The following is a 1,153,433-nucleotide window of genomic DNA, read 5'->3' as shown; positions in this document are numbered from 1 at the left end:
AATTTTGCACCTTGGCACTCAGCCAACAGGGACGTAACAAGTTTGTTCATATAAAGAATAAACAGAAGTGGGGGCAAGAACACAGCATTGCCACACCCCTGTGTTAACGGGGAACTGCCTCGTGGTCTCTCCTGCCGGTCCCCATCTCACCACAGCAGTGTTACAAGAGTATAATTTGGCAGTCATTTCCGCCAGATGATATGACACCCCTGCCAAAGTAATTCCCCAGGCACATTATCAAAAGGCGTCTGAAGATCAGTAAATACTGTGGACACTCTCATCTTTTTTAGGATACAGTATTTCTGAAGGACCATATGCAGATGGAAACACTGGTCCACTGTGCTCATCTTGAGTGGAACCCAGCTTGAAGGTGGGAAATCAAGCCATTTGATTCGACACACTCCAGCAATTACTGGAGGATAACCTTGGCAAAGAGTTTCCCTAATGCATCAAGAAGCGAGAGGGACCTATAATTACATGGTTGGTCCCGTCCCCCCTTCTTACATAAGGGAATGATCTCTGCACTTAGCCATGAGACAGGGACCCTATGAGGGTTGTTTCTTGTGCCTAGAAACACTTGTGTACAGGCGTGTTATCATATTACTGATTGAAAGAGCTTGGTTAATACTGGTAAACAAATATCTGGCTCGTCTTTCCAGACATCGATCAGTACCCTATCGGGTCCAGGGGCCTTTTAGCCCTTCGAGCTCATGAAGGCACTTCTCACTGCAGACATGGTAATATTAATGGCTGTGCCCCATTTTGGTCTCCATCACAACCACTAGGTCCATCTCAACCTCCAATGCTGGTCTACGTGGACTGTCAAAAGGCACCACATCCTCATACAACCCACCAAAGTGGACAAACCGCTCTTCATCGTTTATCATACAGAGCAGTTTATTGTCCTTGGATTCTTTCTGCTCAGAAATCAGTGACCAAAAGGCCTTACTGTCCTTAGCGATGGCAGTTTTTCTCAATTTGTCTCATTTGCCCCAGAGGTATTCAGACTTCTTTGATTTACAAGACCTGCTTACAACTATTCCTCAGGTGGTGTAAACCTTCTTTGGAACTCACCCATGGGATACTCAGGAGTGACAAATGCCTCTGTGGCCTGTCTACAGTCAGAGTCAAACCAGGGCAAAGACTGCAGTAGCTTCTGCTTAGCAGGATGTGGCTTGGAGAACCATGGGTTAAGCTTAGAGGATAATCCAAAACATTCAGAATGAATCTCCCTATTTCCACCAATGGACCATAAAAAAGCCAGATGGTTAATGCACACCTAGGTGTATGATATGAAGACATGTCACAGGGCAGATAGCTCCAAAACAGCAGAAAGATGGGCATCTTGATTTAGTAAAGGTATACCGGTCATATAGCAGGTGGCAGCTTAGCTTGAGCACAGTCACGTGAATGGTCCAAAACTCGGGACATAAAACACTGTTACTACGTCAGTAGTATATGAGCTTAAAGGGTCACAGAAAAGGAGGGGGATTAGTGGGGGTAGTTATCATGAAAGTCGGGTGCGACAACCACCCAAATAATATAAACTGTGTTTTTATAATAGCCAAAACAAAATAAAATATGCAATTAATCACCAGTGAAATATATCACATCCATGTGTTTTTCATCTGTATTTGTTGATATGCTGAAAAGCTGAATGTAACGGACATGGCCTCTGGGTGTAACAAGCATGGGTTGGATTAATAAAGTGTGACATGTCCACAGAGGTTCCAGTGAAAGGCATAGTCAGATGACAGAGAGATTGTGTTACCATTATACATTTGACTACCATGATGTGGGATGTTTTAACCCACTCACCCCAGCCCTGCCACATCACTAGGCATTGCTGTCAGCGGAAACATCATAATGGCCGCTGGAAAGCATGCTGCTGGCCAGAAATCACCAGAAAGTGCACAGTGAAAACATGGAAAATAGGCTGCCATCCACTTTTGTCTATGTTAGTGAGCACAGGAGATCACTGCCAAAAACCACCATTGAGCTACCCATCAAGTAGCCTGAAGCCACTTGGAAAAAGCAATGCAAAATCAGTGCAAAGGAATACAGAGCTGTTCAAAAATCTGTTTTATTTGGTGTCAAATTTGCTAAAATCATGGCTCAAAAAACCACCAAAATGATCCAACCTTCTTTTTGGGTGTTCCACATTACTCTACTGCAAGAATCCACATCAGTACAATATCAGCAAGAATCATATGCTATCAATCAAAATCCACTTTAAAGATGCTTGCTGGAAGACAGCTGTCAAAAAGGGGTGCAGTACCGTTGCTCGCCTCCGACAGGGGCTGGAGATTTCTAATTCCTGACAGGTGAGCTGTATTTCAGAAACTAAATATGCCAAAGAAGAGAATTCTATCAAAATGTCATATAGAGTGCCACACAGTGATTTCATGTTGAAAGAGACTTGATTTAAAGACATGTTGCTTATTGTGAGTTTAGAAAATGTATTTTTTTTACAAGGAACTAAGTTGCAATTGACTAGAAGGCAACCTAATGCAGTTCAAAAGGTTTGCTTTTCATGAGAACCCTTCACACCTGGGGCCTTCCTGCCAACAGGAGAGCATATCGCATGGACATGTTAATTGGAGGGAGGAGATTTTCCCTGCAGCCTGGAGGAAGGAACAATGGGGGCTTTGGGACTGAATAGAATATGCTGATTTGGGTGTGACTGGCCCACAGCTGCCCTAGCAGGAAATAAGACATGTGACATCTGACTCACCCAGCTCTGCGGGGGCAGACCAGACTGAGATGTGAATTCAATTGAGAGCAAATGTATGTTTTATAAAATTGCTTATAACAAATTTTACCAAGCTGACAAAAATGTACAACTTTGGGATTCTTAATATGAAAAATGCACTCACAGTTTGAGACTAAGCTGAAATCCGTACGATGTTCTGAGACCAAACCCCGGTATTTATTAATATTGTAGGTACAGTGTTAATGCTAGAAACATGAAAACTTACAGTCATATGCTCAGAGAGGGTGTGTATCTCTGTGTAAATTGTATTTGGTGTAGAGCCCATATTGGAAAACCTACCAAAAAACGAAAATAAGTAGTCATTTTTGACCTAAGCTCGTAGAAACATGTGACTTGAACCGAACTGTACCTTAAGCAATCTGTCATGCAATTTAGGTAATATTAACAATTTGTGTATATTGTAAATATGTGTTTTATGAAAAAGAAGACATGCTGTACAGACACAAAGGGGAGTGTTGTTTCCTTAAACCATAAACATGACACCTGATGACACAGAATGACTCACCACTCCTTTCTCCAGTCAGGTCACAGGGAATCCTCTAACCTATCAAATCCTTAGTGGGTTGGGCATGAAGAGTCAGCCTCCACACCCACTTTGAAAACACATGAAAAGAGACTGCTTTGGACAGGCAGGGACACTCACTTTCCACTTCAACTGATTCCTGCGCAGCACTCTGCCCAACCAGATCCAGACAATATCCAGAAGGACTACAGGCTCCAGAACTGACTCCAGATAGATCCAGAACCAAGCTCTAGAACCCAAACTCTAGTACCTGAAGCAGAGGCCTAATCCACAAGTTGAACTCTTCCCAGCAGGCTTCAGAATCTAGCAACCTGATTCTAACCCCTAAACTTCAATCGGCTCTCACCTTCAACAGCCGGGCTGTGCTGTTTGATTCTAGCCAGGAACCCTGTGCTAGAACCAGGACTCCAGACCCAGAAAGCAGAGCTGTATCCAGAACCCATCAGATCCTGTTCCAGAGGCCGCAGACCACCTTGCAGTGCTGAACGCAGAACCTAGAGGGCTTAAAACCTGTCCGGTGGTGAGAGAACCGCAGCCAAACCCTTCGACCAGATCTTTGACGAGGCACATTCTATTCCAAAACTAGCAGTGAGTATCGAGTCTAGAACTGTGCATAGTCATCTCTTAGTCTAAAGTAATCTTATCCCATTCATTTCAACCTGTCCAGAACTGCATTTAGAATTGTGTGTCCATCCTATGATTTCAAATCTGTAAAAGCGCCATTTGTCATTCTGAAATCTTGACTTTATTTCTGAAAATCTACCTCCACAAAAAAACGTCTGTATATTTTGAAACGTATGTCCTAGAAGCGGAATGTAACTGTCATTTTAAGGCTAAGATCCTCAGCTTTCCAACAAACCTAAAATGACATTTCAATTCCTTATAGTTTTTCCATAATCGTGATTTACGCACGTGGAAAAAGTGCCGCAAATTGCAATTTAGCTCAATCTCACCACATGTGAAAAATCGCTGCTTCTTGCTTTCCGCTGCTGAAATTCGGTTTTCAATCTGATAATCATTCATGAATCATTGCTAATGTTGACCTGAACCAATCTAAAGTAACTATTACTCCTCCTGAATCTTCTTTAGTGAATTAAAATCATTTTAGCATATGTTTCACATTCCCTGCAACCACCTTAAAAAGTATTTTTGCCTGTTTAAAATCATACGGGTTTTCTCTAAACTTGCTGGGGGAAACTGGAATTGAACTGCATTTTTAATTGTATTCCTGAAACCTGTGTGCTCTCCTTTCCATCTCTTCATATTGCATAGCGGGGGGGGGGGCAGGGAGTTGTCACCAGGGAAAAAGTGAACATCTTATCTCTTGTTGAAACCATATCAAGTTTATTTCTGTGTTGCTTTCTTTCCCACCATTGCATTTCCTTGAACCATAAAAGTATTCTCTGCTACCTTATCCTTCCTATTCCAACTCCTCAGTGATTAAAGAGAGTGTGCTGTTGTAATATTACCCATTGTTGATCACTACTATACTCATAAGTGTGCTATCAAATATTATTTTATTCATAAAAGTGTGATATATATTGTTTAATTCTCCAAATAAATCTTTTAAATTGCAAAACAAACCTACTTCTTGGCGAAGTGAGGTCAGTGGGATTCAAAGAGAGGGGCGTAATATAAGGGTTCATCGTCCAGATTTAAGAACTTTGACATAAAAACATATAAATAAAGGCTTCCATTGGGCATCCCAAAATAGGCATTGACTTAGTTGTCGTATCGCATTGAAGTCACTTACAATGACCCTATCTAAAAGATGGTGATAAGGCCTGGGGTGCAGTTTTTCCAGGAAGGGTCAAAGATAGGGAAGTCAAATCATCAAAATCCTATCATTGAATTTTTGGGTAACGTATAAGGTGGAGGAAACAAGCACTGCGAGTTATGACAACAACATTACATTCGAAAATGATATAGCAAGCAAGCATATTTCCAATAAAGGGACCTCCTAGATCATGAGATGAGGGTCTGTGACTGGAGCAGGGGGCCCAGGCATAACATTGGAAATGAAAGAGTCATCAACGTGATAGTGAATGCCTGGAAAAGCCATATGGTAGAAGTTGTGGGGTACATTTAAGGCGGTACATTGAAGGCCATTGCCGAAATACCCTTAAAACAAAAGCTGCATGGAAATAATGTGGAAAAACAGCAGCGCTTTTCTTTCCATGCCGCATATGTATGGCGAGCGCTAAAAACAAGAATGCCACCAAAAGAAGTGCCCTGCATTGTTTTACCTCCGTTTGAACTCATGTGAGAATGACCTACATGCTGAATGGCACCATATTTGCTGTTCTATTTTCTGAATACCTGCACACATGACATCCAAGAAGGCTCTGCAATTTGCTCTTGATTTCATTTTTAAACATCACAAAGTTGTGCCCTTTATGGAAACCCACCCTGGCATGCTTTACTTCTGCTGAGTACCAAGATGGGTGGCAATACATTTCCAGAACAGCTGATGTACTAGGAAATCACTTGAAAGGCAAAGAATTTGGTTTTCCATTTAAGCACGGCTTGTGTTTCCTTTTCCTCTAAACCATCATGCACAAACTGCAGTAAAGGAAAGAAATGATGCAGTGTTTCTTTTTCTCAAGTCAATTTCAAAGAAATGCTTGGCAGTGAATCTCTCTGTGTCCAGAAACTGACCATATATTTAAAAGCACTCCAGAAGGTTAATTAACAAGAAACTGTGTGCATTGGTAAACTCAAAATGAACTGAAATAAACACACGTGTGAATTTGCTCTTCTGAAAATCAGGAAAATGCTGTTTAAAAGTAAGATGACAAATGACAGTGTTGCTTGCACAGAAACAGTATTGTATATGTGGGTGTTTGCAGTGACATGGCTACCTAAATGTACATTATATTTATTCCCAAAAAGACTTGGTTTCTGTTGAAAGAAAGAAAATAAAATCTTTGAAACCAGCAGGGAGTTTGCAGCCACATCAGACTGGCCGGCATCCCTACCCAAAGGAACAAAGAACCCAAATAGAACTAGCATTCTCACCAAGAAGTGTGATTTCCTTTGACACCCCTCTCCAGCCCCACTGTCTGGCTTCAAAGGACGTCATGGAAACCCTTTGTTCAAACTGACCCAGGGGAAGACAATTTGGCTGTGGGTGTTGGAAAGACTGCCCACACTTGTGACTAATCTAGCCCGTTGACTTTAAAGAACTTTTTTATATTAAGACATTTCTCTCAATGCCCTGAGTCAGAAGAAATGTTACATAATGCCAGCATTTTATGTGAGTTATGGACAAACCCAAAGAGACCAGGCATATTTTCCTAGCACCTGGGGAACTGGAATGGCAGGAAAAAAATGTTTTCTGGGTGAAGTATAAATGATACCGATATAAAACTTGGTGAAGATATGCAAAATAGTTGTGGGCATATGTGAGCCATTTTTAATATTATGTTTCTCCTAAAAATGACAAAATTGTGCCAAAGAGCTATACAACATCACACAGAGTTGGCAATTGGACTGTCCGATTCCCTGTGAAATATGGAATCTGCATATATGTTTCTTATGCTGGTGACTAGGATGGATTTGAAGTTTTGCTCCATAACATATTTTGGTAAAAAGTAACTGTAGTGAGACAAAGGAAGTCATAAATGCACACACATAAAATGATGTAATTTCCCCTGAACCAACCAGCCCGGAGGGAGGAGGGAACACCAGTAGCCTGGCCTATCCCAGTCGAAGGGTAAGTCCAGTGTACTTCCGCCCAGCTTGTAAACTTCTCTGAATCAACTTTGCCTATATAAGCAGGAGACAGGGAAACCCTAAGGACAAGCAACTGAAAACCAGATGCCAAGATCCAGGAAAGCAAAGATACATCCCACTATATTCAAGGATTAAAAAACTCAAAAATCAGATCCAGAGGCAGCTGATCCCATACAGGACCATCCAGGCAGAACCACCCCCAAACTGAAGCTTACCTTGTAAGTATCACCTCTAAAAGTCCCAAAATCCTGCATCTCCCTCTCTTTTAATTTTGTATCCTACAGAAATTCCTGTTTACCATATTGCATACCACTCTCTTTTGAATCCTGCATCTCCTATTCAAATCCTACTGCAAATCCCAGATTTCCAGTATCATCTGTTCACCTTTTCCCTGGAAGAATCTGTGTTAGCCTATTTCTGTTAGCGTATTCCTTTTTATAATTTCTCCAGTTATCTGCGTAAATCCTTAGTAACATTTTGAAGTAAATTAATGAATTCCCCTACAAGGAGGTTCACAGTGCAAGCTGGTTAAAATTCGAAATTAAACCCCTTGTGTGCAGTGTCTTTCTTTCATAAATATAGCCATTAAAATATAGCCTCAGTAGAACTAGTCACTGTGCTAGCAAAACCGAATTTGCATGTGTATTTTGCTTTTCTCTCAATTCCGATTTACACTTTTCCCATAAAAAAAAACAAACATAATCCCATTAAGAAGAGTACCTTTCCTCAGAATCATGTCTGTTATGTGCTTTTGTTTTTTGGGCCAATAAAACAGTAAATAAAATTCAAATCCATGTGCATCACGCACAGAGCTATACACAATCAAGGCGCAGAATTCCTGAGAGATAAATTACGCCTACACCAGCTGACAAGAACGCTCAGATCAAGCAATGACAACCGCCTATAACCGAAACCCTGTAACAAAAGAAAACTTGGATGATTCTCGTTCTCTCAACAGACACCAAAAACTTGGAATGACCTACCAAAGAATATACAGAACACAAGAAACCACACAGTATTCAGGAAACTGCTCAAATCTTGGCTCTTCACTGTGTAACAAGAAGACCCCCCACAAGAACGCCCACACTGCTAAACATCGATGAATAAAGAAAATGACATTGGTCCCCACCTAACAATCGAACACAAACAGAATCCAAGGAATGCACCCCACGGCATACCATAAGACATCTTGAGAGATAGCCACAAGAGGAGGACACTAAAGACTGAACACATAGTCAGACCAAGACAAAATCACTTAGACGACTCATCCACAGCATCCCAGCCTATACCACACCCAAAGTTCAAGCAGACATATTCACATAGATGGTAGGGTAGACCACTACTCCTGCTCCGACACCCAAGGAGGAGAATAGACACTCCAACCTCACTATACATAGTTCATTAGAATACATTAGGGAATGCGTCACGCCAAAACCGAAATTTCTGTCAGGCATGAGCCTCTATCTCACTTTGCAGGAATCTAGATTCTTAGGACTGTACAGAATTATTCAATTGTTTCTCAAATCCAGCGAAGTATGGTACTATACTCAATTGCTCTGTTGGGCGTGGGCCTCTCCCCCACTATACAGGACTCAAGTCTAGCCGTTTTCGCATCAGGCAGGATTTGCGAAATCTAGGCATTCAGCCATACTGTGATTAGCTGCAAAACATATAACCCACTAACCAAAAAAAGTTCATAACTTTCTATATACTTAACTCGCTACAAAAACGAACACAACCACCTCTCGCACCGCAAGCCACATGCACTTCACCACACTGCTACAACACATAAAGCACACCAACAGCACACGAGGACTGACATCGCTCCGATACTCGCACCAAAAGCTCAGCACACGGTGTATACTGAGTTCAAGCTGCCAAAAGAACACCACTTCTCTCACTATCCTACTCCCTCTTCCCCCTACTAACCCATCTACCTTCTCGTTTGCAGATCCGCCAGAGCGCCTGGGGATTAACTCCGTTGGTGACGGTGCGCGGTACAAATTCCTTTAACATTTAACATTTAACATTTCACATCCCAAAATCCGATTTCCGATTTTGACAGTTAAGCCCCTATTCTTAGCTGCTTGTCATTTTAAAGCCAGTGTAAAATAAGAAGTTGCAATTCTGCTGCATGTGTTTTTTTCCTGCATTATTTTCCTCCCAAAACCGATTTTCTTACCTGTGTCACGTTGCTTTGGTGCCCTGTTCAGTAGTCTGTAAACCTCCTAATAACTTAAGTGCAGCCACAGGAATTTCTCTCCTAGCTATCCTACCGCAATTGTAAACTGATCTATAAGTAACGAGTAAAATCTGAGGATGCCATTTTGCTCCTTTGAGGGTTTTCATTTTCGTTTCTGGTCTCCATTTGGGGTGGTGGGCTGAATCTTAAATCTGATTTTTCCCTTTTCTTTCTGACTCCTTGCCACTGCTTAACAACAACAAAGAATTTAGCCAGCAGGTGTTTGGGGGAAGTATTGCAGGGGGAGGGCTTAACCTGTGATTGTGAAGAAAATTGATTTTGCTTCCATTTCTATTAAAGGTGTATGTATCTTATGGTAGAAGTTGAATTACCTGTGTTATAAGATTTTGCATTTGTATTGCCACACCTAGATTTTGTTTTGCTCTGATTTTTCCATTGAATTCTAAAAATAAATAAATATTTCATTGTTACACACCGGCCTGGTTCATGGTCCATTGCAACACGGGGTATTTGTCAAGGTGGGTGTGAGACGGGTTGGGGCCTGCTCAAGCCCAGAATCCAGGAATCAAATAACAATTAAAAAAACATTCTTATAGTGCCCCACTTTCAGTTTCAGTGGAAGAGGTCCCTGGCTGGAGTGTGCCATCTTATAAAACCGCTACAAAGTGATGAAGACATGATACAGTGAAAACATTGCAAGCACCCTAAAAACTAAGCACGAGTGACACGGGATAATGTTGTTCTTAATGTGTGCATGTATGTATGTTTTGTGGGTCAAGTGTATTCAATAAAATGTAATGTGCCGGACGCCCGGTTTATGATTCTAAATGCATCACTTACTATCGACTCCTCAAATAGTAGAAGGTTTGACAATTTCTAAAGGCAAAGCTAGGGGGGATAACTGTCCCTCCCCACACCTAAACCCCTGAGCAGGAGCATGCTGGCTGGATGCTAGAGCTGTAAAATAAAGCCAGGAGCCTAGATTATATGGTGGCTAGTAGCTTCTTCAAGAGCCATGGGCCAAAGGATCAGGGGGAGAGAACCCCATCATGTACAGAAAGGTAAGTAAGAGGAAAGTATGTGTGTGCATGTGTGCCTGTTGTTAAGGCAGAGCGAGAGAAAGAGAGAGAGAGAGAGAGAGAGAGAGAAAGAGAAAGAGAGAGAGAGAGAGAGAGAGAGAGAGAGTGTGTGTGTGTGTGTGTGTGTGTGTGTGTGTGTGTGTGTGTGTGTGTGTGCGTGTGTGTGTGTGTGTGTGTATGTGCTGCCAGTATAATGTGGCAGGATGCAATAGTATGGACACATTATACAGGTGGAATCAAAAATGTTTCATGGGACAACATTGGCACAAATTAGGGAAAGGCAACACAAAAATGTTCATGTTGTTTCATGTTTTCATTTTCAGCACAAATAGCATGAAAATGTGCTCTTATAGTTGCAGTACCTGCATTTATTGTGCATAACCAGCATGAATGCGTGTCATTACAGTGACAATACTGGCATTTATTGAGCACACTCAGCAGGAAAATGTTGCATAATGCAGCCCTAGCATGTATTTGGCAATGTATGCATGAAAGTATGCTCTTACAGTGGGAATCCTAGAATATTTAGTGCAATATTGGACACAGCCAACATGAAAGTTAATACAGATCAATGGCAGTGCTAATGTTGGCATATATTGTGGTCAATAGCAGATTAGTGAAAATATTGGCATATGTTGTAGGCACATCATCTTGGCTGTTTTTATTGTAACAGTACTGCCATATATTATGGACAGATTGGTCTTAGAAGTGTGTTTTACAGTGGCAAGACTGGCTTATATTGTGGTACATGCATGGTATAGGTTGTTGGTGACCTGGTAACAATTTGGATTGTTTTCAAGCCACTGCAAAGAAAAAAAATGTAAGTTTCATGTATGTTAACACAATTCTTCTCCTAGATCGGATACCTTTGGAAGTGCAGGAGCCCTCCTACACTGCAGGAGCAGTGCCCGATGCCTCGGAGAAGTCCTGGGGGCAACATCCAGCCCAAAGGTAGGCCTTGAGGCTTACTCAGCTGCTCATTTCATAATTCCAATTTGTAATTCGACTGCGCAATTATCCTTATGTGCGCTCGTAGCCCTAACGAGATTACACTTTGGCTCAAAATGAAGATTTCTCAATTTAATTAGCATTCTGGTGTGCAACGCCATTGCTTGCCATGAGGTTATGGTATTTCAAAATGGATGTCCCTTTTCACACACTCCAATCTGCTGCCTAACTTCCTCCCTTCCTCAGTCAAGTGACATGATTGGGAAATCTGCCCTTCTAAGGAGCCTATCCGGAGCCGGCAGGCCAACTCCGGCCCACCAGTGAAGTCACTCCTGCTAAGGCACATAGCCTGTCGTGTGCCTGTCTGGTGCCTTTCGTGCCTAGGGCCACAAATCTTGCACTTTGCCCTTGCACATCCCCCAGCCCCTTACCCTAAAGGATTACCACCCATGTAGGGCAAGATCCGCTTGCTGCTGTTGTTATCAACATGAACGTGGGAACTCGGTAAGCACATCCGCTGACCACATTTGAGACTGTGAACTCTTAATACTGCATACTGTCTGCATGTGCATATTACCTTCAGCCATGATTACAACGGCCCCAATGTACTTATCCAGCCCGATATTAGTCACTGTGCCACACTATACCAGCCCTGCCTCATGCTGGTTGCTATGCCCTACTAGTGTTGTTGTTATTGTATTAGCCCTGCCTTGTATTAGTCCTACTGCACTAGCCTTTCCTGATGCTAGTCGCTGTGTCTTGCCTGATGCTAGTCGCTGTGCCTTACTCTTGCTGTTGTTATGGTATTAGGCCTGCCTCATATTAGTCCTATTGCACTAGCCTTACCTTATGTTAGTCGCTGTGCCCTACGACAATAGCCTGCTCCCTGCGTGCTTATATGCCTTTAATGGAATAGCCTGGCCCCATGTTATTGGCTACAATCTATTGCATTAGCATGTTATTGGCTATAATCTACTGCATTAGCACCAGCTGTGCCACATTGTACTAGCCTAGCCCTTGTTTGCTGTTGGACCCTACTACATCTGCCTGCCCTTACACTCTCTGATGTGCCCCACTTTATTAGTCTAGCCTTATGTTAGTTGTTGTGCCTTGCCGCACTAGCCTAGACCTACGCCAACCTCACTAACTGTGCCCTATGGTGACTATAAATAGCTCTGCCGACTGTGTACTCTTGTACCTGCAAGCTTTACTCTGCATTCCTCTGCGCCTGCCCCTGAATCAGTCAGCCTTCGGGCCTAACCAGGACTGTTCACAACCTTTTGCCATTATGTACCCTCATTGTCCCTTTCGACTCCTAACAGGTGCCTTATCTAAGACAGCATGGTTAACGCTTCACATTGTCCTCTCCATCATCTTAGCATCACAAATCAGTAGCCTGTTCACTAACACTCATATTATTATGTTCATTTGTACTACATCCCTAAACAACAGTCATACCTGCCCCACAATGATAGACACTACTGCAGACAAAACTAACCTGCAACAAGAACACTCTATTACACAGGCTCCATGCAGCACTGCTGATAGAAATCTAAGATTGCGCGCACACCTATCTAAATTGCATGATCTACCAGCAAAAAAAGTAGAGCAACTAAATTATCTAAAAAAGTGCCTACCTCAAAAAGTAGCTACAGAGCCTATTACAAGCTTCACCAATTATAAAAGGCCCAAACCTAACCCTCCTAGGCAGACAACTATAGACATTCCTAGTGCCATCTCTCCACATACATCAGAAAGCCACCCACCGAATCTTAAAGGTGCTCCTATAAATGCAAGGTCTTTAGACGCACATGCATCTGAAATATCTGACACTATCCTAACAGATAACCTTGATTTCCTGGCCATCTCAGTATCTTGGTTACATGATGCTGCAGGCCCTGCCCTTTCTCTGGCAGTCCCTGATAATTACACCATCCTGCGAGCAGACAGACACATCTCTCGAGGTGGAGGAATAGCAATTATTGTCAAAACTAACCTAGATATGAGAATAGTTACAACACCCACTATGAAATCTTGCGAGTGCCTCACGATCAAAGTACCCACAGACAACTCCCAAACGTTGAATATCTTTCTTATCTATAGACCACCAGGTCCTGTCGGAGCCTTCCATAAGACATATCTATGGCCCTATCCAATAATTCGAAAAACACCTCCCAAACCCTAGTGCTAGGTGATTTTAACTTAAGTTATAATGATGTCAAGGATACCCATTCTACCGTCATGGCTACTATTTTGAAAGAATTAGGCATCACTCAGAAAGTGAACCTACCCACGCATGACAAAGGTCGAACTGTCGACTGGATTGCAGAGCACAACTGCGATGTGACTATCACGTCTATTGCTCCCCAGATCTGGACTAACCATTATCTCCTAGCATTTACATTGGCAACTAAATTAGCCACAGCTCAGTCCTCCCCGCCTGCCCCACCTACCCTCACGAGGAACAAAAGAAAATGACAGTTGACAAATTGCTGCCCCACATATTACCTAATCTCAACTCCCTACCCTACAACTTGGACTCTAACTCTCTAGTTGAACATTACAACAAAGTCATGAACACGGCCCTTGATAATATTGCACCTCTCAAACTAAGGAAGAGTAAACCGAAAAAAACATCTCACCACCTGCTTCACCCCTCACTTGAAAAACATTAGACTACTCAAAAGAAAACTTGAAACTGCGTGGAGTCTCTCACCCCCCGCAGAAAATAAACTAAACTTTACTAATATCTCAACCCAATATAAGAAAGATATTCTCCTAGCCAAACAGGAGACATATAACAACAGAATATCACAATCCAAATCTAGCATCAAAGAACTGTTCACTATTCTAAAAGAACTGGAAACACCCATCGTACCACAAGAAAATTGTACTAAAGATAAAACGTGGTGCTCCAGCATCCAGCACACATTAACTAACAAAGTTTCTAACCTACAAACCAAAATCGCCCATAAGAAAGTCTCACTTGCACCTCAAATTACTCCTAGTATAGTACCTCTGCCGCATGGCACACAAAAAGCACGCTTCAGTTTCTCAAATGTCTCTGTCATTGAGGTGGAGATGGTCATATTGGGACTCAAACCGTCCAACTGTAAGGGTGACCAATGCCCTACACAACCTATTAAGGACGCTGTGAGAGATCTTGCGCCTTTCATAACCAAACTTATTAATTCCTCATTCACAACAGGTACTGTCCAAAACAATTTTAAAGAATCTTGGGTACTCCCACTACCCAAAAAGCAAACCCCTGACCCCACCATACCCACAAACTACAGACCTATCACGACTGTGCCATTTCTCTTAAAAATTCTAGATAAAGTGGACTACATTCAAATACGGAACTTCTTGGAATCTAACCTCCTATTAGGTTCTCACCAATCTGGATTCCGCCCCCAACATGGGACGGAGACAGCCCTGATTGATCTTAAGACCCAAAAAGATGAACTTAGAGATAAGGGCCAATTAGCCCTCCTCCTCCTACTAGACCTCTCCGCTGCATTTGACTTGGTTGAACAAGCCTTATGCAGCCACCTAGACTCTGCAGCACACTTCTCAAAGGAGGCTATAATATGGATTGAGTCCTTTTTGAGCAACAGGACTATGAGAGTCTTCTTACCATCGGCATCGGCAGACCCCATCCCAATAACCTGTGGTGTATTTTCCAAGCCCCTCTTTGACGAAATGGACCATTTGGGTATCGCCTAACCGAACTATGCAGACGATACCCAAATCCTCCTACCTCTCACCAGAGATTACGTCGTGGATTTGGCTTTGGTGAATAGAATTTATGGCATCATTCAGGCATGGATGGCCACACATGCACTATGCCTGAACGATGAAAAAAACGGAGCTTATCATTTTTGGCACCACGGCTCACCTATCTAAATTAAGCACAGATTATGCCAAATTCTCCATTGATGGTAATGACATAAAAGTAGCTAAGGAAGTGAAGACCTTAGGTTTCAACATAGACGCCACCTTGAACTTCACTAAACAAGTCAACTCTCTAGCCTCTGCTACGGCATATACGTGCAAATTAATTAGAGCAATCAAACAATTCCTCTCCACTGATAGCTGTCTAATTCTCCCAAGAGCCCTCATAATCTCCAAATTGGATTATTGTAATGCGCTCTACATTGGTCCGAACAAACAGATTATCCAAAAATACAGGTACTTCAGAATAATGCCCTGAGCGCAGCACTCAAGATTAATAGAAATTAACACATTTCTTCCACCAAGAGAAACTACAAATGGTTATCCACCTTTGACAAAATCTGACTTAAAATTGCCTCCCTTACTTACAAATGCCTTAATAACAGATCACCGCCATACCTCACTGACAGGGTTAGTAGAAAAACCGACCTTAGACCGACCAGATCAGCCAACTCCAACTGCCTCCTAGTACCGGGCTTCAAACTCTCCACTATTGATGGACATAGCTTCCCAGGCAAGGCAGCTCAACTGTGGAATTCCCTGCCTCCCGGCCTTAGAGAATACCAATCATTCACCAAATTTAGACAGAACATGACTGACTGGCTGAAAGAAAATGACAATATCCTGATAACCACTCACTTAACTGTATATATTCCTCTTCATTGTATATTGCACTGTTTATTGATTCGCTTAGTATGTGTTAGTCCACATTGGACACTTGCTCTGTGCTGTACCATGATCACTTTGTATTTAGCCGCTTATGTTACTTACACTGTATCTGTATCTATTCCTTTGTATCTTATGTACCTATGTAACTACGCTGAACGCATCCTTTATATCCTGTGCCCTGTTGCCCCTGGGTCTGGTGCGCATTAGAAGTAAAAAAAAAACACCTTTAGAGAGTGTCCACTGACCTTGCTAGGCCAATCACTCCCATTAATTCAAGGAAAATATTAACTGACTTTCATGGAAAAAAAATCAGAATCCACTGTTCATATTTAGAGTCGCTCATCCCCCACACCACCAAATCCTGCCTCCGCCAATCGATAAGCCAGAGTCCTGGAATATGTGTATTGTAAAAGTGAAATACGCTCCATTCAAGCAATATCTGCTTTCCACAAGCTGTCATGTCCTGACCAGGCCAAATGCAATTTTGGGAAAATCCTTTAAACTCCCAGGGACGGAGGTGAATAGTTGCAAACGGAGCTGCCCGAATCTTTACTATGAAATAATAGGACGTGCTTATGAGGAATGTGGACATTCATGTTCTGCACTAAAGTGGAATGGAATTCACTCAGATGTTCAGAAATTGTTTTGCAACTGAAAATGGCACATGGACGCAAAACCTTTTTTTTTATGGTACTATTATTACAAAAACAGCTATATAAGTCCCGGTAGTATAGCTCAGTGACAACGTGCTCGCCTTCGAAACAAGACGACAGTCCGCGATAAGAAGCGTGCTATAAATACGCAACTAAGAGACATATTCCTGTAACAGCGCCTCGATGCACCTGGGCTGTGTGAGCGCTTTAAAAATGCTAAATATGGAACAAACTATCTTAATACAAACTGAGGTTTTTATGTACATTATTTTAGAAGAGTTTAGAAAAGTTAGAGGTGGAAGTTGGTGGGAAGTCCCATTACTTTTCAGGTAAATCCACCATTGCTCCCTTACCTTTTGTAACCGAAGAATCAATCCTGGATTTGAGGAAGGGGCACCTTTGTTTTGCTCTCCCCCTTCCCGAGCATCGAACCTGGGTCCTGGTGGCAACACTCTAGCCACACATGGTGCTGGGTATCTCGTAGGTGAAGTGGTCGAAGTGGGCAGGAGCGGTGCTCCTCTACTTTTTTAAATTAAGTGTTACTGTTCCTATACTTTAATTTTAAAAAGAAACCGTTCTGGGATGGTTTTGTTTTAAAATAAAAGTGTCGGAAGCAGCTGAAACTTGCACGTCAGTGCACTGCACTGACCAATCCCTTAAGCATCAAGCGAATTTGTTTGGGGTTTTGAATTGTGCGTGTAAGGGGATGTGGCGATGGGGTTTGTGGGGAGGGGGGCAGGTCAGTACGGAACATAGGTCCACAACTTCTTTTCATGCACTTCGACTACTGCGTAGGTGCTGGTTTGCTTGTGTTCATTTGAATAGCCCTGAACTGCAGTGGTTCATTTTTGACTTCTGCAATTAAGCACCATTAACGTGACATTGCTTGGGCACGGTTGTGTGTGTAGGTAATGGGTGTCATAGTCCAGGCATGTCATTTGAGGTGCGAATGTTGGGTGATTGGAATGGTGGGGTGCATCAAGCTCTATGCTGTGGGAGAAAATGGTAATGGTAGTCGTTTAATGGTAATTTCTTCACTGTTTCTGTGTTGATAGCAAAGTTGGAAAACCCAGTGTTGGTGGTGGAATAACGGGAATTCAGGGCCCAGGTATCATGTGTGTGGTGGGCGGAGTGAGGGCAAGGCAGAGGGGAACATAGTTCCACTCCTTTGTTTGTACACGGAGGAAAATAAATCGATTTGTGTTCTATGGAGAGGTGCTCACTTGATCTCTATTAACAGTAAACTGACTGCGGGTAAATAATGTGGTTGCCTTTGGCCGTCGTAGCATAAATGTCCACTAGAGGACACCCCAGACATAAAAATAAGATGTCCGTGGCTGAAGAAATAGTTTTAATAACAAAAGAAAAGTCGATAGTTAGATCAAACAGAAAACCATGATTTAAAGATATGCAGTTAAATCAGTGCTGAAATTGGTCTGGATTTACCGTATTCAGATTGTGATCAAAACGGTCTCCAGAGATTCCGAAAACACAAGGAAACAAAAAGGCCCCTGCCAAGCGCCGTCAAACCCTGCACCTACAGTGATGAAACAGCTGTTCCCAGTGCTTGGACACATTCAGAACACAAAAGAGCGCTGGACCACTCCTCTTATTTTTAGTTTGTTTTGCTTTGAACTTCAGCACATTAGAACGCGGTCAACATTAGATGTCTGCAGACACAGCAATAAGAAGTAGCTTGTGAACGTTAACGTGTCCAAGTGGTAGATGGTTTCAAATGGGTGAGGTGCATAAAGCTGTATGCCGTGCATTACAATCATTACAATCAGTTGCGTTTCTTCTTTTGCTGGGGTACCGGAACAAGGTGATTTTTTTTAGACTTGCATTACGCTGCATGCTGGGAGTTGTAGGTTCTCACTCAGGATGGGGTAAAACACATGAATCATACACGTTTTGCTCAAACTGTTCTTTATGTTATTTGGATATGTTTCAAGTCAACTCATCTCTGTCAAACATAGGGCCAGTGGGCCTCATTACGAGTTTGGAGGTATCCGTGCCGTTTTTACCAGCATGGCTACCCCCAAACTCGGGTCCGGGTCCAGCAAAATGGCAATTGCTGCGCCATTCTGACCTTTGCGGGCCCGGTAATTCCCATTTGCGGGACCCAGACCCAGTACGTCCCTATTCCCATTTGGGCCCCCAACAGGTTCATTGGAAAGCTTTGGATGTTAGCTTCACGTAGACACTTACATTTTGTTTCTAGCATAAAGTGTGAAGAAGTTGTGAACGTTTTCGTGGAGGTCGTTTTTTAGAAAGAGGCAAAATGTAAAACAAGAATGCGCTTTTTAAAATACAAACAAGGTTTCTTTACACTAGGGAATTACTATGAAGATACAAACTACACGACAGCACAGCCACCCGCCCGAGGATATCTCTGGGTGATTTTGCCTGCCGAGACGCTCGCCTTCTTCAGAAAATATATCAGCGCAAACTAGTACAGAAGATAATAGGGATGAGATGGAGAATTCAGGCAAGACAAAAATATTCTAACAATGCAGTTCTGGATATAATATGGGATGGATTTGGATATGGATGACTTATGGACAGTACAACAGTACATATTCTAGTGACAGTCCTATACTAAGGATACTCACTATATGGTTTGGACAGAACCGTCAGGGATTCAGGTCAGTCAAGATTTCTGGGACAGACTACTAGGCACACTGGACTGCACGGGTCAGCAAGGCCCTCTGGACGCTGCACGGCAGGACCGGACTGGATCTCACGGGCTATGGTTCACAGCTATCTGGTCACAGCACGGCTCTACTGGGTTGGATCTTTGGATTCTGGCAATAATTCTTAGCAGGAAAGCAGATATAGCACAGCCAGGCTGTTCTTTGGTTCCCCTTAGAGGTCTGGGGTTAATTCTGGTTTCTGGATTTTTAAAGGCCAAGCTGAGAATGGTTCCGCTTTGGAAATGGGCCTTTCTGCTTTCAAAGTTTCTGGAGTCTGGAGTCTGGAATATGGATGGATCTCTTGCAAAATGCTCAGCCAGCAATCGGTTGGTGGGTGAATGTGTGTGTCTGTGTGAGCCCTCAGCTGTCTCTATTTATGCATTTACTAAAGGGGTGGGTATGCTGAATTATCCTAGGCGCACCCCCTAGGTAGTCTATTGGCTAGGGTCGTTCCTCTCCCTTGATTGGAGAAGAAATCAGAGTGTTATCATGACAATGTGGTTTATGAGGCAGGAAAACCCTCCCCTTTGTTTTTGCACATGTAATTTACTTTTCATATAATACATATTTACAATTTTACAAACTTGATAGCAATAGCATATCTAGATCACATATTTTGTGCAGCAAGTATTCATCCAAGCCCCATCTCTTTAGGATCTTGGGTCTGGTTTGACAGATTTTCGCACTTTCTGTCCGGGTTACGATATCTATTTTGTCCAAACTTTGTACACATGTGCGCATTGCATAGGGGCATAAGTGTGTAAAGATTCATATTTCTGACATCAATGCATTTGCTATAAAACCACAATTTCTACAGTTATGTCCCAGAACATAGCACAGAGTTCTGGCACCTCTTAAAATGTGCACCCAATATTTAGATTCAGAAGTCCGGGGTTTTTATATTTTTAACAATTGTCCACAATAAATTATCAGTCTTATTAGAAATCTGCTTTTTGTCCATTTGTGAATCAACAAAACGGTCTATCTCCGCCTCCAAAGGTTTCTTGTAGCTCAAGAGCAATCCCTGCCTTCTTCCTATGGCAGAGAGCACTGTTGACACTTGCAATCTGCATATCCTTTCAGCCCAGGAAGGTCCTTTGTCTCTCCCAGGAGCAGCAGCCCAATTCTCCTCCCCTCTTAATCAACACCTGAATGGGAGTTCCTGCCCTTTTGGTGGGAAGCAGAAGGGAGGTGTCTTTCCCAGTGGGGGAAGTTTCTTTGTAGTTTTGGCTGAATCAGGCTTACTTTAAAAGTAAATTTGTTACATTTTTCTTTGTCGAAAATAAACTTAAAAATTTTAAAACAAACATCTAGAACACTGATTCTAGGCTCTAAATCATGGAGTTTAAACATTGACAACCTAGTTTGCTCTGGATAACAAGTCACTTAGATTTGAGACATTAGATCTTAATGGTACAACTTTTACAGTTTTAAAACAGGCTTTTGAAACAGTCACAGGCGGCCGCTGGTACTGCACACAGATTTTGAAAGCTTTCCCAGGCAGGCAAACTGGCTGTGGATGTTTTTGTGACCAATTCAACTTTCCTAGATATTGCAAATGCACAATAATTCCTTGTATTCCAAAGCATGGGACACCCAACAAGAAGATTGAATGTTTGTGGGTGTTTGGGACCAGCATTCTGTATTTTTTAGCAACCAAGAAAAAATGTAAAAGCAGATTTCGGATTTCTTTCAGCAAGCACTGCTTTTCATCTGTGTTCCATTTTTTACATGTTGGACAGCCCAATGACATGTTTCAGAAGTGCGGTCTCCATTTCACCACTGACAACATGCATGGTAGGTTTGGCAGCCATCTTTTTGTGCTTGGTGGAGCGCAATTTCCTTAGGTTTTGGCGCATGGGATTTTCGCAGTCATTTTGCTGATTCTGGTGCCACCAGCACACAGTGATGCCGAATGGCAGAGCCTAGTGGGTCAAAACATCCCACAAAGCCCCCCCTCGCGATTTGACTTTTGACTGCCCGTCAAGGGGAAGTCGTGAGATTGGGATGTTCAGTTTTCTTTTCGGTCCAAGAGGAAAAAACTTTTGCTGCTTCTCCCATCAGTGGTGGATCGACAGGTTCTCCCCACGGTTCCAGATGGAAATGTACGGAGCGATACCCTGGGCCCCTTGGATCATTCCTCCTGGTCCCCGAGTGGTCCTCCTTGGTTTTAGGATCCATGGTTTTAGTCCTAGGATGACAAAACAGAGCATATTTGTAGACATTTCCGCACCACTATTCATGTAGTGGGGTAGACACATACATTTGACATATCCTGACAATCTTTTCTATTCACAATTTATTACTCATTTTCACAGGTGGAATAGTTTTATGGTTGGAATTTCTAGGGAGCTGGAGTGACCCCCTCTGGGTTTCCAGATGAATTCTCTAGTTGTGTGAGTACAAAAATAGGGATACCCCTGGTGCTAATGTGGATAGGGGGGTAAAGTACTGTTAACAAAAAAGAGGAAAATCCACATGGAGACCAATATTCATTTCATTGTCATAAATTCACAAAGAAAGTAAGAAATGTAATGAGAAGGATTTGAAACAGTGCCGTATAGGTCACTAGAGAAAAACAACAAAATACAGGTACACTCTGGTGGCTTTGCAGTTCTAGTATATTTAAATCATTAATATAACAACCAAGGGTACATAACAAAAAATTCAAAGAACATACAAAGAATAATTACAAATATGTGCAAACAAAGAATACATATACATTTTCATAGTTAGTTTCCTGAGTCAAAACAGAAATAGTACATAATAAAGAAGCGATAGTCAAACTGAAATCATAGTTCCAGTCATCTACACAGTAACAGACTTGTGTTTAGGCAAAAAAAAAAGGGGGGGGGAATCAGAATATTTTTCTGTGTAAAGCACACAAGACTGTAATTGTTTTACAGGACTGTGGACCTATTAACTATTTGAGTAGGTCTACAAATTTGTTAATTTGTAGACCTACTCAAATAGTTAATTATTCTTTGTATGTTCTTTGAATTATTTGTCCAACAAGGCCGAAACATGTCTGGGGTTGCTTGGTTTTCTGTGCAGAGGGGACTTGGCCTAGCAGTTCGGGCTGGGCTGCTACCTTCGGTGGCGGCAGCTGCTGACTGATTTGCACATGGCTGGTCCCCTTTTGCAATGGCGCAGACGGGCTAAAAAACGGTGGTGTGGAAGGTTGGCCCAGAGCAATTGCCAGTGGTTTAAATTCATTCGAAACCTTCCACCCATCACTTTTGTGGTCAGTTTGTTTCTCCTTGTGAGAGAGGGTATGCCCAGACGTGGGTCCCTTGCTCGCTGCGCCACAGGGAACCAGGCTGCACCTCACTGATGAGGTCCAACAAGGCCGAAACATGTCTGGGGTTGCTTGGTTTTCTGTGCAGAGGGGACTTGGCCTAGCAGTTCGGGCTGGGCTGCTACCTTCGGTGGCGGCAGCTGCTGACTGATTTTCACATGGCTGGTCCCCTTTTGCAATGGCGCAGACGGGCTAAAAAACGGTGGTGTGGAAGGTTGGCCCAGAGCAATTGCCAGTGGTTTAGATTCATTCGAAACCTTCCACCCATCACTTTTGTGGTCAGTTTGTTTCTCCTTGTGAGAGAGGGTATGCCCAGGCGTGGGTCCCTTGCTCGCTGCGCCACAGGGATCCAGATTGCACCTCACTGAGGAGGTCCAACAAGGCCGAAACATGTCTGGGGTTGCTTGGTTTTCTGTGCAGAGGGGACTTGGCCTAGCAGTTCGGGCTGGGCTGCTACCTTCGGTGGCGGCAGCTGCTGACTGATTTGCACATGGCTGGTCCCCTTTTACAATGGTGCAGACGGGCTAAAAAACGGTGGTGTGGAAGGTTGGCCCAGAGCAATTGCCAGTGGTTTAGATTCATTCGAAACCTTCCACCCACCACTTTTGTGGTCAGTTTGTTTCTCCTTGTGAGAGAGGGTATGCCCAGACATGGGTCCCTTGCTCGCTGCGCCACAGGGAACCAGGCTGCACCTCACTGAGGAGGTCCAACAAGGCCGAAACATGTCTGGGGTTGCTTGGTTTTCTGTGCAGAGGGGACTTGGCCTAGCAGTTCGGGCTGGGCTGCTACCTTCGGTGGCGGCAGCTGCTGACTGATTTGCACATGGCTAGTCCCCTTTTGCAATGGAGCAGACGGGCTAAAACATGGTGGTGTGGAAGGTTGGCCCAGAGCAATTGCCAGTGGTTTAGATTCATTCGAAACCTTCCACCCATCACTTTTGTGGTCAGTTTGTTTCTCCTTGTGAGAGAGGGTATGCCCAGGAGTGGGTCCCTTGCTCGCTGCGCCACAGGGATCCAGGTTGCACCTCACTGAGGAGGTCCAACAAGGCCGAAACATGTCTGGGGTTGCTTGGTTTTCTGTGCAGAGGGGACTTGGCCTAGCAGTTCGGGCTGGGCTGCTACCTTCGGTGGCGGCAGCTGCTGACTGATTTGCACATGGCTGGTCCCCTTTTGCAATGGCGCAGACGGGCTAAAAAATGGTGGTATGAAAGGTTGGCCCAGAGCAATTGCCAGTGGTTTAGATTCATTCGAAACCTTCCACCCATCACTTTTGTGGTCAGTTTGTTTCTCCTTGTGAGAGAGGGTATGCCCAGACGTGGGTCCCTTGCTCGCTGCGCCACAGGGAACCAGGCTGCACCTCACTGAGGAGGTCCAACAAGGCCGAAACATGTCTGGGGTTGCTTGGTTTTCTGTGCAGAGGGGACTTAGCCTAGCAGTTCGGGCTGGGCTGCTACCTTCGGTGGTGGCAGCTGCTGACTGATTTGCACATGGCTGATCCCCTTTTGCAATGGAGCAGACGGGCTAAAAAACGGTGGTGTGGAAGGTTGGCCCAGAGCAATTGCCAGTGGTTTAAATTCATTCGAAACCTTCCACCCATCACTTTTGTGGTCAGTTTGTTTCTCCTTGTGAGAGAGGGTATGCCCAGACGTGGGTCCCTTGCTCGCTGCGCCACAGGGAACCAGGCTGCACCTCACTGAGGAGGTCCAACAAGGCCGAAACATGTCTGGGGTTGCTTGGTTTTCTGTGCAGAGGGGACTTGGCCTAGCAGTTCGGGCTGGGCTGCTACCTTCGGTGGCGGCAGCTGCTGACTGATTTGCACATGGCTGGTCCCCTTTTGCAATGGCGCAGACGGGCTAAAAAACGGTGGTGTGGAAGGTTGGCCCAGAGCAATTGCCAGTGGTTTAGATTCATTCGAAACCTTCCACCCATCACTTTTGTGGTCAGTTTGTTTCTCCTTGTGAGAGAGGGTATGCCCAGGCATGGGTCCCTTGCTCGCTGCGCCACAGGGATCCAGGTTGCACCTCACTGAGGAGGTCCAACAAGGCCGAAACATGTCTGGGGTTGCTTGGTTTTCTGTGCAGAGGGGACTTGGCCTAGCAGTTCGGGCTGGGCTGCTACCTTCGGTGGCGGCAGCTGCTGACTGATTTGCACATGGCTGGTCCCCTTTTACAATGGTGCAGACGGGCTAAAAAACGGTGGTGTGGAAGGTTGGCCCAGAGCAATTGCCAGTGGTTTAGATTCATTCGAAACCTTCCACCCACCACTTTTGTGGTCAGTTTGTTTCTCCTTGTGAGCGAGGGTATGCCCAGACATGGGTCCCTTGCTCGCTGCGCCACAGGGAACCAGGCTGCACCTCACTGAGGAGGTCCAACAAGGCCGAAACATGTCTGGGGTTGCTTGGTTTTCGGTGCAGAGGGGACTTGGCCTAGCAGTTCAGGCTGGGCTGGTACCTTCGGTGGCAGCAGCTGCCGACTGATTTGCACATGGCTGGTCCCCTTTTGCAATGGCGCAGACGGGCTAAAAAACAGTGGTGTGGAAGGTTGGCTCAGAGCAATTGCCAGTGGTTTAGATTCATTCGAAACCTTCCACCCATCACTTTTGTGGTCAGTTTGTTTCTCCTTGTGAGAGAGGGTATGCCCAGACGTGGGTCCCTTGCTCGCTGCGCCACAGGGAACCAGGCTGCACCTCACTGAGGAGGTCCAACAAGGCCGAAACATGTCTGGGGTTGCTTGGTTTTCTGTGCAGAGGGGACTTGGCCTAGCAGTTCGGGCTGGGCTGCTACCTTCGGTGGCGGCAGCTGCTGACTGATTTGCACATGGCTGGTCCCCTTTTGCAATGGCGCAGACGGGCTAAAAAACGGTGGTGTGGAAGGTTGGCCCAGAGCAATTGCCAGTGGTTTAGATTCATTCGAAACCTTCCACCCATCACTTTTGTGGTCAGTTTGTTTCTCCTTGTGAGAGAGGGTATGCCCAGACGTGGGTCCCTTGCTCGCTGCGCCACAGGGAACCAGGATGCACCTCACTGAGGAGGTCCAACAAGGCCGAAACATTTCTGGGGTTGCTTGGTTTTCTGTGCAGAGGGGACTTGGCCTAGCAGTTCGGGCTGGGCTGCTACCTTCGGTGGCGGCAGCTGCTGACTGATTTGCACATGGCTGGTCCCCTTTTGCAATGGCGCAGACGGGCTAAAAAACGGTGGTGTGGAAGGTTGGCCCAGAGCAATTGCCAGTGGTTTAGATTCATTCGAAACCTTCCACCCATCACTTTTGTGGTCACAATGTAGGGAAGTGACCATCGGGAAGTATGGACCCGTTTGTTGAGCTCCCTTAGGTTGGCGCAGAGTCTCCACTGGCCGTTTGGCTTCAAAATCCCCAGCACCGGATTATTGCTGTAGGCTGGACGGATTATCCCACGGGACTCAAGATTCTTAATTATTTCAGTTAGGGACTCCATTGATGCGAGAGGCAAACAATATTGCTTCACAAACACTGGAGTCATGCCAGGATCCGTTGGAATTGTTGTTGTGTGGATGTCAGTGCGACCACAGTCATATGAGTCCACCGCAAAGAGATCTTGAAAATCTAAGAAAACTTGTTTCAATTGTTGCCTTTGCTCCAGAGTCTCACAGGCATCAGCTAGGTTGACTCTCTCTTCAACCATCTGCCTGAAACCTGGAAAGACTTCCGGTTTTGCTATCTCGGCGGCCTCCTCCAGCTGGGTGGAGAAGTCCCTGGTCAAAGTGCTGATTTGAACTGGCGGCTTCAGGTGGGGAAGGCAGCCCTCATGGACCTGGAAAGTCCCCTGATCCCTCCTGAAGACACAGGTCATATCTTCCTTGCCATAAGGGCAGGAAGTGTACACCAGGATATTTCCCCCATGCCTGGTGAAGATCCTGTCTGGTGTTGTGTCATTATCACTATCACTGTCAAAACAGTCCTTGGGGACTGGTCCTAACAGTTCATTACCTAAATCTATGGAAAAATGTCGGTCATCAACCGCCATTCCAATAATGGTGCCTGCGGCTAGAGTGATACTATATAAGTCGCTGTTATCCACGTTTATTGGTGTACTATGTTGACTAGTGGTGTTGAAATGCCACCTTAAACTGGAAGTAAGGTTGATTTTAAGCAATAGAGAGGACCCCCCATCACCAGTTTGTTGCCCTACTGCAATTACTGTCATGTCTGGGATTTGATTATTCCAGAAGTGAAATTCTATTTCATCAGGTTTTTGTTCAACCATGTGGCATGTGCCGTTTAAACTAACATGGTTGAAACTCTGTTTCCATTTTATGATCGGCTAGTCTGGGTCCAGAGGACCTTGTTTACACAATCTATTAGGGGGGACAACCTTCGCAGGATGTCATTCCCTAGTAAACAAAGGGTGCCCTCTGGAGTCACAACTATGACCGGGTGCTTCACCTTGTGTCGCCAAATTTTAAAGTCCAAATCCGCAGTCCCCTCGATGGGAATTTCCATCCCGTCAAAGTTCTGAAGTTGTCCAGGAAGGGGGTGAGAGGAATTTGGTATTTCTCACCCCTTCCTGAATTCAGTTGATCAAAGGCCCTTTTTTACAGAATGGTGGCTTGGGATCCAGTGTCCACCAGTGCCAAAATTATACACTGCCCCTGTACCTGGACCGGGGCATAGAATCTTCCCTCCTTCTCCTCAAGGGGGTAAAGATAATGTACATTTTCGGACAACTGGTGGGTTAGTTTCTTGGGTTTGGACATTGATAGAAAGGTGATTTGGGCAGAATTCTGTTTGGAGTCTTGGGAATCTGAAAGAAAAAGGTGACAGCTAGATATGGGGGAAGTTTTGGGTTCCCCTGGTTCTGGTTCTGTGCTGCCCCCGCCCCCTTTTCGGAAGCAGTCACCAGGATGGTTTTGAACCAGGGGATTTTCATGCTGATGATTCTGGGGTTTGATGATGGACAGTGCTAACTCAGTCCCCACATCTACCCAGTCTGGATTTGAATCCTTTGGGACCCATTTTTCTTTGGGAGGAGTTCCCCCATCTCTGAAGGAGAAGATCCTTTTCACAGGATCCTCTGAGGATCCCTCTCCTTCAAACTGGAAGATTTGTACCTCTTCATTAAAATGGGTCTTTTTGGGCTCTTTATTTCTCCTACCCCCCTCTGCTCCTTGGGTTGCAGACTTTCAGGGGCAGGAGATTTTGGTTCCGGTTCCTGGGTTTCCAGGGGCTTTCTACAAGTTGGGAAGGAAGCTTCCTCCAAGACTTTAAACCCGCCTTCCCCTTGTACCTCCTCCCTGGGAACCGGTGGGTTGTCGGGGTTCTTCCTCCGTCATTGCTCTGGAGCACCAAGTCCTGGATTTGAGGCATTCTGCACCGCCATGCTCATCTGAGGGTTCTGTTGAGCCCTCAGAATGCGACCCAGATCCTGTGCCATGTTTTGGACCTGGCGCTCTAGTTGTGACACCCGCTCTGACTAGTACGGGGCCCTCATTCTCCCCTGGGTTGATCCCGGGAAGGGTAGCTATCCCTTCTCACAAAATACCCTGGGTTAGGGAAGTTTGGGTACCCCTCCACCCTTGGCCTCCTCTCTCCTGGATTGGGCTGTCTGGGCACAGGAAATTGGGGAAAGAAGGATGGATTGTTTTGGGGGTTGAAGTTTTGCGGGTACCTTGGGAAAAAGTTCTGTCCAGTATTTGGGGGATTACTGCCCTCCTGGGGGAAGTGAGGAGGGAAGTTGCCTGGGTTAGCTGCTGTCAGGTTGGATCCCCCCTTGGGCTGGAGGAGTCCACACATAACCCAGGATGGGTCTATTGCCCTTGTAGAGTGGGCTTATGTAGTATGGGGAGTTTGGGGTCCCATTGGTGGGGTTGCCTCCCTTGCTCCCTGTTTGTGATTGGCCCGAGGGCCTTCTGGGTTTGGGGTTGTTTTTATTCTGTGCAGGCAGGTTTTTAGGCCTCCCCATCTCCAAATCTGAAATGGGGCAACCTTCACCTCCGCCACTTTAGCAGCAGCAAGGGTGTTGGTTGTTTTGGGGCTTTTGGGATTATTTTTATTTTCCACTGGCTTTTGCACCTCATAAATGCGCGTGGCTTGTTCGATGAACCTGTCTAGTGATCTTTTCTCGTGAAAGTCTCTCACTAGCTGGGTCATGATGTACTTGGGGAGAGCATGGAAGAAAGTATTTACAAACTCTTTGCTGTCAGTGCGCACCCTCCTAGTGGTCTGCGCAAAGGCACGTTTTAGCTCTTGCACAAATTCTTGTGGGGCCTGATGTTCCCCACATTGCAAGTTATAGGCCGCCTTGCGAGCCTCCTGCGGATTCCTGTGCACAGAAAAATGTTTCAAGATGGCCGCCCTATAGGTGGACCACCTGGAATGATTCTGGTCCTCCAGCCCCGCAAAGAAGCTGGAGTACTCGGGAGAGAAGGTCCACTTTACATATTGAATACAGCTTTAGCTGTCCTTCAAATGGAAAGTCTCCATCATTTGTTCAAAGAGCTCATGGTGCTCCCAAACTGAATATTTTGCGTTCTTATGATAGGGTGTGATGACGCTCCTAATGGCCTTTATTTGTTTTAGGGGATCCTTGAGCAAGGCCCTCTTGACCGTTTTGGCTTTCTTGGTTCGGGTGACCCTGGTCCACTCATCCTCTGACTCAGAGGCACTGCTACCAGAGGTGCCTGTCTGGTCTTCTAGGCTCTCCTGGATTCTGCGAGCTAGGGAATGGCTGGCAGAATGTGGGGGCCTAGTTTCTTGAGTCCTGTGGCGCTCAGAGGAGTCTTCTGATTCCACCTTGCTCACAGGATTTGCTGAGCCCCCCCCCCCCCACTGTCCTAGCTGGGCAGAGGTTTTCAGGATGCCCTTAGTGGGCCTACTCTCATGGAGTTCCCCACTAAATTGTACCATCTCGTCTCTGGGTAACTTATACTTTTGACGATCCATTTCTCTGACCCTCCCCTCATTGGAGTCTCCCTTATCAGAGAATGATGGCCTTGGTACTTGGGAGAAAATTTGGTAGAGGAGGTGCACTCTGAGTTTATATTTTCTTTATGTTAATCTAATTCTCTGTGAGAATTAATTTGAATACTTAGGTGCAATCCGTTAAGCCTGTGCTACCAGACTAAAAAACTGAGTGAATTGTATATGGTTAACCGTTGTATCGGAAAACATAACAGATGCACACTTTTGTGCTGCACTATGACAGCCAAATATTGTTCAATAAACTTCACGTGTATGACAACTTGCTTATGTAAAAAACACAAACTTGTGTGTGTGTTTATTTCTTTCGTAACAAAGATTTTCTGTTATCTCATTCAGTATATCATAGGCACATTGCATATTATATTGTCATATACAAACTTGTTCGTGTATGCCTGTTTCAATAATAATTTTTTTACCAATTACAGTTTTAATCACATCATGATTCTTCAACAAACAATACTTCATTCATTTGTAGTCAAATTGTTCCAAAATGTCTTGATATCCTTGGTTTATTGTCCCAGTTTTACACAAGGCCTCTTTCAGGCTTTTAGGATTCTAACCTATGGGTTCCACTACGCGTTTCGGGCAATGTGTTTGCCCTTCTTCAGGTGGGGATATCAATTTTTTCTGTCTTTTTTCTGCAAAACTCGTCCACTGATCCGTTCCAGATTCCAAACAGGTCATCTATGAACCTCACTAGGCATTTAAGTTTGTTCTTCCATCTCGGGTTTTGTAGTACAAATCTTTCTTTGAAAGAAGCAATGTTAGTATGATTCCCCACAGAATACATGACTGAATCCAGGCTTTTAACTTTATCTCCTATAGTGGTGGAACTCTGAAAATAAGAAGTTGTACAAAAGAGAAACTAAGAGACACACAGTCACCACACAGAAGTGTGCAGAGTATTGCCACATACCGGTTCACCGGGACCAAGGTTAGTCAAGTGTTAACTGTCAGACGTATACATAGAATGATTGTAGAAAGTAATAGAAACTAATGCAGATATCTGTACACATTGATTTTGCAGAAAAAAGACAGAAAAAATTGATATCCCCACCTGAAGAAGGGAGAACACATTGCCCGAAATGCGTAGTGGAACCCATAGGTTAGAATCCTAAAAGCCTGCAAGAGGGCTTGTGTAAAACTGGGACAATAAACCAAGGATATCAAGACATTTTGGAACAATTTGACTACAAATGAATCAAGTATTGTTTGTTGAAGAATCATGATGTGATTAAAACTGTAATTGGTAAAAAAAAATATTATTGAAACAGGCATACACAAACAAGTTTGGATATGACAATATAATATGCAATGTGCCTATGATATACTGAATGAGATAACAGAAAATCTTTGTTACGAAAGAAATAAACACACACAAGTTTGTGTTTTTTACATAAGCAAATTGTCATACACGTGAAGTTTATTGAACAATATTTGGCTGTCGTAGTGCAGCACAAAAGTGTGCATCTGTTATGTCTTCCGATACAACGGTTAACCATATACAATTCACTCTGTTTTTTATTCTGGTAGCACAGGCTTAACGGATTGCACCTAAGTATTCAAATTAATTCTCACAGAGACTAAGATTAACATAAAGAAAATATAAACTCAGAGTGCACCTCCTCTACCAAATTTTCTCGATAAACTCTTGTTGCTACACCAATTGGGAGGTTGCACCAGGACATTTAATAATTTGTCATTCTCTAAAATTGAATCACTAACAAAAAATAGAGCTGAAACGCTAGCATTCTCCCAAGAGAAAGCTATTAAAATTCTCAAATTAATTAAAGATACTGAACAGGACTTTAACACTGACTCAAACCCTGAGGAACTAGTAAACCAGTTGGAGCGACTAATACGGAGAGAGATAAGCCAAAGATTACATGCTACAACATTGGCACAATACTTTAAAGTACAGAGGATACCAAGGGGCCTAAGGATAGATTTGGAGCCAACCCTATGTAAAGAAAGCCCAGAATTTGTCAAACGGTGGAGACTCATACTGAACAAGTGTTCCCTAGATCTAATCTTTTTAACAATAGAAGAATTATCAAAATCCTTAACATCTATTAAACTGGATCTAGAACAAACCAAAAAATCTTTAGCTGGATTGATTACCAGAGACGAGTTGTCAGCATTATTAGAAGAAATAAATAACACATTGGATAATTATAAAAAGGAAATTGAATCCAAAAAAATACGAAAATTCAGGAGGGACACTCTAGACTACAAATTGAACATAGTGTACACGTGGAAAGAATATTACCAACAAAAAGATAACACCAGAGGGACAAGACCTGGGTGGAACGATAGGAGGAGAAGAGATCCTAATCCAAACACTCAATCATCGGACGCATCTAGTGGTGAGACGGAACATCAAGAAACCGCCGGGAGGAATGAACAAACAGAGAGTGAAGAAAATAGAGGAAATAGCCAAGTACCTACAACTTCAAAGCAAACGGCTGAAAACACAATACCTGTGTATTCTTTTTTAGACCGGGTTCGTGCCGAAGAGGGAAAAAGAAAAAATCCATCAAGAACAGCCAACTTACAACAGAAGAAAACCTAGTTATAAATATATCCAACTATCAGCTTACAAATTTTGAGAAAAAAACATTACAGAAGGGTATTTCATTTGTCCCTACGTACAACTCCTCATTACTCAAAGAGAAGATAGATTTTTTCAAATTGACCCGGAAGATGAAACTAAAAATTTTCTTTGACTCTATTGAGATGCAAGAAGTAACACCACCTAATGAAAATTTGGAAATGAAACCTAACAGTACATTTAACCCCTAAATACAAAATCCAGTGATGGAAGCATTCCAAAAAGTTGTATTAAAGGACTTACAGACAGTAAGATTCAAAAGCAAAAGGAACTCTAATCTAACGAATAGAGAAAGACAAGTACTAACTAATTTGTGGCAAAATCCCGATATTATCCTGAAACCAGCAGACAAAGGTGGTGCTCTTGTGATTATGGACATCAATTGATATAAAGCAGAGGTGGAACGACAACTAAATGACTAGGATGCATACCTGGAAGTGTTCCAGGACCCGACAGAAAAAATAAGGGAGATAATAAAGACAACACTGGAAGAAGCAGAAATAGATGAGATCATAACAAACAAAACCAAGATGTTTCTAATGAATACCCATCCAATCATGCCGGTCATATATATATTACCGAAAATTCACAAGAACCTCGAGGACCCACCAGGAAGACCCATCATTGCAGCTAAAAACAGCCTATTAGAGCCACTGGCACAATATGTGGATAAATTAATTCAACCTTTAACACAGAAAGCGACTACCTATATCAAAGACACAAATCACTTCTTGGCAATATTGAAGTCTATCAAATTTGAAGAATCCACAGACATTCTATTCACAATGGATGTGGCGAGCCTCTATACGAACATCAATCATCAGAGAGGACTCGAAGCCATGGAATGGCTTTTACTAAATACAAGAGAAACAGTCAGGTGTGATTGTGTATTCATATTGAAATTACTGAAGATCATATTGAACAATAACTACTTTATGTTCGAAGATCGGTACTTTATTCAGATCTCAGGAACATCTATGGGGGCTGCCATGGCCCCAAGTTACACAAACACCTATATGACATATTTAGAAGAAAGATTTGTACTACAAAACCCGAGATGGAAGAACAAACCTAAATGCCTAGTGAGGTTCATAGATGACCTGTTTGGATTATGGAACAGATCAGTGGACGAGTTAAATGAATTCTTCACATACATGAATACGATCACACCAAAAATTAAATTTACACACAAATTCAGTCAAACATCAATTGAATTTCTGGATGTGAAGGTTTACCTAAAGGACAACAAACTGGAGACAACAATCTTTACGAAAACCACCGATAGAAACAGTTTATTACTGGCATCAAGTTTCCATCCCAAGAAAACAATAGAAAGCATTCCCTTAAGTCAGTTTTTGAGATACAGAAGAATTATATCAAATGAGGAAGAGTATGAGATCAAAGCAAGAGATCTCAAGAAAAACTTCTTGGAAAGGGGGTACAGTTCAGACACAGTATCTAGACATGCAGCCAAAGTCAAAGGAACATCAAGGACAGAAGCAATGCTACCTAGAATAAAGAATACAGCTACTGAACTGGTCTATGTAACCACATACTCACAACAGAGCAATTCGATTAAAAGAATCATCACAAAAAATTGGAAATTGTTGTAACTAGATCCCAAACTGGCAGAACTGTTTCCTAAACCACCAATATTTGCGTATGCTAAAAGCCCATCTATACGAGATCATCTAATAAAATCAGACATTGGACACAAAAAGAAAAATGAAACAATATACAAAGGAACCATTTCATGTAACAATTGCAATTGCTGTAATAACCTAATCAAAGGAAATGAGATTAGCCATCCCCATAATGGAAAAAGAATCCAACTCCATCACACTTCAACGTGTGATACCAGCAATGTAATTTATGGAATCAAATGTCCATGTGGACATTATTATGTGGGACTTACAGGACGGAAAGCAAAGACGCGATGGTGTGAGCATAAATCTAACATCAGACAGAAATCAGAAAAATCCCCAGTGGCCCAACATTTTGTGAAAGAAAAGCACACAATTGCACAAATTAAGTTTGTCATACTGGAACATGTGATATTACCCAGGAGGGGAGGTAATCTAAACAAAATGCTCCAACAAAGAGAAATATTCTGGATAGAAAAACTTGATAGCATGTACCCAAGGGGAATGAACATGGAATGGGACCTAAATTGTTTCTTGTGAATTCATCACAAGGCATATCTACCCTGTAAAAAGTTAGAAAGGCCATAAATGATGAGGGAAACTGCCTCAGTACGAACTATCAATCCTTGGATAGATTGGACAATGTGGGTGAAACTAACAATGTGAATAAAAGAAACCTAGAGTCATTAATTCTATGCAAACTGTATTAAAACATATTCACAAATGTACTGATCAGGACTTACAACATCCATGAATGAAATGCACGTGGTGATCTGTTATTTAACCATCAGAAAGGTTGAAGATATTGTATTATAATAATTGTCATATATAAGATGTACCAAAATATATTTTGTATGGTAACAACAATTGGTTAAAGGGTAAATATACCATTGGTTACAACAGTTATGTATAATCAAGAAAAATTGTAAGTGACACTTCTCAAAAGGATTTATATCAAATGTATTCAATTGGTGGTACATCTGCATATACTGCAATGGATGCTAATGGGCTTAGTTTATGTTGAAAATTATCTGAATGTAAAAGGGAAAGTATTCAGAATTAACAATGCCAGTAATCTTCATTAAACATACCGACCGCACATGGCGAATATGAAAAAGGCCCCAGAATAGACAATATAGCAGACACAACATGTAGGCAATGAGCAAGAACTCATTACATGAAAGACAGTGCAGCAAGTACATTATTTCCACATGGCGCCTTTAATTACGCCATGAACCAAAACAGGCAAGTCAGTAGACACACAGCCATAGAGTGGTTGCTTAGCAACCCTCCAATGTAGGACCCAGCATACGGCAACACCATCATTACGGGGAAAAGAACACAGGAATCAAACAGCGGTGAAAACGCGAATGCGAGTGAAACGAAAGTACTCCGTACCGCGAGGGACTCCTTTTGCCCTCGAACATTCATCCACAGTAGGATGCTCCGCGTCCACCGTGTAGGACGAGTGTCCTTTAGCCCACGAGCCACATGAACAGAGCGAAGGAATCTCCGGAGGGATCTTAACCCAGGAACGCTTATAACATTGGACACAGCACACCGCAACCGCATATACATGAGACAGGTCCCACACCTAACGGTGAGTCTTTTAAACAGCAAAGGTCTTACTTGTTTACAATATTGATCACAGAGTGGGACTCAGAGCTGAATTTAGCGACTGATCCCACTCGTGATCTTACTACTTTTCAACAAACAAAGAATGAATGAAAGAAGCAATATCTGTAATACGGATCACATAGTGGGACTCAGCGCTGATTTTAGCGACTGATCCCCTTTGTGATCTGACTACTTTTCACCCAAAGCGCAAATGAAAGAAGCAATGTTAGTATGATTCCCCACAGAATACATGACTGAATCCAGGCTTTTAACTTTATCTCCTATAGTTGTGGAACTCTGAAAATAAGAAGTTGTACAAAAGAGAAACTAAGAGACACACAGTCACCACACAGAAGTGTGCAGAGTATTGCCACATACTGGTTCACCGGGACCAAGGTTAGTCAAGTGATAACTGTCAGACGTATACATAGAATGATTGTAGAAAGTAATAGAAACTAATGCAGATATCTGTACACATTGATTTTGCAGAAAAAAGACAGAAAAAACCTGAAGAAGAAGGGCGAACACATTGCCCGAAACGCATAGTGGAAACCATAGGTTAGAATCCTAAAAGTCTGCAAGAGGGCGTGTGTAAAACTGGGACAATAAACCAAGGATATCAAGACATTTTGGAACAATTTGACTACAAATGAATGAAGTATTGTTTGTTGAAGAATCATGATGTGATTAAAACTGTAATTGGTAAAAAAATTATTATTGAAACAGTCATACACGAACAGGTTTGTATATGACAATATAATATGCAATGTGCCTATGATATACTGAATGAGATAACAGAAAATCTTTGTTACGAAAGAAATAAACACACACACAAGTTTGTGTTTTTTACATAAGCAAGTTGTCATACATGTGAAGTTTATTGAACAATATTTGGCTGTCGTAGTGCAGCACAAAAGTGTGCATCTGTTATGTTTTCCGATACAACGGTTAACCATATACAATTCACTTGGTACTTGGGAGCCCATACCCAGATGCCCGCCCATCCATTCCTGGGAGGTGCTGATCTATGAGTCCCAATTTCCTCATTGGATTGAAGTCTGCCAAACCCCGTGGCCCTGGGCTAATATGCGCCAGTGGTCATGGGGATGGCAGAGTCCATGGGGTTGAAAAGATGAAAGCCTCTGGTACTAGGGTTCCTGAGGTCATGCTCAGGTGTTTCCCTTTCCCAGCAGACCTCATCTCTCAAAGCCTCTGCTCCCTGTTGCCATGCATGAACCTGACCTTTCTGTTCCTCTATCAAGGCCTTGCTAGTCTCTATCAGTTGTTCTTGAATAGCTACCTGTGTAGCCTGTCATTTTTCTCACAGAGAGCCTCATTGTCTCTCTGTGCTTCCTGTGTCATTTTAGAGTACTGGGCCAGTTTTTGCTGCAGGAGGGTTACCTCCTGAGTCCTGTCCTTGCTGGCCTGGTCACTCTTTGACAGAGCATCTTCCATCCTCCTGGAGTGCTCTAACAGTTTTGTATAATCTTTTTGGTGCTCACCCAATCCCTGGAGGGCCAGGTGATTTTCTTCCATCTTATCTTTTAGATAACTGACCTCCTGGCCTAAGGTATCCCTTTCATGAATAAGAGTACCCCTCTGGGCAGCCAGGTTGCCCCTTTGTTTTTGGAGCGCACCAGCTTTCTGGCGCTCTCCATCAAATTCTGTCTGGGTGTCAAGGTCTTTCAGGATTAATGTATTATTCTCTTCTTTTTCTTGGTCTAGGCGGTTTTGCAGGGTGACTACCCGCTCTGCGCATGCCCTGTTAAAATGTATTTGCTGTTACAGCTTTTTCTGGCTCTGTAGTAAAGTCCAAACTTTCTTGGCACTCCTGATGCAGGGCCAGTACTTTGGTATCCTGCTTTACCTTTTCCTGCTGCAGGATATCCATATCTTCTTTTATGTTTATCAGGTACTGCCTGGTTTCATTTTTTGATTCATGGCTCCTTTGTAGCCTTTGCTCTGCAGAGTCCAGATCAGTTTGGGCTTTTTCTAATGCTTGTAGTTGCTTGTTTGCCAGGTCTAGGTTTTTCGGCATATTTGTCCTGTATTGCTCCAATGTGGAGGTACAGATATGCTGCTATTTTGGCAATCTGACTTTGCTCTTCTTTTACCTTAGGGGCCATATACAGTTCACTCAGCACCATATGTAATGGACCCTGATCTTGCCATATATTTAATCCTGTTGCAGTGGCCGGTTATTTAATTCCCTGCAACCACACATTCTGATCCTGCTCTGTCCATTCACCCCTTACAAATAATTTGTGCAGTAGGTGTTCTTTTGCCATATTGATTTCTACCAAGGTCGCCATTCCGGAAATATTAATTTCCTTTCTGACTTACAGGAGTTTATTTTATTTTTGCAAAACAGACCAAATTCCATAGAGCGTTCCTATTGAAGGGTGCTTTTCACAGTGTAGCACAGTGTGGTAGCCCAACAGGGTTTATGTACCCCGTTAGTTAGCACGCTGTATTAAGCTGTCGCAAGTGGTATGTCTAATTCAGAAACCCCGGCATCGAGCCCCCAATCTTGTAAGTGATTTCAACCCGGCATTTCACCTAAGTCAATGCCTAGCGTGTAATGCACAGCTGAAACCCTTAATTAATTATTTGTGTCTATAAGTTATTTTATTTCAGAACGATGTACCACTTATATCACGCCCCTCTCTTTGAATCCACCCCGATCACACTGAACCAGGAAGCAGGCTGGTTTGCAAAGTTAAAATATTTATTATGTATTGCACAATATATATCACACTATTTTTAATGGTTATACAATAATCACCAATGGGGTGATGTCACACTAAACAATCTCTTTAATCATAAGGAGCAATGATGGGAAAAATAATGCAGCACAGAAATAATACTTTTGTGGGTTTGTTCAAATCAATAGCAATGTGGTTACTCTTTCCCCCTGCACACCCTTCAATCCCCCAATATGCAATATAAAGAGATAGAAAGAGAGAGACCAGGTTTCAGAAATGCAGAATTTAGTAACTGTATCAATCCCACTTTCCCCCAGCAAACACAGAGAAACAGGAATGATTGCAAACTTGTCAAAATGGTTTTAAAGTTGGCTTTGTATGAATGAGTAAAAACACTGAAAATTGTTTAATTCATTGAAATTATTGAACTTCTAATAGGAGCCACTTTGTATGGGTTCAGACAAACACTAGCAATGATTAGAGAGCAATGAGAAGTTGAAAACTTAATTTTGAGGTCGGGTGCAATTGGAAAGCTTTGGATGTTAGCTTCACATAGACACTTAAATTTCGTTTCTAGCATAAAGTATGAAGAAGTTGTGAACGTTTTCGTGGAGGTCGTTTTTTAGAAAGAGGCAAAATGTAAAACAAGAATGTGCTTTTTAAAATACAAACAAGGTTTCTTTACACTAGGGATAGACTATGAAGATGCAAACTACACAACAGCATAGCCACCAGCCCGGGATATCTCTGGATGATTTTGCCTGCCGAGACGCTCGCCTTCTTTTGAAAATATATCAGCGCAAACTAGTACAGAAGATAATAGGGATGAGATGGAGAGTTCAGGCAAGACAAAAATATTCTAACAATGCATTTCTGGATATAATATGGGATGGATTTGGATATGGATGACTTATGGACAGTACATATTCTAATGACAGTCTTATACTAAGGATACTCACTATATGGTTTGGACAGAACCGTCAGGGATTCAGGTCAGTCAAGATTTCTGGGACAGACTGCTGGGCACACCGGACTGGATGGGTCAGCAATCAGCAAGGACCTCTGGACGCCGCACGGCAGGACTGGACTGGATCTCACAGACTCTGGTTCACAGCTATCTGGTCACAGCACGGCTCTACTGGGTTGGATCTTTGGATTCTGGCAATAATTCTTAGCAGGAAAGCAGATATAGCACAGCTAGGCTGTTCTTTGGTTCCCCTTAGAGGTCTGGGGTAAATTCTGGTTTCTGGATTTTTAAAGGCCAAGTTGAGAATGGTACAGCTTTGGAAATGGGCCTTTCTGCTTTCAAAGTTTCTGGAGTCTGGAATATGGATGGATCTCTTGCAAAATGCTCAGCCAGCAATCGGTTGGTGGGTGAATGTGTGTGTCTGTGTGAGCCCTCAGCTGTCTCTATTTATGTATTTACTAAAGGGGTGGGTATGCTGAATTATCCTAGGCGCACCCCCCAGGTATTCTATTGGCTAGGGCCTTTCCTCTCCCTTGATTGGAGAAGAAATCAGAGTGTCATCATGACGATGTGGTTTATGAGGCAGGAAAACCCTCCCCTTTGTTTTTGCACATGAAATCTACTTTTAATATAATACATATTTACAATTTTACAAACTTGATAGCAATAGCATATCTAGATCACATATTTTGTGGAGCAAGTATTCATCCAAGCCCTGTCTCTGTAGGATCTTGGGTCTGGGTTCGACAGATTTCACACTTTTTGTCCGGGATACAATGTCTCTTTTGTCCAAACTTGGTACACATGTGCGCATTGCATAGGGGCATAAGTGTGTGAAGTTTCATATTTCTGACATCAATGCATTTGCTATAAAACCACAATTTCTACAGTTATGTCCCAGAACATAGCACAGAGTTCGGGCACCTCTTAAAATGTGCACCCAAAATTTAGATTCAGAAGTCCAGGGTTTCTATATTTTTAAAAATTGTCCACAATAAATTATCAGTCTTATTAGGAATCTGCTTTTTGTCCATTTGTGAATCAACAAAACGGTCTATATCCGCCTCCAAAGGTTTCTTGTAGCTCAAGAGCAAACCCTGCCTTCTTCCTCTGGCAGAGAGCACTGTTGACACTTGCAATCTGCATATCCTTTCAGCTCAGGAAGGTCCTTTGTCTCTCCCATGAGCAGCAGCCCAATTCTCCTCCCCTCTTAATCAACACATGAATGGGAGTTCCTGCCCTTTTGGTGGGAAGCAGAAGGGAGGGGTCTTTCCAAGTGGGGGAAGTTTCTTTGTAGTTTTGGCTGAATCAGGCTTACTTTAAAAGTACATTTGTTACATTTTTCTTTGTTGAAAATAAACTTACAATTTTAAAACAAACATCTATAACACTGATTCTAGGCTCTAAATCAGTTTAAATAGTGACAACCTAGTTTGCTCTTGATAACAAGTCACTTAGATTTGAGACATTAGATCTTAATGGTACAACTTTTACAGTTTTAAAACCGGCTTTTGAAACAGTCACAGGCGGCTGCTGGTACTGCGCCCAGATTTTGACAGCTTTCCCAGGCAGGCAAACTGGCTGTGGATGTTTTTGTGACCAATTCAACTTTCCTGGATATTGCAAATGCACAATAATTCCTTGTATTGCATAGCATGGGACACCCAACAAGAAGATTGGATGTTTGCGGGTGTTTGGGACCAGCATTCTTTATTTTTTAGCAACCAAGAAAAGATTTAAAAGCAGATTTCGGATTTCTTTCAGCAAGCACTGCTTTTCATCTGTGCTCCATTTTTACATGTTGGACAGCCCAATGACATGTTTCAGAAGTGCGGTCTCTATTTCACCACTGACAAAATACATGCTAGGTTTGGCAGCCATCTTTTTGTGCTTGGTGGAGCGCAATTTCCTTAGGTTTTGACGCACATGGGATTTTCGTGACCATTTTGCTGATTCCGGTGCCACCAGCACACAGTGATGCCACAGGGCAGAGCCTAGTGGGTCAAAACATCCCACAGACCTGACTTTTTTGGGACTTTGTAGAGCTTGTCACTTGCCTGCCATGACTCTAGCCACAGCCCATCGTCATCCACGCCCCACCACCATACCCATGAAATTCCACAGTACTTTTTCCTTTTCCTCTACTAAGTTAAATAACACTGTGCAGTAGCATGTCCGAATCCGTTATAGTATGATAATGCACACTTGATGATCAGCTTTGACAGCTTTGACAAGAAAAGCATCAAACATCTACTTTTCACATGGCTGGCCTTACTGGACTCATGCCCAAGTCAGGAGCCTCAGCTTTACCAATGATATCAAACCCATCTTTGAACCTAAGCTAAACAACTGATCAGAAAATGCCAGTTCATCTACATATGCTCAAAACATCTACCTGTCCTTCAATTTACTCGTAAGGTGGAAGTCTTTCAGGACCTACTCCTATTCTATCCAAACTGGACCGTGTAAACAGTGCACTCTGCAAACAAGAGATTCAATGATTGCAAGTGATAAACAATCAGAGCTGTACAAACTAGACAAATAAGACAATTTCTGCAAAGTCTTCAAATGACTACATTGGCTGTGGATTGTAAGGAAGGCATGGTATCAAAGAGTAAGACAGACACATGTGATTGATCTCAGTTCAAGGATGTATATTAAACTTCGATCGGGTTTGAAAACCGCCTATCTAATCCTAAATGTAAAGATGGGAGCAGGCTAGGACCATCAAATAATAAGACAGTCCTAGTGGTGTGTCTATCAAAATAAAAGGGCCTATACTAATAAACCTATTGCCAATCCTTACTTCTAAATACAAATACTGTGGGAAACAATGTTATGCAAAAGAAAAGTGTTCAAGAAATGATATGTCGGGATATTCAAGCCAGTGGTTTCCCTTCCCCACGTTTTCAGCATGGGACAAGGCGGCACACTCGAGTTTAGCACAGTCTCTGGCTTCTCTAGCACGAGGGTGCAGTTCAAAACTTCAACATCATGGCCTGCTGTGCCAAAGTCTCTTTGCCATTCAAAGTCTCTTTTGCCTGATGCAACATGACAAAATATCAAAGTTCCTTTCTTCTTAGGATTTCACACGTACAAATTCTGGCATCATTTTCTGTCACCCGGGTCACCCTCTGCCGGGCTCAGACCCACTTTAACACAAAACCTTCTTGGGTGATTTTCACTTCACGCCGGGTTCCCCTCTGCCGGGCTCAAACCCACTTTAACACAAAGCTTTGTTCTCCCTCTGCCAGGCTAGGATCAACTTTATCTATTTTACCACAAACTTTCTTTACTGTATTAACATCAACGACTTTCGATTGTGCGCGGGAGTTCACTTGACCCGTCGCAGGACCGCTTCTTCGATTCACAATTCTCTAAAACTCTTTCACTTTTCAGCTGGATACCCTACAGAGACCTTTGATTGAGCACAGATTCAGTCCGCACCACTCTGTCAGAGGTATCGTATCTTGGTTTCAAAGTTCAATCACTCATCAGCAGTTCAACTTTAGCGTCTTTTATCACACATATTTCAAATAATGTTAATTCCATAGCTCGCCATACAATGTTGTCCCTCGCAACCTTGGCTGCAACACAGACGGATCTTGTATCTGTCTCCCCAACTCCCCGGCTGGGTTGATTTCAATGATGCTGCTTTGTTCTTGGAGCCAAGGAAAGTACCACGGTGGCTGATAATTCTCCCCACCTTGATTATTGACGCTGGAGGGCCCCGGGTATCTCCGACACACAATGCAGGATTCTTCCGCCTGTTTTCCTGGTCTTACGCTTTCCAATCTTGAGGGCACATGAAAGCAACAGTTCCTTGTCAAAAACCTCAAAGGAACTTCTCTCCTTGTAATCCCCTTCTGTTTTGCCGTCTTTCTCCTCTCGTTAAACTGCCATCTTGGACCTGCTGTTTTCTCGTGTGCTTTGCCTCACTTCGAGTGTGCTCTCATGCTCCGTCTTTTATCCGCGTGGGGAAGTGGGAATGGAAGTCAGGTGTGAGTGTTTGACGATAATTGCCTGACCTTGCCTGACCATAGTATTAGGACATGTCAGGTATACGGCGCGGGTGTTAGTTACTTTTCTCTCATAGCGGGTTATCCATGAAAAAGTGTTTGTGTTGTAAAGGGGTGGGGGTAGAGTTCCTAAATATCCTACTTGGCAGGATGGGGTAAAGATGCCATAGGGAAGGGGATACCACGTCTCACCATCTGTTGTCCCGTTCCCACTCCCATTCCTCGATCCAAAAGTGATGGCAGTGTCCTGGCCACCTGGATGACAGATCCCCGGGGACTAACGGGTGAGACACCTTCTGGTTTCTCACCGGATCCAATGGCTAACCAACTTCAAGGCTCTATGCCTCACCCACAAAGCATACCCGGGCAGAGATCCGAAATGACTCACCACTTCAAGTACTACAAGTACTACAGTCCAGCTGCAATATGAAGACCTACCTCATGGATAAAAAGACTCATCAGGAGATGATTTGTCTACAAATGTCGCAAACTAAGACTATCTCCAACTTGAATAAAGGCTGGAAGTGACATGGATTTTCAGTTTTTGCCATGTTTAGTCACGTTTACGGCATGGTATTTTGAGCAAATATTCCAAGCCATGAACGCTGCATGCAAGTACATAGTTAGGTTCCCTAAATGTAGGCACTATATTCAAATGCATTTGATACATTCACGGAGGAGTAGGATTCACAACTAACTGCAGAACATAATGTTGGTTTGGATTTCCGGGCTACACACCAGACCATCATCTTTGTCATGGTTCCTGCGGGTACATCATGTAAACCAAGGCAAAGAACTGCTGAGAACTACAGAAGAGAACATCCTGTGAAGTTTGGAGCTGCTGAGTGGCTTGTATGAGTGGGAGGAAGGTGTAGTAGCTGCATGAGCCTTGCTCTCAACATAAACATGCTTTTTACTTCCCTAAAAAGATGCTTTACACTGATACTAGACCAGTGAGCTAAACCGCTTTTTGGGACTCAACCGCTTTTTTTCTTCTGTTAGATATGTGTGCTAATAAAAGGAGTTGACAGTTTCAGCCCGAATAGCATAAAAGAGAGATATTGGAAAGGCAGGGGAGGAGATGAACTGTTGGCGGGGCACACAGTAGGCAGAAAGACAGGTGGAAGGACCAAGCAAGAGGGAGAAGGACTGAGCCCATTGCTCACTATGCAGAGGGGAGGGGTTGAAGTCGCTCTTTTTTTCCTGGCTGGTTTTAAAAGCCACTACATTGGATTATTGTGATTTTCAGGCATTTGGGCCCACAAAGGACTCTGTTCATTGACATTTGGGACAAACTATTGATTTATTTTGAGCTGGATGAAGATTATTTTGTACATTACATTTCCACCGAAGGCAACTCAGCCCACCACCTATGAACAGATGTTATTCTTAATTTGCTGAAAGCTGACAGCATGGTTACTCCCAATTCACTTGAACTCTCTTTGAAGCATTTTTTCTTTTTGTCCTTGATTTTTTTTTTACACAGTGCATCTGTAGTTTACAGGCATTACAAACAAGAAAGATCATCTGTTCACTTTCTGCCTATGCAACACTGTGGAGGGTTTTGACCCATGTGGAATCATTAGACGGGGTAAAGATGGGGATTAAGCTGTCGCTGCCCATCATTTTGCCCCAGAACAAAAATAAATAATTGGAGTGGGTAAAGATGGGGATGCGCTGTCGCCGCCCATCATTTCATCCCAGAATCCAGGAGAGCTGCGCAGTTGTGCGCACACCAAAATGGTTACCTAACTTGCCACCCACCAGTGTAAAGAAAGGTCTTTGTTAACAAAATCCACTGTTACTGATGTCAAAAAGTTGCTGAAATCGTGACTCATTGGACCACTTTAAAGATTCAACCCTTTTTGTGGGGTTCCACATAACCATCTTACTATAAGGAGCCCCATCAAAACAATGTTAAGCAAGGATTTACTACCATGTAAGAACCATTCCTGTTTAGAATGCATTAATCCAAGAAAATCCCAAAGTTGCATGCAGTGCCAACAAAATCCCGATGGTGGCGCTAGCGGTCTAAACTCTGACAGGAGAGCTGTTTTGCAAGATTGTCTAAATGCAAAGAAAAGGGGTCTTATTTCATCAAAGGTTCAAAGGGGTTGCCTGTCTGGGAACTATTGACACTTCAGAACTCAACACAAGAAGCCAGGAAATAACAGGGTTCTGTTAATTAAATGCAAAGTGGCCCCCTGGCCTCCTGATGTGAGCTTGCCGGACACCACACAAAGGACCCTTTCCTCTGAAAGGAATATGTTAATTCTGAAATGTTTGCTGTCAACAAAGATCTGCCAGCCAGCAGAGATCTGTGACTGACCCACCCAAGTCTTGGAGGCGGACCTCAACACTCTGAGGACTGAATTGAAAGGAAAATATATATTTTACAAAAACACTGATAACTCTTTGTAATCAAATGACAGAAATGTATAACTTTGAGAGCTTTAATTTAAAAAATGTACCTTTAATTCAAGGCCAAACTCGAATTTGTGTGATGTTCTGGGGCAAAACCCCATTGTTTATTAATATTACAGACTCCCTGTTTCAGCTAGACAAACGAAAATGCATTGGCATGTGGGTAGATATGTGAGGAACAGTTGTATAAAATTTAATGAAGATCCAATGTTGTTTAGCACATTAAAAAGTGCTAGAAGTTGCCATTTGTGAATGCAAGCTCCTAGAAACAGCAGATTTGGGACAGAGTATACCTCATGTGATAGGTGACATGGGTATGTAATTTCAAACAACTGTGTAACTCTGAAGTATGTATTTTGATCATATATAGATTTGGGTGCACAGATGATAAGGGAGGTTCTTCAAGAGATCATAAATGGCTGACATCACTCTGACACAACTTAGTTCGCCAATCAGGGGACGAATGAAAGCTTGACCAATGACAAGTGAGAGGGGCGAGTTTAGTTATGACCAAACACACACGCCCACTTGCAGAACATATAAATGGACCACTGAAACTTAGGTAGAGACCTTCAACTCCATTTGCTGCAACGCACTCTGCCGGACCATACAACATCCAGAGATCCATACTTTACCTCCATCAAACCTCCAAAGAGACCAGACCAGAGAGAAAGCAGTGCTGTACTAAGAGACCAGACCAGAGAGACCCAGACCAGCAGAGAGAGTGACCTGAGCCCAGTCTAAAACCCTGACCAGATCCGTGATGAGGCCCATTTAATTCAAGAATATAGTGTGAGTACCCAGCAGAACTGTGTAGAACCAATCTCTTAGTTTAAATTCATCTAATTCAATCTATTTAACCTAAGTAGAACTGCCTCCTAGCTGTCACCTGTCATTTCTAGTTGCAAGCTGCACTTGTCATTTTGAGCTTTTAAAATTTGCAAAACCAAAAACGACCTTTATTAAATCGCTCATATCTCCGCGACCGTTTGGGCTAGAGACTTGCAGTAACTTTCCTCTGATAGCTTAGAATCGTAGCTTTGAATCGCACCAAGAAACGCATTCCTACCCCTTATAGTTTTACCGCAATCGCGGAACACGCATTCGCGAATTTTACCGCGATTTGCAAATTTCTTCACATGTAAAAACTGCTGCTGCTTGCCTTCCATTTGCCAGAAATTCGTTTAACCTGCTAACTATCCCTGCATCATTGCTAGTGTGAGCCTGGACTAATATTAACTAGATACCACTCACCCTGAACCTCTGAAAGGGAATTAAAAGCGTTTCCAGCATATTTCTCATTCATTGCCAGCACATATCAAAGCAATTTGGGCCTGTGATTTCAAAACTCCTATCTGTTTTCTGTTGTCTAAGCTTGCTGGATTGAACTGATTACATTGATTGCATTTCTGAGAACTGTGTGCTTTCCTCCCATTTCCTTGCATTGCATAAAGAGGGGGGGAGTGAATAGCCAGAGAAAAGTGATTACATTGTTTGGTTGAAATCATATTGAGTATTTTCTGTACTGCATTCATTGAATATTGCATCCACCTGAGCTTACATAAAGCATCCTCTACCACATTATACTTTTGTTCCTATTTACCAGTGTGCTATCTTATCCATTTCATCTCAACTCCTTAGTAATTATAAAGAAGTGTGCTAGTGCCAGATTCTCTGTTGTCAATCTTTATCATATCAGATTAAGTGTGCTATTCAATTATTAATTTATTATAAAGCGTGATATAATATATATTGTAAATTATCAAATAAACCTTTTAAACTTGCAAAACAGAACTACTTCTTGGCTCAGTGGGGTCAGGGGGATTCCAAGAGAGGGGTGTTATATAGGGGTAGTCATCCAGAACGCATGAACTGGACCTAAAGATATATCAATAAGGGTTTTCATTCAGTATTATAGACTAGGCGTTGACTTAGCTGTAGTGTTGAATTGAATCCTCTTACAAATTGGGGGCTCGAGCCGAGACGTTGGGTTAGATTTACCACTTGTGCAGCTTAATACAGTGTGCGAACTGACGGGATACATACATCCGGTCGGATCACCACGCTGCATTACGCTGTGAAGCATTCCTCAAAAGGGACACTCCAAGAAAAGTTCTGTTCTGCAAAAATAAAATACAAACTTCGGTAAGTCAGGACAGAGACCAATCTCTAGAATGACGACCTTGGTAGATATGAAAATAGCCAGAGAGCACCTCTTGCATAAGCTATTTGTGAGAGGTGAATGGACCGAACAGGGCCAGGATGTGTGGTTGCAGGCCATTACACAACAGGTCACTGAAACAGGGTCAGATATATATAGAGATCAGGGTCCCTTACATGTGGCCCTGAGTGAACTATATATGGCTCCTAAAGCCAAAGAGGAACACAATAAGATTGCCAGGATAGCAGCATACCTGTACCTATATATGGGAGACATGCAGGATAGATGTGCTGAAAGCCAAAATCTGGCAAATAGGCAACAGATGGCATTACAGAAGGTCCAATCTGACCTGGTCTCTTCTGAGCAAAGGCTGCACAGAAGCCAGGAGTCAGAAAATGAGACCAGACAGTACATCACTAAAATAAAGGAGGATATGGATGTGCTGCAAAAGGAAAAGTCAGAACAGGATACCAGATTTCTGGCCTTGCAGAAGGAACACCAAGAAGGTTTGAACTCCCTACTGCAAAGCCAGAAAAAGCTGGAGCAACAGCTAGACTTCAATAGGGCATGTGCTGAGCAGGTAGTCACCCTGCAAGGCCACCTAGATAGAGTGAAGGAGGAGAGCAATAAACTGATTCTGAAAGACCTGGATACCCAGGCAGAGTTTGATCAGGAGCGCCAGAAAGCTGGTGCCTTCCAAAGGCAAAGGGACGACCTGGCGGCACAAATGCAGGCTCTTAGTCAGGAAAGAGACGCCTTAGGCCAGGAAGTCTGCCATTTAAAAAGAAAAATGGAAGAAAATCACCGGGCCCACCAGGGGCTGGGTGATCTCCAAAAAGAAAACCAGAACTTGGTAGAGCACACCAGAAGGGTGGAAGATGCTCTAGCAAGAAAGGAGCAGGCCAATAGGGACATTGCCCAGGAGGTAAATCTCCTGCAGCAAAGACTGGCCCAGTTCTCCAGGACCAACCAGGAAGCACAGAGGGAGAATGAGGCCCTCTGTCAACACAATGATAGGCTCCAGCAACAGGTAGCGATGCAGGAGAAACTGATAGAGTCGAGTAAGGCCTTAACAGAGGAACTGAAAGCACAAATGCAGGCTCTTGCATTGCAACAGGGAGCAGGGGCGGATAGAGATGAGGTCCGCTGGGAAAGAGAGATTCCTGACCATAACCGCAGGAGCCCTAACACCAGGGGCCTTCAGCTCCCCCAGTCCCTGGACTCTACCACCCCCATGTCCCCTGGCGCACATGAGCACAGGGCCGCAGGGATGGCAGATCACTATCCAGCTAAGAGTATGGGGCTCATAGGCCAGTACCACTCAGGAATGGAGGGGTGGGCATCCGGGTATGGGCACCCAAGTACAGTACAGTTCAATGGGGAACCCCAGGAGAGTAGGCCCATTAAGGGCATCCTGAAAACCTCTGCCCAGTTAGGTCAGTGGAGGGGGTACCCATCAAATCCTGGCAGCAAGGAGGAATCTGAAGACTCCTCTGAACTGCGCAGGACACAGGAGACCAGGTCCCCACATTCTGCCAGCCATTCCCAGGCTCGCAGAATCCGGGAAAACCTGGAAGAACAGACGGGAACCTCTGGGAGCAGTGCCTCTGAGTCCGAGGAAGAATGGACAAGGGTTACCCGAACCAAAAAGGCCAATAAGGCAAAAAGGGCCTTGCTTAAGGACCCCTTAAAGCAGATTAAGGCGATCAGGAGCGTCATCACGCCTTACCATAAGAACGCTAAGTATTCTGTTTGGGAGCACTTAGAGTTGTTTGAACAAATGATGGAGACTTTCCATTTGAAGGACAGCCAAAGCTGCATTCAATATGCAAAGTGGACCTTCTCCCCGGAATACTCCAGTTTCTTTGCGGGGCTGGAGGACCAGAATCATTTAAGATGGTCCACCTATAAGGCGGCCATCCTGAAACATTTTTCTGTTCACAGAAATCCTCAAGAGGCTCGCAAGGCAGCCTACAATTTGCAATGTGGGGAGGATCAGGCCCCACAAGAATTTGTGCAGGAGTTAAAGCGTGCTTTTGCACAGACCACAAGAAGGGTGCGCACAGATAGTAGAGAGTTTGTCAATACATTTTTCCATGCCTTGCCCAAATATATAATGACCCAGCTCGTGAGGGATTTTCATGAGAAAAGATCTTTAGACTGGGTCATTGAACAGGCTACCCGGATCTATGAGGTGCAGAAGCCCATAGAAAATAAAAGCAATGCCCAGAAAAACCCCAAAGCCAACAGCACCCCTGCTGCTGTCAAGGTGGCAGAGGTAAAGGTCACCCCCGTTTTGGATCTGGAGATGGGGGGGCCTAAAAACCTACCTGCACCTAATAATGCTAGGCCCAGAAGGTCCTCGGGCCAGTCACAGACAGGGAGCCAGGGAGGCAGCCCCACAAATGGGGTCCCTCGCTCTCCTGATTATGTAAGTCCCCGTTACAAGGGAAATCGACCCATCCTGGGTTATGTGTGGACTCCTCCAGCCCAAGGGGGGGGATCCAGACAAGCACCTAACCCAGGGAACTTCCCTCCAAACTTCCCACAGGAGGGCAGAAATTTACCAAACCCTGGGCAGAACTTTTTCCCCAGATATCCACCCGACTCTCAGCCCCAAAACCATCCTTCCTTCTTTCCCCAATTCCCTGAGCCCAGACCACTGAATCCGGGAGAGGGGAGGCCAAGGGTGGAGGGGTACCCAAATCTTCCCAACCCGGGGTATTACCAGAGGAGGGATAGCTACCCTTCCCGGGATCAGCCCAGGGGAGAAAACAGGGCCCCGTATCAGCCTGAGCGGGTTTCCCAGTTAGAGCGCCAGGTTCAAAACATGGCGCGGGATATGGGTCACATACTGAGGGCTCAGCAGAACCCTCAGATCAGCATGCCGGCGCAGAACGCACCCAACTCTGGACCTGGTGCTCCAGAACAATGACGGGGGCAGCACCCCGATAACTCACCGGTTCCCAGGGAGGAGGCACAAGGGGAAGGGGGGTGTAAAGCCTTGGAGGAAGCTTCCTTCCTCACTTGTAAACAGCCCCTAGAAACCCAGGAACCGGAAACAAAATCTCTTGCCCCTGAAAGTCTGCCTCCTAAGGAGCAGAGGGGGGGTAGGAGAAACAAAAGACCCAAACAGACTCAGTTTGAGGAGGAGGTACAGATCTTCCAATTTGAGGGAGAGGGATCCTCAGAGGATCCTGGGGAAAGGATCTTCTCCTTCAGAGAGGGGGGAACTCCTCCCAAAGAAAAATGGGTCCCTAGGGATGCAAATCCAGACTGGGGAGATGTGGAGACTGAGCTACCGCCGCCCACCATCTCATCCCAGAACCAACAGCAAGAAAATCCCCTGGTTCAAACCCATCCTGGGGACTGCCTCCAAAAAGGGGGGGGCGGCCCAGAACCGGAACCAGGGGAACCCACAATGGCTCTGATCTCCAGTTGCCAACTTTTTCTTTCAGATTCCCAAGGCTCTCCACAGAATTCTGCCCAAAATTCTTTTCTCGCGATGTCCAAAACCAGAAAATTAGCCCACCAGTTGTCCAAAAATGTACACTATCTGTGCCCCCTTGAGGAGAAGGAGGGAAGATATTATGCCCCGGTACAAGTACAGGGGCAGGGTACAATCTCGGCACTGGTGGACACTGGATCTCAAGCTACCCTTCTGTCCAGAAGGGCCTTTGATGAACTGAATGCAGGAAGGGGAGAGAATTACCAAATTCCTCTCACCTCACTTCCTGGACAACTCCAGAACTTTGACGGGAAGGAAATTCCCGTTGAGGGGACTGCAGATTTGGACATTAAGATCGGGCGACACAAGTTGAAACACCCGGTCATAGTTGTGACCCCAGAGGGCACCCCTTGTTTACTAGGGAATGACCTCCCGAGAAGGTTGTCACCCCTAATAGATTGCGTAAACAAGGTCCTCTGGACCCAGACTAGCCGACCAATAAAATTAAAACAGAGTGTCAACCATGTTAGTTTAAACAGCACATGCCACATGGTTGAACAAAAATCTGACCAAGTAGAATTTCACTTCCAGAATAGCCAAATTCCAGACGTGACAGTAATAGCAGTAGGACAACAGACTGGTGATGGGGGGTCCTCTCTATTTCTGAAAATCAACCTTCCTTCCAGTCTAAAGTGGTATTCCACGCTGGAAGGAAACACTCTGAAATTCTATACCAATCCACAATCTGAAACTCCCACTCCTACAGTCCAGAAAGATGTGAAATCAGCTCAGAGCCTGGCTGATATTCAGCAAATTGGAGAGCAGTTGTTCATCCCTGTTCAGTTAAATGATGGGAAGGACTCTGTTCTTGCTCGAGTGTGTGTGAACAACGGTAAGAGCTTCATCAGCGAAGCCATGTTTCGCCAACTTCCAAAAGATCCAGCCATTCCCACCTTCAAACTGATAGACAAATGGGAAATGGACCTGGAAGCACCTAATTCCAAACATCTCCTGCCAAGCAGGTGTATGCTCAAAATCTCCATTGGCAACAAGAGCATTGTCCATAATTGTTGGGTCGTGCGAGACGTCCCTGCCGCCTTTTACTTAGGCAGTGACATTCTCAATCGCTTTGCCATTAGTTTGGACCTAATAAACTTCAAAGCTTGGTCCCGATTAGCGGATAATCCCATGGGCTTTGATGATCCAGAAAAAGCATTTAGGTCAGCTCAATTGCTACCTTATGCAGTTGAAATTCAGATTAAAGAGGAAGTCACCATCCCAGAAAGGACCCGACAATTCTCCCTGGAAGTGAAAGTTAAAAGGGGACAAGAGTTGAAAAACCCTGATGCTTACATACATCTAAATGCTTCTCTCCAACAGCAAGGGTTGGGGGTAAACCCAACACCATTAGTCAACATAGAACATGACACCATTCCAATAGAGGTGGATAACAGCGACTTAAAGAGTATTACTCTAGCCGCAGGCACCATTATTGGAATGGCGGTTGATGACCGACATTTTTTCATTGATTTAGGTAATGAACTGTTAGGACCAATCCCCAAGGACTGTTTTGACAGTGACAGTGAGGACCATACAACACCAGACAGGATTTTTACCCGGCATGGGGGGAACTTCCTGGTGTACACTTCCTGCCCCTATGGTAAGGAAGATGTGACTTGTGACTTCAGGAGGGATGAGGTGATTTTCCAGGTCCATGAGGGCTGCCTTTCCCACCTGAAGCCTCCAGTCCAAATCAGCACTCTGACCAGGGACTTCTCCACCCAGCTGGAGGAGGCCGCTGAAATAGCCAAACCAGAAGTCTTTCCAGGCTTCAGGCAGATGGTGGAAGAGAGAGTCGACCTAGCTGATGCCTGTGTGACTCTGGAACAAAAGCAAAAGTTGAAACAAGTTTTCTTGGATTTCCAAGATCTCTTTGCGGTAGACTCATATGACTGTGGTCGCACCGACATCCACACAACAACAATCCCCACGGACCCTGGCATGACTCCAGTGTTTGTGAAGCAATATCGTTTGCCTCTCGCATCCATGGAGTCCCTTACGGAAATAATTAAGAACCTTGAGTCCCGGGGAATAATCCGTCCCGTCCACAGCACCTTCAATAATCCGGTGCTGGGAATATTGAAGCCAAACGGCCAGTGGAGACTCTGCGCCGACCTTAGGGAGCTCAACAAACGGGTCCATACTTCCCGATGGCCTCTGCCCTACATTGACCAAGGGCTGGCCCAGATCCAGGGGTCACAGGTATTCACTGCAATAGACCTGACCAATGGATACTGGACTGTGCCTGTCAGTAGGGAGGACCAATACAAGCTGGCTTTTACCTTTGGGGGCCAGCAGTACACCTGGACCCGGACTCCCTTCGGATACCTCAACTCCGGCAATGAATTCAACATTTTTCTACACAAGGCCATGCCCGACTTGGGTGCAAGGGGTAACTTGGCTTATGTAGATGATGTCCTCATCAAAAGTTCATCTGTGGAGGAACACATAGCGGAGATCCGTTATGTTCTGACACAGTTGAGGGCCGCCGGAGCAAAACTTTCCTTTCAGAAAGCACAGTGGTGTAGAACCCGTGTTAATTTCTTGGGGCATGAGATTACTCCTCAGGGTCTTTGTCCCCAGGAAAAGAAAGTGGAAGCACTTCAGAAACTGAAAGACCCCACAACTCTGCGGGAACTAAGGAGCCTCCTTGGACTGACTAATTACAGCAGAAAGTTCATTGAGGGCTACGCAGAGATCACCAGACCCCTGATTCATCTCCTGAAGGGGGGGGGTCAAGTGGGAATGGGGTCCAGAACAATCCGAGGCAGTAAAACAACTCAAAAGAAGCCTCTCACAAGCGCCCTGCCTAGCTTACCCTGTCAGAAACAAGGAGTTCTTCCTGGAGACGGGGTTCTCTAATACGTGCTTGACGGCAGTATTATATCAAAAGCATGACAAGGTCAATAAAGTAATCTCCTATGCGAGCAAAACTTTATCCTCTGTGGAGGAAAAATTCAACGATTGTGAGAAGGCACTCCTGGCAACGGTGTGGGCATTGAAGAATTACCGCCCGTTTATCCAGGGGGAACACATCATAGTGGAGACTCCACACCTGCCTCTGCAATATCTCCAAAGTGACAGAATCCGGGCCGGAAATGTGAGTAATTCCCGAATTACTTCCTGGATTCTGTCAATGCAAGGCTTTCCTGTGGAGGTCCGATATGGCCAAAACAAGAAGAGTCCCCTCGCGCAAGTTCTGGCTGACTTGCATGATTGTGCCAGAGAAAACTGTCTCGAGGACGAAAGTCTAAAAATAAAGGACAACATGGAGGCATACCTTAATTCCCCACACAAAGTCTTTGAAGAAGACAAGTGTGAGGGAATGCCCACTGTCTATGTGGATGGATGCTCTTACCATGTTGACAACGACGGGGAGAAAGAACTGGTGGCTGGCATAGGGAATGCATGGGTGAATGAGTCCCCAGAACCCTCCGCTGGATACAAAATTGGTCCCCGAAGTAGTCAGGTGGCAGAATTGATGGCTGTGCATCAGGCCATCCTCACTGCTGTCCAGCATCAACTCCACGAACTGGTCATAATCACAGATTCGGATTATGTACGGAACGGGTTCGTGGAGCACCTGGTTAATTGGAAAACCAGAGGCATGTTATGTGCTAACAACAAACCCTTGAAACATGGGAAGTTGATCCAAAACATTGATGATCTGGTAACCTCGAATGAGATGACCATCTATTGGAAAAAGATCAAGGGTCATTCCAAAGTAGAGGGACCAGACAAAACTGGAAATGACTTAGCTGATCAGCTGGCCAAAACCGGGGCCATCCAAGGGGATCTAATTGAGATTGAGTCCCTGTTGGGGGAAATCCAGGTCACTGCTATCACTAGGTCCCAGACAAATGCTCACAACGACCTTTCAATTGCACAATGGAGTAAGGAGACCCCTGATGATGATTTGATTACTGCTCAGAAGGGGGATCCAATTATTGGTAAATTTTACCAGCACCTTGAGGACCCTGAGAACTTTCCCCTGACGGATACCGATTACATTGGGAAAGAGGACCTAAGAGTGTTGATGAAATGTCCAAAAATGTTCCGAATCCAAGACGGTTTGTTGGTAAGGAAATCCAAAGCTGGCCACGACCAGTGGGTGGTTCCTACCTCATTCCGAAGCCTGATGTTAAGTCACGCCCATGATGCGGCCACCGCCGGTCATAGGGGGTTTCACACAACATTGGAAATCTTAAGAGAGGTTGCATACTGGCCACACATGGGGCAGGACCTCAACCAATATTTGAAGGGGTGTCTTGTGTGTGCACAATTTCAGCCATCATCCCTCACGCACCGGGCGCCTTTACAAAAGAGGGGAATGACACTGCCATGGTCAGATTTACAAATCGACTTTGTAGGCCCTGTGATTCGCTCGGCTAGGGGGAATAAGTACATGTTGACTGTGACATGCTTGTTTACCAAGTGGGTGGAATGTCTCCCAGCCCCAAACTGCAAGGCAGAAACTGCAGCTGCCTTGATGATTAACCACATCTTTTCCCGTTTTGGTCTACCTCAAAGGATTGAGTCAGACAGAGGTAGCCACTTCACCAGTGAAGTAATGACAAAGATGTGGGAGATACTGGGGGTCAAGAGAAAGCTGCATATTGCTTATAGACCAGCTTCTTCTGGGGCAGTAGAGAGATATAACCGGACAATTGTGAGCATATTAAAGAAGTTTGTGGCAGATTCTGGGCCAAGTTGGGATATCCGATTACCTCTGGTCCTAATGGCTATCAGATCTACCCCTTCATCTGCAACCAAAATGTCACCATTTGAGTTGATGACTGGGCGCAAGATGGTGCTTCCTCAGCATTTGCTCTACAGGACCCAAGAGCAGACACTGATAAATGCCTCCACTACTCATGAGTATGTAGAGAATTTAAGGAAACACCTCCAACATGCTTTTGCTTATGCTCAGCGGAATCTAGAAAGATCGGCTGATAGCATGAAGACCCATTATGACCTGAAAACTTCCAGGAAGGAATATCAGGTGGGAGACCGGGTCTATCTATACAACTTCCAAAGGAACCAGGCCAAGCAGCGCAAATTTTTGCCTACATGGAAGGGACCCTTTGAGATCGTCGATAAGATCTCCCCTGTGGCCTACAAGATCCGCATCCCCAAAGGCGGTTCGGCAGAGGGGGAAGACAAGTGGGTCCACATAAACCAGTTGAAGTGTTGCCATCCCAGGCACACTCTGCAACAACTGGAGGAATCCTCTGGAATCCTAGCGGGTACTGTATCAGACTAATTCAGTTCCAATCATAAAACGTACCACATCTAGTCTCTAACATACTGTGATTTGCATGAAACTGTCTCTTAGTTATACTGTTTTTTATCAAAATAAGAATGTAATGTTTCGTTATGATGAAATGCATATGCCGCCCCACTATCTCAACAGTGGTGGAAAGACGTCTATGAGTAGGTATTGCCGCTCTTCCTTTGTCGTCCTAGGAGAAAGAAAACCGGGAGACGGGCCAAGGAGGACGATCCGGAGACCGGGAGCAGAGACGCAACGGGCCCGGGGTACCGCCCAATCTTCCCATCAGGACCGGCGAGGAGAACTGATCGATCTGACCGGATGGAGAGGAAGATGCTGAACTGTGCCATCTACAGAATTGGAAGAAGATAATGTGGACATACCAGCGCCAGGGTTCAAAACCTCCCTTGCAACCGACTCCCCCTCGACTCAAGTCAAAGCGCAGTCGGGCGGGGGGGTTTGTGGAGGGTTTTGACCCATGTGGAATCATTAGACGGGGTAAAGATGGGGATTAAGCTGTCGCTGCCCATCATTTTGCCCCAGAACAAAAATAAATAATTGGAGTGGGTAAAGATGGGGATGCGCTGTCGCCGCCCATCATTTCATCCCAGAATCCAGGAGAGCTGCGCAGTTGTGCGCACACCAAAATGGTTACCTAACTTGCCACCCACCAGTGTAAAGAAAGGTCTTTGTTAACAAAATCCACTGTTACTGATGTCAAAAAGTTGCTGAAATCGTGACTCATTGGACCACTTTAAAGATTCAACCCTTTTTGTGGGGTTCCACATAACCATCTTACTATAAGAAGCCCCATCAAAACAATGTTAAGCAAGGATTTACTACCATGTAAGAACCATTCCTGTTTAGAATGCATTAATCCAAGAAAATCCCAAAGTTGCATGCAGTGCCAACAAAATCCCGATGGTGGCGCTAGCGGTCTAAACTCTGACAGGAGAGCTGTTTTGCAAGATTGTCTAAATGCAAAGAAAAGGGGTCTTATTTCATCAAAGGTTCAAAGGGGTTGCCTGTCTGGGAACTATTGACACTTCAGAACTCAACACAAGAAGCCAGGAAATAACAGGGTTCTGTTAATTAAATGCAAAGTGGCCCCCTGGCCTCCTGATGTGAGCTTGCCGGACACCACACAAAGGACCCTTTCCTCTGAAAGGAATATGTTAATTCTGAAATGTTTGCTGTCAACAAAGATCTGCCAGCCAGCAGAGATCTGTGACTGACCCACCCAAGTCTTGGAGGCGGACCTCAACACTCTGAGGACTGAATTGAAAGGAAAATATATATTTTACAAAAACACTGATAACTCTTTGTAATCAAATGACAGAAATGTATAACTTTGAGAGCTTTAATTTAAAAAATGTACCTTTAATTCAAGGCCAAACTCGAATTTGTGTGATGTTCTGGGGCAAAACCCCATTGTTTATTAATATTACAGACTCCCTGTTTCAGCTAGACAAACGAAAATGCATTGGTATGTGGGTAGATATGTGAGGAACAGTTGTATAAAATTTAATGAAGATCCAATGTTGTTTAGCACATTAAAAAGTGCTAGAAGTTGCCATTTGTGAATGCAAGCTCCTAGAAACAGCAGATTTGGGACAGAGTATACCTCATGTGATAGGTGACATGGGTATGTAATTTCAAACAACTGTGTAACTCTGAAGTATGTATTTTGATCATATATAGATTTGGGTGCACAGATGATAAGGGAGGTTCTTCAAGAGATCATAAATGGCTGACATCACTCTGACACAACTTAGTTCGCCAATCAGGGGACGAATGAAAGCTTGACCAATGACAAGTGAGAGGGGCGAGTTTAGTTATGACCAAACACACACGCCCACTTGCAGAACATATAAATGGACCACTGAAACTTAGGTAGAGACCTTCAACTCCATTTGCTGCAACGCACTCTGCCGGACCATACAACATCCAGAGATCCATACTTTACCTCCATCAAACCTCCAAAGAGACCAGACCAGAGAGAAAGCAGTGCTGTACTAAGAGACCAGACCAGAGAGACCCAGACCAGCAGAGAGAGTGACCTGAGCCCAGTCTAAAACCCTGACCAGATCCGTGATGAGGCCCATTTAATTCAAGAATATAGTGTGAGTACCCAGCAGAACTGTGTAGAACCAATCTCTTAGTTTAAATTCATCTAATTCAATCTATTTAAGTAGTAGAACTGCCTCCTAGCTGTCACCTGTCATTTCTAGTTGCAAGCTGCACTTGTCATTTTGAGCTTTTAAAATTTGCAAAACCAAAAACGACCTTTATTAAATTGCTCATATCTCCGCGACCGTTTGGGCTAGAGACTTGCAGTAACTTTCCTCTGATAGCTTAGAATCGTAGCTTTGAATCGCACCAAGAAACGCATTCCTACCCCTTATAGTTTTACCGCAATCGCGGAACACGCATTCGCGAATTTTACCGCGATTTGCAAATTTCTTCACATGTAAAAACTGCTGCTGCTTGCCTTCCATTTGCCAGAAATTCGTTTAACCTGCTAACTATCCCTGCATCATTGCTAGTGTGAGCCTGGACTAATATTAACTAGATACCACTCACCCTGAACCTCTGAAAGGGAATTAAAAGCGTTTCCAGCATATTTCTCATTCATTGCCAGCACATATCAAAGCAATTTGGGCCTGTGATTTCAAAACTCCTATCTGTTTTCTGTTGTCTAAGCTTGCTGGATTGAACTGATTACATTGATTGCATTTCTGAGAACTGTGTGCTTTCCTCCCATTTCCTTGCATTGCATAAAGAGGGGGGGAGTGAATAGCCAGAGAAAAGTGATTACATTGTTTGGTTGAAATCATATTGAGTATTTTCTGTACTGCATTCATTGAATATTGCATCCACCTGAGCTTACATAAAGCATCCTCTACCACATTATACTTTTGTTCCTATTTACCAGTGTGCTATCTTATCCATTTCATCTCAACTCCTTAGTAATTATAAAGAAGTGTGCTAGTGCCAGATTCTCTGTTGTCAATCTTTATCATATCAGATTAAGTGTGCTATTCAATTATTAATTTATTATAAAGCGTGATATAATATATATTGTAAATTATCAAATAAACCTTTTAAACTTGCAAAACAGAACTACTTCTTGGCTCAGTGGGGTCAGGGGGATTCCAAGAGAGGGGTGTTATATAGGGGTAGTCATCCAGAACGCATGAACTGGACCTAAAGATATATCAATAAGGGTTTTCATTCAGTATTATAGACTAGGCGTTGACTTAGCTGTAGTGTTGAATTGAATCCTCTTACAACACCTTCTACATTCTGGCTCTATGCGGGCCGTTTTTCACTCTCCGTCTGCTTTGAAAGTGTGCCATTTGTTTCTTCTTTCTATCACCCTCTCCCTCTCTCTCCTTTTCTCTCGCATTTCCCTATTCAGCCCTTTAATTCTTGGTGCTTAGAAGCAACATTATTGCTGCGGGTGGCGCTCATAAAACCCACAAACAACTGAATTAAATAAATATGTTAATTGTCGGTAATTTCCCCCCTGTTTTTGTGCCACCCTCTCTTCAACTGACCCAGAGCGCTTAAAGGCATAGGCTTGGCTGCCTGGTTGACTGGACCCAAATGTTCTCCTTCAAACAGGATATGCAGTCTCACGAGTTTGGGGGTGAAGTACATTGTCGGCTGTAATTTAGTAATGCCATTTTTTTGTTGGTAACAGAATTACCAGCAGTTTTACCGCTCTGCTGAATTCAGAGTTTGACTTTGAAGTGGAGAATTACTTGTCCCCTTCAGTGCTAAAGAGTGGCAGATTTGCTAAGGCCAGAATCACTGCAAGTGGTAAATCTGGCAAATGCCCAGGGGAGTACTATGGACTCCAAAAATGGGAATTAACACTACCATGCTCGCACTCAGAATCCAGTGGTAAATGCATTAGACAGATTGGCGGTAACAATAAAAGACTTTGGTGGCATTCCTGATCAAATATGATGGATATACTGCCAAACTTGGAATGAGGCGCTTCAGAGATAATGGGTTAACATATAATGGTGGGAGTTGCATGAAAAGGGGGCAAGTCCCCTTAAATCTCTGATCTGCTCCTGTTCTACTTAGTTTCTGAGCTCAGCATGTTATTAAGCCGCAGCGGAACAGATCTCTAATATTGGCCTGGAGGCCTCTATTGTTGCCGGGCAGCAGCAGCGAGAGTGGTTGTTTTTGGGTAATTGTTCCTATGATTTTCTTTTTTACTCTGGATCTTTATTGCTGTGCAGTTCCTTGCTCATTGTGTGGATGCTAAAACATTTTTATGAACATAGCATCTTGAATCCCACCAGTCTCGGCCAAAGCACATATTTTTCAGAGCTCTTAAATAGTTATGTGTCATGTGTTAGCAGCTCATGTAATCCTTGTTTAAGTTGTTCCCTGCCCTGTGTTCCCAGCTCATCCAGACATGTTTTACATTGTACTGTGCTATGTGTTCCCAGCTCATCCAGACCTGTTTTACATTGTACTGTGCTATGTGTTCCCAGCTCACCCAGACCTGTTTTACATTGTACTGTGCTATGTGTTCCCAGCTCATCCAGACCTGTTTTACATTGTACTGTGCTATGTGTTCCCAGCTCATCCAGACCTGTTTTACATTGCACAGTGCTATGTGTTCCCAGCTCATACAGCCCTGTTTTACATTGTACTGTGCTTTGTGTTTCCTGCTCATCCAGTCCTGGTATTACCTCTTAGACTTTTCTAACTGTAACTTTGCATTCTACGTTATAAACCCTGGACTATATGTCCAAGAAAGCAAAGGAAGATGCTAATGGCTAGATATGCACACGCTTGATGTTGGCCAACATTGAAACTCTACTTTTGTGCACATTAACCCCATAAGAGTTGTTAGGCGGAAACCTGTGCAGTTCCCTCTGGGACCACTGCAAAACATTTAGGACTACAGGTGTTTGGCAGTAAACCCACTTGGTAGCAGTCTGTACCACACAGATTCACTTGGTAGCTGTGGCTGAGCAGTCAGACTTCCCTCAAGAAGAGTCAAGCAGTATGTGGAGTATACAATATAGGGCAATTCTTCACAGTAAGACAAGCAAACACGCAACGAGGCTCAGTGTAAAGATATTAAGGTATTTATTTATAACGGAACATCTATGGAAAACACTATGGCACTATCACGGCAAACACTTCAATCACAATTACTCTACGAAGAAGAAACAATCAATCCCCCTAACAATATTTCGACAAGTCTAGGTTCTACCAGCATCACTTATTTACAGAAAGAGGTGTATGCCTCAACCTAGATGGCACTCTAATATCAGTTAGGACGGGAGAGAAAAATAAGCAGGTTATGAAATCAACACAGTTCAATACTTCACGGGACAAATGCAAGGCAAGAAGGCAAGAACCACAATAGATCACAAAGTTCAGAGGCCAGGCCCACTCGGAGAGAGGAAAGGCGATATGTCCCAAAAAGTCTCTTAGTGGCAATGCGTTCGAGTCTTTATAGCAAATGGTTATCGGCAGATTGAACCAGTTCAGAACGATACGTGAGAAAGCTTGGAGGCGACCCAACGGAAAGGAGAGGATTAAGACACCTCACTCGAACCGATCGAAAGGGAAGCCAGGCGGACACGGTACCTTGTTTGTGGAGAGACAGCTCCTGCGGGGGCAGTTGTTCCTGGTGATGGATGCAAGTCGGGTCTTTGCCAAGAGTAGAGATGATCTCGTCGTCGAAGAAAAGTGAAGTCCCGTGCACCACCAGGGAAGAGACCAGCCGCGGAGTGCTCCATCACAAGGCACCACCTTTTGGTCGCGGTACAGGGGTAGTGGCTATCCAGTTGCCGAGGTGCTCTGCACGGCCAATTCGACCACTGCGTCCTGAGGCGAAGAAAAAGGCAAAGGGGACTGGTTGTTCCCACCAGTCAGGGGAAGAGACTCTCCGGCAGGGAGATCTCCTCTGTCGTCGGTAAGTGGTGAGTCGGTTCCACAGGGCTCCACCGGGAGTGTCGTCGTGCAGGTCGGCTCAGCGTTACCCTCGTCGATTCTTAGGTCCTGTAGCGACTTCTGAAGATCCAGTCCCAAAAGCCCTGCTTTTATGCAGAAAACCCCCATTCATTCAGCCTAGCTGTCAATCAACACACGCTAAGTGGTGAGCGGGGAGGCTCACCACTTGGGCCAATCACACCAGAGTGCGACCGGAGTTGACAAGGCAACTCGGTCCAGGGTGCCTAAACCCCCTCCCACACCCCTGTGGTAACCCAGACAGAATGGCACCACTTTGGAGGGTCTCTGTACAGAGGCCCGCCAAAAGTGGAACAAAGGGCTCAACCTTTGGTTTAGGAGTCACAGAGACGAACACAGACGCCATTTTAAAAACCGAGTTCCGGCAGAAAATACCATCCGATAAACTTATTTAAGATAAGTAGACCGGTGGTATGTTAGAGATTAACGAGGAAAAGTATCAATCTCCAACAATGGGACGAATCCCATAGGGTTATGTTCGGGGTCGAGCATAACAAGTAGTTTCCACTGCCACCAGATAAAACTCGACGAGGGGGGACGAGACAGTGCCCCCTCGAGCAACAGATCTAGGAGTAATCAAATGACCCCTACTCCACAATAAGATGGTTTGTACTAGTTCTGTTAGTAAATTTAGGTCTAGTAAAGCCAATGGTGACTTTACATGCCCGGGGAGACAGTAGTCAGTCCCCGGGTATGGAATCTATGGTGGAGGTCCGCTAGGACGCCCCAGTGTTACGGCACGTAGGGTGCGGTGTAACACACCTAGAAAAACATATGAGACCCTATGGAGTAAAAGACCCCATAGCCCATAGAACACATTGACATTCAAAGGAATTACACACATTCATGTCCAAGAGTGGGAGGAAAAGAGTCTCACTCTTGGCAGGATGGAAAAAAACAAACTCCAGAAATCCAGCAAAGCTGCTGGGGGACTCACTAGGTTAGGAAATTCAGCCTAAACAGAGAATTCTCCCTAACACCCCCCCCCCCAGACTAAGGGACAGGAGGATTTAATCCACTCCTGGATGAATCTCATACCTCTAGTTGATGACATACATCCTAGAGAGACCATCAGCATTTTGGTGGTGACATCTTGACCTATGTTCAATGGGTTTCCAGGTTCTCCTTTGTAAGCTGTATGACCTACAAAGCTTCCTAGGAACATCAGTCTTTTTAAGTTTATAGGGGATCTGGTTGATCAGTCCCTCAGAAGTTGTTACAACTCTGAACCTGTGTTAGGCTTTTTCAAGGGGTCCTTCTAAAGGATTCCCTTAGATCAAGAGGGGCCTCCAGAGGTCTTCCCTACCTCTCTGTATAAAGAAGGTTGAGTTTTAGGCCTCTTGGTTGGAGTGGATGGAGATAAGCAAGGTACATGCTTCTCCTTCCTCTGAGATCTTACCGTACCTACTTTAGGAGTTTCCCCCTTAAGTCTAGGAATTGGGTTGGAGTCTTCTGTTGAAGGTCCAACAGTCTGAAGGTTTTTGGCCTTAGACTTTTCTTTTCTGGTTTTCCACCAGCACCAAGAATTACCAGTTCTCTTAGGCCTAGTTAGGGTTCCAGTAGGTCTATCCACCTCTTCCTTAGAAGCAGGGGGAGTCACAGACTCTATAACTGGGGGAACAATGATGGAGCTTGGTTGGGGCTCCCATTTCCCTAACATGTTAGCCTGAAATTTGCCTGGGTCAGAGGTCAATTTACCAACACCAGGGCTTGTAGTGGGGTTCTCAGTAGAGGGTCCCACAGGCTTAGAGTGGTTCCTTAAGGTGGCCTCTCTAGCCAATTTGGTTTGGTTCTGGGTCTCCATACTGGGAGGCCTGGGGGTACTGGATACTACTCCTAGAGTTTTTAGATCATTCCCCAACAGGACTCTCCCAGGCACCTCAGTCTGAACACTGACAGGAATCAACACTGTCATGTCATTACACTGTATGAGGGCTGGTAGAATTGGAACTATTTGGACAGGGCCTCCAGACATCTTAGCGGGACCTTTGGGTGCCTTAGCAACATCCTCAGGCCTGAAAAAGCTTTTGTCCACTACTGTTCTGCTGGCCCCAGAGTCTCGCCTGGCAGGAGTATCCTGGCCGTTGACAAGAACACTGTCCACATAATAACATTTAGAGTTTTCTGGTATAGAGTCATACACACTCCTATTCGGATTACTCACCAGATCCATTGACTCTACCGATACACTTGCTTGAAGAACCCAAGGTTCTTCAGCAAAGACTTCAAAGTGAGCACTAGTCATTTGGACTTCCTCCTCAGGAGTGAAGGCTAAGAAGACTGTGCTGATCCCAGTAGGTTTACCCTTACATTTTGGATCTCCTTTGATATGGTCAGTTGCCCCACAGAGATAGCATGTTCCAAATGCTCTCTGGAATGGTGGCTTGTTCTGACCTCCTTCTGGTTTGTGGCCAGAAGGGACACTATTCTGTTGCGGTTTTCCCTGGGGTCTACCCTGGTTATTTTGTTGTTTGGGGCCCTCTTTGGGTTGGGAGGTATTATAATTCTCTTTTGAGTCTTTGTTAGGCTGTTTTCCCTCATCCTTTTTCTGAGTTGCCCCAGAATCCTTATGAGTAGCCCTGTTGGCAACCCATATGTCAGCAGCCTTAGCTAGTGTCCGGGAATCCAATTCCTTCGAATCAGCCAAGTGCTGTCTGAGCTCAGGAGAACAGGCATCATAAATCGACTCCAACATAAAAAGATTCTTCATACCCTCATAAGTGTTCACCTTGCAACCCTTAATCCATCCCTCTAAGTTTTTCAACCCTTCACTCACCCAGGTAGCCCAATGGGGTACCATCATGCTTTTTGAGGGTTCTAAACCTCTTAAGATACTGGGAAGGGGTCTTCCCGAATCTAGCTATTAAAGCTAGTTTCACACTTTCGTAATCCGTCTTATCCGCCTCCCCCAACTCCATTACCACATCGGTCGCAACAGGAGGGAGCCTAGAGAACAACCAGGGAAGTAAATCATTCCCGGTGATGTCCTGGAGCCCATGATTGTACTCAAACAGTTTTAACCAATCCAACACATCCAATCTCGGTTCATACATACCCACTAATTCCTTCGGCATCCGGGGTCTTTTGGGACTGGAATTCCTAGAGGAACAAGAGGAGAGAGAAGCATTTTCTATAGACAACTTTTTCATCTCTAACTCGTGATTAAGTTCTATTTCTCTGAGTCTTAACTCAGCTTGCTTCTACTCAGCCTGGGCATTCATCCGTCTGAACTCGAGCTCTTGGTTTCGTTCAGATTGATCCAAGAACCGTTTGTATTCTAATTCGAGCTTCATTTTTTCAAGTTCAAAATAAGCAGGGTTACATGTGGGACCTGGTATGGGCCCCGTAGACACGGCTGGTAAGGCAGGTAGAGGAGCAGGGGAGACAGTTTCGTTAGCCTCTCCGTGTTCGTCAGCCTCTTCATCGCTATCATCAGAATTACGATTTAGATCAACACCATCACTGTTATCTACAGTTGCTGGAGAACTTGGTTCCTCTGAACCAGTACCCAGACTTTGGTTCGCCAGCAATCTCTCTATTAGTTCTAACTTCTTGCCTCTTACAGAAAGATTCTCTTGCCTACAGAGAGCTCGCAAACTCTCAGTATTTTCACCTGACAAGGATTCTTGACTGTAAGTTTCCATCGTAGACATGTTTTTGAAATTTGCTTTTTAGTGCTAAGCTTCGTGGTTAGTTATCCTAAAGTGTCGAAAAGCACTCTAAACTGTATACTCGATACAAATCCCACCGCTGTACACCAGTGTTAGGCGGAAACCTGTGCAGTTCCCTCTGGGACCACTGCAAAAGATTTAGGACTACAGGTGTTTGGCAGTAAACCCACTTGGTAGCAGTCTGTACCACACAGATTCACTTGGTAGCTGTGGCTGAGCAGTCAGACTTCCCTCAAGAAGAGTCAAGCAGTATGTGGAGTATACAATATAGGGCAATTCTTCACAGTAAGACATGCAAACACGCAACGAGGCTCAGTGTAAAGATATTAAGGTATTTATTTATAACGGAAAATCTATGGAAAACACTATGGCACTATCACGGCAAACACTTCAATCACAATTACTCTATGAAGAAGAAACGATCAATCCCCCTTACAATATTTCGACAAGTCTAGGTTCTACCAGCATCACTTATTTACAGACAGAGGTGTATGCCTCAACCTAGATGGCACTCTAATATCAGTTAGGACGGGAGAGAAAAATAAGCAGGTTACGAAATCAACACAGTTCAATACTTCACGGGAAAAATGCAAGGCAAGAAGGCAAGAACCACAATAGATCACAAAGTTCAGAGGCCAGGCCCACTCGGAGAGAGGCAAGGCGATATGTCCCAAAAAGTCTCTTAGTGGAAATGCGTTTGAGTCTTTATAGCAAATTGTTATCGGCAGATTGAACCAGTTCAGAACAATACGTGAGAAAGCTTGGAGGCGACCCAACAGAAAGGAGAGGTTTAAGACACCTCACTCGAACCGATCGAAAGGGAAGCCAGGCGGACACGGTACCTTGTTTGTGGAGAGACAGCTCCTGCGGGGGCAGTTGTTCCTGGTGGTGGATGCACGTCGGGTCTTTGCCAAGAGTAGAGATGATCTCGTCGTCGAAGAAAAGTGAAGTCCGGTGCACCACCAGGGAAGAGACCAGCCACGGAGTGCTCCGTCACAAGGCACCACCTTTTGGTCGCGGTACAGGGGTAGTGGCTATCCGGTTGCCGAGGTGCTCTGCACGGCCAATTCGACCACTGCGTCCTGAGGTGAAGAAAAAGGCAAAGGGGACTGGTTGTTCCCACCAGTCAGGGGAAGAGACTCTCCGGCAGGGAGATCTCCTCTGTCGTCGGGAAGTGGTGAGTCGGTTCTGCAGGGCTCCACCGGGAGTGTCGTCGTGCAGGTCGGCTCAGCGTTACCCTCGTCGGATTCTTAGGTCCTGTGGCGACTTCTGAAGATCCAGTCCCAAAAGCCCTGCTTTTATGCAGAAAACCCCCATTCATTCAGCCTAGCTGTCAATCAACACACGCTAAGTGGTGAGCGGGGAGGCTCACCACTTGGGCCAATCACACCAGAGTGCGACCGGAGTTGGCAAGGCAACTCGGTCCAGGGTGCCTAAACCCCCTCCCACACCCCTGTGGTAACCCAGACAGAATGACACCACTTTGGAGGGTCTCTGTACAGAGGCCCGCCAAAAGTGGAACAAAGGGCTCAACCTTTGTTTTAGGAGTCACAGAGACGAACACAGACGCCATTTTAAAAACCGAGTTCCGAAAGAAAATACCATCCGATAAACTTATTTAAGATAAGTAGACCGGTGGTATGTTAGAGATTAACGAGGAAAAGTATCAATCTCCAACAATGGGACGAATCCCATAGGGTTATGTTCGGGGTCGAGCATAACAAGTAGTTTCCACTGCCACCAGCCAAAACTCGACGAGGGGGGACGGGACAGTGCCCCCTCGAGTAACAGATCTAGGAGTAATCAAATTACCCCTACTAGCACGTCCACAATAAGATGGTTTGTACTAGTTCTGTTAGTAAATTTAGGTCTAGTAAAGCCAATGGTGACTTTACATGCCCGGGGAGACAGTAGTCAGTCCACGGGTATGGAGTCTATGGTGGAGGTCCGCTAGGACACCCAGTGTTACGGCACGTAGGGTGCGGTGTAACACACCTAGAAAAACATATGAGACCCTATGGAGTAAAAGACCCCATAGCCCATAGAACACATTGACATTCAAAGGAATTACACACATTCATGTCCAAGAGTGGGAGGAAAAGAGTCTCACTCTTGGCAGGATGGAAAAAAACAAACTCCAGAAATCCAGCAAAGCTGCTGGGGGACTCACTAGGTTAGGAAATTCAGCCTAAACAGAGAATTCTCCCTAACAAGAGTTGCAACTCTCCTTGTTTCATTATGCCATCTATTGTGGTGAGGAAGTGCTTTTTTATTTTGGCAGTTGAATTAAAATGCTCCTCTAAAACTGCTAAATCAGTCATGATTATTTGACAGATTTTCACGTTTTTAACATACCTAAAATATGATAAGCATAGAACTTGTAGCCACAGCACTGCGGCTAGGGCTGGTGAAAGGCAAGGGTGGTCTGTGCAGCTGCATTTAACCACATGAACATTGAGGCCTCACAGCCCGGCATCACCACCAGAGTTACTCTGGTAACAATGCGACCAGCATCGTACTGTGATACACATGGGAAGCCCAGACAAATTGACTGGGTTATTGTAGTGATCATTGTCTGGGACAAGATCCCCTAATAAGTGTGAATGCTTGCTAATGTGTATGTAATATGTGTAGTATTTATAAAGTACCAACCTAACCAGTAAGCAACAGCGTGCTCTACATAGGAGACATAACCAGAGAGTTACATATCGGCCACATGAGTAGCAAAGGTTGCCAGGAAGGATATCCTTAGCAGGGGAGGGCAAGATCTGGGTCGGGAGAAGAAGGGTTGGGTGGAGTAATCAGGGATTGGTGAGATGGTTTTTGAAGAGTAGAGTCTTCAAGTCCTTCCTGAAGAACAGGAAGGACCGGGCCAGTCGGATCTGCATTGGCAAATTGTTTCAGACCCGGTGGTTAGCATGAAAAAGCCTGATTCTTAGGGTTCTTAGTTGTGCTGTTCTTTTTGTTTCAAGTCTGGTGATGTCCTTACTTCTGGTGTGCATTGGACTACAGGGATGAGGGGTTATGAGCCAGTTCTGTCATGCGGCAACCAGGGTCGGATTGGCCCGTGGCCGGGCCGAAATCATCCCTGGGGGCTGGGGGCCCGTTTCTGGGCACTCCTGGGCCGGTTTGGAAAAAAAATATGGGATTTTCTTTTTTTGAAAAGATTTTTTTTTTTTTTTTAAACCTGCAACATGCAATGTGGATCTATATGCACAACTATTAATGATACATATGGTGATCCATTCTTGTATGAAATGTATATCACATTAGTGAAATCATAACCATATTTCTCATAGTGTACTTAGGAACAATGGTATTTGATGTCACTTCCTGTTTTGTCAAGGGGTGAAAGGTTGTGTTTCATCGCTTCCCGGGATGTCACTTTGTGGTGGGGTCAAATGACATCACTTCCGGTGATGTCATCAGAGGTCAAGGGTTGTGAGGGGTGGGCCACTTGTTTGAGGCGAGGGGTGGGCCACCTTTTTTTGGGTGTCTGGGACTCTTTCTTGTCCCAATCCGTCCCTGGCGGCAACTGCTTTGTAAGTGATGCAGGCTGTCATGAAGGTGTAGCCAAGGCAACTTGTTAAGGTTGTGGCTGAAATGAATTAATTGTTTAGCCCTGTACAGAGGTATACTGCAGTATGCTGGATGCCTTTTAGAGGAGCAACAATGGCACCCTGGACTCCTGTGAGTATGGAATTGCCACTGTGTAGGTCGGATAGAGATTACTAGGGTTTGCACAACTGTCTAAAACCTGGCTAAAGATTAAGGTGTTCAAGTTGCAGACAAGTGTGGGTTGATACCAGGTTGCTTGTATCTTCTTTATGGGCTTATATGCATTTGAAACCACCCACACATCTTGAGTTTCATGTGCCTTCTCTCAAGACAGAGTCACACGAAAAACCTTTTCAAAATGGCATATTTATACTCATGTTGTCTTCTCATTTAACGCACACACAAAATCATTTGTATTTTGTGAAATTTTACATTTCCTTGGCCTGCTGTATAATAACAAACTGCACGTCTGTGTCAAACACTGACTACAAGTTGGTGAATTTATCACACAGTATGTTTTGTTGTGTGTTTATGAGTATTCTAGGTACAACTCTGAAGACGATACACAAATCCTCTTACCACTCTTTGGCAATTACACAGATGACTCAAACACCCTTGACCACGCATACAACACCATCCAATCATGGATGGCAGCCAACAAACTCTGCCTAAATGGGGATAAAACGGAAATCTTGTTAATTGGTCTTCACACAACGCTCAACAAGCGTTCCCACCAATGCACAGCCTTCAAAATTCACGGAAACCATGATGCTCTATGACGTGGCAAGTGAACGAAATTGCCTCCTCTGCAGCCTACACTTCTAAGCTGATAAATGCTTCCAGACCCTTCCTATCCACTGACAGTTGCTTCACCATAGCGAGAGCTGTCTTTGGTGCAAGGCTGGACTGCTGTAATGTGCTATTCGCAGGAACGTCATCCCAAAACATTCTAAAGCTTCAAATCATTCGAAATAACACACTCCAAGCAGCCCTCAACATTCCCAAATGGGCTCACATCTCTGCAGCCAGGAAAGCAGCCCACTGGCTGCCTATCCACAAACGGATCATATTCAAGACCATGTTCATCACTCACAAATGCCTGGCAAACACAGCACCCCCTACCTCAGTCGGAAATTCAGAAAAACACAGCTCTCAAGGCCCACGAGATCGAAGTACACTAATCGCCTCCAACAGCCCAAAGTAAGACGCATGAAAGCAGGAGGCTCCAGCTTCCCATTCATCACAGTCGGTCAATGGAACTCCCTGCCTCCTTCCCTGAGAGCGCAGCCCTCCTACTTGGCTTTCCGGAATTACTTGAAAACCTGTTTGTTTACTTAAACCATCCCATCACACATTACTCTGCTTTGCACTGCCCTACCTACTAAAAGCTTGTTATTCTATGTTTTTTCCCATGTATCTACAAGTAACTGGTTCACGGTAACACCGCCTGGAGGCCTACGGGTTGCTGCGTGCTCTATAAATAAAATAAATAAAATAACTAAATAAATAAGTTTCAGACTGGGCTTAAATCCCCGGGTCAACACTTGTGACCCTGGGAAAATCATTTTTATCTTGCTGTGCCTCATGTACCAAACATGGGAGTCCGGAAAAGTGACTTAGTGAATAGTATACAAATATTCAAAAACATCTCTACTTATGCTTCAATAGTTCATAGTGTTGCACCATATACAATAGTAACCATTTTTATATTCGACATAACAATCATGTGTCTCTTGGCACACCAATGGTAACTTCTTTTAATGTTCATTCTATGAAGCCCTTGACTTAATGTACACTATTGCATTTGATAAGCCTGATGTGGCTTGGTGTCGTTCCCTCTCTTTCTTAAAATGACATCATAGATCAAGTTTAACTAATGTGTCTGATAGGCCTTATGTAAGCTTGTCTAGCTCTCCCTCTTCCTCAGATTTACTCCACGGGACAAGCTTTGCAGAATCCACACTTTGTGTTTGATAGGCTTGATTTAAGTATGCCTCTAATTTTTCCTTAGATTTACTCCACAGGACAAGCTTTAGAAAAATCACATCACGTGTCTGATAGGCTTGATTCAAGCTTGCCTCAGTCTCCCTCTTCATTAGATTGACGCCACAGGACAAGCTTTGCAAAATCCACATTGCGTGTCAGCTAGGCTTCATGCAAGCTTGCCTTAATGTCCTTCTTCCTTAGATTTAGCTGGTAAAATGGCTCAGCTGGTTAAAAGCTAGTTGCTGTGATCTGTGTTTGATCTGCAGGTCGCAGATTGGAATCCCAGCAAGGCCAACTCAACCTTTCATCCTTCCGAGGTTGATAAACTAGTACCAATTTCGATTGGGTGATAATAGCAATGTAAGTAAATATGTCCTATGTAAAGTGCTTTACATTAAAGCATTATATACAAAACAAATTATTATTATTGACTTCAGAGAACAAACTTTGCAAAATCCACACTGTGTGTATGATAGACTCAATGCAAGCTTCCATCAATCTCCCTCTTCCTTAGAACGACTCCAGAGGACAAGCTTTGCAAAATCCACACCGTGTGTCTGATAGACTCAATGCAAGCTTGCGTCAATCTCCCTCTTCCTTAGAACGCCTCCAGCGGACAAGCTTTGCAAAATCCACACTGTGTGTCTGATATGCTAGAACTAGAAATCTCAGTCGCCTTCTTTGTTGTGAAAGCTGAAGTCATGGCTTCAAACGATGTGGATTGGGATTGTATGGCACCATCACAACTTTCTCGAATTCCAAAGATGACGCAATAATCTCACAAGACCCTAGACTCCCTTTCATACTGTGTGTCTACCAGATTGTCACTTGTAATCTGTGCCTCTAGCCCAATGTTCTGCAACTCTAAGAAGTCTTCCATGTTAGGCTTGCATACTGCCTAAAATAATATTGTATCCTACCCCCCACCATATATCTATTCTGTTGTTACCTCTGAAAAGCGCTGCGTTATGTATCTGTATTGTTGTATACCTCTGTAAAGCGCTCTGTTGCTTCTGGAAGCTAGTAAATACAATAATAAAATTAATTCTTATGAACTGTAGCCTCCTAGAAAATTATCCAATAGTCTTGATCAAAAAGTGGTAGTAAGTTCTCTATTTTGGCAACAATCATGCTCTAGCCGTTCCCGGAAACCATGTTTTTCCCGAGAACCACACTATGTTTGCTGTTTTGAATGCATTGGATGCCCTCAGTATCTAATGTGGTTTGACTTTGGGACAGTACATTAATTATGCGCAGGACCGTATTCAGTTTGTATTTGGACCATGGGGATATGCCTTTGGAAAGATGTTTGGTTTGCTTGTGGGAATTTATTTAAAAGGTTGTATTTGGCACCATATGTAGTTTATCCTCTCAAGTTCTAAATATCTATTGTGGGCCAAACAAGTTGGCTCTGCTTCCGTAGGGAAGACCACTCTTCGCAATTAATGGGCTTCACATACAGGGATCTGTTATTTAAGCAACACTGACTCAGCTGAGGACATGTCAGACGGGTTCCAGCCACTGAGATGTTACAAGTGAAAACAAGTCTGCTAGGGAGATAACTTGTAAAAAGAAACACAAACAAACGAACCTTATGGCCAGGTTTTCTTCTCCTGTGGTACATCCAGGTAATTGTAGTCCTTCCTTAGTCTTCACATGAACATTTAATAAAGACTGAAAATGGACTACAGGATTCATGCAGGGCAGAAGAAAAAATGAGTAATTTAAGTGTTCGTCTTGAGCGCCGATATACGTAGAGATGGGGGAGGCCAGTGGGGTGGGGGCGCAGACAGCCAGCAGGGAATGTGGCTGGGCCTGCACCATTGAATGCAGTCTGCGTTCTTAGCGTCGTGATTGCCTGGCGCCTCCTCCCCGGGTGCTAATTTTATATGTTGGCAAGGAAGATTGTGACAACACACATAGCGGTTTCTTGCTAAACTGGAATTAAGCTCATCATACATTCCTTTAAGCACTCGTCGGAATGATATTAACTGGAGGAGTACATTAAATCTGGCTAAAAGGGAAATTCAGCTGCAAAATCGTGCAACGTTTGGACTCAGTTTGTGATCCTACAGTGACTGACACCCAAGGTATTAGCACTTGCTTGCATTCGGCCTCTGGTCTTGCAATTGTGGTCAGCACTGGGAAGAGATAGCCATTATTAGAACAGCAAAATATAAAATGCCAAACTTTTTGCAAAACCAAATCAGTGATCCTTGCGTGTGTTTCATATATAGAAACAAGTCATAAAATCGCACATTTTCAAAAAGCTAAGGAGCAGATTTTTTATTGTAACGTATTGTAGACATTTTTTGTTTGCTTTTGTAATCCAAATTCAAAGCACTTCATACCCGACCCTTGAAAAGTGCAGCACGCATGCCGAAGCTAAGGGGCGTGGCTTGTACATGCAACGGAGGTCTTCATAAGAGAGATGGGATAGAGAGGGCGATTCACAATGGGAACTTCATTCACAAAAAGGGAACTTTGTGTACCAATGACGTTTCTGAGTGTGAGTCTAAGTGCGAGCACCGAGGATTTTGCTGTCCTACGTGAAAATGTCCCCCCCATAGGCCTCTAAACTCCTTAGCACACAGTCACAGGTGGGAGAGGAGCCAGGAATGCAGAACCACTGGCCCAGCCTAATTCCTGCGTCAGCCTGTTTCATTCCTTTTTTCTATTTCTCTCTGTTGCTCATGATATGATAGGTTATTTATAACACACTTAACACCCAGAGGTTTCTAAGCCCAGACCCTGGGATTCGAACCTGTGTTGCTCCGTGTCACTTTGCTTCCAAGGCGAGCACGTTGCCCCTAAGATATCCTCCGGAGACTCTCTTGTGCTTTTGATTTCTCCACCCTCCTTCCTTAGATCTCTTACCTCCTTTATTCCAATGTCCCTCTCTTCTTCTTTCTATCTTATCTGTTTCCTTCTTTCCTTTCTTCCATACATCTTTCCTCCAATGCCCCTTTTCCTAGTTCTTCGGTCCATCCGCCTCGTCTCACCTTTCCTTTCCTTCACAACTGGTAGCGCCTGGTGAATTTTTTAACTGGAGGGGGGCAAATGCACGTGTCTAATATGCGGGAGTGGCCGCAAATTAGATGCAAGTCATCAACAGTATACAGCATCATTTTTCGAACGCATTTTAATTTTGCCTTTGCCCACAACATATACCAGAATATAGAACATTTTCATGCAGCCTCTGCCCATACATGTCCATGCATACTGCACCAGTATATGCCAGTATTACCATATACGGACTCCCAAACAGTAAAAAAATGCCATGCCACAGAAAAATAGTATATCCAGACTGTCTATACTGAGATAGGCCAGTGTACCAAGTAATTCCACTTATGTTTGCTTTTACCCTTGATGCAAAGTACAAAAATGCCATGACACACAAAGAATATGTAGTAACACTTATGTTTGCTTTTGCTTTGATGCAAAGTAAAAAATGCCACAACACATTAAGAAAATATTTCACACATGCGCACACAAACACTTTCACACATTGAAACATAATTCATACAACTCCTTACATGCACGCCTTCATAAAAAGAAACATCAACATATTTGCATACATACATATTTATTTTTTTATTGGACATTTGTATTGCACCTATAAACATGTGTTTCCAGATGCCACAAGACATGAAAGAGGGGTGGGGGTAAGGGATATCATAAGAAAACAACAAGAACAAAGAAACAGTTATATTGGCCTTGTGACAATCCTACCATGCGAGTGCATGACAAAGTGATACGTGCAGGGGTTTTGGGGGTAGAGGTAGAAGTGTAAGAGTGGGGGAACTCCATAAATAGGACTGGGCAAGTGCTATTCAGGCCAAGACTGATTGTGCCAGGGGAAAGAGGGGTTGGGGGGAGAGAAAAAGTGCAACAGAACAGACAGGAGGACTGGGTTGGGATAGTCCGGGAAAGGGAGACTGAGGGCAAGTACTGGCAAAGGATTCTGGGAGGTACTGGTAGGTACTGGTAGGTGGGTGGTCTGGTCCCTATATGACTCTCAAGGGTCCAGGCCCCGATTACAGTGGCAGGTGAAGAGTTTAGCACAGGACTGGGAGAATGAAGGAAGCAGAGAAAAGGAGGATCTTGGGAAGTTTCCGGAACTAAAGATGATCCGGCTCAAGTCTGAGGGGGGAAGGAGGCTGTTCCAGAGGGAGATGCCAACTGAGGAGAGGGATCTATCTCCTACTCTCTGCTTCGATAAACGTTTGACTTGCAGAGAGCTGGATCCAGAAGCCCAGAGGATTCTGGCTGGGCGGTATTTAGGAAAGGAAAGCTGGATGTAGAGAGGTCCCAGGCCCCAGACAGCCTTGTGGATGATGCAAGGGGTTTTGAATTTGATCCTTGCAGTCACTGGGAGCCAGTGGAGAGATTTTAGGGCTGGAGAGATGTGGTCCATGGGCTTGAGGCCAAGGATAAGTCTTGCAGTCCTATTCTGGATTAGTTGGAGGGGGCAAAGGGAGGAACGAGGACAGTTGAGTAAGTGACTATGCAGTCAAGCCTAGAGAGAACCAGGGATCTGGAGACATTGATCTTATGGGGGAAGGCGAGGAAAGGTAGAATGTCCCAGAGGAGATGAAGTTGAAAATGTGACTTCTTAGCAAGGCCCATCATGCGTGGAGACAAGGAGAGAGAGGAGTCAAAGATGATCCCAAGTTTTTTTGCCTCACAAGTAGGTGATGGGAGGAGACCCAAGGTGTCTGGCCAGAGAGTGAGGGGGAAACTAGCAGCAGGTGTCCCAATGAGAAGGATTATTGTCAGAGCACCATACCTGAATAGCAGTCAGCCAGTCAGGTATAAGGCATGAAGAGGTGGAGTAGGAGGGGGTAGAGGAAGGCAGCAGGAAAGAGAGCTGTGTGTCATCTGCATAACACTGGAAGTGAGGAGAGTAGGTGAAGATCAGGTGGGCCACACGGGCCAGGCAGATATTGAAGAGGCATGGCGAGAGGATAGAACCCTGAGGGCCGCCACAGGTAGAGCGTGAGGTGGAAGAGAGAAAAGGACCTATTTGAACATGCATGAATATATACATACACATTACAAAAAAGACGTACCTTCATGCGTCTACCATGCCCCTCCCCACTCCACTACATAAACACACTGACTGACAGGAGAGCAGTCAGTGTGTCTACGCTAATAGCCTAATAATGAGAGGTGGTGCCCTGCCACCTCTCATTAATATGCACTACAATTGATGCAGAGCCCAAAGGGCTCTGAATCAAACAAAATAAAACAAAAAAGCAAACCAGGGTTGTGCTCCTGCTCAGAGGCAGGCAGCACAGCCCCCATGCAAATAGAGCACGCAGGGGAATGTGCTGCCTGCCATTCAGAAGAGGGGAGGCATGCCACACAGGCGAGGGGGTGGCAGGCCCCACTTTTTGTGGCGGGTTGCCACTGGTCACAACTGATCTTCATCTTTATTCTTCCCACCCTCTCAACTCCCTTTTCCTTCTGAACACTCTTTCCCCTGTCTTCCCTCGGTTCCCTCTATCTTTCAGCTTTTCTTGTGCTTCCATTCTCTCATTTTATCCCCAATATCATTCCTCTTTCATTTGCGTTTCTGTGTCCTTTCTCCTGCTCTATCTTCTTTGGCCCCTTTAATGTTTTTCTTTAATCCTATCAATTTCACTCTCACCCTCTCTCTTTTTCTTTCTTGTTCTCTCTTTTCCTGTGTCTCTATCTCTTCTGCATTCTTATGGTTTCTCTCTCATCCTTTATCTCACACTCACTCTCTCTCTGTATTTGTCTCTGTCTCTCAATTGCTCGGTGTCTCTCATGCACACAAAGACTATCTGTCTTTCTCGCTTTCTGAGTCCTGTTCTCCCTTCCTATTGACTGTAGCAGGTTGGTAATGTATGACCAAACGTAAAGCCTGTGATTCTGCCGTCATAATTAAAGTGTATTTCAGTTGATGTTTTTCACCATACATTGTCCAAGGATATATGTGTTTCGTGATTTACAGACATATTTCTGTTAGGTTAAGTATTTTGACAAATTAGATGAGCAGAGAGCCCAGTGTGCAGTGCATGTGCAGAAGGGTTTTGCGCTTGAATCACTAACACAGGCAGATGGTAAATATAAAATTGTGTGGTCGTTCTTATGTTCCCAAAATGCTTTTTATACTTTACTTTACTTTACTTTAATGTATTTATAACGCGCACCAGGCGGCCCGAAGGCATATGGGCAAACATAAATGACAAAAACAGTCAACAAACCAGCAACAGACACACCAAAGACCGTAACTAGGGGGGGTTCAATGGGCCATGGGCATCTTATATAAATAGAAATGTTTTAAGCTTCTTCTTAGACGCAATTGTGGAACCTGTCTCTCTCAGTTCCGGAGGTAACGGCATTCCAGGCTTTTGCCGCAGCCGCAAAAAATGAGCAGCTTCTAACCTGAGTGAGCTTACATCTTGGTACCATCAACTGACCGGTGTTGCCGTATCTCAGTGCTCTCACAATCGGCTTGCTTTCTTTGTAGGGTCTACACCAGATATGCTGGGCTAGAAACTGCCAGGCATTTGTGAGTGATCAAGAGTAACTGATATTTCATCCTGGCCTCTGTGGGTGAGCCAGTGCAGTTCTCGTCTAGCATCGGAAATATGGTCTCTCTTTTTTTGGCCTGATATAATCCCTACTGCACTCTTTTGCACCACTTGTTGTCTGGCAATGTTCTTTTTACAAATCCCAGTTAAGAAACTGCTGCGATTAACTATTTTAGAGCTAATAATGGCCCTAGCTACCATCTCACAATTAGCTTTTGTGAGAAAGGGCCTTATCTGAGCTAGCAGCTTAGTATAATAAAAGGATGCAAAGACCAGACTACTCAACTGAGCCCGCATGTTGAGGTTCTGATCTAGGCAGATTCCTAGAGTTTTCCCTTTTGTTTAGTGGCAATTTTGCATCCGGCCACTTGAAAAAACAAGTAGTCTGCTCCAAAGGTATCAATTTTATTTTCTGTGCCTACAACCATCAGATTGTTTATTTCATCATTGAGTGCTACTCCACTGTTGACCCTCCAAGCCTGTATCAAACCATAGTCATTGTTGACATTCTTGCCGTCCTCCTCATAGCTAAGACAAAGAGGGGCAGCCCTAGAAAGGGGAGGACAAACAGGCTGAAAAGACACTGAAACTGGGGGCTGGTCCTCCCCTGTGGAATTTAAATCTATGCAATGATTAGATGCAAGTAGGTTCAAACCCTAATGAACACACATTTAAATGGGGCTTAAGGCATTTTTCCATTTAGCAAGCTACTTGTGAAAACACATATATTTTCAGATGAATTGACACAGCTTTTTATTATTTAGCTGGATATTCAAAATTTTTTAACAAATCAACAAATCAACAAATAAACAGTAGTGCTCAATGGGCAATCCACAAACATAATAATGTCAAGGCATTATGACTGAGCATAAGCATATAAACAACACAACTCTTCAATAAGTGGGAGCATCATAAAAAACTATTCGATGCACTCAGAGTTTAAATGAGTTTTGTGAATGGGAGATTTAGGTTCAAGATCTCCTATGCCCGGCTGAAATGTGACCCCCCAGCTCTAGAGTGACTTGACTCTCATGGCCCCAGAAGAAGGCTTCCATCATCTTAGCCGAAACATCCGCAACACCGATGCCCACCCCCTTGGGCACTTATAAACGGCTGTACCGATATCTCTAAAATAACATCTAGACGTAGACCTATCACGAGGTCATATTCGACCAAGCACGAGGTCACACTTCAGCCGGGCACAAGAGAAATCCTGGCCATTGGATATGTGCATCAGCCATGGTGCGTGAACAGCCCTTGAGTTTTAGCAGCAAAAGTGTGACATGGGCCGCCCTCCTGAAGGAGCAGTCCTGCCATATGCACGCAGCAGCTATGCCACGTTGAGTAGCAGCCAGCCCAAGAAGACACTGGAATGGGGCAACGTTCACTTTACAAATACTGCTTACAATAACTTTTAAAATATCCGAATAAAAACATCTGCTCTTCCATGTGTAGTCATTCTTCTAAATACAACCACAGAATCTCATCACATCTATACACAGGCACACCATCTCTCTCACACACACACACACACCTCTCCAGCAACATTCCCTTCCCCCTCACACAAACAGGATGTATATATATATATATATATATATATATATATATATATATATATATATATAACGTATGAATTATTTGAAGCCATAATGGTACTTGGAATAATGTAATCTTGCTTGGAAATCACACAAGTGGCAGCATAAGGATGAGATTTTATTTATTTATTTATGCATTTGTATAGCGCACATACAGCCCAAAGGCATAGCGGCACTGTTACTTGTGGCATTCTTAGTTACAAAGGGGTTACATACATGGGAAGATAACATAATCCAGGTATACAGAAGTACACTTAAGGATTACAGAACATTATAACTTTGTATAGACTCATTTAGATGCAAATTTCAGCTTAAAACATTTTGTACAGGGGTCTAGGTATGCTCATTCTCGGTGGCTCTTTCTCGGTGCGAGAACAGATGGAGTACCCGTCTTGGGTGAGTTTTAGTTAAAGAGCATAGTTTTCATTGCTTTACGGAATGCTAGGTGGGAGACTTCTGCTGGCAAGGGTGCTGGTAGGACATTCCATTGTAGCGCTTCTAGGTATGGGAAGCTGACCCCACCTGCTCTGGCTCTCTTGACTCTAGGGATCGTGAGCATGTTTGCATATGGGGTTCTAGTCTGTCTGGTGGATCTTACCTTATCACTTACCTTATCACTCAGATTAAAACCATTACTCAAGTAGTTTACGTAAAACATTACACTGATTATATGTATTTCCTGCCTTCTGAAACAAGTGGATGGTGCTTAATCAAGATGCCTTTCTAAGTGTATTATTGTTTTGAGTGATGTCTGGACCTGAAGAAGCGCGCTCGTCAATTTATTTGCCTTTACAATTGAGCAGTGTGAAACACATGTTACCTAAGACCATTTTTTGTTATTGATATTTACATGATGTATTGATTTTTGGTTACATGTGGTATTCGTGCAACAGGCAATATGTTATGCCTCTGCAGGTGGCCAAATAGACTGTTGTAAATCGAATATATGATTTCTGTCTTTAAGGACTTAAGAATTAAAAGATTCTAAGCTGTGATATGCGGGTATGCTAGGTAACCTGATGCGATGTTGGCTCTGGTGCTTGGTATGATGTGAATTGCACACCAGTGTGCAATGGATGTATGCACTGCGCGTTCTTATGCATAGTGGGCTATAGTCCACTTACCCAATAAATGGGCAACCTCGCTACTAGGCCTTATCAAGGGAAGATGAGATCTTTACAAATTATATGGAACAGACTCAGTGCGCTATGCTATGCATAGTCGCTTTGCTCGCTATGCATGGAGAAAGTATATGCTTTTCTTTGGGGTGATGGGTTTACTAGCAAAAATAAGGAAACGGTTACAAAGTAGTGCAACATCTCCCTGAAAACGACATTGCTTTTTGTAGTCCATTTCGAAAATAGCAAATAAATAAATAAACAGGTAGGGCGCAGGTGTATGTGTTCATGGGCCGGGTAGGAAGTGGAAATCTAAGGTGGGGGGAGAGTATTGGGGAAGCCCACATAAATACAAGACATATAAATACATAGGGTTGGTGTTTAAAAGTAGAAAAAATAGCAGCAATTCTGAAATGTAATGAGTTGATCTGTAGCAAGCACCTAGATCCATCTTGTTGTGGAATGCTACGTTGTTATACCATTTCCTGTCATGCTGGTAATGCTTTCCTATACTATTCTATACTATGGAATGCAATGCTATATTATGTTGTACCAAGATATATATTTTTTTTCTTTTTCTGAAGGGCTACCTGCACAAATAGACCTCCCTCTGCACTAAGCCAACATGGACATATCGTCTAATCACATAATAAAGCTACTGAGCAAAAAACAATGTTTTAGGAGTTTGATTACTGAGCCTATTCATAAATAACACTTTTCAACTTGTGCCCTGACATAGCATTCTGGTTCCTTGTTACATGTCTTGCCTTTGATTTAAGATATGGTAAAGGGACAAGGCACCAGAACGCAGTATCTCTGGAATGTCAGACCAATACAATGGTTTCCTGTTAGTGATAACACACATCCGAGAACAAAGGGAGTAGCAAGGTACCATTTGAATGGACACTTGGTTTCTGTTTCTCTACTATCTATTCACCACAAATCTACACATTTAATCAGCCCAGAAGAGAAGAAGGCTTCAGCTGGAATTCGTGTTTTTTGTGCAATGGGTAAGTTTCCAGGTGTGTATATGGTGAAAGGACGAATATAAATGCTCTCGTGCTAGCCTCTCTACTCCATTTAGATACAATTAAATGGTCTGATGTCTTGCTTTTGTACCCAATAGTATGACCCGCTGACCCCCTCACCCTCAAACTACCACACCTGCACAAGCACATGCATTTGGTAGAGGTCATGCCCTTGCAGAATGTCATTCAAATCTCGAACCACAACCCAATTTCCCCTCTAGCCAGAAGTGTGACCCAACTGCAGCCCAAGTAGAGAAGGGTGAAAAGGTTGGATTCTGCATGTAGCTCCCAGACAAGGCCGGCGAAGACCAAGGGGGATACAACCCCCCACAATCCTATTGGCGCCCGTTTAAAGACTTAGAAGTCTTCAGGAACGTCCAAGCAGCCGGGTCCATTTCATTACTCCCAGGCTAGCCACAGTTATAAGCCTGCCCTCATTTAAGAGTACCCAAATGTCCATACATCTTTGCTGCCATGAGAAAAAGGCTAGATTAAGCAGATCAGCCCCAGAAGTGCCATACCTCCAACAATACTATGGTCATTTCCATGATGCTCCTAGCAGGCCTAAAAAACCACCCGGCATTCATGTGTTGGCCACTTCTCTCAGAGGTCCATAGATGAAAGCGTTCCTTTTATAAAGTGTGAGATTAGTCACATCCAGCATTTCAGGGCTCAGTGAGTACGTAGGATGCTATTTCCTGGGCACTGCCTGAGCTGAGGGCATCACATTTTCAATGACTTGTCCTGATTTGCCCTGAGCTGAGCTGTTGTGAGGCACCTCATGGTGAGGTTACGAGAGCCCTGGCATTGCTTCTTTCTGCTCGGATCAGCCACGCCCTAGGTGTAACTGCCTCTAGTTTTTGCAGACAGGAGAACCAAAGCTTAGCTTATGTCTCACAGCAGGCCGTGTAGGGATTACTCCATCCTCATCTAAGAAACCGGGCCCCACCAATCACAAAGAGCTCAGCCGGTCATACTCGTTCAAATGCCAGGTGAAATCTTCCATTAGACAATCATCTGGTCAGACTTCCACTTTGACAAACGCAAGTGCTTAGATGTGGCCCCGAGAAGCATTAGCACTCTACAAAACACCAAAATAAACAATATGCATAACTAACCTGTCATATTATACCATCTTGGTATATGGCGACAGAAACTCCAATGTTATTTCTTTTTAATGACCAGAAATTGTGAAAGATTTCCACAGGAAACGTGAAGTATATTGCATGTCCTGGCACAGAATAAAGATGAAGATCTTTCTCCATCTGTAATATGAAAAAATAAACGATTGATATAGAAAGTGTATTTAGAACATTGGTGTGGGGATACATGTATATCAGTAGCATGACCAGTAGACAATTCTCTGTGTTGTCAAAGCCTTTGTCACATGAAGGTGATTTAAAACAAAAATTAGATATGTTGTACAGGATGAATCAACAAACTAAATGTGAGACCTAGTTTTTGGAGAACAAAGATACATCCCTGCAAAAACTGCATGCAGGGGCACAAAAAGTACAAAGTACAATCTTGCTTTAATTTCATACACAAAATAAAAAAAGTGATCAATCAAAAAACATTAAAACACAAAATAAATACAACAAACGCAAGAACATATTGGGCCTCATTACGAGGCTTGCGCTGACGGAATGAAGGGGGCCAGTACGGGACCGGCCCCCTTCATTCCATCAGGGCTGATTACAAGCTTACCATTGCGGGACCCGGATCGGACGCCACTTATAATGTGCCCATTACCTCCTTCCCAGTCCCATTGAGCCCTATGGGGGCTCAAATGGGAATGGGGAATGGTTCCTGCAAGGAGGACTTACCGGGTCCTCCTATGTCGAATGACCCGGTAAGTCCCCATTGCAGGAACCCGGAAAAGGAGCCCGGTTTGGAGGCAGCCATGGAGCTAATAGCTCCATGGCTGCCTCTAAACACGTAATGAGGCCCATTATCGTAAGAATAAAGGAACAATCTTAAATATATGAATCATTAATTATCACACAAAATTACAATGAATCCAGAGTATGGACAACATACAATAAATAAAAAAATGTTCATCACAAAAACTACATCAAATATGTAACGAAACACAAATGTCAAATAGTTGGGATGACACACCTACTTTTTTTAGGCATACAACATAACTAATACTTTATGTCCCATCCTCCGCGTGACAGACTAATCACAATAGTAAGCACTGGTAAGCACCATAATGCTCAAAATAGAGATGCCGGTCAGTTGTTCTTTTATTCAGTATTTAAAACTGTATCTGGAAGACATTCAATAAAGGAGGCAACTCCTCTCCTGTAAAAACAATTAATGGAATTAATGAATACACCACTCATAACAACATATACTAATAACAAAGAAATGTCTGAGTGAACACACAATGAAACGCTTATAAATGTAGGGTGTCAGACCGACACAACCCAATTACTCTCAAAGCCTCAATTTAATGGTATGGAGAAACAGAAACAGAAGAAATAAAATCCCTAATCCAAAATCAAGCCAATAATGGTTTCTACGTGCCAAAACTCAAAAAATACCTCTTCTTAAAGAAAGTCCCTTCCGCAAAAATCTGCAATGCGTTAGGCTCATAGCTGAATTTTCATGGTTCACATCATATTAATCCGAGCAATCTAAAGCAAGAACATAAATAGCGCAGGTGTAAGAAAGCTCTCTGTTTGATTCAGTAATTGAGGGGAATTTTAGAATGGCAATCTCTCACATATCAAAACACCTGAGAAAAAAAATCATTTGGGAGACCTAATGAGTAAGCAATAAGCTACATTTATTCAAGAAACAAAATAATAATTGTTCAACCACAGGAAGGTATCAAATTTAAATTAGAATGCCCTTGTGTATGTCTGCTACTCTGTGAGCCTTTTGTCCTTAGTATTATCCTATTTATATCATCTTCTTAATATTGTCCTTAATATTGTCCTCTTTATATTCTCTTTAATCCTTTTGATACTATAGTTAATATAGTCCTCTTTATTTTTTAACAGGCTATATCAAAAGGATTAAAGAGGATATAAAGAGGACAAAATTAATAAGAGTATATAAAGAGGATAAAACTAAGAACAAAAGGCTCACAGATGAGCAGACATACACAGGGACATTCTAATAAAAATGTGATACCTTCCTGTGGTTGAACTATTTTTTCCTTGAATAAATATAACTTTTTGCGTTCTTCTTGTTCTCAGGCCCTTTGATATGTAAGAGATTGGCATTCTAAAATGTACTTTCACTCTTGGGCAAACACAGGAGTAAATCTCTTCAAAAAGCGATATGATCATCCCAAAGCATTAAGGAGATCACCCAGACAAAGAGTGATTGTTTGCACAATAATGTACGATCAGTTTTTATTTGCTAGCTATCTCTCTTTCACAAACATTCCTGTACTCCTCCAATGAAATGCGCCAATTGACTTTCTGCCATCATAACTCCACGTCACTGGTGAAACTACATATCCATATTGCAGATGTATCAACATATAGGGCCTCATTACGAGATGGGTGGTAGCCATGGTACTATTAGCACCATGGCTGCCTGCCATACCATGCCCGTGCCCGGTCTCGTTCAATGGGGACTTACCGGTGTAGTCCGACCTTGGCAAGACCGGTAAATCCCCATTGAACATGCCTTCCCCATTCCCCTTTGAGCCCCCATAGGGCTCAAAGGGGAATGGGGAGGGCGCTAATAACGGGCTCACGAATGGCAAGCCCGTTATTAGCGCCCTGGTCCCTTAGCGTGACCCGTAAGGGACGTGTGGTCAGACCACACGTTCCTTACGGTTCCCTACAAGGGACCTCGGAATCGGGCGGTAAGGGATCACCGGCACCGGTCTCCTTACCGTTGCCTGGTATCCCTTAACACCCGACTCGTAATGACCCCCAAAGTCCCTTAACTGTGGACCTCTTGCTATTCTCTGCAATGTAAATGGCATAGCACCCAGACAGAAAACAGTAAACCAATATTCAAAACCTTCCACTTCAGTAAAGCAATATGTATTAAAATAATTGTATGCAAAAATCGGGCCAAAATTTGGCCACCTAGATGCACCTTAAAAAGAAAAGCAGCTTTAAAATAACGTTGGCCAATCTGCTTTAATGGAAACCCCCCTGTCGCCTATGAGTGGAAACAAATGTATCGAGAGGCATGCAGCTAATTGTCCAATATACATTATTTGATCTGAAAGTAAGTGTGTGATCAAACACACCATACCGCATAACTATCTTTCAGGCCCTCCTTACATGTATTAAGATGATACACCCAAAACAATTCTCCTTCTGAGAAGAAACAGGCCACATTTGTACCACGCTCCTCTAGGTGAGACTTTTCAATTACCCATGATCTAATGTCTCCCAGCGTATGTTTCAAATGCAAGGAGTGCTTCACCATTGGCGCTGATAATGTGACAGCAAGAATTCCTGACCTCTGCTCCTTGATTCTTAAATGTACAGGCCTCAATGTTGTACACACATATGTTCTGTCACATTGGAAACATACGCCACAAATCACATTTCAGCTATTACAACTGCTGTGCCACACTTTATTATTAAACGTAAATGACTGCAAAAAGACAAACATCTTCCACAAGCCCAATGCCCTCCAACTGGCGCTAACTGCCTCAGTGGATGTACTCTGGCTATTAAAGGGTTTTTGTTCACTCTTCGAGCAGCAAGAACAAGAGATTGTTTCAGACTCTCCACTTTTTTTTGTAGACTGTATTTATTCAATGTGACATCACATCAACAAAAAGAATACAAAATACATCTTACAATTTCAGGATAATAGTACTACAACACAAGAAGAAATGAAAAAGAAACTGACTGAGTACATACATTCAAATACATTCACAATGCTCCACAATACAATGGGGTAATCACAATATGGCCATAATTTCCAGGTCCAACCAGTAACACTATATCATCTGATTACATCCAGGGTGATCGTGTGATTCAGTCGGTGACATGTACGAGCATTACCCGTCTCGGTCTGTGTTATTTGAATCCCCCTCGGCAAGGTAACATCTAAGATAGCACCAGACATCTCCAGGTCTAGGAGCTATATGAGACATATCACAGTAGATCTCTTCCATCTCATTAGCTTTTACCAATTCCTGAAACCTCTTGCTAACCACTTTATCCATCCATTGGATTGCTATGCATTTTCAAGCCACTAGTAGAGCTAGTACAATACAAGACTCTGCACTTTTTTTTAAAGGCAACTATGGGAATGTCTTAAACTAGAATAATTCACTTGTAGAATGTGCCAAATCTGTAAAATCACTTTCCTGATTTTGTCACTCGGTTTTAAAAATCTAGTCACACGTATTATTTGATCAGGCTCTTTAGAATTATTGGACTGCTGAAGTATTTTTTTACGATCTGACCAATGTGTCCTTTTGACTGATGGCAGAGTAAAGATTTAGGATATCCGTTATTGGACATCTGATTTTGGAAAATCTCAGACTGTATCCAAAACTCCCTTAGAGAAGTACAGTTTTGGCATATATAAAGAAAAGTCTATGGGCCTCATTACAAGTGAGGCGGAATGGGTTAACGAGCTCCACTAATGGTGACAGGCCCGTTAACGCCATTCCGCCTCATTACGAGGTCCCCTTGCGCGACCCAGTAAGGACGCCTAGTAAAAGCGTCCCGGGAGGATAGCACAGCGGCAGCGTGCGCGTCTTGGAAGCAAGACGACACAAAGCAACAACAGGTTCGATCCCCGGGTCCGCGCTTAGAAACCTCCGAGTGTTTAAGCGCGTTATAAATACGTAACTAAGACAAAGAAAAAAATCTAATCTTAATCTGTGTTTCCTCTGTAACAGCGCCTCGATGCCTCATGGGCTGCAAGTGCGCTTAACAAATGCAAATAAATAAATAAAATAAATAAAAGCAGGCGTCGTTACCGGGTCCCGCGAGGGGAAGAGGGAGCTAACAACGGGCCGGTCGTAAGCGACCCATTGTTAGCTCCCTCTCCCATTCCCATAGAGCCCTATGGGGGCTCAGATGGGAATGGGGAAGGTCCGGGCCCGGGTTCCCAGAGGGAGGAATTATTGGACCCTCCGAACTCAGAATGGCCCGGTAATTCCCCATTCTGGGAACCGGGTAAAAGAGCCCGGTTTGGCGGCAGCCATGGAGCTAATTGCTCCATGGCTGCCGCCAAAATTGTAATGAGGCCCTATAAGTCATTCTCTTCCAGAGGAATTTGGTATGAAAACTAGAAAAATGCAAAAATTCTTATCTGTTGGTTTTCAAAAAGTGTTACAACCAAATGATGATGTTCCACTTTTATTGCAGGAGCCAAAAAGGAAACATCAAAAGCCCCCATCGTAGCTGTAAATTTAAGATTGTGATCTAAACTGTCCATCTTGTGTGTGATTCCTTATATTCGAAATGATTAAATGAATATTTCCCTTGTATAGCAACATTGCTGAAAAAAATGGATTTGTTTGATCAAAAATAGGCAATTCCTCAGATTAATTTCTATATAAATTGGTTAACCTATTGATTTTCCTTAAATTTGTAAAAAGAAATTGGGCCTCATTCCGAGTTGGGCGATAAGGGTTTACCGGCACCGGTAAGGATGCCGGTGCTGGTAAACCCTTAGCGCCCTATTCCAAGGTCCCTTAGCGGGACCCGCAAAGGACGTCTGGTCTGACCACACGTCCTTTGCGGGTCCCGCTAAGGGACCAGGGTGCTAATAACGGGCCTGCTATTTGCAGGCCCGTAATTAGCGCCTTTCCCATTTCCATTGAGCCCTATGGAAGCTCAAATGGGGAATGGTTTACTGAATGGGGTCTTACCGGGTCCTCCAAGGTCGGAATGACCCGGTAAATCCCCATTCAGCCAGAACGGACCCGGGTTTGGAGGCAGCCATGCTGCTAATAGCACCATGGCTGCCTCCAAACTCGGATTGACCCACATTGTCTTTAAGTATAAATAAATTCCTACTCAAGTTCAATTCAGCCAGTTCCACTATATCTTTATCAATTGGAGTAAAAGGAATTATGATGTACAAGATTTTCTCACTTAGTTAAAAGGTTTAGATCACAATCTTAAATGTACAGCTTTCATAAGGGCTTTAGATATCCCATTTTGGATCTCGTGATAAAAGTATAAGATGGCTATTTGATGGTGAACTCTGTGAGAAACCTGAAGGTGTCTCCCTGGCTAGTCCCCAGGGATCTGTCATCCAGGTGGCCAGGACACGGGCATCGCTATTGGATCCAGTTCCTGGGGATGGACTGGTAAGGGAGGCTCACCTGGATGAGAGGTCCTTGGGAAGTGGGAGTGGGACACCGACAGGTGAGACGCGGTATCCCGCTTCTTTCAACACCTTTTCCCCACCCTACTACGTAAGATATTCAAAAACACTGCCCCTCCCCTTTCCCGACATGCACACTTTCTCACAACATGGAAGCCAATGGACTAACACCAGAACCGTTTACCTGACATGTCCCAATACAAGGGTCAGGCAAAGTCAGGCAATTGACCAGAATCACACACACCTTATGGCACTTTCCCTTTCCCACAGGGATAAAAGGTGGAGCACAAAAGCACACGATGAGCACGGCAGACCGTACAACGTCTCAGCACAGCAGTTCAAGAGGAGGAGAAAGATGGCGTAGATCGAGAGTGTTACAAGGAGAGAAGTGACCTTGCCCTTTCCAACCAAGGCCTGTGAAACCTCCACAGAGTAAATTAGAAGTCAGAGAACAATAGCCAAAGTGTGTTGCAGCAGATGTCTATGGTACATGAGACCCTCCTCTGCTAATAACCAAGCCGGGGTGAGATGCGGGTATCTATGGCACCAACCTTGACTTGAAGGAGAAAAAAGCCAAGCAGCTCATCACAGCCGGTGAGTCGAGGGAAGATTTGATAAGAAACCAAACTGTGATTTGGCGATGAATAGCCAATGGCTAATTTGAACTTTTGAGAAGCTTAAAGATACAATTGACGATTGAGGGAAAACCAGCAACAGAGGCGTCTGGCAACACGTGGGTTTTCAAGCAGGAAACTCTGGCCAGTTACACAATGGTAAGAAACTACTGTAACTAGAAGCCCTTGGGAAGAGGCGAAAAGAAGTCAATACAGGGGTCTTGTAAAAACCTCTGTACTGTCGAAAGTCTTTGACCAACAGATGATTATGAAGCTAAGTGAAGTTAATGCTGCTTGGTGAAATCAGTATATGAACAGTGTGTTTCGTAAAAGGTTGACAAGAGTGAACCCGGTGGAGGGATGCTAACAAAAATGGTTGTTGTCCAAAGTCCCGAAGAACAGTGAACTGTTTGTAGAATATGATGAAAGTGAATGCGGCAGAGGCAAGCAGACAACCAAAATAGTGTGTTGAGCGAAGTGAACCACACTATTCTGGGTGTCCACAGTGAACTGTCTGTAAAGGTTGGCGAGAGTGAACCTGGAAGAGGGAAACAGACAATCAGGGACGAAGCCTGAATTACTGTTTAAAAAGACAAGTAAGAGGTATTGGAAGACCACGGGAAGGGAATTGTTCCCCTTGTCAAGTGGGTCAGAGCCGAGGGAGATCCAGGGGTGAAAAGTCATCACCCAAAGTTCTTTGAGAATGTAACTGTTCAATTGATTGGTTGAATACGATACGTGAGTGGTTGGTGCCCGGAAGAGGGGGACCCATGGGTGAGGCCATCACCCAATCTGAACTGTGGAAAATAACATTTTGTTTGTTTTTTTGTTGTGGAATACATCAGGCCCTTGACGGCAAGAGACTTTTTAATGAAAAGAGACTTTACCATCAAAGAACCTGATCGCTGGAACGGAACTGTCAGCATATGCGGATAAAGCTCAAGCGTGTGCTGTGCTCCAAGGTCCCACCATGTCCTGTGCTGAAAACGTGGAGAAGGGAGACACTTGGCAATCACATCCTGACTTATTATTTTGAACACTTTTTTTCTTTATTGAAACCCTATGAAACACACTATAATTAGTTGTAAGGAATTAGCAATAGGTTTTTATCAGTATAGGTCCTTTTATTTGACACAACGCCACTAGGACTGCCTTATTTTTCATTTGATGGTCGACGCTTGCTCCCATCTTAGATTTAGGTGTAGATTAGGCGTTTTTCCAACCTGCAATAATTGTTCAATAAACACCCTTGAACTGTGATCACTTGTGTCTGTCTTTACTGTTGCCACTCAGAGTTCCTTACACACTCTTTACAAAGCAAATGGATAAGAATTTGGTTTTGCATTTTTGCAGTTCCCATCCCAAACCCCGCAAACAGAATATTCCTTATAGACAATTCTTGAGATATGCCGAAAATGTTCTTCGGCAAAGGATTTTCGTATTCAGTTTGAGATTCTCTCAAATCAATTGTCCAATAGAGGATATCCTAAATCATTAGTATGACAATCATTCAAAAGTGTGCTTTGGTCAGATTGTGAAGAGTGACATCAGTAGTCCAAAAACAGTAAAGAAGCTGATCAATTAGTATGTGTGACTATATTTGGCAGATTAACGAAATCAGGAAGGCAATTTGAAACATTTGGCACATTCTACAAGTGAATGGTGCTAGTTACAGTTTAAAAAAAGTGAAAAGTCTGAACTAGTCTCTTGTTTGTGCTGCTATAGCAGTGAAAACACCTTTAATATCTAGAGTATATTGTTGCAGTTTCCACCGTGGGTAGGCCGCTCGTCTTGTGGAACATCTTATGGAACAACATCTTGTGGGTAATTGTCTAGCATTTTCATTGTTTTACATCTAAAATGCAGTCAGATGTAATAATGAAGTGTTTCAATGGCAATTATAAAGCCACATCAATTGTAGTTGCAATGCGATTCATGCCATATGGTGTCCATGTGATAAGACATATGTGGGTAAACTTTGGGACCTGTACATTTAATGATCGACATACATAGCCCAACAATGTGTACTGCCACATTTTCAGTGCCATCGGCAGAACACTTCTTGCAGTTGAAACATACGCTGGAAGACCTTGGGTGTTGGCTAATCAAAAATGATGAGCCAGGCTGCCTGGTACAAATGCGGCACACCGCTTGGCAAAAAGATAATTGTTTTCGATTTATCATCTTAATACATATAAGGAGGGCATGCATGATCAGTTAGGCTTGCATGCATTTGGATGTTTTTGATCATCCAATAACATGTGTCTCTATGCACATTTTTGTTCCACTTAAATGTGATAGAAATTCTTCCTTTAAAACAAATTTGCCAATGTTATTTTAAGGCTGTTTTTCTTTTATTTGGTGCATCTAGGTGCCTTATTTTGGCTGCGTTTTTGCATACAACTATTTTAGTAAATATTGTTTTTTTTCTGTTTTATGTCTGGTTGGGACTCCATTAACATAACAGGGAATAACGAAAAGGCTGCAGTTAAACTATGTTAGATTGGCACATCCGCAATACGCATATTTAGTTATGCCAGTGACGTGGTGTTATGATACCCCGTTTAGGATTTTTCCCCTTAGGAAGATGTATATTTTGAGTTTTGAATTAGGAAAATATGTATTTACTTGATTTTGCAATAGGGACTGTTTATTCTGTTTCTGGTTCTAGATATTAATAAGTTGACACTCAGGGCCTAATTCAGAGAATATTTTGAGCGCTGCAAAGGCACTTTGCGCCTCAAAAGTGCACTTTGCGGCATGCAAAACTAATTTTCCCAATTTATGGCACAGACTTTGCGTGACTTTACGCGGGTCCGTCACAACTTTGCATGGTGCCGAGCGATTTGCGTGACACACTGCGCAAAGTGTGGGACGGACCTGCACAAAGAAAGAAATAGGGGGAGGAGCATGCATATTCCACATTTTCACTGCAAAATAAGGAACAACGAGGAATAACGTGGCCGTGTTGAAGGACGCACCACACAAATAAATTACACGCCCAGTCAAGCTCAAACATAACCCAATTCATGGATTACAACGCACAACTTCATGTCGGGAAAAGTGACACGCAAACCTTGTGATCTTACCATCACATTATTTAAGACGCAACGTGCAAAGCGCAAGGTAAAAATGTATATAACACATGCAATGCACACCATTTAAACGTTGCTCTACCAGAATGAATCCAGCTATAGTGACAGCCATTGTATATGTCCATGGAAGAAGGAGGAGACAGGATTTTCCACCCGCGTACAATGCTTTTTGGGATGACAGACAATGAGGTGTATGCAAGGTACAGATACCCTCCCCATGTCAACCTACACCGGGTCAGGGAGTGGGAGGAAGTCCTTGCATCACCCACCATCTGCTCCCATACCCTCGCACCCATGAAGAAGGTGCTAGCCCTACATTTCCTATCCACAGGCTCTTTCCAGCACTGCTCTACCACTGTTGGAGGCCTATCGCAGGCCACGTAATCCTGGTGCCTACACCAGGTATTGTGCTGGATCACATTACGTGTGTGTGTAGGCACATATGCATGCCACCCACACCACAGATACAGACAAGTCAGAGAGTGTGCCAGGAGTTTAATGCCATAGCACACTTCCCACGGGTAGTAGGAGCCATTGATTTCACACATGTTGCGCTACATCCCCCCCTCCCCCAAGTGACCGAGCAAATTTACTGCAACCAGAAGCATTGGCTTTCAATTAATGTCCAGGTCACCAGGTCAATGCAAATTTCCCATGAAGAACACATGACAGCTTCATTTACCGCTGGTCACTATACCGGCACTGGCATCAGGAACTTTTGGCAACACCTGGCTCATCAGTGAGTATGAACTATCACACACATGAAGGCAGTCATGTGACACACAGAAAACTAGACCATGACAGTCAATGTGAACAACAACCATTTACACATTTGCAGGAGACAGTGACTACCCACTCTTACCATTCCTGCTCACGCCATTCCAGAATCCTGCCACACCAGCTGAGGTAAGGTACAACGCAGCAAACATAGCCACTAGGCACATAGTCAAGTGCACATTCAGGGGGGTTCAAATCACGTTTCCACTCCCTTGACCGCTCTGGCTGCATATTTCTATATGCCCCACGCGTATAAAGCAAAATCATTGTGGAATGCTTGTGTCCTGCACAATGTTGCAACATGGCATGGAATACTAGTAGTGATGCAGGAGGGGCATCACCCTCATTCACAGGCACAACCAGGCAGGTCAAAGGGCACAGGGCCAGGATGCACACAATCAGTTTGTGCATATGAATACCAGCTCCTGTGTAGCACACACAGTGAAGCCACGTCTCTGGTGCCCTTCAGTGATGAATCTGGGCTTTTTCACCTTGCCCTTAACAACACCCTGAGAATGTGTGTCTGGGAGAGGCAACTGTGAGTGTCCATAGCCATAAAACCAACTGCACCAACCACTGACACAGTCATAGCAAGTAGAAACAACAGTATACATGTTGTTCACACTAAAGCACACAACACAATACATTAAATCTCCTACCACTGTCACATGCTCAGCAACGACAATTGTGCACTCAGACCCGCAACAACACACAGGAGAACACAAGCAGGAAGGCACAGTATATATTGGAAGCTGCAACTAACACTTGAGGATTGCCCTGGCCACCCTGGGCATGTCTCACAATAATATGCAGGAGGAGTGGCTACAACCTGACAACAATTTATCTTACAATACACATCTACGTATAACTATTAATACAGACTGAGAAAATTGCAAGTTCAGTTCAAGAAATATGCCCATCAAACCCCACATCTTTTCCCTTGCAAGCCTGCTCCAGCAGTACCCAGTCATGTATTCATGCCCCCCTCTATAGGCATCCAAACCAGCCTAAACTGCCGAGGTGTCACTTGCAGGCATTCCACTGCCTTGTGTCCTTGCAGAGCAGCAACCATCTACCCTAGCAGAATAAATCAGAAGAAGAAAAACACAAGGTAATACACTTCAAGGTACCCAATGACACTGCACCTTGTGCCCCACTGAGTGCAATGCAACAACTGCAAGCAATGACTCGCCAGCCTCCCATTACCATGTCACTCCTGCACCCATGGGCCTGGACCTGCTCACCTCAAGTCAATGCAATGAAAACAACCCACACAGTGACAGCATCCCCACCCACAAAACCACCACCCTGTTCCCCGTAGGGTGCCATGCAACAACTACAAGCAATGGTTTACCAGCCTCCCATCACCATGTCACCCCTGCACCCATGCAGAAAGGCCTGCTCACCTCAGGCCAACGCAATGAAAAACACCACACACAGGGACAGCATCCCCACCCACAAAACCACCACCCTGTGCCCCCCTGAGTGCCATGGAACAACTGCAAGCAATGACTCGCCAGGCTCCTTTCACCATGTTGCCCCCGCACCCATGGACCCAGACCTGGTCACCTCAGGCCAACACAATGAAAAACACCCCACACAGCGACAGCATCCCTGCCACCAATGGCACCATACTCTGTGTCCCTCTGAGTGCCCTGAGCATAACTACACAAGGTACACACCTGGTTGGTTCACATCCACAGCATGTCACCAGAAATCACATTCTCAGCTTGCAAAGACATGCAGTGCATGAAAGTAAATAAACAGGACATCTTAGAGGTGCCCCTTATGGAACAAGGATACATGACAGTCATGGTACACCCAGTGTCAACAATGGGAAGTTCACATCAAAGACTGCGAGCACCAATGAATCAACAAAATCTAAACTCATTGATAGAGTCATCACCGGAACTGAAGCAAACAAATTGCCACAAGAGCACATGATGCACTCTGAACACAGGTGCTAGTCTGTCCTGTGATGCGGGCACAAGCTGGGACATGGATTGCATGCATACAAGTCCCGCACATCCACCGTCAGATTTCCTGGGTGCCTTTGGGGTACGTGTGGATGCAGGGGAGATTAAGGGACACAAAGGGAGGAGTGGAAAGTCTGGGGAGTTGAAGTACCAGTGGTGGAGCTAATGGGAAGGATAACAGAGGGCAAAAAGTCGAGAAGAGACAAAGTGAAGAATGCGCAGCTAGGGAGCGGAGAGAGGTAGAGAGAGAGAGAATGGGAGTTGGGAGAAAGTAGGAGTTTGGTTAGTGGGTAGATGAGGAGAGACGGGGGATGTTAGAGTGGGTGAGGGCTGACAGAAGGGGGGCAGAGAGGAAGATACAGACAGAATGATTGGAAAAAAAGGAAGCAGGGCAGCAAGCCCAGGAGGCACACAGATGAAAAAATAGCAGAGGTCGTGGGGGAAGAAGGACAATAGGGGATGAGGGTGAAGGGCAGACTGGGAAACAAAGTCCACCTGCTAATGGGCAGTACTCAGTTTCTCATCACAAAAATAACATGGTCAACCCAGAAAGAGACCCATCCTTTCAATATCTTTACAAATGAGGCTGTGTCATCTCCACTCCAGACTTCAGCCCACCCACCTACCGCCCCAGTTGGACACCACAGTTCATGGACAGGTCATGACTCACCATCTGGTGCTTCCCCCTCAAACAGATCACACACCATGGATTAGCCCTTCCCAGGAAGGGGGTTGGGATCATAGGGTGTAGTGCAAGCACTTGCAGGGACAACAGATGAACAGAAGCTGTTGGGAGGGGATAATGTTCCACATGCATGTGCCCACAATGCACAGGCGCATACAGTGCAGTCACTCACAGTGCTGGATTTGAATAAGTTATGGAAAGAAAAGTCATGCAATACATTAAAGATGAGAGAACATACATTAAAACAATACTAAACAACAGGTGGCTTGTATGGGGAACACTTGTAAAGGTTGTCAGGGGTCCACATGTGCAAACCAGTACACACTTAGATGGTCCAAGTGCACTAATCCGGTCCTGTGGATTGCCAGGAGACATACGGCCAGAATGCCCTGCCATCTTTGTTCAAGTAAGCTGATGTACACCTCTTGGCCAGGCACCCTGCTGACCTAAATAAGCCAGACTCCTGAAAACCAACACAGCCATGACATGCAGTGCAGCAGTCCCATGGGCTGGCAGGGTGCCCTGAGCAGGGTAATCTTGCCTGGGACATTGAATGGGATGTGGCCTATGTCCTGCATGGGGAAGGAAAGAGCCAGGTTCCATGTGCCTCAAAGAATGAAAGGTGGCCCAACACTTGGCCAAGGCTGAGTGGGAGGGAGTATCAGAGTGTGTGCGCCTTGACGGAGAAAGGGGCATGTCAAGTTGAATAGAGGGAAGGGATTACAGGGAGTAGGGCAGAGCCGGATGTGAGGTATCTGTAGTGTCGTCAGGCTGCGAGTCAGTGTTTGGTGAATTCAAGGCACATCTCATGGAGGGCCCAGTTGGTGATGCAAATGGACATGAGGTGGTGCTCCGGACAATGGAAAGCCAGTGGAGCACAAGGAGGGCATGAGGCATGTGTACCCTGGTGGTGAGTGCAAGGATGAGGGAGGCTGCATTGTTCAGGATCTGTTGTATCTTACTGAGATGAAAAGCAGGGCTGTACACATACATGGAAAAAGAGCAATCTAGGTGGGAGAGGATAATTGCCAACATTGATGTAACTCTGTGAGGGTAGGATAGCCAAGGGAAGGAACATTCAATGATGTGGAGGTTTAGATGACAGGATCTACGAGCAGTATCCATGTGGTGACAGAGTGTTCAGTCATAATCTATGGTGCATCACAGTTACTTCACTGAGCTAGATGACGTGGATTGTGGACTAGGGAGCACAGCCACGAGGTGGCTTGGTGCACTGTCACTGATTCTGCTCCGAACAGTATTCATGGGGAGGTGGGTAGCTGCCAGGCAGTGTTTGGAAATGTGCATGTCCCGAGGAGAGGTCACGCTGGGGAGCAACTGAGGTCTTGGTGATCTGTGAATGGATGTGTGTGTGATATATGTAGTTGTAGCAGGACAGGTCATGTGAGTGGATACATTTGGGGAGTAGGCTCAGGCACAGGTTGAAGCGTAGGATGGATATGGAGTACACCTGCAGGACCCCGTAGGAGACATGGGGGGGAGGAGAAGGGTAGTAGGAAGAAGACTTGAGAATGGTCACCAAGGCAAGAGGTGAGCAATCAGAATGCAGACTGTATGATGCCCAGAGAGTGGCATCTGTTGATGAGCATTGTTAGGGGTCAGTAATGCGAGGTGAACAAATGTTTCATGATTTATCACTATATTCCATTTAATTCTTAAAGAAAATATGATCAAATGCCTCACTCTCCCTACTCTGCTGAGGATTCCCTGCCTAACCAAAGCTAAGGGCAAACACTCTAACACAGGATAACTGCCCCTCTCACTAAGCAACAAATACACAAAGAAAATATATGGTAATACAACATGACATGAACACCATTCACAGTAATTTTCCTTCCCTTGGATTCAATGACAATTCTGCTAATTGTCAACCAAAGAAAGAAATGCCTCCAATCAGTTCTTGATGTGTCAAAGTAAAAGTATGTTAACCAAAGTTCAAATGATAGCAAATATCTTCTCCTTGGTGAAATATCCACTTTTCGGTTCCACCAAATTGCACCAATGCTAATCGCAGCCACAATGTTTTGTTACCTCTTCAAGAAGACTTGCCACAGTTCAATAGAAATGCTGTATCCACAACTCCCAGTGATACACAGTTCTTGGTTAACAGGTAGCATTTTCTGAGTTACAGTTATAGAATTCAAATGGTATATTTGTCAGGAAGACTTCTTAGTGCTGCTGCTTCCACTTCAACAATGTCAGTTCTACTTGATTTACTATGAGAAAAGTAATTTTTGTCTCACAGTGCTCCACTTGGTTTATACTACTAAAATGTTGCATCCAGTGACAACCAGATATACCCCCACAGCTTCAGTACTTTGGACTACTACCACAGCTTCAGTTATTTGTACTTCTAGACAGGCTTCAACAACATAAACTTCACAAAAATTTCAAGTAGGCAAGGCACTCTTCCTCTGTATGTCTCACGTCAAAGGGGGCAGCCTCTTTGCCTCTCTTGTCTGTCTGCCACAATAACAAACTGGGTTTGCCTTTAAGACTCATTTCTCTTTGTCTTCCACAGTCTCTGGCAATACAGGTTGTGTCAACCTCAGAATAGTTTTTACAAGCAGCCAGTTTCCTTTCCCCAACTTTACCTGCACCTTTCTGCCAGTTATCAGCCCAAGTGATTACCCAGAAGCCTTGGTGCCACTGTCGTAGCTTCAGGTAATGCTTGCACACTTGTATCCTAGGCCAATTGATCTGTTATCAACTTCACAGTACAGTCAGATTGCTTTCCAAATGTGAGAAAGGCTGATTTCACTGTTAGTTTGGGGGGACTATTGGCTTGGACAATGATGTTCTCTTCTTCAATAGAAAAAACTCTTTAACTAACTTCTTATTAATGAAAGGTATGCCACATTAAAGGAAAGGATAGCGTTCAGTCTTTCTTTAGGAATAACAATTAGGCACACACAACCATTCCTTGATGTACTTTTCAAGGTTTAAAGATTTCAAAAAGTGTATTGTCAAGTTTAGGTATTTGGTAATGCTCTTCTCAGTGGTCACTCTTCTCAATTAGTGACACGCAACCACTCCTTTATATAGTAATGTTTTTTTAAAGATTGAACAATGGATTTAAGAGGTGTTAAATGACTGTAACTTAATATGCGAGTGCTGCATTTCCATTGTTCAGGTTTTTCTGCTTTACCTCTACTCAATTTAAATCTTACATGAGTTAACAGGGAACTAGATACTGTTGCCAGCAATGCTCACACAAGGTGTTAAAAAGCAGTACTTCACTCACTGGCTTCTTTGACACTTGTTCTGCAGGCCACACTGCTTTCCCGACTTCTGCCACAACTTCTACTGCTTCTGGCTTCGTAGGAAGCCACAACCCTCCTCTACAAAGGTGTCTTCCATCCGGCCACACATTTATGGAGCCCCTCTCGCTCTAGAGACTCACCGCTTGACAACTGCTCCTCACCTCAATCGCAAGCATGTTCTCTGCATGGCAACCAATCAGGGTCACATGGGGAAAACCAGCTCTCCTGCACATCTTCCGCAGCGCAGACTCTGCACTTCAGGGTTTGGGTGAACAGGGCCCTTTCAGAATAAGCAGGTGAAATCTGTCTCCACGTTCCGGCGTCCCTCTTGTTCTCTCACCCCTTCTTATTGCCTGCACATGAGGGGGCTTTTATGCCTTCCAGGTTCCTTCAGGTGTGAGCTTATAGGCTTAATTGCCTGACTACTGCAACTGCATGGCTCTCAGCCCTCTTCCTCATCCCAGTACTTGTGGGATTATGGGACTTGTAGTCCCATTCAGCAAATGTGTTTCTTTTAACAATTGAGTTAATTTTAAGGGCAGATTTACTTCCCTTAAACTCATTAAAAGATGGACTGTCATTGGTTGTTACAGAGAAAAACATTTGATTTAAGGCATTTTCACTAGACCCTTTTATATTATACCTTAGGGAGTAAGGAGGGTATGTATTCTTAAAGATATTTCTTTTGACATGGTTTGTTCAGATTTAACAGATCTTGTACCCCTGGTCATAGATCGTATATGTGGGACAGAGACAGTATAATGATAATATGCCATTTCCTGTGTTGGGAACCCAGAAAGGCACTTCCTTTCAGAGGACAAATACTGTGTCTCATCAGACAGGATCTCCTCACTACCGTGGGCCCTGTCTCCTCCCATGTTATACTACCACAGTACACCACCCCCAAAGTCAGGATCAGGTAGCATCTGTCTTTCCCTGGCCACCTGGGACGAGACTTTAGGCAGGGGTTCAGTGAGGGATCCGTAGGATTCTTCACAGGATGCTGTCAGTGAATGGGTCAAAGACTGCCAATGGTTCAAGGGGGATACGTGCTGCACAGCGTCCTGGGTATGCTGTCCTTTGCGGAAGTGCAATCGGAAACCCAAAACACATTCATGAATGATCAAGGGCACACACACACAGAAATGTTGACATGCAGGCCGCAAATATCACTATGGAGATGCTCCTGGAACGTCCTCTGACTGCCAAGAAAAAAATGAGAGAATGGCTCTGGATCGTCAACTTAGAAAAATATCAAGGTCTAAAGACCACCCTGCATATGAACCTAATCTTGAACAAAATGGACTAATTGCCGAAGTACTTGAGTAAATTTCCGTCTAGATATCATAGAGACGCTTTCTTACGACTAAGAACAAACATCTATAAGACCAGGCAAGCCTGCTTTGTCCGCCACATTGAAAATGTAAAAGACCCTAAATGTAGGTTCTGCGCTAATAACCTGGAAACAACAAAACACATACTTACTGAATGTCAGCTGCTTAAAGACGTAAGAAGCCTATACCTGCTGAAGTTCGCCCCACCAACTGACAACATGGACGACTTGTGGACGCGAATTTTAAGTGGGTCCTCAATTCACCTGACTTGTGCAGTAATAAACTTTTTGGAAAAAAAATGCTAAATTAAAAGCTTTCAGTCTATGAAATTAATAAGGAAGAAGAAGCGAAACGAAGAAATCCATGAGGAAAGTTGACAAGTGTAATAAAAGTTTGTAAAAAAAAAAAAACTAGAAATTACAAAAAAAAAAAAAAAAAAAAAAAAAAAAATGTTGACAATCTCACATCTGCACTGACATTCATCATCCCAAAATCACCTGACCCATGCAAACCCTACGTGTGCCACCGCATGCCAATATTGTGGTGCACACTTAATCAGCCATTAACATGATATACAGTGCACAAACGTACCTGCCGGCAAAGCTGTCATGATGTGATTAACTCACCCTCTCCACATAACACTGTACCTCTGCATTGGGGAATGGAGGACCAGTGTCCAGCAGAGGGTATGGGGAATAGGTAGTTAAAGGATGCTGTTGGACCTCTCATGGAGTACAGTTACTAGATGAGGCAGGAGCCCTGCAACGACATGTGACATTGGGTTTCACCAGCTATAGCAGTAATTCATGCAGACTGCACAGGTGAACATCAATGTTTAGTGTGAACTGCACCTGTATGTGTGATTCTGTTGCAGTCAAGTGAACCCTGCCAGTTGACACCACTGCACATGGCTGCATGTCCAGTCCTTCACGCATAAAATCCTTGAGAAGGCAACAACACATCTCTCAAAGTTCAAATAAAAAATAAATTAAATGTGTCCATCCCGGACAGGGGTGAAAGAAAAGTAAAACATGTCCATCCTGGACATGGTTAAAAGAAAGTGTCCATCTTGGACAGGGAGAAAATAAAATGTCTACCCTGGAGGGGGTTCGGGGTGGAGTGGAGGATATGTGTCCATGTCCACATTGGGGGCATAGAAAAGAGTCAACACCAAATCCAAAAACAAAAGAACCTCCATGGGCCCATGGACATTAGGGCACAGATGGTAGAGGTGGCATGGGTGGACTGGGAGTGCCATCCTGTGATGGATCCTCAGGTGGTGGAGGGGATGGCAGTGCATCATGTCCCTGCAGTATCAAAGCCTAGTCTTCATTGGCTAGAACCACCCGTGATACAGATGCATTCACCAGCATTCCAATGGCAGAGAGGTTTGTATGAACTTTCTCCCGAGTGGCCATAGAGTCTGAATGTGTGCACAGTCATGACGGATGAATTTTCTGGGATAGCATATGCCTCAAGGCGTCCATCTCCTTCTGGAGCTGGAACCTTGTAGCCGAATGTTCCTTATGCAGTGAATTCCTCAAACTCTCCATCTCACAGTGATTGGAGTCTCTATATGCCAACATCTCCTGATTCAGTGCTTCTCCATGTGCCACGCCATGTTGATGCAGAGAGCCCTGCAGAGGTGGCAGATCAGTCCGTCAGGCTTTGAGGTTGGCCTCCACACCCAGTTTGTGGGAGAGCCTTGAGGATCACATCTCAGCCTGCAGTGTCTTTGCCAGGCTGGCCATCAGTTGCTACTGATGTTGCTGTGAGGTCAAATGCTATGCATCCTGGGCAGCTGGTGAGGGGCTGTCTTCAGCCAGATAATTAATGTCCCCGGCATCTTGCGCATGATCTCTCCATGTTGGGAGGTCTTAAACAGCATCAGCTGCATCCACTCTGACTCTCCGGCATACACACATCCACCCTGTGTGTGGACCGACGGCAGTGGCATGCCATGTCCCAGGCCCGTCACAGTGGGACCTTGTCCCTGGATGCAGATCTGCAACCCTCCATTGGACATCAGTCCCTGAACCTGATCCCAACACAGGTGAAGGCGATCTTGCAGCTGTAACCACCATGGACGTGGGGCTTACCACTGACTATACCTATGACTCCTGCCTCACCTCCTCAGAGTCAACAGCCGCATCCGGACTGCCCAATGGGGCACCCTCCCTCCATGTCCCTCACTGTGTCTTCCACATCTAATTCAGCATCTTTACTTGAAGAGTTCAAAGAGTCAGAAGAGTCAGAAACCCGACTGAGGAGTGCCTGCAGCACCTGTGAATTCTCATGGGGCAAGACACCCCGGCCTCAACTGGTGGATTGTTGTACGACTGTCTCCTCTTCCTCCTCCACCTCTGTATCCATTACATCATCACCTGCACAGAGACAGACAACCACATTTCGAGGCATGAACACCTTGCAGAACATGCATATGTGCATAACAATGCATACAGACACCAAATGGCCGGACACACATGCATCACACATTGTGACTAGGCACACTTTGAGATGTAAGCCACAGATGAATGGCATTCACTGACATGCGCAGTCATGGCTGGCCATATCAACATGGCATGGTCTGGGGGATCAAAGGTACATACATACACCCATACTTGAGTGACAGTGACACCGATCAGTGGAAGGATGGAGGTCTATGCATCATCAGTGATCCCATATCATACTCGGACATTTTCTTGTTGCAACATGTGGAAGTTTGACCTGCACATCTGATGACCCAAAATTTCATGCAGGCATATGTGTTGCCATGATATCCCGAACCACCATTGCAACATTGCCCCAAGCACGATATGTGGCTGGTCACAAACATGTGTGAAGAGACTGCGACATGGAACTGACAAAGGCAAGCTTGCACGCCCACTGCTCCATTGACACTCCATATGTAGAATGTAGTACACTGAGACAACTATTGGCCATCCACATCTCATCCCGTCTGGAAGACGGCCTCATGCCTGTATGCACAGACATTGTTGCTCATCAATGTCCACCAGCTGCCAGGGCCAGGTAATGGGTGACAGTGACATCATGCACACAATGCTGTGATCCTGCATCAGTCATGATTGTCACAACCAATAGATGATACACATGCAAGACATTGTGAATGTGTACAATTACATGTGTGTTGCATGCCATTGTCACACATACAAGCAGCACCATTTCCTGGGCCAGGTGGAAGGGGCAACTTCCCCTGGAGAAGAGCTCAAGATGCACAGGGGTGGACACAGGAAGGGTCAAACCCAAACAGCTGACACTGAGTATGCCGCGGGTAAAAAGTAAAGCATTCCTTTGCATCAAATGAAGGAGTGCACTTGCGACATACACCCTCCTGCTCACACACCCGCCTCAGTGTCCAGCTCATGCTCTTTGTGTTGACAGAGCCTTTAAATTGGGGCAATTCATGACTGATGGCTCATTGAAGTTTATAAAACACTGGATAAGAACTGAACATGGGGCATTTCCATTTTGAAGGCCAGCACAAAGCATCAGTTAGCATACCACATCTACACATACTGCAAAGACAATAAACATGAACCCAGGAAAAACTCAAAACAATGTTTCTTGATCTGCATGTCTTGGTATTTCACACAGAAAAACTTAGAATGCAAGTTCGTTTTCAGATACATAGGGTGCATGTCTGAGAAGTCGAGCTATCATTTTCTTGCCAAAGTGCTCTAGTGTTCTAGTGTCTGCTTTGGGACATGGGCTTAATGCATCCCCTCAGCATCAATGTACTCTTCATTATCTCAACGTGCCAACCACTACCAGTTGGTTCCTCAATGTGACTTGGCACCTTTATGAGGACACCAGGGTCCATTGTGTCACCATGCAGACCGCAGCACATGTAAAATCATTCCAGTTACATGTGTGCAGCAATGATTTGTGCGCTGCCCAAGTCACCACCCTGTTCATCAATGCTTCCATGTGCTGTTACTTTGTAACGGCACATATGACTGTTTTTGTCTTTTGTGTCTCATCAGTGCCAGCACTAGGTCCACAAGCACCCGGTGTGCAATTTTGCTGGTGTGCAAAACCCCTGCTGTTTGCCCTGCGTGATTCTTGAATATGCAGTGTCACTTTACATTGTGTGAACTGCTAGCGCACTTTACATGACACTGTGATGTAAAATTTCAGTCAATGACTATCTATAAGTGAGTGACTGACAGTCATTGACTGACACTTTACATGACAATATTATGTAAAGGGCGCTGCCAGCTAACACAATGTAAGGTGACACTTTACATTGTGTTAGCTGGCAGCGCCCTATATTTGTGTTGGCCCTGTGTGAGCGCACCACTTGATTGTCCCTTGAGCCGGATCTGTGTCACATGTCCATACAAAGCGCACTGGAAATGTCAGCATATGCAGCATACTGTGCCATACTTAAACACATAAATCAATCACAGTAGTTCACACAAATTGAACCTGCACTGGGCTAATTACCCCTACTACACCACCACACCATGATATCCAATAGCTGCAGGCTAGAACTAATAAAATATGCTAATGCCAGCTCAGTCAGAGAAAGCATGGCCCTGCACTTTTGTGTTGGAATAATCCTGAGATCTGCGCAATGGTGCATAGGTCTTGGCTGAGGAAATGTGGACCCTACACCACGTACCAGAAGCTGGTTTTGATTAAAACGCTTCATTAGCCCATTACTGGTCAAACTAAGGTTTGTAAAGAGTACAATCCTTCTGTACATTTGATCATCCTTTTTGGGTCCCTCTTATAGGGCATCCTTCCCTGTGTATCATTATTATTCACTAGATATGTTTCTGTATTGGTGACTGGTCATGTTCAGACTAAGAACCAGTCTATCCTCATCTGAAATGCTCATGAAACAAGGAGCGAATGAGCCCTTATTCCACATCTGAGTGGCTGATGCTGCTGCCAATTTATCCCATGATACGAGTAATGAATGTGTGAATAAAGTATGTAAGATTCATAGTAACAAACATTTCATTGTTACAGTGAGTGTTGTGAAAAGTGATGTCAGGACCAATGCATGTGTCTGTCATGTATGGACTGATTCACACATACAACCTTTTCATCTTAGACTTGTAAATCAAATATCAGGCTCTCTGGTCATTGATCCAATTCCAAAATGCTTGTTGATTTAATCCAATGCAGACAGGAACAATCATTGGTGCTATTCATCCCATCCCATTATCCTCTCTAATAGGAATATTTGTAGATAGTAGAATAGGAGTCTACCAGACTGTCCACAGTGGAATGATAACTCTATATCAGCAAATATATCCTATGGTTGATACAGTGTCACCCCTTGCGATATAAAAGTGAGGTTGTTTGAACAGAATGCCTGCAACAGATGGCAGTGGTCCGTGGGCACTCAGACCCTGGCAGGCTGGTCACACCACAGTGTGTCAGTACATGCACCTTGTAAGTGAATTCAGGCAAGGCCTTCCCTAAGAGCAGGTGACAGAAGAACTATGCACTTGAGCAGCTACAGCTGTGTTTCCACATCAGACATAATTTGTAAAGTACCTGGATTAGAATGCAATGAGAGTGGTTTCATTTCTTCAGCAATATTTTATTGATGATGAGGATGTTTTTCTGCATGACACAGATGTGTTCCTTGGGATTGATGTGTGCCAGTCAGTGGGGCACATTCTATGATTTTGAACTGGGCACCAAGTTGGCTATAAACTGCCCTGAATACAAGTACTGGCACATCTGTGAATGCCAGCAGACCGTGATGTGTACTGTGAAGTCAACATGTACCACACATAGAAACCACACTACTACCTCCATGAATGCAGGTCATGTGATGGAAGTGTATACGGTAGCAAATGTGCAGTGCCCATGGATGGCTGCCAACTGCAGCCAACTGTACTACAACACATATATGAGCATGTCATTCATAATCATCTACACATACAATACACACAAATACCACTTACCAGATGTGTTCACATATGCATCCATGCCTCCCACGCCTTGCACCTGCTCACTGCTGATGAGTCCACTTGCAATCTCTTTGAATGGGTTCAGCTCTTCCTCCTCTGGTGGACACCCGCCAGTGGGCTGGCAGAGACCAGGTTGTCACTCAGCTTCTGCTTAGTACTTCGAATGAGGTTGCCCATGCGCTTGTGGACCTTTATAGCAGTGCTCCTCTCCACACAACAGGCATTTATGAGGTCTGTGACCTCCTACCACATTCCTATTCGCTCGGTGGGAGTGCGGGTCCTGTAGGGGTACAGATCTCCACAGTGTTCCATCACATATGCCGTGAGGATTTCAAGCTCCTCATCAGTGAAGCAATTCTTCCTCAACATCCCCTTCTTCTTCACCTGTGCCTGATCATGGAGGGTGCCTCTTCCTGCTCTACAGGGCGTCCCCTCTTGGCTCTAGTGGCTCTTGGTGGTGCTGGGCCACCTCTAGGTCTCCCACCATGTCCATGTCCAGGTGCCTGGTCACCTGTGGGCTGAGGCTAAACACATCTTCAACCTGGGGCTGGGGCACATGTCTCCTCACCACATCTCTGTCTTCTCTCCTTCCCATTTGGATTATTTCCACTCATGGTGCAGTCAAAAATAAAAGCACCTAAAAAAGATATCACACCAAAGAAAACAGCCTACAAAATGGACTACATAGATGAGTGGTCCTGCAGTGCTCCAAGGCACCACAAAAACAAAGAAAGATCTATGTGATAAGCAGATACACTGCAAAACCCCAAAGAGCGGTGCACGATACACAGAGGTGCCCCAAAACAAAAGAAATTAGTATGCGATACTCAGAAACTTCCAAAAACAGTATGCAGAAAGACTCCCAAAAGCAAATAAAATGCATAAGCAAATAAATGTGTATGCGATACGGTAAGTGCACCTCAAACCCCAAGAATATAGCACACGATACGTAGAAGTCATCCCAATAAAAAGAAAATGCATATGTGATACTGTACCGGCACCCCAAAAGTAAAAAAAGCAGTATGTGATATGCAGATGCACACCAAAAACTGCATACACGATAGACACCCCCAAAGAAACAAATGTGGTACGCATAGCGTGAAGGCAATGGCTTGCAAAGTACTCCCAAATAAGTGTCTGTGATAGCATATCCTCTGTCTCCTCTTCTCGTGCATAACTTATAATGCGTGTCGCACCTCTTAATTATCCCTGTCACTGCCATGTGCCTCATTGGCATACTGCGTGCAGCGCGTACCATTTCACATACGCGCTAGGGCCTTTTACTATGATATCTGCTGCCTCCACTACGATACACAACACAACCCTTCTCTTGCCTCTGAGCCATTGCATTTGCCTCCTCCTACCCTGTACTGCCTCACACCTTGCCATTGAATTGAAATTGAAATGTATTTGTACCGCGCTCCAGAGACCCTGAGGCTTAAGGGTGCCGACATACAGACAAATACAGCAAGAAATATTAAAGCAAAGCATATACATAGCAGAATACAAAACAGATAAAACAGTTACAAATAGACAGGCCTTAATCAAAGTCAGCTACTATAGACGACAACTTAGGAAACAGAACCACATCAATTCATAACAATTCTTAAGTTAGTCATTGAGGAAGAGGCTTGTAATTTTACAACCCTGTTCAAGTACATAGGGAAATTGCTAAACCCACAGCCTACAATGATACACCAGTAGTCAATCGTAATTCTGCGCAGGAATTTCAGGTCCAATTGGGTCCCATTTTTTTATTGAGCCAGGCTAACATTTTGTTCTTCAAAGAGTCCCTGGATTCCGGATGACTCAGCTTGTTAAACCATAATCATATAGTGCCTCCTTATTATGAATATTGGCCAAAGCCCATTTGCGTTACGCAGAAAACTGCGTTTGCAAAGTTACGATTTTGGGTTAACTTTGCCGTCATTTTAAGAATCATCTGCTTTTTTGATTTCAACTCATGTTCTAAAAGGGTGGACTGTATTTTTGACCTGCAGTCGAGCTGAATAACCTTTGAGTTTCATTAATGTTTAGGCTGACCAAGAGCAGACTGTTTAACTTATGCAAAGAAACCTTGCGCTTCATAAGAACTGTCAATTAAGTGTTGTCTGCACTCACAAGCCTCATCCTCGTATAAACACCAAGACAATGGAAAGTAAACTCTGGTCGTAAGCTTTGGCTGAACTGCATTGTAGCGACTCTTGGAATAAGGCTTACCGTGGATCCGAGAACCTACAGCCTCATTGTATTTTCATGTACATGTAAACTTGTTTAATCCTTTGTATAGCATTGTAACATCTGTCATGTGAACTAGGCACACACTCTAGAATTATTAACTTGGAGAGAGGCTGGACAATATTGCTAAAATTGTATAAATGTGTCTGTATTTAGATGTCCAGCACTCTCACCCCTCATTGTGTCTGCTGGTACACACTGCGAGGTGTTGGGAGCCAGAGAGCTATCTGTTTTGCTTTGACTGAACAGAAATAAAAGATACTTGTATCTTTTCAGCCCATGATTGGTGTATTTCATTTGTGGTACTAAGCCTCGATATTTCGTTGATCTTTCAGGCTTGGCAACGTTGGTAATAATCACGTTTCTCGGATACAGAACAAAACTCTGTAAATCTGGGTCCAAGATCCTAGCCATAGTTCCCTTTCTTTGACAGATATCCTTAGGCAGAAAGAGGGCCGGTAGAACAGCCATTTTAGAGGGGGGCAAGAAACCTTCCAATAAAAACTTGCCCGCTGGGCATGGTGTAGGGAAAGCTGCCTCTACCTGAGCATCCGGCATAGCTTCAGATGTCTCTATGGGGTCTGTTTGACAGTCCGCTTGAGACCTCTTCTGAGCGGAGGTTTGAGATGCCGTTTCCAGTCTTTCAGGTACCAATTGACTAGTCTTCTGGAAGATTGATTGAGGCTAGGGGGGAGCTTTTCGGCCCAAAGAAGCCATCCATGACTGAAATTCCCCCAAATTAGCACATGCAGCGAGATCCCACAGCATCTGATTTTTAAGTGTTTGCCAGTTTTCTAATGTTCTGGGGTCTACCAACAGTCTATCCAATCTTTCTACCAATTCTTCTCCTACACTTTCCCTCTCGGTGCTTGTCTGTAGTAGCTGGGTTTGAGTCCCCACAGGAACATTAATTTCTTGCAACACCTCAATTATTCCTTCGTTGGCCAAGTGAGAATCTGGTACCTTAGGCGGTAATTGCAGGGAGATAGAGGAATCAGGGCAAACAACATTCTTGAGGTCTGTGTTTATTGACAGGAGATTGGAAAGCAGGAGCTGCTCCTTTTGAAGTTCTTGCCTCCTTTTGGCACTCAATGCCAAAACTTCAAATACGCAGCTACCACTTATGTGGCTGCTCAGTGAGGGTGAATGTGGGAAACGATCAACCCCACCCAAACCATCCTGCTCTATGCAGGCAGTCCTTGCCCTGGATCCAGAGGCATTTTCAGGGGTAGTAGGCACATCTGTGCCTTTATCCCTGCTGTGCATAGTATGCAACATAGTACCAGCAAAACAAACAAAGAAGAAAACAGGAGAGCAAGAAAGAAAAAGAATAATAAAGGGCACTTAGTACCCGTAGTTGCACTCCAATCGTCCATCCACAGGCAAGACAATGCTGCCAAAGCAGAGGCATGCCCCTTGAATGCGGGTTGCAAGCAACACAGTGCTGCCAAAGCAGAGGCAAGCCCCTTAAATGCGGCTTGCAGAACTTTGGTAACCTAGGCGTTTGTGCTGTTCTCCAACACCAGCACTAGAGGTGACGCCGGCAGAATGGAGAACTACTATGGGTCAGAGAAGGGAAGAGGGGGTGAGAGGTGGGTGCAGGCGGGACTTCATGGCGTGAGAGGTGGGCGCAGCGAGACTCACCGGCGTGGCCAAGGTGTACAGCCCGCAACCCGCAGCCCACAGTAGTCTCACCGTGAAGTCATATGTGCCATCCTGGAAGGCCCTCCAACCTCGCATCTGCCATCTGTTGCTCCCTGGTCATGTGTAAGTGCCTGCTGCCCACCAGCACTGCCTTGGAGTGCCTGCTGTCCCCCCATTGCCTATGCTCCTGTGGCTGAACTGTAAGGCCCTGTGACCACCTCATCTCCTGGTTTGTGACTTGCACCTCGCAACTCCACCACCACAGCTCCACAGTCCATTTCCAGGACCCAGTTAGCCCACCCACACCTGCTTCGAGGGTTGCCATGTCTGCTCCATCCTCCTCACCACCGTGCAACAACCCCATGGCAGTGAGGTAGTGGGCTGCCAACTTCACCAACAGTGAGTTGGCATCCTGGTGGATCGGTTCCTGGTTAATTATGATTCCCTCTTCAAAGCAGCTATACAGCTGGGGCCCAAAGGACATCACCAGATTTGGGCACACATCATTGATGCCATCAACATGGAGGGGTGGGGCAGTCCATTCTGAGAAGACCGTGCGTAAGCACTGGGAGAGCCTCAAGACCCAGAGCTACACCAAGGTGGTAGGAGCCCTCATAGCAGGTGCCACCGTGGAGGTGCATCGGTTGGGCTGCTACAAGATGTCACCTGTCCAGCTGCAGGTCCTCGAGAAATCCTACTCAGCCTTCTATCTGTGAGACCCAACAACGCCTGGAAGCTGCTTGTGAGTACCCATGTGGTGAACTGCTCTACAGTGTATGTGTGTTGTGCATGGGCATGCATGATTGCAGGTACTTCCTTATGTGTTCAGCATTTGTGTTGCAGTGTTCCACAGTGGCATGCAGCCTCCTGACAATGCTAGACATCTGTGATGGCAGACATATGTTGATTGGACATGCATTGGTATGTGCACTGTTGGTTCTTGGTGACTTGGGGCACTCATGCACATGCAATTTGAGTTAATGGGACAATGTGCTCGGACAGTACGGATGTCAGATTACTAATTTTGTAGCCATGTGAGGAGCATGCATGCAGGACACCTCTATGTGTTGCACATTTTCAGTTGAGGACATCGACTGTCATTTGAAAGTGACACATGTGTATGGATATCAGTAAATGTCATGTTGGTGCATTGACCTCTCAGAGACAGTGATGTGATCTGTCATCCCAATGCATGTGAAGAGTTGACGTGTGACCATGACATATGTTTGTGCTGTGGTTGACAGCATACACGCTTGTACCTTTGCAATGTGTGCCTGTATGTGTTACATGCTTACACGTCAAGCTGTCAGGGTGGCATATTGCTACATGTAATTGGGTGGACAGGTGCCCAGGCAGGTGTTTGCATGGCCATGCTGCGTCTAGTCAAATCATGACTAAAAAAATATCATATCATGACATGATAGATAAAATATCATATCATGACTGGCATGTGGGATCTAACATACAACTGGGTACCTTGAAACCAATGTGTTCCCAGCGGTACCCCAGGCCTGCTATGCTTCCATGTGTTCAGTGGTTGGCCACTCTACCAAGGGACTCACTGCCCACACCTTTGCCACTGTGTTCTGACTCCCGGGGCCATGCTGCAAGGGGAGTGGGCTTTGCCATGGGGCCTGGTCCTTGGTCCATGTGTTTGTGGACACACATCATTGTGTTGTGTTGACATGTGCATGTGTTCTGACTGTGGCTCATTATTATCCCTACATTTGTGTGTCAGTATTCATGGAAATTGCAAGGCTGTGTGTGTGTGTGTGTGTGTGTGTGTGAGAGACTGTTGCTGGTTGACCCCTGCTTACTTAACGTTACTGTTTATGTTGTATGTGCCACACATGCTTTGACACTGTTGATTAATGTCAATGTTCTTTGTCCATTTTCCCACCATTGCTGCAGCTGGCAAAGAGGGCGGAAGCTGTGCTGTCGAGTGGAGATGAAGGGAACAGCCCTCCAAACCAAGGCCCAGACCCAAGCCACGCACAGATAACACCTCCTCATCTGAGAACGATGTGGCTATGTAGCACCTATAACATCGGGCGAGGCTGCTGACGGTAAGTCCCAGGAGGTGATTGTGGCGTTAGACACCTCAGCAGCGGTGGAACAGGGTGATACCACACAGGGGCCATCCAGGGGGAAGACACTCTTGAGTCATCCGGGTAGATGGAGTTGGAGGTGGAGGGGGATGCCGCTGCAGCCCAGGCCATGGGTTCAGGTGGGGGCATCGAGGAGGGTGTTCAGGCAGCACCCCTGGCCCAGGGACATGAGGATGTGAAGTCCACTGTGGAGGGTTCGCTGCAGGCTCCTGTCCCTGGGCCATCTGCAGCAGCAGTGACCAACTTCATGGATGCCTGCGCCATGACCTTTGCAGCGCTTCCAGCTGATGTGTCCATCCGCGATCCTGTGTTGCCCCTGCTGGCTGATGTCACGAGGTGGACTGCATACATTTATGATGCTGTATAATATTCTCCCCAGGAGCTTGTAAAGCATCACAATGAGATGTGACCCTTCCTAAACCAGCTGGCAATGGCACTGCTCTTGGGTGGGCTCTCTGGACTGGCAGGTGCAATGGCCCCTTCCTCCAATTCCTCCTCTATTTCCTAGTCATCCTCCAGGGAGCCTTCCAGGCCATATATCACAACAGCCCCGTGTGCACCAGCCCCACCATCACCCTTTCTGGTTGTGTCTCTGTCCATTATCAAGGTAGAAGTGTCTGTGAAAGCAGATGAGGTTGTCACTGTGTTTAGCCAGGCACCAACACAGGCACAGGCAGTGGAGGGACAGCAGGCACCTCAGTGCAGTTCAGATGTCACATGCCCCCAACGATGGTCATCAGGTCGGAGGGCGTACTTCTGCAGTTTGCACTATGCCTGGCATCAGCAGATGGTGACTGTGAGGAGGAAGAGTTTATAAGGAGTTACAACCCTGAGGCAGCATTTGGCACCAGTTAGGCCACAGCAACAAAAGGGGCCCTGCAGGCATTGTCATCTGTGTTCAGTCACTACCAGAGGCAGCTGGTGGTAGAGAAGCAGCGGGCAAAGGAAGCTGCTGTAATGGTGGCCAGGACTGAGCTGGCACTAAGGTGGGCACTGAGGCAGGGTGCCATCCTGGAGGATACTTGCAAGTCAGTAGAGGACGTGGAGAGGCAGGTAGTGACCACCCTGCAAGCCCTCCAGGCAACAACAGAGGCCCGCCTAAAGGATGTGACTCAGCCCTGTTGGAGATAGAGAGGACTAGCCAGCTGCCTATGTATATAGTTCATTAGGATTAGGTTTCATTTTTTACATTTTATTGTAATCCCTGAACACTTTCACCCTTCCCATGACTGTATTATACATAGTTGTATTTTCATTCAGTTAATTCCACGCTTCTTGCAGTCTCTTTGTCTGTGTGCATATTTGCATTTTTCATGTTCTTCCACTGCATATGGGCATATGTTCGGTGTTGGTCATGTGGATTGCGGTATCACTGTGTGTGTCATGGTGTTACTGTGTTACTGTGATGTTTGCTGGGGAAGGTGTGCACATGCGCTTGAAATGTAAGGTTGGGGCATCAGACAGCTTGAGGGGGTACTGCATGATTATCTGATTCAATTCCATGTGCAGGAGTACTGTGTTTGGTGTCACGGTGTTAGTGTTGTTGGAGTGAAGGCTTTTGTTGTGTGTGTAATGGTGCACATACGGGTAGGGTTGTGGTGATGTGCGAGATGTCTCGTGCGGGTGTTTGTAGTCTCTTGTTGGGGATGGATACTCACTTGCTCATGTGTATTTTCACATGTTGCACTTGTTTTTGTTGTGTGTTGTTTCTGGTGTCATCTCCTTTTCCTCTGCGCATTTGCTAGGTGAGGTGGAATTTATTGTACGTTGATTTAATTTGTGGTCCACTGATGTTTTGGTGTTCCTTTTGCACTTGTTTGACACTGTGCATGTGCCCACACTTCATTCACTGTTGTCGATATTTGGCTTTGTGGTTGTTTACGCTGAGATGTGGCCTCACTGTGGATGGGTGTGCTGGACACATCACTTGTGCAGTGGATGGTGGATTGTGGTGTCACTCCCACATTATGGACACCCACACGAGCACATCTGCAATCACCCACTAACTGCTCTCATGTCATGCATCATCTCCGCCACTGGAATGCAGCCGATCCCATGATTGATGTGTCAGTCTAGCAGCACACGTTTCCTGTCTTCCTGAGTCACACACTCTCTGACAGGCTTCACATCACCCATACACAAGCCTGTTCTGCTTTGGTCACTGGCAAGGACTTTGCCAGCCCTACCTGTCTGCCTACATTTGCACAGGGTGAATGCACCCAGGCATTGTTTGTGATTTTGCACAGTATGTGTTTCCTTGTACGTCTGTCCTCCAAGGGCATTCACTTGCAGTGCTTTGAGGCCATTGCAATGGCACAACGGCACTATACATATGCCACTTTGCATTGCATTACCATGTCACATGTACATGGGTTAGATACAGTGTAGGTGGTCCAACAGTGTGCTGTTCTGTTGATGTGCAGCCGAGTGTGGTAAACCAGGGATTAATGGAAGATGCTTCAGGCCTGGATTCGACAGCAGTGCTCCCAGATGATCGTGTTGGAGGATGATATGTGGCAGGCATACTTCATGGTTGAGGCATGCCAGACGAGTTAAGGTGAGTTGAAGCTCCACATTGGACTGGTAAGGGGGCAGACTAGTAGGGGGCTGCCTAGGGGTAATGGGCGGAGGTGAGTGGGGGTGGTGTCAGGACTTGAGGGGGTGTGGCACAGGTGGATCAGAGTGGTGTCAGGATTTGAGGGGGCTGCCTGGTGGTTGTGGCAGCGGTGGGTGGGGTGGTGGTGGGGTGGTGTAAGGACTTGAGAGGGCTGCCTGGGGGTTGTTTTCGAGGTGGGGATGGTATCAGGAATTTAAGGGGTTGAGGCAGAGGTGGGTTGTGGTGCGGGTGGTGTCAGAACTTAAGGGGGCTGCCTGGGGGTTGTGACAAAGCTGGGTGAGGGGGTTTCAAAACTTGAGGGGGCTGCCTGGGGGTTGTGGTTGAGGCGGATAGGGGTGGTGTTAGGGATAGAGTGGGCTGCCTGGGGCTTGTGGCAAAAGTGGGTGGGGGTGATGTCAGGACTTGAGGGGGCTGCCTGGGGGTTGTGGTGAAGGTTGGTGAGGGTGGTGTCCGGACTTGAATGGCCTGTTTGGGAGTTGTGGTTGAGGTGGATGGGGATGGAGTCAGGGCTTGTGGGGGCTTCCTGGGGGTTGTGGTGGGGGTGGGTGAGGGTGGCGTCAGGGCTTGAGAGTGCTGCCTGATGGTTGTGGTGGAGGTGGGTGGGGGTAGTGTCAGGGCTTGAGGGGGCTGCCTGGTGGTTGTGGCAGAGGTGGGTGGAGTGGTGGTGGGCTGGTGTAAGGACTTGAGAGGGCTGCCTGGGGGTTGTTATTGAGGTGGGGATGGTATCAGGACTTGAAGGGGCTGCTGGGGGGTTGTGGCAAAGGTGGGTTGTGGTGCGGGTGGTGTCAGGACTTGAGGGGGTTGTCTGGGGTTGTGGGAGAGATGGGTGGGGGTGATGTCAGAACTTGAGGGGGCTGCCTGGGGGTTGTGACAAAGCTGGGTGGGGGTTGTGTCAAGACTTGAGGGGGCTGCCTGGGTGTTGTGGTTGAGGTGGATAGGGGTGGTGTCAGGGATTGAGTGGGCTGCCTGGGGATTGTGGCAAAAGTGGGTGGGGTGATGTCAGGACTTGAGGGGGCTGCCTGGGGTTTGTGGTGAAGATGGGTGAGGGTGGTGTCTGGACTTGAGGGGCCTGTTTGGGGGTTGTGGTTGAGGTGGATGGGGATGGTGTCCGGGCTTGAGGGGGGTTCCTGGGGGTTGTGGTGGGGCTGGGTGAGGGTGGCTTCAGGGCTTGAGAGGGCTCCCTGATGGTTGTGATTGAGATGGGTAGGGGTAATGTCAGGACTTGAGGGGGCTGCTATGTGTTAGGGGTGTATGCCTGCAATATAGGTGCCTTGGAACTAGGGGTGACGGTCGTAGTATCACCAGGGAATTGCCTAGAGTTACGGGAAACAGTATGCAGATTCGGCAGGGTGCCGATTGACGGTCCACTGTTTCACAGTGGCGCTGCCTTGAGTTATGGGGATCATACGCAGTATCGTCAGAGTGCTGCCTTGAGTTGCTGGGGTCAGTATGCAGTTTTGCTGGGGTGCCGCTTGGAGTTAGGGGTTACGGTCTACAGTTTTCCAGGAGTGCTGCATTGAGTTACCGGGGATCACATGCAGTATCGCTGGGGTGCTGCCTTGAGTTACAGGGGACAGTATGCAGTTTCACCTGGGTGCCACTTGACGGGCCATAGTTTCACTGGGGTGCTGCCTTGAGCTATGGGTGATCGTATGCAGTATCGTAGGGGTGATGCCTTGAGTTACGGGGGATCGTATGCAGTATCACTGTGGTGCTACCTTGAGTTACGGGGAACAGTATGCAGTGTTGCCGGGGTGCAGGATGCTGGTGCAATGGCTGGTGCAAAGGTTGTTTGTTGTTGATGGCTTTTGTTTGCATTGGGGCATGTTGTTGGTGTTCCAGGTGCAACTCGTTTTTCTTTGCGCCGCGGGTTACTTTGCATTTTTGGATCAATTAATATGCACAACGTGCAAACATTTTGAAATGCGCAAGTAGGTGCAAAGCTGTTTATGGCGCTATGTAGTTTTCTGGTACTTAGTGCTTTTTCTATGGATTTGGCACTTAGTGAGTACTTAGATTATGCTTGACTGTATATTCATTCTGAAATTTCGTGATTATTAATATATATTTTTATGCGTGGTTTTATTAATTATTTACGTTCATATTTTTTACAGGAGAGAAGTTGCCTCCTTTAATGAATGTCTTCGATATTACAATAACTGGCAGCTTTCTTATATGCATTATGGCACTAAGTAGGGTAATTAATCAGTCCTGCAAAAGATGAGCCATAAAGTATTTGTCATGTCTGAAAACTAGATATGTTGTGAGTGAGGCATGCCTAAAATGAATGGGTTTGGCGTCTCAGTTAGTTGAACATGCATGTTTTATTACATATTTATTACATATTTAATGTAGTGATTGAGGTGCTCATTTGTCCCTTTATTGTACGTTTGCCATACTCTGGATTTGTTTCCATTTTCCTGTGATCATTGATTTTACATATGCATATATGTTTTCTGTTCTTTATATTTTTATTATTATAGCTTCTTCTTTTATTCTTTTATTATTTTTTTATTATTTTTAGTTTTATTTTATTGTTTGATTCTTAAAGATCTTAAAGAATCTTTACAAGTTTAAAACGTTTGAATTTTACATTTTTTTGCAATTTTACAACTTTCACAACTTTTACAACTTTTAACTACAGCTCAAACCAAACGAATTCAATCTAAAATCTGAAATAATGATACAATAAATACTCTAAAATACTCTATAATTCTGGTCCACCACTTGTGTTTTTTGAGTGCTTGTATGCATTTATTTGCAGAGATATTTGTCCTAGAAAAACTAGGTCTTGAATCTAGTTTGTTGATCTTTCCTATATAAACTACCGTATTCATGTTTGTATTATGTTCTTGTTTCATGGTAACCCCACATTTGCTATGTGATTTAAAACAGCAATTTCTGCATGCAAAATCATTTGTCTGAAAGGTAATGGGTTAGGTGCAGCTATCAAGCAGGTGCAATACAAACTTCATTATCAAGGGTTATTTCAACCAATTGATTGCTAATCAATATATCCCTACCAACCCACCACGCATCCTTGAATTCAAATAATTAGCTTGTGTATTGAAAAGGTAAAGACTGCTATTAAGATGCTAATCATGTTATTGCGATGGTTGGCAGAACATCTTAATGTATAAAAGTTGGACTATAAGAAATATATTAATAGGGGCACGTGTCTGCATATAGAAAAGACCAAACTGTTTGCTTTCGCAATTCTAGTTTCTGTTGCGGCACAATATAGATATTGGGTTTTTTTTTTTTTGGTGCCTATCCAATTTTCATACCGAGTACACATTTATGTGAATGGTACTTTAGCAAACTATGAAATAGTCTGTCAATTCACAATCCCCAATTCAAACTTCCTTTAAACCCTATGATGCTCTGGCTGATATGTTTAGAATATGTGCGATGACATGCATAGTTTAGCTTGATTTTGTGTACAAATTATCAGATGGCAGCACGATTAAAAACCACCCCCTGCCGTGCATATCTTCATATCCCTTTCTCTGCCCAGTCCCTCTATGGAGGCAGATGGCTGTGATCCCTTGCTCAATGCAATATGTCGCTGCTATTAGAAGCTTGTAAAGGGTTGTTTGTGCTTCCATTCTGTCTCTGGGGCTGTGATGAGTATGTGGCCGAATTCACAAAGACTGACGAAAACACGTAATCTTGATTTCTTGGCCATGATCATTCCCATGTATGACTTATAGGCTGGTACTGATAAAGTGAATTTAACTGAACCACAAGTACCAGAATGCAAATCGCTGCTGGCCGAAAAGTCAGGATTGCCTGAAAGTGTATCACACATAAGAAGAAGCCATTTGGCACATCCACAAATATGTATAGTCTACCATTTTTTTAAGTGTTGTTTCTAAACTGTCCATGCAGGTAGGCGGGCAGCTCTATGTGGAACTCCCTGGGGCATTAAGGATTTGAGTGTGGCACTCGGTGAATCGAGGGTTTGCTACTGTTGGCAACATTACATCCATCTAGTATATATCCAGCCACAAATGGAGCATTTTCACGTGCCAAGCCTCACATGCTCCTTCCCAAATTACAATATCGATGTACACACACACGTGAGTGTGTCAGTGATGTATTTGTTTTTGCATTTGCAAACAGCTATGTGACCTAGTGTCTCGCAGTCGTGCGTGGAGTACTGCTGATCATGTGGTCCTGTTTGTCTCCTCTCGACCAGAGAGATCAGGGACAAACCCACTGCAGCGGGCACGGATGACTCTGAATCGACTCCTAGAAACACATGGAACCTCGAAAGTAAACACAATCACGACCTGCGAGCTGGGTAAAATAATATTGCCCACAACATTGCCTTGGCCTGTCCGATACCAAAAGGCGGCAGACTCTAGAAATTCCTGTGGGCATTCATAGCAACATTTCACAGTCATGTGACCGGACAGCCCCATGTGCTTTACATCAGTGGGGACTGGCTGTAATTATAATAATTATACTCAGCTGGGCACGGTATGTTACAAAACATATCCTCGAGTCTTGCTTCACACTTTTTACTGATAACATGTCAACAATTGTCCAGGCCTTAGAGGGGAAAATGCAGTGCTCTAGGAAAGCAGTTGGGAAAATGGGAGAATGCTGTAATTTCAGATCCATCTTGAATTCCAGAAGTGTCCACATTCATCCTGGCTCAGGCGGTGCATGCATGGCTTGCCAGCATGGGTAGGTTTATTATTTACCGCTGTAATGTTCGGTATGAATGTAATAGTCGTTAGTAACACTTTCTAGCAAACGACGCCTCTGCCCCCAATGTGGCCATTTTCTTGCCAGTGACCACATATCACTCTCTGCCCGGGCCCAATCCTCAAAACCCGTCACCACGATGTGGCACTGCCCAACGCAGAAGGGCCAGGCAAGTCCTATTCTATGTCCTTGCTATCAGTTTGTAAATTGTAATGAAATGACTGCTACAAACGGAGAAATGCAAAGTCCACAATTCAGTAAGCAATTACCCGGGCACCAGGCACTCTACAGTCCACCTGCTGCTTGCAGTTTGTGTGCATCGACACCTAACTTCTCGCTCGTCTTGCGCGTCATTTCAAACCCTCATGCAACCAATGCCAACCACAGGGAGAAAGAAGATCACAACCCAACACCAATTCCTTCTAATCTGTTGATTGATCTAGTTTTCGGCCGCGAAGTCTGGGGTCATTATGGCCGTTAACAAGAAGAACAATACTGGTGGTCTTTTAAATGGGCTCCAGGAACAGGCTGTAGGAGCCTCACAGGACTCTGTGGCCTCCCCTGACCAACAGAGACCATGTTTCGGAGGTCTTGGCACTCAGTACTCGCAGGAGACTGAGATTTCGTGATATACCCCCTGATACAATAATGCCTCAAACTAAAAATCATGCCTATCCGCTTAAAAGATCTAGTCAGGAACCGTAGAGTCCCCCTTTGAAGTCTGGTCCCCTAGAATCTGTACTCCCTGACAGTTTACAAAAATCTGGCACCGCTGAGACCATGGTGCCAGTACTAACCTCAGTTAAATCCCCATGCCCGGAAAAATGCCTGGAAAAATCCATGAATCACGCTGAGAGTAATCTATCCCTTTTAACCTCAACATTCCATGTCCCCCAAGGTCGGGCTAGGCCTAATTTAGCTCAATTTGAGCACATCGACCCCCTTCAATGGTCTGCTCTTATGGCCAGTATAGCCAAAGAGTTACTTTTATGTAAGGATCCTTTTGACCTCAGTCTTCTGGCTGATGCCCTAAATGATTGGGTGGCGGACATGCGACCGCCTAAAGTGAACACTGCCTCACAGAGAGACGGGCTGCCCAGTCATTCCACCCTACCACAGATATTGAAGATCAGCAACGCCTGTCAAGTGCTTATTTCAAAGGAGACAAGAGATCAATCTCTACAAACTAGCGCCTGGAGCGAGGCACCACCTAACTTTACTATGCTAATATTGGACAGCAGGGAGAAAATTACAATTCCCATTGTGGTCTCCAATAGCCTAATACAGGAAATATCGCTCCCTCATTGATTACTGAACAGAAATCTGACCATCAAACGGTCAAACCTCTCATAATGATGAAGGCTACATGTGAGACTTCACGCACATGGAATGCTCGCCTGAAAAAGGTACAAATGCCAACAATAAAGGATTCGAATATGCATGACTTCATCATGGACCAAAGAAACTTTGTTATAACCAATATTCGGAAAACAGATGGAATAGAGACTAGAGAAGGTCTGCGCAATAAGGTCCTTGCCTGGTTGCGGCAGAGACGGGACCTGGTGTGGTTAGAAGCACTGATTTAAAAATCCTGCCCAGAATGGACCAGAGTAACTGGTGTTCACAACCTAACAGGGATTGTGTTTTAGTGGGTTGTGGGGACAGTACCTTACCCGCGTTTCTCAATTGTTGCAAATATTTCCCCAGAGGGCCCTCGATATGTAATGTGATCCTTTGATGTACGTTAGGATGCACCTCCATGTTCTCCTTACCTATTTTCCAAAGATATGGACTTTTTGATTCTCTGTTATTGAGTTTCTTGAAATTTTCTAGACCAATTCAGAATTACCTATATTGAATGTACTACTTTTCGTTTCAGGCTCTTGAATGTATTAATGTTTTTTGTTTTGTAAGCGCCCTTATGCCTTTGGGTCCCCATGGTGCGCTATATAAATTAAATAAAGTAAATAAAGTTAAATAAAGTAGACCATTGCTAAACTTGCCGGCTTGCCTAAGGACTGCCTTTTCGTATTCGTATTTACTAGGTCATTGTAAATGCAATCTATGGTATAGCTCAGACTATGGTTGTGTGCAGCAGTTTGGGATGAACTTTTCTGAGTGGCAGACCAAGGGGAAGTAACACTACTTTTTTTATTTTTTTATTTATTTTTAGTATACAGGAAACTGTTGTGAAGTACTTGTTCTGTATGGATGGAATGCTGATTTGAGGTAATGGAATGTTTGGGGTTGAATGTAGTGTCAGGGATCCAGTTTAGGTCAATTGAGCCTGGGTGATGCGATACAGTGGTTCTGTGTTTAACAGCTTGATGTAACCCGTACTAAAGCCTATGTAAGAAGCTACAGAAGACAACAGAGTTACATCATTTCACTGACGATGAGGATTACTGAAACTAAGAACCTGCAACCAAGAAGAAGAAGAAGGCTGCTCAGGAGGGAGCAGCAGAAGAAGAAGAGGAACCACTGCCCATCAGAGAACAAGAAGTAAGTCCCATCACCCAGGGGTGCAGAGCGCAGGGGGTTGCGAAGTAAAGAAAGCCCAGCACAGGCCCAGGGCACAAGTAAAGAAGAAAGGTCAGACAGTGCAGTGTCCAGGGGGTTGCAAAGTAAAGAAAGCCTCAGCACAGGCCACACGGGGCAGTGTGAAGAAGAGAAGCTCCTGCGCAGAGACATGGGGCAAGGATCTTGAAGTACAGTCAGAAGCAAACTGAATGGGTAAATCTAGTGAAGCCCCAGAAGTGAAGTGAAGCCCCATGAGTGAAGCCCCAAAAGTAGAAGCTTGAAGCAGTGGCAAAACGCCCCAAGAGAGAAGCTGGCCGCAAAAGTAGAAGTTTGAAGAAGAGGCAAAAAGCCCCAAGAGTGAAGCAGCCTCCCAAAGGCAGAAGTTTTGAAAAAGAGGCAAACCTTAGTCTATAAAGTGAAACCAGAGAAGATATGGTGCCCGTGAGTTGGAGGGGGACCATACAATGAGAAGTAAAGTTCCCAGAGATAATGCCAGAGCAACTCTAGTGACAGAGACAAGATCAGTAATTGCGCTGATACAGGGGCAAAGAAGATTGAAGGGGAACTAGTCAGTCTCAGTGCCTCGTAAAAAGGAAAGGAAGTTGGCTCCCGAGAGTCGTTTCCCAAAGAACTGTGAGATTTGTTGATGTTGGAAATATGCACGTGTTAGAAGATAGAAGTGTCAGTGTCAGAAAATGTAAGCTTTGCGGACGGACGATTCGTGAAGTACAGTTCGTTTAAAATCACCTGGTATAAAATGATGACTGTAACCGATGGGTGAATGAAACGTCCTGATAGCCGGGTGACGGTTAGTAGCAGGAGCTCTGCTATGCTCCGGAGCTCCATAGAGAATGATGACGTCATACAGAGAACGGTCTGTGATGGCGAAGCATGATACGTCTGTGCAGATCATGCTCAAATGGCCTTTTGTCCCAAGACAGTGTCACAGAACTTTTGGTGCATTTTAATTGGAAAAGAGCAGCTGCATATTACGTGATCTGTGACGGAAAGTCAGGGTCTGAGGAATGGACCCATCTACGTTTCTCAACTTGCACCGAAAGCAGGAAGAAAAGGAGTTCTAAGTGACAGAAGTAAAGCTGGTACGCAATAAAACCCCAGCCCATCTCATAGAGAGAAAGGATCCTGTGATGGGAACTAGTCGCGGGGCTCTGACCGGAAGTGAGGTGCTCACTCCTCATGTGAGCGGATAGAGATTGCGAGAGGAGACACTCAGAGAAGGCGGACCCAGGCAGGGCGGAGTGGTGACTGGGTGGAGGGTGCTGGGCTCGAGGAGGAGGAGCGGACTCTCGAGACGGATGCAAGGAGCGAGTGTGCTTGGAGGAGGTGGTAAGAATGGGTAAGGGGAAAGGGAAAGATGGAAAGAAGGGGGGGGTGGAGGAAGAGGCAAAGAGGGGGAGGAAGCCGACAGTTAAACCTATTCCTGTGGAGGGGGGGAGGAGGGAAGTAAGGGGCAGCATCGCAGCAGGTCTCCACTGAGGGATGATGGAGGGGGGTTGGTCCGAGGCAATTCTGGGTCGGGGATTCAGGGAAAGTGCGCTTTGGAGGGGCTGGAAGCCTCGGGGAGCGGTGTGTCTGAGGAAGAGAGGATGCAGTGTGACAGTGTGTGGAAGGTGGTGTTGAAGCCTGAGAGTCGAGAGAAGACGTTTCTGGGGGTGAATCCGTTGGAAATTGCTAGTTGGGTGGAGGCGGGGGATGTTACTCGGGTGCTAGTGGTGGCTGGGGGCCGGTTGTTGGTGGAGGGGACGGATGCTGGTAGTAAGGCTAAGATTCTGGAGGTGCGTTGTCTGGGTAGGCATGCGGTGTGAGTGATTGACCAAAGTGGTGTGTCGTGTAAGGGAGTGCTGTATGGAGTGCCAGTGTCTGTGAATATGTCTGAGGTGGAAAAGGAATTGGCGGATGTGGGGGTGGTGGAAGCATGGAGGATGGGGAGGAGAGATGCACATGGGATGTGGTGTCTACGACTGTGGCAGTGAGGTTTGCAAGGACGGAGTGTCCGTAAGTGGTGGAGTTGGGATATCAGAGGTTCCGTGTGAAAGTTTATGTAACGTTGCCTTTGAGATGTTATAAATGTCAGCAGTTTGGTCATGTGGCGAGTGCATGCAGGAATGAGAGACACTGTGGGAGGTGTGGTGGAGATCATGATATTAAGGAATGTAAGATGGAGACCCCGGAGAAGTGTGTGAATTGTGGGGGGGGCATTCTTCCGCGTATAGGGGGTGTGAGAGTCACAGGGTGGCGAGAGAGGTGGTTCAGGTGAGGGCGGCGGAAGGTTTGTCTTATGCGGAGGCTGTAGCAAAGGTGAAACCGGCACAGGTAGTGAGTGAGGTGAGTGCGAAAGAGTTGGTGGTGGATGAGGCTGTGGGAAGGAAGAAAGTGGTGGGTGAGGTGAAAGGCGTAGAAATGGTGATTGTCCCGAAAACTGAGTTTATGTGCTTCATAGTGAGTGTGCTGGAGTTGGTTCAGGGGAATGTGTCTATCAGTGTGTCGGATCTTACGAAAGGAGTGGTGGAAGCGGGAAGGAGGTATTTGAGTGTTTTGGATGTGGTGGAAGAGGATGTGTTTAAGATGGTTGCTAAAATGCGGAAGCAGAGTGGGGTCCCGGCATGAGAATTTTGCAGTGGAACGCGAGGAGTTTGTTGAGGAATGGACAGGAGTTGAAAGCGGTGTTGTGTGGGGAACTGAATGTTGACGTGGTTTGTATTCAGGAGACGTGGTTGAGGGGTGATCTGAGGTTTGTGATTCCGGGTTTTGAGTTGTTTCGTAAGGATAGGTTGGAGGGGAGGGGGGGTGTGGCTCTAGCGGTTCGAAAGGGGTTGGTTGCAAGGGAGATTGTGGTGGATGGAGCAGTAGAGGTGATTGGGGCGGGGCTTCGGGTAGGAGGATCGGAAGTATTGGTGCTGAATTATTATAATCCGTGTGAGGTGGTGGAAGTGGGTGTGCTGTCTGGAGTGATAAGGGGACATGAGGGACTTTGTGTTTTGTGTGGCGATTTTAACAGTGCCAACACGTTGTGGGGTAGTGATCGAACAGATACGAATGGGGAACTGTTGGAGGACATGGCGGATGAATTGAGTCTGGTATTGCTGAATGATGGTTCGGGTACGCGGTTGGATGTGAGGACTGGGAAGTTGTCGTGCTTGGATTTGACCTGGGTGACTGCTGCAATAGCGGGTGAATGTGATTGGGAGGGGTGTGTGTGGATGGGGACATGGGGAGTGATCATTCTGCTATTTTGGTGACTGTGAGGGGTGAGGTAGGGATCAGGTCACGTATGTCTGGGAGACGGTTGAATTTTAGGAAGGCTGATTGGGAGGTGTATAAGGGAGTGTGTCGGGATTTGATTGTTCCATGGAGAAGAGATGGGGGGGTGGATGATTGGAATGAGCATCTGGTGCAGGGAATGAGAGCAGCGTCTGTGGCAGCAATTCCAGAGATTGAGAAGGGGAAGGGTGGGAAGATCGAGGTTCCATGGTGGTCGGTGGAATGTTCAAGAGCATTGGCGGCACGGAAGAAGGCTAGGGAGAGGGCGGTGAGAACGGGAATGTTGGTGGATCTGATGGCATACAAGAAGGCTAAGGCGGTGGTGCAGAGAGTGATTAGGGAAAGAAAGGGATGATATTGGAGGGGCTATTGTGGGACCCTGGGGAGTGATTCTGGTGTGGGTGAGGTTTGGAAACAGTTCAAGAGGATGTCCGGATTGATGAGGCCGCAGGGTGGTATGTCTGTGTTGTTGAAAGGAGAAGAGGTAATTAGTGAGGATGGGGATAAGGCGAATTTGTTGGGGGAGTATTTTGCGGGGGTGCACAGTTCGGGGAACTTTCCAGAAGCAGTGAGGCTACGAATGGGTGTGGTAGAGGAGGAGATGCGGGAGGTGTTGGCGAATGTTGGGCCTTGGGAGGAGCAATATGAGGTTCTGTTTTCAATGGTGGAGTTGGATGGAGCGATTTGGAAGGGGAAGTGGTCTAGCCCAGGGGTAGATGAAGTTATGTATGTATTTTTGGAGAAGTTGCCTGTAGAATGTAAGTCAGAGGTATTAGCGCTGTTCAATGAGATCTGGAAGAGTGGGGTTTTGCCGAAGTTGTGGAAAAGAGCGATTGTGGTGGCGATTTTGAAGGGTGGCAAGGTTTCTACGGAGTGTAAGTCGTATAGGCCGATTGCGTTGACTGTTGTGTTGTGTAAGGTTATGGAACGGATGGTGGTTGAGCGATTGGGGTTTTATTTGGAGTCGAATGGATGTTTGAGTGACTTTCAGAGTGGGTTCAGGAGGAATCGGTCGGTGGCTGATCCTGTAGTGAGATTAGTGACTGGGGTGGAGGAGGCATTATGTGATGGAGAGTTGGTGGGAGCGTTCTTTTTGGATTTGGCGAAGGCGTATGATATGGTGTGGAAGAATGGGTTGTTGGTGAGATTGTTGGAGATGGGTGTGAAGGGGAGAACGTTTCGGTGGATTAGTGCATTTTTGGCGGAGAGGGCCTTTCAGATGAGAGTGAGGGGGTGCTGTCTGAAGTATGGAAGATGGAAAATGGGACGCCGCAGGGAAGTGTGATTAGTTCAATGCTGTTTAATGCGATGGTGGATGGGTTGATTCGGGCTTTGGCGGGAATCGGGTGTCAGGTGGATTTCTTCGCAGATGATGGTGTGGTATGGGTAAGAGGGCGGAATTTGTTGTTGGTGCAGAGTAGGTTGCAAGCTGCGATAGTACACATGGAAGAGTGGTGTCGGAAATGGGGCTTTTCGGTGTCTGTGTATAAAAGCGTGAGTATGGTGTTCTCGAGGAGAAGAGTGCAGCAGGAGTTGAACTTGGTTTTGAAAGGTGTGAGGGTGAAGAGCGTGGAGGAATTTCGGTACTTGGGGTTGATTCTGGATAGAAAGTTGAATTTGAATGTGCAAGTGGACGGTGTGGTGGATAAGTGTAAACGCAGGCTGAATTTGTTGCGGGCGGTGACTGGGAAAGAGTGGGGTGCGCAACAGAAGTGTTTACAAATGTTGTATAAGGGGTTGATTTTGAGTGTGTTAGATTTTGGATGTCAAGTGGCAGTCGGTTTCACAGTGAGTCAGAAGTTGCGATTGGATAGGGTGCAGGCAAGGGCATTGAGGGTGTGTTCGGGTGTGATGAGGTCCTCTCCAGTGAATGCGGTTCAGGTACTTGTGGGGGAGATGCCGTTGGGGTTGAGGAGAGATGTGTTGAATATGAGGTGGTGGGTGAAGTGCAGTGCGAAGAGTGTGGCTCATCCGGTGCGTGAATGTTTGCTGTATAATTGGAGGTTTGACTATTATGGGGACCGGTGGAGGAGGAAAGGGGGCACTTTGGGTTTCACATGTGGGAGAAGAGGGTAAAGTGGGAAGTGGGCGAGTTGATGGCTGTGACGGATATGGATTTGGTGAGATGTCCGATGTGGATGATGGGGTCTCCTAAGGTGTGTTTGGAGTTGGCGAGTGTGGTGTCAAAGAAGCGGGGATTGCGGGGTGAGATCAAAGCTTTGGGTCAGGCGTTTGTGGCAGGGAAGGAAGGATGCAGGGTGTTCACGGATGGTTTAAAGGATCTGGGAGAGTGGGTATAGCGTATTATTTGGAAAGCACTGGGGAGTGTAAAGTGGGGCGTCTGACGAACGATGTGTCAATTTGTACGGCTGAGTCGGTGGCGATTGCATTGGCGATTGATAGGGTGTGCAAGTTGAGGTTTGAGAAGGTAGTGGTGTTTTCAGATTCATTGAGTGGGTTGCAGGCGATTGTGGCAGGGGATGGTGATAGGAAGGATGTGAGGAGTAAAGCTGGCGATCATGTGAGGTAAAGAAGATTGCGAATGAACATGTGTGCCACATTGAGCCAGTGCGGGTTGGAACGGCAGAGATTGGAAAATGATATGCCGGCGGGTATACGAGAATTGAAGAGGCCTGGCTGCAGAGACTGCGATGAAGTATTTCAGCGAGGATTCAAGAAGTGGAGATGCCCGACGGCGGAGTGAGCAATGCAATTATGCCCGAGCCAGGGGAAATGTATCCTTTTACATATGTAACAGCCTTCAAGAAGAAGGGAAGCTTCATTGGTTTGATGTGAGCTCATGTATGTGAAGCAGTCTAAATGTAAGCAGGAAAATGGCAAAGGTAGTCATTGGAATGTGTGAAGTGGATAAATGCACATGTTAGAGTATGGGAGGTCAGTGCATTTGTGGAATTTTAAGTGCTATAAGGAAGTTAAGTGTAACCCTTTTTTGAGGAATTGCAGGTACATATGGACTTTTGGACATTATAAGAATACAGTTATCGTTTTAAGCGCAACGATAAGAACTGCATGAAGTATATCTGGTTTGGCATGAAGTAAGAGCATGTATGTTAGTGGGCTAGTTATAACTTTTTGAGGCATTGCAGGGTTAGGTTGTCAAAAACAACATGGACTTATAGCTATGACAATTTGAAGCATTTTTTCTGTGTTGTGTGGGTTATTCTGTGAGAAGTTAAGGACAACGCATGAACAGTTTCAGAACTTAGTCACCGATGTTGAATGTTGGTATGAGGTGCAGATATGTCAGAAGTGTGATAAGAGTAAGAAGAGTGAGAGCGTCCTCTCAAAGTTCTTATAGTTGAAGTTAAGTGTAGGGATACCGTCCCAATAGAGGAAGTTAGCGCCTTCCCAGTGTAGTGAAGTCTGAAGTTAAGTGTACGGATACCGTCCCAATAGAGGAGGGTAGCGCCTTCCCTGTGTAGTGAAGTCTGAAGTTAAGTGCAGGGATACCATCCCAATGGAGAAAGGTAGCGCCTCCCCACTGTAGTTAAGCCTGAAGTTAAGTGTAGGGATAGCATCCCATTCAAGGTGAATTGAAGTGTATGGATTGCGTCCCATTCAAGGTGAATTGAAGTGTAGGCATAGCGTCCCATCCAAGGTGAAGTGAAGTTGGTTTTGAGGATCTTGATGTATGGCTAGACATGTTGTAGATCTCCAGGGAGGAGTGCTAGTTGGTGGAAGGTACGACAATGGCGTGTACGAGGATGAAGACATATGGCTTCCACTTGCCTTTGTTGTCTTGCATGGAGGTTGGAACTGCCCGAACTCCTTTCACAAGTTGGTGTGAGGCTGATATGCATAGTGGTGCATGTGTGTGATGGATGTTTGCTGTATGTGCTTTAAGTGTATTTCACGTGATTGTGGTGCTGTTGGAAAGGTGGGAGATGTGTTATGATGTGCTTCATGTGTTTGTGGTGTGGTTGGAAAGGAGGGAGATGTGTTGTGAAGTACTTGTTCTGTATGGATGGAATGCTGATGTGAGATAGTGGAATGTTTGGTGTTGAATGTAGTGTCAGGGTTCAAGTTTAGGTCCGTTGAGCTTGGGTGATGGGACCCAGTGGTTCTGTGTTCAACAGCTTGATCTAACCTGCAATAAATCCTAGGTAAGAAGCTACAGAAGACTACAGAGCACCATCATTTTTAGAAACCTTACACAAAAACAACAATTTAATTTTATTCATTAATCAAGATAGCAATATGTACAGTACAAAACAAGTATTTCACACATTAATGAAGATTAAATTACAAAAAATGATTTCACACATTAAAAAAGATTAAGATCTATACAGTACAAAAGAAGAACTATTACTACTAGCATAGTTGGACATCTCTGCAGTATTCGATCGAGTGGATCACTGCATTCTTATTAATCAACGGAGGGAGATAAGAAAGGTTTCTGCTAGTGTCAACAAATGGTTTATTTCTTTTCTGTCAGGGTGGCAACAACACGTGAGGTCTGGAGGTTATCTGTCAGACTCTCTCCCTCAGGATTGTGGAGTTCCCCAGAGGTCTTCCCTTTCCCTTTTATTTTTCAATGTACATATACGTCCTTCAATAGGCATATTGCGGAAACATAAGGTTCCGTCACATGGGGATGACACACAGGCATTCATTAGGTTGGACGATGTAGAGGACGGTAAGCCTCCCTCTGGAGGAAGTCAGCAGTTGGATGTCCACTAACTGGTTCCACTTAACCCCAAACAAAATAGAGGGCGTTCTGTTTGGACCAAAACATCTGCTTGGTGGGGACAGACATCATCATCCTCCATGTCTTTTAGGATCCAAACTGAAGTATGCCTCTAGCATTAAAAATCTTGGCTCATATGGTAGAATGATTTTAGCAGCGATGGCCAAATTGGGACCAAAGTGCAGGCTGTTTTTTATACCTTGCGTCTGTTATGGCATGCCCTGCCCTTCGTTCATGAGAAGGACCATGCTATAGTGGTGGGAGCCCTGGTAAATTCACAATTGTATTACTGTAACAGCCTTCTAGTGGGGGCTCTTGCTAAAGAAATACATAGATTGCAGAAGGCACAAAATGCGGTGGTCAGACTGGTGTTTGGAGTAAGTCATCACCCATCTCAGGGCTACGTCGTTCCATTCACTGGCTAGGACAGGATTAAGTATAATATTGGGTGTATTATCTACAAATGTTTGAATAACCTAGACCCTTTATTTTTGGCAGTAAAGTTAAGTCCCTACCAACCAACTCGGATCCTACGATTAGGGGGCCAGCTGCTTCTGGCCATCCCTACTTCCTCCTGTGTCATAGAGGAGATCGCAGATTTTCTGTATATGGACCGGAACTGTGGAACAGAATGCCATTGGAGATTAGGGTAGTCGAGTCCTTTTTTTGTTCCGCAAAGAGTTAAAATATTATCTTTTCAAATAGGTCAACGGGATGCTGGTTATAATCATTTAGCAAGTATCTCCAGATTTGGTACCTTCTCACTGTTCGCTATATAACATCTGCACCTAGATGCGATTTGGTTTGTCCCTGCCACGCTATACAAAACTCTCCATCAATCAATCAATGTACTAGTGACCGGCACTCATCACTATACTGCCACAACATTAGCAGTTTAGAGATTGACAAATCCTCAATAACAGTATTATATGATCAGTAGCTATACAATCCCAGTGTGCGGAGTGCCCCCTTTGCATGCCAGTGTCTGTTTGTGCCACATGAGCTTTGAGCCAATATTGCCTATCATTCTTTTGCTAATTTCTCAAGTGTGACAGTGTGTACAGATGAGAGAGCCTGAGAGGGAAGAGAGGCGATGTGTGCACTCTGATGGGCTATGCCGTGATCTCCTGAGACATGCCCATTGATGGGTCTTTATCTCCCCTAACTCCCTCTTTTCTGCTTGTTCCTCGAGGAGCAAGACTATTTGGGATCAAGCTGTTTACACCACCTGACCAATGAGGGAGTCAGTCCAGGGGCATGCCTAGCTGCAGACATCCCTTAAAACCCTTCTTATTTGTCCACAAGCCACATTCGTCATGGGCATCCGCTGTTCTCTAGCATGACTCTAGCACCGCACCAGTGCTAGGACAGGCGCGTTATCCGCAGTGGAGCTGGACTGGTGAGGAGAGTTGATGGCACCATGCATCTCTCCTAAGGTCTCACGCCACATAGAGTGGCGGTCCATGGTTCCCATCACTTCCTTTGAGGTGAAAGCACATGCAGTGATAACTTTGTACTGAGCAGCATTACACTTGAAATGTACCTCTCTTTTCTTGGGGGGTGTATACATTGTTAGTGTTCCATTATGTTCAGCAAATTGTGACAGATGGAAATATTGATTTCATTATAAGCACTGGGGATTCCTCTGGGCAGCTTCCATTCCATAGCTTTTATATCTTCTTTGCAATTAGAGAAGAGAGCAAATCGTCTGCAAACCAGTGTACCCCAAATGTAAAGCCACCCTTTCTGCATGAGAACGCAGGCAACCATTGGACATGTTGCAGGCGTATTGGGTCTCATCAGCGAGGTTCACCTTCATTTCCCTAGTCAGAGTGAGCAATGTACATACATCTGCATCCCCCATTGGTCCCCAAGATAGGAAGACAGACGTTAAACAGACAAACACAAAGGTTGAAAAGCACCCCACTCATGAGACTCGATCGGGATGGAAACATGTCTTGTGCTACTATTTATCCCACGCTGAGGGGAGATGGGTTACTGTATTCATGCAAGGCCCTATTGTATTCGCTTTGTCCCGTTACGTAATGCCACAGACATGTGAAACATGATGGAAAGGGGATTTGCCCAGTGGGATTTCCAGTGATTTTGATTAATTCAGATGTTACCATCTCCTTTTGGGCATTCGTAGTGCTCTTTGGTGACAGTAGATGGGGAGAGTAGAACTAATCCTACGGCTTGATTCAGAGTGAGATAATTTCAGCATCACAGGAGAAGTAGAAGGAGGGCTGAACCAGTAAAGGAGAACCAGGGGCAAGCTCTAACTAACTAAAATGCCTTAGGAAGGCTTCCATGGCAACCAAGAGCTAGATTGACTCCTCAAAGTATGAGCATCAAACCTCTGCATCTGAATTAGTGAATGGTTAGACCTTTTACCCAGCCAAACAGACAGCAGTATGCCTAATTTCAAAAGGATGGAAGTTGTGCAACTCAATGTCCCCATTTAAAGAAACAGTTTGTTCCTCCCCTATGTGCAGAAAATGCCAATCTTGGTGTGACTAATTACATCAAATAAACGTTTTCTTTTTTTAATGAAAGATCATTCAAATTGTGGTTCATGTATTTGCATATATTTGTAGTCTTATTATTCATTGCTTTATGTTGAATGAACAATATAAGCCGACACATGTTTTGTGCCCATGGCACTTTTTCAAGGCTCAATATTTATAGATTTGTAATCGCACAAGCCAGTACTGGGAGGTTTTTCTGAAATTGTAAGGCAGCAAATTGCTGGGTTTCATAAACGAGTTAGTGCTCATTACAAGTTCGATGTTGTGGGAAAAACTGCCCGTAATTCCATTAGCAAATTTTTTTTGGTGGTAACAGAACTACTGCAGAGTTTACCGCCTGACCTACTACAGGTCTGACCTTAAAATTGAGACTTTTCATTCAGCATTTTCCTGAAAGAAAATCCTCCACTTTAAGGGAAATAAATCGGTGGAATTACTGTGACGGAATCACCACTTGCAGTAATTCCACTAAAATCCTGATGGAGCCCTACAGACTCCGAAAATGAGTACTAACACTGGATTTCCACCACCTTTAATCCCGTGGTTAACCCACGGAACCAGTAGCTGTAAAGGTAAACGAGTTTGGTGGTAAATCAGATATAGTAATGAATTACCACCAAACTCAAAATAAAGCACTCCAAATTAAATACTATTTTCACTGAAATAGTTTGTTTGCATTGTTAATAAGCCATGTATTCTTGTCTCTCACATGATCCTTGTTTGTAAAATCCGAACCTACATTTCCTCTGGAAATTATCAATTTCCTGCTGTGATTCTCTGAAGTATTCCTCCAGCCCTTCCCAGTGCATTTTAATGGAATGTTCGATAATGACCAGCATTAAAATGTCGGTGGTAAATTACGAGTACAAAAATACACGCAGGTACACGCGGTTCACAACATCAGACTGGAGAGATCAGCTAGTTAGGTATTTGCAATCGAGCACAGAGTTTGACCAAAAAGTCTCACAATTCAAAACAAGCCAGGTGGACTCAGCCTTTCATCCCCCATTTCGTGTAGTATGCGGGTGAAAAGTCCTAGCTTTCATGTTTTTCAGATGCTTTCAGAGTCGGTAAATCGTACACAGACACCATCTCTTTTGCTCCTGCTTCACAAACATGTATCTTTATTTACCAGCATTTCATAGTTTTGGCGCTTTCAACACTTTAATAAATCTATTACGAAGGCATTTATAGGGCACAAAAAATTATATCTTTGGAGGAATTATTTGTCACTCTAATCCAGGATGCGCTTCAAAGAAGAAATATAAATGTATTCTACATTTATGAAAAGTGTTGATGAAACACTTTTTCAAATGTAGGATGGCAGTATTTAGTGCAGTGGTGTGGTTGAGGTAGCAACAAATGGCTGAAAAGTAAATAGTCCCAAACACACCAAACGCTAAACAGCGAACTATTTTCAGGAGCCAGCCTGCATGCAGTTGCCTAGAACAGCTGTCAGAAAGCAGGCGCCCATGTGCTAAATATGTTTACCTCCTGTATGCAGACATGGGTGTGCTTTTTTGAAAAAATGTTTCAATGGTGGAGTGTGGACGGATTTTCAATAAACTGACTTTATTTCGGGAAAATGGTGGCGTTCAGAACCACACAAATTAGAGGCACATGCTTTCAGCACACTACACAATGAAACAGTGAAGGGAAAGTTTTTTGTTAGTAACCTGTTTTTGTGACCTCTCACTCATTCTCCATCAAAAACTAGGCATGGATTTTCATGTCGGACCTTCCTGAATTCTCACTCTTGTCAATTGCTTTTAAGTGGTAATATATTAACGTCCAATATAATACATATTAACCTGCATCTCAATTATGGATCAATGTCATGAGAAAATACTCACAACATATGGGTCTGAATACATTACTGAATGAAATGTCACCTTCTCTGCACACTTAACCGGGAGCTATCCGCTTCCTAAAACCTTCACATTAACAATGCAAACAGAATTGTAAACCATAATGTATTTTATTGCAAATAATCACTGTACAGCATTATCATCCTTCCATGGCAAATATATGCATAGACAAACTTCATATATAGATCTCAATAACCTAAACTTACATTCACACTCAAAATGAAAATTAGATATTCAAAATAATTCATAGAAGGTTCTAAAAGAATGCAATCTTCTGAAATGGCATGTATTCAACTTGGAGAGGAATATTTGGGTAGTAAGAGAAATAAATAATTTTCTATTCTGAGTAATCTGCATGTTTCAAGTCTTCTGGAGCCTCTTCATCAGGGGAAAATGTCATCTATCTTTCTCAGCCAAAAGATCTCCACATGTAAGAAAACAAAATCCACTGTTGAATATGAGCCAAGATATCAAAACTATTTTGTTTGGATTTTTCAAGTAAATCCCTACTGAGGGTATCCAAAGTATCTTCTGCTGTGTTGAATATTAGAACATTATTCATATGTTCAGATTGCATCTGGAGGCCCTGGAGGATCATTGCGAAGGCTTGTAGTTATGTTGGATAATCTATGTGCCAAGTACTGATCCTTGTATAATAAATGTGTGAGATTGCTAACTTCTTAAATTGATAGATTTGATATCTCTTCCCTTTTGTATTTTTATAATTAAAAAAAAAATGTGTATATGATATGACATTCAGTGTCGCCACAGTTTTAATGAATATGCATTTAGATGGATTTAGGAATGAATTTGTGTATGATATACTTGTGTTTATTGTGTTTTATATGTTGTCATTCTGTTTCATGTCATCTGTGTTATCATAGGGCTCAATGGGAATGGGCAGGGAGCTAACGGGCCCGTTGTTAGCTCCCTGGTCCCCTCGCAGGACCCAGAAAGGACGTCTGGTCTGACCAGATGTCCTTTCAGGGTCCCGCGAGGGAACCTCGTAATAGGGCGGAGTGGGTTAAATGGCACCGGCACCATTACCGTTGCCATTAAACCCATTCCGCCAGCCTCGTAATGAAGCCCTTTGTCTTTTAAGGACATTAGTGAATTGTGCAAAGATGTATTATTGCTACCATAGCAATCATGTTAAACATTTGGATACCTGAATGCTAACCACACTGAATGCGTACACTCGACATATACTTTAAAATTCTGCCTCCCATTCTACCACATTAATTGCATAAGTACTTGGCATTCTTCATTCATGGACGACTATAACCATAGTCTTTGACAACACCAAACAATTTCATACTCATTACCAAGTGTGAGTATACTCTTCACTAAAAATTACGCGCTATTAAATCATATTTTAGAAGCATTTTTATTAATACGCATAAGCACAATCAAAAACTAAACATCAATTAGGACATACACGCTACAAATGCCCATTCAGAATGGCTGACACGCGACAACGTCGACACGATAATTACATATCATGTGAACGCGTCAGCACGTAGTCATAAATATGGTGACCATCTTTGATTAGCAATCGGGTTAACATGCCAAGAAGTGCAAAAATGAAATAAGATGGCCAAATTGAAAAAGAAGCTTAATCAACACTGGTAAGCCTATTTCTGTTACCAAAGGAATCTCGTTTATCTTATTATCGAACTGCTGCCCAGACTATTCGCTTTACACACCAATAGATTACAAAACGTAATTTTTACTTTGTCGCAAGTTTACAACCAGACATATATTATGGTCACCATTACGTTGGGACTGTCAACATTAAGCTTGAAACATCACTCAGTTTCCAATACCTTACAGATCATGTAAGTCAACCATTTTTTCTTATACTATTTGTCCATGAGTAAAGACTGCCAACTAATCTGAATCTAATAGAATATAAGTATGACCAGCAGTATATTTTGTTTTGTTTATTTTTAGAGCTCTACAACAAACTTTGTTAATGCTCCTGAAGAACCGCTGTAATATCCAGCGGGGAAACACATGTTGAGGACTCTAAACAAATTTCATTTGATGAGTACTTTAAACAAACTTTATTTGATAAAAGGAATACACATCTTCTATGAAAGTAAATAGAAGGTTTAAGTTCAACAAATCTAAAGAGGACCGTTCACAACTCTAATTGACTAAAGGACAGCATATCTTTTATGAAAACCAATAGAAGGTCTCAAAGGTCTACTTTCTCAATATAGCTATCCTATAAATAAACACTAACTTGGCGCAACAACATAAATCTCCATGTTTTTCTACATATGATTGCTTAGATACTGGTAAGCCTTAGTATAAGGAGATCAGAGTGCAGCCTTGACTACTAGATGAACCAATAATTCTTATGAACTTAATCGCTACATGTTGCTAAATAGGCTGAAATGTATTTAAATAGTTTATGTATCTTGTTGTTTGTTTACATAATGTTTCATTTACATTTATGGGTTTCTATTTATATGTACCATTGTCTGCATCCTTTTGTCTCTGTTCAATTTCACTATTTTCTTCCGTACTAAAACAAATACTGTGTTACAGGGGGATGCTGGTACTTCGACTACAATAACATCATCCTTTGGAGTTGGTCCAGAGTATAAGGTATGCATACTGACAGTTCCCTTGAATGAAAGAAAGTAAATCCTACATCGGATACTATTAGACAGTGATATTCATATAAACGTGGAGTGTTTGAAACTCTTATCATTTCAGTTCTAATGTTACAACTTCTACTCTAATGCAGAATACAATGCAAAATGCTTGAGTGCAACATTACAATCAGTAGGTTTTGCACGGTGATCTGATCGAGTAGACTTGCCATCAATCAACTGAAATTCGAAATATCTATTTTGAATAAATGATGTACACTGTTTACGAGTGTATGTATGTAAGCGATGTGTGCAATGAAAGACTTTGAGTTCAAACATCATAGACTTTTGTTTTTTTATGAATATTCTATTCAAGGAATGTATACAAGGTCGGAAGTAGAAGAGGAGGCACATGGATCAGAGGTGGTGGATCAGTTTGCTGGTGCGGTCGTTACAGTGAAGAGCACGGTTTCACTGAAAATCAAGAAAACAAGGGTAACTTCCAAACAATTTCATTTACTAGGTGTTGTCTTCATAACATGTTTTTTTTTAATGTAAAGTGCTATATACTGTATGTTGGATTTACATTGAACATGTTTTTACAACCCATATCCTAGAGGCCCAGAAGGAAAAGAAGTATAAAGACACAGGGGGTCATTCCGAGGTTGGCGGTAAGGTAAGAATGATGCGGGTAAAGGATTACCACCATCATTTACCGCTACGGGCCATTCTGACCAACCTGACTGCTAATTACGGCATCGTACTTAACAATGCCGTAAAAATAGTGGTCCAGGCGCACGCGCCACACAACATGCCGGCATTACCGCTATGCCATAAACAGGACCTGATCACAAGCCATGCGGACATGCAAATAACGGCCTACTGAAGGCCGAAAAGTACCTTACTGGCATGGAGTAAATACCGGCATCTCCGAGAAGGTGTTAGGAACCCTGAGCAGTGTTGCCAAGTGCCACAGGTGCACACAATCAGCACAGGTGGAGGCAATGGAGTCTGGCACAGCACAAAAGGAGCACACACCACACCCCCTCCCACACTAAGATGATACCAATAGTAGTAGCATTACTGGAGCTGTAGCCCCTGCTTGCAAGGCAGCAACAACAACAACAACAGCAACAACAACAACCACAGCCCACAGAGGATACATAGGAGGAGAAGGAGGGTGAGACAGGCCCACCATGCTCCACTGGTGCAGGCACCATTACCACGCCGGCAGGCCCCAATCCCTCGCATCAGAGTCACCCCCTTCAACCTAACACCAGAGCAGATCCACACCCTGTACATGGCATATCACAACCCTTATTTTCCTGGATACTGACCCAAGTGATGGATGCCCTCCTCAAGCACACAAGGGACTACATATCCCTACCACAGACTCCCCAGAAGATAATCGATACAAAAGTTGCCTTCCATGCACTGGCATGCATGCCAAATTGCATAGGTGCCCTCGACTGCACCCACATGGAGTTGGTGGTCCCGCATGCCATGGAGGTGACGTATCGCAACCGCAAGCAATACCACTCCGACAACGTGCAGATGGTATGTAATGCCAGTAAGATCATCACACATTGCTGTGCCCGATATCCAGGATCAACTCATGACTCCTTGGTCCTGTGGAACTCCACGCTACCACGCTATATGGAGCGACATGCTGGACGACGTGCCTGGCTACTTGGTGAGTTGCCTGACTGGGCCATGGCAGTGCATCGGGTTTGCATACTCCACCTGGGTGGGAAGGGGGGGGGGATGCATACTACACCTGAGTGGGAAGGGGGGAGATGCATACTCCACCTGGGTGGGAAGGGGGGGAGATGCATACTCCATCTGAGTGGGAAGGGGGGGAGATGCATTCTCCACCTGGGTAGGAAGGGGGGAAATGCATACTCCACCTGGGTGGGAAGGGGGGATGCATACTCCACCTGGGTGGGAAGGGGGGGAGATGCATACTCCACCTGGGTGGGAATGTTGACGCCAATGCACAATGTGCACCTCACCGAACACTGTGCCCCAAAGCAAGTGATACGGCACATGACTACAAAATCACACAGTGATGAAATAGAGCCGACACCTAACACTACATGACTAACAGGTAACCAGGCCACATCCCACAACACATGTGCCACTCATCAGCGGCACTCACACACCGTAAGGGCATCCTGCACTATGCACTGCATATGCACTATGTTGCAGCCTCCTGCATATCACCACACAGGACAGTCATCCCTGGGAGTGCATTGAAGTGAGCCTAACAGGGATACCACAGCGTGTCACTGGTTCCGCACACCCATAGGAGTACTGCAAGTCACCATGGTACTAATCAGTGCAGAATGACGAATATGCTACTGACTACAGCCAACACTCCCTGCCACCAAATCTCACAGAACACAACACATCAATTAATTTAGTGCAACACTGCTGCATGCATATACGATGCACGTGCAACAACATGTGAGTGCAGACCATAACCCATTTTGAAGAAGCTACCCTCTCCATCATTCCATTGCACAGGACACATAGGGGGGCCAGAAATGGAATCAATGCATCCAGGGACATGTGTGTATGGGCAGAAATCACCTGCTACCATGTTAGACTAGTACAGTTGTCCACCATGAATGTACGAACACTTACCTTCATTCCCCTCTCATGCAGGTGATGGTGGCTATCCCTTGAAGCCGTGCCTCATGACCCCTGTCCGAAAATCACAGAACAGGCACGAGGAGGACTACAATCATTCCCATACCCGTACACGTGTGGTGATTGAGCAGACGTTTGGCCTGTTGAAGGCACGATTTCATTGCCTCAGCCGGTCGGGTGGGGCACCCATCTACAGCCATGCGAAGGTGTCCAAGATCACCATGGCAGTGTAATGCTGCACAATATGTGCATCCGTCGGAACATGCTCCTGCCCCCTGACATGGAACTGCTACCACCTGATGATGATGAAGAGGAAGAAGTGGCAGGACAGCATCACGGTGCCGATGCACAGGAGGGACGTGCCGTGCGGCAATCATTGATTGGACAATATTTCTGACACACAAGTCAGCATAGGGTGTGAGGATGTCAGGACATCGGGCACTGGGTGTAGGGATACATGTACACTATGCACTGTGCAATATTAAATGCACATGCATGCGCAATGATGAATGTCCACTCTGTTTTTTTTAGATGAACAACCAGTGTATTAAAATTGAAGGTTTAAACGTGAAAAACAAACCCTCCCCCGCCCCCTCCCACCAAAACTCCCATACACACCCTCACCCCTCTCCCCCTCCCACTAGAACTCCCAAACACACCCTCAACCCCCTCCCACCACAACAACCCTATACTAGTCCCATAAGGACCACATAGGCCACATGTGGATGGCAGCATTGTCACTGTGCGCTCCCAGAGCTAGGGGGAGGCATGCCCTGGCAGCGCATCGTATGGAGGGACCGACGGAGCGGGGCTGGTCTGGGTGGAGGAGAATGCAGAAGGTGTGTCCTCATGCTGGGGCTGTTGTGCAGGATGTGCAGCCTCCAGAGCATCTGCTATCCGGCCAAGGACCTCACAGAGCCAGTTGGTGCTGTCCGTAATGGCCCAGTGCCCTCAGTTCATCCCACCACTCCTCCCTGGCCTGCCGATTGTCCTGCATGAAGTCATTGATCAGGCCTGTGAGCTGCTCAGCCCGCTCTGCATCAATGGCTGATGTTGTGGCCCTGCTGGGGTTCGGACTCACATGTGTTCCGGTACTTCCGAAAGGGAACTGGCCACAGGACTGGCATGTCCCTGTGTTGCTCCTTGCTCAGTAAGCTCAGGTGTGTCACTCTCACCCAAGTCAATATAGGAGACATGGGGGTTGGTTTGGGCATCAGGGGTGTGGACGACTTCAAATGTGTCCTCCTCAGTCGCTGCGCATATGGATGTGGGGCTGTCGGCAACATCGAGGGGGGCCGTGGCTGCAACCTCCCCAGCCACACTCGACTCCTCAGAGCGCGGCGTAGGGCATGTGTCTGCCGCCAGTGCAGGGTGGGGTGGGAGTGGGGGTGGAGGTGGTGCACCCTCCACGGGCCTTGCTGGAGCCGGTGGTGTGCCTCCAGGTGTTCTCTTACTCGCAGGGAGACGGCAGCCCCTCCCATGGCCCCTGGAGGTGCTGGGCCGGTTGCTCTCCTGCTCCTCGCTGTCATGCTCACTGCCTGTGGGGGTGGAAGAGAGGGACGGCATGAGTGATGATTTGAGAGCCAGCATTTGGACATGGCTACAATATCACAATCAGATATTAGTGGGTTATCAGCATTTGGGTGGAGAATGGCACATGTTTCTATACTTGGGTGGTAAATGCATGCATATGTCTGTGTCACTCATGTTGGCCGGGTACTGTGCTGGCTCACATGCACACTGTTTCCATCGACTGCCCTGTGTGCCTCACGGAATGGGCCACTTTGTGTGGTATGTTTCATATAAGTTATGGCCTTGCACCTGGCACTAGCCTGGGTCTCACTTGTTTCGGCATAATTTGAAGGGGGGGGTGTGGCCGACCATGCCGTGACTCCTTGGCCAGACCTTAGCAGTGACTTTCATAACATTGGCGTTGGCAGTATTGACTTTGGACACTCACCTCCATCAGCGGATGACGTTGCCCGCACTCCATTTCTCCAACCCCTTTGATGGCTTTGTGGCCTATCATGGCCGCACATGTCTCCTCCCACGGCAATAATTTCATGGGCGAACCTGGGCCTCCTCCTGTCTCCAGGGCCTGGCTTCTATTACCAGAGTTTATTTATTTATTTATTTATTCAAATTTTTAGAGTGCGCAATCAGCCCGGGGGCATCGTAGCGCTGTTACAAAGAAACATATGGCTGGTTACAGAAAAGAAGGTTAAACAGAATGAAGGCATTTTGATTTACAGTATAAGCATACAAGGTATCATGTTTTTGCAAGGCATTATGTTTTACAGTAGCGTTCTTTTGTTACATTACAGACATCAGAGCGTTTGAGGTACAGAACTGGTAGGGGGGGAGTGCGCAGGTTAGGTAAAAAGCGTTGTTTTGAGGGATTTACGAAAGGAGAGCAAGGATGGTTCCGCTCTGAGAGAGTTGGGGAGGTCATTCCAGAGCTTGGGAGCTATGTGTGGGAAGCCTATGCCTCCAGCTTTAGCTCTTCTTACGGTGGGAACTTGGAGTTGGTTGTCATATTGGCTTCTTATCGGACGGAGCGAGGATTTCATGTTTATGGTTTCCGATAAGTATGACGGAGTGGTGTGATTGATGCATTTGTGTGTAAGGGTGATTATTTTGAAATTGATTCTTTCCTTGACTGGGAGCCAGTGAGCATTTCTTCGGGCCTGTGATACGTGTTCAGATTTGGGGATGTGCAGAGCAGCGCAGAGCACATTGTTTTGCACTATTTGGAGCTTTTTTAGATTTCAGTCTGGCTCCTATGGTGGCTCTAGCGATGGAGAGGCAGTTGGGCGTGGTGAGGTAGGGTTTTATAGCAAAGATGAGTTTGGTGGTCAGTGCAGATGAAGAGGAGATGGCACTGACTTGTCTGGTCATGGATAGTGTGGCGTCCAGGTAGACTCCTAGGGTCTTAACGGCAGAGGAGACCGGTATGCTGAGGTTGTCCAGGGTCATGTGTGAGTAGTCTTGGCTAAGCTTGGATAGAATTTTGCTGGGTGCCAGGATGATGATCTCTGTTTTGTCGCCGTTAAGGCAGAGACCATTGACAGCCATCCAGGTTTGGATTGTGGAGTAGATGTTGAGGAGAGCTTCTGTGTCTTTGGCGTGGTCTCCAGTGAGTGGGAGGAGGACTTGCGTGTCATCGGCATAGTTGGTGTAGGCTATGCCGAGAGCGTCCAGTAAGTCAAAGAGGGGTTTAGTGAAGAGATTGTAGAGGGTCGGAGCAGTGCAAGAACCTTGTGGGACTCCACAGTTGATGGTGGTAGGGGGAGCGTTGGCATGGTCAGAGTAGACTTTCATGGCTCTGCCTTCTAGAAAGGAGATGATCCATGTGGTTGCTTTGTGAGAGAAGTGGGCTGCATTGGAGAGGTGAGATGTGAGGATGTCATGGTCAACTAGGTCGAATGCTGCGGATAGATTGAGTAGAAGGAGGAGAGCAGGTTTGCCTGTGTCCATTATTTTGGTGATTTGATTCTTCAAATCTAGGAGGGCAGTTTCAGTCTCATGCCCTTTGCGGAATCCCGATTGTCTTCTGCCTAGGATAGCATTGGTTTCAAGGTACTGCTGGATTTGGTTATGGGCGGCTTTATCTAGGATTTTGAGGAGGAAGGGGACGGTGGTGATGGGACGATAGTTGTTAGGGGAGGTTGGGTCTAAGGAGGGTTTTTTTAAGAGCGGGCGGACCCAGGCTTATTTTAGGCATTGGGGTACGGTTCCTGAGGAGAAGTAGGCATTGATGAATGCTGTGATGATAGGGGTGAGGGCTTTTGAACACTATTTAATGATGGTGGGCGGGCAGATGTCTCCTTTGCAGGTTGAAGGTTTGATGTTTTTGAGTCGGGTGGAGACTTCTAACTCTGTGACTTCTCAAGAGGGGTATTTCCGGGTTGGGGTTAAGGGGGGTAGAGAGAGGGGCATGGGGATGGTGTTGAGTGCTTTACGTTGGGATGCAATTTTGTCTTGGAGCGTTTTGACTTTGTTAAGGAGGGCTGTTTGGATGCCTGTGCACCAAGCTTCATCCTTAATGATTTCGTCAGAGCTGGACTCAGGGGTAGTGAGTTCTTTGAATATAGAGAATATTTCTCTAGATTTGGAGCTGGCTTTGGTAATTCTCTGATTATATGATTCAGATTTGGCTTTGAATATGGCATTTTTGTAGGTCCGTGCTATTTCTTTGAACTCGTTGAGGGAGGATTGATTGGGTGTCGATTGCCAGTTGGATAGGGCTTTTCATTTTTTGATTCGCAGGGCAGATAGTTCTTCTGAGAACCAGGAGTTTGAATGCATAGATTTTTTGGCTTTTTTGTCTTCCGGTGGTGGAATAGAATCAATGGCTTGGGCGAGGGCATTGTTGTAGATGTTGGCGAGAGAGGTAGGATCTTGATTAAACGGGTGCTTGAGTTCGGGGATATCCAGAAGCGGGGCGAGGTTGGTGGCAATTCGTTTTTTGGAGCTTCTGACTTTAGCGGGGGGGCATGAGTGAAGGTTTTACGAGTGGGTGTGGTAGGGATGGTGAATTGGATGAGATAGTGGTCCGTCCAAGGAAGGGCTGAAATAGAAGTGATGGTCGATGAGCAGTTGTGATCTGCTATCCAGTCGATGGACCGTCCTTTGCAGTGAGTCGGGCTGGTGATTTTTTGTTTGAACCCCATGTGGGAGAGATCCTTGGCTTAGTGTGCGGCAGTCTTATCCTTAGGATTATCTAGGCCAAGGTTAAGGTCACCAAGTAAAATGGTTTTGGTGAAGTGTTTCAAATTGTTGCCTTTGATTTGGAGGATTTGCTTTTGGTAGTCTGGGGGGAGCCTGGTGGTCTATATGTGACTAAGAGGTTAATGGTGCAGTTAGGGGAGAGAGCTAGTTTGGCATAAAGAAGGTCGGCATTGCTGTCCCATTGTTGGTCACACAACCTAATGGAGAGTGAGTTTTTGTAGATCAGGGCAATGCCCCCACCTATGGAGGTTTTGCGGTCCTGACTGCGGATGGTGTAGTCCTGGGGGAGGGCGAGATGTATGGATGGGTTGGAGGCCTCATGGAGCCATGTTTCAGATATGGCTAGTATGTCTAGTGTGTGGCTGGTGATGAGGTCATTGGTCTCAATAGCATGGGCATGAATGGAGCATGCATTAATGAGTGCGCATTTTAGGGTAAGATTGGCTGGTGGAGGATCATGATTGCTGGTGTTCATGAAGGGCGAGGTGGTGGTGGCACGAGTTAGTGAGGGTGGTTGTGGTGTGAGTTTGGGTGGGGGGAGGTGGGGGGTAGTCCGTGCGTGGACAGGTGGGTGTGTGAGTGAGGAAGTGGTATGGGTGCGATAGCTAAGCTTCAAGTTCCTGCCGTGAATGGATGGTGGAGAGTTGCGGAGTGAAAGGGATGGCTTGGTGCGGCTTCTTAGTCTGTACCTCCTAAGGAGGAGTCCAGGCGGGTTAGGTGCGCTGTGGAGAAGTCTGTTGTGTGGTATTGTGGTGTAGTGTTGTGGATGAGGTGGAATGCATAATGAGTGGTGGTGGTGTGGGGTCTGGGTGAATAGGGAGCAAGCTGAAAGTGGCGCAGAGAGAGAGAGAGAAGAGGAATAGGTAGAAAGGGAAGAGGAAAGGTGGAGGTGCTGTAAGGTGGGTGACTGGAGAATGCATTTGAGGACAAATGCTGTTTGGTGCTTGTGTGTGATTCGTTGGGCAGGTCTGATAGGGCAGGCAATGCTCACACAATCAGGGTGGCAGGCAGTGCTAACACAATAAGGGTGGCAGGCAATGCTAACATAATCAGGGTGCCGCTAGGGCATGCAATGCTAACACAATCAGGGTGGCAGGCAATGCTAACACAATCAGGGTGCAGCTAGGGCATGCAATGCTAACACAATCAGGGTGGCAGGCAATGCTAACACAATCAGGTTGCCGCTAGGGCAGTCGATGCTAACACAATCAGGGTGGCAGGCAGTGCTAACACAATCAGGGTGGGGGGCAATGCTAACACAATCAGGGTGGCAGGTAATGCTAACACAATCAGGGTGCCGCTAGGGAAGGCAGTGCTGACACAATCAGGGTGGCAGGCAGTGCTAACACAATCAGGGTGCTGCTAGGGCAGGCAGTGCTGACACAATCAGGGTGGCAGGCAGTCATTATTTTTACAGTCACTGATATATGCATAGGCTATGGGGATGGCCTGAAGTGGTATAGCGTGTAGGTTAGGCCGTGATAGTTCATTATAGATCCATGGGGCAGGCGTACTGATGGGCTGGGATCGGGGAGTAAGTCGTGCAGGGTTCCTGGTCGACGGTCTGTACGGCATTAGACAGGCGCAGACAGGCCCTTTTGTTGGCCCTTCGGTTGTGGACTTCCTGCCCACGGCTTCCGTCTGTCGGTTGAAGCTGGATACTGATAGGCTGCTCTACAGCCAATCAGAGGCTGTGATTCAGGAGGCTGGGCCCTGCAGGCACGGAGCTATTGGAATGTTGCTGGCGCGCCGGCCATTGACCGCATTGTATTCAATGGCGGTCTAAGGGTGGGTGGATTCAGATGGTGCCAGTATGCACATCCAGGCCCGCAGGGTGTTGTAGGCTCTCAGGACAGTGAAGGCAATAATTGGCAGTACTCGTAGCAATTGTGGGTCGATGGGCAGTCGGGAGTATCGATGTGGGGCGTCACTGCTGAAAGGGGCTCTTACCCTAGATGAGAGCAGACGGAGCGGAGTGTAGGGCTCCTGCCCTATGTAGACGCTGATGTTCCCGCACCCTCAGCCGCAGGTCATACCACCTTGTTCTGCAATCCTTTGTGGTGCGGGGGGTGTTGCCCACGGCGCTCACCTTCTGCGCCACTAGAGCCCAGATCCCTTTTTTTTTATCACTGCCACGCTCCGCATGTCATTGCAGAAAACAGTGTCAGCATACTCGTGGAAGGTATCCACCAGCATTTGGAGTTCATCAGGGATGAACCGCTCCTTTCGGAGGTGGGCAGCTCCCTTTTTTGGTGCTTTTTTGGCATTCCTCCTTGATGATGGTATCTTCCCGGTATGTCGAAAGTGTGTCAGGGGTACTGTCTGGTGAGGATAGCAATGGATTGTGTTTTCACAAATGGCCACCGTGCTCCTTCCAGTTCCTGCACGATGACGCTGTTTCCGGTTCCGCAATTTAACGGTGACCGTAATAGTGTGCTTTTAGCGGTCTATTGCCAGCTCGGACACGCTATTTGCGCCATGCCGGTAATGGATGAAACTTACCTCCTATCTCGGAATGAGGGCCACAGACAACAAATGAAACCAAAGATGCTGCTTGCCAAACAGATTTCACCATGGAGCAACGATTATTTGAGGCGCTGCATGGTCCAGTCAATAAGCAGGCTTGAGATGCTTATGCCCAATGGCCAGAAAATGAATTGAATGTGACCGGCGAAGCAAGCAAAGTGCTGTTGGACCGTTGCTATAATGTGAGAATTTGACAAGATGAAGATGAAACTGAATATAAGGAACATGCTTTTAAATTACTCACTGACCACTTCACACAATCTACACCCGCAAAAAAATGGCCACCCAATAAGCAATCGACATTGATGGTTTCTCCAATTCATGTGCAAATAACTCAAGTGGAACTAACAGAGAATTAAGCTACTACACAATTGACTGAGGAACTTGCCAAAGATTTTGACTACAGTGTGCCCAGTTTGGCCGATATGTCCACAACAGTTGACTCACAACCACATTCATGCAGGATGATAGTCTAATAAAGGAGCACAAATACATTGTACTCGACAGCTGCCTGGTAGAGATTATACTGATACTGCAATCTGTCCATCCAGTGAGGGGGAAAATATGTGGGGAGCCATTGGTGAATGAGACTCATGTATTACATGGCACTAACCTGAAACTCCAAGCCACCTGTGCCCAGCTCCATGGTATATTTTCATGGTCCGCTCAACTGATGCTTGTCAAAGTGCCATCTGGAAATTTACTGTGTGCAGCAGCTTTACTTTTCAGTGGCTCTATTTTTAGTAAGTTGTCCAGTTTCTGTCAATTTGTTGGACTTCAGTTCCTTTCTAAAATGCAGTACTACAAATATCAAAGAGAATTTTTATTCCCCGATTAGTCAAGCCTGGAAAATTGAACAAATGTCTATTGAAAGTACATTCTCTGGCAAATGCTTCAGGCTAGCTGGAGATGGACAGTGTGACAGCCCTGGATTTTCAGCAAAGTACTGGACATACCACTTTCAGGACATGGAAACTAAAAAAATTGTGAGTTCGGTGGTTGTGCAGGTGTCTGAATGTAAATCCTCAGTGGCCATGGAGAAACATGGTTTTATACAATCCCTGGAAGATCTCCAATCAAGGGGAATGCAAATAGACCTCATAGCCACCAATAGACATGTCTCAATAGCCAAGGCCATGCGAGAGCAGTTTCCAAACATTCACCATCAATTTGATGTATGGCAAGGGGGGGGGGGGCTATCGTTGTAATGAACAAACGTGACTATGAAGGGATGGTAAATACTCTGATCGAGGACCGTACCACATACCGAAGATTAGGGAGCGATCCCACAGTGGGACACAGGAACCTGATCAATCCAATTATAGAGGAGGCAGAAGGACACATCAGTGCCAAGGAAGCTGCTTTCCTGCGCACACAACATCCAAGATGTCCTGCGTTTTACACACTCCCAAAAATTCATAAAGGGGTCTCCCCACCTCCAGGGCGACCCATTGTTTCAGGTATTGGTTCCATTCTGGAACCCCTATCTCAGTTCACAGACTTCTTCTTACAGAATGAAGTTACTAGAATGCGATCATACACTAAGGACACCACGGCAGTGTTAATATATTTGGAAAATCTTACTTTGAACAATCCGGACACTTTGATAGTAACCATGGATATAGAATCCCTATATTCTAGGATCCTTCAAAGGGAAACTTTGAAAGTTCTGGAAAATGTTTTACAGGACAAAACAGAAACCTTGGAAATGCCTATCTCATTTATTTTACAGCTGGCAGAGATAGCATTGACCAAAAATGACTTCCTCAAAGAAGAAAGCTATTATGAACAGATAGCTGGAACTGCGATGGGTGCGACTTTTGCCCCGACATTGGCCAATCTATATGTCGCAGATTTCGAGGAGAAATATATCTACCCTTGAGACTAATCCCTTCTTTACTAACATCTTGAGTTGGCGTCATTACATCGACGATATCCTAATGATTTTCGAAGGAGATATAGCTACACTGGATAAATTCCTCAATTGGGCCAACAACCAGAACCCCTTCCTGAAGTTCACACATGAGGCAAGTAAGACCGAGGCCACCCTCTTAGATTTGAAAATCACCAGGACTGGACAAACATTTGAAACCACAGTGCATCAGAAGAAGACAGATAGGAATTCCCTCCTAGAATATTCTAGCTTTCACCAAATGTCCCTAAAAGATAATCTTCCTTTCGGACAATTCCTCCGTTTCAGACCTAACTGCACAACAAGAACTGAATATGACAGACAGGCAGAGAGATTAACCACCAACCTGAAGGAAAGGAACTACCCGAATAAAATAATTAAACAAGCAAGAAAGATGGCACGAAATATACCCAGAGAGGTAACACTCACTCAACCTGGGAAGAAAAGCAGAGGAGAGGATGGCATCACGGCAGTTTTCAGTCATTCGCCAATCATCAATCGTCTAAAAAAGAAATCAAGAAGGCGTGGCCACTACTCAATGTAGAAGGTAATTTACCAACACCTCTGTTTGCCATCAAACGAAGAAGAAATTTAAGGGACAACTTGGTTCATACATATAAAGAAACCAAAACTAAAGAAACAACAATGTTGTGGAATACACCTAGGCCACTGGGTCATACACCATGTAACAATTGTTCTGTCTGCAAATTTACGAAACGGACCACTAGCATTGATATCGGTTGGGAGTATCCATGGGAACAGCGGAATCTCACGAATTATAATACTACCAATGTAGTTTATCAGATCCAATGCCCATGCAATAAAAGATACATTGGGATGACAACCAGGGCCATTAGAACGCGGATTTGTGAACACAGATCCACCATCAGGACAAAAAAACGCACAGCCCCACTTGTAGAACATTACATCACAATGGGTCATTCAGAAAACGATCTGGCATGGACAACACTCGAAAAAGTATTAATACCCAGAAGAGGTGGTAATACATCAGCACTCTTACTGAAGAGAGAACAGATGTGGATCTTCCGATTACAAAGCCATAAAACCGGCCTAAATGAAGAAATCTGCTGGCAGGCTCTAGCAGTGCAATGAGTAGTCATTGCATATTCAGTACTGTAAGACAAGTTGTTGCCCAGTATCAATAGCTGGACATATTCTTGTGGAGCTAATTTTATCTCTGGCATCACATTTTTATCTCTGGCGTCACCTTTTAAAAATTCTTTTGCAAAAAATGTAGAATTCAAACTGTACCAAGTGTACCCTCAAGGACCTGAGCATACGCGCCGCGTTTGCATAAAAGTTTACTGAGGGGTAATACAAGTGGACTCACAAGATAAAACAGCAAGCTCAGGATTGTGGGCCACTAGTAGAATAACAAGCAATAGGTATAACATCAGGTACCTAATTGCCCCTGCGCACTGGGAGCCTCCATACAGTGTATTTCACTACTGTTGTCTGTTGCCAACAAGATAAACAACAGAAATCGCTATTGCGACCCCTATGTACATTCTGGAAGTTACATCTCAGTATGATATTAATGGCAACAGACAGGCAGGACTGGATAACCACATATGCATAAATTGGCACACACGGAATGTGGTCACAAAAGGCATGCTACATATTACTGTGAAGGGAGACGAAGTGATCATGATGACCCCAGAGCCAATTGATATGGCACATAGTAACCACAACACTTATGCAGCCGTTATTCATGGTGCCAAGATTGGCTAAAACGAGACAGAGGGGAACGAGAAAGAAACAGACACTCCACCTTACCATGTAATCTCGAGGTAGATTAGAACCACAACTCCCATTATTACTTGGGAACCGGTAGTTCGGCGCGATATTATTTGTGAAGAGAGGGAGAGGACAACTGCACACATAAGACATTGCACACATAGATTGCAGCCAAAAGCTACATATTAGTGCCGATTTGAGTCCTGGAAAACCCGGGAGGGATAGATGAAAACTACCAATCCCATGAGCACCTGGGAATAAGCCATGCCTCAAACAGCCGAGATCGGCAACATCGAGATACATAATAGGAATAAAAATAAAAATACATCTGACCTCTAGTAACAGGTTTAGCCTAAGTTCGGAACAGTCAGTGATTAAAAGTTACAGGTTTTTACAAGCGAGCAGTATCATGTGATGGCAGCACGTGATCATAAATAGGGAAGTCCCACAAGACGGCTTCCACAACCAAGAATCAGGAGACGAACGCGAACGTGACAACAGTGAGATCGGAGGTAAGAACTGGGGAAGAATCTAGCTTTAACTGATTGCAGGGAGCCTTGAGCACCATGCATAAAGAATAGTTGAACAACTTGACCGCTTCACAATAGTATGGAACTGTTGGACTGCTGTAACCTGTAAATTACTGCTCATAAATGCAATGGGGATCGAGTACAGTATAGACTGCAGTTTGATACATGGCCACCATAAGTGACCTTTTGAATACTTACTGTAGATACCCAGACTAACCAGATGAATGGACATGAGTGTGAGACACACTAGCAAACATCCTGACACCGGGATGTGTCTTCTAGGGTTACCAGACACCCATTGAAGAAGACAATCCTGGAACGTGAAAGATTGACTACAACTTCACAGTAAAGGTTAAAAAAAAAAGGCCTCTAGGCCTCTATTGATATTAATATGACCCAATAAATAGCAAAACAGGGGTATGATTACAAGCATTTTTTCCATTATCTATTTAGCCATCTTACCTGAGTGAGATCCTGGAATATACCCAATACCAGGATATAAAGTCCACATCTGATCGTCGACAGATGCATTGATAATGAGACATAGGTCACCACAGGTAAGGATATGAGCTCTAAAACACTGCCTTGCCTGTTCTGATCCAGCACTTTGAAACTGATGATGCCCCATCTGTCTTTTTAACCCTATAGGGCCTGGAAATGTATCCAACATGCCCGTCTGGAAAACCGAAGATTTCCTCAAGACATCCTTAAAAAGGAGCACTGTAAAGAAATCACAGATCTTGCGCAGAATATAACAAGATCATACGTGTCCTGAAGAAAGCGGCAACTAACTGCGACCTCTGAAACCAGTTGATTTCCATAAAGTAGTCTTCGGCTGATGACCCTGACTCCAAGACCCAATATACTTGTGATAATAGGGCTTGATTAATTAAATAAATGAATATATAGAGTGCATCCAAGTGACCCATTTAGCAACTACAAAAGGGACACTTACAGTTTTTAGTTATGGTTCGACCATTTTTGTTGAAATTATATTTTATATTTTTTATTGATAAGACACAGACATTGGAGGAGGGAATATTAAAGCCAAAAACCGACCACCAATGTATGCGCACTTTACCTTTTTTAGTATAGGAAAGTAGTGAGTGAGGAAAGGGAAAGGACCTCTACATTCCATTTGTAGTCGTCACAGCAGTGAACCCTAGGGCGCATGTGACAGCTACATATGTAGAATAGCGACACAGGGCAAACAAGCTATTGCAAAGGGATTTAGACAGAGGAATAACTCCCCACAAAATAAAAACTTCTGTCAAATATGTGTTATGGACTTTTGGGTATAGACAGGAGGTGACAGCCCCTCAACTCTATTTGTATCTATTCACCATTGCCAAATCAATCAATAAATAAATCTCAGCTGCTGGTAAAAGAAAGTGTTCTGAAAATATTTTACAGTGGTCCCAGTCTTTCAGCAACCATCTTTTGTGGAGTTCCAAAACTTGTGATGGGTCTGTGGAAATTCTACTTGAAAAATGGTGCTCATTGATGCACCACTGTTCCAACGTTCACTCATGGACCGAAAACCTACATTTTCACCAAGGTGCACATGGACCTTTATCGGAGGAACAGGAACGCAAGAAGAAGTGGTTGGTTCCATCTTCACCTCCACACAAAGCTCTTGGGAAGATTGTGTTTGATAAATCTCTTTCAAGAGACTTGAAGGGACTCACAGAATTCTGTCACACCAGACATTTAGAGGTGTTCCACAATATGTACTTAAAGTACAGGCCCAAGAGATTGCATTTCAGCATAGACAGGATGCAATATCGAACATTAGTACCCGGCACGCACTGCGCACCGGGAATACAGTGCGTGGATTGGCTCTTTTCCGAGACATACAACACGGTATTCCCGTGTACGCTGTGCGTGCCGGGTACTCTGTTCCCGGCGAGGGGCGTGGCAGCCCCTTAGCCAATGAGGAGGCTCGAAACGGGGCAATCCCCGCTCCGAGCCTCCCCATGGCTGGAGGCTGCCTTCGTCCCCCGCCGGGGACTCAGGTAAGTTTTTTTTTCCTCCACTCCTCCCCCCTCGCAAACTATACCCTCCCCACCCTCCCAACCCCACTTACCTTCTTTTTTCTTCTTTTCTTGGAGCAAACGCGCTGGAAACACTTCTGTTGTCCGCTCCCGATGGCCAGCAGCGTTTCGTAACAGAAAAAAATGCCATTAGTGCCCCGGTCTAACGGTCCGGGGTACTAATGGCTATAAGACCCTCAGTGGCGGGCCCGATGGCCGGCAGCATTTCAAAACAGAAAAAAATGCCATTAGTGCCCCGGTCTAACAGGCTGGGGTACTAATGGCTATAAGACCCTCGGTGCCAATACCGCCCACGGGGCATTACCTGGGGCGGTATTGGCCCGCCGCCTCGGGTCTTATTGCCACATTAATAGCGACATTAGCGCATAACGAGAACATAGGGAGACAACAATCGAGAACTGTGGGAAACTTTGGGATTCTTTGTTACAAAATGGCCTTTGCAAAAAGAAGCAAAAAATGGGTGGTCAAGCCAATATACCAGGAAATGGAATTCGATTTTGTGAAAGATCTCACTTTGACTGTGTTGGACATACATACTCATGAAATCAAACATTGCAAACATGTTCTGTCCATGTTTGCAATGTTCGTAGAACAGTTCACTTCCCAGAACAAATGATTAGCAGTGATTTATAAGTTCAACAATGTTTATACATTGTACATGACCAATGGACATCTATTTAACTTGAATTTCAAAGCTATTAAAAGTATGAAGAAGTATTAAGCATCCAAATTGTATTTTCAAATGTATCCTCTTTGTCAATTTATTTAGCAAGAAGTGCCTGTTGGAGGATGCCATAGAGTGTAACTCTGCTTTCCCCCTTCCCGCTTTCAGGAAGCTCTTGTGCGTCCTTCACTGATCGGGGGAGGGTCAGATCGATATCAGCATGAAAGCAACTTCAGGTTCTGCAGTTGCCTTAGCAAGCACGTGTCCAAATAGCTGAATAAATATGCGTCCCACTAAGGAATGAGACCTCGGAGAGTTTAACAAACTTATTATGCAAGAACTACTGACTGTAAGCAAAACAAAGCATGAAAGGCAGCTGTTGGTGTGAAATAGATGCATTCTGACCTATATTTTTAGGAGGCATGTGTTAGGGGGTCGTTGCTATCGGATGACTTATCAGATGGGCTGATCTTTGATTTGTGGCCTCTGGAGTCGTACGATTTCAAACACATTTGAGATAGGTGTTAGTGTTATCAAAATATATGACCACTCCTGATTAGGTATATGGGAGGTGAATTTGAGGTGGTGCAGGGTCTGGGGACCAGATGCGTTCAAAGGGATCAGGGTCAATGGTTCAGGGGACTGCGGCCTGGCAGGGAGGGGTTGGAGAGTGCATGAGTCAATCAGCACAGACGGATTGTGCACTAAGGTTGGAGCAGGGCTTGGTCTGACATTCTCGTACAAGCACATTTTGTCAGGGCTAGAGACTTGGTTCTTGCAAAAATTGATAGCTGCATTACCATTAGAACATGAGACGGGCTGAGCTGACAGACGTGGTGGGGGCTGGCTGTGTGCGGCGCTGGGAGCATGAGCAGATGGGCAGAGGGCATCAAAAAAGAAGGCATCTGAAAGTAAACAAAATGAGGTTCAAAGAACACACATTAGCACAGCGTTAATACACTTATATGAAGCATGGGTGATGCAAATAGGTACAGGAGGGGTGGCGGTGTCTCCCACCTTAGCTTACACGTCATTTGACCGGTACGAGAATGGTTCAGGGGGGCGGGATATACCGCCTCTGCTCCAACATTTGTTAGTGTGCGGGAAGTTCAGTGGAGATGGAAGGGCACATGTATTTATGACTTGCGAGTGTCTCGCATAATCATCAGCAGAGCACATTCCTCCTCGAAAACAGGGTTCACGCAGGTGTGACAATGGGCAGGATACTAACTGGAACTGTTTTCAGAAAATAAGTAAAGCACTATACATTTAGAAGAGTAAAAAAGTATTCAAAATCGCGTGGCATTGGTTTTCGAAATATTTTCAAAATATTTTCTAAAAACAAACAATTTGTTTGTTTTTCGAAAATATTCCAAATGCCACGTTGGTCTGTAGGGCTAATCACTCCCATGGAAGTGAAGGTCGCCGCGTTTGATTTTTGCTTGTGAGCTGTGCACACTCACGCATCCTACACAGTATGTTTTTGATTTGTGGCTTTTCTTCACCAAAAGCAAACTTAGCATATGCACTCCACAGAAGGTTCGATTGTTTTTTGTCCTTGGAAGAAAGGGAGGATTCGGAATGGAATGAATGAAGAGAAGTGTGTAATACTGTCAAATATGATAGGGTTCACCATTCCAAAAGTGGATAAAGGAACATGTAATTTCGTTTTATGAAAATTCGTTGATCTGAACAGACACTCTGTGTTACGCTGAGAGAATGGAAAGCCTGAATATTCTGAAAGTTTTACTGTAGACGAGTTTATAGACAAACGAGTCAAGGTTTCATTTTGTGACCGGTATTGCTGGCTTACATTGCAATGGGTTGTTGTTTGTGGCATATTGCAATAACACGCAAAAACAACCTGTGTGTACTTGTCTTTGTTCTGGGCACATGGGCAGTCCAGCACCAAAATGCATGCAGTCCACGTCTGGGCTCCCCCAGGTTCGACCAATGCCGAATTCTACGCTAATATTCTGTTAAAATGCCATCTATGTTTTCTTCAAATTCTTCCGTCAGTTTTCGCATCTGCATCCCATTGCGAGCTAAACATGCTCCATAGCACTAACCTCTCAAGCACATCGTAGACTCCAACTTTCCACAATGTTTTCTCTGTGTTTCCATTGTTTCACGTTTGTGTTGATCATTAGTTTTCACACAGTGCAGAATTAATGGATAAAGAACGGCTACTGAGACACATTTCTGTTATGTTTTCTACCCAGCTACATCCTGCCATTCTGCGAATGTCATTGTTTGCAGATACCAATTGATGGCTTCTTCAGCAGGCAGTTGCAGATACACCTAAATGGCTGGCTTTCTATCACGCTTTTGTGGGCCGATCGCACCAGGCTGAGATGCCCTTTTGCGGTGTCAGTGACAAGGAGCAACCTGACTTTGTTTACAGTGGTCTAGCAACAAGCTGAGGCCGAAGCCTTGCGATTCACGGTGCATCCAATGTGCTTCTTATACCCAAGGAACACCTTGTGACTCACGATAAAGATTTTTGGATCGAAACAAAGAAAGAAATTTCAAATTTGGGTGAGTAAGGAAATCAGCGGATGTTCTTGGAGCGTTTATTGTGAAATAAAAGCACATTATAAATTGCAGAGTATTGCGGTTTCCTTCAAAAATAGTGTTTTGTATTCAGAAATGGGATGCGCTGTGCTCTGAGAGGATGTGTGTTGATATTCAGGGTTATGTGTCAATTGACGTCAAGACGTAGGTGATGACTGAGCGTGTTTGTCTACGCTGCACAGTAACGTCATGGAGATCGGCGAAGAATATCGCTAGGAATGGTGATGTCAGCTTCAGGGGCGGGGGATATGATTTAGTACCACAGGGGCACTTGAATTTAGGGCGATGGATAAACGGATCAGATTAGCACAAGATGGCCACGCCCGGCTGCCTGATTTTGCACGTGTAAAAGTGAGGAAGACTAAGGTACGGTGCATAGGAAATGTTTTTACAATCGATCAACATATGCTTAAAACCGCATGCCAACTCTTCCACCAAGAGATCCATGGTAGCTAGAAAATTCAGAAGGTCCAACATTGATATTCTGTTTCTGCAAGAAACGCGATATCAGAGAGGCGAGGAGAGGGCGATCCCTAGAGGTAATATAGGGCACACCGTTTGGAGCTCAGGGATCTCAAAAAAGACGGGAGTGGGGGTCCTGATTCGTAAAGGTCTTCGCATGACAATCCTGAAACTCTGGACTGACACAGAGGGAAGAGCTCTGCTGGTAGTGGGGACTATTCGGGACACAACTCTCACCCTGGCCACGATCTATGCACCCAATCAGGGACAAAAAAGGTTTATCCACAAAACTACTGAAGTTTTTAACATGTCGAAGGGACACATATCCCTGGGGGGCGATTTCAATACATGGATGAACAGTTCCCTAGATAGGCAAACAAGAGATGGCACAGGGAACCCACCACAGGCGCATGCAGAAGCTGAAATTAAAACGACCCTTGATCTATATGGCCTTAGCAATAGTTGGAGACACTTACACCCACTAGGCAAAGGCTTCACCTTTCGCTCCATTCCGCATGACACTCTCACACTAATTGATTACATATTCATCTCAGCGGGACTGTTGAGAATACTAGGCGCTGCAAAAATTCACCCCATTGCATGGTCGGATCATGACATGGTCGTACTGGACTTGGATGGCCTTGCACCTCGAAACACTAAATGGAGATGCAACAAATCTCTATGGTCTGACGTGGTCTTCAGGGAACAGTTAGAGAAAGAAAATAAACAGTTCTTTATTAGCAATGATACGGGTGAGGTAGCGAGGGTGACCATATGGGAAGCAGCCAAAGCAACATGGAGAGGGCTCCTCATCAGGAAGGGGGCCTGGAAGAAAAGGGAGCATATTCTCTTGGAAAAAAACTCACGGGGGATAATAAACATAGGAGAAAGGCTTGCACAGACATCCCCACAAGACAGGTCTAAACACTTATCTGAGGCCAAAGAGTTTAGGGAGGAACTGAAAGTGCTCGAGGTAGGTAAGGAAACACAGACCTTACAGTTCCTGAAACAAAAATAATATGAAAAGGGGGACAAGGCGGATGCCATTTTGGCTTCCCGCCTGCGTGCACAGAGGTCCGAAAGGTGGGTGGACACTATAGACAAGACATATAGCACGCTCACAGCCACGGCGGAATACTCCCCAGAATGGATACAAGAAGCATTTGCCGCCTTCTATGAGGAACTATACACTAACGATCCACCTTCCCCCTCAGAGAGTGTTGACACCTATCTCAAGGAGTCTTGCCTCCCCACACTAACAAACACAGATGCTGAAGTCCTAGGTGCACCCGTCACAGGGGAGGAGGTCCTGAATGCTATCAAACATCTTAAGGTGGGAAAAGCCCCAGACGAGGACGGCTTCAACCCAGGTTTCTTTAAAACATTTTTCACGCTCCTCACCCTTTTTCTGGTCTCCCTGTTCAATGATATTTTTGAGTCGGGCCAGACACCCCCCACTTTTGCACAGGCCCTCCTAACGGTAATCCCAAAAGAGGGCAGAGATCCAAAGCTCTGTGGATCTTATCGCCCTATCTCGCTCCTCAACATTGACCCCAAAATGTATGCGAGAATCATTGCGGCATGATTGGAGCTACATCTGCCGTGAGTGATACCCTCTTATCAAGTTGGTTTAGTAATGGGGAGACAGGGCGTGGACACGATGAGGAAGACGCTCCATCTGATAGACATGGCATAGGGGAAGGAAGGCGACACAACACTTTTGTCACTAGACGCTGAGAAGGCTTTCGACAGGGTGGCCTGGGATTTCTTGGAAAGGGTACTCGTATGGATAGGCCTGGGACCGCGACTCTGTCGAGCCATTAAGGCATTGTACTCAAACCCGAGGACCTCGTGGCGGTAAATGGTGGCTACTCGAGGTGGTTTGAACTGAAAAAGGGAACGAGACAGGGCTGCCCGCTGCCTACAATCCTGTTTGTTTTGTCGCTCGAACCGCTAGCCCAGAATCTGAGGCTTGATAAAAGGGTGGAGGGGATCACAATTGGGGAGCGCGAATACAACCTAGGCCTGTATGCCAACGATATTCTCCTAAACTTGTCCAGTCCCTTGAGATCTATCCCTGCCGCAATTGAGATAATATAAGAGTACGGTCGACTAGCAGGTCTCAAGATTAACACGGGCAAATCAGTCATCCTCCCAATCGACAAGAGTAGAATTCGGAGGCAGAACGATTTGTGCCCCTAGGGATGAAGACCAGCCTAACCACACTTTGGTATCTAGGTATCAATGTTACGCGAGAATTGGAAGATTTATATGAAGCTAACTTCCGCTCGCTGTCACTGGCTGTGGAAAGGGACAGAGAGAGATGGTCGAAGCTCACCATCTCTTCGATGGGCCGCCTGAATACCATCAAAATGGTAATCCTGCCAAAGATACTTTATCTGTTTCAGATGCTTCCCATTCGCATGCTCACCACCACCAGAAAGGCCCTCCTTAGTTTCCTATGGCAAAATAAGAAGACCAGGGTCCCCAGAGCGCTACTCCATCTCCAGAAAGACAGTGGAGGGGTGGGCCTTCCGGATCTGGAGTTATATTACAGGGCCGCCCAACTGCGAGTATTAATCCCACATCTCATACAGCAGGTAGACCTGCAGTGGGTGGGCTTGGACAACCACTATCTCCGCCCATTTACCGTTGGGGAGTGGCTTTGGGTGCCCAGTCCTAAATTATTGAATAGAATTAAAAATCATCCCATCCTGGGGACTATATGGGCGGTGTGGAAACCGGGCAAAGGTATGGAAGGGATTACGACCTGGCCTTCACCCCTGGGACCCTTATGGGTGCCTGGGATTTCGGACGACATACCGGACCCGGCGGGATTCCAGACTTGGCATGAGGCTGGGTTGGAAAGGGCTGGACTGTTGTGGAGGAACAAGAAATTCATCTCCATCCAGGAGCTCAAAGAAACTCCTTCTATAGGCACACTCTCGGTTTTCCAGTATCTGAAACTAAAAGGTGTAATGACCCGTGAGATATGGAAATATAAATTGCAAAGGGAACTCACCCCATTTGAAAAAATCCTCAACACTTGCATGGGCTCCAGAGGTCTTATAACACCATGTACACAGCCTTAGTGGAGGTCAACAAAGCCCCATCCATCAACTTGAAAGGCAAATGGGAAATGGATCTGGGTAGGCACCTCTCTCAGAGGATGTGGCTCCAAATATGTAGGAGAACAGCGAAAACATCCATATCCTGCCAATACAAATGTCACGGCATTAAACTATTGTACAGATGGCAATATGATCTGGTGAAACTTGCCAGGATGTACCAAGACGCTAGTCCAAAATGCTGGCGGGGAGGTGGTAATAAAGCAGACTACTGGCATATGTGGTGGGATTGCAAGGCGGCACAGACATACTGGGATGAGTTGCTCAGCTGGATCAAAGAGTTAGACGGGGAAGAAAGGGAGAAACAGCCGCTCCTGATTTTATTTAGTCTGGTGGAGATGGAGGGCACTGTTTCCAAAGTACCAAAGATGATACATGGCCTACTGCTGACAGCGAGAGCTTGTCCCACAACAGTATGAAAGATGAACACCCTCCCCACGAAAGCGGAGTGGATCAATGTCTCCCGGAATATATACATGATGGACAGCCTGACTGCCGCCCTCCATTGGGACCGTACTTCCATCGCTAATTAATGGTCTGAATTTTGCTCTAAATATATCACATGAAATGACGTGTGCTTAACATATATCAGTATACACGTTGTTCTGCTGATTTTCTAACAATGCCTGATACAAGCTTTGACGTGAGGCTCTGCACATCTGTGGAAGGTAATGGCATGCCTGAGTGACTGTTCTGTTGGACTATATGACACCTGTCTTCACCTGCTGTGATAGGGGGAAGGGTGGGGGGTGGGAAGCGTGGGATTCAAGTATTTGGCTGTGTCAATGTAACATTTTTTTTATGGTTAACAACATACAATGCAATCTCAGTCTTTTCAATACTAATGTTATGTTTCACTGATTTTTTTGGTATCAGAATTTGATGTACCAATTTGGAAAATCAATAAAAACTCAATAAAAAAAAAAACACATGCCCAAACACTCGGGACAATAATATTTTTGAGCACACTATTCTTTTAAAAATTCGCTATTTTCAGCCTCATTGTTTTTGTGTTCGTTTTTTAGGCAGAATACCTGGAACATGCTGTTTCTAGCTATTGTTTAATCCAGAAATCTCCAAGCGGTCATCACATCAAATCAGAGGGAAACTTGGTTTAGAAGTTACTCCCATCAGACTGACCCCTTCATTAATTTGCCCAATGACTACCGAAATCCATATGTCGGTATAATATAGAGAGGAAATAATCCTGAGGGGAGAAATACTATAAAGGAAAATATATATAAACCCTGGTTCCTGTTATTTACCCCTCAGTAGTTACAAATAACAGGGCCAGGATGTAATCTAATTCCCATTATAGTATCACTCCCCTCAGGATGATTTCCCCTTTAGATCATACTCACATATGAATTTCTTTTGGCTTTATCACAGACGGGTGGGCACCCTCTTACAGACTGGTTCAATTATCTCCTCTAGGAACAGGTGGGCATTAGTCAGCAACATGGGATCAGCTTTCCTCCACAGCCTGCCAGAAGCTTTCTACAGGTTTGTGTCAGAGACCTGGCAGTGATAAGGTCTTTGAAGTTCGAAGCCCTCAGGACTTTAGATCGTTTGTTGCTGGCCCCCTTGGGCAGTTGCCGGGTCTGTAGATTTTCAGATTAACCTCTGCCTTTCCAGGTACTTTTATTTTTCTGCATTCATGAGGGTTCCGAAGATGGAAACATCAGATTAGGCACTACAGATCCACTGAACCCCCATTAGTTCATTATTTTAGGCCCCCCATTAGTTATTTATCTTAAGCCTATCATACACAGATGCAACCCATAAAACCACCGGCCTAGGATTTATATCAGATCCAGCCTCCCTGTGACTAAGTTGCAGGCCAGTTGTTATCTTTATGGCTCAGCCTACACCAGTTCACCTCCGTGAGAAAGCATAGGTTCTGTTTCCACATCTCATTTTGGGGGAGGTGGCATAGGCAGAACACAGATGTCAAAGCTCAAACCTATAACTGATACCTGATTCAAGTTGCTTTCTCCCCATAGCCAATTTTAAAGTCAATTTTTCTGTGCCCGTAGATGTTACATTTTCCATATTATATTTTCCATTAATGCAGTTTATCCATTTTGATAAGAGTTGCAGGATGCTTTCTGATATTTGGACAACTTGATCTCAGGTCTTATTAATTATAGTTTTATTTGAGTGACTGCAAAGCATTGCACATGTGTTTTCACGTGTGTATTTGAAATGCTGTGTGGAGGTCACAGCCTATGTGTTGTTTTTAAAATTATGCCTTGCTCTGCATCTTTTCTCATGAGTTTGACTTCCCTACAGTGCACCCTGTGTTTGTTTCTTGTCCAGAAAGGGGAGAGACACTGTAGGGAATCAATACTGTTAAATTAGCGGTGCCAGATTCATAAAAAACTCCATGAAATACAGGAAAATTGTGTGTGCCTGGTTTTGGGTGGGTGGAAAGTTCCTGTGAATTAGATGTCGCCCAATTACAGCATCCTACAAAACTAGATGTTGCAGTGAGATTTGATTTCTGGGATTGCTAGTGTCATAGCAAGATAGACCTTTTTAACTTCAATGGTGCAGAACCCGTGAATGTACTCGGAAGCTTTGTGTTGCATTGAATTACATGGTATTTATACCGTAAGTCATAGGTTTTGTTACTAGGCGTTGGCTCCCAGGAGCCACACCATGTATTTCTATAGGAGCCAGCAAATTGCGACACCAAGGCAACCCAGGTTAGTGATTGTGCCCCTGAGATCCTCCTGGTAACTTGGTAATTTGTGTAAAATTGTTTTTAGCCCCCACCAGCCCTCGTGCTGGCACTCTCTTCCCCGGTCCATTTAATGAGCTCCGTTTGCCTTTTCCACCCTTTGTCCGCCTGCCAGCCCTTGTACCTCCCCTGATTGTTTTTTTTTTCCTTCCGTGTTTGTTTGGTTCCTGACGCTACCTGCGTGTGCCTTCTTTCACCCAGGAAACCCAGGTTAGTGATTGTGCCCCCGAGATCCTCCTGGTCACTTGGTAATTTGTGTAAAATTGGTATTTAACCCCCAGCAGCCCTTGTGCAGGCCCTCTCTTCCCCGAACCCATTTTCTATGGTCCATTTGCCTTTCCCACCCTCCTCCCGCCTCCCAGCCCTCCCACCTCCCCTAATTGACTTGTTTATTCCTTCCGTGTTTGTTTGGTTCCCAACGCTACCTGCATGTGCCTTCTTTCGCCCAGGCAACCCAGGTTAGTGATTGTGCTCCTGAGATCCTCCTGGTAACTTGATAATTTGTGTAAAATTGGTATTTAATCCCCACCAGCCCTCGTGCAGGCCCGCTCTTCCGCGACCCTTTTTCCGCACTCTATTTGCCTTTCCCACCCTCCTCTTGCCTCCCAGCCTTCCCACTTCCCCTGATTGGCTTGTTTTTTGCTTCTGTTTTTGTTTGGTTCTCGACGCTACCTGCATGTGCCTTCTTTCGCCCAGGCAACCCAGGTTAGTGATTGTGCCCCCGAGATCCTCCTGGTAACTTGGTAATTTGTGTAAAATCGGTATTTAGCTACCACCAGCTCTCGTGCAGGCCCGCTCTTCCCTGACCTATTTTCAGTGCCCCATTCGCTGTTCCTGTTAGCCTGTCTCGCATCTAGCTAGTGGGCACAAGAAATGACTGTTGTTTTCTTCCTGTCACACACACTTAGAAATTGTTTCTGTTAGCCTGTCTCAAATCTAGATAGTGCGCCTTAGATACTACTGTGTTGTATTCTGCCAATCTCAAACACTTTGAAATTGTTCCTGTTAGCCTGTCTCGCATCTAGATGCTTCACGCTAGATACTACTGTGTTGTATTCTGCCAATCTCAAACACTTAGAAATTGCTCCTGTTAGCCTGTCTAGCATCTAGATCAGGGGTCTCCAACCTTTACGTTGGCGTGAGCTACTTTCAGTTGGGGGCCAACAGCGAGAGCTACTTGCGGGCGATATCAGCGGTCGGGGTTGTTCATAAACATTGGAACTTTTTTTTTTAGCTGTAATTTTCCCTTCATAAATATAGGGAATGACATATCCCTTCACGTTTATGTTAATAAGTTCAAAAATCACTTTATTGCATTCTTTTTTATTAGAGGTTCTCATAAAAAGACTTTCACATTGTAGGAAAATTAGACATTCAGTGTGAAGGTTGACACTGCATGCCATCCACCAGTGCTCTGTAGTCGGGTGTATAACTTGATACAGCAACTCGGATGGAGTCACTAAAATGCTCATCTGTCAGGCGGGTTCGAAATTTAGATTTGATGAAGTTCATATCTGAAAACGCAGATTCACAGAGATAGGTGGAACCAAACAGAGAAGTCACTTTTAATGCTGCTGTGCAAATGTTACTGTACTCCTTGTGATCAACAAGGCTCCAGAAATTGGTGGGAGATTGTCTGCTTTTCAACTGAATGTCCCCTTGTAGGCTGACAATCTCCATTTCCATAGCACAACTGTTCAGGTTAAACAGCTCACCCATTTGTTCTGTAAGTTCACAAACATTGACTTCCATGAAGGGGTTTGCAATGAACATCACACACGGTTCAATCCTTTCGAAATCCCTGAACCGGTCACTGAACTCTTCCTTAAGCCTGCTCAGGAGACTGCTGTATTTAACTATGTTCAGGAGTTCAGGACTAGCTGTATGCTCTGTCAGCATTTACATTACAGAAGGGAAATGATGCATTTTCCTTTCCACCACTTGTTCAGTGAAAAGGTTAAGTTTTGACTTAAATGTCTTTACTGCGCTTATCATGTCAGCAATGGTTTTACCCCTTTCCTTTTAGTTCACAGTTCAGGGTATTTAATTTCTCAGTAACATCTGCCAGAAATGCCAAATCAAGTAGCCAAGAAATGCTGCATAATTGGCCGATGTCTTCATTTCTTGACCTCATGAAGTCTTTGATTTCTGGCAAAAGTGAAAGAAAGTGACGTAGTATTTTTCCCCTGCTAAGCCATCGGATTTCCGTGTGTAGCAACAGATCACTATGTGCGGCAGATAGTTCTTCACCATTCGAGCAAACAGTGCTAGCTGGGCAGTATCACTTGCATCAACCGATTCATCACACTAAATGGAGAAAAAACTGCATATGCTCAAATCTTTTTCTAATTGCCCCATCACATTGGCAGATAGTGCAGATACCCTCCTTGCCATTGTGTTTGCACCTAACTGCACATCTGAAATGGCAGACATAATGTCAGGGCAGTTTTTAAAATCTTTTAAAACTGACTCAGCCACGAGAACCATCGCACCTTTCACAACTGCACCATCTGTAAAAGTGCATTTGTGTTTTGCCAAATAATGTGCAACTTTGAAGGATGCCTCTGTTGCAGCATTTGCTTTCTTTGCAGGTTGGGTGAAAAATGATTGTTGCGTCTGCAGGGCAGCTTTTAGTTCAGCTATTCCTTGAGATCGCAGACGGCTTCCTTTAGGAAAGTTCTTTTCATATTGTGTATGCATTGTGCCAAAATGCCTCTCGACATTACTCTTTTTTCCCACTGCAACTTTGGCACTGCAGATTAAACACACACACTTCCCTTTTACGCTTGCGAAAAAGAAATCGGTCTCCCACTCTTGATGAAAATGATACGTCTTCTGCCTTTTGTTGGATGATCCGCCTACTTCTGCATCCATGATTTCAACAAGTGTCGTTTCGTTTGTACGTTTCTTTTGGGACTGCACGTGTAATGTAATCTGAGGAGGATTTGAATGTGTTATGGTTTTAAAAATAATTGAGCACACAAAATTCTGCTTAGTCCAAAAATAAAAACCAGTGCCATTTAGCACATTCGCAATTTCTCAAAATATTAACTTTGTGGCATGCACCTATGCCAAGTCACCGAATCTAGCCAAGGATAATGAAGGTCAAAGCCTACTTTGTTGAATGTCCTTAAAAGTCATAATTATTGATAAAAAAAATGATCACAGCAGAATAGTTATGTTGGCCCTGATACAGCCTGTCCTCTATGCAACAAAAATCAGGTATAAATGGATGGTGAGACTAAATGGCTCTCAAATCAAGGGAACATGGGACTACAAGGGGGCCAGTGCAACAATAAACCAATTTTAGCCTTTAGTTTGCTGTGAAAGGAGATGCACGAGTATTTGTTGCATTTACTAGGAAGGATCGCGGCTGGTATGTGCGCCTCTATCACCCCACATTCGTCATAGCTGCACTAGTGGTAGTCATTAAACAGGAATGCATACCAAAAATCCACGCTGCATAGGGAAAGAGTTAGAGACAGCCACCATCCCTACAGTGTTGGCTGTGCTCTGAGCAGTAGTCTTGTGAAGTTCAAACCACCTAGCATCACATTTATGAACAATAGCCCTTAGTTGACAGTAATCTGGCACTTCTACCTTCGCTAATCCTGTAAATTGAAACAGGGCACTAATGTTACCCCAATATTACACCAGCCCATGTGCACCTGGAGAAAAAAAATTGGCACTACCACATTACTGCCACATTGGAACGATAGAGGCCTTTTCCTGCGTATTAGCCCTCACTTCTCGCTAAGAAGCCTATAAGTTTTGACATCAATGATTGGATGTAATAAATGTGCGTCATTTGCAATGAGTCCACTGTGGAAAACCCATAAGCACATTGGTCCCGAGGGGGCTTGCTCGCCAGAGCCCTGCCCAGGGGTGGACTGGGAACTAAAAGAAGCCCTGGAAATAATTACTGGGGACCAAAAGAGGCCTCGGAAATAATTGTCAAAGTGGCCCCATATGACACATTTTCAGCAAGCCCAATGCTTTTCCTATGTGAACATTTGGAAATGCCACACAAAAGAGGCCTAGGGTGCAGAGGCCCACCGGGAAATCTCCAGAGTTCCCTATAGGCCAGTCCACCCATGGGCCCCTGCCTTCGAAAAATAGCTGAAAAGGGGGTGGACTGGGAACTAAAAGAGGCCCTGGAAATACTTACTTGGGACCAAAAGAGGCCCTGGAAATTCTTTTCAAAGTGGCGCCACATGACACATTTTCAGCAAGCCACATGACACATTTTCAGCAAGCCCAATGCTTTTCCTATGCCAACATTTGGAAATGCCACACAAAAGAGGCCCGGGGTGCAGAGGCCCATTGGGAAATCTCCAGAGTTCCCTATAGGCCAGTCCACCCCTGGAAAAGACTCAAAATGAGCCCAGGGTCGAAACGGAGGCATGAAGCTATCATGCTGCATGTCTCCCCTCGCCCTGGGCTGATTTCAGTTATGTGAGGTACTATTAGAAACGCAGGGCTCTGGCGAGGAAATCCCGAGGGGGCTTCCTCGTCAGAGCCCTGCCTTCTAAAAATAGCTCAGATGATTGCAAACGAGCCCGGGGTCGAAACGGAGGCATGAAGCTATCATGCTGCATGTCTCCGCTCGCCCTGGGCTGATTTCAGTTATGTGAGGTACTATTAGAAACGCAGGGCTCTGGCGAGGAAGTCCCGAGGGGGCTTCCTCGCCAGAGCCCCTGCCTTCTAAAAATATCTCACATGATTGCAAACGAGCCCGGGGTCGAAACAGAGGCATGAAGCTATGATGCTGCATGTCTCCGCTCGCCCTGGGCTGATTTCAGTTATGTGAGGTACTATTAGAAACGCAGGGCTCTGGCGAGGAAGTCCCGAGGGGGCTTCCTCGCCAGAGCCCTGCCTTCTAAAAATAGCTCACATGATCACAAACGAACCCGGGGTGAAGCAGAGACATTAAGCATCATAGCTAAATGTCTCCATTTCACCCCGGGCTTCGTTCTGAAAGATTAACTTCCCCCATCCTCCCAACCCGACCCAACTTACCTTCACAAAAGAAGTTTTCCTGCCAGTTTCAGCTCGCTCCTGGAATCCAAGCCCCAGCCCCAGCATCAGCCACTGTTGCTCCCAGCAAGGAACGTGCTCTGGCCAATCACAAGGTGCAATCTATATGCTATAGAGAATTGCAGGCCTGTGATTGGTCAGAGCACTTCCTGGCATCATTTTCATTTTTTTTTTTCTGAAACTCGAGCGCGAGCTACTTCAAAGGCTCTGGTGAGCTACTGGTAGCTCGCGATCGACTGTTTGGAGACCACTGATCTAGATAGTGCAACTTATATACTACTGTGTTCTATTCACATCTAGATGGTGCGCCTTAGATACTACTGTGTTGTTTTCTGCCTGTCACACACCCTTAGAAATTGTTCCTGTTACCCTGTCTCACATCTAGATAGTGAGCCTTAGATACTACTGTGTTGTATTTTGGCAGTCTCAAACACTTAGAAACTGTTCCTGTTAGCCTGTCTCGCATCTAGATAGTGCGCCTTAGATACTACTGTGTTGTATTCTGGCAGTCTCAAACACTTAGAAATGGTTCCTGTCAGCCAGTTTTGCATCTAGATAGTGCGCCTAAGATACTGTGGGTGTCACTGGGTTGTATTCTACCAGTCTCAAACCCTTATAAATTGTTCCTGTTAGCCTGTTAGTCTCAAACACTTGTAAATTGTTCATGTTGGCCTGTTTCACATCTAGATAGTGCACCTAAGATGTTGCTGGTTTAGTGTACCTGTCCCACAGGCTTAGAATTGTTCTTGACAGTGTGTTTTGCATCTAGATAGTTCGCCTTACATCCCAAGATATTACTTGTGCTCAGCCAGTCTCTAACACTTAGAAATTGTTCCTACTAACCTGTCTCGCATCTAGACAGCACACCCATGACTCTACTGTGTTGTTTTCTGCCTACCCCAAACACTTAGAATTTTCCTGTTAGCCTGTCTCGCATCTAGATAGTGTGCAGCAAGAAATGACTGTGTTATCTCTCGCCTGTCTCACACACACACTTAGAATTGTTCCTGCTAGACTGTCTCGCATCTAGATAGTGCGCACAAGAGATTACTGTGATGTTGTCTGCCTGTCACACACACTTAGAATTGTTCCTGTTAGCCTGTCTCGCATCTATATAGTGCAAGAGATTATTGTGTTGTTTTCTGCCTGTCATACACACTTAAAAATGGTTCCTGTTAGCCTGTTTCGCTTGTACATCATGCACCAAGATTCGGCTATGATATATTCTGCCGGTCTCAATGACTGAGAAATTATTCTGGTAGCCTGTTTCACATCTAGATATTGGACCTAGATCATTAGATATTACTATGTTATATTCTCCCAGTCCCAAACACCGAGAATTATTCGAGATTAGCCTGCTTCATTTACTCTGTTTCTGATCCTGAAAACACCCCCTGAGGTGGCACTGTGATTTACTTACCGACACTACAGAATTAAATTGCTTTCACTCGTTCCCCCTACTACTACAAGTGCCGCCTGACATAGTACTGTAATTTACTTGCTTAATGTTCTAGACGCCGCCTCTTCATCTAGACCTCCACCCTACCCCAGACTCTTTAACCCTCTCCCACTGCCATGGTGTCCACATCGTAGTCTCGGGTTGTACATCCAGGACCACAAAATCTAACACAACTAGTTCTTCATTTCCTAGCTATCCGACACCGGATGGAGTCCCCAGCCCACAAGAATCCCCCTCTCCCACCCATCCCGATCCCCAGCCCCCCCCTTCGCTCCCCCTCTCATTGCTCACCCCGTACGGCACCTAGGCCGCGCTCTTGCACCCACTTTAACGACCCCCCGGGCTCCCCCCCTTCACTTCATTACACCCCGACGCAGCTCGCCCACTCTCCTACCACCACCCTGCATCCAACTCTAAGATCAGAGATGTACTCTGGCGCACCAATCACCTTCCTCCTCGGAAGCCTATGCCCCACCCCCCTTCCCACCCTAACTCACCGTCTTCCACTCTCCCTCTGACACTGAATGAGAACTCCCTGATACCCCACGCCAAGACACGCCGCCTCCTATCGAACTCCCAAGCCAGGAGAGCCCTCTGGTACTCCAAACAGCGTGAATCCACCTCTTCCTCCACACCTTCCTTACACCTTCCAAGGAACATCCCTCCCTCTCTCCTGTTCCCCCTTGCTCCCCTGTCCCTCCCCCTTAACCATCAGAGAATTCACCACCCTCTCACCCACCCCCCACCGCACCCTCCCCCTTAACTGCTTCTCGAACCCCGCCAACAAACCACTCCCTTCATATCCCTTCCCCTCACTGAAAGCAGCACGTCTCCCCCTCACAAGAATGGTAGCTTCATCCCACTCCCCCTCTCTCCCACCCCCAAAGCACCAAAACCCACGAAATAAAAAGAAAACGAAACTGGTCCTCTTCCACGACTCTCTACTCCTCACCACTTCTACCTCAACCCGTCCTCCCAATTGCTCCTTCCCCTACCCTCTCATACTCACCCCTGCCATTGCCCTCCTTCCATCCCCTCTCTCTTGACTTCTCACCCTGCACACCAGAACCTCTGACTCCTTCCAGACTCACTACAATTCCTAACCCCTAAACCCCCTCACACCCACTGACCATCTCTCCGCTCGCCCGTACCTCCTCGACTCTACCCACACCCCTCACATATCCTCCTCCGCCCGCCTACTCTTCCCAGCCTCCACCGACGTAACCCCATCTCCTGCCATTCAAAATCCTCTGGCACCCTGCCCCCTCCCTAACACACCTCACCCTGTCACAGTGACCCAGAATGTTCCACCCTCACCCTCCTCCCCTCCAATCTCCTAAGCTCATCATGCTCCCACTCCGATGACCTCCACTAAGACCACATCCCCTCTCAAAGTTAACTGCATCCTTTTTAATGCCCGCTCCGTAGCATGAAACAGACACAGCATCTTCGACCCCCTGTCCTCTGACACACCCGACCTCATCTGTATCATCGAAACCTGGTTCTCCAACAACTTTGCCTCTGTTGCACATGAAGCCTCCCCCCCCCGGCTACTCGCTCATCCCCCAGAATAGACCCTCCAGAGGAGGTGGAATGGCAGTCCTCTTCAATTCTAATTTCTCTGTCTCACTCGTCGAATTTTAGACATGCATTCCCGCTTGTGAATCCCTTCTAGTTAAACTCTCGCTACCTCCGACTTTCTCCCACAGCTTCCTACTCATCTACAGACCCCCTGGTTACGACAGACATTTCACCAACAACCTATGTGATTCTGTAGCCACCATTCAAGTAAATCACCCCTCTCAAACTCTCCTTGGAGATTTCAATATCTGGTTGGACATTCCCACCAACCCTATTTCCCATTCACTGGTTGCCAGTCTTGATGCGCTCACCTTCTCCCTCAATATGACTGGTCCAACCCACTCAAGGGGGCACACCTTTGATGCAGTTTTCAGCTCCCATGACCTGATTTATGTATCCCGCCCCAAACCACTCATTTGGACCGACCACTTTATCATCCCCTTCTCCATCCTCACCCTGCAGCCCCCCCCCCAGAGCCTCCCTGGCCTTCTCCCCAAGACCTCAAATGCTGGAACAAAGTGAAGATCTTTCCTGACCTTGCCGAAGCCCTACTTCTTAGATCCCCTACAACGCCCCACCCCACCCCCAGACAGAGCCTTAACCATCGATTCTTTTTCGACTCTTGGCTCAATGACTCACTAATTCCTCTCACCCCCTCGGACCCTGCTTCCTCACGCAATGGACCATTCCCCAAATAGTTCACATCCCACCTGAGGAACGCCAAAAAAAATTACTCTCTGGAACACAAATGGGGAGCATCTAAAACCGATCTCAGCAGATCCATGTTCGCCTTGCTCCATTGTAACTACAAAGCTGAAATCCGAAAGGCCAAAAAAGCCTATTACAACAAACAAATTCTCAACTGTGGCAACCACAGCAAAGACCTCCACAGAATCATATCAGAATTTGTCAAACCCACTTGCACCTCTACCCAATCCACTCCATCTCAGTCACTCAGCGACCCCCTCTCCCTACATTTCTACACCACCGCTCTTGACAGGACGACCTCCCTTAACAACAAACTGTCCCTCCTCTCCCCCTCCCACAACCAACTAATCCAACACCCCCTCCTCACCCCATCTCCCCAATCCCCAATTCCCCCACCTTTGACTCCTTCAAACCCATCTGCAGAGACAAGTTTCTTGACCTACTATCTGCAAGCAAAACATCTGGGACCACCCTCGACCCCTGCCCCACTTCTGTCCTAAAATAAATATTCTCGTAGACCTGCACAGGAGAACATGCAAGAGCCATACTATATGATTCCCTCACCTCTGGCATCTTCCCCGATGCCTTCAAAATTGCGCATGTCAAGACTCTTCTTAAAAAGCCATCCCTCGATCCCCTTGACCCCAAAAACTACAGACCCATCTCGAACACCAGGATGATCTTAAGGTCACTGCAGACTCATATGGCTGCACTAATTATCCTCGATCTCTCTGTAGCCTACATGGTCAAACACTCAATCCTCCTTGACCGCCTCCACTCCCTTAGAATCCGTGGCACTGCTCTCAAGTGGATCGCCTTCTTCCTCAATGCTCAATGAAACTCATTAATTTGGATATTAAGCAACCGCATGCCTGAAATGATGAATAATGATCTCCTTAGATCATAACTCCAAGCAATTCCCTCTCCCTACTATCCACATATCCTTGCCAGTATCCTTGCTGCCTCTTCACCATACTAGACCCACAGCAAAGCCTTCATCAACTCCCTGTCCTCATCAGGTATGCTTCCTGCCCTTGCAATGTCGTTATGTACCCCAACCTCTCTCCTTCCCTGTGTTGTCACTGAGTACCCCCATCGCCCTCAACTTCCCCGTGATGTTGCGATATGCCCCAGCCACTTCAGTCCCCTGTGTCATCACTGTGTGCACCCAAGCCTCCTCTTATCCCCCATGTTGTCGCTGTGTACCCCTGCCCTCTGGTTGGCTATGGTGTCGCTGTGTACCCCTCTGGTCCCCCATCCTGTCAATGTATGCCAAGCCCCCTCTAGTCCCTGTGATTTCACTGTGTGCCCTGCATGCCCCCAGCCCATTTGGTCCCCTGTGTTGTCGTTGTGTACCCCCTGCCCTCTGGCTCCCTGTGTTGTTGCTGTGTACCCCTCTGGTCCCCTGTGCTGCGACTGTATCCACAGCCCCCTCTAGTCCCTGTGATGTCACTGTGTGCCCTGCGTGCCCCCAGCTCCTTTGGTCCCCTGTGTTGTCGTTGTGTACCCCTCTGGTCCCCTGTGCTGCGACTGTATCCACAGCCCCCTCTAGTCCCTGTGATGTTGTAGTGTGCCCCTTTGGTCCCCTGTGTTGTCGCTGTGTACCCCCTGCCCTCTGGCTCCACGTGATGTTGCTGTGTACCCCTCTAGTCCCTGTGATGTCCCTGTGTGCCCCTACCCCTCCAGTTCCCTGTGTTGTTGCTGCGTACCCCAACCTTCTCTGGTCCCCCATGATGTTACTGTTTGACCCCAGCCCCTTGTTTCCCCTTGATGTCGCTGTGGACCCACAACCCCTCAGGTCTCCATGTTTCACAGTATGCCCAGACCCTCTAGTACCCATCTCGACACTACCCACTAATCTCCCCTAGACCTCTGCAATGTCACTGTGTGATATCACTGTCATTGTGATGTCACTCTATGACATTGCGCCCCCAGCTTCCCTGATCCCCTGTGCTGTCGTTTGTGCCCTGTGCCCCTCTCGTGTCCTGTGTTGTTGCTGTGTGCCCCCAACCCCTCTGCTCCCCCTTGATATCGCTGTATACCCCCAGCCCCTCTACTTCCTGTGATGTCTCTCTGTGCCCCCAGGCCCCTCTAACCCATCCATGCTGTTGCTGTATGCCATAAAACCCCCTGGTCCCCTGCGATATCACTGCTTACTCTCTACTCTACTAAACAAAAGAGTGTACCCTTACTAATTCTGTTAAAAACCACAGAGATTTAGGGTGGACAGATACTGTAGTCTCTGGAGCTGTCCACTAGTACATTTACAATGAAGTTAGGTTTCTTTATTCTTGAAATCATGCTGATGAATCAGCCGCTAAATGCAGATTACCACCCACTTAGTGAATGTACACCATGATTCTAAAACATATATCTGTTGTTGTAATTACTTAGAAGATAAGTAAAAGTAAAAAATAATAAATGTCAAGATGGGAAAAACTATAAATCAACAGATAATTGTAAAAGAGTGTAATCTTATATTTTCAACAGTTAGCATGTCAAACAATAAACATAATGCATATTAATTGGGTACAATTTACAATAGTGTACAAACATACAAATTAATTTTTTAGAAAGCACATATATAACAAAAAGCAAAAAAAGGCAATGCTTGTTAGTTAAATCACTATCAAAGCACTATTCTTAAAGAGGGACTCGAATGCATGTAAAAAGTCCAATTGGTCCATTACATCCTTGGTCCCAAAGTTGGGAACTTTTAGTTATCCCTAATATAACAGAGTAATTTTCAAAAAGCAATGAATGCTGCAGGGTCATTGAGTACAAGATATCTTATTCTTGACAACATGACAGTTGTTGGTTAGACAAAAGAATCCAATAACAGGGGTACAGATGTTCAGGTGTTCCCTGTGTTCTTCACGTTTCGGCAGTGATAAACTGTGGTAAGTCTGCCTTCATCAGGGCTCCTAATCGGGGACTCTGTAGGGGGTCCATAGATATCTAGTGAGTGGGGTTATGCTGCTGGTGCCCGTATTACTGGGGCACTGTATTTGTGTGAATCTTTTCTCTCAGCACCGGTCAGGAAGCTTACCTGCCGATGCTTCAGATCCCAAGTGCTCAGATTCAACCCACGCAGGACTGGTGCCAGACACCTGGACCAGTTATGTAGATAACAGAAAATTGCGAGGATTCGCAGTCAAGTTCACGGGAGGGTGTTTCTACGAAAATTCAAAAGAATTAGGCTACATGAGATGAGTGCCAGTATCTCATGTGGTAGTGTGCAAAGATTACCATAACTTAAGGCAAAAAGATTCAACCATAGGCACATAGTTGGGAGAAAACAAATGGCAAGTTGTCTTGTACCTGTATAGGTCTGGATGCAATTTCATCAGGCCATGGACATCAAGTGTTGGCTGTTAGCCGATTTCAATATAGGTGATTGGAGTTGACTCCCAGACAAGGGGCAAAAACAAGGTGCCAGACCCTAATTTAGGTGAGGTTGATAGTGCTATCCCGCATTAAAACAGCTGTATGGGCTACATTAGTTATTCGAAAAAAGCGGGAAAGAAAGGGGTAAATAAACCTGTGTCATAGGATTATTGAGGTGTATTTAAAGAGTTTAGTTAATTTGCAAAACTAGGTATTGAAAAAGGTTGAAATGCCACTAAGCTCTCACTGAGCACAGAGGGTGCTGGGATGCATGATTGCAGCATTTGGAGCAGGGGTGGCCATGGCATATGTTGATACGTGAGGGTGCCAGGGCTATTCTATTGCCCCTCACATTACGGCGTGTATGTAGTGCCTAAAAAAATATATAATATATGTGCAGCAGCTTGAGTACTGCATTAGAGCGATTAGCCGCATGAGTCGGCTGAAAAGCTTGCAGGTGAGAAGGGAAAAGCGCATTGTCTCGTCCATGCAGCTCGGACCAGAGGTATGCGCGCGCGGTGTCCTCTCTGCTCTACACCATCACACAATTAGAGTGCAGCTACATCCCTTGATCAATTCAGCCTAGCTGCTCACATACGAACAGTATCCCATGAACTCCTCATCATTCTAATAAAACGCAGCTATAACCCACGAAAAAAATGGCGTTGCTGCCCACATAAGCATCTCACAGGCCCAACGCAGCCAGAAGTCAGTCTTTATGTCCACCTGCCAGACTGCACACATTGAACCGATACTAATACCACCACACCTAATGCTAGAATGCAGCCACCATCGAGCAATTACATCAGCTGCTCACTTAACTAGTGCACCCAAGCACCCTTCAACACCCTACTCTTTCAACTGACCTGGACTACGGTCCCCGAGGAAGTTCAACCTACCAGCGCTTTGAGGTCATAGCATTGATATATAGAGCGCTATATAAATGCCAAATAGCATAACATAACATGTGCACTGTTTGCCTTGGTTCCCTTCAGAGCCTCGCAAATTAATTCACAGGGCTCCAACAACCAGCGGGTAACATCTGAGTAAATTCAAGGCCGGCGGATGGAAATAGAGATCATACTTTTCCTGAGTGTTCCTTCCTACTAAATAGGATGGATTACCCACTTCAGTGCCGTTTGTAGGTACCACACACCAACCAATATGTTTTTGTAGCCCCTGACGAAAATCGCTTCATCCATCTTGTAGGATTGAAACATGTAGGCCTAATTTGGAACGTCCTCAATTAGAACTTTATGAATTCTTAGTAAATTCTTTGTTATAAGAACAAGTTGAAGAAGTAATTGTCACTACGAGGAACATTTATGGGTGTTTTGGAATATTTAGCAACTAAGCACTTTAGTTCATATGTTTTGCAAAAAAGATAATAGATTTATTGTTTCTTTACCATTTTTTGTGTATGTACTGTGTTACATTGTGTGTGTGTGTACATTATATGTGGACGTGATTTTATATATTGTAATAAAGAGTGTTAATATTTTGTGTCGGATCCAGTTAACAACAGGATTCAGTGTTGATAGGCATTTGTGTCACCCTTCCACTGCCAAGGGATGATTGCTGCTTCTGACATAGTGTTGTTTTGGTCTATACACAGTTGATATTCCCCTGTTTCAACCCACTCAGAATAATTTAGGGGGGCTATCCTGTTTATTTCTATTAGTACTGCAGCCTCATAAGGTGTGCAAAGAAGTCTAAGGGTTTGAATTTGGAGTTGTAATTGACTGAGTGACAGTGAAAAAATAGGAGTAAGAAAAGGTATGCATTGCTGTTTAGCAAGTAATTTGGAGGCAGATTGCTACATTGTAAACTGAGAGCTGTCTGACATTGCAAGCCTGTGGTGCAAGCCCATGCTCTTTCAAAATTATATTTGAAATGGGATTGGACAGCCACAGATACTGATATATGGAAGACAAAAATGGTGGAGAGAATAGTCTCTATGGGTTCTGACATTTGAGATGAATGAATCAATAAATAATTATTAAATGGTCAATAAATCAGTCCCTAAAGAGGCTATATATGACTTATACAGACAAAGAAGAAAACATTAAGCTGATATGCCTTTCAGAAGACCTGTATGTTCTCCTCCAATTGGTGAAGGGCAGATTAGCTAACAGGGATGCTCAGATTAAACAGTGCCAAAAGCATCCTAGAAATGTTCTGAAGAGCGCCAAGCAACTGTGTAATGACAAACTGTAAGATATTTTGAGGTTGCAAGAAACACTGAAAGTTAGATTTACATATTGCAGCACAATGTCATGAATAAAATGCAAACTGAAATGAAGACATATTGTGATGAGCTGCATAACAAAGAGACGCTGTTTCTGCAAATAAGCTACAGGGAAAATCTAATGACCAATATGCATTAAATAATACATTATTAGACAACATTGTGACACTCAAACTACATGTTGCAGAATTAAAACAAGAAAATAACAACCTAAGGGCCATATTATGAGTTTGGCAGTGTGGCCATAAATGGTGGCAATGCAGTGGTAAACACCTCCAGTGAGCAAGGATCATTGGGTAATTCTGACAATCTTTGCTTGGAAATAAATGTCAAACCATGTTAATTTGCTAGGGTACTGAAAATATTGAACAGTTGGCAGCTGTGCACTGCAGAGTCTGTGTGAGGGTCCATGGTTGCTGTGATGTCCTTGAAGACCCAACATTCCTACAAACAACCTCAACTAATGGCAGGGTAGCTAGGTGGTCCTGGGGGCAGACACAGGAGAGGGTTATTCTCTATTTTTATTATTTTTTTTTTTTATTTTATTTTTTTGTATTTAATCAACAGATTTTTACAAAATGACATTTTGTCATAAAACTCGCATAAAACTGATGGTGTCGCTAAAATGTGTCGTCCTCGCGGACTATGTCCGTGGCAGATTTAGTGATTCTAATATTTTATACGTAGCTATCTGCCATTTTGTCTTGTCTCCTCCCATTAAGCGAGCCCAACAAGTATCTTCGTCAGCTATAGTAAAGTCCGAAAAAATAGGTCTCAAGTAACGGCTTCTTACTTGTTGGTTTGCGGCACATTTTAGCAGTAAGTGGCGTATTGACTCTGTTTCTTGTATGTTGCAAAAACGACAGAAATTGGATTCAGTTTTGTCTCTTATTGCCAAGATCTCGTTTGTTGGCAGAAGATTGAGGCGAGCACGTAGTAACATGTCTCTCCCCTTCCTACAAGGGAATTTTTTAATGAATTCTTGTAGTTCATTTAGTCTTTTAACATTTGGTGGCAGATGTGCGGTTAACTTATTTTTTCCTGCAATTTCCAGAGTTCGTATCCAATCGTATTCTCGTAGTTTTTTGAGGACTAGTTTCGGATTAGTGGTTAGTGTTTCTTCGTTCTCCTGAATTTGTTCCAACACATGGATGTTATCATTTTTCCATTTCGTTAGGCTTCCAGTAGTGGTTCGTTCGAGTTCCTGATTTATCAAATTATAAATTGATGGAGGCTCCGCCATCCGGCATTTCCTATAAAGCATCAATTTTGCCTGTTCTACGGAGCTTTTGAGGGACGGCAAGCTGAGCTCTTTACGAATCGAGGCACCCGATGTTGAGTTAGGCAGCATGAGGACTTTCCTCCAAAACTTTGACTCCATTTTTGTCCAGATGTCTAAAGGCAAGTTTATCATGGCATCGCCTCCATATGATAGAGTTGGCATAACTTTTTTCTTATAAAATTCTCGCACTGGTATCAGCGAGTATCTGCCAAACTTTCTATCTATTGCCCTGGCTTGGGCTGCCATTTGGTTTACTTTCGTTGTTAGCGCTATTTGCATAGCTTTGTCTTGTTTTGTACTGTCTAATGTGACTCCTAGGTATTTAAAGACCAAGACTGTTTCAATTGGTTTGTCCTCAAGGTTTAAGCTCGGTCCTTTGCTTTTTCTAGTCGACTTCTCGAATCTCAGCAATTTGGTTTTTTTGATGTTGATTTCTAGCCGGTTTTCTTGCATATAATTCTGCAGACTTGCCATTTGTCTCTGTAATCCCACGGGAGTATAGTCCAAAAGTACTAGGTCGTCCGCATATAGGAGCCTCGTTATTGGTGTTTTGCAAATTTTCGGTGGGAAAGATCGTATTGTTGTGTCCGAGCCATTTATATCGCCAATAAATGCTAAGAACAAGGCCGGGGCCAGTGGACACCCCTGTTTCACACCTCTAGCTGTTGATATCGGGTTTGATAATAAACCGTTTTGGTCCAAGCGGATCCGCATATTGGTGTCTGTGTATAATGCCTTGATTGGGTTTAGCAAGGTGGCAGGGCAGTCCCATGCCTCCAGTTTAGACCAGAGCCTAGCCCTGTCTATACGATCAAAGGCCTGGGTCAGGTCGATGAATGCCACAAAGATGTTTGGGCCCCCTTCCAGGACTTTATTTTTCAGGACGGAAAGGAGTAGAATATTGGCCGTCGTGCCCATATTTTTCTTAAATCCCGTTTGAAATGGGTCTTCACAAGGGGCTTTTGCTGCCCATAGCTTAAAGTGATCTAGCAACATTGCTCCAAACACTTTCCCTATGACATCGAGTAGCGCAATTGGTCTATAGTTTCTTGGGTCCTTTTTATCACCTTTTTTGAAAATGGGTACCACTGTTGCTGATTTCCAAGACGGCGGTATAGTTCTCAAATCCGAACATTTTCTGAAGATTTTACTCAGTAGGCTTGCCCACTCTTCAGGATTTGTTTTTAAGTCCACATTTGTGACCCCGTCGGGCCCCGGGGCTCTTGAGTTCTTTAGACTTGATATCTTTAGTCGGATCTCCTCGGAGTCGTCCACTTTTAGCCATGGGCCTTGCTCATATCCAACGAGTTCGCTAGAGGGTTTCGTTGGAGCCAAATACATTGTTTCAAAGTGTTTTATCCATGTTGTTTCGCCCACCTCACTTATTAATGATTTTTCTTGTACATCCATCGTGGCTCTCAAGGTACTCCAAAATTCTCTTGTGTTTCTCCCACTTATCATTTTTAAGATGTTTTCCGAGTCTTGTTGGTAGAGTTTTAACCTGTGTCCTCTAACCCAGGATTTGTAGTGCTTTGCTGCAGCCACTGCTTCTTCGTATGCTGCTGGTGTATCTTTAATTTTTGCTCTACGTTGGATTTTGCGAAGGATACGGAGTTTCTCCACCAGAGGTTTATCGAACACATGTTTTGGTGGGTTTCCACCAAACTTTTTTACAAATGTAGTTTTTTTGTACTTTGTTAGAAGTGGGATATAGTTGGTTTTATTCTCCTCCGCTATTTCCGTCATGGAATTAAATCGATTTTCTAGTTCCACAATGTGCTCCTTTAATAGTTTTAGTCGGTTACCTTGTCCGTTGATTATGATGTCGACTTTCATGTAGTCGTTCGGGGGGCTTGATGCCTCCCAAGAAGTTGAGAGCAGATTATGATCGCTGGACCTTGTTCTAATTATTCCAAAGTCTTTTGTTATAGCCAAGATCGGTTCTGTGACAAACATGTAATCTATTGTTGCCTTTGAGTTATTTCTTTCCCATGTTGGCAGACGCTTTGGGTCTGGGAAGGCTTCATGTAAATTATGCAAATTTCTTGATTTCATCAGAAGGGTCCATAATTTTCCGCGCTGTTCTCCCCGCTGTCTATTTACTTGACTGCTTCCTTTCTCTGGATCTGTAGAGCATATTGCATTTAGGTCTCCACAGATCATGAAGTGATTTACTAAGTGATCCGCCAGGGCTATATCCAATGCTTCTTCGACTTTCTCCAGGAAGGTAGTTGATTCTGTGGCTGCTGGATTCCAATAGACGTTTGCTATTATTAATGGTGTTTTTCCATAGCCCTCTTTGTTATTTGTCTTGCGAGTCCATGAGGCTTTCACCATCAGTATTTCCAGGTTACTGATCAATGTCTTGTCTAGTTTAATCCCACTTCCGTTTTTACAGGCGATCAGAAGCCCTGAAGATGGTCTTCCCAAACGGCCCTTATTTGCGGGTGCCAAGATTAAATCAAATCCTCTCATAGAGGGTGGTTCACACAGCCAGGTCTCTTGAAGGCATATTAAATCATATGCTCCCAAAGTCATGTCGCTAGCGGATAGGAGGTGAAGGTGTCCTCTCGTGTTCCACGAGCACATTTTTATTGACTGCTTCTGTTCTCCTCCCTTGCATTTCCCTCGTTGAATGTGCTCGACTCCAGGAAACTGCTATTTTTGCTTCTTTTCTGTTAATGCTTTTGGCAGCCAGGACCATATTCCTTTCATTGGGGCACATTTTAGTGAAAGTTCGCTCTCAGTTTTGTTTTGTTGTTGCTCCTGATTCTGTTCCCTGCGAGCTGCTGTTTCCCTGGCTCTGTGAATATTTCTTGGATCTTCTTGTTTTCGTTCCTGTTTTCGCGAGGATGTTTCCATGCCACTGTAGATATGTCTCTTGTCTTCTGTCTCGTTTCTTCCGTACTGGATGTTTTCCTTCAACTTCAATGATTTTTGACCTTCTCGCTTTTTCATTTCTTGCGTCTTTTCCTTAACTCCGGGACTTGTGTAACTTTTCTTTGTTTGTGAGTTGGAATTACTCTGTTTATTCAAGTTTTTATCTGGAGATTCTTTCCTCTTCCTTTCTTTGCTGTCGTATTTTTGCTCTGTCTGCGTCACTTGGTACACTCTTAAGTCGTATCCCATATTTTCTAGTTCTCTTTTATTTTCAAGGAGGGTGTTTTTTAACTTCGTTGACGCTATATGCAAGTAAGTTCTGGCCTTGGTGTTTCTATGACTTGGTTCTACCACTAATAAATCTTCTGATTTGATATATTTTAGGTTTCGGATGTATTTGAACAACTTTAATACCGAATTTCTGTTTAGTGTTACCTTGTCCTCGTTTTCTTCCACTTGCGTTAATTTGATCTGCCATTTCACTTGGTCCCATTTCCTAGGTTTTTGATTGGGCCATTTGGTCCTAGCTCTGTGCTTTGGACTCAGTTCTCCATAGCCACGTGATGAAGTTGTGGTGATCTTTTCATTTTTTCCGCGTTTGTCATGTTTATATTTCGTGTCCTTGCTCATTGGCGTATATCCTCTTGAGCTTTTGCTTTTGCTCTCTTGCTCGTCTTGGCGATACTGAAAATCATCTCGCTGTGTTCGATTTGAGCGTTCACCCTCACGGGCCTCTTGTCTTACGCGGGAATGGTGATCTACCTTCTTTAAGGTTCTGCTGCTCCGTTGTTCTGGTGTTCTTGATCTCGCCCTTTCTCTCTCCTTTTTTGTTTCCATCATTTGTTTCAGAATTTTTTGTCTCAATGTTTCAGTAACCTCGATTTCGTTTTTGTCTCGGCTACGGGTTTTCACCATTTTTTGTTTTTGACGTTGTTCGGTCCATTGTGAGTTTACCTCTATGTTATTGTCTGCTTTATTGATTTTACCGATCGATTGTGAATACAGAGTTTTGGAGGTTTTCTTTGGGATCGTGTCTGAAGTAGAGTCTTCCGACGCATATTGACTCAGGTTCATTAGTTCATCGTTTTCCAGAAAATCATAAGTCGTCTTCGGTGGTGATGTCTTATTCGTTTCCGAATTTTCCTGTTTTTTCATGGGTTCTGTATTTACATCCAAGCTCTCCTCCATACGTACTTTATCTTTGTGATTTGCTGGCCGCTTAAAAACTTGGAAAATCGCCTCTACTGATTCTGTACGTGGCTTAGGCAGCTTAGGTAACGATTGTTTTGTTCCCTTTTTTTTTTGGACGATTTCTCGTCCCTGAAGTTGATCTCTAGATACTTCAATTGCGATTTCTGGTTTGTTTGAGTTCGGTGTAAACTCTAATTGTCCTAGACGGGTATTCGTCTCAACTACTTTAGTGGCTTTTTCTGTGGATGATTTGCTCGCTGTTAAGTCTATCGTGGTAATTGTTTGAGTTTCTATTGTTTTTGTCGTCGCTGCCTGAGCCTCATCTTTCCCACATGTTTGGTTAGGCGTGGCTGATGAATCGTGGTTCGCTTCTTGGTTGTTTTTTTTCCTGGCTTCTAAGGCCATGATATAGGCTTCTACAAAGATGACTTTGCTGTACATCATTGCTTGAATACTGGTGTGATCCTTCAATGAGTCAGCAATGGCTTCGTAGAGCTTCATGAATGGGGCAAGTGCTATATTTACCGATGACATGATGGAAAGTAAGTCAGTCTTTTTATTTAAGTGTTCCGCTGAACTCGAAGAGTGTTGCTGCGTTGAAGATCTCCTTAGTGGGGCATCAGTTATAATTGTTGTCTTGTTTCCCCCCAGATTTTGTGATGGTGCGACAGTGTCAAGTAAGCGGCTTCGATATTCCATCGTATCAGGTCGAGGACTAAGTGGTTCATGGCCCCACAGGTTTTGATGGTGGTTCTGCCCATGTTTCTTCGTTTGGGCCTGAACTGGTGTTGACACCTTGGACGGGATTGGTTGATCAACTGAGTGTGTGTTTTCCTCCATTTTGCTCAGATGTCGTTCCCGTCTAGTCTCATCGTTTACTATCGGGTCGGGCTCCTGAAGTGGATTTGTGGATGTTATGTTATCTGATTCAGACGTATCTCCTTTGTCCAAATTCGAAACAAGTGCTGTATCTACTTCCCGCAGTATTTTATTTGTCTTATCCATCCCTGTTTGTGTACCACCAGAGGCTTCTTCTTTCTCACCGGTATCTGGTTTTTCAAATAGACTTTCCATTTCCTGTTGGTTTTTTGGTTTCTCCTGCTCCCTGGCCCTTAAGTTGTCCCGTTTCTCCCCTTCTTCTATTGTTTCTGTATCGATTTGTAGATGCAGATCGTCATTGGGTGTCTCTGTTTCTTTCAAGGTCGTTGGGGGGAGAAGTATCTTGAGTGTCTCGGGCTCTTCACTTTCTCTTTCATCTGACTGGTTCAATGATCCCTCTTTCTCCTCCAATGTTAAAACGTCCTTGGCTCTTAGCTTTCCACTCTTTTTACAGTCTAGCCTTCGTAGTTTGAAAGGGGGTAAGCATTCATTTAAAGCATCGAGTATCTCCATGTCTGATAGCTCCATGTGATGTCTATTTACCACTTTTGTATTAACTCGAGACGTGAAGTAGTTTGTCACTGAATTTTTTTCATTTGTTGATGACCTATTCTTGTTGAAATGTTTACCACCCTTATTTCTTTTTGTGGTGATTTTAACCATTTGCCTTTGCCTTTTTTTGTTGTTAGGTGTTTTACTGCCTTCACTGGCCGTAAGGACTTCTTCCATATCTATTTGATTGTCCTTGTCGTCTATGCTGCCTTCTGCCTCCGCGTGGATTGCCGCCTCCACTTGGATTTGGCCCGACGTCAACTCCCCCTGATGGGCCATGCTAAGAGGTGTTCGGCTCGACTTGCCGGGTGGTGCGTGTTTTATGATCTCCACGGCGTCCTCTCCTCCCCCTCCTCCCTGGCCGTTCCCCACCCCACTCGTAACTGAGGAGCCGACTCTATGAGCCCGCGGTATCCCAGCCGAGGAGTCCCCGCACTGGTCAACCAGGTCCATCGAGACCGGCTCCACAACGGGGTCAGGATCGGGCTCAGGTAATAATTGCAATGGTGGCGATGGCTGCGGTTGTAGTTTTTTCGTTGCATTTTGCGAACTCGCCCCTGTTGGAGTCAGTAACGTTTTTGAGGGATCTGTTTGTTGTATTAGCACGATTTGTTCTGATTGCAGAGCCAAAATCTGATGTAAAGTCTGTTGGCCACCCTTATCTTGCAGACCCCATTCACTAGTTCTATCATTTTCGTTTCTCTTGGGACTATGTGTCGGTATTATCTCATGACTCTTTGAGGTGATTCCCTGTTGTTTTTGGGTCATTTTCATACTTCTCAAGCACCTACCTTCTTCATCTTCTGGGGGGGATTCAATGACCTCAGTTTTTCTATTTATTCTTACTGCCCTTGCGGTCATGTCTTTATGAGGGATCACAGTCTCCCGGCTTGATGGGGCTCCAACTGCGCCAAACAGCCGCGAAACAGTCGTCGCCCTTCACCCCTGCCGGGCTTAACGCCGCAAGGGTGGTAGCCTGTGTCCTTTAGCTGCTCCCAAGGTCACGTGATCCAAGCACGTGCCGTGCGTAGCCCCGCCTCCTCCAGGAGGCGTATGGTAAGGTTGTAGAACAGCAAGAGTCGAGGAGCGACTCGCAGTGCAATTTTTGATGAAAGTACTGCGCACCGTGCAGGGTGCAGCCTGGTCCTTTAGCTGCTCCCAAGGTCACGTGATCCAAGCACGTGCCGTGCGTAGCCCCGCCTCCTCCAGGAAGCGTATGGTAAGGTTGTAGAACAGCAAGAGTCGAGGAGCGACTCGCAGTGCGATTTTTGATGAAAGTACTGCTATTTGTAAGATTCCAACTGAGTGTCTAGTGTGCTGCATGCACCCCCAACAGCATGACTGACATCTCTTTTTGACTCTGGTTCAAAGACGCAAGAAGGACAATTTCCAAAAGAGTTTCATCAAAGAACCTACAAAACAAATATAAGCATTCAAATGTTGTATGACTCCTTATCACAAAAATGCTAAATATTCTGTGTGGGAGCATTTAGACTTTTATGAGCAAATGATATCATCATTTGGAATAGGGAATGGTTGCAATAACATGGAGTATGCAAATTGGTCATACATTCCTGTGTTGTCCAGCTTCCTTGGTGGGCTGGAGGAACACATCCACCATATATGGTCTACTTATTAGGCAGCCGTGAGGTTCAATCTCCATGGTGGCTTCTTCCCTATTTTGACCAAACACTGGCACTGATCCAAGCCTCAAAAATGTAGCCAGCCCTTGCCTTGGCAAAAGGTTATTGGATAGTACCCATGAATAGTGAATATCAGTATAAGCTTGCCTTTACCTTCGCGGGGAAACAATTAATTGGAACCGTATGCCTTTCAGATACATAAATTCAGGAAATGAGTTCACATTCTTCCTTCACAAGGCCATGCGTAATCTGAGAGAAAGAGGAAACTTGGTCTATGTAGATGATCTGTTAATAAAAAGCTCAACGGTGGAAGAACATCTGGCAGAAATCGGGCATGTTCTTGCCCAGTTGCAAATAATGTGCAAATGTATCAAGAAAGGACAATGGTGCAAAACCAGAGTGAATTTTCTGGGACATGAAATCACAGCTGAGGGTGTGGAAGTGGAAGGCAGACCAAAATGGGGAAGACCGTGTCGGAGACCCCAGGAAGAGCCACAGTTTGGGGACAGGGAATTAACAGACCCTAGTGAGGGTGCGTTGTGTTGTGCAGATGGACTGAACAGGAGCAGATTTATTACAGGTAGAGAAGTAGACTCATTACAAGCAGAGTAAGTTAGGCACACGGGACACAGATGATATTCTGCACCGGATGCCGGCACAACGCGAGGCATTGATGGCAATCATACTAGCTAGGTACACCCAATGACATGGGAACCGGGGGCCTGGCCAGTACCCTTGGATGCAGGGGGAGAATGACCCCCAAGGAAAGAAGAGAAGGGTTGGAGAGGGAGAAGTCAAAGTGGGGAGGCCACTGGAAGGATGAGAGAGGGAGAGAGAGACTGTGGTGAGGGGAGAGAGAAGAAAGAATGGGCAGCAGGGGAGCAGTGAGAGGTGGAGAGTGGAAAGCAAGGAGGAAAATAACTGGTGGGGAGATAGTGGTAGAAGGGAGAGAAAATAGCTGGTAGAGAGGGGAGGACTGAGAGAAGGAGGAAAGGAAGAGAAAGGAATCAAGAGATGCAGAAAGAGAGAGATGGGGAGAAAGACAGAGAGGGGTAAAGAGAAAAGGAGATAGAAGGGGAGAGGGAAAGAGAGAGAAAGATAAAGCAAGGGAAAGAGAGAGTAAGAGAGGCCAGGAGAGAGCAGGGGCAGAGAGGCCAGGAGAGATCTGGGGCAGAGAGGGCAGGAGAAAGATGCAAAGGGAAGCAGAGGAAGAGAGACTAGGAGAAAGAAACATGGGGAAGCAGGGACAGAGGGGCCAGGAGAAAGGAGCAGGGGGCGCGGGGCAGCAAGGCCAGGATTCCAACTGGTGGAAAAGTAGAGCAAGTTGGGTGAGGAAAGAGAGAGGAAGGATCGATAAGGGAAGACAGAGAACCTATTGAAGGGGCCTCCTGAGCTCTTCTCCCCCCATCAGCACACCACTGCCAGCAACTAAGAAAGGGACTGAGCCCAGGTCCTCTGGCTACTTCTAAAGATGTTGCTCCTCAGGGCCTACCCACACCCAGGAACACAACAGGGCAAATACTTTTTTGTAAGATTCCCAGGTGAGGGGAAATGGAAAATATAGAGTACAGGGCAGGTGGGCACACATGGGAGGTTAATTACAGGGCGAAGTCAAGTGTGGGACAAAAGATGACTGGGGAATGGAGGAGGTTCCCAGAAAGGAATGCAAGGTTCCAGAGGGCCAGCTTGGTGCCCTGGCAGAGGGGAGTATAATTACAGGTTGTGGGACAAGTGAACAGATAGGCAGGGTCAATAGATGACTGAGGAATGGAGGAGGTTCCCAAGAAGGTATGCAAAAGGTCAGGGGGCTAGTTTGCTGACCTGGCAGAGGGGAGGTGTGAGACAGGTGGCCTACCGGGACCCACACCACCCCGTCCATGATGGACACAACAAATAGAACTAGTTTTGCAGGGCTCAGGGAGGCTTGGTGCCAGGACAAATGGGGAGATAGAAGTTATAAGGTGAGGGGCAGGCAGGAGGAAGAGTTGAAAGGGGCCACTCCCAGGCTGCAGCTGAACAACAGGTAGAACGGGTTCCTGGAGGGAGCATGGCTTGGGTTCGACAATCCCCCACACAGTGCAGGGGACACAGACAAAATATATTTGGAAAAATAAAAGTCACAAAATACTTTGGTGAAATGGAAAATGCTGAAATACAACAGTAACCAACGAGTGACATATAGGTGAAACAAACACAGGTAGAGGATGTTCGGGGTCCACACGTGAAGACTGTCATTTACACAAGGGTCTCAATCCCCAGAAAAAGACAGTTGTTTGAGTCCTTACTCAAATTAAAGAAAACACAACTCTCTGTGTGGTATGGGAAGCCTCCTTGGACTGACTAATTAGAGTCAAAAATACATTGAGGATTATGCAGAAATCACTCAACCTTTGGTCCACTTGTTGAAGGCGGGATAAAGAGGGAGTGGGGTGAAGCACAATCTGAAGCAGTGAAGCAATTGAACAGAAGCCTGTCACAAGCTCCTACCCCATCAAAAATAAGGAGTTTTTCTTAGAGACCATTTTCTCAGACACCCACTTAACAGCGTTGTTATATCAAAAACATGACAAAGTCAACAAGGTAATCTCCTACACTAGCAAAACATTATCCTCCTTTGAACAAATATTCATTGATTGTGAAAATGCACTTCTAACAGCGGTGTGGAGGCTGAAAGACTACCGCATGTTTATAATAATAATAATAATAATAATAATTTTCGCATTTATATACTGCTACAAACCCTCAGGTATCTGAGCGCTGCTTATTATTACCCACGGTGTGTTGTGCTCATTTATCGACCTCGGAAGGATGAGTTTGGCCCTGCCGGGATTCGAACCTGCGCTAGCAGGCTCTGCACGGATGTCAAAGCAAGCGGATGTCAAAGCAAGCGCTCTACTCGCTGTGCCACTTGACTCCAGGGGAGCATATCATAGTAGAGATCTCCCACCAACTATTACAATATCTACAAAATGATCGAAAAGTGGGCTGGAAATGTTTCTAATTCAAGAATCACTTCATGGATTCTGTCAATGCGGGGATTTCCTGTGGAGGTCAGGTACGGCAAAAATAAGAAGAGCCCTCAAGCTCAAGGATTGGCAGACTTACATGATTGTGATGAAGAACACTGTCTTTAGGATGAAAGTCTAATCACCCATAATAATATGGTGGCCTACTTGGTGTCCCTGAACTAGGTATATGATGAATACACTGTAAGGGCATACCCTCATTTTATGTCTATGGGTTTTCCTACCATATTATTAAAGATAGAGAGAAATCATTTTTTGATAGCATTGGAAATGCTTGGGTAAATGATCTTCCCAAACACTCTGCTGGTAACAAAATAGGTCTGCGAAGTAGTCTTGTGGCAGAGCTGATGGCAATTTATCAAGCCACCCTCATTCCTGTAAACCATCAATTCACAGAACTGGTGATTATCATCAATTCTGATTTTGTGCAAAATGGGTTTGTGGTACACCTGATTAATTGAAAAAACAGAAGCATACTTTGTGCAAATAATAAGCCGTTAAAACATGGTAGATTGATCCAGACTATTGATGATATGGTGATGTCTAATGAAATGACCATCTATTTGAAAACAATGATTCTAGCCACATATGGACCAAGATTTCAATACATATTTAAGGGGATGTCTTGGGTGTGCTCAGTTCCATCCGAGTTCTCTGACACACACAGCTCCTCTACAGAAAAGAGAAATGATGTTACCATGGTTTAATTTGCAAATAGACTTCATTGGATCAGTAACCTTTTCTTCCAGAGGAAACAAACACATGTTGATGTTGACATGCCTCTTCAGAAAGTGGATTAATTGCCTTTCTGCCCCCAATTGAAAGGCAGCAACAGCCGCCACTTTGATGATTAAACACATTGTTTCTCATTTCAGTCTTTCACAAAGGAATGAGTGTGAAAGAGGTAGTCATTTTACCAGTGAGGAGATGGCTAAGATGTGGGAACTTTTAGGAGTGAAAAGAAAACTCAACATCACCTAACTCCCAGCATTGCGCAGGGTTGGGTGGAGATACAACAAAACATGAGTATCTTGAAGTTTGTGGTTGATCCTGGACCAAGTTGGTTCATCCAATTGCCGATTGGCCTGATGGCCATTAGATCTACACCTTCTTCAGTTACCAAAGTGTCTCCATTTAATTAATGACTGGACGTAAAATGGTATTACTTCAACATCTGCTTTACCCAGATCAGGAGCAGATGTTTATAAATGCCTGAACTACTCATGGATACAAGCAGAATTTTAGGAAACACCTACAACATTTTTTTGCATATGCCCAGAGCAATCTGGAGAAGTTTGCTGAAGGGATGAGGATGTATTTTAAATTGCAGAACAACATAACGTGAGGGTGTATCTCTATAATGTTCAAAGAAGCCAAGAAGACTTTGTGGCAAGGTGATTCAGTGATCATCGATAAGATCTTTCCTGTCACCTATGGGATCTGTATCGCAAAAGGAGTTCTGATTAAGGAAAAATTGGTCTATATCAATCAACTCAAAAGCTATCAATCTCGACCAGCTATGAGAATGATAGAGGAGCCATCCGAAGTTAGGGCTGAAGAAAATGTTGAAGAATAAAAACTTAAGACACAACAGGAAAATGAAGAACAAGAAAATTAATTGGTAAGTAGCAAAATGAGTAACAAGGAAAATCAACTTGTACGTAATCAAATTAAAGCGCATGAAAAATATCAGTATAAATTAGTGAAGTTAATGTAGAAATTGCATGATTGGATGTATTATTTTCATAAAACTGTATGTCTCTATGGGCCTCATTATAGGTTGGCCGGTACGGAAATAAAGTGCTGGTCATAAAGTGTACCAACGCTTTACCGGACCGGCCAATTATACGTTTGCTGGTAGGGTGGAGGACATCCTTCACCCTAATGGCAAAAAACTGCCAATATTACAAGCGCGGTAACATCAGTGCAAGTAATACTGGCAAATCCCCCCATGGAGTCCCATGGGACTCCATGAAATGGGGATTTACTGGCATTTCCACCACCTGGAATCTGCCAGTAATTCCAGCAAACCAAGTGGTGGAAACGGTACTACAGTTTGCCGGTGTCCCACCAGTAATACCGGAGCAATATCGGCAAACTTGTAATGAGGGGCTATGTGCTACTAAACCAACCAGCCATTACACGCTTTTCTCTTGTTCACTAATTGAATAATTCTTTCCAGGACCTGTTTAACGGGGAAGGGTACTTCCAGGAAGAAAAAACAAAGAGTGAAGAAGATACTTTTTGAAAACAAGATTTCCATCAATTCTCAAACAGAAGGTGATGGGGAAGGACTCATCAAATGTTGACTAGAAGTGAAAAAATAGTCTAGATAAACTCCCTTGTCCCCCTTTTTTATTGTTTTATTAGTGTTTTGGTTTTAAATTAAACCTTTGCACTAAAAGAAACAAATAATAAGTAAAGACATAGATATCAAAATTACATAAGGACAAAAAAAGATTAAAAAACAAAAGAAAAAATCAAATTACAAAAAAGAGAATTATTTTACGTACAAAAGAATAAACATCTATTATACAGACCACTCAATTGTAAGAATAAAACCCTTAAAATAGTTCTCATTCAAGTGATATTAAAATACAATGTGCCACTTTATATTGCAACATTCAAACTTTGAAACACCTCTAATATCATCTAGTAAAGATGGAGAACTTTTGACATACTATCACCTCGCATTATTTCAAACCACAGACCTTTCACGCCCTCCAGGGTTCTACAATCAAGGAGCAATCAATCGGAAGTGGCAATGCTTTATATGGGTATTTACATCACAGTACAGAATACAATGTTTTATAGTTTCTACGGAATTAGGATTCTTGCATAATCTGCATATTTTGTTCTGTGGCATGTGAGGCATCAGTAATGTGAGGCTCACAACTGAGTTTAGTTTTCTCAAGATTTGACTAATACGTAAACCCTAACTAAACCTACTCTACCAGGGGACTCCATAGCTAGTCTAAGATCTAAGGGTAAACCTCATAGCATACACAAAACAAACCCTTACACTAAACAAAAAAACATTCAAAGTAAAGCATAAACAACATAAATAAAAGATTACCAAATAACCAATGTCTTGGATGACTTCTACTTGTTCTGTGCAGATTCTGCTGCCCCAGAAATGTCCAAAGTCAATTACCCTCAAGGAAAAATAAAGTCTTAAATAAATTCTTGAAAAGTTACAAAGAAAGAAAAAGTCACTCAAACAAATAAATCCACAGGAAACAGTTTCTTCTTTGCTGGATGAAAAGCTTCCCTTTCTAAGTTCCACAAAGAAAATAGCACCAATAGTTTTCTTGACTAATGCTCAAAACAAATAATACCACTTCCACTTTGATAACTTTACTTTTGTAACTTCTGCAGCATCTTGAATGCAATTTGTTTCTTAAAGGAGTTTCTCTCTCCGTGGCAACACTGCAAAAGCAAGCTTCTTTGCCTCACAGACTGCTTCTACTTCAACGACATCAAAATACAAATGTTCAGACAAAATTCTAGACAGCCACAGTTCTACTTCTTCTGCTGCGACTTGAAATTGTAGAAATGTGTTAGGCATCTTTCACAAAACTCTTCAACCTCTACAGGTTAACAAGACACTCTTCCTTCCACTATTACAACTTCCAACTGCCAGAGTTTCAGCTTCACAGAATCTTGATTAGTTCTTGCTACAAGCCTCAGCTTCAGGTGCACCTTCTTGTCTCCAGGGTCTACCCCAAAACTGCAATGACACTATCCCTGTTTTATGTACTTTTTTTACCCTTGTAGCAGAGGACTTTGAGGTTGTATCAGCTTCAACAACTTCAAGACAACGAGGTTCAGTTCTTAATTGTGCTGGTTTCCCTGAGTACTTTAGCTATTGCAGTTTAAGCATGTGATACATTTCCCTTTGTTCAACAAGACTTCTCATAACAACGAAGAGTTTCACTCGTTTTACCTTCTGCGCAAGTGAGTTTCAGCTGGTTACAGGTACTGGCAAGGAGTTGCTGATGCTTTGGAATACAGCACTTCATTTACCGGCTCCAGAATTACAGCGGCTGCGGGCTGCTTCCACTTCCTGACTTCTCTTTCTCTGCTAATACTACCACACGCACTGTCAGGAACCACACCCCTCTTCAGCATGGGTGTCTTGGATCTGGTCTCGTTAATGGAGAGTCTTCCTTTCTCCAGCTTCCCTCGACTTGCTTCTGCACCCGTGCCTCGGGTAAAACACAACACTTTAGCTCTGCATTCACTGCAATTAGGCACACCTGGAAAGACTGCCAGCTTCTCACATTCTCTTCCAATGCAACCACAGCCAAACAGAGTTTGTGAGCAGTGGCGTCGCTACGGGGGGAGGTTGGGGGGCCGGCCCCCCCCTGCGAAACCCTGTCCCTCCCCATGTGCCCCCCCTACCTACGACGAGCAGTGACCATGTTCTCCCCTTACTTTTGTCTGTGCCCCCCTACTTTTGTCTTTGGCCCCCTCTGTACCCCTCCTAAATTTGATTCCTGGCGACGCCACAGTTTGTGAGCAAAGGTGAAATCTGCTTTTCCTCCACTCCGACGCCCCTTCTTTGGTCACACTTCTTAGTGAACAGCCAGCCTTGTCCTTTGCTTCTTTGTCTGCTACTGCTGTCGACCTTCCAGCTCCTGTTCCAGCTTCTTTCTACTACCCCTTGCAGCTGCAACCTTTTATGCCTCTCAGGTGAGGCAAATGGTTCAGGTGGAGGCCCTTAGAGTTAATTGCCTGACCCTGTCAAATGCTATTAGGCCTGCCTACCTGTCCTTCACCCCTGCATGCCTCCTCAGCCCTCTTCTTCGTCAAGGTCCCGGAAGGATACTGGGACATGTGTTCTTTTTAGGGGAAGTTGGTTTTCCTAATTCCACATTATTGTTAAAAAGAATTTGACTTCCCCTGAAATTGTTGGAAGAGAGATTGTGGGATTTAATCTTTTTAGAAACAGATGGGACAGAAAAGACGACATTTCCATCATCCCTTTTGGTATACCTTCAGGGGCGTAGGACATGGGGTGAATGGGGGGGACAAATACCCCCCACAATTTTAAGTGGGGGGATATATTGGCTTTTATCCCCCCCAGAATGTGTGTCTCTAGCGCCTTCACCTCAATGCCACGTGTGGGTGTTTCATTCCTGCGGCAGGGTTGGGTTAACCCCACGGCCTCTTGGCCCATGGCTGTGTCGAAATCGTCCCTGGTGAGTGGGGGCCGGTTTCTGGCATGCGTGGGCCTGTTTGAAAAAAAAAAGTCAAATAAAAAAAAAGATTTGAAAAAAAACAATTATTTTGCAGATGAACTTAACTGGTCTACTGTTAAATCTCACTTACCAGTTTAATGGTATCCACTACAGAATAATTGTTCATTTTGCTATAGCCGATATGATAGCTCAGTGTGGTGAGCGCTCGCGGCTGAGATGTGTGTGTGATATGCAGGTTCGAATCCCAGCAAGGCCATTTCAGCCTTTCATCCTTCTTAGGTCGATAAATGAGCACCGACACAGGTTGGGTGGTATTGTATGCATATTTGTTCTTTAAAAAAGAGTTAAGCATAAGTTCTATACAATAACATATTATCATTTGGCCTTGGACGTCTGCTTGCATTCACAGTAATTTGAAAATATGGATGTATACACACAGATATTAATGATAGATATGGTGATCCATTCTTCTATGAAATGTATATCACAACCTTGTCATAACCATATTTTTCATAGTGTACTTAATAACAATGCTATTTGATGGCACTTCCTGTTTTGTCAAGGGGTATCAAGGCGTGAAAGGTTGTGTTCCATCGCTTCCCGGGATGTCACTTTGAGATGGGGTCAAATTACATCACTTCTGGTGATGTCATCAGAGTTCAAGGGTCGTGAGGCGAGGGGTAGAACAATTTTCTGAGGCAAGGTGTGGGCGACTTTTTTTTGGGTGTCCGGGCCTATTTCTTGTTCCAGTCCAACCCTGTGCTGACATAAAACACCTCACTGGGTGCAGGACCAGAACTCCCCCGCCCCTCACCCACAGTGACAGAGCATGCCGGGTGTTCTCTCTGCTGCCCAGTACACACAGTGCCAGAGCATGCACACCTTTTTATCCAGTGTCTTTGACGCTGTCGTCCTGGGTTAAGGGCTGTGGCGAGAAAGAGGGGGCTGGATTGCTGACTGCGCCTGTTCACAATCGCTCTATCTTCCTTGCTCGCATGCAATGGCAGACCACACCATATTTTTACCACTGCATTCAGTGCCCCACCAAAACCCACCTTTCTTCCCCCAATGCATGCATTGTTAGATCACCCGCACTCCCCAACATATTGCATGCAACGCCTAAAGAAAGCACCCCAGAACACACGCACCCTAGCTCCCTTTAAACTTCAATGCAGTGACGAAACACAGCCCATCTATATCACTGCACCCCCACTACAAGCACTGTGTGAAGACACACCCTTTCTCTCCCCCATCAAGCGCATGTAATGCCAGAACATAGACCCCTCTGACTCCTTTCACCCTAATGCCGCAATGCCTCCATGCCGGACCTGCCTCCTCCCTTCACTCCTTGGCCACAATGCATGCACTGCCACACAAGGTGTCTCACCCACTGCTCCCCGCTGTATGCAGTGCCACAGCAAAACCTGTGCGCTGTTAAGTGGCTTCACTTCAACACTACAGCTACGTCAATGCCTAGTCTGGGATGCTGAGGGAAACCCTTATTGATATATTTTTAGGTCCAGTTCATGTACTCTGGATGACAACCCTTATATAACACCCCTCTCTTAGAATCCCTCTGACTCCACTGAGCCAAGAAGTAGGTCTGTTTTGCAAATTTAAAAGGTTTATTTGGAAAATTAAACAATATATATATCACACTTCTATAAATAAATTGATAATGGATAGTACACTTGTGAATATGAGCAGTAATCAGCAATAGGTAATCCTACAGTAGCACAGTTCTTTACAATCAATGAGGAGTTAGTATAGGATGGATAAGGTAGCAAAATACTTTTATGGTTTCAAGGGAAAAGCAATGAGGAATAAAATGCAGTACAGAAATACTTGATATGATTTTAGCACAAGATAAGATAATCACTTTTTCTCTGGCAATTCAACCCCCCCCCTATGCAATGTAAGAAATGGAAGGAGATGGAAAGAGGAGCACACAGTTCTCAGGAATGCAATTAAATACAATACGAAATTCAGTTCCCCCCCAGCAAGCTTAGAGGAAACAGGTAGAAGTTTGAAACACAGGCCCAAAATGCTTTTAAATGTGATGGCAATGGATGGGAAAATGTGCTAACTGATTTTAATTCCCTCTAGAGATTCAGGGTGAGTGAGAGATGCTTGTTGGTATTAGTTCAGGCTCACTTTAGCAATGTTCTATGAGTTATTACCAGGTTGCAAACGGATTTTAACAAAGGAAAGACTGGAGCTGCTATTTTGACAAGTGGAGAAATTGAGCCAAAATCGCAAATCGCGGTAAATTTCGCGAGTGCGTAAATCGCGATTGCGGCAAAAGTGTAGGAAGTCGGTTCTAGGGTCGTCGGAAAGCCTAGAATCACAGCTTTAAAATGAAAGTTAAACCACGTTCCTAGGACAAACGGTTCCGGAGATACAGACGATTTAATAAAGGTAGATTTTCGGATTTAAAGTAAAACTCAAAATGACAGGTGACAGCTTGCAGCTGCAGAATTGACAGGTGACAGTTGTGCAGCTTTAAAAATGACAGATGACACGATTTCTAGGAGGCAGTTCTACTTAGGTTAAAATAGCTTGAATTAGATTATTTTAACTAAGAGATTGGTTCTGCACAGTTCTGCTAGGTACTCACAATATAAATTTGAACTAAGCCTCGTCACGGATCTGGTCAACACGTCCGGCGGCGGTTTTGTCTGCTCGGCGGGTCAATCAGGCACCGGTTCTGCTCACAGCGATCCGGATCTCTGGTTCTGCTCACAGCGGTCTGGGTCAGCTCTGCTCTGCTGGTCTAGCCTCTCTGTACACAGCGGCCTCTGGTTCTGAATACTGCTCTGCTTTCCGGTCCGGATCAAGTGGATTCTGGATGTAACACTGCTTTCTGGGTACTGGCAAAAGTTCTTAGCAAAAGAATTCAGACAGCTCGCCCGGCTGTGGAATAGTTTGCAAATGATTTTAAGGATGCTGAGGCCTGCTGAGAAGAGTTCTCAGTTTGTGGGTTTAGGCCCTTGCTTTAAGTTCTGAAGTAAATTTCTGGTCTCTGAAGATTGATGGATGTGAAGTCTGGAGTCTCCCGGCAGAGCGTCCCGTAGAAGATGGAATTGAATGTCTCTACATGTCCCAGCAGTCTCTTTTTATGTGTTTTGGAGGTGGGTGTGTGAGTGGCATAACTGAGCCTGCCCCTCTCTACTTGTCATTGGCCCAATTCTCCCCTCTCCCATGATTGGGGGAAGGAAATGGATTGTCATCATGATGAGGTCTGTTTATGGGTCAGAGGATCCTCCCCTGGTCAATTTTCCCACAAATCTATATTTGATTCAAAAACATATTTCCCAGATACACGATTTGTTGAAATTACATGTACACATAATATATTCCTTATGGTCCATGCTTGTCCGCCTCTGATCTTCCTGGGGGCTTGCATTCAAAAATGACAACATTTTGCGCTTTTTGACTGGTTTACCAATATCGGACATTTACCAAAAATTACACACATGTGCGCAAGGAGTATGGACATTAATTGATGAAGTGTCAAATTTTTAGCATGCAGACATTTGGAGTAAGACCCTAGTTTCTGCTAGCAACCCCCCAGAATACACCACCGGGTCCTAACGCCTCTTAAAACGTGCACAGAAAAATCACAAGAATAATGACATTACTTATATAATTTCGACCAGTCCGCACCTTGAGTTATCTATCTTTTTAACTTATGCCCTGGTCAAAAAGGGGTGTGGCTTCCAACATCACATGGTGGAAGAACTGGTTTATCCACTTCCCCCAAGCTCAGCTAGCTCTCACAGGCACTTCTCCTCCCACTTCTCCCAAGAGGAAGCCACTTTACGACCCCCCCAATATAACATTTGCCTGAGTCCATTGTTCAGTTTCCTGCAGTCCCCAGGTAATTCAATCAGAGAGGTGTCACCTCCTTTTTGTGGGGGCAGCAGAATGCAGCCAGGCCTGGGAACACAGCTGTTGATCCAGTTTCAACTCCTGTCGGGGGTAGTTGTCAGGCAGAATCCAGTTTCATTAAGCCAAGTTTCAGATAAATGTCACTTTTTGTTCCCAGTTTTCTACATTCAAATCAAACTGACAATTTTTACACATGCAGCTAGAATGCTGATTCTAAGTTCAAAACTATGACATTTCAACAGTTGCAAACTATGTGACACTCCAAAGTAGGTCCCTCATTTAATTTAAACATTTCGATTTTAGTGGTTTTCCGTTCAGTTTAACTTAAGCTGCTGACCTCCACAGCTCAGCCAGTTTTGTTATGAACATTGTTTTGGGCTCTTTTTCTTTCCAGATTTTGTATGCACACAAAACTTCATTCTGCCGAATGTCTGCTGGTGTTCAGTGAGATTTTTGAATATCCTGCAATGTTTCAAATAGGCATTTTGAGCTTGCATTCATTTTTAAGCTAACAGGCACTGCTGTTTTTCCTTTGGCACACATTCCACTCATGGCACCCCTGGCCCATCACGCTCGCATTGGTTGGTGGAAGGTTAGGCGACCATTTTGGTGTGCGCACAAACTGCGCGGTTCTCCTGGATTCCTGCGCACATGTGGGCTTTTTGGCCATCTTGGATTTTCTAAGCCCACAGCACCAAATGTTGCAGCTTAATGACTCAAATGTGGGTCAATACACCTGACAAAGCCCCCCCACCTGACTGCACTTTGAATTTGAGTCGAGGGGGAGTCGGGTGCGAAGAATGTTTTGACCCATGCACTGGTATGTCCGCATCATCTTCTTCCAATTCCGCAAATGGCACAGTTCAGCATCTTTTCCTCCATCCGGTTGGATCAATCGGTTCTCCTCGCCGGTCCTGATGGGAATATTGGGCGGTACCCCGGGCCCCTCGGATCTTTGCCCCCAGTCTCCGGATCGTCCTCCTTGGCCAGTCTACAGGTTTTCTTTCTCCTAGGACGACAAAGGAAAGCGGCAATACCTATTCGTAGACATTTCTTCCCCACCATTGATATAGTGGGGTGGCATATACATTTTATAGTCAAAACATTTACGTTCTTATTTTAACAAAAAACAAGATACAATTATAAGACATTTCTTTTTTCCAAATCATAATATTTTTTTAGACTATATGTGGGATATTTTAGGGTTGGAATTGAATTACTCTGGAGCGGTCCCCTCTGGTATTGCAGAGGACTCCTCCAGTTGTTGCAGAGTGTGCCTGGGATGGCAACACTTTAGCTGATTTATATGGACCCACTTATCTTCCCCCTCTGCCAAACTGCCTTTGGGGATGCAGATCTTATAGGCAACAGGGGAGATCTGGTCTATAATTTCAAACAGTCCCTTCCATGTAGGCAAGAATTTTCGCTGTTTGGCCTGGTTCCTTTGGAAATTGTATAGATAGACCCGATCACCCACCTTATATTCCTTTCGGGTAGTTTTTAAATCATAGTGGGTCTTCATGCTCTCGGCTGATCTTTCTAGATTCTGCTGAGCATAGGCAAAAGCATGCTGAAGGTGTTTCCTTAAATTCTCCACATACTCATGAGTTGTGGAGGCATTTATCAGTGTCTGCTCTTGGGTCCTGTAGAGCAAATGCTGGGGAAGCACCATCTTGCGTCCGGTCATCAACTCAAATGGTGACATTTTAGTTGCAGATGAAGGGGTAGATCTGATGGCCATTAGGACCAGAGGTAATCGGATATCCCAACTTGGCCCAGAATCTGCCACAAACTTTTTTAATATGCTCACAATGGTTCGGTTGTATCTCTCCACTGCTCCAGAAGAAGCTGGCCTGTAAGCAATGTGGAGCTTCCTTTTAACCACCAGTATCTCCCACATCTTTGTCATTACTTCAATGGTGAAGTGGCTACCTCTGTCTGACTCAATCCTTTGAGGTAGACCAAAACGGGAAAAGATGTGGTTAATCATCAGGGCAGCTGCTGTTTCTGCCTTGCAGTTTGGGGCCGGGGGACATTCCACCCACTTGGTAAACAAGCATGTAACGGTCAACATGTACTTGTTTCCTCTAGACGAGCGAATTACAGGGCCTACAAAGTCGATTTGCAAATCTGACCATGGCAGTGTCATCCCCCTCTTTTGGAGAGGCGCACAGTGTGTGAGGGATGATCTCTGAAATTGTGCACACACAAGACACCCCTTCAAGTATTGGTCGAGGTCCTGCCCCAAGTGTGGCCAGTATGCAACCTCTCTTAAGATTTCAAGTGTTGTATGAAACCCCCTATGACTTAACATCAGGCTTCGGAATGAGGTAGGAACCACCCACTGATCATGGCCAGCTTGGGATTTCCTTACCAACAAACCGTCTTGGATTCGGAACATTTTTGGACATTTCATCAACACTCTTAGGTCCTCTTTCCCAATGTAATCGGTATCCGTCAGGGGAAAGTTCTCAGGGTCCTCAAGGTGTTGGTAAAACTTACCAATTATTGGATCCCCCTTCTGAGCTGTAATCAAATCAGCATCAGGGGTCTCCTTACTCCATTGTGCAGTTGAAAGATCATTGTGAGCATTTTTTCTGGGACCTAGTGATAGCAGTGACCTGGATTTCCCCCAACAGGGACTCTATTTTGATTAGATCCCCTTGGATGGCCCCGGTTTTGGCCAGCTGATCAGCGAAATCATTTCCAGTTTTGTCTGGTCCCTCTACTTTGGAATGACCCTTGATCTTTTTCCAGTAGATGGTCATCCCATTCGATGTGACCAGATCATCAATATTTTGGATTAGCTTCCCATGTTTCAGGGGTTTGTTATTAGCACATAACATGCCTCTGGTTTTCCAATTAACCAGGTGCTCCACGAACCTGTTCCGTACATAATCCGAATCTGTGATTATGACCAGTTTGTGGAGTTGCTGTTGGACAGCAGTAAGGATGGCCTGATGCACAGCCATCAACTCTGCCACCTGACTACTTCGGGGACCAATTTTGTATCCAGCAGAGGGTTCTGGGGACTCATTCACCCATGCGTTCCCTACGCCGGCCACCAGTTCTTTCTCCCCGTTGTTGTCAACATGGTAAGAGCATCCATCCACATAGACAGTGGGCATTCACTCACACTTGTCTTCTTCAAAGACTGTGTGTGGGGAATTAAGGTATGCCTCCATGTTGTCCTTGATTTTTAGACTTTCATCCTCGAGACAGTTTTCTCTGGCACAATCATGCAAGTCAGCCAGACCTTGCGCAAGGGGACTCTTCTTGTTTTGGCCATATCTGACCTCTACAGGAAAGCCTTGCATTGACAGAATCCAGGAAGTAATTCGGGAATTACTCACATTTACGGCCCGGATTCTGTCACTCTGGAGATATTGCAGAGGCTGGTGTGGAGTCTCCACTATGATGTGTTCCCCCTGGATAAACAGCCTGTAATTCTTCAATGCCTACACCGTTGCCAGGAGTGCCTTCTCACAATCGTTGAATTTTTCCTCCACAGAGGATAAAGTTTTGCTCGCATAGGAGATTACTTTATTGACCTTGTCATGCTTTTGGTATAATACTGCCGTCAAGCACGTATTAGAGAACCCTGTCTCCATGAAGAACTTCTTGTTTATGACAGGGTAAGCTAGGCAAGGCGCTTGTGAGAGGCTTCTTTTGAGTTGTCTTACTGCCTTGTATTGTTCTGGACCCCATTCCCACTTGACCCCCCCCTTCAAGAGATGAATCAGGGGTCTAGTGATCTCTGCGTAGCCTTCAATGAACTTTCTGCTGTAATTAGTCAGTCCAAGGAAGCTCCTTAGTTCCCGCAGAGTTGTGGGGTCTTTCAGCTTCTGAAGTGCTTCCACTTTCTTTTCTTGGGGACAGAGACCCTGAGGAGTAATCTCATGCCCCAAGAAATTAACACGGATTCTACACCACTGTGCTTTCTGGAAGGAAAGTTTTGCTCCGGCGGCCCTCAACTGTGTCAGAACATAACGGATCTCCGCTATGTGTTCCTCCACAGATGAACTTTTGATGAGGACATCATCTACATAAGCCAGGTTACCCCTCGCACCCAGGTCGGGCATGGCCTTATCTAGGAAAATGTTGAATTCATTGCCGGAGTTGAGGTATCCGAAGGGAGCCCGGGTCCATGTGTGCTGCTGGCCCCCAGAGGTAAAAGCCAGTTTGTATTGGTCCTCCCTACTGACAGGCACGGTCCAGTAGCCATTGGTCAGGTCTATTGCAGTGAATACCTGTGACCCCTGGATCTGGGCCAGCCCTTGGTCAATGTAGGGCAGAGGCCATCGGGAAGTATGGACCCGTTTGTTGAGCTCCCTAAGGTCAGCGCAAAGTCTCCACTTGCCGTTTGGCTTCAATATTCCCATCATCGGATTATTGAAAGTGCTGTGGACTGGACGGATTATTCCCCGGGACTCAAGGTTCTTAATTATTTCAGTAAGGGACTCCATGGATGCGAGAGGCAAACGATATTGCTTCACAAACACTGGAGTCATTCCAGGGTCTGTGGGAATTGTTGTTGTGTCGATGTCGGTGCGACCACAGTCATATAAGTCTACCGCAAAGAGATCTTGGAAATCCAAGAAAACTTGTTTCAACTTTTGCTTCTGTTCCAGAGTCACACAGGCATCCGCTAGGTTGACTCTCTCTTCCACCATCTGCCTGAAGCCTGGAAATACTTCTGGTTTGGCTATCTCAGCGGCCTCCTCCAGCTGGGTGGAGAAGTCCCTGGTCAGAGTGCTGATTTGGACTGGAGGCTTCAGGTGGGAAAGGCAGCCCTCATGGACCTGGAAGATCACCTCATCCCTCCTGAAGTCACAAGTCACATCTTCCTTACCATAAGGGCAAGAAGTGTACACCAGGAAGTTCCCCCCATGCCGGGTTAAAATCCTGTCTGGTGTTGTGTTGTCATCACTGTCACTGTCAAAACTGTCCTTAGGGATTGGTCCTAACAGTTAATTTCCTAGATCAATGGAGAAATGTCAGTCATCAACTGCCATTCCAATAATGGTGCCTACGGCTAGAGTAATACTCTTTAAGTCGCTGTTATCCACCTCTACTGGAATGGTGTCATGTTCTATGTTGACTAATGGAGTTGGGTTTACCCCCAACCCTTGCTGTTGGAGAGAAGCATTTAGATGTATGTAAGCATCAGGGTTTTTCAATTTTTGTCCTCTTTTAACTTTCACTTCCAGGGAGAATTGTCGGGTCCTTTCTGGGATGGTGACTTCCTCTTTAATCTGAATTTCAACTGCATAAGGTAGCAATTGAGCCGACCTAAATGCTTTTTCTGGATCATCAAAGCCCATGGGATTATCTGCTAATCGGGACCAAGCTTTGAAGTTTATTAGGTCCAAACTAATCGCAAAGCGATTGAGAATGTCACTGCCTAAGTAAAAGGCGGCAGAGACGTCTCGCACGACCCAACAATTATGGACTATGCTCTTGTTGCCAATGGAGATTTTGAGCATACACCTGCTTGGCAGGAGATGTTTGGAATTAGGTGCTTCCAGGTCCATTTCCCATTTGTCTATCAGTTTGAATGTGGGAATGGCTGGATCTTTTGGGAGTTGGCGGAACATGGCTTCGCTGATGAAGCTCTTACCGTTGTTCACACACACTCGAGCGAGAACAGAGTCCTTCCCATCATTTAACTGAACAGGGATGAACAACTGCTCTCCAATTTGCTGAATATCAGCCAGGCTCTGAGCTGATTTCACATCTTTCTGGACTATAGGAGTGGGAGTGTCTGATTGTGGATTGGTAAAGAATTTCAGAGTGTTTCCTTCCAGTGTGGAATACCACCTTAAACTGGAACGAAGGTTGATTTTCAGAAATAGAGAGGACCCCCCATCACCAGTCTGTTGTCCTACTGCTGTTACTGTCACGTCTGGAATTTGGTTGTTCTGGAAGTGAAATTCTACTTGGTCCGATTTTTGTTCAACCATGTGGCAGGTGCCGTTTAAACTAACATGGTTGACACTCTGTTTTAATTTTATTGGTCGGCTAGTCTGGGTCCAGAGGACCTTGTTTACGCAATCTATTAGGGGTGACAACCTTCTCAGGAGGTCATTCCCTAGTAAACAAGGGGTGCCCTCTGGAGTCACTACTATGACCGGGTGTTTCACCTTGTGTCGCCCAATTTTGATGTCCAAATCTGCAGTCCCCTCGACAGGAATTTCCTTCCCGTCAAAGTTCTGCAGTTGTCCAGGAAGAGAAGTGAGAGGAATATGGTAATTCTCCCCCCTTCCTGCATTTAGTTCATCAAAGGCCCTTTTGGACAGAAGGGTAGCTTGGGATCCAGTGTCCACCAGTGCCGAAATTGTACCCTGCCCCTGTACTTGTACCGGGGCATAATATCTTCCCTCCTTCTCCTCAAGGGGGCACAGATAATGCACATTTTTGGACAACTGGTGGGCTAACTTTCTGGTTTTGGACATTGCTAGCGAAGAGATTTGGGCAGAATTCTGTGGAGAGCCTGGGGAATCTGAAAGAAAAAGTTGGCAACTGGAAATGGTTTTGGGTTCTGGGCCGCCCCCCCCTTTTTGGAGGCAGTCATCAGGATGGGTTTGACCCATGGGATTTTGGTATTGTCGGTTCTGGGATGAGATGATGGGCGGCGGTAGCTCAGTCTCCACATCTCCCCAGTCTGAATCGGCATCCCTTGGGACCCATTTTTCCTTGGGAGGAGTTCCCCCATCTCTGAAGGAGAAGATCCTTTCCCCAGGATCCTCTTGGGATCCTTCTCCCTCAAATTGGAAGACCTGTACCTCCTCCACAAAGTGAGTCTGTTTGGGTCCTTTGTTTTTCCTACCCCCCCTCTGCTCCTTCGGTGGCAGACTTTCAGGGGCAGGAGATTTTGTTTCCGGTTCCTGGTTTTCCAGGGGCTGTTTACAAGTTGGGAAGGAAGCTTCCTCCAAGGCTTTAAACCCCACTTCCCCTTGTGCCTCCTCCCTGGGAACTGGTGGGTTATCGGGGTGCTGCCCCCGTCATTGTTCTGGAGCACCAGGTCCAGAGTTTGAGGCATTCTGCGGTGGCATGCTCATCTGAGGGTTCTGTTGAGCCCTCAGTATGTGACCCAGATCTCGTGCCATATTTTGGACCTGGCGCTCAAGTTGTGAAACCCGCTCAGGCTGATACGGGGCTCTATTTTCTCCCCTGGGCTGATCCCGGGAAGGGTAGCTATCCCTTCTCTGGTAATACCCCGGATTGGGAAGATTTGGGTACCCCTCCACCCTTGGCCTCCCCTCTCCTGGATTAGGTGGTCTGGGCTCAGGGAATTGGGGAAAGAAGGATGGATGATTTTGGGGCTGGAAATTGGGTGGATACCTGGGGAAAAGGTTCTGCCCAGGATTTGGTGAATTTCTGCCCTCCTGGGGGACGTTAGGAGGGAAGTTCCCTGGGTCAAGTGCTTGGCTGGATCCCCCCCTTGGGCTGGAGGAGTCCACACATAACACAGGATGGGTCGGTTTCCCTTGTAGCTGGGACTTACATAATCTGGGGAGCGAGGGACCCCATTTGTGGGACTACCTCCTCGACTACCTGTCTGTGACTGGCCCGAGGGCCTTCTGGGCTGTGAATTATTTGGTGCAGGCAGGTTTTTAGGCCCCCCCATCTCCAAATATAAAACGGGGGCAACCTTTACCTCTGCCACCTTGGCAGCAGCAGGGGTGCTGTTGGTTTTGGGGGTTTTCTGCGCATTATTTTTATTTTCGATGGGCTTCTGCACCTCATAGATCCGGGTAGCCTGTTCAATGACCCAGTCTAAAGATCTTTTCTCATGAAAATCTCTCACGAGCTGGGTCATTATGTATTTGGGTAAGGCATGGAAAAACGTATTGATAAATTCTCTGCTATCCGTGCGCACCCTTCTGGTGGTCTGCGCAAAAGCACACTTTAATTCTTGCACAAACTTTTGTGGGGCCTGATCCTCCCCACATTGCAAATTGTAGGCTGCCTTGCGAGCCTCTTGAGGATTTCTGTGCACAGAAAAATGTTTCAAGATGGCCGCCCTGTAGGTGGACCACCTTGAATGGTTTTGATCCTCCAGCCCTGCAAAGAAACTGTTGTATTCTGGTGAGAAGGTCCATTTGACATACTGGATGCAGCTACTGCTGTCCTTCAAATGGAAAGTCTCCATCATTTGCTCATAGAGCTCCAAGTGTTCCCAAACAGAATACTTGGCGTTCTTATGATAAGGCGTGATGACACTCCTTATTGCCTTTATTTGTTTCAATGGGTCCTTAAGCAAAGCCCTTTTTGCCTTATTGGCCTTTTTGGTTCGGGTAACCCTGGTCCATTCATCCTCTGACTCAGAAGCACTGCTCCCAGAGGTGCCCGTCTGATCTTCCAGGTTTTCCCGGATTCTGCGAGCCTGGGAATGGCTGGCAGAATGTGGGGACCTGGTCTCCTGTGTCCTGTAATGCTCAGAGGAGTCTTCAGATCCCTCCTTGCTGCCAGGATTTGATGGGTACCCCCCACTGACCTAACTGGGCAGAGGTTTTCAGGATGCCCTTAATGGGCCTACTCTCCTGAGGTTCCCCACTAAATTGCACTGTGCTTGGGTGCCCATACCCGGATGCCCGCCCATCCATTCCTGGGAGGTACTGCCTATGAGCCCCATACTTCTAGCTGGATAGTAATCTGCCATCCCCGTGGCCCTGGGCTCATGTGCGCGAGGGGACATGGGGGTGGCAGAGTCCAGGGACTGGGAGAGATGAAGGCCTCTGGTACTAGGGCTCCTGAGGTTATGCTCAGGAGTTTCTCTTTCCCAGCGAACCTCATCTCTATCCGCCCCTGCTTCCTGTTGCAATGCAAGAGCCTGCGCTTTCAATTCCTCAGTTAAGGACTTACTAGACTCTATCAGTCTCTCCTGCATCGCTACCTGTTGCTGGAGCCTATCATTGTGCTGGCAGAGAGCCTCATTCTCTCTCTGTGCCTCCTGATTGGTCCTGGAGTACTGGGCCAGTCTTTGCTGCAGGAGGGTTACCTCCTGAGCTGTGTCCCTATTGGCCTGCTCCTTTCTTGCCAGAGCATCCTCCACCCTCCTGGTGTGCTCTAACAAGTTCTGGTGTTCTTTTTGGAGGTCACCCAGTCCCTGGAGGGCCAGGTGATTTTCTTCCATTTTCCTTTTTAAGTGGCAGACTTCCTGGCCTAAGGTATCCCTTTCCTGACTAAGAGCCTGCATCTGTGCCGCCAGGTCGTCCCTTTGCCTTTGGAAGGCACCAGCTTTCTGGCGCTCCTGGTCAAACTCTGCCTGGGTATCCAGGTCTTTCAAAATCAGTTTATTGCTTTCCTCTTTTTCCTTTTCTAGGTGGCTTTGCAGGGTGACTACCTGCTCAGCACATGCCCTTTTGAAGTCTAACTGTTGCTCCAGCTTTTTCTGGCTCTGCAGTAGGGAGTCCAAACCTTCTTGGTACTCCTTCTGCAAGGCCAGAAATCTGGTATCCTGGTCAGACTTTTCCTGTTGCAGGATACACATGTCCTCTTTGATTTTAATGAGATACTGTCTGCTCTCATTTTCGGACTCCTGGCTTCCGTGCATCCTCTGCTCAGAAGAGACCAGGTCAGATTGGGCCTTCTCTAACGCGATCTGTTGCCTATTTGCTAGATCTTGGCCTTCAGCACATTTGTCCTGCATGGCTCCCATATATAGATACAAATATAGATACAAATATGCCGCTATCCTAACCATCTTGTCGTGTTCATCTTTAGCTTTAGGAGCCATGTATAGTTCACTCAGGGCCATATGTAAGGGACCCTGATCTCTCCATATATCTCCATATATCTGACCCTGTTTCAGTGACCTGTTGCGCGATAGACTGCAACCAGACCGTTTGGTCCTGATGAGTCCACTCACCTCTCACAAATAGCTTATGTAAGAAGTGCTCTCTGGCTATTTTGATGTCTACCAGTGTCGTCATTCTGGAATTTGAGTTCCTTCCTGACTTACAGAAGTTTGTATTTTATTTTGCAAAACAGACCTTCTCCTTAGATCGTTCCTTTGAGGGGTGCTTTCACAGTGTATTAAGCTGCACAAATGGTAAATCTAACCCAGAATATCCCGGCTCCGAGCCCCCACTTTGTTAAGCGGCTTCACTTCAACGCTACAGCTAAGTCAATGCCTAGTCTGGGATGCTGAGGGAAACCCTTATTGATATATTTTTAGGTCCAGTTCATGTACTCTGGATGACAACCCTTATATAACACCCCTCTCTTAGAATCCCCCTGACCCCACTGAGCCAAGAAGTAGGTCTGTTTTGCAAATTTAAAAGGTTTATTTGGAAAATTAAACAATATATATATCACACTTCAATAAATAAATTGATAATGGATAGTACACTTGTGAATATGAGCAGTAATCAGCAATAGGTAATCCTACAGTAGCACAGTTCTTTACAATCAATGAGGAGTTAGTATAGAATGGATAAGGTAGCAAAATACTTTTATGGTTTCAAGGGAAAAGCAATGAGGAATAAAATGCAGTACAGAAATACTTGATATGATTTTAGCACAAGATAAGATAATCACTTTTTCTCTGGCAATTCACCCCCCCCCCTATGCAATGTAAGAAATGGAAGGAGATGAAAAGAGGAGCACACAGTTCTCAGGAATGCAATCAAATACAATCCGAAATTCAGTTCCCCCCCAGCAAGCTTAGAGGATTTTAACAAAGGAAAGAATGGAGCTGCTATTTTGACAAGTGGAGAAAATTGAGCCAAAATCGCAAATCGCGGTAAATTTCTCGAGTGTGTAAATCGCGATTGACGAAAGGGTGTAGGAAGTCGGTTCTAGGTTCCTCGGAAAGCCTAGAATCACAGCTTTAAAATGAAAGTTAAACCACGTTCCTAGGACAAACGGTTCCGGAGATACAGACGATTTAATAAAGGTAGATTTTCGGATTTCAAGTAAAACTCAAAATGACAGGTGACAGCTTGCAGCTGCAGAATTGACAGGTGACAGTTGTGCAGCTTTAAAAATGACAGATGACACGATTTCTAGGAGGCAGTTCTACTTAGGTTAAAATAGCTTGAATTAGATTATTTTAACTAAGAGATTGGTTCTGCACAGTTCTGCTAGGTACTCACAATATAAATTTGAACTAGGCCTCGTCACGGATCTGGTCAACACGTCCGGCGGCGGTTTTGTCTGCTCGGCGGGTCAATCAGGCACCGGTTCTGCTCACAGCGATCCGGATCTCTGGTTCTGCTCACAGCGGTCTGGGTCAGCTCTGCTCTGCTGGTCTAGCCTCTCTGGACACAGCGGCCTCTGGTTCTGGATACTGCTCTGCTTTCCGGTCCGGATCAAGTGGATTCTGGATGTAACACTGCTTTCTGGGTACTGGCAAAAGTTCTTGGCAAAAGAATTCAGACAGCTTGCCCGGCTGTGGAATAGTTTGCAAATGATTTTAAGGATGCTGAGGCCTGCTGAGACGAGTTCTCAGTTTGTGGGTTTAGGCCCTTGCTTTAAGTTCTGACGTAAATTTCTGGTCTCTGAAGATTGATGGATGTGAAGTCTGGAGTCTCCCGGCAGAGCGTCCCGCAGAAAATGGAATTGAATGTCTCTACCTGTCCCAGCAGTCTCTTTTTATGTGTTTTGGAGGTGGGTGTGTGCGTGGCATAACTGAGCCTGCCCCTCCCTACTTGTCATTGGCCCAATTCTCCCCTCTCTCATGATTGGGGGAAGGAAATGGATTGTCATCATGACGAGGTCTGTTTATGGGTCAGAGGATCCTCCCCTGGTCAATTTGCCCACAAATCTATATTTGATTCAAATACATATTTCCCAGATACACAATTTGTTGAAATTACATGTACACATTATATATTCCTTATGGTCCATGCTTGTCCGCCTCTGATCTTCCTGGGGGCTTGCATTCAAAAATGACAACATTTTGCGCTTTTTGACTGGTTTACCAATATCGGACATTTACCAAAAATTACACACATGTTCGCAAGGAGTATGGACATTAATTGATGAAGTGTCAGATTTTTAACATGCAGACATTTGGAGTAAGACCCTATTTTCCGCTAGCAACCCCCCAGAATACACCACCGGGTCCTAACGCCTCTTAAAACGTGCACAGAAAAATCACAAGAATAATGATATTACTTATATAATTTTGACCAGTCCGCACTATGAGTTATCTATCTTTTTAACTTATGCCCTGGTCAAAAAGGGGTGTGGCTTCCCACATCACATGGTGGAAGAACTGGTTTATCCACTTCCCCCAAGCTCAGCTGGCTCTCACAGGCACTTCTCCTCCCACTTCTCCCAAGAGGAAGCCACTTTAGGGCCCCCCAATATAACATTTGCCTGAGTCCATTGTTCAGTTTCCTGCAGTCCCCAGGTAATTCAAACAGAGAGGTGTCACCTCCTTTTTGTGGGGGCAGCAGAATGCAGCCAGGCCTGGGAACACAGCTGTTGATCCAGTTTCAACTCCTGTCAGGGGTAGTTGTCAGGCAGAATCCAGTTTCATTAAGCCAGGTTTCAGCTAAATGTCACTTTTTGTTCCCAGTTTTCTACATTCAAATCAAACTGACAATTTTTACACATGCAGCTAGAATGCTGATTCTAAGTTCAAAACTATGACATTTCAACAGTTACAAACTATGTGACACTCCAAAGTAGGTCCCTCATTTAATTTAAACATTTCGATTTTAGTGGTTTTCCGTTCAGTTTAACTTAAGCTGCTGACCTCCACAGCTCAGCCAGTTTTGTTATGAACATTGTTTTGGGCTCTTTTTCTTTCCAGATTTTGTATGCACACAAAACTTCATTCTGCCAAATGTCTGCTGGTGTTCAGTGAGATTTTTGAATATCCTGCAATGTTTCAAATAGGCATTTTGAGCTTGCATTCAGAGAAACCAAGGTGATTTCAAAGCGCTTTTTAAGCGAACAGGCACTGCTGTTTTTCCTTTGGCACACATTCCACTCATGGCACCCCTGGCCCATCACGCTCGCACTGGCGGGTGGAAGGTTAGGCGACCATTTTGGTGTGCGCACAAACTGCGCGGTTCTCCTGGATTCTGGTGCACATGTGGGCTTTTTGGCCATCTTGGATTTTCTAAGCCCACAGCACCAAATGTTGCAGCTTAATGACTCAAACGTGGGTCAATACACCTGACAGCGCCCTCCACTGCCCTTCCACTGCAGTGGTGCCACCCTTGGCCCTCCCTGGGCGCTCCATCACCTCTTCATGGAGAGCTGCGTGTGCCACTGCCACGGATGCCCCCACTCCCTTGGCCGGTCAATGCCAGGGTGCGCTTTTGTTGCCAGGCCGCTGTGTCAGTGTTGCTGTCCCTTCTTGGCCACATCAGTCGGCATGCCGACACTCTGTGTCGCCGCCTGTGAGATATTTTTGGAAGCATTTTGATAACAAATTATTCACCTTGAAAGACGAGCCTAGTCCCAAAAGAAAAAATGTTTCTCTTGTGGAGATATTGTAGCGCTTTTGTATATTCCTGGCACTATACAATACTCACATAGTCCAATATTTGGAGAACCAGCATACGCTGCCTCGTACAAACAGGGGGCGATACACAGCCAGGAGAGAGAAGGGGGAGGGGATAATGGAACTGCAGCACAACAATGATAGGTGGAGGGGGGTTGTTTAGTATTGAAATGCGTGCATTTCTTATGCTGTCGTTGAAAGGCTGAGCTGGGGGAGTAGAGGCAGTCGCGTGTCAGGTCAGGTGGATCGGGTGCGTCCATGTATCTTTCTGCGGGCAATAAAAGAAAAACTGATTTAATAATATTCCAGAAGTATTAAAGATGCAGGTACTTCCAAGACTGTGCTAAGGCTGAGGCAGTTACATGTTCGGTGTGCCTACATAACCTTCTGTTCTTCTGACGGCCATCAAATGTCTGCCATGGAATTGTGTAATGTATAAATGAATGGGTTTTATAAAGCATAATCCTATGTGGAAAGCAGCCCCTGTACATAGGTGATGCACCCAGGTGGCCATTATTAAACACAGGTCCCTCTTAAAGACCAGTAGATAAGAGGAGGAGTCAATCACATGTCACATGCGCCCAATGGAGCCCTTTATCGCGCTTAGAACAGTAAAATGAGAGACATTGAAATGGGAAAGATTAACATGTGCAGGCTTCCTACAAGGTAGTACTTAAGGCCATTCTCAAATGGTGCCAACTAGAATGGCTTCATTGCGCCCCTGACAAACTGGCCAAAATATAATAAAGATTTCTCCAAAATGTGTTTATGCAAAGCGCAAAATGTAAGAACCATACCTCTCACATCAACCTTGTTTGAGAGGTGCCACTCAGACTCTGAGTCCAACTGCGACTCGACCTCCACCTGAGACCTCAGCTACCGTAAGGTAAGTCAAGTGGCGTGGCCCCCGTATCCTAGGTGCAGGGCAGCATGGGGAGGATTTATTAAAGGCAATGTGCCACTGCCAACGTCAGATAAACAGTTTCTAAACACATGTGGCATGTTGCAAAACTGATGGGAATCCTGGCCTCTTAATGTTTCATGATGAAACTTTAAGAGGCCAGGATTCCCTGATCAGTTTGCAATGAACTGTGCATGTTTAGAAACTGCATATCTGACGTTGGCACACTTTCATGAATTGAAAAACCTGAGGCCCTGCCGCCCTCAGGTTTTTCAATTCATGAAAGGGTGTCCCTGCCAAAGAGCAACATCACATTGGAACAGCTCTTTGTTTGTTCCTTACTGTTGGGCAGCCAGGGCTCACATTTAAGCTCCAAGCATTGGCCAACACGGGCTTGCAAGGCCGCACAAACAAAATACGAGGCCATTCACCGATACAGCGGAGGATCAAGGGTGCACAATAGGAGCTGGTATTTGTTAGGATGGATTTCTGAACTCTGACCTGGTGGGCAGAGGTTCAGGAGGCCAACCTAGTTTCTTAGAACAGGGTAACCTTCTGGATAAGCCAGACAAATCAAGGTAGCTTGGCGGCGGTCAAGACTAGGTCTCAGGAGGGGTGAGGGTGACTGAAAGACCTCAATGAGCACACAGAGGTAAAGGACACTTACAAATTACTCCCAGTCAGGTGTAGATATATTAAAAATACATATACATGTATTTAAAGGCCTTTGAGTTTCAAACACACAATCAAATCACAGTAATACTATTTAGACCAACACAATACTATCAAAATACATATATACAAGACCAATGGGGTGTAAAGGGGTAAAGCACGAAATGGGTCCACAACCTAAAGGGGAAGGAAACAGGCAGTGCAAATAGTCTTTAGCCCCTTCTACATCCAACACACTCCTAACTAACAGGCAGTCCGATCCCTAAGAAGAGAGGAGTCTAATGCTCAAAAGTACAGGCAATGCAAGTGCACACGGTAGTTCCAATGGGCAAAATGGGGTCTCTTCAAGGGTCTCTAACAGCTTGGAAGATGGGTGAGGTAATGAAGAATAGGATCCCACTATTCGAGGATGGTCTCCACTTGAGGGCAGAGTAGATTCCAAGAGTTGGGAATAGTTTGCTAGTTGGCACTAGCAGTGGAAAGGAGAGGGGCCCCCAGGAGCCACTTGTGCGTAAAAATGGATGAAGGCGCTAGGGGCCACCAGTTAGGGTTGTGATTACTCACCGTCCCCCGGCGCACTCTGGGCCAAACTTCGGCAGTCAAGTCCACTTCGGTTGCAGGTTCAAGTGCAGCAATTTGGCGGCTCTGCCGCTTTCAGCGACGAAGATACAGCGATGATTCCCAAATGGGATGGTGGTGATTTCTCCGCTCGTGGTGGATGGATCAGTCCAGTTTCACTGCAGCAGGCTTCAGGGGCAAGAGGGGCACAAATGCAGCACACCTGAAAAGATCGTCACCACGGCAGGGTGACACAGTAACCGTGTATGCTCTGGTTCTGGCACACTCGTCTCACTTCAGACCTGGGAATGGCAAGTGTACGAAATTTGGCGTGACGGTGTCGTTTGCACAGAGCTAGCAGTATACTAAACGGCGACGGAGACAGAGCAAAGGTCCTGCGTAAGTTGGTCAGCCCATGGGTTGGCCCAGGGACACTTCCGAGAAGGCTTACTTGCAGGTTTTGGTGAAGGTGCCGAGAATAGTTGGTCCCATTATTCCAATAGGTCGAAGCTTCTTTGCAGACCTTCTAGGACAACCAGATGCAGAGGGGTCCCATGGGACGACGGCGGGCTCAGGGTGCCAAACCTTCCAGTGGGTCACCTGCGGTTCCTCGACTCAGCTTCTTAGATTCAGGATACTTGGATCCTATCCTTCGTTCAGTGAGAACTCCAGAGATCGACAAGGTATGGCTGTTTGGGGGCTTCTCTTATCCAGAATCCCCTTCGCGCCAAAACAAAGAGGACCCAATGGGAGATCTGCTCACATTCATGCATACCATATGTGGACCAATGACGGACCACAGTGGTCCCAGGCATTCACAGCACTCCAGACTCTCTGGCACCGAGGATGTGTATTGGGGACAGACACCCCAGCCTACATACTGGAGGTACTCACACAAGACATGCAGAAGCCTGCGAAATCTTGGCGTTTCACGAGAAAATGCATGCCCAAATAAGGACTGAGCTGGGCAAGATGACCAAAGGACAGGACAAAGAACCTTGTGGAATGGCCATTTTGGAGCCAGGCCACCTATTCGTGCCAAACGCGGTTTACCTGGCAGAAAAAGGTTAAAATTATATGAAAAGATAAGCTGCCATCAGCCCTGTCCGTGACACATCTGCACATCTCCTAATAAATCCTTCGAGAGTATCTAGGGCCTTTGGAAATGACTAAGACACCCAAGTGCACTGTATTGGAAGGTACATTGTGCACTTGTTACATGTTGCAGAAAAGTTGCAACAAGTCAGACTATGGTGTTAAACAGCAGCAAAATGTTGGGGGGGTACACAACTGGAGGGAAAATTACCCATAAATCGAAATCTTTCCTAACAGTATTGACATGTACATGCAGTTTCTATAGAAATTCCAGGCAGAACACTGTTTAATATATTATGCATTGCCTTTTTTAAGGAGAAGGGCGTGACAATGATTTTTGCTGCTTACACTAGTGTCCCTAAACTGTCAGGTTACTTTTATTTCCTTAGAGTTGGATCTGCACCTGACATGTTTCTCTGCAAAAAAACATTACAAATTCTATGAATTTATCTATAACGGCTTCCCAAAATGAGACCCGGTCCCCCAGCTGGAGGTGACATCTATTGCTGTGACACTTTGTCCCTCTTCGCACTCACTCAACATGCTTAGCATACATGGAGCAACAAGAAAGTCTGTTAGAACATTTACGATTGAGGCATTTCGTTATAGTGTACACTGCCAACTGAGTCACTTCTAGGTGATCCCAAGAAAACCTATAGAGAAAATAATGCACAGTGGGGGTCACACAATTCGCCCAGGATCACACAATCTGGCAAAGACTGGATTTTCTCCAGGATGTTCCTGTACCCCAAGCCTGGCTTGCAAAGTGCAGACACTGCCTGAGATATCAGCCTGACATTGTATACGAAATCCTCATGAAACCATATAAAGTAAAAGGAGGATGAGCCAATCTCAAGAAGGGCCGCTATGTGGGATGTGTGCTCTTTTCCATAGTGGTGTCTAAGGTAGGCAAGGGAAAACACTTGATGTATACTCTAATATCAGTAGGATTTAAAGCACACCCCTCCACCTCTTACCAACAACTCACACCTGCTTGAGGTTTGGATGGTACCACACCTAAAGCTTGGTCTCTGACATGAATGCTACCTGCATTTCTCTAGTTCAAACCCAGCAGCAGTCCACTTAACCTTTCATAAATTCAGTACCGTTCAAATGAGGGTAATAATACCTGCTATTACATTGCCTAGAAGCTGAAAGCATCTAGCATAAAGCGCTATGACCAAAGTGTTATTATATTCCATAAAACAAACTATTATCAGCCCAGACCTGAACTCTGTCCCTGCCCAAAATACACCTTTTGTTGGTGCCCATCCTGCGCATCTCTCAAAACAAATCAAGCACTAATCTTCTGTAGGTCTTGGCTAAGCTTCACCCTGTTTTATTGCGCCTGGCTGTTTCTGTCAGCATACTTGAGTGGTTGCAGTGTGATCAGATTTTCGGGGTAGAGCCACGGCAGTACGTAGATTTAGTGACTTCTGTGTCTGTCCCCCCTTCCAAATATCCATGCTCCTGACTATTTCTTAAGAGTTAATGCTTGAAGGTATCAATGGGCCCTTTTAAGGTCATGGATCTGGCATGCCTGTTCCAGCTTATTCTGAGAAGCATTATGTCATGCAAGGCGGGCAAGAGAAACCTGTGAAATGTAAGCCAGGATATCGAGGGTGCTCTGAAGACTGAGGAGAAAGTGCTGAGTAAGTGTACAGATGAGAGTTGTGTGGGGTGCTGGCCATGGGGGAATGGGAAGCGAGGGACTGGGGTACAGGAAAGTGTGGGACTGCAAAGTGAAAAAGGGTAGAAAGGGTGCAGAGGACAGAAAAAGAGAGGAGCAAGGGAGGGGAGACACGTGAACAAGAACAGAGTGCAGATGGTGGCCAGTATGTGCTGGGGATAGAGCGGTGCAGGAAAGACCAGAACACAGGTAGAGTGGATAGGGGCAGAAATGGCAAAGGAGGTGCTTCAGGTTTTGCAAATGAGAGCAAAGTAAAGACAAGTGAGAAAGTGCAGAGGCCAGTGTGTCAGAGGAGTGACTTGGTGTGGGGTGCAGGGAAGGGACTTGGGAGAAAAGGGTGTACAGCAGACAAGAATGTGGAGTAGAGAAGTGTACAGAGGGGAGATTTGTACAAGGAAGAATGGTGGCTTGCCTCATTTTCCCAGATAAAGGGTGCAGTCATGAATGCGTCTTCTTCTAACGCTTGATCCATGCTCACGAGGCCTGCACAAGGACCATTAGAAGTCGTTTGATGACATAATTGCAGATATATACACTACACCATATCTGTCTGCGCATTGATTGGGCCTGATAATACATAAAGTGGCCCCTCTCTCCCAGGTGCTGGCCAGCATGGGGAGGATTTATTAAAGGGAATGTGGGAACTGGGGCTCAGCGTCTCCCACTGCCCCAGTGTCATCTGCACTCCTGTCTGGTTCCTCTCCAGGAAGAGACATTCACAGCAGGCTTTCCTGCATCAACTCCCTTTTCACTCAATCCTACCTGCAGCCTAAGTCTGAAGTAAGGACTAACCTTAAATGAGGCATATATTTACCTCTGACCTGTCCAGTAGTTTGAGGTGGTGCCAGGGTGCGGCATCTTGCTATGCGACACAGCATCATGTTATTTGGGCTATCTTAGCAACCTTCATGGGTTTTTGGTGGATGGATGCCACGCAAGCCGCAGACTCATTTTACGCCATAACCTATTCCTTTAAAGAAACTATAGAATTATCTATATATGGCACATAAAGTGCCAGTTCTGGTTTAGATAAAGCCACTGACTTAGGGATGTTTACTACAAAGCCCTGTGTAGTTAATAACTTAATTGGAGCTGGGAACATACTACTGGTGTAATAATAATGTCTTATCCAGGGATGCCTTCAGCCACTCTATTAGCACTTTGCATTTCCTTCACTGAAGTCCTGCTAAAAACCAGCAATGGTAAGCGTTTGCTTGTGTATACGTATTGGGCATTTGCCAGGCACTTCTATTAAATGTCCAGATACTTGCACCATTTTGCAGCTGCCACCATCAGTGTGTACCTAATACCACTATGGCGGTGCTTGGCAAGTGCCTACCTACATTAAAGCCGAAACGGTTATCGTTGCCAAAGCTTGTTTTAAAAATAGGGATGCAACTGCATTTTTGGTACCCACCACCAGCTAAATGATGAGTTTTAGACACATTTTAATAGAGGCCACCATAAGCCTTGTGGATGTCCCAGAAAAAGATAAAGCAGAGCCTCGAGATTCATAACAGTACTTTTTCTGCTATCCATGTAAATCTAGTGAATACCCTGGTGCCGAGGTATGATTGCAGCCCATACACTGCTATAAAGGGGCACACTCATGTTCCATCATTTAGGGTTCAAGTGGAATAGGATAGGATGGGTTGGCCAAACTCCATAAAGCATCTGCACTTAAAGCGCAGGTGAGAGTATTATAAAAGATCTCTCTAAATGTCCATCGCTGGGAGGATTTTATACTCTGAACTGCTTTTCTTATTCTTAATTTTCTTCTGTTTTCTTTACTTCTTTCCTCGTTTTATACAGTGATGATATATGTAATTTAATACATACTGCTATGTTAATGTTGTGAAAAGTCGAGTTATTTTACAAAAACACAATAAATAAATAAATAAATAAATAAATAAATAAATAAATAAATAAATAAATAAATAAATAAAGCAAAGACCCCAATGTGTCCCCTGTCCCGCCCAGATTGTATGGGTCTCCTATGCCCTTGTATACCTTTGGCACTGGGGAGGATATATATTTTTAGGGAATGCAACAGACTTGCTCTTCAAATATGGTACTTTGCAAGGGTTTATAGTCATAATCTCGAATACAAATATGTCGAAAGTCATAATGTCGAAAAAATAAAGTCGAAAACAAAAATGTCGAATTTCTTTTTTTTGTTGATTTTTATTCGAAATGGGGGGGTTCCCCCCCCCAACCCCCCTTTTTTAATTTTTTTTTTATGTTTTACCCCTTTTTTTTACCACCGGAACCCCAAAAAAACATGTACATTAAAAAAAAAACAATTCGACATTTTTGTTTTCGACATTATTGTTTCGACATTATTGTAATTCGACATTTTGTTTTCGAGATAATGACTGGACACCCTTTGCAAGATTATACCATGGGAGTTTATCTTTTCATCTTTAGCAGGAAGTTGAGAGATTGTAAATTGACAATAAGCCAATGCCTCCTTTAATTCAGTGGCAAGCATATCCTTCCCCAAGGTGAAATATTGTGTCTCATCCTGTGAAATCACATCCCGCTCTTGCCCGTGTCTCCACCCAGGTGATCCTCACACAGTACACCACCCCAAGGATTGGGATCAGGAAGTGTCTGACCTCTCCTGGCCACCTGGGAGGAGGCCTTAGGCAGAGTTCTAGTGGGGGATCCACAGGATTCTCCACAGACGACAGCTGTATTCTTGGGCCCATAGTTTCTAATGTCAAAGCAAATTAAATCTAAATCTCATGTACACTGATCCTGCTTTGTAGCATGGAAACAGAGATATATATTTCTCCAGGCCCCTTCTTTTCCTTGAAAAGCACCTGTACTCTTTGTACAGCGAATAGGCAGCCAGTCCATCGATAGTCAAACACTAATCTGTACTAAAGAGTTTGTTCTTCACCATATACAGAGTTTCAATTAGATTTATTTCCTTCGGACGTAACCTCCCCAGAATGAACACACACTATCTTTTAAGCTGGGCTATGAAGGTATTTCACTTAATTTGCAGGTTCTCCTCAATAGCGCTCTGGGTTCCTTGCAGGCTAATTTGAAACCCAGATAGCGCATAGAGGTAGTTGTTGTAAGGCAAGCCTTCCTAGCTCCCCAACCCATCACTTTAGGTTTATGCCTTTTAGAGAAGATAACTATTCTCGACTTGCTAGCATTGATGGTCAAATTGCTCTCCACTGGATAGTTGTAAAAAGCTGTCAATTTACGTTGAAGCCCTACAGGTCAAGTCAAGAACAACAGGTCGTCAGAAAAGGCCAACCAATTACTTTTCAGGGAACCAGGTCTGATGGGATTAGATTTAATTGTGTCCCATAGTTTGTCAATATCAGATAGATAAATGTTGAAAAAAAAGGGGAGCGAGAAAACATCCCTGTCTCAAGCCCAGCGTGGTGAAAATAGGTTAGGGCAGGTGACCTTCTTTTGTCAGCCTAATCTGCACTGATGTATTTAAGTGCAGTAAAGATATCAGTTTTACCAGAGGGGGAGGCACCCTCTTCTTTAACAGCTCATGCCATAGAATGTGCCTACTAACTGTGCTGAAGGCGCTAGAGAAGTTTAGCGAGGACATATATACCATACCGATAGACCCCCTCAGCGACTGCAGCCCGAATGTTGGAGAGAATAGTTCCACTCAAGGTGGTACCCACATTCTTCCTGAAGCCAGTCTGACTCTGTACTAAGATACAAGGTTTGGTGACCATACCGATAGACCCCCTCAGCGACTGCAGCCCGAATGTTGGAGAGAATAGTTCCACTCAAGGTGGTACCCACATTCTTCCTGAAGCCAGTCTGACTCTGTACTAAGATACAAGGTTTGGTGACCAACAACTCAAGCTCTTTCGGGATCATGGCTGCAAAGATTTTTTTGTGGCATGTACAAGGGTGATGGGTTGATAGTTGGCCGGATTAGACACAGCACCCTTTTTTTGTAATTGGGAAGAATATATGCCACTCTGTATGAGGGAGCCATCACTCCCATTGTCAGAAATGCTCTAAAAAGAACTGATAAAACAGATGCCCAGATGACCGTATCTTGCTATAATGTAATTTGGGCTAAATTGTCTGGGCCAGGGGTCTTGGACCCGTACTCTGCTTTGGAGAAATTCAATGTCAGCAGGGTCTTGTGCCGTCCATGATATAGCCTGCAATATACTGGCAGGCAACTTGGGCATCTCCCCCCGCCCTAGACCTTTGAAGGTAGCAGCATAATATGTTACCCAGGTGTCCTCACTTATTGAGGAAACATCTTCCACCACCTCCTTCTTGACAGCTTTTTTTAGTAAGTTTCCAAAATTGCATTACTTTCTGTTTTAACAGATGCCTAACTGCCAACTGGCCATTTTTAACAGGCAATTGGAATTTCATAGTTTTTAAATCATTTCTATGTCGCTGCTTAATTTTCTGTTTAGTAAGTATCTCATCTTTGATAAATTATAATGCACAAAGTTGCCAACCTGGAGATGTTTGATTTTTTTCTTTTGCCACACTTAAATCATAACGATCTACATGATTAGTATGCCTGAGTATCTGACTTCTCTGTAACACACAGTTCAGACATTTCACTACTACATTCCTAAAATTCCAACATGAGAAGGCATTCCTCCCCAAGATACTTTTGCAACCTTTCTTATCTGATGGGCAAATCTGTTAAGTAATCAGGTATTCCATCTTACCCTTTCTAGAAATTGAAACCAGGGTTGAGATTTTCATTTTTTTAAGTACAAAATCCTACTTTATTGAGATGGATCGGTGGTCACTGGAATAAACCTCAAGGATAGTTACTTCCAACCAATAGGAAGCAAAGGACGAGGATACAAAGATATGGTCTTTCCATGAGGTAACTGTTCCTCTAGACCAAGTATAGTGTCATTTCCAAACCTCCTCCTCATTTGGCACCACTAAAGAAAGATCCCATATTGTGAAAAGGTCACACCAAGATTCTCCTGTTAGCCTGGAGCGCAAATTTGATTTGATTTTTTTACCCTTTGGGCTTTAAGGTTGTATGTCTCAGCTGCACACTGAGCATTAAGGTCCCCCCTACTAAAATATTAGGGTCATGGCCTGAACCCAACCAACCATCCAGTATAGAAAACATATTTCATTAATATTTATTAAGTGACAACTTGGTCCAATTCAAGTATAAATTAATCAACAGAATTTCTGTATTGGATTAAGGTATTTTAATTTCATTAGCCAGAATCCCGAAAAAGCTGTCACTATACAAAAAGGCCTCTGGCCCAAACTAATGTCAATAAATGTCAATAAATGTTGACAAGCCCCCATTGGGTCTCCAAAGGCTGTTTTATTTTGCTAACTGAGTAAAACCCTAAAAGCCATTTACCACAATAGGCAAGGGGGTCATCGTCTCCTGCAACATATAAATATCATAACTGTAAATGGTGGATCCTGTATTGAGTAATTCAGTAATTCATGCAAATTGTTAAACCCACAACAGTTCCAGGATGCACCTTTTAGAGGCTGACAGTTAAAGATTATTTTGCATTCCATGTGGCTTTATATTCTTGCAGATAGCCTCCAGTAACCAAGACCATTCTCCCATAGACTATTCGTGTGGCCAACAAGCCCACCACCCATAGAAAGCCAGACCCTCGCCCACTTTCTGGACTTTCAGATGTTTAGTAGATTCAATACCTTTTGGGTCATTCCTTTCTAGATCAAAGTTAGCCATTTTTGTTTGGTTTCAAAAATGAATCAGGTCAAATCCCATTGTTCTCAATGTATCAACAGGGTCCCAAATTAATTTTGCCACCAATCTTGAAAAAAAGTACAGTTAGTATGTTCAGACCTGAGAATGGATTTGAAATTAAATCAATATCACCAGAAGGGAGAGATTTAACTGCTGGAATATCTGCAAAGATGTCTAAGAGCTTGGCTCAATTTAAAAATAGAGCCCATTAATTTGAATAATGTTCTCCGACACGAGAGTGCGAGAGTCATAGTCCAGAGATTCTTTGTAGGGCCTAGGAGCTCCCTCTGTTTGTTTCACCAGATCATCCCTTGCACCATATTATGATATAAAAGCGTATCTCTCATTTTTTTTGTCAGGCCCAATGAATGGCCCTCAATAAGCTCTTATATATCACTATTAGGGATATGAGGCTGATCTTGGCAGTCTCCTACGGACTCATTTCTTTCCCTTGATTATGTATATTTAATCTCCTTACGTGATGAGTTGGAAATGGGAAAGAAATCAGTATTTTATTTGTTGAGTCAACTGCACTGATTTTTTCTTGAGCAATTTATTTTTAGACTTTTTGGACAATTGTTTGGTTGCACCCTCCCGTTCTGGTATGTTGTTAGGTTGGGCCCATTCGATGTCTTGAGTATTGTCCTGTATTTATAACAATGATCTCAGGAACTTTCTTTAAGATTCTTTCTTAAGCCTTTGTTCTCAGGCAGATTTTTTGATTTACGAATTTGCTATGTAACTTGAATGATGCCCTTCAAGGAGGACACCGGCTGTGAGTCTATAAACACACATGCATTGTCCCTTGCTTCTATATGGCAATAGATTGGTGGTGGCTCCTCATGTTAGGTCTCGAACAACTCAGGAGAGGCACTTAATCAAGAATGATTCTCTTGCCGAGTTTCACTAACAAATTTAGAAGCCATATTGAGAAGGTCCTCTTCCGTTGTCTCAAGGTCTAGAATTCTTGTGGGAGAGGACACATTCCTATCCCTCCCGTCTGCTGCCTTTTTCTGTGGCGCTTTCCTGTCCCCGATTCTTTTTAGAAGGTCGGAATTATTAGAGACTGACTCTTTGATGTTATCATATATCCTCACGATGGATTCAAGTACCAGATGGAGCGCAGCAACCGATGAGGGCCCCAGGGTATTAACATTCGAAAAATGAATCCAAATTCCTTATGGGCCTTGCTGTTGATAGGGTAATGAAGATTTCTATTTCTTAATATGTGCAGCCTTTTTGTTCATGCTACTTGGCATTTTTGATCTCCCCTGTGTGGTGCCCCTATTTCCAATATCGCATGACAAAGGATGATCACTCATTTCTTGGCAAAGACACAGGAAAGAGGCAGGCAACATGATGGAATCTGATAGATCAATGTATAGGGAATTAGATACACCCTCTGTAGGAGTAGTTGGTTTGGTAGGATGCATGTTATCTGTCGGCATGCAAAAGTCAATAATTTTTCCTTGCCTTGTTCCAGAGGCTGGCTTGGACATAGTGAGTAAGTTTGAATGACTAGCACCCAACAACTAAGCCTCTGATTGTCCAGCATGGTCACCTGGCATTTCCTGCAGCTCCCTAGCCATTAAGGCTCCATCTTATTTAGTTGTGGTGTATGGAAACGGAACACTATGTAAATTCTAGTGTGACATTGCCATATTTAAACTCTCTATTCAAATCCCACAAGACTACACAGCAAATATAGGGCCCAGTGCCAGGATGTAGAGCCAATCCTGGACAGATAGCTTTACTTAAGCCACTTCCCCATGGCAGTCCCGTTATCTTAAGTGTTCATGGCAACAGAAAAAAGACAAAAGAAGATCTTACCAGCATTAGGCTGTTTTTACATGATGCTCTTCTTTTATTAGAACAGCCACGTCTTCCAGCTCCTCCAAAAATCTCTGTGTGCTATTCTTTATCGCTGAAATCTAAGTATGGCGTGAGAAATCTGTTTGAATCAGGATAATTTTCCAGGCACTGTTGCACATCTGCACACAGTGGACTTCAGACTGCAAACACTTTGCAGTCATACTTCTTGTTCCGCTTCGCGGATCCCACAGGTTTTGAGGTTGTTGGAGGCGGATGCTTACTCGCTTCCTCGCTGATACACTGGGAAATGGTTCCAAAACAGAGCTTCCGTCTGCAAACCCTGTGCAGTCACACCTCGCTGCCGCACTGAGTTTGAGCAAGGGGGGTTTGTAGGGAAATGTATCCGGAAGAAAGGCATTCTGAAAAGTGCCATTATAAAAACATATATGTGACCGGTGGCCTGCGCACAAAATCAGAATAACACATGTGCAAGGAAAATGGATGATGTGTGTAGCCCCTCTCAAATTAAAATATAATTGCCAAGGCCTGAGATAAATATAACCAAGTACCAGAAATGATCCTGCAACTTTTAGAAAAATTGAAAACTACTCAATCTAAGATTGAAAGCAAAGAATTAACGATATGTCTTGGACTGAACTTTGATCAGCAAATGTAATGTTATAGTATTGTTCTATTTTAAAGAGACTTTTGCCACATGGAGAATAAAAAGAGTTGTATGTGATGCATTTCTGAATCAAGCACCAGATATAGGTTTGAACTGCCATATGATATCCTTCCTTACCGGAGCCCCAGCAACAAGACGGAAAGGGAGATGCTTTACTGTCTCAGGAAAAAGAAACACTTTTGAAACTGAGCACTAAAAAGTGTCAGGAAACCTGACCTGACAATAAAGCCCAAGTTTCCTATTCATGGCATTCATCTGTCTACATGTTTGTGCTTAAAATCTTAAATCTGCACTGAATTCAGCTTGGCCAGTGGGTCCCTCTTATCTAATGCGATAGTTCAATCAGCCAATACTTTCCTCAATGATGAAATGTAAATCTTTTTGAGACTGAATTGCTCATCTAATGCCGGCCAGACCCTGGGACCTATCTCAGGTCAGGGAGCAAGACTGAAGTCATAGATGGCCCCAGCAGCTTTAACTACAAAGGACTTTAACATGGCGACAGACCTCCTGGTCATGGATACTCCATCTCTGAATTAACAGCATGGACAGCAGATGTATTGGTTACTGAGCAGAAATGCTAAAGGTTGTCATATAAAATTGCGATTGATTATGTTGCTAACTTTCCAACACCTCATAGAGAGCTAATTTTTTAAAGAATTGTTCAGCTAGAAATACCTTATTAGATGGACCGAAAATAAAAATGTTGTGGTGTTATCTTTCTTATGTAGATAAGGTGAATGTGTCTCTCATTGTGCAGAAATAGTGCATTCCAGTGATTCATATTTCCTAGCATCGTTATTGGCAAGCCCATTCATTTGAGATGGAAAAATATTTTTGGCGTAAACAGCCAAACTCTGTAAGTCATCCACCATAATTGGTATCGAGATCAAAATTCCATCATTTAATTTGCAGCAGAGACAGCAATCTGGTGAATCTGTTGGTAAGATGATTACATGTATGGGACATGCTGTTTCAGAAAGTTACTATTGTTTAATCCAGAAATCTCCAACATGGCATTACATCAAATGGGAGAGAAAGTTGTTTTAGAAGTTACCCCCATCAGACTTACCCCTTCATTTATATGCCCAATGACCAGAGGGTGGTAGGTTTAATGTATTGTGAATTTTGGACCAGTGTGCAATCACATGAATTGATCAATTAAATTAGAGAAATAATACACACCTAAAAGGGGAGTGGTTTCTGTTCTATAAAATTGGGGATCCCAGATTCATACAAACAACTTTATCAAATACAGGAACATTGGGCACGCCTGTTTTGCAGTGGCTGGAAAGTTCCCCTGAATGAGATGTCGTTGATTAAAACATCCTACTATACCTGTGCATTCCTCAACCGCAGTGATGATCTGGATGACCCTTTTTACAAAAATGGACCTGTAGTACCACAGCAAACATGTCCCATTTGTCATGCAAGTCCCGGAAATTGAAATGTCCCCAACCTTACATTACCACTAGGTATGTGTGCTGGGATACTCCAAGCAAAAGGCATCCGAAAACCCGCTGGCCCAGGAGCACTTGCTCAGTTCCTTTTTGCAGCTGAGAGAGAGCTCATGTTTCCCTTGGCCAACACTTTTCAGACTCTTCCAAAATTGTCAGTCAATCCCTGTATTTCTTGTAATTAAGGCGTGCTCAAGTGGCCGCAGTCGTTAGGGCTGGGTTCCATCTCAGGGCTGTCAGAGTTTTACTGCCTTTCTGTATTCTTATGACCTGAAATCATGGACCTATGCCTTTATCTCTATGCCTTTTGACTACTGGAAAGTGCTGTATGTAAAGTTAGCTGAATGATTAACATCAAATCTACAGCTGGGCCAGGATGTGGCTGCTTGAATCCTGCTAAGGGTTTTGTGCATTCTGCGTATTACACCAAATTTGCATGGACTACACCTTCCTGTAGTTTCTGTGTGAAGTTCAAGTTGGTTATTTTGGCATTTAAAGCTTTGTGGAGAGTGGCACCTATGATATGTAGGCACAAGAGGTCCATCCGAGATTGACTACAAAAAACCTTAGGCCCATAGTGAGAGAGCACCGCTTTCTTCCAAGGTAGTTGTATTCAACGCTGGGTGGTTGAGCATTCTCTAGTGTGATTGCTTGGATTTGTTCTTCACTAAGATGCTTCCTTTAAGACAACTCAAATTTGAATACAAAAACAAATTTCAAATTGTATCCTTTTTTATTCAAGCATGCTTATCTGACATGCCAAAAAACATTTTTTTGCAGCACGTCCCATTTTCTTCACATTATATATGCTGCATATTTGTGAAAAAACAATCACTACAGCCAGGTGCCCTTATCACACAGTATCATTTGTTGTGTCTCTATGTCTTAAAAGTACATTTACAAAACCTAGAGCACATTTTAGCCTTTCACTGAATTTTGAAGTCTTCCATTCAAGATGGGAAAATAGCCCTACAATCAAATTCTTACAACCGATTTCAATAAAGATTTATACATTTGTCCACGAGATTTATTATAATTTGTGTGCTTTTCAAAGTTTCTCAAAGCAACATTATTCTCTAAAACACAGTATTCTTCTTCAAGTACATATTTCTGCCAGCTAGATCTAGGAAAATATGTGGCCACGTGCATAAATTGAAGACTGGTCTCAAATTCTGGCTTCACCATTTAAATAGTGATCCTGGTCCAATAATGTTATCTCATCATGACTCATGTGCATACAACTCGCTAATGGTATTGCTCCTAACACAAAATAATAATAATAATAATAATAATAATAATAATAATAATAATAATAATAATAATAATAATAATAATAATAATAATAATAATTGAGAAGCTATAAACTGTACATACCAAAGTTTATTTCCCTTTATATTTATTTATTTATTTTATTTATTTATTTTGGCACAAAAACGTTTACAGAATTTACCATTGATTACAGAGTGGACAACATGGGTCCTTTAAAATAGGGTGAGAGACTGTGGCTTCTAGACCAGATGTTGCAGCGGAAGGTGGAAACAAAAACCAGGCACGAGGAAAGGACACAATGACATAGGGACAGGATGGTGGAGAAAGTGCTGAATTAAGGAGGGAGGGGTGAAAGAAAAGTGCTTCATGGTTGTCCATGAAGGGTAGGGAGAGAGGAAAATAGGATGATGCAGTAGTCTAGAGTGCTAGGAAACAGGTTCTCCAAAATGAAGGGGAGCTTTTAGGTTGGATTTAAACAGTGGTAGTGTTGGAGTAGTACGCAGAGAGAGGAAGAGCATTCTAGAGTAGGGGGGCGAGGAGATAGAGAGAGAGAGCGGAAAAAAGAGGGCAGGGCAGGCCCGAGGCATGGGCAGTGTGTGCCGCCGCCCCGGGCCATGCGTTCTTGGGGGACCCGCAGCCACCACCTGCAGAGAGTATATGAAATAAAGTAAATTGCTTTAAACAGGGGCTGCGTGTCTGCTTCCAGGCAAAGGGCTCCCATGTTAGAGAGGCCGTGCTTTCAGCTCCACCACCCCTGTGACTCTCTTTGAGAGACCAATACCCTGCCCTGCTCCCCAGCAGCCCATCAGACCCTGTGCGGCCTCACAGTTAAGATGCATAACGCTCTTTGTTTTATCAGAGCGTTTAAAGCGGAAGTTTTTTTTACAAGTAATGGTCGATTTAAAAACAATTGTTTTGGAAAAAGGCGTTCAAAATGGCTATTTTATTTTGAAAGAACTCACATAAAACGTTTGTTGCTCAAATCTGTCTTGTTTGAAAACAATTAAAATATGTTAACAAAACAGTGGTAACTTTGTCTTGCTAGTTTTCATGTGTATGCTTTTTGGTGTGCCAAACAGGTTTATTTTTTTGTAGAATGTTGCATTTCGCAACATATGAAGCATGCCATTGTCAAACCACGTAAAACACTCAGGTTACCTTTTCCCATTATCTTTTGTTAGGAGTCTTTTAGTCTACAAAGAAACCCTACAGTCATCTTGTATACTTTTGCTGAATTGCATTATGGTATTTATAGTCTACAAGATGGTGGAAATAGCGCGACAGTAGTATTCTTTCTGGTTAACATTTCTATAAGGATTCCTAAGTTTCTGGAGTACTTTAATGATGATGTGTGTACTTTTCAAGTCCTCTTTATAAAAGGAAGAGACTTGTTGAAAGCCAAGCATTGGTCTGAGGAGGGGAAAGGAGCAGAGGGCAAACTGGTTGTGATGATTTACCAGGTTCATCAATGAAGAGACTGAAGAGGTTGTTCTCCCTGGTCCTTTGCAGACTTTCAGGGTACAAGCTGATGGTACATGTGGGTTGACAGAGTCCTCCCACTCTTTTCACTGTGTGGCCGCCCCCCCCCCTCGGGTGTTTTTAAGGCAGGAGTGCAAAATAAGCTTGTTTGCTCAAGTGCTCAAGTGTTCGTCCACAAGGATTTGAACCCAGGTCCTCAAGTTCTCTGGGCACACAGTTATGGCACCCAGTCTATTTACTGAAAATAATTCAGAGTGGTACATTTCACCAAAATATATAGGGTAGTGCGGTAAGGGGTTAAAATGGGTTGGGACGAGGTTGGGGTGGAGTTATAAGGATAGAAATTCGGGGGGTTTGGGGAGGAAACCCCCAAATAAAAATAAAAAAAGTAATCAGTATTTTTCGGTAAATTTGGTCGCAATGAAATGTACCACTCTGAATTGTCCATTGGTAAAATCACATATAACCCATGCATACCCACAAGACCACATCAAAGTGTCTTCAAAGCACATGTCTTTTATTGATATTTTGCTTTCAATATATATTTTTGGCCTTAAAAGGGGCACACCTTTTATATTTTACCAGCAGCATTATAGGAACATCTCTTCTATCTGCTTATTTTTTGGTTATTATTTTTTGAAAGATGATGCTCATTTGTATTGTGAATTTTCTTCTACCAGGGAAGGCCAGTTGAATTAAATTTGTGTATTTCACTTTTAGATACGTTAAGTCAACTTTTTTTGGACAAGTGCCCTATTGATAACATTTGAGAACCTGAGGAATTGCTTATTCTGACTGCTTTAATACATTACCGGTAAATAGGTTTTGCTTTGATTGCTTTGATAAGTTCTATTAGCAGTTAACATTCATACACTAATCGTCAGTTTATTTGATTCCCACGGATATTAAAAACTAATTTTGTGACATCATTTTCTGAGATTCAAATAAGCGGGCCCACACATATTTTGCTGCCATGGTCACGCAAATCCTAGTGCCGGCCCTTCGAGAGGGGGTAAAGGGGCTTGAGTGGTGGCAAGGAGTTGAGCTGAGGATGATCTTAACGAGTGAGGAGGAGAGTAGGGAGTGAGATGAGCAGATAGGTAGGGTGGGACAAGTCCATGGACATTTCTGAAGATGATGAGAAGTTTAAACTCTGCGCATTGTTTCATAGATAGCCAGCCAATCTGGCGATGGGCAGAGGAGGTAGAGGTAAATTGAGAAAGGTTGTAAAGTGTGCGGGCTGCAAAGTTGAGGATTTTGTCCAGATAGAAAAAGCATAGTTGAGAAGGTCATAGATTAGACTGGCACAGTAGCCAGATCTTCAACGGTCTAATGAGGAGATTAGCTGTTAAGATGTATTGAAAGGAAGAAGATGATGGATTTTTCTGACATTGAGAAGGTTAAGTCTGGCTGCAATGGCAGATTTGGAGATGAAGAGCGAGAAGTTGTGTGATGGGTCAAAGATGACACCAAGGTTATGAGCGGACAGAGAGTAAGAAAGGTAGTCAGAAGAGGAGGAGCAGAAGAGAAAGCCTGTTCGGCTGTGAAGTAGAGAACTTCAGTCTTAGTGGAGTTGATCACAGGGGTGGACTGGGAACTAAAAGAAGCCCAGGAAAAAGTTTTTTCAAAGTTGCCCCATATTACACATTTTCATCAAACCAAACCCTTTTCCTGTGCGAAAATGTGGTAATAAAATAGGTTAACACACAAAAGAAGCCCAGTGTGGAGTGACCTACCTGGACATCTCCAGATTTTCCTGTAGGCCAGACCACTCCTGGTTGATCATGAGCGAGTGAGACGTCATCCAATATTTGATGGCGGAGAGACAGTTTTTAATTTTTGACATCTTGTCAGATAAGTAGTGAAAGGAGAAGAAGATCTGAGTGTCGTCAGCGAAGTGTTGATAGGAGAAGCTGTGAGAGGAAGCCAGGGCACCAAGAGCTGAGGTATATAGAGAGAAGAGAAGTGGACCAAGGACACAAGGACAGACCCTTGGGGAACTCCAACAGTAAGGGGGACGAGTGGGGAGGTAAGGCCTCCTGAAAGTATCTGGGGCACAGTATGAAGCAAAACAAGCATGGCTAAAGTCGAGGGTACACGCCGGTGGACAGAGTCCACCCACTTTTTTCAGAGGGTGGACTCAGTCCCACCCAGCTAAAATGAGAAACATTGAATGTCCTCTTTGAATTCATGAATTCATGGCGACCTCTGCGATCGAACCACACTCGTCAGGTTTGCAGGTCGGACACTTCACCACAGCACTATATAACATAATGATTAATAATAACAAAAAACTTAAGGTGAAATGTCTCATTTCGGTACTACAAGTCCTAGGGAAAACATTTGCATTGGTTCTTGGAGTTTAAAACATGCACACCTTTTAACGTTTTCAAAAACACTATTAGAAGAAAATATCCTCTCTTAATTGTGTGTGTGTTAATTTTATGAAAGGAAAATGCCATTCGTGCTCTGCAATTTGGGTAGTTATGCAAAGCCAATTTAATGAAATGTGCATAGTTCACCTTGGTATGCTAATTTCCAGCAATGTCACATCCCATTGTGTTTGTTGATGAGTCCCCCCACTTCAATTTTTAGGACTTGACCCCTGAAACCAAGTGAGGGCCTTATCTATGATGCAAAGGAGAGATAACAGAGAGAGAAAGTCAGAATGGTCGACAGTATTGAAGGTGGCAGAGAGGGTGAGAAGAATAAGAATAGATGAAAGGTTTGCATGTCGAGTGGAAGAGACGAAGTTGCTGACATTGAGGAGAGCTGTCTGGGCAGAAGCCAGATTGAAGAGGGTCCCCGATGTTGTATCAAGGAACACAGTGAGTTGATTGCATACTCCTCACTCTAGGATTTCGGATTTTGGAATAGTGTGGCAGAAGAGAGACAGGGCAAACGTTGGCATGACAGATAGGATCTAGACCAGGTTTCCTAAGGAGAGGGATGAAAGAAGCTGTCTTATAGGATGAGGGAACAGTAGCATTGTCAAGGGAAGAGCTGATGAGTGAAATAAGATGTAAAACAACACTGGGCGATAAGTGCTTCACAGTGTGCGGGTACAGTGGGGGCACAGGATGGATTAGCCTTGAGTAGTAGGCCAATAATCTCATCAGGGTTGGTGGGGCAAAGGAAGACATAGTAGCGGGAGAGGGGGTAGGAGTGGTGGAGAAAGGTGAGCAGGAGGGGATAGAAAGTTCTCATTGCCACTTCATGTAATGTTTCTATTATATGATGTCATTTTCTGTGATATCACAGTGCTGTTAATAGGTATAGAAACGAACGTGCCTCCCACATCTTTTGCTGCATAGGGCTTTGCTAATCCAAGTACTGCCCTGACGGTGCCCACACGCCTGTTGGGGGTCGCCGGCCATGTCCATTCGGCAGGCGCCCCCGGGGTGCTGCTTCCTCACAGCACCAAACAGGCCCAGCGCCTGTGGGAGTTTGGGGCCTGCCATGTCCATCCGGCAGGCCCCGTGGCACTATGTGACACCAGCGCCATCGGGGTGGGGGCACAGCCTGCCAGGCTCCTGACCATGCGGACCTAGGCCACCGTCCTGGCGAAGGGGTCCCATGGCAACAGGACCTGCAGGCCTGTGCCTCCACGTGTAGGCCTGCAGCCTACATCAGTAATGAGACACAGACTCAGACCAACCTCTTATGGAGTCTGCAGCCGTTCTGTCTCACGTGCCTGCAGGGGCTCCTTTTATTAGCTTGGGCCATGACGCAGTCATGGCCCATCTTAAAAGGGCGATACACATACAGAGAAACACATCCCCTTAAAAGGGGCAACGCACACACGAGGGTCCCACCTCACACTCCTCCTTTTTCATAATAAACAACAAACAGTGCTGAAACATACAGGCATCCCGCCTGGTACACAACAATAACATGCCAGTCGGTTGAGAGCTTGTGGGGTAGGCAACTAATACGATATGCCCCAGCCACGTAATGGTGCACCCACGAAGAAGGACCTAACATATCAGCCCAGTTCCAAACACACTCAACAGATGACATTCGGTGCAGTTGAGCCGCCAGAGGAGTACAGGCAGTTCCACCACAGTTTGCAAAAACCCTTTATTAACCTGGGGCTCGGAACGATAACTCATACAAACAAACGCCATGGGCGGCGGCCGGCATTACATGCACACCCCGCGACTGCGGGATCATAGCCTCACCCGAGACCACTTAAAACATGTAGTTACTATGCAGGTTCACAGCATCAAGACACAAGATTACTGAGTCCTTTTTTTTTTTTTTTTTTAAGCAATCGCGGGGCAGCAGGGAACCAGTCCATCTCCCACCAGCGTCCACCCAGGAGTCACTTCCCGAGTCCAGATCCCTTGATGATATAGTTCACAGCCGGCAAAGCCGCACCTAGCGGGTACCAGGGGCCACATCGGCTTAGTTACTCGATGTTCAGAGCCGAGTAGTGAGACGCCGGTCACAGGGCATCGTGGCTGCTCCATGTGCTGTCGACAGGTCACGGTGTCATTGATCGAGCACAGGGTGACATGGGATCACTGACCCATTTTTGTTGACGATGCTCCCCCAATCTGGCACATCTTTCTCCTCCCGGGGCACAAAGGGGCGCACAAGCATTCCTGATGAGCTGCAACCCCTTTCTCGACTGACGCACTGATTCTTGGTTTTAGGGCCCAAGGCTGCCTGGTCAATTGGCCACATCCAAGGTGTCGACTGAACTCAGGGGTCCGGCAGGTATCTCCCCCAAGTCCCATTGAGCTTGTCCCTTCTATGGCATCGCGTGCCCGGTGTCATTAGTGCCAGGCGGTTTGGGCGACCACCAGGGCCGGCAGTAAGGCCTGTGTGCCGATGGGGCCCGTGCCAGGAGAGGCCTGATTCTGTGGTGGTAGGCCTTCTCTTTGCTGTTACAGAACACCAGCCCTTGGCTGACTGGTAATACCGGGCCGGATTGGCGTCCCCAGTGCGTGGCGGGCGTCACCCCCTCGGATCACCTGGCCGTGCCCAGCGCTGCCTCCTTGGCGTTGGGGCCACTCACTTTATTCAGCCCTGCGCAGGCAGCACCACTTTCACATCCGTTTTGGTGGGGTGAGCATCACATAGAGTGCAAAAGTGCTGATGGCGGTGAACCTTGAGAGGAATGAGGGCGAGGGTCCCACGTCGGCCGCGGTGATCCCGTTGTCGGTGCCGGGTCACTGCCATACCACAACTTCAGAGGGCAGTCTTTGGTGTGCAGAGTCATTGTCCATCGCGTGCAGCATGGTGGGCAGTGTACTGGTAATGATGTGTAGATGCGCAGAGTGCAGTGCGCTCCGGTACCCTGGTCTTGGAGTTGTGATATGGTGCATTGACTCTGCACTGTGGCATGTGTTGACGTGGAATAGGTGGTTGCTTATATCCCTTGGATGGATCGGATTCATCCCAACCTGCCCTCCCTGTTGGTGCCTGTGGATCACACTTGCTCTCGCTGTACTGCTCCCGACTGGAGCACGTCATCACTTTCTAGGCGAGTGGCAGGTAGGGCGATTGCAGTGGATCGGTGGTGGGGGTCACGTAATAAAGCAGGCAGTCAGGGTGGCTGTCCCCGTGGCACCGTGGTGGGTCACTTGTGAGAAAAAGTGCCCAGGCGGGCATTGGTTTGTCCAGGATGCGTGTGGTAGTGGAGCACTGCTGCCCAACCAATGAGACCCCCTCGATGTCTCCCCTCGCCCCCAGGCAGGGGAGGGCACACCTCTGCCCTTTGCTCGGAGCACGTCCCTAGGTGGCCTGCCCCCCATGGCCTGGCTTGCTTTCAGAGGGCCATACTTTCTTCATTGCCACTACAGCAGGGAGCACGCTTCTTTCATTCTTACTGCTCCAGCCGGAGCACCTCTCTTGATATCACTGCCGGGCCTGGGGATCTTTGCGGGGCTCCGGCAGTGGCACAATAGCAAACACTGCTGCCGCCTGCAAGGGCGGGGGCACCCTTGGCTGCCGGGGTTTGCATGCAGTCTGCCTCCCAGGCCCCACACGCCCCCCTCAATGCCGGGGTCTGCAGCCAGGCAGGCCTGCAAGCGAGCTTTACTCTTTTCGCGGCGGATGCCGCTCACCAACTCTCTTTTCTGCCGGCGGCATCGGCCGCTCAATTACTCCACCCCCGGGCAGCACAAGACTTCCACTCCGGCAGGAGGTCCCATGTTCTTTCATGGGGCAGCGGGCAATCCGGTTCTTCTGGGGGGCACAGCCCATCTCTTCGCGGCGGATGCCGCTCGGCATGACTCCATTGGGAAAAGGGGGGGCAACAGTTCTTTAATGGTAGTGGGCGTGCTCCTGGAAAGCCTGACACCATCCGCGGCTGCAGCCGCTCATCTCGTTCCCCTTGGTAGCACAGTATCCTTTACTGTGGTGGGGGGCAGGCATGCTCCACCCCCAGCCGCACGAGCACCCTCCTTTCAGAGGGCCTCGGCCGGGGCTGAGGCATGCAGGGCACATCCACCCATTTCGGCGGATGCCGCTCCTTCCCTCCTGGGAGCCGCACCTCTCTCGATCCCGGACGGGGGAGGGGCAGCGCCTCCCCTTCGCGGCCGACGCCGCGGGCACTTCTGCTCCCCACGGGGCCAGCTTTAGGCGGGGGTGGGTGGGGGTTGGTGGCAGTCACTCCCCTCCATGTTTCAGGCCTCAGTTGGGACGGGCGCACTGCTTCTCTTCTTGTTCCCCACGGGGGCATCTCTCTTTCTATTCGCAGTCCCGGTGGATGCTGCATCGGGGCTATGGGCAGTTGTCATCCGGCCGCACGAGCACCCCTTTCAGAGGGCCACGGCCGGGGAACAATCACGGACATGGCAGGCTCTGCTCCTGGAAGCGCCGATGCCGCTCCTTCTTCTTCGTGGCGAACACGCCACTTGGGTGCCTCGGTGCAGTGTTGACTGCCGGCACTTTCTTCTTCCTGGGGGAGGGGCGGCATACCTCCTCCCTTTGCGGGTGATGACCCGCGTATTCCAGTTTCGGCAGAGACCGCGGGGCAGTCTCTACAGATCTGGTGGGGGGACGGGAAACACACGCGGCCTCTCCATGACGCCGCCTCCATCAATGTGCGGCCGATACCGCACTTCACACATAGGGGCCCTTCCTCCTTCGTTTTGCGGCGGATGCCGCAGGGGTAAACGGAAGCATCACTTTCTCCCCCGAAGAGCCGACACTCTCTTTGCGGCTGTGGCCGCTCCACTTCTTTCCTCCTTTTCGGCAGGGCACCGCAGGATGCACCCCAGCGCAGGGTGGCCCGGGCCATCACCGTAATAGGTGCGGTGGGGCGCGGGTCAATCCTGACTGCGGTGGGGGCCGGGTGCTGTGCTCCGGAGGAACGTCAAGATTGCTGGCACTTAGTGGGCTCGTAGTCCTCTCTCTCTCACCTTTTCAGAGAGACGACTTCCTCGTCGCCAATGTTGGGGGTCGCCGGCCATGTCCATCCGGCAGGCGCCCCCGGGGTGCTGCTTCCTCACAGCACCAAACAGGCCCAGCGCCTGTGGGAGTTTGGGGCCTGCCATGTCCATCCGGCAGGCCCCGTGGCACTATGTGACACCAGCGCCATCGGGGTGGGGGCACAGCCTGCCAGGCTCCTGACCATGCGGACCTAGGCCACCGTCCTGGCGAAGGGGTCCCATGGCAACAGGACCTGCAGGCCTGTGCCTCCACGTGTAGGCCTGCAGCCTACATCAGTAATGAGACACGGACTCAGACCAACCTCTTATGGAGTCTGCAGCCGTTCTGTCTCACGTGCCTGCAGGGGCTCCTTTTATTAGCTTGGGCCATGACGCAGTCATGGCCCATCTTAAAAGGGCGATACACATACAGAGAAACACATCCCCTTAAAAGGGGCAACGCACACACGAGGGTCCCACCTCACAACGCCTATACTGCCCCCGGTACGAGCAAACTGCAAGACTTTTCCATTCGGCTTTTCCTGAGAAATGAGGATTATGAGGTCTTGTGTTGCATACTTTGAACTCTGTCTACAGAGTGTTTTGTCTGCCCATTAACTGCTATAACGCGAACTACTTGCGGCACGGCATAGTATAGAAAACAGGGGCTTTAGGCGCTGGTTAAGCTGAAAACATTAAATACATTATGTAGTATTCGTGTGTTACATGTACAGTACACGTACACGGGGCTCCTTTCTTCGCGCTCTCTCGGCCCTCGCATGCAGCATGGCCCTTTAAGAGTCTCCCTCCCCCACTCGCCTGCCCTCCCTCCCCCCCTCGTCTCCCTCCAGCAGGAAAGAGAGGGATGTGATGCAGAAAACATCATCACTCTGGGAAAGTTTGGAGAAGTTTCGGATTGTTGCTGAGAGGGCTGGAGCCAAGAGCGCAGACAAAGGCTCCGGATCTAACCAGGAAATTCAGATCCCAGCCAAGAAGGGGCCTAGAACGGGGGACACCGCCCCCCTGGACCCTCCAAGTGACTCCGCGGGCCCCGCCAGCCCCAGGGACACCCCACACGCCCGCAGGGAGGCAGAGGGACAGACAGACCTCCTCGCTGAGGAGCGCCCCCGGCTCTTTGAGATGCGGTTTACTTCGGGGGCTGCTGTGCGCTTCAAACTTTTGCAAAGCGCCAGGACTCGATCTCGGGAAATCAACTGATAGGTGAGGTCCGGGCGCTTTCACGTGGCACTTGGGGTTTTATTTGGGTTTCAGACGTTTCCACCTTAGGGTGAAGCTTGTCACGGTCTTCCCGTGTGTTCTTAACTGTCGCCTGGTCTCCTTTTTTAAGAGGAGTTGTTCTGTTATGTGCTGCACCGCTTCGGGCCGTGTCATCTGTTTAATGCTCGGAAAACGTCACTGCAACTTTATGGCGCTGCATGCAGACACGTTTCTTGCGTACTCCAGTGCAGTGCGTCCAAAGCGTGATCGGTGCGTTAGGAAGTCCCACATGTTCCCTGCAGTACAGTATGTGCTTGATATGCTGCACTGCAGCGTCCAAGGAGCAGAGCCAACTTTACTGTTGAGTGTTTAGTGCCTTATGCACTTCACTGGATTGTTAGCACTGCGGTGAATTCTGCCCAGGTGTGAATTCCGTGTTGAATGTACTTCACTGCGCCATGTTCACTGCCTGATGAATTTTTAATACGCACTGTTGAATATGGTTACATCTCTTTGCTGGAATGGGAGCAGTGTTCATTGCAGTATGTTCAGTTCCGGTGTAATTCGCTGCAGTGTTGTCCGCTAGGCATTCCACTGGATTGTTTGTGTTTCTGTCTGCTTCCCTGCGGAGTCCCCGTGATTAATGTGTTTGGCTGCAGGGTGCCCCGTGCCTCATACACTGCACTGCAGTGCACACAGATGGGTTCCTGGTACAGTTCCTCGTATTGTTCCCGCTGCATGCTGCATTGGCCGGGCTCGCAGTGCGTCCAGTGCTTACTCTCCTTCACTGCGCTGTGATGGCTGCAATGTGCCTTACACGGGATTGTACTCTCCTGCAGTGCATGCAGCGCAAGGTACATTTCGCTGTATTGCTACTGTTGCCTGATGAGCACCACTGGATTGTTTTCTGTGCAGTGTGAACTTCCTTGCAGCGAGTGTCGTGGCGGCTGCACTTCCCCGCAGTGCGTTCAGTACCTGGTCTGCTTCACTGGATTACGTTTGGTGGTTTATATATATGCGCACTGCCCTGCAGTGTGTTCAGCGCCCGATGCACTTTGCTGTGCTATTCAGCTGGCTGGGCTTGCTGAAGTGATTTGCTCTGCAGGTTCGAATCCGGACATTGTCGACTCAGCCTTTCATCTTCCAGAGGTCGATAAAATGAGTAACAATTTCGATTAGATAATAATAATTGTTGATAACAAATATGAGTAAAGCTATATAAATGACAAGTTATTGTTATTGTTATCTAATAAACTCCGCTGGATTTTTGTTCTGTGCATTGTGAACTTCCTTGCAGTGACTTTCATGACAGTTGCACTTCCACGACGTGTGTTCAGTGTCGGGCCGGCTTCACTGGATTGAGTTTAGTGCATTATGTTCACTATCTGATGCACTTTACTGCAGCGCCTTAAATGTCTGATGCACTTTACTGCAGCGTATGCAGTGCATACACTCTACCAGATTACTTTTCGTGGCAGCTGTACTTCTTTGTGGTTTTCTCATTGCCTGATCTGCTTGACTCCTGTGTGTCCAGTGCCTGTTGTATATCATTGGTTGTATGCAACTGGAGAGTGTTTAGTGCTTGGTGTATTTAACTGGATTATTTCAGCGCCTATGAACTACACTGCAGCATCCTCAATAGGTATTGCCAACACCCCCCACCCTCACAATGGATTCTGTCCAGTGGCTGATGTACTTAATTGGATTGAGCTCAGTGCCTGTTGTACTTGTAGTGTGTTCAGTGTCTGATGTGCTTTACTGAATTGTGTTCATTGGCCGGCATTGCTCCTTGAAGTATGTTTGCTATATGATGTATATTGAAGCAGTGTGGACAATGTCTGATGCACTAGAGTGTGTTCAGTGGCTGATGTTCTCCAAGGGAGTGTGTTATGTACTTGATGTACTCTAATTGAGTGAGTTCGGTGCTTGATGTACTCTGATGTAGTGTGTTCTGGACCCAATGTATTTTACTGGGTTATGTTGAGTTCCTGATGTAATTTATTGGATTGCGGCACTGCCTGACGTATGCTACAAAAGCACGTGGCACGCCTCATCCACCTTGATGGAATATCTTCAGAATCGATGTGCTTCACTGAGCTGCTGTCTTGAGGGCTTTACGTGCTTCATTTTGTAATACTCAAGGTTCTGTTTTTTTCTTTAGGTTTTCTTCAGCACCAGATATGCTTTAATGGGTAGTTTTCAATACTCGTTGTCCTTTATTGTGTTGTCTTCAACTAAATTGTCTTCTGGGCTTGTTGAGCTTCGCTCGATCATCTTCAGGTCATGATGCGCTTCATTGGATTGTCTTTCGGACTTGATGTGCTTCACCGAATTGTCTTCAGGCCTTGAAATGCCTCACTGGATTGCCTTCATATCTTGATGTGTTTCACTGGATTCTCTATAGGCCTTGACATTGAAATGCTTCATTGGATAGTCTTCAGGTCTTGATGTGCGTCAGTGGATTGTCTTTAGGCCTTGAAGTAGTTTACTGGATTGTCTTCAGGGCTTGATGCTCTTCACTGGATTTTCTTAACGGCGTTGCACACTTCACTGGATTGTCTTTAGGCCTAGATGCACTTTCCTGGATTGGATTCACGGTTTGATGCACTTCACAGGATCATGTTCAGGGCTTGATGCATGTCACTGGATTTTCTTTAGGCCTAGCTGCCCTTCACTCAATTATCTTCTGAGCTTCATGTGCTTCATTGGATTGTTGTTAGGCCAAGATGCGCTTCACTCAATTGTCGTCCAAGCTTGATGCGCTTTGCTGAATCGTCTAAAGGGCTTTATGTGCTTCACTGGATTGTGTTCAGAGCTTGAGGTTCACTGGATTGTCTCCTGGGCCTCATGCGCTTCAATGGATCATCTTCAGGGCTTCAGGTGCTTCACTGGATTGTCTTTAATGCTTGATGTGCATCACTGAATTGTCTTTAGGCCTTGATATGCTTCACTTGATTGCCTTTGGGTTGTGTTGTGCTTTAATGGATTGTCTATAGGCCTTGATTTGCTTCATTGTATAGTCTTTAGGCCTTGATGTGCTTCACTGGATGTTCTTAAGGGCTTTGTGCGCCCTTCATTGGATCATCTTTTGACCTAGATGCACTGCCTTGGATCATCTTCAGGGCTTCATTCACTTCACTGGATTGTCTTCAGGACTTGATGTGCTTCACTGAATTGTCTTTTGGCTTTGATGTGCTTCACTTGATTGGATTCAGAGCGTAATGCGCTTTACTGGATCGTCTTCAGGGCTTGTTGTGCTTTACTGAATTGTCTTTAGACCTTGATGTATTTCACCGGATTGTTTTCAGGGCTTGATGCGCTTCAGCGGATTTTCTTCAGTGATTGATGTGCTTCACTGGATCTTCAGTGCTTGATGCGTTTTACTGAGTTGTCTAAAGGGCTTTATTTGCTTCACTGTATTGTCGTCAGGTCTGGATGTGCTTCACTGAATTGTCTTTAGGCCATGATGCATTTCACTGGATTTTTGTAGGGCTTTATGCACGTCATTCGGATTGTCTTTAGGCCAAATGCCTTTCACTTAATTGTCTTCAGGGCTTGATGAGTTCCACTGGATTGTCTTTAGGCCTTTATGTGCTTTACTGAATTGTCTTTAGGCCTTGATGTGCTTCACTGAATAGTCTCCAGGGCTTGATGCGCTTCACTGGATTGTCTTCAGGTCTGAATGTTCTTTACTGGATTGTATTTAGGCCATGATGTCCTTCACTAGATTTTTTTAAGGGCTTTGTGCGCTTCACTGGATTATTAAGACTTGATGCGTGGCACTGGATTTTCTTAAGGGCTTTATGTGCTTCATTGGATTGTGTTCAGAGCTTGATGAGCTTCGTTGGATTGTCTTTCAGGCTTTATGCGCTTCAATTGATCATCTTTAGGGCTTCAGGTGCTGCACTGGATTGTCTTTAGGGCTTGATGTGCTTCACTGAATTGTCTTTAGGCCTTGATATGCTTCACTTGATTGCCTTTCGGTTGTGATGTGCCTAAATGGATTGTCTTTAGGCCTTGATGAGCTTCACTGGATTTTCTTAAGGGCTTTGTGTGCCCTTCATTGGATCATCTTTAGACCCCGATGCACTGCCTTGGATCGTCTTCAGGGCTTCATTCGCTTCGCTGGATTGTCTTCAGGACTTGATGTGCTTCACTGAATTGTCTTGGCTTTGATGCATTTCACTTGATTGCATTCAGGGCTTTATGTGCTTTACTGGATCATCTTCAGGGCTTGTTGTGCTTCACTGAATTGTCTTTAGACCTTGATGTGCTTCACTGGATTGTCTTCAGGGCTTGACGCGCTTCACTGGATTTTCTTCATTGATTGATGCGCTTCACTGGATTTTCTTCAGTGATTGATGAGCTTCTCTGGATTGTCTAAAGGGCTTTATTTGCTTCACTGGATCGTCTTTGGGTCTGGATGTGCTTCAGTGGATTGTCTTCAGGTCTTGATGTACTTCACTGGATTTTCTTAGGGTTTTATGCACATCACTGGATCGACTTTAGGCTAGATGCCTTTCACTTAATTGTCTTGAGGGCTTGATGCGCTTCACTGGATTGTCTTCAGTGCTTGAGGCACTTCACAAGATTGTCTTCAGGTTTGAATGTTCTTTACTGGATTGTGTTTAGGCCATGATGTGCTTCACTAGATTTTTTTAAGGGCTTTGTGCGCTTCACTGGATTGTTCTTAGGACTTGATGCGTGGCACTGGATTTTCTTAAGAGCTTCATTCACTTCACTGGATTGTCTTTAGGCCTAGATGCACTTCACTTAATTATCTTCAGAGCTTGTTGAGCCTTACTTGATCATCTTCAGGGCTTGATGTGCTGCACTGGATTGTCTTTAGGCCTTGATGTGCTGGATTGGTTGGTATTTTATTCTTGGTGTGCATCACTGGATTGTCTTCAGGGTTTGTTGAGCCTTACTGGATCATCTGCAGGGCTTTTTGTGCTTCACTGGATTGCCTTTAGGCCTGAATGTGCTTCACTGGATTGTCTTTAGGCCTTGATGTGCTGCATTGGTGGGTATTTTAGTCTTGATGTGCTTCACTGGATTGTCTTCAGGGTTTGTTGAGCCTTACTGGATTGTATTTTAGTCTTTGTGTGCTTCACTGGATTGTCTTTAGGCCTTGATGTGCTGCATTGGATTGTATTTTAGTTTTGATGTGCTTCACTGGATTGTCTTCAGGGTTTGTTGAGCCTTACTGGATCATCTGCACAGCTTTTTGTGCTTCACTGGATTGCCTTTATGTCTTGATGTGCTTCAATGGATTGTATTTTAGTCTTGATGTGCTTCAATTGATTGTCTGCAGGGCTTGTTGAGCCTTACTGGATCATCTTCAGGGCTTGATTTGCTTCACTGGATTGCCTTTATGTCTTGATGTGCTTCAATGGATTGTATTTTAGTCTTGATGTGCTTCAATTGATTGTCTTCAGGGTTTGTTGAGCCTTACTGGATCATCTGCAGGGCTTTTTGTGCTTCACTGGATTGCCTTTAGGCCTGAATGTGCTTCACTGGATTGTATTTTAGTCTTGACGTGCTTCACTGGATTGTCTTTAGGCCTTGATGTGCTGCATTGGTGGGTATTTTAGTCTTGATGTGCTTCACTGGATTGTCTTCAGGGTTTGTTGAGCCTTACTGGATCATCTGCACAGCTTTTTGTGCTTCACTGGATTGCCTTTAGGTCTTGATGTGCTTCAATGGATTGTATTTTAGTCTTGATGTGCTTCAATTGATTGTCTGCAGGGCTTGTTGAGCCTTACTGGATCATCTTCAGGGCTTGATTTGCTTCACTGGATTGTCTTTAGGCCTTGATGTGCTTCACTGGATTGTATTTTAGTCTTGACGTGCTTCACTGGATTGTCTTTAGGCCTTGATGTGCTGCATTGGTGGGTATTTTAGTCTTGATGTGCTTCACTGGATTGTCTTCAGGGTTTGTTGAGCCTTACTGGATTGTATTTGTCTTTGTGTGCTTCACTGCATTGTCTTTAGGCCTTGATGTGCTGCATTGGATTGTATTTTAGTTTTGATGTGCTTCACTGGATTGTCTTCAGGGTTTGTTGAGCCTTACTGGATCATCTGCACAGCTTTTTGTGCTTCACTGGATTGTCTTTAGGCCTTGATGTGCTTCACCTGATTGTATTTTAGTCTTGATGTGCTTCACTGGATTGTCTTTAGGTCTGGATTTGCTTCATCAGGACTCTGATGCCCCACGCTCTGTGATGTTCAGGGTCTGATTTGCTTTTTTGCAATTGTATTCACTTCATGATATACCTCAAATAGTTTTGTTTGGGGGTCTGATCAGTGATTGGTCCGACCCTGGTCCAGATCCCTGAGTCTTTTCAGTGCCTGATGTCGTCAATGGAATCGTTCTTGTGTTCCTTGCCCTGTGGATAATCCAAGGCGGTTAACAATCGAACGATAAGTGCAATATTATTCTAACATCCTGTACAATCTGCAACTCTTAAACACGCACCAGCTGCACGCCCCTTAGGACTCCCCTTAGAAGGTGTAGCAAAAGAGGCACATACAGGGAAGGGTGGGGCGGGACATAAAGGTTGTTTTGTTTATTTTAGTTAATTTAATAGCAGATGTTTGTATAGTGCTTTATGGCAAATTCCTCCGCTTCTAAGCACTTTAAAAATAGCTTGTATAATGAACCTATATAATGATACTTATTTTAATGATCTCGGAATGAGGGCACTTCCGGGATCTGTGCCCGTGCGTGAGGCCAGGTCTGATACTAACTTATTATTCAGTGAAGTCCTCGCCATCTTTTCAGTTCACTTGGTCTAATGACGATATCCGGCCCTGCAATGTGCTAAGACCCATGGCTCGCTTAGGGGGGCTTGCAGCTGGATGTTGCTCAACACGACTTGACCATCCATTTCTGTATCTTTAATTTGTTTGGAGGACTTTGGCGCTTAGACAGACAGTCTCGTGATATCATGAGAGTATCTGACTGCAAACGGTGTCCATCCGATGATATGTGACCCTCACTTGGTGCAGGACGTATCTTTGATGCCAGATAACCCCATTTCTGAATTCGCCCGAATTTATACCGAGTTGCCCCCTGATCCTCCCGCCGCCATAATACAATTTTGGCATCAAATGATAAAATGGCTGTCTTGGTAATTACCTGAAGCACTCCAGCACACGTTTGATCCTGTGAAAGTGAGTATTTGAAGGGAAGTTATTGCCTTCGAAATGTCCACGAACAGGACATTTCTGCCTGCAAGGCATTTGAGGCACTGGAATGCCAAGGGGTGAAATTAGAGGCGTAGACAGGGTAGGGTCTGAGCGGGCAAGGCCCATGCAAAACCTGTAAATGCCCACTCGGCAGCACTGTGTGGGCATTTGCAGATGCCAATGTCGCTGAGGTGCGCCCAACTACATTATCTTCAGACCCCACTTGTTAGAGAATCCTAGCTACACCGCTGACGCCTTGGCATCTCTTCCCAAGCCACAGATGGCTGCGGGAAAAGTGCTGCTGTAGTGGCTTCCTGGGACCTACCTTACTGTTTAGGTCACTTCAGGATGCAAACCGCAAAATGCAAACAACTTCCGTGTTTTGGGAATAATGTAGACAAAGTCTGAGGAATGGAAAGGAGATTTGCGCCATCCCACCACCCCACCATTGCCTAAAGGGCTTTTCATTTATATGTGTCCCAAAAGTGCAAACGATCACAACCTCATAGGCATATCTATTTCCTACTGTTTTACTGAATATACAGTAAGATACATCGGCATTCACATCAAGCGCCCACATACAAGAAGAAGAAATATAGATTCTAATTGGGCTCGTGCAGGGCATAAACAATACTATCTCACAGTGCAGATCTACAAAGGAATGTAAAATGCCTCTTAAAAATACATCAGTGACTGTCCGCATGCACCATTTAACCCCGAGTCCTGGGGCCTTTCTGTTACTCTCGGTTCTTCCGGGGCCAGAGGTGGGCAGTCCTTGGCGGGCTTCCGCGAGTGAAAGTGAATCCCATATTCAAGATTCAGCACCCAGGACTCATCAGCATTCCTGACTTGAATCCAAATTCGCACACTCTTCTAGTTATGTTATGCGATGTTTGCAGAGCACCTAACTGTAATTGGCATGGCCTCAAAGCACTTAAGGTAGTTTGACCGTCTGCACGCAGCGTGTGGAGGAGGAACTACAGTTCCAGAATAATACATGGGACCCGAGCAGAGTGCTCCCTTTTCTAGAGGCATAGACAGGATTGTAACAAGTCGAGCCTGAAGCTAATGTAGTTGGGCCCACCACAGTGACATTAACATCTGTCAATTCCCACACAGGGCTGCTGAGTGGGCATTTACAGATTGTGGGCGGGCCTTGCCTGCTCAGGCCCTGCCCTGTCTACGCCTCTAATATGTGCTCAGGCCGGCTTACCATTGAGGCTATGTATACACCTATAGAATCCCTCTGCTCCTTGGAAGTACGGATAATTCTATGTACTGATTAACTAATTTACCGGTTGATGCCTAATGGAGGCGGTCTGATAAAAACGCGAAACTTGTTGCAAGGAGTCTCCATTACAAACTGACTCGCTAGCAACAGCCCTGGGTGCCAGATCCGTTCCTTGTCATATCACCCACTAATTGTTGGATCACCATGCCCTGGTCGAAGGCTCAACTTTAACCCTTTAACTGCCAGGCTATTATGCAAGTCTATGCAAAAAGAACGAGCATACTCGTCCTTGGCAATGAACACCTCAAAAAGCCGAAGCTCGAGTTGGCATCTGACGAAAACCCTGTCTACCACCCGAACCTCTCTGGACTACCGTTGCAGAGGCGAACAAACCCATATCATTTGGTTTTTAATGTACATAGACCCGTACCACTCATTGGGGCTAGTACTGCCCTTTCTGTCTTTATCTAGAGTGTGGGCCTTTGATTCAGTTACAATGTATATGCGATGTAGTTTATGCTTTTGCAGTGTTTACTCTCATTGTTTGTTGGCACTTTTTGGTGACAGTCCTGCACTGGGGATATGCACTTTTGAGTTGGTCTCACATGAGATTTAAATGTGTTACTCGTAGATAGCATTTATGTTGTCTAGGTATGTTGATGTCCCCACGAATTTCCTTTGAAATATTGTTATGAAATAAGCTTTATACTTTGATATACCTTTCTTATTGAACGTTTACATATTTTGCAGATATGCTGCATTGTTGTTTCTTTTTATAGTTGATGTAAATACAGGATTTGCTGTCAATTGCTTTGCAGGAAAAAGACAGTACATGATGCTATCCTTTTTTGGCTGGAGGTGAATTACAATTTTAGCAGAGGTGAATAGTACTGTAACAATCTATTTATCAGATTATTATATTAGGTCTGAGTGCTGTGTAATGCTCTATGTCAGAGAATATATGCCTGATGTTATGAGGATGGAATTTAGTGTGGGACTCGGTCCACTACCATATGGATGTTGCACTAAAGAGATGAAGCAAACAGCGGGACTATACAGGACTATTTATCTCTAGAGCTACTGACTGCAGTTGAGGGCCCTGCAATTACATGTTAGACATTACTTTACATGACATACATATTTAGTAAACATTACATGTCAAATGATACATTGTATTATGTCATACTTGAGATTCCAGGCAAATGACAATTTCTGGCAGCAGCATGGCTTTTGCGGTGCCAGTCATGTGCAGCAATTTAAGGTAATCTCCTGCTTCCAGTCAACTCTGGTATTTTCTCACACCTAGTAGTCCCTGCCAACAAATTACACATGTGTATGACATACAAGGTGGTAATAGGATTCTCTCATTAGGAGTTACAAAAAGGGGGCTATACATGTTGCACACTCAATTTCAGACACTAAATGCAGTGCTTCCTTCAACAAACACTGAGGATTTAAAAAAAAGAATCAATCTAATCTTTTTCAATGTTCAACCTTTTCCTCAATTAAATCCTGTTTGAATGTTCTACCTCTCACTGAGCTACACAAGCAACTTCAGGCCTGTAACTATAAGACTGACCTAATATACTCATACTCCATTTGGGTGCGCATTATATAACCTGAAGGGCCAAAAGCTCCTGAAAATTTAAGGAAGTTTCCGAAAGTTTGATCTAGCCAAATCCCTAGCAATGTGGGTGATTTAGAGTTTATTTCAGTAAGTTTGCCCAGACATAGTGGTGGGAAAAACAGAATCGTATGATGCAGCAACTAGCAAGGTCTTGCGTCGGTTTCATTTGTCCTCAGGATCTAAAGCAAGGATGATCCTGGGATAGATTCACAGATTAAACATGAAACGGAAGAGTTTTAAAAGTGTGAAATATGTTGCTATAAAAGATGCAGGCAGTCAATGAAACACACACACACACACACACACACACACACACACACACACACGTTTGATATTTGATTGCATTACACAATGGTGTTTTTTTAGCAGACTTCACTTTTCTTTTTCTATCATGTGTACATTATTTGAATGGTTTGATTACGGACAAGCCTGCCTTACTCCTCGCTCTTGCCCAAAAGCAGCAGAGTCAAGGCAGAGATTAGGCCGGACATTGTCTGGACCCATTCATTGCTGGCTCACCTCTAGAACCCCCCTGCCGCCAGTATCTGGGTGCCACCATCTGTGCGTGTGGCCTTGGGTTCTCAGCCCTCATGCCTGTGCACGGTGACTCTCAGCAGTAGGCATGGAGCAGGAGAAGGAACCACTCTCTAGCAGCTGACTACTTTCTGCAGAGATCTGTTATGTGACGTCATGATACTTTGGTACTGCATAGAATCACCACCCTGGCAGTATCAGGAGATTCCGTCCATGTATGGATTAGAAATCTAAGGAGTTGATCTACCTAATAAGAATGATACGAACACAGGCTTGAACTGGGTTCCTACTGCACCACGGCCCAATTTTTTTAAACCACTGCCAGCCTCAGTCCCCTGCAGTTCCTGTCCCCCCACCGACTTCACACACACACCTTCGCTTCCCTCCCACCCACATACATGCTAACAATCAGAGGCACATGGGAGGGAGATTTGCTCTGAGAAATCGAGAGACATAACATTTTCCATAGGAATGAATTGGGGCTAGAATTATTTTAGTCGGGGGATGAAAAATAGCAATATTTTTCACTGCAAAATCGTGACTAGTTGGCATGTATGCACCCATTACTGCTCCTTTCCAGTGCAGCTCTATACGGTTTTGCGCATTCTGCTCCCTTGCCGTCAGGAAAATAGAGAAAGGACAATGGGCCTTTTCTGTTTCCCGGTGGCCATCTTTATTTCTAGATTCTTTTTTATGGGTGATCAGCAAGGTAAGACACACAAGGCTGATTTATCATCAAATAACAGAAACGATTATTCGCACCCACTTTGCTTTAAGGAATCTCTTTTTGTCTGCCAGTCACAGAAAGGCGAGTATATCTGTAAGCACCGTCGCAATGTCCCCAGACACTAAGGCCTGCAATCATTCATTACACTGGCTGCTGAGCGATGCTTCATGCATCAGCCGAGTGGGATGCAACAAAACCATCTTCTTAGATCGCCGTCAAGAGTGGAGGAATTCACGAGTTTGGTGCGGGTATAAAATAAAGGATACCGTCTTATTATTCACACAAATATATGCTTTTAGAAAGTAAAATAGAACTTGACAGATTCTTACAGGAATAACAAAAAAAGAGACTACGTGGGATGTGCGCTGCCAACAACTATAGACTTTTCAGCATCTGCTACAAGTTTTCATTAAAAAAAAAATGGTTTTATAGAATTGAGTTTTGTGCTAGGCTGGTACGCCCTATACTAGTTAAGATGCACTGGTGTAGTTACTGTCATTCAATTACCATATTAATTCCTTTTTTGTGCGCTTAGCACCTTAGCGGTGCACACTCATTTTATATTGACCATTTAAAAAATGTGAGTATTAAAACATGTTTTTGAAGAAGTAGCAACAACATGCTACATTTGTGGGTTACCACATTCAAAATGATGGGCGATTCCACCCACACACACACATGAGAATTATGGGAAATCCCATTGCCTGCCACTGTTACCCCTATGCTTCATATCTCTCTTCGTGATTCAGGTGACTTCAGGCATGTCCCGATAGAGGGTGTCAAAGTCTAGAATGGTGGAATGGGAGTGAATGCAGCATGTCTCAGAATAATGAAACCAGGCAGTCGGGTAGTCTGGTGGGTCTACGCGCACGTTCCCACAGTTGATTGGTATCTTTCAGGTTACCAGTCCAAATCAAGAATAACAGGACTCACTTATGCTTTTTTTCGAGCAATTTGGTAAGCAGAGATGATTAGAGAATGACCAAAAGAATTTTGACGGAGCAAAGGTGGCTTCTTGCTTTTTACTTCAACATAAAACTGGCATGCTCTCCGAAGCCCCCAGATGATATTTTTCTCTAAGAGATCATATAATGTAATTTTTTAAAAAGAGTTCACTGTAGTCTGTGCCTTGCTCCAAGGAGCAGCCGAGAACCTGTGCTTGCAGAAACCTCTTGAGCATGAGATGCTGCATATTCAGCCAGTGAGGCACACTAAGATTAAGGATTTTGTCAAAAATACCACAACATTGAAATACCCACGGGAGAGAAATGGGCCACCTGCCAGTACGTGAAATCATTTCATATGATAACCCCTGGTGCATCGGCCTATAATTAAATCTCAAGAAAAGTTTGCTGAGCTTCCTGTGGTGGATTCAATGAAGGAAATCGTGGGGATCAAATATACGCGCCTAATTGCCTTAAAGCTATACACACCTCTATTGTACCCAAGGTCATTTAAGTCACTGGTTCCCAAATGCACCAGCGAGTGTTTCTCGTGGCAGACAAATGAGTGGACATTTAAAACATGTTTATTACTTTTTCAGAAATTGAGAGATATTGGTCTGTGGTCTAGGATTGAATATAAAGAGTTATTGGCTTTAAGGCCAACAGGGTAATGATTATTTTTGGTAGAACCGCGACTTTCAGTAAAGACACGCATCCTGGTAGCACGGATTTGGAAGAAATCACCTCCTTCAAACAGTGACAAAATCAGGTCGGGACATTCCACACTGAGAAATTAACAATGACAATACAAGCATGCAGGCACTTTTAGCAGGAACGTCTAAGAACATGTTGAGGAATAGGTGTACATTTCTTGTTATGTTATGTTACATTATGTGACAGCATTTCTAAAGTGCACACTCGTCACAATGGTTTCTTGGCACTGTGATGTTCCACAAGCATCCCATGTTCCAGATGCCAGACTCACAACCAAAGTATCTTAAGTTTAGACTTACACCTGAAGAGAGATGGGATTTGTCTGCTTGAAAGGTGAAGAGAGCCAAAGGCAAGGGTTAAAGAAGCTGAAATATCTGGTCAAACGATTCGAAATATGTTTCCACCTGAGAGGTTGAGGACTTGAAGAGCATTTTAGCAATGTAAGGAAGGGTAGAAAAAGGATGATCATTTGTTTGGTAGTCATTGTCATTATTGACTTTTTTTTTTAGCAGCGGAGTGACTAAGGCAGACATCATGGAATGGTGGAATTGGAGCCTGGTATGGTGAGGAATGAATACACTGGCATACAGGGATTCTCAGCATATACACCCTTGGACCAGCTACAGGAATTCTTCTGCGTCAAGTGGACTAAAATGGGACAATTGGTTTGGGGAAAAAAGTGCAAGTTTTACAAGCAGCTTCTATAGTTCCTCCTGAGTACTACCAGACTATGAGTATTATAATTGCAATTGTGTTCTATCTAAAAAGTTTCTTATATTGGGAAACACAAGGCAATAAAGTAGTTGTATTAGTTGGCTCATTAGAGGATCTCCAGATTCACTCTAATCAGCGTTTCGTACACTTTGTGCTTGCTTGAGTGAACCATATGGCAACACATTTTTTTATATGGAGGAGCAAAAAAATTGCTTGCCATCAATTGGTCACGGCAGCCCTCTAGCCAAGTGTAAAGTTGTTTTAGTGCATTAGAAGATAAAGCCTCCGAGTTAGATGAGCGAAGATTTAGCCAAGAAAATTAGCAATCTGCTCAAGTGAAATAGATTTCCAAGGTCGAACACTTAATCCCGGGTGTGGTTCATTTCTTAGATCTAATAGGAATAGCATTAATAGCCAATGATATAGCAACATGATCTATTGGTGTTGAGGGACAAAGAGATTAATTGCTTGAAAAGATAATAGACAAGTTGTTACTCCTGATGTTTGTGGGGCTAACAATGACTTGTTCAAATTCTAACATACTAAGGTAGCTGCTGAGCAGGAAGGCAGTCGAGTTGATAAACCCACATATTTATTGATTATTCCTTGCCGATATTGGCAAGAGTATCCGCAAGATCTCCTACAAATGTTAATGGTGATGAAGGGGGTCAATACCGCAACAGAAAAGGAACGGGTGTCTGTGAGCGACATGTGTCACTGTATAAGTAAAGCTTTGTAGTTAGGTATTACTGTATAAGTAAAGATGTGTAGTTAGGTATTCAAGTGAAAGAAATAGGGTCTTTGTATATCAGATACATTCTGCCGCCCTTGAGGACTTTTGCCGATTCTGATATATTATTTTATTTGCTGGTGCACTCTGATCAGAAAACCATGTTTCAGTAACAAGAAAAGGTCAAGGGAGTGCTTGATTATCAAATCAATGATCGCTGCTCTGTGCTTAGGTGATGTACGACCAATAATTGCCATACACTGATACTTTGACATCGCAGAGGCTTTTCTGCTCCTGCTGTCACATGGATTTGAAATTGGGTGAACTGTAAGAGTATTCAGTAAAGATGCACGTGAGTGATACTTAATAAACCTAGGTCATTTCATTTTAAATTTACTGCTGATGTGAAATTAAATCTCGCATTCCAAAATCTGTGCAGTTCCTGTGAGGAGTAGGTATGCATTGCAGTTGAATCTGTGCAGTTCCTGTGAGGAGTAGGTATGCATTGCAGTTGAATCTGTGCAGTTCCTGTGAGGAGTAGGTATGCATTGCAGTTGAATCTGTGCAGTTCCTGTGAGGAGTAGGTATGCATTGCAGTTGAATCTGTGCAGTTCCTGTGAGGAGTAGGTATGCACTGCAGTTGAATCTGTGCAGTTCCTGTGAGGAGTAGGTATGCATTGCAGTTGCTATTAGGCTATCTTGATCTTCCGCCTGGCTCTGGACTTCTGCAGAGAGGCTTTAAATTAGAAATAATGATGGACTGCCACGATAGGATCCAGAGAATACATTTACAGGGTAATTCATAGAATTCAGCGCACAAGTAGCGCACGCGGCTGGCGCACAGCGTGCGCGTGCGATAGTCTGCGCCAGCCGCGTGCGCCAAAACCGAATCCGGCGCACAGCGTATTCATGGATTTTAGCTTCCCCAGGCAGCCGTGGCGCACAGTGGCGCAGCGACTCGCTGCAGCGCCAGTTACGCCCCCAGGAACGCCCCTTGCGCTGGGAAATCTCATAAAAATCACAAACCAGCGCAAGGGGCTGCGCTAACCCTGGACCATCACGGCAAGCGGCCCATGCGATTTTCAAGGGTGCGCGGGAAGTTTCACACGTCAAATCCCAGGCTACGTCCATTTCAGGGGTGCGCGGGAAGTTTCACACGCGAAAAGCTAGGCTACGGGAATTGCAGGGGTGCGCGGGAAGTCCCACACGCGAAAAGCCAGGGTACGTCCATTACAGGGGTGCGCGGGAAGTTTCACACGCGAAAAGCTAGGCTACGGGAATTCCAGGGGTGCGCGGGAAGTCCCACACGCGAAAAGCCAGGGTACGTCCATTACAGGGGTGCGCGGGAATTTCCACACGCGAATAGCCTGGGCGCGTGTATTTCAGGGGTGCGCGGGAATTTCCACACGCGAATAGCCTGGGCGCGTGTATTTCAGGGGTGCGCGGGAATTATCACACGCGAATAGGCTGTGCGCGTGTATTACAGGGGTGCGCGGCAAGTCCCACACGCGATTACAGCAGGGCGCGTGTATTTCAGGGGTGCGCGGGAATTTCCACACGCGAATAGCCTGGGCGCGTGTATTTCAGGGGTGCGCGGGAATTTCCACACGCGAATAGCCTGGGCGCGTGTATTTCAGGGGTGCGCGGGAATTATCACACGCGAATAGCCTGGGCGCGTGTATTTCAGGGGTGCGCGGGAATTTCCACACGCGAATAGCCTGGGCGCGTGTATTTCAGGGGTGCGCGGGAATTTCCACACGCGAATAGGCTGGGCGCGTGTATTACAGGGGTGCGCGGGAAGTCCCACACGCGATTACAGCAGGGTACGTGTATTTCAGGGGTGCGCGGGAATTTCCACACGCGAATAGCCTGGGCGCGTGTATTTCAGGGGTGCGCGGGAATTTCCACACGCGAATAGCCTGGGCGCGTGTATTTCAGGGGTGCGCGGGAATTATCACACGCGAATAGGCTGGGCGCGTGTATTACAGGGGTGCACGGGAAGTCCCACACGCGATTACAGCAGGGCGCGTGTATTTCAGGGGTGCGCGGGAATTTCCACACGCGAATAGCCTGGGCGCGTGTATTTCAGGGGTGCGCGGGAATTTCCACACGCGAATAGCCTGGGCGCGTGTATTTCAGGGGTGCGCGGGAATTATCACACGCGAATAGCCTGGGCGCGTGTATTTCAGGGGTGCGCGGGAATTTCCACACGCGAATAGCCTGGGCGCGTGTATTTCAGGGGTGCGCGGGAATTATCACACGCGAATAGCCTGGGCGCGTGTATTTCAGGGGTGCGCGGGAATTATCACACGCGATTTGGCTTGGTAAGGTGTATTACAGGGGTGCGTGCGAAGTTACACACGCGATTAGGCTGGGTGGGTCCTGTCACCCTCGACGGCCCCTGCAGGCAGCCCACAAAACAGGGGACTACCCTGCACACCTGCTCATGTCTCCCACCACCCCCACCCCCCCAGTCACCAGGGGTACCCTCCACCAGGCCCCCACTCATGTCTCCCACCACCCCCACCCCCCCAGTCACCAGGGGCACCCTCCACCAGGCCCCCAACCATGTCTCCCACCACCCCCACCCCCCACCATCCAGGGGCACCCTCCACCAGGCCCCCAACCATGTCTCCCACCACCCCCACCCCCCCAGTCACCAGGGGCACCCTCCACCAGGCCCCCACTCATGTCACCCACCACCCCCACCCCCCCAGTCACCAGGGGCACCCTCCACCAGGCCCCCACTCATGTCACCCACCACCCCCACCCCCCCAGTCACCAGGGGCACCCTCCTCCAGGCCCCCACTCATGTCTCCCACCACCCCCACCCCCCACCATCCAGGGGCACCCTCCACCAGGCCCCCACTCATGTCACCCACCACCCCCACCCCCCCAGTCACCAGGGGCACCCTCCACCAGGCCCCCACTCATGTCACCCACCACCCCCACCCCCCCAGTCACCAGGGGCACCCTCCACCAGGCCCCCACTCATGTCACCCACCACCCCCACACCCCCAGTCACCAGGGGCACCCTCCACCAGGCCCCCACTCATGTCTCCCACCACCCCCACCCCCCACCATCCAGGGGCAGCCTCCACCAGGCCCCCACCCATGTCTCCCACCACCCCCACCCCCCAGCAGTGCAGGGGCAGCCTCCACCAGGCCCCCACTCATGTCCCCTATCACCCCCACCCCCCCGCCACCAGGGGCACCCTCCACCAGGCCCCCACTCATGTCACCCACCACCCCCACCCCCCCAGTCACCAGGGGCACCCTCCACCAGGCCCCCACTCATGTCTCCCACCACCCCCACCCCCCCAGTCACCAGGGGTACCCTCCACCAGGCCCCCACACATGTCCCCCTGGCCCCAGGTCCTGACGATACACAATCATGGCAGTAATGGCCAGCATACCCAGCACAAACACCCAGGCAAGGATTGCATCCACCCACATAGTGAATGCAATCACATGACACAACCCCAATGCCAAGTATGCAAAAGAACACATGTCTGTCACACACACATACACAATGGGTGCAAGTGAATGTCAAAACCCATATCATGACATGTAACAAACCAATGAGAAAATAACACAAGTGTAAGAAAATATAAAAAATGTATTAAATACCAAAAATAAGTGAACTTTTCAAACATACAACGATGTGGCTAAGTAAATAAATGGCCCATGTCCGAGAACAAAAGTGATAAACAAAAAAACAAAGGAATAAAAAATTAAAATGATTTTGTCCAAAGCAATATCATGTCATAGGAAATTAATGAAAAACCATTACGTCATGGTGAAAACAATAAGAAATTAAAAAAATGTATCTCCCAAAAAAACAAACTATATACAGGAATGTTCCAGGGTCCATGAGCCCAACACCAAAAATGAAACCTACCACTAACTAATGAAAAATATATGTACAAAAAAGTGGCCATAATAAAAATAAATAAAGGAAACCTAGCACTAACTAACTAAATAACTATATACAAAGGCAGCGGGCAAGTCCTGCGGCTCACTTGGTGATGTTGCTGGCCAGGGCATCATCGAACTCCATGTCGATGTCCTGGAGGCGGGACTCTGTCCTGGCCCCGAGGTCTCGCAGGGACAACCCCATGTCCACCTCAAACTCCCTGCGAGCTTCCTCGAGGCACTCAGCCCGCCTCAATGCCCGACGCATGGAGAACTCCGCCCTGACCATGGCGAGCCGCTCCTCTTCCGCCCGCTGCCGCTCCGCACCTATCCGCTGGCCAAACTCCTCCCACACGGAACACACCACCATCCCAGGGTTGCCCTGCCCTCCGGCCGATGCCTGCCCCTCTGATCTTGATGGCCCCGAGCCATGATGCCTCCCACGTCGAGCCCGCTGCTGCCTCCGACGCCACTGCCTCTGCCAGCACGACGGCATCCAGGCTGATGGAAACCACCGACGCCGTCGTGCACGTGCCCTGCCCGATGATGCCGTCACATCTTCCATCTGCTGGGGTCCACTTGCTGTGTTGTCCACCCCTGCTGGACCTCCGACTCCCAACTGTGGCAGGGATGGGATCCCCACCGAGCTGGCTGCATTGGTCGGGGCAGGTCCACAGGGGGCCCTGGTGGCATCTGGGCCGTAAGACGGCAAGGAGAACGACCGGTGGATAGCCTGCACAGAGGAGGAGAGGGCCGTCAGATTGGCCAACACATGCAGGAAACCCCCGAACATGGGCGATCCCAATTGGGCCACGTCGGCACGGTGCACTTCGTGATGACGTGCGTGCTCCTCCCGGGAAGCACGCACGTCATCACGAATCACAGCCGTGCGCATCGCGACCCCAATCAGGACCTTCTCCACGCGGCCAGGGGTTACCACGTCCGCAGGTGGAGGGGAGTCAGGTGACATGGACATCCCCTCTACCTGCGGACGGGCCTGGGACGGGGCATCCCTGCTGGTGCATGGTGGTGCACTCACAGGGTCAGGGACAGTGACATGCACAGGCCCCTCCACGGTGACCTGTGCTGCCTCCTGCCCCTGGCCCTGGACTGCACCACTTGCACCAGCAGGGATGCTCCCACCAGGCCCCATGTGTGCACCAGTGTCGTCCTCCTCCTCCTCTGTGCAAACCACCAACCTGGATGGCTCCTCACCGTCTCCCGCCGTAGCAGGCCCCTGTGGGGGCTCACCCACCCCTTCCGCTGCAGCCGTGGGGGCATCCCCGCTGCCTTGCTCCACAGCGCCGTCTCCGCCCTCTTCTTCACTAGCCGCTGCGTAGAGGGAGACAAAGGACACAAGCATCAGGCTACTGTACAATGGTCCCCTAGACAGGAAGCAATAGCAGATGAGCACCACTGTCAAAGTACACTTCCATCATGTCCCTCCACAACACATGGGTCAGTCCAGGCAAAACACACACAGTAACAGGCATGGTGCATGCCATGGACATTTCCATGCATGTCCAATGGACTCTAGAAACATTCAATGATATGTAACTCACATGCATCATGGCTCATGCATATCACATGCACACACTTCACCTCAGTCACATCCATCTGGCCCCAAACACACCGAACACAGGCGAAACAAGGGTAAGTTGGGTGCGTCACTGAATCTGTGCATTGTCACACACATGTGTCATGCATCCATGGCATGCACAAGTCACAGACACGCAGGTCAGGCACACAGACATGGCTACCATATATGTACCTGGCATCAGCACCCATCCTTCACCCCCATCCATGTCCAGGTACAGAGACTGGCATGCTCTCATGTCCAAAATCTGCATAGGGCTCCCCATGCCGCATTTCAACACATGCAACAACCATGTGGGTCACACATCACTGGTCGCACATGCATTACCATGATGTCCCTGCACACATACATGCATACATGGCCCATGGCACACATACAGGCAAGTATCATAGAACCAGCACACCGCAACATGCCCTGTCTCACACAGTAATGCTTGGACACATACCGCTCAACTCCAGACGGGCCTCCCTCTCAAGGACCTGGGCGTGGAGCGCTGGGCGTACGCGTTCCAGGACCCCCTTCTGGATGGAACTCATGCGGCCCCGGCCCCCCTCCACGAGGCGCCGGGCCTTCACAAGGGTCCTGGACCTCAAGTCCTCCCAGCGCTTCTTGATCTTCTGGACGTTGCGGGTTGCCACCCCCTCCGCGTTGATGGCAACCACACAGTCGGCCCAGATCCTCTCCCGTCCTTCCTTGCTGGCGCGGGACGATCCAAAGAGGGCATCATACTGCCCCAGGACATGCTCCACCAGGACACCAACTTCGGTGGCAGTGAAGCTGGTGCCCCTCTGCCCCTCTGGCCTGGGGTTGCCACTGGTGCCAGATGTGGAAGTGCCCGACATGGCAACCCCAGAGGCAGGTGTGGGTGGGCAACTGGGTCCTGGGGCTGGGCTGTGGAGCGATGTAATCCCAGTCGGGAGTCTTCAGTTCCAGCAGGGGTGGACACAGCAACTGGACCCCTGCAGATGGCTGATGTGCAGGCACCAAATGGCAGGGCACGGTGGCAGCAGGCAGGCAGGCAGCAGCAGATAGCACGTGGGAGGCTGCTCGGGGCACTGGGGGGCAGTAACTCGGCCTTCTGGGCAGGAGCGTGGTGTTCTGTGTGTTTTCGGGTGGCCAGCTTGATACGGAGTGATTTGGCACGTGAAAATCGAAATCCGAGGAAAGGCCCTTAGCGCGTAAGCGCGTCAGCACGCATACGCGATTCTATTGGACCAGAGTCCCTCAGCGCGTAAGCGCGTCTGACGTGACCCGCACGGGCGTTCCCCACTCAGCACGTGATGACGGAACACACGTGGAAATACTGCACGTCAGAGTGTCATCCCGTGATTGGCCTATGTACGTGTATTTCATTGCGTGTAATTGGACAAAAGTGCGCGTACACGCGATTGGCCTATGTACGTGTATTTGAGGGGTGCGCGGGCACTTACACACGCAAGTACGTCAGCGCACCTGTATGGCTGCTGCGTGGGAATTTCCACACGCTATTGGAGTGGGAACTAGATTCCAGGGGTGCGCGGGTCACACGCTCGCCTAGAACACGCGCAAAGCATTAATTTGCGCACTTTTCAAATAACAAGCCAGATGCCAGGATGAACATACCGTTCCTAGCAGCAGTGGCAGTGGGCTACCAAAGGAGGAGGAGGAGGAGAGTCAGGGCCAGAATATTCACACCCAGAACCAGCCTTTTCGGGATGCCTGATGACCAGGTGTATGGAAGGTACAGGTTTCCACCACACATAATACTGGACCTGGTGAGTGAGTGGGAGGATGACCTCACATCACCCACCCTGTGCTCTCAAGCACTCAGCCCCCTGGAGAAGGTCCTCAATGTACTGCACTTCTTAGCCACTGGATCATTTCAGCGGACAAGTGCCATAGTGGGTGGGGTGTCACAGGCCACCCAGTCACGCTGCCTACACCAGGTCTTGGACATCATCACTGCACGCCCATCAGTCCGCAGGCACATATACCTGCCCAGAACACCTGCTGAAAGGCATGCTGCCGCCCTGGATTTTTACGGAGTGGCACGATTCCCCAAAGTGCTAGGTGCCATCGACTGCACCCATGTGGCTCTACGTCCCCCCAGGGCATCAGAGCACATCTATAGGAACCGCAAGCACTGGCATTCCATCAACGTGCAGGTAGTATGTAATGCCAAGGGAATCATCACCTCAGTATATGCCAACTATCCCGGGTCCACCCACGACAGCTTCATTTACCGAATGTCCACCCTATGCCGGGACATAGATGCTGGGCGGCATGGCGATACATGGCTTCTCGGTGAGTATGTATGCCACTGCACATGCAAGCATGTTGGATACTGAGCAAGGTCACAACCCCACCAATGATACCAATCACCACCTCCACAGGGGACAGTGCCTACCCTCTCAGCCCCCACATGATGACGCCAATTCGGAACCCCACCACGCCACCCCAGGTAAGATATAACACAGCCCACATTACAACCCGGGGCATAGTGGAGCGCACATTCGGAGTGCTAAAGTCACGCTTTCGCTCCCTTGACCGTTCTGGCGGGCAGCTGTTATACGCTCCCCCAGTAGTGTGCAGGATCATAGTGGCAGCATGTGTCCTGCACAACGTTGCAACACGCCGGGGCCTGCCCGTGGACATGGTGGTGGCCCCACATCCCCAACCACATGCACAGCCGCTGCGCATGGGAGGGGAAAGGGCACGAGGGGAGGCAGCCCGTACACAGCTAGTGGCTAATTACTTCACATAGTATTCACTCCCCTGTGGAGTGCACACTGGCCTGGCACATTCCATCTGACAATCAATGATGACTCAACCTGACACTGATCCTGAATGTCTGGAGATTCAACCGTGAAAAGCATATCAGCCTGAGATTGTTCACCTGGAAGTGTTACAATGTGTGCATCCCTACCCACACACAACACCAATGCAGTTTTGTGAAGGAACACATTCAAGCAGCCAAAATTAATACCCACTTGCTAAATGCAACAAGAGGACAGTGCCATGTCACCCAACCCATCCCCAGCACCGCCACACAACACACCGTGCCATGTCATGCTATGTGCAGGTAAACAAAGTAATCCCCACAACGTGACAAGTGTAACGATGTACAGTGTCCCCAATTGAAACTTCCTACACCTGAAATGCTCACTGTAATGCAGGACAAACAACATACTTGAGCACGTACTACCATAAACATGACTTCAGTAATGTAATAAATCAGTTGTCTCACCACCTGGATATGCCTGCACTCCCACCACTTCCAACTGAACAGTGTTGGTGCCATGTAGAGTTGTAGGTGCACTGCTGCCAACAAGGACCCCATCTCCAGACTAGAGGGCCTTGTGTAGACATGAGGAAGGGACCTGCAAATTGGGAGGCAGACACAGATGATGAGTTACACATCAATGCAACATGCAGTGAACAACACAACAGCAATATGCACTAGGAATGTATACACAGTATTGACTAGACTACCCACACATGTAGTGGGAGTCCAATGTCACCATGTACTTCAATGTCACTTGGGCACACCCTTTGCAAGCCCATGGAAACGGGAAGCTGGAGGGGTGTGTGTGACTCAAACCCAGGCATCTGAACCTAATACATGACAAGCCTGCATGTGCCCAGCCACAATGCAGCGTATGCCCACAGGAACCACGGAAGCCAACAATGTGTCCCCAAAAAATTGGGAAAAATATTAAAATAAAAATAAAAATGAAAATTTAAAAAATATAAAAATAAAAAGAAAATCAAAAATGACCATTAAAGGGCCCGGGGGGGTTGGGGAGGCCACCCAGGAGGTCCGAGGTCAGGGTGCACACCAGAAACCACCTGTGTGGATCCTGGGAAAAAAAAACACCTCCATAGGCTCATGGCCCACACGGCTACCCTATTGTGGGAGTATCACTGCTGTCGCTATTATCACCCTGTGCAGCTGCATCCGGAGGTGGTTGCACTATGGGAGGCAGCCCACGCAAGGCCCTACTCTGTTCCTCCATGGCTGCAAGCATGCGGGTGTGGTAGGTCTCGTTCTGGAGGATGAGGGTGCGGAGGTCCCCATGCAACAACTCACGGGATGCCCGGACCTCCGCCCTCGTTGCTTGCATCTCAGCTGAGAGCGTACGGGTGAGACGCTCCAGCTGCTGTTCTGTCCTTTGGTGTGTTGAAGCCTCTAGCTCAACAAGAGTCGTCCTGAGTTGATGTAGCTCCTGCCTCAGGGCTTCCCTGTGGCCCTGGGACTCTATGGAGATGGCCTCCTGCAGAGTCGCCAGTGCCGCCCGCCTGTCCCTGTTGGACGCCAACATGTCCTCCCTGTGTGACTGGCAGATGGAGTCGGTTGCCTGCTCTAGTCGCTCCATCAGCCTTTCAGGGGGGACAATGGGAGTGGCCACCCTATCCATGGCCTGAGCCATCATCTCGGACGATGCTGCCTGTTGGGTAGCCATACCGTAAATGGATTGCTCCCATACGGTATTGCCAGGTGGCGTACGGCCACCACGTCGGCGGGCACCACACCTGTCTGGGGCAAGGCGGACTGCGCCTTGCTGTGCCGGCACTGCCTGAGGCTGCAGGACTGCATTCCCCCTCTGATCTGCTGGCCCAGGAACAGGATCAGATGTCGCAGAGTGTGACCCTGCATCCGTAACCACCAAAGGCCTAGCTGCCAACACTGACATCCCCATTGAGGGTTCTGACCCTGGTGCAGGTGGGTGGGACAGAACAGATTCCCTCCCTGGAACACTCACCTGCGACGGCACGTAGGTCTCATCATCCGAGTCAACAGCTGAGTACAGCTCGGGGGAGGTGCAGCCAGAGACACCCCTTGAGAGCACGACCTGCAGCACTTGTGGGTTTTCACCCACCAGCACACCACGTCCCTCACTGGTGGTTGGTCGGCCCTCGGACCCCTCCTGGCTCTGCACCATCTCCACAACCCCAGCAGTATCAGGTGCGTCTTCCCCTGCAATGACATAATGACAAAGAAATGGAAACCCGCATTAGCACCATGGCACACAATGAGGGCTGTGAAACAAGAGAACCAGTACTTGATTGACACATGTCCCACATGACTAAGACCCTCCCATGCATGCACCCTCACTGCGTATGAAGGGCAGGCAAATGGCACACACTCATTACACAAAGATGGAAGATGAACACATTTCATGCATGCTGCCTGGCAGTGGCATCACACATTGCCCTGTGATTGCCAGGTGACACACACATGCCATCACACAGATGGCATGTGCCATTGCTTTTGAGTGTAGATGGAGAGGAGGGCAGCACTTATTCATTCTGTCCAGTTCCCACATGCAATAGCTTTTCTAATTCTGACAGGTCTGCTTTATCACCTGGAGCTGGCAGTCCAATATGGTCCAATTGCACAGGGACATGTGTGAACATATGATATCCAGGTAACAAAGTAACTCCACTTTACCATGGCCATGCCATACATGTGACTAGAGGACTGAGGAATGCCTAGTATAAGTGGTGGAATGCATACAATCTGTCTGATTGAACATAGGAAAATAATCAACAATGTAGTGGCAAGGTGACACTTCAAGGCCAACTTGGGTGCTGTTGGGCTAGATGTCTACTGTTGGCAGAAGGGATACTGCAATGGCGAAATGCAGCTGCCCAGGATGTCTTGCATGAAGCACATGGCTGACCCATTCGACTCAGGCGCACACACTCTCACCTGGCACACAAACAGATGCCCTCACACACACACCATGCACATGGATGACACACACATGCATGTGCACTCACCGGACAATGCCTCGTAATCAGGCAGATCTCCCACGCCTTGGATCTGTTCCTCCGTGACGTAGGTCCCAGCGACTGACTCATGTGGAGTGAGTTCCATGTCTTCTACTGGAGACCCACCTCCAGTCACTAGAGTTGCGGCATAACTTGAGGCCAGCTTCTTCTTTGCCCTGCGCTTTAGGTCATTCCAGCGCTTGTAGCAATCATTGGCTGTGCGCCTCACGATTCCAAGGGCACTTACGATGTCCGCAATGGTCTGCCAGTGTGCCTGGCGTTGTGCAGGTGTGGTCTTGGATCCTGCAACAATGACCATCTCGTTATCATGTCCGGACACATACTCGACAAGTGCATTCAGTTCCACATCCGTGAAGCTGGGCTTCCTCGACGGACCGGACTGTGTAGCCGTGTCGGGGGCATCAGCCTGTGCCGGACGAGCACTCTTCCTCTTCCGCTTGGAAGGTGGTGGTGATCCTGAGTGTCCTGCGCCGCTCTGGACACTAGGGGCAGGAGCCCTGGTGGGCTCTGTATCAGGTGTGTGGGATTGCACACTCAGCATGGGAGTTGGTGCAGGCATTGGCTCAAGTGTAATGGTGTCATGGGGAATGTCAGCAGAATGGACTAGGACGGACACTGTCCTGGCTGGGTGTGTGAGAGCTGGGGTGGATGGAGCTGCAGCTGCCCCTGCAGCCTCTCCGCCCTGCCTACTTGGGGCAGCAGATGACCTTGCTGCCCCAGATCCACGTGGCATGATAGCATCAACGTGCACCAGCGCACGTGTCGTAGCCCTGCTGACCTGGAAGTCAGCCATGGAGTCAGCCAGGTCTGGTGCCACAATGGGCTGGTCCAACAAGGGCTGAGCATGGATGGTGTCAGCCACTTCAGCCTCAACGGGAGGGGGGGGGATGATGGGTGCCCTTGACTGGTCCTCCACACATGGGGGGACAGGCTCACCCTGCAAGTTACGACCACGTCCCCTACCGGATCCACCACGGCCACCACTTGTGGCTCTTCCACCTTTGCCACCCTTACGGAATCCTCGCCTCCCAGCCATGGCACTGATATTAATGTGCGTATGGGAGTGGCTGTAGACAATTGTCCTGGGCAATTGGGGGTCAAAGGGGTTGGGTACCAGATGGTAATTGTACCCTAGTGCTCTAGCACGGCTGATTGTAACCCCTGGGGAAAGATGACGGGTCACGCTACGCACAGGAGGCCCAAAAAAGTGAGATGACGTGCACGCAACCCCTCCTAGACCACGTGTGCAGAAAGAAAAACCTGCACTACGCTGTGGCACCCAGTAACACAAGAATGAACGTATGCGTGTCACACGCAGCCTAGAATGACCTCTGAAGGGGTAGGCTACACACGGGGCAAGCACAGAAGTTGGATACGTGCGTGACTCACCGTCTGCCAGGTAAAAGAGCGTGAAAAATGAGCGCGTTTGGCTGGCTAAACCCCCGCCAAAAGAAGATGTGTACGCTGTCTGAGAAGACAGGACAACAGTAGAAGGGGACACTGTTTGAGGGAACAGGCCCAGGTAAACCAGTACAAGAGGAAAAATAGAGAAAAAGCTGTCAGAGGTAACAGGGAGTACGAACTGGAAACGCCGTGAAGTAAATCGCGTGTGAAACGACAAGAAGTACAGAATTCACCCACTCGCTCTCCACGAAAAGCACGTACAAGGAAATGGTGTTCTACATGTACCTTATATACAGGCCCACACGTACAGCGTCACTTACGCGGCGTGTACGTTCACCAATCACACGCTTCGTCACTCCTGCGTGTAGATCCATTTTCACCAATCACACGCTTTGTCACTTCTGCGTGTAGATCCATTTTCACCAATCACACGCTTTGTCACTTCTGCGTGTAGATCCATTTTCACCAATCACACGCTTTGACACTGGGACGTGTCACGCAACAATTTCCTGCACGTGCAGGTGACTATAGGCGCGCATATGCTGTTGACGGGTTTACGCGCTAAGGGCCTTTCCTCGATTCACACGCTGACGTGTGGGATTTCACTCCCTATCAGGCTGTCCACGCGTTCACACACGAGAGACCACGCTCCTGGCCAGGAGGCCAAATTACTGCCCCCCAGAGCCCTGAGCACGCTCCCACCTGCCATCTGCTGCTGCCTGACTGCCTGCTGGCCACGTGCCCCACAGTGCTGGTGGGTGGGGGTGTTGGGAGACATGGGTGGGGGCCTGGTGGAGGCTGCCCCTGGTGGTGGGGGGGTGGGGGTGGTGGGGGGCATGGGTGGGGGCCTGGTGGAGGCTGCCCCTGGTGGCGGGGGGTGGGTGGGGGTGGTGGGAGACATGGGTGGGGGCCTGGTGGAGGGTGCCCCTGGTGGCGGGGGGGTGGGGGTGGTGGGAGGCATGGGTGGGGGCCTGGTGGAGGCTGCCCCTGCACTGCTGGGGGTTGGGGGTGGTGGGAGGCATGGGTGGGGGCCTGGTGGAGGCTGCCCCTGCACTGCTGGGGGTTGGGGGTGTTGGGAGACATGGGTGGGGGCCTGGTGGAGGCTGCCCCTGGTGGCGGGGGGGTGGGGGTGGTGGGGGGCATGAGTGGGGGCCTGGTGGAGGCTGCCCCTGGTGGCGGGGGGGTGGGGGTGGTGGGGGGCATGGGTGGGGGCCTGGTGGAGGCTGCCCCTGGTGGCGGGGGGGTGGGGGTGGTGGGAGACATGGGTGGGGGCCTGGTGGAGGCTGCCCCTGCACTGCTGGGGGTTGGGGGTGGTGGGAGGCATGGGTGGGGGCCTGGTGGAGGCTGCCCCTGCACTGCTGGGGGTTGGGGGTGGTGGGAGGCATGGGTGGGGGCCTGGTGGAGGCTGCCCCTGCACTGCTGGGGGTTGGGGGTGGTGGGAGGCATGGGTGGGGGCCTGGTGGAGGCTGCCCCTGCACTGCTGGGGGTTGGGGGTGGTGGGAGGCATGGGTGGGGGCCTGGTGGAGGCTGCCCCTGGTGGCGGGGGGGTGGGGGTGGTGGGGGGCATGAGTGGGGGCCTGGTGGAGGCTGCCCCTGGTGGCGGGGGGGTGGGGGTGGTGGGGGGCATGGGTGGGGGCCTGGTGGAGGCTGCCCCTGGTGGCGGGGGGGTGGAGGTGGTAGGAGACATGGGTGGGGGCCTGGTGGAGGCTGCCCCTGCACTGCTGGGGGTTGGGGGTGGTGGGAGGCATGGGTGGGGGCCTGGTGGAGGCTGCCCCTGCACTGCTGGGGGTTGGGGGTGGTGGGAGGCATGGGTGGGGGCCTGGTGGAGGCTGCCCCTGCACTGCTGGGGGTTGGGGGTGGTGGGAGGCATGGGTGGGGGCCTGGTGGAGGCTGCCCCTGGTGGCGGGAGGGTGGGGGTGGTGGGAGACATGAGTGGGGGCCTGGTGGAGGCTGCCCCTGGTGGCGGGGGGGTGGGGGTGGTGGTAGACATGGGTGGGGGCCTTCTGGCAGGTGCCCCTGACTGCTGGGGGGGTGGGGGTGGTGGTAGACATGGGTGGGGGCCTGCTGGAAGGTGCCCCTGACTGCTGGGGGGGTGGGGGTGGTGGTAGACATGGGTGGGGGCCTGCTGGAAGGTGCCCCTGACTGCTGGGGGGGTGGGGGTGGTGGTAGACATGGGTGGGGGCCTTCTGGCAGGTGCCCCTGACTGCTGGGGGGGTGGGGGTGGTGGTAGACATGGGTGGGGGCCTGCTGGAAGGTGCCCCTGACTGCTGGGGGGGTGGGGGTGGTGGTAGACATGGGTGGGGGCCTGCTGGAAGGTGCCCCTGACTGCTGGGGGGGTGGGGGTGGTGGTAGACATGGGTGGGGGCCTGCTGGAAGGTGCCCCTGACTGCGGGGGGGGGTGGGGGTGGTGGTAGACATGGGTGGGGGCCTTCTGGCAGGTGCCCCTGACTGCTGGGGGGGTGGGGGTGGTGGTAGACATGGGTGGGGGCCTGCTGGAAGGTGCCCCTGACTGCTGGGGGTTGGGGGTGGTGGGAGGCATGGGTGGGGGCCTGGTGGAGGCTGCCCCTGGTGGCGGGGGGGTGGGGGTGGTGGGGGGCATGAGTGGGGGCCTGGTGGAGGCTGCCCCTGGTGGCGGGGGGGTGGGGGTGGTGGGGGGCATGGGTGGGGGCCTGGTGGAGGCTGCCCCTGGTGGCGGGGGTGTGGGGGTGGTGGGAGACATGGGTGGGGGCCTGGTGGAGGCTGCCCCTGCACTGCTGGGGGTTGGGGGTGGTGGGAGGCATGGGTGGGGGCCTGGTGGAGGCTGCCCCTGCACTGCTGGGGGTTGGGGGTGGTGGGAGGCATGGGTGGGGGCCTGGTGGAGGCTGCCCCTGGTGGCGGGAGGGTGGGGGTGGTGGGAGACATGAGTGGGGGCCTGGTGGAAGGTGCCCCTGACTGCTGGGGGGGTGGGGGTGGTGGTAGACATGGGTGGGGGCCTTCTGGCAGGTGCCCCTGACTGCTGGGGGGGTGGGGGTGGTGGTAGACATGGGTGGGGGCCTGCTGGAAGGTGCCCCTGACTGCTGGGGGGGTGGGGGTGGTGGTAGACATGGGTGGGGGCCTGCTGGAAGGTGCCCCTGACTGCTGGGGGGGTGGGGGTGGTGGTAGACATGGGTGGGGGCCTTCTGGCAGGTGCCCCTGACTGCTGGGGGGGTGGGGGTGGTGGTAGACATGGGTGGGGGCCTGCTGGAAGGTGCCCCTGACTGCTGGGGGGGTGGGGGTGGTGGTAGACATGGGTGGGGGCCTGCTGGAAGGTGCCCCTGACTGCTGGGGGGGTGGGGGTGGTGGTAGACATGGGTGGGGGCCTTCTGGCAGGTGCCCCTGACTGCTGGGGGGGTGGGGGTGGTGGTAGACATGGGTGGGGGCCTGCTGGAAGGTGCCCCTGACTGCTGGGGGGGTGGGGGTGGTGGTAGACATGGGTGGGGGCCTGCTGGAAGGTGCCCCTGACTGCTGGGGGGGTGGGGGTGGTGGTAGACATGGGTGGGGGCCTGCTGGAAGGTGCCCCTGACTGCGGGGGGGGTGGGGGTGGTGGTAGACATGGGTGGGGGCCTTCTGGCAGGTGCCCCTGACTGCTGGGGGGGTGGGGGTGGTGGTAGACATGGGTGGGGGCCTGCTGGAAGGTGCCCCTGACTGCTGGGGGTTGGGGGTGGTGGGAGGCATGGGTGGGGGCCTGGTGGAGGCTGCCCCTGGTGGCGGGGGGGTGGGGGTGGTGGGGGGCATGAGTGGGGGCCTGGTGGAGGCTGCCCCTGGTGGCGGGGGGGTGGGGGTGGTGGGGGGCATGGGTGGGGGCCTGGTGGAGGCTGCCCCTGGTGGCGGGGGTGTGGGGGTGGTGGGAGACATGGGTGGGGGCCTGGTGGAGGCTGCCCCTGCACTGCTGGGGGTTGGGGGTGGTGGGAGGCATGGGTGGGGGCCTGGTGGAGGCTGCCCCTGCACTGCTGGGGGTTGGGGGTGGTGGGAGGCATGGGTGGGGGCCTGGTGGAGGCTGCCCCTGCACTGCTGGGGGTTGGGGGTGGTGGGAGGCATGGGTGGGGGCCTGGTGGAGGCTGCCCCTGGTGGCGGGAGGGTGGGGGTGGTGGGAGACATGAGTGGGGGCCTGGTGGAAGGTGCCCCTGACTGCTGGGGGGGTGGGGGTGGTGGTAGACATGGGTGGGGGCCTTCTGGCAGGTGCCCCTGACTGCTGGGGGGGTGGGGGTGGTGGTAGACATGGGTGGGGGCCTGCTGGAAGGTGCCCCTGACTGCTGGGGGGGTGGGGGTGGTGGTAGACATGGGTGGGGGCCTGCTGGAAGGTGCCCCTGACTGCTGGGGGGGTGGGGGTGGTGGTAGACATGGGTGGGGGCCTTCTGGCAGGTGCCCCTGACTGCTGGGGGGGTGGGGGTGGTGGTAGACATGGGTGGGGGCCTGCTGGAAGGTGCCCCTGACTGCTGGGGGGGTGGGGGTGGTGGTAGACATGGGTGGGGGCCTGCTGGAAGGTGCCCCTGACTGCTGGGGGGGTGGGGGTGGTGGTAGACATGGGTGGGGGCCTGCTGGAAGGTGCCCCTGACTGCGGGGGGGGTGGGGGTGGTGGTAGACATGGGTGGGGGCCTTCTGGCAGGTGCCCCTGACTGCGGGGGGGGTGGGGGTGGTGGGAGGCATGAGCAGGTGTGCAGGGTAGTCCCCTGTGGTGTGGGTTGCATGCAGGGGACGTGGAGGGTGTGAATGGAACACCTGTGAGGACCCACCCAGCAGAGCCGCGTGTGAAACTTCCCGCGCACCCCTGTAAATGACGTACCCTAGTTTTTCGCGTGTAGGATTTCACGCGCACCCCTGGAATTCCCGTAGCCTAGCTTTTCGCGTGTGAAACTTCCCGCGCACCCCTGTAATTGACGTACCCTGGCTTTTCGCGTGTGGGACTTCCCCGCACCCCGGGATACACGTACCCAGGGCAATCGCGCGAGTGACTTCTCGCGCAACCCGTTGTACACACACGCGCGAATTTTTGAACAGTGGGTGTCCGTGTTAATGGCGTACACCTTTGCACCTCATTTGTCCTTTGGGGTCACGGTATGGCCCATTGCTGTATGTGGGTGGTATTTGTTGGCGCAGGTTTTGGCGCACTTTCGTTAAGTGCGTCGGGACGCTACCGCCTGCTTACTTGTGGCGTACGTTTTTGGGCCTGTGCGCTGGTTTGATCGAGCGCTGTTTTGCCCTGTTCGAATCCATGAATACGTGTTGCCGGAGAGCGTGTGGGCGTTCCGCGCACTTGCCTCCTGTACTTCCCCGTGCCGCCCACATTCTTCCCCATTCCGAGTGTTGTGCCCCATTTTATTCCCCATTCCGAGTGTCCCGCCCTGTGTTCCGCCTACTTTAGAGCTGTGCACTGCGCTCGGAGTGATAGCGCAGTGGCCGTGGCGCACGCCGTTGGTTGACCTGTGCGCCGGCGTGCGCCGCGCACTTTTTCAGCGCACGTCCTATGCTTTTCTTACGCACGGACTTCCATGAATCGACGTGCGCTGGTTTCCCTGCGCTTTTCGCTATTTTTCGGCGCAGCGCACGTATAGGCCCCTCTGCGCCGGAATTTTCGGCGCACATTTATTCCATGAATCGGCCTGTTAATGTTTTGTGTTCATGTTACAGAATTCCTGTATCCCCTCCTCAGAGGCTGGAGCCACTTCAGACAGGATTTACGACTGAACTTTGAGATCGAGGGTCTGATTTGCACAGCAAGTTTCAATGACATTGCGCCATTGTAAAAGGCTTTTGTAAATCAGGAGTGTAACATAAGGGGGGATACCGCCCAAAATCAGTTGGTCATACTTCTACTTTGGTATACATTTTTACTTTTAGAGTGCTTTGTCATAAATAAATCGCCATTCAGACCCATCCACCGTCTGAGATCAGGTAAGGTTACAGGCAAAGTAAGCTATGACTCATGTGTTTAGGAAGAAGCCTTATTCAATTGGCTATGCCATTGGCTTTTATTCCTTGTTTTTCAGTGGCAATTGTACAAACCAATAGCTTCTATTTTAGCTTTAGTCTCTTATGAACAATGAACAACATATATAGACAAACATAAAATCACAACCCCACAACTGAATACTTAGTTGTTAAACCGGAGTGCAGTGGAACACATTATTTAACAAGATTACAAACAACAACAAATAAATATTTCAGTAAGTAATATCACAAGAAAAAAGTAATTCTTTTAAAAGATGTGTGTCCTCAAAAAAGCCATAATCAGGGTCTGGCTGCATTCAAATGGTGACCAATCCAAGGGCTACATCCGTATTTGGGTTCCCTACGTGTAGTGTGGACTAGCTAGAGAAGAGCAAGGTCCTTAGACGTTTCGAATCCGATTTGTGGCGCCTTCTTCCGGGACGTGGATTGTGTCTCCCTGTAAGTAAGAGCACACATAGGAAGGGCTGTTTAAAAACTGAGACCTCAAAAAGGGTTCTAGGTGGGTGGATAAAATCAACAATGAAAAGAGGAAGACTGGCTTCCTGCATCAGTAACACTAACCTTGTGTACGGGTCCTGGGACTGGTTAGGGAGCCTGTAGGTGCAGAGTAGGAAGGCAGAGGTGGCAGCCAATTGCGTCTATGATGGTCTTCATGCCTGTGTGGATATGGCTAGACAGGGTGCGCAGTTTGGGCCCAGCAGACAGAGTCAATCTGTGGGTAAGGATGGCAAGAGTTAGATGTGCCACAATGTGGTCATTGAGGGGTAGGGATGAAGGGGTGTTGTGTGAGGAAACGACCTGTATAAGGAGACAGGCTTACCTCAGGGCGTACGTGGCTGAGCGTGTGGTGGCTCAAAGAAGTTCTGGTGCCAGAACGTAAATAAAGGCACGGAAGGAAAAGAAATAGAGGAGCTACGATTAATGCTTGTAGCGTCAGAAAGGAAATTGTGTCTGCGGCTGGTATTACTGGCATCGTGGCAGGCTGGAGGAGCACTTACCTGCAAGGTCTATGGTGACAGGCTGTGCAATGTACGCTGGCTGTAAGCGTGCAGCTCTCGGGCAGTGGATCTGCTGCTGAAGGCAAAGGTTGCATGCGCGTCGAATCAGTGGAAAAATATGCCGTGCCTGTGCGCATGCACACAGGGGAGAAGTGTCCTTGCAGACTGCTTGTGGACGTTAGTATGATATCAAAGGCCTGATGCCCATAATAAAGGATTTGATCGACGGAAGTCGATAAGTTGAGCGCACTGTGTCTGACGTGTGACAGGAGCATGGGGGACGGTCTGTGAGAATAATAGTTTACAGAGACCCCCTAGAGGTAGCTGACAGTAGTACCCAGTAAGCTCCTATCAGTATAGAAGTGGGGGCGTGGCACTATGCAGAACGGCATACAAGGGCGTATCGCTAGACAGCATATATCCACCCGGAGTAGAGCTGGCAGTGACTATAAAGTAAACGCAATGAATCACTGTGTTCCGACAAACCGACCAAGCCCACTGGTTAAGTGTGGATATGTTTGGAAATGCAAAACTAAGTAGGGATAAGGTCATGTGGGGTGGGAGCAGACAGCTGGGAGTTGGAAAGAAACCACTGATTACAATCGGTGGCATGGGAGGGCCCCAAGGGCAACAACTGGTGGTAGAGAGATGGAGCTTGGTGTCATTTGGTTTCAGAAATACTGGCCCACCGGTGTGGCTTTATTCAGCTGAGATTTGGAAAGAAGCCATTTATTGCATTCGGTGGCATGTGAGGGCCCCAGGGGCAACTACTGGTGAATCGAGCTCGGTGTCATTTGGTTTCAGCAATATGGGCCTACAGGTTTGGCTTCATTCAGGCCCATTGAGAGGGATTGCAGTTTAAACATCCACCAAGCTTCCTTGAAGTTCAGAGCATTGCTAGCGTTGGAGTTGTCTTGTACTTCGTCCAGAACCCATTATTTCAGATCGTCTTGGCTATGTTGATATTCAATAAAGTGAGGTACCAATGGGGCAGTGAGGTTTCTGCAACGAATCCTGGAACGATACGCTCCAATATGTTTATTGACTGCTCTCTTGGTCTGACCCACAAACTGATTTTGTAAATCAGGGCCATAGTCTTAACGGATGTGCAGGCATATGCTTTGATTATTTGATTTTGGTGTACGCTTGTACGGTCATTATTGGATTGTGTTTTGTGTCTATAGGCACCCCTATGCTCATGGGCCTTTGGGCGTGTAACAAATAAATACAAATAAATAAAATACAGTTTAGGTGACACAATGCTTGGACACTTTTCGCTAGACCGAGCGAGCGAGCCTCCACATTGGCATATTCCAACACCACAATCGCAGTTCATCACTGGGGGACACTTTGTTGAACACAGAAATGATGTGTAGGCGATCAGCAATGGGGAGTCGTGTTGTCATCTCTGAGATTAACTATTTATGTGTTCTGTTATGCGTATTAATTTTTGTGTATTAAAAATAGGTTTATATTTTCTTCTATTGAAATAGATTTTTTCCTTTTGTAAATGTTGGTTGACAATGCAATAAAAAAAACACAGCCCCCAGCATGTTGGTCAAGTGCCACAGCGGGGATTAAAGGCCAGTCTGCAGATTCCAAGACAAATAATTAAGCTCCCAAATCACACCTCTTTATAGCTAGGAACATTGCAATCTCTTCAACAGAGGATACATCACTGACCGACTCGTTTTTCACAGTATTCATTGGAGCTCTTCCCAGGTTAAGATTATTAATGAATAGAGCATGCGGTTAGTAGCAATCCATTGCTCGCTAAACCTGCACACGTCACTGGGGCCCACGGAGGGGCGAGTAACGTGGGGAGAGTGATGAGACCCTGTCTGTTGAAGGCAGAGATCCTTCCCCTAGGGACAGGGTTTAACGCGGCGCAGAATCAAGAACTCAAAATGAGTTTCCTAGAAAAGCATGAGGTCACATGATGATAAGGCCCCAGGGTGTGCAGAGATATGGAACGGTATTATTCACTCCCAGAGCATGTGCTGGCCCAGCTGACACTCTGTGTACAGGAACGTGCGCCAAGAATTGGAAGAGATTGATGAAATAATCGCTGTACTTGGCGGGAGCGCCTGATTCAATTCTCTTGGTATCTGTGGAATCCAGGCCCGATTGTTTACCAGAACATTGAAGGGGCGTCACCTTAAAGAAGATTCTTGTGTTTGGAAGGCCTTGTCATACACCGAACAACCTTGTAATATATATAAGCAGATGTTTTGAGCTTTCTGTTTTCCCTCTTCGTTTGAGAATTGAAGATTAGTTCTCACCACCTTCAAGATGGTAGTATTTGTGGGGTGGTACAAACCATGCCCACTCCTCCCCACCTCCCCATCTCTAACCACCTGCACCTCATTTCCGTGGTATACAAGATTCTGCCATATCCTCTAGTGATGAACTGCGATTGTGGCGTCACTCTCTAAGAATAGTCAGGAGTGTTGACGTCTGTTGGTGCCTAAAATGCACGACTATATCTCAAAGTTCAGCCGTAAATCCCACCTTAAGTGGTTCTAAACTCCAGGGTGGCTCAAACTTCCAAAGATGGAGGTAACTTGAAAATGAAAAATGTTGATGCATTCTCTGAAAGTGACCGCGATTTTAGCAGTCCACATTTTCTAATTTCCATATAAACAACCTCCCAAGATCCCCTCCGTGGCATCTCAGCTAACTGCAATCACTGCAGATGGGGAGTACGGTACTATTGATGTCATCCCCCATGGCTTGTATTCTGCCATCTTTGCTGGCTTTGGGAAAAGATGGAGCTGATGGGAAGTCACCCACTCGAGTGTGCCCTCTTCATCTCCTAGAGGTTGCCAGAATCCCTCTAATGTCACCAGTCTGGCGCGATATCCTGCCCTACTCTAGTTCTGATGTAGGCACGTATTTAATGCCATTAGGTCGGTGTTGGTAGCAGGAGTAGACTACCCCACTGTGATGCCATCGGCTTGCCCTTTTGTCATTACTTACCCTCTGGCTGGTATCCACATATGTATATGCTCAAATGGTGTTCCTTTTCAAATACTTATCTGAAATAACTGAATAGAAAGGTTTCTCAAGAAATTAGCGTAATGCTGTAAGGTCTGCTTACAGATATTTCTGCAACTTACTTTTGTCATGTTTGTTATTTGTGCACATTTTTGTGTTTTTCTTTATAATTGATGCATTTTCTTGTTCAGATTGTTGGTGATTGGGTTTGTTTTAAACATATTTGATATGAGTGGATGCATGTACACAACACCTAACATCATTATATTTCTGATGTATATTATAATTCTGCTACATGCATAGTTGATCATAATACGCCATTTTATAATAAAAATAACTATTTTTGATAAATAATTTGGTGATTGGGCTTTGTGTCTACTGCAGAAGGGTAATGTAATATAAATGATTACATCCTAGGAATGTTCTGCTTGTAAATTGTTATTCAGTGTAATCCAGGCCCCTGTGAGGTCATCAGCCTGAGTGTTTGTCAACATCTGTTTTGAGGAGTATCAGATGGAAATTGTGACACTTTGATGACATCAGCTTGCACCTGTGTGCTGAAAACCAGGGCTTCTATGGTGTCCTCCTTCCAGAAGGTCTTCTTTCCAAATGCCCCAGAGATTACAGGGCATTCTGGATGAGTGTGTGACACAATCAGATCCCTAACAACTTGTTTGTGACAAGTGCGGGCAGCTAAAGGGGGCATCGTAAAAGTTTGTGGGGGCTGTCATTATACTAGTGGTGACGTTCCACCCCACGCCCCTTGCGTTAATTTTGTATTTGTATTGTGTTTATTTATTTGTATAGCGCTTAGCGCCAAAGCTCTGGACAGAATAAAGGAAAAAATGGTACAAAGAAATTCATTCCAGGAAAAAACGGAAAATATAGCAGATAATTGAGAAAGGTGGTAGGTCTTCAGATTAGTTTGTAAGGTACAGAGAGAGGTAGAGAAACGAATAGATAGGGAGAGAATGCAAATGCTTAGGGGCCAGCAATACAAAGGACTGAAAATGTGAAGAAGCGCAGGGGGGCTTGGGGACAGAAAGGAGGAATTGGTGCTGGAAGCGTAAAGCTTGGCAAGTGGAGTAGAGCACGATTAATGAAGAGAGGTAGAGAGGGGTGAGACCATGGATACACTTGAAAACAATAGAGAGAAAATGGAAGAATAGACGAGATTGAAAGGGAAGAAGAGACCTGGAACGTAGAGAGGAAGAGACAGAAGAACTGTCCCTGCCCCTCGCAGACTTGACTCGGACCTCCTCAAATTCAGGAAATTAATCAAAACTCACCCCCACTGCCGCTGTGACTGGTGGCCAGATCTTCATGTAGCTCATGGGATTCCAGGCCTTTCTGCCCAGTCGATACCAGGACATCCTCCCCAACCCCCCACTGCACTCCCCTTGCGGGCGCCTGCCTTGGCGCTCAGCATCCCACTCTTGGCAGTCCCCTGCACTAGCACTTAGCCTGAGGCTCTACCCCTTGGCTCCCCTTAGCACTTCCCTCCTGGGCCCCCACCAGCGCGTGCCACTCCTCTGCTTCACCCCCCTCCCTCCCTATCTCCTGCACTTCTCCGCACTGCACTTGCAAGTCCGAATGCCTAATAGGACCATGATTGTATTTTACTGTTTTTGCTATTGTTATTTTTCCCCAGTTCCCTTCCCATTTTGCCTTGTGGCGCTTTGGAACACTATTCAGTTGTATGAAGCGCCTAACAAATGCTCACTAAAATAAAAGTAAAATAAAGAACGAGGAGGAGGGGGAAAGGAAGACAAAAGAGAAGTTATGCACAGATCGAAGAGAGGTAAGGTGAGAAGCAGGGGGGCCAAGAAGAAGATTATGATGATGATACTTTACTTTATTTCAGTATTAAACCCTAAAAAGTACATACAACCAAGTAAAGCCAAACAACTGCTCAAGTCCCATAAAAAATACTTAACTTCAATATTACTTATGCAGGAGTTACTCTTGAGGATAATAACATTCCTCGACATTTCCTTAAACTAGTTAAACACAAAGGTTATACAAATCATTGGTATTGCTGCAATGGCATCTTAATATCCAGTACCCTGGATACCTTCTAATAACTAATACATACAAATCCATTGCTCTGTCTCCAGGCCATAGCTATGCAGTTGGAGACAGCAAATATTACATCGAGTGAGTTAGTCCTAAAATACCTCTATTAGATAACATTTTTCAAATTTCTGCTTCCAATATCATTATATAGGGGCCACAAGAATAGAACATGTTGCAGGGTTTCGACTTTATCAGGACAGAAAACACATGTGCTCAGACATTTCGAATTCCACATGGATTTGATTATGGCCAGGGGTAGTCTCATTTTTAAAACCAGGGCTCTCGTCATCAGGTTTTCAATGACACAGGTAATCCTCAATGGTGAACAATTGTTTCACAGACAGGTATTCATACCCCATAGACAAATGCAGACATTTAGTGACATATTGATCAATTACAAATTCCCTATGTGCATGAATGATAATCTGACTGGAGTTATCATTGATACCCTCTGGCTCAAACCAATACTGGTCCAACTTAAGATGATGTAAATACATGTTGATGTATTTTAACCATTTGAGAGATTGTGGCCGCTGGTATGCAAGGATATCTTTTAAATCCTCCCTAAATTTGGCCAGGGAGTGGGAAACCCAAATCTGCACCCAATACAATGTAGGTTTGATGGCTATCTGGTCACCTATACATAGCAGGCCAAGTTCCATATGCAGCAGCATATTTGGAGTATTCTTTGATACCCACAGCAACCTTTCTGCCACATGCCTTTGTATGGCCCCACACTTCAGCTCCATACCCAGCTGGTGCCACTGCCTGTGCTCTATAAATCCCCAGAGTTGGAACTAACAAGTTTTTCCCAAAAGATTTGGAGACACTTAAAATTGTAGGATATGTTGTATTATTGGGCTAAATTCGGGATTTGGCGGTATTTTCTTACTGTAAAAATATTGGCAGGTATTTGGCGGTATATTAGTCTTACACTTAGAGTGGGCATGTTATCATACTATTTTAGTGACCCTACCAAGTTAGCTTGTATTGGTGGTAATTTTAGTGGTATCTTGCTTTGCAGTATTTTCAGATTTATCTTAGTCCTGTGGTATGGTGGTGAGCATGGTTCTTTTTTTTATTATACTATAACCCCATTATAAAAACAAACATTTCCTTTCCATTAGAATATTTTCTATTTGCCTGTAGAGAGCCCCAGACTTAGCACATCTCATAGAACCCAATGAATCTATGAATAGCACCACCTGCAGTTTTTGGCTGGTGTTACTGGCTTATGTAAATCCAGTAACCTATGTGTACAATTAGACATCCCCTTCCCATCAGCATGCAAGGAAGGACTCGCTCATCACAAAGCACACAACCCTCTTCGTCACAAAGCACACAACCCTCTACTTTGTAGCTGTTTACTACTTTCTCTTGTTTGTTATTTTAGTTACAGTGTTAAATTGGTAAATGCACCACTGCACTGATATGAACCTCCCCTTTGTACTTCACTTATATAAATAATTCACAGATGCATGAATGACACAAGTCTCAAATGTTTTTACATATGCTTTGTATTACATATCCTTTACAAGTCACCAGATCTTACCATGTGTTATTTACAGCATCATCTGCAATATAAAAGAACAAACAAAACAAGCAGGTATCCTGCAAACGTGAATTAATGTTCCCACACTTTGAATATAGAGAGAAATAAACATGCAATGATTTCTAACTTCTCTGCACTGCAATATTCCTAGCCACACACATAAACGCCATACAAATTATTCCTCACTTGGCACAAATCTCTTACCAAGGCTAGTAATCTGATTCCTGCACGACTTTGCTGTCTTTTGCAGTCCCAGTGTCAGCGCAAAACTCCTCCGTAAACTTGTGTGGGGGAGCACCAACTGATTAGATTCAGTCAGAGCTCGACCCCCTTTAGACAGCCCCGTCCGTCTATCTCCTGAACCCAGCATGAACTAACTGCTCTTTTCATTTCTTTTTCTTAGGAAAACGTTTACCCATCCCTTTATTGACATGGCTTGTCTGCCTACATTTTCTACCAATCAGGGTAAACATAATGTGCCCTGTTCCAGCCTTCGTTTTCAAAAGCAATGAAAGCTTCTGGTCCAGAGTAACTGTTTCATTTTGCTTCCTGCATCTTGTATATTTTCTGTTCTCCACGAGCTGAGTAAAACGCTAGTGTGAATTTAAAAATGAATTCTAAATAGTGCAACCAAAACACGGATTTCACCTCATTTTGCATAGAAGACTACATTATCATGTTAAAAGTTAGCACTTAGTACTTGAGTTGGATTGGTAATGTTAGTCAGTTATGTATTCTAATGTAGTCTTCATACATGAAGCATCCAAAATACAAGGTGCACCTCATTAGTTTCACCTGGCAGCACACTTAAGTTTTTTTTTAATGTGTGCTCTGAATATCTGAAGTTTCAAACTGGGCCTGGCTGTCTACTTTGTATGCTAGCAATAACGCTATATATTATACTGGCAAAAAAATGCTATATTACATACTGGCAAAATGCTACTATCTGCTGGCAAAATGCTATTATATGCTGGCAAAAATGCTATGCATGTTCTTACATACCCTCCTTTTTCCGACAATTCCGGCTAATCAAACCCACAATTGGAGGAAACCCAAATTGTTCTTCTTTCTTTTTCCATCATATAAAGCACAATTGAAATAATAGCAACTCAATAAAATGAACATTGAAATATTTCATAATAAACCACTGCTCTGTCATAACAAAAGTAAAACAGATCCCAAACGGGTCCATAAATCCTCATAGAAATATTGTACAAGTTTCTTTCCAACCGAAGTGTCCATGTATGTTGGGATGTTTTTATAATCATATTCTTTATATAGTAGTTATGACAACAAAATAATAAAATAATATGAATAAAACAAATAACTAACATAATTAATCAAAACAATTAAATAAAATAATAAAGTTGTGAGACTCCATCACCCTCACTTCCAGTCACAAAGGATGATATTATGCTCCACCTGCAACGCTGCAGAATTAAGTTCAATTTACTTAATGACATTCACCATCTTTATGACTGCACCTCTGGGATGTCCTGATCATCAACTTTTCATCATCTGGTTCATTCGGTGAAACTCTTTCTTCTTGGCGCTCTTGGGTGCTTTTCCATAGAAATCATCTCTTTGGGCATTCCAGTCGCTTTGTCTTCACCTCCATACTTTGGTTTGGAGGCTTTACTTGGGCTTCATCCCATGGACTCCAGGACTCCATCATCTCTTGCGCCCTCCGGTCCTGTGACCTCCGACCCCATCCAAATGTCAGTTAGTTGTCTAAATTAAATAGAAAAGGGACAGATTAAGTACATAGCACAATACCAATTTCACCCTTTCTACCACTTCGCAAAAACAAAATGTAGTTCAAAACATTCCGATTGACCCTTCCGATATCTGCAACTAAGCACATGTTAGAGAGAAAACAATAATATACATATGACATCATTATACATCAAAACAAAATTATGTTAAACTTTTCAGCATTATACCATAGTAAGTCAACCTGATTCAGCACCTTCTATCAATTTTTATTACCACACCTTTCTTAAATGTGGTATTTTCATCTGCATTTATCTCCACAATAAACATCATATATTTTTTTATGGCGTGTGACACTATGAAAATAGTCACTGTGTCTTTCTCTCCATGTACCCAGGGCACTTAAACTGTCTCTACTTGCTCAAGCCTCCTGATTTCATGTTTGGGGTGACAGGGTTTAATTTGATTAACATGAACAAATTGTTCTGTCACCATTTCACCCTCTGTCTTTAATATCTTGTAAATTACTGGGGACACCTTATCCACTATCTGAAATTGCCCTTAACAGGCCACAAGAAATTTAGAATTTTCATGTTTACCTTTTCCAAAATGAAACTTATATACCTGATCCCCTACATTATATTCTTTCACAGACGTCTTTTTATCATAATATGACTTTGCACTGTCAGCAGCTCTTTCCAAATTTTGCTGCACAAATGCAAATGCATGTTGCAAATGCTTCCTCAGTTCTTCCACATATTTGTGAACTGTAAATGCACTCACCAGTGTCTGCTCATGTGTCCTATATAATAAATGTTGTGGCAGTACCATTTTCCTTCCTGTTAACACCTCATGAGGACTGATACCTGTCGCTTTAGCAGGAGTCGATCTAATTGCCATCAATACCAGTGGCAATCGTAAGTCCAAACGGGAACTTGCCTCCGCTACAAACTTCTTTAATATCTCCACAGCAGGCCTGTTGCAACGTTCAATATTTCCAGAAGAGGCGGGCCGGTATGCAATATGCAGTCTCCTTTTCACCCCTAACTGCCCCACCTTACTCATTAAGGTGCTTGTGAAATTACTTCCTCTGTCTGACTCTATTCTTTGTGGTAATCCAAATCTTGAAAATATATGATTTACCAGTAATGTAGCTGCTGTTTGCGTACTGCAATCTGGTGCAGGGATACACTCTACCCATTTCGACATCAAACAAACCATGGTCAAAAGATAACTGTTTCCCCTACTCAACCTCTTTACAGGTCTTACATAGTCAATTTGCAAATCTGACCATGGAAAGGTTAAGCCTCTTTTCATCAGTGGAGCTCTATGCATTGGTGAAGCGGGTTTACATTGGACACATACCAGGCACCCCCTGGAATATAATTCCACATCTTGGGACATGTGTGGCCAGAAAGCATAATTTTTCAGTATCTCTAAAGTTCTTTGTGAACCTCTGTGTCCTGCATTTATTGCATCATGTGCATGGTGTAGCATTAGCCCTCTAAATGAAAGGGGTACTACCCACTGTAGTTGTCCTGTTATGCATTCCCTGATAATAAGTCCATCCTGTAGTCTAATCTGTTGTTTATTCTTTAATAACACCCATAACTCTTCTTTTCCTGTACAATCATTTTCAGTTAAAGGATTTTGTTTGGGATCCATCAAATAATTATAATATATCCCCAATATTGGATTATCTTTTTGCACCTTAATCAGATCTTGGTCTGGTGTATCATAACTCCATTGCACTACTGGTTGTTCTACCTCTTTTGGAGCTTTAGAGCGTGTAACTGCATCTATTTGTATTTCACAAATCAAGTGTTCAATGGGCAACAACTCTCGCATAACAGCCCCAACCTTAGCCAACTGATCTGCTTTATCATTTCCCTCCTTATCTTCTCCTGGAGTTTTCCAATGTCCACATATTTTCCTCCAATATACTGTTAAATCATTCTCTGACACTAATTTGTCTATAGCTTGCATTATTTCCCCATGCTTGAGGAGCTTTTTTATTATATTTGATCATGCCTCTTGCTTTCCAGCCAGGCAAATATTCTACAAAGCTATTTTGTGAATAATCAGAATCAGTCACCAGGACAATTTCACTGAATGTGTTATCAACTGCAGTAGTAATTGCTCTATAAATGGCTGCATCGAAAGATAAATCCTGCAGACTCTGTGGAGATTCCCAATCCACAGAAACAATCAAACATCTTTTGATGACTTGTCCTTCAATTGACCACGAAAGAGAGGCCTTTCTCGGCCCTATGTTAAAATCTTCATATTTCATCGACAACAATGTCTGGTGGAATCGTTTGATCACGGGAGCTAAAACTAGATGGCTAATAGTGGCTTCTAAGCTAATAGGCATTGCTTTGGAGAAAATCCTGCAAAAAAATTCAGCAATCGAAACCCTCAATCAACCAGCGGTATGAGCATGCCAGTGTACACAGGAAACGGTAGACTTCTTTTTTTCTCTTCAGTTAACAACAAAGAAAGACTTTTCTTCTTCTTTTGTAAAAATCTAATTTTGATTAAATACAAATAAAATAAATAAATAAATAAATGGCTGCTAACTCTGCTACCTGGCTACCCCTAGCCCCAATTCTCATTCCTATACTAGGAATGTCCTCACATTTCAACCAGAAATTTCCTATCCCTGATACCAACTGTTTATTGCTGTCATTTTCAATGTGAAAGGCACATCCGTCAACATATACAGTTGGTAAATTCTTGCATGTATTTTCATCAAATGCTTTGTGTGGTGACTGTTCAAACTCCTGCAAACTAGACTCCACCTCTACTTCGTCTGATACACATTCAGCTGCACAGTCATGTAAATCTGCCAATCCTTGAGCAACTGGGCTCTTTTTATTCTGGCCATACCTCACTTATACAGGAAAGCCTTGCAGTGCCAATGTCCATGAAGTAATTCTGGACTGTGCTAGATTGCCTGACTTAATTTTTTTACTTGGTAAAAACTGCAATGATTGTTGATTTGTCTCAATGATTACTTTCTCCCCCTGAACAATTGGGCACAAATGTTGCAACGCCCACATAGTGGTCAAAAGCGCCTTTTCACATTCCCTGAATTTAATTTCAACTTCAGAAAATGCCTTACTTGCATAAGCAATAGTTTTGTGGTTCAAATCATGTTTTTGAGAAAACACTGCTGACATACAATGTTTAGTGAAACCTATTTCTATAAAGAAATCTCTGTTTTTTTATGGGATACGCTAAGCATAGTGCCTTTGTGAGACATTCTTTCAATTTAGCAACTGCCTCAGATTTCTCCTTTCCCATTTCCAGGGCGTATTCAGCTTTAATAATTTAGTTTTATTTAAGCTTTTTAAACCTTTTCATGTTTCTAGGATCTTTCAATTTCTGTATGGCCTCGACCTTTTTCTTTTGTGGATTTAACCCATGTTCAGTTACCTCATGGCCTAGGAAAATCACCTTTTTCTTGCACTATTGGGCTTTCTGTAAAGATGCTTTGGCACCCGCCTTTTGCAATTGGTCAAGCACATGTCTAATTTCACCAAAAATACTTTTTACATTTTCATTTTTTATCAGGACATCATCTACATAAACTATAGTTCCTCTTTCCGCTGCATCTGGCAAAGCCTTTCTCAAAAATATGCCAAATTCGCTCCCACTATTGACATACCCAAATGGTGTTCTAGCCCACGCGTATTGCGTTTTATCAAATGAAAATGAAAATAAATTCTGAATGTCCTGTGCCAGTGGCACACACCAATATCCAGATGTAAGATCTAATGTGGTAAACACCTTTGATCCATGCACTTGAGCAAGGTCTTGATCAATGAATGGCAGCGCCCATCTAGATACTGGCACTTTTTTATTTAATTCTCTCAGGTCTGCACACAGATGCCATTGACCATTTGGCTTTAACACACCCAAAACAGGAGTGTTGGAGGCACTATGACTGGGTCTGATAATTCCCCTAGATTCCAAGTTCTTAATTATCTCTGCCAATGACTCTAAGCATGCCATTGGCAATCGATATTGGCACACAAATACTGGATTTCTACCACACTGCTCTGGTAAGGTAGCAACATGTAAATTAGTTAGACTGCAATCATATGCCTCTTTGGCAAATACTTCTTTAAATTCCATGAATATTTTTCTCAACGCATTCTTATCCTCTTCGCTATCACATGCATCTGCTAACAGAATCTGCTCCTCTACCATTTTTGAAAATTCTGGGAACTCCTCCAGTGGAGAAACTTCTGTGCTCTCTTCTAACTGTGTGGCTGTATCTCTCTGCAAAGCTGCCACTTGTAAATACTTTGGCACATCAACCTCCATTTCAATGTGCTGACCCTTTGTTTCATTTTCATTTAAGTCACATACTATACAATTCTCCTGATGACAGCACACTGTCTCATTGGAATCATAAGGGTAAACAGATTGAATTTTGAAGATCCCTTTGGGCTGACACTCCAGATACTCTGGCAACACACCCTGTGCATCTACATATCTCTCAGGGATATTTCCAATCACCATGTTATTCAAATCTGCAGTATAATGTGATTTTTGTATGGCCATTCCTAATAAAGAATTCTCTTCTAAATGAATATCCTGACATCCTTTATTATTCACCATAATTTTGAGGGACCCCTCCCCAACATCTACCAATGGGGTATATTCATAATCCAGGCCTTGCTGTTTCATGGATTCATTCAGGCACACAAATGCATCAGAATCTTTCATTTGTTGTCCATTCTTGCACTTTAGTGTTATAGCAACCTGCTTGGTGAATGCAGGGATAGTAACATCCTTCTTCACCTGTAATTCAGTCGCATATGGAACCAATTGTGCACAATGATAAGCCTTTCTTTCATCTTCAAATTCGGGCGCAGGCCCACCTAGTCGGGACCATATTTTTTGGTTAAGGAAATCTAACACCATGCACATTCTGTGCATGATATCATTGCCCATATAAAAGTCATTTTGTGTTCCACTCACTATCCACACATTGTGGTAGATGGTTTTTTGTCCAATATTAATCTTTAGCATGCACCTTCCTGCAATTCGATTTTCAAAATCTGGATTATCCAAACCAGAGACATATTGGTTTTAATTCTAAATTTTGGGATCTCCTCATTATCAGAAGCCACCCGGTCACTACTATGGCCTTCTGCCCCCTCCATTATTCTCTGTAGTAGTTTAAAACTCCTTTCTTGTTCAAGCACCAATGTGGCTTTTATCATTTTACAATGGCCATTTATACCAATGTGAATCCATGGCTGCTCATCTTCCATGTGTATTTCAGCAAGGGTGGTGATGTGCGTTTCTGTGTCCGCTTTAGGAATGGTGTCCTGTTTGCACTTCTCTTCTTTTAAATAATAGCGCAATGTGTGTTCATCTATTTCAGTTTGACATTTCTTCCTAGGGTCCAAATAAATCTGCATAGATTGTTTTTCTTTTTCACTTTGCATTTTGTCCTGACACATCAAAATGACAGTGACACTAGGCACACAGCTATTCTGTAGGTACACCTCCACTGCATCATTTGATTTGGCAACAGTATGGCATTCATTTTCACTGCTGTTTTGTGACTTTATTTTCTTAGGCCTTAATGTTTGTATTGTTAAAGACCACAGTACCCCATTTACCCCATCTATGAGAGGAGACAATCTTTTCAGGCAATCTGTCCCCATCAAAAATGGAATTTCACAAATAGATGTGATCAATACTTCCTGTTTCATTCAGTGTTTTCCTATCTTTATGTCAACTTCGGTGACACCCTCGATAGGCACCTCCCCACCGTTAAAGGTATGTACTGGGCCTTCACTCTTCCTCACTGTGATCTGATTCTGTGGAGATCTCCCTTCATTGATAATTTTTTACCAATTCTTTGGACATCATTGTGGCCTGGGCCCCTGTGTCAGTCATGGCAAATGTATTGCACTTCTCTTCCACAGTAATGGGAGCATAATATCTGTCTTCAGCTTCTTCTAACACACATAAAAAGTGTGAATTCTTACTGATTTCAGGATTCACCTTTCTCGGACCCTTCTCACTTTTGGCTAAGCACATCGGTAAATGAAATGACATTTTTCCCTCATTTCTGTCCATTTCCATTTGAGAAACCTTACTTATCTCCCCATATTCAGAGGTCCTTTGGAGTGTGGCCACTGTTCGCCCTTCCATCCGGGGATCATCAGAGTTTGTTTGTTTGTTTGTTTGTTTATTTATTTATATTGCGCACCAGACCCTTAGGTTACCGGGCGCAGCAACAAGTATATGCGAAGCTTACAATGTTACAATGTTATATAAATGAATTTACAATATTACACCATATTGCACTAATTACAAGAATGTACAGATAAAGATTTGCCGTATTTACATGAATGTACAGTTAGCAACATACAGGATTTGCGGTAATAAGCATAAAGGTTGATGTCACGTCAGGGTGCATTGGGTCGGACTACACTTGTGAGTGTTCGGGTGTTAAGTCGTTGTTGGCGATAATGTGTTTGATAAGGTTCCTTCTGAAATGGGGGAAGGGTTGGTCAGCTCTTAGGTTAGGTGGCAGGGCGTTCCACAGGTTAGCAGCTTTCACAGGGAAGCAGGCGCCACCAATTTTGGCGAGTCTGAATCTAGGTACTGCCAAACAATTGGAATTGGCGATTCTCATGGGTCTATTAGAAGTTTTTCTTTTTATTTTGTCCATTAAGTAGCTGGGAGCTGCATTATTTAAGGCCTTATGGGTTAATGAGATCATTTTTAGCTGGATTTTATTCTCCGTAGAGAGCCATTTATGTTGCCGCCTAGTCGAGGAGATATGCTCCCTCTTTTTTATTCCTAATGCAGCTCTGAGAGCATTATTTTGTAGAATTTGAAGTCTTAGGGTAGTGGCTTTATTGGCGCTACTGTATAGGGCATTACAGTAGTCTAGTCGGGAAAGAATTAAGGCTCTAGCCAGGATTAAGCAGCTGGTATTGGACAGGAAGGGCTTGCCTGCTCTGATCAATTTACAAGTGTAGGCAGTAGTGGAGGCTAGGGAGTTTACCTGTTTAGTGAAGGACAGGGTAGAGTCGAGATAGAAACCAAGTGTTTTTACTTCCCTCGAGACTTTAATGGCATTTCCGTCTATGCTGAAGGCTGAGTAATCCGGGCCCAATTTGTTAATATTAGCTTGTGTGCCCAGAATGATCAACTCTGTCTTATCATCATTCAGGCAAAGACCGTGAGTGGCCATCCATGCCTGAATGATGAGATACACTCTATTCACCAACTCCCCATCCCTGCTGTGATCCCCAGAAAGTGGGAAGAGAATCTGTGTATCATCTGCATAGTTAGTGTAGGTGATACCGAGATTGTCCAGATCGTCGAACAGAGGTTTGGTGAATATATTGTAGAGGGTCGGAGAGACGCAGGATCCCTGAGGGACTCCACAAGTAATAGGTATAGGGTCAGCTGCTGCCGAAGGGGAAAAGACTCTCATAGTTCTCTCACTTAGAAAGGATTCTATCCAACTGATGGCTTGGGTGGAGAAGTGAGCGGCAACGTCCAGGTGTTTGCAGAGGACTTTGTGGTCCACAAGATCAAACGCAGCTGAGAGATCTAGTAGGAGGAGGAGGGCTGTCTTGCCCTGATCTCTCAGTTCGTCTATTTGGGCCTTTAAGTCAATCAGGGCTGTTTCCGTTCCGTGTAGTGGGCGGAAGCCAGATTGTCTAGTTCCTAGTAGTTTGTGCAGTTCAAGGTAGTTTTGAATCTGTATATAGGCCACTTTGTCCAGGATCTTTAGCAGAAACGGAACTGTAGTGATTGGGCGGTAATTGGTGGGGATAAGAGGATCTAGAGTTTGCTTTTTAAGCAACGGGAGCACCCAGGATTGTTTTAGATTAGCTGGGATGATGCCTGTAGAGAAGGATGCATTGACCAGTTTGGAGATAAATGGTGATAGGTCTCTGGCAGCGTCTTTTATTAGCTGTGCTGGGCAGATGTCACCTTTGCAGTTGGATGGTTTGAGGGTGAGGATAATTTTTTCAATCTCAAGTGTGGAAGTTTTGGTGAAGGAAAATTTGGTATGTTGAGGCATGTGGATCGCCTTAGGTGGTGACAGTGTAGGGAGTTTAAGCGAGTCTTTTTTCAGTTGAATTTTGTTTTGGAGGGTAGTGATTTTATTAGATAGAGCATATTGGATGTCAGAACACCAGGTCTGATCTTTAGTGCAAGTGTCTGGTATGGCAATAGGTGACTCAAGTTCCTTTAGGATGGAGAAGAGTTCCTTCGTGCTTGATTTAGAATTGGCGATACGATCGTTGTATGAGTTTTTCTTAGCCAGACAGACTGCGTTTTTGTATTGACGGGAGATAGATATTAGGTTAGCCTTGTTCTCAGCAGTTGCACATATTTTCCAGTTGGATTCATATTTTCTCTTGGTGAGGCGTAAGGCCTTGAGTTCGGGCGTGAACCATTTATTTAGATGGGCTTTGGGTTTACTTGTGCGCATTTTAAGTGGGGCAATTTTGTCCAAGGTATCAGTCATAATTTTGTTATACTCGTGAACTAAAGTGCCGGGGTCTAGATTGTCAGGCAAGGCGTTTAAGGTTGGAAGAATAGCAGGTATGACATTATCTATTGTCATAATCTTTTTGTTTCTTGTGGGGCATGAAGGTGCCATGGGGACGACTGTAGCGGATGGTTGGGAGGTTAGGAGGTCAAAGGACACTAATGAGTGGTCAGACCATGATAAAGCCGAGATAGAGGAGATGACTGTAGTACAGTTGGAGTCAGCGATCCAGTCTAATATTCTACCTTTCGTATGGGTAGGATTGTTGACTTTTTGGGAGAAGCCTAGGGAATTAATAGCTTGGGCGATGGTCGCGGCATGCACATCTGTTTTGTCGTTAAATCCTAAGTTAAAATCCCCTAATACCAGCAATTGAGAGGTGGTTTTAGCATTGAGGGTTAGTAACTTGTGTAGATCCTCTTCGAAGGTCCCAAGCGGGCCTGGAGGTCTATAGATTAGGTGAATAGTTAGGGATTGATTATTATTTATAAGGAGTTTAGCAGTGAGGGCTTCACAGGATTGTAGCGTTAGTGCAGGGGCTAGTCTTAGTGAGAGGCTTGATTTAGAGATAATGGCAATTACGCCTCCGCGGGTGCCCTCTCGGTCTTGTCTGCATATAGTGTAGCCGTCAGGTATGGCTAACATAAGTGATGGGCCTGCTGCCTGGTGTAGCCAGGTTTCAGTTATAGCAATGAAGTCCAGGTTATTCTCAGTGATTAGATCAGCTATCTCAAGGGCATGTGCAACTAGTGACCTGGCATTGAGAAGTGCTCCTTTATAGGAATGGTCCTTAGTTTCCTCTTTGGTAAGTGTAGGATTAGGAGTGTTTTTAGCACTGGATTTAGTCATGGGCACAGGTATTTGGGTGAGCGTTGAAGCTCGGGTGCGGTTGGAGGCGTAGCCTGTATTGCCAATTTGGTGTTTCATATCAGAATTTGTAAGAAGGAGGAGTCGTCTGGGTGTATCATGGAGTTTGTTAAGTCTAGCGCGTAGTTTGCTATTTCTATCGCGGGTGGAGCTAGGCTTGGAAGTGTAAGCTAGAGGTTCTGGCAGAGCTTGGTGTTTGGAGTCAGTATATGCATACGTGTTAGTCATAATATCTGGTGATATATGTAATAGAGGTGCATGTGAGTGTAGTGGGGTCTCTGTGTAGCTGCCCAGCTTGCTGGTAGCAGGAAGTGTAGCAATAGCCATGATGCAGTAGAAGCTTAGTAGGCTGGACATTGTGCGTAGCTAGTACTTGGTTTGGTGGGTAGGTGGTTTACAACACAATGGTCTCTGGGCGACCATAAGGCACTACACAGTATCACAGTGGTCGCTGGGTGACCATAAGGCACTACACAGTAATAAAATGGTCTCTGGGCGACCATAAGGAGCTACATAATATCACAAAGGTCTCTGGGCGACCATAAGGCACTACACAGTATTACAGGGGTCTCTGGGTGACCATAAGGCACTACACAGTATTACAGGGGTCTCTAGGCGACCATAAGGCACTACACAGTATTACAGGGGTCTCTAGGCGACCATAAGGCACTACACAGTATCACAGTGGTCGCTGGGTGACCATAAGGCACTACACAGTAATACAATGGTCTCTGGGCGACCATAAGGCACTACACAAAATTACGATGGTCTCTGGGTGACCATAAGGCACTACACAGTAATACAGTGGTCTCTAGGCGACCATAAGGCACTACACAAAATTACAGTGGTCTCTAGGCGACCATAAGGCACTACACAGTGGATTGTGCATTAAATGTTTCGTTGCAGTTCAGGAGCACAACGGTGCATGTGAGACCTTGGGCGTAGCAATGTAGGGAGGTGCTAGGTCAGGGCTCTAGCTCGATGGTCGGGAGTGGATATTGGAAGAGGGGGGCAGTATGCTTACCCTGTAGGTGGACGGCAGGGGTCCTGGCTCTAGGCTCGACGGTGCACTCCGCCTGGAGCAGCACGGGCAGAGTTTGTGGCCCCTGGCTCCAGATGCTCCAAACAGGCTCTCAACAGGCCTTAGGGTGGCCTTTGCGCTGGCCGCCGGCGTGATCCGCCTGCCGGCGGTTACAGCTGATTCTAACGAGGCTCAGCCTCGGTTTCAGCCCGCGCTGCGCCCGGCATGCGTGAGTCAGGCGGCGTGTGGGGACAGGGTCAGGCAGGCCCTGTCCGTGTTCCTCGTGGTCTCGTGGTTTCTCTGCTGGGCTGGGGTGCTGGGGGGGCTCCTGCCCTCGCCCCACGGTGATGAAGAGTGAATGAGGGGGTGAGCAGGCTCTCAACAGGCCTTAGGGTGGCCTTTGCGCTGGCCGCCGGCGTGATCCGCCTGCCGGCGGTTACAGCTGATTCTAACGAGGCTCAGCCTCGGTTTCAGCCCGCGCTGCGCCCGGCATGCGTGAGTCAGGCGGCGTGTGGGGACAGGGTCAGGCAGGCCCTGTCCGTGTTCCTCGTGGTCTCGTGGTTTCTCTGCTGGGCTGGGGTGCTGGGGGGGCTCCTGCCCTCGCCCCACGGTGATGAAGAGTGAATGAGGGGGTGAGCAGGCTCTCAACAGGCCTTAGGGTGGCCTTTGCGCTGGCCGCCGGCGTGATCCGCCTGCCGGCGGTTACAGCTGATTCTAACGAGGCTCAGCCTCGGTTTCAGCCCGCGCTGCGCCCGGCATGCGTGAGTCAGGCGGCGTGTGGGGACAGGGTCAGGCAGGCCCTGTCCGTGTTCCTCGTGGTCTCGTGGTTTCTCTGCTGGGCTGGGGTGCTGGGGGGGCTCCTGCCCTCGCCCCACGGTGATGAAGAGTTCACACTACAATCTTCCAACTGAATATGCATATAAACATCGCATGATAAGCTGTCATTTTCTAATTTTGGACATTGGTGGGTATTTGCATGGTACCAATCTTTTTAACTTCCTCAAATATTTGTAGCTCAAAGAACTCTTCAGGTGACTGATCTGTACCCTCCTTCTGAGTACTTATTCTTCCTGCCTGTATTTTATTAGCATCTTGATTGTCTAGGGAGGACGTTTTAACGTCCACACCTACTCCCAGTTCAATTATTTTACCCATGCATGAGTTGTCTTTCTTAAATCTGTCTATTTGTTCTTTTGGAATTATGTTTTTCTTTTCCTTTTCCATTTGTGCAACTTTCCAACGTTTGATTTAACTCCAGGTTAAACCAAACCTCTTTTTTAGATGTATTTGCAATTTCTGCCTCATGTTCATTTGCCAGTATTTTCATTTTTAAATCATTAAGCATCTCAGAGTCATTATACAAAACCAGATCAGGGAAATCTGTCTTTTTATCATTGCAGGTGTCATGAATATTTAGTCACTTATTATCAGAAGCCACCCGGTCACTACTATGGCCTTCTGCCCCCTCCTTTGATTACTTTTTTTGGGCCGTACAGAGCTTTCCTATTTGTTCAGCCAACATTTTCACCTGGGCCTCAAGACACTGGAATCTTTCCATCTCTCTAGAATCTTCTCTCTGCGGCCTATGCCGATATTGGTTCCTCTCCCCCTGGTTAAATCTATTCTGATATCTCTCAGGAGAATGATTCCTATTGGAGTTGTTTCTGATCTCTTGATTCATGCGGGGCGGGGAGCGAGGTGCACCTACCCTTTGGTTGTAATCCCTTGGTGGCGGTGATTGATTGTATTGAAGTGGGGCGTAATTAATACTCTGCCTCATGTCCTGTCTCTCATTTTGTGAGTATTGTCCCTTATGCTGATTCACATTTTCAGCAAATCGATCCACATACCCGGATCTATCCTGTTTGCCATATATCATGGTGTTGTGGTCAAATCTGCTCTGTGTCCCCAATGTCTGGTAGGGACCAATTACTTCTTTGATCCTGGTTTTGTCTCTGATTATTGTTCATACCTGACATATCAGGCCAATATCCTGCCCGGGGCCTGTCTCCTAAGAATCTAGGGCTAATGTAGCTCTCCCTATTACTAGGATCATGTGACTGAAACATTGGTACAGAGGGCGGCAACCTCTGTTGATTACCCCTCTGTTCGGGTGTCACAGTATTTTTGCCTGGACTTTGATCGGACTCAAGTGACATTATAGCTGACGTGATCTCCATTACTGTTGCCGAGGATTCTTTAGATTTTGATCTGGTATCTTTCATTTTATCACTCTCTCTACCCTGACAGTATAGCACTTCATATAGTATTGTACTTTGATGCACAATCCACTCGAGGGACTTCTCACGATCAAATTCGCAAACTTACTGTGATATAATGTCTTTCTGCAACCCATAGAAATAGGCAGTTTTAAACTCATTGGAATTGGGATCAAAAGATACATCAAAGCGAGAAAAAGCTCTTTTTAAGTCTTGCAAAAATTGGCGAGGGGATGTATTTGGCCCAGCCGTAATCGTGTATGCAACTTTCTTTGCCTCCTGTAATGACTGGGATGGAGAAAAATGACGTCTAATCTCTTTTTCAAACTCTGACCATGTCATGTTTTGCTGTTCATTTAATCCTCTGATAATGCTGGCTGTTGGGAGCGTCCAGAGTTAAGTGGAAGTATTTTCTATATTGTTCCTTAGGTATATGGAGAGCTTTAAATATATTGTGCACTGCTTCTAAGGGGTCCTCTATACAGCACTCCCCTCCTTGTTTGAATGGTTTGATCAGAGCGTCGATTGATTTCATTATCAACTTTGTGATTCAACCCATGTTTCAGGCGTATTGGATTGGTGGAGGCCCCCAATGGGTGTGTCAAACCCCCCAAGGGCACTACAACCAAGTTCAGACACCGGCACAGCCACTGGGGCACTATCTCTCTCGTAGAAATAGAATTCACCTCAATTCCATTGAATGTGGTGCCCTGTTGTTTGTCCTGGGACCTGGAAGTGCATATTTGCTGTTCCAAATCCTTACACTTTTTAAGGAGCCAATCTGCCTCCTTACGCAAGTAATTGTTCTCCACACCCATCTTATTAATCACATTTTGCATATCGCTGATTTGCATTTGGCATTCATTAAACTCTTTGTCTCTCTTGTCTCTCTTGTCTCTTTCTTGAAACATTTTAGCTATCTCTTGTTCAACATTCTGAAGCTCACATTCTTTCTAGAAATGTTCTTTTGTAAAATGTGCATCTCCAAAATAACCTCGTCTTTATCTTGTCTAATATGATCCACCAATCCTTTTAAGTGTTTTAATTCTTGCTCACTATCCTCAAACTGTTTCTTCCTTTGGGACAATTGATTGTCGAGTTCTTTACACTTTGACTGCATGTCCTTTTGACATACCTCCAGTTCTGCTCTTAACTTTTCCTCCTGTTTCCTAGCTCCATCTAGTTCAACTTTTAATCTGCTAATCTGCTTGGCATCATTTTCTTGCATTCGCAGAGACCTATTTAAAATGAACCAGGTCTTGGCGCATAGCCGTATCAGACAATCTTTCTCTGCATGTTTATCAGCAGCATTTAATAATCTCAGAAGACAGACCTGAATTATGCTACCTTCTGTAAAAATGTTATCCAATGGTTCTTTCTGCACTCCCCCATAGATACGGTCATGCCACTCTGTGGTGTTATTTGATGATCATGTCCCATGTGCATATAATTTTGCCTCCAGATATTGTACCAACTTTGGGAATGTGGCCTCCATTTGAGACATTCTGAGATTCACCTCCGATTTCACAATGCTCTTATAAAATGAGTTCCCTTTAATGCACGTATGGTAGTGTGGAACACACTTGCCACGCCCAGTAGATGCTCTACAGTCCCTTTCCCAGCTAACACACCATTATTGTAGGATATTTTGTCTTATTGGGGTACATTTGGGATTTGGCGGTATTTTCTTTCCGTAAAAATATTGGCAGTAATTTGGCGGTATATTAGTCTTACATTTAGGGTGGGCCTGGTATCATAATATTTAAGTGACCATACCTAGTTAACCTGTATTGGTGGTAATTTTAGTGGTATCTTGCTTTGCAGTATTTTCAGAATTATCTTATTCCTGTGGTATTGTGGTGAGCATGGTTCTTTTTTTATACTATAGCCCCATTATAAAAACAAACCTTTCCTTTCCATTAGAATATTTTCTATTTGCCTGTAGAGAGCCCCAGACTTAGCACATCTCATATAACCCAATGAATCTATGCATAGCACCACCTGCAGTTTTTGGCTGGTGTTACTGGCTTGTGTAAATCCAGTAACCTATGTGTCAAATTAGACACCCCCTTCCCATCAGCATGCAAGGAAGGACTCACTCATCCCAAAGCACACAACCCTCTACTTTGTAGCTGTTTACTACTAACTTTCTCTTGTTTGTTATTTTAGTTCAGTGGTAAATTGGTAAATGCACCACTGCACTGATATGAACCTCCCCTTTGTACTTCACTTATATAAATAATTCACAGATGCATGAATGACATAAAAGTCTCAATTGTTTTTACATATGCTTTGTATTACATATCATTTACAAGTCACCAGATCTTACCATGTGTTATTTACAGCATCATCTGCAATATAAAAGAACAAACAAAACAAGCAGGTATTTTGCAAACATGAATTAATGTTGCCACACTTTGAATATAGAGAGAAATAAACATGCAATGATTTCTAACTTCTCTGCACTGCAAAAATCCTAGCCACACACACACAGCATACACATTATTCCTCACTTGGCACAAATATCTTACCAAGGCCAGTAATCTGATTCCCGCACAACTTCGATGTCTTTTGCAGTCCCAGTGTCAGCGCAAAACTCCTCCGTAAACTTGTGTGGGGGAGCACCAACTGATTAGATTCAGTGAGAGCTCGACCCCCTTTAGACAGCCCGTCTGTCTATCTCCTGAACCCAGCATGAACTAACTGCTCTCTTCATTTCTTTTTCTTAGGAAAACTTTTACCCATCCCTTTATTGACGTGGCTTGTCTGCCTACATTTTCTACCTATCAGGGTAAAAAGAATGTGCCCTGTGCCAGCCTTCGTTTTCAAAACAATGAAAGCTTCAGGTCCAGAGTAACTGTTTCATTTTGCTTCCTGCATCTTGTATATTTTCTGTTCTCCACAAGCTGAATAAAATGCTAGTGTGCATTTAAAAATTAATTTTAAATAGTGCAACCAAAACATGGATTTCACCTCATTTTGCATAGAAGACTACATTCTCATGTTAAAAGTTAGCACTGAGTACTTAAGTTTTATTTATTTTTTATGTGTGCTCTGAATATCTGCAGTTTCAAACTGGGCCTGGCTGTGTACTTTGTATGCTAGCAATAACCCTATATATTATACTGGCAAAAAAATGCTATATTACATACTGGCAAAATGCTATTATCTGCTGGCAAAATGCTATTATATGCTGGCAAAAATGCTATACATGTCCTTAAAAAAAAATACTGTTGCATTTTCTTCCTATTGTCAAGTTAGCCTTAGTGACATGGTCCCACCAAGTATCATCACATGTGATTATGATTCCCAAGTAGTCAAAAAAAGGGACCTCTTCTATCTTTTGGTTATCTTTAGTGAATTCTTGTGTGTGAGCCCTTATGTTTTCCACATTTATGTCTTTTTAGAATTCATTTCTAACCCTTGTTCCAGACAAAATTTGATGAAATTATCATTTAGTTTGTTAAGTTCTGATGGTGATCGAGACACGATTATCACGCTATCGGCACGTAACAAATACCTATTTGCACCCTGCTGATGGCAGGCACGCCCACTGTATCACAGATGAGTTACTCCCAATACCCTGTCAAAAATACGTTATTTAAAAATAAAATGTAGGCACTTACACAACTGAATTGTGTTTCAAAGCGCCACGGGGCAAAAAGGGAAGGGAACAAGGGAGAAATAACTTTGCAAAAACAGTAAAATAAAGTCATGGCCCTACTGGAGCTTGTGGCATTCAGGCGTGCAAGTGCAGTGAGGAGAAGTACAGTAGATAGTCAGGGACGCGGAGGAGTGGGCAGGTGCTGGTGGATGGCCCAGGAGGGACGTGCTAAGGGGAGCCAAGGAGGAGGAGCTCGGGCTAAGTTCTAATGCAGGCAACTTCCAGTGTGGGAAGCAGAGCTGCCAAACAGGGGCCTGCAGGGGCGCAAGGGCAGTGCATTAGGGGGGATGTACAAACTGGGAACAAGGGACTGGAATCATGTGAGATTCATGAGGATCAGGCCACTGGTCACGGTGGCAGTGGGGGTGATTAGCGGGGAAGGGAAAGAGGGAAAGAGGTAGAGAACAGCAGAGTTTTGAGCAGTTTCTGGAACTTAAGGAGGTCTGTCTCAAGTCTGAGAGGGGCTGGTAGGCTGGTCCAAAGGGAGACACCAGCCAAGGAGAGAGGCCTACCCCCCACTCTCTGCTTGGAGAAGCGTTTGACAGTCAAAGAGGTGGAATTAGAGCAGCATAGGGCTCTAGCAGGTGTGTGTTTACGGAGGGGAAGTTGTAGATAGAATGGTCCCAGGCCCCAGAAGGCCTTGTGAATGATGAAGACGGTCTTGAATTTGATCCTTGCAGCCACCGGGGGCCAGTGGAGAGATTTTAGGGCTAGAGGCCAAGGATATGTCTTGAAGCCCTAATCTGGATTAGCTGGAGGGGGTGTAAGCAGGAAAGTGGGAGACTGAGAAAGCGGCTGTTGCATTAGTCAAGCCTGGAGAGGACCAGAGCTCTGGAGACATTCAGTTTCTGAGGGAAGGTGAGGAAAGGAAGAATGGCTCTGAGGAGGAGGAGCTGGAAATGCGACTTCTTATTAAGGTTCATGATGTGGGGTATGAAGGAGAGAGCGGAATCGAAGATGACTCTTAGGACTTTGGCATCACAGGACGGTGGGGGTAGAAGGCCCAGAGAGGGTGGCCAGAAGTTGGAGGGAAAGAGGTCCAGGTGCCCCAATGAGAAGGATCTCTGTCTTACTGGCATTAAGGCAGAGATCATTAGCTGCACACCATGCTTGAATTGTGGACAGTCAGGAATCAGAGAGGAGGAAGTGGAGGGAAGTTGGCAGGAAAGCTGTGTGTCATCAGCATAAGATTGGAAATGAGGAGAGAAGGAGGAATTCAAGTGAGCAAGAGTGGCAAGATAGATATTTAAGTGCCATGGTGATAGCATAGAGCCCTGCGGGATGACACAGGTAGAGAGTGAGGTGGTGGATGAGAAAGAACCCATTTTCAACTGGGAAGGGCAGTTACTGAGAGAAGTGGTCAGCCAATCCAGTGCCCGGTCAGTGATGCCTAGGGTGTCTCCGAGTCATTTTATGAGGATGGAATGGTTGACCATGTCAAAGGCAGAGGAGAGATCAAGGAGAATGAGAACAGCAGGAGAGTTGCAGTCGAGCTTTGGAAACAAGGTTTCACTGGTGTTCAGCAGAGCAGTTTCTGTGCCTCTGGAGGCCTGGAATCCAGATTGGTGGTCATGAAGACAACCAACAAGATCAGTGTGGAGGGTCAGTTGGGGGAGAACCAGCTTCTCCAAGAGTCTACACAGGAAGGGGTTAGTGGAAACAGGGCGATAGTAAGCCAGGCAGGAGGGATCAGCAGATGGCTTTTTTAAGAGAGGGTACACAAGGGAGTGCTTGAGGGATAGAGGACAAGAGCCAGTGGCGAAGGAGTGGTTACAAAAGTCAGCAACAGCCATGGTGAGAGAGGAGATGTTTTCCTTAATGGTTCTGGAGAAGGGGGCACCTGTTTGGAGGAGACCTCCGTAGAGTGGACCACTTTAGAAACCTCATCCTGTGCTATGGGCAGGAAGGAGGAGAGTGGGGGGCGGAACGAGAGTAGCCAAGGGAAGCAGGGAAGCAGTCACAGGAGTGGAAGAGATTGAGGAAAAGAGGTCCTGAGGTTTTGATGTGAAATCAGGGGCCGACAGGGTGCAGAGAGCAAAGAGAAGGTTGACCAGAATACATACTTGTTTTACTCCTTTGGTGACAGGGAATGTATTATTTGTATTTGGTTTATTTATAAAGCGCAACCAGGCCCAGGGGCATACGGGCACGTACGTTTTTTGATCATGTTACATAAGAGTACAGTTACATTAGCAAGCAGTAGGCAACAGTTACAATAGTTGCGGTTACAAATAAATACATACATTTGTATTACAGGTACAAGCATACATGTTGCATTTAAGGCGGTGGGCCGAAGGTGAGACAGATAGTAATATTATTTACAATATGTACAGTGGGTAGGCAGTAAATCTAAGCTCTAAGATGTTAAGCTGCCAATGTATCCAGGTCATGAAGCCAACGTTTGGTGTTGCGTTTAAATAGTTTGAAGGAGGTTACAGACCTGATTGGAACAGGTAGAGTGTTCCATAGCTTTGAGGCTTGTACAGGGAAACTAACTCCTCCCGAGTTATGGAGTTTGAATCTTGTTATAGACATAGTGTTAACTTGAGCTGTTCTAAGTTGTCTTGTAGATGTGTGTGGGGTAAGTTGGTTAGAGATGTAGGATGGTGCAAGGTTAGCCCTGGCTTTGTGGGTAAGGGCAAGAGCTTTGAGGGATATTCTGTGCTCTATAGGGAGCCAATGCAGATTACGTCTAGTCTCAGAGATATGCGACTTCTTAGGGATGTTGAGGGCTGCCCTAATGGCGTTATTTTGAGTTACTTGTAGTTTGTGAATATTTTGCCGCTAGTACCTAAGTAGAGGGCATTACAATAATCTACTTTGGACAAGACTAACGTTCTAGCAAGAGTAATGCAGTTGGGAGTGGAGATAAACGTCCTACATGCGGTAATAAGTTTACATGTGTAGGCGACTGAAGACGCTACTGCATTGGTTTGTTTGGTGAAGGATAATGTGGCATCGGGGTAGATACCAAGGGTTTTAGTATTATTAGAGACAGGGATGGGGTTACCATCAATAGTCAACGATTTGAAAGCAGCATTTAGTTTTTTTAGTTTAGCGTGAGTACCAAGGATAATCAACTCAGTTTTTTTGTCATTGAGACAAAGTCCATGGTGTGCCATCCATGCTTGTATTACTGCGTATATTTCATTGAGGGTTTTGCTATCAGTTTCATAGTCGCCAGAGATAGAAATGAGTATCTGGGTGTCATCCGCATAATTAGTATACGTGACACCCAGATAGTCAAGGATATCGAAAATGGGCTTTGTTAATACATTATAGAGCATTGGGGACACGCAAGAGCCTTGCGGGACACCACACGGGTCTGGTGAGCGTTCGGCGAGTCAGTAGGAGAAAAGACCCTCATGGTTCTGTGAGCCAAGAAGGAGCTGATCCAGGCAGTGGCTGCGTCGGAAAAGTGAGCTGCAGATTTCAGGTGGTGGCAAAGCGTTTGGTGGTTGACCAAGTCAAAAGCTGCTCACAGATCAAGCAGTAAGAGCAGTGCTAGTTTGCTATTGTCTTTTAAAATTTGAATCTATCTGAGTAGTGAGATCTATAAGGGCAGTTTCCGTGCCATGTCTAGGTCGGAAGCCGGATTGCCTTAGTCCCAGAACATTGTTTGTTTCTAGATAAGCCTGTATTTGCAGGTAGGCTGCTCTATCTAGTATCTTTAGTAAGAAGGGTACAGTTGTTATCGGCCTATAGTTAGACGGGTTGGCTGGGTCAAGAGTGGGTTTTTTGATTAGTGGGATGACCCAGGCGTCTTTTAGGTTATCAGGCACTACTCCCGTTTTGAAGGAGGCGTTGATAAGGTTAGTATGTGCCAGTTCATGAGCTGCTGCTTTGATAATCGGAGCAGGACAAGCGTCGCCTTGGCAATTCGATGGTTTAAGTTTCCTAATGATGTTTTATACTTCCCAAATTGAGAGGAGTGAGAGACTAAATGGTTTACAGGTTGGCTCAAAGGTAGGTAACTTGTTAGGAAGTTGTTTGTGATCAGGGTCAGCGAGTAACAGGTCTTTTTTCGCATTGATTTTCGATTGTAAACGGGCTATTTTATCTAGAAGTGCCTTCTGGATGTTGCTGCACCATAGTGCATCTGTGACATATTTATCAATAGGGGCAATCGGGGATTCTAATTCTTTTAGAATCTTAAAAAGTTCTTTTGTGTTAGATTCCGCTTGTTCGATCCTTTTGTTATAGGTGTCTTTTTTGGCAAGTATAATAGCTTGTTTATAGCTAGAGGTTGCTAGAATTAGTTCATTTTTATTATTTATTGAAGGGCACTTTTTCCAATGTGCTTCTGCAGTTCTCTTAGTTTTACGTAGTTCTCTAAGATGCGGCGTGAACCATGTATTCAGGTGACGTTGTGGTATAGGTTTCCGCAATTTTAGGGGGGCGATGGTATTCAAGGCTTTCAGTATTGCCCGATTGTAAATGTCTACTAAGACTGTGGGGTCGGAGGTGGCCATGTTGTCAAGAAGGGGAAGTAATAGCGGTAGGAGTTTATCTGGTGTAATGGCTTTCTTATTTCTAGTGCGGGTGGCTGGAGCGATGATAGGAGCAGGGTGTTGTGTGTTGGCTTTGATGGAAAAGGTTATTTTATGATGATCCGACCAAATACATGGATCATTGGATAGAAGATCGATCGAGCAGTTAAGGTTGGTGAGCCAGTCCAATGTTCTTCCTTTGATATGTGTGGGCTCATGAATAATATGGGTATGATAGGGCGTTAGCTAGATCATGGGCATTATTATTCGTGGGGTCATTAAAATCAAGTTTGAAGTCCCCTAGTAGGATAGTTTGTGAATTAGGTTTAGTGTCGGTGAATACAAGGGATATAATATCCTCTATGAATGAGGAAATGGGTCCTGTTGCACTGTTGCTGTGTGGTTAGGTGATAGTGGCAGTTTGATGGACAGGGATTCGGCAGAGGGAATTTGAGCATCCTGAATGACTCTAGTGTCGTAGGCGTTTCTGAAGATGAGGGCAAGTCCGCCTCCCTTCACTTGGTTGGTGTTTCTATCACATTTTATGATAGCATAGTCATTTGGTATAGCAAAGGCCAGAGATGGTCCAGAGGCTGCATTAAGCCAGGTTTCCGTAACTGTGAGGAGATCAAGCTTTTCATGAGTTATGAAGTCAGCAATGTCCAGTGCGTGGGCTGATAGGGACCTAGCATTCATCAAGGCTGCTTTGATGAATGTGTCTTTTGCAGGAGTTTTTTGCGATGGTAGAGATGGGCCATGTATGGTGACGGGGGCTAGCTTGCTGGCTAAATCAGTGGCCAGATTAGCTAGAGTATTGTTACTGCGCCGAAGTTTGTTGCTCTTGTGGGCGTGTGGTTTGGGGTTTTTGAATTGCAATCGTGCTCCTAGTCTGAAGTTTCTAATTGAGATGCTTGGGTGGTAAGAGCATGGTAAGGTTTGGGCGTAGTTGTTAGTGATATTGTTATAGGATAGGGATGAGCTATTATAAAGCTTCAAGTATGGACGTTGTTTTAGTGGGGTGGTTCTAGAATTGAGTCTGAGGTTTCTATTAGTAATAGCGCAAGGTTGATTGGGAGTTGGTCTGGTAGCAAAGTGGCGTATCCAGAGTGCTGGATCATCCAAGTAAGGGTTGGCAGTGTCCATAGTAGTAGTCCACAAGGTGTGGGTAATAGCTAACTTAGGTGTGCTAGTGTGTGTGTGTTGGTTAGTATGTAGGTAGGGCTGGCCTGTCCAACGTCTAGTGTAAATGTACATTAGGTGGAGGAGTGTGGTCAGGCACCAATACATAGTGGAAGTAAGCTAAGCCAGTGGCAGGGATGGAGGACTCAGAGTGTGTAGTGAGTACTATGTCTGAATGCAAGGCTAGTGGCACAGGCATTACATAAGTTCAATTGAGAACACGTAGTTCAGGTTAGGCAGACTGGCAGGTGTGATGGCTAACCTTAATTCATTTAAATACAAGAGGTGACACGAACGTGGCCGTATGTAATATGTAACATCAGGTGACAACAGTTGGCTACCAATACATAGAACGGTACATGAGTTATGTTAGATGTAAGTTGGCAGAGAGTGTGAGTGCGGCTAAGCATAGAGGCAGCGAGCATATAGGCAATGATGCCAAAGTATTGCAGTAATTAAGCATAGCGCATGGAGACGGTTCAGGCAGTTACTGGCGCTTAGTGGATTAATCTACAGAATGCGGTCGAGTAGATGAAGTGGAGCATGGGTGCCGTGAGTGCTGGGCGAGAAGGGGAGTCGCAAGAACAAACAGTCACATGCTTCTATGTCCCCAATGTAATCAACAGTTATGTGCACAGCCAGCAAGCAAGAGCAGTGAGGGTGCGCATGTAATGGAGACAAAAGTGAGGACAGGGTCTGGCGGGATACATATAATTGTCGCGCATAAGTAATTACCAGCTATCAGTCATCGCTATCTTCGGGACGGCGGCAGAGCTGATGCGAGAGGTTGGCTAGAGGTTGGCGCTCAGGCGATGAGCAGTATCAGGGTGCCCAGAAGCTAGGAAGGCGCAGATGTGCAGGGCAATTGGGTGTTGGTAGATGCGCATAGATTGGAGCGAGGGGGAGCGGGCAATTACAGTAGGGTGCTTTCATCAAGCACAGATACATCGTGCAGTGAGGCGCGGGTGCACAATAATGGCAATATGAAACTTACGGCGACATAGTCTTATCAAAAGTCATTTGCAGTTCGTTTACTCACGGGCCCCCTGAGAGAGGCTGAGTTCACCATTGTAATGGGTCAGGAATCCGGCAGGGGGTCTGGGCGAACGCCGAGGAAGGCTGAGGACAGGCGAAGACAGGAATTGGCCTTATTGTCCTGGGCCTTGATGGGAGTGGGCCGGCTTCACCTACCGGCTGGCGATAGGCTCTAGAAGAGGGCTCAATGGCCAATCGGAGCTGAGAACAGTTAGCTATGCCCAGTTAGGCACTGGGGCTCATGAGGTATGGCGGGCGGCCATCTTGGAGGTGCAAAAACCTTGTGCTAGCTAATGGTGGCAGTGGCAATCAAGCAGCTGTTGGCATCAATATTACAGCATGCAGGCTGTGTGGGTATTCTTGCAGCCTGGCAAATCGGTAGGTGCAATTAGCAGCAGTGAAAAACGATTCTTGCACGGGGAGAGGTGCTTACCGGAATTCGAGGGCAATTCAGGTTGACTCCAACAAGGGGGACCACTGCTCCTGCATGGTCCGGGGGAGCTCCTGCTCCTCTGGTGTGGAAGGGGGGTCTGTTCCATGCTTGGGACAGGCGAAGACAGGAATTGGCCTATTAGTACTCTCTCCTTGCAGGCCGCATCTTACTCCAGCTAATGTTTTGTCATATAGCTGAAAAATTGCCATAAACAAAGCTACTGGAACAGTTTTGTTATAAAGTGCTTTCCATATTACAGTCCTGGGTATACTATGAAACGCTGTCTTTAAATCAACAAATAAAAGATACAAATCACTTTCCTTAATATTGGTATACTTATCAAGGATCATGGTTAACCTGAATACCTGGTCAATGGTACTCACCCGTTTAGTGAACCCTGCCTGTAGGTGACTGAGCGCATTGGTTTCTATAACCCAGACTTCAGTTTAGTTTGTCCATATGTTTTGCCGCTCAAATCCAGGAGTGAAAAATAGGCCTATCATTTTCCAGCAATAGGGAGTTCCCTTTTTAAAAAAAATAGGAAATATCTTTGCTATATGCCAGTATGGTGTTTAAAAGGTAGTTGGAAATATATCCTAGGTTCACCCATAAAAAAATCAGGACTCAGGGCCTTTCCTCGTGATTGACTTGCGATTAGCTTCGGATACTTCTTGTGAGGTTAGTTATAAAGGAGTTCTATTTGTGTTACACTGATTGAAAATAACCTGGCCGTGCAACCTTTATTTATTTATTTTATTGTGTTTTTTTTATATCACGCCTAACACCTTAGCTGAGTTTGGTTCTAAGTGCGGATCCGGGATTCGACCCTCTGCTACTCCGCGTGGTCCTGCTTCCAAGACCAGGGCCTTGCCCCTGTCCTATCCAACCTCAGCATTGTTGCCTGGTATGCTGGGTTTAAGTGCCCTCAATAACTTGGTCCTTGCGGCGCTAAGTTCCCCGTCATTCCAAGTATCTCTAACCATCTGGTATTCTGCGACTTGTTTCATTGGTTTCGTAAAAAAAAGGTGTGATTGCCACTGAGATGAGGGTGGCTGAGTTTTAGATAATCTTCTCATCCATCAGATCAGATGAGCATTGAATGTTGTCTCTATGAGTGGGATCATTTCTTGGTAAGCCCCCGGTAGATTTAATATTAGATTTGGATTCTCACATTTTAATCTTATCCTATTGTTGGTAGGTTGTATACCACAGTTTTCTTTCAATGACATTTTCCCCACAGATTGTATACTGAGTGTCACACATACTATTTTGGGACCGCTTTCACTTCTTATGAGCACTTCAAGTGATTTTGCCTTTTCCCAGCTTGCCAGATGAATTCACATATAATCAATATAGCTATATTTATTTCCAATACAAAATGCTGGTGCTCGTGGTATATCTTGCTGCAGTCAGCCATTACAGGGACGAACCCCAAGTCTGAAGAATAGTTCTGTAGATGCTACAGCATGTTTGTAAAACAAAATCTGTATAGGTCCAGGTAAGTATGGGATTTACCAAATGTCTTGCTTCTTCTCCACTATTTCTTTAAATTCAGTCAGTGGTCCAATTTGAAGGTTTACATCCTCAAGTATGAACAAAGTTGGGGCCAATTTCCATTTCCGCTATCTCTTCCAGCCTGTTTAGGGTCACCAAAGCATCATGGCCATAACAATTGTTATGTACATTACATACTAGAAGTATGGGTTTATCTGGTAGTTCAATTAGCAGCCTTGCACGTCTGGGGATTTAGTATCCATAGATTTAATCTTAGTATTAAGGTTTGTCTTAATCCAGGCACTTAACCCACCACTTGATCACCCCATCTTACTTAACTGATGAACTTAGGGAGGCCAAGAAGAAGAGCAGAACAGTAGTCAATGAGAGAAAAGACCAAGCAGAAAACAAGAAGCTTAGTAGCGTGAAAGGAGAGGTAAGGATGGGCACGCAGGATGTTGAAGAGAGCATAGCGGCAGGAATGAGCAACAGAAGTAATGTGAAAACGAGAGTGAGGGGTCAAAGATGACACCAAGGTTACAGGCAGATGGGGGAAAAAGGGAGCGAGGAAAGGAAAGAGAGAGGAGGGAAGGGGGAATAGAATTAGCAGGGAAGAAAAGAACCTTCGTTTTTGAGGCATTACGATGAAGGAAATGGGACGAAATTCAAGAGTGGACTGCAGACAGACAGCAACAGTAGAGTGTAATGTACTAGAAAAGGAGGAAAGGAGAAGAAGATTTGGGTGTCAGCAGCATAAAGATGGAACAAGAGATTATAAGTGGAAAATAAGGGAAGAAATCGGGATGGTGTAGAGAGAGATAAAAGTAGAGGACCTAAGACCGACACTTGAGGGACTCCGAAGAGGAAGGGACAAGATGCCCAGGTAACAGAGCAAGAACGGTTCGAGAGATACGAGTGGGACCACTTGAGAACAGATCCAGAAAAGCAGAGAGAAGAGAGTGTGGGAAGAAGAAGTGTGTGATCAACGGTATCAAATGCTGCAGAAAGACCGAGGAGAATGAGAACAGAGGAAACCTTAGAGTGCCACGTGGTTAGAAGAGGATTGGAAACATGTGGAAGTGCTGTATCTGTGGAGTCCGAGGGATGGAAACCAGATTGAAGTGGAGGCAGAAGGGAGTGAAAGTTAAGATGTGTAGAGACCTCTAAGTATACAGCATGCTCTAGGGGTTCAGACAGAAAAGGAAAAAGAGAAAGAGGGCAGAAATTTGCTGGTGAAGAAGGATTAGGGAAGGTTTTTTTCAAGATGGGAAGAATAAGTGCATGTTTGAAAAGGGATGGAAGGCAAGAATTATCGAGAGAAGAATTGATAAGGGAAGTTAGATAAAGGATACAGTGAGGATAGATTTGTAGAATTGGAGCATAGGGGAGAGGGTCAGAAGGGGAAGCAGTTGGATGGGCATGTACAGGCAGGGCAGAGGGCAGTCAGAAAGAGAGATGAAGGAAGATAATGAGTGGGGGCAAAGTGGAGGACTAGAATGTGCATGGATAACAGTAGGACTGAAAGAGGAGCAAAGGGCGACAACTTTAGAACTACAGTAATCAGATGACGAGAGAGATGAGGCAAGAGCAGGGTCGGACAGTCTAGGTGATAGAATTGTGTGCAGGAGCTGAAAGAGACAATGGGGGTGTTCGGAAAGGAAGATCGTGAGTTCAGAGTAGTAGTCCTTTTTAGCAATGAGCAAAGCTTGGTCATAGGAGAGAGCAGAAAGGTCAGACTGGGACTGGGACTTTTTCCAACGCCGTCAGCCCTGCAGAGACTAGAGCAGAGGGAGGTGAGAGCAGGAGTAAGTCAAGGCTGGGGGCGTCTGCGGCAAGGGGAGAATGGGCCAGAGCGATGACTAGAATCAAGAGTAAATGAGAGAGAAGAATGAAGGGAATTTGCAGCATCATCTGGAGAAAGAGATGAAAAAACAGGAATAGAGGGAAGAGAAGAATAGAAAGAAGATAAAGTGGAAGAGTTGAAGGAACGAAGATTCAGACGACTGAAAGTAGGGGTAGGAAACAAGGAGTGGGGTGGCAAAGGGAAAGTAAACAGTGATTAGATTAATGAATGGGATAGGCAGTAATAGTTCCAGGGAAAGAAGTGAAGAGAAGAGAAGATAAGGTCAAGGCTCAGATCAGTGAGTGGAGGGAGAAGGAAGAAGATTCAAATTGGTAAGAATCAATAAGGGAGATGAGAGGAGACTGGGTAGAAGCAGTAAGAAGAGTAAGTCACCAAGAAGAAAAAGCAAAAAGGGGAAGGAAGAAGAAAGGAGAGCAGAGAGTCATGGTGGTCAGCAAAATCAGTCGAATAAATCGTAAGAAGGGAAACGGGAAAAGGTTTGGAAAAAGAAAAGAGATGAAACACAAAGGATGACAAACTAAGAAGATCAGAAGGAGGGGGAGTCAGAGTCCAAGTGGAATTATACAGAAATCCTGTACCACCACCAGGACCGGAGGAACGAGGGGTGCAGGAAAAGTTAGTAGAGCAAGTAACGAAAGAAGGAGGAGTGGAGGTATTTCCAGGAGTGATCCATGTCTCAGTAAGACAGAGGAAATGGAGGTTTAAGCAAAAAAAGAAGTCAAGAACAGATTGGGACTTATTGCAAACAGAACGAGTATTAAGAAGACCAAGGTTAATAGAGAGGCAATTGTCAGAGAGAACAGAGGTGTAGGAGAGATTTGAAATGTTACAGGTACACTTGGAGGGAGGGGGAAAGAAACGAGCGGAAAGTCGAATAGGAATGGGGGAAGGCATGATAGCTATTAGAAAAGGAAAGAAAGAGGTTTGATAAAGTAGATAACTGATGGATATGGTGCACATGATCAGGCATGCACAGGGGCAAACCGGGAAAGATAGTGCCCTGAGAGGGTCACCCTTTGAATGGGACACACAAACTACTCAGGGATAATGATTATTTGTTTTTTCACCTCAAATGGGGATTTTTGATCTTCCTATTAAATACAGTTCACAATATCACACAAAACAAAGGACAGGTACAGAGTCAATTTTCACACTTGATTTTGTTACATCTGTTACCTAGGGCAGGGACATCCAGTAGGCAGGCTAGAACACATGATCAGGCATGTGAGACTTCAGAAGTAGTGCTGGTTGGGAGGGAGCACGGGAGGTCCTGGAAGCAGATGCCGCAATGGTCTGGGGGCCTCAGTCACCAACCCTCGTCCTGGGCGGGTTGTCAGCAGCAAGGCACACCAGCAGGTATCCTGAGAGGCGATGGCCTCGGCGTTCAGGGGTGTATCCTCTAGGTAGTGATGCAGATTAATGTGCCAATTCTGTGTGATATAGGACCTGCCCCATGCATGGGCGACTCAGCGTTCAGCATATGCTGACGACTAAGCTGTATACAAGGCATGCCTCTCCAGGCTGCCAACGGAACTGGGCTAAGCTGTGAGCATCCCTTCTGGGGTTGTACTTAGGACCCCTGTATCTTCTATCTAGCACACCTCTATTCTTACCAGTACTGAGTTTATCAGCTTTACCAAACCGATATGCTATTATCACACCCCAGCAATTCCTTCTCCACTGCGCTTAATGTTTTAGTCTTGCAACACTCGGCTTTGGTAGATTCTTAGTTCGCCTGAGTGATAGACCAGTCTCAGAACGGCCTTAATGACTGACTAGAGTGTGTGTGTTGGGACACATACTCTCATGCCGGGTGCGTTTTATAGCAATTCTGGGTGCGTTTTATAGCAATTTTGTAACTGGAAATGTGCCTACATCATATATTGGTTGATCTGAGTATCCATTTCTTTATAGTTCTACCAACCTATAAATCCAGGGGAGAGAGGGGATGGCGCTGACTGTAGTCGGAACCCATGGGATACGGTAGCAATGGCTTCAACATGTTATGGTACGGAAAAGGAAATATTACACCACAAATCTATGCAGATTGTGGCATTGATTTTCAATTGGAATGTTGATGTGTTGCGACTACATTTTCAAAATTCCATCGCTGATGTTCATATCACGCACCATACGATCCAACCATGCAACATGTCACGTTTTAATCAGATCTATGTGATCACTGCGACCCCCAGAATTTCGACAGCCCAAAAAGACCCCTTTACACCACATACATAGCAGGGGGACCCCTGCATCCCCCCATACTACCATTATATCCTATACTCCACCCCACATATAAGTGGTTTAAGGTCAGAATTTCGGGAGTTGGAATTCTGAGGGTGGTGACATTTCGGGCCATTACCATTTTAATCTACTAGCCATTCTTCGTTTCTGAATGCCATTTCTTCACAAGCACCTTTTCCTTACGATTAAGTCATTCTCATCCGACAATGGCAGGTTGCAGACTGCCAATTTAATGGCCTACAATGATGTTGTATTCGAAATTGAAAACCCCAAATTGTGATTTCCAACTGCGCTGCAAGACTTTCAAATGCCACCAAACGGGTGCAAAAAGTAACATTTTACCTATTTGCTACTTATTGAAATGAGTCTGAAGGACAGGTCCCTTTCTGATACCTGGTGACCACAGCGCCATTGTACCTCGCCCCACGTACTGCCTTTTTAGAATTTCTTACCACAGGGAGGCACGGGGTAGGACTGGCCTATAGGAAACTCAGGAGATTTCGTGGTAGGCCTCTGCACCCTGGCCCTCTTTTGTGTGGTAACCTATTTTATTTCTAAATTTTCTCATAGGAAAATGGTCGGGCTTGCTGAAAATGTGTAATATGGGGCCACTTTGAAAATGATTTCCAGGCCCTCTTTTGGTTCCCATTTCACCCCCGGGGAGGCGAGGTGACTGTGATGTGAATCGCCCTGCTTTCACGCGCGGAATGTGTCATTCTGACGTCATTAGAGTGGGCCTTCGATCTGCTCCCCTCTACTGCTGCTCTTGGCTGGAGGCGGTGTTCCTGCCCTGATGGGGATTATCTTTTCCAGGGAAATTAGATGTCATTCTGTGCATTGCTCACAGCTATGGTTTGGCTCCATCCATTTATGGAATGTTTGAGTCTAAAATTATAATCAGCGTGATTGCAAGGCAGTCCAAAGCGGCGCCCACGAGCTCATTAAGATTCGGGCGGCTTTCAATCGTTCACCAAATGCTATACTTTGCACATAAGCTTCTAGCAAATGATGGAATTATCCCAGAACTTCCGGATATGTGTATATGCACGTTGGGGAGCGAGGGGATGATTATATCACATGTACAATGCAGCCACGTCAAGAGTCGGCACGGATGTCGGGGATAAACAAAATTCCCCCTTCCCAAACGCCTGACTTCTCCCCATATCGAACTATTTTGGATTTGAAAAAAGGCTCTTCTCCTTGAACTGAAAATAAGATTTTTTCAAGCCTTCAGGGCCCCAGAGAAACCATCCCGTCCAACGCCCCCCACTCCCTAGCCCTGGCCTTCCACGGTGCTGGCTGTTCCTAGCCATGTTCTAAGCCAGCCCGCTTCTTAAGGCCTCCGCTGTCTGCCCTCTGAAGGACAGGGACGGTGGTCCCCGTGAAGTTGCGTTTGCTGAGTCAGCTGCGACGCTTGTCGCCGTAGCGCTCATGTTTCTGGGCAGAGGAGGCGTTGTGTGATGTGGTTTGTGGTTAGCGGTTACAGGCAGCAGAACTCTGCGATCACAAGCTGCCATAATCCCGTTTGCTGTAATTTAATCTGGTGAAAATCCCACAGCCAGCCGAGCTCATAAATGTTAACATGGACGGGACAGTTTGACTGGCATGCCAAATACGCCAAAGCAGACTGAGAGAACGGTCCCTAAAACACAGCCCGCATGGCATGAATACAGTGCAACCCGAGCTGGCAAGCAACGTAGGTAGTGAAGGCACTGGTGGCGCACTCATGACTGATCACAAAGGCAAGCAACCCCTCACCAAACTGCAATTGGATCGACTCGGGCATTATCTCAGTTCACACCTGCCTTATTCTTTCTAAGGGTTTCCTTTCCTCAAGTAACATCCGGTTCATTACAGCATCTCTTAATTCGCCGCTCGCCCCACTTTTGTCAACTCTGCTGCTTTCGAGTGGCGGTGGGTACATCTTTATCATGGCAGCTTCCCTGCTTATTTCTCGTTCTGGCCTGTGCTATTTCCCTGACTATCCCATGGGAGATTTGGGGTGCACCCCTCCTGGTGAACCACACTGGCAAGTTATCTGCATCTCATCTTGTGCCGCCGGCCTTTCACAAGAGCTTCAAAAGGCTGGCCTTCCCCAAAATTGTCAGTCACCATCATAGTGCCGATTCGTCCTAGTGTACGGCGGGCAGCCCTGATTCTGTTAGAGGCGAGTACTATGCACTTCTCATTTCTCTCATGAAGAAAAGAAAACTGCTTCCACATTCCCCCTCTGTGCCGCCACCTCCTAATCACTGCACAGTCTTTGTGGGGATAAAAGTGTCCCCACTCCTCCGCTGTGGCTGGAAACTTTGGGCACGTTGACATTATTCTTGAAAGGGTCTACGGCTGCTGTGTCTGCCAGTCCAGGCTTGGCCTACCCTAGGTCCCCTAGATGGCTGGCCCCGCCAGAGGTCTGGGGCTGAAACATCCTTCTAAGCGAGGTCTGGGCTTTGTCACGGAATGTAAATGTCGCCACACATGTACCAATCTCCTTGATGGAGCACTCAGCAAATAGGACTGTTCGGAGTCCACTGAGATAGAGGTCTCTGCTAGTCCCCTCGGTTCAGAATTGACTTTCGTCAGGACGCCTTTACAGTGTTCCTGAATCAGAGAGGCATTAGTAACCCCTATGAAACACTATGTCCTCTGGGCACACCCTGATATCACTCCGGTGTCCAGGTGGACTGGCCCTGTCAGCACCTTTTTGATACGTTTTTTCCTTATGGGGAGAAAAAGATAGCCACATTGGGGACAATGCATTGTACCATGTGCTCTTTGCCTGCCATAGAAGGTTTTGGACATTTACCACTCATTTTGCTCCTGGAGCCATAGTCCAATTTCTTACCCAGGAAGAAACAGGAAAACCTCCCAACATGTGGTAAGATGTACCAGTCCAAGGTATTAGGGTGTGTTAACCCAAAAGGGCTAATCATGGGCTCGCCCATGGGGTGTGTCACTCCTGAAGTAGAGAGGGGCCATCCTCCGTCAAATCAACCCATTCTGCTGAAGGGTGTATTGAGAAAATCAATCAATGGGGGGGATCACAGTCATCCCACTCCGGGAGCCACTCGTTCCCCTTTGTCAACGAGCCCAGCAAATCTAGCCCTCTTCATTGGAAATTGGTTGCCCCCTCTGCCAGGGGGACCCAAAAGGTGAACCTGAGCCACCCACCAAAGGCGATCTCGTCAGTGCAAAAGTCCTGGGAATGCTGTACTGCCTAGACATACCCATGTAGGGCAGAGAAGGCTTTCCTGACCTGTTCGCCAATATTACGGTCACAGTCTTGGGCCACCGACACGTTAAAAAAGGTCAACTTGTTTTGTCATTCCAGAAAGCATTCTAGCTCTGACTGCCAGGAAGGCTTAGTAGTTTTCCTTTTTTCCCAGCCATATTACAGGAATACAAGAATACTGGGGCTCATTACGAGTTTGCCGGTAAACCGGTGGTGTGACCAGTGGAATCACTGCTGCATTACACCCTGCGCGGGTGGGGGGGACGCGCACCACCCCGTCGGTAACAGTCGTACCTGCAAACTGGTATGACCTGCAAACATTTTAAACATGTTGCAGCACCATGGCACAGCAGAAATGCAGGACATTTTATTAATTTTATTTTATGTTTTGGGTATTTATAATGCGCCTATACACAATATGTTTCAAGACGCAACAAGACACGGGATGACAAAAACAAAAACGGTACTCCACCTCTGCAACACTCACTGAGGGTTCCAAACATACAGAAAAGCCATGCGGTTTGGTTTTTAGAGTGTAGAATACCTCAGTCATTCATTCGCTTTGGTATAGTATTGCCCAATTTAAAGAACTGGATTAGAGCTTTATTTGTTAATGTTTGTAGGATATACAATGCAATAGAAAAAGTAATTTCATCTCACTGAAGTTAGGTTTGCTGCATCCTATGTCTACTCCCTATGAGCTCGTTCTTCTCCAAATGTAGCTCTTGCTCTATGGGTGATGCCCTGTGCCCCGTCCCTCTGCCCCCTTCTCTCTATCTCTGCATCTTTCCCTCTCTCTCTTTCGCTCATATACATAAAGGTGTACCTTCTTATAAGCGCGCGCTCTTCCTCCGCACTTGTGCGCCACACACACCAGTGTATGTCCGCAACGTGAGAATATAGTGACCGCTAAGTGGAATATGCTCTGCCCTCGCCAACTCCTGGGCAGGGCTGGGGCACCACTCGTAGGCTGCTCATAATGTTAATGTTACAGGATATTTGTACCGCACACTATCAGCACCGGAGTGGTCCCCTGGCGGAAACATCAAGGCTCCTAGTTTCCTGAAGTCGGGTGGGGATTTTCGGGTTTGTATAATATGTAAAACCAATATCTCTACAAGTAATCTTTCTTGGGGATTAACACAGTCACCCAAAGTTCTATGGTGTGGTACTGTGTTTGCGTCTGCGTGTGATATCATGCAAGAACCCACTTACTTTTAATGGTCTTCATTTACATGTACTTGGAAATACGTGAGTTATGTTGTAAAGTGTCCTCAAAAGACCTGTCCAGTTTATCCTAAGGAGACCTCGGGTAAAATAAAATAATTTAACTTTTTTAAAAAATGTAAGAAATTGCTCTATTTAATACCATCTTTGATGACTTTGAATTAAAAGAAACGAATGGAAATCCTTTGCTTGTAAATTGGACGCTCAGATTGGCGCATGCGCGCTTCTGATTGCGCGGGAATGGCCTTGCGCTAATTACAAGGTGTACAAGGACACGCCGCCGGAATAAAGGCGGCTGCAATTGGATCCATGAGCCCCAGAAGGATTTAATTACGACGTTTTACTAACTGCAGTGCAATTACAGGCATGTAACGGAATGTACCCTTACCTCTACGTAAACAGCGAGTACATTTGTTTGTTCTTCCTAAACCACAACAAAGTCCGGCGGCGAGGCAAGAGCGATCGCAGGCCACTGTCGGAAGGACAGCGTTCCACAGCATGGTCACTGTGACATGCCGCCCTCGGCGCCTCAGGTTGCTCTGCAGCTTGAGGGTCTGCTGGGGACACACCTCAAATCATGCACGTGTCACAGGCGCTTCTTTATAGCGCACTGTATCTAGCAAAGGAGTGCTCCCAGAATCCCATGGTCAGGAAAGGGGCGTGGCCCCTGAGATCTTCTACTTGCTCGTGCACATAGTCACCTGGCGCTGTGGGGTCAAGACTCTGCTACTCAATACAATGCACGCTGCACCGCAGCTCCTTCGTCCAATGTGTCAGTTAACAATAATTTATTAAATAAACAATATCTTCACATTCCTACCAACCCAAGAGTTGTAATCAGCATGCATTGAGTGGGTAGATGGGGAGTGGCTTGTTACAGTGAGGGACTAGGCAGTAGTTGGGATAAGATGTGGCACTAGGAAGTATATGGTACTCGTATCACCCCTTATGACAACCCTTTAATTCTCTGACTACTCCATTTCCGGTTGAACTACAATCAGCTACTTTCACCACTGGATACCCGGATGTTGGGTCACCCATCAGTACCACTGGACACGACTTGCATGAGACTCCGGTACAGTAGTGTCTTGGACCTCTGACTCTGGAATCTCTCTCTCTCTCTCTCTCTCTCTCTCTCTCTCCTCCTGGATCTTCTCACATTTTACCATTGTGGAGCTGTATCAGATCCGCAGATGGCTGGCTGCCTGTCCTACATGTTGGCCATATTCATGGCCATCGGCTGCCCCATTCCGTGGTCTTTATCTTTCCCCTAGAACCTTTCAGCTCCACCGGGCCTACCCTGACTCTTCCATGCCCCATCAGTCCTGTGCCTCTTCTGAGGAACAGGCCACATCCTGTCCTGTGTTACCACCATTCGCTCCTTCCTAGCATGCCCACCACACCTCCAGGCTGCACTCCAAGTAGCAGTGCAGATATTCAGTCACTAGTAGCTTTGGGGTAAGTTTCTAAACTGAGATGCTGGAATTTGGCAGAAGTGTACAATTCTTATAGAGGCGACCATGCAAGGGGACTCCTCTGAGTTATACTGGAAAATGTACACTCCCCTATCATTTATGAAAAAGTGTACATATGTAGATTGAGGGCATACAGTGCATGACAACCTTAGGTTGCTGTATCCTCTGTCTAGTTCAAAGTACCTCTGCATGTTTACACTGTGCATTAGAATTGGCACATGCACGAGAGTAGATCACCTAGACGGTATGCTATTAACAGAACACCGCGAGCTGAGCACCAGCTGCTGAGATGGGTTCCATGTGTTAATATCCCCGCAAAAATATTGCCATACAAAAATATCGCCATATTTTTGCGGTGATATTAAGGCATGGAACCTGCGGGGGACACCTCCACAATCCTGCATTATTTTGAAAGGAGCCAAAATCCCCAAAAATGTTCCCCCCAAAAAATATCGCCTATGGCCGTTCCAGACGACCATAGATACGGCGATATTTTTGGTGTGGATAATATGTAGTGATACCCTCAGATGTTAGTATGCAAACAGCAGCGGTGCCCAGACTACATCTCAGCATCATAACTGCACTTGATGGTCACAGACTTGAATTCCCAGAGTGAAAACTCCACCTTTTTTGAGGATGAAGAAAATGAGTAACATTGTGTTGAGTACTAAGAATTATTTTAGCATAAAAAAGACATATATGTGAGGAGAGGTGCCATAAAATGTCAGCACAATTCACAAATGGCATCTGAAAGAGTGCATCTTAGATGCCCCCATTCAGATTCTCTTTTCCCCCCCTTTGTGTACATAAGAGGGTGTTTCTGGCCATTTTAAAGCACACTCCGAATTCACAAACTGGATTCACTTTAAAATGCCCAGTAATGAGGGTCTTCAGGGCCTTTTATTGGACCTTCTCTCCCCAAACTGAATCAGTTTGTTCAGGCCTTTGCACAGCTTCAGCGTGGGAATTGGGTGTCCTGGTACCTTGCAGCTATTGCTTTAGTTCAGTAGCATATATTTCAGTTGGTTTCTGGCTCGCAAAGGTCTTGATGCACTCCCAAACAAATCTCTGTGTGACCTCCCCTTCCCTCTCCAACATCCAGTAGGGGAGGGGGAATCTAGAAACTTTGCTGACGGAGCCGACATATAGTTGCAAGTAGATATCCTCTACATGTTTTCTTCATGGAATTATTGTAGTGTAACATAGCATGTTTATGAGTCGAGTGTTCATTTTAACAATCTATCCGGCAACAACTTTGAGCCTAGCAAGTGAGAATCTTCTCTATCACCAAGCCAACCATCTCCTCAAGAAGGCTGCTTTTTGAATCTATGATGCTGTTCTTAAGTTATTTGAGTTGCCCATCCGTTGTGAATGAAAACAATGGCCTTTTAGTCTGTGGTTGCCCATTAGACTGTAGTTGGGTATTCTTGTGTGCACCTGGTAAAACTTTCAGTTACAATCTGGATACTCATCGAACTCTTATTGGTTTTTCTTTGAAAACGGACACACTCTCGACAAATCCTTCAGCTATCTGCATGTAACAGAAGTGTGATTTGAAAGCCATCTGTGAATTTGTACAAGCCTTAGCTTTTTAGCAATAAAATGATGTAGGTTATTCTGTTTCTGAAAGCAGTTCCTGCAAATCCAGCACCACTTACCAGTCTCTGAAAATTCTCAAAAATCCCACTAGACGTGCAGGGTGAGTTCCTTAGTTTACATACTCGAACCTAAGAGAAATGCACTCCTCCAGTGATAACAGGTGGCACAATATTTACCAGTGCTTTCAGTAAAATGGTGCATGTCACCATAAGCACACTTCACCTTTGGCGCAATGCTGCACCCAACAGCCAGCATGCACAATGAAACCTTTATTTGGCATTAACTGCAAACAAGGTTTGCAGTATATGTCAATTAAACATTTGAAAAATCCCCATACTAGCCACCAAGGTTGAGTACCATGCAAATGGTACTCACCCTCCATAAAATCTCGCCAATGCGAGTGGGCTAGTAGATTTTGCAAGCACTGTGGTCCATGCCAAAAAGCATAATTCAGCCATGCTCCCTCCTGTGACAGTCTGCTGACATCTCCAGCAGCTCCCATGGATTGGCAAAAGGGCTTGGTTGTCATTTCTTGGTGTATACATTTTATTACCTTTGGTGCTTTTAAGTCAATATTTTTGGATTTGGTTCCTTTTCAGATGTGTCTTTGTATCCATGGAATTTTAACAAGTACAGTGAACAGAGACGATTATTGGAACTGGTTTGTACAATTTGAAAATAGGTATGTCTATGAATTGTAATTTGTGCGATTTCCCATGGGATGTGTCCAGTGGGGTTTATTTATTTTCTTATGTTTGCTTTGAAGTTGTCTGAAGACAGTAGCACTCATTGTGGTTGTCGAAACTAGTTGCTTTTCTGGGGAGCTCAACATTTGTGTTATATCTTTAGCCTCTGGATAGAGTCTTCTTCTAGAACGAGTACTCTTCTGTTACCATTGAACACTAGTTGGCCCTGTGTGTTTCTGATGCACGGTCTAGTGCCCTTTAGGTGTACAGTGTTTGGATGGATTGCGTCATCACACGATTGCGCCTTCTTACTGGCCACTTGAGTTTTTTTCTTTGATGCATTATGAGTCAATGTATGCACTTTAAAGCTATTTGCACATATTTTCGGCATATTTGAACCTTTATAAATGTATGTATGGCAAAGAATAGAATATAAATAAATATATATGTATATATATATTGAATGTATTTGATTAGATTTTTGTCTCTATGATGCCTGACTTGAGTGTTTTTATTGTCTTTGTGATTGAATACATATCCCCTTCTTCCATTCTATTGGGACATTTATTTTCTAAAATAATTAGAGGGTCTTCACCCTGGTTTGTAATAGATTATATTCCATTTATTAGGGTACTCTATGAAGACATTTGCGTTATATACCTGGAGTGGCAACAGGGCAGGTTCAAACGTCACGTGTGCAACCCTAAACAGCAGTCAAAGTTCCAAAAGGGAGAGGTGTCTTTTTAGTCATCTGCACTTCTGAGTTAAAATTTGTATAAATGTGTATGCCAGCCACCTGCTTGCGCATTCATCTGTAAATATAAGCCATGCCTGCTTATGACATTGTAGCCACTGGGATAACACAATTGTAAACCCACAAGCATTTCGTTGTCATATTAGTGTCGGTTTGTTTAGGTGGCACTTTCCTGGCAGGGGTGGTGTGTATTAGCTGTCCATCCTGGATGTTCCCACAACAACCATGTGGGACCCTGCCCAGTAAGCTTCGCTTTGACTCCCCCGAGCACGGTTGACACCTTTCTCTTTCCCTCCCCCGGACACTTCTCCTCTCCCTCCCCCATGCACTTGCACGATCTGAATGACACAAAGCCTAGTAAGATTGTTTGTTTTGTTCCCGTCTTTCCCTTCCTTGCCTTGTCGCATCTTGAAACACCTGTGTACAGGTCCGTTATAAATGACTTATCATATCATATCCTACTTGTTGGGCTGTACCTGTTTTACCTTTTTGATTAGGATCATTACTGGTTTAGTAGTAGTGTGAGGCTGAGTAGGCACTACAGCCATTACTCCTCCCTCTACACATGCAGAGCTCTAGTCCTTTTGTCACCAAAATGATGAATACTTCTTGATATAAGGTTTCAGGCAATTCACCAGCAGACATTATGCAGAATATTTCAATGTAATGTTTACATACTACAAATACACTGTTGGACACCCTAACGTGTTATTTTCTGCTTTTAAATGACTATCCTCATCATGTTGCAGGGATTGAAATTGGGAGTTGTTGGCCAGGAGCAAAAAGCATCTCATGGGTATGGGGCATAACCAGTTAGACAGGAACTACCTCTGGGAAACCAGGAGCAAGTACATAGTACACAGCAAATCTAACTTTGCAGAAAAGGCAACTCTAACCTTTTGGCAATTTTATATTCACCAGTGCTCAAAATGTCCCTTAGGTGTGTTCTTTATTCTCCATTAAATACATTCTCAAAAATACACAGTTAATATCACATAGCTATGTTTGTATGGCACCACTTGCCACAGGAGTCAAAAGTAGCTCCTGTAGCTGTTGTTTCCAAGCTAACCAGACTCCCGGTCGCTATAAGCAGGAGCTAAATAGCTCCCAGGTCCTGACGATTTCAAACCCTGCGTTGGAGGCACAGCTTGGTTACGCCGAACAGCACAAGCAGAACAGGTTAAGTCTCTCTAACATCTGCGGTATGCAGATCACCATCTTGATGTTGATGGAAGTGCAGACAACCAGAGCTAATGTCTCCCACTTGTTTGGTCACGTGTTCAAAGTAGTGCCTCGGCCACTGATTCCAGTTTGAAAGAAATGCTAATCCAAACATCTGTGAGACACAGTATGTTAATAACATCATTTTCAACAGCTGAGCATGCCGCAGAAAGGTGGATGTCTTGAGTACTCTCTGTGGATTCCACAAAATGATGGTGCTGTTTCTGAGTAATAGCAGAATATCTGTCAACATTCCATTAGGCAGTTCATTCTGCTTAACGTCAGAGATATTTTAACTGGGAGAGGTGGTTCTATTGCAATAGAAATCTTCCTCTCGGGCTTTCACCTTCTTCCCTTGTAGGTCATTTATATGTTATGCTATGTTATGTTAAAGGTACTTATATAGCTCCCGTCACCAACGGAATTGGTCCCCAGGCGCTCTGGCGGATCTGTAAACAGGAAGGACGGGTAGGGTTAGTCGGGAGGAGGGGAGCAAGAGAGAGGGAGAAGTGATGTGCTGTTGGCAGCTTCAGCTCGGTATACACCGAGTGCTGGGCTTTGGTGCTGTCATCGGATCGGGCAAGACCTCGAGTGTTGTAGGTGATGTTTATGTGTTGTTGATGCGGTGTGGTAAAGTGCGTGCGGATTGCTGTGAGAGAGATGGTTGTGTGGCTTTTTTGTGGTTTAAGTATGCAGAAGATTGAGGGTTTGGTTAGTGGGGTCTGTGTCCTGATTCAGGTACTTGTGATTCTGTTAGAGTTGTATCCCTGTGGGTTGGGTTGATGCTGGTTCCTCATGGGCCGCCTCGCTTTGTTGGTGCTGCGCTGACCCCGCTATATCATAGTGAGTAATTCTTTGGATTGATAGGAGCGCCTGACCATTTCTTTGGGTGTGGGACTTGGTTGGTAATATCTCTATTCTCTTGTTATCTAGTGTGACACTGGTCAGTTGAGGTTTTGAAAGGATCAGGGTCAGAATGGTGTTGATGTGGCGTTCTAGTGCTTCCGTCTTGGTGAGCCTGTGTATTCAGTCATTCGTTTCCTCCTGTCATGACTGTCTTTCTGTTGGTTCTTTCCTTTCTGTTGGGTGAACGTCCTTGGGGATGTTGTTTGGTTGTAGTTTTTGTGTGATGGGGCATTGTGCTTCCCGCTGTGTAGCAGGTGGACAGTGTGTAATGATGAAACAGGTCTGTTTGGAATGGTTATGGTTTAAGGTCATGATCCTCTTGATGATTCGTCCTAGGTTTTCTGTCTTTGTCTTGCTATGCATATGGTCTTTGGTCGTATTGCGGCTGTCTCCCGGTTAGTCGTTTAGTATGTCATGGGAGATTTTCCTGAGAGTATTTCCCATTGATTGCTTGGTGTGGATCCGGGTGTCTCGCTATGTTCATAGATGTTTTAGTTGTGTACGTGCCCCTGTGGCTGGTCTTTCTAGTTACAACGTGAAGAGCCAGGTTTTGACTAGTTTCCTGAATAGTAGGTGGTTTCTTGTGTTACGTATGTACTTTGGAAGGTCATTCCAGGTTTTCGGGGCTTGGTGAGAGAAGGAGGATCCTCCAAGTTTTCTTTTGTTGTAGGGTTTCGGTTCCAGGTGGATGTCAATGCTTGATCTAAGCGTTCTTGTTGGTTGATGATGATGCAGTTTGTCTCTCAGGAACTCGGCGCCTTCGTTGTGTACCGCTCTGTGCGTGATGCACATTGTTTTGAATTTTATTTGTTGTTTTATTGGTAGCCAATGTAGTGTTTTCAGCGCTGGTGTGGTGTGTTCTCTTCGTGGTAGTTTCAGAAGCAGTCTGGCTGCCGCGTTTTGAATGCATTGTAGTTTTTATAAAAGTCATTCCGGCATGTCTAAGTATAGGCTGTTGGCGTAGTCTACTTTGGACATGACGAGGGCGGTGATGGTGGTTGTTTTGTTGGCGAACGATAGGAACGGTAAGATCTTCTTTGCCGCTCGCAGGAGGAAGAAGCATTTCTTGAGGAGAGCGTTTACTTGTGGCTCTAGCGTGAGAATATTGTCCATCAGAACCCCCAGGTTTTTTACAATCGGCGAGGGTGGTGGGGTTGTCCCGAGTTCCCTTGGCCAAGGGATGAATTGGTTTACTCCTCCATTTTTTGTGACGATCATTATTTCAGTTTTGCCTGGGTTGATTTTGAGGGAGTTGGAGTTCCTCCAGAAGATTACATCGCAGAGGCAGTTTTCTAGCGTTCAGTTTATTTCCGGGTTGTCTTGTATTTTGAAGATTATTTGTGTATCGTCAGCATAGTTGTAGCAGGTTAGGCCGTGGCTTTTGATGATTCTGATAAGTAGATGCAGGTAGATGTTGAATAGTAGAGGGGAGAAGGAGGATCCTTGTGGTACTCCAAAAGTGGAGTCTCTCGGGCTAGATTTGAAGGGTTTCATCCATACGGTTTCCGTTCTATTTGTTAGGAAAGATATGATCCATACTAAGGCAGTGTCTGTTATTCCCAGTCTTTGTAATCTCGTTATGAGGGTGTCATGGTTAACTGTGTCGAATGCTGCTGATAGGTCTAGCAGTATCAAGGCAGTGCTGTTGTCCGAGTCTGAGTTCATTTTTAGGTCGTCCCATATTGAGAGTAGAGCTGATTCCGTTCCTCTCATTGGTCTGAAGCCAACTTGTGCATGGTCTAGTAGGGTGTGCTCTTCTATGAAGTCTTGGGTCGTTCTGTATATGTAGGTTTCACGCAGTTTGGCTGTGCACGGGATGCTGGAGATGGGTCCGTAGTTGGAGAGGTCCTCTACGTTTCCCGCTGTATCGTTGAGTAGTGGCCTGATTTATGCAGTTTTGAAGGCTTGTGACACTTTCCCAGTTGCGATGGAACGGTTGAGGACTTTTGTGTGATATTCCAGGGCGTTCCTTGTTTAAGAATCGATTTGTATATATCTGGTGGGCATGGGTCTTCGGGATACCCTGAGTTATTGCCTTCATTCACCAGTTTGACGAATGTCTCCACTGATATTTCTGGAAAGCTTTGTAGTTTGTTTGGGTGTTCCTCCTGGGTGTAGGAAGGGGTTGTGGTCAGATCAGGCAGTCTGCTTTCTATGGTTTGTTGGATGCTGGTGATTTTGTTTTTGAAATGGTCAGCAAGGTCATTGCATAGTTTCGTGGATGGAATTGGTGTGTTATTACATCCTGGAGGGTTTTTGAATTCGTTTATGATTTTGAAGAGTTCTTTTTGGGCGTTTGGTGCTTCGAAGATTCGGTTGTCGTAGTGTTTCCCCTTTTCTTTTTGTATTTCCTTTTTGTATGCGCCGTTGTGTTGTAAGAATTTCAGTTTTTTCGCATCGTCGTTTTGTTTTCTCCAAGCAAGTTCTAGTCTTCGGTTTTTCCTTTTCATGGTGCTAAGTAGTGGGGTGCCATTGCCCGTTTATGAGAAGGAGTGAAGGGTTTTTCTTTGGCAATGGCCTTCCCGGGCTTATGAAACAGCAAGGTACCTTAAAATACACCGCAATTCAACTGGTTGCTTTCTTTTCTGTATTTCCACCACATAGTGCTGACATGCCAACCTCGGTTTGCTTCTGAGCGCTTTGAGACATTGTTTCAGCTTTGTTGTTAGAAATAGGCAATAGGTTCAGAAGCCACAATAAAGCTAGCGGCCATCAGTACTCCGCTGGATACTGACTCCCATGGCACAAGGCCCCCAAGATGTGCCTAAACCCCAATTTCCTTGTTCTGCAGGAGGGAGAACTCTGAGGACAGCCTCCACCAGGCTTCAGTGTGTACGTTCCCAGCTACATCTAGTGCTCTGCACCTCTCTCCAAGCAAGACTCGCCTCCTGCCTCTTCCGTTAAGGGGTTGCAGTTGCGTTGTGTGCACAGCACCCATTTAAGCAGAAAATGGATTGTTGCAGAGTATATTCACACCACAGCCCTGACTTACATCCGCATCAGAGGAACACCTTCCATCAACTTCCTTAAATGCCACCCGCCGGACGTTGGAGTAAGATTTTAGATATTTATTTTTACCCAAAAAATGTGATATTGTTATTTTTTCTTTCTAAAATATTCCACTTAAACATGTGGTATTTTTAGATTTGTCTTTCTAAAAAGAAGTGCTCAAAGAAGGTTGTATAGCAAAATCTGTGTTTTAATGTTTCCCAAATGTTGGCTTGCATGCTCCTCTCTGATCGGGAGTTTGTGCCCACAGGCCACTCTTTCGAGGATTACCCCGGATATTTTACGCTCAGAGCGCCTGCGCATGCTTCCACCTGTGCACGCACCACACGCGCTCCACCCCTTCCAGCCTGAAAGGGCAGCATGTAATCAACCCGCCTCGGCCCATTTCACTGTGATCCAATCTGATGATCACTTGCACCCGTGCTGTAGCGAGAGTTTCAATGCTCCGATGCACAGTTTTTGGGAGCACTGCAAGTGCTGCTTCTGTTGTCAGGGCCAATGTGCCAGTGGTTCTCGCTTCTGCAATAGCTCAAATCGGAAGCTTCTCCCCACTTGGCAGGCAAGCCTCAGGACTAGAGTAACTAACATAAAAGTAGGACGCCAATGTGACAAGTCTCAGGATAAGGGTAACCAACATAAAAGTAGGACTCCAATGTGACGTGGCCACCCTTACTACACTTCGGTACTGGGAAAACGGGAGTGTGGCAAATCCAGACATTCCCCATGCTATAAAGTCTGTGATTTGGCTGTGACTGCAGGCGTGTTAAAAACAAAAAAGCTTTTCAGCTGTTGAGATTTGAGGCCTTGCTATGAAACTATATCCCAGGCAGGCCCTGTGGTGCAATCATCTAATACAGGTGGCTGATTAATGAAAGGGTGGAGGTTCGAGCCTACCCAGGGGATGGTAGAGATCTTAAGTGTTAGTGTAAAGTTAATACATTTAAACTTTATTTGGTTGATAACTTATTTTTTATGTTTTTATTTATTTGCTTATACCGCGCCAATAGCCTGCGGGCATCAGGGTGCCACAAAACACACCAAGACGAACAGGTAGGACGAGACAATGGATTTAGATTAAGTGAAACCACATTGTAGCTTTAGTGGGAGAGAACCGAGAGGGAAAAAATTACACAAAAAGATGTGTTGTCAGTGCTTTCTTGAATATCCGTACATTATCCACAGCTCGGATATTCACTGGTAGTGTATTCCAAAGGGAAGCAGCAATGGCCAGAAAACATCTGCCCAGACCTCTAGATCTTGAGTACCTGTTGAATTGAGAATTGTGCCTGGAGGTGTGAAAATGTATACCTTGCTGTTACAGCTGGGATTCTGCCAGTCTCCTCCAAAGGTGAGACTGGGTTTTTAAACAAAAGGCGCCTCGGGACCGGGGGATGCATGGTCCAACTACAGATATTCCCAGCAAAACTGGGAAATCTGGTCACCATACGTAGAACTAAGTGAAATTGTACACTTTCGTATTCAGCCTTGCACACCACAGACATCACAAGGGCAGTTTTATGTTGTGCAGGGGTGAATTCGCTTTGCAGGACGGGTGTGCACAATCGTTCTGGGGGCCGAGGAGATTGACAGTGCCTCTGTATTGAAACAAAGGGGGTGGCGTCCTGCCACATATATTTATGTCAATTACTCTTTACATTTTCATTTGCTGAAAAGATTATAACATTTCGCATGCTAAGTATCAGAGGAGCTGTGTACTTATAGTTAGTAAGTAACTTTTTTTTATTTTTATTTTTTTCGAACACTTGTGTTGTTCGAAAAAACTATTAAACACTATGGGAAACTAAACCCAGATCCTTTGTGACATCAGCTGATTAAATAAGCTAATAGTCACCAGTGATATTCTTTTTTGTATTCTTGCACTTACTAACTATAAGTACACAGCTCCTCTGATACTTAACATGCAAAATGTCATAATCTTTGCAGCAAAAGAAAATGTAAAGAGTAATTGACATAAATATATGTGGCAGGACGCCACCCCCTTTGTTTCAATACCTTACAGCTCTAAAGTCCTACCACTTTCTTTGAGCAGTCCCTCCAGTTACGTGACAGTGCCTCTGTAGCAAACACATTAGCCCATTGATCTATCTTAACAGGGTCGGAAGCCTGTAACCAGCAGGCTACATACTGATCTCTGCAGCAGGCACCTTAACATGCAGAGCAATGTGACTTGGATAGTCATTTTGAACTGCCGAGCTATCGCACAGCTCACTTCATGTGATGTTCATAAAATGCACAGGTAGCCAGCCATGTTTTGGTAGTGCTTAAGGGCTACTGGTTACCAGAATACTCTGCAGCACTTTATAGAAGTGTTGTGTAGTCGGATGCAATATTATTTGTGAAGTACATTTGAGCTGACTTCTTGCGGCTGTTGCCAACAGTGCTAATAGCCTCTAGAATGGCACTCATTTACCACCCTGAATAGGGTGAAAGTCTGTTGTGAGCCCCAGGGGATGAGATCTGTGAGAGGTTTGCAAACAACAAACAAACATAAATAAAAGCTGGAGAATAGGAGTGCATACAGTAGCCCAGCTGACAAGGCAAAGTCATAGTTGACTATCAAGCCCTCTTCTGCAGACCTCTTTTTGTTGTTGTTTTGTAATGAAGGGTGACCCCTGTCTGTTTGGTACTTACTCGTGTTCACTGGCTCGTGCTTCATGAGACACGCATGATAACTCACTGCCATGAGTACCTCCCAACATAGCAACTCCTCGTAGCATGATCAGCTATGGTGCTGTGAAGCTTCAAGGAAGTACTGCAAAAACCAAGAAAACAGCCTAGCCGTCCAATAATCTCATTAACTCTTTGTAGACTGTATCTGACAGTTACTCTAAACCAATGGCCAGGAGGAACAAATGGGTGCACTGAATGGAAATTCAGGGACATTCCTCGGGGCGGGCAAAGTGAACAGTAGCCCCTGGATGCAGGTACCTTACTTTGAGGGGCGCAGGATCAGCTGTTCCAAGTCAGTAGGCCAAGACTAATTTAGATCCCAGTTCCTGTACATCTGTGTTTTCTTTGCTTTGCATCTCAAGTACAAAGAAATAAACAGGAAAACACAAAGTCTGTCAAGTACACTTTAAAGATGTCTGTTGTCAGTAGAGCAATCTGGTTAGGGGAAGGATTGGAATATCATGGTTACGGGTGCTGTTGCGGATTGTTGAGAGGAGGTTTAGTAAATTAAGCCTGATAAAAAACCGATGTAAGCTCTATAATGTCTGAAGAGGAGCTACTGGCTCGAGTCCTACATTTCATTGAGAGAAAAAAACATCACACAAATATATTACACAACAGAAATAGACACTTTTGCAACAGCAAATTCTCGGAAATCATGCTTTAGACAGTGAATGTATAATTCAAGTGAATTATTTTTTGCAATTGCAATGTTTTTGTATTTCTTGCCTTGCTATTTCTATTTCAATTACAAGTTAATAAAAAAAACCTTGTACTTATTTTGTGTTCATGTTATAATATTTCAGCGTTTGGTTTCCTGTGTAGGTGTGCAGTCTAGTGTTTCACTCTGGGTGCTGTGTTGTTTAGAAACTGCCCTGCAGACGTTTCTCCCAGAGCCTGCCCCTCTTTTTTCATGGTTTGGTGCTATTGTGAACAACAGCGAAATATATAGCTGGTTAAAGGATCCCCAACTTTCACTCTTACAGACAGTTCTTGAATAAAACGTGACCTGTGTTGCTTCCATGCTAGCTTACTTTCAATGCCACTCAAACTAAATGGATTGAATTTTTACCACTGAAAACATAACAAAAGTCTGCCCTTATTAAAGAGCAATTTTTCATGGCAGAGAAAGGCCTTCTTGATAATAAGACTTTTGGGAATGCAGCATAGTAGGTAGTGACTGGTAGTCAGATAACTTGAATGATGACAGACTACTCCCTGTTCGTACATAATAGGCACAGCAGAGCGGGGGGTCTAACTATCCTCCACACACAACACCTCTCAGTAATATCCATCGGGAAGCTACCTTGTGACACCAAATGCAAATCTATTCTCGCCAAGTTCCACCCCAGTCCTTCTGTCACCCACAGTCTCCCCCTCCTCCTATAGAGGCCTCCCTGCTCCGACCGTTGCACTTGAAAGACATCATACCATCACCACAAAACTAGCTTGGATTCTGCCATCTACATCCATGCCTTTCTCAATACAGAATGTTTCCTCAGCCTCCCTACTAACTTTCTCTTCATTCACACTCTTTCCCAGGCCGATTTCTGCAACCTACTAGCACTTTTCCAACCTTTGGGCTCGCCTGGAGATCCTTGCCAACCACTCCTTCTAAAAAATATCCTTATCTCCACCTGTGCTGGGAGCATAGCCCACTCCATCTTAAACAAATCCCTCTCATCTTGCACCTTCCCAGAGGCTTTCAAAACCTCTCATGTCAAACCGCTACTAAAGTAAAACCAGCCTCGACCCACTCTCCCCATCAAACTACCACCCAATCTCCAACACCCACTACATCGCCAAACTAATTGACCGTGCAGCACATAAGAAACTTGGCCTTTTCACAGAAGCCAATAAAATCCTTAACCCAGTCTAATCGGGGGTTCCAACCCCTCTGTGCAATGGAATCCTCGCTGGTCTCTATCTTGGATGACCTAAAAAGAACTGTCGATTCAGAAGGGTGTGCAGCACTCATCTTCCTGAATCTATATGCAGCCTTTGATACCATTGACCACACAATGCTCTTGAACAGGCTCCTCCCACCTAGGCATCAGAAACTCCACCTTTAATTGGATCACCTCTTTTATTTCCAATTGCTCGCAAATCATTCTCCTCCCACCTTTCTCCTTCTCTCCACATCTCGTCACAAAAGGGGTGCCAAAATGAGCCTCCCTTTCACCCAGCCTCTTCCCTAACTTTTACCTTGGCCAATAGCCCTGGGAGGCCCACCTGCCACCTCCACCTCCATTAAAAATCTTGGCTGCACCTTAGACGCAGACCTATCCCTTTCCAAACAGACCCTGCCACTTCCACTTACCCATCTTAAAACAAATCTTTCCCTACTTCTCCGATCCTTAAAAGTGTATCCACAATACTGGCCATGATCATCTCCCGCCTAGACTATGCCAACTCCCTCTATCTCGGCGTCCCAGCACGCCAGCTTAGGAAACTTCATTGAGACCAAAACCCAGGAGCCAGACTGCTCCTTGCCCTCTTGCCCAGAGAGCATATCACACCTGCACTCAGAGTACTACACTGGCTCTCAGTTTGCCTAAGAGCAGCCCTCAAAGCCATGTGCATCACACAGCAAGCCCTCCATAATACAGAACAGGAGTTCCTTCAGAACAAAATCATCCACTTCAACCCCCCAGAAACCTACCATCAGGCTCAGCTCTCCTCGCCATTCCCCCTTACCACACCACCAAAGTTGGTGGCTCGGCCTTTATCATAGCTCTCACCATCTGGAACACTCTTCCTCTGCACATCCGCTGCACCGAGAACTACCATTCCTTCAAAAGCGTCCTCAAAACCTGGCTATTTGCCACATTATCCTGAAACCCCTCCCTAAATCTTCCAATTCTCAATCCGAAGGTAGGAACACTCAGCACCAGGTGGCACCGGCCGTAATCACGCCGGCCCGACATCTCAGCACCTGGAAGCGCCGGCTGTTATCGCGCAAGCCCAGACCACACACACTATCATACACCAATCATGACCCTGGTTACCCACAAGCACCACTAGCTGAAACACAGCCCTCATATATGAAATGTCACAAGATTGATTAGTCACTACAACTGGCATGTACGGGAAAAAAGGCAAATCACACTCAAAGTTGTTGTGATATAATCACCACCAAAGCAATCAGACAGATTGGGATGTTCTGCAGGGAGATGTCATGGAAGGAATTGTGCCATGGCATTGTCTCGCATTGGAAGGCTAGGTGGGGGTTTCTTGTGCATTACTGCAGGAGGGCAATCAAGAACTACCTCTGGAATCGCACTGGAAAGACTTGTAGGATGGGCAGGTATTGTGCATGTATGAACAATAGGATGGGCCACCCACGGTAAAGATAAGGTTCAGTAAGCGCACAATATCTGGGTAGACTGGCCACGTTATCTGCCTAGAAGAACCTGGAAGTACAATCTGTGCTACTCTTCTTGCAAATAGTTGGAGCATAGACTGTCGTTAACCGTTTTATCGCAGCCTCAAGAATCGACAGAAGAAGCTAATACCGGGCGTACAAACAGCAAATCACCACCGAATCTGCTAGGTACGTATAACGCACCACTCCGGTCGACACTTGCCATAGGCATTGCTACCTGCATACATCAGAATACAGCAAGACTATGACAAAATGTGGTTGTGCTGTACACATAATTCTCCGATGCCTCAACACTTATGACATCAGAATGCAGCTAATACCTACGATCTATGACAAATGCAGGCATGCAGAACACATAGCGAGTCTCTAGCACACATGCCATCTCCTGACTCCTCTCAGCACCTAGCCACATGCCTGAAGACCTGGGTTTCTCTCTACCGGAGCCTGGCTAGCCAGGCTAAGCCTTATTTGGGCAAATGTACACATGCATTCTAATCTTACTCCATGACCTCCAACACTCTGGACTTCAGTCCACAGAGGACATTCCCACTACCAGCGCATTGAGACTATAACAATGGTAAAAAGGCGCTATATACATGACAAGTACAATACAATACAGAGCATGGTGCATGCTGCTAGGGAACAGACCTGCAAGTTTGCTGTCCGTCCATCCCATTTCAATGCAAAGTACAAAAAGCAAATAGAGCTTCCGTTACAAAATTTGATTTGCCCTTTCGTATTTGTGATATAAAGCAAGGATATCTTGTGTAGTACAATGTATAGTATTTTTGGGGCCTCTTGTCTCTTGCTCCTAGAGCTCCACATTAAGGAAAATGCTCATTATTTATGCAGCAAAGCTGTGTGCTACAGAGCATGTCAGCAGACATGGCGCTAGTCGTTTAGTTCACGAGAAGACATGTATTAAACTGATTATGGTTTTAAATGTGCACTTAGGCATGTCTCACAAATGTGTGTCTGCAATAAAAAATGATAGCCAAAGTTGTGAAAGGCAGATTGGTTTTCCGGCTCTGATATTGTTGCAGGGCCCTTGGGCACAGTGTCTAATCTAAGCTTCTCCCCATGGTGCTCAGTTAGATGGCCAGCCATTGAGGGGCTCCATACATAAGCTGCATTAAACCTGATTGGTTGGCTCCCACGGCCACCACTTCCGCCTAGCATGGTTTTAACTAGGCACACTATTTAATGGTGGTCAATTTCGATTTCCTAAATATGTACCTTCTGACATCGTCAAACGTGTTGCCTACTTTCAAATTCAGTGGCATGAAATGGGAAGACTCCCTGCAGGATTTTTTGTTTCTCCATATAGAACTCTGATTTCTATACAGTTTAAGGAATAGTGTTACAAGGTCTGACATTGATCCAGCTCTCCCTCTGTCTCTGTGTATGGGCCTCATTCCGAGTTTGGAGGGCACCACGCCGCTATTTGCGGCATGGCTGCCTCCAAACTCGTTCCGATTCCGCCCTGGTGAATGGAGCAATTACCGGCCCATTCCAAGGTTGGCGGGACCGGTAATTCACCATTCACCAGGGCCCTTCCCCGTTCCCATTTGAGCCCCCATAGGGCTCAATGGGAATGGGGAAGGCGCTAATAACGGTACCGTAAATTGCGGTACCGTTATTAGCTCTTAAGTCCCTTTGCGGGTCCTGCCCTTAACGTCTGCTAAAGGAAGGACCCGCAAAGGGAACTCGTATTAGGGCGGTAAGGGTTTAACGGCACTGGTCTCGTTACCGGTGACCGTTAACCCTTACCGCCCTACTTGTAATGAGGCCCTATGTCTCTCTCTCTCCACTCTCTAATCTCACTATTGCCCTCTTTGTCTCGCTCTGTGGGCGAGAGATCCTTTTTCAGACATGCTCTTTCTGTTCTCTCTGTGAGTGAAGTCTGGTACACTCTCACAGTGTCTTCCAGTGTGGTCTATGTATCGCTCTGTTCTGTGCTGGTGTGATCGGACTCTATCTTTTCCTCTGGTAGATTGGTTTTGCTGGCTCTGTCTGTCTTGAAAGTCTGGCACATGCATGCTCTCTCTGTGTCATTATGATGGGCTTTCCTGTCGCATAACCCCTTCCCTCTAGCTCCACCTCTATATCGCTCCCTCTCCTGTGAGTGTGTGTATCTCTGTCCATTTCTCCCTTGCTCTCTCACTCTATTCTTAATTAAACATTGCCTTGGTGCTCTTAGAAGATCATTGTCCCTTTCCCAGAAAGAGACCAAATGTGGTCTATTCCATGCAAAAGAAGCTATTAATATAGAAAAAATGATTTAATTGTACTGAACTTTTAAAATTATACACTGCACATTTCTAATTATCATTTCGAATATATACTGTAGTTAAAATATGAATTTTGCACTCGTTTTACTGAGCAAAGCACATCATCAAAACCTAATAATAATAAACATACCATTATCTCCCAATACACCTTTTTGAAAAAGCCTTTGAGAAACGCCAAGGGGTCAAATAGCAATTAGGGTTCCTAGCTGATTTACATGAAATCAAAGAGCACATTGTGAACATAAGAATGACCACAGATCTTTATATGTTGCAAACACGTATGTGATAAAAGGGTTGTATGATTGAATCACCAACTAAAAAATGTGCAATGGGCTTGGTACACATTGCACTTTTCTCATCATTCACCCTAACATTAAAGCATTTGAAAGCTTGAACCATATACACTGATTCGCACGTGAGAATAAAATAGCGGCAATCTCAGCCAGTCCATTGGGCACCAAGGGGCGTCTGCCTCCTCCCCCCATGCTATATTTTTGTAAAATGAGGGCCTGAGAGGAGAATCATAGTCTTGGCTTAAGGATTTGGATGTGTACATGCCCAGTCCACACTGCACAGATATTAGTAGAGAATTGTATTTATAGGCTAGAGTTGGGACTATCATTTAAATGCGAGTTGTCGCTTCTCTATGTTTTTGTATGTCCCTGCACAGAAAATGAGGCGAGACACCCGGCATAATCTGGACAGCAAGAATATTTCTCATCAGAAATCACGTCAAGTAGTCTTTGTGTTCAGACACTCTACAGACTCCCTCAGATGGCAAATGAAAGGTTTATTGTAGTAACAAAAACGAAATAATGGCACAGTTGTAGTCTCCTTATTGTAGGGACTATGCTGTTAAGAGTGTAGTTAGTTCCATTTGCAGTCCGTGCTACCTCATCCAGTAGTTGATCACTTACTGATTAAAGCTCTTATTCTGTTCTGGAGAATTTGATTCTATGGTACCAAATGTTTTCCCAATAATATTGACTATAAAATGTTAAATTAACTGATAGAAGCCATTATAACCTGTATTAGTGAATGGGAATAGGGTTGAAATAAATTAGACACTTTACCCACGTTCCACCTGTTCCCCTTAATTTAAAGACCTGTTCGGCACATCTTCGTTCATTGAACTGCCCACCTCTGTACGAATAGATCCCCTGATGAAGACCAGGCCTTTAAAGTAATATATGGTCTGCTCTGATCGAACCCCCACACTCCTTCTAGTTGGGAGAAGGTAAAAAAGTAGAACCCTGGAATCGTGCAAATGAAGATGCCAAGCTAATGGTTTAGGTGAACTGCTAATGTTGGGGATTTACTTAATCATTGAACATTATTCTCCAACTCTGATCAACAATGACAGATTAGAGGATTAGAACAGTGTGTCATTTGCGTTTTGTCTGATTGTAAGAGATATTTTGACCAGTGAAGTATCTGTTTTGAGGGCGCAGTGCATTTTTGCTTTATTAATTGAGGGAACATATGGTTATATGAAATATTTGCAAATATACATTCTATTTCTTCCCATTTCTCTTATTGCATGCTACTAGAATATTCACTTCCATGGGAGTACATCTCATTTTGGCAACAGTGATTATAGGTTCCGTTCACAGGCCCTTTTACAGAATGCTCACGCCCGTAAATTGTGAAATGGACGCTCCTTCCCTGCTCTTAGACAGGTTGGCTGATCTTTGCCTTCCCGCTGATTCCCTTCGTTGCTATGGTGTTGATGAAAATGTGGGGTGACAGCACACATTTGTTTGGGTTCCCATTGATGAGTTGGGAAAAGGTATCTTCTCCATCTGCTTTGTGGTAGTAAAAGGGAATTGGCAATTTCCCATTCATCAAAGATCTGAAGCGGATCAACACTTTTGACAGACATTATCCAGTCGGAATGGAATCTATCCTGATTAGCTGTTCTACCAGAGGGGTTACTGTAAACCTACGTCCAATTTATCTATGGCAGTCTTCCCACCAGTTGCCAGAGGTTTGGAATATCTGCATTATTAGCAAATAATTAATTCAAGAATTGCTCGTGTGCAAATCTTTACCCTTAGTGCAGAAGGACCAGAGGTACCAGAGGGATGCAGTGACCAGTGCAGTGGTGGCTGGTTAGTCTGACCTACATTTGATACCTGTGGTGCTTCATTGGCACCCCATTGGTCGAGTTTGAGGTCCATTGATTCCAGTTAACTAGGACATTCATAAAATGATTTCCTTGTTGAGAGATGGGAACCTACCTCTGGCCTCAAATTTAAATGATACTGAAGATCTGGTGGTGCACGGCCACAAGGCTTGCAGCAAATGGGGTGATTGGTCAGCTTGAAATTGACACACTCATATGTTTTGGGGAAATGTAAGCTATCAACAACGCTGTTCACGTGTTTCCCCAACCGGTTGAGGAGTCCGCCAGTTTGGCTACAGACAGATAGTGAAGTGAATGTGGCCTACGGGAGCTGTCTTTGTGGATCTTGACCTTGGTAGCTGCCAGAGCAGCCACAATGACTTGTTTGCTTGTAAGAGAAAAATCTGCTTTCTGACAGCAGTGTACATGCCGGGCAAGGCAAATGCTTTGGTCTCCCACATAAACTGCATGCTTTCTTCCCATTTCTCTTATTGCATGCTACTTGAATAGTCACTTCCATGGGGGTACATCCCATTTTGGCCACAATGATTGTAGGTTCCCGTTCCCAGGCCATTTTACAGAATGCTCACGCCCGTAACTTGTGAAATGGATGCCCCTTCTCTGCTCTTAGACAGGTTGGCTGATCTTTGCCTTCCCGCTGATTACCTTTGTTGCTATGATGTTGAGGAAAATATGGAGTGACAGAACTGATTTGTTTAGTGATCCCAAATTTTATTCAGAAATCATGGTAACAATAATAATCATAGTGATCATTTTTTTAATACATATGCCTAGTTCCTGTCTCTGCTTCCCCTGTGTTTGGAGCCAGCTCGAGGTCTACTATATCATCAGTTTCCTATTTCATTGATTTGGCTCTAATCCGCCACCTGTCACCTTAGAAATTTAGCCAGAGGGCGTTGTCTATTTCATGTGTAAATAGATTTCTTCTCCGCAGTCCAATATAGACAGCATTAGTACTCTATTACACCTGTGTTATCGCTATCATAAGGAACACAGCTAGAGGTTGGGATCTAAGATGATCAAAGTGTTGAACGGTACACGTCTGCTGCATTCACGCCACCAGCCGAGCTTACTTTGCAGCTAAAACTATTGTGGCTTAACTGCTTATTGTTACAAAATCACTTCGCTTCTTTTACTTTTTCGCTGAGTCCTAATCATCACACCTGACTTCTTTATCAAAATTATTTTTGTGCCAGCAGCCCAGCTGTTAACACATTATGTAATTTGTCACAAAGCGAAGGACCAGATCACGCAATAAATACCATTCTCAAAATTGCTACTACAAATATTCTATTCAACATTATATCAGAGATTAATTTAAGAGACGAATGGGGTACAATAAAATAAATGGCGTGCTTGGCAGTTTATCATAGATGGTGGCCCAGTATTAGCTCTCCATCTCTCTAGTCCTCGCTTGGCCTTCCTAGGTCAGAGTATTGGGCTGGGGTACACTCCTATTCTTCTTCGGACTGAGCATCTGGGTTGTTGGAATTCCTACTGGATATAGAGACAATACAAACATGAGAGAGTCTAATGTAACAGTGTCAGGATGGTGGTGTATCTAAATCTGGTGTAGGGCGTCTAGTCTCAAGGACCTAGTGTCCTGATTCACAGCAGACATCCCATATGTGCCCACAGAGGACTCTGACTTGACGCCCCATTAAACGTATCCTTCAGTTATTCACCTGCAGTCTGGGGGAGTTTAAAGCGCCCCCTGCAGGCTTCTAGGTTGGCTTTGGCAATTGGTTTTTACAGATGTGGCACTCTTCTGGAGTTTGTAGCTTTGAATCCAACAATCTCCTACTAGGGCAAGTGTTTCCAACCCCCTTTGCCCTGCAGACACTCCACTTGCGACCATAGCAAGACCTGATGTTTTCCCCTTCCTATTGCTCCGGGGTCCCATCAATGGGTATGGCAGCATTACCTTTCCCCCAGACTAGGTGCTTTTTATGTTGCAATAATGATAACTCCCCCGTCAAGTGTCACTCTCCACAGGCGAGACCACTAAAGGCTCTTTCCCAGCTTTTAGACATCTCTAGTGCCTCCTGTCGAGCCCCACAGTCAGCCGGATGTCAACTCTGCAATGTCTCCTTCTTCCCAACTTTCATTCGCATGCCCCACAAGGATCTAGGCTAACGCCGCCTGGAGGCTAATTAAGGTACTCCTTGTCATTAGTCTCTGGCCTTTGCCATCTCCTGGGTTACAGCCCCATGCAGGATTTGTGTACGTCTCTCTCCATACTCCTTGAAGGTCTGGGCTATTTAGCTTAATCATCCCTATGTTCTCCTTCAACTGCACTTGCTACTAACACCAACTCTCTGGAATGCCACCCTGACTCCCACTCCCCTGGCCTTATTCTGTCTTTCCTTAAGGGCTATTATAACCCAAAACTATTGCCTTAGAGTACAGCTAACGAGACATGGCATTTGAGGAGGGACACACAGCTTGTTGGTGTTGTTTGGTTATTTGCCAACACATTTACTGCCCATAGCCATGCTAATCCCTATGGCCATTCCCACCCAGCTCCTGCCCCTCCCAACCCAAAACACGACCTCATGGGAAATCTTTGAGCTCGCTTTAATCAAGCTTTGCCATCCATTAATCAAACAAAGCTTTATTTAAGTTTCCAGCATTTATTATTTATTTATTTTAAATTGTTTCCATTTATTTCAGTGCACCAAGCCCTGAGGCATCTAAACGCTAGTTACAGAGAGTGCATAATACATTAGTGAAGTGCAGGAAAACGCATATGGTTGCAGAGAGTGTGAGTATACAGCTTGGCAAAGCCATGCTTCATGTTACGAGCGCCTACATCAAGTATGTAGTACTGGTGCCTCCTGTTACGAGGGGCTACATCGAGTATGTAGTCCCCGTAAGCAAAAGTTACAGTAGGTAAGGTAGCACAGCTTGGCAAAGCCACGCCTCATGTAACTGGGGCTACATCAAGTATGTAGCACAGGTAAGCAAAGGAGACGGTAGCACAGCTTGGCAAAGTCACGCCTCATGTTACGGTGGGGGAGGGGGCTACATCAAGTATGTAGTACAGGTGAGCATATGCAGCAAAAGATTTTTAAACACAGCTTGATTCGATTTTTAGGCAATCCTGTAAAAATGCACAACTTTGCGAAGCATAAGTACAATATAACAAGTAAGCTAAGGAAAATGTGCAATCAAACAAATAAATTAGTTAAAATATCAATGCAAATATTAAAATGAGATAAAATAATAGTTATAGATCAGAATTCATGCTAGGTTTTTCAAGACACTTAGTCATAATTATAGCTATATGTCTCATAAGCAAACCATAATAAAAACAATTCTATTCCATCATGTATAATTCATAGGTTAATACAGAACATATTTATACACATGTTCCCTGATAAATTCCCTAGAAGGCTGCATCAAAAGTAAACTTTAGAAGAGCATTTAATAAACGGTGTTGGGGAATTATCCTCCAATCACAAATTCTTCCTCATATAAAAAGCGTTACTTAAAAGGGAGAATACTGCAAAGGACATTGGAAGGGCTGGGTTAGATTTCGTTAGTTTGACAGCATCACTTCTAGTTCTAATACAGTACTGGTTAAGAATTAGCCTCAGCTACTTGCCTCTAGGACCTTCATATAAAGGGCACATGAGTCAAAAATTCATTGCCTCTTCATTCTCTAGCTTGCAAAGTGGACATTTAGCCGCTCCCCAATGGGCAGTGAACATAGCAAGAGGCAGAATACCTGGGCGTAATTTCATATATAAAACTTTAATTTTGTGCTGGTCAGGGAAGCCAAGATTAAGGTTCAGTGCCTAAACACATTTGAACTGAAATACAGTTTGTAGATAGGGGGCGAGAAAAACCAAAGTCTAATTTATCTTTCAAGATCCAGTCATTAAAATAATTCCTTAAAACCCTTTTTGACCAAGTGCCAAATGATGTTGTTTCATCCCACATAGCTTTGCGCCCTAACTCCCTGAACATGTGCTCAACATGTCTGAACCAGGGAAGTGATGTACCACCATTAGATTGCAGAACATCACAGAGGCCCTGTCTGAATGCAATCAACATGTTTGAGTTCCATATTTGTAACGGTTCTACGTTATTTCGCCGAATTAATTTTCATCGTGGGACATTTCATCGCCGATTTTTTCATCGCCAAAAACCCTGTTTTTTTTTAAATTTTATTTCTGTATACCCCCAGCAATCACGCTCGGATCAGAGCTGTGGGGACATATAACCTGTCCCAAAATTCAGAACATAGAAAATAAATTCATGAAACACCTGATGGGTGTACCTTGTAGTGCACCTTATGTACCAGTAGCTTCATAGCTAGCTCCAACTGAGGCCACGTATGAGACGCTGCTAAAACTGCTGATATACTGGTTACAAATGGTATACACGCATTTCGCCGAATGGATTTTCATCGTGGGACATTTCGTTGCTGAATTTTTCATCGCCGAAAACCTTTTTTTAAAAAAATATTTTTTGGCGGGTGTTTTTTAGGGGTTGGGGTATGATTATTAAAGTAGGGGGGTGGTGTGGGGGGGAAACCCCCCCCCCAGAATTATTTTTTTTTTAAAAACCAAGGTTTTTTGCGATGAAAAATCGGCGATGAAATGTCCCACGATGAAAATTAATTTGGTGAAATAACGTAGAACCATTGCTGGGATAGGTTTCTCTTTGTAGCCCTTCAAATCAAGTGGGGGCTGATGCCCTCCAAAACAGGAAACAGAGTTAGTGTCGGCACCACCCTGTCTAGCGGCTGTTATGTTGCTCTTATCAGTCTGATTGGCCCAGTTCAATTTGTTAGAAAAAGTAATTGGTAGGTGTTGTATGCTGTCAACAGAGTCTAATAGGCGATTATTTAGAAATGATGATGCTAGAGCATGCCCAGTGCAGCCCTTGGGGGGCATGTCTTGATTTCATAGGATACATTGTAAAGCCTTTATTCCTGCATGTAGTCGCAAAAGCAGAGAGCTGATGCTGTAATCCCACGTGACCTTTAGCATCATCCGCAAAAAAACATAAAACTCCATTTGATTTGACCTAGGAACGCAGCATCCACCACTGATGCGTTCATTGAGGTGGCTATGTCATTTGTGTAGAATAGAAATAGCAGAGGGGAAGCTTTACCATCAAACTCTGCACTCAAGGGCCTGCCACTGTTTTTTCAAAGCAGTCTTCTGAGAGGTAATGACTTAATTAGAGCTGTTGACTCCCCGACTGGTCTGATAAAAATGTCTTAAACAGGTCTGCCCTCAGCCACTCGATTTATAAGCACTTTTCTGAAGTCCTGTTTAAAAACAAAACAAAAACAAAAACATTGGCAAAGGCAACAATTTTGGCCTGTGTATAAGTATTGAGCATTTGCCAGGCGCTGCTATTAGATGCTCAGGTACCCACACCATTTTGCACTTGCTACCATCAATGGCCATTTAATACCACTTTTGCAGTGGCTGATTAGTGCCTTTCCCATGCCTCCACAAAAGGTCAAACTATAGGCATTACCAATGCTTGTTATACTGTGGTGTGCAGACCAATTGTCTCAGAAGTGGCAGTGATATCTGCAGTATTCTACTATAAATGTGTCTTCATGTTATTGTCAGTTTCGCCTTTGACATACCTGCTTCTTTGGTGTTTCCCCATTTCCCAAGACCGCCCACCACCCACCTTTGAGTTACGCATACCCAATATGGACGGCCGTCAGTCCAAAGCGTGGGGTCACAACTGTCTCCATTCGCCATCTACTCCCTTTACTGCACTGTGTGCTTTCCCTAGGCAGAGCTCCCTGTGTTGGCAAGTGCTTGTCTTCATCTGGGCTACGCTCCGGGGCCTCTTCACCTCCAGGGTGCCTGGTGCAATGTGTGTCCGCTCTGTGCTGACGGGGCCCAAAGGAAGCACTGTGTGCTGCTGCGCAGCTCTCATATCCTTCCTCTTGTGCTTGGGTTCTATGTGTTTTTTGAGCCTCAGTTACTTTCCCCCTTTCTACTCCTTGGCATTTGGCATTTCCTCAACAGCTACAAGCCATATTTGATCGTGGGTCATAATGGGTGGGCTTCCCTGATGCAGTGTCGACAAGCCATGCCACTGGGGTACTGGCAAGAACATGAGGGTTCTCCCATATGCCACCTGCAGTATATGCATAACTGACCGGGCAGCTTCCCCTCTTCACAAGTGACTTTGCCAACATATGTGGAAAGCTATCTCTCAATGGGCTGTCTCTCAAGCTTCCTCACACTGCCTGCCATTTTGAGGTATGGGGCCTAAGGGATATGTGTTGTTTTGTTGGAGTTGCACAAATATGGTTTCTCCAGAGCAGCTGACTTTTCCATAATGGTTGAGGGCGATTTGCTGTACATTGGTGTATAATGGGCTTGTCAACCTACGAATACACTCAGCTTCTGCAAACTTTGAGCTTGTGGACCCATGAATATTTTACTGCTAATGTATACACGAGAATACTCTGTGTGAGAATACTGGGATTGCCAAACTGAGAGTAGAGTGAAAGTGTGCAAATTAGAAACATTCTGGCATTTTTGAAATAGGCCCTATTCTGGAAATGTGTATCAGTGAAGTAGAAATATACTAGAATTCTACCATAGTAAACAGTAGGAATGTGATCAAATTATACATGCCTGCGTATGTCAGATATACATGGTTTTGTCAAACTAGGAAGTTACTGCAATTGTGAACTTGATAATATACTTGCATTGTGCAAACTGATTTGCGTATACACTGTCAAATAGCATACTGGAGTTGCCAAACAGCATGCATAGTGGAATTGCAAAACTGGCCGTGTACTGAGACTAGTGAATTGTACCAACTGGTAATATACCGCCATTGTATACTTGGAAGCCAACTGCGATTTTGCAAAATTGCCATATGTCAAAACTGGATCATACAGGGTTTATACAGACCAGCAATATAATGGGATTGTGCAAATTGGGTGTACACTGAAATTATGACACTAAACGGAGAGCATTGTTGTGGAGGCCTCAACCCCCACCCCTCAAGCATACCACCAAGATGGCAGATGCCACTCACTGAAGCAGCCCCACAGACCATAACTGTATGATATCACCAAAGTGGTCATGAAATTGAGACATGGCTGAACACACATACATAGATGCATTAGACATGGATTACACACATACTGCAATTTTGCAACCAGGAAAACTAGTTCTCAACCTACTCTATGCCATGATGTCATTTGCATCATAAAGGTGTGCGTTATAACTGGCACAAAGCATAACATGGCATAACTGGACTTGTAAAAACAAGGCTCATTGTTGCCTCAGAGCCTGTTGTGTGATTGTGTAAAGTAGAAGTGTACTGGGACTTTGAAAACCGGGAGTATGCTGGGGTTGTAAAAATCGGGATCATAGACTGGAAGTGTACTAATCAAACTTTCAAATTGGGAGCAGATGGTGATTGACAAACTGGGAATGTGCATACCAGTTGTATAAAAGGATAATCAAACTGGAGTTCTTCTGTCAGTGGATAAGTAGTCTGTGTTCACTCTTTTCTTCAAGTTCTGTGTACCGACGTCTTGGTCTGCTAGCTCGGTCTCTATTTTCAGTCGGTAAATTCCTGAATTAGGCCAGCAGAAATACAAACCGGCTGCATACTTCCAGTCCGTCTGCAGATGTGGTTACGGAACACTTTCCATGACATTTAGGGAGCTGTCCTCATAAAAGGGCATTTTTAATGTATTTCTTGGAAGAAAAAAAAATGTCCTGTGCATTTAGCAGGCTGTACATTAATACTATTCAGATTCAACCACAGAGGAGATAATACCTGGAAATGAAACGAGGTGACGCTATAGGCGGTGTACCGTCTATGACTCGCAGGCAGACAGTCTATGGACCCACAATGCACCTCATGCTTAAAGACCAGCTCACACGGATGTCTGCCGTTGTCCTGACCTCCATTATTCCATCCCACATTTTCATGAATGGAGGTCGGGAAAATCAAACCCGTCCCGACTTTCCTATATCATAATGATTATAATTAGTTATTTATAACACACTTAATGCCCAGAGGTTTCTAAGTGCAGACCCAGGAATCGAACCTGTGTTGCTGTGTATCGTTTTGCTTCCAAGGTGAGCGCCTTGGCCCTGAGCTATCTCCCTGAGACATTCGGTTCCTCCATACCATCTGTTTTCCCGACTCCACTCGTCTACACCATTCCCAACAACCTCACATACATATTTTCATAGAATTCGTTTATGTCAACAAAATTAATTTTTCAGCAACATGTACCTTAATATGCAATTCATTAACATGTTGATATGAAAACCACAGCATGCCGCTCTCTTATTTAAATATTACATCAGTACTGCAAAATAAATTGATTTTCTGAATCCCTACGTGTTTTTAAATCATCTTCTATTTGACCAATAATGCATATCATGTTTTTAAAATGTGTATTTATTTCAAAGAGATGTGTGGTGCACTTGCATACCCATTTTCAGGACATCAGTAATAACTGGAGCTGTGAGTCGGCTGGGGCAGTCTCTGAGAAGAGCTCCTGAGTCTGGCCTCAGCCGCGCCTCCCTTCACTAGCCATAGCCTCCAGTCAAGCGTTTTTGTGCTGTTGTTAGCTGAGGGTGCCCCGCCTGCCATTTTGTTTCTTAATCAGATGCACTGACCCCTGCAGGCAGCACTTAAACAATACAGCTGGGATCATCTCTATAGGGTGGAGCAGGCCAGAGCGCGAGATGCTTGCAGCTATGTGGCAGAATGATTGACTTTGTGGTGTAGCATCTTTGATTAAGAAACAAAAGAGAGGTTTATTCATGAAAGTTATTCCTGAAAATGAGGAGGGGTTGCAGGGTTCGAAATTGAGAGGAGCTGGGAGCTAATTAGCTCCTGCTTGTTGCCAATAAGAGCCTGTTTAGCTTACAACCAACTGCTACCGTGAGCTACTTTTGGCTCCCCAGGCCATCTGATGCCAAACAAACACACGCATGTGAATATAACTCTGTGCATTTGGGACAATGTGTAAATAAACATTAGGACACATCTATATGACACTTAAAGCACAAAGGGTCATAAATAATGGACACAGTTATATGTTTCCATCTTCGTTGGAAGTTCTATTTGCAGAATGCTATGCACCAGCACCTCGTTCCCCAGTGATAGCTGCTGGTCACTGGTTAATGCTGGATACCCAGCAGTTATTTTAGCTCCTGCTTAGCCAATCTTATTTTCGAGCACTGGGGGTGTGTCCATCGAACATTAGGGACAGAGGATTCCTGATCTTTGGGCTGCGCTGGATAAAAATGGTTCATCACCACTCCTCCCATGTATCCAAGAGTAACAGCAACCTGACGAAGCCTGCTCCAACTCATGGACACGCGGGTGGAGTTGTGATGTGTTGCACTGTGCATAACTGCTAGGGATGCAAGACTATGCTGGCTCCTTCATATAAGCACAGGGTGCTTTCATGGTGGCTGGCAGTGGTGGCATCGCCAGACCAACATGTTCTGCTTTGGGTGCCATGCACGGCAGATAGAGATGGTCTGGACCGACATTGTCCTTACTTCTTTCATATAGGATGCTACAGAATAGTTCTCCATTGTGCTCCCTACGCTTATACCTCGGGAGTTAAGTGCATATAAGTGCCGCCTGATTTCATGGTGGCTGGCAGTGGTGGCATCGCCAGGCCACCCTGCACTAGGCAGATAAAGATGGTCTTGAGTGACATTGTCCTTACCTCTTTCATATAGGATGCTATAGAGGCGTTCTCATTGGACTCCTTACTCGTATACCTCAGGAGTTAAGTGCATATAAGTGCAGCTTGATTTTATGGTGGCTGGCAGTGGTGGCACTGCCAGCCCATCTTTTTCTGCTTAGGGTGTCAAGTATGATATGGCATTTATAACGCGCCTATACACAAGTGTTTCAAGGTGCGAGTACTAGGCAGATAGAGATGGCCTTGAGTGACCCGTCGTCCTTACCGCTTTCATATAGGATGCTACAGAAGCGTTCCCCATTGGGCTCCTTACTCGTATACCTCGGGAGTTTGGGTGGAGTCCGTCATTGCTTTTGTATACAGGGTTGGTAAGGATTTCAGCCAAAGCGGTACAGAAGTGTCCCCTATATAGGATGTGACTGAATAATGTGTGAGGCATTCTTAAATCGTATTTGAATTTGAATGTAACATCGCCTCTAGTGCTCTATCTGTCTATTTTCTGGGACTTGATGCTACTTTCTGACACCCGATGCAGCTTATTCTGTGTTGGATTCTCCTAGTGTATCACTAAAGAGTTCCTGAGAGCGTTTCCCCAGGTTTTGCCATTTTCAAGCCAGTAAGATAGCACAGCGGGTTGAACGCTCACTACTGCGATCTGAGTGTGATCTGCAGGTTCGAATCTCGGCAAGGCCAACTCAGCCTTTCATCCTTTTGAGGTCGATAAATGAGTACCAATTTTGGTTGGGTGATATTGTATGTAAATATGTGCTCTGTAAAGCGCTTTGGATTAAGGCGCTATATAAATAACACATCATTATCATTTTGAGTTTAGTTCTAGTTTTAGGTGGGAAAGATTTCCCTATGTCGGTGGATTAGCCCCGCTGGCCTAGTCCTGTGTAATGTGAGAAGGGGCGTGGTGGAGGCGGGTTGGAGCATGGGGCGTTGTTCCACTAGTTGGTACCCCCAGGGACTCCCAAATAAATCTGCTGCCAAGTAGCTTACTGGGGAGGAGAATTGAAGGGATATTGCTCTGGGGCCGAAGTCGTAAGGCAAATTGTTTATTTTCAATTAAAAAGGCATTTAATGAGCGAGTTGGTCATCAGTGTCTGGCTGTGCCTGTGTGGGAAGCTTCGTATGGGCAAGGACGTGGTCGGGGGGTTCAAGCGGGGGTGGCATGTACCTTGGCTTGTGTGGAGGATCACGGAGGCACAGGGCGTGGGGGGGGGGGCTGCACGTTCCCTCCCATCTGCAGAGAAGCTTGCGCTCTAATTAGAACGGAGCTGATTTATGTCCCCTGGTTGTGTTCGCTTTCCCCTCCCCCTGCTCACATCTCCCAGGCTTCGGGTTACCCTAGGTTACTGTGGAAAAGCCTGCTGCCACCCCTTCCTCACTCCTGGCTCACACCTAATGTGCGTTTGGCAATTCACTGTGCTAAAATGTTCATTTGGGTGGTCGTCCCCCTGCCCAGCGACTGTTCCCTTAAACTATGTGGTAGAAACAAATGTGTATAGAGTGGACTGTGCTGACTTGAAGGACTAGTAGGAACGAAACCGTACTTAATTCCTTTAGAGGGGATAGGCTTCATTCGCGAAATGCATCGAAAATGCATCTATTCCTTGTGAAAAAAAGCGTTCACACTCTTCAAAAGCTCTACAGTAGTAATGCGATGGGGAACTTCTCCATTAGCTCAATGAATGCACGCAATATATATTTTTTAGTTGTGTGGCGCCAAGAAGCCACCTAGTAAGTATGTATGCGGTTTACAATACAAATTAGCATAACATAACCTAATGTCAATATGCCACATTTCATCTTCTTAGGAAAACTGTAAAAAACGTAGGACAACTTTTAAGAGGCAGTAAATGTCCAGACACAAAAAAAGAACTGTGTCTCTCAGAAAATACAAGAACTAAAGCCGTGATATAGTGTGAAGTGGCCTTGAATACTGCACCTTCTGCCATTGTGGCAGCCTCCGTTGGTTTTGAGAGGGAGGGAAGTTATCTAGAGGAGAGGGAGAGGCAAGCTTTGGAGAGGGAGAGGCAACCTTTAAAACCTGAAGTGTGAGGAGTGCAGGCTGGAAGAAGCCTTGTTAGTTAGTGTTTGCAGGAGAGGGGTTACTTGCTGGTGTTCTCCCACATTCTCTGACTCGCCAATCGCTTCTGTGTACTGCATTATGAGAACAGTGAGTGTTGCAGTCAAGCACCCTCATTCAGCAAGGCATACCATGGCACCGCAAGGCATTGCAGATCACGAGGAATGCAGAATTAAAAGGCACAGTGTTGCACTTTCTGCCGGCTGTAAATCCCTAGAACGATTCCTTCACTCAAATGTCAATTGAAAAGTTCATGAAGACTAAATAAACTGGGGGTTCTTTAATGTGTTCTGATACAGTGGCACTAACAAATCAGTGAGTGTATTTTGACATATTTAGTATAGTCACATTTCTTGTAAAATCTGTAATGTTATCTATACACAATAAATGTTCGGATGAAATAAATTAAACTCACAAATACAATTAAATCAGCAAACAACTTGTAAGAGGATTCAATTCAGCACTACAGCTAAGTTAACGCCTAGTCTAGAATACTGAATGAAAACCCTTATTGATATATCTTTAGGTCCAGTTCATGCGTTCTGGATGACTACCCCTATATAACACCCCTCTCTTGGAATCCCCCTGACCCCACTGAGCCAAGAAGTAGTTCTGTTTTGCAAGTTTAAAAGGTTTATTTGATAATTTAAAATAGATATATATATCACGCTTTATAATAAATTAATAATTGAATAGCACACTGAATCTGATATGATAAAGATCAACAACAGAGAATCTGGCACTAGCACACTTCTTATAATCAATAAGGAGTTGAGATGAAATGGATAAGGTAGCACACTGGTAAATAGGAACAAAAGTATAATGTGGTAGAGGATGCTTTATGTAAGCTCAGGTGGATGCAATATCCAATGAATGCAGTACAGAAAATACGCAATATGATTTCAACCAAACAATGTAATCACTTTTCTCTGGCAATCCCCTCCCCCCCCTTGATGCAAGGCAAGGAAATGGAAGGAAAACACACAGTTCTCAGAAATGCAATCAACTGTAATTCAGTTCAATCCAGCAAGCTTAAACAGAAGTTTGAAAACACAGGCAAATGCTTTGATAGGTGCTAGCAATGAATGAGAAATATGCTGGAAACGCTCTTAATTCCCTTTTAGAGGTTCAGGATGAGTGGTATCTAGTTAATATTAGTCCAGGCTCACACTAGCAATGATGCAGGGATAGTTAGCAGGTTAAACGAATTTCTGGCAAATGAAATCAGGCAGCAGCAGTTTTTTTACATGTGAAGAAATTGCAAATCGCGGCAAAATTCGCGGATGCGCCGAGCGCTATTACAAAGGAACCGCAAGGACTATCTCTACCGTTTTGGGGTCCTAGGAAAGCCTGGATTCTCAGCTTCCACATGAAAGTTATTGCAAGTCTCTAGCCCAAACGGTTGCGGAGATATGAGTAATTTAGTAAAGGTCGTTTTTGGTTTTGTAAATTTTAAACGCACACTTTTTCAAAATGACAAATTTTACTAGAAATGACAGGTGACAGATAGGAGGCAGTTCTACTTAGGTTAAATAGATTGAATTAGATGAATTTAAACTAAGAGATGTGTTCTGAGTTTTGCTAAGTACTCACAAGAGATTTTGAACAGGAAAGCGACTTGGTCACGATCTTCAGTCTGGTCAGGTCTTTCCGGATTCTGCTCACAGCGTCTGGTCTGGTCTCGGCTAGGCACAGCACTGCTTTCTCTCTGGTCTGGTCTCTGCTAGGCACAGCACTGCTTTCTCTCTGGTCTGGTCTCTTAGTTCTGGATAGATTGAAGTCTCTAGTTTGGCTTTCTGGAGGTTGATGAAGGTAAGTATGGATTTTTCCGGCAGAGCTTCCAGCGGCAGATGAAATTGAATGTCTCTATGTGTCCTGACTCTCTGCTTTTATCTGTTTCTTGAGAATGGGTGTGTGTGTTGCATCACTAGACTTGCCCCTCTCATTCGTCATTGGTCAGGCTTCCATTCCTCCGCTTGATTGGCAAACTGAACTGTGAGTCAGATTGATGTCATTTTATGATCTCTTGAAACAACCTCCCTTATCATCTGTGCACCCAAATATATATATGATCAAAATCCATACTTCAGAGTTACACAGTTGTTTGAAATTACATATACATGGTGTGGCTGAATTTAGCCATGTCTATGTCCAAATCTGCTCATTCTCGGAGCTTGCATTCAAAGAGTGTACATAATTGACTTTTTAACTGCTTTTTCAATTTCCGACATGGACCCAACTTTACATACATGTGTGCAGGGGGTAGGGACATTAACTGATGAAGTTTCAGATTTTTAACATGCACACATTTAGAGTAATATCCACTTTTCCGCTAAAACCCCCCTGAACATACCACCGGTTCCTACCACGTCTTAAACTGTGGGCAGAAAAATCACAAGAATTATGGTATCATTTATAAAATTTTCACATGTCCGCACTATGAATTATCCCCCTTTTTATAAAACCATATCCTTGCTGCAGGGGTGTGTCTTTTCAGGTCACATGGTACAGAAACCAGTCTTTCCAGTTTCTGCCAAGCCAGCTTGCTTCTCACAGGCAGTGCCCCTCCCAGCTTCTCCAGGAGGAAGCCACTTTTTACGACGTCTGTAATAAAAACCTTTGCCTGAGTGGAGAGGGCTTTGTTCACTCTCTGGCAGAGCACAGGAAATTCAATTATCAGATAGATGGCATATCCTTAGTGTGGGCAGCAAAAGGAACATTGGCCTGGGAACATAGTTGTGACTCAAGTTTCACTCCTGATGGGATCCGTTGCTAGGCAAAATCAAGTTCCTTAAGCCAGACCTTCAGCTAACTTTTTGTTGCTTTTAAAATAACTTGTAATTTTACACATGCAGCTAGAATGCTGATTCTAAGTGCAAAACTATGACATTTCAACAGTTACAAAGGCATGTGACACCAAACATAGGTCACTCATTTAATTTAACATTTTCGATTTTGGTGGTTTTAAATCCAGTTGCAGTTAGGCTTAAGCTGCTGACTCCATAGCATTTTTGTTATAAGCATTGTTTTTGGGCTCTTCATTTCCCAGATTTTGTAGGCACACAAAACTCCATTCTGCCAAATGTCTGCTGGTGTTCAGTGATTATTTTGCACATGTTGCAAGGTTTGAAATAGGCATTTTGCTTGCCTTCAGAAAAACACCCAGTGGGTTTTAAAACGCCGGCTTTTGGATAGTGGTGAGTACTGGTACTGCACCCATTTTTGGGATTTTCTTGGATTAATGCATTCTAAACAGGAATGGTTCTTACATGGTAGTAAATCCTTGCTTAACATTGTTTTGATGGGGCTCCTTACAGTAAGATGGTTATGTGGAACCCCACAAAAAGGGTTGAATCTTTAAAGTGGTCCAATGAGTCACGATTTCAGCAACTTTTTGACATCAGTAAAAGTGGATTTTGTTAACAAAGACCTTTCTTTACCCTGGTGGGTGGCAAGTTAGGTAACCATTTTGGTGTGCGCACAACTGCGCAGCTTTCCTGGATTTCGGCGCACATGTGGGTTTTCCGCCATCTTGAATTTCCTAAGCCCACAGCACCAAATGTTGTAGCAGGGTAGCTTAAACGTGGGTCAGGACACCCTACAAGCCCCCCCACGTGACTGCACTTTGAGTTTGGGTCGATGGGGAGTCGCGTGCCCAAGGGTTTTGACCCACGCACCGGTCTGTCCGCATAATCTTCTTCCTCTTCTGTAGATGGCACAGTTCAGCATCTTCTTCTCCATCCGGTCAGATCGATCAGTTCTCCTCGCCGGTCCTGATGGGAAGATTGGGCGGTACCCCGGGCCCGTTGTGTCTTTGCTCCCGGTCTCCGGATCGTCCTTCTTGGTCATCCTTCATGGTTTCATCTCTCCTAGGATGATAAAGGAAGAGCGGCAATATCTACTCATAGACGATTTTTTTTTCCACCACTGTTGAGATAGTGGGGCAGCATATGCATTTCATCGTAACGAAATATTACATTCTTATTTTGAAAAAAAAAAACAGCATCACTAGAGACAGTTTCATGTAAATCACAATATTTTAGAGACTAGATGTGGTAGGTTTTATGATTGGAACTGAATTAGTCTGATACAGTACCCGCTAGGATTCCAGAGGATTCCTCCAGTTGTTGCAGAGTGTGCCTGGGATGGCAACATTTCAACTGGTTTATGTGGACCCACTTGTCTTCCCCCTCTGCCGAACCACCTTTGGGGATGCGGATCTTGTAGGCCACAGGGGAGATCTTATCGACGATCTCAAAGGGTCCCTTCCATGTAGGCAAAAATTTGCGCTGCTTGGCCTGGTTCCTTTGGAAGTTGTATAGATAGACCCGGTCTCCCACCTGATATTCCTTCCTGGAAGTTTTCAGGTCATAATGGGTCTTCATGCTATCAGTCGATCTTTCTAGATTCCGCTGAGCATAAGCAAAAGCATGTTGGAGGTGTTTCCTTAAATTCTCTACATACTCATGAGTAGTGGAGGCATTTATCAGTGTCAGCTCTTGGGTCCTGTAGAGCAAATGCTGCGGAAGCACCATCTTGCGCCCAGTCATCAACTCAAATGGTGACATTTTGGTTGCAGATGAAGGGGTAGATCTGATGGCCATTAGGACCAGAGGTAATCGGATATCCCAACTTGGCCCAGAATCTGCCACAAACTTCTTTAATATGCTCACAATTGTCCGGTTATATCTCTCTACTGCCCCAGAAGAAGCTGGTCTATAAGCAATATGCAGCTTTCTCTTGACCCCCAGTATCTCCCACATCTTTGTCATTACTTCACTGGTGAAGTGGCTACCTCTGTCTGACTCAATCCTTTGAGGTAGACCAAAACGGGAAAAGATGTGGTTAATCATCAAGGCCGCTGCAGTTTCTGCCTTGCAATTTGGGGCTGGGAGACATTCCACCCACTTGGTAAACAAGCATGTCACGGTCAACATGTACTTATTCCCCCTAGCCGAGCGAATCACAGGGCCTACAAAGTCGATTTGTAAATCTGACCATGGCAGTGTCATTCCCCTCTTTTGTAAAGGCGCCCGGTGCGTGAGGGATGATGGCTGAAATTGTGCACACACAAGACACCCCTTCAAGTATTGGTCGAGGTCCTGCCCCATGTGTGGCCAGTATGCAACCTCTCTTAAGATTTCCAATGTTGTGTGAAACCCCCTATGACCGGCGGTGGCCGCATCATGGGCGTGACTTAACATCAGGCTTCGGAATGAGGTAGGAACCACCCACTGATCGTGGCCAGCTTTGGATTTCCTTACCAGCAAACCGTCTTGGATCCGGAACATTTTTGGACATTTCATCAACACTCTTAGGTCCTCTTTCCCAATGTAATCGGTATCCGTCAGGGGAAAGTTCTCAGGGTCCTCAAGGTGCTGGTAAAATTTACCAATAATTGGATCCCCCTTCTGAGCGGTAATCAAATCAGCATCAGGGGTCTCCTTACTCCATTGTGCAATTGAAAGGTCATTGTGAGCATTTGTCTGGGACCTAGTGATGGCAGTGACCTGGATTTCCCCCAACAGGGACTCAATCTCAATTAGATCCCCTTGGATGGCTCCGGTTTTGGCCAGCTGATCGGCTAAGTCATTTCCAGTTTTGTCTGGTCCCTCTACTTTGGAATGACCCTTGATCTTTTTCCAGTAGAAGGTCATCCCATTCGATGTGACCAGATCATCAATGTTTTGGATCAACTTCCCATGTTTCAAGGGTTTGTTGTTAGCACATAACATGCCTCTGGTTTTCCAATTAACCAGGTGCTCCACGAACCCGTTCCGTACATAATCCGAATCTGTGATTATGACCAGTTCGTGGAGTTGATGCTGGACAGCAGTGAGGATGGCCTGATGCACAGCCATCAATTCTGCCACCTGACTACTTCAGGGACCAATTTTGTATCCAGCGGAGGGTTCTGGGGACTCATTCACCCATGCATTCCCTACGCCGGCCACCAGTTCTTTCTCCCCGTCGTTGTCAACATGGTAAGAGCATCCATCCACATAGACAGTGGGCATTCCCTCACACTTGTCTTCTTCAAAGACTTTGTGGGGGGAATTAAGGTATGCCTCCATGTTGTCCTTTATTTTTAGACTTTCGTCCTCGAGACAGTTTTCTCTGGCACAATCATGCAAGTCAGCCAGACCTTGCGCGAGGGGACTCTTCTTGTTTTGGCCATATCTGACCTCCACAGGAAAGCCTTGCATTGACAGAATCCAGGAAGTAATTCGGGAATTACTCACATTTCCGGCCCGGATTCTGTCACTTTGGAGATATTGCAGAGGCTGGTGTGGAGTCTCCACTATGATGTGTTCCCCCTGGATAAACGGGCGGTAATTCTTCAATGCCCACACCGTTGCCAGGAGTGCCTTCTCACAATCGTTGAATTTTTCCTCCACAGAGGATAAAGTTTTGCTCGCATAGGAGATTACTTTATTGACCTTGTCATGCTTTTGGTATAATACTGCCGTCAAGCACGTATTAGAGAACCCTGTCTCCAGGAAGAACTCCTTGTTTCTGACAGGGTAAGCTAGGCAAGGCGCTTGTGAGAGGCTTCTCTTGAGTTGTTTTACTGCCTCGGCTTGTTCTGGACCCCATTCCCACTTGACCCCCCCCTTCAGGAGATGAATCAGGGGTCTGGTGATCTCTGCGTAGCCCTCAATGAACTTTCTGCTGTAATTAGTCAGTCCAAGGAGGCTCCTTAGTTCCCGCAGCGTTGTGGGGTCTTTCAGTTTCTGAAGTGCTTCCACTTTCTTTTCCTGGGGACAAAGACCCTGAGGAGTAATCTCATGCCCCAAGAAGTTAACACGGGTTTTACACCACTGTGCTTTCTGAAAGGAAAGTTTTGCTCCGGCGGCCCTCAACTGTGTCAGAACATAACGGATCTCCGCTATGTGTTCCTCCACAGATGAACTTTTGATGAGGACATCATCTACATAAGCCAGGTTACCCCTTGCACCCAAGTCAGGCATGGCCTTGTGTAGAAAAATGTTGAATTCATTGCCGGAGTTGAGGTATCCGAAGGGAGTCCGGGTCCAGGTGTACTGCTGGCCCCCAAAGGTAAAAGCCAGCTTGTATTGGTCCTCCCTACTGACAGGCACAGTCCAGTATCCATTGGTCAGGTCTATTGCTGTGAATACCAGTGACCCCTGGATCTGGGCCAGCCCTTGGTCAATGTAGGGCAGAGGCCATCGGGAAGTATGGACCCGTTTGTTGAGCTCCCTAAGGTCGGCGCAGAGTCTCCACTGGCCGTTTGGCTTCAATATTCCCAGCACCGGATTATTGAAGGTGCTGTGGACTGGACGGATTATTCCCCGGGACTCAAGGTTCTTAATTATTTCAGTAAGGGACTCCATTGATGCGAGAGGCAAGCGATATTGCTTCACAAACACAGGAGTCATGCCAGGGTCCATGGGGATTGTTGTTGTGTGGATGTCAGTGCGACCACAGTCATATGAGTCTACCGCAAAGAGATCTTGGAAATCCAAGAAAACTTGTTTCAACTTTTGCTTTTGTTCCAGGGTCACACAGGCATCAGCTAGGTTGACTCTCTCTTCCACCATCTGCCTGAAGCCTGGAAAGACTTCTGGTTTGGCTATCTCAGCGGCCTCCTCCAACTGGGTGGAGAAGTCCCTGGTCAGAGTGCTGATTTGGACCGGAGGCTTCAGGTGGGAAAGGCAGCCCTCATGTACCTGGAAAATCACCTCATCCCTCCTGAAGTCACACGTCACATCTTCCTTACCATAGGGGCAGGAAGTGTACACCAGGAAGTTCCCCCCATGCCGGGTGAAAATCCTGTCTGGTGTTGTATTGTCCTCACTGTCACTGTCAAAACAGTCCTTAGGGATTGGTCCTAACAGTTCATTTCTAAGATCAATGGAGAAATGTCGGTCATCAACCGCCATTCCAATAATGGTGCCTGCGGCTAGAGTAATACTCTTTAAGTCGCTGTTATCCACCTCTATTGGAATGGTGTCATGTTCTATGTTGACTAATGGTGTTGGGTTTACCCCCAACCCTTGCTGTTGGAAAGAAGCATTTAGATGTATGTAAGCATCAGGGTTTTTCAACTCTTGTCCCCTTTTAACTTTCACTTCCAGGGAGAATTGTCGGATCCTTTCTGGGATGGTGACTTCCTCTTTAACCTGAATTTCAACTGCATAAGGTAGCAATTGAGCTGACCTAAATGCTTTTTCTGGATCATCAAAGCCCATGGGATTATCCGCTAATCGGGACCAAGCTTTGAAGTTTATTAGGTCCAAACTAATGGCAAAGCGATTGAGAATGTCACTGCCTAAGTAAAAGGCGGCAGGGACGTCTCGCACGACCCAACAATTGTGGACTATGCTCTTGTTGCCAATGGAGATTTTGAGCATACACCTGCTTGGCAGGAGATGTTTTGAATTGGGTGCTTCCAGGTCCATTTCCCATTTGTCTATCAGTTTGAAGGTGGGAATGGCTGGATCTTTTGGGAGTTGGCGGAACATGGCTTCGCTGATGAAGCTCTTACCGTTGTTCACACACACTCGAGCGAGAACAGAGTCCTTCCCATCATTTAACTGGACAGGGATGAACAACTGCTCTCCAATTTGCTGAATATCAGCCAGGCTCTGAGCTGATTTCACATCTTTCTGGACTATAGGAGTGGGAGTTTCTGATTGTGGATTAGTAAAGAATTTCAGAGTGTTTCCTTCCAGCGTGGAATACCACCTTAAACTGGAAGGAAGGTTGATTTTCAGAAACAGAGAGGACCCCCCATCACCAGTCTGTTGTCCTACTGCTATTACTGTCACGTCTGGAATTTGGCTATTCTGGAAGTGAAATTCTACTTGGTCAGATTTTTGTTCAACCATGTGGCAGGTGCCGTTTAAACTAACATGGTTGACACTCTGTTTTAATTTTATTGGTCGGCTAGTCTGGGTCCAGAGGACCTTGTTTACGCAATCTATTAGGGGTGACAACCTTCTCAGGAGGTCATTCCCTAGTAAACAAGGGGTGCCCTCTGGGGTCACAACTATTACCGGGTGTTTCAACTTATGTCGCCCAATTTTAATGTCCAAATCTGCCGTCCCCTCGACGGGAATTTCCTTCCCGTCAAAGTTCTGTAGTTGTCCAGGAAGAGAGGTGAGAGGAATTTGGTAATTCTCTCCCCTTCCTGCATTCAGTTCGTCAAAGGCCCTTCTGGACAGAAGGGTAGCTTGAGATCCAGTGTCCACCAGTGCCGAGATTGTACCCTGCCCCTGTACTTGTACCGGGGCATAATATCTTCCCTCCTTCTCCTCAAGGGGGCACAGATAATGTACATTTTTGGACAACTGGTGGGCTAATTTTCTGGTTTTGGACATCGCGAGAGAAGAATTTTGGGCAGAATTCTGTGGAGAGCCTTGGGAATCTGAAAGAAAAAGTTGGCAACTGGAGATCAGAGCCATTGTGGGTTCCCCTGGTTCCGGTTCTGGGCCGCCCCCCCCTTTTTGGAGGCAGTCACCAGGATGGGTTTGAACCAGGGGATTTTCTTGCTGTTGGTTCTGGGATGAGATGGTGGGCGGCGGTAGCTCAGTCTCCACATCTCCCCAGTCTGGATTTGCATCCCTAGGGACCCATTTTTCTTTGGGAGGAGTTCCCCCCTCTCTGAAGGAGAAGATCCTTTTCCCAGGATCCTCTGAGGATCCCTCTCCCTCAAATTGGAAGATCTGTACCTCCTCCTCAAACTGAGTCTGTTTGGGTCTTTCGTTTCTCCTACCCCCCCTCTGCTCCTTAGGAGGCAGACATTCAGGGGCAAGAGATTTTGTTTCCGGTTCCTGGGTTTCCAGGGGCTGTTTACAAGTGAGGAAGGAAGCTTCCTCCAAGGCTTTACACCCCCCTTCCCTTTGTGCCTCCTCCCTGGGAACCGGTGTGTTATCGGGGTGCTGCCCCCGTCATTGTTCTGGAGCACCAGGTCCAGAGTTGGGTGCGTTCTGCGCCGGCACGCCCATCTGAGGGTTCTGCTGAGCCCTCAGTATGTGACCCAGATCCCGCGCCATGTTTTGAACCTGGCGCTCTAATTGGGAAACTCGCTCAGGCTGATACGGGGCCCTGTTTTCTCCCCTGGGCTGATCCCGGGAAGGGTAGCTGTCCCTTCTTTGGTAGTACCCCTGGTTGGGAAGATTTGGGTACCCCTCCACCCTTGGCCTCCCCTCTCCCGGATTCAGTGGTCTGGGCTCAGGGAATTGGGGAAAGAAGGATGGATGATTTTGGGGTTGGAAGTCGGGTGGATATCTGGGGAAAAAGTTCTGCCCAGGGTTTGGTAAATTTCTGCCCTCCTGTGGGAAGTTTGGAGGGAAGTTCCCTGGGTTAGGTGCTTGGCTGGATCCCCCCCCCTGGGCTGGAGGAGTCCACACATAACCCAGGATGGGTCGATTTCCCTTGTAACGGGGACTTACATAATCAGGAGAGCGAGGGACCCCATTTGTGGGGCTGCCTCCTTGGCTCCCTGTCTGTGACTGACCCGAGGACCTCCTGGGCCTAGCATTATTAGGTGCAGGTAGGTTTTTAGGCCCCCCCATCTCCAAATCCAAAACGGGGGTGACCTTTACCTCTGCCACCTTGGCAGCAGCAGGGGTGCTGTTGGCTTTGGGGTTTTTCTGGGCATTGCTTTTATTTTCTATGGGCTTCTGCACCTCATAGATCCGGGTAGCCTGTTCAATGACCCAGTCTAAAGATCTTTTCTCATGAAAATCCCTCACGAGCTGGGTCATGATATATTTGGGCAAGGCATGGAAAAACGTATTTATAAACTCTCTACTATCTGTGCGCACCCTTCTTGTGGTCTGTGCAAAAGCACGCTTTAACTCCTGCACAAATTCTTGTGGGGCCTGATCCTCCCCACATTGCAAATTGTAGGCTGCCTTGCGAGCCTCTTGAGGATTTCTGTGAACAGAAAAATGTTTCAGGATGGCCGCCTTATAGGTGGACCATCTTAAATGATTTTGGTCCTCCAGCCCCGCAAAGAAACTGGAGTATTCCGGGGAGAAGGTCCACTTTACATATTGAATACAGCTTTGGCTGTCCTTCATATGGAAAGTCTCCATCATTTGTTCAAACAACTCTAAGTGCTCCCAAACAGAATACTTAGCGTTCTTATGGTAAGGCGTGATGACGCTCCTGATCGCCTTAATCTGCTTTAAGGGGTCCTTAAGCAAGGCCCTTTTTGCCTTATTGGCCTTTTTGGTTCGGGTAACCCTTGTCCATTCTTCCTCGGACTCAGAGGCACTGCTCCCAGAGGTTCCCGTCTGTTCTTCCAGGTTTTCCCGGATTCTGCGAGCCTGGGAATGGCTGGCAGAATGTGGGGACCTGGTCTCCTGTGTCCTGCGCAGTTCAGAGGAGTCTTCAGATTCCTCCTTGCTGCCAGGATTTGATGGGTACCCCCTCCACTGACCTAACTGGGCAGAGGTTTTCAGGATGCCCTTAATGGGCCTACTCTCCTGGGGTTCCCCATTGAACTGTACTGTACTTGGGTGCCCATACCCGGATGCCCACCCCTCCATTCCTGAGTGGTACTGGCCTATGAGCCCCATACTCTTAGCTGGATAGTAATCTGCCATCCCTGTGGCCCTGTGCTCATGTGCGCCAGGGGACATGGGGGTGGCAGAGTCCAGGGACTGGGGGAGATGAAGGCCCCTGGGGTTAGGGCTCCTGCGGTTATGGTCAGGAGTCTCTCTTTCCCAGCGGACCTCATCTCTATCCGCCCCTGCTCCCTGTTGCAATGCAAGAGCCTGCATTTGTGCCTTCAGTTCCTCTGTTAAGGCCTTACTCGACTCTATCAGTTTCTCCTGCATCGCTACCTGTTGCTGGAGCCTATCATTGTGTTGACAGAGGGCCTCATTCTCCCTCTGTGCTTCCTGGTTGGTCCTGGAGAACTGGGCCAGTCTTTGCTGCAGGAGGTTTACCTCCTGGGCAATGTCCCTATTGGCCTGCTCCTTTCTTGCTAGAGCATCTTCCACCCTTCTGGTGTGCTCTACCAAGTTCTGGTTTTCTTTTTGGAGATCACCCAGCCCCTGGAGGGCCAGGTGATTTTCTTCAATTTCCTTTTTTAAGTGGCAGACTTCCTGGCCTATGGCGTCTCTTTCCTGACTAAGAGCCTGCATCTGTGCCGCCAGGTCGTCCCTTTGCCTTTGGAAGGCACCAGCTTTCTGGCGCTCCTGATCAAACTCTGCCTGGGTATCCAGGTCTTTCAGGATCAGTTTATTGCTCTCCTCTTTCTCTCTGTCTAGTTGGATTTGCAGGGTGGCTACCTGCTCTGTACATGCCCTGTTGAAATTGATCTGTTGCTCCAGCTTTTTCTGGCTCTGCAGTAGGGAGTTCAAACTGTCTTGGTGCTCCTTCTGCAAGGCCAGAAATCTAGTATCCTGTTCTACCTTTTCCTTTTGCAGCACATCCATATCCTCCTTTATTTTAGTGATGTACAGTCTGCTGTCATTATCTGACTCCTGGCTCCTCTGCAGCCTCTGCTCAGAAGAGACCAGGTCAGATTGGACCTTCTCTAACACCATCTGTTGCCTATTTGCCAGATTTTGGCTTTCAGCACATCTATCCTGCATGTCTCCCATATATAGGTACAGGTATGCTGCTATCCTGGCAATCTTATTGTGTTCCTCTTTGGCTTTAGGAGCCATATATAGTTCACTCAGGGCCACATGTAAGGGACCCTGATCTCTATATATATCTGACCCTGTTTCAGTGACCTGTTGTGTGATGGCCTGCAACCACACATCCTGGCCCTGTTCGGTCCATTCACCTCTCACAAATAGCTTATGCAAGAGGTGCTCTCTGGCTATTTTCATGTCTACTAAGGTCATCATTCTAGAGATTGGTCTCTGTCCTGACTTACAGAAGTTTGTATTTTATTTTTGCAGAACAGAACTTTTCTTGGAGTGTCCCTTTTGAGGAATGCTTCACAGCGTAATGCAGCGTGGTGATCCGACCGGATGTATGTATCCCGTCAGTTAGTACACTGTATTAAGCTGCACAAGTGGTAAATCTAACCCAACGTCTCGGCTCGAGCCCCCACTTTGTAAGAGGATTCAATTCAGCACTACAGCTAAGTTAACGCCTAGTCTAGAATACTGAATGAAAACCCTTATTGATATATCTTTAGGTCCAGTTCATGCGTTCTGGATGACTACCCCTATATAACACCCCTCTCTTGGAATCCCCCTGACCCCACTGAGCCAAGAAGTAGTTCTGTTTTGCAAGTTTAAAAGGTTTATTTGATAATTTAAAATAGATATATATATCACGCTTTATAATAAATTAATAATTGAATAGCACACTGAATCTGATATGATAAAGATCAACAACAGAGAATCTGGCACTAGCACACTTCTTATAATCAATAAGGAGTTGAGATGAAATGGATAAGGTAGCACACTGGTAAATAGGAACAAAAGTATAATGTGGTAGAGGATGCTTTATGTAAGCTCAGGTGGATGCAATATCCAATGAATGCAGTACAGAAAATACGCAATATGATTTCAACCAAACAATGTAATCACTTTTCTCTGGCTACTCCCCTCCCCCCCTTGATGCAAGGCAAGGAAATGGAAGGAAAACACACAGTTCTCAGAAATGCAATCAACTGTAATTCAGTTCAATCCAGCAAGCTTAAACAGAAGTTTGAAAACACAGGCAAATGCTTTGATAGGTGCTAGCAATGAATGAGAAATATGCTGGAAACGCTCTTAATTCCCTTTTAGAGGTTCAGGATGAGTGGTATCTAGTTAATATTAGTCCAGGCTCACACTAGCAATGATGCAGGGATAGTTAGCAGGTTAAACGAATTTCTGGCAAATGAAATCAGGCAGCAGCAGTTTTTTTACATGTGAAGAAATTGCAAATCGCGGCAATATTCGCGGATGCGCCGAGCGCTATTACAAAGGAACCGCAAGGACTATCTCTACCGTTTTGGGGTCCTAGGAAAGCCTGGGATCTCAGCTTCCAAATGAAAGTTATTGCAAGTCTCTAGCCCGAACGGTTGCGGAGATATGAGTAATTTAGTAAAGGTCGTTTTTGGTTTTGTAAATTTTAAACGCACACTTTTTCAAAATGACAAATTTTACTAGAAATGACAGGTGACAGATAGGAGGCAGTTCTACTTAGGTTAAATAGATTGAATTAGATGAATTTAAACTAAGAGATGTGTTCTGAGTTTTGCTAAGTACTCACAAGAGATTTTGAACAGGAAAGCGACTTGGTCACGATCTTCAGTCTGGTCAGGTCTTTCCGGATTCTGCTCACAGCGCCTGGTCTGGTCTCGGCTAGGCACAGCACTGCTTTCTCTCTGGTCTGGTCTCTGCTAGGCACAGCACTGCTTTCTCTCTGGTCTGGTCTCTTAGTTCTGGATAGATTGAAGTCTCTAGTTTGGCTTTCTGGAGGTTGATGAAGGTAAGTATGGATTTTTCCGGCAGAGCTTCCAGCGGCAGATGCAATTGAATGTCTCTATGTGACCTGACTCTCTGCTTTTATCTGTTTCTTGAGAATGGGTGTGTGTGTTGCATCACTAGACTTGCCCCTCTCATTCGTCATTGGTCAGGCTTCCATTCCTCCGCTTGATTGGCAAACTGAACTGTGAGTCAGATTGATGTCATTTTATGATCTCTTGAAACAACCTCCCTTATCATCTGTGCACCCAAATATATATATGATCAAAATCCATACTTCAGAGTTACACAGTTGTTTGAAATTACATATACATGGTGTGGCTGAATTTAGCCATGTCTATGTCCAAATCTGCTCATTCTCGGAGCTTGCATTCAAAGAGTGTACATAATTGACTTTTTAACTGCTTTTTCAATTTCCGACATGGACCCAACTTTACATACATGTGTGCAGGGGGTAGGGACATTAACTGATGAAGTTTCAGATTTTTAACATGCACACATTTAGAGTAATATCCACTTTTCCGCTAAAACCCCCCTGAACATACCACCGGTTCCTACCACGTCTTAAACTGTGGGCAGAAAAATCACAAGAATTATGGTATCATTTATAAAATTTTCACATGTCCGCACTATGAATTATCCCCCTTTTTATAAAACCATATCCTTGCTGCAGGGGTGTGTCTTTTCAGGTCACATGGTACAGAAACCAGTCTTTCCAGTTTCTGCCAAGCCAGCTTGCTTCTCACAGTCAGTGCCCCTCCCAGCTTCTCCAGGAGGAAGCCACTTTTTACGACGTCTGTAATAAAAACCTTTGCCTGAGTGGAGAGGGCTTTGTTCACTCTCTGGCAGAGCACAGGAAATTCAATTATCAGATAGATGGCATATCCTTAGTGTGGGCAGCAAAAGGAACATTGGCCTGGGAACATAGTTGTGACTCAAGTTTCACTCCTGATGGGATCCGTTGCTAGGCAAAATCAAGTTCCTTAAACCAGACCTTCAGCTAACTTTTTGTTGCTTTTAAAATAACTTGTAATTTTACACATGCAGCTAGAATGCTGATTCTAAGTGCAAAACTATGACATTTCAACAGTTACAAAGGCATGTGACACCAAACATAGGTCACTCATTTAATTTAACATTTTCGATTTTGGTGGTTTTAAATCCAGTTGCAGTTAGGCTTAAGCTGCTGACTCCATAGCATTTTTGTTATAAGCATTGTTTTTGGGCTCTTCATTTCCCAGATTTTGTAGGCACACAAAACTCCATTCTGCCAAATGTCTGCTGGTGTTCAGTGATTATTTTGCACATGTTGCAAGGTTTGAAATAGGCATTTTGCTTGCCTTCAGAAAAACACCCAGTGGGTTTTAAAACGCCGGCTTTTGGATAGTGGTGAGTACTGGTACTGCACCCATTTTTGGGATTTTCTTGGATTAATGCATTCTAAACAGGAATGGTTCTTACATGGTAGTAAATCCTTGCTTAACATTGTTTTGATGGGGCTCCTTACAGTAAGATGGTTATGTGGAACCCCACAAAAAGGGTTGAATCTTTAAAGTGGTCCAATGAGTCACGATTTCAGCAACTTTTTGACATCAGTAAAAGTGGATTTTGTTAACAAAGACCTTTCTTTACCCTGGTGGGTGGCAAGTTAGGTAACCATTTTGGTGTGCGCACAACTGCGCAGCTTTCCTGGATTTCGGCGCACATGTGGGTTTTCCACCATCTTGAATTTCCTAAGCCCACAGCACCAAATGTTGTAGCAGGGTAGCTTAAACGTGGGTCAGGACACCCTACAAACTCTGAAAAAATGCAGGGATCAGTAATTGATAATAATTCACAGTGGATGATTTTGAAGTACACAAAAGTACATCTCTAAGTTTTGTACACAAAATTAAACGGATCCCAGTTCTCTTGTACACTTTTTTGTGTGATAATTTACAGTGTTCTAGGATTTAACAGGTGTTCTCCACCAAACTGCGCATTTCAGGTCTGGATATTCATCAGGGGAGGGGAACTTGATTGTGTAGACTGCATAAAGGAAAAGGGTTTGACCTATAGATAGGTATATCACATTCAAAAGCGATATAAATCAAACTATCCTGCCTTGGGAAACTTCCCAGTCTAGTGCCTTTTATGGCAGATGTATTTTACTTGAGTCGACTAGTTTTAAGGATATTTTCACAAAAGGAAGATGATTCACACAAGAGATTGTACGTCTTAATACTACACAAGTAGACTACGCCCAATAATGTATTACTATAAAAATGAGGTTGCAAATAAAAATGAAGCTATTTTTATTTACCATCGATGTTATGTATGTAATGTTACCTTATGCTATGTTACTAGGATTTCTACCATGCACCGCTGCCACTTGGATGATCTCCAGCCCCTCCTGCGGATCTGAAGGAGAATGAGAGAAGTTCCGTTTTTAGGAGGAGGGGGAAAATGCAACATCGCTACTCAAAATGCAAAAGAAATGAGCACAGTCATACTTGGTGAAAGGTAGTTGCGGATCCCTTGCGAGCTGCCTATGAAATATGGAGAAATGAACTGAAAGTGAGCCTCCTCCTTGATTGATAAGTGGGACCAGGAATTATGCAATCAAACGTATCAGATGTGAAAGTAGCTTGCAATAGATGTTGTCTACCCGTACACATTATTCAGCAATTTACCTATTAAATATAAGAAGACTGGTCTTGAAGATCACCAGGTTGCGTGCAAAGAAGGCATTGTGTGAAATATAATTTGCATCCAGTAACAAGGATCCACATCAAAAAACGGTGTGGACCGCTGCAGAAAGCATGGTGGCCATCTTTGAAAAGAATGTAGTCTGTTGATATACCCTACTCCTCACTCTAAGGAGGCTATTTTATCTGAGCATATTCATGGCATTGTTGTGGCAGGTGACTATCACGTCTGCCATTCTATTACCATTGACTAGGAATGTGATTAACATCCACAAGGGGTAAGGGTGACCATTAATAAATGACCAATGCATTTACATTTGTGTTAACGAAAAACAGTAGACCAGAGGTTATATTTAGCTGCCCATGAAAGGTCAAAGCATTATCATTGTAAGGTTGTAAATGCTGTAAGTAATATATGATCTTGTTGCTGCGACTGAGTAGCCATATCTTTCTATATATTTTGTACCCATTATTATTTTTATTGGGTCCTATACATCGTAGAATGATGCAGTAATGATGTTGAAAATTGCTGCTTTGAATTTTTCCGCATATTTGACAGAGGTACCAAGAGTTGGATAAATGAGTGTATGCAAATGATGGGTGCTGCATTAACAGTACTGAGTGCATCTATGAATGCCATATTGAGTGAAACTGAGGTCACCACTTTCAGGGTGCTAAACAAGCCTCAGTGGTACTTACTTGAGAAGAAACTATTAGTCTGATATTTAATCTGCAACGGTCAAAAACATACAGAGAGAAAATACATCACTATTATAAAACAATACAAATGAACATTGAAATGATATGATACACTGGTCCCATTATGAATGTGGCTGAGCAGATAACCTTTTCCATAGATCACTATGGAGCATGCACTTCTCATGAAAAGTAACACAGATGGGGAATCTAGTGTTGTTGCTATGAGTCTTATTGGAACAAAAAACATGTTTCTTTGTTCTCTTATGGTTTAGACAATGGAACATATTTCATTCGAAGTAGCATATTTTAACCCCAATCAGTTGATACAACATAACCAAATAATACAGCTGAAATTCATTAATTGTGTTGTTTGTTATAGCGCCTAGTCCAAAAATGTGGGAGAATTTGGAAGGTGCATTTATGTGTGTGTGCATTTCAGCCATGAAAGTTATGCCAGATTTGGCAAGACCCTGCTAGTCATCCATGTCTAAATGCAGTGTGTATGGGTGCAGCTGAGGGATACTATAGAGTAAAGGGGGGATTGTATTTTAAGGAAATGGAGAGTTATGTGGGAAGCTACAGTTCTATTTATTGTCGTTAGATGTAGCTTCATTCTTATGGCAGAGGTGAGGTGCAATAGTGTTTGTGTTAAATGTGAGTGCAGCGTGTGTTGAGTGAGACCGTGCCTTCCGCTAGGTTGTGAAGGTGCAGTTTGCGAGTGAAGAAATGGGTTAGCTGTACAAACAACAATGTCTACTTCCTGGGTTCCTTCCCTGTGCAGGGGGCAGCGCTACGTTTCACAGTCGATCTAAGTGCTAGATGAATGCATAATACTCACCCTCTGAGAGGTTCTCAAAGTGAGAGATTGCCATCCCGGGTCCCTTCTAGTGTGGAAACAAGGTCCCCATTTTATGATTGCATGCAGCAGCATGGCCCGCCCTCCTGTGCTTTAGAGTTGCACGCATTGCCAACCACAAGCAGGGGTCAGAGGAGCCCGATGGTCCTCCAACGGGATGATCAGCGTGATTTCCCAAGGTGCATTTTAAGCACAATGCATTGCCCACCCTCCAAGCCCCTTTTTGAGTATAATAACTGGCCCACAATTTCCAGGTAAAGACAGCCTCAGAATGTTTTAAATCAGTGGTATTCAAACTTGTTTATACTGATAACCCTACTACGGTTGTTCAGTGTCCCCACAAGCTAGGTCTTCTTATATTTTCTATTAAAAGCAACCACTGTAATCCCTTTCTACAGAGCCTGCCCTCCCCCCCGTTTACCCTTTGAGCCTTCCCAGCAATACAAGCTTTTAAAACAGTACTTTGTATGAATTTGCATTTGCGTATTCTCATAGCAACACTCCACACGTTTATAGTGGCTTGCAATGAATGTTAGACTGCTTGAAACAGCCAATCACAAAATTGCATCAGTTTGAAAGTATGAAAACATAGTGCCAAGCTGTCATGTACAGATTTCGGAGCGCTACATTAATAAAGGCTGCATTCTTTTATTTTAAGCAACAATTGTAGCTTTATGTCATAGGATGTGCACTCTCCATGAGCTATTGGCGAGGGATAATTGACTCTTGGTAGTTAAGTAATGGTGCGCTGTGTGCATTTGGAGAATTGAGGGGGTGAGTGATTTTTCATACCTGGCTAGTAGCTTGTAACTTAACATTTTAACCCCTGGAGTGAACATACAGCAGCAATTAAATATATTTAATTTGAGCACAAATTAAAGAAATGATGTGCAAACAGTGAGGATTAAACTGTAGGTTTTAAACTGTAGAGCCGTTTCTTCTCAGCCTGCAAAACTACAATAGCCTTGCCTGCAGTCGAGCACATCCTGCAGCGTTCAGACAACACCCCCCACCAACAGAGGAAGACGCACATATCAAAGTTCATCTACTCTGCATTGACACAAGTGGAACATAAGGTCAAAGTTCACAATACGGGCCCCAAGCACTTAGACAAACATTCCAAAACGCAATGTTGACAACATGGCATACTCTGTTCTGGAAATGCCATGCAGTGAATGGATACATGACCTCCACATTGGCAGGGTTGGACTGGGAACCAAAAGTGGCCCTGGAAATTATTTTCAAAGTGGCCCTATATTTCGCCGAAGGAGCGAGCATAGCACGTGAGCCCAACCCTTTTATGAGGGAATTGTGAGTATCACCCAAGAAGATGTTCGATACAATTAGTCCAAATTAGTGTGTTTAAACCATGTTTAAATCATATATGGATTAACAAAAATTCATGTTTTAAATAAGTTCATGATCTTGCAAATGTCTGTCTTGGGTTGATTAAGTTATGTATGAAGAACCACTGCCCTCTTAGACAAAGACAATTTCCTGCAGAAAAGGTTTGCATTTGGGCTAATTTGCATACCCACAATGCATTTGATCCACACTCATTCCACACTCAATCGGTTAGAAGAAAAGGCAGAGGGTCATGGCTGCACCTTCTACAAATTAAAAGAAAGTTAACCACATAAAAAATAAAAGAAACAACTTGCAAAAGAAAAATTCTGAGAGGTCAATTAACTGTGACACGTTTGACTTGCTGTAATCTTGACCCGGACAGGCTAAACAGCATCAAATATTTCAAAAATGAGTTTGGAAAAAATATATGAATTGAATACTGACTTCATATCTGGTCGGCTTGAACTCTGCATTAGTATTTTGTTATTGGTTTTATATAGTTTGAAACTAGCTAGGCAGCAACAGAGTGCGGTGACAGGGAAGTTACAGGTTGTACTAGCTTGTGAATCCCACACTAGGGGGTCGGCATATAACCAGGGTTTTCAGTCCCGTCCTGGAAAGGCCTCAGTATGGTGTTCCAGTAGGCCAGGTGCCGGGCGTAGCAAGAGAAGGCCTGTCTCCTAGTTTAATCTCGATTTGTGCAATGGTCTAGCATCACACCTGAGTCGCGACTCGCAAGTAGGCAATGGTTGCCTTATGTGTCATGCGGGCAGTTTTGATATGTGTCCAGGATGGTTGGGAAGTCTACTGTGTGCTTTATGCATGCAGTGAACACAGCCCAGATGTCTGAGTGGTACACCCCTCCCATGTCTCATTGGTACACTGTTTGACCACTTGAGTTCACTGAATACGTCTGTACACTTGTCTAAGTGTTAGGGAGAATTCTCGTAATGTGCTAATTCCCTTCATGTTAGAGACCTCCAGCAACTTTCCTGGATTTTGAGGACTTGATTTTTTTACCTAGAAAGTGTGTGAGCCTTTTTTCCCACTCTTTCATGTGTTTTGATGTGTGTTTTACATTTGTGTTCTTTGATTATGGCGTTTTAGATAAATCCATGGGCATCATCTTTTGATGTGTGTTACACAGCACCTTCAGTGTAGTGACACTGGGATGTCTTTTAGACTTCCCAAAGGTTTAAGTACCTTCTCTGGGATAAATTACTGTTTCCCGGAGAATGTAAAGTGAAATTGACTTTACTAGTCTTTTCCAACTTCCTAGACCCAGCACACACCATCTCACAATGGAGTGCTGGAGGGGTTACATAGTACTCCCTGTGTCTAAACACTCATGTGGCAGTCAAATGCTACCCTTTCCTATTGAAAAGGCTGGTGGCAGTGGTTTTAAAACTAATTACCATGATGAATGAAAGGGAGAAAACTGTTTAAAAGGCGAAGCTCGTCGACTGGAAGGCAGAGTCGACCACTGGACTGAAAGAACCGAAGACAAGCTGGAAGAGGACGGCTGCTGCAACCACTGGACCGTCGGTTTTCCCGGTGAAGCCCTGTTGCAGGTCCGAATTGCCAAACTCCATTCGACAGAGAAGCTCCTTCAAGGACGGCTTCTTCCTTTGAGTTGGTTGGACAAATCAACTCGTAAGACACCTGGATACCATTCTCAAGGCTGGTTAGGTTTAACCAGGGAGAGGGACACCAGTTTGTGTTCTTGAATCTACAGCTACTCGAACTGAAGTGACTCCATTTTGTTTGCTTTCTTCAACGATCCCGTGCAGTGCAGGAGTCCCCCGAAGTCCTCCCTCTTGTCCCCACGACTGAGGCTCAGGAACAGCGAGATCTGCAGGAACTGCCAGGAACCACGACTTCAGCAACATTTGTTTTCTTCATACAAAGGTACTGTGCCAACCCAATTGAGAGAACGCCACTCTCGCGGTGAAAGTTCGTGAAACTTTCCCAACTCGCAGGCCTAATCAGCCTTTGACCCCACAAATGATTCTTTTTCACCTAAACTACTTCTGAGATCTTTTACAAAGACTTTTCCGTTCAATACCAGAACTGCTCTTTCCTATCCAGAACGCTAGCCCATTGACGGCCTATTGACTTGAATTGAACTGTTCTGGTGACCTGAAACTATTTGCACTGCCTAGAAAGTATATGTAATCTATTCAACTTACTTTTGTCCTTTTTGCTCATTGCTAAGTAACTGAACTGCCATTTGGCTCCTTTTTCACGGGAGCTCAAACTGTCTCATAAACCTAGAGTTTTGTATTGAAGTGTATTGGTATATAATATTAAGTTGTGTTCTTCTAGTGAAATGTTTTATAAATGATTGTGTAATAAATTAATAAGTGTTTTACCAGGAAACCTTGAGTATAAGTGTCTACTTGAACCACTGTGATTGAAAGTCCTCTGTGTAACTACTTGTACTGCTCACATTCACTCTTGAGATAAGCCTGGCTGCTCAGCTCACTACCAACAAACTGTGTGGTACAGACTGATACCAAAGGTTGGCCTTGCTTACACCTGTAGTCCTAAATGTGTGTGGTGGTCCCAGAGGGTACTGCATGCAATTCTGTCTAACAACAAGTTTTGCATTCTATAACCGAGAGTGTTATGTTACATGTGCGTGGTACACATACTACACAGCCGTGGCTTTGCACACAACAGTGTATATTCGAGTGGTACACATTGGACAAGACTGGAGGACCCCCACTGTGTGAGCCATACTCATGCATTGAACTAACTTATACGGCCCATAGCACGAATATGCGCTCAACAAAACCTGCACATGCATCTGTGCTCCCTAAACAGTGCATTGCTGCAGAGCATGCAGTGTGCACCACTACATTATACAGCGCATAGCATGAATGTGCGCTCAACACAACCTGCGCATGCATCTGAGCTCCCCAAACAGTGCATTGCTGCAGAGCATGCAGTGTGCACCACTGCATTATACAGCGCAAAGCATGAATGTGCGCTCAACACAACCTGCGCATGCATCTGAGCTCCCCAAACAGTGCATTGCTGCAGAGCATTCAGTGTGCACCACTACATTATACAGCGCATAGCATGAATATGCGCTCAACACAACCTGCGCATGCATCTGAGCTCCCCAAACATTGCATTGCTGCAGAGCATGCAGTGTGCACCACTACATTATACAGCGCATAGCATGAATGTGCGCTCAACACAACCTGCGCATGCATCTGAGCTCCCAAAACAGTGCATTGCTGCAGAGCATGCAGTGTGCACCACTAAATTATACAGAGCACAGCATGACTATGCGCTCAACGAAACCTGCGCATGCATCTGAGCTCCCCAAACAGTGCATTGTTGCAGAGCATGCAATGTGTACCATGTGCATACACTGACATGTGTCTTCATGTCTGAGTGAAGGAGTATGCGTGCCATTTAACACAGGCTGCATACGTGAATGGGACACTCGTTACAAGGACCCAGGCCATGTGCTGCTTGTGCTATCATGCCATGACATGCCATGAACAGGGGCCCAGCTGAAGGTTGTGATGCGTGCTTCCTGGAGTTATATGGATATGCTTTGTCATGAGACCACATTACACACCCAGCTCAATATACTGTTGCTTAGTCATGCTGAGGTTTTCTACTAAGCAGAAGGATTGGCCTATGTTAATGCAACATAACATCCCCAGTTCTAGGGACGTCGAGGTTACAATGCAAATCCTAAAAAGGATAATGATTTGTTATTTAAATGGCGCTTTTGTAGAAACCGAAGTTGGTACTCATTTATGTACTTCAGAAAGATGAATGGCTGAGTTGACCTTGCAGGGATTTGAACCTGCGACCTGCAGATCGCACATAGATCACAGCAGCAAGCTCTCAACCCGCTGAGCTATCTTAACGGCGAAAAGAACCCAAAATTCAGCAACTCGTACTCTCCAAGGGCAGTGCTTATGGCCGCGTTCATCATTTTAAGTGCAGAGCCCTTGATGATGTCATTGAACAATTTGTTGATGTAATTGGAACTAGTGTAAGCGCAGATATTTGACTTTCTTTTGTGATGAATTGTGGGACTTTTATGGCTCGTATTGTAACATTCATGTCTGGCGAAATTAAGGTTTTCTGCCAATATACAGTTCAATAACTGCTTCATATACATATACACCCTTCAAGGTTTGGAAAGTAAGGATTCAAATGTGAGTCCAACCCGCAGGTAATGACTAGTCCTCCATTTACAGTATGCACCATTTTTGTACTGATTTTCACTGTTGCTTGGCACTGTTGCATACTGATTTGCAAGGTTCATTTGCACTGTTCCAGCCCTATTTGAATTATCAAACAAAATAATAAAACAATGGCTGCTGTGATTTTAAAAGTGCTGCTCTTTGTGTTTTTTACCGTCTTGTGCAGGAGGCAGTGTGCAATGCAGCTCAGTGTGATGACGAAGAGGGCCGCTTTATTGACTTTATTACCTCCTCTCCTGAACTCAGCAGTAGCCAATTCAGGGGGGGGGGGATACGGCAGCCAAGCTGCACTGGTGTAAAGATATACAACAACACGTGACACTTGACATAGTGAACTGTCTAGTAAAATGGAGAGGTGCGCGAAACCGGTGCGGTGCTCACATGTCTCTCGTGATGAACGACCTGATCGTTGTCAGAGCCTTGCGAGCTACAAGGGTAATGAAACACTTGGCCCATGCGGCAGAAGAGGAGACATGGGCTCTGTCAACTACGCTTACCTTGATCACGCCAAGCGAAGAAGGCCCCTCACTGCGGCCTACGCTGCCCTGGCAGTGCACGCCAAACACTTCTTTGCCCGGCCCGCACTGCCAGCCTGCCCTGCACCTGACCTGTGCTGCTGCACAATGTGTGTGCAGGGGCAGGCAGGGCATGTGCGGTGTGGTTTCGGTTCCCGTGCTAAGGAGCCAGCCGAGGCCCTCATGCGCAGGCGCGCAGCCTAGCTTCCCAGCCCAACCCTGGAAAGAAAAAAATGCACAGGCAGCGCCAGGCGCCAGCGTGGCGTCAGTGGTGGCAGCCGGCACTGCAGGCAGCCAATTCACACAAACCACCCAGGCGGATTCAGGCGCCAAAGAGGCCCTGCAGGCCAGAGGCCTACCGGGGGATGTCCCGGTGTCCCGGTGGGGCAGTTCTTCCCTGCACATTGGTTAGGCAGAGGAGGCATCCCAGGAGACTGTGTGTAAGACGCTAACCGTCCTTGTGGTGGTTTTGAAATCGTAGTGGGTAAAATGGCATTTTTACAACTCTAGAATTCTACTGGCACCTATGCAATGATTAATATGCGAGGCTTGCCAAACATGGCTATGACTTTTGCACCATTGTTTTTGATTCATTTCTAATAACCTCAATTAGCCTTGTTGCCATTATGGCTAACATAAGTACTTATGTAGTATGTTGATAAACTGCTTTCTTAATTCACAATGTAATTTTTGTTTTTACAATGATCTGTTAATTGAATCATGGACTCCACGTTAGAGTTTTATTTCCCGAGTTCATATTAAGTCACTCAAAGTGACTCGAAACAGCTCAAGGCAAAATGTGTATTCGTGGTTAATCTGCTATGTCCCAGGACAGACAAAGACATTGCAGGACCACATCACAGTAAATCAAGTGGATGGTTACGCAGGCTGAATGGTGAAGATGCAGACTCTAAACAAAATGAGTAAGCGTATGGAGGGGGCATTGGGTCTACCAGACCAAGTACTCTTTACATAAATAAATAAATAAATACAATTAGTGATCGTGTAGATTGTTCCAGCTGGCGGACTCTGTCTCCTGTGTATGAACTACCTTGGTTTCGTTTGGTTGGGGAGGTGTTTGTGTGCTGCTCTGACTCTGCTGCTTTTCAGGCTCCACTTCATATCAATGGTGGCAGTTAGGGCGGATTAGCAGTAAGGTTCCTGATGTTTTGTACAGCAGAGAGGCGTTTTCAGTGGGTCTAGCTGCAAAGTCTGAGGATGGTAAAATCGTAGGGTGATACAGAGTGTATGCAAAGTCTCGAAAGGATGATCATTGCGGTCACAGGCCTGCCTTTGTCAATAAGCAAGGACTACCTCCTACCTCTGGTGATGGAGAAACCTTCACTGTGGTACAATTATTACTGATATTAGCGCATCTCACTAGGATTCAATCAGGTGCAAACTGCATGGGTGCAGCAAGGGGCAGCTATCTGAAGGTGTGATCAAAGAGCAGCTTTAAAACAGATCAAATCATGTTCTTCATTCATGCCTTTAGGAAACAGAGCTGACGTTTTAGCGATCCAAATGTGTTCTGTGTTTGTGTTAATGCATTGTTCATGTTCCCACCTCATCTTGAAATATTCGCCACTTCTAAAACCACATTTTGCAATTGTGACATGGTGTGAAGATGCTGTAAGAAAGCGCGAGTGGGTCTGATTTATTATTTTCTGACCTACCAAACTAGCCTCACGCTAGGATTATGATCACTCGAATGCCTTTAAATACAGCAGGCATGGGAAGGGGGTGGAGTTAGAATAGCCAGAGAGGGAAGGGAAGCCTGAAGAGGCATCCCACCATCTTGCTTTCTGTTAGGCCTCTCTTTCTTTTTCCTGTCCGCTGCGTGCCCTGCAAGCAAGGCACTCTAGGTGTGATGTCATGAGGCATAGGGCACTTCTCACAGTGGTTTTGGGCTCCAAGGGAAGACCTGTCTGTCTTGACTGAGGTATAATAAAAGAATGTAGATTTATTTTGCAAGATGATGATGACTCTCCTCTATAGACACACATGGCGACTCTGCCTTTGAGAGGCCGCAGGTTGATCCCAATGAGGCATTTGTCACCATGTGAAAAGATTGGAACACAGAATGTGCTTTACTCTTGTGAGCCAGTATGAAGCGCTTCGGTGTGCTTTAGGGCAGGGATCCACAGAAGAAATTGAGGCAAGAATGTTTTCTCACTATTTTGGCAAGTTGGGTGCAAACTGATTTTTATTTTTAGGGTGTAAAACATAATTCAAATTCCTCAGTGGTGTATTTTTAGGCAAGTAAGAATACATTTTAATTTGAAACAATAGGCATTTGTCTTGTAACGCAACCGTTCTTTAAAGCAAGTAAATTCTGTAAATCAGGAGTACTTAGGAACATTTCTAGGGGGCCCAAAGGATTTGTTTGGTCTTTGTCTAGTGGTGCACACTAATCACTGGCCACTGCCCAAAACTCTAACCCCTCAAAACTCTAATTAGTTCGTCTTAGTAACAATGAGGGTGCAGAAAAGTAATCTGTTACTCTTAAAAACACATTCAGCAATTAATTTTGATGAAACGTGAAAGGATTTAAATAGGGATTTGGCAATTCAGGCAAGACATTTTGGTTACGGCTTGTTCCAAATGATGCATTTTGAACATCATAGTACAGCCATAGATATAAAGAGGCACATTTCAATTTGCAGGGAGGTTTCTGAGTTCCCCCACAAGGATTAATTGGGAGAAAACAAACTCTGCCAACGTATTATCCACTTTGAGCCAGTAACACTAACAGAAAACGTTGATTCTTTGACAACTTTGGCTAACTTCACTATGTTCACAAAACATTTTTAGAAAATGATTGTAATGCGATGTGCAAGGCAGCATCTGTACATTAATGCTGCGCCTTTAAAATAAAAAAGTGCTATTTAAGTGCAAACACAAAAAATATTCAATTCAAAAGCCAAACCATATGACTTTGTCAATGCTTATTATTAAATTTGTTATCTTCTACTCTCATGGCATATAGAATTGAAGATGGAGGTCCAAGTATGGCCTGCATGACTCCCACACGACTCTCAGCCTGAAACACGACAGATGCACCTCACATTTAGACCCTTCCCCGCCATCATCGATATATCACAGATGTGAGAAACGTTACTCTCTCAGACAGCCATTCAGGCCATACTCAGTCAATGAGCTTGAGGAGATGGAGATGCCATCAATCAAACAAGGTGACAGACCGCAAATCAAGAAATCAATGGCGTCATCAGGGTCGGATTGGCCACGCAGCCTTTTGGCCCTACAGCTCTACAGATAAGGGGTATATCGGCCACTTATACTCCCTAAAAATAGGCAACTATTCCCAAAAAAAGGGGTTAGAAATACTCCCAACAAAAAATAGGAAATAGACACGTAGAAACTTGTACCCCTGCTTTCACCCACACAGCTCTATGGATACGTTTGGACTAGTAGTGCACATAGTACAACAGGAAGAAGTGCTATAGTTCCTGCCTGATCAGAAGTAAACCTGTAAATGTGCATGCATAAATAGGTGCAAAGAAACTATGATTACAAAAACATTTGTTTTTCCAGTTAAAACCTATTTTTACTCGCTTATAAAATACTCCCATTGGGAATTGGACTCTCTAAAAATGATTGTAATCCCAACTTTAGAAAATAGGGATCAAAATACTCCTACTTCCAAATCTTATCTGGAGCACTGGCTCCATATTTATGTCTGGATGGCCATACATGGTTCCCGGATCCTTTTATAGTCTCTGTCACAGCCTCTCCTATTCCCTGCCACAACTCAGTGCAGAATACCTCTTTGACCTACTGTGATATGCGCCCAAGACTTTCAAGATAAAACGAGCATGCAGGACTAAGACTTCTATCAAGCAGAGCTATCACTATTTCTCTGAAGTGTGACCTGTTGTTGCTTGAGAATGGATAGTGCAGACCAGTGTTGTAGATGTGAAAAAAGAAATAGTGATATCCTGGCCTTGACTGTGGGGGTGAAAGGAGAGTGAAGAGCATGGCATGTTTTGTGGCAAGGCCATTATAGTTTGATTCTATGTATTTATTTAATGAATATTACAAGGAAAACAATGCATGTGTGGCACATAAATGCTTACAAAACGTTTTAACACTGACTCAAAGAGCCAAGGACCAGTGTCCAAAACAATGGATGTGGATATAAGATGAGATGATGCAGCGGAGGTGGAAACATCATCCACTGACAAGGGCAGTAGAACATCGATATAGGAAAAAGGATGGAGTTGAAAGTGCTAGGTTTGAGGATGAAGGGATGCGGGATATGTGCTGTAGAGAGTTAGGGGAAGAGGTGAACAGGGAGATCTGTTGGCGTAGAATGCTATGCAAGTGGTTCTTCAGAAAAGAGGAGAGCTCAGAGCTTGAATTTGAATAGAGATTGAGTGGGAGTATTGCAGAGAGGAAGAGAATTCTAGAGTAAGGGAGATAGGAGAGAAAGAGTGTGTAAACAAGAGGGAGAGTAAGGGGCACAAGAGGTGGCAAGGTGGTGAGTCAAGGATGATCATAGGGAGCAAGGGGGAGAGTAAAGAATGAGATGGGCTGATAGGTCTAGTGGGGGCAAGTCTGTGTATAGTTTTGAATATGATGAGAATGAGGTTTTTACTTTGCCCTCTGTCTCATAGATAACCAGTTTAACTGATGACGGGCTGGCAAGGTGGAGGTGAAGCAGAGAAGGTTGAAGGCTGTAAATAGGGTAAAGTTGAGGACTTTGTCGAGAGGTACAACAGCATAGTTGGGAAGACCAAAATGTAAACTGGACAGTAGTCATGTTGATAAAGTATTAAAGAGGAGAATAGATGCTTAGCAGTGTTGAAGGGACCAAGATGTCTTATTTTACTGATGATGAGGAGATTAAGTCGGGCCGCAGTTTTTAGATTTGGAGATGTAGAGTGAGAAGATGCGAGATGGGTCGAAGATGACACAAAGGTGGACAGCAGAAGAAGAGCTCGGAAGCTAGTCAGTAGAGAACAATAGACGAGAGAGGAAGAGATAGCCTGTTTGGATTTGGATGGGAAGCAGAGAACTTCAGTCCCTAGTGGAGTTGAGCATGAGTGAGTGAGATGCCATTCAGTATTTGAACCCAAAGAGACATGTAAGCATTTTTGACCGTAGCTCATCAGATAAGGAGGGAAAGGAGAAGAAGAGTGTCATCAGCAAAGAGTTGATGGGAGAAGCTATAGGATGTGATCAAGGGGCCAAGAGCAGAGGTATATAGAGTGAAGAGAAGTGGACCCATGACTGACCCTTCGGGAACCCCAACAGTAAGGATGGTGAGTGGATGGTAAGGCTGTTCCAGGACACATTGAAGTGTCTATGGGTGGGACATGAAGCAAACCAAGTGAGGCCTTTTCCCTGATGCCTAAGAGAGATAGTGTTTGAGAGAAAGTCAGACTGGTTAACAATATTGAAGGCAGCAGAGTGGTCGAGAAGAATAAAAATAGATGAATGGTTAGCATGATGAGCAGAAGACATGTAGTTGCTGACATCGAGAAGAGCTGACTCAGTAGAGTGCAGAGGTTGGAAGCTAGATTGAAGAGGATCCTGGAGGCTTTGAGTGTCAACAAACTGTGAGTCTGTTGAAAACTTCAGTGCAGAGGTCTAAATTAAGATTGTATAAGCACAAGCTACAAGCAGCTACTGTGTATCCAGCATTAACCAGTGACCTGGAGCTACCATGGCGCACAAAGGAGCTAGTTCATAGTGTTTCCCGCAAATGAAACTTGCATATGATATGGAACCTATCATTTTGCCTATTGTTTATGACCCCTTATACTTTAAATGACATATAGAGGGGCCCTGATATTTATTTAAAGATTAGATGTCCTAAACTAAAAGAGCGTAATTCATATAGTTGTGGTTGTTCGGCATTGGTTGGCCTGGGGAGACAAAAGTAGCTCCTGGTGCCTATTGGTGTCAAACTAACCAGGTTCGTCTAGGCTATAAGCAGGAGCTAAATCACTCAAAACTCCCCTCAATCTCCAACCCTGTACACGCCCTAGGATTTTGGAATAGTAAGGATAGAGAGAGAGAGAGAGAGAGAGAGAGAGAGAGAGGGAGAGAGCTAGAGAGAGAGAGAGAGCTAGAGAGTGAGAGAGAGAGAGAGAATATGAAGGTTGGCATGGGATCTAGGCGAGGTTTCTTAAGGATAGGGATGGGACTAGTCGACTTGTAGGATAATGGAAAAGTGGCACTGTCAAGAGAGGAGTTGAATTAGGGAAGTAAGATATGGATCAACACTGAAAGCTGAGTTTCTCTATGTGTGGAGATAGAGGGTTGATGGGAGCACATGAAGGTTTAGCTCTGAGGAGAAGAATCTCATCAGGGTTAATGGCGGCAAAGGAAGACATTGTCGCAGGAGAGGAGGGTAGATGTAGTGGAGAAAAGCGAGCAGGTGGGGATAAAAGGAAATGTTGAAGGGTATTTTGAATGTTTACAATTTTTGAAGCAAAGTAGGGAGCTTGATTGTTAGCAGAAAGAGCAGAGGAGATGGAGGGGTGTTTACGAGATGAGAGAATTGAGCTGAGACATTTTTGGAGGCATCTAGGTTGAGAGAATTGAGACAAAATGAGAGAGAGATAGAAGTCACATTTGGCAGAGTCGAGGGCAGATGAGTAGTTTTGAAGAGCAGTGAGGTAGAGTTGGATATCCGGGGAGTGTCTAGATCTTTGCCAAGTGTGAAGGTTTTTCCTATTTGTTGTTTTCGGGGTGCTGATGGTACGTGTAATCCAAGGCCGTGAAGGGGAGGATTTGGGAGTGAATGTAGTAAGAGGGAAATGTCTGCTTGGTAATGGAAGTGGTAGATGGACAGACAAGGGTGAAAATAGTGAGAGGAAACGGTATGCCAGAGGTCTGGAGGGTTACGACAAGCTCACCCTTTCAGCCCCCAAAGATCCAACAACCCTTCCCCCAGAAGGAACAGAAGACTCAGCCAAGGGCAAATTAGAACTGTCATTTATTACAAAAAACAGACAGGGTTCATATAGGACATTCGCAAATCTCCAGAAATCACAATTCCAATTAACAAATTACCCCTTTTTGATGCAGAATGCAGAATTGCCCCCTGCCATCCACCCTTAGATTTCTGTCCCTGGATTGGCCGGAACTGGTCTCCTTAGGCCTGGGACCCAGTTTGGTTCTCAGCCCTCTGTGCACCTCTTCAAGGTGATGAGAAATGACTATGTGTTCCCAATGCATCTGGTAGCAACACCACTTTTGCCTATGGGAGTGCTCTCCCATTGCAACATTGCTAACTTGTTCATGTTTTACATCTTGTCTGGGTTGCTGAGAAATGTTAATCTCCCCACTGCGGGTGAATAGCCATTGTCTAGCTCGGCCGCATCACGTGGTTGAAGACCACAAAATCAAGCTCTTTTGGTGTGCAATTATGCACATTTACTCTGTTTTTCTGCAGGTGCCTCCTTGTTGTCTTAAGTTTGGAATGTGCTGCTTGTCTCTGACTTTGGCCGTGAGCCCTGGCCTTCCCGCTTTGTGCAACCTGGTTGAACTTTTCTTCTCGTTTCTGAAGCCTTACGTCTTTTCCATTACACTAATACTATGATTTCTGCACACGTATATAGTGATATATTGCCCATAGGTCAGTCCTATTTGGTCCTGCCAGTCTCCTTATATGATCCTGTAGTTCCAAAGGGTTAGTTGCCATAAGCATCTACAAGCTTGCTCTGCATCTCTTCGTTGCCTTGCATTCAGCGTTTCGGCATCCTCTATCTGCATAACTGTCTAAGCATATTCTTCATGTGTACGAGTGTTTGTTTGTGTAAAGCTTTGCATGGTTGTGGGCGTACTTTATGACTAACGTGGCTAGGTCGTGGTGTCACTAGTGACGTCAGCATAGTGGTTTCTCTGCATTTAGTCAACGTCATTCATCATGCCATTTCAGTGGTCATGGACCACTGTTGAAGCACCTCTATCCATAAAGACATTCACTGGATAAGGTTGGAATGGCGGTGTGAGGGAATACCTATCTGCATACGCGTCAGTCACTGGTGCTCTTGGGGAAAGTCCAAATAATGAATGGCTTTGTGTGTTTTTGATTTTTGACTCTTCAGGCTGTCATGTTCATGGAGATGAGGGGGGCATTCCTGGGAACATTTCTTCAGTAGAAGTGGAGATTGGGGCAAAGACGATGGAATGATCAGAGGGAAAAGGAGCAGTGGAGATATTGGGGGAAGAGAGTTGAAGGTAGAAGAGAATAAGGTCAAAGGAATTGCCATTTGAATGGGTGAACAGAGAGTGGACCCATTTGAGTAAGTGGTCAAGAAGAAGAGAGCTAAAGTCTGGGGATAGAGGAGTGGAGCGAGAGGGGAGGGTAAAGTCACTAGTGACAATGAGTTGATGCGGAGGAAGGGATTTAATTAGTTGGGCTAGGTGGTCAATACATTGATCAGCTGGACCAGGTGGACGATAGAGAGATATAAAATGAATTCCATAGAGAGCAGTGATTGTGGAGATAGTGTCTGAAAGAGGGAGAAATAGAGAAAGCTAGGGGAGTAGGAGAGATAGGAGGTTTGGAAGAAACAAACAGTCATCCATCACCACCCCTGTTATTTGGGTGCGGAGAGTAGGTGATGGTGTAGGCAGCGCTGTGAAGGGCAGCATGGGTTTCAGACTGATGGAGCAATTCAGGTTTATTTATGGGTAATAAGGTCAAGAGAGGGAGAATGGTAAAGAAGGAAGTCAGAAGTAAAGACAGTCTTGTTATTGACATACTGTGCATTCCAAAGAGCAATATAGATAGCTCAGCGGGTTGAGTGCTCGCTGCTGCGATCTGAGCGTGATCTGAGAGCCACCATTAGGGCCCGTTTTTTATTATCTCCATATTTGGGCACAAAAAGCCCATAGAAATAAAGATGTGGGGCGATGGGCCTACCTCAGTTGTAGGTGTTAGCTGCTGCAGGGTGACTCCATATTCTGCCCCTAAACCAATTGTGTTGGCTGGAGGTGGTACAGCAAGTCATGGCTAGGAGAGTAGTGTGTGGGCGGGCCTGCATGCAGCTATGCTTTTATTTTTCCTTTTTTTTTTCTTCATCTTTCCTGGACACTGGGCAGCCATTGTGGGACCTGTGGTGTCCAGGGGTACCGGCCCGAAACAAGGGTCGGGCTGGAGCCCCTGTTTGAGCCCAGGCTGGCCTGGGCCTCGCCAGGCTCGCCCAGCTCCATCAGAAACTGGCTCACCACTTGTTCTCACCTTGGTTCTATTGCACAGGCATCCTTCATGGGAATGCCTACATAGTCTCTGTGTTATTTGAAGTCATTTCTGTTCAAACTTGACATGCCTGTTCCTCAAATAAATACAAATACAGAAGTCGCCGAGTTTTGCATATAACCTGTAGGGCACAGGTTCCGATCGCATGAAGGTATCCTGACAGGTTAGTGTGTCTTCTGCAGGAATCTGTGTGTGCGCCCTTCAAGACAAAGGGCCTCATTACGACCCTGCCGGTCCGGTAACTACAGTGCTGGTAGGCTTACCGGCACCGTTGTTATCGGACCGACAAAGTACAAGTTTGTGGGCCGAATGCCCTCCCGCCCGCCAGGTCAGACCTGGCAGGTGGAACGGCACCCGCTCGCAGACTTTGACGGTAGCACCGGCCCCATTATGAATGGTGCCGGTGTACCATCTTCCCTATTCCCATTGAGTCCTATAGGACTCAATGGGAATGGGGAGTTACATTTTCTGATGCCTGACTTCACGGACCAACGGGGCTGTATTGCCCCAGTGATTCCCTAAAGCCAGGCGCAGGAAAAAAAACACAACTCTGGCGGCAGTCTGCCATTTTTACCGGCATGGCTACCGCCGAAGTTGTAAAGCTGCCCATAGTTTTCTGTTCAGGATTGGCTCATTAAAGGGTTAATATATCTGGTGCAGAGATTTGCACATAACTTGATACTGAAAAGACAATTGGCATAGTCCCCGATCAACCCCATCCTCCTTTCTGAACACATCACAGCAACGACATTAAAACCATTTTGGATTCTCACACTTTGTGTGTGAGTCCAAGCAGCTCATTCAAAATGATTCAAATCGGGAATACTTTTCCCAGACAGAAAATAATTTCCCCCGCATTTACTAAGGTGGTGATGCATTTATTTACTTTCTGTTGCCATGCTCTTAAGTCTTAAGGAACATTTTACAGGCTCACAAATTCAGCCTGCCCAGTGGCTCTTGCGATAGATTAGCAGAACTTGATTTAGTTCCCGCAGGAGGTAAGTAGCCGGCACTTCAAAGAAAACAAAAGTTGTGTCTGGGATGCATAACACAGGTTTATGGAAAAAGGAAGTAGTTTTATGGCATCGTAAAGTTTTACACTACACTTGGACCTCTGGTTTGGGTCTGTCAAGGCAAGCTGTGTGCCCTGTTACTGTGCTGCTCTTCACTCAGGTAAGTAGCATCTAGGAGAGACCTGTGTCAGAGTTTGCCTTCAATGTGACGTATGTGGCCTTTCATCTGCTGTCAAGCACCTCAATGCCCCATTAATACAAATCCCTTACAAATGGCCATGCAAAAATATAAGGGAAAACAACAAAAATCCAACCCATTATTGAACAGTTTGATGCACCAACTAGCTCCGTTCTAAGCATGTGAGTGGAGTGTGCTACACGTGTGTATTATTAAGACTCTTTGAGTGCACACAGGTAATGGGTCATCTATATTACAGCTGTAGTTATGGGTGAACCCTAAACCCAATGTCCCATCCTAGGCAAACTCTGACAGAAGGCTCTCCTATATATATATTCTACAACCTGGAACTCTCGCAGATGCAACTTGTCTGAGTGAAAAACAGCAAAGCAAGAGGGAATAATGCGTTCCTCTGTCTCTTTAATAGAATCAAGACTCCCTCCACTATCCTAGTCGGGCTAATTTGCATACTTGCTTATTCAAGGCTGCCATTAGCTGCCCGGTCAGACTTGAGCTGAACATGAAGTCGTGTGTGCATGCTGCCCACTGATGTATTCAGTGCAAAGGTCGTTGCATCTCCCTAACCCCCCATCTTCTAGTGCATTCCAAGCTGAGGCCGTTTGTGAATAAAAGATGAGCGGTTTCGGGAATGGCTCCCCAGGCGTGGAGGCGGAAAGTTTCCAAGTGTGTTAGGCAGAGAGTAAAGTCAGCCAGAGATAATTAGCCCTCGCTCTGCAGCAGGGTCCTTAAGAAATCTTCTAAAAAGGCAAAGAATATCTTGTTCCTGCCAGAACAGAAACATTGTTGGTAATTGTTCCAGCGAGCCACTGCCAGTGAGTCGGCCTTGCTCTTCTTGCCTCATCAGCGTTCCCACGGAGATAAGCCACGGTTTCCAAGCCAACCCTGGGCGCGAGGACCGCTTTTTCCATTGCAACAGGGAGCCTGGGTCCAGCCAATGGCAGGAGGTGGACCTCCTCGGCAGTCCTTGACACTCGGATGAAAGGGAACCCAATTAAACAAAGGAGGGGAACATGAAGGCCTCTGTATATTCAGCCCATCGAGAAGGCTATGCTTTTATTAACTTCCATCTTGCAGCGCTTGCAATGTGCTCCCCACAGCTAAAGGGTAGTTGGAGCTTTCACTGGTTGTGTGGTCACCCTCACTGCATTGCTTCACCTGTGTATGGGGAGAATAGTTTGGCACAACTGAAGGCGCTCTATTCGTCTTCATCTGCAAACTCATTGTGTTCTTCCTCTATGATTGTAAAGCGCGCCCTTGCTTCCCGAAGCTACGTCCATGCTCAATAAATACCCTAGGAATAATAATAATAGCTCACTCTGTCCATCTGAAAAGTTGCTGTGGGTCCCAGTAGAATACACTCTTGATGTTCGGGTACAGGGACAGTCAGGTAGCGCTAGCCCCTATAGATAGTCCAAAATGCATTGGCCCCATCCTCATTGGTTAAATCATAAATACAATTTAATCTATATGCCCCATTACCTCTGTGTGCTTGCTTGATAAAAAACATAATGTAAAAGGAATGTATATAATACATGCATGTGTAGCACCCATCACCCACATTTTTATAACTGTGATGGCTTGTGCATCAACATTGCAAAACAATGAATTGGATTTTTTTTTCTGCTGCCCTTTATATTTTTCTGTGGTCATTTGCAAGTCATGTGTATGAAAGGGACCTTGAGGTGCCGGGCGGTTTTTGAAAGGCCTGATGATGACTGATAGCAAGCCTGGGTACCCAAGAATGTTGGCAGAGTCTCTCGAAGTTTAAGACATCCATAGCATCATGTGTTTCAGGAAAATTGCCAAAAGTAGAGCCCTCGGGTAAAGTGTTCCAGAGGGATGATCCGTGCACTGCAGATCTCCTGCCTCCCCTAGATTGCAATTGGCAAAGATGTCTTGTAGGAGAATAAGGTCTGAGGTGATCCAAGAGGACGCTCATAGTTGTATTGCTTAGTTATTTGTGGGCCAAGACCGGACTTTATACAGACCACTCTCTGTGATGGGGGGCCAACTAGGGGATTTCTGATCTGAGCACTTGGGGTCCCTCACGCTGAGCGGGAGATGCATGGTGCAGTAGCTTTTTTGCAATATCAGGAGTTCCTTCAAAGAGCAGTGCAGGTTCTTCTCTAGCAGAGAATAGAAATGATAATGGTCATCTTTTCACATTATGAGTGCATCTGAGTATCCCAGATTCACCAACCCTCTTAGCCCTCTATTGCAGTATACTCATTGTTTCCTGCAAATTCCTTTCTATGTACTGCATTCATTCATGGGCTGCCTGATTGTGGTGCCTCCAAGTCACTTGAGTCACATGGGGCTGTAGAATGTTTGTGCTATACATTTAACCAACCCCCTTTTTTTACCGACAGTGTTTTGCTGTGGGAGTTTTGGTGTAAAACTTCATCTAATTTTTATTTTTGGGGGGTTACCCCCCTTAATTTAATTATGTATTTTATTTACCTTCCCCAGAACCCGTTATTTACCCTATCTCACCTACCCCAAAACATTTCAATGGGAATTTTTGGCAAAACTCCCGCGGCAAAACACCTGTTGGAAAAATGGGTGTATGCGAAGGACGCGATACCATATGGATCACCCACATTATTAAATCATTTCTCTGTAGAGCTGGACATGCGTTATTACTGTAAATATTATTTCTTTTGAGCTGGAAAAGTGGATTTTTAATGAACAAGACTAAATTACCTGCTAGTAAAGACCAGCCGGCAAGGATGAGGGTAGTGGTCTATGTCTGCAGTAAGCCCCTCAATACATGGGGGTCCGGCGTCTGCCATATCTACCAGGGAGTCGGCTCTTGCTGCTCTCTAGTTAAGATACCAGTCTAAGCTCCATAACATGTGGCACTTGTTCACAAATTTTTGGCAGCCATTTTCAAAATATTGTTTGGGACACTACAGATTTCTGTAGGAGTTTTTTTTTAAAGATTAGTTTGCACCAAACAAAGTTGTGTGGATGTAAGAAAAATGGCTTTGAACCCCATGCCATTACAGGCAAAAAGGTGGTCTATTACAAATAAATAATAATAATATGGACAAGAGGTTTTGTGTAGATGTGGAGGAAAATATGCCAATTAGAAGTTCACTGCGTGTCATAATACCGATTGCCCCGTTTGGTAGCGTTTTCAGGTCTGGTGCATTTGCAGACAGTTCTGGATGAAATCCTCACAAGGGCACACTGTGGGAAAGCAAGTCGAAATCATATAGTACATTATAAGGGTAAGCTCATAGCATATGTGTATGCTTTTTTTTTACAGAACATTAGGTATACGTCATGTTATGTTTGGACTGTGCACATCAGCTCCATAGTGGTCTGATAGCAAGTATAATGACAATACCTTGGATTGCTTGTGGTTTTTGCTACAGTTGTTCTTGCCATTTTATAGTGCAATGAACAGCAAGTGTTACTATTACACAATGTGACGGTACCCAGCGTAATCAGCACAGGAAGACCAAGGCTGAGCTACCTCTGAGAAGATTGCAACCTACACCTTACAGCTTAAACACAGAGCCCAACACCGAGTGCTCAATTTACTGAGCTATCTGACCTGCTCTATTTCAGAAGACACTAAAAAAACTTCGAAGAGAGAGAGTCCTCTTTATTACATATAGAAAACCATATAACATTACAATAGGAAGTTACTACGAATCCTGTCTCAATACCTATTAAAAAAAAGCCAATATGGGACTTTTCTATAGGAATGCTTCCAACAGGAATATGAGGCAATACTGTGAGAGGCTCGTGTAGATGGATCCTGTAGCACACCTTGGTATGCCCCATTCGTCTGTTGAGACACCCCTAGGAATGCTTAGAAGTGCAGATAGAATTGTTAGGGGGGAAAAACAATCTAGTAGTGTTTGAAAGAAAAGAAAATAAATTGGCTCTCCAGAGAGCCTTTCAAGGCGCCTGGTCTCTTGGCAAGCTGAAGAAGGGACAGAGGAGACTCGCTTGCGACAATGATTCCAGAGTGTTACTGCAGCACAGTTCCGGATGCATGCCAGGCATTCGCCCGGGGTCAGGAAATAGTCACAGAGTAAGATGGACCTGCTGAACCTGAGAAAGTGGAGGGGACCCTCATATGATAGAGGTGCCAGCACCTCACAGATAACCTGAAGAGTCAAAGCTAGTCCAAGGGGCAACACACAAAGCAGATAGGTGGTAGCAAGGATGAGCAGAGGCACGCACACAGGAGTCTTGAAGATGAAGTGATGCTGGAAGCTATCCTGGCATGACGGTCATATTGACCCAAAGATGGGTGGCAAATGGTTTGATCCTCTAGTGTTCTCAAGTGATATTTCTTTTTGGCTACAAATTAAAAGACGAACTACAACCCATGTCCTCCTCATTGGCTGGAAGAGCAGAGATGAAACTGTGTCCAGAAGGGCCCTTCATTTCTATGTGCCCTATGGGGACGGGTTAGATACAATGCCCCACTCTGAGAGCAAATGTTCACAATTGATTGAAAACCCCTTTAGAATGATGCTCTGAAAAGACTGGTCTGGACTTCCCAAGAAGGCAAAACAAAATGGCAACTCTGCCGTCCCACTGGAAAGAAATCAAGAAAGGACACTGAAGCTGCGATTGCCAATGGAGAAGGACAACCTTGAATGGACGCAGCAGAGATCCATTCTCTAGGCTTGACACAGACATTCTTCCTTCAATGCTGATTGCAAGGCGGATGAGCAGGCAACCTACAAAAGAAGGGATCATCGCTTTAGCTATTTATTTTATTTTTTCATTTTGTAATTCATCATTTTAGTGGCAACCACCTCAGACCACACTCGTAAGGGGGAGGCGTGTACATACAATACAGGGTATGGTCTAGCGAGGCAAAGTCCTGGTTAGCAGTGATAATCGGGCTATTTCTAAACAAGATGTCACAGGGAGAAGCATTATCATTTCGAAACCCCAAACCCCACATTGCAAAAGCTGGTCTTATTAACTTGTAATTTAAGTATTTTAAAATAATACGTTGATAGGGCAAAGCAGACAACAATACTGCAATAAATAATTCACATTCATTAGTCTATTTTTTTCCATCATTTTCCTTTCATATCAAATTATAATTAGAGCAAAACACCTCTTTCCCGCCTTTAAAGACAGCAAACAGGTTTTTAATCACTTGCAGAAACTCTTTCCAGCAATTGGCAACATCAATGGTAACCAGAATTCTCAGGACACAGTGAGATGAAATGGTTTGCCCAGGAACACAGAAGTGGCAGAGCCGGGATTTGAGTGCAGTCTGGACTTAACCACGTGACCACATATCTTGCTAGCTCTAGTCGGTAAAGATATATGCTAATGGGAGCTAAAAATAATCTGTGGATTTTCCACCTTTCCCATACGCAGCGTAAAACAATGCGCGTTAATGTCATCTCTTGATGCTCGTTATGCACCCCCATTTCCATTCACCCAAAATGTGCACTTATCCTGCTAACAATAGTCACTCCTACCTTCCCACACAGTACTTTGCATGCAGTCTTTTACCTTTCATTCTTTCCCATTATAAATTCTCTAATGAAACAAAAGAAACGTAAAAACATACTTGACAGACACTGGAAATGCAAAGCAAAAAACACAAACACACAGGAAAAGATGTGTTCCACCTTAGCTTAGATGTTAATCTCCTGGCCCGGGATGGGAGCAGTGGCTGGGGTACATCACAACACATTTGCACCCACGACAGCTGCTTTCTTCACGGGACCTAAGAAACAGCCTGGGTGGTAGTGACAGCAGTGACCGCCCAAGGTTTAGCAGTGCTTATGGGACATATCATACGTGCTTTAGCCAGAGGTAGTGATGGAGTAGTTTACTCCTGGTAGGGATTATAGCATCATTGGTGCTCTGCCAAGCCATGAATCCTGTTGTGGGGAGGGCTGTAAAGTTAGGGGTTTCTTTTCCTTGGAGCGGTCCACTCTTAAAAGCTTGTTAAAAGTCTTATAGGCTGTTAGTCTGTTTTCAGGCTGTTTTTTATATCTCAGCTGGCTAGGGTGCCGAACAGCTCCTCCAGGAGATTGTCAGCAGGGCAGCCTACATCATGGAACCATGTCCTCCCTTGGGCCGGACTCGTCTGAGGATCGGTGTGTGGTATGGCCAAATTATTGCTCATCGGTGATGTATGCGTTCACCCTATGATGTCTTTGTTGATGCTTTTATTTAAGTTGATGGAACACTTTGTCCTAAGTAGTTTTATCCTAAGTAGTTTTGCCTAGTAGACGAAGCCTGCTTCTAAGGATAAAGACCCTTTTCACCAAGTCATCAGGTTGTGAACAATATTGAATGGAGCCTAGAAATGGCTACGTGACTACTTACTGTTCTTAAGACTTCGTTTTCCATGCATGAACTATCTCGAGTTTGTATTGTAGAAGTGATGGTTATATCTATAGCAGATGTCGTAGCCTACAAGCATCAGAACTCACATCTCATTAGGACTTGACCGTGATTCCCCGGCCATGTCCTACTGATGCAAAATGGGAGCCTTTCACATAGATGAAAACCAAGGCCTGAAGTCATTTCAGTAGAAGCAAAGCAGTATAGGCCTAGTGCGACTGTTCGAGGGCAGAATCAACTTGATTTTAGGGTGATGTATGTGCTGTATTTTTATTTATCAATACAAAATACAGTAAAAGCAATGCTTTTTTGGCACAATAATGCGTACAGAATTTAACATTGACAATAGAGTGGAGGACACGGGTCCTCCTCCTATGGGGTGATAGAATGTGACTTGAAGACCAGATGTTGCAGCGGAAGGTTGAAACGTTAACCAGGCACAAGGACAGGACAGAATGACATAGGAAGGGAATGGTGGAGAAAGTGCTGAATTAAGGAGGAAGGGGTGGCAGAACAGTTCTGTAAGGTTGTCAATGAAGGGTAGGGAGAGAGGAAAACAGGGTGATGCTGTAGCGTAGAGTACTAGGAAACAGGTTCTTCAGAAAGAAAGAGAACTTTGAGGTTGGATTTAAGAGCATTCCATAGTAGAGGAGAGAGGTGGAGACAGAGAGAGAGAGAGACAGAGAGAGAGAGAGAGACAGAGAGAGAGAGAGAGGAGTGAAATGAGAGGGAGCAGAAGGGGCTCGAGTAGTGGCAAGGCGGCGAGCGAGGAGGAGAGTAGGGAGTGAGTTCAGCAGATAGTTAGGGTGGGGCAATTGCCAATTGCATGTATAGTTTTTAAGATGATGAGAAAAGTTTTCACTTAGCCCTTTGTTTCATAGATAGCCCGGCACTCTGGTGATAGACAGAGGTGGTCGAGGTAAAGCAAGAAAGGTTGAAAAGTGTACAGATCAAGAAGTTGAGGACTTTGTCCAGAGGCGAACAAGCATAGTTGGGAAGGCCATAGAGGAGACTGGCACAGTAGTCATATCTGGAAAGGACTAAGGAGGAGATTAGCTGTTTAGCAGTATTGAAAAGAAGAACATGACAAGATGTTTCTGCTATTGAGGAGGTTGAGTCTGGCTACAGTGGTAGATTTGGAGTTGAAGAGCAAGAAGTTGTGTGATTGGCCTGCGGGGACACCAAGGTTACAAGCTGAAGCAGTTTAAGGAACATATCAGGAGAGAAGAGGAGGAGAGGAAGTGATAGCCTTTTTGGTTTTGAAGTAGAGAACTTCAGTATTAGTAGAGTTGAGCATGAGCGAGTGAGACACCATACAATATTTGATGGCGGAGAGACAGTTTGAACTTTTTGACAATGGCTCATTGCACAAGGAGTGAAAGGAGAAGATCGGAGTGTCATTAGCAAACAGTTGATAGGAGAAGCCATAAGAGGACATCAGGGAGCCAAGAGCTGAAGTATAGAGAGTGAAGAGAAGTGGACCAAGGACAGACCCTTGGGGAACAGTTAGTGGGGTCTGTGGGGAGGCATAGCTGTTCCAGGACAACTGACGTTGTCTGGGGGGCACGGTTTGAAGCAAACAAGTGAGGGCTTTATATCTGATGGCAAGGAGAGACAATGTAGAGAGAAGGTCAGAATGGTCAACATTATCAGTAGAGTGGTTGAGAAGAACAAGAATAGATTAAATGTTTGCATAACAATCAGAAGAGATGACGTTGCTGACATTGAGCAGCACTGTGTCAGTAGAATGCAGAGGTCGGAAGGCAGATTGAAGAGGGACCCTGAGGTTGTGAGTATCAAGGATCTCAGTGAGCCGATTGAATACTACTCACTGTAGGATTTTTGAATAGTGTGGTAGAAGAGAGACAGGGTGGAAGTTGGCACGACAGTTAGGATCTAGACCAGGTTTCTTATGGAGAGTAATGACTGGCTATCTTATAAGATGAGGGAAAAGTGGCAGTGTTAAGAGTGGGGTTGAAGATGGAAGTAAGATATGGAACAACACTAGGAGCTATGTGAAGGGACAGTGGGTCACTGATGGCACAGAACGGGATAGCATTGAGGATTAGGGCAATAATCTTATCAGGGTTGGTGGGGCAAAGGAAGACATACTGTTGGTAGAGGAGGGTAGGAGTGGTGGAGAAAAGTCAGGAGGAGGAGATAGAAGGTAATTAGCGAGTGTATTGTGAATGGTAGACATTTTAGACTCAAAGTAGAGAGCACAATCGTTTGCAGAAAGAGTAGGGAAGATGGAGGAGGGTTTAGGGGGCGAGAGAATGGAGTTAAGAGATTTTTGGAGTCGTCTAGGTTGGGAGGATTGTGATGAAATGAGAGAGATAGAATTCACGTTTGGCAGAATCAATGGTAGAAGAATAGTTTTGAAGAGCAGTGAGATAGAGTTGGAGATCAGAGGAGTATCTTGACCTTTGCCAAGTGCAAAGCCTTTTCCACATTGTTGTTTTCAGGGTGTGAATGAGAGGTGTAATAAGTAATAGACATGACTTGTCCTGTTCACTTCTTCCCTCTCCCCTAAAACCTCTTTCCGGTTGCAGCCAACACTTCTTGGCTCCTAGAGATAAGCAAGCAGCGACCCTCCAGATGTTTTGGCCTAGAACTCTTATCAAAGGCCTAAATCAGCATAGTTATTGGTGAGGGATTGTGGGAGTTGAAGCACCAACAAAAAGGAGCTGCAACATGGCCACCATTTCCTTGCAATGCCTTAAGCAATATTCGAGCCACTAACGCACACTTGTTTCCCTGTATCCTGTCCCCTCGTCAGTTGCCTCACAGCTCTTTGCAATGCCCTTGGAGTAGCATAAGCACCATACGATCAAACAGTATGGTCCTGTGTGACATGAACCAATCACCTGATCCACTAAGATAGCAAGGCAAGACTCCTCAGAGCCATGGATGCCTGACCTAAATTGTCATTTTTAAAGACTACAACGTTCCTCTAGTGTGTGTAAAATAGACAAAATGTATCTGAGGGTTTGCATTTTATTAACGCTGCAATCTTATCCACCAATTGCAATGGGAGGGTAATTGTAGACTGGCTGTTCCTCTACAGAAAAAGCTCGAGATACCATGACACTAACACAAAACATCTAAAACCTCTTCCATGACTTCTCTGTGGACATGTACTCCTTCATTTCTAGAAGCTTTGCTGCCTCCTGCTCCACCCCGGTGGGAAGCTCAGAAACCACGCTCACCCCTACACAACCTCTATCACGTATGTGCTGCATGTTCCTGCAATAGATGTACCATCTTAATGACCTTTTTCTTCTCCAGCAACACCCACTGGTCCTGAGGTATCTATGGGAGTGTGACCTTCGGAGAAGGGACCCAGTAGGACTGTGCCTAGAATTCTTGCTGATTCTTTCTAGTGACCCTGTGAATGCAGGAATTTTCGATTACAGAGATGAGGCCTGGCTGAAAGAGCGTCTAGAAGCAAGTTGTGGTGCTTTTGTCGGCTGAACTCAACTCTTTATCCATGGTAGTGCAGAAACAGAGAACGAAAACAAAACATACATTGAACAAATGCCCAACTACCCTAACCCGCAGCTCCCCCAGGACAGTGCCATACTAATGAATGGAGAGAGCATTACAACATATACACAAACTGACCCCTGCCCTATTGCTTTCTCTTGCACTGTGTTTAATATATGTGGGCACCACAGTAGCTAGCATGACATAAAATGATAACCCCTCCTCCTAGCTCTCTAATGCCATTCGTCCCCAGCACATATCAAGCCATACAATATGCCCCCTCATCCCCCTCCTCTATCATGACATAGATGATGGCCACTCTGCCATACTTCCTTCTCCCCCCTCCTCTATCATGGCATAGATAATGCCCCCTCCGCCATACTTCCTTCTTCCCCCTCCTCTATCATGACATATCTAATGCCCCCTCCGCATTCTTCCTTCTCCCCCCTCCTCTATCATGACATAGACAATGCCCCCTCTGCCATACTTCCTTCTCCCCCCTCCTCTATCAAGTCATACAGTATGCCCCCTCTGCCATACTTCCTTCTTCCCGCTCCTCTATCATGACCTAGATAATGCCCCCTCCGCCACACTTCCTCTCCTCTATCATGACATAGATAATAGCCCCCATTCGCTCTCCCTTATGCCATATTTCTTTCTACCCCCAGCACATTTCATGGCATACATTATGCCCACTGCATCCCTCTCTCTCATGGCATATTTCCTACTTCCTCCAGCACCTAGCATGACATAGCATGCTCCCACTAGCCTTATTCCTGGCATCAGTTGTGTCGCCCCCTCCCCTTTTTTGTTCCACCGCAGCACAGTGAGGTGGTGAAAAGCAGGCACGGAGTATTGTGCATGCAACTAACAGGAAATGGCATGACCCCAGATCATAAGAAAGCGTGAACACGTGCCAGGCGGTGATGGCCAAACGCAGGCGTTCATCCTTCAAAATCAAACCCAGGCCACGCGCAAGACTGTACAAGTTGCTGCTTTACCATTTCGAATACCGTCCGCTATTGATGTCTAGGGAATGTTGAAAGAGATTGACCGGGTGGCCATGGTCAGTGCAAACGATTCTTATTTGGCTAGGCCTTAATAGTCAACACGTCCTAGAAATGTTACTCGCGTCTGTGTGCTGCAGCCTGAGAACGCGTTTTAATTAACAGTTGTTATGGGGTTGCCTGCAACATGCCTATACCGGGCCTAGAGCAGCCTTCCAGACAGAAAAGAATGCTATGGGCAGGTTTCCATGGAGACAGAGGGTGGGAGGAAGAGTCCAGAGCAAGTTGGCATGCCCTATTGGCCGTCGGGTTTGTTTAGGGAAGCCTGGCTGGCATGGATGGACTGGGACCAAAAATAGTCTGTGCACCAAGAAGTGTCCCCCTTCGAAACACCGCAGATTGTGTTTGCAATATATTGATTGAAGAGCAAGTGGCACGTGTTTTGCTACAATTCGCAATTAATGGTGCATTTAATAGCACTTTGGGCCAGTGGCACTGGTCAAAACTATCAACAGGTGGGTGCACTAAGTCGTCCCTTTGGGTATTGCTCTACTGACTTATACACGTGCACGAGCCTGCTGGAGTGTTTTTAATTATTTGTTTAAAATATAATTCCTTAGAAGAGTGACTAGTAGTACCTTTCAAATCAAATAAGTTTTGAACAAAGGAAGTCTAAATATCTCAATTAGAATTCAAACAAAAAACAAGCACTCAAAACTAAAGAGATCCATCTGAAAACGAGTCCGTCAAAAAATCTAACATGTCAGTAGCACACAAGAGATCGATTGGCGTGCAGGCATTACTGGAGGCTCAGTTATACAGCTTGAAGCTGCATGACCTGGCCTATCTGTTTGTGGCTTGAAGTCCCTCTCTGAGTCGGCTCGTTCTTCCATACCGCTTTACTGGTGGTTTCCTAGTTGGGAGCCAGAATCACAGGACATAGGTCTTCTCTGCATTAGGGCCCCCTACAGAACTTGAAGCCATTGAATATTAGCACCCGGTGGGGGGGGGGGACGGCCAATCAGGTTTCCACGGAGCGTGGGCTGAGACCTCTGTTCTCAGCCCGCGTTCCACAGAACCCGACGGCTGCCACCCCCCCATTTCCCCAACCCCCTGCCCGCTGCCACAGCTTCACTGCCTCTTGCTTTTCCAGCCACCATAGTAATGGAAGAGAGGCTGGCTGCCATCTTAGAAAAGGATTTTCATTCATTGAACGAGATGCGTGTGGCGTCCAGATCAATAAATGAAATTCCTTTTTTTTTAAAACACCACCATTGACTATGCTATCGTGTCCAATTGACGTTGCAGTCCAAAACACCTGGGCCGGTGCAGGTTACTGACACCTAGTCTGTGGCATCTCTGGAAGCAAAGGTGGTTACACTAAGGAGCTCCCGTGGCGTCCACAGATCTTTCAGGTGCTCCATGAAATCCTTGGTGTTTTCCGTCTAAACCCCTGATGCTTTGGTGAGATAATGTCATGAATCTCTACCTTACGAGAAATCCCAATGTGTCATTGAATTCACTGTTTTACAGGCGATCTCCTTGGGTAACCACAGCCCAGCAGGTTAGAAGAGGTTTTTGGAAGTGGTTCTTATTAGGTCGTTCTTGGACTGCTGGCCCCCTCCCACCACATCCGCACCGACTCTTATCCTCCCCCTCCTGTGTTAACCCTTCTATTTCCAGGGCGCAGATAAGCAATAGCTTTTGGATTGTCTGGATTGTACTCTAAGGAAGAGAGATGTGAAAGTATGCCTAGTTGAGAACACTCTCTGCGTTCCTTCTCGCCATTGAGCACCACACCGTCACCCAGGACCGCACTTTTTGAGGCAAAACATTTAAAACCTGTGCTAGTGCCGCTTTTTGGGTTGTTTAATATTTCTTGCACAGCTTTAAGTGGGATGGGTCTCACTGGAGATACCCATGGCAGGGTTTAGAATTCGAACTCGAGATGGGGGCCTTCTGGGACCACTCAACCAAGGGCACATTTGCGCTCATCTTCCTAGATTCTGCCTGTGCCACTTCAAGGCTTAGACTTCAATGTCCACAGGTATTTGAAAGAAAAATAAACCAACCGAGCCTAATCATTAACACGTCGCTGATTACTGAGTGCCACAGAGCGCTTTCGATGGGAAACCAAGTATCGGCAAACCCAACAGTTTTAGCTGTTGTATAGACATGGGATAGGCAATTTGGCAGGCACTGTCATAATGGCACTATCTGTCCCTAACATGGCAACATATGGAAAATGGTATGAGTACCTGGGCATGTGGTAGCAGTGCTTTCCAAATGCCTAACACCTGTACACAATCCAAAATGGCTGCCTTTGTCAATGCTTATTTTTATAAGGACTTCAGTGCAAGGAACAGATATAAATCAAAGCGGCTGAAGGCACACTTCGTTAAGACACGTTTTTTCCAACCGTTGGCACATTTACATGTGCAATTAACACTTTGCTTCTCAACAGACTGTTTAGAAATAACAATGGCAGGCTGTGACCGCTTGTTTGAGCGAGCCCAAAGAGAGTTCAGTAGGATGCGTTTAGGCGCAATGGTAGTGGCCATATGGATTAGCATGGCCATGAACATTCAATGGGTGGGTAAATAACCACACATCACCTTCAGCGGTGTGTGTCTCCTCGCATGTCTCCCTCCCTCTTAGCTGCTTTTCTATGCAATAGTTTTGGCTTATAATTATAATTTTATAATTATAATTGGCTGTTTATAAAGAGCTTAATACCCAGAGGTTTCTAAGCGTGGACTCGCGGATGAAACCTATCTTGCTTCCAAGGCCAGCGCGCTGCCCCAGAGCTATACCCTGAGCTATTGGTGGTGCTTAAGCATAAGAATAGCACCATGTTACACAGAGGGCTGCAGTAGGCATTTGAAGGCCCTGTGCTCCCTTACAGTGGTTGGGATGAGCATTGACATACTTCCATTAGATTTCTTTTATTTTTTACTTTAGTACTTTTAAAATACTTATTAGGTTATATTCCAAATAGATTTTTCTCCCTTAAATTACAGCTTTATTTTGTCACAGATCAGAAGGATGAAATCATCTGTAAATCCTTATGATGCTTAGTTTTCTTCAGGGCACAAGCCGAGGCACCACACGGGGGGGGGGGTTGTGACTAACCCACTTTTTTGAGAGGGTGGATTCTGTCTCCCCTATGTGTTTTGGGATTTAAAAAAAAAACAATTTGCTGCACCAACTTGAAGGGGGCAGTGCCACAACCGGGATTCGAACCCTGGTCATGCGGTTGTAAGACAAAATACTTAAGTAAGATCACACGAATCCAGTGATGGAAGTGAGAGGGAACTGTCGGGGGAACGGTCGGGAGCGGTGTTCCAGTACTTTTATTTTTTCTGTTTACCATTCCTCTACGTTCTATAACCATATTCACCATTCTATATAGAGGATTTGTCCATTCATGCCCCTGTGCAAGTGTTAAGTTGCAACAGGGGCCTTAGCTATTAGTCACTTAGACTATTGCAATGCCCGGCTGCAACACCTTGTCACATGTTGCACTGGGCTTCCGCCTACTCTCTCCCCTGCCGAGACCACAGTTCCACTACTTTTTTCTGTACACTTCTACCACTGCACGAATCACCTATTCTGGAGCACTAAAATGTCCATATGGACATTTCGTAATACAGAGCGTGTTTTGCTAGAGATTCTTGCATGTAAAAGATGTGTACATCCAATCGGCGAATGTTCATTTGTCCTGTGCACTTTCCTCAACTGTAAAAGGCAATTCCCCCCCCCCCCCCAGTTACATTTCTTCTTGGGTTGCGCCACACACTCCATGCACCCCCCCTCCCCATCCGCCTCATCTCTCCCATGGGTATTGTTTTGTGATTTCTGGGAGCCCGCACCGATTTCACGCCCCACTTAAACCACTTAAAGCACTGATATCTTTCGGAAGACAAACATACCCTTTCCTTTTTACGGTTTAGTCAGCAGTGCGATAAGAAGTTTGAACTCGTTGATTCGGTACCAGCCCCGGAGTGGACCTGGCTCGCCCAACCACTTCCTTCCTCCCCTTCCTTGGGTCAGGAATGTGGGGAGACAGTCGGCGCCCGCGGCACCAGCCATGTCGCAGAGCTAGGAGGCCCTCAGACCAGCACCCCTCCCCCACCCATCCTGAGTAGCGTCGTGCAGGCTCGGGACTAGGCGGCCACCGAGCGTCGAGGCCCCCGGGCCCTCCAGGCGTTCGCCTGCAGTCTCGCCCACGCTCTCTCGGTTTGGCCGCTTGCCCTCTGCCAGGTCTGCAACATGCTTACTTGACGGTATTCAGAATTCTCCTAATGATGCAGTTCGGAGCCGGACCTCGGCTACTACCTCCCTGGGGCCCCACAGCATGCGTGACTCACAGAACCGAATTTGCAATGCCTGGTTTCATTCAGCACGGTTCTGTCGTAAAGGTCAGAGGTTAATGTAAGTCAAAACGAACCTTGACCTCAACAGATGGAAGAAAGAGCTGTCTGTAACCACAAAATATAGTATCACTGACTAAGCACTTTCAAAACTGCGGGGTACATTTGTATTACTGTAGTTTCTAGAGTGAGAATATCTCTGAATGTATAATGCCAGTCCCGGAAAATTTGCACATTTGTGTCACTGGCGGGGTACATAGTACACAGATTGTATCTTTATTGGGGAGGTGTGGAGGAGGATGCACTGTGATTGGACAGGCTTATGTGTAAGTATATTTGGTGTCATGGCTTGATTTTTCTGAGGGATTGCCCAGATGCCCGAGGGCAAGGCGTGCTCTACAAATAAAGAAATTGAAATTCCCCCCCAAAAAAATAGAAATTGAAATTGATTGTGGGCAAGGCTTAGTCCAAGGGTGAGTGAGTGCAGGTGTGGTCTGGTGGGGTGAGGGTTCTACCTGGGGTGCTAGGCAATGAGTTGGTGTAGAACAGGGGTCTGCATCCAGCGGCTCTCCGGATGTTCCAGAATACAACTCCCAAGATCCCACAACTCAGACTATGCTGGCTGGGCCGATGGGAGTTGCAGTCCAAAACATCTTGAGAGCCAACGATTGAAGACCAACTGGTGTAGAATGTACCTGTAGCTTGCCATGTCCCTTTGTGAACCAAGCCTAATTGAGAGTCTTTTTAGAAATTGTGATGCTTGGCCATTGAGGAAATCTAGTGTATTTAACAGACCTGGCACCCTGCTTTGCTAAACTGATATCTTCAGTCTAAATGTGACAATGGGCCAAAGGAAAGAAATTGAAGGCTATCATTTTGTGGATGACAAAAGGTGTGTCTGAATCATAGCAGCTCATTCATCACCTATCTCCAGTGACAGGAAGTGAGCCCTGTGATCCCTGCTCAAACTCTGATCCACGTAAGGACTGGAAACCCTTGCAATGCATCGTATCACTGCGGTTAATCTTTTCTTGGGTTTGTCTGCAATTGTGTAGACTGGGATTGTATTAGCTGCGATATTCCTGCCTCTGCCTTACTCTCAAGAAGTTCATATATCGCATGAGACAGTTCCCTTACTCCAGTAGTGTGTTTACAGCTCCTATTAAGTTATTAACTCTCGGAAGACTGCTTTGGAAAAACACTGGCAAGCACTCAGAGGATACAATGTTTGATGGTAAGCAGGGGCGTTGCTAGGGGGGGGGCTAAGGGGGCTATAGCCCCTGATCTTTTGGTTGTAGCCCCGGATAGAATCTCAGGAGCTACAGCCAAAAGACTAGCTAGCCCCCAGTCCCAACAGTTCTGACATCAGCTTAGCCCCGGGTCTTTTCCAGACCTAGCAACTCCCCTGATGGTAAGGCTTGTTAAAGTTAGCACAAATAGATCCCAGGAGGTTGTGTTTTGGGGTGGGGAGGGGCAGGACGTGGCTGAGAATGGCCATAGGGATTAGCATGCCCATGGGCAGTCAATGGGTGGGCAAATGACCAAACACCTACAAGCTCTGTCTCCCTCTACAAATGCCATTTCTCCCTGGCTGTACTCTAATGCAACAGTTATGGTTAATGCCACCTAATAGTCAAAACTAACAAAGGCCACTAGAGTGGATTCTAAGATGGTACATGTAAGAATTGATTCATGATTTTTTAAATTATGAAAAACCTTTACCCGCATGTGGGACTTGTTGGTACTGTATCGTGTAGAGGTGACTGCATGAGAGGTGGGGGACAAGCAGCAGAAAGGTTGTTCAGAACACAGGCTTGGATTAGTTAATGCAACATGCATTCCGAGTATCCTGATTGGCCAGTGCTTCCATCAAGGGTGCCAATGGAAAGGCAAGGTGCCCCTTGTGATTTTAGTGTGATCAAAATAAAATGCGTGGCATACTTTCTCAGAGGTTCAAATCTGTCAATTGGGAAGTGTAAGCTGCTTAGGCGGATTGCTACATTCGATCCTCAAACAGTACTAATGCTCTTTCCTGTCTTTATATCTTGCTCAATTTGTTTAGCCTCTCAACCTCTTTGTCTTTGCGTCCCTCCATTTATTTCCTGATCTTTTTTTTCTTGCTCCATCCGCTTGTCTTTCCCTATCAATGGTCGGCCCCTTTCTACAATCTCTTCACCTTTCTTCTTCTATTTTTCTCAAATGTGTAACTTTTTCTTTTTTCTCTGTATATTCGTTTTTTCCCCCAAGCAAATACTTGTTCCTAGTTTCCTCCCTCTGTCTTTTCTGCTCCATCTCACAGCTTTCCGTGTCTCTCCCAGTCATTACCTTGTCTGTTTCTTTTCTTGCATTATCTCTTTCACTCTGTTTTTCTCTTGCTTTGTTTTTCTCCAGTATCCCTTTTCCTCTATTTGTATTTGTACTTTATATTTCTTTCTCTGCATTTATCCCTTTTGACTCCTCTCTTTTATCTCTCCCACTGCATCTCTTTTTTTACTATTAATATTCCCTTGTCTCATTCACTCACCTTTTCCCATTGCTTTAATTGGGATAAGAAATTCGATACGGAGGAGCAAACAAGTCCTGAAACAATATTTGGGGTCAGGGTAGAGCAGGAAATGTTCTAAAATTGTTTTGCTGCACACGCAACCCCGTACACCAACATTTCCGCTGCTTAAGCAATGGAAAATGCATCTGAATCATCACAGATTAGCATCCAGATTTAATGTCCATGTTTTATGTTAATGCATGTGTGTGATCACTAAGCGCATGATTCCTGGAACAGTAATTTTCAAATATTTTTCCCACAATTCTTGTATTCTGTTATGTTCATAAGATTTTGTACTGCAGCCATCTGCCACACAGTGGTCTCGCAGCGCAGGGACTTGTCCAGAAAGGCTTGTATTTTGGCCCTATAATATAATCAGGAATCTCATATTGCGTATACCTGATCCAGTGCTTCCTTGTATGTGTCATATTCATTCTCGTTTATACTAATGTCATTTTACCATCACATTGTGGGATGTTTTTATCCACGCATCCAAGCCCTACCTCAAAACTGTGCAGTATTGACATGGAAAACATCATGATGGCCAGAGCTTCCCAGAAAATGCACAGGGAAATGCATGAAGAATAGGCTGCCACTCATTTTTGCCGATGTTATGGGCACAGAAGGACACTGCCTAAAACCACCATTGGACTACCCACACAGTAGTCTGAAACCATTGGGAATGGCAATGCTGATTGCCAAAAGCAAACCCATAACTGTTGGGAATTCATTTTCTTAAATCCCAAAAAGGGGTGCAGTACCAGTACTCACCACTATCAGAAAGCCGGCGTTTTAAAACAACACCAGATTTTACTTTTTTTGTGTAAAACTGAATAAATGAACCCAAAACATGCCAAAGAAAGACTTACTGAGAGGTGGATACAATGTAAAGTTATATTCTGAAGTGACTTGAAGGTTTATAACAAGACTGGCTGAGCTGTGGATTTCAGCAGTTTAAGTAAATTTGGACTGAAAGACACTAAAAATCTAATGTTTAAAAGAAATGAGTGACCTATTTCTGAGTGTCACATAGGTTGCAATTGTTTAAATGTCATAGTTTTGAACTTAGAATCAGCATTCTAGCTGCATATGTAAAACATTGTCTTGACTTAAACTGGGGAACAGAAATGACATGTAGCTAAAAACTGGCTTAAAGAGATTCCAATTTTGCCTGGCAACTACCCCCCATCAGGAGTGAAACTTGAGTCACAGCTGTGTTCCCAGGCCTATCTGCCTTTTGCTGGCCACACTAAGGATATGCCATCTCTCTGATAATTGAATTAAGGGGAGCCCCCACAGAATACAGGAGCTCTGAACAATGCAACCCTCTTCACCCAGGCAGATGGTTTATTGCAGATGTCGTAAATGTAGCTTCCTCCTGGAAGTAAAGGGGAGGAGCACTGCCTGTGAGAGCAAGCTGGCTTGGCAGAACTGGAAAAACCAGAAATTCAACCTTGTGCTGGGGGGAAACCACACCCCTTTGGGGCCAGAACATAACTCTAAAAAGATGAATAACTCATAGTACGGACTTGTGAAAATTATTTAAATGACACCATAATTCTTGTGATTTTTCTGCCCACATTTTAAGACGTGTTAGGACCCGGTGGTATGTTCAGGGGGGTTTTAGCGGAAAAGAGGATATTACTCAAAATGTGTGCATGTGAAAAATCTGACACTTCATCAACTAATGTCCATACTCCTTGCGCACACGTGTGTAAATTTGGGTTAATGTCCGACATTGCAAAATCAGTTAAAAAGTGAAATATGTGCCATTTCTGAATGCAAGCCCCCAGGAAGAGCAGATTTGGACAAGGGTATACCTCCTGTGATATGTGAAGGGTGCATGTAATTTTAAACAAATGTGTACCTGTGCAAATATGCCTTTTGGATCAAAATATAGATTGTGTGTAAGTTGACAGGGGTGGGTTCTCTGTACCATAAACAGACCTCATCATGATGGCACTTCATTTCATTCCCCCAATCAAGTGGAAGCGGATGAAGTGGCCAATGACAAGGGGAGAGGGGTAGGGCCTAGGAAGCTAGCCTCTCCACCCATTTTAAAAACAGATAAAAGCAGACAGACAGGACAGATGGGGACCTTCAAATCCATTTGCAGCTGGAAGAGAGCCAACATAGAGACTTCAATCTATCCACCTTCAGAGACCCAGACCAGACCAGCAGAGTAGAGCTGACCCAGATCACTGTGAAGTGCAGAGACCAGAGTCCAGTCTAAAACCTGACCAGATCCGTGGCGAGGCCCATTTAATTCAAGAATATAGTGTGAGTACCTAGCAAGACTGTGCAGAACCAATCTCTTAGTTAAAATAATATAATTCAAGCTATTTTAATCTAAGTAGAACTGCCTCCTAACTGTCACTTGTCATTTTCTAGTTGCAAGCTGCACTTGTCTTTTTGAACTTTAAAATTTCAAATCTGAAAAACGACCTTCACAAAATCGCTCATATCTCCGCGACCGTTTGTCTTAGAGACTTGCAGTAACTTTCATCTGGAAGCTGAGATCCTAGGCTGTCCTAGGACCCCAAAACGATAGTGATAGTCCTTGTAGTTCCTCTGTAATCGCGCCCGGCGCACCCGCGAATTTTACCGCGATTTGCAAATTTCTTCACGTGTAAAAATCTGCTGCTGCTTGCCTTCCATTTGCCAGAAATTCGTTTAACCTGCTAGTTACTCCTAGATCCTTGCTAAAGTGAGCCTGGGCTAATATTAACTTGACACCACTCACCCTGAACCTCCTAGAGGGAATTAAAAGCATTTTTAGCATATATTTTTCACTTCATTGCCAGCACATATAAAAGCATTTTGGGCCTGTGTTTCCAACTTCTGTAGTCTAAGCTTGCTGGGGTGAACTGAATTACAGTTGATTGCATTTCTGAGAACTGTGTGCTTTCCTTCCATTTCCTTGCATTGCATAAAGGGGGGAGGGGATTGCCAGAGAAAAGTGATTACATTGTCTTTTGCTGAAATCCTATCAAGTGATTTTCTGTACTGCATTTCATTCAACATTGCATCCATTTGAACTCTATAAAGCATTCTCTATCACATTATTCTTCTGTCCCTATTTACCAGTGTGCTACCTTATCCATCCTATAACCACTCATCATTGATTATAAAGAAGTGTGCTAGTGCCAGACTATCCATTATTGATTACTGATCAGATTAAGTGTGATATTCAATTATTAATTTATTATAAAGCGTGATATATATCTCTATTGTTTAAATTATCAAATAAACCTTTTAAACTTGCAAAATAGAACTACTTCTTGGCTCAGTGGGGTCAGGAGGATTCCAAGAGAGGGGTGTTATATAGGGGTAGTCATCCATACGCATGAACTGGACATAAAGATATATCAATAAGGGTTTCCATTCAGTATCCCAGACTAGGCATTGACTTAGCTGTAGTGTTGAATTGAATCCTCTTACAAATTGGGGGCTCGTGCCGGACGTTTGGATTAGATTTATCACTTGTGCAGATTAATACAGCGTGCCAGCTGACCAGATACACATATCCGGTCGGATCACACGCTGTGTTACGCTGTAAAGCACTCCTCAAAGGAACGCTCTAAGAAAAAGGTCTGTTTTGCAAAAATAAAATACAAACTTCTGTAAGTCAGGAAGGAACTCAAATTCCAGAATGACGACCTTAGTAGACATGAAAATAGCCAGAGAGCACTTCTTACATAAGTTATTTGTGAGAGGTGAGTGGACTCACCAGGACCAGACGGTCTGGTTGCAGGCCATCACGCAACAGGTCACGGAAACAGGGTCAGATATATGGAGAGATCAGGGTCCCTTACATGTGGCCCTGAGTGAACTATACATGGCTCCTAAGGCTAAGGATGAACAAGACAAGATGGTTAGGATAGCGGCATACCTGTACCTATATATGGGAGACATGCAGGATAAATGTACTGAAAGCCAAGATCTGGCGAATAAGCGACAGATGGCGTTAGAGAAGGTCCAATCTGACCTGGTCTCTTCTGAGCAGAGGCTGCAGGGGAGCCAGGAGTCAGAAAATGAGAGTAGACAGCACATCATTAAAATAAAAGAGGATATGGACATCCTGCAACAGGAAAAGGCAGAACAGGATACCAGATTTCTGGCCTTGCAGAAGGAATACCAAGAAGGTTTGGACTCCCTACTGCAAAACCAGAAAAAGCTGGAGCAACAACTGGACTTCAACAGGGTATGTGCTGAGCAGGTAGTCACCCTGCAAGGCCACCTAGATAGAGTGAAGGCAGAGAGCAACAAACTAATTCTGAAAGACCTGGATACCCAGGCAGAGTTTGATCAGGAGCGCCAAAAAGCTGGTGCCTTTCAACGGCAGAGGGACGACCTGGCAGCACAGATGCAGGCTCTCAGTCAGGAAAGAGACACTTTAGGCCAGGAAGTCTGCCACTTAAAAAAGGAAATTGAAGAAAATCACCTGGCCCTCCAGGGGCTGGGTGACCTCCAAAAAGAAAACCAGAACTTGGTAGAGCACACCAGAAGGGTGGAAGAGGCTCTGGCAAGAAAGGAGCAGGCCAGTAGGGATGGGACTCAGGAGGTAAACCTCCTGCAGCAAAGACTGGCCCAGTTCTCCAGGACCAACAAGGAAGCACAGAGGGAAAATGAGGCCCTCTGTCAACACAATGATAGGCTCCAACAACAGGAAGCGATGCAGGAGAGACTGATAGAGTCTAGTAAGGCCTTAACTGAGGAACTGAAGGCACAAATGCAGGCTCTTGCATTGCAACAGGGAGCAGGGGCGGATAGAGATGAAGTTCGCTGGGAAAGGGAAACCCCGGAGCATAACCTCAGGAGCCCTAGTACCAGAGGCCCTCATACCTCTCAGTCCCTGGACTCTGCCACCCCCATGTCCCCTGGCGCACATGAGCACAGGGCCACAGGGATGGCAGATTACTATCCAGCCAGAAGCATGGGGCTCATAGGCCAGTACCACCCAGGAATGGAGGGGCGGGCATCCGGGTATGGGCACCCAAGCACAGTGCAATTTGATGGGGAACCCCAGGTGAGTAGGCCCATTAAGGGCATCCTGAAAACCTCTGCCCAGTTAGGTCAGTGGGGGGGGTACCCATCAAATCCTGGCAGCAAGGAGGGATCTGAAGACTCCTCTGAGCACCACAGGAAACAGGAGACCAGGTCCCCACATTCTGCCAGCCATTCCCAGGCTCGCAGAATCCGGGAAAACCTGGAAGATCTGACGGGAACCTCTGGGAGCAGTGCCTCTGAGTCAGAAGATGAATGGACCAGGGTTACCCGGACCAAAAGGGCCAATAAGACAAAAAGGGCCTTGCTTAAGGACCCCTTAAAGCAGATTAAGGCAATCAGGAGCGTCATCACGCCGTATCATAAGAATGCCAAGTATTCTGTTTGGGAGCACTTAGAGTTGTTTGAGCAAATGATGGAGACTTTACATTTGAAGGACAGCCAAAGCTGTATCCAATATGTAAAGTGGACATTCTCCCCAGAGTACTCCAGTTTCTTTGCAGGGCTGGAGGACCAAAATCATTCCAGGTGGTCCACCTATAGGGCGGCCATATTAAAACATTTTTCTGTTCACAGAAATCCCCAAGAGGCTCGCAAGGCAGCCTACAATTTACAATGTGGGGAGGATCAGGCCCCACAAGAATTTGTGCAGGAGTTAAAGCGTGCTTTTGCACAGACCACAAGAAGGGTGCGCACGGATAGCAGAGAATTTATTAATACGTTTTTCCATGCCTTGCCCAAATACATAATGACCCAGCTTGTGAGGGATTTTCACGAGAAAAGATCTTTAGACTGGGTCATTGAACAGGCGACCCGGATCTATGAGGTGCAGAAGCTAATAGAAAATAAAAATAATGCGTCCAAAAACCCCAAAGCCAACAGCACCCCTGCTGCTGCCAAGGTGGCAGAGGTAAAGGTCACCCCCGTTTTGGATTTGGAGATGGGGGGGCCTAAAAACCTACCTGCACCTAATAATGCTAGGCCCAGAAGGTCCTCGGGCCAGTCACAGACAGGGAGCCAGGGAGGCAGCCCCACAAATGGGGTCCCTCGCTCTCCTGATTATGTAAGTCCCCGTTACAAGGGAAATCGACCCATCCTGGATTATGTGTGGACTCCTCCAGCCCAAGGGGGGGATCCAGCCAAGCACCTAACCCAGGGAACTTCCCTCCTAACTTCCCACAGGAGGGCAGAAATTCTCCAAATCCTGGGCAGAACTTTTTCCCCAGGTATCCACCCAATCTCCAGCCCCAAAATCATCCATCCTTCTTTCCCCAATTCCCTGAGCCCACACAACCTAATCCGGGAGAGGGGAGGCCAAGGGTGGAGGGGTACCAAAATCTTCCCAACCAGGGGTACTACCAAAGAAGGGATAGCTACCCTTCCCGGGATCAGCCCAGGGGAGAAAACAGGGCCCCGTATCAGCCTGAGCGGGTTTCCCAGTTAGAGCGCCAGGTTCAAAACATGGCGCGGGATCTGGGTCACATACTGAGGGCTCAGCAGAACCCTCAGATCGGCATGCCGGCACAGAATGCCCCAAACTCTGGACCTGGTACTCCAGAACAATGACGGGGGCAGCACCCCGATAACTCACCGGTTCCCAGGGAGGAGGCACGAGGGGAAGGGGGGTGTAAAGCCTTGGAGGAAGCTTCCTTCCTCACTTGTAAACAGCGCCTGGAAACCCAGGAACCGGAAACAAAATCTCTTGCCCCTGAAAGTCTGCCTCCTAAGGAGCAGAGGGGTGGTAGGAGAAACAAAAGACCCAAACAGACTCAGTTTGAGGAGGAGGTACAGATCTTCCAATTTGAGGGAGAGGGATCCTCAGAGGATCCTGGGAAAAGGATCTTCTCCTTCAGAGAGGGGGGAACTCCTCCCAAAGAAAAATGGGTCCCTAGGGTTGCAAATCCAGACTGGGGAGATGTGGAGACTGAGCTACCGCCGCCCACCATCTCATCCCAGAACCAACAGCAAGAAAATCCTCTGGTTCAAGCCCATCCTGGTGACTGCCTCCAAAAAGGGGGGGGCGGCCCGGAACCGGAGCCAGGGGAACCCACAATGGCTCTGATCTCCAGTTGCCAACTTTTTCTTTCAGATTCCCAAGGCTCTCCACAGAATTCTGCCCAAATCTCTTCGCTAGCGATGCCCAAAACCAGAAAGTTAGCCCACCAGTTGTCCAAAAATGTGCATTATCTGTGCCCCCTTGAGGAGAAGGAGGGAAGATACTATGCCCCGGTACAAGTACAGGGGCAGGGTACAATTTTGGCACTGGTGGACACTGGATCTCAAGCTACCCTTCTGTCCAGAAGGGCCTTTGACGAACTGAATGCAGGAAGGGGAGAGAATTACCAAATTCCTCTCACCTCTCTTCCTGGACAACTGCAGAACTTTGACGGGAAGGAAATTTCCGTTGAGGGGACTGCAGACTTGGACATTAAAATTGGGCGACACAAGTTGAAACACCCGGTCATAGTTGTGACTCCAGAGGGCACCCCTTGTTTACTAGGGAATGACCTCCTGAGAAGGTTGTCACCCCTAATGGATTGCGTAAACAAGGTCCTCTGGACCCAGACTAGCCGACCAATAAAATTAAAACATAGTGTCAACCATGTTAGTTTAAACGGCACCTGCCACATGGTTGAACAAAAATCAAACCAAGTAGAATTTCACTTCCAGAATAGCCAAATTCCAGACGTGACAGTAATAGCAGTAGGACAACAGACTGGTGATGGGGGATCCTCTCTATTTCTGAAAATCAACCTTCTTTCCAGTCTAAAGTGGTACTCCACGCTGGAAGGAAACACTCTGAGATTCTATACTAATCCACAATCAGAAACTCCCACTCCTATAGTCCAGAAAGATGTGAAATCAGCTCAGAGCCTGGCTGATATTCAGCAAATTGGAGAGCAGTTGTTCATCCCTGTTCAGTTAAATGATGGGAAGGACTCTGTTCTCGCTCGAGTGTGTGTGAACAACGGTAAGAGCTTCATCAGCGAAGCCATGTTCCGCCAACTCCCAAAAGATCCAGCCATTCCCACATTCAAACTGATAGACAAATGGGAAATGGACCTGGAAGCGCCTAATTCCAAACATCTCCTGCCAAGCAGGTGTATGCTCAAAATCTCCATTGGCAACAAGAGCATAGTCCACAATTGTTGGGTCGTGCGAGACGTCCCTGCCGCCTTTTACTTAGGCAGTGACATTCTCAATCGCTTTGCCATTAGTTTGGACCTAATAAACTTCAAAGCTTGGTCCCGATTAGCGGATAATCCCATGGGCTTTGATGATCCAGAAAAAGCATTTAGGTCAGCTCAATTGCTACCTTATGCAGTTGAAATTCAGATCAAAGAGGAAGTCACCATCCCAGAAAGGACCCGACAATTCTCCCTGGAAGTGAAAGTTAAAAGAGGACAATATCTGCAAAACCCTGATGCTTACATACATCTAAACGCTTCTCTCCAACAGCAAGGGTTGGGGGTAAACCCAACCCCATTAGTCAACATAGAACGTGACACCATTCCAATAGAGGTGGATAACAGCGACTTAAAGAGTATTACTCTAGCCGCAGGCACCATTATTGGAATGGCGGTTGATGACCGACATTTCTCCATAGATTTAGGTAATAACCTGTTAGGGCCGATCCCCAAGGACTGTTTTGACAGTGACAGTGATGACAATACAACACCAGACAGGATTTTTACCCGGCATGGGGGGAACTTCCTGGTGTATACTTCTTGCCCTTATGGTAAGGAAGATGTGACTTGTGACTTCAGGAGGGATGAGGTGATTTTCCAGGTCCATGAGGGCTGCCTTTCCCACCTGAAGCCTCCAGTCCAAATCAGCACTCTGACCAGGGACTTCTCCACCCAGCTGGAGGAGGCCGCTGAGATAGCCAAACCAGAAGTCTTTCCAGGCTTCAGGCAGATGGTGGAAGAGAGAGTCAACCTAGCTGATGCCTGTGTGACTCTGGAACAAAAGCAAAAGTTGAAACAAGTTTTCTTGGATTTCCAAGATCTCTTTGCGGTAGACTCATATGACTGTGGTCGCACCGACATCCACACAACAACAATCCCCACGGACCCTGGCATGACTCCAGTGTTTGTGAAGCAATATCGCTTGCCTCTCGCATCAATGGAGTCCCTTACTGAAATAATTAAGAACCTTGAGTCCCGGGGAATAATCCGTCCAGTCCACAGCACCTTCAATAATCCGGTGCTGGGAATATTGAAGCCAAACGGCCAGTGGAGACTCTGCGCCGACCTCAGGGAGCTCAACAAACGGGTCCATATTTCCCGATGGCCTCTTCCCTACATTGACCAAGGGCTGGCCCAGATTCAGGGGTCACAGGTATTCACAGCAATAGACCTGACCAATGGATACTGGACCGTGCCTGTCAGCAGGGAGGACCAATACAAACTGGCTTTTACCTTTGGGGGCCAGCAGTACACATGGACCCGGACTCCCTTCGGATACCTTAACTCCGGTAATGAGTTCAATATTTTCCTACATAAGGCCATGCCCGACCTGGGTGCGAGGGGTAACCTGGCTTATGTAGATGATGTCCTCATCAAAAGTTCATCTGTGGAGGAACACATAGCGGAGATCCGTTATGTTCTGACCCAGTTGAGGGCCGCCGGAGCGAAACTTTCCTTTCAGAAAGCACAGTGGTGTAGAACCCGTGTTAATTTCTTGGGGCATGAGATTACTCCTCAGGGTCTCTGTCCCCAGGAAAAGAAAGTGGAAGCACTTCAGAAACTGAAAGACCCCACAACTCTGCGGGAACTAAGGAGCCTCCTTGGACTGACTAATTACAGCAGAAAGTTCATTGAGGGCTACGCAGAGATCACCAGACCCCTGATTCATCTCTTGAAGGGGGGGGTCAAGTGGGAATGGGGTCCAGAACAAGCCGAGGCAGTAAAACAACTCAAGAGAAGCCTCTCACAAGCGCCTTGCCTAGCTTACCCTGTCAGAAACAAGGAGTTCTTCCTGGAGACGGGGTTCTCTAATACGTGCTTGACGGCAGTATTATACCAAAAGCATGACAAGGTCAATAAAGTAATCTCCTATGCGAGCAAAACTTTATCCTCTGTGGAGGAAAAATTCAACGATTGTGAGAAGGCACTCCTGGCAACGGTGTGGGCATTGAAGAATTACCGCCCGTTCATCCAGGGGGAACACATCATAGTGGAGACTCCACACCAGCCTCTGCAATATCTCCAAAGTGACAGAATCCGGGCCGGAAATGTGAGTAATTCCCGAATTACTTCCTGGATTCTATCAATGCAAGGCTTTCCTGTGGAGGTCAGATATGGCCAAAACAAGAAGAGTCCACTCGCGCAAGGTCTGGCTGACTTGCATGATTGTGCCAGAGAAAACTGTCTCGAGGACGAAAGTCTAAAAATCAAGGACAACACGGAGGCATACCTTAATTCCCCACACAAAGTCTTTGAAGAGGACAAGTGTGAGGGAATGCCCACTGTCTATGTGGATGGATGCTCTTACCATGTTGACAACAACGGGGAGAAAGAACTGGTGGCCGGCGTAGGGAATGCATGGGTGAATGAGTCCCCAGAACCCTCCGCTGGATACAAAATTGGTCCCCGAAGTAGTCAGGTGGCAGAATTGATGGCTGTGCATCAGGCCATCCTCACTGCTGTCCAGCATCAACTCCACGAACTGGTCATAATCACAGATTCGGATTATGTACGGAACGGGTTCGTGGAGCACCTGGTTAATTGGAAAACCAGAGGCATGTTATGTGCTAACAACAAACCCTTGAAACATGGGAAGTTGATCCAAAACATTGATGATCTGGTCACCTCGAATGAGATGACCATCTATTGGAAAAAGATCAAGGGTCATTCCAAAGTAGAGGGACCAGACAAAACTGGAAATGACTTAGCTGATCAGCTGGCCAAAACCAGGGCCATCCAAGGGGATCTAATTGAGATTGAGTCCCTGTTGGGGGAAATCCAGGTCACTGCTATCACTAGGTCCCAGACAAATGCTCACAACGACCTTTCAATTGCACAATGGAGTAAGGAGACCCCTGATGCTGATTTGATTACTGCTCAGAAGGGGGATCCAATTATTGGTAAGTTTTACCAACACCTTGAGGACCCTGAGAACTTTCCCCTGACGGATACCGATTACATTGGGAAAGAGGACCTAAGAGTGTTGATGAAATGTCCAAAAATGTTCCGGATCCAAGACGGTTTGTTGGTAAGGAAATCCAAAGCTGGCCACGATCAGTGGGTGGTTCCTACCTCATTCCGAAGCCTGATGTTAAGTCACGCCCATGATGCGGCCACCGCCGGTCATAGGGGGTTTCACACAACACTGGAAATCTTAAGAGAGGTTGCATACTGGCCACACATGGGGCAGGACCTCGACCAATGCTTTAAGGGGTGTCTTGTGTGTGCACAATTTCAGCCATCATCCCTCACACACCGTGCGCCTCTCCAAAAGAGGGGGATGACACTGCCATGGTCAGATTTACAAATCGACTTTGTAGGCCCCGTGATTCGCTCTGCTAGGGGGAATAAGTACATGTTGACTGTGACATGCTTGTTTACCAAGTGGGTGGAATGTCTCCCAGCCCCAAATTGCAAGGCAGAAACTGCAGCTGCCCTGATGATTAACCACATCTTTTCCCGTTTTGGTCTACCTCAAAGGATTGAGTCAGACAGAGGTAGCCACTTCACCAGTGAAGTAATGACAAAGATGTGGGAGATACTGGGGGTCAAAAGGAAGTTGCATATTGCTTACAGGCCAGCTTCTTCTGGGGCATTAGAGAGATATAACCGGACAATTGTGAGCATCTTAAAAAAGTTTGTGGCAGATTCTGGGCCAAGTTGGGATATCCGATTACCTCTGGTCCTAATGGCCATCAGATCTACCCCTTCATCTGCAACCAAAATGTCACCATTTGAGTTGATGACTGGACGCAAGATGGTGCTTCCTCAGCATTTGCTCTACAGGACCCAAGAGCAGACACTAATAAATGCCTCCACAACTCATGAGTATGTGGAGAATTTAAGGAAACACCTTCACCATGCTTTTGCCTACGCTCAGCGGAATCTAGAAAGATCGGCTGATAGCATGAAGACCCATTATGACCTGAAAACTTCCAGGAAGGAATATCAGGTGGGAGACCGTGTCTATCTATACAACTTCCAAAGGAACCAGGCCAAACAGCGAAAATTTTTGCCTACATGGAAAGGACCCTTTGAGATTATAGACAAAATCTCCCCTTTGGCCTACAAAATCCACATCCCCAAAGGTCATTTGGCAGAGGGGGAAGACAAGTGGGTCCACATAAACCAGTTGAAATGTTGCCATCCCAGGCACACTCTGCAACAACTGGAGGAATCCTCTGGAATCCTAGAGGGTACTGTCTCAGACTAATTCAGTTCCAACCATAAAACATACCACATCTAGTCTCTAAAATATTGTGATTTGCATGAAACTGTCTCTTAGTTATACTGTTTTTTTTCTCAAAATAAGAATGTAATGTTTCGTTATGATGAAATGCATATGCTGCCCCACTATCTCAACAGTGGTGGAAAAATGTCTATGAATAGGTATTGCCGCTCTTCCTTTGTCGTCCTAGGAGAAAGAAAACCGGGAGACGGGCCAAGGAGGACGATCCGGAGGCCGGGAGCAGAGACGCAACGGGCCCGGGGTACCGCCCAATCTTCCCATCAGGACCGGCGAGGAGAACCGATCGATCCGACCGGATGGAGAAAAAGATGCTGAACTGTGCCATCTATAGGAAGAAGATGAGGAAACATCCCAGGTCTTGCGAGTCCCATTAGTGAAATAGAATGGCCATCGCAAGAGGGGGGCTTGTGGGATGTTTTTATCCACGCATCCAAGCCCTACCTCAAAACTGTGCCGTATTGACATGGAAAACATCATGATGGCCAGAGCTTCCCAGAAAATGCACAGGGAAATGCATGAAGAATAGGCTGCCACTCATTTTTGCCGATGTTATGGGCACAGAAGGACACTGCCTAAAACCACCATTGGACTACCCACACAGTAGTCTGAAACCATTGGGAATGGCAATGCTGATTGCCAAAAGCAAACCCATAACTGTTGGGAATTCATTTTCTTAAATCCCAAAAAGGGGTGCAGTACCAGTACTCACCACTATCAGAAAGCCGGCGTTTTAAAACAACACCAGATTTTACTTTTTTTGTGTAAAACTGAATAAATGAACCCAAAACATGCCAAAGAAAGACTTACTGAGAGGTGGATACAATGTAAAGTTATATTCTGAAGTGACTTGAAGGTTTATAACAAGACTGGCTGAGCTGTGGATTTCAGCAGTTTAAGTAAATTTGGACTGAAAGACACTAAAAATCTAATGTTTAAAAGAAATGAGTGACCTATTTCTGAGTGTCACATAGGTTGCAATTGTTTAAATGTCATAGTTTTGAACTTAGAATCAGCATTCTAGCTGCATATGTAAAAAATTGTCTTGACTTAAACTGGGGAACAGAAATGACATGTAGCTAAAAACTGGCTTAAAGAGATTCCAATTTTGCCTGGCAACTACCCCCCATCAGGAGTGAAACTTGAGTCACAGCTGTGTTCCCAGGCCTATCTGCCTTTTGCTGGCCACACTAAGGATATGCCATCTCTCTGATAATTGAATTAAGGGGAGCCCCCACAGAATACAGGAGCTCTGAACAATGCAACCCCCTTCACCCAGGCAGATGGTTTATTGCAGATGTCGTAAATGTAGCTTCCTCCTGGAAGTAAAGGGGAGGAGGACTGCCTGTGAGAGCAAGCTGGCTTGGCAGAACTGGAAAAACCAGAAATTCAACCTTGTGCTGGGGGGAAACCACACCCATTTGGGGCCAGAACATAACTCTAAAAAGATGAATAACTCATAGTACGGACTTGTGAAAATTATTTAAATGACACCATAATTCTTGTGATTTTTCTGCCCACATTTTAAGACGTGTTAGGACCCGGTGGTATGTTCAGGGGGGTTTTAGCGGAAAAGAGGATATTACTCAAAATGTGTGCATGTGAAAAATCTGACACTTCATCAAGTAATGTCCATACTCCTTGCGCACACGTGTGTAAATTTGGGTTAATGTCCGACATTGCAAAATCAGTTAAAAAGTGAAATATGTGCCATTTCTGAATGCAAGCCCCCAGGAAGAGCAGATTTGGACAAGGGTATACCTCCTGTGATATGTGAAGGGTGCATGTAATTTTAAACAAATGTGTACCTGTGCAAATATGCCTTTTGGATCAAAATATAGATTGTGTGTAAATTGACAGGGGTGGGTTCTCTGTACCATAAACAGACCTCATCATGATGACACTTCATTTCATTCCCCCAATCAAGTGGAAGCGGATGAAGTGGCCAATGACAAGGGGAGAGGGGTAGGGCCTAGGAAGCTAGCCTCTCCACCCATTTTAAAAACAGATAAAAGCAGACAGACAGGACAGATAGGGACCTTCAAATCCATTTGCAGCTGGAAGCTCTGCCGGGAAAATCCATACTTTACCTCCATCAACCTCCAGAGAGCCAACATAGAGACTTCAATCTATCCACCTTCAGAGACCCAGACCAGACCAGCAGAGTAGAGTTGACCCAGATCACTGTGAAGTGCAGAGACCAGAGTCCAGTCTAAAACCTGACCAGATCCGTGGCGAGGCCCATTTAATTCAAGAATATAGTGTGAGTACCTAGCAAGACTGTGCAGAACCAATCTCTTAGTTAAAATAATATAATTCAAGCTATTTTAATCTAAGTAGAACTGCCTCCTAACTGTCACTTGTCATTTTCTAGTTGCAAGCTGCACTTGTCTTTTTGAACTTTAAAATTTCAAATCTGAAAAACGACCTTCACAAAATCGCTCATATCTCCGCGACCGTTTGTCTTAGAGACTTGCAGTAACGTTCATCTGGAAGCTGAGATCCTAGGCTGTCCTAGGACCCCAAAACGATAGTGATAGTCCCTGTAGTTCCTCTGTAATCGCGCCCGGTGCACCCGCGAATTTTACCGCGATTTGCAAATTTCTTCACATGTAAAAATCTGCTGCTGCTTGCCTTCCATTTGCCAGAAATTCGTTTAACCTGCTAGTTACTCCTAGATCCTTGCTAAAGTGAGCCTGGGCTAATATTAACTTGATACCACTCACCCTGAACCTCCTAGAGGGAATTAAAAGCATTTTTAGCATATATTTTTCACTTCATTGCCAGCACATATAAAAGCATTTTGGGCCTGTGTTTCCAACTTCTGTAGTCTAAACCTGCTGGGGTGAACTGAATTACAGTTGATTGCATTTCTGAGAACTGTGTGCTTTCCTTCCATTTCCTTGCATTGCATAAAGGGGGGAGGGGATTGCCAGAGAAAAGTGATTACATTGTCTTTTGCTGAAATCCTATCAAGTGATTTTCTGTACTGCATTTCATTCAACATTGCATCCATTTGAACTCTATAAAGCATTCTCTATCACATTATTCTTCTGTCCCTATTTACCAGTGTGCTACCTTATCCATCCTATAACCACTCATCATTGATTATAAAGAAGTGTGCTAGTGCCAGACTATCCATTATTGATTACTGATCAGATTAAGTGTGATATTCAATTATTAATTTATTATAAAGCGTGATATATATCTCTATTGTTTAAATTATCAAATAAACCTTTTAAACTTGCAAAATAGAACTACTTCTTGGCTCAGTGGGGTCAGGAGGATTCCAAGAGAGGGGTGTTATATAGGGGTAGTCATCCATACGCATGAACTGGACATAAAGATATATCAATAAGGGTTTCCATTCAGTATCCCAGACTAGGCATTGACTTAGCTGTAGTGTTGAATTGAATCCTCTTACAACATGCTAAATTAGATTGTTTTGTTTCCCGAACATTTTAGGCAAAATCATTCCACCAGGAATGAGGCTATCATATAGTAAATGGCCGCCTTTTGGCCAAATTTCTATTTTAGAGGGAGCAGTTGCCTTAGGATATACAGTGGTCCTACTGTGTTAATGAAAATCTGCACCTTGGCCCGTGTACACAGGCTCTTACACCGCTTGAGGGAGCTTTTTCCTTAGTTTATATAGTGGTCCTGCACTTTGGCCTGTGTACACAGGCTGTTACACTCGTCTAATCTAACAATATAATAAAAGGCCAGATGTATGTTTGTCCTGTATTTTTGTCCGATGCAGTAGCTTTACCTGTTGTCACCGCTAGAGGGGGCTGTTCCCTTAGGCTATATAGAGACAATGCCAATTTTCATAGCTTTGCCTGTTGTACCGCTAGAGATAACTAATGCCTTAGGGTCTATAGTGGTCCTACTGTGTTCATGAAAACCTGCACCATGGCCGTGTACACAGGCTCTTACACCGCTTGAGGGAGCTTTTGCCTTAGGCTATATAGTGGTCCTGCACTTTGGCCTGTGTACACAGGCTGTTACACTCGTCTAATCTAACAATATAATAAAAGGCCAGATGTATGTTTGTCCTGTATTTTTGTCCGATGCAGTAGCTTTACCTTTTGTCACCGCTAGAGGGGGCTGTTGCCTTAGGCTATATAGAGACAATGCCAATTTGCATAGCTTTGCCTGTTGTACCGCTAGAGGTAACTAATGCCTTAGGGTATATAGTGGTCCTACTGTGTTCATGAAAACCTGCACCTTGGCCCGTGTACACGGGCTGCTAGACTAGTTTCTAAATGTTTTGCTAACTGTGGTAATTGCTGGCTTTTTGCAGTAGTGGAGAATCCCAAATATGTGAAAATAACATGCTAATATGTGAAAAATGCAAGAAATCCCTGTATTAGCAATTTTGTGGACAACACAGAAAGCTTAAACATTGGACAAAAAGAACTGATCATGTTATATCCCAGTGGTATCCTTTCTACAGAAGGTGCAATATCATTCATTAGGCTCGTGTACAAATAGTATATGCCGGAGTGCAGAAAAGAGAAGACACTACTATGCATATAAAAAGCACGGGCCGATGCCAGAGAAGCCTCCTGGCTACTGCTCTCAGTCTTCTTGGCAGTGTCGGTCTGCGGCTTAAAATTGGCTCAGGGAACCATGAAGAAGTGGCCAACAGTCACAAATGACAATGGATTCCTTTTGTGTCAAACCGTTTGAGTACTACACCAGCGGGAGTTTTGGGATAAAATGTGTTGTAGATTCTTCATTTTAAAGTATATTTTTCAATTATACTGGTCAAAATTATTAGGTGCACAGTGAAGTAACTCCTCAAACTAGCCCACTTTGGCCCAAATGTGCCCAATTTCACCAATAAAACGGGCCTACACCAGCATGTTGGGCCTGCACGCCTGGCATTGCCCCCAGTGCATAATTTGTGCCTGCACTCTTTTTTCGGGACCGGCACTCATTTTGCAGTCAGCTGCAGGGTCTTTCCTCTGGTTTTTTGGGGAGTTGGCAGACTGAGACAACACAGTGGGCCTCATTATGAGTGTGGTAGTCCGGATACAAGGGAGCTGGTAGGCTTACCAGCACCCTTGTTTCCGAACCGCCACACTATGAGTACACAGGCTTTTCACTGAAGCACTGGCACCGTTAGCAACGGTGATGGTCCTTCTGTCTCCCCTCTCCCATAGAGTCCTAAGGTCCTAAGGGACTCTATGGGAATGGCGAGTTACACAATCCGGGGCCTGACTTCCTGCGCTGCCGGGACTTGCAATGTCCCAGTGGCACCGGGAATTTAGGCGCTGGATTCGGTGTTACAGGGTTGGCGGCAACCTACTGGTCGCACTGGCGGCTTACCGCCAACCTCGCAACGAGGCCCAGTATGTATGAATTTAAAACACAGCTGCCTGCGTGCAGCAGAGCACCGCCCGGTAATCATGCGCGCTGCACCAGCTTCTTTTGTGTTTTTCTTGTGATGCTGGGGTGTGTGTCACACTGTCCCTCACTGTGACTGCCTGCCAGCACATGTAAATCTCATTAGGACAAACACTTTTACGGTCCTCTCCTATTTTTTTTTTTTTTTTGCTTAATCGTTGAGTAATATCTCCCAGCCAACTCTGAGGCCTGTAAAATGTACTTTTCACAAGTGAACCTTGCCACTGAGTTCTGAGCAGTGACCCATGATAGAGGGGCGCCGCAGGTCATTGAAACATCAGCAGCAGCTGGAAAACACTGGCTCTGGCTCCCAACTGCACGAGTAAATGAAGCAGGCATCAGTTAACCTTGAAAAATCGAAACCGTAAGTCAGTGCCCGGTTGCAGCCTGGCAGTAAGCATTGTACAAAGTGTGCCCATCGGTGAATAATGCACTAAGTGAGAAAAACAGCAATTGGCATGCATTCGTTTTTGTAAGATGGAGCGCTGAAAAAGGGTACTTTCAAACTTTGAAAGGTACTCAATGAGGGAAGGCGAAAGCAACAAATCGAGCGTGAAGGGGAGCAGGGTGCAGCAGCAGCCAGCAAGGCTTGCAGGGGGCGCGTCGTAGCACACATTCCCGACTCCATGTTCCCGGCACCGGCGGCACCACAAGTTTGTTCAGGATGACTCCCAGTTGTGTGCAAAGTCAGGCCAGAGGGGAAGCCCAAACCACTTAATTCCAGGCATTTACCTGCGTATAGGTGCTCAGTGATCCTTCTAAGTTAATATAGCCAGGGGCTGGGAGAACCTGGTGCCCAAGAGCACACTGGCCCTCATTACGACCCTGGCGGAGATCCATGGTGCAATTTGCACCATGGTCCATGGCGCTAAGCTGCCAACTCCGCCATGGGGGTTGGCGGACTTACCGCCCCATTCCGAGGTTGGCGGGGCGGTAAGTCCCCAATCCCCATTTACCCTTCCCCATTCCCATTTTTGCCCCATAGGGTATAATGGGAGTGGGGAAGGCGTTAATTACGCCACCGTAAATTACGGTGGCGTAATTAACAACAAGTCCCGTAGCGCCATGGATTTTTCCGCTTGCAAAAAGCAGGCGTAAAAATCACCATGGCGCTACGGGAACTCGTAGTCGGGCGGAAAGGTACGCCATGCTTTACGCCGGCGTAAACCCCTTTCCGCCAGGGTCGTAATGAGGGCCAGTGTGCCGAAGAGATGTGGCCGCCTGGCCGGGATTCGAATTGAAGCAGTATGGACAAATCACTAGACCGTCCGCCGCTCGTATCTGGCACCGTGAGAGCTGACAAGAAACACTTCAATTGATTGCTGCATTTCATTTTCAACGCAACGTTGCGAGAAATGAGACGCAGAAACACCCTTTGTGCTTAGTATTAAAAAAAAGATCCCATGAGACAATACCAAAGCTACATAACAACTTCACTAAAATAGCAGAACGTGATGGGGCGGGTGAGCGAGAGAGCATGGATGCTGCGTGACGGGGGTGGGTAAAGGGATGGATGTGAATTCCTTGCGAAATAAGATGTCCGTGCCAGCTGGACCCGGGCCGGGTGCCTGGCCTGCAGTGCCGACACCCGACATGCAGGTCAAGTCACAGTCAATAGGAACCTGTGTGTGTGTGCGTGCGTGACTGTCCGTGTGTGCCAGCCAGGTGAGGCGCAGACTCTGAGTCTTGGGCACATCCTGGCTGATGTGCAAGCGCCCACTAATCAGCAGAGGCGGCAAGTTCGGACGGCAAGTCTTTTTTTTTTCCAGTCCTTGAAGCAGTGGGGACCGGGCGGCCAGCTCCTAGTCTCTCTCGGCACAAGGTGAATACATGTGTGAAATTAATAAGTATGGTCTGGTCCCAGCTGACAGGCAATTCGATCTCACTGACTGTACGTGTGTGGCCGAACCTGTCAAATCTGCCAGGCCCAGTCAGTCCCTAACATTGGCATATTACATTATGTGGCATATAGCGCATGATGCGCGTCACAAGTTGTTTCTGGCGCGCTCATGTTGGCAACAAAGAAATGAAGATGAAGTGTAAACTGTTTCCTAGGATACATTGTATTAGTCGGGACTCCTGCGCTGTTCTCAAATGAAACTTCTTGTGCTCGCTGCAGCAGTTCTGCTTGGAGTACTTTCAATGATGTGGTATTTTATTTATATCGCGCTCATACACAAGTGTTTCAGAGCGCGAGAATCTTCAAGAACGCATATTAAACATGCTCGCAGATGTATCTGAAGTATTTGTAAAGCCATAAGAGAATGCTAATTGTCAGCTTCCTGGGCTTCTCTTGTGTCTGAAATTGAACTGCGTTAATTGGGGATGTTCACAATTATACTGGGCAATCGGGCATGTGTGCATTTTTGGCCCAGTGGAGCACACACCACACCCTTTTCGGGCCACAGTTGTTTGATATTTAACATAGACACAATTGACAGAGATAGTGCCCCCCACACACATACTCACAGATTTTACCCACTTTTGAGATTCCGCTGAGAACAATTGACTGGGAGAGGAAAAGTGAGCATCTATTTGGGATTGACCTTCTGCTAGTCTAAGAAGATGTAATCTTTACACCTTAGGTGAAATGAGCCCGCTGCTAGGTTACAAAAGGGTATCTTGATTTTTATTCTTATAAGTTACTATCTGGCTGTGGTTGAGAGGTACAGCAATCCCCGGATCATCCTCGCAGTTCACTCTCTCATGTCTCGGGAGGATAGCTCAGCAGCAACGTGCTCGCCTTGGAAGCAAGACGACACAGAGCAACACAGGTTCGATCCCCGGGTCCTCTGGGTATTAAGCACGTTATAAATAACCTATAATATCATATCCCCAACTGACATGCCTGGGTGGGATAAACCAACTTCTGGATACAGACGTGCCACTATGCCTAGCCGGGGAGGAGACCCAATCTATACCTCACTCATGAAGCCCAGTGAGGCTGAAACATATCTGGGGCTGCTTGTGGGCTCATGCAGAAGGCCGGATGTATCCTTTTTGGCTTGGAATCCAGCCCAATTTGCTTATGGTCTGTATCCTTTCTATAATGGCTTGGCATGATAAATAATGGTGGTCTGAAGGGTTGCCCAGAACTATGCCAGCGGTTCAGATTGTCTCTAAACCATCCAACCATCAACTCTGTTGTTTTGCATTAGTCACCCTGAGTGGGGCAGGTATGCCCAGATGTTGGTCCCAAGACTGCTGGGCCTAGACACACAACCTACTGCAGATCGCTAATGATGCCCAATGAGGCCGAAACATATCTGGGCTTGTTTATGATCTCGTGCAGAAAGACTGTGACCAAGCATTTCGATCTGGACTGTCCCTTTTGAGGTGGGAGCAAGCCTGATTCACTTATAGTTTTCCCCTTTCTGTAATGGCTTGGCATGTTGAAGAGCGGTCGTCTGGAGGATTGCCCAGAGCAATGCCAGAGAGATTAACTCTAAACATTCCAGCCATCACCTCTTTTGTTTCGCAGGGTAGGAGAGACACAGGATGAACACAAACGGTGCAAATGGTTTACAGGGCAGAGGATCACTCAACAATGCTCACTCCGATCCATGATACCACACACACCAAAGGTCAACAAAGCATTATACTTCCTCAACCCATGTGTGCTCCTTCCCCATCCATCCCATTACTAGCACATGCCAGCAGTTGCTGCAGCGCCAAAAATGCGAAGGGCTGGTGGTGGGCTGATCTAGCACTGAGCCGGACAGCCGGTGTCGTGGCGTCACCAGCACTGGCATTAGTGAGGCAAGATTTTTTGGGCCCTGGCACTTATTTTTTTTACAAATTAAGCACTGCACCTTCGGCTCGTACGAGCCTGCTTCTTGGATGGCGAGTCTTGTGCAGGAGAAGAAGGGTTGACTTCCGTCACCATCGGCAAGGCTTTTAGGCACACCAGGCCGCAATTGGAGAGAAAATGTGGAAGAGAATCAGACAGGCCCAGGAAGCAACAGAGTCCATGTCAAGCAGGCAGCCGTTATGACCTCTTGAGCTAGGCGGGCAGCCTGCACATGCGCACAGCTGAGAGGAATGGCTGCAAAGGATGGAAAGAGGGCTTGATGGGTTGATGCCAGCAGGAATGTGGGCACCAGGAAACTAGGTGGCTGATTTCCTCAGAACTCCTCCTCTGCAGTGGGTGTCCCTACGCGCTTGATACCTGGCCCAGTGCGCATTCGAATTCAGGCAGAAGACTCCAAGGTTTGTGGAGCGAGTGGAGGGATAGAATACAATTTAGAGCACCCACAGAGCTTTTGCTTGTGCAGACAGGTTATATGCAGGATGCAGGACAGCCCCAAAAATGGAACAATCCCCAAAAATACAGGACAGTTGGCCAGCATAGGGCAGGGCCTAAAACGTCTCTGGCACAGTCTAAGAATTGCAAGTAGCTAAATAAACGTTATAAGTGTGCAACTATGTAACTGATTTAGTGCCCGACAGATGCAGTCAAGTTTGCGTATCGGGCATGAAAGGATGCTCAATCTATTAAAAAAAATATATGTTAAATATAATTAATCAACAGTCAAAGATCAACCAAACTATAATTATTCAAATATAATAAAAACAAAGTCAAATCAAAATAGGTGAATACAGGTTCCAATCCCTCGGTTCTTTTTAAGGTAACACATGATTCCTGTTTTAATTAATTATTCAATCATCCTATTGCCAAGACTTCTATATAATAATCTCGCAAAAATTAAACAAAGTATTCTTCATCGTATGTTTCTCCTTCAGAGCATAACAAAACAAGTAATCTAGCCCCAAATGTGTGAAACTGATGTGATTCTAAATTTGGGGTGAAAGTGGCATGTACTGCGCAAGAGCAGTATTGTCACAAATAATCTTTTCATTGACTTTTAGCGCACAGCAAAATCAGGCCACGGAGGCCTGACAGGGCTCTGGCTTGAAAACAATAGTTATGCCTGTACGGGTTGAGTCCTTGAGAGCCCCAGCCCACTTACAAGCATGTCATTTCCTGTATCCCCTTCCTATCTTCCTGTTGCTCCAAAGATGTTCCCTTTCTCCGTTTCTCACCCTGGCCCTGCGACACCAGCTCACTCGTGCTGGCTCGCTGTCCGTTTTTGCCTGTTTTCCACTTCTCCTTTTTTGGTCTTTAGTCCTACCCCCCTCTCTATAACTTGTTCTCTCTTTCTCTCCCTCTCTGTCTCTCTCTTTCTCTCTCTCTTACGCTCCCCCTCTCTCTGCTCTGTCTACTCTCTGTCTCTCTCTCGCTCTTTTTCACTCAATCCCTTTCTTTCTCTCTCTTTCCCTTTCTCTCTCTTCCTCTCCCTCCTCTCTCTCTGCTGTCTCCTCTCTCTCACGCTCTTTTTCACTCACTTTCTCTCTCACCCTCTCTATTTCTCTTTTGCGCTCTCTGTGCTCTGTCTCCTCTCTGCCTCATCTCTCTCGCTGCGCTCTTTCTCTCTAGCCCCGTCTGTCTCTCTCCCTCCCCCTCCTCTCTCTGTTCTGTCTCCTCTCTATTTCTCTCTCCTCTCTCTCGTGCTCTGCCTCTCTTTTACTAACTCTCTATTTCTCTCCCTTTCTCGCCCACTCTCTCTTCCCTCTCTCTCTTCCTTTCTCTCTCTGTTACACCCCCTCCCTCTCTCTCTGCTCTGTCTTCTCTGTCTCTCTCGCTCTCTCTTTCACTCAAACCCTTTCTTTCTCCCTTTCCCTTTCTCTCTCTTCCTCTCTCTCCTCTTTGTATGCTCTCTCTCACGATCTCTCTCACGATTTCTTTCACTCACTCTCTTTCTCTCTCACCCCCTCTCTCTCCCTTTCTATTTCTCTCTCTAGTGTCTCTTTCACTCACCACCTCTTTCTTTCTCGCCCTGTCTCTGTCTCACTCTCTTCCTCTCCCTCCTCTCTGTTCTGTTTCCACTCTCTCCCTCTCTTCTCTGAGACGTCTCTCTCTTTCACTCTCGCTTTCTCTCTCTTCCTTTCTCTCTCGTTCTCTATTCCTCTCCCTCTATCTGCTCTCTCCTCTCTCTCTCTCTCGCCTTCACGTTCAGAGACTCAAGTTCATCTGAATCCAAGGAGGTCCTCTCGTTTGAGGAATGTAACTGCTCGGGGACTGCATCTGTGAGCCAATCTTTGCATGTAGCAGGGGTCAGGGTGGGAGAAGGGGTGGGGTAATCGTAGGAGTAAGGCATGTTTGGCAGCCTGCCCTGGCTTTCTTCCACGCTAGTCTTTCATGTCGTCTTTGTCATAATATCCCTGTGACCCTGCATTCAGGCTCAGTCATGTTTCTTGTGTGTGGACGCCAGTGGGCCAGCTTTGCGTATGTTTTCATTTTCGAACATTAAAGCAAGGCAGGGGAGAGAAACGCCACGTGATGGATTATGACGTTGCAGTCCTTTCGCCTTCGCCGCCCCCCGGAATGCGGGTCCGAACGTATGGCAGAGCACCAACTGGGCTGGCTCTGGCCCTTCCAAATATGTCTCCCTGGATGCCACAGCACTGCTTTTCTGGATCAGATTCGGACATTTTGTGTGTTTTCTTCGTTGTATCTCAAAATCCATTGACGGCAACTTTAATGGAGGAATTTCGGTCCGCACTACTTTGCGACCCATAATTTCACCAACTGCCTACTCTTGGGAGTTCCTCTCCAACCGCCCCCATTACCGTGCCTCATTATACATAAAGGGCTTATGCGCTGTATGAACGGCCTCTTGGCACTAGACCACTGACTGAGCATTGGTGATAGACTGGGGACAGAGGACATCCTTTTCTCGGTGTTTCCAAAAGTGAGGTCGTCAGAAATGATCCTGTGTTCTAGTTTCTGTGCATTCCACAGGCTGGTGACTTGTACACAAGAAAAATGGCCACCGTAAAGAGCCTATGGGAAGACTAGATTTTATGTTATTCAAGAATACCACACCACTAAAGCTTAGCCTTAGAACATATTGTCAGTTGTCCAGGGGAGGTATGCATATGGAAAAATGGGGTAGCTGTTTGTTTAAAGGTTAGTGCAACATGTCCAAAGCTGTAATTAGCATTCCGTCTCCAATGATGGCCAGTAGAGGGACCTGAGGGCTAGTCTTTTGGGGTTTGGTAACTTAATTAAAAAAATTAGATTCGCTGTAGGGTATCTAAAGCTGTACCACCCACTTTTGACGCTAGCTATTTCCAGACCAGCCACCTTTCTCGAACAGTAGTAGCCTGTCAGGCATATCTAGCTTCCATATTTGCACATTTGCTATGTTATTGAGGCAATAAGCCCCGAGACGGCGGGCCCTTAATTACAGGACCTAGCATAGCAATGGCCTTAACGAATCCCTGAGGGCATTACCATGGGCGGTAATGTCCCGCTGTCGAGGGGCTTATTGCCATAAGTACCCCGGCCCGTTAGACCTGGGTACTAATGTTTTTTTTCCCGGCTGAGAGACGCGTTGCGTTTCGCAGACGGGAAAAAAAGTTTAAAAAGGTAACTAAAAATTGGCCACTGCAGACAGACAACATAGTCCGTTTTCTGTTTCCGTGTTGGCCATAGTAAAAAAAAGGAAATGGCTGCCATGGAAGGGAAGAAGGGAGTTTGCGTCGTCCCTTCTCCCTTTCCATGACGGCCATTCACTTACAATGGAAAAAAAAAATAAACAGAACAAATGGCCTCCTTGGAAAAGGGAGAAGGGACTACTTGTGGTCCCTTCTCCCTTTCCATGGTTGTCAGAAATAAAATTTGTAAAAAGTGTACCCGGCGCACGATGCACGCAAGTGCGTCCATGGGATTGCACTGTGGTATGGCTCGGAAATGAGCCAAACCACAACAAGTGTATCCCGTGGATTCACGTTGCCGGGTACTAATGGGATTTACACTTCATAAAGTTGATATTTACATGCTCTCCAGACACTGTCCAGGTTTTAGTTTTTATACACACATACACTAGTTACAGGGTTGTCCAACTCCGGGCTTCGAGGGCCGAAATCCTGACAGGTTTTCAGGATATCCCTCATTGATACGCAGGAGGATAAATTTGCGTACATTTAGAATCATTGTATGCACATTTATCTCATGAACATTAATGAGGGGGTATCTGTCGATAGCCATCCCTATAGTGACAGGTATGCCCCGAGGTCAGTCCCAAGCCTGCTGTTCCTGGAGGCCCAAGCTACACCTTACATATGGTGAACAACGGGTCCAGAACATATCTTGAGTTGCTTGTAGTCCTGTGCAGAATGGACGTAAGCTATCAGTTCAGTCTGGACACCCAATGTGCACATGGACTTTTCCTTTCCATAATGGTATAGCAGGCTAAAAAACAATTGTGTGGGGGTTTCCCAGAGCAATGCCGGTAGTTATGATTTATTCCGAAACTTCCATCCCTGACGACTCAGCTTTGAAAAAGTCCCAAATGTGTTTGTGAACCACTACCAGGTTGTGACCTGGTCACCTCAGGTCCTTCTGTGAGGAAGACGACCGGACTGGTGCACGATAACTTTCCTTAGGGGTCATACTTGTAATGCGTTATTGCCTTCAGCCCCAACCTTTCTAGTAAAGGGACCCTTTGCCCTCCCTCCGCTGCCAAGGTAGCACTGTCCTTTCGAGGAAGATAGGCCCTATCTCGTCAGAAGGGGGCAAAACTCTTGCTGCTTCAGCCACAACCTGTGGTTGGTTGCATTGCTTCTTCACCCTTGACCTTCACTGAACCCCGATCTTGTTTAACTCTGCATTGAGCACTGTTACATCTCAGAAAACATCGAATTGAGATAACGTTTGAATGCTTTGCTGGGAGGAAAAGTACAGAATTGGCGGCCAGGAATGTGCGCTTTTGCTCTGATCGGAGACGTCTTCCAAGGGCTAATGCTTGACAAATGGGCAGAGGCACTTTCGGGAAGTCGGATATCGCCCAGAGGCTTAGGCCCAGCGCAGATGTTTTTGGGTCCAGATGTGCATTATGAAGAGCTCACAGCTTAAGCCCCTTGTCGTGCGAGAGCCGTGTAGCACAGTATGACGCTTGGCAGGTGACTCCTGGCGTGACTAGGAGTTAAGGAATTTGTATGTGACCTAAAAACCTTCACTTTGGTGATAGTCACTTACCTGAAAACCCCAGTCTGTGCAGGACGTGGCCGCCTGATTGCAGCAGAGTATTAAAGACATAGGGACAAGTCACAAAGAAGTTACCGAATGTAACTCTGAATTAGTCCTGCAGCGAGAGACCATTCATTTGACTTCTCAGAGAAGTTAACAGGAAAAACCGTGAATAATTACTTTTCACCTTCAGGCAGTGGATCAGATGTTCTACTGGTAACTTATTTGTGGGTTTGCCCCATAGTGCAGGTGCCTTTGCTGTGCTGCATGCGGTCCTTTTTTATGGGGTCATAACTTCCCTTTGTGTGTCCTTGTGTGCTTTATTTGTGGGTCTGCCCCATAGTGCAGATGCTTTTGCTGTCCTGCATGGTGTTCTTGGTTGGGTGCCATGTTTCACTTTGTGTGTCCTTGTGTGCTTTATTTGTGAGTCTGCCCCATAGTGCAGATGCCTTTGGCGTGCTGCGTGTAGTTCTTGTTTGGGGGTCCTTCACTTTGTGTGTCCTTGTGTGCTGACTGCGAGATGTGGATGCTAGTTGTACAGTTATGTACTTAGCATGTTCTAGGACCAGACCCTGCTGACACGAAGAAGACACGTTCTGCTGGTGGCGGTACGGTAAGGGCCCAGCAGGCTCTGGTTCGGTCTCTAGTCCATACAGGCATGATTGGGGCGATCCCCACTGGCGGGTCTCCACGATGCTCTCTCAGGCTTTATAGAAAAGGGCCTACATTTTCCTCAGAGCTGCCCAATGCATTCTGGGCTGTGAGAAGATCACAGTGCCGTGCGATTCCAGCAGCGGAACTGGTGCGTGCTGCTCTAGCTGCAGTCAAATAAATGAAGGGATGGGGGCCACCTCTTTGCTTCGCTGTTCCCAGTGGTCTGGAAGAAAAGAGTGGGTGTGCAGATTGTTCTAGAAAAGAGGAGTTCTGAGCGCAACAGTGAAGTTTATTAGATAGTCCCTAGTCTACAAAAAAAAAGTCTCCTTTTGAGGGGTACTGTGTGTGTTTGTGAGCACTGGGGACTCTACTGGGTGTAGGGCAGGGGTCTGCAACATTTGGCTCTCCAGATGTTTTGTTATACAAGTCCAATTAGCCATATACAGCATGGCCAATGGCGAGGGATCGTCAGAGTTGCAGTTCCACACATCTGATGAGCCACAGGTTGCAGAGCCCCAGTGTAGGGTCTTATGTTACTGCAGAGAGACCTTTTCATAGATTCATTTGAGTGCGAGTTGGAAGCGAAGCGGCTTTGACTACAAAGTCATGAAGTATTTTCAGGGTCTGAGTGATGGAGTTCCAAAGCTGTTTTCTCAGCAATTCTCCCACTTGAGAGACTTTGCAACACTTGGCTGTGGGCACCATGTACCACCAGGGGAGAGTATGGTGGAGTGTGAAATTTAAGGATCACGTGAACACACACTGAGGACATACCTTTTTCTGTAGGTTACACATTAATAGTTTTATAACTGAGGCATAGCTACGTTTGGGGAATTTTCAGTCGAGTAGTCGGGCAGATCTATCGCTTGCCCCCTTGCATGAAGGCCAGTTCTCCACATGGACCAAGCACACCATTTTTTGCTCGCCACCAGTGAATTATCGCCCGCCAGTGTCTAATGCTGAGTGCACGTTTTGTGGCCTACCAAACCTTGTGGTGAGGTTTCAAGGATCACATGATGTGCAAATGGCAGAACCATGGCTTGAGCCCTGGATTTTTAAAATGTCAGTGCATTTTACGTCTTTCCATTCCTCTTGCTCCTGGTCGGTGTTGTCAGTGTTGTGTTCAGTTCAGCACCGTCATCACTGGATGGCAGTATGGAACCTGCCTGCATTTAGTACCTGTTTAAAGCAGGCACATTCCTGAGGAATCCATTGTAAATGTCGCCTGCAAAGTCTAATTTGCAGGCAGTATTCCTATTTATTTAGAAAACATAGAGAGTACAATGCAAGAGTAAAGGTCATTATGGCTGTTTTTACTCTAAAGTGCAGCATGTGGACAGTGGAAAGTTGCATGCAGCGGACTTGACAACACATACGTGCTTACATCGGAGTTCCCCTGCATGTAATTGCCACCTTTAACACAATGACCCCAAAGTGATTTACAGAGGATCAGTGGTGGTTCCATTGCAAGCTACTAGCCAGCCATATAAAGTCACTTGCCTCCTCAATTCTATACATACTGCATAACACTTCTTGCACGCCAAGAGTCAATTAACACTAGCAAATGGCTAGTGGCGAGTTCACAGTTTGCAGCTTCACACAATTAGCTAAGTGGGGAATCCAGCATTTGGTATCCGGTTGCTGTTTGTTAGTATCCTCTTCAAGGCAGCGCACAAAGATACCTTTCTTAGATTTTTATGCAGCACTTCTTAAATTTGTTACTGTTTTTTGGACACCTGATGTTGCCCCAAAATAAGCAGATTGATGCATAAATAGAGCATGTGCTTGGCCCAAAATCACACAGTTTTCATGATTTGACGAAGCCCGCATTAGGATGCTGGTTTTCTACACCTACTTCTAGATCAGCTTTACACAAATACATTGTTACAGGAAGAACATGCAAACTGAACTCCAGCCTCCCATCCAAGAATAGATATATTACACTGGGTCATGGTTGGTGTTGGGGCTACACTTGCACATTAGTGTTGACGTTTTGGTGCATGTGTCCTTGGGCCACGCACTGACTTTAGTTCACAAATGTGGTTAATAAATTACAACTTGAAATGTTGCACCTGGACACTTCTTGACATAGATGCATCCGTGCTGGCCACACTTAACAAAGAAGCAGAAGATGGCAACCCAGGGGTGGGGATGTTTCAGGTGTAAACTGCACTTTGCTGTGCCTAGTTTACATGAAAGAAAAAGGTCAATTGAGGAAAACATGTGCTCGTTAAAGTAGAGCAATGAATGCATTGGGTCAAATGGCTCCATGAGTTTTCAGCAAATTCACCATCCTGCACATTTCTGTTATTCAAATTAAAATGTTTTGTACCCCTCTGCACTGAATTCACGAGTGGTGCCCTAAAAGCCACTCCGCTACCCCCTGCCACCCTCCTCTATTTCCCCATTTCTTCTGTCCCCACATATAGTTTTGGGCGCTTTCGAAATGGTATTTCATAATCCAATTTAGAAATCAGTGAGTTTTTGTTCTCATTTTCTTGGTTGGAACCTGAATTCTACGTTTTCAGTGAAATTTCCAATAGCTTGCATGGAAAACATTAGGCTCAGTTTCTTCTTCCGGACTGGCTCCTTCACGTTGGTAAGCTCTAATGCGCAACATCTGGGGCCGGTCAATAAAGCTGCCCCGTGGAACCCCATGTTCTCGTTTTGTATCGGTCACAGGCATTCATGCTTGTGCCAAATCACAATCTTTATCAAGTTTCTTCTTTGGCCATATGCCCAGAGCCCTAAGGAAAGCACGGGCAAAATGCCACCGCTGTTGAGTGTGCAAACACCTCCTCACCTGTCCAACAGCCCAAGCAGTACTTGGCAAAGAGACAGTCACTGCGGCCAAAAACAGCACATGTCCATGTTTTTCCCCCCTAAGAACTCACACAGAAAATGTTGACACAATGCCAAAACTGCGAAACCTCCCTTTGGGCTGGGACTCCTGCCGGGCTGTCTAACTAAGGGATTAGTCCCAAGAGGTAGAGCCATCAGGAATCACCTACATGCTCTCCAATACAAGAGACCCCCCTCTGGCCCCTGGCAACCCATAGTCCCAGCTTAAACTGCCATTTTTGAGAACTCGCGTGAACAGAGTGCAAAACTGAAATTCTCTTCAGAATGATTTAATATGAATGGATTGAAATGCCAGGATTTCCTAAAATGGTGGGAGAACTTACCTCTGCGCATCCCAACACAGTGGATCTTGAATCTTCTTTTAGGTTGCGAACTATGTAAACGAGACCCAAAATGGCTGAAGTAAATTGGGCAACTATCGCAATGCTTCTTTTTCCCTTCTGGTACTATAACGTAAGGCCCATTGTCTTCAATCGGCATATTTCTGGCAAACAAAGAGTAGTAGAAGAATGGTAGAGATTGTGCAGTCCAGTGCCAGGTGGAACATGGGTCTGGATACAAAGCAGTGCACAAGAGTCATTGTGCATTGCGGAACCAGAAGAGAAATGTACCAGAATTGTATGGTTTGACAATACATGCTGCTATCACAAAGAAAACGGACCACGATCGTAACAAACTCATCAAGTGACATTGTGCTTTCTAGTGTCAGATAGTGACTTGTAAAACTTCTGCAATAGAGATTTGTACATGCCAAAGACAAAAGTGAAACTGACAAAAATTGAAAGAACTCCTTACTCGAACCCATGTATGCTCAGTCACAATGGCAATTGGCCAGTATTGTTAGAACTCAAGCAAGAGTGATTGTGCATTCCAAAGGCAAAAATGAAATTAACCATTATTGTAGCAACGTTTTCGATAGCAACCAGGCATTCACAGTCACAATGGCAGGGTTTGAAATTGCTTGGAGATGGGAGCTAATTAGCTCATGCTTCTAGCCTAGGAGAGCCTGGTTGGCTTGTACCAGGAGCCACGTGTGGCTCCCCAGGCCCACCGTTGCCTTACAAACACACCCAAGTGACATTACCTCTGCAAGTTTGGGATTCTGTATAAATAAGCATTAGGTCGCATCTAGAAGACATTTAAAGCATACTGGTTCATATGTGATGGGCACAGAGTTATAGCTTGCATATCAGATGGGAGTCACATTTGTATAATGCTTTAGAACATCTCCTGGTTGCCCAGAGGTAGCTCCTGCTTACTAGTCGATGCCGTATACCCACCAGCTGCTTTGAGCTCTTTAAAACAGCTCCTGGTTGCCCAGAGGTAGCTCCTGCTTACTAGGCGATGCCGTATACCCACAAGCTGCTTTGAGCTCTTTAAAACAGCTCCTGGTTGCCCAGAGGTAGCTCCTGCTTACTAGGCGATGCCGTATACCCACAAGCTGCTTTGAGCTCTTTAAAACAGCTCCTGGTTGCCCAGAGGTAGCTCCTGCTTACTAGGCGATGCCGTATACCCACAAGCTGCTTTGAGCTCTTTAAAACAGCTCCTGGTTGCCCAGAGGTAGCTCCTGCTTACTAGGCGATGCCGTATACCCACAAGCTGCTTTGAGCTCTTTAAAACAGCTCCTGGTTGCCCAGAGGTAGCTCCTGCTTACTAGGCGATGCCGTATACCCACAAGCTGCTTTGTGCTCTTTAAAACAGCTCCTGGTTGCCCAGAGGTAGCTCCTGCTTACTAGTCGATGCCGTATACCCACAAGCTGCTTTGAGCTCTTTAAAACAGCTCCTGGTTGCCCAGAGGTAGCTCCTGCTTACTAGGCGATGCCGTATACCCACAAGCTGCTTTGAGCTCTTTAAAACAGCTCCTGGTTGCCCAGAGGTAGCCCCTGCTTACTAGTCGATGCCGTATACCCACAAGCTGCTTTGAGCTCTTTAAAACAGCTCCTGGTTGCCCAGAGGTAGCTCCTGCTTACTAGGCGATGCCGTATACCCACAAGCTGCTTTGAGCTCTTTAAAACAGCTCCTGGTTGCCCAGAGGTAGCTCCTGCTTACTAGGCGATGCCGTATACCCACAAGCTGCTTTGAGCTCCTGCCCCTCAAATCTTCTACCCCTGCTATGGCAATTGAGCTGTATTGTATGATCTCAAGAATGATTTTGCTTTCCACTGTCTGAATGGAAACTGGTACAGTTGCAGGAAGCTACCAATGTCGCCGCCAGCAGCAGAGGTCACTGTGGGACGAGTTCTGTCCCCGAGACATTTACAATAACGCAAAGGGTTCTGACGCTGATAAAGTGGGTTCATGGAAATATGCTGATAAAAAAGAACTAAGCAATATTAAGCAGTGGGGTGGGGAGCTGCAGAGACCTTTGGTGATGTGAAGATTTGAGGTGAATCTGACGGGATAGTTTTGGGGGACACGGGGTGAATGAATGGTATACTGAGGAGAAGAGTGGTGTATGGATGCATTTGGTTGTCAACCAACACTCGTTTGAGCGCATTCCTGGTTATGCAAGATTGTTGGTAATACAGGGCTAATAACCATGGGTTCAGAGTGATTGGGTAAGTGATCCTGTTTTTTTCCCAAATTGGTTTATGTTGTTTGTTTAAATGCCATGATGGGAATGGACCCTACTCCTGAATCCACACAATGAGCAGTAGAATGACATCGGGCAGTTCATTCTAACCTCCCTGTGTTCTGTGCATAGTTGTCGTGTAGTGACATGGCATGCTTTACTCTGGCTGCTGAACATTGATTTCAAAATTTAGCAAATTCAAATCAATCCGCGTTAGAATTCAGGTATACTCGTGCACCCACGTTGAAGCACACAATTCCTTAAGGGGTACATTTTTCAAACAAATACACTTTAAAGTGCATCTTTAGTGTCACCAAGTGCACCAGGTTAGATCCCCTTTGATCACTTTAATTTAGTTAGGAAACTAAAGTGCTCTAAAGCTTGAAATGATGCGTACACTATACAAAACATAAAACGGAACACATGTTAATTTCTCATTTTAGGTGGAGAGGACTCCAAGTGAAGTACAGTTATCGCATAAGGAGTACCCCCCTCTGCCCAATGGGATGTATCTTTTCTGGCTTTGAACTTTAAAGTAGTGCCATGAATGCTGAGGCATTAAGTGATGTCAACATTGGCATTTTTCGCAACTCCCATTTTGCTGAGATTCTAGAGCAATGAGAGTTGCGAAAAAGGGTGTATTTTTCCTCCATGCCATCTTGCCCACCTCCTCTTAATCCTGCTGCCTTCCATCCCCCACCCCATCTCCATGCTCCCTTTTTCCGAGGGACAACTGCAGAACCCCCACCACTCCCCACTGACCCTGTACCCATCTTTCCTCTCATCCTCATTACACTTGCCCCCATCCCTACCCCATCCCACCTCAATCCCCATTTATCGCTCCCCCTCCTCCGCTGGCCTGGCCCATCCTCTCCCCTTTCAATCTCTGTATTGCACCCGGGACATTTCGCACTGGTTAATGTGTCAAACCTTCTCTCTGTAATGCACGATACACACCATAGCTTAGACATGAGCAAGGCATCCAGGACAGATTAATTTAAAATGTTCAAAAGGTTAGGTTTTAGGTCTGCATACATTATGCAGAACAGAACACTGAACTGGGTATGGTCTCTTTTCCGACGAAAAGCCATCCAAGGAAAACGCATGGAACTTTAAGTACTGGACTAGATTTCATAATGTTTGCACCACTGTGAGAATTTAAGCATGATGGTTCCACTTGTACTGGTTGCACACACACACATGCACACACACATGCACACGAACCCACAGACCCTGCTCAAGGCTCCCCACTTCCAGGTTGCAGTTGGCTGACAAGGTGAGAGTCATTGAAGAGTTCAGGTGCAGAATGAAATAGCCCTTCACCCCTCTGCCCCATTCCGCCAGGGGGCACATGGCTGTCGTGCCTTTCATCCGGGAGGTGGATGCCCCTAGCACAGGAGAACATTTGGCGTCCTAGTCTGCTCGGCTGAAAGAAAGAAAGCTGGCAACTCGTTTGAAAGCAACCGGGCTTCCGGTGTGAGGAATTGTGTGTACGATTGTGTTCTATAGCAGTGCTGTGCTGCCTTAGAATGTGCTTCCTTGCATCCAGCCTTATCTACCCTGCACAGCCCGGGCTGCTGTTTCCTTGCTCTGTTAAGAGTGGGCAGCAGGAGACTCTTAAGGGAGAGGCTGTTTGCCAGCTTACATTTGCAGTTCTTGATTGTGGCCATTTCTCCCTACAGAAACATCTGCTTGAAAGTTTAGGGTTTAATTCCATCAAGCAGGTTCTGGTATAATAAATCTTCTTAGCCAAACATAGACTGGCACCTTATAAAACTCCAATAAATAAAGGAATACATAAAGGGTCTGATTCATGGAATATTTTGCACACTGCAAAGTACTTTTAACTGGTGCAAAGTGACTTTGCGCTGCCAACAAACACCCTAATTCATGGAACAGAGCAAAGTGTATTTTTGCCGTGCAAAGTAACTTTTCATGGTAAAAATACACTTTGCACTGTTCCACGAATCAGCCTGTTTGTTGGCAGTGAAAAGTCACTTTGCACCAGTGAAAGGTACTTTGCACCATGCAAAATAGTCCACAAATCAGGCCCAAGGTCTATAGCTTGTTTCCTTTGTATAGAACATGTAAAAACGAGTAGTCACATGTTATTATTTATATGTAAAGGAAGGCTAAGGACCAGAAGTAACATGATGTTCATTTTATTGGCATAAATGTTATCATTTAAAACACTTGATGGGAAAGATATCTGAAAGTAGAAAAGCCAAGCTGTCGGCCTGCTTATGTGTGTTGTCTTTTACTGTTTCCCCAAAAGGGGTGTCCTACTGGATATAAGGCATCTCCATTCAGTTGTGTCGTCAATCACACAATGAAAAGAGACATACTTAGAATCAATGACAAACTAGAAGCACATCTAAAGTGAGGAGAACCACTTAAAAGATCAGAACACTTAAGTGCTGTCTCGCTAAGAATACCTGGTGAACCAATATTCCTACCCAATCAGATCCTATTACAATTTCCAAACTAGTGTCTTTCACACATATAGGTGCAAAACAAAAGGAAAACGGAAAGACAATTCCTCTTAAACAAAACATTCGAAAACAGGAACAATGTTCTCCATGAATAACTCCCATATTTTACAACTGTGTTTCTAAGCCTTAATTACAGCCGCAAGACAATCAGTGATATGATTGCCTGCCTATAGTCATTGTTCGCCACAGCCATTCAGATTGTTGCTCTAGAATTTGTCAGTTCTATAAAAGAAACGTTGTATGCATTCCAACAAGCATAAACCATTGAAATTTAGTAAGTGGCTTAAAAAGGCAATTTTTGTGATGACTCAGTTTACCTGGCTTGAAAAAAGGCACACAGTTGTTTAGCTAACCGGAGCTGTGTGGGGATTTCGCATGCAAATGGTACCATTGCTGTCCTTGTCACATTTACTTGAAGGACAAATTCAGTCCTCCCCCTAGCAAGATACTTCATTGTCATGTTTGTTGTCAGGGGGGCATGTAAATGTAGCTTCTGATCCTAGACATTGCCGGAGACTGATGGGGAGTCAGATGCCAGGGGAAGTAAGAAAGTTATTGCGGCGAGAAGCAGCCCCTCCATGCTCAGCTCTGAAGGACAGCAGGCAGTTATGCAGGGGCAGCTGCTGCGTGCGGATCCTCCACTGTCAGGGGAGCCCTGAGCCGCAGCACACACTGCCCATGCTCAGGCTTAGACTGAGGCAAAACTAATACCAAAAAGTGATGGATGGAAGGTTTCAAATGAATCTAAACCACTGGCCTTACTCTGGGAAAACTTGCACAGCATCATGTATTAGCCTGCTGGTCCACGAGACCCACGCTACTCCTCACTGATGAGGCCCAACAAGGCTGAAACGTGTTTGGGGATGCTGGTGGTCTTGTGCAGAATGGATGTGACCTAGCAGTTCCGGCTAGACTGTGCCTTTTTGGGTGGGACCAAGCCTGGTCTGCATATGGTCTTTTCCCTTTTGTAATGGCTTGGCAGGTGAAGAACGATGGTCTGGAGGGTTGCCCAGAGCAATGCCAGAGGTTAAGATTCATTCTAAACCTACCAGCCATCACCTCTTTTGTTTTGCTTGGACTGAGGCATAAAGTGGGCTTGGGCGCCAATGAAAAAGTGGCCCACATTCGCAAATGGCAATTCTTTCTTTTCATGAAAGTCTGCTTGATTAGTACCTAAAGAGCATTTTTTTGGTAAAATGATTTGCAAAAAGTGCATTTAAATAATATGCGTTCAGTAATACTGGTCAAACCTAGGAGCTGCACACTGACGTAACTCCTCGAGCAGTCCTGCTTGGGCCAAAAAACTGGCCGATTGGGAAAAGAAAACCTAGATGGTGGCCATGCAATCACGGAAAACTAGCCAGTTGACAGCTTGGTAGAAAGCAAGAAGGGACTACATCTAGGGAGTTCAAAGAAACACAATCAAGGCAACCGTGGAGCTACCTCAAGGAGACACACATGCTGTGAATGGAACAGGAGAGCGCGGACCCAGGGAAGGAGAAAATCAAAATCGTGAACGGCACGAGACAGCAACGCGAGCGGCTTGCGGCAGTGCTGAGCGGACGACAACGAGCTTGCACATACGGCAAGCCAAAGAAAGTAGCCGACAGCGGTCCGCATAGTCAGGTGAGACAACAGGGACACGATATGAAAGTAAAGCATGAAAAACGCTGAATTAGGGTTGGGTGACTGGGGCACAGCGCTATGATGTAGCGACTGTTCCCAGCACCAAACCAGCTCATAAACATTCAAAATTCATGTAGAAAAACCACGTCATATTCATTCTTTACAGATCAGGCGTAATATTCAAGACAAACACAAGAGTGGATGAATAAACGATACTGGAATGAAAGTCACAAGTATTAGAGACTGACAGATGGGAGAGATCCACAGTCTTACAGGTACATTGGTCTATTTAGTCAAAAGAAATTGTGAAGCTATATGGAACATGAACTGAGGGTCTAAATAGAAATATATATTTAACTTTCAGATACATCAGATTGAAGTATAGAATTTGGTCGCACCTGATGAATGACTAAGAGAGAGCCCGAAACGCGTTGTGCATCAACGAAAAGATAAGAGACCATTTGATCAATAGTCCCTTGATTTCATTTGAGAACTATGGACTTTAAACTGTAAAGATCAACAAGAAAAAGAGTTTTAAAGAGACATTAGAAACACTTTCGGATTGAAAAAGCTGTGAAAACACGGATATATTGTTTGGTTTATTGAAAATTGTTTTAAACACGAGACTGCATGTAACATTTTGTTGTAAAATGGGTATTTTTTGAATCACTAACAAAACTGAATAGAGATACTACCCAGACCTTCAAGGGTCATTGTTTTTGGTTAAGAATAAAACGTGAAAGCAAAAATTGCACTAAGATAATGTGTTTTGCATGTTTATGCCTAAAAGTGTGCACAGAGTATGATCATTTTTGCTGAAGTGATCTTTCAAACCACAAAAGAAAACCTGGCCCACACTAGCATATTTGGCCTGTACAATGGGCGTTTGTTTATTGCCCTTGAGGTCAGTCCAAGCCTGCTCATGCCTAGTGCCACTTCTGTGGATGGCAATCAAAGTAGGAGGATTAGTGAAGGTTGGTGAACAATATGCATTGTAAGTAGTGAAGGACAGGTGAGAAAGGTTTAGGAAATGTGAAAGAAATGCATTGTGGGTCAAGAAAGCGCAGCGTGTGAAGAAAGTGATGGACAGGTTAAGAAAGTGCAGGGTAGGTAAATAAAGTGCAGGGTAGGTAAAGGAGGTGCGTGGTGGGCGAAGAAAGTGTGGGGCAGGCAACACAAGTGCAGAGTGGGCAAAGAAAGTGCAGGGTGAGTACAGAAATAGCAGCATGAACAAAAAAGAGAAAAGTCGCTAACAAATGTGCAAAGTATCAAACACAGCACAGGAGAAGAAGAAAGACTGGGGGGGTTGAAGAAAGTATAGGACGGCTGAAGAAAGAGCAGTGTCTGAAAAAATCATTTGGTCACTACATAAATTGCAAGCTTGGCGGATGCCAAATCACAGGATAGGCAAAAGTGAAGGGTTGGTGCAAATAGTGCAGGGTAGGACACGAAAAGCACAGGCTGAGTGAAGAAAGCATGGGTTGGGCAGGTACCCAAAGAATGCACAAGGTGGCCAAAGAAAAGGCTGGGTGTGTGAAGAAAGTGCAGACGCAGTAGGAGGCCAAAACACAGGCGCGGTAGTCGATCAAAGTGCAGCATGTGTGAAGGAAGTGCAGGATGGACGAAGATGGAGCAAGGCATGCGAAGGAAGCGCACATTTATTTGGTAATGAAGGCAGAGAATGGATGGGTGATGAAGACACGCAGTGAGTGAATAAAGGGCATGGCGCTAAAGGAACGCGCTGGGTATTGGAGTAACTTTGCTGAAAATGTCCCCTGCCAAATGTGTGGGACAAAATGGTGTGCCACAAAAGTTGGGGGGGGGGAGAAATACACCTGTACCCCCCCCCTCTAAAATTACGCCCATGGCGCTGGGGGAGTAACCCAAGAACATTGTGAATCAAGATAGGACAAAGTGTATAAGGAAAGTGGGGTGGGTGTTAAAAGTGCATGCTGGGTGGAGAAAATGCAGGGTGGGTGAGGAAAGTGCAGGATCGATGAGGTGGGCACAGGGTGGTGAATTGTGCACTGATCGAGGTCAGCAGAAGGCAGTGCAGTGAGCACAGCTTGGTCGAGACGCTCAAGGATGTCTGAGACAAGCAGAGGATGTTTGGGGTGAGCACAGTGGGGTCAAGGTGGACACGGAATGGCAAACATGATGGTCAAGGTGGTCACAGGATGGTCAATGTATACATGGGACTGTAATGATGAACACAGGATGGTAAAGGGGAACACTCAGCGGTTGAGGGTCTTCTTGAAACCCCAAGAAAAAACAGACCTTACTCCTCCTGAGAGATTCCATGTTTTATTGAGGATGACACACATGACACTGAGCAGCACTAAAAGATGTGTGTTTAAGGACATGATAGGACCAATGTCACACAAGAGTTTGGGATACTTTTAAGAAAAGAAGGCAGGAGAGAGTGTACACGTTATTATTCTCTGCCTTTCGAAGACCAATTCAGATCTGCACCTTCGAAATGAGGACAGTCTACAGAGCACGTAAGGGAGAGGAAGCGGGGGGGGGGGCACATTAGATTAGTGGCTATAACGAGTATCTCACTGAGACCAAATGGCGTAGGTTCAAGCTAAATGTCAGCTCAATAAGCGATGCTTATAAAACTCTGTTACCCTGGCAACACCAGTGCCTGCTGGCCACTGGAAAAGGGGCTTCGTTATAATTGACAAGACCTAACCAACACAGCACTCATGAACAGCCACATACATTCTATTATCATACAGGGGTCCTCATCTTGTGCCTCTAGTGAGCCGAAGGTTGCAGACCCCTGATTTAAGATATCGATCACTTCTAAAATTGTTTTATATCCTACTATTAAAGTAATGCTTCTGGACGTCAAATGTTGTACTCAGAACCACACATTTTAATGGATAAGTCAGGTTTTGACATAACAAATGTAGGCTGTGTTCCCAAGGAAAACACACATTGACGAAGTCATTGGGCTTAACCTTCATAGTATTTTCTAGGCATTTGTCAGGCATTCAATAGCCATTCGCCGTCATGTACCCTACTACCATCGATTACTTTGGTACTCGTAGTACCATCATATTACAGGCATTGCTATAATATACCAGCTATTACTTTGAAAATCCCAGGTACTCGCAGCATTTCAAGGTTTGGCCATCAAATTCAGGTAGTCACATCGTGGCCAGGAATTACAAGTAAACATACACGTCACTGGCGTGTTATTGTGAATCCAAGGCGGGAAGTGAAGAGATGCCTAGCAGCTGCAATGCACATCTGTGCGTTATTGTGGAATAGCACACTCTGCTCTCTCCCTGCCTCTGGGGAATGCATTCCATGCTGGCGGTTTCCCTTATTAACAACTACTTTGCATGCAAAGGGGGGCAAACAAAACTGAATGTTTGGTTTGCAGTACTTCGTCCAGTCAATTAACCCGGCTTTCCACCAAGAACATGACAACAATTGGCGATTGGTGGTTGGGCAACCAATCAGCCATAACCTTTCATCGAAAAATACACCGCCTCCTCACAGCCCGCTGAGATCACGATTGCTTTGCATTTGGGCATTATGAATGAGCACCATTATTTCTCTGTTTTACAAGAAGAGCACAAAGGCTGCCTTATGAATACTGTTCTTTGTGTTAGATGAGCCCAGTTTGTTCTGCTTGGCCTGTTAGCATTTCCCAAATAGTTTTTCTCTGTCCTGAATAAACAACTTTCTAACGAAATCTACTTTCCCACCTTTTCAGATAAGGGGTGCTTGATCACATGAAAGCAGAATATTTGTCATTGGCGTACCCCAAATGACTGCAACACACCCCACAAATAGTATTTTATGTTTATTTATTTTGCAGTTTTAAAGCACTCACACAGCCCGGGGGCATCGAGGTGCTGTTACAGGAATTTGTATTAGTTGCATATTTATAACGCGCTTAATACCCAGACGTTTCTAAGCGCAGACCTGGAGATCGAACCTGTGTTGCTGCGTATTGTCTTGTTTCCAAGGCACGCACGTTGCTGCTGAGCTATCCTCCCAGGACAGTAGATCTCAAAACATATTTTGATAGTTTGATATTAGGTTTGGTGGATTCAAAGCCAGATCCAAAAGACCAGAGGAACACAGTAAAAGAGAGGGAAAAACACTTGAATTCTTCCTCTAAAATCCGGGGAATGTCCCTAGTACAGGGCACTGTTGTGGTGACTATCTAAAAATACCTGGTGACGTAGTGTTCATACCTAACTAGATCTGTTTCAAATTTCCCAACATATGTCTTATACAAATATAAGTAGAACAAAAAGTAACTGAAAGGCAGTTACCAAAAGAAATGCCATTTAAAAAATATAATTTATAAATAGCACCTATGAATGCTTCAAAATACTTTTAATGAAGATGTGACACTGTGGGCCACGTTGTTCAAAAACTAAATGAGAGGGCCAGCACATTTAATCTCTACTCCCTCTACCAAACTTTGTCCAGTTAGCTAATCATATATGACATTTTCCAAGACATTAAAACAGAGTCCTCACAAAATATACCCCTCTTTACAAAACACCTACTTTTTTCAATGGTGCATGCCTGTTGGCACTCATAAAAACGTTTTTTTCAAATAGAATTTCCAATGTGTATTGTTGCAATCTGCATGGCTGTGGCAAACAATGACAGCTGTCAGTTAATAACACCACTGCTTGTTTTGAGGGGCTAATGAGTCTTAGAAGCACAGCTAATTTACCCCCCCATTCAACCTGGAAAACAGCAAATACAAACAGAGACCCTGTTTGCGCTCATATATAAGGGTTTTAATATTAGTTTTTTTATTTGGTATGTTATTTTCGTACCTTTTAAAGTCAATTTTGTAAAACAGTTTTAAAGCACTTGTAAGCCAAACATGAATGCATATGTGTACCAACCAGAGGTGAGAAGTTGTGTGGTGAAGTGCCACAGTTGTTGTAGACTGGGAACACATCTAGCTTCAGTATTTAGCTAAAGTGTGGGATCCCGGACAATGTATTCTATCTCACTCTGCCTTATCTGCCAAAACAGGGAGGCCATGAAAATAATTAATTTTCTTTGTGGCCACTGTTTAAAACAAGCAGCAATGCCACTAGCAGTCGCCAAATAATGTCATTAATAAATATGCAACTGTGATGGGTTTGGCCCCAAATGACAGTTTTTTCACCTGTTAGCAGACACCTGTGATGACTTTGCTCCACCATGCCAGCATGTGTCCCTCAAAGGATACATTTGATATATAGCATTGCCCCGACATCTCAGCATCGATGCGTGTAAGGGCACACATTTGACATCGGTCCCTAACATGCCATGACTGGAAAGAGCACAGTAAGAACATACCTTTAATGTCTTTGCCCAAGCACGGCACCATTTGTCTTTTTATGAAGAAGCAAGTTATATTAAGCAAAGACATAGCAGGAAGAATGGAGTCTTTCTACTATGTCTCTGCTAAATGTAATAGGGTGCAACACAGGATTTGTAACTGCTGGGAGCTATTAAGCTGCTTCTTCTCCTCCTTCTCCTTCTCCTCCTTCTTCTTCTTCTTCTTCACTAGGAGAGCCTAGTCAGCTCAAAACCAACAGTTACCAGGAGTTTTTTTTTTTTACGCTCCCCAGGCAAACTGGTGCCTTACAGGCACGCATATGTGACTCTTTGTCATATTGCAGCAAAAAGTGCTTAAATAAATCACACATACGAGTTCATTTATGTCAGTGTCGAAAAACATGCCATATTCGGTTTGCACACTATTACATTAAGTGTAGACATAGTAAAAAAGACTTCAGTTCACTGTAGTGAGCGGATGTCCTTTTTGACTATGCCTGCCTAATAAATAGGTTGTAAACTCTAACTTGTATGAACCCCACCCATCCCCTTATCCCCTTTGCCCACATGTCCCATACCTGTATATGCATGTCCAGGGCATGCAGCAGCTCCCACAACTATCTCCCCAGCTGGGCACTACCTCCACACAAATGGGATACCTCCACCCATAGGTTTCAATGTGAGCTGTGATTTTCCCATTGAATCCAATGGCTCGGAGGCTTTCCACATCCTTGGGAACAGAAGACTGCGGATCACTACCTAAAGCTTAAAAGCTTCAATGGTGGTGCTTAAAACCTCCTTCATGTTTAAATAGACAATATTGTGGATGTGCAGGGACTATTCATATAGTGCACATCACAAAGGCCTTCGCCTCTTGGCTTACTCTTGTCAATGTCTTGTAATGCATTTTCCCATGATGCCCTCAGGTATCTGTTAATTGATGTCACTGCCAGGGATGTAAATACATTTGCAAATTAGGGGCCCTGTTTTTCTTTGATGCAAAGGCCCTTGCCAGTCTTAGGACCAGCCTTGACCATTCCTCCTTCTTTCTTGCTTTCAATTGACTTTCTGCGCACTCCCTAAATCGCCCCTCTGTCCATGCTCTGCCTCGCCCACTCTGAGCTTCCCTCTCCTAGCCCTGTATAACTGTGTTTGCCTGGGATTGGGGTGAGTATTATGTGGCTCATTTCTCTGCAACTTCTTTTCCGCTTCCTATCCTTTTTTCCTCTTTACTGTTCGGAGGGGCTGCATGTCACTCCTCCCTCTCATGGCATGGGGGGCATCTCCCGTGACCCCATTTTTCTTTTAAATCAAGATGTGAAGTCCAGACCAATTTTGCAGTAAAGTGTGGAAATGGAAGTATCCATAAGTCACTTGTTTACTGTGGGATTTTATTTTTACCAATGTATTGCGTGACTTTCATGTTTCCCGAATGTATTTTCCACCTTGCACTGCATATGACTTTATATTCAGTGCACTGGTTATGCTAGCTGTTTATTTCTTTCTGTCAAGTGTGTGCATGTTCCCCAATATTGTCTGATCACTATATTTTGTACTTTCATAATCCCTATAGTTGTTTGTTTCTGGCACACTACACATTGTTCACTTGGGGACTCCACTCCCACGCAACCAGCCTACAGCCAGTAACAAACGTATCACATTCCTCCCAAAGGCCTGGCCAAATCCCCTGTCGAAAAACCTGTTCAGCAGCCTCCTTGAGCCAGAAACCAGGCCCAGTGTAATCTTCCACCTAGGGCTAAATCTTAATTCCCCTTCCCTGTCAGTATATGCCACACTCAGTTAAAAGCTTGCGTCACATTTAGATAAAACTGTGAATGTTAGCTTGCGTCACACCTAGATCTAATTGTGAATGTTGGCATGCGCCACACTTAGATGGAATAGTGAATGATGTCAACTAACCAATCCATTAACAATTTCATCCCCCTGCATACACCTCACAAACTCTAACCAAACACAACCACAAGCCTTAAACGCAGCAAACCGCACAAACTTCACTGCAACAACAAAACAAACCGCACATAGACTTGCACAACAACACACGACGACTACCAACCGTAAAACACCCCAAGCTTAGCCAACGGACCCACCGGGCTGAGGCTGCCAACAGCACATCACTGCTTTCTTGCACTTGTCCCGCTCATTCCCACTAACTCACCCCCGTCTCCCTGTTTCAGAGCGGCCAGAGCGCCAGGGGACCACTCCGGTGGTGATAGTGCGCGGTACAAATATCCTTTAACATTAACATTCCCTGAGAGACTCCTCCACTATCCAGTGACTGTTGGCCTGCCTGCTGCAAGTCAGCAAGCTGGCTCCTGCTGGGCACCTACATTCCACACCCAACAATTAGCATGCCCTTTGGCCCCAACCGCTCGGCACTGTATAATTTCATCTCCCCATAATCTACAATTAACATCCCCTTTGGGATCAAACTGCCAACTCCCCACATCTGGTAATCACACAGAATACCTGCAAGCGTGTATCCCACTCTGCATCCCATCACCCCTGGAAGCCACCCCTGCAACACTTGCCCAAACAAGCACTTGCCTGGGTGAGGGCGGCTGGCCTGGAGGGGGCAGAGCGACAAATCGTATCCTGGCTATGCCCAAACAATCACTTGCCTTGGTGCAGGAGGCTTGCCCGAAGGGGGCAGAGCAACAACACCTATCCTGGCAATGCCCAAACAAGCACTTGCCTGGGTGAGGGCGGCTGGCCTGGAGGGGGCAGAGCGACAGCATGTATCCTGGCTATGCCCAAACAATCACTTGCCTTGGTGCAGGAGGCTTGCCCGAAGGGGGCAGAGCAACAACACCTATCCTGGCAATGCCCAAACCAACACTTGCCTGGGTGAGAGGCTGGCCCTGCAGTGGGTGGAGCAAGAGCCTTATGTAAGCCTGTTGAGAAAGGACTGGGGACTCACTCTCCTCTCTTTGGTTGCTGGCAGTGGTGTGCTGATGGGGGGAGGGCAGCAGAGCCCAGGAGGCCCCTTGCCCAGGTAGCCTTGTCATCCCTCTCCATTATTCCCAACAGAAGGGTTCCTAGTCTGTCTCCTACCCCTGTGTGTGTGTGTGTGTGTGTGAGAGAGAGAGAGTCTCTCTCACTCTCTATCTGTGTGTGTGTGTGTCGCTCTCTCCCTGCCAATCTGTGTGTGTGTGTGTCTCTCTCTCTCTGCGTGTGTGTGTGTATGTGCCTGTGTCTCTGTATGTGTCTCTTTTTCTCTTTCCCCTTCTCTCTTTCTCCTTTGTGTGACCCTGTGTGTGCTCTCTCACTGGGCTCCACCTTTCTCATTGGGCGCCCATCTCTCTCTCTCTTACTTCTTTACTCTTTTGTCCTCCCTCTCTCAGCCCTTTGTCTCTACCAACCCCCATCTCCCACTTCCTCTCCAACCCTTCCCTTCAGGTCTCTGCTCCCCTGTGCATCCAAGGCTACTCCCCTGGCCCACGGGTTCCATGCCAGTGGGTGTGCCTAGCTGGTATGCCTGTCATTAATGCCCCGCCTTGTGCCTATATCCCAGTGTAGGCAATAACCTGTATCCAGTGTGTCTGATTTGTCCTGCTGGCAATGAGTGTATCCCTCTTCCTGTGATAAATCTGTTCCTGGTTTCTACAAAGACTCTGGTGCCTTCATTGTGTTCCCACTTGTCAGTGCAGCCTGCCTGATACTGCCAGAGGGGGGACCCAGTCCGTCTGCGTACACAACACTCCCACCGGTTCTGTTGACTCCCTGGTCCACAATTGAGGCACTGTCTGGGGTCCCCCTCAAGCCTCCCCCATTTTGGCCTGCCTCCCACTTCCACAAAAGCAATGCTGTCCAGTTTGCCTTGTCCATGTGACACTAACCTCACCTAACCAGCACTCTCCCCTGGTGCTTTCCTTACCTACCGCATGCTAATCTCTTCTACTCCCCCCTCAATGAAACCAACTCACTTTTTCCATCATGTGATTACTTCATCCACCCTGCATCCCCTTCACCCATGCCACTACTGCTCTGCTTTCATGTGCTTGCCTCACCCATACTGTGCTCTACTCAGCTATCCTTTGTATGGCTCTGCTATTAGTAGGTCTTATCTTAAACTTCCAAAGTTGTTTCTTTTTATGCAAGTGGAGAGTGGTAATCTGGCATACACATTACCGAAAGTGATGTCACCTTACCCAACATGAAGATCACCATGTTGCCCAAATTGGCACATATTAGGCATAGTACCTCTCTGTTAAGCACTCAACTAAACATCTGTTTTCAACCTGCCAGACACAGGTTTGAATCCCAGCAAGGCTGACTGAGCTCTTCATCCTATCTAGTTTAATACATTGAGTAATACAGATACCTGATATTACATTATTTAGGAGTGACAGGAACCTTGGAAGATGGACTGTATAAAACAAGTTATTATTGGTGTCTGCAAGCATTCGTTCAAAACTTTATGAATACTCTGAACAGTCCCATGTCCTTTTGATTAAGCCAGTAAAACAAAAGCCCCCCCAAGTCCACCATAAACCCCCAAGTCTCCATTCTGACATGCCAGACATTTGGAGAAATTATCACACTGGCAAGGTTGTGAGGAAGTTTAAGGATGCTTAGTTTCAGAAAGAGATGTTCTTTTAGGAGATTGAGCCTCCTTTAAAATACTGTGCACAATGTATTAAGCCATTGGCTGCCTCTGGGTGGGTAGGTGGATCTGGACAGGGCAGGCTATTGTCCCCTGTCTCTGGCCCCGTAGTGCTGCTCAGTGCTTTTAATGAAAGGCTCACTGCTCTCCCAGGTGGGGTATTTAACAAGCCGACGCTGCTGTGCCCCACCTCCATCTGTACCATGGGTTGTTGCCTGGGTGCCCGCCCTGCCTGTTTGATATACACCCTTAAGAGAGGGTATGCACTATAACGGTTTTTTAAAGGAAATGAAGAATGCAAAAAATAATCTACTTCCAGTTTTTCAGTTTTAAAAAGGTTAAGTAATTGCATTATTTTTTAATCAGAAACAAACTATTAAAAGCCATCCACACCTGTACATCCCAGTCAGCCCATACCCTTATCCGAACTATCTACAAGCCCTTCCCTATTTGAAAGTGGAGAGCCCTCCTTACCGATGAGTCTACCATGACTCCTTGTGCCTACCCATAAGGCGGGTAGTGGTTCAAAGGAATAGATGGTTGCACCGCTCTGCCACCACCCAGAATTCAAAACTAAATGTTTGTAACGTGCACATTTTTGGATTTCATTTTTTTACCTCTATTTACATATTCTTTCTTTCTGTAGTGTCTATTTTCACGTGGTGCTCCTCTTTCTTTCTGTAGTGTCTATTTTCACGTGGTGCTCCTCAAGACCCTACAGCTGTGATACCTTAAATCTACCATCACCCATGACCTATTTTCACTGAGAAAACTCAGCTTCGATGCACACTGTGTTTGTTGACCTTTCCATCATTTGAACGTCCATATATCGACTTCTTTGAGAGTGGGGAAGCTCAGGAAATAGGATGACTTCGACATTTGTAGATACTCAAACTCATCTAACTAGTCCCAACTTGCATATCCATGACCTAACACATGTATCCTAAGCGTCCTGGAGTTTTTCACAAAGTCTGATCACAGATATTGCATCCAACTGTAAGTAAACAGGCTTTTACGAGGGCAGTGACTAGAGTTTGGAATTCCCAAAATATAGAGCTTGGCCACATTTTTTCAACAGATCTCCTTTTCTTTACGCACGTCTCTTCTTCCTATTGTAAAACCCAAGACATGCTTTGTCCATAAATGTTTGTTTGATGATATGTAGCTGTGTATTTTGTGTTACTACAGAGTATTTTATTTTATAATTTGTTTTTAATTAGGTTTTATGGTTTATTACAGACCTTTCGCCTTTTCAAACATAAAAGAACTACAAAAATCCAAATACAAAAAAACCACAGTATTGAAATTATTATCAATGCATTACAAATCAAAAGCATTGTAATTCATCATAAAACATGCTGTTATGAAGAGAAAATTATGTTATAGACAATTTATTTCACTAATCCCTCGGTCTATGATATCAGTTGAACAATTCCCCTTCTTTCAATAGCCCCAAACACTTCCGCTAAGAATTGTATCCCCGCAAACATCCACGGGAAATGTTCACCCCACAGAAACATCTGCCAGCAGATTTCTGCATCTACAGTATTCAGATCATCCACGAATCTCGTTCTCAGTTCTGTCAAGCCCACAAGATATAAATGTGATTGAGGGTTTCCATTGTTTGTTCTGATTGACAAAACCTACAAGAGCACTCAACATGGTCTCCTTGCTTACGGGCCACTAGCGCTTCTCAGGTTGGATACAAGTTCATCCGTACGCGCATAAAATGGTAGCAGAAAAAGGGACTCAGGAATTTTGCTAAATAATTTGGGGTCATATTATAGGACCTTGTCTCGTGATTTACGTATGGAAATAGGGTGTACGTTTTCCTCAATTGCTGGGTTTCCATCCAGTCTTTAGACCATATCTTTCCTTTTGCTCGATTCCTCTGGGTTTAACACCAATGTTTCTTTTGTCATTTCGAATGTCCTTAGTAATGTCACCGAATCGTTTTCCCATTCCCCTAACAGCCAATCTCGCCTACTCCCTTTTACCGTTGTTAGAATTCCAAAAGGGTTTGGTGAGTTCTCCATGATGCATTTCGGATATAATGCCAAGGTCTTCCACTCTACAGTAGCATACATTGATATCAGGTCCAGCTCAAATCTTATTATTGAAATTCGAACCCCTTTTGGGATGTGAAATTCTTCTCCAAATGTTACCCTCTAATAAAGACTAGACTTGCCAATATATGCTTAGGCTGGCTTCCACTCTGTATATTAACGTCAGAACAACTTTGTGCTTTAAAACATTAAAGTTGACAGGAGGGTAAATCTTACATATCATTTATGTATAACCATTGCCTGTGCCATTATAGCCTTTGCTTTTACTTTTAGTTCAATGACCCAAGAATGGTCATTTATACTTAAGTTTGTTTTCGCTCCCAAGTGTGTATTTGATTCAACAACTTAATATTTCTCTTGACCTACGCTCCATCTAAATCAGGGGTTCTTCTTGTGTGTCAACAAGCGGAGAATCATGATTTTCTATTTCAATATGTTTATCTCCAGCCCATTTTCTGCCGCATACTCTTGTAGCTTGTTTAATCTCTGTTGTAGCCCGATCAGAGTTTTCTCTATAATGACCAAATTGTCGGCATAGAGCATCAATGCTAGGTCATTGCCACAGATCCTAGGTGGGAAGGTTATTGCACTACCCATGACTGTTGGTAAGTCAGACAAGGACAGGTTAAACAGGGCTGGGGCTAGTGGACAGCCCTGCTTTAGATCTGAATACGTATTAATTTCTTTAGATAGACAACCCAAAGAACTCAATCTGATTTTCATAACTGTCTCAGTCTAAAAGGCCTTTAGCGCTTGCAAGATGTCTAACGGGCATCCTCCGTTCCCAAATTTCTTCCACAGATGCTATCTTATAATTATCAAAAGCTTGCTACAAGTTGATAAAAGCCAAATAGATGTGTATTCCATTTTTAAAGCTTTTTTTAATTTTAAGATGTTTAAAAAAATAGATTTAAGGAGGTTCCATTTCCCTTAACAAAGTTAGTTAATTGCTGGTCAAGATGGCCCTCTTCTAGAGCCCATGCTGTCAACTGTCTCAAACTATAACCATAAAAGTCTAGAGGGAACAAGCACCACAAGTGATCCCTCAAAGCAGGCTAAAAACCTTTAGCAAACAACCGAACGCTTGTGGCCATATTCTCAATTGTTAGGGGAAGATACTCGCAACTCCAGCACTGACTGAGTAATCAATCAGTCTGAACCAATACTTAATTAAAATAAAATTAAATATTTTAATGTGATTATGACAATATTTCAAATCAAAACAGTACTTAAAAAAAATCATCATTCCAGTTGATGTTGTTACAGTGCAGCAAGAGTGGATAGTACAATTCATCCGAAAAGCAAATTGCTTTGGGTTTCCTAAACAATAAAGTGACTATTGCTGTCCAAAACTGGCATCTCCAGTCATTAATTCAGAAAACACTACTCCTCTCTCACACCATTTATGTCATTCTCAACATACACAATTAATCACAAATCCATCAAAAAATTCTGAAAAGCCCAACATGTTTCTTTCCTAAACCTTTTAGTCCATTACTCTATAGAAATTCATCAGGGGCTATCCGTTTTGTCAAACACATTGTACAACACTCCAAGTTCAATCTCTACAGTGGATTTAATTAATCAGTGTGACACACTGCAGTTTAAGATTCTTGTCTGTAAGCTTCAATCTTCATAAGTAATTCTTTACTTGCTAAAGTGCACATATCTTCCCCATAGTGATAGTAAACCCACCCAATCGTCACATGTTCAAAATCCATGGGCGCCGGACCAGTACACTACGAGGAGGAATCCCTTTAGTGCTTACTCGTCTGGTATCCTGGATGAAGCCAGCCAAAACGGTAGAGACGTGTCGTGTACGTTGTCATCAATGGTAGCCGTGTAGCTCTACAGTCTAGTTAACCTCCATTGCTACTGGGTGTGAGATACCTTTAGTAGCAGCAGGGTGACGGGTACACAGAGTTCTTCCTATTCTACTACGAGGTTAACACCTAACTGCATTCCCAAGTCCACAGTCTTGGTCAATTCAGCCGTGAGTCTTAACATGCAGTCTCCTACGAGTAAATCGAGGGTGCAGCTGCCTCTCGTGAAGCAATAGTACCCGCGGGCTATCCGTGGCACCACAGACGTCCTCACCTCCTCCAGGCATAGATCAATTGATACTATGTCAACCGCCTCAAAACAAGAGATGCATAAAGCTTGCCCAAAATGTCAAAAAGGCCAATAGTGCAGTGGTTTATTAGGTCCTCCCTTTTGCCCTTTTTAAATATCGGGACGATTCCCGACGCCCTACATGGCCGTTGTTATTTGTATTCGATTGGTTACCTGTTTGAAAAGGCAGATAATAAATTCTGCCCCCAAGATTCAGGGGCACTTTTGAGCATGTGGCTGGTCATCCCATCGAGTCCTGAGGCTCTTGAAGAGCCATCGTTCCTGATGAAACCTTCTATGTCTCTCTTGTCGAATATGAAAGCCCCCCTTTGCGCTTTAATTATTTCAGTCTACTCAGGTAGGTTATCTACATGGGGTGAATACATTGCTGAAATGGTTAATCCACTGTCCTTCTGTTACTACAGAGTATTTCAACTCCTAAACTTAAAACACAACGAGATAGCCGTAAAATGAGGATGATTGCGATTATGATGATGATAATGATGTTGTTTATTTGTCTGCCGAAGATTGGTAAGACTGTTGTACTGGATCAATGAAGAAAATAACTCTGTTCTTTTTCAGACACTTGCTGATGGATCTGTCTGGTGTATGAGGAGGACGCAGTGCTGGATTGATTTCCAAATTACGGTCTCTGCTGAAACAGATCTACTGTTGGTGGGACCAACTGGTAAGTTCTGATTGTGTATTCATGACTTCTGCTTCTCAGAGTTCCTGTAACCAGGGTGGGGTGGCCTGCTAGGATAACGGTTTGCACTGCGAAAAGCTGTCAGTCAGTTCCATAACGTTCCTGTGTCAAGACCACAATGGCCAACCTTCACTTATAGTGTAACTGTTTTTTTTTTTATGCCTGCTTTTCGCGAACTATTGAAGTCATTTAAAACTGGTATCCCTTGATGAAGTAATGTCTCTAAGCCTCCACATTTCGAGATCTGATTCCTTTTACAAATATTGTGTTGCTTAGTGGTTCAGTTGAGGGCAACCAAGACTTAAACTCCATGAATTCATTTGTATGTTAAAAGATAGGTCTGAAAATTAGGTTTTCACTTATCATGGAGACCTTTTGTCACCCTATTTAAATGATTGCCCCCAGAGCGGCGTTATGATTGATTTTGAAGATTCCATACTGGTGCTAACTTAAGAGCCTAGGTTAAGGCAGGCCCCTTTTTAGTGTTCCTTATTTAGAGTTCCTGTAAGCACTGCCTATGCGTAGAAACTATTGTCATAAGAAGTGAGGATGGACAAGAGATGGGGCATAAGAAAGGAACAAACACCATATGGGTGCTGTTTGGCTATATACGCACCAATTTGACTGCCCATGTGCTTATCCCTATTGCCATTCCCACCCACTTCCTTCCTCTCCCCAAACAAAACACATCCACTGGAGTCTCTTTAAGCTGGCTATGTGCATTTCGAGCACTTATCACAACCAATGTTTTAATATGCAGCAATAAACCAGCCCCTGGTGTCTTTCAAATTTCTTAGCCAAGTGTGACTTCACCCACTTGGTTTATGAGCTATATACATGTCCTTGCATCTGATCCTTGTAGTGCATTCCTGTCAAAACAAGACATTGGCAAAGTCAATAGATCTTGTACAGGCATTAGATAACCATTTACTGGGCACTGTCATTATATGCCCAGGTACTAACACCATTTTCCAGCTGTTGCCATCATATGGCCTAGTAGTACCAGGTTCCATACCTATCCAAAAGCCAAGACAGCTGGCTTTGCCAATGCTTTTTATACAGAGTGTGGTGCATATGTGCCTTTGCCACAAATGATAGTGTGAAAGTCCTTTACTGAAAATGCTATCACAAGAAGGTGCTTTGCTCGGACTGACCATAGATATGTAACTTAACTTGTTCCGGCTGATGCTTGTCCTCAAAACTTTGGGTCTTGCTCTTTCAGAAAATGCCTGCCCGCTTCCAGTGACACTGTCATCAGAATCAATTATCAATTTCCTGATATTGCATCAATGTAAATGCGCCCATTGCTGTCCAATCACTTGATAGTTTAATTCATGCCTTGTCCACAGCTCCTATTCTTTCCCTACCATTTAGACAGGCCACTTACAGATTTTCTCCTTCCCTCTACGTGGTACAGGGAAGGGGTGGCATTGATATTGTTCACAATTGAATGTGCAATAGGATTTCTCTTTTGTAGGTCGGTTTGTTTGGAAAACCACATGCAGGTACCTCTGCTGCTGCGTTGTGACTAGAAGGAGCAGATTCGAGAGTCACAGACCCGAAATTCCCAGTGACTGGACTTCCTGTTTACATCCGACGGAGTGCCTGCTTACTTAAATGTTCCAGCTTGTACTTAATTATTTTTTTAAAAACGTTCTTCTATCTAACCTGTACCATTGTACCTACACATTTCTCTAAGAGTATTATTTCATAATTCGCATTAGCACCCTGCCACCAATCAGGATGCTAGGAACATAGGCTGAAACTGGCGATCCGAGCCCACGTTCCAAGCTGCCTGATGGCTGGTTCGCCCGCCCGCCATCTTCACACCACCCACCATTCCCTTTTTTTTAAAAAATTCCTCCCTCCAAACGTACCCACTGCAGCTGCTGCTGCGCCTTCCGATCTGCTTCAGTTTGGGCGCCATGGAAATAGAAGAGGGGCTCCGTACAGAGCCTCGCCTTCCCATTCAATGGCGGCCATCTTTGAACAGTCTTTTCATTCCATGAACTGGACGCCGCCAAGTGACCCGTTCACGGTTTGAAAATACTTTAAATTAGCTCCATTCCAGCCCATGGGACTTGTGCTAATGGCATTAAGCACCCTTTCCAAGGGCTGGAACGGGTGGATATGTCCCAGGGCCCTTGTTAACCACTCTAACTCGGGCCACTGGGCCGTTACCACCTGTTACAGCCCTTGGAACAGGGGCTAAACATTGTATAATTACATGGCTCATCATCATGTGGTCTTCCAGATGTTTTGGACTACAACCCCCAAGATCCATCACCACCTACTGTGTTGGCTAGAGTTAATGGAATTTGAAAACATCTGGGGGGGCACAAGATGAGTAATAATGGTGCACTCAACTGTGCATGTCAATTCATGGACACATGGACATTGTTATTCACCTCCTCTCAGCCAATCAGAATGTCAGACTGCAGTCAATAACTACTGGTATTGACTGTATTCTGAATATTCTGGAACAACAATGCAATTTCCAGGGAAGGTTTATTTATACAAGCCATTAATTTCTGGGACAACCCTTTTGCTCTACTACATCCTATTAAACACACCAAAGAGAAAGCTAAAACATGACAAAATACTTTCACTTGTAGAAAAATCTTTGACATTTAGGTGACACCTAATCGCTCCAGTTTAGCCACATTTGCAATTAAAATGCTTAACGTATAGAAACACCCTTGTTATTTCAAAAGTACAAAATATAATTACATTTAATTTACCAACTCATTTAGCATTTTCTTTACTCACTATTCAAAACATGTATTACTGCTGCCACTATGTGCTAATGTCCTTATAGACCTCGTGAGGGGTAATTATCGCTTAGGATAATGACCCGCCATCAAGTTATGGCCCGCTATACAAACGTCAATTTAAAAGCAATCTTTGATAGGGTTAATGTTTAAACAAGGATACAGAGGTAGATTTGAGTGGATAAATGGGAGAGTGTTGTATTCTGGCATCGCAGCACGCATTGGAGAGTGTTGTATCCTTCCAGTGCTGCACGCATACAAAATGTATAACTTAAAATCTTGTTAAAGTGTACAGGGGATGGGCTAACCGGGAACTGACTGGTTGTGCATTGAGTTCTAGAGACTGTATTTCTGCTGTACTTTTCTACTTCTAATGCATATTAGAAATTAAAGGAAACCTCTCATTCTTTGCATTGAGAGTGCAATGGTACAATATTTTGCTTAGCATTTAGAGAAGTCGTTCTATTTTGTATCAGTGTATCCATCTAATTTCAAAAGAGGTCATATGTGAAATGTCTAGCAACCATAAATCAATTTCAGGATTCTTTTATTTTTACTTGTTATTGATCTATTCTTAATTCTGGTGTTTTTTGAGCGCCATTGTCACCTGGATTCCAGTTTAAGAAGTTTTGATAGCACATTTCTTTATATTGTGTTTCCTACAGTGCAGGGGGCGTGTGGGTGCAGTGGGTGGAGCTACAACTGTAAAGTAGCACTGCACACAATTGCAGCAAAGCTAGGAAGTACTGTGTATCAATGAAAAAGAAAGGTTTTGATGCATTTCCTAAAAATAAAGTGTTCTTTCATGTTGTGATGTTCCACTGACAGGGCGTTCCAGAGTTTTGCAGCAGGGGTGGCCCCAGAGACACCCAATGCTCTGGTTCTACGAAAGCGGGCAACATTCATGGGGTATTTATGTCTGAGCATTATGAGCAATTGTTAGTAGTTTAAAGGTGGTTCTAGCCTTAATAGGGAGCTAGTGTAGAGAAGAGACTTACTAAGAGCCCTTTCCAACAGATTCATAACAATACCCGCTACAGTGTTTTGCAAGAGCTGCAAGCCGTAAATCGTGGCTTTGATGGCACCTGCATGTAGAGCCTTGCAGTAGTCCAACCAGGAGCCAACAATAGCCCCAGCTACTGTGGCACTGTGCTACGTCTGTAAGGAACTCATGGTGGCAACAGGAAAGACAGACGCAAGTGATCACAGTTCAAGGATGTTTATTAAACTGTATAGTTTAACCACCCAGGTGATCCTCCTTCACTGGTCCACCCCCAGAAACTGGATCCAATAGCGATGGCCGTGTTCTGGTCACCTGGATGACAGATCCCCGGGGACTAGTCAGGGAGACTCCTTCAGTTTTCTCACATGTCCCACTCCAAAAAATCGTTCTGATCTTGCAAAAAAGCATCAGGTGAAAATTGGTTGCCCCAAGTTTGTGGGAATTGAGTAGTCATAGAGAGGGTTGAATTACGAAGAACCCCAAGCATCTTTACTCCACATTGGGATTTAATCATATGTCCTGCCATAGAAAATTCTGGATCAGTTCTTTGGGGTATAGTGAAGATGGGCCAACGAGTAGAATCTCAGTTGTATCGTTATTCAAAGCCAACCAGTTCATATGAAAACCTCTTGAATGTTCCTATAGTTGGACTGAGGTTGTTCTCCTGTTTAGAGCAAATCTCTATATCGTCTCCATAGTTTTGAAATTTTTCTTGTAGTCTAAGCAATAAATTATGCAAAGGATTCATATACTAGCTAAACAAAATCTGGCAGATGCACAAACTCTGCGGGACACCAAACTTAGTTGCAGCTAGGTCAGATACTGAATTGCCCAGTATAACCTGAACATTCCTATTATTCAAAAAAGGTGCTAACCAAGTGGTGGCTTTCTCCAGAGATCCTGTAGTTTGTTTAAATGGCTGGAGAAGGGTTGCATGGTCCAAGATGTTGAAAGCAGCCAACATATCCAACAGCATCAAAAGACTGGGAATGCCTAGGGCCATGATGTGCAGCAGGCAATCTTTTACATAAGAGTGCAGAATCTGTTCCTCTTGGGGCAGAAGCCAGACTGGCATCCTAATACTTGGGACCTTGTTTCTAAAATGTTCTGCAATTGAATAGTGGCTGCCTTATCAAACACTTTTAGCATGAATGGGGAATTTGACATTGGGCAATAGATGGCATGGTCCTTGGCGCCTAGATTTGGTTTCTTCAATAGAGGTGTAACCCACACTTGTTTTAAATTATCAGGAACAATGGATGCAATAGTCTTCAAGATTTTGGTTTTTGTTCTTTGTATTCCTAAATGATATGCATCCTTTACCCATTTCTTTATCCCAGTCTCTGTTTTGTCCATTGGTGTTACTTTGTTTGTAACCTTGTTAATACATTAAATAGGTTTTAATCTTGCATTTATGTAAATGGTTCATATAGAGTGAGCCTGGCTGTAGAGGAATGGAGCACTGCAGAATGATAAAAGAAGCACTGCAAAAGGGTGCGCGTTTAAGGCATGGCGTGGCACAGTGTTGTGCTTGTAGCCTAGAGTTGGGGATGGTTCTCCAGAGGTGGGAGCTAGTTATTTGTGATGTCTCCCAGGTATTTTGTGGAGTTCTGTGTTTTAGCAAAATGACTCAGACATCAAGGTGTGGATGAGTAACTTCTTTAATCAGTTTCCAAGCATAACATCCAGTTTCTTGAGTCAGTATTCATCAGATGGTAAAGTCCAGATCTCATAGACAAGCACCGGCATCCTCTCTCTCAGGCTACATCTCTCAACTCCCTCAAGAGAACACCAGTCACACATAAACATTCTAATCAGTAACATTCCATTGTCAATCATGACACTCACTCCAGATTCCATTAGGATGCAGGATAAGACCAGATCCTTACATATCTCCCCTCCTTAGAGATATCAAAAAGACAACCAGTTAACTCAAGCATAACAGCTATATACAGCACACACACACACAAACACCCACAAGTTTGATGCACCTGCATCATCTCTCCAAACTAAGAACATTCTGCTAACCACTTCCTATATTCCATGAACATCCACACCGCCATGTGACACAATTACAACCAATGTCCCTTCCACTTTCTACTAAGTGAAGAAGAGGCATCCAACTACTGAAAACCATTACTACACTTTACAAACATAGAGGCACCCATACCTCTCATCCAAATCTTAACTCCAACGTCCCCCAATAAAACTCACGCACAACTCCCACACACCCTTCAATTGCAAACCGGTATGTGCCTCAACACATACCACCTCCAACTAGGCTGAGTATCCCTGATACTCGGGTATCTACTTCACTACTCAGTGACTCCATTACCCCAATTGTGCCCATGTTGAAAGTATTCCTCAGTACATCAAGCTCCTTTTTGGGAGAACCCAACTTCATACACCCAAGCAACACACAAACGTCAATAACTCTGCTAAAATCCTCATATTATCATGACGACTACTGTAAAGTTCCTAAGCACAACAACCATTAACTTTGCTTAACCATCAGCACATATACACTTTAACATAACCAAACTCTCATTAATTCTGCATTATAAAAGTCCCAACTGTGGAGAAAAGCATTAGTGCACAGAAACTCTAATTTAGTTTCCACATAACAAACTCTAGCAATGCTGACTACGCAACCTATACTGCAATAAAAAGTCCATCTGTGGAAGGAAATGTGTGTTAGTTAAACATGCCAGTAACACTCTATTCCACTACTAAGCATTTGTTAACAGAGGCCACAACTTTTACAAATACTGAGTAACATTTCAAAATATCACTAGAACTACGCATGTTTCAATCACTTCCTTCAAAAATGTCACTTTAAACCTCCTTTAAAACCCTTCACATCAGGATTTAAATCCTGCACACCCCTGGCTGACTGAGCACAAACACCTTTGAAACCTAAACTCAAAACAAAATTTGTAAACAAAAATTGTAAACCTTGTTCTCTGATCCTCAGCATTCGACCAATTTGATGGAGCACCCACATATCAGGACAACATATCCTACAAGAAGCTACAACCAGCCCTCTAGATAAGGTGCGTATCGTGCTTATTTACGCATCTAATTATGGGAAATACGGATGATTTTTGTTTGTACTGCGTACCATGTACGCTGTGTTTATTAATTAAAAAGAGCATACTTTCCACCACTAGATGGCACTGTAGCAAGCTCCTGCCTTGAGGCAGGCAGGCCCTTCTCTTGCCAGTCTCTCTGAGACATGTATCCTAATCCAGGGCTCAACCCACCCCCTCGGCCCTGGAAGACCTTTCCAGAAACGCACGTGTCCTTCTGCTATGTTTTTTCATTTGTAGAGTAAGCTGAGAGAGGAGGCCACAAACGCGGTGACACCAGCCAGGTAAGCAACCCGCCCTTCTGCTGCAGGCGCTTTTCAATGTCCTTTTTATTTTCTGTCTGACAGCCCGGACCGCTATCTGATCGAATCTCGCATGGTCCGGGCTGTCAGAGAGAAATAAAACCGCAATTGAAACCAGTTCAAAGTATTTTGTTTCTTACAAGGCAAATCCATCTGCTCGGGTCGGATGATCAACCAACTGTCCGTTTCCCAGAGTCACAGTCCCCCTGAGACACAGGCTGTGTCCCTGATGAACTCCACCACAGTGTTATTGACGCAGCCTGTGTGTCTCGTGGGGGCTGTGACTCAGGGAAACATGTTTCCTTTGTCATCAGCAGCATAGCCCACCCCCCCGCCCTGTGACTCTGTTGCCCCCATGCCCCCATTACCGTGTCATGCCTCCTCTCCATCCCCCGTGACTGTCTCTGTGCCCCCATGCCCCCTCGTTACCGTGTCATGCCTCCCCTCCCTCCCCCCAACCGCCGTGACTGTCTCTGTGCCCCCTTGCCCCTGTTACGTGTCATGCCTCCCCTCCCTCCCCCCATGACTGTCTCTGTGCCCTCTTGCCCCCGTTACGTGTCATGCCTGCCCTCCCTCCCCCCACCCCCGTGACTGTCTCTGTGCCCCCTTGCCCTCAGTTAAGTGTCATGCCTCCCCTCCCTCCCCCCGTGACTTTCCTTGTGCCCCCTTATCCCCGTTACGTGTCATGCCTGCCCTCCCACCCCCCGTGACTGTCTCTGTGCCCCCTTGCCCCCGTTACGTGTCATGCCTGCCCTCCCTCCCCCAGCCCCCGTGACTGTCTCTGTGCCCCCTTGCCCCTGTTACGTGTCATGCCTCCCCTCCCTCCCCCCACCCCCTTGACTGTCTGTGCCCCCTTGGCCCCGTTACTATGTCATGCCTCCCCTCCCTCCCCCCACCCCCCGTGACTGTCTCTGTGCCCCCTTGCCCCAGTTACCGTGTCATGCCTCCCTCCCTCCCCCCACCCTCCGTGACTGTCTCTGTGCCCCCTTGCCCCCTGTTACGTGTCATGCAACCCCTCCCTCCCCCGCAACTGTCTCAGTGCCCCCTTGCCCCCCGTTATGTGTCATGCCTGCCCTCCTTCCCCCCGCCCCTGTGACTGTCTCTGTGCCCCCTTGCCCCCCGTTACTTGTCATGCCTGCCCTCCCTCCCCCCATCCCCCGTTACGTGTCATGCCTCCCCTCCCTCCCCCCACCCCGTGACTGTCTCTGTGCCCCCTTGCCCCGTTATCGTGTCATGCCTCCCCTCCCTCCCCCCACCCCCGTGACTGTCTCTGTGCCCCCTTGCCCCCCGTTACGTGGCATGCCTCTCTTCCCTCCCCCCACAACTGTCTCTGTGCCCCCTTGCCCCCCGTTACCATGTCATGCCTCCCCTCCCTCCCCCCACCCCCGTGACTGTCTCTGTGCCCCCTTGCCCCAGTTACTGTGTCATGCCTTCCCTCCCTCCCCCCATCCCCCGTGATTGTCTCTGTGCCCCCTTGCCCCCCGTTACGTGTCATGCCTGCCCTCCCTCCCCCGCCCCCCATGACTGTCTCTGTGCCCCCTTGGTGTGTTTTATAGCGCTGAAAATAAAGTGGCTAAATCAGGATATTTTTCTTTTGCATCATATCGTTTTCCATTCAGGATGTGGAAAATAAAGGTACAGTGATATTATTTTGCCCCAACATGCTGCTATAAGGATTTACATGTTGTCATGATGCTTTACTATGCAATTTGGGTATTTTGCAAGTAAACTCTATAGGACAGTATTTTTGTAGGTCTTGACACCCAAAACGTAAATATTTGTAAGTATGGAATGGAAAAAAGTGGCCATGCCCAAATTGAAAGAGTGGGTTAAAATCCCTGCTTCGCTGTTTAACGTAAGTGTGTGATCCTGGGCAAATATTGTAATCTCACCCTAACTTCAACTGCAAAAAATGGAGTGCTTATGAATGATTACGTGTACACCCTTACTACAATAGGACAGTTTTAATAAGTGTAGGGCCACATTGGTGTACGCGGGTGCTCCTCTGCTAGTAGCTCCAATACTGCTGAATAGAAATGCATTATTTTAAAGGTTTTTATAAGCTAATAAAAAAAAAAAAGAAATGCATTATTGCTGCACTGGCCCGCCTCCAATCTCGTAACACTGGATTTGACAGGCAGACAGTCCGACCAGCCAGTCAGTGCACCAGAAATTCTAGTATAGCAGACTCTGGTAGAACCAACATTACATTTTCTCCCCTGTTGCTCCCAGCAACTGAAGTGGTTTGGGCCGTCCAGAGTACTGCTCCCCACTTTGCAATGTCCCCATTATGATATGATATAGAGTCTTTCATTGCACACCAAATGCCATTTGGACAGTTTCTAGGACCTTCAGGATCTGCAAGAAGTGGGTGTTTCAGGCTTAAAAGAGAGAGTTAACTGATTGTAACATTGAAGCTGCACTAGAATAGTCTCATTACAAGTAAGAAGTTAAATGCCCTTAAACAGATACTTTTGCCACCCCTCCACCATCTCTGAAGTTAGTGCTTCTCCCAACATTTGAAGGGTTAGCCCTGTCTAAATTGTACCACAGGTGCCCCCCTGGATGTGTGCACTTGTACTTACAAGTTATTTCATGGCAGAATATTTTCCACAAGTGTAATAAAATGGTTAAAGGCAAGCCAGACAACTTTGAGCTACAACTCTTTTTGTCTACGGGTCTGATTTTACATATGCACTGGGTGTATATGTTGGATACGTTTTACTCTCTTGCAGAGGAGAAAACTCATTTTTACTCTCTTGAAATTGCATTTACTCTCTAATTTCAAAAATCATGCGTAAAATACTCCCACCTCAAAATTTTATCTGGAGCACTGGCTACAACCGTCAGTTTCAAGCTCACACTCTTTAAAGGTCATACAGGCCTCACATGACATTCATCACCAAACTAAACTTAATCTGCTATTGCACTAATTAACAAATCTTCAAAAGCAAAGAAAAACAAATAACTCTGTTCCTTGCCCCTTGTGTCCACATCTTTAAACAAACAGTACCTTTGGGGACATGGCCCCTCCTCATGTCCACTTCATTAAACTAAAATACCTTCAGGGACACAGCCCCTCCTCATGTCCACATCTTTAAACTAAAATACCTTCAGGGACACAGCCCCTCCTCATGTCCACATCTTTAAACTAAAAGTACCTTCAGGGACACGACCCCTCTTTCGGCTCAATGATGCAGTGCTCTGCATCTTTGCGATATTGCTTTCATAACAATGCGAACACAGCACACCATAATCCGATCCCTAATTGAGAGCGCAGACTTGAGAGCGCAGACTCTTCCAACTTCTCCTTTTTGTACTCTTCTGTACAAGGAAACCTACACAGCACAAGCCGCTCCCTGCACTCCTCGCTGGCACACATTTTGCAAGTGTGTCAGTCCGCCTGAAAACAGCCGGTTCCAGAGCCTGATATATACAGCCTTTTCTCCTCAGCAAAGCCAGAATTAAGAGCCCTTCCAGCGCTGAAATGGGCTCTAAATCCCTTATGGTGTTGCTGCATATTGGCTCTGAGCCCCTCCATAAGCACATTTGTGACTCTGAATACCTCCAACTGTGTCATGGGCTCCAAGCCCCCAAGTGTATTCACAGGCTACAAGTCCCTTGGGTGCAGGTACGGACTCCAAGCCCTCTCAAATGCTGGAATGGCCCCCAGGACCCACCTCTGCTCCAGGCACTTTGTACCTTAGCCCAAACTCCTTCAAACAACTTTCCTGTCACTTCTTGGCGCAGCTTAGGTTGACAACCTCTTCTGATGCTGCTGCCCTGGGCTTCAAGCCCCCATCTGTGCAGCATGGCTTCCTAATAATCCAGGCATAACTCAGACCCCCAGGCCTCTTCAAATCGCTACTGCCTTGGGCACCAAGCCCTCCATGTCACAGCTTGGGTTACCAACCCCTTAAAACAGTCTTTGGGCCCTCAGCCCTGCCAAAGTCCCTTGACTTTCTCTGTGCTTGGCCTGTCTAATTACTGACAGACCAGCTGGCCCCTGGCTTTGGCGCATTTCCTTATTTTCTGCGCCTGTGCCCTTGGCGCTGGGCCCTTCTGCGCCTATAGCATTAAGCACTCGCCATACCTGAGAGAGAGGGTCTTCCATGGTTTGGGGGGCGGTGCTTGTCTCTTCTTCTGTGCTGTCCCCCAGCACAGTCAGCATACGCGTCGCCAATGTGCAGTTCTGTGTTTTAGCAAAATGACTCTGACATCAAGGTGTGGATGAGTAACTTCTTTAATCAGTTTCCAAGCATAACATCCAGTTTCTAGAGTCATTATTCATCAGATGGCAAAGTCCAGCTCTCATAGACAAGCACCGGCATCCTCTCTCTCAGGCTACATCTCTCAACTCCCTCAAGAGAGCACCAGTCACACATAAACATTCTAGGGTTTAAAGTTTTTATTTTCAAATAAACAACATACACAACAACAAATGAACCTATGTCATCAACAAGTAACCTAAAAACATCTAGTAAATGTTAACCAGCACAATAACATATCAGATCACATCAATACCAAGGTCATTTAAAAAAGGCAAGAAATAAAGGAAGAAGAGAAAGAGGAAAAAGAAAAAGAAAATAGATCAAAGATTAAAGAACCAAAACATTGTTGTACTATCAAACATTGCTAACAGTTAATAAAGCATCATACAATGAATCAAAGAGAGAACCATGTTGGCATTATAGTTAACAGACCTGAGACCTTGCAATCCAAATAATAGGTATATATCAACCATAAACTTCAAGGAAACTTCCCCAAATGTCCCAAAATTTCTCAGCGTCTCCTGAATCTCTGTAAATGGCCTTCTCATAAGGGGAAACAGTGAGAAGTTCTTCCACCCTTTCGGCAATGTTAAAGGAGCTGCTTGACTTCCACATTCTCAGTATCATCCTCTCAGCGATCATACACGCCCGGAGTAACCAAGTTTTCCTTCCAAAGGTTAAATCGTCAAACTGAGATATGTCACCTAAAATCAGAAGGGAGCCAGATAGAGGGATTGTAAAATTCAAAACCAATCCTAATCTTTCACATACATGTTCTCAAAATGTTCTTGTTTTCGGGCAAAACCACAACAAGTGACTGAGGGAGCCACTTGCACTTTTGCACTTCCAGCAGAGATCGTCCTCCAAGATTTGCCTCCGGAATAACCTAGCTGGTGTCCAGTAGGCTCTAAAAAGAATTTTAGTTTGTGATGCTCTAAGGCCCCAGCCCAAACTCACCAAACGAGTATTCTCACAGCAATGTTGCCAACAGTTTGGATCAATGTCCTCTCCCAGCTCTTCTGCCCAGATAAATGGTAATCTTAGATCCCCCTTTTGGCAAGCCTTCAAGAATCCATGTAACATGGCAGGTGGATGGAAAGCACTTGAACATGTTTGAAGAGCCGACCAGGCGACATTTAGAGTTTCCTTATGAGGCACTTCAAAACAATTTGCCACAATAGTTTTCAATTTACGGTATTCAGCGAATGTACAATCCGCCATGTTATGAGATTGGCAAAGTTGTGTGCATGAGAAAACCTTTCCCCTGATATTTCAAGGCGGGGTTGAGCCAAATGGAGGCATTTAAGTGCCGATAAGGATCTGTATTCATACGCTTGGATATTTCACACCAGCAATCCTGCAAGAAACTAGTCAAGGGATTTGCTTCTTTGGATTTACTTTTCTTAGTGGTTAACAGAGCTTCTGGATCCAGTTGGGACACCATGCCACACTCCGACACCAAATCACATGGTTGTTCATGAATAGAATCAATGATCTTGCATAGATGGCGTGCAGAAAAAGATAGATGGTAATCACTAAATTTCGGTAAATTCATCCCACTGTGTTTCAAGGGAAGTTGTAGTTTACAAATCGCCAGCCTTGGCGGTTTCCCATCCCAGATGAATCTTTCCATAACATTGTCTATTTCTTTAAAAGAAAGTGCCCTGGTATCCTGATTGGTAACATTGACAAAATGTAATTTATCTCAGGTGCTAGATTCATCTTTATACAATGTATTTTCCCCCGCGTAGTCACTTTCAGGAGACCCCATCTTTCCAGATCTGATTTTAGCTTGGGGAGGAGCAATCCAAAATTTATCATTGCTAATTTCAACACCTCAGCACTAATCCATATGCCCAGATATTTCATTTTCTCCACACACCATCTGAACTGAAATTGGGCACAAGTAGCTTGTAGACACAGATTATTGATGGGAAGTATTTCAGACTTACCCCAGTTGATTTTGTAGCCGGAAACTCTTGAAAACTGCTGAATATCATTCATTAATTGAGGTATGCAGGTAGCCGGCTCTTGAAGGGCAATCAGTAGATCATCTGCGTACAACCAGATTTTATTTATTTTTATTTTATTTGCATTTTTAAAGCGCACAACTGTCCTCGGGCATCGAGGTGCTGTTACTGAAGGCTCACTTAACGTAAGTACAATATGTGGACACAGTAAGAGATTGGTTACGGCCATTACTCGTGTTCCAGGTTACATGGGAACAGTGAACATTACAGTAATAGGATTGGTTACAACAATAAAGAGTTTGGTTACAGTCGTTGCTTGAAGTTACAGGTACCTAGGAGCAGTGTGGGCAGTATATGTTTACTTAAATAAGGTGGTTTTCAGTGCCTTTCTGAAAGCAATGAGTGATGTTTCTGATCTCAGTTTATGTGGCAGTGAGTTCCAAGATTTTGGTGCTAGAACTTCAAAACTCGATACGCCGGTTTTGGATCTGTTGACTGTGGGAATTGAGAGTTGGTGTGTGTACTTATCCCGCTTAGGCCTGAGTGATTGTACTTGTTGTATTCTTTCAGTTACATAGCTGGGGGCAAATTGGGAGAGGCATCTATGGGTGATAGTGAGGGTCTTGAACAAGATGTGCTCTCTAACTGGGAGCCAGTGAGCTGTTTGTCTTGCTTGGGAGATGTGCTCCCTCTTGGGGATACTGAGGGCTGCTCTTAGTGCGTTGTTCTGGGTAATTTGTAATCTGTTAATGTTTTTGGCAGAAGTGCCCAGTAGGAGTACGTTGCAGTAGTCCTATTTAGCACCTATAGTGGCCCTGGCAATGTTGAGGCAGATTTCAGTGGATAGGTGGGGTTTAACAGAATTGATTATTTTAGTTGTGAGTGCTGCTATTGAAGAGATGTAGCTTACATTTCTATCCATGCACAGTATTGAGTCTAGGTACACTCTTAGAGTTTTTTCAGAGGAGGAGACACTAATTACAGTGTTCTCAATTTTGAAATTGTGGTATTTGCTGTCAAGTTTTCTAAGGATTTCCTTGGGGCCAACCAGAAAGATCTCCTTCTTGTTCCCATTGAGACAAATTGTTACGATTGCTACCAATTATTGGTTTTAGATGGACATCTGCTCTCAAGCATATTGCTAGTGGTTCCATAGCTAAAATGAACAACAGAGGTGAGAGCGGGCAGCCTTGTCTCGTACCTCTGTGAAGTGTGAATTTATCAGAGATGAGGCCATTTGTAAGAGCACTCGCAGATGGATGATTGTACAATAAACACACCCATTGTTGAAAGTTCTGACCAAATTTCATTCTCTTCAGGCATGAAAACAAGAAGGTCCACTCCACATGATCGAACGCCTTCTCTGCGTCCAGCGAGATCACTGCATTGGCTACTGGCTGAGAGTGTCCTTTTTCAATTGACAGCAAGAGGTGTCGCATGTTATCCGCTACTGCCCTTCCAGTGACAAAACCAACCTGGTTTTCATGAACAAGAGCTGTTAATAGCTTTTCCAATCGTACAACCAATTGTTTGCCAACATTTTGCAGTCACAATTAATCATACTTATCGGTCTGCAGTTCTCACATTTTTAAGTAGATTTATCTTTTTTCGGCAGAACAGTTATTAATGCATGGCGCATTGATTCGGGCAGCAGACCAGTTTCAAAAGCATTTTTGTATACATCACATAAAAGCTGCAAAGCTGAATCAGGTCAAATTTTATCAAATTCACCAGGTAGGCCATCCGTTCCGGGAGATTTACCCATGGAAAGTTTTGAAATAGTTCATTTTAAATCCTCAATTGTGAATTGTCCTTCAAGACTAGCTGCTTCATCTTCTGACAAACAGGACACCTCATATGAATTAAGATATTCATCAACCTCAGACACGTCACATGTCAGTTCAGATTCATAGAGTTTACCATAAAAGTAACAAAACAACTTGTTTATCCCTTTTTGTTGAGTTTCAATGATATTATTTAATCACTCAACTGCACTGATGAAGCAATTACTTTCATTTACCTTTTAATCTGTGTGCCAACAACTTCCGTGCTTTTTCTCCATTTTCAAAATAGTTAATTTTCTGTCTGAAAAGTGCATAATCTATTTGCGAGGAGATGATCTTATTCAGTTCATATTTGGCTTTTCTCAATTCAATTTTTGTCACTTCACTTCTCGTGGCAGCAAATTGGTTATCTAATCGCTTAGCTTCCTCTCTCTTGAGCTCTCAATTGTATTTGCCTGCCTATTTTAGACATCAACACTCCACAGATAAAGCATTTCAAAGCTTTCCAGACACTAGAAATTTGAACATCATCAGTCTGATTTATCTGAATAAAGTTATCAATTTCTTCTATAATCTCCTCTCTAAATTGGTCATTTTTGAGAATATTGGAGTTCATTCTCCATCTTGCGGATTTCGTCAAAGTATGCTGCAATGAAAGACTTACGGATATAGGAGCATGGTCCGACAGAGCAATTAGGCCAATCTTGGAATCGTAGCAACTTGAAGTCACCTGTCCTGAGGTCAAGAAAAAGTCAATGCAGGAGTATGTATTGTGACAATGAGAATGAAAAGTGTAGTCCCTGTCTCATGGGTGTTCTAATCTCTATATGTCCGACGATGTGAATTTCCTTATTAAACTCTGTAATGCTACATTGTTTCTCTTAGGGTTTCGGGAACGATCCCCATTTAAACGATCCAGTTCCGGATCTAGCACCTGATTGAAATCACTCGCCATGACAATTGAATTCACATTGTAGTTTTGAAGCAGTGCGGCAAGGTCATGAAAGAAAAGTGGATCATCCAGATTTGGAGCATACTCATTACACAAGAGTATTTTAGCATCTTGCACTTTGAGCAAAACACATATTATTCTCCCCTCTTTATCTGACTTGCTCAAGAGGACTGATATTGGCAGATTTTTCTTAATAAGAATTGAAACACCCCTTTTACTAGAGTTAAAAGTGGAAAGGAAGGTTTCACTAACCCAACCCCGCGTCAACTTTTCAGCATCAAGATCGTTCAGATGAGTCTCTTGGAGGAGGGCAATGTCACATAAATTTGATCTCAGGTAAGATAACAATTTGGACCTCTTGGCCACAGTCTTTCATCTACATTCTAACCAGTAACATTCCATTGTCAACCATGACACTCACTCCAGATTCCATTAGGATGCAGGATAAGACCAGATCCTTACATATTTCTTAAAGAGCAAAGTCTTGAGCCCTTTCCTCCTTTCCTGAAGTGAAGGAGTTTTGAAGCTGTGCTCATCGAAAATGGGATGTCATTCCATGTTGTACCATTTCCCTGGGTAATAGATAACAATGTCTGTTTCATGGCTTCCACCTTGCGAGATGGTCTCAAGCCTGGTGATGATGCAGCTCTAGAGTGATGCAACCCAACAGAATTGAAGACATTCCCACTGAGGGAGGCTAGTGTCTGGGTAGTCACAGCCTTATATATGATGTATGCTTTCTGGAACGGCATTCTGTCCAGAATAGGCAGTCAATGTAAATGCTTGAGGATTGGAGAGCTGTGGTGAAAAGTATTGGTTGTGATGATTATGTAGATCGTGACATGATGGACAGCCTTTGGGGGAAAAGTGCGAGGTTTTGACCGTGGCAGGATTGCATTGCTGTGGTCCAGGTGTAATTTCACAAAGGCCTGAACCGTGGTCGGTCAGCCCGACTGAGAGAAAAAAGTGTTGGTCTTCTGGAGGAGAGATGGTTAGTACCAGGCATTTTGGGACTTTTTTGCATTATCTTGGTGGAATCCTCAATTGGCTGTACTTGATATAACAAAGCAATTTTGTTGATTTGTTTGATCAGTCGTTAGGTTGATTTTCAGATTAATTAAAGGGTGTATTCATTGATGCGTATGTTTACTAGTGTGTACTATCATGAAGGGCAACCAATGTGCAGATCATTGCACAAGTGGAAAGAACAGTATCCAGTAAATAAGTATACAACAAAAATGTAGTCAGTGAAAACGGCGTGGAGAAAATACCTCTTCATTGAAAAAATTGCCAGGAAAAAAGTAGGCAATACATGAAGCTGAAATGTGGCCACAAATGTAGTGCTGCAAGGGTAATTGTTAGGGTTAAGGAGGGTTTGGTGGCCTGGTGATTGCCTGGTTTAGGGTTAGGATAGGGGTTGGGGTAAGGATAGTGGTTAGAGTAAAGATGTTGGGGTTTGGTTAGTCGTTCATTTAGATTAAATGTCAGAATTAGTTTTAGGGTAGGAGTTATTGAAAAACTGGGGCTAATAGAGTAAGGGTTTGGGTAAACGTTAAAGAAACTGATTAGGAGATTGAAGGTGGCTGGTGATGTTGGCGTAGGATAGCGGTTAGGATAATCCTAGTGATTAGGGTGAAGTAAGCATCAGCGTTAGTGGTGAAGTTGCAGTTAGGGGAAGGTTAAGGTTGGCATTAGAGCATGGGTTTGGATTAGTGCAAGGGCTATGTACTTTGTGGCAAGCTGGTGATGGGGATGGAGATATGTTCACTGTTCCTTTTCTATTTATTTTGGATTAAGATGCAAATAAAATGCTTTAGCGCACTGAAGGGTTAGTGCTCTGTCAGAGTTCAGGGGTAGAATAAGGGTTGTAATTAGAGTTAGGGCAAGGTTTGGGAATGGAGTCAGTGTGATTGTGGAGGCTTTGTTACAGGTTTGGGTCATATTTACTGACATTGTACTTTTGTGCTTTTAAAAATAGCTTTTTTTGGCAACCTTATTACTGGCAACAGTTACACACTATGGATTGCTTGTATTGAATGGCTAGATTTTTAAAAATGTCTTTTTGCTAACTACATTTTCACATTTATTTATTTATTTATATATTTGTATAGCGCTGCAGCCCGCAGGCATCAGAGCGCTTCACAAAAAGACAGACTAGAGTATAGAAACGGGACAGGCCAAAGGCCACATGTAACAGACATATGTAGACATATAACTACATTTTCCTGGGGACATTTTCACATAGAACCGAAAGAGCAGATGTACCACAGGGAAAAAAGGATAGAAGTGGCTCGGTGGCCGTAAAGGTAGGTCAGTAGAAGCAGAGGTATATAGATGAGCAAAGAGGTTAAAAAATAGTGGGTTGGAAATCTATACGGACAGATATAAAGATGAATGATCACCTGGGTGGATCAATATTGGGCACTTGCATAGATTAATAGATTCAAAGCTTTCCATCACACACACACACAACTTAATTCAAACAATAGTCCCACAAATTCTCACAGTACACAAGACTTCACACGTGACAACCCAAGAGACTTTGTTCTTGAAATCATAGTTCTATGGTTTTGCCCTGCAAACACTGGCATCTGATTTCAGAACTGATCCATCAAACAAGGACCCCTTCTCCCACCAAGATGTCATGGACAATGTCACTGTTTATATGACTTACGTGCGCGCGGCCAGTGCAACCTTTGATGGACACCAGCTGGACACTTACATTTATTATTGCCTTACATTTTACGCTTTGGAATGGCAATTTAAATGTTACTTCAGAAAAGATTTTCATCAAATCCAATTTCCTTTGATTACATAAGTTTTGCCTTACGAGTCCACCAAACATGGGTTGCGAGCTGTGATTACTAGATCAGTCTATCAAACACGGATGGCCAGTGCTCCCTTTGGTGTTTGAAAACGGGAACTCTTTTTTTTTTATTTTTTAAAGCTGTTAATTTTAAGGTCATGCATGCTTAATCCCTGCTTCAGTAGCAAGGAGACAGCTATCCAGGGGAGTCCTAATGATATGTGACTCTTGGCGAGTAAGAAATGGTGTGCTGTGTGGTAAGTGACTTTTTTATGGCTGGCTAGTAGCTGGCAAGTAGAATTTTTCCACCCTGGAACATGTTTGGTGGTATTATGGCAGTAAAATTGAGTGCCATTGATGTAATACCCATCACACACCCAATGCACTATTTTTACTTGTGCATAGTTCCGATCATCTGGATCTGTGCTTAATTTTGACATTTAATGCACATTACAATCATCATGCTACAACATTTACATAGGGCCTTAAGTAACAGGATCCACACTTATGTTCTAACACTCTCCACCTGCAGGCCTCAACTCTGCTCTATTCCCTTCCCAACCCTCAGCCCTTCCTCGCCCTATAAATCTCCTCTTTCTATGAGATCAGACATGAAAATCCTGATGGAGAAACAATATGCAAACTCTCGGACACGCCTAGGCGCTCTGAGACCACAACTGTGTGGATTTGGAGCAGTATAAAAGCACTATAACATACCATAACTGAAGGATAGTATGGGAGGTAGTGGTGGCCGATTCTCATGAGTAGAGTGGTGAGGTACAGATTGAAGAGTGCTGTTGAGAGCAGAGGCATTGCTGGGGGGGCAGAGGGGGCTATAGCCCCAGGTCATTTGGTTGTATCCCCGGATAGAAGCTCAGGGGTTACAAACAAAAGGCTAGCTAGCCCTGAGTCCAGACATTAGCTTAGTCCCAGATCTTTTACAAACCTAGCAACACCCCTGGTTGAGAGCAGGCTATTATGGGCATCTGCACCTGTAGGACTGGGATAGGAGGTAGTAGATGCCAATGATCTTAAATTGTGCCCTGAGATTGATATATATGTGTTCTGATGAGAGTGGGATCCTTGGGGCCCTCTGGGCAAGACCTGGTGGGATTCAGATTGTCTATGGGTGATGGGTTGCTGTGTCGATTGTATAGGAAATGGGTCAACTCAAAGCTAAACCAGGTGGCTCAAGAGGCATCAAGATTCCTTAAGTTGGTTTGCATGAAATGCTACTGATTTATCTAATAACACTTGGGTATTGATTGAGGCACCAGAGGACTTAAAAAGCTATTATGTGCTTGGGGTGAAGTGGGTAACATTTCAAACAAAAAAGCAATTTGCCTGGGGTGAGTTCCCAGCAACCACGTAGAATGTGATGAGGAGGGAGAGGCTTGGCTTATATTTCAGCCAGGGCCACGTCACCAGGCTGTCGCCTGGCAAATCTTGTGTATAGTAAGGGGGTGAGTGGCTAAACCCCCCATGACAATAAGATAAGGAGGGAGGCATTGGATGCAGCGTACTCTCCCCACGTCTGCAAGGTGTGTCCCGTGTGAGTTGGGAGAAGCAGGGCAGGGCTCTCAACATGGTGCTCCAGTGATGAGAGGGAGCACCATGCCGAAATCCCTGCTACCAGTGCAGTGACACGGCTCTCAGCAGGCAGCTCCCTCTGATCATGGGAGCGTTGTGCTGAGAGCTTTGTCGCTGTGCTGGTGGCCAGGCTCTCGGTGCAGCGCTCCCGTGATCAGAGGAGCGCTGTGCTTGGAGCCCTGCCTGCACATCATTATGGGATGTCTGAGCCATACCAACTTGTATGTCCCAGAAATTGTCCAACGGGGGCTATGCCACGTCACTCCCCCAGTATATAATAAGGCATATAGACGTATCCCAATTATGTTGTGGAGAAATGGTCAAGGATGTCTTTTCTATGTATATCAACAGGAAGAAATGCCCTCAACATATGGGGCAGTCATTTACTCTTGAATTGGAATGTATTCGGAAATAAAATAGATTGCATTAACATGGAGGAACATTTCTTAACCCTTTTTTTCACAGTATATGAAAGCAGTGTAGCATTAGGATGAGATTATGAGGACTTTAAATGAGGTGCAAGTAATAGGAGTTCATGAGTCACACTGAGATCGATGACAGAGGTGCAGGTAGGCAGGATAGGTTTATAATGACAGTGGTATTACGAATAGAGGTGTGGGAGGAGCGTTCAAAGACAGTTCTATTGGTTGGTTAAACCTTGGAAAAGATGTTGGGCCTCATTACACGGATGGCGGAGAACCATGTCGCTATTAGCGCCATGGTTCATGCCGGTAAAATACCGGCACCGCCTTGGCGGAAAGGGGAATTACCGCCCCATTCCAAGGTTGGTGGGGCGGTAATTCCCCCTTCCACCATTGCCCTTCCCCATTCCAATTTTTGCCCCATAGGGCATAATGGGAATGGGGAAGGTGCTAATTACGGTACCGCAAATTGCGGTACCGTAATTAGCTCCCTGGGTCCCTTTGCGGGTTGGTTTTTAACGCCTGCAAAAAGCAGGCGTTAAATTCCCCAACCCGCAAAGGGTCCTCGTAGTAAGGCGGTAAGGATTTACCGGTACCGGTAAAATACCGGTACCGGTAAACCCTTACCGCCATCCGTGTAATGAGGCCCGGTGTCTGCTATAAAATTCAGATAAGTGCTGTCCAACTCGCACGGCCCATGAATTAACTTAATGAAAACATGTGTAAGGGGGCATGTGATGGTGGCAGACAGAGCCCCTGTAACAGGATCCATATGAAGACATGCATAGTTGCCAAAATGATCCATTCAAATCTGTAGGTGCTCATCCAGTCCCATTTTTTCCATTACGTTCTGGGACTTTTACTTTTGCTTTTCTCATTATAAAACTCAGACTACAAGTCCCACAATTCAAAGAACAAAACAGGACTCAATCCCCTACAGATGTTGGGAACAATGAGCCATGCATGGGGAGTGGAAGGATGTTTGAGTGGCTTTGGATACCATGGCGGCAATTAGATGTTGCAGTGACAATGTCCATGGCGTTCAGTGCCCACTTGGCAACCCCCTCAACGTAGCAGACCCCTCGCATCAGCAGAATGGTGTTCTAACAGACACACAGATTGTGTTCAACCTAACGCATGCTAGACGCTGCGAATAGAACAGTGTGATACGTTTTTCACTGTTAGGTGTTGTTTATGGAAGGGGACCCCTTTACAAGGATTGAAATAAGGATTTTATTAGCTGGAACTAAAAGCAGGTCTTGGGTATCCAGCATCACCCAGTAAGCAGGTGCTACCTCTGGGAACCAGGTGCTATTGTATAATGAAAGCAAGCCGCTGAACGCTCCCACCAGAGCGAATACAACCCGGTAGGGAAGAAAGGCCCAAGTCAATCTTGTAAGGATAACAAGTTTAATCTCATGCACAGATGAGAGTAACAGCAAAGAACTCTGCTGCAAAGAACTTTCTGCCAAAAAGAGGTACAAGCAGAAACATTTGAAGCAAAACATCATCATAGGTGATGCAATACATACAGTGACAACCCGCGCAGCTGATTGGATGGACCCTATACAGGTGCTGCCTTATCCATATGGGATGACAGTTTATTGGTCTCAGCCAAGTCTGTCCGTCTTCCATCACGTGGGTGCTGCGGGGCTCATCCTCTTCTCACATTGAAGGTCAGACAACAAATTAATGATACTCTTATAATGCAGCTTATTTATCACTCACACCGTGCACTTTACGGGCTTCAAACCCGACACACAGCAGGTTCCCAGGTACTCTAATCTTCGCACACACATTTCACTCACTCCCTCAGCGCCATCCGGCTCCAAGGTCTCTGTCCACATTTTGAACTATAATATATCCTTACAGTACCTCGTAATACAAATCACATGATTATCGCTTCCACGTTACCCCTGTCCATCCTCTTTGAACATTTCCGTACTTGTTACTTTGGGGTTGGTGATCAAAGGGCACCTGATGTCACCCTTTTCCTTCCCACCAAACGGAGAGGATATCTCATTTGGATGAGAAGAGGAGGAGACTTGCTCTGCTGCTCTGGTAAAGAGACCATGGGCTTCTTGAACTGAAAGAAAATGCTAATTCGGGTGTGAACTGAAACCAACTGCCCAGGAAGACAAGCCCATGTGACTCTCTGGCCCAGCCAAGACCTTGGAGGCGGAGACAAACCGTTTGTGGATTCAGAAAGCACAGAAAATATCTTTTTGAAAATGACTTATAGCAAATTGTACTGAACTGATATAAATATGGAATTTATAGGTTATTAAAATGAAAACTTTGCTCACAGTTTAAATCTATTCTGGAATCTGTGCGATATTCAGAAACTGAACCACGAAAATGTTCATATTCTAGCTATTGTGATTATGTTAGGAATATGAACATTTACAGGGATATGTCCAGATGGTATGTGCATGTATGTAAAAAAATTGGTACAAATCCGACAATGGGTAACCCACCAAAAGCCAAAACTCGTAGGAAGATGAGGCTTTGACAGAAACATATCTTAGTTAATCTGTAATGTAAATATGCATTATTAACAAGTTGGGGATATTGGAAATATGTTTTTTTAGGGAAAATAGATCTGGGTAGAAACAAAGGGGAGGATTTTTCTCTGGACCATAAACACAGTTTCACTCTGACACATGATGACACATCATGACACACTGTCCCCTTCTCAAATCAGGGGAGAGGGAATTCTCTGAGGGTTGGGCATAGTATAATCAGCCTCCCCACCCCTTTGGAAGATGGATAAATAGGGACTGTTGAGGACCCAGGAACACACACACATTCACCCATCACTGATCTACCAGCGAAGCGCTCTGAAGGAGAATCCACATCCAGAACTATCCAGATTCCAGAACTATCCAGACTCCAGAACCCTGAAGCAGAGGCCCAACCCAAAAAGCTGAACCCTTCTCAGCGGGCCTTTAATATCTTGCAACCTGATTTTAACCCCTAAACTTCCACGTGGCCTAACCAATTCAACGGCCTGGCTGTGCTGTTTTGGCTGCTTCTGGCTAAGAACCCTCGCTAGAACCCCGAGATCCAGATCAGTAGAGCAGAGCTGTAACCCAGAACCCGTCATATCAAGTCCAAGAGGCCGTGCAGACCAGAGTGCCTTGCTGAGAGCAGAACCAAGCGCCTGAGACCTGTATGGTGGCGAGCGAGTTCCAGCCAAACCTTTGACCAGATCTTTGACGGGCCCATTCCAAACCATAGTTGTGAGTATTTAGCGTAGAACTGTCCATAGTCATCTCTTAGTATTAAGTAATCCAATCCAACCCATTCCAACATATCCATCACTGCATTGTAGAATCTCTTTTGTCCATCCTGAATCCTTCTCTAATCCATGTAATCCTGTGATAATTGTAGTGATAATCATCTGTGCGCTGATATTTTTCTGAAGAAAGTCAAGTTTCCTGGCGGACAAAAGTCGGAGCGGAGGCACCGCTGCTCTGGTGGCTGGCTTTTGGGTATCTTGGATCTTCATAACCCCTTAGTATAAGCCCATCCTTGTTGGTAAATCTTCAAAAGCGCAATCTCATTTGTAAAATCTTGACCCTTTTTGAGAAAAATCGAATCCACTCCAATTCCTTATAGTCTTGCTGTAATAGCGTTTTTCGTGCGCTGAAAAGTTTGCTGCGATTTCGCATTTGCCTCAATTTCACCACATGTAAAAACAACTATTTCTTGCATTCAACCTATGAATTCAGTTTCCTATCTGTCAATCATTCAACAATCATTGCTAGTGTCTACCTGAACCTATCCAAAGCGGCTCTCACTAGTTCTGAATTCCATTTAGCGAATTAAAAGTAATTTTTAGCATTGTTCCCATTCATTTCAAACCACATTTAAAAGCATTTGACCTGTTTTAAAATCATTCCTGTTCTCTATAAGCTTGCTGGGGGAATCGGGATTGAAATTGCAATTGTTGATTGTTATTCCTGAAACCTGTGTGCCCTCATTCCATCTCTTCATACTGCAAATTGGGGGGAGTGAGTAGTAGCAGGGGAAAGAGGGATTACATTGTCTTTGATTGAATTCGTATCAACTTTTATTTCCGTGCTGCATTAATTTCATCTCAATTTCATTGAACCCATTTTCTTCCTATTCCTACTCCTATTGATTAAAGAGATTGTTGATTATTGTAATATTACCCATTGCTGATCAGTGTATACATATTCATAAGTGTGATATTTAGATAGTGTTCATATTCATAAAAGTGCAATATATATATTGTGCAATTCTTCAAATTAATCTTTTAACTTTGCAAAAACAAACCTATTTCTTGGTTCAGTGAGACTGGGGGGATTCAAAGCGAGGGGCGTGATATAAGGGTACATCATCCAGAAATAAAAGAACTTTTGACATAAAAATAAATAAATAAGGGTTTCAATTAGGCATCCCATACTAGGCATTGACTTAGGTGGAGTGCTGGGTTGAAACCACTTACATCATGCCTTGGCCAAAGTGAGATAACATGCCCATCAGGCGTCAGACTCTGATCGCGTTCTTGTAGGGCACATTCCTCTTGGGTGAGATACATTTCTTCGCAACACTTTCAAGAACAATGAACAAACAGTGTGGCGAGTGGGGGTGTGAACTGTCCTCATGGCAGCATCAGCATGACTGGAGATTTCCGTTGCCTCATGGATTTGGGGCCAGTGCATGCAATGCTGCCTTTACCGTACTAGCCTTCTCTTCTACCTAGGAATATTGATATCTACGCAAAATAGCAATACAGTTGGTTAATGTCGCATGGATAGATTTAATAATAGATGAAATTATAATAGATGAAATACCTCCCTTTCAAACCCTGCTTTACCCAGAGCTATTGAGATGCTGGGGAAAGAACCTACCCTGCCCTGTGAACCATAATGAGCAAGGGAGGAAGTCTGTTACTTCCAGGAGAGGTGGCCTACCTGGGAATGGCGCGGGACTTGTGCAGCTGCCTGCTTCAGGGAAACGCATCCAGGGCTGTGTTTGTGGTTTTTCCAAATGGAATTCGGATTCCGGGCGGTTTCACAGAGTGCCATTTAACCCACCCTCCCCTCATCTCCAACCCCGCACACACCACTTTATCTGGGTGGGAATGTCTTTAGTTAAGGATGCCTTGGCATATTGTGTTTGGGTGTGAACGGTTTTAATATCCCAAACATGAATTCCTAGGGTGTGTTGTCCTGAATAAAAGAAATACCGCTATGAAATAAAAAACAGACTTTTAACTGCAGCGTGGTTCATTCTTTTTTGTAACAAAAACATATTACTTCATTGCACGTGTGTAGAAAGTGCTCTACATGGACTATTTTAGATGCAATTATTAGCCAATCTAATAATATTCTCAACAGCACAGTCAGAGTTTTATATATTTTATGAGGCGTGAGGTTTTCTTCATTTCTCGTGAACGTAAAAGTGCTTCCTAGCAAAACGCTTACACGATAACTATTGCAATGCCAGACTGTGCAGAGGGGATGTTTCACATTAGAAAGGCAGGCTTCCAGTAGTAGCCCTGCAGGGTGAACACAGAAGTAACTCTATGCTGTCCTCCAGAGGACCGCTTTTAAAAGAGAAATGGAGCAAGCCGAATAAAAAAAGGCACACCTTTAATTGCACCACTGTGTACTTGTAGGCAGGGATCCGGGTAAGATTCTGAAGTGGGAGTATTTTACTCTGTATTGTTAAAGTTGGGGATGAGATGGTATTTTAGGGAGTGGAAAAGGTAGTTTCCTTTACAAATAGGGTTATTTTTAAGTGAGTACAAACAAACGTTGCATCCTGAAGCCCGAGACTTTTTTGTAATCCATGTTTTTTTGCACCTAGTCATTCATGCACATTAAATAATTGAAGTTCCTCTGCAGTGTAGGCAGTGATAATGCTAGAACACCTTGCTGTGGCGCTGCACTGATAGCACCACTGATCCAAACATATCCACGCATTGAGGTGGGGTGGTGGGGCGGGGGGGTGGCAGACGCCTATGTGTCCGTTGTTTCCTATTTTTGTTTAGAGTGTTTTTGCTCCTATTTTTGGGTTGGTTTATTTGCCTGTTTTTAGGCAGTGAAAGTGGATGGTATACCGCTTAGCAGTCGGGTGCTTCTAGGCTAGGTGATGTTCTCTTGAAATCCTGAGGGCTCCACCCAAGGCGTCCACCTTCATGATTGCATGTGAGTTTTGGACCCATAACTAGGATGACCAGACGTCCTGGTTTTGCCGGGACTGTCCAGATATTTTGGACTCTGTGCCAGGGTCCCAAAACTTTTTTAAGTTTAAAAACCCCATCCCGGGATTTGGGGATTGGGTGAATACCATCCCGATTTTTGGCCCAATGTCATGATTTTTCGATAGGTTTGACAAAAAACGAAATGGTATCCACCTGATCCGCAAATCACAAATGGGTTTTTAAAAGTTAAAATAGTCTCGGGAACCCCAGGCGCAGTCTCCTCACTCGATTAACATGACACAGGACAGTCCACCCACATAGAAGTAGGACTAGTTTCACAGCTGAAGCTGTAGTCCTACTTCTGTCAGTGGCCTGTCCCGGTTTCTTATTTTCAAAATCTGGTCACTCTACCCATAACCCTCCCGGTTGATTGCTTCCCCGATTCCATGACGCCACACTCGTCCTTCTCTGTCCTCTCACAGATGCACTGCCCCCTGTCGTCTACCTTTAGGTGCGTGGTTCACTAGTGAATGAAACCAACCTAATGGATCTATATAGTGAACAAAGCCAAGACACGTTTTTATTACACATACACAAATAATGCACTACATTAAAGAATACGAATTCCAGTGCCCCTCGTTTGATGTGTTCTGGTTGTTTTTTCATATTCATTGTGAACACGTACTACATGTTGTCCTCTTTAAATTAGCTGTCGAGTGAAAAGAACCCAGTCCAGTTGCATTACATCTATTATACCAGCTGCCCTCAATGTGGGTTAATTAATCTCCTTGTGAACACGTCCATCACTCTGAACCTTTCAAATGTGTTATGAGTTGTCTCTGCAAGGCACGAGTCCTAAAACAAGTGGGCTTGGAGTGCATTAACATATCCAATCACAACTGGCGCCGCAGGAAGTGAACAGTTGTTAAAGTGAAACGTGCAAATGTCACTCAAATCGTCTTTCCCAATGGAAGAAAGTGCACAGCACAAATAAGCATTTGCCTCTCACAAGACAAGATTAGTTGTGAACACCCCAAAAAAAAGCACAAGAGAGAAGCGTGTCCTATAATGTTGCTACCCAAGTATAAAAGCTGCTCACCTTTTATACCCGAAAAGCTGGTCAGATCCTAATGAGGTATTTCACAAGCTTCGGGAACATACCTTTATGCTGTCTCGTGGGGGGTCTCTCGCCTCATTCTGACCATCATGTTTTGAATCCTGGCGTTGACACCATTTGACACGGGACAAACACAATTAATTGAAAAAAGCACGCTATCTTTTTTTTTAGTTCCTCAAACATCCGGGGGGCCGTGTCTGCTTTCTGTATCACATTTACATGACCGTTGTGGTGTCACGTGCCCGTTAGTTCCGGGTCACTTGACTGGAAAGGAAATAAAGGAATCACCGGAACTGGCGTCAGCCAGCCAGTCCGGGTTTATGCGGCGAACTCGCTGGTCCTGTCTTTCTTTGGCTCGCGCGGCGCGCTAACCCTGGCCTGCCGAGGCCTACTGCTGGAGGTCGGGACAGCCACGGACCCGCTTAGTCACACGCAGACCACACAACGTTCCGGAGGACACGAATCAGCCGCTGCCACTCCCGCGCTCCGATCGAGTGAGACACCAGGTGCTGAACTTCACACGCATGTTGGCAGCACACCACCCAACAGAAGGTATTTCCGCATTAACTCAAGCACTTTCAGATGTAGACGTCCCGAATCTGACGCGCATCATACGCGTATGAGTCACGCTCCGGGACGCGTGTCATACGCGATCCACCTGCACGTCTCCGGCTCCCCACGTGTCACAAGGGCAACCTTCAAGGCCGCGTATCATACGCGCTCCACCCACACACCCCCAGCCCACACGTGTCTGCTGTACGGAGCCCTGCAGCCCACTGCATTCTGCAACTGTGACCCCGGAAAAAAAAAAAAATTTTAAAAAAAAGAAGAAACAATCTGGCCCCTGATCCCTCAAGAGGAAACCAGACCTGTTTAAAACACCGGACCCCACAACGTGTCACGCCCTGCTTACCTGTAAAACGCAGAGAACAGTAAACGCCGGCAGGGATACCCCAAAATTACCCCAAGCAGTCAACCTCATCATAACATGTCCAGCTCAGAAACCAGCCCCCCGAGCACCAGCACAAGCTTTTCCTCCAGAATGAGCCTCACCACAGACCACCCTGACCCAACGATGACCACGTTAATGCCGCCATTTGACCTATTCACCACGGGAGCAGCCATCAGGTGGGAAATTTGGCTGCAACAGTTTGAAATGCACCTTGATGCCAGAGACATCACAATAGCAAAGAGAAAACACACTTTTCTTCTACTCGTCAGAGCTGCTACCCTGCGCCTTTTCAACGCTGCCCCAAACCGCGGAGACAACAACAACAACAACTACGACGCAGCCAAGACAGTACTCACAAACATGTTTAAACCTGACCTTAACCCAGACTACGAACGCTTCCATTTCTGCATGGCTAGGCAACGATAAGATAAATGTCATGCTCGCCTTCGCGAAATGGCAGTAGGCTGCGAGTTCCCGGACGAAGAATTCGCAATCCGCCTCCAAATAATCAACGGCATATCCTCAGAAAAGCTGAGAAGAGCGATACTCTCAGAAAGGAACATACACCTGTCCCGCATCCTAGAAATGGCGCGCCTTCGAGAGCAGACTGAGGACCAGGTAGCGGTGATTGAAGCAGCAATCCAAAGACTCCCGGTAGACAACCCTAAGCCGACAGAAGATGTCGCAGCCATATCAAAACACCAGAACACGCGCATGAAATACAGCCAGAAAACACACGTGCAGCAAGAACGAAACAAAGCCTGCAAATTGTGTGGCGGCCCATGGCACAAAGGTGACTCCTGCCCTGCATGGGGATCCACGTGCAGAAAATGCAACCGTCTCAATCATTATGCGGCAGTCTGCCTGAACCCACCAAACCGGAGTGACTGAGAAACGGTGTCAAGACCGACACCAGAACGCCGAAAACAGTTTGCACCGAGAGAACCTCCGCACCAATGAGATCGGAGAGGAAAAGCCAGAGCCGTTGACAACTTCCAAAGATCCCCGGACACTAGCGACAGCAGTGACAGCGATGACAGTGTGTCTCCCGAGAGGAAAGAGAGACGGAAAAAAGGGAGCAAACCGACACACCAGGTACACCTTATATCGGCCGTCGAACCACACAGATCACGACAAAGGAAGAGGCCATCGTGTACTGTCATCTCCAACGGAGAGCCACTGAAAGTGGTCATTGACACTGGCGCAACAGTGAATGTAATGCATATGACCGCGTTCAGCAAACTTCGCCCGAAACCCATGCTCCAAAAGAAGAAAGTCCGACTATACGCCTATGGATCCAAGAAATCCCTACCCGTGCAAGGATCATTCAAGACAGACTTCACCCACAAGAACGCCAACTGCCGGGCGCGCATCTACGTGGTAGATGCTGGCTGTGAAACCCTGCTCAGCTGCAAGACAGCAGAAAAACTAGAACTAATCCACTTTGCATTCAACCTTCAACACAACGAGCTCGACGAACTACTACTACAACACAAAAAACTATTCCAGGGCATAGGGTGCCTAAAGGGCCGAACCATCAAACTCCACATAGGCCCTACCATAGAGCCAAAAGCTGTACGACACCGACGGATACCTTTCCACCTGAGAGAAGCCGTGGAGAAAGAACTGACCAAGCTCGAGGAAGCAGGGATAATCGAAAAGACATCAGGACCAACCCCGTGGGTATCGCCGATGGTAGTAGCCCAGAAACCCAAACAGCCCAACGCTGTAAGAATCTGTATAGACATGAGACTTCCCAATGCAGCGATTGGTAGAGAACGCCACATAACCCCAACTATTGACGAGCTCATTGTGGACCTCACCGGAGCGACAGTCTTCAGCAAACTTTACCTAAGATCTGGCTACCACCAGCTCAGATTAGCTAGAAGCTCAAGATACATCACCACGTTCTCCTCTCACCTTGGGCTAATGAGATATAAACGACTCAACTTCGGAATATCGTCAGCGGCTGAGGTGTTCCAACATGAAATCCGCAAAGTTATCACCGGCCTAGATGGCACTACGAACATCAGCGACGACATTCTTGTGTATGCAGCAAACGAGAGAGAGCACCACAAACGCCTGGCAGCAGTCCTGGCCAGACTGGAAGCAGCAGGCTTAACGCTGAATGCGGAGAAATGTGAGTTTGCAAAAGAAGAACTCTGTTTCTTCGGATATATATTCAGTGCCAAAGGCGTGTCCCCAGACCCTTCTAAAGTAAACGACTTTAAGAACACAAAAGCACCCCAATCCGCCACAGAGGTGAGAAGTTTCATGGGGATGGCGACATATTGTGCGCGCTTTATTCCCGACCTCGCCAATATCGCAAGCCCACCCCGAGAACTGACCAAGAAGGACCAGAAGTGGGAATGGACATCGATCCACCAACAAGCCTTCCAGCAGATTAAGGACACCCTGTCAACGTCCACAACCATGGCGTTTTTCAACATAGAAAGGCACACTGAACTCCTAGTAGATGCCAGCCCAGTGGGCCTAGGAGCAGTACTAACCCAAACAGACAATGAAGGAAACGTGCTCCCCATTGCATTCGCCAGCCGGGCGCTCACCAAACCAGAGCAAAACTATGCCCACATAGAAAAGGAAGCCCTCGCCATCCTTTGGGGGTGCCGCCACTTCAAGGTATATCTGCTTGGCAAGAAAGCAAAAGTCTTGACAGATCACAAGCCATTGATCCCGATATTCAGAGGTTCTGCTCCCCTTCCGCCAGCACGCATAGAGAAATGGATGCTGCAGCTGCAGCCCTACAACATAGAGGTTGACTATCGTCCGGGGGCAGACAACCCAGCAGACTACTTGTCCCGTCACCCGAGACCTGCGTCCGTTGAAGAACAACACCATTCAAAAGAAACCGATGAACACGTGTGCCATGTGGTTGCCTGCGCCCGACCACAGGCTCTCACTATACAAGAGATAGCCTGCGAAACAGAGGCAGACACCATCCTGCAGCTCACCACTGTTGCCATCCAGTCAGGCAACTGGAAGTCCTACCTCACGTCCATTGCCCAATGCACCACTGCAGCTCAAACCAAACTCCGAGCACTGTTTGTCATACGACACGAGTACTCCTCAAAGGCCACCGCATAATATTACCCGAGTCCTTGGAGAAGAGAGCCCTCCAGCTAGCACACAGCGGACACCAGGGCATCGTCAAGACAACGGCATACCTCAAATCCAGAATGTGGATGCCCAACATACAACAAAGAGTAGTGCAGCTAGTGGAGTCCTGTGCTGCGTGCCAAGCCTCCAGGAGACCGGCAAACCCAGAGCCCATCAGTAGCGCTCCGAGAAGCAACACGCGGTGGGATGCAGTTAGCATGGATCACTGTACAATTGCTGGTGAAGGATACCTCCTCGTAGTGATCGACGAGTTTAGCAGATATCCGGAGGTAGAACACGTAACATCCACGAATGCAGAGACCACGATCCTCACGCTGGAAAAGATCTTCGCGACACACGGGATTCCGAGAAAAGTGAGGAGTGACAACGGTCCATCATTCACCAGCCAAGAACTGCGCGATTTCTTCAGGGACATAAACGTCAAACACCAGAGTATCACCCCCAGATGGCCCCAAGCGAATGGCGACGCTGAAAGATTTATGGGGTCGCTCAACAAAGTTATTCGCATCGCCAAAGAAAAAGGACATCCCTGGCTGATAGCCGTATATCGATTCCTAAGAACGCACAGACAAACCCCGCACTCATCCACTGGCATCAGCCCTGCAGCCCTCATGCTCGGAGTACCCATACAGGCAGAGCTCCCCATACACCCTCAGTGGGTCGCTCCCGAACCTGACATCCCAGCCATGGATGCTACGCGACGGAGGCAGAACGAACAAGAAAGCATTGCCAGGCGAGCCTGCCACAGAGAGCTAACGCCAGGAGACACTGTAATCGTTAGAAACCGGGCAACACCCAAGAAAATGTCCCTCAATTTTGAACTCCAACCGTGGACAGTCAGCGCGACAAACCACAGCATGGTCACTGCCACCCGAGGGAGTGAGACCGTGACAAGAAACGTGTCACACTTCAGGAGAGTACCAGCTGAACTATGGGAGGAGCAACCAGGGTCCCCAGGGAGCAAGGGGACAGCCACACGCACACCTCAGGGCCCAACATCGTCCAAAGCCCGAGCTACCACACCAACCGTCGAAGCACCACACCAGCAAGAAGACCCGGCCATAGCTACAACCCGAAGAATGGGAACACCAGAAAGGAGTAGCACCCGATACCTTTTGAGAGAGAGACCAAGACCGTCATCCCGTCTCCAGGGATATGTAGTAGACGGAATATATCAGAAGAAATCCCACAAAGATAGACTCTGAGGCGTTTGAATAAGTATCACCCAGTTAATATTGTTTGTGTTGAACAGTTATATAAATACCTCCAATTTGGGGAGGAATGTGGTGTCACGTGCCCGTTAGTTCCGGGTCACGTGACTGGAAAGGAAATAAAGGAATCACCGGAACTGGCCAGCCAGCCAGTCCGGGTTTATGCAGCGAACTCGGTGGTCCTGTCTTTCTTTGGTTCGCGTGGCGCGCTAACCCTGGCCTGCCGAGGCCTACTGCTGGAGGTCGGGGCAGCCTACGCCTCGGGTCCCGACATCACAACCGTGTTACATTGCTTGAACTCTGGTCCTCGGGCATTGGAATGCACACCCAACTTGTGTTGAGGGTCAGAGCAGGGCACGTGTTATTTTGAGACTAAAATGAAGTGTACAATGCTGCTCGTACCCGCCAAACGAGGATCCTTGGAGCGGGATAGTTTAGACTTTAGGAAAGGGGCGCCCCAAATCCTCGTGCTTCTTTTGAGGTCTCTGGGATAGGGAAACCTGGCCGTGGCAGTAATCCACAGGGGAATGCGAGAATGGCTGAGAGCAACAATGTTAAGCACGCGCTCTCGTTAAAGCGGGCAATTAATTGCACGGCTGCCTGCCAGGATGTCACGACACTGAAGCTGGAATTTCGAGATACGAGGGCAAGCTCATGACATTTCAAAACATGATGGGGCTTTAACAAACGCCGCAGAGACGGCTGAAAATTGACATTTCTTTGATGTTTTACAAGCTTCTCAACGGAGGCCTTTCCTGTAGGATTTCAGAGCGACTAACAACAAAACGAGATGTGCATGTGACACCAAGGCTGTTGGCGTGGCACGTCACCGAGGTCAAGTTTGAGGCTGCGTGCGTGCACGCGGGGTGTTGCCTGCAATTAAAGACTGGTGGTTTCCATAGCTACATAACACTCGGGTCCGCCTTATCAATTTGCTTTATTTTTGAATGCCCATCAGCAACTTGGGGAGTAGTAAGTTAAGTAGCAGCCCCTTGCCAGGCACCCATATGCGGGAGCCAGGGCGGGGGCCGGATGACCGTCGGCAAAAAAAATAAAAAGCCCCATTGCAACGTATATGGCCTTAAACACAATTGGCCTTTCTTGGGGGTCCGGGGAGGCGGGCCGCGGAGCACCCGCGCACATGGCATCCCTGGTGGGAGCCATTAAGCTATTGCTCAACCCGATCATCATAACCTCCAAGATGAGGGCACCAAAAAAGTTAACACTCGACATTTTATTTAACCACCCACCCCCCCCCCCCCACACTCAATCCCTTTCCCCAATGCCCCCTCCTATGAGAGTTCTGGGAGAGACTTTTTTTTAAATAAACCATTAGGGATTGCAAACATGTACATCTTTATGCCTATGAATGCACGGGTGGAGGCAGCTCAAGGGGCCCCAGGAGGCTAAACAATTTACTCCAAGTGACGGCTGTTCAATACTTACTGTGGTGGGAACTCAATATTTCCCCAAATTAGCGTGAGCGACAGGGTGTAGCGAGGGACCGCAAAATAAGGGAGTGCCTTTGCGAGGGGTTCTCACCCTGAGATTGAAAAAAAATAAATGTGTTGAAATGGTGAATTTTACAGCACATTGTTTCAGAAACATAGGGTGAAAAGCCTTACAATCCACAATTGGATATAAAGGGAAGCACTTTGTAAAATCCAGTAAATGCCACGTCACCAATAGTGGATGGATTTTGGATGGATTTTGTAGATGGGAATGTACTGCACTTGGATGGATTTTGGGGATGGGCAATGTACTGCACTTATATGGATGTGGGGGTTGCACAATGTGTTGCACTCAGATGGATTTTGAGGGTGGCAAAGTGTTGAACCGATGGCCGAGAAAGGTGGCCAATGTCTAGCACTTAGATGATTGATAAGTGTAGCCATGGAAAATGTGTTGCACTTAAGAGTATTTGAACATTTGGCCAATGTGATGCACCTGGAATATTTCATGAGTTTGACCTGCATGTTACTCTCAGAAGATTTGTGAGGGTGGACATTGTTTTTCACAGATTGCAGCCATTGCACCTAGAAGATCTCAGATGACAGCCTCCACATAGCACTTGAACTGTTTTGGAGGTGGCTAAGGTGCTGCCCCTAGTCGATTCTATCAGGGTAGCCAATGTATTGATTCTAGGCAATTGTAGAACGTGTCTATTTCATGGAATGCAGGTGTTAGCAGAATGCAATCTCTATGGTCATTTGGGGTTTAGAATATAGCCACTTCATGATAGCTGGATGCATGCAGAATAATGGCACCTTAATTCATCTACCCAGATGTTTAGAATCTTGCAGAATGTACTGATTCCATCCTTTGAATATAACTATTGCATTTTTCGTCTCGCACTCTGCGTTTATGGAATTAGCCAAAGGCGCTGTTGCACTCACGCACACATCCACTTTCATGCGCAACTCAAATGACACTTTGCGCAACACTTCTATCATAAGAATGCAGCTACCTTTCACAAGAAAAATTCAAACTGTAGCTACACACTATCCTCTTGCATACACCCTCCAGTTTATTTCTCTAGTGTAACTCTCTCCACCCATCCACATGCCCTTTAGACATGGGTGGCTAGCAGGGAATTGGCCACCCCTCCTAACCTTTAATGGTCATAATCAGTGGTCGAAGTGAGCGGGAGCGGTTGGGAGCGGTGCTCCTCTACTTTTTTAAATTAAGTTTTACAGCTCCTATATTTTTATTTTAAAAAGAAACCGTTCCGGAACGGTTTCGTTTTAAAATAACAGTGTAGGAAGAGGTTGAAACTTGCACTTTCAGTGCACCGCACTGAACATTCCCTTAAACAGCAGGCAAATGTGTTTGGGGGTTTGTATTGTGTGTGGGAGGGGGCAGTGCGATGGGGTTTGTGAGGAGCGGGGCAGCCAGCAGGGAACATAGTTCCACTACTTCTTTTCTTACACTTCGACCATTGGCCATAATGCACACCCGTATATTACCACCTCCCTATTTCCTATACTTTGGGCTTTGGCCCCTTCCATGGCGTTCAACCTACAGCGCTTTGGGACTATACCCATGGTGTAAAATGCTATACAAATGACGAGATTGAATGAATGAACAGTACACAGGAGCATTTTTGAATATTTCATGATGCTGCAGCCACAATCTGCCAGTAATGGTCATTATAAATGTCTTGCATGAGGCTGCAGCCACAGCCTTTCCATGTCAGTTATAGTCCCTGTAAATAATTCAATGAACCTACACCCGCAATCTCTTTATCCCAGTAATGCTGACTGTAAATCGCTGTCCTGATGCTGCAACCCCTGTCTATACCAGTACTGGGCACTGTAAATCCATTCATGAAGCTGTGACAGCAATCAAAGCCAGTTTGGTCACTGTAAATCACGTAATGAAGATATGACCATGATCTAAGCCAGAAAGGGTCCCTGTAAATCACTGTATTAAGATGCAGCCGCCTCTGCCACTAATGGACACTGTCAATCACTTCACGAAAATGCAGCCACACTATGGCAGGTTAGTAACTGCAAATCACCTTAAAAAAGCCACAATCTATATTTGTCAGCATAGTTCACTGTAAATTATTTGCCTGATTCTAGCTATGCCATAGATGGTCCCTGTAAATTACTTGCAGGAAGTCATGTGCATTTCCAACTTGTCACCTCCCACCCCACCATGCATAATATATGCATGCAATCTGATGAATTCACCTTGTGTACACATCACCAGACAGTAAGTTTACCACACACTCAGTCAGACACACACCGCAGCACTAACATACAAATACTGCATGCACCACGCAGAGACTCAATGAAAACTCTCATGCAGATAAACACACACAATGACACATACACATTGCCTTCAATCATGCATGGACCATACAGTAAACACATGTTTGTACTTCTTATCTGTAGGTCTTCCCTTTAGATTTCTGGGAGCATGGACTGTTGCAGGCTTTAGGAGCCACAGGAACCAATCCAGGAAACGTGGGAGTGCTCAGAATGACTTTATCATGAGGGGATGTGGCAGGCGCTGCCTGTTACCTCATGCACACAGCTTGGTTTGCTTGGCAACCTGGGGGCAGATTGCGTAGCATGCTGAACAGTCTGGTGCGTGCACACATAAAAAAAATACGATCAATTTCATGGAGAGGTACCAGGGAGAGAGGTGCAACTGGCCAAAACTGGTCCACAAATTTACCTAAAAAGCTCCCAGTACACTGCCTCAATAAAGATAGTATACCGGGTAAATTGATAGAGTTCGAAGGTATGCCAAGTGCCAATAAGCACAGCTGCTTCGGGGCAGGGTAGTGATAAGACTACTTGAAACGTAATCCTACCAAGAAATAATTCCTCCTCATTGGCCCCCTCACAAAAAGGTGGCGGCCGGTCGTTATACACTTAGACGGATTTACACCACAACATGAAAACTCAGCGAAATATCTCAGATTCATTGTGTTCAGCAACCTATCCTTTTAACAACACATATCTAAAAAGGCACAAACCACCTGGCATTAAATCACTCTACAAGATCGCATTTTTCCTGCCACCCCAAGATTTGTGAACGGTAGTGCAGGCTTTGGTAATCTCTCAAATGGATGGAGGAAATGCCTTACTACCAGGGCAGATTAACAAGGGGGGTCCTGGGAGTCCCTCTGCCAGACATTAGTCCTGGTTACGAGAGACTTACCCAGAGTCTTTAGCTCACTATCTTTCACAGAGAAGAAATATCCTAAACATATCAGTCTTTGTCCTGCCCTGGGGCAGTCCAGCACCGAAATGCTAGGCAATTCTCCTCTGAACAAGAGTACCAACAGAAACCCCAGACACGTGTTTCGGTCTGGTTGGACCTCATCAGTAGGATGGATCTGTGCCTCTCTAAGAATAGTGAGCAAGGGGTCCACCCCTGGATTCCCCTAGTAACTTAGGGTGAGACCGAAAGTTACTTAAATATGCAAATTAACAAGGGGGGTCCTGGGAGTCCCTCTGCCAGACATTAGTCCTGGTTACGAGAGACTTACACAGAGTCTTTAGCTCACTATCTTTCACAGAGAAGAAATATCCTAAACATATCAGTCTTTGTCCTGCCCTGGGGCAGTCCAGCACCGAAATGCTAGGCAATTCTCCTCTGAACAAGAGTACCAACAGAAACCCCAGACACGTGTTTCGGTCTGGTTGGACCTCATCAGTAGGGTGGATCTGTGCCTCTCTAAGAATAGTGAGCAAGGGGTCCACGTCTGGATTCCCCTAGTAACTTAGGGTGAGACCCAAAGTTACTTAAATATGCAAATTAACAAGGGGGGTCCTGGGAGTCCCTCTGCCAGACATTAGTCCTGGTTACGAGAGACTTACCCAGAGTCTTTAGCTCACTATCTTTCACAGAGAAGAAATATCCTAAACATATCAGTCTTTGTCCTGCCCTGGGGCAGTCCAGCACCGAAATGCTAGGCAATTCTCCTCTGAACAAGAGTACCAACAGAAACCCCAGACACGTTTTTCAGTCTGGTTGGACCTCATCAGTAGGGTGGATCTGTGCCTCTCTAAGAATAGTGAGCAAGGGGTCCACGTCTGGATTCCCCTAGTAACTTAGGGTGAGACCCAAAGTTACTTAAATATGCAAATTAACAAGGGGGGTCCTGGGAGTCCCTCTGCCAGACATTAGTCCTGGTTCCGAGAGACTTACCCAGAGTCTTTAGCTCACTATCTGTGAAAGATGTTTCGGTCTGTTTGGGAGGTCCAACCAGACCGAAACACGTGTCTGGGGTTTCTGTTGGTACTCTTGTTCAGAGGAGAATTGCCTAGCATTTCGGTGCTGGACTGCCCCAGGGCAGGACAAAGACTGATATGTTTAGGATATTTCTTCTCTGTGAAAGATAGTGAGCTAAAGACTCTGGGTAAGTCTAACCAGGACTAATGTCTGGCAGAGGGACTCCCAGGACCCCCACTTGTTAATTTGCATATTTAAGTAACTTTGGGTCTCACCCTAAGTTACTAGGGGAATCCAGACGTGGACCCCTTGCTCACTATTCTTAGAGAGGCACAGATCCACCCTACTGATGAGGTCCAACCAGACTGAAACACGTGTCTGGGGTTTCTGTTGGTACTCTTGTTCAGAGGAGAATTGCCTAGCATTTTGGTGCTGGACTGCCCCAGGGCAGGACAAAGACTGATATGTTTAGGATATTTCTTCTCTGTGAAAGATAGTGAGCTAAAGACTCTGGGTAAGTCTCTCGTAACCAGGACTAATGTCTGGCAGAGGGACTCCCAGGACCCCCCTTGTTAATTTACTACCAGGGCAGGGCTTCCATCCACTCAGCTGACCCCCCAAAAAAGGCTACACACCATGCAGCAGCATGCCTCATCTGTGGGGCAGACAAGTTGGCCCACATCTGCCCACCCTACACAAGCAGCACCGGCTACCCATATCAGCAAGGATCCTGTTAAAAATGTCTGTATCACCTACAATTACACCTCAGCGGGCACACTACCCTTACCTGGCGGCCAAGTTAAATGCTTCCGGTGGGTTGTGACATGCATGCTGTAGGACCATTTCCATACTTGGGACAAGACAGGCCGACAAGGAGAAAATTAGACATAGTCATTCTCCTGCTACACTGCAATCCTGTTGAATTCCATCGCAATAGCAATCTGGACAGCTCCCCCTCATCCTGTTCTGTAAAGAGCTGAAAACCTGACTATTTCAGTCACACTTTAACATTACCTAGACTCAGAGACTACTCACCACACACAGCCTGACTATCTGCAACTCAACACAGTGCTACCATGTTGTTATGTGTACATGCAGAGTACTGTTACTGTCTGCCCCTTAACACTCTTGCCTGCTAATGTTACCCTAATCCTGCTGTACAGCTCTCTGATGCTTCCGAGCCAGGTTCGGTCGATATGAATATAGTAATGATAAGATTGCCACAGCGCTGATGGCAGCTGGGACCCCGAGTTGTGCCCCTGCCACCCCTCCTTTTGTCTACAAATGCTACTGCAGTCTGGGGCTCCAGTGGGGCTGCACACAGGTTACCTATGCCTGACTCTGGAGTGCCACACTGTTGGTAACACCCCCACTCCACACTGAGGGCAAATACTGAATAATGGGGAGAGTTGGATTGCGGTGGCTCTGAATTACAGGATCTATGTAAGATATGGGTACATCCCAGATTTTTGTTCTCGGGGGCACCATTTTCAGAATGGGAAGGGGTGAGATACACAATATATAAAGTGTAAAAAGATTGCCCTTCCCTTACACTTTCACACAAATTGTGAATGTACCACTACCTGACTATGCTTAACAAATATTCAGCATTACTCAACAGTTTCTTATTAATCAGCAAATTTGATTTATTTTTGTTCTTTCATTATTTAAAAAACAAAAACGTTCGTTTTTTTAATTTTTACATTTAGAGACAACCATGTTCATACCTACAATCTGTGATCTACCAACAAACACTCTAAAAACTGTTTGCATAGAGGTTAGTACACAGTGACTTTTTCAAATACAGTACACATTTACTTTTAACCTAGTCAGCCATTTTCATAAGTTATATCATACAGACAGACGTTACTTATGGTACAAGAAACCGGATGTTTAGGTATCCTTTCTGGAAAAAAATATATGATGCTAGACAAAAAAATAATTCTCTAGTCATAGTGATGTCGACACCTGTTTTGGCCCCTCTACTGTGATATGCCTTTTCCTAGCATTCTCAATCACCTTTTTATCAGGCCCTCATCAGGACGCGAACCTTGCTTGATGTCAGACTCAGTCTAGAAATACTGAATGTAGAAAAGGGGGAGAGGGAGCACAGCTTTGTTCACTATAGTTAGTAGAGTAGTTTAGCAAATCATTGTAGTTCTATTGTAATTGCTTAGCAGGGTGCAGTCCACTAAATAGAGCCTCCGTGCTGGGCTCTGGACGTAGACTGAAAAAATGGGGGACCTAGGCTATTTAGCCCGCGGTGCGGACCGCACACCTATAATCACGAAGAATGGTTGAGTAATGTATGTTAAATTTCTTTGGAAAATGATAGTCAAAACAAAGTTCAAATGATTTCAAAGTGATTATCTTTAATCACTATGTTGCATCTTCTTAAATGATTGTTGCTGGTTAAAAATCACCAGTTAGAAAGATTTGTATTTCATAGGCAAACATCTACCTCCAAGATGTTATAGCTACTGTCCACCAATAGCATTACAAATAGCATCACTCACACGCATAGTCACTATCTAACTTAAGATTTTTTTATAGAGCCTCTGTTGGACTGATTGCGAACTAATTGCCCCGCTATGTGAGACAATAGCGAGCCCACACCAAGATGGCCGCCTCATTTGACAGTGGACGGCCATTTTAGATACACGCGTTGCCGTAGCAACGGTCTACTCCTTCAGTAACACACACAACAGCAAGCTGCTCGAAGTGCGGTCGCGGGAGGATTGCATTGAATGGCAGTATTTTCTTTGAGGTAAGCCGCAGATTCTGCAGCCATAGGAACGTTAAAACGTACTATTGGTAATCGCTCGAACATGAGTTTCACTGACGATATTTCACTTTATCACAGTATTAACTGCAAGTACACGGAAACGTGTTCCAGGGCAGTTGGCGCTCAGAAACTTGAAACACTGACAGGTCAGTGCTTTAAATAGACAATATGAATGTGACACTAAGCCAATAAGCAGTATGGTTATACCAGGATCAGAATCGATGTACAAATAGTGGCTCAAGATGACGAATTTTTGCTATTCATCACGACGAATAATGTACATCATTTTGTGTTTAACATGTGGAATATAATCGAAGATTGTACCAATGCTATACACCTGATTTCTGGGATAGAAGAACTGAATTATTTGACAGATGTTTTGATACCAGTCACTAATGATGCCATATGTTCCTTTATCTTTTTCTCTCTACATGTTACTTGTTTTCTGTTGTGTCTTCTGTGGGTACCCTGTCATTTTAAATGCTCATGTAATATGCCTACTGTGGCACACACTTATAATTGTTTGATTGATTTAAAATATGGAACGAAAGGATACACAATCCTGTACATAATAACCCGGCTCTGAAGAAGGAAATGAGTATTTCCGAAATGCATTAGCCATAAACAGTTTTTCGATTGCCTATGAAATACAAATCTTTCTAACTGGTGATTTTTAACCAGCAACAATCATTTAAGAAGATGCAACATAGTGATTAAAGATAATCTCTTTGAAATCATTTGAACTTTGTTTTGACTATCATTTTCCAAAGAAATTTAACATACATTACTCAACCATTCTTGGTGATTATAGGTGTGCGGTCCGCACCGCGGGCTAAATAGCCTAGGTCCCCCATTGTTTCAGTCTAAGTCCAGAGCCCAGCACGGAGGCTCTATTTAGTGGACTGCACCCTTCTAAGCAATTACAAAAGAACTACAATGATTTGCTAAACTACTCTACTAACTATAGTGAACAAAGCTGTGCTCCCTCTCCCCCTTTTCTACATTCAGTTTCCCGACTTCCGTGTAGCAAACTGAGGAGCAGCACGCTGTAATGTTGTATGAAGATATTGAGAAACTAACTGAATCAAGAGCCACCACATTAGGCTTTCAGCTGAAGAGGCAAATGAAATCGTAGGCCTCATCAAGGAGACCAACATTACCACCCAGGATAAAGATCCAAACAAAAAAATTAAACAGTTGGAATACATCATTAAGAAGACCATTAACCGCAAACTACATGCGATCACTTTAGGTCGCTACTACAAGGCGCAAAGAATACCACAAGGCTTAAGAATTGGTCTAAAACCCATCTTGTGCAAGGAAAGCAAAGCATTCGTTCAAAAGTGGGAACAAATACTCAATAAGTGTTCCTTAGACCTCATCTTATTGACAATTAAGGAACTCTCGGCAAATTTACTTGGCTTGGAGCAAGAAATAAAAGATCACAGTGCAGAGATAACTGAACTAACAAGTGAAGAAACATTCAAAGACATACTTGCAGACATCAACAGCAAACTTGAGAGCTACAAAACTGATCTAGAAGCTAGAAAAATCAGAAAATTCAGGCGAGATACACTAGACTACTCAAGAGACGAAGTGGATACGTGGGCAGACAAATTTCAAAATCAACCACAACGACAAAGAAATCCCAATCCTAACTCAGAGAACAGCAGTTCAGACACAGATTCCAGTAGAGACGGACAACAACCACAACAACCACAAACATCAACTGAACCAGAAGGACAAGCAGGAGCGAGCGAATGACCAACCCCAAACAGTAGAGCGCAGCAACCGACCTCTTTTTCTTTTTTAGACAGGCACCCAAACGTAAGCGAATGAGGAGGGACAAGAGGAAAAGGACCAGGAGTCCAGACGAGACTTCAAGCTCGAACAAATTAGTAGTCAACATCTCGAATCGTACTTTGAGCCCACACGAAGAACGAGTATTAGAGAAAGGATTGAAGTTCGTACCAACGTCAGGCACCAACTTATTCAATACCAAAGTTGAGCTCCACAAATTAACCAGGAAACTGAAATTAAAGGTATTTTTTGCGGAAATGGAACAAGCACCTACTCAAAAAGAGTCATCTGAACTAGTGGAATTTAAACCGAAAAGTACTTTTACACCACCCATCAGCGTACCGGCTATAGATATCTTCGAAAGAATGGTGATCTCTGATCTTAAAAAAATTAAATATGGCACTCCAAAAAAACAAGAATCTCAACAGAAAAGAAATGTCCATAATACGCAATCTCTACTCTGATGAAAGTATTACTATCAGACCAGCTGATAAAGGCGGTGCTTTAGTGATCCAAAACTCTCAAGAATATGAGCAGGAATGTAGGAGGAAACTGGATGACCAAACAGTGTATGCAAAAATGGAGGAAGATCCAACTTATGGCATCCGTGAAAACTTAGAAATTCTTTTAACTAAAGCAGAAGAAGATGGGATGATTACAAGTAAGACAAAAGCATTTTTATCTACACAGAAACCAACGATTCCACATTTTTATCTTTTGCCAAAGATACATAAAGGTTTGACTAATCCACCGAGAAGACCAATAGTAGCTGCAACAGGCGGCATACTACAGCCACTCGGGACCTACATAGACTATTTTTTGATTCCCAACATACAGAAAACAGAAACCTTTGTGAAGGACAGCACACATTTTTTGAACAAGCTTGAGAACATTCAATTATCTACAAATGATATACTTTTCACAATAGACGTGACAAGCCTGTATACCAGTATCCCTCATGATCTGGGACAAGAGGCGGTAGAGTGGCTGCTTTTGCGTGAAGACAACATAGAAGCAGCTAAAGAATTCATAATGGCCCTACTAATGTTTATCTCAACCAATTCATACTTCAAATACAAGCATGAGTACTATATACAAACGTCAGGTACAGCCATGGGTGCAACTATGGCACCATCCTATGCAAACTCCTTCATGTATCAGTTCGAAATGACACGTATTCTACAAAAAGCGGAGTGGAAAGATAAAATAAAATTATGGATGAGATACATCGACGATATTTTCTGCATATGGCATGATACGAGAGAATCGCTAGATGAATTTCTGCAGTACATCAACAGCATAGACCATCGTATACAATTCACCTTTGAAATTGGGAATCCTGGAATACATTACTTGGACATTCAAGTCAATGTGCATAACCAACAGAGCACTACATCTTTATACACAAAACCAACAGACAGAAATAATTTGCTGCATTGGATGAGCGTTCATCCACAGAACGCACTACGCAACTTGCCCTATGGGCAAATGTTATGACGACTTAAAAGGATAATAAGTGATCAAACTGAATTGGAACAAGAGCTAAAATTAAATTGGGCAAGAAGCTCGAGGACCGTGGATACCATGAAGAAGAGATACAGAAAGCAACAGAGAAGGTAGCCACCAAAACAAGAGCTGAAACTTTACTGCCAAAGAACAAATCAACGACACCATCATTGGTGTACGTTTCAAGATTTTCCACCCAGAGTACGCAAATTAAGAGATGCATAAATAAACATTGGGAAATACTGACGAAAGATGAAAGGACCAAAGATCTCTTTTCTGCTCCTCCATTATTTGCATAACAGAGATCAAGTAATTTAAGAGATTTCTTAGTCAACACACGTGATGACACGCCTAGAAACAGATCGACAACCAGACGGATTGGCACCTATCCGTGCCTCAACTGTGGCAATTGTAACAGCATAATAAAAGGCAGGACAGTGTTACATCCCTACACAGGAGAGCAGATTACTCTAAGATGCCAGGCGACCTGCAATACAGAAAACTGCGTATACTGTATAAGATGTCCCTGCGGGATATACTACGTTGGCGAAACAGGACGAAAACTGCGCATACGTATTAACGAACATAAATCATGCATACGTAATAACAACGCCAACTCAGCAGTAGCAAAGCATTTCAATGAGAAGAAACACAACATTTCACAACTTAGGTTTCAAGTACTAGAACTAATTGATAACCGCTCGAGAGACATTAAAAAGAAGAGACAGCAGAGAGAAGCATACTAGATCGATCGACTGGAAGCATTACCCCCAAGAGGAATTAACGATGAATTTGATTTAAATTGTTTTTTGTAAAATATATTTTTCCTTAGAGTTTTTGGGATTTAATAATGGTGTTTGGTATTATCACTCAGCATTAATTTGTTTTCATATTTTTTATTATTTTTGAAGTTATTATCTTTTTCCATTCATATTATGCTTCACATGGACTAAATTGACTGGTACCTTGGTTTGAATATGTTTAAATATGTGTTTGCATTGCATTGTGTTTGCATTGCTAAATTTAGTTTTCAAAAACACATCTCTAACCATACACATATAAGTTACAGTTCATTCTACCTCCAAGATGTTATAGCTATTGTCCACCAATAGCATTACAAATAGCATCACTCACACGCATAGTCACTATCTAACTTAAGATTTTTTTATAGAGCCTCTGTTGGACTGATTGCGAACTAATTGCCCCGCTATGTGAGACAATAGCAAGCCCACACCAAGATGGCCGCCTCATTTGACAGTGGGCGGCCATTTTAGACACACGCGTTGCCGTAGCAACGGTCTACTCCTTCAGTAACACACACAGCAGCAAGCTGCTCGAAGTGCAGTCACGAGAGGATTGCATTGAATGGCAGTATTTTCTTTGAGGTAAGCCGCAGATTCTGCAGCCATAGGAACGTTAAAACTTACTATTGGTAATCGCTCGAACATGAGTTTCACTGACGATATTTCACTTTATCACAGTATTAACTGCAAGTACACGGAAACGTGTTCCAGGGCAGTTGGCGCTGAGAAACTTGAAACACTGACAGGTCAGTGCTTTAAATAGACAATATGAATGTGACACTAAGCCAATAAGCAGTATGGTTATACCAGGATCAGAATCGATGTACAAATAGTGGCTCAAGATGACGATTTTTTGCTATTCATCATGACGAATAATGTACATCATTTTGTGTTTAACATGTGGAATATAATCGAAGATTGTACCAATGCTACACACGTGATTTCTGGGATAGAAAAACTGAATTATTTGACAGATGTTTTGATACCAGTCACTAATGATGCCATATGTTTCTTTATCTTTTTCTCTCTACATGTTACTTGTTTTCTGTTGTGTCTTCTGTGGGTACCCTGTCATTTTAAATGCTCATGTCATATGCCTACTGTGGCGCACACTTATAATTGTTTGATTGATTTAAAATATGGATCGAAAGGATACACAATCCTGTACATAATAACCCGGCTCTGAAGAAGGAAATTAGTATTTCCGAAATGCATTAGCCATAAACGGTTTTTCGTTTGCCTATGAAATACAAATCTTTCTAACTGGTGATTTTTAACCAGCAACAATCATTTAAGAAGATGCAACATAGTGATTAAAGATAATCACTTTGAAATCATTTGAACTTTGTTTTGACTATCATTTTCCAAAGAAATTTAACATACATTACTCAACCATTCTTGGTGATTATAGGTGTGCGGTCCGCACCGCGGGCTAAATAGCCTACGTCCCCCATTTTTTCAGTCTCAGTCTAGAAATACCCCAGCTGTTCATGAACACTCTTATTCTTAGTGCAGGGTGTGCAGGGACTTTTTAAATCAATATCTTCTATCTATTGTACAGAGTAGAAACATACTCTTGCACTATACTCTGGTTCATTGATCAGTCTATCTGCTCTCTCTTTTGAGTTCTTTATTTAGCTCTTCTCTAGAGCCCCTGCAGTCCTCTAGTGTAGAGGCTCATTGCGCTCCAAAATTCCTCTTATTCCGCGCAAAGTTTGGAGCGGAAAGAGCTTTGATGCTAGATTTTTTCATGTAAGGACTATACTAGAGTGCACACTGCATATGGATGCAGGACGCAGGCTCTGAAGTCATGGGCACTGCCTATATTGGAATATCCAAAGGCACATTCTGTATAATAGGTATTGCATACACACAGGTCTGGAGTATTTTATGATGCATTATGTATCAGTTCAGATGTGGTGCAGGTTTGGATTATTTCAAGGCTTTGGGAGGGAGTGGGTGCTGTTCATCATTGGGTAAATTAGGGTGCAGGTTGTATGAGTGCATTGGTTGCCAAAAGCCCTTACAAAGTGGAGTGACTAATTAGCATACAAAATACGGACGAATACCACAGAAAGTGATGCCAGACTACAGGGACAGGGCACCTCCATTTACTAAAGGAAGGGTCTGCAACCTGCTGCTCTCAATATGTTATGGGCTAATACTCCCATGATGCCTCACCATAGACTGTGCTGCATCGGACCTGTAGGAGATTAGTACAAAGCATCCCGAGAATCAAATGTTGCAGATCCTTGCACTACACGATGGTGTACCTGCCGTGTGTAGATTGCACGGAGCGATGGTGTACTTGCCGCGTGCAGATTGCACGGAGCGATGGTGTACCTGCCGCGTGTAGATTGCACGGAACTCCTTTCCTCTTCTGCCACAGATTGGTAATGTTTATGCAAATGAACTGCACAGGACGGCATGCAAGGAAGCAGGCCCCTTGACATTCTGGAGATGCTCATCCAGTCCTACATTTTTTCTTTGCATTCTGGGTCTTGTAGTCCAGATGTGTCAGAGGGAACATACAAGAAGTCACATAGTGGGCCTGCAATTTGCGAGGAAAGGCGGAAGCCCAATAAACATAGAATGTTGACAAACTGTTTCCCGCGTTTCTCCCCAAGCATCACTCCTTGATCATTGGCACATATATTTTTTTTAATGTATGCAGAGCCTGCTAGTGAGGATCTGCACGTCCAGGCTTTTTACTCGTGACATTTAGGAATTACTATCAAGTACTTGTTGAGGTTTTTCACTGATAGATGTAGGACTACAAGTACTAGAACGGAAAAAGATACAACATCTAGTACCAGCCGCAGAGCTTTACGCTGGGCAAAGGTAGGGTGGCCAACTGTCCCGCTTTTCGCGGTATTGTCCCGCAATTAGGGACTCTGTCCGCCGTTTGCAGAGTGGCTGTGCGGGACGCAGGTTGTCCCGACTTTCGTCAGGACAACCTGCATCCATCACAGCCACTCTGCGAATTGAAGTGGGCATTTAAACAGCAGGGTGCTGCCGCCTGCTGCTTTCTTTCCCCGGCGGCTCTGCAGCCCCGGCTCCTCTAGAGCCTACAGGTCGAGCTGTAATGCTCGACACCTGGCTTTATTCAAATGCTAATGGTTTGTTCCTGGGTCATGATGGTAATGTTTGCAGTTAAAAAACGTGACCATCACCTCCCAAGGACAAACCATTTGAATTTCAATTAAACCTGGTGTCAGAGCGTTACAGCTCGACCTGCAGGCTCTAAAAGAGCCATTAAAAAATGCAAATTAAAAAAGGGGTGGTCCAAACGTGAATGACGTTGTGACGTCATCGCCGCCTTGTGAAAAGTGTCCCACAAAATACTATCAAAGAGTTGGCCACCCCAGGCAAAGGACAACTTGAGATATGCAAGCACACTGGTCACTTGAAAGACTTTCCCCAAAGACCCCAAAAGAGCCTGTGCTGTAATGCTGTGCCTTTGTTCATGCCTTGCCATAGGCATGCTGTTTGTTGTTCTGCATGACGAGATTAGATCTGCACTTCAACAGAACACATATGTGTCTTTCATGTCAAACAAGCAGGTATCGTTTACATGTAAAAAGCGGGGAATGCTTAATGTTGAGCTTTTGTTTTCTTGAAGCCATATTAAGGTTGATCTGCAAACAGAGGAGGACTGTGTGGTGTTTTCGCTTTGTGATGCCAAGGTCTCTGCCCCATAACTAATAACCCATCAGTGCAGGAACATCTAAGACTTGTCAGAGAGCAGGGCCCCTCGTGCACCCCATTCCCAGCTCATGCTTTGTTCCTTGCCAGACCAGGACTAATGTATGTGTGCAGATAAAATATTCTCCCAAGAACAAACAGTAAAAGGATGATAATATATAATTGCAGCCCAGCATGAGACCCGGCTGGGGGTGCTTAGCGCTGCTATCTCACCATCAAATAGCAAAAAAACTCCTCCCTTTTTTTTTAGCCCAAGGATGAGTTACCTCTCTAAAAAAAGAGTCCACCATCATCGTGGATTCGCATGTTATGTTAATGGGGTGATTCGTAACACACACTGCTGCCATTGACATGGTCACCAGGCGCTCTACTTTTGCCCGCAACTGGGCCTAATCACAGAACAGGTTGCATTATGCCATGGGCGCTGCCATTGCGCATTAATAGGCGATGTGTCAGGGTTAAGGAGCCCTGGGCTCATGGGTGCTGCACACTATTGCAGATGTGCTACAGTAGCGGACCACTTCTAGCGTTACTGTTGCACGAGGTGGGGACATCTTACGTTTATGGGCTGGCCCAAAACAACCTTACAGGAACGAGGTTACAAGAAAGGCGCCAAAGACGACATAAGAATGGGGGAAAGCAGTCACATTGTCTGTATTCATAGGATGCCTTGGTTTGCAACATCCCAAAAGAGAGGGGCCAGTGGAGCACGGGCTACCCCACTGCATATACTCCTTATTTATACTCATGGTTAAAAAATATGCATACAATTCTTGCACTGTGATAATCCACTTGGTTTGAGATGATTTGTAAATTCTGGCTTTTTAGCTCATATCACTGGATTTCCTGGTATAGTTCTTGTAATTTTGCTTTCCTACTATAAAGCACCACAAGCAATAGAATGCAAAGTGTGGCAGCCAACTGGCCAAAAAACCTGCACTTGCTGTACACACCATTCCTGATGTAGGGCTTCTTCAGATTGCTGTGTGATACAGTCAATTGCTTGTAATCATTGTTTTTGTAGACAGGTAGCTTGTTGTTATGCATAATGTACATTTGATGTGCATTCTCTCAAAAAAGCTCTAAATACTCCTCATAAAAGTGAATAGGTCGCTATTCAAAGTTTTAGAAAAGAGTTTTACTTTGCAGTGAAGCCTGTTTGCTTTTAAACTGAAAGAAGTTATGTCCCAGGTATTCTTTGGGAAAGGAAAAATGGGTAAGTCCTGAGATTATTTGTTGTAGAGGGATTGAGCAGTATCGGGACCACTTGTACAATATTTAGAATAAGAACACAACTGCTCAATTACCCCTCTTTTCAGGTATTCTTTGCCGTCAGATGTGGTTATTCCACTGCTAAGGGCACTACTCTTTCTGACTTCCTTGCTCCTGAAAGCAAGTTGACGGTGAAAAATGTGACTGGCAGTAATAACGGTATCAGGAATTCATAAAGCCTGCGTATTCACAGAGCCAGGGCTGAAGTCCTAAAAAAAATAAGTGGGGGGCTGACATGCGTAATGGGAAGTGGTGACCAATGCGGAGGAGGTACGATCGAGCGCCGCCCCTAACCAGCCCTCTAAACAACTCATCCCTCTGCTTACACCTCTCAAACTCTAAACAAAACACAGCCATACCTATATTGCACATGAATCCGCACGCACTTCACTACACTGCAACAATGAAACAAACCGCACATAGCTGCGCACAGCAGCACATGACAACTTCCGACTGAAAAATCACAGCTACGCGCAGCGAACATTGTACACCGAACTGAAGCTGCACATCACAGCTCTCTTGCGCTTTTCCTGCTCAGTCCTGCTAACTCCCACCCACCTCTTCCTTTTCAGATCTTCCAGAGCGCCAGGGGACCACTCCAGTGGTGACAGTGTGCGGTATAAATATCCTTTAACTTAAAATAACTTCACAGGAAGTGAAATACCCAAATGTCATTCAATTTGTCTTCCCCAGAAAGAAAGAGCAGAGGACAAATAAACATTTGCAAAGACAACACATGTTTCCATAACATTGCTGGGTCATTATACAAGGTGCCCACCTTTTATGTCTAAGAATCTGTAACAAAAAATGTCCTGTATAGCAGAATGTCGATATGAGACATGTGACAACTTCATGACGAGAGATATGTGTGGGCTCAAAGCTGTGTGGGTTCGAATCCCGGCCGTGGCACTGTTTACATCAAGTGGGTGTAGCAAATTGCTATTTATTTTTTAATTATTTGAAAACATAGTGGTGAAAGAGTCCGCCCTGGGCAAAAAGTGTGTACATACTGCTCTGATGATGACTGTTATAGTCCTGGAGGCCACCCCCTCTCTTTAAACTCCCTTTATCTCGCACCGGTATCCCGTGGTTTTTCTGACAGTAATTACTTCGAAGTAATGTACTTTCGAAGTAATTACTTTGAAAACACTTCGAATTATGTAAGGGGTTGAGGATTAAGTGGTTAAAAGGAGTGGGGAGGGCCATGGGTTAGCGGTACTAGTGTAGGGGTAAGGTGGGCTTGTGGAGGGACTGCCCAACAACAAAAAAAAATGACAAATCGAAGTGATTTTTCCAAGTAATTACTTCGAACTAATTACAGTCGATAAAGTGGCCTGGAACCCTGCCCCCTTTTGCCCCCACCCAGTTCTAGGACATTTCAATGGAAGAGGGGATAGAAAGGTGGGCTAGATGAAACTCATGCTTTTGCCTAAAGGCCAGTTCGCCTCTGCAATTTACAGTCATGAAGGACGCCATCAGCTGTGTCCGGGATATGGCCCACAGGTTACTCACGGGCGTATCTACAGCAGTCTGTCCACCCTCTCAGCTTTGCCTGGCCTGGAATCTGCTCTTTCCTCCCATAATAACGATCGTGTTACTTCCGCGCCTCCTGTGTGTAGGTATGCAACTGTCTATTTATAGCAACACGATGGTGTGAAGCTAGAAAGCAGCTGGGATAACACCAGTCAGCTCTGGGCTTGCCATTACTCCTGGTCCCAGCTGTAAGGTCAGGCTCTGTGGGAAGGGGCGGGACTGCATTAACCGACCACGGCCTCTCTCCCTGGCAATCTACATATATTTACTTATGTTGCCCATTGTTCTAGCTTGCACAGCATACAGGGCTCAAGTGGAGGGTACGCGTGGATGGACATCCCCCCCCCAGGGTGTTTTTGAGGACGGAAGTAAAAACGAATTTGCTTGCATAATTAAATTGAAGTAACAATGTAGTTTGTGACTTAAAAAGTAGCGATTTTAGGAATCAAGCAACCCCCCCCCCCACTCCCCATCCCCTTCCAGACACTTAGGGTCTGATTCTCAGAAGCATGTTATAATGGAGCAATCCCATTGGGAAATCTCTGTGAATCGGGCCCGTATTCACAAAGCCAATTTCCTCTCTAAGCACAGAGTAGGTAACATGTCCTACTTTGAGTCTTTGCTCTTCTGGGAATAGCTTGCACTCATTCTTGGGATTAGATGGTGATGACCTTTTATATTTTGCCAGAAAAGTCATGGACCTCCATGCACACTTTATAGGCGCCCACAGAGTAATTGCCAGACCATTTCTGGAGCAATCCAGTCATGGGATGTTGTACTCCTCAGAGACACTCAGGGATTCCTAGATGACACGTTGTAGAGGCAGCTGTAACATCACCTTGTAAAATGGCCACTGCCTTTTAAATGAAATGCCTTTTCAAAGTCGCAGCGCCCTCCCAACTCCGTGACAGTGAAGTTCTGGGGCGCCAGTCTTACCGTTGCCAGGGAATGTGTCAGCTATCAAACGGCAGTGGGTTGGACCCAAAGGCCTCTGAAGCTGTGACACCTGCTGGAGACACTGGCAATAAAAGACATGTATAAAGAAAGGGAATAGCCTTGAGTGTAATTGACATTCATGCACGTGTTTTACTCTCCACTTGTTTGTATCTCTAACCTCTGTGCATGTCCTATTGCACTAGTGCATATGTTAGTTCTGGACAGGTCCTCTGCACTGGTTTAAAAGTTTTCACATTTGGGCAGGTCGTCTGCACTGGTTCATATCTCTTACTTCTAAGAAGATCACACGCCCTGGCTCAGATCTCTCACTACTGGGCAGGACTGCTGCACTGGATTAGATTGCTTACTTCTTTCTCTGTACAGGTACAAATCTCTTGCTTCTGGACAGGTCCTCTGCACTGGTTTAAAAGTTTTCACATTTGGGCAGGTCGTCTGCACTGGTTCATATCTCTTACTTCTAAGAAGATCACACGCCCTGGCTCAGATCTCTCACTACTGGGCAGGACTGCTGCACTGGATTAGATTGCTTACTTCTTTCTCTGTACAGGTACAAATCTCTTGCTTCTGGACAGGTCCTCTGCACTGGTTTAAAAGTTTTCACATTTGGGCAGGTCGTCTGCACTGGTTCATATCTCTTACTTCTAAGAAGATCACACGCCCTGGCTCAGATCTCTCACTACTGGGCAGGACTGCTGCACTGAATTAGATTGCTTACTTCTTTCTCTGTACAGGTACAAATCTCTCGCTTCTGGGCAGGTCTTCTGCACTGGTTCTGGTCACTTATTTCTCTGACAAGACCTTCTGTACTGCTTCCAATCTCTCGCTCCTGGGCAGGTCCTCTAAACTGGTGTCGATCTGTTACTTCTGGTAGGTCACATGCACTGGTTCAGATCTCTCTCGTCAGGCTGGTACTCTGCACTGGTTTAGATCTGTCACTTCTGTGTAGGTCACATATATTGCTTTAGATCTCTCACTTCTAGGTCTGTCTTCTGCACTGGTTAAGATCTCTCACTTTTGGGTATATCTTCTGCACTGTGTGAAGAGCCAGGAACGAGACGCGGACACAGAGGACTCATGGTTTTGGTCATAAACCTTTATTGAAACAAAAAGGGTTTGGAAAATGCCTTGCTTTCCCTATTCTATGAGGTGTTTCCCTACCTCACCCAAAAACGATTGGGTCTGTTCTTTGTCAAGATGCCCAACAAAATATGCCCTGTACCCGTAATCCTATTCTGGCCCTCACATTCTAAAACTAATTGTGATGTATAAAGGTTATTGTCTTTCAACTCTTGAAAACTGATAAAATGTTCAGATACAACTTAAAGGTTCAACTGCAACAAAAAGGTTCCAAATAGGCAGTATTCAAAGTTCTCAGGGATAATATTTCCCTTCCACAGCTTTCTCTAATTCTCCAAAATACAACTCAGAATCCTAAGGGCTTGATTCCTCCTAGGGACTCTTTTTGCCATCAGTAAGAATTTCAAAGGCATTACTCTTCCTTAAGATTCTTCTCACAGTTCATGATCCCAAGGCAGATAGTCTCCTTGAGTTTCTTTTCACTTATTCACACGCTTGCATAAGACTGGGAGACTCCCAAACCAGGGCTTTATGCAACCCTTTCGATAATGCTTCTCTTCACCTGGTATGCTTTTCTGCTAGGCCTTTTCAACATTGACTTGGACACATTTACTGTTGCCTAGTGTACTTTCATGCCAGGACTTTCCATATATTTACTTGCAAGCATTTATCTTTACCTGGTTTATTTTTCTACCAGGACTATTCAAAATGTACTTGTAAGCATTTACCTTCGTCTGGTATGCTTTCCTATCTGGACCTTTCTCCTGTGCTTCACTTAACACACCTGCAGCTTGAATCTGTCTGGTATACTCTCCTGCCAGGAATTTCTTCTGTGCTCCACTTAACAGACTTGTAACTTGAAACTGTTCGGTATGTTCTCCTGCCAGGACTTTCTCATATATAAAAGTAAAGGGGTATTATTTTTCCCTTTATACCTTTCAAATGTCAATGAGCTTGATATATATGTATATTTTTAGCCAGCTCCTTAATTGTAATGTTTATTGACAGTAAGGGTAATATTCTCCCGTTCTGTTTTATATTCATTCCTTGCTTTAGTTATTTTATACGTTCACTCAGTTCAAACAGAGTCAATGGGACTTTTCTAATCTCTTCCCTGCCCCTCTTAGACCCTTAGGGATTTCTCCTAAAGCCCTTCTGCTTTGGTTTCAACGCTTGTGCAGCTCCTCCTTGGTCTCTGGTTCTCCTCCCATTGCCCCAACCCCTCAGCAATGGTTGTACAGCTTTTCACTGGCTCTGTGGCTCTCTTTCTGTATTTTCAGCATCTCTGGCAATGGAGTTCCTCCACGGTAACTCATCCTCGCAGCACCACTATGTCAGCAGCTTGCCTCGGTTTGTGTTGCCAGCATGGCTTGCCTGTTCTTGCTCCACTCGCTGGCCTGCCCTTTCCTCAGGCCCCAGAGTTTTTGGTTTTAATCCATCAGCTTTGATGAGGAATTCCTTGTAGCTACTTCTTGTGCCAACGCTACCCAAGCATCTGCCCGGCACACCGACCTTTCTGACGTACACAGGAGAAAGCATCTCCCGCATGATGTTCCCCTGATCTGTCTTAACTGTTCTGTATTTAAATTTCCTGGCATGCTGAAATCACTTCCAGCGACTAGACCGCTGTGTTGTCTTGCCAGTGTTTTTGATTCTTATTACTCGGCCTCTCTTCATCGTCACAGTGGTGGGTATATCTTTCTCTGTGTCACATTGTGAAGTTTTTAAATTGAGTCTGGCACTGGATTGAGGGAGAATGTCACAATATGCCACTGAGGCATGGGGGATGGATGGTTCTTCCCTTAAAGGGATTGGAGGGCATGTTGCCCTCTCCAGCAATGTCCCCCTACTTCCCAGAGGGTCACCTTCCCCCAGGTGGTCCTCCCTCTGATCGCCACCCCCAGTGTCATGGTCAGGATCAGGTAGCGGCTGCTGTCTCCCAGCCACCTGGGGAGAGACTATCCCAGGGAAAGGAGTGATGACATCAATGGATTGATCACAACTGGTTCAGATCTTTCACTACTGGGCAGGTGTACTGAATAAATTCACATCTCTCACTTCTGTGTTGGTCATCAGAACTGGTCAGCTGTCTAAACTCTAGGCTAGTGCTCTGCTTTGGTTCAGACTTTACCCCCATGGGAGGGCGTCAGCTCTGCTTCGTGGCTCACCTTCTAGGCAGGGCTTTTACTGTGACTTAGAGCTTCCTTGCAGGGCAGAGCCTTGGCTTTTGTTTATGTCTCGTTCTCCAAGCAGTAATAATGCTCTGATTCAGACCTCAAATTTCAGGAAGTGCCTTTTCTCTAGTTTAGATCCCTCTTCCTTTGCAGGGTCTCTGCACTGGTTCAGATCTTCTTCTATAGACAAGTCCTCTAATCTAGTTCACATTCTACCTTTCGGGGCACAGCCTCTGCTGGTTCCGACCTGGCCTTCATTGGCTCTGCTTCAAATCTCATCTTATGGGCAGGGCCTTTTCTGTGTTTCAGAGCTTGCCTTAAGGTTAGAGCCTTGGAACTGGCTGAGATCCTTCATTCTGGGCAGAACATTGGCCGTGGTTCATATCTTAACTTCAGGCGAGGGCCTTTGCTATGGTTCAGGTCATGCCATCACAGTAGAGCATTGTTTCTGGTTCAAATGCCCCTTTCTCATCATAGCCCAGGCTTTGGTTAAGTTCTCGCATTCAGGGCATAGTCTTGTTTCTGGGTCAGGTCTCATTTTTGGTGTAGTGCCTTTGCTCTGGTTCAGATATTACCTTTACGTCAGCACCTTGGCCCTGGTTCAGGTCACACCATCAGAGTAGAGCCTTGATTGTGGTTCAGATGTCAACTTCTCGTCACAGCCGAGGCTCTAGTTAAGTTCTCACCTTTAGGGTATAACCTTGGCCCTGGTTCAGGTCTTGCCTTTATAGCAAAGCCTTTGCTTTAATTAGCTTTCAAGAATGGTGCCTGAAAAGCAGGCACCAGTTTCCAGTGGAAGCAGTGTTGGTCTTGAAGGATGGATCAAGAGGGGGCGTCAGGGGAGTCTCAGGGACAGCCTGCCTATAGAAGTCTAGAAATTTATATTTGTAAGAGGGCCCCTGATAAGAATTTGGGGCTGGGGAGCAGTCAGGTACATGCACAGTGTTGGTACGATTGTGGCACCATTAGTCGGGCCACAGACTGCCTTACATGCACACATTTATGCACCCAGGCAGCCTAAGCTCATTCTTGGGCAACCATATGGAAATTGGCACTCCCCATTGACCTGACCACCACCTCATAATGTCGTGACATATTCCCCTGCCTGGCCTGCTGCCAAACCAGCTCATCACACCAACCTCTCGGAACGCAAAGTAACTTGAGGGCGGTCCTGGGCAACCAGATGGAATTGAGCATCTCCATCACCAAGCCTCTACCTCCCCTCGTATTGCTCACACATACCTAGTGGGTATGCCGATGGGTAACTCCAATAGAACCACTTCATCAGCCTGTCCCGACCACCGGCACATCCCCGGGCGGGGATTGAACCTGCAACTGTGCCCACGTTCTAACCACTGAGCTACTGGGTTTTAGCCTGTTGACAGTGAACCCTGGAAAGTCATATTAGACACTCTGATACTACATAGGAAACAACTGCCCCGCCTTAATGATAACCACCAACAGTGGTGGACTGGCCTACATGGAACTCTGGCTATTTCCTGGTCTGGCTCTGTGCAACATGGGCCTCTTTTGAGTGGGAAGATGTAAATCATTTGTTTCAAAGCTTCCAGTATATGTTAATATAGGGTCTCTTTGAAAAACATTCCATGGGCCATTTTTAGTTCCCAGTCCAGTCCTGACGCCAAATTACAGAGGTGAATTAAAGTAGTTGTGATTTTGTCAAAATAAAGCCACCTCTGTTAACTGCTTCCCATCAATCTCAAGGGCGGCACGTACATTTCCGAATTGTCGCTGTAATTTCCTGGGTTGTACGTGTATTATTCAGGAATCAGCATAAACCACAAGCTAAACGATTTACCCAAAATGTACATCTACGGCTAATAGCAAACAGAGGGTCATAACAGAGAGCTGCGATCTTGTGCAGCTGCAACAAGTATTTAGCAGCTACCTTCTCCAGCATGGGGTCTGGCATGGATTCACATGCTCATGAATATTCCCCGTCGTCAGGCTGGGAATCCTCGGTAAAGAAAAAACCAGTATCAGTTTCGTTTCTGATCTGTCTTTCGTAGTAATAACCAATCACTGGTCTCTGCGTCATACTGACCACAGCCAATGACTGCCCTCTACCTAAGCACCGCCTCTGGCAGCCATCTTCAGATTTTTACCGCACGTTCATGTGTTGGGATCCTCGTGCTATTGCTCTCGAGCGTTAGTGCTATTTTTTCGCGCTTTTTCACAAAAACTTCGATTCTTTCGGTCAAAAGAGCCTCAAGCTCCACCGATCCTACATCCGATCAACGGGGACCCGTGTCGGATTCATCTGTGCCCCTCAAGGGTGAAGATTTCGTCGAGCTACACTTCGGAGGACTCCAGAAGCTTCTCAGGCCCGGTCTCGGAGATGGCCCAGGAGAAGGGAAGCTCGACGCCCGGAAAGCTGTTCAGGGCCTGCCCTGGATGCCAGCTGCAGAACGTCTTCAAGGAGGACGAACACTCTTTCTGCCTTTACTGCCTTCATGGGGACAAGACGCACGTGGAGAAGGACTGTGCGTTTTGCGGCAACATGTCGGAACGGACCATGAAGGACCGCCATCAACGTCTCGCCAGCTGGCTGGAGGGTAAGAGCCCGTCTGGCGAGAAGAAGAAGAAATCTGAGCGGTCTTCTAAGACCTTTGAGGGCGCCCCGGCGACGGGGGCCCAACATAAGGCCAAGCACCGCGAGTCCGCTGGCACCGGGAGCGCCGAACGGTCGGGCTCTACGGGCGCCAGGCAGGGCGCACCCTCCCCGGCACCATCAACCACGAGCCAACGCTCTGGGTCGGGTAAGAGGAAGGCCGAGCACCCGGCGAAGCTCCTGGAGAGACCCCGGTCGAGCTCTAAGGCAGAGGAGGAGCGTGGCAGTGCCCCCTCCCTCAAGGATAAGGCGGTGAGCGCACCTAAGGTGGTGAAGGCCTTGATCCATTCGACCAAGCCCTCTATCGAAACGGTCGCGGCGGCCCTGGCCCAGCCTGTGGAGGCTGCACCAGTGGTGGCGGCCTCGGGGCCCAGAATCTCCCTGCCTCCTCGGAGGGAGTCTTCTTTCGTGCCCATCGATAGGACCCCCGTGAAACCCTCCGTGGGGAAGAAGGGGGGGCAGGGCGTCGTCGTAGATTCGGCCTCAACCTCAGAAGAGGAACTGATCGAGGTCTTAAGCCACGGCCTAGGCGTGGAACAAGACCAGCCCGTCGGAATGGGCCCCGACGCAGGTGACGACGACGACATCGTCGAGGATACCGACGGGGCCCCTGCTCGCCCGTCGGATTCCCCTCTGCCAGCGCCGCAAGACAACTCAGCGGCCATTTTGTTGGCTATACAGTCCTTATGCTCCGAGATAAGGACGAGACTACCGTTACCGACGGAGGAACCTCTCCCGTCGGGGGATCCAGAACCGGGACCTTCTGGTGTTCCCCCTACCAAGAAAAGAAGGATCCATCCACCGCCTCCTTTTCAACCGTCGCGCCCCGTCCAGCCCTCCTCCCCGTCCACCCGAGGGGATGATACGGGGACTGACACGGCAGCGACGGGTACGGACGACGAGGCATACGACGAGGATTTTCCGTCGTCGCCTCCCACCAGGGCTTCTCCGCCCGACGAGATTGGATCGTTCCACTCAATGATCGCCAGGGCATCCGAGCTTTTCCAACTCTGCCCTGAGGAGAAGAAAAAGGAAGGCTTCCTTTACCAACGGCGCGAGACCAAGAGGAAGACGGTCCTCGCAGTGCCTCTGTTGGACGACATTTGGGATGAGGGCCTTTCCCTCCTCAAGAACCCTTCCACGACGCCAGCGAAAAGAGACCGGTACGAGAAAAAGTACCGGGTCCCGGACTCGGCCCCCCTATGCCTCCGGGCGCAGCCTACCCCGGACTCCGTCGTCTCCGCGGCAGCCAGGAAGAAAGCGGGGGGGGGTGCGGCCTCCACGTCGACTTCCCCGCCGGACGGCGAGGGAAAGAAATTGGATGCCATGGGGCGCAGAGTCATCTCGTCGGCGGCGACGACGATTAAAGCGGCCAACGCCTTGGCTATCGTGGCCCGCTACGACAGGGAACTCTGGTACAAGATAGCTCCCCTGCTGGATTTTCTGCCGGACGACAAGAGGGCGGAGGCCCTTGAGATCCTGCAGGAAGGTGAGGTGGCCTCGGACCACGCCATCACCGTGGCGACGGACATCGCCGACACTGGGTTCCGCCAGATGGGCAACGGCGTTTGCCTTCGACGTCGCGGATGGCTCAAGGCTACGGACTTTCGGCAGGACGTCCAGACCAGGGTCCTGGACATGCCCTTCGACGGGAACAACCTGTTTGGGAAGACAGTGGACGATTCCCTTCAGGCCATCAAGGCGGATACTGAGACGGCCCGGGCCCTTGGAGTACTGCAGCAACGGCGGACGCCCTTTCGGAGCGGCGGAGGCAAGGGCGCCTCCAAAGGTTCCGGCGGCGGTTTCGCTTCCTACCGTCAAGCGGCCCGCTCGTCGTCGCAAGAGGCCTACAGAGGACGAGGCAAGTCTGGCGGCCCCCGCCGTCGTCGCCAAGGAGGCCAAGGCGGCAAGGCCGCGTCCAAGCAGGATTGAACCGGCCGTGGGGTCGGGCCCCCACCGAAGCACCCCGGTGGGAGGCCGGCTGGCGGGCTTCGTCAGCGTGTGGGAGTCCATCTCCACCGACCGTTGGGTGCTGGACGCCCTGGCCCGGGGCCACGCGCTCGAGTTTCAAAGAAGGTGCCCGCGCGTCCCCCCCGTGGCCAGGAAAGAACTTCACGTCCCTCAACTTCTCCTGGAGGTAAAGGCGATGCTCAGAAAGGGCGCCATCGAACTCGTCCCAAAGAGGCTTCGGGGCTCCGGAGTCTACTCGCGTTACTTCCTCGTGAAGAAGAAGACGGGAGGATGGCGCCCCATCCTGGACCTGCGACGCCTGAACAAGTTCATCAAGGCGCAGAAGTTCCGGATGGTCACCCTCCAGCACGTCCTGGGTCAGCTGGAGGAAGGAGACTTCCTATCGTCGTTGGATTTGGAGGATGCCTACTTCCACATTCCCATCCTAAAGGGGCACCGAAAATTCCTAAGATTCGTGGTCCAAGGGCGTCATTACCAGTTCAAAGCCCTTCCCTTCGGACTGCGGTCGGCACCCAGGGTTTTCACCAAGTGCCTCGCACCGGTGGCGGCGCAGCTGCGCCGCGAGGGGATTCACGTCTACCCCTACCTGGACGACTGGCTCATCCGCGCCAAGACGAGGGAGCTCGCCGTGGTCCACACGGCAAGGACCGTCCAACTCCTCACGGACCTGGGATTCTCCGTGAACTACGCAAATCCCACCTGGTGCCCGCGCAAGTCGCACTGTTTCTGGGAGCGAGGCTCGACACAGTGTCCCTTCTGGCCTCCCCGTCGGAGGAGAGGACCAGGACCATCTTGGGCAAGGTGCAACGGATGTTGGTGGCCGACGCGGCCAAGGTGAGGTCCATCAAGTCCCTCCTCGGGATGATGTCTTCCTGCATCTACCTCATTCCCATGTGCAGGCTCCGGATGCGCCCGTTGCAAGAGTTCCTGGATGCGCGCTGGATCCAGACGACGGGCAGCTTCGAGGAAAGGATCAAGCTCGACGAGAGTTTCCGACGAGCGATACGGTGGTGGGGCACCCGCGCGCATCTGACGGCGGGCATGGACTTCCAGACCCCAGCCCACCAGGTGACTGTGACCACGGATGCCTCCCTAGAAGGGTGGGGAGCGCACACCGAAAATCTGCACGCAAGGGGACTCTGGCTCCCGACGGAGAAGTCCCTGCATATCAACGTCCTGGAGCTCCGTGCAGTGTTTTGGGCCCTCAGGTCCTTCCTTCCGTCCCTCAAGGGCAAGGTGGTGAGGATCTTCACCGACAACACCACCACCATGTTTTACATCAGGAAACAGGGCGGAACCAGGTCCCCAGCGCTGTCCAAGGAGGCGCAGGACCTGTGGCATTGGGCCGTCGCCCAAGGGATTCTTCTGGTGCCGTTTCATCTGGCAGGGATAAAAAACACCATCGCCGACTCACTCAGCAGGGAGCTGCGCTCGTGCCACGAGTGGGAACTACGGCAGGATCTGGTGGATCGCCTCTTCCGACGGTGGGGCACACCCCAGATCGACCTGTTCGCGACGGCGACGAACACCAAGTGCCGGAGGTTCGCCAGCAGGTTTCCCCAGACGAGGAGCATGGGCGATGCTTTCTCGTTCCCCTGGGAGGGCCTGTTCCTCTACGCGTTCCCTCCCTTGCCTCTGCTAATCCGGCTCGTCAACCAGCTCAAGAGGTCACGGTGCAGGATGATCCTCGTCGCACCTGCGTGGCCGAGGCAGATATGGTTCCCGGACCTTCTGGACTTGTCGGCGTCCCCGCCAATCAAGCTGCCGGCGGACGCGGATCTACTCTCCAGGGAAGGAGGCGCCATCCTCCACCACGACCCGAAGTCGCTGAACTTGCAGGCCTGGCTCCTGCAGCGCTAGAGTTTGGAGGATACGACATACCGGCCGATTGCAGAGAGGTTCTTGCAAAGGCCAGGGCGTCCTCGACTCTTAAATGCTACGGACACAAATGGAAGAGGTTCTCTGTCTGGTGCCACGCACAGAAGATTAACCCTCTACGGATTACGGCTCCCCAAGTGCTGCCGTACCTGCTGACGCTGGCCAAAGCTGGTCTGGCACACGCGTCCATCAAGATTCATCTTGCTGCGATCTCCCGATACACCAGAACCACGGGCCGGACGTCCTTGTGGTCTCATCGTCTGGTGAAAGAGTTCATGAAGGGACTGTTCAGATCGTTCCCGCCGGTGAAGGCTCCGGCCCCGGCGTGGGAGCTCAACGTGGTACTGACCAAACTCATGGGACCTCCGTTCGAGCCTCTGCACTCGGCCCCGTTGAAGTTTCTATCGTGGAAAACAGCTTTTCTCGTGGCCATCACCTCCGCACGACGAGTGGGAGAGATCCAGGCCCTTTCCTGCAAGGCCCCGTACTTGACTTTCCACGACACGAGGGTAGTGCTCAGGACGCACCCCTCCTTCATGCCCAAGGTACCGTCGGACTTTCATCTCAACGAACCCTTGGTGTTACCTGTGTTCTTCCCGTCGCCTTCGTCGCCGGCTGAGAGGACTTTGCACTCGCTGGATGTAGCTAGAGCGCTGAAGTTCTACGTGGACCGCACGAAAGGTTTTCGGAAGACGTCACAACTCTTTGTGAACTTTGGACCTGTCAATCAGGGGAAGGCTCTCTCGAAGGCTTCCATCTCCAGATGGCTCTCCGGCTGTATCATGTACTGTCACCGGTTGGCAAACCGACCGCTGCCTGGCCGTCCGAGAGCCCATTCCACCAGAGCGATCGCAGCTACCACGGCGTTCCTATCTGGTGTGCCCCTGCTGGACATATGCAGGGCTGCTACGTGGAGGTCGACGCACACCTTCACGAAATTCTACTGCGTCGACCGGGATTCCAGGGAGGAGTCCAGGGTCGGCCAAGCAGTGCTGCGCAACCTGTTCGCCTGAGGTGAGCCTGGTGAGGAGGTAAGATGCTTAATGTTGAGTTGATGTGATGCTTAATGTTGAGCCTTTGCCACCTCCCGTGGTTGTGCATGTGTGTACTGCTATGTATTCTTTATTCATGAGCATGTGAATCCATGCCAGACCCCATGCTGGAGAAGGAACAAGTTACTTACCTGTAACTGTTGTTCTCCAGCATGGGTCTGGCATGGATTCACATGCGAACCCTCCCGCCTACCCCTCTGCGGCTCTTCACTTGGTCATACTGCCACTTCACGTGCTTCCAAATCTGAAGATGGCTGCCAGAGGCGGTGCTTAGGTAGAGGGCAGTCATTGGCTGTGGTCAGTATGACGCAGAGACCAGTGATTGGTTATTACTACGAAAGACAGATCAGAAACGAAACTGATACTGGTTTTTTCTTTACCGAGGATTCCCAGCCTGACGACGGGGAATATTCATGAGCATGTGAATCCATGCCAGACCCATGCTGGAGAACAACAGTTACAGGTAAGTAACTTGTTCCTTCTATGCCACAACACACCGTCCAAAATAATGTGTTCAAGGATAAGTACAAATTCGTCTTTCATAGGCTACACTCTGCTTATGAGCAAATCCACAAGAACACAACCACACTGCGCTGGAACACAACTTTATCTTGAAATTGAATTTGAATTTTAATCCAAAATTAACAGCCAACACGTGTTTCGACCTCACAGTCTTCTTCCCGACTGTTGGAATAATGATGTATCAAAACAAGTAGGAATAATTGCATAATACAACCATTAGTAATCCCCAATATGCATAACACAATCAATGAGAACCATGGAGTACAGACGTAAGGGGCATGAAGGTTAGGTCAAAAGTAAATGAGTGTTCTCACAAACCATTCCAAACCAGCAAAAACCAAATTAAAGTATGAGTAACCAACACACATCAATTCATAGGAAGCCCCCATATTAAGTAGAAACATAACAATCAGTCCAATCATTAACATGAAGAGAAAAACCAAAAGGAACAAAGAGAGGGTGGGGTGTCCGGGGAGGAAAAGAGATGGAGACAGAAACAGATCTGTATCAATGTATGCATCTAAGCACACAGTACATCTCCAGTTGGCCAAAAATTAGGTGACATCTGAGCCCAGTTATTTAGTGGCATGCTCATTATTGCATGCAAAATGGTAGCTTTTCACCCTGCATGTGCAGGCAATTGAGATAACACCCGTGACTTTATGATAAATGTGTATTGATATATGATCGATATATATGTAGCCTTACATAGTGGTGATATTCAAAAAATCTCCACTCGAAGCACTCTGCCTATTAATCCACACGTGGCAATAATTGTGGTCAGTTTCAGTTAATTATCTCTCACCACAACTGTGTTAATGAATGTCAGTGCCTTAAGCAAACCTGCGCCCCGTAATTAGCTGTATGCATGCCTGGAACAGTTTCTGTTACTTCTGCCCGTCCGTTAGGTATTGTCAGAGGAACTCTGCAGGGAATGTAGACCCCTATGAAAAATATGTATGGTGCACTTGGTAATGCTATGTGATGCAAAGGCTCTGCACAAAAAAACGTGTTTTCATTGTTTTGACAAGGGCCTGCACTGTTTTCTTCAATCTGTGCTCCCCTTCGGGCTGGGATAAGATATTCATGATGTGGAGTTGGATGCACACTGTCGTCTTGAGCAGATATTATTTTTTTTCATGGGGATGCCAAACAAAATGGGAAAGGGCCTATTGCAGGCTGCATATTTTCTGCCACTATGGAGGGGAGTGCCGGTCTGTCGAGCTAGCATAGCCTTCACTGCCTCAAGATGGCACATAATAGCTCCTACTGAGTAGTGTAAACATGTTTGGCATGGCGGCGACCTGGAGTCATAACTGATGCACGTGCGGCATGTCCGGAATACTTATGCAGGTGCTACATGTCTGGAATACTGTCTTGGACCCATGGAGCAGTTCAGCTTGTTTACTGTTAGACAACACTGCTCCCTCTGTGTTCTGTTTTTATAGTTCATTGGAATGCAGCACAGCAGTGCAGTCAGTGGGTTAGTAGGTCATGTCTCATTTCTCTAGTTTTTTTGTTAAGTGGGTGCCAATCTTGTGTTTCAGGTCAAAGGATTTATCATTTATTTAATAACAATTTTTATGAAGCCCAAAACAAGGCAAAGCGTCTGATATGTCATTTATAACTCTCCTCTACACAAGTGTTTCGTGGTGCAGCAAGACCAGGGAGGGGAGACAGAGGGAGGACAAGACAAATGATCTTACTAGGCCCAGTGTCATTCAGATTGTGCAAGTGCGACAACGCAAAGTGCAGGCGAAGGAAGAGGGAGAAGTGCCAGGGAGAGGGAGGGGGAAGTGTAGACAGGACAGCAATGCTCTGGGTTAGTGCAGCCATGGAGGCGCTGCTCTGGGTAAGTGCAAGGGGGCAGAGGGCTGTAGAGATTACAGTTACAGCCCCTAAGTGCACGGCAGGCCAGGAGGCAGGACAGGTGAGACTGATCGTGTAGGAGCCTGGCACCCAGTAAGACTCTGAGGGTAGCCAGGCCACCAGTTGGCGCAGCAAAGAAGTAGGTCAGCAGGGGAGGGAGAGAGAGAAAGCCGAAGAGAAAGGACAGTCTTGAGCTGCTTCTGGAACTTCAGGTGGTCCGGTTCAAGTCTGAGAGGGGCAGGAAGGCCGTTCCAGAGGAGAGAGATCTATCCCCCACTCTCTGCCTGGAGAAGCGTCTGATCCTTAGAGTTGGCGGTAGCTGAGCGAAGAGCTCGGGAAGGTAGACATATGACATATATAATAAAACACAGTTCATACTACAACCATAAAAGGATGGAAAGATAAGGGTAGGCTGGTAAGCTTAATTGATCGTGCTTATAGGGTCAGGGTATATGGGCCCATAGGACCCAAAACTCACCAATAAATAATGTGCTCTGGCTTGAGAGGATTGGCTTGAGCACAGCTTCAAGGGAGTTCAATCAAGCATTCCTTCTGTGCTCTCGTTTACTTGTCCGGTCAGCCTGGTGTTCACCAAGCTGCCATTCACAGCCCGCATATTAGTTCTCAAGCAGCAACAAAGGCAAGTTCGTCATCAGTGTCCTTTTTACTCGTAAATCGCCTGAACAGTGCTCACGTTTGGTGAATAACACTGATGGCTCATATGGATTTTAAAACAAACTCCCCACCACAGCTTATTGCTTACATGAGTGTTAGAAAAATGTAGCAAGTGGTTTATAAAAAAAATGATTTTGTACAAACCAAACACTCAATTCACATAATGATGCATACATGCAATGTTCCATGCTGTGCAATTGGCTTAATAGTACAACTAGCACACAGCCCTCTCTGATTGTCCCATCACAGGTTCCACAGAACATCCAGCACTGCCTCCATTATTTTCTGTCACTTATTGACAATACAAAACGTCAAGGACCCAAAAGCAGACAAATGAACAATGCATCTGGCATGGGGCCTCATAGGTTATCAAAGCTCAGCACACCAACTGTGCTCGGCACTATGCCATCAGATTCTGTATGCAATTCAAGCTGTAAGCGGTCACATGTGAGCAGCCCATCCAGTCCATATTCTTATTCGTTGGGATTCTGGTACCTCTTCTTCTACACTTCTAGTCAACTGAGGGAATAAGTGTGGGTTCAGAGTGCAAAGATGTACATTTCTCTATTTCTGTTTATTTATTATGCGCCGAAAGCCTGACAGGCACCAGGGCGCGACAAAAATATGCATGACAGCACAAGACAACCTATAAAAATAACATACATCAGCAGTAAATTATCCATTCAAACAGGAGTGTTTTCAATTTCTTACGGAAGGATAGCAAATTCTTCTTCAAACGTATAGTCAGAGGAAAAAGATTCCAGGCAGCATGTGTTGAAGCAGTGGGGCTCTATAGCAGTCACCCCAATTACCAGCAGAGAGACACTCGGGCCTATCAAAAACTCCCCAGCGCAAGAATGGAAGACTCAGCCATGGGCCAACATTTATTAATTATCTAACAAAATGACACAGATCATACTAGAAAAACATGAGTTTTCCAGGGTTCTCGTCTTTTGAGCATGTGTCACCCAGTTTTATCCAGGTGTGACGTCACAAAACCAAGCTCCATCCTCGAAACCTATCAGGCATTCACATTGGTCAGTTTAGGGGAACTAGGTATATGTCCTATAGGGGTTTATTCTACTATTAGATATCCATATCTGGTGGCTCCTCCTGGAACCATCTCTGCATGTTTCAATCTACAATGTTGCAGGGTCGCAAGGGGACCATTGACTCCTGCAACATATTATATGTCCACGTGAAAGGTGACTCTGGATGGGGCAGAATGGATCCTCCCAACGCTGGCCCCCTGGACAGTTACCAGGCTGAGTGTACCTTCTCAAGGCAATGAGAACGAACATGGAGGAGCTGGGTGTTCCCTAATGTTGCCATTTCTGATCACCTAAGCCTGGGACAGTGCACTCAGTTGGCAGTTCTTGAGCAACATGTGTATCTGTCCACCTCTGATTTGGTGGGAATAGCTTCTCCCCGTCCACCTCGATTGACTGGGCATTGTCTTGTTCTGCTAGGTCATGTTTGTTTATTTATTTGTATTGCGCGCCAGACCCAAAGGTACCAGGGCGCAGAAGCTACAAAAAGACTGGCATCTTAGGTTACACGTGTCATATATACAGATCAAGAACTTAAAGAAATACAATTACACAATATCTCATCAAGCGAGTAGGAAGTACAAGAAAACACTATACAGGCAGTTTGATAACAGCACTCAGAAATCGATTTACAATACAGTATGGTAAGTGACAGGGGTCTTACTGGTCATAGATTTTAAGCCAGTTGATTAAATTCTGTCTGAAGTTCATGTATGGTTGCTCCGCTCGTAGGGATGGGGGCAAGCAGTTCCAAAGCTGAGCAACTTTAACAGGAAAGCTGCTGCCCCTAACCTTGGATAGCTTAAATCTTGGGACATTAAGGCAGTTAGTGTTGGCTGTTCTAGTGGGCCTATTCAAGGATTTTCTGCAGAATCGCTCACTGAGGTAACAAGGGGCAGCATTATATAGACTTTTGTAGGTAAGCAAGGCGGTTTTCAGCCAGATTTTGTCACTGGTAGAAAGCCAGTTGTTTTGTCTTCTGATCTCAGAGATGTGCTCTCTCCTTGCAATGCCAAGGGCAGCCCTAAGGGCATTATTTTGGAGTGTTTGAATTCTTCTAGTAATGTACTTATTGGACCCAATATAGAGGGAGTTATAATAGTCCAATTTGGACAGGATGAGGGCTCTTGCAAGGATAATGCAACTATTCTTAGATAAAAATGTTTGCCAGCTCTGATGAGTTTGCATGTATAAGCAGTGGCAGACAACATGGAGTTTACTGGAGTTTGGTGAATGTGAGCATGGAATCGAGGTAAAAGCCTAAGGTTTTTACCTCTTTGGCAACTTTAATAGAGTTGCCATCGAAAATAAAGGAGGTGTATTCATGGCCTAGTTTTTTCAGGTTAGAGGTGGTGCCCAGGATGATGAGTTCAGTTTTGTCATCATTGAGGCATAGACCAAATCCTTGCCATAATCCCCAGAAAGTGGTAGGAGAATCTGGGTATCATCTGCATAGTTGGTGTAGGTGATACCAAGATGGTCCAGATCATCGAAAAGGGGCTTGGTGAATATATTGTACAAGGTAGGTGAGGCACAAGATCACTCCGCAAGTGATAGGGCTAGGGTCTGCTGCTGCTGAAGGTGAGAAGTCTCTCATGGTCCTGTTACTTAAAAATGATTCAATCCAGACTATGGCTTCCTTGGAAAAATGCACGGCTGAGTCCAAGTGGCTGCACAAGAAGACCTTGTGGTCCACAAGGTCAAATGCAACCGAGAGATCAAGGAGGAGAAGTAAGGTTGATTTTCCCTTGTGCCTGTGTGTTGAGACCACGAAATGGAGCTCTCTTGCCTGTAATTATGAGGATTTAAGTCTACATTTCTCACAGGTGGCTTATTGTCTTGGTAACCAGGAACATTCCATCTCCACTCATCCTTGGCTGGGTGCATCGATCGCTTGTCTCTGGCTGCAGCAATCATGCCAGCCCTTCCATGTACTTGAAGTCTGTCTCCCCTTCCTCATTCACTTCAGTGGGCCTATAGCATCCCTTTTGGCCCATATGGCCTTTCCATGTTAGTGGCAGTCAAGCATATGCAAGCTTGGTATAAGTATATTTTGGCATCTTGCGGTTCAGCGTTGGCGAAGAATGTGACTATATGTCTCTGTCATCTTCCTGTGAGAGGCATAAGCATGTGTTTCATGTCTAAATGAAATAAGCTAATGCATGTTCATCTAGCTTCCTGAATGGATGGTTATGTACTTCATGTCTAAGTGCAAATACGTCGTGATGTCAGTGATGACATGATTCATTTCTTGATTTGCAGTCAGTTGACTCATTTGATCGAGGGCATCGCCATGTCCTCCAGACCATCGACTGGGTATGGCCTGAATGGCTGTCTGAGAGAGCAAGTCTTTCACATCTGCGATACATCGACGATGGCGGTGAAGGGCCTAAGAGTGAGGTACATCTGCTGTGACTCAGTCTTTGAGCTGAGAATCATTTGGGGGTCACGAGAGCCATACTTGGACTTGTGTCTTCACAACTGCCAAAAATGGGAAAGACCTACCATTGTCCCTGACTCGATCAAGTCATTGGCAAACCAGTAAAGTAGGATGAACCACTCACACCTGATGTGGTTTGGGGGGATATCTCTTTCCTTCCCACCCTTCTACCATAGTAAGATTTTCACTTAATGATTTGAAGACCCATACTTAAGCAGATGGCAAAATAAAGTCCTAAAATGCACACGGCATATGATGGAAATGCCAGTGCTGGATGGTAGTGTTGGATAGCGCTACGAAATCAATGCTAAATAAATAAATACATAGATAAATAGACATGTCATGAGACCAATTAGTACTATTAAAAGCACTTTGAGAATAACATTCCCACTGCACCAGGAGTGGCTCCCAGGCCCACACTACCCTACTGATTTGCTACTTTCTGTTCTGCATTTATAAAGGGAAAATAAAACGTAAATAAAACACTAGCAGCAGAGCATCTCTAAACTAGACAGCACAGGAGCTCTGTTTCTGCGCAGTTATGAGAAAAAGAATGTAAGTGAAGGATTGATCTTCGATAATAGTGTCAGTAGTCTGTCATCTTTATTACTGTTGTTGGCCATAAAAATGTTGTTTTGTATGTAGACTATTATTGTCACTAAACAATCCAAGGTATACATCTGCCCCACGTTGCTAGTTGGGACATCTCATCAGGTTTATATGCACACGATTTCTGGCTAAGGAATGCCTCTCGCAGTATCACACAGAGACTGGCATCTGCCTTTGTTTTGCCCAGACGATTGGGGATTGGCTCTGGAAGATGGCAGTTTGTGAAAAGTACACCTTTTCCAAGTAGTCCCTGCCTGAATTTGCTCTTGTCATAAATACTCTCCAAGTCTGTATTGTCTTTACGGGTCATTCATTAAGCCTTCTGGACCGATGAAGGTGTTACTATCATGGGATAATTACCCACTCCCAAGTTATTGGCCCATGTGAAGTCAAGGACTGTAATCAGTTTAGCACATACAATTGTGCACGTGAAAAGGAAATCACATGATTTTAGGCTACTGCTGAAGTCAATATGATTGGAATGAGGTCTCTACCAGAGATTATAGACTGCATTCCAAGCATTCTAATTGCCTGAGAAACGGTTTATAATGGAATCTATGTGCTAGTAGGATTAATAACCTTGTTGTATTGCTCTCGAAAGGTTGAAACCTTACTTCAGGCCTACCATAATTGGAACATGTGCCCTAGAGTTCATACACTCTTCTGCAGCAGGCTCTCAACCAACTAAGCTACCATCATTATAATGCACGTTGTAGTATATGCTGTTGTAAGTATCTGATCTAACAACACTAATCAATTGTTAAATGATGCGTGGAAATATGCAACTTTTCAAATAATTTTTTATGATAAATCATTGGAGTTCACTAAAGCAAACACAGCTGATTTCATTCCTTTCATTGGATAATGTGCTGTGGCAATCAACCAAGGTGGATTTTTATTCCAACTACTTTTCTGTATCACCTTAAAGATGGGCATTATCTGTTGTACTTGTTTGCCCTTTCAGAGTGAATCAAGCTTATTTGGCCATGCATGTTTTTTTTATAAAGATTTTACTTTCATTACGTTGATTTATCCTGTAGTTGAGCTTTATAACTCAGCGTCATTAAACACATTAGAAACAGGGCTAAATTAGATTTTTAAAGACCACAACGCAGACATGATGGATTCAAATGAGATGCATTCTACTGGCTGCATTTCAAACTGTAGAACCGGGAAACAATCCTGGCTCCTGGACTTAATCACACTGTCATCTTGGGCAAATTCACTATTGTGTGGTATTTTCCAAAGTGCCAAAATGATGATCAGTCAGAAGTGTTTTTGTGTGTGTGTGTATGTGTGTGTGTGTTGCACAGTAAGACTAATTCTTGCATGGTTTAATAGACTACAGTGCTGCTCGTTTTATACTGTTAAAAACAGACAGTAGTGTCAAAAAAGGATGTATATATGTTCCTTTTTTACAATACATTTGTTTTAACAATTTTATTTTAAACCTGCACACAGATGACAGTGATACAAGATAAAAGACAACGTTTCATAGTTCCCCCGCTTGGAGGTCATGACTGAGCAAACAAGGGTTCAGTAAAGCAAGACCCCTATTCCCCCTCCCACTTCCCCATGACTTAGCCTTCCTCTTGGTCTGGCCAGCGGACGTCTCTGCATGTGGCTCGCCACCCAGGTGGAGGATCCTTTTGGCCATGTGTGTTTTGTTGGTTAGTGCTGGAAAGTTTTGGTCGTAGTCCAGAAATGGCGCCCAAATGTTTGTGAAGCGTAGCAGGAGGCTTGCTTTGGCCGCTATCACTTTTTCCGCAATCAATATGTACCACATTTCTATCCACCAAAGGGTCATGGAAGGGCCTTCTGCTGTTTTCCAGGTGTGGGTGATAGTGATTTTCCCGGCCAAATGAAATTGAGTCAATAGTTTGCCCAATTTTCCAGATTTTAGGTACACCCCTGGGGACGGGGCTCCTAATAACATGAATTCCGGTTCCATGGGAATCGCCGCCTGGGTGATGTCTTTTATTGTGGTGACACATTGTGACCAGAAGGCTTTTACGATTGGGCATGACCACCACATGTGGAAGTATGATCCCGACTGTCCGCATAGGGGCCAGCAGTAAGAGTCCAGGGCTTGGTTGAAGCGGTGTAGCCTGAGTGGGGGATAGTACCAGCGTAGGAGTAACTTGTGAGCGCACTTCCGATTGGTGATGCAAAAGGATGAGGAGTGAACCCTGGCCCAGACATCTACCCATATTTGGTCCTCCAAAGGGTGCCCTAGGTCTGCCTCCCACTGCGCTATGTAGGGGGCTTTTGTGGCAAGAATGTCCTCCTGCAGTAATTTGTAAAGGGTATAGATTTTCCTGTGCGGCGGGAGATCCCGTAAGGTAAGTCCAAGAGGGTTGGGGGTATGCAACGCTGCCTGGTGGGTTAGTGGGTGAGTGCACCAATGTCGCAATTGTAGGTAGTGGAATCTATCTGCTTCTGTAAATTGGAAGGCTATTTTGCATTGTTCGAAGGTGAGAGGCCGGTTCCCCACAAAAAGTTGTCCCAAGGATTCAAGCCCACCCTCAATCCAGTACTTAAAGTTCAGTGGACGGGACCCTGGTGAGAAAGCCGGATTGTGGATTATTGGGGTGAAGGGACCCAACCCCTTTGGGATGCCTTTATGCTTCAGGGCCCAGCCCCACGTTTTGAGAGTGTGTTTGGTGGAAGCCAGAGTTCCCTTCCAGTGGTGACGCAGCGGGGGTGGGATGTGTGGGAGGAACGCAGGGGGCTGGCAGGCGAGAATGTTCCACCTCCACCCATCTTGGACACTCAGAGGACACGACCCATGCCCGTATGTGTCATAGCTGTACTGCTACCTGATATTTATGCAGGTCAGGGACTCCCAGTCTGCCCATTCTGGCGCTGCCCATCATAACCCTCTGGGGAATCCTCGCTTTCCTACCCTTCCAAATGAATTGGAGCATTTTCCTTTGCAAGCAGCGAAGAGGGGGAAGAGGAATCGTAGTGGGCAAGGAGGAGCAGGCGTACAAAAATCTAGGGAGGAGGTTCATTTTACAGGTGGTGATATGTACAATAAGTCGGATTTCTTGTGACAGCCATCGGTCGAGGTCACTCTCCAGCTCTTTAAAGAGCCGGGGAAGTTTGTTCGATATACATCCCTCGGGCAAGCGGGATCTGAACCCACAGGTAGGGAATGGCCTTCACGCTGCATTGGACCGGACATAGGGTTTCAAGGGTCTCCCGTTCCCCTGGCTCTAGGCCGATCCCCTGGGCAACGGACTTTCCAAAATTGATGGTGAAGCCTGCCACCTTCCCAAATCTGCGACTCTCAGCAAGCGCTGGTATTAGCGAGGAGCTGATATCCGTGATGGATAATAGCACATCGTCTGCGTAGAGCGCGATTTTGTGCTGGGAGGCACCAACCTGGAGGCCCTTGATCTCTGGGTCTAGGCGGATCTTTTGGGCAAAGGGCTCCATAACCGGCGCAAACAGGAGCGGAGACAGGGGGCACCCCTGTCTGGTTCCACAGGTCAACGGGATCAGGTTTGATGGGGAGCCATTGACCCTGACAAGTGTCTTTGGGGATTGGTAATTTGCTAACACGAGTTTTTGAAAAGTTGGGCCAAACCGGAACGCCTCTAGGGTAAGGCGCAGGAAGGCCCAATCTACTTTGTCAAATGCTTTGGTTACATTTAAAACTAACAGCGCCAATTTCTGCATGTCATGTGTCGCGATATCTGTTAGGTTTAAAGCTCTACGGATGTTATCCCCGGTTGCCCTGCTTTTTGTGAAGCCCGTTTGGTCTGGGTTTATAATGTCGGGCAGGGTGCCTGCTAAGCGGTTCGCCAGAATTTTCGAATAGATGTTAGCATCTATGTTTAGAAGGGAGATGGGCCTGTATGAGCTGTTGTCCCTAGGGTCTTTGCCTGGTTTGAGTAGGAGGATAGTGATCTATTCCTGCATAGAAGGGGTAATGGATCCCGACTCGCTGAAAGAGTTATATAGGGCAACCAGTGGGGCTATCATTTGGGGGTGGAAGACTTTATACAATTTTGTTGAGTATCGTCTGGGCCTGGAGCTCTAGCTTTGAGGGATTGAATCGCAGTGTCCACTTCCTCATCTAAGATCGGGGCGTCAAGGCTTTCTCAGACAGAATCCTTAAGCTGGGGGAGTGCTGCATTTTGCAGGTATTCCAGCTGTTCTTTCTGGTTCCGTGGTGATGCAGATATTATCTCAGAGAAGTGGGTTGCCGACAGATGCAATTTGTCCCGCTCTGCATATTGGACCTTGCCTTGCTGGTCGCAAAGACCTATAATCTTATTTTTCCTCCTGGCTTTAGCTAACTTTTCCACCAATGGTTTGTTCGCCTTGTTATTTCTGGCGTAGTAACCTTGTTTAGATTTGGCCAGTAAATGTGCTATGTCTTCTGCGTAATGGGCTTCAAGTATTTTCTGGGCCGCTTGTAGAATTCCTTGGGATCTTGGAGACCAGCCTTTACATTTATGGTCGGCTTTGGCTCTCTGGACCTCCTCTTCGAGCCCCATTCGGCTTTGCCGCTTGTGTCTATGGAACGCTGACCCTTGTGTGATTAATTCTCCCCTCACTACAGCTTTCATGGCGTCCCATGTGTCAGCCAGGGAGGTATCTTCGTTTGGTTTTCTTTGAAAAAGTTACGGTGCCACTGGGAATCCGTGGCCAGAAGGGACAGACAAGCTCCGGACAGAGGGCATCACAGGCCGGGACCGCTGATCTTCAAGGGGCCAGGAGCCGACGTGAGGTGTAGATTTGGCTCCCGCTCTGTGTACGGCCCCAGAGCTATGGAGCGGATTCCACCCAGCGTTGGATGATACAGGGGCTTCACCACCTCAGAGTCGAATGGGGCAGCATCACCTTCAAAGCTGCAGTGGGCGGCTGAAGATTGCTGGATAAGTTCAGCAGCACCCCTAGTTCTTCCGTTCCTCACACTTTCCCAGTGCGGATCAGCGGGGCTGTGGATCACAGGGTCTTCTCGTCTCCAGGGGAAAATGGCAGGCCACCATCTTGGAGGGCCTCATAGGTGGGCCGCTCACGAAAATGGCCTCAAAGTTCAGCAGCACCCCTAGTTCTTCCGTTCCTCACACTTTTCCAGTGCGGATCAGCGGGGCTGTGGATCACAGGGTCTTCTCGTCTCCAGGGGAAAATGGCAGGCTACCATCTTGGAGGGCCTCATAGGTGGGCCGCTCCCGAAAATGGCCTCAAAGCATAGGAAGTGCAGTGCGATAAGGGCACAGCCCGTGACTCGGGGGGGCTCCAAACCTTCCAATACATGCTTATTTCTTTTCATACAGGCTAAGACCACAGGAACTGTAGAATTATCATCAGAATGCAGGCTTCACACAGAGGCCATTAGAGGAGCAGCATCATCGCTGGCGCTCCAGGCCACGCCCCCTTTACAATACATTTTATCTGGCTTACTAAGGCTTATCTGTTCATAACTTAGTCTAACTTATTCTAATTTATTCAGTGATGTTATTTCTTATGAAGTCATAAGGGGTAACAGTAACATGGCATCACTTCTAATACCCCTCCCATTTTGGCAATTTCTGCCTGGCCCCCACACATGAATTTGAGAATCTGTCACCCATTCCGGTGGTGCCACTAGCTGTTGGCTAGTGACTGGTCTGCAACAAGGAAATGTTGCCCTGTATCCCAATGGTCTTTTTTTCAATCCTCAAGAATGAATTGGTCTGTGCATGACAACAAGGATTGTTTTCTTTTAGAAGCCTTGGTCCTCTCCCACGTGGATGGTGGCATTTCCCTCTAGGAAGGTCTTCCGACAACTACCCTGGCACCCCTGAAATGTGTCCTGCATGCTGCAGCAAGACTTATTAAAGGACTCTGCAAATTCAACCACAGCAACCCAACCCTCATCGAACTGCACTAGCTTCCAATGCAAGCCTGTATCATCTTCAAATCCTGTTGTACCATCTACAAGGCTGTCATCCTGAAGTCCCCAAGCTACCTCACTGAGAAACTCAGCATCTCCAGAGGCCTGTGATCCACCAGAAGTAAGGAAATGTGCAGACTTGAATAATGACAGTGCAGGAACGAAAGAACCAGAAGACCGGAATTATCTGTCTATGCTCCAAGACTCTGGCACCTTCTCCCCGTCAACATCAGACTTGCCCCATCACTTCTACAGTTCAGGACAGAGCTCAAGACCTTCCTCTTCAAGGAATGGCTCCTCCTTAACACCTAGGTCCACACACCCTGCACTCCTCACCCTACCTGAGACTCTGTGATCTGCTCCCCACTGTCTTGCCCCCATGCTGCCAACTGCTCACCCTCCCTTGTGAGCCCCATGCTCCTTTTTTCTCTGCTTCCCTCACTTTGTTCTTCCCCCTATGATTGTAAATAAATTCCCTAATAATAATAATTAAAAAAGGATAGTAGTGCTCCCTGCGACATGATAGGGGTTGTGTGACACCCTTTATGGAGAGGGTGATCTGCCCTAATCTTCACTGGGATGGGCTTGAGCGAGGAATTTATGTGTTCTCCTTTTCATTTGGTGGAGCTAGACGTTTTCACTCATCTCCTTCAGCAGTGTGTGAGGTGTTGCGGACAATATTCTGATTCTGTACCTGTAGAGGGCATTAACTAAACTTCCCTGGGGGGCTGTGATTGCGTGAGAAGGTTAATGTGAGAATTGTCATGGGCAGTTTGGTTATTTTCCTGCAGCAATACTGTTGTGGTGCAGCGGGCTCACATGGAGGTTCAGAAGGAACATGCTTACCAGAACTTTGAAGGTTTCAGTGCAGAAACTAGGACTGAGATGACCCAGTTGATATTGTATCGATGACCTCTGAGTAGTTTTATGCAGGGACTCATCAGAGGTCAAAATAGGTAACGATGACAGAGTAATTCTTTTAGGTATGGTCTGGGCTTGCTCATTGATGGACCGATCAAAATTGTGGGGTGGAATTTCCTGAGAGCAGCAGGCAGAGGTGTTATTTACGGCATGTTGAGGGGAGCACCCCTAACCTGTAAGAGTTAGTGGTCCTGTCGCTGTAGTTACAAGACATTTCAAAAGACTGTATACTGGACTCTGGCAAAGTTGGTAAATTTGGGAAGCAAAACTGTGCTACTAGGTGTGGACTGCATATCGGTGCATTCTAGAGAAGTTGCCAAGGGATGGTCAACAGTCATTGCTGATCCAGAAGTTACGTTGGGGAGGCAGACATGTATCTGGGAGTTGGGTTACCCTATTATTTCCCAGGACCATTCCCGGGAACATGTGGGAGGGCATAACAGCATGCACTCCTCCACGTACAGATTTTCGGGATTCTATTGGTGATATCCCAAAGGGGCCAGACATACAGTGCGAGGTGCAAACATTGTCAATTGTTTGAACAGTTATTATGTCATTTTCAACTAAAATGTGTATACATGTCTGTAATTTATTATTTTTTATTGTCCAATTTTTTATTAAATGTACTCAAACACTGCACAGAAAGAATTTGTCTTGTGTGCTACTTCCTTCTGACTCAGAGCCTGTGGATTCCTGCCTATATAGCCTGGCCATGTATGTCTATTGGGTACCTATGAAGTAAGTAAGAGAGTAATTACTTTAATCTTGGCATTTCCAGGGCCCTCTTTTCTCCCAAGGGCTGTTGTGAGGCTCATGGCAGCGTATAGCGAGGTTAGGTGAGGTCTTGCATTGCCTCTTTCTGGAAAGACTGTTAAGAGTCCAGTGAAGGGCTCCTACTTTTAACAAGCAGGTGAAATGTTATGTTATTTTATATGGCATTTGTAGAACGCCTTATGCCATTGGTATGGCCTCAAAGCGGTGTGGGGTGAATGCCCTTGGAGAACCAAAGTCTGAGGTACAGGATTTGAAAGGAGGATTTTTAGAATGTGTGTGTGTGAATTCTATCCAGAACAAAGGTAGAGAAGGAGTGGGTACGTCCCTGCTAGTGACCGATGGCGATCTGGTTAGTGAATGGGTGCTGTAATAGATTGTCACAAGAGCAGGTGAATCATGGAGACTGATTATGTGCCCAGCTGGACCGAATTCCTTTCGTGGCCCTCAGCTGCATTGTATTGGTAGTTGTCACGTGTGTTCTGCAGTCGAATAGTGAATTGTTGCAGATGTTTGGGGGTGGGTGGCTGTGCCCCAGGAGGGATAGGGCTATGCTCCGTTGAGTTGGAGTGCTATTCGTACCACGGAATCAAGGCTGATATCTAGTTGCGGTGAGGGTATGCAGATCATATCATATGGATCGACTGGAATCCTTTCCATGCAGGCTATAATGTTTTGCTGTCCCCTTGTGTGTCTCTCAGCTACCTGTCTGGCGGTGATAGTTCAAGATGGTGAAAGGAAGAGCCAGCTCCTGAGTGCCTCCTGAAAAGCGTGATGATCCTCTATGCTGTGGATGCTTCATCACCAGATGAAATGGAGCATAGCAGGGCAGAAGCCCCCTCCCTCTTGCATTTGCCTGAAGGACTGGGCTTCACTAATCTTTACACAAACAACTGGTGTCTCTCCTTCCAGATGAAATAACCCATTTGCTGATCGGTCAGTTATGACAGCCAATCGACATGAGGCCAGACTTCCACAATCGCACTAACTATAAAATAGACAAGTGCTATGAACACACGACAAGGTCACATGTTATGATAAACAAAATAATTCAATAAAGAAGCTGAAGCACTGTACTGTACAGGCTCTGTAACTGCTACTTGTAATGTTGGTTTATTGATGTAGTTTTTCGCAGCAGATGCACATGTCACGGTGATGGGGAGGATCATTTGTGTTTATTTGCCCTTTGATATAAGGTGGGGGTGGGGGTGGGGATGTGCATTAACTACATCTTTTCCCATTTGTGAACCTGTTGTAGGTGTTGAAGGCAAATTTAGCTCCTGCTCATTAAAGAGCCTTTGCGGTCACTCTGCAGTGACATTGCGCCAAGGCCACGTATTACTTATTTATTGATTTCAACATTATCTTAAATTGTAAAATGTATATTTTATTGCCAGAACGACATAAGGACTCAATGCGTTTTTTTCCATCTCACTTAACACCCTAATGCGCGTTTTTTTCAGTTTACACCTCACTATCTTCCTCCTATAAGTGCATTTGTCATCTCTCCAAAGCACCTAAAGATAAATAAGCAGCACCTATATTTTGGGCTATGATGTCTTCGGCCTTGAAAGTCCATTTCTCTAAACATTTTAGGAGACATGGGGCCTTGTTCCAACTGTGGCGGTCCAGAAATAAGTGGGGCGGTCGCACCGCACCGGCATTCTTTCCGGAATGCCCCAATCCAACTCTGCCTTCCAGTGCCATTGCACCCGGCAGGTCTGAGCTACTAGGCGCAACGGCCCCGGTACGCGGAGTTGTCACGGACGCACCGGAGCCGTTAGCAACGGTGCCAATGCTTCCGTGTTCCCATTCCCATGTATGGGACTCCATGGGAATGGGGACTTAAACTTTCCGCCGCCTGATATCCCAGGCCGCTGGGACTTGTAATGCCCCGGTGGCACCGGGATATCAGGTGGTGGAAACGATGTTACGAGTTCGGCGGCAACCCACCGGTAGCATCGGCGAGTTACCGCTGAACTCGTAATGAGGCCCATGGTCTAGCCAATGGGTGAACCTGGTTCAAACATGCCTTTCACTATACTTAGGATAGCCAGAGCAATTCTCAAGCATCTCAGATATCCAGACGGTCACATTTACAATACATTGTTTACATCTTTCCCTCGATCTCCTCCCTTCCGCCTTTCTCTGCCTATTCTTTCTATCCCATGTCCCTTCCCCGATTTTCATCTTGATACAGAAGACGGCGGCCTTGTGATCCCAGGGTGTGGACACAATATGCCCTGATCTTGGACAAGCATAGATGCTTTGAGATCACTATGGTGGTGTTTCAAAGGCTCCATGAATGAATCCTAAATAATGAACTCAATAAATACACGCTGGGCAAAGATTGTCTGTTTGCAAGCACTGTTCCAGTCAGAGTGAGCAGAGCAAGGCGGGGTATGAAGGTGCCGGGAATGTGGAACAATGGCGACACGGGAGTGATGGTATGCGCGCCTCTCCAAGACACGATGACGAAACATGGCGCCAAGGAAAGGTTTTGTTTTGCCAAAGACGCACATTCGAGAGAAAAGAGACACCTATGTCTCTCTGTTGCAAGCTGTAAAACCTCAGTGAGTAAATAACTTGAGAAACTGAATAATGAAAATGATGAAATCATCCAACATTTCCTTTGTGTATTTGGGTCAGGAGCCAAAAAGCTGGAGACGGTGTGATCTGGAGCCAGCCCTGCACCCTCCACTGGCTCTCTAGCAGGAAGAGTTGCATGAGTGGACTTGCACTGACGGAGTGTCTGCGTGCACACTTAGTGCACACATCCAACATCAGCAGCGTTGTGATTTTCTCCTCAATTTCCCGAAGATGGCTGTGTGGCCCTCAACGGGCTGCATGAGCCTGAGCGAGCGGGCGGCATGATTGATGGCACTGACAACTGTTGAACACCCACAGAAAAGATCTATCTTCTCTAAGCTTTTCATCATGCTGTGGTTGACAAAAATGAGTACCACTGAGCCGGCCAATTCATTTTGAAAATTCTGGCAAGAACGTCTGCAAAAAACAGAAATGTATTGTTTGTTTTATATTATCAGTAAATTGTACAACAGTCATAGAAGGGAAAGAGGGATTTTGTGGAAGTGCCCACTTGCAAACAAAATGGCCGTCGGTGTTCCCTTCCCTGATATTTTGTTACTGCCACGTCGATTCCCCAATCACTCCGTGATGCTCTTGGGTGGTTTTTCCATATTTGGACTTCCTGTATGATGTCACCATGGCTTGGCAGCACAGGACATGATGGAATGGCACATAGGCTACCGATTATGTTGAAGCTTGTGCATAGAGATCATGGGGTGCCATCTGTGGACAGCCAATGAGGCACTGGCTCCACTCCACACTAATCGGGTAACCGCGGATGCATGGAGTGGGTGAAGAGAAACAAGGAAACTGTTATTTCTTCACGATGAACTTTGAAAAACCATTGTTCCCATGTGATCTGCACCATTGTTGCCCCCATAATGTTGGAGCCATGCCTACGCTCACACCAATAATAATAGTAATAATAGGTTTTTATATAGCACCTCATGGCAGATTACTCCCACTTCTGAGCATTGTAATAATAGCTCTGGTCATTATCCAACTTAATGGTGCTCAACTTATCAACCTCGAAAAAGGCAGTTATGCAGACCTCAAATGTGTTATTTTGAGATGTATCCACACTTGCAGATCCCACCTGTCTGAAAGTATCTAGAAGTGGCCTCAGGGATCGAAATTAAGATTTTATAAGCAGGAGCTGAAAGCAGCTCCTGAGTAACCAGCATTAACCAGTGACCAGGGCTTACCACCGGGGAATGGGTATTCTGCAAATCTAACTTCCACATAAGAAGGAAGCATATCATGTTGTGCATTATTTATGACCCCCTATGCTTTTAATGCCATATAAATGTGTCCTAATGTTTATTTATAGACTACACCAAATGCACAGGTTTATATACCTAAAGCTGTGTTTGTTTGGCATCAGTTGGCCTGGGGAGCCAAACAAAGCTCCTGGTAGTTATTGGGTGTCAAGATAACGAGGCTCTTCTAGGCTACAAGCAGGAGCTAAATAGCTCCCAGCTCCCCTTAATTCCGAACCATGCAACGTCTTGCCCTCCTGGGGACTCTAACATTTGAAGGAACTTGAGAAATGCCTCTAAAGAAAACAATGGGCCTCCTTGGAGTTGGTATTACCATATACCGCTGCATTCCTGCACCGCCCAACTACGAGTTTGCTGGTGGCAGGGAGGAATTACCTCCAGCTAACTGCTGGAGGTAATTCCACCCTGCCACCGGCAAAAAACTGCAAAAATGCCAGTATTACCGGCACCGGTAATACCAGCAAAATCTCCATGCAATGGGGATTTACCATCGACACCGGCACTTGTAATCTGCCTGTAATACCGATGGACCGAGTCCCAGTATCGTTTTTTACATTTGCTGGTTTCCTGGAGGATTTACTGCCAGGATACCGGCAAACATGTAATGACCCTCAATGACCTAAAGATTCCAATGATCGTAGTGCTCGGTCATTGGGCACAGGCCTAGGACGGCCCTTGATCATTAATCCAGCCCTCTTCAGAAGGAGCAGAGGGATCGTGCAGTCCAAAGGAGTGATATGCATTTGATGTGACGGTACATAGCATGGAGGTAATGCAATGGAGGGAGTCAAATCATGTGCATTTGTTGTGAACATGTTATTTATTTATTTATTTATTTATTGGACATTTGTATGGTGCATATACAAAGGTGTTTCCAAGGTTCCACAAGACAAAGGCGAATACAACAACAAAGAAACAGTTATATTGGTCTTGTGGCAATCCTACCTTGCAAGTGCATGGATGAGGTGATAAGTGCAAGGGGCAGGGGGGGCGGAGGGAGAAGTGCAGAAGTGAGGTGCCCCCATGGGTGGGGGCGAGCAAGTGCTGGTTGGGCCGAGTCAGCAAGTGCCAGGGTAAAGGGAGGAGTGCATTGGACAGGAGGACTTAGTTGGGATAGTCTGTGAAAGGGAGCCTACAGGTAAGTGCTCACAGAGGATACTGGTGGGGACTGGTGGGGGGTGGTCTTGCCCTTGTATGACCATGAGGGGAGCAGGCCCTAGTCCAGCGGCAGATGGAGAGTTTAGCAAGGGAGGGGGAGAGGGGAGGAAGAGGAGAAAAGGAAGGTCTTGAGACATTTCCAGAACTTAAGAAGATCCAGTTCAAGTCTGAGGGGGGGAGGGAGATTGTTCCAGAGGGAGGCGCCAGCCGAGGACAGGGATCTACCTCCCACTCTCTGCTTGGAGAAATGTTTGACCGGCAGAGAGTTGGCGCCAGAAGACCGAAGGACTCTGGCTGGGAGGTATTTCTTGAGATAAAGCTGGATGTATAGAGGTCCCAGGCCCCGACAGCCTTGTGGATGATGCAGAGGGTCTTGAATGTGTTCCTTGCAGTCACTGGGAGCCAGTGGAGAGATCTTAGGGCTGGAGAGATGCGGTCCCTGGGCTTGAAGCCAAGGATAAGTCTTGCAGTCCTATACTTGATTATTAGGAGGGGGCGAAGGAGGAAAAAGGAAGGTTGGGGAAGAGTCTATTGCAGTAGTCAAGCCTAGAGAGAACCAGGGCTCTGGAGACTTTGGGTTTCTGGGCAAAGGTGAGGAAAGGTAGAATGCCCATGAGGATATGAAGCTGAACATTTGACTTATTGGCAAGGTCTGTGATGTGTGGAGAGAAGGAGAGAGAGGAGTCAAAGATGATCCCAAGGTTTTTTGCCTTAGAAGTAGGTGAGTGGAGGGGACCCAATGAGTCTGGCCGTAAAGAGTGAAGGGGAAACTAGGAGCAGGCATCCCAATGGCGCCATAGGAGCCAACATTGTGTGAGCCGAGGGCGACGGTTAGCGCAGGCTTCTGCCCAACAGCCAGTCCTCACAGGAAGCCGCTCGCTACCTAGACACGCTGCATTCAGACCTATGGTTACTTATTTTATTCATGTTATGGCTCAGGCTGAAGTCCAAGATGCGAGCCTTCCCAAGGCTTGGGGCTGTCTCAGATTTAATCAGACTTGGTCTCCGTCCCAGCTGCACATGAGCCTGGGTGATGGAAGGCCGTGGACCTGCTCTGCCCTCTCACTCGAGTCCCAAGTTGAGTTTACATAAGGCCAAAGCTGACATCTGCTGCTGCCTCGCACGCACTACTCCAAGTCCTCCCTCCTGCCTTCACCCCGTTTTCCCTTCCTCCTGGCATTTCCTCACCTCCCTCTGTCCCCTCAACCTGTCCATTCCCTCAATGTCTTACAGTTCTTTCCAGTGTCTACTAACATTTCTCCGTCCCACGTTCCCTCCTTTTTCCCCTCGCCTTTGTTTTCCTTTGCACATTTCTCTCCCCCCACCCTTTCTCTTCCCGTTTAATCAGTGTGACCCTTTTTTACAGCACCATTCCCTATCTGTTTCTACAGGCTTCCTTTTCCCACGTTCTCTCTTTTGCTCTTCTTTTTCCCCTCTCTCTTTTTCCTGCTCCTTATTTCCACCAAGCAACCACTACATCTGCCACCTCCTCCTTCCTGTTTCCACTCTTTTCTCTCTGTGCAATCAGTCTGGCTAACCTTCTCTTAAGCGGTTCTGCTGATCTCCTTCCTCCTGTTGACCCCCATATTACCCCTGCTGCCTCTTTAGTCTCCAAACCTTTGATCCAATCTAGGTTCCTATTACCATTGAGCTGTTGTTCCCCCTCTGTTCTGTTCCCCTTTTATTCTTCCTCGCACATCTTGTGACTGCACTTGCACGATCCGAATGACACAAGGCCTAGTCGGACCGTTTTTGTTTTTCATCCCTGCCCCCCTGCCCTTTTGTCTTATTGCTCCTTGAAAGACCTTTTGCTGTATAGGCGCATTATAAACACCCAATAATTAAATAAATAAAAGCAGTAGCACAGCAATGCAAGCTGAGATCTGTGCATCAGTCTGTGCATCCATCGGGATTAGTGCTTAGTTAGGTGTTGTATGCATTCCTATGTAAACAGGACAAACGAACCAACACTGTGAAATGCGTTCCCAGGACCCGTGTGGGCCCTGGAGTCAATCCTACATTAGTATCAGGAACTAATGTATGCAAGTGGGCTGGACGTAAGTAAAGTGTGATTGTACAGTGCTCTTCTGCTGTTTGTTGCTCTCTAGACAGGGTTCTAAAAAAAAAGAGTTAGGTGTTGTTAGCAGTAAAGCGGAAGAGGTTGATGCGAAATTTATGATGTTGCTGGGTGCAGGTCAGATGTACACAGGTCGTGTTTGCCAGTATGCTTCTTTGGGTTTGGTGGTGTTGGTTGGGGGATGTTATCCAGAAAGGCAAACACAATGCCGGGGAGGCTAAATGTTATTTGGGTAGTGACACCAGCTGTTGCAGTGGAGTGAAATAGGTCTACGGAAGGAGCTTGATCTTAAATCCAAGGTTATGTGCTGGCGGAAAAGCCTTTGGCAGCCGTCTGTAGGGGATGCGAGTCTGGAATGCAAGGTAGAAGGAGAAAATGTAGGGAGGAATTGGTCAGTTTAGGGGGCAGACAAATGGGGGTACGAATAGTGGCACAGAGTAATTTTTCTTTTGGTTGTGCAGAGTATGATCCAAGAGAATCAGTCTACGCTAGGTTAGTCGGTGGCATGAATATGGGTTTATGGTTGATTATATGGATTGAAGAGCACATTCCATGTGTCAAAAGTATAGGTGAGTAGAAGTGCTGTTGGTTGGTTGGTTTCTGGTGCTCGTCTTGTGATGAAGTCAGTAGAAATGCCAGGTGAGCTGCCTTTGTAATGTTAGATGCTCTTCTTCTGTACAGAGTTGTTTGGGTATGAGTTCCATAGTTTGGTTGCTCCAAAGGAGAAAGAGGACCCTCCATCTAATTTCCTGTTGATGTTTGGTTCTGTTACTAATGCATTGTTTCTGGGGCACGCTCCAGGTCTCCCATGATTGGGCCCTGGAATACATCACAATGGAATTCCCAAGCTAATTGAGGATTCCATTGTGTTGTATTTTGGGCCCCTGTCTTGGTGGGCTTGGTGAGCGATGCGAAGAGTTTTGAAGTGTATCCTCTTTTTTGGGGGGAGCCAGTGAAGAGTTCCAAACTTGACAGTCTTAGAAGTACTCTGAATGCCATATTTTGCTGTTGGGAACCAGTGGGACGGGGTATCATGTAGAGAACAGGCGAGCGGCTGTAGCCTTGGGGTACTCCGCATGTCTGGTTGCAAGCAGGTGATTTACAAGGGGCAATGAGCGTTGTGTATGTTCTCTCGGACAGGAAGAATGCGATCCAGACAAGGTGACTCTTTCCCCCAGTGTCCTCTAGTCTTGTTAGTAGGATTCTGTGGTCTGTGGTGTCAAAAGCAGCAGAAATGTTCAGAAGGCTCTGTCATTGTCCTCATCATTTGCGCTGGTGCACTAGAAATACAGTTGTCTTTTGTAATCACACAAGGAAAAAATAATAGTCATCATTTGTGCTTGTTATACTTGTAATTTTGTTAGAATTGGGCCCAATATATTTGGCAAGATCTGCTCTAGAGATCTGGGTTTGTCTCGTCAAGGCTGTCTAATTAGTAAATAATTATATGAGTCCTTTTGTACCTGCGTGGGAAACATTATTTTTCAATGGGATAACATGGATTCACAGTTGCGCAACACACTGTTTTATTAACTATCACATGTTTGAGAATAACATATCTTCATAAAGATGGGTTATATATTTACCAAGGGCACCATATATTTGCATTGGAAGTCCTATAGCTATACAATGCCGGTATATAATGTTTTAACATAGGGGTCCCTTGGATTTACAAGACGCTTATGGAGCAGACTGTTAAAAGCTTGGTTGTGTAAGCATAGACCCGTGGGGGAAATTTGACGATCGAGGAAAACAAATGCTTGCCTAATTGCTTGTAAACACTGGCGCAAGACAAAGAACGCGATTCTCAGAATCTTTCCCAGCCAGCCTTGTAAGCTTCTGGGGACAGTGACACTGCTGGGTCTTTGCATACCAGCCATGCAGATCAGTACGCGCCAACAGTGCTTGCAACACCCGGGCACAGTGAAGACGCCGTACCATCGACACTGACCACAACATTCTGAATGTGCCCGAATAACACACATGCACACGCACACACATGCACTGACGCCCACTTGCCAAGAACCTTACTTTAAGTAATCCTTAGTTTAAACAGAGATTGCAACTGGCTTCATGTCAGTGAGAGCACTTGGATCCTATCCTGGATTTTTAGCCAGTCACATGTTGTTGCCATTAATGTTTACTTTATCCTTTATAAGTCTGAGCCTACAAGCCCCAGCATGCAATACCATGAGTGGGTGTAATGCTCCTGGTGAAGTGGGATCCCTTTGCAGGTCTGCTCCCACAGTATGGCGTGATTTTTGCCAGTTTCCCCCTTGGATTAGGTTGAGCTGTTGTGGAGCCACTGGCCTCGCTCGGCCCCTCTTCCCCACCAAGTCCAATGTGGTGGTCAGTCTGGTTATGTATCTTTGGCATTTCCCAAAATTCTAAAGCTAGTACTTTTTGACTTGTTCAGTGGATTTGGATGACATTTTCCCCCAAAACAGTGTTTGGCTCAGGCGCCTCCAAACTGGAAATTCATGCAGAAATCTGTTAAACCTTTTAAAAATCATTAAAAACGTGGTTATGACATGTCACGCTGCTTTCGGCCTTCTCACATTTATTTTTCCATAGAGAAAAGGGTGCTCACTTGAATAGTCATAGCACGAAAACCAATGGACAGATTTGCACAAAATAAGAAACAAGCTGCACAGACATGTTTTCTTTTTTGGTTTGGTGTAAATCCGTCAAGTACTTTTAAAATATTTTGAACGGGCGTGCAACCGGTCCAAAAAAAGTTTATATATACATTACATCAGTGAGACTTTTCAGAAATCAAAATATGTCATTTCTTTTCCTCAATCTAAGAAATTCCTACCGTAATCCTTAGGGATGCCAGAATATAAATGTGCTCAGAATCATGTTTCGAGGAGGGAAAGAGGTGGCTTTACAGCAGGGTAGAGGTGGGAGGGGCAAACAGGACCACATGTGTAGTGGGAGAGTAAGGGGTGGACTGGGTAGCCTGTACGTTTTTGTCTTACTGTGGAAATGTTGCAAGATGGCCTCAGAAAAAAGCGAGTCACAGGAACTGGCGAGTGAAAGAGGACAATAGGAGAGTGTCAGTGAGGATTTGCACAAGAGGAAGTGTAAAGGGGCGTGGGCGCATAGATAATTGAAGTGTGGATGGGGAAGACTTTTCATTTTTTGTGCATTTACCCATTCCTGCGGTAATCGGAAAACAATGCACTACCACAGGATTGATTGCCAGCAATGGTTACTGTGGGAATAGCATGGAGGAGACCATGGGAATTTTCTGTGGGAAATTACAGCGGAAATTAAAGGACAGGGGAAAAAGTGGCTAGAGGCAACTGCTAAAGTCGATTGCCAGTGGAATATGTTTTACAGAGCTGAAGTCGAGGGTACACGGTACACGCAGGGGGACAGAGTCCACCCACTTTATTCAGAGGGTGGACTCAGTCCCCCCACCTAAAATGAGAAACATTGAATGACCTCTTTGAATTTATTAATTAAAGATGACCTCGGGATCAAACCGCAGTCGTCAGGTTTGTAGGCCTGAGACTTCACTGCACTATATAACCTGATGAAAAATAGCAACCAACGAAAGGTGAAATGTGGCATTTCAGTACTGGAAGTTCCAAGGAAAATATTTGTATTGGTTCTTGGAGTTTAAAACATGCACACCTTTTAATGTTTTCAAAACCACAATTAGAGGAAAATATCCTCTCTGGGTTTTGTGTGTGCGTTGATTTTATGAAAGGCAAATGCCATTCCTCTTGTGCAATTTGGATGGTTATGCAAAGCCAATTTAATGAAATGTGCATATTTCACCTTGATGTGCTATTTTCTGGCTACATCGCATCCAATTGCGTTTGTTGAGGAGTCCCCCCACTTTAATTTTTAGGACTTGACCCCTGATGTTTTATTAATAGGCAGGTGCTTCCAAGTGCCCCAGTCCACCGACCCTTCTCTGGGGGAGCCGTTTTTGAACGGATGCATGGGAATTCTGCAGCCCACTTGCTATGTGACTTGACTCATGGGCTGCGTTCGTGCTCTGCACTGCAACCACAGCTCAGGGTCCATCTCACTCATTCCACTGACTGGGCATACCCCAATGTAGACTTCAGCTCTTCATCGTACCCCAGCCAAGCAAAATTCCCCAGAATCCACTTGAGACTTCCTAATAACGTCTATGTATTTAAGTAATAAAACGCAGTGCTCTGGAGGAAACGTTTTCCCATAAATACTGGCATAGTCAGAAAGGCAGATGTCCAGTTCTTAATGGTCATTGACACCATAGGATGACTTGGCAGTTCCCTCTCTTCTTCCTTATACCCTTCTATGCACCTCACCTCACAGCGCAAAGGCCTAAAAACATCCAGAAATTCCCCCCACCCAAATCCTTTCTTCCATCAGTTTTGTTAAATGAGACCCCAGTGGTTTAGCTATTCACATATAGGCAGTTTGCCATCTTTGGAGGCAGCCTCTTCAGATCATTCACTTTCTCCCTCTGGGGGCTCTCTTGGCCTGCCTGCATCTGACCTTGCACCCTTCTCATTTGACCGCTAACGTCTGATTCAACACCTTTCCCGTACTGTCTTAGGTCCTACCCGCCTGCCACCTCCTTCCAGCACTGTGCCCTTTCCTACCACTCCACCCCCTGCGATGATCTCCCCTCCACCTTGACCATGAAAGTCACACATCCCTTTTTCTCTCCCCTCATTCCATGGATCTCCTCCCCTATGTATGCATCTCAGGGCTTCCACCATTCCATCTGCTCGTTCCACTTCCTTTAGTCCTTTCTCCTTCTTCTCTCCCCTCACCCATCCAATCCATGACCATTCTTCCCTACTGTCTCCCTCATGTTGGCTCGCACCGTCATGTAGTCCCTTCTTCCTGCTGTCTTGGGACTGCACTCTCCTTGACCCTTCGTGCCTTTCGGGCTGAAGGCATTCCACACAGGGAGCATCCTAATGGCATGAACATCTTGACTGGCTCGCTGGGTCCACCCGCCTCTCCTATGTTCGTCTTCACTTGGGTGCCGCATCATGCCCCCCATTTCTCCGGTGACCATTCTTATCCAGCCACCAACCTTTCCCCATTTCTAACCTCACCCACTCTTCAGGCCCCAACTATCTGTGTCCACTACTTGCTTCCTGTCAGTCCCAATAAGCACTTTTACTTCATCCTCGGAGGACTCTCTCAACACCTCCCAAACATCATGCCTAATTTTCCTTTTTTTCCACACCACTCCTGACACTCACTCCTTCCGGGTTTAGCCCACTCTCTGACAAACCACCTCATTCCTCTTCTCCAATCCACTCTAAATAGCTGTACCCCACTTTTGGCCAAACTGACCATTTCTTTGTCCAAGGTAATAATGTCCTGCCCACAGCCCCCTTTTTGTTCATGCACATTGCTGTCTGCATGTGGTCAATATATCCCTCACAGGCTACCTTTTCTCAGGTCCACTGGCCCAATCAACATTTGTTCTGTCACCTCCTCTTCCGGCTGTTTCTCTTTGCCAATTTTTACCCCAGAATGTCTCCCACTTCTGTCCCCTCTATGGAAGTTTTAGTCGACTTCCTGATGATTTTGATGCAATTCGCATTATTCAAAGGTCTGATCCTATCTCTCCTCCTTTCACGGCCATGCCCCTTTCAGATAGCTACCCCATCTTCCCATCCATTCAATATTACATGGGCCCCTTTGCCCATGATCTTGTGTGTGGGTGTTCCACACTGCTTTTCCTGTCCCCACATTACCAATATCAGCCTTGCTAACCCTTCTCGCCCCTTTAGCCCCACGTGACCAATGGAACCTCTGCGTCTTCTGGAACTCTTGGGTAATCTATAAGCCAGCACTGCTGCTTTTACCCCAGCTGCCCATTGCCATAACTCCCATTTTTGCTGGAAATATCCTTCTCCCATCCTCGGGAAGACTTCTCTCTACAGGTCTTAGCACCTCTATTGCTGCACAATCTTCGGAGAGAGTCGCTGTGCAGGTTGCCATTGCTGGATACCTCAAGGTGCAAATAGAAGGAGCAAGGTGCCAGCCTCCTGCACCAATCAGAAGTTCTGAGGCCCTCCAACATCACCACCTTATACTGTGCCTTCCACCCAAAGCTCCCAGCCGGAGGACAATCTTGTTCTCTTTTTGCAGGGCTCCCCTTAAACAGGTTGGTGTAACATAGCTCATCCGAAATAACCATGCATTTGACCAGCCAACTCCCCTCTTCTCGCCACATGGTTTGATGTGTGTGCCAGGGCATGGAGTGCTTTGGTCTGTTGGGTCAAATGCTCAATGGTGGATGGGTGTTTGTGATCTTAGTTAGGGTGTGATTGGGTGCTCTGAGCTGGGTATTGGCATTCCCCAGTGGACGGATGTGGTGGCCAAGGTGATGAGGTTTCATTGCAGTGGGCCCATGTGGAGTTTCTTGATAGAGGGCTGGGATGTCTTGGTTAGTGTGGGTTGAACCTGATGAGAGAAAGGGGCTCTCTGCTCCAACTTCCAGACTATGCATATGACACTCAACTCTCTTTCCGGCTCCCCACGGCCACCACCACTCCTTCTCTCATTCCTGACTGTCCCTCTGCAATTGATGCGTGGTGTACCGCTAATGATCTCTGCCTCAATGCCAGTAAGACCGAGATCCTCCTCATCGGTACATATGCTCCTTCCTTCTCTCTCTCTGGCTGCCCACACTGGGTCCTCTTCCTTCTCCTACCTGTGAGGCTAAGAACCTTGGGGTCATCTTCGACTCCACCCTATCCTTCTCTCCTCACATTTCAGACATGTCTAAGAAGTCAAACTATCAGCTGCACCTCCTCAGAGGTATTCTTCCCTTCCTCACTTTTCACTAGAAGCTCACTGTCTCCAGAGCTCTGGTCCTTTCAAGGCTGGACTACTGCAACAGCCTCTTTCTAAATCTTCCTGCCTGTTCTCTCTGTCCTCTACAACTCATCCAGAACAGGACTGCGAGACTCGTCCTTGGCCTCAAACCTGGGGCTCATATCTCTCCAGCTCTGAAATCTCTTCATTGGCTCCCAGTGGCGGCAAGGTTCAAGGTCAAGACCATCTGCATTGTCCACAAGGCTTTCTGGGGCCTGGGTCCGCACTACCTCCAACTCACTCTTCCTAAGTATCTCCCTTCTCAAGCTCTCCACTCATCCACCTTCAACTCTCTGAATGTCAGACGCTTTTCCAAGCAGAGTGAAGGGGGCAGATCTCTTTCTTCGGCTGCGGCCTGCCTCTGGAACATTCTCCCTGCCTCTCTCAAGCTTGAGCAGAACCATCTTCAGTTCCGGAAGCAACTCAAGACCTTCCTCTTTACTTTCGCCCTTCTCTCTTCCTCTACCATGCTGATGACCCCTCTGTTCCATGCACCTGGCTTATTTGGCAACCCTCTGAACGTGGGACCAGATCCATGCCGGTCCAGTTACATCTCGCACTGCTTCTTGGATCTCCTAGCACTTGTGGTCTGTATCTGTAACCCTACAGTCCACCCACTCTGCACTTATTAGCCACCTGCTGACTGCACCCTCTGAATACCAGCACTTTACCACACGTTGGCTGCACTTTGTTACCTGCACTTCTCCTTCTCCCCTCCCTTTCACTTCTCCACGCCCTCCACCCCCCTCTTGCACTCCCCCCTCCCTCCACTTGCATGATCTGAATGACACAAGGCCTAGTAAGATCTTTGTTTTTGTCCTCCCTTGTTTCCCCCTCCTTGTCGCGCCTAGAAGCACTTGCGTACAGGTGCGTTATAAATGCCATATCATATCATATGATGCTGCCGGATAAATTAAATACCTTTTTCATGGCGCTGTAGCCCCAGCCCCCCTTTTGGGCCATCTGTCCCGTCCAACTTAAAGCACTTCCCTTCTGCACCTAGTGGGCGTTGAAGGACTGTGAAGGTTGGCTAGGGTAGGATGCTTCTATGTTCATATCACCCGCCAATGGTCTGCACCACACAATCTGATCTCCAGGGGGTGCTCCCCCATGGAGAGGGCAATATATCAAGGTATGGGCGTGACATGTCATGACCATGTACAAAAATTGGCCTGAGCAAGGCGACCCAGCCATACCACGACATATAGCTTTGCGTACATCTGCCCTCCCCTTACAGTGATGACGTTTAGTGTACCTTTAAAGCAGGGGTGTTGCTAGGTCTGGAAAAGATCCGGGGCTACTCTAATGTCGGGATTGTCGGGACTGGGGGCTAGCTAGTCTTTTGGTTGTAGACCCTCAGATTCTATCCAGGGCTACAACCAAAGGATCCGGGGCTATAGCCCCCTAGCCCCCCAACCCCCCTTAGCAACACCTCTGCTTTAAAGTGACACGATCCTGCTCTGTCTACGTGTGTGTCTTACCCTCAACTGCTCAGATTTGGTTATGCATCTTCTGGGCTTTCAATCCTGGAATCTCATCTCCTTCTGGCCTTCACCGGGGTTTGCTTAACCTCCCATTATGTTGGCAGCCTGCCGTGGTTTGGATTTCAATAAGATGTTTTTGCAATGGTTCACAACCAGAAAAAACATGGCGCCTGCCACCTGTGAAAGCACAAGCATTTATTATTGAAAGCTTTACACATTCAATCATCTTTCTTTCTCGCGTTATTCGATCGTCAAGAAAGTGAAATGATTGTGACATGCTCATGTGGGTCTCTTAATATCTGTAAAACGTTTAGTTTGCTTGGCTGAGCTCTCTTCGTTTTAACCCTTAGAATTTCAAATCTGACCCCATTATAAGGGAGAAGGGTTCAACAAAGTATCTGTGCATGGGATGATCTAAAAGGGATATGATATGATATGTTATTTATGACGCGCTTACTACCCAGAGGTTTCTAAGCACAGACCAGGGGTTCAAACCTGTGTTGCTCTGTGTCGTCTTGCTTCCAAGGCGAGCAGGTTGCCCCTGAGCTATCCTCTCGGGATCTGTGACCTGTGGCTTTTCAGATGTTTTGCACTCCCACGTCTCTTGGACCTAATGAATTTTGGGGAGAGGGAGCCAGTGCGGGGAAACAATATGGGAACATGTTCATGTTATTGTAAAGTGCACTGATTTATCATTTGCATGGAGCACTGATGAATGACATCACGACATTCCCTCAGAAGTCAGCTTTGTACACTTCAAGAAGACCTAAGTGTGATTTGTCATTGTCGGCCCTTAACTTTGGGGGTTTTGAGTTTTGAAAGCTTCCACAACACTTGAGTGTAGGTTTACAGTCTAGGCCTATCCCCTTGGGTGGTCTGGACTTTTCAACCTTCCATGATACCGGCGTGTGGTTTTTCGGCGTGGGCCAGTTCTGTCAGGGCTGTCTGGTATGCAAAGTTTCCCAAAACCAGAGTGTGAGTGCGAGTAGAGAGTGATGGGGTGTCTGGGAAGCTGGCAATGCAGCAGGTTATAACTAGCATATGTGGATGTATGCGTAAGCCTGTTCCCCCAGGGTGGGTAGTTAAGGTGCCTTTCCATGCCTTCTTGTTCGTTAGTGTGGTCAGTTCTTTGAGAGTGCTGCTGGTTTTCCACATTGTGTGCCCTCTAAATGACTATGCACCCTTCTGTGCACTTTGGGCTGAAGAAGAGCAGTGCGGCTTTGAATTCACTGTCACTGCTTTGATGTCGGCTCGGGAGGATAGCTCAGGGGCAACGTGCTCGTCTTGGAAGCAAGACGACACGGAGCACCACAGGCACCACAGGTTCGATCCCGGGTCCGCGCTTAGAAACCTCTGGGTATTAAGTGCGTTATAAATAACCCATCATATCATATCATGTGGATTGACGTACCCCAATTAAGTCCGATGCCATAATCCAGAGGCTGGAATCGACCGTAAAACGCAAGGGTAGGGACATATTATATATAGTATAGTAAAAAGTCAGGTTTTCAAAGATCCCCTTTGTGTAAGATCAACAGCCGTGTTTTGCTGCCTTTTATTTTACAACTTATCATTGAAGATGTGAGCACTGATGGCTTCAAGGAACCCCACATCCATTCTTAGGAGGCTGTAATATAACATTGTCTCTTATTCGTGTTTCCATTAACATTCATTTGAAAGGTGGACGTCAAAGATCTAATTGTGCAAGTGTGTGAGGATATAAGTTAAACAGAGTGGGCCACAAGGGTGAACCCTGGGGCTACCCCATAAAAAAGAGAGTCACTGTTTTGATGGAGCTCCAAGGGCTGTCTGTCTCTGGCAGGTACTGCGGGTACTGTCCTGTGATGGGATGTTATTAGTGTTTGTACCGTGCACCGCCGTCTGAAGGCAGTTCATGTTACATGGCAACCTGATGTAGCCCTCTGTAACATGAGGCGAGGCTTTGCCAGTCTGTGTAATCATACCTATTTGACTCACATGCTGCCTGATGTAGCCCTCTGTAACATGAGGCGAGGCTTTGCCAGTCTGTGTAATCATACCTATTTGACTCACATGCAGCCTGATGTAGCCCCCTGTAACATGAGGCGAGGCTTTGCCAGTCTGTGTAATCATACCTATTTGACTCACATGCTGCCTGAGGTAGCCCCCTGTAACATGAGGTGAGGCTTTGCCACTTGATGTAGCCCACTGTAACATGAGGTGAGGCTTTGCCAGTCTGTGGACTTGTACCTATTTGACTCACATGCTGCCTGATGTAGTCCCCTGAACATGAGGCAAGGCTTTGCCAGTCTGTGGAATCATACCTATTTGACTCACATGCTGCCTGATGTAGCCCCTTGTAACATGTGGCAAGGCTTTGCCAGTCTGTGCAACCATACCTATTTGACTCACATGCTGCCTGATGTAGCCCCTTGTAACATGTGGCAAGGCTTTGCCAGTCTGTGCAACCATACCTATCTGACTCGTGCTGCCTGATGTAGCCCCCTGAGGTGAGGCTTTGCTAGTCTGTGTAACCATACCTATTTGACTCGTGCCGCCTGATGTAGCCATCTGTAACATGAGGTGAGGCTTTGCCAGTCTGTTTAACCATACCTATTTGATTCGTGCTGCCTGATGTAGCCATCTGTAACATGAGGTGAGGCTTTGCCAGTCTGTTTAACCATACCTATTTGACTCGTGCTGCCTGATGTAGCCCCTGTAACATGAGGCGAGGCTTTGCCAGTCTGTGTACACACACCATTTTATGTCGGTAACCATATGCTTATTCTTGCACCAATGTACCATTCACTTTCTGTAACTAGCGCCTAGATGCCTGAGGGCTTTGTGTGCGGAAATACATGCAAATAAAATCCTTCTGCTCTTTGCCAGTGTCATTACCAAATCAGCATGGCATCCTGTCACAGCCAGAATCCTAACCTACCTTTCTTTGCACCGCTTTATCAGGGACCCTGTGGAACACAAGGTATAAATAGCGTATGTGTAGCAGAATTTATAGGAACACAATATGATGTGAAGTACTTTCTTTCCCCTTCCATAACAGATGTGTTTAAAGTTGTATTCGTTTTATTTCGATATCTTGAACGTGTTTTCGTTACACTTATGCCTCAGAGCGCCTTGACCAGTCTTTCTACATACACCAATAAAGAATGATACATTACCAACCAGTGCATTAACAAGATGTGTTGGCACAGAGCGGCAGCCCTGAATTTGTAGCCAACAGCACTCATGATCTGGTAACCGGGCCTTTAAATTTCCAAAGCTTTTTTAGTTGCCTACAATCCCTCCCACCCGTACCTTTCAAAGTGCTGAAGTTGTCTTATGGCATGGGAAGACCAAGTACCCAAGCAGCTATGATCAGGGCAACCGGGTAAGCTCATTCATGACACTGGCCATCACTTTACCAGTCTGGGGCTTTGCTTGAACGAATTATTTGTATCATGCATTGTAGCAATGTCTTAAATTGAAATTAGCAATAAATCAAACTTCCAGAATGCCTTCGTTTGCTAAAAGGAAGGCAAGGAAGCAGAACTGTGTGTTCCAGTGACAGAGTCATCTGGTCACCCTAACCACGATTGCATAGGTAGGTTGTCATCCAACCTGAGTCAAATGCTGGCTTAGTTGAACCTCTAACGGACTGAGAGGAGCAGTGAGGAGGAGCGGTTTCCTGTGATCTGTGACATCACTAATGATTTGGAGGCTGAACCTTTTACTTGCTCTCCTTTTACTTGCTCTGCTTTTCGAATATTCTTCAGTTTAAGAGAACGAGTTGTGGCCTAGGACCGTCTCTTCACATAGTAGAAGCACCTCTGGGAGGAGCTTATCTAAGATGGCCGACTTGGCAGCTTATTTAAAGCGCTACAGTTTCTCTGAAAGGCTTCACAATTGTAGCTCTGTATTCGTAGTACAAGTGGCGAGCCAGTGATCACATCAAGTGCAGTCACTTGCTCGACTTTCAAGCCATTGACTGCCAAAACCAGAGCAGAACCCTTTCTTCCTGTGTTGGAGAAACATAGCAATAACAACAGAAATATTGAATGGCAGCGGCCACCACCGTGGTGGCACAGGTCCTCGCTCCTGGAAGCCTAGCAATACTCAGGACAGGACCTGAGATGATAGGCTATTTGTAACACGCTTAATACCCAGAGGTTTCTAAGTGCGTACCTGTGGATCGAACCTGTGGTGCTCAGTGTCGTCTTGCTTCCAAGGCGATCACGTTTCCAAGGCGATCACGTTGCCCCTGAGCTATCCCCCTGAGACAAAGGATTCTGGTGACACAGAGCTCCTTAATCGGGGTGGCTGGTGGCACATGCCCTTGCTCCTGAGAGTCTAGCAATACTGGCAGGGGTTTTATTTTGCCTTGTTAGTACATTTATATGTATTACTAGGACTTCTAGCGTTTTGTTATGTCTTCCAGGCATTTTTCATGCCTTGCTATGCCATGATATTATTATCTGCTATGTGTGGTGTCAGGTTTGTCTGTCCAGGCTAACATGATCACATGTATGTTCCGGCACATAGTAGGCATACCAACGAATCCACCCATGCATGGCAAATGAACAGCCCTCCCAGCAGAGATCCAACATCAGAACATTATACCACCGTGCCTAGCAGCCCCGCTGCCAATGATGGCATTATGAGAGCACGAGATTGCCCCTTGGGTACTAGTGTCTCCATGCTCATGACACGCGCTCGGGAGCACTTCCATTCTGCACGCATCAGCACAACAGTCGAGCTGTCTTGCATGTTTCTTCTCTCCCCACTAACCTAGCCCACCCACCCACTTTTAGATCCGCCGGAGCAGCGGGTGACCATGAAATTGGCTGGGGAGCAAAGTAGAAATCCCTGTAACATAACTTCCCAACAAAGCTCAGGAGTTGGCACCCAACCCACTGAGTTACACCCCTGTCCTGATCTAGGGGAGCTCACCTTTAGGGTGCATAGATGATAGGTCGATACAATGCCGAAGAGCTGCCTTGGTGAAAGGTGGCTGTTCTTGAACAGGGCCCTGACTCAGCACAGCAAGTAGTCGCGGTCACAAGTGCAGACTATCAGCGGGACCCAAAGTGTGGGTGGCCTGTAAGTTGCTTTTTTAAACTTTTCAGCAGCGCAGAGTTGCTGAACTCTGCCAGTGGCAGCTGAAATAGCCCTGCGCTTTACAGTGGAGCAGTCCCTGTGGGTGGCGGGATAGGGAGATGTCAGGAAGAGTGACATCCCCCCTGTCCCAGTAAAAGCAAACCACCAACTACATGGCCAGAAAAACAAGCATTGAAAAACTCAATAGGTCTGGCTTTCTTTATTTTGTGTCGTGAGTGTTCAGTCGGCTCCCGTCCTTCGTTCTGCTAAAAAGTAGGGTGTACAGTGGAGAGAAGCTTAAACCGCTTGCAATCGGGATGGTTTTATTGTGGCATTAGGAGGCATCTCCTCGGGGCAGCTTGCTGTTTCTTAGGCATATAATGGCATCACTTCTTAGAAGAGCTTCCATGCTTTCAATGGGACAGTGCACACTTTTCTCAACAGTGCTGCTGTGCATTAAATATTACAGTACTAGTGCTCGTTAGCAGTCTCAGCCATAGCCGACCCGAGGCATGGGCAGTGTGTGGCGTCGCCCGGGCCGCGAGGTCTTGGGGGTGCTGCAGCTACCTGCTGCCGTGAGTGTAAGAAGTAATCTAAAGTACTTTTAACGAGTGCTACGCTGCTTCCAGGGGTGGACTGGCCTATAGGGAGCTGCGGAGATTTTCCTGTAGGCCTCTGCACCCCGGGCCTCTTGTGTGTGGTAACCTTTGTGAGTTCCAGATTTTCTCATAGGAAAAGGGTTGCGCTTGCAGAAAATGTGTAACGTTGGCCACTTTAAACATTATTTCCAGGGCCTCTTTTGTTCCCAGTCTATCTCTGGGAGGCCGTGCTGTCGGCTCCCAACCGCCCGTGACGCCCTCCTAGAGACAAATACCGCCTTTCAACCCACCTCGCCAACAGCCCATCAGACCCCCTGGGTAGGGTGACCAGACGTCCCGTTTTTGCTGGTAATGCCCGGGTATTTGCACCTCTGTCCCTGGATCCCGAGGCTTTTTTAAGTTTAAAAACCCTGTCCCGTGATTTGGGGATCGGGTGGATACCATCCCGGTTTTTGGCCTGATGCCATCATTTTTACATCGCACTGGCCTTTCCAGCAGGGGCACGGGGCACATTTAATAACAATAGGCCACTGATCAGGGGTGGGCTGGGAACTAAAAGTGGCCCTGGAAATAATTACTGGGGACCAAAAGAGGCCCTGGAAATAATTTTCAAAGTGGTCCCACATGACACATTTTCAGCAAGTCCAATGCTTTCCCCATGAGAACATTTGTAAATACCACACAAAAGAGGCCCAGGGAGCAGAGGCTCACCGGGAAATCTCCAGAGTTCCCTCCCTATAGGCCAGTCCACCTCTGGCCCTGATGCTTTTGCATTGGCGCCCTATTGAATGATTAATCCCCTGCGGAAGCGGGGAGTTAAACAAAATGTGACCACCCCCCCTGTCATTGACAGCATGCCCCTCTTCACTTCTGTAGAAACTCGCATTAAAGGGAATCACCGTTCAAAATGAGCAGACCAATGCACTGGTGCACTATCAGACTATAGTGAAAAGTGTGCACTGGTGCACTACCAGACTATAGTGAAAAGTGTACTGCCCGAAACAAGAGAGCCAGCAATGTCTCAGGAATTGTGCATTTACATGGGAATGATGGTTGCACAATGCACCCCCCCCCCCACCAAAACGCTAGCTGTGGTTAAAACAGCACCACATCCCCTGTCCTCAGTGTGTTCGAGGCAGAACTGACCACAGCAGATGGCTGACCACTGCAGACTCAGTGCTTTAAGTGTCCGAGGCCCGGAACGTGTGTGAGGAGGGGCGGGGGTGTGTATTCAAGGAGGAAGAGGAACTGATAGTAAAGAAAAACAGGTTTTACCCTACTTCTTAAGTAAAGATTTAAAAAAGCGTTGTGCCGTTCCTATAAAAGGAGATGAATCATTCAGGTGACCCACAATTTCCAGAAAGGAAAAATAAAACACTGAATGAGAACGCTGGCATGCAACTATTCTGGGCACGCTTCTGGTGCAAACAGTTTATCTCCTTACCATAATGCTTGTCATTTGTAGTTGAGAAACTGAGGCTGTGACAATTAGGTGATTATCTCCCCAGTCAATCAAAGTAATTCAATGTTTTTGATTTTCAATCTTCCAGTTACCCCAGCTAAAAAGATATCTCATTGAGTTGGAGGGCTGCAGTAGAGATGTGCCATGTTAGAGATGGTGGTTTCTCTTACGAGGCACAAGAAATGAGTACTAAAGCAAGCAACAATTATTTTTTAGGTTGTTCTGTGTCATGCTATGTTAAAAGGTCTTGTACCGTGCACTGTTGCCACCTGCGTGGTCTTTTGGCACTCTGGCAGATCTGTAATGCAAGGAGGGTGGCAGGGTTTGTTAGTAGGACAGAGCGGGAAAAAGAGCAAGAGAGCTCTGCGGTGCTGTTGGCAGCTTTAGTTCGGAGAAACAGGTCACTGAGCGTAGGTGTGTTTTTCGGTTGGTAGTCGCCATGTGGTGTTGGGTGAGATTATTATTATGTCTGGTTTGCTTCGTTGTCATGGTGTTGTGAAGTCCGTACAGTTTGTGGTGCTGTAGAGGTATGGTTGTGTTCAGTTCAGAGTTTGAGAAGGTGTATACAGAAGGGTGAGTTTTTAGTGCGGTTAGTTAGTGGCAATACATTTCATACCCCTGACATTCTGACTAAATGCGACCTATGCCCCTTCCCCTGTCGTTCTTTCTAGTGTATCAATTACCACTGCCACGATTTCCTCCATGAGAGATGTGTTCCCTGTACCCCGCAGTCAATCCTTGGACTTCACAGTTTCTGCCCCCAAATGCATTGCTTTATGTGTGGCACATTTCACACCATTAAGTTTGGCAAATCTCCCTCCCCTGTTTCCACTTTTGGGCCTCTATCCGGGTGAGATACTCTTCTGGTCTATAACCACCCTTCCAAGCTAAATGCCTCTCTTCTCCCCTGCTCTCCACTCCGGTGCGACACACTCCCCACTCTTATTCACATGTATGGGTTTGTAACAATTCCTGCTGTCTTTTGTGGGCCCAGCAAGGGGCATAAGGCTTTGCTGTACTATTAGACTGGAGGCTGTGGAGGTTAACCTGCTGATATATGCTAAGTGCAGGAGTGGCTGATTTAAACAAATATTGTGTATGCCTGATGAGGCCGGTCCATGCGGGTGGGTTAAATGCTGGTAGGAATATGGTAACAGGTTGTTGAAATGATGGGTTTACCGGAATACTATAGTGGGTATATTCCCTTTTGTTTCAATCTTGTTTCTCTTAGCAGGATTTGTTTGGTTTGCCTTGTTGGATTGCTTTGATGGGGCTGGTTCCTTTGCTTGTTCTTGGTTCATGTTGGGTGTATTCTTTCGGTCATTGGCTTTGCTGGGCTCCTTTTCTGTGTGTGTTTGTTTTGTGGTCCGTAGATGCTGTTAACTTGTTTTTATCCCATTTGGAGTTGAAGAGCCATTTTTTAGAAGTTTTCTGAATTTTGATGGACCTCTGTAGTTAGTCTTGGCAGGGTGGTCCAGAGCTTTACGCATATGTAAGAGAAGGCTGATCCCCCAAGTCTTTTTCTTGTGTTGAATTTAGGTTCTAGGTGAATGTCATTGCTGGATCTAAGTGTTCTTGTTGGTTTGTCGATGGTGATTCTTTTGTGTATGAATTCCGCTCATTAGCCATGGATTGCTCTGTGTGTTATGCACATTGTTTTGAAGGCGATTCTTTTTTTGACTGGGAGCCGTTGTAGCATCCTTAGCGCTGGTGTGATGTGGTCTCTTCAGGAGAGTTTGAGGAGAAGTCTGGCAGCTGCATTGTGATTTTGTTGCAGTTTCCTCAGTAAGTAGTCCGGCATTCCAAGGAATACACTGTTGGTGTAGCCTATCCTGGACATGATGAGGTAGATGATGGCACATGTTTTGTGCGTGAAGAAGGGTAGAATTTTTGGATTGTGTGAAGATGGAAGAAGCATTTCTTAATTAGCTCATTTACTTGAGATTCTAGAGTTAACTCGCTGTCTGTTAGAATTCCAAACGTTTTGACTACTGTGGTCAGTTTCAGTGGCATTCCCAGTTTTGTGGCCACCAGGATGTCTTGGACGTTTCCTTGGTTGTCAGGTGTAATCAGGATGTCCATGTTGTCCGTGTTAATTTTGAAGTTATTGGTGTTCATCCATCGTAGAGTTCTTTGAGGCAGTCTGTTAGAATGGGGTTATCCTCTTCCTTACTGCCAATTTATTAGATGATTTGTGTTACACCTGCGTAATTGTAGCACGCAAGGCTGTGTCTTGTGATGAGGTTGATTAGTGGTGTCATATAGATATTGAACAGTAGTAGGGATAACAAGGAGCCTTGTGGAACTGCACAAGTGGTGTCCTGTGTTGCAGATTTAAATGGTTTTAGCCACACTGTTTCTGTTCTTTCGGACAGAATCCTCCCTGTCTTTCTGGTGTGACCTAAAAAGAACTGATTCAGAAGGATGCGCTTCACTCATCCTTGATCTATCTGCAATTTGAACACCATCGACCACACAACGCTCATGAATAGGCTCCTCCCCCTAGACATCAAAGAATCTACCTTCAAATGGATCTCCTCATTAATTTCTAATTGCTCACAAATCATTCTCCTTCCACCTTCCTCCTCCTCCCTGTGATCTGTCACAAAAGGGGTGTCCCACAAGAAGCCTCCCTTACCCCTCCTCTTCAACATGTACCGAAGCCCACTGCCAGCTCTCATCCACTCTGTCGACTTTACCTGCTAAAATTACGCAAAAGATGGCCAGATCATTTAAAAAAAAATAAAGATTCTGGCCTCCCTCCTTCCCGACCTTGCCTTTTGGCTATTGACCTATTGATGACGATCAACCACCTAATCCCACACCTAGGCAAATCAGAAATACTTGTATGCACCAAAACTGCTCTCATTCCCCAACTGATACCATGGCCACAAGCCCTGGGAGCCCCACCAGCCATATCCACCTCTGTTAAAAATCTTGGATGCACCATGGACGCAGACCTATCTCTCTCCAAACACCAACTCTGTATCCAGAACTTGCCACTTTCGCTTATGCTTACTAAAGCACATCTTTCCCTATCTCTCTTGTCCTCAAAGAGACTCCACAATACTGGCCATCATTATCTACATCCCCAACTAGTGGGCATAGGGAGGACGTTTCGACCTCTCATGCACACACACCGCTAAGTTTACAGAGGAATGCCCCAGTAGGCAGGGAGCCCCCACTAGAAGTCAAGGGAGGGACACATAACTTTCCTAACCTAACCATCTCTAAGACTAGGGTGGGGGGAACACACCTCCAGCACCCATGTTCACATACCGCTAGATTTCTACAGAGGACCATTACCACACCACAAAGTGCCTGCCGACTAGGATGCCAAACAATAACAAAGCACACAGGATTGTCATAGATGCTGATCACAAGAAAAGATTTAAAGAAAAGAGGTAAGAAAAAGAAAACCTGCTAACCCAATACTAAAACCTAATTTTTCTGCAAACACTTCTCCTACAGAAACGTAGACAAGCACATCTCTGCACAGCAATCCACACATACTTTACCACACTGCAACAACATACAAACAACACATAACCCTGCACAACAGCACATGGGAATCCCTCAGACATGAAAATCACACTCTAGCTCAGCGAACGGTGCAAACCGAACTGAAGCTGCCAACAGCACATCATATCTCACTTTCCTATTCCCACTGCACCCTACTAACTGCTCCCACACCCTCCCTGTTTCACACTGTCCTTTTCAGATCCACCAGAGCACCATGGGATCACTCCAGTGGTGATAGTGGGCAGTAAAAATAACCTTTAACATTCACATTAACAATCCAAAGCAGTGCTGTGTCGCTGTGTCAAATGCTGTTGGTGGTTTTACTCTTAAAGTGTTCTGCAAGATCATTGCAAAGTTTTGGCGAGGGCACTGGTGTGTTATTTCTCATCTCGTTTACGATGCTAATCAGTTCTTTCTGAGTGTTGTTGGCTTTTGTGATCTGGTCGTTGTATTTCTTTTTTGCTTGGAGAGTTTCTGCTTTGTACGATCAGATTTCTTTTGTCTTGGTCGTAGTTTTCCCTCCATTCCTGTTCTAGTTTCCGGTTTGTTTTCATTGCTATCAGGTGGGGCATGAACTATCTCGCCACTGCTTTCTTTCATGATGGGATGAAGGGGTTTTCCATAGAGCTGCTATGTATTTTTTCCACAATCCATTTCAGGATTAGGTCTGTTTTTTCGTTTGTCAGTTGTGTCCAGTGTTGCAATCGATGGCTTTGAGGATTCTAGTTTATCTTCTAGGTTACTACTTTTGATGGTTCTCCAGTTTCTTTTCCAGATAGGGGGGTTCGTTTGGGGCTTGTTGGATGCTTTTGAGGGTATTTGGTTTACAAAGGGTATAATGAGGTGGTCGTTCCACAGTACGGCCCACTCTCTGGCCGGCCAGTCTTGGCTCTCCTCCTACCCCCACTTGCGCGGCTAAGAACCTCGGGGTCATCTTTGACTCCACACTTTCCTTCTCCGCTCTCTTTTCTGAGGTCTCTAAAAAGTCAAACTTCCTACTGCACCTCCTCAGAGGTACTCTTCCTTTCCTCTCCTTCCCCCAGAAACTCACTGTCTCCCAAGCTCTGGTTCTCTTTAGGTTGGATTATTGTAACAGCCTCTTTCTAAATCTACCTGCCTCTACTCTCCGCCCTCTGCAACTAATCCAGAACAGGACTGCGAGACTTGTCCTTGGCCTCAAGCCCTGGGACCGTATCTCTCCAGCTCTGAAATCTCTCCATTGGCTCCCAGTGGATGCAAGGATTAAATTCAAAACCCCCTGCATTGTCCACAAAGCTTTCTGGGGCAAGGGTCCAAAATACCTTCAGCTATCCCTCTGCAAAAACCTCCCTTCTCAAGCTCTTCACTCCTCTACCTCTAACTCCCTCATGGTCAGTCATTTTTCAAAGAAAAGAGCTGGGGGTAGATCTCTATCTTCGGCCGGGGCCTTCCTCTGGAACAGCATCCCTGCCTCTCTAAAACTTGCGGAGAACCATCTACGGTTCCGGAAGCTCCTCAAGACCTTCCTCTTTGCTTCTGCCTTCTCTCCCCCCTCTCCCCTGCTGATCTGCTCTGTCTTGGCACTGTGCACCTGGCCACCCACTGTCCCCTGCTCACCCTGCCACCGTCCTGCACTGCCTCCTGGCCACCCCTTGCACTGGGGACTGTATCTGTACCCATACAGCTCCCTTCCCCCGCCCCATTTTTCTTCTTTTTCTGCTTTTATCAGTGTTACCCAGCTCTGCTGCCGTAAACACAGCACTTGCCACTTGCTGGCTGCACTACCATTGTTTATTGCCTCCATTATCTAATTATTTGTATTTATTATTTATTTGTTTTTCTCCTCTGCTCTGCACTTTCCACTCTCCCTCTTCCATGCACGTTTCCCCTTTACCTTTCCCATGCATTTGCACGTTTTCAATGTCACTGGGCCTAGTAAGATAGTTGTTGTGTTCTCCCTTGTTCCCCTCTCTTGCCTTGTCGCGCTCTGAAACACTTGTGTATGGGCGCGATACAAATAAAATATCATATCATATCATATATTTGAATTGGTGGTACTGTTGTCCTCTGTTTTTGTATTCGTGAAGATTGCATCGAGAGTGCGGGCTGCTGTTTGCATCACTCCTTTCACCATTTGATGAAGTTTCATTGTCTCAAGCTGTCTCAAGCTGATTAGTTATGGTTCTGTAAGTTTGCGTTCTCTTCTTCGAACCATATGTTGAAGTCCCCGGGAATGCTCAAGTGATCATGTTTAATGCGCAGGTTTGTGACTACTTCTACGAAGGTGTCTATGAAGGTTGCGTCCTAGGAAAAAAATAGTCTTCCATATTCAAATAACAGTGCCAGTCTACGATGTTCAGGTCAGAATGATTAAAGGTGCCAGGTAAGCCCATGTCTCTGGGAATGCAATATTCCACTGCCTGGATAGCGGTGTGCAAATTATTCAATCTGGCATTTAAGTCTAATTGATTGAAGTGAAGACTACAACTCTGACAATGCATTGTGCTGGTAAATGTAATCTGATAACTGGACAGTCCATAGCATCTCTATGAAGTCGTGAAGCGCACTTCATGGCCCTTGGGGTGTAATAGGCTCCGGCCCCAAGGGGCCAATTGATCATCTCCCAGCCCTGCCAGCTGGGCCATAGCTCAATTAGCAATTACACATTCCCATTCCCTGAGACCCGAAAAGATAAACACGGCGCTTGCCAGGAAAATCAAGGCTCAGGGCCTGTAAGGTGAGGTAATTCCCTCAGCTGCTGTGCGCAGTGTTGATGTTTTGCGGTTAAGCAGCTGACAAGGAGGAAATTCGGCGAAAATTAGCAAATTGTACAGAGCAAGGGTTTGAGATGAGTCGCTCTGTGGTTAAAGTTCTTCGAAAGATGCGCCTTCTTTGTTAGGAAACTGCTGAGGTAAGCAGGTCAGATAGCACAGTGGGTTGAGCGCAATAATACCAGTTTTTCTGGAACAAGCTATAGACACAGAAGAGGGATGACAGTGTGTCAAAGTTAGTACGATAAGTGAAGAGGAAATACAACAGCCGAGCCCTCAAACAGATGTCAAATGCAGGAATTACTAGGCTCTAATGAAGACAGAAGTTCAGAATGAAAGGTATTTGGTAGTCTTCTCTGTTGCAGCAAGCTATAGGGTGCTTTTACACTCTCATTGTCACAATGTATTGTTTCTACCAGTTTGCGAGGGCATTTTGGATACTTTTATGCTTTTCAGGTAGATTTGGGATCTTATAATGCAAAGGCCCCATCCCCCACCCGGATCAGAAATGATCATCGGTTCAGATGGTGGGGGTCACACTTTTGAAGCTAACAGGCGTACACCCTCCAACATTTCTCTAACTTTGTACCTTTTATTTTCTTCTATCAAAATATTGCAGTCCCCGAGTATTGGAGGAGGCCTGACCTTACCAACCTTTGCAAAGTACCATCTGGCTTTTATACCCCTACTTATTCTGCCTTTTAAGTGTGAACTTTTCAATGAGTGGACTGTGGCGAAGGCATGCCCGGCTGGGCCGTTCGAGCCGCCCGCTTTGCTGACTACACAGAATGACAAGAGGAAGAAGGTCTCTGCTCAAAGTTCCTCCATGCAAGCTGGCAGGAGATGTCCAAACTACTGAATAGGAATGCTCTGCTTGCAAGTGGGGCCTCCATATGGCTGAACCCCTCTAGCAGGGCCAATAATAAGATGCTTTTCTGACCGAACTGGTACGTGGGAGGGATCCGGTGGATTAAGGACTTGTTCTTGAATGGATCATGGCTTTCCTTCCAAAGCTTTTGGAACATACGTGACCTCAGTGATTTCACATATGGGAACTATAGGTCCCTTAGGTCTGCTATTCCATTAGACAATGTTCCACAGGATTACGTGCTTGGGGCCCTCATCAAAATGTCTGCAAAGGGTCATGTGGCCTCGGTAGCCCACCAGCTCCTGAGTGACTTTTCAAATTGGAACACCGAGCTACTGAACAAATGGTATAACAATTTCACATCCAAAATATCCGCTGGCAAATGGCAAGCGCTCTGCAGGAACATCCCCGTATGCCTATATTATATTGGGGAGAGAGCGAGGCAAGTAGAGCTTTTCAGCGGGGTATACTGGACACCAGTACAGATGTGGAAACAAGTCCTCGCTGCTTCTGATGCGTGCTGGGGCTGTAAACATAAGGAGGCCTCTCTGGCGCATATGATGTGGAAGTGTTTTAAGGTGAAGTCTTTCTGGAGTGAGATCTCTCACGTACTGAACATGGTTTTTGGGGTGAATCGGGAGTATGACCAGGCTATATAGAGCTTCTATGGTGGTGAATAGAATTATCTTGAGGAACTGGACGTCTGTCGCCTTTCCCACCAAATCTGCCGGGCTTCAGCCATCTGTGGCAGCCAGCACAGAAGACACTGACATTTCTATAGAATGCACCTTTTTAGAAGATTATGGAAATCTTCAATGAGGAAGGGTATACTTACCAATATGGCCCATTCCAGTCTGTAGGTGCTAATCCAGTCATGTTTTTTTTTTGTTCATTCTGGGACTTGTAGTAGGCTTGGATAAGCACCTACAGTTGGGAATGGGTCATGTTAGCACGTGTGGAAGGGGTCGCCATCCCATTTAGCTTTGAACCATGTTATTCTGGAGAGACTTGGGACTTCCCTGAGGACGTCTGTGGTTTGGCAATGGACCTAGGGGAGTCCTGTGGCTTGGCCACTTTTCTGGAGCTGGATATCCTTCCAGTGCTGGTGATATGCTGGCCTCATGCTTCTTTTCCAAGGTGATTGTCATAGTGGTAAAACCGTTGAATGGAAATTTGGTCAGGATGGTTGTAACATACAGGTCCTTGGGAAACTTAATTGTTGAACTCGGGATTATATACAAAGAACAGCAAACAAAGAGGCCTTTCTGCCTCTCTTGTGATGTTTTGGGGGCTTCCTTCCCCTTGGCAAGTATCCCAAATGTCCACCCCTTGACTGAGGATCTCCTTCTCTCTGTTACTTACTCCCCTTTTCTGGGGTTCACAGTCCCTCTATTCACTGGAGCACCCCTCTTCTAGATTCACAGGTTCTCCTCCCGCTCCCTGCAGCACACCCCTCTTCGGGGGCTCAAAGGGTTTCTCTACTTCTGATGCATATCTCCTCTTCTGGGGATTAAAATCACTTTCTCTCTTGCTACCTTGCACCCCCTCACTTGGTTGACGAGTCTCTTTTGCATCTCTTTCTTCTTGTCTCAAGGGGCTTTTGACCCCTTACTGGAGCAGCCAGCACTTCTGAGGTTATAGGGGCTCTTCTCTTGCTCCCTGGAGCCCACTCCTCTTCTGGGCTCACAGGTCTCTCCTCCCCCTCACTAGAGCACACCCCTCTTCTGGTATTTGAGGGGCTCTCCTCCCACTCACTGGCACACACCCCTCTTCTGTGTTCAAGGGGATCTCCTCGTTCTGCACTGGGGCACACTTCTCTTCCTCACTCAACCCCCCGCTCTCCAAGTTCTGGGCTCAAGGCATTCCCCTTCTCTGGTGCGCTCCAGCTCCTTTAACAAACTCCTCTCCTCAGTACACAGTCCAGAGACGCTGTCTCTGATTCTTAGCCTCCGTTTTAAAGACCTCGTCATCCTCCCATTGGTTGAGGCACATTTTCAAATTGATTGGACAATTGGTTTCCTAGCGCAGGCCACGGGAAAGAAGTCTTTAAAAGGCCTGTCGCCATTTTGGATTTGTTGCACTCTGTCTTCATTGCAGGAGACTGTGGAAGTTCGCATAAGACTCTGCTGATACCTTGTGATGTGGTTGGTCAGGTTGGATGCTTTTACCTGCCTCAGATTTACGGGCATGATCCAAAGATCTAATCATACTCCACGTTCTTTGTTTTGCCTGAGTTTTTCTTTAAAAATGTGATCTTTACCTCTGCCACATTCAACTATTCCATTAGGGTGTTGTGGTTCCACACTAGGACTCAGTGCTTAATTTGTGGGGGTGTTTGCTTGGGCTCAGCCCTGGCAACTATTTCGGAGCCCCTGCACTTATTGTCTCAGACTCTGATTATGAAGTAAGGAAAGTGAGAGCATTCTTCAACGCCAATGAGTAGTTGCGAGCTGTAGTTTAACCCCAAATGTGTTGACACTGATGGGTGCAGCTGTGGGTGGTGACAGCAATGTTGGGGAACTGCCTGCCAGCAGTGTCACAAGCGTGCCAGAAAATATTTGGTCCCTGGCACTTATTTTCTTACAAATTAAGCACTGCTAGGACTGTTGTCTTCCATTTTGCTCTTCATCCTGCACCCTGGTGTGTGGTGTGTGTCGACATCATACCTTGTTATGTTGTGTTATGTTGTGTTCTTGCAAATGTGTAAGATTTGCCTGAAGGGAACAACCCTGTGTACAGGAAACCCTTCCTTAGAGGATGCTTGGAGACGCGTGAGATTTTACCCTAAAGAGGGAAAAGCCAGGCTCAATTGCAAGGCTTTTATGGTTGTTGAGAAAGTGTGAACAGTTTGTTTTGTTGGAAAAGACATTCTGCAGGACTGAAGCGGCTACATATAGCGGTAAATCAATGTGCCGCCACAAGAAGATGCTGGTACCGCCTGTCAGCTATGGATGCAGAGTGGTGGATTAAGAACAGTGATGTGACATGACATGCAACACTGACCTCCACTACCAATGTCTACATCTGAAATCTTTGAATAGGAGGTCTGTAACTCAAAAGCAACATTCACATCTGGGTTTCAGGATAACCACTGGTTATGTATAAAAACCCTCCAACTGGAGACACCTTATTATTAGGTGTATATATTTTGAATACATGGAATAGATTTGACTTTTGAGGGCCAGACCGGGAAACACCTCCAGGAACAGCCCAAAACAGCGTTATTTTTGATTATTGATATTGTTAATTAGGTCATCATTGAACCTCCCATGAGTCATATCAGGCATGTCACTAGTGATGTCATCAGTGATGCTATGAACAATGCTCCTTGCTATGCCATGTGCTTTGTGACCATTAGTGGACGTGTTTTAATGTACCGGTGATTTATGTTGTGCTTAGTGCCAGTCTCCTCCAGCTTTTAAGCATCAGACTGGCAATTAAACCCATGTTGCCCTGTGCTATCCTCAGAGCCCAATGGTGGTGCTGAGGTTTAGATCTTGGAGGAATGCGCTATGAAGCAGATCCGACCAAGTGCCTTGAGTACTACTATTCATACTGCGTGTAAAATGATGCTACCCCTGAACATAACCCTAGTCTCCAGGTATGACTCCTATCCACAGAAGCGTAGCAAGGATTGTCTTACAACTGGGGCCTGAAGCTAACGTAGTTGGGCTCACCGCAGTGACATTAACATCTGTTAATGCCCACAGAGCGCTGCTGAGGAGGCATTTTGAGATTTTCAGTGGGCCTTGCCTGCTCAGGCCCTACCCTGTCTAAGCCTCTGCCCATCCACGCCTTAAACCTCACCACGCTCGATATTCATTTGCCACAGATGGCTTCTAAATCGCAGCCAAAGTGCTCTCTCCACTTTAATTACAGCTCTTATTATACGGCCTCTGTGCTGCTGCCAGCCTTCTCCCACCCCCACAAAAAAAGTCCCAGATCACAAATGTTGCGCCCACCTTCTCTGGTGCTCCAGAACGCTCTTAAGTGCTTCGGCGTGCCAGCTGCGTCCCCCCAGGGACCATTGGCTCTACTGGCTTCCCTAATGGACAAATGTGATTGCTCAGTAATGGCTTGTGGCCTCAGATTGGGTGGGTGTACTCTGAAAGTGTTCCTTATGCTTTTTCCATGCAGGACAGAAGCCCCGCCACCTGTGTGTTCTCTCTCTGTAACGGATTGGGTCGAACGCGGTTTGAGGTAGGTGAGCACTTTGCAAAAACTAAAATGTACAATCTGAATTATTGCTTTGTTACCCATGGCATGCTTCAGGTGTGTTTCCCAATAATGGTCGTTGGTATTCGTTGTTGTGCACACAAGGGCATTTTTCTTATCCATGTGTTTTTATGAAAGTTCAAATAGCATTGTTTGTGCGTGCAAAGATGGGAATCCATACAGCAATTCTCTAGGCTTCAAGCTGCGGCTTGTCAGATGTTTTGAACTTTGCCTCCCATGATCCCTCACCATTGACTAGTCTTATTAAGGCTGATGGAAGTTGTAGTCCAAAGCATCTGGAGAGCCAAAGGTTACAGTCCCATATTCTAGGCAGACGATTGAAGATGACCTCAGGCTACTAGCAATGGCATTACTTCTGCATTTGCTCAGCACCTTTTGACATTTTTGAGACTTTTTGACATGAGTCTTTCTGCATGTTAGTCTGATTGGTGATCTTTCCAATTAATGTTCATCCTCTGATGGCAGTGGTGTTTCCATGGCAATGGGGCTTGTGGATATTTGGGGTGGGGGAATGGAATCTGCTCAATAGCAAAGTTGCTGATTTCTGGTGCATTCTCCTTTTTTCCCCCGGCAAAAACTATAAATCACTCCTCATTTCAGCCCAAATACTTGTGCTGACAAAATAAGATGTGTTAAATAAACGAATCAATTTATGACGAAACAAAGCCATTCTCAGCAGGGTCGGGGTGAAGTACAATCCATTTCTAACAAAAAATACTGATTGATGAAAAAAATCACCAGTGTGTTGTAAACATGCGGTAGTAAGTCATCAATCGCAAATCTAAATTGATTGTTAAAAAAGTAACACCCTCCCCCCTTAAATGACAATGTAACAAATAAGCATTGTTAGAATGTGCAATGCAGATGGCAATTCATGAAAAAGAACTGGCTTCTGTAACCCAAGAGGTTACCCACACATGCCTTTAGAATGAGAAAACTGAAAAGACAGCATCGATCATTGTTGAAAGAGGGAGGTTGTCATGGATATCGGAAGCTTTAACATTAGTGTAGTCACTCCCTCCTCTTGCTTGTTGAGATGGCATACCAGTTTTTAAAACCGCTGAATAACCATGAATAAAACCATGGCTGTCCACATCGTTGCATAGCTGTGCCCCAGGTTCCTTATGATATTGACCATGGATTATCTCACGGCTTATCAGAAACTACTCCAGCATTTCATCCCCTTTTGAGTTGTCATGTTCGCCAAGACCAAGTACTAGCCGCCCGCTGCGCTCAAGGTTTGATTGGCTGCTGCAACTCGGCTTGCACAACGACCTCATGCACTAACATACCCAGGTGCCTTCTTTGTGGCGTTGGTGGCTTGACCTCGGAGTGATGGTCATGGTGGCTCTATGCGCTAAAGCCTGCAGTGGGAAGTATCGGAGATCCCAGAAGGTTGGACTTCATTTACATTGCTGGATCAGCCTTGATCGCTTCATCCTCAAAGCGCGTAATCGCTCACCCAGACGGAAGAGGTGGAAAGCAAAACAAACATACATACCTCTGTTACACTTGGGAACGCTCTGGAAAATAATTGAAGTCCTTTCTACAAATGGGGCAATTTTGGATTTGTTGTGAAAGTATAAGGACGTTTATTCGATATTTGTCGACATTTGTCAACCGTTGGAGAAATGGATCAAACACAAGCCCGATTTGGACGAAGGAAGATTCGATCATGGTGTGATTCGATAGGCTCTGGAAGACCAACGCTGACAGAACGTATTCTTTAGGGAAGACTATGCTGGAGCTTTGTGGACTATGACAAATCTTTAAACTTGATCCTACCCCTCCATATTCTCCCTACCCTTCTAGTCACTGGCAGCCTGCACATCTGGGAGACTACTGAACAGAACAGCTGCTGCACGGTACAGGTGAGGGTTTGGGGGGGGTTTGCTTTACAATGCACTTGTTTTTCAAGGGGAGATGGCAAAGGCCGAAAATGCGGATTTGTATTACTGCGCATTTCAACGCAATTATATGTGGGGGCGGGAGTTGGCTTAGGAAAATAGATAATATGAGGGGAGCATGGGGGGGGCAGGGGTTCTCCCCCGCATATAATTGCATTGAATTTTGTAAAATAAAAAAGTCTACATTTGTGTCTTCAGTGTTTTATTTTCGCAATCAAATAGATCCTGTGAATTCTAGGTGATTGCACATGCATATTGCTGCCAAGCAACAGTGCATAGCATGGATGGATGCTGTGCAGTATAGATGAGTGTCTTGGGAGATTTCTGTACAGTATCAGTGAGAGCCCAGGTGTCATCTCCACAGTACAGGTAATGTCTGTGTCTGGGAGTCTGCTCTACACTACACGCTTTCCCAGGGGAGACTGGGATGCATTGTAGGTGAGTGCCCATGCACACTGCTGCACAGTAACATTGCATACCGCGAGCGAATGCTGTACAGTTTAGATACGTGTCTTTGGATATTATTGCACAGTACAGGCCAATCCCCAGTCAGACTGATATGAGACAAATGTGCATCAGGTTATAGGTGAATATTGGGTGGAGACTGATATACGGTTAACCCTAGCTCCCAGGGAGACTATACTGCAGTAGAGGGGAGAGCATAGGGAGACCTTTGTAAAATGAATGTGAGTACTCAAGCAGGTAGTTCCACAGTAAAGGTACATACCCATGGACTATACTGGGCAGTAGAAGTTAGTAATCAGCCAGACTGCTGTGCAATCAACATGTGCCCACTCTGTCGGACAGCTGTGCACAGCGGGTGAATATTCAGGCAGACTGCTGTGCAGCAAAGGCGCGTATCACGGGAGTCTTTGCCTGGGTAAACTGCTGTGAAGAACAAGTGCAGATCCTGGGCGACTGCTGTGCTGTACCTCGTCAGTGCGCGGGCAGGATGCACAAGTTAGTGCTGGAGTAGAATTCTGTATAGAACAGGTGAGCACCAATCACTTTGCTGTACAGTAAAAGTGCACCAAGTGTGAAACAGCAGTGCTTTGCAGCTGAGTTATCATGTGGTCAGGTGTGTATCCTGGGAGACCGCGCCAAGATAGGCTGCTCTATAGTACATGTTAGAGCGCGGGTATTTTGCTATACATTGGAGGTGACTGCCCAGGTAGATTGATCTACAGATTAGGTTAGTGCCCAGGTACACTACTATCCATTAAACGTGGACAACCACCATTTAGTGCCGTGTGTGGACATGCATGACATTAGGGCCGTGTGGGTCTGTGCAGAGCACTCATTCTGTGCCCTTCATAGACATGCACAGTTTATAATGTGCCATGGGAGGGCTTGCATGGCACTCGTCGTGTCATGCCAGGACATGCATCAGCATGTCCCCGGTGTAAAGTGAGGGTGCGTGCGTGGGATTAATTTCCCTGGATGCAAGGGTATGCACACATTGTGTGTCATATGAGGCCATGCTCACGTTCGTTATCTATCAGATAACTCCTCACTGCTATCTGTGGTGACCCTGGTGGTCACAGGTTTGAATTTCCCAGGGAAAGCTCAGCCGTTGGTCCTTGAATGGTCTATCAATTTGAGAACCATTCAGTTGAGTAATCATATTTTATTGTTTTTAATTATTGTAATTATTTTAATAACTGCTCAAAACCTGGCTTTTCAGTAGACAATGACAGCCTCGAAGGGACCCTGACAACAACAACACCAAAGACAAACAACTAGAGAGGAAACGAGAATGGCCAAAGAACCACAAACAAGAACCTGGCTAGATACGTCAAGCGGCAACCAAAGAGCCGCGCCAGAGCCGCGCCAGAGGCTCCATCAAACCCACTGAATCACTAACCCATCTTCCCCTTCCTGCTCCTTCAACAAAACTGATGCCACTCCACCAGACCTTGGACTAGCCACACTACACATAAAGCAACCAAGAATCAATACAATGTTCACACCCAGCATCTCCAGATGCTGAAGCGCACCTAGAATGAACCACCCACATAGTCCACCAAACCATCAACAATGCAATTATACACCAATATACGGGATTATTTTATAGCTACGACCACCCCGTGACTCTGGATCCCTTATGGACACACTCTAATCCAGTGCACACTACCAAACCCACCACAACCCCACACAACACACTAACACCAACACAAAACACCACCGCACACACGAGGCACTGAATCTTACCCTTACGGTTACAATGCACGAGGCCTCTCGCACAAACTCCCACATGCAAAAAAACACTCACAGATGCCAGTTCCTTACCCTCCCACCCTATCCCCACTAACCTCCCAGCGCCCCCTTGCAGAGTCACGCGAGCGCCTGGAGACTGCCCTTGGGTGGTAGCAGTGCGCAGTATAAATCAACATGACATAACATACTTACTCAAGAGAAAGGCGAGCGCGACGGTCAGAAACGCTGTGCTTGAGGGCAGCAACAGTGAGGGGAGCACCTCTTTGCAGGGAACCTTACAGTAGTACATTGTGTTAACTGAGCAGGAGTGGAGTCAGGGGGCAACAACTCGATTTATACTGTTTTTGCTTGTTAAAGTTGCTTACATGTGTGTGCCTTGGAGGGTGAAATAGGAAGTCTGTAGTGAGAGATTATGCCACGGTAGGCCACCAGTTCCCCTTCCATGGATACTAGGTTCGTATTGAGTGCATTTTTAAGTGTACATTGTATTGTGATGGTTTTTAATATCAGGGCCTAGCCACTCCAGTAGTAGTGTGCAAGAAGGGCTAAACGAGGGGAAGTGGGGAGCAGTTCAGGGGAAGGGGACAGGGAACTGACAGATCTAGCAGGGCTTGGTAACCTTGGAGATTGAAGAGAGTGCAAGTTGCAAAGGGAACTAGTTTGATTAATGCAAATAAGGAGAGAAGGTGCACCCTGCAGGAAGCTAGAGAAGTAGTCAACAAGATGGCTGAAGAAAACAGTGGAGCTCAATATTTCCTTAGAGTTCTGAGGTGGGGACAGATATTATGTCTGTTTCAAAGGTTTAGCCCAGCAGCCTTGGCAATACAGGTGTATTGTTGAAATGATGGTTTGCTCTCAAAGCGAACTCTGAGGGTGAGAGCTTTGAGGAAAAGGACGATGGGATCACGGGGAAAGGGAAACTTTGCTGAGAGCCTCAGTGGATTGATAGAAGCTGGTCAGGATATGACTTTGGCCATAGAGTGGTTGAGAATAAGGCACTACAAGGGTTGGCACATAGTAGGTAGGAGAAGCGAAAGGACGTTAGTTTACTGGGGCGATGCAGAGAAGAAGCAAGTCAAGGACAGGCCCCTGAGGAGCCCACCGCCTCCCGGCAGCGGGTAGGAAAAGAGGTGCCAGTGTTCCATGAGATGGAAAAGCAATGGTATCTATGGAAGGAGGCAAAGTAGTTGAAGGCAGAGTCACGGATGGCCAGAGCAGATAGGGTGAGCAGCCGAGAAGAGTGACAGGGTTGAAGGCAGCAGTGAGACCAATGGAGGTTAAGAAATTAGGAGAGTTTGTGATATGGGCAGACAGTGCTTTTACTCACCAAGCTACGAAGCCATACATTTCCAGCACAGCGCTTTCGGCGCCGGCCGTTTCGGCGCAACACCTTGGGCACAGGTCACTTTTAGGCACACCCCTGCATGGGCGTAAATTTAGGCGGGGACAGGGGTGTTTGTCCCCCCCAACTTTCATGGCACAATATTTTGTCCCCATTCATTTGACTGGGGCACCTTTTCTTCAGATGTCATGTCCCCCCCAACATTTTCAGCAAAGTTACTCCATTGCCTGTTTGCATGCAATGCCCAGTGAGATTAAATGATGTGCCAAGGAGCACACACTTTGGTAAAGCAGTGTATCTGAGATCCTTGCACACAAACTTCCAGTTTGTGGTTATGAAATGTGTTAAAGTGTGAATATTTATATTACATGAGACTTTCTTTTTTGCATATCAAACTACCAGATCTCATAGCTGTAAGCTTAGCTTTAGAAGGGGACTTTATTGCATAATAAGGAGTTCAGCGGGTAACTGGAGCTGCGTGCAAGTTTTCAGTTGAAACGTTCTATCATAACTCCAGTTATTTAAACATTTACATATTAGAATAGACACTGCTAATAACGAAGAAACATCTTTACAAGTAATTTCACAGGCTTTCCAAATAAATCCCAGCTACATTTTCACCTCGCAAGATAGTTGAGGACCTGCACTCTTTCAGATGTTGACAAGTGCAGGCACTCAAATGCTAAAAAATAAGAAGTGCAGGTACTGAGGGCCAGGCAGGACCGGCGCATTTAAGGCACTGTGGGCAGATGTAAGGAAGTTGGAGGCATGAGTGAGTGCTGCGTCAACGGGGCGCCTGCTATAGGTCCCACACTGAAGGGTTGCATAGCCCGTAGGCCTCCTGGTAAGTAGTCATTTTTAACACTACATGCACTAGGATGTTGGAGTAGTGTGGGGAGAGGGAGACGGGCCAGCAATAAGCGGGGCCATTGGGGGTCAGCAGGGCTGTTCTTCAGAGTGGGTAATCAACATCATTTTTGTAGCAGGTGGGGGAGGCCCTGGATACCAGTGATAGGTTATAGAGAGGGAAGAGAAAGGTGCCAATGCTTGGCAAAGCGATCCACAGGAGCACAAGATGGGCTGGCAGCTCAGTGGATGGGCGCCACATCTGGAGTGGTAGAGAGAGAGAATCACGGCAGTGGAGAGGAGGAAGCTGAGGGAAAGGGTGGTTGGGAGAAGAAGCCACATCTGGACTGGTAGAAAGAGAGAATCACGGCAGTGGAGAGGAAGAAGCCGAGGGAAAGGGTGGCTGGGAGAAGAAGCCACATCTGGAGTAGTAGAGAGAGAGAATCACGGCAGTGGAGAGGAGGAAGCCGAGGGAAAGGGTGGCTGGGAGAAGAAGCCCGATCTGGAGTGGTAGAGAGAGAGAATCACGGCAGTGGAGAGGAAGAAGCCGAGGGAAAGGGTGGCTGGGAGAAGAAGCCACATCCGGAGTGGTAGAGAGAGAGAATCACGGCAGTGGAGAGGAGGAAGCCGAGGGAAAGGGTGGCTGGTAGAAGAAGTCACATCCGGACTGGTAGAGAGAGAGAATCACGGCAGTGGAGAGGAAGAAGCCGAGGGAAAGGGTGGCTGGGAGAAGAAGCCACATCTGGAGTGGTAGAGAGAGAGAATCACGGCAGTGGAGAGGAAGAAGCCGAGGGAAAGGGTGGCTGGGAGAGGAAAAAACATTTGGAGTGGTAAGGTGGTTGGGAGAAGAAGCCGCCTCTGGAGTGGTAGAGAGAGAGAATCACGGCACTGCAGAGGAGGAAGCCGAGGGAAAGGGTGGCTGGGAGAAGAAGCCACATCTGGAGTAGTAGAAAGAGAGAATCACGGGAGTGGAGAGGAGGAAGTCGAGTGAAAGGGTGGCTGGGAGAAGAAGCCACAACTGTAGTGGTAGAGAGAGAGAGAATCACGGCAGTGGAGAGGAGGAAGCCGAGGGAAAGGGTGGCTGGGAGAAGAAGCCACATCTGGAGTGGTAGAGAGAGAGAATCACGGCAGTGGAGAGGAGGAAGCCGAGGGAAAGGGTGGCTGGGAGAAGAAGCCACATCTGGAGTGTTAGAGAGAGAGAGAATCACGGCAGTGGAGAGGAGGAAGCCGAGGGAAAGTGTGGCTGGGAGAAGAAGCCACATCTGGAGTGGTAGAGAGAGAGAGAATCACGGCAGTGGAGAGGAGGAAGCCGAGGGAAAGGGTGGCTGGGAGAAGAAGCCACATCTGGAGTGGTAGAGAGAGAGAATCACGGCAGTGGAGAGGAGGAAGCCGAGGGAAAGGGTGGCTGGGAGAAGAAGCCACATCTGGAGTGGTAGAGAGAGAGAATCACGGCAGTGGAGAGGAGGAAGCCGAGGGAAAGGGTGGCTGGGAGAAGAAGCCACATCTGGAGTGGTAGAGAGAATCACGGCAGTGGAGAGGAAGAAGCCGAGGGAAAGGGTGGCTGGAAGAGGAAAAAACATCTGGAGTGGTAAGTTGGTTGGGAGAAGAAGCCGCCTCTGGAGTGGTAGCGAGAGAGAATCACGGCACTGGAGAGGAGGAAACCGAGGGAAAGGGTGGCTGGGAGAAGAAGCCACATCTGGAGTAGTAGAAAGAGAGAATCACGGGAGTGGAGAGGAAGAAGCCGAGTGAAAGGGTGGCTGGGAGAAGAAGCCACAACTGTAGTGGTAGAGAGAGAGAGAGAATCACGGCAGTGGAGAGGAGGAAGCCGAGGGAAAGGGTGGCTGGGAGAAGAAGCCACATCTGGAGTGGTAGAGAGAATCACGGCAGTGGAGAGGAGGAAGCCGAGGGAAAGGGTGGCTGGGAGAAGAAGCCACATCTGGAGTGTTAGAGAGAGAGAATCACGGCAGTGGAGAGGAGGAAGCCGAGGGAAAGGGTGGCTGGGAGAAGAAGCCACATCTGGAGTGGTAGAGAGAGAGAGAGAATCACGGCAGTGGAGAGGAGGAAGCCGAGGGAAAGGGTGGCTGGGAGAAGAAGCCACATCTGGAGTGGTAGAGAGAGAGAATCACGGCAGTGGAGAGGAGGAAGCCGAGGGAAAGGGTGGCTGGGAGAAGAAGCCACATCTGGAGTGGTAGAGAGAGAGAATCACGGCAGTGGAGAGGAGGAAGCCGAGGGAAAGGGTGGCTGGGAGAAGAAGCCACATCTGGAGTGGTAGAGAGAAAGAATCACGGCAGTGGAGAGGATGAAGCCGAGGGAAAGGGTGGCTGGGAGAAGAAGCCACATCTGGAGTGGTAGAGAGAGAGAATCACGGCAGTGGAGAGGAGGAAGCCGAGGGAAAGGGTGGCTGGGAGAAGAAGCCACATCCGGAGTGGTAGAGCGAGAGAATCACGGCAGTGGAGAGGAGGAAGCCGAGGGAAAGGGTGGCTGGGAGAAGAAGCCACATCCGGAGTGGTATAGAGAGAGAATCACGGCAGTGGAGAGGAGGAAGCCGAGGGAAAGGGTGGCTGGGAGAAGAATCCACATCCGGAGTGGTAGAGAGAGAGAATCACGGCAGTGAAGAGGAGGAAGCCGAGGGAAAGGGTGGCTGGGAGAAGAAGTCACATCTGGAGTGGTAGAGAGAGAGAGAATCACGGCAGTGGAGAGGAGGCAGCCGAGGGAAAGGGTTAAAACTTTACACAAAAAACCTCATATTTACAACATTCTTCTATACAATATTGAAACATAGATATTAAAAATATAAATTACTAAAGATCAAACATTTATAAATTTAAAAAAGAGGAAATTCATAAATTCATACATTGGAAGTGATTGCACCCAATTCCATACTCTAAAAAGTGCTAAATGCAGAGTTCCGCGGTAAATCGCCTTTAGAGAATGAGATCAAAAATCGTCGCGTCCAGTCCTCGGATTAGGTAACACGCGACCTATGAAAGCCATTCATACACGCGCGGCGAGGGTAACTCAGCATGAATGGCGAATGAGGACCGCGAAAGGTTGTTCGTAGCGTCCGTTGTGCCACGCGCTGCAATTCGCCCCAGCGTACCCGGGGATTGGCCTTTCGTCCATTGAGGTTTAGGCATTAGCCTGTGCCCCGCACCCACAGGGCCCTTGGCCAGAGTGCTTGCTGGAAGTGTTGGAAGTAAGCCGCAGCTGGAGTCTGGATGTCTGCACTTCCATGAGTCCGGTAAGGCCCAACCGTCCCTATTTATAAAGTGACCGCCCCCTTGCTTAGAAGCACATTCATTGGTGCGTGGGATAATCCTGAGAATAAACAACCTATAACATGGGGACATCAACACAGCCGTCCGTAGGCCGGAAACTTGGCTGCTTCGTGTTATGACATTCAGCGCTGATAAATGCAGACCTCTGATGTAATAGCTTAAACTAGAAATACACACTTATTGAAAGGGCCTTGCTGGACTGCGAGACCTTGGGGAAGGAATTTCCGGGTCGTGATAGTGTGGACAGTAAACTTATATTGGCAACAACGTGACTGACTGCCAGGTTGCATTGGAAGAGTTCTAGCTGAAGACGCCAGCAAGCAGGCCCTCCTCGATAGCAGATTGGGTAAAAAGCAGACATGGAATTTTGAATCACGTGTCGCCACCACACCACAAAACCTACAATGATAAAATAGTGAAAAGGGAAAGCACCTCAAGACACACGGTTTTATCTCATAGATTGTATACAACGTTTCATGGCTTATGTCTGCTGTTTCTAGGCGCTGTTATTAATACCCAATGTACTGGTACTTAATGCATTCATCTTTAACGGAAGAAGGGCTCAGCCAGCTCTTTTAGGATGTTCACCTCTTAGCAGGTTGCAGATAGATATAGAAGTTAAGAAGTGGCAAATTTTCTTTAAAACAGCTTTTGTGCTATCACATGCACACCCACATGAAACGCTTTCCATTAGCGGTACACCAGTATAATGGCCATTGCTTATGACGTGCCCTACAGAGAATGAATGTTGTCTAACTGTTCTCCTTTATTTTTGTGATGTCTGATTGTTTCACATCCACAAAAAAATGGTTTCTTTTGGAACTTCAAAGACATGTACGCTTTTTAGCTGGACTAAACAATGACTACAAGCAGGTGAACTTGTCGCACAGCTTCTTTTGTTCAGATTTAAGTCTTGAAATTCCATTTGCAAAACCTGAGGTTCATGTTCTGGTGGACAGCACTTGGAATTCTGGTACTGAAACCCCATGCATACTGTTTTACCTTAACATATTGCTATCTGAATTTTTATATTTGCCGAGTTGATTTATTATGTGATTTGAATACTTTTCTCATCTCTAGGACAAAGTAACAACACATATTTCTACAAATATCTGATGAATTGCCTATATTGCAGATAGTACTCAAGTCCCAGCTTTACAACTAATGTAGAGTGTGCAATGCAGAGAATAACATTTTACCTCACTGTGCCTTTTCGGACAAAAACAAATGTTCAATCATGGTTTATTAGAACATAGCATTGCTCCTTATAATAATATTGTTATTATTATTGTTATTAATATTACTAATAATAACCATGCATACTTCACAAAGAACAAAGTTATTTATTTCTTGGCTTCTTTCATGTAAATTGCTGTGATGCACGGGTATCAAAGACTGATGTGGCTCCCCGTGACTTCATTTTCTGGTGGGGTTTTTAGCTGTGTGGTGGCATGTTTTAGGAAAATGGTGTAATATAGACTCTCCATTGGGGAGGCACCGTTCAAGGAGCCAGCCTGCCACGTGGATGGATGTGTGTGTGCCCACTGGCATGGAAGTGGCTTTTAGACACATTGTGGGGCGCTTCAGTACCCATGCAAGTGAAGATGGCATGGCATGGAATGGTGGCCCGGTGCCTGCTTTAATGTAGACTGGAGATGGGGGACACACTTCGTCCTCATGTTTGCATGTGCAAGCACTTTAATGTTGGAGCGGCCGCACTACGCCCTGTCCTTTGTTGGTGGCACAGCCGAGCAGAACTGCCTGCCAGTGTTTGCTTCAGAAGGAGGGGAGGTGGGTGCAGTGATAGAAGAAGCCAGTTGTAATAAGTTGTCGCTGAAGAATTCGTGAAGTGCCATCCTCATCCTCACTAAGGCTTATTCTGGCAATGGTGCAGCTCATTCTAAGGTCATTCCGTCACCGCGCCTCACTTATTATTATATCGCTTCCATTCCAGTGTGTTACACACAATGAACTGTGGTCACTCGGCCATATCAGCCAGACTTTATTTATAGCAACTTTTTGTGGCTTGCAATTAAGCATCTGTGTCAAAGTCATGTTGTGTATGGAAGCCATTAGCGACAATTTCCCTGTGTGAATGACGTGTCCTCCTACTGAGACGTCATTGCAGCGGATTATGGAGCTCGTAATCCCCTGCTGTGACATCACAGCAGGGGATATGGCATTTTTGTCTGCCTGCTATTTCCTTTTGTTCATGTTTGGGTTACAGTGGGGTGCCGGGAGACGGAACCTGGTCGTTCGTTCTCACATTCCGCCCCTCTGTATCCCCTGCAACCGTGGCACCTGGGAACAGCACAGAGGGTGGGTGGAAAGGGAATGGAGCGGTGAGGTGCGCCAGGCACAAGATAACATTAGGTATGGTAGCTTTCTCCTGCGAGGTGTACTCCACCCCGAGTTCCCAGGGAAACCACAGGCAACTCTTCCCTTACTTCCATCATCGTACAGATGTCGCTCCAAACGCCTGGGTGGACCATGTCCCAACAGAGGATTACTTTGATATATTAAAGGGCACCCGGGGAATCTCAGAAAGGGGTTCACTTTAAGGTCTCATCGAGACAGAGAAGTTTCTAAGGAAAGTGACCACAGGGGAATGGAGAAAGAACAGTACCTTACCACTGACCCCCACAAGCGCAAGGGTCTGCTTCTTAGACGGACTTGGCTGACATTGGAGCTCAGAGTATTGGAGATATGTTTGACGAGCCATCTCTGTGTTTTGGAAAAGGCCTTGCTACAGGGGGGCTCTATGAATAATTAGTATCCCATTTTCTGAAAGCTGATATTATACTGTGCCAGGGGGTGTTAGCTATGGCCGCGTTTCATCCTGTAGGTGTCTCTTGCTTTTGGCATGAGGATGGCTACACAGGGGAGTAGGCTTCTGAAATGTGCTTGAGATTTAATCCTTTTTGGGTGCTTGTGGTTTTGACTTGTGGAGGCAAGCCTAATGTTTGCTGAGGATCCGAAGCAAAGGAAATTAAATAAGTGAGCCCTTGAGCTCTTTGGCAGGGGTTGCCATCCACTCAATCGCTGAAACAAGTCCAACTGCTCCACGAGTAGAAGAAAAACACCGGCTTTGTTAAGGCTGTTGCATAACATGACATTCTAGATAGGACAGGACGACAAGCCCCACACATCCTAGACAGCACACTATCTCACATTCTGCACAGAGGAGAGGTTAGAAATAACTTATTGTTCTGTTCAGCTGGAGAAGGAGTTGATGATGGGAAGTGATTCTAGAATGGAAGGGGAGATGAAGAGGAACGGTCCATGGAGGAGGAGGAGGTATCATGGATGTGTAGCTATGACTACTTTAACACTACTATCGAAAATAAACTACAGAGAAATCATCTCACGGTTGTGGAGTCTTCGTTTCATGAAGAAGAGTGGCCATACAATATATATTTATTTATTTCAATTTTTATAATGCGCCACATGCCTATGGGCCTCAGATTGACTGGGAACAAGGCAGTGATGCTCTCCCACCGCCGTGTGCTACCTTTTCGTAGGTGTATGGAGACCTTCAACCAGATCTAGAAAAACACATCAGGGAATCTTTCTATTGAAATATGAGGTATGGTCCAGAAAGATTGCCCTAGATGCAGAGAATCTGTTTCCACCCTGAATGTGGACCAGACTGGGGGCAGCTCTGATAGGACAGGTACAAGATGTACATTTGTTTTTAGGAATAAAATCAATCATGGAAGGATAGATAGGGAATATCAGCACGGAAAGCACAACACAATCATAGACTGGATAGTTTCCAAGAAGATGAAGGATATGAGAAAAATAAATAAAGTTAAAGCAATATTTCACATCAATTTCCTTGACAACAAGCGATAAATCACCCTTGTCAACCTGTTGGTTGTAGACATCTCATAAAGATGTTGATGATCCTTAAATCTGCCTTTCGTTTAAAGTCTTGACCCATGTTTCTGTCAAAAGCATATTTTCTTTAATTTAATGTCAGGGTCATTGATGGCATTGTGAGTGGCTATAATGATCCACGGCTCCGCAGATCACTTGAGAATGCTGCTAAATGAACTGAAGGTATCAGATGATGATGTTCTTAGAAGACATTTGTTGACCATGAAATCAAAGGGACATTGTGCCTCTGGCATGTACAATGTATTGATGAGTCTTAAGCGCCCTAACAAGCAACTTCCCAGGTCTTGAGCTGAATGCTTGGGTACAGAGATGGAAGAACATATGTGGGAATGTCACAATTACTTCATTGAATGTTGGGGAGAAAGTCTGTCAGGTCAAAATATTGAAGAACGTTAATTGGACACCAGTTAAGATGTTTGCGAGAGGCTTGAGTGATACGAATCCTTGCTGGGGCCCTGGTCACAGAGAAGGTTCCTTCGACGACATGATCTGGGATTGTTCAAACGTGAGGTCATTCTGGATGGAGGTGACTAGAACAATGAATGGAGTTTTAATGACAGATGTGGATTTTGATTTCCAAACTGTGATTTCGGGGGATGTCACTCTTGTGGAGGACTTGAGCCACCCTCAGAGGTGCAGGTTATTTAGGGCAGCACTGTCCGCAAATAAAATCATCCTGATGGACTGGTAAAATGTTAGTGTACCATTCAAGTCTGCCTGGTTTGAAGACTTAATGTCGCTGATGATATGATAGTTTATTTATAAAGGGCCTATACACAATGTGTTTCAAAGCGCTTGGAGAGAGTAATTCTGGGCAAAGAAAAATGAACCAGTTTGATGGAATATGGGGGAGGTTTTTGGCAATGTACTGATTATGGATTTGTGCGGAGCCTTTTCGGCCTGTGTCTATGCATTTATGGTGGGCTATATTGTTGTTGTATATAGATTGTGGAGCATTTAGCAATGTGGTATTTTCTTTTTGAATTGTTACACCTTAGTAAAATCAATAAAGATGTAAATACAAAAAAGAGTATGTGTGATGGGCACTTCCCGACCAAAGAACATACCATAGAAGTGGACTCCTGAGCAGATGTTCTCTCGCACTTGTTAGAAATGTAAAGGAATGTGAATGCAAGGACTACCGTTCACCCCGGGAAGGATAGGTATGCAAGGTTTACAAGCCGGAATTTCATGGAAAGTAAGTAGTTGCTTCCTTTCTAATTGAGAAGAACTTGCTACAATAGAAGGAAAATAATAGTCATAGATAAACTGCACGAAAATAAGTTGACAGGCCCCTCAAACTTCCTTCCTGAGATTCTGGCAAGTTCAAAGTGGTTCGAGTTCACTTCAGACTGCCCCCAATCACCCTGCAAGTACAGACCACAAAGGGACGCGTGTGGTAGCTGAATACATGTGAGGTGACAAGGGAGGTTGTAGGTACTTTGCAGCTCCCAACAATACAGTAACAGAGCTTTGCAAGTAGAAAGACCAGCTGCAGACATCTGTGTGCAATCTGGAGACCGCGGGATGAAATGAGAGCATGGAGGACTCAGCCTTTCGGTATCAGTCAATTACAGAGCGGACAAAAATACTGAATGCAAAAATTCCGAATTTCGAGGTGCAGATTTCTCTGAAATTATATGCTTGGTGGAGGGGGTTAGGGTTATAAAAAATATAAGGGGAGCATGGGGGCCGGTGGCTGCAGGGGGTCTCCCTCCACATGTAATTGCAGGGAAATGTTCAGGGGAAAATATAATATTGCATTCGATTCCTCACTAATCACACAGATCCACCAGCGTAACGGGGGCCCCTGCAGTACCCATGCTGCCCATGCAAAGCGGGGTGACCCTGCGTGCAGTGGGGGGGCCCCTCAGCAGGGCTTGCAGGGTGTGCCCCACATGTTGTGTTACACCAGTGCACAGATCCAGCCTTTCCTGGCTGATCAAGGGGAAGAGGTGCATCAGTGGCAGTGGAGGGAAGTGGAGAGGGGATGAAAACATGAATAATAATATTTATTGTGATTTAGTTTACACATAAAAAAAGCACAAATAAGATAAAAGTTATCATATATAAAACAACACTTATCATACAGATACAAATCCATATCTCTGGGAAGATCGAAAAAAAAAAGGGAGACGTACATAAAATTCCCTAAACAAACAATCATTTCATAGTCATCTGAATTAGGTTTCAATAGTCTCAAATTCAAGGTTGCTCAACCACCATGTAATGCCTCATGATAAGAACTCCTCCTCCTCAGGGCAGGCTTCTAACACTCAGTAGGAGAAACATAGGTGGTTTGATATTATGTCCAGCCCAGTCCCATGGCCAATAGCGAATTCACTTAGGCTCCAGCAATAACCGTTCCATAGCTCAGCTTTGTAACTTCCTATATAGTTATGTTAAGACTAATTTCCACCTTCAACCAGATATTATGCAATGCCATCAGTAGCCTCATGCTGTTGGAGTTAATACAGTAATGCCAAAATAATTCCTCTTTGATGTATCCATAACTGTGCATAAATTTGCCCAAGCAAAGATTTATAACACTTGACATTTTGTGACATTCTGTCAACAGGTGTCTGGCCGTCTGTGGCTGGTTCTGTTCGTTACATAGTCGGCAGAGCCGTAGATCTGGCAGAATCTTGTCTCTTCTCCCAGTAATCATTAATGAAGGTAGTTGTTCAAGCCTTAATAATATAATGAAGCGTCTAAGCCTCGCATCTGGGCATAGGTTAAGGTAACTCTGTTTTTTTTTAAAGTTATACAGTCTATACTGGACAAACTGGTAGCTTTTCAGCTCCCAGAGATGGTCGTAGTTCTCTAACCAGTCCCAGAGGTTTATGCGTTTGCCCAGAGCCCTCTGTACCTCTTCAGTGACACTACCCGCCCTGAATTGCCACCCGATAGCAGCCAAGAATTTAGACATCTGCACCTTGAAGGGGAACAGGGAGTTTGCCTTAGATATCTCTTGAAGGACCGCAGTTAGTCAGGGGTCGAAGTGTACGAAAAAAAGTAGTGGAACTATGTTCCCTGCTGACGTGCACCCACTCCCAGCAAACCCCATCACCACGTCCCCTTCCACACACAATACACACCCCCAAACACTTGCAATTGCTTTTTAAGGGAACGTTTAGTGCTGTGCACTGAAAGTGCAAGTTTCAACTTCTTCCTACACATTTATTTTAAAACGAAACCATTCTGGAACAGTTTCTTTTTAAAATAAAGTATAGGAGCTGTAAAAGGTAATTTAAAAAAGTAGAGGAGCACCGCTCCCAACCGCTCCCACTCACTTCGACCACTGCAGTTAGTAGCCCATTGTTGGTCTCACTACTTATTTTCAGGTAAAGTATGGCTCGCTTTTTTAGTACTAAGGCTTTCAATGAGGTCAACCCCAATTCTAGTCTTATTATTGCCATGGGTATTCCTGGTGGTAAGCCCAGGATAGAGCGCCAACATTTTCCTTCTATCACCTGTAGCCATTTCAGGTTAGTATCAAGGAGAGCTTCCAAACCGTAAGTAATCATTGGGGACACAGCTTGTATATATAGTTGACGTGTACCCCAGATAGTAAGACCTCCCTGATTAACTGTGAATCTATGGAACAAGGCGGTCAATTGCGCCGCTCTAATGATGCTTCACTGTTTACATATTCCATAGTCACCAGCAGTCTCAAATTCAATCCCTAGATAGTGAGGAATATAGGCGATGGTATCTAGGCCTACTCTAAGCTGCACGTGGGTAGTGTTTCTTTTGGTGAATCTCATGACCTTTGTTTTTTCCAAATTAATTTTAAGGCTGTTTCTCTCTGCATATTCCCAAAGGGCAGTGGCCGACTTACGTAACCCACTAATAGTGTGGTCGAGTATTACTAGGTCATCCGCATAGGCTAATACAGGGCAGATGGAGTCTCCGATTTTTGGGGGACAATTTGTCGCAGCCCTAATGGCCACGGGGATGTCATGTACGTATAGATTGTATATTAAAGGAGCCGTAACGCAACCTTGTTTGACCCCCCTGTTTTGGAGGACGCTTCTAGTAGTATGGCCTTCCTGATCCAATTGTACTCTTACTGATGTATTTTGATGGAGCAATCTAAGATAATAAGTCAGGCCTTCGGGGCAACCCATTGATTTTAATTTATGCCAGAGACACGCTCGGGGAATAGAATCGAATGCCGCCGAGAAGTGTTTATAAAGGGCATATAAGGGGGGCTGCCCCCCAGATCTTGCTTGTGACCTTAGGCGGTCCATGGCCATGATATTATGTGCCGTGGAATATCCCTGCCTAAAGCCACTCTGGAATTTACAAAGTATATCAGATTGCTCTACCCAGAGCTGTAGTTCTTTTAGTAAGAGTGAGGCAAATATCTTCCCTGTGGCGTCCAGCATTGAGAGCAATCTATAATTGCTGGGATCGGCACGATTAGCCTTTTTAAAGACCGGTATAAGCACCGCCGTTTGCCAGGATCGAGGTATTTTTCCCTCATTTAAGATCTTTTTAAAGAGGATAACTAATAATGATGCCCAAAATTCGGGGTGAGATTTCATCACAATATTTGCCAGTTCGTTAGGGCCAGGGGCACGTGAGAATTTTAGTTCTGTGATTTTGTTCATCACCATTTCATATGATGCATTAATGGGAGGAATTGGCGGCATATTGTCCAAAGGGCAGGGTTCCTCTATAACTACCCTGGCATTTCAATTTTCAAGGAATGCTATCCATGCTTCGGCCTCAATAGGGTTGACCAATGGGCCTTTCACATTGCCCCGTGCCTCACCCAGTAAAGACCAGATGTTATGGGTTTTGCCTGTACAGATTGTATTTACTAATCTTTGCCAGGACTGAATTTTATCAGATTTTCTTTTGGCCTTGATAATGGCTCGATATCTATTTTCGATGCACCTTACCTTAATGTGATATTGATCAGGAGCACAGGCTTGTCTCTTAGCATGCCGGAGTTCAGCTCTAAACTCTCTCTTTGCATCTCTGATCATTTTATCATAGGGAGGCTTTTTTATCCCCCCGCTAATCATTGCCCCTGTACGGCAAGCTGCATGCTTCCCAACAAAGGAGTAAATCCAATCTTCAATGGAATTGATCGTCATGTCCCTAAAATTCGGTAGAAGGTGTAAGTTGTCACTGGCCAATGTTGCCACAGCATGGGCCACATTTTTATCAGACCAGCTGATCCATGTGCCTGCATTATTTAGCTTTAAGTTACCCATGTTGGTGACAGGAACATCTTTTGCCCCGATATTAAGGTTACATGTGGTTACGGCGTGGTCACTCCACTCATTGGGGATCACTTGCATGTCTTCCACCAACTCATACAATCTTGTACAGACAAAGATGTAATCTAGAGTACTGCAGGAGATTCCATTAGACCAAGTATGGTACCCTGGATAGTCACTAGTGGTTTTACCATTTACCATTTCTATGTTCCAAGACTCGGAACAGGTGTTCCCACCCTAAACCTTCGGGATGCCTTTTATTATGTTGCATGCAACATTTGGACTTTAGCTTAGGGTTATGAGACTTCCCTCTGATCCCAGTCATGTGACATTTGAAATCGCCAACCATTATTACCTTGGTGTTCCCAGGTTTTAGCAACCAGGTAGCCAAGAGGTCATGGAGAGCCACCTGCAGTTGTTCTCTTAATGATGCACCGGGGGGATTATATAGGCTTACTAGAGGAAATGATCTTTTCCTTCTTGATTATCATAGTGGACTTCTACCGCCATCATGTTACTAGCTAATTGAGTTTCCACTTGTTGTGAGCCATGAGTGTTAGCTACCCCCGTTATAAGGCCACCATATGGTCTACCCTTTTCACCTTTTTTTGCTGCCCTTTGATAAATGACATAACCATCCAAAATCAAAGGGTCCGTCGCCCAAGTTTCTTGGAGAAAGAAACTATGTTTATCCAAGATCTTGGTGGAGCCCTCAGTTGACAGCAAGTGTGCAAAACCCCTACAGTTCCATGACAGAATTGTAATATCTCATTGTTTTAATAACACTCCGGGTAGCGAATCAGCCAGCCATTTTAGTACTTGTTGGATGACTGACACATCCACCTTCTTCCCTTGGGGGAGATTTGGGCAGGCACTAACATCAACAGGCGAGTCTACCTCTCTGGGCAAACAGTTTAAGTCTATGGCATTCAGATCAACGTCAATCTCCACATCGACTGCTTTCAATTCATCTTTATAGTTCCTTAACAATTGTGCAGTCGATAGAAACTTGCAATGAAGTGCTGAAACCTGGGCATTTGGGCCTTTTAGAGGCTCCACAAATTGTAAGTCGTCTGACTTCCGGACCCTCAATTGCGGTACATAGCTCAGTCTGGTTAAAAGTTCTGAGCGTGAGAGCCATTTTGGTTCTTCACTTAGATATAAGTTTTTTATCGGACATATACGATTTCCATCTGTAGCAGCTTTGGATTCAGTCAAAGGAGTTGAATTTGTTGTTAGGACTTGTAGCTCTTTGATTACTACCTCTTCTTCGCTCAGATTATCCTCCTCGGGTAATCCGTCCTCCTCATCCAGATCAATCGTCTTATCTCGATCAGGTATAAGCCAGCTAGTCAGACAGCCCGCACCGATGTTCTTCCTCTTCCTTGCTCTGGCTGCTCTTTTTTTGGCTTTCTTGGAGGGGTGGCCAGTAGTTTCCTTATCGAGCCTGGGGGGAGCCATAGCTTTGGATCTTTTATTTTCAGCAGCCCTCCTTGCCATTCTGCGTTGCTTGCGCAAGAAGAATGGTTTGTTGTTGTCCTTATCTACCTCCACCTCCTGGTTTTGTCATTCTTCACTTTGCTGTTCCTCGATTTCTTCGACAAACTGTATGGCTTCAGATAGATAAGTTGGATTCTGCTGAAGGATCTGCTTCAGCTATTCTACCAGCTTTCTCCCTCTTGATCATATCTAAGGTTAAAGCATTGGTATTATCCAGTATTCGCCCAGACATTTTCAACAGGATTTTAAGTGCGAATTGCAGGGATGCAAATGAGGACTGAATCTCAGCGATCTCGACTGCCCCAGGGTAGGGATTTGTCAGACATTCGCTCTCAACATCAGGGCTGTCTTCCATCGAAGCCATCGCTAAATTCGGTGATACTGATAGTCTGCCCATTGATTCCACTGGGGTAGGGGTATCACAAGGAATATTTGCCTGCTTGTTTTCTTGAATACAGTCAATATTGATAGGCATTACTCCTGGTACAGGGGTCACATTTCTTTGAATATTCAGACATAGTTCCAATAGTGAATTATTGTCTATGTAGTCAAAATTCGAGGCGCTTAGTGAGCCAGCTTTATACGCAGCTGGTGCAATAGCTTCCTCAATGGTGGTGGAGTTTGTTTCGGGGAGCGGGTTTTGTGGGAAGAACTCGGTGATCATTCCCTGGTCTTCAGGTATGGCATTCTTAGTTTTCTTCCTGGGTTTTGCCCGTACTGTATCATTGCTCGGAGAGCTCTTTGCTTTCTCCATTCCCTTAGTTCTTCTAAGGTTATACTTGAGCTGTGTAGATCTCTTCATGGGAGGCATTTCTCGGACTCTAGCCCCCTCCACCTTGGATATGTCGAATTTCGGGATCAATGGGAGTAAGTCCCCACAGTCATCTGTTTGTAGCAGGGTTCAGGATCAAAGGGAACAGATACCCACAGTTTCCCAAATGTGTCAGGGGTCAGGATCAAAGGAAACAAATCCCAGCAGTCTCCAGACCTCAGCTACTCACTGTGTTTCAGTTCTTTTTTTAGGGAAGTGGGTGCAGGTGACAGTAGCTCAAGGGATACAGAATATTTGCTGACAGAATAGCTACAACATACACCCCTAAGTTCTTTCTTCTCCCAATCGAAATGAGCTGTACGACAGGACACTAACGACTCATCCGAGTCCGCCCTGGGACTCTACCAGCAACTCAGCCAAGACGGCCCTACATATTACTCAGCCAGATAACTGCCTCCAGGGTACTCAGAAAGGGCCAAGTTCATATGTTAAATCCCACCTATAGACGAGGAGGGCATACAGCTGTATTATATATGGCTGTGAGTGTAGCCAAAAATTGTGGGCGTTATTGAAACACTATTTGCCCCCAGGGCACCCGTCAAAAATAGTGTTTACCAATTCCCAATGGGAGCCCACTGCAAGGCAATGTAGATAATGACCCCCCGATCACCACTAGGGCGCGGCAGACAGCAAACCTAATACTACTAGTACTAGGCAGCCACCCCTGCCGTCCCGCTCACCGTTCACCGCTGAATACAGCTGAGCTCCCCGCAGCCTGCAGTCTGGACGCGGCTCGTGACGCCGCTCCCCCTCCTGCTCTCGCTCCCAGTCCCCCAGACTCAGCCTCTCTCCGCGGCCGCAATCCGGCAGCAGCAGCGGGCGGGCGCACTCGCTTTACTCCTCGCCTCGCCCTGTCATGCTGGTTCCAGCTGCCCGGGAGCCCGGAGCCTCGCTCGGCAAGACGGGAGTCGGGAGGAAGAAAGTCCCAAGGAACGAAGGGACAAAAACCCTCACTTCAGCAAGCTGCAGCGATGGGCCGATGCTCCGGCTCCCAGCGGCACCCCGCGGCTCCCAGCCTTCCGCTCTCCGCCGCAGACGAAAGACAAAAGCTGTGGCCGTGTCAAACCGCTGCAAGCGTGTCGAGCCGCACCTCAACCCGCAAGGTTCGCAAAGAGGCCGCTTCCGACACAGCTACCAAACCTACTAAGCTACTAAGATGAAAACATTGAGCAAGGGTGTTTCCTCTTTTTTGGTAAGGGGCGGTTGTGGGTGAGGAAATCAGTATGCAAACAAAACAGATTCCGCAACTCGCTACCCTTCTTCCAAACACACAAGGTGGCCGGTAAATTACAAACCAGGTAGCACACGAAGGTTATCAGCAAACATATATATAGCCATTAACCAGGTATAGTAGAAAAACATATTTTATTTGATATGCATATTCACATCAATTTTAAAATCAATAAAAGCCATTGACAGGAGATGTTGTTCCATCGCGTTATGAAGAAAACAGACAGTATGTGGGCAATCATACACATACAAGGTCTTAGATGTTGATTCAGTCTTTTGTGATGTTAGTAAGTGACAATTGAAAACAAAATCCATGTATAGATTTTTTCACATGGGGCGTCTATTTTCTTCATGACACGATGGAACAACATCTCCTGTCAATGGCTTTTATTGATTTTAAAATTCATGTGAATATGTATATCAATTAAAATATGTTTTTCTACTATACCTGGTTAATGGCTATATATATGTTTGCTGATAGCCTTCGTGTGCTACCTGGTTTGTAATTTACCGGCCACCTTGTGTGTTTGGAAGAAGGGTAGCGAGTTGTGGGAAGTGGAGAGAGGCATCTGTGGTGCTTGAGCAGCAGGTGGTTTGGCAGGAGGAGGAGGTGGAGGAGGTGCAGCCAATGCCCCATGTGAGAAGAAAAGGAGATTGTGGTTGAGGTTCTTGCTCCTGATCTTGAGGAATAGGCAAGGCGGGTGCACCACCTCCTGGCAATGCTTCCGAAGAGCCAGAAGACGTCCCCGCCGAATGATCCTCCTCAACTGCTTGGTCCTTAGTGAGGGATTATTTCAATCTGCAAGGGGACAACACTGTGCCTGGGGGAAGTCTGTGCACTGTGCTAGGCATATTCGGATAGAAAACAGTCAGACCCGGTCAATTATCTAAGCGTTGAGTAGGATTGCGTTGCGCAACCACTTTCGACAGTGGCACGCTGGCATCTGCATTTGCCACATTTCTCCCACCCAACCATATAACCGCACATACACCATGCCTTCTCATGGAGCATCTGGCACAGTGGTGGAAGTGAGCGGGAGCGGTTGGAAGTGGTGCTCCTCTACTTTTTTAAAAGTTTTACAGCTCCTATACTTTTATTTTAAAACAAAACCGTTCCGGAACGGTTTCGTTTTAAAATAACATTGTAGGAAGAAGTTGAAACTTGCACTTTCAGTGCACTGCACTGAACATTCCCTTAAACAGCAGGCACTTTTGTTTGGGGGTTTGTATTGTGCGTAGGAGGCGGTGTGGCGAAGTGGTTTGTGGGGAGCGGTATATCATGAAACAATAACACAAAAAGAGGCTGCCCTGAGACGGGGAGGACTGGAGGGCTGTAGAAGCTATAACAAGGGGGTTGTCCTACCCTCTATGAATCTAAGAAATGCACACAGAAAATCAAGTGCACACTGGTTTTTAGACCCTGGTGGGTGCCCATACAATTTTGGCGACCGTTGTTGGGAACAACATGCTTGCGGTTAACAAACACATATCTCACGATCATGTAAAAAAGTTACAGATTTTAATTATTCATTAGCTGGTGCTTTTTTTCATTTGCAAATGATTTAAGTTTTAGTATACACATGCCAATACATGATGTACATTGTGGTAAACAAACATATAGTTAGAAATTCACTATAGCATGATTACAAATGACATAGGGTGTGGATCATCCACTTGTACATTTAATGGGCAATTTGCTTGTACGAGGAATGTCCGGCTAGCCGGGCATTGTAATGTTATCCTGTGTTTTCTACACCTATTGACATGAGACATTCCTCGTACAAGCAAATTGCCTATTAAATGACAAGTGGATGATCCACACCGTATGTCATTTGTAATCATGCTATAGTGAATTTCTAACTATATGTTTGTTTACCACAATGTACATCATGTATTGGCATGTGTATACTAAAACGTAAATCATTTGCAAATGAAAAAAAGCACCAGCTAATGAATAATTAAAAGCTGTAACTTTTTTACATGATCGTGAGATATGTGTTTGTTAACCGCAAGCATGTTGTTCCCAACAACGGTCGCCAAAATTGTATGGGCACCCACCAGGGTCTAAAAACCAGTGTGCACTTGATTTTCTGTGTGCATTTCTTAGATTCATAGAGGGTAAGACAACCCCCTTGTTATAGCTTGTGGGGAGCGGGACATGCCAGCAGGGAACATAGTTCCACTACTTCTTTTCTTACACTTCGACCACTGATCTGGCAACACCTGTTGGGCTTTTGAGGTTTAAAAAGGCAAACCACTGACCCCCCTCCCACTGCCAGCTTGCTCATAAAAATCGATTGACAGTGGCATGGAGCACGGCTACATTTGCCCCCGTAGCATCCTTTGAAGGATGTGGGCGTGTTTCTATTCGGGGCTCAATCGGGGGGACTGGCTGATGCAGCATGCAGGCACATCTCGCCTGCATTGTGAGATGTGGCGAGCTTGAGCAGCCGTTGTTGGCAATGCAGTGCTTTGATTTTAACCTGGATGAATGCTTCCCGGCTATTTTTACATAGATTTGTCTTGACATGCCTCAGCACATGCGTTCCAGTTTCCTGATGAGAGGCGCTGCTACATGTTTTGGAATAATGAACTGGTATTGCAGAAATGTTCTCTTTCTCCAAGATGGCCCCACTCCAGAGAAAGACAAAGCCTGGCCCGCTGCCACGCTCAGAACCCGCAGAGAAACCAAAACACTCTGGCCTCTGCCAGGGGGAGCCAGAGTCCAAGAGTTCACATGGGCGTGGCATACGGCCCTTCTTCAACTCTGGGGAGCAGAGAGGGAGGGGTTGAGCAGAGAGCCTGGGGTGCGGTGGGCTCTGATGGTGAAGGAAGGCAGAGTAGTAAGGACCGGTTAGAGCAAGAGAGCCACTATGAAGGGTGAGCGGGTTTGCGATTGTGTACGATAAGAGCACAGCATTGCTCTGGGTGGGCGAGAGAATGGTCGATATCCCCACGGGCAGGGGTGTTGCTAGGTCTGGAAAAGATCCTGGACTACGCTAATGTCCAGGCTGTCAGGACTCAAGACTTGCTAGCCTTTTGGTTGTAGCTCCTGAACTACTATGCGGAGCTACAACCAAAAGACATGGGGCTATAGCCCCCTCAGCCCCACCCCTAGCAACGCCTCTGCCCACAAGCGATGTGCTGTGTTGTGTCTGGACCCCTCCCAGTGCTCGTGCAGTGTCACGTGTTTGGTACACACACGTGCACACACCATGTGACTAACCTAATAAAAGAGCTGCACTGGTTCACGTGCGGCAGTTGACAACCACACTGGTGGACTCTGGTGTCTATGTCATGCAAGATACCTGAGGGGGCCCGGCCTTACCCGGAGCCCCATGACATGCTGGACTCTGATTGGTTTGGAAGTAGGCCTGAGCAAACATTCCAGCCAGTTGAGATCACACCTCCTCAGCAACATTTCTGAAGTACAAAATCCCAAACTTGACTTGAGAATCCGCATTCATTGCAAGTTTTCACCCTCTAGAGGCGCAAACACAAAAACACATTTTGAAAAACAAAATATGCTCACCTGCAGTAGACGCTTGAAACAATTAGTTTGTTTTGGCTGCAGAGATGCAGATGCGCCACTCTGGGGGGAAAACAAGCGTATTAGTGATTGTTGTAGCGGTAAGGCCCCTTGCACCAAGACTGTGCTGCCTGATCCAGCCGGTGTCTTACATTACAAGTGCTAGTTCACTACGCTTGCTGTTTCCAGTCAGAGCTTAGAAAGAGCTTTCTACTGGAGCAAATAAAGCATTTGTCCAGGCTGGGCCTGACGTCCAGACTCTATGCAGGGGCACCTAAACTATCCCCAATAGCTGTATTTGCTCTCAACCAACTATGGCTCCACGATTTTCTGGAACTGGAAACCCTTTATTGGGTGAACCATCACTTCTTAAGGGGGCGGGGCTTTGGAAAGGAGGGGTTGGGGTCAAGGGGCATGGCCCCAGCCAGGTTGCGCAACACAGTGGGCCTCATTACACGGTAGGCGGTAAGGGATTACCTGCACCGGTAAGGGCACCGGTGCCGGTAATCCCTTACTGCCCTACTACGAGGTCCCTTAGTGGGTCCCTTCCTTAACGCCAGGTCTGACCTGGTGTTAAGGACGGGACCTGTTAAGGGACTTCAGAGCTAATAACGGTACCGCAAATTGCGGTACCGTTCTCCAGCATGGGGTCTGGCAAGAATTCACATGCTCATGGATATTCCCCGTCGTCAGGCTGGGAATCCTCGGTAAAGAAAAATCAGTATCAGTTTCGTTTCTGATCTGTCTTTCGTAGTAGTAACCAATCACTGATCTCTGCGTCATACTGACCACAGCCAATGACTGCCCTCTACCCAAGCCCCACCTCTGGCAGCCATCTTCAGATTTTTACTGCACGTTCAAGTGTTGGGAGTCCTCGTGCTTAGCTCTCGAGCTTTTACTGCGTGCCGCCCGATGAGATTGGCTCATTCCACGCCATGATCGCCAGGGCGTCCGAATTGTTCCAGCTCTGCCCGGAGGAGCAGAAAAAGGAAGGTTTCCCCTATCAGCGCCGGGAGGCCAAGAGGAAGACTGTCATTGCGGTGCCTCTAATCGATGACATCTGGGAGGAGGGCCTGTCGGTTCTCAAAAACCCCTCCACGGCACCAGCCAAACGGGACCGGTACGAGAAGAAGTACCGGGTCCCCGAAACCGCTCACCTGTGCCTCAGGGCCCAGCCAGCGCCAGACTCGGTCGTCTCGGCGGCGGCGAAGAAGAAAGCGGCGGGGTTATGAGCCTCGATGTCGAATTCCCCGCCGGACGGCGAGGGAAAGAAGTTGGACGCCATGGGGCGGCGGGTCATTTCGTCGGCGGCGACGACGATCAAAGCGGCCAACACCCTGGCGATCGTGGCCCGTTACGACAGGGAGCTCTGGTTTAAGCTGGCCCCCATATTGGACTTCCTGCCGGACGACAAGAGGTCCGAGGCCCTGGAAATACTGCAAGAGGGCGAGGTGGCGTCAGACCACGCCATAACAGTGGCAACCGATATTGCCGATACCGGGTTACGCCAGCTGGGCAACGGTGTTTGCCTACGACGACGGGGTTGGCTCCGGGTGACCGACTTCCGTCAGGACGTCCAGACCAGGGTGTTGGACATGCCGTTCGACGGCAGCAACTTGTTCGGGAAGGCGGTGGACGAATCCCTCCAAGCCATAAAAACGGACACAGAGACGGCCCGCACCCTAGGAGCCCTTCAGCAACGACGGCCCTTTCGGAGCTCCGGAGGCAGACAGGGTGCCTCCAAGGGATCCAGCGGTGGCTCGTCGTCCTACCGCCAGGCGGCACGCTCCTCGTCTCAGGAGGCCTACAGGGGTCGCGGCAAGCAGGGAGCGCCTCGCTGCCGTCGGCAAGGTGGCCAGGGCGGCAAGGCCACCACCTCCAAGCAGGACTGAACCGGCCGTGGTCTCGGGCCCCCACCGAAGCACCCCGGTGGGAGGCTGGCTGACGAATTTCGTCGGCGTGTGGAAGTCCATCTCCACCGACCGTTGGGTGCTGGATACCCTGGCAAGAGGACACTCTATCGAATTCCTGAAGAAGTGCCCTCATGTTCCACCTGTGGCCAGGAAGGAAAATCACGTCCCGCAACTGCTGTTGGAAGTACGGGCGATGCTCAGGAAAGGCGCCATCGAGCTTGTCCCGAAGAGGCTCCGGGGTGTACTCAAGGTACTTCCTCGTCAGGAAGAAGACGGGAGTCTGGCGCCCCATCCTGGTCCTTCATCGTTTGAACAAATACATCAGATCACAAAAGTTCAGGATGGTCACCCTCCAGCATGTACTGGGACAGCTGGAGGAAGGCGACTTTCTATCGTTGTTGGACCTGGAGGATGCATACTTCCATGTTCCCATCCTCAAAAGTCACCGAAAGTTCCTCAGGTTCGTCGTCCAGGGACGCCACTACCAATTCAGAGCACTGCCGTTCGGATTGAAGTCGGCCCCCAGGGTCTTTACCAAGTGCCTAGCACCAGTGGCGGCGCGGCTGCGCCTGCAGGGGATTCACGTCTACCCCTACCTGGACGACTGGCTCATCCGCTCAAGGACGAGGGAACTCGCCGTCGAACACACTGCAAGGACCGTCCAGCTACTCACAGACCTGGGATTCGCCATAAACTACCCAAAGTCCCACCTGGTGCCGTCGCAGGTGGCCCTGTTTCTGGGAGCGAAGCTCGATACAGTGAGGCGCCTGGCGGCCCCGTCGGAAGAACAGACGAAGACCATTCTAGGCAAAGTGCAGCGCCTGCTAGCCACGGACGTGGCCAGGGTGAGGTCCATCAAGTCCCTCCTGGGGATGATGTCCTCTTGCATCTACCTGGTGCACCTCTGCAGACTACGGATGCGCCCTCTTCAAGAATTTGTCGATGCCCGTTGGATGCAGGCGACGGGCACCTTCGAAGACAGGGTCCCCCTCAACGAGGTGTTCCGGCGGGCGATTCAGTGGTGGGGCGTTCGAGCGCACCTCACGGCCGGCAAGGACTTTCAGACGCCGGCGTACCAGGAGACAGTGACGACAGACGCCTCCCTGGAAGGTTGGGGCGTCCACACCGGAGATCTCCACGCAAGAGGCCTCTGGCTCCCGGAGGAGAGGCTCCTGCACATCAAAGTCCTGGAACTCCGAGCCGTGTTCTGGGCTCTCAAATCGTTCCTCCCGTCGCTCAAGGGCAAGGTGGTGCGGATCTTCACGGACAACACCACAACAATGTTTTACATACGGAAGCAGGGAGGCACCAGATCCCCAGCCCTATCCAAGGAGGCACAGGATCTGTGGCACTGGGCGGTCGCCCAGTGGATGTTCCTGGTTCCCTTCCACCTGGCAGGAGAAAGCAACACCATCGCCGACTCGCTTAGCAGGGAGCTGCGTGCGTGTCACGAGTGGGAAATGCGCCAGGATCAGGTGGATCAACTCTTCCGACGATGGGGCAAACCCCAAATCGACCTGTTCGCAACAGCGACAAACTCGAAGTGCAAGAGGTTCGCCAGCAGGTTTCCCCAGCCGAGAAGCATGGGCGATGCATTCTCGTTCCCCTGGGACGGCCTATACCTGTATGTGTTCCCTCCTTTGCCGTTGCTGCTTCGACTCATCAGCCAGCTCAAGAGGTCCCGGTGCAGGATGATCCTCGTCGCACCGGTGTGGCCGAGGCAGATCTGGTTCCCGGACCTTCTGGACTTGTCAACGTCCCCTCCCATCAAGCTGTCGGCGGACGCGGACCTTCTCTCCAGAGAAGGAGGCGCCATCTTCCACCACGACCCGGCGTCGCTGAACCTGCAGGCTTGGCTCCTGCAGCGCTAGAGTTTGGAGGCTACGATATAACGGCCGATTGCAGAGAGGTTCTTGCAAAGGCCAGGGCGTCCTCGACTCTCAAATGCTACGGTCATAAGTGGAAGAGGTTCTCTATCTGGTGCCGAGCACAGAAGATCAACCCCCTACGGATTACGGCCCCTCAAGTGCTGCCGTACCTGCTATCGCTGGCAAAGGCTGGGCTAGCCCATGCCTCCATTAAGATTCATCTGGCGGCGTTCTCCAGATATACCAGAACCACAGGACGGACGTCCCTGTGGTCCCATCGACTGGTAAAAGATTTTATGAAAGGACTGTTCCGGTCGTTCCCGCCGGTGAAGGCCCCGGCCCTGGCGTGGGAACTTAACGTGGTGCTGACCAGGCTCATGGGGCCCCCATTCGAGCCGATGCACTCTGCACCGATGAAGTTTGTGTCGTGGAAGACTGCATTCCTGGTGGCCATTACCTCCGCACGACGAGTGGGAGAGATCCAGGCCCTATCCTGCAAAGCACCGTACTTGACTTTCCATGCCTCGAGGGTGGTGCTTAGGACGCACCCCTCCTTTATGCCCAAGGTGCCGTTGGACTTCCATCTTAACGAGCCCTTGGTGTTACCTGTTTTCTTCCCGTCTCTTTTGCCGCCGGCCGAGAGGACTTTGTACTCGCTGGATGTGGCTAGAGCGCTGAAGTTCTACGTGGACCGCACGAAGAGTTTCCGGAGGAGATCACAGCTGTTCGTGAACTTTGGACCGGTGAATCAAGGGAAGACTCTCTCGAAGTCTTCTATTTCCAGATGGCTCTCCGGCTGCATCATGTACTGCCACCGGTTGGCTAACCGACCGCTGCCAGGCCGTCCGAGAGCCCATTCGACCAGAGCGATCGCTGCTACTACGGCGTTCTTATCTGGTGTGCCCCTGCTGGACATCTGCAGGGCTGCTACGTGGAGGTCGACACACACCTTCACGAGATTCTACTGCGTCGATCGGGATTCCAGGGAGGAGTCCAGGGTCGGGCAAGCAGTGCTGCGCAACCTGTTCGCTTAAGGTGAGCCTGGTGAGGAGGTAAGAGATGCTTAATGTTGAGTTTTTTGTATTGCTTATTGTTGAGCCTTTTGCCACCCCCCGTGGTTGTGCATGTGTGTACTGCTATTTATTCTTATATTCATGAGCATGTGAATCCATGCCAGACCCCATGCTGGAGAAGGAACAAGTTACTTACCTGTAACTGTTATTCTCCAGCATGGGTCTGGCATGGATTCACATGCGAACCCTCCCGCCTACCCCTCTGCAGCTCTTCACTTGGTCATACTGCCTCTTCACGTGCTACCAAATCTGAAGATGGCTGCCAGAGGTGGGGCTTAGGTAGAGGGCAGTCATTGGCTGTGGTCAGTATGACGCAGAGATCAGTGATTGGTTACTACTACGAAAGACAGATCAGAAACGAAACTGATACTGATTTTTCTTTACTGAGGATTCCCAGCCTGACGACGGGGAATATCCATGAGCATGTGAATCCATGCCAGACCCATGCTGGAGAACAACAGTTACAGGTAAGTAACTTGTTCCTTATTAGCTACTTCCCCATTCCCATTGAGCCCTATGGGGGCTCAAATGGGAATGGGGAATGGTTCCCGGAATGGGGACTTACCGGGTCCTCCAAGGTCGGAATGACCCGGTAAGTCCCTATTCCGGGAACACGGACCCGGAATGCGGTAAGGGGGTAGCCATGGCGCTAATAGCGCCATTTCTACCGCCTACCGTGTAATGAGGCCCAGTATCTCTATATTGAACCCAATCCTGGCGATTTGCATAAAAGCAGAGAGCATTATGGGAACAACACTGTGTCCACAATTTTAAATGTTAAACGTGTCTTATAGTGATTCATTAAGAAAACCCTTTAAGCCAATAATGGACTCTTCTGTTTTGATTTGTCACACTAGACACCCTAATAAAGAGATGTCTGTAAAATGCAGGCCATAAACTGTATGTGAGGTTTCGGCAGTTTATGCAGGCTCCAGTACTGCATGTTAAAGAATGGGTTTTACAGCAGGAACAGCCTGCACTACAACGATGCAGGCTGTTTTCAGCAGTGAATGGCCCTGTGCAACTGTCTTGTCTGGGACCCCCTTGGTCTGGAGGACGGCACTCCATCAAGAATTTTTTTGACTGAGCGCAGGTCCGTCTTGTTCCGTCCAATTTACTGCACTGATACACATGTACTTTTTCTGAGCAGGCACTAATAATAGTAGTTTATTCCTGTGGTACAATGTGCACTACTGTTTCAAACAAATCCATGGAGCTGTGCGGTGAAAGCAGGAGCACAAAGTCCTGCGCGTCTGCCTCCTATTTTTGCTGAGAGTATTTGTACTCCCTATTTTCTTTTTTTTTTGGCAGCATTTGCCTATTTTTAGGGAGTAAAAGTGGCCGATACACCCCTTATCTGTAAGGCTGCCTGTAACTCTCTTATCTCTTTGATCTGCGCCCCTCCCACTCACCCATGCACTCCACATATCCTATGCTCTTAGTGCCTCCTAATTGCATGGCACCTTTCTCCGGTAACACTTCCGCGGATGGGACCTGCCGGGTTTGTCTGATCGAACGGATGGATGATTGATTCTACTGCCGTATTATCTGGCAATGGTGACACAAACCTTTGGATACCTTGTTGTGATAGATCGTTGGATTCTTGGACTCCATGCGATCGCTGATGAATTTTCTATCGGGAGTCTTTATTGACTGACGTGTCCTTGACCGAATATTGGGGCGAACTTGATGCGCCTGTTGTAACAGTAGATGCACCTAGTGATTGGTTCATTTGGTGTAGCTTTAACTGCCAGCACACCATTGAAGAAATTACACAGTGAAGGTACATGCATTTTTGAGATGTGAAAATCGACCCATTGTACACAGTGTTGAAGCAGTCTACAACATCTTTTACAGAAGTTTTCCCCTGAAGAATGTTCAACCGTTTGAGGCTTTGGAAGAACAGAAACATGTTGGGAATCATTTTTACAACACATGTAGAATGTTTATTGTTTTAGTTACATGTCTTTTGTGTTTGTGTAATCATGTTAGGAGATTTTAGACGATAGGCCTAGGTATTAGGTCATTTGTTCCACGTTTTGGGTCTATTTATGTTCTTATTTTGAATTTACATTGTTCTGTATACATTTATATTATATTTTTTGATACTTCACAGCATACAGTCTATTTTTTACGGACTTAGCATGCCGGATAATGAGGGAGTTTCTTTTTGGATTGAAGGGTCTAGTTAAATGTAAATGTAATTTGTAGTTCAATCTTATCTCCTTTATAGAAACTTATTATTTTCCCCTGCTGGTGGAGATCGATTTTTTTGTGTTGAGTAGGGGTACTTTACTACCTATTTATAACGCACCTTTGCAATGTTCACCTTGCTGTCACCCAATGATGCAACTAGGCTAAAACTTTGGGGGTTGGATTAACTCTTTAAATGTTGGGAGAAGGGCTTATTTCAGGGACTGTGGGGATAGTTGAAAAATGACACGTGCCAAAGTAAGTTTGTGGGAACTAATGTCAATTTATCAGCAAATTGTTAAAACAAAAAAAAACTGTCCATTTTTTTTATTTTGAACACGAGTAACATAGAGGCAAAATGGAGCATACAGGCTGTGCAATAAATACAAAACCAACGTAATCCATACAGTCAATTAGTAGGACAATACCCTGTCCCATCTGATTTGCGATAGGTTAAACCAAAGGATGGTGGAAGAAAGAAGAGAAAAGAAAACACATCATGTACCGTGAAAACATATGGTAAAATGTAATGCACATCAGAGCACTGATGCTGCCAATAAACATTTTAGGATTGAAGGACAAAACGCACATTCCTGTTGGCACTTGCCAGAACGGTAAAGCTGTGGTTGGGGTGGATCCAATTATTTTGCCCAAGACCACACACTTTGGTTAAGCCGGGATTTGATGCTGTGAATAGTGAAATGTTTTAAGTAATGACTGTTCTTTATTATGCGAGCGAGGTCAAGTCAACATAACCCAGAATTTCACGGGGTGGTGGGTGCTGAAGCCCCATGTGCCCAATGGTGGTTGCTCGCCTGCCGCCACCACTGTGTGTGGGGAGGCCTGCCTGGACCCGGCAGAAGCAGCATACACACCGGAACTCTGCTATTATTATATTTCTCTTTTCTCCCTCCTAAACTATCACTCAGCCCAAGGGTAAGTCACTGGCTGCATTCAGTTGTCCCACTTTCAACCTCAACATCTCTCTCCAGTCTGATCTAAAATGTTGGCATGCAGGAAGTCGTGGCAAAAGTCATAACGAGTGGGCACCGTTTTTCTCCTGCCTCGATAGCTCTTAGTTTACCTGATATTCCAAGGAGAGCTGCAGGAGTTGGGGCGGCCCCTCGGTCTATACCTATACTGCCCCCACTCCTTACACCCCCCGCCCCCGCCTTCTTTGGTAGCCAACTGCCCCAGTCCCTTATTTGCAAAGTTCGGTTGGGTTCATTTAAGCTCTCAAACACCCGCCACTTGCTTTCTAAGTAGTGCAACATCCCAGTACGCAGCCCTGCATCCCAGCACGCAGCCCTGCATCCCCGTACGCAGCCCTGCCTCCCAGCACGCAGCCCTGCATCCCAGGATCCCAGCACGCAGCCCTGGATCCCAGCACGCAGCCCTGCATCCGAGCACGCAGCCCTGCACCCCAGCACGCAGCCCTGCCTCCCCGTACGCAGCCCTGCCTCCCAGCACGCAGCCCTGGATCCCAGCACGCAGCCCTGCCTCCCAGCACGCAGCCCTGCCTCCCAGCACGCAGCCCTGCCTCCGAGCACGCAGCCCTGCCCCCAGCACGCAGCCCTGCCCCCCAGCACGCAGCCCTGCCCCCCAGCACGCAGCCCTGCATCCCAGCACGCAGCCCTGCATCCCAGTACGCAGCCCTGCCCCCAGCACGCAGCCCTGCCCCCCAGCACGCAGCCCTGCCCCCCAGCACGCAGCCCTGCATCCCAGCACGCAGCCCTGCATCCCAGTACGCAGCCATGCATCCCAGTACGCAGCCCTGCATGAAAGTACTTAAATGTAAAGAAAATTCAAGGACTGTTTGTAACTTGTTTTAAATAAGTTGTTTTGTAAAAAAAAAAAGAAAAAAAAAGAAAACTGCGCAATCGTGCTATTCATCGCATTGGGGATATTTTTATGAAATGATATCATATAACATTTGTAATTTTAAAAATATCTGACTAGCGATACCATATCTGCCTATAAAAAAAAGCCAAACATTTTGGTTTTACGGATGTGTTTATTTGTTCCTTCCACAAGTTCCCTGCCCTCTTCCCTTTCTCTGCTTTCCCTTCACCACCTCCTCCCCGCCCCTCCCTTTGGCATCTCCCTGTTACTAGGTAGACTTGAGATGACTTCCCCCTTTGATAAAAATCCTCTTTAACAAAGGCCTCCTTTTACACCAGTGCTAAGAGAGTGCGCATGCTCACCTCTGCTGCCGGGTAAAGGGTCTGCGCAGACTCAGGAGAGCTCGTGTTTTCTCCGTTTTATGTGTCTCCTTGCAGACAGTGCACTCCTTAAAGCCCGACTAGACGGCACGTTTAATATGTCGGCAGATAATGAGGGCAGATAAAGTTCACCGGCCCGTCTGGTCCTGCCTCGCTGCCACACCAGACGCTATGACGACTGACCCCATGTCTGGCCCAGGCCCTTTTAAATCATCTTCCGGATTGTTCCACCGCCTGACCCGTTGGGAGGCCGCCCCTTTTAATGTACAGCTCGTGGTGTGTTGAAGCTTTTAGGAAGGTGCCTTCTGAGCCACATCACACCCCATGACGGCTGGGCTATCCCCTCTAGACTAAGTATGCCCCTGCCGTAGTTAAATGTCTATAATTCCCGACACAACTTTCTGATTTATTACCCCCCAGGGATTTGAAGGTCTGTATCCCATCACCTGGCCCTCTTTTGTGCTGTTTGTATACCCATGTCTACTGAACTTATAATGTTGTACTAGTTACACACCACTCTCTTATCTTTTCTCCCACCATAGGGCTCTCTTGGGATTATTAATTGATGTATTTCTTCAGCTTCATAAAGTGATTACGCTTAAGTGCTGTACACAATGTAATAAAGTCAGTACAAGCCATTATTATTATTAGTTTGGTATTTATTGAGCACGGACCTAGCTTTGAGAAGCGACCGAGCGCTTTACAGAGGTATGCAACAGTACAGATGCATATCAGATATACAGCGAGGAGGGGGGAGGACACAGAGGGGCACAGGGGGGGCCATGAGGGAACAAAAAAATATATAGAAAAATAAGGAAGGTAGTGGAAGGTGAACATTAAGGGAGGATCGGAAAGAAGCATGCCAGAGTTTAGAGTTCAGAATACAGAAGATGAGCGTGAAGGGTATGGATAGAACAAGAAGAACACAGAATATATTAGTGAACTCTATAAAGAAAACCTTCAGGTAAGACCAGTAGAAAAAGGAGCAAGGACAACTTCGAGTGCCAGGAGGAAGTTAGCAAATAGAAGAGAGACTTTTCAGTCAAAGGTGAAAGTCGAAAAGGCAGATTAAATAGTGGGGAGAAGAGAGAGTCACAGTCAAAGGAAAGTTGTGAATAAAAATAAATTCCAGCATTTTAGATGAAAAGGTAGGAGACAGATAGGGCGAATGTTGGACGGCAGAGAAGAATCAAGAGAGGGTTCTTTATGAATAGGCAAAATGGTTGCATGTTTGAAAAGGAACAGAAAGACTCCAATGGGAAGAGGAATAGTGAAGTCAAATACAGAGGACTAGACTAGGGGGTTCAGGCTGGAAGGCAGAAGATGGGTGAGCTCATTGAAGTAAGAGCTGAAGGGGAGCCTCCGAAAGAGGAGAAAAGGAAGAAACGGAAGAGGAGGAGAATGTGGTGGGCAAAGGTGATGCGAAACCAGAAGAAAATATGTGTCTGTATATACATGATGTATAAGGGCAGACCTAGCTGGGAAGCAACGTTGCACTGAGCTTGCATTTAAATGCCACTATCACACCTTCCTCTCCATCGTCTACTTCATTTATAGCTCTGAGATACGTTATGGTGTCCCTTCTATCTGTTTGTCCCTCTTCTATTGGCACTCAAGGGTTGGGTCCTACATGGCCTCGCTTTTCTACTGCACCCCTACTCTTGGGATCGGAGTGTCACTAATATCACCAGCTAACACAGTTAGACCGAGATGCATGGCCTAGTTACCACATCACTGGTGGGCAGTACTTTAAATGGGATTAGAAATCAGGGGGGGGGGTCTAACGAGGGGACATGTCCTAAGTGTTGGGCATTGCCTACAAAGTACTAGAGTCGGCCTACAGCAGAGCAGGCACTTAGGAAAAGGCTGCCTGCCCATCATAAGATCCTGCAAAGATGTATTTTGTGTCACTCTGCATGGGCTCCAGTGCTCTAGTTTGCATCCAGTCTGGACTTTGTGAATCTCACTCTGGCTCAGTTTGTAAATAAACAGCTGTCTATAAAGAAATCAGTTTCTGTATATAAACAACTCAATTAATTCTGTAAATATATTACCCATAAGAAAGTGAAGTGAGACAAACAGCACCAACATCGGTTGCTCTCTGCTTTGCTTAAAATCAAAGATCATTTTGGAACTATAAGAAGGACCACAGACTTGTATAGATATGTTATCTTGCAATTGTATAGCACCTCCTGCCATAGGTTATGGTGTTGAAGCGCTTTGCCTGTCAGAGAGGCAAAGGTAAAGTATGATAGAACATTCAGAGGTGGTAGCGAGAAGTAAAGTCAGGTAAGGAGAGATAGCGAGCTTTCAGCACAAGGGGGGTATGTCAGGAAATTGCTCACTCATGGTGGGCCAGGCATGCTGATGCAATTGCCAAGAAAAAACAGATGGCAGAACCCTTACTCTTATTTCCCTAGGCCCATGGTGTCATGGTGAGCCAAGGCCTGTAGAAACACTGCTCCCAAGAAAACACAGCATGCAAAGCCCCTTCTACTTACTCCCTTAAGCCCCGATTGGCCATGAGTAGCCACGTTCTATCAATGGGAAAAATGGGCACATTTAACCGAGGGGGGCATTTCGGCCATGGCTTGCTTGGGAGCAGAAGCCCACTCCAGCCTTCCTGGAGGTTCCGGAGACCTGCTATGTAATGGTTATATTGGTGTGTGAGGCAGAAATTCTCTTAGGCTCATGCTGGGTGGTTAGGTCTAGCTCACTTTTCTCGAATTGCAACTTTGCTGAATTCTGTTGTGCCACCATTTTTTGATTATTGTCTTTTCCGCAAACGGGTATGTTGTATGTTGGGGTAAGATATATAATGGGGGTTCTAAATGGTGTGTGCGAGGGATCCCCCGCCATTTGTGGTAAGAAAAATCAGCACATACAAATTTATCAAAGTTGCCTTTTGGAGAAAAAAAAGTCAGCAAACGTTCATAGAACCAGTGCTTATGGGAGTTAATTTACATAATCCAGCCTTTGACTAGCTTTCTCACCCTGGGCTGCAGTCACAGTTAATAGAGGGCATAATGCGAATGTTAGGTCAAAACAGGGGTGCATGCTCTAGTTAACCGATTCGATTTCCGTCTATGTTCTGATTTCTTTTGTGTGCGTGTTTATGGGGTTGCCACCTGCTGTCTTATGGTTGCTTTAAAATGGCGTATAAATTAGACATTTAAAGCAAAATATTATAATGAGAACAACACAAAAATATAGCATGACCTAACCAGCTAGTATAAATGGAAACCAACACCTTTTCACCCCACCGCCCAAAGGAGTAAACGAGTACAGACAGCAGCACTCTGGCAGATTCTAATTAACATGCATTTAGCTTTGGGAAAAGAACACTTTGATCCCAGCAGAGCAAGACATTACAAACATGTTTCTACAGCTTAAAACACAACATAACCCTTTTGAGAATGCAATTTCGGGCTGGCTGCTCAGTTAATTTGCTACAACACTCACCCTAACAGTAACATGTGTGCAACCCATGAGCCATATATACTCAGAGCTTGAGCTTATGGCTGTGAGACATGGACTGTCCTGCTCAGAAAAGCATGATCTCTCTTCCCCTAAACGCATCCCTTTATTGCAGTGCAGGGAATTGCCTTCCCATCTAGCACTCGTCTCTAGCAGGACCCTTTGACACCGCCGATGTGTGCACAGGAGAAATGTGACTGGCGCAGGAGCCCTAGCAATGCCCTTGCTCAGAGAAGGCTTTGGAGACTGCTGGGACTCTGCCCCGGCTAGCCCTTTCCCACTTAAAGGCCCGCTGAAGGCCTGTACCTGGCTCACCACACTTTAGAACTTAAACTCGCCCCCTCACATCTCTTACTACGAGAATGCAGCATTGCAGCGGTCACTGAAGTGGTACCACCTAATCATCCATTGCTTCATTAGGGTGGTTGACCTTCATCCTTTTCACTTGTTTCCCTTTACGGTGCATGCCCATAGGGTGGGAGTGTAATGCTCTGCCTGATCTGTATGCATTTAACACATATTTACGTAAATCATGATTTGCAGACAGTGCCTTAGTTACAGATACACAAATTCATCCTGATAGAGATGTAATCACATAACACAATGTCATGTTGTGTTGTTGCGTTTAATATCCCCTACATATTAATGCAAACCGAAACACAACTCAGATTTAGAAGTTTGCTTTGACTTTTTCTTGCAATTTAGTAGGCACCAACATTTTGGAATGCACAACTCCTCACTGCATGATGTCTACTGCGTTTAATACTATTTGTTCATTCTCTGTCCTGACGAAGGCCTGCTTTCTTGCACCCTAGGGGTGAAACATTGCTGGCAATCCTCCTGTCACTATGATGGAGTGGGGCAACTCCAGCTCCCGGCTGTAGTCATTGCACTCAGAATCCTCATAACCCCAAAGAGCGATTATATGACCCTCACGTGGCTGCAATACCATTTTTTAAAAATTCACGGCAGCATATAAGATTTTGGAATGCAAGTGTTTTACTCCTTATTTGTTGAAGTTGGGTGTAAAGTGAATCTTTTAATGGTGTAAAAAAGAAATTCTGATTCCTAATGGGTTTGCTTTTTTCTTAGGAAAATATGAATATATTTTAATTCTGAACAGTTTTCTTCTTTTAATCCATGCTTTATAGCACTCAGTAATTCATGCAAATTGATATTTTGTTTTGCCTAAATGGCCTCATCAGATAAGGCTGTAATAATATTCGAGCTCCTTCCTGTGGCACTTACTGCTCTGGAGACAATCATATCAGTGGAGCTGTGTGGGTGGAAGCAGGAGGGGTGGGGGAGGGGCAGGCTCCTATACATCACTTGTTTTCTACTTTTATCTGAGAGTATTTTTACTGCCTATTTTTTGTAGAGGCTATTTCCATAATTTTAGGGAGTAAAATTGGCTGGTACACTGGTAGGGCTGGCTGAAATATGTCCACCCCTCTTGTACCAATCATCACTCCATCATTCCGTCTTTATATTTATTTATTTTTATTTTATTAATTTATTACATTTATTATACGCCCAAACCCTCCGGTACCATGGCGTATTACAAGAATGCTTAAACTTAGATTACAGTGATATCTACAAGCATACTTAAAACTTGTAGAAAGAGTGTACAACGATTGCAACAGTATACAGTATTGTGGTTACAGATCATATAGTACATAGTATATATTTTTACCTTTCTTCATACCTTGCCTACTTACAGTACGCGCTTAGCATAACAGTTATCTGCTAAGACATTACAGTGGGTATTATTATTCATCCATCCACAAAACAACTGTTTCACTCGCCTATCATCACCAACTATTATCAATCTGCAAAAAATGTGCCTTATGAGATCAAACACTATTTTATCCCAAACATTCTTCAAATAAGTTTCACAAATTGGTAATAGTTAACAGAGACTGATTTTCTAATATGACCTTTGAGGCCAATCCCCCACGCCTCACTCCCAATCCTTGCTATTTATGATTAATCTATTTATTGTGTTTGGTTCACCAAGCAAACCTTTCACAATAACACAATTCTAAAACGAATTAATAAACAAAAGCTAGTCAAATAAATTACATATTGGTATCCATGATTTACCACAATGATTAATAGTGTTGGGTGTGCTCCAGTGATAGGAAGTACAAGTAAAGCTGTATTTCATGCCTTGCCGCTAACCTATAGTAGTGGTTTATGGCATTTGAGGGTGTAAACCCTTTGGGCCTGATTTACAAAAATGTTTAAACATGGGACAGTCCCATTGAAAACATGTTTGTAAATCAGGGCCTTTGGGCCTCATTACGAGCTTGGAGGCAGCCATGCCCTTAAAAAGGGCATGGCTGCCTCCAAACTCGTGTCCGTGTTCCCTGAATGGGGAATTACCGGGCCATTCCGACCTAGGAGGGCCTGGTATTTCCCCATTCAGGGAACCGGACCATCCCCATGCCCATTGAGCCCCATAGGGCTCAATGGGCATGGGGATGATGCTAACAACGGGCCCGTTAGTAACGGGCCCAGTGTTAGCATGCTGGCCCCTCGCGGACCTGCAAAGGACGTCTGGTCTGACCAGACGTCCAGAGCGGGTCCCGCGAGGGAACCTCTTAATGAGGCGGTATGGGTTTAACGGCGCCGGCACCTTTACCGGTGCCGTTAAACCCATACCACCAGGGTCGTAATGAGGCCCAAAGTTGTAATTCGTTCAGTTGGATGCGGTGACATTATTGAAATTGTCATAGTGTGTCATTCCATCTTTTGTAAAGCATTTTAGATGTGTTTTGTGAAGTCAGGCTTTGGGGTTGGGTTGGCACCTGTGCTGTGTGGCTACTGTATCATTGGGTGCCAACAGTAAACGCATGCATTTGAAACAATATTGGCAGATCACTTGCATTAACAGAACAATAAAATCACGCCGTAAATCCGTTTCAAACACACAAAGATGTCCTTACTCTGACCTTCGTACATTTTACACATCTGGTTTACCCCACCCACAACTTAAATTATAGTCTTAGGTCACAATGAAAATTAGCTATTCTTTTTATAATTACAGTTCCAAAAATCCCACTGGCTTCCTTTGTATTTTCAGCTCCCCGTCCATTAGGCAGCATTCAGAGTCCCCGGAGCTCAAGGAAATGCACTTTGGAATGTGTCCAGTGACTTCCTTCAATTATGCCATTTGCAATGGAACTCTGGGCAGAGATTCCGTGTTTTGTGACATGGTGGGAACAATGGGCCAAGGTATTGCAGATATCGCCACGTGCAACATCCTGCCTGAGAAGGATCAAGAAATGGATAAGTGGACTTGAAGATGACCATAAGCACCTGCTGAAATTGACCAACTGTTATGTTATGTTATTTCATACTTATAAAGCGCACTGCGACCCGTGGGTCTCCTGGTGCTCATTAGTGAGATCCCAGCAGAAAGAGAGAGAGGAAATGTCGATACAGAAACCAACCAGTTATTCAGGATAAAGGAAAGTATAAGGTTTTCCAAAACCTAAAATGGTTTCAAATTGACCTGAAGGTTAGAGGAAGGGTATTCTAAAGAGTAGGGGTCGCCACTGAAAAAGCTCTGCAACCGCCAGTCCCCTTCCAATATCAAGGAACACAAAGAAGGTTAAGATTCCTGATAGGCCTGGAAGGGGTAATCTTATCATAAAGATAGGTGGCGCCCTGTATATGACGCGCTCAATGTGTTAAACAGAGGGCTTTTAAGTTGATCCGACTCCCAACTGGAAGCCAGTGGAGTATATGTTATGTTATGTTATTTTGCATTTATATAGCGCCTTATGTACCATTTGTATGATCTCAAGGGGCTGGTAGGTAGAAAGCCCTCGGGAACCGTGGTTCAAGTCAGTAGAGAGAGAGAGTCATAAGGTGCGTGTGAGCACCGGATATGTGTGCAGCAGGTGTGGCATTCGTATGATAGCTGCTTCTTAGCGGTAGGTGTGGTGGTTGGGAGATCATGAGTATGTGTTAGTTCTGGCAGGTTGTTATCCAGACCGATTCTGGCTGCGTTAGGCCTGAGGAGAACGCCTAGGCTGGCAGGTGTGTAGCCAGCTGTGTTTACTTAGGATGATGGGGAGTATGAGGCAAGTGATGGTATGAGAACAGATATACCAAATGTGTCATAGTATCGCTGTGTTCTAGTTGAGTGGTGGTGTATAGAAGAAAGTAAGCATGGAGATGTCATATGGTGGATTACATTAGGTAATTGTGATCGAGTGTACCCCAACCGTTCCATGCACCCCAGCCGTTCCATGCACGCCAGCCTTTCCATGCACGCCAGCCTTTCCATGCAACCCAACTGTTCCATGAACACCAACCATTCCAAGCACCCCAACCGTTCCATGCACTCATACCATTCCATGCACTCAAACCATTCTGCGCACTCAAACCATTCCATGCACTCAAACCATTTTGTACGGTGTCCATTCCGCGCCCTCTATCTGTTCCGTGCATTCCATCCGTTGCATGTACTGGCTCAGTTCTATGCACACTATCTGTTGAATCAGTTCCAAGTATTCCTTCTGATCCATGCGCTTCGTCCGATCTATGCATGTTACCACTTCATCCTCCGGTCCGCCCATTCATCCGTTGTACCCACATTATCAGTTCTCCAAGCATCATCTGTTTCACCCACTTCACCCGTTCTGGCCACCTTATCCATTCTACAAGCATCATCTGTTTTACCCACTTCACCCGTTCTGCCCACCTTATCCATTCTAAAAGCACCATCTGTTTCACCCACTTCACCCTTTCTACATACTTCACCCTTTCTACATACTTCACCCATTCCACATACTTCACCCGTTCCATCCACACCCTACATCCGTTCCATCCCCACCCTACATCCGCTCCATCCACACCCTACATCCACTCCACACCCTACATCCGCTCCATCCACACCTTACATCTGCTCCATCCACACCCTACATCCGCTCTATCCACACCCTACATCCGCTCAATCCACACCCTACATCCGCTCCATCCACACCCTACATCCGCTCCATCCACACCCTACTTCCGCTCCACACCCTACATCCGCTCCATCCACACCCTACATCTGCTCGCTCCACACCCTACATCCGCTCCATCTTCACCCTACATCCACTCCACACTCTACATCCGCTCCACACCCTACATCCACTCCATCGACACCCTACATCCGCTCCATCCACATCCTACATCCGCTCCACACCCTACATCCTCTCCACACCCTACATCCGCTCCATCCACACCCTACATCCGCTCCACACCTTACATCCGGTCCACACCCTACATCTGCACCCTACATCTGCTCCATCCACTCCCTACATCCGCTCCATCCACACCCTACATCCGCTCCATCCACACCCTACGTCTGCTCTATCCACACCCTACATCCGCTCCACACCCTACATCTGCTCCACACCCTACATCCGCACTCTACATCCGCTCCATCCACACCCTGCATCCGCTCCATCCACACCCTACATTCACACCCTACATCTGCTCACTCCACACCCTACATCCGCTCACTCCACATATGCAGTGCAGATGAGACATGGGCAAACTTACGTAACCCTGTCACCCGCCGGGCAGCTACATTTTACACAACTTGTAGCCTATGCTAGTAAAGTCACATTAAAATAATCAACAATCCCCAGGGTAGAGGAAGCGACTACTGGTCCACGGAGAGCATCAGGAATGTGAAGAGAGGGGGGGTGGGGTGGTGATTTTAATTCCCAGATTTTTTACAGAATAAAACGGGGTGAGAAGATTGCCCAGAGAAGGCGGCCAAAACTCTGGGGACCAGAGTGACCGAGCTGTCGGAAGTCCAATCACCAGAATTTCTGGCTTGTCTTCATTTTCATGTGGGTAGTGTTCATCCATTCCCTGATACCCACCAAACAGCCACTCAGCCGTGTGGCAGCTCCATTCAGAATCAACTGAGTGTCATCCGCATAAGAACAAAAATGGTACCAGTGAGAATGAATGAAACTAGCCAATGGACGAATGTAAATGTTAAAAAGTAAAGGGGACATTGCAGAGCCTTGAGGGACCCCGCTGGCGAGAACAGAAGGAGCAAATGTAGGATTGGCTTTGTTGCTTCCATCAGAATGGAGGAGCTATTCCAGATCATTTCACAAGGTGCCCATGATTTTGTATTGGTACTAGATCTAAGGAGGGGGCATTATTAGGTATCTACGGACTGCCTTTATACAGTCAGTGAATCCAGGCCTTTGCATGGGTGCCACAAGGCATCCATGTAGCCCTGCTACCTTCTTGTAGCTAATGCAGAAAATGATAATTGGCCATGATATGATTGGAAACTTAGTATACTACCTAAGGGACGAGATGTGTAGGGATTATCTTGACCAATGCGTCCTAGCTGCATTCAACAGCCTGCAGGATTTTGGGCTCAGCATTTTGCTGGAAGTGCCTCTGTTCAGCCATTCCTGCTAAAGAAACTCTGGGAATGTTGGGTCTCAGGACAATGTTTTGGTGCAGGGTACAAAGTGGAAGCCCTGAATACTTGACTCTTTAAGTGTATTTCAAGATGCTGCAAAGGTTCTTGACTGTATATGTAATCGGGGGATTCTGAGACATCGACTACCACTTCGTTGACTTTACTTAATTGAGTCTTATAGAATAAAGGAGGGTCATGATTTAAGGCTAATGATCAGATCCTACGTTATTGTCCAAGGCAAGGTTAAGGACTATGAGCTGGGTATGGCTCACTATCCCAAGCTATCATGACCCCTCCCAAAGGTTAAAAGACTCTTAGTACAGAATGTTAACTAAACCAAACTAACAAGGAAAGTGAATATTTCAGTTAATTACTTATGCCAGAATATTTGGAATGAGTTCTACACCAGAGATTAGTGACTGCATTGTGGGCATTTTGATTGGGTGGAAGGAGGTCTATAATGTAATCCATGTGCTAATTCAGCAATGACCTCATGGTGGGGGCTTTACTGATGGCTAATGGCCCAGGTCTACCATAACCAGGTGACAAAGTTCCCCCAAGAAGTTTATAAATATTGTCACCCCAGCATGTATTCTGGGGTGCCAATACATATTTCTAAACTGTGAAATGCTGCAGCAGCCATTTCATAGGTATAGAAAAATGGCAGCTTAGAAAATGGAGAAGGGATGTACTGGTAGTCCTCCATATCATTGGTGGCCTTCAGTGATGGGGAAGCAGTGGGAGTAGCAACGCAAGGTAGGTGATATGATATGATAGGCTATTTATAACGCGCTTAATACCCAGAGGTTTCTAAGCGTGGACCCAGGAATCGAACATGTGTTGCTTTGTGTCACTGTGCTCCCAAGGCAAGCACGTTTCAGCTGAGCTATCCTCCCGAGACATGGGTGGGAACGTGGGAGGAGAAGAGGGCAATTGTGGTGATGGGTATGGGAGTCTGGGGACTGGGGGAGGGATAAAGGAACATCACAGAAGAAAAATAGGAGCGGCCAGTGGATACTGGGGCTGGAATCTTGGGCCTTATTTATAAGGTAAAGCCAGCCTTCTTAGCCCCCTGATAGCATGGGCCACCCCGGCATCACCACCGGGGTGCCAATCATGGAATGCTCATTCGAAGAAGATACTCCAGCAATCCCAAAAAGGCCCCTGAAGCCATAGGGTGATACAAGGAGGGACTCATTTCTTAAAGAGCTCAATGGGGTGATTGGCAGAAGTCCCTGCATGATACGTTTGATGGTTATTAGAAACAGTATGAGCTTGCCAACTGCCCATGAGAGGAAAGGGGTGTCTTGATATTGGTGTCAGAAATGAACACTTCCTGTATCTTTACCCTTGTGCCATACATAAAAAGCACCCTACCCAGCCACTTGGAATGGGCATCTGGACCAGGTCATTCTTTCTGGGGCAAGCTAAGGAGTTGTTTAATCTTACTAATACTGTAGATGTATGCCTGCTCCAGCCGCCAAGACGTACAACAAGGAGGAGAAGAGAGGTATCCCGTGTTCACAATGGCATATGTGCCTGAACGTCTAGATTTCAGGGTGCATCCTTGCTCAAGCTGCTGGGAGGAATACCACTGGGGACTTTTACTTTGACAAACAAGAATGCTACTCCGTTCGACATGGGATCATGGAAAGAAAGATGAAGAAATGGAAAGATGTTAGTCGGTCAACAGTGGGAGTGGGCCCTAAGCAACAGTTCCTCTTCTCTGGGAACGATCCATACTCTGGACCCCAACAAATCTGGCAACTGCCTGACAGTACCACACATTGACAAAGTGCGGGTGGAGGTGTGAGGAGCACGGGGCAAGTGTAGTGATCATAAGGGAGTGGATTGCTCCACTCTGGCCAATCGGAGCCGACGTTTGTCTAATGTACACTCCTCTCTTGTGCGAGGGACTGAGAACAAGCATAAGCTTGAAAGTGGATGGGTCAATACATAAGCCAAGTGGAATTCACCAAGCCAGACATTTCAACTGACTGGAGGTTGCCTGTCTGGGGTGTTGATGCACAGATCGCTTCGACTGGTATTCCAGCAAAGCAATTACCAAAGTGTTCCTTAAACCAGCCATGTCATTTGCCTTACAGGAGAGTGTAGTATGCTACTTGCATTGGTGCACAAATGCAAGTATAGGAATGTAGCCTGGTAGTCTGGAATCTACACTACACCAAAGTTCCATAAGTGTCAGTCAGGACATACAGGATGGGAGAGAGACCAGTGAAGATGTATGTACCGTGTGCTCCTAACCTCTTCCTATAACTTACCCTGTAACTCAATAAAGTAACTTCCTTTTATATATACCTGCCTCCTGTCTGGTACCTGCTATATAAAGAACCCAATTACTACAGAGAGCAATGCCTGTGGTGCATCAGGAAGCTATCCTAAACCTATAATGTCTTTTTACATATGGAGCCGGTTGACTGATCACTTCCAGACTATGAAGCCCCTAAACTGGCCCTGAAGAGTCAGTGTAAAATCTCTCATCTTCCTCCTGTCTTCCAAGAAGTAGTAGTGTGCGTTCCGGCAAGGATTTGTCAGGAAGAAGCACCCTGCTCAGAATTCTTCCACATTGCAAGGCGCTACATTGTTGATCCCCCTCCCCCACACCCTGCCTCTTATCCAGGTATCCCGCAAATAAGCATGTCATCAGGCAGTGTCTCATACTCGGACATGTGCAGGGAGATAATTGCTGCTCTTCCCGTGCCCCCTATACTGGGTTCTTCAACACAAAAGCTCAGGTAATTCATAGAATTCAGCGCACAAGTAGCGCACGCGGCTGGCGCACAGCGTGCGCGTGCGATAGTCTGCGCCAGCCGCGTGCGCCAAAACCGAATCCGGCGCACAGCGTATTCATGGATTTTAGCCTCCCCAGGCAGCCGTGGCGCACAGTGGCGCAGCGACTCGCTGCAGCGCCAGTTACGCCCCCAGGAACGCCCCTTGCGCTGGGAAATCTCATAAAAATCACAAACCAGCGCAAGGGGCTACGCTAACCCTGGACCATCACGGCAAGCGGCCCATGCGATTTTCAAGGGTGCGCGGGAAGTGTCACACGTCAAATCCCAGGCTACGTCCATTCCAGGGGTGCGCGGGAAGTCCCACACGCGAAAAGCCAGGCTACGTCCATTACAGGGGTTCGCGGGAAGTTTCACACGCGAAAAGCTAGGCTACGGGAATTCCAGGGGTGCGTGGGAAGTCCCACACGCGAAAAGCCAGGCTACGTCCATTACAGGGGTGCGCGGGAAGTTTCACACGCGAAAAGCTAGGCTACGGGAATTCCAGGGGTGCGCGGGAAGTCCCACACGCGAAAAGCCAGGCTACGTCCATTACAGGGGTGCGCGGGAAGTTTCACACGCGAAAAGCTAGGCTACGGGAATTCCAGGGGTGCGCGGGAAGTCCCACACCAGAAAAGCCAGGCTACGTCCATTACAGGGGTGCGCGGGAAGTTTCACAAGCGAAAAGCTAGGCTACGGGAATTCCAGGGGTGCGCGGGAAGTCCCACACGCGAAAAGCCAGGCTACGTCCATTACAGGGGTGCGCGGGAAGTTTCACACGCGAAAAGCTAGGCTACGGGAATTCCAGGGGTGCGCGGGAAGTCCCACACGCGAAAAGCCAGGCTACGTCCATTACAGGGGTGCGCGGGAAGTTTCACACGCGAAAAGCTAGGCTATGGGAATTCCAGGGGTGCGCGGGAAGTCCCACACGCGAAAAGCCAGGCTACGTCCATTACAGGGGTGCGCGGGAAGTTTCACACGCGAAATTCCAGGGTACGTCCATTTCAGGGGTGCACGGGCAAGTTTCGCACGCGAAATTCCAGGGTACGTCCATTTCAGGGGTGCGCGGGAAGTTTCACACGCGAAAAGCCAGGGTACGTCCATTTCAGGGGGGCGTGGATATTTGAACACGCTACTCCGATCGTTGGGTCTTCACAGGTCTTCCCTGTACAGCCTCCACGTCCCCTGCATGCAGTCCACACCACAGGTGATTACCCTGCACACCTGCTCATGACTCCCACCCCCCAGCAGTCATGGGGCACCTGCCAGCAGGCCCCCACTCATGTCCCACTCATGCCTCCCACCACCCCCACCCCCCAGCACTGTGGGGCACCTGCCAGCAGGCCCCCACTTATGTCCCACTCATGCCTCCCACCACACCCACCCCCCAGCACTGTGGGGCACCTGCCAGCAGGCCCCCACTTATGTCCCACTCATGCCTCCCACCACACCCACCCCCCAGCACTGTGGGGCACCTGCCAGCAGGCCCCCACTCATGTCCCACTCATGCCTCCCACCACACCCACCCCCCAGCACTGTGGGGCACCTGCCAGCAGGCCCCCACTTATGTCCCACTCATGCCTCCCACCACACCCACCCCCCAGCACTGTGGGGCACCTGCCAGCAGGCCCCCACTCATGTCCCACTCATGCCTCCCACCACACCCACCCCCCAGCACTGTGGGGCACCTGCCAGCAGGCCCCCACTTATGTCCCACTCATGCCTCCCACCACACCCACCCCCCAGCAGTCATGGGGCACCCTCCACCAGGCCCCCACCCATGTCCCACTCATGCCTCCCACCACCCCCACCCCCCAGCACTGTGGGCCACCTGCCAGCAGGCCCCCACTTATGTCCCACTCATGCCTCCCACCACACCCACCCCCCAGCACTGTGGGGCACCCTCCACCAGGCCCACACAGATGTTCCCCTACCAATAGGAAATCACAATACAGATCCCAGGATCCCATGGGCAACCACATCCCACCCCATGTCACCCCAGTCCATACACACATCCAAGGTACACATCCATTCAAAAATCAAATACCCATTACATGATACATAACCAATGAGCAGTATGCGCATGAGTCCAAGTCCGTCAGACTCACACAATGGCAACACATGACTGTGAAAACCCAGATTGTGACAGTCAACAAACCAATGAGAGAAGTCCACACAATAGAATCAAAAGAACAATGTATTAAAAAATAAGAAAGAAAAAAAAATAAACACCTAAATGAATACACAAAGTAACAGGAAAAAAAAAAAATTTCTAATGAAAGGTGAAATCCAAAAGAACGGGTGCAAAGTCAATCAAAATGGAAATCAAAAACAAACACATTGCCCCATGGTCCAAATAATAAAATCGAAAACATCCACAAACTATGTACAAAGATGATTGTCCGGGTCCAATATCCCTAAAAACCATGAAATGAAACCTACCCAAAACCTAACTAATGCGAACTATATACAAAAAACGTGGGCCATTGTCCAATCAACCCAAATAATAAATTAAAATAAAGGAAACCTACTATCTACATAACTATATACAAAGGCGGCGGGCCAGTCCTGCGGCTCACTGAGAGATGTTATGGGCCAGGGCATCATCGAACTCCCTTTCTATCTCCCCGAGGCGTTCCTCCTCAATGGCCCCGAGGGCCCGCAGGGCTGACGCAGTGTCCACCTCCAAGCCCCTGCGGATCTCCTCGAGGCACTCGGCACGCCTCAGGGCCCTCTGCATGGAGTCCACTGCCCTGACCATAGCGAGCCGCCCCTCTTCTGCCCGCCGCCTCTCCGCATCTATTGCGTGGCCTAACCGCTGCCACACGGAAGACACATTCTGTCCAGGGTCCTCCTGCCCTCCAGCCGATGGCTGCCCCTCCGATGTTGATGGCCCCGAGCCATGACGCCTCCCACGTCGCTGCCGCTGCCTCTGCAGCCACTGCCTCTGCCAGCACGACGGCATCCAGGCTGATGGTATCCACCGACGCCGTCGTGCACGTGCCCTGCCTGATGATGCCGGCACATCCTCCACCTGCAGGGGTCCAGTTGCCATGGTGTCCACACCAGCTGGACCACCGACTCCCGACTGTGGCAGGGATGGGATCCCCACTGAGCCGGCTGCATTGGTCGGGGCAGGTCCACAGGGGGCCCTGGTGTCAACTGGGCCGGAAGACGGCAAGGAGAACGACCGGCGCATACTTTCCACAGAGGAGGAGATGCCCGACACATTGGCCATCACCTGCAGAAAACCCGCGCCAATGGCAGATCCCAACTGGGCCACGTCGGCACGGTGCTCTTCGTGATGATGTGCGTGCTCCTCCCGGGAAGCACGCACATCATCACGAATGACCCCCGTGCGCAACGCGACCCCAATCAGGACCTTTTCCATGCACCCACGGGTCCCCTCGTCCGCAGGTGGAGGGGAGTCAGATGACATAGACACCCCCTCCACCTGCGGACGGGCCTGGGACGGGGCATCCATGCTGGTGCATGGTGGTGCACTCACAGGGTCAGGGACAGCGACATGCACAGGCACCTCCACGGCGACCTGTGCTGCCTCCTGCCCCTGGCCCTGGACTGCACCACTTGCACCAGCAGGGATGCCCCGTCCCAGGCCCGTCCGCAGGTAGAGGGGATGTCCATGTCACCTGACTCCCCTCCACCTGCGGACGTGGTAACCCCTGGCCGCGTGGAGAAGGTCCTGATTGGGGTCGCGATGCGCACGGCTGTGATTCGTGATGACGTGCGTGCTTCCCGGGAGGAGCACGCACGTCATCACGAAGTGCACCGTGCCGACGTGGCCCAATTGGGATCGGCCATGTTCGGGGGTTTCCTGCATGTGTTGGCCAATCTGACGGCCCTCTCCTCCTCTGTGCAGGCTATCCACCGGTCGTTCTCCTTGCCGTCTTCCGGCCCAGATGCCACCAGGGCCCCCTGTGGACCTGCCCCGACCAATGCAGCCAGCTCGGTGGGGATCCCATCCCTGCCACAGTTGGGAGTCGGAGGTCCAGCAGGGGTGGACAACACAGCAAGTGGAGCCCCAGCAGATGGAAGATGTGACGGCATCATCGGGCAGGGCACGTGCACGACGGCGTCGGTGGTTTCCATCAGCCTGGATGCCGTCGTGCTGGCAGAGGCAGTGGCGTCGGAGGCAGCAGCGGGCTCGACGTGGGAGGCATCATGGCTCGGGGCCATCAAGATCCGAGGGGCAGGCATCGGCCGGAGGGCAGGGCAACCCTGGGATGGTGGTGTGTTCCGTGTGGGAGGAGTTTGGCCAGCGGATAGGTGCGGAGCGGCAGCGGGCGGAAGAGGAGCGGCTCGCCATGGTCAGGGCGGAGTTCTCCATGCGTCGGGCATTGAGGCGGGCTGAGTGCCTCGAGGAATCTCGCAGGGAGTTTGAGGTGGACATGGGGTTGTCCCTGCGAGACCTCGGGGCCAGGACAGAGTCCCGCCTCCAGGACATCGACATGGAGTTCGATGATGCCCTGGCCAGCAACATCACCAAGTGAGCCGCAGGACTTGCCCGCTGCCTTTGTATATAGTTATTTAGTTAGTTAGTGCTAGGTTTCCTTTATTTATTTTTATTATTTTGGACCGCTCGGACAATGGCCACTTTTTTGTACATATATTTTTCATTAGTTAGTGGTAGGTTTCATTTTTGGTGTTGGGCTCATGGACCCTGGAACATTCCTGTATATAGTTTGTTTTTTTGGGAGATACATTTTTTTAATTTCTTATTGTTTTCACCATGACGTAATGGTTTTTCATTAATTTCCTATTACATGATATTGCTTTGGACAAATTCATTTTAATTTTTTTTTCCTTTGTTTTTTTGTTTATCACTTTTGTTCTCGGACATGGACCATTTATTTACTTAGCCACATCGTTGTATGTTTGTAAATTTCACTTATTTTTGGTATTTAATACATTTTTTATATTTTCTTACACTTGTGTTATTTTCTCATTGGTTTGTTACATGTCATGATATGGGTTTTGACATTCACTTGCACCCATTGTGTATGTGTGTGTGACGGACATGTGTTCTTTTGCATACTTGGCATTGGGGTTGTGTCATGTGATTGCATTCACTATGTGGGTGGATGCAATCCTTGCCTGGGTGTTTGTGCTGGGTATGCTGGCCATTACTGCCATGATTGTGTATCGTCAGGACCTGGGGCCAGAGGGACATGTGTGGGGGCCTGCTGGCAGGTTCCCCACAGTGCTGGGGGGTGGGGGTGGTGGGAGACATGAGTGGGGGCCCTGGTGGAGGGTGCCCCTGGATGGTGGGGGGTGGGGGTGGTGGGAGACATGGTTGGGGGCCTGGTGGAGGGTGCCCCTGGTGGCGGGGGGGTGGGGGTGGTGGGAGGCATGGGTGGGGGCCTGGTGGAGGGTGCCCCTGGTGACTGGGGGGGTGGGGGTGGTGGGTGACATGAGTGGGGGCCTGGTGGAGGGTGTCCCTGGTGACTGGGGGGGTGGGGGTGGTGGGTGACATGAGTGGGGGCCTGGTGGAGGGTGCCCCTGGATGGTGGGGGGTGGGGGTGGTGGGAGACATGAGTGGGGGCCTGGTGGAGGGTGCCCCTGGTGACTGGGGGGGTGGGGGTGGTGGGAGACATGAGTGTGGGCCTGGTGGAGGCTGCCCCTGCACTGCTGGGGGGTGGGGGTGGTGGGTGACATGAGTGGGGGCCTGGTGGAGGGTGCCCCTGGATGGTGGGGGGTGGGGGTGGTGGGAGACATGAGTGGGGGCCTGGTGGAGGGTGCCCCTGGTGGCGGGGGGGGTGGGGGTGGTGGGAGGCATGGGTGGGGGCCTGGTGGAGCCTGCCCCTGCACTGCTGGGGGGTGGGGGTGGTGGGAGACATGGTTGGGGGCCTGGTGGAGGGTGCCCCTGGTGACTGGGGGGGTGGGGGTGGTGGGAGACATGAGTGGGGGCCTGGTGGAGGGTGCCCCTGGATGGTGGGGGGTGGGGGTGGTGGGAGACATGGTTGGGGGCCTGGTGGAGGGTGCCCCTGGTGACTGGGGGGGTGGGGGTGGTGGGAGACATGGTTGGGGGCCTGGTGGAGGGTGCCCCTGGTGACTGGGGGGGTGGGGGTGGTGGGAGACATGGTTGGGGGCCTGGTGGAGGGTGCCCCTGGTGACTGGGGGGGTGGGGGTGGTGGGAGACATGAGTGGGGGCCTGGTGGAGGGTACCCCTGGTGACTGGGGGGTGGGGGTGGTGGGAGACATGGTTGGGGGCCTGGTGGAGGGTGCCCCTGGTGACTGGGGGGGTGGGGGTGGTGGGAGACATGGTTGGGGGCCTGGTGGAGGGTGCCCCTGGTGACTGGGGGGGTGGGGGTGGTGGGAGACATGAGTGGGGGCCTGGTGGAGGGTACCCCTGGTGACTGGGGGGGTGGGGGTGGTGGGAGACATGAGCAGGTGTGCAGGGTAGTCCCCTGTTTTGTGGGCTGCCTGCAGGGGCCGTCGAGGGTGACAGGACCCACCCAGCCTAATCGCGTGTGTAACTTCGCACGCACCCCTGTAATACACGTACCAAGCCAAATCGCGTGTGATAATTCCCGCGCACCCCTGAAATACACGCGCCCAGCCTATTTGCGTGTGGAAATTCCCGCGCACCCCTGAAATACACGCGCCCAGGCTATTCGCGTGTGGAACTTCCCGCGCACCCCTGAAATACACGCGCCCAGGCTATTCGCGTGTGGAACTTCCCGCGCACCCCTGAAATACACGCGCCCAGGCTATTCGCGTGTGGAACTTCCGGCGCACCCCTGAAATACACGCGCCCAGCCTATTCGCGTGTGGAACTTCCCGCGCACCCCTGAAATACACGCGGCCAGGCTATTCGCGTGTGGAACTTCCCGCGCACCCCTGAAATACACGTACCCTGCTGTAATCGCGTGTGGGACTTCCCGCGCACCCCTGAAATACACGCGCCCAGGCTATTCGCGTGTGGAACTTCCCGCGCACCCCTGAAATACACGCGCCCAGGCTATTCGCGTGTGGAACTTCCCGCGCACCCCTGAAATACACGCGCCCAGCCTATTCGCGTGTGGAACTTCCCGCGCACCCCTGAAATACACACGGCCAGGCTATTCGCGTGTGGAACTTCCCGCGCACCCCTGAAATACACGTACCCTGCTGTAATCGCGTGTGGGACTTCCCGCGCACCCCTGAAATACACGCGGCCAGGCTATTGGCGTGTGAAACTTCCCGCGCACCCCTGTAAATGACGTACCCTGGCTTTTCGCGTGTGGAACTTCACACGCACCCCTGGTATCGACGTGGCCAGGGCAATCGCGTGTGGGACTTCCCCGCACCCCGGGATACACGTACCCAGGGCAATCGCGCGAGTGACTTCTCGCGCAACCCGTTGTACACACACGCGCGAATTTTTGAACAGTGGGTGTCCGTGTAAATGGCGTACACCTTTGCACATCATTAGTCCTTTGGGGTCACGGTATGGCCCATTGCTGTATGTGGGTGGTATTTGTTGGCGCAGGTTTTGGCGCACTTTCGTTGAGTGCGTCGGGACGCTACCGCCTGCTTACTTGTGGCGTACGTTTTTGGGCCTGTGTGCTGGTTTGATCGAGCGCTGTTTTGCCCTGTTCGAATCCATGAATACGTGTTGCCGGAGAGCGTGTGGGCGTTCCGCGCACTTGCCTCCTGTACTTCCCCGTGCCGCCCACATTCTTCCCCATTCCGAGTGTTGTGCCCCATTTTATTCCCCATTCCGAGTGTCCCGCCCTGTGTTCCGCCTACTTTAGAGCTGTGCGCTGCGCTCGGAGTGATAGCGCAGTGGCCGTGGCGCACGCCGTTGGTTGACCTGTGCGCCGGCGTGCGCCGCGCACTTTTTCAGCGCACGTCCTATGCTTTTCTTACGCACGGACTTCCATGAATCGACGTGCGCTGGTTTCCCTGCGCTTTTCGCTATTTTTCGGCGCAGCGCACGTATAGGCCCCTCTGCGCCGGTATTTTCGGCGCACATTTATTCCATGAATCGGCCTTGTCAATAACACAAACGATAGCATGAAACTTAATCTTTGATACAATTTTCAGAGGCCTGTTACCTATTTCTCTTCTCATGTGCTCACAATTGATCTGCCCCACTTCTTCCAGACACACACGTCCCCGGGTGAGCAGGGCGCCTGTTACAAGTTCTCAATCTCCAGCCTCTATGAGTAAACAACCTAATTCAAAGATCTGTGTTTCTATTGGTCCCAGACCACCAGCGCTAACATGCACGATCCTTGCACTGGTAACCACCTGCACCCTCCTCTTGTCTGACATCTCAGGACTGGCGCTTTCTTCTTCTATCACTCTTGATCAACATACTACTCATACCCATGTGGCCGGCTCGATGGGGTCTCTGTGTCAAAGAAAACGCTTGCAGGGCCCCACTGTCCCTATGGCAGGGGTCTCCAGATGTATTTCACTATGACTCCCTTAAATACTCACCATTGGCTATTCTAGGTATGGCTGATGGGAGTTATATTCCAAAACATCTGGAGAACCATAGGCTGCAGACTCCTGCCCTATGGCTACCCGCAGCCTGCAGAGTGCTTCTAAAGAATGAACACGGTCACCTCAACAGTCAGAGGAGGGAACTGAACCTACTGTCCTGGGCATTCATAAAGACATCTAGCCCACTTCTAAGCAGATGCAGGATTCTACACACACTCAAGCCGGAACCCAGGCAGACAATATATTTATTTTCCTAGTGTATTCGACAGAATGCAGAGGGGCTGTATATTGACATGAAAGGTGTATGCAGAATCTGTACAGCACTTCGAAGTCATAACAATGGCAGTAAGCAGCACTATGCAAATATCAAGTAACATATAGCGTGTCACATGATCTCATGCTGGAGACAGACTCAAGGTTCTGTTGACGGAAATCTGCTTTATGGTGCCAATGCCCTGCTCAGTCTGGATTCCAGGGGGTCCGTGGCTCACAGCTACACCTTGAGTGGTCCAGCTTCATTCCTGCTCCTCTGTTCTCGCTCGGGCATGAAGAATCAAAGTCTGGGGCCCATTACACCCCTGCTTGTGATGCAGGAAATGACCTCCAGATGCCACTTTATCCCCCCACACAGGCCGATCAACATTCCCCCAGTGTGTCTCTCTTTGGGTCCGGGAAACCAGGAAAACAAATAGGCCTTTAACTGTGGAGCCTCCGCCACCCCACAACTACACTGTGCTGAGCAGCCATTTTTACTCCCTAAAAATAAGCAAATTCTGCAAATGGAAATTAAAACGGAGTAGAAACACTGTAAACAAAAAATAAAACAGACATATATGAGCTTGCAATCACCCACTCATCTTCACAGACTTTTAGATACGCGGTACCAGTAGAAGAGTGACACGGGAAGGAGGAGCTTCAGCTATCATTGTTGCGTGATCTGAAGAAGAACGTTATGACAACAATGCATCTTTCCATTTGCATAGATAATTAGTTCAAAAGAAGTATATATTACATAAAGATTTGTTTCAGAGTTCAAATATGTTTTGACTAGCCCCAAAAAATACCCCTCATTTGGGAATGGGAATTACTTTTTTACTCCCAACTTAAAAAAATAGGAGAGAAATATTCCCACTTCAACATAACAACTAGAGCCCCGACTGCCGCCAATTAGTGTTTTGAGCGAGGACCACCTGAGTCTCCCATTCATATACAGCTCTTGGCACTTATTTGATGAGGTTGCGTCCCAGTAGAACTGACAATTACTCACTTATCACAAAGCAGGTTGAGGAGCTGTTTTTGTCATTGTTGCCATCAAGTGTGATGAAGGCACCTTGTTACTAAGTGTGTGTATACAAAAAAGTGTTTAAAGGCTTTACTGTTTAATCCCTAAAGTTCATAGAGCATGTCCCAACTTAGCTTCAGGGTATATATATATATATATTTCTGAGGCTTGTGGAATCTGCTTAGATCACATGCTGTGCATAGGCCGACATCTAGTGGAAGCTGCGGAGTATTACAGTTTGTTTTTCGAAAGTCGAAAATGGGCGTCGACACAGGCGTGCCAGTAATACTATCCCTAGTGTGACGTCCACTGTACCCAAGATCCCTCACGCGTGTAGGATCCTCAGATTGTTTTTTTCCGCCATACTGGTCGGAAGCATCTTGCGGAGTTCCCTGGCCTTAGCCATACTTTTGCTGTTATTATAATTTTAATTCTTATTCATTCCCTTCCCCACCCCAACGTCGACCCTCAACCTCGACGACGGCTGGAGAAGTCATCGACCGTCGACTGCTGCACGACGGATCTGGGCCTCGGTAGGCCGCTGGCCTCGGCCCGGGCCTAGTAGGCCGCTGGCCTCGGCCCTTACAAGTAGGGAGAGTGGGGGGTGGTACATACTCTTCACTCTTGATATATAGTTACATTTATATATATTCCTACACTTAGCAGCCCGCTGCCTTAAGGTGCGTATGGAGGGTACCCCTTTTCAATTCTGCCCCAAGTGCAATCGCAAATACCCTTGGGTCGACAGGCACGCCACGTGCAATCTCTGCTTGCCGAGGGATCACCCCGAAGCGAACTGCAGAGCGTGTAGTAGGTTTAAACCTAAGACACTTAAGGACCGTTCGACAAAGCGTTGGGCCCACCACGCCAGGCAGGAGGCCATGGCAGCGGAGGGCGCCTTCAGCGATGGCAGCGACGCCGTACTTTCGGACGGCGAGGGCATTACGGCGTCGAAAGACAGCCGACGAGCGCAGGTCCCCGACCTCGGAAGGTCGTCCGGCAAGGCGGCTATGGGGAAGACCCCCGGCGACGCAAGCGCTACACACCTAACACACACTAAACACACTAAGACCAACCGGACCTCGACGACGTCGACTTCCCGGAAAGAGGCACAAAAAGAACGGTCCGACTCGGTGTCCTCTGGGCGCTCTCGATCGAGATCGCCTCACGACGCAAGGCAATCATCCACTCTTGCCAAGAGTGCCTCGCTACACACACTAACGGAAGTTCGATCGTCGGGAGACGAAGACGACTTCCACCCCCAGGCCGCGCTCCAAGATACCGAGACCGCGGTTAACACCAGTGAGGCCCCACGCCCGAAGCACACAGATACCTTTCCAGACCCTCGACGCCAGGCGTCGAAAGTCGCTGGGGCCCCCAAGGGACAGGGAAAACATTTTTCCACGCACGGAGAAGGGGGGAAACAGCGGAAAGCACAGCCTTCCACCCCTGTAAAGCCTAAGCAGACAAGCAAACACAAGTCTACCCTTGAAAATAAATCACCTGCTAAATTAATACCCTGTTCCAGGGAATGGTCCAGTGAAGACATAGACAGGGTTATGTCTAGGATGTCTTCCTTGGCTGATTTTTATGATAAGAACCCAGAACACTTTCTTTCATATAACCCTCAAGGGGCCACACCCTCAGGCTCCTCCGATCCTATCCCGCTAAGTAAAAAGCCCCGGGTCGAAAGACCTGAACCCTTCGAGGTTCAGCCTTACTCCACTCCATATTCTACTCCACTCCCCAGTTTTCAGGGACAAGTTTTCCCTGAAGAGGACCAGGAGTTTGCAATTATGGAAGAACAAACCGGGACAGATTACTATGCAGAGGATGAGGACCTGGAGGAGGGAGAAGATGAGCAGGAAATTTACAGAGTAGATTCCCCAGTACAAAGCGAAGCCCCAGTTACTGACTCTCCAGTTGATAACCAGCCCCTCCTTAACGAGGTTCTCGCTCGAGCAGCGGAACACTTCCACATCGACACCCACGGTGTACAGGAGGAAAGGGACTTCGCGGAGGAGTTTGTAGGAGAGAGAAGACCGGTCGCTCAGACCATCCCTATCCTCAAATCCATCCAACGAAGAATAGATCCTTCCCTGGTGAATCCTAACCTCACCAGAGCTGTCAACCCCAGAATTGAAAAGATTTTCCGGGCAGCCCAGTCTGACCCTCTGTATATAAAGGGACATCTTAAACCAGATTCCCTAGTGGTGACCAACACTAGAAAGAGGGCTGGCACGCCCTTATCTTCATCAGAAGCTCCTCCCGACAAGGAGAGCAAAAAACTTTACGGGTTTGGCAGAAAGGTAGCCTCAACGTCCGCCTACCAAGCAAGGATTGCGAATTCCACCACCCTGTTGGCTAGTTACAATTGCCATCAATGGGAAGAAGTCGCGGCGCTCATTGCCTCTGCTCCAGAACCGTTAAAGGGCCAGCTGGCTCGGATCTCGGCAGAGGGGAGAGCCGTGTCTGGTTGCATTTTAAAAGCAACTTTCGACGCCGCTGACAACGCAGGGAGATTGATAGCAGAAGGTACTGTTATCAAGAGACATGCGTGGTTACGGCAGTCGGGATTCAAGACAGAAACCCAGGCTTCTTTAATAGACAAGCCAGTGGAACCCGACCTATTGTTTGGGAAAGCGGTCGAAGACGCACTTAAAAATGCCAAAGATGAATATGAGACTCTCAAATCCCTTGGCCAGCTTACCAACAAACCCCCTAACCAGAGGGGGAACAATAATTTTCGTCGCCCACGCGGCCAAAATTCACAAAGAGGCAACTATGCCCAGGGACAAGGTACACAATGGAATAACAACCAGCAGTCTACCCAGAGTTACGGCAGGGGTAACAAGAGAGGTCGTGGAAGAGGCAGAGGCAGCCCCAACAAGGGCGGTGGCACGCCTCCAACAAAACAGTGACGCTCAGTTCAGGGTCCCTTGCCACGCAACCCCAGTAGGGGGACGCATTTCCACCTTCACCCAGGCTTGGGAAGGGATCACCTCAGACAGATGGGTGCTGTCAACAGTATCCGCAGGATATTGTATAGAACTACTGCAGCGTCCCCGGAATCATCCTCCACGACAAAGAGTGCACTCCCTAGAGCATCAAAGGATCCTTCTCGAGGAGATCGCCATTCTGCTAGAAAAGGACGCGATAGAACTCGTCCCAGGACACCAGGTAAACAAGGGTATCTATTCAACTTACTTCCTTGTGCCAAAGAAAGATTTAACAATGCGCCCAGTATTGGACTTACGGCCTGCCAACAAATATGTCAAGCCCCAAAAATTCCGTATGACCACGCTACAAGAGGTAATCCCCCTCCTAAAAAAGGGGGATTACATGGCAACCTTGGATATGAAAGATGCTTATTTTCATATTTCCATGCTCCCAGCGCACAAAAAGTACTTGCGCTTCAAGGTGGACAGTCGCCACTACCAATTCAAGGTACTGCCCTTCGGGATAGCTTCAGCACCAAGGGTATTCACCAAGGTACTGGCGGTGGCGGCTGCACACCTACGCAGGGAAGCAATCCCGGTGTACCCTTATCTGGACGACTGGCTCATAACGGGGGAAACCCCAGGAATTTGCAGGTCAAACATTCAGAGGACTATCGACCTCCTCCACGAATTAGGCTTCTCCATCAACGAGAAAAAGTCAAGTCTGGTGCCAAGCACCTCAAAACAGTTTCTAGGAGCTATCCTAGATACTCAGAAAGGATTGACCTTCCCTTCGGAAGAGAGAATTCGGAATATACTTCTGCAAATTCCGCATTATCAGTCAGGTCAACAGATAACAGTACGCAAAGCTATGCGGTTACTGGGCATGATGGCGTCATGCATTTACCTGGTCCCCCACGCGCGTCTGCGCATGCGTCCCATGCAGGAATGGTTGGCGAAACAGTGGTCTCAGGCAAGTGGTCATTGGGACGATCTAGTGGTCGTTTCGCCAACACTCGTACAGAGCCTACACTGGTGGACAAGAGAGAATCTCGCAAAGGGGAAACCCTTTTACGATCCCGAAGTACAAGCCGTGGTGACTACAGATGCATGCCTGACTGGGTGGGGAGCTCACCATCTCCACCACACAGCTCAGGGTCTCTGGTCTCACTCAGTAGCCAAGAAACACATCAATCTGCTAGAGCTTCTGGCAGTATTCCGAGCGCTAAGGGCGTTCGAGCCCCATCTACTGAACTTGTCGGTGCAGATCAGGACGGACAGCACGACAGCCATGTTCTATCTGAACAAGCAAGGGGGGACTCGTTCGCCAAATCTGTCCAAGCTTGCCCAGAAAATATGGATATGGGCACTCAGACGGAACATCTTCCTGTCATCGCAACATGTTCCAGGGGAGCTCAATTCCCTAGCGGATGCTCTAAGCAGAAACTCCCTCCCAGAAGAACACGAATGGGTCCTTCACAGAGACGTAGTAGAAGATCTCTTCTCTCAGTGGGGTTTCCCCACTATAGACCTATTCGCCACAAGCGAAAACAAACAATGCCCAGGATTTGCATCCAGGTTCCCCCAGCCGGACTCCCAAGGGAATGCCCTGTGGATGAACTGGTCAGGGATGTTTGCGTACGCTTTTCCACCAACTCCTCTCATCAGGAAGGTGGTGTACAAGATGAACAAGGAATCTATGACGCTCATCCTAGTTGCTCCCATGTGGGCGAGACAACCATGGTTTCCACACCTACGCAGGATGGCGGTGTGCGAACCCATCAGACTCCCAGCCTGGTACAACCTACTGTCCCAGCAACAGGGTCAAACAGTGCATCAGGAACCCAACTCTATGAACCTAGCAGCATGGCTCCTGAAGTCATAGAGTTTGGACATCTCAAATTACCACAGAGGTGTATGGACATTCTAAAGGAGTCCAGGAAACCAAATACAAGGCACTGTTACTTTGATAAGTGGAAAAGATTCGTTATCTGGTGCCAGAATAAACAAATCAACCCGGTTGATTGCACTCCTTCCAACGTTGTGACATACATGCTCCACCTGCTGGATGCAGGGTTGGTTTTTAACTCGCTGAAAGTACACCTGGCAGCCCTCTCGGCTTACACCACATCCCATAACAAGGTCTCGTGGTGGAAAGTACCAGTGGTTAAAGCCTTCATGGAAGGAGTAAAGAGACTTCACCCTCCTATTTCGAACCCACCGCCAGGATGGGACCTCAACGTGGTGCTAGCTAAGCTCATGGGACCCCCATTCGAACCCATGCATAAAAGTAGTCTCAAACACCTGACTTATAAAACGGCCTTCTTAGTAGCCATTACCTCCATAAGAAGGGTCAGTGAAATTCAGGCTCTGTCAGTGCAGGATCCTTTCTTTACTATCCACAAGGACAAACTGGTTTTACGCACACACCCTAGGTTCTCACCTAAATTCATATCCAAGTTCCATGTAAACCAGTCCATCGAGCTTCCGGCTTTCTTCCAGAACCCGCAAAGCTCGGCTGAGGTGAAACTACACACCCTAGATGTGCGTAGGGCGGTCCTATACTATGTAAATAAAACCAGACCGCTAAGGAAAACAGATCAACTGTTTGTCTCCGTAGCTACAGGCAGAGAGGGGGATCGCGTCCCTAAGGGCGCTATCTCGAAGTGGATTATCAACTGTATACAGCTGTGTTACTCTCTTTCTGACAAGACTCTGCCTTTTACGCCAAGGGCCCACTCTACTAGAGGCATTGGTGCCACTCTGGCTTTCATTGCAAATGTTCCCCTCGACACCATTTGCAAAGCGGCTACTTGGAGCTCTATTCACACTTTTACTCAGCATTACTGCATTGACACTCATTCCAAGACAGATACACAAGTGGGACAAGCGGTTCTAAGACACCTGTTTGCTCATGACCCTTCTCACATCCCACCTCCTTCTTCTGGTACTGCTCGCTAATCTATGCACAGCATGTGATCTAAGCAGATTCCACAAGCCTCAGAAGGGATACATTACTCACCGTAATCGTATTTCTGATGCTTGTATCTGCTTAGATTCACATGCGACCCACCCTTCCTCCCCTCCGAGAGAAGGCGCATGATTGCTTGTAGTCTTACCTTTTCTGTCTATCTGCTTGGATTATCTGTACTCACGCTACTCCTCATGCTTCCTCATGTCAGAAAAAATACAATCTGAGGATCCTACACGCGTGAGGGATCTTGGGTACAGTGGACGTCACACTAGGGATAGTATTACTGGCACGCCTGTGTCGACGCCCATTTTCGACTTTCGAAAAACAAACTGTAATACTCCGCAGCTTCCACTAGATGTCGGCCTATGCACAGCATGTGAATCTAAGCAGATACAAGCATCAGAAATACGATTACGGTGAGTAATGTATCCCATATATATTTCTGAGGCTTGTGGAATCTGCTTAGATCACATGCTGTGCATAGGCCGACATCTAGTGGAAGCTGCAGAGTATTACAGTTAGTTTTTCGAAACTCAAAAATGGGCGTCGACACAGGGCGTGCCAGTAATACTATCCCTAATGTGACGTCCACTGTACCCAAGATCCCTCACGCGTCTAGGATCCTCAGATTGTTTTTTTACGCCATACTGGTCGGAAGCATTTTGCGGAGTCCCCTGGCCTTAGCCATACTTTTGCTAAAATAGCGATACATTTACATCCTTTCCCCACCCCAACATCGAACTTCGACACTCGACGCCGGCTTGGAGAAGAATTCGACCGTCGACTGCCGCACGACGGATTTGGGCCTCGGAAGGCCTCTGGCCTCGGCCCGGGCTTTGGAAGGCCTCTGGCTTCGGCCCTGCAAGTAGGGAGAGTGGGGGGTTGGACATACTCTACACTCTTTGTATATAGGTACATCCTATGTATATCTTATGCCCGCGTCGCATCTAGATAGAAATACGATGGTTAGCATATGCCACACTTAGATGGAATTTCTCAAGTTTAGTCTGCGCCAAATCTAGACAGAAATATGACTGTTAGCATATGCCACACTTAGATGGAATTTCAGAAATGTGATTGTTAGCATATGCCACACTTAGATGGGATTTCAGAAATGTGACTGTTAGCATATGCCACACCTAGATGGAATTCTCAAGCTTAGTTTGCGCCAAATCTAGGCAGTAACATGATTGTTGGCATGTGCCACACTTAGACGGAATTCTCAAACTTAGCCCGCTTTTCATCTAAATAGAAATATGATTGTTAGCAAATACCACACCTAGATAGAATTTCAGAAATGTGACTATAAGCATATGTGACTCTTAGCATGCACCACACTTAGAATTATGAACCTAGCTTGCGCGGCATCTAGATAGAAATGTGACTGTTAGCATGTACCGGACCTAGATGGAATCCCACAATTGCAAGGACAGCAATGCCAACTAACCAACCAACTAACAATTCCATCCCTCTGCATACACCTCTCAAACTAAACCAAACACAACCACAAGCCTTAAACGCAGCAATCCGCACAAACTTCACAACAATGCAACAACAAAACAAACCACACATAGACTTGCACAACAGCACACGACGACTACGGACCATAAAACACCCCAAGCCCAGCCGACGGACCCACCGGGCTGAGGCTGCCAACAACACATCACTGCTCTCTTGCACTTTTCCAGCTTATTCCTACTAACCCACCCCCCCTCCTCCCCTTTTCAGAGCCGCCAGAGCGCCAGGGGACCACTTCGGTGGTGATAGTGCGCGGTACAAATGACCTTTAACATTAACATTAACATTAACATTTCCTACACTTACCAGCCCACTGCCTCAAGGTGCGTATAGAGGGTACCCCTTTTCAATTCTGCCCCAAGTGCAATCGCAAATACCCTTGGGTCGACAGGCACGCCACGTGCAATCTCTGCTTGCCGAGGGAACACCCCGAGGCGAACTGCAGAGCGTGTAGTAGGTTTAAACTTAAAACACTTAAGGACCGTTCGACGAAGCGTTGGGCCCACCACGCCAGGCAGGCGGCCATGGCGGCGGAGGGCGCCTTCAGCGATGGCAGCGACGCCGTGCTTTCGGACGGCAAGGGCATTACGGCATCTAAATACAGCCGAGCGCAAGTCCGCGACCCCGGAAGGTCGTCCGACAGGGCGGCTATGGGGAAGACCACCGGCGACACAAGCGCTTCACACACCACTCACACAAAACACACGAAGTCCAACCGAGACTCGACGACGTCGAGTTCTCGGAAAGAGGCACATAGAGAACGGTCCGAATCGGTGTCCTCTGGCCGTTCTCGATCGAGATCGCCGCATGACTCCAGGCAATCATCCACTCTTGCCAAGAGTGCCTCGCTCCCTAAGCTAACGGAATTTCGATCGTCGGAGGACGAAGACGACTTCCACCCCCAGGCCGCTCTCCAGGAGTCGGAGCCTGCAGACAAGATCAGCGCAGCCCCACGTTTCGAAGGACAGGGACTCTACCCCCGATCCTCGACGCCAGGCGTCGAAAACCTCCGGAACCACAAAGGGACAGGGAAAACACTCTTCTACTCACGGGGAGGGTGGAAAACAGCAGAAGAAGCAGCCACTGCACTCTTCCACACCTGTAAAACACTCCACTCCTCTTAAACAGACATACAAGCCCAAGTCTGCTGCTATTTCTAAAACCAGCAAGTCTACTCAGGATAAGTCTCCTAGACTTTCTGAGAGAGTCATTCCCAGTTCCAAAGAATGGTCGAGTGATGACATAGGTAGGGTCATGTCAAGGATGTCTTCTTTGGCAGACTTTTATGATAAAAATCCAGACCATTTCCTTTCATATAATCCACAAGGGTCTACACCCTCAGGCTCTAATGATCCTATCCCCCCCGAGTAAGAAGCCCCGGTTTCGAGACACCCATGAGGTCTTCGGACCACTTCCATGTACAACCATACTCACGGCCATACTCACAGTATCAAGGAGAGACTTCCTTTGGTGAGGACCAAGAATTTGGCATGGTAGAAGAACCTACAGAGTAGATTCCCCGGTAGAGAAGGAAGCCCCGGTTACCGATTCCCCTGTCGATAACCAACCCCTCCTGAACGAGGTTCTCGCACGAGCAGCAGGACATTTCCATATTGACACCCACGGTGTCCAGGAGGAGAGGGACTTCGCCGAGGAGTTAGTGGGAGAAAGGAGGCCTGTTGCCCAGACCATCCCTATCCTTAAGTCTATTCAGCGAAGAATAGACCCATCCCTGGTGAACCCGAACCTCACCAGAGCAGTCAATCCCAGAGTTGAAAAACCTTTCAGGGCAGCCCAGTCTGACCCTCTCTATATAAGAGGACATCTGAAGCCAGACTCCCTGGTTGTCACTAACACACGTAAGAGGGCTGGAACACCCTTGTCATCGTCCGAAGCTCCTCCAGACAAGGAGAGCAAAAAACTATATGGCTTCCGCAGGAAAGTAGCCTCAACGTCCGCCTATCAGGCAAGGATTGCAAACTCCACCACCCTTTTGGCCAGCTACAACTGCCATCAGTGGGAAGAAGTCGCGGCACTCATAGCCTCTGCACCAGAACCCTTAAAGGGCCAGTTAGCACGAATTTCAGCAGAGGGTAGAGCCGTGTCTGGTTGCATTTTAAATGCAACTTTTGACGCCGCGGACAACGCAGGCAGATTGATAGCAGAAGGTACTGTTATCAAGAGACATGCGTGGTTACGGCAGTCTGGTTTTAAGGCAGAAACCCAGGCATCATTGTTGGACAAACCGGTGGAAGCCGATCTGTTGTTTGGTAAGGCGGTCGAGGACGCGCTGAAGAATGTCAAGGACGAATATGAGACACTCAAGTCCCTTGGCCAACTAACCAATAAACCCCCTAACCAGAGAGGGAATGGAAATTTTCGTCGCCCACGCGGCCAAAATTCCCAGAGAGGATCAAACTATTCCCAGGGGCTGGGTACACAATGGAACGACAACAGCCAACAGTCTACCCAGGGTTACGGCAGGGGTAATAGGAGAGGACGTGATAAAGGCAGAGGCAGCCCCAGTAGAGGAGGCGGCAGGCCTCCACCAAAGCAGTGACGCTCAGTTCAGGGTCCCTTCTCACGCAACCCCAGTAGGGGGACGCATTTCCAACTTCACCCAGGCTTGGGAAGGGATCACATCAGACAGATGGGTGCTGTCAACAGTATCTGCAGGGTACTGTATAGAACTACTGCAGCGTCCCCGGAACCATCCTCCACGACAAAGAGTACACTCTTTAGAACATCAGAAGATTCTCCTCGAGGAGATCGCCAATCTGCTAGCAAAGAACGCGATAGAACTCGTTCCGGGACACCAGGTAAACAAGGGTATTTATTCAACTTACTTCCTTGTGCCAAAAAAAGATTTAACAATGCGCCCAGTATTGGATTTACGGCCTGCCAACAAGTATGTCAAGCCCCAAAAGTTTCGAATGACTACGCTACAAGAGGTAATCCCCCTCCTAAAAAAGGGGGATTACATGGCAACCTTGGATATGAAAGATGCCTATTTTCATATTTCCATGTTCCCAGCGCACAGAAGGTACTTGCGCTTCAAGGTGGACAGTCGGCACTACCAGTTCAAGGTACTACCCTTCGGGATAGCTTCGGCACCAAGGGTATTCACCAAGGTACTGGCGGTGGCGGCTGCACACCTACGCAGGGAGGCAATCCCGGTGTACCCTTATCTGGACGACTGGCTCATAACGGGGGAAACCCCAGTAATTTGCAGGACAAACATTCAAAGGACTATCGACCTCCTCCACGAATTAGGCTTCTCAATCAACGAGAAAAAGTCAAGCCTGGTGCCAAGCACCTCCAAACAGTTCCTAGGAGCAATCCTAGACACTCAAGAGGGGTTGACATTTCCGTCAGAGGAAAGAATTCGGAATATACTACTGCAAATTCCGCAATATCAGTCCAGTCACCAAATAACGGTACGCAAAGCAATGCGTTTGCTGGGCATGATGGCGTCATGTAGGAATGGTTGGCGAAACAGTGGTCTCAGGCAAGTAGTCAGTGGGACGATCTAGTGGTCGTTTCGCCAACACTGGTACAAAGCCTTCACTGGTGGACAAGAGAGAATCTTGCACAGGGGAAACCCTTTTACGATCCCGAAGTACAGGCAGTAGTCACTACCGATGCATGCCTGACGGGGTGGGGAGCTCACCATCTCCACCACACAGCTCAGGGTCTCTGGTCTCCCTCAGTGGCCAAGAACCACATCAACCTGCTAGAGCTTCTGGCAGTATTCAGAGCGCTTCAAGCGTTCGAGCCCTACCTACTAAACCTGTCAGTGCAAATCCGGACGGACAGCACGACAGCCATGTTCTACCTGAACAAGCAAGGAGAGACTTGTTCGCCAAATCTGTCCAAGTTTGCCCAGAAAATCTGGATATGGGCACTCAGACGGAACATCTTCCTGTCATCACAACATGTTCCAGGGGAGCTCAATTCCCTAGCGGATGCTCTGAGCAGAGACTCCCTCCCAGAGGAACACGAATGGGTTCTACACAGAGAGGTCGTAGAAGATATCTTCTCTCAGTGGGGTTTCCACACTATAGACTTATTCGCCACAAACGAAAACAGACAATGCCCAGGATTTGCATCCAGGTTCCCCCAACCAGACTCCCAGGGGAACGCCCTGTGGATGAACTGGTCAGGGATGTTTGCGTACGCTTTTCCACCAACTCCTCTCATCAGGAAGGTGGTCAACAAGATGAACAGAGAGTCGATGACGCTCGTCCTAGTTGCTCCCATGTGGGCAAGACAACCGTGGTTCCCACACTTACGCAGGATGGCGGTGTGCGAGCCCATCAAACTTCCGGCCTGGTACAACCTACTGTCCCAGCACCAAGGTCAAACAGTGCATCAGCAACTCAACTCAATGAACCTGGCAGCATGGCTCCTGAAGTCATAGAGTTTGGACACCTCAATTTACCACAGAGGTGTATGGACATCCTAAAGGAATCTAGGAAACCAAACACAAGGCACTGCTACTTTGACAAGTGGAAGAGATTCGTTATCTGGTGCCAGAGTAAACAAATCAACCCAGTTGATTGCACTCCTTCCACTATAGTTACATACATGCTCCACCTGCTGGATGCAGGACTGGTTTTTAACTCACTGAAAGTACACCTGGCAGCCCTGTCGGCATACACCACTTCCCATAACAAGGTCTCGTGGTGGAAAGTACCAGTAGTTAAAGCCTTCATGGAAGGAGTAAAGAGACTTCACCCTCCTATTTCAAACCCACCACCAGGGTGGGACCTTAATGTTGTGCTATCTAAGCTCATGGGCCCCCCTTTCGAGCCCATGCATAAAAGCAGTCTCAAACACCTGACTTATAAAACGGCCTTCTTAGTAGCTATTACTTCTATAAGAAGGGTCAGTGAAATTCAGGCTCTGTCAGTGCAGGATCCCTTCTTTACTGTCCATAAAGACAAACTGGTTTTACGCACACACCCTAGGTTCTCACCTAAGTTTATATCTAAATTCCACGTAAACCAGTCCATCGAGCTTCCGGCTTTCTTCCAGGACCCTCAAAGCTCGGCTGAGGTGAAACTACACACCCTAGATGTAGCGTAGGGCGGTCCTCTACTATGTAAATAAAACCAGACCGCTAAGGAAAACAGATCAGCTGTTTGTCTCCATAACTACAGGCAGAGAGGGGGATCGCGTCTCTAAAGGTGCCATCTCGAAGTGGATTATTAACTGTATCCAGCTGTGTTACTCACTCTCTGAAAAGACTCTGCCTTTCACGCCAAGAGCCCACTCTACAAGAGACATTGGGGCCACTCTGGCTTTCATTGCAAATGTACCCCTTGACACCATTTGCAAAGCAGCTACTTGGAGCTCTATTCACACTTTTACTCAGCATTACTGCATTGACACCCATTCCAAGGCAGATACACAAGTGGGACAAGCGGTTCTAAGACACTTATTTGCTCATGACCCTTCTCACATCCCACCTCCTTCTTCAGGTACTGCTCGCTAATCTATGCACAGCATGTGATCTAAGCAGATTCCACAAGCCTCAGAAGGGATACATTACTCACCGTAATCGTATTTCTGATGCTTGTATCTGCTTAGATTCACATGCGACCCACCCTTCCTCCCCTCTGAGAGAAGGCGCATGGTTGCTTGTAGTCTTACCTTTCCATCTATCTGCTTTGATTATTTGTACTCACGCTACTCCTCATGCTACCTCATGTCAGAAAAAATACAATCTGAGGATCCTAGACGCATGACAGATCTTGGGTACAGTGGACGTCACAATAGGGATAGTATTACTGGCACGCCCTCTGTTGACGCCCATTTTCGAGTTTCGAAAAACAAACTGTAATACTCCGCAGCTTCCACTAGATGCCGGCCTATGCACAGCATGTGAATCTAAGCAGATACAAGCATCAGAAATACGATTACGGTGATTAATGTATCATATATATATATATATATATATATATATATATATATATATATATATATATATATGATGTTTAGGAGCGGGATCGGTCATTACACACCAAGAGCAATGATTGAGGAGGGGGGCACCATTCCGCTGCTGTCCTTCCATTCTGAAAATGCGCTGACGATGGCCCATTGTTTGACACTCTTTTCTACCCTCCCTGCGCAACATGGATAATGCTGCAGAGTATAGACAGTCCAGCCTCGACATCAGTGAAAAGTTTTTTGGCTTCTTTGTTTGGGAGCCCCTCCCTCTTGGAATATAAAAGGGTACCCTGCCCCTATTAAGTCTTCTAGGGCGCGTCACCCCCAAGCAGCAGCATAGTGTGCTGTCCCCCTAGAAGCTGCTCAGACCTCAGTGTCACAAAGAATCAGTGTAGATCTCACAGACCCATGTAGGCCGTATGAGGTTATTTTTCCCTAGGAGGGCTCATAGAGCCAGTACTTTAGGAAAGCAATATACAAATACATGGCTCTGTCAATCAGTGTAGAGCACATTGCCAATAGGAAACAGCAAGGTATCAGTATAGGGATCCGTAGCATAGGAAAATCAATGAAAAAATGCAAATAAAAGCTCCATGTTAGAGAAAAAAAACATGTGAGCTGCATCGTGTGCACAGCATCTAAAAAGACGTGCAGGGAATGTGTGAAGTAAGTAGCCCATCTACAGCAAGAGTATTTGTACACAGTAAATGACAAGGGACACAAATAAATCTTTTCAATTACATGAACACATTCAACATTTTATTTTTTTATTTACAATTTATATACATAACAAGAAAACAGTATCAAATTAAGATACAATGTACAAAAAAGCAGGAACAGCAAATACATATAATAAATACATCAGCAACCCCCCCTAAAAAAAATCTTTAAAAAATCAACATTTATTAAAGAAAGAACAGTCAAATCTGGGATATAAAAAAGCACAGCCATTTATAGAAAAGTGAAACATTGAATTGAGGCTGACATAATTTCTACTTTCTATGTTTCAGGATTAAGAATCAGCATTAAAATTAAAACCTACAGAAACCTGCAGTGCAAAACTCTCAGACATGACATTGATTGCAAAGAAAATGTTATAATGTTGCCTTGTTTGAGTAACAGTTGCAATGGGGAAATGTAGAAAAGCCTATGGGCCTCATTACGACCCAGGCGGTAAGTTACCGCCTGGGTCGTACCTTTACCACCATGGCGTAAACTATGTTTAAGCCATGGTGGTTGGCGGACTTACCGCCCCATTCCGAGGTCGGCGGGGCAGTAAGTCCCCAATCCCCATTTACCCTTCCCCATTCCCATTTTTGCCCCACAGGGCATAATGGGAGTGGGGAAGGCGTTAATTACGCCACCGTAAATTACGGTGGCGTAATTAACAACATGGTCCCTTAGCGCCATGGATTTTAACACCTAGCAGGTGTTAAATCCGCCATGGCGCTAAGGGACCTCGGAATCAGGCGGTAAGGGTCGGCGCTGTTTACGCTGCCGTAAACCCCTTACCGCCTGAGTCGTAATGAGGCCCTATGACTTTAAAGGTTGCATTTGTGAATGAAAGTGTAACATGACCTGGATTGAAGAATTACATTCCTCCCACAACAACTACAGGATGGGGATGGCTTTCCCAAGATATAAAACTCAGGCCCAGAGGATGTGCTATTCATTTTTAACACCCCCTGAATCAAAGTACCACATATTTGCTTTCGTCACAAAGAAAGGCCTACTTTGTAAAAACAAGTGCTGCTCATCAACAGCCTCCATCTGTCAAGGGCCTACCAACAATGCCCTACAAATACAAATGATATGCTCTGAGAGGTTGGCTGCATCAGTCTTCCCCCAAGTAATTAGACATTTGAATCAGCCAGGTCCTTCCAGAAGGAAACCATTCACACCTTCGGAGAAACCTGCAGAATGACACATGGGACATACAGATGGTGCAATCACTCAAGGGAGCAGGACTGGGTCAACAAATGGCACTGGGCAGCCTAATTTCAAACAACCTTCTGATAAAGAATCTCATGACACCCACATTCTCAGGAGTCATAAATGGACATCTTTGAGCTTCAAAGAGAATGACTGTTGGCAGGCAGGGGATATTATGCCATCATACTTTGATTTATCCTTTCACATGTTACACCTGAATGTAAAGTGATTGTTTAAATATGTAAGTTAGATAAATGTAGATGTGTTTACACAGAAATGCTGCATATTATTCATATATGCTCAAATGTTTATATATCCTGCGTCCATGAAAGCAAGCCCATTACGTTGAGCTGGGATAGAGTATGTAAGGGAAAGTTTCGGAGAGGGAAAAGCAAAAATCAGTCACACACACATCATATGTCTTGATGAAATCAGACTTGTATCATTGGATTCACCTGAGTAAAAGTAATCTGTTGTACTGATTAGTATTATGATCATATGTGAGGAACATGCTGTTTCAGAAAAACACAATTTTTTTATGCAGAAATAACCAAGATAACATTACATCAAATGGGAGGAAAACTGAGTTTAAAAGTAACTCCCATATCACTGCCTGCTTCATTAATATGCCCGGTGAGTATGATGGGGATGGTTTAGCGTGATGTCACTTTTGGAACATTATCCATTCACATACACTGACCAATTAGATTAGAGAAATGATAACCAACTCTAAAGTGTGGGGTTTATAATCTGACAAAATACAAACCCATATCCTCTGGGGATTCACTGGCTCACTCACGGACTGGGATGGACTGACTGACAGACTGACAGGAAGAAGCAGAGAAGGGAGAATTGACAGCAACAGAAAGGAGAATGGAATAGTTTCCGTTCCTTTGGACCCATTTTGGATTACTAGCAATGCACTGTAAAATGACCACCTGGAGTTTAATCCCCAGGCCTTCTTCAGTGGAAAAAGAAGCAGACAGACCCAATACAGAAGAAGGCAGTCTAAGCTGTGGAAGGAAGTTGACTCCAACTTGTTGACTTATGGCCACCTCTTACCGACACAGAGAAAGAAACCCGTCCTTAAGAGGTTACCCACCTGTCTGTGAGAATACATGTTTAAGTACGTATAAAGTTAATATTGTTTGTGAAAGTACTGAAGAAAGGGTATGCAAATTGACTGTACATCCTAGATATGCTCTTTAAGAAAATCTAGCAAACATACATGTTAAAATGCATTTAATAGAGGGATTTAGAGAGGCTGGGATGATCTGATTTAATTTAGTTTTTTTCAAATGAAAGCTTTATCCTTAATTCTCATACACTCTTCATCCTATAGTGTATGTCCGTTCAGGGTAAACCAAATGTACATATGGTGAGTTGTGTGCTTTAGAAAGTCCATATTCAAGTTAAATGTAGCTTTGGATAATTGAATTTACCAGTGTGTTGGTCATTCTACATCATAGTAACCATTGACATTGGTATTTTATTGAGAATTATGTAAATGTGTATTTTGAATTGGCTTGATTATTTCTAGTTTTTAATAAATAGACCTTCTGTGCAACCCTGGGAATTTCTTTTCCCGAAAGGGGAGGGAAACTGCAGGAAATCAATGCTATTAAACTGACATATCCCAAGTTCATATAAAGATCTTTATTAACACAATAAAATTATGTGCACTTGATTTTGGGTGGGTGAAACATTCCACATAACTTGATGTCACCTGATTAACACATTGTACAGTAGCAAGCAGCATGAAGCTTACCTTTCAAAGAAACTAATATGTAACACCATAGTATTTGTAGGCATCTCTCTCTCCCCCCCAGATCCTCAGCTACTCATCCTTGGCTGCAGTTACTCTTGCATCATATCCCAGTCCGGCATCACACTTGTCATGTTGCTTCTAATAGTGATTGTTCCTTTAAAAAGCAGAACTCCTAGCCAACCTGAGCATCAGGTTATGCTGTATGATGACAGTATGGAACCATACTGAAAGTTCACTTTGTCAATGACATTCATTGGCTAATCTCCCTCGTACAGACTTTGCATATCAAGTGGATACTTAAAGCAGAATCCCATGAAGACAATATGAATTGTCCTCACAGTTTCTACCAAAGGCACCCAAGTCCAAATCTGGGGGAATTAAATTAAGCTCAGTGTATTCTCGCCACTTGACTTCAACATCAGTGGTGAGCACTCCCTTACGGTACACATCTCCCAGGAAACTCAAACACCATGTTACCAACTCACTCTTCTACATTTGAAAAGCCCTTGACCTCTCGCTAATGGGTGTCGTCAACACCTTCTTGGTGTCCAAGACTCCTCTCTGGCCTTGTGGAGAGCTATCTCATCAAAGCTTCTAAGAACTTTGACACATCACACCCATCCTCTGGGAGCTGCTCTCGCTCGGCTGCATGTCTGTATCCTCCCTTAAAATAGACTACATCACCTATAAGGCAATGACAACATAGGCTCCATCCGATCTGGAAGAACAAAATACATTTCTCGAGAGGCCAATGCTACAGGAAAAGCCAAATAATCGTAAGGCCGGAAAAGAAGAAATACAAGAATGAGATAACTGGAAGGTTGGGTTTCTTCTGCTATGCACCTCTATAATGGAACAATATAACAACAAATATCAGGAAGTTCCCGCCCGCAGGAATTCAGGTAGGAACTGACGACTACTTTTGAAAGAACATCTGGCGAGCCAGTAACTGCAGTGTCCTGGTCGTTATCCCAACCTTCCTTTTCCTTAGCCATTCACAGGGCACCTGCCTTTAAAACAAGTGGCGGGTTCATTGACATATGCAATTGGAAGCGACGTCACAAGAAATTAGCATATTTATGAAAAATTCATTCATTGGCCTTTCCTAACTGAGGAAAGTGTGCAGCGCCCGAAAAATACCCAAAGAGAGGAGATGTTCCAGTGACGTAGCTGTCAAAGTATGAAAGCTTTGTACCTTTTAAACCCAAGACTCTACATTGAAAAATGCCCTGCTCAATAAACCCTCAATAGGAGATCTTTCGCACTCATCCTGCATATTCTTCCATATGCTCCAATTGGTACGGTTCTGGCTAGTGGGCTTCACAACCTGGGTTCAAGTCCTGGAATCGGCACCGGGGAGGTCGGATCTGGCCGAGCATATGTTCATTCTTTTAAAGCGGGGACACTGCATGTTTTTTGGTCCCTACCTCAAAAACATGCAAGTGGATGCTGTGCCCACCCTCGCCCTCTGAAAAGTGTTTGCAGACGCTGCTCACTTCAGTGGCGTGTCTAGACTCGTTTTGACTTGGGTGGCTTAAGTGGGGCACTGATCTATGCATGGGTGGCATGAAGTACAGTGCCCTCATAATTAATGATCATAGTTTAGCATAATGGGCTTGCACCTGGGGTGGCCAATCAGATTCCACCCCGGGCCACTCCATGGACACACCCCTGTCTCACTTGCATATACACTCGACATCGTATCCTAAACGTCCCTCACTATTGTGTAACGCTCTTCTTTCCCACGTGTGTGCTACAGAAAACTCCTCACATACACATTGACTCTCATGCATCATGTTATCATTGTTGAGACCAACAGGACTCTGAATTCTATTGCTTTGCATTTCGAAACCTTCATACCTAAGGTATGCACAGTTCTGCTGGGCCGCTCCCAGTAGGTAAACACTGCATGCACCTGTGTGACCTGCGCCTCACTCACGCAGTCACCCTGTGTGATTCATAAATGTGTTTATATTTTGTATGTATATATTCCTTTGAAGGGTGGACCAGTCACCGAAGTGCACCTGTACCGTGTACAGAACTGATTGAAGGTGAAGGAGGACATATGCATGGGGGGAAAGCATGGGGGAATTGTTAAGCAGGAAAGACGTGCCTTATGAAGTAGGGGAGATGTAGCACTGCGCACAGGGGCGACATAACGTTGGCAGGTCTCCTTAGCTCCAGCAGAATGCCAGGGTATGTACATTTCACAAAGAGCAACACGAGCTGTGCGAAGGCACTTATTGAGCTCTTGGGCCACTGAACTTCACCAGTTCCTAGGTATAGTAGAACGATCCAGTGTACGAAACCATTGCACAGTGAAGTTCATCCTTTAGCTGCTTGAGCTCTCGCAATGTCTCTCTATTCGGGTCCACATCGTGCATTATTTTTGAGGACCCGGACAAACACAAACTCTCATTGGACCCTGGCCTTTCACTCTACATATCCGAAAACCTCAGAATACACCTCTACACTTTCATGCACTGTGCAATGCAATCCTACTGTTGAGACATCCACATAACCTCTGCATGCACTTGTATTCTGCCCTGCACCGTTCTGGGACAACCGCAGAGCTCCACCTATGTATGGGACACAGGGGCAACATGCTCGCCTCGGAAGGAAGACAACACGCAGAACCACAGGTTCGAGCCCCGGGTCCGCGCTTAGAACCCTCTGGGTATTAAGCACGTTATAAATAACCTATCATATCATTTCACTTCCAACGAGTGCACCTGCCTATGCCATCCCACTAGTGACACATCAAAAGAGAACTCCCACTGCACCTGTATGTATCTTTGCTGCTCTGTGCAATGGGATTCTATTCTTGAGATATCCACAGGACCTTCAAAATGCGTTGCTAGTCTGCCCCGCACCATGCACCTCTATCCCAGAACTGGGGCACTTGCAGAGCTTCACCAATGCACTTCTACCCTGGCCTTCCATGCACGGTTCCCCCAATACTACCACAGCCACAGATATGACCGCTCAATGCTATCCCCTATCTATATCACAACCAATAAGTTTCACAGTGCTCGACCCAATAGCAATATGATCTATTTTGATCAATTTGAACATTTGTGATCTACCCCATCAAAAGAGATCTCACACTACTGCTGTCTCTTTCGCTGCTCTGTGCAATGCACTCCTACTCTGGAGACATCCCCCGCACGCCCACAGTACACTTCTGTGTTGCACTACACTACACTGCGAGCCCAGTACAGAGACTCACATTGCTGCAACAAATGTCTTCTATCGTGCCATGTCAAATTCAATGATCCCCATTCTGAATAATCAAGAGACACGGCAGTAGTGAACCTCCATGCTGTCCTGCTCCTAGCCAGAGGCGTAGCCAGGATTGCCTAATAGGTGGGGCCTGAGGCTTGTGTAGTTGGGCCCGCCACAGTGCCATTAACATCTGTAAATGGCCACACAGCGCTGCTGAGTAGGTATTTACAGATTTTACTGGGCCCTGTCTATGCCTCTGCTCCTAGCAGATAAATCGATCCCCAAGAGAGATTACACCTGCAAGGAAGTGATTGTCTTTGTGAAGCATTTGAGAGGGGCAACGTGTAGATAGTAGCATGTTATCTTCGGCTCTGATGGGCTTGGGATGTGTTCCAGCCACACCAGTTGATTTTGGTGCCTATTTAAGACCGGATTACCTTTTTATGTTGTTCCACGGAATAAACTCCCCAATAGAAATTCGAGGTAGCCAAGTTGGGTGCCCAGATGTGGCCCTGTCTAGGATAGACTGTGGGAAAGGTGAATGGATCAGGGTTAGAATCCCGTGACGGAAATGTTCGAGGGAGAAAAGACTGAATATTATTTTCCCAAAAATAACCTTTGGTCTTTTCTCCCCTGGACGTCTCCCCTGGACACGCAGCTGCACACTTCACTGTCTGCCGCCGACTCGCTGTGTCCCTGCAACTCCTGTTCCCTTTCACTTCCGTGACCGGGAACCGGCGCTGCAGGGTCCTTTACTTTCTTTTTTGTTACTTTTTGGGATCAGCTGCGGGGGACACCCCCATAAACCCCACTCACAATATAGTGAACAAGGGTGAGGGGGACACCCCTGTAGCCCCTGCAGCCCTTAGCACCGAATGCAGGATTTGGTCAAACTTTTCGGCCGTTCAAAACTTTCGAACGTCCGAAATTCAGGATTTTTTTCTGGCTTTTTGGACGTTTCCAAGGTGAATGTAGTTGGAGAACAGAGTTGTAGGACTGGCTGTTATGGATCTGTGGACACATTCTATTATGTGTTGCAAGTCTGATCCTCAGGAGAGGGAGGAATAGTGTGGATAATATATTGTGGGATTTGAGCAGCCGCTGCACAGCTCGGGGTTCTGGGTGCTGTGTGTGTTACACAAATGGAGCTATAAGGCTGCGACACGCTTTGTTGCTTGTATAGCGCTTTATGCCATAGTAAGGCCACCTCACAGGGCTGAGGAGCAGAGAGGGAAACCAACAGAGTGAACCCCAGGGCGCGGAAAGATCAGCACTGAAGGGCCCTCAGCCAGCCAACCAAAGTGGAGAGCCTGGGCGGCAAACAAAAGGGATGTGTTACAAGACAGGGCCGCAAGCAAGAGAAATGGAGACGTAGGATGCTTGTACACACGGAATCCATTGTATCCACAGCATCTGGAGTGGTTGAATGTCAGAAATGGATATTGGCTATTTTTGCATCACCTTGAAAAATGAGCAAAATATTCTGTTTTTTTCTTTGTTATGTTATGGAGTTTTTATACTGAGCCGTGCCACCACCGTAGTACTCTCATAGTGCCTAGGCTTGCCTGATAAGTTGTGTATTACACCCCACACCCTCTGCTTCCATGCCGCTGGTGCTTCCCAATCTTCTCCTGGACTATTTGTAATTCATAAATAATTTCAAAGGAAGCAGTAAATGGATAGATGCACTGGAATGTTAAGGATTGTGAAACATGCACAGGCAGCAGAACGTGAGAAATGAGCTACCACGTGGCCTGTTAGAGGGAGCCTATATTTGCAGGATTGTTCTGGAGTGCGAGTTAGCAGCCGGCCACACATCCTGAGATTTTGTTGAATGTAGATGAGGGGCTGTCTCTAATCCTGGACTTTATTTATGCGTGCTCCGCTGCCATTTCTGCGAGGGGCTGTGGGGGGTTAGCGGCACTACATTCTGGAGATTCTCACCCAGGCCCGAGTCACCATTGGAGCGGCTTTGCAATAAGCTCCTTCAGGAATTTACTTGGCCCGCTGCCAGCACAGCTGGGCACGCTGCCAAGCATGCCGCGCATCTGGAGTGGAGACATTTCCGGTAAGAACATTGGGAGTTTGTGCAGCATTGGCAAGCAGGCCTGTAGCCGGCCTGTGGGGGATATAACTTCTCAGCGCCCAGAGGTGACCTTTTGCTTAACTCTTTGCTTGCACGTGGCTGAAGTGATTTGTCTCCTTTGAAACACTGCCTTCCATTTCCCCTAAATGTCATGTCGCTAGGTGGCTCCTAATATCACTGCCAGTCATATCTGCGCAAGCCTCAGCTGGTTCCCACCAGAAGTCTCCTCTTTGCCTGCGTTCAAAGGAAGGTCAGGGCTTAAAGTATCCCTAGTGTACCCCCCACCAAGGTGCACCGGAGATCTCCCGTTGGGGCTTCTATCTCTCCCGATCACCCACATATTTCCGTCCATCTCTCCTCATCCCTCAAATTCGTTAGAAGCAAAAGATAGGTTAAAAATCTTCCAGAATGTGATTCCTCAATTTTAACAATTTAAAAAATAAATCTGTTATGTTTAACTACTTCCCCAAGCCTATTAGGACACATGTGCTTTAAAATGCTCTATTTGGAGCCATTTGCCAAAACTCTGATGGACAATGAAACCCCCAATGAAACCCCCAAGCCCTGCTTAGTAGGGTTGGGCGTTCTCTCACTGTGTAACCTGATGCCACTATGAGAATCCCAGGGCCCTGTTGTGTTCCCAGTCAACCCCACTCCCCACCAGGCCATGATTTTGGCAGCTCCATTCCAACTTCTGTCCGACTGTAGAAGCACAATGGAACACTCAGCTTATTGGCTGTTTCTATGAGCCCAGGTCAGTGGATTGGCCAAGGACTGTTGGGTGTCATGGATACCACCAGCAAATGCACCCACACTACTAAAGGTTCATGCTGTGGACACCTCCGTTCAGTGGTCGAAGTGTACGAAAAGAAATAGTCGAACTATGTTCCCTGCTGGCCTCCCCCAGCTCCCCACAAACCCCATCACCACACCCCCGCCCATGCACAGCCCAAACCCCCAAACAAACGGACCTGCTGTTTAAGGGAATGTTCAGTGCACTGCACTGAAGTGCAGGTTTCAACGTATTCCTACAGTTTAAAACAAAACCACTCCAGATTGGTTTCTTTTGGAAATAAATCTATGGGAATAGTAAAACTTCATAAAAAAAGGTAGAGGACTCCTAACCGGTCCCGCCCTCTTTGACCACTGCCTCCGTTCCATTTGTTGAGTGACTGCAGAAGCAACATAGACGCTCTGCATTTTGGCAGATCTATAATCCCAGACGAGCGCACTGACCAAGGACCATTGTTTTCCATGGGTGCCACCATTAGACGCACCCTCCTCTCTACTGGGCCACGCTGTTGCCCCCTCTGTACCATCTGTTGCATGTGAGTAAAATGAACACAGATGTGTCTGCCCTTTGTCTTATAGTCCCAGACCAGTTGACTGACCAAGGGCGGTGAAAGCACCTGTGGACAGTCTGCTCTATGCCAGATCCTATAGTCCCAGACCAGTTGACTGACCAATGGCGGTGAAAGCACCTCTGAACCCTCTGCTCTTTGCCAGATCCTGTACTCCGGGACCATTAGACCGACCCAGGACTTCTTTGCAACAGGGTTTGCTCATATTCCCGATTGTGTGTCTTTGAGGAGATTCACCTGGTGTGTGCGAGCAGCTGGTATTTTTTATCAGGGTATGGGTCAGACTACCAATGGAATGCTTTTATGTCTCGGTGGTTGACTTGAATTTAGAACATCTTGCTTTCCTAACGGGTTCCTTTGCTATCTCCTTAGTGTTAAAATTGACAAGCCGTTCAGCCAAAATGAACAAGATGGAGAGAATCTGCCCGCTTGCCCATTCATGCCCTTGAGTGTCGCAGCCTTTTCTGCATATTCTACGCCGGCAGGACCATCCTGGTTTGTTCTCCAGGGGTGCACTGTGTCTAGGCTAACCATGGCCATGTCCATTAGTTTGGCTTGGCTAGGGGTCAAGTCTTAAAAATTAAAGTGGAGGGACTCATCAACAAACACAGTGGGATGTGATGTCCCCAGAAACTAGCATATTAAGGTGAAATATGCACATTTCATTAAATTGGTTTTGCATAATCAGCCAAAATTGCACTGGACGAATGGTATTTGCCTTTCAGAAAATCAGCACACACACAAAACCAAGAGAGGATATTTTCTTATAATAGTGCTTTTGAAAAGGTTAAAAGGTGTGCATGTTTTAATCTCCAAGAACCAATACTAATGTTTTCCGTGGAACTTGCAGTACCAAAATGGGACATTTCACCTTTAGTTGTTATTTTCCGTCACGTAATATAGTGCAGTGGTGAAGCGGACGGCCTACAAACCTGACGACTGAGGTAGGCTTTTATTCATAAATTCACAGAGAGCATTCAATGTTTCTCATTTTAGCTGGGGGGGACTGAGTCCACCCCTCTGAAAAAAGTGGCTGGACTGCGTCCACCCACGTGTACCCCCGACTTGAGCCCTGGGCTTGGCGTTTATAGTGTGACATGTGACCTTCAAGCTGCTACCGAGCCGATAGGGATATGGCAGCAGACAGCCATGCCAGAAAAAGGCATGGTTCACAAAGCCGCAGAGAAAACAGAGAGCAAACGTGGTCTGCATATACCACTCCTTCCTAAACTCCCATGCCTGTTGCAGGTACTGCCATGCCTGAAGAGGGAGCCGCAGGGTGAACCCAGAATGTGTGTCTAAGGTCTATGCCAGAAATAATGGGAGGCCAGCCGTGTGCACAGAAGAGGGAGGGCCCAAGTCTACTCTGGAGGTCCCAGAGGGCCGAGGCATGACCAAGTAGGAAAAGGGGGAATTAGCCACCAGTCCAGACAAAATCTGTCATCGCCTCCGCGCAATCTTAGGTGAAGCCCGTTTCCGTGTAATTCACGAGCCTCGTTTTGACATTGGTGTTACAAGTCCACCCTTGGACCCTCGATTTCCATCTGTTCTGATAACCTGCTCCCTATGAGGCCTCGCCTGTGTTTCATGCATGGATGTTACTTCCGTAGACCAGACAGAGGTGTCATTTGCTCAGGGCCACGAAGTGGTAGTTCAGCAACTCATCTGTCGCTAGTTTCACCGCAGTAACCTTTGTTTAAAAAGGAATCCAAGCCTCGTTACTTCATTCTCTCAGGCAAGGCCAAAATAAACAGGCTTGTGCTGTTTTAATGACGGGTTGTGTTGTTATCCAATTCAGTTGTACTGGTTTTAACCTCTTCTGATGCATGGTCGATCCTCCAAAAAGTCAACTCAAAGAAACCGCAAAGGTCGCCTTAAGCAGAGTGGCACTATTGGGCACTGTATTGTCCATAAAAACATACATTTCGGCCACACTGCACTGAATGGCCCTTGGCCTACAGTGTCATAAACTCGTACGCTGGTCCAGGATGGGTGAAAAGCTGGGCCGGTGTGGCCTGTAATCCAACCTACGTGCGGCAGCTTACCCACAGATTTTATTAGGTGCTATTGCCGGCCTTAGAACGACAGTTCTAAAAACAGTGTATGCAGCATTTACTTTTCCCCCTCCCCCTCATTCAGAGTGCAATGGGCAGTGGTATCGGTTTATGGAAGGAGTGTGGTGCGAAAGTGGCCAGGGGGCTACTCGCTGTTAAATCAACAAAGAAAAAGCGAATAAAGTTGGTATTGTCATATAGAATCCCTCAGATCTAAGCAGCAGATGATACGCCGGAAGTGGCACTACATCCACGCTGCGTATCCTTTAAAAACCGAGGATCGGATGTACAGTGGCAAAGCTGCAGGGCACTGCTGCAGTGTTGTGCAGCGCATGACCGCAGGAAACTCTGGCCGTTTGATTGCACATTGTGCTAGGTCCATGCAGCATATCCTTTAAAAATCGAGGATTGGACCCTCTGCGTGTTGTGCGCCGCAGGTGTTTGGCCACAAAGGAGATGCGGCACAGAGTCTGAGCATGCGGCACGGCCTTTGACCAGTACCGACCAGAAGGGGTAGCAGCGCAGATTGCAAGTACTCGGCACAGCCATCGACCAGCAGCGACTGTAATTTAAGTAATGTGAGGGCAGTGAGAGAGCCCACTACTGTCCTCTACTGAACTGCCCAGCATTTTTGCGTACCTCTGTGCAACCTTAGGCTTCCCTGCCTTGCAGATAGCTGTACTTTGTGTTTTCTGACTCCTTGTTGTGTCCCTAGTCTGCTGTTGCTAACTGCTCTAGGTCTGTCACCCCCCCAAGGTGCCTACTTCTCTGACATTGTTGCTACTGTATTACTGTAGCCACTAGGCTCTCTCCCACATCTAGGTTCCCACATGTTTTTACTGTTGTTACTGTGTCTCTGGTTTCCACTAGGCTCTCTCCCATTCTCCAAGTCCCCTTTCCACTGTGGTTACTGCCAATACTGTGCCTCGCTCCCCCTTGTTGTGTGCCCTGCCTTGCTTCTTGTTGTGTTTCCCTACTGCTGTGCTCCCTGTGCGACCCCCACACCTCACCCTCCTGCGGTGTGCAGTTCCTCCGGACAGACTCTCAGGACATCCTCTTTGCTGTTCCCTCTCCTGACCTAGGTACCCCTCATATGGTCTCTGTTCTCTTTCCTATCTCCTTCTCTCCCATGAATGGTGGCACCCAGTGGGAGTCCCTCTTGGCCTCCTTCCACTCCTCCAAAACCATCATTAATGTCTATCTGAATGGGACCGTCATGGTCCAGGGACCTCCACCCAATCTCCTCCTTTTGGATAGGCGCTTCCCATGTCTTATCACTTCCTCTCTTCTCCTGCTACCCCTTCTAACACCTCTCTGGCCCCTTTGACACCTCCATCCTCCATCGTCTCCCTCTGCCACCTACCTCCTCATCCTCTCTGTCCCCCATGACACCTCTGCTGGGTGTACCTCCCTCCTGTACCGTAGTCCTTCAAATGTGGCAACCTGCTCCATGTCACTACTCTTAACTCTCGCTGTGCTGTCAAACACTCCTCTGACTCCTCGATGTCCTCGCTCTCACAGAGACATGGTTCACAGCCAGCGCTGTCACAAGTTTTGACACTCTCCTCCCGGAGCCTCGCCTCTTGTAGCCCAGGGCTACAAGTTCCTCTTCGAGCCCATAACCTACAGGCCTGGTGGTGGAGTGGCCATGAACTTTCCGGAATGGCTTCTGTCATTCCCACGCAGGCCTACTCCTCCTTTGAATGCCTGTTCTGCAGACTCCCTATCTCTCGTGGCCACCATCTACAGGCCACCTGGCCTGGCTGCTTTCTTCCTCTCTGATTTGGCTGACATCTCCTCTTATTTCCTTGCCTCTGCCTCTCAGCTTCTCCTCCTCTGAAACCTCAACATCCCCCTGGATGCTTCTAATCACATCTCTGTGCTCTTCTGCAACCTTTGCGACTTGCTCTCTCTCTTTTCATTCTTCCCTCTGGTCCAACACATTCTGCCAAGCCACACCTTGGATGCTCTCATCTCCTCAGACATCCCCTTCTCTAACTTGCTCACCACTCCTCTCTCGTGGACTGACCACTTTCTGCTCTCCTCCCACCTAACACTGTGTGTCCCACACGCAAAGCCTCCTGCAGCACTGCCACCTTCCTTCTCGATCATTCGGCACATGAAGCTAGTGTCAGTGGATGGTTACAGGTCATTTGGTCGAAAATAAATGGTCAACAGGACAAATGGTCGATGCAATTTGGTCGAATGGTTGAAATATTTTTTTTTTTGTATTTTCACATTTTTTGTTGGGGGGGGTGTCCCCCCAAACACCTTTTTTTGCTAAAAAACCCTTTTTTTTCCTAAACGAAAACCTGAAATATATATATATATATATATATATAAATAAAAAAAAAATTCCACCATTTGTCTTTCGACCAAATTGCGTTGACCATTTGTCTGTCGACCATTTGTCAGTCTACCAAATGACTGGACAGCTCAGTGGATGCCTTTGCCTCTACTTTCTCTGCTCATCGGCTGACTCACACCCTGACACATCCCTCTCTAACCTGCATCTCTCTATCTCCAATACTCTCACCACTCCTCTCTCGTGGTGAAGCCTACCTCCAAGTGCAAATCTCGGTATGACTTTGACCTTGCCGCCCTGAAACGTAAGTGCAGGGTGGCTGAGAGGAAGTGGAGGACTTCAGGCGCATCCTTTGACAAACCAGCTTGGACACTGCTCCAAAGGCAATACAGACTCTGTCTTCTTCAAGAAGAGAACCCACATCCAAGCCTGCGTCAATGCAGCCTCTAACAACACAGAGGGACTCTCTAAAATCTGCAAGGAGCTGGCCAATCCTACTGAAGTCTACACCTTTCCTGTCCCCTCCCAGGCCATCTGCGTGGTGCTGGTTTCTCATTTCACCACTAAAACTCAGGACATCCTGTCCTCTCTTTTCTCTTCCTCTCCCTGTACTTCTCTCAGGTTTCCCTTGGCCGCCTCTCCCTCTCCTCTTCCTTTTTCCTTGTTCTCTCTATAGACACCAAACAATGTTTCAAGATAAATCCAATCGGTAAAAGTTTCTTCTAAACAGGTGCTCCCCTTCTCTTCCAGAATCATCAAGGACCACATTGACACCCTTGCTCCAGTCTTGGCCGATTTCTGCAATCACTCTTTTGCCACTGGAACTTTCCCCTCTCTCCTCAAGCACTCCCTTGTGCACTCCCTCCTAAAAAAGCCTTTTGCTGATCCTAGCTATCCTGCAAACTATCGCCCAATTTCTATCACTCCTTTCCTGGGCAAACTCCTGGACATGTATGCCATCTCCCAGCTTACTCTACACACTGAATCTGTTGGTTGCCTCTGTGGGATGTTTTTAACCATGCATACAAGCCCTACCATAAAACTGTGCAGTACTGGCATGGAAAACATCATGATGGCTAGAACTCCCCAGAGAGTGCACAGGGAAAACATGAAGAATAGGCTGCCACCCATTTTTGCCTATGTTGTGAGCATAGGAGGGCACTGCCTAAAACCACCATTGGGCTACACACACAGTAGCCTGAAACCATTGGGAATGGTAAGGCTGATTGCCAAAAAAGCAACCCAGAACTGTGGGGAATTCATTTTCTTAATCCCAAAAATGGTTGCATTACCAGTACTCACCACTATCAGAAAGCCAGCGTTTTAAAACCACCAGACTTTTGTGTAAAACTGAACAAATGAAACAAAACCAGACCAAGGAAAGACTTGCTAAGAGGCGGATACAATGTAAAACTATATTCTGAAATGACTTGAAGGAAGTAATTATTTAATGTATATGTAAAAATTGTAAGTGATTTAAACTGGGAACAAAAAGTGACATTTAGCTGAAACCTGGCTTAATGAAACTGAATTCTGCCTGACAACTACCCCCGACAGGAGTTGAAACTGGATCAAAAGCCACTCTGCCCCTGGCCAAAAGTAGTTAACACCTCTCTGATTATATTAGGGGTGGATCAGCTGGGGACTACAGGGAGTTGAACAAAGGCCTGTCCTGGACTCAGGCAAATGTTATATTGGGGACGTTGTAAAATAGCTTCCTCTTGGGAGAAACTGGGGGGCAGCTGTGCCTCTGTGAACAAGCTGGCTTGGGGGAAGTGGATAAACCAGTTATTCCACCCTGTGATGTGGAAAGCCACACCCCTGTTTGACCAGGGCATAATTTTAAAAAGATAGATAACTCATAGTGCGGACTTGCCAGAATTATATAAGTAATATCATTATTTTTGTGATTTTTCTGTGAACATTTTGAGAGGCGTTAGGGCCCTGTGGTGTATTCTGGGGGGTTGCTAGCGGAAAATAGGGTCTCACTCCAAATGTCTGCATGTTAAAAATCTGACACTTCATCAATTAATGTCCATACTCCTTGCGCACATGTCTGTAATTTTGGGTAAATGTCCGATATTGCAAAACCAGTTAAAAAGCGCAAAATGTTGTCATTTCTGAATGCAAGCCCCCAGGAAGATCAGAGGCGGACAAGCATGGACCATAAGGAATATAAAATGTGCACATGTAATTTCAACAAATTGTATATCTGGGAAAGATGTATTTGAATCAAATATAGATTTGTGGGCAAACTGACCAGGGGAGGATCCTCTGACCCATAAACAGACCTCATCATGATGACAATCCATTTCCTTCCCCTATCATGGGAGAGGGGAGAATTGGGCCAATGACAAGTAGAGAGGGGCATGCTTAGCTAGGCCCAGGCACACACCCATTTTCAAAACACATAAAAAGAGACTGCTGGGACAGGTAGAGACATTCAATTCCATTTGCTGCGGAGCATGCTGACCGACGACTTCACATCCAGAGATCCAACACTTAGACTTCCAAGCTAAACAGAGACTACAGAACTTTGAACCAAGAAGGCCCACTGCAAGCAAAAGTATTTGTCAGCAGGCCTCAAAATCATTTGCAAACTATTCCACAGCCGGGCGAGCTTTCTGAATTCTTTTGCCAAGAACTCTTGCCAGTACCCAGAAAGCAGTGTTACATCCAGAATCCACTTGATCTGGACCGGAAAGCAGAGCAGTATCCAGAACCAGAGGCTGCTGAATCCAGAGAGGCTAGACCAGCAGAGCTGACCCAGATCGCTGTGAGCAGAACCGGTGCCTGATTGACCCGCCGATCAGACAGAACCGCAGCCGGACGTGTTGACCAGATCTGTGACGAGGCCTAGTTCAAATTTATATTGTGAGTACCTAGCAGAACTGTGCAGAACCAATCTCTTAGTTAAAATAATCTAATCCAAACTATTTTAACCTAAGTAGAACTGCCTCCTAGAAATCGTGTCATCTGTTCATTTTTAAAGCTGCACAACTGTCACCTGTCAATTCTGCAGCTGCAAGCTGTCACCTGTCATTTTGAGTTTTACTTTAAATCCGAAAATCTACCTTTATTAAATCGTCTGTATCTCTGGAACCGTTTGTGCTAGGAACGTGGTTTAACTTTCCTCTGAAAGCTTAGAATCTAAGCAAGCCTAGAACTGACTTCCTATACTTTTACCGCAATCGCAAGATACGCACTCGCGAAATTTACAGCGATTTGCGATTTTTTGGCTCAATTTCTCCACTTGTCAAAATAGCAGCTCCATTCTTTCTTTTGTTAAAATCCGTTTGCAACTTGGTAATAACTCATAGAGCATTGCTAAAGTGAGCCTGAACTAATACCAACACGCATCTCCCACTCACCCTGAATCTCTAGAGGGAATTAAAATCAGTTGGCACATTTTCCCATCCATTGCCATCACATTTAAAAAGCATTTTGGGCCCATGTTTCAAACTCCTACCTGTTTCCTCTAAGCTTGCTGGGGGGGGAACTGAATTTCGTATTGTATTTGATTGCATTCCTGAGAACTGTGTGCTCCTCTTTCCATCTCCTTCCATTTCTTACATTGCATAGGGGAGGGGGGTGGATTGCCAGAGAAAAAGTGATTATCTTATCTTTTGCTAAAATCATATCAAGTATTTCTGTACTGCATTTTATTCCTCATTGCTTTTCCCTTGAAATCATAAAAGTATTTTTGCTACTTTATCCATCCTATACTAACTCCTCATTGATTGTAAAGAAGTGTGCTAGTGCCAGATTACCCATTGTTGATCAACATCATATGTCTAAGTGTACTATCAGATATTAATTTATTATAAAGTGTGATATATATATTGTTTAAATTCTCAAATAAACCTTTTAATTTGCAAAACAAACCTACTTCTTGGCTCAGTGGGGTCAGGGGGATTCTAAGAGGGGGGTGTTATACAAGGGTGGTCATCCAGAGTACTGAACTAGACATAAAAATACATTAATAAGGGTTTTCCTTAGCATCCCAGACTAGGCATTGACTTGGCTGTAGTGTTGATTGAATATCGCTTACACCTCCACGACTATCAGTCTGGCTTCAGAGCAGCCAGAGGCATGGAAACTGCTCTCCGGTACACCCAGAAGATCTGTTCTCTAATCTTGACTCTAGCACTCCTTCTTTTCTCATCCTCCTTGACCTTTCTTCTGCTTTCGACACAGTCAATCACTTCACCCTGATCAATGGACTGGGCCTCACAGATCAGGCTCTTGGGTGGCTGACCTCCTTCCTCTTGGACCGACCCCCAGGCCCAACTTGGGTCGTTCATCTCCACCACCACTCTCTCTCTGCATATGGTGTCCCCCAGGGCTCTATCCTCTCCCCCTGACTCTTCAATGTTTATCTGGCCCATTTGGCCCACCTGATCCCCTCTTTCTCCAACTTTCAGTGTTCTGCGGATGACACTCGGCTCTCCTTCACGCTTCCCTCAGCCATCTCTCCTGCCTCGCTTATTCTTGTATGTGTATCCACAATTCAGGATGTATGCTCCTCCAGCGATCTCTGCCTTAATACCAGTAAGACTGAAATCCTTCTCATTGGCCCCCAGCTCCCGCTTTCCCTCATTCACTCTGGCCACCCTCTTTGGCGCTCCACACTCACCTTTCTGTGAGGCAAAAATCCATGGTGTTATCTTCGATTACACTCTCTCCTTCTCTCCTCACAACACGGGTCTTGCAAAGAGGGCCCACTTCCAGTTGCACCTCCCCAGAGGTATTCTGCCTTTTCTCATTTTTCCCCAGAAGCTCACTGTCTCTAGAGCCCTGGTTCTCTCCAGACTGGACTACTGCAACAGCCTCTTTCTCAATCTGCATGCCTCTACTCTGCGCCCACTTCAACTAATCCAGAACAGGATTGCAAGACCTATTCTTGGCCTCAAGCCCAGAGACTGCATCTGTCAAACTCTGAAGTAACTCCCTTCCCTCCTCCTCACCTGAGAGATCTGTGGAACCGTCTTGGTATCCTGTTTTCTTCTTCAGTCTCTCTTGCCTCTCTGTGTTTATCTTCTTCCTGGTCTTTTTATCGTGCAAAAAGGGACGAGCTCCCTGGGATGCCACGCTGTCGGTATATGAGATAACCGGACAGGGGGGACTCCCGGGAGCCGGTTCCGGAGCAGGGAAAAAGCCTCTCGGCAGAATAAACCCTGCTAGTTGGTTCCGCTGTGTGCAGGCAGGACCGGTAGGAGATGTGTGTAGTTGACTGAGTCTGGATGAAACGAAACTTGGCGTGAAGGAGATACTGGAGCTGATCCAAGGATTGAAGCCAACAGGGCGATTGCAAGGTAAGTACGCCCACAGAGGGGGGGACCCAGAACAGGAAGCAAAGAATAGAATGGAAACCAACCGGGCAAGACAGGAGGGGGACCAGAAAGCGGGGGAAACAGGTCGGAATGACTGAGACACGAGCAGCGTCGGGAGAGAGAAAGAGAGAAGACACGGGAGGAAACAGAAGTAGGAAACCGAAGCGAAGAAAGACACACACTCAGGAGCGTTACCTTCGCGGAGCGTAGAAGGTGCAACGCGAGGAGGAAAGGACCGGACCGGCATTACTAGATGCGGCGGACATCTTGGGGAAGAACTAGACCGTTGAATCCGAACGGCCGCCGACGTAATGGAACCGCTAATGGTGCTTCCATATGTCCTACAAACGCCGCCATGCGGAATGCATGACAGCATCTCTCCAGCCCTGAAATCTCTCCACTGGCTCTCAGTGTCTGCAAGGATCAAGTTCAAGACCTTCTGCATCGTCCACAAGGCTTTCTGGGCGGGGGTCCGGATTACATCCAACTATCTCTGCCTAAATTCCGTCATACTCATCGTACTGTGCACTTAGGGGCTGTAATCTGTAACCTTTACAGCCCCCCTGCCGACTTGCACTTACCCAGAGTCACGCTTCTCTGGTCGCATTCACCCAGAGCCTTACTGGCCCTGACCACACTCCCCTCTACCCTCTCCCTTGCCCTTCCCCCACTCCCTTCCTCCTGCACCTCTCGTTGTCACACTGAACTCCACAAGGCCTAGTAAGAATGTTTGTCTTGTCTTCCCTCTGTCTCTCCTCCTTTGTCTTGTGGCTCCAAGAAACACTTGTGTACAGGCGCATTATAAATGCAATACCATTATCTACTAGCACTACCTCTCTCCCTGTCCCACTCATGTCCCACTCCTATCCATGATCTACTTGTACTACCTCTTTCCCTGTCCCCCTCATGTACCACTTCTCTCGCTGATCTACTAGCACTACCTCTAACCCTGTCCTACGCATGTACCACCTCTCTTCCTGATCTACTAGCACTACCTCTCTCCATGACCCACTCATGTACGAGCCATCAATCTGATCTACTCATCCTGTGAATCCCCCTGACCCACTCATATACCAGCCTCTCCCTGATCTACTAGTACTGCTTCTCTACCTGCCCCAAGCATGTACCACCTCTCTCCCTGATCTACGAGCACTACCTCTCTCCTTGATCCCCTCTTGTACAACCCTTCAATCTGATCTACTAATGCCACCCTTCTTCCTGTCCCACTCATGTACCACCCATTTCCCTGATATACTTGTCCATTGCCTCTCCCACATCCACTTTGCTACCACCCAACTTACTGATCCACGTTCATGCCACGCTTGTCCCTGATCCACTCGTGCATCATCAATCTTGCGGTTCACTTATCGTACCACCCCACACCATTATCCACTCTTACCAACTATCTTGCTGCCCACCACCTAGACCAGAGTACCGCTGTTTTCCTCATCTGTGCAATAACCACCCTTAGTTGCCTGCTTTTCTGCTCCTGTTCACATTTGCCCTTTGCTATCCCGCCACCTTCTACATCTGCCGGCCTGTCTTCTTCCTCATCTTTCCTCAGGCCATCCTTCCTGCTTCCTTCCCATTCACCCAGCCCCTCCTTCCCTCCTCCCTCTATTCTCTGTCACACACTGCATTTCTCACACTTAAAGTTCTTCAATGTTTGGAGAAATGTAGCAGGGGGCGTGTGGGTTTTTTGCCTCTGCTCCCCGAGCAGTTGTAATGTGATTTCCTCCTGCCATGCAGCTGTTAACTGTTAGCCTGAGCATATGATCCATGCAGTCCGACACAGCATGCTTTAACTCTTTGCTTGCCCTGTCATGGCTTGTGAGAATGGCCCATCCTATAGGCTCTCATCAGGATCCGCTTTCCAGGCGTGCCCAAAAGCCTTTGGGTACTAAAGACCTCTTTCCAGCCAAGCTTTCTAGCTAACGCTGCCAGGCTCTGCTTTGTGTTTCTTCTCAATGCCTGTTGTGCTGACCACCCTGTTTCCACCCACGTTTCACAGTTCACAGTGTCAGCACCCGCTATCCTTTTTTCCTTAGATCTGCTGTATTCATCCCCCCCACCCCCCCAGTTTCAGCCAAACCTCCAGACTCAAACTCCCAGGACAGGCTTTCCTCACTCTACTCTGAGCCTGTGGTAATGACCACTATTTCCAGTCGAGCATCCCAGCTCCCCCTGAGGAGCTGCAATCCTTGCTTCATAGGAACTGCTATACTGAATCCCCTGCGTCAGCCACGCTTCCAGGCTCACATTCCCAGGACAGGCTTTCCTCACTCTACTCTGATCCTGTGATAATGGTAGCCAAGCTTCCTAGAGCCCATCCCACCAGGGCCTGCTATCCTTGTCCTCTCAGGACAGGTTGTGGCCCCCAGTTTTGCCAAATCTTCAGTGCTTCTGCTACCAGGACATACTTCCCTCAATATATTCTGAGCCTGCAGTACTGACCCTCTGTCTCTGGTGAAGCTCCACCGTTTGTGTTCCAAGGGCCACCACTCTTCATTCCGCATAAGGCCTCTGATACTAATATACTCTTTCAAGGAAATATTAAATACCGCTCCATCGATCCGCACAAGGCCTGTGGTGACGACACACTGTTTCTAGTCGAGCTGCACAGCTCACATGCCCAAGAGCCATGTTACTTTGCTCCACCCAGGACCCAAAGGTATGACCCACGGTTTCCAGGCAAGCTTTGTAACTCAGAGCCCCACGAGCCACTTTCTTCGCTCCGCCCAGTGCTTCATCTAGATCACTGCGTACAGCCAAGCTTCCGAGCTCTCCCGCCCAGGGTTTAGCTTGCTTGTGCTGTAATGTCCTCCTGGGGATCCTGCCCAGCTATGTCATGCTGTATGTAAGGAAAACCTGGAGCTCATCAGCAGAGCCTATGCACTTCCACAGCCGGATGAAATCCAAGACAGCACACCAAGAATGTTTCCCAAAAGAGCTGCATGCAGCTGTGAGAGACAGTCTTCTGCCTGGCTGGGTAAGTTGGAGACCGATTCCTAATGTATTAGGCTAGGGGGTCTGCAATCTGCACATTTTTTGGTGGCCTACTCTCATGGTCCCACACTGCTGCCTAAGGCTGATGGGATTTGTAGTCCAAAATATCTAGAGACAAAGGTTGCAGACCCGTGCATAAGGAGAAACGGCACTTGCCACTTTAGGTGGACCCTTGAGCGGTATTGTGAATGTAGCATCTTCTACATCTCCTCCATTTTGGACCTGATCGGCTTTGCTGATTTTCTTAAATTTGGGGGCATCAGCCAATGTCCCGCCTTCAAACACTAGACATAAGGGGTCACTAAACTGGGGGTTCTTTATGAAGGAGGGAAACTGTTATTGTTTCAAGATTGGCATAAACACTATGACATGTCAGAGGGGGCCTTTCTGAGCTACGCCTGACTAGCGAAACGACTGCCCACTCTCTTGGAAGAGACTCCAGAGGAACCGAAACATAATCCCCTAATGCAACAAATGTTGGATATGCGACACAGTTGGAGTCCGATTTCGATCCTATACCCTCGAATAGGACAACTGAAGCAAGGTCCAGAATTAGGGGTCAGAGCTAACTGGGAAAGAGATATGGGAAGGGAGATCCCCGAAGAACATTGGGTCAGAATATGGGAACAAACTCGGAAGGTATTGAGAAATGCCAGATTCAGGCTAATACAATATAATATTATGCACAGACTGTATATGACACCATATAGACGCCATACGATTATCTCACAACACCCACATACTTGTTTCCGATGCACAGAAGCCTCAGAGGGATTATGGCACATGATTTGGGACTGCCCAAAGATTAGGACATTCTGGGAGGAAGTGGTAAATAAATCCAATTCATGGCCACAAAGCGCATACACACCAGAGGCATGCTTATAGGGGATACTACCAGGAGGTAAGCGAGCCAAGACAAAGAAGAAAATAGTAGCTTTCCCATTTATACTAGCTAAACGCAGAATAGCAATCTCATGGAAAAACCCAAACGGCCCATCTATACAACTATGGATAAAAGATGTACACCGCTGGGGGGATGGGAGAGATGGAATTATTGAAGGGGAAGGCCACAGCAGGGGAAGATGAGGACAGGGGGATGGATTGGGGACAAATTCTGAACAAACTAATGAATACTCCAGATTTACGCCCACCCTGATTTGGCCTAAATGCTGGACTATGCGCAATATTGACAATGTGGAATACGCGATGTGGAATATGATTGCCTGTCCGACCACCCACACTTGATTCCCATTTATTTGGTAACAATCAGTAATCCTTTATCCCCGACTTGCAAACCCAAGTCACTTGTTAGAAATGTTCAAGTTCACGTATGTGACGTTCAAAGTTGAATGATATGTTTAAAGAACTGCTGAATTAAGCATTGATTTGGCTTCCGCCGTTCAAGCCCAGCTCTGTCTCCTAGGGACTGGGGGGGGGTCCAAGTGCTTCTCCAACCTAGCAATCACAATATATGTTAACATATAGCGGCGCCAGCAAGATTGCAATTAGGTTTATTGCCTTATTAAAAAAAAATGTTTTTCTTGATCACAGGATAGTCACTCTACAGCAGTGGTCTTCAAACTTTTTGACCCAATGCCCTCCTAAGAAAAATGTACCTGGCTTGGGCCCCCCTATACACATGGACTCCAAAATGTATCAGTTGCGAACGGTTATCGCCGACTGGTGTAGAATGGAGGTGTAGGTGCCAAACATCAATCATTGCTTGCAATAACTCAAATTAGATTAAAGGGAAAATATGTGTAAACACAACATTCAGAATGTTTTGCTACAGAGGACTTGACTAAAAGTAGTCTGGATATTTATTTCCTACAGTAACGTTTGACATGTAACAATTTGTTTCTTAAGTACAACAACTTTGTGATTACTATCAATGCAGTCAGTTGCAAGTTGGATAGTGGCATACTGGAGAACTAGTGTGAAAGGTGGGCCTGTCTTTCAACAGCCAGTCTGTCACTATTGAGTTCAATTTTTGCAATAGCCAACCACAGGTTTTCTCCCAGCTTTGACCGATATTTTGTCTTAAGGGCTGCAAGTGCTGAGAATCCAATCTCGCAAGGGTACAAGGTGCTGAAAGGTAACAGTACATTGACTGCACATTTGGATAAAGGTGGAAACTCTGCATTTTGCCAAAATCCAGCCAAAGACAATTTTTTGAATTGGCTCGCCAGTAGGCGGTCACTTTGAAGCTCCATTAGTTCCTCCTGGAAGTGTTTTGGGAGGTGGGCCCCTAAGTCTGCTAAGAAAGGCTGCACCAGTCAGTCATTGATGTTACAATTGTCCTCTGGAAACTACTTTGAGACTTGTTCTGAGATGGTTTCCTATTAGTTCAGCAACACATGAAAGATCATACTGCGTCTCCTCAAGAGCATCAGCTAATAATGGAAACGCTTCGCAATGCAGACATGAACCCTCAACGCTCCAGCTTCTTCTTGAATGCTGATGTTTTTGCGTCCATAGCCAATGATGTGGTTTCTGTACCTTGCAGGGAGAGGTTTCGAAAAGGCCGATTTTCAAAGATGTCGCCATAGTAAACTAACAGTACAAGCAAGTGTAAATCACACAGAGGCTGTTCTTTCGTCTGGTCTAAACCCAGGAGAAAGTGTCTCACTTTGTTCCTGAGTTCTTAAACGCGATTTAAAACCTCTCCCCCTGGAGAGCCACCTGACCTCCGTGTGAAAGAACAAAGCATCATGTTCAGCTCCCATTCCTGCACATAATCTGCCAAACATACAGGCTCTTGGGGGGGTGCATCTTGATAAAATGTACAATCTTTACAACAGAAGGCAGCACCTCTGTGAGTTCATTCCCCATATTGCGCACAGGCAAAGCTTTGCAGTGTGTCCACAATATATGTCGAGCTACTGCCAACACTTTTGCATGTAAACCAGCTCTAGCACCACACATTGAAGGAGCACCATCCCTGCAAATACCAACACACCCCTCCCACTTTAGGCAGTGGGAATTTAGGAAGTAGATAACAATGTCAAAGACTACAGATGCAGTTGTTCTGCCCTGAATTGGTTTACAAAATAAGAAATCCTCCAATATTTATTTTCCATGGCACTACCTCACAAAAGCAATCAAATGTGCTTCTTTTGAAATGTCAGTAGCCTCATCCAACAGTAGGGCAAACTGACTGTTTCAAGCGCAATATCAATTCTGTACTGATATCAGGACAGGTCAGTGATGCGGCGGAAAATGGTGGTGTCAGACATAGGGATACTTTTGCAGTTCTCTGCTGCACCGTCACCAAACATTACCTGGATGACAGCGAGAATTGTTGGCAGACTTGTTTCTCAGCATCTGTAAAAGGCTTTTTGTTTTTGCCCAGATAATGTGGTAAGAAGCTTCCAAAGCATTTGCAGGTACTGGTGCTACATTATTAATGTATTTTCGCTTTTGTATGCCTTGAAGCTGCCGTACAAAGAAATCCCTGGTCTTTTTTGCTAAATCAGCATGTTTTATTTCCAAATGCTGCCTTAATTGTGTTGGCTTCAGGCTTGCTAATGTAGCGCCACAAACCACACACTGCAGCTTAACTTCTCCAGCAACTGCGATCCATGTGAACCCAAAGTCCAAATAAGAGACATCATATTTCCATGTTTTTGCATTTCTTTTGTCTGTTTCCACCTCTCCTTCTGTTTTTCGTTTGAGATTCCTACCATCTTCAGGCACTAGAAAACGCAGGTTCTATGTGAAATTTCTGCATTTTAAAGCCTGAACACAAAAAAGACCAATATTTTTCGGCCGTTATTCTGTTGGCTTTAAAATGCCGAAATATCACATACTGCCCCCCTCCTTCCCCACGCGCTCATTCACTTGTTAATTAAACACAAACACAAATAAAAAATACAGACAAGTATATATTTGAATATTTCCACAACTGTATGATTGTAAACACATTACAGAACCTTTATTTACTGTGAACTGAATGGACCCAAGCCGGCCCATGTTACTGGGGGTCTCCAAACAGCCCTTTAAGATGAGCAGCAGCACCCTAGAGATAGATGGGGAGCAGGTTCATACACTTGCACTAAATAATAATGACAACTCAATAGTTTGCCAAAAGGAGTCTGTTTAATGACAAGTACAAAAAACAGGGAGTTTGATGAACATCAGCAACCGCTTGATCTTCCTTCTTGCTTAAACTCCACTTAATTTCAGAAAAAACACAGTATTTATATCAAAAACTCGTCATCACTGACGTGAAATCTTAAAAACCTCACATGCAACGTGATTGGTTATAGGAAGGTAACTTTAACATAGGTACTATTACTGTATGTTGTAACGGGGAGAGGGGATTGGATAATCAATGTCAGGTGGGGCAACTAAGCCCTTCCTTCAAAATGGCTACTGTAAATGTAACTAAAAGTACAACGTCTCATAGGTTCTACTTACTATAGGACCCTAGATTACACGGTCCACTATGATTGGGTTGACATAAACCCCACTCATACTTTTCTACTCACGTCTAGCAGCATGCAGAACAAGCAGCCAGGTGCAGGGAGTTTGTCTGCACCCCAGCTTCCCTCCAATTATGTTACAATCAATCATCACCTCAGTGGTCATGTGTCAGTTACTTCTTTGTAGTTTGGCCTCGAGTCTGCTTCTTGGTCTGAGAAAATTAAGGAGTATGGGTATGGCAGGGATCCATGCGTAGGTGTGAAAGTCTCATCCCTTTCTGCCTGCCTTGTCACGTGATTAGGACACTGTGAAATCGACCTCTTCTTCATGCAATTTTGTGTATTTGATTTAAAGGATAGTTCCGGGACTTTTTTTTTATTGTCCCTACGGTTCGGCCATGTGTTTTTAAGCATAAATCGGTAGATCGTAGAAAACTTTCCTATGGACCTTACCCGACTTTTCGTCCATTAACGCACTCGAAATCAGCCGCCATTTTCTGATAATCCTATCATTTCCCCCATCGCCCTGGCTCACCTGCTTTTGCGGCACTAAATCAAATCCCCCACCCCTGAAACAGACTTTATCAAAACATTCATATTCCCCGCCTCTATCCGTGACGTGACTGCGCTGCGTAGGCAAACGCGCCCAGGCGTCTTCTACGCGACTAAACACAGAACCCGGAAACCAACACAGATCAGCTCACAACACAGCGCGCCACAATTGGGAATATGAAACTGTACTTTTAAATCAAACCGCAAGATTTTAAATTTGGTAAAGTACATTTATTTGACATCAAATGTTTAGAGAATATTCAGCGATTTGCATTTTTATTTGCTCACGTTCCAAAAAGTTCGTTTTGAGGCACGCGATGTTCCTTTGCTGTAAACAGGGTCTTAGATCATCTCACAATACAGCGCCACAATTCGGAATATGAAACTGTGGTTTAAAAGCAAACGGCAAGATTGTCCATTTGGCAAAGTACATTTATTGGACATCAAATGTTTAGAGAATATTCTGCGATTTGCATTTTTCTTTGCTCTAGATCAAAAATAGTTCGTCTTGAGGCAAGCGATGTTCGTGTGCAGTACACAGGGTGTTGGTTTACGATAAAATAAGCTCTTCGGTCGCACTGATAATCGCATGGCTGTTCCAACAACGAGGCACTAGGCCACCACAACGGTCTGTATGTTGCATCTAGCCGTTAGTACCGCGTAAGGGCATACTTGTACTTGGCGATCGTCCCATAAAATGGTCAGGGTGCTAACGTTGTTCACGCGGAGAAGCAAATGGCGGTTAAAAAAGCCATCCGCCGGTGTCTGGTACTCGTGACACATACAATAATGAAGGATGTACCTGTTTTAAAAACATAAAAAATGAAATTAGTCTCACCATCAGATCTTTATTAAAATTATTCATTTTATATATTAGGTCGGGAAATTATTTCATAGCTAGGACAGTCCAACTGGGTATTATACGTCAAGGGGCGGCTGTAGGATACTGAGACAGTCCCCCAGTGCAGGGGTTGACAGGGAGGCAGTGCAGGTGGAGAGTGGAAGGGCCCAGGACCGAGGTCGCAGACAGTGGACCAGTTGTAGCAGGGGAGAGGAAGAGAGAAAGCAGAAGCAAAGAGGAAGGTTTTGAGGTGCTTCCGTAAAAGGAGATGGTTCTCCTCAAGATAGTGCGCGGTACAAAACAATATGCCACATAGAACGAAAAAGTACAACTTAACCCGTCTTTAAAGCTACTGTATAGTAATTAAATTGTGGTATAAACTCATCTAAAGAGTTACTTACATTATATTTGCATTTTCCATTGTGTCTGTGCGTAGGGCAGCCCCGAAATACCACTCCTTCTATGCCGACGTTATTTCTTCTAATGAACGAACATTAAATGGCTTTCGTTTCTGAAATTATATTCATTATCGTTTACGTTATTGCACCACACCCCCAAAAAGAAGTCTTTCGGGATGGTCCCGGCCTGTCAAGGTCAAATAACAATAGAACCTTATACTGAGTCGTGGGCCATTCCGGCACCCGAGCAAAAAATCAAAGCAGCTGACCTTCACTTTGAACGAGCACACATTCCTAGTTAGCTACATTCAGTGTAAGGCCATCTCACAGGACTTGAAATTTACACTCCATCTTTGCATTTTGTGTGCGTGTATTTGCAGCCCCAGAGAACCATAAATACGGAGACATTCTATATATTTTGTAAAATGATTTATATTACTGTTTGGTTTAATTCAATGCGCAAATGAACAAGGTTGGAGAGACACATTGCATGTACACTGAGCAATCACTTTTATTTACACAATACATAGCTACACATATTCAATGGGCCTGCGACATGAGGAGACTCGAGAGCAAAGTCACAGGTGACACCCGGGTGGTTCGCACTACTGCACGGTGAAGGGAGGGGCAACGGTGGAGAGACACATTGCATGTACACTGAGCAATCACTTTTATTTACACATTACATAGATACACATATTCAATGGGCCTGCAACATGAGGAGACTCGAAAGAACAGACAATCAAATTACAATCATTTAAACCGCGATGTGTATTTCTCAATGAGCTCTGCTTTAGGTGGACATGAAACAGAGGCAATGTTGGGTGGCAATGCAGTTGTCCCCTGCACAGGTTCGTTCACAACTCCATGTATGTCCCTATCTAGGACATCAACAATAAGTCTCTCAATAAAGTCATATTGCATATCCTCAATCACTGGTTTGATAACCCATTGTTTACTTCTTTTTGTGAAGGCCTTATTGTAGCGAAGCGTCCCTAAAGTTCCGGTCGTCCTACTTTGTTGACGGCCAACATTATGGTTATGTGCCAAGACCGCTAGAAGAGTCCGATTTATCATGCCCTCCATGCCAAAATGCAATCGTTTTGGCCTGTACTTTAGGCACATATTGTGGAACACCTCCAAATCTCCTGTGTGGCAGAATTCCGTGAGTCCCCTCAAATCTCTTGTTATAGTTTTATCAAATACAATCTTTTCAATGGCTTTGTGAGTGGGTGATGAAGGAATCAACCACTTCTTCTTCCGTGCCTCCTCTGTGGACAAATGGCCATGTTCACAATTGTGGAAATGTTGGTTTGTGGTCCAGCGGTGAACGTTGCTACAGTGTAACATTACTGACCGCCATTTTTCCAGTAGAATTTCCAACGACCCTCCACATGTTTTTGAGCTCCACCAAAGATGGTTGCTGATTGACTTGGACCACTGTGAAATACCTTGCATATCTTTTTTTTTACCTGCAGCCGACATTTTTTTATTGATTGTTTTTGCAAGATGCCAAACGTCAAATTGGTGATTTATATTTTTGTACTCTTCTCTCATTGTCTTGGCAATTGAAACGTGTCTGTCCGTGGCTATCAGGTCGATCACCATTCCCCGCGATTGTAGTTCTTGCAATGATGCTACAAAGCCAACTTTCTCCATGGCCACTGAGGATGTACTTTGTGACACCTGCACGACCACCAAACTCACAATTTTCTTACTTTCCATGTCCTGAAAGTGGTAGGTGCAGTACTTGGCTGAAAATCCTGGGCTGTCGCACTGTCCATCACCGGCTAGCCTGAACCGTTTGCCCGCGAATGTACTATCAATAGACATTTTTTCCATTCTCCAAGCTTCGCTAATGGCTGGAAATAGATAATCGGTTTGGTATTTGTAGAACTGAGTTTTCGCAATGAAATGGATTCCCACAAACTGAAAGAAAGACTCTAACTTTTTAAAACTTGAACCACTAAAAAGTGCGGCCGATGCACAAAGTAGATTGTCTGCTGGCAGTTGCCCCAGCATGGGTTGTGCAGACCATGAGAAAGGATGATATTTTGTACAGGTGGCATGTATTTTAAGGTTAGTGCCTCGAATTGCACGAGTCACATTAATCAATGGCTCCCCACATACTTCCCCACCAACCGAATGCCCACATTTCATCCGAATAATAATATCAATCAAACAACTATCGAATACAATGAATTTGGCCTCTTTCCTTATACTGTCACTCTGCATCCCAGCTGGTTCGGCCTGTAACGTTGAGGACATGTCACTCACATGAAAGGTAGAATCTCTGATATCGTCTTCCGCTATGTTCAGTGATATTGATGGTGTTTCATTGTCGTCCACTTCATTCTCTTCCATTGCAACATCTGTTCCTTCTCCGGCGATGGGTGAATAAAACAATTTCTTCAACTTTCTGGCGGTCTTAGTTTTTGCGGGTGTGGATTCTGTGAATTGATCTCCGACTGCATCCGAACTACCAGGAGGACATTCACTATCAATGGCTGGATGTGGTATAGCTCCGTTGTCAATCACTTCATATTCTTCCCATTGGCACGATGCATCTCCAGTCTCAAGTCCCTGCCAAAAGGTTTGACAAGCAACATCTCTCGTTCGCTTCACTGTCTGTGTAGATCTAGTTCGTACACCCACTCGCAACTAGAGGACAGATTGGAAAAGGGATGTTCAGTTTAAACACAATTTACAGTATTGAACTATTAACAGTGAAAAACAACATAATATAGTGACCAGGACACTAACCTTCTTTTGCTTTCTTTCCTTTGAAACTTTCTTGCCTCGAACTTCAACATCGGGACGCTGTTGCTCCGACTCGTGTGTGCATGTCTCCACTTCCTCTTGCGCTGCAACGACTATATTTTCATGATAAGCACATCCATCACGCACTGACGCTCCATCGACTCCCTGAAACATAGAACTTTCATTAGTATGTATAATAATATTGAAAACACAAAATGTACTTGGGGACCAATACCCACGTACATCTCAATAGCAAAACACGAATGAACACTTTGTGTAGAACATTCAAACGACAATTATTCACGCATTGTTGATCTAGTTAGATGGAACTGTCAAGATCCATACCTCGGGCTCCTCATAGACTTCCATTGATGATATTATTGAAGATGATGCTTCAGTAACTCCCTGAAACACAGTAATTGCATTAGTATGGTTTTCTATTTTGTTAAAAAGAACATACACTTTGTGCAGGCGTCAACGGCTCATCTAAATAGACCTGCACAAATGATCAGTTGTCTAAAATAAATAATGGATATCTAAATATGATTCGATTTGCTCGATCGTTGGAAGTGTCAACACCCAGATATCTGCATCAACTACTAGGGGTGATGTTCTTGTAGAAAAAGCTCTGTCATCTCCCTGAAACATAGTACTTGCGTTAATAAAGAAGGAAGTATAGCGGATGTAATCACGTCATATGATTTCGCTTGATCGAACTGTCAGTATCCATACCTCGAAATGCATAAGAACATCAAGGGACAATGTAACTGCGGTGCACACTTCTGCAAGCTGTTGCGCCGACCCGTAACTGCATGCTCCCCCTTCTTCTTGGACTAATGCTCCATCGACTCCCTGAAACATAGGACTTTCATTAGTAATGAACACAATATTGAAAAAAGAAGACACATAGGAGGGCGACGACAGAAGGACATATCAATGGCTAAAAACGAAAGAAACATTGTGTGTTACAATCACGCTACAAGAATGCAAGATCTGATGATCTCCATCGATGGAACTGTCCGGAAACGTACCTCGAGCATCTGAGTGACATCAATGGTTGTCGTCAATACGTTGGACTCCTCAGCATCTCCCTGAAAGACAGTACTTGCATTATTTTGGATAACAATAATTATAACTGAAAACAAAGACTAGAGGACGAGTACAAGGGTGTACCATTAGGTAAAATAATCACACGATAAATTAAAACTATTGATTTACATGCCTAAAAAAAAACAGTGGCAGAATAGCTAAGTAAGATTACCCGATAGGCGCTTGAAGTGGCTGATGACTGCAATAACGACACGGATGGAGAATCTTCCGCCTTCATATTGAGTGGATACATAAATGGGGAAATTATTGTTAGCTAATGCTACACACTACCGCAAGGCCGAGAGATAAATACGTAAACTTGACTCACCAGTGGAGGGATGTGGACGAATAGAGTGGGGATAGCGGTTGAGAGCAATTTTCGCCTCGCTCGCGGTGTGTTCTTCTTTATTAGCAATGATGTGGAGTACATGTCTGAGCTAAAGTGCCTGCTGCAGATGCGGTATCGATCACCCCTCTTGTCCGCAAAGACTTCTAGGACTCCACTTTCAAGCTCAGACGGTGGATATCCGCAATATCGGACCCATTCTCTTATCTGATCTATTGTCTTAGGGAAAACATGCATTATAGTACCTTCAGATTTATTATGGGTCTTCGAAGGGCAACCGCCAATGGAACAGGCAGGCATTGTGGAAAGTTCTGAAAAGTAAAGATCAACAATTCTCTATGAATACCAATGTGTTAAAAAATTAAATGACACATAAAAGGTTCAATGCAAGGTTTGTTTTGGTTCTTGGAACTATACACGTTATTCACATGCGGATAAGTATTTGAATAACTTTAAAAAAATAGAAAGATAATTTGACTAAACTCAGAACATGTGACTAGTTCCTTGCATGTACTGTCTTGAACGAAAAGAAATTGGACGCAAAATGATTATGGTACATGGCCTTACCTTGACGAACAAACAGTTAGATGCAGGGATCAGAGTAGTTTCTTGTCGTAGAACAGGGAGCAGTTCACAGGTTGCAAACTGACGAGTTTCCTCGAAGTGGTCATGGAAGTTCACAGAGACGAAGAGCAGATAACCAGCACCTTCGCGGGTTGACTAGCAAAGCGCAAAGAAGTTCTCATTAGAATATGAAGTGGGTTATAAAGAATTCGAAACAGGGGTGTGTTTGTGAATGAATGATGTGTATATGTCGTGGCATTATGCGGTTTGCAGGGGGCCGTCCAGCGTGAGGGAGGATGCTTGGCAGGAGACACGGGGTCTGGAGGTAGACATGGGAACAACAACCCATGCTCTATAGACCACTTTGAAGTGTACATGGTCTTTGGCACCTCTTGGCCTTTATCGCTCCCTGACAGCTCCACTTGCCAGCACAAGTACCCCGGTGCGAACTGCCTTTGATAGGGCGGGGGGGGATGGATTGGGGCGGTGGTCGTGCAGACAAGACACAGGAAGACTTGTGAATGGAGACACACTTATGTGGATTGCAGGGGGCCGTCCAGCGTGAGGGGGGATGCTTGGCAGGAGACACGGGGTCTGGAGGTAGACATGGGAACAACAACCCATGCTCTATAGACCACTTTGAAGTGTACATGGTCTTTGGCACCTCTTGGCCTTTATCGCTCCCTGACAGCTCCACTTGCCAGCACAAGTACCCCGGTGCGAACTGCCTTTGATAGGGCGGGGGGGTGGATTGGGGCGGTGGTCGTGCAGACAAGACACAGGAAGACTCGTGAATGGAGACACACTTATGTGGATTGCAGGGGGCCGTCCAGCGTGAGGGGGGATGCTTGGCAGGAGACACGGGGTCTGGAGGTAGACATGGGAACAACAACCCATGCTCTATAGACCACTTTGAAGTGTACATGGTCTTTGGCACCTCTTGGCCTTTATCGCTCCCTGACAGCTCCACTTGCCAACACAAGTACCCCGGTGCGAACTGCCTTTGATAGGGCGGGGGGTGGAGGGGTGGATTGGGGCGGTGGTCGTGCAAACAAGACTTTTTTGCCGCAGGGCCTCACCAAGGAGAGGCCATCTAACTGCATGTAAGAGGCAGGCTGCAGGATCTAGTACATGGAAGGCAGGGGGGTGAGTTTATAAATACCTCACCCTCCCAGGAGAATATATGGGTGCAGTTCACCCTGGAGACCCTGGATGCCTAGGCAGTTAGTCAGCAGCAGGCTGGCCTGTGGTGGCAAGGCGGCACAGGCCAGAGGGGGTCATCTCTGTACCCGGTGCCCAAAAGGATGATTTATTATGATCAACCATATGGATTATTTACCTATAACCATGTTTTGTATCAATAAAATCCAACGGCCTTCCTTTTATTGGCAACGCTTGAACAAAGTGGTGTGGTAAGTATTTTTGGGGGAGGAGGCAAGGCCGGGAGGCTTGATGCCAACCCGCAAAATAACATATGTATGTCTGCTGCATATGGGTTCAACGGTTATGTGGATTGAAGGTGGGCGGCCAGCGTGAGGGAGGATGCTGGCCGGAGACATGTGGTGTGACAAGACAAGGCACAGGAAGACTATTCAATGGAGACACACTAGATTCATTTAAAAAATCAAAACAACCATTGTTAAAATATATGTTGGGTTTTATTTTAGATCTTAATTTCAATTGAACATAAATAATAAACATTACACATTGTAAAGTTCCGGTTGCAGCACATCCAGGGAAAATCCGCGGTATTGTCCACTGTCGCTGGGGAAATGTTGTCTAATGTCAAGTACCGCACAGGCAGGTATTACTCTCCGAACGCGGTGTCCGAGCCTCCCGTGAAGCCACCAAGTGAAGCAACGATAGGCCACCAGCCTGTACCACCTGTGAAAATGAAAGATGCAAACTGTATTAAAATGACAAAACTTTCTTATCACTGTCGATTCAGGTAAAAAATGTCATTCTGCTTTGAAAAAAATTCTACCTAGAAAATGCACAATATGGAACCAATTTACATGCATTCGAATGATATGTAGATGTAATTTTATATGTGGGAGACGACCATGAAATAGTAGTGGCATCACTGACATCACAACCAGAGTATACTTACTCGTTACTCGGATTACGCAGACGAACAGTGCCGCGAAGTTCGTGCATAAGCACCATCATCATCCTCAACACGGTCCGTGAGAGGCAGGCTTCCCTGAACTCTGGCAGCTCGGTGATGCATTGCGGACTTGGCTCGCCTTCCGAAATGTAGGCCAAGCACCCGGAATTTTCACGGCAGCAGCAGTTCTCCTCCTCAGTTGGCATTAGCTCGCACTGATTGCACGTGCACCAGGTGGAGACGCCGTCCATGCGACATGGTCCAGGCTCTTCATCCGTTGACTGGTCCTCCCAACTGCCGTCCGAATCCCCATCGTTTTTGCGTGCTTGCCTTTCCAGTAGTTCTTCCTCGGTGTACTCGGGCTCGTACATATACGGCATTATTGTAGCCATTGTGTGGTAAAGAAAGTAAAATAATTTACAGAGATGGTACAGGTGTTCACAAGGCCTAGAAGCAGCGTAGGTAGCTGACCAGAGCACAGAAACGAGTCACAGAATACTCAAAGTAACACAGAGAGAGTAATGGAATCGAAAATCTGCTGCTGTGTGTTGTGAAACGGTGTGTTTATACTTATAGAGGAAAGAGGCGTCCTGCCATTTCCATGGCGACACTTCATTAGCTGAGGCGCAGCGATTGTTGACACGAAACGAGCTTTGGCGTTGGGAAATGGGCGGTACGCGTTTGCTGATGTCAGGCTCAGGGGCGGGGGATTTGATTTAGTGCCGCAAAAGCAGGTGAGCCAGGGCGATGGGGGGAAATGATAGGATTATCAGAAAATGGCGGCTGATTTCGAGTGCGTTAATGGACGAAAAGTCGGGTAAGGTCCATAGGAAAGTTTTCTACGATCTACCGATTTATGCTTAAAAACACATGGCCGAACCGTAGGGACAATAAAAAAAAAGTCCCGGAACTATCCTTTAAATCTGCCAGTCTTCTACCATCTGTGGCTTATCTTGACCTTTCTGAACAGGATACTCTGTTGGCCTTTTCCAGTCCGATACGACCTTCGCTTCTTGGCATGGTTACCTTCAGCTGGGTTTCACTCCGTCTTAATTCTCGATTTGTTTGCCGCAACACTCTCCTCTTGAGACCTTTAGTAACCTCTATTCCATTCTGCTCATGTACGTAGTGGATTTTCACTCATCTATAAAGTGCTTTTGAGGTATATATATGTATAGTTGGTGCTTGCTGCAATCTATTTTACTACTAAGCATAAGCAAGCTTAACGATTTCTTTGCTTCTTGCGGTCTCCTGCATCTGTACATTTTTAAACTATCTGAATATCTTCATCGTGCATATGGCATACGTTTTTTCATCTTGACATCAACTGTTTTTCCTTAGGCTCAAGATGTCACTTATCCATGGTATTTCGTCTCTTTGTCAGTATTCTCAGGTCATTATATCTTCTACATTTGCGTCAGTCCGAATTCTCATGACGTCAACATTAGTCTTCCTTTAGTATCTTCTTGGCTTCTTCAGGTATTACATTCTGACAAAAGTCATTTTGTTTTGCCTGTAGATAAGGTTTTCTCAATGGGTACCTTACTGTCCAGGTTTTCTTAGGTGTCGGGAATTCAATAGGTGCTGTTACTCTGATAGGCACTGGGCAGAGCCCAACTGCAGCTCTCTGCTGGTTTATCTGTTCTCCATACGTCACATATTTTGGCGTGAAAGTACCTGGTACATCGAAGGGGGCGGCTGGAGTGCAGAATGGTGCTTGGCACTTCCTCCTGAACTGAAATCATGAAGATATTATAAATCCAACTTCCTAAATACTATACTATCCTATATTATTATTATTATTATTATTATTATTATAGTATTTATTGAGTACGGACCTGAGTTCAAGGAAGCAACGAAGCGGTGTTCAATGTTGCGGCATTGGACAGATTCAATGTGTTTTTTTCTATATTACCTGGTTAGATAATGATTCAATATTTCATAATTCTGATGTAATAACTGTGCACTGTATAGATAGGAAAGATATCCTTCTCTGTAATATGGCTGCAGTCCTCTCAGAAAGCCAGAATTAAACTCTGTATTACTCTAGCACGGAAGACAACGTTTTCTTCCCCTAAGGCATTGCAGCAAAGGGAGGGAATTTGGGAGGAGTGGTATGTGCAGGCGATTCCCAGAAGAACCTAGCAGGGGCTTTGGAGAAGCCCTCAAAACTAGGGGAAAGGAATTGATGGAATAAGGAGGAAGAGGAAGACCAGGAACACGGCTGCGTGGGGAACTTAATTGAACCCTTCCCTCGAATGAGAGTCCTTAGGGCCACCCAGGCATCTTGTCTATAGACAACAGTATTTGACAGTGTTCAGTGGTGTCAGTCCACAAGATCCCCTGCTGGGACGTGGGGCTCTGGGTACTAGCACGGCACCCTTGGCGCACCAGTATTTTTCCTGTTTGATGTGGTTGTCTGAACTGTGGCTTTGTTTGGCTTTACATAATCCACAGTGCGTGAAAACACTCAGAAGCAGCTGTAAAGCATCAAGTTCACACTACATAAAACACAAACACAAATAAACAATTACTTTAGGTGGCCGTTTAGCAGCCATTTCTGGCAACTCTAGCGAAATTGGTTGGAGGACAACACAGGAAACCCACTGGTATGAGGCGGCACAGGAGCCCCATATCCTCACTTTCACGGCTAGGGGGGTCAGGGAGTCTCCTGGGGGTGACATGGAGCACACACAGCAAGCATGATGTAATTGTGTCATGGGGCGTGCCAGCACATGGAGAAGCACTAGTAGAAGACACCTATGCCCGAGGTGGTGGCTAGTGTTTGTGATGTAGATGTTGGCATGAGAGGTGGCAATGCACGGTAGGGAAATACACCTAGGCTTGCCTGTCTGCGTGAGCACCAGTCTCCAGAAAGCATAAACCAATGTGCCCAGTGACTGGACCAGCGAAGCCTCGCAGAATGATTTTGAAGATGAAAGTAGGAAATCTGACAAATCTTCAATCGGAAATAAGGGTCTGGCCACTCAAGCCACAGTCCCGCATAAGGCATCGTATATCATTTGATGTCAGGGATACTCCACTTAACAGTAACATAACATCACATAACATAAGGTGTGATTGGTATCCGCAACAGAGATGAGGTTACTCGTTTTGGAGACTTCATCATGTTTGGGGAAGGCAAGTTCTGTCTGCAAGGAAGAACGCAACCTTAGTCATCTGACTTGTTTCTTTGTTAAATACTTGATGTCACACACTAGTAAACACAATAAGACCTTTGTCTTAACTCTCTGTCTCTCTTTATGTCTAGAAGGGGCCTGCAAGGGACCGGTCACACCTAACCTTGTATTTATAGCTTGTTTTGGTTTTCACTGAAAACCATGTACATTTTTATCACAACACAAACACACCACATTTCCATTCAAAGTAACAGTTTGAAAGATATTTAATGCCTGCGCCACTTTGTACATCAGCTCCTAAAATCTTTTCATTTCTAATAGCGAGACATCTACAGGGGCATGTTGGTAATAAACACAAAGCATCCTCAATTATACAAACTTTTAGAAATTAAAGCATTTTGGTAATATTTTATTCTTTCCTTGCACCAGTACTGACAACTGAACTGGGCCAAACCTCCCATTTCCCCATTTTATAATCCGCAGAGTTGTTTACTCTCTTCATTTAATCGGGAGTGGATTAAATATGATCTCTGGATAAAATGTCCGGCCATCCTACAAAGGGTTAACCTTTCAGGAAAAGCTATATTTCCAAGCTGCTGACACCCTGTCACTTATTCGTTCACCGCCTTTACCTTCCCTCAACATTTTCTTGTACGCCGGGCAACATCAGTTGTAACATTGATTCCTGAACAACCAAACCCTCGTGCGATCTGTCCACCCAAAAATCGGATGGTTTCAAGAACTAGGGAAAGTTGGTCGACACTAACTGAAAATCCTTCAGTCCTATCAGGATGTATGGAACTCAGGATGACAGTTATAGTTACAGAAACAAGAATATGCATAGCTAGCTTCGGAGTTCGGCGATATAATTCCAGTTTCCGGCCTGATCAGTGGTCTGGTAGATCTCAAACTAGCCTCCAGAATGCCATCTCAACGTAACCAATTTCTCACTGCCTCTGTCAACCAAACTTCAGCAGCAAAAGTAACTCCTAGTGCCACCTTAGCAGGTGAGCAGCAGTAAAGCTCCCTTTCTTGCTATCAGACCTTGCACATGCGCTTTAAGTTATCAACAATAAATATTTATTTATGTCATTTATAGAGCATGAAATCTGTAAATAATATGATTTACGGAGCACTTTACAACCCTAGGTGTATCTTAATACCATGTGTAACAAACCATAACATCACAGATCATGAAAACACGATCCAAAAACAAAAGAAAACAAATATTAACAACTGCCTAAGAACTAATTCAGCAGTTAGGAAAAGGATACGGTTTCAATCATTTCCTTAATTGTAAAACGGTATCCCCAGTGCGAATGCAGATGGGCAAACTATTCCAGAAGATCCGAGCAGCAATAGAGAAGGCCTGTCTCTGTGTCTGTACTTTCCCAGTTCAGTAATAATCAACCCCAGTTTATCTTAATATCTAGAATTGTGGTTTCTCATTCGTGCATAAAGTGTCTGCAGGATACAAAGGGTGACCTGACGGAGATGCTTTGAGGATTAAGCAACCCATTTATAGAGGATGCGTGAATGTAGAGGGAGGCAATGTAAACATTTTATAATAGGTGTTGCAGAGTGACATTTATTTGCAGCTACAATTAGGTTTGCTGCAGAATGAAAGGCTATTTTCAGGAGTCATTAACTTGATTCATGGATCCCAATCAGAATGGCATTGCCTCGATCAATATGTGATAAACAAAGCGATTGAACAATAGAGCATAAGGAATTGGGATACACACACTCCGTAGTGCTGCAAAGAAGGGACGATTAATAGTATACTACTTGTACTTTCTAATAATAGTTAGTAAATAATGTTGTAAATATAAATAGTAAGGACAATGGATATGTAAACATGCAGCTGGACATTTTTCATGCGATTTTAATGGCTTTTATGTGCAATGTCACTTCATCTGCTCTCCATCCCAGCAGTGCTCTTGTCAGTTTTGGGTCGAGGCTTGTGTAGTGGAGGTGGCCACAGGGAAAGTTGACTCTCACAGAGAAGGTTTCCCGTTATGTTCTGATACCGCCATGGATTAGGGTTTAATGGTTGCCTCTGTAGTGGACGAGGCCCTCAGGGACAGTGAGTCTCATGGCATTAGAACGCTTTTCTGATACTGCCATGGACTAGGTTTGAATGTTCTGATACAGCGATCCACCTGGGTTGAATGACTCCCTCTGTGGGGGACTTGGTCACAGGGAATTGTGAGTCTCGTGCAAATATGTATCCATTTTGTTCTGCCTTGGATCAGGGTTGGATGACTGCCTCTGTGGTGGACATAGCCATAGGGTAGGGCATGTCTAATGCAGAAAGTTCTCTGTTATGTTTCGATACGGCCAAGGATATAGGTTGAATGACGGCTTCTGCGGTGGACGAAGCCATAGAGAAGTCCAAGTCGCATTGAGATAGTTCCCTATTACGTTCTGATACTGTGATCCGTCTGGGTTCAATGGCTGCCTCTGTGGTGGACGAGGCCTTAGGGAAAGGTGAGTCTCATGGAGGTAGTTCATCATGATGTCCTGATAGGTCCTTGGATCTGGGTTGAATGGCTGCCTCTGTGGTGGACATGTCCTTAGGGAAGGGCAAGTCTCATGGAGGTAGTTCATCATGATGTTCTGATACCTCCTTGGATAAGGGTTTAATGGCTGCCTCTAGTCTCATGGAGGTAGTTCCGCATTATTTTCTGATACTACCATGAATTATGGTTCAATGGTTGACTATCTGGTGGAACCTAGCCATAGGGAAGGGCAAGTCTCACAGATCGTTCCCTATTATGTTCTGATACTGCGATCCATCTGGGTTGAGCGGCTGCCAGTGTGGTGGAAGTGGCCTTAGGGAAGGGTGAGTCTCATGGTGGTAGTTCCCTATTAGGTTCTGATACTGCCATGAATTACGGTTCAATGGCTGCCTCTGTGGTGGGCGTGGCCTTAGGGAAAGGTGAGTCTCCTGGAGGTGATTCATCATAATGTTCTTCTACGTCCTTGGATCAGGGTTGAATGGCTGCCTCTCTGGTGGACATGTCCTTAGGGAAGGGCAAGTCTCATGGAGGTAGTTCATCATGATGTTCTGATACTTCCTTGGATAAGGGTTGAATGGCTGCCTCTGTGGTGGACATGTCCTTAGGGAAGGGCAAGTCTCATGGAGGTAGTTCATCATGATGTTCTGATACTTCCTTGGATAAGGGTTCAATGGCTGCCTCTAGTCTCATGGAGGTAGTTCCGCATTATTTTCTGATACTACCATGAATTAAGGTTCAATGGTTGACTATCTGGTGGAACCTAGCAATAGGGAAGGGCAAGTCTCACATGTCGTTCCCTATTATGTGCTGATACTGCGATCCATCTGGGTTGAGCGGCTGCCAGTGTGGTGGAAATGGCCTTAGGGAAGGGTGAGTCTCATGGAGGTAGTTCCCTATTAGGTTCTGATACTGCCATGGATTATGGTTCAATCAGGGACAGACACATGCGAACGTACCTCTGGGAGGTGACCTTTCTAGTCTTAGAATCCTTCACAGTGATCTATATTGCCACGTATAGTTTCTATGCATCTGTTGTTTTATATTAGAGACCATGTGTACAGGACACATTACAAGCTGACTTGTTTCTTTGGGCTCGTGCTTGGTTCCCAGACTCAAGGAGTACCCTATTACTTCTAGTAATGAAAGGCTGCGTTGTCCCTGGAGAGGCCAACGCTACGCAGACCTTTGAAGCAATCGAGCTGAACCATCTCATCCATTACTTCCGTGTGCGGTATTCTTGTGCAGTTCTCAAGTACGTTCCCCTATTTTCCGTTGGTTCGTTGCTTTGTAAGGCTCAGGATATGCCACTTGCCTGTAAACGTTTTAAGGGATATTTTGATGTTAAAGTTGATTATTTTCCATGTTCTGCTTTGTAGTATAAAACACACCTGACCAAGGACGTATCCCAGTGTTGGCACACATACCACAAATCACAGTACTGTGCTGCCGTTCACACACCAGCCACCCACACTCTGTACAGCATCTGCTGCTCCTAAGCTACGTCCGGGTTTTAAATAATGAAATAACAAATAAAGTAAGTAGGCCAGATCTGCTCGGGTTTGTTGGGCGTGCAGGAGCCGGGCCACCGTGTGCGCGCTCATGGAGTTTACCATGGATCGATCCATTGGAGACACCGAGGGGTGCAAGGAAGAGCCTGGATGCAGGCAGAGGTCAGGAAGGAACGGGGCGGGGAGGAAGACTCGGCGGAGCACCAACGGACGGAATTACGGAGATGGACCAGGCCCAAAGGAGGTGCGATGTGCGTCTGGAGGAACTGCTGCCAGGGCCGTGCCTCGTGAAACAGGCTCTAACTCCGCATACACGTGGCATGATCCGGGCAGATGGCGCTCTGGCTCTTCGCTGCGGGCTGCTGGCACAAGTTAGCCCCAATAAGTGGCGGCTTACTGTAGGAATGCCCCAGAGGGCAAGAGTCACTGGGATGAGAGGCACTGGTGCGGAAAAGCTAAGCGCGCTTTTCAGGTTTGTACATCTGCAATCCAGATTGTAGCTACGTGGGGGCCCATACACCTCTACCCCGACTCACAGGACTTTCTGATAGTTGAACATTGTCACCCACAACTCCTTGTCCAGTGGGCCTCAATTCTGAAAAAAAGCATTTCTTCTTTTCCAGCTCTGAGGCCCACTGATTTTTCAGTAGTGGTGCCCACTGCTATAGCACCTTCTGGTATATTCCATTGCATGTCAGGACAACCATGCCGCTCTGTCAGTCCAGAGCCGGGGCGAAGCGAAACCTACATTTCGGGAGGGGGGGCGGCTAACTGTTCTACCCGTAGGGTTGTCTGGCATGGGGCCCAAGTATAAAATGATAGCGGCCCAGCCGTACACCGAAGCACCCAGGCTCACACATATGCACACTCAATTACACCTCCACTCACTCATTGAAACATTCCATGGACCATACGCTCATTTACATGCGCAACCAGCCCCCCATACATCATACATTAACACACACTCATTCACACACACATTACATACACACTCCTTGCACACATGCATACATACATAATGAGCTAACATGCAACACCCTTAAAACTGCTAGTTTCAGAAAAGACTTCCCTCGCCTCTCTGCCTAACAAAAAGCATTTTTGCATAGCAGCCTCTTCACTTAGGATGCGAAAGAACACATAACGTTGTTTTATGTTCGCTCCCATCCGTTGGGAGGGGGCTCATGTGTGCGATTGATTTTTGTTATAGAGGTGAGGAAAGCCTTTCTTGAATCTGGCAGCTTTAAAGTTTTGTTGTGTTTGTGCAAGTACATTTTTGTGCACGAACACAATGACACTTTAAAGCCGCTGGTTTCAGGTAAGGCTTCTCTCCCCTCTCTGTCTAACAAAAATCTATGTGCGGAAGCTCCACCCCTCAGCTCACATTTCCGGGGGGGGGTGAAGCCCATTTAGCTCAATGGCATTGATCATCCTGGTGTTAATGCAATGGATTCCTATGGAATCTGCCTGATAGTGCCACCTTTCAGATTCCATAGCAATCAGTGCGTTAAGTGGGATACAGAATCGAGAGAGCACCCTAGAATGGGGGCGGGGCCTAAAAGGAGGGGAAGGTGGCTTTAGTAAGGGCTGTGTACCCCAAGCAAGCAATAAGTCATTAGGCCCGCAAACCTGTATTTTGGATCACTCAGCATTGTCCCAGATGGTCCTGTCTACATACTGTAAATGAAACTTGCTCTGGTTCAGTTTCTACATAAATTGATCTCTGTAATTAAATCAATTTCTCACTCGCACTTGGTAGATTTAAGGGTAACCTGTCCATAGTGCCTAAAATAGTCTACGAAGGTAGATGGCTTTTTCTTCCCCACACAAGATGGGATGACACAGTGACATCAAAGATAAGCTTCATCTGAGCTTAATATATGTATATCCATGCATTCTAGAATGCAGCTATGACTGACAAATAAGTTCTAGCAGGTCGCCTAACCGCTTCGTACTGAAACCCCAGACTTGCCTCAACACCTCTGTCATTAGAATACAGCCACTACCTATGACAAATTTCGGTCTAGCTGGGTACATATTGAGTCTCTGGCACTAGTGCTCTGTCATGACCTCCCTCAGCACCCGCCCACATGCCTGACCTCTTGGGTTGCTTACTGGAGTCTAGCCAGCCTTCCTAAATCCTAATGTTGGCCAAATGCACACATGCATCATAAGCCTCCTCTTAGAACTTTCACATTCCTGGACTTCCGTTTCCAAAGGGCGTTCCTACCACAACAGCGCTTTGGGGCCATACAAATGGGGAAAGGCGCTATATAAATGACTACTACACTACAATACTACAACACTCAGAGTATAAGCAATTCAATCTGTAAGTAAATCACCTTTGGAGCAGCTAGTAAATCTTCTGGCAGGGTGACACCTTTCCCCTGGCAATCCCTCGCCTCTCCTGACACAAGGCCAACAATGTTCAGACTAACCTGCAAATGGTGCCAGCCTCTGCTGTTTCTCATACTGGTGTCACATCCAGGAGCCCCGGCAGAGCTCCAGCCCACTTAAAGCCCTGAAAGTAAACCACTGTAAATGCTGCCTGCAGAGTGAGCATACTGTGCAGGCAGCATCAACGCTTTACAACTAACCTGGTGGAAAGTGAAGAGTAAATATGATTGTAATGCTCACTTTTCCACCATGCAGTGGAAATCAGGAATATTGACCTTCTGCACAAACGTGCACATGTACCAGTCTCCCCACGGTGCAGGTAGCGTGAGGGTCGAGCATGACCACCCCCCATGCACATTTATGTTTAAACTCTGATTACTAGAGGACTGCAAAAATGCCTCACTCTAAGTGGACACAGAGTCCAAAGAAACATTTCTAGATCTTGCCCTTCAGAAATGACACTTCAGCTGGAATTTAAAAGCATCTAAAACATAGTCCGACCAATCCAGCTGTATGAATTGGCAACAGGCGTGGATATTCAGAGCAAAATGATATTGTCTGTATCTGTGAGGAAAGACGGCGGTGCTAGTAGACAATGCTGTCCAAATTGATTCAATATACAACACAATACTCATAATACGAGGCTCTGCTATCCAACATGATACGGGGACGTAGAGTGTGGCACACTGCTGATAAGTTTAAGACATTGCTTCTCAGGGATGTCATTTCACCAAAATGCAGAGGGTAGCAGAAGTGACATCACTCGGCCCTTGGCCTCTGATGACATCATAGCAAGTGAAGTCATTTGACCCCGCCCGAAGCAAGCAACGGATAACCACCTTTCACTCCCTGACAAAACAGGAAGCGGCATCACAATATCATTGTCCCTAAGTACACAACGAAAAATATGGTTACAATATCACTGTAATGTGATATACATTTCATACAAGAATGGATCACCATATGTATCGTTAATATCAGTCTGTAGAGGCCCGTATTACCAAATAACTGTGAATGCAAGCAGACGTCCAAGGCCAAATGATAATAACAAATATACGTACAATATCACCCAACCTGTGTTGGTACTCATTTATCAACCTCAGAAGGATGAAAGGCTGAGTTGGCCTTGCCTGGATTTGAACCTTCCACCTGCAGATCACACATACATTGCAGCAGCGAGTGCTCAACCCACTGAGCTATTTTACCGGCTATAGCTTTCTTACCGGGTATAGTAAAATGACCAATTACATGTCTGAATGTTCTCAAAGTCAGAAAGCAAATTACACTCGGTAGTGGGTACCATTAAAGTGGTAACTGAGATTTAACAGTAGGCCAGTTCATCTGCAGGTCTAGTGTAAAGTTGGCTACGTGTCAAGCCTGCGTGGATCTACTTTTCAGGCTTCAGAGGTTGGCAGAATACATACCATTGAGAGGGTTCATATCTTTGTATTAAAGAATTTAGAGTAGCGCAGGAAAAGCAGTGCACTCACATGGCCTCCCGTACTCTAGGCGCTCGTTTCCTCTTACATGCAAACAAACATCCTGAACAGCATGCCATGCAGATAGGAAAGATAGACACATTAAGACAAAGCATTAATTGTGGCACAATGAAATCAAGGACGACTTTATGTGCTATGGTCAAACATTTCTACACTGTACACACGCTTTTAGGCACAAGGAGTTTGTCAAGTGACCGAGGACACCGAGATGGAATCTCTTGTGATGATCATAACAGAGACAGCGGCAGAAAACAACATGCTATAACTGCAACTTGTGAAAGGCAAAATACATAGGGCGTCGTTCCGAGTATGGAGGTAGCCATGCCGCTATTAGCGGCATGGCTACCCCCATACAGGGTCCGGGTACCTTGAATGAGGAATTACCGGGCCATTCGGACCTTGGAGGGCCCGGTAATTCCTCATTCAAGGAACCGGAACCGCGTACATCCCCGTTCCCATTAAAGCCCCCATAGGGCTCAATGGGAATGAGAAAAAGGGTGCTAACAACGGGCCCGTTAACAACGGGCCCGTTGTTAGCTCCCTGGTCTGCTCGTGGGACTTACCAGGCGTCGCTGGTTTTACCAGGCGTCCTTAGCTGGTCCCACGAGCAGAACTCGTATTGAGGCAGTAAGGGGTTGACGGCTCCGGCACCTTTACCGGCACCGTTAACGCCTTACCGCCAGGGTCGGAATGACCCCCCATAGTCTGAAATGCATGCTTATTCTACTCTAAATGCTTTTTGGAAGTTTGTGCCTGTATTGCGGATTTAAGGTGTTTAAGAACAGACTAAATCAGTGACTCACCTCCTGAATTGTGCCTGATATAAACCTTTACTGAGTCTAGCAATTTTATAGAATTCCAGAAAGACAAATTCTTTGTTATTCCTATTCTTTCTTGGGTCACTGCTCAAAGTGTTACAATTGTGGAACCCTTGTTTGTTTTAAGAGGCCTGAACAAGAAAGCCACCCACTCCAGAAACAAAGAGCCGCATGGCATTGGCCACAGCCATGGAGCTACAATAAAAAATATATAAATGACGTCCCTGGTGCTTCCCAGTATGACACAGTGCTAACTGAGACCAAAGTGTGTCATTGATGACAGTACAATTACATTGGTGCTTCATTTGCCATATTAATGCAAATGCCATCGGAGCAGGGCTTGATATGTGAGTTGCATATAAATGCACTGCTCAACTAGTAACATGAGAGCACTACTGCTACTGTATGAGTAGTCCCTGCTATATCAGAGTACTCCTATCATATCAGAGTGGTGTCAGTACCTTACGAGCAGTCCCTGCTAAGTCAGCGCAATCCAAATACGTCTGAATACTTTAAGTACTTCTTCGGCGCTACCGTGCATAGTGTTGAGGTTCTGACATCAAAAGGCAGCGGGGGTGAGCAGCTGCATAATATCGCAGGTCAGATTTATTGGCCTCTGCACAGAACAAAGGAAGGTAGCCAATGAGGAGCTGAAACAATGAGGCCCTGATTTTAAGTGTTTACATTGGCGCAATCCCATTGACAAACGCTTTGTAAATCAGGCCATGTATGTACACTGAATAGCAATTGAACTCTCCCTGTCATCAGGGTGCTAATGTAGTCAACACCAGAGTAAATTGGCAATGAGCCAATAAGAATGCTGCTGTATACTGCAAGGCCCGAGGGAGGTGGCAGCATGAGGGTGCTAGGAAAGCACTGAAAAGTGCACATTTTATGTACTTAAATAATAGTGTTTTGCTTTGTGATAAGATTGACATGGAGTAGCAGATGGGGGCCCCTCTTTGGCTGGAGGCCCATGTCAACTGAAGAGGGTTTAGACCCTAGCGCCGCCGCTGGGCATTGGCAGTCTATAACCCGAAGCTCTGACGATTGTTCTGAAAGGCTGGAACAGTTCTGCCCGAGACAGCCATCGAATAGCCCTTTGCATGGCACAGACTGATCTATTCCAGCCCTACTGCAACTTTTGGATGCATTTTCCCAGTGAGTCCTTTTTTAGGTTGGGCTATTAGGTGGCGCTGGTGCCACCTATAAGCCGAAACTACTGCATGCGAGTACAGATAGGGAGGAATGGTATATGAGGAGCGACACAGAGGAAGGACATATGAGTAAGGACACACAGGCTATAGGTGTTTTTAGGTTATGTGCCCACCCATTTCCTGCCCAGAACCATGCTAATTAATCCCTATGGCCATTCCTACCCATTCTACCTCTGCTGTCCAAAACACCTCCTCATGGGAACTCTTTCAGCTCACTTTAATGAAGTCTTACCATCAGGCTTTGCATGCAAAGTACCTGCCAGCAGGGATCAAGTCGAGGGTACACGCAGGTGGACGGAGTGCCCCACCTTTTTCAGAAGTCCCCCCACTTTTTTCAGAGGGCACCTTGATATGTTAATTTCTGTTGATGGCACATTCATTTGTATGCTAATGAGTCCGCCCACTTTTTTTTAGGACTTTACCCCTGCCTGCCAGTGTTTGTTCAAAGCAGCCTTCTGAGAGTTCATGCCTTAATTGGAGTGGTAAACAAGCTACTGGTGTAATAAACATGTATTACTACCAGGCCTGCCTTCTGCCACTCGATTTATAAGCACGCTGTGTGTCCTGCACTGAGGTCCTATTAAAAACAAGCATTGAAAAAAACACTGAAGTCCTGCTTTAAACAAGTATTGGCCAAGCCAACATGTTTAGCTTGTGCATACGTTTTAAGCTTTTACCAGGCCTACACAAAAGCCCAAACTGTTGGCATTGCCAATGCTTTTCAACAGACCTTGATGCCTCTGAGTGCAGACCGCTGTCATTCGACTTCCCGCAGCCTTGCAGAGAGAGTAGATGTGGCCGGGCCCTCAGCTAGCCTAATTGGCACTTTTTGGGAAGGCTTATCCATCGTCATAACTTCAAAGGCTGGGGCAGAGTCAGTAACGCAGAGCACTGCATGGCATATCCGCGACTCTGCGGCCCAATGCCCCGTCCTGCCCCAGCCTACAGGCCGCGTGAGAAGACATGCAGCCTGGCCCAGAGGAGACAGTGGCTGGCCCTTCCAAATATGTGTAGCATACGGCGAAGTCCGGATTATTGGGACCGTTCCTGGCAGGTGCATGCTTCTGAAAGGCTAGTACATCTAGGATGGGGCTGGCAACATGGGCAATACTCTGCTCAGCATTTGGCAGACCTTTCCCCAAAACACCGATCGAAGTGAGCGGGAACGGACGTGAGCGGTGTTCCACTACTTTTCTTTTTACCATTCCTCTACTTTTTCTGACTATATTCACCATTCTATACAGAGGATGCGTCCGTTCATGTCCCTGTGCAAGTGTAAAGTTGTAATAGGAGCCTTAGTTACTAGCCACTTAGACTATTGCAGTGCCCCGTCCGCAGCACCATGTCACATGTAGCACTAGGCTTCCGCCTACCCTCTACCATGCCGAGACCACAGTTCCACTACTTTTTTCAGTACACTTCTACCACTGCCCCAAACCTGTTTTCCTCTGGTGGGAATGGTCTTAATGCCTGTCTGGGCAACCTGGAGAGACAGCAAAAAACGAAGCTGCGCTCCTCTTGATACTTAGCTGCAGAAGTGGGCAAAGACTACAATTATTCCTCTGGGGAATTCAGGATGCGCATACTCGCCCTCTGCACCTAAGGGGTTAATGCTCCCATTGACGGATGAGAGCCGGAAGGTGAGGCGTGGGAGCAGGGCTGGCTCAGAGCGGTGCCTTATGACAGAGTGCCTGCACTGTGGGCCAGATGCGGAAGGTCACCCACAGGAGCCCTGGGAAATGCATCTGGTGAGCTCTGGAATGCTAGCAGTTCAGCAGCATCTGGCCTTGCGTAAATGCGCGCCTCCCTATTGGTCTCTGGGCTGTTGAGGATGCAGAGTCCAGCATCACATATATTTTCACTTTACTGGTGCATTTGGGAACCTCTGGAATGCTAAGTATGCAGAATATTGCACTGTGCACATGTTTGCCTTGCTGCTGCTTATTGGCTACTGTGGTGGAAAAGGTCTAGTTTTTATAATTCTCTAACCGCCACTACCATACAATAGCTTCACCTTTATCCATAGGCCTAGCTTCCAGAGTCAGGATGCTGTATCATTTGATGGATGAGCAGGAGTGCTGACATTTGAATTTCCCCGAGGGGGGGAGTGGTGAGGAGGGGGTACAGTGCTGGTGAACCGATTTTTAGGAAGTCCCATTGAAGATATAGGGACTTTTAGCACAGATGGCTTTTCCCAGGGAGAGGGGGGCCGAGTCCTAGAGCCGCCATGCAGGACTTCCGTAGGCACAGCAACACTTCCACGCTGGAATCACAGAAATTAAATTAAATATAGTTCAGAAGAAAACGCTTCCATCATTACACAGTCTCTTGGGCCCGCCGCTTAGACTAGTACTGTGTGCGTAGCGAGACCACGATGAGATCATGTGTGAATGAAGCCTGCAGAAGGTGGCCCAAGCCCATGCACAGAAGCCAGGCATGGAAGGGCACTGGGCGTTGCACGCCATGGAGGGTTCAGTTTCAGTGGAGGACCCCATTGAGGTGGAGGACATGCCGGCCAAAATGGCCTCAGAGGCTGCGTACCACAAGGCTTAGTCAATACAGACCTCTAAAAGAGGGACCATTATTAAAGAAACCTGGTGGACCCCCCTCACCCTGCCCTGATCCTGAAGGAGATCCCAGTGGTACCTCGGAATCTGGGAGAACCTCAGTCTCCACTTACCTCTGCGATAAAAGGACTCAGGAGTCTTCTATTTCGTGTTGTCCCTCTTTCCCAGGGAGGATGAGAAATGCCTGCATGTTGTGATTGGTCGATTCGCTTCTGTCCAACTCAGTGAGCATTAGTAACACGTCTGAAAGGATTGACCCACTAGTCAGGCCTGGATTTCAACCGCTAATGGAGCCATACCGGGTCCCTGGGAGCCATTCCAATGGCCAAGAGGGCAATTCAGCCGAGTGTAAACTTTCATTAAGCCTCCTTCTGGAGGCACACCACCACCTCAATGCTTTGTTTTTGCCTTCTCCCTTCCAACTGCACTGAGAACATGATGGACTATCTTTCCTGTTACATTAAGGATCCATCAGGAACATGGCCACGTTCCTTTGGCAAACACGAGACACGGACACCACATTTTAACTTTGGGTGGCAAACACCTAATGATTAAAGTGACAAAGTGCATTCACTCAACAGAAATATGCAGTTTGAATTCTTTATTTGTAGTTTTATTGTACCAAATTCATGAATACTTTTTGTATATATTTTTGCAGAAAGAATCCTCAATTTTCATATAACAGAAGTATATTATAAGAGCAATAGAGCTATGGCCGGGATAGAACATATGTGTTAAAAGAGTGAAGTGCTGTGCCTATACAAAACTCAGGTAAGTGCCCAAAAAATAGAATAGAGGCGATTAAATCATAAACATTGAACAGTGAAGATACATGAATTTACCGTAATGAACAACAGCTGACCAAAGAGGTCAGTCAGAGACAGAACATCTAGATAGCATCTACATGCATGTTTCCACCCCGTCCTCTGTAAGTTCAGGGGGTCTTCGTCAGTATCTCTCCTCGGATGTAAACCACCGGTTTTTCATGGGAACATTTTACAGGTCTCGTATCATCTCTCAGTTCTTAATCAGTTTAGCATCTAATGTAACGTTATGTTCAAGTCCATGCATCCTTCAATCCGATATCATCAAAATAATACTTTGTTAGTCATTCATTTCTCAGGTGAGATATTTCATTGGGAATCTTCACCACTGATTACGGCAATTTATTTTTCAAAATCACTTTACTCCTTCATTTGAGGCCAAACCTTTCCTCTATGCCCCACGATTTTGGGTCACAGTTTATTTATCAATTATTGCGCCTGAATCCTTCGATCTCCCGTGCAGACTCCATGGTCCATGTACACTTTTTTAGAAGGCCAACATGATCGCCATAGGTTGCAGTGGAAGGTCACGTCCGGAGTCTGTCAGATAATCAGTTCCACATCACCTCTGCTGGAAGAAAGAAAATGGCCATGGAAGTCTGAGGGAGGAGTCATCATGAGGTGTAGCGTTGGTGCGCCGTCCCATAGGTGTGAGTGCTTGCACTATGGAGGATTCCAGGGAAGTGGGGAGGTATGGATGGTCTGCGGATGTCTGACACAGAGGCACTTCCCAGCATCAAGAACGACAAGAGGACCCTGTCCAACCAGAGCTGACATGGGGTGACATGAAGAAAGGACATATGTGAGTCTATGTGGCTGTACAAATTCTCTGGAGCCTGGTAGGAAAGCAACGTTGACCAGATAGCCTGCCCTGGGGAACTTGAAGTGCGACAGCATGAGGCATACCGACAAAGCGATATTGGAAAGAAACACTGTCAGTTAGAACTTTGAGTGGAACTTCCTAGAATGCAGTAATAAGCTGGCATTCTAGGAATACATTGCATGCTGGGAGCAAGAGCTCTTGAAACATCTTGAGAATGTGACAACCCTCCAGAAACTTGAGAAAATAAAGTAATTTAACTTGACATCCTTGTTCAAGTTTTCTGTCTTACCGGTCTCCCATTAGGAGCAATACATTTATTTTCTGTAGTTTATACAAAGTTTGAATTGTGGTTAGTACATTATGCATGGGCACATCTACATAGCTCAATGAGAGGCCTGCAACCTTTGGCTCTCCAGATGTTTTAGACCCCAACTCCCATCAGCTCTAGCCAGCATAGTCAATGGTGAGGGATCATGGTAGTTGTAGTCCAAAACATCTGGCTAGCAGCAGGTTGCAGACCTCTATGCTCAATGCTATAGAGTGAGTCATTTGTTGGTGCTGGTCTTCACTACTACTACAAGATTCGCTCTTCGGCTTTCGATTTACTAACAGTGTTATTCCTGAATAGTACACCGAGGGTGTTGGAAATCTTGCCTAACCGTCTGAGCTTACCTCTTTTCTGATATATGCTGTAACATAGTTACACAGTTGGGAGTCCACAATGGAGGAACTCCATCCGCCTGTGGTGTATTTTTCAGTTTGTTTCTTGTGTAACCTCATAGGGTCGACAGCCTAACAGGAAGGAGAGTTGGGTAGTGATAGTATTTATTTTATTTTATTTATTTATTTCTATAGCGCCGAAGCCCGCAGGCATCAGGGCGCATTACATAAAGACAACAGAAATGTGACGGGACATTAGGGTAAGATTACTGGTTCTGAGTAGGTTGCATTACATGGCCATTAGTGTTTATGCAGGTCCTTTATTTGAATAACAGTGTCTTCAGTTTTTTCCTAAAGGATAGGTATTTAGAACAGCTTGTTCCACTTAGATGCCGCTTTGGTAGGGAATGCTCGTCCACGTCCATTGGCTTTTTTGGAGTGAGTTACTTTCACAAACCCTTGCACCTTGGATCTTAAGGTGAGGCAAGGTTCATATGTGGTTATTTGTTTTAGATATACGGGTGCAGATCCATATATACAGTGATGGACAATGGTCATTGCTTTAAAGGTGATCCGGTCTTCCAGGACTAATCAATGAAGGGACTTTCTGTCTTCTGTGATATGTTCATCCCTTTTTTTCTTGGTAATTGTCCTTGGTGCATTGTTCTGTATGGCCTGACATTGTTTGATGCATTTTTTATTGGACCCCATAAGTAGTGCATTCTTGTAGTCCAGTCTGGATAAGATTGTGGCTCTGGCTATGATGTTGCTGTTTTCTTTACTTAGTAAATCCCTGATGCGGCTGAGCAGTTTTTGGTGGTATCAGCAATTGTTTTTCAGATATGTTACATGGGCTTCCGCTCCTAAGGATGCTTGCAGGTAGAGACCTAGTGTCTTGACCTTATCAGAGACCCTTACATTTTAAAGGTGGTGTATTCTGTGTCTATCTTAGCTCTTGCCTGGTGTGAGCCAAAGATCATGAGCTCAGTCTTGCTTCCATTAAGGCAAAGCCAATTTGTCATTGTGTATATTTCTTATTTCATATAATGTGGGACCAAGTTAGAGCAGAGTTACGGATGCCCTCATTAAGTAAAACAAATGTCCCAAGGAGCACTTTAAGGTCATCAGTGCATAACAAGCTGACTATAGCACAGTTCACAAGATGAAACATGGAGGTAGATCCTTAGCCACACATTGCAAAAACCAACTTTCAACATACGTTCCAGGAGAGTGGTAACCTCTGTGCACTTAAGCCAGGGCCCTGCTGGACTGGGCGCACTTACCCCCCACCACCCTTGCTCGTCTGTCTGTACACTTCAATGAGCCGAATTTACTAGTAATAGTAAGTTCTGTCTTGTCACCCTCTTTTTCTCCCCTCCCTGGTTTGGTTGCACCTGAAATACTTCATGCGCTTGCACTAGTAGAAATGCCATCATTCGGAAACTTCAAGGCCTAAGAGTGACTACTGTATTCCCTTGCTCCCTTCCCGCCTTGAAGCACTTCACTTGTTAAAGGTGCTGTACAAATAAACAATTACAACCTACCACTCCATCTGCAAATGGAACCTAATTACAGGAAGTTCAAAAAGATACTGAAATCCTGTCTGTCTGAACGGGTAATCTAAAAAAGTCACGTATTTATTGTGCATTTGTTAAGGCACTTATACAACAAGCAAATTGTGTTTCAAAGCACCCACAGGGCAAGCTGGGAGGGAACATGGGATAGAAAACATATACACTAGAGGATAAATACTAAAAGGGAGAATTCTTTTGAGAAGGAAGAGTTGAAAGTTGGACTTTTTGGCAATGTCCTGAATGTGAGGGAGGAAGGAAAGAGAGGAGTCGAAGATGACTCCAAGGTTTCTGGCTTCAGATGAAGGAGAAGGGGGAGAGCCCATAGAGGATGGCCAGAGAGATCTCAGTCTTGCTGGCATTGAGGCAGAGATTGTTGGAAGTGCACCAGGTCTGGATGGCAGATAGGCAGTCAAGGATGATGGAAGATGCAAGAGGGTCAGCAGGAAGTTTGAAAAAGAGTTGTGTGTCATCTGCGGGCAAACAGTCAGTTAGGAAGAGGTCAACCAGTCCAGTGCCCGCTCCAAGATACCCAGGGTATCCTGGAGCTGTTTTATGAGGATGGAGTGGTTGACTGTGTCAAAGGCAGAGGAGAAATCGAGTAGAATGAAGACAGCTGGAGAGTTAGAGTCCAGAGATGTGAGCAGTTATTCACTTGTGATCAGGAGAGCAGTTTCTGTTTCTCTGAATGCTCGGAATCCAGACTGATGGCCCTGGATACCGCCTACAAATTCAGTGTGTGAGGTAAGTTGGGGGAAGTCCAGAGTCTCCAGGAGTTTCCAATGGAAGGGGGTGATAGAAATAGGGCGGTAGTTGGCTGGATAGGTAGGGTCTGTTGAAGGTTTTTCCAGGAGGGGGCACACAAGGGTGTGCTAAAGGGAGGAGGGGAAGGAACTAGGAGCAAAAGAGTGGTTTCAGAAATCAGCGAGTGCAGGGGCGAGAGAGTAGATGTTGTCCTTGATGGTACTGAAGAGGCAAATGAGACCTTAATAGAAGGGAGAACTCTAATGACCTCATCAAGGGTGACAGGGGAGAAGGAGGAGAGAGAGGAAGAAGGGGGGATCATAGTAGTGAAGGGAGTGTGGGAGGGGTTGGGGGAGAGGCTAGCAAGGGTGCGCAGGACGTCCAGAGTTTTTGTGGTGAAGTGTGTGGCCAGTGCATTGCTGAGGGCCTGGTACTGAAGAGGGGAGGATGAGATTACAGAAGGGTTGGCTAGTTCCTTGCAGATTTAAGAGTTCAGCCACGTTGCTGAATGAACCAGATACCCGTGCCTGGATATGGGCCCTTTTCTTGGCATGGATGGAGAGTCTGTATTGCCTTTGCAGCAGGTGGCAGGCCAGTTTGTCAGAGGGTGAGTCTGAGGTTTGCCACTTCCGTTCTGCAGCTCTGCATTTGCAGGACTGCAAGCTCTGAGTCGTTCCAAGTATTACACTAAGAGGCAGGTTTCAGGCTGATCTTCATGACTGGGGCAAGAATATCCAGGGTGTTGGCAATGGCCAGATGTAGGTTGTTGAGAGTAGAGTCAGCAGTAGAGTCTAGGGTGGAAGGAGAAGCAGTTTGGAGGTGGATTTGAAGGCAGCAGCTGGCACTCGTTTCATCAGGCTGATGTTCGTGAGTGAGGTTGGTAGGGCTGGAAGAGGTGCGGTTAGAGGACCCAGGGGACCCTGGTAAGAGAAGAGGAGAGAGTGGTCTGACCAGGAGAGAGGTGTGATCAGTGGAGGGGAGAGTGCATTATCAGAGTGGATGAGGGTGTCAAGAGTGTGTCCTGCCATGTGGGTAGGACCAGAAGGGAGAATTGGGAGGGAGAGCGAGGTGCAGATGTCAAGGAAGAGCTTGGATGCTGTGCTAGAGGTGGATGTTGATGTTGTCCAAGCGAAAGAGTTTAGAGGAGGTTGAGAGGAGCAGAAATCAGCCCATTTAGAGAGGAACAGGATGGAAGTGCCAGGAGGCCTGTAGATCGTGGCAATGGTGAGCGAGAAGGATGGAGAGATGACCAACTTGCAAACCAGGCTCTCAAAGGAAGAGTAATACTGGGTGGGTTTTTGTTATGTTATATTGCTGAGATTTATACCACACAATGCTGCCGTTTGCAGGGGTTCTCGAGGGCTCTGGTTGGGACACCCTGAACCCTAATCTAAAAGAGAAAACGGTCCTGTAGTTCTCCTGTAGCAACCAAACGTCTTAGGTCACTACTTTATCATTTCAACCTCCCCATTGGCCCTTCACATGTAACTTTTATCTGGAAATGTCCTTCACTTCTGTGTGTGGCACTCCGACTGCCGCCCATCCCATACTCCCATTATGTAACGATATCATTTGTAGACTTGCCAATAGCCATTATGCAGGGTTTGAAATTGATGGGAGCTATTTATCTCCTGCCTCTGGCCTAGGAGAGCCTGGCTAGCTTGAATGTAACAGCTAACAGGAGCTACATTTGGCTTCCCAGGCAATTGGTGCCTTACCAACATGAATACTTGAGATTAACTGAGAGTTTGAGAATGCTAATAAAGAAGACCTAGGACACATCTAGTACACATTTAATCAGAGTGAAGCATAGACAAGGGACAAAAAGTGAAAGTGTGAATCTTACGTAGAAGTTACATTTGCGGTGCGCTGGGTTCTTCACTCCTGGTTCTCCAGCGGTAACTCCTGCCTACTGGATAATGCCAAACACCCAGGAGCTGGTTTTAGCTCCTGCTCATTGGATCTTAATTTCGAACCCTGATTATGCAAGTACCCTCTCGGTCGATCCCACAGATTGTTGTTTATTTTCCCCCTGAACTTATTATTGCACAGTCGTGTACCATTACCTGTAACTGTGTGTCACTATGCTCCTATGTCAAACCCTGTAAATGTCTGTTTACCCATACTTGCAATTTTACAGACCACCTTGAAGCAGTAGACCCACAAGCTGGTGCACTGTAAAACATCAAATAAAATTGAAAATAACATAAATAAGGGTTTTTTGAAATGTGAAAGCTGGGTGTAATCAAGGCAGTCCATAACACCAGGGGCAACGACTTCGTTTTCCCGGGAGCGTGCCACCGCCCAGTAAAAAATAATTCCCTTTAAAAGTATAGGGACTCTGACGCAGACGCCCTTTCCTGGTACGCAGAGGGCCTTTCCTGGGGGAGGGACCGGGCACAGAAGCACCTGCATACTCTGCACCTGTGACAAATTAACTTCCGGGGGATTGGTCACATTGGTCCAGGGATCAATATCAGTTTCTAAACCAGCAATCAACACCACACCTCTAGTACAGCAGAAGGGATCCAAACAGATTGGAAACACAAGTAAATCATAAACCTCCTTGTCCAATTTTGTTAACGTCGACGGAACGGCAGGCTTATCGCAGCAAGGTCATGGATTGTTGGTTAGTTGCAACACAGCAAAAATACAATTATTGCCCAATGATAAAAGGGACTGTCCAGTCAAGGTTGCATACATATATCTACTTTATTATTACTACAACGGACAGTTGTAGCACACTACAATTCCAACCCCCACTGTAAAGGAACACAGAGGACAGACAGTTTCACAAAGGAAAGGGATGCACACTGGATACTGTCAGGAGGGTAGTTGGTAAAGTAATCAGTCTTATAGTTCAAGATTATTTGGTTACAGCACCAAAGGGGCAAAGGGTCGTAACTGTTTCTAGGGGCCGTCGGAGAAGGACCAAGGGGGCAGAACCACACTGTACCTGGTGCTGAAGAAGTTCTTGGTGCTTGACAGCATCGAGGTGGTTCCAGGGCGCTTGGCAACACGTGAGACAGAGTTAGAGGTGGGAGAGAGCTGCGGGTACCAGGCAGCAGGCAGTTTGACAAGCGAGGCTAGATGGATGTCTGCAGGCTGTCCAGCGTGGCGGCTCAGGGCCAAGAATCGTTGTCTGTGTGCTGGTTGGTGGATCTGGAATGCTGGCCGAGGCGTGTCGAACAGCTCTGGTGACTGCGGTGTGACATCAGTCAGCAAGGCAGTCGAATGTGGTTCGAGGACTCAACAGTCTCGAAATTGTCCTTAAAAAGATGGGCACTGGATGTGATGCTTGTGTGCCATTCCTCTTAGCTTCTTCGCAGGCCTCCTGTCCTTCCAAGGCAGACAGCCCAAAGCTCATAGGGGTGTTAGCAGTCAACGGCCTGGTCTTTTGTCCAGAGACTCTCCGGCACTTCCCACCTAGGAAGCTTGCTATCAGAACCTAGCACGGCACACTGTGTGCTATCTGGGTACCGGTTCTTGTGCTGCTGGACAGTTGCTCTGAGTCTGGTATCTCCCTCTGTTCACTGTGAGATGTTTAGGGGAGAGATCTTGCTTCCCCCTTGGAACTCCTGGCCTTCCTTCACTTCTTGAAGATGTAAGATAGACTGTACCTTCAGCTCGGGTCCAAATGAGTCCTTCTTCTTACTCCTTGCAAAGACATCAGATGATCTCCTCAGTGAGGGTTTCATCCCTCTTTTAAAGCCAAATGGGCCCCAACGATTGGTGTAGGCTAAGCCCACCTTAACAGACCAATCCTGGATCCCCACCAAAAATCTTTAGTGATGCTTCAGGTCAGAACCCGGGCACTTGCAACAGACAGGCGAAAGATGACAACATATACTTCTACATCCCACCCATCTTCCTGTCTGCTGTACATCAAAGTTTCTCCCTAATTAACTGAGCCCTATGCCGTGCTTGATCACAACATGGGCCTCCTTTGAAGTAGAGGGTTGCAGGCAGACTTTCGTCTCCTACAATTCACATACTTCCCTGCTCTGAAAGGAGTGGTTCCAGACAGTACATTCACTGCCCTTTCATACCAAGGAGGGGTGTTAGTACCAAGTTGATGCATTGCATTACAAAGAGGTGACTGGCGTTTGGTCTCCATTGTGGCTCCCTGCATCCAGGCCTTCCCTGAGGCCTGCTAATTGACATTTTTCAGTATTCGCTGCCACCAGCAAGGTTTGACAATGGAGCTGCAAAACCATGGGGCCTTGAAATTCTGATCACGCTGCCCATGGCCAAAGGCTTTTCATGTACCCACAGCTGTCAGGTGTCAGCTACACATGACAAGGGAGGGCGGCACTGGTAAACTGTGTCCTCCCAGAGTACATTACTATATTTCTGCTGTGTGGTGAGCGTCGAAAATATGCGCGGGAATGGCACCATAATTAATTCTTTTTAAACAAACAAAAAAGCCCTGACAAGCGCACTTTTCCCATCCGTATGGTAAAATTTCTCACCGCGCCCCTGCACAATGCCGCAGCCCACCTCATTCGACATCTCTCGCTTCCTGCATGAGCTTCACTGGATTCCCTCCCCCGGACAGTATCGTATTCAAAACTGCATCATCTACATAGTAGTCTTTAATGACACACCAACATAACTAGCACCTTAACTCCAATCCTCTAGAGGCTCTCACCAATCCAATAGCAAATCCATCAAATGGTTGAGGTGAAAGCTAACCTGCAAAGAAAAGATCTGCAAACAGTTATTCTCCTGCCACGACCTGACCCTCCGGGGCTCTATCTCGATGCAAGTTTGGAATGCCCCCACCATCCTCCAATTCCCCAAAACACTAAAAACATATCTCTTCCATCAATACCTCCTGCATAACTAAATCCACGTTTTCTGCCTTTCTACCTACAGTACTGCACTACCGTCCAATAACGCCATGTACAACACCAGCTTCCATACATTGTGCAGCGATTCTCTGCTCTCTAACTAGGTTTGCACTATAAATAAATCTATATTTATAAAAGTCAAAATTTGTTTGTGGGTTTGTGGCTTGACCAAGCATTGTTCTGTATACAATTCCACACCGTTTGACCAATCTGCACCAAATTATGCATAGTTACCGGTTAGGATCCTCCGGACATTACTGGGTACATGACATCTTGACACTCCACTGCTTTCCCAGGATTTCTGCAAAAGTCCAAATTTGTTTGTGGGTTTGTGGCTTGGCGAAGCATTGTTCCTTATACAATTCCACAATGTTTCACCAATCTGCAACCCATTTTGCATAGTTACCGGTTAGGACCCTCCAGACATTACTGGCTATGTGACATTTGGACACCCCACCCCTCCATTTCCCTGGATTTCAGCAAAAGTCAAAATTTGTTTGTGGTTTGTGTCTTGGCGAAGTGTTGTTCCTTATAAAATGCCACACTGTTTCACCAATCTGCACCACATTTTGCATAGTTACCTGTTAGGCCCTGCAGCGACATTACTGGCTACATGCCATTTGGGCACCTCACCCGTTTCCCCAGATTTCAGCACCTTTACACAAGAGACAGTTGCCAGAAATCTGTGAAACATCAATGTAGTAGTAGAATGACTGGTCTCGACACAAGGAACAAAACTCGAGATCCCTATTGAACCTCGAAAAACACGTTTCAAGGCCCTAGGATGCACGGGCTGAGATATTTGCTCCGCAATGCACCGCAGCGAACTGCACCACACCAGGTTGAGGCGACAGGTGGGGAGAGAGTACAGAAGGTCCCAGTGTGCAGCAGCACACCAACTCTCACCTCCCCCAACATCTGCTCCGGGGCATGTCAGCCAGCCACACGTGCCCATTCTCAGTGCAGTTTACTTCAGAGTGCAAAGCACATCAACCGATAAGCAAATCGTAACAGTGACCTCCAGGATCATTGATTTTCAACAATTGATGAGCGTGCTGTCATGTATGTCTACAGAACCCATTTGGAGAACGGGTACTTTTTCCTAGTGATAACATAAAAACAAAAAGTCAAATAGAAGTGAGGTCAGTACGAAGGGCTAATAACAATTGATAATGCACTCTGCTTTCCCAGAGGACACCCCGCTTCAGAGCAGAGCTGGGACTCATTCAAATAAAGCAGCGAGAAGTGAGGTAGTTGGCTATGTGGTCAGAGGATGGAGGCTGCTGTAAGAGTGGGGAGCTCAGGCAGTCACGTTCTGAGCACTGGGGGGGGGGGTGGATGCCATCTGCTTTTCATTGAATTGGCGCACGGGACCTTTCCAGGAATTTTCCCTTTGAATGAAAAACTAACAACACACACGCAAAAATGCATAAATAACTGTAAAAGCGAGTGAAATTTACAAGAGCGTGGAGACGGGCGATGTGCAGTGGGATTTTTATGCTCCTCGATGTGGAAACGCGATCGCTGGTGGAGGGATCAGATGATTTGTGGAATTTGCTAAAACACATTTTTAAGTAATTCCTGGCTGGAAACATGGAAAGACGTTGGCCAATGGGAAAAAAGGGGGCCAGGCTGTGAATTGATTGGTGGAGAGAATTGACGTGCGTGCAAGAGTGGTTGCTAGGCTGGCACACACAACATATGCAGAGGTTATACTTTTGCGTGCTGCGGCATTACTTTGGCGCTTAGTGGCAGTAGGATGTGCAGCTATGGTGGGAACAAATGTTGAATCTCCGGACTTCTGGGAAGCTGGGCCGGTGTAAGGAATTTTGTCACCCAAAGGGCGCGCTGCCTTCCCTTACAACGGGGCTCAATTTGCAATTAGTAGGGGTAATCTGGTCACCGCTTATACCTGTTGATCACCTACAATTGCCTTTTGAAGCGACACTGTCGTAGACCCTTTCGGCTGTATAGACTACCCTGATCGCAGGCAGCCTAGGCTGGCTAGACTGCCTTTTCATTGGGCAGTGAGTTCAGCCTTTCCAGGATCAGAGAAGACCGGCTGAGCGAGACTAGGCTTCTGGATGTTCTGCTATGTTATGTTCTAGTCATTTATACCGCTTACCACTACCATTTTGATGGTCCCCCGGGGCCCTGCGGATCTGAAAAGAAACAAGGCCTGGGAGCGCTTAGCGGGATTTAGAGAGAACATTTCAAGAGAGCGTTGATGTGCTTTTGGTAACTTCAGTTCAAAATAACTGGTCACTGTGTGCTGGTTTGTTTTTAGTGAATGAAAAAGCCTAAAGGGCTTCGAACTGCATAATTTTCCACTTACTTTCTCCCAATTCCTCCTGCAATCGGACATTTAACACATTGTTTAACCCCTGGCATCGCTCGCCCTCACCACCCTTGCCATGCTGGCCCCCCAGCTGCTGAGGCCAGCCTTCCTGTAGTGACTTGGCCGAGTATTGCTTTGCTTTTCCCTGAACATACTTTTCATGTCAGGGAGTGAATGGAAACAGGCAGCGACATCTCAGTACCAGAAAGCCCTGGTTAAGAAAGAGAGCAGCTCCCAGAAACAGTATTTGAGCACTTTAAAAAGTAGATATCGCCTCACCAAGCCATCGGCATACAACAAGGAATGCACAGAGAAGGGGGTGGTCGGGTTCTCACGGATGGGAGGATACCACTGTGGCAACGCGCGGGTCTTGGAAACAAGACCACGCTGAGCAAACACAGGTTCGAATCCGGACCTGCGCTTGACAAAAAACAGAAAAACGAGTGCGTTATAAATAACCTGCCCATCCACAATGAAACTAGCGCCTAGATACCTATGGGTTATGTGCGCTGCAAATAAATGTACAAATACTATGAAATGAATGACTGGCTGGAGCACCTTGCTAGGGTGGCGCACCAAACTTTGCTCTCCTTTCCTTGATAGTTCTTGGAATCCTTGACCCAGACTTAGGGCAAGATGAAGAATACACCCATATTGTTTGTATGCAGGGCAAGCCCTTGAAGCGGAAGGCCCCCTTGTAGGCTTATTTTGATGTAGTTGGAGGTGCCATCACAATGTACCGTGGCCACATCCTCGATATCCGGGGTCTGTTCAGAGGGATTTTTGAAGTTATAAGCACTGACCAGATCTAGCCCCAAGAAGCCAAGTGCATTGTGATATGATATGATAGGTTATTTATAATATGCTTAATACCCAGAGGTTTCTAAGCGCGGACCCGGGGTTCGAAGCTGTGATGGTCCATGTCATCTTGCTTGCAAGGCATGCACGTTGCCCCTGAGCTATCCTCCCGAGTGAAGTTGGGTTCTCTGCCTAGATATGCTTGCTCCCTGCAGAACATTTTCATTTATCACCACTGATCCCACATCCATGTACAGCTGAGGCAGCTCTTAACTTTCCAGATTTGTTCATGCAAAATGAAGATGAACCGGAAGATGGAGGAAGAAGTTTTCTCTACGGGCCTGGAAGGTGAGAGCACATCCTTGTCTATGCTAGGACAACAAAGCCCAGGCTGTAAGCAGCGAAGCCCTTCCAGAAACACAATGAACGCTTTGCAGCTAGTGCCCGAAGGGCCTCCATGAGCTGGGGCCCTGGGCGACGGCCCTGCTTGCCCCCGGAAGTTGGGAAAGGAAAGAGGATGGGAGGGGAAACCACAGCTAGAAAGGAGTGCATGTTTATAGGTGTGTTCTGGAAAGCCAAGGGATGTGAATAATGGCAGGCTGGGCTGGGCTGGAAATGGAAACATCTCTCTGTGGGATTCCATCCGGCCAGTGAGGAGTGGGAAGCGGAGGCAGAGAACGGATGGGAGGAGAGGAGTGGCGATGGGGATCCAGGGGGTCTTCGAAGCTAGGGGCGGAGTCATGGCAGTCAAATAATAGGCTTTACAAAAGTGGCGAAAACACATGAATAAAATAAAACACCACCCCGCTTTGAGATCCTGTGAAATGTGCACACATCACATATTAAACCAACTGGACGGTCTACACGTCATTATAGTAAGATGTTGAGTAAAAAGAGTATGATTGTAGTTTTATTCTCCCCATACTGATTGCAAGCCTACAAATACCACGAAGCAAAGTAATGGCAGCGTGTAAAAAAACAACCTGGGGTTTGAAGTATACACAGTGAAGGAAAACGCACTACATAAAAACCTGTTTGTAGTCCTTATTTCATAAGTCAGGCCGCTTTATTCACCCCCCACCCACCACCTTTCCGATTTACCGTCCACATCTCTTAAGGGACAATGGTGTTTCCTGTCTCCCCCCTCACCGCCATGTCTGCAACCCTTTTAACGCTAATGGCACTTTAATGTGCCTAAAACAAAATAAAGCAAAGCTGGGCTCTGCACTTACTCGCAGAGCCAGGGGACAGTGCAACACTGCCTGGGAGAGCACTGATAAGTCATACATAATCACAATTGATTGAGTGAACATTAGGCATGTATGAAAGTAATCAATTAGTTAAAATATAAAACATTGCTGTTCTATGTTACTGCCTATGCTCCATTCCCTTCCTTACTCGGCAGAATGTGCTCAAGATGCTGAATTCTGAATTTGGAATGCAGAAAGACAGATACACAGTCTATGGACACCTGTCTACGTCTGAGTGTATTGATTTTTTATCATTAATAACATTCTTCATGCTTTTTTTCTTGTCGTAGTGATCTTATGCTGCTCGATGTCCATAAGTGTGATTGTTTATTTTGTTTGTACTATTAGGAGCAGGGCAAGCATAATGCATTTTAATGTAATACGTTTTATTTCTGTATTATATTATTTTATATGTGTAAATTTGATGTTAAAATAGACACATTAAATAAATATATTTTTCTGTATATTTGCTTTTGTTGTTAAGGTTTTGACTGTCACCAGATTATTGCTAAACTTGTTCATGAATCTCATTTAAAAAAGAAAGAGTACAGAAACTTCTAGCAGATTTCCAGCCCTCTGCAGGAACGGTGTGGCCTCTGCCACGGCAGGCCGCAACCCTCAAAGGTGCTAATGTGATACATTGGTCTACAGTAATGAACAAGTTATTGGCTGACTCCTTTTATGGCTTTAACCAGGCGGCGGGAGTGGGGGGACATGGCCGGTAATGGCCCACCAGCCCGAACCAAGGTAGGCCCTCGACGAGAACTGTGGGCCATTATCGGCCATGTCCGCCCCTCCGCCACAGGGGTGAAAGCCATTCACAGCCCAGGGTTTATCCGGGGTGTAAATACTTTTTTTTCATTCAGGAGATTCGCTCTGCTTGCGCAGCCAATCTCCCAAGGAAAAAAATAAAAGATGGCCGCCGCCATAGGGGAACGGGATCAGAAGGAGCGCAGGGACCGGAGCTTAAAGCTCCGGACCCGCAGGTAACTTGGGGTGGGGAAGAGGTTTGGTTAGTTTTGGTGGGGTGGGATGGCAACAGGGAGTGGCCTCCCTACATAAAAAAAATGTTGCCACCCGGGTAAGGGCCTCGGGATGCTGGAAAACCGGGCAGAGAATGTACATTCTCGCCCACTGTTCCAGCCACCTGATTGGCTAATAGCCCTCCCAGAATGTCTTTTAATGCCATATGACATTAAAGGTTCAGCTATGTGGTGTCAAAGGCCGGACGCTGGCAGTGGCGGTGGTAATGGTGTCTGGTCATGGTTGTTCCCTAGCCTGCTCCGTTGTTCAATGCAAAATCTGTAACCTTGTAAACCGTGTAAACCGGACAGGACCTTAGCTCGGTAGGTCCCCAGCCCACTTAAAGCTTTGGTTTTTGGAATCATATCCCACATTCTTAGTGAGGATGTTTGGCCCAGGGAAAGGTGACTGGCCGGAAGCTTAGAACTATTAGATTATATTTCTTGATGGATTTTTATTCCACCGTGAGGTTTCACCCCAAAACCTTCCTTTACACCATTCTCTCCCTACTCATGGCCTCAAAAAAAAAACACACCACACCACCCCACACACACACTTATCTGCTCCCACAAGCCCGCTTCCTCCCGCTTTTGGACCGCCTGCTTCCTATTTCTGTATTTGGCTATTTAGGCAGCGTTTCCTGAGAGGTCTTTTTAAAAGGTGACCCAGGACTCGCGGTCTAAAGAACGAATACCATGATTAACTTCCTTCAGTGCTTGTTTTCCTTTGTTTATTTGCCTTATTTGATAGCAAAGGGACTAAGGGAATTAAACTGACAGATCAAGTGCCGCCTTGCTGCATCATTATTCAGCAACCCACAAACAAACCAAGGGGAAAAGGAAAAAGTGTAACAAACAAACTTTATTGCCACTGCAAGCTCACCTGATTTGCAAAAATGTTTTCAATGGGACTTTCCCATGTTATAAAATGTTTATAAATCAGGCCCTAAGTGTTTATTTTAACATCAATTGCACTTTACCTTTACCTGCTTCGAAGGAGATGTTGCTTTGCTGCATCAGTTTCACTGAGACTTGACACATCTATATTGATTTCATGGGATCAATCAACATCATCCCAAGGAAAGTGATCATGAGAGACCCTCCCTCATATTCCAAGGGATTTGGACTGATAGATGGGCCTTCTGTTAGGGTGACTCTGTAGTTCTCTTATAAACCTGTCCTTTGCACATGCGTTGATTATTAATGAGTTGTACATATTTAGCAACTCCCTCATTTCCACCACTGCACTGGTAAAGATTCTATTTATCAATGTGTTTGTGCTTGTGAGCTGCAAAGAGAGGCCCTTTAGGCTCATCTTGCTGCCTCTGCTCCGTGAAGGCCTCGTTTTCTGTGACCCCACAGAATACTGAAAAAGGATTTCAACACACTTTTTAATAGAAAACAGAAATGTGTGAATGTCATTTGGCCCATTAAATTTACTCCGGGTTCATTTCTGCCAGTTTTATTTAATTTAACGTTGAAATTGCCCAATAATTAAATGTATTTGTAACATAATATATAATTGTGTAATATTCCGATCATTCTTTATTTTTTGGAAACTGGTAACTTCCCAAACATGAGAACATGCCTTCAAGTGAGCAGAAATGCAAACTTTGTTTTTCTTTCATTACAGCTCACTTTAAAAGAATACAAGAAATAGCTTAAAGGGGTTTATTTGCCATTTGCTTTCTAAATTCAAACTCTGCACCATTTCGACTTTGCTCCACGTCACTATGTTGGTCTAAGTGCCCAAATGTGTTTCAGTTGAATGGTCTGAAGAAGCTGTTCCTTGCAGGACACACATTGGAATCCCCTGCCACTCCCTCTTCAGGGAAATGCTAACCATGTGTCCTTGCAAAAGTAGCTAAGGAGCTGGCCGCTCTGTAATGAGGCAGGTCCACACTTGCTTAGATTGCTTTTTTATAAGTTTACTTCCAGTTCTTAAGTTACAAGTTACAGGACTAAGACATCAGGTATAAGACATATAGATCACCGGCACCCATCACCCAGGGAGGGAGGGACCAACTGAACTGTTACAGAACACTCAACACAGCATTCTCACACTCATACATCAATGTTCCACTTGACTAAGCACATGACCAGCTAGCAGACTCAGACAAGCACATCATAACACACCCCAGGGGCGTGTCCAGACTCTTTTGACTGCGGTGGCCCAAGTAGGGCGCTGACTTATGCAAGGGTGGCATGAAGGACGAGCACACACACATAATGATCATAATTTAGGATAATGGAGTGGCACTTGCGGTGGCCAATCAGATTCCAGGGGTAGCACGTGCCACCTAGACCAATCTCTGGACATGAAACTGCTCTACCCCAAACCCAATGACCGTCATTGACCAGAAGCCAATTTGTTAATTGTATAGTGCTTAAAAAACAAATAACATGACATTGGGCCTCATTACCCGGTAGGCGGTGAGCCATGGCGCTATTAGCACCCTGGACCATGCCGGTAAATTACCGGCACCGCCTTGGCGGAAAGGGGATTTACCGCCCCATTCCAAGGTCGGTGGGGCGGTAAATCCCCCTTCCGCCATTGCCCTTCCCCATTCCCATTTCTGCCCCATAGGGCTCTATGGGAATGGGGAAGGCGCTAATTAGCTCCGAGGTCCCTTAGCGGGTTGGTTTTTAACGCCTGCAAAAAGCAGGCGTTAGAGCACCAACCCGCAACGGGACCTCGTAGTACGGCGGTAAGGGTTAACGGTCACCGTTGCCTTTAACGGTGACCGTTAACCCTTACCGCCGTCCGTGTAATAAGTTTGCAAAAGGTGAGCGTTCCCATGGAAAACAGCTTTTTGACTGTCTAAAAATGCTGGGCTCCCTCACTCTCACAGCACTGGAACCGCAGGGCCTCCTGGAACACACAGAATCAGGAGTCGGTTCTGTGCTCTAAGAGCTTTCAGCACCAGCTCCATCACGACTGTGAACCATCACTCACATGCAGGAGCCCTTTCTAGTGCAATAGTGGCTTTGTACGAAAATATTCCATAACAGACGCAGGGCCTGATTTACAAACATGGTTTTGATGGGGCTTTCCCATGTTAAATTGCGCTATTGCCATGAAGTGCTGGTTTATATGAGACTGTGTTATGAAAAGTATTCCTCTGCACATAAATTATTTACTACATTAAGTTCATATGTGCCCCGTTTCCCCCAGCGATCCTTTCACGTGAATCTTCCCACCATCACCTGGCATCAAGTGCTGGCAAACCCCTATAAAGTCAAATGAAGACCGCATGATCATGCCACTTGAATAATGTGTGGCACCGTGTATGCTTGCCGCGCAAACAGCAGGCCATGATTGTAGATAACTTAATTCATTCATTTTGATAAAAGTCTTTAACTTAAATAATGTTTGATGCTGGACTCTGGCAGGCAGAAGCCAGAGTTCCAATTAAATATCACGCAGAGAATATCGTAGAGTGAGTTACACTGCAGATATGCCCAGAAAACGTGGGCCAGTAAGTCGCTGGTTGAGCAGCATTTACCTAGCTTTCTCATATTCGTTTGCAGCACTTTCCTAGGTAGTTATATGTGTTTGAGATAGAAGATTAATTCTTTCTTAAAATGGAATACATGAAAGTGCAGTGCCAGAATATGGAGGAGACTGAAGTGTGGCCTAGCATGCAGTGAATCTGAATCGGTTATTAAACTGCACTGTGTGACACAATGCAGGGCTTGATTGACAATGTGACCCAATGCTGGGCTACATCCTGCATGGCCTGCTGGGCTGCAGTCCATCATGCAGGATTAGGCTGTGGTGTGATGGCTGTGTGACATGGTGCACAGCTGGGGCCTAGTGATTGTGTGACATGACGCACAGCTAGGCTGTAACCTGGTCACTCCGTGCCATGATGCAAAGCCACGGCCTAGGCATTTTGTGGCATGATGCAAGGACAGCCTGCTTCTTGGCTGTGAAGTGCGAGTCAGAACTGTGGCCTAGTCCAAATGTGACATGATGCAGGAACCAGCTGCACCCTTGTCATTTGACTCCAAGCACAGCTGATTCTTAGTCATTATGTGACCAGATGCAGGTGTAGGCTGATTCCTAAGTGTGCAACGTGGTACTGAACTGCGGCCTTGTTCGTATGTGACATTTACATGGGGAGGCTTTGGTCTGGTGATGGTGTGACAGGATGCAGACATGTGAGCTAACTATTATGCGACATAAAGCAGGACCAGGCTGCAGCCTGGTGACTGTGTAACACGATGAAGAGCTGCAGCCTGGTCCTGATTGGCATGACACATGGGCAAGCTGCAGCCTGGTGACTGTGTAACACGATGAAGAGCTGCAGCCTGGTCCTGATTGGCATGACACATGGGCAAGCTGCAGCCTGGTGACTGTGTAACACGATGAAGAGCTGCAGCCTGGTCCTGATTGGCATGACACATGGGCAAGCTGCAGCCTGGTGACTGTGAAACAGTCCACAGCTGTGGCCTGGGTATTTTATAACATGATTCAGGGTTAAGCTGAGTCCTGGTGACTGTGACACGATGCAGAGCTGTGGTTGGGGTATCTTGTGATAAAACAAACATATGGCTGCATCCTCTTGACTCTATAACACGATTCTGAGCTCTAGTCTAGTCATTTTGCGGGTGATGGAGTTGTAGTTTGTGGTCTGTTGAGTCATTACACGTGGTATTTTTGAAGTAAATCCACTGAACTAGCACCAAAACGGATGTACCGTTACCACCACTTGGTCTGGCAGAATTACCGCCGGATTACAAGTGCTGGTAGGGCATGTTAGTCCCCATTTATTGGAGTCCACAGGACTCCATGGGGATTTCAGGTGAATTGCCGTCAGTGGTAATTCCGCCAATTTAGCAGTTTTCTGACAGTGAGGCAGAGGAATTACCACCAGCATTCTGCTGGAGGTTTTACTCCGCCTTACCTCCAAACCCATAGTTCAGTGGTGTGGTAATGCAGCGGTAATGCAGTGGTACATTTTACCACTGCATTACTGTAATTTTTGGCCACACTGCTGAACTCATAATGAGGCCGAAGGACTGGCCCTTAATGCTCTTGTGACGGTCATGCATATGGATCCTGTGCTGCTCTCTAAGGCCTGCTACATACAGGCCCCTCATGTCTCACTCATTTGGTGTGGCTTGAACTGTAGCTCCCATCCTCACCCTTTTCCAATCCTAGGGCCTCATCACGAGTTGGGTGCTAGCCCTTAAATGCAGCAGTAACAGTATTACTGCAGCATTTAAGGGCTGGCCCGATCACGAGTTGGGCGCTAAATGGGCTGTTTTACCTCCAGTTTGTTGCTGGAGGTCAAAATCCCATTTAGCGCCCTGTTTTCGGCGTAATTACCGCTGGCTGTAGTAGCGCACAGTATTTGTGCTGAAAATGACCCATTGGGTCCAATGTACCCAATGGGGAATGGAGATTTACTGTTAAGGCCCAACCCATGATCCGGTGGTAATAACGCCGGACCGGTTGGCGCTAACGCTATTACAGTTGGACGTTGTTACAGCTGGGATACCGCCCAACTCGTGATGAGGCCCTAAGTGACCACATACCCATTAGTTGAGTCTAGTGCCTAGAAATTGTTATTATTCTTTCACAGCTACCGATTGTGGCTGAGATCTGATGCCTATTGCCTCTTCGGCTGTGAGATCTACATCATTTGTCACTTTGTGTAACACACATCTGCTTACTGGCTTGGCCTCACTTGGCTTCATGTGTCCTAGAAGGGAGGGAGGGATTTTCTATCCCTCATTCCCATACTGGAACAGGGTCTACTGCTGCAGCTGAGCGCATCTCCCCACCCCGTCCTCCAGCTGGGAAAGGCTGGTGTTCTTGATCATCCCAATGCCAGTGTTGATAAGGAAGTGTACTGTTCTTTAAGGCCAGTTATGCGCATCAGAAAACCCAATGACAGCTGAACACAAGCACTTTACCCACCTGATCAGCCTTTTCTCTCTTTGTTGCTGCTCGACGTCCAGTAAGGGCTTTGGATATTTTTTTGCCAAAGTGTGTTTTATTTATTTAAAGTTCAATTGTAGTATCACAGGGGTCGAAATAGGAATTTGATTAGGGGCAGCTCACAGCCACTCCTGGGTATCCGGCATGGCAAAGAAAGCAGGAGTTACACCCTGGGAGAGCCAGGAACTGTTCTACCTGCGCGAGGCAAATGTAACTCCCACCTGAAATGCAGATGATAACTTGTGCCAATCATATATGCAGAGATCGAAATTGGGATCTGATGAGCAAGAGCTAAAAGCAGCTCCTGCACAGGAGGCATCGGCCCTTAGGCAGAAGCTACCTCTAGGGAACCAGGAGCTAGGTACATCGTGCACAGCGAATCTAACTTGTTCTCAAGATGCAAATCAACGTTTGCCCACTATGGATTAGCCATTGTGCTGTAAATGCCCCTTTAAAATCCATTACGGTTTAATGGTGTATCCTTTATTTCCCTTTCTACACATTGGTAAACCTATCCAGGTAGCTATGTTTGTATGACACCACTTGCCTTTGGGAGTCAAAAGTTGCTCCTGGTTGTTGTTGGTTTCAAGCTAACCAGGCTCTCCTAGGCTAGAAGCAGGAGCTGAATAGCTCCCTACACCTGGCAATTTCGCACCCAACCTACGACTAGTTATGCTTTAAATGCCCTCTAGATGTGTCCTAATGCACATTCATTCACCTTCGAAATCATACAGCGTTAATGTCACTTAGGTATGTTTGTGCATCTCTAGTTGGCCTGGGAAGCCAAATGTTGCTCCAGGCAATTGCTGGTGTCAAGCCAGCCAGCCGATTAGGCTACAACCAGGAGCTAAGTAGCTCCCAGCAATTTCGAACACTGTATTACAATGATGAAAGGACATGCATTACCTGAATAAAAGAACAAAGGTCTCGCTAAATCACCAGTTAAAACTTCACGTAACTGTTCTTCTGAACAGAAGTATACATTTCATTCCCAATTTCCCCCCTCGCTCTCCTTCCCTAGTCACCTTACATAATACGTCACTTCATGACATTATCCATATTTCTTTGCAATATTCTCTGTCACCCACTCGACTCACACTTCCTTATTCTTATAATTATCCTCTTTCAACCCCTTAAATGCCCAACCAGTCTCTTACCCTGTTTTCATTGTTTTCAATTGTCTTTCTTCGTCTTTGTTTCCCCATTTGTTATCCATGCTTAGAGAATCCCATTACCTGGAACCTCTTCGGACATCTCAGTTGCATATAATAGGCTGCCGCAGAATGTGGACAAGGACCCCACACTGCATGGAACTCGAGTCGGAGCCCGCTATTGGTTTCGATATCTTCTCCATCGCAAGTATTTGCCATGTCTTCGTCAGCCATTATTCAGCCCCTGGAAGATCATCCGTTCCCCGTCTGCTACTTCTATGCCATCTGGCAGCTAAAAGCAAGACATAGAGCAATTGGGTCACCTTTAGCTCGTGTTCCTCAGCACACACCCCCAATATGAACAGCAGGGGGTTGTTGGGAGCTGACATACCTATAGTTTTAGCAATTGTAGACCTGACCTTTAACCAGAAGCCATATACTTGCGGGCACCCCCAGAAGATGTGAATACTGCACCCTCTGTCTTCGCAGTCCCTCCAGCCTGCCTCAGGTCTATTTGCATTCGTGGTGTGCAGCCTTACTGGTGTGTAATGCCAACGACAAGCGATTTCATGTTGGACTTCGGCAAGCTGCACACTTGTAATGCATTTGCTGACCCGCCTCCAAGCTCTCTTCCATATATTTGGATGTAGTGATGTTCATCGATCAGCTCCCCATTTCTGAATATGTTTCCCTAGCTCTGGCTAGTTCCTATCTGGAAATACTTTATAAAGCCTCGATTTTTTTAGTATCATGACTTGTAACTAATTTTTCAGATTCTGTAAGGGGTCTTGTTGTTCCACTGAGTATGGAGTTGTGCGGTACCCAGTGTCTTAATTGGAAGTATTTGAATCTGTCGGATACCGGCAGATCAAATTCATTTTTGCAATCTTGAAAGGATTTAATCCTCAGCTCACAGTATATGGCTCCAACGTGTACTCAACCGACCAAGAGCTAAATCAGCGAGGGAAAAGACGGCAGGCCTTCTTTCATTGCTGTCCTGTCCCATAACGTAAGCATGCATCTAGTGACAAGACTGACATATAATGAGAAAGAGCTTTTATGTTGCTTTAGCCAGGGCTGCACCCACATCCTTGTTCCTGACACTGACTGCTCCTTAAGAAGCAAAGGTTGCGTCGACATCACGCTTTTCCACTCAACAATTGCAGTCAGCTGGGTGGCTTTATAGTACTTGGTGACATCAGGGGATCCTACCTCACTTACTTCTCTGGAGCACATTAGGACCTTCCTATTTGCTCTGAGTCTCGTTCCTCTCCAAAGCTATGCATATCTTTTGTGTGTCCTTCAGGTGCCCCTGGGCACCAAGAATGGGAGGACCTCAAAGAGGTAAATGAGGCGAGGCAGGATGTTCGTTTAGATTAGGGCAGGCATTTGCAACCTTTGCTCTCCAATATTTTGGACTACAAATTCCACAAGTCCTAGCCAACATAGTCCATGGGAGAGAACATGCGAGTTGTATTGTAATACATCTTGCGAGCCGCAGGTTGAAAACCCCTGGATTAGTGCTATGCAAACTATCCCGGAGAGTGTCATCCCTCCTTTATATGTTCAGGTCTTTTTTATCATCAGTAATAGGCCAAGGTAATTGGTTTTAAAAGTGGATGCAAGTATTGGATAGATTTCAATGCCCATCCACAGGGCTGTTTCTCCTGTGTGATTCCATGTAATAATGTCCCTGCAGAAATGTCGCCTTGCCAAAAAAAGTCACAAGAAAATTGCAGTTTTTTTGCAGGGACATTATTACATTAAACATGTGGGGTACAACCCTTCAACCCCCAAAACCTTTTTTGTTTTGAAGTGGTGTGGTGGACACCACCTTGACCCCAGATCCCCTAGACCTCACATATAAGGTCACCATATATAATGCCACCATGACATTTTCCCAGCAACATTATGTATGGCGACCATATATATGGGTAAAATATTACCAGATACTTGCTGGAGGCACTGCAACGTTAAGAGTTCCTGATCTGTCTTCATTAACTTTGGAGCCCGAGATTTTAGATTATCTGCCTCATCACGAGTTTGGCGGTAACCCTTAAATGCGGCGGTAACCAGCTAGGGGCAAATCTGCTGTGATTTTGCTGATTTTCAGCGCTATTACCGCTGGCAGTAATAGCGCCCACGGTAAAAGCGCCAAACATTCCCCATTGGGTACAATGGGGAATGGGCCCAATGGGGATTTACCATTCCCCCAAACCCGTGATCTGGCGCTAATAGCGCCAGGGAGTTTAGCAGTAGGGCTAATAGCCCCGGCAGAAATATCACTGGGGTTAGCGCCCAACTCATGATGAGGCCCTATGCCTTTATTTCTTTGGCAACCTCTTTTAGTGATTCTAGCAGATATGTTAATGTTAGCATCACATTGTCAGCAAAAAGGCATATTTCATGAATATTCTTTGTCCACTGGACTCCAGGTATGCGTTAATTTCTTCTTTCTGGCGGCAAACGGCTCCATTGCCATAGCAAAGAGGAATGGGCATAGTGGCCACACGTGTTTAGTGCCCTTAGCTATTGGAAAGGGATCCATCAGTGTGCCATTATTATAATTGGTTATTTATAACATGCTTAATACACAGAGGTTTCTAAGCGTGGACCTGGGGATCAAACCTTTGTTGCTCTGTGTTGTCTTGGTTCCAAGGCGAGCGTGTTGCCCCTGAGCTAGTCTAGGTTTGGGTCTTTGATAATTTGCCCATACCATTTGGCAAAAGGCCTCTCGTAGCTCAAATTTCTTTAGAACCAAATCCAGGTATTGGCAGTGTGCCAGCTTGAATGCTTTCCCTGCATTCAGCACTAACAGCGTTCTTTGGTATTTCGACCCTGGACAATATGGATGATTCTTCCAATATTGTCAAAACAATTGCTGATGAGTATAAATCCAGATTGATCTGCATCGATTCATTCTGGGGGAACAACCCTCCACTTGTTAGCCAATACGGGAGTGCAGATGATAGAATCGGCATTTATCAGGGGGTTACATTTGATTTTAACAAATCACAGAACAAATTCATTTTTAACTAACCAAAAATGGCTTAAAAAAAGAATGCATTTTGTTGTTGTTTTTGCCCCCCAAACACCCCTTTTTTATTCCTACTTTTCGCCCACCCCCAAAACTACTATTCCCATTCCCAACAACATATATATAATTTCAAAAAAAATGTGTTTTTTGTTTTTAGATGTTTTGGGTTTGTTACAAATTCCATTCGTTGTTTTGTATTCGTTAAAATTACTGCACACATTATCAGGGATTATTATGGGTGTTGGAATATATTTTGGGATCTCTCCTTGGTTTGGGATAATGCAACAAGTTCATTGACTTAGGCAGCCCCCGCCCCCCTTGCCCTGTAGAAGAATTGAAGAGATTTGTTAATATCGGTGCTAGAAGGGTTATTATATAAGCCGTATCAAAATAGGCTGTGTATCCTTCTGGGCATGGCCCTTTCCTGGCCCTTTCCTGGGGTTGGGTTGGGTTATGGGTTTCCACTGTTATTGGTTTCTTATTGGGTTTCCTTGGTTATTTCATTGGTCCTTGTTTATTTGGGTAGTTCTACCTTCTCCAAATATGGTTCCTGTTCCCTTATGTCTGATGGGGTTGCTTCGTAAAGCTTCTGATAAAAGGATTGGAAGGTGCCTTTCTTTCTTCTTTTCTCCCCAATTTCTTTGCCATTCTTTCCCTAAGTGGTATGAATTAAATATCAATTTGATTGTTTTTTAAGTGCATGCAGTAAGAGAGCCCCAGGTTTGTTGCCACACTCGTAGAAGGACTGTTTGCTCTGAGCATACTTCGTCCACTTGACTAGTCAGTAGTGACGCAAGCGAGGCCCTTGTCACTGAGCTGTCATTCATTTGCTTCTGGTCTGGTATTTGCAGCCCCTGTCTCAGTCTCAGCCAGACCCCTTATTTATTTAGACCATGTCACCATCTTAATCAGCTCTCCCATTAGAACTGCATTTATTGCATCCCACTTATTGGTCTAAGAGATTTCTGGAGTTTTTTTTCTGCTCTATAACCTTTTATGGGTTTTACGGGTTTTAGGATATCCCTATTGAATGGATCCCGTATCACATATTCCCCCAATCATTCAAGCTCCCTTTTCTCTTCTTTTGGTCCAATTTGCCAGTTCTACTGATCCGATATTGAGAACACCCCCGTTTCCACTCGTGAGTTTTTACCAGTGCAGGAGTGAGGAAAATATGGTTGATTCTGGAGTCTGACCTGTGAACATTAAAATCAAACGTATATTTTTTCTAATTTTGCTTCCATCTCCCGATGCATCTTTTAAGCCCAATTTCCGAGGACGCTGCTTGAATTGGTGGACCTGTCTTTTTTGCGGATCTGTGACCAAATTGAAATTCCCAGCGCACACAATTTCCCCCTCCAGCCTTTTGTTGTAGCACTTTGAGAAAGCTCATCAACAAATGCTCCTGACCCTGAGTAGGCAAATCTACTGAGGCTGAAGTAATAGGGTTAGCTCCTGTACTCCGAGACCCACGGCTGGCCCATAGAGCCGAGGTTTGCTCAGAAGTACTTTAAGACGAGATAGCTGCACCCTTGAGATGGATGGGGTGCAGATTTATTACTCCACCACCAATCAATAAGGACAACTCAATAGTTTGGCAAAGGGAGTCCGTTTAATGACAAGTACAAAAAACAGGGAGCAATGGATATCAGCAGTGATGTGATCATCCTTCTTGCTTCAACTCCAATGAACTTCATACAAGTTGTAACATATATACTCAAAACTCGTCATAATTGATGTGTAACACTCCAAAGTTTAACATGCAATTCTATTGGTTAGGAAAAGGTAACTTTACTATAGGTACTATATTTTGAGTCACTGGTTTCCCCCATCCTGTCCTCTTTTCTTGAGTCCTCTAACTTCCTTGACCCAGCCCAATCTGGCTTTCGCCCAGGTAGAGGTACAGAGAGTGTTTTGTTATCTGTCCAGGACGACATAGCCAGGCTGGTTGACAGCGGCAGTGTCGGTGCCCTGATTCTTCTCGATCTGTCGGCGGCTCTCAACACAGTCGTTCATGCCGTACTGCTCTCCTGTTTAAGCCACATTGGGGTCTCAGGACAAGTACTTGCTTGGTTTCTATCTTTTCTATCGGATAGTTTTCAAACTCTCTCTCTTCCCCCATTCACCTCTAAGGCCTGCCACCTCAGTTGTGGTGTCCCTCAGGGATCCGCTCTGTCACCCATTCTGTTTAATATCTACATCTTCCTGTTAGTGCGCCTTATCCGATCCCTCAGCACCAGGTGCTATTCATATGCCGACGATACCCAGCTTCTGATCCATCTGGATCTTGACCAGGCAGAGGCAGCAGAGTGCTTGAATAAGTGCCTGGCAGCAGTAGGTGAGTGGATGGGCCACAACTGGTTGAAGCTTAATGGTGACAAGACTGAGGTGATGCTGGTAGGTTCCCTCCGCCCGTTCCCTCACTTTGGATCCCCACCTTCTGGCCCTCCTCTCTTAGCCCACTCCCGGTGCCCTCCACCAAGGTAAAAAACTTGGGGGACCTTATGACTAACAATTTGTCTATGGCAGCCCAAGTAGCAACGGTCTGTCAGTCCGGCCACTTTCAATTAAAAATACTGAGAAAGACCCTCCATCTGATCCCGAGCACGCTTTGTCCCCCTGTGGTAGCCGCCATGATCATGAGTAAGTTGGACTATTGAAACTCGCTATATCTGGCTCAGCCTAAGGGGTTGGTAGGCCGGCTGCAACATCTTCAAAATATGGCGGCCTGTGTGGCTACCGGGTTCCCCTATGGGGCGCACATTACCCCTGTGCTGCGTCCCCTGCACTGGCTCCCGGTGGCTCAGCGCATTCAGTTCAAGTCTCTGTGCATTGTGCACTGTGCTCTCTATGATCAGGCAGCTGAATATCTCCTTACTAAATTTGTATGTTATGTCCCTAACGGATCTGCTGCAGGCAGCTGAATATCTCCTTACTAAATTTGTATGTTATGTCCCTAACGGATCTGCTGCCTCTGGGATGATTTCTGTGCCACCTTTTCAGCTCACTCGGGTGGGGAGTCAGGCGTTCTCCGTGGCTGCTGCTCTGCTCTGGAATACCCACCCTCTCTCTTTGAGGTTATTGCCTAACCATCTGTCTTTCCGAAAGGCTCTTAAAACACTTCTGTTCTGATTCCATGATGCTGCTTCGCTCCTTGGTTCTGGTTCCTGGGGTCTCCCCTCTCTAGCGCCATGATGCCTTCGGGCGACCGTGCGCTTTATAAAATCACATAACACAACATGACAGTTTATTTTTAAACTACTTTTTATAGAACCGTAGAATGAAAAATGGGGATGATTCTACCTTAATTTCCCTCATCAAGGAAAGTATTTAAGTATCCGCATACTACTTGATGTGATCTTAAAAGGTTTTATCTGTGTTTCTCTTTTGTATTTTAAAGCTTTAAATATTCCCAAAACTCAGGCTTGTGAAATTGTTATTTATTTATAAATGCACAGATTACCCTTAGCATTGTACAAAAAAAGCAAACTGTTTTTTGTGTCAATTGAGTAGACTTTAAAAGATGATTGCCAGATGCCTTCAATATCTGGTCCATTTTCTTCTGTGTGGAACCCCTTCCACCCATATGACCTATATACAATGATCAGGTAATGGGCTAAACGATGCTACAAGCATGTAATAAGTTAAGCCTTTCCACAGAAGACAGCACAGTACTGTCAGTTATATAGATGATTTGTCCAGGATGACTGTACATATGCTGACAAAGCCAGGACACGCAAATGAGCGTCTTGGTTTCACACTCTTGAATTAACACTTTATGCTCATCATTAGGGGTGGCTGCCTGGGTTTTACAACCACCTGTATGAAGGAACTGACTTCTGATTTTTAAACCTTCACCATAGTGATGCTTTTTTTTTTATAGCAACCGTTATCTGTTGCAGGTTCATTGCTGTTAATAGCACCTGATGTGTTACAAAGCAAAGTACATATACATGCAGGTTTATCAAATTCAGACATAGGAAAGGCTGAGTCGGCCTTGCTGGAATTTGGTTTTGTAATCTTGCATATGAAACAGATCTCAGCATGAGTGTTTAACATGCTGAGCTATCTTCTGCACCATTGCTGCACTCAAATGTATCAATGTTCATTTCAACTTTGGCTGTTGCCACAGAAAAGTAAAAATGCTACAGGAAATATGCTATTGTGGACGCACAAACTATGTATACACAGTGAACACAGAAAGCAGTAAAGGATGAATTAATCAGAGCAGAATGTTCTTGTCAACAGCTGTAAGAGGATTCAATTCAACACTACAGCTAAGTCAACGCCTAGTCTATAATACTGAATGAAAACCCTTATTTATATATCTTTATGTCCAGTTCATGCGTTCTGGATGACTACCCCTATATAACACCCCTCTCTCAGAATCCCCCTGACCCCACTGAGCCAAGAAGTAGTTCTGTTTTGCAAGTTTAAAGGTTTATTTGATAACTTAAACAATATATATTATATCACGCTTTATAATAAATTAATAATTGGATATCACACTTAATCTGGTATGATAAAGATTAACAACGGAGAATCTGGCACTAGCACACTTCTTGATAATCACTAAGGAGTTGACATGAAATGGATAAGATAGCAACAATACTTTTATGGTTTCAAATGGATGCAATGTGGAATGAAATGCAGTAAAGAAAATAACTTGATAGGATTTCAGCAAAAACAATGTAATCACTTTCTTGGACAATTCACCCCCCCTTTTATGCAATGCAAGGAAATGGAAGGAAGCACACAATTCTCAGAAATGCAATTGAAATGTAATTCAGTTCACCCAGCAACTTAGACTACAGAAGTTGAAAACACAGGCAAAATGCTTTCATATGTGCTGGCAATGGAGTGAAAATATGTTAAAATGCTTTTAATTCCCTCTAGGAGGTTCAGGGTGGGTGAAATCAAGTTAATATTAGTCCAGGCTCACTTTAGCAAGGATCTAGGGTGTAACTAGCAGGTTAAACGAATTTTTGGCAAATGGAAGGCAAGCAGCTTCTGTTTTCACACGTTGAGAAATTTGCAAATCGCAGCAAAATCTCAAATCGCGGCTAAATTTGCGAATGCGCCGAGCGCGATTACAGAGGAACTACAAGGACTATCACTATCGTTTTGGGGTCCTATGAAAGCCTAGGATCTCAGCTTCCAGATGAAAGTTACTGCAAGTCTCTAGCACAAACGGTCACGGAGATATGAGCGATTAAATAAAGGTCGTTTTTCAGATTTGAAATTTTAAAGTTCAAAAAGACAAGTGCAGCTTGCAACTAGAAAATGACAAGTGACAGCTTTACAAATGACAGGAGACAGTTAGGAGACAGTTCTACTTAGATTAAAATAGATTGAATTATATTATTTTAACTAAGAGATTGGTTCTGCACAGTTTTCTAGGTACTCACACTATATTCTTGAATGAAATGGGCCACGCCACGGATCTGGTCAGGTTTTAGACTCGCCTCTGGTCTCTGCACTTCACAGTGATCTGGGTCAGCTCTCTCTGCTTCTGCTAACAGGTCAGCTCTACTCTGCTGGTCTGGTCTGGGTCTCTGGTTCTGGATAGATTGAAGTCTCTAGTTTGGCTCTCTGGAGGTTTGATGGAGGCAAGGTATGGATTTTCCCGGCAGAGCTTCCAGCTGCAAATGGATTTGAAGGTCCCTATCTGTCCTGTCTCTCTGCTTTTATGTGTTTTGAAAATGGGTGTGTTTGAGCAGCATCGCTAGCCAGCCCCTCTCCACTTATCATTGGCCAAGCTTTCATTTCTCCCCTGATTGGGGGAGCTAAGTTGTGTCAGAGTGATGTCATTTTACAGCCTGCAGAAAGTCCACTCCTCCTGTCAACTTACACACAAATCTAGATTTGAACCAAATACATATTTGCAGAGGTACATATTGTTTAAAATTACATGCACCCATCATGCATTACAGGAGGTATCTCCTGTTCAAACTCTGCTCTTCCTGGGAGCTTGCATTCAGAAATGGCAATATTTTGCACTTTTTAACTGATTTGCAATCCCGGACATTACCCCAAATTTACACACATGTGCGCAAGGAGTATGGACATTAATTGATGAAGTGTCAGATTTTTCACATGCACACATTTTGAGTAATATCCTCTTTTCCGCTAAAACCCCCCTGAACATGCCACCGTTTCGAAAAACCTCTTAAAATGTGGGCAGAAAAATCACAAGAATTATGGTATCATTTAAATAATTTTCACAAGTCCGTACTATGAGTTATTCATCTTTTTAGAGTTATGTTCTGGCCCCAAAGGGGTGTGGTTTTCCTCCAGCACAAGGTTGAATTTCTGGTTTTTCCAGTTCTGCCAAGCCAGCTTGCTCTCACAGGCAGTGCCCCTCCCCTGTGCTTCCACGAGAAATCTCCATTTACGACTCCCGCCATAAAACATTTGCCTGAGTCAAGACAGGGCTTTGTTCAATTTCCTGCAGAGCCCAGGTAATTCAATCAGGGAAGTGTCATATCCCTTTTAGTGTGAGCAGCAAAAGGGCAGCTAGGCCTGGGAACACAGCTGTGACTCAAGTTTCACTCCTGATGGGGGTAGTTGCCAGGCAAATTGGAATCTCTTTAAGCCAGTTTTTAGCTACATGTCATTTCTGTTCCCCAGTTTCTGCATTCAAATAAACTAACAATTTCACATATGCAGCTAGAATGCTGATTCTAAGTTTAAAACTATGACATTTAAACAATTGCAACCTATGTGACACTCAAAAGTAGGTCACTCATTTCTTTTAAACATTTAGATTTTTAATGTCTTTCAGTCCAAATTTACTTCTGCTGAAATCCACAGCTCAGCCAGTCTTGTTATAAACCTTCAAGTCACTTCAGAATATAACTTTACATTGGATCCACCTCTCAGTAAGTCTTTCTTTGGCATGTTTTGGGTTCATTTATTCAGTTTTCTACAAAAAAGTAAAATCTGGTGGTTTTAAAACGCCGGCTTTTGGATAGTGGTGAGTACTGGTACTGCACCCCTTTTTGGGATTTAAGAAAATGAATTCTCCACAGTTATGGGTTTGCTTTTGGCAATCAGCATTGCCATTCCCAATGGTTTCAGACTACTCTGTGGGTAGTCCAATGGTGGTTTTAGGCAGTGTCCTTCTGTGCCCATAACATCGGCAAAAATGGGTGGCAGCCTATTCTTCATGCATTTCCCTGTGCATTTTCTGGGAAGCTCTGGCCATCATGATGTTTTCATGTCAGTACTGCACAGTTTTGAGGTAGGGCTCGGATGCATGGGTAAATAAATCCCACACAGCAGACAGGCAAAAGGTTTAGCCTCGGCAGCAGATTGTAAAATATCCTAACGTGTGTCTTTTATGTTTGCTCAACAATGGAAACTGGTTTCTAAAGATAATGCAGCCTTGTGGGGCCGCCCTCAAAGGTGGGCGCCCGGGACAAGTGCCCCTTTTGCCCTCCCATAAAGACGTCTCTGGGTCGGGTGCCAAGCGTAGGTGTGAACCCTTGCTTCTTCTTGCTCGGCTGGTCACGTGCTTCCCACACAGTGAATTTGTCTCGTTTCTCTCAATTTGTGTATTTGATTCTTATTTAGCCCACCACCTGCCTACGTCTTCTTATCGCGACCTTTCAGAGGCAGGATACTCTGTTCTTAGTTTCAATTAAATGTAGCTACTGTTCGCCTCGTCTATTGGTATGACCTTGGCTTCCCTTTGCTTATGCCGAGTTTCGATTCATCCGTCTCTTCTCATTTTGCTAAATATGAATCTCTGCTCCCTTTGGCCTTTAGTAACCTGGGTTGATTCTGCTTCTTTTACAAAGTGGAAATATACTTATAATAAAGTACTTCGTTTGAGGTAGATTTATGTATAATGGCGCTTGCCGTACTACTCTTCTACTTAGCATAGCAAGCAGCACTGTTTCCTTAGCTTTCTTGCGGTTCCAAGCATATTTACAGGTGTAAACTGGTTGACTGTCTTCGTATTGCTTACAGCTTAATTTTCTTACATTTGGACATCATTCTTTTGTTTTAAGTTCACGATATCCTTACTCATGGCGTTTCGTCTCGTGTCATTCTCGGGTCGTCATTTCTTCTATCTGTGAGTCTGTCCGGGTCCTCGCAACGTCACTGTTTGTCTTCCATTAAGACCTTTTTGGTTTCTTCCGGTACAGTACTTAGGCAATCTTCATTTTGTTTCATTTGCTGGTAGGGTTTCTTTAATGGATACCTTACTGTCCATGGTTTTCTGGATATCGGTACTTCAATAGGCGTCGCTCCTCTGATAGGCACATAGGCACTGGGCAGAGCCCCAATGCGGCTCTCTGCTGGTTTATTTGCTCATCATACATCACTTATTTTGGTGTGAACGTTCCTGGTACTCCAAAATGGGCGACTGGAGTGCAGGTTTTATTTGGGACCTCCTCTACACTCCTATCTTATTTATTTATTTATTTACGTTTGCAATTTATATAGCGCACCCAACCTGAATGCATCTGGGCGCTGTTCTTGTGAAAGGTTAGGTTACAAGATAGTGGAATTTATGGTACCCATCAAAATGCATTATCCCCCCTTATTTCTAATCACTTCTTTGTGGGACTTTGATGCAGTAAAATTGCAACTCCACCCTTTTGTGATGGATTGCTGCATGAAACTGACTAGTATATTCTTTATGTCTAAGTTAGTCACTCTTAGGGGCATCTCTTGCAAACATACAATCTCAAGCCTTTAGGCTGAGAGTTCAAAGAAGCTCTTTTGAAGGGCGAATTTAACTTTCTAACATGATATGCCCATATTTTCACCTGATCCGTGGATTAACGATAGTGTTACTTGCTGTAGGTCCTGTTATTATAACAATAGGCGAATAGTATAAGGTGATTCTTCTCCTGGTGTGAGTTCAATTAGTTATTTTGTGATCTTGTAAAAAGTGTGTTTTAAGTGCCATCTTTCTCCTTCGCCTCCCCCAGGGAACATACCTAGCATGGTTGGATGTCATTCCTCGTGATTTCATTTTCTGTATTGACCCTTCCGACGGTGTCAATACATATTCAAATTAAGGAGCCTTGCAATCTGTTTTTCCGCACAGGGCCTCACAAATCCTAGAGGCGCCCCTGGTCGTTTCTGAACTGTTCTGCTGTGCACCACTCTGTGCAGTGGATGCTTAAATCTTCCCTCTCTGTCCCTCTCCTTCGCCTCTTCTTTTATGTGTGCGCTCCAGAGGCATCACTTGGGGGGTCTATAGCCCCGAATCTATTGGTTGTAGCCCGGATAGAAGCTCAGGAACTACAACCAAAAGGGCTGGCTAGCCCCGAGTCCCTACATTCCCAACAAGACAGTAGGCCCGGATCTTTTCAGACTTAGCAACACCGCTGGTGCACTCGGAAGTATCCTGTATACATGCGGCTCCTTATAAAACAGCTAATACATAGTCACCTTGGGCCCAGGAGCACCCTTCCTAACTCTATGCACCGTCCTCACCTGCCACTTCCAGAGCATGATTGAGCCGGGGTGCAGCAGTGCAATCGAGACCCCTGACAATGCAGTCACGTCAGGACCCCGAGCTAACAGGCTTGCGTGCAGATGTAACACTGTCTTCTGGTGCGAGTTCCACCGTTGCCCTGGACCCTCGCTGACCATGGCCATAGTCTGCAAGGAGTGCTGACCCGTGGTTGAAGTGTAAAAAGAAAGTACTGGAACTATGCTCCCCTACCACACCTCTTATAACCTCCCCCACTTTCCACCGACCCCATAATCACTCCCAATTCAAACCCCATCTCTGGATGATCCCTTCCTCCACCCCGCACCGCTTTGTTTTACAACCGTACTATCAAGACTGAGGAAATCAAAATGAAAGAATGCATTTAAACGCCCACCATTATATTTTCATTGTCTCCCACAGCTTGTAGCTTTAAGCAGCCTCCCCTTTTCAATCAGCCTCCATTCGGACCTCTAAAGGAACATTCCCAGGACGAAAGCCACGCCCCTCCCATTGACTGTACAGAAACTGTCTGCAGCAATCCAAGCTTAGCTGCAAAAGGCAAACACCGATCACTGCACAGCGGGGCTTTTTGATGGTTCAGCAATGGGCGTTATGTCTCTAGCAGCCTATACAACTATACAACAGCAGTCAAGCGCCTGCGAGATAGCATGGTATGATGTGACCCAGGAGTGTTAGCAGCAGGGCTCAGGTTCGAATCCCCAGTAGGGGAGAAGGGCCTGTCCTTGCCGGCCTGCAACAGTGCTCCGGGTCACATAAAGTAAGGAAGCGATGGTGGATTTCCCCAAAAAGTTGGGGAACATTGTACCCTTTAGTTCCCGGCCACTTTGACCTCTGTTGCGGACACATCTGTGGAAGTCTAATTGCAATACTCTATGGAACTGTAGATAGCTTGTCACCTACCTCGTCGCTGCTTTCCAGTTAGCTGTTCTGAATGCGTCATTGAAAGTAAACTCAAGGCTAGAGTTTTCTTTGTTCCACAGGTTTTGTGCATCCGCCCTTACCCTCGATCACACAATCTTGACCCCCGTGCCTCACCCGTGTGACCTGAACTGATAGCCAACCGATCATGGTGCTCGCTGTCATAGGCACTGATTACACGGCGGCAGAGGAGGTAGTTGACCCCGTACTCCTCCAACCACGAGGACAGGAGTGTCATTTTGTTCTGCATGTGTTACTCGGGGGGGGGGGGGGGGGAGAGAGGGGGCAATTAAAAACAAACGAATAGGATTGAGTGCTGTGCACATGAAAGTGTGGCAGGGCTTCTGGCTCCGCTCCTGCTGGGTCATAGGATATAATATGATAGGTTATTTATAACGCGCTTAATACCATGAGGCATCTAAGCACGGACCCAGGGCTTGAACCTGTGTTGCTCCATGTGATCTTGTTTCCAAGGCGAGCACGTTGCCCCTGAGCTATCCTCCCGAGACAGTGAAAGTGCCTCAGTGAAGTCGTGTTAGCAGGCATCTTGCAAAATGATCAGGTGCTGCTCACTTCAAAGTAGGAAGGCCATCTCATCAATGGGCCGCTTGGGCCTAATGTGCGGTGGAGAAGGAATGATGGGGATGGCCGTGCCAAAGCTGTTTGGCAGGTGTAGAAAAAGGGGAAGGAGTTATGTTATGTTATTTTGCTTATAGCCCGCCGCAGCCCACAGGCATCAGGGTGCACACATGACACAGAAGGAAAACAGCAACGCAAACAAAAAAGCAGTGCCCAGTGGGCTGGAAAGAGGGGGATTCTGCACAGGAGATCGTCATTTTGGAGGAGCAGGTTTTCTATTTAAATAAAAGGGTCTTAAGCCTTTTTTGGTATATTAGAGGGCTGTCCTCCGTCCGCATCTCGATTGGCAGAGTAGCCATGAGTGGAAAGGAGCGACCTTTGCCACAACTTCTCCTCATCCCTGGGCAAACAAGGCGATTAGTGTTGTTAGATCTAGTTGACCTACCCTGCATCTGCCGGGAGAGACATTCTTTCAAATAGCTCCGCGCTTGTCCAAAGAGTCATTTATGCGTCAGGGACAGAATTTCGAATTTAATCCTAGAAGCAACAGGCAGCCAGCGCAGTTCCCTCCTGGCCAGGGTTATGTGCGCCCTTTTGGAGACGCCTTTAATGTATTTATTTATTTTAATTTTGCATTTATAAAGTGCACCTAACCCAAAGGCATCTAGGCGCTTATAAAAAAATAATGCGAACCACATAATTTTGAAGGACTTGACGTTCCTGCATGCAGTTCTTGCTGGCTCCCCCAAGCAAGGCATTACAATAGTCAATATGGGGCATTATGACCGCTCTGACCAGGGTCTCACAGTTCTTGTTTGTCACATATGGTTTAACCAACCTAAGAAGCCTTAGGTGGTACTGCGTTTTTTAATTACATTTATAACATGCGGATCTGCACCTAGCAACTGGTCCACTAGAACTCCTAAGGTCTTAACATGCTCCAAAGCTCTAATGGTGTGGCCGTCAATAGGGAATTCTGCATAGACCAGCCCCAATTTTGACCTTGCTTGGGAGGAATACCTTGCATGACAAATACCAAGGTGGAAAACCAAAAGCAGAATGCTGAGGAAACACAGCTCAGCAGGTTAGGTGACTGTTGCTGAAATGTTATATGTTATGTTATGTACTTTGCATTTATATAGCGCCTTATGTACCATTGGTATGGTCTGAAGGCGCTGGTAGGTTGAACACCCTTGGGAACTGAAGTTCAAGTCACTAGAGAGAGTAGAGAGAGTCAAAGGTGCGTGTGAGCACCGGATTTGTGTGCAGCTGGTGTGGCATTCGTGTGATAGCTGCTTCTTAGCGGTAGGTGTGGTGGTTGAGAGGTCAATAATATGTGTTAGTTCTGGCAGGATTCACCCAGACCGATTGTGGCTGCGTTAGGCCTGAGGAGAAAGTCTGGCTGGGGGTGTGTAACCAGCATTGTTTAGTTAGAGTGATGGGTAGTATGAGGCAGATGTTGGTATGAGAACAGCTATACCGAATGGTGTCATAGTATCGCTGTCTTCTAGTTGAGTGGTGGTGTAGAGAAGAGAGTAAGCGTGAAGATGTGGTATGGTGGTTTACTGTAGGTGGTTGAGATCGCGTCCACTCCAATAGTTCCATTAACTTCATCCGTTCCATGTACTGCGACCTGCATAGACCTGTGTAGACCGACCTGCGTAGACCTGCCTGTAAATCGTGTGGGTTTTTCCAATTCTGGTTGCAAAATGTGCTCTAAAATGGATTGTTATAACCTGGGGATGGACACAGTTTCTTCTCTTCATTCAGTGTGGGAATTTCTGCCCTTGGAGCAAAAATGTAAAGTTGACACCCATGCTCACAGTGTATTTATGTTCCCCCTGCCAACCTCTCTCCCTAATATTAGCAGTTGGTCCTACGAGTGTGGAGCCACTTGCTTGTCTTCGTGGAACCACCATTGAATCAGGGCTGCCATTTCAGCCTTTTCTTGCGAGTGGCGAGTCTTTAATGCAATATCCTCAATCAACCCTCTGCCGCCACCTAGTGGGAACGTCTTCATTTTGCTCAAATTCTTGTTGGAAAACCAGGCGTGCATAATTTAAATGTACCTTCATTTATAAAGCATATTGCATTTATATTACTGATAAATGTATGCATTTAACATGCACTAGCTTCTCGTTTCCATAATATTTTTCGAACTGAAACCATTTTTGATGTTCTATAGAATGTTTGTGCAACTCGACTATGATTTTCAAGTAGGAAAAAGCCCATTCATACGAGAGCGTTCTTTTTAGGAGAAACAATGATTAGAATGGTTTGGAGTGAGCTTTGCCGTTGCAGGTAATTTGGAAAGAGCAAAAATACATTATAGCATGATAAATACTTCCAAGGGGGGTCAGCGGCAGATTTAAGGGAAAGGGCCCCATAGGCAAGATTGACAGGGGGCCCTGGGTAGGCGTTGCATAGTGGGGGAGGAGTTAATGACTATCACAAGTGTGACATTTTTGAACTTCAGGGACACGTGCTTCATGCATTGTAACCTGTTAAAATCACTGATCACCTCCCATTGTAAATGGTCTGCTTGCAGCGCCTGTCGGAGTCTGTGTGCAGCCCTGGCTGTTGCCTTTGAGATGAGGGAGGCAGTACAGGGGGGACCTCTGGGCAGGGCATTTGTCCCTTGTCCGAGTGTTAAATCCACCTGCGAGTACTTCCATATGTAAGATCCAGGGAACGCCAGCAGTAAGAGTTGATGGCACAGTCACTTCCGACTAAACTTTCTGGTTCAGGAAAATGGCGGAAACGCTAGGAGCGCATCAGGGAACAGGCTCAAAGATTGCATTTTAAACATGAAGCCCACCAGAGGCAGGGTTGCACCTAAAATAACATTTTGAGGGAGGGAGGCAAACCATTCAAATGTTGGGACAGGCGCTAACTTCAGAGACTCTGCGGGAGGGGCAAACCTATGTGGGGCGGAGCAAACATATGTGGGGTCATCTAACTTCTTTACACATTCTAATGAGATAATTTGGGTGCAGCTTCAATGTTATATGCAGGTAACTCTCACCACATATGAAACCACACACTTAAGGACTGCTGTGAGAATCTGCTGTCCCCTCCTGTTCCTGACCACAAAAGTGATTGGTGGAAGGTTTCGAATGAATCAAAACCACTGGCAATTGCTCTGGGCAACCTTCCACACCACCGTTTTTTAGCCCGTCTGCGCCATTGCAAAAGGGAACCAGCCATGTGCAAATCAGTCAGCAGCTGCCGCCACCGAAGGTAGCAGCCCAGCCCGAACTGCTAGGCCAGGTCCCCTCTGCACAGAAAACCAAGCAACCCCAGACATGTTTCGGCCTTGTTGGACCTCCTCACTGAGGTGCAGCCTGGTTCCCTGTGGCGCAGCGAGCAAGGGACCCACGTCTGGGCATACCCTCTCTCACAAGGAGAAACAAACTGACCACAAAAGTGATGGGTGGAAGGTTTCAAATGAATCAAAACCACTGGCAATTGCTCTGGGCAACCTTCCACACCACTGTTTTTTAGCCCGTCTGCGCCATTGCAAAAGGGAACCAGCCATGTGCAAATCAGTCAGCAGCTGCCGCCACCGAAGGTAGCAGCCCAGCCCGAACTGCTAGGCCAGGTCCCCTCTGCACAGAAAACCAAGCAACCCCAGACATGTTTCGGCCTTGTTGGACCTCCTCAGTGAGGTGCAGCCTGGTTCCCTGTGGCGCAGCGAGCAAGGGACCCACGTCTGGGCATACCCTCTCTCACAAGGAGAAACAAACTGACCACAAAAGTGATGGGTGGGAGGTTTCGAATGAATCAAAACCACTGGCAATTGCTCTGGGCAACCTTCCACACCACCGTTTTTTAGCCCGTCTGCGCCATTGCAAAAGGGAACCAGCCATGTGCAAATCAGTCGGCAGCTGCCTCCACCGAAGGTAGCAGCCCAGCCCGAACTGCTAGGCCAGGTCCCCTCTGTGGACCTCCTCAGTGAGGTGCAGCCTGGTTCCCTGTGGCGCAGCGAGCAAGGGACCCACGTCTGGGCATACCCTCTCTCACAAGGAGAAACAAACTGTCCCCTCCTGTTCCGCCAACCTTCCAAATACTCCTCTTATTCCTCTGATATGCAAGTACTAACACCCTATCATGCTTACATTTGCCCAAAAATTATGCATATGAAAGCAGTCGCCAACAATGAAATGCTTTACATTAGTAATTGCTGGGCCTCTGTTAATTGTGCAGGAGAGACATTGTTTATTGTCCCTGTCCTGTCCTGACATGGCTCTGTAAGTCAGCAGGTCAAGTTAACTCAAAATTTCAGAGAGGGGTTAGGGGGGCGAAAGCTTAATTTTCCCAATGGTCTTTACACCACTACCCAGAGGGTTTTCCCAGGAGGCTTCCAGGAACGTGCCATCGACCCTGCACATAACATTATGTTTGGCTGCACACATACCAAGTGCACCCAAGCACATAGGCCACAGTCCTCTCTCCACTGATACGGACCACGGTCCCAGAGGGCGTTCACAACATAACCAAATGAATTCCAAATTGCATTCGTACCAGAAACCCACTACTCCTCTATTTTATCATGATAAAATGAAATGCATGCCCCACTTCCTCTATAAGAATTTTTTCTCCTTGGAAATTGACCATTTTGTGGAATTGTCATTTCCCTGTAGACTTGAATCTGAATATCTGAAAGATATAATTCATATTTTCTTCTATTTTATCCAATGAAAAATGTTTGAAATGGAGAAAATCGAAATAAAATGCTTTAAATGCAAGTACATGGTGGATGCACTTGTACTGTCCCCAGATCGTCCAACCATTCACTCATAGACATTTTCTAATCCTTCTCTGAATTTAGCACCCGAGAATGCTGGAGTGGGCCATCAGTATGCAGGACACACAGGGACGCATTCTCCTACAGGCACCATCTTCCACATCACAGCCTGTTAAGTAGAGCCAGTTCCTCCTGCCACCTAGGCACTTGAATCCTCTGGGCTTTCCTTTTTGCTGCAAGGCTTCTCTTCTCAATCTGCTCCGCACTGGCCTTTCTACCTCCTACAACAACAGACCAATGCTCTCCCATCTCTTAGTCAAGCCCCCCCCTCCCTCCACACATGTGTCTGCTACTCATTACCGCTTTTCTTTCTTCATCCCCTACAGGTCCATTTCGCCAGCACCATAGGGTGATCAGATTTCCAAGAAAAAAAAAACAGGACAGCCAACAACATGAAAGAAGGACTAACCCACTCACCCCTCCCTTCTGATGCCCCAACCCGACCTTCACACTATCCTCTCCCATCCCACAGTGGCCCTCATTACAACCCCGGCGCTAAACCATGGCGCTATTAGCACCATGGTTGGTGGCGGTGTTGTAACGAGTCCGCCATGGTGGAATGGGGAAATACCGCCCCATTCCAAGGTTGGCGGGGCGGTATTTCCCCATTTCACCATGGGCCTTCCCCATTCCCATTTTCGCCCCATACGGCTCAATGGGACTGGGGAAGGCGCTAAGTACGGTACCGCAAATTGCGGTACCGTAATTAGCACCGAGGTCCGTATGCGGCACCCTACTTTAACGGCTGGTAGGAAATTGATTGTTATTGATATTTAGTGAGAAAGGTTGAGCATTCTAACGGTAAAAGACCTTAATTTTTAAAAAAGGCACTTAAATAACAAAGCAGCTGTTGCTCGGTTTGACATTACCTCATGTAAGCGGATTCAATCCAGCACTACAGCTAAGTCAATGCCTAGTCTGGGATACTGAATGGAAACCCTTATTGATATATCTTTATGTCCAGTTCATGAGTTCTGGATGACTACCCCTATATAACACCCCTCTCTTGGAATCCCCCTGACCCCACTGAGCCAAGAAGTAGTTCTGTTTTGCAAGTTAAAAGGTTTATTTGAGAATTTAAACAATATATATATATATATATCACACTTTATAATAAATTAATAATTGAATATCACACTTAATCTGAGCAGTAATCAATAATGGATAGTCTGGCACTAGCACACTTCTTTATAATCAATGATGAGTGGTTATAGGATGGATAAGATAGCAACAATACTGTTATGGTTTCAAATGGATGCAAGGTGGAATGAAAATGCAGTACAGAAAAAAAAACTTGATAGGGTTTCAGCAAAAGACAATGTAATCACTTTCTTGGACAATTCACCCCCCAGCAGCTTATACAACAGATAGGAGTTTTGAAACACAGGCAAAATGCTTTGAATATGGTGACAATGCAGTGAGAAATATGCTGAAAATGCTTTTAATTCCCTTCAGGAGGTTCAGGGTGAGTGGTATCTAGTTAATATGAGTTCAGGCTCACTCTAGCAATGATTCAGGGATGGTTCTTAAGAGGCAAACGAAATTTAGCAGGTCAGGCAAAAGCAGCTATCTTTTTACAAGTAAAGAAATCGGACCAAATCGCAAATCGCTGCAAAATTCACGAGTGCGAGAATCGTGATTACGGCAAAGGTATAAGGAGTAGCAAGTCGGTTCTAGGCTTGTTGAAAAGCTGAGATTCTAAGCTTACAGAGGAAAGTTAAACCAAGTTCCTAGCACAAACGGTTCCAGAGATACGGACGATTAAATAAAGGTAGTTTTTCGGATTTGAAATTTTAAAAGTTCAAAGCGACAGGTTACAGCTTGCAGCTAGAAAATGACAGGTGACAGCTTTGCAAATGACAGGTGACAGTTAGGAGGCAGTTCTGGTTAGATTAAAATAGATTGAATTATATTATTTTAACTAAGAGATTGGTTCTGCACAGTTCTGCTAGGTACTCACAATATATTTTGAAATAGGCCTCCCCACGGATCTGGTCAGGTTTTGGACTGGACTCCGGTTCTGGTCTCAGCACTTCACAGTGATCTGGGTCAGCTCTCTGGTTCTGCTAACAGTGGTCTGGGTCACTCTGGATCTCTGGTTCTGGATACTGCTCTGCTTTCTCTGGGTATAGCACTGCTTCTGGATCTTTCTGCACCGCTTTCTCTGGACCCAGCGCTGATCTGCACGGCTCCTGGATGCTGCTACCGCTGTTAGGTTTGCTGGATGCTGAGGCCTACTGGGAAGAATTCTCAGTTTGTGGGTTTAGGCCCTTTTTTTGAGTTCTGAATCAAGTTCTTTGGAGTTTTAAAGTCTAAGTGTTGTATCTGGTATCTTCTGGATGTTGTATGGTCCGGCAGAGCGCGTTGCGGCAACTGGATTTGAATGTCCTCTCTAGCTTCCAGTGGCTCTTTTTATGTCTTTTGAAAGTGGGTGTGTGTGCAGCATCACTAGCCAGCCCCTCTTTCAACTGCCCATTGGTCAAGCTTTCCGCACTGCTTTGATTGGGGGAAGGAAATGTGTGTCATGGTGATGCTGTAGGTTTTATGGGTCAGAGGATCCTCCCCTGGTCAGTTTGCCCACAAATCTATATTTGACCTAAAGACATATTTCATAGATACACAGTGACTTGAAATTACATGCACCCATCACGTATCACATGAGGTATACTCTGTTCAAACTCTGATGTTTCTAAGAGCTTGCATTCAGAAACGGCAACATTTTGCGTTTTTTAGCTGGTTTTGCAATATTGGTTTTTCATTAAAAATTATACACATATACACGGCCTGTCCATACATACTCCAGTAAATTCCCATGTCTCTAGCTTAAACACAGAGTCTGTAATATACATAAATAGCAGGGTTTTGCCCCAGAACATCACACAAATTGGAGTTTGGGCTTGAATCGAAGGTACCTTTTTTAAATGAAGGCTCTCAAAGTTATACATTCCTGTCATTTGATTACAAAGAGTCATCAGTGTTTCTGTCAAATATATATTTTGCTTTCAATTCAGTTCTCAGAGTGTTGGAGTCCGCCTCCAAGACTTGGGTGGGTCAGTGATCACATGTGTCTTCTGGCAGGCAGGCCTTTGTTGACAGGAAACAGTCAAAATCAACATATTCTATTGAAGTGCGAGAGCCTATTGTGTGGTCTCCAGGAGGCTCCCAGCCAGTCTGCCTTCTATTAATCAAGAGGTCATGTGAGATTCTAACTCCTGGTGTGAATCTCTGGAGGTGAGAGGTTTCCCAGCCTTTGGCCTGTTAATTAAATCAGATTGTCTTCTGGGAACAGCATGTGGTTAAGATTTTAATTAACTCCCAGCCTTTGATGTAAAGGCCTCTCCTGCAACTCCTGACATGCAGTTTCCCTGTCAGAGTTTAGACCGCTAGCGCCGCCCTCAGTCAAAAGCGGGTACTGCATGCAATTCTTTTGGATCAGTCTTGAATTCAAGCATTTCAAACAAGAGATATTACATGGAAGTATATTGTCCAGGTTCAACAAATGGCATTGGTGTAGTTCTGCAGTAAAATAATTTTGCCCATAAATTAGCCATGTTTGACCTGAAGAAAACGAATTCCCACCAGTTATGGGTTGCTTTTGGCAATCAGCATTGCCCCTTTTACAATGGTTTTAGGCTCTGTGCCCTTCTGTGCTCACAACATAGGCAAAAATGGGTGGAAGCCTATTCTTCATGCATTTCCCTGTGTATTTTCTGGGAATCATGATGTTTTCCATGCCAGTACTGCACAGTTTTTGTGGTAGGGCTCGGATGCATGGGTAAAAACATCCCACACTCATTTGCTATTTACTAGCTTCTCAGCCCGTCTCTGTGGTGCGAGAAGTTAATACATACAGCTGGTACCTAGAAGGTTGGGGTTCCGAGCTTATCCTCTGGTGACAAAATTGTGGAAATCGAATAATGTTTATTAAAAAACTGGGACTGTCGACCCCCATTCCCCAAAACTGGGATAGGATTTTTAAATTTAAAAAACTCTCAGGACAAGGGGACAGAGGGCCCAATTCCGGGACAGTCCTTGCAAAACCAGGACGTCCGGTCACCCTACAGCACCCCACAGGTGTTGGTCGTGCCATCTGGGTAACAGGCTCCTGCTCCAGGTTATGCCTTGACTGTACTTGGGCAAATACATCAGGACGACGGTTTCTGTGGTTATATAGTGACACTGAATGGAGAAGTCTGGTATTTTTCTTTTTCTATCAAACATCACGTTTGCGTGTGTGTGTGTTGGGTGGGGTTATGTGTGCGTGCGCATGTGTGTATTTGTGGCTTCATTATTAATTCTGTTGCCATTATTCTTGAAAAATATGTTTATTGGATACATTTATTTGGTGAATAGTTTTAAAGCTGTAATTTCTCATTATTGTTTTGTGTCACATCTGAATCGCTAAATCTTCCTGCCTCTACTCTTTGACCTTTACAACTTATACAGAAGAGGACTGTGAGACTTGTCCTTGGCCTCAAGACTAGGGATCGTATCTGTCCAGCTCTTAAATCTCTTCACTGGCTTGCCGTGGCTGCAAGGATCAACTTCAAGACCCTCTGCATCGTCCACAAGGCCTTCTAGAGCCTAAGATCACTCTACCTCCAACTTTCTCTTCCAAAACATCTTCATTCTCGAGCTCTCGGCTCATTCACCTCCAGCTCTCTGAGGGTCAGACACTTCTCCAAGCAGAGAGTTGGTGGCAGATCTATCTCCTCGTCTGGGTTCTCCCTCTGGTATAGCCTCCCGGCCTCTCTCAAACCATCCTTTTCACTTCAGCTTTCTCTCTTCCTCTCCCCTGCTGAGGCACCTGACTGCTCTACCCACGGGTCAACTGGTCACTCTCTGAACTCAGGGCCCAGCCTCCTGCATGTCCAGTTGCCCTCACACTGCCTCTGGGCTCCCCAGCACTTAAGGTCTGTATCTGCAACCCTACAGCCCCTTCTCTCTGCACTTATGAGCCACCCGCTGGCTGCACTTGTGAGTTAACTGCACTTACCCCTTCCCCTCCCCCTTGGCACTTCTCCCCTTCCCGCTTGCCCACACTTGCACGATCTGAATGACACAAAGCTTAGTAACATTGTTATTTTGTCCTCCCTTTGTTTCTCTCTCCTTGTCTTGTCGTGCCTAGACACACTTGTGTGCAGGCGCATTATAAATGCCACATCATATCATCTGATGGACAAATGTTCATGCATCCGAAAGATATTTGGTTCATTTGTATGATGGACCATCTGAGGACAGAACCTTTCTGGGGACAGAACTATCTGAGGCCCACGTGGACCTATAAAAAAGGGATATATATTAGGTACATGGGATAAAGCACTCCCTACCACAGATTATTACACATCATTAAGGGGATTTGTGACCAAAAAGAGGGAAGAGGCAGAAGGTTGAGCTCCTCTATAATATCACCAAATTCAGAGGTGACTTTCAATAGATGCATAATGGCCAGCAGGAGGGTATTTTATTCTGTATACCTTCATCTCCTTTGGAATACTTGGTCTCGAAATCTGTCCAATACAAAACATGTTTCAGGGATTGATATGTGTAATACATGGAGAACCTGATGAGCTGGAAATACACATATATGACTTATAATTAGTTATAAAGAAAATATATATATATATATTTTTTTAACTTTTCTTTATTGATTTTCACATATCAACATACAACAAACAAAATAACCCCCCCCCTCACCCTGCTTCCAGGGGCACCAGTTATCAACATTCGGGATTGCATTATGCTCTGAATATGTCCGTTACTTTGATGTTGTGTGGGCACCATTGTTCCATAAAATCTGACTGGAGGTACTCTAGGATTCCCCCCCATTCCTCTGTGAACCTGTCCCTCGTTCCTTGTATTGTATGGGTGACTTTCTCCATTGCCAAATCCGTCCACACCTTTTGTAGCCACGTGAAAGTCAGTGGGGTGTCTTTCTTTTTCCAACTCTGGGCTATTGTTGACCATGCCGCTATGAGAAGACCCATGAAGCCTCTCCATTGTGTTTTTCTGTATTTTCTAGCAGTTTCGTCTCTTATCCCACCCATCCAAACTCCCACCCCCATTTGTCCCACATCCGGGAACATTTTCCCCATCTCTGCTTTCGCTTCTACCCAAAAAGGCACTATCCCCTTACAGTCCCACCAGGTGTGTCTCCATGTTCCCACCGCTCCGCATTCCCTCCAGCATTTGTCTGTTGAATTGGGGAACATAATGTGCAGTCTTTCGGGAGTATAGTGCCATTGTGTTACTATTTTGGTCCACATTTCTCTTGCCTGCGCTGCTCTGGTCATCTTGGGGATCAGTGTCCATAGGTCCTTCCACTGCTTTCTTGTTGGCTCCTCCTGCAGCGTTCTGCTCCATTTGAGCATGTATGTCCACTTGACCTCCTCCTCCTGAGAGTTGATGAAAGAGTAAAGAGTGGAGACCCATTTCTTTTCCCCTTAGTTGGATATGACGTATTTCTCAAATGGAGTGAGGGTTCTCGTCGCTGCCTCCGTTATTTCTGGGGTTTTTAACCAGTGTTTGAGTTGTTCGTATCTGAATTTGTCTCGTTTGCGGCGCGATGTGCGAGGGAAGCACGATTCATGAGTTCTGACTTCCTTGTCAATGAACATTTCCCCGATTTTTGTTATTCCTGCCTCCTCCCAACTTTCATAGGCCCCCTGTTCCATCCCAGGTGGGAACCGTGGATTTCGTGATATGGGAGTGAAAGGGCCCAGTGCGGTGGTCATTGTCCCTTTCCGTGTTTGGGTGTCCCACGTGTCTAATGTTGTCTTCATTATTTCGCTAATCCCCATGTTGGGGTGTCTATGATGTTTCTGTTTCCAATGTAGTTCTACCAGATGGGTTCTTGCTACTGCTCTGTCTTGTTTCGCCCAGATATGTTGCGGGTTGTCGCCCATCCATTCCCTAAGCACCTTTAGCTGGGCTACCTGGAAATATTTCTGGAAGTGGGGGAGCGCCAAACCCCCCTCCCTGGTTGGTGCGGTTAGGATTGCCCTGGCCAGTCTCGGGGTCTTCCCTTTCCACACAAAGGATGAGATCACTTTAGATAAGTTTTTAAAGAAATTTCTGGGAACCACCACAGGGAGTGCCTGGAAGTGGTATAACACTTTCGGGAGATGGTCATTTTGATCACTTGAATTCTACCCCACAAGGAAATCATCATAGGATTCCATCTTTCCAGGTCTCTGCGCAAGCTTGCAATGAGCTGTGGATAGTTTTCCCCATACAGTAGCCCAACCATGTGAGTTAATGTTATACCCAGATATTTTATGCCTTCCTTTGCGATCTTGAGGTTCAGTACATTTGCTTCCCTTTCTATTCTCTCCCAGTCTCCCGCCAGTATTAAAATCTCCGATTTATTTCTGTAAATTTTTAGGCCAGAGATGGCTCCAAAGATTTCCAGCTCGCCCACCACTGCTGCTAGTGTTCGGCCCGGGTCTTCCAGTGCAATTAACATGTCATCTGCGTATGCTATCACCTTGTGTTGCATGCCTGCCATGTCTATCCCTTTGACGTGAGTGGACTCTCTTAACTTCATTAGTAGGGGTTCTAGGAAGATAGCATAAAGTAGCGGGGAAAGCGGGCAGCCTTTTTTGTACCTCTTGATATTACCTTCTCCGTCACCTCCCCGTTGATGGCCACTCTGCTGGATGGTGAATTATAGTTCGCTCTTATTCTTGCTGTAAATTGTTCCTCAAATCCCATACGTTTCAGGGTTTTAAATAGCATGGACCATTCTACCCGGTCGAACGCCTTCTCGGCATCGACTGCGAGGAGAACCGCCGGGGTTTGTGTTATGCCTATTTTTTCCACTAGGTGAATGATACTTCTCAGGTTGTCATGGGTTTGCCTTCCCGGGATAAAGCCCGATTGGTCGGGATTAATCAGCTTTGGAAGGAGCGGCGATAGTCTTGCTGCTAGTATTTTTGTGTACATTTTTGCATCTATGTTTATTAGGGAAATTGGTCGGTTTGTGGAAAACCAGGACCTTCGCTTTGTTCATTGTGGGGGTCACATTGACGCTATCTTTGAATGAATTTAGGAGCTTAGTTAGGGTCGGGATCAACATGTCCGCATAATTTGTATAGAATGGGGCCGTAAAGCCATCTGGGCCAGGTGCTTTATTTACCGGGAGGTCCCTTATTGCTTTTCTCACTTCCTCTTCCTGTATTGGATTCTCTAGAGCCTGTCTGTCTTCTTCTGAGATTTGTGGGATGTGGAGGGAGTCCAGGTAAGTATCATGTGCCTCTGCATCCGGGTACTCTGTGGTGTATAGTTTCTGATAGAACTTTCTGAATGTCTCCCCAATATCTTGTGTACGCGTGTGCTGGACCCCTTTCGCATTACTAATGGTCTTGGTATCGGTGGACAATAATATTATGGGCAAGATTCAAGGGCTGGAACTGGGAACGATGGCCCTATCCGATCATGCACCTCTATGGCTTGAACTGAATCTCCCGGGGAAGACCAACGGGCTCTGGAAGTGGAGATTACCAGGAGATATAATTCACGACCTGGTAGCGGGGGAGACGGTAAGGGAAATGATAGAGGAATACTTCACACAAAATGACACTGGGGAAGTATCGATGTGCACAGTTTGGGTGGCATTCAAAGCTGTTATCCGCGGGAAGATAATGGCGCTGAAAATCACGAGGGACAAACAGAGGTATATGTGGGAAAAGGAACTACAAAGTGCAATAACAGACCTACAGTAGAAAATAACTGCCCATCCCACTAGAGCTCTAGAGAAAATGCTAATACACACACAGGGTCAGCTAGAGATGCTTCACACAAAAAGAGCAGAAAGGAGCCTGCTATATCTAAGACAAAGATACTACATAAAAGCAAACAAGGCTGATAGGTTACTTGATAAAGAAAATATTTTAAGCAGTTTAGATAAATGATTAAAAAAAAGTATTTGAAAGCTGGCTTAGTGATTTTTAAATAAGTGGTATCATGCAAATAGATCCCTGCTCGCCTGCAGTAAAAGAAATCAGTACACTAAATAAATATATTATCTACCATACATCTCCCAATGTGTCAACTTTTAAATGTGACTTGAAAAAGATGACCTCAAAAGAAAGGAATCTGAAAAGCTTGGCTTGCCTTAATTTAGGTGATTAATCCCATTTTTTATTTTTTTTATTTTTATTTATTGTGATATAACCACATTTGTTTTTTTTACACATTCTTTGTTTAAAATTAAACATATTAAAATATATAAACATCGTAATTACAAAATGTAACAAATTCAAAGTGATATTTCGCTCATGTACCATTAAAAATTAATTCATTACAATCTTGCAATTTTAACATAGTTTTAAATAGATATTCATTAGAAATGAATATCAAAGGTAATTATAGTAAAAGGACTTTACCCATCCGTTGAGATTGTCAAATTACCAGTAATTTTGTGGTATAAAACCTGTAAATTGCAATACTCTTAAACATTTGAAGTCAATTTGATTTCATAGCCAGCAATCATTCTTTCCCAAAAAGCGTCAGAGGGCAGCCGATCAAGTGATCCTACTAAACTCCCCAAGTATTCCACCCTGATTTCCCAGGTACCTTTACAGAATCTTAACAAATGCTCTAAAGTTTGTTTACTTGGATCTGAGCATTCCGTACATAAACTCCGGATTCCTTCAGTAATACCCCATTTTATTAATACTGAACCTGTCTTGATCAGGTTCAGACGTACTCTCATAAAGTTCTGTCTTCCTTTTGAATCTGGGAACTTTGTCAGATACCTCGGTACAAGACCCTGTTTTTTCCCATACTTAAAAAATGATTCGAGGATGGAAGATGATCTCACCATATCCCCTGTAGAGATCCAATCTCTTAGGGACAAGGCTTAGTCCCATTTAGAAATCTGCTGAGAGCCCCCTCACCCACAGTTTGCTAGGTCCAGCACCAGCCAATGAGAAAACAAAGCTCAACTTAATAAGAATAGTGATGTCTTTCTTACTACAGGTCTGAACCTGTAATATACTGGATAAAGTATCCCCTCCCATACTTAATAAGGATATTGAAAGTTACCAAGGAGTTATGTGACCAAATAGAGGAATGAAGCCAACGCCTGAGTTACTTTTTAAGGACATGGAACTTGTAGTATTGTACCTATCTATTTGCACTGGGTGCACACAGTGCTGCTAGTAGAATACAGCTATGTCATATGGAATGTGATGGGACCTGAGGGTTCCAAGAACTACAGTTGGTAACACAGGATGGGAGAACCTTACTGAAAGGATGTCATCTGTTTAGCTCTCTGCCCCTTTCTATATAACTAGCTCTGTAACTTATAAATAAACTTACTCCTTTTATATATACTGGTCTCCTGTGCCTTACCTGAATCCAGATGTCTTCTTACCATCCCCGATACTACAAATGGCGACGAGGATGGGATTAACAGGCGTTTCCTGGTTCCAGATAAATTGCTACATATAGCCTGTTGATCCCAAAATTAAAAGGACCCACTGAAGAGATTCTGTTGTCTCCTGACATGATGGAAATGCTTATGGGAGAAGTCTTTGATGAGCCCAGCAGTGGCACAGCCCAGCGCCAGCTTCCATGTGAGATGACTGCATGAATCATCTGTGCAAGGTGTAAGTCCTGTGAATGCTGTGGCAGGCAACCAACACGCAGCCTCTGCTGGAGAAGTTGTTTACTTCCATACATTAAGGTACTGTGCTTTTGGATGAGGCGTTGCAGCAATAGTTAAAATAAGGGATGTCGTCTACAATGACTAAGTTACAGGGCTATGGAAGGATTGAAACCCCCTTTTAATGCGGCAGCTGATAAAGTACTGTGAATGAAATGTGCGAGAAATACTCATCACAGCGTGCGTTCATGGGCCAACTGTTTGCTGTGCAACGGCGACCGCATCGTTGTTTGTCATTACGAGCTCCGTGTAGCCCAATTGTCGTAATCAAATGATGACGCCATGGAACCTGGGGGCGTATTAGTGAGGCTGCGAACGCTGGACTCGTGAGTGTTCTTTTCCGTTTGAGTGGCCAGTTCTTGCGTTTGTTTTGTTCCTGTGAATGCGCACGGAAGTACATGAAGAAAGGCCATAAGGACGTTGCCTCACGTGATGACGTATCCAGGAAGAAAAACCTCATTGTCGAGGTTTGTTTCGTTTTGAAGACTGCCAAGCATCAAAGGTGTTTGTAAATTGCAACGGGAGCACTGTCAAGGAAGCACACTGTTGCTTTAATGAAGTCTGCCGTGGACGGACTATTAATCTACTTTAAAACATTTACGATGGGTTTGTGCATTACGGGAATATATTTTATTAGCTGCAAAATGGGGAATGTAATGCGCGGCACTACAGCATGTACCTGGAAGGATTCATCTCAGTTGTTTTTGATGCAGACGCTATGCTGCCATAAGAATATGAAGAATGCTGATATTGGTGATTCATCTTTTCAAGTATTTGGCGGGTTTAAGCTGCACTTTAATGTTTTCCATTCCGTAATGACACGGACATTGAAGGTACTGTTTTCTTCATTTTAAAATACTGCAACCTGCAAATGATAATGCTACATGTGTAGCTCTAGCAATGTTTTCCGCATGTGTCTCCATTAACCATTCAACGTGCAATTCATGGACTATTCAACAAGTGTTTCATGGTATATAGTAGTTGGTCATGTTGTGTTTGCTGCAGTTATATTTCTTCGTGCAATTCATGGACATTCAGCATTTTTGCATTTTTGTAGAATTTTAATGCACGTTTATTTCTGATGGATTTTATTATTATGATGGTTTAAGCAATTGCTAATACTGTCATGACGTATTGTTATGAAGTGGATTGTATATTGGTAAGTGGTAATATTTTAAGGGTGATGCACTTACTATATGAGGATGAGTGGGTGTATTTATGCATAACACTATATCACACCAACAACCTAACCCACAAGCAACACAAAGAAAAATGTTTTTTTTCCTGCGTGTAGTGTTTAACAATATTACAGGATTTTCAGGTCTTCAAATGCTGCATTTCATATATATTTGCAATGCATATTGATATTTTAAATGTGTTATCAATCCAAAGGGGAAATATGTTCATTAATGATATATTATCCATGATGTGGATTGTAATAAGTATAATTGAAGTGGCACAGCATTGTTCTGATGCCATGTTATAGTATAATATTGTGGCACAGCATCGTTCTGATGTCATGTAATACATGAGTGAAAATAATGAGTGATTTTCATGTTAAATGAGAGAGCCCTATGGTTAAATGTGACACAGATGTTGCGTGGTATGTATAAAATTTTTTGGGCATATTACTTGTGGCATGCATATGAATATTTTACCGGTTTAGATTCCTTGGCCTAACATGTTTTTTAAACCTTGGATGCTTTCATTTTTTTGGCTGCATTCAAAACAATTTTGTTTTCAAAGATCTTTTGCACTTGGACTCAGATCTGATCAGTCTCTGTCGCGGTGTATACTCTTCTCGCGCTGTTCTTTTCCAGCAGCGTTGTTTTAATGTGATCTTTGTTTTGTGAGTTTTCTTTTCTGCATTTTCCCACTTTTCATTGTTTCTTATGGCAGGGTATGTATGTGAATATGTGATGGCGCAAACCACAGGTGTTTTGGAGAGGAATGGTGGTGTATGTAGTTATGCAGTTATGGTTGTGAGGCAAATGTAATGTTGATAAGGATAAAATATAAGAGCTTCATATGAATGTTAGATAGTTCCTGATGGTTGCGTGAGTACGCGGTTGTGCTGGGTGTGGCAGACCCTTGTCTCCATGTGGCAGGTGGAGTGGGAGGAGATACGCTTTGATGGTTGAGAGTGTGACAAGGAACGTATGTGCTCGTAAGTGGCAGTTGTGAGGCCCGGGAGTGGCAGTCCCGGGCAGGTGGTGATTTGTGTATTTGATTGTTTTGATTGTTAGTTACGTGAATGTGGATACGCTTTCTTGGTTGTGAATGTTGTATAGGTTTTACGGATGTGCAGGAGTGTGTAATTTTGAAAGCCTTTTTTAATGCTTGGTTTGTGATACTTTGTTTGGTGTTCAATTGAAGAGAGGGAGATGTGTAGTATTGTACCTATCTATTTGCACTGGGTGCACACAGTGCTGCTAGTAGAATACAGCTATGTCATATGGAATGTGATGGGACCTGAGGGTTCCAAGAACTACAGTTGGTAACACAGGATGGGAGAACCTTACTGAAAGGATGTCATCTGTTTAGCTCTCTGCCCCTTTCTATATAACTAGCCCTGTAACTCTGTAATTTATAAATAAACTTACTCCTTTTATATATACTGGTCTCCTGTGCCTTACCTGAATCCAGATGTCTTCTTACCATCCCCGATACTACAGAACTCTGAGGTGACTTATCCTTATGAAGTAACTGAAAGATGGCACACCAACCGGCCATGAGTCAGGCCGCATACTCTAGAGCCAGGCCACATCCTCCAGAACACAATTACACTGCCCAGGCAGCCCTGTTCCAAATTAGAAAGCTGGTGTCCTCTGATTGAGTTCATTCCTGTTCGGAGACCACGACAGGAAGTCCCGCCTTCATGAGAATACAGTTGATTAGCTTTGGCTACAAATATTTGTACAATGGAAGAAGCTCTACGTGGGGCTACGTGGGGCTGGAAAATAACTCACTTGAATAGTTACCAGGGGGTTTCATCATCGTGAACAGTTGTGGCCTTTCCCTGCAAACAAATGTCCACCATTTATCTTAAGGTCACAGAGTTTGTTATATTGGTGCTAGATTTCATACTAGAGTTGGGAAGTGACATGAGACAAGGTTGCCACTTTCGCTAATACACTCCTACCTCAAATGTCATTGCTTAAATGGGAAATAAACTCATTTGGCTTCACTTCATGTAGATACATTTGTTTTTTCTTTCAGAAATGTAGAGGCCGGGGTAGGACGTGGAGCACTTGCCCAGAACTGACAGACCATTGAGCGTTCTCTCCCACGCACCATGTTTTTCGGCTGGTTACTATTCGCTCTCCTCCCTGGAAGATCCACGTCTGAAGTCATTGCTGGTAAGGAGCTGTAGTCCAACGCCTGGTTCTTTTGCAGAGAGTGAGGGGTTCTTGTCATTTTGGAAAGTCAGGTGTTTGGGTGTGGCGTCTAATTTTTCATAAAGATGAGCCCTGCTGTGTAATATATTGTTATGTCTTGACGATCACCAAAAAAGGCCATCTACATGGGTTCTGGCAAGTAGCTTCCAACAGACCAATGAAAACCATTGCCCCAAATGTTGTACCCAGCAGGCTGCATGAAAGCCAAGCTATTGTCATCAAGTCTCCGTTGGACACCAGCCCTTTTGTAAGATCACTTGTTTGGCTTACACAGCTAAACAATTTAGCCAACGGGACAATCTACCACGGAGTGGCTTGGTTTGGGAGAGTCAATTTAGGAAATTCACAAAGTCTTGCTTGAGTCTTTAAAAGAAAAATGTTCCCTCCTCGTTTTCAGCCGATGCCAATAATATTTGGAATTCCTTCTGAGTCAACATTTTGCTGGTCCTCAGAGGCACTTCCCTTTCAGTAAACACAAAGATTCTCCAGTCTGCCAGCCTTCGGCTCGCCAGATGTTTTGGACTACAACTCACATAGCCCTAGACCTTCATCATCAATGGGGAGGAATCATGGGAGTCCTAGTTCAAACCATCTAGAGAGCCGCAGGTTGCGCATCCCTTAAATTCATTTGTCTAGTTATTTGATTGCATTTTCATTTCAGTTATTGAATTTATAAAGCACCTTTTGCCAAAAGCGCTATTACAAAATATTAGAAAACGGTACAATGTACATGATAATGCAAAACACAGCTAAAAACAGAAGGAGGGGGAGAGAAAAAGAAAGTCGCTAAGTAGAAAGAACCGAGAGAAGAGGAGCTTTCAGGTTAAATAGAAAAATGCGAAGAGATGAAGAAGAGTCGATAGAGAGAGAGAGAGAGAAAATTCCAGTGTTTAGGGGCTAAGAGGGCAAAAGATCAGAAACAGGAAGAAGCACCGGGGGTTTTGGGGACAGTGAAAAGAAGCAGAGTCTGTGCTCGGAGACTGCAAGATGGAGAATAGAATGAAACCAGCAAAGAAAAAGGTTTCAGGTAATATTATCCCCACCAAAAATATCGCCGTACATATGGTCGTCGGTAACGGCCATAGGTAATATTTTTGGTGGGGATAATTTATGGGGTAAATGGGTGGGGGGGTTGCGGGGCTGTCCCCCGCTCCCTTTAAAAATATATGGGGGTTGCAGGAGTGTCCCCCGCAGGTTCCATGGGGTAATATCGCCACAAAAATTTGGCAAAATGTTTATATGGCGATATTCTTGCGGGGATATTATCACATGGAACCAAGAAAAATAAGGAGGAGCCAAGCCATGAGTACATTTAAAAAGAAAATGGTAGAGATGATGTGATTCAAAGGGAAACAGTGAAATAGACAGTAAAGAAGATGTTATAGAGGAGCGAAAAGGTAAAGGGCAGAGAGGAAGGAGGAAAAAAATAGAGACAGAGGAGGAATAGTAAACGGAATAGTTGAAGCTGTAAAAAACGGAATTTCAGTCTTAGAAGGATCAAGGTGTAGAAAATAGGAAGAAATCCAGTCTTGGACATCAGAAAGGCAAGTTGATACAGTGGAGTGCAGAATAGAGTCAAAGGAAGAAAAAGAGAAAGATGTCTGTATCATCTGCGTACAGATGAAAGGAAAGATTAAATGAAGAAATAAGAGCAGAGAGTGGGCAGTGTAGAGAGAGAAAAGGAGAGGACCAAGTACAGAACCTTCGACTCTACTCATCTTCTTGGAAAGTCAGGTGTTTGGATGTCATCTTTGACTCATCTTCGTCATCTTCAATTCTACTCTTTCCTTCTCTTCTCACATCTCGGCCATGTCCAAAAAGTCTCACTACCATCTGCACCTCCTCAGAGGTATTCTACCTTTTCTCCCTTTCTCCCAGAGGCTCACTGTCTCCAGAGTACTGGTTCTCTCCAGACTGGACTACTGCAGTAGTCCCTTTCTCAATCTTCCTACTTCTACTCTCCGACCTCTGCAACCTACCCAGAACAGAACCGCAAGACCTATCCTTGGCCTCAAGCCCAGGGACCACATCTCTCTGGTGCTGAAATCAATCCACTGACTCCCTGTGGCTGCAAGGATAAAGTTCAAGTCTCTCTGCATAGTCCACAAGGCTTTCTCTGGCCTGGCCCTTACTATCTAAAACATTTTCTTCCAAAATATTCTCCTTCTATAGCCCTCCGCTCTGCCTCCTCCAACTCTCTGTGGGTGAGTCGTTTATCCAAACAGAGATTTGAGTGTAGATCCTTATCCTCTGCAGATGCCTCCGCCTGGAACAGCCTACCTGCCTCTCTCTGTCTTGAGCCTGACCTCAACAAAATACTCAAGAACTACCTCTTTTCCTCCGTCTCTCTCCCTCCCTCCTGCTAACCACCTTACACCTCACATCCTTCCCTCCCTCCTTCTCTTCCCCAACCTTCTCAGTTATCTGACTTTTCGCTTGGTGCCCCTCCAGAGCCTCACAGGTCCCAGGCTCCCCCGCCAGTCCTTCGCTTGTCCCCGGGCCACCGCACTTAGCCAGGCATTACTGTAATGTGCTCCATGAGAGGGGCACCCACTCTGCACTTAACCTGGGCCCCTGCTAGATAGGGTGCACTTGTCCCCCTTCCCTACCTCTCCCATCCGGTTTTGCGCACTTGCACGTTCCTTGACCTTGAATGTTCTAGGCCTTGCAAATCTGTCTGTCCGGTCCTCCCTCCGTTTCTCCTCCCTAGCTGGGCTGTGCTCAAAATACTCATGCATAGGCACATTGATGACCAACGACCAAGCAATTCCGAAATGTTGGCCAGGTCACCACTGTTCTATTGACCTGTATGCACCTCTCCCCCCCCCTTGCTCTCTCCTCCTTCTCAAGCACTTCACTAGTATATATGCCTCTTGACTAGCATGCTAGCTATTGTTGCAAATCATTCACAATCTTCAAGGTCTAAGAATGACGACTGTACTCTAATGTTCCATTCCCGCCTTGAAGCAATTTGAAACACTTCACTTGTGTATAAGCCCTCTACAAATAAACAATTACAATGACAATTACAACCTCGAAGGACACCGTAGAGAAGAGGAAGTGAGGAAGAGCTTTGTCCAGCCCAAGTTACAGGATAGGACCACTGAGAAAGATAGGAGCGGAACCATTAAAGGACAGACCCAGTAATACCCAAAGAAGAAGGGGGGGAAATAAGAAGAGTGTGATCAACAGTCCGGAATGCCGCAGATAGATCGAAAAGAATAAGCATAGAGGAGAGCTTAGAATGATGACGAGAGAGAATAGAGTTAGAGTCATGCAAAAGAGCAGTCTCAGTAGAATGAGAAGGATGGAATTCAGATTGGAGAGGTGCTAGTAGAGAATTAAGGTTTAGGAAACTAGCAACCTGGGCACATGCAGTCCACTTAAGAATTTTAGAGAGAAAGGGAAGAAGTGAAAATGGGCAAAAATGTGCAGGAATGGAAGGGTCAAGTTGTTTCTTTTTAGAATCTGGAGAATAAGAGTATGCTTAAAGGTAGCAGGGAAACATGAGTTAGAGAGAGAAGAATGAATGAGTGAAGTAAGGTAATGAAGAAGATGGGAATAGACATGTGGAATAAGAGAAGATGGAAGAGGGAAGGGGATCAGAAGGAGACGCTGTTGTGTAAGCAAGGGTACCAAGGGCAGAAGTATCAGAATCAGGAACAGGATAAAATGATGATAAAGAGTATGAAGGTAAACCTGGAAGACGAGGAAGGAGGAGGAGAGGGAGAAGAAGCAAAAGCAGAGCGAAGATTACCACATTTAGATGTGAAGCAACTAGCAAAGTCAGAGTAAGAAAGACATGAAAGGAGGGACAGACCAGGAGATTCAGGAGACAGGATGTTGTGGAGAAGTTGGAAAAGACGACGAGGGTGTTGAGAAAGAGAAACAGTAAGATGCGAAAAGTGTGATTTTTTTTTTTGCCGCAGGTAAGGCAGAGTTAAAAGAAGAGTGTAAAGATGAAAGTGCAGCAAGAGCAATGGTGATCTAGACTTTTTCCAGTGCCAATCAGCTTTACGCAGACAGCAGCGGAGGGAGATAAGATCAGAAGTAAGCCAAGGCTGAGGAGTTTTACAAGTGGGAGTAAAAGAACAAAGAGGAGAAACAGAATCAAGTACAGACAGCAAAGTAGCATGGAGGGTACTAGCAGCCACATCAGGAGACAAATAAAAGAAAGTAGGAATAGATGGAATGTACAGAAGAGAGAAAAGACACTGTGTCAAAGGATTGAAGATTACAACGAGCAAAAGTACGTGAAGGAATAGACATGGAAAGGGGAGAAAGAGAGAAAGAAAGTAAAGAGTGATCAGAGGCATAGAAGGGACAAGAAGATAAATGCTCACCTGAAGGAAGTGAGGAAAAGATTAGGTCAAGAGAAGAGCCAGACCGATGGGAGGGAGGGGATGGGAACAGCTGAAGATAATAGGAGTCAGTAAGTGAGATCAACTGAGAGCAGGAAGAATTAGAAGAAGGGATGTTGAAGTTTCCCAAAAGGAAAAAAGGTCATGAAAAATGAAGAAGAAAGGATAGAAGGAGATCAAAAAGTTCCAGAAATTCACTGGCTGCGCCCGGGGGACAATACACAACAAGGAGCAAGACCGGAAAAGAGTAAGAGAAGGAAGAACAATTATATTCAAAAGAATTAAGGGTTAGAAAGCCAGAAAAAAGATGGTAAAGAGTCCAGGAGGAATTATAGAGAACCTCTGCCACGTCTGAGAGGGGCAAAGACTATTAAAGAATAGGGTAGAAGCAGTATGAAATGAAGCTGATATAAAAGAGTTGTCAGGGCTAGTCCAAGTTTCAGTAAGACTAAGAAAGTGCAAACTACAACAGCAAAACAGATCAAAAATAGTGTGAGACTTATTTCAGACTTTACAGGCATTGAGAAGACTGAAGTGAGAAAACAGGCAAGGCATCTGTTGAAATAGAACAGGTAGATTTCTGGGCCCCCTCTGTCCCTCTTGTGCGATTCTAAATGTTTATTACTTGTTTTCATCTGTAGATTATTCAAATGCTTTAAAGTCAATTGTAAAATAGTTGCTGCATTCATTTTTGTGTTGACATGTTTTCACATGTGGTTTGAAGGATTTCTAAAGAAGCGTGTACACTAACATGACAAAGATGAGAGTCTCGATTGAGATGTTATTGGTGCCACTGTCACGTTGAATCTTCCCATGTACTAACTAGTGGCATTTGCGGTTAGTCCCTCCGTTCACCTTGCCCTTTGGTCTCTTCTGCAGCACAATGCAGGTACCCTTTGGGCATGCACGACCGTACCATCCGCGATGAAGACATCACTGCTTCCAGCCAGTGGTACGAATCCACCGGACCACAGTATGCAAGGTAAGGTTCCAAGCAAGTAGGTCAGGAGACACTTCCCAAAATAGCAACTTTGATTCCCATAACTCCCACAGGAATCCCTGGCATGCCCGTATTGCACCTACATAGCCACAGATGGATTTGTGCCTAAGGAACAAAGGAAATCTTCTGGTCTGCAGTTAAGGTGGAGCTGTGTAATGGATTTTGAGGTATGTGTGCGTGGGCAGTATGGTTGTAGTCAGAAATTTTGTAAACATTAAAAAAAGCAATAGGCTGAGAAAAGAGGTCTCTGGGTGTGTGTGTTTTGAAGGAACCTTACAATAATTAGCCACAACATCCATGTTGCAATTGCGCTTTAAACATGATTGGATACTGCACCATGTCTTGGAAATCATCCCATAGAACAATTTCTTATGGATTTCCTTATAAGGATTTTATCAGAATCTTATAAGATCTTACATAAATCCTACTTGAAACGTATAAGATTTTATAAGAATTCAATAAGTATTTCTGTGCCATATAGATTAGTATAAAGTTCTCGTTAGTGTTCCCAAAATCCCACCAGTTTCCTATCAAGTTCTTCTAAGCTACTTATAAGAATAGAGAAAGGGGGAAGGGTGGGCTCTAGATCTGAACACTCCTGTGCTGAGAACGGTGTTTGGTCTGATGGTCTCGATAGTTCTGTGCAAGGTCACAGGTTGGAAGAGGTGAACCCAACACCTCTTGTAAGGGGATAGCGGAAAGTCATGCCTTGCAAAAGGACGTTTTTGGTGAATCTTATAGTAAGAAAGATTCTCTCGCTGGATGCAGTGTTACAGTGTGTAGACACATGGTCTAATGGGTGGTCAGCCGACACGTGTTTCAACCCCGCAGGGTCCTTCTCAAGGCAAGTTAGAAAATGGTATTGGAAGGGTTCGTTGCCCCTGAAGCTGTTCAAATGATGCCGTTGGGCAAGTTATCAAGGTCGGGTCTAGTTGAGATTATTGGCTAATGCCATCATCCGTCAGGTATGCTGTGGTGTTATAGGAATATCATACAGCATTTTTGTCAGCATTTTTGTCAGGGATCTCTTCTACCGTGAGCGGATATGACACACTGATATGTTCACCAGAGTGCTTTCAATGTGTCCTGTTTAGGTCAAGCAGAATCCGCTCGGCATTTATCACCATTGACCACCCATATGCGAGAAGCGCCACACTGACCTGAAACAAAGGTGCGGTGCCAGTAGCAGGTTCAAATGTGACCTTTTTGTCGTGCGTATGTTAAGAAATTAGTTTCATGTGGGACAACTTTCTCTCAACTTGTAAAAATATGTAGAATGATGCACTCCCAGGAGCATCTAGTACTGCTGGTTAAGGCCAGAAGGAGTTAATAAAGTTAGAAATCATGAATTCATAGGAACTCCGCGAAACCAGAAACCGGGCTTGCCAACTGTAATTAGGTCGCTGCTAGTGCACTTGATTCTGCTTAATACGGAAAAGCTGACTTTTATTGTATTTATTAATACCTCCGACATTAATTGCCCCTTTGCCGGGTCCATATATGTCGGTGGTATTCTCCCATGAGTTATTGTTTCGATTATATTCTCACCTGCCTGACATGTAAACCGCACATGCCTGACTTAAGGAAACATAAAGTGTGATGCATATATGGACCATTATAGGGAAATAACCCTGCAGCTCACGCAGATTTGTGCTAATTTGTACCATGTGCATGCCTTATTTTGAAAAACTCTCTAGAAGGTTGTTTCCTGGGATTGATCAGAGATGATCGTAGAGTAGCTTTGGAAAAGGTCCGGTAGAGAGGCTGGCTCTGCCTGTCAAGGTGAGGGACTCCTTCCCATTTAGCGGCTCTAGGACGGAGAGATAGGACAAAGTCTACAGAGAGGAAGGATTATCAGTTGTGACTGCAAAGGAGAGAGAGAGAGAGAGAGAGAGAGCGAGAGAGATAGAGAGAGAGAGAATATGAATACACTCATAATGTCATTTCTGTTCTTGTTAGTGCTTGACTTTCAACCCTCTGCTCAACAATGCTTTTGTTCTCATGTATATTGTGGCCACAGGCCTGTAGGTGAAGTGTGAATTAAGATACATCAAAGAAAAGAGAATAGTGCGTTACACAGCAGCATCATCAAACACATGCTCTTTGTTTAACCATCTTCGTCGGGACCCATTTGTGTCCTGCTAGTAGGTTGTTGTACCTCATATAAGTGCCCATCATATAGGTGCCCAGAAGTAAAGTATGTAAGAAAAAAGTATGCCAATGAAAGTGTGTGTGTGTGTGTGCGTACGTGCGTGCGTGCGCGCGTGTCCGTGTCCTCGGGAAACCAGACCATAGTCTGCTATAGAACTATGTGCGAAAAAACGGTAAGGTATGAGGGTGGGAATAAGGCTACAGAAGGGAGGTGGGGTTGCAGCAGGTGGAGAGTGTGTTCTATGTGTATGGATGCATGTTAATCCAAAATATATGGGCTAAATTCTCGACCGAGGCAGCACAAAGATGCATGTGTTGTGATACTACATGGATTCTGATTCCAAGGCAGCTTTGGAGTAGAATAAAATACAATGGTGCAGTGTTGGGTGCATGAAGGGATTGGGGCAATCCTGGAAGATGTGTAGGGTTAATCACCTGTGTTGTCTATTCATTGGACCAGAGGTACATTCCTGAATAATGATACTCGGGCTGCCAAGCAAGAGCCATATGTGTCACAGTTAAATAGTAGGCGCTGTAAACAAGTGAGTGATGTTGTTAACACAAGTCACAGGAATGGGATCAACAGACTACTTTAGTAGAATATATTTAGCCTGGCACTTGGTTGTAAAGTGAATGGTTCCATGCCCAAAGCACAATGTCAAATGTGCACCACTCCCAAAGCCTGACATCCTGTGACCACGCCCCACATAATGTTGTCTTTTAGGTGTAGATGAGCTGTGAATGTCAGCTCGATGTTAACCAGTAAGATAGCACAGTGAACTAAGTGCTTGCCCCTGATATCTGTGCGCAGACGGCTCTGGCAGGTTCGAATCCCAGCCGGCTCAACTCAGCCTTTCATCCTTCCAAAGTCGATAAACTGAGTACCACTCTGTGGGATAATATCTTCTGTTGTTTCAGAAGTCACAGACCTATGTGTGGGTAGCGCTATATCAGAAATACATTCTTAACGTCTCCACGGCACCTCTTTCTCTTTTGAGACAGCACGCCCCACTCCATTCATTTCCAAAATTCACTGTAGACTTAAACAATGGGCAATGACAATAGGCTCTGTCCCTTTGCAGAGGGTTTTGATTTGCTTTTGTTTATTTATTTGTTTATGGTGGACACTGCAGATTTCATTGCCTCTTGGCACTGAAGCGTCCAGTATATGGTGCAGGAGTGCTGCGTAGCTCGCCAGTTCGAGGGAAGCTCTGCTGTTCTTTTAAACAGATTTTGGCCCTCATTAGGACCCTGGCGTTAAGGGGTTAATGGCGCCGTAAAAGGTGTCGGCGCCGTTAAACCCTTAACGCCTTACTACGAGGTCCCTTTGCGGGACCCGACCTTAACGGCTGGTCTAGACCAGCCGTTAAAGTAGGGGCCCGCAAAGGGACTCTCGAGGTAAGTACGGTACCGCAATTTGCGTTACCGTACTTACCGCCTTCCCCATTCCCATTATGCCCTACGGGACAAAAATGGGAATGGGAATGGGGAAGGGCTATGGTGGCATGAGGAATTACCACCCCACCAACCTTGGAATGGGGTGGTAATTCCCCATTCCGCCATGGCGGACTCCCACCATGGTTTTCCGCCGGAGTCCTAATGAGGGCCCTTGAGTGTTATCTCCTGTTTGGAAGCAGCTTCTTATGGGGTGTTAATGTGTTCTATGTATTTCTCTTCTAAAGGAAGGGTACAAGTCCACTTACCGTCGGGAGGTATGTATGGTCCTAAATACTCAATGAATAAGATAGGGTTGCAGTGCATAAGTGTAATGGCTTCTGCCTGCCTCTAAGGTCTGCAGTGTTATCACCAGATGTGGTTAGGCGCACCAGTGATGTAGAGAGGAGAACAGTGTCTACAGCAGCGTCAGTTTAGAACAGTGGTTGTCAAACTGTGGGGTGCAACCTTTCAGAGGGGCGCGACCGCATTCCAGTGGGGAGGGGGGTGCGAGAGCCCAATCTGAAATTTAAACCAAAACCAAAAATCTTCTTTTTTTTTTACATGGAGGAAATGGGCAAGGGTGGCTCACAGGGTCGGACTGGAGCATAAAACTGTCTCGGACACCAATGAAAAAGTGGCCCACAGTTGCAAATGGCAATTCATTCCTTTAGTGACAGACTGTTTGAATAGTACGCAGGGCGTGTATTTTGCTAACATGTAAGCAAATTGTGATATTTAAAGAATATGTATTCAGCGACAATGGTCAAAACTACTAGCTGCATTGTGAAGTAACTCATCAAACTAGACCACATTGGCCATAAAAGTGGCTCATCCATAATGAGCGAGGGGGCATTGACCCAGTGGCCCCTCATCCCTTATGGAGAAGCCGAGGAGCCAGCCCATTGAAACACTGAGCACTCCCTCAGCTGCTTTTTCCAGCTGAGGGAGTGCTCCTGGGCAGGCTGAACACTGTTTCCCTTTGACAGTTCAGTTCCCCAACCTCACATGCTCACTGAGCCATGCAAGGCTGGGGATATTTTGTGTCTCCTTGCACATATGGACAGAGCTGCCTGGAGTGGGGGCTTTCAGCAGAGATGTGGTTCAGCCCCCACCCAGGCCCGTGCAGGCCCCTGTGCACACATGTGCAGGAACCAGGAAACGTGTACTTCCCGATTCCTGTTCATGGATGCGTTCATGCTTGTGTTATGAGTTATTGTATGGTGATGGGTGCTCATGTGAATGATAGAGTGATTGCTTTGTGTGTATGTGTGTGTGTGTGTGTTTGTGTTGGTCTGTGGAGCTGATTTTGGCGAGTGGGGGGTTATACAACAGAGGCATTTTAAAAATGCCTTTGTTGCACAATCCCCCTACCCACCTGCCAAAATCAGCTCTCCTTCTGAGGTGCTGTGGAGCCCAGCGGACAGGGATGGTATTTTTTTACTGAACATCTATCATAGATGTCCAGTAAATAATTCCTTGCCTGCCTCCTGGTCCCCCCGCCCCAGTGCCAATTGCAAACTGTTTGGCTTTTTACCCAATTTTATTATAAAGTATGCTCTAAAATGCAACATTTTAACCCATTATTTTAAAAACAAAATCCCAGTGGGTGAACCCCCCCGAACTCCTCTTGATTGGTTTGGACTCCCTCACTGTGCTCGGTCACTTTGGCATGTGTGGGGGAAATATTTATGCCCCCCACTTAAAAAATTCACCAGCTTCCACTGGCCCTGGGACTGTGCTGGGAGCAGAGTGGGGGAGCCCAGGGACAGTGGTGGGAGCAGGATGGGCAGAAGCCATGGGATAGTGGTGGGAGCAGAGTGGGGAGAGCCCAGTGTCTGAGGTGGGGTGGGGAGAGCCCAGGGACTGGGAAAGAGTGGGATGAAGCAGCCCAGAGACTGATGGGAGCAGGTGGGGGAGCCCAGGGACCATACTGGGAGTAGGGTGCAGTGACATCGCGCAATAGTTCACAGCCATTTGGATTTACTGTCCAAGTGGCATTTTTGGGGAGGGCCCGGCCTGCCCACATTTTGCTCAGGGGCGGCCCAGTCCTAAAAAGGTTGAAGACCACTGACTTAGAATGTATCACAAGCTCCCTTTTCTTCATTGCTGCAAGAATTCAAATTTATTTGGAAACATTCCTGCTTGATCACCTCGTTGCTTTGTATATTTTCTATGACAAATGTGTGATATATAGATCGCTTCCCCGCCATTACTTTGGGGCTCTTTGTCATGTTCTTCTCCTTGCAGAGCTCCTGGTGTCTGGGTATTGAACTAGATGTTTTGTTTCCGTGTCCAACCTAAGAGCCACTGGACTGAGGATGTATGTGAATTTTACAAAAGTCGAACGCTTTGAAAATCTTGAGTGTTCTCAGTTTTGACTTGCAGATATGATTCCCTGTTGCCAATCCTGAATTTTCATTCCTTTCCCAGGTGTTTGGTTTATTTCACTTAATTGATTTTAAAAAGCGTAATTCGGTCACTCCTTTCTATGGTGAACCATCAGAGAAGAAAACCTAGTTCCTCCTTGGTAGCTGAATGTTGAGGCTGAACATTTTAGAAGATGGTGGGGAGGGCTCCGATTACAGTGGTTTTATTTAAGAAGGTGATCTTATTTACAGACAGTGCACAATTTGGTACACATTTGCTCTCGAGTACCACCTCCTTCGGGGTTGAGGGAGATTCGTGGGCAGTGAGGAAGGGGTGGAGGACGTGGTCTGCTATTCAGTGAAACATTTCGGTTGGCACACTATCAGTCAATGGGACCAGTTACTCTTCGCACAGCGAGCACCTCATTATTGCTATTTTTAAGGGCCTTAACTGGGGGGTATTTGTGTGAGCATGCTTGAGGGAAGTGTTAAAGGAGAGTTCCGGGACTTTTTTTTTATTGTCCCTACGGTTCGGCCATGTGTTTTTAAGCATAACTCGTTAGATCGTAGAAAACTTTCCTATGGACCTTACCCGACTTTTCGTCCATTAACGCACTCGAAATCAGCCGCCATTTTCTGATAATCCTATCATTTCCCCCCATCGCCCTGGCTCACCTGCTTTTGCGGCACTAAATCAAATCCCCCGCCCCTGAGCCTGACATCAGCAGACGCGTACCGCCCATTTCCCAACGCCAAAGCACGTTTCGTGTCAACAATCGCTGCGCCTCAGCTAATGAAGTGTCGCCATGGAAACGGCAGGACGCCTCTTTCCTCAATAAGTATAAACACACCGTTTCACAACACACAGCAGCAGATTTTCGATTCCATTACTCTCTGTGTGTTACTTTGAGTATTCTGTGACTCGTTTCTGTGCTCTGGTCAGCTACCTTCGTTGATTGTAGCCCGTGTGAACAGATACCAGTACCACCGCTATAAATTATTTTACTTTCTTTACCACACAATGGCTACAATAATGCCATATATGTACGAGCCCGAGTACACCGAGGAAGAACTGGAAAGGCAAGCACGCGAAAACGATGGGGATTCGGACGGCAGTTGGGAGCACCAGTCAACGGATGAAGAGCCTGGACCTTGTCGCATGGACGGCGTCTTCACCTGGTGCACGTGCAATCGGTGCGAGCTAATGCCAACTGAGGAGGAGAACTGCTGCTGCCGTGAAAATTCCGGGTGCTTGGCCTACATTTCGGAAGGCGAGCCAAGTCCGCAATGCATCACCGAGCTGCCAGAGTTCAGGGAAGCCTGCCTCTCACGGACCGTGTTGAGGATGATGATGGTGCTTATGCACGAACTTTGCGGCACTGTTCGTCCGCGTAATCCGAGTAACGAGTAAGTATACTCTGGTTGTGATGTCAGTGATGCCACTACTATTTCATGGTCGTCTCCCACATATAAAACTACATCTACATATCATTCGAATGCATGTAAATTGGTTCCATGTTGTGCATTTTCTAGATAGAATTTTTTTCAAAGCAGAATGACATTTTTGTACCTGAATCGACAGTGATAAGAAAGTTGTCATTTTAATACAGTTTGCATCTTTCATTTTCACAGGTGGTACAGGCTGGTGGCCTATCGTTGCTTCACTTGGTGGCTTCACGGGAGGCTCGGACACCGCGTTCGGAGAGTAATACCTGCCTGTGCGGTACTTGCCATTAGACAACATTTCCCCAGCGACAGTGGACAATACCGCGGATTTTCCCTGGATGTGCTGCAACCGCAACTTTACAATGTGTAATGTTTATTATTTATGTTCAATTGAAATTAAGATCTAAAATAAAACCCAACATATATTTTAACAATGGTTGTTTTGAATTTTTTAAATGAATCTAGTGTGTCTCCATTGAATAGTCTTCCTGTGCCTTGTCTTGTCACACCACATGTCTCCGGCCAGCATCCTCCCTCACGCTGGCCGCCCACCTTCAATCCACATAACCGTTGAACCCATATGCAGCAGACATACATATGTTATTTTGCGGGTTGGCATCAAGCCTCCCGGCCTTGCCTCCTCCCCCAAAAATACTTACCACACCACTTTGTTCAAGCGTTGGCAATAAAAGGAAGGCCGTTGGATTTTATTGATACAAAACATGGTTATAGGTAAATAATCAATATGGTTGATCATAATAAATCATCCTTTTGGGCACCGGGTACAGAGATGACCCCCTCTGGCCCGTGCCGCCTTGCCACCACAGGCCAGCCTGCTGCTGACTAACTGCCTAGGGATCCAGGGTCTCCAGGGTGAACTGCACCCATATATTCTCCTGGGAGGGTGAGGTATTTATAAACTCACCCCCCTGCCTTCCATGTACTAGATCCTGCAGCCTGCCTCTTACATGCAGTTAGATGGCCTCTCCTTGGTGAGGCCCTGCGGCAAACGAGTCTGGTCTGCACGACCACCGCCCCAATCCACCCCCCGCCCTATCAAAGGCAGTTCGCACCGGGGTACTTGCGCTGGCAAGTGGAGCTGTCAGGGAGCGATAAAGGCCAAGAGGTGCCAAAGACCATGTACACTTCAAAGTGATCTATAGAGCATGGGTTGTTGTTCCCATGTCTACCGCCAGACCCCGTGTCTCCTGCCAAGCATCCCCCCTCACGCTGGACGGCCCCCTGCAATCCACATAAGTGTGTCTCCATTCACGAGTCTTCCTGTGTCTTGTCTGCACGACCACCGCCCCAATCCACCCCCCGCCCTATCAAAGGCAGTTCGCACCGGGGTACTTGCGCTGGCAAGTGGAGCTGTCAGGGAGCGATAAAGGCCAAGAGGTGCCAAAGACCATGTACACTTCAAAGTGGTCTATAGAGCATGGGTTGTTGTTCCCATGTCTACCGCCAGACCCCGTGTCTCCTGCCAAGCATCCCCCCTCACGCTGGATGGCCCCCTGCAATCCACATAAGTGTGTCTCCATTCACGAGTCTTCCTGTGTCTTGTCTGCACGACCACCGCCCCAATCCACCCCCCGCCCTATCAAAGGCAGTTCGCACCGGGGTACTTGCGCTGGCAAGTGGAGCTGTCAGGGAGCGATAAAGGCCAAGAGGTGCCAAAGACCATGTACACTTCAAAGTGGTCTATAGAGCATGGGTTGTTGTTCCCATGTCTACCGCCAGACCCCGTGTCTCCTGCCAAGCATCCCCCCTCACGCTGGACGGCCCCCTGCAAACCGCATAATGCCACGACATATACACGTCATTCATTCACAAACACACCCCTGTTTCGAATTCTTTATAACCCACTTCATATTTATAATGAGAACTTCTTTGCACTTTGCTAGTCAACCCGTGAAGGTGCTGGTTATCTGCTCTTCGTCTCTGTGAACTTCCGTGACCACTTCGAGGAAACTCGTCAGTTTGCAACCTGTGAACTGCTCCCTGTTCTACGACAAGAAACTACTCTGATCCCTGCATCTAACTGTTTGCTCGTCAAGGTATGGCCATGTACCATACTCATTTTGCGTCCAATTTCTTTTCGTTCAAGACAGTACATGCAAGGAACTAGTCACATGTTCTGAGTTTAGTCAAATTATTTTTCTATTTTTTTAAAGTTATTCAAATACTTATCCGCATGTGAATAACGTGTATAGTTCCAAGAACCAAAACATACCTTGCATTGAACCTTTTATGTGTCATTTAATTTTTTAACACATTGGTATTCATAGAGAATTGTTGATCTTTACTTTCCACAATGCCTGCCTGTTCCATTGGCGGTTGTCCTTCGAAGACCCATAATAAATCTGAAGGTACTATAATGCATGTTTTCCCTAAGACAATAGATCAGATAAGAGAATGGGTCCGATATTGCGGATATCCACCCTCTGAGCTTGAAAGTAGAGTCCTAGAAGTCTTTGCGGACAAGAGGGGTGATCGATACCGCATCTGCAGCAGGCACTTTACCTCTGACATGTACTCCACATCATTGCTAATAAAGAAGAACACACCGCGAGCGAGGCGAAAATTGCTCTCAACCGCTATTCCCACTCTATTCGTCCACATCCCTCCACTGGTGAGTCAAGTTTACGTATTTATCTCTCGGCCTTGCGGTAGTGTGTAGCATTAGCTAACAATAATTTCCCCATTTATGTATCCACTCAATATGAAGGCGGAAGATTCTCCATCCGTGTCGTTATTGCAGTCATCAGCCACTTCAAGCGCCTATCGGGTAATCTTACTTGGCTATTCTGCCACTGACTTGTTTTAGGCATGTAAATCAATAGTTTTAATTTATTGTGTAAATATTTTACCTAATGGTACACCCTTGTACTCGTCCTCTAGTCTTTGTTTTCAGTTATAATTATTGTTATCCAAAATAATTCAAGTACTGTCTTTCAGGGAGATGCTGAGGAGTCCAACGTATTGACGACTACCGTTGATGTCACTCAGATGCTCGAGGTACGTTTCAGGACAGTTCCATCGATGGAGATTATCAGATCTTACATTCTTGTAGCGTGATTGTTACACACAATGTTTCTTTCGTTTTTAGCCATTGATATGTCCTTCTGTCGTCGCCCTCCTATGTGTCTTCTTTTTTCAATATTGTGTTCATTACTAATGAAAGTCCTATGTTTCAGGGACTCGATGGAGCATTAGTCCAAGAAGAAGGGGGAGCGTGCAGTTACGGGTCGGCGCAACAGCTTGCAGAAGTGTGCACCGCAGTTACATCGTCCCTTGATGTTCTTATGCATTTCGAGGTATGGATACTGACAGTTCGATGAAGCGAAATCATATGACGTGATTACATCCGCTATACTTCCTTCTTTATTAACGAAAGTACTATGTTTCAGGGAGATGACGGAGCTTCTTCTACAAGAACATCACCCCTAGTAGTTGATGCAGATTTCTGGGTGGTGACACTTCCAACGATCGAGCAAATCGAATCATATTTAGATATCCATTATTTATTTTAGACAACTGATCATTTGTGCAGGTCTATTTAGATGAGCCGTTCACGCCTGCACAAACTTTCTGTTCTTTTTATCAAAATAGAAAACCATACTAATGCAATTACTGTGTTTCAGGGAGTCACTGAAGCATCATCTTCAATAATATCATCAATGGAAGTCTATGAGGAGACCGAGGTATGGATCTTGACAGTTCCATCTAACTAGATCAACAATGCGTGAATAATTGTCGTTTGAATGTTCTACACAAAGCGTTCATTCGTGTTTTGCTATTGAGATGTACGTGGGTATTGGTCCCCAAGTACATTTTGTATTTTCGATATTATTATACATACTAATGAAAGTTCTATGTTTCAGGGAGTCGATGGAGCGTCAGTGCGTGATGGATGTGCTTATCAGGAAAACATAGTCGTTGCAGCGCAAGAGGAAGTGGAGACATGCACACACGAGTCGGAGCAACAGCGTCCTGATGTTGAAGTTCGAGGCAAGAAAGTTTCAAAGAAAAGAAAGCAAAAGAAGGTTACTGTCCTGGTCACTATATTATGTTGTTTTGCACTGTTAATAGTTCAATACTGTAAGTTGTGTTTAAACTGAACACCCCTTTTCCAATCTGTCCTCTAGTTGCGAGTGGGTGTACGAACTAGATCTACACAGACAGTGAAGCGAACGAGAGATGTTGCTTGCCAAACCTTTTGGCAGGGACTTGAGACTGGAGAAGCATCGTGCCAATGGGAAGAATATGAAGTGATTGACAACGGAGCTATACCACCACCAGCCATTGATAGTGAATGTCCTCCTGATAGTTCGGATGCAGTCGGAGATCAATTCACAGAATCCACACCCGCAAAAACTAAGACCGCGAGAAAGTTGAAGAAATTGTTTTATTCACCCATCGCTGGAGAAGGAACAGATGTTGCAATGGAAGAGAATGAAGTAGACGACAATGAAACACCATCAATATCACTGAACATAGCGGAAGACGATATCAGAGATTCTACCTTTCATGTGAGTGACATGTCCTCAACGTTACAGGCCGAACCAGCTGGGATGCAGAGTGACAGTGTATTTGATAGTTGTTTGATTGATATTATTATTCGGATTAAATGTGGGCATTTGGTAGGTGGGGAAGTATGTGGGGAGCCATTGATTAATGTGACTCGTGCAATTCGAGGCACTAACCTTAAAATACATGCCACCTGTACAAAATATCATCCTTTCACATGGTCTGCACAACCTATGCTGGGACAACTGCCAGCAGGCAATCTACTTTGTGCAGCGGCTGCACTTTTTAGTGGTTCAAGTTTTAAAAAATTAGAGTCTTTCTTTCAGTTTGTGGGAATCCATTTCATTGCGAAAACTCAGTTCTACAAATACCAAACCGATTATCTATTTCCAGCCATTAGCGAAGCTTGGAGAATGGAAAAAATGTCTATTGATAGTACATTCGCGGGCAAACGGTTCAGGCTAGCCGGTTATGGACAGTGCGACAGCCCAGGATTTTCAGCCAAGTACTGCACCTACCACTTTCAGGACATGGAAAGTAAGAAAATTGTGAGTTCGGTGGTCGTGCAGGTGTCACAAAGTACATCCTCAGTGGCCATGGAGAAAGTTGGCTTTGTAGCATCATTGCAAGAACTACAATCGCGGGGAATGGTGATCGACCTGATAGCCACGGACTGACACGTTTCAATTGCCAAGACAATGAGAGAACAGTACAAAAATATAAATCACCAATTTGACGTTTGGCATCTTGCAAAATCAATCAATAAAAAATTGTCGGCTGCAGGTAAAAAAAAAGAATTGCAAGGTATTTCACAGTGGTCCAAGTCAATCAGCAACCATCTTTGGTGGAGCTCAAAAACATGTGGAGGGTCGTTGGAAATTCTACTGGAAAAATGGCGGTCAGTAATGCCACACTGTACAAACGTTCACCGATGGAACACGAACCAACATTTCCACAATTGTGAACATGGCCATTTGTCCACAGAGGAGGCACGGAAGAAGAAGTGGTTGATTCCTTCATCACCCACTCACAAAGCCATTGAAAAGATTGTATTTGATAAAACTATAACAAAAGCTTTGAGGGGACTCACGGAATTCTGCCACACAGGAGATTTGGAGGTGTTCCACAATATGTGCCTCAAGTACAGGCCAAAACGATTGCATTTTGGCATGGAGGGCATGATAAATCGGACTCTTTTAGCGGTCTTGGCACATAACCATAATGTTGGCCGTCAACAAAGTAGGACGACCGGAACTTTAGGGACGCTTCGCTACAATAAGGCCTTCACTAAAAGAAGTAAACAATGGGTGATCAAACCAGTGTTTGAGGATATGCAATATGAGTTTATTGAGAAACTTATTGTTGATGTCCTAGATAGGCACATAAATGGAGTTGTGAACGAACCTGTGCAGGGGACAACTGCATTGCCACCCAACATTGCCTCTGTTCCATGTCCACCTAAAGAAGAACTCATTGAGAAATACACATCACGGTTTAAATGATTGTAATTTGATTGTCTGTTCTCTCGAGTCTCCTCATGTCGCAGGCCCATTGAATATGTGTATCTATCCAACCTTGTTCATTTGCGCATTAAATTAAACCAAACAGTAATATAAATCATTTTTCAAAAAATATAGAATGTCTCCGTATTTATGGTTCTGTGGGGCTGCAAAGCACGCAGACAAAATGCAAAGATGGTGTGTAAATTTCAAGTCCTGTGAGAATGCCTTTCACTGAATGTAGCTAACTAGGAATGTGTGCTCGTTCAAAGTGAAGGTCAGCTGCTTTGATTTTTTCTCGGGTGCCAGAATGGCCCACGACTCAGTATAAGGTTCTATTGTATTTTGACCTTGACAGGCCGGGACCACGTAAGAAACGATAATGAATATAATTTCAGAAACGAAAGCCATTTCATGTTCGTTCATTAGAAGAAATAACGTCGGCATAGAAGGAGTGGTATTTCGGGGCTGCCCTACGCACAGACACAATGGAAAATGCAAATATAATGTAAGTAACTCTTTAGATGAGTTTATACCGCAATTTAATTACTATACAGTAGCTTTAAAGACGGGTTAAGTTGTACTTGTTCGTTCTATGTGGCATATTGTTTTGTACCGCGCACTATCTTGGGGAGAACCGTCTACTTTTACGGAAGCACCTCAAAACCTTTGCTTCTGCTTTCTCTCTCCCTCTCCCCTGCTACAACTGGTCCACTGTCTGCGATCTCGGTCCTGGGCCCTTCCACTCTCCACCTGCACTCCCTGTTAACCCCTGCACTGAGGGACTGTCTCAGTATCCTACAGCCCCCCCTTGACGTTTAAAACCCAGTTGCACTGTCCTAGCTATGAAATAATTTCCCGACCGAATATATAAAATGAATAATTTTAATAAAGATCTGATGGTGAGACTAATTTCATTGTTTATGTTTTTCAAACAGGTACATCATGCATTACTGCATGTGTCACGAGTACCAGACACCGGCGGACGGCTTTTTTAACCGCCAGTTGCTTCTCCGCGTGAACAACGTTACCACCCTGACCATTTTATGGGACGATCGCCAAGTACAAGTATGCCCTTACGCGGTACTAACGGCTAGATGCAACATACAGACCGTTGTGGTGGCCTAGTGCCTCGTTGTTGGAACAGCCATGCGATTATCAGTGCGACCGAAGAGCTTATTTTATCGTAAACCAACACCCTGTTTACTGCACACGAACATCGCTTGCCTCAAGACGAACTATTTTGGATCGAGAGCAAATAAAAATGAAAATCGCTGAATATTCTCTAAACATTTGATGTCCAATAAATGTACTTTGCCAAATGTACAATCTTGCAGTTTGCTTTTAAACCACAGTTTCATATTCCGAATTGTGGCGCTGTATTGTGAGATGATCTAAGACCCTGTGTACAGCAAAGGAACATCGCGTGCCTCAAAACGAACTTTTTGGAACGTGAGCAAATAAAAAAGAAAATCGCTGAATATTCTCTAAACATTTGATGTCAAATAAATGTACTTTACCAAATTTACAATCTTGCGGTTTGATTTAAAAGTACAGTTTCATATTGCGAATTGTGGCGCGCTGTGTTGTGTGAGCTGATCTGTGTTGATTTCCGGGTTCTGTGTGGAGTCGCGTAGAAGACGCCTGGGCGCGTTTGCCTACGCAGCACAGTCACGTCACGGATAGAGGCGGGGAATATGAATGTTTTGATAAAGTCTGTTTCAGGGGCGGGGGATTTGATTTAGTGCCGCAAAAGCAGGTGAGCCAGGGCGATGCGGCAAGTGATAGGATTATCAGAAAATGGCGGCTGATTTCGAGTGCGTTAATGGACGAAAAGTCGGGTAAGGTCCATAGGAAAGTTTTCTACGATCTAACGAGTTATACTTAAAAACACATGGCCGAACCGTAGGGACAATAAAAAAAAAGTCCCGGAACTCTCCTTTAAGTTGAATTGGGCCGCAGTGAACACATCAGTTGTTTGGTCGTGGACTCTGGTCTGGAATAGCTAGAGCATCCAGAGAGCAGCAGCGGGGCGCGGGTTGAGAACGGTGTGCATGCAGACCGAGGCCATGGAACCCAAGTCCATGCAGGGGCGTAGATGGATATCAGTGTGATGAGCACAAGGGTGAGCAGCAGGGAGGTTGTGCTTAGATGGTTAGCAGTTTCATTAGTAACTGCTGACTGAGCATGGACCCCTGGTGACAGCCCTTTTGGCCATGCTGCCCACGCTCTTCTCGCCCAACACATGATGATGCGGCAAGGCAGTCACAGGGCGTGCATCTCGCAAGGTCCTAGAGCCATCATGTTTCATAGGGACGGAGGCAAGAACAGAGATTCGGCACAGCTGGGGGATACATCTTGACAGATTCCGGATCCAGGGATCTCCATCCGACTTCAAGCACAGTTTAGTGAAAAATGTGACACAATGATTACGTTACGAACCTAAGGATTATACAAGATAATAAAATACAATCCCTGTAACAGGCTTAGGGTCCTAATGCAAATTACCCTAGTACCTAAATCCTGTATATTACTCAAGCAGCAACAGGGGTACTTACAGAAAAATCGATTTTTTAAATTGGAACAAAAGGTCGATTTAGAAGGACCACTCTGATACCACTCAAAGCATTCTTTATAAATTGATCAGTCATGCCCTTCACTGCCCACGATAGGCGCACATGGGCTGACAGGTGGGGCTGGGACGTAAGACGCGGGTGTCAGAGGTAAGTGTTTGTGTGTCTGATTTGAGGGAATGTTTTTAGTGTGGTTGGGAGTGGTTGGGGAGAAGGTAAGTGTAAGTGTGTTTGTGTGAGTGTGGGGGTCGCGGATGAGTGTTTGTGGAGGGGAAGGGGTGGTGTGGGAGACAGAGTAAGTGTCTGTGTGTCTTTGTGCTCGAGGGATCCAAATTGCTGGGAGATATGTAGCTTCTGCCTCTAGCCCAGGAGAGACTGGTTAGCTTAAAACCAACAGCTACCAGGAGCTACTGTTGGCTCCCGAGGCCAAATGGTGCCGTACAAACATACCCGTGTGACGTTAACGTTCAGTGTTTCGGAACGTGTGTAAAGAATCGTTAGAACAGATCTAGAAGACATGTAAACGGTAATGCATAATAGAAACAAAGTGAAGATTGCAGCTTGTGTGTAAGTTAGATTTGTAGTCTATTATTTACTCACTCTAGGTTCCCCAGCGATAGCTCAGGCCTACTGGGTGATGCCCAACACCCACAAGCTGGTTTCAGCTCTTGCTCATCAAATCTTAAGTTCAAACCATGTGCTTGTGTGTGTCTGTCTGTGGAGATTTGAGAGAGAATATTTTTGGTGGGGAGGGAGGGGCCGGGGCGCAAATGGGATTTCAGGGTCAGGAAAGGGCAGGTGGGGATGGGCTTACAGGAGGCAGGGTTTGAGGGGGTAACCTCTCGAAATCGTGACAATCTCACTATTGAAAGCCACACCAAATCGGCCGCAAAAAAGTATTTTGTGCATGTGGCCTTCAATATTCGGGATTATCACATAGAACTGTGAAAGGTCAGCATTTTGTCTCTTGAACACTGTAAGCAACATTAAGTCTCAGAATAGTCTCTAGCTTTAGTAGAGACTAAAATGCCTAAAGGTGTTGAGATACCATGGTCGGTACTCACACAGTGAGCGAATAGGGATTCCTGTGACTAAGGCTCTTCACTGCTAGACAGTCGATGTAACTTTGTTGCAGGGTCTTAATGCCTCTGCAGGGCTTTGCCAGGGATAATTCAACACCATAGCCAATGGATCAAACACAATGTACATAAGCAGAAGGACAAGCATTCTGGTCCTCCCCGTTCAAATCAAAATTGTATGTGGCTGCCCCCGAGTCACAGTAAGGGTTTCGGTGCACAAGAGAAACTTCTGGTCACTCTTGGTTCACACGCAGAGCTACAGAAACTCTTCACTGGTTGGGCACAAGGAACAGGATTCTGGTGCTCTATCATTGAAACAATGATGTCCCTACTGCTAGAGATGTAGGTGGAGCATTACTGAGTTTCGTGAATCGATGCAACACATTCTAGTTAGTGGTCACCCTCATTTATAGTGCTAATCGCATCGCAGGGAAGAAATCCACTATTCCCTGCTAGACAGCTTATCCATCAGACCTGGAATTTGAAGTGGGAAATTATTCCACACAATGACCGGATTTGCTAGGAGAGGTGCATATCTTCTCTACTGCACCTAGTGGTATGTTCACCTGCTGGATTTAGTGTGGATACAATTCGTTATTCTGCTAAGACTTACCATTTCACACGACCTAGTACATAGTCCCACCCCACAATTCTGGGAAAATAAATGGGCTGTAGTTGGAGTTAAAATTCCTATTTTATTTATTTAAATGAAATATTGAAATCAAAGTTGCTACCCTTACTGTATGCAGAGGAAGTCACCATAGTAGGACACAAACGTAGGCAGCATTTTTTTTTATAAAAAGAAGAATTTGCCTGTCTGTGAACATCTCACTAAGATACAGAACACATGCAATTACTCCAGAATAAAATGCATCTACAGTTCCAGTGGTAAAGGACTTTTCAAGTTACAAGCTACGTGAATAGAAAGTCACTCACCACCTGCATTCTCCACATGCACAGAGGACAGCATTTCTTACTCGCCAAGAGTCAGTTATCACTTGTCAATGGCTAGTTGTGAGCGCACATTTTAAGGCCTGATTGCTCTATATAACTATTTGTCAACATTATATACAATTTAAATGTCGGCATTGCCACTTTTCAAAATAACTTACTTTCACTAACATCAACGACAAGTATTGGTATTAGGGAAAGATAAAACAGAAAAGCGACATCGCACATTTATTGTATTTAATATGCACTCCATTAGGAATGTGTTCCCATGTGCAATTTGGTGTGGTCTTTTTTTTTTTTAAGCCTATGCATGTAAGTGAAATACAAACTATTGTAGATTGTGTCAAAATCTACTGGCTTGGGTTCAGGAAATCTATGTATTTATGTGTTTCTTTATTTATTTATTGTGCATTTGTAATGCACTTATGCATCGAGTAAATTGTGTTTCAAAGCGCCCACAGGGCAACGGGGAGGGAACATGGGAGTGGAAAGCAAATACAACAATGAAAGATAGAGGGGGACCTACTAGACCTTGTGAGCATTCAGAACATGCATGTGCAGAGAGGGAGAAGGGATGAGGGAGTGGGGGTAAGGAGTGAGGGGTAAGTGCTAGGTGTACCACTGACTGAAGTGCTAGGAAGTAAAGAGCTGTTAAGTGACTAGGTGAGAGTGGTCACCTGCCAATAAATAAGTGCAGGCCTGTGGTAAGATAGGCCAGTGGGTGCCAGGGCAAGTGCTGGGAGCGGGCAGAGGCTGAAGGCGATTGAGTGTGGAAGGCCAGGACCCAGAAGGACACATAAGGGGCCTGGTCAACAATCTCAGCAACCGTGGGATTTACCACAGTAGGGAGGAAGGGAAGGAGGAGGTGAAAAGGAAGGTCTTGAGGAGCTTCTGGAATTTGGGAGATCCGGCTCAAGATGAAAAGGAAGGGGGAAGGCGCTTCCATAGGAGGGAGCCTGTTGAGGAAAGAGATCGGCCACCAGCTCGCTGTTTAGCAAAGTGCTTGACACACAGAGAGTTGGCGCTAGAGGAACGTAAATATCTGGAGGGAGAATATTTAGTGAGAGCCAGTTGTAGATATTCTATTGATTTTGAGTGCACAGAATATTGGTTCAACTACACTACATAGGAATATAATTGTCTGTGTGCCGTAGCACCTTGAAGCGTCTTTTGTACTAGATGGAATTACAATAAGGTCACAAACCAATCTGACAGGCTCAAGGAATATGGCAAAGTACTCCTTTATTAATTCAATGAAGCAGGGTCAACTGGCCGACATTGGACTGATGCTTGCACACTTACACAGCAGGTTTATTACATAGAGGTCTTATACCCCAATATGCGTCATCTATGACATCATTCTACGTGGCAAAATACAAAACCTATCAAGGGTAGGGATTGGTGAAGGGAACATATCTATTTATAGAACATATAAGGATTAGTGCATCATTGGCTACCCCTTATCTGTAGGGCACGCCTAGAACTACCTCTTAACACATATAGAACTGATTATTATGGACATAACAACAGTGGATTGGTTCCCGGAACATTGTATGTTAGGTTGTACCCCAACCCCACTGATTGGATGGCATCCTATCCCAACCTTTGACTTTTGGCTCTTTAGCAGTACGTACGTGAAACAAAACCTAGGTGTTTCAATCCCGTCAGACTACTCCCCATTTTCCCAATTAGTCCATCATCTGTCATCGGTAGGCCATCTGCCAAAGTCTTCCATTTGTAGTTGACCTTGTTGCTGCTCACTGTCCTGGAACATTGAAGGGAGTGTGAACACACCTCTATCTAGTTTAAGGCTCTAATAAATAGCCTTTTTTTTTACTTTGTAGTCACATGTGAAAAGACCATGAATTTGTCAATTTCAGCCTTCCATTTACTGCTATTTCATTTAATTATGTAGGGTGCTCTTGCTACTCTTGGCCTCTAGAGACTTTCTCACTCTATAGCATTGGAATTGTATACACTTTTAATTGACCAGCAGTTTGGCTCTCACAGATGTTTCATCGTTCATCTAAGAAGAATGCCCCACCTTCAACGCTTATCCATGTACTCCATTTGTGCTCTCTGCTTATCCTTTTAAAAAAAACATCTTTGCTTCTGGCCAACCTTGACTCATTGTCGGCTTGGCGCACAGAACTGTTTTCCTGTAGCTTGTTTAATTTCAACATTCACCACCGTCCATTTTCCTAATATGGTCGTTTTTGCCATGTTATATATTTCTCTATAGCAAGCTTCCGTACGTTATCTTTCTACCTTGTGTTACTGCGTATTTACAGTAATTGGTCAGTAAGTTGCTTCATCTTCTTTAGATTCATGATTACTTTAGCTTTAGGTTCATGTTACTCTTAATGGTCCAGTTACATTGTTACTTAGTATTTTCATATAATTTCAACATAGATCCATATATCTTCTTCATCAAACGACTTTGTCCTTGTCAGATTTCACTTCAACATCGATCCATGATATTCATTGATGCATTCTGACATCTTGGCAAGCAACATTTTTCCATGCAGCCTTCTTCCATGCGACATCCTTCCACACTTTCAGTGTGAGGGTACATTCTGTATGGCTGTCTGAGTGCATAACGTCTCTCATACACTCAATGCGGTATAGGAATGATGCAGGGGGCCGCATTTATGGCTCTTCTTTGACTGTTCCAATCTGATAGTGGTGAGGGGGCAGGAGCGGGCAGGAAAGTGTTTACCTGCTCCTCTACATTTGATTTTCTGACAGTGTAATAAGTATCCCACCCAATTCTCTTTTCAAATTGGGTCCATCTACTGCAAGCCTCCCCTCTCTGTGCTATTTCATGAATGATTCTGGAATATGCATTTAAATTTGCATCATATTGTGTGAAATTGAAGTGGCCCAGCTAAGCACCCTTTCATCCCAATATGTCTCGCAGGTCTTGGCTAATAAATCCTCTGTTAGACTATGGATTGCTGCACATCGATTCCCCAGTTTTAACTACACCAGTGAAGACACACAGGGTCCAATTTACTTTGCTTTGGTTGCAAGAGAGTGTGCAGAAAAAGTATATCTGTTCTACACTGAATTATGTTTACTTGGCTTTGAATATGAGAAGAAAGCAAGGTATATTTCACAGTAATACTATGATAGGATTCTAATTGGAATCATTAATTTGCTAGAGTTTATCAGACACCGCGTGCACTGCAAAGAATAATTCTATTGAAGCTTCTATTTTATATCACTCAGCCAACTGGTTTACCTTGCAGTTCTATGTCCTTCCATGGAATGACTACAGAGGACTCTTTAGTACATATCTCTAATCACATTGGGGCATTTGATATTTTGACTTTTAGAAAATGCTTTCCAGGCATAGGACCAGCATGGACCCTCACAACCCTCAGGTAATCTCCCCAGTCAGCCAGACCTTTACTGGTCTCTGCTTCATCAATCTCTGGGAAACAAGTCCACTTCAGGTCAAGTCAGCCCTGGGATTCCTCTTTGCCAAGGCCAAAGAGAAGGTCTTGCTTCTCTAAAGGTATTATCCCACTCCTGCATTCCTCCATTCAGACAATGGTTCCTCAGCAGACCTTTAGTATCCCTGAGCTCACACTTTCCCATGCTTTGTCATATGACATTCTGATTTTGGATTGGTTGAATCCTCCATTATGAAGCTGACACTCTTCAAAGAAATTGCTCCTTGATTTTATTGGCTCATCATATTTCTAGACATGTGACAGGCGTGATGATATGCAATTTAGGCTCAAATTCACATTTTCTGCCCTAACGTTCAGTAGAAATGTTCAGTACAGCACTATCTCACTGAATCCTGGCATATGCAACATAATTAAGTGAGATGAAAATGGACTGCATTATTAATATTTATATCCTTCATTAGTTATTGATAAATAGTAATATATTGTGTTGGCCTTGTATTATGAGGCACGCTAACGGTTTCTGAACATTTGTCCTTTTTTCTAAAACTGAGCATTGGGAAATTATAGATAAAATGGTCCATTTCATTTCTGTCAAACTCGGCATGTTAAAGCTTCCTTTCAAATTAATGATTAACATGAATATTTGAAGTAGTCCCTTTGTGAGGCCTTCCATTAGTTCAAAAGATGGTGAATGTATGGGCAGGCAGAGTTCACAAAGGTTACAAACCTAAGTTTATTAAGTTCTTAGATATACGTTTCAGAAACCAGATTTCACCTCTCAGATTTCATGGACTAGGGAGACCACATTTTGATTTCACTATATATATATATATATTTGGGGTATTTTTCTGAGGCCTAAGCACATGATTCTATTTTTGCTGGGTGTAATGTGTATCTTTGATGAGTGGATAAGTAGTTCTGACTTTAGACATATGGCTTAACTCGTGATTTCCCTGGCCTCCAACTTGGGTTTTTTCACATGTAATGTGAACTAAAATTATTTTGTTTAATGGGATTTACTTAAAGACAAGTAAAAACAAGTAGCAGCAAAGCCACAATTAGGGTGTTATTTTCAATACAACTTAAACATCAATATGGATAATTTCTACAATCTGAAATATGATTGATTGATTGAGAGTTTATTTACATAGCGCCTATACACAATGTTTTTCAAAGCACTTAATGCAGGGAGGGAACAATGGAGAATACAGTGACATTCCTACAAATCCTTGATACATTAAGAATTTGATTAACTATCGTACGCAGCCTGGTGACATTTCAGTTAGTGTAAGAGCTTTTGACAATGATAAGGAGGAGGTAGGGTGGGAAGGAGAATGAGACAGACTAGTGGCTACCATACTAGCCCTGACAACATTTCTGGTAGTGCCGGAATTTTACAAGAGGTGAGGGGGGGGAACATGGAGAAGGAGAAGAACAAAACAAGCAACTATCGTACTAGGTAGGCCTGATGACATTTCAGATAGTGCTGAAGGGGGAGAGGTAGGGAAAAACAAGTGAGGGAGGGGAGAGGAGACATACAAGCTGCTATTATACAGGTCAGGCGACAATTCTGATAGAGTAAGAGCTTTGACAATGTTAAGGAGGGGAGTGGGTGGGAAGGAGAATGAGACAGACGAGCGACTATCGTACCAGGCCTGGTGACATTTCAGATAGGGAGGGAGGGGAAGGACAACAAACAACTGCTATCGTACTAGGTCAGATGACATTTCAGATAGAGTAAGTGCAGAGAATATAGAAAGTGGAGGGCAGAAAGATAGGGAGAGGAAGAGAAGAGAGTGAAACATTGAGTATGGTGAAGGAGAAGAGAGGCAGAGAGGAGGGAGAGGGCTGGCAAACAGACAACACAAGCATAGGGCGGGGTGGGGTACCGCGCTAATGGCACAAACATTTTTGCATGAAAATACAGCTATACTTGAGACAGGTTAAAATGCATGGAAACACAGCCAAATTTGGGACAGCCTAAAACGTATGGAAACACGGCCAAACTTGAGACAGGCTAAAATGCATGGAAACACGACCAAACTTGAGGCAGGCTAAAATGCATGAAAACACTGCCAAATCTGAGACAGGCTAAAATGCATGGAAACACGGCCACATTAGAATGGCAGCCAGATTCAGAAGTTAGCAGTGGGTGCAAACGTTGGTGGAGAAGCAGAGAAGGACATAGAATCAAGAGAGGGCAGAATAGTGTCCGGCGGAGGGAAAATTACCGAAGTTATGGAGGTGTGTAATGGAAACCTAGATTTAATTGTTAAGTGAGATAGCAGCAACATGATAATTCAGGTGCAGAGGTTGCAAGAAAGTACTCAGGATAGCAGACAGGGGCCTTAGGATCTGGCCTTTGGAGAAGGGCCGGCCAAGCCTGCCAACTTTCACATTGACTGAAATGAATGGGGCCACAGCCAATTAGTGCACAGCACCAGGCACTTGGAATGGCCGCTCGCTGCTCAGGTAAAAGAAGAAAATCAGAAGTAGCAGCCGATAGGGCTGATGGGCGCAATGAGACTCTTCAATCCTCTGCCTAAAATGATTTCACGATCGTCAGGCAAGGAGTGGGGGGATGCAAATAGATAAAAAAAAAGCAGATGTGCGCATCCCTGCAGAGGCGCAAGGGGGGCTTTCCTTCAGTCCCATAATTATGCGAGGGGCACCATTAATCACCCGATGTGCAGGGTAGGTGCGCCGGATCAGCTGGATCAGCCCGCTGCTGCTGCCGCCTTAGAGGCATGGAAGGAGGACCATTTAACCCTTCTCTGTTTAAGCTGCACAGCCAATCTAACAAAAGCATAACAACAATTCTGCAAAGTCTTATTTAAGGAGAATAAGGCATACAGCTGTTGGCTTCTGGAATTATAGGTGAATTGCTTTGCTTATGGGGTTATATAAGACATTCCACTGATGTAAGCTGTTTTTTCTTCCTGAAGAGAGATCCCAGCAGAGGAGATGAGAGAATATCTATAGCCCAGTCCAGCCCAAAATCCAAAAGGGTGGTAAGCCTCAGACAGCTTTCCGCCAACCTCTGAGTCCTGATAGACCACTTAACCCAGATTGCACGGTCCAATCAGGGTGCAGTACCACACAGCTGCAGGCTATCACCTGAAACACACACAACACGATAAGCATCCACCAGTTAAAAAGTAGCCAGACTAGTCAGCCTTTGTGAGCACCTGTAAGAACTGCTAGCAGGAAGTTTGGAGACCTAGAGAAATGCAAAGCGGGAAGGCGTGGTTACACGTAGAAGAATGTCCTTGGAAGATTTGTCCAGAGAAGAGCATCGGACCAAGTGAGACTTGGACCAAGAAGTGCCCCCAAGAAGAAAGACGCGCAATGGCAGAGTGCTGCAGGGAGGAAGCCCTAGTGACTGGTGAGATGGGAGAAGCATAGAACAGTATAGACCAAGTGGTGTTATTAGGAGGAATGTTACAGGGAAAAGAGGGTACCAGCTTGGAGAGTCTAGCATCTGTTTCCATCTGGGAATAAAAGGCAAGAGAACCAGACATATTTAGCGAGAAAGAAAGAGGTTGTTTGGGACAAGAGTAAAAAGGGTACCAGCTTGGTGAAGGAAACAATGGGTACCTCCTGGAAAGTAGAAGGGAATATGGAACAGAAGCACACGTTGAAAGAGAGAGAGAGAGAGAGAAGAGAGAGAGAGAGAAGAGAGAGAGAGAGAGAGAAGAGAGAGAGAAAGAGAGAGAGAGAGAGAGAGAGAGAGAGAGAGAGAGAGACCTTGTCTCACTTGGTCCATGGAACATGGAGGTTGCCTGGGACGAGAGAGAAAAAGGTTCCACCTTGGAGAAGGAATCCAGGGGTGTGAGGTAGAGATGACAAAACACCAATGGTTTTTGGAACAAAGATTTATTCTCTTGTACAAAATGTAGTTTTTCTTTACTGGAAGAAGCCTGGTTACTTCACCCTTCCTTGTTCTTCTGGAAATAGGTCCTTGCAGGGTATGGACCTATCTTCTCTCTTGCTTCTCTTCTCTTAACCCTCTGGCCATCCGTATGCCCACTCCAGACCCGAGGTTTCTCTCTGGGGTGGGCTTCGTGCTTCCTAGAATAGACAAATTGAGATCCTCCTTTATTCCTGCTCAGTATGTTTTACAGGATTTCCCCTTGAAACCCACCAATCCCTATGGTTTCCCCTTAAACCAATGAAAACTGCTTTATTCCCCGGGGCCCTTCCCTCTTCATTAATGATCCGGGCTGCCATCCAAAAAGGCACTGTTATGCCCGTCAGCCCTTTCTCAGAGAGCCCGTCCTCCTTCCCTGTTGTTCTTGGTTAAAAGAGGGGTTGACCGTGTGTGTCCGCCATTGCGGTGTTCCGTGTGGCATCTGGGTCCCTCACTGTCGGGCACCCTGGCGTGACATTGGCTACACCCTCCCAGTACACTGCGCTCTGTCCACACTGTCGCTGTGCTCACAGTTGTCACCACTGGAGCCAACCGACATCCAGCGAGCTTGTCTGCTACAGTGTTTTCCATCCATGTGGCGTGTCTCTAAGACCACACAGCAGCGGCCTCCGACTCGACTTTGCTACCGGCAGCCACCATCAGCCAATGGACCCTCTGCCAACGGGGGTCTCCTGCTCTCTCTCCTTCGGTAAGTAGGGAGCTGAGCAATTCGGATGTCTCTCTGGCTTCCCCAGTAGTGTATCTCTCACAAGGGGTAACTACTGGGAATTAGGAGGAAGAGACAGAACTGTGGATATGATTACAAAAGATAGAGTGTTGGAAAGGCGACAAGGAACATAGTGTTAGGTTAAAGGAAAGACAGGAACAGTGATATACTAAGGGAGGACTTGTAGTGAAAACAACCATATAGAATATTGTTGGAATGAGAAGATAGTAGGCAACCATCAAGAGAAAGACAGTATTTGTGACAAAGAAAAAGGGAGATATTGGGAAAGCCCTTTGGGACCGAGCGACAAAGAAGAGGATAACAGAGATAGCAAGTAGAATAGGGAGATTCCTGAGGGTTATGTTGGAGAGCATGAAAGGAGATAGAATGTCGAGACAGCAGCCCTACACCGGGGGGCAAGAAGGAGAGAGTAGAAAGAGCTGGGAGAAAGAAGGCAGACTCGGGGATAACATAGCAGTTAAGAGCGGGTCCACACTTTTCCATTATTCCAGGGCCAGCAAATCTGCCTGGCAAGAAAAACCATGAGTTAACAACTGTAAGAACCCCCTAGAAGGGAAGGGGCTGGCACACCCCAAAGCATATCTCTGCCTGAGAGCTATGGGACCCTGGCAGAGGACTGGCTCTATTACAAGGAAAGAATCAGCGGCACAAACCAACCCCCCTAATGGTGCAGCAGAAGGAGAGGATATGATATCTTTGAAATTAATTATGTAAGACTCTTTTGTTTGTGGATTTTGTTGTTATGAACTTTAAGGACTTTGTGTTGGACTCTTTGAACATTCAACATTACATCAAGGAACCACATCAGGGCAAAAGAGGAAGACCCTATTCTTTTATGTTCTTTATTTAGAAATTCTTTAACCCTCTTCACGCCAAGGCATACACTTTGGTAACATCATCCATCACCTTACTTATTGGGGGCAAATATTATTCTGGCCCTCTAGTTACGTTTAAACAACATCCGGACACTTTATGTTCCACTGTAATGGAAACCTTTCTTCTTTGTCTGTATCTATTTTCTGAGAACACACGTGATGAGGTGGCGGGACCATACAGTGGCTCCATCACAACTGTCTTTAAAAGAAATATGTGTTCATCTCTGAAGTATTGTGCTAAACTAGACACCTGCAGCTACCACAGCAAAATTAATCAAAAACAGGCATCATAATCCTGGCCCTGAAAGCATTGTCAAAATAAAACAAATCTTGGAGCACATGCTTAGCTTAATCAGGGCTTCACCAGGGTCCTCTGTCTTTAGTGAACTAGCAAAATACAGTATTTCTAAATGAAATAAATGAATGGAAGGTAAGTCAATAATTGCATAGTTCTATCATTGTTGGCTCAGGGTGGACTTAAAACGACCAGGGTATTTATTGCTGGTGAACGTGTTGTCAAATATGTGTTTCATGGCATCTCTTCTCACCTTTACCCCATACCTAGGCTGCAGCGGGAGGAAGGAGACGGTGCCTGGTGTCCGGCTGGTTTGCTCCAGCCAGAAGATGTTCAGTTTCTGCAGATAGATCTTCACAAGCTGCACTTTATCACGCTGATTGGTACACAAGGGCGACACGCCCGTGCCACCGGGAAGGAGTTTGCCCGCTTCTACCGGGTTGACTACAGTCGGAATGGAGAACGCTGGCTGACCTGGAAGGATCATCACGGCAAGCAGGTAGATCTTCAGAAGGTTGTGTGGTGCTTGATTGAGGAAATAGTTGTGCCGGCGTCCATGGTAGCAGTGTTGTGGATGATGTTTGCAGCGGGTGTGCGGTGCATTTCCATGGTTTCTGGGCAGCACATTCAGCAATAAAAGCATATGCAGGAAAAGGCGCCCTGTCCTTATATTTGATGATAATGAGATATCTCTGTGCATATTTATAGATACTGTGTCTATCTACTGTGTGGATGCTTATGTCTCAAGGAATTCAGTTTGTGGTTTGTCTCTGACACTAACATGACATCCTTGGCCATATTGACCACTATCACTTGGTTCGGATTAATAAAACATGTTATAGTTTAAACATTTTCAGCTGGTATGACCATTCCATCACCACTTTTTGGGCAACGTTTATAGAGCAAACTATACACACTAGTACAGGAGAAACATCCAAAAGCATTCACTTGGGGGGGGGGTCACAGGATGTCATTTAGCTGAGTAGCAGTGCTTAGGTGGAGTTCAGTACCCCAGCCAATAAACGTTAATTAAAAATAAACACATTTTCACTGGTCAGAAGTGAGTGAAAGGTGTAACAAAGGGATGATGAAGAAAAGTGGGCACAAAATACAAAGGAAGATGGTGGAATAGGCAACGGCTAAAGAGCCCTTGCGCCGCTGCTGGCTCATGGCGGACAGGTGAGTGGAACGCAGGACTCTAAAGGGGTGGACTCTGCACCAACTTCTCTACTGTCCTGGAAAAAATGTACAACATTATAGACATGTTGTTCGGTTAATTGGCTGCAGTTAAAATTAAACTGGATCTCATACAGCAACATATGTTTGGATGGTTCTATGTTCTTAGATCACCAGTCCTTTTTTTCACAGAGTTTTTTGCCACTTTTCGGCAGAACAAAACTATATATATTTGGGGGATCCCCCTACCAAGCCCCCTTCACTATTTTGTAGTCCCTATACCTCCCACACCCCTACTGCTTATATGCCCTTACCCACCCCGTATATTGTTCGATGAGTTTTTCAGCTGAATGTTTTCAGCAAAAAACGCGGCAAAAAAAAGCCTGGTGATGTGATAACTTCTTACCGTCGGGACATGCTTCCATAAAGAAGTGGGTCAGACCGGTAGAAGACACTACCTCCACCTTGCCTGTTCCATCAGATTTTTCTAATGGATATCTGCAGGAGTAGTGGTTGTTGACCGGGCGTGGTTAGGCATGACATCATGCTTGGCACGGGGTACTTCAGTCCCCGGAGACTGGCGTTAGATTTCAAGCTGTGGTTCATTATCAATACATCCCTTCAGAGAGTGGGCAGTGTGGGGTACAGTCTCACTATGTCAGGTTATGCGCTCTGCCACATTATCATGTTGTCCCTGCACCCTCCTTTATGCATTAAACATTTGTGAGTTCACTACAGCATAGCAGGGGGAGGAGAGAGATTGGGGATATGCCACAAAGTGACCAGCTGTATCTAGTCCAATCTCATCTGAGGCCCTGGGGTGGGATCCTTACTTCATAAGGGGCATGTGCCACATCTAGAGATTTGGCTTCAGCTACTGTCCAGGAAACGGAGAGTTGCAACACAAATATAGTTCCCCCAATGCAACACACTGCAGTAGGTTTAGATAGTGGAGTTCCATATGAATGAAAGACGGTGGGACATGATATATGGGTCCCATTCCCCTGGGCTGGACAGTGCAATAATATGCTGTGCAATAATATGCTGTGCAATAATATGCTGTGCAATACACAGCTAAACGTCTGCACTCTTCATTGAAGGACACAGTGGCCTTGCACTTCTCCGAGGCATGATCTACACCTTGGTTTGGATACGCAGAGGTGGTCCCTCTGGACGGTGTGATTGGCTGGGTCGCCCTGCACCTATTACTAAAGAGAACTGCTATTATCTATTATGCTGGACGGAGAGGAAGCAATGGGAACAGATTCTTCAAGCGTGGAGTCTGTCTCGTAGAGGTGGCCTCTCTGCACTGCCCCTAGTGAGGCTCACTGAGAGTTCATTACATTTGGGAAGAAGAGAGGCAGGGTTTTGATGATCTGAAAAGTTAGGGTTCAGATGGGGGAGAGAGGAATGACGGGGTACAGGGATAGCAGCAGCGGGTATGCAATGTGGACTAAGTGAAAGGGTTAATACTACCGATGTTTGCATATTGGCAAAATCAAACACATGCAACAGGAACGTTGTGCAATGCATGGTTTCATAAGGATTCATAAACTGCATTACAGCTGGCAGCATTGTCTTTGTGTCATAGTTCAATGATATGTGTGGTCAAATGTGAAGGATTGTGTAGTTAAATATATGTCATGGAAAGTCAGAAGGTTACACAGTTGAAGCAAACCGATTAAAGTGCTCGCTTCTGTAAATAGGCACTGTATTCAGATGCTTTTTTTTGCTGGAAATCTACCTGATTGCAGTGCAACATTGGAATTCGCACTCAACTGGGGATCTTACAAGCTTGAAAGCCCAAAGCCGCACTTGGAGGGAAGGTGGTTGGTGGTAAAGGGGATATTAGATCATCAGAAATGATTACTTCTTAACCTGTCTAAGATTGCCCTGAATCCTTTGAATCAGTTGTTCAGTTGTGTCTCAAAACGGACTTGAGGCAGAGTGGATCTTTGGAGGGGACTTCATTACAATCACGGATGCCGGCACAGACCGATAGTCTACCAGAGCGAGACCCTCTATCAGAGCAGCAGATCACATTGCCAAGGCAATAGATTTCTGTGGTTTGGTGAATGCTTGTAGACCATTGAAACCAGTGAATGCAGTATTCACTGTACTCATGGATAAATGACTCAATAATAGGAATTGATGGGTTTCTTATTTCACGAGGACTTCGGGGGAAATGGAGAGTATACTATGCCTCAGATAACCCTGTCTAATCACATATAGATGTTGTTGAAACTTAACAGAGAGGTGAGCAAATCGAACTCAAATTGTAGGTTTCAGTCTGGATCCTTCGGACATAGTGTTTGCGTCCTCACTCGGGGGTGATATCAAAATCTATTTTCTCAGCAATATTACAGATGAATTGAGAGTGGACACAGTATGGGACACTTACAAAGTCTATGTGTGGGGGACATGCATTTCCCTGGAAGGAGGTATATTACCTACTTTACGGTCTGAGTTGTAGGGTATAGAAGAAAAGATGGGGAGGTGTGGATGAAGAGCAATGCGCATCCACCAGAGGCAAGACGACCTTCTCCAAATTCAACTTCTGAAATCGGAATTTGACAAACCCGCGTTTAATGAAATAAAATGCATGCTACACCACTGAATGGCGATGCACTATACTGAAGGGGAGTGGCCTACAGAAACCCCGGCTTGACTTGTGAGTCAGGGGTATGGGAGTAGATATATGGATAAAGTTCAAACCGATCAAAGGGTAATCAGGCTTTCTGATGAGGAAATGTATGCCACTGTGACAAACCCTCTATCAGAGAACCTTTGCCGATATGTGAATACGAGCTGGACACTAACAATGAAAAAAATAAACAATGACGGAGTGGGAGGAATTGAGCTGAAATCAATCATTACAGCCATGGATGCTATCAACGCGAGCAAAAACGCCTGCAGGATGTACTCCTACCTCCTTTTCAAAATGGTTGTCTGGGTTGAGATTGCCCAGGTATCTTGAAGGAATAACTCACAAGTGATTGCTACAATTAACTAATATTATCTCAATTTTCTGACTCATTTGCAAAATGTTAAACATTTGCATACCTCAGAAATGTCTTTTTTTGGGTCTTCCATTCTTTTTTTTTTCGGGAATTCGTCTCGGTGAAGAAACATGAACCAGGAAGTGATTTCATTTTCAGGGTACTCTTGCTTGGTGGTTCCTCTTAGGAGGTTCCCAGACACAGAAGGGGTTGACCACACCCTAGGGCTACCAGGACTTGTCCTGAGGCCCACAGTGCTAAATTGGATTCCGGAGCAACGCTGAGGTTCCCGCTTTGGGGGCTAAATTTACTGAGGTTCCCTCAAAAAGGGTAAAAGTGAGTACCAGCAAAGCTGAGTTTCCGCGTTGGGGGCTAAATCTACCGGGATTCTACCGCCCGAGGTTCCCTCAAAGAAGGTTAAAGCAAATACTGGTAAACACGAGGTTCCCCGCTTGGGGGATAACTCAACCGGGGGGACCCCCCGAGGTTCACTCACTTAAGGCTTATCTTCTTTTTGGAGTGGCCGAGGTTCCCCAAACAGGGCTAAGTACACCAGGGGTACTCTTGATACTGAATCTCATTCTGGTGCAGCCGAAGTCCCCTGCAAAAGAATTAAACATGACAAGGCTCAGTCAACGATGGCCTCTTCAGTCGTGTCACAGCCATACACACTTTCTGCTGTAGTGCTGGACCAACATCAAACTAAAGTGACAATAATGGAGCCAGCTCCCTCAGGTGTTGCATCCATTGCCCCTTAGGCATCTTCAGGGTCATCCGCACCAAAGGATCATCCTGGGTCCAGTGCGTCCTTGTGACGGGACTCTTCTGAGCCTTTACCCAGAGCTCTTTTAGAAAGTGATCCATTCACTCATAGAGTACAGTGGTCAGCCTCTACTCGGATGTCCCTACCACCAACTCTGTTTCCACCCATCACCTCTTCTCCACTATATTATGCAGATTCATGGTTGTCTAGGCCATCGTGGCAACCAGTCTCCACAGAGTCGTGGTCCTGGACTATTCCACCTCAGAGGCCTTCACCTCAACAGCAAAGTTCACAACTCTTCGAAGAAGCCTTCTTCACTATGTGTCCGGAATTAGTGCACTCAGAACCTATGAGGGAGTATTTCAAGAATATCTTCAAGGAGATAATTCCTAAAACTGCAGAAGTACCAGTTCCACCTCCAGTCGAGACACAGGCACTTCCACCATTGCCACAAGGTCCAGAGGCACCACTAATTACGACCTGAAGGACCCTGATGACCCTGATCCAGCCGAGGAGGGAGAGGAAATCCCATCTTCCTCTAGAGCCTTTCATGACATGCTAATGGATCAAATGTGATTCCTCAAATTCCCTATCCCTGAGCCTCCACCTTCAGAGGGAGGCATCCTAGCAGGGGTGCTGTCCACTAGGAGATTAAAGAAAACTGGAATGGGTCTTCAGAATGACATTCTAGCGGAGGCAATGAAAGTCTGGGCTAAACCTCACCTCAAACGCCCACCAATACGAGAATAGAAATCAGATACAGGCTACTTCCGTCTGAGGAATTGTTTTTATCTTTATGCCCCCAGCCATCGTCATTGGTGGTGGCAGATGCTCCCATGTTTTCCAGGCCCTAATCATTGTCATCTTCTGCTGTCTCACAAGTTCTAAGCAAAGAAGATTGTGTACTGGAAGCCCTAGGCAAAAAGGTCTCCGGTAACTCAGCGCTGCAGCTGAGACAAGGTAATGCAACAGCACTCCTAGCAGCGGCAAACCAAAGGCTTTGGAAAGACCTCAACGAATTTGAAAAATGAATCCCACCTATGCATGCATATCAATTTAGAGGTGATTTGGCGGATGCCAGAAGGGCTGCACAATAACTGTTGGAGGTGGCGGTACACCACGCAGACATTTCTGCTAGGGGTATCACCATTGGAAAAGATGCGTGCCGCCAAACTTGCCAAGGAAGTACAGGACAAAGTGCTGGACCGTCCGTTCGACAGAAAACACCTGTTCCACAGTACAACAGATGAGGTGCTAGCTAAAAAGAAAGCCAACAAAGCCACTCACAGCAAATCCGTATCTGTGATGACAAAACCAGCATCAGCCAAACCAACAGCAACGTTTAGAGCTGATTCTCGATCCAGATCCTTCTCGGGCTTTCAGGGTTTTCAGGAGCAAAAGGCAAGGATACAGGATAGGTCACCTAACACCCAAAGGAAAACAACAGCAGAAAAACACTGCAAGAGGTTTTTTCTCCCATTAGGCCTCCTCAGCTAGCTCTTCCACCTCTTCTGCTGACAAGACCTCAACATGATGGCCCGGCTTTGTCCCATCGCACTCTGATGGGGCAGAATTTCCCTACACATGGATGCCTGGAGGACCATAAACTTGGATTCCTGGGTGTTGTCAGTAGCCAGCAGGGGGTTCAGACTTCCTCTACCCTCTTTCCCCCCTTGCCGGCCGACTCTAAATCCGGTTGGGTCTCCCTCTCTAAAGCTAAAAATGTCCAAACTTCTGGAGATGATGACTATAGAGGAGGTGCCAAGTTCAGAAACTGGACAAGGTTTTTATGCCAGTCTATTCATAGTGCCAAAATTGAACCAGGCATGCCTGCATGCCATCGTCGACTTAGCGCATTTCAATCGTTTCCTTCCCCTTCTAAAGCTCAGGATGATTACCCCTGCACAGACCCATTCTGCCTTAAATAAGGCGGATTGGATCTGTGCAGAGGATTTGAAGGATGTGTGCCTACATATCCCTATGCAGCTCTCCATCAGAGGTTTCTGAGGTTCTCGGTGGGGTAGTTGCATTTCCAGTACCGAGTCCTTCCTTTTGGCCTCAATTTGGCACCCAGAGTTTTCATGGAGATGATGGCGGCAGTAACCTTGTTTCTTCCTCTCCAGGGAGCCCATTTCTATCCATACCTGGCCAACTGGCTAGCCAGGGGCCAGTCTCTGGAAACAGTAGAGGCGCAGCTCCACTACCTCCTTGATTTGCTCCACGACCGAAATCTATCAGTGAACTGGAAGAAGTCCAGCTTGACGGTGTCTCAGCGCTTGATTTTCATAGGCTTCCTTTGGGACACTCAGTTGAGTACATTACAGTGAGTACTTTTTCCTTACTCCTATGTTCAGTCCCCTATTCACCATACTTGTGGGAGATTCACTGGCACTTTTCTCCCAGAGGGTGGAAGGTTCTATTTGGAACTTCAGCTGAAGAGATTCTTCAGTACTGCCTGACCGAATTGAACTTCTGCTCTCTAACTCATGTCCAGGCATTAGTGTCTTCAGAAGCAGAGGCCCAAGTTGCTGAAGAGGGACATGTCTCTGAAATGCAACTGATGCTGCTTTCGCTCTGACCACGTGGGCATGAAGCCCCTTTGGATGAGAACGTGTTTGTAGAGTGTAGTTTTCTAGAATCACTGCCACAATCCATCTGGCAATGGTAGATATCGAGGCAGGGGAACCCTTATTTGTGCCTCCAAGTGTGGCACACATCAGGGGGATTTCCTGAACACCTTGTTCCTGTCTATGTAAAACTTCAGGCCCCTCCTGACAGAACGGAGGACACTTTCTGATTTCACGATTGGATACGGAGTAAATATCGGGAGACAAATCTCTTGTTTGATGTGGGATCCTGACAGTTTTTTAGGAAGGAATGACAGGTGAGAACAAGCAGAAATGCACTCTTCCCGGACAGCAGCCTGATGTCAGCAGAGGCATTGGCTCAAATGGTTTGTGGCACAATGCTATAAGAACCACGTTTAGATCCCATTTGGGGTGTGGAGGGTTGAATATTGGAAACAGATGGCGAAGACCATCAAAGTGCTGCTGTACCACCGGGTGTGTGATCGAGAAACATTGATCGTCTGAATTTAGACAGGCACAAATAAGTTTCAGACTTATTCCCTGAAGCAGCAAGATCAGAAATGAAAGTGAGGACATTGGGCCTCATTACGAGTGTGGGTATCTGGAAACAAGGGTGCTGGTAAGCTAACTGGCACCCTTGTATCTGGACCGCCACACTACAAGTCTGCCTGCCAGGGCCGCAGCGCCTGGCAGATCTGACACTGCCAGGCACAACGGCCCCGATAGGCAGAGTTGTCATGGAAGCACCAGCACTGTTAGCAACAATGTCAGTGCTTCTGAGTCCCCATTCCCGTGGGACTCCACAGAAATGGGGACTTACCGAATCCCCCGCCTGACTTCCCACTCCGCCTTGGAAATGGGGCACCGGGAAGTCAGGCGGTGGATTCAGTGTTTTGAGGTTGGCGGCAATCCACAGGTAGCATCGGCAGGTTATCGCCAACCTCGTATTGAAGCCCATTGTCTAGTGAAGCAGTTAAAGGACTGTTATGCTTCTCCAGGGACCAGTGACCGAATCTTAGCCACTTGCTTTTATACTCTGCCCTGGTGAAATCCTTTTGAACCGTTTGCAGAATTTACATGTTCTCGCTCGAGAGCCATTGATGGCCTAGAGACCTGACCTCAGGTACCAGGATGCCAAGTTCAACGATTGTGGGGAGGGGTGATGAATCTTCCCCTCCTCCATCGATAGTAAGTCCTGACAAAATGGTAGAGACATTGGGCTCTCTTTGGATAGGTTCTCCAGATCTGAGAACCAGAACCTGGATGGCCACCATGGTGCCACTATTATGAGTAACAGCAATCTGCTTCCTGGAATTCCTGCAGAGCCCAGTGTACTAGTGGAACAGGAGGGAAGGCATAAGCTGTCATTCCATCCTGTGGAATCTCCAGAGCATCTTTGAGAGAACCCTCTCCCTGTCCTACCTTGGACGGATACACAGGACAGTGGTTTCTCAGATTGGAGGCAAAGAGATCCCCCTGAGTGCATCCCCACCGATGGAACAGATTTTTCATCCTTTGCGCGTGGAGTTGCCACTCATGGCTGGCTTCCGCTAGACGGCTCAGCTGATGCACTTCAATGTTTGATGCTCCAAGTAGATGAACTTCCTGAAGCCATATACTCTAACAAACAGCCCATTCCCACATTTCCAAGTCAGACAAACAAGTGGTGGAGACTTTATTCACCCCTGTTAGTTGATGTAGAACATCGAGACAGAATTGTAAGTTCTTATTGATACCGTCTTGCCCTGAATATTGGGGAGAAAGCACTTCTGTGCCAAGAAAATGGCCTTCAAGTCCACCTAGTTGATATGCTGGGTGTGGTCCTCCCCTGCACACAGGTCAAAGACTTGAAGATTGTTCAATATAGCCCCCCAGCACAGGAGCGAAGAGTCAGTTGTGATTGCCACCTTTGGGTTATTGGTCCTGGAAAGGAACCCCTTTTATCAGATTTTGAGGATTGGACCCCCGTACTAAATGCTGGCTCAAGTCTCGGGGAATATGAACCAGTTGTGATTGCAGATCAGATTCTTGTGATCATGAGAGCCTCAGGGTTAACTGGGTCCTTTGCATTTTTAATCTGGCTTGAGGGACTGCTTGAATGCAAGCCCTGTAGTCTCTGGGACCAGCATGCAGAGGTGCTTTCAGAGGAAAGAAATGGGGAACAGGTGTTCTGGATGTCAGTTACTCTCTCCATGGTATGGAAGACTTTGGGTGACTGGCAGCAGTAGCCTCATGTCTATTTCTCCAGGGAGTCTGTCTATCCATACCTGGAAGACTGGCTAGTAAGGGGCCAATCTCCAGAGACAGTAAAGGGGAAGCTCCACTACCTCTTCGATTTGCTCCAGGACCTAAATCTATCAGTGAACTGGAAGAAGTCCACGTTGATGGCGTATCATCGTTAGATTTTCATAAGCTTCCTTCGGGACACTTGGCTCCTAGTCCATAGTCCCCTACTCCATAGTCCATAGTCTACACAACTCAGCAGAATTATAAGAAAAAGAGACATTGAAGTTTGTAGGACACAGTTAAAATGTTTTTTCTCCTTTTGTAATGGCTTGGCAGGCAAAGACCGATGGTCTGGAGGGTTGCCCAGAGCAATGCCAGAGTTTAAGATTAATTCTAAACCTTACAGCCATCACCTCTTTTGTTTCGCTTAGTCACCCCGAGTGGGATAGGTATGCCCAGACCTAGGTCCCATGCTTGCTGGGCCTAGAGAACCAAGATACTCCTCACTGATGAGTCCCAACAAGGACCAAACATGTCTGAGGATGTTTATGGTCTCGTGCAGAAGGGATGTGACCGAGCAGTTGGGATGGACTGTGTGTTTTGGGGTGGGACCAAGCCTGATTTGCGTATGAGTTTTCCTCTTTTGTAATGGCTTGGCTGGCAGAGATCGATGGACTAAAGGGTTATCCAGAGCAAGGCCAAAGGTTAATATGAATTCTAAACCTTCCAGCCATGACATGATATGATCCGTTATTTATAACGCGCTTAATACCCAGAGGTTTCTAAGCGCAGACCCGGGGATCGAACCTGTATTGCTCTGTGTCGTCTTGCTTCCAAGGTGAGCATGTTGCCGCTGAGCTATCCTCGCGAGACTATACCTCTTTTGTTTTGCTTGGGCACGGTTAAAAGCCTTAGGTCACATAATAAGAGATTCCATGCGGGAAGGTATTTGAGAAACCTGCTTTTGTAGGAAAAGGTTGCCTGTTTGTTAGAAAGTCCATTGAGGTAGTTAAAATACTATAAAGTAAATGTGTCTAGCCACTGTCAGCCAATGCAGTTGTTTGAAGGGCTCAGAAATGTGGGCCCATTTTATTTATCAAAGGTGGCGCGAACAGACACACATTGGATCCATTCCCAGTAGCAGATTTGTTCTTGGAAAGGGTTCTGAGATGAAAGGAGCAGGATTTCACTAGAGCATTTATTTTTAGGATCCAAGAGAGAAGAGAATCTAATAGGATGCAGAGATTTCAGGCTTGGGAGACACGTTTTGGACAAGAACCTATATCCTCTGGGTTTTCTTACAGGCTCACTATCGTAAGCAAGCATTATGCCTCATCCTGAACCAATAGAACCACCTTTGATGTGGTTAATATAGACCCCTGTCCTTCTCAAATGTGGCCAGTAAGAGTCTATCCAAAACGTTTGCTTCTCGATTGTCCCCAATGAGGAAGCATTTAGTGCATCCAGATCAGGCGTGGTTCCTGCCAAGTCGCTCCACCGAAAGTAACTTAAAGGCTATATAAGGCACAGAAAGCCCACGGTATGAGACAACTGTGGCCGCGTGGGGCGCGGAGGAAGCCTTCCACACAGTGGCCTGGGAATTTCTCATTAGGTTACTGAGCAAGCTGGAGTTGTAGCCCTGCTTCATTACGCTAGTTAAATAACATGGGCTGCGGGCAAGGATGGCAGTTAATGGTAGAGAATGGTAGAGTCTGACTAGTTTTGCCCTCAGAGAGGCACCTGGCTGGGCTATCCACTCCTCATGCTTCTCATGCTTAGTGTTAGCATGGCGGGTCGAGGTATCATCACACGGGGAGTTGAATATGCACTTTTCATTAAGAAGTGTGGGATAAGGGCTGTGCACATATCCGAAGGGTGCCGACTGAGATAGAATTTGGCAAGGAACTATGCAATAGTGACCAGGTCGCGATCCATATTCCCCCAGGCGGCAAGCAGTGTGTTGTATGTGGGTCAGATTTGTTATGACAATTACCAATCAGTAACACATACAGTGCCTTGATTATACTACATGCATAGAAAAGAGCTTGGCAGTGTCCTTATTGTGGATTCGAGATTGGCGCTACCGAAAATGAAAATTGTGAGCCTCGCACTGATATTGTCAAAGGGACGTGTAGTGAAATGGTTGGCTCCGTTCTAAGTCTCTGTATTTGGTGCAGTGAAAACATGATTTAGTGAATTGCAATGAACCAAAAAAGGTCCACTGAGAAATGTGAGATCCTAAATGCAGCCGCAAAGATGTGTGGGCAGAGGTGCATGCTCATGTAGCCCAGAAGTCACTTCCTGACCTGGACTCCTCTGGGGAAGAATCACGCCCATGAGTGCCCAGAAAGACCCCTCCCACAGAACATCTGTGCCCAGAATGACCCCTCCCACAGAGCATGAGTGCCCAGAAATACCCCTCCCACAGAACATCTGTGCCCAGAAGAACTCCAGTTCCAGTACATTAACACCAAGATGGGCTCCACCTACAGAGCATGAGTGCCCAGAAAGACCCCTCCCACAGAACATCTGTGCCCAGAAGGACTCCGCCCACAGAACATGAGTGCCCAGAAGGACTCCGCCCACAGAACATCTGTGCCCAGAAGGACCCCTCCCACAGAACATCTGTGCCCAGAAGGACCCCTCCCACAGAGCATGAGTGCCCAGAAGGACCCCTCCCACAGAACATCTGTGCCCAGAAGGACCTCTCCCACAGAGCATGAGTGCCCAGAAGGACCCCTCCCACAGAGCATGAGTGCCCAGAAGGACCCCTCCCACAGAACATCTGTGCCCAGAAGGACCCCTCCCACAGAGCATGAGTGCCCAGAAGGACCCCTCCCACAGAACATCTGTGCCCAGAAGCGCCCACAGAGCATCCGTGCCCAGAAGAACCCCAGTTCCAGTGCATTAACACCAAGATGGGCTCCACCTACAGAGCATCAGTGCCCAGAAGGACCACGCGCACAGAACATCTGTGCCCAGAAGGACCCCTCCCACAGAACATCTGTGCCCAGAAGGACCCCTCCCACAAAGCATGAGTGCCCAGAAGGACCCCTCCCACAGAACATCTGTGCCCAGAAGCGCCCACAGAGCATCAGTGCCCAGAAGGACTCCATCCCCAGTGCATTAACATCAAGATGGGCTCAACATACAGAGCATCAGTGCCCAGAAGGACCACGCCCACAGAACATCTGTGCCCAGAAGGACACCTCCCACAGAGCATGAGTGCCCAGAAGGACCCCTCCCACAGAGCATGAGTGCCCAGAAGGACCCCTCCCACAGAACATCTGTGCCCAGAAGGACCCCTCCCACAGAGCATGAGTGCCCAGAAGGACCCCTCCCACAGAACATCTGTGCCCAGAAGCGCCCACAGAGCATCCGTGCCCAGAAGAACCCCAGTTCCAGTGCATTAACACCAAGATGGGCTCCACCTACAGAGCATCAGTGCCCAGAAGGACCACGCGCACAGAACATCTGTGCCCAGAAGGACCCCTCCCACAGAACATCTGTGCCCAGAAGGACCCCTCCCACAGAGCATGAGTGCCCAGAAGGACCCCTCCCACAGAACATCTGTGCCCAGAAGCGCCCACAGAGCATCAGTGCCCAGAAGGACTCCATCCCCAGTGCATTAACATCAAGATGGGCTCAACATACAGAGCATCAGTGCCCAGAAGGACCACGCCCACAGAACATCTGTGCCCAGAAGGACCCCTCCCACCGAGCAGGAGTGCCCAGAAAGACCCCTCCCACAGAACATCTGTGCCCAGAAGCGCCCACAGAGCATCAGTGCCCAGAAGGACTCCATCCCCAGTACATTAACACCAAGATGGGCTCCACCTACAGAGCATCAGTGCACAGAAGGACCACGCGCACAGAACATCTGTGCCCAGAAGAAATCCAGTTCCAGTGCATTAACACCAAGATGGGCTCCACCTGCAGAAGGACTCCGACCACAGAGCATCAGCCATCAGCCCCAGGAGGGCTCTGCTACAGTGTATCCGCACCCAGAAGAGCTCTGCCTACTGAGCATCGTCGGCCAGAAGGGATCTGTGTACAGAGCATTGGCGCTGAGAAGGGCTTCGCCCACAGTGCATCAGCACCCAGAAGGGCTGCGACTACAGAGTATCAGCATCCAGAAGGGCTTCGTCTACCGAGTATCAGTGCCCAGAAGGGCTCAGACTATAGTGCATCAGCTCCGAGAAGTGCCTCACCTACAGGGTATCAGCGTCCAAGAGGGACCCGTCTCCAGTGCATTAGCGCCAAGAAGTGCTCTGGTTATAGGGCATCAGCGCCCAGTAGGGCTTTGCTTACAACAATGCATCAGCTCAGAGAAACCCTGCCTGTGAGCAACAGTGCCCAGAAGTGCTCCCCCTGCAGGGCATCAGCACCCAGAAAAGCCTGACACATTTGTTCTTGCAACACACCATGTCCATGTAGTCGGTTCCAGATAACTGTAGCTAAGCTCTGAATCGCTTAATAGATTTTGGGGAATGATTTCACATGTTCAATGTTCAACCGTAAGCTGTAATCTGATTCAGCGGTTTTGCCATTCTAAATATAAGCCTTTGGGCCTCATTACAAGTTTGACGGTGTGTGAAAAAAGAGGAGGTAATTCCATTTGTCCTGCTCCGCCAAACTACAAGCATGAAGCTGGAAGTTGATCCTCCACTTTACCTCCACAAATTGGCAGAATTACCAACCGGTATTTCCGCTGGTGGTAATACCGCCGGAATGCCACCGCCAAACCACCACTAGAAATCCGACAGTATGACTGCAGGAGGTAATGACGCCAGAAGCGCTGGCCAATGGGCCCGATCTTGTTGGGTCTGAGATCCAGCATCAGATATCTGGCTGGATCTAGGAACCTGGCCTGCCTCAGCCACGGCCTGGCTTAGTGGATCAGTGATCAAATCTGCTCTGTGCGAGCACACGCAGAGCAGATTGCATTACAGAGCCCCCAGCTTTGCTGCCGGAACACATGAAGCTGGGGTCTCAGTGAAGTATGCCAGCAAGGATTCTGGTATTTGTAGTCTCTCAATGAATATGGGGGGGGGGGCGGGTGTCACAATTGTACACGTTTTGCCTACTATATTTCTCCTTATGTTTATAAAAGATGGCTTGAAAAGTACACAAACCATGGTAAGGCACGCACGGAACTATTCTTGATCCTTAATATATTTGTGTGTGCACCTTTCTATGGTTTGTGTACTTTTCAGGCCATCTTTTATAAAGCAGACCTATGTTGAAAGTTGAAAGCCAGACAGGGGGTGAGGAGGGTAGATGAGTGCAAGTGAGCTGTGAATATCAGAGGGCAGGCACAGCAACCATTGGTTGTTTTTGAGGCCGGCAATCTTACTCAAGTGTTTGGCTACCCGAATTTCACCCAGGTTTCATGTTCCCAGTGTTGACACTTACCCACAAGGCCACACAAAATTGTCATCAAAGCACATGTCTCATATTTGGATATTTTTGTTTATCAGCAGTGGTGGAAATGGAAAAATGTGGTGGGGAATCCCACAGGGACCGGGGTGGGGGAGGAGTTTGGGGGCGGTGCCCGAGGGGCGTGCTCTAGAGGGGCGGGGCTGTTAACTGCTGGCAAAGTGGGTCTTTCAGTTGGACATGTCCTGGCCATCACGCATTAGAACGAGTTTGCTGATGATAAAGGAAATGTGTTTGTGAGCTCCTTAGAACTGAAGGGGCAGACTGCAGCCCCCTGGCGACGTTGTTTGTCTCAGCCTGACCATCATTTGAAAACTAGGTAGCGCTTGTTGCATAGAGCGTGCGGTCTCGAACATGTGCAGTTCAGGGATTCTCACAGGAGCGAAATCAGCCACTCCCAGGCGAGATCGCAGAGCTGCGCCTGCGCGGCAGTTTTCACAAGTGGAAATGGGAACATGATTTCTGTAACTCAGGGAACGCGAGCCAAGTGACGAAAGCTTGCGAAGGCGAGGCGGCGGAGAGGCAAAAAGCTTGACACCCGGATACGGCTGGCAAAACACCCCCAGCAGGTAAGTCTGAAAGACAGGGCGCCAGGGGGAGGGGCTATGGCCACTGTCTTTTGGAGAGGCAGAGGCTTTTTTTTTGCTCTTCAACTTTGGCAAAGGGAAAGCTGGCCTTGGATGGGGCTACGGCGTGAATATGTGCGTTCTGTTGCACCTAGTGCCCTAGCCCCTGGGCTGAGCCGGGAGCACGCTGCGCTGACCAGATCATCCTTCTAATGTATACATGGACGCCCCATTCCCTGCGGCCTCGTTATTTTTTTTTTATTTTTCTAAATCAGTCACACACAAGAAACATGGTATAAAAACATGTCATCAGTGTCCATGCATGTTTTCCTTCTTATTTTCTGAGTGGAGTAAACCTTGTTGTGGCATCCTGTTTTTGAAGCGTGACGTGTTTCGGAACTTAGAGCAAAGTGCCTCCTTAGCAGCAGCGGTCATCCAGCCCCGACTCACAAGCTGCACCCTGTTGGCCAGGCCGGTGGAAATAGAAATAGAAAAAATGTGGTGGGGGATTTTTCCTTTTCATTTTTTGTTATTTTTTTAAAAGTTTCCCAGCACGGTTCATGGGCTTGGGGGGATGAATCTGGCCAGATCCTGAGATTGGCTACACATCTGGTGCCGCATCTCGGATCCGCCGAGAGCCGGTCCAATGACCAGCACTGTTTATCAGTGAATATTGCACTATAGATTGCTGGGTTTAAAAGGTGAACTCCTTTTATTTTTTGCACGTGTAGTTTTTGGAAAGAAGCAGCATGAAAGAAATTGCCCCATTTTAAAAATTTTAAAACAGTTCCTTTGAGCAGCGTTAATCTGCCAGCTCAGTCCCCTCTCTGCCTCCTCGGAAACCCGCCCCTCCTCCAAACTCTGCTCCCAGCCAAGACCCTGTGGGATCCCCTTTCCATTTCTTCCATTTCCACCACTGACCGCCAGTGGTAATACCGCCGAAGCAAGAACTGATGAATAAGGGTTTTAAAAAAACTTCTCACTTCACCCAAATGTCTATCCTCCATAGTCAACACCTATAGAATTGTGCTATAGTCTCCTGATTGGGTCGAGTTTATGCCTCCAACGCAAGAAGGACCTTGATCCTCGGACATCGATGAAAGAGGAACACATAAAGCCCAGTAATTGGTCCCTGTTATGCCACCTTTACTAGAGGTCCTTCAAAATAGCAATCAGCCAAACATGGGGCTTGCTCCTCCCAACAAATATCAGATGTATTTGTATTTGTATTTGTTTATTTATAACGCGCACACCATCAGGCCCGGGGGCATCAGGGCGCAAAACCCCTGTAACCTACATGGCGCATGTAACCGCCGCATCTCACAAAACATGAGAAGGCGATGGGTCAGGCAACATCCCTGTTCTTCTCCCATGCCCTGTTCGCCCCAAACAAGGGCGTATGTAACCTGCAGCCGGCTGCTCTCACACTCGACCCACAGTTAGTACTAGTCCGTGATCAGCAGTAGGCTACCTGCCCACGAAGATGTTGGCAAGTGGCTTAACGTGGAAAATGTTTCAAGCGGTTTGGCAGGGCTTTGTTACCACTTGATGCTAGTTGGGGTTGGTTATATGACCCACATCACTCGAGGAAAACAGAAAAGAATGCGTGCCCCTTACCTTGTATTTGCTTAGCAACCCCCATGGATAACATAATATTCCATATATCAGCGCAATTTGATCACTTTTCCTGCGATGATCAGAAATGGTAACATATAAAAAGGTGCCGAGGTGTGGATCATTTGGGATGGCTTTGTCTTGCTTGTTTGCCCGATGTTCTACGGGCTCGGGCTGTGCCACTGCTTCTCTTTCAGTGGTGAAGTGGGCTTTAAACTGTGGGGCTGCCCCCCCACCTAGGTGGCCCTGAAGAATGAGGGGAGTGGTAGGGGGAAGGTGCAAGCACGGTTGAGGGTTTGAAGAGACAGCTCTGTCGCAGCTTAGATATTTAGGTAATGTGATCTAATTTAATACTGGAGCGCCTGGAGACTGCCCTTGGGTGGTAGCGGTGTGCGGTATAAACCAACATAAGATAACATAACTTAAATACGGAACTTGTGGATCTGTTTAGGACTCACGTGCTACTGTATGCCTGGATTGCCATCTATTGGTAGACCTGGAGTATTGCAGCTGCTTTAATAAAACCATGCTCGCATTCAGTCTAGAGGGGAGAGGAGATCCTGAAGCATGCTCCTGTATCAGGCATAATACAGACTGCCTCTCCCAAATCAGCACCCTCAGGTCGTTCTCCCCCACACTCGGTTTGGTCATAGAGTGGAACGTAAAACAGCAGCGACACAGGCCACTGTGTTAAGGCTTCAACGCAGACAAGCTGCAGTTTCAGTGCCAGTGACTAGGCACAGGTTGTGTGAGAGGATGCTAATGAACTGTTTTTGTCATTTTGAGTCCAAAGGGGCTCTGAAAACAGGGACAGGTCTCCAGTGCCTTTCCGTGGGGAAGCGCCAGTCCCACTCGATATTTATACATCGCTCCTACCGTGCCTCAACCCATTCCAAAATGGAACCACAAAAAGGCCCAGGAGAAGGGATTGCGTGATCTACAAAAGACTGGCTCATCCAAAAGAAATGTACAGTAGAGCAATGATACAGTAAGCATGACATTGAAAAACCAGTGGGCCAAGCCTCCGAAATGCACGCTTCAGAGAAGTTTGCACCAAAAGACATGGATGGTTCTGAAAAACATGGTGGCAGAAGATGGAAGCCAAAGACTTCAGTGATAACATCACTAACGGATACAGAGAAATCTATGGGGCCTTTCCGCACCCAAACAGAGTCGCCATGGAGCTGAGCGGTTTCAGGACACACGTGAACAAACAGTGGAGTATGCTCAGGCTGAGCATTAAGCCTTAGCAGACACTGAGGTCACCACGACTTCCGGGACACAAATGACATCAAAGACCTGTCCTTTCTATATGGGATCGAGAGCACAGATGTCTACAACAAAGAGGTATCTGAGGAAGATAGGGCTGTATGAAGGCAGGCACGCTGACAGTGCCGCGGTATAGCGCTTCCAAGTGGGTGGCGACAGCCCAGTCAGTTATCCTCTGCACAGGCAAGCAGAAATATAGACCTTCTCGTGAAGGAGAGGGAGGCAAGAGACATGGGAACAGTGGCAGGCACACAGGGTCTGCTGCCCCCCTGGCTCGGTGGCACGTACCCAGGACTCTACCCAACAGGGCAATGACGGCGTAGGCCCCCTCACAGAAGTATAGGAAGAAGAACCCAACCTGACATGGAGAGCATATGGGAAGATCATCCCAAGGACTCGGCCGAAGAAAACGAACCGTATCTCTCCGCCACCCCTACTGAGGACCAACGGGCACACGTTGCGCCTCTCACGCGCACAACCTCAAGGTTCAACATCAGAGCACAAGAGAGAGAAGAGCAAAATCATTTCATTAAGGAGACATGAGATGAGCGCATAGCTCATTGTATTCCCATTATGGAATCAGTGAAAACCCAACTCAGGCTACCATGGAAGCACCACCTGCGGCCAGATATGTCAACTGCTGCATCAAACTGACAGGCCATCGCTCCATGATCAACTCTTAATCAGAGCCGAGTCTTCCACTGCCCCTTTACTGGTGACAGTGGCTAGGCAATGGTGTGGCATACCTGCCTTAACACCAGAGTCTCCCACAGAGAAGAAAAGCCGATATATACTGGGAGCTTCAGGGGGCAACACTGCACTGACCTTAGTGGTTTCTAAATTAATTACATTCATTTTGAGGAGGGATGTTGTATATTGATGATGTTATCTTTGATGTATTTTATGCAATTGAAATGCATGTATGTATTGTTAAATGTGTTGTCAAATGGATTATTTCTGTTCTTTTGTACTAAATTGTGACCGGTTTTTCTTAAACCAGAACATATTCAAAATAAAAAGATACACACGCAACCAAAAAGGTAAAATATGGCTAGCGTAGCAGACTACAACAGAGGTATTGCAAACGCCAGAGCCAGCCTATGTTTTTTTTTTTTTTTACAGATCTAAGTGGGAAAAAATGCAGGTGCTGGTTAAATTGCAACAAGAGGATGGGCAAGCACAAGCTCCAGCCATGGTGCAGGATGGGCAACTGGCCTTAAGCACTGTTATCAGAAGCAGCCTGGATGCTGCAGAGACCGCTGAGAGATAAACCAGCCTCAGGGTGACAGGGTTTCCGCTAGACACAGCACATGCATGCTGATAAACATGTCCGATGGCCGGGAGAACCTCTTTGATGAGGCACTTGGAAGTGAATGAGGGGCCATTTGGCATTATCCTTTTATAAAATGAGGAATGAACTAACCTAGAAGAGCTGTTGATCTTGTAAGGCCCCACCTACCAGTGGCATTTCAGGTCTTCCAAATAACCCATAACATGTGGTAACATCACCAGAAAGGGTACAGCAAATCCACAAAGGGCAAGAGAGATGAAAGAAAGGGCAAGCCTGGACCCGCTAACTAACAGTGATTTACCAGAGTTTTCTATCACAAGAAAGGATACTAACCTTTTAATTAATAGGTCCACTGTGAGGAATTCGACCACCTGCATGGTGGGTGTGCGCTTGCCTGGGCTTTTTGAACATTTTAATTAAATGAAATGATGGTAGACCAACCTCAGTAAAATGTTTGGGGTTATCCACACACATTGTCCTATACTCACACCACGACAAACGCATAGACCTCTGTACTCTGGGTGGACACAGCCTACAGGCAGAGTCCGCCCCTGTCATATTTAGTTGGAATGTGACAGCCAGCAGCACACTAAGTCATCTCCAAGAAGGGGGAGGACCAAGCTTCACCCTGCCATGGCCAGCCTGATTATCTAACAAAAGCTCCATGGATCCGCCCTGATCTTTTGCAGCTGGCGGAAGCGATTAACATAACTATAGAGGGTACTTCAAACAGGCCCACATGGGGCCTAGCTGCAGAGGTTGACAAAGGAGACCGGAAACCCAATAATCTTTCATATTTAAATGTGTCAACCTTGAAGCCAGTTCCCACTCTGAGTATCAATGACAGTGAGCTGTTATGCTTGAGATGGCTGTGTACAGTAGGCCACCCCGCTAGGGGAACCCCATTCATAAGGTACGAGAATGTGGTTTGCAGGAGCCAGAGAGTCTGGCTTGTCGCAGCATCAAGGGATACCTGCCGCTTTAACAGGGACCACATAGAGAGGACCATTAATCAGAGAGGCTCTTTGAAAATAACATACAGGAAATAGGTGGGACTTAGTGTCACAAGGCAATGTGGCCAGAGCATTCTGTTGAGAGAAGGTTTCTGCCATTTTAGTTCTGGGGCACACTCGTTCCTCTTTTCATCCCTTTACCTTTCCTGTTGCAAAGCACTCTGGTTATGACCCCACACATACAGGAGATTGTTGGTAAGGACCCCAGGATTGGTTAATTAAGGTAGGATTAGCCTACACCAATTACTGTGGCCCACTTGGCTTTAAAAGAGGGCTGAAGCCCCTCTTTTGGCAGATCATCTGAACATCTGAAGGCTTCACAAGAAGCAGCAAGAAGAACTCATCTTTGGACTTTGGCTGAAGGGAAAGTCTGCCTTACAGCTTCTGCCAGTGAAGGAAGGCCAGGAGATAAAGAGGGAAGCAAGATCCCTCCCCTAAACATCTCCCAGGCAACAGAGGGAGATACAGAACTCAGAGGACCCTCCAGACGCTCCAGAACCAGTCGCCAACCAACACACAGTGTGTCCTGCTAGGCTCTGCAGGAAGCTTCCTGGATAGGGAGTGCCAGATGGCCTCTGAACCTAAAACCAAGGACAAGGCAGCTGCCTGCATCACACACCACAGCTGTGGGCCATCCACTTTAAACGATGACAAAGGCCCATTGATGAAGCTGGCAGAAGTGTCTTGACGAGCATCTTCCAACCTCCGCCTTAAAGGACACTGTACATGAGCAGGTAGCTGCTTTCTCACTAGTCCATGCTCCCTCACCGCTGCCATACTAGAATAGTCGGAAAACAGCAATAAATGGGACCCCTGTATTGTTCCCGTACCACATTGAGTGTATGAATCGACAATGAGTCAATGTTGGCCCAGAATTAAGGATGCTATTTTAAGGAATAAGAACAGAGCACAAAGATAGTTACACGGATAAGCTCTGAATGTGGGACATTCCTCATAGATTGAAGAAGAGTAAAACATCTGCAGGAGCCAACTGTTTGTCAATTAAAAGTATGGAAAGTTCATATGAGATAGAGTGAGCAGGTCTCTAGAGGGCAAGAGGAGCAAGTGCACCCTGCATAATTAAATCACATAGCATTAAATAGAAGTTCAAAATGGACAAATTTGTGGTCTGCTAACATGTAATTTCGAAGAAGAGAACAAGGGCTATTCATTAAGCCTCAGATGAAGATTGTGGTGTGCTCACCCTCCCTTGAATGTTCCAGGATAGTGAGCAGGCTGCGCGAGCAGGCTGCGCGAGCAGGCTGCAAGGTCAACAACATACGAAAGACTTTGGCCGATGGCCGACCAATGAGAGATGATGGACTAATTGGGAAAATGGGGAGTAGTGGGATTGAAAGACCTAAGTTTCATTTCATGTAGGTGCTGCTAAGGAGCCGAAAGTCCAAGGTTGGGATAGTATGCCAACCATTCAGTGGGTCTAAGGGGCAACCTAACAGACAATGTTGCATAGACCAATCCACTGCTATTTTATCTGCTACAATCAGTACTATACGCATATAGAGGTATAAAGAGAATAAAGTAGTACTTTGCCATATTCCTTGAGTCTGTCCGATTATTTGGTCTGAGATCATTATTTGTGATTAAATCTAGTACAAAAGAAATTTTAAGGTGCTAGAGCACAACATTTTCTAACAAGTCGGGTTCCCCGATCCACAACGGATGGCAATGCTGACTGTTGTCAGGCCACCATCGCTTAAAGACATTTGAGATGACTCATCCAGTGCTTCAGAACCACCGATTAGCACGGAGACAATGATTCCTGGCCCTGAGTCACTGTGGAGGCCTGCCTGCAGCCATTCAACCAGCTTCGCTCACCTAACCATTGTGCTATGTGATACCCGTAGCTGACTCACGTTTTGAACTCTGCCACATATGCTTGCAAAGCTCCCTGAAGCTGACAAGACCCCATCGAGCACCATGAACACCTACAGCACAATTTACATTGTGATTCTGTCTCCCTGGTGCTCCCCAGAAGGCTCCTAGAGACATAGTAAAACCCACTGCTTCCCTTGTCCTGAAGCCAAGAAACCTTAAACTGGTGTGGTAATTAACCATACCGACTACCCTCCTGTCAGTATCCAGAGTGCATCCCTTTTCCTTCTTTGAAACTGTCTGTCCTCTGCCTACCTTTACAGGATGGGCTGTATTTGTAGTGTTGCTAGAACTGTCTGGTGTGATATAAATAAATTAGATATTTTTGATTCAACTTTGACTGGACAGTCCCTTTTATCATTGGGTAGTAATTGTATTTTCACTGTTTTGCCACTAACTGACAATCCACAACCTTTCAGAGATAAGCCTGCCATTCCATCCACGTTACCAAAATTAGACAAGGAGGTTTATAATTTGCTTGTTATTCCAATCTATATGGATCATTTCTGGTGTATTAGAGGTATAGGGCTGATTGATGGTTTAGAAACCAATGTTCACCCCATGACCACTGGTACCCCAGAAGGTGATTTATCACATCCACTTAACCAACCATCACACTACCTAGAAGTGCCCATGGCAACTGCTGGACATGATGGAATCTTGCATCCACTTGGTGCCACATGCATGCCTACATATGAGACTATTGCAAGAGTGCTCAGTGCACAATGTTTAGAAGCAGAGGAGTATTGGCCCAATCTAGAGGTCATTACACAAAAGGTCCTGCAAATGCTGAAGTGGTGTATCAAGGAAAATCTGTCAAGGGGACAGGCTTTCACAAATTGCCATTACAACTGGCGCCTTAAGGACAGTTTGACAAGCTCATTGCCAGTCATACACCATGCAAGGGTTTAGACAATACAGCAGATGGCATTACAATGTATTGGACTTGCTAGCAATAAGTGTAACGTTATGCAGCTTTCAGACACAAATAACAGGGCAACGTGCTGATAAAGGCAGACAGTGCACCAGCATTGGTGAATCAGGTGAAGGGTGTAAATAATAGTCCAACACCTGCCAGTGATCGAGAAATGCCTAGTGGACAATCTGATCCAACACATGCCATAGGAGCAGCCGTGGGAATAAAGATTGCCCACGCTAACAGCTCAGGAAGTCTTCATTCTATTAAAGACAAGGAGGCGAGCATTATGCTTTACTCTCTTTAATTACTGCCATTCAGCATTTTCAACAAAACATTTAAAACCGTAACATTTGCTCTTTTTTCCTTCCTTAAAGGGATGGTCTAGTAAAAATTTTTATTTAAAAAATAGATAGGCCACATAAAAAAAAAAATACTAGCATCCTCCGTTTTAAAATTCCTATGTAAAATTTTGAGCTATTCAAGCTCAAAATTCGAAAAAGCAAGCACAGGGGCGCAGCCATTTTGTGAAATGGAGGCCCTCCTGTGCTGGCTTTTGCTTTTGCAGCACTAATGAAGGAAAAGCCAGCCAGCTGTAGTAAACAAAGTCTACCGCTGGGTGGCTTTCCCTTCATTAGTGCCGGGACTCGGAGGACGCGGACCGGAGACCAGAGCAGGAAAGCTCCAGCTGAATCTCGGTAAGTGCTATTTATTTTTTTTACAAAAAATAAGCACTAGCTGGGTTTTTTTTTCTACGTTTTCCGGGCTGGAGGAGCCCGGAAAACTTAGAAATAAAACCGCAGCTTTAAAAACGTTGTATTTATGTTTGCGTTGAAGCGACCGCAAACATAAATACAACGTTATTGTGTTGGAAAACGCTGCGGTTTTTCTTTCCAAGTTTCTCAGGCTCCTCCGGCTCGGAGGAGCCTGAGAAACTTGGAATGAAAAACCGCAGCGTTTTCCAACACAACCGCGTTGTGTCTGCCTGAATCTGCTTTACCATTTGGGGCTCTCGGGCTCCCCACGGGGAGCCCGAGAGCCCCAAATGGAAAAGCAGATTCAGGCAGAAACAACGCGGCATTGCGGAAAACAACCGCGCTGTGTCTGCCTGAATCTGCTTTTCCATTTGGGGCTCTCGGGGAGCCCGAGAGCCCCAAATGGAAAAGCAGATTCAGGCAGAAACAACGCGGCATTGCGGAAAACAACCGCGTTGTTTCTACCTGAATCTGCTTTCCCATTTGGGGCTCTCGGGCTCCCCACGGGGAGCCCGAGAGCCCCAAATGGGAAAGCAGATTTAGGCAGACAACGCAGCATTTAGCATTTCCCATTTGGGGCCCCAAATGGGAAATCAGCTGCAGGTAGAAACAATACGCGGCATGTAAACATAACGGAGCACCGGAGACCCAAAGTGAAAGCCACAGCAGGCAGAAACACACGCGGTTGTGTTGGAAAACGCTGCAGTTTTTCTTTCCAAGTTTCTCAGGCTTCTCCGAGCTGGAGGAGCCTGAGAAACTTGGAAAGAAAAACCGCAGAGTTTTCCAACACAATAACGTTGTATTTATGTTTGCGGTCGCTTCAAAATACAACGTTTTTAAAGTTGCGGTTTTATTTCTAAGTTTTCCGGGCTCCTCCAGCCCGGAAAACTTAGAAAAAAAAACGCAGCTAGTGCTTATTTTTCGTAAAAAAAATAAATAGCACTTACCGAGATTCGGCTGCAGCTTTCCTGCTCTGGTCTCCGGTCCGCGTCCTCCGAGTCCCGGCACTAATGAAGGGAAAGCCACCCAGCGGTAGACTTTGTTTACTACAGCTGGCTGGCTTTTCCTTCATTACTGCCGCAAAAGCAAAAGCCAGCTCAGGAGGGCCTCCATTTCACAAAATGGCTGCGCCCCTGTGCTTGCTTTTTTGAATTATGAGCTTGAATAGCTCAAAATTTTGCATAGGAAGTTTTAAAACGGAGGATGCTAGTATTTTTTTTTTTATGTGGCCTATCTATTTTTTAAATAAAATTTTTTACTAGACCATCCCTTTAAGTAAAAAATACCAAATATGAGAGGTTTTAAAAGTTCTGAAGTCACTGTTCTTTTCTGCACTACCTCCCCCATGATCCTCCGGGGCTTAGTAGTCTTGACCTCTCCTGATCCACCTATCCGGGAGCAGGTCACAGTATAAGAACCCACCATGATAGTCCTCTGCTTCTTTCTTTTTCCACTCCATTGTGTACTGAACTCGAAACTGTCCTCTATTAGATCAACTGTGACCATGGAGGAAAACTGGAACTGACTGCTCAACAGTAACTTGCTAGGTCCTCCGGACCAACTTGAACAAACTTCTTAACATCTTTGATCTGTGTATGGAGTCAAGTCGCTTTCTGATCTTCTCTTACGAGAAATTGAAAATACTTCATGAGGGCGGGCCAACAACGTCTGAGCATCAAAAATACATATACAGGTTCAGATTTTTAAATACTTCATTTGGGTGGGATATAATGCTCGCCTCCTTGTCTTTAATAGAATGAAGACTTCCTGAGCTGTTAGCGTGGGCAATCTTTATTCTATGACAAGACAGGAGGCTCGCATTATGCTTGTTCAAAGCTTGCCACCACTGCATTAGTAATATTAGAGACAGGCTTGAAGTAAAAGGTTTTAAAGGTGGACTCTGAGGACCAATCTGTCGATTTCATAATGTCCTGAAGAGATACCCCAGCTGTAAATGCTTTAGAAGCCATCGCACCCCTCGCAGAATGTGCCCCAAATATTGACAGATCAATTTCAGCCCATTGCATGACCTTGCGCACCCATCTAGCGATAGTAGCAGCTGCAACTGCGTGATAAGGTTTTCTGCGCGCTATAAGCAATTGGGAAACCCCTCACGGCCTAAGGTGCTTTGTGGAGACTTTGTAATCCTTGATGCACTGAGCAACGCATAGCTTTTAATTTTCTATGAAGTAAGGGTATGAAATCACTCGCGATCCAGTCTTCGTTCTTTTCGCTATGTGAAAAGCTACCCCTTCTGGATAGAAGATCTTCCTATCGATTTCCAAAGCCTTTACGTCCGGTACTCTGCGGCATGATGTAAGGCACAATAACATTGCCAGTTTACCTGATAACTGCGAGCGGGAAAGATCTTTGTTCGCTGGCCATCTAAGGAAAGGTTCGAACACTAATCTAACATCCCATAAGACTGCGTACTTTGGTTCTGGGGGCTCTCTTATTTTTATTCCTTTCAGAAGCCTCAGGACCGCTGGGTGCTCGCCTACTGCGATCCCTTCTATTTTATCGTGTCCCACTGAGATCGTTGATCTATAAACACCTATCGTTCTAAAAGCTCCCCCTTCTTGAAATTTATTCGCCAGAAAATTAAGAACTTGCACTAAAGGGGCTGAAACGGGATCCAGACACTGGTCTGTGCACCATCGCGCCCAGGCTTTCCATGCAGTGCTTTAGCTCCTAATGGTGGAAGGTGCCCAGGAATCTTTGATGCAGTCTGCAGCGATTCACGAAATTCCTGGCAATTCCCACTTTCTCCTGAAATCCTGCATGCCAGCAACTGCAGCCTGCCTGTTGCTATCAGGGGATGGCTCTGGCCGGACGGTCCTAGTAGAAGGTCCGGCTGATGCGGAACTATCTTTGGAAAATCCGATGAAAGTTCCATCGCTACTGGAAACCAGGGCGGGGATTTCCAGAGAGGTAGTACCATCACGAGTTCGGCGCGATCTCTGCGAACCTTCACTAACGCTCTCGTGATCATGACAAATGGCAGGAATGCGTAATGAAGCGCTGCGTGCCAAGTCTGTAGGAATGCGTCCATACCCGCTGCTCCCGGGTCTATCCTCCAACTGAAGTATGTCTGCGTTTAAGCGTTCAGTCTGGACGCAAATAGATCTATGTGTATTGGGCCCCAGCGCTTCTGCAGCTTCTCGAAAACTCGTGGGTGAAGTTTCCAATCGCTTGAATCTATCAGATACCTCGAGTTCCAATCCGCTACCTCGTTGAGAGCTCCTGGCAAATATTCCGCTGTGACTGCAATATGATGTTCCAGGCAATAATGCCATAAATCGTTCGCTAATTCCGCTAGTAGCTTGGACTTTGTCCCTCCCATCTTGTTTATGTAGCGAACTGCAGCGATATTGTCCATCTTGAGCAGGACACAACACCTTGCTTTGCCCTTCATGAAGGCTCGCACTGCAAATGAACCTGCTAACAACTCGAGGCAATTTATGTGCAGCTGCAACTCTTGATCTGACCATTTTCCTCCTGTTTCTATGTGCTCGCATCTGGCTCCCCAGCCTGACCTGCTTCCATCCGATTCTATAACTAACTCTGGCACGTCTCCGAAAATGGCTCGGCCATTCCATGCCTCCATATTCTGAAGCCACCAGTGAAGCTCGGGGAGCGCTTCGCTGTCCAAGGTCACCAGTTGGTGTTACCCTACGCCCCCTTGTAGATGCCTGATCTTGAGATGTTGAAGAGCCCGGTAGTGGAGTGGGCCTGGAAATATCGCCTGAATCTAGGCAGCTAACAATCCCACTACTCTGGCTAGACATCGAAGCGAAATAACTTTCTTTGCTATCACTACGTTGAGCTCTTTCTTTATCACTCTCACTTTGTGATGAGGGAGCTCGAGGGTCGCTTTCACTGTGTCTGTGGTGAAGCCCAGAAATTCCAGTCTCTGAACTGGCCTTAGTTGTGACTTGTCCCAATTTACTAAGAACCCTAGAGAGGCCAACAGCACGCAGATCCATTGTACATTCTTGATGAGAGTACTTCTGTCTGCGGCTAGTACGAGAATATCGTCTAGGTATATGATAATACATGTCCCTCTCTTATGGCGGCTGCCACCGGTTTCATCACTTTGGTGAAGGCCCACGGGGTGGACGCCAACCCAAATGGGAGATAAGAGAAACGCCAAATTTGATCTTTCCACCGAAAGCACAGATACTTTCGAAATTCCTGAGCTATCGGAATTGTAAAATAAGCGTCCTTGAGATCCAGGCGCGCTAAGTAGTCTCCTTGGCGGAGGAGATCGCGCAGAAGTGAATGCCTTCCACCTTGAAATGATTGTACTTGAGCCATGCGTTTAAACTCTTCAAGTTTATGACTGGCCGAGGCTTGTCTCCCCTGTGGACCAGAAACATGGTGCTGAGGAAACCTGGCTCCTCTTGCATATCTCACTCTATTGCTCCTTTGTTTAGTAGACTGAAGAGCTTGTTGTGCAACAACTCGCTCCTCGCTTGCCATATAAATGGGGGAAGGTTCTACTCTCTGTATGGGGTTTCCTACAAACTCCAGCCGCAGCCCTGCCGCTGCTTATATCACCCATGCATCGCGCGACAACGCTCGCCATTCGATCAAAAATTGGAGAGTTCTCCCTCCTACTCTTATGCTTGTTGTACTCACCGGCAGCGGCACTGGGTTGTCGATAAGATCCTCTCCCTCACTGACCTCTCGGAAATCTGGATCTGGATGGGAAGAAGGTATCTTGAGGTTTCCCTTCCCAGTATTGGGCTCGTTGTGCCTGGGGCCTGCGCTGGTAGTTGTAGCGACCGGACGTTCGGCCCCTGTGTCGTCAGGTCCCGGAAAAAACACGTCCCGGGAAGATTTTCTTTATTGAGCTCTGAGCTCTCTCTAATGCCGAGTATGTGCCCACAAACTGGGCCATCTCTTTAGCGAAAGCTTCACCAAACAATAGGCCTTTGGCATTTTCCCCTGCCTCATAAGAGGCTAGATCGCTTAATTTTTCGTCACTCTTCAATAAGACTCCTCTCCTCCTTTCTGACGAAAGTGCGCAATTAGCATTTCCCAGAAGACACACTGCCTTCTGGGCCCAGTTTCCTAAAGTGAGGGGGTCTACCGGAATCTCGGTGTCCTTCGCCTTTTCAGCCAGGTCCATTATTTTTGCTAGTGGGCCTGCTATGTCCAACAGCTTGTCCTGGCATCCTCTCCAGGTGCGGTCAATTCCTTTCCTAATATCACACGCTGACTTAGTCACGAACGTGACCATCTTCCGATCTAGGTCTGGAGTTTCCGCTATCTTCCCTGGTAACACTGGCCTAGGGCACTCTGACCTCATGCGTGAACGCACCTCTCTGTCCAGCGGCTTTCTTATGTGCTGGGACATGTACGCTGACACCCTGGGTGAAGGCACCCATTCTGAAGATTTTGGGTGTCTGATAGTCTCTGGATCGAACATGTCAGCGGTGTTCTCCATATCTTGAGGGTCGACATTTTCTTCGAAGTGTTGTGAGGTGTCTTCGTCTCCTTCCCCCTCATCATCGGGCGAGTAGCCCTCGTCATCATCCCCTAAATTATTCACCCCGGGGTAGGCGGTCTGCCCTGGCTCTCTTTCTGTTTCTCCAGGAAGGCTCTTTTTAGCCTAGCGACGGGGTCGCTTACATCTTGGGGAGCAGCATCCTCCCTTTCATTAGTGCTCGGGGGGGTCAAAGAGTGTTTGCTCTTCCGAGCTACCTTACGCCCCTTTGATTCAAGCCCGTTCTCGGGGTGTCTGTCTGATGGCCCTGCCTCTGGGCTTTTTGCCCGCCTTTTCTTGGCGGTTACCTGCTTCTGCTTTTCTGCCATCATCGCCTCCAAAATTTCAAGCCTTTGTGTTATAGGCTGCACTCCTAGCGAGACTGCTTGAGTAAGCGAGTCCCCTAGCACTTTCTTAAAGCTCTGAGATAAATCAGCTTCCTGGTGGGAGGGATCCTCCTCCCATTCTTCTGCACTCCATTCCAGAGAAGTTGATGGCGTTCGGCCAGGGCTTCTGTATGCAGCCATCACTGCTGTTGGCACTGCCAACTATCAGCTTGTCAGCACTGAGGCGTGGGAAGGCTGTACAAGTAGTGGAAGTAAAAGCCTTACGGGTTCAGAGTCAGCCTTGCTTTAGCAGGATAATCCCTTTCTCCCCTTTGCACAGTAAAAATCAGTTGTCTTTTTTTTTTTTGAATTCCTGTGCTGTGGAGGCTTACTGTCACTCTCTGCTTCGCGACGTAATGAAATTGTTACGCGCGAGCGTTGAGGTGTCCCCAGGGAATGCCGGGAAGCATAACTCCTCCCGCTCCCCTGGATCCTAGAGACCGCCACGCTCTCGGCGTCTCCTGACGCAGCGGGGCCGGCAGCCTAAGGCGAGCACGTTCACTCGCGGCTCCGACACCCGCTCCTGTTATATTAAAATCCGAAGTTTACTCACCTGATAACGCTTGCATGTCAATAAATACATATTCTCCAGCATGGGGTCTGGCATGGATTCACATGCTCATGAATATTCCCCGTCGTCAGGCTGGGAATCCTCGGTAAAGAAAAAATCAGTATCAGTTTCGTTTCTGATCTGTCTTTCGTAGTAGTAACCAATCACTGATCTCTGCGTCATACTGACCACAGCCAATGACTGCCCTCTACCTAAGCCCCGCCTCTGGCAGCCATCTTCAGATTTTTACTGCACGTTCAAGTGTTGGGATCCTCGTGCTATTGCTCTCGAGCGTTAGTGCTATTTTTCATTTTTTCTCAAAAAATGTCTCTTTTTTCGGTCAAAAGAGCCTCAAGCTCCACCGTTTCTTCATCCGATCAACGGGGACCCGTGTCAGATTCGTCTACGCCCTTCAAGGGTGAAGATTTCGTCGAGCCACGCTTTTGGAGGACTCCAGATGTTTCTCAGGCCCACTCGGACATGGCCCAGGAGAAGGGAAGCTCGACGCCCGGAAAGCTGTTCAGGGTCTGCCCTGGATGCCAGCTTCAGAATGTCTTTAAGGAGGACGAACACTCACTTTGTCTTTACTGCCTACATGAGGACAAGACGCACGTGGAGAAGGACTGTGCGTTTTGCGGCAATATGTCGGAGCGGACCATGAAGGACCGCCATCAACGTCTCGCCAACTGGCTGGAAGGGAAGAGCCCGTCAGGCGAGAAGAAGAAGAAGAAGTCCGAGTGGTCTTCTAAGACCTTTGAGGGCGCCCCAGCGACGGGGGTCCAACAGAAGGCCAAGCACCGCGAGTCCGCTGGCACCGGGAGCGCCGAACGGTCGGGCTCTACGGGCGCCAGGCAGGGCGCATCCTCCCCAGCGCCATCAACCACGAGCCAACGCTCTGGCTCGGGTAAGAGGAAGGCCGAGCACCCGGCGAAGCTCCTGGAGAGACCCCGGTCGAGCTCGAAGGCCCCATCAGAGGGGGAGCGAGGCGGTGACCCTCGTCCCAAGGAGAAGGCGGTGAGTGCACCTAAGGTGGTGAAAGCCTTAATCCATCCGGCCAAGGCCTCTATCGAGACAGTCGCGGCGGCCCTGGCTCAGCCTGTGGAGGCTACACCAGTGGTGGCGACCTCGGGGCCCAGAGTCTCCCTGCCACCGCAGAGGGAGTCCTCTTTCATGCCCATCGACAGGACCCCCGTGAAACCTCCGACGGAGAAGAAAAAGGGGGGGCAGGAGGTCATCGTGGATTCGGCCTCAACCTCTGAGGAAGAGCTGATCGAGGTCTTAAGCCACGGCGTTGGCGTGGAAGAAGACCAGCCCGTCGGGAGGGACCCCGATGTAGGAGACGATGAGAACGTTGAGGGTGCCGACGGGGCTCCTGACTGCCCGTCGGACTCCCCTCAACCAGTGCAGCAAGACAACTCGGCGGCCCTTTTGTTGGCTATACAATCCTTATGCTCGGAGATAAGGACGAGACTGCCGTTACCACCAACGGAGGAACCGCTCCCGACGGGGGACCCGGAGCCAGGCCCTTCTGGGAGTCCTCCCCCTAAGAGAAGAAGGATTCATCCCCCACCTCCTTTTCAGCCATCGCGCCCTGTTCAGCCCTCCTCCCCGTCCACGACACGTGGGGATGATACGGGGACTGACACGGCCGCGACGGGTACAGACGACGAGGTTTACAACGAGGATCTCCCGTCGTCACCTCCCACCCGGGCTTCCCCGCCCGACGAGATTGGATCGTTTCACTCCATGATCGCCAGGGCATCCGAGCTTTTCCAGCTCTGCCCGGAAGAGAAGAAGAAGGAAGGCTTGCTTTATCAACGGCGCGAGGCGAAGAGGAAGACGGTCCTCGCTGTACCTCTACTGGACGATATTTGGGATGAGGGCCTCGCCCTCCTCAAGAACCCATCCACGACGCCGGCTAGAAGGGATCGGTACGAGAAGAAGTACCGGGTCCCGGACGCGGCCCCCTTGTGCCTTTCGGCACAGCCGACCCCGGACTTGGTCGTCTCCGCGGCGGCCAGGAAGAAAGCGGGGGGGGCGCGGCCTCTACGTCGACCTCCCCGCCGGACGGCGAGAGAAAGAAATTAGACACGATGGGACGCAGAGTCATCTCGTCAGCAGCGACGACGATTAAGGCGGCCAACGCCTTGGCTATCGTAGCCCGCTACGACAGGGAGTTGTGGTACAAACTGGCCACCCTGCTGGACTTCCTACCAGACGACAAGAGGGCGGAAGCCCTAGAGATCTTGCAGGAAGGAGAGGTGGCGTCGGACCACGCCATTACGATTGCGACGGACATCGCTGACACTGGATTTCGCCAGTTGGGCAACGGCGTGTGCCTTAGGCGGCGTGGATGGCTCAAGGCTACTGACTTCCGTCAGGACGTGCAGACCAGAGTCTTGGACATGCCGTTCGACGGAAACAACCTGTTTGGGAAAACAGTGGACGATTCCCTTCAAGCCATCAAGGCGGACACGGAGACGGCCCGGGCTCTTGGGGTTCTCCAGCAACGGCGGCCGCCCTTTCGGAGCAGCGGAGGCAAACAGCGTGCCTCCAAAGGTTCCAGCGGCGGATTTTCCACCTACCGTCAAGCGGCCCGTTCGTCGTCACAGGAAGCTTACAGGGGACGAGGCAAGTCAGGCGGACCCCGCCGTCGTCGCCAAGGAGGACAAGGCGGCAAAGCCTCGTCGAAGCAGGACTGAACCGGCCGTGGGGTCGGGCCCCCACCGAAGCACCCCGGTGGGAGGCCGGCTGGCGAGCTTCGTCAGCGTGTGGGAGTCCATCTCCACCGACCGTTGGGTGCTGGACGCCCTAGCTCAGGGTCACACGCTCGAGTTTCTAAAGAGGTGCCCGCGCGTCCCCCCTGTGGCCAGGAAAGAACATCACGTCCCTCAACTTCTCTTGGAGGTAAAGGCGATGCTCAAGAAGGGCGCCATCGAGCTCGTCCCATAGAGGCTTCGGGGCTCCGGAGTTTACTCAAGATACTTCCTCGTGAAGAAGAAGACGGGAGGATGGCGTCCCATCCTGGACCTACGACGACTGAACAAATTCATCAAGGCACAGAAGTTCCGGATGGTCACCCTCCAACACGTCCTGGGTCAACTGGAGGAGGGCGATTTCCTGTCGTCGTTGGATTTGGAGGATGCCTACTTCCATATTCCCATCCTAAAGGGACACCGAAAGTTTCTCAGGTTCGTGGTCCAAGGGCGTCACTACCAGTTCAGAGCCCTCCCCTTCGGATTGAGGTCGGCACCCAGGGTGTTCACCAAGTGGCTCGCACCGGTGGCGGCGCAGCTGCGCCGAGAGGGGATCCACGTCTACCCCTACCTGGACGACTGGCTCATCCGAGCAAAGACGAAGGAGCTCGCCGTGGACCACACGGCAAGGACCGTCCAACTACTCACGGACCTGGGATTCTCCATAAACTACGCCAAGTCCCACCTGGTGCCCGCGCAAGACGCACTGTTTCTGGGAGCGAAGCTCGACAGTGTCGCTTCTGGCCTCTCCTTCGGAGGAAAGGACGAGGGCCATCTTGGGCAAGGTGCAGCGGATGCTGGTTGCGGACGTGGCCAGGGTGAGGTCCATCAAGTCCCTCCTCGGAATGATGTCTTCTTGCATTTATCTCATCCGCCTGTGCAGGCTCCGGATGCGCCCGTTGCAGGAGTTCCTGGACCCGCGCTGGATCCAGACGACGGGCAGCTTCGAGGAGAGGATCAGACTCAACGAGAGTTTCCGACGAGCGATCCGGTGGTGGGGCACCCGCGCGCCTCTGACGGCGGGCATGGACTTCCAGACCCCCGGCCACCAGGAGACAGTGACCACGGATGCCTCCCTGGAAGGGTGGGGAGCGCACACCGAAAATCTGCACGCGAGAGGCCTTTGGCTTCCGACGGAGAAGTCCCTCCATATCAACGTCCTGGAGCTCCGTGCAGTGTTTTGGGCCCTCAGGTCCTTTCTTCCGTCCCTCAAGGGCAAGGTGGTGAGGATCTTCACCGACAACACCACCACCATGTTCTACATCAGGAAGCAGGGCAGAACCAGGTCCCCAGCCCTGTCCAAGGAGGCGCAGGATCTGTGGCATTGGGCCATCGCCCAAGGGATGTTTCTGGTGCCGTTTCATCTGGCAGGGATAAAAAACACCATCGCCGACTCGCTCAGCAGAGAGCTGCGCTCGTGCCACGAGTGGGAACTACGACAGGATCTAGTGGACCGCCTCTTCCGACAGTGGGGCACACCCCCGATCGATCTGTTCGCGACGGCGACGAACTCCAAGTGCCGGAGGTTCGCCAGCAGGTTTCCCCAGCCGAGGAGCATGGACGATGCTTTCTCGTTCCCCTGGGAGGGCCTGTTTCTATACGTGTTCCCTCCATTTCCATCGCTGATCCGGCTCATCAACCAGCTCAAGAGGTCACGGTGCAGGATGATCCTTGTCGCACCTGCGTGGCCGAGGCAGATATGGTTCCCGGACCTTCTGGACTTGTCAGCGTCCCCGTCAATCAAGCTGCCAGTGGACGCGGATCTTCTCTCCAGGGAAGGAGGGGCCATCCTCCACCACGACCCGAAGTCGCTGAACTTGCAGGCCTGGCTCCTGCAGCGTTAGAGTTTGGAGGATAAGACATACCGGCCGACTGCAGAGAGGTTCTTGCAAAGGCCAGGGCGTCCTCAACTCTTAAATGCTATGGACACAAATGGAAGAGGTTCTCTGTCTGGTGCCATGCACAGAAGATTAACCCTCTACGGATTACGGCTCCCCAGGTACTGCCGTACCTTCTGACGCTGGCCAAGGCTGGACTGGCGCACGCGTCCATCAAGATTCATCTTGCTGCGATCTCCCGATACACCAGAACCACGGGGCGGACGTCTTTGTGGTCTCATCGTCTGGTGAAAGAATTCACGAAGGGACTGTTCAGATCGTTCCCGCCGGTGAAGGCTCCGGCCCCGGCGTGGGAGCTCAACGTGGTGCTGATCAAGCTCATGGGACCTCCGTTCGAGCCTCTGCACTCGGCTCCGTTGAAGTTCTTGTCGTGGAAAACAGCGTTTCTTGTGGCCATCACCTCCGCACGAAGAGTGGGAGAGATCCAGGCCCTTTCCTGCAAGCCCCCGTACTTGACTTTTCACGACACAAGGGTAGTGCTCAGGACCCACCCCTCCTTCATGCCCAAGGTACCGTCGGATTTCCACCTCAACGAACCCTTGGTGTTGCCTGTGTTCTTCCCGTCGCCTTTGTCGCCGGCCGAGAGGACTTTGCACTCTCTGGATGTAGCTAGAGCGTTGAAGTTTTACGTGGACCGCACCAAGTGTTTTCGGAAGATGTCACAACTTTTTGTGAACTTTGGACCTGTCAATCAGGGGAAGGCTCTCTCAAAGGCCTCCATTTCCAGATGGCTCTCCGGCTGTATCATGTACTGTCATCGGTTGGCAAACCGACCGCTGCCTGGCCGTCCGAGAGCCCATTCCACCAGAGCGATCGCAGCTACCACGGCGTTCCTATCTGGTGTGCCCTTGCTGGACATCTGCAGGGCTGCTACGTGGAGGTCGACGCACACCTTCACGAAATTCTACTGCGTTGATCGGGATTCCAGGGAGGAGTCCAGGGTCGGCCAAGCAGTGCTGCGCAATCTGTTCGCCTAAGGTGAGCCTGGTGAGGAGGTAAGAATTGCTTAATGTTGAGTTTGATGTAATGCTTAATGTTGAGCCTTTGCCACCTCCCGTGGTTGTGCATGTGTGTACTGCTATGTATTCTTTATTCATGAGCATGTGAATCCATGCCAGACCCCATGCTGGAGAAGGAACAAGTTACTTACCTGTAACTGTTGTTCTCCAGCATGGGTCTGGCATGGATTCACATGCGAACCCTCCCGCCTACCCCTCTGCGGCTCTTCACTTGGTCATACTGCCACTTCACGTGCTACCAAATCTGAAGATGGCTGCCAGAGGCGGGGCTTAAGTAGAGGGCAGTCATTGGCTGTGGTCAGTATGACGCAGAGATCAGTGATTGGTTACTACTACGAAAGACAGATCAGAAACGAAACTGATACTGATTTTTTCTTTACTGAGGATTCACAGCCTGACAACGGGGAATATTCATGAGCATGTGAATCCATGCCAGACCCATGCTGGAGAACAACAGTTACAGGTAAGTAACTTGTTCCTACTTTACCGACGCGTATGCGCAATGAACTGCCATGAGGTAAGCACTAATTCCTCATTAAATTAAATTAAATAAGTCAAGAAGACAACAGGTGTCAATACAAATAATCATTTTCTTAATATTGAAGTAATTCCCGAAACTTGTCATGAAATAAGAGACAGGTACTTATCTCAAAATGGCAGCAAAAAGAAAGAGGCAGAGGACTATCATGGCGGGTTCTTATACTGCGACCTGCTCCTGGATAGGTGGATCAGGAGAGGTCAGGACTACTAAGCTCCGGAGGATCATGGGGGAGGTAGTGCAGAAAAGAACAGTGACTTTAGAACTTTTAAAACCTCTCATATTTGGTATTTTTTACATAAGGAAGGAAAAAAAGAGCGAATGTTACGGTTTTAAATGTTTTGTTGAAAATGCTGAATGGCAGTAATTAAAGAGAGTAAAGCATAATGCGAGCCTCCTGTCTTGTCATAGAATTAAGCATGCATACACCTACACAAATGTTTACCACATGGGGAACACAAAGTGCCAAAACTTAGAATTCAGGTCCACAGAAAGGGGGTTCAAAAGTTGCAGGAGGAGACCTTAATATTCATACTCATCATGCCAACTGGGGTGACACAAGCCTGGCATCCGCATTGAAAGCAGTACACACACCCTTAAAACTTTAGTCATGCCAGGGTCTACTAATACAACAGTATCAACAGATCGCTCACCCCAAACCTCGAATAATAAATGTGGCAGCTTGGTATCTATGATCATAAGGTTTGGTGATTCACAACTAAAGAATAAAGAAATGAGTGATCAAGAGGAAGGTCACTACCTTCCTTTTGATCACTCCTGTCTTTATTCTCACCCAACCACCACACTCCAATCTAAAATTCTTTCTTTCGCCATCTCATATTTTCTCGGTACAGCGTCCTTTCATCACACCTTGAAACACCTGTGTATAGGCTCGTTACAAATACCATATCATATCATATCACAGGACATTTTTACGCTGGGTGGGATAGAAAATTATATGTATGGGATGTGGGTGTTTGGGAATAGATACAAACTGAAAGGGAATGGGGAGTTAGGGGGGACCCCCCAAAAATAACTAAGAAAAAATTGGGGTTTTCGTTAAAAAATTAGCGGTAAAAAAACAGCGGAAAAACATCCTGCGATGAAATGACATGGAACCATTTTCTTTTATCACCCACTTCTCTTTCTTTTCCTTTAAACTCCTCCTCAATTCATCCACCACACAATCTGACTCTCTCGCTCTTCCCCGCCAGGGCAGGCTCACCTTAGTATTCACCTTGCGCCCTCTCATAAGCTCAAATGGACTCACACCCGCTGTGGAGTGTGGCGACATGAGCAATGCATATAATCTCTCCTGGATTGCCACCTTTTTGTCCATTCCACATGCTCCAGCCAATGCGAATGGCATCCATTAAACATCTATTCACCCTTTCCAACATCCCATTTCCTTCTGGATGATAAAAATGCAGACTTCTTATGCTTCACCCCACACTCCTTCAAGTACTTTACAAAACATCCACCTGTGAATTGTGTACCATTGTCCGTAAGTATGCTCCCCAGCCAGTGGTCGAAGTGTACGAAAAGAAATAGTGGAACTATGTTCCCTGCTGGCCTGCACACACCCCCAAAAACCCCATCACCATGCCCCTCCCAAACACAATACAAACTCCCAAACACACGCACCTGCCTTTTAAGGGAACGTTTAGTGTAGTGCACTGAAAGTGCAAGTTTCAACTTCTTCCTGCACTTTTATTTCAAAATGAAACCATGCCGGAACGGTTTCTTTTAAAAATAAAAGTAAGGTAACAGTAAAACCTAATTTAAAAGAGTAGAAGAGCACCGCTCCCTCTCACTTCGACCACTATCCCCAGCATACCTTCCGTAGCAAAAAGTTCCTGAATGTACTCAGCTACACTCTCACAACAAATATCTCTCACAGCCCTAAATTCAGATCATCGCAAGAACAAATCCACCAGTAACAAAACATACTTTCCACCCCCATAGCCTGACTCCACGGGCCCTAAAATATCCATGGCAACCTCATCCCACACTTTCCAGGAACGCCAAACTCTACAATCGGTTGACCCTTTGCTTCCACACCGATGCCCACTTTAATACAATGAATGCAATCGGCCAATCTTCGCTCAACATCTCTATCAAAACCCAGCAACCAGTATTCGCTCCTCAAAATTGTTTTGGTCCTTGTCACGCCAACATGTCCGCTATGGGCCAAGTCAAAAATGTTATCTCTAATATTCTCGGGAACGACAGCATGTTCCCACCAAAATATGATATCATCAACCACACTCAATTCTTCGCGTACTTCCCAGTACGCCTTGTCATCTTGTTGTAACTCCACCTTTTTGGCCCATAAGTATTCCATATACGCTTTCAACCGCATGAATACCAAATCCTTATCAATTTCTTCCATCCACTCCTCCTTGCTCACAACCCTTCATGATTGACAAAAAACATTTGTGCTAGAACATCTTCTTCAACAATTTCATTACATCTTCCCGACCTTGATAAACAATCAGCTAGGATATGTTATTTCCCTGGTATGACCTGGATTTCAAATCTGTGACTTTGTAATCTCATAACCCAACCAGCTACGTGCCTCGATACCTTGTCCAAACCCTTGCTCTCAAATATAGATTTAAGTGGTGTGTGATCTGTTCATGAAATTGGTACCCCACATGACATTTCTGAACCTTTCAGCAGTCCAATGACAGGTTAATGCTTCTTTCTGAAGAACCAAATAGTTATTTTCTGCTCCTCTCAAACCTCTTGAAGCATAGGCAATAATCTCCTCCTCTTTGTTATTTCTCTCCTGGGACAAAACAGCGCCAATACCATTGTCACTGGCATCAACAGTAACGATGCGTGTCCTATGTGTATCAAAACTCCCCAAATGTCGTCCCAAATCAATGAATTCCTTTATGAAATGTAACTCCTTCTCATACCTCCCATTCCAAATAAACTCCTCGCCCTTCTTTAGCAATTTTCTAATGTCAACCATTTTGTCAGCATAGTTCCTAATGAACTTTGGATACAATTCTATCATTCCTAGGAATTAACGCAGTTCTCCTTTAGATTTCGGCCTTTCCAGCTCCTTTATGGCAGACACCATACTACTTTTTGGTTTTACACCATTTACCGATACTTTACCGATACTTTGTGCCCCAGATACTCAAATTTATCGACTTTAAACTTACATTTCTCCTTCCTCAATGTTATTCCCTTTTTTCCAGAACACTGACCACTCTATCTAAAATGTTGTCATGTTCTTCTTCTGACTCACCGCACACCAACACGTCATTCTGGAAACAAAACACTGCATTCCCCCCCCTTTGAAAAGCTTATCCATCAGGAGACGAAACCTGTGCACCTTAAAGTCGCCAAAGGAGAAAGACTTGTATCTGAGATACGAGTTCTAGAAACACACAGTAACGTGATGCTGCTGCCGGCCTCTGTCTTTTTCCTTCTTTGGCATGCGCGCAAAACTGCCTGTCCACTCCTAACGGGACAAATGCAGAATGCGCATGCATGAGACACGCAGCTGCTACAATGACGTTGCTGCTCCTTTGCGCATGCACGAAATAGCCTGTCCTAGTTTCTAGGTACGAGAGCAGGATTTTCCTGCCTGGGACATGCCGCCTCTTCGGCTGCTTTTACTGGGATGATGGCAGGGCGCGCGCACACGTCACAGTGTTGGCGGCCTACATAGAGACCGAGGTAGGTCAGTCTCACTTACTTGGGAAGTGGCAATAATCCAATAATCATGATGCAGCAGATAGTCCCACACTGGCCGCATCAATGCTCGGGTGCGGGGAGTGGCGCCCTGAAGGTGTAGAATCGCCACCACACATACTGCTCCATCATTGGCCACATCAACGCCCAGGTGGGTGGAGCAGCTAACACAGGGTGTCTGTACACACACCCTGAGCTTTCTGGGTCTCTGTTGCTGCCTCGCTGGGCAACAGCACACAGCGATTTTGGAAATGAACGGGAGGGGAGATGCCTCGCCTTTGCTTAGGTGATGCCGGGGGGGGGGGTCTGGAAGTTCAGGATCCTCGTCGCCAATGTTAGGATATAAACCACAGGCAAGTAGGTAGGTTTATATGTCTCATTGTATTCAAGTTAATCTGGACCAGACCTCAGTACAGCTCTGTGCTTGGAACCTCAAACGTGTAAAAAGAGGACGTGAGAGGGTCCTGCCACCGGAGCCTAGTAGAAAGAAAGGCTTGTACTAACATCGTAACCTAGGCTACCTCATGAGATCAGTCAACATATATATCAGTCCATGTGTTTGATCATGTACGTTCCACTAAATACTTGTTGCAATTACTGTAAAATAGCATTCCCCCCCCCCTCCAAGGTTCTCTAACTTGTTTCTACTGCCCACACCTCTCCATTTGTATTTACTAAGGTGCCATTTTGAATTGGGGGAATTGTGCAGTCTAAATGAATGCCACTATAAAGACCTATGCAGGAAGAGTAGCATGGCCAATGCATGGGAGCAACACTACAAGTCTGTAGACCACAGAGGGTGTGCATGTCATGGATCAGAAGGGCATGAGCAGGCAGCATTCACCTTATGGTCATTATCTGCACTCGCATTCTGCATTTGTTTCCTGTTCCAATTTCCGGTGATATTCTTATTTTGTATAACTTGCCTACATGTTTAAGCTTGTCTCACTCTCTGGCTCCTGCAGGTAATCCAAGGCAATGTTGATGCTTACGAAGTGATGCTGAAAGACCTCAGGCCCTCCATAATAGCCCGTTACATCCGCATCATTCCCTTCACGGAGCTGCCCATGACCGTCTGTATGAGGGTGGAACTATACGGTTGCATCTGGCTCGGTAAGAGGCAGGCAGTCTTTCTATGCTTTCGAATGTCTGGAATTCTGCGCCAAGCTCCGTGTCATTAGGTAGAAGTCCAAAGAATACTGCAAAATGACAGCATAGCACACTTCTGGGCAGTTTGAAATTAGACCTGTGAGTTTCTACTGGTGTCTTCAGTAGACTTCTTTACACAACTGGAAACTATTAAACTTTGTTACGAGGATTATTTTCCAGTTATTAGCGGATGACATGCCAGCCAGTCAGTCTTTGTGTGGTTGTTCACCATGCTGCAAGGCAGCAGTGTTAATTTCCGCTCTGGATGATTGCCCTTTCCATCGGCCTCTGTAGGCGGGCTCTGATGCAATGTGTATCATTGAATCAGTTATGCTTTGTAAGGGCGGAGTAGAAGCACTCTTAGGTTTGCATTGGTCACATGTGTCCTAATAATGAACACTCACCGCCGGGTTGCTATTGAACTCGTAACACCGTTCCGCCACTTGATATCCCGTTGCCTCTGGGACATTACGAGTTCCGGCGGCCTGGGATGTGAGGCGGCGGAAAGTGTAAGTTCACATTCTTGTGGAGTCGACTCCACAGGAATGGGGACACGGAATCACCAGCACCGCTAGCAACGGTGCTGGTGCTCCCATGAAAATCATGACTGCAGGTTGTATACGAATTGTTCATTTTACAACTGGTCAAATTACAATTGACCTTTTCACAATTGACCGAATTGTGAAGGTCAATTGTAACATATATGCGGGGGAAACATACCCCCCCCCCGCAACCCCCCACCCAACCCAAAACTATATATATATATATATATATATATATATTAGCGGTCAATTGTGAAAAGGTCAATTGTGACCCTTTAAAATCGGTCAATTGTTCATTCGAACAATTGTAAACAAACAATTTGGTGTATACCTGACTGCAGGGGCCGGTGCTCCCGGCAGGTCAGACGGTCCGAAAATGGTCCCAGTACACTGCTACCGGCACCCTTATTTCTGGACCGCCAGGCCTATAATGAGGCCTTGTGTCTTTGCGGGGATGCCCTTTGATTGGATATCATGGATGATGTTTTTGAACATGTTCCCCTTTTCTCAATGTCACAGTGAAAAATGCCTCTGTATGTTCACATTGATCTAATGTCGCAGCTATGTGTTTTTATTTCACTTGACTTTATTCTGGATTCTGGATTCACAATGGAAATTCCTCTACACCTTCACCTTAGTGTGATTAGCTGATGTTTGCTTTACCTTCATGAAAAAGAGGCACATTTATAAATGTTGCATACGCTCTTAAGAGCGACGTATGTTATGCCTCACATGGTTCTGCTTCTTAAGGTCCTCGCCCCCCCAGGAAGAAGTCCCCCGCAGACATGGGTCCAGGCAAGCTTATGGCAGGTGGCGTCACCTCCCCAGCATCGTGCATCCTCGGGGACATCCTACTATTCTTAGCAGGGACTGCACACTCCAGGCGACGTCTAACTTGTACATGCCTTTGCTTTGCAGATGGCCTGGAATCATACAGTGTCCCTGAGGGAGGAATCATCGCTGCACCCGGCTACCCCATTGTTTACCTAAACGATACCACTTATGATGGGTTCCATGAACGCAGGTAAATATTGTTCGACCACAGTAACACAGGGGCTCTCCCTTCACATGCAATATCTTAGATCACTTCATTACTTTTACACGCCTGTTCCCATTCCTTTATGCACATAATATGGGATTGATATCTAAAAACATATGCATTTTGTGAAGGGAGAATAGCCATCACCCACTGGATGCATCACATCCATTCCTGACTTTCTGAAGAGTTCTGGATATGGTGATGGTTCCATGAAGGAACTGTGAGTCGCGCAGCAGCGCGCTCCGCCCATGTGAGCCCCAGCATGCAATATGGACCAGTGATGGGAGGAAACTGTTCAGTAGAAGAAATAAATACACAGTGCACGCACCAACCTCCAGCGCTGGACTGCTCCACATCCAAAATCAGACTCATTTGTACCTGGGAGGTTCCAAATGTAGGATCGAAGGGTTGGCCTTATGACACCACCTAATCCAAACATGGTGCTATAACCCATGGCATTTATAACCTTAAAGTTCCTCTCAATTCTAGTTGACTAAAGACACACAACACCTGTGGCTAAAGAACCAGGGGGAAGAGATACAAACATTAGGCAGAGTTCAATTCATGGAGAACAAATCTTAATTATAATTGTTCTTTTATAAGAGTTTAATACCAGGGACCAGTTTCTAAGCGCAAGCCCGGGATTCAAACCTGTGTTGCTATGCATTGTCTTGCTTGCAAGACAAATATCTTGCCCCTGAGCTATTCTCCTGGCCTAAGAAGAAGAAACAGACCGCAAACCAGAATACTGATTGACACTATCACTTAATCAGCATCTGTCTGCAAACAAGACACAAACCTCTGGACCTGGGGGCTGTTATTGCTTCCTGGAAAGGAATTGGAATAGCAGTGATCAGAGAGTGGAAGAGTCAGAAGAGCTGAGACTGTTTTGAGCAAGCAAAAAAGGCCAAGTAGTATCAGTGAAGCAAAGACGGAGAAACAGGAAAGAAGAGCATGTGGGGGCCAAACCCAACGGCCATAGGAGCAGCAAGGAGAGAGAGAAGGGGTTGGCCTAGTCAGTTGGGGCCAGAGCTTGAGTTAAGCCATGTGGAAGAGTAAGGATAGGATTGCAGGCCTGCTGAGAACCCGAGCCCAAAGACTGTTGGAATCCAAGCCAGCTGGCAGATCTAGCCGAGGCCCAGGGGGCAGTTGCAAGGCCACCACACGAAATAATGACTTCATACAAACCTTTGAGAACTCAGTTAGGGAAGGAGAACATTCTACAAAAATGTTCCCGGTAGTGGGGAGAATACCTTATGGCATCAGCCAAGAAGAATCACCTAGAGCAAAACGGGTCTGATATAGGGCTTGAGCCAAGACTACGGCATCGGCCAAGGCTGAAGCGGCCCTTCTCACCACCCTATGCATGTAATGCAGAAAAGTATCAGAATATACCCTTTTTGGCATTACAAAAATGCACAGTAGTGGTATGAACCACATCTGTAAATTATCTGTTTCCACGTTCACATTGAAGATGGGAATGGGTAGAAAAAAAGTTAAAAGGCTACACTTTAGGTTTTAGACTCGTGTACGTGATATTGATATCTCAGAAATACCACCTACACAGTTGTAAGCTGGGAATAGGGTGGATTTCCAGAAACACCAATAGCAGAGATGGTATTTACCACCAGTGGTATTGCTGCTAAAATGTCCACCAAAATTGTAATCAGGACCCTGATCCTTTGGCATAAATAGTGCTACTGCATTTAGTGTATCCCTCCTTCCTCCCACTTGTGGCTTACATGTATTGCTCGTTCAAATGACACCACGTCCATTGACCTATCGACATAGTATGCCGCCCCTAGATGAAGCTGCTTGAAACCTATTTGGAGGTGCAATACCAATTATGATCCACATAAAGTTGTGCTCACTCTGTTACTGTAACCTGGTTGATGTGTATACATTTGCTTTTAGCTAAGGAGCTCGCCCAATTTCACAGTAGGGATAGTATTGCATTCACACCCTCTCAACGTCTCTTTTGAAATCGAAATTAAGTAATGACATAATCCACACCAACCACTAGATGTCAGCCTTTTCAAAGCATGTGAATCTGAGCAGGTACAAGCATCAGAAAGACATTACTATTTCAGTAAAATGTAATACATTTTAGCTCAAATATCCTCATACCGGGTAGTAATGCCATTTGACAAACTGTATGATAGAATAGCATCTGTCATATGGGCTGTCGTTTCCCAATGTTGGGAGGTGGTTGACATTTTTTTAGAAAACGTATTTAATGAGAACTCGTGCAGGTGGAGTCGGGTGCTGAAGAGTCACTGTAACTTTAACCTATGCCATTGTCTCTGCCCTCTCCAGACATCTCTATGGGGGCCTGGGTCAGCTCACGGATAGTGTGATCGGGCAGGATGACTTCACGCATAGCCTCCAGTACCGCGTGTGGCCGGGCTATGACTATGTTGGCTGGCGGAATGAGAGCTCCGGCAGAGGGTACATAGAGATGGAGTTCCAATTCGATCGGGCAAGAAACTTCACTTTCATGAAGGTATGATATGGAATGTGGTTCTAATAATTACAAGGAAGGCAGTAAAGCAGTCAGGCAGCTAAATGGGCTTCCCATGGTTTATTTTTCCCTCGATTTGGTCCTTCCCCAAATCCTTTTGCTAGAAAAGTGATGTGCTGTTGTTTTGACCTGGGGATTTGTTTCATTTTTATTTTCGGTAAGTAATTTAAGTGATGCTACAGTTAATGATGGATTTCTGCATACTTGCACACTTGCATTAACATAAGGGCACTTTCTGCAAATAATATGGGATTGATATCTAAACACATATGCATTTTGTGAAGGGAGAAGTAGCCATCACCCACTGGTTCATCACATCCATACCTGACTGGTAAATATTCACGCGGAGCTGCGAAGGGCATGCGGGGGAAATATTCTTTATCTTTCAGGAAGCAGGTGGTGGTCTATGCACAGCTGATCTTATCCCTAACAGGAGTGGGAAGCGGCTTGGTGGAATGGCTGGCGAAATCCTCAGCGAACAGCGGAGAGAATGAGGCTGAAGGATTGCTTCCTATCTCTTTCCCGGCTCCCACTCTCCCTTCATGAAGGTGAATGAAGGCAAACACCTTCTGAGGTCCATGCCATGGGGCCAAAATACCTGCATGTTTCTCCAAGAGGAGTTTACAGGGTGAACATCTCACATGATTTATACGCTAGGAGGACTGTGCTGGCTTGCAAGTTGTATGGAATGTATGTGTGCGTTTGCTGCTTTTTTGGGGGGTGGCACCGCAAAGCCAAATACATGTGTGTGTATGGGTTGAATTAGGGGCTCATAGACCAGGAACTCAAAGTAGATACTGGGTGTCAGCGCTTATCAACTCACCAGCAGCTGCTTGTCTGCACAAGGAGTTGTGAAGGTAGAGTGTTGGATCTGTCTGTCAACTGCAAGGTAGGTAAGTTAAGCACTCAGCTGGGATGTCTGTGTTCTGACTGCAGAAATGGTTTGGAATTCCTGTAAGGCGAACACAGTTCTTCATCCTTCTGAGGTTGATGACCTGAGTATTCTGAGCAATTGGGTGATTAAAACATGTGTTATTACAGTGCTTCGAAGTGGGGAAATCGTGTTTGTATTGCTTAAAAAACCTGGCACCATTATTTCAGTGGATCGACACAAAAACAAAGGTACACCATGAAAATAAAATACTTGGAATGGGAGTCTGGAATATAGAGACAGCAGAGTGGATCATGACCATTAACCGCTAAGAGGTTACAAGACTCAGTACACAACCCGTGATCGGGGGCTATAGAGAGCACTTGGCTGGTTCAAGGGCAACTTTGAGCTTTATGTGGATGCTCACAGATCACACATGCAATCTGCATCTATGTCACTGTAGGCACACAAGTCCAACTAACTCTCAAAACACCAGGCACATGTCCCTAGAAGTGAAATCCATATGCATTTAACAAAGTGAAAACCAAAATGTATTTTTTTTTTCCTCCAGAAAGTGTGGTGAAACTTTGGGGATGGTGAATATCTGTCCGGGAAAAGTTTTACACCTCTGTAAATCCTGTTCTCCAGCATGGGGTCTGGCATGGATTCACATGCTCATGAATATTCCCCGTCGTCAGGCTGGGAATCCTCGGTAAAGAAAAAACCAGTATCAGTTTCGTTTCTGATCTGTCTTTCGTAGTAATAACCAATCACTGGTCTCTGCGTCATACTGACCACAGCCAATGACTGCCCTCTACCTAAGCACCGCCTCTGGCAGCCATCTTCAGATTTTTACCGCACGTTCATGTGTTGGGATCCTCGTGCTATTGCTCTCGAGCGTTAGTGCTATTTTTCGCGCTTTTTTCACAAAAACTTCGATTCTTTCGGTCAAAAGAGCCTCAAGCTCCACCGATCCTACATCCGATCAACGGGGACCCGTGTCGGATTCGTCTGCGCCCCTCAAGGGTGAAGATTTCGTCGAGCTTCACTTCGGAGGACTCCAGAAGCTTCTCAGGCCCGGTCTCGGAGATGGCCCAGGAGAAGGGAAGCTCGACGCCCGGAAAGCTGTTCAGGGTCTGCCCTGGATGCCAGCTGCAGAACGTCTTTAAGGAGGACGAAAGACGCACGTGGAGAACTGTGCGTTTTGCGGCAACATGTCGGAACGGACCATGAAGGACCGCCATCAACGTCTCGCCAACTGGCTGGAGGGTAAGAGCCCGTCTGGCGAGAAGAAGAAGAAATCCGAGCGGTCTTCTAAGACCTTTGAGGGCGCCCCGGCGACGGGGGCCCAACATAAGGCTAAGCACCGCGAGTCCGCTGGCACCGGGAGCGCCGAACGGTCGGGCTCTACGGGCGCCAGGCAGGGCGCACCCTCCCCGGCACCATCAACCACGAGCCAACGCTCTGGGTCGGGTAAGAGGAAGGCCGAGCACCCGGCGAAACTCCTGGAGAGGCCCCGGTCGAGCTCTAAGACAGAGGAGGAGCGTGGCAGTGCCCCCTCCCTCAAGGATAAGGCGGTGAGCGCACCTAAGGTGGTGAAGGCCTTGATCCATCCGACCAAGCCCTCTATCGAAACGGTCGCGGCGGCCCTGGCTCAGCCTGTGGAGGCTGCGCCAGTGGTGGCGACCTCGGGGCCCAGAATCTCCCTGCCTCCTCGGAGGGAGTCTTCTTTTGTGCCCATCGATAGGACCCCCGTGAAACCCTCCGTGGGGAAGAAGAAGGGGGGGCAGGGCGTCGTCGTAGATTCGGCCTCAACCTCAGAAGAGGAGCTGATCGAGGTCTTAAGCCACGGCCTAGGCGTGGAAGAAGGCCAGCCCGTCGGAATGGACCCCGACGCAGGTGACGACGACGACGACATCGTCGAGGATACCGACGGGGCCCCTGCTCGCCCGTCGGATTCCCCTCTGCCAGCGCCGCAAGACAACTCGGCGGCCATTTTGTTGGCCATACAGTCCTTATGCTCCGAGATAAGGACGAGACTACCGTTACCGACGAAGGAACCTCTCCCGTCGGGGGATCCAGAACCGGGACCTTCTGGTGTTCCCCCTACCAAGAAAAGAAGGATCCATCCACCACCTCCTTTTCAACCGTCGCGCCCCGTCCAGCCCTCCTCCCCGTCCACCCGAGGGGATGATACGGGGACTGACACGGCAGCGACGGGTACGGACGACGAGGCATACGACGAGGATATTCCGTCGTCGCCTCCCGCCAGGGCTTCTCCGCCCGACGACATCGGATCTTTCCACTCCATGATCTCCAGGGCTTCCGAGCTTTTCCAACTCTGCCCTGAGGAGAAGAAAAAGGAAGGCTTCCTTTATCAGCGGCGCGAGGCCAAGAGGAAGACGGTCCTCGCAGTGCCTCTGTTGGACGACATTTGGGATGAGGGCCTTTCCCTCCTCAAGAACCCTTCCACGACGCCAGCTAGAAGAGACCGGTACGAGAAAAAGTACCGGGTCCCGGACACGGCCCCCCTGTGCCTCCGGGCGCAGCCTACCCCGGATTCCGTCGTCTCCGCGGCAGCCAGGAAGAAAGCGGGGGGGGTGCGGCCTCCACATCGACTTCCCCGCCGGACGGCGAGGGAAAGGAAGGTGAGGTGGCCTCGGACCACGCCATCACCGTGGCGACGGACATCGCCGACACTGGGTTCCGCCAGCTGGGCAACGGCGTTTGCCTTCGACGTCGTGGATGGCTCAAAGCTACGGACTTCCGGCAGGACGTCCAGACCAGAGTCCTGGACATGCCCTTCGACGGGAACAACCTGTTTGGGAAGACAGTGGACGATTCCCTTCAGGCCATCAAGGCGGATACTGAGACGGCCCGGGCCCTCGGAGTTCTGCAGCAACGTCGGACGCCCTTTCGGAGCAGCGGAGGCAAGGGCGCCTCCAGAGGTTCCGGCGGCGGTTCCGCTTCCTACCGTCAAGCGGCCCGCTCGTCGTCGCAAGAGGCCTACAGAGGACGAGGCAAGTCTAGCGGACCCCGCCGTCGTCGCCCAGGAGGTCAAGGCGGCAAGGCCGCGTCCAAGCAGGATTGAACCGGCTGTGGGGTCGGGCCCCCACCGGAGCACCCCGGTGGGAGGCCCGCTGGCGGGCTTCGTCAGCGTGTGGGAGTCCATCTCCACCGACCGTTGGGTGCTGGACGCCCTGGCCCGGGGCCACGCACTCGAGTTTCAAAGAAGGTGCCCGCGCGTCCCCCCCGTGGCCAGGAAAGAACTTCACGTCCCTCAACTTCTCCTGGAGGTAAAGGTGATGCTCAGGAAGGGTGCCATCGAAATCGTCCCAAAGAGGCTTCGGGGCTCCGGAGTTTACTCGAGATACTTCCTCGTGAAGAAGAAGACGGGAGGATGGCGCCCCATCCTAGACCTCCGACGTCTGAACAAGTTCATCAAGGCGCAGAAGTTCCGGATGGTCACCCTCCAGCACGTCCTGGGCCAGCTGGAGGAAGGGGATTTCCTATCGTCGTTGGATTTGGAGGATGCCTTCTTCCACATTCCCATCCTAAAGGGGCACCGAAAATTCCTCAGGTTCGTGGTCCAAAGGCGTCATTACCAGTTCAGAGCCCTCCCCTTCGGACTACGGTCGGCACCCAGGGTATTCACCAAGTGCCTCGCACCGGTGGCGGCGCAGCTGCGCCGCGAGGGGATCCACGTCTACCCCTACCTGGACGACTGGCTCATCCGCGCCAAGACGAGGGAGCTCGCCGTGGTTCACACGGCAAGGACCGTCCAACTCCTCACGGACCTGGGATTCTCCGTGAACTACGCCAAATCCCACCTGGTGCCCGCGCAAGTCGCACTGTTTCTGGGAGCGAGGCTCGACACAGTGTCCCTTCTGGCCTCCCCGTCGGAGGAGAGGACCAGGACCATCTTGGGCAAGGTGCAACGGATGTTGGTGGCCGACGCGGCCAAAGTGAGGTCCATCAAGTCCCTCCTCGGGATGATGTCTTCCTGCATCTACCTCATTCCCATGTGCAGGCTCCGGATGCGCCCGTTGCAAGAATTCCTGGATGCGCGCTGGATCCAGACGACGGGCAGCTTCGAGGAAAGGATCAAGCTCGACGAGAACTTCCGACGAGCGATACGGTGGTGGGGCACCCGCGCGCATCTGACGGCGGGCATGGACTTCCAGACCCCAGCCCACCAGGAGACTGTGACTACGGATGCCTCCCTGGAAGGGTGGGGAGCGCACACCGAAAATCTGCAGGCAAAGGGACTCTGGCTCCCGACGGAGAAGTCCCTGCATATCAACGTCCTGGAGCTCCGTGCAGTGTTTTGGGCCCTCAGGTCCTTCCTTCCGTCCCTCAAGGGCAAGGTGGTGAGGATCTTCACCGACAACACCACCACCATGTTTTACATCAGGAAACAGGGCGGAACCAGGTCCCCAGCGCTGTCCAAGGAGGCGCAGGACCTGTGGCATTGGGCCGTCGCCCAAAGGATTTTTCTGGTGCCGTTTCATCTGGCAGGGATAAAAAACACCATCGCCGACTCACTCAGCAGGGAGCTGCGCTCGTGCCACGAGTGGGAACTACGGCAGGATCTGGTGGATCGACTCTTCCGACGGTGGGGCACACCCCAGATCGACCTGTTCGCGACGGCGACGAACACCAAGTGCCGGAGGTTCGCCAGCAGGTTTCCCCAGACGAGGAGCATGGGCGATGCTTTCTCGTTCCCCTGGGAGGGCCTGTTCCTCTACGCGTTCCCTCCCTTGCCTCTGCTAATCCGGCTAGTCAACCTGCTCAAGAGGTCACGGTGCAGGATGATCCTCGTCGCACCCTCGTGGCCGAGGCAGATATGGTTCCCGGACCTTCTGGACTTGTCAGCGTCCCCGCCGATCAAGCTGCCGGCGGACGCGGATCTACTCTCCAGGGAAGGAGGCGCCATCCTCCACCACGACCCGAAGTCGCTGAACTTGCAGGCCTGGCTCCTGCAGCGCTAGAGTTTGGAGGATACGACATACCGGCCGACTGCAGAGAGGTTCTTGCAAAGGCCAGGGCGTCCTCGACTCTTAAATGCTACGGACACAAATGGAAGAGGTTCTCTGTCTGGTGCCACGCACAGAAGATTAACCCTCTACGGATTACGGCTCCCCAAGTACTGCCGTACCTGCTGACGCTGGCCAAAGCTGGCCTGGCACACGCGTCCATCAAGATTCATCTTGCTGCGATCTCCCGATACACCAGAACCACGGGGCGGACGTCCTTGTGGTCTCATCGCCTGGTGAAAGAGTTCATGAAGGGACTGTTCAGATTGTTCCCGCCGGTGAAGGCTCCGGCCCCGGCGTGGGAGCTCAACGTGGTGCTGACCAAGCTCATGGGACCTCCGTTCGAGCCTCTGCACTCGGCTCCGTTGAAGTTTCTATCGTGGAAAACTGCTTTTCTTGTGGCCATCACCTCCGCACGACGAGTGGGAGAGATCCAGGCCCTTTCCTGCAAGGCCCCGTACTTGACTTTCCACGACCAAGGGTAGTGCTCAGGACGCACCCCTCCTTCATGCCCAAGGTACCGTCGGACTTCCATCTCAACAAACCCTTGGTGTTGCCTGTATTCTTCCCGTCGCCTTCGTCGCCGGCTGAGAGGACTTTGCACTCGCTGGATGTAGCTAGAGCTCTGAAGTTCTACGTGGACCGCACGAAGTGTTTTCGGAAGACGTCACAACTCTTTGTGAACTTTGGACCTGTCAATCAGGGGAAGGCTCTCTCGAAGGCTTCCATTTCCAGATGGCTCTCCGGCTGTATCATGTACTGTCATCGGTTGGCAAACCGACCTCTGCCCGGCCGTCCGAGAGCCCATTCCACCAGAGCGATCGCAGCTACCACGGCGTTCCTTTCTGGTGTGCCCCTGCTGGACATATGCAGGGCTGCTACGTGGAGGTCGACGCACACCTTCACGAAGTTCTACTGCGTCGATCGGGATTCCAGGGAGGAGTCCAGGGTCGGCCAAGCAGTGCTGCGCAACCTGTTCGCCTGAGGTGAGCCTGGTGAGGAGGTAAGATGCTTAATGTTGAGTTTGATGCTATGCTTAATGTTGAGCCTTTGCCACCTCCCGTGGTTGTGCATGTGTATACTGCTATGTATTCTTTATTCATGAGCATGTGAATCCATGCCAGACCCCATGCTGGAGAAGGAACAAGTTACTTACCTGTAACTGTTGTTCTCCAGCATGGGTCTGGCATGGATTCACATGCGAACCCTCCCGCCTACCCCTCTGCGGCTCTTCACTTGGTCATACTGCCACTTCACGTGCTTCCAAATCTGAAGATGGCTGCCAGAGGCGGTGCTTAGGTAGAGGGCAGTCATTGGCTGTGGTCAGTATGACGCAGAGACCAGTGATTGGTTACTACTACGAAAGACAGATCAGAAACGAAACTGATACTGGTTTTTTCTTTACCGAGGATTCCCAGCCTGACGACGGGGAATATTCATGAGCATGTGAATCCATGCCAGACCCATGCTGGAGAACAACAGTTACAGGTAAGTAACTTGTTCCTTCCTACAGATTTGACCATGTCCCAGATCTTATTTAGGCTAGGTTAGAAGACTGGTAAATCGAGAGCGTGCCTTACTAATTTCTGTGAATCAGGAGGCCCTCATTACCTGTGTTTTTCGCTGTGTCCAGGATTTGCGTGGCCTTGCCATTGTCACTCGTTATGAAACACCCATTCTGCCATTTTGACGGTCGGCGTGAGATGCTGCCTGCTCCTGTTCTCTTTCCTTTTGATGGTGCCGCGCCCCTGTTCCCTTTCCTCTTGTTTACCCCCACTCTCTTTTGGTGAGTGTATGTTCTTTCTTTGTTGACGCTTGCTTGTATAGGAGTGTTTTCCTGTGTTGTTTTGCCTGGCCACCTTGCCCTTCTTTCCAGGCCTGATATGCTTGAGTTTATCAATGGGTTTTCTACTATCCCTGTGCACACCTGGGCTAAAACTGTTCATTATGAGATATATGGCGTACTTTGTCATCGTATACTGCTTGTTTATTAAACCCCAGTTGCTATTTTTTCAGTTACCTCAACGCCCCAATTGAAAAGGCACTTTTAAATGCAGCATCAGAAATTTCAAATGCTGTCATTAATGATTTTGCTGGTATTTGTATTTATTGAGTTTTATATAGCACTTTTGTCCAAAGTGCTTTACATAAGACAGTCAACGATATAATAAATGAGAATGCAAATCAGCGTTCATAAACAGTAATATTCAAACTGTGTTCATATCACAGAAACCTGTGTATCACATAAACCTGGTTTACGGGTAACAGTATTCAGATTGTCCCTACAGTACTGCTTTTCAGTTATGCTATGATTGGCTAAGAAGACCAGTTCAATCCCGAGTTGGAGTTGCAGTAATTCATAAGGGTCATTTTATGGTCAACCTTCTGCCATTTGTATTTTTGGGATTATTCCTCTGACTGTCTGGTATGTCAACATATGATATGATATGGCATTTATAACATAGTCTGAATAATATCATTACACTTAAACCCTTGCTTTGCTGTTGACCCCCTGTGTCCCCTGCATGCTTTAGAAGGCTTGGACCTCTTTTTGTCCCTGATGCCCTTGGTTTTCGACACTGTTTACTGCTAGGGGACTTTAATTTATGGACTGATTATAGTCATGATGTGGATATACTTAAAGATGTACTTTTTTCCAGATCATTTGGGTCCTTTGACAAATTATCCTTCCCATGCGAAAGGACACTGTTTAGATCAGGTTCTTGCTGCAGGCATATGACTTAACTGGTCCAATCACTTTATTAGATTGATTTCTATTAATATTTAGGTTTTTCTGTTCTCAGTCAAGAACAAAGCCAGAGGTATTAATTAGGAAAAAATAACAAGTTATGCATATCTCATTTTGAATACTCTCCACATTTGCTTTAGTTGAAGGATCGCCCTCATGTGTCACCTTTTTGACACTGCATAATCGTTCCACAGTTTTTGCAACTTTGTCGCCCACGTCCATGTTAGGAAAGCAAACAGATCTTCTTACCCTTGGTTCTCCTCGTGGCTCAGACAACTGCAATCTGTACTGAGTGAATCTGAGAAATTATGGGAAAAAAGGTCAATCCCTAGGAACCCTAGCTGACTGTGAAAACAATCTCAAACCCCATAAAATCAGTATTTTTAAATAAAAAAAGAAATGTTTTCACATACTATTCTTTTATTGTCCCTGTCTCATGTGGCTGGTATTTCTGATGTTACCATAGGCTGGTTTCCGTCTTTCCTAGACAAAAATTTTCAGAGAGTTATACAGATCCTTTTATTCCTCCCTCAGTAGTAGTTTCCTGTGGTGGCCCTCAGGGTTCTCTCTTGTCTCCACTTCTGTTCAACATATCCATCCACCTCTTTTGCAGATTTTGTTGAACACCTACTTTGTAATTCTTATGTGGATGGTAAACATGTCAGAGCCAAGAACCCCAGTGATGATTTTAAGGACTTACTGTGTTGCCCAGATAAGATTGATCACTGGATGAGTCACAGTGGGCTCCAATTAAATATGAATACAATGTAGGTTATTCTCTTTGTCCTAAGGTACTGGCTTATTAAACAGGCTATTCTACCACCTCCTCAAGATGTTTGGTCTTTTCACCTCCTTTGGTAGTATAGTAAAGAATGTGGGAGTTTTATGGCAAGCTGGTGTTGACCTTTCCTCCCAAATTGAAGATGCAGGAAAGGCCACTTTTTATGAACTCTGGCTGTGTTGCCATGCTCTTCCTTTTCCTCCCGGGGAGGAACATATCATCATTAGCACCCTGCTGGTGGTAGTTGGCCAATCAGGTGGCTAGAAACATGAGCTCATACTCCCGACCCAGCACATGTTCCAAGCTGCCTGATATCCGGCTCCGCAGCCTGCCATATTCACCTGACCCTCCGTTCTCTTCATCCCAACCCAACTCCCAAACCCCACTTTCCTGATTGTGGTGGTGGCACTGCCCGCCGCCGCAGCAGCCCCACCTTCTACTTCCATGGCTGCCATCTTGGCTAATGGCGTTCTTAACCCGTTCTATGGATCATACCGTGGGTAACGTCCCGGTGGCCTTGTTAACCAGTATGGCACATGAAACTGGTTAAGAACGCCATATTATAGTTCAGTCAATGATGCGTTCTAAACTGGATTCTGCCAACACTCTAGCTGCTTGCATTCTGAACCATTAGCTTCTACATCTAGTGGTCGGAACACTGCTTCCGGCTTGTTTGTGACGTTGCACATTGTGATTCGGCCTCCCTGCCAGGCCGTCCCTTCACTGGCTGCCTGTGTACTGCAGGTAAACTGTGTATGTGCATTGTGGGGATTTTTTTATACGTACATTTTCAGTCCTTGGATGTTTACATTTTTCGTTGTTGTTTGTTTTAATTGTAATTTATCAAGCTTTTCATAGGAAGAAAATATTGATTTGCATATCAAATACTCACTGGGTAGGTCGAAGCAGAAAAAGAGTGTCAGGGCTGCCCAGGAGCCAAAACCACATCTGAGAAACATGTCCGTCAGTCACAAATTAGTTTCACATTGGAAAGAAGTGGTGTAGGCCACATGCTGTGTGAGTGGGAGGAGCAGTGTGTGACAAAGAACCATGCTTTAGGGTGGTGATGGGGCTGGGTTGACCATGCGCGCCAGGTGCTACCAGCCATTTCATGATGTAGGGTCTTGGGGGGGGGGGGGGGGGGGTAGACAGAGGAATAGTTTTAGTCCTGGGTGTTATAGCAAGTTGTCATGGATGTCTGGATAGTGTGCCTTTAATCTGCCTTCCAGGGAACCACGTTGTCAGTTGTGTACTACCTGTACTAAACCGAAGCCGATAACCAGTGAGAATTTGAGGCTCTTTATGCCAAGCAATCTAAACTAAAAAAAACCTCTAGTTTGGTGTATGCCATACACTCTGCAGACCAAATACTTGCAAGAGTTGATAACCAGTCTGATGAGGAGTACCATGAGGAAACCTGTCCATGGAATGTTATAGAAAGGACATGGAAACATCTGTGATCTTAGACAAAAAGACACACATGAAGGTGATGATCATTATCCGTGCAACGTGTCCAGTGCGTGGCACAGAGCCGTGGAGAATCTGGCACAACTGAGAAAAAACGGAAAGATGAACTCTTAAGGCTTTGATATCATATGATATGATGTCATTTATAACGCGCCTCCTCTCCTGCGGGTGTTTCTAGGCACGAGAAGACAAGGAAGGGGAGACAAAGGGAGGACAAAACAAAGGATCTTACTGGGCCTTGTGTCATTCAGATCGTGCAAGTGCGAGGGGGACTTTGAACTCTACACCTTCAGAAAACAGGTCTGTGATTGCCTCAAAGTCACACAAAACAATTCTGATTCTGGCACTATTGACCCAGAAGGATAAAAAGATGTTGCTATCATTGGCCCTGACACGTTTTCATGAGAGCGAGATATAATCTGGAAGCAGCCATCCCTGTTGTTAAAAATGGGGATTTCAGTGCTAACAAAATTCACATTTGTAATGAAATGCATTAGGCATCAAATTTCAGCTCTGCTTTGGAAGCCATTTGAGATATTTGGCTGCTAATATGGGTTCCAAAAACAGGCCGACTGGAGAACGTTCCTACATCAAATGATCTTTTAAAGGCTATGATTAGTCAAAATAACTGTATAGACCATTATTGACATATTATACATCAAAAATAAGTAGAGTAGCGAGAGTTGGAGATTGCAGACCCAAGAACACCAAAGTAGGATGGTGACTCTTAATAGCCAGATGAGTGGGCTCAGGAGTGGACCTTGGAGGAGCTTATACGTGTGTGGCAAGATTACAGGGTATATTTCCCAGAGGAATTCCAATAGCCAGTTGCATCATCACCCACACCTGATCGAGTTTCCTGTAGTGCAGTTGTTAACGGGTCACCAGCAAATGCAATGCAAAATTCCAAAACAGAATTGAAGTAATTGACATTTTTGTTGAAGGTCTGCATGCACCACTGAATTTTAGTCAGTTCTTACCTGTGATGGCAGAAGTTGGGGAAGCATGAAAGGTGCAATGCAGATTCCAGAATGTGCATGATTAGTCAACCCAAGAATAGAGAAGAAATATAAAATTGCTCATCTGGATTCTGCAGTAGCAAAGGAACATCCTTGATCATACTGCAGGATAATAGCTCAGTGAGCGTAGCGCCTGCCGTAGACATCTTCGTTCCACTGCAGGGCGCAGGTGAAAACCCCCAAGTGCTGACTCACACTTCCATCCTTCTGAGGTTGATTAATGGTGTAATATTAGATTGGGTAATAACAACACATATCCAAATGCGAGGAATCGCCCAAGAATTGCTACACACAATCAGTACAATATTATCAGTGTTACTAGATAGGGTAATTTCCTCAAAGGCACCTGAACAGCCATTGTGCCCTGGCAATACATTTGACCCACAACCGGATAAAAGTGAAAACTACTTAGACTACTAGGCAGTGTGTGGCTACATCATCATTTCCAACCATGTTACTTCATTCGCATTGAAAAGGTTGTCCTTGGCTTATTTTCTCGCATGAGTGTTGTGGTGCCCCACTTTCTCCCAGGCATCATGCAATGAGTGAACCTATTAGATATGTGCTCAAACTGATGCAACAGGGTGGGATACGCCGGGAATAGGATGTGCAAAGACTGACAGCATCAGTACTGCTTACACAATAGTTTGGTTAGAAAGCAGAAAGACCTTCGTGAGTTTGAATACCATAATTTGCTCCAGAGTCTGGTTGCAAATGTCTTAACTGTCTCTGGGTCACGGATCCACTGAGGAGAGTTAATTGCCACTCCCTCATCCACACCATTGTTCAATCTTGAGGTTAATTTAGAGGCTCATTCCGAATAGTAATTTCTGAGCACTACTTAACTCGCCTCTCTATACTGCAAGGAAGGTTCTCGTATTCAGAAGGAGTTCTTGGAATTGTACTATTCCGCTAAGCAGAACAGTGGAGAAATAGTGGTGCCCACCGGCACCCGTGCAAATGGGTGCACCATATATAGAGCAAGAGATCCAATATGGCGGCCAAGATCGGCACCCATAAACCTTTGCAGGAAAGCAGAGCATGCTGGGAATTATAGTATTCTGTGCCTGCAATTCAATGCCTACACAGATTTCTTCCTTTCACTCTGTGATGAGATGAGACACAGGCTCGCCATCGTTCAGCGCTATAGCATCTGGATCCCTGGGACCTCAGTACTCTTGGGTCTGGCTTGAACCGATGGGCCCCTCGTTTTTGCCTGGGCTGGGGGTATGAATGCTCATGGTGCGGATACCGGGTTTTGGCGCTGATGCCAAGGTGCTAACCAGTGGGGTGTGATGGAAGATATTAACCATCTAGCAGGAGCTATGCAAAGAAGGACTTCAGCCATTTTCCAAAAGGGACAATGAAAAACATGAGTGATGAAATTAAAGAAACCACGGTCAGGCAAGCAGCCACTGCCTTATTGGTCAAGAGACACCCTTGGCTAAGATCTCTGGTTTTATACCAGCAGAAAGGGCACAGATCATGCATATGCCATTTGACAGCAATACAGTTTGCAGCTTGGTGAGGGATAAAAAGCAACTAAAGCAGCTAAGACAGTGGATTATTAACATAAGAGCTTTTCAAAGAAAGTTTCTTCAGTATCATGTAAATTACTGGGCAACTTGCGGCTCTCTGGATCAGGGTTGAAAGACCGAGGTAGAAATGTTCGAGGGAGAAAAGACAGAATATTATTTTTCCGAAATAACCTTTGGTCTTTTCTCCCCAGGACATTTCCGACTTGGCCTACAGCCTTACCCACACCCCCACCCGACCCACCTACTTACCTTGCTGCGTACTCGCTGTGTCCCTGCAATGCCTGTTCCCTTTTACTTTTGTGATCAGGAACCGGCAGCGCAGTGACCGGCACAATATAGTGAGCAAGGGTGCGGGGGACACCCCTGCAGCTCCCAGTACTGAATGCGTGATTTGGTCAAACTTTTCAGCCGTTGTGAATTTTCGAACGACCGAAATGTGGCCAAATCACGCATTCAGGCTTTTTAACTCAGTCATTTTAGCTGATTCCCGGCCCTGCGTTTGTTCTAGTCCACAATTCCCATGATTCCTCACCGCTGACTTGGCTAGCTAGGGATAATGTGAGCTGTGGGCCAAAGCATCTGGAGGACTTCAGATTGGCCACAGTTAAACACCACCATTCTGTGCTCATCTACAAACAACATGGCAGTAGAAAGAAGTAACCTCTCAAAATGTCATCCAGGTTCTCCCATGATAGAGGAGTGCTAGCAAAGAGCAATAACATTGAAATTGTAATTGGTTATTTATAACAAGCTTAATACCCAGAGGTTTCTAAGCGGACCCGGGGATCGAATCTGTGTTGCTTTGTGTCGTCTTGCTTCCATGGCGAACACGTTTTTCCCTGAGCTATCCTCCGGGGACACAACACACCGTCTGTTAAGCCCTTCCCTTTACCCACAGCCATCCGGCAGGGGGATGGGGAGGGGGCGACATTTATAATGTTGAACTCCCAGGTGTGGAAGGAGTTCATAAGAGACCAATAGAGTCGTGCCCTATATCAAAGCACCAATTGTCAGGATATAAAGTACCAGTGCTTATGGTTTTATTGTAGGTTTAAAAAGTTAAAAAAATAGTGTGTACCCCAATTGTAAGGCCAGTTGCAAACAGGGTTCTTGGTATTGTGTTCCCTCGGCTCATCTGTAGATCTTTCGAGCCAAAGCATGACCGCTCCATCAGGAGACGGCCCTTATTTAGGTGGTCTTTCCAGCTGTTTCTGCTTCCATTAGAAGACTCGGTAAGTACATTTCTGTCTGTTGTCAAAAATAGTCAAAGGCATTGTGAAAAATAGACTCTAAAATGGGCGGAAACATTGGATTTCAAATTAAAAATCAATTTCCAGTCCAGCTTACCCATAATTCCCCCGTCGCACTGTCAGTGTGTGAGGCTCAGCGCTGTTTCTTTCTGGAAAGTGGCACCAGCAGTTACCGCCCCAGCTTTACACTGCTGCCTTGTTCATGTTCGTTTTATGAGGTCTCCTGCCCGAGCGGTTGTGAGTGCATTATTTAGTAAACACATAATTGTTGCCATGCTACGAAAGCCAAACTCTGCCGGCATAACATTGGACATATATGTCATGTTTTTTGCATGTTTATTTTGGACAGCACATCCCTGCGAATCCTCGCAGGCCCTTCGTATTTTCCGGTTGATTAGTAGGGAATGTCTGCAACTCATTCGTGTGTTGAACAGCAACACAAAGCCAGTTTATGTGAGATGGTCCACCCGTCCAGAAGAAGGGTGAGTCACACTGGTTCTAACAGCGTTACTTCCTCCGTGTGAGATATAAACTGCACTTCACGGACAGAGGGCCTCATTACGAGTTTGGAGGCAGCCATGGTGCCTCCAAAATCGGTCCGAGTCTGGGTTCCTTGAATGAGGAATTACCGGCCCATTCCAACCTTGGAGGACCCGGTAATTCCTCATTCAAAATGCCCATCCCCATTCCCATTTGAGCCCTCATAGGGCATAGGGTAAAACCAGCCACTCTTAGTGGGTCGGGACCTCGAAATGCGGCGGTAAGGGGTTAACGGCACTGGCATCCTTACCGGCGCCGTTAACCCCTTACTGCCGCACTCAGAATGACGCCCTGAGACTGCTAAGAGTGAGACCGAACTCGACAGAGTGCTATATTTACTGTGTGACGGTGAGAGTCTTACAGTTTTAGCCACACAACGGTGGAAAAAATGCTGCCAGTGAATCTGCGACACTGAGACTACTTTGACGTTAAATTGAATTCCCGTGACCCATGGGTGCCAACTTTTGATTTTCACTATGAGTGCAGAAATTCCCACACACAGTGGTGGATTGGCCTATAGGGAACTCTGGAGATTTCCCAATGGGCCTCTGCACCCTGGGCCTCTTTTGTGAAGTATTTCCAAATTTTCTCATAGGAAAAGCATTGGGCTTGCTGAAAATTCGTCATATGGGGCCACTTTGAAAATTATTCCACGGCCTCTTTTGGTCCCCAGTAATTATTTCCAGGGCCTCTTTTACTTCCCAGTCCACCCCTGCCCACACGTTGTGCCCAAGTCGAAACAGCCCATTTTATAGAACATTTTGCAGCACGAATTGGGGTCGAGTGGATAGCTCAGGGGCAATGTGAGTGGATAGCCAAGGGGCAATGCGTTTGTCTAGGAAGCAAGAGAATGCTTAGAGACTAGTCTTCAGTATCCAGCGCATTATAAAAGACGAATTAATTAGTTAATTAAAAAGCCATGGGATTTACAGGCATGTCCCGGGTGGATAACTTAGCGACAACATGCTCGCCTTGGAAGCAAGACGATAGAAGCAACACAGGTTCGATCCCCGGGTCCGCGCTTAGAAACCTCTGGGTCTTTAAGCGCGTTATAAATACGCAACTAAGAAGAAAAAAACAACAATTCCGCAACAAAAAAACCCAACAATTCCTTTAACAGCACCTCGATGCCCACGGGCTGTGTGAGTGCTTTAAAAATGCAAACTAAATAAATAAATAAAAATAAATAAACATATAACATTTCACAAATAGTTGCCTAACCTGCTGAGCTGTCTTTCCTCAGGATTCTGCTTTTGTATCGCCTCCTTGCTCCTACTACTTCTGTTCCTGACGAAAAGCTATGGCCTGTCAACCGCACAATGAAGGCTGAGGTGGCCCATTGATGAGTCAGCCTTCTAATTTTGAAGTGAGCAGCACTTGCTTATTTTGCAAGACGCCGGCTATCGCTTCACAGAGCCTCAGCCCAGCAGGAAAGGAGGCAGGATTCCGGTCGCAGACCGAATGATTGAAAAGTGCCCGGCACTGAATCTTTTTTCTGTTTCATATTGTTGTCACCCCAGTACAAATACATGCAAAATATTCACAGGGCCAAAATGGCACTCCTGCCCCAGTAATTCAAGGTGTGCGGGGTCAACTATTCCCTCTCCGCCTTGTACTTATTTTCTGAGTGTACGAAGATGGGTGTTTAGCAGGATATCTGTTCACAAATGCAATGACCACCTGCACCATATCCCACTTAAATTCAAATATTCTGTTAACAGTCACATTGACTTTATAAATACGCCAATCAATTTCCAAGTTATGTATATGGTAACTTTACTGGACAGGAAACACGTGTTTGGACCCTATTACACAGGGTCTTCCTCACAGCAATGGTTCTATATGGCAGAAAAAGAGGAGGTGTCCCTTGAAACTAACCAAGGAAGTACCAGTGTACTACTGCGAGCAAAAACTTTCAATTTTTACAGTAATATTCGAAATGTAAATGAAGTCAGATAACAGAACAATGTTCAAAAAATATATTTATACAGTTAAGTGATATTGTCAGAATTCTTGTTACCCTACCAAAGGGTTTTTGTCATAAAAAGGTACATAGATTCAATATTGTTCAACAAATAAAAAATGACAATACATTAATGCAAATATAAGCAAAAAAGCAACTTTTGATGTATATTGAAATTCACCAATTAACATTTGTAATTGCCGTACTTACCCTTAATTCAGGGTAATGTTAAACAAGGAAGGTTTTTCAACACATTAATTGTACATAAAGTGATCGTAATTAATCAATAAACTGAGTTCCCACGGGGATAACTCCATCCTTGGAATATAAAGATGATGTTTTATTCTCAATTTGGGATTCACTCAATGTCCTGAATTCAAAATTGCAGCAAAATGGTGAAGGCACAAGGTATGCCTGCTAGTGGCGTAACACTGTTGTCTATGTCCAAAAATAAGAGCCAAGAGAGTGCTAATTTAGAGAGGCGGACGAAAATACCCTCATAGATAACACCCCTAGAGTCAGTAAATGATTCTCCAAGTACACAAAAATACATTTCTTACCTGATCTGGTCGAGGTGAACATGAAAGCGGGACGGCGAGCAGCATACATGCAGCCTGCCGTCCCGCGTTCGCCTTCAAATAGGAGTCTTTTAATCACGTGACCACCAGGTGTGACGTGCCTAGCCGTGGTCACCTGAATTTGGTTGAAGACACGTAGAAATGTGTTTGAACAAGTGATTGCAATCTTAAGGTGCTTGTCAAAACTAAGCACTGGCTCAGTTGCCACGCTGTGCCTATTAGCATATCAAAAGACTCACTATGTAAAGTGGAAAGCAGATGCACCGGACTGAAAGCAGCCATGAAGCAAACTTCGCCTCGCGTCCACGTTATTATTCATGACATTCCTTTAAGTCATCAACAATCGTTATGTGCATTGCCATGCTCATAAACCCTTACGCTGGAATGGTAAATATATATAAGGAATCAGGTAACTGTGTAGAATTGATCTGAAATGCACTATAACGATCACTGTGTATTTATTAAAGTCAACAGGCCTAATTACGAAGTGGGCGGTAAGGGATTACCGGTACCGGTAATCCCTTACCGCCCTATTACGAGTTCCCTTTGCGGGTCCTCCCTTAACGCCCGAGGACAGGACCCGCAAAGGGACTTTGGTGCTAATAACGGTACCGCAATTTGCAGTACCAGTTTTAACGCCTTCCCCATTCCCATTGAGCCCTCTGGGGGCTCAAATGGGAATGGGGAAGTGCCCGGTGAATGGGGAATTACCGCCCCCGCCAACCTTGGAATGGGGCGGTAATAGCTCCATTCACCGGGGCGGAGTCGGTAAGGATTTGGAGGCAGATATGGCGCTAACAGCGCCATGGTTACCTCCAAACTCCTAATGAGGCCCACCGTGTCTTTTGTTCCCACTATTTTGATTTGAGGTCATGTTGTACATATCAACTTACTAAATGTTGTAGGGGCTCAAAGCTTATTGTTTTATCAAGAGGGGTTCCAATAGTAAATAACATGGTAGGCTACATGCACACAAACATCTCAGTTATGGCACTCAAAGTCTGACAAAGAATACTCAATAATCTCAACAGCATGTCACAATATGCAATAATGTGATCTCCACCCTATATGGTGACTATCACATAATATGCAATAATGTGATCTCCACCACATATGGTGACTATCACATACGAGAATATTCTAATTCAATGAAAAATAGGCGTAATCACATGTCAATAGTCTGACTATACAGTCATCAAATAAAAACAGTAATATGTTCAACTTCAATCATCAACAATGAAAAGGACAGGCCACAGTTACAGTCACTTAGGCGCATAACTTATCGAAGGCCTATGATATTCGATTTGTGTCTCGTTTAGAGAATTACAATGGCGACATATGGAATCATGTTGGGCTAGCACAATTGAAACAACATTTTAGGTATTAAATTCAAAACTCAAAAGAATAATTAGGAGAATTAAATAATTAAGAGGATTACATTGAAATAAAAAAAAAGGGGCGGTTTCATTAACTTTATCCTAGAACACAGAATAGAGTACTGAGAGTTTGCATGTTAGTTCTAAATGGTCAGTGTGTGGATATCATCAATTATGCATAAAGCTAAAGAAAACAGCTCAAGTCATATTCAATGTTCATTCCCCTTGGTGTCAAACTGTCATGTCACTCCATTCACACTATGGGCCTCATTATGACATCAGCGGTAGCCATGCCTGTAATACAGGCACGGCTGCCGCCGGTGTCATTTTCTTTTCCAGCACCCTTGAATGGGCAATTACCGGGTCATTACGGCCCTGCCGGACCGGGTTATTGCCCATTTGTGGACGCCAGAAAAAAGATGCTCCCCATTCCCATTCGGCCCCATAGGGCCGAATGGGAATGGGGAGGTCGGGTGCACAGGTACCGTTTATAACGGTGCCGGTGCATCCAACCTGCTGTGCTCGCGGGTGCCTTTCTGCCCACCAGGTCCAACCTGGCAGGCAGAAAGGCACATGCAAGCAAACTCGTAGTTTGCCAGTCTGGGAACTACGGTACCGACAAGCTTACCGGTGCCGTAGTTCCCGAACCGGCAAACTTATAATGAGGCCTGATGTCTTTTTGAATTAACAACCTGACAAGATCTCCTCGTCGTGATGATTTGAGTACTCCTAATAGAACTTCTTGCAACTTTGCTACGGAGTTGCCATCATCCAACACATGGAAATGTGGTTCTTGTTATCTATACTCCATTACTCTCTTCGATAAGGCAGAAAACTGTAACGCTCACCTGGCTCCCACGGAGGCGCTGGTCTGGTCTGGGTTTCTGTGGCCTCTTCAAGCGTGATGCGCAGAATTCGGACCACCGATTGAACAGGACCCCCAAATCTTTCTTGTCTGGCCCGTAGGAATATCCTTCTGCAGATGAGAAAGGGGATTAACTGTCTGCTGAATAATGTGCTTGCTCCCCCCTTTCCCCGTTCGTTCTCCTCTGACTTCCTCCAAAACCCCCGGTTTAAGCTCACCTTATGGTTTGGAAGGATGAACTCTCCATCCTGCTTCTGATGCAGGGGCGTGCGTTCGTCCAGTTACTTCACTGGTTTTCAGAATGGCGCTGGCAAATCCACTTGACTTTACTGAGCGATACGCCGTAAGTAGGAAGATGCAAAAGTTCAAGTGTGAGCCTCCTTTTATGTTGTCTTTTTCTGTCCTTTATTTCAGGTGCAGAACAAAGGCGATGCGTTGAGGGGTTAAATTGCCGGGGTAAAATCAGGTGAGTCAGTGACGAGGGCGACCCCTCTAAATGTCTTTATAATTCCCCAGTAATGTCTTTTGTCCTTTCCCCATAGGGGCCGGGGTGCGGTACCTGCCAGAGATGTGGCGCCGACCCGAGATGTGGAATGGCTCACCAAGAATAGCCGGTAAGTCATATGGCTGAAAATCCGGCTTTCCTCTTGTGCTCCCTGGCTCACCTTTTGTCTCTTCTTCTCTCCCTTAGGTGCGGTGCAGAGATGTGGCGTCTGGCACTGAGAGCCGCGATGGAGCCGGGCGGCGTCTCGGGAACAGGTGAGTGAAGCGCGGCGCTGCAGCGAGCAACGCGGTGCTTTTAAATGGAAGTCTTCCTTCAGGAATGCTGGCGTGAAGATTCCGGATGCAGGTAAGAAGGTTGAAATAGTTCTTGGTTTTCACCTTTCTCTTCTCTTATTCCCTTACAGGTGTTCCAGGTTCGAGGCGGGAGTGGCTGGAGTCCAGGTGCAGGAGCAGACACGGTGAGCGTTCAGCTGCTGGGATGCAGAACAACGCGAAGCACGTGTGGCTGTCCGGGTGTGGCTTAAATAGCCTTGGAAGAAGTTCCAGGTGAGTATTCTTCCACAGCCCCACCCAAGTAACAAAATAGTTCCTTCAGAAAAATAGTCCCTCCTAAGCCTCATTTGGCTTGGTTCTTCATGCAGCATGGTCTGCATCAGGTGAGTTTGCAGCATGGTCTGCTTCAGGTAAGTGCACTAAACACTTCCCTTTATGAGCCCGGCACCTATGGCGCCAGGACTGATGTCCAACATGAGCCTGGCGCCAACGGCACCAGGACAGAGTCCAAAGAGCCCCTATAAAGGGCCGCTGGACTTTTACCCAGGGGCGTGATGCCTGCTCCTGGGGGTGCTGGGCCTGGCCTGGTGCTCCGGGGGTAGGCATCATGACAGCACTCCCCCCCCCAACGCCCCTCCCAAGGCCTTTTCCCCAGGAGATTTCGGTTTGTTCTGGAAATTCCGATGGAACCTTTTTACTAGCCGAGGTGCATGTACGTGGTCGCTGGGTTCCCAAGATCTTTCCTGAGGCCCGTACCCCTTCCAATCAATTAGATAGAAAAGTTTTGATTTTGAGATCTTAGAGTCCAAAATGTTCTTCACCTCGAATTCAGGCTCCCCATCTATCTGGATTGGTTCTGGTGGCTTTATTAATCTGGTTCCTGGTTGTACTGGTTTCAAAAGCGACACATGAAAGACGGGATGAATCCGCATGTTAGCTGGTAGATCTAATTTGACTGCCACTGGGTTAATTATAGCTTTGATCGAGTAAGGGCCTAAATACCTTGGATTAAAAGTCCGAGGTCCCTTGAGTGATAAGTGTTTGGTAGCCAACCATACTTGATCCCCTATTTGGTATGGAGGCGCCTCCTTGCGATGCAGATCTGCATTCTTTTTGTATTTCTCTTTCGCATGTTGTAAGTGTGCAGTAGCATCCTTGAAGGCTTGAGTAATCGTAGAATACAAATGGTCGACTGCGGGCATTTCGAGGCTCAAAGGTGAGTCCAGGTCTGAAGTACGAGGGTGATGTCCATATAGGGTATAAAAGGGGCTCTGACCAGTTCCAGAGTGTATCGAGTTATTGTATGCATATTCAGCCACCCATAAAATGTCCTTCCAATTACCCTCCGATTGGTGCAACATACATCGTAGATATTGTTTAAGGGTCTGGTTCGTTCTCTCCGTCTGACCATCGGTCTGTGGGTGGTGACTGGTTGAGAGTCTTACGTCGATTTGTGCCAGTTGACAACACTTTTTCCAAAAACGAGAAATGAACTGGCTTCCCCGATCGGAGATTAGTATGGACGGGAATCCATGCAGACGGATGACATTTTCGAGGAATTCCTTGGCAAGAACAAAAGCTGAAGGTAATCCTTTCAACGGAATAAAATGGGCCATCTTGGAAAATAAATCCACCACAACCAGAATAGTATTGTATCCATTACAAGAGGGCAGATCCATGATAAAATCTAGTGACAAGGTGTGCCAAGGTGCTGGTGGAATGTCTAAGGGTTGAAGAAGACCGGCAGACTTTGTTTTTTGACCTTTGTTTTGGGCGCAAACTCCACAGGACATCACGAAAGATTTAATATCCTTTCGCCAGGACGGCCATCAGAATTGTCGTTTAATTTTATCCTCTGTTTTGGCAATGCCAGGATGTCCTTCCATCAGAGTATCGTGATGATGGGAGATAACCAGTTCCTGCAATTCCTTTTCTGGCAAAAATAAATGTCCTTGGAAGTAAGGTAAGCCATCGTTGATTGAAAAGGCAGACCCCCTTTTGATCCAATCCTGCAAGGCTGAAGAGTCCAGGAATAGTTTTACCCGTGCTTGAATGTCTTCAAGGGTTTGTAAAGTGGTTATCCCCAAGATTCTTTGTTCGGGAATTATCGGCACAGGTTCTGAGTTTGTGTCCATTTCTCCCATTCCAATTCGAGATAACACTTCCGCTTTGCCATTCTTACAGCCAGGACGGTAGGCGATTACAAAACGAACTCAGCAAAGAATAAAGCCCATCGGAGCTGTCGTGAAGACTGAGCCTTGGCAGTTTTTAAATATTGTAAATTTCGGTGATCAGTGATCACAGTGATGGTATGCCTGGCGCCAAGAAGATAATGCCGCCAAGCCTTAAAGGCGGACTTAATGGCTAATAATTCCTTATCGGTGATTGCATAATTTATCTCCGGCGGCGAGAACTTTCTGGACCAAAATGCTACGGGGTGCAGTTGGTTGGTTTCGGGGTCTCTCTGAGACAGGACAGCTCCCATGGCTAAGCTGGATGCATCGGTTTCGAATATATATGGGAGATCAGGACGCGGATGTTTCAAAATAGGTGCGGACGTAAATTTAGCTTTTAATTCCTGAAAGGCCTGTTCAGCTTCCTCGGTCCATTCAAAACGTTTATTCTTCTGCAAGAGTGCAGTGATGGGTTGCACCACCCGTGAAAATTCTGGGATAAACCTGCGATAAAAATTGGCAAAACCAAGCATGCTTTGGACATCTTTCACCAAATTAGGTGATGGCCATTTGAGGATGGCATCCACTTTCCGTGAGTCCATTCGGACCCCTTTAGGTGTCAGGATGAATCCAAGAAATTCAACCTCTGTGGTATGGAAAACGCATTTTTCCAGCTTTGCAAACAGTTTGTGCTGGCGCAATTTCTCAAGGACGGCCCTGACATGTTTTCTGTGATCAGATTCCGAAGAGGAGTACACCAGAATGTCATCGATATACACGACAACACAGACGTCGATGAGTTCCCGAAGGACATCGTTCATGAAGAATTGGAAGGCAGCAGGCGCGTTGCACAACCCGAAAGGCATCACCTGGTATTTGAATAGTCCATATTTTGTACGGAAGGCCGTTTTCCATTCGTCGCCTTCTTTAACTCGTACCAGATGATAAGCCCCCCGGAGATCTAACTTGGTGTATTTGCAAGCGTCCTTCACCTGGTCAAGGAGTTCAGGGATCAAAGGCAGAGGGTAACGATTTTTAACAGTTATCTGGTTCAATGCGCGGTAATCGATACAAGTTCTAAGGTCGCCTTCTTTTTTTGGCACGAAGAACAAAGCGGAGGATGCCGGAGACTTTGACGGACGAATGAAACCATTGGCTAGGTATTGATCTAAATATTGTCTCAAATGCAGATTCTCCGGCTCAGTAAGGGCATAAATCCTGCTACAAGGGGGTTGTGCAACGGGCACCAGATCGATTTGGCAATCGTACGATCTGTGAGGAGGTAACGTGTTGGCCTGTTCCTTTTGGAAGACGTCCTGGAAGTCTTGGTATTCCGGAGGAAGTTGCATGGAGACAGAGGTTACTGATGCTAGACTGACCTTCAGATTTTCTGGGTAGCAGGTTCGTGCACACTCTGGAAAGGTTATTCTCTTCGCTCGCCAATCAATTCGAGGATTATGTGTCTCTAACCAAGGGATTCCGAGTATAACCTGAAACTGTGGAGCCTTGATTACATCAAACACAACTGCCTCCCGATGGCCGTCCGGACCTACAAGTGTTACCTCAGCTGTGGAATGTGTTACCGGTCCCGAGGCAATTTCGATTCCATCGACTGTGGTGATAACATCATTGCTGGTTTTGGGACGCAGGGGGAGGTTAATCCTGGAGACCAATTCACGATCCACGTAGTTTCCTATAGCCCCACTATCGATGTATGCCTTTATTGCATGCAACCGCTTAGGCTGTTCCGGATCTACGAGGACCATTGGCACAGTGAAATGCGAGGTCTGAGAGTTTGTTTTCAAGCTCGGCAAGCGGACCCCTACGCTTGTCGGGCTGGGTCGTTTCCCGATACAGAGGTTTCATGGATTTTTTCAGCGGCTCCTACCACCTTCCTGGGCGGCCTTGCCGGGCAATCTCGTAGAAAGTGTCCAGAGGATCCACAATAAAGACATAAGTGCATCTGCCGTCTTCTTTCACGTTCCTTTTGCGCTAAAGGTCCTTTAACTCCTCCGATTTGCATTGGCTCTGAGGCTTCAGCCCCCTTGAGGTTAGCGTGGGTCTTGACTAACACCCGGGTCTCAAATTTGGACCGATCTGCTTTTCTGTTTTGAAGTCTGTGATCCAATTGGACCACTAATTCTATATATTCAGAGCACTCTTGGGGCGGATTTACAACTTGGGCCAGGACGTCTTTAAGTTCTCCGCGTAGACCTCGATAAAATAACGTGATTCTTTTATCCTCTGGCCACCCAGTTTCCACAATTAGTCTATTAAAGGTTGCATTGTAGGAAAGGAGGTCTTGATTGCCCTGTCGCAGAGATAGAAGTTCGTCATCTAGAGCCTACCCCTGTGAGTGACGAGCAAATAACCTTTCCATGCTTGCTTGAAATCTTTGAAAATCACGAAGAATCGGGTCATCTTGAGTTACCAGTGGAACTGACCAATCGGAAGCACTTCCGCTGAGATATGACAATACAAAGGCTACCTTGGTCTGGTCATTAGGGAAGGCCCCAGGTCTGCACAGGAAATGCAAACGACACTGATTCATGAATAGGGCGAATCGTTTGGGGTCCCCAGCAAAGCGTTCGGGTGGGGCCAGCGGCATGTTTCCAGGTAGATTAATCTGCTCCGGGTTACTGGAAAGCACAGGAGCGGGGTTCCCTCCGGAACCGGGTAAAGGAGTTTGTCCAGCTTGACCTTGCAAAAGCTGTCTAGCCAGGTCATCAGCTCTTTCCTTTGTTACAATCACTTCCCTCCTGAGAGCATTAGTCTCTTGACGAGCGGCGTGTACTTCGGCCCGTAATTCCCCCAGTAGTTGGGCCAACTGGTCAGTCTCGGAAGTTTCCATAGCGCCTGGGTGGGAATTTGTAGGAAGGCTTTGCGTTCTGTAACGCTCACCTGGCTCCCACGGAGGCGCTGGTCTGGTCTGGGTTGCTGTGGCCTCTTCAAGCATGATGCGCAGAATTCGGACCACCGATTGAACAGGACCCCCAAATCTTGCTTGTCTGGCCCGTAGGAATATCCTTCTGCAGATGAGAAAGGGGATTAACTGTCTGCTGACTAATGTGCTTGCTCCCCCCTTTCCCCGTTCGTTCTCCTCTGACTTCCTCCAAAACCCCCGGTTTAAGCTCACCTTATGGTTTGGAAGGATGAACTCTCCATCCTGCTTCTGATGCAGGGGCGCGCGTTCGTCCAGTTACTTCACTGGTTTTCAGAATGGCGCTGGCAAATCCACTTGACTTTACTGAGCGATACGCCGTAAGTAGGAAGATGCAAAAGTTCAAGTGTGAGCCTCCGTTTATGTTGTCTTTTTCTGTCCTTTATTTCAGGTGCAGAACAAAGGCGATGCGTTGAGGGGTTAAATTGCCGGGGTAAAATCAGGAGAGTCAGTGATGAGAGCGACCCCTCTAAATGTCTTTATAATTCCCCAGTAATGTCTTTTGTCTTTTCCCCATAGGGGCCGGGGTGCGGTACCTGCCAGAGATGTGGCGCCGACCCGAGATGTGGAATGGCTCACCAAGAATAGCCGGTAAGTAATATGGCTGAAAATCCGGCTTTCCTCTTGTGTTCCCTGGCTCACCTTTTGTCTCTTCTTCTCTCCCTTAGGTGCGGTGCAGAGATGTGGCGACCGGCACTGAGAGCCGCGATGGAGCCGGGCGGCGTCTCGGGAACAGGTGAGTGAAGCGCGGCGCTGCAGCGAGCAACGCGGTGCTTTTAAATGGAAGTCTTCCTTCAGGAATGCTGGCGTGAAGATTCCGGATGCAGGTAAGAAGGTTGAAATAGTTCTTAGTTTTCACCTTTCTCTTCTCTTATTCCCTTACAGGTGTTCCAGGTTCGAGGCGGGCGTGGCTGGAGTCCAGGTGCAGGAGCTGACACGGTGAGCGATCAGCTGCTGGGATGCAGAACAACGCGAAGCACGTGTGGCTGCCCGGGTGTGGCTTAAATAGTCTTGGAAGAAGTTCCAGGTGAGTATTCTTCCACAGCCCCACCCAAGTAACAAAATAGTTCCTTCAGAAAAATAGTCCCTCCTAAGCCTCATTTGGCTTGGTTCTTCATGCAGCATGGTCTGCATCAGGTGAGTGTGCAGCATGGTCTGCTTCAGGTAAGTGCACCAAACACTTCCCTTTATGAGCCTGGCGCCTATGGCGCCAGGACTGATGTGCAACATGAGCCTGGCGCCAACGGCGCCAGGACAGAGTCCAAAGAGCCCCTATAAAGGGCCGCTGGACTTTTACCCAGGGGCGTGATGCCTGCTCCCGGGGGTGCTGGGCCTGGCCTGGTGCTCCGGGGGTAGGCATCATGACAAAAACAGCCCACTCGTTCCTGATTGTCACACTTGTTGTGTTAGGTTAGAAAGGCTCGGAACGCCGCCAGACAGATGCCTAACAAGGCCACTGGGCCTAACTAGCCCATTGCCACGGATTCAAGAATTGGGATTGAACCCCTCAAAGAAATCCTTTCTAACCTAACACAACAAGTGTGACAATCATGAAAGACTGAACTTTGTTGTGCATAATGGAAGAGATTAATTGATATTAAAGAACAAGACCCACATTTCCATGTGGTGGTTGATGGCAACTGGTCATATATCAATGTGACTGTTAGTAGAATATAATTCAAGTGGGATATGGCGCAAGTGGTCATTGCATTTGTGAACAGTTAAACTTTTTGACCTAGGGCTCTGGTCTCTTCACTCTGACCAGTGCTTGCCAACCCACCAGTTTGGGAGATTTAAATGCGCTTTTTAATTACTTAGGTAGATAGCTCGACGTGGTGAGCCCATTCTCAGCAAGATATCATTTTATCCTAACGGCTTCAGTGGGTTCTAAGTACTTCAAATACTTAATACTTTCACCTGATTAAGGATATTGGTCACAATGCAACGCGTGCAGAGAGATATGTTGCAGGAATTCTAACGAATCATTAGTTAGAATAGAGGACAATAATATGACATTTAACCACTTGAAGTGTTTCTCTTTATGTGTAGAGGAAATACATACAGTTTTATGCAAATATGAAATATATTTGTATATTTTGTATTGTAAACAAACGAGTCAAAATGTACTGTTTCTACTTTTTGTTGAGTCTTGCATTAACAGGTATAACTTGCTGCCATGCTAATAAAGTGCACAGGAATTAATGTGTGTGCACCATATGATAATTGCCTGGATGTATGCAATGGATTTGATACACATCTGCATCTGATGAGAATAAGAGAACTGGGTTGCGAAGTTAGTAGAGCACAAAGGTTGTGTAAGATTCGCTGATGAAATAATATTCTGATAAACCTTCGCTTTCCGTATTTCTAATGCCTGGTGCTCCAGAGGGAATAAGGGGAATTGAACATACATTCATTTCCTGATTTGCCAAGACCAGACCATTCAAAGAACACATCTAAGCCACAAGCTTTATATGCGCGACAAGGCGACAAGGTAATGAAAATGCATTGAAGAGCAATGATCTGTGATTCTTGGTGATTCTTGAAAGATATGCGATAGGTTGTGAAATGGAGAGTCCATTTGCCTTAATGTGCGCATACAATGCATCTGTGTGTATAATAGCTGGGTGGCTTCGTCCTTTATTGAAACTCCTGGTGCAACACTGCCATGTTATGTTTGTGTGTGCTTGCCCCCTGGGTGCTTTGCAGGAGAATTGTCAGTGAAATGACCATTGCCATTAATCTGCAATCGTCTTTAATGGGAAGGGCGTTTTTAAAGTGATTGCATTTTTAGATTTGTCAGGTGTTATCTATATTCCACACATCCTCCTTCCAGACTTTGTTGGGGTAGTTAACAGCTTCTTGGACCGTTTCTAATTCTTCATGAATATTGACCAGAGCAGAGGCCTTTACATTTCTGACCCAACCATGATAATTGTTTTGGTGGTTCAAATTCTAGAACAGTAAAACTGGCACACCATTTTGTGAACAAAAGTGTAAAAACTAAAATACTCAGGTCTTTTGGCCCAATAGAAAACGAGAGATGTGTGTTACATGAAAGCGGATAGACCAAAACAACCAGAGCCTTCTCTATTGAGAGTTTTTTCTTTCCGCCATCAGGGAGGTCAAATACATCTGTTGCACAGCATTTTTTATAAACCATTAATTATGTTCTGTTTCAACAAAGAACACAAATGGCTGAATTGTTGGTGCTTGATTTTAGTCACAACAGACACATTTAAAGTCAATTGTAGTGTGAAACTCTTTTCTTCAGCTATGCTTCTTTTCCTTTTAAACATAAAGTAGAGCTGTGTTGATAATGTTGGATTGTCTAGATTTCCCTGCGGGCGGAATGACCACTGATTGACTCCACTCACTGCATCTGTGCTCCGCGAAGGTCATGAAAAAACACAGAGCTAAAATGTGCACGTGGCATCCAGAGGCCCCTCAGAACATTCCCTGGAGTGAAGCCTCTCTGATTGGCTCCCTTCTCCCACATCTCTCCACCAGGTGCACTGCAACAACATGTTCTCCAAAGGCGTGAAGATATTCCAGAGGGTTGAGTGTCTGTTCAAGCCACGCCTCATCTCGGACTGGGAGCCTGAGCCTGAGGGAATCACCACAGTCCTGGATGACAAAAACCCCAGTGCCAGGTTTGTCACCATCCCGCTCAACCAGCGTGTCGGCAAAGCCATCCTGTGCCGCTTCTACTTCGCCGACACCTGGATGATGTTCAGTGAGATCTCTTTCTCATCAGGTGAGATGCAAGAATCTGAAATGTAGTTTTCATTTCATACATTTTCTACCGCTTTGTAATATTTTGTGTTAGCGCTTTTGTCGATAGTCGCTTAATAAATTCAATAATTTCAATAAATTACCTTTCCTCTCGTTCCTTTGCTGTCTCATGTGGAGGCCAGACCTCTCCTTCCTTCCCACTTAGTTACGGTGTTCCTCAAGGCTCTGTACTTGGTCCTTTCCTCTTCTCTCTCTACACCTCCCTCATTGCCCCAGTTATCTCCTCCTTTGGCATCTCCCATCATTTCTATGCCGACGATACTCAACTTTTTCTCTTTCTCCTCCTTAACACCTGACCTCCACCTTAAACTCTCCTCTTGTCTCACAGCCATTAAGAACTGGATGTCCTCCTGGTTTCTCTCACTTAACACCGATCAAACCGAAGTCCTTTTCTTCCCCTCTAATACTATTCCTCCTCCCTCTCCTCACCCTTTCATCCACTTTCCTCCTTCCAATCTCCCTATCTCCACTCATGCTCGCAACCTAGGTATTCTCTTTGACTCCTCTCTCACCTTCTCGCAACATATTTCACTCACCTCCCGCTCCTGCAGATACCACCTCTACAATATTCGCAAAATCCGTCCCTCCCTCACATTCCATGCTACTAAACTCCTAACCTCCTCTCTCATCTTTTCCCGCCTCTTCTATTGCTCCTCTCTAATCTTCGGTCTTCCCTCATCTGAGCTTACCCCTCTCAAATCTATTTACCACTCTGCTATTCGTACCCTCTGTCTCCTTACCTCCCGTGACTCCATCTCCGCTTCGCTCTCTCACCTTGGCTGGCTACCTTTCCACCTACAACTTAAATTCCACTTTCTCTGCCTTGTTTTCAAAACCCTCCATGGTCTTGCACCTCCCTATCTCTCCTCCCTTATCTCCTTCTACAGCCCCTCTTGCCCCCTTCGTTCTGCTGACCACTTCCTTCTCACTGTTCCTCCTTCCCCCTGTGCTTCTTCCCGGTTCCGCTCCTTCCAACTTCTTGCTCCTCTGCATTGGAACTCTCTCCCCCTCTCAATCCGCTCTTCCAATTCCCTCACCTCATTTCGCACTTCCCTTAAATCCCTCCTCCTCCCCTCCCCACCTTGATGCACCCCCCTGCCCCCTTTACTCCCCCCGTTCTTTTCCCCTCTTTTAATCCCTCTCTCCCTTCTACCTTTACTTTCTTCCTCCCCTCCTATTACATTTATTCAATCCTTCCCCTGCCCCTCCCACAACACTCCTGTTCCCACTCCACTCCCCCCCCAGTCAATTGCTCTTTGCACTGTTTTGCTGAATGATTCAAGTTGTAATTTGCTCATAAAGTTACTGTTATTACTCTGTATTTTGTTGTTCCAATGTACAGCGCCTTGGTGTAAAGCGCTCTATAAATAAATCAATCAATCAATCAAATAAAATGAAAATGAAAAAATTAAATACATGAGGTAGAGTGATTTGCTATTTCACTACATATTACAGTCGTTTTTTGATATTTTAAACTGACTCTAGAAAGTTCCCGCTTCTTATTCACATTAGCATTGCAATGAACCTAAAATGCTGATTATGTCTGGAAACGTCATGAACATGAGTTTTCACAGCCCAAGTTGTTGTTCTCTTTTGCTCCACATCTGTCCTTCTTTGTTGTTTTTTATTTCTGCCTGTAACTCACTGCCATGAAATTGCCTTGTCCCAATGGGCCTCTGGGAATTATAATTGTTCTTTTATAATGCGCTTCATACCAGAGATTGGTTTCGAAGTGCAGGGATCAGGATTCCAACCTCTGTTGCGCTGCATTGTGTTACTTCCAAGACAACTGCGTTGCCCCTGAGCTATCTCCGTTCACCAAGGTGGGAAGCACGGGTAATATAAAATGGATCTGTCTGACTTTGGATAATCGCCTGTTTCCTAGTGTGATGCAGTGCGCAACAGCGGGCAGTGCTTTCAGTTTGGGGCAGATGCAGACATCTTTGCTTGTTATTGACAGAGATTCCATTGTTATGGATGACAATCTTTTATGAATGTTCATCTTCTTAGGTCTGTTGATGCCATTTATTATTGTGGCTGAAGTCGTTTTTGGAGCAGTTGTGGGAGATTGGGGAATATTTCCATGGCATTCATTAGCACACACAGGAACACACAAGTAGTCTCCCTCAACTTTCTGTTTTTGGATCTCTGTACGTCTTCTCACAGATGTCCTCTGCCACCACGCACAGCCGTCCATCCTTACTCTAATGCCACTCAGATCTACACGTGTGTTGGTGCTGCTCCCAGGATGTTTTGGTCACTTTCTGAAGAACTCATGATCCCGATGACCTTATTGGGCCTTTATACCGCTGTAAAAACCCTCTTGATGCACCTGTTCAGACGTAGCCTGCACAGAGGCCTTCCATCAAGAGTTTCAGTGCGTTATACACCTCCATTAAAAAGAACCTCATACTCGTAGATATACGTGTAGATGATACCTTTGTGAGCGTTATGGAATCAGGATCAAGAGCGGACTTGCAAGATGTATCTCCCACAGGTGAATGGAGGTAGAGCGCCCCTCTCTGGGACTCCACGGGAACTCGCCTTCCCTCTACAAAGCATGCCATGGTTATTGCATTCCATGGGACGTGACCGTACAGAACTGCTGGGGGACGCATTGCTGTCCAAGTACTGATCCGAAGGATTCTAAAGCACTTGGCATATGAACTGCCTTTTTTATCTATATCATTTTACACATCTTTAATATGAAGTCTGCAAAATCATTTATTTGAAATCTCAGCCACTGCACCTGTCAACTTGTGAGAGATGAAATGGAATGTTATGGTTACAAGCTCACCCATTGCTGCCCATCTGAACTGATCTTTAATTTTGCCTTCTGCAGACATGGAGATTTCAGTTCCACCCTTCTTTACACCCCCTCCTCTGATCACCTCTGAGACGACGGAAGCCCCCCCGCAAAACCAGAACACCACAGAGAGGAGAGCAGCGGGTAAGAGGGACCACGATCTGCAGTTGTGGCAAGGTGGGGACCACTTAACTGTTACACACTACATCTTCCCACAGTGTCTCTTCGTGGACGAATGAATTGGTGAATGAATGAATAATGAAAAGGCATCTATATAATAGGGCAAACCTTTATGAAATGAACCTTCTTCATGTGGCGATCTGCAGGAAGAGTTTGGAAATCGGTGAGAAACCGCACTTATTTTACTAAGAGTTTCCGATGTGGCGAGCAAACAAGGAATGTGATTAACAGGGATATTGTAATAATGTAATGAAATATAGAGATATGTTGAGCTATGCTGCCCCCTTTCATGGTCCTCATCTTTGCTCAAGAAAGATCAATGTCAGCATGTCTAAGTCTGACCATCTGAGCCTTAGGTGTCCCCTGTCTTGGATGCCTTTACTTTTACTATTCGGAACTGACCACTGGCCGACAGAGGAGTGCCCCATGTTAGGGCCATGATGGTGGCTTCCCCTACTCACAATCAAAGAAAGTGAAGACGGATGGAAGTAGAATCTCTGTTTGCATGGCTGAAGACTGGTCTGAAGGAAGTTACCTGCTGGGAAGAACATCCACCAGGGCTAATAACCTCTTTTAATAATATTAACTTAAATGAGCCTTCCAGAACTGTAATGCCTGTGCAGGAAGCATTTGTCTATCTTGTGCAAAACTTCACAGTATGCTAGGTTTACCCCTAAACAAAGTTAACAAACAAGGGGAAAGCTGGGCAGAAGGACACTATGGAGAATTGAATTATGTGTGAGTGTTTATGTATGGAGTGAAAGGGAGAGTAAGAAGTGTAGGAAGAAGGAACGTGGGCAAAATGAGAGATGCATTTCATGATTCTGCCCAGCAATGCCTTGCTCCTCTTTGTCCTTACGATTTATTTGTGGGTTCAGGTGTTCCGTTAAGTGATACATGGCACGTGAGAACCTCTTCAAAGCATACCACCTCGGGGTTGGTCGCATGGTGGAATTCTGGCTTTGTGTTGATTGGCCACTGTGATTGACTTATACGCTAATGAGTTATTGCATCTATTTATTTATTTATAACATTCATGTAACGCCCAAACCCTGGGGTATCAAGGCATTTGGTAAAGACAGTTGAAAGAGGTACATTTGTTCTCCAGCATGGGGTCTGGCATGGATTCACATGCTCATGAATATTCCCCGTCGTCAGGCTGGGAATCCTCGGTAAAGAAAAAACCAGTATCAGTTTCGTTTCTGATCTGTCTTTCGTAGTAATAACCAATCACTGGTCTCTGCGTCATACTGACCACAGCCAATGACTGCCCTCTACCTAAGCACCGCCTCTGGCAGCCATCTTCAGATTTTTACCGCACGTTCATGTGTTGGGATCCTCGTGCTATTGCTCTCGAGCGTTAGTGCTTTTTTCGCGCTTTTTTCACAAAAAAACTTCGATTCTTTCGGTCAAAGAGCCTCAAGCTCCACCGATCCTACATCCGATCAACGGGGACCCGTGTCGGATTCATCTGTGCCCCTCAAGGGTGAAGATTTCGTCGAGCTACACTTCGGAGGAATCCAGAAGCTTCTCAGGCCCGGTCTCGGAGATGGCCCAGGAGAAGGGAAGCTCGACGCCCGGAAAGCTGTTCAGGGTCTGCCCTGGATGCCAGCTGCAGAACGTCTTCAAGGAGGACGAACACTCTTTCTGCCTTTACTGCCTTCATGAGGACAAGACGCACGTGGAGAAGGACTGTGCGTTTTGCGGCAACATGTCGGAACGGACCATGAAGGACCGCCATCAACGTCTCGCCAACTGGCTGGAGGGTAAGAGCCCGTCTGGCGAGAAGAAGAAGAAATCCGAGCGGTCTTCTAAGACCTTTGAGGGCGCCCCGGCGACGGGGGCCCAACATAAGGCCAAGCACCGTGAGTCCGCTGGCACCGGGAGCGCCGAACGGTCGGGCTCTACGGGCGCCAGGCAGGGCGCACCCTCCCCGGCACCATCAACCACGAGCCAACGCTCTGGGTCGGGTAAGAGGAAGGCCGAGCACCCGGCGAAGCTCCTGGAGAGGCCCCGGTCGAGCTCTAAGGCAGAGGAGGAGCGTGGCAGTGCCCCCTCCCTCAAGGGTAAGGCGGTGAGCGCACCTAAGGTGGTGAAGGCCTTGATCCATCCGACCAAGCCCTCTATCGAAACGGTCGCGGCGGCCCTGGCTCAGCCTGTGGTGGCTGCACCAGTGGTGGCGACCTCAGGGCCCAGAATCTCCCTGCCTCCTCGGAGGGAGTCTTCCTTTGTGCCCATCGATAGGACCCCCGTGAAACCCTCCGTGGGGAAGAAGAAGGGGGGGCAGGGCGTCGTCGGAGATTCGGCCTCAACCTCAGAAGAGGAGCTGATCGAGGTCTTAAGCCACGGCCTAGGCGTGGAAGAAGGCCAGCCCGTCGGAATGGACCCCGACGCAGGTGACGATGACGACATCGTCGAGGATACCGACGGGGCCCCTGCTCGCCCGTCGGATTCCCCTCTGCCAGCGCCGCAAGACAACTCGGCGGCCATTTTGTTGGCCATACAGTCCTTATGCTCCGAGATAAGGACGAGGCTACCGTTACCGACGGAGGAACCTCTCCCGTCGGGGGATCCAGAACCGGGACCTTCTGGTGTTCCCCCTACCAAGAAAAGAAGGATCCATCCACCACCTCCTTTTCAACCGTCGCGCCCCTTCCAGCCCTCCTCCCCGTCCACCCGAGGGGATGATACGGGGACTGACACGGCAGCGACGGGTACGGACGACGAGGCATACGACGAGGATTTTCCGTCGTCGCCTCCCACCAGGGCTTCTCCGCCCGACGAGATCGGATCTTTCCACTCCATGATCTCCAGGGCTTCCGAGCTTTTCCAACTCTGCCCTGAGGAGAAGAAAAAGGAAGGCTTCCTTTATCAGCGGCGCGAGGCCAAGAGGAAGACCGTCCTCTCAGTGCCTCTGTTGGACGACATTTGGGATGAGGGCCTTTCCCTCCTCAAGAACCCTTCCACGACGCCAGCTAGAAGAGACCGGTACGAGAAAAAGTGCCGGGTCCCGGACACGGCCCCCCTGTGCCTCCGGGCGCAGCCTACCCCGGACTCCGTCGTCTCCGCGGCAGCCAGGAAGAAAGCGGGGGGGGTGCGGCCTCCACATCGACTTCCCCGCCGGACGGCGAGGGAAAGAAATTGGATGCTATGGGACGTAGAGTCATCTCGTCGGCAGCGACGACGATTAAAGCGGCCAACGCCTTGGCTATCGTGGCCCGCTATGACAGGGAGCTCTGGTACAAGATAGTTCCCCTGCTGGATTTTCTGCCGGACGACAAGAGGGCGGAGGCCCTTGAGATCCTGCAGGAAGGTGAGGTGGCCTCTGACCACGCCATCACCGTGGCGACGGACATCGCCGACACCGGGTTCCGCCAGCTGGGCAACGGCGTTTGCCTTCGACGTCGTGGATGGCTCAAAGCTACGGATTTCCGGCAGGACGTCCAGACCAGAGTCCTGGACATGCCCTTCGACGGGAACAACCTGTTTGGGAAGACAGTGGACGATTCCCTTCAGGCCATCAAGGCGGATACTGAGACGGCCCGGGCCCTTGGAGTCCTGCAACGACGGACGCCCTTTCGGAGCGGCGGAGGCAAGGGCGCCTCCAAAGGTTCCGGCGGCGGTTTCGCTTCCTACCGTCAAGCGGCCCGCTCGTCGTCGCAAGAGGCCTACAGAGGACGAGGCAAGTCTAGCGGACCCCGCCGTCGTCGCCAAGGAGGTCAAGGCGGCAAGGCCGCGCCCAAGCAGGATTGAACCGGCCGTGGGGTCGGGCCCCCACCGAAGCACCCCGGTGGGAGGCCGGCTGGCGGGCTTCGTCAGCGTGTGGGAGTCCATCTCCACCGACCGTTGGGTGCTGGACGCCCTGGCCCGGGGCCACGCGCTCGAGTTTCAAATTAGGTGCCCGCGCATCCCCCCCGTGGCCAGGAAAGAACTTCACGTCCCTCAACTTCTCCTGGAGGTAAAGGCGATGCTCAGAAAGGGCGCCATCGAACTCGTCCCAAGGAGGCTTCGGGGCTCCGGAGTCTACTCGAGATACTTCCTCGTGAAGAAGAAGACGGGAGGATGGCGCCCCATCCTGGACCTGCGACGTCTGAACAAGTTCATCAAGGCGCAGAAGTTCCGGATGGTCACCCTCCAGCACGTCCTGGGTCAGCTGGAGGAAGGAGACTTCCTATCGTCGTTGGATTTGGAGGATGCCTACTTCCACATTCCCATCCTAAAGGGGCACCGCAAATTCCTCAGATTCGTGGTCCAAGGGCGTCATTACCAGTTCAAAGCCCTTCCCTTCGGACTACGGTCGGCACCCAGGGTATTCACCAAGTGCCTCGCACCGGTGGCGGCGCAGCTGCGCCGCGAGGGGATTCACGTCTACCCCTACCTGGACGACTGGCTCATCCGCGCCAAGACGAGGGAGCTCGCCGTGGTCCACACGGCAAGGACCGTCCAACTCCTCTCGGACCTGGGATTCTCCGTGAACTACGCCAAATCCCACCTGGTGCCCGCGCAAGTCGCACTGTTTCTGGGAGCCAGGCTCGACACAGTGTCCCTTCTGGCCTCCCCGTCGGAGGAGAGGACCAGGACCATCTTGGGCAAGGTGCAACGGATGTTGGTGGCCGACGCGGCCAAAGTGAGGTCCATCAAGTCCCTCCTCGGGATGATGTCTTCCTGCATCTACCTCATTCCCATGTGCAGGCTCCGGATGCGCCCGTTGCAAGAATTCCTGGATGCGCGCTGGATCCAGACGACGGGCAGCTTCGAGGAAAGGATCAAGCTCGACGAGAGTTTCCGACGAGCGATACGGTGGTGGGGCACCCGCGCGCATTTGACGGCGGGCATGGACTTCCAGACCCCAGCCCACCAGGAGACCGTGACCACGGATGCCTCCCTGGAAGGGTGGGGAGCGCACACTGAAAATCTGTACGCAAGGGGACTCTGGCTCCCGACGGAGAAGTCCCTGCATATCAACGTCCTGGAGCTCCGTGCAGTGTTTTGGGCCCTCAGGTCCTTCCTTCCGTCCCTCAAGGGCAAGGTGGTGAGGATCTTCACCGACAAAACCACCACCATGTTTTACATCAGGAAACAGGGCGGAACCAGGTCCCCAGCGCTGTCCAAGGAGGCGCAGGACCTGTGGCATTGGGCCGTTGCCCAAGGGATTTTTCTGGTGCCGTTTCATCTGGCAGGGATAAAAAACACCATCGCCGACTCACTCAGCAGGGAGCTGCGCTCGTGCCACGAGTGGGAACTACGGCAGGATCTGGTGGATCGCCTCTTCCGACGGTGGGGCACACCCCAGATCGACCTGTTCGCGACGGCGACGAACACCAAGTGCCGGAGGTTCGCCAGCAGGTTTCCCCAGACGAGGAGCATGGGCGATGCTTTCTCGTTCCCCTGGGAGGGCCTGTTCCTCTACGCGTTCCCTCCCTTGCCTCTGCTAATCCGGCTCGTCAACCAGCTCAAGAGGTCACGGTGCAGGATGATCCTCGTCGCACCTGCGTGGCCGAGGCAGATATGGTTCCCGGACCTTCTGGACTTGTCAGCGTCCCCGCCGATCAAGCTGCCGGCGGACGTGGATCTACTCTCCAGGGAAGGAGGCGCCATCCTCCACCACGACCCGAAGTCGCTGAACTTGCAGGCCTGGCTCCTGCAGCGCTAGAGTTTGGAGGATACGACATACCGGCCGATTGCAGAGAGGTTCTTGCAAAGGCCAGGGCGTCCTCGACTCTTAAATGCTACGGACACAAATGGAAGAGGTTCTCTGTCTGGTGCCACGCACAGAAGATTAACCCTCTACGGATTACGGCCCCCCAAGTACTGCCGTACCTGCTGACGCTGGCCAAAGCTGGTCTGGCACACGCGTCCATCAAGATTCATCTTGCTGCGATCTCCCGATACACCAGAACCACGGGGCGGACGTCCTTGTGGTCTCATCGTCTGGTGAAAGAGTTCATGAAGGGACTGTTCAGATCGTTCCCGCCGGTGAAGGCTCCGGCCCCGGCGTGGGAGCTCAACGTGGTGCTGACCAAGCTCATGGGACCTCCGTTCGAGCCTCTGCACTCGGCCCCGTTGAAGTTTCTATCGTGGAAAACAGCTTTTCTTGTGGCCATCACCTCCGCACGACGAGTGGGAGAGATCCAGGCCCTTTCCTGCAAGGCCCCGTACTTGACTTTCCACGACACGAGGGTAGTGCTCAGGACGCACCCCTCCTTCATGCCCAAGGTACCGTCGGACTTCCATCTCAACGAACCCTTGGTGTTACCTGTGTTCTTCCCGTCGCCTTCGTCGCCGGCTGAGAGGACTTTGCACTCGCTGGATGTAGCTAGAGCGCTGAAGTTCTACGTGGACCGCACGAAGGGTTTTCGGAAGACGTCACAACTCTTTGTGAACTTTGGACCTGTCAATCAGGGGAAGGCTCTCTCGAAGGCTTCCATTTCCAGATGGCTCTCCGGCTGTATCATGTACTGTCATCGGTTGGCAAACCGACCGCTGCCTGGCCGTCCGAGAGCCCATTCCACCAGAGCGATCGCAGCTACCACAGCGTTCCTTTCTGGTGTGCCCCTGCTGGACATATGCAGGGCTGCTACGTGGAGGTCGACGCACACCTTCACAAAGTTCTACTGCGTCGATCGGGATTCCAGGGAGGAGTCCAGGGTCGGCCAAGCAGTGCTGCGCAACCTGTTCGCCTGAGGTGAGCCTGGTGAGGAGGTAAGATGCTTAATGTTGAGTTTGATGTAATGCTTAATGTTGAGCCTTTGCCACCTCCCGTGGTTGTGCATGTGTGTACTGCTATGTATTCTTTATTCATGAGCATGTGAATCCATGCCAGACCCCATGCTGGAGAAGGAACAAGTTACTTACCTGTAACTGTTGTTCTCCAGCATGGGTCTGGCATGGATTCACATGCGAACCCTCCCGCCTACCCCTCTGCGGCTCTTCACTTGGTCATACTGCCACTTCACGTGCTTCCAAATCTGAAGATGGCTGCCAGAGGCGGTGCTTAGGTAGAGGGCAGTCATTGGCTGTGGTCAGTATGACGCAGAGACCAGTGATTGGTTATTACTACGAAAGACAGATCAGAAACGAAACTGATACTGGTTTTTTCTTTACCGAGGATTCCCAGCCTGACGACGGGGAATATTCATGAGCATGTGAATCCATGCCAGACCCATGCTGGAGAACAACAGTTACAGGTAAGTAACTTGTTCCATACAAAGCATTAATCATACTTATCAAAGAGCCAAGTTTTTACTAGCTTTTCAAAGAGTGTTTGTTTCTGATGGCTGCAGGAAGAGAGTTTCAGGGTGAAGGTGCGGTAAAACGACAAAAGGCATGCCATGATCAAACCCCTGCGCCTGTCCAGCATTCCTATTTTGCATCTGGGTCCCCCTCTTCTGCTTTTCCCACCCCACAAGTGGTTGGGGTGCTGCACCAACAAGAGCCCACATTTACATTACATTATTCACAACACAAACTCAATTTTCTCTTGCTAGTAACACAATATTCCATTATTGCATCTCAATGGCTAATTCTCTTGACCTCGCATGAGTAGTCTGCACGGACTCCAAGTTGTGAGCTACAAGTTAGATGAAATGAGTGGAGAAGCACTCAACCCACTGAGCTCTTGATGGGTTCAAGTCAATTTCAATATTTCCATAACAATTTATATATTGTCACTTTCGTTTATATGTAATGTGTGCACTTTTCAAGGTACACTATAAAACATAGTATTGTTAAAGCTCATGAAAGCTAAACCTCATCAAATATTTGTCAAGTATGTAAATCGCAGATTGGCCTCAAATCATAGCTTCACCACTCAACCAAGGTGTGTGATCCTGGGAAAATCATTTAGTCGCTCTACGTCTTATCTAGGTGCCTGGAAGTGATTTAGTTTGCATAGTTTGCTATTTAAAAAAGCCTCACTCGTGGTTTACTAGGCTGAGGAGTTGCTCAGTATATAATAATATTCACTATTCATATATTGCACACAATAAAGTTAATAGTCCACTGGCTTACCCATGGCAACTTCTTGTAAGTTCCCTTCACATGATGCTATTGCGTGTCAAAGACTGAGGATCTTATCTCATCATAAATAAATGTATAAAGCGCACGTCCACCCAAGGGCATCTTGGCACTAAGCAGAGTACTTTCGAAGGCTAAGACTCCCCTATCCAGGGACGTCATTTCACCAAAATGCCAGGGGTGGCGGAAGTGACATCACATGACCCTTGACTCCCTGATGACATCACAGGAAATGATTTGACCCCACCCTGAAGTGATATCGCGGGAAGCGATGGAACACGACCTTTCACCCGTTGACAAAACAGGAAATGACATCACATAGCATTGTACACTACGAAATATATGGTTACGATATCACTATAATGTGATGTACATTTCATACAACAATGGGTCGCCATATGTATCGTTAAGATTATTGTGTATCGGCCAATATTACTAAATTGATGTGAATGCAAGCAGACGTCCATGACCAAATGATAATGATGTGTTATTATATAGCACTTTCGCTTAAGTGCTCTATATAGAAAAAATATACACCCAATATCACCCAACCTGTGTTGGTACTCATTTGTCCACCTCAGAAGGATGAAAGGCTGAGTTGAGGCGTTTAAGAACAGACTAAATCAGTGACTCACCCCCTGCAATGTGCCTGAAATAAACCTTTAATGAGTCTAGCAATTATTGTTTAGAATTCCAGAAAGACACATTATTCGGTATTCCTATTATTTTTTTTTAGAGTCAGCGCTGAAAGTGTTAGACTTGTGGCACTCCTGTTCTTATTTTTCTTCTCTTTTTTAAGGGGCCTGAACAAGAAAGCCAGCCACTCCATAAGTAAAGAGCCAGGCATTACCAAAAAAAAAAAAGTTTTTTTCTTTTTTTTCTTCTTTTTTTAGAGGTCGCAAGGGAGACCACAGAGGTTGCAAGGGAGACCTCAGAGGTCGCAGTTGTGACCTCTGGCGACCCCTAAATGACGACACCGCCCCTATTACAGATTTAAACAAAAAGAAACATATTCAATAACCTGCAAAAAGATAGATAATCTGCTGTTGCCCGGAGAAGTAATGAAAGGGAGCTCCAGAACCTTGCTGCAGCCACAGAGAAAGCACGCCCCCCCCCCACCCGACAGAGCCGCACCCGCGGAACAGTGATAGTGCACGACTCAAGGGAACGGAGTGGGCGATTAGGAACATAGAGGCGAAACCTGCACTGCAGGTATTCGGCCCTCTGGCCATAGAAGGGGCCAGTATACAATGTACATAGAGTTAAACTGCACCCTCTGGGCCACAGGGAGCCAATGTAGCTGCCGTTAGGCCGGGGAGATAGGCATGTAATAGGGAGTGCGAACCACCTGTCTAGCAGCCACATTTTATAGCACTTGAAGGCGGTGGATCAAATGTGGTGGCTGTGCTAGACACAGAGAGGATGATACTCCTGGTAATGTCCTTTTCTGTGACATCACTTGCGATAATGCCAATGTATATGCACATTAGTAGGTTTGCATGGTTTTTGCTGTACAGGGCCTCTTAAATCCCGGGAATGCCCTGGAGTGAAAACTAACATGTCAGTCCTCTGTTTTCTTTATAGTCCTTCATGTTATGTCTTTTATTGTGCTGTATATGTGTTAAAATGACATTTGCCACAATACTGTCAAAAGAGTGGATGCAGGGGAAAAGAGGGGCATGATTGGCACTGTACAGAACCTCGTGCACTGCAGGCGGCTTCTAATGCTCTTCTCTTCCTCTAAAGTGTTCTGCAAAATCATTTTGTAAATGCGGTCACCCTTGTTCAATGTAATCTCACAGTGTCTCCTCGAACCTTCATGCGTCAAAACATAAACTAAGTGCTCTGCATCCAACCAACAGTAGACTATAAGTGCTCTGCATCCAACCAACAGTAGACTACCCCTCTTGGATCCAGCATCCAATCAGTTTTCCATTGTTTCGACCATAGTTTCCCCTTGTAGGCCATGCGTTGGTTTGTCCTGCCATCTAGTGGATCCATGCGGAATTGTAAGCCATGCTTTGGTTGTCCTGCCATCTAGTGGACTCATGAGGAAATTGTAGGCAATGGGAAACAACGTCAGTGGTTTACAGCCAAGACCTCACATACTGTTTAGCAGCTCTCCAAATATGTATATATGTCTTGCAATTTGCAGACATTTTTTGTTAAGTAGAGTTCTGTGCGCAATGAAAAGAGCAACTTCCATTATCCGCTCAAAAAGGTTTTGTACTGAATCTCTCACAGATATGTTTCAAATTTTAAAATGAACTCATTCTTATATTCCCCTAATGCTTTTTGTTTTTATGCAAAGGGCTAGGCTTGGGTTCTATGAATGATACTGTGTTGCGTGACCTGTCCTGGGGCCACACCCCACGGACCCACTCCCTCCTCTGCACAGTCCTGCCCCCCAAAAGAGGAGAGGTTTCCCCAGTACATTTCTTCCATATTCAAAACTGGTAACTAGCATTCTATACCAATGAAATGTTCTGTTGATGGAGAACAGAATTTGTCCAAGAGATCCTAAGAAGTTTGCTGGGAATGGCCATCAGAGCTTTAAAGAAAAAACACTTCATCAGTTAAGGGAGAAACCTTGCGACTGAAGGGGCTTGATGGCAGAGGTTGATGTCCAAGTCATGTAACTCCCTTGGTAGTGTTCTGTAAGTCCAGCGCTTAATTTGTGGGGCTGTTTGCCAGGGCTCAGCTCTGGCACTTTTCTGTGAGCCTGGCATTTGTTGTCTCAGACTCAGTTTCATTATGTAGTGGTGTTTTGGCAACTTTGTTATTTTAACTGTCAGTCAGTAGTTGTCACACAGCAGACAATAGTGTTAACTGGGCATGTGCCTTCACCCTGTGCTAGCTCATGCTAGTGCATGAATCCGATCGCCCATAGTGGTGTGGTTGTGCTAGTTATCTATTTTCATGAATAACAATGATTTGGAAGTTGACAATTCTGGGCATTCATGCTGACACGTTGGTCAGTCAGCCTGCATGACATGGTGCAGCTGGTTATTTGCTGTAATAACCAGCAGCAGTGCCACAGAGGGTGTGTTGACAACACGAGGACATGAAGCAGCTTCAGCACTGGGCCAATGCCAAGACAATGGCCACTGTCCAAGAGGAGAACTTGTCCTGAGCAAACAAGAAGATCTTTCTTTTTTGTTTCACAGGAAGGTTTGTCAGTACAGTAATGGTTTTGCCTGCATTTGTCCATCAATCTACCAAAGGAGGAAAGCACCTATAGAATCAGAGCAAAGTGTTAACAATGATTATGTGTTTAAAGAAGAAATTAAATGAGTTCCATTTCAAGATACAACTAGTATGTTATTTTATGTTATGTTGATTGGTATTTGTAAATAGCATATCTGCCACAATCAGTGCATCCATTAACCCCAAAGTGCTGATGCGAGTTGCAGCTTTAACCCAAATATGTTGACACTATTGGGAGCCGCAGTGGAAGGTAGCAAGAGTGGCATGGAGATGCCCTCCCAGATATGCCAAAGAGGTGCTGCAAATTATTTGGGCCCTGGCACTTATTCCTTTACAAATGAAGCACTGTCTAAGTCCTATAGGTGCTTTGTTCCTTTTGTTTCTGTACATTTGATGGCACAGCATAACTAGACTCCTGAGGGTGTTGTGTCTTGCACTGCAGGACTGTTATTGTGGTTGTTTCATGTGTACCCTATAAAATTAGCCTACTTGAGGCACCCCACGTCTCTGCATTATTTTATATGTTACCACACTGTACCATTGTCTAAGCTATAGGCAGTAGTACAGCTCTACAGGAAACCCAAAGAGGCACAACTTATTTTTTGGAACCGTAACTGCAACCCCCTGAAGGTCAACTTACAATTCTTTAAAGCAAGTTTAAGTGCAGCGGCATTTGGAAGAACTTGGTTTTTGCAATTGCTGACGTTCATTAAAGTGAGTGCATTGCTTTGAAATCTTAACTTTCAAACTACTAATCCAGTGGCCATTTCTACTGCTTTTCCTTTCCTTTCACTGTGTGTATGGAAGTGTATGCTCTCAAGTGGTGTATTGTAGTTGTCATTTATGTAGCGCCATTTCCCCATGTGTATGCACTCAATGCGCTTTGTGGTTAGAATGCCCTCGGGAACCCAAGTCCAGGTATGGGAAGTTCTAAGAGTTTAGCTGAAGATGTGTGTGTGCGTTCTGCCTTAATTAGGACTAAGTAAAGTTGGCTAGGCTCCATTAAGCAACCCAGAGGTCAGGCACATATGCGGGTGCTTTCAGTGGTTGAGCTAGCGCAGGGGACTCGATGAGTGCCCAGCTAGACCGACATTTTTCATAGGTTGTCGCTGCATACTAATAGCAGAGGTGTTGAGGCATGTCAGAGGTTTCAGTGCGGATGGCTATGCATACAGCTAGACTGGATGTGTCGCAGCCATAGCTGCATTTTAGAGTGCATGGATGGGAGCCATGCCTGCGCATGTGTCCATGTATGTGGTGCGATTTATACATACCTTGCACCCAAATGGAGTTCATATTCGATGTCACTATTCCTAGATCAAAAGCGATTGGCTAGTCTCGCAACCGTAGGACTCCATAGATTTGAGAACTTGAGCAGTGGGAGAGATGCCCAAGTCTGAGGGGTGGCAGCAAGTGTAGAACCGAGACACTAGAGCAGCGGTAGAAACCTCAAGTCAGAGACAAAGCAGCAAATGGAACTGTGCCCAAATATGAGACACATCAGTAAATGGCGAACAACCCAGACTTGAGACAATTGAGCAGTGGGAGAAATGCCTAAGTTTGAGACACAGCACTGGATGGAACAAAGCCTAAAACATGAGGCACAGCAGTGAATGTTATAGGATAGAAAAATGGCAGAGCCTCCCCTAGCCCAAAGTGTACTGGGTGGGGAGGGAACGTTAAGAGAAAAAATCATTGAGAAAGACAGTTAGAGAGATGGGAGAAAGGAGGCAGAGAACAACAGCTCTATGGACAGTGGTCTCACGCATACCCCAGGGCCTAACAACTTTCCTAAACTAGGCCTCGTATGCCAGGTGCAGCCCTACACCCGTTGTGGCCCTGGACAGCATGCCTGGGGAAGCCCAGGCACCCACAGGGCTTTGGGAACTTTGGGCCCAAACTCAGAGACCTTGGCCCAGGTGTGTGAGGCAGTCCAGGGAGAAGAGCAAGGCCACCCAGCCTGAGCCAGGTGTGCAGGGTAGCGTGGACCCGGCAGCATGGCCATACCCCCAGTCGACCCACCTTGGGGTCATATGCGGTGGGCCCAGAAGACAAGACCTTGTGGGTCACGAATGGCAGAGCTGCCCTGGAAGTAATGGGAAGTCTTCCCTGGGGTGGTGGAGAAAAGTCACAGGCTGCTGCGCCCTCAGCCCTGGTGAAGAGTTGGCTCCAGCACACCGGACGGAGGACCGAAGAGTACGTCCCCCACCCACTTGGACCGCATCAGTACTGAGAAGAAAGACTTTGTGCCCTGCCCTGGTGATGTACGCTAGAGCGCAGCGGGGACTGTGGCGGCATCCCCATCGCAACAGGGTGTCACCAGAAGCAAGAGTAGGCCGCGGCAGTGACGTTGGCAGCCCCATGTGATGGATGGTAATGCCAAACAAGATCTTGTAGCTGTGGGGCAGCAGCAAATCTGGTGGGCCCCCGTGTGCCTTGGGGATGCCATAAAAGGAAGAGGAGACGCCGGCCAGCCGCGACGGTGATCCCGGCTGCCCCACGTGGTGGACGGGGCCACCTGGAATCCATGAACTATGCCGGGCTACAACTTAGGAGATACAAATACACCCACAAGTTTAGAGCGCTATTTAAGTTGTGTCTAAGAAATAGAAAATGGCAATGAGGAGCTCAATCAAAGGAAGGTGTCTAGGGTTGGAGAAGCAGGATAAATCCCATCCTACAGTGGCACTATGATGGTCAGAGTACTTGCTTTATGTGCATCGCTGCTTGCCATTTATACAATCACAAGATTGTGCCAGAATGACGAGCATTTGCCACAGATGCAACGAAAAGACACACTATGCCAAGTGCTGCAGAAAGTTCCCAGAGAAAAGCACCAAAGGCAATGCTCTGCTTGATTCTAAAAATGAAGGCGAACAAGCTGTTCTAACCATAGATACTGGCTGTGCAAGTCACTGTGCCATAATCAACACCGGTGGATTTGTCATGAGGGTGTGGCAGACTCGGGTGCCAAATGCACTCTGTGCCAAAGGCTGTGCCGGTGAATCGACTTGGTGGAGATGCAGGGAATGGAAGGCCACCTGACATTCATCCGGGGGGCTACTGTATATTGTGGCTGACCTAGAATGTATGGCGCGCCAGAGTCGAGGGGCAGTGTGCATGAAAGGCAGCCACGCGCCTGTGTTGAAGGTAAAGAAGAAATTACACTGGATGCTCGACGCGGAAGTCCAGGGCTTACTTACCAGTGAGTAGCCATCAGTAAGCACTTTCCAGAAGTCATGAGTAGGCACTTTCCAGAAGTCTTTAACTGCGTCTTTAGGTGTGCCAAGGCTAAATGCGGGCACGCTGCATGCGCGCTGCGGCCATCAAGCTCACCCCTGCCCTTTCCCGTTGGGTGCATAGTTTGATTAGAAGCCCAGCTCCACGGGCATACTTACCTCCTCTTCCCAGCCTTCATTGCACTTTGCACCTTTTAAAATACAAGTATGTCGTTTGTTTTTCAAGTAAACATGTTTGGGCTCAGTGTAGAGAATACAATGCAGCTTTTGTAGAAATTACAGGATGTACTCCTGGATTTCTTTGGTGAAATTTGAGTTGAGGCCGCCCTTGGACAGTTTTTTGATCCATCCCAACTTTTGACCACTTGTACAATTTATTGTGGCCACGTATATTGACTGTACATCTTTTTTCTATAACAACTAAACTGATGAATTGTATGTTATGATTTTTTTATAGGATTTTATCTTATACACATTGTTGTTTGGTATGAGTGTATGGATGCATGATGGACGCATGTGGACGAATGAATAAACGATTGAATGGTATGAATTTTATTTAACGTGTGTGCTCTTAATTTTCCTGCTATGTGAATTGTAACTTTAGTGCCGATTAAATCATGATTCAACTCATATATTAAAATAATGTATCACGTTTAATAAAATCCTTTGATACTTTGTCTTTAAATTTCATCGTCTGGACTTTTTCCCAAGATCATTACTCCTGGATTTCTTAACCAATATCTTGGAAAATCATACGGGAACTAAAGCCCCAAATGCCTCACAGTGCTGCACACGGCTGACAGTGTGCAGAGGTCACACGATGCTTGCATCTGAAGATGTAACGCCTTAGAAAAAAGGGGATTATCTAGACAATCCAGCGTGTACCAATCCTACAGGAAAATATGAACAAATGTGTAATTGTCTGATGTGCCACACCAGCTGTAGGGCACAAGACACACAATTAGCCGTCATTGTTTTAATTGTTCCGAAAGAACAAATGAATGCCAATATCTGATATCGGTCGTCCCCAGTGACAAAATTCCAAAACCCTGCATAGCATTTAAACAATGGCACTCACCAAGCAAGAGCTTGTTTTTCCATCACAGAGCTCAAGTAGTCTATCCGCAGTCGAACCCTTTAAATCCTGTGACTCCCTATTTATTTATTTTTGCATTTATAAATCGTGCTAAGCCCTGAGGCATCTAGGCGCTGTTAGATAACCATCTACTCTTTTTGGAAGACAAAGAAGACATGTGCATGCGGACAAAGTATAAGGTTACAGGTAGTGCTCTGCAGGCTGAGCCCTCTCAGGTTTTCTGCGATGACCTAGCCGCTTTCTTTATTGATAAAGTTAACGTGTGCCTGAGCAGCAACTTCGGCCTGGGGCACCGGACCATAATTGGGTGACATTTCCCACCTTCTCTGTCTAGGAGGTGGAGTTGGCAGTTAGCAAATTAAAATCTGCCTCTCCCTCAGATGCCATTCTCTTGAGGATCTTGAAGGATATCTCTCCTCGTATTTCCATATGACTGACAGAAGCGGTTAACAACTCCTGCCAATCTGGTTTGATTTTGCCAGAGCTTAAGCAGGCGGTTGTTATCCACTCCTGAAAAAGCCCTCATTAGATCCTACGTCCCCGGCTAATTTTCAACCTATCTCTTTACTTCCGTTCTGCATGAAATTAATGGAATCTCTCATTTCTCCTTTGGTTACGTCTTTTCTTGAGTCCTCCTTTTGTCTTGATCCGATTCAGTTGGGTATCCATCCGGGTTGCGGGACAGAGAGTGTCCTGGTCTCCGTGTATGATGACCTTTGTTGTCTGGTCGATGAGGGTGAACAGGTGCCCTTATTCTATTGGACTTATTGGCCATGTTCGATACAGTGGACCATCAGGTTCTACTGAATTGTCTGGCTATGGCCGGTTTGTGTGTCCAGGTTTTGGCTTGGTTTGCCTCATTTCTTGCCAATCGTAGTCAAACTTTGACTCTTGCCTCCTTTTTTTCAACTGCTGTGATGCTGCTGTGTGGGGTCCCCCAGGGATCAGCATTGTCCCCGGCCTTGTTTAACATCTATATTCAGCCTTTTGTTTTGCTCATCCGCTCCTTCGGCTTCAGGTGTTACTCCTACGCTGATGATACCCAGATCATCACCCGGTTGGATTCCTCCCAGCCGGACCTTGTATCTCAGTTTAGGGGATGCCTTGCGGCTGTAAATTAGTGGATGGGCAGCAATTGGCTGAAACTTAACGGGGACAAGACCGAGATCCTGGTGGTGCACACCCCTTGCGGCCGTCAGCATGCTGTTACTGGGCCCGCTCTGTTCTGGTCTTCAGCCTCCTGGCCTACAGAACTGGGGATGTGTCCTCTTCTGATTCCAGAGGTTAAGAATCTTGAAGTCATTCTTTCTGCATCACTGTCGATGAACGCCCAAGTCTGGGCCATCGGCAAGGCAGGCTTATTTCAACTTCATGACCTTCGCAGGGTGTTGCCGTTTCTTCTGCTTCGCCTGAGGCCTTTAATCACAGCGTCATTGGTACTAGGTCAACTAGACTATTGTAAGTCGTGCTACTGGCACAACCTCTGTACCTGCTGCATCGGTTACAACGTCTTCAAAACTATGCGTCATGTGTGTGCAATGGCACTTCCTACGGGGTCCACATCTCCCCCATCATCAGATCATTGCACTGGTTGCCAGTGCGCCAGCGTGTGCAATTTAAATCATTAATGATAGTCCATCGGGCCTTTTATGGGTCAGTTAGGTGCAGAGTATCTTCAGGAAAAATTCTGCCCCTATGTGCCCTCCCACGATTTATGTTCTAAGGGCTCCTGTCTTCTTTCTGTTCCTCGCTACCAGTTTGTGCGAGTTGGGGGCTGCTCATTCTCTGTGGAATTCCCTGCCTGTGTCACTAAGATCTACGGATAATCATCTAGATTGTTCGGCGTGCGTGCGCTTTAGAAAATAAATTAACATAACATAACGTACAGTATTCATGCAAATAGTAAGGTTTTTAGAGATTTCCGAAAGATAGAGTAGGAAGGTTCAGATCGCATGGCGGGGGGGGAGTAGGTACCAATGTTTGGCTGCAGTGGATGGGAAGCTCGCTACTACTAGTATCATTAAGCACACACGTGGCAACATTACACATTTGAGATGCAATGTTCCCTTTTTCTTGCTGAGAGACTGTTGACATCAATGCCACTGTATCCTGGCCGGACTATCCAACCAACCAGGGGCACAAGTACATCTCCCCCGAAAAAAGCAAAAGTATACCCCCCTGCACGCTAACAGCAGTCTTCCAACTTGTTTTCGCAAAACTATTTGGGTGGGGTCCAGGATGTGTGGGGTGAAGGAGGGAGGAGGTGTGGCTTGTATTTGGCTGTGTCAGAGTGCTGTCAAGCTCTTAATCTCCAGTTTACAGTCCACCAATATATATCCGCTCTGTCACATCACTGTGTACGTGCTTAAATGTGAGGCCATAAAAAAGTTCTCAAATGAACCATTAAAAACTGCAGTAGCTGCAGGATCCGGTTCTGCCACATGTTTTGATGTGGAGCGAAGTCCAAGCTTGCATCTGCTTGCTCTGTTCTCTGCACATATTCAGCTCGTGACCCAACCTCTGATTTGTGAAAATAGTTTTTGATCTCATGGAATTTTCAAATTGATCACAACCACTATATTGCCCCTCTATTCTGGTCAATTCAGCAATTAATAACAATGGGCCTCATTACACGGAAGGCGGTGATCCAGGGTGCTATTAGCACCCTGGACCATGCCGGTAAATTACCGGCACCGCCTTGGCGGTAAGGGGATTTACCGCCCCATTCCAAGGTCGGTGGGGCGGTAAATTCCCCTTCCGCCATTGCCATTCCCATTTCTGCCCCATAGGGCTCTATGGGAATGGGGAAGGCGCTAATTACGGCACCGCAATTTTGCGGTGCCGTAATTAGCTCCGAGGTCCCTTAGCGGGTTGGTTTTTAACGCCTGCAAAAAGCAGGCGTTAGAGCACCAACCCGCTAAGGGACCTCGTAGTACGGCGGTAAGGGTTAACGGTCACCGTTGCCATTAACGGTGACCGTTAACCCTTACCGCCGTCCGTGTAATGAGGCCCAATGCCTTGAGAAGTGGGCCGTGCAGAGTAGACTTTTAGACCGCCGCCCGCGTCCTCTTGAATCCAGCTGCACATCAAGCAGTGTGTAGCGCTGTTTACTTTGCATTCAAGTGTGTTTGTATAAAAAATACAAATATGATCAACTATTAGACTATCCAGTCAGCAAATGTTCTTGCCAACCTAAAATGGAACCTTTAAAGATTGAAGGCGCCAATTACACATGTACGAGGTGCCCCTTGAATGTTTGTGTGTGACTGAGCCAAAAGCACGGTGACCCTACCCACGCTGCACCACGCATGGTTTTCCCCAACCGAGCACCCACAGAATAGTTTCAGCTGTATTAGAAACAACAGTGGAAATATAAAAAAGTCTAACATGTCCATCTACCTTGTGTGGGCTTGGCTAGCCCAAGGAGGGAGGTCTGTTGGGCATGTTATGTTTTACAATATATTGTTTTTAACATAACATAATTAAGGGCCATGTGGCAGATAACATCAACCTGCCTCCATTTGCAGTGTTATACATTTATGCCACTTGATGACCTCAAAAATCCCTGTACGAATCTCCAGGAGAGATTGAAATGTTTGCAGGACATCAAACCACCCGAAATTCCAAAGGTTCAGTGAAACTTGATCCTTGATCACCCAGTGTTACATAATGCCTTTAAAAATAGAATAGTATGCCCTTAACATTTGTGAAGGCGTTGGCCTCATCCAGTTCTCGACTATGTATGTTGTTCTTAGGAACCACGCACACCCTTTTGGGTATTTCAGTAAATTACATTGATCAAGGTGCATCAACTCCCAGAGCAGAAGGTCCTGTAGACTCAGCGAGTTTGGACATTCTTTTGAAAGCCAAGCAAATGCTGATAGCATGCAATTGCTCTGCCAGTTAGGCTATCATGTTCATGTGTGGTTGGCTGGGTGTTTGGAAAACTAGGTCAAGTGAGCAGCACTCGGAATTGGATCTTTACTAACCATTACACAGGTTACACAAGATATACATTCTGATTCTCTACTAAACAACAGCAACCATGAATGCTCCTCTTATGTGCCATATGGCATGGGTTTCATACAATGGAGATCTTTAAATCAAGCATCTAAAACCCAACACATTTCTTAACCAATAGCAGCCAAGCCTACGGCCCAGATCGGGTGGTAACAGTTTGTTCAAGCCTAAAAGATGGACCGTGCTGCTGTTTCCATCCAATCTGGCCCACAGGCAAGGGTGTTACTGCTATTGGGACCCCAGGTTTTTAATAAATGTGCAATTCACGTGTTTAAATGAACAGGAGGCAGGCTCGTGGCGTCCCGTTCATTAAACTAAATACTTACCTAACATGGCCACCATGGAAATGGAAGGCAGGTCCCCTTTTCCATTTCCATTGCAGCCTGGGATGCGGTAGCTGCGGTGGCGCCGTCGCTAGAGGAATCGGGTAAGTGGAGTGGATAGAGGTTGGGGGAGGGAGTAGAGACCGGAGGGAATGGTATGTGGGGGCAAGATGGTGGGGCAGGCTTGGATCATGGGATTCAGGTCACGATCTGAGCAAGCTGAATGGCTGCAGGGCTTGCCCCGAGTGCTAATATAGCAATAAGACCCAATCCAGTGGGGTGGATCGAGAGGGCGTTAACGATGAACCCATATGCTGTTACCACTAGATTGGGTGTTATTACTATTACCCCCACCCCCTTTTCTCCCAGGTTTTAATCCAAAAACCCAGCTTACACCACCAGAGGAAGCAAGTAAGTGGGGTGGGGAAGGAGCAGAGACGGAAGGGAAGGTGGGGAGAAGATGACTGGTGGGTGTTCATAGCTCTGAGATTGCTCAGAATGTAAGCTTGGATCATGGGATTCAGTCCGCAATCAGAACAATCTGATTGGCTGGCTACCCTGCCCCAAGTGGTAATTGACTTTACTTTGTTTAAATAAATTTGAGTTGGGAAAACACTGTCTCTTTTCTGACCCATAGTTGTGGGGAGGGTCTATATGAATAGGGGTCATTATGTTGCGGAGGCCACCTGACATAAGAATCATATATTAACAGTAAAATAATAATAATAATTTGGCATTTATATAGCACTACGAACCCTCAGGTATCTGAATCTATATTATTTATTTATCTAATTATTATTACCCACGGTGTGTGGTGCTCATTTATCAACCCCGCCGGGATTCGAACCTGCGTTAGCAGGCTCTGCATGAATGTCAAAGTAAGCGCTCTACTCACTGTGCCACTTGACCAGCTTGGAAACATATCTTGCAACACTGGTCTTTCAAATAATTGATTAAAGTATGCAGACCATATGAAACTAGCTAATACGGTGTAGGAATTGAAATTGAGATTGGATAAGCAGGAGCTAAAAGCAGCTCCTGAGTATTCTACATTAACCAGAGAGCACCAGCAACCACATTGTGTCCATTCTTAATAACCCCTTGTGCTTTATATGTCATACAGAGGTGTCCTAATGCTTATTTATAGTTTGGGCTAAACACACACAATGTCACATAGTTATGTTATTTCGGCATCAGTTGGCCGGCAGAGCCAAAAGGTAGCTCCTGGTATCAAGCTAACCAGGCTCTTCTGGGCTATAAGCAGGAGTTAAATATCTCCCAGCTTCCTTCAATTTAGACCCCTGCGGTGGGAGTAGATGGTGGGCTACCTTCACTTCTCCAATACATCCATGAGATTTAAAGCAAGATACTAGTGCTGGCTCTTTGTTGATTAATGGAATAATCCCTCACGGGTGTGCCCTATGAGAGCAGGCACACTACACACAGGAGGTGTCATGTTATTCCCTCTAGCTGATGTTGTGCTACAGATGCACGCAAGTCTACCCACCCTCTTGTGTTGGGTTCATTGAAGCATTTAGGGTTGTCTGTATGTAAGAAACAGCGGCACAGGCAACACTAGGGACTGTGTGGTTCAGTGTTTTAATCCCTCCCCAATGCACAGGTGCCTCACTGCCACTGAGCTTCTCCACAACGAGGCACTGCAGATCACTGTGTCTCGGGGAATGGTTGAGGGACAGTCTGACTGGACACGTTGCTCCCTTTCTAGCTTTCCCCGTGCCTGCGGAGATTCATTGCCGACTAGTAAAGGGCAGTCGCATCCACAGCGTGCTTACAAGTTTCCAGTGTTCAGGTCTGTGGAGTCCAGTAGTTCTCCTCTCTAGCCCGAGCCTTCGGGCGAGCTAAATATATGTTCTGGTCTATTTTCGTTGATAAAACCGATGTGATTTGCCAATTGCTGCTCACACAACTGAACACAAATTACGTCAACTCTGGGGCTCCCCCTCTCCTTAGCTCCCCCATCCATTATAGCTCCTCTGTAAGTACTGCACCCTTACTTGCAGCTCACTGGTTGTGCCCCCTTTGTACCATACTTTGTTGTTTCCCACCTACGTTTGCAGTGTATTAGTCACATACATACATACATACATACACAATGTAGGTGGACTTCCTCTAGAGGATTCCGCCAGGAAGACCTGTGATTTTCTGAAGACCAGCTTTGCAAATCAGGCAGGTCTTAACCTCATCAGCGCATTGATGAGAACCCTGCAGCTCCCGGGTTAGTCCGCCTTCATCACTGGATGAGAGTAACAGCATAGCTCATAGGAGCAAGCTCTAGTCTTCACATTGTACGCAGAGGTGTACTGGGGCCGAGCTTCAGGGGGCCGCCTCTGTGGTGCGTTGAGGTGCACAGAGCCAGCTCAGCAAGTGTGTTCCCCTCGGGTAACTCAACAGCATCAGCAGATGCATTTTGCCCTTGGAGAAATCATTGCCGAAGTGAAGGGAATGCAATGCTTCCACAGCAGCATGAAACAGACCAGAAATCTTTTTCCAGAGAGGGTAGATTGCACCAATCAAGAGGCTTCTTCTTGGTCGCTGATCAGTCCCTGATTGGTTTGAGAGCACAGCTCAATACTCCAGTTTTAGAATACTTTGGTGTGAGTAGTCACAGCCAATCAAAAGACAGCATGGAACTTTTTGCAAGTGCTTTCTGTCACCCTATACTCATTCAACCTTAAGGGTGTTTCAAGACAGTGATTGAACCAGGGATGGCGCAGCATCCCTTTTCCTCATTTATTCTGGCACGGCCCAGTGAGCAGCAACGTGTCCAACACAAGGGCTGTATCCGAGTAGAGTTCGAATTCCTCACTAGTTGATTATTTCAGTGTTAATAAATGAACTATCTCTTGCATTTTATTTTGTTTTTCTCTGTCTCTCGTGACTTCCTCCTATCTGACTCTTCCTTCCTTACTCCCCTTTTCGCACATGCTTTGTGATGAGACAATTGTATATTGCCTTGTTGCCATTTTAATGGCTTCAAAGAGCGTTAGGTTGTCTGGTAGTTTGGCAAACTGCTGTCTGAGCGCGCATGATACTGCAAGTTGTATTGTAGTTGAAGGTTATTACAAGATACATGATAGATTGTATATAGCAGCTCATGCTAGATTCCTCCAGCTTCTAAGGGCTCAAACAATCAGTAATTATCATTAACCACTCATGCTCCTCAATCTTTCGAGCCGGAGAGATGAAAGTCTGACTCAGCCTGAGAAACCTATGACACATTGCTTCGTTCTGTGAGCATGTGTGTCATGCGTGAGTTATGCTTCCGGCTTTGGATACAATACATTACGATTTCAGGAAAATGTCTTTGATGAAGGTAACTAGTACTGTAACATTATATTTAGCAATCCTCATATGTTGGTTGTGATGTGGTACTGTGCGATTTACTATGCCAGTGAATAAGTGATTGCTGGCATGAGAACTGTATTTAGCAATGGACCCAACCAACTAATGTGGGGATGCTGCATTAATAGGTGGAGTATAAACATAATCACTGGGGCATCTGATTACAGTTGTGGGCTCTGCAATTACATGTTAAATGATAACTTACATTACATGCATACTTGGTAGATTGAAGTTTGGTCACGCAGTTAGTTGCATGAAAATGTTTAGTCAGTGTTAGATGACATGTGAAACTGTGCCGTTACATTGCATGATTTTTCAGTAGACTGGTCTAGTCTTTGAAGGGTGAAAAGGTCCACGCACTGGCGAAAATGACATTACATGGCAACTGTATCTTTCATTCGCTGAAACATGATAAACACACAGGTGGACAATCTGCAAAAGCCATGCATAGAAGGTCCCCATTTGTTGGGTTTTCGGGAATTATGAGTTCAGCAATGTCACTGAAGAATGTTTCATTTTTATTGTATTCTTTTGCAAAGTCCAACAGTACTGTTTGAGAGGCTTCAAATGTACAAATGTTATCTCTGGCCTAAGAGATTTTCTGGCGAGATGCCTGGCGCTCGCCTGCACATTACCAGGGGAGATGAGCTGGCTATGTATCGGCAATGGATGGTCTAAAGATTTCATTGGCTGCGTGAATCGGGATACTGCTGACTAGCCTTGTTTGGAGAAAGGAAGAAAACCTCTGCATTGTAGCACATCCTCTGAACGAGATGTTCAGCTCACATCTTTGCATTATTTTTGGTGTATGTAGGTGACAGTGTGAACTGCTGTTAAACATAATTTGTAAAACCACTACGATATCAACAGATGGTCAAAATGTGTAGATAGAAAAACTGTTCTCTATCGTCAAGCTTTGATTGATCGAGCAAGTATATGTACCAGTTAGCAATGGGCAGACACTCCAGCTCTTTTCTACATGGTGTCATTTAATACTTCCCTTGCATGCACCTGACTACCAACCGAGGCCTCTGCATGCAATAAGATCTTACTTTGATGGCGGGGCCACTAGCAGGGTTCTAAGCCAGATTACACTCCAAAACCAATGCTCTGATTGGCAGCCAGGCACCTGCAGAGTCCAATAATTGTATAATAATCTATTATGGCATTTAAGCTGCCGGGCAGGACCTGATACCAGTCAGTGGCTTGCCAACAGAGTGTAATCAGTCATTGATCCTGCAGTGAACTTGGCTGCAAATGAAGGATTTTCTCTTCAAATCTGACTTTCAAGTCATATAGCGACTACCGCATCCGATAAGCTCTGTGGAATAAGTCCCAGATTGGTATCCAGCCAAGGCAGTACCCAATATTTCTTTTTAGTGTTTAGATTTATTTTGTTTACCAGGGTCAATGGTGACATTGGCCCCATGGAAGTCCCCTATCCGACATTGACCCGGCAATGGCCTGCCAGTCAATCACATTTGTAAATAGGATACAATCTTAGCTTGGTAGTGACCCTCTGAATAATTCAGCCTGCGGAGTGTGTGTGTATTCTGTTGCACTGTCCACAGGTAGCTCATGTTCCATACACTAATCTCAGCCTGTTAATTGGCTGAGAAACCCTCCTTTTTTCCAGTGTATTGTTACTTTTCTAGGTCGTCATTCTATCTGTACTGCTTTTGTTTTCTCCTTTAGAAACCACCTCTGCTTTCACAATCAGCCGACCGGTGGATAAACCCGATGAGTCCAACACCTCTATTTTGATTGGCTGCTTGGTGGCCATCATCCTGCTTCTCTTGGTTGTAATCGTCATCATCCTTTGGAAGCAGTACATCCAAAAGAGACTGGAAAAGGTGTGTATGCAAAAAGGGGCAAAGGAGAATCGGGTGACGTTGCAAGCATGTGGTCTCACCTACTCAAACAACCCATTAGGGCCCCATGCACCAGCCCCACGTAGGCCTTTGTTCCAACGAGGGTGGGGAAATTGCAGAAAAGAAAGAGCCAGGCGGCTAGTGCATCAGCAGGGTATGGGTCTTTTGTGCCATTCTGATCACCCTCTGCATGGTAGACTACACCTGGCATATACCCAAGTCACTGGGCCCTTTATTGGGTTCCATGTCATTTCGCCGACCCCCTTTTTTCTGACGGGTGTTTTGCCAAAAAACGTCATCTACATTTTTTCACATTTTGGGGAGGCTGGGGGGGTTGCCTCCACCCCAAGCCCTGCTTAATTTATTTATTTTTAATTTCCCTTCCCCCAACCCTTTATTTACCTTTTCCCATGCGGCAACAAATGACTGTCCCACTGCCACATACAAGTGTTTTTTTCTCTGTCTGAGATGAGTTGGGGGACATGGTGGAAGCCTGACAATAGTCTATGTAAATAAGACGGGCCTTCTTGCGTTACTAGATTCGCTGTTAATCATTGCCACACTTCTGCTTACATCTTCTCCATAGTCACCCCGGCGGATCTTGGAAGAAGATGCCACAATCCGATTGTCCTTCTACAGCTACAGTATTGCCAACAACCAGACTCAAATCCACCAATCGAATCCCACCTACGAGCGTGTCTTCCCACTGGATCTAGACTACCAAGCGCCCATCGTGCCTCCTCGCAAGCTTCCGGAACTCTCGCAGAGTGCAGAGGATTCTGGTAAGTGCCTTTGGCCCACCCCTCGGCTGAAGACATGGGAAACATTGTTAGCCTGACTTAGAAGGAAGACATCCATCTTGTATTCAGAACTCATCATATAAGTGAGACTCATAGAATTCCTGTGTTCTTTGCAAGAAATGTGTGTTGTCGAAAAACAGAGCATGGTGTTGATCATCTTTCCTAAGTGGTAAAAGATATTTGAGCGTGATTAGTGCTTGCCTCGGACCTCTCTATGCCTCTTACAGGACACAGGTTCGAACTTCAGTGAGACAGTCTTAGGCCTCCATCCTTCTGTGGCCTTACGGATTCAGTAACTTTGACCCAGTAATATTTACACACCATATTACAGGGCTTACAAGCACAAGGAGTGCAGCATGAAATTCTATAACAAACTGAAGCCTACACCGAAGTAAACAGTGCGTTGTATTCAAGGGGAGTAGCCTCAAACTCACAGCAGTTCTCCCATCTACAATATATTCAAAGAAACCACAGTATAGAGTTGGAGGTTCTTTAGATTGAGGGGAACAGAACGCCCACACTTAACAGAGTTTCTGTATGCCAGCCGATGGCTTGAACACTTTCATCTTTTATAACGCGTGGCTGGCTACAATATGTCTTCAACCATTGTAGTCTGATCCATCTATGCTGCACTAGCTACCAAGCTAGTGGTCTACTGGCATCAAGGCTTGTCCTGAGGATACGTATTGTAATGACGACTCAATACATGCCAACATTATCCATTCATTTGGGAGACACTACACCAGTCCTGGTTTTAAATGTGCATTCTGGGTACTTGTAGTCCTGGACTTCCCCATTACAAACCTGGGATAACAAGTCCAAGAATGCAAAGTTAAAACCAGGACTGGACTATTGTCTCACGAATGCTGGCATGTTCCGTGTGGGTTCCACACCAAAGTCCACTGAGAAAAGAATGGGGACTGAAAACCTTTAAAGTGAATGCATTTTTTTGGGGGGTGGGGTTCCAATCAATACCCCTGTTTCCCACAACTAAAAACCCATTCCGACTGTTTCCCAAAAATATTTAACCCTTTACCCCACACTAAATACATTCACTATAAAGGTTTTCAAGATAAAAGATTTGATATATGGGCATTCAATATATAGGATTCAATATAAACACTGTATACCGGGATACCGGGCTGAGGGTGTGTGGTTTAAGAGCAGAGGAGAGACAGCCCTGGGAAGAGTGCAGAAAGTAAAGCAGGAAGGAGGTCGGGTAGTATTTGTTCCATCATGAGTGCATGTTGAGGGGAGTTTCCTGATTCAAGTCAGGGGCAATGCAGAAGTAGAACATTGAGGTGTAGGCTCGGCAATTTCTTGTTCACACAAGTCATGAGAACATACAGCTAAATGGTCTTAGATTCAGGACAGACAAGAAAGAAGAAACAGGATCTCATTCTCATAAACATGTTAAGCAACTCCCTTGAGATCCCTGCTCAATGGAAGATTCAATGTGTTGGCTATGCAGTCTGAAATCCTGGGACAGACAACAACATTGAACTAACAGCAGGCCTCAACCTACCATTGCATGAATGTGCTACTCTGCAGGGCCATGAGGAACATGTCATCTCCTAAACAAAAGGAAGCATCAGCCAAAAGCTGAATTGCACCCTGCTCTTAAACATTAATACAAAACCTCTATAGTATGGTAATTTAGGAAGAAGTTGAAGACGGCTGAGCATTTCTAAAGATGACACCTCGCCGGACTAGTGTCATGAAATATAAAGATAATACTGATTGGCGATTAATGCTAACAAGAGCCTGTGTCTGCGTGCAATCATCCTATGGAGTTCTCTTGGGGAATGTAGGAATAATTCAAGAAAATGAACTAGAACTAACTAAACTAATCATAGTAGCGACTACATACATGTCGTAGTGCTGTCATAACAAGTATTACTAATGCCCAGTTTAGTTGATGATTCACACGTGTTTGTAGAGCACTTCTCCCAGCAATAAGCACACAATAAACTGAGCTATCTGCCCATCCCTTTATGAGATGGCACTAATAGGACTTCAAGGGGAGGCCTGCTAGTTTGGTTTAGAAAATCATATTGAAGAATTACTATGAAAACATATGTTTTGGTGGAGGAACACTTAGTGAAAGGTCATGAGACTGTCCTATAGAAATTGTAGCATGGACGTTTTCTAGGGCATTCCCATTTTCTGAGTATGCATGATGTTTTTTGACATATGAATTGGGTATGATATAACACTTTTACAAGAGATGTGGTTTTTAGCTGAAATGTATTTAGATGGCTGTACGGTGATACAAGGCGGTGCAAAGATGGCTATGAGAGGTCGCACCCATATGGGTGTCCTGATCGGTGCTAAAAGCCATATTAAACTTACCCGGTATATGTGAAGGGCTAAGAATGACATGTTGTGTGGCATGGTAGAACTGGGCTCTCCAACAGAGAATATGAAGTTATTACTCAATGTTTATATGCCCACAGAAGACAAGAGCTGCATAGGAATAATACAGGTGCTGGAGTGGGTTACACAAAGCTCGAGAGATGAGTGGGCAAATGCCCCCTTATTTTGGGAGGTGGTTTTAATTGTTCTAGAATTGGCCAGGGAGGGAATAAGGGGTTGAATGGAGTGGCATATCCAGACCCTTTTGACTGGGGTGTCCCAAGTTGGGCACTGACCTATGCAGGGGTGGCATGAAGTACAAGCGCACAAAGACATAATGATCATAGTTTAGGATAATGCACATAGCACCTGGGGTGGCCAATCAGATTCCAGGGGTGGTGCCACTCCCTGGACACACCCCTGGCTGAAGGAGAGCCTGACAAGGAATGGAATAATAACGAAAGTAAAAAGTGAGACGGGTGTGAAATGGGAATAATTCATACTTTTTTCCAATTTGCTCAATGTACGGTATTTGGAAGGGCAGAAAGATGCCATGACCCCTACGTGGCGACATTATGAACCCTCTAGCACTATACAGCATCTGCTTATAGATAAAGGCTGGGAGCACTGGAGAGAAAGTGATCAGGCAGTACTGAGCACACTGCTGCAAGTGGCACTATATATCAGGACTTCCCAACTGAAAGGGCCACATTATATTAATGAGAAAGGAGGCGAATGAGGTGGCAACTCAAAACATGAATCTACTGAACACGCACGTCTGCAAGAAGCCTTCTAAGATGTTTAAAAGGATCGAAGAATCCAGCTATGAGAGGACTGTGGCCACAATAGAAATGTTAGCTTAATACTATGGTGCAGGTAATCGGAGAAGAGTTGTAAGAGATACTGAGAAAAGGCGCATTCCTTACGATGCCATAATAGCTGCCAGGAAAAACCTTTTAAAGAAAAATGGCGAGACAGGTTTGTCACAATAGCGTCTACACACATGGTATTGCTAAAAGAAAAGATGTGTGGATTAAAAAACGAATATAGGAACTGGATCAAAACCCATAAGATGACGGTTTCCGGTGCCAGATGGAACATTGTGTACACGGCCTTAAAGAGTGAGAACACTATAAAATATTCTGGGCTACATGTCACAAATTTGCTCAGGCTAATAACACACATTATTAACCCTATTGAGGAGGCGCAGTGGAAACAACATATAGCAGGTACATTTTGGGACAAGAGGTATTGGGGAATAAAAAAGTCAATATGCCAACATAGATACCAGTTTGAATATTCCAGGCAAGATATAAGGGAGATGATAAAAAAAAGTTAATACTTTGCGGGCACCGGGATCAGATGGGATAGCAAATCTGGTGTAAAGATCTCCAATAGTGGTGTGGCCCCTTCATCTTGGCAAACAACCCATGTTATCCCGGTATATAAATATGTAGACAGAACAGAGCCGCAAATGACAGGTTACTGGCAATGCTTGACGCAGACCGTAAGCTCTACACTAACCTTTTGCTCAAAGATATTGAACAATGGGAAAGGAAGAAAAGCATCCCATATGAATTCCAAACTGGAGTTAGGGCTAGTTATGGCGCCATGCTTAAATGTTATCGCGCTAAAGAAATGTATTGAGGATGCGAACATGAAGAGGGACGCGGGGCTATATACTGCCACGATAGACTACTCTGCTGACTTTGATGCTATCACTAGAGGAAAGCTATGGAGAAGTTGGTGGGATGGGAGATAGCGATGGGTCTTTTAAAGATGATACAGACTTTACATAGGAATGCAAAGATGCAGGTGTGGCTGGGCTTAGAGGGTACTCTCTCCAAGATGGTCGAGTGCATCCTTATGCTTGTGCAGAAAAGGTGTTCAGAATCAGCCCTTTGCCTACATCATGCTATACGCAAATGTCAGGGCACTCACAGAAGCGTGAACTCAGTGAGGTTTCCTAACATCCTCTGGTTTTCTCTCAGTTTAGAATGTTGCTCTCACAGCACACCCGCTGCAAGGAAACCTCTTTTGCTACACACATTGCTTTTGCTGTATCCCACAAAGATGGCTATGTCCCTGGATTTGTAACCATTATCCGTGAATGAGCTGTAATCCATCCCACCTTGCTCACTTCTTTCTTCTTCTTTCCACAGCATGCAGTGGTGACTACGCTGAGCCTGACCTCACCCAGTCCACCCCTCACCAGGGCTTCCAGAACAATGTGCCCCACTACGCCGAAACTGACATTGTCAACCTGCAGGGGGCCACAGGGAACAATATGTATGCCGTGCCTGCCCTCACAGTGGACTCGCTCACCAAGAAGGACATCACGGTCGGGGAGTTCCCCCGGGAGCAGCTGCGGCTGAAAGAAAAGCTGGGGGAAGGGCAGTTCGGAGAGGTACGAGACAACGGAACCAAATTACAGCAAGCAAAGGCAGTGAAGGGGAAATTTATATTTTAATACGACAGATGTTGAAAGCCAATCAAATGAATGCCGGAGAGAGTCTCGCAAGCAGAGATTAGCCCAAGGATTCTTGTCACGGTTGCATAGATAACTAGAAGACTTTATTAACCCAACTCCCATTACTTCATATCTGCAGAATTTACCTTCCCATCTTTGGAAGAGTTTCTTTCCATACTGACACCATACACCTTGATTAAATGCCTTCTAATGCTAGGATCAGGGTTTATTCCCAAACGTTATGCTAACAGCTTTAGACAAGGCCGTTCAAAACATCTGCCTTTTGCCCTTAGTTAGGACTTTTAGGATACGGTATGTAATTGTGAAGTGCATCTCTGCAATTTCTGAAAGTATGTGGCACTGATGATCATCTTATGGTGGGGCATTAAAGTGTGGCATTAGGGTGTGGCTAAAGAGTGAGTGGGATTTCGGTCCTAGCTGGTAGTCACAATCCTAATGGCTCCCCATCAACTCACAATTCGGGTTTGTTGATGTGCTGTGTGTGTTTGTGTGTGTACGTGTGATGCTTGTCTGTTGGAACATGGGCAAAGGGAATCTTGTGTGCTCTGGAATCCCCTCCAAGGGTTCCATGTGATAATATCGCCGCAAAAATATCGCTATACAAAAGGTTCACCATATTTTTGCGGCGATATTACCCCATGGAACCTGCGGGGGTACACCCCCGCAACCCCCATATATTTTAAAAGGGAGCGGGGGACACCCCTGCAACTCCCCCATCCATTTACCCCATAAATTCTCCAGCATGGGGTCTGGCATGGATTCACATGCTCATGAATATTCCCCGTCGTCAGGCTGGGAATCCTCGGTAAAGAAAAAACCAGTATCAGTTTCGTTTCTGATCTGTCTTTCGTAGTAGTAACCAATCACTGGTCTCTGCGTCATACTGACCACAGCCAATGACTGCCCTCTACCTAAGCACCGCCTCTGGCAGCCATCTTCAGATTTTTACCGCACGTTCATGTGTTGGGATCCTCGTGCTATTGCTCTCGAGCGTTAGTGCTTTTTTTCGCGCTTTTTCACAAAAAACTTCGATTCTTTCGGTCAAAAGAGCCTCAAGCTCCACCGATCCTACATCCGATCAACGGGGACCCGTGTCGGATTCATCTGTGCCCCTCAAGGGTGAAGATTTCGTCGAGCTACGCTTCGGAGGACTCCAGAAGCTTCTCAGGCCCGGTCTCGGAGATGGCCCAGGAGAAGGGAAGCTCGACGCCCGGAAAGCTGTTCAGGGCCTGCCCTGGATGCCAGCTGCAGAACGTCTTCAAGGAGGACGAACACTCTTTCTGCCTTTACTGCCTTCATGGGGACAAGACGCACGTGGAGAAGGACTGTGCGTTTTGCGGCAACATGTCGGAACGGACCATGAAGGACCGCCATCAACGTCTCGCCAGCTGGCTGGAGGGTAAGAGCCCGTCTGGCGAGAAGAAGAAGAAATCTGAGCGGTCTTCTAAGACCTTTGAGGGCGCCCCGGCGACGGGGGCCCAACATAAGGCCAAGCACCGCGAGTCCGCTGGCACCGGGAGCGCCGAACGGTCGGGCTCTACGGGCGCCAGGCAGGGCGCACCCTCCCCGGCACCATCAACCACGAGCCAACGCTCTGGGTCGGGTAAGAGGAAGGCCGAGCACCCGGCGAAGCTCCTGGAGAGACCCCGGTCGAGCTCTAAGGCAGAGGAGGAGCGTGGCAGTGCCCCCTCCCTCAAGGATAAGGCGGTGAGCGCACCTAAGGTGGTGAAGGCCTTGATCCATTCGACCAAGCCCTCTATCGAAACGGTCGCGGCGGCCCTGGCCCAGCCTGTGGAGGCTGCACCAGTGGTGGCGGCCTCGGGGCCCAGAATCTCCCTGCCTCCTCGGAGGGAGTCTTCTTTCGTGCCCATCGATAGGACCCCCGTGAAACCCTCCGTGGGGAAGAAGGGGGGGCAGGGCGTCGTCGTAGATTCGGCCTCAACCTCAGAAGAGGAACTGATCGAGGTCTTAAGCCACGGCCTAGGCGTGGAACAAGACCAGCCCGTCGGAATGGGCCCCGACGCAGGCGACGACGACGACATCGTCGAGGATACCGACGGGGCCCCTGCTCGCCCGTCGGATTCCCCTCTGCCAGCGCCGCAAGACAACTCAGCGGCCATTTTGTTGGCTATACAGTCCTTATGCTCCGAGATAAGGACGAGACTTCCGTTACCGACGGAGGAACCTCTCCCGTCGGGGGATCCAGAACCGGGACCTTCTGGTGTTCCCCCTACCAAGAAAAGAAGGATCCATCCACCGCCTCCTTTTCAACCGTCGCGCCCCGTCCAGCCCTCCTCCCCGTCCACCCGAGGGGATGATACGGGGACTGACACGGCAGCGACGGGTACGGACGACGAGGCATACGACGAGGATTTTCCGTCGTCGCCTCCCACCAGGGCTTCTCCACCCGACGAGATTGGATCGTTCCACTCAATGATCGCCAGGGCATCCGAGCTTTTCCAACTCTGCCCTGAGGAGAAGAAAAAGGAAGGCTTCCTTTACCAACGGCGCGAGGCCAAGAGGAAGACGGTCCTCGCAGTGCCTCTGTTGGACGACATTTGGGATGAGGGCCTTTCCCTCCTCAAGAACCCTTCCACGACGCCAGCGAAAAGAGACCGGTACGAGAAAAAGTACCGGGTCCCGGACTCGGCCCCCCTATGCCTCCGGGCGCAGCCTACCCCGGACTCCGTCGTCTCCGCGGCAGCCAGGAAGAAAGCGGGGGGGGGGGTGCGGCCTCCACGTCGACTTCCCCGCCGGACGGCGAGGGAAAGAAATTGGATGCCATGGGACGCAGAGTCATCTCGTCGGCGGCGACGACGATTAAAGCGGCCAACGCCTTGGCTATCGTGGCCCGCTACGACAGGGAACTCTGGTACAAGATAGCTCCCCTGCTGGATTTTCTGCCGGACGACAAGAGGGCGGAGGCCCTTGAGATCCTGCAGGAAGGTGATGTGGCCTCGGACCACGCCATCACCGTGGCGACGGACATCGCCGACACTGGGTTCCGCCAGATGGGCAACGGCGTTTGCCTTCGACGTCGCGGATGGCTCAAGGCTACGGACTTTCGGCAGGACGTCCAGACCAGGGTCCTGGACATGCCCTTCGACGGGAACAACCTGTTTGGGAAGACAGTGGACGATTCCCTTCAGGCCATCAAGGCGGATACTGAGACGGCCCGGGCCCTTGGAGTACTGCAGCAACGGCGGACGCCCTTTCGGAGCGGCGGAGGCAAGGGCGCCTCCAAAGGTTCCGGCGGCGGTTTCGCTTCCTACCGTGGTCCACACGGCAAGGACCGTCCAACTCCTCACGGACCTGGGATTCTCCGTGAACTACGCCAAATCCCACCTGGTGCCCGCGCAAGTCGCACTGTTTCTGGGAGCGAGGCTCGACACAGTGTCCCTTCTGGCCTCCCCGTCGGAGGAGAGGACCAGGACCATCTTGGGCAAGGTGCAACGGATGTTGGTGGCCGACGCGGCCAAGGTGAGGTCCATCAAGTCCCTCCTCGGGATGATGTCTTCCTGCATCTACCTCATTCCCATGTGCAGGCTCCGGATGCGGCCGTTGCAAGAGTTCCTGGATGCGCGCTGGATCCAGACGACGGGCAGCTTCGAGGAAAGGATCAAGCTCGACGAGAGTTTCCGACGAGCGATACGGTGGTGGGGCACCCGCGCGCATCTGACGGCGGGCATGGACTTCCAGACCCCAGCCCACCAGGTGACTGTGACCACGGATGCCTCCCTAGAAGGGTGGGGAGCGCACACCGAAAATCTGCATATCAACGTCCTGGAGCTCCGTGCAGTGTTTTGGGCCCTCAGGTCCTTCCTTCCGTCCCTCAAGGGCAAGGTGGTGAGGATCTTCACCGACAACACCACCACCATGTTTTACATCAGGAAACAGGGCGGAACCAGGTCCCCAGCGCTGTCCAAGGAGGCGCAGGACCTGTGGCATTGGGCCGTCGCCCAAGGGATTCTTCTGGTGCCGTTTCATCTGGCAGGGATAAAAAACACCATCGCCGACTCACTCAGCAGGGAGCTGCGCTCGTGCCACGAGTGGGAACTACGGCAGGATCTGGTGGATCGCCTCTTCCGACGGTGGGGCACACCCCAGATCGACCTGTTCGCGACGGCGACGAACACCAAGTGCCGGAGGTTCGCCAGCAGGTTTCCCCAGACGAGGAGCATGGGCGATGCTTTCTCGTTCCCCTGGGAGGGCCTGTTCCTCTACGCGTTCCCTCCCTTGCCTCTGCTAATCCGGCTCGTCAACCAGCTCAAGAGGTCACGGTGCAGGATGATCCTCGTCGCACCTGCGTGGCCGAGGCAGATATGGTTCCCGGACCTTCTGGACTTGTCGGCGTCCCCGCCAATCAAGCTGCCGGCGGACGCGGATCTACTCTCCAGGGAAGGAGGCGCCATCCTCCACCACGACCCGAAGTCGCTGAACTTGCAGGCCTGGCTCCTGCAGCGCTAGAGTTTGGAGGATACGACATACCGGCCGATTGCAGAGAGGTTCTTGCAAAGGCCAGGGCGTCCTCGACTCTTAAATGCTACGGACACAAATGGAAGAGGTTCTCTGTCTGGTGCCACGCACAGAAGATTAACCCTCTACGGATTACGGCTCCCCAAGTGCTGCCGTACCTGCTGACGCTGGCCAAAGCTGGTCTGGCTCACGCGTCCATCAAGATTCATCTTGCTGCGATCTCCCGATACACCAGAACCACGGGCCGGACGTCCTTGTGGTCTCATCGTCTGGTGAAAGAGTTTATGAAGGGACTGTTCAGATCGTTCCCGCCGGTGAAGGCTCCGGCCCCGGCGTGGGAGCTCAACGTGGTGCTGACCAAACTCATGGGACCTCCGTTCGAGCCTCTGCACTCGGCCCCGTTGAAGTTTCTATCGTGGAAAACAGCTTTTCTCGTGGCCATCACCTCCGCACGACGAGTGGGAGAGATCCAGGCCCTTTCCTGCAAGGCCCCGTACTTGACTTTCCACGACACGAGGGTAGTGCTCAGGACGCACCCCTCCTTCATGCCCAAGGTACCGTCGGACTTTCATCTCAACGAACCCTTGGTGTTACCTGTGTTCTTCCCGTCGCCTTCGTCGCCGGCTGAGAGGACTTTGCACTCGCTGGATGTAGCTAGAGCGCTGAAGTTCTACGTGGACCGCACGAAAGGTTTTCGGAAGACGTCACAACTCTTTGTGAACTTTGGACCTGTCAATCAGGGGAAGGCTCTCTCGAAGGCTTCCATCTCCAGATGGCTCTCCGGCTGTATCATGTACTGTCACCGGTTGGCAAACCGACCGCTGCCTGGCCGTCCGAGAGCCCATTCCACCAGAGCGATCGCAGCTACCACGGCGTTCCTATCTGGTGTGCCCCTGCTGGACATATGCAGGGCTGCTACGTGGAGGTCGACGCACACCTTCACGAAATTCTACTGCGTCGACCGGGATTCCAGGGAGGAGTCCAGGGTCGGCCAAGCAGTGCTGCGCAACCTGTTCGCCTGAGGTGAGCCTGGTGAGGAGGTAAGATGCTTAATGTTGAGTTGATGTGATGCTTAATGTTGAGCCTTTGCCACCTCCCGTGGTTGTGCATGTGTGTACTGCTATGTATTCTTTATTCATGAGCATGTGAATCCATGCCAGACCCCATGCTGGAGAAGGAACAAGTTACTTACCTGTAACTGTTGTTCTCCAGCATGGGTCTGGCATGGATTCACATGCGAACCCTCCCGCCTGCCCCTCTGCGGCTCTTCACTTGGTCATACTGCCACTTCACGTGCTTCCAAATCTGAAGATGGCTGCCAGAGGCGGTGCTTAGGTAGAGGGCAGTCATTGGCTGTGGTCAGTATGACGCAGAGACCAGTGATTGGTTATTACTACGAAAGACAGATCAGAAACGAAACTGATACTGGTTTTTTCTTTACCGAGGATTCCCAGCCTGACGACGGGGAATATTCATGAGCATGTGAATCCATGCCAGACCCATGCTGGAGAACAACAGTTACAGGTAAGTAACTTGTTCCTTACTGGACATCCTGCTGTCAACAGTTTTCTTGCTCAAAGTCCCAAGACAGCCTTCAGGCCCACAGTGAAGAGGACGTGCTTGCAACACAAAGGAATGTGCTTATAAAGTGGTGGACTCAGAGGGAAGAGACAAGATAAAGCGAGCATCTTATATAGTTGGAAACTCTTCAAAAGCAACAGGCGGGTTTGCTTTAAAATCTGTCACAACAGCAAATATTGTACTGCAAAGCTGACTACCACATCTAGGTCCTTTGTCAGCAGCAGGATACATTGGGATTTTGGCATCAGATAAGCTAGGAAATCATTCCAAAACCCTTTTGAAACCCAGGCAGGTTCACATTAGAACCTGTGGAAACACATAATAATTTGTACCGATCCACCCCCAGAGTAAACATTTTCCGGCAGTATGGAGAACCCTATTTTAGTTCATTCTTTTAAAATATTTCCAAATACGTTTTAAGGGATTTCCAGAGAGAGACAGGGAGAGCATGCAGTCTTCAGTGTATAAGGTGTATGGAGAAAGCGGACATCTCCACCATAAACAGACAAGTATACAGAAGGATTGAGAGGGGAAGACAGACAGACCAGGCTTAAACTTTAGGCAACATGCTATTGAACTTAAATACTAGCCACATCTCCTCATGTTTACCAATAGGCTACAGGCCATGGATGTAATCCTGTGGTCACATGTCCCTGTATGAAACCACAAGGCCACATCACTGCACACTCACTGGTCTCTGTTGGACAAACACAGTGCACCTGAGTTATGTTGACAAGCTTCTTTCCTACAGTAGGTACTGATCCGTAGTTGGCACAGGGTGGTCCGGCATCGATCCTTGTTGGTGCGAGTTGCTGAGCTGTGTGTTACCTAGGAGTTGGATAGGGAAAGGGTGGACATTCTTGCACTGAGAATACCTTTTTGACTACTTGTCTCATTGGAGCATTTGTGTACTCTCCAACATGATATCTCATTAAGGTGAGATGAGGTGTACTAATGGTGGGGAGGCAGGAAGGAGCGACCGGGACTGTCGCTAAATGATCAGAATATTGAGGGACGGGTGTCTCATGAAACCGACAAATGTTGGGGTGGCTTGCAGTCTCATGCTGAAGATATGTGACCCAGCAGTTTGAGCTTTTTAGGGTCGGGCCAAGCCTGATTTCATTTGCGGGCTAAAAAACGACTGTCTGGAGACTGTCCTGAGGGTTCCCAGAGTAATTGCCAGTGGTTAAGATTAATTCATAAACCTCCAGCCATCGACTTTCGGTTTTGCATGCGTCTCTTGTTCTGACAGCCAGTCCTGACCAAAGACTGATGACCTCTTGAATGTCAAGAGTCATCTACCTTAGTCATGTAAAATGTTCCTTGAATTTAATTTTAGGCCATGGTTTAAAATAGTGGTAGACGCACACTCTGATGCTTCCAGTTCATCATGAACGCTGTGTATATGGCCAGACAACATGAGGAGAAAGGTGGCAGATTTAGATTCTAGCAGAAGTAAAAAGGTTAGAGCATGTGCAATTATGAGGCTGATCTACAGGATAATGTAGCGGTGTATGATGGATTCTGCCCACTTCGAGGCACTGTAAAAGTAGGTGTTTTACCCAATGTAATCATGCTTAATGTATTGACCTGCATCTGATGAGCCGCTCAGTCAGCCCTGCTGTGATTGGAACCTATGCTCATGTTGTGGGGGCTGAACACAGATGTTTAAGGCACACTATCTTTCGCAAATCATTGTGAGATTAACTTTAACCACCAATGAACCATCTCGAAATGTTTGCCGTGCATCATATAGATCCATCCAATCAAACTCTTTTCCCAAGACTTGATCGTAGCCATCTCTGGTTGTTTACAATATTAAACCAACAGATCTGAGCATCCAGTGGAAAGGCTTGGGTTTAGAAAGGTATCAGTAGTATTAATACTGCCTCTACTTTGGGAAAAAATCAGCAAACCAACCATTCTCAACTGCTTTTCCCCATCCTATCCCTCTGACATACCATGGTCTGTTCTCATTCTTGACTGCAGGCGGGAAACATATATCTTCAAAATATGAACAAGCTATTCAGCACAATCTTGCTGAAGGCAGGACTTCCAGCATGTCACATCCCAGCCGCATCGTGATTGAGATGCAAACGCCCAATCGAAGTGCCCGAATGACAGCAGCACTTCCATTGGTAGGGCACTGACAAGCCGATGCTGATCTGTCTCTGCACATGCCGGAGACAGGTTCTAAATACATTGCTTGTGTATGGTGAAGGGCCACCACACTCTGCATTCAGCGCATCTGTGGTGATCTCTGCGTAGCCCACTTGCACACAGTAGGGATCAGCAATGGCAGCCACCAGGGTTTTCGCACCCCCTCAGAAACACTTCCACGGGTACAAGAATCCTGCACCAGCATCAGACCCCTCATTGCAGGCAGATGCTGCAATAATCGGTGAAATCTTGACTTGCACAGATTTTGACTCCTAAATAATGATTGGATTGTGGCCCTTTGTGCTATGATTGCAGTGCAAAGAAGCCACACTGCTTGCCATTGAACCCAGCCCCACGTGTGATCATTTGTAATTGTGGCAGCAGGCTGAGATTACATTTAAGCAGCTTGAATTCAGAGCTCCTGACAACATGGAGTGGAGCTCTGTTACTGAACGAAATGTAGGGCAGGAGATAGATCAGCTGTGTCCAACTTGCTTCAAATGGCTTGCTTCCTCTTCCTCCAGGTGCATTTGTGTGAAGCCGAAGGCCTGCAAGAATTCTTGGAACTTTCAGACAGCGAATTTGCCCACCAACCTGATCTGGTGGCCGTGAAAATGCTGAGATCAGATGTCACGAAAACAGCCAGGTAATGCTGCAATTGTGCACGGTTCAGAGGGAACGGTGGGGTAGTGCTGGTTAAGAGAGCACAGTTCTGGTGCACACTGCACAGTCCTAGGCATGCTTGGGGTGAATGTGGTCTCGTCCTCGGTGTTAAGCAATTTGGGGTAATTGGTTGCCTTCATAGGCAGATGCAAATTTGCTGCAATTAAAATGTATAATACGCACATACACTATGAACCAAACACTGGACATGGAACACACTATGTGTGCCTCTATGCCAAGAGCATGTTGCAGAAATGTGCGATCTGTGCAAACAATTGCACTGTTTCCACTGCAAGCTGAAACTGTTCTCTCATCTCTGTCGAAATGTCAATGTTTATCGCTTAACAGGAAGTCAAACATTTCACAATTGGTCTGTGGTCAGTGAGTCTGAAACAAAGCAGAACGGTGCACAGTTTTGTGATCAAAGACAGCATCGTGTACATCGACAGTGACTCCAGACAGTAAATGCTGCTTACAAAAACTGCAGTGCTAGATCACAGAGAGCAATACAACTGTCTGATTGAATGTGTGTGGCACTGTCAGAGAAGCTACAACCAGATTAAACTACTGAAGCTTGGGGACATGCATGTTATGTAGCAAACCTACTGTTCCCATGTGTAAACTGAATTCTGAGCAGGTCTACAATGCGATTGGAGGGTAGAAGCTGGTATTAGCCGATTCAAAACGAGGCTGAAGTGTAGGGAGTCCCCTCCCCACAGCTCTGGCGGTGTTAATATTGGGGACCAAATCAACGGCTTGGGACAGATGAGAAGTAGGAGTGGGGACCAAATCAAAGGCTGGGGACAGGTGGGAAGTAGGAGTGGGGACCAAATCAAAGGCTGGGGACAGGCGAGAAGTAGGAGTGGGGACCAAATCAAAGGCTGGGGACAGATGAGAAGTAGGATTGGGGACCAAATCAAAGGCTGGGGACAGATGCGAAGTAGGAGTGGGTACAATCCAAAGCTGGAGAAATGGGTGCCAACTCTCCAAAGCTGTAAAGAGGCCATTTGACCCTCAAATGCTGACTCATCCTTAAAAGTTGTAATTGTTTATCAGAAAATGGCAGTAAAAGGCGGAACTCGACACAGCTATGGTTTTAGAATATGCATGACAGCAAGTGGCATCTTCTTAACATTTCACCAACTCCTGTGTGTACGGATTGTGTTTGGAAGCATGGAGGTGAATGGGTCTATAAACCTATGTTGGCCTGATGAGGCGGTCAGTCTGCTCTTCCCAATTGTTCATGTTGTTCCCTCTTTCAGGAATGATTTCCTAAAAGAGATCAAGATCATGTCTCGGCTCAAAGATCCGAACATCATCCGGTTGCTTGGGGTGTGCATCCGGGACGACCCCATGTGCATGATCACTGAGTATATGGAGAACGGAGACCTGAATCAGTTCCTCTCCCAGCGGGAGATCCGGAGTAAATTCACCACTGCCAACAACATCCCATCCGTCAGGTCAGTAGAGTGCACGTGACTAGGCTTCTCATCGGTGGTCATGCAGTATTCTGCATTCTTACAGTGGTGGAATGTGTCCATTTGGAATGTGTAGCTGACTGCTGCGGTAAAAGTGCTGAGAGTACCCGTGAAATGTATTTGTAACATAAATGACATCAGAAATCCTGTAATGGTAATGTTTATTTATAAAGCACCTATACAAAGGCAAGTGTTTCAAAGCGCTCAAGGAGGGTCGGAACATGGGGAAAAACAACAGTCACTCAGAGCCCTTGAAATTCTGAGACTATAATAGTCTGCACAGGCAGAGAAAGTGCATATAATACATTTAACTCAGAGGTCAAAAAGACAGTCATGGTTACCAATGTTATTTGTTTATTTGTTTGTTGTTTAATGTTATCCATGCCCTATATGGCATAAGTGATTTGTAACGCAAGATTTGACACACACCATGATTGTAATGGTTCTGTGTATAACCGTAAATGCCAATAAAAACATTTAAAAATAAATAATACATTTAACAGTAGAGATACAGCAAATAGGCCTGATGACGATTCTGCAGTTTTACCAAGTGCAATTAAGGGGTGAAGACAAGGGAGAACGGACAGACGATCTTCATGCACAGTGCATTTGGATCGTGCAAGTGCACAGATGATCACAGGGAGTGGGAGGTCCAAGTGCACCCAGTCGGTGGAGACTGGGGCAAGTGCAGTGAGGGGGGGGGGGTGCTATAGGATATATGTTAAGCTTATTTAGACAAAAGGAAATATGTTGGCTTGTAATCCAAATGTACTGCTTGCCACATTCAAAAAGTGCTCAGAGGCCAGACAGGCTTCTTTAGTTCCTGTACTTCATTTTGCAGATCTGATTCAAGTCCAACCAAATACAAGGTGAGAGTGGGCAAAGGCCCTGAAAAATGACTGATGCCACATTTCTCCGCTTCCTTTTTGTTTCAGCTATCAAAACCTCCTGCACATGAGCTTGCAGATCGCCTCTGGAATGAAGTATTTAGCGTCGCTGAACTTTGTCCATCGCGATCTGGCGACGCGGAACTGCCTGGTGGGCAACAGCTACACAATCAAGATCGCAGACTTTGGGATGAGTCGGAACCTGTACAGTGGAGACTACTATCGGATCCAGGGCAGAGCCGTGCTGCCCATCCGCTGGATGGCCTGGGAGAGCATCCTATTGGTGAGTGGTTCCGCTGCTGAGAAGGCAGCTGTGGCGATCGTGCCACTGGATGCCCCATCACAGGCAGCTCTAGGTGGCACTGCTGTTTGTGGAGGCAGCAAGGTTTTCACAGGCCACATGACTGCTCACCAGCACTTTATTCTTCCACGCTAGGGACTTTCCTGAATTCACTTGCCCGTAGCTTCTTCCTCCTTAATGTAGAAACCTAGTCTATGCAGCATTTCGTCTTATATCTCTTGCCAACCCATTAGTAGGAGTTCTTATTGAAACACTATAAAAATGTTGATGGTAAACAGACAATTGCTCGTCACCATCATTAAAACGTTTGTCCCTTCCACAGTAGTGAGACGTTTAAGACATTCTTTTACCATAAAATGCAATTAGTTCAAACATAACAAGCAAAGCAGAGCAGCACACAGAATAACATTTACAGTGATTATATGCAAACATAAGAAGTCCTCCACACTCAATAAAACTGTGAATAGTAGTGTGCCCTGCAGCCAACAAATAAGATGCCATTTAATGTACTGCAAAGTGTTTTTGTATCACGCCTTTCTTCCATTTTTGAGGTTCTCGCTGCACATGGCCCTAAGCAGGAGGGGTGGCAATTGATAGAGGTACAGGCAGGTGTGAAACCTGTGGTGTTGATGGATGCAGGTCAGAAATATCTGGATCCAGAGTGCTTTTCTGGTTGTATGGGTTTGGTGGTGACATTTGGGTATATGTTTATCTGGACGGGGGAGCCCAGGATCTGATTAATTGCAGCTCTTTGGGACTGGGTTAACCACTAATGTGGGTGGTAGATGGTAGAGTTAAAGAGGTAAGCTTCATCAAGGCTCCATTAATGTTGATATGGTAAATGATATCGTGTGTGTGTGTGTGTGTGTGTGTGTGTGTGTGTGTGTGTGTGTGTGTGTGTGTGTGTGTGTGTGTGTGTGTGTGTGTGTGTGTGTGTGTGTGTGTGTGTGTGTGTTCTAAGGTGGTGAAAGATTTTAGAGGTGAGTCAGTAAGTTGGGGAGATGAGGGGAGTATTTAAGCAAAGGGTAAGTGTGATAGGGGAAGGTAAGAATTCATTAATACTCTGAGGGGGTGTGATGGCTGGGTATTCTCTAGGGAAATGATTAGGGCGCTTAGTAAGATGTTCACGCACTAGTAGTTCAATTTCACTGTACTTGCAAAAGAGTGTTATCTGCTAACCTTTTGAGACCAAGTATTGAGTGAGTTTGTGTTGTCTTTGTATATCATGCTGGGTTGAACACATACAGTCATGTGGGGCCTCAGCTGAAAGAGCCAATTCTCCAATATTCCAGTGTTATCAAGTTGTGTGGTTTCATGCAATGTTCATACATTTTAGGGAGAGGGCTTTGGTTTATTTAAAATTGCAGTGGTCGGTTAAAATTGATAGACCTTTCGGTGCTGGTCTATTTATAGCGTTAGTTGAATATCCAGGTTTCCAGTGTTTCTTCTTCTGTGCAATGGTGTTTTTCAGGTAGTTTCAGAGTTTGGCTGCAGCTTCAATGCTGGATTGGACCGCTCCTAATGGTTGGTAGTGGGCAAATTTCCTTCGGATGTATTTAAGGTTCCTGCCATGGAAATCATGCTGAGCGATGCTTTGTGTTTCAAAGTAAATTCACCATTTGATCAAGAACCAATGGGGTGCATGGAGGGCCGGAGTGATGTGTTTGAACCCTTCCAGTCTCTGGAGTAATTGGCCTGCTGCGCTTTCTGCTCTTTGTAGTGTATTGAGTAGGTATTCAAGAAAGCCAAGTAGAGACTATTGATATATTCTTATCCTGAGAGTATAAATGTGATCATTGACATAGTCCTGGGCATTAAAGTCAGGAAGGGCTTCAAGCAGACGTTTACTCTGTGCTGGAAGAAGCATCTGCTTATGATGGCTTTCTCATCTGCTGTTCCAGTTCCAGGTTGATGTCCATCACTATGTTGAGGTTTCTAATAATTGTCGTAGACAGGACAGGCTCCCATTTAATCTGGCCAGGGGATTGGTTTGGGGGTGTTGAGTCGCAGATAAGTTCCGTTTTGGTCGCGTTGAATTGAGACCTATTTATAATCATTCTCAAGTCCATGCGTGCAAGTCATATCCTGAGGCTCGGTGTGTTCATTTCAGAATAATTTGTGAAATTGTAGATAGTTTCCATGACATCTGCATAGCTGAAGCACATAAGGCCTGCATTGTTAGTGAATTTCATTAGCAGGATCATGTAAATGTTGAAGAGTAGAGGCAAGAGACTGGCTCCTTGGGGGTACTCTGCATGCCAAGTAGCGGGAAAAGAGAGCATATGCTTTGTTTCAGGCTCTCAGACAGGAGTGAAACAATCATGTGACATCAAGTCTTTTTAGAAGAATCACATGGCTGATAGTTTCAAAGGTGGTGGAAATGTCCAGTAGGGTAAGGGAGGTGGCCAATGATACGATATGATATGGCATTTAAAACGAGCCTGTACACAAGTGTTTCTATGCGTCACAAGACAAGGGAGGGAACACAGAGGTAAGACAAGACAAACAATACTACTAGGTCTTGTTTCATTCGGCTCGTGCAAGTGTGACAATGTGAAGTGCGGGGGGAAGGGAGAGGGGGAAGTGCAAAGGAGAGGGTTGATGGAAGTACGATCTGGTCAGCAAGTACTGAGTAAGTGCAACCGGGGCATCACGGCTCTAGGAGGCACTGGGGTTGCAGAGGCTTCAGTTACAGCCCCTAAGCGAGTGGTGGGCCAGGAGGCAGTGCAATGAGAATGGTCATGGAAGATCCTGGTACCCAGTGAGATTTTGAGGGTACCAAACCACAAGTTGGCGCAGCAAGCAGGTAAGTTAGCAAGGAAGGCCGTGGAGAAAAGGAAGGTATTAAGCTACTTCCAGAAATTCAGGTTGTCCATCTCAAGTCTCAGAGGGGCAGGGAGGCCATTCCAGAGGGAGGCATCTGCAGAGGAAAGAGATCTGTCCCCCACTCTCTGCCTGGAGAAGCGTCTGACCCTGAGAGAGTAGGAGGTAGCTGAGCAAAGGGCTCTAGAAGGAACGTATTTTGGAAGAGAGAGTTGGGTGTACTGCGGGCCCAGCCCCAGAAAGCCTTGTGGACAATGCAGAGGGTCTTGAACTTGATCCTTGCAGCCACTGGGAGCCAGTGGACAGATTTCAGGGCTTAAGAGATAAGGTCCCTGGGCTTGAGGCCAAGGATAAGTCTTGCAGTCCTGTTCTGGATTAGTTGCAGAGGGCGAAGAGTAGAGGAAGGCAGATTGAGAAAGAGGCTGTTGGAATAGCCCAGCATGGATAGAACCAGGGCTCTGGAGACCATGAGCTTCTGGGGGAAAGTGAGAAAATGGTGGAATACCTCTGAGACGGTGCAGCTGGAAGTAGGCCTTCCTGGCAATGTCCATGATGTGGGGAGAGAAGGAGTTAGTGGAGTCGAAGATGACAGCAAGGTTTTTTGCCTTAGAGGAAGGCAAAGGAAGAGGGCCCAAGGAGGGTGGCCAGTGTGAGAGAGGGAAATCGGCAGCAGGGTTCCCAATGAAAAGGATCTCCATTTTACTGGCATTAAGGCAGAGATCATTGTAGGCGCACCAGTCCTGAATTGTGGATAGACAGTCAGGAATGAGCGAGGGAGTAGAGGAATCGGCTGGAATGAGAACCAGACATGGAGAAGAAAGCCTGAACTGTGCAATCTGCTGCAATTGTGATATCAAGGGAATTCTACTCATGGTCCTTCAAGTCAGCTTTCTTGTTTCACACAAACACAGTCTTAAGAAGAAGCTGGAACTATATATGGAGAAACATTTGATGTCTGAACATCTGTGGCATTGTGCCTTCAACAGCTGGAAAGTAAAACACAGCTGTCATCAATGTGAATATACAATAATCTTGGCAGAAGGAAACACCTCTGTCTCCACCTTTTCAAACATCTGTTTTGGACAGCGCAAGTACTAGTGGACTTAAACCTGGAAGTAAAAAGGTTCAAATGTGCAATAACCAGGGGGTTCAAATTCACAAGTGGGAAGCAGCGGTCTGCCGCTTCAAGTCAATACCCGTGAGCATACTTGTATCTATGGGGAAAATGTTGCACATCCAAGTACTTCCACCAAAACCCGTGACACACCTACAAAAAATTATATTACCATTTCTTCATACAGTATTGGGGAGAAGTAAGTGAAGTCTAAGAAATGGAAGGGTTCACCAGCAACAACATTAGACATAATAGTGGTGATGGTATCCAGTGGGATGTGACAGAATCCTGGAAAACGTTTTGCAAAACATGCAGAATTATTATATCACAACTGATGAAAAGTGAGGTATATTCTTAGCAAAATGCAAATGAAATGAAGACAAATTAACAGCATTATGTGCCATATCCTTCATATCAATTAGTGTGATATAAATACTTAAAAAGTTAGGGAAAGTGTCTTTAAAATGGTCCTAGACATCCTAGAATAGATAATGCATAACATATTACTTGTGATCATGTCATAGATACATAAGCCAGGCAGACACATGTGATAGGTGTGTAGTATACAAGTGATGAATAAAGTGCATTAGTATTTAAAAGAAGAGCTCAAATATAAAGGCCAGAAGGAAGCTGACGAATCTTCTGTCAATAGTGAAGATCTCGGCTTAATAAGAGAATAGAAGCACATATAAGGATGACTATGAACCAGAGGCCAATGCTTTGATATGACGTCTCTCAGATAGCGTCTACCCATGAAAATTGTTTTAAAAATCTACCAAACGTGTATTCTATTCGCATAGAGAAGGACTCCTAAGGAGTCAGGTTAGAACAAAAAGTATGGATAGACTTGTTTGTGCGACCAATTTTTCAAATAAAAGGACACAGGTTAAAAAATGAGTAAAGAAGTACTGGAATTTGGTTGGATGTACTGCACAAATGCCATTTTATTCTGTAAAGGGATTACTTCTGTTTTTTTTTTATATCGCTATAGTTTATTCATGACTTGGAAATGTATTAAAAGTCTTATGTAATTGCGTTGAATAAAAAAAGATATGGGCTTGTCTGAACTACACACCCTTTTCACAATTAAGCTACTGCAGGCTGAATCTGCTTGGTGCCACGCTATGCTATGTTCAATGCGCTACATGGTTAAATGCTAACTCAAAAACAAACCTCTCAGAGTTGTGCACGATATCATCAGAAAGCATCATTAATCTGCATTGGTACTGCTTCTTACTACACATCTAATATTCCTACAATAAAGGTAGCAGGCACCCCTCTCTAGAAAGAACATGGCATGATAACCTGTTCTGTGTTTTTTTTCCCACTTTGGGAGTCTCCAGCCATCGCTTTTTGCTCACTGTATTTTTCATAAAGGAGGAATATCCATTTGCATATCAGTCTTTTTCCCGCCCACAAGGGCAGTCCAGCACCAAAATGCCGGGCAAACCTCCTTTGAACAAGAGTACCAACAGCAATCCCAACCGTGTTGGTGGAGCTGTGCCTCTCTGGGCACAGTGAGCGAGGGGCCCGCGTCTAGGTTCCCCAGGTAACTTGGGGTCACCAACCCCGATTTCCCTGCAAAAATATAAAAAAGGTAGCAGATAAAGAACATGGCATGATAACCTGTTCTGTCTTTTTTCCCACTTTGAGAGTCTGCAGCCATCGCTTTTTGCTCTATGTACTTTACACAAAGGAGAAATATCAATTTCTATGGAACCTATTTTGCTCATGTAAGCGGTTAAAGCATTACTTAGCAGATTCATACACTTCTAACCAAAGGGCAGAATGGGCGAAGTGCCATGACAGTCTGAAACATGCCTTTGATTTTCAATGAGAAATGGAGGTGCAGGCTGCATATCCTATCATGTTTTACTCTATCTCTGCCTTTTCTCTGTAATGTGTAAGCCTGAGTGAATACATTCATCCAAACCCTGAATAAACCACATTTTTACTGTATACTGGATTCGCAAGATTTTCTGACTTTTTACGAGATCCTGGCAGCAGAATTAGGTTGAGTTCATGACAATTTCATGCTGATGAAATGTTGCTGTAAACAGTAGGTTCAAGAAATCGGACCCTGTCCTGCCAGCGCATGTTCAAGGCAAACACTTAATGTCAATGATGTCCGAAGAAAACAATGTGCAAGTCTGACTAAGGACTTACTCATGGCTTTTTCTTTATTAGAGATACCAACTTGAACTCTGTGTGTTAAACTTAAAAAAAAACATATTTTAAACAAACACTATAGAGCTATGTTGTGTTTTCTCTCAGATCAGAGCTCATAACAGTGCAATACTACTCGAATATATGGTATTCATTTAGGCAACAGCAGAGGAATGAAAGTCTGCATCATGAATGCTTGGCATGTGACTGAATCTTACTCAGCGCTAATGGCCTTTCTGAGGTTGACTTGCACCCATGGACTATCCTTATTATCAGATAATTAGCCTCATGGAAGGTAACTCAGGAGGATAAAACCTTGTGCACACTAATGCATGAATGACTCTTCGCTAGCCCTGTATGCTTTTCAGAGGCTCATGAATGTTAACATTTAAATGATGAAAAGCAGACAGAGGCACACAGAACATGCAACTGATTCTGCTGGTCTGATATAACTTTTTACCACTGCCCAATTAACCATTACTAATTTTATCAAAAAAGATGAAAGGCTGAGTGGTTCTTCTTAAGATTCAAACGGGGTACCTTAAGTTTAAACGTCGATCTTTGCAGCGTGTGCATTAACCTAATGAGATCTCTTGCTGCAGTCTTTAATGTGCTCTCCTATTTGGGGAACATTCCCATATGCACAGGATTCCAGTTTCCCTTGTTAATCCCCCTATGCAGCCTCGCCCCACCCTCTTTTCCCCCTAACCTTACTCTTCTTTCCTGCATCCCCTGAGCGTATTTGGAGCATGTTTTTCTTTCCTCAAGAATTGACTCAAAACTTCCCTGAACTTCTGTTGAGCTTCCCTGGAGATGTCTGGTTCTTAATAGAGATTCAGCAGACCCAGGCTGGAAGGAGAATCTGTGGGAAGCCACAAACCTACCCGAGTCTCGGCATGAGATCAAGGGAGCCCGTAGGTCACTTTTTTGAAGGTTCTCCCAGGCCTCATAATGTCCAACAACCACTAATAGAGCCAAAAATACCCATCATACCTCTGATATTGGTACATTTCTGGAGATGGTGCCCCTTTTATTAAAATACATTTCTATGAACCTTACTGCTGTAAATCATTTGGGGTGTGGCATTTGAGTAATAAAGTATTTTAGTTTGGACTACAATTATCATGAACTTGTTTGTTTGTTTGTTTGTTTGTTTGTTTATTTGGTAATGCGCTCCGAGCCCGTGGGCATCTGGGCGCAGCAGTACAAGAGGACTCGAAACTTAGTTACAGTGCCTGACAACAGGCTATTACAGAAAAACAATGGTTGCTTACAGTAGGTGATACAATGCATATAAAATATCAAGTTTAAGCGCATAAGAGCAACATTTTAACAGGTTGTGCCGTTTCCACTAGGGTGAGGGTCGTTGCATGTCGTTGTTGTGCAGCCATTTGAGAGCGTAGGATCTGAATCTTGTGTAGGGTAAAGGGCATCGAAGGTCGGGTGGGAGTGTGTTCCATGATTGTGCAGCTCTAACTGGGAAACTTGCACCGCCTGCTGTGGTAAGTTTGAATCTGGGGACTTCCAGTAGGAAGGTGTTGGCAGATCTCGTCAGTCAGTTAGAGGGTCTCCAGTTGATTCTTTCCGCTAGGTAGGGGGGTGCTTGATTGTTGAGGCATTTAGAAGTGAGGGAAATAGTTTTAAGTAGAATTCTGTCCTTTATCTTTAGCCAATGGGCTTCTAACCGGTGTTTGGAGATATGTTCTCTGCGTGGGATGTTCAGAGCTGCTCTAAGAGCGTTATTTTGCAATCTCTGGAGTTTATCAGTGACCGACTTGTTGGCACCTGAGTATAAGGCGTTGCAATAGTCGAGTCTGGACATGACAAGGGCATTGGCCAAGGTGAGGCAGCTAGCACTGGACAGGAAGGGTCTGGCGGCACGGATGAGTTTACACGTGTAGGTGGTTGAGGAGGCGAGGGAATTCACTTGCTTTTTGAGGGTGAGAGCTGAGTCGAGGTAAAAACCCAGCGTTTTGACCTCGCGCATAACCTTAATAGTATTGTTATCAATGTTAAATGAGGTGTAGTCCGGGGTGAGTTTGGATAGTTTGTGGTCTGAACCGAGGAGCAGGATTTCAGTTTTATCGTCGTTCAGGCAGAGGCCATGTGTGGCCATCCATGCTTGAATGAGGATGTAAATTTTATTCACCAGAGCCAAGTCCACTTCATAGTTGCCCGAAAGGGGTATGAGGATCTGGGTGTCATCTGCGTAATTCATGTAAGTGCACAAGTGGCTACGGCTGGTCTGACTACTTGCCAAACAGCAGTCCGAGCTGGTTAGGCAACAATGCCCCCTTGCAGTGACAACAGACTGGCTTAATGCCTCGTAATCAGGGGAGTCCTCCCTGACTGTGTCTAACAGACACCGTCCTCTCTGAGCTGCCATCAAGCCACTCGGTATGATCAACAAGCATTACATCACTGGGGAATCGCCACATGGGCAGGGTGTTTTGGCCTAGCACCTTTCCCATACACACACAATGACTTTGAGGAGCAGGGGTCCTCCGCACTGCACGCTCAGTACAACAATAAGGTCCAACAATGCAAATGTATGATAATATGAGGCTGAGTCGGCGAAAACGATGCAAATGAATTTGGCCTCCAGCTCGATTTCCAGCACGGTCCTTCTGGATCAAGGTTTCACTATGTTGATGACATGGCAACAGACTGCTGATGCTTTCAGGTCTTAATGTCATCTATGGAACAATTATGATTTCAGGCCAATTGGTGGCCAAATGTTGCTTGTGACTGTAAGTAAACTTGCTTATGAACGGCCAGATATCTCAAATGTGACTTGATCGCTTGGGGTAGATGTCGATGCCATTTATGGATCAGGGTAGACTCAGCCCTTCATCCTCCTGAGGACATTACATTGAGTGCCATGAGAGGGTAATACTGGTGGCACCGATTATTTTAATGCTTCGAAACTGGAGGATTCCAGTGTGAAGATCAATGTATATTACCAAATTAATATTATTTATCTCCTTTGCAACATTTGGGGGGAAAACCTCTCAGAAATCTGCAACATTGTATGGAGCTCGATGGCAAATTTGTATAGTCCTAAGGCATACAAGGCAAGCCAGTTGTGAGGGCATTCATAGGGTTAAGCAGGCAACCCCATCCTTTTTTGCCAAGGGGGTGTTGAAGATCATGCAGCAGTCCATCATGCAGCTGCTGTGTACTGAGTGGGGAGTGGTGGAATAAACAGATGTAACTTTAAAAGCAACAGCCCAAGATCTGCTGGCACGTAGGTAGGCCTTACATGCAAGGTGGTTAAGGTGTGTGAAACTCTGTAGATTGTCACGATTCTTGTGGGGTGCTGCAAATATCCTCCAAGCAGCAGTAAGTGACGCCATTAGAGAAAAAGAGCCTCATTCAGAGTTGGTTAGCAATGGTAAAATTGGCAGTGTTTGGCAAAAACCACTGATTTTACCATCATCCTAATTCAGGGTTTGGTCAAATACTATCGGTGGTATGCCACAAGAATACCATCAGCTGTATTTTAGGCAGACATTCTAGAAATAATCTGTCAATTTTTGTCAAAATCTAGCTTGGCACCAATTTTCTTTTTCACTTTTTTACTGTACAGAAGAGAAGTGCAAGCTCTTCCCTTCAATATGGAGATTTGTTTTACAAAAGGCCATCATAATGGGGTGAAAAGGTGGGCATCTCTGATGCCCCCCTCTCACCGCCTTGCCAATGTAATGCATAACATCATCAGAATGACCCCTTTGTGCATAAAACAACAATCAATTCTGGAGTGGTATGGGCCACTCCTTAATATAATGTTTATAGAAAAATGTTTTTAACCAATTTCTTTTAGGTTGCCACTTTCAGCAGTGGTATATCTCCTCTGCCAGTGGTAAACCCTGTACTCTGAAGATTTTCAGAAATACCACCAGCAGAGATGATAACTTCTGATAGTGTTTCATAAAACAATCTGACCAACTTTCACTTTCAATGGCATCCTAGATCTATGTGGAACTAGAAAAAGTGGTATGCGTCAACGGTGCTAAGCGCGCAGTTGAAAAATCACCATAGGGTGTTTCAGCCGGATCAGTCTGATCTATCCCTGGAAATGGAGCGTCACCTAGGGATCATGGAATCTGAAATTAGGCTAAGAAGGGGACAGATGCTGTACCAGCAATTGAGTTTTGATGGGCAAAAGCCAACTAGGCTTATAACCCCACCGTACAAGATGATTGAAGCAAATATGCCCAAAAGCAGACGCAAGAACCACATGGAAATGAGTTAGCTGTTAGCGAGTGTGCAAAAGGCTAGGAAAGTGTTTAGTGGGTCTTGCTTCAGCAGAAATCATTATAATCAGAAGGCGGCAATCTAAGGAAGCTGGCCATGGGAAGTGTTCAATATTGAGTCCCTTATTGGATGGACCAGGGGCCCTAGGTGAGTGTAACAGGGATTTGGTTCCAGGATGGCTCCATGGTAACCGCTGGAAGAAGCTTAGCATGAAAGCTGAGCGAATGTGTGAGTCAATGTAATATCATTATAATAAGAAATTGTTTTAATTTGTAAGATGTTTTTTTTTTAAAGTACAGTTCTTTATAACCCTTAGACTATATGACATTAAAATGAACTAGCATACAGCGTGGCAACGTGGATGACTGTCCATGTCTCCCCCTTTAGGGCAAGTTCACCATGGCGAGTGACGTCTGGGCCTTTGGAGTCACGCTCTGGGAGATGTTCACACTATGCAAGGAGCAGCCATACAGCCTTCTGTCTGACGAGCAAGTCATTGAGAACACGGGCGAGTTCTTTCGGAACCAAGGGCGGCAGGTAAGGGCTCCTCACTATGGCAACTGCTGCTATGAAATCTCTCCCTGAAAAGAGCAGGGGCAGGATCACTGCTCACGCAGTCTACCATTTCCAGCTGTGACCTGCCCAGGGCTCTGGGTAAACACCTTCTGGGTTTGTAGCACACTTGGGTACCACCATGTAAACATGGGACAGGAAGCCTTCATCTCTGTGTATCAGCAAGGGATGGCGGCCCATACCCCTTGCTTGACCTGAGTGCCACATTTCAGTTTTCATAAGAAATATAGGCCTTGATTCACAGGCCCGTGAGCATCTCAGATCTGCAGCCTTTTCCTTATACCTGATTTGCAAAGCCTAAACCCGGGGCAAATCTGGAGCTACCAGCACCATCCCTGAGCTGCTCACTTGCAGGGGATGCGACGGGTGGCTCCGCATTTCCTCCTGTTTGAAGCTTGCTCGTCGAGGTGTAACGGAGCAGGTGCAAATCAGAGATGCTCACAGGCACCGCCTCACCTGTTGCATTGCAAGTCTCTGTGAATCAGGCCGGCTCATAATGTGAAGGGGACGAGAGGGTTTGTTTAGTTTAGTTTAGTTTATTCATTTGTATTGCGCACCAGACCCGAGGGTATGAGGGCGCATGAGCAGCAAGGTGATTCAAAGCTTGGTTACAGGATGCTTATACTTTACATTACATAATTATACTTTACATTACATAATTACAGTGTGACGATGAAGGAGCATGTGTACAGTTTGGCAGGAGAGAATGCAATAGATGTATTTAAAGAATTTACAAATATATACAAGTTTAGTATTACAAATTTACAGATTCTCTTAAAGCATGCAACGCGGAGAGCAGCCGTGTGGTGTTAGAGGTGTTAGTGGTTCGTGTTCTTTAACCAATGGATGTAGTTGCGTCTAAAAAGTGAGTAAGGTTGGGGAGTTCTGAGCGATGGTGGTAGGGAGTTCCAGTGTTGAGGTGCTTTCACCTGGAAGCTGTTGCCACCCATTTTAGTGCGTTTAAACCTGGGGACGGTGAGCAGATTAGCATTGGAGGTTCTGGTGGGTCTGATGGGGCTGTGTTTGCATATTCTGTCTGCCAGATAGCCTGGGGCAGCATTATTCAGGCATTTGTGGGTGAGCGATGCTACTTTAAGCAGGATTTTGTCTGTTGTGCTGAGCCAGTTATGGGATTTCCTGATATTGGAAATGTGTTCCCTCCTGGGAATATTGAGTGCTGCCCTAAGGGCGTTGTTTTGTAGCGTCTGAATTTTGTTGGTGATTTGTTTGGTGGCTCCTATGTAGAGGGCGTTACAATAGTCCAGTTTGGATAATACCAATGCTCTGGCTAGTGTAGTGCAGCTGTGGGTGGAGAGGAAGGGTTTGGCTGCTCTTATGAGCTTACATGTGTAGGTCGTAGAGGATGCCAACAAGCTAACCTGTTTGTGGAAGGTTAGGGAGGAGTCGAGGTATATTCCTAGGGTTTTTACTTCTTTCGAAACCTTGATTAGGTTCCCATCTATGATGTTTGTTGTCTTGTTTCTGTGTTGGTTATAGTGTTAACATGCTGCCATACAACTGCTTCTGAGTGTAGTGAGACACAGCATCCTGCTGCGCTGCCAGAAAAAGTCAGGTTTCAGACTGCTACTGCTAAGGGAGCCTGCATCATAAAACAACATGCTTTGCTGGTGCCTTGAGCCTTAGGCTGACTTCCCCCGAGAAGGCCCCAAACCCCCAAATAGCCGTGTCAGCATGTCTGGGTGGCAAGAGGACATAAGTGCCCCTGGCCAGTTTGTAATGCCCCAAATGGAGTTTAGTGCACTGTGACTTCTCTCCCAGCAGTCCTCTGATCCTCTAGGTTCCCTTCCGGGTTTTCCAGTGCACCCGCTGTGCACTAATTTCATCTCTATCTATTGTAGGGTTCCTCTTGGCCTACATGGCTTCTACAATTGGATAAAGAAGGGACACTTGAAGATTGTTTACTTATTTTCTGCCAGTTGGGTCCAAACTATGTCTACATTAACATTTTTATAGACGGGTTCTTTTCCTGTTCTGGTAGACTTGGCTTACCTGAGACATGCCCCAATAGAAGCGCTTGTGTATACTGGTGCCTTATGCTTGGTGGTAAGTTGTGACTGCTTTCTGCTTGTTATTTGCTTCTTACAATCCCATGGCAACACGTTTGACGTCCCCATTTCTCCACACATGTACCATTCTATGGTGGTTCCAACAGCCTGGTCTCTGTCCCAGCTGTACTCACACACTGCTTGGCAGTGGTTGCAGTGAAATTGGGAAGGAGATGCAGATTCAGCAAGGAAGACATATCCATCACTCAGCAGAGCAGCAGCAGCAGCAGCCTCCCTGGTTACAGTTGTGGTGCCAAACTGTCCTCCGCCAATCACATACAATTATTAACCCATTATTGAGAAATCCTGAGGACAGGTGGCTTTCATTTTCAACCCAAATTAGGAAAATCTGTTGAGTGCATTTTACCAAAATTTGACAACCCACTTGAACCAGTCAGTTCTGCTTGTTATTTTAAATGCTAAATGTTTGTGATGTGTTTTGTTTAAGTTAAAGGTTTCTCGTTAATGAAGTGTTAGAAAGAAATATTTTCCAAACCTGTGAATGTGAATTCCATATTAGTGCACAGCTGGTGGGATGTAGCGGCCTGCCTGCCAATCAGGAGACTCAGAATGGGGGGTTTTCAACATGGTAAAACCCCCTGCTCCGAGCCTTCTCAAAAGCGGGAGGCTGCCATCTTCCCTGCCACTACTGAGGTAAGTGTGTCCACCGCACCGACCTCTCCATCCTTCCCCGAACCCCAGTGTCAACATCCGTCCCGAGCCCATCCCTACTTACCTTTGCGCTCCCTCGTCTCTCGGAGGTCCCGGGAACACACTGTGTTCCTGACACAGCTCTGTCACTGCAATGGCCACCATGGAAAGGGAGAAGGGACTACATGTAGTTCCCTTCTCCCTGCTTCATAGCGGCCATCTTGTTTCGTTATTTTTTCCAGGTTGCGAAATGGTAAACATGCCATTTCTCAACTTGAAAAAAAAAACTACTATTGTCCCGTTACAATGTGTCGGGATACTAATAGCAATAAAACCTGATTTGGGGGGGGGCATTACTGGGGCAGGCAATGCCCCAGGCTAACGTTAAAGCCCTCACTTCGCTCAGGCTTCTAACTGACCCGATGCATTACCTGGCCTGATAATGCCCCCACTCGTGTGGGTTTATTGCCTAAGTATATAATGTTCTATTTTGCTCTTCCCATCTGATGAATCAAGGGAGGCAGAGTGTCTGAACATGGTATTGATGGATTTGGAGTTTTTGAGTTATGCAACATAAATAACCCTCATGTTCCATTAAAACTTAATTTGATGGTTGGGACCCATTACATTTACACTGTACTGTAAGCGGGTCCCCACTGCCAAACTTTCATCATTTGCACTGCGTGGTGCAAATCTAAAAGGCAAAAGATGGTGTACAAGTGTGTACGTCGCCTTTAGCCCTTCCCATTTGCACTCTGCCTTGCAAAGTGAGTAAACTCTGTCAGCATTTACTTTTCATTGTGTGCGCAGCTGGACATGCTCACATGGCAAGCAAGGCTCACAATTGCAATTAAACAAAGAGTTTTACATTGTCATTTGTGAACACTGCTTACCATGCATTCACAAATAAGATTAAACTGAATGTCGGAGAGGGTATATTTGTAACTGGACCCCATAGAGGTCGCCAGTATTTGGCCCAGCATGAAAATCCATGCCGGCGTAGATCCTGGAGCATTTGCATGGCGGTGAGGAAGGGAGGCATCAGAAACGCAAGTTGCGTTCCGCCCCTCCTCTCTGCAATAGAAATGCTTGAATATGAGCCGTAACGTAAATGAATGGCGTAAACACCTTTTTTCAAAATACTTTTATGTTATTCATTTGCATTACATGATCATAGAACACGAGCCCCTATAAAGCAGCAGAGTAAAATGGCTTTGGTAAAGATCCCTTGCTTCCTTTTTTAAGTTAGCCACGTTCATTGTAGACCCTTCTTTGTGCATCATCACCCCAAAGGCGTGGGAAAGTATTCCCACTGGCTGCAGAAAGAGACGCATTTATTTCACAGACAACATGTGGCCAGTACTGAAATAACATGCACAGCTGTAGCCACATGCTTTGCTGAGCTGATCTGAATCTCTTTGCTTCCCTTGCAGATACACCTGTCGCAACCACCTCTGTGCCCTACGCCGGTCTTTGAGATGATGCTGAAGTGCTGGAGCCGCGATATTAAAGATCGTCCTGCTTTCGAAGTGATCCACCATTTTCTTGGAGAGCAAGTGGAGGCCATTTAACAATTGCCCTAGAAGGGACTTACTCCCTTGGTGTGCGGAGCAGATCTTAATCTCCTTTTCCCTGCTGGACCCCTCCTGGTCTTCTCTGAAGGGGACAACCTACTCCTGACTGGATTATCTGCTCCTGGCGTTGTCACCCATGGCAGCGCTTTGCAGCAGCTGAGTCTTAAACTTTGTATTATAGCCTTATGGACCAAAATGGATCTCAAATTGCTGGTTGGCTGAATCCTATCTTAGATGCGTGGTTTCCTGGGACTGCTAAGAAGATCTTTCCAACTTTTGCACTTGTCTCTGCTCAAGTCGCCCCTCCCGAGATGTTATGACTGTTGGATCTGAATAGGAGGCGATGCACCTCCGTGAGCAGAAAAAGAAGCAAAAAGCTAGACGATGCAAAAAGGGATGCGAGAAATTGGACAAATCCACTTTAAATGTACCACTAAATTCAATTATAACTGTATGCGTGTGCGTTTATGTGTGTGTGTGCGTTTATGTAAATGTTTGTCAGGCCAGGTGCACATTTCCTTAAAACCTTTACTCCAGTCCAATTTTTTGTGATGGTTTGTGTTAATCTTTTGATCAAAAGCAAATGTCTTAAGATGTCAACTTGTAAATGGACAGGCTGTACAAGTAAAATTGTCAAAATCGCTATCAGGAGAATCAGCATAGTAAGTGCACAGTCTTAATACCAGACTCATGCATGTAACATGCAAATCAGGCCGAGGATTCGGATTCGTCATCATCAAATCAGTAAGAACAGACTGGAACTTAAACCCACGTCTTTCTATTCATCTAAAGAGTATTTGAAGCTCTAAAAGCAATTTTCATGTTTCCAAATAGCAGTAAGTTTACAATAACTTTTCATTTGCCTTTCCCCCCAATCTGCCCCTCAGACAAAATGCAGGTTTCCAATGATTCATCGCAAGCTAATACGCAAGTTCTTCCACTCAACCAGGCTGAATTCGGTAAAAAAAACAAATTTAGCAATAATGTTGCACTCTTGAGGGCCTCAGCCCAAGCTAAAGACACGAGTGAAGCAAGGGGATTAAATGAGAGCCAAAGAGGGTACAACCTGGTAATGGCCTGAGGAAGGGGACATTATTTATATTAGAACATTTCACCAAATGAGGGTAGAATGTTATATTTAAAACAGGAGATACAAAGGAGATACATTGGACTGTTGGGAGACATTGTTCATACCAGTCCTGATTGCCCTCTGCCAGTGCATTGTGCGCACTAGATTTGCCAAAATGCCAGGATTCTAATTAATCATTAAAGCATGAACATCATAAAATATAATTGGAAAGTAAAGGCATTTGGAAAGTCCAAATAAAAGAGGTGATTTTCTGAATGGATCTGAAATGGTTGCCAATCCAGGAATGTCTGGTGGCTGTTGACAGGCTGATCAAAAAACCTCTGCTGGGGTAGTGTGGGATGGGTAAGTCTAACATAGCCTTTGGATTGCTGTGCGTACTTCCCTGAAGACTTGAGATTTAACATTGAACCGGCGCACCAGCCTTGCACATCTATATAGATCATAAGATACACCTCCCTAAATGTGTTGGAACTTGACCCCAGTTATAGAGCACATTAAGAGGGTAACAAACATTTGTGATAAATAGATAAACTATTGTTCAAAACACCACATTCTCCACAAGGTCAGGTTTCTACAGCAACCCGGAAGGGAGGTCAACGTTGAAGACCCATGTCTGGTCCCCCATTGTTAAGACAATGGTGTGGACCAGTCATTCTAGACCTTATGTTTAGGCTTTGTTGATTTGGTTTGCAAAGGTTTCGGGCGCCCCTCTCTCGATAGAACAAGGCTTGATAACCTGTTCAGTGGTTATTAACCACTTGAGAGTTCGCAGCCACTGCTTTTTCTCACTGTGCCTTTTTGTTGATTTGGTAAACTAACCTGATGTTACATGTTTTGAAGGAGGACATTGTTAAGATGAACGTGCTTTGCTATCTAGAGTTTGAAGTGCAGAATTGATCTTGGGAGCTTTTTTTTTTAATGGACACATTTGTAATGCAATAGATATTGTTTTTCTGTCCATGGAAAGTAACCCTGTTCGCTGTTCAGAAAGTCAAAACTCATCTTCAAGTAAGGACAGGTCCATATGATGCAACCGCTGTCTTCCTGGGCAGTTTGTAGGAGGTTTAAAGCAATTCACTATGGGCACAAAAAGTTATGCATGCGCGTGGAGACTGATGATTAAATGGGAGGTAACATCTGAATTCTTCAATTTCCAGCTGGAGGATTTGCTGCATGGCAAAACACCAGAAAAAGAAGAAACACGTTTGTGAGTTGTAACGAAGGGACAGGGGCCTGCGCTACCGAAACAGTTCAACCTGCCGGCTTATCAAGCTCATTATGCAGAGAAAGGCACCATGGTAGGCTCGATAAATCAGTGTCCTTGTCCCTCAAAGAGGCAGGTTGTTACTCAGCCAGTCCAACTCATGGCAACTCATGGCAATGCCTGTGCCCTCCCGTTCAGTCTAGGCAGGCATGATGCAAGGAAAGGCTGTGCTCTGTGTTAAAAAGAAAATTAGGAAAGAGGCATTGAGCACTGAACCCTAATTTGACAGCAAATACTTTCGTCAATGAAAAGTTGTCTGCTACAAAACCAACTTTCTACACCAGTTGCTTTGTCATCAATCCCCAAAAGGCTTTTCAGTGTGATGATACTGTCCATGTTACCGATCGCAGTAGATGAGATATTTCTATTCAAGGACATACATGAACTTGTGACTAATGTACATCATGACCATACACTATACAGGCAAGTGCGGTCTGGTAAGGCTGCACCCTGTGATGACTTGCGGAATGTAACGCATGATGTTTGAAAGGTTTTCGCACAAATTCTACTTATGAGTAGGAGTTATAGCCAATGAGGCCCACCACCACTAGATCTTCTGGCCTTTCCATGCCTTTATGCCACCAGTGGCTCAACTACCCCTGAAACCCGTGGTAGAGACTTTGCAGACAACACATACGGATAATTCTTTCGACCTGCGTTAACTCGTTTTGCCAAACCTATGAAGCACACACTTTCCATCCTGGCAACTTCAAGGCAGCTACCAACAATGCCAGATAAGAAAGTACAAGCTAACTCTACAAGACACAACGTATACATTAAGACACCTTTCCAGGGAGTGTGGGAGGCTATGATTGCAATTATGGCTACAAATAAGAGCAGGGCACACTGCTTATACAGCAGATAACTCTACTTGCCTTTCATGGAATAACACTGAACAAACCTAAAAACAAGCGAAACAACAAAGGCTATGGACGAAAAGGGCTGGTTACTGAGGAAGACACATCTTTGAAAGCGGCAATAAACTCCAAAGATCAGTGGTGTGGTTCACATCGATGGCCAAAGGCAACAACTGAGCAAAGTAACAGAGTGGGGCTTAGGATGCCTTTTGGGGAGCAGCTCCCACCCCCGCCAAAATCCTTTGACCAACGAATCCTGAACATAGGACGGCTTAGGTTCAAGATCAATGGAGAGTGCTGGATAAAGTGACTGAGGAATACTGGGCTCAATTCAGCATGACACCAAGACCTACCCCACCCAGAATTGGGGCAATGCAACTCAAACGTGTGCCCAAGGAGTTAGGCGCCAGCTGTTTTCCTAGAAGAAACACCTATAGATATGGCACCCATGATTAAAGAGGTCTGTGTGTATTGTTCTTGTCATCTCTGATTCCAAAGAAGGCTGGATCCTTGCACCAAATGTTGTCCTTACTCCATTAAACAAATACATCAGCAATAAGAATATCGACAATTAACCAACACGGATATTACCCAATTATTGGAAGATAATAATGTCTTCAAAACAAATATTTAAAAGAGACTTACGTGAAAATACCTATGGATCCCGTGCATAATAAAAAGCTCTGTTACGTGTAAGGGCAGTGAAATTATCAATGCGAAACATGATTTTCCAGATCAGATCTACATAGACAATATTCACCCAATGCCTAAAAGTAGCAGCTACCCACTCAGAAGAGGGGGCATTCATGTATATTCCTACCCAGAAGATTGGCTGATAAGAGTAGGTGCTTGGTAACAAGCATACCTAGCATGAACAATGGCTGATATATGTAAGTGGAATGTTCAGTTAGATATGTCGTTTTTGAAGTGAATTATTTGATGTTTGTACAAGTCTGTTGCTGTTCTCTAAGGTGTAACTGGGGATTACTTCAAGGTTTAAAAACATTGCTAATAATCAGTGGGTAAGCAACTGGTGTTTACATCACATAACATAGCTAGAGATGTGTTGAGCAGTCGTCCTTGGTGCACAGCAAATATCTCTAAAAGATGTGGCTTTGATTGGATTCACCCAAAAAATGAGTTCTCCATAAAGAATGTGCTTCCTGGAGCAAAGCGTAATGTTGGTACGTTGTAGCAATTGAACCGTAGCCTGAGTCTGAAAAGAAAATAGAGTTGGAGTGACTCATTATTCAGGTGGCAGGCAAATTAGATTGTTTCTGGAGTTAATTATTTAATATTTGTACATGTCTGTTGCGGTTCTCTAATGTTTAACTGGTGATTAATTCAAGGTTTAAAATGCTAAAATGCATGAGTGTGTACAGGACTACTTCAACTACCAATCCAGTATCTGAAATTAGGATTTTTATCTACAATCTGCAAAGAATGCAAAAGGATAATTCATGCTGCGAAAGGAAAACATTACTTGTCTGGCCTTGTTTCACATGCTACTCTCCCAACTTCCCAAAAGGTGAATAGGTTTGTGAAGGCCTGATTTTATTTCATGTATAATAGTTTATAAACCAAATAATCTGAGGATGCCACTAAATTAAGGTTCCTGTGGAAGTCAAAATTGGTTTGCCACAAGGCATGCAGGCAGGTCAACAATCAACTAGGCTTTGTTTATTATTTGTTTTTAAAAAAGGAGGACAATTACACATTCAACCACTAGGTGTCAGAATAATGCAAATACAATCTACAATGGATTCCAGGCTTCAAAACTACTGTTATAGTTAAGTAGCCTCTTGTTTTTAGTTTGGGCCGTTTGATGGCAGAGCCACTTATAACCGGAAGCTATTGCATAAGAGTACAGCTTGTGGGATATAGCATATGAGGAGGGACACAAAGCTTGAAGTTGCTGTTTGGTTTTTTCGCCCCCCATTGACTGCCCATGGGCATGCTAATCCCTATGGCCATTTCCAACAATTTCCTGCCCTCCACGTCCAAAACACCTCCTCATTGGAACTCTGTCAGCTCAAACTTTGCTCTCAGAAGTGTTTTTTCAAAGCAGTCTTCTGAGAGTTAATGACTTAATTGGAGCTGTAAACCCCTGACTGGTGTAACAAAAATGATTAAACCAGGTCTGCCTTCAGCCACTCGATTTATAAACACTATGCGTGCCCTTCACTGAAGTCCTGTTAAAAACAAGCATTAGCAAAGTCAACAATTTTGGCTTGTGTAAAAGTAATGGACATTTGCCAGGCATTTCCATTAGATTCCCAGGTATTCACACTGTTTTGCACCCGCTACCATCAATGGCCAGTTAATACCACTAGGGCAGTACCTGTCAAGTCCCTTTCCCATGCCTTCAGAAAAGGCCAAACTGTTGGCATTGCTAATGCTTGTTTGGAAAGTGTTATTTTAGCTCCAGTGCTCCACGAAACTGCCTTGACTCGTCGCTGGCCCATTTTATTTTCCATGTTGTATGTAGGAAGTGTGACTTTGTTATTCTTTGGTTTTAGGAATTCTGTGTCACGTAAGGGATCGTAGTAGGTCACACCTTAGCAATGGGTCAGTTTGCCGAATGTGGCGTAATATAGACAGTGACATCAACTTAGAAATGACACTTCAAGCTAAGTCTCATGATGACCTCTCCCAGGGACTTTATGCACCCATAGACCAAGAGAGGTGAATTTACCACAAGCAGCCTTGCGGATCCCTGACGAAGACCGAGATTTACAGTACTCATTCATGGTGTTCCTTGTAGGACAGAGAAATACTCTGATGGGTATTTCCCTCACCCTGGTATTCCTTAGAGGTTCTGCTGCAACCTGTGGTTAAAAACATCGAAAGCCACCTATATGGCCTGCATGATAAGCACAGAGAAACACCACCCTTATCATTGATTCAAGGTAGGCCATTGTCATAGGACAAAACAGTTCTGTTCCATGTTGGCCATTAACCAAGAATGGCCGACCTCCAAAGACACCATTTTGAAGACTCCAGTTCGATGGTGACAATGTTCACCAATATCGCTGCAGAATAATGCATTTGGTAATTGGGTGTCAAACGACCAGACAGATCACCAGCCGCTATGCTTTATCAAGAAGTTAGCAAACCCAGATTCTTTTTTTTATAGGATCATGGGAAAACACTTGCATCGTTCAATGCCGGAGTCCCAAATGCACGCACACCTTGATGATGCCCACATGCATAGAGTAATTGTGCAAGAATTGAAATGCCCTTGCTGACTATACATGTATATTATAAATATGTTCATAAAATAGACTGAGGTTTTTGAGCTATATTTAGTTTTTAGCGATTCCTTCGTATTTCAGAGAGCAGAGTTTCGCAACTGTGCCCGATTCAGCGAATGTAGATGCTGAGGTCCTATGTACTTTCTGTATCCTGTGGTCATAATGAGCACTATGCTTTTGTTTTAATATTTTATAGTGTCATGTTTTAGTTTTGTTTTGCTTTTTTTTTCCCCACACTGGATTTTTAAGAAACCTTGCTGGATCTGAATGTCAAAGGTCATAGAAAGGTTAGTGTAAAGTTTTTACATGAGGGATGTGCTGTGACCTGTACGTGGGTGGAGGTGAGGGGTTGTACTGGATGGGTGTTAGCTGTACTGTACTACTGTCACTCTGTGGATGAATAATCTCTGACATTGTAGCCAAAATGGACTGACGTGCAATGAAGCCTGTATGGTTGCCCAATAAATATGAGATTTGGATACATGTTCCATCTTGGACTTGACTCTCTGCTCCTGACCGCTCACGTGTATTTCTACAGTAGATGCACTTTCCAGATGATGTGTGCTTGAACGCCTCAGAGCAATTGGGTCCACAAAGAAGGTTCGCTAAAAGTGCCGAATTCTTCAGAAAGGAACTCCAGTGCTTTGGCTCTTGGCCTCAGCATGTCTGTGTCTTTCTCCTCTCCGTCTCAGGGCTCCAGTGCTGCTCCCCACTAGGTCTCTGCGGTCTCTGTGGCTTTCTTCTGTGTGTCAGTGTTCAAGCCCAGGCCCACCTGTTCCAGTGTTTCTGCTCTTTCCTTATAATCGTCTTTGTGCCTTTGCCCTACAGGTCTCTGCGCATGTATCCTCTTGGTCTATGGGGTTCAGTGCCTCTTTCCTTTACGTGTGTGGGCCTCTGCTGTAGGTCTGTGTTTAGCCCACTCCGTCGCTTGTTTCAGTTTTTCTGCTTCTTTCTCTGTGCGTTCCTCCACTTTGCCTCAGTGTTTCTGCTCTTTTCTTCTCTGGGTGTATCAGTGATGCTACCCTTTATCCCGCTGTGTCTTTACCCCCTTGGTCTTGGTGTTTCTTTTCTTTCACCTCATGGTCTCAGCGATCCGCTGCCTTCCCCCTTTAGGTCTTTGCACCTTTCTCAGTGTCTCCTCTCCCCTCCCCTTTGCCTCAGTGTTTCTGCACTTTTCTTCTCCTGGTGTATTAGAGACGTTACCCTTTATCTCTCTGTGTCCTTACCCCATTGTTCTAAGTGTTTCTTTTCTTTCATCTTACTTTTCGCCTCTGCTTTCTCTCTTTCTTCCCCTCCTGACTGGTTGCCTGGCTATCCCCAGAGTCTCACTGGGTACCAGGCTCCTCCATGACCAGTTGCTCATGCACTGCCTCCGGTCCTACAGCGCACTACAGGGCTGTAACTGTAACCCTACCGTCCCCTACCTCCTTGCACTTACCCAGAGCCGTGCTTCGCTGGCTGCTCTTTCTCTGAGCAATGCTAACCTGCTGGCACTTCTGTACAGGCGTGTTATAAACGACTTATCATATCATATCACCTCATCGTCTCATCAATCCGGGTTCTTCCCCCGTAAGATCTTTGCACCTTTCTCAGTGCCTCCTCTCCCCTCCACTTTGCCCCAGTGTTTCTGCTCTTTTCCTCTCTTGGTGTGTCAGTAAATGTACCCTCTAGGTCTCTCAGCCTTTCTTCTATTGGTTTTAGTGTTGCAGTCCCCCTCCTTTGACCTCACTGTTTTTGCACCTTTCTTTTCTTGCCTGTTTTTCTGTACCTTTCGCCTGTTTGCCTCAGTGTTTTAGCACCTTTCCTTTAATGAACTAATTGTTGCACTTTCTTTACATCTAAGTGTATGTTCCACTGCCCTTCACCTGCAGGTCCCTGTGGCTTTCTCCTCTTGCTCTCAGTGGTCAAGTGTCTCTCCCCACTTGTACTCCTCACTCTGGCTTCTGTGGGCCTCAGTGTTCCATTGCCTCTCCTCTCTTACCCTCAGTCTTCACCACCTTTCTCACCAAGGTATAAACTTCAGTACCTTTCCCTTATTGGTCTCTATGCCTTCCCCCTTCTGACCTGAGTGTTTAATCACTATTCTCTTTTCTATGTTTAAGAATATACACAATTCCCTTAAGATGTCTGTGCATTGGGAACAGAGTATGTGCACAGGAATACTTACACTGAAACCTGGCTAAAGGTATGTGGGCGGGGGGGTGGGGGGGGGGCAAAGCATCCCAATTTACACACCTTGGTCCCTAATGGAGTGAATGTTGTCACAGCCATTCTCTCTTCACATCAAAATCCCAAAACAGTCCAAATAAGCATATATGGTTTAATGTTACAAATATTTAAAAGTTGGGTCGAGTGTTGTGAAGATTGAAACGGGCAGGCCCAGTGTGCATTAGGTACTTAGTGATTCAAACATACCACCCTTTTATCACAGACCTATTCTTTCAGATGTAAAGGTGTGTGGTCATTCTTATGTTCGCAAAATGCTCTTTGATTTTATGCAAATCATTCTGCAACCCTTCGTGGTGTTATTTGGCCCCTTTCTCAAAGAGTATTTAAAAAGAACAGGAATGTACCACACTGTCCAGCTTGGAATGAAAACATTCTATCATATATCATTTTATGTTTAAATGCTGTGTTTCACTCCGGCATTATGGTTCTGTGCAGTGGATGATATGTGGGACGAAGGCAAGGAGGATGTCTCCTCTGGCCTGAACAGCCACCATGCTAAGGGTCACGTCTGGGCATAGACCAACACTGATCAGCGGCCTCTGGGAGAGGCATGTCTGAGCGTGTGGTATCTGTGTGGGAGGGGAGGTTGGAGTGGGTGGTTGTGTTGTATATAAAAGGGACAAGGAGGGATATCTTTTTAATGCATACATTGCTCTCTGAAATAAGATTTCTATGATTGAACTGGAAACAACTTGTAAGAGAATGAAGAGACCCCGCTAGAAAAGGGAGGCAAATGTTTGTTTGCTACCACAGAGCAATCTCGTGATGGACGAGGAGGCTTGTAATGGGGCAACAGATGTTGTTAAACAATACAGACCTTTGACCATGCCTTATTCCTATGAAAGTTGCTTTTGGGACGAGAATGTTTTTATTCAGGGAAGAGTGGTAGCTATTGTAGCATGTCACCCTTCCTGGAAGCATGGTATCTCCCGGGGCTCGTGCTCATGTCACGTGTCAGTGACCATGTGACTAATACAATAAAAGGGACGAGCCAGTTCCGGCTCGTTAGTTGATACTATGGAGCCCTGCCTGCTGTGTGTGTTCTTACAGCAGCGCGACGCTGGTGCTGCGTAGCAGGTGGAGGGCCTGTTGCTGAAGGACCCTCCACCCGGACATTGCCCTGTGCTGGGCAATGCTGTCCATGATGTCTCCCCCCCCATGTCAGTAGAGCCCCTGCCGGGCAACTCTATGCAAAACTGCCGCAGAGCCGGGCAACCCTGCATATAGGTGCCGGTGCTCCTGCTGGGCAACGCCAGCACCGCCTTTGCTGTTGGCCTGGGTAGCCCCAGGCCATGGAAGAGCCTGTGTGCTCACGGGCTGGCAGGGTGCCCCCTGTCCACTGATGTCTGCTGGGTGCTCACAGTATGTCGGCTGGGTGACAACAGCCTTGGTCTGCCTGGCCTGCGTGATTACAGGCCAGGACTTTACAGCTATCCGTTTTATGAAATAAGAGAATCAACAGGAGAACCACATTCTATATTGATGTTATGAAAGAGGATGCACATGATGGAGGCTTATATGAGTAAATGGAAGGGCTAGAAGAAATCTACTAGAGGCTTGTGAATCTAAATTCCGGACATTCCGACGCAACTATTTTGGCGCTGGCTGTTTCGACGCAGTGCCTTCGACACAGCCCCATTCAGGCGCGCCCTGTTTGCCATGGCCAACAGGGCACAGGGAGCTGTCCAGGCCTGGCTAGCACTTCTTACAGTACTATCCTGGTGCAGAGACCTATACGCGCTGCGATATTACTGTTTGCTTAAATATATTGTCATCCACAACACTAAGTGCTCAGTACATGGAACTGTACATTTGTATGTACTGAGCATTGCTACCCCGACGCGGGGAGCTCCATACACCCTGTAAACCACGGCCAACAGTGTATCGCTGAATTGGGGGTGAGTCAAAGGCGCTGTGCCAAAACGGTCAGCGCCAAATTGGGAGTGCCGGCACACAGAATACCGTGTGAATCCACTAAGATTCACATGCTTTGGAAAGGTAGGGGCATTCCTGTCACGCTAGCTCTATCCTACATGTACAATGAACCATGACCCCTTGCATGTCAGTGTCCTCAGATAGTTTTTTTCCGCCACCGGTTGGCAATGACTTCAAGAAGAGAATGGGTGGGGGGAGTGGAGACTTTGCATACCTTTCCTCAAAGACTAGGGAATGCCCCTCTTCCCGTCCTATTTCATGTTGTTGGTTATGCTCGATACCTGACCCTAAATGTGGAACACCTCGTTTGGTTTCTGCTCATTATCTAACTCTAGCATTTCCCAGAAGGACACGCACAAAGTGTGCAACAGTGTTCTTCCAGTCAATCGCACTAAGGACCACTGCTGGCATGTCAAAAGATTAAACCCAAAATATTAATGGAATGCTGATAGAGGGACTGGTCTAATGACAGAATAACCACGGCTTGAGGCCAGCACAACAGGGCAGGCTTACCAAGTTGCAGAATCAACTGATTGGGATGGACTCAACCTCGGACAACCACGTGTCGAGTCAAAGTTTTGTCTACCTCCGATGCTGGCAAACACACTACACTGTCTACACACAAGTCTGCTCAGCCAAAAAAAGGGACATCCAAAAGACCATATTTAGCCAACAACAGGCTAAACAACCCGTTTCAGGTACATACATTGAGGAAACGCATTAATTACCCTCTGCTATGCAGCAGAAGGGGTTAGTGGTTTGGGGTTAGAGGAGGACAGGTGGAAGGTGATTAGGAGGATGTCCATCCTACCGAGGCAGACACCCTAAGTCGAACCGAGGTCAACACTCCTCATCAATCTAAACATTGAACCCTAGTACCAAATCTTCAGAGACGGTGCCACAATCCCGAAAGGGTTGATCTTTGGTGGAATTTTAGGTTAACATTAATAGAATGGTTTCATTCATTGAGAGACACGAATGTAGGAATAGACATCGCGGTGCAGAGCAGGATCAGCATCTGACCCTACAAGCACATATTCTGACTCCCAGGAATCCCTCTCTAGATACTAATGGGGACGGAGGACTCTCAGACTTAGAATGGGGGGATGATTTAGATCCAGAGGAGTATATCAAGCCCCCACTTGTCACCAACTGAGGATCATTACCAATATACATCCCTCATTAAGAGAACACCTGGAATGTTTGTCACATAGCTACAGGAGCCAGGTCAAGACAGTGACTTCATAGCAGATATGTTATAAGTGCACATATTTCTCACAGTATACTACTACTGCAGCCTGGTTCCTTCTTTATTTAAACCAGTCACTGCTAAACCAGTGAATCTGAATATAGAGGAGAAATACCAGCCTGCACCATAACATCCAGTGTATATTAGGGGTTATCAACCACCAGACTCACTAGTGGTCATTACTCCTAGGACGGCGGCTAATGCTCCCCTGTCGATTACTTAATACCCTCCTGATAAAGACAGTCGAAAGATTGACTTTCGACTATGGTCCTTCAGAAAAAGCCTAAAAACCCTACTCTTCAACTTAGATTCCCAACAATAAACAAAAGGCATCCGGCACCATAGACTCTCCTGTCAGTACCCTTCTTGACGAAAGCACTTAAAGTACGAAAGCACCAACATCATGCTACTCTACTCTTTTCATGCAACTACTGTGCACATTTACCACTAAGATATGCACCAACTAACCTGCTACTGTACTGTATTACTAAAATTCTAGAACCAAATTGTAACTAACAGTAACTGTAATAATGAAGTATCAAACATTTGTAACCAATCTCTTAAGCTCCAGCGCCTAGATGCCTATGGGTTACGTGCTCTTTACAAATGTACAAATAAATACATAAATGGACTGTTTTGGACATAAAGGTGCAACTTCAATGGCTTTCAAGGTATGTGTAACCAATCTCACTACTCGTTTGGCCTGTTACAATAGGACCCAATGGAACAATATGGACTCCTGGTTAAGCCTGTGTCTTTACAGCTGCATCCATCCTTTCTCAGGATTCTACAAGAGGGTAAACAGCCTGCCAACGATGTCCTCAAGAATGCTGAAACATATGGTCACCAGATCGCAGGGGCAGCAGTCATAAAACATTACACTAGGCTAGTGTAGTGACTGATTCAGGTCGCCACTGGATAAACCCTTGGATCATTAAGTCCTTTTTGGAAAGGCGGTTGACGAGGCCCTTGAGAGTGCTAAAATGATCATGCCACTCTTAAGTCCCTAGGCCAGATTTCTGACAGAGATTACTAACAAAAACGGTCTATGACAAGTAGGAGGTCCATTCGGTCCACACCTTTCTCACATTCCTCAGCCCACACAACACAGCCATCAGGAAGTGGTCAGTTTACTCCCCCTCAAACACAAACCCACACATTCAAATCTGCACTGCACCAACGCCACAGAGGAAAATCAAGATGAAGATGAAGATTGACCAACCCCCAGAGGGGCACCTTCCACCTCCAAGTGACAAAAACGCCCAAGTCCTCCCTCGTGCCTCCCTAGTAGGTGGGAGATCATTCACCCACAAATGGGAGGGGATAATGTCCTACAAGTGGGTGTTAGACACTGAGGCACAAGGGTATGCCGTCAAACCTCTAAACAAGTTCCACAATCTGTCAACACACAAAAAGAGATTAACTAGCAAACACATCAAGCTCCTATAAGAACACGTGGAGCAATTCCTATTGAAGAATCCCATTGAACCAGTTCCTTTTCATCATTTAAACATTCATCCTTCCTTGCTTTATTTCCTAATAGCTAAAAGGACAAGACAAAAAGGCTAGTATTAGATTTAGCACAACAGTGCCTACACTTCTTTCCGCCAAAGTAGACAAGAATTCCAAACAACGGTTGTTTCTGATGAAAATAATTCTTTTTTTATTTTTTGCTTTGATAAATGTAAAGCCCTTCTTGGATGACACGTGTTTCGGCGACTGCGCCTTTCTCAAATCCGGGCTATTCTTATTGATACAAATGAAAAAAACAGAAAAATGAAGTACATATGTAACTTGCAACTCTATTATTTCACACATACTAAAAAATGTGACTTTCTTGTGTTTTAACCCCACACCATGAATTTCCAGAAACCATGCTTGTAACAATACATGACAAGCAAAAAATAAACAAAGAATTATTTTCATCAGAAACAACGGTTGTTTGGAATTCTTTATTTATCTACTTTGGTGCAAAGAAATGTAGGCACTGTTGTGCTTTTTCTCAAAATTTACAGACGGAGTAGAGGAACTCAGTGTCTCTGTGGCCTACACTCATGCGAAAGGCTTAAAACAATAGACAAAGGAATACAATACACAAGGCAAGAACCAAAACTGCAAGCAACAAACAATAACAGGTCGCAAAGGTAAAAGCATATGATATCTGTTCCAAAAAGTTCCTCAATGTCAAAAAAATAGTATTAGATTTATGACCGGAAGACAAGTACGTAAAACCACAGTTCCGAATCAACACCGTTCAGGCAAATCCAATTCTAAAAAAAGGGCGATTCATGGTGACACTGGACATGAAAGATGCATGCTTTCATATTTCAATGTTCCCAGGTCACAGGAAATGTCTACAGTTAAAAGGGGGCTCACACCATTTCCATTTCAAAACAAATACTTTTGGAATTGCATCTGCACTTCGTGTACTCAACGAGGTCCCCACTGTGGTGACGGCACATCTCCATCATCAAAGAAATTCCTGTATACCTTTATCTAGATGACTGGCCTATAACAATGGAAACAGAAGAACGTTGCTTGCACAATGCTGAATTTACTCCACCAACTATTATTTACAATCAACCAGACCAAATCAAGTCTCATACCTTCTCGCACCAAAACATTCCTATGGGTAATTCTAGACACAGAACAGGCATTAGCCTATCAGTATCAATAGAGAGTGCAGGCCTTGATAACCCACATTACGTTGTTATCACACCAGAACCCTTTCTTCTTCATGGGTCCTGCTTACTATAATATATGATACTAATGTCCAGCTTCTATACAGTGGCGGCTTTGCCTGCATTCTATTCACTACATATAGCCAGCTTCTATGATGACTTAGACTATGTTGCGTTTCAGAACCTGTACAATTATTGAATGGTTGATTCTCTGCAGCACTTCATCCATGAGTAATCTTCTTTTTCGTATTTAAATGTTCACTCAATTCTTTACTTTGTCATTAGTTTCTATAGGATCCATGCATCCTCTTCAGCCAATATTTCGGGGTGTGAAACATGTTTCTTGTGATGTCAATAGCTTCTCTCCTTGCTCTTTTTCATATTCCTTCAGGGAGTTCCTCCTTCAGATTGTCGTCTCTTCGGGGATACATTCGATAGGGTTGTCTCAATAGTTATCCTTCTTTCGAATATACGCTGTGGTATTGGCACAACTGCTGGTGTAAAACATGGCACGATCTCAGACTTCCAACATATAGGAGGTAGCGGGGTGGGATTTCCTGCAGGGGCATGTAACTGCTCCTCCACATTCCCCCCTCTGGTCGAGTCCTCAAACATGTCCTCAGTCGTTTCCACATCCTGATATGTTCTCTTGAAAAAGTGTTTTTTGGTGTCCATATCTTCATCACCCGCCTCAGGGTGCCGACTGATTTGACATGTTTATCTACACTCCAGGTCATGTTATTACATTTCGATTTGGATTACAATAGACCCATCGTCCCACATACTTCTTATGATTCTTCGGATAGAGGAACTTTGTTTCTTCAGGTGCTACAATGCTGGCCTCTATATATTTTATGACAGCTTCCTCAGTCAGCTCCTTGGGTCTTGGTCCAGATTCGACATCGATCATGATCTTCATTCCTACCACCTTCTTTCATGTTTTTTTTCATTTGGCAATCGCTATCCTGATTACACAGAATCCGAACATCACCAGCACTAATATTACTCCAACAATCTTGAATATAATTGCCAACAACGGCAATATCCATGAGACCGGAGAGGCAAACCAAGTATCATCTTCAATGTCATCTGTCTCCTCTTCCATCTAGTTATGCAGGTCTGTCAACAATGTTACGGCCTCATTCAAGGTCTCATTTTCTTCATCATGAGAAGTTATGATTGTGCAACATGATGGCACAATTTTGGCGCAATCTCCTCCTTCCATCGCTGTGATAATATCAAGGACATATCTGTTCTGGAGGGTCATTAGTCGTATGGCCCTCAGCTCTTCCTTGATAACGTTGAATCCCTTGATGGTAGCATTGATTGTCTGTAGAAGCTCCCATTTGGTGATCTGTAGCCACTTGGCATTTGCTACTGTTTCTATCGCAGGCATGAATATAGTTGTAAATATTGTAGCAGTCTTACTGAACAGCGTGTGTTCACCAGGAATGGAGTCATGTGCTGTTATTGATTTGGCTGAGAAATTATTCTCTCTTCTTGTCTGACAGAGAAGTTCAAGCAATCTTCTTTTTCTCAAAGGGGCATCCACTTTTGGAAGTTCACCAATGTTCAGTTCGCTTTGTGGAATCACTAATGCTGGAACATGAATGAACACCAAATAACATACTATGCCCCAATCTTTGGGCAACCTTCTGTATGCTCTAGATCCACAAGCCCAATATCGGTCCATGAGGATGGCTGTCCCTTCTCCCATCCTAGGAACCTCAATTGTAGTTTTGCATTTTTTGTTATATCCTACATGATTCTTTCTATGTCTTTGAAAGCAGAGGTTTGTATTAGCCAACAGGATCATAACTACTGGCCCTGATTCATCTTCTACCCATGTCAGTAGTTTGGTGTGTTTAGCCCATGACTGAAAACACCCATCATTGACCCTTTGCACTTCTTGTATATATTCTGTCTTCGGCAAATGAGCTGCACAGGTCATCATTCCTACTTCCCAGCCCTTCTTAAACTTCACTTGTCCAAAGATACAAAATTGACTTTGTTCCCAACATCCAGGTGATCCAGCTATTTCTGTCACATCAGGGCAGTTCATTGTCTTCATCTCTTCAATGATCACCTCATCCTGTCCTGCATCAGGATACACAAGCATTGTCCTCTTCCATCCATGGTAGGCTCCCACTATTAGTTTATCCATGGCAGGGATAATCATCCCTGTTATCTCTTTGTGGATAATGACCTTAACCTGCTCACATATGGTGGTGACTCTCCCTTCTCACTATGTGATCATCCCCGGGAACACTCAGGATATGCTATAGGATCTGGTGTTCTATCCTTAGGTTGTTCCAGATCAGACCATTTCACTTCCTTATACATTTGCAGATTTCCTTCAGGGGCGTATGCGCTCCCTTCTACCCCAAGACCAGACTCTCGTCCCTCGTATGACATGTCCAGCCCCCAGCTAGTGTGACTATCATCCCCTTATCCAGATTCAGTCTGCTTAAAGACAATGCTCGATGTTCATCACTGATCAAGCTTCCCTCCTCACTTTGTGATTGAGGCACTGTGGATCGATCATCGCTCCCTCGAGATTCATACTCGCTATTTCAGCTTAACTGTCGATAAACCTTATCAATCCTTTCTCTAATGCTTTCTACATCAAATATTTCTTTGTCTAATGCTACTCTAGATACTACTGGCATTACTTCTTTTATCGGAAGAATCTCTTCCACTCTGTCCCACCATATTTCTGTGCTCGGACTCATTTGTTCCTTACAAATGAGACTGGCATCGAGACCTCGCTGTCTCCTTTTCCGTTCTATTCCTGCATCTACTTCTCTTCGCTTTCTCCCATCCCTTCTAATTCTTTCTGCCTCTTGCCTTCATTTTTCTCGTTTCCTTACTCCTTCTCTTATCTCCTCTTCTTCCCTGCATGTTTGTAATCTTTTATCTCTTAATCTTTGTGCTTCTTCCTCCTCTCTTTCTTTCCCTTCTATCCCTTTCTTTATCGGTCTATGTCTTTTGTCTTACTTTCTTTGTTCTTCTGCCCGTTCTTCTATTTTCTCTGTTTCCTCCTGATATATCTGCTTCTTATTCGACCTTATCTTCTCTTTCCCTAACTTCCTCAATACTTTCCCATCTATTTTAAGTAATATCTGTACCCATCCATTCATTTTTCACGAGCGCTATCTCGTCAGCCTTATCCTTCTCTCCTTTCCATCTCTGAATCTCGCTGTCCATCTCTGTCGACAATTTTGAACGCTCACTCTTGTCTTCCTTGTCTTGTATGATCTTATGAATCTCTTCCTTTCTTTTATTCTCCTCCGGACTATCGTCCCTACTGTAAGCAATGGGTTCATATATATTGGATTATTATAACCAGTCGCTGCTTTTAATTCCTTTAGATGATACACTCCTAGTTCTTCTATAGCAACACCCTTTGGTTCAGGTGAGATAAGGGGATCTGAGGGCTCATCGCCTTCCTCCTTATGCTGATTAAGCATCTACTCCTCAGGTGGCAGGACTTCTCTTTCCTCTTGATACATCTTCCAGAGCTCTAAAATCGCGAATCATCTCTCTAATTTCTTCCCTTTGTATGCAGCATGCAAGTATGCGGTCATGTGTTGCAATACCACTTTTGACAATGATCCCCCTTGTGGCCACGGCATGAACCTTTTATCTGCTGTGCCTTTTACAGATTCTGCACTATACTGTATGAGTTTGGGCATATGCTCTGGTGGTGTTTTGCATAAGTGCATGAGAGGAATATCCCCCATAATGACAAGTCCCAATTAACTGTTGATACTTCTCAGACTGTTAAATAAACTTTATACCTTTGCTTAAATCACCACTTTTCAGTGTATTTTTAAAACAACAAATATGAGCAAGCACCATCAATCATTGCTCAAGCCTCTAATTACAGCAGCCTATCTTTTCTTTTGCTTAACATATCTATTCTCTTGATTGGTATATCTATTTTCTTGATTGGCGCCAATCACTTAGCACTACTCAATCACTGTTGCACCTCAACTTTTTCAATTTGTTAACAATCTCTATCTCTCTTCGATATTTTTACTCAACAAATAACATTCAGACTAGTCAAACATTACACATTTATAAACACTGTGACCACCTTATCTCTCGCCTTTATTTATACCCTATACAGGGTTTGAAACATCACCTTACGTAATCCTGATTACGTGTTATATATTTCACTCTACTCCCATTGGAGTTTGAGATGTCTCCTTCTAACTCCCTTGAGTCAGGCATTGTAGGCGCTACCTCTTCTTCACAATATTTCCTGTTACTCAAAAATTATTACAATCCTGTCCCCTTATTTGCCATTCGCCTTAGTATACTTACCATTCGTTAATCGACTCAAGGCCTTCGGTATCGACTCCTCCTTCAATCCAACCACTTTGCCTTCCATCCGCAGAGTGCCCATGGAAACCGGGCAGGGATTTTGTCAAATGTGAACCTGCCCACTGTCTCAGTTCTTCTTTCAAGTTTATTTCTATCAGCCGCTCTCTACAGGAAACCTAGCGATCTTCCGGCTAATTGCAGAGAATGCCGATCGTCTGAAAATCTGGAGACAAACTGGTTTGGATCTTTAAACCATCCGCACCGCTACCATGTGAGCTTATGCCCCTTTAGTAACGTGCTTGCAATGGATGGGTTCACAGAATGACTCTTAAGTCCAAATAATGAAACCAACTCAGGAAGATGGAAAAGTACTGTTTTATTATCAATTATCTAAAACAGGGAGTTACAGCAGACATCATCCGACATTTGCTCAATTTCTCTCAGCAATCTTTTCACAAAACATAGACGTTATACAAAAAATACTTCAGAGGTGATGTCACGCTACGTGGCAAATAATGAAAAACCTACTAGGGATTGTGATAGGCTTAAGGGGAGCATATAAGTATACATTACATAGGAACCAGGATTGTGATTGGCTGCCCACTGTCAGGTGGAGAATATATGCCTACCTCTAAAACATGTCATCCTTAAAATCATTAAGTACACAGTTTTCAATTGGTCTTCAAACTATAAGGTCCGTTGTTATACAGACTTCTACAATTGGTTGGCATGCTTGTGCCATGCCTGGAACATTCGGTTCACTTAGCAGCACGTAAGCCTAAACCCAGGTGAAAACAGGTGGGCCTGACTCTATCACTTGACCCAATTAGCCCAACATCTCTCATCACCCACGCCTTCTGCCATGAACATTGTCTTTGAACTTGGCCTTGCAAAGTATACTTGTCTCTGGGAAGACATGGGAGCGCTAGCACTCACTATCGTTGTTCTAGGACTCCAAGTTCAACTCTATTTTCATCCTTGGCTCATGTGACGGGAGACCACGATTTGGTCCATTTTTACAGGTTTTTAATGTCTTAAATGAATAAAACTTGGTACTCTTGGTGGTCTTTGTCTGCACCTTAATAAGAGATGATTAATCCTTTGTACGTTCACTCCATTCAAGAATAGATAGCTGACCTTGGCTGCTTCAGTTTTGATACCAGTCCAGACAGCCTTACCATGCAGCTCCACAATTCCAGCTTATTCTTGCTGTGACACAACTCTTGCTTTCTTCTTCAAGGGTCCTGGCTTTCTAAAATGTATGATACCGATGTCCAGCTTCTATACTGTGGTGGCTTTGCCTGCATTCTATTCCTTACATATAGCAAGCTTCTATGATGACTTGGTCTACCTTGCGTTTCAACGTCTGTACAATTATTGAATGGTTGATTCTCTGCAGCATTTCGTGCACATGTAATCTTTTTTGGATTCAAAAGTTCACTTGATTCTTTACTTCGCCATTAGTTTCTATAGGATCCATGCATCCTCTTCACCCAATATCTTGGGACGTCGCAAAAGGACAAGACAAAAAGGCCAGTATTCGATTTATGACCGGCAAACAAGTATGTAAAACCACAGTTCTGAATCAACACCTTTCAGGCAAATCCACTTCTAAAAAAAGGGTGATTACATGGTGACACTGGACATGAAAGATGCATGCTTTCATATTTCAATGTTCCCAGGTCAAAGGAAATGTCTACGGTTAAAAGGGGGCTCACACCATTTCCATTTCAAAGCACATACCTTTGGAATTGCATCTGCACTTCGTGTACTCAACGAGGTGCCCGCTGTAGTGACGGCACATCTCCATCATCAAACCGGTTCCATATGATTTGATCGCCTGCAGTTTCATCGCAGGGTTTTTTACCGCAGATTTGTTTTCGGAAAAATCATTGAATTTTTTTTTTTGTGGGGGGTTACCCCCAAACCCCATCCCCTTTAATTATTTTTATATCCCTGTACACCCACACCCAATTTATATAATTTTTTAACCCCCCCAAAAAAGTCGATTTTTTTTCGAACAACAAATCTGAAGCAAAAAAAAACAGCAAAAAAACTGCAGGCGATGAAATTACGTCGTACCCATCAAACCATTCCTATATACTCTTATCTAGATGACTGGCTTATAACAGTGGAAACAGAAGAACGTTGCTTGCACAATGCTGAATTTACTCCACCAACTATTATTTACAATCAACCAGACCAAATCAAGTCTCATACCGTCTCGCACCAAAACATTCCTATGGGCAATTCTAGAAACAGAACACGCCTATCAATATCAATAGAGAGTGCAGGCCTTGATAAACCACATTACCCTGTTATCGAACCAGAACTCAGACAATGGACCCTTTCTTCTTCATGGGTCCTGGCTTACTATAATATATGATACTAATGTCCAGCTTCTATACGGTGGCGGCTTTGCCTGCCTTCTATTCATTACATATAGCCAGCTTCTATGATGACTTAGACTACCTTACGTTTCAGAATCTGTACAATTATTGAACGGTTGATTCTCTGCAGCACTTCATGCATGTGTAATCTTCTTTTTTGTATTTAAAAGTTCACTCAATTCTTTACTTCGTCACTAGTTTCTATAGGATCCATGCATCCTCTTCAGCCAATATCTTGGGGTGTCATACATGTCTCTTGTGACGTCACTAGCTTCTCTCCTTGCTCTTATTCGTATTCCTTCAGGGAGTTCCTCCCTCAGATTTTCGTCTCTTTGGGGATACATTCTAAAGGGTTTTCTCAATGGGTATCCTTCTTTCAAATATACGCTGCGGTATTGGCACAACTGCTGGTGTCAAACACAGCACAATCTCAGGCTTCCAAAATATAGAAGGTAGGGGTGTGGGATTTCCTGCAGAGGCATGTAACTGCTCCTCTACAAGTGCACAAACTAATACACAAGCAGTAATCATTGATTCTTATTGCACCAATGTGAGCCAGGCAGGCATTGTAGCCCCACCTCTTTAAAATGGCGATTCAACCACTGGTGAAACTCACATCAATTCACAACCTATTATCACAGCAAGAGGGTCACATTTCATACCCAGACCCACACAATTTGAACTTGGCAGCATGGCTCCCGAGGTCATAGAGTTTAGCCATTTACAATTGCCTCAAAGGTTCATGGATATCTTAAGAGGCTAGAATGCCTAGCACCAATCACTGGTACTGCAATAAGTGGAAGCAATGTGTTAAGTGGTGTTCAAACTCACCAGTCAACCTTATTGACTGCACTCCAGTGCATGATGTTGCATATATGCTATACTTACTGGGCATAATGATTCCTTTTCTAGTCCACCTAACAGCACTGGAAGCATGCACTACCTCACTACATAAGAGCCAAGCGCATATACCCACACATCTCGCATCCTGCGGTTGGCTGGGGTCATAATCCAGTACTGCAAGGGCTCATGAGGTCCCCATTTGGACCAATGAATGGAGCATCTCTTAAACACCTCACTTATGGGGCTGCGTTCTAGGTAGCGGTAACGTCTATCAAAAGATTCAGTGAATTGCAGACTTTATCAGTCACAGAACTGTTTAAGACTGATGATTCCTTCAATATTTTAAAGAAGTGATACAAACATGTTCAACTTCTATGTGTACTTTGTGGCAGAACCATTGTTGCTTTTAAGTTAAAGCAGACTTTACTCATAGATTAAACGTTTTGTCTTGAAGCCAACACAATGTATTGTATGAATCTTATTAATGGTTGCAAAGCATCACATGTCTCCACTATATTTGCTGTAAATGAAACAGGAATGTTATATGTGCTAGTTATAAACAAATTGAATAAGACCCTTATGTCTGAAAAGATGTGGATTTATATTTGAAAAAAGTGTTAAGTCAATTACAACATCTGCCGTTCGGACCCAATAATTTTATTTTCTTTTAAATGATTTCGTGTTTGTTTTTACACAATTCATTGTTATCTCTGGCAAAACTCTTTCAATCTTATGTGCCTTAAAATATAAGTGTTGGTCCTATAAAACAAAAGAAGGATCATTTAGTTTGTGGGCTGGTGCATCTTTGGCTCGCCAGATGTGTTGGCCTACAACTCTCATCAGCCATATGCAGCAAAGTCAATGGTGGGGGGATCAAGGCAGCTGTATGGCAACCAGACTCAAAAACATCTTGAAAGATGCAGGTTGCAGACCCTGATTAAGTCATATCATTTTCTATTAACAAACGGCCTGAGTTTATTTTAAAAAAAATATGGGAGAACTTACAAGTCATTTTTAATTTTGCATTATCCCTTAGTCTTATTTTGGAGAGTCTCAACATATAACCCCCTCACCAAAAGGAAATCCAACTCTACTTCTTTTGGATTCGTTTTTTGACATTGCTTTTCAAACCATGACTGCTCACTGGAAAGACTTTCATAAAATGAATTATAATATTTGGTGGAACAGCATATGTGACGTTAACTGTATCATATGCCGACCATACGCTGTTTCACTCTATTGACTGTCTTTCTCTCTCTGCACGCTCTTTCACTCTCTGCACTCATGTTTGCTCTCTATCGTTCTCTATCTCTCTGTGTCTCTATCTTTCTCTCTATGGGTGGGAGTCACATTGTCAAATGTGCTGTGCTGTCTCCCTGTTAGTGGTGGGGTGCACTCTCACTTTCCCTCAGAGGGTGCAATCAGTTTCTCTCGCTTTCTCTGTGCAGTACTGTCTGGTGCTCTCTCTCTCTTTCTCTACTCTCTTTCTCACCCTTTGCTGTCTTTCTTTCTCATCCTCTTCCTCTCTTAGTGTGGCCTTGCGGGCTCTTTTATCCCTCTCTGTGCCAGTGCAGTCTGGTACATGTGCCCTCTCTCTATAAGACACATGCTCTGGATTCTTCTCTCCCTACACCCTCCCTCCCTCAATCTCCATCTCTCTCTCTAGCTCTCCCTCTCATCTCCTCTCTCTGACACTATCTCTTTTCCTCTCTGTCTCTCCCACCTGTATCTCCACCTACCCCTATCTTTGTCTCGGTGCTCCTCTCGCTATCTCTCTATCTACTTTTGCCCATCTCTCACTCTCTCTCACTCCCTCTGCATGCGCCCCCCTCTCCCATGTCTCCATCCCCCCTATCTGTCTCTCTTCCTCTTTCTATATCTCTTTCAATCCCTCCCTTTGCATGTGACTATCTCCCTCTCTCTCACCCTCTCTCTGTGTGTGCCTCTTTCTATCCCTCTGTGTGACACCCCCTTTCTTTGTCCCTCTCAATGTCTCCCTCTCTCTCCTGCTGTCTGACCCTTTGAGTTTCTCCCAATTAAACATTTCATTGGTGCCCACAGAAGAGGCAGATCATTGGTTGTAAATTGTCACCCATGTCAGAATGTTATTATTGTATTACTCAGCAAAGCACATTATCAAAAACGAGAATAACAATATGCATTATTTCATATTATATGATTTTGCAATACACAGATCTTCATATTTGTGGTTGAATCACTACCCAATGCACACTGGGCTTGGTGCTCATTTTATTTTCTAATCACACACACTAGTTTTAAAGATCGTTTGACCTTGAGCTGTACATAGCAATTCTGACAGTTTTAGGTTTTGGAAGTGAAGATAAAATAGCGTATAGCCCGTCCGAAGCAGGTGCTCCTCCAATGTGGCTTGAAGACTAGGACATCCGCACAACCTTTCCTCCAACTTCGCTGAGACAGACGCTGGATGCAGCTGCAGATGATGGGGTGGTGGTGCCCCGTCGTTGCTGCTGCAGGTGTCCCACTGTAGCAGCGGCTCAGCGTGGTACCGTACAGGCATCTCTGACTGCAGGTCTCAACGTATACAGGGGCCTGATTCATGGACGTGTTTTATAATGGTGCAATGCCATAGGAAAACGTTCTGTGAATCAGGCCCTTTGTGTCTCTGTGTGATATAGTCTACTCCTGTGTCAACAGCATCTTTTTCTGCATCAGTCCGTGTTGTGGTCATCCTGTGCCACGCTCTATTTTGTTCCACTCTGTAGTTGCTGTAACCTTAACCTGCTTTGTCCCTTAACTTGTGCCTAGGAGGTAAGGAGGCAAGCGGTAAATGTAAGGTGGTGGGAGTGATAGATGTGTTTGAACCTGTGTTCAGGTGACTCCTGACATCCCCTGTTAGAGTGGAACCGGGCAGCGCGCTACATTGGGGTATTCGAAACGGCCATTGCAGTCATTCGCAGTTCCCTGTAGTTCCTGATAGCTACTGGCGTGTGAGATGCAGCTTGCTATGGCATGGTAGGACGTTTTACTATCTCTACCATTCCCTGGCCTTTTTCTCACTGTAGGTCAGCCTTTGGCCGCATGGCTCTTGTGGAGAGCTTTTGAGGAGTTTATGAGGATGCTGTTTTGCCCCCACTTCCTGTCGTGTAGGGGTGCTGGGGGTACCTTCTGGTCTCGGGCCCGTCTACAGCACTGCATGTTGGATTTTTTTTTAATTCTGTATGGAGCAAGCAGCGGAGAGAGCTTGGCCAGGATCCGCTTAGCAGTATCTGAGAGAGCATGGCATCTACCAAGAAAGCCTAAGTCGGTGAGAACAATTCGCTCCTTGGGATGGCTGCGAAATCTAGACCCAAGTGACTAAATGTGAACAATACTATAAAACAATGGGTGTTTTTTCCTTTTTTGGAGCTGTTAGAGGTCAAACTTACATTCCTACCGTGTATTTAGAATACATGTTAACACTCTATCACGGTCTATGGAGAAGTGATTCTGCTAAATATATTATATATGTATACTCAGTACATCATATACTCTTAACGGCACTTATTAGAGGGCCATCCCTAACATAGGATATAGCAACACTTGTAACGGAAAGTATTTTATTGACCAACATGGTGCTAGTTAAACGCTGTCGGGTCTACTGCTCTAGTCGCTCTGCAGCTGCTGTCTGAAGAAGATGACCTAAAAAATTATGGTTATGAAACCGGTCGACCCTGTTCTAGCATGAGCTGGCCTCATGTTTTTTAAGATCTATGTAATAAGCAATCTGAGATGGACTGAAACAACTCAATGAGACCTGAGTGTTGTATTAGGTCTGTTTTATGAAGTTTATATGTGAAAAAGGATCCTACTGTTAAGGGCCCTTATGAGTGTGTCACATCAGTACAAGGTGTTAGATCTTTCTAGTAGCTAGCACCACGTTGGTCAATAAAATAAAATAGAATACAACGCTGTGCAGAGAAAGCTCTAGAAACATCTAGAACTGGGCATTGTCTAATGTAAAATGCCCCTTTTTACCCAGTTGTTTACTTAATACACTGAGTCTGATTTTTAAACTTTTGTATCTGGAAGTTAGTTACCATCCTTCTACTTTCCGTTACAAGTGTTGCTATATCCTATGTTAGGGATGGCCCTCTAATAAGTGCTGTTAAGAGTATTTGATGTACTGAGTATACATATATAATATATTTAGCAGAATCACTTCTCCATAGACGGTGATAGAGTGTTAAATGTGAACAATGTCAGAAAAATCAAAGGATCAACTAAACCTTCCTCCCTGTTCTCTGCCACTAAGGACAGCTGGACCACTCAGGCAACTATCAAGCGGGCCCTTAGGAGTCAGCTGGGGAGACAGCAATCTCTAACGCCACCCCCAGTCCTCTAGTCTTAGGAGAAAGTGTGGCGCCCACTCCTCCTGAGATACAAGATGAGCAGATGAGCAATGCTGATGTTAGGGTATGCTGCGAAGCAGATCTCGGCATACTGTCTGCCCTTCCGCATTGGTGCTTATGTGGTTAAAAACCCTATCGCCCTATTGTGATGTAGGGCCATCTGATAAGTCCATGCGTGAATTTCTGGAGCGCTCCATTGATCCTCTCTATGTGGAGAACGGTCTCCAGCCTCCCTAAGGAAGTCCAGAACACTTGGACGTTGTTAGAGAGAAGGCATCATACGGAATCTCTGAAGGTGGCACAGGTTGTACAAATCTACTGTTACTTTGGGGGATGGAAGACGCAAGCTCTGCAACTAATGCTGACTGTGCTTGTCTATATCTCTAACACCACCTTCAGAGCGAATCCAGCAATAAGCGACATCATCATTGACCCGTTGGGTGATTCATTTCGGCAGCAGCAGCAGTTCCTATGAATTCAGGCCATAGTGGCAGGAACAGCGTACATTCAAGTGTGCCGTTCGAACAGCCACTTCTGTTCCAGTATAGCGAGTCCCATATCATGGGATAAAGATGATCCTCAAATGAATGAACTTGGTAAAGTGGACACTCAGAAAAATAGGGCTGGCGATGTCGAACAGAAACAATGCCACCTATCCTCAGATTTCCAATCTCCCAAGGTCATGAGTGAGCTGAGAAAGGCGCTTAGTCTAATACTCTCCGAATTAGAGGAGAGATCATTAGAAAATCAGCTAGGGTGCTTTGAGTCTGCCATGGCAGAGATTAAGGGAGAGATCATCAATCTGCATGCTTGGAGAGCAAGGGATGATCTCTGCTTTGATAAGTGCCTAGACGCAATAATTAAAATGGCGGAGGGCCATTATAGACTACCATGATCTGGTCAGGGTGGTACTGAAAATTCTAAAGGGGTTGATGTTAACTGCCAGACAGCATGCCGTTGGGATCTCACTGAAGATGATGTGTCGGCTCAAATCCAGGAAAGGAGCTGCAATCACAGAAAAGTTGCTCAGCAAGCAATTAATCGCTTGGTAAGCATTACTGCCAACATTTCTCCATCTTCCTGGAAGCCATTCCCATCTACAACAAGGGCAGCCGCATATCTTGCAGTGTGTGCACAGCAGGAAGGAACAATGCCAAATGCTAGTGCAAGCCAAGTGTCTACTGTGAGGCGCACAAAAGGATTGTCGGCTTTACCCTTGTTGAATCCTAGATGGTACAATGGCTTTGCAGTCTCTCAGCCCCCAATCTCGTCTAAACCACCTCTGGAGGATAGCTCAGGGCAACATGCTCGCCTTGGAAACAAGATAACACAGAGCAACACAGGTTTGATCCCTGGGTCTGCGCTTAGAAACCTCTGGGTATTAAGTGAATTATAAATAACATATCATATCACCTAGGGGGGATGGTGTTGGTGGTGACGTGGAATCAGGAAATTCTGACATTCTAGCTGCATGGTGAAATCACAATATCATATTTTGCTTTAAAGGCTACACTCATGGAAATAAAAGCTTGTATAAAAGAACATTAATTAAGGCAGTAGAAGAGATTTAGTGTGTCTTCAATATATCTTCAAAAGTTTACGGTGACAAGGATTTTATCTGATTGTATGTTTTGTGGGGGTTGCAATGTACAATTTGGGCTCTCAGATTTTTATTTCTGCTCATGCATAATGAACTGTATCGCTGCGCTATCCTATCGAGGCATAGAGGTTTGTCAGGATGCAAAACACAATATCTGCCACTTAAATGACAGGTGGCATGAACCTCTACAGGTTTCTTCGGCTCATTAACCAGAGGACAGTACTGTTGGGCCAAAGGACAGTTACTCTAGACAAGATATTCATCAGCCTTCCATCTGGGATCAAACAAAGATTCAATTGGATTCTGCCCTTAAGAAGGTGAATTCACAGGGTCAGGGCAGCTTCTCAAGACGTGTAACTGATACAATCTATGGGTGCATCTCCCATGTGCCTGCGGCTGCTCTTTAACAAGGGCTAACAGAAACACAAAAAGAGCAGCTGAATCCACCTGCCGTAAAGCACCCTCCATCTCTAACAAAACTGCATTCACGTCAGCATCCGCTATCTACAAAGCGGCCATCCTTGCTGCTAAAAAAGACACCTATGATTCCAGAATCCAGAATGCCAAATCCAGTACAAAGAAACTGTTCAGCATACTAAAAGAGCTTGAATCCTATGCACCCCCCGCAGAAGACTGCATCAAAAACACAGATTGGTGCACCAAAATCCAGCAAGCCCTCGCAGATAAAATCACCTTACTCCAAAACAAGATCAAAGCTAAAAAGGCAAGCCTCACAGGCCCCCAGACCATCCATCCTAACCCAGATAAAACACCTCACCCCTGCACCCCTTTCTCCTTCTCACAAGTAACTTATAAGGAAGTTGAAAACATCATAAAAAGCCTAAAACCATCGCATTACCAAGGCAATATCTGCCCTGCCACGATCATCAAGGATGGAGCAAAAAACATAGCCCCTTTCATCACAACCTTGATAAATTCTTCATTCTCCTCCAATCAGGTACCCAAAAACCTCAAGAAAACCTCAATAAAGCCTGGGTTATGCCTATGCTAAAAAAAATTACATTACATTTCAGACCCAGACATGGAACTGAGACAACCCTCCTAGATCTAAAGATCCAAATGGACGAGGCGAAGGACAAAGGCAAGCTAGCAATCCTCTGACTACTTGACCTATCAGCAGCCTTTGACCTCGACGACCACCAAATTCTCACCAAACACCTCACCACAGATGCAGCATTCTCTGCTGATGCATCCTATTGGGTTAAATCATTCTTATCTGACCGGACCACCAGAGTCTTCTCTCTGTCGGCCTCAGCAGACCCGACTCCGATACTGTGTAGTGTCCCTCACAGATCCTGTGTGTCACCCCCACTATATGATATTTTCACTAAGCTCCTCATCGACCGCCTGGATAATTTGGGTGTCGTCTACACCAACTATGCAGACGACACTCAAGTCCTTATCCCCCTCACTGGCTGTTATGACCAGGACTCTAAACTGCTAAACATCTATCTTGAAATCCAAGCCTGGATGGCCACCAACGGCCTTTGCCTCAATGATGATAAGACCGAGCTAATGATTGTGGGTACTCAGGCACGTCTGAATAAACTTGACATTAGATACTCCTCTTTCATCATTAATGGCAATATAATCATCGTCTCTAAAGAGATAAAAACACTGGAGGTTTACCTTGACTCCACAATCTCCCTTAAAACACAGGTCAATAGTGTTGCATCCTCCACGGCCTACACTACTAAACTGATCTACAGCTGTAAATCTTACTTATTCACAAGTAGCTGCTTAAGGTTGGCAAGAGCACTCGCTTTATCAAAAATTGATTATTTCAAAACACTCTTCCTTGACTCCTCGGAACACAACCTAAACAAACTCCAGGCACTCCAGAATAACTCACTGAGAGCCACACTTAGTCTTCCGCGATCTTGCCACATCTCCATTCATAGACATAACGCCAACTGGCTACCCATCCGAGACAGAATCACTCTACGCACCCTGGCCATCACGCACAAATGCCTTACAAACTCTGCCGCGAAATACCTGGCAGACAAGATTTGCTTACACCAACCCACGTGTACTACTAGATCATCGCAGTCCAGCAACTTAGTGGTTCCAAGATACAATCTAAAAACAGAAGGAGGAGCCAGCTTCCCAGTCCAAGCTGCCAAACGATGGAACTCCATCCCCCTCAGACAAGAACCCTCATTCCTTACTTTTAAAGCCAGTATAAAAAACTGACTGAGTAACAAGCCTCCTCAGTAAGATGTATTCACTAAGCTAACTGATCACTATCAATGTTTTGGCTCAGCCTCCATGGCTTACCACTGTACATTTTTGCCTGTATTCTATTATCTGATCCACCTGTAACCAGGGTCCAATTGTTGATGTTAATCTGTATGCCTGTCTATGTCTGTAACCTTTAAGTTTCTCAAGCATCCCGTTACCTCAGGGTTTGGCGCGCAATACAAGTAATAAACAATTACAAAATGCATTGGCTGCAGTATGGGGTGAACCCCCTCAGAAATACAACGTATACAGACATTTCCCAAGCGACCTCCCCACATCTCTCGACAAGCCCCCAGTGAGCCCTGAAGTCGGTGAACAAAAAGTAAACCTCTTACCGCAGGCAGAGGCGTTGCAAGGGGGGGGTTAGGGGGCTATAGCCCTGAGTCTTTTGGTTGTAGCCCCAGATAGAATCTCAGGGTCTACAACCAAAAGGCCAGCTAGCCCCAAGTCCTGACAATCTCGACATTAGTGTAGCCCCGGATCGTTTCCAGACCTAACATCACCCAGTTAAGGCTAAAAGAGATGACATGGATTGGCAGCAATTTTTTGATAGCTATGAAATAATTTGTCTGCAGGAGACATTGCTTTTACTGCTGGAAGAAAGGCAGATCCATATCTCTTACAATATACTCGCAAGGAAATCTGCCAGTAGCCGCCCAAGTCGGGGATTAATTACATGCTTCAAAAGTATTTTACCTGGTGTCAAAACTCTGGTTCACACGCATTCTGCTGATATTCTAACAGGGAAATTGGACACTGATGCTCGGACAGTCTTTTTTATCGTTAATTTTTATCTAAGGCCCAGCGTAGCGCCCATAGATGTGTTACTGTTTCATATTGAAAAATTAGAATCTGTGGTGGTTTTGCAAATCTCTAAATATCACCACATTGCTTTACTGGGTGACTTTAATATGCAAATGGGGAAAGTTAGCAAATACACATTTTTATGTACTAACCATGATGAGTTGTGGGAGGTGCCCGCATCGCATAGACTGGCCTGTGTTCCCCGTACCACCTTCTCCGACAAGCTAATATGAGAAGATATGACGAGTGTTTATAGGGCCTGCAATGGTAGGTTTAGCCATGAAATCCCGCCCCAGACTCGCGTTTAGCTAGGGAATCGCTTTTCCTGGATAGATTACATTTGTTCTAAAAGTGGATGGCTGGAAAATGCTATTGGATTTCCAGGTAATACAGCCTGCTGAAAGCGATCATTATTCCTTATGCTTATCGCTTTGGCCCCTGCAAGATCGAAGGGACAGGCAGACTTCCCGTTTTGATAAATTTGAGGGGAGTACGGATCGGGTAAGGGTACTGTGGTAGGCACTGGTTAACAAAAACTAAATTGGTTGAATATATGAATCAGTAACTCTTATCCTTGAAGCACTAGTTTTTGATGCAGGTCAATTTTCACCAAGAGACATTTGGTAACAGTTTGTTTATGTCTTAGTGCCACCATTGGCACAACCTTTTTCTCCCAGGCGGAGGAGTAGCCTGTGTCAAAGTGGCAGGTATGATCGGGACTGTCATATCAAGAAATCCAAACTTTTGTCAACTTTGAAATCAAAGGGCCAAAGAGATAGTCAGGGAGAAAGGTGACTAAGGAATGAATATAACATGCTACTGATACAAAATAAGCTGCATTTGAAAAAAAGAAATGGAATGAGCTAAAATGAGTGACCGAAAAGAAAAATATAGGCTCATATCATTACTTGATGCTAGTTCGAAGATCTATGGCAAAATATTATTAAGGCGATTGGAGAAATGGATGAGTAATTGCACAGTCTATCCGATCTACAGGTAGGCTTTAGAGCGGATATTGGCCCATTAGATCAGGGTTTCATGCTGACTTTGCTCTTCGACAAGTATATAAATCTCAGGAAGAAAACCGCTTTATTTGGTGTTTATAGATCTACGCACAGTTTTTGACTCAATCCCAATGGAGCAATATATGGTTGCTCTTATCCCGACTGGGTATTCAGATTAATCTCCTGGCAGCAATACGTAGCCTGTATACCAGCGCCTATGCCTAGGTGCACCTTACCAAGGGTGGGGGCTTGACATGGCTCTTCCCGGTGGCCAAGGCTGTTAGGCAGGGCTGTGTTATAGCCCCTACATAAACATGTAGCCGCTATATAAACAAAATACGGTCCTTATCAGCAAAATAAGGTTTGGTATGCAAAAGGAATTGAATTTGTTTGAAACCTTAGCCTTGACTATGGGACTTGAAATCAATTTCTCAAAGACCAAGCCAATGTATGGTCGAAACACACCAGAAAATCCAGCATAGCATCCCAATGTGTTTGGGAACCACTAACATTGAGAATGTGGACTTCTATGGTTACCTGGGAGCCCGATTAGATTAAAGAGGCTGGTGCGGAAAACACATTGAAAAGTCCTTACTCAATTTCACTAGGCAAGGGGCAGTTGCACAATGTTTTTTTAAGCATTATGGTGGTAAGGCAACTCTTCAGAGTCTGGAGATTTTTAGAGTATTTGCCAACCTGCCTGCTTTGTACAGTTCTGAGATTTGGGGATACTCAGACCTCGGAAAGATAGAGAAAAAAGAGATGGGTATTATAAAGAAGACATAACTCTTTAAACTAGTACAATTTTCTTTTTCGAGGGAGCACGCCCCCAGAACAAGAATGTGGACTAAAGGCCAACCTTGATAAGGACTATTTTAGAGTTGAAACTCATGTTGGCGTACGGGCATCTGTAATTATCATCAACCACTGATGGTTTTGGTATGCAGAATGGAATGATATGGAAAAAATATTTTCACACAATTGAAGGAACACTTTATTCTCATTAAGAAGAGAGAAGACACAATGGCCAAGACTGCTAACTCACATCCCTTATTCAAGTGGATTTTCAACCATTCAGCTATTAATATTTAAGGACATGCGCCTAGTTTGAGGTGTATTCGTTCTTTTAGACTTTTGCCTTTGGGCGGTGGCGAAGCCAATATACACCTACCCTAGCTGCAGTCCGCACAGCACTTATTTCCCTAGGCGGAGGCGCATCTGGTTCAACCCACACCGTTTTAACTACTGTTTAAAATCGATGTTGAGTGTGATTTCTATTATGCTATTGTGATGATTTATTGTATATTTTTAGGTGTTATGGAAACTCCATGATTTGACTAGTGGAATAAGAAATGTATCAGCCAAAGTAGTTATTATGTAATCATGAATAGGGATGAATTTTCCTCAATGGTATGTTTGCTTTTGTTGTGCGTTGTTGTTGTTGCACTTAAGGTTGGCAGGATTGAGTTGTTGCTTTCTTTGCTACACTACAAGAAATCATTGAATATATTTAATATATTAAATGTCTTTTACCTGTTTTAACTGTTTTATAACTGTTATTTTTTATATGTACTATTATGGACCTGAGCCGAAATAAAGTTATTACTCACTCACTCAAAATGGCTGACATCTGCGCTCCCTTGGGATTCAATGGCTGTCCCATGCTGAATTATAACCCGGTGTGTATGAGGCTGTGCCCCAAACCACAAACATCTTTACAGAATTATGTATATAGGATAGATAGATTCAAAAGACATAGGGCCTCATTACGAGTGCAGCGGTAAGGGGTTAACAGCGTCGGTAAGGATGCCGGTGCTGTTAACCCATTACCGCCGCATTCCGAGGTCCCTTAGCGGGAGCCGCTAAGGGATCAGGGAGCTAATAACGGGTCCTTTTTTAACGGGCCCATTATTAGCTCCCTCCCAATTCCCATTGAGCCCTATGGGGGCTCGAATGGGAATGGGGATGGGTATTTTGAATGGGGACTTACCAGGTCCTCCAAGGTTGGAATGACCTGGTAAGTCCCCATTCAAAGAACCCAGACCCGGACACAAGTTTGGAGGTAGCCATGGCCCTAATAGCATCATGGCTACCTTCAAACTCGTAATGACCCCCATAGTGTCAGATCCCGCCTGTGCAGTTATTAAAATATGATGGTAAGCGGTCCAACTTCAAAACCTTTTTATCAACAAATTATCCTGTAGCACCAACTAATCTGTATGAAGAGAATCCAAAATGTGGAAATTAAAAAACATCTGTGATTATTCTTAAACTGCTCACATTCCTACTGTGTCTACTAATTTATATATTATCATATATATATATATATATATATTGCACTTATATATCTAATTAGTTATCCTGCAAGGAACTAGCCAATCCTATTGCAGTCTCCACCTCTCCTCTTCCTTCTCAGGCACTATACACGGCGTTGGCCAACCACTTCACAACCAAGACTCGGGACATGCTGTCCTTATTTTCCTCTATGCCCCTCCCTCCCATGCCTGCATGCAGGCCTCTCCCTCCCCACTCCTATCTGCTCCCCCTACACTCCTCCTTGCACCGAATGAAATCTCCAAGACTGTCTGATCTATGAAGGTCTCATCCAAACAGGTGCTTCCCTGCTCCTCTAGAACTCCTCTAGAACTATCAAGGACAACATTGCCTCCCTCGCTCGCTCCTTGGCTGAGTTCTGTAACTACTCCTTTCCCAATGGCTCCTTCCCCTCATCCCGCAAGCACTCCCTTGTGCACCCCCTCCTAAAAAAGCCATCTCTGGACCCTTCCTGCCTGGAAAACTACCACCCTATTTCCACTACCCCCTTCTTGGGCAAACTCCTGGAGATGTTGGTCAACTCTCAACTAATTCAGCACACTGAATCTTGTGGCTACCTTCACAACCACCAGTTTGGCTTCAGAGCAGCCAGAGGCATGGAAACTTCTCTCCTGAACACCTCTGATAACCTTCTCTCATCTGAACTCCAACTCTCCTTCCGCCATTATTCTCCTTGATATGTCCTCTGCCTTTCACACGGTCAGTCATTCCATCCTCACAGATAGGCTCCATAATACCCAGGGCATCACGAACTGGGCACTGGATTGATGAATTTCTTTCCTCTCGAATAGGCCCTCTCAAGACCAACTGGGCCCCTTTCTCTCCTCTGCCTCAGTCTCGACCTGCAGCGTCCCTCAGGGCTCTATCCTCTCGCTGTGGCTTTTCAGCATCTACCTTGCCCCCTTGCCCACTTGATCTCCACCTTCTCTCCTCACTTTGTGTTATGCTGATGACACACAACTTTCCTTTAAGCTACCTTCCTCTTCCTCCTCCCCTCTTCTCTCATTCTCAACTGTCTGACTGCTATTGAGGCATGGTGTGCTGCTAACGATCTCTGCATTAATGCCAGTAAAACAGAGATCCTTCTCATTGGGACCCCTAACTCCTCCTTCCCACCGACACTCTGGCTGCCCTCCTTGTGTCCTCTCCCTTCACGCTTGTGTGAGGCTAAAAATCATCTTCGACTCCTTTCTCTCCTTCTCACCTCATATCGCTGATCTTACCAAGAAGGCTCACTATCAGCTTCACCTCCTCAGAGGCTTTCTCCCTTTCCTCATCTTCTCCCAGAAACTCAATGTCTCCAGAGTTCTGGTTCTCTCAAGGCTTAATTAATGCAACAGCCTCTTTCTCAGTCTGCCTCTCTCCCCACACCGCCCTCTCCAACTAATCCAGAATAGGGCGGCAAGACTTATCCTTGGCCTCAAGCCCAAGGACTGCATCTCTCCAGCCCTAAAATCTCTCCACTGGCTCCCGGTGTTGCAAGTATCAAATGCAAGACCCTCTGCATCATCCACAAGGCTTTCCGGATCTTGGGACCTCACTACATTCAACTCTCTCTCGTCAAACACCTCCCAACTAGAGTCCTTCAGTCCTCTCGCTCTTACTGTCTGCAGATCAGAGGTTTCTCCAAGCAGAGCATGGTAGATCTCTCTCCTCAGCAGGAGCCTCCCTCTGGAGCTGCCTCCCTGCCCCTCGCCATCTTGAGCCGGATCTCCTTAAATTGCAGGAGCTCTTCCTTTCCTCTTCCTCCAAGACCTTCCTTTTCTCCTCCTCCTTATCTCTCCCCTCCCCTGCTAGTCTCCTCCTGCCACCACGACTGGACGCCTGTGTCCTTCATGAGTCTGTAGCATCAGGTCATCCTTCTTCCAGTCTCCTTCTCATCCCTTTCCTCACTAGCCTTCTGAGGTTGGTCCTCCCCTCCTTGCACTTACCTTATGCCCACTTCCCCTGGCACTAGCCCACATGGGTGCCCCCTTGCACTCTCCCCTTCTCCCTCACTTTCCCATCCCTTCCCTGACCTGTCCCCTACCCCCGCACTTGCTGATACTGCACTTGCACGATCCAAATATGAAAAGGCCCAGTAGGAACTCTATTGTTTGTTTTCCCTATGTCTCTCCCCCCTTTCTCTTGTCTTCTGGCGCCGGGAAACACTTTCTGATGTATAGGCGCCATACAAATGTTTAATAAATAAAATAAAATATATACAAAATCTGTATTATCAAGTTTCTAAATATCATTCCTTGCCCTTCCCAATATTTTGTTATCATCCTCCCTTTTTCTGTGTATTTCATATTTTTCTTTGTATATGTCTCTTTTCCACTCTGAAAAGATATCATTTGGATCTTCCTGGACCACTGTATTTGTTGACAATGTATGCTCATTCAATTCCAGCTTTTCATTGTTTAGTGTTTTGTAACGTTTTTAATATCCATTGAACGTTTTTGAAGTTGTATCATATTACTTTTCATAGTTATTGCATAAACATTAGCACCCTGGAAAGCGTGCATCCACCAATCTGTTTAAACCAAAAATAGGTCCCATAACTATGTACTGTGTCCTGAGGAAGGCATAGTAAACATTGTGTGCCGAAACCTTTCTAAATCCAATTCAGGGAACTAAATCATGGATGTTTCTAAAGCCACGTAATGCATGAGATTATATCTATATTGAATACTGATGGATGAATCGGATCTGTCATGACCACGGACCTTATTAAGGAATGAGGATGGTTATCTTTTAAGAAAAAGGCGAATGCCTATGTCTTACCTCTGTATTGAAATCATCTTTCATGTAATATACTTTCACTTTGCACTTTAATTCATGTGAAATTCCTTGTGTACTTCAGGGATTTCCATTGGGCACCACGTGTTGCTTTATCAAAATTAAATCTTTTGTGTATGCTGCCTGCACATTTTTGCATTAAAGGCCTGTTAAGAAAAATTCAGCCTACCACTGTTAACAAGGCAGGAAAACTTCTTTTCGTGCATCCACCAATCATCTGGGTCAGAAGAGGGCTTTTATCCACTGGTGTGTCAGACACCTTCTCGGCCATCTTTCGGGTGGATCACACCTCCTGCTGGTGACCGAGGTACGCCAGCTCTACCACCCCCTGCCTACCTTTCCTTTTGCCACCTTTTACAGGTCACCGCTTTGGTACTATCACCCCCTTCCTTTCTGCCTGACTGTCCCTGCTCTCCCTCACACCACATCATTCAGTCCAATGCTGTGCTCCTTCTATCATACTTTCCAATGTTCTTTTCTCCTTTTATTCATTTTTTTTTCCTTTGGGCACCTGCTAAGGGTGCTAATGGCAATAATGCCCTTATCTGTGGGATGTGCTATCCTTGAAATGGGCGGCCTTCTTTCAGTAATGCCCTTATTATTATTATTATTATTACTATTATTTAATTTGTATAAAACGCCACATGCCCATGGGCCTCCCGGCACACAAAAAACATGAATTCATGTACACAACAGACAGGGGGTCAGTGCCGAGAGAGAGGAGAAGGCTGCCGGAAATGGCTCTTCAGCCTGGTTTGAGATTGAACAAGTCGTTCTTAACACGTTTTTTGAAGAGACAGGTTATACCTGCTGACCTCGAAACTGGGAGAGCATTCCATGCTCGAAGAACCTGGACATCAAAGATTTTCCACCGAATCTGACCCGCTTGAACCTTGGTTGAGCCATTTTAAAGTTGTCCTGAGAACGCAATAGACGTCCCGGCTGGTTCACCTTTGTGAGATCTTTCCAGTATTTTGAGGCAGTATCCGTCCAGCATTGATAGGATTGATTGATTGATATTTTATTTCTATCGCGCTCGTACACAAGTGTTTCAGAACACGACAAGGCAAGGTAGGGGAACAGGGGAGAACACAACAGCGATCTTACTAGGCCCAGTGACATTGGGAATGCGCAAACAGTGTAAGGGTGTCAGGAATGGCACTCTATTAAGAGTGGCACAGGACACCCAGAAAGGGTTTGGGTGGTTGTGCCAAATAAAGTGGACAGACAAAAACACACACAGCGGAAAGGAAAGAGAACGAAGAGTAAGCAAGAGTAGCAAGGGAAAAGATACAGAATGAATACCCTCTTGGGGAGTATGCAGATATAGGAAAAGAGGATTCCACGAACCTTGGAAATACTCTAGCCTTCTGCACAGTTTGCTATAACAGAGGCCCACGCTGATTGCTCATGACTTGGAACAGCAGCTCTGGGTGTCTGTAATGTAGAAACAGGACAAGGGAAGGGGCAGAGGTTGACTGATGGGAACCAACAGACAAGCTCTGTACAAAAGGTGTCTACAAACAGTACAAGAGAAGATACTACAGACAAATCCAGTAAATGAGGTGATAGCAAACTAGCAGAAGGAAATGAAAGGAAAGTCATGTAACAGGATAGGATAGCAGAGGACAGTAAGGAACAAGGTTGAGAGCTCAGAGGAGCAGGAAAGCAATGAGTAAGCCCACAGGGGTAGGACTGTAAGGTAGAACGCCCAGAGGAAAATGGCTTAGGGCAGCAGAGTAAAGCAGACTGCACGGCAAGGATCCCGTAAGGGCCGGGCAGTAAGGAGTGAACCCTGAGGGACAGGGCCGATGAACGTATAAGGTAGCAGAGGACTGTAGAGAGCTGCTAGGCCGAGAACCCAGCGGAAAAGGTAGATAGTAGGCAGCGGAGCGTGATAAGCTGCAAAGTAGGAAGGCCCAGAGGACAAGGGCTGTAGGTAGCCAGAGAGAGGTAGGCTGCAGAGCAGGGAGCCCCAGAGGACAAGGGCTAAGGCAGCCGGACTGAGGCAGGCTGCAGGGCAGGGAGCCCAGAGGACAAGGGCTGAGGAAGGAAAGCAGCAGAGCGTGATCAGCTGCAATGTAGAGGGTCCGCAGGGCTAGGGCGGAGGCTGGAAGGCAGCAGAGTGTGATCGGCTGCAATGTGGAGAGCCCGGTAGGACAAGGGCGGAGGCTGGAAGGCAGCAGAGCGTGATCAGCTGCAATGTGGAGAGCCCGGTAGGACAAGGGCGGAGGCTGGAAGGCAGCAGAGCGTGATCGGCTGCAATGTGGAGAGCCCGGTAGGACAAGGGCGGAGGCTGGAAGGCAGCAGAGCGTGATCGGCTGCAATGTGGAGAGCCCGGTAGGACAAGGGCGGAGGCTGGAAGGCAGCAGAGCGTGATCGGCTGCAATGTGGAGAGCCCGGTAGGACAAGGGCGAAGGCTGGAAGGCAGCAGAGCGTGATCCGCTGCAATGTGGAGAGCCCGGCAGGGCAAGGGCGAAGGCTGGAAGGCAGCAGAGCGTGATCCGCTGCAATGTGGAGAGCCCGGCAGGGCAAGGGCGAAGGCTGGAAGGCAGCAGAGCGTGATCCGCTGCAATGTGGAGAGCCCGGCAGGGCAAGGGCGAAGGCTGGAAGGCAGCAGAGCGTGATCAGCTGCAGTGTGGAGAGCCCAGAGGAGCAGGGCTGTGAGGCAGGGAGCCTGGAAGGCTATGGCTGGAGGCAACAGGGTGGAGCAAGCAACAAGGCAGGGTCCAAGCAGGAGTGAAGGTAAGCAGCATACAAGATCCGTAGGAAGATGCAAAAGGTGGAGGAAGGACTCTCAGATGCAAGAGGCTGAGCCACTGCAGGCAGCAGCTTTTATACTGCCTAGCCCAGCACAGAGGCAGGCTAATTGGTTGCACCTGGCTAAACACACCTGCAGGCAATCGGCCACCTCCCTTTCTGTTCCTGGGCTGGTGGAAGCAGGGCAAGTCTCTAGGGCTTCTGGGGGGTGTAGTTCCATTGATAACCAATAGGAACAGCCAGGAATCAATGCTTGTAGCCAGGTGCATTATGGTATGCGTAGTTTGTTGGAAATAATAATTAAGCAGCAAAGTCTCGCAAATGGGAAATAAAGTTTCCAAAGTAAATATAGATAGATCCAAGAGTCTGTTGTAAATAAATGATAAATATATAGTCAAAATTGAGCGTAAATGGATGCGCCCATGGCGCAGGCATGACAGTATGCCCCTCTCCAGGCCCCTCTCCAGGCCCCTCTCCAGGTTCCCTGAAGACCGACCTATAGGAAGAATGTCTGTCACACCGTACAAGAGTCTTACTCCAAAAAGGCAAAACATGAAGCACCAGAAAGGGGTTGCAAGGTGAGAGTCTTGAATGGCTGTAGAGAGTATCAAGGCGGTAGCAACTGGGTGTGTGGGTGTCATGAGAGAGCCAGCGGGCTGGAACGCACCTGAGACTGGCAGAGTCTGGCAGTCTTAGTGCTATAGATACACCAGCAGAAACGACTGGAGCAGTAGTCTTAACAGGAAAACCCTTCGCTGACCCTGCAACAGTTAGCATGGCGGATGTATGATCAGGAAGAGAAGGTGCTGAGGGATCAGGTTGTGTAGCAGAGGATTCTGCTGCAGCGAGCACAGCTGCGAAGGAAGTAGAAATCTGGGCATCGGGAGCATCAGAATTAGCAGTAGCTTCAGGAATCACAGTAGCTATAGCAACCTCAAGATTTGCAGCAGAGACTTGAGGAGTCTCAAATGTGGCAGGGAGTTTAGGAACCACAGCAGCAGGAAGATCATGGATTGCAGTTGGAAGTTCGGGTGCTGTAGCAGCTACAGATAGTTCAGGTGTTGCAACTACTGGTAGATCGGGTACCACAACCACTGGCGATTCAGGGGGTATTGAAGAAACTGAAGATGTTGATTGCTCAAGAGTGTTGTCTGATAGCACAGCCACACTTTGGCAAGCCCCGCTTGCCAACTTAGCATGCTCGGTGTGAACTGCGCCAGTCTCTTCAGCTGCCATTGTCATTTCAGAAGAGGTTGTAAGTGTGAGTACTGGACAATAGGCAAGGGTGAGGGCGGAACCATCCTTTGACTCAGAGGGATTTCCAATCAGGAGACCACCCTTGTTTTGTAGTGTAATGGCTGTGTGCGTGATTTGACCCACCGGAGGAGTTAATTCTTTTCTGTCAGTACAACAACCTGTGTTTCTGTGGCTGAAAGGTGAAAGAGCTGTGTCAGTCTTTAGAAGGGATACATATGCTATATTTAGGTCTTCCATCTGCTTGATATAAGTCTGTATACTTTTCTGTATGGCAATTCCAGGCCTTATCATGTCGATCTCTAAAGATAAGATGTCAGGTGTTGGACATAGTGTCAGATGGTCTGGTGACTTGTGTCCCTTCATAAGATTCTTATAATGCAAATAAACAAAGTCATCATAGAGGTCTTCGGTCTTTCTTTTAAGGCGTAGGAGTTGTTCGTGTAGCAGGTAAGTATCATTAGTTTGATCTACAGCTTCAGAAGCTGGTGTGGCAGAAAATTCGGTTGTAGCAATGGGAAGACTGACCTTAGGGTTATTGTGGTTAGTAGATACTGTGGAAGCATTAAGACAACCGATGGTTAGTATAGGTCTTTTGTACCCAGGACCAGATGCACAAACCTCAGGATAATGACTGCCTTGTCCTGTCAAATAAGGGTTTCCAGCATTCTGGGGAGCTTGCCAAGCTGATCTTGCGCATATCACTCTGGCAACAGCGTATTCTGGTTTAGAGTCTCCCACAATGAGTGCTATATCCTTGGCTGTTGCGGTGTTAGAAGGCTTGTCAGAAGGCGCAGGAGTGTTTTTCACTGTTTGGTTTAACAAGATCTGTAAGAATTCATTAGCTTGCTGTAGCTCTGCAACAGATAAGGACTGCGGGTCATAGTTGCAAATGTCATAATAATTGTACATGGAAGAAGGGTCAGCTAGCCAGTGAGTATAGTACCGTGTTTGTAAATCTTTGTTTACTGAGGCGAGACTGTCCTTTAGACTAAGGTTCTTGTTTGCTGTCTTTAGGGAAACCATAGGTTTATGCAAAGGTTTCTTAACTCGAAAGGAGAGCATCTTTGGTCTGTGTGTGCCTTTCCGGCCTATGGAACAAGAAATTTTTGGCTCTTGCATTCTGTCAGGAATGGCACTCTATTAAGAGTGGCACAGGACACCCAGAAAGGGTTTGGGTGGTTGTGCCAAATAAAGTGGACAGATAAGAACACACACAGCGGAAAGGAAAGAGAACGAAGAGTAAGCAAGAGTAGCAAGGGAAAAGATACAGAATGAATACCCTCTTGGGGTGTATGCAGATATAGGAAAAGAGTATTCCACGAACCTTGGAAATACTCTAGCCTTCTGCACAGTTTGCTATAACAGAGGCCCACGCTGATTGCTCATGACTTGGAACAGCAGCTCTGGGTGTCTGTAATGTAGAAACAGGACAAGGGAAGGGGCAGAGGTTGACTGATGGGAACCAACAGACAAGCTCTGTACAAAAGGGGTCTACAAACAGTACAAGAGAAGATACTACAGACAAATCCAGTAAATGAGGTGATAGCAAACTAGCAGAAGAAAATGAAAGGAAAGTCGTGTAACAGGATAGGATAGCAGAGGACAGTAAGGAACAAGGTTGAGAGCTCAGAGGAGCAGGAAAGCAATGAGTAAGCCCACAGGGGTAGGACTGTAAGGTAGAACGCCCAGAGGAAAAGGGCTTAGGGCAGCAGAGAAAAGCAGACTGCACGGCAAGGATCCCGTAAGGGCTGGGCAGTAAGGAGTGAACCCTGAGGGACAGGGCCGATGAACGTATAAGGTAGCAGAGGACTGTAGAGAGCTGCTAGGCCGAGAACCCAGCGGAAAAGGTAGATAGTAGGCAGCGGAGCGTGATAAGCTGCAAAGTAGGAAGGCCCAGAGGACAAGGGCTGTAGGTAGCCAGAGAGAGGTAGGCTGCAGAGCAGTGAGCCCCAGAGGACAAGGGCTAAGGCAGCCGGAGTGAGGCAGGCTGCAGGGCAGGGAGCCCAGAGGACAAGGGCTGAGGAAGGAAAGCAGCAGAGCATGATCAGCTGCAATGTAGAGGGTCCGCAGGGCTAGGGCGGAGGCTGGAAGGCAGCAGAGCGTGATCGGCTGCAATGTGGAGAGCCCGGTAGGACAAGGGCGGAAGCTGGAAGGCAGCAGAGCGTGATCGGCTGCAATGTGGAGAGCCCGGTAGGACAAGGGCGGAGGCTGGAAGGCAGCAGAGCGTGATCGGCTGCAATGTGGAGAGCCCGGTAGGACAAGGGCGGAGGCTGGAAGGCAGCAGAGCGTGATCGGCTGCAATGTGGAGAGCCCGGTAGGACAAGGGCAAAGGCTGGAAGGCAGCAGAGCGTGATCGGCTGCAATGTGGAGAGCCCGGTAGGACAAGGGCAAAGGCTGGAAGGCAGCAGAGCGTGATCGGCTGCAATGTGGAGAGCCCGGCAGGGCAAGGGCGAAGGCTGGAAGGCAGCAGAGCGTGATCCGCTGCAATGTGGAGAGCCCGGCAGGGCAAGGGCGAAGGCTGGAAGGCAGCAGAGCGTGATCCGCTGCAATGTGGAGAGCCCGGCAGGGCAAGGGCGGAGACTGGAAGGCAGCAGAGCGTGATCAGCTGCAGTGTGGAGAGCCCAGAGGAGCAGGGCTGTGAGGCAGGGAGCCTGGAAGGCTATGGCTGGAGGCAGCAGGGTGGAGCAAGCAACAAGGCAGGGTCCAAGCAGGAGTGAAGGTAAGCAGCATACAAGATCCGTAGGAAGATCCAAAAGGTGGAGGAAGGACTCTCAGATGCAAGAGGCTGAGCCACTGCAGGCAGCAGCCTTTATACTGCCTAGCCCAGCACAGAGGCAGGCTAATTGGTTGCACCTGGCTAAACACACCTGCAGGCAATCGGCCACCTCCCTTTCTGTTCCTGGGCTGTTGGAAGCAGGGCAAGTCTCTAGGGCTTCTGGGTGGTGTAGTTCCATTGATAACCAATAGGAACAGCCAGGAATCAATGCTTGTAGCCAGGTGCATTATGGTATGCGTAGTTTGTTGGAAATAATAATTAAGCAGCAAAGTCTCGCAAATGGGAAATAAAGTTTCCAAAGTAAATATAGATAGATCCAAGAGTCTGTTGTAAATAAATGATAAATATATAGTCAAAATTGAGCGTAAATGGATGCGCCCATGGCGCAGGCATGACAAAGGGTCTTGTGTGCGATCCTATGTCTTATTGGACGCCAGTTCAGATTCCTTCTGGTGTCAGACACATGGTCCCGTCTTGATAGACCGTGAATGGCATGAGATGCGCTATTCTGGCAGACCTGAAGGGAGTGTAAATTGACTTTTCACGGTGCCAGCCAGCAGACTATTACAATAGTCCAACCTCCAATTTACTGGGGCGGTGACTAGTAAAGAGCAGTTGCTGGCTGAGATGAAAGGATGTATGTAGTTGAGAAGCTTGGTTGTGTAGCCATAGGAGGTGCCGGTGTGCGAGACATGGGGTTTAGTGAGTACTGCGTCTTAAGAATACACCAAGTGTCTTCACACTCTTGGCTACACTGATAGAGCCGCCAGAGATACTGAAGCTGCCATATGCTGGATTAAGTTTCTTCAGCCACTGACCTAAAGCCATGATCAAGAGCTCTGTTTTGTCTCTGTTGATAGCTAGGGAGTTATCAGCCATCCATGTCTGAACTGCGTCCTACACTTTGCTAATGGCACATGAGTCCTGTGCGTAGTCAACCAGTCAGCTCGAGGACGTCAGCATAGTTGGAACAATGCACACCCAGGTGGTCCAAGAGACTGGGAAGGGGCCTGGTGTATATGTTGAAGAGTGTAGGAGCAATGCACGTGCCCTGTGCAATACTGCAAGTCTGGACAGTGGGAGTGGAGCTTGCATCACTGACTGCCACTCTAGCAGTGCATGGTCCAAGAAAAGATGTAATTCATTGAGCCGCCAGGTCCCAGCAGTGTGACTGGTCCCTTAGTCTGGCCACAAGGAGGTAGTGATCGAGCAGATCAAAGGCCACAGAGAGATGTAACAGCATCAGCAGGGCAAGATGGCCCCTATCCACTATGCTGCCCATGATGGATTTAAGATCCAACATAGCGGTTTCTGTCCCATGCTTGGCTCAGAAACCTGACTGGTGTGGCCCTAGGATGCCATGCTCTTCAATAAAATCCTGAATATGTAGATAGGCTACTGTGTCCAGGATTTCGAGGAGAAAGGGCACGTTTGTGATAGGCCTGTAGTTTTTAGCCACTGCTAAATCCAGATTGCTTTTCTTGAGAAGTGGCGTAATCCAAGCTTCTTTAAGGGACAGTGGGACCAGACCTTTGCAAAAGGAATGGTTGATCAGTCTGGTTATCCAAGGGATGAGTGACTCAAGTGAGCCATTGAGAAGTTGGCAGTGCAACTATCTCCCAGACAGGATGTTATTTTCATAGTGATAACAATCTTACAGATTTCGGCCTCGGAACAATGTGTAAAGTTAAAGATGGCGTTATTAGTCTGGCGTAAGTTGTCATCAGGAGAAGGAAGTGGAGTCACTCTATGCCCGGTGGTGCTCACTTGTAGGTACCTGATGGTCTGCAAATGCCGTAGGATTTTAGAAGAAAATTCATTGTGTATTGCCTGGCACCATGCTGAGTCTTTGTTATGATCATAAATAATGGGTGATTTATCCTTGAATTCAGTGAGGATTTGTTTGCTAGAACTTGAGCAAGCATTCGCATTCCTGGTGTTAAGGTAAGATGATTTGGCTTCTGTGATGGCTGTTTTAAATTCTTTCACTGCCTGTTTATAAAGACTAGGGGATTGCTTCAATGTGGCCTTTACCTAGACAATGCAATACACTGACAATAGTATCATCACCTAATTCAATTAATTAGGTCTTAAGAATTGTATTTTAATCCTGTATGTATGATTCTCTAGGGATGTCTGTGCAAGCAGACATGGCTATCTTGAAATCCAGCACCACCTCTTCCAAAAGTCAGCGAGCAATTCAGACCCTAACAGAAGGACAGATGTTGCAGTAATTTTATTTCCACATCCAAATCTGGAAGCTTACTGAATAAGGTTACATGGTTCATGGTTACAAACACTTTACTATTTGGGAGAGTGTGGTGAAACATGAAATAAGCAGCAGGTGCTATATACATTTTGTATTTAGTGATTCAAGAATATATATATATATATATATATATATATATATATATATATATATATATATATATATATATATATATATATATATATATATATACCTATTTTGCAAATATAAAGCTCTCGGGATATCCTTTTGTTCCCCAAATGATTTTTGATGTTATGCAAAGCTGGCAGTAACCCCATTGGTACTATTTGCCCCATCCCCTCTCTCATAGGGGTATTTCAAAAGAGTCCAATAGTAGTATACAAAACTGTCCATCGTGGAATGATAACCATCTCTCAAGAACATACGCATATGGTAAGCCTAGCTTTTGATAATGTGCTTTGCTACAATACAATACATATTGCAAGTGATCTTTAGAAATGAACATTGCACAATTTTCAAAGACCCAGTTTACAATGTTAGACAAATAAATAATCTTCCTTTTAAACAACTTCTTTTGCCAAGAAAATGCACCATTTTCTCTCTCTCAATTTCCCTTCCTTATTGGAAAGGCTCACCCTTAGATTCAACCCATTTGTTTTCTTTTGTGAACCCTAACGCATGTTCAATGTTGCATGATCTCTGCTGATTGGTTTGTAGGACTGATGAACCCATGTGTTTGTTACTGTATGCACAAACACTAATCATGTATTTATTTATTGTGACTTCATTTTTTTTATACAAACATTTCCACAAATCCCATCATGTGAGATAAAAGAAACAACTTTGATGGCATCTTAACACATCCCAATACATTTTTTCATCTTAAAATTCATTATCATACAAGAACACCTAAAAAGAATGCACACATATCGAAATTAACTTAACGTTAAAATGTTAAAAATATCAATCACGTTCTTCCAAAGTCGAGTAAAACAAATAATACATGCTTCATGTTCGGCACTCATGAACAGAACTCAGGTGCCTGCCATAGTTAAATCTTCCCTGAGGCCTGCTTGCAGAAGTACATAATGTCTCAGATTTTGCAGAAACTCACTTTGAACAAGTAGGTGTTTTGCTGTTTCCATGTTGTTTTCGCTGAACAAACGGCAACCCCATCGTTTGTTGGGTCCAAGACACCACTATTTCATGCATTCGAACCAAAGTAAATTTTATTTTCAGATACTCCCAAATCAGGAAATTTCCTGTGAACTGTTTGAGATAAGTGGGCACACACCCCCTCCCTTGGATATAGCGGAAACATTCCAAGGCATGATTGTGAGTTGCTAGGTTAGTGATACACTGTTCCATAGCCAAATCACCCATCAAATATTTCATATTTCCTTTAAATTGTTTTAATGTCAAGCCTGGATGTTACACCAATACCATCTGTTCCCTCTTACTCGCCATATCCACAATCTTAACAATGTGACTTTTTGACATGAGCTGAGATCTAGTTATGAACACATCAAGAATCATTGCTTGAAATGTCAACTCTGGGACTTTGCCAATTTCCACATAGTGGTTGCACAACCTAATTGAACCCTATACATAATCTGCAGGATGTTGAATTCCAGGAATACCATTTCAATTGATGTGTATGCTGGTAATCTCAACAATCTCTTCAGTGTAGAGTCATTCAAATTTGGCCACCTCCCCCAGGTTTGCAAAGGCCCAGATTACAGCCCCATACAAAATGAACAAGTTAATCCTAGTCAGATATAACTGAATAAGGGTTGCAATGTAGTATCCCCCTCCATTATAAGCAAAGGCCCCAATATGTTCCACAATCAGTGATACTCGGGATCGAATGTGATCTAAATGTATACTTCCTCAGAGTTTGCAGTCCAGATGAATCCCTTAGTGGTTATAGGAGTGCACCTCTTCAGTCTGGTCCCCTGCTAATTCCCATCACACCATTTTAGGATGTTTTCTTGACAAATTGAAGACCATTACTTTTGTCTTGGTGTTATTTACTACCAAAAAGTTGAGGTCAGAGTATTTTTTCAAATTGTTCAATGAGACTTGTAGACCCTGTGGGTTAAGGTCTAGTATGACCACGTCATCCAAGTAACCGAGCCACTGTAACTCTGTGGAGCCAAGTTTCAGAGGAATAGTCAGGCTGCCTTCAAGAGCATACCCCAGGTCACAAAGGTAAATATTAAACAACAGTGGTGCTAGTATACACCCCTGTTTCAAACCTTGATTAGTATTGATCCAGGGAAATAAATGTCCCTGTTGGTCGAGTCTAACCTAGACCCTAGTTTGATCATGTTGCAGAATGATCATCTTGAGGAGTCCCAAAGGGATTCCCCATTTTTTAAACTTGTAGAATAAGCGTGCCCGGTCTACTGTTTCAAATGCATCCCTGTAGTGCACATTTGCCACGTAGACTGGGAGCTTCATGATCGCTAAGGCCTGTTGTACAGTGGTAATAAGGGCTAGGCATTTAGTACTGGTACAATATCCCCTCCTAAATGCAGTTTGGTTGAAAGGTATGATATTACCAGCCCATTATTTGAGTTACTTCAGCAAATAGCTTTGCTGGAGCATCCAGCATGGCTTGAAGCCAGTAGTTTTGTGGGTCTTTGTGACTACCTTTCTTTCAGACAGGTTCTAAGATGCCTTTGTGCCATGAAGTATGAATAGTTTGAATGACTTCAATGTCAGAGAACAACCAAAACAATGCTTCTGACCAACAATCTGGGTTAATCTTTATCAATGAGCTGCATATGCCGTCCGGGACGGGGGCCCGGGAGGTTCTACTTGTGCCAATGTGTCGATTTACTTCATCAATACTATTTCTAAAGTACCAGTGACCTGTGAGAAATCCCTTAGACAGAGTATCTTCCTTGGTGCCTCCAAAGGTCTGTATAATGTGTGACACCCAATCTACCTCAGAGACACCATTTATGTCTCGGATGATGCCATTTGAGCCTTTAATTATTTTCCAGAATTCAGTCGTGTTGTTGTTGATAGACGCCAACACGGAAGACTTCCAACGTGAAGACTTCCAAATGAACACATGCCTTTTTAGCCAATTGGAGTACCCCTTTTTGAGCTCCCTAACTTTGCGTCCACGCTCCATAGCACCTAAGTTCATTCCTGCTAATTTACAAAGTGCTTGTTGAATCACCCCTTTCTTATTTCTAATTTCTATATCAAATCCATGTAACTGAGTTTTACTGATAATGGCCAATATTAGGTTTGTCCTGGAAGTAACTATCGAGCAGTTCTTAATGTCCTCCATAGTTAGCCCGAATTGTGTGATAGATAAAGCAGCAATTTCCTTAGTGAGTGCATCAGTGTCAAAGGGGTGCAAATCAACATATGCACCTAGTGACTCTCGGGATACACTTGAGGCTCTCTCCAGGGATCTGTCAGTCCATGAAATCAGACTGTTAGTGGAATTTACAGTCAATTGCCACATCATAATGGGCCCAGGAGGCTGTAGGGATATGTGTAGCCATGTAATGAGTGGATAGTGATCGCTCTCGTGGTGTGGTCTTCGATCAGATAAGGGCTATTGGCCACAAAGATGTAGTCCAAAATGCTGCTTTCGCCATTTCCAACCTGTGTGTATTGATTTGGGCTGTCAGAGGGGAAAGTGCTATTCACCATACTGAAACCGGCAGAGTACAGCAGGGATGCCCACTTTTCCCCTCGTCGCTGTGCCCGAAGTACACCACGATTTTGTCCGGCACAGACCTCACTGCTCCACCCCCTTCCCTCATGTGCATGAAAATCAAGGATTCTACCATTACAGTCCGCACAAATCAAAATTGGTAGATCATAATTAGTTTTACCAAGGGCTTCCTCCATGTCTTTAACCAGCTGTTCATGGTCCTTTTCATACGGGGGACATATATGTTAAAGACAATCATCTTGTGCACAGGGTGATGCCCCAATTCAGATGGGATTCTAATTTTTCCAATAATAAGATTTTCAGAATCGCATTGGGATTTCTACTAAAGTCATAACTTGTTTTGTTACCAAGACAGGCCACCCTTCGGACGGCCTCTAGGTCCCTGAATCGCCGGACGAGTAAGAATGTTCCAACCGTCAATTACAATGGGTTTCACTAGCCATGTCTCCTGTAAGGCTATCATGCTCAGTCTATCACTATGGTCAAGCAACCCATGCCTTGCAGAAATATGAATGCTTCCATGCATGTTCCAGCTTAAAAGCAAGGAAGGCATGGAAGCATTGTCGTTAGGAGCAGGAAGCACCATGCCTCTCCACCATGTTAGCCAGCCATTCCCAGTGGGCCCCATTTCCCGAGTCTGCCTTCACTATTTGCTGTCCACTTCCACCGCTACCCCCTGCATATGCATAATAAATTCAAAGAGACAATAAACATAAAGAATAGCCTCTTTTTCTGGTTGCTTACAAGATCTCTCAGAATCCCATCACCACACGCAGTTTATCGGCAACCCCTCTCGTCCCCTGTAAGAAAAAAAAACACTGTCAGTGTGATGGCGACATTCCTGCAGGACACACGCAAATGACAATTTATGTCTCCAAATACTAGGTTGCACCCCACCTCAGGGGATGCCTCTGTTACTGCTAGTACCATTCTCTTTTAACCATAAGAAAATACAACCCCCTTCCAAATAATTGCACTTTTGTCTCTGGTCGTGCTGATGTCCTGACTCTCACCCGCATGGGGACTCAGACACAGGGCCTCATTACAACCTTGGTGCTAAGTGCACCAACTTTACCACCATGGTGTAAACGCCGTTTACACCATGGTGGATGGCGGATTTACCGCCCCATTCCAAGGTGAGTGGGGCGGTAAATCCCCATTTCCCATTTTCCCTTCCCCATTTTTGCCCCATAGGGCATAATGGGAGTGGGGAAGGCGCTAATTACGCCGCCGTAAATTACGGCGGCGTAATTAGCACCATGGCAGGTTAGCGCCATGGATTTTAACGCCTGCTAAAAGCAGGCGTTAAAATCAGAATCAGGCGTTAAGGGTTAACGGTGGCGTTAACCCTTAACGCCTGAGTTGTTGAGAAAGAAAAAGAGCAGGTAGGTAGAGTACTAACCAGGTATTTGTACACCAGCACCCAGCTGGTTAACATATGCCATGCATTTATGAAAGAACTAGTGTACTATTTGTTGGGCTAAATTCCTATTTCCATTATTATCCAACAAAATCAATAACAAATGAATAACCTATGAAAAGCAAGGAGCTGAAATGCTACATTTCTCAACAGGCAACAGGCATTCCAGGGCACGGGCCCCAGGTTTGTACAAAGCAAACTTTGCATGTACCGACCAATTGGCTGCCTCTGCTCTAAACCCCAGCTGTGGATGGAAATCCTGCACTTCTTGCAGTTTTACTTGGGTAGTGCTGCTTTCTCAGTACAGAAAGTCAAGCTCTGGAATGTATGACCTTTCTGGATCAACAAGCTCGTCGAACTCTGCAATTTAAGGGGAGCCCCTAAAATCAGCTTTTTTTCCCCACCCTTTGGACCTTGAGGGCAGCATCAATCTACCTATGGACGGGGCACTTTTCACCCATCCATGACCAACGCAACCCTTCTAGAACTAAACGCCTAATTCCCGCTGCAGTAACAACCTACACCCCAGGAAATCATCGCTCCCATCGAAACAACCAAATGAAGACAGCTCACACCTTCTCCAATACCCATGGACACATAATTAAAGGCAAGTCTGAACAATGTGTGGGTGCTCTAGAGTTGCAGCTAGAACCCATCCTACAGGACACTTATACGCTACCACTTAAGCCTGCACCACCATGATCCGAGGGCATCATTAGACTTTACCCACGACACGATCCTCCGGGATTGATGCAATACATTTCTATCATGCTCCAGGCATCTTCACCCCTCCACTGGCAGAGGCATTGCTAGAGGGGTTTCGGGGGATGAGGTTGCAGGGGGGGCTATAGCCCGAGGTCTTTTGGTTTTAGGCCTGGATGGAAGCTCAGGGGCTACAACCAAAAGGCTACCTTGATGCAGTGACAAGAATGTAGCACTACGATCGGAGCACGTCTCTGGCCTTCAAGCACAACATTGAATTCTATCCAAATAGAACTCTGCATCTGCCTACAGGAGAGCTGGAGAGAAGGGTATGGGAAAAGTCAGAGAATTTGAGAGACAGGTGGACTTTGTCACTTTCATCCTCAGTTAGGAACCCAAAGCCCCATCCTAAAACTGTGGAGAAAGCAGGGCTGTCGGCAGGTGGCGCTACTACTATTAAATTCAGTGTCACATGGTCCCAGCTACTTCAACGCCTTGAAGTAGGGGCCAAGGCAAATGGCTTCCTCACTATGGATGAATTGCCAATGATCGAAGGCCCTTATGAGTATGGCCCCTCCAACAGTCATATTGCACACCTTCCTCGGCTCTCCTCATACGTGGAAAAACATACGCAGGCATCTTGTGAAAACGCTGCAACCACAGACAGGAAAATAATGCAATGCAAATGTGGCTCTGGTCACGTCCCAGTTATTTACATGTGCAACTATACTTTGCTATGTACATTGCATTGCGAATGAGTGTTTCAATGCTGGGGATATCACGTGTGACTGCACCAGTGGGCCTCAGGCAGTGTCCCACGAGTTCAGATAAAAGCCCAGCCAGGTAAGTTGATTTGGGAAGGTCTACCCAATAAATAACATGACATATTGAGCCAGTATCAAAACGATCCACTTCTTAAATTGACCTGCTTACTAATTCTTTGGTTTACTACTCTCTTGTTTCCCCTTAAGCCCTATAATGGGAATAACATGATGTTATGTTTTTGGGTCATAGACAATGTAGCTTGAGCCCCAGGTGCTGGGGGTGTTGTAAGAGAATGAGGTCGGTATTTTTAGTAGGTTTCTTGGAGGGGAGCAGGGTGGCTGTTGCTAAAATGGCGGTGAAAAGCAAACTGGAGAAACGGTTCTCTGCAGCGTATACACGTCTACGTTTTAAGAAACGTGTGGTCAGTGTGTGTTGTTATATTTATTCATTTGGATTTATGAAGCGCTTTTCGCCAAAGCGCTATGAAATAACTTAAAGAAACAGTGTCAACGTTAGGGGCATACAACATGAAGGGAGACTTCTGGACTAGAGAAAAGATGCACTTTCAACGAAGAACGGAAGAAGGAGACAAGAGCAGTTGTCGAACTCAAAGGCAGCAAAAGAGATTTCCAAAATTCAGGAACTGACAAAGAAAACGAGGGAAGCGGGATTGAGCACAGGGAGGAGAAGGCACAAAGAGGACACAAAGGGAGGAATAGTGAAGAGCATGGCTAAGGTGGAAGAGTGGCAGGGAGGCGAAGACCATGCAGGCATTGAAAGACATTGCATAAGAAACGAAACTGGGGGCGGGCTGAAAACAAAAGCCAGTGAGAGAAGGAAGAAGACCAGAACCAGGAGGAAGCAAGTATGCAAGGTGCCGACGACAAAAGTCCTGCAAAATGGAGGAGGCACCCCTGATAACCCGGGCAGTGTCCTCCTGGTGGATCCCGCACCCTCCCCCTTCCCATTGGCGAGGAGAGGGGAGGCGCAGGGATAAGGCGGCAAAACGGGCAGAAGCCCCCGAAAAGGAGAGCACCAAAAGCCGGAAAAGCCCGCGAAACCAGTAAGCGCGGCAGCTACTGGAGAAAGCCCGCGAAAGGGCAAACAAAAGAAAGGGGAGGGGTTTCCCCCTTTATAGGGAGCGGGGGCTCTCACAGAAGGCAGCATCCAGCTGCAACTGTGGACCCCCGCCAGTCACGGCCGTGGCAGGGTTCCTCAAGGTGAGACCTGCATCGGGGACCGAGGCGCCTTTTCTTATTCACGAAGACGGCTCCTCGCTAAGTCGTTTTCAATTCAGGAGGGTGATGGAACTGGCACTAGAAAGAATTGGGGAAACTGAAGGGGTTTTTGGGACACATTCATTCCGGATCGGGGCCGCGACATCTGCAGCGGCCATGGGAATGGGGGAGGTCGCAATCAAGCAGATTGGCAGATGGAAATCTGGTTGCTTTAAAAGATACATTAGGCCTGAAAAAGTGTAAGGGTGACATGCCTTCTTCTTTTCCTTCTTTAGCGCCAGCCCGGAAGAAGAAGGTGTCGGTTTGGGTGGTTGGACACTCCTTCGTGTCTAGGGCAGGGGCTTGCTGGACAGCAGAGCGAGAAAAGCAGACGGCAGGCAATTTCAGAATTGGGTGGCACGGGGTGCCTGGCATGAAATGGGCTCAGCTGCAAGGACAGATGCGCAAGCTCATAGCCAGCAGAAGTAAGCCTGAAATATTGATCATTCACCTGGGGGGTGATGACTTAACTAGCTTAGGGAGAGGGGCTCTCATGCGCGAGATGATGTTCACATTACAGGAGCTGGCGGGTCAGTTAGGGGAAACAGAGATTGTGTGGTCTGAAATCATCCCTAGATTGGAATGGAGGGGTGCGGATAACCACGCGGCAGTGGAGAAGTCCAGGCGCAAGCTTAATTGTGCAATGGCGAAATTCTGTAGGGGCGTCGGGGAAGAACAATTACGGCTCAGCTTTCCCCAAAGGAAACGGCACTCTCCCCGCCCAGGGGCACCTGCAGGGGCAGGTGAGGCTCGGACAACAAGGTGGGGAGAGTTGGGCCTACTTACGGACTCTCAGGAAAGAAAGGGGGAAGCATGTTCTGGGAACACGGAGCAGTCGCCGCATCTTGCGAACAATTTTTTCCACAAATGTGTGCAGTGTGGTTTTTGTTATTGTGGAATAAAATCTACGGCCTTCTTATGCCAACAAACTAACCGGTCTCAGTCAACACTTTTCTGGGGAAAAGGGAATGAGTTAGGGGTTTGTATTATATTGGCTACGGTATGAATGGACAGATGCCGGGGTTATAGAAGATGACTAGCAGCACCCAAGATAGGCTGCACAGGAGCAAGGACCCAGCAGCAAGACCCAAAAGAAGGGTAGAACAGAAGTAACTAACGACGAGAAATGACGAGCGAGCAAAAAAGACACTTAGTGGCAGAAATAATGAGAAAAGAACAGAGTGTACGCATGTTGAAGACGTGACAGAGATAGCATCATGTAAGAGAAGGAATGGGGTTGGAATACAGAGTTGAGTCGTCTCCGAGATTCTTGGCAGATGAGGAGTGGAAGATAGGAGGGGAAAAGAATAGAAGGAGGAGGTGGCAACCACGAGGAGAGGGAGCAGTTTGGCCAGTGGGATACACGGACATCTTCCCACCTACGTGAGCAGAATGGGGATGAGGCAGTTGTCGTGCTGGTCAGTGTGTGCTGTGTAGGGCCTGGAGAACAGGCTATATTTTATGGGTAGAGGCAGGGCTTTAAGTGGGCTGGGGCCGGCCGGGGCCTTTTATTTCTAAAACCTGAAGCTCACGCTCATTCTTGGAGCTTCAGGCTTTAGGAAAAAAGGCCTCGGCTTCCAGCGGCCTCACCTTTTCAGCCTTCATGGTGCTGCTCCTCACCCCCCCCCCCCAGTCAAATGCCTGGCGAGGGGCAGCGCCACCATTAAGGCTGAAAACATGTGGCATCTCTCCCAGCGCCAGGCATCCTTTTAGGTAATAGATGCAGAGATGAGCACCCCCCATGCCCCAATAGGGGAGAGGGTGCTGACCTCTCCGACGGGCTACAAAGGGATGCCTGGCAGGGGCGCCTGTATGCCATTGCGCCGGGGCTCGTCAATGGGGCATGGCCTAACGAGCCAGGAGGTGACGCCGCTGCCAGTAGGCCACGCCCCTTGATGAGCCCCGGCTTATTTTGCCTCATTTTGCCATGCTACTTAAGGCACTAGGCTGAGTCCTGTAAGGCACATGATGGGTGCTAGAGATGACGGCTCTCAGAAGTGTGCTAGTGTAGAGGAACATGAGTGTGGCTAAGGCAGAAGGCCGATAGAAGCTCTTAAAGCGTCAATGTTCACGTCAGATCTTAGCAGGTTTAGCGGGTTAGAGTATCCGCTGCAGAAATCTGTGTTACTTGCAGGCCCCAGTTTCACACAAGCCTAGCATGTAATTAAATATCATGTTCGCTGCCTTGATAGCGATTTTTGTCGTCTTCCAGCCAGTTGACTTAAACGTTCCCCTACCAAGTTTGGTAGACTGGGAGGCAGTAAATGTGTAATAACAACACTTGTTGTTTGTAGCATCAAAAAACCACAAGGCTCTGCCAGTGAGAGAAGGATATACTCATTAGATCACAAACCCAGCCTTTGTGCTCGACCAGTGCAACCAGTTCCAAATGCCCGGAAAATAAGACTACCTGTTCCTCTGGAACTCCTTTAAAGAGTTTCCTTCCACCTTGCCGCCTCAGGATGATAAAATATGCACCAGTGAGTAATTGCAGCACCTGCTATTTACAGTACTACACATCTACAAGTCTGTGACAGTAAGTGCAGTATAAAAAGAGAATGTAACTACAGAAAACTAAATCCCACCCCACATAAGTGTATAGTAGCTAATAAATGAAGTGCTCCCCAGGAACGTGAGCTTTGATTTGATGTGATGTGTTGATTCATAACGCGCGTATTTCCTCATTTATGAGGAAAGTCGGACAGAAACTGTATCTGGGCGCAGAGGATTTTTAAAGTGAAAGATGGCATGATGGAAATGATTGAAAAGGTGGATTTTGAGCTTCTGTCAAAATGAAAAATAGGTACCCAACACCTAGAGGCTCCTGTCACCTCTGTGTGCGAAATGAAAGGAAGATGTTGGTCGGAAGATCCTAAGGATCGTACTGGCTGATAAAGTGTAAGCTTGGTTGTGTAGTAAGTGGGAGCCAGGCCATGAAGACACTTGAAAAGAAGACAGGGGATCTTAAAAAGGATTCTCTGCTGCACCAGCAGGAAGTGAGTGGAGTGTTCTGCGAGAAGAAGAAATAGATGCAGATTTTGGCATATTCAAAAGAAGTCCAATAGCTAAATTTTGAGCTTTATGTAAGCAGTGGATTTGTTTTGCTGGGATCCCTGAAACGACAGCTTTACAATAGTCGAGCATGGAATTTATCGAACCAATGACTATCGATCATTCTCCAAGATAAGAGGAAGAGTTGATTGCAGGAGTCTGAGCCGGTAATAAATACTGTTTCACTGACCTGCTGAATGAAGTCCAAATTGGACTGCCCAATACAGCCAAGAATGTTGATCTTATGTGCGCAAGAGATAGATAGATAATATAGAGCAGGGCAGGAAAGTAATTGAGATGAGTCAGCTAAGAGGTGTTTGGGACCAAAGAGGATATCCTCGGTTTTAGAAGGGTTCTATTGCAGCATATTGGACAGCATCCAGCCTTTTATTTCCGGTGCACAATCAGAAATACGTTTGGTAGAGTCAAAGGAATTGTTTACCCACACGTAAATCTTTGTGTCATCGGTGTAGGAGTGATAATGTAGATCAGATTTGTATAACATACTCAAAAGTAGCCGAATATAGACATTAAATAGCAGAGGTGATACGGAAGAACCTTGTGGGATCCCGCAGAGAACCAGCAGTGAGCTGGAGTAGTAGGCCCCTATCTTGACCAGTTGGGTTTGCTCAAAATAAAAAAGAAGTGAACCATTTTAAGGAATCATATGACACCTGGGTGACTTTGGTCAGTCTGGATTTAGAAATATTAAGAATCAACCGTGTCAAATGCCACCAAAAGGTCTATTAGGACCAACAAGCTAAGGTCACCCTCATCGGCTGATCTCAGGATACCCAATCAGCAAGAAGTGCTGCTCTCTTCCATGACGAAGCCTGAAACTCGATTGAAATAGTCGAAAAAACAATGTTCTTCCATGAACTTTTGTATTTGAGATGTGGCTATTTTTCAAGATTCTTCGCCGGCCATGTTAGGCCGGCAATAAGATGATCATTCTAAAGTACATTATGGTCCAATGAGCGTTTCTTTAGCAAAGGGGTTTAAATGTGATCCTTTAAGATCTTTGGGGATCGTACCTTGGGAAAAGGAAGAATTAACAAAGCAGGTGATAATTCACTTATCTCAATGTCCTGGCGTTTGGCAAGACATGCAGGTATTTAATCGTAGTAATGATTTGTGGGATTCAGTTTATTGATTAGAGTAAATATTTCCTCAGTGGTAATTGAAGTGAAGTTAAAAGTATGAGCATGAGAGTATGTTGTGGGATTCATTTCAAGTCTAGGAGTTTGGGAGATGGAGAATATTGTATCAATATTTGCTCCATTCACGTTTACTTTATTCAGAAAAACCTCAGCCAATTTATGGGACAGAGGCAGAGTAGATGATACGCATGCGGGGCTAACTTCCTAATAACATCAAAAAGCTCTTTAGGGAGACCACCAGGGAGGACAGGCAGCATGGATGCCAGATTGTAACCCTGGACATATGGCGAAAGTGAAATGCTTGCCAAGCCCGTAAGCAACAGATACTTGCCACCAGTGGAGCCAAAGGGCTTGGGAACCCCCAGTCCGCAGCCCAAGCAATATCGGCTCAGAGATCCCAACAAACAGACCCCCAGAAGTCGCCCCGCTAGACGTCCAGACTTTTGAGGCAAGGCCGTCCAGCTTTACAGGGCGGTGACAAAGCCGAGATGCCTTGGGTGCAGAGCACCACAGAAGAGAAGCCGGGCAAAGCCTACGCACTATCCATGCCAGGGAGCCCACAGCAGACCAAGCCAGACACTGAGGCTTGTTTAAAAGGGTACCAGCCTGGATTAACCACAAAAACAGGCTGCGAGAAGAAACTCCTCATCAAGCCCGACTTCGCCACTCCCTCCGGGGCCCACCAAGCAACCGCGGACCCCATTGCTGCATCATCCAGGGATGATGTGAGCTGAGTTGCTCGGGGCTTGGCATTACTCCCGCGTGGGGGTGACTGGCTTGGTCGGAACAACAACCACCCCCCAACTTCAAGACCGACATGGCAGCAAAAACAATGGATAAAAAGCAACTCCCCAGGCCCCCCCCCCAGACAGCGAACAGAAGCACCATATGACCACTCGCCATGGGCTTTGGAGCCCCTGAAAAGAAGACACTGGCACCGGATTTCTAAGAAACTGTTAGCCCGCACCAGCAAGTGGCAGGGCCATGGACCCGACGGGCTGCAACCCCCTTACAGCAATGTAAAGACTGAAACACACAGCCCCTCGGCCTAACCATCCCCTGCTTGAAATCACCCCGGCGCAGGGGAAGCAGCCAGCACACTGTGAGCAGGGTCAGCAGAGCCGGCAGAAAGTCCAGGGTGAGATCACTATCGCACCCGAACAATACAGTCTCATTAGCAGCCGATACCCGCCAGCATCATTGGAGCCAATTGCAAAGAAGCCGCTCAGGAGCTAACCATGCCCAATTGAGCCCCAGAGATTGCCTCTGCCACCAGAGAGGTCCTTGTGAAGCCAACCAGTGGTCCAGTCGTGCCAGCAGCCCCAGGAGGATGTCCCCTGCCCCCTTGGCACGTTGACTGGGTTAGGAGAGCAGGTGAGACCTAATCGAGGGTAGACTTGATGGCCAAGCCGAGGGGCAAGTTGCCTGGAGAGTTGAGGAGGGACCCCAAGACACTGTCTCCCCTTTCCCCCTTCTCCAATAGTAAATCAGCCAGTCAGGCACGAACACCCAAAGACCGGCGCCCCAGTGCTCACCAGCAGAGAGGTTTCCAGCGTGCATCACCGTCACCTGAGAGCAAAGGATCAGACCCGCCACCAAGACCGTGAAAAAAGGAAGCCCTATGCCATTACCTTGCATCCGTACCACACACCGGGATAGAAGAAGTGCAAGTGAGAGACTGGGGAACAGAGAGCAGACGAACAGCACCACGTCCTTGTCAATACTGACACCCCAAATGCCCTAAAGCCGATTAGTCAGCTCCTAGCCACCCGCACCGGTTGACAGTGACAGGTGCCAAACCGGAAGCAAAGCGCAAAGGGCAGCAACTGCCGCCGCACACTAGACCATGAAACACCCCACCAGGCACTGAACCCTACGACATCCGCCAAGGGGTAAGAGGCACCAGAAACAAGCCCAGAGTACCAGGGTGAGACAAGTACCCACGCCGCCCCCCTCAGATCTACAAGAGACCCAGTGAGGAGTCTGCATCCAAAACACCAAGAGCTGCAGCAACCAGGGATACACGCCAATGTGGGGAGAAAGAGGCTAGCACCTCACTGTAGAAGCCATAAACACCACAGTAGCTATCACCTCGCCAAAAGTTCAGACACTGTGGCACCCGCCTCGATCCCCCATGAGTGACGTTAAAATGAGAAGACATAGCCCAGAAGCCAATACCCATGGTGAGCGCCTGACCCCACGGCGCACTACAGAGACACTCATGAAGCCAGCACCCACACCACCAGGTCACCCCCAGCAGAAAGGAACTTTATCAACACATAGCTGGGAGCATTGCCAGGAACTGAGCAAAGGGCAGACCTGCGGTCACACACCACAAGCTCACAGAAGGTTTGACGAACCCCTACGGAGTCCCAAAAGAAGTGCACCACATTTGCAGAACAGGATTACTCCCTCAACGTCACAGAAGTTGCGGGAATTCCAAAGAGGAAGCACGACCATGTCAGCCTCCCTAACACAAGAGGAGACCCTAATCCCCGGAGGAGACCAGGAAACATCAACAAAGGCAGATACTGGACGAAAATTCGCGCATTCAGAACCAGCATGACCACAACGGTCAGTGTCCTCCAGGAAAAGGTCCACAGGATAGAGGTTGGAGGCGCTTGAAAACTACCAACAGTCAGCTGATATAATCGAGATGAAAACGGAGGGCAGATTCCAAGAGCTAGAACTGAAACACAGAGACCTAGAGACCAAGGTCTACGACTTGGAAAACAGAGAGAGAAGGGCGAACATAAGGATCCAACGCCTCAAAGAGACCCCTAATGAGATGCCAGAATCACTGGAGAGAAGGTTCAAGGACCTTGTAGCCACCATACTACCTTTGCCAATATCGCCGCAACTCGAATTTGAAAGGGTCCACCGGCTGAAGGCCCTCCAGGCGTTCCAATGTCGGTCCTGGTGAGATGCCACCATTACAAGCATAAGGTAGACATCCTCCAGCAAGCAAGGATGAGAGACTCAATAGACTTCGAGGGCTCTAAGGTTAAAATCCACCATGACTTGTCATCAGCCATCCTGGCCCAGAGGAGGGCCTGCCACCCTCTCACCTTATGGCTGAGAGACAAGGGCACGAGATGTAGATGGAACCACCCTTTTTCCTTGTATTCACCTATGCAGACGAGGAATACAGAGTGACCTCCGGGGAGGAAGCCAACAGAGTACTGAGAAGCCTGCAGGGAGGGGGGGATGTGGCCGAAGGAGAAGAAAGGCCTTCCTCCTCAGAGCTGTCGCGAAGGCCCTCGGGCCTCCGGCTGCAGAGAAGCCGATCCAAGGGCAGAAGGAAGTTCAAAAGATTGAATACCCCATTACAAGGCCAGTTGAGGGATACGAACTGCATTTCAGCTAGTCGTGACGGGTAGAGGTATGTTGCATCACGAACGAGGCTCAAAAGAGTTCCAGCGTGACTACCCAAGCATGATGAGCCACTATCAAAGGTTCAACAAACAACTTGGTGCTTCGCCCTTCCGTGTGACCTCCCCCCTCTCGGCTTCACTTTTAAAAAAGAAGAAAAAAGGAAAAAAGAAAAGAAAAGACTGCTGGGCTGGGCACTTCTGAAAGTTGACAGCAAGCTTTCGCTTGATTTACTGGTTATAGACTGCAATGGTAGTTTTGAGGGTTTCTGGGGCGACACCCGTTGTGTGGCCCTATGTTAACGCTTAGGGCATCTCCACTTTCACTGGGAAACTGTCTTCACTATCTTCCCCTTTCTCTATCGTTACTCTTCTTCTTTTTCTTTCTCTTTCTTTGGGATAGGGAGTGGGAGGGAATGCAGGGGTCCAACTGGGGTACAGAGGGCAAGGGGATAGAAAGACAGGTGATATCAACTCTTTGAGCCCACTTCCACATTGGCCACAAGCCTCTCGCCAGCTAACAGGGAAAATGTACCATCACAAGCTCTGACTGCAGGAGACAGAAAAGGATCGAAGAGCTTGGGGTAAAACACAACACGACAGACCTCACACAGCATATGCACCACACAAGGACAATGGCGGTTGACACCATTTGAATAGGGTCCCTCAATGTCAAGGGCCTTAATTCACCACAGAAGAGGTCCATGCTAGTCCGTGCATTCAGGCAGGCCAACTTAGACTTCCTCTTTGTCCAAGAAACCAAATTAAAGCGCAAGGGGGAATTCGACCAGAAAGGGAAAAACCTGGGAGGAACCATGTGGGCATCGGGCCAGTAAAGAAAGGAGGAGCAGGCATCCTGTTTCGCTTCCCTGGGACTCCAAATAGCGCAAACACACAGAGAGCCAGAAGGGAGATTTCTCATCGTGCATGGCCCCATTAGATCCACAACTGTGACGCTGTGCTCCACATATGCCCCAAACACCCAGCAACTATCTTTCTCTAGGGATCACTTTGCAAAGCTAGACGGAGAACGTATGAGCTCATTAATCTGTGGGGGAGACTTCAACCTGATAATGGACCCAGCCTTAGACTGGCAATCTTATAGAGAGGGTGACCTCTGCCCCCCAGACAGAAAAGCCTTTCAACACCCAGCAACTATCTTTCTGTAGGGATCACTTTGCAAAGCTAGACGGAGAAAGTATGGGCTCATTAATCTGTGGGGGAGACTTCAACCTGATAATGGACCCAGCCTTAGACTGGCAATCTTATAGAGAGGGTGTCCTCCGCCCCTCAGACAGAAAAGCCTTTCAACACCTGATCTCAGGGCACCACTTGATTGATGCATGGAGAACCAAACATCCACGGAGTAAAAGATACATGTTCTATTCTCTCCCCCACCAAACCTATTCCCGCATAGGCTATGTCTTCCTAGAAGAGCACCTTAAACACCTACTCGTAAAAGCAACCATCGAAGTGGTGGGGTGGTCGGACCACGACATGGTCACGATCGACTTTGACCTGGGCCCAGGCAAGACAGTAGACAAACGGTGGACGTGTAACGACACGCTGTTTAAAGATAAGCTCTTTAGGGAGTCGCTGGACACAGTAATACGCAACTTCTTCAAACAAATCAACACAGGGAAATTCCTCCCCCCACGGTGTGGGAAGCCATGAAAGCTACAATCAGAGGCTTAGTAATAGCCCAGGGATCCTCGGTCAAAAGATAAAAACTCCTGAGAGAGACCCATGTCAGGCAGGCGATAGAAGACAGGGAAAAAGCCCTCATAGGGGATCAGGGAGGCTCATCAGAGACTAGGGAAGAGATTGGAAACCGCAGACAAGACCTCAAAGAGATATGGGAAGAAAAGGTGACACATTTACGATACGTGAGACAAAGATTTCGAGAAGGGAGGCAAGGTACACACACTACTGGAGGCCAAACTTAGAAAAGAAAGAGCGGAAAGGGTGGTCCTAAAAATCAACTCTACCTTGAAGACGGTCTTGGTGAACCCATCGGAAATCACAGCCCGTTTTGCCGAGTACTATGAACAGCTATACACATCGAACTCTAACCCCACCTGGAAGCACTGAAAAATGTAATGGCTAGAATCTCGTTCCCATTTCTGAACAGCCTGATTACCACTGAAGAGGTTGAACTTGCTATTTCCCACCTAAAAGCAGGCTCAGCGCGAGGGTCTGATGGGTTTACCCCGGCCTATTACAAAGATTCAAGGGGGCACTGACCCCATTCTTAGCCCTGTTATTCAACAACACTATGACCACCGGACTAGCCCCTCCCACCTTCACAGAGGCAAGGATCATTTTCATACCTAAAGAGGGGAAGGACAGGTTAGAATGTGGCTCTTACAGACCGACGTCCCTCTTAAATGTTGATGCCAAAATACATGCGAGTATCCTGGCCAAAAGATTGAGTAAAGTTCTTCCCCAACTAGTCCATAGCGACCAGGCATGGTATGCCATGGAGTGGCAGGGTGCCGACAACGTCTGCAAGACGTTAGATCTTATGGCCTCCATCGAAGTCGTAGTTAATGGGGTCGCGTCAACACAGTTCACGCTAACCAGAGGAACCAGACAAGGGTGCCCCCTATCACCGCTGGTCTACATTCTTGTCATGGAACCCCTTGCCAAAACATTAGAAATAATGTCAGGATTAAAGGATTTGTTAGATATGGCAGTGAGTACAAACTCGCCTTATTCGCAGATGACGTGCTAGTTTATGTCACTCACCCTTTGCAATCAATCCCCGCCTTCCTACAAGTGATAGAGGAATATGGGTCACATTCTGGGTTCCGAATAACCCGTAGCAAAACAGAGGTTCTCCCCGGTGTCCAGTCAATTGGTCGACAGCAAACTGGTCGACTGCAATTTGGTCGACACCATTTGGTCGAATGCCAAATGGTCGAATTTTTTTTTTTTTTTTATATATATGTGTTTTGTGGGTTTTCGTGTGGGGAAAAAAAAAAAAAGAAAAAAAAGGGGGTTGGGGGGGACCCCCCCCAAAAAAAAAAAAAGGGGGTTAAAAAAAAAAAAAAAAAAATTCGACCATTTGGCATTCGACCAAATGGTGTCGACCAGTTGTCCTGTCGACCAAATGTTTTCGACCAATTGACTGGGAACCGTTCTCCCCATCAAAGACATTGACACCCAGCCAGATGCGACCCCGAAAGACTGGAGCCTCAAAGTTGCAAACTCCAGCATGCGTTACCTGGGGATTACCATTTAAAAAAATCTGCGAGACCTTTACCAGACTAACTATAAGCCGCTCTGGGCCACATTTCAGCACAACCTGGACAACTGGAGCAAGCTTAATCTCTTATGGGCGGGCAGGCAAACCGCAATAAAAATGAACATCTTGCCTCTGCTCCTTTTCCTCTTCCAATCCCTCCCGGTCAAGCTGCCAGATGCATTCTTAAAGATAGCCAAAAAAACCTTGCTAATGTTCCTCTGGGAAGGGAAGAAACCACACATTGCCTACAGCACACTAATCCTCCCGAAGGAGAAGGGTGGCCTAGCTTACCCAGATCTCCATGATTACTATTCTGCAACACAGCTGTGTGTTCTGGCAAACCACATCAGAGAATCCAAAAGTAAACAATGGGTTAATTTGGAAAATGGTCTCTTTGCTCCTGTTACCATGGGTGAATGGCTGTGCCTCCCCTCCCCAGGCGATCCCACGTAGAGCATGCGAGCACCCAGTCCTAGAAGCTTTGTGGGCAATATGGAACAGGAGAAACCCTGGTATGATAAGTGTAACAACCTGGCCATCACCCCTCAGCTGCATTTGGGCCCCTCCAATTAGAGACTCCATCTCAGAACCTCTCCCTTTTCAGCCACAATACAAGCAGGGCCTGGTCAGGGCAGGCCAAATGTGGCAAGACAGGTCCTTCCTGACCAAGGAGGAACTCGAAAATGCACAGAAGTGTCTGAGCATCAAGCCCCTCCCATACCTACAGCTGAAAGGGGTCCTTACAGACCTGAAATGTAAAGGCCAATTACAGTGCCTCCTTACCACCTTTGAGAAATTCTGAACACGCACTTAGGCACCAAGGGACTCATAACTAGCATTTATAAGGCACCTATAGACAGGGGACACCTCGCTCCCCCGAACACTAAGGCAAAATGTGACAAGGAACTAGGCTGGGATAACAACCCGGAGGGCTGGAACGCCATATACAGAGCAGTGTGGAAGTCCTCCATTGCAGTGCAAAACATAATGCACAATTGCAGAATCCTTTCTCAGTGGCACTTGACCCCCCAACGTCTTGCTAAAATGTATGAGGGCAACACCCCCTATTGCTGAAGGGGATACGCACAGGTGTGCACATACTGGCATCAGTGGTGGAGTTGCCCCGTATGCAACTGTTTCGGAAGGAAGTCCTGGGTGGATCCACCAGATCGAAAGCATCCATAGAGACATGACACCCCTTCTGGTCCCCTTTGGGGTCGAACACATCGAGGAGAGATACCTACTCCTCCAGTACATGCCAAGAAACCTGCTTCTAGCAGCGCACATGTGTCACAATAAAATCGAAGGCCAGCACTCTCCACACTAAAACAGATTGGATGTGCAGAGTGAATTAAATCTACGACATGGAGAGCTTAACGGCGCTGTTAATGGAATCACACATGCACATTGACCAACAGTGGCTCCCTTTCCTGCAATACCACAGAGAAGCACAAACTGAATCAGATTAGCTTACTAACCCAAGCCAGCGTCACAAAAAATAGTACACAGCTACCTAAACCCAGACATCTGTAACCCCCTACCATGCCAGCCCAAACGCGGCGATTGACACTAGCACATTAGCTATGACCTACAACCCCCTGTTCCTCAATGATAACATCCAGGTGGCCCTTTGCATGGCTCACAACACCCCGGTAGATAACATAGGTTCTCATCTCCTACAAAACAACTATCGACCCGAGCGGTTTGGCCCACGGGGGCCGGGGGGATCGGTGGCGATGGGCCGCAATGGGGATTTGTTTGTTTCTACGGTTTCCCTTCTTCTTCTTTGATTCTATTCTCTCCCCTCCACCTATTCCTTTCGTTTTGAAGGGTGGTTGGGGGGGAAGGCTCTACCTGGAAAATTCCAAAATGTGAACTTGTTGATCTAATGTTCAATTTGTTTCCCTGCATTGAAGCACAATGTAATGCTTTGGTTCTGTGTGCGTAGATCACAATAAATACATATTTTTTTAGGCTTGTTGATTGCTGTACTAATATTGCTTTGTAGGAAACTTGATTTGGCAGAGAGAATAGCTTTTTTGTGATATGGAGGGCTGTATTTACAGCCCAACGGTGAACAGGATCATTTATTTAAAGCCACATTTTCTCTTTCTTATGCGACTCCTGCTTAAGGACCGAAAGGAAGGTAGAACACTATTTATTCTTGTTATTTCGCATGTTTCTAGATTTAATAGAGGCGATGGCATCGCAGATATTGCATCATTTGGTTTTATTTGATAGAAAAACGTCTGCAGGATGACAATACTGAGGATAGTTTCTGGCCTGGGATTTTATTGAGATCCTTAGAACTATGGGAAGAAATGCCAACAGAATGGCAGGATGTTGGGGATCTGGAGGGGTCTTTATGGATCATAAAGATCCTTGCAAAATGTTCGGACCATGCAACTGGTAAAGTCTCATGAAATGATAGTCCTTGCCCTTTATATAATATTAGGTCGGGGCAATGCCCTTGACAATGGGAAGGGGTAGAAACAAGTGTGGGCAAATTGTGTGAGAAAAGTATTTTGTTAAGTTTAATTGTATCAAAATTATCTGGAATATCATACCAGATATTATAATCTCAGAGGATAAGTAATTTTGAATATTTTAGGGCATTGGTTCGAAGGAACACATCCACATTTTCTAGAAACAAGCAAGTGGATCCTGAGGGTCGATAGCAGATAACAATATAAAAAGAGAATGTGGATGATAGGTGTAAATTACAAACATAGATTCGAGATGCCTCGTCCCAGGTTAGAGATTAAAAATGATTTACGGTCAGGGAGGAATTAAAAACAATTGCGAACCCGCCACACATCCCCACCGTCCCCCCTCTTTAAGTTTCATTCGATCTGGAAGTTGAGGGGTACCAGAAGGTGGAAAATGGAAGTAGAACTGGCATTAAACTAATTTTCCATAATAAAGATCAGATTTAGGTCATACAATTCAACAAAATCAGCCTTACTCTGTATTTTGCAAGTTTGAGAACCATCAGGGATTCCTGAGGCCAATACATTGAGTGTCATAAAATTGATTAGCAACAGCCATTATTGCAGCAATCGGAAGCAGGACAACAGTGTCATAAAGCTCTATATGAAAATGCAGTATTAGTATTATTTTGATCATTATAAGTAGTATAACCCCTCCCGACCCTCTACTCACTGGAGCAGAAGGAGAAATGTGTATTGTTCCTTTGCGTCCAAGCAGTGGAATCATTTCTGAATTCCGGCTCAGGAAACAAGAAACCAAAAGGCCAGGGGAAAGCTGCGTAGACGATAAATCATTTCCTAGAAAAAGGAATTTACTGCTTCAAAGACATACCTGAATGGTGACTGCTGAGAACGTGCCACCCTTTGTGCTGTTGTGCCAGTGTACTGTATTTATTTTACAACCACAGGGTGTGTGTCTTCATATCACCAACACATCCCGACCTCTGATGGTGATGGCCAAGGTACATTGGTTGTATCATTGATTTAATCAAGGACTATTAGTAAAATCCACTAATGTAACTCATGATAATTATATTATGTGTTTGGGGTCTGGGTGTTAGAAAGCCTGCATAAGGGACTGAAGGTATCAGTAGGATCACGTTTATGGTAACACCAGAGACGTTGTTGTGTAGATGTATATTGGGGTTGGGACTCAGTATCGGCGAACACACAGATTGGCCACATCAAATCACAGGAAGGCGTAGGTGAGCAACGCCTGAGCTCCTTCCAGTTATTCCATCATTCCTCATGGATCTGGGATCATCAGTGTGTTTCACTTTGTGTCATCGCCATCATACCTTGCATGGCTGGGATCATTGTTGTGTTACTCTATTCTGTAGACTGGCACCATCATTCCTTGCATGGTTGTGATCATCAGTTGTTTCTCTTATGTCCTTCAAATGATTCCATGCATGGTTAGGATCATTAAGTTGTTACTTCTCAGGCAGGTGCTATCATTCCTTGCCTGGCTGTGACCGTCAATGTTTTTTTTTGGGCCTTAGCATCATTCCATGCATGGGTGGGATCTTGTTGATTTAATTTCAAGTGGGTGCCACCAAACTATGAATTTCTTATTTTTTGAATTGTACTGTGACTGTGTTCTTCATAGGGCTGCAAACATGTTGTTACGAATCACCAGGAGCTGTCACTTCTCCCCTGGGAGAGCCCCTCTCCATGGAGCCAGGGAGGTGAGGCTGCTACCCAACAGTCCCACTGGGGTAGTAGTCAGTGGTGGACTTCATGGAGAGGGAAACACCCTGTTGGATTAGTGATGACCTGAAGAGAACACAGTATCCCCACCTGCCAGCTGACCTTAGCTCACCTTCCTACAACCATCAACCCCTACCCTAACCTATCCACATGCTATTGCCACCATACCATCCTGGGAATTACTGGGACGAGGAATAATGTAGGATCTGTAGGAGAAGAATCACCCATGTCACTAGAGAGTTCTAGGATGAGGAAGTATAGGAATGACCTAAGTGGAGACCCCTTTGCCATCACTGCGATGAAGAAGAAATCCATTGACTCACATGGAAACAGCAAGATCACTGCTGTGACGAGGAGGAAGTGCATAGACATGAAGATTTCCTTTGTGGATCACATTGAGTAGTCTATTAGTTACAAACTTCCTATTGGTCCAACTGTAGTTGAAATAGAAGAGGGAATCCAGGAAGTGTTGTCAAGCCCTTCCTCGAGGAGCAAGGAGCAGGAAAGGTGTGCTCTAATGAAAAGAGGCTGTGGTTCGCCTACCAGTGAGACAGGGAACCTTAGAGATGGCGAATTGCGGAGAACTGGGGGAAGTGAGAGAATTCCTCAAAGGAGGTTCAAATCCTGGCAGCAGTAGAGGAGACGGGATGCTGACGGTACCAGGAGCAGGGCACTTAACCACTGTTAGAGGTGATCCCTAGGCATCCTGAGAGGAGCAGAAGCCGGAGCCCCAGCTAGATGGTAAGCCTGGGGTGCGTGCAGCTCAGAAACCGGGAGTCAGCACAGAGCTGCGACAGTCCCTGGAAGCCACAGGGGGAAGCCAAGAAGGACTGAAGCACTCGCAAACAACCAAAGACTATTAGTAAACTGCCAGAGAGGTCAGGGAGACCGGGACAGTTGGTGGGACGACTAAAAGAAGGTAGAATCACAAAGGCGAATCTGATACCTGCACCCACAAACCTAATCAAGGCCTCCAAAAGCAGCCTGCATAGTCACAGTACCGGCAGGCTAGTGTACCATGCTGACTGTGACCAACAAAGTAGTACTAGTAAAGTGATAAAATGAACAATTAAATATATAAAGAAGGCAAGTCTGGTATTCACATGCATATGAAGAGAGAGCCAAATCAATCTTCATAGTCACAGTACCTGGAAGAATAATATACCAGGTTGGCTGTGACCAACAAAGTAGTAGCAAAGCAAGAAGCCACAATTAAAAGTGCAGAAAAGGCAAAAGCCTGGGACTCACTCACATATCAAGAGAGAGCCAAAGCCCTCTTTATAGTCACAGGACCTGGCAGGATGGTATATACCAGGGTGGCTGTGAAACCAAGGAAAAGACGAGAGGAATCTTCATAGTCACAGCATCAGGGAGAAACAAGAACCAGGTTGACTGTGAAATATACTGGGAAGAAACTAGGGGAAGGGAAGCATCCTCTCTAGTAAGTTGTACATACAAGACAAAGGCAAGAAAGAGGAGTTCTCCCGCAGAACTCTCCGTGTTCGGACCCCTGTGAGGAGCTGCTGCTACTGTGCATTTTAACTCCTTGGACCAGCCTACAAAAACTACGTGCAAGCGCGGAGCGTGGCGCGGAGTTCGGAGACGAGTTCAGTCTCCTGCAGAACTCTCTGTGTTCGGACCCCTGTGAGGAGGTGCTGCTACTGTGCCTTTAACTCCTTGGACCAGCCTACAAAAACTACGTGCAAGCGCGGAGCGTGGCGCGGAGTTCGGAGACGAGTTCACTCTCCCGCAGTCCGCCGCACGTCCGCCAGCGCCGACTGCACGCCTGCACGACAGGGCGCTTCCGCTAACAGCCTGAGCTGATGTTGCTAAGCTGCGCAAAATGGTGACTGTGACTACAAAGGAGGGCCCGCAGACTCGGCATAAACCATTGCTATCCCGAAGGAAGCTGCCTCAGAGACTATCTAAGGAGGTAAGCCTGGTCGACTTGTCTGTTCCAAATGACTCAGTTGTTTTTATTGACAATACAGACAGTACGGGTGACTTGGAGGCTGCTAGCTGTCTGTTGAGAGGCATAGTGCCTTCTCTAGCCTCCTTGTCCCAGACAGCTTTGGGTCCCCCTTTCAAGGGGGATATACACACTGGAAAGGATTGCAGTTTAATTCATCAACATGTGTGTTCAGGAAGCTCTGAAAGCCGCCCAGCTGACCTGGATACTGCATTTTCACCTTCGGTGTACATTGATGCCAGTGAGGTTGCCTTAATTTCCCCCTTTGAATTAACTGATTCCCTCCTCTTGGCAATCAACATTCCAAACGTCCTATCTCAGACAAAAGTGCTGTTGTTCCCCCCCCCCGGTTGAAAACCGATGCCTTGGAGTGCAGCCTGCATCCTCTTCTCCAATGCCTTCTAATGCAAAAAAAAAACACAATGGTGCCACTAACAGCGGATGGCACAAAGAAGGCTGGCTGTCTCAAATCGCTTCACGAAACAAAATCTGGGGGGGGGAAGGGTACCGATTCTTTGCCGACTCTAAGTGCAGTTGAAAAGACCTCAGTTGAAGAAAAAGACTCAAGCCTTATGGCTCTACCGGAAACAGATGCAACAAATACCTTATTTACCCTGCCGCTCCAAAAGTTGCAGGATACTTCCAAAAGTATGACATCGATTGATACTGCCTCTACCGAACTGTCAGGGCGGGAAGTGAGGTTGGCTGCAAGGTTAAAGTCTGACTTTTTGGCAACCTATGAAAGTCTAAATGACAGTTTTCGGCACAATCAAACGGCACACACAAACAGAAAGGAAGCTGCCGATTACAACTTATTAGGGAACTTACCTTGTAATTTATCAAATAGATCTGAGGGATCGATGTCAGTCTTGAACAACTCCACACATCAAAGATCTTATGGAAATTTGGAGTCTTCAGGCACCAAGCACGTAGAGACGAGGGCCGTAATGAGTAATTCGAAGCTGTCCGGCTTGCCAAAGGAAAAGAGTGCCTCCGCCAGAGTGAAACAGGTGGCTGTAGAAGAAGAAAGACTTGAACATCCCTCTAAAAGCTCCCTATCCACGGCAGTCGGAATTCAAATACATAATAATATTTTGGCTGCAACATCGATTGCCTTACTGCCATTTATGAAACTGTATGAATCTCTGCATGACGCCGTGCGTGACCAGATGTCTCTTTTGGCTGCTGTAAACGCAAAGATCTTGTCACGATGCCCGCTCCCGGGGAGCCGGCTCAGGCCCTGCGTCCCCGAAAGCGGACATCAAGTCCCCAGGGAAGGTCCCAGCAACCCCTTATAGGGGCCCTTTGGACAGCGTCCTGGTGCCTACGGCGCCAGGCTCATAGAAAACGTCTATGGCGCCAGGCTCATTATGAAAGTGTTTGGGTGCACTTACCTGATGCAGACCATGCTGCAGAACCCCGGCCTCCTTGAGGCCTGAAAGGAACTTCTTTACCTGTGGGACTCATTTACCACCCAGGCGTCGTCGGGGAAGGATACATACCTGATTGGAGGAAGGACACATTCTAGGAACCTCTTCCAAGGCTATTTAAACCACACCCGATCAGCCACACGTGCTTCGCGTTGTTCTGCATCTAGCAGCTGGACGCTCACCGTGTCTGCTCCTGCATCTTGACTTCTGCCACACGTGCCAGCATCCTGAATCACCTGCAAAGGAAGGGAACAAGAGAACAGAAGAAGGAAAAGGCCTCACCTGCTAAATCTGCATCCCAGAGACATTTCGCCGACAATCCTGAAAAGGAAGACATTTATTTTTAAAAGCACATCGCATCGATCGCTGCAGCGCCGCATTCTACTCACCTTTACAGGGCGCCTCCATGTCCAGCATCGACCATCCGGATTCGCAGTCGCGCCCCCGCGCCTGGGGAGAAAAAGACAAGAACAAAGGTGAGAGAAAGAAGGGAAAAGGGAAGCTAAAACTCCATGTCAAGACTTACCTGTTGGGTCATTCCCTTTTCATTTCGGGTCCGCGCCGCATCCAGGCATTTTCGGACCCCGGCCCCTAAGGGGAAAAAGACATCAGCGTTAATGAGTGAATGAAAAGACATTACCAAAACACTCATTAAAGACTTACCTGATTTCCACAAGGATTTCACCGCTCACCTCGGGTCGGTGCCTGTTCCCCGGCATTCCGTACCCCGGCCCCTATGGGGAAAAAGACACTAGCATTAGAACATTAATGCATGGACACAAGGGGAACCACTTATAGAAAAACTTACCTGGAAGCCAAGCAAGTTTGGTTCTCACCCATCCGAAAATCCAGTGACGTAACTGGATACCAACGTGCCCCTGCATCAGAAGCAGGATGGAGAGCTCGTCCTTCCAGACCCTAAGGTGAGACGCTACGGGGAAGCACAGAAGGGTTTTGAGGAGGGTGAGAGGGGTAAGTGGGAGGCCGATTGCATTACCCCACAGTTAACCCCCTATTCTCACCTACAGAAGGATACTTCTGCGAGTCAGACAAGCCAGATCTGGGGCCCGGTCCAGTCCGTCTTCCGAACCCTGCGCATCACCTTAGACGAGGTCACAGCAGCGCGAACCAGGCCAGCGCCCCCGTGGGAGTCAGGTGAGCGTCACAGAATGCGAAGCCTTCCTACAAATTCCCACCCAGGCGCTATGGAAACTTCTGAGACTGATCAGTTGGCCCAATTACTGGCGGCATTACGGGCCGAAGTACATGCCACTCGTCAAGAGGCTAATGCCCTCAAGAGGGAATTAATAATATCAAAGGAAAGAACTGATGAGCTGGCCAGACAGCTTTTGCAAGGTCAAGCTGGACAAACTCCTCTACCCTGTTCCGGAGGGAACCCCGCTCCTGTGGTTCCCAGTAACCCTGTGCAGATTAATCTACCTGGAAACATGCCGCTGGCCCCACCTGAACGCTTTGCTGGGGACCCCAAACGATTCTCCGTATTCATGAATCAGTGTCGTTTGCACTTCCTATGCAGACCTGGGGCCTTCCCTAATGATCAGACCAAAGTAGCCTTTGTATTGTCATATCTCAGCGGCTGCGCTGCCGATTGGTCAGTTCCACTGGTTACTCAAGATGACCCGATTCTCCGTGATTTTCAAGAATTTCAAGCAAGCATGGAAAGGTTATTTGCTCGACACTCTCAGGGGCAGGCTCTGGATGACGAACTTCTATCCCTGCGACAGGGCAATCAGGACCTCCTGTCCTATATTGCAACCTTTAATAGACTAATTGTGGAAACGGGAAGGCCATAGGATAAAAGAGTCACGTTATTTTATCGAGGTCTACGCGGAGAACTTAAAGACGTCTTGGCCCAAGTTGTAAATCCGCCCCAAGAATGCACAGAATATATAGACTTAGTGGTCCAATTGGATCACAGACTTCAAAACAGAAAAACAGATCGGTCCAGGTTTGAGACCCGGGTGTTGGTCAAGACCCACGCTAACCCCAAGGGAGTTGATGTCTCTGAGCCTATGCAAATTGGAGGGGTTAAAGAACCCTTAACTCAAAAGGAACGTGAAAGGAGGCGGCAGTTAAAATTATGTCTTTATTGTGGGAACTCTGGACACTTTCTACGAGATTGCCCGGCAAAACCGCCCCGAAAAGCGGTAGGAGCCGCTGATAAAAACCATGAAGACTCTGTTTCGGGAAACGACTCAGCCCGACAAGCGTAGGGGTCTGCTTGCCGAGCTTGAAAACTAACTCTCAGACCTCGCATTTCATTGTGCCAATAGTTCTCGTAGATCCAGAAAAGCCTAAGCGGTTGCATGCAATAAAGGCATACATCGATAGCGGGGCTATTGGAAACTATGTGGATCGTGAATTGGCCTCTAGGATTAACCTCCCTCTCCGTCCTAAAACCAGCAAAGATGTCATCACCACAGTCGATGGAACTGAAATTGCCTCTGGACCGGTAACACATTCCACTACTGGGGTGACTCTTATTGGTCCTGACGGCCATCGGGAGGCAGTTGTGTTTGATGTAATGGTTATTCTTGGAATTCCTTGGTTAGAGACACATAATCCTAGAATTGATTGGCGAGCTAAGAGAATAACCTTCCCGGATTGTGCACAAACATGCTACCCAGGAAACCTGAAGATTAATCTAGCATCTGTAACCTCTGCCTCCATGCAATTACCTCCGGAATACCAGGACTTTCAGGACGTCTTCCAAAAGGAACAGGCCAACACGTTACCTCCTCACCGATCGTACGATTGCCAAATCGATTTGGTGCCCGGTGCACAACCCCCTTGTAGCAGGATTTATGCCCTTACCGAACCTGAGAACCTGCATTTGAGACAATATTTGGATCAATACCTCGCCAATGGTTTTATTCGCCCGTCAAAGTCCCCGGCATCCTCGGCTTTGTTCTTCGTGCCTAAAAAAGAAGGCGACTTTAGAACTTGTATCGATTACCGCGCATTGAACCAGATAATGGTTAAAAACCGTTATCCTCTGCCTCTGATTCCTGAACTCCTTGATCAGGTGAAGGACGCTTGCATATACACCAAGTTAGATCTCCGGGGGGCATATTATCTGGTGTGAGTAAAAGAAGGCGACGAATGGAAAACAGCCTTCCGTACAAAACATGGATTATTCGAATACCAGGTAATGCCTTTCGGGTTGTGCAATGCGCCTGCTGCCTTCCAATTCTTCATGAATGATGTCCTTCGGGAACTCATCGATGTTTGTGTTGTCGTCTATATCGATGACATTCTAGTGTACTCCTCTTCGGAATCTGATCACAGAAAACACGTTAGGGCAGTTCTGGAAAAACTGCGCCAACACAAACTATTTGCTAAACTGGAGAAATGTGTTTTCCATACCACAGAAGTTTAGTTTCTCGGTTTCATCCTGACACCCAAAGGAGTCCAAATGGACTCAAGGAAAGTGGATGCCATCCTCAAATGGCCATCACCTAGCTCTGTAAAAGGGGTTCAAAGCATGCTCGGCTTTGCCAATTTCTATCGCAGGTTTATCCCGGAATTTTCACGCAAAGTACAACCCATTACTGCACTCTTGAGGAAAAATAAACGTTTTGAATGGTCTGAAGAATCCGAGCAGGCCTTCCAGGATTTAAAAGCTAAGTTTACCTCCACACCTATATTGAAACACCCACGTCCAGATCTGCCGTATGTCGTCGAAACTGACGCATCCAGCCTAGCCATGGGAGCAGTTCTGTCTCAAAGAGATCCTGAAACCAACCAACTGCATCCCGTAGCATTTTGGACCAGAAAATTCTCAGCACCAGAGATTAATTACGCAATCACTGACAAAGAACTGTTAGCCATAAAGTCCGCTTTTAAAGCCTGGCGGCATTACCTGCTTGGCGCTTGACATACCATCACGGTGATCACTGATCACCGGAATTTACAGTATTTGAAAACCGCCAAGGCTCAGTCATCACGGCAGCTCCGATGGGCTTTGTTTTTCGCTGAATTTGATTTCGTGATTACCTATCGACCTGGCTGCAAGAACGGCAAAGCAGACGCCTTATCCCGAATTGGAATGGGAGAATCTGATACAAACTCAGAACCAGTCACCACCCTCAGACCGATGGTCGGACCGAGAGGACAAATCAGACCCTTGAGCAGTACTTACGGTGTATGTTACAGCAATCTCAGTGCAACTGGAAAGACATTCTTTGGATAGCCGAATACGCATATAATAATTCGGTACACTCTGGAACTGGCCATAGTCCTTTTTATACCTTGTTTGGACATCACCCTCGAACCTCAAACCTCGACTCACCTCAGAACCTCGGAGTGCCGGCAGTAGAACATCTACATTTTACCATTACCCGAGCCTTCAAAGAAGCAACCACGCATTTACAACAAGCCAAGATGAAATACAAGGAGAATGCTGACCTACATCGGAGTGAAGCACCTCCGTATCAGATTGGGGATCAAGTGTGGTTAGCTACCAGACATTTACCACTCAAAGGGCCTCGAACTTTTAACCCAAAATATCTGGGACCTTATTCTATTACGGCAATAATTAACCCAGTAGCGGTTAAACTTGATTTACCAGCTAATATGCGAATTCACCTTGTTTTTCATGTGTCACTTCTGAAACCAGTGGTCCCCGGAACCCGACTACTCAAACCTCCAGAACCTATTCAAATAGATGGGGAACCCGAATTCGAAGTGAAGAACATTTTTAGATTCAAAAATGTTTAGGTCAAAGCTTTTCTACCTAATTGATTGGAAGGGGTACAGACCTCAGGAGAGGTCGTGGGAACCCAGTGACCATGTGCATGCACCTCGATTAGTCAGGAAATTCCACCGACTCTTCCCAAACAAACCAAAACCCCCGGAGGGAACAACCTTGGGAGGGGCCTTGGGGGGGAGTGCTGTCACGATGCCCGCTCCCGGGGAGCCGGCTCAGGCCCTGCGTCCCCGAAAGCGGATATCAAGGTCCCAGCAACCCCTTATAGGGGCCCTTTGGAAAGCGTCCTGGCGCCTGTGGCGCCAGGCTCATAGAAAACGTCAGTCCTGGCGCCATAGGCGCCAGGCTCATTATGAAAGTGTTTGGGTGCACTTACCTGATGCAGACCATGCTGCAGAACCCCGGCCTCCTTGAGGCCTGAAAGGAACTACTTTACCTGTGGGACTCATTTACCACCCGGGCGTGGTCAGGGAAGTATACATAACTGATTGGAGGAAGGACACATTCTAGGAACTTCTTCCAAGGCTATTTAAACCACACCCGATCAGCCACACGTGCTTCGCGTTGTTCTGCATCTAGCAGCTGGACGCTCACCGTGTCTGCTCCTGCATCTTGACTTCTGCCACACCTGCCAACATCCTGAATCACCTGCAAAGGAAGGGAACAAGAGAACAGAAGAAGGAAAAGGCCTCACCTGCTAAATCTGCATCCCAGAGACATTTCGCCGACACTCCTGAAAAGGAAGACATTTATTTTTAAAAGCACATCGCATCGATCGCTGCAGCGCCGCATTCTACTCACCTTTACAGGGCGCCTCCATGTCCAGCAGCGACCATCCGGATTCGCAGTCGCGCCCCCGCGCCTAGGGAGAAAAAGACAAGAACAAAGGTGAGAGAAAGAAGGGAAAAGGGAAGCTAAAACTCCATGTCAAGACTTACCTGTTGGGTCATTCCCTTTTCATTTTGGGTCCGCGCCGCATCCAGGCATTTTCGGACCCCGGCCCCTAAGGGGAAAAAGACATCAGCGTTAATGAGTGAATGAAAAGACATTACCAAAACACTCATAAAAGACTTACCTGATTTCCACAAGGATTTCACCGCTCACCTCGGGTCGGTGCCTGTTCCCAGGCATTCCGTACCCCGGCCCCTAGGGGGAAAAAGACACTACCATTAGAACATTAATGCATGGACACAAGGGGAACCACTTATAGAAAAACTTACCTGGAAGCCAAGCAAGTTTGGTTCTCACCCATCCGAAAATCCAGTGACGTAACTGGATACCAACGCGCCCCTGCATCAGAAGCAGGATGGAGAGCTCGTCCTTCCAGACCCTAAGGTGAGACGCTGCGGGGAAGCACAGAAGGATTTTGAGGAGGGTGAGAGGGGTAAGTGGGAGGCCGATTGCATTACCCCGCAGACAGTTAACCCCCTATTCTCACCTACAGAAGGATACTTCTGCGAGTCAGACAAGCCAGATCTGGGGCCCGGTCCAGTCCGTCTTCCGAACCCTGCGCATCACCTTAGACGAGGTCACAGCAGCGCGAACCAGGCCAGCGCCCCCGTGGGAGTCAGGTGAGCGTCACAGAACGCGAAGCCTTCCTACAAATTCCCACCCAGGCGCTATGGAAACTTCTGAGACTGATCAGTTGGCCCAATTACTGGCGGCATTACGGGCCGAAGTACATGCCGCTCGTCAAGAGACTAATGCCCTCAAGAGGGAATTAATAATATCAAAGGAAAGAACTGATGACCTGGCCAGACAGCTTTTGCAAGGTCAAGCTGGACAAACTCCTCTACCCTGTTCCGGAGGGAACCCCGCTCCTGTGGTTCCCAGTAACCCTGTGCAGATTAATCTACCTGGAAACATGCCGCTGGCCCCACCTGAACGCTTTGCTGGGGACCCCAAACGATTCTCTGTATTCATGAATCATTGTCGTTTGCACTTCCTATGCAGACCTGGGGCCTTCCCTAATGATCAGACCAAAGTAGCCTTTGTATTGTCATATCTCAGCGGCTGCGCTGCCGATTGGTCAGTTCCACTGGTTACTCAAGATGACCCGATTCTCCGTGATTTTCAAGAATTTCAAGCAAGCATGGAAAGGTTATTTGCTCGACACTCTCAGGGGCAGGCTCTGGATGACGAACTTCTATCCCTGCGACAGGGCAATCAGGACCTCCTGTCCTATATTGCAACCTTTAATAGACTAATTGTGGAAACGGGATGGCCAGAGGATAAAAGAGTCACGTTATTTTATCGAGGTCTACGCGGAGAACTTAAAGACGTCTTGGCCCAAGTTGTAAATCCGCCCCAAGAATGCACAGAATATATAGACTTAGTGGTCCAATTGGATCACAGACTTCAAAACAGAAAAACAGATCGGTCCAGGTTTGAGACCCGGGTGTTGGTCAAGACCCACGCTAACCCCAAGGGAGTTGATGTCTCTGAGCCTATGCAAATTGGAGGGGTTAAAGAACCCTTAACTCAAAAGGAACGTGAAAGGAGGCGGCAGTTAAAATTATGTCTTTATTGTGGGAACTCTGGACACTTTCTACGAGATTGCCCGGCAAAACCGCCCCGAGAAGCGGTAGGAGCCGCTGATAAAAACCATGAAGACTCTGTTTCGGTAAACGACTCAGCCCGACAAGCGTAGGGGTCCGCTTGCCGAGCTTGAAAACTAACTCTCAGACCTCGCATTTCATTGTGCCAATAGTTCTCGTAGATCCAGAAAAGCCTAAGCGGTTGCATGCAATAAAGGCATACATCGATAGCGGGGCTATTGGAAACTATGTGGATCGTGAATTGGCCTCTAGGATTAACCTCCCTCTCCGTCCTAAAACCAGCAAAGATGTCATCACCACAGTCGATGGAACTGAAATTGCCTCTGGACCGGTAACACATTCCACTACTGGGGTGACTCTTATTGGTCCTGACGGCCATCGGGAGGCAGTTGTGTTTGATGTAATCAAGGCTCCACAGTTTCAGGTTATTCTTGGAATTCCTTGGTTAGAGACACATAATCCTAGAATTGATTGGCGAGCTAAGAGAATAACCTTCCCGGATTGTGCACAAACATGCTACCCAGGAAACCTGAAGATTAATCTAGCATCTGTAACCTCTGCCTCCATGCAATTACCTCTGGAATACCAGGACTTTCAGGACGTCTTCCAAAAGGAACAGGCCAACACGTTACCTCCTCACCGATCGTACGATTGCCAAATCGATTTGGTGCCCGGTGCACAACCCCCTTGTAGCAGGATTTATGCCCTTACCGAACCTGAGAACCTGCATTTGAGACAATATTTGGATCAATACCTCGCCAATGGTTTTATTCGCCCGTCAAAGTCCCCGGCATCCTCAGCTTTGTTCTTCGTGCCTAAAAAAGAAGGCGACCTTAGAACTTGTATCGATTACCGCGCATTGAACCAGATAACGGTTAAAAACCGTTATCCTCTGCCTCTGATTCCTGAACTCCTTGACCAGGTCAAGGACGCTTGCATATACACCAAGGTAGATCTCCGGGGGGCATATCATCTGGTGTGAGTAAAAGAAGGCGACAAATGGAAAACAGCCTTCCGTACAAAACATGGATTATTCGAATACCAGGTAATGCCTTTCGGGTTGTGCAATGAGCCTGCTGCCTTCCAATTCTTCATGAATGATGTCCTTCGGGAACTCATCGATGTTTGTGTTGTCGTCTATATCGATGACATTCTAGTGTACTCCTCTTCGGAATCTGATCACAGAAAACACGTTAGGGCAGTTCTGGAAAAACTGCGCCAACACAAACTATTTGCTAAACTGGAGAAATGTGTTTTCCATACCACAGAAGTTGAGTTTCTCGGTTTCATCCTGACACCCAAAGGAGTCAGAATGGACTCAAGAAAAGTGGATGCCATCCTCAAATGGCCATCACCTAGCTCTGTAAAAGGGGTTCAAAGCATGCTCGGCTTTGCCAATTTCTATCGCAGGTTTATCCCGGAATTTTCACGCATAGTACAACCCATTACTGCACTCTTGAGGAAAAATACACGTTTCGAATGGTCTGAAGAAGCCGAGCAGGCCTTCCAGGATTTAAAAGCTAAGTTTACCTCCGCACCTATATTGAAACACCCACGTCCAGATCTCCCGTATGTCGTTGAAACTGACGCATCCAGCCTAGCCAGGGGAACAGTTCTGTCTCAAAGAGATCCTGAAACCAACCAACTGCATCCCGTAGCATTTTGGTCCAGAAAATTCTCAGCACCAGAGATTAATTACGCAATCACTGACAAAGAACTGTTAGCCATAAAGTCCGCTTTTAAAGCCTGGCGGCATTACCTGCTTGGCGCTCGACATACCATCACGGTGATCACTGATCACCGGAATTTACAGTATTTGAAAACCGCCAAGGCTCAGTCATCACGGCAGCTCCGATGGGCTTTGTTTTTCGCTGAATTTGATTTCGTGATTACCTATCGACCTGGCTGCAAGAACGGCAAAGCAGACGCCTTATCCCGAATTGGAATGGGAGAATCTGATACAAACTCAGAACCAGTCACCACCCTCAGACCGATGGTCGGACCGAGAGGACAAATCAGACCCTTGAGCAGTACTTACGGTGTATGTTACAGCAATCTGAGAGCAACTGGAAAGACATTCTTTGGATAGCCGAATACGCATATAATAATTCGGTACACTCTGGAACTGGCCATAGTCCTTTTTATACCTTGTTTGGACATCACCCTCGAACCTCAAACCTCGACTCACCTCAGAACCTCGGAGTGCCCGCAGTAGAACATCTGCATTTTACCATTACCCGAGCCTTTAAAGAGGCAACCACGCATTTACAACAAGCCAAGAGAAAATACAAGGAGAATGCTGACCTATATCGGAGTGAAGCACCTCCGAATCAGATTGGGGATCAAGTGTGGTTAGCTGGAGACATTTACCACTCAAAGGGCCTCAAACTTTTAACCCAAAATATCTGGGACCTTATTCTATTACAGCAATAATTAACCCAGTAGCGGTTAAACTTGATTTACCAGCTAATATGCGAATTCACCCTGTTTTTCATGTGTCACTTCTGAAACCAGTGGTCCCCGGAACCCGACTACTCAAACCTCCAGAACCTATTCAAATAGATGGGGAACCCGAATTCGAAGTGAAGAACATTTTAGATTCAAAAATGTTTAGGTCAAAGCTTTTCTACCTAATTGATTGGAAGGGGTACAGACCTCATGAGAGGTCGTGGGAACCCAGTGACCATGTGCATGCACCTCGATTAGTCAGGAAATTCCACCGACTCTTCCCAAACAAACCAAAACCCCCGGAGGGAAAAACCTTGGGAGGGGCCTTGGGGGGGAGTGCTGTCACGATGCCCGCTCCCGGGGAGCCGGCTCAGGCCCTGCGTCCCCGAAAGCGGACATCAAGGTCCCAGCAACCCCTTATAGGGGCCCTTTGGAAAGCGTCCTGGCACCTCTGGCGCCAGGCTCATAGAAAACGTCAGTCCTGGCGCCATAGGCACCAGGCTCATTATGAAAGTGTTTGGGTGCACTTACCTGATGCAGACCATGCTGCAGAACCCCGGCCTCCTTGAGGCCTGAAAGGAACTACTTTACCTGTGGGACTCATTTACCACCCGGGCGTGGTCGGGGAAGTATACATAACTGATTGGAGGAAGGACACATTCTAGGAACTTCTTCCAAGGCTATTTAAACCACACCCGATCAGCCACACGTGCTTCGCGTTGTTCTGCATCTAGCAGCTGGACGCTCACCGTGTCTGCTCCTGCATCTTGACTTCTGCCACACCTGCCAACATCCTGAATCACCTGCAAAGGAAGGGAACAAGAGAACAGAAGAAGGAAAAGGCCTCACCTGCTAAATCTGCATACCAGAGACATTTCGCCGACAATCCTGAAAAGGAAGACATTTATTTTTAAAAGCACATCGCATCGATCGCTGCAGCGCCGCATTCTACTCACCTTTACAGGGCGCCTCCATGTCCAGCAGCGACCATCCGGATTCGCAGTCGCGCCCCCGCGCCTAGGGAGAAAAAGACAAGGACAAAGGTGAGAGAAAGAAGGGAAAAGGGAAGCTAAAACTCCATGTCAAGACTTACCTGTTGGGTCATTCCCTTTTCATTTCGGGTCCGCGCCGCATCCAGGCATTTTCGGACCCCGGCCCCTAAGGGGAAAAAGACATCAGTGTTAATGAGTGAATGAAAAGACATTACCAAAACACTCATAAAAGACTTACCTGATTTCCACAAGGATTTCACCGCTCACCTCGTGTCGGTGCCTGTTCCCAGGCATTCCGTACCCCGGCCCCTATGGGGAAAAAGACACTAGCATTAGAACATTAATGCATGGACACAAGGGGAACCACTTATAGAAAAACTTACCTGGAAGCCAAGCAAGTTTGGTTCTCACCCATCCGAAAATCCAGTGACGTAACTGGATACCAACGCGCCCCTGCATCAGAAGCAGGATGGAGAGCTCGTCCTTCCAGACCCTAAGGTGAGACGGTACGGGGAAGCACAGAAGGGTTTTGAGGAGGGTGAGAGGGGTAAGTGGGAGGCCGATTGCATTACCCCGCAGACAGTTAACCCCCTATTCTCACCTACAGAAGGATACTTCTGTGAGTCAGACAAGCCAGATCTGGGGCCCGGTCCAGTCCGTCTTCCGAACCCTGCGCATCACCTTAGACGAGGTCACAGCAGCGCGAACCAGGCCAGCGCCCCCGTGGGAGTCAGGTGAGCGTTACAGATCTCAACGCTTGAATCATTTTCGCAAGCTATCGTTCATAGACTCGATAGCGCAGCCGAGACATCCCTAAAATGGCAAAGCAGATTATGCGATCTTGCTCGGCAGGCAAATGGAGATAAATCGTCCCTAACTGACGCAGTAATTGAGTGCACAAAATGGATGCATCATAATATTCCAACAAAAATACGAACGGGAAGCGGAGGGTTTGATGACCTGCCCAGGAAAATACCAGGGCCAGAAGTAGCAACTGGAAAGCCTGGCCCTATCCCAAAATCCTCCCTTGTGCCTACAGGATTGAGTGGCCGTAGTACGGTCCTAGTGTGTCCAGTGATGGGCAAACGGAAACCGTAAAGAACGTCCTTGTAGTACAGGACAAGGGCACGAAGACAAGTGAAGCAAATAAGAGCCAAATGCCTCGTGATCAGAACAACTCCTTGCTCCAGCAGGATGCTCCCGACCATACCAGCAATGGCACTGAGCCGTAGCAACGCCGGAGACGGAGCAAACACTTGGGGGTCGGCCACTAGTGGAAGGGGTGGCGAAAGTTGTCTCTGGCAATCTAACAGAGTTACTTTTGTTTGGGATATTCAACAAGCCCACAACGACTGAGAAAGTGAGTGAAAACCAACCCCTGAAAAAAAAGAGCGGTGAAAAAAAAAATCAGCGACATGCTGGAACCACAGGCAAGTAGCCAAACGTGCTCGGATAACGGGCATCAAAAAATTCATACGGAATCTTTCAACGCCACCTCATCCGTCCATGTTTCCCCGTTCTGTAAAGTCAACGGAGGCTCCAAGTAATTCCAAACACAAAGCTGAAACATTGACAGTACCTCATCACTGCCTAAAGAGAGCAAGGGCAAGTTCAGAGTGTGACGACGACGAAACATCTGAGCCATCCATCAACTTATGTGAGTTCTCAACATACTCGATTGGTGATGAAGAGGCAAATGCAGCTGCTGTTTCCACAGAGGAAGTTCTATTAGGTGTCCTGGGAAAGGCCAATGACTCTCAGCCCCGTTTGGATGCGCCAAGAGTGATTCCATCACATGTAAGCGATACAGCAATCAAAAAAAACAAAAATAAATTAAAGATGCTCCTACCTTTGCCCACAGATAAGGAAAAAAATGACCCGATTAGTAAATTGCCAGTTGATTCTGCTCAGCTAAATGCCATGTGTGGCAAATTAAATCCGAAATTAACAAGAGCGCAAACCAAAAAACAGGACAGAGGTATCAAAATGAAGACCATAAAATCAAATGCCTCAACTGACAAAGGTCCATGGAAAATACAAATCAAAAATGCTTTGCCAGAGCAAAAAGAGGTAAATTTGAACCGATGGAACGTATTGAAACTTTTACAGTGCATCCCAACAAAGCGAGCTACCAAATCAGATGACATAGCGGTAGTCGAGTATATGTCCGAGGACCACCTGGATTGGGTTAACTTACATCTCAAATCCAGAACGCTAAGGTTAGCTGTAAAGGATGCTGCTGACGGCTTTCTGTTCTTCGGTTTTGAAGTATTGAGTGCTGATGACCACGACGAAAAATGTACATCCTCCCCGTTTGTAGAACAAACGGAGAATGAAAAACGGAGAGAAGATCTGTGGGCTCAGATGAGGATAAAGCGCTCTCCATTCCTAAAGGCTGACAGTCAGCCTGGTCAATAGCTCAGCGTAGACCGCTCGGATGGCAATAATCAGCTATTATCATGGAACACCCAAGGGTTTTCCCACCTTTTTGATGGAAAATGGAAATTAGCGGACCAAATTTCTATAATATGTCTACAAGAAATTGGCTGCGTGAATGTCCGGTGTGTGATGGCTATACAGTTCTTCTCAACCCGGCTGGAAAGAATGTATTCGGCCGCCCCTTCTCTGGTTTGATAACAATGATAAAAAACAGCTATGAATGGATGATCCTATCGACCAAGAATCCAAACATGTTGGTACAAGTAACGACAATTCAAAACTCGAGGACCACAAATCCTTGTTGCCATGTGATACTGACAGTCAACATTTATTGGAACCCTGCAATGATTTCACAATCAACATTCATTGCAGTGGTTGTGTCTGCAGTTGACGAATGTTTACTATCATATAATAATCCTACAATTTTAATATGTGAGGACTTCAACTATGCCTGGGTGAACAGGCCAGCGATAAAAAGTATAACATCTGGCTTAAGGAGAAATGTTGAGATACAGGACCGTGGTGTACGTTGGGCCAACGAGATGGCCCTTAGAGATTGCTCAATGCTGAATGGTTGTACATGTGGAGATATCCCCCCAGGTTTTACCTGGAAGCGAGGCGATTCCATGAAGACACTCGACTACATCTGGGTATCCAGGAACTTCTTACCTCAAGTAACTGCCCTCAAAGTTACAAAAACAGAAAAGAGCGACCACGATGCCCTGACGTTGTACTGGCAGAAAACTCCAAAAAAAGCTTTGCTAAAATACTCAGAGAGGATCACCCTAAACAAGGGAGCAAACAGATTACGCATGAATGCACCTGAATTGGTGATGTTGAAAACTAGCTTCGCCAATGCAAACTCAAATACCTCGAGGATAAACTATACACTGTTACTACATCAATTCATAGTAAGGAGCAAAACCAGAATGGGGAATAATGTTGAAGCAAAACATATTTTTAATCCAATAATAAGGCGAGAAAAGCAAAAACTTCGGGACGATATAAGGCTCCTAAAAAAAGATATCTCCCTTAGTGACAGCAAGCAAATCCAAAAACGAAGACAGCGCTACCGAAATTGGATGAAATCCTTTAATTTGAGTCGGGTACAGGATCAAGCCGAACATATGCTTAAACTAATTCTGCAAAAAGATAGCAGACATATATGGGAGATCATCAATACTGGTAGCGTCAAACACACTTACTCAATGTCAAATGGAGTAAATGGGGCAAGCTGGGTGGAGCATTTTACGAATATATTTGATGACTACAACTGCCTTGAGGTCTCTCCTTTATCTCTGACTGATGGAAGATGGAATGTGGCAGACGCAGCTGAAGATATTGAACGAGCGATTCAGAAGTTAAAGTCCTCAAGGGCAGCTGGCCCCGATGGTATATCAAATGTCATGTTGAAAACTCACAGCTCGGAATGGGCCAACCTGATGAGCATCCTTTTTGAAAGAATTGCACTGGAAAGAAAACTGCCTGAATCTTGGTCTAAGGCAGTAGTCGTACCGATATTTAAAAAGGGTAATCGTGATGATCCCAAAAACTATCGCCCGATTGCCCTTTTGGATACTATCGGAAAGGTATTTGGTTTGTTTCTCCAGAAGCGACTTGCACGTTGGGCCGAAGAGGTCTCAGCGATTGACCAACGACAAACTGGTTTTACAAAAGGAATGGGGGTTGAGCTTAACCTAGTCCTTCTGAATTGCCTAAAACTGGACACGCTGAGGCGGAAAAGAAAACTGTACATCGCATTTATTGACCTGAGTCAGGCATTCGACAGTATCAACCGTAACCTCCTGTGGAAGAAACTTCACGGTTGGAAGTGTCCAAGCGAGTTGCTGTCACCACTGATTGCATTACACTCTAAGACATCCATCAGAGTTCGGCTAAATGAGCAAGGCAAATTATCTGATGAGATTCCTACAAAACGAGGAGTGAAGCAAGGTTGCCCCTTGGCAGCCCAATTATTCACGCTTTTCATTTCCGACCTGCCACTATCATTAAACAATCTAAGGGTCTTCCCCCGTTAGTAAATGGGCAAAAGATAAGCTGGGCTATCTATGCCGATGATATCGTTCTTATGGACTCCACACCAATTGGATTACAGTGACTGCTGAACACGCTACATCATTATTGTATGCAAAACGACCTACGAATCAATATCAAAAAGTCAAAAATTGTCGTGGTTGGTCAAAGCAAACTAAAGAGATCAAGCAAATTTACCTGGAAGATAAACAATGAACTTCTCGAGACAACAGAGAGTATCAGATACTTAGGTGTTATGTTTAATACCTCAATACGAGAGTGGGATTGGTCACAAGACTTGGTGGCCCGTATGAAAATGTTTGCACTGCAAAGGGCAAAACTGCATGCAGCATATGGAAAATTTACCTTGAACCCAGTCCTGACATTCTACCTTTAAAAAGTAGTTCCTGCGATAACCTTTGGATGTGAAACTAGCTGGAACATGCCACAAGATCTGTGGGACAAGCTCGAAGGGAAATTCTAGCGCAAAGTCTTGAGATTACCAAATAGCTCTCCAATGGCAGCGGTGCGCTACGAGTTATGTATTGAGTCCCTCTACGGATCCGTTCTGTGGAAATCAATTTCCATCTTAAGGAAAATGCGGCTAGAGACAGTTGTAAAACCATACGAAATCTTACAATCTGCATCAGAGCACCCATCTGCCATTTTATTGAAGGAGTGGGAGAAAAAACTACGTCTCTTATTAGACAATGCCGACGTCTCTTTTGAGACAGTACTATTACGACCTCAAATTGCAAAAAAGACTGCAAAATTGGATAAGAAATGAAGAATGCCGAAACAAACTGGCATCCTCTTTGGACCTTGGAAGCGCTTTAAACAAACTTGACGCAATCCCTAAATACTTGGAGAAATTTCCATCATGCTATCATCGGAACATGTTCCTACGACTCCGACTCAACCTATATAAAACAAGGGAAATACAGCTGCTGAGGCGCGATCCGCTTGTACAGATGGATCGGTGTCGGTTTTGCAAGCACGGTTCAGAATCTGTGAAGCATCTAATTCTGGATTGCGAAGCAATCTCAGCACAGCGTAGTCTACATCTAGCACGCATCGCACCCTTGTCGGGAAACATGGACGCATGGTGGTGTTACCTAATTGCAGGATCCAACACTCAGTTGACTTGTGCAATAATAAACTTTATGGATGACCTGAAGTTAAACAACATGGAGTGACATTTTATTTTTAACTCATTTAATGAAGGAAGGATTTTGGAATTGGAATTGGAAATGTAACAAAACGTTTTTCTTTCTTTTGAATTAAACTAGTGTTACAATAAAATAAAAAAATTAAAAAAAAAGAAAGAGGAAATATTCCCTCCACATTTGAATGAGGCAGGAGAGGGAACCAAGTGGAAGTGAAGCAAAGCCTCCTGTTGTTCTTTTGTGGATATTTTTGGAACGCTGAAAGAAGGAAGAGCCTCATTGAACATTCGGAGGATGAGACAACCTGGGCAGTAAGGTTGTCCTTCCATTTGAAGTTTATTTATTGTACCGTTTTGGACTTGTTTTGTAAGCTAGAGATCCTCTTTTCACCTTAGTTTAAGGTCTTAGTTTAAGGGCTGGAAATAGTATTTTTGAAATGACGCTGGACTTATTGCTTTGGACTATCCTGACAGACTCCTTTGAATATTATTTTGATGCAGGAATCCCCCTCTTAGTATTGGGGACAGGAAGGTATTTCCCCAACTCTCATTTATTTAATAAAAGTCTTTGATAACAATGCTGGGAAAAACAGGTAGCGTGGCAAAAGCCGGTCTGGTCACTGGATAATCCCAAAAAAGGGTTCCACCGCCTTTTCCCCTTCCTCCATGAATTATTGGGATTTTTGTAGGGTTTCATTCTGGATTAGACATTCAGCCTGGGTAAGAGGTTCTGCCTGGATCTGCTCTCAGCTACCCCTGGCCTGGCACTGGAATCTGGAATCCTGCAGGGTGAATGTGGAATGTCTAGACCCCTGTATGTTGATTTATGAATGCTGGATTTTCTTGAATCTTGGATTTTTGAATGTCCTGACTCCCCATAAGCTTCCTCTTTTTAAAGGCCGGATGACTTCAGAGGATTTTAACGATATGGGCAGAACTAAGCTAGACCTACCTCTAAGAATCAGATAAGTCAGCCTGTGGATGTCATCTCCTCCATGTAAGCAGATTGGACTGAAGGCAGTGACTCATTTTAGTGTGTGTGTTTTTTACAACATGCTTTGTTCTACCAAAGTTAATTTTGCCAAAATCAGTTATGGAGTAAAATACTTATATTTACAAATGTCATCATCAGGAAAATTAGAGAGGCAGATTCCATATTTCACAAGGGACATTTCTGTCCAAATGCCAAGTTTGTGCGATATGGCTTTATTCTTCTGGCATTCTTTCATGATCTCTATGAAAAATACTTTATCAAACATCCTACAAATCGATATACATGAGCATAACAGCATCGGGCATATTTGCATTTAAGTTTTATAACTGTAGCATGTGTGCTTCCCCCAGAAATGACACTTTAATGCTGTCCGTGTCCACCAAATGCTAGGACAATCCACAATGTCTTATTTTCATGGTACACAAATTACACATTACTGTTTCTTTAGGTTACTGAAATAAATACTTTCATATCAAAAAGTCCTTTAAATCAAATGGATGGAATCTGTCACTGGAGGGCAGTCCTTAAGATTTCCCCTGTCAGCCTACCCCCCAAACCCCGCCCCCTGTGTCAGCTCTGGACAGCAGGGCTGCCATAGCAACCTTTCATTCTGGCAGATGTAGCTGAAGAGAGATGTCAACAGGAATTCGCACTTGCCCGTGACAAGGCCAGTTACCCTGATCCATTGTTCTTGGCTGGAGAAATGCCAGAAAGTCTGACGAGGTCACCACATCCACACTAAGGCCCCTTTCATGTGCCCAGGGGCTGGTCCACTTGTGGAAGGTAATTCTGTTCCTAGTGGAGGAAGGGCCCTTTGATGCCAGTGCCTGCCAAACCTGTTCTGCTGGTCTCAAAGTATTTGTTTTTCTTTAGACAGACACCAAGTCTTTTTGGGAGAACATATCATGTATATTTTAGTGTAAACCCCCATCTTCCATCACATTTCTGTGCAAGCACAGGGCATCATTTTAACATTTCACTTTCGAAAGGCATTTACCTGCTTGGCAAAAGGACAATTTTACACATGGGTTAATTTTTCTTGGATGCCACTTTGCAAATGCAGTATTTCCTCACACCTTTATTCTGAACATTTTCATTGCCCTAGTCAATTTCCAATACACAGGAATCTGTTCAACATAAGGGTTCTTTGAAACTGACATAAGTAAAGAAAGAGATAGAGCTTCTTGTGAAGAGTTTGCCCGTGTTATTTTGTTGCAAAAAGGAAAATGTTTGCCATATGGCCTGGAGTGAATTCTTCCACTATTTCCCAGATTTTACTTGACACATAATGCCTTTCAGGGAGGACTGCCCTCCTTTGCTGGTGTACGACCTGAACATGGATGAACAGAGATGTGTCCTACTGGAACCAAACTGTGTAATGTTGAAAAAAATTGAAGCAGCATCAGTGCACCGTCATTTTAAACACAGAATATTTTCTTTTTCAGTGGGAAGATTTGAGCTGAGAGCATAGCAGCGCTGCCTTTGAATTATTTTCTTTGGTGCACATGAAGAAAACACTCACAGTCATTCTCAGGGTGTTCCAGGTTCCATCTCGCCCCATATGTGCTCGGCAGAGACAGCGCAATCATTATTTTTGTAACTGCAAAATGCAGTTTTGGTGCAAGGGAATAGTGCTCCGCAGAGCACTATATGTCACTTAGACACTGCCACTTGTATATCTATTGGAATTAGCTCTAACCAGCATAATATGGATATGAAATGACTGCAGAAGCAGGGCAACTGGTCTCCAACTGCTCTCAACCTTCTGGCGGCATCCATGCATTGCTAGGTTGAATGAGAACATGGAGTCACTTCTACCATATCCTCTTGATATTTGGTTTAAAGGCAAGGCGGCAACCATTTCAACTGCATGTATGAGAGGATGAGGAAAACATGTGAGTTGACATCCTCAAAAGGATGTACTATCCATATGTAAGGATGCACTAAAGAGATGCTTAAAAGCCCAGATGGAACAAGAAGGGAGAGACAAAAGTCAATGATCAAAAACCCATTTCATTTCAAAACTCTAACACTTAAAACGTAATCGAAAAGTGCACACTCTTCATCTCCAACTTCTGACATTAGTTATGGGGGCATTGGGATGAGTGCTGGAGAAAATTAAGAGCCAGCGAAATATATTGATAAAAAAAACAGCTAGAATTCCACCCTAGAAGAACATATGTAAACTAACTGCTGCATATGAAAATTCCGATATTGTTGGACAAGAACTCTCCAGTTGCATTGACACCCCGTACCTTATTGGAAGCCTGCAATATGCTGAACCCCCAATATCTAGTGCATTGATTACAAAACCTGGCATAGGAATTAGCACCTTAAGATGGCTCCCCAACTGCTTACAAACCCAGGGTAAAATATGAGACTTTAAATCTGCCACATCATGCCTTAAATGCATTGTACCACAGTGTGCCGGCATTGCCACATGTTTGCTTAATATGTGTGTGCAACCATAGACACCCATCTTTGAATCATTCTCTTCCACTATCCAAATAAATGATTCACAGATTGTGCTTAAAGTAAGTATTGACAGTAACCAGAACAAACACATTGTTATTCTCCATTAATAAATGCAGAACAGTTCATTCTAACATCTACATGGCAAAAACAGAGATTCTCTCTTTGGACCCATCAACTTACACATCTGTACCCTTCGACTGGCCAAACTTGATGGGTCTACCTGCTACCTCAGTGGGAGGATACATTTAAAAAAAAAATCTATGACAAACAACAAAGATCCATTCTCGAATGAACCTATTATTCCAGAATATCCATTATAAATTGCATGCCATGATTGCAATGTTACCTTATCTTGAAAAATATTCTAGACTATTGTAATGGGATATGCATTGGTCTAACAAAAGTGTGGCATATACTTAGGTCTAACAAAAACCTCAACCGTAACTTCTATTGCTCCCATCAAGCTTTCAGGGCGTTCTAGTGGCTGTGTTGCGGAAGCTGTTCTCTCTGCATCCTTTTACTTTTGGGGAGCCCTACCATATATTCCTATGCCCTTTCAGCACATGTTTTTCATTGTCTCCCCAACTCACCTCCACCTCTAGCAAAAGATTTCTAATTGATATTTAATTCAAATAATGCAGAATTGCATCAACACGAGAAAACAATCGTAATTCTGTCTGGGAATAAATATATCGGAATGAAATAAGAAATTCTAATTCAAATGGGTTCAGATTGTCTGGCAGGAATTCATGGGTCTCTATTCAGAACACCTGGAATGAGAAAGATTTGAAAAGGTTTGGGTTTTTAAGTAGTGAAGAAACAAAAGGGAAGGATTCACTTAGTTTCACTTACATTTTGAATGAGGGAGTTGGGCCGGCAATGGGAAAATATTAAATAACAGGTTCCTAAAATCGGATTTCGTATCAGAGCCTTCACTCACTATGGTGCATTCTTGCACAAATATTCTACTTCATGACATTAAGTTGAAAAGACCTGTGGGAGAATATCAGGGATTTTAAATCGCACAATTAAATCTGTGAAATCCCGTGAGGAAATCACAGTGTTGGGTCACCTTTTGCTTACTGCTTAAGGGATTTATATGTCTTTACATTGGGGCACAAATGTACTTGTGTTTTTGCTGTTAAGAGAAATCTCATGGGCAGGAATCAGCCTCTAGTTAATGTTAATGTTAAAGGACATTTGTACCGCGCACTGTCACCACCGGAGTGGTTCCCTGGCGCTCTGGCGGCTCTGAAAGAGGAAGGGAGGGGGGGGGTTGGTGGGAAGAAGCTGGACAAGTGCAAGAGAGCAGTGATGTGCTGTTGGCGGCCTCAGCCCGGTGGGTCCGTTGGCTGGGCCTGGGGTGTTAGCGGCCGGTAGTCATCATGTACTGTTGTGCAAGTCTATGTGTGTTTTTGTCATGTTGTTGCAATGTAGTGAAGTTTGTGCGGTTTGTTGTGCTGTAGGTTTGTGGTTGTGTTTGGTTTGGAGTTTGAGAGGTGTATGCAGAGGGGGGAATTGTTAGTGCAATTGGTTAGTTGGCATCTTTATCCTGAATTGAGGCGCTGGGTTTCTATAATCTCCCCAGGTGGGGTTTCGGGAGCACCCCTGCGCCTCTGATTTGTATCCGTCCGGCCTTCAAGGTCCCTTTCACATCTGGTCCCCTAGCCTCCCTCCCCTTGCAGTGCAACCTGTCTTCCCTTCCCACTCGTACGGCTAGTGCACCTGCCAATTCCCACAGCTCAGCTAGTCTGGTGATTGCCAATATCCTGATAATTCCACCACACTGTGATACCTGGTGGCAACTAAGGGGCGAGTGCAGGTGTTGGGTGGGATTAGGGTGGGTGGTTGACTCCGTCTTTGTGGGTGTCTCCTGTGTTCCACTCTAACCGGCGTCCACGTCCCGGTGCTGAGGGAGCCTCTTCACATAGGCAATTGTCCACAGTCGGTACTGGGAGTTGTCCATGTACACTCCAGTTTAGTCATCCCTTTTTCTTTCTGTTTCGGTTTTCAGTTTGAATCTGTGGTTTTGAAAAGCCAGGTTTTTAGTAATTTCCTAAATTTTAGGTGATTTTTGGTGTTTTTTTATTTCTTTTGGGATGTTGTTCCAGGTTTGTGCGGCTAAGTGATGGAAGGAGGTGCTCCAGGTTTCTTCTTGAGGTATGGTTTTGGTTCCAGGCGGATTTTGTTGCTCGACCTGAGGAGTCTCGTTGGCTTGTAGATTGCTATTTTCTTTTGTAGGAATTCAGCTCCTTGTCCACTGATTGTCCTGTGCGTTATGCACATTGTTGTGAAGGTGATGCAGTGTTTTACTGGGAGCCAGTGTAGTGTTTTTAGGGTAGGAGTGATGTGTTCTCTTCTTGATAGTTTGAGGAGTAGTCTAGCTGCTGCATTTTGGATGCGTTGTAGTTTCTTCAGGAGGTATTCTGGTATTCCGAGGTGGAGGCTGTTTGCATAGTCGATTCTTGACATGATGAGGGCGATGATAGTGAGTGTTTTGTGCGTGAAGAAGAGAAAAGGTAGGATTCGTCTTGCTGTGTGGAGGAGGAAAAAACATTTCTCGACTGTTGCATTTACTTGTGGTTCTAAGGTTAGGGTGTGGTCCATCAGAGACCCACATTGGTTGGTGTTGTCCACTGGTCGAAATTGGTTAGACACTGGGCATTTGTATCATCTGGTTCTGCTGCACGACTTTGGGTCCAGGTAAGAAGATATGGCCAGCTCAGGTCCCATTCTGGCTAAATTAGGATATCAATTCTGGGCCCAATACAGATTCCCTTTTGCAAATGTGGATATAAGTCTCTTTAGTGAAACTGTGTGCATGTCGGCAGGCAATGAAAAAATGATCCACTCCCTTTTTCTCTCCCATAGAAACATAATGTCTTTTACTAAGCCAAACCCTTCCCATGTTGAATCATTTGGCACTGCTTTGTGGATTTCCCAAACCAAGATTTCATGCTGCAAGGGTGCCTCTTTGGCACTACCCATGCATGATGGTTTCAGTTGTGAAACTCTGAGGTTCTCAAAGAGATTACATAATTTTCTCAACTCAGTGTCTTGTCATCAACAAGAAGTTGACAATATAATAGAACACCCATCAAAGGTCTGCATTGGCTAGCAATAAGAAATATTATCAAATTCTAGACTGTGCAATATCTACCAAAGCCACTGTTCCATTAAACCATACCACAAGCATGAACAAATACATCCCAAGAAGAAACTTGAGATTGCCAATGAACAACGTGTCTGTCCTGGTGCCCTTTAAAATATTATAACGTTTCTGAAAGCTGATCATCATAAACTGCCTTCAAAATATTCCCTGCATCTGTAGAAGAAAAGGGGTGTTGCAATTCTCTTAATCTGAAACCTCTGTTTAGTCATTCAAGATACTTTGTCCATCAGGGAGGGATGTACTGGATGTTCAAGGGTTCCATAGGAAACCACATCATGGCCAACACTACAGCATTTGCACCTGAATAGCAACAGAATTCCTAATTGAGGAACTTTCTCTGAGAAATATTACATTTGCTAACGGTGAATATTCAGATGGCAGTCTTTAATGTTGTCTTGACCTTAAGTTGATCATAATCGCGCCTCCAGGGAGACCATTCAGGCTTTTAGTGAGGCAGGTCTACACAATGCATCGAATAGACTGCATACAGATGCAGATATGTCTTGTACTACTCCCTTTTCCACTACTCCTACTCTCAAATTCATTGTGTAGTGGTTGAAGAAACTGTGCTCAGTTTCCTAGCATTGGCATGGGACCGATAACATTTTCCAATCCTGCACTAGTACTTCTCTTAGTAGAATTCTCCCCAAGGTATGCTCAACCTGAGACGTGGGGCCTCATTACGAGGTAGGAGGTAGCCATGGTGCTATTGGCACTATGGCTACTCCCTTACTGCATTCCGGGTCCGGGATCTCGAAATAGGGACTTACCTGGTCATTCCAATCTTGGAGTACCCGGTAAGTCCCTCCGATAACCATTCCCCATTCCCATTCGAGCCCCCATAGGGCTCAATGGGAATGGGGATGGAGCTAATAACGGGCCCGCTGATAGCGGGCCCGTTATTTGCTCCCTGGTTCCTTAGCGGCACCGCTAACGGCGCCTGGTAAAACCAGGCACCCATAGCGGGACCCTCTAAGGGACCTCGGAATAGGGCGGTAAGGGTTTACCGGCACCGGTCTCCTTACCGGTGCCCGTTAACCCTTACCGCCCACCTCGTAATGAGGCACATGGACTCTATGCCCTACTTTGAGGATCCCTGTCGGGTTTAGGGAAGTGGGGTTAGGCATAGAAGAATTGTTGAACAATTTCACCACGGGAACATTATAGTAACAACCAGGTGTGGATAATCTGGCGGCCACTGCCACAGCCATTTAGCCAAGGCTGCTTTTTGTAAGAAGGTCGGAATGGCCAGAAGCACAGAGAGGAGGATAAAACATGGCATATCATGAACTGACAGTGATTACACATGGAGAGAGCAAAAGCAAAACTGCTCCAAGATTTGTATGAGAACCCCCATTCTTCTGCACCCCCAGACCATCAACGAGAGCTGAGCTTTCTTACTGACATTGCACCTGCCAATAGAGAACATCTACAAAGCCCAAAACCTTTTGAAGAGATGTTCACATTGTCCCCAACCATAAATAAACGCCTGGCCCCATCGTCTATACAGACATAACTTTTTAACACATTTGAGAATAAGTTAACGAGACCTATAGTAGACCTGTTCAATAACATAATGAAAAAGGGTCAGTTTCCCTGTCAATGGGGGAGGTGATCATTGCAATGTTGTTCAAGCTAAGGTAAGGATCCCCCCATCATAGTCTTTGAATGGACACATCACAATACTGATGAAGATATTAAACTCTATTCCAAGATATTAGAAAGTATGCTGCAATCTGTCTTTCCCAATGAAAGGAACGATTGGGTTTGTTCTGGGGAGGCAATGTAGTAATAATGTTATCAGGATTGTATATTTCTTAGGCACTGTGCGCAAAACGAATATGCTGGAGGCACTGGTCTCTCACCCGAATCCGAAAAACTGCATTGAGTGCCAATTCGTAAGATCAGTGAAGTAGGGCCTGGAATCCGGCAAACTTTATTGAGGTTGCATGGCAATATATTCAATGCTGACAGCTAGGATGTGGGTGAGTAGCCATGTGTGTACGCAATGCCCACTGACAGAGGGCACACAGCAGGGATACACACTATCACCAATGCCTTGCAATGTTGCAAAGCAGCGGAGGCATTTCTAGAGTAATAGAACTAGAATACGCAGGGGAATCATACAAACAAGTCCTATTTTGGGGATAATATCATGCTACCCTGGTATGATCTTGCAATCTGCTTCACCAGTTTAATCTCCTTGGGTGTCAAGATACATTCTGATTAATCAGAATCCCTGAATTTCGACCTTGACAACAAGACACAAAGGACTCTTGCAATAATCACACCATCTTATTACTAAAATGCCTATATGAATGAACATAACTAAAAGATCTCAGGGTTGGATTGGTCCCTCGGCCTCTCAACCGTGGCTGGGGCGAAATCGTCCCTGGGGGTGGGGCACGGTTTCTGGCTATGCCTAGGCCGGTTTGGACACAAAAAAAGATTTGTTTTTTTAAATATATATCTTTGAAGAAACAAAATACCTGCAACGGCATAATTCATCAAAGGAAGGTTACAGGTTACCTTGCTTTGATGATTTATTTGCATGCATGATGTGTGCATCATAAATTATGATGCATGCATCATTCAGATGCTGCTGCAGCATGCAAAAATGAGGCGCCGGCGCTGCGGCCGGCGGCTGTCACCATGCCACCACTCCAGGGGGCATGGTGCCCCTTGGAGTTGCTGTGCTGTTGTATTAGTGATAAATATGTATTAGTGATATTAGTGATAAACAACCAATTTTAGAGTACAATAAGCATACATTTTGGACTATGTATTTTGCCTTTCGCAAATTGCATTAATAGCATGTTTTTTTTCTGCCGTTGTCTCTGTTACGATCATCTCAAGACATTCCATCTCGGTGGCCTCGGTCACTTGACAAAATTCTCATGCCTAAAAGCTTCTGTACAGTGTAGACATATTTGACCATAGCACATCAATGGCCAGTGACTTCATTGTGCCACAATGAATGCTTTGTTGCAATGTGTTTATCTTTCTCATCTCCCTGGCATGCTGTTCAGGATGTTTGTTTGCATGTATGAGTTAATAAATGCTCACAGTACGGGATGTCCTGCGACTGCACTGCTTTCCCTTTTTTGCCAACCTCTGAAGCCTGAAAGTAGATGCATGCAGGCTTGACCTGCAGCCAACTTTGCACCAGACCTGCAGATGAACTTAACTGGTCTGCTGTTAAATCTCAGTTACCAGTTTAATGGTATCCACTACAGAATAATTGCTCATTTTACTATAACCGATATGATAGCTCAATGGGTTGAGCACTCCTTGCTGCGATGTGTGTGTGATCTGCAGGTTCGAAACCCAGCAAGGCCATCTTAGCCTTTCATTCTTCTTAGGTCGATAAATGAGTACCAACACAGGCTGGGTGATATTGTATGCATAGTTGTTCTATAAAAAAGAGCTTGAGTGTAAGTGCTGTACAATAACATTATCATTTGGCCTTGGACGTCTGCTTGCATTCACAGTAATTTGACAATATGGATCAATATATACAGATATTAATGATACATATGGTGATCCATTCTTGTATGAAATGTATATCACATTAGTGAAATCATAACCATATTTTTCGTAGTGTACTTAGGTACAATGCTATTTTGATGCCACTTCCTGTTTTGTCAAGGGGTGAAAGGTCGTGTTTCATCGCTTCCCGGGATGTCACTTTGGTGTGGGGTCAAATGACATCACTTCCGATAATGTCGTCAAGGTCAAGGGTCATGAGGCGAGGGGTGGGCCACCTTTTTTTTGGGTGTCCGGGCCTATTTCTATTCTCAGTCTGACACTGAAAGAGCTAATAACCTTTATTCAGCAAATTACTCAGAAACCCTTTGGAAAGTTACGCAGGGCTTACAATCTTGGAGAAACTTAAGTGATCATGTGGCTGGGCAGACTCCCCTCTTTAAAAAGCAACATACTCCCAGCATTGCCATATTTGTTCAGGGAATTACCGGTCCACATGCTGGATAGCACACTGAAAGCGCTGCAAGGAGGTGACCTTCATTTGGAGGGGTGCTAAGTCTAGGATTGCTATGATTGGAGTGGAGAACAGCTTGCCCTGGTATTAGTAACTACTATTAGACAGTCCATTTATGTTCACTTAGCAAATTGCTAAACCCAACCTCAGTTAAGAAATTAAAAACACTGAAGACAATATAAGCACTGAAATATTTAATATGGCTAACGAAACGGGACAGACCGCTGGCCATGTATAATAATTATTATAATTGGTTATTTATAATGCATTTAATACCTAGAGGTTTCTAAGCGCGGACCCAGGGGTCGAACCTGCTCTACTCTGCGTCGTATTGCTTACAAGACGAGCGTGTTGCATCTGAGCTATCCCCCCGAGATTCCTGCACTAAAAACATCCGGATTTGTGAATCATAGCACAAGAACTACCTCCAGATCTGTCACCGGCTCATGCACAAGGATAAGAGAAAGGAGGCCACTAGCTCTCTTTCCCTTCTTTCTAGGATATATAGTCCGTCCCACTCTCCTCCGCACCTTACACAGGGCCAGCATATGCCAAAGAGTGACCCAAAGGCCTGGGAAGGTCCAGAGATGGCAAGACATGGGGTCAGATTTGCACATGGACTAATACATCTTTGCTATGCATACAAAGTATTGAACAGAACTTTAAGATACAATTCATGTGGTATCTGCTCCCAACCAGCACCTCGATGCCCAAGGGCTGTTTGCGTGCTATGTAAATTTAAATCCATAAACCAGCTGAAACATTTTCCCAGAGGGAGAAAAAAGTGTCTACTGGAGAGGATTTGGGCGAGCTGTGAACCTCATACACAGCTGGCAGCTGAGTGCCAAGCTCACAATGTATTGGAAGGAAATCCTTGAGGAAGGTAGGGCCATACCAGGGCTGGTATTACCTTAAGATCCTGTGGGCTGCCTAGGCGGCACACCAGCAAAGTGTATACACCCCACCCCATGGCATGTAGGGGCAGTGAACTGATCACACAGCTGCTCCTATCTGCCAGGTAAGCCAGAGGTGGAATTTTGAGAAAGGCGTATATGCTTTCTATAACTAGTCATTATAGCTATGGAGTATGAAGTGATGTGTGTTCTTAAGGGGGCACACTATTCTCACTCTCCATTTAGAACCTATTCCTGGATGAGGTTCCCCTTGCCTGCCACGACTCGGGTTGCTGGGACCCTCGATAGTTTAAGGTGATATACCTATTAATCATAATCTGGGGCAGAGCCAAACAGATTTCGGCTAAGGGGGAGATAGCGCACATCGTAAGTATCAGATCCTTACAAATGCATATACATGTCTAGGAACGGCGTACCTAGAGGGCGGAGGTGTGCAGGATAGTGTATCCGCTGTAGAAATCTGTGTTACTTGCAAGCCTCAGTTCCAACAGAGGCAAAACATGTAATTACGGGTCCGATTCATGGAATTATTTGTGGGGAAAATCGGGACTTGGCGGGCCATTCTGTGCACAAAAGCCTCTTCGTCGATTAATGGAGTCAACTTTGCGGGGCTTTTCCAGGACTTGCATGGACTTCACAAAAAGGTTTGACACGCCTCTGCGGCCAGTCGAGCACCTTGCACGAGACGCCTCGCAGAGTGTGGGACAGGCCTGCCCAGAGAAGTAAATAGGGGCGGAACATGCATAATACATGTATAATACCCATAATCCACGCAGAGCAAGGTGTAATGCGGGCGTGTCAATGGTACGGCCTGCATGAGGATATTGAACGGCCAGCACCACGAGGAACCAAGCGTATTCACGGATTTGACTGTGCAACATCTCATTGGGGGAATCAGCAAACAAAGCTCCCGAGCACACCGCCACCTGATAGCAGGCGGAAGACCTCAATCGCATAGGAATCACTGCACAAAGGTATGGTCCGATCGGGAATTTAGGGGTGCGTACACGCAGTTGGGGTGCCAATTGCAGTTAGGGGTATGCGTATGCAGAGTAGCGGGGTGCAGCCATAGTTTACGGAGTTCACACACAGATTTACCAGTTGTTTACCTCAGCTACGGAAATGGTACGCATGTTGTCGGGGTGCTGTTGCCAGTTACGGGGGACCCCCACTACATCCAACTCTCTTTTCCAAAACACCTTCCTTCTCGAACATTTCGCTCAGCCACCTCTAACTCTCTGAGGGTCAGCCACTTCTCCAGACAGAGAGTGGGGGGAAGATCTCTCTGCTCTACAGGTGCCTCCATCTGGAATGGCCCCTGCCCCTCTCAAACTTGAGCCGGACCATCTAAAATTCCGTAAGCAGCTCAAGACCTTCCTTTTCGCCTCTGCTTAATCTCTCTCCCCTGCTGACCTACCTGTCTGATGTGCTGACTGGTGGCATGGCTACCCTCAGAGTCTCACTGGGTAACAGGCTCCTCCATGACCAGTCGTCCCTGCACTGCCTCTGGGCCTACCATGCACTTAGTGGCTGAACTGTAACCCTACAGTCCCCTGACTCCTTGCACTTACCCTGAGCCATGCTGTCTTGGATGCATTTACTTAGAGCAATGCCGCCCTGATTCCACCTCACCTTTCCCTCTCCCTGGCACTCCCCCCTTCTCGTCCCCCTGCACCATGCAGTATCGCACTTGCACAATCTGGATGACAGAAGGCCTAGTAAGATTGTTTGTTTTGTCCACCATCTGTCTTCCCTCCCTTGTCTTGTCGCGTGTAGAAACACTTGTATACAGGCGCGTTATAATTTACATATCATATCAATGCACACTTTTCCATGTAACTGGCCCATTATATCATGTTAGTTGGCTGGATAGCGCTTTTTGTTGCCTTCCTGCCAGTCGACTGAAAAGGGCGGCTTTAAATTGGGTAATAACAACACATGGTGTTTGTAGTATCATGTGCAAGAAAAGGAAATAATAATTAGATTACAATTCTTGTAACCCAACTATGCGCATGACTAACTCCTTCTATCCGGGTTATACTATACTCTGAAGCAGGGGGAAGAAAGTTTAGGATTTACTTCACAGGAAAGCCCAGCGTTTGTTTTCAACGAGTGCAACCAGTTCCAAATGCCAGGAAAATAAGACCTGTTTCTCTGGAATAGATTTAATGAATGTCATTTCCCCCTCCCTGCCAGGAAGACAAAATGTGCACCATTGGGCTGAATAATTGCAAGGCCTGTTGTTTAAAGTACTAGACGTCTACGCGCCTTTGTCAGTAAGTGCAAAGTAAGTATAAAACAAAATTTAACTAGAAGAATATATACACACTTAAGTGTATGGTAGCTCACAAATTAAGTGCTCCTCTTGGACATGGGGTCAGGTTGTACTTCGCAAGTTCGAGAACCATCAGGGACGCCTGAGCTCAATACATTATCATAAAATTGATTAGTAGCAGCTATTATTACTGCACTTAGAAGCAGGGGGAACTGAGTCATTAAGCACAATATACAAATTCAATATTATATTTATTTTGCTTATACCTTGAAACCCACTACTTGCTATGTGAAGAAGGAGAAATATTTATTCAAATGGTCTGGGAGGCCCTCTACCGAGAACGAACACGGCCAAATAACCTGCTCCATGGGTAGGTTGCCACTCGGGAGGGGATACAACCATGTTTTAGCTCACTGTACCTTTCACCGAAGATAACCATTTGCATATCAGTCTGGTCACACCCACTTGGGCAGTCCAGTACCAAAACACTAGGCAAATCGCCTCTGAACAAGAGTACCAACAGCAACCCCAGACACTAATTTCGCCTGGGCGGGCCTCATCAGTGAGGTGAGGCTGTGACTCTCTAAGCAAAGTGAGCAAGGTGTACACGTTTGGATTAGCCTGGGTAATTTAGGGTGAAACTCCAAGTCACTAAATATATATGCAAAAGGTCTGGGTGCCCCTCTACCGAGAACAATTACTGTACTAAGTTGCTCAGGGTAATCCAGCCATGGACCCCTTGCTCACTGTGCTTAGCGAGGGACAGCTTCACCTAACTAATGAGGCCCGACTAGGCCACAGCCCGTGTCTGCTGTTGCTATTGGCACTCTTGTTTAGAGGAGATTTGCCTAGCATTTCGGTCCTTGACTTACCAAGTGAGTGGGACCAGACTGATATGCAAATGGTTATTTCTCATATGTGATAGGTACTTTGAGCTCAAACGTGGTTGTAGACCCTCCAAGTGGTCATCTTCCCTGTGAACAGGTTATTTGGCCATATTTGTTCTCGGTAGCACACAGACCTTTAAGAACCTGGGGTTTCATCCTAAATTACTAAGGGTTCTCCAGACGTGGACCCCTTGCTCACTGTGCTTAGAGAGGCACAGCTTTATCTCACTAATGAGGCCCGACTAAGCTGTACAATCTGGGGTTGCTGTTGCCTAGCATTTCGGGGGTGGACAGCCCAAGTGGGTGGGACCAGACTGATATGCAAAGTAATATTTCTCCTCTGAGAAAGGTACAGACAGAATAAAATGTGGTTGTACTGCTGAGTGGACACCTTTCCAGAGAGCAGGTTATTTGGCTGTGTTCGTTCTTGGTAGAGGGGCTCCCAGACCTTTGTTGAATTTTTTTATAACTTGGGGCTTCACCCTAAGTTGCTCAGGGTAATCCAAATGTGGGCCTCTTGCACTGAGCTTAGAGAGGCACAGCTCCACCCTACTGATGAGGCCCAACTTGGCCAAAACACGTGTCTTGGGTTGCTGTCGGTACTCTTGTTCAGAAGAGATTTTCCTTTCATTTGGGTGCTGAACTGCCCAAGTGGGTGGGACCAGACTGGTAAGCTAATACCCATTTCTTCTCTGTGAAAGGTCCAGTGAGCTAAGAAGTGGTTGTAGAACCTCCGTAGTGGGCACCTTTACAGAGAACAGTTTATATGGCTGTGAACACAGTATAGGGACTCCCAGGCCTTTTTTTGAGAAATACACCCAAACACCCATCCATCTTTTGTGTCTAAGCAGTGCAAACATTTTCAAATCCTATCAGCAAACAAGAAATAAAAAGGCTGGGGGAAAGCTGCGCAGAGATCACTTGTTTCTCTGTAAATCCAATGTAATGCTTCAAAGAAATGCTTGAATAGTGACAGCTGAGAACATGGCATGCACCACCCTTTGTGCAGTGATGCCATTGGACTGGGATTTGGTTTTACAACAGTGTCAGATTCATATTATTTAAAAAAAAATAAGTTGCATGGTATGGTAATGTTTATTTATATAGCGCCTATGTACAGGCAAGTGTTTCAAAGCACTCAAGGAGGGAAGGAACACAGGGAAAAACAACAGTCGCTCAGAGCCCTTGAATTTCTGAGATGATTAATGTCTGCAGAAGCAGATTAAGTGAATGATACATTTAACAGTTTTCATAGAGCAAATAGGCCTGACAGTGATTCTGCAGTTTTTTCCAAGTGCACATTAAGGGGTGAAGACAAGGGAGAGCAGACTGAACGATCTTCAGGTAGGGCTGTATACAGATTGTGCAAGTGTTGGAGGGTAACGCGGGGCAGGGGACCAAATGTGCGCAGTCAGTAGAGACTGGTGAAGTGCGGAGGGAGAAGTTCAAGGATTTTTATTACAAGTGCATTGGGGTGCAGAGCCTTGCAGCAAGTGCCGAAGGACTGGAAGGGATGCCTGGGACCTGTGAGACTCTGAGGTACACCAGGCAGCCAGTCAATAAGCTGTGTGGAAGGAGGGAGAGAAGGAAGAGCAGAGAGATAGGTTAGCAGGGTAGGGTGAGAGAGAAGGAAAAGGAGAAGAGGAAGGTCTTGAGGAGTTTCCGGAACTTAAGAATTTCAGGCTCAAGACAGAGAGTGGCAGGGGGGCTGTTCCAGAGGGAGGCACCTGCTGAGGAAAGGGATCTCACCCCAAATCTCTGCTTGGAGAACCGGCTCACTCGCAGAATGTTAGATGTAGATGTGCGGAGGGCTAGAATTTAACTAGAAGAATATATACACACTTAAGTGTATGGTAGCTCACAAATTAAGTGCTCCTCTTGGACATGGGGTCAGGTTGTACTTCGCAAGTTCGAGAACCATCAGGGACGCCTGAGCTCAATACATTATCATAAAATTGATTAGTAGCAGCTATTATTACTGCACTTAGAAGCAGGGGGAACTGAGTCATTAAGCACAATATACAAATTCAATATTATATTTATTTTGCTTATACCTTGAAACCCACTACTTGCTATGTGAAGAAGGAGAAATATTTATTCAAATGGTCTGGGAGGCCCTCTACCGAGAACGAACACGGCCAAATAACCTGCTCCATGGGTAGGTTGCCACTCGGGAGGGGATACAACCATGTTTTAGCTCACTGTACCTTTCACCGAAGATAACCATTTGCATATCAGTCTGGTCACACCCACTTGGGCAGTCCAGTACCAAAACACTAGGCAAATCGCCACTGAACAAGAGTACCAACAGCAACCCCAGACACTAATTTCGCCTGGGCGGGCCTCATCAGTGAGGTGAGGCTGTGACTCTCTAAGCAAAGTGAGCAAGGTGTACACGTTTGGATTAGCCTGGGTAATTTAGGGTGAAACTCCAAGTCACTAAATATATATGCAAAAGGTCTGGGTGCCCCTCTACCGAGAACAATTACTGTACTAAGTTGCTCAGGGTAATCCAGCCATGGACCCCTTGCTCACTGTGCTTAGCGAGGGACAGCTTCACCTAACTAATGAGGCCCGACTAGGCCGCAGCCCGTGTCTGCTGTTGCTATTGGCACTCTTGTTTAGAGGAGATTTGCCTAGCATTTCGGTCCTTGACTTACCAAGTGAGTGGGACCAGACTGATATGCAAATGGTTATTTCTCATATGTGATAGGTACTTTGAGCTCAAACGTGGTTGTAGACCCTCCAAGTGGTCATCTTCCCTGTGAACAGGTTATTTGGCCATATTTGTTCTCGGTAGCACACAGACCTTTAAGAACCTGGGGTTCTTAAGAGAGAGAAGGCAACGTTGAAGCTAAGTAGGTTCCAGGCCCCAGAAAGCCTTGTGCACAATGCAAAGGGTCTTGAATTTGATCCTTGCAGCCATGGGGAGCCAGTGAGGGGATTTCAGCGCCCGAGAGATGCGGTCCCTGGGCTTGAGGCCAAGGATAAGTCTTGCGGTTCTGTCCTGGATGAATTGCAGAGGGCGCAGGGCAGAAGCAGGGAGCTTGAGGAAGAGGCTGTTGCAGTAGTCCAGCCTGGAGAGAACCAGGGCTCTAAAGACAGTGAGCCCCTGAGGGAAAGTGAGAAAAGGTTGAGTGCCTCTAAGGAGGTGTATTGATAGACTTTTTGAAATGTCAGAAATGTGAGAGGAGAAGGAGAGAGTGGAGTCGAAGATGACCCCAATGTTTTTGGCCTCACAGGTGGGGGTAGGCTCAAGGCCAAGGGAGGCCGGCCAGAGGGAGAGGGGGAAATCGGTTTTACTGGCATTGAGACAAAGGTCGATTGCAGCACAGCATGAGGAGGAGGAGGCGGCTGAGGGTAGCCTGAAGGATAGTTGCGTGTCATCCGCATAACACTGGAAATTAGAGGTGAAAGTGGCAATCACATGTGCCAGGGCAGTCATGTAGACGTTGTAGAACCAAGGGGATAGGTTAGAACCCTGGAGAACTCCGCAGGTTGAGAGGGTGATAGTCGAGAGAGGTGTGATATTCGAGACAAAGGCACCAAGTATGACCTGGGATGGGCGGTCGGAGAGTAAAGAGGTTAACCAAGCCAGAGCCTGACCTGTGATTCCCAAGGCATCACAAAGCCGTGAGATCAGGATTTTGTGGTTAACCGTGTTGAAGGCAGAGGAGAGATCAAGGAGAATGAGGACAGAGGCAGTGTTGGTGTCAAGATTTGAAAGTCGGTCTTCATGGGTTTTCAGAAGAGCAGTTTCCGTGCCTCTCGATGCTGTAAAGCCAGACTGATGGTCATGGAAACAGCTGATTGATTCAGTATGGAGGTTTAGCTGCGAGATAGCCAGGTTCTCCAGGAGTTTGCCCAGGAAGGGAGTAATAGAGATAGATCAGGCGGTAGTTTGAAGGAATGCAAGGGTCAACAGAGGGTTTCTTGAGTAGAGGGTGCACAAGGGAGTGCTTGCGAGCAGTTGGGAAAACTCCAGTGGAAAAGAAGAGGTTGCAAAGGTTGGCCAAGGCTGGTCCAAGGGGGTCATGGTTGTCCTTGATGGTTTTTGAGGGGCAGGGGTCAACTTGCTTGGATGAGGCCTTCATAGACCGGACTTGTCTAGTGACCTCATCAGGTGTGATGGTAGAGAGAGAGGAGTGTGGAGGTGGGGCCAAGGGAGGCACAGGTGCTGGTGTGTGCTGTGGTTTGGGGGGAAGGGAGGAGAGGATGTCTTGGGTTGTTGTGGTGAAGTGTGCTGCCAGGGCCGAGCAGAGGTCCTGGGTGGGAGTGACAGAGGAGAAGGCTGCAGCAGGATTGGCCAGTTCCTTGCAGATTTTGATACGTTCAGCCATGTTATTTGATGCAGCGGAGATGGGGGCTTGAATAATGACTCTTTTCTTGGAGCGGATGCAGAGACAATATTACCTTTGAAGGAGGCTGCTGGCCAGTTTGTCAGAGGATCCACAAGAGGAATTCCATTTCCGCTCAGCTGCCCTGCGCTTGTAAGGGCTGCCAGGTCAGAGTCGTACCAAGAGTTGCACTTTTTGGAAGGCTTCAGTCGGATCCTCATGACAGGGGCAAGAATATCAAGCGTGTTGGAGATAGAGAGATTAAAGGCAGTGAGGGCTGTGTCAGGGTGGCAGTCAGCCGGAGGAAAGGGAGGAGGAGAGTAGGTGGAGGCAAAGTCAGCCACTGTCACTTTTTTCATGGGTCTCTTGACCTTGAAGCCGAGTGGTGTTGCTGGTTGAGTTGCTGCCAGAGAAGAGGAGAACTTCAGGTGAGTTGAAAGAAGAGAGTGGTCAGTCCAAGAGAGAGGTAGTGAGAGGGATAGAGAGTGGGATGTCAGTGGAGATGAGAGCATCCAACGTGTGGCCCGCGGTACGAGTGGAGCCAGATGGTAAAATAGAGAGGGCGATAGAGTCAAATAGGTTGCAGAAAGGTCCAGACAAGTCAGGAGAGTCAAGGTGGATGCTGAGGGCACCCAACAGGAGGATTTGAGAGGAGGAGGAGAGTAGAGGAAGAGAGTGAGCTGTCCAGGAGGCTGATAGAAGGTGGCCATGAGGAGAGAAGATTTAGGAGAGAGCGAGAGCCTGCAGACCAGGCACTCGAAAGATGAGTAGGTCTGAATAGAGATAATAGACACGGGTATCAATTCAGGGAAGATCAGTGCTACTCCACCACCTGCCTTCTTCAACCTGGGCGCAGAAAGGATTTTGTAGCCTTCAGGGAGGAGAGTGTCAAAGCTTGTGACAGAGCTGTTCTTGAACCATGTTTCAGTGATAGCGAGCACATCAAGATCCATGAGTTCGAGGAGGTTGCAGATATCATTTGAGTGTTTTACAGCAGAGCAGGTGTTAGCTTGCCATCCTTAAAGGTCTTCTGCGGGGGGCGCATGGGACAGTGGTCCCCCCAGAGGGTGGCAAGAAGGCCAGAGAGATCATAGTGGATGGAGGAGGAGTCAGTGCCCACAAGGGGGCCGGGACCGAAGGGCACGGCCCAGGCATCTGAACAGAGGAGGAGGCGGAATGTGTAGTGGGCAAGGGGGCCTGTGTAGAGGAGGAGGAAGTGGTAAGTACCACTGATGTTAGCACTTACATGCTTTTGTGTCCGCTTCATGCAATGTTCAAAGTTCACAAGACAGAGTGGAACACTGAAAGGTAAAACAGGGCATATTCTCATTTACTCCTTAGTTTGCCACCCCGTGTTGTAAAAAAAAATGTTGATTGCAAATTATGCTTTGCAGGCAGCATGTATCAATGGGTTCTTATGGAATCTGGATAGCTGTAAGCAGGTAATCAGCCACAGCGTATTCTATAGGACGCCATTAGTTGCACCCTGCATGAAAATGTCTTGCAGGTATTCAGTGAAGCAGATGAGCAATGCACGACTTAGCTCTTATCTCCAATCCTTGACCCTGCCCCCTCTTGTTACTGCTGGTAAATGGGGCATGTAAGTTAATTAAGGTATAAAAGAATGATGCATTGCTTTCACACCAGTTCACCACTCTGTCCCATTTACAAAGAGGCTATGTTAGTCTCTTCACATCACTGACACATCCCAATCTCTGATTGTGGTGGCCAAGGTCCAGTGACTGTAAAGTTGTAGTACTGCAGTGTGGTAATGCGGCAGTAATGCAGTGGTGAATACTTTCCCGCACCGCCATACTCGCAATGAGGCCCAATTTCTTGCATGGCAGTGATACTGAACATGTCTCTTTGTACCTACACCATCAATCATTTCATTGACTTTAACATGTGTTTTCCTCTTTGGACCATTGCCATTAATCCTTACATGGCTGTGATGATGTGGAATCTCTTTTAAGGCATCATTATTTCATCCCTTGTATTTCTTTGATGTTATTAATTTTCTTTGTAGTCTATGATGAGTTGGACATTGTGTTGTAGTGTATGGTGTCCATGAAGGGACATTGACTATTTAGATTAGGTTAATGATTTTATGATTGAAACATTCATCTATTGAAGGTTTTGGACACTTGGCGAAAACTCCACTTTATGTTAACCCATCTGTGACACTTTGCTTTAGGAGCATCCTTATTAGTTATTGACATTGCCTCAGTTCCTACAAGTGCTTGTTCTAACTCCTTCATCAACAGGATTGTAAATAAAAACATATTTTTTAAACAATACCTCTTGGGTGTCACGTGTGCCATCACTTGGCCCCACCACAAGCCTCACCGTCATTGCTAATATGGCTGTGATACGGTTGGTTCCTCTTTGGACTATCATCCTTATTTCTTGCACAGCAGTGATCTGGTTGGTTCTTCTTTAGACATCCCACATCATTCTTGGCACAGTCCTGGTCCTGTTGGTTGCTCTTTGGACTGTCACCCTCATTTCTTTCATAGCTCTGAGCATGTTGGTATCTCTTGAGACCCTAACTAGAATCCCTTGCATAGCTGTTATACTGCTGGCCCTTCTGTAGTACATGACCCCCATTTCTTGCAAAACTGCAATCCTATGTGTTCTTCTTTGGGCCATCACCCTCCTTTTTCTGCAGATGTAATGCAGTTTGTTCCCTTTTGAAACCAGTGCTGTTTGGCTGTTCGGCAGTGCGGGAGCCGACGTCAGTGGTGACAAGACTCCCTAACAGAAATGTGAACTGGTACATCTCCAAACGCCTGTGTGCGAATGTGACAACATTACACTGTTTGGTCATTCAAAGTTGAATCAGGAACAGCAGCCGTGGCTGACGTGTAAATTGAGAACACGTGCTGGCAACTCAAGATTTATATGTGGTTTCAGATGTATTGCTCCAGTGACATTGTTATGATTGAAAACGGAAGCCCCTGATGTTGGAAACTATCACATGTTGCCTGATGAAGATATGGCTTACTTGCCGCCAATAGTTCTAAGCCGGTCTTTCTTGTTTAAAAACCCTGAATGTGGGATCATGAAAATTAATGAAAATTAATGAATACCCACTCCAGAGAGAGAAGAAGAAAAATGTTCCTTAATCGCAATGATGTTCAAAAGTATAATTTTTATGTGTGTTAATGGGATGAATGAATGCAGAAATGGATTTGTTTGCTCAGGCTAAGACACTATGCCTAGTGTGGATTTTTAAGAGATAATTGGTTGTGATTTTCCTGCATTAAATTGTTGCTCTTTGATTCATTCTTGATTCGTTCAATGTAATTAATTAAATACATTTTCTACTTTTGTAAATGTTATCCTCTGGATTTTTGTTTTTCCGTTCAAAAGGTGGTGCAATTCCCCAATCCAGATAGTGGGATTGCCTGCTTTTCGGTATATTATCACCCTTTCGGACCTTAGCCATCATTCCTTACATCACCATAAAGATTTTGGACCTCACCCTCATTTCTTGCATGGCTGGCATCATTTGGCTTCCTTTTTGGGCCCTCGTCATTGCTGTGACTGAACTTGAGTAGTTGTGTTGCTTTGTTTTGGTTGTGAAGGGGAGGAAGTGTTGTGACTGGACTTGAGCATGTATGACTGGACTTGAGTGTGTGCAGAGTTTGAATGATGCCAGTGACTGAGTGATGTCATGTGTGCAATGTTGGATGAGTTGGAATGTTGTCTTGTGTGAGTGTTCCAACCTAGGCAGTTGGAAACCATGAAGCCTGGGTGGTAGGAGCCAGTGAGATTCCTCGCTGCTCCTACACTTGTCCTGTCATCTAATGTGCCTAATTGTTGTAACTTAATACATTATTAAGGACTGCCTTACATAAGCTGCCTGAAGAAGTTGTTCTCATAACAACTATCCCATCCTCGTCTACAGAGAGGAGGTTTGGGCTCCAGACCGGTCCTTGCATATTGTATGTTTAAGGTTGTATTTTCCCTGCTTACCCGGCTACCTATCCAGTACATGATTCCTAATCTCTCTATATGCTTTTCCTTGCTACCACATTCCCTATCCACAACCTATCCCTAATCCTCTTCCCCCCATTGGCTGCCTTAAAGGTTAACTGTCAGTAAGAAACAGGAGCCCGTGCCAACCAAGGTGGGAGGGGTCAACTACCATTTGCCTTCCGTGGTAAGGAAGAAGTTGCAAGATACTCCCAGGGTGTGGCAGCTCATCCTTAAATAGGTCTATGAGGACACCATCGGGCCCTGGAGACTTACTGCAACCAAGTCCTGCTATGGCCTCTCTCACCTCTAGGATTGAGAATATTGTGAAGGCCACGTCACAATCCACGTTATTATTTTACTGGGCCTGTACATGTGATTTACTCTCTCCCAGTAGGTATAGTTCACTGGAGACTGGTACTACTCTGTGCAGGGTACTACCACCAACAAGCTTGCAGAAGCTTACTTGATCACCGTTCATACTGCATCTTAGCAGTTCTTCCCATCTGCTTTCTTCAGACTGACCCTTTTTCTGTGCTAAAACTTCCTTATATTTTAGACGCAGGTTCCTCAAGTAGGTCTTGTCAATCGGGGAAATGTTTTTTAAAGTATGTTAGTAATTCATGCTTAGCCTGTTGGCATTCAGCATAAAACCAACCCCTATTCCCCAGGTTAAACTTTTTGATTCCCCCACAGATTTGGAGAAAAAAGGCGACAGCGTCTTCACCATGTTATCATATAGATAACCTATACTTGCAGAGAAACTATCGGCCAGACAAATACCTGTGATAGGATGGGCGATACATTTGTATATGCCCGGCTTGTTCACATTCAAGTTTAAGGATGACCATTTGATCGCCCGTTTAGATTGGTCCAAGGTGGTAATCAGACTTCCAATACTCTGAGTTTCCATTTTAGAGTCCCCCCCACTGATCTCAGAATACAACTTACTGGGTAATGGTCGCTGTCACTACATTTTATTACCTCCACCCTCATTACCAGATTCCAGTCAGCCAAGCTGATCGACACATAGGGCCTCGTTCCGAAGTTGGTGCTAGTCATGGCGCTAATAGCGCCATGACTAGCACCATTACCTGTACTGTGTCCGCCCTGGTTCAATGGGTTCTTACCGGTCTAGCCCGACCTTTGCGGGACAGGTAAATCCCCATTGAAAATGTCAATCCCCATTCCCATTTGAGCTCCTATAGGGCTCAATGGGAATGGGGAGGGTGCTAATAACGGTACCGTAAATTACGGTGCCGTTATTAGCTCTGAAATCCCTTTGCGGGTCCCGTCCTTAACGCCTGCTAAAACCAGGCGTTAAGGAAAGACCCGCAGAGGGACCTCGGAATAGCGCGCAAAGGGATTACCAGCACCGCTGTCATTACCGGTGCCCGTTATCCCTTTGCGCCCGGGTCGTATTGACCCCCATAATCTATTTTGGAACGCCCCTGATGTCCAACAAAAGTAACTTCTGCGGGCTTATCCGGGGGAATACTACCATTGCAAGAGTGCAGGCCAGCCTCATGCATCAACCTTGCAACCTCAATTGCCCCTAGGTGTGTCCTGACCAGTTGAACTGACTCCAGCGCAGGGATCCCAAAGCCCACATCCTGGTCATCCCATGAACCATGAAGCGCTTCCACAGGTTTGTATTGTAAATTGAAGTCCTGCATTGCCAAAATCTAAAGAGTGTATTTGTTGGAACTCTCATAACCCTTAATTATGTTGTGCAGCTCCTTAATGCTTTCTGACGGGGCACTCTTACCCAATCTATTATAGATGTTGAAGATCCACGCATCTCCCACCCCCTGATGTTGTAGTAACTTCAAGGCATAAAAGGTCAGCAGAGCCTGATGGGATGACTTTAACTTTGAAGTCCTTAGCTGGATTGATCAAGATTGCCAGCCCTCATGTTGGTCTACCTCTAGGCCATTAGTTGCATTTGTACAAAACAAGCTAAAGCCTGATGATACAAGAGGGTCCAGTGTCCATGTTTCTTGGAGACAGATTAGTTCAAATCTATTAATACATCTAACCCAGCCTAAGTCATCCAGTAGTCTATTTACCCCTACCACATTCATTGACAACACCTTCAACTCTTCTTCATGCCGATACCCTACCAACTTTGAGGAATCCTGGATCATGGGGCTTATGCTCGCAGTCGTTGCCATAGACAATCGTTCCACACTATCAAAGTTGCCCCCAATCCCAGCAGGAATCTCAGGTATCCTGATCAGTCCACTTAGACTTGATTTAGTACCATTGAGCACTGGTGCGCCTTGATGGAGGAATATGCTGGTGCATGCTGGTGGGTAAGATTGTGACTCAATCGACGGGAGCCCTTCAACTAAGTTTGGGTCTGAAAAGGTAATCTGGATAAAGTCCCGATCTATCAGGGGCATCCTGCAACTTACACAGTATAGGATGTCTCCATATTTCATTGACTTACAGTCTCTACTATGGAGGAACCAGTTCATAGTTTTATTCACCAGTGATGCTTGGTTGTCGGGATTTCTGCCACCCAACCTGGGGACATTATACATTATACATATACACATCCTTTCCACCACCCCTCTGTGGGCAGCTCCGTAAAGCAGTTTGGGGGTCAGCACTTTCATACTCACCTCACAGGTAGCTGGGAACTTCCTGGGAACGCCTAAGGTTGTGAGCCTTTCCCCTGTTTGTATAGACATTGTCAGTCGGGGATGACTTGTATGGGTAGTAGAGCTCTATCACCTCGCCCCTCGGTAGCATGGTGAACTGCACCACCTATTGTATGCCTAAATTATGTGCTCCTGAGAACCCTCTCCGGCCAGGGTCTCCCCGCCCCTGCCGCCACCACCACCCCAATAACAACCGGCTGTATGCTAGGGAGAATATGTTGTTCAGTGACCCCCAGTCAGAGAGGACCAATTTCTGCGGTTGCTAACCATGGCTGGGGCCTCGGGACAACCCCAAGTGCCACGCACTGTACCCTCCCTTCCTGGGATGTCTTAACTAGTTCTGCAACTTCTCTCTTCAGATTGAATACTTCCTTGCTAACACTACTCAGAACAACCATTATTTCACTGAGTTTCTGGGCATTGCTGGCACTGTTAACATTTCCAGTATTACTGCTACCGGGGGTACTTAGAGACTTAAGTTCACCTAAATTAACTTGCATCCCAATTGAACAGGTAGTATTTTGTCCGCCCATCCTTGCCACCATGTTCTTGCCAACTATTTCCCATTCAAACTCTACCTCCCCTATCAGAACTATGTCACCCAAAGCTTCAAATTGATTGAATATGGGGATGGTGGGCACAAAACAATCATTATGTAAGAGCGTTAGGGTCTGACCCACCATATGAGGGGGAATGAACCGTGCTCGCGTAATGACCGACCATTAGCTACGCAAGTGGACAAATCCGATAGTCTGTTCGTGCTACCCGACTGCCCAGCATTTTCAAGCAACTGTTCCTGAGGACCCGAGGCAGGATTCAAGCAAGACTTCAAGTTATCCATATGGGGCTTGCTAGAGGCTTACATTCTCAAGAGGCTTGTTAAGTTAACGGAAAATGGATTAAAAAAGCAAACAATTGGTAAAGGCTTCAGAGTGGGTAAGGATTCACTTTTTGTCTATTTTTCCATTTTTGGGAAGAATGCAAGAAAGGGAAGAGATAGGGAGTGAAAAGCAAACAATCAGAAATGGCTTTTCAAATTATTTCTCAAATGGGAGTTTGACTTTATGGATCTCTCCAAAACAAACACATTACACATGGGGCGGCTCTTCCATAATGTACTAGTGGGTGCTGAACCACAAGATTCCTCACCCATTATGGAGGACCCGCACCAGTCCAGGAGCACTCAGCTGCCCGTGCAGCTGATTGAGCGCGTCTGTGCTGGCTTCAACTGTCAAAGGGAAACCGGTTTACCTTTGACAGTTCATACCCCGCTATGCATGCTCAATGAGCCATGCAAGTGCAGCAACATTTTGCTTCTCCAGTCTTGCATAGCCCTAAAGATAGAAATGGTGCGAGGTGCCACGTCATCAGTGCTCCAGCTGCTGCGCGCATATACAAAAACTGGGAAACGTGCTTCCTGTTCTTGCTGCTCAGTAGCTAGAGTCTTTCTGGAGGCAGTGGCAGAGTCTGTGAGGATTGGGACTGCGTGCAGCTAACATTTTATTTTTGTATGTACTATGTGTGTGAATGAGTGAGTGTATGATGTATTGGCGTATGAATGTGTGAGTGAATGTTGAGTGTGAATGTGTATGCATGTGTGTGTTCTTTTGCTGGGTTGGGGAACTGGTTTGGTGTGTTAACAACACATTTTTTACTGGCCATCAATCATAGATGCCCCGTAATAAATGATCATCTTTTCTTTCATCAACCGGTGGTGGTTCATAAATGAATGGATGAGGTGTTATTAAGTGGCTATGCTGGCATTCTGGGGAAGCCTGTCCAGCCATTTCTTATTTAACATGACATGTGTTACTGGATATCTATGATGAAGCATGCATGTTAAGTCTTATTATTTGTCTAGATTGGCATTTTAGGACAGCCAGTGTAGCTATTCCTTGCTGTGGCATTACATGTTTATTACTGGCTGTGTATCATAATGCAAGAATGTTCATTGTTATTACTTGGCTAGACTGGAATTTTGGGACAGCCAGCCTAGCCCGTTCTTACTGTGGCATGTTTTGTTATTCTGGGCATCTATGATAAACAAAACATGTTAAGTGCTATGTGGCTAGACTGGCATCTTGGTGCAGCTCATCTAGCTATGTTTTATTGTGGCATGGCATTTTATTCTGGGCATCTATGATAAAGTCAGCATGATACGTTATTAAGTGGATAGAATGGCATTTTGGTGCAGCCAGTCTAGCTATTTCTTACTGGGTCATGGCATTTCTTTACTGGTCATCAAGGATAAAGCAAACATAATAAGTGTTATGTGTTAGTATGTGTCTATACCGGACTACATTGTGCGGCCAGTTTAGACATGTTTTCTTATTTTGGCATGGCTTTTTTAAAAGCAAATCCAGCAGGAGTATGCTATTTTGTGGGTCTATGCCAGTAGTGCATGAGATAGATGGAGAGCACGGAACGGATGGAGTGCGTAAATGACATGGGCTGAACCGATAATGCAGGATAAATGAATGAAGTGAGTTGAGCGGATAAAGTCTGCAGACTGGATGAAGCACGTTGAGCAGATGAGTGTGTAGAGCGGATGAGTGTGTAGAGCGGACAAGTGCGTGGAGCGGAAGAGTGCGCAAAATGAATGAGGGCATGGAGTGGATGAGAGCGAGGAACAGATAAGAGCATAGTGCAGATGTAGATTGTGGTGCGAAGGTACGTTGTATGAGTGGTTAATAGAGAGGAGCGGATGTATGCTGTCGAATAGATTTAGGGTGTTGAGAGGATGTAGGGCGCAATGGTCTCGAACAGACGTAGGGTGTTGAGCGGATGTATTGTGCGGTGGTGTTCAGCCATTGTAGGGTGTTGAGCGGATGTCGAGTATGGTGTGGGTGCGGAGCGGGTATTGAGCACAGAGCTGGTGTAGGGGGCGGAGCTGGTGTAGTGGGCAGAGCGGGTGTAAAGTGCGGAGCGAGGAGCGGATACTGAGTGCAGAGCGGGCGGAGAGCGCAGAGTAGGTATAGAGCGTGGAGCAAACAGGTGATGTATGTGGATGAACGGATGAAGTGGTTGGAAGGAATGGATATAGTGAAGGGAGGAAACAGGTAGTGGGAGGCAGAAACGAAGGAAGGATCTAGAAGAAGGGGTGATGTATAAAGATGAGATGAGGAAAGTAGGAGGAAAGAACGGGTGAAGTGTGTGGATAAAATGGGTCAAATATATTGAATAGAACGATTGAAGTATGTGGATGGAACGCGTGAAGTGGATCGATTAAATGAAAAAAGTAATTAGAACGAAGGAAGTATGGAAGTATGGGGTTGGAACAAGTCTAGTATGTGAGTGGAACAAATAAACTGGGTAGAACTGGTGAACCAGGTGAAATGGATGACCCAGGAGAAACGAGAACGAATGGAGTACATGGAACTATCGGAGGGGCCCGATCTCAAACACCTAATCTAAACCACCATATCACATCTCCATGCTTACTCTCTTCTCTACACCACCACTCAACTAGAACACAGCGATACTTTGACACCATTCGATATATCTGTTCTCATACCATCATCTGCCTCATACTCCACATCACTCTAACTAAACACAGCTGGCTGCACACCCTCCAGCCTAGGCGTTCTCAGCAGGCCTAACCCAGCCAGAATCGGTCTGGATAAAAACCTGCCAGAACGAACACATACTCCTGATCTCTCAACCACCACACCTACGGCTAAGAAGCAGCTACCACACGAATGCCACACCAGCTGCACACATCCGGTGCTCACATGCACCTCTGACTCTCTCTACTCTCTCTACTGACTTGAACTTCGGTTCCCGAGGGCGTTCAACATACCAGCGCCTTGAGACCATAACAATGGTACATGAGGCGCTATATAAATGCAAAGTAATATAACATAACATAACATATGTTGGTTGAGCCAGTGTGGACATGTTTCCTTGTCCTATGATTACTGGCATTATGTACAAAGCAAACATGTGTATGCTGTTATATGGGGATTATGGTACATATTGGTGCATTGAGCATGGAAATGTTTGGGCACAGCCATTGATATGATATGATATGGCATTTATAACGCACCTATACACAAGTGTTTCAAGGCGCAAAGCAAAGCATTGTGAACAAGTTTTTATACTGACATATATTGTGGCCGAACGCATCATGAAAATGCATTGGGAAATGCTCTTGTGCACTCTTTGTGACTTCCATCTATTGCATTGTTGAAATGGAGTTACCCTACAAAACCAATTGCAAACTGTTTGGCTTCTTACCCACTTTTTCACAGACAGTGTGCTGTATAATGCACCATTTTAACCCCATATCAAAAACAAATATCGGGGAGACCTCCATTCCCACAAACATCTCTTGGTTGGTTTTAGTTCCCTCTGTATGCTGGGTCGCTATGGCATATTTGGGGGAAATATTTACACCCCTTCAATAAAACATTCACCAGCTGCCACAGCAATACACAACATTTCACAACTAGGTAAGAAAATGTCACAACATATGCTCTCAGTGCCTGCAGCGCAAGCTCTCCTGTTCTCTCCCCATGTGGATCAGCGCTGGTTCCTCACTCTAACATCCAAAAACAACTCACAGAACACTAGGAAATGTAATGGGTATCTTATCAGTCCCCCAAACCTCCTAAGAGAATGCACCAGTCAAAGCCTCCAAACCTCTGTGTGAATTTGGAGACTCTGAGCGGCCTACCAAGGCACGTCCTACACATTGAATCTCTCAAGGGGTTTCAGATGTGATTTTGGGCTGACATGGGGCCCAACAAGATCTTGAAGGAATACTGATGCTGATCTGTGACCTGTCCCTTGAGATAAACTTAATGGGGGTCTCCCACCCATAGGCAGAAGAGAAAACACGTACTGATGTCAATCAAATGTCTTTAAACGAAGTGACCAGTTAGACCCTAATTGACTAAATGGACTTGCATTGCTTTCATTTGACTCATCTCTCATCAATGGCACTTCCTGTGGCAGTGTTGTGCATTCTGTATGCTAATTATTCCCCACACTTACCTTTTGAGGAATTGTACCCTTGCTGTTCCCGAACTGAAGCCAAAATGCATTGAACTCTTCTCATCCTTCCAGTTGTTTCCTGATAAAATGCATGAAATGAAGCATAGACAGACACTCGAAATATACAAAATGACCTTTCACCTCTTTAGGTGCGCGAGATACGGGATGTAATTTCCCAGCCTGTTGAACAAACTCCCACTTGAAGGAAATGTCCTAGTATTTTCTCCCCCTCTCTGCTCCCTCTATTCAATTCACTGTGCAGCCCTTTGTCATGCTAAACCTTCTCTTAACACACCATCGCATTTCCCACAAAAATCTTGTTTTATTGGCTGCCAAACAGGACAGCCCTTTGGAGATCTGATCAGCACATTAACATTCTGTTCCTGGACGCCTCTGGGCAAAGGCCCTCTGCCCCATGCCAGTTTCCTTTTCTGCAAAACGTTCCGGCCCCCCGACAAGACTGTGTCCTTTCATCTGTTCTCGTGAATTCAAGTTTAACACACCCCCGGTATTTGCTTTAGCGCCGCCCTTGGTAGCCTAGGCCCCCATTCATATTCCTTCGGCACAACCATGATGTTTGGTACAAGGGGAAACACGCACACACGACAGGAGTCTACTGGCCAGTAATCTTATCAGGCTAATGCTGGTATTTCTGCTTCATCAAAGCCTGCATGACTGATCCCTGCACCCCTTGCTCCTTGCCGCCCACTCCAAGGGCCGCCTCAACTGGGAAACCTACTGTGTCCTCAGTTCACTTATACTACAGTAACATATTGCCATGCTGAGAAGGACTCTTCTTATTGGTCCTTAACACTTGGGATATACATCCGTGGAATTCCAAGTACATAACACGGACACACATACGGCCAGACAAACATGTCACCTGATGGACAAATGTAGCAACATACACAAACTGCACACAGATGAACTTGGCAACGGGTGCAAGTGTGGTCATGGATGGTGATCACTTACACATCTGCATGCATGCAGTGGTCGAAGTAGGCGGGAGCGGTCGGGAGCGGTGCTCCTCTACTTCTGTTAAAGAAGTTTTACTGTTCCTATACTTTTATTTTAAAAATAAACCATTCCGGAATGGTTTCGTTTTAAAATAAAAGCGTAGGAAGCAGTTGAAACTTGCACTTTCAGTGCAGTGCACTGAACATTCCCTTAAACTGCAGGAGCATGCATTTGGGGGTTTATATTGTGCATGGGAGGGGGTGTGGCGATGGGGTTTGCGGGGATCGGTGCAGACCAGTAGGGAACATAGCTCCACCACTTCTTTTCGTACACTTCGACCACTGCATGCATGAAGATTCTTTAACAGATGATTGCGATGTATGTAGACATTTGCATGTTGAAAGTTGCCCAAGTGCATGCACGTGCGTGCATGCACTCACTGTAGCGAAGTTAGATGTGTGAATATGGGTGGGGCGGATCAGGGGGCTCTAGGAGCAAGTGGAAGCCACCTCTGCATTGGGACCACTCGAGGAGATACATGGAGAATCCCCTGTAGCCTGCCTTCTCTTGCTGACCTGTTATGTCAGGTGACTGACACACACACACACCCTGACCCTCCCCCCTCGCCCCCCAGGACAATGATGCTGTCAGGTCCTACACCCTTCTGAGGGAGAGCAGGGAAAGCAGCAGCAGGGGATCAGTGAACATAGAGGACACACAGCAGATTAGAGAAGCAGAGTGCTTCATGAGGGTAGACTTACTCATCAATGGTAAGGAGCATCTGGCATCCCAGGGGACCCGCAGACACACAGTGAAATTGCAGAAGAGAGTATCAGCTGGGAATGGGATGTCTTTGAGGATCTGCATGGCCACAATGACGGCTCCCCCGCTCTCTAAGTCGGCAGAGGATGTATTTGTGCTTTTGCCCCTACGTTTCCATTGGAAACAGAGCAAGTAAGGAGCGCAGAGAGGGGGAGACCCAATGCTCATTGGTAAAAATAAAGATGAAACACGTGATGGCGAGGTTGGACAGAGAAACCCCGCCAATCCTGGAACCCACAGTTGATTGAAAAAAAGGCTAAACTAATCCATTACATTATTGTGTAAGTCAAGGCAAGGTGAACAGTGCAACAGTACAGTAAAAGGGCACCAGAGATTGGGGGAATGAGTCTGGGGAAGTGGAGCAGTGATGGAAGGAGTAAAGTTGAAAGCAAAGAGGCAGAGCTGACAGACAGTTATAACTCAGTCCCTCTCAAGAGTCAGAGAACGTGAGGCAAACGCTGTATAGAGGCTCCTGGACTTGTTGTTCAGCTCCGGACCAGAGACCACCAAGCTGAAGAGCTTTACTGATAGCTTTCTGGGGGCTATAACCCAGAATCTTGCGATACCTGCCACTGCCAGAAGGAGAGGAGAGTGTTGTTAGCCACCTTGGAGGCTATAATCCGGACCCTGTCAGGATGCAGAGAAAGAGAAACACAGAACCTGATGGAGCTCATGCCAGGAATAAGTGCAGGCTCATTAACTGGTTCGGGGAGCCCACTGAATAATTGTGACTTCCGAATATCTCTCGTGATTTCGTAGATCAGAAAACTCATATGCGGATTCGGGTATCACGTGAGGATTCGGCTGAGAACATCATTGTAATGTCGGATTTAAGCATTCTTGTGTGTTAAAGGCAGGAAATTAATTTGAGAGACTATGTTAAGAATCAGAAACCTCTTTTTTCCTTTGTGGCATATGTTTGACTGCAGGAAGGCGAGGCACAGCTGGTCCACACCAGAAGGTCGATAAAAAGAGATATTTTTAAGGGGTTAGGCCGGATTCTTTGTTTCTTTGGGGACTGTTGTCTGGTGTTTGTGATTTGAAAAACTTTTGTTTTTATCTTGGAAAAGTTTATTTTTGTTTTCTTACTTTGTGAGCCAGGCACTCAGACAGTTTATTTGGGAAGCCATTTTGTGGTGTGTTAGGAAATCTGTTGTAATATGAGCTTACGCTCAAACTGGGAGTGTGGAATGGGATGGTCTCATCATGCTTGTGGAACGTAAGAGTTGTTGTGTTCCACAGGTGATGGTTGGGCTCTGTTAGAGAGAGTGTGAGTGGGGTGTGGGGCAAGCCCAGTGTTTCTCCTTCCTGTCTTGTCCACTGTGTCCCCTACGATCCTAATGTATTGGTGAAGGTGCAGGACATGGACAATAAAGTGTCAGTAAACTTACCTGGAGTTCCCGACCTTTACTTCACCACACTGGCGACGAGGATGGGATCGTGAGGGGACCTATTGGACACGTATGCTGCTGGGTGGGGGGGTGCAGCGCCTGGAACATCGGAGAACACTGCCCCGACGGTCTGCCCCACACCCCGAGCCGGTTTGGTGTTTGTTTGGCTCGTCGGAGCTGGCTCGTCGGAGCTGTTGCTGATCTCCATAGCCGGCAGGGCTCTCGCACATATCTGGGTGGCGTTCGCCGGTGCAGCGGTCTGTTGCCGGTGTTTGAGGCATCCTGGGGCTCTCAGACCAGTCCGGTTTCCCACCGGGGTGTAATTGGAGCCGCAAAGTGAGCTATGTGCGACATAGGAGTGGCTGCCCTTTGATGCAGGAGCCTGTCGGAGCTCGGAGATGAGCATTTCAGCAGAGCTGGTCACCAAGTGAGTTGTGTGCAACGTGGGAGTGGCTGCCCTTGTAGCAGGAGCCGGTTGGAGCTCGGGACTGAGCAGGGTTGAAGGGGTCTGGCAGCTGGTCCTGAAGGGGCACCTGTTGATGAGTCAGGGATGGTGTCCCAAGCAGGAGTGATGACGTTGTCACCTGGTGAACAGCCATGGGCCAATCCCTGCCATGACCGTTGATGTTTTCACGAGTTGTGTTCCGCCCTCAGTGGCGTGGAAGAGGAAGTAAACACAGCGAGGCGATGTGCACCGACTCGCAGAGTTTGAGAATTCTGCGTCATGTAGAGAATATGGAGTTAAGAGTGTTGGTTTTGTGCCTTCATTCCCGGAGCATGTTTTGGAGGCGGTGGGCTGTCCTGATCCTGACATGCGTCGTCAACAGAGGAGAGAGGAGCCCACAGCGATCATCCCATTCATCTGTGTCACTGTTGGGGATAAGGCATTAAGAGATTCCCCAGACCCTGTTGGATTTGAACCAGGGTAGATGGTAACGTTTCATCAGGTTAGTGTTTGCGGGCCAGAGTGTGGGCTGTCCTTGTTTTCATGTTGTGGCCCATGGTTAGTGGTTCAGGTGTTGTCCCCGGAGTGGTGTAGAGACAATGTCTGTCTGAGGCCGTTGTATGTTACCTGTGGAGTGTTTCGTTGTGGCCTCTGTTCCCCGATAGGTTTTCCCTCCTCCAGTACGAAGGGGGTGGGGGGGGGTGGGTTCTGGGGTTGCAGTTTCCAAATTTTTCTGTAAAGAGGGATTTTTGCGTTATTAACTAAGACTTGAGGGTCTGTTGGACTTGAGGGTGGTGGTGTTTTCAAGTTTTTCAGGGAAATGGCAAGCGTCACCTGGGACTTGTGGGTCCATTTTGAACTTGAGGGTGGTGGTTGCTATGTAATGGGACCTTGTCTAGTTTTCAGACCTGATCTAAAAACTGGATCTAACATTTATGCATTTAATATCTTGTCACATGCGGTTCAATGTATTTGTGTTTCCGGGTTGGTGTAGTGCGTGTGCCGTGGGGGTGTAGAGGTGTAATTGTGATTTATGAGCGGATGTGTAGTGGATTGGAGTGCATGTTCGTGTGGGTGAGGGTAGGTATTTTACGGTGCGTGTTCGTGTGGGCGAGAGTATGTATCGTATGTATTTGGCTGACATTCGTTCCAGTGTCAGTGTTTCCTAAAGGAGGTGTTTGTTCTGTGTCATTGGTGGTTGCGTTTTGCATGGATGGATGGGTGGGTTCACGTGGCATGCCAATGGTCATTGGCCCGTCGGTGGCCGGGATACTTGTGGTCGATTGTGTACGTTCGTGGATGGCCGGGTGGGTCCATGTATTATGCCAGATGTTGCAGCATGTTAGTTTACGCTCGGGTCCTGGTGTGTATTCCATGAGTTGTCGGGGTTCCAGCATTAAGCGTGTTGGTGGTTAAGGATAGCGTGGATTGCTGGGCAGGTCCACATATATCTGCAGCAGCTGGGTGTTCTCCAGTCTGGTGTGCAGGGTGTGAGCTGTCTTGGAAGTACATGTGGAGAAAGAGGCGTCTTTGTTCCAACAGCTGTGTTGATTTGTGAGTGGGTTTTTCTTAGGCATGGTCAACTAGAGCTAGGGTTTACTCTAAGTGTGGGGAGCTAGTGGTTGCTCTATGTGTGTGGTGTGTTTGCATGTGCACAGGTGTGGTGCACATGTGGAGGAAGGCGTTTTCTTCCTTTGTATGAGGCGGACAACGTGAGTTATTGGTTTTTCTGTCATGAGTTGTCAACGCTGGGGAATGTTGTTCCCTATTAGTTGTGATGGGAGTTACCGCAGGGTTGTCATTTTGATATGTGGCCCAGTGTTTTACATACTTGCTTCTGTTATCAGGGTGTGTTAGGTGTGTTAAAATGTCTAGACTTCTAGTTCAGACGCAGTGGGAGGGATACTGAACAGTGTCCAGTTTTGTGTTCTGTGGTGGTTGCTGGTGTTGGGCTAGGCCGAATAGGTTCTGTCCTAATTTAGTGTGAGTGGGACCCTCGGTGGTGCATGGCATTTGTTGTGCACACTTTGAGCTGGGTTAGTGCTCGGGGGTGGCAGTTCCGAGACTCTGGGGGGCAGAGCAGAGTGGGAGTATGTTTGTGCGTTGATGGCATCGGGTTGGTTAGGCAGTAGTGTTCCCGTAACTATAGTATATAGTGACAGTCCTAGGTTCCGAGGGGTAGCTCGGGACGGTGGAGGTGCAGTTTTGTTGTTTTTGTTTCTCGAAGGTGTCAATTGAGGGGCATGTGTATTGGTATTGAGTTGAGTTGAGTGTTCAGTTGAGCGTAGTATTGGACATAGAGTTGAGTGTTTAGTTGGGTGTTGCGTTGGACATGGAGGTTCTGGCGTTTTGGAGTGGCCCGGTTTGGCCTGTGAGGGGTTCCCTTGTGTTTGGGTGCTGGGATGGCGAAAATGGACGGCCACCGTGTTCTGCAACTCAGTGCTGGTGTTGTAAATGATTTGGGTTGTGTGCTGGTCACATTGCCTTTATCAATTCGTTGTGTTGTTCTCCAAGGGAGGGGGAAGTGTTGTAATATGAGCTTACGCTCAAGCTGAGAGTGTGGAATGTGATGGTGTCCTCATGCTTGTGGAACGTGAGAGTTGTTGTGTTCCACGGGTGACGGTTGGGCTTATCAGTTAGAGAGAGTGTGAGTGGGGTGTGGGGCAAGCCCAGTGTTTCTCCTTCCTGTCTTGTCCACTGTGTCCCCTACGATCCTAATGTATTGGTGAAGGTGCAGGACATGGAAGGAGAAAGTGTCAGTAAACTTACCTGGAGTTCCCGACCTTTACTTCACCACAAAATCCTTTTCTTTTGTGTTGTGATTAAGGGGTCGATTCATGGAATTAATGTGCGCCGAAAATTCCCGCGCAGAGGTGCCAAAACGTGCGAATCGCAGGAAAAGTGCGAAAATCGCAGTGCAAGTGCGAAAATCGCAGGAAAACCAGCGCACAGCGATTCATGGAAGTCCGTGCGCGAGAAAAACATTGGATGTGCGCTAAAAATGTGCGCCGCGCATGATGGCGCACAGGTCATCCAACAGCGTGCGCCACACCCACTGCGAAATCGCACATAGCGCGGCGCACATCACAAAAGTAGGCGGAACACGGGGCGTAACACTCGGAATGGGGAACAACGCGTGAAAATATGGGCGTCACAGGGGAAGTACAGGAGGCAAGTGCGCGGAACGCCCACACGCTCGCCTACAACCCGTATTCATGGAATAGAATAGGGCAAACCAGCGCACGGTCAAAGATGCGCACAGGGCCAAACAAGTACGCCACAAGAAAGCAGGCGGTAGCGCCCCTGCGACTGAAAGAAATGTGCGCCAAAATGTGCGCTAACAAAAAGCGCCCATATACAGCCATGATGAATGGCCCATACAGTGGCCCTCTAGGACAAATGAGGTGCAAAGGGGCACCGACAAACACGGACACCCGCTGTGTGAAAAATAGCGTGTGCGCGTGTTCCTGGGTGCGCGGGAAGTTCCACACGCGATTAGCCTGGGCACGTGTACTTCGGGGTGCGCGGGAAGTTCCACACGCGATTAGCCTGGGTACGTGTACTACGGGCTGCGCGGGAAGTTCCGCACGCGATTGGCCTGGGTAGGTGGGGGTGCGTGGGAAGTTCCACACGGGATTGGCCTGGGTACGTGTACTACGGGGTGCGCGGGAAGTTCCACACGCGATTGGCCTGGGTACGTGTATTCCGAGGTGCGCAGAAGATTCACACGCGATTTCTGCAGGGTACGTGTATTTCGGTGGTACCGGGGAATGCTACACGGGATTCGGCCATGTGGGTCCCCCCAGGTGTTCCCTCTACACCCTCCACGGCCCCTGCAGGCAGCCCACACCACAGGGTACTACCCTGCACCCCTGCTCATGTCCCACAGGCAACCCATCCACCATGACCATGCCCACCAGACAACCCACATGTCACCTTGCACTACTGATCACCAACACATGTCTCCCACCACCCCCACCCCCCAGCAGTGCAGGACCAGCCTCCACCAGGCCCCCACCCATGTCTACTACCACCCCCACGCCCCAGCCACCAGGGGCAGCCTCCACCAGGCCCCCACTCATGTCCCCTATTACCCCCACCCCCCAGCAGTGCAGGGGCAGCCTCCACCAGGCCCCCACCCATGTCTGCCACCACCCCCACCCCCCAGCCACCAGGGGCAGCCTCCATCAGGCCCCCACTCATGTCCCCTATTACCCCCACCCCCCAGCAGTGCAGGGGCAGCCTCCACCCATGTCTCCCACCACCCCCCCAGCCCCCAGGGGCAGCCTCCACCAGGCCCCCACTCATGTCTCCCACCACCCCCACCCCCCAGCAGTGCAGGGGCAGCCTCCACCAGGCCCCCACTCATGTCCCCTATTACCCCCACCCCCCAGCAGTGCAGGGGCAGCCTCCATCAGGCCCCCATCCATGTCTCCCACCCCTCCCACCCCCCAGCAGTGCAGGGGCAGCCTCCACCAGGCCCCCACTCATGTCCAACTCATGTCTCCCACCACCCCCACCCTCCAGCAGTGCAGGGGCAGCCTCCACCAGGCCCCCACTCATGTCCCCATGCACCCCCACCCCCCAGCAGTGCAGGGGCAGCCTCCACCAGGCCCCCACCCATGTCTCCCACCACCCCCACCCCCCAGCCACCAGGGGCAGCCTCCACCAGGCCCCCACTCATGTCTCCCATCACCCCACCCCCCATCCACCAGGGGCAGCCTCCACCAAGCCCCCACTCATGTCCCCTATTACCCCCACCCCCCAGCAGTGCAGGGGCAGCCTTCACCAGGCCCCCACCCATGTCTCCCACCACCCCCACCCCCAGCCACCAGGGGCAGCCTCCACCAGGCCCCCACTCATGTCTCCCACCACCCCCACCCCCCAGCAGTGCAGCGGCAGCCTCCACGAGGCCCCCACCCATGTCTCCCACCACCCCCACCCCCCAGCCACAAGGGGCAGCCTCCACCAGGCCCCCACTCATGTCTCCCACCACCCCCACCCCCCGGCAGTGCAGGGGCAGCCTCCACCAGGCCCCCACTCATGTCCAACTCATGTCTCCCACCACCCCCACCCCCCAGCCACCAGGGGCAGCCTCCACCAGGCCCCCACGCATGTCTCCCACCACCCCCACTCCCCAGCAGTGCAGGAGCAGCCTCCACCAGGCCCCCACCCATGTCTCCCACCACCCCCACCCCCCAGCCACCAGGGGCAGCCTCCACCAGGCCCCCACTCATGTCTCCCACCAACCCCACCCCCCAGCAGTGCAGGGGCATCCTCCACCAGGCCCCCAACCATGTCTCCCACCACCCCCACCCCCCAGCCACCAGGGGCAGCCTCCAGCAGGCCCCCACTCATGTCTACCACCACCCCCACCCCCCAGCAGTGCAGGGGCAGCCTCCACCAGGCCCCCACCCATGTCTACCACCACCCCCACCCCCCAGCCACCAGGGGCAGCCTCCACCAGGCCCCCACTCATGTCTCCCACCACCCCCACCCCCCAGCAGTGCAGGGGCAGCCTCCATCAGGCCCCCACTCATGTCCAACTCATGTCTCCCACCACCCCCACCCCCCAGCCACAAGGGGCAGCGTCCACCAGGCCCCCACTCATGTCTCCCACCACCCCCACCCCCCAGCAGTGCAGGGACAGCCTCCACCAGGCCCCCACCCATGTCCAGCTCATGTCTCCCACCCCCCCCACCCACCAGCTGTGCAGGGGCAGCCTCCACCAGGCCCCCACCCATGTCTCCCACCACCCCCACCCCCCAGCCACCAGGGGCAGCCTCCACCAGGCCCCCACTCATGTCTCCCACCACCCCCACCCCCCAGCAGTGCAGGGGCAGCCTCCACCAGGCCCCCACCCATGTCTCCCACCACCCCCACCCCCCAGCCACCAGGGGAAGCCTCCACCAGGCCCCCACTCATGTCTCCCACCCCCCCACCCCCAGCAGTGCAGGGGCAGCCTCCACCAGGCCCCCACTCATGTCCAACTCATGTCTCCCACCACCCCCACCCCCCAGCCACCTGGGGCAGCCTCCACCAGGCCCCCACTCATGTCTCCCACCACCCCCACCCCCCAGCCACCAGGGGCAGCCTCCACCAGGCCCCCACCCATGTCTCCCACCACCCCCACCCCCCAGCCACCAGGGGCAGCCTCCACCAGGCCCCCACTCATGTCTCCCACCACCCCCACCCCCCAGCAGTGCAGGGGCAGTCTCCACCAGGCCCCCACCCATGTCTCCCACCACCCCCACCCCCCAGCCACCAGGGGCAGCCTCCACCAGGCCCCCACTCATGTCTCCCATCACCCCCACCCCCCAACAGTGCAGGGGCAGCCTCCACCAGGCCCCCACTCATGTCCAACTCATGTCTCCCACCACCCCACCCCCCAGCCACCAGGGGCAGCCTCCACCAGGCCCCCACTCATGTCTCCCACCACCCCCACCCCCCAGCAGTGCAGGGGCAGCCTCCACCAGGCCCCCACCCATGTCCAACTCATGTCTCCCACCACCCCCACCCCCCAGCAGTGCAGGGGCAGCCTCCACCAGGCCCCCACCCATGTCTCCCACCACCCCCACCCCCCAGCCACCAGGGGCAGCCTCCACCAGGCCCCCACTCATGTCTCCCACCACCCCCACCCCCCAACAGTGCGGGGGCAGCCTCCACCAGGCCAGCACCCATATCTCCCACCACCCCCACCCCCCAGCCACCAGGGGCAGCCTCCACCAGGCCCACACTCATGTCTCCCACCACCCCCACCCCCCAGCAGTGCAGGGGCAGCCTCCACCAGGCCCCCACTCATGTCCAACTCATGTCTCCCACCACCCCCACCCCCCAGCCACCAGGGGAAGCCTCCACCAGGCCCCCACTCATGTCTCCCACCACCCCCACCCCCAGCAGTGCAGGGGCAGCCTCCACCAGGCCCCCACCCATGTCTCCCACCAACCCCACCCTACAGCCACCAGGGGCAGCCTCCACCAGGCCACCACTCATGTCTCCCACCACCCCCACCCCCCAGCAGTGCAGGGGCAGCCTCCACCAGGCCCCCACCCATGTCTACCACCACCCCCACCCCCCAGCAGTGCAGGGGCAGCCTCCACCAGGCCCCCACTCATGTCTCCCACCACCCCCACCCCCCAGCAGTGCAGGGGCAGCCTCCACCAGGCCCCCACTCATGTCAAACTCATGTCCCCCACCACCCCCACCCCCCAGCCACCAGGGGCAGCCTCCACCAGGCCCCCACTCATGTCTCCCACCACCCCCACCCCCCAGCAGTGCAGGGGCAGCCTCCACCAGGCCCCCACCCATGTCCAACTCATGTCTCCCACCACCCCCACCCCCCAGCAGTGCAGGGGCAGCCTCCACCAGGCCCCCACCCATGTCTCCCACCACCCCCACCCCTCAGCCACCAGGGGCAGCCTCCACCAGGCCCCCACTCATGTCTCCCACCACCCCCACCCCCCAGCAGTGCAGGGGCAGCCTCCACCAGGCCCCCATCCATGTCTACCACCACCCCCACCCCCCAGCAGTGCAGGGGCAGCCTCCACCAGGCCCCCACTCATGTCTCCCACCACCCCCACCCCCCAGCAGTGCAGGGGCAGCCTCCACCAGGCCCCCACTCATGTCCAACTCATGTCTCCCACCACCCCCACCCCCCAGCCACCAGGGGCAGCCTCCACCAGGCCCCCACTCATGTCTCCCACCACCCCCACCCCCCAGCAGTGCAGGGGCAGCCTCCACCAGGCCCCCACTCATGTCCAACTCATGTCTCCCACCACCCCCAGCCCCCAACAGTGCAGGGGCAGCCTCCACCAGGCCCCCACCCATGTCTCCCACCACCCCCACCCCCCAGCAGTGCAGGGGCATCCGCCACCAGGCCCCCACTCATGTCTCCCACCACCCCCACCCCCCAGCCACCAGGGGCAGCCTCCACCAGGCCCCCACTCATGTCTCCCACCACCCCAACCCTCAGCCACCAGGGGCAGCCTCCACCAGGCCCCCACTCATGTCTCCCACCACCCCCACCCCCCAGCAGTGCAGGGGCAGCCTCCACCAGGCCCCCATCCATGTCTACCACCACCCCCACCCACCAGCCACCAGGGGCAGCCTCCACCAGGCCCCCACTCATGTCTCCCACCACCCCACCCCCCAGCAGTACAGGGGCAGCCTCCACCAGGCCCCCACCCATGTCTCCCCCCACCCCCACCCCCCAGCCACCAGGGGCAGCCTCCACCAGGCCCCCACTCATGTCTCCCACCACCCCCACCCCCCAGCAGTGCAGGGGCAGCCTCCACCAGGCCCCCACTCATGTCCAACTCATGTCTCCCACCACCCCCACCCCCCAGCCACCAGGGGCAGCCTCCACCAGGCCCCCACTCATGTCTCCAACCACCCCCACCCCCCAGCAGTGCAGGGGCAGCCTCCACCAGGCCCCCACTCATGTCTCCCACCACCCCCACCCCCCAGCCACCAGGGGCAGCCTCCACCAGGCCCCCACTCATGTCTCCCACCACCCCCACCCCCCAGCAGTGCAGGGGCAGCCTCCACCAGGCCCCCACCCATGTCTACCACCACCCCCACCCCCCAGCAGTGCAGGGGCAGCCTCCACCAGGCCCCCACTCATATCCCCCTGCACCCCCACCACCCAGCCGTGCGATTTGCCTGGGTACGTGTACTTCGGGGTGCGCGGGAAGTTCCACACGCGATTAGCCTGGGTACGTGTACTTCCGGGTGCGTGGGAAGTCCCACACGTGATTGGCCTGGGTACGTGTACCTCGGGGTGCGCGGGAAGTTCCACACGCGATTAGCCTGGGTACGTGTACTTCGGGGTGCGCGGGAAGTCCCAGACGCGATTGGCCTGGGTACGTGTACTTCGGGGTGCACGTGAACTTCCACACACGATTGGGCCTGTGAGAGTGGGGTACATGTATTCCAGGGGTGGGCGGGAATATTTACCCGCGACTGTGCCTGTGAGAGCGTGCTACGTGTATTCCTGGGGTGGGCGGGAAGATTCACACGTTCGCCTACGACGTGCCGAAAAATTAATGGTCCAATCCTGAGACACGTACGCCAGCATGAAGCAGGCGTACGTCGACCCGCGTAGCATAAAAGTGCGCGCAAACAACAAAGAAGCTCATACGCCAGGATGAATATACCATTCCTAGCAGCAGTGGCCGTGGGTTACCAAAGGAGGAGGAGGAGGATAGTGAGGGCCCGAATTTTCACTCCCAGAACCAGCCTTTTTGGGATGTCTGATGACCAGGTGTATGGGAGGTACAGGTTTCCCCCACACATAATACTGGACCTGGTCAGTGAGAGGGAGGATGACCTCACATCACCCACCCTGTGCTCCCAAGCACTCAGCCCCCTGGAGAAGGTCCTCAATGTACTGCACTTCTTGGCCACAGGATCATTTCAGCAGACAAGTGCCATAGTGGGTGGGGTGTCACAGGCCACGCAGTCACGCTGCCTACACCAGGTCTTGAACATCATCACTGCACGCCCATCAGTCCGTAGGCACATATACCTGCCCAGGACACCTGCAGAAAGGCAGGCTACCACCCTCGATTTCTACGGTGTGGCACAATTCCCAAAAGTGCTAGGTGCCATTGACTGCACCCATGTGGCACTACGTCCCCCCAGGGCATCTGAGCACATCTATAGGAACCGCAAGCACTGGCATTCCATCAACGTGCAGGTAGTATGTAATGCTAAGGGAATCATCACCTCAGTATATGCCAACTATCCAGGGTCCACCCACAACAGCTTCATTTACCGAATGTCTACCCTAAGCCGGGACCTAGAAGCTGGGCGGCATGGCGATACATGGCTGCTTGGTGAGTATGAATGCCACTGCACATGCATGCATGTCAGATGCAGAGTTATGTCACTACCCCACTAATGATACCCATCACCTCCTCACCAGGGGACAGTGCTTACCCTCTGAGCACCCACATGATGAGGCCAATTCGGAACCCCATCACGCCTCCAGAGGTAAGATACAACACAGCCCATATTGCAACCCGGGGCATAGTGGAGCGCACATTCGGAGTGCTCAAGTCACACTTTCGCTCCCTTGACCGTTCTGGCAGGCAGCTGTTATATGCGCCCCAGTAGTGTGCAGGATCATAGTGGCAGCATGTGTCCTGCACAATGTTGCAACACGCCGGGGCCTGGCTGTGGACATGGTGGTGCCCCCACATCCCCAACCACATGCACGGCCGCTGCGCATGGGAGGGGAGAGGGCACGGGGTGAGGCAGCCCGTACGCAGCTGGTGGCTAATTACTTCACATAGAAATCACACCCCAGTGGAGTGCACACAGGCCTGGCACATACCATCTGATAAGCAATGATGACTCGACCTGACAATTAAGACGAACAAAGGGACTGTCAACTGTCAGAACCATAGCAGCCTGAGATTGTTCATGTGGAAGTGTCACAATGTGTGCATCCCTACCTACACAAACACCACCAATGCAGTGTCATGAAAAGACACTTCCATGCTGCAGCAATGAATACCCACTTGCAAAATACTACATGAAAACAGTGCCATGTCACCCACCCCCTCCCCGGCACGGCCACACAACACACCATGGCATGTCATGCAATTTGAGAGGAAAGAAATTAATCCCCACAACATGCCCCAAGTGTCAGAAGCTACAGTGTCCCTAATGGAAACATGTCCACACATGAAATGCTCACAGTAATGCAGGACCTACAACCGACATTACCAAATACTTACCAAGAATACCAATCACCTACACAACCTCCTACCTACCTTAAACATGACATTACAGACTTAAAAATTAGCTAGCCTCACCACCTGATGATGACAGCCCTCCGAACACTTCCAAGTATACAGTGTTAGCGCCACGCAAGAGTGTAGGTGCACTGCTTACAACATGGACTCCAGTTCCAAGGTGGACCGCATTGTGAAGACATGAGGCATGGACCTGCAAATATGGAGGATGAGATGGATGCAGAGGCACATATCAATACACCACACAGTGTACAATACAAAAACAATATGCACTATGTATGTATACACAGTATTGACTACAGACTGCCCACACAGCTCATGGGAGTCCAATGTCACCATGTACGTCAATGTCACTTGGGCACACCCTTTGCAAGCCCATGGAAACGGGAAGTAGGAGGGGTGTGTGTGACAAAAACCCAAGCATCTGAACCAAATCCATGACAATCCTGCATGTGCCCAGCCACAATGCAGTGTATGCCCACAGGAGCCACACAAGGCAACACACTGTCACAAAAAAAAAAAAAATGGCCATTAATGGGCCCGGGGGGTGGGGGAGGCCACCCAGGAGGTCCGAGGACAGGGTGCACACCAAAACCCACCTCTGTGGATCTTGCGGAAAAAAAAAACCTCCATGGGCTCATGGCCTACACGGCTACCCTATTGTGGGAGTATCACTGCTGTCGCTATCCTCACCCTCTGCAGCTGCATCAGGAGGTGGTGGCACTATGGGAGGCAGCCCACGCAAAGCCCTAGTCTGTTCCTCCATGGCTGCAAGCATGCGGGTATGGTAGGTCTCGTTCTGGAGGATAAGTGTGCAGAGGTCCCCATGCAACAACTCACGGGATGCCCGGACCTCCGCCCTAGTTGCCTGCATCTCAGCTGAGAGTGTACGGGTGAGACGCTCCAGCTGCTGTTCTGTCCTTCGGTTTGTTGAAGCCTCAAGCTCAACAAGAGTCGTTCTGAGGTGAAGGAGTTCCAGCCTCAGGGCTTCCCTGTGGCCCTGGGACTCTATGGAGATGGCTTCCTGCAGAGTCGCCAGTGCCGCCCGCCTGTCCCTGTCAGACACCAACATGTCCTCCCTGTGTGACTGGCAGATGGAGTCGGTTGCGTGCTGTAGTCGCTCCATCAGCCTTTCGGGGGGGACAATGGAAGTGGCCACCCTATCCATGGCCTGAGCCATCATCTCTGATGATGCTGCCTGTTGGGTTGCCATACCGTAAATGGATTGCTCCCATGCAGTATTGCCAGGTGGCGTACGGCCACCACGTCGGCGGGCACCACACCTGTCTGGGGCAAGGCGAACTGCGCCTTGCTGTGCCGGCACTGCCTGAGGCTGCAGGACTGCATTCCCCCTCTGATCTGCTGGCCCAGGAACAGGATCAGATGTCGCAGAGTGTGACCCTGCATCCGTAACCACCAAAGGCGTACGTGCCAACACTGACATCCCCATTGAGGGTTCTAACCCTGGTGCAGGTGGGTCGGACAGAACAGAATCCCTCCCAGGAACACTCACCTGCGACGGCACGTAGGTCTCATCATCCGAATCGACACCTGAGTACAGCTCGGGGGAGGTGCAGCCAGAGACACCCCTTGAGAGCACGACCTGCAGCAGTTGTGGGTTCTCACCCACCACCACACCACGTCCCTCACTGGTGGTCGGTCGGCCCTCAGACCCCTCCTGGGTCTGCACCATCTCCACAACCCCAGCAGTATCAAGTGCGTCTTCCCCTGCAAAGACATAAAAGAAAACAAATGGAAACAGGCATTAGCACTATGGCACACAATTAGGGCTGAGAGGCTACAGAAACAGTACTTGATTGACACATGTCCCACATGACTAAAACACTCCCATGCATGCACCGTCACTGCGTGTGATGGGGAGGCAGATGGCACACATTGATAACACCAAGATGGAAGATAAACACATTTGCTGCATGCTGCCTAGCAGTGGCATCACACATTGGCCAGTGATTGGCAGGTCAAATACACATGCCATCACACAGATGGCATGTACCCTAGCCATGAAGTGAAGACGGAGAGGAGGTCACCAATTGTTCATTCAGTCCAGTTTGTTCATATAATTGATTATTTTCATTGTAATGGTTCAAATGTTTAACCTGCAGCTGCCAGTCAAAAATGGTCCTATAGCACAGGGACATGTCCAAACTAATCATGTCCACGAAACTGAGCCAGTCCACTGTACCATAGCCATGTCAGACATGTGACAATAGGACTGAGAAATCCTGAGTAAAAGTGGTGTTATGCAAACAATCTGCCTGAATAAACAGAGGTAAATAAGCAACAGTGTTGTGGCAAGATGATACTCCAAGGGCAACTGGCGTGGTGTTGGGCTGGATGTCTAATGTTGGCCGAAGGGATGCTGCTATACCCAAATGCTGTTGCCAAGAATGTATAGGAAGAGGCACATGGGTGAGCCGAACCAATCAGGCACACACACCCTCCCCTGGCACCCAAACAGAAGCCCTCCCACACACACCATGCACATGGATGACACACACATGCATGTGCACTCACCGGACAATGCCTCGTAATCTGCCAGTTCTCCCACGCCTTGGATCTGTTCCTCCGTGACGTAGGTCCCAGCAACCTGCTCATGTGGAGTGAGTTCTATGTCGTCTGCTGGAGACCCACCTCCAGTCACTAGAGTTGCGGCATGACTTGAGGCCAGCTTATTCTTTGCCCTGCGCTTCAGGTCATTCCAGCGCTTGTAGCATTCATTAGCTGTGCGCCTCACGATTCCAAGGGCACTTATGATGTCCGCAATGGTCTGCCAGTGTGCCTGACGTTGTGCAGGTGTGGTCTTGGATCCTGCAACAATCACCATTTCGCGGTCATGTGCGGACACATACTCTACAAGTGCATTCAGTTCGGCCTCATTGAAGCTGGGCTTCCTTGACGGGCCGGACTGTGTAGCCGTGTCTGGGGCATCAGCCTCTACTGGACGAGCACTCTTCCTCTTCCGCTTGGAAGGTGGTGGGGATCCTGAGTGTCCTACGCCGCTCTGGACACTAGGGGCAGGAGCGTGGGATTGCACACTCAGCATGGGAGTTGGTGCAGGCATTATCTCAAGTGTGATGGTGTCAGGGGGAATGTCAGCATGATGGACTTGGACCGACAATGTCCTGGATGGGTGTGTGAGAGGTGGGGTGGATGGAGCCGCAGCTGCCCCTGCAGCCTCCCCAGCCTGCCTATGCGGGGCAGCAGATGACCTAGCTGCCCCTGATCCACGTGGCCTGATGACACCAACGTTCACCGGCGCACCTGGCCTAGACCTGCTGACCTGGAAGTCAGCCATGGAGTCACCCTGTGCCAGGTCTGGTTCCACAGTGGGCTGGTCCAACAAGGGCTGAGCATGGATGGTGTCAGCCACGGTAACCTCAACCGGGGGGGGGCATGGGTGTCCCTGACTGCTCCTCCACACATGGGGGGCTAGGGGCACCCTGCAAGTCATGGCCACGTCCCCTACTGGATCCACCACGGCCACCACTTGGGGCTCGGCCACCTTTGCCACCCTTACGGCTTGGTCGCCTCCCAGCCATGGCACTGATGTTATTGTGCGTATGGGAGTCGATGTGAACTATTGTCCTGGGCAATTGGGGGTCAAAGGGGTTGGGTACCAGATGGTAATTGTACCCTAGTATTCTAGCAAGGCTGTATGTCACCCCTGGGGAAAGATGACGAGTCACGCAACGCACAGGCACCCCAAAAAAGCGAAGTAAGGTGCACGCAACCCCTCCTAGACCACGTGCGTGGAAAAATAAACCTGCACTACGCTGTGGTACCCAGGAACACAAGAATGAACGTATGCGTGTCACACGCAGCCTAGAATGACCTCTGAAGGGGTACGCGACACACGGGGCAAGCACAGATGTTAAATACGTGCGCGACTCACCATCTGCCAGGAACAAAAGCGTGAAAAATATGTGCGTGTGCGCGTTGGCAACACCCCCGCCAAAAGAAGAATTGTACGCTGTCTGAGGAGACAGGACAACAGTAGTAGGGAACGCTGTTTGAGGAAACAGGCCCAGGAAAAAGAGGAAAAGAGAAAAAGCTGTCAGAGGTAACAGGGAGTACGAACTGGAAACGCCGTGAAGTAAATCGCGTGTGAACCGACAAGAAGTACAGATTTCTCCCACTCGCTCTCCACGAAAAGCACGTACAAGGAAATGGCGTTCTACATGTACCTTTTATACACACATCACAGACGCGCATACGCGATGAGGCCATTTCCACCAATTACGCGCTTTGACACTCGGACGTGTATCTCTTAATTTTTACACGCACCATTCTCTACGGCCATGCGCGTGACGTCACAGCTGCGCATGGTGGCCTTTGGGCCAATGAAATCGCATATGCGAGCACACGTGGTAAAACTGCACGTCCGAGTGTCATCGCGTGTAATCGGAGGGATGTCAGCGTACACGCGATTGGCCTGGGTACGTGTATTTCTGGGGTGCGCAGGAAGTTCCACACGCGATTGGTGGAAATCCACGTGTGCTCTGTCATCACGTGTAATGAGGGAAACACCCGCGCGCCTCACGTCACTGACGCGCTCACGCGCTAAGGGCCTTTGGTCCAATGAAATTGCATATGCGTGCTGACGTGCATACGCGCTAAGGGCCTTTCCTCGATTTACACGCAGACGTGCAGGATTTTCATGTGCCAAATCACTCCGTATCAAGCTGGCCACGCGTAAGCACACGGAAGACCACGCTCCTGCCCAAAAGGCCGAATTACTGCCCCCCAGAGCCCCGAGCAGCCTCCCACGAGCCATCTGCTGCTGCCTGCCTGCCTGCCTGCCTGCTGCCACCGTGCCCTGCCATTTGGTGCCTGCACATCAGCCATCTGCAGGGGTCCATTTGCTGTGTCCACCCCTGCTGGAACAGAAGACTCCCGACTGGGATACCCTCGCTCCACAGCCCAGCCCCAGGACCCAGTTGCCCACCCACTCCTGCCTCTGGGGTTGCCATGTCGGGCACTGCTACATCTGGCACCACTGGCAACCCCCGGCCAGAGAGGCAGAGGGGCACCAGCTTCACTGCCACCGAAGTTGGTGTCCTGGTGGAGCAAGTCATGGGGCAGTATGATGCCCTCTTCGGAAGTAAGCGCGCCAACAAGGAAGGACGGACTCGGATCTGGACGGACATTGTGACTGCCATCAACGCGGAGGGGGTGGCAGTCCGCGACTACCAACATGTCAAGAAGCGCTGGGATGACTGCAGGTCCAGGACCCTCTTGAAGGCCCGGCGCCTCGCGGAGGGGGGCCGGGGCCGCATGAGTACCATCCAGATGAGGGTCCTGGAACGCGTAGGCCCAGCGCTCCACGCCCAGATCCTTGAGAGGCAGACCCGTCTGGAGTTGAGCGGTAAGTGGCCAAGCATTGCTGTGTGAGACAGGGCATGTTGCAGTGTGCTGGTTGTCTGATACTTGCCTGTATGTGTGACATAGGCCATGTATGCATGTGTGTGTGCAGGGACGTCATGCATGTGAGACCAGTAATGTGTGAACCACACCGTTGGTGCATGTGTTCAAATGCAACATGGGTTGCCCTATGCAGAATAGCCACATGAAAGCATGCCAGTCTCTGTTCCTGGACATGGGTGAGGGATGGGTGCTGATGCCATGTACATGTATGCTGTCCATGTCTGTGTGTCTGACCTGCGTGTCTGTGACTTGTGAATGCCAGGGATGCATGACACATGTCTGTCGCAATGTTCAGGTTCACTGATGCAGCCTAGTCATCCTTGTATCCACTGTGTCTGTGGTGTACGAGGCCAGATGGATGAAACTAGGGTGAAGTGTGTGCATGTGATAGGCATGGCCCATGATGCATGTGAGTTCCAAAACAACAGTGTATGTTTCAAGAATCACTTGGACATGTATGATAATGTCCATAGCATGCGCCATGCCTGTTACCGCATGTGTTTTACCTGCACTGAGCCATGTGTTGTGGAGGGACATGATGGAAGTGATCTTTGACAGTGCCACTCATCTGCTATTGCTTCCTGTCTAGGGGACCATTGTACAGTACCCTGATGCTTGTGTTCTATGTCTCCATCTACACAGTGCCACGTGAAGAAGAGGGTGGAGACGGCTCTGTGGAGCAAAGCGGCGGTGATGCCCCCACGGCTGCAGCGGAAGGGGTGGGTGAGCCCCCACAGGGGCTTGCAACGGCGGAAGACGGGGTGGAGCCATCCAGGTTGGTGGTTTCCACAGAGGAGGAGGAGGCCGCTACTGAGGCACACATGGGGCCTGGTGGGGGCATCCCTGCTGGTGCAAGTGTTGCAGTCCAGGGGCAGGGGCAGGAGGCAGCACAGGTCGCTGTGGAGGGGCCTGTGCATGTCACTGTCCCTGACACTGTGACTGCACCACCATGCACCAGCAGGGATGCCACATCCCAGGCCAGTCCGCAGGTACTGTCATCTGACTCCCCTCCACCTGCGGACGAGGGGACCCCCTGGCCGTATGGAGAAGGTCCTGATTGGTTTCACGTTGCGCACAGGTGCAATTTGTGATGAGGTGCGTGCTTCCCGGGAGGAGCATGCACGTCATCACGGAGAGCACCGTGCCGACGTGGCCCAGTTGGGATCGGCCATGGTCGAGGGTTTCCTACATGTGACGGCCAATCTGGCGACCCTCTCCTCCTCTGTGGAGACTATGCACCAGTCGTTCTCCATGCCGTCTTCCGGCCCAGATGCCACCAGTGCCCCCTGTGGACCTGCCCCGACCAATGCAGCCGGCTCGGTGGGGATCCCATCCCTGCCACAGTCGGGAGTCGGAGGTCCAGCAGGGGTGGACACACCAGCAACTGGACCCCAGCAGATGGAGGATGTGACGGCATCATTGGGCAGGGCACGTGCACGACGGCGTCGGTGGATTCCATCAGCCTGGATGCCGTCGTGCTGGCACAGGCAGTTGCGTCGGAGGCAGCGGCAGGCTCGACGTGGGAGGCATCATGGCTCGGGGCCATCAACATCAGGGGTGCAGGCATCGGCCGGAGGGCAGGAGAACCCTGGAATGGGAGTGGCTTCCGTGTGGGAGCAGTTGGGCCAGCAGATAGGTGCGGAGCGGCAGCGGGCAGAGGAAGAACGGCTCACAATGGTCAGGGCGGAGAACTCCATGCGGAGGGCGCTGAGGCGGGCTGAGTGCCTCGAGGGTCTTCGCAGGGAGTTGGAGCTGGACACTGCTTTATCCCTGCGAGACCTCGGGGCCAGGGAACATGCCCGCCTCCAAGCCATTGAACAGGAGTTCGATGATGCCCTGGCCCATGACAACATCCAGTGAGCCGTTGGACTAGCCCGCTGCCCATGTAAATAGTTATGTAGTTAGTGTTAGGTTTCCTTTGTTTTTGCATTTTCTTTGGACCTTTTGGACAATGGGCCACATTTTTGTATATAGTTATTTTTTATTAGGTAGTGTTGTTAGATAGGTTTTATTTCTTTTGTTGGGATCATGGACCCTGGCTTGTTCGCCTGTACATAGTTCACTGTTGGATTTTCTTTTCTTTTTACAATTTACCCATGGAGCAATGGCTTTCAATTATAATTTCCCATTGGATTTTCTTTTGTGGACTGTGACTTTGGACACCATTCCTTTGGATTCTGATTTTTGGTTTTGCATTTTTTCACGGACATGCTTCTTTTTACTTTTTTTACATTCCCATTTCTGTTAGTTTATTTTTGATTCAATTCATGTTTCCTTTAATACATATTTTTTTATCAAACTTCAATGTGTGGTATCATCTCATTGGTTTCATGCATATCATGATATGGGTTTTGAGATTCACTGACACCCATTGGGTATATGTGAGGGACATGTGTTCGTTTCCAAACTTGCAGTTGCTGTTCTATCATGTTATTGCCATTTCTGAGTGGGTGGATGCAATACTCGGGTGGGTGTTTTGCATTTGGAGGCTGACCATAGGGACCAGGGATCTAGATTGTGATGACATGTTGGCTGGGGAACATGAGTTGCACATGAGTGGGGGCCTGCTGGCAGGTGCCCCACAGTGCTGGGGGGTGGGGGTGCAGGGGAACATGAGTTGGACATGAGTGTGGGCCTGCTGGCAGGTGCCCCACGGTGCTGGGGGGTGGGGGTGCAGGGGAACATGAGTTGGACATGAGTGGATGCCTGCTGGCAGGTGCCCCACAGTGCTGGGGGGTGGGGGTGCAGGGGAACATGAGTTGTACATGAGTGTGGGCCTGCTGGCAGGTGCCCCACAGTGCTGGGGGGTGGGGGTGCAGGGGAACATGAGTTGGACATGAGTGTGGGCCTGATGGCAGGTGCCCCACAGTGCTGGGGGGTGGGGGTGCAGGGGAACATGAGTTGGACATGAGTGGAGGCCTGCTGGCAGGTGCCCCACAGTGCTGGGGGGTGGGGTGCAGGGGAACATGAGTTGGACATGAGTGGGGGCCTGCTGGCAGGTGCCCCACAGTGCTGGGGTGTGGGGGTGCAGGGGAACATGAGTTAGACATGAGTGGGGGCCTGCTGGCAGGTGCCCCACAGTGCTGGGGGGTAGGGGTGCAGGGGAACATGAGTTGGACATGAGTGTGGGCCTGCTGGCAGGTGCCCCACAGTGCTGGGGGGGGGGGTGCAGGGGAACATGAGTTGGATATGAGTGGGGGCCTGGTGGAGGCTGCCCCTGCACTGCTGGGGGTTAGGGGGTGCAGGGAGACAGGAGTGGGGGCATGGTGGAGGCTGCCCCTGCACTGCTGGGGGGTGGGGGTAATAGGGGACATGAGTGGGGGCCTGGTGGAGGCTGCCCCTGCACTGCTGGGAGGTTGGGGTGCAGGGAGACAGGAGTGGGGGCCTGGTGGAGGCTGCCCCTGGTGGCTGGGGGGTGGGGGTGGTGGGAGACATGGGTGGGGGCCTGGTGGAGGCTGCCCCTGGTGGCTGGGGGGTGGGGGTGGTGGGAGACATGGGTGGGGGCCTGGTGGAGGCTGCCCCTGGTGGCTGGGGGGTGGGGGTGGTGGTAGACATGAGTGGGGGCCTGGTGGAGGCTGCCCCTGCACTGCTGGGGGGTGGGGGTAATAGGGGACATGAGTGGGGGCCTGGTGGATGCTGCCCCTGGTGGCTGGGGGGTGGGGGTGGTGGGAGACATGGGTGGGGGCCTGGTGGAGGCTGCCCCTGGTGGCTGGGGGCTGGGGGTGGTGGGAGACATGGGTGGGGGCCTGGTGGAGGCTGCCCCTGGTGGCTGGGGGGTGGGGTGGTGGTAGACATGAGTGGGGGCCTGGTGGAGGCTGTCCCTGCACTGCTGGGGGATGGGGGTAATAGGGGACAGGAGTGGGGGCCTGGTGGAGGTTGCCCCTGACTGCTGGGGGGTGGAGGTGCAGGGAGACAGGAGTGGGGGCCTGGTGGAGGCTGCCCCTGCACTGCTGGGGGGTGGGGGTGGTGGTAGACATGAGTGGGAGCCTGGTGGAGGCTGCCCCTGCACTGCTGGGGGGTAAGGGGTGCAGGGAGACAGGAGTGGGGGCCTGGTGGAGGCTGCCCCTGCACTGCTGGGGGGTGGGGGTGGTGGTAGACATGAGTGGGGGCTGGTGGAGGGTGCCCCTGACTGCTGGGGGGTAAGGGGTGCAGGGAGACATGAGTGGGGGCCTGGTTGAGGGTGCCCCTGACTGCTGGGGGGTGGGGGTGCAGGGAGACAGGAGTGGGGGCCTGGTGGAGGCTGCCCCTGCACTGCTGGGGGGTGGGGTGGTGGTAGACATGAGTGGGAGCCTGGTGGAGGCTGCCCCTGCACTGCTGGGGGGTAAGGGGTGCAGGGAGACAGGAGTGGGGGCCTGGTGGAGGCTGCCCCTGCACTGCTGGGGGGTGGGGGTGCAGGGAGACAGGAGTGGGGGCCTGGTGGAGGGTGCCCCTGACTGCTGGGGGGTGGGGGTGCTGGGAGACAGGAGTGGGAGCCTGGTGGAGGGTGCCCCTGACTGCTGGGGGGTAAGGGGTGCAGGGAGACAGGAGTGGGGGCCTGGTTGAGGGTGCCCCTGACTGCTGGGGGGTGGGGGTGGTGATAGACATGGGTGGGGGCCTGGTGGAGGCTGCCCCTGCACTGCTGGGGGGTGGGGGTGGTGGTAGACATGAGTGGGGGCCTGGTGGAGGCTGCCCCTGCACTGCTGGGGGGTGGGGGTGATGGGAGACATGAGTGGGGGCCTGGTGGAGGCTGCCCCTGCACTGCTGGGGGGTGGGGGTGATGGGAGACATGAGTGGGGGCCTGGTGGAGGGTGCCCCTGACTGCTGGGGGGTGGGGGTGCTGGGAGACAGGAGTGGGAGCCTGGTGGAGGGTGCCCCTGACTGCTGGGGGGTAAGGGGTGCAGGGAGACAGGAGTGGGGGCCTGGTTGAGGCTGCCCCTGCACTGCTGGGGGGTGGGGGTGCAGGGAGACAGGAGTGGGGGCCTGGTGGAGGGTGCCGCTGACTGCTGGGGGGTGGGGGTGCTGGGAGACAGGAGTGGGAGCCTGGTGGAGGGTGCCCCTGACTGCTGGGGGGTAAGGGGTGCAGGGAGACAGGAGTGGGGGCCTGGTTGAGGGTGCCCCTGACTGCTGGGGGGTGGGGGTGCAGGGAGACAGGAGTGGGGCCCTGGTGGATGCTGCCCCTGCACTGCTGGGGAGTGGGGGTGGTGATAGACATGAGTGGGGGCCTGGTGGAGGCTGCCCCTGCACTGCTGGGGGGTGGGGGTGGTGGTAGACATGAGTGGGGGCCTGGTGGAGGCTGCCCCTGCACTGCTGGGGGGTGGGGGTGATGGGAGACATGAGTGGGGGCCTGGTGGAGGCTGCCCCTGCACTGCTGGGGGGTGGGGGTGATGGGAGACATGAGTGGGGGCCTGGTGGAGGGTGCCCCTGACTGCTGGGGGTGGGGGTGCTGGGAGACAGGAGTAGGAGCCTGGTGGAGGGTGCCCCTGACTGCTGGGGGGTAAGGGGTGCAGGGAGACAGGAGTGGGGGCCTGGTTGAGGGTGCCCCTGACTGCTGGGGGGTGGGGGTGCAGGGAGACAGGAGTGGGGCCCTGGTGGAGGCTGCCCCTGCACCGCTGGGGAGTGGGGGTGGTGATAGACATGAGTGGGGGCCTGGTGGAGGCTGCCCCTGCACTGCTGGGGGGTGGGGGTGGTGGTAGACATGAGTGGGGGGCTAGTGGAGGCTGCCCCTGCACTGCTGGGGGGTGGGGGTGGGGGTAGACATGAGTGGGGGCCTGGTGGAGGCTGCCCCTGCACTGCTGGGGGGTGGGGGTGATGGGAGACATGAGTGGGGGCCTGGTGGAGGCTGCCCCTGCACTGCTGGGGGGTGGGGGTGATGGGAGACATGAGTGGGGGCCTGGTGGAGGCTGCCCCTGCACTGCTGGGGGGTGGGGGTGGTGGTAGACATGAGTGGGGGCCTGGTGGAGGCTGCCCCTGCACTGCTGGGGGGTAGGGGCAATAGGGGACATGAGTGGGGGCCTGGTGGAGGCTGCGCCTGGTGGCTGGGGGGTGGGGGTGGTGGTAGACATGAGTGGGGGCCCTGTGGAGGCTGCCTCTGCACTGCTGGGGGGTGGGGGTGATGGGAGACATGAGTGGGGGCCTGGTTAGGCTGCACCTGCACTGCTGGGGGGTGGGGGTGATGGGAGACATGAGTGGGGGCCTGGTGGAGGCTGCCTCTGCACTGCTGGGGGGTGGGGGTGATGGGAGACATGAGTGGGGGCCTGGTGGATGCTGCCCCTCCACTGCTGGGGGGTGGGGGTGGTGGTAGACATGAGTGGGGGCCTGGTGGAGGCTGCCCCTGCACTGCTGGGGGGTGAGGGTAATAGGGGACATGAGTGGGGGCCTGGTGGAGGCTGCTTCTGGTGGCTGGGGGGTGGGGGTGGTGGTAGACATGAGTGGGGGCCTGGTGGAGGCTGCCCCTGCACTGCTGGGGGGTGGGGGGGTGGTAGACATGAGTGGGGGCCTGGTGGAGGCTGCCCCTGCACTGCTGGGGGTGGGGGTTGTGGTAGACATGAGTGGGGGCCTGGTGGAGGCTGCCCCTGCACTGCTGTGGGGTGGGGGTGATGGGAGACATGAGTGGGGGCCTGGTGGAGGCTGCCCCTGCACTGCTGGGGGCTGGGGGTGGTGGTAGACATGGGTGGGGCCCTGGTGGAGGCTGCCCCTGCACTGCTGGGGGGTGGGGGTGGTGGGAGACATGAGTGGGGGCCTGGTGGAGGCTGCCCCTGGTGGCTGGGGGTGGGGGTGGTGGGAGACATGGGTGGGGGCCTGGTGGAGGCTGCCCCTGCACTGCTGGGGGGTGGGGGTAATAGGGGACATGAGTGGGGGCCTGGTGGAGGCTGCCCCTGGTGGCTGGGGGGCGGGGGTGCAGGGAGACAGGAGTGGGGGCCTGGTGGAGGGTGCCCTTGACTGCTGGGGGGTGGGGGTGCTGGGAGACATGCATTGTTGATCAGTAGTGCAAGGTGACATGTGGGTTGGCTGGAGGGCATGCCCATGGTGGATGGGCTGCCTGCGGGACATGAGCAGGGGTGCAGGGTAGTCCCCCGTGGTGTGGGCTGCCTGCAGGGGCCGTGGAGGTTGTAGAGCGAACACCTGGGAGGACCCACACGGCCAATTCACGTGTAGTACTCCCCAGAACCCCTGAAATACACATACCCTGCTGAAATCGCGTGTGGAACTTCCCGCGCACCCCTGAAATACACGTACCCTGCTGAAATCGCGTGTGGAACTTCCCGCGCACCCCTGGAATACACGTACCCTGCTCGCACAGGGCCAATCGCGTGTGGAACTTCCCGCGCACCCCTGAAATACACGTACCCTGCTGAAATCGCGTGTGGAACTTCCCGCGCACCCCTGAAATACACGTACCCTGATGGAGTCGCGTGTGGAACTTCCCGCGCACCCCTGAAATACACGTACCCTGCTGAAATCGCGTGTGGAACTTCACGCGCACCCCTGAAATACACGTACCCTGCTGAAATCGCGTGTGGAACTTCCCGCGCACCCCTGAAATACACGTACCCTGCTCGCACGGGGCCAATCGCGTGTGGAACTTCCCGCGCACCCCTGAAATACACGTACCCTGCTGAAATCGCGTGTGGAACTTCCCGCGCACCCCTGGAATACACGTACCCTGCTCGCACGGGGCCAATCGCGTGTGGAACTTCCCACGCACCCCTGAAATACACGTACCCTGCTCGCACGGGGCCAATCGCGTGTGGAACTTCCCGCACACCCCTGAAATACACGTACCCTGCTGAAATCGCGTGTGGAACTTCACGGGCACCCCTGTGATACACGTACCCTGCTGGAATCGCGTGTGATACTTCCCACGCACCCCTGAAATACACGTACCCTGCTGGAATCGTGTGTGATACTTCCCGCGCACCCCTGAAATACACGTACCCTGCTGATTTTGCGTCTGATACTTCCTGCGCACCCCTAATGCACACGTACACAGGACAATCGCGTGTGGAACTTCCCGCGAACCACTGAAATACACGTTCCCCGCTTGGCGTTTGCTGTTTGCCAGCCCTGTGAACTGGTCCAGGGTTAGCGCAGCCCTTTGCGATTATTTGGGGATTTTGAAGGCTTTTCCTTGCGCAAGGGCGTTCTTGGGGGCGTAACTGGCGCTGCTGCAGGGTCGCTGCGCCACGCTGCGCCACGGCTGGTTTTGGATGCGAAAATCCATGAATACGCTGTGCGAGGAAATCGATTTTAGCGCACCCGGCTGGCGCAGACATTCGCACGGGCACGCTGTGCGCCAGTCGCGTGCGCCACTTTTCTGCAAATTTCTATGAATTACCCTGTCAGTTGGAGGAAGCCTTTATTTCTTTTTCTTACATTTGAAGCCAGTTTATTTTGGAAGCCAGTTTTGTTAGGGAAATCTTTGATTTTTTAGTTTACTTTCATTTTTCTTTTTTTAGAGAGCAAACATGTATTTTTATTTTGTTTAGGTGAATCATCTTTTCTGTTGGGAAACATAGCAGGGATGCAGGGAGGGGGAATCTGACGTGGTGCTGTCTCTACAGGAGGAGTAGAGCGATCTAAGCCCAGTTAACATGGATCTCATATCTTTCTACTTGAAAACTGAGAAGGCAGGAGATTCTGCTGCATCAGAGGTTTTTGGGGGTACTGGTAGTGATGGTGATGCTTATACTGAGGGTGATGTTGGAAATAGTGTTTTCACAGAGGCGTGGGAGGAGGTGATGCCACAAATAGTACTTGAGGTGTCAACAGAAGAGTCAGAACCACAGGTGTCGGGAGTAAGAGAGTCATGTGGGGTCGGGAGGAGGCACGAAGCCCAGTGAGGGATCCAGGAAGGCCCAGGAGTTCCTCTGAAAGTACAGCAAGTGCAAGATGACCGACCGCCTCTCTTTGCCAACAAACTCTTAGACTTAGATTAATTTAAGATGCATGATGGGTATTCAACAGCAGAGGTTGAATCCATACAGAGCACGTTGCGCCTGAGGGGGTTAAAGGCCATTAGGAGTGTTACATTCTCTGTTACCCATTCACTGGGCACATTGGCCCACCTGTGCCACTGGCACCAGGATGTGAACAACAAGTTCCACCCACCACAAGGCCACACCATTGATAATGATACCTCTGCAGCAGTGATCTTCCAGGAGGGCAGAGGGAAACTCTGCCATTCTTGTCGGGAGGCTGGGGAAGCGATTTGCCCATGCAGTGAGCAAATCCTGACCAAACCATACCCACAAACGAGCCTGACCAATTCCAAGTACCATTCCAGAGGATGTGGGAGACAGGAAACAGCCAAAGGAAACATCCAAGAAAATTTACAATTAAATGAATTCACATGTATAGACACATTTAGTGTAAAAGTAAAGTATTGCCTCTAAATAGTGATAGCAATTTTAAGAAACCATTTTACAAATAATGTAACCAATGAAGAAGAATTTTGTCAAAATTCATCAAATTAAGAAAAAAAATCCCTATTATGGTGATAACAAGTTTTCAACTGGAAGGCAATATCTTTCAATTTCTCAACAAAATATCTTGAGCATCCCGGGAGGATAGCTCATTGGCAACATGCTCGCCATGGAAGCAAGATGACACGAAGCAACACAGGTTCGATCCCCGTCCATGCTTAGAATCCTCTGGGTATTAAAGCGCGTTATAAATATGCTACCAAGACAATGACCAAAACAAATTCTATAACAGCGCCTCGATGCCCCCGGGCTGTGTGAGTGCTTTAAAAATGCAAATAAATAAATAGTAAATACATAAATGTTAGATGTCCCGTGGTTGTTTCAAGATATTTGTGAGCCTCTCAACGCATTTTGGTATGTTTCCCTTCTTCAGGAGTGAAATATTAACCTCCCCTTTGTTAATTCTAAAGAGTAAAAATGTATTTAATATATTTACTTTTAAAGAAAACGCGGTACGGGGTATACTTAACAATCACTAACCTTTGAGATCAGAAGTAGAAGGCTTTTAGAACTTTGTACAGAAAGGGCCCAATGTTCTCCTCTATGGTGTGTTAGCATCTATGAGATAAGTAAGTGTAATTGAAAATAATATACAAATCTACCTTCTCAGTATGCAAATGTTAATATTTCATACATTTATCAGCAATTTCACTCAGCGTTATCGTGTTAATCCAAGGGGCAAGGAGCAGGATAAAAAAACCTCCTCTGCTTCTCAATTTCGTCTGGAAATTCGAAAATACTTGGCAAAAGGGTGTGTTTACAATATAGAGAGGTGGTTTTCAACAACGGGTTATAGTTGTTTAAAGGTAGTAAAAGGACACCATCTTAAGGTGTCCGGGATATATACCGCTTAGTAATTAAACAAACAAACTCACAAACAGTTCAATAGATAATGAACTGTAAAATGACTATTTAATTTATGGACATAAAAAAGGAGGACATGTAGTTATATACTCAAACACAGTTATAATGGTATTTAAACCGATGACAATTATCTTATATGGAGCTTAAATGAAAATACAAATGAAGTGGTAAACTGCACCACTGATATAAGAGTATAAGCAATGGGTTATTAAAAAAAACTCAAACTTTCAAGGACATTTAACATGCAATGTACTATAATCAAAATAGGTCCACAGTATTACATTGATATAAATATAGCTCAAGTCACAAGTACTTTGGCATTGTGAAAGTAAACAAGTGCTTACTAGGAAAGCACAACATACACACTTTATTTAGGACTCATCAAAAACATAATGGTAGGTAAAGTACATGTCATAGGTAATACAAGTAGCAATAGCTTACAAAAAGCATCCATGGTTCTATTCTAAATTGAGACCTTTTTGAAACAATGTGGACAATGTGTGTATTATGTACATTTCTCTCTGTGACAACAGTTGTAATTAGCCCCTCGCATGGCTATTTTTCACATTCAGGTATGGTAAATTGAATCAGAGAAACCGAGTGGTCCTTTTCTGTGTAATGAATGGCAACAGGCAATTTAGGGTTGTGGGTCCGAATATTAGACTTGTGTTCTGATGAGCAGGATTTCGCTTTACATGTGGTTAATCCTACGTAGTAGAGGCCACACGCGCATCTGATTTCCTATACTATGTTACTAGAATTGCATGTTAACTAGTCTCTCAGGTCGAGAGCCTTACCTGTGTATGGATAACTAACCATATTTCCTTTTATCACATTTTTACAATGTTGACATTCTAGACATGGAAATGTACCTTTTTGTTGAATTTCTCTATCTGGTAACTTCTGATCAGGATATTGCACAAAGATGTATTTTTCTTAAATGCACATGTTGGTAATATGGAAATAATTGTTTGGTGATATTGTCTTATTGAAGAATTGCATTTAAGGATGTTTTTGATCTTAAAGCTCTGTCTCGAAAAGGTAGTCACATGAGTCAATTTTTATTTCATGGTGCATGGTGTTTCTGAAATACAGGTTCTCGATTGACTTTAGTTGACCTATCTACATATATCAATATCTGGCCACAGGAATATCCACTTGCCAAAAATGTATTTTTCAATAGGTTGTTGGGGGTAAATCATCAGGATCAGATTGTCAGGAATCGAGGGTGGAAGCTGTGGGATCGATGGACGCTCTAGTCCTCACCCATCATGGCTGCCTCCACTAATAGTCTAGGCTCTGCCCCCAGCTCAGCGCGTTGTATCTGTGTATTGTCTACACTACCCTCAACGCTCCGAGTTGTTCGTAACTTTCTTCTCGAGTTTTTCCCTTCTCGCTCACGTTTTCAGTGTGAGCTTGTATTTTCTCCTGTGTCCCTCTTCCCTTCTGTCCGCTCTGAGTTTTGCTCTGTTAGCATTTTTTGATCGAAGTTCTTTCTCTTCGTACTCTACGCTTGCCACTTGCCTACGTGGTTGCAGTTCCTGACTTCTATATCTGTGTTCTGCCTTTCCTACTCGCGATCCCTTTCACGCTCCGCTCCTTGCCTTACCTTCCCGTTACATTTTCTCCGCTTGCGAAACCTCTCGCACTCCGCTCCTCGCTCTGCCTTCCAGTTAACTTTTCTCCGCCCGCGATCCCTTTCGCGCTCCGCTCCTCTCTTTACCTTTCTGTTTACCTTTTCTCCGCTCGCGAAACCTTTCGCACTCTGCTCCTCGCTTTTACCTTCCAGTCCCTATACCGCTCGCGGCTCCTCTCGGTTTCTTTGTCCGAGGCATTTGGCACTCCAGGATTTCTACAGTGTCGTGACTTTAGAGAAAGCCCTCGTTTCTCTGTCCAATATCCTGAATCTTCATTTAATTCAGCCTGGGAGAACCTGCCTTATACCTTACCTTAGGAACCGCTCCTCATCTCGCCTGCAGATCTTCATTCAAGGGTTTTTTCTGCCGTTCCGGCTTTTTCCCTTGGGAACCGAGGCTGGCCCACTGGGAGCCCCCCACGGCAGGTTCCCATTACTGCCAAGGTGGCCTCCGGAGGGGCCAGACCTTACTTGCACGATAAGAAGGTTAGAACACCTAAGGATCTCATCTCAACCAAGAAGAAGGAACGTTCCCGAAACCGGGCTGCGGTAAAGGACTCTGTATCAGAAGATTCAGGTGAGGAGAAGGGGGAGGTGGAGCCGAAGTCTGACATAGATACAATATGTTTGGTTTCTTAAAAATTGGAAGATTGTCTATAATGCTTTTAGGTTGGAATTTAGAAGCGTAGAAATTGTTCCTGTCAGTGTTTTTTTGTAAAACGAGCAGTGGTTATCTTATCCCGTAATACATTAATTTTAACATCTAAAAAGTTTACACAAATTTTATTGAAATTCATAGAAAAATGGATGTGTTTGTGTGTAGGTTCGTAAGCCAGGAGAAAAGGCTTGTGCAAATTCACCTCTAATCATGTCCACACAATAAAGGCACTATCTACATATCATCTGTAGAATTTAAAATGTTCAGTCCATTGGTCGTTAAACACGTTTTTTAAGAATTCAAACTAGAACATGTATATATTAGCATAGCATGGTGCCATGACTGCTTCCATTGCTGTCTCTGTCAAATGTAGGAAGGGATCATTCTTGAATCTTAATAAATCACTAGTTAGGGTTAGCTTCATGTGTGTAATTAGAAATGTTTCATTAGCTCCTATATCTCTATGTCGAAGTATGAACCACTCCAATGCCTATAGACCTTCCTCATGTGGAATTGATGTGTACAAACTTGAAACATCATTGTTTGGCAATAAATCAGTGTCATTCTTGATTTGTGCAGTTTTCCTTAACTTGAGAAAATGTCTTATATCTTTCAAATACAAACATTTTGATTTATCTAATGTGGGAGACATGGTCAATGCCACAGAGGACAGTTCCATGGACAGCACTGCCCAGCACATCAGGACATTTTGCCTTGTGTGTGGGCACTTCTTCAGCCAGGGGGAATTTGTGCATTAGATGGTAATGGCTAGTGCACAGTATAATTTTGAGAATCAGCACCCCAAGAACATGTTAGAGGTTTGCTGTGATGTAGCACAGAGGAACTTTGTAAATAATTTGAAGGGGCTATATTTGTTGTTTTCATTTTCTTCTTCTTCCCTCCCTTAAAAAAGTAACAATACATTTAAAAAAGAACAAAATTTGAAAACACAATTCTAAAAACCAAACATAAATACCCCACAAAATGGCATTTTCAACATTGTTCAATTTAGTGTGCTTAAGCATGTTTAGAGAATAAACATTCAAATGAGGGTATACATTTGAAAAACATTCATTCTACTTTAGGATTCAGGACATAATTAGTTTGTGTAGAAATGGAATCATGACACTCACTGCGACCTTTGCTCTTTATCCTCTTTAAGATAGGCGGTGCACCATTCACTTTTCAAACGAAAGAGAAGAGAGTTAGTAAATAGTTACAGTTATCTTACCTAACACAAGAAATATTAATAAGTCTGGATGTTTGAGAGTCTACCCTGTGGCAAGAGTATTGTATACCTTGCTGAGATTTGGTAACTGCATTTTGTGCGACCTGTCCCACTCACGTGAAGGAACTCTTCTCATACTTGAGGGTGCTTTAATGAGTAACTCTACTCTATTCAGGCACATGTCCCCTGAGAGAGATGTACCATTTCAGGGTGTGCCCTCACCCCATCAAGACTGTAGAGATGTAACATTTCAGGCTGTGCCTCCATTTCTACAAGATTGGAGGGATGTAAAAATGCAGTCTGTGCCCTCAACCCTGCAATAGGAGGGATGTAAAAATTGAGATTGTGCCCTAGCCCCTGTAATACAGGAGAGACATGCAAATTCAGGCTGTGCCCCCACTTCTGCAATAAAGGAGAGTCATACAAATTCAATGTGTATCCTCACACCTGTGGGACAAGAGAGATGTAGAATTGATTGTTTGCCCTCAGCCCTATAAGGGAGGAGAGATGTAAAAGTTCCTGCTATGCCACCACTCATGCGAGACAGGAATGGATTTTGTGCCCTTACTCCCACATGACAGGAGAGACATAAACATTGAGTGTGTACTCTCACCGCTGCGAGACAGGGAATATATAAAACTTAAGTCTGTTCCCTCTCTCCTGGGAGACAGGAGAGATGTACAAATGCATCCTGTCCTCTCCCTCCTGCGAAACAGAAGTTAGATACAAATTTAGTTCTGCCCTCACCCATGCAAGACAGTAGTGGCACAAAAATGCAGGTGGTGCCCTCATGCATGTGAGAGATGAGAGATATAGAAATTTAGGTTATGCCCTCATCCCTGTAAGACATGAGAGATGTAAAAATGTGCTCTGTGTCCTCACCCCCATGAGACAGGAGGGATAGAAAAATTGAGTCTATCCCTTCATCCCTGCAAGACACAGGAGACATCAAATTATGACTTGCCATCACCCCTGTGAGACAATAGAGGCACAACAAGTGAACTTCTGCTCGAACCCCTGTGAGGCAGGAGCAGTGTAACATTTGAATGTGTGCCCTCACCCCTGCAAGAAAGGAGTGATGTAAATATTCAGTGTGTGCCCTCACCCTTGAAATACACTAGACACATGAAAATGTAGTTAGTGCCATAACCCCAGTGACACAGGGAAAGATGTCAGAATTCAGTATTTGCTGTCACCTTGGCAAGACAGGAGAAACATAAAATTCAGTCTGTGGAGCCTCACCCCAGTGAGGCAGAAATTATATAATTCCTGAGACAGGAGGGATGTACTACTATAGTCTGTGCCTAAAGTCATCTGATACAATAGAGAAGTAAGAATTGAGTGTGTGCTGTCACCCATGCAAGACAGGGAGATGTAAATATTCAGATGGTGATACACGTTGAGTGTGTGCCCTCACCCCTAAAGCTAGGAGAGATTTAAAAAGTCAGCATGTGCCACACCCCTGTGAAACAGGAGAGGCATACAAATATGCCGCTCATTTGTTTGAATGAAAACCAGTTGTTTTACATGAACTACAGAGAGGCTTCTGCTGTGGTCAGATAAAATAGTGGCAGCACCACTAAAAACATGCTGTGACAATTTGCTAGATGGGGGCAGCTATGCATGTCAGTGGCTGCACGGGCAAGATCTGTTGGCCACAGAGACTGCTTGGAGCACCAATATTGCAGTGGGTCATCGACCCTGCCAAGCTTGCATGTGTCACTCAAATGAACAGTCAGCATCTGTGTAGCTGCAGGGCCACTACTTTTACTTGTCCTGACAGGCCCAAATATACTGTAAAATGTAGAATCTGAAAGCATGTCCTAAAGTTGTGTATGTGTGGGAGCTGCACCCCTGCATTGGTTGTCCCTTTACCTGGCACAGTTGCAGCAGAGAGCAGGCTACCATATGACGTCAGATGTCTTACCAGCTATTGGTGATGTTCAATTGTTGTTGCCTGTCCTTCAAGTCTCTCTTCTACAAGCAAGGGATCTTTCAAATATCTCTAGAGTGCAGTCTTACACATTCCAACATAGTTTTCTGTATGTGTTGTCCTACTGCCCACAGTCTGGAATGCAACCACTTTAACCTTAAATTGGGGATCAATTACTGCGGCCAAAAGATGCTAAATGTTTTCTTTCATCTGTTTTATACGTGGGTCAGTCTGAAAGCCAGCAGTCTCTCGCTAGCTTTGCAATGTCTGACTTGCCCTTATTATCATATTCTGTTGATCTTCCGGACAGATTCATTTTGAACAAGTAGATCAATGAAGTACCTCACTCAGTGACACAGAAATTGGCTCACACACTGTGTGGTTTCCTCAAAGGGCTGTAGCAAAGAGCAAATATTGGGCATTGGCTGCCACTGACTCAGGGTGAAAAAGGCCCCCTCCAATGTTCCGCTTTGACTGTAGCTGTAATCCTTAACAGTATTGCTTGGTTCACAAAGCCAAGCAAGCATATGCAATGTTACATTTGGGCCTTTTGGAATAGACATTTTTATCTGGTGCTGTCACATTTTGTGCCTCACATGCAACATACTCAATGCATTTCTGGTGCTGTATGGCTAGCTGAAATAAGAGCATATTGTTAGTGCCATATGAACCATGCCACGGACAGGGGAGCAACCACTTACAAAACATTGTGCTCCCCAACCTTAGTCCAACCATGACATTGAAGCCAATTACTCAGAATTAGCCTCTCTGCCACCACATGCTCCACTTTATCCCTGATGTCTACTCCTGTGTTGCTACTGCCATCAAAGCTTTTCATAAACAAAGCAGATTGTTGATGCACAGTATGCAGCTGCTCTGATGACTTTTCTTGCTTGTCAGTGTGGGGGAAGGTGACCCAATGTGCTGTTACAGCCATATAATCAGTGCTTTTCCCACTTTCCCACATAGCAATTATAAAGCAAACTTTCCAACCCTCTGACCCGCCAAAGGTTTTTGTCACTGTAGGTACTACTGCATCATGTAATCCTGCCAGGAAAAGCAAGTTGCCTGGGAATTTGCTGACTTGCATCAGCACTTGTCAACAGCTCTCTGAATCATTTGCTTTTAACAAATGCATATGGCTGGCGGTCTATTGCCAGCATTATCACCAATTCAGCATTGAGCATATGTGCATGAGAATAGTTGCAGTGATATTTCTAACTGCTCCCAAATGATTAGTTGATGCTAGGCTGGATCATAGACATTGTTGCTCAATCACAACGTAGTGTTTGGGTGCTGTTGATAGGTCTGTCAGACACACTACTTTGCTGCAGGACTGACTCACCTCTCAGTTCTGGGATCACTGGACTACCAGTACCAGCATGCTTCCGAGTGTTTTCTAGCTCCTAAGGTGATGTGTAGTATTATGGTAAGGTGGTGTGCCCAGAGTGGTCCCTGCCTTGCGACATGGCTCAACTTTTCCTACAGAGTGATGGTGGCCAGATGCTGCTTTTAACCCTGTACAAAACAATTCCACACCATAGATATGCATGATGGACTTGCAGTAGATGTCATTGGCTGTTGAGCAGAGGCAGAAGAAGAGGGGACAGGATGCTCCACAAGTTGCAAAGGTTCAAAAGGTGACAATAGTTGCTTAGATGGGCTGGTAAGTGTTGTCATTGATTGACGTACACCAAGCAGAACAATTGCAATGCCCGATATTATGAATAAGTTATAATTCGTAAGTTATTAAATACGTCTGTTCTGCTTGTTATAATAAATAACAAGCAGAACAGACGTAATGCATAATATCATGTACAGGTAGAAGCATATGAATAAAAGCTGGTGTCCGGACATTTCATCGAAAAAAATTCGTCGACAGGACATTTGGTCGACGTAATTTCGTCAAAAACCAAATGGTCAAATTTTTTATTTTATTTATATATATTTTTTTTAGGTTGTAGTTTAGGGAAAAAAAGTTTTTTTTAGAAAAAAAGGGGGTTGCGGGGGACCCCCCCCCCCCCAAAAAAAAAGGGTAAAAAAAAATAATAAACATTCGACCATTTGCTTTTCGACCAAATTGGTTCGACCATTTGTCCAGTCGACCAATTTTTTTCGATCAAATGTCTGGTAACCCAGCTTGAATACTGGTCATTTGTAATTTCATAAACGAACATAGAAAGGTTACTTTAATAGACTTTCTGTCTGTGCAAGTAAATGCACATGTGCAATATATTGTTTAATTTGTACAGTGTCGTTTGTCAGGAGAGATAGATAGACAGACAGACAGACAGACAGACAGATAGATAGATAGAAAGAAATGTAGGTCCAACGATAGATGGGTGGATAGATAAATAGATCAATAGATAGATAAGTTAGCACAAACATTTGCAAGCAAATAATTATTATAATAATTGCTTATTTTTAACACGCTTAACACCAAGAGGTTTCTAAGCGACCCAGGGATCGAACCTGTGTTGTTCTGCATTGTCTTGCTTCCAAGGCGAGTGTGTTGCCCCTGAGCTATCTTCCCAAGACCAATAAGCAGGAGACCAGTAATGTGTAATTGTATGAACAAGCATAGTATTTTTTTTTTTTTTTTTTTTTAATTTGTTTATTGTTTTTTTCAGTACAATATAACCAATATCATCAATTAATTAGCAGTTATACATTATTATTAACTCCCCCCAACCCCCCCCCAATAAACCAAGACCAAGACATCGCACGGTTGACTATTTACACTAGGGTGAGCCTGGGCTGTCCAGGTTCTCACTGGAGGAGCTATCTTCTTTGGTTCGGAACAGGGCCACTGTAAGAGCTATCCATTGTAAGAGGTCTTCTGAATTGTCAATTTTTTGTTGCCGCTGCGCCAGCTCCCAGGCCCTGGTTTCGGCCTCGGACCATCTGCGGAGGTCTTCCCACCAAGTTGTAATGCTGGGAGCTCTGGGGGACTTCCAGGCCATAGCAATACGTCTTTTGGCCAGTATATACATTAAATCTTTGAGTTTGATGAACAAGCATAGTAATAAAAAGAACACTCATAATGTGAAATGTCATATACAAACATACAAAGGTTACCTATGTAGTGAAAAAAGAGCCCCCATGATGAGAGTTAGAAGAGTATCAAATAACAGTCAGTTTATAATATATTGCAGCCTGCAATGCCGGATAAAGGCATGAAGATAATATTCGTATTAAAGACGTGTATCCGGAGTACCATCACAAGTGCTGTTGGCTGTGTTGGTCATGTTGCTGGAACACTAACACGGAACGCCAATATTCTCGTGGCACCCGCGAAAAAGAGGAACTTTCACTTTGAGATCTATGCGAATCTCGCGCTGAAGCCCTGCCCACTACTGCAGCCAATCAGAACATAACAGTCGGGTCGTGCGCATTTGCTCATGCGTTTCTGGAGTGCCATCACGAGTGCTGTTTGCTGGCTTGCAGGCTCACAACGCATGGGATTTTGGGATCTTCCTTTATAAGTAATGGTATCAACTAAAGGTTGAGAGCAGGTGCTGGCTACGATATTGGCAGCACAGGAAAATCCCATTAGTATCTGGTCTACTAATTGTGTTGTGGATGCAAAGGGGGCATAATAACGTGATGAAAGGGAAAGAAAGAACAATGTCCCTAAGAATGAGATAACTTATTGGCCCATTCGTTTTCACAAAAAGGCGAGACAGCTTTCCGCGGGCGCTAGACATACCTCTGTCGGATTCCCCTCCTGCAGAAACCAATGAGGATGCCCAACAGAGAGGCTTAATTGATTATTCTGAGGATGTAGTAAGCAATGCACAAGTGCCCTCAAACTCCTCACAGTCTCTATTTCAAGAGGAAGTCGATACCCAGGCTCCAACTGCCTTTGAACACATTTTGTAGGAATATGAAGGCTTGAAGAAACAAGATAAAGGGGTCCTAGACAAATCTATGCTAGATACGACTCCGATTTTTGCTACAGGCGAAACATCCCTGCTCACTTTGTCTGAACATCCTTATGTGGAAGGAAGAGATAATAAAAGCTCAGACTCTAAATTTCTTGAGGGAAACCCATTAGTGATCCCGGCAGTGACCCTTCAAGACTTTATACAGGCTATTAACAACCTACAGAATTCCATTTATAATGAACTAAAGGTGCAAACAGTTCAACTTAAGGTGAACTCCTCAGCTTTAACTTTAGCTGGTACAGCAAAAGCGAAAGGAGTACAGACTGAGCCATGTAGTGTAGCATTGGATGTGCCTCCAGGCATTAGGGGAGTGGGTATGCACAATGAAAATGAAAATACCATCGCTGGGAGTGAGGCCGTCCCGAATGTTGGAGATGGAGCAGTTGTAGAAACCAACTTCTCTAAAAAATCTAAAAAGAAAAAGATTTTTACCAGGGAGATTCGATGGAGGTGGATGTCAGGAATTGGAAGCTGTGGAAGCGCTGGAAGCTTTGATCACGCTCCAGTCCTCACCCAAGATGGCCGTCGGGCCGCGCTGGAAGCTTTGATCACGCTCCAGTCCTCGCCCAAGATGGCCGCCGGCCCTTTATAGGCAGGCTCCTCCCACAAACCGACGCGTTGTATCTGTTTACCAACGCTCGGTTCGTGTGGAGATACTCTCGTGTAATTCATCCGTTCCGGCTGCCTGCTTTCGCCCATTCTTTCCTTACTGTGCCTCTCTGCCCTTCTTGTGATTATCCTTCACTTCGCCTACGTTCGCTTTCTACCTTCCTGAATTCAACACCCTGCCCGCGGTACGTGACTTGCCTTGTGCCGTGCCGGGCTTACTTTCTCACTACCTCCTCTTTCGGTTGGGGTTTCCTTCGGGCACTACTGGTCTATTCATTTTTCCTTTCATTTTCAGGAACCGGGGGTATTTTTGCAACCGGCGCCGTCACTCTGTTTTAACGAGCGGAGCCTTGCTCGTGCTACGACCTTAAGGAGCCTTTTTCTTACTGGTGAGTGGTTTCTTTCGCGATACTTCTTCTTCTTCTCTTCCTGCAGTCCGCCGCCGTGGTCTGTTCTGTACTTTCATTCTAAGCTTCTTACCTTATACTTACCTTTCTTTTCGGTACTGTTTAGTCTTTACTGTCTGGCTCCGGAATCCATCTCCTGTTCTATGTTCCGCCTCTCCTGTATACACTGAGCAGTAGTATCATATCTATCAGCGGTGGAGTTTATTCCAAGTCTAACGGACTTCCTTGCCTGCTACGAACGGAACTACCATCACTGGAAGAGAGGAGATCTAATCGCCGCCCAAACAGAACCCCATTGGAACAGGGTTTTTTGTGCCTTAGTGCTTTTTCCCTGAATCTAGGACTGGCCCCCTGGGGATCCCCGCGGTCAGGGAATATCTCTGCCAAGGTGGCCTCCGGAGGGGACAGACCCTATCTGTACGATAAAAAGGCTCGAACACCAAAAGACAAGACTCCCACAAGGAAGAGGGATCAGAAGAGATCAGAGGCCACTCCGGAAGACACAGGTGAGCAGTTGGGGGAGGAAGCCTCGGTACCTGACAGATCGGTATTTGACAGAATACAACGCCCGAAATCCTTCATGGCATCACTTGAGCAGTATCAGGAGTTGGTGGCTGCTCTACAGAACCTTACGATGGAGGTGCAGGCCCTGCGAACAGAGAACGTAGCCCTCCGACAGCAGGTGGTGTTACATCGAGATGATCGCGGGGATCTGCCTACGATGCCCCTTTCCTTTGGCAAATACGATGGACATCCAGGAGGCCTGAAGGAATTCCTTGACGCTTGCAGAGTGTATTTCGCCTTCCGACCTCACGCTTATGAGACAGCCAGACCAAAGGTTGGGTTCATTATAGCCAATCTTACCGGAAACGCTCTCTCATGGGCTACACCCTTTGTTACCCGAAACGATCCTCTTCTGAGTGATTATGACCGTTTTACGGAAGTTTTCAGTGAAAGGTTTGACAGGCCAGAAGTATTCTATTCCTCCTTGGAAGCCATCCTAGACATCCAACAAGGAAATACAGACGTTCAAACCTATCTAACTCGCTTCCAGAGGCTAGCAACCAAGGCGGATTGGCCTGACTCCGCCCAGCAAACCATCTACAGAAGAGGTCTCCAGGACGAAATCAAAGATGAACTAGCCAGAGTAGCTCGTCCTGCAACTTTTCAAGAGCTCGTGACATTGTCCCTTCAGATCGAATTCCGTCTTCAAGAAAGAAGATCAGAGAGAAGAAGAAACCGATGCTTCTCACAACCAACCCCAACTCCTCCACCTAGAGCCAACCCTGCTACGGATGAGCCTATGCAGATTGGGGCTGCACGGGGTCCTCTGACGCTGAAAGAAAGAAGAAGAAGAAGAGAGGCAGGACTGTGCATGTACTGTGGTTCCTCGACACATTTATTGAGAGACTGCACTGAAGTCCCTCCTCGTCGGCAGGGAAACTTCCACCCCCGATCTACAGCAAGGGAAGTCTCGGGGGAAGTAACAAGCACCCTTGCAGCTACACAAGGGCAGTGAACACCCCGGAAGACAACAGTTTAATGGTGTTCAGAGTGGACCTATGGTTAACCGAAGAAGCTCCCACAGAAGTGTTCGCTATGTTGGATTGCGGAGCAGCGGGAAATTTCATCGACTCCAAGTGGGCTACAGAGCACTTGGTACCCGCCAAGACCAAGGGCACCCCTATTCCAGTAGAAGGGGTTGATGGTAGGCCCTTGTCATCCGGACCCATAACTTTGGAAACAGTTCCATTGAGGGTGAGGTTAGGTCAACATGAGGAGTTTCTGGTGTTTGATCAGATCCGAGCTGCTCATTTCCCCTTGGTATTAGGGATTCCATGGTTAAGGAGACATAACCCTCACATTGATTGGACGGCTAATAAAGTCTTTTTCAATTCCGAGTTCTGTAAACATCACTGTATGACCTTGTGTAACGCTCCTCACACCATAGACCGCAGGAGAAGTATCCAGAAGCCAGTCACAGTGGCCTCAGTTCCCTTACATTACCAGGATTTCTCAGAGGTATTCATGGACATAATCCCAAAACAACTACCACCCCATAGAACCGAGGATTGCTGTATCGATCTGATACCGGAAGCAGTGGTACCGTTCGGAAGAATGTACCCTTTGTCACTACCAGAAAGGAAAGTATTAAGAGAGTATCTAGATGCAAATCTGCAGAACGGGCTCATTCAAGAGTCCAAATCTTCATGTGGTGCCTCCCTATTCTTCATCCCAAAGAAGGACTCGACAGAGCTTCGCCCTTGTATTGACTACAGGGGTCTCAACAAGGTCACGATCCGGGATAGATATCCCATGCCCTTGATCCGGGACGTCTTGGAAGCGGTACAAGGGGCGGAGTACTTCACAAAGCTTGACCTAAGAGGTGCCTATCATCTCTTGAGAATTAGACAAGGAGACGAGTGGAAGACGGCTTTCCGCACCCCATTCGGGCTCTATGAATATCGAGTAATGCCCTTTGGCCTAGTAAATGCACCAGCAGTCTTCCAGACGTACATGGACAAGATCTTCGCTGACATGCTGTTTGTGTCGGTAGTAGTATATCTGGATGACATCCTGATTTACTCCAAGTCCTTGTCTGAGCACAGATCATTGGTCCGACTGGTTTTACATCGTTTGCAGTCCCATTATCTGCTAGTAAAGCCAGAAAAGTGTTCTTTCGAATCCACAAGGGTGTCCTACTTGGGGTTCGTATTATCAAAGGAAGGGGTTGAAATGGATGCAAATAAGGTAAAGGCCATCAGAAACTGGAAGGATCCTACCAATATCAAAGAACTGCAGGGGTTTCTAGGATTGGCAAATTTTTATAGGAGGTTTATTCCCAAATTTTCCAAAAGGGTACTCCCTCTGACTTCCCTGTTGAAGAAGGGCGTTAAATTCGCTTTTGACGGAGAACCTCGAATAGCTTTCAACTTTTTAAAGGAATGTTTTTCCACAGCACCCATCCTGGTCCAACCAGATCAGACTAAGCCCTTTATTCTAGAAACAGATGCTTCCACAGGGGCAGTAGGGGCAGTATTACTTCAAGAGACAGAAGACAGCTATGAACATCCGATCGCATACTACTCCAAGACTTTAACCAGTAGTGAGCGAAACTACTCTGTTATAGAAAAGGAACTTTTGGCCATAAAGTTGGCCTGCCAAGAGTGGAGACATCTCTTGCAAGGAGCCTCACATCCTTTTACTATCAGAACTGACCACCGCAACCTAAGGGTCTTACAACAATTGGAATGTTCTAACGCCAGACACGCCAGATGGGCGTACTTTTTTCTACAATACGACTTCATGATAACTTACATACCTGGCACAGAAAACAAGAAGGCCGACGCCTTATCTAGAAGCCTAGGAGATCCATCCGGATCCTACGTAGGACACGAACTCGTGTTGCCACATCTCACTGTCTTGGCTTCTACAGTTTCCTTTCTTCAGGATTTAATCCCTCAATATCAGATGTGTTCTGAATTTCCACTGTCTACAAAACAGGAAAAGGACGGATTGTTTTATCATGAAGGAGCCCTCTATATCCCCACAAGGAACCTGCAAGAAAAGATACTTTCCTGGTGTCATGACACCCCCCTGACAGGACATTCTGGTATTAGGAAGACTTTTGAATTGGTCCGGAGAGGGTTTTGGTGGCCTACCCTACGAAGGGACGTAGGTCAGTATGTCTCTACTTGTTCAATATGCGCTTCCAACAAACACCAAACAGGAAAACCTCTGGGGTTATTACACCAACAACTCTTACCGGATCGTCCATGGGAACACTTATCCACTGACTTTATTGTGGATCTGCCTCCGTCATACAGAATGACCACGATCATGGTAACGGTCGATTCCTTTAGCAAACTGGCACATTTCTCCGCCTTTAAGCAAGTGCCTTCGGCCTCAGAAATGGCTGCGGTCTTTCTCCAAGACATAGTCCGTCTACATGGCCTACCTAAAACCATAGTTTCGGACAGAGGACCACAATTTACCTCGAAGTTTTGGTCTTCCCTCTGCCAGGTTCTCGGAATACATAAGGCACTTTCCTCAGGATATCATCCTCAAAGCAACGGCCAGACGGAGAGACTCAATGCCAACCTGGAGCAATATCTCAGGTGCTTCTGCAGTCCACAGCAGGAAGAGTGGTATCGCTTCCTCCCACAAGCGGAATTTGCCTACAACAACTCTTTTCACACCTCGATCCAGATGAGTCCCTTCTATTGTACCTATGGCTATCACCCTCAACACCTGCCCGGGCCCAGTCCGCCCTCAACCAAGATTCCGACTCTGGATACGGTTCTACAGGACTTGCAAGAAGCTCATAAGCTAGCCAAGGAGGCACACCAAGCAAGTCAACTTTCGCAAAAGAGATGGGCCGACAAGGGTCGGAGAATCCATCCCAACTGGAAAGTGGGACAACTAGCCTGGTTATCCACCAGGTTCCTCCCCAAGTGGGTTCATAGGGGGAAGTTCTCCTCTCGTTTCCTTGGGCCATTTTCCATCATACAACAAATCAATCCAGTTGCTTATAAACTCAGGATGCCAGAATACCTCAAGAGGGTACATCCTGTATTTCATGTCTCCCTTCTCAAAGAATATAAGGAGGATCCTTTCAAGAGACCTGTGAACCGTACACGAGCCCGAGTGAAACCAACACCTGAAGAATACGAGGTGTCTCATCTGGTGGATTCTAGTTACCGCAAAGGGCGGTTATACTATCTGGTGCATTGGAAGAATTATCCCGTAGCAGAGAGAACGTGGGAACCTGTGGGTCATATACACGCCCCACGTCTGGTGCAGAAGTTCCATCTACTCCATCCGGGCAAACCCGGGGGTGCCCCGAGAAAGAGGGGGTATACTGTCAGGAATTGGAAGCTGTGGAAGCGCTGGAAGCTTTGATCACGCTCCAGTCCTCACCCAAGATGGCCGTCGGGCCGCGCTGGAAGCTTTGATCACGCTCCAGTCCTCGCCCAAGATGGCCGCCGGCCCTTTATAGGCAGGCTCCTCCCACAAACCGACGCGTTGTATCTGTTTACCAACGCTCGGTTCGTGTGGAGATACTCTCGTGTAATTCATCCGTTCCGGCTGCCTGCTTTCGCCCATTCTTTCCTTACTGTGCCTCTCTGCCCTTCTTGTGATTATCCTTCACTTCGCCTACGTTCGCTTTCTACCTTCCTGAATTCAACACCCTGCCCGCGGTACGTGACTTGCCTTGTGCCGTGCCGGGCTTACTTTCTCACTACCTCCTCTTTCGGTTGGGGTTTCCTTCGGGCACTACTGGTCTATTCATTTTTCCTTTCATTTTCAGGAACCGGGGGTATTTTTGCAACCGGCGCCGTCACTCTGTTTTAACGAGCGGAGCCTTGCTCGTGCTACAACCTTAAGGAGCCTTTTTCTTACTGGTGAGGGGTTTCTTTCGCGATACTTCTTCTTCTTCTCTTCCTGCAGTCCGCCGCCGTGGTCTGTTCTGTACTTTCATTCTAAGCTTCTTACCTTATACTTACCTTTCTTTTCGGTACTGTTTAGTCTTTACTGTCTGGCTCCAGAATCCATCTCCTGTTCTATGTTCCGCCTCTCCTGTATACACTGAGCAGTAGTATCATATCTATCAGCGGTGGAGTTTATTCCAAGTCTAACGGACTTCCTTGCCTGCTACGAACGGAACTACCATCACTGGAAGAGAGGAGATCTAATCGCCGCCCAAACAGAACCCCATTGGAACAGGGTTTTTTGTGCCTTAGTGCTTTTTCCCTGAATCTAGGACTGGCCCCCTGGGGATCCCCGCGGTCAGGGAATATCTCTGCCAAGGTGGCCTCCGGAGGGGACAGACCCTATCTGTACGATAAAAAGGCTCGAACACCAAAAGACAAGACTCCCACAAGGAAGAGGGATCAGAAGAGATCAGAGGCCACTCCGGAAGACACAGGTGAGCAGTTGGGGGAGGAAGCCTCGGTACCTGACAGATCGGTATTTGACAGTGGAGGGGGGGGGGGAGTCAGAACTACCCTTGCTTGAGAACCCTCCGATGAACAGATTCAGGTCCTGGGATACAGGGCTGAAGCCAGATATGTGGAACATGGTCTAACGGAGGGGATCAAAGTTGGGTTCCTTCTGAGGGCAACAACACATAAACTAAAGGACAAGGCATCATGAAATATAAGAAACGTCACTGCAAATGCCATGTGTACCCTACCATTGGTGGGGGGGCCTTGGCCATAGAGACATAAATGTAAACGGCCATGAGAAACCATCATTAGACCTCCAACAAGAATTCTCTAGCCCAGGAAATAGACTAACATCCCAAAGGGAGCAAGGAAGTGAAATGGAGAACCTTGAGAACCATTCTCTATTGAGGATTATAGCTTCACCCTGTCCTATATGTTCTAATGGGGGGGGGGAGTGCACCTTCTCCTAACCGTGTGAGAATTTTGAGCCTGTTCAACGAGGTTCCGGGGCTAAGATTGATATCTTCTAAAGATATTAGATTAGTAGATTTTATACATCCTACACAATATTATTTTGTTAGACTGGTTATACCATCTATATTGGTTTATGACTTACTCGTGAGTGAAATGGAAAATGTACATAAGTTTGGTTACGACATATTTCCTTTCACTCGGGTGAGTAAAAAAGAAGCAAATAACTGTGACTACGTAAGAAACAAAGAGCCATGTAGAATTAACCCCCAGGAAAGAGTACATTTGAAATAAAGAAGAATGGGGAGGAGATGAATTGGAGATGGTTGGCACTAACTCTAAAGGAATCCATCACTCAATTTAAGGACATCAAGCAAAATCTTTAGCTCCGAGAACCACTTTATTTTTATGTCATGGAATGTTAGGGGTCTATCACGGCTTTACTCCATACCAGAATTGTGTGGTCTTCTTCAAACCTTTTCAGTATTGTTCTTACAACAAACATGAAATGCGGGAACTTTGATTCTGGATGGTTACAAACTAATCAGCTTTCATGCGGTACAGGGGACCTCTGGGAGGCCCGCTGGGGGCCCAGTGGTTGCAATAAAAAATGGCGTGGGCTACGAAAAACTTGACGAGTGGACGATAGCTAGATGTATTCTTTTTGTTTCCATGGGGAGCATCTCACTTTAAAATAGGAAGTCCCTACTATTGATGAACGTCTATTGGTTCCCTGAGCAAAACATAGAAGAGATACCTTTGAAGCTGGGAGATATAGTGGAAGAATGGTTGGATTCTCACAGAGGGGGGAACATCATAGACGCATGGGAAATTAATTTGGGTTGTTTTTCAGAGACTCCCATGGATATTGATATCTTATCCTCAGAGAACAAAATTTCGGCCAGGACTGCTTGCTCCAAAGCCTCGACTATCTCACGTAAAGAAATGCAAGGGGCTAAATGGAAAGCAGCCATGGACAATTGGGGACTACTAAATGTTTAGTTGGGCTCTTCAACATGGAAGTGGCTTTTCCTCAACGATAGATTACATATTCATCAGTAAAATGCTGATTGATGGATCAATAAGAGCTGAATCCAAGTTTAACAAATATAGTGACCATGCGATGCTGTGTGTGGATTTTGGCCTGGGTTTCGTAAGGGGTATACTGACTGTTCGTAATTTATCTCTCATCTCCAATATGCAAATAACACGTTTAAAATGGAATGGAAGAAACATTACTACATTTAATATACTCATGCTCCAGAACTTTGCAAGTCTTACTATGGATCTTAAATTTGATAGTTATTCTCATTCTAAATTCCAAGAAAATATTGAGGGAATGATGCTTAAACATATGATTGGGAGAAGTCATTCGAATATAGCTCCAAAGGAGATGTCTCATAGTCATAAATTCAACTACCAGGTTCAGTTGACCAAGAATTGTCTTCATAGAAGCAAAAGAGCAATCAATAGAGACAGAGCTTGGAATGGCAAGCCATGATTAAAAAAGCAAAACAGCACTATAAGAATTGGCTGATATCTCACCGACATCAGCTCTATCAACAAGATTGTGAGAGCATGATTGCGGCTGTTCGAGATAACTTAGCAAGAGTTTTCTGGCCAAAAATCAATAAATTGGAGAACGGTCAGTGTGCCCTTCAGTCAAACCCAATCTCTGATCAGACTTGGATTGAACATTTCCAGAATATCTATTTGAAAGGTTCATCACATTATAATGGCAATAACCAATGTAAAATGGTTGCTCAACATATCAATTGCCAACATCCATAGAATGATTATGAAGTCCAGCTCCTCCAGAGCAGCTGGCCCCAAACAAATCTCTAGTGTTCTTTTTAAGAATAGTCCAAAGTTATGGGCTAAGGTCCTATTTGTTCCATTTCTGGATATCATGTTCTCAAGGGAAACCCCAGTGAGTTGGAAAATCTTGTATGGTTTACCCATCTTTAAAAAGGGTAACAGAGCCATGCCAATAGACCATAGGCCAATAGCAATCATGGATGCAGACTCCAAGATATTTGCCTCTTTACTGTTAGAACACATCAATGCCTGGTGTATTGAGAACAATATCTTGGACTTCCACCAGATTGGGTTCAGGAGACATATGGGCACTGACTGTGCTGTCCTCTTAATGTGTAGTTTACAGGAGCTGGCGTGGGAAACAAATGCATGTCCTATTTATGTACCATCCATGGACCTATTGATGGCTTTTGGTAGTGTGGATAGATGTAAACTATGGCAAAAACCAGATAAGATAGGCATTCGAAGGGAATCTTAAGTATACTGATCCACCTGCATGCCGACTCATGCATTCAGGTGATGGTTAATAAAGAAGTACGTCTTACCAGACAGATAATAATGTCTAACGGACTTATACAGGGATGTATTTTGGCTCCAACCTTATATAATCATTATGTGGCAGATGTGGGCAGGGCTCCTGGTGAAGCTTCTTTTGCACCACCGAAGATAGGAGGTCTGAGAATAGCATGGATTGCATATGCAGATGACTTTGTTCTAATTGGCCATACTCCAGTGGGTCTGCAAAAACTGATCACTGCATTTGCTCAATATATGACAACTAATGATTTGAAGATGAATCCAACAAAAACAGTCCTTCTCAGACTATCCAAATCCAAATCTTTTTTTAAAAAAATGTATTTAACTTAAGTCGAACCATGAATGTAGGCAAACCAAATATGATGTATCTGGGATACCCAATTATAGTGAATCCTATGAAAGCCTTCATTAGAAACTACTTGAGGGATAAGGCAAGCAAACATGCAATTCAACTGAGGTATATTGATAGTAGATTTGGTACATTTTCGTTGATTGCAGCATTTACATTCTATAATGCTAAAATTAGACTGAAATTCTGCTATGGGCTTCAGTTCTTAACTCTTGGGTCTGGGACGATTGGGATTGATTTCTATAAAGTGATGATATGGAGGTCTGTACTTTTTCATATGCCGAAAAGTATCACTTTTACGGCAATACGGTATGCTGTGGGATTATTTTCTATCCACAGTATTATTGAATGGAAAAGACTCAATTTAACCAGAAAATGTTATACAAAAAAGGAAAGCTCATTATATTCTAGGATGAATTTAGAAGTAATCTCTGAGAAATTTAAAAAAGGGGTTAATTTATGTATTGAATCAGGAATCCTTAGACATATTATATTCTGTGGGAGTATCTCTGGGTCTCTTTCTATTGCTGCCTTATAAGGTAAAATAAAATCCACAAAGGAGAGATTGGGGAAATACCATGTCTAAAACATTGGAAAGTAGTTTGTATGGTCAGGTAGTCTCGCACCACAAATAGCCAGCCACGATGGAACCATATTTAAAACGCTTCCCCAATAGACACAGGAGAAATGATTTTATGCGATTTAGACTGAATGTCCTACCTACTGAAGACATTTTAAACATAAGGGGTCTAGAAGGGGAGTCTGATTGCTGATTCTGTAAAGGAAATGTTGTTGTGGAATCATTGTATCATCTATTTTGATGTTGCCCCGCACTGAGATTATTGAGAATCAAATAGTTCAGTTATGATGGTACCAAGCCTGCTGCTTATGTCAGCACGTAGCAGAATTACAGCTATCATTGCAGCAATTATTGAAAGCCATGGCAATCTTTTCTAATTCCTTTCTTGTAAAATAGCTTTCTGTGAAGTTTAGCAGCCATTAAAGCATAAGTGACTGTATATGGCATTATTTTTTATTTTGCGTACTGCTAGAGATAAGCACATGAGAGCAAGAAGGCATTTGCATGATGTCACTGGATTTAAGGCAGAATAAGTTTTTAGATGCATTCCATTAAAATGGTTCAACTATTTTCTTGCAGCACATTGCAAGTTGCATATTATTTTATTTAATCCAAACATATTCTACATGAATTATGACTATCAACAACTGGAAAAGCTGTTACATTAGATTAAGCAAGAGGACAGGTAATAAAAGGAATGAAAGTGTGTGGACACATATTATAAGGAATAGAATATCCCCTACTATATGGGAAAAGCATGTTGCAAGTCAGCTCGGAGTTGAGTGATTTTATAGAGGAACTCAGCCTGTGGCCTCATTCCTCTGTTTGGTCATGGATCAGCATCGTTATAACGTATGGTATTGGGTACTTGGTCACATACATTATGGCAGTGCAATACAAGAACCTGCAGCATGCCCCCTGTTAAACTAAAAGCAGCAACAACCCCCAATACGCCACATCACACATTTCTTAGTGTTTTAGAGCTGACGAAATGGTTTCTTTTCGGTGCCACCCAGCCTTGAAAAGAATGATAGTCCTGGGAAGATACAGTTTATCGATTCAGGGAGCTAACTGCTGCTTGTCCATTTTTACTGTCCTTTGCCTGCCACTTCTTCCAGTCCCGTGATGCAGTCTCTCTCGGAACGCCCGATTGAGGAGCCAACCTTAAGGGCTACTTGCCACCTTCTCCAACACTTGCCTTTCTGGACGTTTGCATTCTTTAGTAGCAGTCCCGCCTTTATCCCACACAATATTGCTGATATCTCCCTTTCACAGATTGCTGGTGCCAAGGCCTGTCCTTGCACAGTCAGCAGTGTTCATGCAGCCAGCAGCCCCAAGGCTGAGGCCTCCTAATAGTGTCTGTGATTATTATCCAATCTAAAGGTGAATCATGAAATGAAAGTAGAACATTTTTGTTTTACATTCCCATCTAAAATCATGTCACTCTTTCTGTGCAGAGAAATGCACGTGGCTTCCTTTTACAGAGCATGAGAACTCGTGTAATGCATAATGTGTAATGTCTATTGTGAAATGTGTAATGTTTCAAATCTGATGTGAGTTTTATTTTTATTTATTTTTATTGTATTGGTTGTTTGTAAGGCACAAATACAACAAGTGGTGTTTCAAGGTGTAACAACAACGGTCCTACTAGGCCTTGTGACATTTGGATTGTGCAAATACAGTAACAAGAAGTGCGTGCGAGAGGGGGGAAGTGACGGTCTGTGCTAATTCGAAGTGCTAGGATGGGAAAGGAAGGCAGGAGAGAGTGCAAGTGAAAAGGTGGGTGTAGGGGGGAGAGGGCCACACATAGATAGATAGATAGATAGATAGATAGATAGATAGATAGATAGATAGATAGGTAGGTAGGTAGGTAGGTAGATAGATAGATAGGTAGGTAGGTAGGTAGGTAGATAGATAGATAGATAGATAGATAGATAGATAGATAGATAGATAGATAGATAGATAGATAGATAGATAGATAGATAGATACATGAATAGCGCAACACAAAGAGCATTGACCCAAAGATGGATCGATAAAATGGTAGATAAATTATAAATAGGAAACACTTCTTATTTCCGAACAAAAGAACTCTCACACTAAACATGTGTGTTGTCCAATGTGTCATTTGTAATGTGTAAGTGTAGCATGAGCTAGAGAGATAGGTAGATAGATGGCTAGCCAGAGAGACAGGCGGACAGACTTTACTATGAAGTTGTTTGCCATTAAATACATTCAAAAATCGCATCAGCGGATAAATGAAGTTTTAAAGAAACAGGAAAGTATTTATTTTCACATTTGCAGAATACCCGTAATCTGTAACATCATGAGCAGGCACCCGCAGATGACTGACTAAGCAATACACTTGCAATGTGCAATAATAATCATAGTAGCAAGAACAAGCACACAAATAAGCAGAACACTCTTAATGTGTATATAATCCATCACAATTTAGCAAACAAGCAGAAGACCTATAATTTTTAGTTTTCCGACAAGCACAAGCATATTATGGATACATAGATAGATAGATGGATAGATGAATAGATAGAAAAAATATATAAAGCTCCATAGATAGATAGATCACACATAACTTCATATTCACTCTCATACTGAATCTGTGTAATTAGTATTGTGTAATGTATAAGTATAATTGGAGACAAAGATAGATACACAGATAGATAGATATATTGGCCCAATCATAAATAGAAAATATAGATAGACAGCTAGGCCCACAGATCGATAAACCCAAAGATTAATAATTGATAGATAGAAGGTACATCAGATTTTGAGATTGTTTTAGATACATCAGATTTTGAGATTGTTTTACACAAATGTACAACGCTGCGGACCCTCGAGACGACCACGTTAGCTGGTGAGAACAGGTAAGCGCGCACATAATGCTTGCATGAGGATATGTATTTTCAGAAATACCCGTTAGCCTACTAATTTATACACGTGTCCTTCGTTCAGAGGGGACCAGCCACATGCAACATACCGCCTCATGATATCTTTATAGGATTAGACACAGAGCATTCCTCAGCGGCGGCTGGATGAGGTAAGACAGTACATTTATTGATGCTTGTGGTCTCCCACAATATACTGTTAAATAACATGCAAGCAATCTCTTTGGGATTAGGGTACATAATTCAAGTTCATATAAAGCGTAGCCCTGTTGATTTTTTGCAGACTTTCTGGGAATGTACCAATACCATGTAGTTCTAAACAAGAATCGCCCGTAGACATCACAGATTGTGAGTTGAAGATATTGAACTAAAGAGAAAAGCATACATTAAATTGACAGGTATGTGTTATTTTAGTGGCATGTATAATTGCAAAAGTATACAAATGGATGTGGCTAAAATACGAATTGCTTTGTTTGGTTTAAGTTGATTGTATCTGGGGTGTAGTTAACCCCAAGTTGTTAATGTTTTTTAGAAACTCGCCCTGACGAAGGAAACAGTCTGAAATGCATCGGCAAGGGCTTCTGCCATTATGATGACAATAAAGAGAAATTTGAAAATAACGATGGATAAATGATTGAAATATAACCAAACAACACGCGTCGATCTATGGTAGATTGACTACTAACAAAGTGCCACTAAACAAAGTTTGAAAGCTTAACTGCAATACAATTGAAGTAGTATTTACTACACCAACAGGCGTCTCCAAAGCTCAGTGGAAGTTCCACTGAGCTGTTCTTTCCTGTTACACAAATGTACACTCTACTATGAAGATGTTTAGGCTGAAAAATATTTGAAAATCGTATCAGAGAAACTGAAGACATCAAGTTGTAAATACGCAGGAATTTATATTTTTACATTTGCAAAATGCTTGTAATGTGTAATATTACAAACTTGCATAGCATATGCATAAGCAGAACACTCCTAATGTGCAATATTACAAACTAAAATTAGGAAGCCAATCAGCAGAACACTTGTAATGTGCAATATTAAGAACAAATGCAAGTGTATCATAGATAGATAGATAGATAGATAGATAGATAGATAGATAGATAGATAGATAGATAGATAGATAGATAGATACATGAATAGCGCAACACAAAGAGCATTGACCCAAAGATGGATCGATAAAATGGTAGATAAATTATAAATAGGTAACACTTCTTATTTCCGAACAAAAGAACTCTCACACTAAACATGTGTGTTGTCCAATGTGTCATTTGTAATGTGTAAGTGTAGCATGAGCTAGAGAGATAGGTAGATAGATGGCTAGCCAGAGAGACAGACGGACAGACTTTACTATGAAGTTGTTTGCCATTAAATACATTCAAAAATCGCATCAGCGGATAAATGAAGTTTTAAAGAAACAGGAAAGTATTTATTTTCACATTTGCAGAATACCCGTAATCTGTAACATCATGAGCAGGCACCCGCAGATGACTGACTAAGCAATACACTTGCAATGTGCAATAATAATCATAGTAGCAAGAACAAGCACACAAATAAGCAGAACACTCTTAATGTGTATATAATCCGTCACAATTTAGCAAACAAGCAGAAGACCTATAATTTTTAGTTTTCCGACAAGCACAAGCATATTATGGATACATAGATAGATAGATGGATAGATAAATAGATAGAAAAAATATATAAAGCTCCATAGATAGATAGATCACACATAACTTCATATTCACTCTCATACTGAATCTGTGTAATTAGTATTGTGTAATGTATAAGTATAATTGGAGACAAAGATAGATACACAGATAGATAGATATATTGGCCCAATCATAAATAGAAAATATAGATAGACAGCTAGGCCCACAGATCGATAAGCCCAAAGATTAATAATTGATAGATAGAAGGTACATCAGATTTTGAGATTGTTTTAGATACATCAGATTTTGAGATTGTTTTACACAAATGTACAACGCTGCGGACCCTCGAGACGACCACGTTAGCTGGTGAGAACAGGTAAGCGCGCACATAATGCTTGCATGAGGATATGTATTTTCAGAAATACCCGTTAGCCTACTAATTTATACACGTGTCCTTCGTTCAGAGGGGACCAGCCACATGCAACATACCGCCTCATGATGTCTTTATAGGATTAGACACAGAGCATTCCTCAGCGGCGGCCGGATGAGGTAAGACAGTACATTTATTGATGCTTGTGGTCTCCCACAATATACTGTTAAATAACATGCAAGCAATCTCTTTGGGATTAGGGTACATAATTCAAGTTCATATAAAGCGTAGCCCTGTTGATTTTTTGCAGACTTTCTGGGAATGTACCAATACCATGTAGTTCTAAACAAGAATCGCCCGTAGACATCACAGATTGTGAGTTGAAGATATTGAACTAAAGAGAAAAGCATACATTAAATTGACAGGTATGTGTTATTTTAGTGGCATGTATAATTGCAAAAGTATACAAATGGATGTGGCTAAAATACGAATTGCTTTGTTTGGTTTAAGTTGATTGTATCTGGGGTGTAGTTAACCCCAAGTTGTTAATGTTTTTTAGAAACTCGCCCTGACGAAGGAAACAGTCTGAAATGCATCGGCAAGGGCTTCTGCCATTATGATGACAATATAGAGAAATTTGAAAATATCGATGGATAAATGATTGAAATATAACCAAACAACACGCGTCGATCTATGGTAGATTGACTACTAACAAAGTGCCACTAAACAAAGTTTGAAAGCTTAACTGCAATACAATTGAAGTAGTATTTACTACACCAACAGGCGTCTCCAAAGCTCAGTGGAAGTTCCACTGAGCTGTTCTTTCCTGTTACACAAATGTACACTCTACTATGAAGATGTTTAGGCTGAAAAATATTTGAAAATCGTATCAGAGAAACTGAAGACATTAAGTTGTAAATACGCAGGAATTTATATTTTTACATTTGCAAAATGCTTGTAATGTGTAATATTACAAACTTGCATAGCATATGCATAAGCAGAACACTCCTAATGTGCAATATTACAAACTAAAATTAGGAAGCCAATCAGCAGAACACTTGTAATGTGCAATATTAAGAACAAATGCAAGTGTATCATAGATAGATAGATAGATAGATAGATAGATAGATAGATAGAAAGATAGATAGATGTGAAGATAGAAAATAGATAGGCCCCAAGATAGAGAGATGCTTTTACCAAACTTTTACGGTTGTTTGATGAACGGTTGTGTGATGAAGACTGCTATGACATTCTAACACACAAACACATCTATGAACTAAAGACCATTCCTATTCATGGTGGTGTCATGAATAAAAATAAGTAGCTGGTGTTTAAACTGAATTTAACAGTGCCTACTGCGAAATGCACCCAGACCATGTCTCAACGTGTGTGTAATCGGCGCAAAGGCAATACATCAACGAAAATAAAGGTGGTAAGAAAACATTTCCTTTATAAAAAAAAAAAAATAACATATCAAAAATGCACTAAAAAACATTAAAGTTTATTGCTTACAAAATGTTAAAACCTACAAAAAATATAAATACCAACATTTAGGTTTAAAAAACCTTCTCACAAAAAAAAGTATAATGGATACCAACAAAAGTTACATTCTAATGTACAATCACAATTTAAATTCCTGAAATCCTATCAGGGGTCCTACATTTAGATTGACTAGCCAAATAGAGGCCTCAAACAATCTAATGAAGTTTCCAAGGCCTTTGAACTGGTGCTTCTGAAAGAGTGTTGGCATATTTGTGGATGCGTTTTCTAGGTGCTTGTGCTATTTGTGGATCCCCTTTGAACTCTATTTGCTTGGTTATATTTGTTTGTAGGTTTTCTTTTTTTATTGATCCCTGTTTTTCCCCCTTTTGTCTATTCATCTGTGTGTTTATGCCCCCTCTCTTAACTTCCCTTTTTAAACTTACTCCATTGTAAGCAATTTTATAAACCAAAAAATGTTCCTCTTGTATTTTCCCCTCTTCCTTTTCGATGTGTCATGTACAAACATATAATCCTTGAGCTGATGACTATGAACGGTGGGGTGATGTATGGCTGATGCATGATGATTACTAATTCCCCTCTGAATGGGGATTGAAGGTGAGCACCTTCACTGCCCCATAGTAACTTGTACTTAATAATCTGGGCCTCCAGTTGAACATGAATTACTGCTTCGCCGCTATCCCCCCCACGCGTGCAGACCCAAGCTGGCACTCAAAATGCCCTTATGGACATACGCAAAGATCTGCTCTGATACTTTGATGAACATTCTGATTCCCAGTTCATTATGCAGAGTTGCAGAAGTTACGAAAAGTGGAGTGAGCATCAGGAAATGTCATCAGTTGTTGAATTCCTTTCTATTGAATCAATAATGGATAGTTTCTCCACTACACCATCTCCGGTAAAATTTGGGGTCCCTTAGGGGTTGACTCTGTCTTCTTATTTTTCAAGGTCAATTCTAAACCGTTTCATGATTTGCCAACATTCTTAAAGCGGGTGTCCACTGTTGAACATACGATTTACAACTATTTTTCAAATTATCAGGGAATCTCAATCTGTGCAATACACTTCTCAGACACATATTTGATGTAATTAAAAACGGAATCCAAGTTAACTGATTCTAAACAGTAACTAAATTGAGCTGATGCAGATCAAAGCCTGTACAATTTGTAGGACTATTACAAATCAAGTGGCATCCTTTACTATTGACTCTCACCCGATACCAATCCTCTCCAAAGTAAAATCCTTTGGAGTTTTCTTTGACTCTCACTTGTCTATGACTTCTCAGACTAATGGAGAAATCATCTTTTCCAGCTACTATATCAGGCTTTTTAGACAGATCAGACCATTTCTCAGTGAGGAGCAGCTGAACACTACCGCTAGAGCACTCATAGGTGCCAAAATGGACTATGCAAATGCCCTATTCAGGGGAGTGTGCAAATATATAATCCGCCAACTTCAACTGGTACAAAGCTGAGTGGTCAAAATAGTCAACAACTCCCCCTAAAGGCCTCATGTCGCTCTCATCTTTCGCCAATTACACAGACTGTCTACCAAAGGCAGGGCTAAATAAAGGTGATGACATTAGTCCACACATGCCTCCACTATAATACTGCCAATATTTGTCCAAAATAATCACATTTTATAAGTCAATACAAACCCTTTGTTCCCTTTCTAATAAGTGTGTTGAGCTACCTAGGAAGCTAGTGTCATCTAGAGCCATATAGAGCACCGCCACCTAACCTGATGCACTTTTAGAGACAACTGAAAACGTGTATTTTCCGCCTTTATATGTCTCCATAAAGAGACCTAGGTCGTTTGACCGTTTGATGGGGCTTTCTGTCCAGCACTTTTATGGATTTAGGTTGAAGGGCTCTAGTATTCACATTAATGACATTAACATAAAATGAACCACTCTAGCCCTCACACATCTATGTTAACTACATCTGGGAGGAGCCACAAATGAACATGAGCACAAGTTGAACAATGCTGCTCAGACAAAGCCTCTCTTTCCCCAGATTTCCCATTTACATAGTGTGGACCTGAATGCTGTTGTTGCCACAAGCCATTATTCTCAGATGACAATGCTTTCCGTCCTGACATTAGCCCTTGAACAATGTTGATTATTTCTGACAACAATTGAATCCACTTTGCACAATTGTTCTAGAATTCCTACATATCACAGCGAACCTAGAGATAAAACAGGACTGGCTAATTCCATCTGACTTGGCATGTGCAAAAGTCATTCTGATTACCTGTTAACCACACTTTATATGTCCTCTGTATCTACACTGCAATTTGTGTTGGGAACTGTATGTTAGGTATAATAAATGTCATTGTGGGCCTGACAGAGGCCAACATTTATGCTGCAGAAACAACATTGCTTTTTAGAGTTATTATTGTCATGATATGATTTAGTGTGTACTAAATATATTTAACTATATTATTTGTGTCTAACAATCTGTGACGAATCCCGAGATGTCATCACTTCTCCCGGAGGAGGAGCCCCCATGAGGCCAGGGAAGTGAGGCCGCTACCTGATATTCCCCCTGGGAGTGGTACTCAGTGGGAGAATCTCATGTGAGGAGATTACCCCTCTGGGGTCAAGGGAGGACATCTCAGGAGAACATGGTGTTCCAGCCCTCTATATCTCCCTAGCCCAAACCCCCATTCCATACACCTCCCCTCCATGCCACAGACATCTATGTGTCTCGGGAAAACCCAGTACGTATATTCCACCAGGACGAGGAAGAGCAAAATACAATGGGCAAGTACTGGGATGAGGGGAGGTGCAGAGTCGCACCAACTATACCTAGACGCTCCAGGGATCCTTCTAGAGGTTCTTGCACTCCAATTGGAGAATCCCAGCTACAAATAGAGGAAGGACTGCAGACGACAAGGAGAAGCCCTCCCTGGAGGAGCCACAAGATTCAAAACCTGCATGTGAGGACAAGCAAGCGGAACGAAGTCCAAGAAACATGATTGCCAGTAGGATCGGTCCTGATAGGTCCTACGTGGATGGAGAGGAGAAGCAGGTGGAAGAACGGGCATTCAACAGACCGAGGGAACTGGAAAGCCTCATTAGCTGGAGATGTTCAGCCCGAAAAGGATAGACGCTGAAGAGCCACGGCAGCTTCCTACGAAGCCGTCCAAGACCCAAGACAGGACGCTGAGAAGTCCATAACTGACTGGAAAGCACCGGCAAGTACCCTGAATGTACATTGGGTGACAGGATGGTTGGTGGGATGCCAGAAGGGTGGAAGAGTCATATTGATGGGTCTGTGACCAGCAACCTGTAAAGAAGAGCATCCAAAGCGATCTTCTTCGTGCAGTACCTGGCAGGGTAATGAACCAGTCTTCCAGAGCAGGAATTAAGCCTGAGAAAGGGCCTGGGGAAGGAAGGCATGTCCCCTGGTGTTTTGAACTGTAATTTAAGCCTGAGGGCCAGGGGAAGGGAGACATTCCCCCTGGTGTTGTGAACTCTGAATTCAGAAATAATCATGAGTAAGGCCAGGTGAAGGGATATAGTCCCCCCTGTTGTTGCGAACTCTGAATTAAGAATAAAATCTGAGAAAGGCCAGGGGAAAGGATTCATTCCCCCTGGTATTGTTGAACTGTGAAGTAACCCTCAGAAGGGCCAGGGAAAGATAGAAATTCCCCCTGGTGTTGTGAACAGAGTTAAGAATTACACCTGCGGGAAGAGCCAGGGGACAGGAGACATTCCCCCCGGTGTTTCTGAATTGTCTAAACCATATAGAGAAAAGCCAGGGGAAGGTAGTCATTCCCTGTGATGTTGCGAAACTGTGATGCTGGAATAACAGGAGAAGGGAGACATTCCCCTGGGACACCAAGACCAGAGGAAGTTCCAGCTAAATTGGAAGAGGTCGATGACTGGCCAGCATTAAAGGTAACAAGAGATACGAGGCTTACACACTCTCTGACTCCCCTGGGGGCAATGTTTAGAGCTTTGAAGTATTCCCTGAACTAGGCACACTATTTGTAATGTATTTGTCACTTGACCAAGTGGCTTAGTGATTCTTGGTCACCACCTTTGAAGTACCAGTAGATTATCAGGATATGCTCAGAAATGGTGGTCAATCTCTGCTTGGTATGGTTTTGCATACTAGTACTAAGGATGTTTCCTTTGATCTTGAAGGATCTCCTACCAAACATTAATCTTCCCTACATGTATTAGTTGATTTAGGCTCCGAACAAGTGGACCAGCATGTGTGTTTAAGAGTGATATCTTGGACTTCCAGTGCATGACCACCAGGTTAGACGATAGTTAGTGTTTCTTTTTGCAAATGACTTACATTATTATGTTACAGGAAACTTGGGCAACTGACACTATTGAGCTACAAAGCTTTGTATGTTAGTCTGCCTTATATCACGGATGGCATCAATAACACGCTACCTCCCAAGGACAGTTCAAGGGTTTTTATTGACAGGTTGCAAACGGTATCTAAAGACAGTCCCTCTAGAACTCGTCTAGAATGTACATTCATTCTGAGCCAATATAAGACAATTCAGAGGCTTCTAAGTAAACTTAGCCACTGAGGAATCCCTGTGTGAACCCCTGCTACTTGGGGAAGCAGACATCTTAAAGGCAGATGCCACATTCCACCTTACAACCCACCATCCATCTTGAGGGAAGAACAAGGCATTTGTAGTTACACACCGAAACTGGGAGGCAATCCCCCATGGCCAAGACATTGTGTCACATTCACCTAGTCTCTTTCTCTTTGTATTCATAGCACTGCTTGACAATAGCCTCTGCACGCAGGATGGGCTCCCATTCCTGAAGGAACTACTGTGTCCTATGTACAACTCTAGGTGAGACACTATAAGGGTGCTGGTCATTTGGGGCTCCAAAATAAGGTTCCCCAGGAGGTTTCAGTAATCTGCAAGACTTTCTCTCTCTCTCGCCCGTTGACAGGTGCTTGTGTGTCTGAAACCTCCACTGGCCCAGGCTCTGCAAACGGTGGGTGATGGGACCACAGATGGCTTTGGAGGCCAGAGTCCAACACCCACTCCATGATGTAGGCATCAGTGATGGCTGGCACAAAGAGGAACTCACACCAATAACCAGGAAGCCCACGGAGGAAAGGATGAGGGTGTTTGCCCACCGGGTGCCTTTAGGCTGCCCTTCACCAACCGCTGATTGCCGGATCCAGGCCCCATCCCCCTCCAGGAGCAAGAAAACTGCCGTGGGGGGAAAGTGCCAGGGTGTTTGCCCGCAGGGTGTTTGTCCAAGTAGGACATAAGGTGCCCCTCCTTGCATGCATGATTGCTTACCTCCACAGACTTGCTGACACTGACTTTATTTCTTGCTGCTGATATGCACTAATGCTAGAAACCCTTAGAGTATTCTACGAACAAAGAAAATGACTGAGTTGAGCTAATCGGGGCCTCATGACTGCTGAGCTCCATTCGTTAGCAGGTGAGAGGTTGACAAGATCGCAAGTTTGTTTAGTGAAGACCCCGGCCCTAATTTTGCATTTGATTCAGGACCTCGTCCTATCAATCAACCATCCAAGCCTATTGCTGATTTACCACCTACTGGAGCCCTCCATTTTCATTCATGCACTTTTACGGGAGCATTGAACATTTTGTAAATCAAGAAAATGTTGTCCCCCCATTCAGTCAGTGCATGTTGGAGCCCCTCCAAATTCCAGTGATTCCAAACACAATCAAGACTGATGCACCAAGTCTGGTGTACCAATGGGTGGAAAAACCTGCCACATCCAAAATAGGGGAGAAGTGATAGAAAGAACACAGACAGTGCCAACAGGGGCAATTTGGCAAGTCTCAAAGGGTCATTAATGCCCCCTGTCCACCACTCCTCTGTGTTCAAGACGCAATAAGCAGTCCCAACCAGTCTTTTGAGGAGGGCAAAGCATCCAAAGGGTGCCAATGCAGTATTATTTTGGAAGAACGTTTGAAACTGAAGAAACTAGTCTTCCTCCTGTTATAAATCATAGAGAAGGGAGGGCTCAAGTGGGACATACTACGTGGCCCAGAGGATGGATTAAGGGCCCCAAATCCACCACTGATTGCTGTATTAATTCTGACTACACTTGTCCCTAACACTTCTAGAGTTTCTCAGGGCGGGTGGGGGCTCACTAATAAACATAGAGTGATTCCAGATACCGTAAGTGTTCCAAATGGCAAAGGGAATCGGTCCTCATTAGATGCAAAGGCCCTGGAACCTAATAGAAGCACACATCATCTTGCTATTTCCCCACCGTCTACCACCCACAATGTGAAGGCAAACAGAGCACCCAGGACAGATGTCTCAGTGGCAAAGGCAATACGCTGCTCTGGCACTACGTCTCCCGCCCTTACCGCCACGTCACTAAAATGAGCAGAGCAAAAGCATCCACACAGAGGGGTCTAACACCTAAATAAGGTCCTGAAACTGGCCCCTAATAACTGTGAATCTAAGGATGCACTTGTAAACAAGTGCATACACTCAATTAGGGTGGTAAGGGGTTGTCGTTTTTGTGTCTCGAGAGTAGACCGCAAAGTGTACCGGGGTCCGCCAACATGGGGGAAGTGTCTTTAGCTCTGTTCAAATTGTTCTCACTGACCCAGGCATGGTCAAAGGAATATTGGGCTTTGCAAGGAGTTGCCATCCTCTGGCGAGTTGCACAATAGAACTTAGTGCCCATCTCCAGGAAATCCCGCCATAGACGTTTGTGCTCTCAGGAGAGAACATGGTCCCTGTGGGAAACAGATTCTGGGCGTTCCCTGTTGGACCAAACTACCATAGTAAATGGCATAATGAGAAGCAAAATATTTCCGGAGACTCAGGCAGTGAAGCCTAAGTACTGAATATAGTACTCATTGGGATGGAAACTGGACTCTAGGGATATAGAACTTCACTTACATTTATTTAATTTGATTGTAGATAAAATGTGTTATGTTTAAATTATGTGTGATGCCTTGTACCTGTCGTGCATTACTTTATGGCTTAAATGCTGAAATAAAGTTTGTTGATGATGATTACAATAACCAGGAAGGCTAAAAATGACTTTGCCCAACATTGGGATCACTTATACGGACTCAGAGATTAGGGTTGCATTGCTGGTGACAGTCCCCTGCCTTAACACTGTGGTAAGGTTGAGTAGTAAACAGGGTTCCCTGTGTTGCTCCTCTGGGCCCTGCATCAAACCAAGGGTGATGGCATTCACACAGCATAGGCTAAGAGCTTTGCCTCATATCTCCACCCTTCTATAAAGCCACCCTCCTAAGGGATTGCTCAAAGCATTGCCTGTTGAAATAAAGAACACGGGAATCTCAAAGTCTCTGGGTCACTCCAAGTCACCCAAACATTGCCCAGCCAAACAATCTACCCTATGGATACAGTCATTCTCTGTAACTGCTACATTCACACTGTGTATTCCTAGTCAGTCTATATCAGGTCAAAATGGCTTATACTAAAACCTAATGCCTGCCCTATCTCTTATACAAAAATTTTGTAAAGGGAAATGTGTATGCAAAGGAAAGTCAGTGTTATAACATAAAGGATCAAGGTGGCTGAGTAACGTTGGGCTGCACAGAATAAGGCACCTCCGTAAACAGGATGGCACACTCTGGCTCAGGTTATCAAAAAAGGGCAGTACAAAATGTGGGTCGAGGCCTGCATGGCCTTCCACATTAAAGTCACTTATTCCAGCTTTCAAAAAGTTCTTTCACAGTTCAACAAAAGTTCACGTAGGTCTCCCTCCATCGGGCTCGGACCACTCAAGGCATCAATAGTTTATGTAGGCCTCCCTTATTAAGTCTTGGACCTTTTGTTAAGATGGATTTCTAAACTCTGACATGATGGGCAGAGGTTTAGGAGGCCACCCTAGTTTAGTGGAACAGGGGAATGTTCTGGACAAACCAGACCAATCTACGGTAGCTTGACAGGCAGTCAATACTAAGTTTCAGGAGGAGTGAGAGTGATCGGAAGCCCACAATGAGCACACACAATAAAACTCCACAGGTTACCCTTAGACAGATGTATATCAAAAATACATTTATTACAGGCCTTTATAACAAAAAGACAATTAAACTACAGTTATCAAGAAAACAATTACCACACATGCTTGTTCACTATGTAACATATATACAATAATGCGATTGGCCTAAGGCTGATGATGGGGGAGAAAATAACCACAACCTGCAAAAGAAAGGGGTTAGATCAACACATATATCAGTTTAGGCAGTCCTTCATCAACAATCCCTAACTTACATTGTCAGCCCTATGAAGTGAGGATCCTAGTGCAAAAAGTACAGTTGTGCGTTAAGAACATGTATTTGTGCGTAAATGAAAAAGCTGGTTCTCTTCAGGGGGTTTGGCTGCTCAGGAAGGTGTTTGAGGCAATGAAGAATAAGTTCCTATTCCTAGAGAAAGGTCTACCCTTGCAGATAGAGCGGCATTCAGAGTTTAGGAATAGCTTCGGGGCGCAGGCTATCCCAACCAAAGTGAGGATCTTTTAAGGGATTCTCGTATGTAAAAAGGGATGACCGTGCCAGGGGGACACTGATAAGTGATGCAAGTACTCACCGACCCTCAACACAGTCGGGAACAAACTTTGGCAGTCTAGCCCACTTTGCTTGATGGTGTTAACCCTGCAGTTTGAGGAAGCTGTGACTCTCAGCAGCTGCAGGACGGGACAATCATCTGTGGCGGGACAGTAGCCTTTACTCAGCTCTCGCAGAAAGGAAAAGGATAGTTCCAGTACAGCACGTCTCAGGACACGGTAGGCAAGAACTGCAGGCACTTTCAGTAATGGTCACCACAGCGGGATGACGGAAGACCGCAATTGCTTGTGGTGTGGTGCACTCTCGTAAATCGTGACCCAGAGGAGCTAGGAAATGTGTTTTGGCAGGAGAGGACCCAGGAGCACAAGCTAGCGATTCCCAGAGTCTCGAGTCTCAATTCAGGAAGCCGCCATTCCTTTGCGATATCCTGGGTTTGAGCTAGTCAGTTCACTGGATGGCCCAGGAACACTTCCAAAGAGGCTGTTTGCAAGGGTAAGTAGGAGATGCCGAGAGTAGTTGTTCCCACTACTCCAAGAGGGCGAAGCACCCTTGCGGGCCTTCTTGGTGCAATGAAGAAATAGGGATCCGACAGGACAACAGCGGGGTCAGACTGCCAAACCTTACAAGCAGAGTGGTTCCTCAAGTCTGCTTTCTTGCTAAGGATACTTGGCTCCTTATGGAATTTGGTGTGAACCTCAGTAGATTCAACCTGGAATGGATGCAGAGCACCTTCTCTTATCCAAGATTCGGTTCACGCTCAAATCTCAGATAGCCAATGGAAGATCTGCTCTCTTGCATGCACTCCAGTCGTGGGCCAATCGGGGGTTCCAGTCATTCAGGCCTACCAGACATACTGGCACCAGTGTTTATGTAGAAAGGGGGGAAGTTGGGATGTTGGAGAATCCTAAAAAATAGGATGGGGTATGGGCACAGGAAAGGGGGGATAGCGTGTCTCATCATCGGTTGCCTCAAGATGCCAAAGATGCCCCATCCAGGAAATCCTCCTGCACTTATCCACTCCCAGGGTCTGGACCCAAAGGCGATGGCCATACCCTGACCCCCTGAAAGAGAGAGATCCCCAGGGACTAGCAAGTGAGACACCCTTTGGTTTCTCACATAACCTTCCCCTATGCGATGTAGCCGCATCTGTTTTGCAGGGAAACCGGGCGAGGAAATCAACATTCCCCTTTTGTTTACCTTTTCGGTGTTCCCCAGTGAAACAGTAGGGTTGCAGATCTAAGAACCATTGCATGACTCAAGGGTTAGAGTCCTTTCGCTGACTTATCCAGCGGTCAGTGATGAGTGTGAATTTTCTCCCTAGAAGCTAGTATCTAAGATGGATAATTGCCCATATAATTGCAAGGGCTTCCAGTTCCAGCACAGAGTAGTTCTTCTCTTGGGGGAAGGGTTTATGACTAGTGAATAGGATGGGGTGCTCTAATCCATTGTGTATCTGAGATAATACTGCTCCTAACCGTGCGATGGAGGCATTGGTCTGTAATACGAATTCCTTTGAGAAGTCTGCTACTTTTAAAATGGGATTCTGGGATATGTTTTTTTTTCAAGTTATTATAACAAGCATCGTCCTCATCAGTACAACTCATTTCTTAGAGTTGGGATTCCCCTTTAAGGTCCTGCTCCACTGGGTATGCCTTCACCCTGTAAAATTTGCTCCTTCGAGTGTCTCACCTTGCTCAGAGTGTGTCTCTATGTTCCGCCTTTCATTCGTTTGGAGGGAGCTAATGTGTATCAGATGAATGCGATTAAGGTCAAATGCCTGACTTTGCCTGACCTGATTAACGGGGCATGTCCAATGAGATATGTAAGGGTTAGCCTCTTTACTCTCAGTCGCCCTCTTCCTAGGCCCATTGTTTATGTAGAAAGGGGGGAGTTGGGACATTGGAGAATCCTAAAAAAAAAAGGTTGGGGTATGGGCACAGGAAAGGTGGATACCACGTCCCACCATTGGTTGCCTAACCCTCGCTCCCTGAATATCCCCAACCCAGGTGATCCTACCGCACTGGTCCACCCCCAGGGACTGGATCCAAAGGCGATGGCCCTGCCCTGGCCACTTGAAAGAGAATTCCACGAGGACTAGCAAGTGAGACACCCTTTGGTTTCTCACACCTCACAGTCTCTCCTTTACCACCTATTTCTGTCTCCAGCAACCACTGCAACTCCCTTGCCATGTCCTTGCACCCATGCTTAAGCCAGCAACCCACTCTTATTATAGGGCCCTTGCCCCTACCATTGGGCGATACTATGCGAGGGTGGGGATACCTGTGTACACTAATTAGGGCTTTGATAGAATTCTGGCAGCTGTGTCACCGTGTTAAATTCACTTGATTTTACTTTATCTCTATAGTGGTGTGCGGTTAGGTGGATCATGCTGATTCCATGCTCGGTCATCATCTGGATGCAATGTGTAGGTTTTGTTCGCTGCCTAGTGGACCGCCATCATACACTCTATGAAGCAGCAACAGCTGCACTCATAGAGCAGCCAAAGCCTTTGGCATACTGCTGCTGCTGTGTTCATTGATGTCAGTCAGACTTGCAAATCTTTCTCTTTGCCGAGGTTGACACAGAGGGGAAACATAACCAGAATGATTACCTGACAACAAGATCGCTTAAATCTGCAGAGAGATTTGGGCTTAGTCCTGGGGGAAGATATGGTGGTTGGAGAGGATCATTTGCTTACCACCTTGTCATCCAGCATCACATGGCAGGTGGCACCTGGCCCCCATTAGCACGACATCCTGCAAACCCAGGCACAGCCAAGGGAGTTATTCACAGAAGCTACATTGTTAAGCTCTGAAATTACTTTGAGCTTTCTGAACACCAGTCCTGCACAATGATTTCCAGAGCCATATGCGTGTTACTGACTAAATTAGGTTTGGCCAACTTAATAGCCTTTGCCTTGATGTTGTGCTGGTCCCTCTCTCTTGGGTGGTCCTCCAAGGTCTTCTAGACTGTTTGATGGAGTGGGTAGACCTGGTTCTTTTTAGGGCTTGTCTGAGGCTTCTGCAGTGTCTGAGACACTGCTCATCCCTGACTTTGAAAAGGAAAAGGTGGTTTAATCCCTCAAAGATAGGGGGCTGACCATGGAGGAAAGTCTATTCTGGTTCCCTGTCCAGGATCAGGCTGACTCCCTCTCCTGGAAACTCATTCATCTTTTCTTAATCCTCGACATGTCAGTCCTGGAGTAGGTACTTGTTCACTGGGGTTTCTTCAAGGAGAGCCTGGGAGAAATGGGCCTTCCTCTTCTGAGAATGAACTAGTCGGCCGAGTAACCCTCAGTTTGAGGACCCGGCAGACAGGTCTAAGATTTATTTGTGATTGTCTCTAAATCCCTCCTAGATCTTCTTAAATAGTGATAAGAATAATTTTAGGTGGACTTGGGCATTCTTACATAAGGTCGATTCTATGAACTTTTTTTACCACAAACAGCAGGGTGAGAACCCCCACCACTCCCCAACTTCCCTCCTTACTATATCACTTTGTCATACCTACCACCTGCAAGTGTGTGGTACAGAAAATGGAAAGACATTTTGCGTAAATGCATTCGGCAAAATTTCTATTCGGAAAAGGTGAGCTGGTCTAAAAGGTCTGGTTGGACCTCTACTGGGTGAATGTCTGTGACCCACATCTGACAGCATACGTCACAGTTAAGGGGACAACAGACAACTTAGGGCCTTGTGAAATAGAATTCTAACAAATGCATTTTCCGACACAAATCAGCCCAGAGATTTGTTCCTCCTCTTCCACAATCTATCCTTCTGACTTGCATGTCCTGCGTTGCATGCTCCAGCTGAAATGGTCTGCTCTCACCTCTCTGCTGGCTCGCCTTTCATGCTTTGTGTCACTAATGCCTGTACTCCAAGCCCCTGCTGTAGCCGGGTCAAACTGCGGCTGCATTTTAAACGCTGCAGACCTGCCTCTTGAGTTTCTGAATGCCTAATTATGTTCAGCTGGGGAGCACTGTCGAGCAGTCCCGGGAATGGTTACTGTAGTTTGATTATGCTGCGATTAAAATGTGGCTTTGTACAGCGAGCTGCAAAATGGCGCAACCACATCTTGCCTCCTAAATCACTGCATTCACCACCTTAGCTGCCCATTTACTCTGTGACATGCCACAGAACCCTTTGGCATCTCTGCCAAGGAGAGTGAAAAATCTGACATGCACACAGCCGCTCAGGGAAGTAACCTGTAGTGTGTTGAATATGAACCCATTGTTTAATGTTTGTTGCCTGTAAATTGTGGGATCCTTGGTGCTTTCTCCCAGAATCTGCTGCTTTCAGGGTCGCACTGGGGCATACAATTGTCTCGGGCACCAATAAAGACGTGGCCCACAGTTGCAAATGGTAATTCATTCCTTTTGTGACAGACTATTTGAGTAGTGTCCAAGAGGGAGGTTTTTGATAAAATGTGATGCAAATTGTGCATTTTAAAGAATATTCATTCAGTAACACTGGTCAAAACTACTAGCCGCATGGGGAAGTAACTTATCAAACTGGGCAACATGGACAAAAAAAGTGCCCCACTTTGACAAAAAATACTGGCCCACATCAGCCTTTTGTGTTTTTGGTTTGGGCATTGGCCTATTGCCGTAAAGGCTAATCCGAGCCTGGCTGCTATAAATTGATTTTCTTTTGTACACAGCTGGTGATTATCATAACGTGTCAATTAACGAAGAAGAGCTTCAGGGAGTTGTTGGAGCAGTGGCATTGCAGCACTTCCAGACTATACCAACCAACAGGTTTTTGGGAAAGTAGGAGTTTTAACATTGCTGGTGGATGATGGTTTTAAGGAGAGGGTCACCTAACAGGATTTGCAAAGCCTCCATGGCTGTGGGTCTGGTCCAAACAATCATGCCATAAGGTTTGAAGACGTTTGATGGCAGTAAAGGGTGAATTTGCGGGGGAGGTCTGCATTCCACCTCCCTATAAAGCTATTCTGATGTTATCAGAGGCGTTGCTGGGGGAGGGGGGGCAAGGGGCTATAGCCCCTGGTCTTTTGGTTGTAGCCCCGGATAGAAACTCAGGAGCTACAATCAAAAGGCTAGCTAGCCCCCAGTCCCGACAGTTCCGACATCAGCGCAGCCCCGGGTCTTTTCCAGACCTAGCAACACCCCTGGATGTTATGATAAGTTGACTTATACCGCATATTACATGGTCTCCAGGTGCTCACGTGGATCTGTAAGAAAGTGGGTGGGGTAGGTTAGTAAGGGAAGAGGGTATAGGATAAAGGTTGTACTCTTCTGTTGGTGCTTATAGAACCAGAAGAAACTGGTGTATGTGCGTGTCGGCTGTGTATGTGTGTTTGGATTGTGCACAGTGGGGTGATTGTGTCCGGAAGGGCAAAGTCCAGTTACTGGGTTTTTTGTTTGCTGCAGTTGGTTTGTAACGTAGATGTGTGGGTTGTGTATATGGGCGAGGTGGGACTGGTCCTCATTTCCTGAGGGTTCTCTCTTGGGTGAGGATGTTGTTTGCTGAGATGGTGGTTGGGGACTCTCACTTCGGTGAGGTGTTTGTTTAAGTTGACGGAAGGGTTTCTTTGTTCTGGTTCCTGGTGGTTGTTTGTTTGTTTGTACTTGGGGCCTTTTTCCATTTTTAGGTTATTTAGGGGATGTGGATGGTTATGGCTTCAAGTTTGGCACCGATTTCGAGTTGCTGTGCTCTTTGTGTTGAGGTGTTAGGTGTTGCATCCTGTTGGAGTCCAGGTTCGCGTGGGTCCATGCTTGTGGGTTGTCAGTTGGTTGCTTTAGATGTACTCTGTATTTGTTCTTCTCTTGGACCATAATGCTTAGTCCGTTTAGTGGTGTCTGTAGGGGATTTCTGGGTGTTGTGAATTCTGGTAGCTGGTTTCCATTTCACTGGGATGTGGTTTCCTTCTTGTTTCTGTTTTCAATTCTTGTTTCTTTGTCTTTCTTTTATCGTGGCATGTTAGTGGTCTGTGTTTATTGTTTTGGGCTGGGTTTGCGATGTATTCCAGGGCGGTGTGTCTTCCTGGGTGTCTTTCTTTACTTGGATTAAGAGGAGGAACCTTCTGCTGCGGTGTCTGCCTCGCTGTGGCTGTTTATAAAAGCCTCCATTTCGGGGACCGGTTCAGATTGTGATATGATGTAGCATATGTCCTTGGCTGACAGTATGTTTTTAGCTCTGGCCTGAACTCGTTAATGTAAGTCTAAACCCTTACTTCTTTACAAGTTCCTCTCCTTAGCAGACCTTCTACCTCTCACTTTGGGTCCCTTAGGTAGACGTGCACACATTTTATTTCCAAGGCTTCTGATGTGCTGGACATACCCTTTTCCACTTCTGGCCTTACATCACATAGGGAGTGGTGGTACTCATCCCCCATGGTTCATCCGGACCCCAAAATAAGCACAAAACATGTGACTATGTTAGAGATCTCATGAATCTTTTGCCATCTCTGTTGGTCTGGGGATAGCAGTGCATAATATTGGAAATATTGATGGAAAGCCAGTCTGGCAGGTTTGGAATTCTCTTCTTTGAAACAGTTGTCAAAGATCTGCTGTGATTACCTTGAGGTTACTGTGGGTTCCAAACACCCTGTTCAACTTTGGGATCAACACTTCCACACATGTGGATCTCACTGTTCAAACCTCTGGGTACACCCGCTCATGTTGATGACATTTTACAATATGCCTATATGGCAGCCAATTGTTTCCTGGAAGACCTCTACTGCGAAGGATGTGCCAAACTTAAGGTGCTGATAGCATTCAAATTCAACAGACATTGGGAATGGTGTTGAGCATAACTACTTGCTCAGTTTCAAATCATGGTATCTTGGCTTCTCATCTAGCTGAGACAAGAAATTGGTGCCTGTCAGGGCTGCAATCAGGTCGTCTATTGGCTTCTTTCCCTTTGGATTGCCTGATTGGACAGGGACATATCTGCACAGGTGCCAGATGTCTGACTTTTCTCGTAAGCAGGATTGGCTTTACCTATGGCATGGAGAACTGTACTTTTGATTATGACAAGTATCTCCACAGTTGAGAGTTGTAATCATAAAGCCCATGGGGGCTGGCATGAGCCAGATACAGTGGGAAGCTCTTCTCTTGTGCAAGTCTAAATTTCCTTTCCAGCTCAAGAGCATCAGTGGGCATGTAATGTTGGCTCTGTTGTCATACGATTTCTGCCTGTGAGTCAAAGGCATGTCCAGGGAGTGGCATGGGATGTGTAAGGAAGGCATGGCATCAAACAGTGTATAGTGAAGACAGGCACAAGTGATACCAGTTCAAGGGTGTTTATTGAACTTCAAATGGGTTAAACACCTATTTAAACCTAAAGCTAAGGATGGGAGCAAGTTATGACCATCAAATAATAATAACACAGTCCTAGTCAAGCCTCTGTCAAATAAAATGTCCTATACTAATAAACCTTTTGCCAATCCTTACTAAATAAACAAGGGTAAAGGACAATGGTGTATGCAAAAAGAAAAGTGTTAAAGAACTAATATGTCAGGAGGGTTCAGCAGTTGGCTTCCTTTCCGCACGTTTTCAGCACAGGGCAAGACGGCACGTTCGAGCATCACACACACTCTGGCTTCTTGACCATGCAGATACAGATCAAAGCACAGACATCAGGGTCTTTTGCTACAACCTCTTTTCCAATAACAGTCTCATACTGCAGAGGGTCTTTCGTATCCAAACAAAGTTTCAAAGTTCCATTCCTATCAGGATTTTCACATGCACAAATTCTAGGTTTTCAATGTTCATCATGGGTCTCCCTCTTCAGGCTGAGACACCCTTTTGATCACAATGCTCATACTTGGTCTCCTTCGTTCGTGCTCGGACCATGGATCTCCCTCGTTCGGGCTTGGATCCCCTTGATATCTAAATCAAAGACTTTTGAATGTGCAACGGGTTTTGCTTAAACCATTACAGGACCACTTCGATTCACTTCACACAATTGTTCTCAGAACTCCTACTTTCGTTTCTCTTGGCGGGATACCACACAGAGACCTTCAATTGAGTACTTTCACGGTGCTGGACCACTCTGTCAGTGGCATCATATCTTTCCTTCTCAAGTTCAAACATTAATCAGCAGTTTAGCTTTACTCGCGTCTTTCATAAAACATGTTTAACAATGTTCGTTACAGGACTCGTTATACAACCTTGACTTCAACACAGAGTGCTCTGGTATCTGTCTCCCCAACTCACCAGCTGTGTTGATCTTTCAGGCGCTTCCTTGTTTTTGGAGCGAAGAACGATACCACAGCGGCTGCTGATTCTCCCCCCCACCTTGGTTAGTTTATGCAGGAGGGCCTTTGGTATTGCCAAGACACAATGCAGGTCAATCTGTTTCCCTGTCCTTACGCTTTCTGCCTTGAAGGTTTCTTGAAAGGACCCGCATCTTGCCGAAAAGGTCAAGAGCAATTCCCTTCTTACAAACCCTTCTTGGTTTGCCGTCTTTCTCCCCTCATTCATCTGCCGACTCGAAACTGCTGTACCTTCGTGTGATTTGCCTTGCTCAGAATGTGCTTTCGTGCTCCGCCTTTTATCCCTGTGGGGAAGTTTAATGGAAGTCAGGTGTGAGTGATTGTCAGTAATTGCCTGACCTCTCCTAACCACAGTAGCGGTACATGTCATATACACTGCTGGATGTGAGTCTGTCTTCTCCCAGAGAGGGCTGCTCATGTGAAAGTGCTGAAAAAGGGAAAAGGGGGCTGGGGACAGTAAGGTTCCCATGTATCCTACATAGTAGGATGGGGTAAAGGTGTTGCAGGGGAAGGGATACCACGTCTCACTATCTGTCGTCACACTGCCACTCCCTGTAGATCCCTCACCCAGGTGATCCTCCCGCACTGATCCACCCCTAGGGTCTGGATCCAAGGGTGATGGCCGTGCCCTGGTTACCTAAGAGAGCGATCCGTGGGGACTAGCGGGTGAAACACCTTCTGGTTTCTCATAGGTGGCACATGCTGCACCTGGAATCTGATTGGCCACCCCAGGTGCCCCCCCATTATCTTAAACTATGATCAGTGTGTGTATGTGTGTGTGCTCGTACTCATGCCACCCCTGCATAAGTCAGTGCCCCACTCGGCCACCCCATTCTAAAGAGTCTGGACACGCCACTGCTGTGAGTGTTGTGTGCAGGCATGTACATGTTCTGGCACCCGACAGAAGCAAGACTTCTCCTCAGATTAAAACTCAGAACCCACATAACATTTAAAATGAATGAAGACAAGACAGTGGTAGCATAGAGGTCTCTAAAATGTGTATATATTATGGAAAGACACATGGGACAGTTCACAGAAGATCGAGGAAATAAAAGTAGCATAGAGCATGAACTCTTTTAAGATGCCCACTCTTTAGAAAGTTGAAGGGTACCATGTTGACATGTGTCTTTGTTGGGCCATGTGCCAGCACAATAATCCAACGGCTGGCCACATTGAATATGTTTATGTGGACACACGCACACAGCATTAAAGAATTAGTGCGCTCAAAAATATTATTGTCCCGAGCGTTCAGTCATGTGGTTTCAAGCAAACTGTGAATGGTAGTAAAAACATTTCCTATGCACCTGCAAAATCAGGCAGCGGGGCACGGCCATCTTGTGCTAATCTTATCTGTTGCTGGATCACCCTAAGTTGAACTGCCCTCGCGGCACTAATTCATATCCCCTGCCCCTGAAGCTGACATCACTATTCCTAGTGATATTCTCCACTTATTTTCATGATGTTAGTGAGCAGCGTAGCCAAAAGCACCCAGTCATCACCTACGTATAAACGTCAGTTGACTCAGAACCCAGAATATCAAAATACACATCCTTTCACAGCACAGCGACTCCCAAATCGGAATAGAAAACACTATTTTTAAAGTTAACACTAATACTGTGCAATTTATAATGTGCTTTTATTTCACAATAAATGCTCCGAGAACATCAGCCAATTTCCATATTGAACCACATTTCTTTTCGAACGTCAAAGGGCATATCGGTCCGGGGCAATCGTCCCACAACAACATGATGGAAAGCCAGCCATTTAGGTGTATCTGTATCTGCCTGCTGAAGAATCCATCAATTGGTATCTGGAAATGATGACATTCGCAGAGTGGTAGGATGAATTTGTCTAAAAATCATAACAGAAATGTGTCTCAATAACCGCCCTTTATTCTAATTTATCCATTTAACCATTAATTCTGCACCGTTTGAAAATTAATGATGAACACAAACCAGAAGCAATGGAAACACAGAGAAAACATAGTGGAATGTTTGAGCACACGATGTGCTTGGGAGGTTAGTGCTGTGGAGTATCTTTAGCTCGCAATGGGATGGGGATCCGGAAGGTGACGGAAGAATTAGAACAACACATAGACTGCATTTTAACAGATTATTAGCAATGAACTTGGCGTTGGTGCAACGTGGGGGAACCCAGACGTGGACTACTTGCATTTCGGTGCTGGACTGCCCATGTGTCCGTCGACAAAGACAAACACATACAGGTTGTGTTTGCGTGTCGTAACAATCTGCCCCAAGCAACAATCCATTACAATGTAATCCAGCAATAACGGTCAGAAAATGAAACCTTGACTCGTTCGTCTATGAACTCATCTAGAGTAAAACTTACATTATATTTGGTATTTCCATACTCTTGTTGTAACGCAGGGTGTCCGCTCAGATGAACGGTTATCATAAAATGAAATTACATGTTACTTTTTCCAGTTTTGAAATGGTGTACATTATCATTGTTGCGGATATTACAAACCTCCCGTCATTCATTCCAAAGCGAAAACTCCCTTTCTTCCAAGGAAGAACATCAATTGAACCGTCATAGGAGCGCCCATGATAACTTTCCTTTTGGTGAAGTCAAGTCACAAATCAAAAACATACTGTACATGATGCGTCGGTGTGAACAGGCCACAAGCAACTTCAAATGCAGTGACCTTCACTCCCATTGGAGCAATTAGCCCTGGCTGCCGACTAATGTGGAATTTGAAATATTTTCGTGACAAATTGTTTGTGGCATCCACCAATGCCACGGTACCATGAATACTATTTTACTCTTCTACATGGATAGTGATTTAGTTATTTTCTGACAACAGTTCCAGTTATTTTACTCCCCATTGTCACAGCTGCGTGCGCCCTGGTTTTGCGGGGAAATGTGCTCTGCGGATAACGTGAGACACTGACAAGTGCCCTTCCATCTCCATTGAACTTCCCGTGCACTAACAAATGTTGGGGGAAAGGCGATATATCCTGCCCCCCTGTACCATTCTCGTTCCTGGCAAATGATGTATAAGCTAAGGTGGGAGATATCTCCACCCCTCAAACACCTAGTTCCAACACCCATATTTCATACAGGTGTATTAACACTGTGCTAATGTGTATACTTTGAACTCCAGTTGTGTCCTTCCTAACGCCTTCTTTTTTCTCTGCCTCGCTGGTGAAGTGTTCACTCTCCCTCTCCCGGCGCCGCGCACAGCCAGTCCCCACCACCGCTGTCAGCTCAGTGCGTGTCCTGTTCTCACGGAAATGCAGCTATTCATTTTTGCAAGTCGCGATTATCGAGCCATAACAATGTGCTTATCCAAGAATGTTACACCAAGACCTGCTTCACCTTTAGTACCCCATCCATCTCTGCTGACATACTCCTCCCATCTCCAACCCCTCCCTGCGAGACTGCGGTCCACTGAACCCATGACCCCTATTTCCTTTGAACGCACCTATTTCACACCAATAGCACCCTTTCATGCAGTGTTTGGCTTACAGTCATTAGTTCTTGCATGCCAAGTTTGTTATTTTGCATAGCTATCATTCCTTAGTCGGAGTCATATTTGTTCTATCTATTTGGGCACGAGCATGCTAGGGCAACTGCAGACCACGCAGTTGCTTTCATGCTGATATCCATCTGACCCTCCCTTGCCCTGATCAGTGAAGGACCCAGAAAAGCAGGCCAAAAGCAGGAAGCGTGAATACACAGTTACACTGTATGGCATCCCCAAACAGGCACTTCTTGCAAAAAAGAAAATTGACAAAGAGGATACATTTGAAAAGGCAATTTGGACATTTTGTTAGCTTTGAAATTCAAGTGAAATAGATTTCAAGTGGTCATGTAGATTGTACAAACATTGTGGAAGATACACACTGTTGGTAATCATTTAAAAGGGGAAATCAGCTGTTCAACGAGGTCCTCTTTTGGAGGACATGGCACGTTTGCAATGTTTTGTGGCAATGTATGAGTCCTAGGAACTAAAATCATGATCGGTTCCATGAGTGTGCATGTCCAACACAGTCAAAGTGAGATCTTTCACAAAATGGAATTCCAGTTCCTGCTTTATCGGCTTCACAACCCATTTTTTTGCTTCTTTTTGCAAAGGCCATTGTGTAATGAAGCATCCCAAAGTTTCCAGCAGTTCTCGATTGTTGTCTACCTATGTTCTCGTTATACACTATTACCGCTAGTATTTGTTGTTTGAATTGTATACCATCAATGCCGAAATGCAACCTCTTGGGCCTGTACTTTAGGCACATATTGTGGAACACCTCCAAATCTCCGGTGTGACAGAATTCTGTGAGTCCCTTCAGGTCTCTTGAAAGAGTTTTATCAAACACGATCTTCTCAAGATCTTTGGGTGGAGGTGAAGATGGAACCAACCACTTCTTCTTGCGTTCCTGTTCTTCTGATAAACAACCATGTGCACATTGGTGAAAATGTTGGTTTTTTGTCCACAAATGAACTTTGGAACAGTGGTTCATCAATGAGCGCCATTTCTCTAGCAGAATTTCCACAGACCCATCACAAGTTTTGGAGCTCTACCAAAAATGGTTGCTGAAAGACTGGGATCACTGTAAAATATTTTTAGAATCCTTTTTTTACCTGCAGCTGTGATTTTTTTATTGATTGATTTGGCAACGTGCCATGCATCAAATTGATGACGAATGTTTGGAAACTGCTCTCACATGGCCTTTGCTATCGAAACATGTCTGTCAGTGGCTATGAGGTCTATTTGCATTCCCCTCAATTGAAGATGTTCGACGGATTTTACACTGCCCATCACCAGCTAGCCTGAACTGCTTCCCAGAGAATGTCCTTTCGATTTACATTTGTTCAATTTTCCAGGCTTGAATAATAGCGGGAAATAAAAATTCTCTTTGATATTTCTAGTACTGCATTTTAGCAAAGAACTGAAGTCCCACAAATTCATAGAAACTGGACAACTTACTAAAAGTAGAGCCACTGAAAAGTAGAGCTGCTGAATACGGTAGATTTCCAGTTGGCATTTTGTCAAGCATTGGTTGAGTGGACCATGAAAATGTATGATGGAGGTGGGCACAGGTGGCTTAAATTTTGAGGTTTGTGCCTTGAATAACACGAGTCACAATCGGCAATGGCTCCCTGCATATTTTGCCCCTTGATTCATGCATACATTTCAGCATCAGTATAATCTCCACCAGGCAGCTGTCGAATACAATGTACTTATGCTCTTTTATTAACGAATCGTCCTGCATGATTGTGGATTGTGACTCAAATGTGGTGGACATTTCAACCGAAGTAGGCAAACTGAAGTCGAGATCTTTGACAAGTTCCTCGGACAATTGTGTTGAAGCTTCAGTCTGTGTTAGTTCAGATGGTGTTATTTGCATGTGAATTGCGGAAACCGTCAACAATATATGTTTATTGGGTGGAGCTTTTTGGGCTGGTGTATATTGTGTGAAGTGGTCCTCGAGGAATTGCAATGAATCTTCATTATATTCAGTTTTATCTTCATCTTGTAGAGCTCTCACATTGTAGCAATGGTCCAACATGGGTGCTGGCAACATATTTCGCCATGAGGGGCACTTAAACTGATTGCCATTGTGTAATGTGAAATAAAGAATAAACATGTCTGTTATGTGCTGCATCATTGAGTGTACAGGGCTACTGTTTCAGTCCAGTGAACACAAAAATGCAAGCATGCGCACAGACATAAGTAGGTGACGTATGACGTAGCTGAACATTGTGATGTCCCTTCGGGGACTAAGCGCGGGTTACCCAAAAAATACATGCCCACACAGTGTAGGTTCTTACTTCAACTAACTTTATTCCTCTCACATCATTCCTCACATAACGACATGACCTGAACCAGCATCCAATTGTTAAACACGTGACGTTTAAAACAAGACACTACATTATCCCCCCATAATAATAACAGTTCACCCCATTTCTTCTATCCATCATCTTGGAAGTTTTATCATTCGGCTGGGCCTTCCATCCGTCCTTGGAGTTGTGTTGTCCCGCTCTTCTCCTTGTTGACTTTGTTCATCCTGTGACGCCTCTTCCTCTCCTCTGTAACCACATTCCTCATTTGCCTCATCCTCCTCTTCAATTCTCTCACCTAGCTCCCTTTGTTTTCGCTCACCGATCTTGCGGAAGAAGGACATGTTTCTCGTCACCCTCTTGTCACCCTGGGTGGCAGTGACCATGGAACCTTTTATTTTTGTCACAGTTAGTGGCTCTGGGTCAAATGGAGGCCTTCCTTTGTGGATCACTGACTGCTTCACCCGGACGGTCTCGCTTTCCTGGATATCAGATGCTTGTGCTTTCTGCCAGTGGCCTGCATATCTTTTCATCCTGTCTTTTGCCTCCTTGTCATTCCTTCTTATGTCTCAGTCACGTTCTGTATCTGTCTTCTTATGTGAAATGAGTGGCAGTCACATTCGCACAGGGAGTCAGAGCATCAGTTCTGCTGGGTAAGCTCCTATTGAGCTGTGGGGTGTGTTTCTATAATCATAGAATAGTTGGTAGATGGTTTGTTCTAGGGAATTTCGTGTGATAATGGCCAACTTCACTGACCTCTTGATGTTAGCTATGAACCTTTCTGCGGTCCCGTTCGCTTGAGGCCACATCGGTGTCACTCTCCGGTGGTGGAATCCCATGTATTGAGCAAACTCTTTAAAGTCATTTTTCGTAAATGACCATTGTCCAACTTTACTACTTTAAGGATGCCGTAGATTGAAAAGATGTGGTCCAGCGCTGGGATCACAAATGTAGCTGCTGTCGATGGCAGCAGATGTATCTACACGTACCGTGATGAGTGTTCATCCAGTACCACCAGAACATACGTGCCCGATCGGAGAGAGCCAAAGAAGTCTATCGCCACTTCTTCACATCCAAGCTCAGGCAGCTGCATTATCTTTAAGGGTTCAGGGACTGTGTGGGGTTGCCACTGATGCAGATGTGGCAGGTTATGAGGGTGTATTCTAACATGCTGTCCATTTTTTTTATTTATTAAGCGGCAAAAAGCCAGCAGGCAACAGGGCGCTACAAAAACATACAAGACAACAACAAAAAAAGACGGGAGAACCAGGCGAGAAATGAAACATAGAGGCCACAGAAGCGCAGTACAAGAGATTTATCCGAACAGGAAGTTCTTCAATTGTTTCGTAAACGTTTGGTAGTTTGTTTCCAGAAGTAGATTTACTGGAGGTGAGTTTCAGTAAAAGGAGGTCAGAATGGTAAAAGAGCGCCAAAGGCCTCTTGCTCTTTTTGTTCTCAGCATGGACAATAAGCCCCTTGGTCCTGAGCAGAGCTGACGCTCTGAGGAGTACTGTTTCAAATGATCCTTCAAATAGACTGGAGCATTACTCAACACACATTTATGGGCCACTTACAGTGCCTTAAAGTGGATTCTGGCTGCCACACTCCTCCAGTGAAGTCCCTGTCTGTGTAACATGTTCTCTTCTGCGAATGGCACACACAACACACACAACATCGTTCTGTAGTATTTGGAGTTTCCTTAGGCTATTGTTATTTGCACCAACCGGGAGATCATTACAGTAGTCCATGCGTGGCATAAGAATTGCCCTTACCAGGGAGCCGTGGTTGATTTGGGACAGAAAAGGTTTGATATGGCTTAGCACTTTCAGATGGTTTTGAGAGCTTTGTATCATGCCATCCACCTGGGCATCTGAGCTTAATGAGGCGTCCATGTGTATGCCAAAGTTTTAAACTTAGTTGGGATTTCTATCTGATTATTCTCAAGGATCAAGTGAGAGTAGTCTGAGTGTAGTTTATTTCTTGCTTGTGTAGAGCCAAAGATTATCAGCTCGGTTTTTGCAGGGTTTAAACACAGCCAATTCTGGTCCATCCAGCTTTTAACAAGATTGTAGATGATAGAGAGCTTGGTGGCATCAGAGGCATGATTTCCACCAGGGGCGTTGCTAGGGGGGGGCTAAGGGGGCTATAGCCCCTGATCTTTTGGTTGCAGCCCCGGATAGAATCTCAGGAGCTACAGCCAAAAGACTAGCTAGCCCCCAGTCCCAACAGTTCTGACATCAGCGTAGCCCCGGGTCTTTTCCAGACCTAGCAACTCCCCTGATTTCCACTCAGTTCCAGGCGGAATTGGGCATTGTCTGTGTAATTACAAATATGCACATTGGATGCCATGAGAAGATCACAGAGAGGCCTGGGGTATACATTGAAAAGCTTCAGGAACAGGCAAGCACCATGGGGAACCCCAGAGTGAATTTGCTCCAGGCTTGAGGAGTCATCTCCCCAGCACACACGCAAGCTTCTATTACTCAAGAATGATTCGGTTCAGTCTGCGGCCTTCTGTGAACAATCTCTGTAGGAGATGAGACAGTCCGGTAAGCGCCCATGATCCACCAAGTCGACATGGCCAACAAGTCCATCAAGACAAATAAACCGGGTTTGCTCTTTTCCATAATGTTCAGCATGTGGGTTTGGAGTTCTATTAAAGCACTTTCTGTGCCATGATGGACTCGGTAGCCATATTGTTCTGGGATGAATGCATCTGTCCGCTGCCAATAGCCAGTAGTGATCACAAACAATGCCCAAGGGTTGGTCACCAGAAACTTTCATCATTTCAAAAGGCTAGAGGAACAGCCTCGACTAGAATCTCTCAGACAGACCATAAACACTAATCACAATTACCCAAGAGGAATGGAGGATAATCAAGCAGATGTCTATCTGGACTTCGGCCCCAGACACTTCGTCTGCAGTGACGCTGACACCTCTATCGCCAGCATGCACATGAGACACCCAGCCATAAGCAGAGCATCATCAATAAACGTGTTATTCCCGCTGACAAAAACGTTGTCAGGCTGAAGGACTAGGACCACAGCTAGCAATATGAACACCATCCCCACGCTTGCTTCTGGCTTCGCTCCTTGAATTTGAAAACGTTTGACTTTGAATGGAAACTTTAGAAGGATTGAGCACAACCAGCTCCCAGTGGGGCCCAAAGAACACACCTGCACGCATGCACACAGACACAATCAGGTGACGTCAGACATGCTAACGATAACAAAGAGCCCCACCACAGTCCTTAATTGGGAACTGTCAAGGGTTTTGACCCATGTTGAATTATTGGACGGGGTAGATGTGGGGATGAGCTGTCGCCGCCCATCATTCTATCCCAGAACAAAACTAAATCAATAGACTGGGTGGATGTGGGGATGAGCTGTCGCCGCCCATCATTTCATCCCAGAACCAGGAAAACCTGGTTGTGCGCACACCAAAATGGTTGTCTAACCTGCCACCCACCAGTGCCAGCATGATGGACCGGAAGCGCCAGGGGTGAAAGGTGGTGTCAAAGGAAAAATAACAGTGTTGTTAGACCAAAAGCGCCTTAAAATCACCTTTGTTTTCCTGAATGCAAGCTCAAAGTGCCTATTTCGAACATTGCAGGATATTCAAAAATCTTACTGAACACCAGCAGACATCTGGCAGAATGAAGTGTTGTGTGCATACAAAATCTGGGAAGATGAAGAGCCCAAAACAATGTTTATAACAAAACTGGCTGAGCTGTGGATGTCAGCAGCTTAATTGAAATTGGATTTAAAACCACTAAAATCGAAATGTTTAAATTAAATGAGTGACCTACTTTCGAGTGTCACATAGTTGCAACTGTTAAATGTCATGGTTTTGAACTTAGAATCAGCATTCTGGCTGCATGTGTAAAAATTGTAAGTTTGATTTAAACTGGGAACTAAAGTGACATTTAGCTGAATTCTGCCTGACAAGTACCCCCGACAGGAGAAACCTGATCAGCCACTCTTCCCAGGCCTAGCTGCATCCTGCTGCCCCTGCCAAAAGGAGATGACACCTCTCTGATTGGGTTAGGGGAGGAGCACCTGGGGACTGCAGGAAGTTGAACAAAGCCCTGTCCTGGACTCAGGCAAATGTTATATTAGGGGGTCGTAACATGGCTTCCTCTTGGAAGGAAATGGGAGGGGCAGTGCCTCTGCTAGCAAGCTGAGCTTGGGGAAGTGGACAAACCAGAAACTCCACCATGTGCTTGTGGGAAGCCACACCCCTTTTTGACCAGGGCATAATTTTAAAAAGATAGATAACTCATAGTGCGGACTGGTCAAAATTATATAAATAATATCATTATCCTTGGGATTTTTCCGTGCACATTTTAAGAGGTGTTAGGAACCTGTGGTGTATTCTGGGGGGTTTCTAGCGGAAAATAGGGTCTTACTCCAAATGTCTGCATGTTAAAAATCGGACACTTCATCAATTAATGTCCATACTCCTTGCGCACATTTGTGTAATTTTTGGTAAATGTCCGATATTGGTAAACCGACCAAAAAGCGCAAAATGTTGTCATTTCTGAATCCCAGCTCGCATGAACATGGGGCTTGAACAGAGACCTGTCTTAATTCATCTGTAATATGCACATGTAATGTCAACCACTTGTGTATCTGGAAAATATGTATTTGAGTCAGAAATAGATTTGTGGGCAAATCGACCAGGGGAGGATCCTCTGACCAATACACAGACCTCATCATGATGACAATCCATTTCCTTCCGCATTCATGGGAGAGGGGAGAATTGGGCCAATGACAAGTAGAGAGGGGCAGGCTCAGTTATGCCACTCACACACCCACTTTCTAAACACATAAAAGCAGACAGTGCAGGACAGGTAGGGACATTCACTTTCCACTTTCTTGCGGGACGCTTTGCTGGGAGACTCCAGACTTCAAATCCATCAACCTCCAGAGACCAGAGATCCAGAGAGACCAGAGATCCAGAGAGACCAGAACTGTGCAGTGCTGAGAGCAGAACCAGAGATCAGACCGCTGTGAAGAACTGCTAGCAGAAGTCCAGCCAATCCTGACCCGATCGGTGACAAAGCCATTCCTGTCCAAAGGATAGTGTGAGTACTCTAGGACTGTGCCAGACTAATCTCTTAGTTTAAAATAATCTAATTAAAACTATTTTAACTTATTTAGAACTACCTCATAGGAATCGTGTGTGTCATTCTGTCCTTTTTAAATCTGAAAACTGTCACCTGTCATTTTGAACTTTTAAATTTCAAATCCGAAAAACCACCTTGACTAAATCGACTACCATGACTCCTTATAGTGCCTCCGTAATTACGCTCGACGCGCACAACTAATTTGCCGTGATTTGACATTTTCAATCATTTCAGCCACGTGTAAAAATCAGCAGCTCCTTGCTTTCCTTTTCTAAAATTCGTTTTAACCTGCTAGGTACTCATAGAGCATTGCTAAAGTGAGCCTGAACTAATATAAACTAGATATCACCCACCCTGAACCTCTAGAGGGAATTAAAAGCATTTTAGCATCATTTCACTTCATTGCCACCACATTCAAAGCATTTTGGGCCTGTGTTTTAAAATCATACCTGTTTCCCTCTAAGCTTGCTGGGGGGGAACCGAATTTCGCATTGTATTTGATTGCATTCCTGAGAACTGTGTGCTCCCCTTTCCAACTCCTTATATTGCATAAAGGGGGGGGGAGTGAATTGTCAAGGAAAAGTGATTACATTGTCTTTTGTTGAAGCCATATCCCGTTATTTTCTGTACTGCATTTCATTCATCATTGCATTGTCCTTGAAGCCATAAGGGCATTCTCTACCACTTTATTTTTCTCTTCCTATTCATAAGTAACCAATAACTGTGCTATTGTAGGGTTACCTATTGCTGATTACTGCTCATATTCACAAGTGTGCTATCCATTATCAATTTATTTATAGAAGTGTGATATATATATATTGTTTAATTTTTCAAATAAACCTTTTAAATTTGCAAAACAAGCCTACTTCTTGGCTCAGTGGGGTCAAGGGGGATTCTAAGAGAGGGGTGTTAGACAGGGGTTCATCATCCAGATTATAACTTGCCATACAAATACATAAATAAGGGCTTTCCTTGGGCATCCCAGACAAGGCACTGACTTAGTGGGATTGCTTGATCGGAGTCACTTACAGAACTCTACAGCAGCAGAACCAACAACAACTCCCTCGCCATCCCTCCAGGCTATAACATTATTAGACATGATCGTAATTCCAATCAATCCAAAGGTGGTGGCATTGCCATCATCCATAAAAATGCTCTAAACTTTCACCTCTCGGCCACACACCACTTTTCCACTCTGGAAGCACTGACAGCCAAACTGGCTATTACCCATAACCACTCTATCACCTTCCATCTACTCTACCAGCCACCCGGCCCGCTCTCCACCTTCGCGGAGGACCTCTCCAACATCTTCACTCTCAACACCAAAACCAATTCCCAGGTCACAATATTGGGGGATTTCAACCTAGGTCTTTCTGACCCCAAGGACACTGCTGCCATGACTATTGACAATATCCTTACGAATGCTGGATTCACACAGTTCATAAACCAACCCACCCATGACAAGGGTAGAACCCTTGATTGGCTAGTCGCCCATAACTGTCCCATCAACATCACCTCTAACCAACAGTGCTCATGGACTGACCACAACCTAATTACATTCAACATCGAGTCCAAACCCGTCAGCCACTCAAGCATCGCACCTGCTACGGCCACCCGTAATAAACGTGATATCACCTGCGACAGACTTCTCCCTCTCCTCCTTCCAGCTCTCAATGACCAGGCTCTTTCATGCTCTGACCCTACGGCCTTGGTCGACGGCTTTAATCGGGCTATGCTTAAAGCCCTAGATACCATCTCACCCTCTAAACTGAGAAAATCCAAACCTCGAGCCCACCTGAACTCCTGGTTCACACCCAGCTTAGAACTTTACGCAAAGAAAAACTAATTGCGGAATCTCACTGGAAAAGTAACCACTCTCCAGCCAACAAATCATGTCTACTCCTGGCCACCCTTAACTACAAGGAAGCCATACTGCAGGCAAAAAAAGACGCATACAATAAACGTATCGAACAAGCCAAATCTAACACCAAAGAACAGTTTAAAATCCTAAAAGAACTTGAAACTCCCGTTACTACACCTGACACCTGCACCAAAGATAGCACCTGGTGCTCCAAAATCCAAAAGGCTCTCCTAGGCAAAATTGCCACTCTCCAAATTAAAATTGATAACAAACAAACTAGCCTCCAATCTAACCCTCTACCGATCCTTATACCTACCATAAACTACTCCATCCCTGACTCTCTGACTCCTTTTAGCTTCTCTCCACTCTCCATTCCTGAAGTGGAAAAGATCATTGCTAGCCTTAAACCTTCCAACTGCCATGGTGACCTTTGTCCTGCGCCTATTATTAAGGAAGCAGCGCACAACCTAGCACCCTTCATCACTACGCTCATCAACTCCTCCTTTAGCTCTGGGTTTGTTCCGGACAACCTGAAGGATGCGTGGGTCATCCCGCTCCTGAAAAAACCTACTTTGGACCCCAGCATACCTACAAACTATAGGCCAATCACCACTGTCCCATTTCTACTAAAAATCCTTGACCGTGCGGCGTACCTACAAATTCAAGAATACCTTGAATCAAACAAACTTCTGGGACTCAGGCAATCGGGGTTTCGGCCACGCCACGGCACTGAAACTGCCCTTATCGATTTAAAAACACAGATCGAAGATCTCAAAGACAAAGGCAAACTTGTGCTATTACTTCTCCTGGACCTCTCGGCTGCTTTTGATCTTGTTAATCATAAAATTCTTTGTCACCACCTCAAATCAGCTGTTCACTTCTCAGACAAAGCCTCTACTTGGATCAGTTCCTTACTCAATAATAGAACAATGCGTGTGTTCTCTCCACTAGGAGCCGCCCCACCTGCTCCGGGCTCCTGTGGCGTGCCTCAAGGGTCCTGTGTCTCGCCCACGTTATATAACGTGTTCACCAAACCCCTTTTTGATATTCTGGACCATCTGGGTGTCACGTATACCAATTACGCTGATGACACCCAGATACTAATCCCTATCACAGGTGACTACACTACTGATTCCCTCGCCATGAACGCCATCTACCAGGTTATCCAAGCTTGGATGGCTCAACACGGACTGTGTCTAAATGATGAAAAGACAGAGCTCCTCATTCTTGGCTCACCACAAAAACTCACTAAACTCGACCCTGCTTTTAAGTCCTTCACCATTGATGGGAATACCATCCTTATTGCTAAGGACACGAAAACCTTAGGGATTTACATTGACTCGACCTTATCCTTGACTAGACAAACTAACTCAGTCTCATCAGCAGCAGCTTATACCTGTAAGCTTATTACTGCATGTCGCCCGTTCCTTTCTACAGCTAACTGTGTGACCTTGGCCAGGACCCTCGTACTGTCCAAGGTCGACTACTGTAATGCCCTTTACCTTGGTACCAATCGCTGTAACTTAAATAAGTTACAAATTGTCCAAAACAATGCGATTAGAGCGGCCCTCAACATTCCCAGGTGCCTGCACATATCTGACACTAGGCGTAACCTTCACTGGCTCTCTATCCCAGACCGCATTTCCTTGAAGTCTTTGGCTCTCACCCATAAATGCCTTCACAACCAAGCACCCTGTTACTTGACGAACAGATTTGCCCTCCATAGTTCCACTAGACCTCGCAGATCGGCCCAAGCCAACTGCCTTGTCATCCCACGATTCAATCTCCAAAGATCAGGTGGAACCACCTTCCCTATCTTGGCAGCCAAACTTTGGAACTCACTCCCTAATGAGCTGAGAGCAGAACCTTCCTTCCTGAAATTCAAACACCTTACCAAAGCCTGGCTGTCCTCCCAAGACATCTAACACTGCTCACTGCCCTATTTGTACTCTGACCTACCTTTGTTTTTGCATTCTGCTTAGCTTCTTACTGCTACTCTCCTGATTGCAAAATCTTGTAATTCTACTGTAAAAACATTGTTATACTGCCATGTTATGCATTTATCATGTTGTATCCAAGTTATGCGCCCGGTTGCCCCTGGGCCTGGGGTGCTATACAAATACAAATAAATAAATACAAATACAAATGGTCTCTGTGTGTGTTATTCATTGAGCTGGCAGGGATCAGGCCCATCTCGTAACAGTGGCAATTTTGCAACTTTTTTCTCTGCTTTTTTTAAGGGGGTAATAAAACCCCCAGACTCCCCTCCCATTGCCCCTCCTTCAACCCCAAAACACCAATCTTCACTCCCTCAAAAATCATATATATATAAAATAAAAAAATAAAACAAAATTTTTAAAAAAAAAATATATATATATATATATGTATATATATACATATATATATATATATATATATATATATATATATATATATATATATATATATATATATATATATATATATATATAAAATCCCTTACCCAGCCACCTCTAAAAAATGTCTTGAAAAATTTGGCAAAATGGTTGTTTCCCCAATTGCAGTTACAAATGAGTACCAGCAGGCAATCCCGCTATACTGTATGGAGGACTTGATTTCTATCTCAGGTTGAGGGATAGAAAGGCACGCGGGACCACTGCGGTCCTGGTGACAAGCAGACAAAAATGCGTAGCGGGGTAAAAAGTTAAGCTTCTATGTATTGCACAGGTGTGATGTGGATTCTGATTAGAGCAACATTTTTCCACTTGCGAGGGGGAAATGCTGTGTGAATCGACCCATAGGGTATTTACAACTGCAAAGACTATAATAGAGTCTGCAATGTGCAATGACCCAGGCCCCGGGCCACATGAAATGCGGGACGATAGAGGGTGTGGGAGTTTAGGTGCGGGGTGGGGGAAAACGGCACAAAAGCGCAGGGAGGGGCGTCCGAATGGCACCACAGGAAACAAAAGCCCAGGAGGCGCAGGAAACAGCACCTGGGTAGGTGTGAATTGTAACAGCAAGGGGTCAGGGGGGTAACCCGGCCGCCCCAGGAAGGAACAAAAGGCCGGGGGGGTATAAGTAAGCCTGGAAAAGGAGAGGCGTCACAAACCAGGTAAGAGCTCTTGGTACCTGGAGAAGGGGAAGGAAAAACGTTTGCTCTTGCGAGCTCACGCGTTTTCTACCTCTCTAGAAGTTTATACTATTGCGGTGGTTAAAACAGTGCCGGAGCAGGAGCGAAGGATACTTTCGCAAGGGTCAAACAGAAGCGCGGCCGACAGAATTCAGACGAGATGAATGGTGGAAGGAAGAGCGAAGAGGGCCCGAGAATTCTCAGAATGGGCAAGAAAGGCGGAGAAGGAGTATGGAGCACAATGGGTGCTAGAAGTAATGCAGAAAGAAGAAAGAGCGAAGGCAACGTCACCTCTGCTGTTCATAGAGCCCAGCAGCAGCGAAGGAGAAGACGAGGTACCGCAAGGACAGAAAAGGGGGAGAGCGGAGTCGAAGAGATCAGAGGAACGGACGGAGGCACCGACCAAGAGAAAGTAAAAAGATAAAAAGAAAGGTACTGTGAATAATAATGTGGGGAATAAAATAGTAAAAATGTTAAAAAATTGCGTCACGGTTTCGGGTAAGTCGCCCAGAACCAATGACAACAAGAGCAGACGAGGGAAGAAAAGCAGGGAAGAGTGGCAGGGGAGTTCATCAGACGAATCAAGCATTGATGACAAAGAAAGGGATCACCTAAAGGCTTGGGTTAAATGGAGAGGAGTGGTGAGCAAAGAAAGGCAGAGTGGGGTAGCAGGGGCAGGGGCAGAACCCAGAGAAGCCCTGGTCCCTGCGCCACAGGGGGCACCAGCTGAGCCCAGGGAAGCCCCGGTTCCGGCACCACAAGGGGCACCAGTAGTCCTGGTGCCACAAGGAGCACCAATTTTATCGACACCACAAGGTGTACCGGTAGGGCCAAACATAGGGGCAGGGGCCACACCACTGGGGGCATCACCGCCGGTGGCAGCGGCGGAAAATGAGGCGCCACTCATGACGAAATATGGCAGGCCAACCATGGGTAAAGATGCACAGGGCAGGTCAATGAAAGCGATGGCTTGGTACATAAATGACAAAGTAAAGGGAAAAATCTGGAGAAAAGAATTGATCGATATATTTACATTATTAGATTGTCAAAAGAGGGGGATGAATGTGGCCCTTGAGAACATGAAAGAGGATGAAAAAAGCTTAAAAAAAAGGGGCCATTAGTAAGGAACTTTGACAATTGGATGTCGGTCTTCACCATAATGTCTACAATCATATTACAAAAATTCCCGGAAGACGGGGTAGCGTTAGTGACATATCAACAGAGGGTGCTGAAGGTCCACGCAGCATTTGGAGGGAATGCATGGCTGGAGTATGACCATGAGTTCAGAAAGGAGATGGACTGCTTTCCGGATATGGGCTGGGACGAAGAAAACTTTAACCTCTACATTTTTAACGTGCTAAAAGAGAAATGGGATTCCAAGGAGAGGAGCACAGGGGGACAGCAGAGAAGGCAGTACTGGCAGAATGATTACAAAACGGATTATAGATCGAGTGGCAGAAGGTATGAATCCAGCTATGACAGGAATAGAGACCAGAGTTTTCGGAGCAGAAATTACGGGTCACAGAGAGGATGCCAGAGCAGCCTGCCCCCGACAACACAGGGTGGGGGCAGTGGGAACACAGGGACGGCACGAGCGGAACCAGGGCAATGCAGGAGCTTTGAAAAGGGGGTACCATGTAGCTGGGGATGGAGGTGCAAATTCAGCCACAAGTGCGAGAGATGCAAGGGTGACCACAGCAGCTCCAAGTGCACAAGAGCCGCGGCGCCAAGCGGCAGAAGAGATGAGACGTGAAAATAAAAACTGGGACAGGAAAGGGGCCACGCCGGTAAAAATCGGGAAGATGGAAAGGTCGCTCCGGAAATACCCTGACCAAGAAGCGGCAGAACAGATCAGGCAAGGCTTTAGAGAGGGTTTCAACATCCCGTTTACCGGGCAGGGAGCACAGGACATTCCTAGGAATCTAAAATCAGCAAGCGAAAACAGGGAGATAGTGACCAGTAAGATCAGGAAGGAAGTAGAACTAGGGAGGGTAGAGGGCCCGTTCACGGCCCTACCATTCGAAGAATTTTTATGTTCACCACTAGGCCTGGTGCCGAAAAAAGAAGAGGGGGAATACAGGTTGATACACCACCTGTCCTACCCCCCGGGTGCCTCGGTGAACGACGGCATCGCTCAGAGCGAGGCAACAGTATCATATTCAGACTTCGAGGAGGCGGTGGAACTGGTCAGAAAGGCAGGGGAAGGGGCATGGATGGCGAAAGCAGACATTAAATCGGCATTTCGCCTGTTGCCAGTCAACAGCAGATCACAAAGATGGTTATGCATGCATTGGGAGGTGGAATACTTCATCGACAAATGCCTTCTGATGGGGTGCGCCATCTCATGCGCATATTTCGAGAGGGTGAGTTCATTCTTACAATGGGCAGTAGCACAGGAAATGAAGGAGGCCATGATGGTGCATTACCTGGACGATTTCTTATTCGTCGGCCCCAAAGGTGCGGATATATGCAGGGCAACACTGGACAAATTCGTAGAAATAACGAGCGAGTGGAGATTTCCTCTGGCAGAGGAGAAAACGATGGGGCCAACGCAGGTTATCCAATTCCTAGGTATAGAAATCGACTCAAACAAGGGGAGGTGTCGGATCCCGGAGGACAAGGTGACGGAGCTGCTGAAGACAATAAAGGAACTACAAGGAAGAAACAAAGCAACAGTGAGAGAATTGCAAGCGCTGGCAGGTAAACTGAACTTTGCAGGAAGAGTCATACCTCAGGGGAAGGTGTTCCAGAGAAGGATCGAGCTGAAAACGAGAGGTGCTACCAAAAGGCACCACAGGGTCAGGCTAGGGAGAGGAATCGAGAGAGATCTGGAAGTATGGGCAGAATTTCTGAACAACTTCAAGGGAGTGGTAATATGGCGCTCACCAATGAACGATGAAGGTAAAAGAGTGTTGTTCACCGATGCAGCCGGTGGCTTTGGTTTTGGCGCAATAATGGGGAAAAAATGGTGTGCAGGCAAGTGGCCAAAATCATGGCAATTGGCGGAATGGACAAAGAACATAACACTGCTGGAGCTCTTCCCGATATGGGTCGCGTTATGTGCATGGAGGGAAGAGCTAGGGAACAAGGAGTTGGCAGTATGGTCAGATAACATGGTGGTGGTGCACGTGTTAAACAAAGGAAGTGCGTCATGCATAATAGTATTGGAATTAATGAGGGCAATCACACTGGAAAGCCTAAAAATGAATACATGCATAAAGGCGAGGCATATCGCTGGGGAAGAAAATGTGGTGGCTGATGCAATCTCTCGCTTTCAGTGGGAGAAATTCAGGGAGCAGAGACTGGACGCCGACAAGGAAAAAACGCCCACGCCACGGAAGGCATGGGTCCCATTGGAGGCACTAGAAAGGAAAGCACGGTTGGCCTCAAGGTCGACTCAAAAGAAGTGGGAGAAGAACGGAGAAAAGAAAGGGTTATCGACAAGCTGACCAGAAATGCCCTGACATACAAGACGGCTAAGCAGTACGGAAAGCATGTAAAAGATGTGTTGATGGAAACAGGTGTAAAAGAGGTGGAAAAAAATTTCAACGGAAAAAATGTGTGAATTTCTTGAAAGGGCATTTGCCAAAGGGAAAAAGAAAAGCTGGGCAGCAGCGCACCTGGCGGCAGTGGCATATACCACAAAAGTGGCGGCATACCGGACCCGACTGACAGCGCTAAGATAAAATACGTTATGAGGGGATGGCCAAAATTAGAGGGGAAGAAACCAGATAGCAGAAGGCCGGTACATTTTGGGAAATTGATAATTCTGCTGAAGGTGCTGCAAGACACGTGCAGCAGCACGTACGAAACCGCGCTGTTCAGGGCAGCGTTTGCACTAGCATACTATGGAGCATTCAGAATAGGGGAACTGGTGGCCAGGAATATAGTGGCAGGAGACGGCCTGGCAAGAAAAGACGTTAGTATGGTTATCAAGGGGATGTCGATAATGCTAAGGAAATCTAAGACAGACCAAATGGGGAAGGGGAGAGCGATAGATCTCAATTGCATCAGAGAAAAGGACCACTGTTCCAGATGCATCACCCAAGAATTCCTGGCGCTGCGACCAGAGGTCGACAGACAGTTATTGATCCATAGGGACGGCAGTGCGCTCAGCAGGTACCAGTTTCAGTCAGTATTAAAACAGGCGGTGGCGAAAGCGGGATGGGATCCAGTCGATTTTGGGACACACTCTTTTAGGATAGGGACAGCAACCTCTGCGTGGGCGGGGGGCCTGGGAGCAAAGGGGGTGAGACGAATTGGGGGATGGAAGTCGCAATGTTTTAAGAAATACATAAGGGAGGAACTGATATGACACTTATCTCCCCCGTTTCTACAGAGGCCGGACCATACAAATCGGCATGGATAGTGGGGCACTCTTTCGTGACCGGGGCAGGCAGGTGGCTGGAAGAGGTGAACCAAGGACTACATTTCAGGAACACAATTACGTCATGGTGGGGCCTCCCGGGGATGCACTGGGAGGACATCCACGACAGGCTATCGGACCTGATAGGTTTCAGGGAACCCCCCGAGTACCTGGTTATACATCTAGGGGGGAACGACCTGGTGAGCACAAACAGGGGTAAATTACAAAGGAGCATCTGCGAGTCACTCCATAGCATAGCCCGCAGCTGGTGGAAAACCGAGATTTTTATGTCAGAGATAATACCAAGAAGGGTCTGGCATGGGGCACAGAAGAGGCACGCAATTGATATAGCCAGAAAGAAACTAAATAAATCAGTAGAAAAGTACTGCAAGAGCACAGGGCTGCATTTCATAAGACATGGTTTACACCGGAGCAATGCGGACATGTTTCACCAGGATGGGGTGCACCTATCAAAGGAAGGGATGGTTTTTTTTTCCGACAACATTTTTAGGGCACTCCAGGGACGGGGTTGTAGGTAGGGTGCTTTTGGGGGGGACCTGAGCGGGCGTATGGAACACCCACTCAGGTGTGGCGGCATGTGCCCAAGAACGAAGGCTCAGGGATAACAAGGACTCAGGAGGAGCCGTGGGCAGCTTCGCAACTGGACACAATGTGCCTAAAAGCATATGGCTGTGTAATTATTTTTGCTATGTTGTATTTTCTGTAAGAAAATAAAATGCCTACGGCCTACAACTTTTCCATACACATAAGTTGTCTGTAATTTATTACTTAGGTAGGGATCTGGTAAGAGAAGCAAAGTGAACCCACACTACTCAACCTATGACCCAGGCCCCAGGCCAAATGCGGGACGATAGAGGGTCTGGGAGTTTAGGCGCGGGGTGGGGGAAAATGGCGCGAAAGCATAGGGAGGGGCGTCCGAATGGCGCCACAGGAAACAAAAGCCCAGGAGGGGCAGGAAACAGCACCTGGGAAGGTGCGAAATGTAACAGCAAGGGGTCAGGGCAGTAACCCGGCCGCCCCCAGGAAGGAACAAAAGGCCGAGGGGGTGTAAGTAAGCCTGGAAAAGGAGAAGCGGCACAAACCATGTAAGAGCTCACCTCTCTCGGGTAGGTTCTTAGTGCCTGGTGAAGGGGAAGGAAAAACGTTTGCCACCCAACCCACCCTACAATAATAACGGAAGAAGAGGGGTGCAGGCAGGAGCCGGTACGCCGAGTACTCTCTCGGTACACGGTCCAAAAAAGAAGGAACGGGCAGAAGTAAGAACGCTGAGTACTCTTTCGGTACACGGTCCAAGAAAAGAAGGAGCAAGCAGAAGAAAAGGAACGCCAAGTAGGCGTAGGCGGCATGTGCCCAGGAACGAAGGCTCAGGGATAACAAGGACTCAGGGCAGCTTCGGAACTGGACACAATGTGCCCGAAAGCATATGGCTGTGTAATTATTTTTGTTATGTTGTATTTTCTGTAAGAAAATAAAATGCCTACGGCCTACAACTTTTCCATACACATAAGTTGTCTGTAATTTATTACTTAGGTAGGGATCTGGTAAGAGAAGCAAAGTGAACCCAAACTACTCAGCCTATGCCCCATCTCCACCCCACTCCCAACTAGAATAATTGTATTTTATCTACTCCTGTGTTTACTTTGGAAATACCTGTTTGACTTCTCTTGCCAGTAAATACGTACCTTATGTTGCATTGCACTGTTCGAAATGGGGAACAGGGCTGGGAAGCAAACACGGACCTAAATACAAATAAAAATTAGCAGGGCTGGGCTACTGCGCCATGGACAGGGCGGTCTTGGAAGTCAGATAGTGGGGAGCTCTACTCAGTATCAGCCTCCGCCCCCCGCCTTACAGGGGTGGGCTCTCCTCCCCGCTGTAGCTTCCACCTCCGCTCCTTGCAGGGGTGGGCTCTCCCAGCTGTAGCCTCCACCTCCGCTCCTTACAGAGGCGGGATCTCCTGGCCCGGCATCCGTAACCCGAGGGTTGATACTAGTTCCCATCCAAGAAACGGACCATCGGTTGTTAGGGCCATTTCTCAGATGGGAAATAGCTGCTTCAGTGTGAGTGAGCTAGTTCCCATTAGAGAAATGGCCCTTTTTTGCCCCCTAGTGGCTAAGTCCTGCATAATAATGGGAACTAGCCCACTCACACAGAGAAGGCTAGTTCCCATTAGAGAAATGGCCCTTTTTGCTCCCCTAGTGGCCAAGTCCTGCATAATAATGCGAACTAGCCCACTCACACAGAGAAAGCTAGTTCCCATTAGACAAATGGCCCTTTTTGCTCCCCTAGTGGCCAAGTCCTGCATAATAATGGGAACTAGCCCACTCACACAGAGAAGGCTAGTTCCCATTAGAGAAATGGCCCTTTTTGCCCCTAGTGGCCAAGTCCTGCTATTTCCCATTAGCGAAGTGGCCCTTTTTGGCCCTAGTGGCCAAGTCCTGCATAATAATGGGAAGTAGCCCACTCACACAAAGAAGGCTAGTTCCCATTAGAGTAATGGCCCTTTTTGCTCCCCTAGTGGCCAAGTCCTGCCTAATAATGGGAACTAGCCTACTCACACTGAGAAGGCTAGTTCCCATTAGAAAAATGGCCCTTTTTGCCCCTAGTGGGCAAGTCCTGCATAATAGTGGGAACTAGCCCGCTTACACTGAAGCAGCTATTTCCCATTAGAGAAAGTGCCCTCCGACCTGGAAAGGCCGAAAGGTCCTCTCGTCTAATGGGAACTAGCTCACTCACACTGAAGCAGCTATTTCCCATTAGAGAAAGGGCCTTCCGACCTGGAAAGGCAGAAAGGTCCTCTCGGCTAATGGGAACTAGCCCACTCACACTCAAGCAGCTATTTCGCATTAGAGAAACGGCCCTCTGACCTGGAAAGGCAGAAAGGTCCTCTCGGCTAATGGGAACTAGCCCACTCACACTGAAGCAGCTATTTCCCATTAGAGAAAGGGCCCTCCGACCTGGAAAGGCAGAAAGGAAAGGCAGAAAGGTCCTCTCGGCTAATGGGAACTAGCCCACTCACACTGAAGCAGCTATTTCCCATTAGAGAAAGGGCCCTCCGACATGGAAAGGCAGAAAGGTCCTCTCGTCTAATGGGAACTAGCCCACTCACACTGAAGCAGCTATTTCCCATTAGAGAAACGGCCCTCCGACTTGGAAAGGCAGAAAGGTCCTCTCGTCTAATGGGAACTAGCCCACTCACACTGAAGCAGCTATTTCCCTTTAGAGAAACGGCCCTCCGACCTGGAAAGGCAGAAAGGTCCTCTCGGCTAATGGGAACTAGCCCACTCACACTGAAGCAGCTATTTCCCATTAGAGAAACGGCCCTCCGACCTGGAAAGGCAGAAAGGTCCTCTCGGCTAATGGGAACTAGCCCACTCACACTGAAGCAGCTATTTCCCATTAGAGAAACGGGCCTCCGATCTGGAAAGGCAGAAAGGTCCTCTCGGGTAATGGGAACTAGCCCACTCACACTGAAGCAGCTATTTCCCATTAGAGAAACGGCCCTCCGACCTGGAAAGTCAGAAAGGTCCTCTCGGCTAATGGGTACTAGCCCACTCACACTGAAGCAGCTATTTCCCATTAGAGAAAGGGCTCTCCGACCTGGAAAGGCAGAAAGGTCCTCTCGTCTAATGGGAACTAGCCCACTCACACTGAAGCAGCTATTTCCCATTAGAGAAAGGGCCCTCAGACCTGGAAAGGCAGAAAGGTCCTCTCGTCTAATGGAAACTAGCCCACGCACACTGAAGCAGCTATTTCCCATTAGAGAAAGGGCCCTCCGACCTGGAAAGGCAGAAAGGTCCTCTCGGCTAATGGGAACTAGCCCACTCACACTGAAGCAGCTATTTCCCATTAGAGAAACGGCCCTCCGACCTGGAAAGGCAGAAAGGTCCTCTCGGCTAATGGGAACTAGCCCACTCACACTGAAGCAGCTATTTCCCATTAGAGAAAGGGCCCTCCGACCTGGAAAGGCAGAAAGGTCCTCTCGGCTAATGGGAACTAGCCCACTCACACTGAAGCAGTTATTTCCCATTAGAGAAAGGGCCCTCCGACCTGGAAAGGCAGAAAGGTCCTCTCGGCTAATGGGAACTAGCCCACTCACACTGAAGCAGCTATTTCCCATTAGAGAAAGGGCCCTCCGACCTGGAAAGGCAGAAAGGTCCTCTCGGCTAATGGGAACTAGCCCACTCACACTGAAGCAGCTATTTCCCATTAGAGAAAGGGCCCTCCAACCTGGAAAGACAGAAAGGTCCTCTCGGCTAATGGGAACTAGCCCACTCACACTGAAGCAGCTATTTCCCATTAGAGAAAGGGCCCTCCGATCTGGAAAGGCAGAAAGGTCCTCTCGGCTAATGGGAACTAGCCCACTCACACTGAAGCAGCTATTTCCCATTAGAGAAACGGCCCTCCGACCTGGAAAGGCAGAAAGGTCCTCTCGGCTAATGGGAACTAGCCCACTCACTCGACTAGAATCTCTCAGACAGACCATAAACACTAATCACAATTACCCAAGAGGAATGGAGGATAATCAAGCAGATGTCTATCTGGACTTCGGCCCCAGACACTTCGTCTGCAGTGACGCTGACACCTCTATCGCCAGCATGCACATGAGACACCCAGCCATAAGCAGAGCATCATCAATAAACGTGTTATTCCCGCTGACAAAAACGTTGTCAGGCTGAAGGACTAGGACCACAGCTAGCAATATGAACACCATCCCCACGCTTGCTTCTGGCTTCGCTCCTTGAATTTGAAAACGTTTGACTTTGAATGGAAACTTTAGAAGGATTGAGCACAACCAGCTCCCAGTGGGGCCCAAAGAACACACCTGCACGCATGCACACAGACACAATCAGGTGACGTCAGACATGCTAACGATAACAAAGAGCCCCACCACAGTCCTTAATTGGGAACTGTCAAGGGTTTTGACCCATGTTGAATTATTGGACGGGGTAGATGTGGGGATGAGCTGTCGCCGCCCATCATTCTATCCCAGAACAAAACTAAATCAATAGACTGGGTGGATGTGGGGATGAGCTGTCGCCGCCCATCATTTCATCCCAGAACCAGGAAAACCTGGTTGTGCGCACACCAAAATGGTTGTCTAACCTGCCACCCACCAGTGCCAGCATGATGGACCGGAAGCGCCAGGGGTGAAAGGTGGTGTCAAAGGAAAAATAACAGTGTTGTTAGACCAAAAGCGCCTTAAAATCACCTTTGTTTTCCTGAATGCAAGCTCAAAGTGCCTATTTCGAACATTGCAGGATATTCAAAAATCTTACTGAACACCAGCAGACATCTGGCAGAATGAAGTGTTGTGTGCATACAAAATCTGGGAAGATGAAGAGCCCAAAACAATGTTTATAACAAAACTGGCTGAGCTGTGGATGTCAGCAGCTTAATTGAAATTGGATTTAAAACCACTAAAATCGAAATGTTTAAATTAAATGAGTGACCTACTTTCGAGTGTCACATAGTTGCAACTGTTAAATGTCATGGTTTTGAACTTAGAATCAGCATTCTGGCTGCATGTGTAAAAATTGTAAGTTTGATTTAAACTGGGAACTAAAGTGACATTTAGCTGAATTCTGCCTGACAAGTACCCCCGACAGGAGAAACCTGATCAGCCACTCTTCCCAGGCCTAGCTGCATCCTGCTGCCCCTGCCAAAAGGAGATGACACCTCTCTGATTGGGTTAGGGGAGGAGCACCTGGGGACTGCAGGAAGTTGAACAAAGCCCTGTCCTGGACTCAGGCAAATGTTATATTAGGGGGTCGTAACATGGCTTCCTCTTGGAAGGAAATGGGAGGGGCAGTGCCTCTGCTAGCAAGCTGAGCTTGGGGAAGTGGACAAACCAGAAACTCCACCATGTGCTTGTGGGAAGCCACACCCCTTTTTGACCAGGGCATAATTTTAAAAAGATAGATAACTCATAGTGCGGACTGGTCAAAATTATATAAATAATATCATTATCCTTGGGATTTTTCCGTGCACATTTTAAGAGGTGTTAGGACCCTGTGGTGTATTCTGGGGGGTTTCTAGCGGAAAATAGGGTCTTACTCCAAATGTCTGCATGTTAAAAATCTGACACTTCATCAATTAATGTCCATACTCCTTGCGCACATTTGTGTAATTTTTGGTAAATGTCCGATATTGGTAAACCGACCAAAAAGCCCAAAATGTTGTCATTTCTGAATCCCAGCTCGCATGAACATGGGGCTTGAACAGAGACCTGTCTTAATTCATCTGTAATATGCACATGTAATGTCAACCACTTGTGTATCTGGAAAATATGTATTTGAGTCAGAAATAGATTTGTGGGCAAATTGACCAGGGGAGGATCCTCTGACCAATACACAGACCTCATCATGATGACAATCCATTTCCTTCCGCAATCATGGGAGAGGGGAGAATTGGGCCAATGACAAGTAGAGAGGGGCAGGCTCAGTTATGCCACTCACACACCCACTTTCTAAACACATAAAAGCAGACAGTGCAGGACAGGTAGGGACATTCACTTTCCACTTTCTTGCGGGACGCTTTGCTGGGAGACTCCAGACTTCAAATCCATCAACCTCCAGAGACCAGAGATCCAGAGAGACCAGAGATCCAGAGAGACCAGAACTGTGCAGTGCTGAGAGCAGAACCAGAGATCAGACCGCTGTGAAGAACCGCTAGCAGAAGTCCAGCCAATCCTGACCCGATCGGTGACAAAGCCATTCCTGTCCAAAGGATAGTGTGAGTACTCTAGGACTGTGCCAGACTAATCTCTTAGTTTAAAATAATCTAATTAAAACTATTTTAACTTATTTAGAACTACCTCATAGGAATCGTGTGTGTCATTCTGTCCTTTTTAAAGCTGAAAACTGTCACCTGTCATTTTGAACTTTTAAATTTCAAATCCGAAAAACCACCTTGACTAAATCGACTACCTTGACTCCTTATAGTGCCTCCGTAATTACGCTCGACGCGCACGACTAATTTGCCGTGATTTGACATTTGCAATCATTTCAGCCACGTGTAAAAATCAGCAGCTCCTTGCTTTCCTTTTCTAAAATTCGTTTTAACCTGCTAGTTACTCATAGAGCATTGCTAAAGTGAGCCTGAATTAATATAAACTAGATATCACCCACCCTGAACCTCTAGAGGGAATTAAAAGCATTTTAGCATCATTTCACTTCATTGCCACCACATTCAAAGCATTTTGGGCCTGTGTTTTAAAATCATACCTGTTTCCCTCTAAGCTTGCTGGGGGGGAACCGAATTTCGCATTGTATTTGGTTGCATTCCTGAGAACTGTGTGCTCCCCTTTCCAACTCCTTATATTGCATAAAGGGGGGGAGTGAATTGTCAAGGAAAAGTGATTACATTGTCTTTTGTTGAAGCCATATCCCGTTATTTTCTGTACTGCATTTCATTCATCATTGCATTGTCCTTGAAGCCATAAGGGCATTCTCTACCACTTTATTTTTCTCTTCCTATTCATAAGTAACCAATAACTGTGCTATTGTAGGGTTACCTATTGCTGATTACTGCTCATATTCACAAGTGTGCTATCCATTATCAATTTATTTATAGAAGTGTGATATATATATATTGTTTAATTTTTCAAATAAACCTTTTAAATTTGCAAAACAAGCCTACTTCTTGGCTCAGTGGGGTCAAGGGGGATTCTAAGAGAGGGGTGTTAGACAGGGGTTCATCATCCAGATTATAACTTGCCATACAAATACATAAATAAGGGCTTTCCTTGGGCATCCCAGACAAGGCACTGACTTAGTGGGATTGCTTGATCGGAGTCACTTACAGAACTCTACAGCAGCAGAACCAACAACAACTCCCTCGCCATCCCTCCAGGCTATAACATTATTAGACATGATCGTAATTCCAATCAATCCAAAGGTGGTGGCATTGCCATCATCCATAAAAATGCTCTAAACTTTCACCTCTCGGCCACACACCACTTTTCCACTCTGGAAGCACTGACAGCCAAACTGGCTATTACCCCTAACCACTCTATCACCTTCCATCTACTCTACCGGCCACCCGGCCCGCTCTCCACCTTCGCGGAGGACCTCTCCAACATCTTCACTCTCAACACCAAAACCAATTCCCAGGTCAGAATATTGGGGGATTTCAACCTAGGTCTTTCTGACCCCAAGGACACTGCTGCCATGACTATTGACAATATCCTTACGAATGCTGGATTCACACAGTTCATAAACCAACCCACCCATGACAAGGGTAGAACCCTTGATTGGCTAGTCGCCCATAACTGTCCCATCAACATCACCTCTAACCAACAGTGCTCATGGACTGACCACAACCTAATTACATTCAACATCGAGTCCAAACCCGTCAGCCACTCAAGCATCGCACCTGCTACGGCCACCCGTAATAAACGTGATATCACCTGCGACAGACTTCTCCCTCTCCTCCTTCCAGCTCTCAATGACCAGGCTCTTTCATGCTCTGACCCTACGGCCTTGGTCGACGGCTTTAATCGGGCTATGCTTAAAGCCCTAGATACCATCTCACCCCCTAAACTGAGAAAATCCAAACCTCGAGCCCACCTGAACTCCTGGTTCACACCCAGCTTAGAACTTTACGCAAAGAAAAACTAATTGCGGAATCTCACTGGAAAAGTAACCACTCTCCAGCCAACAAATCATGTCTACTCCTGGCCACCCTTAACTACAAGGAAGCCATACTCCAGGCAAAAAAAGACGCATACAATAAACGTATCGAACAAGCCAAATCCAACACCAAAGAACAGTTTAAAATCCTAAAAGAACTTGAAACTCCCGTTACTACACCTGACACCTGCACCAAAGATAGCACCTGGTGCTCCAAAATCCAAAAGGCTCTCCTAGGCAAAATTGCCACTCTCCAAATTAAAATTAATAACAAACAAACTAGCCTCCAATCTAACCCTCTACCGATCCTTATACCTACCATAAACTACTCCATCCCTGACTCTCTGACTCCTTTTAGCTTCTCTCCACTCTCCATTCCTGAAGTGGAAAAGATCATCGCTAGCCTTAAACCTTCCAACTGCCATGGTGACCTTTGTCCTGCGCCTATTATTAAGGAAGCAGCGCACAACCTAGCACCCTTCATCACTACGCTCATCAACTCCTCCTTTAGCTCTGGGATTGTTCCGGACAACCTGAAGGATGCGTGGGTCATCCCGCTCCTGAAAAAACCTACTTTGGACCCCAGCATACCTACAAACTATAGGCCAATCACCACTGTCCCATTTCTACTAAAAATCCTTGACCGTGCGGCGTACCTACAAATTCAAGAATACCTTGAATCAAACAAACTTCTGGGACTCAGGCAATCGGGTTTTCGGCCACGCCACGGCACTGAAACTGCCCTTATCGATTTAAAAACACAGATCGAAGATCTCAAAGACAAAGGCAAACTTGTGCTATTACTTCTCCTGGACCTCTCGGCTGCTTTTGATCTTGTTAATCATAAAATTCTTTGTCACCACCTCAAATCAGCTGTTCACTTCTCAGACAAAGCCTCTACTTGGATCAGTTCCTTCCTCAATAATAGAACAATGCGTGTGTTCTCTCCACTAGGAGCCGCCCCACCTGCTCCGGGCTCCTGTGGCGTGCCTCAAGGGTCCTGTGTCTCGCCCACGTTATATAACGTGTTCACCAAACCCCTTTTTGATATTCTGGACCATCTGGGTGTCACGTATACCAATTACGCTGATGACACCCAGATACTAATCCCTATCACAGGTGACTACACTACTGATTCCCTCGCCATGAACGCCATCTACCAGGTTATCCAAGCTTGGATGGCTCAACACGGACTGTGTCTAAATGATGAAAAGACAGAGCTCCTCATTCTTGGCTCACCACAAAAACTCACTAAACTCGACCCTGCTTTTAAGTCCTTCACCATTGATGGGAATACCATCCTTATTGCTAAGGACACGAAAACCTTAGGGATTTACATTGACTCGACCTTATCCTTGACTAGACAAACTAATTCAGTCTCATCAGCAGCAGCTTATACCTGTAAGCTTATTACTGCATGTCGCCCGTTCCTTTCTACAGCTAACTGTGTGACCTTGGCCAGGACCCTCGTACTGTCCAAGGTCGACTACTGTAATGCCCTTTACCTTGGTACCAATCGCTGTAACTTAAATAAGTTACAAATTGTCCAAAACAATGCGATTAGAGCGGCCCTCAACATTCCCAGGTGCCTGCACATATCTGACACTAGGCGTAACCTTCACTGGCTCTCTATCCCAGACCGCATTTCCTTGAAGTCTTTGGCTCTCACCCATAAATGCCTTCACAACCAAGCACCCTGTTACTTGACGAACAGATTTGCCCTCCATAGTTCCACTAGACCTCGCAGATCGGCCCAAGCCAACTGCCTTGTCATCCCACGATTCAATCTCCAAAGATCAGGTGGAACCACCTTCCCTATCTTGGCAGCCAAACTTTGGAACTCACTCCCTAATGAGCTGAGAGCAGAACCTTCCTTCCTGAAATTCAAACACCTTACCAAAGCCTGGCTGTCCTCCCAAGACATCTAACACTGCTCACTGCCCTATTTGTACTCTGACCTACCTTTGTTTTTGCATTCTGCTTAGCTTCTTACTGCTACTCTCCTGATTGCAAAATCTTGTAATTCTACTGTAAAAACATTGTTATACTGCCATGTTATGCATTTATCATGTTGTATCCAAGTTATGCGCCCGGTTGCCCCTGGGCCTGGGGCGCTATACAAATACAAATAAATAAATACAAATACAAATGGTCTCTGTGTGTGTTATTCATTGAGCTGGCAGGGATCAGGCCCATCTCGTAACAGTGGCAATTTTGCAACTTTTTTCTCTGCTTTTTTTAAGGGGGTAATAAAACCCCCAGACTCCCCTCCCATTGCCCCTCCTTCAACCCCAAAACACCAATCTTCACTCCCTCAAAAATCATATATATATAAAATAAAAAAATAAAAAAAAATAAAAAAAAAAAATATATATATATATATATATATATATATATATATATATATATATATATATATATATATATATATATATATATATATATATATATATAAAATCCCTTACCCAGCCACCTCTAAAAAATGTCATGAAAAATTTGGCAAAATGGTTGTTTCCCCAATTGCAGTTACAAATGAGTACCAGCAGGCAATCCCGCTATACTGTATGGAGGACTTGATTTCTATCTCAGGTTGAGGGATACAAAGGCACGCGGGACCACTGCGGTCCTGGTGACAAGCAGACAAAAATGCGTAGCGGGGTAAAAAGTTAAGCTTCTATGTATTGCACAGGTGTGATGTGGATTCTGATTAGAGCAACATTTTTCCACTTGCGAGGGGGAAATGCTGTGTGAATCGACCCATAGGGTATTTACAACTGCAAAGACTATAACAGAGTCTGCAATGTGCAATGACCCAGGCCCCGGGCCACATGAAATGCGGGACGATAGAGGGTGTGGGAGTTTAGGTGCGGGGTGGGGGAAAACGGCACAAAAGCGTAGGGAGGGGCGTCCGAATGGCACCACAGGAAACAAAAGCCCAGGAGGCGCAGGAAACAGCACCTGGGTAGGTGTGAATTGTAACAGCAAGGGGTCAGGGGGGTAACCCGGCCGCCCCCAGGAAGGAACAAAAGGCCGGGGGGGTATAAGTAAGCCTGGAAAAGGAGAGGCGTCACAAACCAGGTAAGAGCTCTTGGTACCTGGAGAAGGGGAAGGAAAAACGTTTGCTCTTGCGAGCTCACGCGTTTTCTACCTCTCTAGAAGTTTATACTATTGCGGTGGTTAAAACAGTGCCGGAGCAGGAGCGAAGGATACTTTCGCAAGGGTCAAACAGAAGCGTGACCGACAGAATTCAGACGAGATGAATGGTGGAAGGAAGAGCGAAGAGGGCCCGAGAATTCTCAGAATGGGCAAGAAAGGCGGAGAAGGAGTATGGAGCACAATGGGTGCTAGAAGTAATGCAGAAAGAAGAAAGAGCGAAGGCAACGTCACCTCTGCTGTTCATAGAGCCCAGCAGCAGCGAAGGAGAAGACGAGGTACCGCAAGGACAGAAAAGGGGGAGAGCGGAGTCGAAGAGATCAGAGGAACGGACGGAGGCACCGACCAAGAGAAAGTAAAAAGATAAAAAGAAAGGTACTGTGAATAATAATGTGGGGAATAAAATAGTAAAAATGTTAAAAAATTGCGTCACGGTTTCGGGTAAGTCGCCCAGAACCAATGACAACAAGAGCAGACGAGGGAAGCAAAGCAGGGAAGAGTGGCAGGGGAGTTCATCAGACGAATCAAGCATTGATGACAAAGAAAGGGATCACCTAAAGGCTTGGGTTAAATGGAGAGGAGTGGTGAGCAAAGAAAGGCAGAGTGGGGTAGCAGGGGCAGGGGCAGAACCCAGAGAAGCCCTGGTCCCTGCGCCACAGGGGGCACCAGCTGAGCCCAGGGAAGCCCCGGTCCCGGCACCACAAGGGGCACCAGTAGTCCTGGTGCCACAAGGAGCACCAATTTTATCGACACCACAAGGTGTACCGGTAGGGCCAAACATAGGGGCAGGGGCCACACCACTGGGGGCATCACCGCCGGTGGCAGTGGCGGAAAATGAGGCGCCACTCATGATGAAATATGGCAGGCCAACCATGGGTAAAGATGCACAGGGCAGGTCAATGAAAGCGATGGCTTCGTACATAAATGACAAAGTAAAGGGAAAAATCTGGAGAAAAGAATTGATCGATATATTTACATTATTAGATTGTCAAAAGAGGGGGATGAATGTGGCCCTTGAGGACATGAAAGAGGATGAAAAAAGCTTAAAAAAAAGGGGCCATTAGTAAGGAACTTTGACAATTGGATGTCGGTCTTCACCATAATGTCTACAATCATATTACAAAAATTCCCGGAAGACGGGGTAGCGTTAGTGACATATCAACAGAGGGTGCTGAAGGTCCACGCAGCATTTGGAGGGAATGCATGGCTGGAGTATGACCATGAGTTCAGAAAGGAGATGGACTGCTTTCCGGATATGGGCTGGGACGAAGAAAACTTTAACCTCTACATTTTTAACGTGCTAAAAGAGAAATGGGATTCCAAGGAGAGGAGCACAGGGGGACAGCAGAGAAGGCAGTACTGGCAGAATGATTACAAAACGGATTATAGATCGAGTGGCAGAAGGTATGAATCCAGCTATGACAGGAATAGAGACCAGAGTTTTCGGAGCAGAAATTACGGGTCACAGAGAGGATGCCAGAGCAGCCTGCCCCCGACAACACAGGGTGGGGGCAGTGGGAACACAGGGACGGCACGAGCGGAACCAGGGCAATGCAGGAGCTTTGAAAAGGGGGTACCATGTAGCTGGGGATGGAGGTGCAAATTCAGCCACAAGTGCGAGAGATGCAAGGGTGACCACAGCAGCTCCAAGTGCACAAGAGCCGCGGCGCCAAGCGGCAGAAGAGATGAGACGTGAAAATAAAAACTGGGACAGGAAAGGGGCCACGCCGGTAAAAATCGGGAAGATGGAAAGGTCGCTCCGGAAATACCCTGACCAAGAAACGGCAGAACAGATCAGGCAAGGCTTTAGAGAGGGTTTCAACATCCCGTTTACCGGGCAGGGAGCACAGGACATTCCTAGGAATCTAAAATCAGCAAGCGAAAACAGGGAGATAGTGACCAGTAAGATCAGGAAGGAAGTAGAACTAGGGAGGGTAGAGGGCCCGTTCACGGCCCTACCATTCGAAGAATTTTTATGTTCACCACTAGGCCTGGTGCCGAAAAAAGAAGAGGGGGAATACAGGTTGATACACCACCTGTCCTACCCCCCGGGTGCCTCGGTGAACGACGGCATCGCTCAGAGCGAGGCAACAGTATCATATTCAGACTTCGAGGAGGCGGTGGAACTGGTCAGAAAGGCAGGGGAAGGGGCATGGATGGCGAAAGCAGACATTAAATCGGCATTTCGCCTGTTGCCAGTCAACAGCAGATCACAAAGATGGTTATGCATGCATTGGGAGGTGGAATACTTCATCGACAAATGCCTTCTGATGGGGTGCGCCTTCTCATGCGCATATTTCGAGAGGGTGAGTTCATTCTTACAATGGGCAGTAGCACAGGAAATGAAGGAGGCCATGATGGTGCATTACCTGGACGATTTCTTATTCGTCGGCCCCAAAGGTGCGGATATATGCAGGGCAACACTGGACAAATTCGTAGAAATAACGAGCGAGTGGAGATTTCCTCTGGCAGAGGAGAAAACGATGGGGCCAACGCAGGTTATCCAATTCCTAGGTATAGAAATCGACTCAAACAAGGGGAGGTGTCGGATCCCGGAGGACAAGGTGACGGAGCTGCTGAAGACAATAAAGGAACTACAAGGAAGAAACAAAGCAACAGTGAGAGAATTGCAAGCGCTGGCAGGTAAACTGAACTTTGCAGGAAGAGTCATACCTCAGGGGAAGGTGTTCCAGAGAAGGATCGAGCTGAAAACGAGAGGTGCTACCAAAGGGCACCACAGGGTCAGGCTAGGGGGAGGAATCGAGAGAGATCTGGAAGTATGGGCAGAATTTCTGAACAACTTCAAGGGAGTGGTAATATGGCGCTCACCAATGAACGATGAAGGTAAAAGAGTGTTGTTCACCGATGCAGCCGGTGGCTTTGGTTTTGGCGCAATAATGGGGAAAAAATGGTGTGCAGGCAAGTGGCCAAAATCATGGCAATTGGCGGAATGGACAAAGAACATAACACTGCTGGAGCTCTTCCCGATATGGGTCGCGTTATGTGCATGGAGGGAAGAGCTAGGGAACAAGGAGTTGGCAGTATGGTCAGATAACATGGTGGTGGTGCACGTGTTAAACAAAGGAAGTGCGTCATGCATAATAGTTTTGGAATTAATGAGGGCAATCACACTGGAAAGCCTAAAAATGAATACATGCATAAAGGCGAGGCATATCGCTGGGGAAGAAAATGTGGTGGCTGATGCAATCTCTCGCTTTCAGTGGGAGAAATTCAGGGAGCAGAGACTGGACGCCGACAAGGAAAAAACGCCCACGCCACGGAAGGCATGGGTCCCATTGGAGGCACTAGAAAGGAAAGCACGGTTGGCCTCAAGGTCGACTCAAAAGAAGTGGGAGAAGAACGGAGAAAAGAAAGGGTTATCGACAAGCTGACCAGAAATGCCCTGACATACAAGACTGCTAAGCAGTACGGAAAGCATGTAAAAGATGTGTTGATGGAAACAGGTGTAAAAGAGGTGGAAAAAAATTTCAACGGAAAAAATGTGTGAATTTCTTGAAAGGGCATTTGCCAAAGGGAAAAAGAAAAGCTGGGCAGCAGCGCACCTGGCGGCAGTGGCATATACCACAAAAGTGGCGGCATACCGGACCCGACTGACAGCGCTAAGATAAAATACGTTATGAGGGGATGGCCAAAATTAGAGGGGAAGAAACCAGATAGCAGAAGGCCGGTACATTTTGGGAAATTGATAATTCTGCTGAAGGTGCTGCAAGACACGTGCAGCAGCACGTACGAAACCGCGCTGTTCAGGGCAGCGTTTGCACTAGCATACTATGGAGCATTCAGAATAGGGGAACTGGTGGCCAGGAATATAGTGGCAGGAGACGGCCTGGCAAGAAAAGACGTTAGTATGGTTATCAAGGGGATGTCGATAATGCTAAGGAAATCTAAGACAGACCAAATGGGGAAGGGGAGAGCGATAGATCTCAATTGCATCACAGAAAAGGACCACTTTTCCAGATGCATCACCCAAGAATTCCTGGCGCTGCGACCAGAGGTCGACAGACAGTTATTGATCCATAGGGACGGCAGTGCGCTCAGCAGGTACCAGTTTCAGTCAGTATTAAAACAGGCGGTGGCGAAAGCGGGATGGGATCCAGTCGATTTTGGGACACACTCTTTTAGGATAGGGGCAGCAACCTCTGCGTGGGCGGGGGGCCTGGGAGCAAAGGGGGTGAGACGAATTGGGGGATGGAAGTCGCAATGTTTTAAGAAATACATAAGGGAGGAACTGATATGACACTTATCTCCCCCGTTTCTACAGAGGCCGGACCATACAAATCGGCATGGATAGTGGGGCACTCTTTCGTGACCGGGGCAGGCAGGTGGCTGGAAGAGGTGAACCAAGGACTACATTTCAGGAACACAATTACGTCATGGTGGGGCCTCCCGGGGATGCACTGGGAGGACATCCACGACAGGCTATCGGACCTGATAGGTTTCAGGGAACCCCCCGAGTACCTGGTTATACATCTAGGGGGGAACGACCTGGTGAGCACAAACAGGGGTAAATTACAAAGGAGCATCTGCGAGTCACTCCATAGCATAGCCCGCAGCTGGTGGAAAACCGAGATTTTTATGTCAGAGATAATACCAAGAAGGGTCTGGCATGGGGCACAGAAGAGGCACGCAATTGATATAGCCAGAAAGAAACTAAATAAATCAGTAGAAAAGTACTGCAAGAGCACAGGGCTGCATTTCATAAGACATGGTTTACACCGGAGCAATGCGGACATGTTTCACCAGGATGGGGTGCACCTATCAAAGGAAGGGATGGGTTTTTTTTCCGACAACATTTTTAGGGCACTCCAGGGACGGGGTTGTAGGTAGGGTGCTTTTGGGGGGGACCTGAGCGGGCGTATGGAACACCCACTCAGGTGTGGCGGCATGTGCCCAAGAACGAAGGCTCAGGGATAACAAGGACTCAGGAGGAGCCGTGGGCAGCTTCGGAACTGGACACAATGTGCCCAAAAGCATATGGCTGTGTAATTATTTTTGCTATGTTGTATTTTCTGTAAGAAAATAAAATGCCTACGGCCTACAACTTTTCCATACACATAAGTTGTCTGTAATTTATTACTTAGGTAGGGATCTGGTAAGAGAAGCAAAGTGAACCCACACTACTCAACCTATGACCCAGGCCCCAGGCCAAATGCGGGACGATAGAGGGTCTGGGAGTTTAGGCGCGGGGTGGGGGAAAATGGCGCGAAAGCATAGGGAGGGGCGTCCGAATGGCGCCACAGGAAACAAAAGCCCAGGAGGGGCAGGAAACAGCACCTGGGAAGGTGCGAAATGTAACAGCAAGGGGTCAGGGCAGTAACCCGGCCGCCCCCAGGAAGGAACAAAAGGCCGAGGGGGTGTAAGTAAGCCTGGAAAAGGAGAAGCGGCACAAACCATGTAAGAGCTCACCTCTCTCGGGTAGGTTCTTAGTGCCTGGTGAAGGGGAAGGAAAAACGTTTGCCACCCAACCCACCCTACAATAATAACGGAAGAAGAGGGGTGCAGGCAGGAGCCGGTACGCCGAGTACTCTCTCGGTACACGGTCCAAAAAAGAAGGAACGGGCAGAAGTAAGAACGCTGAGTACTCTTTCGGTACACGGTCCAAGAAAAGAAGGAGCAAGCAGAAGAAAAGGAACGCCAAGTAGGCGTAGGCGGCATGTGCCCAGGAACGAAGGCTCAGGGATAACAAGGACTCAGGGCAGCTTCGGAACTGGACACAATGTGCCCGAAAGCATATGGCTGTGTAATTATTTTTGCTATGTTGTATTTTCTGTAAGAAAATAAAATGCCTACGGCCTACAACTTTTCCATACACATAAGTTGTCTGTAATTTATTACTTAGGTAGGGATCTGGTAAGAGAAGCAAAGTGAACCCACACTACTCAACCTATGACCCAGGCCCCAGGCCAAATGCGGGACGATAGAGGGTCTGGGAGTTTAGGCGCGGGGTGGGGGAAAATGGCGCGAAAGCATAGGGAGAGGCGTCCGAATGGCGCCACAGGAAACAAAAGCCCAGGAGGGGCAGGAAACAGCACCTGGGAAGGTGCGAAATGTAACAGCAAGGGGTCAGGGCAGTAACCCGGCCGCCCCCAGGAAGGAACAAAAGGCCGAGGGGGTGTAAGTAAGCCTGGAAAAGGAGAAGCGGCACAAACCATGTAAGAGCTCACCTCTCTCGGATAGGTTCTTAGTGCCTGGTGAAGGGGAAGGAAAAACGTTTGCCACCCAACCCACCCTACAATAATAACGGAAGAAGAGGGGTGCAGGCAGGAGCCGGTACGCCGAGTACTCTCTCGGTACACGGTCCAAAAAAGAAGGAACGGGCAGAAGTAAGAACGCTGAGTACTCTTTCGGTACACGGTCCAAGAAAAGAAGGAGCAAGCAGAAGAAAAGGAACGCCAAGTAGGCGTAGGCGGCATGTGCCCAGGAACGAAGGCTCAGGGATAACAAGGACTCAGGGCAGCTTCGGAACTGGACACAATGTGCCCGAAAGCATATGGCTGTGTAATTATTTTTGTTATGTTGTATTTTCTGTAAGAAAATAAAATGCCTACGGCCTACAACTTTTCCATACACATAAGTTGTCTGTAATTTATTACTTAGGTAGGGATCTGGTAAGAGAAGCAAAGTGAACCCAAACTACTCAGCCTATGCCCCATCTCCACCCCACTCCCAACTAGAATAATTGTATTTTATCTACTCCTGTGTTTACTTTGGAAATACCTGTTTGACTTCTCTTGCCAGTAAATACGTACCTTATGTTGCATTGCACTGTTCGAAATGGGGAACAGGGCTGGGAAGCAAACACGGACCTAAATACAAATAAAAATTAGCAGGGCTGGGCTACTGCGCCATGGACAGGGCGGTCTTGGAAGTCAGATAGTGGGGAGCTCTACTCAGTATCAGCCTCCGCCCCCCGCCTTACAGGGGTGGGCTCTCCTCCCCGCTGTAGCTTCCACCTCCGCTCCTTGCAGGGGTGGGCTCTCCCAGCTGTAGCCTCCACCTCCGCTCCTTACAGAGGCGGTATCTCCTGGCCCGGCATCCGTAACCCGAGGGTTGATACTAGTTCCCATCCAAGAAACGGACCATCGGTTGTTAGGGCCATTTCTCAGATGGGAAATAGCTGCTTCAGTGTGAGTGAGCTAGTTCCCATTAGAGAAATGGCCCTTTTTTGCCCCCTAGTGGCTAAGTCCTGCATAATAATGGGAACTAGCCCACTCACACAGAGAAGGCTAGTTCCCATTAGAGAAATGGCCCTTTTTGCTCCCCTAGTGGCCAAGTCCTGCATAATAATGCGAACTAGCCCACTCACACAGAGAAAGCTAGTTCCCATTAGACAAATGGCCCTTTTTGCTCCCCTAGTGGCCAAGTCCTGCATAATAATGGGAACTAGCCCACTCACACAGAGAAGGCTAGTTCCCATTAGAGAAATGGCCCTTTTTGCCCCTAGTGGCCAAGTCCTGCTATTTCCCATTAGCGAAGTGGCCCTTTTTGGCCCTAGTGGCCAAGTCCTGCATAATAATGGGAAGTAGCCCACTCACACAAAGAAGGCTAGTTCCCATTAGAGTAATGGCCCTTTTTGCTCCCCTAGTGGCCAAGTCCTGCCTAATATTGGGAACTAGCCTACTCACACTGAGAAGGCTAGTTCCCATTAGAAAAATGGCCCTTTTTGCCCCTAGTGGGCAAGTCCTGCATAATAGTGGGAACTAGCCCGCTCACACTGAAGCAGCTATTTCCCATTAGAGAAAGTGCCCTCCGACCTGGAAAGGCCGAAAGGTCCTCTCGTCTAATGGGAACTAGCTCACTCACACTGAAGCAGCTATTTCCCATTAGAGAAAGGGCCTTCCGACCTGGAAAGGCAGAAAGGTCCTCTTGGCTAATGGGAACTAGCCCACTCACACTCAAGCAGCTATTTCGCATTAGAGAAACGGCCCTCTGACCTGGAAAGGCAGAAAGGTCCTCTCGGCTAATGGGAACTAGCCCACTCACACTGAAGCAGCTATTTCTCATTAGAGAAAGGGCCCTCCGACCTGGAAAGGCAGAAAGGAAAGGCAGAAAGGTCCTCTCGGCTAATGGGAACTAGCCCACTCACACTGAAGCAGCTATTTCCCATTAGAGAAAGGGCCCTCCGACATGGAAAGGCAGAAAGGTCCTCTCGTCTAATGGGAACTAGCCCACTCACACTGAAGCAGCTATTTCCCATTAGAGAAACGGCCCTCCGACTTGGAAAGGCAGAAAGGTCCTCTCGTCTAATGGGAACTAGCCCACTCACACTGAAGCAGCTATTTCCCTTTAGAGAAACGGCCCTCCGACCTGGAAAGGCAGAAAGGTCCTCTCGGCTAATGGGAACTAGCCCACTCACACTGAAGCAGCTATTTCCCATTAGAGAAACGGCCCTCCGACCTGGAAAGGCAGAAAGGTCCTCTCGGCTAATGGGAACTAGCCCACTCACACTGAAGCAGCTATTTCCCATTAGAGAAACGGGCCTCCGATCTGGAAAGGCAGAAAGGTCCTCTCGGCTAATGGGAACTAGCCCACTCACACTGAAGCAGCTATTTCCCATTAGAGAAACGGCCCTCCGACCTGGAAAGTCAGAAAGGTCCTCTCGGCTAATGGGTACTAGCCCACTCACACTGAAGCAGCTATTTCCCATTAGAGAAAGGGCCCTCCGACCTGGAAAGGCAGAAAGGTCCTCTCGTCTAATGGGAACTAGCCCACTCACACTGAAGCAGCTATTTCCCATTAGAGAAAGGGCCCTCAGACCTGGAAAGGCAGAAAGGTCCTCTCGTCTAATGGAAACTAGCCCACGCACACTGAAGCAGCTATTTCCCATTAGAGAAAGGGCCCTCCGACCTGGAAAGGCAGAAAGGTCCTCTCGGCTAATGGGAACTAGCCCACTCACACTGAAGCAGCTATTTCCCATTAGAGAAACGGCCCTCCGACCTGGAAAGGCAGAAAGGTCCTCTCGGCTAATGGGAACTAGCCCACTCACACTGAAGCAGCTATTTCCCATTAGAGAAAGGGCCCTCCGACCTGGAAAGGCAGAAAGGTCCTCTCGGCTAATGGGAACTAGCCCACTCACAATGAAGCAGTTATTTCCCATTAGAGAAAGGGCCCTCCGACCTGGAAAGGCAGAAAGGTCCTCTCGGCTAATGGGAACTAGCCCACTCACACTGAAGCAGCTATTTCCCATTAGAGAAAGGGCCTTCCGACCTGGAAAGGCAGAAAGGTCCTCTCGGCTAATGGGAACTAGCCCACTCACACTGAAGCAGCTATTTCCCATTAGAGAAAGGGCCCTCCGACCTGGAAAGACAGAAAGGTCCTCTCGGCTAATGGGAACTAGCCCACTCACACTGAAGCAGCTATTTCCCATTAGAGAAAGGGCCCTCCGATCTGGAAAGGCAGAAAGGTCCTCTCGTCTAATGGGAACTAGCCCATTCACACTGAAGCAGCTATTTCCCATTAGAGAAACGGACCTCCGACCTGGAAAGGCAAAAAGGTCCTCTCGTCTAATGGGAACTAGCCCATTCACACTGAAGCAGCTATTTCCCATTAGAGAAGCGGCCCTCCGACCTGCAGAGGCAGAAAGGTCCTCTCATCTAATGGGAACTAGCCCATTCACACTGAAGCAGCTATTTCCCATTAGAGAAACAGCCCTCCGACCTGGAAAGGCAAAAAGGTCCTCTCATCTAATGGGAACTAGCCCATTCACACTGAAGCCGCTATTTCCCATTAGAGAAACGGCCCTCCGACCTGCAGAGGCAGAAAGGTCCTCTCGTCTAATGGGAACGAGCCCACTCACACTGAAGCAGCTATTTCCCATTAGAGAAACTGAAACGGCCCTCCGACCTGCAGAGGCAGAAAGGTCCTCTCGTCTAATGGGAACGAGCCCACTCACACTGAAGCAGCTATTTCCCATTAGAGAAACTGCCCTTGGACCTGGAAAGGCAAAAAGGTCCTCTCATCTAATGGGAACTAGCCCACTCACACTGAAGCAGCTATTTCCCATTAGAGAAACGGCCCTCCGACCTGGAAAGGCAAAAAGGTCCTCTCGTCTAATGGGAACTAGCCCACTCACACTGAAGGAGCTATTCCCCATTAGAGAAACGGCCCTCAAGACCTGGAAAGGCAGAAAGGTCCTCTCGTCTAATGGGAACTAGCCCACTCACACTGAAGCAGCTATTTCCCATTAGAGAAAGGGCCCTCAGACCTGGAAAGGCAGAAAGGTCATCTCGGCTAATGGAAACTAGCCCACGCACACTGAAGCAGCTATTTCCCATTAGAGAAAGGGCCCTCCGACCTGGAAAGGCAGAAAGGTCCTCTCATCTAATGGGAACTAGCCCATTCACACTGAAGCAGCTATTTCCCATTAGAGAAGCGGCCCTCCGACCTGCAGAGGCAGAAAGGTCCTCTCGTCTAATGGGAACTAGCCCACTCACACTGAAGCAGCTATTTCCCATTAGAGAAACTGCCCTTGGGCTCGGAAAGGCAAAAAGGTCCTCTCATCTAATGGGAACTAGCCCACTCACACTGAAGCAGCTATTTCCCTTTAGAGAAAGGGCCCTCCGACCTGGAAAGGCAGAAAGGTCCTCTCGTCTAATGGGAACTAGCCCACTCACACTGAAGCAGCTATTTCCCATTAGAGAAAGGGCCCTCAGACCTGGAAAGGCAGAAAGGTCATCTCGGCTAATGGAAACTAGCCCACGCACACTGAAGCAGCTATTTCCCATTAGAGAAAGGGCCCTCCGACCTGGAAAGGCAGAAAGGTCCTCTCGGCTAATGGGAACTAGCCCACTCACACTGAAGCAGCTATTTCCCATTAGAGAAACGGCCCTCCGACTTGGAAAGGCAGAAAGGTCCTCTCGGCTAATGGGAACTAGCCCACTCACACTGAAGCAGCTATTTCCCATTAGAGAAAGGGCCCTCCGACCTGGAAAGGCAGAAAGGTCCTCTCGGCTAATGGGAACTAGCCCACTCACACTGAAGCAGTTATTTCCCATTAGAGAAAGGGCCCTCCGACCTGGAAAGGCAGAAAGGTCCTCTCGGTTAATGGGAACTAGCCCACTCACACTGAAGCAGTTATTTCCCATTAGAGAAAGGGCCCTCCAACCTGGAAAGGCTGAAAGGTCCTCTCGGCTAATGGGAACTAGCCCACTCACACTCAAGCAGCTATTTCCCATTAGAGAAAGGGCCCTCCTACCTGGAAAGGCAGAAAGGTCCTCTCGGCTAATGGGAACTAGCCCACTCACACTGAAGCAGCTATTTCCCATTAGAGAAAGGGCCCTCCGATCTGGAAAGGCAGAAAGGTCCTCTCGTCTAATGGGAACTAGCCCATTCACACTGAAGCAGCTATTTCCCATTAGAGAAACGGACCTCCGACCTGGAAAGGCAAAAAGGTGCTCTCGTCTAATGGGAACTAGCCCATTCACACTGAAGCAGCTATTTCCCATTAGAGAAGTGGCCCTCCGACCTGCAGAGTCAGAAACGTCCTCTCGTCTAATGGGAACTAGCCCACTCACACTGAAGCAGCTATTTCCCATTAGAGAAACTGCCCTTGGACCTGGAAAGGCAAAAAGGTCCTCTCATCTAATGGGAACTAGCCCACTCACACTGAAGCAGCTATTTCCCATTAGAGAAACAGCCTTCTGACCTGGAAAGGCAGAAAGGTCCTCTCGTCTAATGGGAACTGGCCCATTCACACTGAAGCAGCTATTTCCCATTAGAGAAACGGCCCTCCGACCTGGAAAGGCAAAAAGGTCCTCTCGTCTAATGGGAACTAGCCCATTCACACTGAAGCAGCTATTTCCCATTAGAGAAGCGGCCCTCCGACCTGCAGAGGCAGAAAAGTCCTCCCGTCTAATGGGAACTAGCCCACTCACACTGAAGCAGTTATTTCCCATTAGAGAAGCGGCCCTCCGACCTGGAAAGGCAGAAAGGTCCTCTTGTCTAATGGGAACTAGCCCACTCACACTGAAGCAGCTATTTCCCATTAGAGAAAAGGCCTTCTGACCTGGAAAGGCAAAAAAGGTCCTCTCGTCTAATGGGAACTAGCCCATTCACACTGAAGCAGCTATTTCCCATTAGAGAAGCGGCCCTTCGACCTGCAGAGGCAGAAAAGTCCTCTCGTCTAATGGGAACTAGCCCATTCACACTGAAGCAGCTATTTCCCATTAGAGAAACGGCCCTCTGACCTGGAAAGGCAAAAAGGTCCTCTCGTCTAAAGGGAACTAGCCCATTCACACTGAAGCAGCTATTTCCCATTAGAGAAGCGGCCCTCCGACCTGCAGAGGCAGAAAGGTCCTCTCGTCTAATGGGAACTAGCCCATTCACACTGAAGCAGCTATTTCCCATTAGAGAAGCGGCCCTTCGACCTGCAGAGGCAGAAAAGTCCTCTCGTCTAATGGGAACTAGCCCATTCACACTGAAGCAGTTATTTCCCATTAGAGAAACGGCCCTCTGACCTGGAAAAGCAAAAAGGTCCTCTCGTCTAAAGGGAACTAGCCCACTCAGACTGAAGCAGCTATTTCCCATTAGAGAAACGACCCTCTGACCTGGAAAGGCAGAACGGTCCTCTTGTCTAATGGGAACTAGCCCATTCACACTGAAGCAGCTATTTCCCATTAGAGAAGCGGCCCTCCGACCTGCAGAGGCAGAAAAGTCCTCTCGTCTAATGGGTACTAGCCCATTCACACTGAAGCAGCTATTTCCCATTAGAGAAACGGCCCTCCGACCTGGAAAGGCAGAAAGGTCCTCTCGTCTAATAGCAACTAGCCCACTCAGACTGAAGCAGCTATTTTCCATTAGAGAAACGGCCCTCTGACCTGGAAAGGCAAAAAGGTCCTCTCGTCTAATGGGAACTAGCCCATTCACACTGAAGCAGCTATTTCCCATTAGAGAAGCGGCCCTCCGACCTGCAGAGGCAGAAAAGTCCTCTTGTCTAATGGGAACTAGCCCATTCACACTGAAGCAGCTATTTCCCATTAGAGAAGCGGCCCTCCGACCTGCAGAGGCAGAAAGGTCCTCTCGTCTAATGGGAACAAGGCCACTCACACTGAAGCAGCTATTTCCCATTAGAGAAACGGCCCTCCGACCTGGAAAGGCAAAAAGGTCCTCTCGTCTAATAGGAACTAGCCCATTCACACTGAAGCAGCTATTTCCCATTAGAGAAACGGCCCTCCGACCTGGAAAGGCAAAAAGGTCCTCTTGTCTAATGGGAACTAGCCCATTCACACTGAAGCAGCTATTTCCCATTAGAGAAGCGGCCCTCCGACCTGCAGAGGCAGAAAGGTCCTCTCGTCTAATGGGAACTAGGCCACTCACACTGAAGCAGCTATTTCCCATTAGAGAAACGGCCCTCTGACCTGGAAAGTCAAAAAGGTCCTGTCGTCTAATGGGAACTAGCCCACTCAGACTGAAGCAGCTATTTCCCATTAGAGAAACGACCCTCTGACCTGGAAAGGCAGAAAGGTCCTCTCGTCTAATGGGAACAAGCCCACTCAGACTGAAGCAGCTATTTTCCATTAGAGAAACGGCCCTCCGACCTGGAAAGGCAAAAAGGTCCTCTTGTCTAATGGGAACTAGCCCACTCACACTGAAGAAGCTATTTCCCATTAGAGAAGCGGCCCTCTGACCTGCAGAGGCAGAAAAGTCCTCTCGTCTAATGGGAACTAGCCCATTCACACTGAAGCAGCTATTTCCCATTAGAGAAACGGCCCTCCGACCTGGAAAGGCAAAAAGGTCCTCTCGTCTAATGGGAACTAGCCCATTCACACTGAAGCAGCTATTTCCCATTAGAGAAGCGGCCCTCCGACCTGCAGAGGCAGAAAGGTCCTCTCGTCTAATGGGAACTAGGCCACTCACACTGAAGCAGCTATTTCCCATTAGAGAAACGGCCCTCCGACCTGGAAAGGCAAAAAGGTCCTCTCGTCTAATGGGAACTAGCCCACTCACACTGAAGCAGCTATTTCACATTAGAGAAACAGCCCTCCGACCTGGAAAGGCAAAAAGGTCCTCTCGTCTAATGGGAACTAGCCCATTCACACTGAAGCAGCTATTTCCCATTAGAGAAGCGGCCCCCCGACCTGCAGAGGCAGAAAAGTCCTCTCGTCTAATGGGAACTAGCCCATTCACACTGAAGCAGCTATTTCCCATTAGAGAAACGGCCCTCCGACCTGGAAAGGCATAAAGGTCCTCTCGTCTAATGGGAACTAGCCCACTCACACAGAAGCAGCTATTTCCCATTAGAGAAGCGGCCCTCCGACCTGCAGAGGCAGAAAGGTCTTCTCTTCTAATGGGAACTAGCCCACTCACACTGAAGCAGCTATTTCCCATTAGAGAAACAGCCTTCTGACCTGGAAAGGCAGAAAGGTCCTCTCGTCTAATGGGAACTGGCCCATTCACACTGAAGCAGCTATTTCCCATTAGAGAAACGGCCCTCCGACCTGGAAAGGCAAAAAGGTCCTCTCGTCTAATGGGAATTAGCCCATTCACACTGAAGCAGCTATTTCCCATTAGAGAAGCGGCCCTCCGACCTGCAGAGGCAGAAAAGTCCTCTCGTCTAATGGGAACTAGCCCACTCACACTGAAGCAGCTATTTCCCATTAGAGAAACGGCCCTCCGACCTGGAAAGGCAGAAAGGTCCTCTCGGCTAATGGGAACTAGCCCACTCACACTGAAGCAGCTATTTCCCATTAGAGAAACGGCCCTCCGACCTGGAAAGGCAGAAAGGTCCTCTCGGCTAATGGGAACTAGCCCACTCACACTGAAGCAGCTATTTCCCATTAGAGAAACGGCCCTCCGACCTGGAAAGGCAGAAAGGTCCTCTCGGCTAATGGGAACTAGCCCACTCACACTGAAGCAGCTATTTCCCATTAGAGAAAGGGCCCTCCGACCTGGAAAGGCAGAAAGGTCCTCTTGTCTAATGGGAACTAGCCCACTCACACTGAAGCAGCTATTTCCCATTAGAGAAGCGGCCCTCCGACCTGCAGAGGCAGAAAGGTCTTCTCTTCTAATGGGAACTAGCCCACTCACACTGAAGCAGCTATTTCCCATTAGAGAAAAGGCCCTCTGACCTGGAAAGGCAAAAAAGGTCCTCTCGTCTAATGGGAACTAGCCCATTCACACTGAAGCAGCTATTTCCCATTAGAGAAGCGGCCCTTCGACCTGCAGAGGCAGAAAAGTCCTCTCGTCTAATGGGAACTAGCCCATTCACACTGAAGCAGCTATTTCCCATTAGAGAAACGGCCCTCTGACCTGGAAAGGCAAAAAGGTCCTCTCGTCTAAAGGGAACTAGCCCATTCACACTGAAGCAGCTATTTCCCATTAGAGAAGCGGCCCTCCGACCTGCAGAGGCAGAAAGGTCCTCTCGTCTAATGGGAACTAGCCCATTCACACTGAAGCAGCTATTTCCCATTAGAGAAGCGGCCCTTCGACCTGCAGAGGCAGAAAAGTCCTCTCGTCTAATGGGAACTAGCCCATTCACACTGAAGCAGTTATTTCCCATTAGAGAAACGGCCCTCTGACCTGGAAAGGCAAAAAGGTCCTCTCGTCTAAAGGGAACTAGCCCACTCAGACTGAAGCAGCTATTTCCCATTAGAGAAACGACCCTCTGACCTGGAAAGGCAGAACGGTCCTCTTGTCTAATGGGAACTAGCCCATTCACACTGAAGCAGCTATTTCCCATTAGAGAAGCGGCCCTCCGACCTGCAGAGGCAGAAAAGTCCTCTCGTCTAATGGGTACTAGCCCATTCACACTGAAGCAGCTATTTCCCATTAGAGAAACGGCCCTCCTACCTGGAAAGGCAGAAAGGTCCTCTCGTCTAATAGCAACTAGCCCACTCAGACTGAAGCAGCTATTTTCCATTAGAGAAACGGCCCTCCGACCTGGAAAGGCAAAAAGGTCCTCTCGTCTAATGGGAACTAGCCCATTCACACTGAAGCAGCTATTTCCCATTAGAGAAGCGGCCCTCCGACCTGCAGAGGCAGAAAAGTCCTCTTGTCTAATGGGAACTAGCCCATTCACACTGAAGCAGCTATTTCCCATTAGAGAAGCGGCCCTCCGACCTGCAGAGGCAGAAAGGTCCTCTCGTCTAATGGGAACAAGGCCACTCACACTGAAGCAGCTATTTCCCATTAGAGAAACGGCCCTCCGACCTGGAAAGGCAAAAAGGTCCTCTCGTCTAATAGGAACTAGCCCATTCACACTGAAGCAGCTATTTCCCATTAGAGAAACGGCCCTCCGACCTGGAAAGGCAAAAAGGTCCTCTTGTCTAATGGGAACTAGCCCATTCACACTGAAGCAGCTATTTCCCATTAGAGAAGCGGCCCTCCGACCTGCAGAGGCAGAAAGGTCCTCTCGTCTAATGGGAACTAGGCCACTCACACTGAAGCAGCTATTTCCCATTAGAGAAATGGCCCTCTGACCTGGAAAGTCAAAAAGGTCCTGTCGTCTAATGGGAACTAGCCCACTCAAACTGAAGCAGCTATTTCCCATTAGAGAAACGACCCTCTGACCTGGAAAGGCAGAAAGGTCCTCTCGTCTAATGGGAACAAGCCCACTCAGACTGAAGCAGCTATTTTCCATTAGAGAAACGGCCCTCCGACCTGGAAAGGCAAAAAGGTCCTCTTGTCTAATGGGAACTAGCCCACTCACACTGAAGAAGCTATTTCCCATTAGAGAAGCGGCCCTCCGACCTGCCGAGGCAGAAAAGTCCTCTCGTCTAATGGGAACTAGCCCATTCACACTGAAGCAGCTATTTCCCATTAGAGAAACGGCCCTCCGACCTGGAAAGGCAAAAAGGTCCTCTCGTCTAATGGGAACTAGCCCATTCACACTGAAGCAGCTATTTCCCATTAGAGAAGCGGCCCTCCGACCTGCAGAGGCAGAAAGGTCCTCTCGTCTAATGGGAACTAGGCCACTCACACTGAAGCAGCTATTTCCCATTAGAGAAACGGCCCTCCGACCTGGAAAGGCAAAAAGGTCCTCTCGTCTAATGGGAACTAGCCCACTCACACTGAAGCAGCTATTTCACATTAGAGAAACAGCCCTCCGACCTGGAAAGGCAAAAAGGTCCTCTCGTCTAATGGGAACTAGCCCATTCACACTGAAGCAGCTATTTCCCATTAGAGAAGCGGCCCCCCGACCTGCAGAGGCAGAAAAGTCCTCTCGTCTAATGGGAACTAGCCCATTCACACTGAAGCAGCTATTTCCCATTAGAGAAACGGCCCTCCGACCTGGAAAGGCATAAAGGTCCTCTCGTCTAATGGGAACTAGCCCACTCACACAGAAGCAGCTATTTCCCATTAGAGAAGCGGCCCTCCGACCTGCAGAGGCAGAAAGGTCTTCTCTTCTAATGGGAACTAGCCCACTCACACTGAAGCAGCTATTTCCCATTAGAGAAACAGCCTTCTGACCTGGAAAGGCAGAAAGGTCCTCTCGGCTAATGGGAACTAGCCCATTCACACTGAAGCAGCTATTTCCCATTAGAGAAACGGCCCTCCGACCTGGAAAGGCAAAAAGGTCCTCTCGTCTAATGGGAACTAGCCCATTCACACTGAAGCAGCTATTTCCCATTAGAGAAGCGGCCCTCCGACCTGCAGAGGCAGAAAGGTCCTCTCGTCTAATGGGAACTAGGCCACTCACACTGAAGCAGCTATTTCCCATTAGAGAAACGGCCCTCCGACCTGGAAAGGCAAAAAGGTCCTCTCGTCTAATGGGAACTAGCCCACTCACACTGAAGCAGCTATTTCACATTAGAGAAACAGCCCTCCGACCTGGAAAGGCAAAAAGGTCCTCTCGTCTAATGGGAACTAGCCCATTCACACTGAAGCAGCTATTTCCCATTAGAGAAGCGGCCCCCCGACCTGCAGAGGCAGAAAAGTCCTCTCGTCTAATGGGAACTAGCCCATTCACACTGAAGCAG

At 46.4% G+C, this 1,153,433-nt stretch overlaps 1 protein-coding gene and 1 long non-coding RNA gene across 5 annotated transcripts; one reads left to right on the top strand and one right to left on the bottom strand.

Moving 5' to 3' along the window:
- The first annotated feature begins 237,530 nt into the window (after positions 1-237,530).
- LOC138471948 (discoidin domain-containing receptor 2-like) lies at positions 237,531-917,259 on the top strand. 4 transcript variants are annotated; one of them, XM_069609835.1, is made up of 20 exons: positions 237,531-237,879; positions 450,492-450,597; positions 457,364-457,442; positions 563,602-563,664; positions 741,128-741,267; positions 746,547-746,649; positions 774,217-774,445; positions 815,769-815,916; positions 817,413-817,518; positions 819,850-820,036; positions 849,490-849,736; positions 852,617-852,757; positions 877,720-877,877; positions 878,482-878,677; positions 883,213-883,457; positions 892,283-892,404; positions 893,684-893,881; positions 894,835-895,069; positions 905,835-905,984; positions 910,171-917,259. In XM_069609835.1, the coding sequence occupies exons 5-20, from the start codon at positions 741,204-741,206 to the stop codon at positions 910,306-910,308; spliced, it is 2,667 nt and encodes an 888-aa protein (XP_069465936.1). In that variant the 5' UTR covers positions 237,531-237,879; positions 450,492-450,597; positions 457,364-457,442; positions 563,602-563,664; positions 741,128-741,203; the 3' UTR covers positions 910,309-917,259. The 4 variants fall into 4 exon arrangements, with proteins under 4 accessions (XP_069465936.1, XP_069465937.1, XP_069465935.1 ...); XM_069609836.1 differs by lacking the exon at positions 457,364-457,442 and having other exon boundaries at positions 852,617-852,724; XM_069609834.1 differs by lacking the exon at positions 457,364-457,442.
- LOC138471949 (uncharacterized) lies at positions 278,517-370,682 on the bottom strand. The gene is made up of 3 exons (XR_011268538.1): positions 370,478-370,682; positions 362,485-362,556; positions 278,517-280,300 (listed from the first exon to the last, which is right to left on the bottom strand). It is a non-coding gene; the product is annotated as an uncharacterized lncRNA (long non-coding RNA).
- Positions 917,260-1,153,433: the final 236,174 nt, after the last annotated feature.

Source organism: Ambystoma mexicanum, chromosome 8 (genome assembly GCF_040938575.1).
Source record: "Ambystoma mexicanum isolate Mex_15411 chromosome 8, UKY_AmexF1_1, whole genome shotgun sequence".
NCBI lineage: Eukaryota > Metazoa > Chordata > Amphibia > Caudata > Ambystomatidae > Ambystoma > Ambystoma mexicanum.
The sequence above is the reverse complement of the archived record's forward strand: the minus strand, read 5'-3'. Positions and strand labels throughout refer to the sequence as shown.

What these genes read in the sequence shown, in the direction of transcription:
- LOC138471948 (XM_069609834.1), top strand. Translation starts at nt 741,204, where the DNA reads ATGTTTTTCGGCTGGTTACTATTCGCTCTCCTCCCTGGAAGATCCACG. An exon ending in TCCAAAAGAGACTGGAAAAG is followed by an intron (nt 877,878 to 878,481) that starts GTGTGTATGCAA and finishes TCTTCTCCATAG; the next exon opens with TCACCCCGGCGGATCTTGGA. An exon ending in GCAGAGTGCAGAGGATTCTG is followed by an intron (nt 878,678 to 883,212) that starts GTAAGTGCCTTT and finishes TTCTTTCCACAG; the next exon opens with CATGCAGTGGTGACTACGCT.